This window comes from Phyllobates terribilis, unplaced genomic scaffold, assembly GCF_046119375.1.
Source record: "Phyllobates terribilis strain yellow unplaced genomic scaffold, ASM4611937v1 Scaffold_2__4_contigs__length_985480577, whole genome shotgun sequence".
In the NCBI taxonomy this organism is placed as follows: Eukaryota; Metazoa; Chordata; class Amphibia; order Anura; family Dendrobatidae; genus Phyllobates; species Phyllobates terribilis.
In genome coordinates this window covers 768,479,118-769,632,550 of record NW_027362762.1, presented here as the reverse complement: position 1 = coordinate 769,632,550, position 1,153,433 = coordinate 768,479,118, and the positions used below count along the sequence as shown (strand labels likewise).

Sequence of the window (1,153,433 nt, the reverse complement as noted above, 5' to 3'; positions counted from 1 at the left end):
CAGAAAAATTACACTTGCAGAGCAAAGAGCAAGAATTACACATCTTTTTTGCATGTGTCAGGCAGATTGCATTATGACATTTGTGACATTCATAATTAGAAAGCCTTCTGATTCCGCTTTCCGTGGTGCAGGTGGTGCATCTCCTTCTTTTGGGAGGTGGTGCAGTTGGTGAATTTTCACTATCATCTTCTGGGCGGAGTCTTTTGAGCTGAACTTGAAGGCGAGAGGGGATACCGATTGTTTTCATACTTCTCCTGCATAGCTCTCCAAGCACTAGTTCATGGGCCAATTTTTTCAGATAGAATCGTCTACGGAGTGGTTCAAGCTTGTTTTCAAGGTAAATGACTTGTGAATTTATACCATCCAAATTCAACATAGCAAAAAATATGACCATTGGCCAGCGTTTGGTGTTTCTGCTGACGTTGAAAGTTGAGCACATCTGATCAGCTGTATCAACACCCCCTTTGGCTGCATTATAAAATGTAATTATCTCCGGGTTTTTTTGTGCCTCAGTCCCAGGATCGATGGCATCATCATCATGAAGTGTTGATAGAAGAAGTACAATTTTTTTTGCTTGTGGTACATAGGAAACCAAAACCTTTCCATTATGGAATGCAAGCATACTGCTGTACTGTTGTCTCCCTTTCACACTTACAAACTGTGTAGGCAATTCTTTTATATTTTTTCTTACAGTTCCGACATATGAAAGTTTCTGCATTTTCAGATAATCAATCAGATCACAATTTGAAAACCAATTGTCACATGTTATATTGCGACCCGATCCAAATAAGGGCTCAGCCAGTCTTTTTACAACATCACTGGATTTGTTGCTGACACAGTAAGGACCTTCTGGTTGTTTTCCTGCATAAACTTCCAGGCTGTAAGTGTAGGTCTTACTGGCATCAACAAGGGCATACATTTTTATTCCATATTTGTTAGGCTTTGATGAAATATATTGACGAAAGGCACATTTACCACGAAAACCAGGGAGCATTTCGTCAATAGTGAGATTCTCCCCAGGGCAATAGCTTTTTTTACAGTTTTCAACAAATTTTTGGAATATATCACGAATTGGAGCAAGTCGGTCATGTGTTTTACGTTCGGTTCGGGTAGTTCTGTCGTCAAACCGAAGGCAACGAATTAGAAGCTTGAATCTGTTTATGGACATAACAAGGCCAAATTTTTCAACTCCATCCCCATCTTTACTCCAAAGTTCCTCCAAACTTTGTCTATTTGCCCTATAAGCTCCTGTAAGGTATAATAATCCAATAAAAGCACGCAGTTCTATTTCATATGTGGCCTTGATGGTTCGGTTGCAGATGAACTTGTCCTTTATAATGTCTATATATTGGTTGGTATATGTGACAATAGAGTCCAGAATGTCATCTGTGAATAAACTATTCCAGCATTCAACTGCAGTTTTTGCATTACTTGCAGTTCCTATAACTGCAGGAAGGTGAGTAATAATGTTTTGAGGTTCCCTACGTTTTTTCTGGAGTGGCTTCTGGTTCCATTGTTTTTTTTTATCTTTTCCCATATAATAAGATTCTACATCTTCATCCTCATCACTGTCACCATCTTGCTCTGTTTCAGAATCCACTTCACATACTTCCACCTCATCATGAGAATCCATCTCACTTTCCTCTCCTAAATCCTCATACAGTGTGGGGTCTGCATCATCTAACAGCATGTTTGTTACTTCCTCAACATCAAGGTTTTTTGATAAATTGTACATTTTCCTCTCCATTTCAGCAGATAATCTGAAGCAAGAGAAGGAATATGTCTTAGGGAACTACTGTATATGCCTGAGCAGCACACTTTCTTTTTTAATCTGCCTTATTTATATGAAATATCCTCACACTTTGTGCTATACATTCATAAAACAAGCTAAATAAACAATTGTGATGAATAAAAACATAAAATACCAACCTTATTGAGTGTGGCGTGTTCACATACAATGAGCCTGAGAGATTAGCGCAGTTATATCTGTCCTCCTGAAGCTCTGCAATCCAACTGTGGTATGAGGTTTCACAGAGCTGCTAGAGACAGGAGACTACCTGGAGGGAGGGGATTTCCTCACAATCTGGTGAGGAAGGAGAAATGAAAGTAAAAGAGATGTGCCTGTCAGACCTATTATATGTGACGGAGGGTTAAGCAAATAATGAGGATTAAGATCCAAAAAAAAATTATTCCTGGCACCTGAGACCTGGGCCTTTTTGTAGAAATATCTAACATCAGCAGCAGACAGAACTGGAATGGAGCCTCTTGTGCTATATGCATTGCAGTCTGCTATATACCCTGGCTGCCTATATACACTGCCTGCCTGATATCTCTTCAGATAGAGACACATACCCATCTCAACTAACAGTCCTTCTAAGGACTAATCTAATATAGTTTGGCATACCTACACTAACTAGAAACAAGCAAATCTCTCCCTAGCTTAGCAGCACTTCTCCCTACACTGTCTGATTCCGAAGTGACTGTGACGAGCATGGCGGCGTTAGGTCTGATATAGACCTGATGATGCTGTTGGGCCAGCCAATTACTGTAATGCCACAACCCACATGGCTACGGAATTACAGTGAGTGGCAGGCAATCCCTGCATGTTCATTGGCGCCCTAAAGAGCGCCAAATATGCAGGGAGGGGACCCGAGCTCGCGCCGAGCAACCCCAGGAATACTCGGCGAGCGCCGAGCATCTCGAGCAGTGAGATGCTCGAGTGAGCACCGAGCAGTAGCAAACATGCTCGCTCATCACTACTAACCAAATCTACTCCTTAACAACACCATACATAAATATTCCTTACCTTGAAAGCTAACACTGAGACATATTATTCTCCTCCTTCCGTCCATGTAATTCCTAGATTACTAACCCAGTTTACTCCTTAACATCACCATGCATAAACAATCCTTATCCTGAAAGTCAACACTTAGAAAAATTATTCTCCTCTTTTCATCCATGTAAAGACTAGATGACTAACCAAATTTGCTCCAGAACATCACTATATAAGCATTCCTATCCAAACCTCATTAGCCTTTATCTACCTACTTTAACACTACCTATCAGTTACAAGTTGCCTACTGTTCTTAATTTTCCCAATTTACCCTCCACTTGAGTCTACCTAATTTTATGCCCAATACATAAGATAGCTACCAGATAACCTTTTTCTTTCACATTAAGATACCTTCTATAATTGAACAACAAATATCATCTTATTGCTTATCAGGAAACATCTAATTTCTCAGCTTCCCTCTCAGCAGCATTCCTGATCTAAGCCATCTACTCTACTCTCCAGTAGACCACATTTCTCTTCAAATCTTCCAATCTTTTTACACTCAAAGTTATTTCTTTATCTCTCCTTTTGGCACTGAAATTCAGTTAACTATCTGCCACCCTACTTTTGGAAAGAGCTAAACTTTTTACATTTAAACAACAGAAAACCCAATACCCACGCTAGATATGAGGCAATCTATTTACTGTTTTCCTTGCAGCCTGGCTGCAATTCCCAAATGGACATCAGGAAATCTATCTAATCCTTTTTCAAGAACAGATATAATAGCACAGTGAATATAATTAGGTATCCACTGGACACAAAGCAATATGCTGTACCCTACTTACCATATATGATGGATGACAAAAATGTAATACATTCTAAGCCATTAGGGATTACATGATACAGCTCATATCCCTACAGATTACTAGTGATGCCTAATATGACTAAGGGCTGAGTTTTCTGATATATTACGCTACTTAAAATATAAACACATTATCTATTAGACAGCATTACATTCGAATAAATATGATTACTTCATGAGTATATGACTTCTCCTGCACATGACAACCTTCATTACTTTACTTTTGCCTTCAAGGGAATAAGATTGCCAACAGGGAGCCCTCCATAACATAAATGTGCAATTTAAAGAAAAGTGAGCATGAAGTTAAAATAATTAAGTCATCATTAATTAAAGTATTTACTTATTATTGTTTATTAAGTATATCAAGCGTCTAGAGAGAAAAATCAACATATACAGTTCCTTAAAATGTATTCATGCACTGTGAACTTTTTGACTATTCGAAAATTATACCCACAAACTAAAGTGTGTTTTATTCAGATTTTTTGTGATATACCCACACAAAGAAGAAAGTATTTGTGAAGGGCAAAACAAATGATACATGCTTTTCTAATTTTTTTAAAGATATGAATCTGAAAATTGTGAAGTGCATTTGTATTCAGCCCCCTTTTTTCTGATACCCCTAAATAAAATCCTCAGTGACCAATTACTTCCAGAAGTCACGTAATTAGTAAATTGAGCCAATCTGTGTGTAATTTATTTTGAATATAACTACAGCTGTTTTGTGAAGGCTTTACAGGTTTGTTTGAGAGCATTAGTGATCAAACAGAATCATGAAAACCACAAAACACACCAAACAGGGCAGGGATAAAGTTGTGGAGACAAGTAAAGCAAGGATAGAGAATAAATAAATTACCCAAGCTCTGAACATTTCACAGACCACTGTTTAACCCATCATCCAAAAATGGAAGGTGTATGGCACAACAATAAACCTACCAATACATGGTCGTCCACCTAAATTGACATCCCAAGCAAGGAAAGCAATAACTAGAGAAGCAGCCAAGAGGCCAATCGTCACTCTGTAGTTGCTGAAGAGATCCACAGCTCGGGTGGGAGAATTAGTCATATACTTCACAAATCTGGCCTTTATGGAAGAATAGCAAGAAGAAAGACATTTTTAAAAGCAAGTCGTGAAAAGCCCAGTTTGCAAAAATCCATGTAGGGGACAAAGCTTGCATGTGAAAGAATGTGCACTGATCAGATGAGACCAAAGTAGACCTTTCTGGGATAAATGCATAATGCTACGTGTGGTGGAAACTAACACAGCACATCATGTTGAAAACACCACCCCAATAGTCAAACATAGTGGTGGCAGCCTCAAGCTATGTGGATGCTTTTCTTTGGCAGGGACCGTGAAGCTGGTCAGAGTTGGGAAAATGGTTGGAGCTAAATACAGGGCAATCCTGGAGGCAAAGCTTTTAGAGGCTGCAAAAGACTTCAAACTGAGGCATAGGTTCACATTCAAGCAGGACAATGACCCTAAACATATTGCCAGAATTTCATAGGAATTGTTTAGATCAAAGAATATTCATGTGTTTGAAAGGTCAAGTTAAAGTCCAGACCTAAATCCCATATAGAATCTGTGGCAAGACTTGAAAAGTACTGTTCACGCACGCTCACCATTTAATGTCGCTGAGCAAGAGCTAGCTTGAAAAAAAGAATGAGCAAAAATTTCAGCCTCCATATGTGCAAAGCTGGTAGAGACATAAACTAAGTGAATTGGAGTAGTAAGTGTAGCAAAAGGAGGTTCTAGGAAGTATTGACTTGGCGGGCTGAATACAAATGCAAATCACCTCATGATTTTCAAATGCATACTTTTTAAATATGCAGAAAACCATGTATCATTTCCTTTACATTTCACAAATGCTTACTACTTTGTGTTGGTATATTACATAAAATTCAAATAAAAAACACTTAAATTTGTAAAATAAAAAAATTGGAAAAAGTTCACTGGGTATGAATACTATATCAAGGCACAATATCTACTTACATCAAAAAAGGAATGTGTATGCAGTCAGTATAAGCTGTTATGTGTGTACATGAGGAATAGTAATAACATGTAAGACTCTTATTGGACTTGAATCTTTCATTTTTCACCAATTATACTAAATGGATTTTAGCAATTTTTCAAAGAGAATAATGAAATTGTGAGACCTTTTAAGGGAATCTGTCAACAGGTTTTTGCTACCCAGTCTGAGAGCAGTATGAGGTAGGGGCAAAGACCTTGATTTAATAGATGTGGCACTTACTAGGCTGCTTGCTGTCATTATGATAAAATGACTATTCTATCTGCTTAAGATCGAAAGTTCTTTGAACATGTATTCATACTCTGTGAACTTGTCATTATTATTTTCACATTTTACCCACAAACTTAAAGAAGTTGTTCACAACTTTTTATTACTCCCCAATATATCCCCTCGGGGCCTCTGAGGGATTTTGTGATTACCTTGTGTTGCAGATACTGCCTGTGAGCAGTGCTATAGCTTGCCACTCACAGGCATCACGAGACCCACAACTGATGTCATGTCAAGTGAGGCGTGACATCAGTGCTGTGCTCCCCACGGTGGATGCTGGGTTGTGGGTGGGATTACCCCCGCATCACACCCAGCATCCACCGCGCGCTTTCCTAATGAATATAGAGAGGGAGAGCGTGCGTAGGTTGCAGGACGTGATGTGTGGGGTAACCCTGCCCACAACCCAGCATCCACCAGTGGAACACAGAAGAGAGACCCCCGGCTGCATCCGGAATCATGATGTGACATCAGCGGATGTCAGAGCCGGCTGCACCCGGGGGTCAAGTGATGCCTGGGAGCGGCCAAAGATAGCGCCACTCAAAGACAGTAGCTTCACAGCAAGGTAATTACAAAACCACTTAGGGGCCCTGGGAGAATACATTGGTGGGGTAATAAAATGTAGTGAATGACACCTTTAAATGTATTTTATGTGATATACCAACACAAATTATCAAGTATTTGTCCAGTGTAAAGGAAATGATACATGGTTTTCTAATTATTGTAAAAATATAAATCTGTAAATTGTGATGTGCATTTATATTCAGCTCCCTGTATGATACCCCTAAATAAAATCCTAAGTGACTAATTGACTCCAGTAGTCAAACAATTAGTAAATTGAGCCCACCTGTGTGTAACTTATTCTCAATATACTGTACCTACAGCTGTTCTGTGAAGGCCTCAGAGGTTTGTTTAAGAACATTATCGATCAACCAGCATCATGAAAACCAAGGAACACACCAGACAGGTCAGGGATAAAACTGTAGAGAAATGTAAAGCTCTACAGCTGTTGGTATATCACATAGAATCCAAATATAATACAATTAAGTTTGTGGGTGTAACATGAACAAATGTGGAAAAGTTCATGGGATATGAAGATTTTTTTCAATACACTGTAGCAGTTATTTGAGTGTTTAATGTATAACCCCCACCCATACCATAAAGTGGCCACTTTCTGTCCATATACGGTGTACACAAAAAACTGCCAATCAGTGGTGGAGGTGGGGTTATACAAAGCTTGTGAATATTCTTGACTACCTGGCAGCACATTTACTAGTCCTCTAGTGATAATCTCCTGCTAATAAAACTGTTATGTTATCAAAAGTACACTAAGCAGCCCAAAAAGTGACACAACAATGGAATCAAGGTCTAAGTATCTACATTATACAGCTTTCAGATTAGATGGCAACAACTTGGTGACAGATTCCCTTTAAGTGGAGAAAGAGGCATATTTACCTAGTAAGAAAAATGATTTAAGTTTCTAATATTTGCTTGCACTATATTTCAAAAAGGTTTTAAGTACAGTACAATATTGTTTAATCCTAAGTAATTAAAATATGCTTCATAAATCAGCCAGGGTGGAGAGCAGATAGAAAGAGTGCTTTGCTTTAAATACCTGTCAAGTCACTACATTACACAGGCAGACTATTGACTTGCCATATTCTTCTTAATTTATCTTGCTGTGGGTTGCAGATATACAGGGGTGTCAACAAGGACAACAAGCGGTCATCTGATATAAACAGAGATTGTCTTTTTTTCATTATTAAATATTTACATTAAGAAGATACAGACAGTCAATAATGGTGAATCAAAAAGTATTAACAATCGCATCTACAGTTGTTTTGGGGAGTTTGATTCCCCTTTCATCATAAGGAAGAGTTAATATTTTAATAACTTCTTCTCGTAATGTTCTTTTTCGTTAAATATGAGCTCATAATTTTTAGTAATGAAAGTGAAACTCTAGGGAAATTTCATAATAAACAAAATGACAAAGGTCATGTTACATGCCAGGGATATTAGTTCTTTCTGGTTTTTCAAACGCAAGTTTACAGAGTGTTATATACTACAGATGATGTCTTTCCTAATACTTTAAGGACCGGGCTATTCTTCCTTTTTGCTCTTTCTTTTTTCCCTTCCCTTTTTCCAAGAGCCATAACTTATTTATTTTTCCATTGACATAGCGGTGTGGGCTTGCTTTTTGCCGGACTAGTTGTACTTTTGAATGACAGCATCCATTTTATAACGTGATGTACATAAAAGTGGGAAACAGATTGCAAATTTGGCAAAATAGTAAAAAAAAAGCCCAATTCAGCAATTCTTTTAATCTACAGCCTTCATTTGGGGTAAAATTGTCCTGCCAATAAAATTATCCAGGTCAGTACAATTGTGGAGATGCTAAACATACATAGTTTTTTTTTCATTAAGTAATGAAAAAAAATCTGAAATTTGGAGAAAAAAAAATTAGCTTGTGACGCCATTTTCTGAGAGAGCCATAAAATTTTCAGCTTTCCGGATTTGGAGCTGGGTAAGGGCATGTTTTTGCACACCTAGTCTATATTTTTTATTGATATCATTTTGTGGAAGATACAATGTTTTGGTTGCTTCTTATTTAACTTCTATTTGAGTTTTAGTAGCAGCCAAAAAAACATAATTCTGGATTTTTTTTTGTTACGCCTTTTACTGATCAGATTAATTTATTTGATATTTTAATAGATCAGACTTTTATTAATGCAAAGACATCAAATATGTGTATTTTTTCATTTTTTTATTTCTAATTTTTAATGGAGGAAAAGGAGGATGATTTGAACATTTTTCTTGCCCAGAAATAGGACTTTGCATTTCTCCCTGTTAAAAACCATCTCGTTAGTTGCTGCCCATAGTTCCAGTTTGTTTAGATCTTTTTGAATCCTCTATCTTCCCTAATACTACTTATCCCTCCTAGCTTTGTGTCATCAGCAAATGTAATCAGTTTGCCTTCAATTCCTTCATCTAAGTCATTGATAAAGATGTTGAACAACACAGGGCCCATGACAGGGTCTTGTGGTACTCCACTTGAGACATTCTTCCAACTGGATGTGCAACCATTTATGACCACTCTTTGGTCCGATCACAAACCAGTTATGAATCCACCTAACAGTTGCCTTGTCCATTCCATAGTTGGTCATTTTTTCAATAAGGATGGTATGACACACTTTGTAAAATGCTTTGCTTAAGTCAAGATATACTATATCTACTGCGTTTCCCTAATCTACCCAGTCAGTGATCCTGTCATAGTAAGAAATTAAGTTACTCTGACATGATATATTAATTAGAAACCCATGATGGCTCTGCTTAATCATTTCGTTCTCATAAAGGTACTTGCATGCATGTTGTTTAATAATTTGTTCAAAGATCTTTCCTCGTATAGAAGTAAGGCACACAGGCCTATAGTTTCCTTGGTCCAACTATTTCCCCTTTTTGAAGATAGGGACATCATTTGCTCTTCTCCAGTCTTCAGGGACTTCTCCTTTTCTCCAAGAAATTTCAAAGATTATGGAGAGTGGTTCAATAATTTCCTCTGCTATCTCCCTCAGTACCCAAGGATGTAATTCTTCACTATCTATTTATAGATCGTGTAGATTCCTCTATTCCTTCAATAGTACAGAGAAGATCAGTTGATGTTACATTTACTTTCTGAGAGAAAACAGATAGGAATTTAAAAGTTCAGTCTTCTCAGCATCACTTTTTACCATTTTACCATTTTCAACCTGTAAAAATCCTATAGCATCTTTGACTTTTCTTTTACATTTGACGTACCCCCAAAATCCTTTTTTATTGCTTTTGACATCTCTTGTGAGCCTTAATTCATTATCAGCTTTAGCTAAAATGATGCGTGAGCCGCAAGTTCTGCAGACAGCATAATATTTTTTTTTAGATATGCCTCCCTCTTTCCATTTGATAAACATTTATTTCTTCCTTTTTAGCATGTGTTTAATTTCTGTGTTCATTCATCCTGGTTTCCTTAAATGCTTCATATTCTACCCTCTTTTAGAGATTGTTAACGATTGTGCTTTGAGAATCTTATTATTCAAAATTTCCCATCCTTCCTGGACATTTCTGTCCATAAGGTCATCCAGCTATTGGATCCCTCCTAGCATCTTTCTGAGTTCCTTAAAATCAGCCTTTCTGAAATCCAACCTTTAAGTCTGACTCATCAAAGGTCTTCCTCCTCTAGTTATCCAAAATTCTATGATAGAGTGATCACTGACTCCTAAATTCGCAGCTAACTTTACTTTCTCAACCATTTCCTCCCGGTTGGTAAGAATTAGATCCAATGTAGCAGATCCCCTTGTTCTCACTTCTACCTTTTGGAACATAAAGTTGTCAGCAAGAGAGGATGAGAATTTGATGGATCTATTACTTTTGCCTGAGAGAGATTCCCAACAAATGTCTGGATAGTTGAAATCTCCCATGATCACTGCGTCATATTGTTTTGATAACTTGGCCATCTGATACATAAAGGGTTCATCCATATCTTCAGCTTGCCCAGGTGGCTTATAGTAAATGCATACAATGGTGTCTTTTCCATTGTTCTCTCCTTGTATTCTTACCCAAACAGTTTCCACAGAACTTTCCCTAATATTTTTATTATTCTGATTTTTTTGTCTTTGTTCTTCCTTCGCACTTGTAATAACAGAGCTCTCAATAGTATTTGTTCTCTGTATGTCTTTCCCTTACCTAACCTTTTGCTTACCTTCCCACAATGTTCTAATTTAAAGCTCTCCTGATGAGTGTAGCAAGGCGACTTCCAAATATGTGTTTTCCAGTCTTTGCCAAGGTGCAGCCCATCTGAAGCAAAAAGTCCATCATGTAGATTATGCACTTCATGATCCAGAAATCCAAATCTTTGCTGATGGCACCATCGACGTAGCCAGTTGTTTACCTGTAGAATCTTGTTCCACCTCCTTGTTCCATGGCTATCCACTGGGAGGATGGAAGAGAATACTACCTGCGCTCCCAGTTCTTTCACTTTTTTGCCTAAGTCTTCGAAGTCACTGCAGATGGTTTCCAGATCTTTCCTTGAGGTGTCATTTGTCCCCACATGTATTAGTAGGAATAAGCAGTCATTTGAAGGTCTTAAGAGTCCTGACATCCTGTCAGACACATCTTTTATTTTTGCACCTGGAAAACAGCACATTTCTCTTGATGTTATGTCTGGTCTGGAGATAGCAGCCTCTGCTCCTCTCAACAGGGAATCCCCCATGACCCCCACTCTTATTCACAACATTTTTCTTTCTCAATCTAAAAATACTCTGAGTGCTTACAAGGCTGTTCTTTGTGGGCAAAGTCTTTTCTTGATGTATTTGATCATTGTTCTCCTGCGTGAGAGCCTGGTGCTGGTTTCTGAGTAGTATGGGTGCTGTCTGCCTCCCTATCCTCCTTCTTCTCTGGTTCACATGCATCAATTCCTCTATTTCCAAAGGTACACTACAAATTTCTTCTCTTTCTGTATTCTGAAGAGATGCTCTGTCTAAGAATTCTTCACCTTCTTTAATATTTTTCAATGTATCTATTCTCTTTTCCAGACTTTACAGCTTTTCTTCCAACAGGGACACAAGCTTGCATTTCTGGCAAATGAGGTTTGTTTTTTCCACTGGTAAGTCTGTGAATATGTAGCATGCAATGCAGCTCACCAAATGGCTACTGGCCTCTTCCATGTTCTAAAGGTTTATATGATGTCAAAGCGGTAAAGATCGCGCCAAAATTCACACAGTTTTCCAATTTCTTTCTTTCTGCTGCAACAGCCAAAATCCGCTGTTCCTTGAGTTCGTGGTGACGCTTCACTTATCCTAGAATGCACTGGGAATATGCAAGTTATATTCACAGGACTCCTCCCCTGTTGAACAAAACAAATTTCTATGGAATAACCTGACGGCGCGCGGATTGATAATTTCCTCCAAGTAACTAGATCCAGCTGCTCACAAAGATCTTCAGACTCGCATCGACTTTTCACTCTTCTCAGAATGCACCAGGCATATGCAAATTATCTCTCTTGAGCTTTAATTCCTGATTTGACGATTTCCTTCAAGCAGCTTGATCCAGCTACACCCAAAGATCTTCAGACTCATGGCGACTCTTCGCTCTTCCCAGAATGCACTAGGAATATGCAAATTATCTCCCTTGAGCTTCAATTCCTGGTTACTTAAGGGACTTGAACCTGCGATCTTCTGATCAGTTTTGCTATATACAGCAATGCCACAGTATGCTTTGTATAGCAAAAATCATAGTTTTCTATGAAATCCAAACAAAGAGGTCTCCAAAGGGGTCTTCAGGAAACCCCTGCAAGTCATGGCAACACATTGGCACCCCAAAGGGATATCACGGGAGTGTTGATGGGTACATAGAACAGCGCAACATAAATGCTGCTGTCTCAGAATGACAGCTGCATTTGACAGGGTAACCCATGGCTGTTAGAGAAAGATGATGTCTAATTATCACAGTCATCACGGATGCGGGCCGGCATGTGAGTACCCAATACGTCATATGTTGTTAAGGGGTTAAACTAAAACACAAGAAAGATATAATGATGTAGAAAGTTAAAGAGTAACCAATCACTTTTATTTCATAAATCAATAGTACATATGAAAATAAGAAACTTTGTAATATATCTTATCAGACAAATCCATTTTTTTTCTTTGCCAGGACTGATCATTCATTCTCTAAATTCTTAATTTTTGGATAAAATCTGCATTCAATGAATACAGATTTTTATCTCATTGAAATAGGAGATGTCAGTTGCTACTAATAAGGTTCTATTGTAAAATGGAGGGGCAAAGAGAAGCTAGAGGCAGAGTTCCTTTCTTATTCTACCCCTCCAGTCTACATAAAATCTTATAAAAATTAACTGCCATCTCCTATCTCAATAATATAAAAATCTATATTCAATGCATACAGATTTTACCCAGGAATTGAGAATTTTGGCAATAAAGATCAGTCCTGGAGAAGAAATAAGCAGGTCTCTCTGCCAAAATATATTACAAAGTTTCTTATTTTCACATGTACTATTGATTTCTGAAATAAAAATTAAAACAACGGTTACTCTTTAACTCTTGACACAAGTTATACTTTTTTTAATCATGTTTTCTTTCTGTATATTTCAGCATCTTTATATCATTGTTTCATAGTTTTACGGTTGAAAGTAGACACAAGTCCAAAAATTTCAGTCTATAACCTACCGTGTGTATCCAGAAGGCAAAAATCCTATCAAGCAGATGCTTATTGTCCAATGTTAAGGCAAAATTTCTTCCTAACTCCATATATGGCAATCACACTAGTTTCCCGAACCAATGTCCCATTTCCAATCTCCAAAACTAAGTACTCATTTTAACCTCCAGTCTCAATGTGCAGACCACATGGGCCATACCATGAAGAGGCCTTAACGAGGAAATGTCACACCGGATCTACCTCTGGAATTATGGTGTGGGATGGCATATTGTATGGTAGCCAGACTCCTTGGGTTTTTATTGCAGGTATGCTAAGAGCTAAGCAGTACATTTTATTATTGGTGGAACCATTGGCACTACCATTCATTCACTATGTCCCAGGGCCCGTTTTTCAACATGACAACCCTAAGCCTCATGTTGCTCATGCTAATGTGAGCAGCCTTAATAGCCTGAAACATCTTCGGACTTGTCTCCTATTGAATACATCTTGGACGTCACTGTGAAGCCATTGCTAAGTGAGCTATCAACAGCAGATCTTAATGATTTCCATGTGTAAGTGCATTGAGCTTGATAGAATATGCCTCAGACAACCATAAATAATTCCATTGATAGAATGCCAAGGAGTGTAAGTTCATGTATTTCTGTCGGTGGTGATCATACTTGATAGTGAATAAATTGAGTTGCTTTGAAAGCTTTATATTCTTTCCATCACCTGTATATTGAGCTTTTGATTTTCGTAATTCCAGGACTTTTCCTTCGTGATAAAGCAATTTTAATGTTGAGGAGATTATTTTGCTCTTTTACTTTACAAGTAAATTTTCACGGAAATATAATGTCAATATATCTATATATATATATATACATTTAGCACTTAAGACAAAAATAAACTTACATGCCCACATTGTTAACAGTGTAGCTTTAATCTATCACTTTCAAATATACATTATTAAAATATATGAGATGATTAAATGATGTAATGCCGTACATTAGCATGCTGATTATTCACATCTTATGATCATGATAATGTTAAAATGCATATTATTCAGATAAAATACCTGAACAGAACTGCTGACATCTTAAGAGACATCTCGTTGTTAACCCAAGGGAAAATAGAGCTTGATTTTATCTGCTGAGGCAGGTATTGACCTTTCATTGATTGTAATAAGACAGACTCTTTATTGATGTAAACTCTCTCACCACCCATGACCTGCAGATCAAAAATTAACTGATAAAAGGTCATAACAGAGAGAGACAGAAAGATGAATACTAAATATCAAGATCTTACCATTAATACTCAGAGAGTAAATGGCAACATAAAATAGGTAAAATAACGACTGTAGCTGAGATGCAAAACAATAGTATATATATACTGTATGTATATATATATATATATATATATATATATATATATATATATATATATATATACTGCTCAAAAAAATAAAGGGAACACTCAAATAACACATCCTAGATCTGAATGAATGAAATATTCTCATTGAATACTTTGTCCTGTACAAAGCTGAATGTGCTGACAACAAAATCCTAAAGAAATCATCAATGTAAATCAAATTTATTAACCACTGGAGGTCTGGATTTGGAGTCACCCCCAAAATTAAAGTGGAAAAACACACTATAGACTGATCGAACTTTGATGTAATGTCCTTAAAATAAGTCAAAATGAGGCTCTGTATTGTGTGTGGCCTCCACGTGCCTGTATGACCTCCCTACAATGCCTGGGCATGCTCCTGATGAGGTTGCGGATGGTCTCATGTGGGATCTCCTCCCAGACCTGGACTAAAGCATCCACCAACTCCTGGACAGTCTGTGGTGCAATGTGACGTTGGTGGATGGAGTGAGACTTGATGTCCCAGATGTGCTCAATCGGATTCAGGTCTGGGGAATGGGCGGGCCAGTCCATAGCTTCAAAAAGGCAAAAGGGTTGCAAGGTAGATGATCAGTGAGGTGTGTATTAATTATTTTTGCATCCTATATATTACAACCCCAAAAAATGATAAGGAATATTTAATTTATAGTGTAGATGCAAATCAAACTCTCCTGTCAAATTCGAGTGATTTACCAAATTTGAATCTTTGCAGAAGGAGGAAGTACAGAGCATCATGGAATATGTGATCCATCACTCATCGCTGTCACAACAGGATGATGTTTACTGAGCAACACAGTTTGGTCAGTTTGAGTCAGTGTTCAGCACAGAAGGGTCTGCCTAATTACAAATGATTAAGATACATAATTTTAGGACTATTTTTCATTTAAAAAACATGAAAATTCTGTCATCACGCTGTCTTATTACTTTTAGTTACTACTGGGTTTCTATCTAATTCTGTTGTGTGGTCACTTTGACATTAATAAGGCTGTATTTGCATTAAAGAGATTAAAAGTGATTGGATACAGAGTCCTTTATACATCTTTTCAATTGCAGTAATTGCAGTGTTTGTTTTTCGTGGCAAACTTATTAGCCATTAATCAAATTTTTGGAAAAAAATTGCCAAACCTAACAAATTCACATTTTAATCTCTTATTGCCATCTCTAATTACAAATTTATAATGTAATTGCAAATTCCCTAAAACATGTCGAAATATTTGAATGAGTAGGGGTCACCAGTTCATAAGAAAAATTAGACCAAGGTCCTTTTGTTCTTTTCCACCATCCACCATCTACATGTTTGAGGGGACAAACTTTAAAAGAAGCTATCATCAGAAAATTACCTTTTGTTTCAAACAGGTTTTTGGTTTTTGTTAATTCTATTTTAAACAAATTGAACATTTTTTTCCACAATATACAAGAAATAGAAAATAGGCAACTGATTTTCTTTCGGATTCTAAGGGTACATGCACACGGTCAGTAATTTCTGCATATTGGAAGCAGCGCACTTGCGCTGCGTCCAATCCACAGGGGCCTGATGTTACAGCATAATGGATGGAATTTGTAGAAATCCCATGTCCACTATGCATCCCGTAAACCCGCGTAAACTGACATGCTATAACATACCTGGTGGCGTCCTTGCATAGTGGTCCATCTCCCACTGTGCAAGAGCGCGCACTTGATCTCCAATCCAGAATGTCTCTCTGGCTTCCCTCCATGCTGTCTGTTTGCTTCTGTGTGCTGCTGCTTAAGGGCGGCGCCCAATCACTTCCTGCTTTTTGTACCTGCTGCAGGCACACCCCTTGTGCGTCCTCAGCCTATTGCTGTCTGTCACCTGGTATTTAAACCAGCTGCTCCAATTAACCCTTGCCTGAGCATTGTGTTTCATTTAGTGTGCTCTTGCACTCTGAATGTGCCAGGTCCCTTCTGTGTTCTCTTGTCTGCCTATCCTGGAGGCTGTATTTCCAGGCCTGTCTGAACACGCTCCTAGCCTGTTCCTCCCGCCCTCTAGGGGCTGCATTGCTAGACCCGCTCCTGTATCTAGTCTGTCCTGTCTGAACACGCTCCTAGCCTGTTCCTCCCGCCTTCTAGGGGCTGCTACCTTGACCCGCTCCTGTATCTTGCTACTGTGTCTGTTCTTGTCTGTATACTCTTCTAGCCTGTTTCCTGTGTTTCTCTATGTCCGTACCTTTCCTTTTTCTGCAGAGCCTGAACTCGTACCTAACTCCTGCTCGTTGTCACTGTACTCCCGTTTGTGAGTTTGTGGTCCACTCGCTACTTCACTGCAAGTACCCTGTGGGTATCTGGTTCTGCCTTTCCCTTCCTGTCTGTTCCGTGTGAACAGAGCCCTGCCCCCATGTTCTGCCTTTGCGCACCGCTCCGGCGGTACTAGCCTGCTCTGCCTTTGCTCACCGCTCTGGCGGTTCTAGCCTGCTCTGCCTTTACTCACCGCTCCGGCGGTTCTAGCCTGCTCTGCCTTTGCTCACCGCTCCGGCGGTTCTAGCCTGCTCTGCCTTTGCTCACCGCTACGGCGGTTCTAGCCTGCTCTGCCTTTGCTCACTGCTCCGGCGGTTCTAGCCTGCTCTGCCTTTGCTCACCGCTCCGGCAGTTCTAGCCTGCTCAGCCTTTGCTCACCGCTCCGGTGGTTCTAGCCTGCTCTGCCTTTGCTCACCGCTCCGGCGGTTCTAGCCTGTTCAGCCTTTGCTCACCGCTCCGGCGGTTCTAGCCTGCTCTGCCTTTGCTCACCGCTCCGGCGGTTCTAGCCTGCTCTGCCTTTGCACACCGCTCCGGCGGTTCTAGCCTGCTCTGCCTTTGCTCACTGCTCCGGCAGTCTCGCTCTGCTCTGTCTCCTTGCTCACTGCTCCGGCAGTCTCGCTCTGTTCTGACTCCTTGCTCACTGCTCCGGCAGTCTCGCTCTGCTCTGACTCCTTGCTCACCGCTCCGGCAGTCTCGCTCAGCTCTGACTCCTTGCTCACTGCTCCGGCAGTCTCGCTCAGCTCTGACCATTTGCTCACCGCTCCAGGCGGCCTTGTCCTGCTCTACTCTTGCTCACCGCTCCAGGCGGCCTTGTCCTGCTCTACTCTTGCTCACCCTCCAGGCGACATTGTCCTGCTCTACTCTTGCTCACTGCTCCTGGCGGCCTCGTCCTGCTCTACTCTTGCTCATCGCTCCAGACGGTCTCGTCCTGCCCTGCTCTCGCTCACCTCTCTGGGCGGCCTCACTCTGCTGTGTTTGTCCGCCACATCTGTGGTTCTGTTCCTGAGTCCCAGTGTGTACTGGGTCCAATCCCGCCTGTGTTCCTACCTGCTAGTGCCTCCCTGTCTGCACTCTAGCCGTGCTTGCCTGTAGCCCCCTGCCTGCATACCCGCCTGCCTGCATACCAGTCGTGCCTGCCTATTCCCACCAGTCTGTGTGCCAGCCTAACCAGTCTGTTTCTGTATTCCCCTGTGTGGGTCAACAGCCGTGTCCAGGATCTGTCCTGGAGTAGCACCTGGTCCCTCTGCTCGGTTCCTCCTTGGTGCACTGGCGTCGTATGCCGTCGTGCGACCCTGGTCGGATCGGGTGAATTCCTAGTTACGCCCCTCCAGGCATTCACTCTCCGGCACGGTACAGTGGAATCACACGCACACGCCACTCAGCCCGGGCGTGTGCATTACAGCATGCTCAGGCCATGGTTCCCGTTGAGCCCCACGGCCTTCGCTCTCTGAGACGCTTTCCAGCAAATACGTGCATTAAAAATAAATAAATAATTTTTTTTTTTCCTTAGCTGAGCTCCAGGCGAATTACGCACCCGTCCAGATGGATCTTTCTGCTCTTGTTCCTGCGGATCCGCCACGTTACTATGGGGATCCAAGACAGAGTCGTGCATTTGTGGAGCAATGCATGCTACACTTCAAGTTCTACCCTTTATGTTTTCCCACAGATCGGGCTAAGGTGGGATTCATGATGTCTTACCTAGCGGGTGATGCCTTGAATTGGATCACCCCCCTATGGGACGCACAGGATCCTATCATCCTGGACATAATGGCCTTCCTGGTGGCCTTTCTAATGGTCTTCGATGATCCTAACCTGGAGGCTCCTGCTGAAGCTTCACTTCCCAATATCCCGGAGCAGCCCCGATGGGTAATGTGTGTGGGTAGCGCAATAGTCCTCCAGCCCAATGAGACTACTGCCCACCCAGAATCCTCACAGGGTGACTACACTCTCCGGAATACTTCTCCCAACCTCAAGAGGCAGTCCAGACGTGCTAGACGTAGAGGCAAGCCGTCACACCAGGGTCTGTCCTCCCTGAGACCTCCTGACCCCAACCTTGAAGTCCCTACTGAAGCTTCATCTCCCTGTATCCCGGAGAAGCCCCAACTGGTAATGTGTGTGGGTAGTGCACCGGTTCTCCTGCCCGAAGAGACTGCTGCCCACCCAGAATCCACACCGGAGGACCCCCTGTTGCCTCCTGAATCCCCCGGGATACCACTTGATGACAATTGGAGAGAGACTTTCCTATACTCTTCACCTGATACCTCGCCCGCTTCGTCCAGTGAGTCTGACCTAGTGTTCTCCGAAGCAGAGGTTACCCCCGAGTCTCTACACCCCTCCGATCAGGCGGAGGATCTCCAGTTGTCTCCTGAACCCTTCGGGGTGCTACCTGATAGCGAATGAACAGAGACTCTCCTATACTCTGTACCTGATACCTTGCTCGCTTCGTCCAGTGAGTCCAACCTAGTGTACTCCGAAGCAGAGGTTACTCCCGAGTCTCTACACCCCTCCGACCAGGCGGAGGACCTCCAGTTGACTCCAGAACCCTTCGGGGTGCCACCTGGTGGTGAATGGACAGAGACTTTCCTATATCCTGGAGCTGATACCTCGCTCGCTTCGCCTAGTGAGTCTAACCTAGTGTACTCCGAAGCAGAGGTTATTCATGAGTCTCTACTCCCCTCCGACAAGGCGGAGGACCTCCAGTTGTCTCCAGAACCCTTCGGGGTGCCACCTGGTGGTGAATGGACAGAGACTTTCCTATACTCGGCACCTGATACCTCGCCTGCTTCGTCCAGTGAGTCCAACCTAGTGTACTCTGAAGCAGATGTTTTCCCTGAGCCTCTGCACTCTTCTGACCTGGCGGAGGACCTCCAGTTGTTTCCTGAATCCTCCGGGGTACCACCAGATAACAAAGAGACAGTGACTTTTCCTCACCCTGTACCTGATAACCCGTCTATTTCTTCCTGTGAGCTTGACAAGATGTACCTCGAAGCAGAGATTACCCCCAAGTCTCTGCTCCCCTCCAACCCAGTGGAGGACTTCCAGTTGTCTCCTGTACCCTCTGGGGTGCCACCTGAAAATATATGGAGAGAGACTTCCTTGTGTGCTGTTCCTGGTACTCCACTCATTTCGTCTGTTGCTAAGGGTGGCTGGATGGGAGGTAGCATCCCAGGTACCCAGAGGAGACCAGTTTTTCCAGTGGACAGTGGAAGTGATCTCCTTGAAGTGAAGGATTGGCCCTCGAATTCCCTGCGGAACATTCTGGCAGGCCTGAAGAAGAGGGGGTGTAAGGGGGGGGTACTGTAACATACCTGGTGGCATCCTTGCATAGTGGTCCATCTCCCACTGTGCAAGAGTGTGCACTTCATCTCCAATCCAGAATGTCTCTCTGGCTTCCCTCCATGCTGTCTGTTTGCTTCTGTGTGCTGCTGCTTAAGGGCGGCGCCCGATCACTTCCTGCTTTTTGTACCTGCTGGAGGCACACCCCTTGTGCGTCCTCAGCCTATTGCTGTCTGTCACCTGGTATTTAAACCAGCTGCTCCAATTAACCCTTGCCTGAGCATTGTGTTTCATTTAGTGTGCTCTTGCACTCTGAATGTTCCAGGTCCCTTCTGTGTTCTCTTGTCTGCCTATCCTGGAGGCTGTATTTCCAGGCCTGTCTGAACATGCTCCTAGCCTGTTCCTCCCACCCTCTAGGGGCTGCATTCCTAGACCCGCTCCTGTATCTTGCTACTGTGTCTGTTCTTGTCTGTATACTCTTCTAGCCTGTTTCCTGTGTTTCTCTATGTCCGTACCTTTCCTTTTTCTGCAGAGCCTGAACTCGTACCTAACTCCTGCTCGTTGTCACTGTACTCCCGTTTGTGAGTTTGTGGTCCACTCGCTACTTCACTGCAAGTACCCTGTGGGTATCTGGTTCTGCCTTTCCCTTCCTGTCTGTTCCGTGTGAACAGAGCCCTGCCCCCCTGCTCTGCCTTTGCTCACCGCTCCGGCGGTACTAGCCTGCTCTGGCTTTGCTCACCGCTCCGGCGGTTCTAGCCTGCTCTGCCTTTGCTCACCGCTCCGGCGGTTCTAGCCTGCTCTGCCTTTGCTCACCGCTCCGGCGGTTCTAGCCTGCTCAGCCTTTGCTCACCGCTACGGCGGTTCTAGCCTGCTCTGCCTTTGCTCACCGCTCCGGCGGTTCTAGCCTGCTCTGCCTTTGCTCACCGCTACGGCGGTTCTAGCCTGCTCTGCCTTTGCTCACCGCTCCGGCGGTTCTAGCCTGCTCTGCCTTTGCTCACCGCTCCGGCGGTTCTAGCCTGCTCAGCCTTTGCTCACCGCTCCAGCCGTTCTAGCCTGCTCAGCCTTTGCTCACCGCTCCGGCGGTTCTAGCCTGCTCTGCCTTTGCTCACCGCTCCGGCGGTTCTAGCCTGCTCTGCCTTTGCTCACCGCTCCGGCGGTTCTAGCCTGCTCTGCCTTTGCTCACCGCTCCAGAGGTTCTAGCCTGCTCTGCCTTTGCTCACCGCTCCGGCGGTTCTAGCCTGCCCTGCCTTTGCTCACTGCTCCGGCAGTCTCGCTCTGCTCTGACTCCTTGCTCTCTGCCCCGGCAGTCTCGCTCTGCTCTGACTCCTTGCTCACTGCTTCGGCAGTCTCGCTCTGCTCTGACTCCTTGCTCACTGCTCCGGCAGTCTCGCTCAGCTCTGACCCTTTGCTCACCACTCCAGGCGGCCTTGTCCTGCTCTACTCTTTCTCACCACTCCAGGCGGCCTTGTACTGCTCTACTCTTGCTCACCGCTCCAGGCGGCATTGTCCTGCTCTACTCTTGCTCACTGCTCCAGGCGGCCTCGTCCTGCTCTACTCTTGCTCACTGCTCCAGGCGGTCTCGTCCTGCCCTGCTCTCGCTCACCTCTCTGGGCGGCCTCACTCTGCTGTGTTTGTCCTCCACATCTTTGGTTCTGTTCCTGAGTCCCAGTGTGTACTGGGTCCTATCCCGTCTGTGTTCCTACCTGCTAGTGCCTCCCTGTATGCACTCTAGCCGTGCTTGCCTGTACCCCCCTGCCTGCATACCTGCCTGCCTGCATACCTGTCGTGCCTGCCTATTCCCACCAATCTGTGTGCCAGCCTAACCAGTCTGTTCCTGTATTCCCCTGTGTGGGTCAACAGCCGTGTCCGGGGTCTGTCCTGGAGTAGCACCTGGTCCCTCTGCTCGGTTCCTCCTTGGTGCACTGGCGTCGTATGCCGTCGTGCGACCCTGGTCGGATCGGGTGAATACCTAGTTACGCCCCTCCAGGCATTCACTCTCCGGCACGGTCCAGTGGAATCACACGCACACGCCACTCAGCCCGGGCGTGTGCATTACACATGCAGTGCTTCTTTCCAGACCGCATATCAATTTCTCCTGTGGGTCCCCATGCGGCCTTTCCCCATTGACCTAACATCTATGAGGAAAGTCCGTCTGTGGAAATAAAATAGTGCTGCTTATTAGCAAATTGAGCGGCAGCCGCCGGCGGCTTCTCTGCAGTGTTGGGGCCGCAGGTGGCTCCGGATGGTGTCCACGTACCCTAACTTCCTATTGTTTCTGGAAATAATACATAGACATATCTGACCCTATCTTTTGTATTGAAGTGCCTAAGGAATCTGTGTGAAGTAGTGTTGAGCCACCCCCGCAGTGTTCGAGTTCGGTTCGGTTCGTCGAACACCCGTATGTTCGACGAACTGTTCATCGAACTGTTCGACGAACACCTTCGAACACCGTTAAAACCAATGGCAGGCAAACAAAAACACATAGAAACACATAGAAAACACAGAGAAAACACTTCAAAGGTGTCCAAAAGCTGACAAACTGCTCAGAAGACACAACTAACACATGGAAAAGTGACAAGTACATATAGTCATGCGAAAAGAAAAGAGGTGGAGGAGTAAAAGGAGGGGGAGACACAGGTATAGGCATGTCATGCCCTTCTAAAATCAAGAAAGGCTGGAGTAAAAATCTAAAATCAGCCTACCCACACCCAGACGTCGCGACAAGAAAAGTAAAAAAAGAAATATCTTTAGGTAGAATGGCGGTTCCATTCAGAACACTTTCTTTACAAGACGTAGTGGTATCCCCATTGTGAGTTGTGCCAAAAACGGAACCCAATATATTTGGACTAATCCACCATTTGTCATATCCAAGAGGCAGGTCAGTAAATGACAACATTGACGCGGAACCAAGTACAGTAGTATATACTGTGCACCCTTTGAAAAGGCAATCAGGCGGATCAAGAAGTTGGGAAGGGTCGCCCTAATGGCCAAACAGACATTGATGCGGCGTTCCGGTTACTTACTTCCTGTGCCTCCGAATAGTGTCCACCTATTGGGCTGCTTCTGGGAAGGAGCATACTATATAGATCGCTGTTTGCCCATGGGGTGCTCCTGATCCTGCACACTATTTGAGGCGTTTAGTTGCTTCCTCGAATGGGTTGTAATGGACGTTTCTAAGGGGGCACATATTATCCATTACCTCGACAACTTCTTATGCCTGGGCCCAAAAGATTTGCCACAGTGTGAATACACGCGGTAGTCCACCTGTGAGAAGGAGAGAGCTGGAGGGAGAGCGGACACCACAGAGCCGAGTGGTTAGATGGAGAATGGAAGAAGGAAAGAGGGCGAGGGAGGTAAGGGAGTACAGTGGAAGGCCGATCTGAGCTCCCCCACGTTCCTGCTGGGCAGAGAACAGCCCTGGGAAGAAAAACTGCATGCGCATCCCTTTGAGGTTACGGGCGTGAGCGGGCAGAGGGGCTACACTGGAATGCGAAGCCGACACGGCCAGTCCTTTCCTGCCCATGCGACCTCCGTGTTGCCGGGTGTGTGCCAGAGTCGCGGTGGACCCTGATGGCCAGCCCCCTCTCCCAAAACTGGTGCCTGTCCGCTGGTGGGTTGAGCCCCCCCGCTGTGGGGGGGAGTGACATCTGCAGAAGAAAGATCATCTTCCAGCCAAACTAAGATGTCTAATTCTTTTCGTGGACAATGTTATACGATCCCTTTCTTACGGACACGCCCATGGCTACAAATTCCAGATGAGGCCCAAAAACAGCAGGTGTTTCAATGGATATCAAGTGCTCCTTCAAGTTGGCTCTCCTCCACCTCAACTTCAACATCACAAATACTCCAGTACTCAGAGGTGTCACCCCAATCGCACTTGCTTCCTCACAGCTCACAAGACTCCAGCTGCCCGTCTGAGTATGGGGTAACACAGATGGTTGAGTCTGCAGAGCTGTTTACTCATACTATAGCCTGGGAATCAGAGGTCTGCTCCAGAGCTTCTGTGAATCCAGACGAGGAAATGATCTGCACTGATGCCCAGAATCTTTATGAGTCGGATCCAGGACCAGACGCAGAAGGTTCTGACCATAATGTAGACCCTCATTCCCAAACTGTAACTCCTGTTGGTGGAGACAATCAGGAAGACGATGATGAGACTCAGATACCTGATTGGAGCGACAACTTGACTTTTCAGTCAGGGCAGGAAGAGGTTAACTCTGAGGACAACGGGTGTGAGAACACACAGGGTGATGATGACGAGGTTGGAGATTCCATTTACTGTGAACCCACAGTCAGCCAAGTCGATGAGGTCAGCAGAGGAGGTGGAGGAGGATGCTATTGACGACGAGGTTCGGTTGCGCCTTCCTGGACAGAGACGGAGTACTGGAAGCACGTCAGCAACTGCATCCTCAACCACAACTCTGCCTCTGACCACAAGTCGTGGTGGCTCTTCAGGTCGCATGGGCTCTAAGCCTTGCATAGCCTGGGCATTTTTTGAGATCGATAAGGATGACCCAACTCATGTTATCTGTAACATTTGTCACCAAAAGCTAAGTAGAGGCCAAAAAATCCATAGTTTGAGTACTTCATGCATGAACCGTCACAAGGATATGAAGCATAAGTTACAGTGGTAAGCTCACTGTGCTACAATGCGGCCTAGCGGGCCGGGCCAACCACCGTCTGCCCCATCTTGTGCATCCGCAGCCTCTTTATCCTCTGTGACTGGGGGGACAGCAGTCACACATGTTTTTTGACGCAGACCTGCCACCTCTTTACCCGCAACAGCCAGTGTAATTGGCAGGTCGTCAGTTCATTTGGAAGTGGAAACACCTGCTGGTGTTGAGCGCTCTCCGACATCGAGAGCACCACCTTTGGATCAAGGCAACATAACATGTCCGCCTGCATCTTCCTCACAGACCCGCAGTTTGCCGGGGACACCCTACTCAACCCCGTCTAAACACAACAGCCAGCCCTCAGTCCCTCAGATGTGGACAAGTAAAAGACCATTTCCTCCTAGCCATGATGATGTGTAATACAAATTTATATTGTGGTACCGTGTTAGCCAGAAATATCGATGTAAATACTTTTATGCCAAAAATTACAGAAGTATTCTTGTGGTGATACCTTTATTGGCTAACCAGAAAAAAAAAAATTATGTATATGCAAGCTTTCAGAGCACAGAGGCTCCATCTTCAGGCAAGATTACAAATGAATTCATAAGACAAAAGGCACAACATTTGAGAGATGTTACAAAACATTTGTTCATGGGGTGTAAGTTGTGATGCCTCCTGCTGATAAGTTAGGGAGAGCTAATTAGTTTTTTTTGTTGCAAAATGAGAGGTCTTGTTAATGTTTAATTATCTGGAGGTGTGAATTGTGTCCATGTAGTGACTCATAAAGCCAGGTGTTATATTTAGTCCTGCTGTCAGTGAATTGAACATCCTTATAAATTTGAATTCCCAAATTTTTCTTTCTCTGTTGCCCTTGAAGTGACCTTTTAGTATTAAAACTTTTAGATCTTTCATACAGTGTCCCCGGCCAGAGAAATGTTTTCCCACAGGTGTATCCAGTTCATTCTTAATTGTGTGTCTGTGTAAATTCATTCTGGTTTGCAGCCTTTGCATAGTTTCTCTAATATAAACTCCTTCTGGGCACTTTGTACATTGTATCATGTACACCACATTGGAGGATGAACATGAAAAGACATCCATGTTTTTGTAGTCCTGAATTGTGTAAGGTATGCAGACTGTATTTGATGGTAATATGTGGGTTCCAGTTTTGCATTTTTTTTTTTTCGCATGGGAATGTGCCCGTCACTGATGGTGATGAGAGGACACTTTTGACAAGGAGATTCCTTAAGTTAGGGGGCAATTTGTAGGAGAGAAGTGGTAGTTCTGGGAATATTTCTTTCAGTTTGTGGTCTCTGTGGAATATGGGTTGGAGATCAGCACCAATTTTCCTTAGGATGTTCATGTGGGGGTTGTATGTGACCACAAGAGGTACCCTGTTGTTGTCCTCCCTTTGTCTGTAATTCAGATCCTAGCCATGACAAAGCTAAGAGGTTGAATTTCACCATCTGCAAGCTCTTGGCTACAGAAATGCTGCCTTTCCGCCTGGTGGACACAGAGGATTTTCGAGACCTTATGTCCATCGCAGTGCCCCAGTACCAGATGCCCAGTCGGCACTACTTCTCAAAGAAAGCTGTGCCTGTGCTACACCAGCATGTCGCACACAACATCACCGCTTCTTTGAGAAACTCTCTGTGTGACAGGGTGCATTTCACCACAGACACTTGGACGAGTAGGCATGGACAGGGGCGTTACATGTCGCTGACTGGCCACTGGGTAACTATGGTGACAGCAGGAAAAGGGGCTGCAGTCCAAGTCTTGCCATCCCCATGAGTTGTGCGTCAATCCTCTTTATCTCGAAGTTCCTCCAATGCTTCTGCCTCCTCAACCTCCTCTCGGTCCTCCACCTGCACCCAAAGCCTGTCTGGTAATGCCACCCGCTTTCTAACTGTGCAGAAGGAATACTGAACACCTCCTTACTATGCTGGCAGCAGGGCTCAACGGCTATCATGGGATCTTTACTTTGAAATGTCTGGGAAATGTGAGTCACACTGCTGAGGAGTTGTGGTCAGCTCTGGAGACCCAGTTACATGAATGGTTGTCTCCACTGGACCTGCAACCAAGGAAGGCCGTGTGCGACAATGCTGCAAACCTGGGTGCGGCCCTTCGCCTTGGCAATGTCACACACGTGCCTTGTATGGCTCACGTGTTGAACCTGGTTGTCCAACAATTTTTAGCCCACTATCCCGGACTAGATGGCCTTCTGCAGAGGGCACGGTCGCTGTGTGCTCATTTCCGCCATTCGCATCCCGCAGCTCAATTACTTACATCTCTACAGAAGTCGTTGGGCCTGCCAGTTCACTGGCTGAAATGCGATGTGCCGACATGGTGGAATTCAACTCTGCACATGTTGCAGCGACTGTGGCAGCACCGACAAGCCCTGATGCAATACTTTCTGACGTATAGTCTGGGCCAACGAGATCCAGAGGTGGGGCAAATCACGCTGCAGGAGTGGTCTCAGATCAGGGGCCTATGAAGTTGACGCGCCCCCTGGGCAGTGGGGTACCCGGAGCTGGGCCGGTAGACGCTGGGGGTTGTAGTCACTGTGGCATTGGCTCAGGGCAGTCAATCCAAGGGTAATTTGTATATATGTGTTTTATAATGTCCGACTACGCCACCTGTGTTGTGCGGCCAAAGGGGCCGCCGCTGCGGAACAGTCCTCTGAAGCTGGTGGTTTTGCAGCAATGGTATTATTACTCCCCACAGGAAGAGTGTAGCTTCAGGGCAGTGTGGGTGAATGATGGTGGTTGTAGTGCAGGGAGTCAGTAATGAACACAGAGTCCGTGTGATGCAGTCCCAAGATCTTTACTCACAGTTGTTGCAGTCCAGATTACAGGTACCAGAGCAATCTCCACCGTCGTGCTGTGCGTACTCAGTGAGGTGCTCAGTCCACCCCCAGATAGCTCTGGAGTACTTAGCAGGACCCCTTTCTGTGTGTCCTTTCTCTGGCCTTCTCCCTGCACCTCACACCCAGTGACACTTCTATCCGGTACCCTCGGGCCTTGGCGGGTGACGTGTGTTCCGTCCCCTGGGTCCTATGTGGCAACCTTCTTAGTGAGACTGGTGTGGACTTTGGCCTGCAGTACATGTATTGCTGCTGCCTCCGGTTTCTAGTTGAGCCTTGCTGTTTCTCCGCTAGTTGAGGTACCAGTTCCCCTTATCTGGCCTGACCCCTCTACCTCCTGGTAGCAGCGGGAGCACGGGTGGCCTTCTGCACGGCCCGTACCCCTAGGGTCCCTTCGATTCCTGGAGCCTTCCTGCTCCCACTCCTCTCCTCTCTTCAGTCCTGGGCCTCCCAGGCTAGGCCCGCCTCTGGAGCAGAGCTCATGCAGAGCCTCTGCTTCTGTCACTTCTCCTCCTCTGACTGGCTTGCTCTTTCTAAGATGGCTTCCTATTTATACTCTCCCTGTCATGTGCTCCCCTAAGTTGCTTTTTCCACCCACACCCACTACATAGGACCCTCCCACCAGCTAGGGACTTGGGACTGTGCTCTCCCTTAGGAGCAATCTTGCCCTACCCCCACTGCGGGTATGTATTGGATGCAGGTGTTAGGGTCCCGAGCCATACTCCTTCCTTACCTGAGGGAGAGATACCACATCTCTGGGTGAGATGCAGTACCTCTGTGGCGGCTGAACCCACAGTGGCACCACACACCCTTCTGCACAGTTTTGAAATGGCGACGAAGATGTTTAGTGCTGACAACGATGCCATTATCAGCATGACTATTCTTGTGATTTACATGCTGGAGCACACGTTAAACAGAATTCAGAGTCAGATGGTGGGACAAGAGGAGGTGGAGGAAGTAGAGGAGGAATCGTATGCAGAAGGGATAACATCTCCAAGGTCCAGACGGTCGGCAGCACCAAGGCGGCAGGCATGGGAGGGTGGGGGAGAGGGATTAACCAGGGTGCATGGTAGCAGCCAAACTGTTGAGGAAGGTGCAGGAGCCGAGGAAGAAGTGGAGGACGAATTGGTGATGGGCATGTAAGACTCATCAGATGAGGGAGACCTTGATCACATTTCCGTTGTGCGAGGTTGGGGGGAGAGGGCAGAGGAAGGAAGCATGATTCTTACCTCGCCACCAACACAATAAGGACTTGGTCCTCCTGGATGCGCAAGACACATGAGTGCCTTCTTGCTGTACTACCTGCAACATGACCTTCGGATTGTCAGAATTCGAAGTAATCCCGACTACTGGGTTGCCACACTCTTAGATCCCCGATACAAAAGTAAATTTGCCGAAATAATTCCAGCCATACAAAGGGATTCACGCATGCAGGAGTATCTGCAGAGGCTGTTGATGAATCTTACATGTGATTTTCCACAAAACACCAGTGGTGCACGTAGTGAATCTCACAGTTCTAACTTGCAAACCAAGGGACTGTCGAGCCTCATCACTCAAACCGTAACAGTAACACAGTATCTGCTGGTAACAGCAATTTTGTGGAATCGTTTCACCACTTTTTTAGACCATCCTTTGCAAGGCCACAGGAGACAAGAAGTCTGACACATAGTCAGTGCCTAGAGAGGATGGTACAGGAGTATCTCCAAGTGAACATCGAAGCTATGACTGTGTCACTGGACCCTTGCTCATTTTGGGCTTCCAATCGGGAAAAATGGCCGGAGCTCGCCACTCACGCCTTGGAGATCTTGTCATGCCCTGCAGCCAGCGTTCTCTCTGAACGTGTGTTCAGCGCTGCTGGTGGTGTGCTGACAGATAAACGCACGCAGCTGTCTACTGAGAATGTAGACAGACTCACGTTCATAAAGATGAACAAATCATGGATCCGCAAGGGCTTTTCTACCCCTGTGTCATCCTGGGGAGACTAAAAGCTTGAGGATTTGGTAAAATCACCTCACCAACCATTTTAAGCAACTCTGGGGCAATTGATGCCACTTAAGTGGTGTCTGTGCCACAATTGCTGGAAAAAATGGAGACTCTTTTTGGAGTCCCCTTGCTGTGTTTTACGTGACGTTGGCATCGTCAATTCCAGGTGGGTTGGGTCACCCCCCCACTTTTAACTGTAAGAAACTACAAACACTATGGCTTGGGGTAACACAGATGGTTGAGTCTGAAGAGTTGTTTACTCAGAGGTCTGCTCCAAAGCTTCAGTGTCTGCTAGTCAGCGTAGAATTTTTAACTGCATCTAGCCTAGGCAATACTTTGGGCATAGTAGCCCAGCTGCGAAGCAAGCTGCACTGCCTGTGTATCTAATAAGAATTTTTAAATGCATCTAGCCTAGGCAGACTGTGGGGACCCCCAACCAAACCCAGACGCTCAGCCCCCCTACCGCCCCCCTTTCCTTGACAATACAATAATCTAACTCTTACAACTGGATGGGTGAGGATCGGTCACAGCTTTATTAACTCTTTATACTCATTCCATTAGAAAGGTATTTTATTTCTAAAATAATTAGCAGCATGCCCTGGGTCTCCACACCGGCAAGTTGGCCAACAAGTGTAACTCTCCAACATGTCCTTTCTATTTCCAGGCCACGGAGGATCCTGCGTACTCGTATGCAGGACTCTGACCCCCATCCATCACTCTTAAAGCTTGTTCCACTCCGTCCTGGTGTCCAGGCAGGAATATGTACAGTCCAATATCCATTAAGTGAACACTGTCAGGCCGTATGAGGCCTGCTTTATCTCCCTCCAGTTGTCGGTGTTGTATCTCTACACCGCCTCTGTCTCTTCTAAATTTTGCCATCCGAATATTTATTACCCGGCTTGTCCGTTCGATGGCCATGATGTCTCGCGCACCTTGCCATACCGCTATCGGCACAATCTCAGACCATACTATAGTTAGCTTTGTAAAAAATTCTCTGAAGCGCTCAGTGTCTAGTTTCACTATTGCCATTAGTTATGCGCTCTTGTGATGACCTAGGTCGTTTCCCCGGGCCTGTATAACTAAGATGTCCGGACCTCTTGCCTCTCTCCCTACCTTGATTACCTCCATTAGTACCTGTGACCACAGCAGGCCTCTAATACATCTCCAGTTGAAATATGTGTTATGAAACTCTAAACTCCTCCCGCCTGGGTGGACTTTCGCCCTTTTTTATGCCCAATATATATGCGAGTGGCCTATCACCCACACTGTTGGCTTAGTGTCACTTGTAAAAGAAACAAACCACGTTAGGATAAAAAGTCCGGTCTTATGTATCTCGCCAAACACGTGGATCGCCATCTCCCTATCCTCTGAACTTTCGTTTCTGACGGACCTGCTCTTGCTGCTTCCGTGGCCATGCCTATGCGGAATGAGTGTGTCCCATATTCTTTGGGGTGGTTCCCTGCCGATGTTAAGCATTTATTAAATATAGCTTGGAACTGGTATCTTGATAATGGCGTTCCATCAATGTGTTATAGGAAGAAATTACTTTGTGATCTGATGGTTATATATGATTTTACTATTGTTACCCGACTCAGTGTACTGTTTTTCGGTTGTAGAAGTACCCAAGTGCCCCTGCCCGCTGGAACCATTTTCGATTGGCGTATGCGTAGACGTATTGCATTATTGGCTATGACTACGTCCTGGTGTAATAAGCCTCCACTGGTGTTAATTTTGGATTGAAGGACTAATTCGCTTATGCATAGTGCCCCGAAGAAGGCGATCGCAAATGCAGTAGACAGTAGTGTTGCTTCAAATTGTGAGTGTCGTGTTAATTGTGTTAGGGATATGATGTGAGAAATCAGTTTTAGTGACACGGGACGGGACGTCTACACTCCTGACTTGGCTGACTCCTTTTAGACCCTTTTATGGATTGTCTGATGATGAATCTCTTTGTCACATCTCCCCAATTCAGTAGTTAGAAGTGAAATGCTACTCCGGTCAGACTCCACTGCGCTGACATCCCTGATATGCCCTCATCATTAGCTGGTGGAGAAATTCTATGGTGACTTGTAATCTGGCTTGTTCACATTGGTCAACCCGTCTGCCTGCTACTAGTCGTGTCCACTCTTCCCATGCCTTACCGTATGCTTGCCACGTCGACGGGGCAACTGAGGCTCTGATTAATGGCATCAACTATTCGCCACTAGATCCCACAGTGAGGGTGGGCAACTGTTGCCCGATGGGTGGGCGTTGGGGAGGAGCTCTGTGAAAATCTGCCAATTGAATTGTGATAAAGCGTTAGCAGCAGCATTAGACCCCTCAGCATCGTGACTAGCGTGGACCCATACATTGTGTTTTATTCACAGGAATGCTAGCCGGTGAAGAGGGGAGAGACGATGATGCCTTTTTATTAATGCAGTGCGGTAGGCTGGTGTTTTTTGTTATGAAGTGTATATTTTTGTTAGCCAGGAGCGCGCCCCATATTTCTATTGCTACCACTATTGGGAAGAAAAAAATTTTTCCGGGCTAGATGCAGCTAAAAATTATTATTAATTTCAAAGCTGGTGGAGCTTGGTATAGATGGCCTAATACAATGAGTACCACACACTGCGAATATGCCCAAAATTATTTTCCAGGCAAGATGCAGCTAAAAATTATTAGTAATTTGAAAGCTGGTGGAGCTTAGTATAGATGGCCTAATGGAATGAGTACCACACACAGCTAATATGCTCAAAATTAGTTTACAGGCAAGATGCAGCTAAAAATTATTTTGAATTTGCAACCTGGTGGAGGTTAGTATAGATGGACTAATAGAACCAGTCCCACACACTGCTACAAGCCGAAGCCCAAATATTTTTTCAGAGCTAGATGCAGATAAAAATTATTTTGAATTTGCAACCTGGTGGAGGTTAGTATAGATGGACTAATAGAACAAGTCCCACACACTGCTACAAGCCCAAGCCCAAATATTTTTTCAGAGCTAGATACAGATAAAAATTATTTTGAATTTGCAACCTGGTGGAGGTTAGTATAGATGGACTAATAGAACAAGTACCACACACTGCTACAAGCGGAAATATTTTTTCAGAGCTAGATGCAGAAAAAAATTATATTGAATTTGCAACCTGGTGGAGGTTAGTGTAGATGGACTAATAGATCAAGTCCCACACACTGCTACAAGCCCAAGCCCAAATATTTTTTCAGAGCTAGATGCAGATAAAAATTATTTTGAATTTGCAACCTGGTGGAGGTTAGTATAGATGGACTAATAGAACAAGTCCCACACACTGCTACAAGCAGATGCACAAATATTTATTTATTCATAGCTAGATGCAGATAAAAATTATTTTGAATTTGCAACCTGGTGGAGGTTAGTATAGATGGACTAATAGAACAAGTCCCACACACTGCTACAAGCCCAAGCTCAAATATTTTTTCAGAGCTAGATGCAGATAAAAATTATTTTGAATTTGCAACCTGGTGGAGGTTAGTATAGATGGACTAATAGAACAAGTCCCACACACTGCTACAAGCCGAAGCCCAAATATTTTTTCAGTGCTAGATGCAGATAAAAATTATTTTGAATTTGCAACCTTGTGGAGGTTAGTATAGATGGACTAATAGAACAAGTCCCACACACTGTTACTAGCCGAAGCCCAAATATTTTTTCAGAGCTAGATGCAGATAAAAATTATTTTGAATTTGCAACCTGGTGGAGGCTAGTATAGATTGACTAATAGAAAGAGTCCCACACACTGCTAGAAGCCGAAGCCCAAACATTTTTTCAGAGCTAGATGCAGATAAAAATTATTCTGAATTTGCAACCTGGTGGAGGTTAGTATAGATGGACTAATAGAACAAGTCCCACACACTGCTACAAGCCCAAGCCCAAATATTTTTTCAGAGCTAGATGCAGATAAAAATTATTTTGAATTTGCAACCTGGTGGAGGCTAGTATAGATTGACTAATAGAAAGAGTCCCACACACTGCTAGAAGCCGAAGCCCAAACATTTTTTCAGAGCTAGATGCAGATAAAAATTATTCTGAATTTGCAACCTGGTGGAGGTTAGTATAGATGGACTAATAGAACAAGTCCCACACATTGCTACAAGCCCAAGCCCAAATATTTTTTCAGAGCTAGATGCAGATAAAAATTATTTTGAATTTGCAACCTGGTGAAGGTTAGTATAGATGGACTAATATAACAAGTCCCACACACTGCTACAAGCCGAAATATTTTTTCAGAGCTAGATGCAGATAAAAATTATATTGAATTTGCATCCTGGTGGAGGTTAGTATAGATGGACTAATAGAATGATGCTATGCCAAAAAGGTTTTACTTCACTAGGTGCAGTAAAAAAATTGGTATTCTATACACAGGTGGTGTGGCTTGCAACACAGATAGGCTTCTCCACTGACTAACACACACTGCTAGAGGCCAAAAAAGATTTGCTTTGCTAGATTTAGCCAAATGCTGTGAAAAAAACTTGCACAGCACTAAAACAGACCTGCCTGGCAAAAAGTGATATGAACTGATGTAACCTAGCCCTCAAAGGACTGCAATTACAATTAGTCTTTACTCCCAACCTATCTATTTAAGAGCACAGACCAGCCTGATAAAAGTGATAGGAACTGATATAACCTAGCCCTGAAAAGTACTGCAATTACAATTAGTCTTTACTCCCAACCTATCTATTTAAGAGCACAGACCTGCCTGATAAAAGTCATAGGAAATGATGTAACCTAGTCCTTAAAATGACTGCAATCACAACTATTCCCTACTCCCAAGCTATCTGTAGATTTGTGCGAAAATTGGCTTGAAATGAACAAAGTATAGCGCACACCGCAAAAGCGGTGCCGTCTAACACGCAGCTGCAGCAGTGAGAAAATGGTGGCGACGGGGAAAATGGCTGGGTCTTATAGGGCAAGTACATGTGACATACACTGCCAATGACACATGCCTTTGCTTGTGTGAAAAAAAGCAGTTTGCTCCGTGTGTGCACTGCCGATAGGCTGACAGATTGCACCACCCCACTGTACATGCGGGAAAGAGAAAAAAAATGGAGATCTTCATTATTTCTGCAGAGATTCATCCCCTGCCCCCCCCCCCCGCCCCACTGTACACTCAAACTGCGTATTAACATTCATTTTCAGCATTACTGAGAAAAAATCCAGTTATGATTTTGGTGCACGAACAGTTATCGAACATAGTCTCGAACAGCCCAATTTTTTTCAAATCATTCGTGTTCGCCGAACGGCTCGAACACCGCCCAAAACAGCTCGAATTTGAGATTGGCGAACAGTTCGATTCGAACACCGCTCATCTCTTGTGTGAAGGTCACTGAGAACTAAGTAAAGTAGGATCAGGTACAGTGACTTATGCAAGCATTTACCCCCTTTGGCTTTTTACCTATTTTGTTACATTACAACCTGTGTTTAAATATTTTTCTAATCCAATTTGTGCGTGATGCATCCGCACTAAATAGTCTAAGTTGGGGAAGTGAAGTGAGAAAAATATAGTCATGACTTAAATTTATGCAATCAAGTAACTAAAAATAGGCATGTGCATATGTATTCAGCCCTTTTGCAATGAAGCCCCTAAATATTTCTGGTGTAAGCAATTACCTTCATAAGTCACATGCTTTGTGAAATGAAGTCCACCTATGTGCAATCTAAGTGTCACATGGTCTGTCATCATATACACACCTTTTCTGAAAGGTCACAGAGTCATGGTTGGGTTAAACAAAAAGCACCATCAAATCTATTTTCATCAAATGGAAAGAACATGGTACTCCATCAAACCTGCCAAGAGAGAGTCGCCCATCAAAACTCTCAACCCATGCAAGGAGGGCAAGTATTTAATTCCCTACAAACCATTATGAGTTCTGGCTCCTACAGAACAGTTAGATGCTCCTAATCAACTCTTTACCTGCATTAAAGACAGCTGTCTTACATATTGACCAGTATAAATGACTCCTGTCCACAGACTCAATTAATCAGACTCTAACCTCTACAACATGGGCAAGACCAAAGAGCTTTCTAAGGATGTTAGGGACAAAATTATAGACGTGCACAAAGCTAGAATGGGCTACAAAACCATAAGTAAGACGCTGGGTGAGAAGTAGACAACTGTTGGTGCAATAGTACGAAAATGGAAGAAATACAAAATGACTGTCAATTGATAACGATCTGGGGCACCATGCAAAATCTCACCTCGTGGGGTATCCTTGATCATGAGGAAGGTGAGAGATCAGCCTAAAACTACACGGGGGGGGGACTTGTTAATAATCTCAAGGCAGCTGGGACCACAGTCACCAAGAAAACCATTGGTAACATATTACGCCTTAAAGGTTTAAAATCCTGCAGTGCCCGCAAGGTCCCCCTGCTCAAGAAGGCACATGTGCAGGCCCACAGAATCACCTGGATGATTCTGTGAGTTATTGGGAGAAGATGCTGTGGTCAGATGTGAAAAAAAATTGAGCTCTTAGACATTAACTCAACTCGTCGTGTTTGGAGGAAGAGAAATGCTGCCTATGACCCAAAGAACATTGTACCCACTGTCATGCAGGGAGGTGGAAACATTATGTTTTGGGGGTGTTTCTCTGCTAAGGGCATAGGACTACTTCACCGCATCAATGGGAGAATCGATGGAGCAATGTACCAAAAAATTCTGAGTGACAACCTCCTTCCCTCCGCCAGGACATTAAAAATGGGTTGTGGCTGGGTCTTCCAGCAAGACAATGACCCAAAACATACAGCCAAGGCAGCAAAGGAGTGGCTCAAAAAGAAGCACATTAAGGTCATGAAGTGGCCTAGCAAGTATCCAGATCTTAATCCCATAGAAAACATATGGAGGGAGTTGAAGCTTCGAGTTGCCAAGCGACAGCTTCAAAATCTGAATGATTAAGAGATGATCTGCAAAGAGGAGTGGACCAAAATTCCTCCTGACATGTGCGCAAACGTTATCATCAACTACAAAAAACGTCTGACTGCTGTGCTTGCCAACAAGTGTTTTACCACCAAGTATTAAGTGTTGCTTGCAAAAGGGATCAAATTATTATTTCTCACTGCAAAATGCAAATAAATGTATCTAATATACAATGTGATATTTTTTTTTTTTTTTGAATATTCTATCACTCAATGTTAAAATTAACCTACCCTTAAAATTATAGACTGTTAATGTCTTTGTCAATGGGCAAACTTACAAAAACAGCAAGGGATCAAATAATTATTTCCTTCACTGTATGTATATATACACTGCTCAAACAAATAAAGGGAACACTCAAATAACACATCCTAGATCTGAATGAATGAAATATTTTCATTGAATACTTTGTTCTGTACAAAGTTGAAGGTGCTGAAAATAAAATCACACAAAAATCATCAATGATAATCAAATTTATTGACCAATGGAGGCCTGGATTTGGAGTCAAATGCAACCCCACACCATTACTGACCCACTGTCAAACCGGTCATGCTGAAGGGTGTTAAAGGCAGCAGATCACTCTCCACGGCATCTCCAGACTCTGTCATGTCTGTCACATGTGCTCAGTGTGAACCTGCTTTCATCTGTGAAGAGCAAAGGGCGCCAGAGGCGACTTTGCCAATCCTAGTGTTCTGTGGCAAATGCCAAGCGTCCTGCATGGTGTTGGGCTGTGAGCACAACCCCCATCGGTGAACATCGGGCCCTCATATCACCCTGATGGAGTCGGTTTCTAACCGTTTGTGCAGACACATGCACATTTGTGGCCTCCTGGAGGTCATTTTACTGGGCTCTGGCAGTGCTCCTCCTGTCCCTCCTTGCACAAAGGCGGAGGTAGAGGTCCTGCTGCTGGGTTGTTGCCCTCCTACGGCCCCCTTCACATCTCCTGGTGTACTGGCCTGTCTCCTGGTAGTGCTTCCAGCCTCTGGACACTACGCTGACAGACACAGAAAACCTTCTTGCCACAGCTCGCATTGATGTGCCATCTTGGATGAGGTACACTACCTGAGCAACTTCTGTGGGTTGTAGAGTCCGTCTCATGCTACCACGAGTGTGAAAGCACAACCAACATTCAAAAGTGACCAAAACATCAGCCAGAGGTCTGTGGTCCCCACCGGCAGAACCACTCCTTTATTGAGGGTGTCTTGACAATTGCCAATAACTTCCATCTATTGTCTATTCCATTTGCACAACAGCATGTGAAATTGACTGTCATGTCAATCAGTGTTGCTTACTAAGTGGACAGTTTGTTTTAACAGAAGTTTGATTTACTTGGAGTTATATTCTGTTGTTTAAGTGTTCCCTTTATTTTTTTGAGCAGTGTTATATATATACAGTATAAACGTCTGTGAAATCAAACTGTCCACTTAGGAAGCAACACTGATTGACACTCAATTTCACATGCTGTTGTGCAAATGGAATAGACAATAGATGGAAATTATTGTCAATTAACAAGACACCCTCAATAAAGGAGTGGTTCTGCAGGTGGGGACCACAGACCACATCTCAGTACCAATGCTTTCTGGCTGATGTTTTGGTCACTTTTGAATGTTGGTTGTGCTTTCACACTCGTGGTAGCATGAGACAGACTCTACAACCCACAGAAGTTTCTCAGGTAGTGCAGCTCATCCAAGATGGCACATCAATGCAAGCTGTGGCAAGAAGGTTTTCTGTGTCTGTCAGAGTAGTGTCCAGAGGCTGGAGGCGCTACCAGGAGACCGGCCAGTACACCAGGAGACGTGAAAGGGGCCGTAGGAGGGCAACAACCCAGCAGCAGGACCGCTAACTCCGCCTTTGTACAAAGAGAAACAGGAGGAGCACTGCCAGAGCCCTGTAAAATGACCAAATGTGCATGTGTCTGCACAAACGGTTAGAAACCCACTCCATGAGGGTGGTATGAGGGCCCTACGTCCACAGATTGGGGTTGTGCTCACCACCCAACACTATGCAGGATGCTTGGCATTTGCCACAGACCATCAGGAATGGCATAGTCGCCACTGGCACCCTGTGCTCTTCACAGATGACAGCACGTTCACACTGAGCACATGTGACAGACGTGACAGAGTCTGGAGATGCAGTAGAGAGCAATCTGATGCCTGCAACATCCTTCAGCATGACCAGTTTGGCAGTACGTCAGTAATGGTGTGGGGTGGCATTTCTTTGGAGGGCCGCACAGCCCTCCATGTGCTCGCCAGAGGTAGCCTGACTGCCATTAGGTACCGAGATGAAATCCTCAGACCCCTTGTGAGACCAAGTGCTGGTGCAGTTGGCCCTGTGTTCCACCTAATGCAGGACAATGCCAGACCTCATGTGGCTGGAGTGTATCAGCAGTTCCTGCAAGATAAAGGCATTGAAGCTATGGACTGGCATATCTGGGACATCATGTGTCGCTCCATCCACCAAAGTCACATTGCACCACAGACTGTCCAGGAGTTGGCGGATGCTTTAGTCCAGGTCTGGGAGGAGATCCCACAGGAGACCATCCGCAACCTCATCAGGAGCATGCCCAGGCATTGTAGAGAGGTCATACTGGCACATGGAGGCCACACACAATAATGAGCCTCATTTTGACTTATTTTAAGGACATTACATCAAAGTTGGATCAGCCTGTAGTGTGTTTTTCTACTTTAATTTTGGGGGTGACTCCAAATCCAGACCTCCATTGGTTAATACATTTGTTTTCCATTGATGATTTTTGTGTGATTTTGTTGTCATCACATTCAACTTTGTACAGAACAAAGTATTCAATGAAAATATTACATTCATTCAGATCTAGGATGTGTTATTTGAGCGTTCCATTTATTTTTTTGAGCAGTGCATATATATATATATATCATCCCTAAGTTTCACTTCAGCTGTAGCCCATAGACAAGGGTGCTGCTATTTTTGGAAGCTATAGCAGAACCTATTTGTTATAATAATTTTAGCAGAAGTAATTGTTTTATACAGTATTTGTTTGGATGTTTATGCATAGAAATTATACATGTAAAACTATACAATATCTTAAATAAGACTAAATACAAACATGTTTATATATATATATATATATATATATATATATATATATATATATATATACATATAATCGTCTTATCCCGTCTGTCTGTCTGTCTGTCTGTCTGTCCAGGAAATCCCGCTTCGCTCATTTGTCCGGCAGCGGCCAATCAGCAACTCGGGATTTCAGAAAAATGATGGCGGCCCTTAGCGGCTCATCTGCGGGACGGAGATGCAGTCGGGAGATGACCGGCGCGAGGCCCTCATCTCCCTGCCGGTAGCAGCAGAAGGACCTCGACCGCCGGCGCCGCTGACCTCCATGCAGAAGGGAGGATCGGGGAGCGACGCTGCGGGTCGGGATACTTCTGCTGCGAGCAGCGGCTCATCTCCCGGCTTCTCGCAGGGGAAGTAGCCGCACAGGCAGCGGCGCTGACATCCATGCGGTTAGGGTGTCATAGGAGGACCGGGGAGCGAAGCTGCGGGTCGGGATACTTCTGCTGCGAGCAGCCGCTCATCTCCCGGCTTCTCGCAGCAGAAGTAGCCGCACAGGCAGCGCCGCTCCCCAGTCCTCACTAATGCGATTCCTCTCCCCGGTTCTCACCAATACGATTCGCTGATTGGTCGCGGTCTCTGGCCGCGACCAATCAGTGATCTTGGCGTAAAAGTTAAACACCGCTGTGCTGATTGGTCGTGGCCGCTGCCCGCGACCAATCACCGATTTGGGCGCCACATTTAAATAACGGCCGCGACCAATCACCGATCTTGGCGCCACATTTAAACACTGTTGTGCTGATTGGTCGCAGACGCTGCCCGCAACCAATCAGCGATCTTGCCGACACATTTAAACAATGCTGTGCTGATTGGTCGCCGACGCTGCCCGCAACCAATCAGCGATCTTGCCGACACATTTAAACACTGCTGTGCTGATTGGTCGCGGCTGCCAGCCGCGACCAATCAGCGAGATTGGCACCAAATTTCAATAACGCTCTGCTGATTGGTCGCGGACGCAAGCCGCAACCAATTAGCAGTATTGGCGCCAAATTTAAACCCCGCTCTGCTGATTGGTCGCGGCCGCCAGCCGCGACGAATAAGTGAGATTGGCGCCAAATTTCAACAACGCTCTGCTGATTGGTCGCGGATGCCAGTCGCAACCAATCAGTGAGATTAGCGCCAAATTTAAACAACGCTCTGCTGATTGGTCGCGTCCGCCAGCTGACCGCGACCAATCAGCGAGATTGGCGCCAAATTTAAACAACGCTCTGCTGATTGGTCGTGGCCGCCTGCCGCGATCAATCAGCGAGATTGGCGCCAAATTTAAACAACGCTCTTCTGATTGGTCGCGGCCGCCAGCCGACTCCAACCAATCAGTGAGATTGGCGCCAAATTTAAACAACGCTCTGCTGATTGGTCGCGGTTGCCGGCCGCGACCAATCAGCGATTTTGGCGGCAAATTTAAACAACGCTCTGCTCATTGCACCCGGTCGGCCGCATACAAATTCTAGAATACCCGATGCGTTAGAATCGGGCCACCATATAGTATATATATATATGTATATATATATATAGTACAATAACAGGCAAAACTAATTGACAGCTGTGAATGAGGAAATAGTAAACATCTTTTAATCTAATTCAGTCATTTATATTCATTGAAAACTTAAAAAAAATGTAAGGGAATCTGTCACCAGGTTTTTTCCACCCAATCTGAGAGAAACATGATGTAGAAACTGAGACCCTGATTCTAACACAAAGCTACCAATCCAAGCCCAGTGGTTGCTATAGTTTTGATAAAATCACTGTTTTATCTGTGAAAAATCAACCATAGAGGACTAGAAGAACTGCTGCCAGGAAGTCCTCCATATTCATGAGCTCTGTATAGCCCCATCCCCATTACTGATTGGAAATTTTCTGTATATGTGTAGTGCACACAGAATCTGTCAATCAGTCATGTGGGCAGGGTTATGCAGAGCACAGCATCCAGAGAACTGGTACATCTGCAGCAAGTAAAACAGTGAACAAAAGAACTAAAAGACTTTCCTTGTTTATTTAAATAAAAATAGAAATGGTCCAAAAATTATCCCTGGTAATAATTTTTGATCAGGCAGAGCATTTGGTGGAGAATATTGACTCAAACTGACTGTGCTGCTGTCTCATTTAACATCATCTTGGTGTGACTACGATGAATGATAATACAATAGTAAAGACAGCTGGTGCAAGTTATGGTGGCAGTGTTCTGCTGCTTTTTTTTTCTTTTACAATACCGTGTCTATTGACATTGCCAATTTATATTGACCTATCATCTTTGTACAGCACTATAATTATGTTTTGATAACTACGCAGAATAAACAAGAATCCAATGCCTATAGAAGGGAGCAAAAGTAACGTGGAATATCTCAATTGCAGGACACGGCACTGGACAACCACTAGACGTCACAGGGCACTTTGGTGCTGATGGGAGGTGACAGGTATGCGAATGAAGACCGGAGGCAGAATTTTCTTCCAGGCACCACACACCCCGGAGCCTGGAAGAACACATTAACATAAAAAGTTGATTTCTGCACAGCATGACCACAGATGTGAGGCATACAGGTATGACTACACTGTGTTCCAAATTATTATGCAAATAATATTTTCTCAGATTTTCCCAAATTACCTATATGAATTGCATTCATTGTAATTTTCCAGTCAAATAACTATTAGAGTACAATTGAAAGGTTTTTGTACAAACTGTCTATGATAACAGTATATTTTTTAAAAAATAAAACACTCAAACTGCACTCAAAATGCATGTTCCAAATTATTATGCACAGCAGAGTTTTCAACCTTTTCATTTTAATAAAGAACAAAAAAATGTCATTTTTGCAATTATAAGCATTAGCAGGTTATTACAAACTGAAATCAAACTGTTTTCAACTCAAAACTTTATTCTAGGTGATGTTACATTTGCACATAGGACGCCTTGTTCGAAAGGAGCTTCTGAACTCTCTCGTCTATTGAATTTGTCAGGTTTTGGATGGTTTCTGCTTCAATTGTTTTGCTTGAGGACAGAATACCCTCCCAGAGCTGTTGCTTAGATGTGAACTGCCTCCCGCCATCATAGACACTCCTTTTGATGATGCTCCAGAGGTTCTCAATGGGGTTGAGGTCAGGGGAGCATGGGGGCCACACCATAAGCTTGTCCCCTTTTATGCCCACTCCATTAATCTGGACCATCGAACTGTTTTGTTCACCGATGAGTGACGTGCAACGCTCGATGGTCCAGATGGATGGAGTGGAGGATGGCTGGTTGATGGACACCCCATGCAAACACGGCTACGGCGCAAACAAGGAGGAGGTGGAGTAAAGTTTTGGGCTGAAATCATGGGGAGAGAGATTGTCGGCCCCTTTAGGATCCCTGAAGGGGTAAAGATGAACTCCATAATGTATGTTGAGTTTCTCAAACAGCACTTCCTGCCATGGTTCAAGAAGAAGAACCGTGCATTCCGCAGCAAGATCATTTTCATGCATGATAATGCACCGTCTCATGCTACACATAACACATCTGCATCTCTGGCTGCTATGGGCATAAAAGGGGACAAACTTATGGTGTGGCCCCCATGCTCCCCTGACCTCAACCCCATTGAGAACCTCTGGAGCATCATCAAAAGGAGTGTCAATGATGGCGGGAGGCAGTTCACATCTAAGCAACAGCTCTGGGAGGGTATTCTGTCCTCATGCAAAACAATTGTAGCAAAAACCATCCAAAACCTGACAAATTCAATGGACGAGAGAGTTGAGAAGCTCCTTTTGGACAAGGGGTCCTATGTGCAAATGTAACATCACCTAGAATAAAGTTTTGAGTTGAAAACAGTTTGATTTCAGTTTGTAATAACCTGCTAATGCTTATAATTTCAAAAATGAACATTTTTTTGTTCTTTATTAAAATGAAAAGGTAGAAAACTCTGCTGTGCATAATAATTTGGAACATGCATTTTGAGTGCAGTTTGAGTGTTTTATTTTTTTAAAAATATACTGTTGTCATAGGCAGTTTGTACAAAAAACTTTCAATTGTACTCTAATAGTTATTTGACTGGAAAATTACAATGACTGCAATTCATATAGGTAATTTGGGAAAATCTGAGAAAATATTATTTGCATAATAATTTGGAACACAGTGTATTTCAAGTATTCTAGAACCTGTATGCCCATATTAATAGGTTAGGTACATCCAAGGGGGTTACAGAATCCCTTTAACTTTCTCTACATGATAAATGCCATTTGCAAAAGTAAGACTATACTTTAAAGGAGTTGTATCATCAGGAACATTACTAGCATAACCTAGCGATGTGCCATAAATGTCAAACAAGGATCAACCCCCTTTAAATACGCATATATTTGACCTGGAGAATACATTTCTGCACTAAATTTATACACTTATAAACCTGCACCAAATACTAGGAGGGAGAAATAAACAAAACTGGTATAAACAAAAATGATCTTAGTTGCCCATAGCAACAAATTACATTCTATCTTTAATTTTTTGCAACTTCTTTTGGAAATTTGCAAATGTACAGTCACACAGTCACTTGGAAATAAATATATAATTAATTAGTGCCTCCCAACCCCCCAATTTCTTTTGGCTATGAGACTTACCATGTAAATACACAGTGTGTCTGAAACTCTTTCTTAGCACATCAGGAGAATGATAATCAGATATTAAAAGTTAAATATCACTAGAGTTTGTGTGCTAGCCAGCATAATTTTAAAAATAAAATAAATGCTGTTTATCTGCTCCTGAGATTCAAACCTAGAAGCTCTGCTCTTTGAGAAAGAAGGCTTACCATTCAGCCAAAGGCTCAAGAGACACTAGCAACTTCTCTTGGCTTATGGGATTAACCATGAAAATAACCAAGGTGACTGAAAGTCATTATGATTCTCATTCTGATGTGTGGAAAAAGTCAGATATCAAAGTCAAATATCAAAGTCAAACTTCATTTGAATTTGGTTAGGAGGAGTTCAGTGTGAAAGTCCCAATGAGTTTCAGACACATGTGTGCAGTAGAATTCACGTAACCAAATATAAGGCCTATTTTCCTTTGACTGAGTGATCAACGGTAAGTGGACTGACTTACAGACAGACAGTTTTGGGTTCAAGTCCCAGCAGAGGACTGTGAACTTTTTTTTTAATTATTATTATTATCCTTTCAAATCAAAACTATGTGTGACACAGCTGCCTTATGATTAAGCTATAAGATCATTATTTATTTGATTAGATATTTAGGTTGTAATATATAATAAGCAAACAGTAAGTTGGGTGTCAGAGTCAGATATCAAAGTAAGATGGTAGAGTCAGTCAGAGTCAGATGCCAAAGTCAGATATCAGATTCAGATATCAAAGTCACATATCAAAGTCAGATGTCAAAGTCACATATCAATGTCAATTGTCAAAGTCACATAATAAAGTGACATATCAACATCAGATGTCAAAGTCAGATTTCAGATTCAGATGTCAAAGTCATATATCAAAGTCGGATGTCAAAGTCAGATTTCAGATTCAGATGTTAAAGTCAGATAGCAAAGTCAGGTGTCAAAGTCAGTTCTTAGACTGAATATTTAGCCTCAAACTGACATTATTCTGATATTTGACTTTGATATCTGATTATGTCTTAAAATGGACACTGTATAGTTACTCCAGTCTTTGTTTCTTAAAAGGCTAGCTCTTTTATTACTAAATTAGAAAAATATTTTTAATTACTTAAATATATTTATTTGAGAAAATAATTCGATTTTATATTCCTTTTACTTCACAACATGTTCCTGTAGGTGATAAGTCATCATTAAGGATCGCAAAGCTTTATGAAAAGTCTGGCAATCACTTTGAAAACATACAGACTCTGTTGTTAGTACCATAGCACTGCAAGAAAATAGCGCTTACTCAGTCATCAAGTTTCTCTATCTGAGCTTCTAATCACATATTGGTAAATAGTTATTTTGACAATAATTGTAATTTATAAATAGATTTTTGTGCAGGAATCTAAAGAATGATCATTCACTTAAAGTCTATTGCTTATTGAATTAATGTTTAAGATAGATGGTACATACAAAAAAATACTTTTGGTGCATTTCATTAAAGTTTTAATGTCAGAAAACACATGTAAAAGGTTTGAAGAGTCGCAAACTATTTTTGAAAAATGGAGTTGTGCAAAAATGTTGCGACTTTTGGTGTTTTCATGCAAGTTTGTATCAGCTTCTCTAAATTGCTTGGGGCTGGAAAGGAATGGAGCGTCGCTACACCAACCATAAAATTAAACTATAATGCCAGCACTTTTTACACCAGAAATGCTACTCTAGTCCCTGACTGGAGTAACATTTCTCGTTATGTGCACGGAAGCACATTCCACTGATAAGATGCACCAATTTCATTGAAGCAGAGTGTGAGTCTTAATGAATTTGGTGTATCGTACACCAGCAAACCCTTCATTATGACTGGTGTGCGCAACACTAATCTTTATGAATTGGCCCCTATGAATTTCTTTGCATGAGAATATGCAAGGCCATGAAAAGAAAACCTTTATGCTTGTAGAGTATTGAATAATCGTTAATGAAAAAAAAAATGAATTACTCACCCACTGCAGGAGATCTTACAAGTCCAGAGCCATTTACAACCATATTCAGTAGCAATTCTAATAATTCACACACTTCTGTTCATCCCCAGCCGCTAACACTCAATATGGCTCCAGGTAAAGTGATTTCCGCACAAAGAGACAACATATTCTGCTGATGGGCACCTGCTGTGATAATTTTTGCTTAGATTTTCTTGGGATTATGGCAACAAAGACCTTTACTATAGAACAACTTAATGAATGAGGCCCAATAAGTTTTATCCTAAAGAAGCCAGACAAGGGAGATAGATATCTGTTGTTCATGGCCTATGCTGTACATTATTGTTTTGGGCATCCCTTAAGGGGAATTTGTCAACTAGTACATGAAGCCCAAACTAAGGGCAGCAAGAATCAGACTCTGGCTGCATTATTGCAGCCATGCAAATTTTGATTGGAGAAAACATACCTTGATAGTCAACCCGGGAATACATCTTTCTGATAACTGGCCCAAGACAGTTTCCAGGCAGCTTTTTCCTGCTCCACTCCCCATGACTGACAGGTTTCTTCTTATGTTTGTATTTAGGACGGTACCTATCAGTCATATTGAGTGGGGTTAGGAGAAACTAACTCAGACCTGCCTTGCTCATGGTTGGGAACACATTGATCAGCTAACAGGTTACCTTTAATGCCAGATTCATAGTACTTTCAAGGCACATATGAATTTATGGAGTTGATAGACAGTTGAGGATTAATTCAACTCAATTTGCAACCAAGAGCAAATTAAAAATACTGGTTTATTTCCATCATTGAATGTATACCATTTATACAGCATGAACATTTTTTGTGGTTTATTGCTTTATTCAAACATATATAATACAGTAAATGAATGAAAAGCAGTCCTTGACTGAAAACAATCCTTTGGTTTTCCAAGTCTCACAAAGGTATACTGAACTGAGAAATAAGAGAAACCATACAACATTCAATAGAAATAAATTGTATGTAAGATGACAACATCTATTATATGAAATGCGGGATTAAGTCAAAACACCAGCAACAAATGAAAAATAAAATCTGCTTGAACGGTAAATGCAATACTAATACATTCTACAACTTGCATTGAATTCTAAGGTCATGTAGGCAGCAATGTATAGCTAAAGGGTATATATTAAAAGGAAGAAAAAAAACAATTGTAGGCCATCTTTATTTGATTACTTAGGTGGATTTGAACATGTTGGATGTTCAAGCTAGAATAATAAAATGTTACTGGTAAACCTATTCATATATACAATGTGGGAAAATGTCAATAATTACTTGTCAGTAATAGACATTCAGATATATAGCTAGCTCAGCATATATTAGTTTCTTGGTGGTAGAGTAACACTGGATTCCCAGTCTACCCCAACCTAGAATTGAGAAGTATTTGCTGACCAGATACCCATGTATTCTTGACCTCTAAAACCCAGTAGTGAACTCTGGCTTTTGACCATGATTGTTTCATTTTAAGACAGGGCTTGCTTAGGTTCATGGTATATTTAAAGTTTGCTAAACAAATTTAAAATACTGTAGGTGATCTAATTAAATGACTGCTGAGACCCCAATTTAAAAAAACACCCCCTGCTTTCTATGACCTATAACAGTATTCCCCAACTCCAGTTCTCAAGAGCCACCAACAGATTATGTTTTCTGGATTTCTTTAGTATTGCACATGTGATCACCTGGGAAATACTAGAGAAATCCTTAAAACATGATCTGTCGGTGGCTCTTGAGGACTGGAGATGGGGAATACTGACCTACTAGGAAAAACAACAGTATCAGAAAGTTTTGGTCAGATGGGGTTGGTCACAGTTTTTATTATGAACACTACAATCATGACTAGTGATGAGCGAGTATGTTTTGTTAACCCTTTCGCCGAGTATGCTTGAGCAAGCACCGAGTAGTTACTGCTGTACTTTTTTGTGGGAATCTTCTTGCCTCCTACCAGCCTGGAATATTTCCAGTAAACTATGGTGCGAAGCCATGGTATTAGCACTGCCCGCAGTACCAGTAGTGAAGCCATCCCCAATTTCCATTTCAGGAATTTTATTTGATAGACTTAGTGTCTGCCCAAATACATTAGTTTCTCACAAAGGAGCTGAAGCTAGAGTGGCAGTAGGTGCAAGTTTCTCCAGCCTGTTAGATATCAGAGGGTGAATGGCAGCACATTTTATCAGTGGTCAGCACTCAAGCCTTGCAGCGCTGGGATCCTGGGTTCAAATCCCAGCAAGGACAACATCTGCAAGAACTTTGAATGTTCTCCCCGTGTTTGTGTGGGTTTCCACCTCAGTAAAAAAGCAGCCACAGAGTGTCCGTGATCCTTCCCACACACTTTTCATAGCCAGGACTGCTTCTCGGCAGGGTTGGACTTTCCCACCAGAGAATCCTCTGGTGTGCCCTGGCTTCTACATCTAGAGAGATCATGATAGCACTAACTTTGAAGCTGCTATGGGGATCTTGAGCGGGGGAGAAAGGTGAGCCCTCAGAATCAAATCCACTCGTGGGCCCAATGTTTTTCAATCTGAAACAGCTTCTCAGTGGGAGTTGTATTTCACCACAGTCAGTTACTTTAGCTCGGTAAAAGGATTGACATAGAGGGAAACAAAATCTACTCCGGCTGTTATTTCTCCGTCACCAGGTTCCGCCTATTGTCACACACGACCATGCCTGGCTGTACATTCAGCGGTGAGAGCCACAGATCAGGCTGCTGTGTTACAGCTTTCAACAACTCTGCAGCGCTGGGCGGTTTGTCAATATAAGCATTAAGCATGTTATCTTCAGCACAACCAGTTGCCGCTTGGCCAAGGGAGTGCTGAAGTGCTTCCAGCTCGTGACTGAGGTGGTCATTTCGGAGATGGAGGCTGAAGTGGAGGAGGAGGATGAGGTGCAGGAGTTGTAGATTGTGGGTGCAACCCTGATTGACCTAGGGCCCGCAATTCTTGCCGTCGGGAGGACGTGTTCCGTCCCAAGGTCCGACTGGGTCCCTGCTTCCACTTTGTTAACCCAGTGTGCCGTCAGCGAGTTGTACCATCCCAGCCGACAAGCACGTGTCCGTGGTTAGGTGGACTTTCCCGGTAACTGTGTTGTTGAGGGCACTGCTAATGTTTTGGGACATGTGCTTGTATAATGCAGGGTTTGCACCCCTGGAGAAACAGTGGCGTCAGGGGACCGAGTACCGCGGAACGGACGCCGCCATCAGGTTGCGGAACGCTTTTATCTCCACAAGCCCAAAAGGCAACATTTCTAGCGCAAGCAGTCATGAAATGTGGGAATTTAGTCGTGGTCCATGGCCTCGACCTCTGCATGCACCATCACCATCACGTCCAGTTCCCCGTCCCTTGCCACGTGCCTTGCCCATTTTAAATGGAGGACAATATCTTCCACGCTCACTACAAATAACCGAATTTGGAGCGATCTTATATGTGATCTGTGTGACGGACAAACCACAGTTTTAAATACCTGGCCTGTAGGTAAACAGGTGTCAATTGCTTCACTGACACACTGAAAAAAAATTTAATGGAGGTCAGAAATGGCAGTATTTTCTGAAAACATATATATGATCCGTGTGACGTACAAACCAGTTTTAAATACCTGGCCTGTAGGTAACTATTTTGAACAGCAAACTGGTGTCAATTGCTTCACTGACACACTGAAACAACTTTTTAATGGAGGTCAGAAATGGCAGTATTTTTAGAAAACGTATATGTGAAATGGCAGTATTTTCAGCGCAATTATATATGATCCGTGTGACGGCCAAACGCTTTACAGTGAGTGGCAGGCAAACCCTGCATGTTCACTGGCTTTGTAAAGAGTGCCAAATATGCAGGGAGGAGACCCGAGCTCCCGCCGAGCAACCCCGGAAATACTCAGCGAGCGCCGAGCATCTTGAGCAGTGAGATGCTCGGGTGAGCACCGAGCAGTAGCGAGCATGCTCGCTCATCACTAGTGCTCATTCATCACTAATGCAGACCTATTCACAATGTTCCAAATTATTATGCAAATGCTAATTTTCACTGATTTTCTTAAATGGTGGCTGAAAATGAGTCAGTATAAAGTTCAAATCATCAAACTGCTAGAATATAAATCAAATTTTATTAGACAAATCTCCCATTTATAACAGTATTTTCATTTAAAGATCAAAATGTACTGTTACAAATTATTATGCACAACAGAGTTTCCAAACATTGTATAGGTCGTATAGAAATGAAAATTGTCATTTGTTGAATTTGCAGCTTAAAGAGGTCACATTCATTGAAATAAAAAACTTTTTCAATCAAAAACAACTTAACAGGAAAAGTTACATGTTAACATAATGTAGTGGGCCACTGGGGAGGTGCCAGATGTTGCAGAAGGGTCAGCTGGGGTGTGTAGCCTCACTGGCAGCAGATATTGATGTCACGGTAGCTGAAGTGGGTCACTGGACCCCTCAACACTTTCCTCGTATCCACAACAATTTCAAAAGAGGGAGTTGGCACAAGTGGATGGTATAGGACCCCCCGGGGGCACTCCTTTAGCGGTGGTGTCTGGGTACAGGTTTTGGAATGCCCATGATGTTTCCTGCAATCTCAAGCAGCCAGACACCAAAGTGAACTTGTAAGCATAACAATTTTACTGAATGCGGTTACAGGGTACAGTCTCTCATGCAGGAAAAGTTCACAGTTTATTGTGCATATGGAAGTAATGGATTTCTCCTCATGAGATAAGCATTGTTATGGCCTCTCAGGGAGGCTGGAGAAGAGTTCTCTTCACTTGCTAGTAGAGGAAATGCTATGCGCAGTTCAAAAAATATTAAACTGATGCAGGGACCTTCATAGATTGGCTATGTGTGGAAACACACTAAAGTGTGGATGTACTCACTGTTTTTATCCCACCATTCCCTCTTGCAGGGGGTAGGTTTAAGCAAAGTTGGTGGCGTGGCAGCCACATGGATCTGGTCCTGGCTAGAAGTTATCAGGATAACCAGAGAGCACGAGAGTCCATGTACAGCATTCTCTCTCCTGACTGGAAGACACTTCACTCTTTTTGTGAAGAACATTATGTGAGGAAAAATGTTTCCTCAGCGTAGACTGGCATTGAAAACTCTTCTCTGGGAGGGTAATGTCTCTCCTCTATCTTCCTTAGGCAGCAGGAACTGCCCACAACTGGTTTGTACCAGAGTTCAGTCAGAGTGTGGCCTGAGCTGGGAGACTATGGCAGTTTGTGGTAAGGAGAATAATCATTACTTCCATACACACATTTGCCAGCAGATGGCAGGAAAGTACAATTTACAATGCAAGGAAGTACAATTTACAATGCAATGTATTATATCCCCTAACTCAGTACACACAATAAAACAAATATAATACAACTCTACAACTGTCTCATTTAGCAGCAGTAGAACTTGTACTCGGATGCCACAAAAGGACCCTTTGTGAATCTCACTCTATGCTTGAGAAGCTTTTACTGTCTTTTAAATAAACTTATACTACTTTCTGACATGGGACTTACTTGTACACAGGGCCGCCATCAGAGCATTACTGCCCTTACTGGCGAATGGAGCCCGGTGAGCAGAGGGGCCCAAACAGATGGAGGTTCACTTTAAATCTAGTCTCCCACACGGCAATAGTTAATGGCCCCCAGCCAATCACTGGCCGGCATCTGATGTCACGCGCACATCGTTGGTGTTTGACTTTAGTGCTGGCCTGTGAATGGCTGGCATCCATGCTTCAAATCAGGGAAGGAGCATCACTGCTGGAGCGGCAGCAAGGTAAGGAGGAACTTTTTTATTTTTGAGATATGGGGGCAGAGATGAGACATGGGGGGCAGAGCTGAGACATGAGGGGAGAGCTGAGACATGGGGGGCAGAGATGAGACATGACATGGGGGCAGAGATGAGACATGACATGAGGGGAGAGCTGAGGCATGAGGGGCAGAGCTGAGACATGAGGGGCAGAGCTCAGACATGGGGGCAGAGCTGAGACAAGAGGGGCAGAGCTGAGACATGAGGGGCAGAGCTGAGACAAAAGGAAAGAGCTGAGACATGAGGGGAGAGCTGAGCCATGACATGAGGGACAGAGGTGAGACATGAGGGGCAGAGCTGAGACATGAGGGAAGAGCTGAGACATGAGGGGAGAGCTGAAACATGAGGGGTAGAGCAGAGACATGAGGGGCAGAGCTGAGACAAGAGTAAAAAAGAGCTGAGACATGAGGGGAAAGCTGAGCCATGACATGAGGGACAGAGGTGAGACATGAGGGGCAGAGCTGAGACATGAGGGAAGAGCTGAGACACATGAGGGGCAGAGCTGAGACATGGGGGGCAGAGCTGAGACATGGGGGGCAGAGCTGATAAATGGAAGCAGAGATGAGACATGACATGAGGGGAGAGATGAGACATGAGGGGAGAGCTGAGATGCCGGAGAGCTGAGACATGACATGAGGGGCAGAGCTGAGACATGAGGGGAGAGATGAGACATGAGGGGAGAGATGGGACATGATGGAAGAACTTAGACACATGAGGGGAGAGCTGAGGCACATGAGGGGAGAGCTGAGGCTTGAGTGGAGAGCTGAGACATGAGTGGAGAGCTGAGACACATGAGGGGAGAGCTGAGATACATGAGGGGAGAGCTTAGACAAATGAGGGGAGAGCTGAGAAATATGAGGGGAGAGCTGAGACACATGAGAGGAGAGCTGAGACACATGAGGGGAGAGTTGAGACACATGAGGGGAGAGCTGAGACACATCAGGGGAGAGCTGAGACACATGAGGGGAGAGCTGAGACACATGAGGGGAGAGCTGAGACAGATGTGGGGAGAGCTGAGACACATGCGGGCAGAATGGAAAGACATGCGGGCAGAATGGAGAGACATACGGGCAGAATGGAGAGACATGAGGGCAGAATGGAGAGACATAGGGGCAGAATGGAGAGACATGAGGGCAGAATGGATATTATTATTGCTGTGATGTATTTTATTTTTGAGGATACTGTTTTCAGTGGGGATGGTCCCGTTACTGTGCATGGCGACACCATGTCACTTTTTTCTTCATCTGGTGTAGTGTAGAAGTTGGGGAAATATGGGGAATGTGCTCTAGAAACTACTCTAGATAACTGTGTGTTATTTTCTGCTGAGTCTAGTCCTGGCTGGAAGAAGTGGTGGCGGTCTATGTTGGATGTACAAGAAAAGCTAAGGTGAAAGATTTCATCTAGAGATGTCACCGGTGAGTCAGTGTCTTACCTGTACACTGACACTATACACTACATACTATACACAGGGCTCCTGTGTATAACGTCACTAGTGATCCCTGTATTATAAGTACACTGACACTATATGCAGAGCTCCTGTGTATAATGTCACTTGTGATCACTCTATTACCTGTACAATATTTACAGAACTCCTGTGTATAATGTCACTTGTGATCACTGTGTTACCTGTACCCTATTTATAGTACTCCTGTGTATAATTTCACTGGTGATCCCTGTATTACCTTTACACTGACACTATACACAGAGCTCGTGTGCATAATGTCACTGGTGATCACTACATTACCTGTACACTTACACTATACACTGTATATTATGTGCAGAGCTCCTATGTATAATGGCACTTATGGTAATATTAGTATTGTGTTTTTGTATTAATGATCAGTATTGTAGTAGTCAGTCACTATGTCATGGTAATATGTGGTCAGGCTATGGTGCGGTTGTATTTTTTCCTTGTATGTGGTATTTTTCGGTCACTATGTGGTGGTAATATATGGTCTTGTCATGGTGTGGAGGTATTTGTTCCTTGTATGTGACATTATTCAGTCACTATGTGGTGGTAATATATGGTATGGTTATGGCGTGGCGGTATTCCTTCTATATGATATTATTCATTCACTATGTGGTGTTAATACAGTGCTGGCCAAAAGTTTTGGCACCCTTGCAATTCTGTCAGATAATACTCAGTTTCTTCCTGAAAATGATTGCAATCACAAATTCTTTGGTATTATTATCTTCATTTAATTTGCTTTCAAGGAAAAAACACAAAAGAGAATGAAGCAAAAATCAAATCATTGATCATTTCACACAAAACTCCAAAAAAGGTCTGGACAAAAGTATTGGCACACTCAGCCAAATACTTGGTTGTACAACCTTTAGCCAAAATAACTGCAAACAACCGCTTCCGGTAACCATCAATGAGTTTCTTACAATGCTCTGCTGGAATTGTAGACCATTCTTCTTTGGCAAACTGCTCCAGGTCCCTGATATTTGAAGGGTGCCTTCTCCAAACTGCCATTTTGAGATCTCTCCACAGGTGTTCTATGGGATTCAGGTCTGGACTCATTGCTGGCCACCTTAGAAGTCTCCAGTGCTTTCGCTCAAACCATTTTATAGTGCTTTTGGAAGTGTGTTTTGGGTCATTGTCCTGCTGGAAGACCCATGACCTCTGAGGGAGACCCAGCTTTCTCACACTGGGCCCTACATTATGCTGCAAAATTTGTTGGTAGTCTTCAGACTTCATAATGGCATGCACACGGTCAAGCATTCCAGTGCCAGAGGCAGCAAAGCAACCCCAAAACATCAGGGAACCTCCGCCATGTTTGACTGTAGGGACCGTGTTCTTTTCTTTGAATGCCTCTTTTTTTTTTCCTGTACACTCTATGTTGATGCTTTTTCCCAAAAAGCTCTACTTTTGTCTCATCTGACCAGAGAACATTCTTCCAAAACGTTTTAGGCTTTCTCAGGTAAGTTTGGGCAAACTCCAGCCTTGCTTTTTTATGTCTCGGTGTAAGAAGTGGGGTCTTCCTGGGTATCCTACCATACAGTCCCTTTTCATTCAGACGTCGACGGATAGTATGGGTTGACACTGTTGTACCCTCGGACTGCAGGGCAGCTTGAACTTGTTTGGATGTTAGTCGAGGTTCTTTATCCACCATCCGCACAATCTTGCATTGAAATCTCTCATCAATTTTTCTTTTCCGTCCACATCTAGGGAGGTTAGCCACAGTGCCATGGGCTTTAAACTTCTTGATGACACTGCGCACAGAAGACACAGGAACATTCAGGTCTTTGGAGATGGACTTGTAGCCTTGAGATTGCTCATGCTTCCTCACAATTTGGTTTCTCAAGTCCTCAGACAGTTCTTTGGTCTTCTTTCTTTTCTCTATGCTCAATGTGGTACACACAAGGACACAGTACAGAGGTTGAGTCAACTTTAATCCATGTTAACTGGCAGCAAGTGTGATTTAGTTATTGCCAACACCTGTTAGGTGCCACAGGTAAGTTACAGGTGTTGTTAATTACACGAATTAGAGAAGCATCACATGATTTTTCAAAGGGTGCCAAAACTTTTGTCCACCCTCTTTTTTAGGTTTGGTGTGGAATTATATCCAATTTGGCTTTAGGACAATTCTTTTTGTGTTTTTTTCATTGAAGACAAATTAAATGAAGAGAATAATACCAAAGAATTTGTGATTGCAATCATTTTCAGGAAGAAACTGAGTATTATCTGACAGAATTGCAGGGGTGCCAATACTTTTGGCCAGCACTGTATATGGTCTAGTCATGGTGTCGTGGTAGTTCGCCCATGTATGTGGTATTATTTGGTCACTATGTGGTGGTAATATGTGGTCTGGTAATGGTGTGGCAGTATTTTTCCTTTGTATGTGGTATTATTGCTCATTTTTAAAAAATGTATGTGACACATTCCCTTAAAGAAAAATATAGTTAAAAAGAGTATTGGGTATTATAAGAAATGTTTAATATGTTAGAGAACAGTAGGGCCCAGCCAGAAGAGTCTACCTTGTCCTGGTAGCGGCTTAAGAAATCTTTTGGCCAAAACAAAAGCTGATGGCGATGTATGTAATCTGGTGTTCGATGGTAACTGTTAATACGTGTTTGGTGAGGACGTGGTGCAGAGGTGGAGTTTTTCCAAGAGTGTGCGGTGGGACTGTGGAAGGTTCGAGGAATGGAGGCGGAGCTGGGGTGGAGTCTCAGGGGGCCCCAAAAATTTTACTAGTATGGGGTCTTGAAATTTCTTGTGGCAGCCCTGCTTGTACATCTTATGGCTGGTCTACGTATATGAAACAGACTCAAGAGCTAAGACTGCATCATACCAACAAGTTGGTGGCTTGGTACCCAGCAGAACGTTACATAGCCAGAATTTGCTGCTAACATCAGCAAGCAGAGCTTTTTGACTACTGATGTTAACCCAATCTCTGACAGTTACATGTGCTGTCTGTGGAGGCTCTCCTATGCAATTTCAAAAATATGACACTGAACTCAAATAATCTCACCCTAATTGCAGGAACTCGTTCAGTGAAAGCTATAAAAACACTGTGTTACTATCAAATTTGTCTATAAGTTACATTTGGAGGCAGAGTTTAAGGAATTTTTCATTTAATAATGTCTCTTCTGGAGTATGCGTATTGTTTAGCACACATTAGCAAATATGTGAGATGTGGGATCATTAGCTTAAAAGGGATGTCCAGGGCTTAATACTCATGGCCTATCCTTTGGATAGATCATCAATGTTTGATTGGTGGAGGTGCAAAACCCGGCACCCCCGCTGATCAGCTTTTTCCAGTGTCAGAGGTTGCTGGAACTGCTCAGTTATGTTGATTACATAGAATCTGCACATCTACCCCATACATATTTGAATAGGGGGGATGTTCAGTACCCGGCCGCACTCACTATGCAGTCAGTAGAGCTGTGCTGTGCATCTCCGTAACTGAGTAGTTCTTGCTGATGCCGACACCAGGAACAACTGATTGGCTGGGGTGCCGGGTGTCTCACTTCACCGATTAGACATTGATGACCAATGCTAAGGATAGGCCTTCAATATTAAAGTCCTGAATAACCCCTTTAAAACTACATCATCTTCATCAAATATAATGTTAATTGACAAATTTTAAGACACACAGAGTTACTTGTTATTCCTTTATTGAACTTGATTGCTAAGTCTTTAAATTGCCCACCCTACTGCCCAGATCATAATGGTTAAATATTTATAGTTTACTATACTTTACCTTTCCTCACCAAATTTTAATATTGGTATTGTGAAGACCCGGGGTCTTCCATGGGCGTAATACTACTCAGACAACACAATGTGAGGGTAAAACAGTATAGCAATACTTCATTAAACCACCAAACCCAAGATGGTACAACATTACACAGTCTCACCCAGTCTCACCCTTCCTCTCTGCTTGCCTGGGATAGAACAGCTGCGACTTTGGGTCTTCCAGGGCCAACTACCTCAATCAGTGGCCCCCCGCTTCTGGCAGGCCCCCATAAAGAAAAGGTAACCGCAAGCTTATGAAGCTAGCAGTCCATTGAGGTACAAGGCCAGTAGACCTGAGGGTCCCACCCTGGCCTCTCCGAGAGTTTCCATGGGGCCAGATGGCTGGCTGGTCCTAATATGGCTTCTCTGAATATCTCTATGAGTTCCAGGTGACTGGTGGGTCCTCCTGGAAACCCCAAACAACATATCCACGGGGCCAGGCAACTTCATCGTCCCAATATGGTCTCCCCAAATGTATCCATGGGCTCTCTGATGATCAATGGAGCAGATCCATATCTTTCCAGTCAGGACTATATACCCTTAGACTAGAATCATGTAGAATCCAAATCTGTGTCTCTTTGGGTAAAGCCATACTTCCAAGCTAATGTTCTCAGAGAGTCTGAGTGTCCTCTTGCTTCTCCTTGATTCTCATATTTAACACTTTTTTCAGCCGGATAGATAAACCCTTTTTCTATTTACATATAAAGGTCATCAGTCACCGGTAAGAGGTGCAGGGCTCACCGAGTCTCATTGTTTGAGCTAATCAATTTACATAGCTGGTATAGCAGGGGCTCTTTAAATCAACATTCAGCTGACTTATTATAATGTGCAATTAGCATAGTAGCAACAGTAACATCATTGTTTCCAAACCCAAGAGGAGACAACAATCAGGGTTATACAATTATTGGTCTGTTCTTATGCACCAGGCACATACATATACATAGATTTACAAGTTGACCTAAAGATAATAGTGTATTTCTCTTGGATTAACAAATCTAATCACCTGGGTGATTAAGATTGTAAACTGTATTGTCACAGGTATTCTACTGAAAAGGAAGTCTTCTAGGTCTGTTTTCAAAATAACAAACTAAAGCATACTTTGTTTCTGTCGTCCCAATGAATCCAGAGCAGGCTGCGCCGTACACCTTCACTGGCTTAGGAAGCAATGTTAGCTTAGTCTGAATGGAAAAAGGACTGCTGAAGGCTGTTATTGGCGGCAGAGGTCAAATAACTAGTAGAGCACATCATAGGATAATGAGCTATAAAGGCATTGTTTGTAAGGAAGTAAGCAGACATAGGCTATACTTAACTGATCAATGGAGAAGTCCCGTATGCCGAAAAAAAAGTTATGTATAAGTAGTAAATGTAGTACAGAACATTTTGGCATCCTAAAATTACAGTTGAGTTAGATTAGACTGAAGGCTTTATGGGACATATGTGTAGTGTGTGATGTTTTTGTGACATAGTGATGAAAACAAAATGAACTTTATGCAACAATTGTAACTTAAAACAGATAAATTCTATACCAATATGTGAACAACTGTACAAATACGTGAAGAAGACCCGATCAATGTTTACAGTTAGACAAGCGACTGTGTGTGCGAGTAGGGGGAAGAGCTGCACAACCAACGGGAGACAAAAGAAAGATGAAAAGAGTACACCCAGCAGTTGTACACAAGGAACAACCAAGAAGAGCAGGTAGAAAAAGATAAGCTGTCGGAACTAAAACCTGACATCCTGGAGGCAGAAGTCGTTTGGGCAGTGAAACAGCTGGCAAAGCAGAAAGCTCTCAGCTTCAATGAGATTCTACAGAACTGCTCAAGTCAATATCATCGAAAGCACTAACAGCGCTCTGCCAACGTATATGGAGAACCTGTAGGTGACCAAAGAAATGGAAGAGATCAGTGTTCGTTCTAATACCAAAGAAAGGAGACTCAAAGGACTGTGTCAGCTGTTGAATTATCCCCCTGATACCGCATGCAAGCAATGTGCTCCAGAAGATCATCCAACAGGGCCTAAGTACAACCGTCGAGAGGGAGCTACTTGAAGTTCTAGCTTCCCTTCTGGAAGGGAAGTGGTACTCGCTACCTCATTGAAAACAGCGCTGGGGTCCTGGGTTCAATTCCCACCAAGGACTACATCTGCAAGGAGTTTGTATGTTCTCCACGTGTTTGTGTGGGTTTCCTCCAGGTTCTTCGGTTTCCTCCCAATCTCCAAAGACATACTCATTGGAAATCTAGATTGTAGCCCCAATAGGAACAGTGCCAATAATGTCTGTAAAGCTCTGTGGAGTTAATGATGCTATATAAGTGAGTAAAATAAATAACTAAAAACTTACTGTACATGCAGAAATGGTCATAAAGAAGGCAGGCTTGGATGAGAGGAACATCAGAGTGAAGATCAGTGATAAAAACATCAACAAACTATGATGTGCAGAAGACACAAACCTGCAGGCTGAAAATAAGAAGGATTTAAAGAAGCTTATTTTGAGAGTTAAGGATGAGTGTGAGAAATTCAGGTTGCATTTGAATGTCAAGAAAACAAGATGATGACAACAGCGCAAATAACTAACATCAATATCAAGGTCGACAATGAGATCGAAGTGGTCAATGATTACATATTCCTTGACTCAAGATCAACTGCGATGGCAACTGCACACCTAAAGAAAAACAATTCATAGAGCTTGGATCGGATGCAATGGTCTGGAAAAGCAGAGGCATCACCCTGGATACTAAATGCAGATTGGTTAATGCAATTGTCATTCCAATAGCAACATACGGATGGAAAACCTGAACAGTGAAGATGGCTTACAGGAAGAAAATTTGGTGCTGGAAGAGACTTCTACAGATTCTGTGGACAGCAATATTCACCAACAGAAACGTCTGGGACCAAGTCAAGCCAAAACTGTCACTGGAAGCCAAGATAACCTAACAAATATTAGTTTATTTTGGGCACATTATAAGGAGTCAGTTATTGGAGAAAGACGTCATGCTTGGATGGGTCAGTGGCAGAAGAAGAAGACGGCCAAGAACCCGCTGGATCAACATAATCCAGAACGACATGGGAATGACCATTGACCATTGGAAAACTGAAAGAAGCAATGTGGGATAGAACTGCCAGGCGAACAATGACAGATAGAATGACCAAGAGTCATAACAGCAATTTAAAACAGATAAATTCAAATTGTGTCACTGTCTGTCTTTTCAGATTTTTATGTTTCTTTTTGGTATCTATGTAAAGGACACCCTCAGTGGAAGGACATCATCACCGGGTGTGTGTGCCAGCCAAAACAAGAAAAGAGAGCAAGTCTCAGCAACAGAATTGGCAGTTTTCCTCTCTCAGCAGACAAATTTGGGTACATACAGGAATAAACTTTTGGCACGTTTGTATTGTTAGCCAGACCTGGAGATCTGCAGTGAAAGAACACAGACTCGGGCACGTCAGTAAGGTGGTAGCTGTTGGAGTTCCCTTTTTTTAAGGGATGAAAAAAAAATTGTCAGAAAATAAATTTCTCATTTGTCTCTATTTTCTGAGACCAGCAACGTTATCAATTTTCAGGATCTGGGGCTGTGTGAGGGCTTTTTTTTTGCGCCCTGAGCTGACGTTTTTATTGATAAAATTTTGGGGTAGATATGATGTTTTTATTGCCTCTCATTACATTTTATTGCATTGTAGGGGAGAGCAAAAAAACAACGGGCCGGCATTCACAGGAGGATCGCAATGACAGGCACGGGGGTCTTCAGCAGACCACCAGCTGTCATGACAACCAATTGGTGCCCCAAGATGATGTGACAGGGGCGCTGATGGGTGTCATCAATGACGATCTTCCTGTCTTTGGATGTTTAATGTCTCTGTCAATGATTAACAATGGTATTTAACTGGTTAACAGCCGTGGCTGGATCTCATTAGAGGCACCTGATGGCTTATTAAATCAGCCATCAAGTGCAGGAAAAAACGTGGACTCAGCGTGGGAGCCCACATCAAAGGCAGGGACATGGCATCACCGGGTGTGTGCCAGCCAAGAAAAGAAAAGAGAGCAAGTCTCAGCAACAGAATTGGCAGTTTTCCGAACCTCAGCAGACAAATTGGGGCACATACAGGAATAAACTTTCGGCACGGTTGTATTGTTAGCCAGACCTGGAGATCTGCAGTGAAAGAAGACAGACTGGGGCACGTCAGTAAGGTGGTAGCTGTTGGAGTTCCCTTTTTTTAAGAGATGAAAAAAAATTGGCATAAAAGAAAATTCTCATTTGTCTCCATTTTCTGAGACCAGCAACGTTATCAATTTTCGGGATCTGGGGCTGTGTGAGGGCTTTTTTTTTGCACCCTGAGCTGACATTTTTATTGATAAAATTTTGGGGTAGATATGATGTTTTTATCGCCTCTCATTACACTTTATTGCATTGTTGGGGAAACCAAAAAAACAACGGGCCGGCATTCACAGGAGGAATGTGATGACAGGCACGGGGGTCTTCAGCAGACCACCAGCTGTCATGACAACCAATTGGTGCCCCAATATCATGTGACAGGGGCACCGATGGGTGTCATCAATGACGAGCTTCCTGTCTTTGGATGTTTAATGCCTCTGTCAATGATTGACAACGGTGTTAAACTGGCCGTGGATGGATCTCATTAGAGGCACCTAAAGGCTGATTAAATCAGCCATCAAGTACAGGGAAAGATGTGGACTCAGCTTGTGAGCCCGTGTCAAAGGCAGGGACATGGCCATGTCGTAAATACGCCCATGTCTTGTATATGTCATCGGTCATGAAGGGGTCAAAGGCCTCTTGTTGCCTGGAAAATATTTGTAGAACACTGTGAATTCCATTTGTACTCAATTGAACATGAGCTCAGTAATACAAATACAAACTCCTTATTGTCCAAATGACTTAAACCTGTCTGACTAGAGTAATATGGATGGTAACCAGAGTTAATCAACAGCATTTTTGACAATACAATGCAGTATCAGATTTTTGAGGCTACGTAAATTGTATCAACAGTGTAAAAATTATCCCTTATGAGCGTGAAAATTCATTCATTGCTGTTATTTATAAACAGGCAGTGTAAGTGGAAGAAATCATGGCATTTTCACACGCATGGGTGAAACAATAATACATCATTGTGGAGTATGAAAGGCTTTGAACTTTGGTAAATGAATGAGCGATAGTTTTTTAATAAGCTGTCCAAAAATTATTCCTTTAATTTTGGAGACAAAACAGGTGTACTATACTGTTTTGAATGTGATGTAGTTAGGTCTCTTAACTAGAAGTTACAAAAAAATATCACTTTTTTAGTGTCTGCCCTTTTTTGTTATTCACAAAATAATTAGTCAAATATACACCAATCAAAAATTATCTCATTTTCTCCCCCAGGTGTTCAAGTAGTTAAACTGCTTGTCAGTGCTTTGTCTTGCTTGCAAAAAGGCTGAGGGTGCTGTGAGGAATTAACAATGTTCCCTGTGCATTTTGGGGATAAGGTCATATCAGTTGAGCAGGATACGAAGGAGGTGTAGGAGGAGACTGATACGTCTGGTGGCAGTGGAAACAGACATACTGTAGCTTCCAGTCGTGGACATCTCACCAAGGGTCCCAGATGGAGTAGTGCATTAGTGCAACTAATAACATTCACCTAGTGAGCTGTGAAACTCATATATTGTCCCTGCCTATAGTTATTGCTCCAGATCCTTGGAGCTTAAAAATATGTCCAGCGAGCAACCTACATTTTTCTGCACATGAAATAACAGCAGGAAAATTTTTCTGTGATATATGTTGGCAGCTTGCTATCCAGCGAGGCTGAGCACACACCATCACTTATCCAGAAGCAGCAGAATCCCCAGCGTGGTAAGGCAATGACTTTACCGCCAGCAACTTGAAAATATGCAAATTTAGTTTGTAAATCACCAGATGACTGGGAATGCACGTTTATTTCCATAGCACAAAATTGATTACAAAAATTAAGATGGACAAAGAGGAGGAGGCGTACTTCGAGTATGACATGCAGTAGAGGTAGATGACAATGATGACTGTGTGATGATACTGAACAGGTGGTACCTAGGGGTTTGGATTTGGTGACAGAAAGACTAGTTTGTTGAGAAAGAGGAGGAAGACAAATTGACGCTTGCTCTGATTGCTGGCTGGCTTGACTTTACCTTACCATATGAGTAGGTGATGTTGATTCATGTGCATCACCTAGAATGTATCATAGATGACAGCAACTGTTTCCTCTGATGACCTCGACTCCTCATCACCCCTGTTTGGTTCCCAGGTTTTTTCAACACAGAATTATCATAATCATCATCATCTTTATTATCTTCATCATCATCCATAATTGGATGTCCATGACAGTTTTAAAATTTCTCTCTGAACCACGTTAACTGTTATGGTGGCAGAAGAGGGAGACCATGCAGAATGCTGACTCCAGCTGATGGTGACACTTTTAGAGGTTTTGAATGAGATATGCAATGGAGTGCATATTCCTTTACACCTTCTGCTTCTTCCTCATTAATGCAGTTGGCAAAAAGGCCAAATGTGACTTGCGTTTGGTACTACTACTGTTGGGATGGTTACTGACAGTACAACCAAAGGTATTAGCACTGTTGCTGGTGGCAACCACATGCTTATCTGTGATATTAGTTTTTTTCTCTCTTACGTCTTTTGCCCTGCCACGTTTGTCGAGCATGCCATATTTGAGTTTAGCATACATTTTGGACAATAGTATAATGTTTAATTTGTTTATTAAGTTTGTTACTAAAATTAACCAAATTTTGGCTTAAAATTCTCCCACCTTTGTCAAAAAAGCTTAAGAAATAAATAAAGAGGTCACTGTTATGGATGAGCGGACCCGTGGAAGTTCGGGTTCTGGTACCCATCCCGAACTTTAGTCCCTAGTCACTACCTAAGTACGTGCACAGAAAGTAATTTGCAGCAAAATCCATCAAACTATTGTAACATATACAATTTGTAAATGTAGCTAGTCAAACAGTTGCAAAACCTTAAAGCAAACATGTCTGTAGGATTGTGCTAAGTAAACTACATGCAGTATCAGGTTGGCACCGTTACACTGATTAAAATGATACCTGGGTTGATGAAATCCATCCTGTGGTTCTTGTTTAATCTTTATTTACAGTTTGGAGATAATTAGATTCTCGTGCTCCGTGGTGGCCTGTGGGAGAGGCTTTCGATGGTGCTCTGTTCTCATATTCTTCGCTGTGGCTTAAATGACAGGTCACTGAACCTTGTGCAGTAGCAGCTATCGTAGTAGCATTACTGCACACGTGCTGTGGCCATTTTGTTGGTGTAAAAAAAAAAAACATTGTCTCAAGCCAAATAGTCCAGGGGACAATTAAAGCCAGTAAAAGTTAAAAAAAAGTTTTAAAAAAATAATTAAAGAGAGTACACATCACCCCCTTTTTGCCCTTCTGAAAATTAAACAATATTAAAAAAAATACACGTTTGGTATCGCTTCAATCAGAAATATCCAATATTTCAAAATATAAAGGAAATTAATGAGATTGGTAAATGGCTTAACGATAAAATAGGTCAAAACACCAGAATTACGATTTTTTTGGTCGCTGCAACAGTACAATAAAATGCAATAATGTGTGATCAAAACATCGTATCTAACTTAAAACAGCATCAATAAAAATGTCAGCTTGAGGCACAAAAAAATAAGGAATCACCCAGTCCCAGATCTCGTAAAATGAAGAAGCTACGGGTCTCGGAAAATGGCGACATAAGCTAATTTTTTTGTTCTTCCAAATTTTGGCTTTTTTTCACCATTAAAATAAAAAAGTACCTGTACATGTTTGCAGGGCTGTGGAGTCGGAGTTGTGGAGTCGGAGTTGGTGTCCATTTTAATTGAATCGGAGTCAATATAAAATGGACCGACTCCTAAAATATCTAACAAATTGGGTACAGTAGTTCAATGCAGTTTGTGGGGAATATTTTTTCATAAGAATTAGGGAAAGTTATGAAATTTCCTAAAAATGTCTGTCCAATTACTGATCTAAGGGTCTAGACTTAGCTGAGATGAATCTGTGCTGCAGTTTATGTACATGATAAGTAGTGAAGCTCCTCCTCTACAGATAAAGGGGAAAAAAACAAACACAGGGAAGGAATGCCTGCACTCATCTCAGAACTGCTGGAGTGAACAGGAAAGCAGGATTAAAGGGGTTGTCCGGTACTTTTTTTAAGTTGCCCAATGTATTGAGCATGTGGGCATAAGTATCTCTGTAAATACCTTGCATTGCAGATAATGCCTGTGAGCGGCGCTGTCACTGGCCGCTCACAGGAATCACGTGACCCCCGGCTGCAGCCGGCGCTGACATCCGCTGATGTCACGACAAGTCCAGGCTGCAGCCGAGGATCCCTCTTCCACCAATGGCTGCTGGGTTGTGGGCAGGGTTATTCCCCTGCATCACACCCGACATCCACCGCGTGCTCTCCCTCTCCCCATTCATTGGGAAAGCGCACGGTGGATCTTGGGTGTGATGCGTGGAATAACCCCACCCACAATCCAGCAGCCACTGTTTATCTTTCATTGCGCTACATGCCCATATAAAAGGTTTAAGGGGGTTAAACTTACTAACAGATTCCATTTTATATATATTATGCCAATAAATACCCTGTCACTATTACTGCATTAATGCATCAGTAAATTCCAACTTAGGGGAGTCTTTCACAGATCCCCAAGAACAGTGTGTCATCCACAGATCCTCCAATTTACTGTGTTATCTACAGTTCCTCCATAGCAGAGTGTCATCCAGAAATCCCAGAGTATAGTGTGTCTTACTATGAGTGTGTATTTTCTCCATTAAATAATTTAGCACACCATTTGATATTTTTTTCTATATCTAAAATTTGTATGCGTTTTATGGTCACAAACTCATACTCACACTCACACTAGTTCGAAAAAAAAAGTTTGACCATGATTAAAGCAAATCTCCAATTCACAATAAATATAAAATCACAATAAATGCATAAAGCACAACTAAAGTACACAGTAGCTCCTTTTTATATCTTTCTGATTCCTAGTCTTCTCATTATGTATGTAAGATAGCTGCCAGCTTCCAGAAGGCATAATGTGCTTTGTAAATATGAGACACTCCCCCTATTCTGGGCTGGTTCAAAAAAGAGCCAAGAAAGAGTCTCAAGTTAAAATATGCATGCTCGTTTTTTTCTGAGAAGCATTCCCCATGAAAATAACATGCAATTATTAGAAAATCCCATGTATAAGAAATTTCAAATTATTTTCTTCCTTTAAATATTAGTAAATGTTCATTAACAGTTTTTTAGAAAACATTTGCATATATTTATGTCATTTGAAATTATTCAATTTAAAATGAAATACTGGATTCTACTTTAACATTATGGCTCTCTCACACTGGCATGTAGCCAGCGTATAACTCGGATAAGTGCTATTCAATGTTTTATCAGATAGCACTCTCTCCAATATTATACTATGGAGCAGTGTTGACTAGCAATTATTTTCTCATGCCGAGTAAGTATGAGAAAAAAAATTGCTGCATGTTGCGATTGGCAACATATATGGAACGGTGCACATCAAGTCTATAGGTGTATGCAGAACATTGGACTACACTCGGATGTCATCCGAGTGCAGTCCCATATACGCCACCTCACATCCTCTCTACAAATGACACTTGCCTCGTGCTCGCAGCCGAGTTTAAGCCGAGGGTCATTTGCACTTAGCATCCGATTCTATCGCATAAGAGAGTCATTGGATGCTACTCGCCAATATGAGCAAGCCCTTAGGGTGCTTTCAAATTGCGCTCAGGCACCTATTCAGTGGCCCCATTGGGGCTTATTTCCTAACCCCTAAAACGGGATTAGGACATTTGTGTTGATGGGGCCATAGACTATAATGTTGTAGTAGACTGCATCTGGGTGTTAGCCTGCAGTAGGCGTTCACGCCAGAAAATGATGCATGTCAGAGCGCACGTTCGTCCTGCCGGCACCATTATAGTCTATGGCCCCATCGGCTCATACATCTGAATTCTGTTTTGAGGGGGGTTTGGGCATAAGCCCCAAACGGGTGCCTGAATGCAATGTGAAAGCACCATTAGACTTGAATGCTATCATCCCAGAATAATCAGCATAACATATGAAAACAGATTTGTTTCTCCTATTACTCTATCACATTTCATTAAGGATTAGAAATATATTTAATTGCAATTTCAAGGGTTATGCTCAATTGAATCATCCCGGATTCTACATATGTTTTCAGCGCAGTAACATGGTATCAGGAGTATTTAATTAACAAATGAAACCCTTTTATTGATTTTTTTTCCAGAATCAGACATCAAAGGAATACTTAGTTAAACATTACATAAAATGCAATTCTAATAATGGACAGCTACACAATAGTACTCAATTATCCTCGTCTTGTACAGTATGTCTTCTGTCCCAAGTGTGGTCATTTAATAACAACATACTAAAGATTTAAAAGCTCAATATGAACATTGATCAATAAAATAAACTAGAACACTAATATACGTAGCATTTTATTTTCATGTTTCAATCCAGTTGCTATGTGTCAAAGTTAAAGAGGTTGTCAAAAAATGTTTTAATGTATGTAAAGTGCCAAAAGATACAATTTACTAATAAGAAAGATGTTAAGACTTTGAAGCATTGTCACCTTTGGCTTTCTTTTGACACAGAAGATAGCATGGCGTGTCATTAGTGCTGGGTATGAAAGTGCTATTGGACTAGGTCATTTGCATAGCTAAGTCAGCCTTCTTCGCTGTCAATACATTATTCAAGACAAATAAGACATGTATACTTTTAATTTTGGTAACATTTGTTCCATAAATTTCTCATAAATCTTTGACTTTTGAAATAATGTTATTAAAAGACGTTACTTAAATTTGCATTGCAAAATGTCTCAAAGATTGCTTCGTCACAATAAGATGAAATCTAATAATAGTGAGATAGGTAGCATTAGATTGTCTGACACTGTTTTCACTAGAAATGAGTACATTTACTCAAGTGGAATTTAATTCTACTTGAATGTACAAAAAATATCTGCATTTTCGAGAATACAAACTTTTATAAATTTGCTTTGTGCAGAACAAAAAAGCCGTCCTGCCTAGCCACAAATTTGTTGATCAGTGGACGGCCTAAGAAAAGTAAAAAGAATATATATATATATATATATATATATATATATATATATTATATATATATATTGTGGTAAAGTGACTTGCTTGACTCTCACAGAGGTAGACACAGGAAACACTTCTTGGGTTAACTGCCTGCTGGCTTATTAAAGTATGGCATAAACCATAGCAGGGTTCCACAAAATAAACACGGCCTCTCCGGGATAACAGGAAACAAAAAGATAAAATATAGAACAGTTCATAGGTGAGGGTTTTCACCCACTCTGGTTAGCACAATGAAGTTTCACCACAAAGTCCTTCTGTGGAGCTCTCTGGCTTTCACACACACAGTCGGGAGACTTCCCTCTTCAAACCACAACAGAGAAAAAAAAAACAGTTGCTGTTCATTTAACTTTTCCATCCACACCCTTGAGGAGGAGATATAGTGAATAGGCATCCCGCCCATCTCAGACCTACTCACAAAGAACCAGACCCAAAATGGCTGATTAACCTCTTCAGTTCCAAACATCCTGAATAAACTACAAGTTTCACTTCACTGCCGCAGTGAAACATATCTTCCCTCACATACATCACCAGTGACTTTGTCACAATATATATAACTATATATAGTATATACCTAACTGCTCACCTATCGGAATCCTCTTATACCTTAGAGTCACCTCTTCATTCCCCAATTGCAAAGCCACATTTCCTGGCCTGTTCACTCCAAGTAGGGACTTACATATATGACCATGCTTCAGAAGTCACTGCTAATCACACATCTGTGACATAATGACATGCAGTGTGCAATAACTTTTAAGGCCTATTCATGACCAGAAGTTTTGACCTAGTATAAACAGGGTGAGAGATGCGGATTGCATTGAGAGAAAAGGAAAGGCTGCTTGGAGACTGGACGGCAGGCAGGGAGATGCCAAGGAGCCAGACAGCTAAAGAGTGACGTTCTTAAACATTTTTTATTTTGTTTTTTACATCTTACATTTATTACACTCTTGGATCTGAAGAAACTCTAAAGCACTATAAGGGACATTCAATTTGCGAAGAACAACTTTGCTGCAAATTGAATTTCCGAAGAAAATCTACACAATTTGGTGAATTAAAATTTTACCATAGCCGCTCATTTTTTGTTTTCACCATACTTAAAAATCCACCAATAAAAGATCTTATCTCAGAGTTTAACTTGTATTTTAGAGGATTATTTTTATTATTGATCAACAACTATGTTCTCAATCAACCCAAAAGACTCATAAATATCCAAGCTTAATGTTTTTGGAAGTTGGAGTGGGTTTTTTTTTAGATTTGGCTATCTTAGGAGGATATCTGTTTGTGCAGGTAACTATTACTGTGCAGAATTATCAGGCAACTTAATAAAAAACAAATATAATTCCATCTCACTTGTTTATTTTCACCATGTAATCCAATATCAGTGCACAAAATTCGGAAATAAACATTTCTGACATACAAAAACAAAAACCCCCAAAAATAGTGATAAATATAGCCACCTTTCTTTATGATGACACTCAACAGCCTTCCATCCATAGATTCTGTCAGTTGCTTGATCTGTTTTCAATGAACATTGCGTGCAGCAGCCACCACAGCCTCCCAGACACTGTTCCGAGAGGTGTACTGTTTTCCCTCCCTGTAGATCTCACATTTTATGATGGACCACAGGTTCTCTATGGGGTTCAGATCAGGTGAACAAGGGGGCCATGTCATTATTTTTTCTTCTTTTAGACCTTTACTGGCCAGCCACGCTGTGGAGTAGTTGGATGCATGTGATGGAGCATTGTCCTGCATGAAAATCATGTTTTTTTTTAATGATACCGACTTCTTCCTGTACCATTGCTTGAAGAAGTTGTCTTCCAGAAACTGACAGTAGGTCTGGGAGTTGAGCTTCACTCCATCCTGAACCCGAAAAGGTGCTACAAGTTCATCTTTGATGATACCAACCCATACCAGTACCCCACCTCCACCTTGCTGGCATCTGAGTCGGAGTAGAGCTCTCTGCCCTTTACTGATCCAGCCTCTGGCCCATCCATCTGGCCCATCAAGAGTCACTCTCATTTCATCAGTCCATAAAACCTTTGAAAAATCAGTCTTAAAATATTTCTTGGCACATTCTTGATGTTTTATCTTATGTTTCTTGTTCAAAGGAGGTCGTTTTTCATCCTTCCTTACATTGGCCATGTCCCTGAGTATCTCACACCTTGTGCTTTTTGATACTCTAGTAACGTTGCAGCTCTGAAATATGGAAAAACTGGTGGAGAATGGCATCTTGGCAGCTTCACGCTTTACTTTCCTCAATTCATGGGCAGTTATTTTGCGCTTTTTTTGGCCAACACACTTCTTCTGACCCTGTTGGCTATTTGCCATGAAACGCTTGATTGTTCGGTGATCACGCTACAAAAGTTTGGAAATTTCAAGACTGCTGCATCCCTCTGCAAGACATCTCACAATTTTGGACTTTTCAGAGCCCGTCAAATCCCTCTTCTGACCCATTTTGCCAAAGGAAAGGAAGTTGCCTAATAATTAAGCACACCTTAAATAGGGTGTTGATGTCATTATTCAACACCCCTCCACATTACAGAGATGCTCATCATCAGATTTACTTAATTGGTAGTTGGCTCTCAAGCCTATGCAGCTTGGAGTAGGACAACATGTATAAAAAGTATCATGTGATCAAAATACTCATTTGCCTAATAATTCTGCACACAGTGTACACTGTTATACAGATCCCAATCTTAGAGGTATGGTATCTAGATTATTTCTTTGTGGTAGCCTGATTTACAGTATCACAACCCACTAATGTGCAGATAATTAGAAAATTATAAAGTTGTCACTTTAAAAAATGTCTTTTGACCATAGTAGAAATTCAATTCAGCACCCACTGATGAGACATTTTCTGGCCGATAGCATGTAACATATAGGAGTTTAGTAAAATTCCTATACTATCTATGGCCCTTCACTAACTTCTATTAATCTCAACACATCATGTCATCACTCTTGTAAGCTGCAGCCGTCCCTCACTAATACAATCAAATGGGTCACTGCCTCTCTCGGGATCAACATTCTCTTCTTCTAGATTACTTTTTGTACCATCTTTGCTGGGTTTCCAGTCTCTGACAAGTTTATGATATTTTTATATTTCCATAGGTTTGTAGATTCAAGCATTCTGCATGAAAAGATTTAAAAAATATATTATTTTTTATAGTATTTCTTAGAAGATGAAATAAGACATGAAGGCACCATGCTCCACCTAGGTACTGTAGTCAAAGATGTTTTATTCGTTGCAGCTTACATACATATTGTTACTATCTGAATATACCTCAGCACAGATCAATTGCATTCTCTTAGAAAATCCTGTCAACCAACTGTGATGAATTATGTGACAACAAAAAAAGAGTTTTAACAACTCTGAAGAGGATATAATGAGCCTGAAGTAAAAGCATGAGGACAGAACTATGTTATCTATAGACATTTTTATACCTCTGCATACATTTTGCAGTTATTTATAGCCTGTTTCTATATCAAAAGAAACATGATGTAAATAATTTCAGAATTTCTGAGAATAAAGAAGAAAAGAAAAGCAAATGAATCAACTCCCATTGCATATGAAGTGCTATTTATAGAAAAAAATAATAATTTTTATAGTATATATTCCAATAGAAGAGCTTAGCACTGTAAATGTTGTATAACATTAAAAAAAAAATAATTTGTACAAATATTCTAATTGTTACATGTTTAAACATGGTGTTAAAAAACATACTGTGCACATAAATTGGTCTGAAGTAGTGATGAGCGAGCATGCTCACTACTGCTCGGTGCTCGCCTGAGCATCTCACTGCTCAAGATGCTCGGTACTCTCCGAATATTTCCGGGGTTGCTCGGCGGGAGCTTGGGTCTCCTCCCTGCATGTTTGGCACTCTTTACAGAGACAATGAACATGCAGGGATTGCCTGCCACTCACTGTAATGCCGCAGCCATGTGGGTTGTGGCATTACAGTGATTGGCTTGCCGCACAGTGTCATCAGGTCTATATCAGATCTGGCGCCGCCGTGCGCATCACAGACAGTCACCCCGGAATCAGACAGTGTAGGGAGAGGTGCTGCTGAGCTAGGGAGAGATTTGCTTGTTTCTAGTTAGTGTAGGTGTACCAAACTATATTAGAGACACATATCCATCTCAACAAACAGTCCTGCTGAGGACTAATCCATCTGCAGAGATATCAGGCAGTCAGTGTATATAGACAGGCAGGGTATATAGCAGATTGTAGTGCACATAGCACAAGAGGCTCCATTCAAGTTTTGTCTGCTGCTGCTGTTAGATATTTCTAGAAATGGGCCCAGGTCTCAGGGACCAGGAATAATTTTTGGGGGATCTTAATACTTATTATTTGCTTAAAAAGCAATCCAGAGAAAACAGTTTTTCTGCTCCAGTTTCTTGTTGGCACTGCAGAATACAGCCAAGTCCTTTCCATATTAAAGTGCTAAAAATCCAGCTATTTAATACTGTGGTTTGTCCGTCATACGGATCACATATAATTGCGCTGAAAATACTGCCATTTCTGACCTCCATTAAAAAAAATGTTCAATGTGTTAGTGAAGCTATTGACACCAGTTTGCTGTTCAAAATAGTTACCTACAGGCCAGATATTTGAAACTGTTGTTTGTCAGGCACACAGATCACATATACGTTTTCAGAAAATACTGCCATTTCTGACCTCCATTAAAAATTTGTTTCAGTGTTTCAGTGAAGCAATTGACACCAGTTTGCTATCCAAATAGTTACCTACAGGCCAGGCATTTAAAATTGATTTCTCCTTCACACAGGTCACATATACGTTTTCAGAAAATACTGCCGTTTCTGACCTCCATTGAAAATTTGTTTCAGTGTGTCAGTGAAGCAATTAACACCAGTTTGCTGTTCAAAATAGTTACCTACAGGCAAGGTATTTAAAACTGCGTTTTCTCCGTCACACGGATCACATATAAGTTTGCTCCAAATTCAGTCATTTGTGGTGTGCGCGGAAGATATTGTCCTCCATTTAAAATGGGCAAGGCATGTGGCAAGGGAAAGGGGAATTAGACGTGATGGTGATGGTGCATGCAGAGGCCGAGGCAGTGGGCAAGTTGAAATTGTGCAACAACAAACACCCACATCTTCTTGCTCGACCTTCCCGTCCAAATTATTAGGGGACCGCAGAACACCACTATTGAACACAGAGCAGTGTGAAAAGGTTAATGGTTGGATAGCAGATAATGTTTCCAGTCACTTAGCCACCACCACCACCTTGTCTGCCACATGTTCAAGTCTCATTAGCTGGGAGTCTGGACCACATATTCCTCACCCTCAAACTCCTTTCCCCCACCATGCCGAGAGTCCAAAGACAACTGATCCCACACTTGGACACTCCGAAGAGCTGTTCACTTTTCCATTTATAAATTCATGCCCCTCGCCTGGTCCACTTGAAGCAGAGCAATAAGAGATCGCATGTAGCAGAAAGTCAGGAGGAGCACCAGAGTGCGAAAGTGGAAGACGAGGTGGTGGATGATATACTAACTGACTCAACCTGGCAGGAGGACATGCAGAGCGAGGACAGCAGCACACAGGGGGAGGGGGGGGAGCACCCCAATAGGCAGGAAGAATCAATGTGGTGGCCACAGAAAGAAGACAGGCAACCATTTCCTATAACACCAACATGAAGGAAATTTCCAGTACAACTGTTGAGTCTTCCCAAGTCTGGTTGTTTTTTAAAGACGCTGCAGATAACCCCAAAAAGGCCATTTGCACAATCTACCAGGCCAGCAACAGCAGGGGTCCCAGAGCAGCGTTCAGTTGTCCATACCCCAGTCCATGGAATGCAAGTGCAAATACGCAACGCCCCACAGGCCACACTACTAAATTCCCACATTTCGCGACTGCTTGTGCTAGAAATCTTGCCTTTTAGGCTCGTGGAGACGGAAGCATTCCAGCAGCCATTCCTCGGCACTCAGTCCCCAGCCGCCACTATTTCTCCCGGTGTGCAGTCCCCGCATTACACAAGCACGTGTCCCAAAACATTAGCCGTGCCCTCAACAACGCAGTTACCGTGAAAGTCCACCTAACCAGGGAAACGTGGACAAGTGCTTGTGGGCAGGGAAGGTACATCTTGCTGACGGCACACTAGGTTAACATAGTGGAAGCTAGGACCCAGTCGGACCTTGGGACGGAACACGTCTTCCCTACGCCAAGTCTCGCAGGCCCTAGGTAAATTAGTTGCCCCCACAGTCTACAGCTCCTGCACCTCATCCTCCTCAGCCTCCTCCTCCTCTTCAGCCTCCATCTCCGAAATGACCACATCAGTCACAAGCTGGAAGCACTGCAGAACTGCCTCGGCCAAGCAGCAACAGGCTGTGCTAAAGATAACATGCTTAACTCTTAGGTGACAAACCGCCCAGCACTGCAGAGTTGTTGAAAGCTGTAATACAGCAGCCTGATGTGTGCCTCTCACCGCTGAACATACAGCCAGGCATGGTTGTGTGTGTGACAATGGGTGGAACCTGGTGTTTGACAAATGACAGTCTGAGTAGATACGGTTCACCTTTCTCCCCCGCGCAAGAGCCCCATAGCAACTGCAAAGTTTGTGCTATCATGAACTCTCCTGATGTAGAAGCCAGGGACCGTCCAACCCTGCCGGGAAGCAGTCCTGGCTGAGAAAAGTGTGTGGGAAGGTTCCCGGACACTCTATGGCTACTTTTTTACTGATTTGGAAACCCACGCAAACACGGGGAGAACATACAAAATCCTTGTAGATGTTGTCCTTGCTGGGATTTGAACCCAGAATTCCACCGCTTCACGGCTTCAGTGCTAACAACTGATCCAATGTGCTGCCGTTCACCCTCTGATATCTAACAGGCTGGAGAAACTTGCACCTACTGCCACTCTAGCTTCAGCTCCTTTGTCAGAAACTAATGTAATTGGGAAGCCACTCAGTCTACCAAATAAAATTCCTGAGAAGGAAATTGGGGATGGCTTTGCTACTGGTACTGGGGGCAGTGCTAATACAATGGCATCGTACCATAGTTTACTGGAAATATTCCAGGCTGATAGGAGGCAAGCAGATTCCCACAGAAAAGTACCAGCAGTAATGTTCAGGGACCCGTGCTTGTAGAAGGCGGAGACAACACCGGGAGAAATTATGGCGGCTGGGGACCGAGTATGGATACCCGTCCGCCGCCGGCATGAGGTTGTGAAAAGCTTCCGCCTCCACGAGCTTAAAAGGCCACATTTCAAGTGCAAGATGCTGCCCAGAAATCTGGCAGTTTAGTATTGCAGCCTGTCAGTGGGAGGGTGGCTGTATGCACACTTGCGCTTGCATTCCAAGTAGCAGAAAACTAAGCGGATGGTGGCCTCTACCATCTTCATGGCCTCACCTTGGCACTATGAACCCTCTTGAAGGAGAAGCCAGGGCCCACAGGAGGAGTCTCAGGTTCTCTGGTGGGCCCGTCCAACCCTGCCGAGAATCAGCCCTGTCTAAGAAAAGTGTGGGGGAAGGTTCCTGGACACTCTATGGCTGCTTTTTTAAAGTGGATTGGACGTGCTTATGCATGTTATTTCTCAAACCGCATTGCAGATCAGGCCATTGCCCAACTCTGTAGTCATGAAATTAAAGGCGCAAAGAAAGATGTTTGTGGGTCGAAGCACCACCGACAAGTGCGAGCTGATGTTGGACGGACTGACATTGCTTCTGCAACAAGCTGCATTAGAGGACTTCCTGGGAGGAATGACACCCAGAGTAGATACAGTTTCCCTCTATGCCAGTCATTTCACCGAGCTAAAGAATATGGCTGTCGTGAAATACAACACTCAGCAAAATAAGCTGTGGACTGGCTCCGTACCGTCCCTGGCCACATTCACCTGTCCACGTGTTTGTGGTTAGGCGGTCCTTCCAAGTAAGTGCACTGGGAAGGGCACTGGTAATGATGTGGGACCCGTGCTTGTGGAAGGCGGAGATGACACCGGGAGAAATAGTGGCTGCTGGGGACAGAGTATGGATACCCGGCCACCGCCGGCATGAGGCTGTGAAAAGCTTCTGCCTCCACGAACCTAAAAGGCCAAATTTCAAGTGAAAGCAGCTTTAGAGGAATTCCTGGGAGAAATGACAGGTGGAGTAGATATGGTTTCCCAAGTCCTTTCACCAAGCTAAAGAATATGGCTGTGGTGAAATACAACTCTCAGCAAAAAAAGCTGTTGACTGGCTCCGTACTGTCCCTGGCCACATTCACCTGTCCACGTGTTTGTGGCTAAGCGGTCCTTCCCAGTAAGTGCACTGGGGAAGGCATGGGTAATATTGTGGGACCTGTGCTTGTGGAAGGCGGAGACGATACCGGGAGAAATAGTGGCGGCTGGGGACAGAGTATGGACACTCGGCCGCCACCAGCATGAGGTTGTGAAAAGCTTCCACCTCCACAAGCCTAAAAGGCCACATTTCAAGTGAAAGCAGCGGATATCCGGTCACCACGGCCATAAGATTGTGGACAGCTTGTGTCATTTGAGCACTGTTCCCATCGATTTGGGCAGAGAGCCGGGGGGAGAAGCCTGAAAAATATGCTCGAGTTTGCCATAGACTTACATTGGGCTCATTGCTCGGGTCGAGCACCTGAGTATTCCAATTTGCTCGACCCAAGCATCAAGCACCCGAGCATTTTAGTGCTCGCCCATCACTAGCCTGAAGCATCTTCTTCCCTATCTTGTATTGTAAATTCATTACATTCCTATGTATACAACAATATATTCTTTTACTTAGATTGAGTAGATTGTTGTTGTCATAGAGCAAACTGTTACCAACTCAACTCACTTTGTGATGCTGTGACAAGTGTTGATCGTCTCTTGATACTATCAGTCACATAGCATAGAGGCTGTCAATCAAACAAGTCATTTACAAGAGCTGATTGTTACTTTATGCATTTTGCGTTAGATCACAAAATAAGCGACATAATGTGTAAATTCACCTAAAGTTTTGAACTGTTACAAAGCAAATTGCTAAGGTGATTGTTATGCTCATAGTTTGATTAGAAAGCAATATACAATTTTAAATTACCAATTAATATTAACAATATTATGTATTGCATTTTCATCCTTATATTTTCTTTATTATTGTCATTTATTCACTTCACACGAGCCTTGTTTTGACTAATAGGCCACCGTCCAGATAAAATATTTTTCTCTCATCAGCATATCCTAGTAACACTATCCTAAACAGTTCTTTAATTAGATTTTGAGAAAATCCATTAAGCTCAAACCCCATTTACCATCAACACTGGAGGCTAGAAAATTTCCATTATTATCCAACAACTTTTCCTTTTAAGAAAACGAGTTATTTGATGCAAATTTCGCTATGTCAGTTAAGTTCTAAAGTAGCACATAACTTATAATCTATCTTCTTCTAGTATTTCATTACCCTGCATAATAGCAAAAACTTCGCTTTCTTCCAATTGTGGCATTGATTCAGTTTGGTTGACCTATCCATAACATAACTTGACAAGTTTATTTTTCTCTGCGTACATGCAGGATACCTAGTCGCACAGAGCTGGTCACACATCATTCACAGTGAGATATTGATACAATAGCTCTAATCATACAAACTAACCCATATTTTTTTCAAGTTATAAGGGATCCTTCATGGCGAGGTTTGCTTCGTAGTCCCAAAGCACCTTGTTCTTGCACCTCTAAGTGTGTGTTTGTGAGATCTGGAGGTGTATTACTTTCCCCTCAAAGGAGGAGCCTCTGCATGATGCCGAAGAAATGTATATAAAGTATATCAATTATTGAAATCAATTATTGAAATATATATAAAGTATATCAATTACAGTAAAGAAGTTTTAATCTTTTAAAAATGGATCCTGGTCTCACTGATTGGTGCCCCCGTACCATCAATCCACTTTTGGTCTTAATTTTCTGATTTATATTTTTTAAGTAATTGGAAACCCATGTATCATTTCCTATATACTTCAAAAATACTTGTTAATTTGTAAGGAATGTGAAGTAAAAAAAGAGCCTATAAAAAGCAAAACAATGGTATGCAAATATTGTAATGAAACACGAATGCAAAGATTATTTTTAGCCCAAAATCCATACATGGATTTGAGTGGAAAAAATGTCCCCAAAGGTGGAAAAACCTGTTTAGCTAAGCAAGAACAATGGTAAGTACAAACAAATTCAGTTATAACACGTTTATGACCAAGCTATGCATATTTTATCTATACTTTGCTTCTTATTTTTAGGATTTATGCACTATGTGCATTATTTATGCTGCATGCACATAAAAGACTGGACAATCAAAAAAATACTTTACTACCATCATAATCACAAACACTGGATATATGAACACAATGCTCTCCTTTTTTCCTCAGGGATGGTATGATTGGTGCTGAGGAAGCCATCATCACAGGATTGTATATGGATAAATGTTCTGCATTTGTCTTTATTTCACCATGGTGGTGGTGATAAAACTTCTATGTTCTCTATTTCTTTTATGCATTCATATGCATTCTGCAGTATGATTGCCTCATATGTATGCACACTTTACGACTTTATTGATTGAAATTATGTTCATCCTTTAAGTAATTTGCAATCTGTATGGGGTAGTCTTAAGCTGCAGTCCATATGATTATGATATGAATAAAGTATCTATTTATTTTTGCTACATTTGAATCTGCATCCTTTTATGCATCTGTAACTTTTCTTTTCGGAAAAATAACAATAAAGTTCAGTATAACAATTAGTCACTAGATGCACCCTTCATATTTGTTGCAGTATGTTTGTGAATGTTACACTTGTGTGTATAATTTAGAGTGTCATTCAGGATTATCAACCACTTAGACACTACTGTATGTATGGCATAGTTGTCAGTAAGTTGAAAGTAATCTATACTTTTTTTGCTTTCACCCCTTGGAGACGGAGCCAATTTTTTAATGACCAAGTCGAATTTTTCAAATCTAGCAAGCGTCACTTTATTTTATAACATAAATTATGTTATTATAATAACTAATTATAATGTAATCATAATAGTTCTGGAATGCTTCAACATATCCAGGTGATTCTGAGATTGTTTTTTTTTTTCAAAAAGATTTTACTGTGACATCTTATGAAAGCCCAGAGCCCGCAGCCTCACACCGCTAGGACACCTTCTTCTCCCAGCCCAGCCCCACAGCATCTCCCCACTCCTGATGCCCCCTGCAGCAGCATCCCTGCCTCCTGTGACCCCGCTCCACCGCATCCACCCTCCCCCAGTAAGCGTCCTATGGATTTTAAGATGCATCCCGACTTTCCTCTCAAATTTTGAGGGAAAAATCTTATAGTACAAAAAATATGGTATTTTGCCTGATCATTTCCCGGTACCTGCTAAATAGAACCCTGCGGAGCAGTGCACGGAGAGACGGGCCAGGATGAAGCAAAGTGCGCTATATGTGAGCGGCGTTTTTTGCATGCCCGGGAAGTCAGGGAGCACAGTGCGCATCAAAGGGCCCTGTGACGTGCAGGGGAGGGGGGAATATGATAATTAAGCATGTGTTTTGATCTGCTACAAGCACTAAGGAAAGACAGGAGATCTGTCCCTATAATAGAACTAAGCTGGATCCCTACGATGTAACGGGGAACCTGATCCTGCGATCAGACCCGCTAAAGTCCTCGGCTAGTCTGAACGAAGACCTATAGATGTGAGGAAGGGATCCCTACAAGAACTAGGGACTGGGAGAAAGATGGACACCTCCTAGCAGAAATTGTAGCAAAAATAAGACAAACAAACAACATAGAACAAAGAGGTCCGAAGACCTAGCAAAACTGACTGAGAAAGGTAACAGAGCACCAAGCTAGCTCAAGAGTAGAAATTACAATGAAGTCCAGCAAGGCCAGGAGGGCGGAGCAGGATTAAATAGGCAAAAAAGGTCATGTGACCAGCAAACTAGAAAAAACCTAACAGGAGAGTTCTAACAGTACCCCCTCTTCTAAGAGGATCCTCCGGATCCCCTAGGCCCGGGCTTATCCGGAAACCTCCTGTGAAACGCTCTGACAAGTCTGGAAGCAGAAACATCATCCACCCTCACCCATGAGTTACCCTCGGGTCCGAAACCCTTCCAAGCGACGAGATGCTGCAAACTCCCTCTATACCGTCTAGAATTTAGGATGCGGGAAATTTCATATTCCCCGTCCTCCACCACCGGAGAAACAGTGGCAGAGGGGTCACCATCCGACTCATCAGCTCTTTTCAACAGAGAAACATGAAACACCGGATTAATCTTCCAGGAGGTAGGAACCTCCAACCTAACAGCAGATTGGTTAACTATCTGAAGCACCTTAAAGGGCCCTACAAACTTGTGACCCAATTTTTTAGAAGGAATAGTCAATCGCAGATTCTTAGAGGACAACCAAACCATGTCACCAATAGCAAACAAAACCTCTTGCCGCTTCCTATCAAAGTACCTCTTAGATTTTTTGCTAGCCTCCTGAAGATTACCACGCACATCCATCCAAACTCTCTCCAAATCACCGGAAAAACTCTCCTCCTCAGGCACAGCCGATACCAATTTGGAGAATGACCAAAAAGACGGATGTCTCCCAGAACAACAAAAAAAAGGCGAACACCCAGCAGAAGAGGATGTATGGTTGTTAAGAGCAAATTCAGCAAGTGGCAGAAACTCAGACCACCCCTCTTGATTGTCTGCCACAAAACAACGCAAGAACTGCTCAACATCCAGGTTCATTCTTTCTGTCTTGCCATTAGACTCAGGATGATATCCGGATGAAAACGACAAATGAACTCCCAACCTGTCACAAAAGTCACGCCAAAAACGAGCCACGAACTGAGGTCCCCTATCTGAAACAATGTCAGTAGGAACGCCATGTAGTCTGACAGTTTCCTTGACAAAGGCCTTAGCGAGTGTATTAGCGCAGGGCAGTTTGATGAAAGGAACCAAGTGACACATCTTGCTAAAACGGTCCATGACCACGCAGATGACTGTTAAACCCTCAGAGGGGGGAAGGTCAGTAATTAAGTCCATAGCCAGATGTGTCCAAGGTGCACTAGGAACCTCCAGAGGGCAAAGCAACCCCACTGCAGGAGTATGTGAAGACTTAGATCTAGCACACACCGTACATTGACGCACCCACTTAATGACTTCCTGTTATGATCTGCTACAAGCACTAAGGAAAGACAGGAGATCTGTCCCTACAATAGAACTAAGCTGGATCCCTACGATGTAACGGGGAACCTGATCCTGTGATCAGACCCGCTAAAGTCCTCGGCTAGTCTGAACGAAGACCTATAGATGTGAGGAAGGGATCCCTACAAGAACTAGGGACTGGGAGAAAGATGGACACCTCCTAGCAGAAATTGTGGCAGAAATAAGACAAACAAACAAACAACATAGAGGTCCGAAGACCTAGCAAATCTGACTGAGAAAGGTAACAGAGCACCAAGCTAGCTCAAGAGTAGAAATTACAATGAAGTCCAGCAAGGCCAGGAGGGCGGAGCAGGACTAAATAGGCAAAAAAGGTCATGTGACCAGCAAACGAGAAAAAACCTAACAGGAGAGTTCTAACAGCATGTAGGCGGGGATTTGGTTGAATAATAAGCACATAGGCGGGGATTGCTTGGTTTCCCCCTGACGCCAAGCCTGTACAAAATAGAATTGATTAAAGCGCTTTTCTCTGCAATTAAACCTCTACTATGGGCCATACAGGTATGTATAGATTTACTTTGCTATAACCTGTATGCCCATAGTAGAGGTCTGATAACTCCAAAGTGGTGACAGATTCCCTTTTAAGAATCAAATAAGAAGAAATGCAAAGAACTTTGGTAAGTTAATACATTTCACAGATGTATTTACATTGTTGTTCCCTAGAGAAATAAGCTGATAAGAGGAGTCTAATATATTTTGAAAACCAAACAATCTGGTGTATTCAAACAATGTGAGAATGCATAAATTGATTTTTGGGGGAGGCTAGTTTTAGAAAAGCTGAGAAATGAATTGTATAACAAAGAAAAAGGCAGGTAGATTCTCATCAGTCCATTCATGACACTCCTGCAGTGATGAGCTCTCGAGTCAGCAAACACATGCTGTACAAGCAAATGTCACTGCAGAGGCCAGTGATTGGACATGTTAATGATGAAAGGAACATCAGGATCAGTAGTAAATGATTTAATTTGTAGGTAATAGTCATTTATTTGTTTGGTAACATTTTCTTCTCTTAGCCAATCTTTATAAAATCTTGGAAAACCCCTTTAACGCCATATGACAATGCAGCAAGTAAATATAAAACATTGTTCTCAACTTTGGGGACTGTTTTGAAGTTAATTTTGTTAACTTTTAATAGCAGTAGTTTAAAATTTGGATGATTCAATTTAAGTTGCTGAATCTATCAAATCAGTGTGTAATTTCTAGCTCTCGTTGTTGATCAGAAAGATACTGGATATATTGTTCTCATTAGAGTTTCAATTTCAGCAATTAACTCAGCACTGGCCAAGCGTAACAAATGCCAAAATCCTCATGGTGCACAATAAAGTTTTGTATTTCTAGACACAATTAGTGATGGGCGAGCACTAAAATGCTCGGGTGCTTGATGCTCGAGTCCAGCAACTTGGAATGCTCGCGTGCTCGACCCGATCAACAAGCCCAATATAAGTCTATGTTAAGCTCAAGCAATTTTCAGGCAACGCCTCCCGGCGGTCTACAGAGGGCCTAAAAATTGCCCAAATTGATGGGAACAGTGCTCAAATGACATGGAAACACCATGGGTAAGACCACTGGAAGTATTTCTGACGCCCAGGTCACTGCTGTCAACAATGTTGTCAGAGGTATTACGCCACTTTTACAGACTCACAATAAAACATACAAAAACAATACCAAAATGGATTTTCCTGGGAAATATATTAAGGAACATCCTTTCCAGGGTAATGACTTGTATATAAGGCAAAATAAATATACAAAAACAAAAATGCTCCTCCACACTTTGAGCTATGTTCACACGTTGCGTTTTTGATGCCTTTTTGCACTTTTGCATTGCTTTCAACCAAGACAAATGAATTCAATGGGAAATGTCATTTTAACATTTTACAACAATATCTGGCCATGTGGTGTGTGACACATCATCAGGAACATCATGTTTCATTTATGATGGAAGGACTCTGAAAGTCACAAAGCCAATTTTTATAGGGCCATCAGGCAGCCCTTACTATTCTTAAAGGGCCAGCAGTCGGCCCCTGCTATTGTTAGAGAACCATCAGCCGGCTATGCTTTGTTGTTCCCATTATTAACGAGTGGGTCTCCAATACTGTTATTGCGTATGCAGTGACTGCAAGGGCTGCCAAAAATTTTAAGTCACTCCAATGCCCATTGCAAGAGATGTATAGGTCAGAGAGCCTCCTAAAAACAATGTTTCCATTATTAGGAAGTGGGTCTCCCATAGTGTTTGCCTATGCAGTGAAGCAACGGCTGCCAAAAATTTGGAGGAACTCAAATGCCCCTTGGAAGACACGTAGAGGGCCTCATGAAAAAATGTTCCCATTATTAGAAAGTGAGTCTCCCATAGTGTTTTCCTATGCAGTGAATGCAAAAGCTGCCAAAACTTTGGAGGCAAACAAATGCCCATTTGAAGATATGTAGAGATCGGAGAGCCTCCTAAATACAATGCTCCCATGATTAGGAAGTGGGTCTCCCATAGTGTTTGCCTATACAGTAAAAGCAAAAGCTGCCAAAAATTTGGAAGAACTCCAATGCCCCTTGCAAGACACGTAGAGGAGGTAATATGGTAGAAATGGTGGTGAATGATATGGTGATGGAGGATGAGGAGAAGGAGGAGGACAAGAGCAAATAGACAAAATCAGGAAGCGTATATCCATGTGTAGGTGTGAAGACGTGCATGGGAATAGACCTCACAAAAAAAGACACTGGATTGAAGTTTATGTTACACTGCTATCATTCGGTGGTGTTAAGAAGTCTAGCCCAATCCAGCCATTTTTCATTTTAATAAGAGTCAGCCTGTCAGCATTTTCAGTTGACAGTTTTATGCGCTTATCAGTTATAATTTCACCAGCGGCACTAAAAACATGCTCTGACAAAATGCTAGCAGCAGGGCAGGCCAGAACCTACAAGGCATAGAGAGCCATTTCATGCCACATGTCCAGCTTGGATACCCAATAATTATAAGGCACAGAGGAATCACAGAGGACGTTGGTGTGGTCGGCAAGGTACTCCCTCACCATCTTCCCAAACTTTGCACTGCTTGTGAGAGTACCCCGTGCCTTAGGGCCTGTATGATGGGAGGGTATGAGAAAACTGTCCCAGAACTTTGACAGTGTTCCCCTGCCTCTGCTGGATTGGAGTTGTGTCTCTCTCACCTGTACACCTTGGTTGTCCAATGAACTTTGACATCTGCCACCAACGTTTTCAGAAGGGAATTTTTTTAATAATTCCGCAACAAGGGCCTACTGGTACTGCCCCATTTTAGAAGACCTGTCCGCCTTGGGAATAAGAGAATATTCTCCTTGTAGCAAGGGTCTAGAAGTGACACCAACCAGTGATGACTGTCACCCAAAATTTGGAGAACGCAAGGGTCACGGGAAAGGCAGCGTAATATAAATTCAGCCATGCGTGCTAGACTGCTAACAGGCAAGACTTCAGTGTCCTCACCAAGAGGACGAATGACCATGCTCTCCTCCTCCCCCTCCTCCCTGTCCTCAGGCGATCCACGCTGAACAGACGGTATGACAGTTGTGCAGGTAGTACCGTCTATAGGGCATGAAACTAGCTCCTCCTCCTCCTCCTATTCCTCATTGTCACCCAATCCACATTGGGATGAGATGAGGCTGGGCTGTGTGTAATCACCCTGTATGGTTCTTTGCTCCATCTCATCGTGCTCCGCCTGCAATGTATCCTTTTTGATTGTGAGCAGAGACCATTTCAGAAGACAGAGAAGCGAGATGGTGAGCCTAATTATGGCGTCACCACCGCTCACCATCTTGGTGGAGTCCTTAAAGTTTTGGAGGATGGTACACATGTCTGACATCCATGTCCACTCCTGAGGTCTTATGTGTGGAGTCTGAACTGAATTCCGACAGTTTTGATAATGCTGGTAGTTAACAACTGCCCTCTTCTGCTCATAAATCCTTCCCAGCATCTGCAATGTAGAGTTCCAACGCGTGGGGACATCACACACTAGTCAGTGAGACGGAAGTTGCAAACGCAGCTGAAACATAGCAAGGGCGGCAGAAGCTGTAAGTGACTTTCTAAAATGGGCACACAGACGAAGTACTTTGACAAGCAGATCCAGCAGATCTGGGTAGGTTTTGAGAAACCGCTAAAGCACAAAGTTAAGCACATGGGCCAGGCATGGTACATATGTGAGTTTGCCACGCCTCAGAACCGCCGCCAGGTTCCGGCCACTGTCACAAATGACCATACCTGGCTGTAGGTTCAGTGGTGTCAGCCACAGATCTGCCTGCTCTTTCAGAGCTGTCCACAGCTCTTCAGCGTTATGTGGTTTGTCACCTAAGCATATAAGCTTCAGCACAGCCTGTTGCCGCTTGGCCGAGGCAGTGCTGCAGTGCTTCCAGATTTCGACTGATGTGGTCATTTCGGAGATGGATGATGAAGCGGGGAGGAGGTGCAGGAACTGTAGAATATGGGGGCAACCCTGAATGACCCGGGGCCAGAAATCCTCGGCGAAGGGAATACGTGTTCTGTCCCAAGGTCCACCTGGTACCCAGCTTCCACTATGTTAACCCAGTGTGCCGTCAGCGAGATGTACCGTCCCTGCCCACAATAACTTGTCCACGTGTCCATGGTTGGGAGGACTTTCCGGGTAACTGCATTGTTGAGGGCATGGCTAATGTTGTGGGACATGTGCTCGTGCAATGTGGGAGAAATAGTGGAGGCTGGGGACCGAGTACCGAGGGACTGCCGACGCCATCAGGTTGCAGAAAGCTTCCGTCTCCACGAACCTAAAAGGCAACATTTCATGCTCAAGCAGTCGCGAAATGTGGGAATTTAGTAGTGTCGCCTGTGGGGCATTGGCAGCATATTTACGCTTGTGTTGCAATGACTGGTGTAGGTACAACTGAATGCTGTGCTGGGACAAGGACGTGGACGTGCTTGCTGATGGTGCTAGTTGAGAGTGTGCAATGACAGTTGCAGGGCAGGAAGCATCGCCGCACACGCCATGGACAGATTATTGGCTTGCACGCACAACAACAGAAGAAACAGTGGTGCCACCCGCAGACACTGTTCCTGGACCCTGGGGTTCAGCCCACTTAGTCGGGTGCCTTACTGCCATGTGTCTGATCATGCTGGTGGTGGTCAGGCTGGTAGTTTTGCTACCCCTGCTGATGCTGGCCTGGCAGGTGGTGCAAATGGCCCTTTTGGAGTTATCGCAGAGTCTTTAAAAATCAACCAGACTTGGGAAGACCTAACAGTTGTACTGGAAACTTCCGTCGTGTTGATGTTACGGGGATCGGTTGCTTGCCTTATGTCTGCGGCTACCACACTTCTTCTTCCTGCCTGTTTTGGTGCTACGCCTCCCTCCCCCTGTCTGCTGCTGTCCTCGCTCTGTATGTGCCCCTGCAAGGTGGGCTTAGTTACTATATCATCCACCACCTCATCTTCCTCTTCTGTACCCTGGTCCTCCTCTTGACTTTCTGGCAATTGTGTCTCATCATCATCCACATCTTGTGACACTTTCCCACTGTCACCTTCGTGTGACCATGGCTGCTCAAATATTTGGGCATCGCTACATGCGGTCTCCTCTTGCCCCTCTTCAAGTAGACCGGGCGAGAGGCCCGAATCAATAAATGGAAAAGTGAACAACTCTTCAGAGTACCCTAGTGTGGGATCAGTTGTCTCCAGGCACTAGGCATGGTGGGAGGAAGGAGGATCAGGGTTAAGAATATGCGGTTCCAGACTCACGGCTACTGAGATTTGACCGTGTGGAAGACATGGTGGAGGTGGTGGAGGCTAAGTGACTGGAAGCATTACCTGCTATCCAACCAATAACCGTTTCACACTGCTCTGTGCTTAATAGTGGTGTTCTGCGGTCCACTATTAATTGGGACAGGAAGGTCGAGCGAGAAGATGTGGGTGTTTGTTGCAACACAATTTCAGGTAGTCCACGGCCTCGGCCTCGTATTCTGCATGCACCATCATCACCATCACTTCCACTTCCCTGTACCATGCTAAGCGCTTTGTCCATTTTAAATGGAGGACAATATTTTCCACATTCCCTACAAATGGCTGGATTTGAACCGCAGTGATATGTGATACATGTCATGGAAAACCTCAGTTTTAAATAGCTGGCCTGTAAGTAACTATTTTTAACAGCAAACGCGCGTCAATAACTTCACTGACAGACTGCTACAAAATTTCAATGGAGGCCAGAAATGGCAGAATATTCAGCGCACTTATATGTGATCCGTGTGATGGAAAAAACACAGTTTTAAATAGCTGGCCTGTAGGTAACTATTTTTAACAGTAAACTGGTGTCAACAACTTTGATAACACACTGCAACAAAATTTCAATGGAAGCCAGAAATGGCAGAATTTTCAGCCCACTTTTATGTGACCCGTGTGACAGACAAACCATAGTTTTAAATAACTGGCCTATAGGTAACTATTTTTAACAGCGACATCATGTCAAAAACTTCACTGACACTGCAGCAAAATTTCAATGAAGGCCAGAAATAGCAGAATTTTCAGCGTACTTATATGTGATCCGTGTGATGGACAAATCACAGTTTTAAATAGCTGGCCTGTAGGTAACTACTTTTAACAGCGACCTTGTGTCAATGACTTCACTGACACACTGCAGCAAAATTTTAATGGAGGCCAGAAATGGCAGAATTTTCAGCGCACTTATATGTGAACCTTGTGACTGACAAACCACAGTTTTAAATAGATGGACTGTAGTAACTATTTTTATCAGTGACCTTGCGTCAATAACTTCACTGACACACTGCAGCAAAATTTCAATGGAGGCCAGAAATCACAGAATTTTCAGCACACATATATGTGATCCGTGTGACGAACAAATAGCAGTTTTAAATAGCTAGATTGTAGCTAACTATTTTTAACAGCCAACTGGTTTCAATAACCAGTAATGCCCATGCACTAAGTGTATGGGCTGACAAACATTTACCCCTGGGGGGTATACATGAACATACTGTATAAATTTTTTTTTTACGTGCATCATAAACACCCTTTAAAAAAATTTTGTTGGTGTTGCATCCAGGACCATGGTCACCCTGGTGATATGATGGTGGAGGATGAGGAGAAGGAGGAGGACAAGAGCAAATAGCCAAAATCAGGAAGCTTATACCCATGTCTGGGTGTGAAAAGGTGCATGGGAATACATCTCCCAAGAAAAGACACTGGATTTGAGTTTATGTTGCGCTGCTATCATTCGGTGGTGTTGAGGAGTCTTGCACAATTCAGGCCTTGTTCATTTTTATAAGAGTCAGCCTGTCAACATTTTCATTTAAAAGGCGGATGCGGTTATCAGTTATAATTCCACCAGCGGCAATAAAAACCCCCTCTGATAAAACGCTGGCGGCAGGGCAGGCCCGGACTTCCAAGGCATAGAGAGCCAGTTCATTCCACGTATCAAGCTTGGATACGCAATAATTATAAGGCACAGAGGAATCACGGAGGACGTTCGTACGGTTGGCAAGGTACTCCCTCAACATCTTTCCAAACTTTGCACTGCTTGTGAGAGTACCCCGCGCCTCAGGGCTTGTGTGAAGGGAGGGGCTGAGAAAATTCTCCCAGAACCTTGACAGTGTTCCCCTGCCTCTGCTGGATTGAAGTTGTGTCTCTCTCGCCTGTACTCCTTGGTTGTCCAATGAAGTGTGTACTCTGCCACCAGCGTTTTGAGATGGGAATTTTTTTAATAGTTCCGCAACAAGGGCCTTCTGGTACAGCCCCATTTTTGTAGACCTGTCCGCCTCAAGAATAAGAGATATAAAGTTCACCTTGTAGCATGGGTCTAGCTTTGTCACCAACCAGTAATGACTGTCACCCAAAATTTTGAGAATGCAAGGGTTATGGGAAATGCAGCATAGCATAAATTCAGTCTTGCGGGCCAGACTACTAACAGGCAAGACTTCCGTGTCCTCACCAAGAGGATGACTGACCATGCTCTCTTCCTCCTCCTCTTCTCTGTCCTCTGGCCATCCACGGTAAACAGACGGTATAACAGCTGTGCAGGTAGTACCGTCTATAGCGCATGAAAATAGCTCCTGTTCTTTCTCCTCTTCCTCACTGTGACCCAATTCACATTGGGATGAGATGAGGCTGGGCTGTGTGTAATCACCCTGTATGGTTCCTTGCTCCATCTCATCATGCTCCGCTTGCAATACATCTTCTCTGATTGTGAGCAGAGAGCGTTTCAGAAGACAGAGAAGCGGGACGGTGACACTAATTATGGCGTCATCACTGCTCACCCTCTTGGTGGAGTCCTCAAAGTTTTTGAGGATGGTACATATGTCTGACAACCATGTCCACTCCTGAGGTCTTATGTGTGGAGTCAGAACTGAATACCGACGGCCTTGTTGATGCTGGCACTCAACAACTGCCCTCTTCTGCTCACAAATATCTTCCCATCTTCAGTGTAGAGTTCCAATGCGTGGGGACATCACACACCAGTCTGTGAGCTGGAAGCTGCAAACGCTGCTGAAACACGGCAAGGGCAGCGGAAGATGTAGCTGACTTTCTAAAATGGGCACACAGGCGGCGTACTTTAACAAGCAGATCCGGCAGCTCTGGGTAGGATTTGAGAAACCGCTGAGCCACGTGGTTAATTACATGGGCCAGGCATGGTACGTGTGTGAGCTCGCCCCGCCTCAGAGCCGCCACCAGGTTCCGGCCATTGTCACACTTGACTATGCCTGGCTGTAGGTTCAGCGGTGTGAGCCACAGATCTGACTGCTCTTTCAGAACTGTCCACAACTCTTCAGAATTGTGTGTTTTGTCACCTAAGAATATTAGCTTCAGCCCAGCCTGTTGCCGCTTGGCCAAGCAGGGCTGCAGTGCTTCAAGCATGTGACTGATGTGGTCATTTCGGAGATGGAGGCTGAAGAGGAGGAGGAAGCTCAGGAGGAATTGGAGCAGGAACTGTAGACCGTGGGGGCAACCCTGATTGACCTAGGGCCCGCAATCCTTTTGCGTCGGGAGGAAGTGTTCCGTCCCAAGGTCCGACTGGGTCCCAGCTTCCACTATGTTAGCCAGTGTGCCGTCAGCAAGATGTACCATCCCTACCCACATGTACTTGCCACGTGTCCATGGTTAGGTCGACTTTACCGGTAACTGCATTTTTGAGGGCACGGCTAATGTTTTGGGACACATGCTTGTGTAATGCAGGGATGGCACACCTGGAGAAATAGTGGCGGCTGTGGACAGAGTACTGAGGGTCGGCCACCGCCATACGGTTGCGAAATGCATCCATCTCCACGAGCCTAAAAGGCAACATTTAGAGCGCAAGCAATCGTGAAATGTGAGGATTTAGTAGTGTGGCCTGTGGGGCATTGGGTGCATATTTGCGCTTGCGTTTCAAGGACTGGAGTATTGACAACTGAACGCTGCACTGGGACAAGGACGCGGACATTCTTCCTGATGCTGCTACTTGAGAGTGTGCAATGACAGGTGCAGGGAAAGAGGCATCTTCGCATGCACCATGGACAGGGGATTGGCTTGCATGCAAAACAGCGGAAAAAGCAATGGTGCCATCAACAGACACTGTTCCTGGACCCTGGGGTTCGGCCCACAAAGTCGGGTGCTTGCTGCCATGTGCCTGATCATGCTGGTGGTGGTCAGGCTGGTAGTTTTGCCACCCCTGCTGATGCTGGCCTGGCATTTGGTGAAAATGGATTTTATTGGGGGTTATCGGCAGAGTCTTTAAAAAACAACCAGACTCGGGAAGACCTAACAGTTGTACTGGCAACTTCCTTCGTGTTGGTGTTACGGGAAATGGTTGCCTGCCTTCTTTCTGTGGCCACCACACTGCTTCTTCCTGCCTGCTGGGGTGCTCTGCCTCCCTTCCCCTGCGTGCTGTTGTCCTCGCTCTGCATGTCCTCCTACCAGGTTGGGTCAGTTACTATATCATCCATAACCTCGTCTTACACTTCCGTACCCTGGTCCTCCTCCTGACTTTCTGGCAATTGTCTCTCATCATCGTCCATCTCTTGTGACACTTTCCCACCAACGACTCCATGTGACCAGGGCTGCTCAAATATTTAGGCATCGCTACATGCGATCTCCTCTTGCCTCTCTTCAAGTGGACCGGTCAAGATGCCCGAATCTATAAAAGTGAACAGCTCTTCAGAGTGTACAATTGTGGGATCATTTTTCTCCGGGCACTCGGCATAGTGGGAGGAAGGAGGATCAGGGTGAGGAATATGCGGTACAGTCACACGGCTACTGAGACTGGACAGTGTGGAAGACAGGGTGGTGGTGGTGGTGGCTAAGTGACTGAAAGCATTATCCACTATCCAACTTACAACCTTTTGACACTGCTCTCGGTTCAAAAGTGGTGTGCTGCGTTCCCCTAGGGACAGAAAGGTCGGGCGAGAAGATATGGGTGTTTGTATTGCCACAATTTCAGCTTGCCCACGGCCTTGGCCTCGGCCTCTGCATGCACCTTCACCATCATGTCCAGTTACCCTTCCCTTACCACGTGCCTTGCCCATTTTAAATGGAGGAAAATATCTTCCACTCTCAGTACAAATGACTGAATTTGGAGCGTACTTATATGTGATCCACGTGATGGAGAAACCACAGTTTTAAATATCAGGCCTGTAGGTAACTATTTTGAACAGCAATCTGGTGTAAATTGCTTCAATGACACACTAAAATAAATTTTTAATGGAGGTCAGAAATGGCAGTGTTTTCTGAAAATGTACATGCCATCCGTGTGATGGAGAAAATACAGTCTTAAATACCTGGCCTGTAGGTAACTATTTTGGACAGCAATCTGGTGTCAATTGCTTCACTGACAAACTGAAACAAATTTTTAATGGACGTCAGAAATGGCAGTATTTTCTGAAAACATATATGTGATCCATGTGATGGAGAAAACACAGTTTTAAATACCTGGCCTGTAGGTAACTATTTTGAACAGCAATCTGTTGTCAATTGATCCACTGACACACTGAAACAAATTTTTAATGGAGGTCAGAAATGGCAGTATTTTCTGAAAATGTATATGCGATCGGTGTGATGGAGAAAACACAGTTTTAAATATCTGGCCTGAAGGTAACTATTTTGATCAGCAATCTAGTGTCAATTGCTTCACTGACACACTGAAACAAATTTTAATGGAGGTCAGAAATGGTAGTATTTTCTGAAAACATATATGTGATCGGTGTGACGTAGAAAACACAGTTTTAAATACCTGGCCTGTAGGTAACTATTTTGAACAACTATCTGATGTCAATTGCTTCACTGACACATTGAAACAAATTTTTAAGGGAGGTCAGAAATGGCAGTATTTTCTGAAAACGTATCTGTTATCCGTGTGACGAAGAAAACACAGTTTTAAATACCTGGCCTCTAGGTAACTGTTTTGAAAAGCAATCTGGTGTCAAATGCTTCACTGACACACTGAAATAAATTTTTAATGGAGGTCTGAAATGGCAGTATTTTCTGAAAACGTATATGTGATCCGTGTGAAGGAGAAAACACAGTTTAAAATACCTGGCCTGTATGAAACTATTTTGAACAGCAATCTCGTTTTAAATGCTTCACTGACACACTGAAACTAATTTTTTATGGAGGTCAGAAATGGCAGTATTTTCTGGAAGCATAAATGTGATCCGTGTGATGGAGAAATCACAGTTTTAAATACCTGGCCTGTAGGTAACTATTTTGAACAGCAATTTGGTGTCAATTGCTTCACTGAAACACTGAAACAAATTTTTAATGGAGGTCAGAAATGTCAGTATTTTCTGAAAACGTATATGTTATTCGTGTGACGAAGAAAACACAGATTTAAATACCTGGCCTGTAAGAAACTATTTTGAACAGCAATCTCGTTTCAAATGCTTCACTGACAAAATGAAACAAATTTTTAATGGAGGTCAGAAATGGCAGTATATTCTGAAAACGTATATGTGATCCGTTTGATGGAGAAAACACAGTTTTAAATACCTTGCCTGTAGGTAAGTATTTTGAACAGAAATTTGGTGTCAATTGCTTCACTGACACACTGAAACAAATTTTTAATGGAGGTCAGAAATGGCAGTATTTTCTGAAAACGTATATGTCATCCGTGTGACGTAGAAAACACAGTTTTAAATACCTGGCCTGTAGGTAACTATTTTGAACAGCAATCTCGTGTCAAATGCTTCACTGAAACACTGAAACAAATCTTTAATGGAGGTCAGAAATGGCTGTATTTTCTGAAAACGTATATGTGATCCGTGTGACTGATCAAAACACAGCTTTAAATACCTGACCTGTAGGTAGCTATTTTGAACAGAAAACCAGGGTCAAAAACTTTGGTGACACACTGAAAACAAGATTTAATAGAGGTCAGAAATGGCAGTATTTTCTGAAAGTGTATACATGATCCGTGTGACAGAAAAGACACAGTTTTAAATACCTGGCCTGTAGGCAACTATTTTGAACAGCAATCTGGTGTCAATTGCTTCACTGACACACTGAAACAAATTTTTAATGGAGGGCAGAAATGGCAGTATTTTCTGAAAACATATATGTGATCCATGTGACGGAGAAAACACAGTTTTAAATACCAGGCCTGTAGGTAACTATTTTGAGCAGCAATCTGGTGTCCATTGATCCACTGACACATTGAAACAAATTTTTAATGGAGGTCAGAAATGGCAGTATTTTCTGAAAACATATATGTGATCGGTGTGACGGAGAAAACACAGTTTTAAATACCTGGCCTGTAGGTAACTATTTTGAACAGTAATCTGATGTCAAATGCTTCACTGACACACTGAAACTAATTTTTAGTGGGGGTCAGAAATGGCAATATTTTCTGACAACGTATATGTGATCCGTGTGATGGAGAAAACACAGTTTTAGACACCTGGCCTGTAGGTAACTGTTTTGAACAGCAATTTGGTGCCAATTGCTTCACTGACACACTGAAACAAATTTTTAATGGAGGTCAGAAATGGCAGTATTTTCTGAAAACTTATCTGTTACCCGTGTGACGGAGAAAACACAGTTTTAAATACCTGGCCTGTACGCTCCCAGACAGAAGTTATGTCGTTTATCCATGTTATGTAAATAAAAGCTTATAACCAGATGTTAAATTCATCCATTGGTTTTATAAATTACTCTTTTGAAAGCTGAAACCCTCCCAAATTTGGTTTAGGTAAAGAAAATAAATTGGCATCAATGCTGAAATATTGATCATTTAATGAACGCAGAATGGTCAGATTTTGGCAAGACAAAAGTTTTGTCACCTGGTCATATAATGCACCCAATCCTAGTTTACATCCTCACCAGTGCTCAGTAAATGATTGATTAATTAGTGGGTGTGTATAAAAAGAAACCCAGCACCCCAGACCTTGATTTGAACTGCAACTTGAGCTCTGACAACATGCCAAACATCCACCCTGCGACCAAAGCCTTCATTATCAAGAGGCTGAAGACCAGATCCACTGCAGAGGTGGCTGGCACCTTTAATGTGTCTCAGCGCCAAGTACAAAGAATTAAAAAAAAGTTTTGAAGAGAGTGGAGATGTGTTTGATAAGCCGAGGTCCGGCAGACCCCGCAAGACAACTGCTCAGGAGGAACGTTTGTTGGTTAGAAAATGCAAAGCAAGCCCCTCTTCCACTGCAGCAGAGCTCCAACAGACCTAGTCACCTCAAGTCCCAGTGTCAACTAGAACAGTTTGTAGGATTCTGTCTCGAAATGGCCTCCATGGTCGAATCAGTGCCCAGAAGCCAGCACTAAACAAAAGGCAAATAAAAAGACTGTGTGGCATTTGCAAAGTCCCACAGCCTGCTAAACCGATGGAAAAGTGGCAGAAGGTGGATTTCTCTGATGAATCTTCTGTAGAATTACACCACAGCCGCAGCAAATACTGCAGGAGACCTACTGGAGGCCGTATAGTTCCAAAATACACCCAGAAAACAGTTACATTTGGTGGTGGAAAGATAATGGTCTGGGGTTACATTCAGTATGGGGTGTGCGAAACATTTGTAAGGTGAAAGGCAATATCAATAGCCTAAAATATCAAGAAGTATTAGCTACCTCTTACTTTCCAAATCATAAAAGGGGTCAAATTCTGCTGCAGGATGGTCCTCCATCTCATACATCCATCTCTGCAACAAAGTTCCTCCAGGCAAAAAAGATCAAGGTGCTCAAGGACTGCCCAGCCCAGTCACCAGACATGAACATCATTGAGCATGTTTGGGGTAGGATGAAAGAGGAAGCTTGGAAGACAAATCCAAAGAATCCAGATGACCTCTGGGAGGCATGTAAGACTGCATTCTTTGCTATTCCTGATGACTTCATTAATAAATTGTATGAATCATTGTTGAACCGCATGGATGCAGTCCTTCAAGCTCATGTAAGTCACACAAAATATTAAAAATGATTCTAATAGCACCACAACTCCATTCATCAATGTTATGCCACATACATTTGTATTTTAAGATAATTATTTGTTTGAATATCACATTACTTTCTGTGGGCGACAAAACTTTTGTCTTGCCAAAATCGGACCATTCTGTGTTCATTAAATGATCAATATTTCAGCATTGATGCCAATTTTTTTTCTTAACCTAAACCAAATTTGGGAGGCTTTCAGCTTTCAAAAAAGTAATTTATAAAAACAATGGATGAATTTAACGTCAGGTTATAAGCTTTCATTTACATAACATGGATAAGCGACTTAACTTCTGTCAGGGAGTTTAGGTAACTCTTTTGAAAAGCAATCTGGTGTCAAATGTTTCACTGACACACTGAAATAAATTTATAATGGAGGTCAAAACTGGCAGTATTTTCTGAAAACGTATATGTGATTTGTGTGACGAAGAAAACAAAGTTTTAAATACCTTACCTGTTTGTAACTATTTTGAGCAGCAAACTGGTGTCAATTGCTTGACTGACAAACTGAGACAAATTTTTAATGGATGCCAGAAAACCAGTGTCAAAAACTTTGCTGACAGAATGAAAAAATAATGTAATGGAGGCCAGAAATGGCAGCATTTTCTGAAAATGTTTATGCGGTCCATGTGATGGAGAAAACAGTTTTAAATGCCTGGCCTGTAGGCAACTATTTTGAACAGCAATCTGGTGTCAATTGCTTCACTGACACACTGAAACAAAATTTTAATGAAGGTCAGAAATGGCAGTATTTTCTGAAAACGTTTATGTGATCTGTGTGACGGAGAAAACAGTTTCAAATACCTGGCCTCTAGGTAACTATTTTGAACATCAATCTGGTGTCAGTTGCTTCACTGTTACACTGAAACAAATGTTTAATGGAGGTCAGAAATGGCAGTATTTTCTGAAAACGTACAGTACAGACCAAAAGTTTGGACACACCTTCTCATTTATAGATTTTTCTGTATTTTCATGACTATGAAAATTGTACATTCACACTGAAAGCATCAAAACCATGAATTAACACATGTGGAATCATATACTTAACAAAAAAGTGTGAAACTGAAAAAATGTCTTATATTCTAGGTTCTTCAAAGTAGTCACCTTTTGCTTTGATGACTGCTTTGCACACTCTTGGCATTCTCTTGATGAGCTTCAAGAGGTAGTCACCGGAAATGGTTTTCACTTCACAGGTGTGCCCTGTCAGGTTTAATAAGTGGGATTTCTTGCCTTATAAATGGGGTTGGGACCATCAGTTGTGTTGTGCAGAAGTCAGGTAAATACACAGCTGATAGTCCTACTGAATAGACTGTTAGACTTTGTATTCTGGCAAGAAAAAAGCAGCTAAGTAAAGAAAAACGAGTGGCCATCATTACTTTAAGAAATGAAGTTCAGTCAGTCCGAAAAATTGGGCAAACTTTGAAAGTGTCCTCAAGTGCAGTTGCAAAAACCATCAAGCGCTACAAAGAAACTGGCTCACATGAGGACCGCCCCAGGAAAGGAAGACCAAGAGTCACCTCTGCTTCTGAGGATAAGTTTATCCGAGTCACCAGCCTCAGAAATTGCAGGTTAACAGCAGCTCAGATTAGAGAGCAGGTCAATGCCACACAGAGTTCTAGCAGCAGACACATCTCTTCAACAACTGTTAAGAGTAGACTTTGTGCAGCAGGCCTTCCTGGTAAAATAGCTGCTAGGAAACCACTGCTAAGGACAGGCAACAAGCAGAAGAGACTTGTTTGGCTAAAGAACACAAGGAATGGACATTAGACCAGTGGAAATCTGTGCTTTGGTTCTAACCAACGTGTCTTTGTGTGATGCAGAAAAGGAGAACAGACTCTACATGCCTGGTTCCCACCGTGAAGCATGGAGGAGGAGGTGTGATGGTGTGGGGGTGTTTTGCTGGTGACACTGTTGGGGATTTATTCAAAATTGAAGGCATACTGAACAAGCATGGCTACCACAGCATCTTGCAGCGGCATGCTATTCCATCTGGTTTGCGTTTAGTTGGACCATCATTTATTTTTCAACAGGACAATGACCCCAAACACACCTCCAGGCTGTGTAAGGGCTATTTGACCAAGGAGGAGAGTGATGGGGTGCTACGCCTGATGACCCGGCCTCCACAATCACCAGACCTGAACCCAATCGAGATGGTTTGGGGTGAGCTTGACCGCAGAGTGAAGGCAAAAGGGCCATCAAGTGCTAAGCATCTCTAGGAACTCCTTCAAGATTGTTGGAGGACCATTTCCGGTGACAACCTCTTGAAGCTCATCAAGAGAATGCCAAGAGTGTGCAAAGCAGTCATCAAAGCAAACGGTGGCTACTTTGAAGAACCTAGAATATAAGACATATTTTCAGTTTTTCACCCTTTTTTGTTAAGTATATAATGCCACATGTGTTAATTCTTAGTTTTGATGCCTTCAGTGTGAATGTACAATTTTCATAGTCATGAAAATACAGAAAAATCTTTAAATGAGAAGGTGTGTCCAAACATTTGGTCTGTACTGTATATGTGATCCGTGTGACGGAGGAAATACAGTTTTAAATACCTGGCCTGTAGGTAACTATTTTGAACAGCAATCTGGTGTCAATTGCTTCACTGACTCATTGAAACAAATTTTTAATGGAGGTTAGAAATGGCAGTGTTTTCTGAAATTGTATATGTGATCCCTGTGACGGAGAAAACACAGTTTCAATTCCTGGCCTGTAGGTATCTATTTTGAACACCAATCTGGTGTCAATTGCTTCACTGACACATTGAAGCAAATTTTTAATGGAGGTTAGAAATGGCAGTGTTTTCTGAAAATGTATATGTGATCCGTGTGACGGAGAAAACACAGTTTTAAATACCTGGCCTGTAGGTAACTATTTTGAACTGCAAACCGTTGTCAAAAAATTCACTGACACAGTGAAAAAAAATTTGAATGAAGGCCAAAAATATCAGTATTTTCGGAAAACGTATATGTGAACCGTGTGACAGAGAAAACACAGTTTTAAGTAGCTAGATTTTTAGCGCTGTAATGTGGAAAGGACCTGGCTGTTTTCTGCAGTGCCAACAAGCAAATGGCACAGAAAAACGGTGTTCTCTGGATTGCTTTTGAAGCAAATAATGAGGATTAAGATCCAAAAAAAATTATTCCTGACCCCTGAGACTTGGGCATATTTCTCGAAATATCTAACAGCAGCAGAAGGCAGAACTAGAATAGAGACTCTAGTGCTATATGCACTGCATTCTGCTGTATACTCTGCCTGCCTGTGTATATACACTGCCTGCCTGATAGCTCTACAGATGGATTAGTCCTCAGAAGGACTGTTTGTTGAGATGCATATGTGTAATGTACTTGTTTTCTCCCTACACTACCTAATACACAACCAAATCTCTCCCTAGCTCAGCAGCACCTCTCCCTACACTGCCTGATTCTGGAGTGACTGTGATGAGCACATCGGCGCCAGGTCTGATATAGACCTGATGACGCTGTGCGGCCAGCCAATCACTGTAATGCCACAACCACCATGGCTGTGGCATTACAATGAGTGGCAGGCAATCTCGGCATGTTGATTGGCGCTCTTGAGAGCGCCTAACATGCAGGGAGGGGACCCGAGCATCCGCCCGAGCATCTCGCAAGTACTCGGCAGGCACCGAGCATCTCGAGTACCGAGATGCTCGGGCGAGTACCGAGTACTTGCGAGTATGCTCGCTCATCAGTACTTATCTTTGTCTAATATCGCTGACAAACCACCATTTGTGGCATTAATTAATGAAATAATGAAATGGATGAGCAAAAGTCACTGTAGACAGTAAGCCTTTCTGTACCAGTCTGGCATTGTTAGTTTGTTTTTCTTAATTTATATTTGGATTTTGTATGTAACCAGGGGCGTACATAGAAATCATAGGGCCCCATAGCAGAAGATCTAATTGGATCCCCCAACAAAAAATAATGATTAATATTCAGCGGAGTCTCAAAAGAGCATATATCACAACTTGCAGCCTTTACAAAGTAATTATCCTCCTACTGAAGACCGAGATTCCCCTTTCATAGCCCCTGTAAAGTAAGATGCCAACAAAAGTGCCCCACAAACATATTATGATACCCCCACAGTGAATTCCTCTGCAATATGCTTCACACGCACAGTACGATGACCCTACTATACCCCACCTCAACTCCCCCGACAAAGTATGGTGACTAGTGATGAGCGGGTATGTTTTGTTAACCCTTTCACCGAGTATACCCGGGCGAGCACCAAGTATTTACAGCGTGCTCGGTGATATGTTTGAATCACTCCCATGTGCATGATTTGCAACTGTTTTGACAGCTTTAATACATGTGAGGAATGTCTGCTTCTTACACATTCCTCACATATTCGCTCATCACTAATGGTTACCTCAAGATAGTCTGATCCCCCAACTGTGACCCCCACACAGCCCTCCATGTAGTATAATGGGCGTACATACAGTATAATGGCCCTACACCTCACCGCACTGTATAATAGCCCCCACTAGCCCTCTAAACAGTATAATAGCCCCCAAACAGCTCTCCTCATAAACCTTCACACTGTATTATTGCTTACATGCAGTATAATGGTATCCACATAGCCCTTCAAACATTATAATGCCTACATAGCCCTCCAAATATTATAGTAGCCCCCCCCCATTGGTCTCCACATACTATAATGGACCACATAGTCCTCCATATTTTATATTGCACCTCATAATCCTTCATATCATATACTGCAACCCATAGTCCTCCATACAGTATAGTGCATTCGCCATAGTCCTCCATATAGTATAATGTGCTCCTGTGCTGTGATGCTGCCATTGGTGGTACGCCATTGGATTTAACATCTTCTCATGTACAGCACCATAGAATCAATGGTACTATAAAATAAAAAAATAACAAATAAAAAATAATAAAAAGCCACAAGATATGTAAAAGGTGCGTCTGCTGTATAATCTAATAATGAGCATGCTGTTATATTTTCTAGCAGGTGTGGGCAATTCATTTCCTGAGGGACCACATGAGAGACCGTGACTGTTGTGGAGTGCTGAACCAATAAACTGAAATTAATTCTGCTCAACATATAATTGTTTATATTAATTGTATCACTTAATATTAAGTAAAAGTAAGTATACTGACATCCCCTTATATGCCATATGAGCCCACAGTCCATATATACCGTATGAGCTCATACACTGCCCCTATATACAGTATGAGCCCCCACATAGTCTCATACTGTATATACAGTATGAGCCCCCACATAGACTCCTATATACACCGTGAGCCCCTACGTAGACTCCTATATGCAGTATGAGACCCACATAGCCTCTATATATACAATGTCAGCCTCACATAAACTCCTATATATAGTGAGAGTCCCACATAGCCTCCTATATACAGCATGAGCCTCACATAGCCTCCTATATACAGTATGAACCCCCTATAGCCTCCTATATACAGTATAAGCCTGCACATAGCATCCCTACGTACAGTGTGAGCCCTTACATAGCCTCACTTTAACAGCATGTGCCCCACATAGCCTCACTATATACAGTGTGAGCCCCTCACTTAGCCTCTTATATACAGTATGAGCCCCCCACATAGCCTGCTCATATATAGAGTGAGCCCCACATAGCCTCCATATACAATATGAACCCCACATGGCCTCCATATATACAGTGTGAGACCCACATAGCCTCCATATATAGTGTGAGACCCACATAGCCCTCATATATACAGTGTGAGCCCCACATAACCTCCTATATACATAGAAATATCCCAAACAAATGAAAAAAACAATAGCACATACCTTGTTTCCATTCCCCTGGCTTTCTGCTCCTGTCTCCTGTGCACCGAGTTTCCTCTACCAATGTTTTCAACACTGCGGCCTGTGCCCCCTCCTCCACCAATGTTTTCAACACTGTCTGCATCCTGAGGATGCAGATATCGGTGACAGCGGATGGATGGCGGGTGGGAAGGGCTTGGTGTGACCTGTGAGACACTGTTTCAGTCCTTTGGCTGTCTTGGTCCATGGGCCGAATTGGAGCAGCCTAGAGGGCTGGATGTGGCTTGAGGGCCATAGCAGTTTGCTCAGGTCTGGTCTTTAGAGTATTAACTCTTGAATGTTACATGACCTGACCAGCATCATTTTGCTAGTTGTGTTTTTTTTTTTATCTTTACCTCAAAGTAAATTGCTGAACATTTTGTCCTATCACTTACTAGTGACATATCCATGTCAATTATCATGATACAATAGAAAAACAAAAGGAAAGAAAAAATACAGCCTAATATGAGGTCTCTTCCAAAAAGATGGTGAACAGTATATAAAATGTCTTCATTTATCACTACGTTGTGTTAATAACCATAGACACAACCTTAGCTGACACATTCACATTATCTTCCATCTGACCTGGTTTCTTAGCTGTCTAGTGTTCACTTAGTGTATTTATGTATAGAGGGGTGATTCTTTCAAATTGACACTCAATATTTTAAATATCCCAAAAATTTGCAATAACACAAGATTATAGTAAAGGGGCAAAACATTTTCTTCCCATCATTTTCATTGTTTTAGTTTTGCTAGAGAGTAGAATGAGCAAATTAACTCTAAATGAATTGATTTTGTGACAAATTTCTTACATTTTCAGCAATTTTTTGCAGAAAATAAAAATGGAGACAAGCGTACATAGCGTAATAATATATTTTAATCCTAGAACGCATGACCATAAAAATCTTCTTTTTCACATACCTGGTGCCTTTTAGGCCCGTGTGCCAGTAATATGGAATAACTCAAACAAAAATGACAAACAACTATATACCTGAGGAATACCTAGAGTTTCAAAATTCTAACTAAAGTAATCTTGCAGAAAATAGAAAACAATTAACAGAGCGGGCCTGCGAGGCCCCAGGTATGCGTTCTAGGGTTAAAAGTGAAATCGGGGGTGAAGGGGTTGCTTTCCTTTTTTGATTGTCTATTTCACAATACCAATACCTGTCACATCTGAAGATAGAAGACTATCTTCTTTTTCAAGTAGATTGAGGAGAAGTAAGAGACAGATATTTTGGTTGACCTGACCGTGCAGCTGTAAGAAAGGAGTAGTTCCACGAGTAGTAATACTACAAGTAGCTTTTATTAACGCGTTCCATGTTCATTTCAAACCCTTTCTGAAAAAGAGTTTGGTACAAATCTGAAACATGTTAATAAAACCTACTTGAAGTATTACCACACGTGGAACTACTCATTCCTCACAGCAGTGTAGTCAACCAGAAGGTCTATCTCCTGCTTCTCCTCGACTGCCATTTTTGGATATTTTAAGCACCAGTAAAGCATTTAAAACAATAAAGTCTCATACTCATTTATCCTCGCCTTCTTCATAGCTATCTCTCGGCCATCGGGTCTCCCGATCTACTGATCACTACTCTTCCCCTCTTCTGCCTCTGTCTTCTTCTAGATCTTTCTGCAGGTACCCCCATTGACAACATCCAACAGGGCCTTGTAAAGAGGAACAATTAGAGGACTGAGTGGTGGTGGAACAGGTATGAATATGGAAGAGGAGAGATGAGCATAACAGTTTAGTTTTTTAACCCTTTCCAAGCAAATTCAATTTGCACTGAATGCATCCAATGCAAATCAAATTTTTGTCTCAAACTTCCCAATTGAGTGACACTGTTGGAATCTAATTTTGGGAAAATCACTCAATCCTATTAGAAAATGTTTCTATGGGGCATAAGCAAATTGTCTCCTCAGAGAGGAAGAGGACTAGAACTCTAGGGCCTCCTATAGGAAGTAGCATTCCTAAAAGTCAATAGTGACCCTTTAACGAGCCTTATCACATGACTTAGGATAAAAAGCCAAGGACAAGATTTATCCTATGTCATGTGATAAGGCTCTTTAAAGGGTCACTATTGACTTTTAGGATTGCGACTTCCTGTAGTTGGCACTAGAGTTCTAGTCCTCTTCCTCTCTGAAGAGACAATTTGCATATTTCCAAGAGGAGCATTGCCGCTTTAAAAGTCTCCTCACCTGACGTGCTTAACACGTCACTCTCCACAAGGAGAAATATTACCCTAAGATATGGGGCATAAAATACACCATTAGAGAATTGAGATTGGTCAGCCTCCTTTCACCTTTTTAGCATGCCCTCTCACAGTCATTATATTGACAGGCAATGTTATATGTAAATGCATTTTCTATTTTGCAACCTGTGTTATTAATTTGACTATCCAAAGGAAGATGAAGTCTTGGTCATATTATCATTTATTGTGACAAATATAATAATAATTGACATCTGGACGGGGCAGAAAGCTTTACATATCAATGTACACATTTTTGAAACACATAGCATAAATTTAGAAACCCCTCAAAAGAGAGAATGTCCATGCAAATATAACAGGAAGACTCATTTTCCTTCAGCACGTAGTACATATATCTATATGCCATTTCGATGACATTTAGATGTAAATTGCTGCGGGCTGTAAAAAGGGCAACAGAGAATATGTAGCTTGTTTTAAATATTCATCTCCTTTTGATTATTCTACTCATATATTGTTAGTTCTGTCATGGAGAAGGCATTTCTTATGATTTAATGCTGTACTAATAGATGTGTTTCGTGTTTGTAAATAACAATAAATCACAACTATAGGGAAGTAATTCTGAATTAAGGCAAACAATTGACACAGTTGTGAGCGATGCTGGAATCAAATCTTGCAAAAAAAAAAAAAGCCTGGAAGAACATTGTCTTCTTAATATTCTCTTAGCAGCTCCTTCGTTACCAGTCACGGAAAGCCAGATGACATTAAGTAGGCCACATCTAAAGCATGCAATCTGCTTGTTGTCACGGCTGTGTGCTGTGTAGCAGGATGAAAGTGTGTCTTGCTCCAGCAGCGCAGTATCATGTAAGTCTAGCTGAGCCATGTGCATGTTGAGAAAGGCTACGAAAAGGGTAAACAGCATCCACTGATTTGTATGTAAAATATTACATTAGCATCCGGATGAAAGCAAGCTATATAATAAAACTGCTGTTATTGCCAAGCTTGTCATATCTTGACATGTTTTCCATTTTTTTTATTTCACTTCTTAGCAAAAGAAGACAATTTATAGCATAATTACAGCCTTTTTTTTCCTCTTAATTTTCACCTTGTCATTCACATGCTCTGCATGGATTTTCCCTTATTTTCTTCTAAATTAGGATTAGATCCACTGCAGTATCATTTATGGATAAGAAACTGCAGTAAACTAGTTTACATTCACCGCTTGACTAGGTTATTATCTGTCAAAAGCCTGAAGATATATTCAGCACGTCTAGGTTTTTTTTTATGTAATGATATCAATGAATGATATGAATCACTATGATATGATGCCTTGCAATACACTAGTTTAAAAATAGAACTGAAAAAATGAAAATGGTTATACCCCATGAATGTTGTCCAACTTTCATCATATTATTATTTAATCCAAGTGTCATATATGGTTATCCATAGAAACAGGATACTTGAGATAAGATATAAAAGTTTTGCTCATGTTAATAGCAATGTGGCCTGCAAGATACAGTACAATTGACTACAGAAAATGTGTATTGCATTTATTGTTGTAGCCTAGCAATACATTGTCCTACTTCATCTCGAACTTTGACTCTGTCCATCATTGAGAACAAAAGCTATGGATTTCTTCCACCTCCTTTAGTGTTTGAGATCTTATTTATTTACTAGAGGAAACACATCCTCATTCATCATCACAAATAAGACAGCAGATCGAGCCCTAGTTGTAGGACTGAGTAGATGGTGTTTTGTCCCCACAGACCACCATTGTAGATGTGAACAATTTTGGCTATGCAGGGCACAAGCAAGGTGCAATTGACTCTAAAAAATAATGGCAAATGAAAATAAAAAAAAGGGTATGGCGCAAGGATATTAACATCACTGCAATAAATTTGGAGACTTAAAGGGGTTGTCCCATAAAAAAAGTACATTTTAATTAATAGATCTTAGAATAAAAATATTTTTCACAATTGGATGTGTTAAAATAAATGTTCCTGTTCTGAGGTAATATTGTAAATGTGCCCCTGTGCAGGGAGATAGACAAGTGGGAAGATGCACACAGTTTATGCCTAACAGAGTGGCTGCAAGTGAACACCGCCATCTGCTGGTCACTTACAGCCGCCATTACAAGTGAAGACCTGAGAAAGATCCAAACTCTAATGCAGACCTGAGAGAGACCAAACCCGAGTGAAGACCTGAGAGAGAGCAGAGCAGGGAGAGCGGAGCCGAGTGAGCAGAGTCAGAGCCGAGACAGAGACAATGAGGCCACAACAAAGGGAAATACATGTGAACCGTTAATTCCAGTGTAGACATATGGTACAAAGTGGGCACCAAGGCCATGCTTCAGGAAACAAAGGTGGCCAGTGTGGCGAGACGGCCAAGTAACTCATCAACCTGGGACTTGTGACCTAGGGTGTAATATTGTCAACTCCCGTTCTGGCCTGTGTGACTGTAACTGGTGTGACAGATATGACAGACAGTCGCCCTGCAGTTGGTTGCAGAAGATCTCTTCGTTTGGCAATACAGACACCTTCTTAGCTGTTTCACTATAGGACCCAGTGGCTACCTCCTTCCTGCTCTAATTGACACCCTAGCCTGGGTGTTTAAATAGTTTCACTTTGCAACAGGAAGGTGCCAGTGATAGTCACACGTTTCCTTGTGAAAGCTTATAGCGCATGCTGTTCTTACTTCCTCTCTGGTGCTAAGAGGACGTGTGTGCTTTCTCTCTGAAATTGACTCAAGCTAAGTTACTTTCCCCCGTGTCTGTCTACCTTGTTGTCTTTAGTTGTTAGTGGGGACTGAATAGTGTTCATCCCTAGCCCGGGCCTAGCTATAGTGAAATACAGGGTTTTAGGTTCCTGTGCGGCGATTGGTGAGGAACCAATATAGGGACACTAGGGGAGACAGGGTGATATCAAATCTGCCTAGAAGGTCTCCACTCCCCCTTTCCCTAGTGTCTGGGCTCCCTTCCCCTCATCTCTCCATGTTGCACTTAGTCTTTCCCACACCTTGCGTGACAGTGACATTGTGCATTGCTTAGAGAGTGATAACAGTGATGGGCCCAGTAGTGAGAGTGATGCTCTTTAGGTTAGTGTATTAGGAACAAACATTGCTGACGACAGCAGTTATTTAGTGGTAATAATAGAACAATAGTGCGTAAAAAGCATTGTGCCAATATCCTGTTTATCTGAATTACTGTTTTCTTCTTGTAACATAACTTGTTTCATTTTCACTGTTTGTGCCATCCCTTGATATTGAAGAGTATGCAGACATTACAGCATGGGATCGTAGCTGATTCTGTGAGATAAACAAGTTTTTTAATAGGCGGATCATTTTTTTCCCCTTCAGAAGTCAGCATCTGTGATCTCATGTTGTCCTGTCTGTATACTCTATTTTGCTTCTTCCCGTGACCAGGAGCTGTGGTATGATCAAACCATGTTCTATGGTGGTCTACATAGCACATAGTAGGGCAACATTTATAAGATTGTCTCAGCACAGGAACATTTTGTTAACACATACAGTTGTGGAACTTATTTTTATTCCAAGATCTATGGATTAATTAAATTATTTTTTTTGTGGGACAACCCCTTTAAGTCTATACTTCTGATAACAAAAAGTTATATTTTTTGATTATTAATATTAACAATAATAGGAAAACATTCATCATATAAAATCATATAAATACAGTTATTTAGCTAATGAGTTTAAAAATGAAGACGCCATAAAGTTCAGAATTTAAACCAGAGCTGATAAAAGAGTAAAACTTACTCTGCATACTGTACTTTTTTTTTTAACATGTAATTTGAAAATAACTTCCAGACCCAATTCTGGCAATCTAACAAAACTTTGGATTCATGGATTCACATTCTAAGGAAATTCTATTAACAATCTTTCCAATGCATCATCAAAATTTATCTTTATAAATTATTTCCTCCCACTACGGGATGTGTCCAATTACAATTTATGTTCTATAAAGATGAGGTAAAAATTGATGTGCAAAGCACTAATTTAATCATAGTCTTAAACAATTGTTGATTTTATAACAAGACACAAGCCATCAGTGCTAAGGAATCATTCACATTTTTCATACATGTTGGAATGGAGATCATTGGACATTTATAACTGAAAGATTATGTAATTGCATTATGTGATTACAGCCCTGGAGCCATTGGATCAGAGTTAGCAACTTAATTTCACCATAGATCACAAGGAAACAAAATATTAACTGCTCTTAGAAACTCTAGACCATTGAAAAAGAAAATTTGTAGGCAGAGAAGACAACAAAATCTAACATCTCAAATTCATAACTGAGTTAAAACTTTTTTGATTTTGGAAATCCCGTCCAGCGGCTGCAGGTTGCTTAAATAAAAGTAAACAAACTGAGCTTTACTCACCCTCATTGGGTCCAGTGCTGAGTCTATGCCACTGTTTGAAGTGTATGTTAATATCTGCCATGCTGTTGAAATGTTAACCATGCTGCAGTCAATCAGTGATGTCACTTGTTCTAAGTAACCAGTGCCGTCATCTTAAGCAGATCTTCAGAGATTAGTTATTGGCTGCAGCACTGTTGACATGACATCAGCACAGCAGACAATAACAGACACCAGGAGCAGGAGGGGAGACACAGAGCCGGACCTGGAGAGGGTAAGAAAAGCACAGTTTACATTTGACAAACAAAATGCAGCTATATGGCAGGGGTTTTTCTAAACCGGAAAACTACTTTAAATTTGAAGTTGAAGAAATGCTACCATTAAGCAAAACTATATGGATGCTATTCTGATAATTTGTCATATAAAAAAGTTTATTTTAAAGTAGATATGAAGATTTATTTATTTGATTGTTTGCTTATTTATTTTGCCATACATTTGTAGTTTATGTAAGCATATTAAACTTTTAAAATATGTTGTTGCAGAAGAATGAAACTTCCCTTGCCTTCCAGCAACATGTAGTTTGCTTTATCTCACTCACTAGACTAAATAATCAGAAACGCCACAGTCAACAATAAATCCCACTGAAATATAGTGTGATGATGGTGGTGCAGCCTTTCTAGCTATTCAACATACTGTTGATCCAATTCATCAACGTGTTTACACCAGTTTTCTGCCATAAAACACTTTGAAAAGTTGAAATTGTTTTTGTACAGCACAAAAATTGCAATATTTGTTGTTTTTACATCAAATTCATCCAGCTCTGCCAAAATGGGCAGGCGCGAGGAGACGCCAGGTTGGGACTGTCATGGCTATACCAGTCTATCGAGTTTATTAAAACTGACTGCAATTCTTATACCAAACATGCTATTGTAGTCATAGACTGGACTAGCATTTTTGGCGAGGCACACGGAGACACAAACTATAGAAAAGATATGCTTGATTCATAAAGTAGCATGTGCCTTAAATGAATTCGGAGCATCGTGCTCCTGCAATCTTACCAAAATTAATGTATTGGCCCTACTGTATTCTCTGAAATGCTCTAGTGTTTTAAGGTGAAACATAGCTATTTGTAACAAGGTAGTCTGTTTTCCTGTACCCCTAGTTCAGAGGGCATGAATCTACTCATTGTTACTCTTAACACTCCATGGTGTTTTTTTTTCAGCTTTGGAGTGGTGCTTCTAATGTAAAGTCCCTGTCCCCAAGCTTAAACTCACCCTGCAGTGTGTTCACCTCTTCTTGGCGCCACTCCAGTCCCAGTGCACCATCTTGTGACAGCAATAGGCTTCGAGGCTCTCATAGACTTGTATTTTTTAGCTCCAGCTGGCTCCATGAAACACTGGAGCCGTCGGCAGGACAAAGATTGCCAGAGACAGATGGGTGACTCGTTGATAGAAGGTGAAGACAGCTGCAGGTGAGTATAAGAGTAGGGTCAGGGACCTTAGATTAGAAGCACCACTCCAGCAGTAAAATAAAAAAAATGCTGGAGTGGTGCTTTAAAAGAAACTATCACATTTACAAAGTTTTCATTTTACATTTTAGAATATACACAGTACTGATGAAATCAGGCACCAGAGTATATATACAGTATTTAATCAGTTTTTCAGTGATTTATTAAAGCTTAGATTTTTATGAAATATTCATAATCTTATTATTTTGTAGTATTTTGCAGTATTCTTTAGTATACTACATTATTGTTTCCTGGTGATACCTTAGTCTCTTTATAAGATTACTGTTATAGAAAAAAATCCATAGTGTCTATGATGTGGACTGGATGTTATATCACACAGGATTCCTCATAAAAATTGTATGTAACTAAAAGGGATTTTTGTCAGAGCTACTGGAAATAGTATAAAATGTGTGAACCATTTTTAATGTTTTAGAGGAGCAGATATAAATAAAAAAAAATAAAAAGGTCAAATAGATATTGCAACCATAGCAAATTATGTTTTGAGCTTATTGCGTAATTTTATGTGGGTGTATATGTAATGCCCATTAATTGGACAGCTATATCTCTGTGACAATACAATTACTGGACAGGCCTGTATTGTCATTGATCCAACCCAGGGCCATGACATACATGTATTTGAAAAAAATCTTTAATCAATAATATATCAAGCACCACACTTTTACTTGTCTCATTACTAATGCAGTTCTACTGTCGTAAACTCCTAGACCTCAATGAGAAAAACAAATGCATGTTCAGTGATACCAATTTTTAGGTTTTCTTTTTTTTTTCTTTTTGTTGAACTTTTATATTTCTTATAGTTCTGTCATAAGGGCTTTGTAAAGGATCTCCATTGTAGAATATATAATATTTTGACAATCTTCGGAAAGCAGGCTGTATTATTACCAATTATGCATGATTGGTATTGAAGTCATCAATATCAAATCAAATAAACCCTAATTGAAATCAATAAGATTGTAAGTGAGCATGAGTTTAGCATCTACCAAATTGTAAGCAAGTAAATAGGATTTTTTACACTATTCGTTTGACCTATTTGCTCAGGGATGGAATGTATACCTTGCTTACTGTATGATATTTATGGTGATTAGTGTAACCGCATATAGAGTACCATGTAAAAGTTTGAAAAAATGCTGAAAAGTAAGAATGTTTTCAATAATATAAAAAGGAATATAAACTATTAATAATATCAGTGCTAGGGGTGTGGTTATACTACACTGCCCAAGGCAAGTTGTTAGTGATAATCTCCTGCTGATAAAAAAACTGATTGTATTGAAACAGAAAAACACAGCCTAGTAAGTGACTCATCACTGTAATCAGGCTATTTTCCACTTTATCATGGTGCTCTCAGATTACAAGGCAAAAAGCTGCTGACAGATTTCCTTTAATGACATTGGCTGTATGTGTGGGGTCATTGTCCTGCTGCAGAATACATTTGGAGCCAATTTAATGTTTCCCAGAATCTTTTTGTGGTGGCCAATGGATGGCAGAGAGAGCATGCTCAAACTCCTTACATTCTTACTATTAATGTTGAGCAAATTTGACAAAATTTGAATTCAGCAATTCTCTCAAATTTTGACAGGAAATTCAATTACATCAAATATATTCAATGTGGATCGAATGTGCCTTTTTATGCTCTAGGGTCTCACATAATAATCACCTTGCCTCTCTCCTATCTCTCTGCCATTGCCACGCATCTGTTAGTCCAAAGCTCTCTCTTTTTTATTGCACCACCACATGCAACATCCTCTTCTTCCATCTTCACTCTGACTAATATTTGGGTGACACAAGTTAGAGACCCCCAGTGCAGACTGAAGTCAGTGAAAGAAGATATCATGAGTTATATAGCTGAAAGAAGGGCCCATAGAAAACTATGTGGAGGACCAAACAGGGGGCTGCATCTGCAGAACAGGGGAAAAGCAAGGTATTATTATTTTTTTCATCTGCATTTCACAAATCAGCAAAATGGTGGTCAGACGCCATTTTGCTTAATTCTGACATAGCGAACCACAAAAAAAATCAGATTCAGGAGAATCCAAATGTTTTTGTAAAATTTTAGGAAAATTATATTTGCTGCAAAATAAACCAATCATTGTATATGTGTGCAATCTATGGTGAATCTTCTGTGTGGTGAATATAGAGGTTAAATCCACATGAAAAAGGTGGTGGAAAAGGTCTACCTTTAACCAACAAATGTTATTAATTAGGTACATGCATTTCAACTTGCATGATTCATTTATACTTCAGACAAACTTCACCTGAGATACCAGCAGCTATTCTTCCTGAAGTAAAAATATCAGTTGGAATGAGAGTACATGTTTATTGTAGATCAAGAAAGATAGCTAACATTCACTGAGTGTTTTGCCAAATGTTATCTTATTTATATGAGTAATATATACTGTAAACGTAATCTATTATATATTGATCTCATCAGTGGCTCTTATTATTGCTCTATTCTTCCACACGTAAATGTCATTATTGAAAATAAAATTGTCACATATAGAATTTGAGCCAAAAAAGCTTAATGGCTTTGCCCAAGCTATTAGCAGCTGAGTTTCCAGCTGTCAGTCATCAATGTCCTTGCAAAATGCTCATATGTGACTAATTAGGCACCATATATTTAGATTGCCTGTCAGTCTAAAGCCGCCCATACAAGATATACAAGATAGATAGCTATTGGCTGAAGAGCCGATCATTCAACTGGAAGCTATCTCTCCCAAGTCACCAATACATAGGAATCCTTAGCTAAGTGGTCCTGGATTCTATATGATCTTATCTCCAGTAGAAAAAGAGTATCTGTCATTGGAAATATGACGTGCCAGATTCTTCTCACCCCTGACATCATTTGTCAATGAAGACTTGGGAGTAACCAATACACATTATACTATATTTAGTAGATTCAGTCGACATTAGTTGATTATGAGGGCAGATTGTAAATCATTACATGTCTTACACTGGTACTGCACCCTTTCAACTAAAAAAAACCCTGAAGGTTTTAAACATGCAGTGACAATTCAGTGCCGACAGCTGTCATTGACAAGTGCGCAGCATGGGAGGAGGTGTGGGGACCCATGCCATTGGTCCCCACACTCAGAAGGCTGTAATCAGCCAGTCAATCTGACTGACCAATTACCGCATGATCATGCAGGAGTTGCTGAAATATCAGCATCTCCTGCTCGATCAGAGCAGGAGCTCGGCCACTAGCAGCCCCTGGCTGTTTAACCCCCCTATATGCTGTGATTATGAGCGATCGCAACATTTAGGAGGCAGGCAGAGGGATGGGAGGTCCCTCTGCCTTCAAATCGGTGCCCCCACAATGTCATTGCGGGGGCCCAATCATTGCCATGATGGCCAGGTCACCAAGCTAAAGAAAGCTTCTGAGACCATGCTCAAAGCATAGTCTCAGAAGCTTTCTGTACAGGTATAATGCATTGCAATGCTGGTGCATTGCAATGCATTATATCTGCTATCAAAGTAAAAAAAAGTGAAAGTCCATAGAGGGACTAAGTAAAAAAGTCAAAAAATAGTTTAAAAAATTGAAAAAATGAACAAAAAAAGTACAAAATAATAATAATAATAATAATAATAACAATAATAATAATAATAATTAAAAAGTAATACACTAATAAATACACATTTTTATGTAAAAAAAATATATAAACAAAAAAAGTACACATATTTAGCATCGCTGCATCAGAATGACCCGATCTATAAAAGTGTCACACTTGTTAACCCCTTGAGTGAATGCCGTAAAGAAAAAACATGGCAAATTATGCGTTTTCATTATACTGCTGGAAAAATAGTGGAATAAAACACAATCAAAAAGTGGAATATAAATAAAAATAATATTTGTGAAAATGTCATCTAGTCCCTCAAAAAACAAGCTGCCATACAGTTTCATCAGCGGAAAAGTTAAAAAATTATAGCTTTCAGAATATAGTAATGCAAAAATAATTATTTTTTCTATAGAAGTTTTTATCTTGTAAAAGCACAAAACTATGCCTCAAAAGTAGTTTTCGACCACATATGGGGAATTGGCGCACTCAGGAGAAATTTCACAACAGATTTTGGGGTCCTTTTTTTCCTGTGACCCTTGTAAAAATAAAAAAAATTGGGGCTAAAAGAAAATTTTTGTGGCAAAAATGTGTTTTTTTATTTTCACGGCTATACATTATAAACTTATGTGAAGCACCTAGGGGATCAAGGTGCTTATCTTACATCCAGATACATTCCTTGAGGGGTCTAGTTTCAAAATGGGGTCACTTGTGGTTGGTTTCCACTGTTTAGGCACATCAGGGGCTCTCCAAATGCGACATGGCGCCCGCTCTCGATTCCACCAATTTTTGCGTTCAAAAAGTCAAATGGTGCTTTTTCCCTTCCGAGCTCTGCCATGCACCCGAACAGTAGTTCCACTCATATATTGGATATCCACATGCTCAGGAGAAATTGTACAACAAATGTTAGGGTTCATTATCTCCTGTTTCCCTTGTTAAAATAACAAATTTGGGGCTAAAATAAAATTTTAGTGGGAAAAATTTGATTTTTTATTTTCACAGCTCTACGTTATAAATTTCTGTGAATCACCTGGGCGTTCAAGGTGCTCACCACACATCTATATACATTCCTTAAGGGGTTAAGTTTCCAAAATGAGGTCAGTTGTGGGAGTTTCCACTGTTTAAGCATATCAGGGTCTCTCCAAGCGCAACATGGCGTCCGCTCTGGATTTCAGCCATTTTTGCGTTCAAAAAGTCAAAAGGTGCTCCTTCCCTTCTGAGCTCTGCCGTGCACCCAAACAGTAGTTTTCCTCCATATATGGGGTTCTTGGTAGAAATTGCACAAAAAAATGTGCTGCTCATTTTCTCCTGTTTGTCTTGTGAAAATAAAAAAATTTGGTGTTAAGTAAAATTTTTGTGAAAAGTTAAATGTTCACTTTTTCTTTCCACATTCCATTAATTCCTGTGAAGCACCTGAAGGGTTAATAAATGTTTTGAATGTGGTTTTGAGAAGTTTGAGGGGTGCAGTTTTTATAATGATGTCACTTCGGGGTATTTTCTGTCATATAGACCACCCAAAGTCACTTCAAATGTGATATGGTACCTAAGAAAATGGTTTTGTAAATTTTGCGGTAAAAGTGAGAAATTGCTGATCAACTTTTAACTCTTCTAACTTCCTAACAAAAAAATTATGTTACAAAAACTGTGCTGATGTAAAGTAGACTTGTGGGAAATGTTATTTGTTAACTATTTTGTGTGACATAGCTCTCTTGTTTAAGGGCATAAGAATTAAAATTTGAAAATTGTGAAATTTTCTAAATTTTCACCAAATTTCAAATATTTTCACAAATTAACACAAGCCATATTGAACAAATTTAACCACTATCATGAATTACTATATGTCACGAAAAAAACCCTCTCAGAATCAGTAGAATCTGCTGTAGTGTTCCAGAGTTATTATTACATAAATTGATACAGGTCATATTTAAAAAAATGAGGCCGGGTCATTAAGCTACTAAATGGCTCAGTCCTTAATTGGTTAAGATAAATGTGTATTTCTTTGGAATAAGACATTAGTTTGCAGATATCAATGAACAGTACAGACCAAAAGTTCGGACATACCTTCTCATTTAAAGATTTTTCTGTATTTTCATGACTATGAAAATTGTACATTCACACTGAAGGCATCAAAACTATGAATTAACACATGTGGAATTATATACTTAACAAAAAAATGTGAAACAACTGAAAATATGTCTTATATTCTAGGTTCTTCAAAGTAACCACCTTTTGCTTTGATGACTGCTTTGCACACTCTTGGCATTCTCTTGATGAGCTTCAAGAGGTAGTCACCAAAAATGGTCTTCCAACAATCTTGAAGGAGTTCCCAGAGATGCTTAGCACTTGTTGGCCCTTTTGCCTTCACTCTGCGGTCCAGCTCACCCTAAACCATCTCGATTGGGTTCATGTCTGGTGACTATGGAGGCCAGGTAATCTGACATAGAACCCCATCACTCTCCTCCTTGGTCAAATAGCCCTTACACAGCCTGGAGGTATGTTTGGAGTCATTGTCCTGTTGAAAAATATATGATGGTCCAACTAAACGCAAATCGGATGGAATAACATGCTGCTGCAAGATGCTGTGGTAGCCATGCTGGTTCAGTATGCCTTCAATTTTGAATAAATCCCCAACAGTGTCACCAGCAATGTACCCCCACACCATCACACCTCCTCCTCCATGCTTCACGGTGGGAACCAGGCATGTAGAGTTCATCCGTTCACCTTTTCTGCGTCACACAAAGACACGGTGGTTGGAACAAAGAGCTCAAATTTGGACTCATCAGACCAAAGCACAGATTTCCACTGGTCTAATGTCCATTCCTTGTGTTCTTTAGCCCAAACAAGTCTCTTCTGCTTGTTTCTTGTCCTTAGCAGTGGTTTCCTAGCAGCTATTTTACCATGAAGGCCTGCTGCACAAAGTCTCCTCTTAACAGTTGCTGAAGAGATGTGTCTGCTGCTAGAACTCTGTGTGGCATTGACCCGGTCTCTAATCTGAGCTGCTGTTAACCTGCGATTTCTGAGGCTGGTGACTCAGATAAACTTATCCTCAGAAGCAGAGGTGACTCTTGGTTTTCCTTTCCTGGGGCGGTCATGTGAGCCAGTTTCTTTGTAGCGCTTGATGGTTTTTGCAACTGCACTTGGGGACACTTTCAAAGTTTTCCCAATTTTTCGGACTGACTTGCCTTCATTTCTTAGTGTAATGATGGCCACTTGTTTTTCTTTACTTAGCTGCCTTTTCCTTGCCATAATACAAATTCTAAAAGTCTATTCAGTAGGACTATCAGCCTGTGTATCCACCTGACTTCTGCACAACACAACTGATGGTCCCAACCCCATTTATAAGGCAAGAAATCCCACTTATTAAACCTGACAGGGCACACCTGTGAAGTGAAAACCATTTCCGGTGACTACCTCTTGAAGTTCATCAAGAGAATGCCAAGAGTGTGCAAAGCAGTCATCAAAGCAAAAGGTGGCTACATTGAAGAACCTAGAATATAATACATATCTTCAGTTGTTTCACACTTTTTTGTCAAGTATATAATTCCACATGTGTTAATTCATAGTTTTGATGCCTTCAGTGTGAATGTACAATTTTCATAGTCATGAAAATACAGAAAAATCTTTAAATGAGAAGGTGTGTCCAAACTTTTGGTCTGTTCTGTATCATTGTATCATTTCATCCAGCTTCCTATGACCTACATGCTGCACCAATAGAGATAAGGCAAACAAGCTACCACACAGCCCAGGTTGAAAATTGCCAAAGCTTTAATAATAACACATAAAAGCAAATACACAAAACAATAATAAAATCAAAGACACACCACAGATGGAAAGAGTGGAGTGCCTGGACAAAATAGTATAAAGGAAGCCATTATAATCTAACATAGAGCTCCCACAGGTAATATGTGATAATAAAACCAAGGGCATAAAATGCAAAGGGCAGCAAAAAATAATAATCACATGGAAAATAATGAAGGTACCCAACAGATATTTCATATATATAAATATATTAATATCACAAATAGTTAATAAGATCAGACTATAAATATATGCAATGACACTGCCTCAAAGATACATACACAGATACATAAATATATGAACCACTAGATAGCCTCAACAAAATACCTTATCCTAATATAGCTGCATATATAAATGACTAGTGTCAATAAAAGTAGCCCAACAATGGTTTACAAGATAGCTATAATTACCCAAATAGCATAGATCAACAGTCCAGGTACCCACCACGCACCCGACGCGCGTTTCGCATTGGAAATGCTTCGTCCAGGGGTGACCTATGACCTACATGTCCAAATAGATGGCTTACAAAGTTTGATCCTACTGAAAGATTCCCTTTAAATATGTTTTTAAAAAAATTGTAAGAAAATTAATTAGGCGTTTAAATTTTTATCAAAAAATGACTCATCAACAAGATAACATCATGCATGCCATGAAAAAAAACAAACAAACTCAAAACCATGGGAAAATCACTGTTCTTTCACATCTTATTTAGCAAAAAAAGTTAATCAGTTATAAAACATAATTGAACTACAATGGATCCAATACAAATGAAAACCCATCACAAAGTATGTAAATATAACAATAAAAAAAATATGGCTCTTGAAATGTGCTGATGAAAAAATATTACAAAATACTTCTGAAACTCAAAACAGACCACTCCTTAGGGATTACAAAACACTCCACTTTTGAGTACCATATTTTTTGGACTATAAGACGCACTGGACCATAAGAAGCACGTCAAATTTTGGAGTGGAAAATAGGAAAAAAATATGTTTTATAAAAGGGGGGTCCGTCTTATACTCTGAATAGGTATCTTACCTGGGGGGGCGGCGGTGGAACAGGGGTCACAGGAGGCAGGGTCCTTCAGGAAGTTGGGCTTGGCGCAGGTTGCCTGGTGGCTTGGTGGCTGGCGCTGGGGGCCTGGTGCCTGGTGTCCTGGGTGCCTGGCACTAGTGGCCTGGGGCTGGGGACCTATTGGCTGGCGCTGGGGGCTTGGGGCCTGGGTGCCTGGCACTGTTGGCCTGGGGTTGGGGGCCTGGTGGCTGGCGCTGGGGGCCTGGTGGCTGGAGCATTGGGCCTGGTGGCCTGGCACTGGTGGACTGGTGGCCTGGCACTGGTGGCTGGCACTGGGGGCCTGGGTGCCTAGCGCTGGTGGCCTGAGGCTGGAGGCCTGGTTGCTGGTGCTTGGGGCTTGGGGCCTGGCACTGGTGGCTGGTGCTGGGGGTCTGGCACTGGTGGGCTGGGGCCTGGTACCAGGGCCAGTGTCTTGCTGGAGTGGCAAAGTGGCGTGATTGGCTTCTGGTGCACGCGGCCATCTTTCTGAAACTGTTATCTACAGGAAAATGGCGGGCGGCGTGGCAGTGTGCATGCGTCGGCTCCGGGGGCATTTTCCTGTAGAATACAGCTTCAGAAAGATGGCCGTATGCACTGGAAGCCGCTCACGCCGCTAACAGCAAGACACCGGCCCCGGTATCCGACAAGGCCCCTGCCCCCAGGCATATGCAAGCCCCCTCACCTCCTCCTCTTCTGTTTCCGCTGCCGCCTGCTGCTGCTGCCGCTGCCGCCACCTTCCTGATGGCCCTGCGATCCCACTCCACCACCACCAGTAAGTTACTATAGGAACCATAAGATGCACCCCCTATTTTCCCCCCAAATTTTGGGGGAAAAAAGTGCGTCTTATGGTCCGAAATATAGGGTATAAAATAAACCTCATCTCTTCAGGTAATAAAAACTGATTTAGTTACAATTTTATGCACAGAATAATCAGTAATTTCAATGTATGTATGTTTTTTACCTTTATTATCTTTGTGTTGCCTGCTATTTGTTGATTTTGATAATTTTCTATATTTTTCAACCAAAAATATCTATGCCAGAAAATGGGCAGCAGTTATCAGGCTGTTTTCCCACAAAGAGTTTTTGACTTGGCATATTTTCACTAACTCAAAAATGCCAGCAAAGTTTCTAAGATTTATAGAATTCTCAATCCTACTGTGCTTCTTTTTTATTCAGCGTAACCTGACCTGCTGTGTGTGTTTCACCTCTGCAACATGTCAATTTCTTTTCCGGGTGCTGAGTTTTCTGTGCGGATTTTTCCCATAGACTCCATAGACTTGCATTACATGTAGAAAATCTACAGGTTAAAAACACACATGTATTTTTAGTGAGTTCCACTGTGGAAACATATCAAAAACACATTTACTCAACAGATAAGTATATCAATAAAGTTTTCAAAGCCAAAAAACAAAGCAGCTTTGTTTAAAACTTGACATATCAAGCAGAGGCAAAGAATGGAACGTCAAAAATGTGATAAAAACACATACAAAAATGCACTGAAAAACGCATGTAAAAAATGCAAGAAATGTAATTTACATAATAGGTGTGAAAATGTTGCATAAAATCTGCAATGTCAAAAGCTCATTGTGGGAATGTAGCCAAAGGTCATGGCCCCGCTATCAGTTTTGGTCAGTATTCACTCAGTATTTTTTCCCAGGAGTGGGAGCCAAAACCAAGAGTGGGTGATAAATGCAAAATTGGTGCACTTGTTTCTATTATACCTTTTCTCTGATTGTACCTCACCTGGTTTTGGCTCCCACTCCTGAAAACAAATACTGACTGAATACTGACCAAATACTGATAGTGGGGTCGTGGCCTTAGAGTATGGCTCACACCTATATTTATAAGATGCTCATTATTGATTTAGTGTACATCCTCTTTTAGGCCCCCTTCACATGTCTGGTTGTTCCCGGTCTGCGTGGTATCCATTTTTTTCACAGATACCACACAGACCTATTATAATCTATGCTGCTATGCACATGTCCATGTTTTATATGGACCTTGTGTCCATGCAAACCACAGGGAGAAATGTCCATTTTTTTCTGGCAGCACTGATGACAAAGGCCAATACAAGTCACTGGGTCTGTGAAAAATATGTACAGCGCGAGGATTGCATACGTGTGCCATCCGCAGACAAGCCATTTGCTGAACGTATTTAAAATTGCAAAGTAAAGGAGAAACCTTGTAATTTCATTCTTTCTTTATCCATACCAGAAAAACACTGATGACATTTTGATGACACATCGATGGCACACCGATGGCACACTGATGACACCGGTACTGTTTTTTCTTCTACCTGTTTTATACGAACATGTAAAAGGAGCTGTCATGGGTTTACCACAACAGAGAGGAGCCAGAAGACTGAAACATCTGAGTTTATGTACTCCTGCATTGAGTAGAAGCACTTCTTCCTCTTATTAAATGGTGCTAGTTTCTTTCAGCAGTGCATGAGTTAATTGTTCAGGTTTGAGTCTCTGTAGCTTCCTTCTTGGAAGTTTTCAGCTGAGCAGTTTCAGTCACTCCTCTTTCCTATATAGTCTTTGCTCTGGCAATCTGATTTGCCAGTGTTAAGTCTTGTACTGCCTAGTGAAGGAGTAGAGGATTCGGTGTTCGGTAGAGGCATTTAAGGAGAGTTGTTTTGTGACTGTTGCTTGATGTTTTGGTTGTGTGCATAGTCCTATCCACTTTTATTTTTGTTTACCTTCCTAATCTCTTCAGTGTTTTCCCTCTGTTGTCTGTGAGTGCATATTTTGTGTATTTGGTATTTTATTTAATCTCTGTATGTCCTTCTTTGTTTGTCTGGTTGGCGTATTTACATACACTATTCTTCCCACTTCCCTGGGTGGAGGAGGGGACAGATAAAGGCTGATTCAGGAAAACAGCAAAGTACATGGCCTCAGCATCTTCACCATTTGAAGTAACCTGGGGAACATAGATTGATATCTTGCCCCTAGTGTTAGGGACAGAGTAGAAGCCTTTGGTCCCAGGTTGTTAGACAACAGCATCGTCAAAGGGGCATTATACAGGCCTTATAAGTTTTTGTTATGATTTATTATGAATTATTAACTATGGATGCATTATATATTTTTAAATACTCTGTGATGAATTATTGATGAGTTTGAGAAAGGTTCTATGTAACTGAACTGTCACCATGCCACATGGGCTATTAGAGTTCCTTTTTTCTTTTTGCTTATTTTGGAGTGCTGCCTCTTTTTTCTTTTTTTATCTGTGTTGTAACTGGATATTTACTTGAGGAGGCCTATACCCTACTTTATCTACAAGGTGTTGGTGCTATTCCATTTTTTTGGGATAGATAAATGGATGTCAGGAGCAATTAAAATATAAATAGTGCATTGCACTTCATCACTTCATGAAATTTAGATATAGAAGCCCACGTAAATGCTACTGAAAGCATGATGTTCAGTCTTAATAGGGCCCATGAGGCCTTGCAGATCAGGCCTATTTATTTAAAGCTAATCGTAGAACAGATCAATGGCAATTTTCTGGGTCATTTATGCTCAGTTCTTTATACTATATATCAGCGATTTAACAATAGCTGATGTCACTTCTGTAAAGTGACATCACTAATTCCATCTGTTTTTGCAATGAAAGTACCAATCCCTGGCACAATCATAACTACTCATCAGGATAATCAGGTATGAACACCTGAATTCTCTTGATGGTCCGAAAAGAAAATTTAGATTTCTTTCCCCTGCTCTATTACATGCTTCCATTGGTAACATTGGAAGCAAGCATTAGTAATTGCTATATGTTAATCAATTGCTGTTTAAAAAATAAAGTAGCGTTTTTGACTCAATTTTGTACTTTGTACAATTTTGTACAATGTTTAACTTCATATTAGTAGTAAATCAAGATATATATGAATTGCATTTATTTATGAAAATATCAAAAATTTTACAAAAAAATTTGAAGAGTTTGCACTTTTCAAACTTTAAACCAGGTAGTTATACCACACAAAATATATAATAAATAACATTTACCACATGTCTACTTCACATCTGCATTATTTTTTAAGCATAATTTAATTTTATTAAGAAGTTAGAAGGGTTAAAATTTACCAGCAATTTTCCATTACCTAAATATGACACCATTATAAAAAATACACCTCAAAGTGATCAAATCCACATTCAAGAAGTTTATTAACCTTTTAGGGACTTCACCAGAATTAAAGTAATGTGGAAGGAAAAAATATGAATTTTAGTTTTTTTTCCACCAAAATATTGATTTAGCCCCAAATTTTTCATTTTCATAAAGGTAGCAAGAGAAAATGGACCTTACAACTTGTTGTGCAATTTATGCACCACCCAAATGTGGTGGAAAACTACTGTTTGGGTGCACGGCAGGACTTTGAAGGGAAAGAGCACCATTTGACTTTTGGAGCGCAAAATTGGCTGGAATCAATTGAGGATGCCATGTCACATTTGAAGAGCCCTTGACATGCCAAAACAGCAGAAACTCCCACAAGTGACCCCATTTTGGAAGCTACTCCTCTTAAGAAATTCATTCAGAGGTGTAGTGAGCATTTCTGACCCCCAGGCGATTCACAGACTTGTATAACATTGGACTGAGTCATTGGAAAATTAACATTTTTCCACTAAAATGTTGCTTTATCCCTAAATTTTTAATTTTCAAAAGGGAAAACATGAGAAAATGTACAATATAATTTGTGATGCAATTTCTATTGAGTATGCCAATATCCCATATCTGGTCAAAAACTACTTTTGAGGCACAGTAGAAAGCTCAGAAGGGAAGGTTTGCCATTTTGGCGTAAAGAATTTGCTGGAATGGTTAGAGGGTGCCATGTCACATTGGCAGAGACCCTGAGGCATAAAAATAGCACAAATCCCCCATAAGTGACCCAAGTTTGCAAACTACACCTCTCATTGAATTCATATTGGGGTGCAATGAGCATATTAAAACTACATGTACCTCTTTTATACCATTGGGCCGTGAAGAAAGAATATTTACATTTTTACCAATAAAAGATTGTTTTAGTTCCAAGTTTTACATTTTTATAAGGGCTAATAGGAAAAAACAGACTTCACTGTTTTTTTGTTCAAGTTCTGAGTGTGACAATACCCTACATGTAATTGATAAATACTTTTTAGGCACAGTGGAATGCTCAGAGGGGAAGGAGCACCATATTTTAGTGCAGATATGTCTGTCATGGTTTGCTGATGCCATGACCCACTGGAGAGCCCTTGCCAAAACAGCAGAGACCCCCCCTAAGTGACCCCATTTTGCAAACTACACCTCTCAAAGAATTAATTTAAGGGTGCAGTGATTATATTGACAACACGGATGTGTGACAGAATTTTATACTATTGGGGAGTGAAGAAAAAATTATTACATTTTTACCATCAAAATTTTTGTTTTCGCCCCAGATTTTACATTTTCACACAGGAAAATGAACAAAAACGGCACCAAAATTTGTCTCATAATTTCTGTTGAATGTGGCAATACCCCATATGTGGCTATACAGTACTGCTTAGCCACACGGCGAGACTTGGGAGGGCTGAAGCGCTATTTGACTATCGGAGAACAAATTATTGTAGAATTGTAGCGTCGGCGTCCCGGCCTCCTGCTAGGCAGGGATGCCGTTTCCCTCACCTCTCCGCTCCGTGCCCGGTGTCTTCCTCCTGCTCTGCTGGCAGCGCACGCTGCTTCCCGGTCACTGTGCATAGGGCGCGCGCGCGCTCCCGCTCTCTTAAAGGGGCCGCGCGCGCTGTCCTAAGGAGTCCCCGGCCAATGGCCGGAGGATCTCACCATATATAAGGCACCTCCTCCAAAATGAAGGTGCCCGAGCAATGTTGTTGCAAAGCCTTTCAACTCTGCTTCAGCCCTCAGGTCCCATTGCCTGATACCTGCCTGGTACCTGCCTGATATCTGCCTGATATCTGCCTGATTTCTGTCTACCTGCTTGCAATCCTGTGGTCTGACAGTCTGCCTACCAGCACCTGCCAGTCTGTCTATGGATCAGTCCACCCGCAGACCAGGCAGTACCTGCCAGATGCCTGCCTGATACCTGCCTGCCTGTCCAGAGACTCTCACCCGCTCACTTGGGAGCGCTCTCCTGCTACCTGCCTGCTAGACTACCTGGAGGCTTAGCCGTCACTTGCTGTGACCACCTGCCTGTCCAGAGACTCTTACTTGCTCACCTGGGAGCGCTCACCTGCTACCTGCCTGCTAGCCTACCTTGGAGGCTTAGCCGTCACTTGCCATGACCCGCTGCCTGCCTAGAGACTCTTACCCTGTTGTCACTTGCCGTGACCACCCACCTGTCAAGAGACTGTTCCCGTCACTTGCCGTGACCACCCGCCTGTCAAGAGACTGTCCCCATCACTTGCTGTGACCGCCCTGCCCTTCTACCCTGAAACTGTCCTTGTCACTTGCCGTGTCTACCTACCCACCTTCCCTGGGAGCCACCCGCTTCCTTACAAGGACTGCCCTTTGTATAGTAGCTCAGAGGTTCCACCTCCCAAACCCGTTACAGTTTGCTCGGGCCATGGAACCCGGTGGCACCCAAGCTCCCTCGCTCTCGGACCTATGTCATGAACTTTCCTGTCAGAGGTCCCAACAGGAGTCCATCCTGAGTCACCTGCATAGTGTTAGCTCTCGCCTGGACACACTGACTGCCTCATCAGGAGCTGCTTCCACTCGCAGACTTAATACCCCGGCACCGCCGCTGCCCATCAATACCATGGCATCCCTTCCCAGTCCCCGTCTCTCTGCCCCGCCTCATTTTGGCAGAGATCCCAGTCAGGCACAGGGCTTCATTAACCAGTGCACTCTGCACTTAAAAGTTTTGGCACAGCAGTTTTCCACCGACCGAGCCAAAGTAGCCTTCATCATGTCCCATCTCACGGGGGAGGCACTGGCTTGGCTAAATCCTCTATGGGAGAGAGGAGATCCCCTGGTGTCCAACCTGCCAGCCATTCTCACGGCTTTCCGAAAAGTCTTCGATGAACCAGAACGGAAGACCTCATCCGCCTCATCTCTGCTACGCCTCCGTCAAGGAAGTCTCACCGTGGGCCAATATGCCATACGATTCCGTACCCTTGCTTCGGAGCTTGCCTGGGATAACGACGCCCTGGTGTCCATCTTCTGGGAGGGTCTGTCCGGCCGTATTAAAGATGAACTCGCAGGTCGGGACATTCCTACCACTCTCGACGACTTAATAACACTCGCCACCAGGATTGACATCCGGTTCCAGTAGCGCACCAAAGAGGTCATCCGTGAGAAGAGGTTTCCACGCCTTGCCCCTACCTTTCAGAAACCCGTCACTTCCTCCGTTACTCCTCAGGCGCACTCACCCGAGCATATACAGGTCGACCAGACCAAGATTTTCAAAACCCATCAAGAATTACGCCGTGCCGAGTGGAGCTGCTTCTACTGTGGCAGTAAGGAGCACCAGATCCGTTCCTGCCCGGAGAGGTCGGGAAACGCCTGTGTCTAGGATCGCTCAGAGAGGTCGTCCTAGACAAGAGTAAACCCTCTCCATCTCTGATGCTGTCGGTGTCTATCGTCTGCGGGGAGAACCGTTTCTGTGAACTAGCTCAACTTGACTCTGGAGCTGCCGGAAATCTCATTTCTCAATCCCTGGTAGAGAAATACCGCATTCCCACCAAACCCCTGGCTGTACCCTTATCTGTCGCCTCCGTGGATGGGGGTCTCTTACCGCATCCCATTCAACTCATCACCGAATCCATAACTCTGCAGGTGGGAATGCTGCACTCTGAGAGCATCTTCTTCCATGTTCTGCCTGGACTCTCTCACGCCCTCTTGCTAGGCCTACCTTGGCTCCAGAAACATGCACCCATGCTTGATTGGCAGACCGGAGAAGTCCTTCGCTGGGGACAGGACTGCCATAAGACTTGTTTAGTTCCCGTTCATCCTGCCCGTCCTTCTCCTACCCCAGCCAATCTACCTGGCCTACCGGTTCCCTATTGGTCTTATGCGGACGTCTTTAATAAAAGAGAAGCAGAGACATTACCCCCTCATAGACCATACGATTGCCCAATCGACCTGATACCCGGCGCTACTCCTTCCAGTGGGCATATTTACCCTTTGTCCGCTGCTGAGACCCGGTCCATGTCTGAATATATTGAGGAGAATCTGGCCCGGGGATTTATCTGGAAATCTACCTCCCCGGCAGGAGCAGGCTTCTTCTTCATCAAAAAGAAAGACGGCTCACTCCATCCCTGTATAGACTATAGAGGTCTTATCCAGATCACGGTGAAAAATAAATACCCTCTTCCGCTCATTCCCGAATTATTTGACCGTCAGAAGGGTGCTAGAATCTTCACCAAGCTGGACCTCCATGGGGCGTATAACCTGGTCCATATCCGTCAGGGGGATGAATGGAAGACGGCATTCAACACCCGGGACGGCCACTATGAATACCTTGTAATGTCCTTCGGTCTCTGTAATGCTCCCGCCGTCTTTCAAGAGTTGGTCAATGACATCTTCCGTGACCTTCTCTACTCCTGTGTGGTGGTATACCTGGACGACATCTTGGTCTTCTCTCCGGATCTTCTCACTCACCGGAGGGACGTTCATCAGGTTCTGCTCAGGCTCAGGCAGAACCACCTCTACACAAAATATGAGAAGTGCCTCTTTGAGCAGACCTCGCTTCCATTTCTGGGCTACATAATCTCTCATACCGGCCTACGAATGGATCCTGAGAAACTGTCTGCCATCCAGAAGTGGCCCCGACCGGAGGGGTTGAAGGCTATTCAGCGGTTCCTGGGCTTCGCCAACTACTACCGCCTCTTCATTCCGCACTTCTCTTCCCGGTCTGCCCCTATCGCTGCGCTCACCCGTAAGGGCGATAATCCCAGAGAATGGCCGCCCGAAGCTGAGGAGGCCTTCCTTTCTTTGAAACAATCTTTCTCCTCCGCCCCTGTGCTGCATCGTCCGGACAGCAACAAACAATTCTTCCTAGAAGTTGACGCTTCCTCCTCCGGAGCCGGAGCGGTACTCACCCAAAAATCGTCTTCCGGAAGAAAGGTAACCTATGGCTTCTTCTCCAAACTCTTCTCCTCTTCTGAGCGCAATTATTCTATAGGAGACCGAGAATTATTGGCCATCAAGCTGGCGCTGGAGGAGTGGCGTTACCTGCTCGAAGGGGCTCTTCACCCGGTAATAATTTACACGGACCACAAGAACTTGGCTTACCTCCAGAGTGCCCAGAGACTTAAGCCGCGCCAAGCCCGGTGATCCTTGTTCTTCGCCTGCTTTGATTTCACTCTTCATTTTCGTCTGGCAGACAAAAACATCAAAGCTGATGCCTTGTCCAGATCCTTTTTGGTCTCTGATCTAGAGGAGTAGCCTAAGCACATCATCGACCCCGCCAAAGTAATGCAGGTGGCCCCCGTGAATCTAAATCGTCTTCCACCCGGTAAGACGTTTGTAACAGTCCCTGATCGTGAGAAGGTCCTACACTGGGGACACTCGTCTAAGCTAGCTGGCCACGCTGGCCAGAAAAAGACCCTCCAGCTTATTACCCGGCATTACTGGTGGCCTACCCTGCACAAGGACCTAATAGACTTTGTTTCAGCCTGTGTGTCCTGCGCCCGCAGCAAGGTTCCGAGACACCTGCCAGCTGGCCGCCTCCTTCCTCTTCCTGTACCTGCTGCCTCGTGGCAGCATATAGCTATGGACTTTATAACGGACCTCCCTGTCTCTGCCGGTTGTACGGTCATTTGGGTGGTCGCTGATCGCTTTTCTAAGATGGCTCACTTCATTCCCCTGCCGGGCCTCCCGTCTGCATCTGAGTTGGCTAAAGACTTTATACATCATATTTTCCGTCTTCATGGTCTTCCTCTCCACATTGTATCTGACCGAGGGGTTCAGTTCACCTCTCGCTTTTGGCGAGCCATGTGTAAATTGCTGGGGGTCACCTTGGACTTTTCTTCTGCTTATCACCCATAGTCCAATGGTCAAGTAGAACGGATCAACCAAAATTTAACCAGTTACCTCCGGCACTTTATTAATGCTCACCATTCCGACTGGGTGGATCTTTTACCGTGGGCCGAATTTTCCTACAATAATCACGAGAGCGAATCTTCCTCCAGATCCCCGTTTTTTGTAGTCTACGGTCAGCATCCTCAGATCCCATTTCCCGTCTCCACCTCGGTGGACAACCCGGCTGCGGAATCTATTGTTAGCGAATTTTCCTCCATTTGGGAGAGTACCAGATCCGCACTTCTTCAGTCATCCGAGCGGATGAAAAAACAGGCTGACAAAAGACGTCTGGATCCACCGCAATTCCATCCGGGAGATAAAGTCTGGCTCTCGTCCAAATATGTCTGGCTCAAGATTCCTTCCTACAAGTTAGGGCCTCGGTTCATCGGCTCACTGGAAGTTCTCAAGCAAATCAACCCGGTGGCATATAAATTGAAACTCCCGGACAAATTGCGGATCCCTAACTCCTTCCATGTATCTCTACTCAAACCCGTGGTACTTAACTCTTTTTCCAAGTCTACAGGTATGCCTCCTACTCCGGTTTCCGCTGAAGACGAGTTTGAGGTAGAGAACATTCTAGCCACCAAAAGGGTAAGAGGAAAGACCTTTTTTCTAGTGGATTGGAAAGGGTTTGGTCCTGAGGAGAGAACATGGGAGCCCCGGGAGAACAACCATGCCCCTCTCATCCTTGATAAATTTCTCTCTGGCCTAAAAAAGGGGGGGCCTAAAGGGGGGGTACAGGAGGCAGGGATGCCGTTCCACTCACCTCTCCGCTCCGTGCCCGGCGTCTTCCTCCCACTCTGCTGGCAGCGCGCGCTGCTTCCCGGTCACTGTGCTTAGAGCGCGCGAGCGCTCCCTCTCTCTTAAAGGGGCCGCGCACGCCTTCCTAAGGAGTCCCCGGCCAATGGCCGGAGGATCTCACCATATATAAGGCACCTCCTCCAAAATGGAGGTGCCCGAGCAATGTTGTTGCAAAGCCTTTCAACTCTGCTTCAGCCCTCTGGTCCCATTGCCTGATACCTGCCTGACACCTGCCTGATACCTGCCTGATACCTGCCTGATATCTGCCTGATTTCTGTCTACCTGCTTGCAATCCTGTGGTCCGACAGTCTGCCTACCAGCACCTGCCAGTTTGTCTATGGATCAGTCCACCCGTGGACCAGGAAGTACCTGCCAGATACCTGCCTGATACCTGCCTGCCTGTCCAGAGACTCTCACCCGCTCACCTGGGAGCGCTCTCCTGCTACCTGCCTTCTAGACTACCTGGAGGCTTAGCCGTCACTTGCTGTGACCACCTGCCTGTCCAGAGACTCTTACTCGCTCACATGGGAGCACTCACCTGCTACCTGCCTGCTAGCCTACCTGGAGGCTTAGCCATCACTTGCTGTGACCACCTGCCTGTCCAGGGACTCTTACTCGCTCACCTGGGAGCGCTCACCTGCTACCTGCCTGCTAGCCTACCTGGAGGCTTAGCCGTCACTTGCTGTGACCACCTGCCTGTCTAGAGACTCTTACTCGCTCACCTGGGAGCGCTCACCTGCTAGCTGCCTGCTAGCCTACCTGGAGGCTCTGCCGTCTCTTGCCGTGACCCCCTGCCTGCCTAGAGACTCTTACCCTGTTGTTACTTGCCGTGACCACCCGCCTGTCAAGAGACTGTTCCCGTCACTTGCCGTGACCACCCGCCTGTCAAGAGACTGTCCCGTCACTTGCTGTGACCGCCCTGCCCTTCTACCCTGAGACTGTCCATGTCACTTGCCGTGTCTACCTACCCGCCTTCCCTGGGAGCCACCCGCTTCCTTACAAGGACTGCCCTTTGTATAGTAGCTCAGAGGTTCCACCTCCCAGACCCGTTACAAGAATAGTTTGCAGACTCCACATACAGAGCCCCCAAGTGACAGAAGAGCAGAATCCCACCCTCAAGTTACCACATTTTGGAAATTACACCCCTCTGGGAATTTATCTACAGGTGTAGTGAATATTTTGACTCCATGGGTGTTTTCCATAAAAGCAGTGGATGTTGCTGAGTGAAAATTACAAATCTGCCATTGTAGTACCCGTACATTGTAGTGCCCATATATTACAATGTCCATAAATTGTGTTTAGCTCATGCTTCTGGAGACATGGACCCTGTAAATTAAGTGGGCTCTCATCACTATGAAAATGCCAAACATGTGGATGCTAAATATGGTTTAAGCACAGTCTGAAGGTATTTGGGTATTTGGATTTGGAAGTGCAGAATTAGCTGGATTTCTTTTGGGGGGTGTAGAGCCAGAACGCTTTTCCAGAGCCTTTGTGCTACCAGTAACATGGAAGCCCCCTATATTTCCATTCACAAATGACGGACCTGAGTGGAGACTATCTTTTTTGCGGATTGAGTTGAAACTTTTATTGGGAACATTTTACAAAACATTTTGGATCACATTTATCCTGAGCTCTACGCTGAGCACTTACATCTGGGTTTTCATCTAAATTTCTAAATGATAAGATTCAGTTGAAACCCCTATGGGATCCATTCACTATAATGAGGCAACAGAGTTACAATGGACTCCGTCTGGCCTTTGTTCAGCGGTATCTTTTCAATGGTGCACAAAACTGTGGCTGACCATGCTTTTATGCACACTTAAAAAGATAGACACCACTGAATCATAGGCCAGACTGCATATAAAGTGTCTCCATCTGCCTCATTACAAGGAATCTTCTGCCGAGGGTTCCATCTGAATCACATATTTCAGACATTTACACAGAAACCATGGCGTAATAGCTCAGCATAGAGAGCAGTATAAATGTGCTGTTTACCATGCAGTAGACTTTGTTCTCAGGGTCGGTGCGATTATAGCAATAACATACTTATATTTTATTATTTTATGTTTCGCTGCTCTCACAACCTAAAACACGCTTTTTTTGCCCAATTTTTACCTATTTTTTACATTACAAGCCGTGTTTAAATATCTTTGTAATCCGATTTACATGTGATGCATCACCACTAATAGTTTAAGTTGGTGAAGGGAAGTGGGAAAAATATAGACATAAATGAAATGTATAGGATCAGATAACTAAAAATTGGCAAGTGCATATGTATATGTAAAAGTGCCCTTTTGCTATGAAGCTCGTAAAAATTTCTTGTGCAAGCAATTACCTTCATAAGTCACATGCTTAGTGAAAGGAAGATCACCTGTGTGCAATCTAAGTGTCACATGTTCTGTTCATGAAGATCAAGGAGATCTCCAAAGAAGTCAGGGACAAAGTTGTTAACTCCAAGTCAGGGAAGGGTTAAAAAAAAATATCCCAATCTCTGGTAATCCCTGTGAGGACCTGGCCACTTACTAAATACTTTTCCAGCACTGAGCACCCATTTTCGCCGATCTTATTTTGTATTTTGTTAGAAATTTGCTTGCTGTGTTTTGTTAGTGATTTGTTTGCTCATCAGTAATCATGAGCGAACATTTCAATGTTCAGTTCGGAAAAGTTTGCAGAATAAATTGATATTCGCCAAATGTTCATCGAACATTTCCGAATACCATAGGAGTCAATGGGGGGGACCAAAAAAATGCATATGCAATACCTAGAAATGGGACAAAAAGCTGCCAAAACACATCAAATTAGGTGTAGACACCAGGGAAGTGACAACAATTGACCCAGAGTACAAGTACTATAATTATTATTACTGTGACAGCAACATTTATTCAGTTGCGCTTTACATGTCAAAAGGGGTTACCAACTGGTACAACAGGAGAGAGGATCCTGCCTGCGAGGGTGCACTGTCACGGACGTGGTTTGTGGAACCACTGTGCCACGGACCCTGGAGAGCCTGGAGGGGAGTGACTAAGCAAGCACCCGACTGTTCACTAGACCCTCTGATGGTGAGGTTAGACTTGGCTCCCGATGAACGACAGGTGCCACTCCAGGACAGACCAACGGATGTGCAGCAGCTGGACCCAGTAGGACAGACTAGATGGTGCAGCAGGCAGAGTCTGTATCAGAGTACAGCAGGCAGAAACTGTATCAGGAGTGCAACAGGCAGAGTCTGTATCAGAGTGCAGCAGGCAGAGTCTATATCAGAGTGCAGCAGGCAGAGTCTGTATAAGAATTGCAGCAAGGACTGGTACGCAACCTTACACAACTTAGACTGCAGAACAGGAAGGTTTCACTACAGCCAACACAATAGATGGAGACTCAGGATTCCCCACATTTAAAAAAATTAGTGGCAGACGCCAGCAAAGTGGCATCAATTTCACTACTGTAGAAATAGTGTAAGTGGAGACCTAACCAGAAGTGTTCACATTGCCCTAAATGAGGGCCTAACAGCACCGAAGTGGCATCAATGTCATCAGACTGCATATAGTTTAATGCAGACCCATACCTGTCCCACTACAGCCAACCCGGGAGATGCAGACTCAATCAGAAGTGTTTACATGTCATGTGTAGGATGAAACAATCTTTTATGTGACCACAACAGTGGGATTGAGAGAGGGCAGAGTGCTGAGAGAGGGCAGAGTATGTTGAAACGGACAAACCGATAGACCGTGAGTGAGGTGCAGGCGAAGATGTTACGATGGATTGAGAAACGTGTGGTGTGCTCAGAGAAACAAACACAGCAGGAATGTGTGCTTCACTTAAAGCTGATGGGCTGTCACTCAGCCTAACTGCAAAGGGTTCTGTTGGACACCTGTGTGACACAACTTGGCATGGTAACAGAGGAGGAGGAAGAAGCAGCAGAGATGCTTGATGGGACGGTGGATGCTTGTTTATTGAAAATCAATTTAGAGTTTATCACGTTTGTGTACCCATTTGGGGAGAATAATATCTGTACCAAATGCTCAATTTCACTATAGTATAACTATAGAAATGCAAGGAGACCAAAACCTCTTCCACCACAGTCAACCCAATGGATGGAGACTAGTGATGAGCGAGCACTAAAATGCTCGGGTACACGTTGCTCAGGTCGAGAAAATTGGAATACTCGGGTGCTCGACCCGAGAAACGAGCCAAATGTAAGTCTATGGGAAACTCGAGTATTTTTCAGGCGGCTCCCCTCGGCATTCTGCAAAGGGCCTAAAAATTGCCCAAATCGATGGGAACAGTGCTCAAATGACATGGGAACAGCATGGGGAAGACCCCTGGAAGCATTTATGACTCCCAGATCACTGCTGTCAACAATGTGGTCAGAGTATTACGCCACTTTTACGGACTCACAATAAAACATACAAAAACGAAACCAAAATGGATTTTCCTGGGAAATATGTTGAGGAACATAATTTCCAGGGTAATGACTTGTATATAAGGCAAAATAAATAACCAAAAACAAAAATACTCCTCCACACCTTGGGCTATGTTCACACGTAGCGTTTTTGATGCGTTTTTGCACTTTTGCATTGCTTTCAACCAAGACAAATGCATTCACCAGGAAATGTCATTTTAACATTTTACAACCTTATCTGGCCATGTGGTGTGTGACACATCATAAGACACATGCATACAGTGCTGAAAAGATATGGGAACAGCATGGGAAAGACCTCTGGAAGCATCTCTGACTCCCAGGTCACTGCCTAAAAGTGTGACCATCATAAGTGATCCTTGGCGCAGGCGAAGATGCCTCCCGCCATGCACCTGTCGTTGCAGACTTGCAACAATCACCGTCCATATCCTTGTCCCGGTGCAGCGCTCAGTTGTCCCTACCCCATTCCTTGGAAGGCAAGCGCAAGTATGCAGGCAGCCACCCACCCACCCACAGGCTGCAATACTATACTGCCAAATTTTTGACAGCTGCTTGCACTTGAAATGTGGCCTTTTAGGCTCGTGGAGATGGAAGCTTTTCAAAACCTCATGCCGGCGGCAGCCGGGTGTCCATACTCGGTCCCCAGCCACCACTATATTTCCCGGTATCGCCTCCGCCTTTCACAAGCACGGGTCCCAAAACATTACCCGTGCCCTCCCCAGTGCACTTACTGGGAAGGACAGCCTAACCACAAACACGTGGACAGGAGAATTTGGCCAGGGATGGTATGGAGCCAGTCCACAACTTTTTTTGCTAAGAGTTGTATTTAGCTCGGTGAAAGGACTGGAATAGAGGGAAACCGTATCTACCCTGCGTGTAATTTCTCACAGGAATTCCTGTAATTGAGCTTGTTGCAGAAGCAATGGCAGCCTATCCAACATCAACTCGCACTTGTCAGTGGTGCTTTGACACACACACATCTTTCTTTGCGCATTTAAATTCTTGAACACAGAGTTGGACAATGGCCTGATCTGTAATGCGTTTTGAGAAATAACATGCATAAGCATTGCCGATCCACATTAAAAAAGCAGCCACAGAGTGTCCGGGAACCTTCCCCCACACTTTTCTTAGCCAGGGCTGCTTTACGGCAGGGTTGGACGGGCCCACCAGAGAAACAGATTCTCCTCCGGTGGGCCCTGGCTTCTCCTTCAGGAGAGTTCATAGTGCCAAGTTGAGGCCATGATGATGATAGAGGCCACCACCTGCTTAGTTTTCTGTTACTTGGAATTCAAGTGCAAGTATGCAGCCAGCCACACACCCACCCACAGGCAGCAACACTAAACTGTCAGATTTCTGGGCAGCTATTTGCACTTTAAATATGGCCTTTTAAGCTCATGGAGGCAGAAGCTTTTCACAACCTCATGCCGGCGGCGGCCAGGTGTCCATTCTCGGTCCCCAGCCGCCACTATATTTTGTGGTATCGCGTCCGCCTTCCACAAGCACGGGTCCCAAAACATTACCCGTGCCCTCCCCAGTGCACTTACTGGGAAGGACAGCCTAATCACAAACACGTGGACAGGTGAATGTGGCCAGGGACGATACGGAGCCAGTCCACAACTTTTTTTGCTAAGAGTTGTATTTAGCTCGGAGAAAGGACTGGCATAGAGGGAAACCGTATCTACCCTGCGTGTCATTTCTCCCAGGAAGTCCTGTAATTGAGCTTGTTGCAGAACCAATGGCAGCCCGTCCAACATCAACTCGCATTTGTTAGTGGTGCTTTGACACACACACATCTTTCTTTGCACATTTAATTTCTTGAATACAGAGTTAGACAATAGCTTGATCTGTAATGCGTTTTGAGAAATAACATGCATAAGCATGGCCAATCCACATTAAAAAAGCAGCCATAGAGTGTCCGGGAACTCTCCCCCACACTTTTCTAGCCAAGGGCTGCTTTTCGGCAGATTTGGGCGGGCCCACCAGAGAACCGGAGACTCTAACGACAAATACCAATTAGAAAGGAGAGTGTCTCCCATATTGCTGGCCTATGCAGTGAATGCAAGGACTGCCAAAAATTTCGAGGCACTTCAATGCCCCTTGGAAGAGACGTGGAGGAGGGCCTCATAAAAAAATGTTCCCATTAGAAAGGAGTGGGCCTCCTATACTTGTAATGCCCATACACTAAGTGAATGGGCTGACAAACATTTACCCTTGCGGGGTATACATGAGCATACTGTATAAAAAAAAATTTTTACGGGCATCATAAACACCCTTTAAAAAAATTATGTTGGTGTTGCATCACGGACCACGGTCACCTTGGTGATATGATGGTGGAGGATGAGGAGAAGGAGGGGGACAAAACCAAATTGCCAAAATCAGGAAGCATATACCCATGTGTGGGTGTGAAAAGGTGCATGGGAATACACCTTCCAGGAAAAGACACTGGATTTGAGTTTATGTTACACTGCTATCATTCGGTGGTGTTGTGAAGTCTGGCGCAATCCAGCCCTTGTTAATTTTTATAAGAGTCAGCCTGTCAGCATTTTCAGTTGACAGGCGGATGCGCTTATCAGTTATATTCCACCAGCGGCACTAAAAACCTGCTCTGATAAAACGCTGGCGGCAGAGCAGGCCAGCACCTCCAAGGCATAGAGAGGCAGTTCATTCCACGTATCCAGCTTGGATACCCAATAATTATAAGGAACAACAGAATCACGGAGGACGTTGGTACGGTCAGCAAGGTACTCCTTCAGCATCTTCCCAAACTATGCACTCCTTGTGAGAGTAGCCCGCGCCTCAGGGCCTGTGCGATGGGAGGGTCTGAGAAAATTCTCCCAAAACTTTGACAATGTTCCCCTGCCTCCGCTGAATTAAAGTTGTGTCTCTCTCGCCTGTACTCCTTGGTTGTCCAACGAAGTGTGTACTCTGCCGCCAGCGTTTTCAGATGGGAATTTTTTTTAATAGTTCTGCAACAAGGGCCTTCTGGTACTGCCCCATTTTTGTAGACCTGCTCACCTCAGGAATAAGAGATGTAACGTTCTCCTTGTAGCGTGGGTGTAGAAGTGTCACAAACCAGTAATGACTGTCACCCAAAATTTTGAGAATGCGAGGGTCATAGGAAAGGCAGCGTAACATAAACTCAGCCATGCGTGCCAGACTACTAGCAGGCAAGACTTTCGCGTCCTCACCAAGAGGATGACTGACCATGCTCTCCTTCTCCTCCTCCTCTCTGTCCTCTGGCCATCCTCGCTGAACAGACAGTATGACTGCTGTGCAGGTAGTACATTCTGTAGTGCATGAAACTAGCTCCTGTCCTTCCTCCTCCTCCTCCTCTTCCTCATTGTCACCCAATCCACGTTGAGATGAGATGAGGCTTGGCTGTATGTAATCACCCTTTATGATTCCTTGCTCCATCTCATCTTGCTCCGCCTGCAATGTATCCTCTTTGATTGTGAGCAAAGAGCATTTCAGAAGACAGAGAAACGGGATGGTGATGCTAATTATGGCGTCATCGCCGCACACCATCTTGGTGGAGTCTTCAAAGTTTTGGAGGATGGTACATATGTCTGATATCCATGTCCACTCCTGAGGTCTTGTGTGTGGAGTCTGAACTGAATACCGACAGCATTGTTGATGCTGGTACTCAACAACTGCCCTCTTCTGCTCACAAATCCTTCCAAACATCAGCAGTGTAGAGTTCCAACGCATGGGGACATCACACACCAGTCTGTGAGCCGGAAGCTGCAAACCCTGCTGAAATACTGCAAGGGTGGCGGTAGCTGTAGCTGACTTTCTAAAATGTGCACACAGGTGGCGTACTTTAACAAGCAGATCCGTCAGCTCCGGGTAGGATTTGAGAAACCGCTGAATCATGAGTTTAATCACATGGGTCAGGCATGGTAAGTGTGTGAGCTCGCCTTGCCTCAGATCCACCACCAGGTTCTGGCTATTGTCACACACGACCATGCCCGGTTGTAGGTTCAGCGGTGTGAGTTACAGATCAGCCTGCTCTTTCAGAGCTGTCCAAAATTCATCATCATTGTGCGGTTTTTCACCTAAGCATATTAGCTTCAGCACAGCCTGTTGCCGCTTGGCCAAGGCAGTGCTGCAGTGCTTCCAGCTTGTGACTGATGTGGTCATTTTGGAGATGGAGGCTGAAGAGGAGGAGGAGGCTGAGGAGGTTGAGGTGCAGGAGCTAGGGCCCACAATCCTTGGCGTCGGGAGGATGTGTTCCGTCCCAAGGTCTGACTGGGTCCCGGCTTCCACTATGTTAACCCAGTGTGCCGTCAGCGAGATGTACCGTCCCTGCCCACGAGCACTTGTCCACGTGTCCATGGTTAAGTGTACTTTACTGGTTACTGCGTTGTTGAGAGCATGACAAATGTTTTGGGATACGTGCTTGTGTAATGTGGGGATGGCACACCAGGAGAAATAGTAGCGGCTGGGGACTGAGTACCGAGGGATGGCCGTTACCATCAGGTTGCTGAATGATTCCGTCTTCACGAGCTTAAAAGGCAACATTACGAACGCAAGCAATCGTGAAATGTGAGAATTTAGTAGAGTGGCCTGTGGGGCGTTTGCTGCATATTTGTGCTTGCGTTCCAAGAACTGGGGTATGGACAACTGAACAATGTGCTGGGACCAGGACATGGACGTGCTTCCTGATGCTGCTAATTAAGAGTGTGCAACGACAGGTGCAGGGCAAGAGGCGTCTTCGCATGCACCATGGACAAGGGATTGGCGTGCATGCACAACAGCAAAAGAAGCAATGGTGCCACCCGCAGACAGAGTTCCTGGACCCTGGGGTTCAGCCCACAAAGTATGGTGCTTTTCTTCCATGTGCCTGATCATGCTGCTGGTGGACAGGCTGGTCGTTTTGCCACCCCTGCTGATGCTGGCCTGGCAGGTGGTACAAATGGCCTTTTTGGGGTTATTGGCAGAGTCTTTAAAAATCAACCAGACTAGGGAAGACCTAACAGTTGTGCTGGCAGCTTCCTTCGTATTGGTGTTACGGGGATCAGTTGCCTGCCTTCTGTCTGTGGCCACCACACTGATTCTTCCTGCCTGTTGGGGTGCTTTGCCTCCCTCCCTCTGTGTGCTGCTGTCCGCGCTCTGCATATCCTCCTGCCAGGTTGGGTCAGTTACTATATCATCCACCACCTCGTCATCCACTTATGCACCCTGGTCCTCCTCCTGACTTTCTGGCAATTGTGTCTCATCATCGTCCACCTCTTGTGACACTTTCCCACCGTCGCCTTCGTGTGACCGTGGCTGCTCAAATTTTTGGGCATCGCTACACCCGATCTCCTCTTGCCCCGCTTCAAGTGGACCAGACGAGAGACCCGAATATATAAATGGAAAAGTGAACAGCTCTTCGGAGTGTCCAAGTGTGGGATCAGTTGTCTCTGGGTACTCGGCATGATGGGAGGAAGGAGGATCAGGGTGTGGAATATGCGATCCAGACTCACGTCTACTGAGACTTGACCATGTGGAAGACAGGTTGGTGATGGTGGCTAAGTGACTGGAAGCATTATCCGCTATCGAAACAACAACCTTTTGACACTGCTTTGGGTTAAATAGTGGTGTGCTGCGGTCCCCTAGAAATTGGGACAGGAAGGTCAGGCGAGAAGATGTGGGTGTTCATTGTGGAACAATTTCGGCTTGCCCACGGCCTTGTCCTCAGCCTCTGCATGCACCATTACCATCACGTCCAGTTCCCCATCCCTTGCCACGTGCCTTGCCCATTTTAAATGGAGGACAGTATCTTCCATGCTCACTACAAATGAGTTTGGAGCGAACTTGTATGTGATCGGTGTGATGGAGAAAACAGAGTTTTAAATACCGGGCCTATAGGTAAGTAGTTTGACCAGCAAACTGCTGTGAATTGCTTCACTGACACACTAAAGGAAATTTTTAATGGATGCCAGAAATGGCAGTATTTTCTGACAATGTATATGTGATCCATGTGATGAAGAAAACAGAGTTTTAAATACCTGGCCTGTAGGTTAGTAGTTTGAACAGCAATCTCCGGTGAATTGCTTCACTGACACTAACGGAAATTTTTAATGGAGGCCAGAAATGGCACTATTTTCTGACAACATATATGTGATCCATTTGACGGAGAAAGCACAGTTTTAAATAGCTGGATTTCTAGCGCTCTAATATGGAAAGGACCTGGCTGTATTCTGCAGTGCCAACAAGCAAATGGCGCAGAAAAAACAGTTTTCTCTGGATTGCGTTTTAAGCAAATAATGAGGATTAGGATCCAAAGCTATATGCACTGCAGTCTGCTATATACACTGTTGCCTTTACACTCTGACTGCCTGTTATCTCTGCAGATGGATTAGTCCTCAGAAGGACTGTTTGTTAAGATAGATAAGTGTAATGTATGTTTTTTCTCCCTATACTATCTAATACACAAGCAAATCTGTCCCTGATGCAGCAGCACCTCTCCCTACACAAGCAAATGGCGCAGAAAAAAGGTGTTCTCTGTATTGCTTTATAAGCAAATAATGAGGATTAAATCCAAAGAAAAGTATTCCTGGCTCCTGAAACCTGGGCCTTTGTATAGAAATATCTAACAGCAGCTGAAGGCAGAATTGGAATGGAGCCTCTTGTGCTATATGCACTGCAGTCTGCTATATACACTGCCTGCCTATGCACCCTGCCTGCCTGATATCTCTGCAGATGGATTAGTCCTCAGAAGGACTGTTTGTCAAGATGGATATGTGTAATGTACAGTTTTTCTCCCTACACTACCTAATGCACAATCAAATCTCTCAATAACGCAGCAGCAGCTCTCCCTACACTGTCTGATCTGGAGTGACTGTGACAAGCATGGCGGTGCCAGGTCTGATATAGACCTGATGACTCTGTGCGGCCAGCCAATCACTGTAATGCCCACAACCAACATGGCTACGGCATTACAGTGCATGGCAGGCAATCCCTGCAGGTTCATGGCTCTCTAAAGTGCACCAAACATGCAGGGAGGGGACCTGAGTTCCCACCCGAGCAACCCGGAAATACTCGGCGAGCGCCGAGCTTGTCGAGCACCGTGATGCTCGGGCGAGTACCGAGCAGTGGCGAGCACGTTCACTCATCACTACTAGAGACCCATTCAGGATTCCCCACATTTCCAAAAATTTGCATCAGACGCCAGCAAAGTGTAATCAATTTCACTACAGTAGAAATAGTGTAAATGAGACCCACATCTCTTCCACTACAGACAACCCAAGACATGGAGACTTAACCTCGAGTTTTCACATTGCCCTTACTGAGGGCCTAAAAAACACCACTGAAGTGACATCAATTTCACTAGAGTGTAAGTATTGCAAAGGAGGCCAAAATCAGTTCCTCTACAGCCAAACCAATAGATGGAGACCCGATCATGATTCTCCACATTTCAAAAAATTAGTGGCAGACACTAGCAATGTCTAATCAATTTCACTACATTAGAAATAATGTAAATAAGACCAACACATGTTCCAGTACAGCCAACCCAGAAGATCGAGGCCTAACCAGGAGTGTTCACATTGCCCTAAATGAGGGCCTAACACCACCAAAGTAGCATCAATTTCAATAGAGTATAAGCATTGCGAAGGAGGCCTAAACCAGTTCCACTACAGCCAACCCAATAGATGGAGACCCAATCAGGATTCCCCACATTTAAAAAAATGAGTGGGCGACACCAGCAAAGTGGCATCAATTTCACTACTGTACAAATAGTGTAAATAAGACCCACAACTCTTCCAGTACAGCTAACCCAGGAGATGGAGACCTAACCAGGAGTGTTCACATTGCCCTAAATAAGGGCCTAACACAACTGAAGTGGCATCAATGTCATCAGACTACAAGTAGTTTAACGCAGACCCAAACCTGTCCCACTACAGCCAACCCAATGGATGGAGACACAATCAGAATTTTCCACATTTCCCAAAATTAGGGCCTAAAACCTGCAGCAACAGTAAGAGCAGGCACAGAAGCCATATCACAGACTGCAATTTCAAGAGATCAATGCAGCACATTAAAAACTACAACATTGCCTACTGTTGGCACAGGAAAAAATATTTTTTGGACTGGGCCTAGTAAGAGAAGTTTTTTTTTTTTTACTGTGAAACCAGGACAAGCTCAATGCCACTAAAATAGAATCTGCCTTTTAGCAGACTGGATCAACTTTGCCAAAGTAAAAAACTGTTGGTGGACTCTGCCTGCCAACCCAAAATATATATAGGTTTGACTGTGCGTACAAGCTGAATTTGACCGCCACTGACGTAGTAGCTGGCTTATAGCACTGTATGACTTTTGGCACAGGAAAAAATATTTTTTGGACTTGGCCAAGTAAGAGAAGTTTTGTTTTTTTTACTGTGAATCCAGGACAAGTTCAACGCCACTAAAATAGGATCTGCCTTTTAGCAGACTGGATAAACTTTGCCACAGTTAAAAACCTTTGGTGGACTCTGCTTGCCAACCAAAAATATATGTAGGTTTGACTGTGTGTACAAGCTGAATTTGACCGCCACTGACGTAGTAGCTGGCTTATAGCACTGTATGTCTTTTGGCACAGGAAAAAATATTTTTTGGACTGGGCGTAGCAAGCGAAAAAAAATTTTTTTTAACTCTGAAACCATCTGAAGTCCAACTCCACTAACATAGTATCTGACATTAAAAAAACTTCAATGCACACAGCTTTAAATATCACAATAGCAACAGAAAAAAAACAGATTTTGTGCTCTGCAATAAGAAGCTCTGCAGACTGTGGAGAGTACAATTTCAACCCCAATAAATGAAAAGGTGCACTCCGCTTGCTTGATCACATTAGCAAGTGCAAAAAAAGATTGAAGGTATACTGAGACATGGAGCTCTATACCAGCAGTGCACAGCACTATTGTATGGCATGGGCCCTCTGTTTCTATCAGAATCTCAGTACTTGCACAAGAACACCAAAGGTGTGCTGCACCTGTGGTTGAAGAGGTACACATGCCAGGAATTATCTACACTATCTGACTACCACACAAGCGCCCATCTATCTAGCTAACATCTCTCATTACACAGGAGAACACCTAGCTGCGTCTATCTCCAGCAGTGACATGGATATAATGGCACTGTGGGAACATGGCTGCTTTTTATATTGAGATGACACGTAATTTCTGCAGCCAATTGCAGAAGCCCTTATGTCTGGACAGTGTAGATGCTTCCTGCACTATGATTGGCTCGCTTTCCTCAGTTAAAGTTATTGCCCACAGGGAAAAAAAAAAATAGTGTACCGCTGATCTGCCCTATTCTAAGCTCTCCACAGCCCCCACACTCACCTGGCACATGTCACCGCTCATCATACACTTGCACTATGCTAACAAAACTGTTCAAAACGCCATGGTTGCCCTGTATTCGCGGTCCTGCGCAAATTCATTGTACTTTTCTGATTTTAAGAGAATTTGCTCGCCTTTGCGATCACGAATCCGAATGTGCCATATTCCTGCCGAATTTGAAACTTTCGAACATTCGCCGAACAAATTCGCTTAACACTACTCTGCAGTTCAACCTCAGGTATCAATTCCATTCAGTGACCTTATCCCAAGGTCTTGGGCCATTGTTCTTTCAGCCAAAGGACCACTTATGTAGATAGAAAGAGTGGACACAGTGGAGCTGTCACTACAGAAGATCTTACATGCAGTCTCATGTTAAAGTAAATGCTTAAGGGGTAGGGTGTCATCACTTCTGACCTTTGTAGGGGGCTGACCCCAGGGAGGAAAACAGACACATGCTTTAGTGAGGAGTTGTGTGGAAGGACATTCATGGAAGAAGATGGGGACCGTGGACTTGGAAGGATGGATGGATAAACATGTTACTTTATGGATTATGTTGTTTGGATTAAAACTTTCGTAAAAGAACTGTTGCTGCTGGATACTTGTGCTTTCATCGTTTTATCTGTCGTCTAGTGGATCGTGGACTGTGGCTACAGACTACACTGGCTGGAGATACGAAATCTGTGGGCCAACCAGAAGTTGTGAGACAGTGAGTATGGCCTTATACAAAGCCAGTGGAACTACTGAACCCAGATTGGGAACTTAAGGACTGAGAGAACTGTATTTTGCCATTTACCTGGAATTGCTTTATTACCATGGCTGTGATTAATAAAATATTGTTTCATCGTTAACCTGCCTAGGTGATTACTTACAACTCACAGCCTCAGATCTCTACAATCCCCCGGAGCACCATCAAATCCACTATCATCAAATTGATAGAACATGATTCCACAACAAACCTGCCAAGAGATGGCCACCCACCAAAACTTTCGGCCCTGACAAGTAGGGCATTAATCAGAGCGTCAGCACATAGACTAAAGGTAAGCCTGAAAGAGCTGCAGAGTTCCCAAGCAGAGACTGGAGTAACTGTCCATATGACCACAACAAGCCATACCCTCCACAGAGGTTGCCTTCATTGAAGAGTCTTCAGAAAAAAGCCTTTACTTCCACACAAAAATTGTAAGGCTCATTTTGAGTTTGCCAAAAGACATGTCGGAGACTCCCCACATGTATGGAGGAAGGCATTCCTCACATGTATTAAAGCTGTCAAGCAATCGCAAATCATGAGCACGGAGTGACTAAAACATAACATCTGAGCACGCTGAAGATACTCGGAAAACACCCGAGCATGCTCGTAAATCTCGAGTAATGAGCATGCTCGCTCATCACTATTTATTAACCCTTCCGGTGCTTTTCCGGAATTAAAGACGTCGTCCAATACTTTTTCATTGATGATCTATCCTCAGTATAGGTCATCAATATCTAATCGGCCAGAGCCTGACACGTGGCACCCCGCTGATCAGCTGTTGTTGGTCAATAGCGGCGGCCGCCACCGTTCACGAGTACTTACTTGCGGAGCTGGCCATCTTCTGGTAGTGCCCGTGGCTTGGTGCTGCACATGTGCCTCCTATTCAAATCAATAGAAGGCGGATGTGCAGTACCCTGACATAGCCACTACTGGAAGACAGCCAGCTCTGCAAGTGAGTATTTCCGTATTTGCCATCGATAGCAGCTGATCGGTGGGGGTGCCAGGTGTCAGACCCCGGCCGATCAGACATTGATGACCTATCTTAATGATAGGTCATCAATGAAAAAGTAGTAGACAACATCTTTAATGCAAAGTGGCATGGATAAAAATAAAAATGTTACCACCTAAACTTTTGAACAGGTCACTATAGCTGGCAGACTCTAAGGCCATTACTTGGCCGTGAATTGCTATGGCAACCATCAGAACCACACAATCATGATTTCAGGGTGATGATGGGTTTAAATTCGTAGTTCCCACACTCTGTTAACCATAAAAATGCTGTTATCACTATTGACAGCAGCATCTAAGAGGATAAACAGCCACGGTTGATGCCAACACTGATGGTGACTGATGCAGCAGGGAGTAAGCTATAGTGCACAGCTGACACCTGCTGCATCTTTACCTATCAGACGATGCTCTTTACTTATATCTCAGGTCAATTTTAAGCGGATATTTGTTGTGTGCATGTATTGTATTTTATGAAAGCAAGCTTAGTACATGTACCAGAATACACATTTAAAGGGGTTGTCCACCTTTGTGCCCATTTTTTTTTACTTAAGTTCTTACTATTGGGCTTAAAAATAACTTTTGCATTTGGGTTTCTTAAAAATTTTGCACGGTTTGATTCCTATTGCCACAGTATTACACTGTCTATTGCTGCAGGTGGAGGAGCATTTGACCACACTACCATCAGACTCCTCCAATAGAAAAGCATTTTTTCTTGTGAGGTTTTCAATTGGACAATGCTGCTGTACAGGTCTAGTCACATGTTCCTCCATCAGAAGCCATTTTATGGACTGGAGAGCTGTGCAAACTGTCAGGAAAGACCCGGAGGAGAAGTTGTCATACCTATGTAAGTAAGTAAATAAGTGCCACAAAATCATGTGCTTAACACATCTGCTGAAATTAAGATAATTTGGGCAAATCTATTAACTCATTCTGCAGCCAGCAATAGACAGTGTAACACAAAGATTATATGAGGCAAGGGTCCTCACGGTTTTGCGAGTCCCTACTCTAACATTAAAAACAGACAGCATAGCCAGAACAATAGACAGAATTTTTAGAAAATAGCAAAAGGCAATGGTACTCACCAGCCAAGGTTTCAAGAAAAATTGCACACCAGGACACAGCCGGCCCCCTTTTGTTTGAAGGAGGTAACACAGGTGCTGAATGCTGATGAACAATCGCCCTCACCCACTTTCACTGGAGGGGCGACTGCCCAGCACTAAAACTGCACACAGATGAAACTTGCAGTAGGGTGCAATTCACACACTCGCGGCACCGTGCCTAGCCAGCATCCTATTACACGCCCCTACTATTCGACTAGGCGGGATGCCCGGCACCGTATCCTTGCATCGCAGAGTTGTGATGCCCCAACTCACAAGGTCACTATTACTGGGCCTGGCCGTGCCCTGGCAGATAAAAAAAAGTGCAAAAAAAGTGCAAAAAATATCATATGAGGTATTAGTTGATATTTTGGCCAAAATACGTAAGCTCGCAACCCATCGTCAAGGGTCCTCACGGTTTTGCGAGTCCCTACTCTAACATTAAAAACAGACAGCATAGCCAGAACAATAGACAGAATTTTTAGAAAATAGCAAAAGGCAATGGTACTCACCAGCCAAGGTTTCAAGAAAAAATTCACACCAGGACACGGCCGGCCCCCTTTTGTTAGAAGGAGGTAACACAGGTGCAGAATGCTGATGAACAATCGCCCTCACCCACTCTCACTGGAGGGGCGACTGCCCAGCACTAAAACTTCACACAGATGAAACTTGCAGTAGGGTGCAATTCACACACCTGGGGGTGCCAGGTGTCAGACCCCGGCCGATCAGACATTGATGACCTCTCTTAATGATAGGTCATCAATGAAAAAGTAGTAGACAACCTCTTTAATGCAAAGTGGCATGGATAAAAAGAAAAATGTTACCACCTAAACTTTTGAACAGGTCACTATAGCTGGCAGACTCTAAGGCCATTACTTGGCCGTGAATTGCTATGGCAACCATCAGAGCCACACAATCATGATTTCAGGGTGATGATGGGTTTAAATACGTAGTTCCCACACTCTGTTAATCATAAAAATGCTGTTATCACTATTGACAGCAGCATCTAAGAGGATAAACAGCCATGGTTGATGCCAACACTGATGGTGACTGATGCAGCAGGGAGTCAGCTATAGTGTACAGCTGACACCTGCTGCATCTTTACCTATCAGACGATGCTCTTTACTTATATCTCAGGTCAATTTTAAGCGGATATTTGTTGTGTGCATGTATTGTATTTTATGGAAGCAAGCTTAGTCCATGTACCAGAATACACATTTAAAGGGGTTGTCCACCTTTGTGCCCATTTTTTTTTTACTTAAGTTCTTACTATTGGGCTTAAAAATAACTTTTGCATTTGGGTTTCTTAAAAATTTTGCAGGGTTTGATTCCTATTGCCACAGTATTACACTGTCTATTGCTGCAGGTGGAGGAGCATTTGACCACACTACCATCAGACTCCTCCAATAGAAAAGCATTTTTTCTTGTGAGGTTTTCAATTGGACAATGCTGCTGTACAGGTCTAGTCACATGTTCCTCCATCAGAAGCCATTTTATGGACTGGAGAGCTGTGCAAACTGTCAGGAAAGACCCAGAGGAGAACTTGTCATACCTATGTAAGTAAGTAAATAAGTGCCACAAAATCAAGTGCTTAACACATCTGCTGAAATAAAGATAATTTGGGCAAATCTATTTACTCATTCTGCAGCCAGCAATAGACAGTGTAACACAAAGATTATATGAGGCAAACTGTGCAAAATTTATAATGAAATCCAATTTAAAAACATTTTTTTAGCCCCAATTGCATGCGTGCATGCATTTATGTAAGAAAAAAGAAATTGTCCACAAATGTGGACAGCCCCTTTAAGTAGTTAGTGCATTGAGATGTGAATGTATGTCCTTGTAATCCTGAGTATTTGGAAGATAAAACCACAACCATCTGCAGTATCAGCCAATAGAAATCTCAGAAAACTCATATAAGCCCATCATAATGCCTCCGTCCTGCGATGTATGCACTGCATATGAATAAAATATCAAATCAAGCTGCCAAGGTATTTTAGCCAGCCACCCTGTAAGGATTTGCTTATCTTTATTTATATTATATATTTTGTTGTGATTTCTAAACTACAAATAACATTATTGGGGAAGTATTTGCAGTAAACATTACCAATTAGATTCACCGTGGAAAGAGATTATCTCTGCATGTCAAGGTATTTGCAAGGTGGTTTCTATTTCACTCAGCTCTCGGAGCACATTTATTACAAAGTAGCAATGCGGAGAATCTTTGTGATTTGTTTATTCTCATGAAGAGCTAAGATAAAAAGATGCACTTGGCCTGAAACATTGTTTGTATATGGTTTTGCATTGATGAAATAATTAAAATACACTATGAAATCAAACAGAATGACTGCTTCAATTTCTTTTTCCACAATAAAAAATGTAGAACCTTTCAACAACAGCTAGCAACTGGTGTAATAAATACTTTCCTATGCAGCAAAGTCAAATATATTGAATTTTCTTTGGTGGTGCTTAACTATAGCATTAATTATAGAATTCAATAGAAATGAAGTGTGTTACTTGGTGATTTTTTCCAACAGCTGCCGTTATTAAATGTAAAGGAATGATAATGTGTTTCTATAGATTTTGGTTCTTATTAGTTTATGTATGCTCAACGCTATAGCTATAAAAATGTCACAATATCAAAATGTTGACATTAGGAGATCAATTCATCAGCAAATTGACTGCCATATATGTAAACTTTTACTACTATTTATCAATGGAAATTATAAAGAGGTTGCATCATTTGTACAGAAATTCACACTTTTAACTGCCTCATAAACTTTGCTATTATCATTGGCCTTGGTGTGTGTGGCACATAATTATGTAAGTACTTATGCCCTTTAGATGATCTTCAATTACTCCTGTTAGTCAAATCAACGCCAGAAGATCGTTAATTATTCCAGTGAGTCACTCCTATACCATATGCAAATATTAATTACCACATGTTGTCTTTATTCCTGTTAGGTCCATTAAATATTTTCTTGTCTGCAATACTTATATTAACTGATATTTTAAGATTTTAATTTCTTTGTATAAGTACTTTACATTATTTATGCTAGGTACACATGTTATTTTTAGGCACTATGTTTTGTATATTTAACACTTATTTGAAGTCTTTCAAAATGAGAATGATGACTTTTTAAGATTGTCCAATCCTCAAGCCAAAGATCTTGGCACACTGAAGATAGGAGTTTTTTTGGAATTTGTTGTCTATGTGATTACTTCTTCCATTCCTTTTTGCCTACCTCATTGGAATGTCTTGAGGTCTTAAAACTTAATACCACTTGATGAGTATGCAGTTTTTTAAGTGTGCATTCTGTGACCAAAATTTCCCAATTATTGATTTTTGTATAGCCTTATTTAATGCAGATCTTGTTGATGTCATTGAATTGCTTCCTTTGGTCTCCTATGTTCTCTAGTTTTAGCTTGGCCAATTTATGTCTCCTATGTTTCTGCTTTGACCGCTAGACCATGGTGCGCCTTTGTTGATAGTGATGCTTGACAGGGACACTCCTGTTTTTCTACTGGGACATTTGGTGTTGGTTAATTAGGGAGCTGTGGAGTTAATTTTGATTTTATTTTGATCACTCCTTTCAGAGAGCCCTGGGAGAGGCAGTCAGCTATTTAAACGTGTGAAGCTCCAACTTCCACGGCCAGTCAATATTTCTGCATTCCTGGCTTCTAGCTCTGTTCTGTGCTCCTGTTGTGTCATTGCAATTTATCCCATTATCTGACATCAGCTTGTATTTTGACCACCCCCTTGATTTCTGATTTTGTCTCTGATGTGACCTCTTGGTATCAACCCTGCATGAGAACCCTTCTTGCCACCTTCTTGCTCCACTCGGTATAGCTAACTCTATGGCTCCTGCCCAAAGGTCCCTATGTAAGTCCACATCCCCATACAAGGGTTAAAAGGTGAGGGCCTGGGCAACCCCTCAAGTATGGTAAATGGAGTTTCTTGCTCTAAGCCTGTCTGTGAAAGTTCTATTAATAGCTGGCAGGCCTCCACGAACAGTGCAATCATGACAAGCACAGAGTATATTTCTTGTCTCAGAAAACAAAAGACAAGCATTCCATTATTCTGATTTAGTGGTCAATATGTAAAGGACATATTGATATTCATGCTATGGCAACTCCATTTTGTTTGCTTGCTTCAAAATCATGATATCATACTCTTTGCTTAACATACATTCTTTCCTTCTTTCCTATTGATTCACATGCAACTTTCCCACACTACCCTTTTCTCTCAAGAACATTCTATGAGACACTCTGCTTCTGTTATCTAGCTAGTCTGAGCCGGGATGTATAACCTTGTAACTTTACATCGTACACCGAACTAACGATGATATGACCATATGTGTATTTCCGTAATAATTGTACTAACATTGGTTCAAGCTTGTAGTATGGCTGTAGGTGATTGGATATTAATAAACTCAAAACAATATAAAATGCTAAGTAGAAATAAACGGGGTTAGAGATTCTTGAATCCCCCCACACAGAGCTTTGCCTCCGTCTGGTTTTCTGTTGGATTGTGCAATCAACCTTGTAAAATAATTTGACACTCACTTGGTCAACCGTGAAGGGTCATTACTGCCCTCCCTCCACAGCTTGGTGCCGTGACTCGGATCCCTTATCAGGGACGCCCCACCACCCCTGGACGTCCACAAAGAGAGAATTCCTTTCGATCTCCCCCACTGGAATTGGGACTGATCATCCCCCACAAAAGCCACGTAAGTGCACGAGTTCTTTACTAGTGATACTGACTGTTTGGCATGGATTCCACGTGGTGCATGGTTGTTTGCAGTATCGCCGGATGTCCTGGTTGGATATAGTCAGAGATGAGACTATAGGGGTGTAGTCCCATTAGGGGTCTGATATTGCTAACTTTTAAAACAATACCACCTCGGATTGACAAGTTAATTTTGTATGAATCTTCCTTAACTTCTGACAAAGATCCTTAGGAGACTGAACACTGTTAGGTTCAGTTGCGGCAGGTAATCGAAGATTGGGTAGGATGCGCACACAGATATACCTATATCTAGTGTCCGGAGAGCTGCGGACGAGAGCTTCCCTCCTTTCACCTAGAGCTGTACGTGACTCCCCCGACGGGAAGGGTGAAGTCAGTGGAACAGCAGCTGAGGCCGGTCAGACTCGTACTGTGCAAAAATCAAGTATCTTTTGTCAGTTAGAAGGCAGTAGTGATTAATCAATATTTCCGTGGAGCAGAAAGAGAGTGTCTCCCCCACAGGAGGGAGAGGATGTGATGACTATCATGGTCATTAGAAAGGGGAATAGGTTATTTAAGAATGCACTGAAAGTGTTTAAGGTGTTAAACTTTCCCGTGGAGGGGAGACTTCAGCCTACATTGTGGGACGAAGGAATCTGACAGAAAAGGGGTAGACTAGTTGACTGTGGATTGTTAGAAGACGCTGAGAAGTATAGGAAGGTTGCACATGAGATTTGTGATGAAGGATATGTTGAAATAGAGGAGGAGATGAAGCCTGGTTATTTCAATTATCTTTATGTCAAGAAGCGAAAATTATCTAGCACTGTAACGAAGACTGGCTGTTTGGTGCTACAAAATGAAGCTGATGGGGACAAGATAGAGGAGGAAGTAGGTTCCCCTTCCCGACTTATGTGTCCACAAACCAAATCTGAAGCCCCTAAAGAAGCATCCCATACCCCCACAAATGTAGCCGTACCCCAGCCCCTGAATCCGGAAACTGAGCAATTCATGCCTAAGGAGATTAAATACCCTGCACTTCCCACTGGTGGCCAGCCACCACAATATAACCCAGATGGCTGGCTTTGTAATGTGTGTTGGGCCACTGATCCAGGATGGCGCGAGACGTGCTATAATTGTGGCGCACGCAGACCCGGTGCTGCAGCACCAGCCTTCCCATTACTTAACGCTGATGGTGGGTATTATACACCATTGCCCCCACCTGCCTCCGCCATGGTCCACACTCCATTCGGGGAGACCCAGGGTCCTCCAAATTCTACCCTATTCACCGTCTCCCGAACTGGTGAAATAGAACATGGACACGAGTACAAGGAGTTGGCGTCTGTTTTACTAAATGGTCCTTCGGAATTTTTCACTATACTGAGAATAGGCATGGGGAGTATACCGCAACATCAAGTTGGGATCATTGTAAACGTAGTAAATGCAAGACTACAGCATGGGGGGGGGGCTAGGTGCAGAAATATGTCGTCTTGGGGGACCTGCAATACAAACTGCATCCAATGATCACATCCATTACAACGGTCCGTTAAGAGAAGGAGAGGTGATGGCTACAAGAGCCGGACAGCTATCATGTTGGTATGTTATACATGCGGTGGGACCAAGATATGATCCCCTGGATGTATCCAGGTCACAACACCTGCTTACAGAAACAATTCAGAACACCATAGCATACGTATCACAGTTTCATGTGCTCCCAACCCTAGCCCTGCCATTTATTTCCACCGGTATCTTTGGATAACCAAAACAGGATGCTGCCAGAATAATAGTCGGGACAATAAAGCAATACATTGCCACGCATCCAACTAAATTGAGAGAGATAAAACTCTTGGCCATCAACAGGAATCTAGTCGATTATGCCGCTCAACTAATCAAACCCACGATCAGACCCGATATCTGGTCTCCCCCAGTGTTCCCGTACCTCCGAGATCTCCCAACAATCAGTAGTCATGCTGATCTCCCCCCTGATTTCCCTCCACCTCCACCCCATCTCACAAAGTTGGAGGAAATGGAGGAAGCGGACCAGAATACCAGCCCACCCAAATATACCCTGTTTACCCCAGCACAGACGGATACTCTGCAATCGTCTCCCGGATCCCGAACATTCCCCCATGGCTTTTTACAGGGGCATGGCCACAAATAGAGAGATTTATTCAACAACAAGGCAAGATCTTTTACACCTGCTTCGTGTAAAAGCCGGTGAAGGATATTATCCCATGATAGAGACTGCTATCCCATATAACAGAGCATTAGACTCCAATACGTATGAGAGTGGGGTTGACTTCTGTCGAGCCCTTAAGATATGGGCTCAGGATAAGCTGGCTGATGAATCCACCACCTTCACAGATGTCACTCAAGAGAAGGGAGAGTCCGCTGAGAAGTTTTATTGGCGCCTTATGCAGGTCTATAAGGACCTTGGGTTCTCCTTACATACTAAAACTCATTGCCAGCTGTTAGTGTCCGCCTTTATCTAGGGGTTACATAGTGAAATCAAGGACGTGATATTGGCTATAATACCAGATGTTGAGTGAGCCACCCCAGGAGATGCCCTAAATGTAGCAAAAAGCTTCCAGAAGAGTGTTGCCCGGACCGCTTCTGCGGTTAAGCCTAAATCCAAACCCACTGCAGTGGCAGTTGCAGCACCCACAGTACCCGTAGCACAGTATCCCCCCTTGTCCCCCCAGTATCCTCCCTTACAGCCCCACTCTTACCCCCTGATCAGCGAGTAATGTATCCCGGGAGAAGACCAGTAACGAATTCCCGTCTTCTGTGTTGGAGGTGTGGCCGGGCAGGACACTTTCAAAGGGACTGTCACATCCCTGCTAGCCAGTGCAGCACCCGAGCCCCTCTATCTAGAAATAGGATGCCCGGCCCACGAGACTCACGAGAAAATGTCCCCCAAGACCATCCATTCTAAAGTGGAGGCCAACCAGAGTCTGCCATCGTGATGCCCGTAAGCACCCCCGGGCTCTGTTCATCTGTAGTTCTCCCAGTAGGAGGGAATCCGGTGAAGTTCATAGTAGACTCTGGGGCGGCCAATTCCATTTTAAAATCCACTGAACTGCCCCAGGGTCTCCCTGTCCAATTTTCTAATGACCATCTACCGCAGCCTGGTTTACAGTAATTGATTTAGCAAACGCTTTTTTTAGCATTCCACTACACAAAGACTGTCAGTTTCTGTTTGCATTTACATATCAGGGCAGGCAATTGACTTGGACGGTGATGCTGCAGGGAGCACAGAATAGCCCTAATCAGTTTGCAAAGAACATGTCTAGCTGTCTGCTGCCGTGGCAGCTGGAAAACTCTGAGGTAGTACTATTACAATATGTGGATGATCTTCTCTTGTGTGCCCCCACGGAGCAAATGTCCATCAGGGCCAGTGTTAGCCTCCTCAAGCATCTAGCAAACTGAACTATCGAGTCTCAGCCTCGAAACTTCAGTTTTGCCTCGATCAAGTGGTTTTCTTAGGCCTCTGCCTTACTCAGGGTGCCAGACATCTCACAGAAGAAAGGAAGATGGTGATCTACATACTACCATTCCCAAAAGATCCCATAGAGCTGCAATGGTTCCTCGGACTATGTACATATTGCAGACAATGGATCCCAAACGCCTCATGTCTGATGCAACCCCTATATGATGCATTAAATAAGGCACTCTGATGTAAACAACCACCAAGAACAGCTGCAACAAGCCTTTGAGCAACTAAAATCAAGGATAATGACAGCCCCTGCCCTTGGCAATCCGGACTATGCTCAACCTTTCCATTTGTATGTCTCTGAGATGGGAGGGCATGCAGCCGGGGAACTCACGCAGAGACACTGTACAAAGCAGCGCCCAGTCGGTTATTGCTCAACGCATCTGGACCCGGTAGCCAGGTCCTCCTCCAGCTGTCTACGAGCGGTTCACGCCACACAGCAGTTACTTGAAAAGACAGCGGACATCATCCTTGGACATGAGACTCACATTTATGCTTCACACGATATTGTGGCTGTTTTGGCTTTACAGCAGCCTAAACATCTGTCCACACAGAGACACCTACGGCTGCAGTGTTCGTTTATTTTGCCAGAAAATGTGAAATCACACCGGTGCACCACCATCAACCCAGCCACCCTGCTACCAGCACCTGAAGGAGAGGTTGAAAGAGGCTCCACCGCATGATTGTCTGGAACAAATTACTGCGGAGTCAACTCCACTTGTTTTAGTGGGGGAAGTACCCTTGGATTACCCAGAACTTCCGTTATATGCGGATGGATCCAGATATGTTGACACCTCTGTCAGGTTTCATACTGGATATGCTGTTACAACTGAAGATACATTGGTAGAGGCTGCAGCCTTACCTCCCAGTATGTCAGCACAGGAAGCAGAGCTCAAAACTCTGATTGCTGCTTATCAACATGCCAAAGGAAAACGTGTGAATATATTTACTGACTCGAGATATGTCTCCGGGATTGCACATGACTTTGGGGAGATCTGGGCAAGGATAGGCTTTGTCACGACTGCAGGTTCTCCTGTGAAAAATGCTGGAAGCGTCAGACAATTGATGGAAGCGGTACAACTAGCAAGACAGTTGGCTGTTGTAAAGGTAAAAGCTCATACCCGACCAGATGCCCCTGAAGCAAGAGGTAATGCACTTTCTGATTTCCATGCTAAGTGAGCAGCTCTTCTTCCGACATGCATGTCCATGGCTGTTACGCGGCGGCATACCAAACAGCTAAATTCCGTGCCAACCCAGGATCAACCTGCAGAAGAGCATCAACCAGTCCCTTCAATTGCAAAGCTGCGCTCCACACAGCAAAAAGTCTCTAAAGAAGAACGCCAGTCATGGAAGGAGGCGGGTGCTAAATTGATAGATGGGCTATGGAAAAAGGAATATATTGTTTGCCTCGACTCCTATATCCTGCCGTCGCAGCCTGGGCCCATGGACTGGTGCATCAAGGGAAGAATCAAGCTTTGCTACTGGTACAGAAACTCTATTGGGCCCCAGGAATTTCCACCGTGTTGAGCGCACAGAACAAAGTTTGCACAATATGCCAAACCTGCAACCCAGGCAGATTACAGAATGTACCGACTAAACACCTTGCTAAACCAAAGTATCCGTTCCAACGATTGCAAGTTGATCATATCACTCTCCTTAAAGCAGGACGATATGAATACTGCTTAGTGGTAGTGGATATGTTTTCCAGCTGGCCAGAAGCATTCGCCGTTCCAAACATGACTGCCAAGACTACCGCCAAGAAGCTGGTCTCTGAAGTTGTTTGCCGGTATGGTCCCAGAAGTTATCAAAAGTGATCAAGGACCAGCCTTTTCCTCATGCGTATATCAAGAAATACTTACCATGATGGGATCAACAGTGGCGTTCCATACTCCTTACCATCCACAGTCAAGTGGCAAGGTGGACAGATTGAATGGCACACTGAAAAGGCAATTGACCAAAATGATGCAGGAAACTATGGCCCAGTGGCCTGAGCTCCTTCCTATTGCACTATATCACATACCCACCACCCCCATAGGGAAACACAAACTGTCACCCTATGAGATACTATTTTGGTCGCAACCCGCTATAGCTCGATTTACTCCACAACAATTATCAGAAGAAACAGATCATGTTATGCAATATGTGATTCAGCTTGCCAAAGCCTTAACTAACACCCATGCGTTAATATCATCTTCTATTCCAGATCCAGCGGATGCAGAAGGTTGTCATACCCTCAAACCCAGAGATTATGTGTATGTGAAGAAGCATGCTTGGAAACACAGACTAGAACCATTGTATGACGGACCATACCAAGTGCTTCTTACAACCCCAACAGTGGTAAAACTTGAAGGGAAGTCAACATGGATCCATGCTTCACACTGCAAACGTCAACCACCCTGAGATGTTTTAAGATAATATGTATGGTTAGATTAGTCAATACCTGGAATAGCCTACAACAGAGTACTGACCCTTTTAATAATACGTTCATTACTCACCACCAGACTTTGGTACAAGAATTGAGACAATTAGAGAACAACCAGATCAGTGACTGTTGGATATGTACTCACTCACCAGTTTCAGCCGCTAGTATGCCTTTTCTGGCAGTCCCAGTCACTCTGGAAGAATTACTAAACTGGCCCAATTGTAGCGACACCCTTACCAATAACGCTACTAAGTTTAGTAGATTATGGAACACCACTGTAGGTATACCAGTAGTTGGGTGGGTGGAACTCCCCTGGTGGCAAGGAAATCTTACTGCCACTAGTAAACACCTACAATTTCTTGCCCTTAACGGAAACAAGTGGGTGCCCAGAAACAAATCTTCCTTGACTAATTTAGGCTGCATACCAACTAAAGGTCTACAAATCAGTTTTAATGCTACCTCTAGCACGGCAGATGCTTTTAAACCATCATTGTTGGAAAGATACATTCATAATCACCCATGGGTACATGCAAATCTGTTTATAGCAGGTACCAATGACACATGTTATAAAATATCTGGTAACATCCCTTGCAATGAATTTTCTGAATATAAGCCTAGTGATCCAACATGTGACAATCCGGATGTTGGATATTGTAGCCCCCTGGGACAAATGCCTTCATGGTGTATGTTATCAAATAACACCGTTTTTATCGATTTGGTACATAAATTAGTATTACAGCACTCTGCTTTATGGGATCTGCCATCAGCCACATATTGGGTCTGTGGGAATAATGCATACAAATGGCTCCCAGTCGGAGTAAGGGGGACTTGTACTTTGGCCCGGCTAACTCCAGCCACTTATCTAATTCCCCATAGTAAAGTAGATATGAGAGCCATCCCTCTTAATGCCATCTATAAACGTGCCAAGGATAGTGTTGAGCATTCCGATACTGAAATATCGGGTATCGGCCGATATTCGCGGTATCGGAATTCCGATACTTAATTCCGATACTATTGCAATATCGTATACCGGAATCGGAAGTTCCCATAATGCAATGAGACATTTTCATTTTATTCAGCCAATGAGGATCCTAAGAAGTGTGGGCACATCCTGTTAGGCATGTAGGCATCTTAACTAATGGCATGGCTGTGATTGGCTGCTGAAATGATGTCATGATGCACTATAAAAGCCACCGCCGCCATTTTGAGCTCACTCTGCTGTGAATTCAGTTAGGGATAGGACGCTGTTGTTCTGAGGGACAGTTTTAGCTACCTATTTGCTCTATACTGCTTTACCCAAGCTACTTTCTAAATCACTGTGCCTTGCAGTGCTAGTGCACAGTTCCCTGTGCTGTTCACCGCTATCTGCAAGGTCTGTGTGTGTGAGTGCAGCTCACCCTGTAGTGTGTGCTTCAGCCAAGTCTGGTTGTAGTGCACTCAGTGTGTGTCACTGCCTCATACATTGTCCTTTTTTGCCAATTCATAATTTTTCCTGATATCTCCTATTAGTGTGGTGGTTCCATCTGTATTCAGCTAAATTGGTTCCAAACACACTATATAGGAGTAGATAGAGAAATTTTTTTCCGTCTTGCAGCACTAGTGCACAGTGCTCTGCATCTGTACTGTTCACCGCTGTCTGCAAGGTCTGGTGTGTGAGTGCAGCTCACCCTGTAGTGTGTGCTTCAACCCCGTCTGGTTGTAGTGCACTCAGTGTGTGTCACTGCCTCATACATTGTCCTTTATTGCCAATTCATAATTTTTCCTGATATCTCCTATTAGTGTGGTGGTTCCATCTGTATTCAGCTAAATTGGTTCCAAACACACTATATAGGAGTAGATAGAGAAATTTTTTTCCGTCTTGCAGCACTAGTGCACAGTGCTCTGCATCTGTACTGTTCACCGCTGTCTGCAAGGTCTGGTGTGTGAGTGCAGCTCACCCTGTAGTGTGTGCTTCAACCCCGTCTGGTTGTAGTGCACTCAGTGTGTGTCACTGCCTCATACATTGTCCTTTATTGCCAATTCATAATTTTTCCTGATATCTCCTATTAGTGTGGTGGTTCCATCTGTATTCAGCTAAATTGGTTCCAAACACACTATATAGGAGTAGATAGAGAATTTTTTTTCCGTCTTGCAGCACTAGTGCACAGTGCTCTGCATCTGTACTGTTCACCGCTGTCTGCAAGGTCTGGTGTGTGAGTGCAGCTCACCCTGTAGTGTGTGCTTCAACCCCGTCTGGTTGTAGTGCACTCAGTGTGTGTCACTGCCTCATACATTGTCCTTTATTGCCAATTCATAATTTTTCCTGATATCTCCTATTAGTGTGGTGGTTCCATCCATATTCAGCTAAATTGATTCCAAACACACTATATAGGAGTAGATAGAGGAGCCTTTCTGCAGCATTGGGCCCTGCAGCCCCAGCCAGATTAGTATTAGCCTATTTTTTGCAGCCTCATCTATTGCATTGTAGGTTACCTTCCTACATTGTAATAGCTACAAAAAGTTTGTGATACTATCGTTATTACATCTTTAGGCACATCCAGTGTCTTTTTGTGACAAAAAAAACCTAAATAAAGTTCACCAAACACTCCACTTTACAGTTGTGTAGGCCACATTAGCTCATATTAAAGTCTAGTCCACACTTTATAAAATTAGTGTTTCTTATACCTGTTAGCAGCTGTTCAGGAATAAGCACACTAAGCCCTTAGTACTTTTCTGCCTATCTTTATCAGTCTACCAAGATGAAGAAGGCAGGGAGTAAGGCATGTGGTCGTGGTCGTGGGCGTGGGCGTGGAGTTTCTGCAGGGAGAGGACGTGAGGATTCTGTGCCTGCAGGGAGAGGACGTGGGGATTCTGTGCCTGCTGCGGGCACCAGTGACTCAGCATCCCCCAGTTTTACCAGGGAACAGTCCTTTATGCGCAGCTTTGTAGGAGCTAGCCGTACCCCACTGCTGCGCGAGGACCAAATTGAAGCCGTTGTCGGATGGATGGCAGCTAACGCATCGACTTCAATTAGTTCCAGATCCTCTCAGGTCCTGAGCACTGAAGAGCACCCATCTGTCTCTTCACCACCTGCCAAATTGCCCAGGCAGTCAGAGAGCCCTGGACAGGAGCCATCTCTACTTCTGTTCTCTGAATCTCTTGGCTTGGAAAGAGGGGGCCAGCCAAGCAGAATTCGAGAATTTGAAGAAGAGGTAGTATGCAGTGATGCGCAACCGTTTTGTCTCTCTGAATCTGAAGAGGCGGGTGGGCCAGTGCCTATGGTCAGCAGCACACCTCAGTGCGCATCTGATGATGAGACTCAGGTGCCACTTTCTGGTGCGTACTGTGCTGTCGAGACTACCCAGGAGAAGCAGTTGTTTGAAGAGGGTGGTGTAGATGATGAGGTCCTTGACCCATCATGGCGTGAGGGACAGGAAGGTGGTGGGAGCAGCTCTGAGGAAGAGATTCCCCGAACGGCCCAAAAAGGAGGGAGAGGGAGGGGGCAGACTTGGTTGCCTGTAGCCTCCACTTCGGCACCCATTAGGAGCATGGCTCTTCCAAAATCCAAAGCGGGCGCTCCCAAGACTTGCAGTGCCTGGTCCTTTTTTGACACAGTTGCAGATGACATTTGCTTTGTCAAATGCAAGCTGTGTAATCAGAAGGTGAAAAGAGGGAAAAGTGTCAGCAACCTCAATACCACAAATATGTGGAAACATGTGCGGACCAAGCACGTGGTGGAGTTACACAAACACACTGAAGACCTAGGCCAACCTACAGCGCCACCTACCACCTCTTCAGCTCGTGTTGTAGCCTCTTCCTCCAGCTCACACACAGCTGGTTCGGCTTCCTCACAGGATCGCCATGGAAGAATCTCTGGCACTGTTGTACAGAGACACAGTGTAATTCCACCCACAGCACCACTTTCCCAGTCATCCTCACACTCCCAGGCCAGTCTACAGCCATCGTTAGCACAGGCATGGGAGAAAAGGCGCCCATACTCGGCAAACCACCCCCGAGCACAGGCTCTGAATGCTGGCATTGCTAAACTACTGGCCCTTGAAATGCTATCATTCAGGCTGGTGGAGACTGACACATTCCGTAACTTTATGGCATTGGCAGTCCCACAATACAACGTGCCCAGCCGCTTTTATTTCAGCAGGCAAGCCGTCCCTGCCCTGCAACATCATGTGGAGGGAAAAATTAAACATGCGCTACAAAACGCCGTCAGTAGCAAGGTCCACCTGACCACTGATGCGTGGACCAGTAAGCATGGACAGGGACGATACCTTTCCCTCACTGCCCATTGGGTAAATGTTGTGGAGCCGGGTACAGATCTTGAGAGTGGCGCTGTACGTGTTCTGCCAACTCCAAGGATTGCAGGAATCCAGTCTGTACACATTGACTCCTCCTCATACTCCAGTTCCTCTGAATCAACGCTGCAGGAGCCGTCACGGTCTACCTCCACATCGACCCGTGAACGGTTACCTGTTATGATGACCGATATGAGCACAGCCGTGGCCAAACGTCAACAGGCCGTATTAAAATTAATTTCTTTGGGGAATCGAAGCCACACAGCGCAGGAGCTCTGGAATGCCATCAAGCAGCAGAGTGACGTGTGGTTTGTGCCAGCGAATCTCCAGCCAGGCATGGTAGTGTGTGACAATGGCCGAAATCTGGTGGCAGCTCTGGGCCTAGGCAACCTCACTCACATCCCATGTCTGGCACATGTGCTCAACTTGGTCGTGCAGAGTTTTTTGAGGGACTATCCGGATCTTGATGCACTGCTTCACAAGGTCCGCATAGAGTGCGCTCACTTGCGGCGTTCCAGCAATGCAAGATCACGCATTGCAGCTCTGCAGCGCCGATTATGTCTTCCGGAACATCGCATCATATGTGACCTACCCACCAGGTGGAATTCAACGTTACATATGTTGGAGAGGTTGTGTGAGCAGCAGGCAGCAGTAATGGAGTACCAGCTGCAGCAGGCGCAAACAAGTCGCAGTGCGCGCCGTTCACACTTCACCACCACTGAGTGGGCCTCTATGAAGGACATTTGCCACGTTTTGCGTGCCTTCGATTATTCCACGCGGATGGCGAGTGCAGATGATGCACTAGTCAGCATGACTATCCCCCTTATCTGCCTGCTTGAAAAAACACTGCAAGCACTAAGGGACGAGGTTTTGGAAGAGGTGGAGGATGAGGAGTCACAAATGCCATCTGCTTCTCTACAGTCTGCGCAACGTGGTTCCTCACAAAGGCCTAGGCAGGGGACACTTTGTGAGGAGGATGAGGAGGAGTCAATGGATGAGGAAGACATCTGTCCAGAGGAGGGAGGTACACAATGCTCTAGTAGTCAGTATCTAGAGCGAGGGTGGGGTGATGCAGAGCAGGCAGAGATCACGCCTCAAGCAGGGGACAGCGTTTCTTGGCCAGTTGGCAGTCTGCAGCACATGGTTGATTTCATGCTGCAGTGCCTCAGAAACGACCGCCGCATCGCCCACATTCTCAACACGGCTGATTATTGGGTGTCCACCCTCCTAGATCCTCGCTACCGGGACAACTTACAAAGCCTCATAACACCATTGAACCGGGAGCGTAAAATGCGGGAGTACCAAGACGCACTGGTGCATTCCATCATGTTCTCCATTCCAACCGAGAGCAGTGCTGCTAGTGCTTTACAAAGCAGCTCAGTGCGTCGAGGCAGTGGAGGAAGCTCTGCACAAAGAGGGAGCAGAAGCAGCGCCTCAGCACAAGGCAAGACCAGTATGGCCGAAATGTGGCAAAGTTTTGTGTCCCCGCCGCCACAAATGTCTACACCATCACAGACAGCTCCAGTCAGCAGGAGGCAACGTTTCCGTCAGATGGTGACAGACTACATGTCTTGCCCTCTTAGTGTACTCCCAGACGGCTCTTCTCCCTTCAAGTTTTGGGTCTGTAAGCTGGATACATGGCCAGAGCTTAGTCAGTATGCACTGGAGGTGCTAGCTTGCCCTGCTGCTAGTGTATTATCGGAACGCGTCTTTAGTGCCGCAGGTGGTGTACTAACAGACCGTCGCATGCGACTATCCTCCGATAACGTTGACCGGCTTACTTTTCTCAAAATGAACAAGGCCTGGATCTCTCATGAATTTGCCAGTCCTCTTCCAGAATAAATAATTGGTTGGCAACAGTATCCAGGTCTCCTGTTCTGTTCATGTTTCTACCACCTGAACTGTAATCCCTGAGCTCCAACACCGCCAGTTGGCGCTCGGAAGTGCCGTCTGCACAGTCAACACTTGCTGCCGTGTTATTGGGGTTCAGTAACGTCAGCTGTTCTCCTGCTGTGCGGACGGCAATTTCTCCTGATTTGTCCACATCCACTGTACTACACATTTTAAAGTTGCTCCAATTACTCCTCTGGCTCCTCTGTTTTCATTCTTATCCCTGGGCTCCAGCACCGCCAGTTGGCGCTCGGAAGTGCCGTCTGCACAGTCAACACTTGCTGCGGTGTTATTGGGGTTCGGTAACGTCAGCTGTTCCCCTGCTGTGTTCACGGCAATTTCTCCTGCTCTGTCCATATTCACTGTGCTACTTATTTAAAACTTGCTCCAATTACACCTCTGGCTCCTCCGTTTTTAGTATTTACCCTGGGCTCCAACACCGCCAGTTGGCGCTCGGAAGTGCTGTCTGCACAGTCAACACTTGCTGCCGTGTTATTGGGGTTCAGTAACGTCAGCTGTTCTCCTGCTGTGCGGACGGCAATTTCTCCTGCTTTGTCCACATCCACTGTACTACACATTTTAAAGTTGCTCGAATTACACCTCTGGCTCCTCTGTTTTCATTCTTATCCCTGGGCTCCAGCACCGCCAGTTGGCGCTCGGAAGTGCTGTCTGCACAGTCAACACTTGCTACCATGTTATTGGGGTTCAGTAACGTCAGCTGTTCCCCTGCTGTGCGGACGGCAATTTCTCCTGCTCTGTCCACATTCTCACTACTACAGATTTTAAAGTTGCTCCAATTACACCTCTGGCTCCTCTGTTTTCATTCTTATCCCTGGGCTCCAGCACCGCCAGTTGGCGCTCGGAAGTGCTGTCTGCACAGTCAACACTTGCTACCATGTTATTGGGGTTCAGTAACGTCAGCTGTTCCCCTGCTGTGCGGACGGCAATTTCTCCTGCTCTGTCCACATTCTCACTACTACAGATTTTAAAGTTGCTCCAATTACACCTCTGGCTCCTCTGTTTTCATTCTTATCCCTGGGCTCCAGCACCGCCAGTTGGCGCTCGGAAGTGCCGTCTGCACAGTCAACACTTGCTGCCGTGTTATTGGGGTTCAGTAACGTCAGCTGTTCTCCTGCTGTGCGGACGGCAATTTCTCCTGATTTGTCCACATCCACTGTACTACACATTTTAAAGTTGCTCCAATTACTCCTCTGGCTCCTCTGTTTTCATTCTTATCCCTGGGCTCCAGCACCGCCAGTTGGCGCTCGGAAGTGCTGTCTGCACAGTCAACACTTGCTACCATGTTATTGGGGTTCAGTAACGTCAGCTGTTCCCCTGCTGTGCGGACGGCAATTTCTCCTGCTCTGTCCACATTCTCACTACTACAGATTTTAAAGTTGCTCCAATTACACCTCTGGCTCCTCTGTTTTCATTCTTATCCCTGGGCTCCAGCACCGCCAGTTGGCGCTCGGAAGTGCCGTCTGCACAGTCAACACTTGCTGCGGTGTTATTGGGGTTCGGTAACGTCAGCTGTTCCCCTGCTGTGTTCACGGCAATTTCTCCTGCTCTGTCCATATTCACTGTGCTACTTATTTAAAACTTGCTCCAATTACACCTCTGGCTCCTCCGTTTTTAGTATTTACCCTGGGCTCCAACACCGCCAGTTGGCGCTCGGAAGTGCTGTCTGCACAGTCAACACTTGCTGCCGTGTTATTGGGGTTCAGTAATGTCAGCTGTTCTCCTGCTGTGCGGACGGCAATTTCTCCTGCTTTGTCCACATCCACTGTACTACACATTTTAAAGTTGCTCGAATTACACCTCTGGCTCCTCTGTTTTCATTCTTATCCCTGGGCTCCAGCACCGCCAGTTGGCGCTCGGAAGTGCCGTCTGCACAGTCAACACTTGCTGCCGTGTTATTGGGGTTCAGTAACGTCAGCTGTTCTCCTGCTGTGCGGACGGCAATTTCTCCTGCTTTGTCCACATCCACTGTACTACACATTTTAAAGTTGCTCGAATTACACCTCTGGCTCCTCTGTTTTCATTCTTATCCCTGGGCTCCAGCACCGCCAGTTGGCGCTCGGAAGTGCCGTCTGCACAGTCAACACTTGCTGCCGTGTTATTGGGGTTCAGTAAGGTCAGCTGTTCTCCTGCTGTGCGGACGGCAATTTCTCCTGCTTTGTCCACATCCACTGTACTACACATTTTAAAGTTGCTCGAATTACACCTCTGGCTCCTCTGTTTTCATTCTTAGCCCTGGGCTCCAGCACCGCCAGTTGGCGCTCGGAAGTGCCGTCTGCACAGTCAACACTTGCTACCATGTTATTGGGGTTCAGTAACGTCAGCTGTTCCCCTGCTGTGTTCACGGCAATTTCTCCTGCTCTGTCCATATTCACTGTGCTACTTATTTAAAACTTGCTCCAATTTCACCTCTGGCTCCTCCGTTTTTAGTATTTACCCTGGGCTCCAACACCGCCAGTTGGCGCTCGGAAGTGCTGTCTGCACAGTCAACACTTGTTGCCGTGTTATTGGGGTTCAGTAACGTCAGCTGTTCCCCTGCTGTGCGGACGGCAATTTCTCCTGCTCTGTCCACATTCTCACTACTACAGATTTTAAAGTTGCTCCAATTACACCTCTGGCTCCTCTGTTTTCATTCTTATCCCTGGGCTCCAGCACCGCCAGTTGGCGCTCGGAAGTGCTGTCTGCACAGTCAACACTTGCTACCATGTTATTGGGGTTCAGTAACGTCAGCTGTTCCCCTGCTGTGCGGACGGCAATTTCTCCTGCTCTGTCCACATTCTCACTACTACAGATTTTAAAGTTGCTCCAATTACACCTCTGGCTCCTCTGTTTTCATTCTTATCCCTGGGCTCCAGCACCGCCAGTTGGCGCTCGGAAGTGCCGTCTGCACAGTCAACACTTGCTGCGGTGTTATTGGGGTTCGGTAACGTCAGCTGTTCCCCTGCTGTGTTCACGGCAATTTCTCCTGCTCTGTCCATATTCACTGTGCTACTTATTTAAAACTTGCTCCAATTACACCTCTGGCTCCTCCGTTTTTAGTATTTACCCTGGGCTCCAACACCGCCAGTTGGCGCTCGGAAGTGCTGTCTGCACAGTCAACACTTGCTGCCGTGTTATTGGGGTTCAGTAACGTCAGCTGTTCTCCTGCTGTGCGGACGGCAATTTCTCCTGCTTTGTCCACATCCACTGTACTACACATTTTAAAGTTGCTCGAATTACACCTCTGGCTCCTCTGTTTTCATTCTTATCCCTGGGCTCCAGCACCGCCAGTTGGCGCTCGGAAGTGCCGTCTGCACAGTCAACACTTGCTGCGGTGTTATTGGGGTTCGGTAACGTCAGCTGTTCCCCTGCTGTGTTCACGGCAATTTCTCCTGCTCTGTCCATATTCACTGTGCTACTTATTTAAAACTTGCTCCAATTACACCTCTGGCTCCTCCGTTTTTAGTATTTACCCTGGGCTCCAATACCGCTAGTTGCTGCTCAGAAGTGCCGTCTGCACAGTCAACGCTTGCTCCAGTGTTATTGGGATTCAGTAACGTCAGCTGATCCCCAGCTGTGTGTCCGGCAAATTCTCCTGCTTTGTCCACATCCACTGTAGTACGGATTTAAAACCTCCTCCAAATACACCTCTGGCTCTTCTGTTTTTAGTATTTACCCTGGGCTCCAGCACCGCCAGCTGGTTCTCGGCAGTTCCATTGGCTCTTGTACCTTCTGCTACCCATCCGGGTTCCAGTACCGTCAGCTGGTTCTCGGCAGTGTCTTTGGCACGGGTACTCCCTCCTGCCCAGCCTGGTTCCAGCACGCCAGCTGTTTCCGGGTAGTGTCAACGTCACTTTGCCTCCAATGCGTTGTCCTGTCGTGTTGCGGTCGGGTTAGCCGACTCTATGGTGCCTGCAGTTTAGGTGACTCCTATGTGGGCTGCGGGATCTGGCAATGAAGGCTGGTTCCATAGTGCCAATAGGACAAGCACCCTCTGTAGGACTGTGGGTTTTGGTAACTGCGGCCGGCTCGCGGCCTTGAACTTTTTTTTTACATGGGTACCTTCTGCTACCCATCCGGGTTCCAGTACCGTCAGCTGGTTCTCGGCAGTGCCTTTGGATTAGGTGCCTCCTTCTCGGTATCCAAGTTCCACCAACGTCTGCTGGTCCTTGGTAGTGCTTTCTGGCACAGGTACCTCCTGCTTAGTAACCGAGTTCCAGTAACATCAGCTGGTCCTCGGTAGTTCCATTGGCTCTTGTACCTTCTGCTACCCATCCGGGTTCCAGTACCGTCAGCTGGTCCTCGGTAGTTCCATTTGCTCTTGTATCTTCTGCTACCCATCCGGGTTCCAGTACCGTCAGCTGGTCCTCGGTAGTTCCATTTGCTCTTGTATCTTCTGCTACCCATCCGGGTTCCAGTACCGTCAGCTGGTTCTCGGCAGTGCCTTTGGATTAGGTGCCTCCTTCTCGGTATCCAAGTTCCACCAACGTCTGCTGGTCCTTGGTAGTGCTTTCTGGCACAGGTACCTCCTGCTTAGTAACCGAGTTCCAGTAACATCAGCTGGTCCTCGGTAGTTCCATTGGCTCTTGTACCTTCTGCTACCCATCCGGGTTCCAGTACCGTCAGCTGGTCCTCGGTAGTTCCATTTGCTCTTGTATCTTCTGCTACCCATCCGGGTTCCAGTACCGTCAGCTGGTTCTCGGCAGTGTCTTTGGCACGGGTACTCCCTCCTGCCCAGCCTGGTTCCAGCACGCCAGCTGTTTCCGGGTAGTGTCAACGTCACTTTGCCTCCAATGCGTTGTCCTGTCGTGTTGCGGTCGGGTTAGCCGACTCTATGGTGCCTGCAGTTTAGGTGACTCCTATGTGGGCTGCGGGATCTGGCAATGAAGGCTGGTTCCATAGTGCCAATAGGACAAGCACCCTCTGTAGGACTGTGGGTTTTGGTAACTGCGGCCGGCTCGCGGCCTTGAACTTTTTTTTTACATGGGTACCTTCTGCTACCCATCCGGGTTCCAGTACCGTCAGCTGGTTCTCGGCAGTGCCTTTGGATTAGGTGCCTCCTTCTCGGTATCCAAGTTCCACCAACGTCTGCTGGTCCTTGGTAGTGCTTTCTGGCACAGGTACCTCCTGCTTAGTAACCGAGTTCCAGTAACATCAGCTGGTCCTCGGTAGTTCCATTGGCTCTTGTACCTTCTGCTACCCATCCGGGTTCCAGTAACATCAGCTGGTCCTCGGTAGTTCCATTGGCTCTTGTACCTTCTGCTACCCATCCGGGTTCCAGTACCGTCAGCTGGTTCTCGGCAGTGCCTTTGGATTAGGTGCCTCCTTCTCGGTATCCAAGTTCCACCAACGTCTGCTGGTCCTTGGTAGTGCTTTCTGGCACAGGTACCTCCTGCTTAGTAACCGAGTTCCAGTAACATCAGCTGGTCCTCGGTAGTTCCATTGGCTCTTGTACCTTCTGCTATCCATCCGGGTTCCAGTACCGTCAGCTGGTCCTCGGTAGTTCCTCAGCTTTCTTGTACCTTCTGCTACATTTCCAAGTTCAAGCTTTTTGAAATGGTTCTTGGTAATCACTCTGGATCTCCCTGACGAGGACCCTGAAGACGAGGACCCTGAAGACCAACCCTAAGAAGACGAGGACCCCGAAGACAATGACCCTGAAGACGAGGACCCTGAAGACCACCCCGAAGAAGACGAGGACCCTGAAGACCACCCCGAAGAAGACGAGGACCCTGAAGACCACCCCGAAGAAGACAAGGACCCCGAAGACGAGGACCCAGAAGACCAACCCGAAGAAGACGAGGACCCCGAAGACGAGGACCCCCGAAGACGACGACCCTGAAGACCACCCCGAAGAAGACCAAGAAGATGACCCTGAAGAAGTTGACCAAGAAGACAAAGAAGAGAAGACAAGCACCAAGATACAGAAAAACAAGAGACAGAAAACCAAGAAGCAGAAATACAAGAAGCTGCAGAACAAAAAGCGGAAGAACATTAAGCATAAGACTAAAAATCAGAGCAAAAGATAATATCTAAATTATAAGCAGAAGATGACTAAGCAGTGTATGGGGGTGAGTCCGTTCCTCCTCGTGGTGCCCCTGGAAAAGACCTGCTGCTGCAGGCCAAACTGAACGCGGACAAATCCTGTTGTAAATCTTTTGTGACGGGCAGAACGAAAGGTGTAATGTCCAACCTTTTATAGATAACAACTACAGGAATGCCTGTCACAAATAAGAATATGATGAAGAAGAAGAATATGAAGAAGATGAAGAAGTAGAATATGAAGAATGTAAAAAAAAGAATAATACGAAGAAGGTGAAGAAGAAGAAGGTGAAGAAGAAGTGGATGAAAAAGATGCTGAGGATGATGAAGGAGAAAGTGTGGGAGAAGTAAAAAAGAAGGTGAAGAGCATGGAAGTAGTGAAACATAAATATCTGACAAAATATAAAAATACTTAACATAGTTAATATTTCCGTAACTCAGAACATAATAAAAATATATTAATTCCTGCTATTCCATTTGACTGGGCTAAACCTCTATGCCTTTATTGTCTCCCCCACCTCCCCCAATACATTCTACATTATTCTTAGTTGTTTTCCTTCATGTAGAAATAACCTACAAGGAAAGAAAGGGTTTATTTTAATTCCGATATTTATGTCCCATTGACTTGCATTGGTTTCCGGTATCGGAATCGGCGATATCCGATACTTTTTCGGTATCGGTCCGATCCAATCCGATCCGATATTTCCCGATATCGGAAGGTATCGCTCAACACTAGCCAAGGACAACACCCCACGCCCATCAGGAAGACCTCATTTAGTACAAATGAGTATACCCAATAAGATGGCCAGTACTGTCTTCCTCTACCGTATGGTAACACAAATGTGGGACAAATTAGTGGAAGTCACTGACTACTTAGATGCCCAGATTTGGAGTGTATTGGAAGTAATTAATACTACTGTTGCGGTGCAGAATCAACTTATTATAGTAGCTAATCAACATACTTTAGTACTGGACTATTTGACAGGAGCTCAAGGAGGGATGTGTCAGGTTGTAGGCCCAGCCTGTTGTCACTATATTGACCCCGACTCTACCATACGGTTAAAGACTAAAATGGATGACATTAGGAAACTCAGGGAAGAATATAACAAACATAATGAATTGACCAAAGACAGTTGATGGTCTGATACATTTTCCTTTTTAAATCCTGCTAATTGGTTTAAAGAGATTGGTGGATGGATTGCTGGAATATTACAAGGAGTGTTGCATATTGCTGCTTGCATCTTGTTAATATATGTTTTACTAAAACTGTTTTATTGTATCCAAATTTGCATGAGGAAAACCTGCCAGTCATCAGAGAGCAAGGAGGACGCTGTCAACCAACATCCAGTGCTACTATACACGGACCTCCCAGATGTAACCAGCATTGAGGACCTAAACGACAAGGGAATGATGACCTTTACCCGCTTGCCCAGACCAACCTCACATCTGAATATCAGAGCTTTATGATTATATCAACAGATAAGGGGGGATGGACATGCCGCGACAGCATAAATTGGTAACAAGGGCACTAATTTAGTGAAGACCAATGTCCCTCAGGCTCAAAGCATGACCCTGGGAAAGCACCTCTATTATTGATAATAACATAATTTTTAGGTGGGAAATTTAAAGGACATATTGATATTCATGCTATGGCAACTCCATTTTGTCTGCTTGCTTCAAAATCATGTTATTATACTCTTTGCATAACATACATTCTTTCCTTCTTTCCTCTTGATTCACATGCAATTTTCCCACACTAACCTTTTCTCTCAAGAACATTCTATGAGACACCCTGCTCCTGTTATCTAGCTAGTCTGAGCCGGGATCTATAACCTTGTAACTTTCCATCGTACACCGAACTAACGATAATATGACCACGTGTGTATTTCGTAATAATTGTACTAACATTGGTTCAAGCTTGTAGTATGGCTGTAGGTGATTGGATATTAATAAACTCAAAACAATATAAAATGCTAAGTAGAAATAAACGGGTTTAGAAATTTTTGAATCGCCCCATACAGAGCTTTGCCTCCGTCTGGTTTTCTGTTGGATTGCGCAATCCACCTTGTTAAATGGTTTGACGCTCACTTAGTCAACCGTGAAAGGTCATTACTGCCCTCCCTCAACAAATCTAGTGAAGTTTGTGCTGTAGAATCATTGCTTTAATACTTTGTTGTGTTGGTAAGGATGCTGCTATACTTTCTCTCTTCTCTTTGGCTATTATTGGTTATAATTATTCATGAGTGAACATTTCAATGTTCGGTTCGGAAAACTTCACCGAACAAATTGATATTCGCCGAATGTTTGTCAAACATTTCCGAATCCCATAGGAGTCAATGGGGGGACAAAAAAATGCATATACAACACCTAGAAACGGGAACAAAAGCTACTAAAACACATTAAATTAGGTGTAGACACCAGGGAAGTGCCATCAATTGATCCAGAGTACAAGTACTATAATTTATACTACTGTGACAGCGACATTTATTCAGTTGCGCTTTACATGTCAAAAGGGGACACCGACTGGTACAAGAGGAGAGAGGGCCCTGCCTGCGAGAATGCACTGTCACAGACATGGTTTGTGGAACCACTGTGCCACGGACCCTGTAGAGCCTGGAGGGGCGTGACTAAGTGAGCACCGGACTGTTCACTAGAGTCTCTGATGGTGAGATTAGACTTGGCTCTCGATGAACGCCAGGTGCCACTCCAGGACAGACCAACAGATGCACAGCAGCTGGACCCAGCAGTACAGACTACATGATGCAGTAGGCAGAGTATGTATCAGAGTGCACCTGGCAGAGTCCGTATCAGAGTGCAGCAGGCAGAGTCAGTATCAGGAGTGCAGCAGGCAAAGTCTGTATCAGGAATGCAGCAGACAGTATCTGGATCAGAATGCAGGAGGCAGAGTCTGTATCAGGAGTTCAGCAGGCAGAGTCTGTATCAGAGTGCAGCAGGCAGAGTATGTATCAGGAGTGCAGCAGGCAAAGTCTGTATCAGGAGTGCAGCAGGCAGATCCGTATCAGGAGTGCAGAAGGCAGAGTCTGTATCAGGAGTGCAGCAGGCACAGTCTGTATCTGGAATGCAGCAGGCAGTATCTGGATCAGAATGCAGGAGGCAGAGTCTGTACCAGGAGTTCAGCAGGCAGAGTCTGTATCAGGGGTGCAGCAGGCAGAGTCTGTATCAGAGTGCAGCAGGAAGAGTTTGTATCAGGAGTGCAGCAGGCAGAGTCTGTATCAGAGTACAGCAGGCAGAGTCTGTATCCGGAGTGCATCAGGCAGAGTCTGTATCAGAGTGCAGCTGGCAGAGTCTGTATCAGAGTGCAGCAGGCACAGTCTGTATCAGAGTGCAGCAGGCAGAGTCTGTATCAGGAGTGCAGAAGGCAGAGTCTGTATCAGAGTGCAACAGACAGAGTCTGTATCAGAGTGCAGCAGGCAGAGTCTGTATTAGAGTGCAACAGGCACAGTCTGTATCAGAAGTGCAGCAGGTAGAGTCTGTATCAGGAGTGCAGAAGGCAAAGTCTGTATGAGAGTGCAGAAGGCAAAGTCTGTATCAGAGTGCAGCAGGCAGAGTCTGTATCAGAGTGCAGCAGGCAAAGTCTGTATGAGGAGTGCAGCAAGGACTGGTACGTAACCTTACACAACTTAGACTGCAGAACAGGAAGGTTTCACTACAGCCAACCCAATAGATGGAGACCCAATCAGGATTCCTCACATTTAAAAAAAATTAGTGGCAGATGCCAGCAAAGCGGCATCAATTTCATTACTGTACAAATAGTGTAAATAAGACCCACACCTCTGCCAAGCACAGCCAACCCAGGAGATGGATACCTAACCAGGCATGTTCACTTTGCCTTAAATGAGGGTCTAACACCACCGAAGTGGCATCAATGTCATCAGACTACAAGTAGTTTAATGCAGACCCAAACCTGTCCCACTACAACCAACCCAATGGATGGAGACACAATCAGAATTCTTCACATTTCCCAAAATTAAGGCATAAAACTTGCAGCAGCAAGAGCACACACAGAAGCCATATCACAGACTGCAATTTCAAGAGATCAATGCAGCACACTCAAAATGACACCATCGCCTACTCTGTACAGTCTGCAATTGGGGTGCAATAGTCCTTGGAGATCCATGACTTGTTCATCTTATGAAAGTTAGGTGGTCTACACTTTCAGGGGACAGCCAGGTGCGCTTATCCATCAAGACATTACCTGCAGCGCTGAAGACACGTTCAGAGAGAATTCTAGCTGCCGGGCAAGATAAAACCTCTGAGGCATGAGAGGCGAGCTCAGGCCATCCATTAATTTTTAAAGACCAAAATGTAAAAGGGTCCAAACCCTCCCTGATGGTATTGATATTGAACTCTAGATACTTCTGCACCATACTCTCCAGTTTTTCACCACATGTCAGACTTGTACTCTGTTGTGCTGGTGCACGAGCTGGTGCAAAAAAATGTGTGAAAGGACTCACAGAAATTGCTTCTGCCACTTACTCTGCTGCTGCTAATGTTTTGGCACTGACGAACTGACGTGCCGGAAGTTGAAAGACTACAGCTGCGATTCACAATGTGTGCCTCACTGTTTTCTTGGGGAAAACCTCTATTAAGGTTGCTTAAAAGCTTGCTTCGATACTCCAATATAAGAGGGTCCCTTTCCAGGGCGGGAAGCATCTGGAAAAATTGACTCTTATAACGTGGATCTAACAGAGTAGCAACCCAGTAGTCAGCATTATTTAGAATCCTAACTATATGGGGAACATGTTGCACATAGTGCATCAAGAAGGCACTCATATCTCGAGCTCTTCCAGGAGGTCCAAAGCCAGGCTGTATTGTGGGCGGCATAACACTGATGCTTGTTTCCTCCGTCCCCTCCTGCCAACCACATTCAAATGAGAGGGAATGATTATCCTCTTCAAACTCTGACAGCTGCTCGCCCATCACCTCTTCCTCCTCCATTACTTCCTCAGCTCTTGCACCTTCACTAACAGTTTGCCTGGTATCACCAAACCGCCTTGATCGCTGTAATCCACCGTCACTTGGAATCCACCTGTGTGATGACAGTCTGAAAATTTGAGACTTTGGTATCCCTTCGGCATCCTCCTCTTGTTCTGGGGCCACCACCTTCTGCCGCAGGTTATTCAAAGTTTTCTCCAGCATGTATATGACCGAAATAGTGATTCTGATGACAGCATTGTCAGAACTAACCAGTTTAGAAGCCATTTCAAAACCATGCAGAAGGGTGCAGAGATCCTTAATCTGTTCCCACTTTGCAAACGTGATATTCCCCAAGTCCATACTGTGTTGCCTCAAGCTATGTCATGACATACTGCATCAGAGCTCGTTACTGCTGGCACAGTCGCTGCAACATGTGCAGAGTGGAAGTCCACCGCGTCGGCACATCGCAGATCAACCTGTTAACTGACACGGACAAAGACGTCTGTGTCGATGCAAGTCGATTACATGAGGGGTGCGAGTGGCGGAAGTGAGCACACAGCTTCTGTACTTTGTGAAGCAGCTCATCCAGGCCAAGATAGTGGTGGAAAAATCGCTGTACCACCAGGTTGAGGACATGAGCCATGTCATGCACATGTGCAAGCTTGCCTCGGCCTAGGGCCGCTAACAGGTTCGCACTGTTATCGCACATGGCCTTCCCTTGCTCTAGGTTCAGCGGAGACAGCCATTGCTCAAACTGAGCCTGAAGAGCTGCCCACAACTCTTCATCTGTATGACTGTGATCTCCAAGGCATATTAATTTGATGACTGCCTGATTACGGTGAGCCCTGACTGCACAGTATGGAGGTGGTGAGTATTCGCTCCGCACCCTTGGAACGTGTGTCTCGTTAAGGCAGAGTTTGAGTGCACAGGTGGAGGTCCTAGAGGAGGTGGAGGACGCAGAAGCAGAGGAGGAAGTGGGAAATACAGATATTTCTTCTGCAAGCCTTGGGGATTCCAAGATTTGTGGAGCAGCCTCTTCCCCGCCTGCCCCCACAGCCACCAGAGTCACCCAGTGCCCAGTCAGTGAGATGCAACGCCCTTGGTCATGCTTACTCGTCAAGGTGTCTGTTGTGAAATGCACCCTGGCACACGTAGATTTAGACATGGAAAGGGTGATGTTGTCTGCGACATGCTGGTGTAGCGCAGGCACAGCTTTCTTAGAGAAGTAATGGCGACTGGGCAACTAGTACTGGAGGACTGACTGCCATCAGTTTTCGGAAACCATCTTTATTTACCAGACGGAAAGGCAGCATTTCCGTGGCCAACAGATTGGAGATGGTAGAGTTCAACCTCTTAGCTTTGTCATGCGTAGGATGAAACAATCTTTTACGAGAACACAACTGTGGGACCGAGGACTGGCTAAGGTGTTGAGGGAGGGTGGAGTATGGTGAACCAGAAAAACTGGTGGTGAGGTGCACATGTTACGGTGGATTGAGAAACATGCGGTGTGCTCGGTGAAACAAACACAGCAGGCATGTCAGCTTCAGTTACAGCTGATGTGCTGTCACTCAGCCTGATTGGATTGGGTAAAGACCTGGAGTTTCTGCGATGGGAGACCTGTGTGACAACACTTGGCACGGTAACAGAGGAGGAGGAAGAAGCAGTGGATGCATTTGATGGGGCAGCTGATGGTTGTTGAGGTGCACTGGTACGCATTTCAGCGCAGCAAGATTCCCAGTGTAAAGTATGTTGTTTGAGCATGTGAATGTTCATGAATAAAGTAGTCAAATTATTGCAATTTTTCCCTCTACTGAGTTTTTTATCTCAAAGTTTGCAGATAACATGAGTTGGCTCATCCTTTGCAGTGACCAAAAAGGCCCATGCTAAGCAACCCTTGATGCCTCTGCGAGATGCAGACCCGTGACCGCTGCTGGTCACAGCCACAGTTGTGGCTAAGGATGCAGTGTTCCTCGTGCTTGCATCACTCCGTGTCTGCGCCGTAGGGTGAAATGTAACCTCCTTGTCTTCCTCCTCCATCTCCTCAGATGAGCTACTCGGTTGCATGACTCTGGGTTCACACCAAGTAGGATCTTCAAGCTCGTCATCATCCAATGTGTTATCCCATTCCTCGTCCTCAGAGTGACCCCTCTCCTCTTGTTGCCCTGACAGCACAGTACAGTCCGCATGAGCCTCAGGTATCTGAGTCTCATAAGGATCAGCTCCCTCCCCTGGGGTTAACATCTGGTGACGAGGGTCAGGAACCTGCTCGGACCCTACTTCGTCCTGCCCCAAATCCAAGCTCAAAAAATTTTGGGCATCGGTGCAGATGCTTTCCTCCCCTTGACTCTGTGACTCTTTGGAGTACACTTCTGATGCCAATACTCTAGAATGGGTGAAGAGTTCTACAGACTCCCCCATCTGTGGTTTGCTACAGTCAGTTGAGCAGTTGGCCAGTTGTGATGAGGGGGGAAGCGGAAGCATGGGTAATTGGGGTGCCACCTCTGTGGACTATACTGCATGTGATGTTGAGGTGGAAGAAGAAGAGAAAAGGACGCTGGAAGCAGAACTTGCCATCCACTGGAGCACCTGCTCTTTCAGGGCATTATCAACAAGGAGTATCGCTGTGCGGCTGCCAAAGGAAGGGAGTGCAGTAAGCCGTCCACTAACGTAAGTTGTCAGCTGTCTTTGGATAGGACCTGTTTGTGTTGGTTCACTAGTGCTTTCACTAACATTAACACGTACCCCACGTACACCTTGAACACCAAGCCTATTCCCCCTTCCACCATGCCCTCTCTTTTTCCCACTCATGGTGGTCAGATACAGTGGTATGAGCACGCAATTAACTAGAGAAAAATATGTTTTTTCCTGTGCAATAGCTCAGCACACACCTGAATTTCAGCGACACAAAATGACAAGGTAAGATATGGCCTGCCATATAACGTTACTAACAGAAAAAATAAATTTGTTAGTGTGCCTGAGGCCTATAAAATCTAGGAAATATTCTCCAAAAATCTATGAAATATTCTCCAAACAATTTCAAACTGAAATGTACCCTGCAGTATTACTTTAGGAACAGAAGAAAATTTTTTTTTAATGTGGATGAGGCCAGTATGACATAGAATATATGCTCCAAAATGTTTCAAACTCAGATCTAGCCAGCTGTATCACTTTACTCAGAGCAAAAAATATTTTTGGGTTACTCTGCATAAGCTCTGCGTCCAGCTGCCTTTGACCACCACTGACGTAGTAGCTGGCTTATAGCACTGTATGACTTTTGGCACAGGAAAAAAAATTTTTAGACTGGGCCTAGTAAGAGAAGTTTTTTTTTACTGTGAAACCAGGACAAGTTCAATACCACTATATTAGGATCTGCCTTTTAGCAGGCTGGATCAACTTTGCCTCTGTAAAAAACCTTTGGTGGACTCTGCCTGCCAACCAAAAATATTTATAGGTTTGACTGTGCGTACAAGCTGAATTTGACCGCCACTGACGTAGTAGCTGGCTTATAGCACTGTATGACTTTTGGCACAGGAAAAAATATTTTTTGGACAGGACGTCACAAGAGAAAAATTTATTTTTTTTTACTCTGAAACCACCTGAAGTTCAACTCCACCAAAATAGTATCTGACACAAAAAAAAACTTTAGTGCACACAGCTTTCAATATCGCAATAGAAACAGAAAAATACAAACAGATTTTGTGCTCTGCAATAAGAAGCTCTGCAGACTGTGTAGAGCACAATTTCAACCCCACTAAATGAAAAGGTGCACTGCGCTTGCTTGATCACATTAGCAAGTGCAAAAAAAGATTCAAGGTATACTGAGACATGGAGCTCTATACCTGCGGTGCACAGCACTATTGTATGGCATGGGCCCTGTTTCTGTCAGAATCTCCGTACTTGCACAAGAACACCAAAAATGTACTGTACTATCTACACTATCTGACTACCACACAAACGCCCATCTATCTAGCTAATATCTCTCATTATACAGGAGAACACTGAGCTGCGTCTGTCTCCAGCAGTGACATGGATATAATGGCGCTGAGGGAACATAGCCACCTTTTTATATTGAAAGGACATGTGATTTCTGCAGCCACTTGCAGAAGTCCTTATGTCTGGATAGTGTAGATGCTTCCTGCGTTATGATTGGCTGGCCGCGCTTTCCTCAGTTAAAGTTACCGCCCACAGGAAAAAAAAAAAAACAGTGCGCCGCTGATCTGACCTGTTCTAATCTGTCTACAGCCCCCACACTCACCTGGCAAATGTCACCGCTCATCATTCACTTGCAATGTTCTAACAAAACTGTTCAAAATGCTGTGGTTGCCCTGTATTCGCGGTCCTGCGAAAATTCGTTGAACTTTTCGGATTTTAAGAAAATTTGCTCGCCTTTGCGATCACAAATATGAATATGCCATATTCGTACCGAATTTGAAACATTCGAATATTCGCTGAACAAATTCGCTCAACACTAGGTATAATGCTGTACCCACCAATATTTTATTTTTTAGCTAGTGTATGTGACATTCAGTAGAGAAAGTATAAAGACAGATTCACCAGACTTGGTCCATTTGCGTGATATAAAAGATATATATTCCTCACTACCAGTTAGGTAGTGGGCTGCGGCATAACATGCACAGCAAACTAAGAAATGTAGAGCTCAATGGAAATAAAAGTAAACTCACATATAAGAAATGCCTTGATGATTATTATATTTCTAGCTAATATGTGTTGCATTGATGCTGTTTCTATAAATGTGTTTTCTTAAGGAATAAATAAGTAATTAACGTTAATAGATATAAAAGTTCAATATATTTTGGATTCAATATTTCAAAACATTTTCAACACAGAAAATATAACTAGTATCAGAAAAAATACTATCATAAGGAGTTATATGTATATTAAATATGCATTCTAACTTCTCTTCTAATATAGATCTGTAGAACAACTGCCAACTGTAGTGAAAAGTTTAAAGCTTAAACATATCATTGAAAAAATTGTACTTTTTAAGCTAATAGATTTTACTAAAAGCATCAGATATATGGACAGTGTTTTAGAAACCATAAGTGCTTGTCTAACGCAGCTGCATATTGTTCTCATTGTAGAACAGTGAGATTCAAGTTTATAATAATTTACTTGCTATCACATCTGCAAAATCATAAGTGCCTCTTGATCTCTCCCGATTTTCCAAATTGTACATTGCAATGGACACAATTGTTTAAGTTCTTGCATAAAAAAATAAAATATTAGTAGTGTCTGTATTTTTCTTTTTTGAAATTGTTTTATACTTGCAGAATCAATAATATCTTTTAAATTAATTGATTCCTCAAATAATCAAAGTACAATTTATGTTTTTTTTTTAATTAAAAAACAAGTTTATATTTTTTGTGCAAATCATGCAGTGAAATTTGAGTTTTTGGATTTAGAAAAGCAGATAAAAAAATTGGTATACAACCCCTGGCAAAAATTATGGAATTACCAGGCTCGGAGGATGTTCATTCAGTTGTTTAATGTTGTTGAAAAAAAGCAGATCACAGATATGGCACAAAACTAAAGTCATTTCAAATGGCAATTTTAGGGCTTTAAGAAACACTAAAATAAATCAAGATAAAAAATGTGGTACTCAGTAAGGGTAATTTTTTTCAGACCAAACAGAGGGAAAAAATTATGTAATCACTCAATTCTGAGGAAAAAATTATGGAATCACCCTGTAAATTTTCTTTTCCGAAACTAACACCTGCATCAATTTAGATCTGCTCGTTAGTCTGCATCTAAAAAGGAGTGATCACACCTTGGAGAGCAGTTCCACCAAGTGGACTGACATGAATCATGGCTCCAACATGAGAGATGTCAATTGAAACAAAGGAGAGGATTATCAATCTCTTAAAAGAAGGTAAATCATCAAGCAATGTTGCAAAAGATGTTGGTTTTTCATAGTCAGCTGTGTCTAAAATCTGGACCAAATACAAACAACATGGGAAGGTTGTTAAAGGCAAACATACTGGTAGACCAAGGAAGACATCAAAGCGTCAAGCCAGAAACTTAAAGCAATATGTCTCCAAAACAGGAAATGCACAACAAAACAATTGTGGAACGAATGGGAGGAAACTGGAGTCAATGTCTGTGACTAGTGTTGAGCGATACCTTCCGATATCAGGAAATATCGTATCGGATTGGATCGGGCCGATACCCAAAAAGTATCGGATATCGCCGATTCCGATACCGGAAACCAATGCAAGTCAATGGGACACAAATATCGGAATGAAAATAAACCCTTTCTTTCCTTGTAGGTTAATTCTACATGAAGTAAAACAACTAAGAATAATGTAGAATGACATGAAAAGCCGGCAATTCATCAGCGGCATACACCGGTACCCGACAATTTACAACAGAAAGAATAGAGCTTCACACATAGATTAGATAGATAGAAACATGTCAGTCACATATATATGAGGTACAGTGACAGTGTTGCTTACTGTACTTGTCATTTAGTGTAAAGGATTTATTTTAAAAAATATTAGTGTTTTCGTGCACCGTCTCTTTAAGAAAGCCGGCCGGCAATTCAGCATCTGTACCCGACAATTTATAACAGACAGAATAGAGCTTCACACATAGATTAGATAGATAGAAACATGTCAGTCACATATATATGAAGTACAGTGACAGTGTTGGTTACTGTACTTGTCATTTAGTGTAAAGGATTTATTAAAAAAAATATTAGTGTTTTCGTGCACCGTCTCTTTAAAAAAGCCGGCCGGCAATTCAGCAGCGGTACCCGACAATTTATAACAGACAGAATAGAGCTTCACACATAGATTAGATAGATAGAAACATGTCAGCCACATATATAAGAAGTACAGTGACAGTGTTGCTTACTGTACTTGTCATTTAGTGTAAAGGATTTATTAAAAAAAATATTAGTGTTTTCGTGCACCGTCTCTTTAAAAAAGCCGGCCGGCAATTCAGCAGCGGTACCCGACAATTTATAACAGACAGAATAGAGCTTCACACATAGATTAGATAGATAGAAACATGTCAGCCACATATATAAGAAGTACAGTGACAGTGTTGCTTACTGTACTTGTCATTTAGTGTAAAGGATTTATTTAAAAAAATAATAGTGTTTTCATGCACCGTCTCTTTAAGAAAGCCGGCCGGCAATTCAGCATCTGTACCCAACAATTTAGAATAGAAGGAATAGAGAATCACACATAGATTAGATAGATAGAAACATGTCAGTCACATATATATGAAGTACAGTGACAGTGTTGATTACTGTACTTGTCATTTAGTGTTAAAATAAAGGATTTATTTAAAAAAAAATTGGCGTGGGGTTACCCTTAATTTTAGGCTCTAGCGGAGGTTAAGCAGACAGCTGGGGCAAATGTTTGAAGCCTGGGAAGGGGGTAATACCCATGGAGCTTCCCAGGCTACTAATATCAGCCCCCAGCTGAATACCTAGCCTTTACTAGCTATTAAAATGGGGGAACCCCCCAAAAAAAATAACGTGGGGTCCCCCCTAATTTAATAGCTAGCACAGGCTAGGCAGACAGCTGGGGGCTGATATTAATAGCCCAGGAAGGGTGCCATGAATATTGGCCCCCTCCCAGGCTAGAAACACCAGCCGTCAGCCGCCCCAGAAATGGCGCATCCATAGGATGCGCCAATTCTGGCACTTAGCCTCGCTCTTCCACGCTGCCCTGGTGCGGTGGCAGGGGGTAATAGGGTTGGGGTTGATGTCAGCTTATAATGCCAGCTGACATCAAGCCCAGGTTAGTAATGGAGAGGCGTCTATAAGACACCCCCATTACTAACCCCATAGTCAAAGTTAAAAGAAAACACAAACACCCAGAATAAAGTCCTTTAATTGAAATAAAGACACAATTCTTTATTGTTCTAAATTAAACCATACTTACCATCATGCCCATTCCAGCTGAAGCCAACGATCTCCTGCAATAAAAGTAAAATAATAAAGCAACCTCATCCTTACCTTTCCATGGTTCCCAGGACAGCTTCAGCTCTGCTACATCGAGATGACAGGCTTTACCGCAGCAGAAAGATGCCATCCAGCCTGTCATCCCGCAGACACTGAGAAGCGCAGGCATGCTTTCGCTCCTCAGTGTCTCTCTGTGACGTCATCCAGATGAGCCGAGTTCATGTCCAATGAACTCAGCTCACCTCATGCACGCCACTGACAGCGTGGGAAAATTCTCCTGCACTCAGCGCTTCAGCGTGAGAATTCTCCCACGCTGTCAGTGACATACATGAGGTGAGGTCATGTCCAATGAACTCAGCTCACCTCATGCACGTCACTGACAGCGTGGGAAAATTCTCACGCTGAAGTGCTGAGTGCAGGAGAATTTTCCCACGCTGTCAGTGACGTACATGAGGTGAGCTGAGTTCATTGGACATGACCTCGGCTCATCTGGATGCCGTCACAGCCAGACACTGAGGAGTGGAAGTATGCCTGCGCTTCTCAGTGTCTGCGGGATGACAGGATGGATGGCAGCGTTCTGCTGCGGTCCAGCCTGTCATCTCGATGTAGCAGAGCTGAAGCTGTCGTGGGAGCCATGGAAAGGTAAGGATGATGTTGCTTTATTATTTTACTTTTATTGCAGGAGATCGTTGGCTTCAGCTGGAATGGGCGTGATGGTAAGTATGGTTTAATTTAGAACAATAAAGAATTGTGTGTTTATTTCAATTAAAGGACTTTTTTCTGGGTGTTGTGTTTTTTTAAATACTTTACTAGAAATTCATGGTGGTCATGTCTAATATTGGCGTGACCCCATGAATTTCGGGCTTAGGGCCAGCTGATAATGCCAAGCTGGCCTTAACCCCTTTATTACCCAGTGAGCCACCGTACCAGGGCCCTGGATGAGTTGGGTACAGCGCCAGAAGATGGCGCTTCTATGAACGCGCCATTTTCTGGGGCGGCTGCGGACTGCAATTTGCACCGGGGGTGGCCCAGAAAGCTTGGGTCTCCCTGCGCTGCGGATTCCAGCCCCCAGCTGCCTAGTTGTATCTGGCTGGGCACAAAAATAGGGCGAAGCCCCACGCATTTTTTTTTTTAATTATTTCATGAAATTCATGGAATAATTAAGAAAAAAAGGGCTTCCCTATATTGTTGTGTCCAACCAGGTACAAATAGGCAGTTGGTGGTTGGGGGCAGCCCATTCCTGCCTGCTGTACCTGGCTGGACACAAATATAGTGCGAAGCCCCACGTCAATTTTTTTTAATTATTACATGAAATAATTTTTTTAAAAAAGGGCTTCCCTATATTGTTGTGTCCGGCCAGGTACAAATAGGCAGCTGGGGGCTGATATTGGTAGCCTCAGCGCGACACTGAGGAGCGCAAGCATGCCTGCGCTTCTCAGTGTCTGCGGGATGACAGGCTGGATGGCAGCGTTCTGCTGCGGTCCAGCCTGTCATCTCGATGTAGCAGAGCTGAAGCTGTCCTGGGAACCATGGAAAGGTAAGGATGAGGTTGCTTTATTATTTTACTTTTATTGCAGGAGATCGTTGGCTTCAGCTGGAATGGGCGTGACTGTAAGTATGGTTTAATTTAGAACAATAAAGAATTGTGTCTTTATTTCAATTAAAGGACTTTTTTTCTGGGTGTTTGTGTTTTTTTTAAATACTTTACTAGAAATTCATGGTGGTCATGTCTAATATTGGCGTGACCCCATGAATTTTGGGCTTAGGGCCAGCTGATAATGCCAAGCTGGCCTTAACCCCTTTATTACCCAGTGAGCCACCGCACCAGGGCCCTGGATGAGTTGGGTACAGCGCCAGAAGATGGCGCTTCTATGAACGCGCCATTTTCCGGGGCGGCTGCGGACTGCAATTTGCAGCGGGTGGGGCCCAGAAAGCTTGGGCCTCCCTGCGCTGCGGATTCCAGCCCCCAGCTGCCTTGTTGTACCTGGCTGGACACAAAAATAGGGCGAAGCCCCACGTATTTTTTTTTTTAATTATTTCATGAAATTCATGGAAAAATTAAGAAAAAAAGGGCTTCCCTATATTGTTGTGTCCGGCTAGGTACAAATAGGCAGCTGGTGGTTGGGGGCAGCCCGTTCCTGCCTGCTGTACCTGACTGGACACAAATATAGGGCGAAGCCCCACATAATTTTTTTTTAATTATTTCATGAATTTCCTGAAATAATTAAAAAAAAATTGACGTGGGGCTTTGCACTATATTTGGGTCCAGCCAGGTACAGCAGGCAGGAACGGGCTGCCCCCAACCACCAGCTGCCTATTTGTACCTGGTTGGACACAACAATATAGGGAAGCCCTTTTTTTCTTAATTATTCCATGAATTTCATGAAATAATTAAAAAAAAAAAAACGTGGAGCTTCTCCCTATTTTTGTGTCCAGCCAGGTACAACTAGGCAGCTGGGGGATGGAATCTGCAGCGCAGGGAGGCCCAAGCTTTCTGCCCCCCGCTGAAAATTGCAGTCCGCAGCCGCCCCGGAAAATGGCGCGTTCATAGAAGCTGGATGCTGTACCTGGCTGGCATACAAAAATATGGCGAAGCCCACGTCAAAAGTTTTGGGAAAAATTAATTAAAAAATAAATAATAATTTAGGGACTGCATCTTTATTAACTCCTCAAATGTCATTTAGTGTTAAAATAATGGATTTATTTAAAAAAAAAATGGCGTGGGATCCCCCATAATTTTAGTCTCTAGCGGAGGTTAAGCAGACGGCTGGGGCAGATGTTTGAAGCCTGGGAAGGGGGTAAAACCCACGGAGCTTCCCAGGCTACTAATATCAGCCCCCAGCTGAATACCTAGCCTTTACTAGCTATTAAAATGGGGGACCCCCCCAAAAAAAATGACGTGGGGTCCCCCCTATTTTAATAGCTAGCAAAGGCTAGGCAGACAGCTGGGGGCTGATATTAATAGCCCAGGAAGGGTGCCATGAATATTGGCCCCCTCCCAGGCTAGAAACACCAGTCGTCAGCCGCCCCAGAAATGGCGCATCCATAGGATGCGCCAACTCTGGCACTTAGCCTCGCTCTTCCACGCTGCCCTGGTGCGGTGGCAGGGGGTAATAGTTGTGGGGTTCATGTCAGCGCCAGCTGCCATGAAGCCCAGGTTAGTAATGATGGGCGTCTATAAGACACCCCCATTACTAACCTACAAAGTGTTAAAAAGAAAAAACACACTACACCCAGAAAAAAATAATTTATTTGAAATAAAACACACAATTTTATTTAATTCTTAGTTTACTAAAAATAATAGTTACCTGTCCACGTTCCTGCGCTGATCTCCCATGCACAGCTGTCACATCTGGAGATGGTGACAGCTGTGCATGGCTGCTGTAAGCTCAAGCTGCCGGGAACACGTCCGCTCCCGGCAGCGGGAGCCACTGACTGAGGTCACCGGAGTGCATTCAGGCAGCGCAGCTCCGGAGACCTCCTTTACGGTACTGCTGTACCGTGGGAATTTCTCACGATACAGCAGGGCCGTAAAGGAGCTAACCGGAGCAGCGCTGCCTGAACTCCGGTGAACCCTTACGGCCCCGTCATTCTAGCGGCGGCAGCGGTTCAGAGCGGTCACATTCTATGTGGCTGCTCTGAACTGGAGATCTTCGTGGGACACTCGTGGACTGCTACGGAGGGGTAAGGATAAGGTTGTGGTTTATTATTTTATATTTTATTACAGGAGATCGATGGCTTCGGGGAATTAGGTGTCTTGGTGAGTATAGGTGTAGTTTTTTATTTTTTACTTTATTTTAGGTGGCGATCGGCGGGGACAGGTAATGTACCGCCCGCCGGCTTTTAAACAATCAGGAGAATTCTCCCCCGCTGGGATGGCATTCTGATGACAGGCTGGATCGCGCTGCCATCCAACTTGTCATCCTTTACAGACACTGCAGAGCGCAGGCATTATGGGAACTTCCGATTCCGGTATCCGATATTGTAAAAGTATCGGAATTAAGTATCGGATTTCCGATACCGCGAATATCGGCCGATACCCGATATTACAGTATCGGAATGCTCAACACTATCTGTGACCAAACTGTAAGAAACCGTCTAAAGGAAATGAGATTTACATACAGAAAAGCTAATCAAAAGCCATCAATAACACCTAAACAGAAAAATCAAGGTTACAATGGGCTAAGGAAAAACAATCATGGACTGTGGATGACTGGATGAAAGTCATATTCAGTGATGAATTGCTAATCTGCATTGGGCAAGGTGATGATGCTGGAACTTTTGATTGGTGCCGTTCCAATGAGATTTATAAAGATGACTGCATTAAGAGAACATGCAAATTTTCACAGTCATTGATGATATGGGGCTGCATGTCAGGTAAAGGCACTGGGGAGATGGCTGTCATTACATCTTCAATGAATGCCCAAGTTACATTGATATTTTGGACAGTTTTCTTATCCCATCAATTGAAAGGATGTTTGGGGATGATGACATCATTTTTCTAGATGATAATGCATCCTGCAATAGAGCAAAAACTGTGAAAACATTCCTTGAAAGAAGACACATAAGGTCAATGTCATGGCCTGCAAATAGTTCGGATCTCAATCCAATTGAAAATCTTTGGTGGAAGTAGAAGAAAATGGTCCATTACAAGGCTCCAACCTGCAAAGCTGATCTGGCAATAACAATCAGAGAAAGTTGGAGCCAGATTGATGAAGAGTACTGTTTGTCACTCATTAAGTTCATGCTTCAGAGACTGCAAGCTGTTGTTAAAGCCAGAGGTGGTGCAACAAAATACTAGTGATGTAATGGAGTGTTCTTTTGTGTGTTTGTTTTTCGTGATTCCATAATTTTTTCCTCAGAATTGAGTGATTCCATAATTTTTTCCCTCTGCTTGGTCTGAAAAAAATTACCCTTACCCGTACCACATTTTTTATCTTGATTTCTTTTAGTGTTTCTTAAAGCCATAAAGTTGCCGTTTGAAATGAATTTAGTTTTGTGCCATGTCTGTGATCTGCTTTTTTTCAACAACATTAAACAACTGAATGAACATCCTCATAGCCTGGTGATTCCATAATTTTTGCGAGGGGTTGTAGACTCTGAACCAGTATAAGAAACAACTAATTAACAATATTTTTCATACCATAAAATAATAAAAAAGAAAAAAACTGACCAGTACCTCCTAACAGAATGAAGCAAGTATAAACAGGTGCAAACTGCTGTGACTCTCTTATATACAAAACAAAGATTGCAGCAGCTCCCTGTATATCCTGAGATATATGCAAACAGTGAGTAAGTGACATATACAGTGAACTCCTTTATTATTATATAGAATATATTTATAAAAATAAAGGTACTTAGCACAAAAATTTACCAATTTGTGGGTGCCCAGCAGCCATGACAAGGCAATGTTTCTCTTGTTTACAGGGGAAAACTTCTATGACTATATTATATAAAAACCAAAGAAGGCACACACAAATTGGCCATTTTGTGAGATGAGTAACATTATGTTATAAGGTTATTCTTTATTGCACTAATGCAATTGAATCTGATATATTCAACATTTGAATAAATCTTAGAGCATGTAATGTGCTGATGCAATCAATGGTTCATGAAATATAATCAAAAGTCCTGACATTCATTTTACACTTTTGCCGAATTTTAGTATGCCACAAAATTTGACTCACAGTGAATCTCCTAAGGCAAATTGTTAACATAACCACTGTCCATATGCCAACTCAGGAGGGATTGCTCATTTGGAAACACCTTCATGTGTCACATTGAAACCCCACAATCAATTTGAGGTGAACTGGCATAATAAATTAAGTTCTGGATATTTTCACTATAGATGAGTGAATCACTTGAAATTTGACATTACCAGCTTCTAAAATTGAAAAAAAATATTCACTGAGAATTAAATTGCAGCATATTGAAAGTATTGTAAAGCCTCCAATTGCTATGAAAAGACATGTAAAACACTCCGACATGGGTAGTATACATTCCTAGAATACCTTAAAGGAGTATTCCCATCTGTAAGATACTATCCTAATATGTAGTAGGTGTAATAATAATAATATTAGCAAATACCTCCAATTAGAAATGTAGTATAGTTTTTCAGATTCGCTATATATCTCTTTCCTCATGTGCAGGCATTGCAGGACCTTCGGTAGCCATGGTTATGACCACTAGCAACTAGCTAGCTAGCTGTCACTATATCAGTGGTCCTAACTACGGCTACCTAAGGTCCTGCAATGCCTGCACATGAGAAAAGAGACATAGCGAATCTGAAAAACTATACTACATTTCTAATTCGAGGCATTTTCTAATATTATTATTATTATTACACCTACTACATATTGGGATAGGATCTTGGAGATGGGAATACACCTTTAAACTCTTTAAAGCAAACACAGCCTTTGTAATGTCAATGTGACCTCACCATATATGGTTATTTGTAAATGGTAAATGGCTATGGCCATTCGTCAACATTAACTTCATAATATCTGTACAAAAAAGTCAATGTTTTATGCCTCACTCCCAATTTCTATGGAAAAGCTGTGAGCTGTGATGTCCTTTCACTATCCAGATTCATCACAAAATGGCTTCTGTATTTTTAGGATCAGCTTTCATACAAACTATGTTAGTCCCTCCAGTTTAATTGTGCTATTCTATGTGATGTGATAGCTACAAGGCGTTAGTGGGATGCCCACCTGCCATACCTGAGAGCCTTGTAAACTATGTGAGCCTTCTCGGATTATGCAGACTTCTGCAGTGTGTGAAGTGGTGGCAGGCAGTTAAGGTGATTTGTGCAAAGTTAATCACAAAGTATTTAAATTCAGCAAGTTGAGTGAATTCCTAACAATTGGACCTATATTCTATTTTCATCTAATTGATGCACACATCCTTAATTTTTACCCATATGTGCTGTCATTTCATTTACCTGAGTTATACTCAATCCTGGTAGTTACTGTAATATAATTGCTGTCAATCAGAGCACAATATATTAGATTCCTATTGTAATTACTGTATATTTATTGTCCAATGTTAGAAGTACTAATGCACTATGAAAATTACATTTTAAATGCAATGCCAATTCCCCCCAAAATTGGGGCATGGTGTTAGATGTAAAGAAAAAAATAATTGGAAATTTCTTATAGTCATATTTTATTCAGGACAGAACATAAAACACATATCAAAAGTTAAAAGTTTGACATTTTTCCATTTCATTTGAAAAAAAATAACTCATTAAGAATTTACTGGCAGCAATACATTTAAAAAAAAGATTGGATAGAGCCGTGTCTACCATTGTGTAACATCCCCTCTTCTTTTAAGAACAGTTTGTAATCATCTGCAAAGCGAATAGATCAATTCCTGGATGTTTCTGAGAAGAGAGGAATGTTGTTCCATTTCTGTCTGGTGTAAGATTCTAGCTGCTCAATAGTCCTGGGTATTTTTTGACAGATTTTTAATTTCAGAATCTGCCAATTTTTTTCTATTGTTGAAAGATCTGGACTGCAGGCGGCCAGTTCATCACTCGATTTCTTCTTCTGCAAAGCCATGCTATTCTTATGAATGCAGTAGGTAATTTAGCAATGTTTTGCTGAGATATGCAAGGCCTGTCCTGAAGTAGACATTGTCTGGATGGGAGGGTAATGTTGTTACAACACCTCAATACTCTGCTCAGCATTGATCGTGCCTTTCAAGATGTGTAAGCTGTCTATGCCATGGGCACTAATGCAACACCATGCTATCGGAGAGGCAGGTTTTTGAACTGTATGCTTATGAAAAGCTTGATGTTCCTTTTACTCCTGAATCCACAAGACATGTCATCTATTGTTTTTATAAAAAAAATTAAAATTTTGATTTATTTGAGTACAGAATAGTTTTCCATTTTGCCTCAGTCCATTTAAAAAAAGCTTTGACCTAGAGAACATGGCAGTGTTTCTGGATTGTATTGGTATATGACTTCTACTTAGCATGATAGAGCCTTAACTTTCATTAGTGGAATGCATGGTTCACAGACAATTTTTGGAATTATTTTCTGAGCCCATGCAGTCATTTGCATGACCAAATAATGCCTTTTTTTAATGTAATAAATGCCTGAAGGCCATACATCCTGAGCATTTAATTTTTACCATTATCCTTGTCCGTTGTGGCGCATTAATTTTTCCAGAATTTCTGAATCTTTTGATGATATTCTATCCTGTAGATGGTGGCACATTGAAAGTCTTGTCAATTTTACGTTGAGGAACACTCTTCTGAAAATGTTCCATAATTTTTAGATGCAGTTGATAATATATTTGTAAACCCCTGGCCATTTTTGCTTCTGAGAAACTCTGCTGTTCATGATCTTTTTATACACAGTCATGTTTTAGTCACAAACATTCATGATTTAGTTGAAAAAACTGACCCTCTAGCTGTTTTGGTTAATCTTAACCCAAAGTCAACAGTTTTTTTAGATGTAATGCTGTCATCAATTTCTAAATGACATTTCTTTCACATGAAATGGAAAAATGTCTAACTTTCAACTCCTGATATGTATTCTATGTCCTATTGTGAATAAAATATGGCTATAAGAGATTTGAAAATCATTGCATTCTTGTTTTCTTTACATTTTGCACAGTTTTCCAACTTTTTTGGAATTGGGGTTGTTTATTCAACTTATAGATGCATATTAGTAGGCTAATATCCCATGTGATAGAGTTGATCACTGAAGCTGCTGTACCACTGTGATGTAATGAAAATTAACTATGTAGATGTGCTGAATTCAATTTATGAAATATCACAAATTAAAGCACCATTCCAGTGTTTTTTTTATTTCAGCGCTAGAGTGGTGCTACTAAACTTAAGCTCTTAGCCCCTAGTCTTATACCTACCAGCTGCAGTCTTCTACCCTTTTAGGCAGTGCTTCGGTCCCGGCCATCATCCCGTGATACCAACTTATAACTGCCTGGAAGTCAGAGGTAACAGTCAAAAGCTGTAAATGTAAGTCTATGAGAGCCTTGTTCTGGCCTCATTCTTCATAGACTTACATTGAGTTGTGACTTCCGGATCGCCCACCAAATAGTGGAGAGATCTGGCAGGTCACAAACTGCTGGAGATCAACTGGAACAGCGCCGACACAAGATGAAGACAGTGACTGGTAAGTTTAAGCCTAGGGACGGGGAACTTAGATTAGCACCACTCCAGGGCTGCAATAAAAAAAACAACTCTGATGCATTGCAATAAGAAAATGTATTTTCTATAATTTATTTAAATATGCTGTTCAGTTATATATTTTTTTTATTTAATTTCTTTACTTTTCCAACCATTTATTCCAGGGGCGGAACTACCGCCCGTGCAGCCGGTTCATTGAACGGGGGCCCCGAGGGAGAGGGGGCCCCTCCAGCAGGGCCGCCATCAGGGCATGACTGTCCTGACTCCAGTATGGGGCCCGGCCGGTAGGGGCCCCCTCGGAGCCCCGTTGGGGCCCCCCCTCTTGTGCGTCTCTCTCCTCATGGGGCCCCCGGCCCCATGCTAAGCGCCGGGTCCGGGACGTCTCAGCGCTGCGCTGCGATGCTGCGGCAGCGCCTTCATGATTCCCCTGACTTCCGGTCATGTGACGGCGCCGTCACATGGCCGGAAGTCAGGAGAACCTGGTGTCAGCGATTTGGACGAGCGCCAGGATTCTGCAGGGATCGCATGGGGGTAAGTATAACAAGTTTTATTTTTTTTAAATACAATTAACTAGGAGTGGGGGGGATGAGAGATGCACTATGGGGGGGGATGAGAGATGCACTATGGGGGGGGATGAGAGATGCACTATGGGTGGGGGGATGAGAGATGCACTATGGGGGGGGATGAGAGATGCACTATGGGGGGGGGATGAGAGATGCACTATGGGGGGGGGGTGAGAGATGCACTATGGGGGGGGATGAGAGATGCACTATGGGGGGGGATGAGAGATGCACTATGGGGGGGATGAGAGATGTACTATGGGGGGGGGATGAGAGATGCACTATGGGGGGGGGATGAGAGATGCACTATGGGGGGGGGGATGAGAGATGCACTATGGGGGGGGGGATGAGAGATGCACTATGGGGGGGGATGAGAGATGCACTATGGGGGGGGGATGAGAGATGCACTATGGGGGGGGGATGAGAGATGCACTATGGGGGGAGATGAGAGATGCACTATGGGGGGAGATGAGAGATGCACTATGGGGGGAGATGAGAGATGCACTATGGGGGGAGATGAGAGATGCACTATGGGGGGAGATGAGAGATGCACTATGGGGGGAGATGAGAGATGCACTATGGGGGGGGATGAGAGATGCACTATGGTGGGGGGGGTGAGAGATGCACTATGGGGGGGATGAGAGATGCACTATGGGGGGAGATGAGAGATGCACTATGGTGGGGGGGTGAGAGATGCACTATGGTGGGGGGGGTGAGAGATGCACTATGGGGGGGGATGAGAGATGCACTATGGGGGGAGATGAGAGATGCACTATGGGGGGAGATGAGAGATGCACTATGGGGGGAGATGAGAGATGCACTATGGGGGGGATGAGAGATGCACTATGGTGGGGGGGATGAGAGATGCACTATGGTGGGGGGGATGAGAGATGCACTATGGTGGGGGGGATGAGAGATGCATTATGGTGGGGGGGATGAGAGATGCACTATGGTGGGAGGGGATGAGAGATGCACTATGGTGGGAGGGGATGAGAGATGCACTATGGTGGGGGGGGATGAGAGATGCACATGGGGGGGATGAGAGATGCACATGGGGGGATGAGAGATGCACATGGGGGGATGAAAGATGCACGGGGGGGTGAGAGATGCACGGGGGGGGTGAGAGATGCACGGTGGGGTGAGATGCACGGTGGGGTGAGCTGCACATGGGGGGGTTATGTTTACATAACTTTGTTGCCTTATGAAGAGCAGGGGGGGGCCCCCAAAAATTTCTTGCACAGGGGCCCACTACAGTCTGTGTCCGCCCCTGATTTATTCCCAGTTCCAGAAAGTAAGTGCAGCATGTATTTTGAATGCTTGCAGTTTGGTTTTGACTTAAAGTGGGTTTCTATTTTAAGAAATGATCTATTCAGTTTTGCACATGTTACAGTATGTGCCGTAGGACTATATTTAGCTCAGATGATAGCATTGCAGTGACTCTTGCAGACATCTGCTACTGAATTAAAGAAGTTCATTCATTTCAGCTCTATTGTGCTTTACACAAATGTTCAGACATACAAAGCCATACCAAAGTTAGCTCAAATTCATACAGGTCATGGAGGATTGTTGTATAAAGAAGGTTAATACAAAGTCATTGCAGCTTTCTATGATTAATTAGCTCTTGCATAATCTTATCTCAGGAATTTATATCTACATTATTTTTAATTTGCTATCTCCAATGAGTCTACCATTATCCTTATATCCCAATGACATCCCATGCAACACTATCATATGATATGAAAATAAAAGTTTCCAACCATTTGTCCTTGTTTATTTCCTTATTGCTAATTAAATGTACCTTAATAATGCAACCAAACCAAATTTGTTTAAGTTATTTTTTTGCTAACAGTATGATAAATTATATGGAAGATTTTTATTAAACATTTTGTTGCAATTGTTGTGTCTTCCACTCAAAAAGAATAATATGAATTAGAGTGGAGAGGAGGAATAACAAAATTTAAATGATATTTTATTGGATATTACAATTATCTTGCAGGAAAAATATGTCTGTCTTTAAGAACCCTGCGATAGAAGTCCATTGCTGGAAGATCCCAAAGGTGGAACAATTTCAAACATCAGACTGCTTGGAATCCATGTAATAATACGGAGAGTACATTTTATGCATATTTGTAGCATGCAAAAGTTTTAGGCAGGTATAGATAAAATGCAGCAAAGTAAGATTTCAAAAATATATGTTAATATTTAATTTCTAACAATGAACAAAATGCAAAGTGAATAAAGTAAAGAAAAAACAAAAAAAACAAACAAAGTTAAACCAATATTTGGTTTGACCACCCTCTGCTTAGAAAAGCCTACAATTCTTCTAGATTCAGTGCGCACAATTTTAGAAGTAATTCAGCATTGAGGTTATTCCAAACATTTTGAATATTTAAACATAGATCTTCTGTAAATGTAGGCTTGTGCAAAGTGTTCTGTCTCTTGGATCAGGAATCTATGGGGGCCACATTGTAATTTCTAGGACTCCCTATTCTATGCTAGAGACAGTTTTATGTTTAAGGTCATTCTTCATCTAAAGAATTAATTTGGAGGAATTCAGGTGCCTCCTTGTAGGTACTGCATGATGGATCAGTTTCTGACTGTATTTCTCAACAATGAGGACAAAAATAATCGAGTTAACTTTAAGAAATGTAAAAGCAATTGTTGGCAAAGAAAACATAGTTCAGTAGACACATCATACTTACTTCCCTATAAAATCAGAAGATGTCCAGAAGTGCCAACAACACAGAACTGACCATAACCAGAGGAACTCAGACACACCCACGTATGGTCTTGAGAAGTGCAACAATAAGTGGTCTTTTTGGAAGAAAACATACCTTCAACATGAAAACAAGGCAAATTAACTGAAAAATACAGACAGATTTGGATGTGGTGAGGTTTGTTGTCGAGTAGGCTCCACATATATACTGCAGCCAGACAACACCACTAAACATGAAGCCAATTTCTTTAAGAACTATCTTCACAGTAAAAATAACGATGAGTGCTGGAAGTGATGATCTCAACATCATTGTCACTGTGTAGGATTACATAATAAGACGGAAAGGTTTTTTGAAATCCTACATCCACAAAAGATCTGTGGTTATGGTTAGTTCTCCAAAATATTTGGAACAATCTACCTGTCAAATTCCTTCAAAAATTATGTAAAAATATGCTTAAAAGAATATATTCATTTTTTCTTTGCATTTGACACTGCATCTTAATTTTTTGGGAATTGGGGCTGTACATTCAATCATATACACATGCACTCATAAGACACAAAAAAAAACCTCTAAAACTATAGAGCAAGTATGCATATATTTTTTTGGTATAAGGGTCACATTGTCATACTGAGCCATTCCCAAGGGCCACAAAAAGATTTAAAGGGTTACTGAAATTAGTATATCACCAGAACCACCGTCAGTACATGCTTACATCAACAAGACAAAGTTTTGATATATCCTGAGATTGTGAAGAGGATTTGAAGAGGTTCTTCTCAGTTTCTGGTCCAAAATCTCATTGTTAGTACACCCTAACATCTTTTACTGAGTTTTCAGAGCAGAAACTGAGCAGAAACTCACCATATCCTCCTCAAATCAGTTCCAAGTTTTGAGGACTTGAGCTTTAACAATGCTATGTAGCACATCATCTGACCAGTTATGGATTGCTACATGTGTACAATATCATAACCATCAATTGTACATGAATGCAGAACGATAATTGGTACATGAATGCACTAGAACTATAATAATCGGCACATAAATACAGCACCAAAACAATAAACGGCACATGAATACAGCACCAGAACCACCAATGCCACATAAATGAAGAACCAGGACCAACATCAGTGTAATGCACACGCCCGGACTGACTGGCGTGTGCGTGTTTAGTAGTTCCACTGGACCATGAACCGGAGAGTGCCTGGAGGGGCGTAACTAAGTATCTGCCTGATCCGACCAAGGTCGCACGACGGCATACGACGCCAGTGCACCTGGGAGGAACCGAGCAGAGGAACCAGGGTCTACTCCAGGTCAGACTTCGGACACGGCTGTTGGGCCACACCGGGGAATACAGGAACTGGAAGGTTAGGTTGGCACACAGACTGGGGGTATAGGCAGGCACGACTGGTATGCAGGCAGGCGGGTATGCAGGCAGGGGGGTACAGGCAAGCACGGATAGAGTGCAGACAGGAAGACACTAGCAGGTTGGAACACAGGCAGGATAGGACCCAGTACACACTGGGACTCAGGAACAGAACCACAGATGTGGCGGACAAACACAGCAGAGTGAGGCCGCCCAGAGTGGCGAGCGAGAGCAGGGCAAGACGAGGCCACCTAGAGCGGTGAGCGAGAGTAGAGCAGGATGAGGCCGCCTGGGGCGGTGAGTGTGAGTAGAGCAGGACGAGGCCGCCTGGAGCGGTGAGCGAGAGTAGAGCAGGATGAGACTGCCGGAGCAGCGAGCAAAGGGTCAGAGCAGAGCGAGACTGCCGGAGCAGCGAGCAAAGGGTCAGAGCAGTGTGAGACTGCCGGAGCAGTGAGCAAAGGGTCAGAGCAGAGCGAGACTGCCAGAGCAGCAAGCAAAGGATCAGAGCAGAGCGAGACTGCCAGAGCAGCAAGCAAAGGGTCAGAGCAGAGCGAGACTGCCGGAGTAGCGAGCAAAGGGTCAGAGCAGAGCGAGACTGCCGGAGCAGCGAGCAAAGGGTCAGAGCAGAGCGAGACTGCCGGAGCAGGGAGCAAAGGGTCAGAGCAGAGCGAGACTGCCGGAGCAGCGAGCGAGGCAGGGCAGAGGGGACAGGGCTCTGTTCACACGGAACAGACAGGAAGGGAAAGGCAGAACCAGATACCCACAGGGTACCTGCAGTGAAGAAGCGAGTGGACCACAAACTCACAAACGGAAGTACAGTGACAACAAACAGGAGTTAGGTACGAGTTCAGACTCTGCAGAAAAAGGAAAGGTACGGACATAGAGAAAAACAGGAAACAGGCTAGAAGAGTATTCAGGCAAGAACAGACACAGTAGGAAGATACAGGAGCGGGTCTAGGTATGCAGCCCATAGAAGGCGGAAGGAACAGGCTAGGAGCGTGTTCAGACAGGACAGACAAGATACAGGAGCGGGTCTAGGTATGCGGCCCCTAGAAGGCGGAACGAACAGGCAAGGAGCGAGTTCAGACAGGCCTGGAAATACAGCCTCCAGGAAAGGCAGGCAAGCAAACACAGAAAGGGACCTGGCACATTCAGAGTGAAAGAGCACACTGAATGAAACACAATGCTCAGGCAGGGTTTCCTGGGAGGAGCTAGGTTAAATACCAGGTGACAGACAGCAATAGGCTGAGGACGCATCAGGGGTGTGTCTGCAGCAGGTACAAGAAACAGGAAGTGATCGGGCGCCACCCTTAAGCAGCAGAAACAGAGGCAAGCAAACAGCATGGAGGGAAGCCAGGCTAGCAGACTGGACTGGAGATCAAGTGCGCGCTCTTGCACAGTGGGAAATGGACCACTATGCAAGGACACCGCCAGGTATGTTACAATCAGTACATTAATGAAGAACCACAGACACCATCAGTACATGAATTCAGCATCAAAACCACCATCAATACATGAATGTAGCACCAGAACCACAATCAGTACATGAATGCAGGACCAGAATAACCATCAATACATAAATACAGCACCAGAGCCATCATCAGTGCATGATTGCAGCACCAAGTTTAGGAGAGCAATTCATTGCAAATCAGATGAGTCACACATACGCAAGTGTGGCATGAATCTACAACTCTCAGTATATCCTTTTCAATGGTAAGAAGATACTGGGAATTGTTTTTAACAGCTATTAATACATTGCGTGCATAATTAATAAACATTTACATCAAAGCACCTTATACAGTAGTTGACATCTTCTTTGATTGAAGTCATTCACATCCCTTTTGTCTCCATGTAATTAAGACACCATGATGACTTTTCACATCCACAGCTTATACAGTATCTGAAGATTTCCTTCTTTTCTGGTCTATTGCAGCACATCCAGACACATTGCCCTTAAATATAAGTGTTATTATAATGCTCCCTAATAAAAAAATATCTGCCTTATGCTCTGTAGCTAAATAAATAATTCCTTCCCCATGCAAGCACACACTGCCTCTCTTCATAATATCCCTCTAACACTCCCCCTTTCCACAATATCCACCCATACTGTCCCTTTCCACAATATTCCCCCACACTGCCACTCTCATAATCTCCTCCCACACTGCCCCTCTTTATAATATTTTCCCACATACCACACACTGCCCTTCTCCATAATATTCTCAATCACTGCCTCACACCATAATAACCCCTCACACACTGCCCCTCTCCATAATATCCCCCCACACTGCCCCTCTCCATAATATCCCCCATACTGCCCTTCTCCATAATATCTACTCCCCCACAGTGCTCTCCTCCATAATATCTCTCACACACACTGCTCTTGCACTTCCCCATAATGCGTCCAATCAAAAAACACTCTTCCTCCCCTATACAACAATAATCCATACATTGAATCTTCAGCTGCTACATGGAGTGCTTACCATCCCCTGTTATGTCCACTGCGTCCTTGTTGCCTCTGTGGTAACAACAGCAGTGTGATGAGGTCAACCATGTGATGTCAATACGTCACGCCACTGCACATCAGAGTGAGGGCTGATAAGCACTGCTCTGCTTCCATCCCGATGCTGAAGTGTTCAAGTGAATTTGAATCTGAAAGTGTATTTCTTTGGAATAACAAGGATTTCTCTGGAATAAGACATCAGATCGTAGATATCAAGGTATCATTTTATTCAACTTTCTATGACCTGCATGCCCATACAGACAGCGTAGAATGGTTGATCCTAATGACAGATTCCCTTTAAATATAATCTGACAGTTGATACATGCTCCCAAATCCAAGGGAAGCATTTATCAGACACTGGCTATATGAACTTTGCCTAGTATGTTTGACTCATACTTTAATAACCACCGGTGACCAAGTCATGTTGCATACAAGTTAGAATGGCATGTCCCTGATGGCTTAAGCCTGCCTACTCCCCTGGATTAACAGGTCTCTTCCCATACATGCTCGTAGGCAGAGACCTGTCAATCCAGGGCAGCGGGATAGGAGAAGGTGTGCTCATCACTTTTGTATTTTCAACTAGTCAACAGCACGGATCGGTCACCAGCGGCTATTAAATTATGTTTTTTACTATAGTATTTATGAAAAATTGTAGACTTTACAAAGGTATGTAAAAATAGCTGAAAGAGAAATGATAAGTGGAATCTAGGTACCAATTACGTTGCAATAACATATTTTTATTGTTGAGAAGAAATGAGAAGCTATTTATAGGAATCACAATTTATCATGTATAGAGCAGTTAACAGAAAGGGAATGAGAGAGAAAAGAGAGGAGAGAGAGCAACATAGAAGGAAGTGAGGAGAGAGAGCTTTGATTGGGAAGCCCATGCAGCAGACTGTGATGCAATCTACTACAATGTATAAAATGGTGACTGACACTCGAGTGATTCACACAAATCAAGTTTGATGGGATTTCAGGAAACTCAATTCAAATTTGATTTGTGTCAACTCAATTAGATCAGCTCTAGTACCAAGACTTTTTTTTAAAAAAAAGGTTGATAAGTAAATTTATTATTGTTATGAAACATTATTATATACAAGAAAGACACCATTTGTGTAGACACCTTTTGAGTAGAGTGGATACCTTAAGTATTGGTGTTTAATTCTGAAATTCTATCCAATATTTCTGACTCCTTTCCATTCCAAATTATAAATAAATCTGCTAGAAACAATTTGTAATGCAGCACTTCATTGGAATATTTAGTTTTTTTTGTCAATGTAAGGGGACTCAAAGTACTCCATAAATAAATAAACAAAACTTAGAGTGGATTAAGTCCTCATCACAGTCCCATGCATCTGTTTGTAATTGTGTGACTAAAATAAAAATATATTGGAGGATAAAAATGAAATGTATAAATACCAAAAATATTTCACAGCTTTGATGCCCAAGTCATGGAAGAACTTAGAATTTAATGCCATATCATCATGTGTGGCCAATAAATAACCTTTTTTGTATCAGGATCCAGATAATCTGTAATTTGTGAATGCTATCCTTCATATATGATGGATGTGAGCAAACATGTCCTTGGAGATGCATATGAATAAAATTAAAGAAATTGCTTGATAAGAACTAGTTCTGGAGATGATTGGTCAACCAAGGGGAATATGCAACTGTTTATGAATTTTGGAAGGTGATAGAAAAGTAGTAATTGCGATTCAGAGATTTTAATAAAATTCAGCTCATTTGTATTTATGTATTACAATTTGCATGCTTATTTTATAAATTTATTAAAATCCATCATGGATCCTCAGATATTTTCTCACTGTATTTCTTATTTGATACTATCTGATTTGCTTCTTGTAGCTAGTTCTCTCTGTCTTTGTGCAATAACCTCCATTCTCCCATTTTCTGCTGCTCTAATGAACACATTCTCTTGTAAAGTTCTGATAGTTTTCTTCATCTACTGTCAGATTATTCCCCTTTTTAGGTAGATTTTTTCATTAGGTATTTAAAATCTTCTCACACTAGATCCAAAGTTGCTTCCAGTTGGGGACCTCTAGTCTGTAATGGATAAAAACAAATGATCATGATTTACATGATCATGTTTAAATACAAAGCTGTCAACTGATCATTACTCAGTGCGTGTATAAAACTCTCAATGATCCTTTTTCATCTTCATATCAAACTTTTTTTAATGTATTAAAGACAAAATATATTTTCAAAGTTATCTTACAAACAAAATTATGTCAATCCAAAAATAGCGAGAAATCATCAGGGCATGATGTTGGATAAAAGGTTTAGCCACTTGCCTGGAAGTGATAGACTGGAACAGCAGCCAATGCTGGGTCTCACACTGTACTCCACAGAGAAAAGCGTGAGACCTGGCATGATGAGCTGTGACATGACCATTCTTGAACTCCATAGGTCAATCGCTGTCATTAGTGATGAGCATGCATACTCGCTAGTACTCGGTACTCGCCCGAGCATCTCAGTACTCGAGATGCTCGGAGCTCGGCGAGTACTTGCGAGATGGTCAGGCGGATGCTCGGGTCCCCTCCCTGCATGTTTGGCACTCTTTAGAGAGCCAATCAACATGCAGGGATTGCCTGCCACTCACTATAATGCAGCAGCCATGGTGGTTGTGGCATTACAGTGATTGGCTGGCCGCACTGCGTCATCAGGTCTATATCAGACCTAGCACCGCCGTGCTCGTCACAGTCACTCCAGAATCAGGCAGAGTAGGGAGAGATGCTGCTGAGCTAGGGAGAGATTTGTGTATTAGATAGTGTAAAGAGAAAAAACGTACATTACACATATCCATCTTAACAAACAGTCCTTCTGAGGACAAATCCATCTGCAGAGATATCAGGCAGGCAGTGTATATAAGCAGGCAGTGTATATAGCAGACTGCAGTGCACATAGCACAAGAGGCTCCATTCCAATTCTGCCTTCTGCTGCTGTTAGATATTTCTAGACAAAGGCCCAGGTCTCAGGGGCCAGGAATACTTTTTCTTGGATCATAATCCTCATTATTTGCTTAAAAAGCAATCTAGAGAATACCGTTTTTCTGCGCCATTTGCTTGTTGGCACCGCAGAATACAGCCAGGTCCTTTCCATATTACAGCGCTAAAAATCCAGCTATTTAAAACTGTGTTTTCTCTGTCACATGGATCACATATACGTTTTCATAAAATACTGCCATTAAAAATAAAATACTGCCTTTATTAAAAATTTGTGTCAGTGTGTCAGTGAAGCAATTGACACCAGTTTCCTGTTCAAAATAGTTACCTACAGACTAGGTATTTAAAACTGTGGTTTCTCCGTCACACGGATCACATATAAGTTCGCTCCAAATTCAGTCATTTGTAGTGAGCATGGAAGATATTGTCCTCCATTTAAAATGGGCAAGGCACGTGGCAAGGGACGGGGAACTGGACATGATGGTGATGCTGCATGCAGAGGCCGAGGACAAGGCAGTGGGCAAGCTGAAATTGTGCCACAACAAACACCCACATCTTCTCACCCAACCTTCATGTCCCAATACCTAGGGGACCGCAGCACTATTGAACACAGACTAGTGTCAAAAGGTTGTTGGCTGGATAGCAGATAAAGCTTCCAGTCACTTAGCCACCACCACCACCACCCTGTCTTCCACATGGTCAAGTCTCAGTAGCCGTTAGTCTGGACCGCATATTCCTCAACCTGATCCTCCTTCCTCCCACCCACCATGCCAAGTGCCCGGAGAAAACTGATCCCACACTTGGACACTTTGAAGAGCTGTTCACTTTTCCATTTATAGATTCGGGACTCTCGCCCGGTCCACTTGAAGCGGGGCAAGAGGAGATCGCATGCAGCGATGCCCAACTATTTGAGCAGCCACGGTCACAAGAAGGCGAAGGTGGGAAAGTGTCACAAGAGGTGGACGTTGATGAGACACAATTGCCAGAAAGTCAGGAGGAGGACCAGGGTGCCGAAGAGGAAGACGAGGTGGTGGATGATATAGTAAGTGACCCAACCTGGCAGGAGGACATGCAGAGCGAAGAGAGCAGCACACAGAGGGAGGGAGGCAGAGCACCCCAACAGGCAGGAAGAAGCAGTGTGGTGGCCGCAGACAGAAGGCAGGCAACCATTTCCCGTAACACCAACACGAAGGAAGTTGCCAGTACAACTGTTAGGTCTTCCCGAGTCTGGTTGTTTTTTAAAGACTCTGCCGATATCCCCAAAAAGGCCATTTGCACCACTTGCCAGGCCAGAATCAGCAGGGGTGGCAAAATGACCAGCCTTACCACCACCAGCATGATCAGGCACATGGCAGTAAAGCACCCAACTATGTGGGCCAAACACCAGGGTCCAGGAACAGTGTCTTCAGGTGGCACCATTGCTTCTTCTGCTGTTGTGCATGCAAGTCAATCCCCTGTCCATGGTGCATGTGAAGATGCCTCCTGCCCTGCACCTGTCGTTGCGCACTCTCAAGTAGCAGCATCAGGAAGCACATCTACGTCCTTGTCCCAGCGCAATGTTCAGTTGTCCATACCCCAGTCCTTGGAACGCAAGCGCAAATACGCAGCTAACGCCCCTCAGGCCCCTACTAAATTCTCACATTTCACGACTGCTTGCGTTCGAAATGTTGCCTGTTAGGCTATGTGCCCACATAGCAGATTTGATGCAGAGCGTTTTTGCCTCTCTCTGGCAGAATAAAACGCATGCAGATTTACGCGCGTTTTTTCTGCCAGAGAGAAGCGTTTTTCCAGCGTTTTTACATGCATTTTCTCAAGCACTTTTCCAAGCGATTTTGAGCATCACTTGGAAAAGTGCTTGACAAGTTGGTCACACAATATAAATCCATGCAACCAGCAAGGAATTATATTGTGTGACCAACTTAGATGCTTTAAATGCTGCTTATATAGTAAAAAAAAATAATTAAAAAGTTAAAAATAAAAAAAACCTGTATACACACCTCTCCAGTCTCTTCCCGGCGGCGTCCTCTCTCCTCGGCATCCCGCGGTGTACTTGCAGGACCTGCGGTGACGTCATTTAGTCAACTGACGGTCACGTGACCATCACCTGACCGCTGACGTCATGTGACCATCAGCTGACTAAATGACGTCACCGCAGGTCGCCGAGGAGAGGGGAAGCGGCCGGGACCAGACCGGAGAGGTGAGTATACAATTTTTTTTTATTTTTAACTTTTTATTTCTTTTTTTCACAGCGTGGTAGCCGGGTTGAAGAGGAGTTGTCTCCTCTTCATCCTGAGTACCACATGTACCGCGATTACGCTGCAAATTCGCGGCCATTGAATTTAATTGAAAAGCAGAAAATCCACATATACCTGCTGGTTTGCTGCATTTCAACATTCCTCAATGGGCGCAAATTTGCAGCGTAATCTCAGTAGAAATGGTCATGCTGCATTTTGGAACGCAATGTGAATTTGGCGTGCTAATTAGCGCATCATGTGCACAGCACATCTGAATTCACATTTCTTTGCATGGCAGACGGTTTTACAAGGGTTTTCACAGCGTTTTCGTGGCCGTAAAAACGCTACAAAAGCGCTACATGGGCACATGGCCTTAGGCTCGTGGAGACCGAAGCATTCCACAACCTGATGGCGGCGGCCGTCCCTCGGTACTCGGTCAGCAGCCGCCACTATTTCTCCTGGTGTGCCGTCCCCGCATTACACAAGCACGTGTCCCAAAACATTAGCCGTGCCCTCACCAACACAATTACCGGAAAATCAACCGAACCACGGACACGTGGACAAGTGCTTGTGGGCAGGGATGGTACATCTTGCTGACGGAACACTGGGTTAACATAGTGGAAGCCGTGACCCAGTCGGACCTTGGGACAGAACACGTCCTCCCGTCGCCAAGGATTGCGGGCCCTAGGTCAATCTGGGTTGCCCCGACGGTCTAAAGCTCCTGCAACTCATCCTCCTCAGCCTCCTCCTTTTCAGCCTCCATCTCTGAAATGACCACATCAGTCACAAGCTGGAAGCACTGCAGCACTGCCTCGGCCAAGCGGCAATAGGCTGTGCTGAAGCTAATATGCTTAGGTGACAAACCGCACAATGCTGAAGAGTTGTGAAGAGCTCTGAAAAAGCAGGCAGATCTGTGGCTCACACCGCTGAACCTACAGCCAGGCATGGTCGTGTGTGACAAGGGCCGGAACCTGGTGGCGGCTCTGAGGCGAGGCGAGCTCACACACGTACCATGCCTTGCCCATGTGCTTAACCTCATTGTTCAGCGGTTTCTCATATCCTACCCGGAGATGCCTGAGCTGCTTGTTAAAGTACGCCGTCTGTGTGCCCATTTTAGAAAGTCAGCTACAGTTCCGCCGCCCTTGCCGTGTTTCATCAGCGTTTGCAGCTTCCGGCTCACAGACTGGTGTGTGATGTTCCCATGCGTTGGAACTCTAAACTGCAGATGTTGGGAAGGATTTGTGAGCAGAAGAGGGCAGTTGATGAGAACCAGAATCAACAAGGCCGTCGGTATTCAGTTCAGACTCCACACATAAGACCTCAGGAGTGTACATGGATGTCAGAACATGGATGTCAGACATAAGTACCATCCTCAAAAACTTTGAGGACTCCACCAACATGGTGAGTGGTGATGATGCCATAATTAGCATCACCATCCCACTTCTCTGTCTTCTGAAATGCTCTCTGCTCACAATCAAAGAGGATGCATTGCAGGCGGAGCACGATGAGATGGAGCAAGGAACCATACAGGGTGATTACACACAGCCCAGCCTCATATAATCCCAAAGTGCATTGGGGGACAATAAGGAAGAGGAGGAGAAGGAAGAACAGGAGCTAGTTTCATGCGCTATAGATGGTACTACCTGCACAGCTGTCATACCGTATGTTCAGCATGGATGGCCAGAGGACAGAGAGGAGGAGGAGGATGAGTGCATGGTCAGTCATCGTCTTGTTGAGGACACGGAAGTATTGCCTGTTATTAGTCTGGCACGCATGGCTGAGTTTATGTTACGCTGCCTTTCCCATGACCCTCGCATTCTCAAAATTTTGGGTGACAGTCATTACTGGTTGGTGACACATCTAGACCCACGCTACAAGGAGAACTTTATATCTCTTATTCCTGAGGTGGACTGGTCTACAAAAATGCAGCTGTACCAGAAGGCTCTTATTGGGGAACTATTAGAAAAATTCCCATCTGAAAACGCTGGCGGCAGAGGTCACACTTCTTTGGACAACCAAGGATTACAGGCGAGAGAGACACAACTTCAATCCAGCAGAGGCAGGGGATCACTGTCAAAGTACTGGGAGAATTTTCTCAGCCCCTCACATCGCACAAGCCCTGATGCGCGGGGTACTCTCACAAGGTGCGCAAAGTTTGGGAAGATGCTGAGGGAGTACCTTGCCGACCGTACCAACATCCTCCGTTATTCCTCTGTGCCTTATAATTATTGGGTATCCAGGCTGGATACCTGAAATGAACTGGCTCTCTATGCCTTGGAGGTCCTGGCCTGCCCTGCCGCCACCATTTTATCAGAGCGGGTTTTTAGTGCCGCTGGTGGAATTATAACTGATAAGCGCATCTGCCTGTCAACTGAAAATGCTGACAGGCTGACTCTTATAAAAATGATCAAGGGCTAGATTGGGCCAGACTTCTCAACACCACCGAATGATAGCAGCGTAACATAAACTCAAATCCAATGTCTTTTCTTGGGAGGTGTATTCCCATGCACCTTTTCACACCCACACATGGGTATATGCTTCCTGATTTTGGCTATTTGCTCTTGTCCTCCTCTTTCTCCTCATCCTCCACCACCATATCACCAGGGTGACCGTGGTCCGTGATGCAACACCCACATAATTTTTTTAAAGGGTGTTTATGATGCCCGTAAAAAAATTTTTTTTACAGTATGTTCATGTATACCCCCCAGGGGTAAATGTTTGTCAGCCCATACACTTAGTGCATGGTCATTACAAGTATAGGAGGCCCGCTCCTTTCTAATGGGAACATTATTTTATGAGGCCCTCCTCCATGTCTCTTCCAAGGGGCATTGGAGTGCCTCTCAATTTTTGGCAGCCCTTGCATTCACTGCATAGACAAACACAATGAGAGACTCACTTCCTAATATTGGGAACATTTTTTATGAGGCCCTCCTCTAAGTCTCTTCAAAGGGGTATGGGGTGCATTCAAAATTTCAAAGTGGTATTGGCATGCTTTTCAAATTTTGGGCAGTCCTGCCACTCACTGCAAATGCAATAACAGTATAGGAGACCCACTGTTTAGTAATGGGGACAATAAAACATAGCCGGCTGATGGCTCTCTAAGAATAATGAGGGCCGCCTGATGGCCCTATAAAAATTGGCTTTGTAACTTTCAGAGTCCCTTCTTCATAAATGAAACACCATGTGTCTGATGATATCTTACACACCACATGGCCAGATAAGGTGGTAACATGTTAAAATGACATTTCCTGGTGAATGCATTTGTCACTGTTGAAAGCAATGCAAAAGTGAAAAAACGCATAAAAAACGCTACATGTGAACATAGCACAAGGTGTGGAGGAGCATTTTTGTTTTTGGTTATTTATTTTGCTTTATATACAAGTCATTACCCTGGAAAGGATGTTCCTTAACTAATTTCCCAGGAAAATCCATTTTGATTTCGCTTTGGTATGTTTTATTGTGAGTCCGTAAAAGTGGCGTAATACCTCGGACAACGTTGTTGACAGAAGTGACCTGGCAGTCAGAAATGCTTCCAGGGGTCATCGCCATGCTGTCCCCATGTCAATTTTTAGGCCCTCTGCAGACAGCCGGGGGGAGCCGCCTGAAAAATGCTCGAGTTTCCCATAGACTTACATCGGGCTCGTTGCTTGGGTCGAGCACCCGAGTACTCCAATGTGCTCGACCCGAGCATCGAGCACCCGAGCATTTTAGTGCTCGCCCATCACTAACTGTCATGTCGCACAGGCAATGACATTACTGATGTCATCGCCTGTGAGACATGACTGCGAGTGACCTATGGAGCCTTGAGAATGAGGATCCATAAGTCACTCACGGTCACGTCACTGCTAATCATTCTTGCTCTCACACTGCTCCATGCTCCAGTCTATGGAGCCCTGTTCTCTGAATGGGGCACCATACACTGCAAGATGGAGACTGGGATCGTCGTGGGACCTCCATGTGGACTACATGGCAGACTGGTATGGGTTTTGTTTTCATTTAATAAATGGGTGAAAGAGGGAAATTGTTGGGGAGTTGTTTTTTTTTTAAATAAAGATTTTTTTTGTGTATGTTTATTTCTTTTGACTACAGGGTTAGTAATGGGGGTGTCTAATAACTGACAATCCCATTACCCCGATTGCCAATGCACCAGGGCAGTCAGGAAGAGCCGAGGCTAAGCACCTGAATTGGTGCATCTAATGGATGTGCCATTTCTAGGGCGGCTGATGGCTGATTTTATTAGGCTGGGAAGAGGCCAATATCCATGGCCCTTCTCAGCCTATTATATTAGCCTCTAGCTGTTTGCTTTGCCTTAGCTAGTTATTAAAAAATAGGGTGTGCCCTACATCATTTTTTTAGAGTCCCCCCATTTTTAATAACCAGCAAAAGAAAAGCAGACAACTGGGGTCTGATATAAGTTAGCTGGAAAGGTACATGTATATTGTAAACAAAAGATGAGATTCACAGCTACTATAACATAATCGCGAGCTAAATTAGTAATAAAAAAGAGCCTAGTACCAAAAAGAAAATGAACTTACCTAATGATAAGCAAACCTGTGATATTATATATATATATATATATATATATATATATATATATATATACAGTACAGATATTATATATATATACAGTACAGACCAAAAGTTTGGATACACCTTCTCATTTAAAGATTTTTCTGTATTTTCATGACTATGAAAATTGTACATTCACACTGAAGGCATCAAAACTATGAATTAACACATGTGGAATCATATACTTAACAAAAAAGTGTGAAACAACTGAAAATATGTATTATATTCTAGGTTCTTCAAAGTAGCCACCTTTTGTTTTGATAACTGCTTTGCACACTCTTGGCATTCTCTTGATGAGCTTCAAGAGGTAGTCACCGGAAATGGTCTTCCAACAATCTTGAAGGAGTTCCCAGAGATGCTTAGCACTTGTTGGCCCTTTTGCCTTCACTCTGCGGTCCAGCTCACCCTAAACTATCTCTATTGGGTCTAGTGACTGTGGAGGCCAGGTCATCTGGCGTAGCACCCCATCACTCTCCTTCTTGGTCAAATAGCCCTTACACAGACTGGAGGTGTGTTTGAGGTCATTGTCCTATTGAAAAATAAATGATGATCCAACTAAAAGAAAACCGGATGGAATAGCATGCTGCTGCAAGATGCTGTGGTAGCCATGCTGGTTCAGTATGCCATCAATTTTGAATTAATCCCCAACAGTGTCACCAGCAAAGCACCCCCACACCATCACACCTCCTCCTCCATTGTTCACGGTGGGAACCAGGCATGTAGAGTCCATCCGTTCACCTTTTCTGCGTCGCACAAAGACACGGTGGTTGGAACCAAAGATCTCAAATTTGGACTCATCAGACCAAAGCACAGATTTCCACTGGTCTAATGTCCATTCCTTGTGTTCTTTAGCCCAAACAAGTCTCTTCTGCTTGTTGCCTGTCCTTAGAAGTGGTTTCCTAGTAGCTATTTTACCATGAAGGCCTGCTGCACAAAGTCTCCTCTTACCAGTTGTTGAAGAGATGTGTCTGCTGCTAGAACTCTGTGTGGCATTGACCTGGTCTCTAATCTGAGCTGCTGTTAACCTGCGATTTTTGAGGCTGGTGACTCGGATAAACTTATCCTCAGAAGCAGAGGTGACTCTTGGTCTTCCTTTCCTTGTGTGGTCCTCATGTGAGCCAGTTTCTTTGTAGCGCTTGAAGGTTTTTGCAGGTGCACTTGGGGACACTTTCAAAGTTTTCCCAATTTTTTGCACTGACTGACCTTCATTTCTCAAAGTAATGATGGCCACTCGATTTTCTTTACTTAGCTGCTTTTTTCTTGCCATAATACAAATTCTAACAGTCTATTCAGTAGGACTATCAGCTGTGTATCCACCAGACTTCTGCACAACACAACTGATGGTCCCAATCCCATTTATAAGGCAAGAAATCCCACTTATTAAACCTGACAGGGCAAACCTGTGAAGTGAAAACCATTTCCGGTGACTACTTCTTGAAGCTCACCAAGAGAATGCCAAGAGTGTGCAAAGCAGTCATCAAAGCAAAAGGTAGCTAATTTGAAGAACCTAGAATATAAGTCAAATTTTCAGTTGTTTCACTCTTTTTTGTTAAGTATATAATTCCACAAATGTTAATTCATAGTTTTGATGCCTTCAGTGGGAATGTACAATTTTCATAGTCATGAAAATACAGAAAAATCTTTAAATGAGAAGGTGTGTCCAAACTTTTGGTCTGTACTGTGTATATAGTGGTAGATCCGTTCACTTGGCTGCACATGGAGGTAAACAAGGAACATTGTCTCTTTAAATTTTCACTTGGTTTATTGTGCAGAATAAACCAATGCAAAGTTCATGAAAATAAACATAGCCAATCTGGCATAATGGCAAACAAACTAAGGGAAAATGTCCAGCAAAAAGCCCTTGCACCGGCCGGCCACTCAACCAAACATGAGCTCCTCACTCTAGAGCTGATCTCCAGGTACTGAACAACTCCTGAGTCCAAAGGCTGTGTTTTTATAGCCCCTAAACCAAGCCCTGGAGTGGAGAGGGTGGATAGCTTCACTCCCAGCACTTATCTATCCACCTGTAAAGCATGCCCTTGTAACTCTGGCAATTTACCCTCTCTGCACTTAACATGAAGGAGAACCTCCATGTTTTACATGACTGAAGCAAAAAGTCTCAGAGACACGTATCTCCCCTCCAGTATTCTGCCAGTGACCTTGTTGCAATATATAAATACACATTTTATTAAGTACAAAACATGATGTTTAAATAAAAACAATTAAAAAAAATGTCCCCACAATACATTAAAGCTTGAAAGGAAACCCTCTATGGTATAAGGGAGGAGTATAATAACTGAATTATCCTAGGCAATGGTATCCCTCAAAATAGTAACCGTAAGGGATTTGTAAAGAAAAGTATAAGCACAAATATCCAAAGTGTGCAGAAATACATATATCAACAGTAGTGATGGGCGAGCACCAAAAAATGCACAGGTACTCTATGCTCGGGTCGAGCAAATTGGAATGCTCGGGTGCTCGACCCGAGCAACGAGCCCAATGTAAGTCTAAGGGAAACTCGAGCATTTTTCAGGCGGCTTCCCCCGGCGGTCTGCAGAGGGCCAAAAAATTGCCCAAGTCGAAGGGAACAGTGCTCAAATGACATGGGAACAGCATGGGGAATGGATTTTCCTGGGAAATATGTTAAGGAACAACCTTTCCAGGGTAATGACTTGTATATAAGGCAAAATAAATATACAAAAACAAAAATGCTCCTCCACACCTTGGACTATATTCACACATAGCGTTTTTGATGCATTTTTACACTTTTGCATTGCTTTCAACCAAGACAAATGCATTCATTGGGAAATGTCATTTTAACATTTTACAACCGTATCTCGCTATGTGGTGAGTGACACATCATCAGACATATCCTGTTTCATTTATGATGGAGGGACGAAGAGGTCAGAGAGCCTCCTAAAAACAATGTTCCCGTTATTAGGAAGTGGATCTCCCATAGTGATTGCCTATGCAGTGAAGCAACGACTGCCAAAAATTTGGACGATCTCAAATGGCCCTTTGCAAGAGACGTAGCGGTCAGAGAACCTCCCAAAAACAATTTTCCCATTATTAGGAAGTGGGTCTCTCAAAGTGTTTGCTTATGCAGTGAATGCAAAAGTTCCCCAAAATTTGGAGAAACTCCAATGCCCCTTGCAAGACACATAGGGGAGGTGATATGGTAGATATAGTGGTGAATGATATGGTGATGGAGGATGAGGAGAAGGAGCAGGACAAGAGCAAATAGACTAAATCAGGAAGCGCATAGGTGTGAAGAGGTGCATGGGAATAGACCTCCCAAAAAAAGACACTGGATTTGAGCTTATGTTACGCTATCATTCGGTGGTGTTGAGTAGTGATGGGCAAGTACTGAAATGCTCGGGTGCTCGATGCACGGGTCAAGCAAATTGGAATGATCGGGTGCTCGACCCGAGCAACGAGTCCAATGTAAGTCTATGGGAAACTCGAGCATTTTTCATGTGGCTCCTCCCCTGCGGTCAGCAGAGGCCTAAATATTGCACAAATCGATGGAAACAGTGCTCAAATGACATAGGAACTGCATGGGGAAGACCCCTGGAAGAATTTCTGACTCCCAGGTCACTGCTGTGAACAACGTTGTCAAAGGTATTATGTCACTTTTACGGACTCACAATAAAACATACAAAAACGAAACCAAAATGAATTTTCCTGGGAAATATGTTAAGGAACATCCTTTCCAGGGTAATAACTTGTATATGAGGCAAAATAAATAACCAAAAACAAAAATGCTCCTCCACACCTTCAGCTATGTTAACACGTAGCGTTTTTGATGCGTTTTTTCATTTTTGCATTGCTTTCAACTGTGATAAATGCATTCACTGGGAGACGTCATTTTAACATTTTACAACCTTATCTGGCCATGTAGTGTGTGAGACATGATCAGACACACCCTGTTTCATTTATGAAGGAGGGACTCTGAAAGTCAGAAAGCCTATTTTTATAGGGCCATATGGCGGTCTTTACTAATCTTAAAGGGCCAGCAGTCGAGCCTCACTCTCGTTAGAGAGCCATCAGCCGGCTATGCTTTGTTGTCCCCATTACTAAAGAATGGGTCTCCTACACTGTTATTGCGTATGCAATGAGTGGCAGGGCTGCCCAAAATTTGGACGTACCCCAATACTCCTTTGAAGAGACTTAGAGGAGGGCCTCCTGAAAACAATGTTCCCATTATTAGGAAGCGGGTCTCCCATACTGTTTGCCTATTCAGTGAATGCAAGGGCTGCCAAAAATTTTGACCTACTCCAATGCTTCTTGAAAGAGACGTAGAGGAGGGCCTCCTGAAAATTTTTTTTCCCATTATTTGGAAGAAGGTTACCCATTGTGTTTGCCTATGCAATGAGTGCAAGGTTTTCCAAAAATTTGGAGGCAATCCAATGCCCCTTGGAAGAGACGTGGAGGGTCTTATTAATGGGAAGTGGGTCTCCCATAGTGTTGGCCTATGCAGTGAATATAAGGGCTGCCAAAAATTGGGAGGCACTCCAATGCCCCTTGGAGGAGACGTAAAGGGCCTCATGAAACAATGTTCCCTTAACTAAGAAGTGGGTCTCCCATACTGTTTGCCTATGCAGTGAATGCAAGGGTTGCCAAAAATTTGGAGGCACTCCAGTGCCCCTTGGAAGAAAAGTGGAGGTCAGAGGGCCTCCTGAAAACAATGTTCCCATTATTAGGAAATGGGTCTGCCATTGTGTTTGCCTATGTAGTGAATGCAAGGGTTGCCAAAAACTTGGAGGGACTCCAATGCGCCTTGGAAGAGATGTGGAGGTCAGATTGACTCCTGAAAACAATGTTCCCATTATTAGGAAGTGGGTTTCCCATTGTGTTTGCCTATGCAGTGAATGGCATCACCTGCCATCACCGCACTCTAATCAGCATCTGTTTATTCATTCCTCTTACAGGTACGTCACCCAACTTTCCCATGCTGACTTCCATGCCATCTTCTCTATACCGTTCTGTTCCTACTTTCTAATGGTACGTCACCCAACTTTCCCATGCTGACTTCCATGCCATCTTCTCTATACTGTTCTGTTCCTACTTTCTAATGGTACGTCACCCAATTTTCCCATGCTGACTTCCATGCCGTCTTCTCTATGCCGTTCTGTTCCTACTTTCTAATGGTACGTCACCCAACTTTCCCATGCTGACTTCCATGCAGTCTTCTCTATACCGTTCTGTTCCTACTTTCTAATGGTACGTCACCCAAGCTACACCAGCTACCCCCCACTTTCATTTATGACCTTGTTTACTCAGTCTTTGAGTATCCAGCATCTGGTTCAATCTAATCAGCTGATCAAGATGAGCACAGACCACTCCCCTCTGGGTCACAGATGAATGCATTCTGTTACAAATATATTGTGGGCCAGGAGTCTGTTAGACTTTAGTCTGTGTCCATCACCTTAAGTGTCCATTAGCTGAAGTGTCTGAAATTTGAATTAATCCTGAATTGAACCTGAAGGGAACTGAAGGTAACTGGATACTAAGTCACAGTAAACAATGTTTGTCTTTGTTTTCACTCTCACCCCCTCAATCCTTCACTTCTTACAACCACCCCTAATCCCTACACCTAGTAAGGAAATCTTCATCTATCCCTCCATTCTCCCCATCCATCTCACCTCCTCCTCAGAGCTATTCCTCAACATACAATCCTTTGTCTCCAAACACAGACACCCACCTCATGCCCTCTCCTGCTCCCACCTACTAACGCTTTCTCTGCTCCTCCTTAATGCCGGCGACATCTCTCCACATCCTGGTCCTCCTCACCACATCCCACTTCCACCTCCTACCCATGATCCATCCCAAACTCTCGTAACCCTTCTAACCTTATACCCATCCGCCCAGCCCCCGCTTCGCCAGTCCCACTAATAGGAGCTCTATGGAACGCTCGCTCCGTCTGCAACAAACTTTCCTACATTCACGATCTCTTCATCTCTAACAAGCTTTCTTTCCTCGGCATCACTGAAACCTGGCTCACCCCCTTCGACACAGCTTCTCCTGCTGCACTTTTGTATGGTGGATTCGACCTCTCCCATACCCCCCGCCCCACCGGCAAGCACGGTGGAGGAATAGGTTTCCTCCTCTCAGAAAACTGTTCCTTCACCTATATCCCCCTGCCGCCCTCAATTACTCTCCCCTCTTTTGAAGTGCACTGCATGCGCATCTACTCCCCATCCAACCTCCAACTGGCTGTCATCTACCGCCCCCCAGGATCAACCACCACTTTCTTTGACCACTTCACCACTTGGCTACTTCATTTCCTCTAAGTTGACATCCCCACTATCCTCATGGGCGACTTTAACATCCCCATTGACACTTCCCTCTCAGCTGCCTCTAAGCTTCTATCCCTCACTTCCTCCTTTGGTCTTACCCAGTGGTCTTCCACACCCACCCACAAAGACGGCCACACACTGGACCTCATCTTCACCCGCCTCTGTTCCCTATTCAACCTCTCTAGCTCACCTCTCCCTCTTTCTGACCACAACCTACTTACATTCTCTTCTCTCTCCTCACCGGGGCAACAATCCCCACTCCACAAACTTGCATACCCTCGCAGAAATCTCAAACACCTTGACCTACACTCACTCTCTGAATCCCTCCTCCCTCTTACAGACATTAGTTCCTTACATGATGCAGATGTTGCTGCCACTTTATACAACACCACAACCACTGCAGCTCTTGATTCGGTCACCCCCCTCACACATACCAAGGCTCACACAATCAATAGATTACCCTGGCACACCAGTCTAACTAAAGAACTGCGACGGGCCTCCAGGGTTGCTGAGCATAGATGGAAAAGGTCCCACTCCCATGAGCACTTCATCACATTCAAACAGTCCCTCACTACCTTCAAGTCCACACTCACTGCAGCAAATCAAACATACTTCACATCTCTCATATCCTCCCTGTCTCACAACCCCAAACAACTATTCAACACCTTCAATTCTCTCCTCCGTTCCCCAGTGCCTCCTCCCTCTCCTCTTATTTCAGCCGAAGACTTTGCCTCATTCTTCAAGCAGAAGATTGACACCATCAGACAAAGCTTTTGCCTAAAGCCCCCACAGCCCCTCTCCACACCTACTCAACCCTCTTCCTCCAAAACTACCTACTCCACCATTTCTGAAGATCAACTTTCCTCCTTACACTCCAAATCGCACCTCACCACTTATAAACTTGACCCAATCCCGTCCCACCTCATCCCAAACCTTACCACTATCTTCATCCCAGCCCTAGCCCACTTCAACCTGTCACTAACAACTGGTGTCTTCCCCTTATGCTTCAAACATGCCTCAATCACACCCATCCTCAGAAAGCCCTCCCTTGACCCATCCTCTGTGTCTAGCTATCGCCCCATATCACTTCTCCGCTATGCCTCAAAACTACTTCAACAACATGTCCATTCTGAACTGTCCTCCCACCTCTCCTCCTGCTCCCTTTTTGACTGCCTATAATCTGGTTTCCGACCGCACCATTCTACTGTATCTGAACAGTCTAAAGTCACCAACGACCTACTAACCGCCAAATCTAAGCGACACTACTCTGTCCTCCTCCTCCTAAACATGTCATCTGCCTTTGACACAGTGGACCATTCCCTCTTACTACAGGCTCTCTCATCTATCGGCATCAAAGACTTGGCCCTATCCTGGATCTCCTCATACCTAGCAGATCGGACATTCAGTGTCTCCCACTCACACATCACCTCCTCATCTCGCCCCCTATCTGTTGGTGTCCCCCAAGGTTCAATTCTAGGACCGCTGCTCTTCTCCTTCTACACCTTCGGCCTGGGACAGCTCAGAGAGTCTCACGGCTTTCATTATCACCTCTATGCTGATGACACACAGATCAACCTCTCTGGACCCGATATCATCTCCTTACTAACCAAAATCCCACAATGTCTGTCTGCTATTTCATCCTTCTTCTCTGCCAGATTTCTAAAACTTAACATGGACAAAACAGAATTCATCATCTTCCCGCCATCTCATTCAACCCCCCCAACTGACCTATCTATTAACGTCAATGGCTGCCCACTCTCCCCAGTCCCTCAAGCTCGCTGCCTTGGGGTAACCCTGGACTCTGAACTCTGCTTCAAACCACATATCCAAGCCCTTTCCACTTCCTGCCGACTCCAACTCAAAAATATCACCCGAATCCGCACATTCCTCAACCATGAATCTGCAAAAACACTAGTGCACGCCCTCATCATCTCCCGCCTTGACTATTGCAACCTCCTGCTCTGTGGCCTCCCCTCTAACACTCTCGCACCCCTCCAATCTATCCTAAACTCTGCTGCTCGACTGATCAACCTGTCCCCCCGCTATTCCCCGGCCTCTCCTCTCTGTCAATCTCTTCACTGGCTCCCCATTGCTCAGAGACTCCAGTTCAAAACCCTAACCATGACATACAAAGCCATTCACAACCTGTCTCCTACATATATCTCTGACCTAGACTTTCTGGCAATTGTGTCTCATCATCGTCCACCTCTTGTGACAGTTTCCCACTGTCACCTTCATGTGACCGTGGCTGCTCAAATATTTGGGCATCGCTACATGCAATCTCCTCTTGCCCCACTTCAAGTGGACCAGGTGAGAGGCTCAAATCTATAAATGGAAAAGGGAACAGCTCTTCGGAGTGTCCAAATGTGAGATCAGTCGTCTTTTGGCACTCGGCATGGTGGGAGGAAGGAGGATCAGGGTGAGGAATATGCGGTCCAGACTGACGGCTACTGAGACTTGACCGTGTGTAAGAAAGGGTGGTGGTGGTGGTGGCTAATTGACTGGAAGCATTATCTGCTATTCAACCAATAACCTTTTCACATTGCTCTGTGTTCAATAGTGGTGTTCTGCTGTCCCCGATTAATTGGGACAGGAAGGTCGAGCAAGAAGCTATGGGTGCTTGTTGTGGCACAATTTCAGCTAGCCCACGGCCTCGGCCTCGTCCTCTGCATGAACCATCATCACCATCACGTCCACTTCCCCGTCCCTTGCCACGTGCCTTGCCCATTTTAAATGGAGGACAATATTTTCCACATTCAGTACAAATGGCTGGATTTGAACTGCAGTGATATGTGATACGTGTGACGGAAAACCACAGTTTAAATAGCTGGCCTGTAGGTAACTATTTTTAACAGCAACCTCGTGTCAATAACTTTGCTGCCACACTGCAACAAAATTTCAATGGAGGCCAGAAATGGCAGAATTTTCAGCGCACTTATAAGTGATCTGTGTGACGGACAAACCACAGTTTAAATAGCTGGCCTCTAGGTAACTATTTTTAACAGCGACCTCGTGTCAATAGCTTCGCTGACACACTGCAACAAAATTTCAATGGAGGCCAGAAATGGCAGAATTTTCAGCGCACTTATATGTGATCCATGTGACAGACAAACCACAGTTTTAAAGAGCTGGCCTGTCAGTAACTATTTTTAACAGCGACCTCGTGTCAATAAGTTCGCTGATATACTGCAACAAAATTATAATGGAGGCCAGAAATGGCAGAATTTTAAGCGCACTTATAAGTGATCTGTGTGACGGACAAACCACAGTTTAAATAGCTGGCCTCTAGGTAACTAATTTTAACAGCGACCTCATTTCAATATCTTCGCTGACACACTGCAACAAAACTTCAATGGAGGCCAGAAATGGCAGAATTTTAAGCGCACTTATATGTGATCCGTGTGACAGACAAACCACAGTTTTACAGAGCTGGCCTGTCGGTAACTATTTTTAACAGCGACCTCATGTCAGTAAATTCACTGAAACACTGCAACAAAATTTCAATGGAGGCCAGAAATGGCAGAATTTTAAGCGCACTTATATGTGATCTGTGTGACGGGCAAACCACAGTTTTAAATAGCTGGCCTGTAGGTAACTATTTTTAACAACGACCTCATGTCAATAACTTCGCTGACACCCTGCAACAAAATTTCAATGGCGGCCAGAAATGGCAGAATTTTCAGTGCACTTAAATGTGATCCGTGTGACAGACAAAGCACATTTTTAAATAGCTGGCCTGTAGGTAACTATTTTTAACAGCGACCTCATGTCAATAACTTCCCTGACACACTGCAAAAAAATTTCAATGGAGGCCAGAAATGGCAGAATTTTAAGTGCAATTATATGCGATCTGTTTGACAGACAAACCACAGTTTTAAATAGATGGATTTTTTGCGCTGTAATATGGAAAGGATCTGGCTGTATTCTGCAGTGCCAACAAGCAAATGAAGCAGAAAAACTATGTTCTCTGGATTGCTTTTTTAGCAAATAATCAGGATTAAGATCCCCAAAAAATATTCCTGGCCCCTGATACCTGGGGTTATTTCTAGAAATATCTGTGAAAGCACCAGCAAACAGAACTGGAATGGACCCTCTTGCTATATGCACTGCAGTCTGTCACATACACTGCCTGCCTGCCTAGAACTGATATCTATGAGCTGGATTAGTTCTCAGAAGGACTGTTAGTTGAGATGGATATGTGTAGAATATTTTGTGATATACCTATACTAACTAAGAAACAAGCAAATCTCTCCCTAGCTCAGCAGCACCTCTCCCTACACAGCCTGATTCCAGAGTAGACTGTGATGAGCTTGGCTGTGCCAGGTCTGATGTAGACCTGATAACACTGTCCAGCCAGCCAATCACTGTAATGCCACAACCAACATGGCTGCGGTGTGTGTCAGACAATCCCTGCATGTTCATTGGCGCTCTAAAGAGCGCCAAACATGCAGGGAGAAGACCCGAGCTCACGCCGAGCAACCCCGTAAATACTCAGCGAGCGCCGAGCATTTTGAGCAGTGAGAGCAGTGGGCGAGCACCGAGCAGTAGCGAGCATGCTCGCTCATCATTAATCAACAGTAATAATTAATCAAGTCAGGAATATAGTCTTTGATCTGATTGTGCTATAAGAGGCTATTTCAAGTAAGGCATATAATAGTGCAAATAACTATAAGGTGCATAAGACAAGCATATAGTCCCTGATCAAAGGTTGCTTTTTTAGGGTCCCCTAATTTTTAATAACCAGCAAAGGCTGGGAATGTGCATGGATATTGGCCCCTTCCCAGCATAATAAGACCAGTTCACAGCTGTCTACTTTCCCTGGGCTGGTTATTAAAAATAGGGGGGACTCAACGTCGTGTTTTTAAATGAATATTTATTTTACATCGCGCCTCACTCGAGCAGCTGTGCCACTCGTGATCCAGTGGTTATGCAGGCTTGGTCATGGGTGGCACCAGCCAATCACAGCCATGCCAATACCTGGCATGGCTGTGATGGCTCCGGAAGTGTCCACAGCTTTAAAGCAGTTTGATTGGCTGAACAGCAGTCTTTCAACAATCTATATTAAGCATCCGAACTCTGAACAGTAATACAGACTTCCAGGAGAAATCAGTGCTTTGAGCTCAGCACTGAACACTAGGTGTTTGGTACAGACCCCGAACTTTACAGTTCAGGTTCGCTCATCCATAATCTCTAGTGATTGTTTGTAGAATATGTTTTATAATACTGTTCTGATGGAGGCTGAGATTTGGTTGTGGCAAGATTGCAGTGGGGATGTAAGAAGTATTTGCAAATCCTAAAAATGTCCTAAATATAACTGGTTTTCTTATTGATATTATCATACTCATTGTCCTGAGGTTTTAATGTTTTTATTGTGGCATTTATATTCTCCATTAATTGTGTTTCAAAAAACACACAATAAATAGGGATGAGCGAACGTGCTCGGTGATTTTCGGATATCACTCGAGTATCTGGGTGCTCTGATATGCTCTGCACCCGGCGAGCATTGGCTGGTACTCGGATTTGAAGCTCGAGTCCCCGCCCCGCATGTTTTGCTCCTGTTAGACAGCCAATGAACATGTGGGGATTGCCTGCTAGTCACTTTAATGCTCTAGCCATCTTGGTAATGGCATTAATGAGATTAGCTGGCCACATTACAATATCAGGGGTTTTAAAAGAACAGGCACCACCACACTCGGCACAATGAGGTCATTGCACAGCTCAGGACAGTTCTTATTGGAGGGAGATAATAGTTGTCCAGGACTCTGTGTGCCCATTTTAATGAATCAGAGTCCTCTGGTGTTGATACTGAACCATCATATTAACAGTCCTTGTAAAGGCTAAACCTGTGCTTTGCTATTTATATTAGACACATTCTGCTTTTAGCCCAAGGTGAGACAGTTGCAGGAGCTTGGACAGTGGCTGAATACAGTCTCTAGGCAGGGCTTAGGGCTTTGCAGTCCTTTGCTAAATATATAACTGCGGCAGCTGACCACATTTTTTTATTTGGGGTGAAAAAAATTACTATATTGTCATCCATAGAGTTTAACATGCTTAGTGTTACATTACTGTGCTATATAACACTCCAAAGAATGTTCAAAGATTTTTCTGGGTTCAATTGGTCTCCCATAGAGTATTATATGCTTTTTGTTACATTTTTTCTGGATTCAATTAGTCATCCAGAGAATATTACATGCTTTGTGTTACATTTCGGTGGCATATACTGTATTTTCGAACTATAGGATGCACCGGACCATAAGACGCATCTAGGTTTTAGAGTAGTAAAATAGAAAAAAAAATTGAAGCAAAAAGTGTGGTCATAATGCACTGTTATGGGGGGTCTGCTGCTGACACTGTTATAGGGATATTATCCCCCAATTCTGCACTAATATCCCTGATCCTGGTATATGTATGCCACAAAAGGTCATTGCTAAAGAAGCTGGCTGTTCACAGAGTGCTGTATCCAAGCATATTAATGGAAAGTTGAGTGGAAGGAAAACGTGTGATATAAAAAGGTGCACAAGCAACCCGGATATCCACAGCCTTGAAAGGATTGTTAAGAAAAGACCATTCAAAAATTTGGGGAAGATTCACAAGGAGTGGACTGCTGCTGCAGTCATTGCTTCAAGAGCCACTACACACAGACATATCCAGGACATGGGCTACAAGTGTTTCATTCCTTGTGTCAAGCCACTCATGACAAATAGACAACGCCAGAAGCGTCATACCAAGGAGAAAAAGATCTGGACTGTTGCTCAGTAGTCCAAGGTGTTGCTTTCAGATGAAAGTAAATGTTGCATTTCATTTGGAAATCAAGGTCCCAGAGTCTGGAGGAAGAGTGTACAGGCAAATAATCCAAGTTACTTGAAGTCTAGTGTGAAGTTTCCACAATCAGTGATGGTTTGGGGAGACATGTCATCTGCTGGTGTAGGGTCCACTGTGTTTTATCAAGACCAAAGTCAGCACAGCCATCTACCAGGAAATGTTAGCGCACTTCATGCTTCTCTCTGCCGACAAGCTTTTTGGAGATGGAAATTTCATTCTCCTACAGGTCTTTGCACCTGTCCACACTGCCAAAAGTACCAATACCTGGTTTAAAAACAACAGTATCACTGAGCTTGATTGGCCAGCAAACTCGTCTGACTTTAACCCCATTAAGTACGGGTATTGTCAAGAGGAAGATGAGAGATACCAGACCCAACAAAGCAGACGAGCTGAAGGCTGTATTCAAAGCAACCTGGGCTTCCATAACACCTCAGCAGTGCCACAGGCTGATTGCCTTCATTCCATGCTGCATTGATGAAGTAATTGATGCAAAAGGAGCTCTGACCCAGTATTGAGTGTATTTACTGAACATACATTTCAGTAGGCTAACATTTCAGATTTTGAAAACTTTTTTTTTCAAGTTGTTGTTATAAAGTATTCCAATTTACTGAGATAATGACTTTTGTGTTTTCCTTGTCTGTAAGCCATAATCATCAATGTGAGCAGCTGCCCACTTACTAAAGACTATGATACTTTTCCAGCAATGGACCACCATTTTTGTCAATATTATTATTGTGTGTTATTAGTGATTTACTTTTTATGTTTTATATAGTTCTGCTTACTTATCAGTATGTAAGATTCACTTGTAAAATGTCAAGCATTCCACTAATCTCATCTTTATCTCAGGAGTCCATTGTTTCAGCAGCCAATAATCTCATTAGGTGAGTGTAGATTGAGACACAGTGGAGCCGTCACCACAGGGGGTCTTACAGGCAGTCTCAGATGAAGGCTTCTAGAATATTGTACATTGATTTAGTGACCAGTAAATGCTTAAGGGGAAGGGTGTCAGCACTTCTGAGCTGGGAGGGGGCGGACCCCAGGGAAGTAGAGGAGAGACATGTTTTAGTCGAGAGTTGTGTGGAGGGATTGAAGGAAGAGGATGGAGACCATGGACTTGGAAGGATGGATGGATAAACATGCTACCATTATGTATTATGTCATTTGGATTTACACTTTCTTAAAAGGACTGCTGCTACTGGATACCTGGGCTTTCATCGTTTCATCTGCCGTCTAGAGGATCATGGACTCTTGCTACAGACTATACTGGCTGGAGATACGAAATCTCCCAAAAGTTGGGAGACAGTGAGTATGGCCTTATACAAAGCCAGTGGAACTACTGAACCCAGATTGGGAACTTGAGGACTGAGAGAACTGTATTTTGGCAATTTACCTGGAATTGCTTTATTACCATGGCTGTGATCAATAAAATATTGTTTCATCGTTAGCCTGCCTAGGTGATTACTTACAACCCACAACCTCCGATCTTTACAAGTGGTGGCAGCGGTGGGATTACCTATCTCTGGACAGCATACCAGGGAAAGTTACTGAGAGGTGACTTGGCAGAATAAATGGCAGACTCCATCTGCAAGAGGCTGAAGAAGGAGGAACTGAGAGCCCTTTGCTCTGAGAGAGAACTAGAGTGGTTGTCGGAGGACAACCGTAATGTAACGCTTGGACGATTGCAACCAGGAGCAACCACATGAGGAGGTCAGTTCAGATGTGGATGAGGGACAACAGCCCAGGGCTGTCATCCAGTTGGTGGAGGATCAACCAACTGAGTTGAGGCGGCTGCTGGACGTGCTAGGAGAGCGGGCCATGGAGATGGAGGGGCCGGCAGTGCTAAGCAAATATCTGGGTGTGCATGTAGCAATACCCCCACACCGCCCCAGAGAAGAAGACAATGGATAACAGGAGAGAGGGGCCCACATCTTTTAGGTACCAAGATATACCACAGTTTAATGAGGACACCTCAGATATTGATGAACATCTCCGGTTATTTGAGAACCTCTGCCTGCTGCATGAGGTGTCAGTCTGTGACTGGCCCAGATTTTTGAGCACTGGCCTGACCGGAAAAGCAAGAGAAGCTTTTAATAACTTGTCTTCGGTGGATCAGAGATGTTACTCTACCATTCGCAGGGTATTGCTAGAGAGGTATGCCGTCACGCCGGAAACCTACCGGAGGAAGTTTAGGGAGACTGACAGGCCCACTGAACACACACATCGGGAATTTGCCAGCACACTACGTACAGCATGCACTCAGTGGATAGAAGCACTGGGAGCTCAGGAAGCAGAACATGTAATGGACATAATCATGCTGAAACAATTTATGTCAAAGCTCCCAGGTAATTAAAAAGAATGGGTGGCAGATAGAAAGCCACTCAGCCTGGATGAGGCTGCCAGATTGGCTGATGATTGGTCTGCCAATCGACCAGGGCAACGTGGAAGTACAGCCCCAGTGAGTCGGTAACCAGGGATTACACGGATTCCAGTGAGACCCATGGACCACCGAGAGGAAGCACTGCAGTGATTTTGGACTTCACAAAGAGGAGGAGGTTTCTCAAGCCCCCAAGTATGGCCCATGTCAAGGCGATGAGGGCTTAATTTACATAACTGTGGCCGCATGGGACACTTTGCCAGAGAATGTCAGAAACATTCTAGGCCACATCATCAGCGTCCCCAACCTGTGAACACTGTGCTGCAATAGGGCTGGAATGCTGAGGGAGAGAGGATCCCACTACCCCGACCGGAAGAAGAGGCATATGTGGTACAAGAAGAAGTGTCCCGGGCTTGATGGGACACCTCAGAGTCTATTAACCAGCATCTGCAGCTGGTCTGGGTAGAGGGTGTGGAGGCTGTGGGGCTCCGTGACTCTGGAGCCTCAGTCACATTGATAAAAGACCATTTAGTACCGGACCAATGTATTTTACCGGGCAGCCGTATGTTAGTCAATATAGCCGGAAGGGAAACTTTGAACATTCGGAGGGCCCAACTAAATTTTGACTGGGGTCACAGTCATGGAATGGTGGATGTAGGAGTAGTGCGGCGCCTACCAGTAGATGTGTCACTGGGTAACAATCTGGGAGAAGGATTGGTGTGCCACTGGGCCAATGTTGTAACCGGAAGCCAAGGACCGATTCACACTGCATCAGCGGATAGGGAAAGGAGCAATATCAACATGTCAACGGTGAGTGATATACAAACTGCAATGACTGTCACAATGAAGGAATGTAATCTGTGGGTGGTAAATTACACCAGGGAGGAGGCCCAGGGACTTCGGGACACTGGATCTACCATCACCCCGGTCAGCCCAGATACTGTTCTACCAGAGTTTTCTTTACCTGGCCGTCAAGTGACCATCCCCCTAACTGGGTGTCAGCACTCTGGGGTTGGTCGCAATGGATACAAGTTTGGTTCTCATTGGGCATGTGGGGAGTTTCCCATGACAAACCGAGGATCAATGGGGGTATGGAGGACACCGCGGAAAGGACAGAACTCTAAATACAGAGTCCTTGTCTCAGGGCTTCCCCCATCGGGACGTTGGCAGGATCTGAAAGACCATATGAGAGAAGCTGGAGATGTCTATTACACTGACGTATACCAGGGTGGAATGGGAACTGAGGAGTATATTCGCAAGGACGACATGGAATATGCTTTGAGGAAACTGGATGATACAAAGTTTCATTCTCATAAAGGTGAGACCTCTGACATTCGTGTCAATGCTGAAAAAGTGGGGGAGGTATGTGAGGAGCTGCCCACTTACTAAAGACTATGATACTTTTCCAGCAACCGACCACCATTTTTGTCAATATTATTATTGTGTGTTATTAGTGATTTTCTTGTTATGTTTTATATAGTTCTGTTTACTTGTCAGTATGTAAGATTCACTTGTAAAATGTCCAGCATTCCACTGATCTTATCTTTATCTCAGGAGTCAATTGTTTCAACAGCCAATAATCTCATTAGGTGAGTGTAGATTGTAGACACAGTGGAGCCATCACCACAGGGGGTCTTACAGGCAGTGTCAGATGAAGGCTTCTAGAATATTCTTCATTGTTTTAGCGACCAGTAAATGCTTAAGGGGAAGTGTGTCAGCACTTCTGAGCTGGGAGGGGGCTGACCCCAGGGAAGACATGTTTTAGTCGAGAGTTGTGTGGAAGGATTGAAGGAAAAGGATTGAGACCGTGGACTTGGAAGGATGGATGGATAAACATGTTACCATTACGGATTATGTCATTTGGATTTACACTTTCTTAAAAGGACTGCTGCTACTGGAAACCTGGGCTTTCATTGTTTTATCTGCAGTCTAGAGGATCATGGACTTTGGCTACAGACTATGCTGGCTGGAGATACGAAATCTGTGGGCCAACCAAGAGTTGGGAGACAGTGAGTATGGCTTTATACAAAGCCAGTGGAACTACTGAACCCAAATTGGGAACTTGAGGACTGAGAGAACTGTATTTTGGCCATTTACCTGGAATTGATTAATTACCATGGCTGTGATCAATAAAATATTGTTTCATCGTTAACCTGCTTGGTGATTACTTACAATCCACAACCTCAGATCTTTCCAATCAACATTAACAGAAATAAACACTTGAAATAGATCACTGTTTGTAATGACTCTATGTAATATGTGAGTTTCACTTTTTATATTGAAGAACTGAAATAAATTAACTTTTAGATAATATTCTAATTTAGTGAGAAGCACTTGAATGAATTTAAGGTTTTACATTTTTTTCTACTTTTACTTCACAAAGTTTTGCATTGGCTTGTGGTCTTATTTAAGGTAAGGTATGTGAGAATTTCCTTAATAGGTACACAAATAATTCCATTCCTATGCTTTCTCATTAATACTCGTGATGAGCGAGCATGCTCGCTACTGCTCGGTGCATGCCTGAGCATCTCACTGCTTGAGATGCTCAGCGTTCACCGAGTATTTCCGGGGTTGCTTGGCGGGAGCTCGGGTCCCCTCCCTGCATGTTTGGCACTCTTTAAAGCACCAATCAACATGCAGAGATTGCCTGCCACTCACTGTAATGCCGTAGCCATGTTGGTTGGGCATTACAGTGATTGGCTGGCCGCACAGTGTCATCAGGTCTATATCAGACCTGGCGCCGCTGTGCTCGTCACAGTCACTCAGGAATCAGGCAGAGTAGGGAGAGGTGCTGCTGTGTCAGGGAGAGATTTGCTTGTGTATTAGGTAGTGTAGGGATAAAAACTGTGCATTACCCATATCCATCTTAACAAACAGTCCTTTTGAGGACTAACTAATCCATCTCCAGAGATATCAGGCAGGCAGTGTATATAGGCAGGCAGGCAGGGTATATAGCATACTGCAGTGCATATAGCACAAGAGGCTCCATTCCAATTCAGCCTTCTGCTGCTTTTATAAATTTCTGTACAAAGGCCCAGGTCTCAGGGGCCAAGAATACATTTTATTGGATCTTTGGATACTGCCATTTCTGGCCTCCATTAAAAATTTCTTTCAGTGTGTCAGTGAAGCAATTCACACCAGTTTGCTGCTCAAACTACTTACCTACAGGACAGGTATTTAAAACTCTGTTTTCTCTGTCACACGGATCACATATACGTTTTCATAAAATACTGCCATTTTTGGCCATCATTAAAAATTTGTGTCAGTGTGTCAGTGAAGCATTTCACACCAGTTTGCTGGTCAAACTAGTTAGCTACAGGGCAGGAATTTAAAACTCTGTTTTCTCTGTCACACGGATCACATATAAGTTTGCTCCAAACTCAGTCATTTGTAGTGAGCGTGGAAGATACTGTCCTCCATTTAAAATTGGCAAGGCACGTGGCAATGGGCGGGGAACTGGACGTGATGGTAATGGTGCATGCAGAGGCCGAGGACAAGGCCGTGGGCAAGCTGAAATTGTGCCACAACAAACACGCACAACCTTCCTGTTCCAATTCCTAGGGGACCGCAGCACACCACTATTGAACCCAGAGCAGTGTCAAAAGGTTGTTGGTTGGATAGCGGATAATGCTTCCAGTCACTTAGCCACCACCACCACCCTGTCTTCCACACGGTCAAGTCTCAGTAGACATGAGTCTTGACCGCATATTCCTCAACCTGATCCTCCTTCCTCCCACCATGCCGAGTGCCCAGAGACAACTGATTCCACACATGGACACTCTGAAGAACTGTTCACTTTTCCATTTATAGATTCGGGTCTCTCGCCCGGTCCACTTGAAGCGGGGCAAGAGGAGATTGCATGTAGCGATGCCCAAATATTTGAGCAGCCACGGTCACATGTAGGTGACGGTGGGAAAGTGTCACAAGAGGTGGATGATGATGAGACACAATTGTCAGAAAGTCAGGAGTAGGACCGGGTGTGGAAGTGGAAGACAAGGTGGTGGATGATATAGTAAGGAGGACATGCAGAGCAAGGACAGCAGCACATTGGGGGAGGGAGGCAGAGCACCCCAACAGGCAGGAAGAAGCAGTGTGGAGGCGGCAGACTGAAGGCAGGCAACCGTTCCCCGTAACACCAACATGAAGGAAGTTGCCAGTAAAACTGTTAGGTCTTCCCGAGTCTGGTTGTTTTTTAAAGACTCTGCCGATAACCCCAAAAAGGACATTTGCACCACCTGCCAGGCCAGCATCAGCAGGGGTGGCAAAACGGCAACAAAGCATTCGACTTTGTGGGCCGAACCCCAGGGTCCAGGAACAGTGTCTGCAGGTGGCACCATTGCTTCCTCAGCTGTTGTGCATGCAAGCCAATCTCCTGTCCATGGTGCATGCGAAGATGCCTCCTGCCCTGCACCTGTCAAGTAGCAGCATCGGGTAGCACGTCCATGTCCTTGTCCCAGATCAGCGTTCAGTTGTCCATACCCCAGTCCTTGGAACGCAAATGCAAATATGCAGCCAACGCCCCACAGTTCACACTACTAAATTCTCACGTTTCACGACTGCTTGCGCTCGAAATGTTGCCTTTTAGGCTTGTGGAGATGGAAGCATTCCGCAACCTGATGGCGGTGGCAATCCCTCGGTACTCAGTCCGCAGCTGCCACTATTTCTCTCGGTGTGCCGTCCACGCATTACACAAGCACGTGTCCCAAAACATTAGCCGTGCTCCCAACAACCCAGTTAACAGGAAAGTCCACATAACCACGGACATGAGGACTAGTGCTTGTGGGCAGGGACGGTACATCTCGCTGATGGCACACTGGGTTAACATAGTTGAAGCCAGGACCCAGTTGGACCTTGGGACGGAACACGTCCTCCAGACGCCAAGGATTGCGGGCCCTAGGTCAATCAGGGTTGCCCCCACGGTCTACAGCTTCTGCACCTCATCCTCCTCAGCCTCCTCCTCGTCTTCAGCCTCCATCTCCGAAATGACCTAATCAGTCACAAGCTGGAAGCACTGTAACACTGCCTCGGCCGAGCGGAAACAGGCTGTGCTGAAGCTAATATGCTTAGGTGACAAACCCTACAATGCTGAAGAGTTGTGAAGAGCTCTGAAAGAGCAGGCAGATCTGTGGCTCTCACCGCTGAACCTACAGCCAGGCATGATCGTGTGTGACAATGGCCGGAAACTGGTGGCGGCTCTGAGGCGAGGCGAGCTCACTCACATACCATGCCTGCCCCATGTGCTTAACCTCGTTGTTCAGCGGTTTCTCAAATCCTACTCGGAGCTGCCGGATCTGCTTGTTAAAGTATGCCGTCTGTGTGCCCATTTTAGAAAGTCAGCTACAGCTTCCGCCGCCCTTGCCGTGTTTCAGCAGTGTTTGCAGCTTCGGGCTCACAGACTGGTGTGTGATGTCCCCACGTGTTGGAACTCTACACTGCAGATGTTGGGAAGGATTTGTGAGCCGAAGAGGGCAGTTGTTGAGTACCAGCATCAACAAGGCCATCGGTATTCAGTTCAGACTCCACACGTTAGACCTCAGGAATGGACATGGATGTCAGACATATGTACCATCCTCCTAAACTTTGAGGACTCCACCAAGATGGTGAGCGGCGATGATGCCATATTTAGCGTCACCATCCTGCTTCTCTGTCTTCTGAAATGCTCTCTGCTCACAATCAAAGAGGATGCATTGCAGGCGGAGCATGATGAGATGGAGCAAGGAACCATACAGGGTGATTACACACAGCCAAGCCTCATCTCATCCCAATATGGATTGGGTGACAATGAGGAAGAGGAGAAGGAGGAAAGACATGAGCTAGTTTCATGCACTATAGACGTTACTACCTGCACAGCTGTCATACCGTCTGTTCAGCGTGGATGGCCAGAGGACAGAGAGGAGGAGGAGGAGAGCATAGTCAGTCATCCTCTTGGTGAGGACACGGAAGTCTTGCTTGTTTGTAGTTGACAAGCATGGCTGAGTTTATGTAACGCTGCCTTTCCCATGACCGTCGTGTTCTCAAAATTTTGGGTGACAGTCATTACTGGTTGGTGACACTACTAAATCCACGCTACAAGGAGAACTTTATATCTCTTATTCCTGAGGCGGACAAGTCTACAAAAATGGGATGTACCAGAAGGCCCTTGTTGCGGAACTACTAAAAAAATTCCCAATTCTGAAGACGCTGGCGGCAGAGGGCACATTTCGCTGGACAACCAAGGAGTACAGGCGAGAGAGACACAACTTCAATCCAGCAGAGGCAGGGGAACGCTGTCAAAGTTCTGTGAGAGTTTTCTCAGACCCTCCCATCGCACAGGCCCTGAAGCACGGGGTACTCTCACAAGGAGTGCAAAGTTTTGGAAGATGTTGAGGGAGCACCTTGCCGATTCCTTTGTGCCTTATAATTATTGGGTATCCAAGCTGGATACGTGGAATGAACTGCCTCTCTATGCCTTGAAGGTCCTGGTCTGCCAGGCCACCACCGTTTTATCAGAGCAGGTTTTTAGTGCTGCTGGTGGAATTATAACTGATAAGCGCATCTGCCTGTCAACTGAAAATGCTGACTCTTATAAAAATGAACAAGGGCTGGACTGGGTCAGACTTCTCAACACCACCGAATGATAGCAGCGTAAAATAAACTCAAATCAAGTTTCTTTTCTTGGGAGGTGTATTCACATGCACCTTTTCACACCCACACATTGGTAATGTATATGCTTCCTGATTTTGGCTATTTGCTCTTGTCCTCCTCCTTCTCCTCATCCTCCACCACTATATCACCAGGGTGACCGTGGTCTGTGATGCAACACCCACATAATTTTTTTTAAAGGGTGTTATGATGCCCAAAAAAAAATTTTTTATACAGTATGTTCATGTATACCCCCCATGGGTAAATGTTTGTCAGCCCATACACTTGTGCATGTTCATTACAAGTATAGGAGGCCCGTTCCTTTCTAATGTGAACATTTTTTATGAGGCCCTCCTCCACAACTCTTCCAAGGGGAATTGAAGTGCCTCCAAATTTTTGGCAACTCTTGCATTCACTGCATAGGCCAACACTATTGGAGACTCTCTCCTTTCTAATCGATTTTGTAGTTACTGTGGCCCTTCTCTATGTCTCTTTAAATTGTTAGTGGGGTTTTTCCTAAATTTGGTCAGCCGTTGGACTCACTGCATACACTATAAATGTATAGCAGACCTTCTCCTTTGTAATTTGAACATGTCGTACTTGTTACTGTGGCCCTGCTCCGTGTGTCTTTAAATTCTTAGTGGGGTTTTTCCTAAAATTGTTCAGCCATTGGACTCATTGCATACCCTTTAACTGTATAGCAGACCCTCTTCTTTCTAATGGGAGCATGTGGTACTTGTTACTGTGGCCCTGCTCTATGTGTCTTAAATTCTTAGTGGGGTTTTCCCTAAAATTGGTCAGCCTTTGGACTCACTGCATACCCTATAACTGTATAGCAGACTCTCTCTTTTCTAATGGGAATTTGTTGTTACTGTGGCCCTGCTCTATGTGTCTATAAATTCTTTGTGGGGTTTTTCCTAAAATTGGTCAGCCGTTGGACTCAATGCATACCCTATAACTGTATAGCAGACTCTCTCCTTTCTAATGTTAATTTGTTGTTACTGTGGCCCTGCTCTATGTGTCTTTAAATTCATAGTGGGGTTTTTCCTAAAATTGGTCAGCCGTTGGACTCACTGCATACCCTATAACTGTATAGCAGACCCTCTCCTTTCTACTGGGAATTTGTTGTTACTGTGGTCCTGCTCTGTGTGTCTTTAAATTATTATTGGAGTTTTTCACAAATTTTGTCAGCCCTTGCAGTCAGAGCATGGGCATTACCACTATAGGAGACCCGCTCCTTTATAATGTGAACATTTTTTTTACTGAGACCCTCCTCTATGTCTCTTCAAAGGGATATTGGGTTGCGTTCAATTTTATGGCGGCCCCTGCAGTCACTGGATACGAAATAACAGTATAGGAGACCCACTTGTTAATAATGGGAACAACAAAGCATAGCCGGCTGATGGCTCTCTAACAATAGCGAGGGCCGACTGCTGGCCTTTTAAGAATAGTAAGGCCTGCCTGATGGCCCTATAAAAATAGGCTTTCAGAGTCCCTCCATCATAAATAAAACAGGATGTGTCTGATGATGTGTCACAAACCACATTGCCAGATAAGGTTGTAAAATGTTAAAATGACATTTCCCGATGAATGCATTTGTCTTAAAAAATAACGTAAAAAATACGAAACAATAGGATTTTTCTTTAGTATAAAAAACAGCGTCACCAATTTAACCTCAATGTAATCACATTGTTCAGCTCCTGCACCCCCTCCTCCATCTCCGAAATGACCACATTAGTCACAAGCTGACAGCACTTCAGCACTGCCTTGGAGAAGCGGCAACGGGCTGTGCTGAAGATAACATGCTTAATTCTTAATTGACAAACCGCCCAGCACTGCAGAGTTGTTGAAAACTGAAACACAGCAGCCTGATCTGTGGCTCTCACCTCTGAACATACAGCCAGGCATGGTCGTGTGTGACAATGGGTGGAACCTGGTGATGGAGAAATGACACCCAGTGTAGATACGGTTTCCCTCTATGCCAGTCCTTTCACCGAGCTAAATACAACTCTCAGCAAAAAAAGCTGTGTACTAGCTCTGCACCATCCCTGGCCACATTCACCTGTCCACGTGTTTGTGGGTAGGTGGTCCTTCTCAGTAAGTGCACTGGGGGCATTGATAATGTTGTGGGACCCATGCTTGTGGAAGGCGGAGACGATACCGGAAAAAATAATGGCGGCTGGGTAGATATGGTTTCCCAAGTCCTTTCACCAAGCTAAAGAATATGGCTGTGGTGAAATACAACTCAGCAAAAATATCTGTGGACTGGCTCCGTACCGTCCCAGGTCACATTCACCTGTCCACGTGTTTGCGGTTTCGCGGTACTTCCCAGTAAGTGCACTGGGGAGGGCATGGATAATGTTGTGGGACCCATGCTTGTGGAAAGCAGAGGCGATACCGGGAAATAAAGTGGCGGCTGGGGACCGAGTATGGACACCCGGCCGCCGCCGACATGAGGTTGTGAAAAGCTTCTGCCTCTCATAGCTTAAAAGGCCATATTTCAAGAGCAAAGAGATGCCCAGAAATCTGGGAGTTTAGTGTTGCGGCCTGTGGGTGGGTGGGTGGCTGGCTGCATAGCTGCGCTTGCATTCCAAGTATCAGAAAACTAAGCAGATGGTGGCCTTTATCATCATCAAGGCCTCATCTCGGCACTATGAACTCTCCTGAAGCAGAAGCCAGGGCCCACCGGAGGAGTCTCCGGTTCTCTGGTGGGCCCACCCAACCCTGCCGAGAAGCAGCCTGGCTAAGAAAAGTGTGGGGGAAGGTTCCCGGACACTCTATGGCTGCTTTTTTAATGTGGATCGGACATGCTTACGCATGTAATTTCTTAAAGCGCATTGGAGATCAGGCCATTGTCCAAATCGGTATTCATGAAATTAAATATGCAAAGAAAGCTGTTTGTGTGTCAAAGCACCACCGACAAGTGTAAGTTGATGTTGGATGGGCTGCCATTGCTTCTGCAACAAGCTGCATTAGAGGACTTCCAGGGAGAAATGACAACCAGGGTAGATACGGTTTCCCTCTATGCCAGTCCTTTCACCAAGCTAAATACAACTCTCAGCAGAATAAGCTGTGGACTGGCTCTGTACTGTCCCTGGCCACATTCACCTGTCCACGTGTTTGTGGTTAGGCGGTCCTTCCCAGTAAGTGCACTGGGGAGGGCACGGGTAATGTTGTGGGACCCGTGCTTGTGGAAGGCGGAGACGATACCGGGAGAAATAGTGGCAGCTGGGGATCGAGTATGGACACCCGGCCGCTGCCGGCATGAGGTTGTGAAAAGCTTCTGCCTCCACAAGTCTAAAATGCCACATTTCAAGTGCAAACAGCTGTCAAAAATTTGGCAGTATAGTATTGCAGCCTGTGGGTGGGTGGTTGGCTGACTGCATATTTGCGCTTGCTTTCCAAGGAATGGGGTAGGGACAACTGAACGCTGCACTAGGACACAGACATGGACGGTGATTGTTGCAAGTCTGCAATGACAGGTGCATCGCGGGAGGCATCTTCGCATGCGCCATGGATCACTTATGTTGGGCACACTTTTAGGCAATGACTTGGGAGTCAGAAATGATTCCAAAGGTCTTCCCCATGCGGTTTCCATGTCTTTTCAGCACTGTATGCATGTGTCTGATGATGTGTCACACACCACATGGCCAGATAAGGTTGTAAAATGTTAAAATGACATTTCCCAGTGAATGCATTTGTCTTTGTTGAAAGCAATGCAAAAGTGCAAAAATGCATCAAAAATGCTACGTGTGAACATAGCCCAAGGTGTGAAGGAGCATTTTTGGTTTTGGTTACTTATTTTGCTTTATATACAAATCATTACCTTGGAAAAGATGTTGCTTAATATTTTTCCCAGGAAAATCCATTTTGGTTTTGTTTTTGTATGTTTTATTGTGAGTCCGTAAAAGTGGCGTAATACTCTGACCATGTTGTTGACAGCAGTGAGCTGAGAGTCAGAAATGCTTCCAGGGGTCTTCCCCATGCTGTTCCCATGTCATTTGATCACTGTTCCCATCGATTTGGGCAATTTTTAGGCCCTTTGCAGACCGCCGGAGGGAGAGACCTGAAAAATACTCGAGTTTCCCATAGACTTACATTGGGCTCGTTGCTCGGGTCAAGCCCCCGAGTATTCCAATTTGCTCGACCCGAGCAACGAGTACCCGAGCATTTTAGTGCTCGCTCATCACCAATTAATACCAGATACCATTTTTTTCAATCTATGTGGAAACCGTCATCATCTGTTTGCTAGCACCTAAATTTTACATATGTTGCCAGATTATTAATACTATATGTGTTCATGATAATGTTAGTATGTTCATTTTAATGTTAGTTAGTATAAATATCTTTCAAAACTAGAAAACATGCCACAATCATGAAAAAACAGTGCCACATCTGCCTTCAGGTTCTTTGTGGTGCTACAGATGAGCCTCATTTACTGCTGCTGGGCTGGAATACTTGACAAGATCCAAGGACAGTTGCAGCAATAATATATAATGTTTTACTTTTTCAATTAGCAAATAGCCATCTCAATTAACCTTTTTAATTACTGATATTAAAAAATATTATTTTAAGAGATTATCTAGAGTTTCACAATTGATGTCTTATTATAAGGATAAGAAATAAATATTAAATCAATGGTGGTATAACTACCTGAACCTTTTTTGATCTGGTCTTTGAAGAGGCTGTGGTGTGTCAGGTGGCCACCTGGCAGCTCTAAAATGGTTACCACAAACAGGCATGGGGCAAGCTACTTAATTTCCCAGGGCCCTGGGGTTTCCCGGGATTTCACCCTTTGGGCCCTATACAGAGATCGAGACTTACATATGAGTCCCTGGGCAAGGGCCACAGAGTCAGCTGTTGTTTGGTTGCACAAGCTGGCAAGGAGGATAGTCAGGTAGTAAAGTCAAAACCAAGAGGTCAGCAAAGGTACAAAATTATCTGGCTGGAGAAACATCAATAACAAGCTGAGGTCAAAACAGGGAAACACAAATACTAAACTGGAGCAGAAACCACTGACTTTAACAAAGGAAGCACATAGCTATATCTGGCAGCTTCCAGCAGTAAGCTGGAGCCTTAAGTAAGGTGTGGTGCTCTCCAATTGGCAGGAGCGGGGAGCTGATAACTTCAGCTGGACAACAGACATACCCAGCACTGCATGTCCAAGCCACTCTAACCTTAGTGGCTAGCCTGCACCATCAAGAACTTCTGTTTTTGACATCTTCTCTATCACCAGCGCCACTTGCAGAGTGAATATTGTGGCACCTAGCGACAGAAACACAAGTCACAGGAACAGGTTCTGGTGCAGATGTGACATGGTTCTACTGCTTTCATTGGCTCAGGATATGCTTGATTGACTCAGGAAAGTACAAAACAGCCACCTGCCATTGTAAACATTGAAGATTTTGCGGCACTAGTACAAGCACCACAGCATCTTCAAACAGCTAATCAGAAGGGTTAACCATAGTGGGACCATCACTGATAAAATATTGATGGCTTATCCTAGAAATAAGCCATCCCTTTTTAAAATTTTGTCATTATCACTTTTTATAACTATTGTTAATCTATGATCTGCCATTTTGAAATGATTGCTATTCTTCCTGTATCTAAAACTTCTGAATACCATTCAAAATCATACACGCACACCTAACAACTAGATGGTTAAAACACAAAAAAATTCCCCATGTTAATCTGAATTAAGGGGTGACATATTTCTTGCATGAACTAACAGAATTCTGAATGAATACTTAAATGAAGATAGCTTAAAAAACAAACTTTAACTTCTATTCAGGACAAAATGAATGTAAAGTTATTCTACATAAGATATACTATATATAATAAATTAAGCTAATATGATGTGATCGAGGTTTCATATCAGAGATGGAATTATGCTGGACTTACCTTTTGTTTCTTGCTTTTTAGTAATTTTAAATTAGTATTCACTGTATTACAAATTGCAGCAGTAATACGTAATTTTGACTGTTGCCAGAATATTAACTTTTTCTTTATGCTGTAACCAAACAGTGTGTAAACCAAAATCTTTGAACCTTTTCTGGGCTCACACCATGAAGCACCAGACCCCAAGGCAAAATAAAAATCAGTAGGTGGTATGAGGACTTAAATGAAACAGCTTTTCTTTTGTATTGTGTTGCATTTGAATTGTTTTCAGTGGAGTAATAACAAAATAAGACTTTCATTGGATTTTATTCATTCACCAAGCAAATATTTCTTGGTTAGTTGATACAGCGTTTCACTCTAGGTCTTAGTTCCTCTTCCAGAAGCTCTTGAGTCAATTATGTTTAGCATATTTCAAGTTTAGTTATTTTACCCTATGGACAAAGCACAAATATGTTCAGACGTTTCAGAAGTAAATACAGCAAGATATCAAACATTGAACATTTATCATCCTAAAATAATTTGCAGATGCCAAGTTTTGAAGTTACCATTAATATACAGTGAAAGTTTGAAATGTAATTTCATCATTTTCAACTTTTTATTGCAATACAGATAAATACAATCCACTTTGTTTGACACAAAAATCCAATATTTCTGTTACAAAAACACTTCTTTGCCGCACATTATTTATTAAAATATATGGGTCAAGAAGATGAAAAGAAGCATGTCTTCTTGACTTCTTGAATGTAGTAAAATTTGTTAGAATATTTTATATTACTGTGTATGCTAAGTAGAAAATGAAGTTACTAGATTTCTTAATACTTGATAATAAAGAAATATAATTAGTTAAACTTTCCAAATTTGCTTCATGGATAGAGAGACCTGAGAATATTTATGATGAGATGAGAAATAGCTTGATTTGAGCTGCATTGAGTAAAGTTGCTAAATTATCTGTTAGTGTGTGTTAGTTAGTTAGTATACAAATACTAACTACTATATATATCTGCACTTATGATCTTTAAAGACCTCACACTGCTATAAATCGAACCTGATAGCAGAATTTATCACTATTAACTAATCAACTCAGCACTATACAGTTTGTCTGTAGTCAGATTACATAGAGAAGTGCATGGCTGGTCAGACTTTGGGACTTTGTGATGCTAGTGTATATCCGAAGTCAGTGCTCCCCTCTGAGTTCTCACAGCAGATCGGCAGTGCTGCTGTGTATAATACTGAGATGGCAAGCAATGTCAGATAGGCAGAAGTTCACTGTACATGCCACTACGGCCCGGCTCAGCACTATAAGAGCTCATGCATATGAACTTTTTATCAATCCGAGTGCGATCCAACAAAACATCGGATCACACTCATACAAATGTTTTTCTATGGGGCAGTGCACATTTCCAATTTTTTCCTTGAACAGAAAAAATTGGAGCCTGCTTGATTTGCCTAGGATATTCAGATCACACTTGGCCATGCAAGTGAATGATGAGTCCTTGGAAAACATTGGACTGCACTCGGATGTCATCTCAGTGCAGTCCGATTTTCAAAGACTGACGGAATGGAGAAGATGGAGAATTTTTTTTTTTTCGTCTCCTCATCCAAAAGAATCAGATTACACTGTGATCAAACTCTGATCAAACTCTGAACAGAGTGTGATTTGCACATTTGAATTTGCCTGTTCCTGTGATTTTTCCCTAGGAAATTTTACATATATCCCAAAATGTACAATACCAACATTGTCTAACGCTACAAAGCCCTCACACAGCTTCATTGATAAAAAAGTTTAAAAAATTATGGGTCTCAAAAAACTTTTTCATTTTTTAACAAATTTCAGAATGTTTTTTTTACCATTAAAAAAAAACATCATCAAGGTTGTTATCGCCATCATTATACTAACTTCTAGAATCTTAATGCCAGGTAAGTTTTAACACAATGAAGAACTTAAAAGCTAAAACAAAATAAACAATGATAACATTTCAGGCTTTTTTTTTTTGCAATATTACCATACGTTGAATTTTTCACTCGATTTCCAGAATATTGTATGGTAGAACAAGTGGTGTTATTGGAAAATGCTAATTTATCTTGCAATAAAGAAGGCACCATATGACTATGTTGATGGGAAAATAGAAACATTATGGCTTTTGGAAAAAGTGGAGGAAAATCTAAAGGTGTAAAATGAAAAGCTTCCTTATCATTAAAGGATTAAACAAGCTAAAAGTGGCCCATTTGTTTCTATCACATTTTATTTATGTGTAATGACTTCTACAACTAAATGGGAAATACAGATGACAGGCATTTGGAAGAAATGAGCAACAAATTTGTTCAAAACAAATTAGTCAGCACCTAGGGCAACACACATTGTAATGTAACAACGTATGTAGTAATATCAGGGGCCTACTCTTCAGTAGAAGCCTTAGCTCACAGTGATGATGCCCAAAAAGGCGCAAGAGGAAGGAGAAATAAGAGACTGGATGGAGCGTAGGACAAGAAGGGGACTGTGAAAGCATCAGGACAGGGGAGTATAATTTCTTTACACCCTAGGTGTCCTATGGTGTCTCTCCAGACATCTTAGGTGTTTCTCCTAGGTGTCTGGAGAGACATTAGATTTGCATCAAATAACTTGTTGCAGATAGAATTTCCCTGCTGAATTCAGACAATCTGTCAAACTAGAATCTCTGCTCATCACTAGTATATGGTGATGAATATTAATAAAGGTTATACCCCTCTGTGCTTCTTTTTTAAATTGATTTTTATGACATTTTGTAGTACAAGCAGATTTACATCATCTGTTCATTTGGGTTTATCGGAATGACCTCACATGTACAGAGCATACCTTTAAGCACTTTACAGCAATTATCAAAGAAAGTATAGTAGCTCATCAATAGATAAAAAAATGTTATGAATCCAAGATTCCTAGTAACGTTTCAGTCTTCAGATACCTTTATAGCTATATTTTTTTACCAATATGCTCATTTTATAGACCTTTTCCTTCGGCGCAGTCTTTTACCCCTTTGACTTTTACCATTGAAAAACCTCCTAAAATTGAGGCTACGCTGTAATAGTTAAAGATGAGAATATATTACAGAAGCGCAGGTGCTACATTTCTCATTAATGTGTAATGTATTAATAAATGGCTGACGTGATGAACATATGAAAGACGCTTCTCTTTTTCTTTTTGCTTTCATGTTCATTTATTTTTCATAAGGCACTACTGAACACATGCCATTGAACTGTCCTCATATTAAACAGAATGGAGCAAAATGTATATAAATATTCATTGAATTTTTACAATAACATTACCATTTTGTTTTCTGCTTGACTGTGTTTCACTCTCCTCTCTAAAGCAGATCCAATAACTTCTAAAACAATATCTCTACTATTATTCCCAGTGATCAGAAAACAGTCAAATCACATTCCCGGCAGAATGAAATGTATTTCTTCAATAGGCACTGTATTTGATTATAAAGTTATTGCCAGAATAATACAACATAATTCTTCCTCACCTAAATAAATCATATAATTAAAGGAGTGAACCTTTTGAGAAGTGACAAGTATATTGATTAATATTTCCATATACTATTTTGAATCATTCTCTCTCAGAACACAATATATCAGTATTAAGAAAAAACACTGGAAATGTATATATACAAAATACAAGGAACAAGCAGAGAAACAATTCTTCAAATCATAATCTCTTCTTATAGAAAACACAAGGTATAATGTATTAGAACATGTTATGAACTGTATAAAATAAGAAAAAACTAATTTTGGAACAGTTTGGGAAAAAATACTACAAATAAAAGCTAGAAATCAGAAGACATATTTTTACTGAAAGAGTTGTCTCCTCAATATAACCCTTTGAATCCAGACTGAAAAACAGACAAGGCAACTGGACTTGAAGCTTGGTCCAGAAAATTAGATCATGAATATATAAAACAGAAGGAAAAATGTAAAAGAGTATAGTCTCAATGGGAACAAAAAATATATTTTTTTCTGCCCTCTTTGGTAATTTGGGATGGAGGAGAGCTGTTTAGTTGAGATAACATCACACAAACCCAAAGGTGGAGGAAAGCACTTTATAATGCTCTCGGGTTGCGGACAGGAGCTGCATGAATATGCTTACCCTCCAGGATCCCAAGATCAGCTTATAATTAACCGAGCTGGTGGAATGTCAGCTGTGTGCCACACAGATGATGTCATGCCAAGCCATGGTATCTGTGGTTGTGCAAAGAGATCTGCACTTCTCTACTGGTTAGTATTGATAAAAAAAAGTATTGATAAAAAAAAAACATGAAAAACTAATTTAAAGACTGTTTGGCCTACAAGTCTGAGTAATATCATGCATAGAGTAGTCCCATTGAGGACTGTGAGAGATAATAATTTAAGATCATTTAAATTGTGAAGCATGTGAAACATGATCGACCAGACCCACCATGAAGAAATTCTGTTTTTAAACCCCTTTGCCAACATCTACAGTACATTCAAGCTGGTTATATGCACTTATTGTATTGAGCAAGCTCAGGAGCTGAGTTTGTTTCACCCAGCAAAGGTGCCGACTGTGTTTTACAGCCAGCACCCAAACGTAACTGAAGCAATCAGAGCTAGCTCAAATCACAACAGTTTAACCTCTTAGATGATGCTGTCATTTGTGACAACAGTATTTTGAAAATGAGATTAGGAACCAGCGGAGTATTGTTTATTAAGCTCCCTCACCTCCATAATATGATTGCAGGTTATTGATGGATTATCTTGGCAATTGGGGGCCTATTACAGGATTTTCTGTCTGATATGTCCTTGGCTGAACTTCAAAGAAGATCGGCAATTATATAAAAGGTTGCAATAATACAGTATAAGACTGTGTGCCCACTAAGCGTTTTTTAAGCATTTCCACAGCGGCAATTCAGCCACAGAAACGCTTAAAAAACGCTTGGTAGAAGGTCTGCAATGTTCCCCAATGATAATCCGCATGTGCTGTGCACATGCTTCTGAAATTTCCGCTGCGGATTATCATTGCGGAAAAATGTGTGGTTAACAGCCTGTAAAATGGATGCCATTGTTTTGCCCATGGACTGTGTGTTTGGAGGGAGTAAGTCTGTGTGTTGATTTGCTGGACTGAGCCAGTGAGCTGAACGCTATGCAGCCTGTGTGCCCACAGGACTGGCATAAGCAGAGACTTGCTTAATGGACATTTTACTTTGTTTTGCCTGAACTAAAGGCTGTTTATATTCAATTACTTTTGCAGGGTTTATGAGGTAATAAGTAGTGTTGAGCATTCCGATACTGAAATATCGGGTATCGGCCGATATTCACTGTATCGGAATTCCGATACTTAATTCCGATACTTTTATAATATCGAATACCGGAATCGGAAGTTCCCATAATGCCTGCGCTCTGCAGTGTCTGTGAAGGATGACAAGCTGGATGGCAGCGCTCAGCTGCGATCCAGCTTGTCATCAGAATGCCATCCCAGCGTGGGAGAATTCTCCTGATTGTTTAAAAGCCGGCGGGCGGTAAAAAGCCGCCGGCTTTTAAACAATCACACAGCCCCATACTGCTTCCCCGCAGCCTCCGACCCCGATCCTCCGCTCCCCTCGCCACCTCCAATCCCAATCGTAAATTAGGACCGGGCGGGGAGTGCAGCACCAAGGAGCGAAGGACCCGGGCGGGGAAGCCGGCAGTGAAAAGACTTCACCGCCGGCTTTCCCGTTCTGTGCTGCGCTTTCCCGCCGGTTATTTCAAATGAACAGCTGAGGTATCAGGTGATGCCGATCAGCTGTTCATTTGAAGTAGCCGCGGTGCCCTCAGAGGGTTCATGTGAGTTCATGCTTGACTGCATGAACTCACATCAACTTTCCCACGGCCGCACAGGTCAGCCTCACCTCCCAGACCCGTCATGATTAGTGTGTGCGGGGTGTGTGTGTGTGCGGGGTGTGTGTGTGTGTGGGGTGTGTGTGTGTGCGGGGTGTGTGTGCGCGGGGTGTGTGTGTGTGCGGGGTGTGTGTGTGCGCGGGGTGTGTGTGTGCGTGGGGTGTGTGTGTGTGCGGGGTGTGTGTGTGTGCGGGGTGTGTGTGTGTGCGGGGTGTCTGTGCATGCAGGCAGACATAGGCCGATGTGACACTACTACTCCCATCGGCCTATGTCTGTCCCCCGTCCACTCGTGCCAGCAGGATCAGCTTGATGGGAGCAGTAGTTCCCATCAGACTGATCCTGCTATATAAATTGCCCTACTGTGTCCCTAATAAATGTTAGATACATGTCATTGGTGGCCAGTGGTTACCTAAAAGAAATTAGTTCATACATTACCTGTCCCCGCCGATCGCCACCTAAAATAAAGTAAAAAATAAAAAACTACACCTATACTCACCTAGACACCTAATTCCCCGAAGCCATCGATCTCCTGTAATAAAATATAAAATAATAAACCACAACCTTATCCTTACCCCTCCGTAGCAGTCCACGAGTGTCCCACGAAGATCTCCAGTTCAGAGCAGCCACATAGAATGTGACCGCTCTGAACCGCCGCCGCCGCTAGAATGACGGGGCCGTAAGGGTTCACCGGAGTTCAGGCAGCGCTGCTCCGGTTAGCTCCTTTACGGCACTGCTGTATCGTGAGAAATTCCCACGGTACAGCACTGCCGTAAAGGAGGTCTCCGGAGCTGCGCTGCCTGAATGCACTCCGGTAACCTCAGTCAGTGGCTCCCGCTGCCGGGAGCGGACGTGTTCCCGGCAGCGTGAGCTTACAGCAGCCATGCACAGCTGTCACCATCTCCAGATGTGACAGCTGTGCATGGGAGATCAGCGCAGGAACGTGGACAGGTAACTATTTTTTTTTAGTAAACTAAGAATTAAATAAAATGGTGTTTTATTTCAAATAAATTATTTTTTTCTGGGTGTAGTGTGTTTTTTCTTTTTAACACTTTGTAGGTTAGTAATGGGGGTGTCTTATAGACGCCCATCATTACTAACCTGGGCTTCATGGCAGCTGGCGCTGACATGAACCCCACCACTATTACCCCCTGCCACCGCACCAGGGCAGCGTGGAAGAGCGAGGCTAAGTGCCAGAATTGGCGCATCCTATGGATGCGCCATTTCTGGGGCGGCTGACGGCTGGTGTTTCTAGCCTGGGAGGGGGCCAATATTCATGGCACCCTTCCTGAGCTATTAATATCAGCCCCCAGCTGTCTGCCTAGCCTTTGCTAGCTATTAAAATAGGGGGGACCCCACGTCATTTTTTTGGGGGGGGTCCCCCATTTTAATAGCTAGTAAAGGCTAGGTATTCAGCTGGGGGCTGATATTAGTAGCCTGGGAAGCTCCGTGGGTTTTACCCCCTTCCCAGGCTTCAAACATCTGCCCCACCCCTCTGCTTAACCTCCGCTAGAGACTAAAATTATGGGGGATCCCACGCCATTTTTTTTTTAAATAAATCCTTTATTTTAACACTAAATGACATTTGAGGACTTAATAAAGATGCAGTCCCTAAATTATTATTTATTTTTTAATAAATTTTTCCCAAAACTTTTGACGTGGGCTTCGCCATATTTTTGTATGCCAGCCAGGTACAGCATCCAGCTTCTATGAACGCGCCATTTTCCGGGGCGGCCGCGGACTGCAATTTTCAGCGGGGGGGGGGGGGCAGAAAGCTTGGGCCTCCCTGCGCTGCAGATTCCATCCCCCAGCTGCCTAGTTGTACCTGGCTGGACACAAAAATAGGGAGAAGCTCCACGTTTTTTTTTTTTTAATTATTTCATGAAATTCATGGAATAATTAAGAAAAAAAGGGCTTCCCTATATTGTTGTGTCTGGCCAGGTACAAAAAGGCAGCTGGTGGTTGGGGGCAGCCCGTTCCTGCCTGCTGTACCTGGCTGGACACAAATATAGTGTGAAGCCCCACGTCAATTTTTTTTTAATTATTTCAGGAAATTCATGAAATAATTAAAAAAAAATTATGTGGGGCTTCGTCGTATATTTGTGTCCAGTCAGGTACAGCAGGCAGGAACGGGCTGCCCCCAACCACCAGCTGCCTATTTGTACCTGGCCGGACACAACAATATAGGGAAGCCCTTTTTTTTTAAATTATTTCATGAAATAATTAAAAAAAAATTGACGTGGGACTTCGCACTATATTTGTGTCCAGCCAGGTACAGCAGGCAGGAACGGGCTGCCCCCAACCACCAGCTGCCTATTTGTACCTAGCCGGACACAACAATATAGGGAAGCCCTTTTTTTCTTAATTATTCCATGAATTTCATGAAATAATTTAAAAAAAAAATGTGTGGCGCTTCGCCCTATTTTTGTGTCCAGCCAGGTACAACTAGGCAGCTGGGGGCTGGAATCTGCAGCGCAGGGAGACCCAAGCTTTCTGGGCCCCACCCGCTGCAAATTGCAGTCCGCAGCCGCCCCGTAAAATGGCGCGTTCATAGAAGCGCCATCTTCTGGCGCTGTACCCAACTCATCCAGGGCCCTGGTGCGGTGGCTCACTGGGTAATAAAGGGGTTAAGGCCAGCTTGGCATTATCAGCTGGCCCTAAGCCCGAAATTCATGGGGTCACGCCAATATTAGACATGACCGCCATGAATTTCTAGTAAAGTATTTAAAAAAAACACAAACACCCAGAAAAAAGTCCTTTAATTGAAATAAAGATACAATTCTTTATTGTTCTCAATTAAACCATACTTACAGTCACGCCCATTCCAGCTGAAGCCAACGATCTCCTGCAATAAAAGTAAAATAATAAAGCAACCTCATCCTTACCTTTCCATGGTTCCCAGGACAGCTTCAGCTCTGCTACATCGAGATGACAGGCTGGACCGCAGCAGAACGCTGCCATCCAGCCTGTCATCCCGCAGACACTGAGAAGTGCAGGCATGCTTGCGCTCCTCAGTGTCTCGCTGTGACGGCATCCAGATGAGCTGAGGTCATGTCCAATGAACTCAGCTCACCTCATGCACGTCACTGACAGCGTGGGAAAATTCTCCTGCACTCAGCGCTTCAGCGTGAGAATTCTCCCACGCTGTCAGTGACGTGCATGAGGTGCGCCGAGTTCATTGGACATGACCTCACCTCATGCACGTCACTGACAGCGTGGGAAAATTCTCACGCTGAAGCGCTGAGTGCAGGAGAATTCTCCCACGCTGTCAGTGACGTACATGAGGTGAGCCGAGTTCATTGTCGGCTCATCTGGATGCCGTCACAGCCAGACACTGAGGAGTGGAAGTATGCCTGCGCTTCTCAGTGTCTGCGGGATGACAGGCTGGATGGCAGCGTTCTGCTGCGGTCCAGCCTGTCATCTCGATGTAGCAGAGCTGGAGCCGTCATGGGAGCCATGGAAAGGTAAGGATGAGGTTGCTTTATTATTTTTCTTTTATTGCAGGAGATCGTTGGCTTCAGCTGGAATGGGCGTGATGGTAAGTATGGTTTAATTTAGAACAATAAAGAATTGTGTGTTTATTTCAATTAAAGGACTTTTTTCTGGGTGTTTGTGTTTTTTTTAAATACTTTACTAGAAATTCATGGTGGTCATGTCTAATATTGGCGTGACCCCATGAATTTCGGGCTTAGGGCCAGCTGATAATGCCAAGCTGGCCTTAACCCCTTTATTACCCAGTGAGCCACCGCACCAGGGCCCTGGATGAGTTGGGTACAGCGCCAGAAGATGGCGCTTCTATGAACGCGCCATTTTCCGGGGCGGCTGCGGACTGCAATTTGCAGCGGGTGGGGCCCAGAAAGCTTGGGCCTCCCTGCGCTGCAGATTCCAGCCCCCAGCTGCCTAGTTGTACCTGGCTGGACACAAAAATAGGGCGAAGCTCCACGTTTTTTTTTTTAAAATTCATGAAATTCATGGAATAATTAAGAAAAAAAGGGCTTCCCTATATTGTTGTGTCCGGCTAGGTACAAATAGGCAGCTAGTGGTTGGGGGCAGCCCGTTCCTGCCTGCTGTACCTGACTGGACACAAATATAGGGCGAAGCCCCACATCAATTTTTTTTAATTATTTCATGAATTTCCTGAAATGATTTAAAAAAAATTGACGTGGGGCTTCGCACTATATTTGTGTCCAGCCAGGTACAGCAGGCAGGAACGGGCTGCCCCCAACCACCAGCTGCCTATTTGTACCTGGTTGGACACAACAATATAGGGAAGCCCTTTTTTTCTTAATTATTTCATTCTACATTATTCTTAGTTGTTTTACTTCATGTAGAATTAACCTACAAGGAAAGAAAGGGTTTATTTTCATTCCGATATTTGTGTCCCATTGACTTGCATTGGTTTCCGGTATCCAATGCGATACGATATTTCCTGATATCGGAAGGTATCGCTCAACACTAGTAATAAGCCAACATGAATATTTAAAGGAACATGCCTCCTGTTTGCCTCCCAAACAGTTGGTGGATAATGTTTGCAGCGTTCCCAGCAGATACGTGTGACTGTTACAAGAGGGACTGCATGTCCTGGGTTAAGTCTGTCACCAGTCAGCAAGCGACGCTGGACAAAATGGAGGACCTGCTGAGACATCTGGTCCAGTTGTAGCAGCACCAGCAGGAGACCAACAGCAGATCCAGCAGCACCAGCAGGATCAGTGTCAGCAGATGAAGCTTCGGGCAACCGCCATCCAGGGCAGGACGATCACCCCAACAGCAAGTCCGGCTGATGACTCCCACGTCTGGAAATCGGTAAGCTGGGCCTTGCAGAAGATGACTCCTGGGGATGATGTGGAAGCTTTTTTGACTGTATTTGAAAGGGTTGCCGAGAGAGAGAAAATTCTGCCAGAGCAGTGGGCAAAGGTGCTGAGGCTATACCTGATGGATGAGCCCCAGAAAGCGAACCATGGCTTCACTTTGTAGGATGTTAGTGAGTATGGCAAGCTAAAGATCGAGATTCTGGCGCACTTGGGGGTGACAATGTCTGTCAGGGCACAGTGGCTCCACCGCTGGGCGTAGCACTGAAACAAACCACCTCACTCCCAAATGTTTGACCTTTTGCACCTGGTCCAGAAGTGGCTGCAGCCAAAGTCCTCTATGCCTTTGTAGATGGTAGAGCGAGTGGTGATGGACCGGTTTGAGCACTCCCTGCCAAGGTGAATACAGACTTGGGTTGCCCAGGGTGATCCCCGGAATGACGATGAACTGGTTGGACTGGTCGAGAGATACCAGGGGCTTGAGGGTTCCTTGGGAAGGCAGGCCACTGCATACTGGGGGTCCCAAAAGGGGGCGGATGCCCAAATGGGGGTGGGGCATCCAAGGTCAAAAGGGGCAGGTAATGCCCAAGGCAGGGCCGGCTCCAGGTTTTTCTGGGCCCCGGGCGAAAGAGTCTCAGTGGGCCCCTTTAACACATACCACGATTCATGATGCACAGATACCGCAGAGAAATATATATATAGTACAATGCAAAGATTTCACTTCTTACATTACATGAGCGATATCTATTGTAAATTCCACAATAGCTCAGAAACCGGCGAATCGCTTCACATAGTATACTGGCCCCCATAAAATGCTCCATAAAGGATACTGGTCCCCATAAAATGCTCCATAAAGGATACTGGCCCCAATATAACACTCCATACAGAATACTGGCCCCCATATAACACTCCATACGGAATACTGGCCCCCATATAATGCTCCATACAGAACACTGGCCCCCATATAACGCTCCATACAGAATACTGGCCCCCATATAATGCTCCATACGGAATACTGGCCCCCATATAATGCGCTATACAGAATACTGGCCCCCATCTAACGCTCCATATGGAATACTGGCCCCCATATAACGCTCCATACGGAATACTGGCCCCCATATAACGCTCTATACAGAATACTGGCCCCCATATAGCGCTCCATATGGAATACTGGCCCCCATAAAACGCTCCGCACAGGATATTGGACCCAGTATAACACTCCATACAGGATACTGGTCCCCTTATAATGCTCCATACAAGATACTGGCCCCCATATAATGACCTATGTAGGCTGTTCCCCCCTTATAATGCCCCATGCAGGCTGTTCCCCCCTTATAATGCCCCATGCAGGCTGTTCCCCCCTTATAATGCCCCATGCAGGCTGTTCCCCCCTTATAATACCCCATGCAGGAAGTCAACCCCCCTCTTATAATGTCCCATGCAGGATGTCACACCCCCCTCTTTATAATGCCCCATGCAGGTTGTCACCCCCCTCTTATAATGTCCCATGCAGGATGTCACAACCCCCTCTTTATAATATCCCATGCAGGATGTCACCCCCTCTCTTTAAAATGCCCCATGCAGGATGTCACCCCCCTCTTTATAATGCCCCATGCAGGATGTCACCCCCTCTCTTTAAAATGCCCCATGCAGGATGTCACCCCCCCTCTTTATAATGCCCCATGCAGGATGTCACCCCCCATATTATGCCCCATGCCTCCATACATAAAAAAAAAAAAAAAAGAATGCTCACCTCACTCCTCCTCACCTGCTGCCGCTGCTCAGGTCCGGGCTCCAGCGTTGCCGGCGTCGTGCCTCTCTGCGTTGCCTGTGATGGCTCAGGGGAGGGCGTGGTGGAAAGATGTCACTGCGCCCTCTGACCTGAGACGTCACCGGGAGCGCACAGCAAGAAGACATGGCCCATTCAGATATCTTGGGGGGACATTTGGGAGTGGAAAAAATGCAGGAACGGCTCATTCAGAGGTTTTATTGGCCCGGGTGTCACCGGGAAGTACTAAACTATTGCAGGTCCTGCCCTATGTGTCAGTTAATTGCCCCAACCTCTCTCTTTCGAAGTCTCCATGTGCCATTGCCAATTATGGAAGTGACGTTCGATAGAATTGCGATGGACTTGATCGGTCCCCTGGTTAAATCTGCTCGTGGGCATCAATACATATTGGTCATCTTTGACTATAGCACACGCTATCCTGAAGCAATTTCCCTGAGAAACTCCTCCGCAAAGCGTATAGCCCACTAATTAGTCCAAGTTTTTGTCCCTGACAGGTTTACCAAAGGAGATCCTGATTGACCAGGGAACACCTTTTATGAGTAAGATAATGAGGGAGTTATGCAAGGTCCTGCAAATCTCCCAACTGAGGACTTCAGTATACCATCCTCAGACAGATGGCCTTGTGGAAAGGTTTAATAAAACGCTGAAGATTATGCTGAGGAAGGCCATAGAAAAGGATGGTAGAGACTGGGACTGTCTCTTACCACGTCTGTTGTTTTCCATTCATGAGGTTCCACAGGCCTCTACGGGGTTCTTGCCATTCAAACTCCTGCATAGCCGACATCCGAGGAGTCTTCTTGATATGGCAAAGGAAGCCTGAGAATCCGAAGTCATGCCCCACAGAACCGTCATCGAGCACATTGCACTGATGCAGCAGAGGATTGCGAAAGTGATGCCCATCCTAAAAGGACATCTCCTCCAGGAACAAGAAGCTCAGGCTAGGGTCTAAGGGTCTACAACCAGTCAGCCAGAGTGAGGCAGTTGAATCCAGGAGACCGAGTCCTCGTACTAACTCCTACTTTGGAGAGTAAATTCTTGGCCAAATTGCAAGGGCCATATGAGGTGGTGGAGAAGCCTGGTGATGTGAACTATAAAATTCAACAACCAGGAGATGGAAACCATAGCAGAGCTGCCACATCAAGCTAGAAGGCGAGGTTGGAGGTGTCGCCATAGTGGAGACACTGTCGAAGGCCCAAAAACAGCAGTGCTGGGAGTTGCTCCAGAAAAACAGGGACCTGTTCTCGGAATTGCTGGGGTACCCAAAGGTAGTAGAATACGAATTCTGATGGAGCCACATGTGTGCGTAAACTTGAAGCCCTATTGAATTCTGGAGGCCAGACGAGAATTGATCTCCAGGGAGGTGGAGAGAATGTTGAAACTCATGGGTCATTGGGGAATCCAAGAGCGGTTGATGGAGCCCGATTGTCCTGGTCCCTAAACCTGATGGCGAATGGAGATTCTGCAATGACTTTTGGAAGTTGAATGAGGTCTCCAAATTTGATGCATATCCAATGCCACGTGTCGATGAGCTGATCAAGAGAATTGGACCAGCAAGGTACATGACCACCTTGGATTTAACGAAGGGCTATTGGCAGATCCCTATGTCGCTGGAAGCCAAGGAGAAGACAGCGTTTTCTATGCCAGACGGAGGCTTCCAATGTGTTAGGATGCCGTTTGGACTGCAGGGGGCCCCGACCACCTTCTAGAGGACCATGGACCGAATCCTTGCACCCCATACGGAATACAACGCAGCATACCTGGACGATATTGTAATCTTCAGCCCAGATTGGGGAAGTCATTTGGAAAAGGTCCAGGCAGTGTTTGATGCCCTAAGAAATGTGGAGTTTTCAATAAACTCAAAAAAATTTACCATGGGGAAAGAAGAAGCCAAGTACCTGGAATATGTAGTGGGTAGAGGCGTGATCAAACCTCAAATTAGTAATGTGGAGGCAATCCAAACCTAGGCAAGACCACTTTTGAAGAAGCAAGTTAGAGCCTTTCTAGGAATTGTGGGATACTACAGGGCGTTCATCTCAAACTTTGCCCTGATGGCCACACCACCTGACTGACCTCCTTAAAGGGAAGAAATCACAATGGCCAAATGGTCTAAAGAGGCAGAGACGGTCTTTAAAAAAATGAAAGGGGCTCTGTGTAAGCAACCGGTCCTGGTTGCCACCGACTTCAAGTGAGAGCTTATACTCCAGACAGATGCCTCAGATGTCAGTTTAGGAGCAGTCTTTTCCAGGACATAAACGAGGAGGAGCACCCTGTTCTCTACCTGAGTTGGAAGCTGTCTTCGTGAGAAAAGAATTATGCTGTCATAGAAAAGGAAAGCTTGGGTGGTGGACACGCTACTGTACTATCTATTGTGACAAAAGTTTAAATTGGTGTCAGACCATGCCCCACTTAGATGGATGAGGGAAAGGGGAAAAATACTAGGGTTATCCGCTGGTTCTTAGCCCTACAGGATTTCAACTTCCATGTAGACCATAGAGCAGGCAAGCTACATGGTAATACCGATACACTCTCAAGAATCCCCTGTTTAGTAGCAGAATGTGCCAAGCTCCATGGCATTAGGCAGGTGGCTAATGGTCACATTGTCGATGGGAGGTATGTGTCACAGAGATGGCTGTCCTCTGTGATGTAGCTTGGAGGTTTTCTCTAGTGCACGTAAGCCCTAAGAGGAATAATTGGTGCACCTGGGACCGGGTTATGGGTAGCTCGGATGTATGGGCGGGTCAAGCTACCCACACACCTCACCTCTGGGTGTGGTTAACAACCTATAAAATGGAGTCTATTGTTTGGCACCAGGGCTGTGTGTTTGGAGGGAGAAGGCCTCCTGTATGTTGTTTCGCCGGACTGAGCCAGTGAGTTGAATGCTATGCAGCCTGTCTGCTCACAGGACTGGCTTAAGCAGAGACTTGGACCTTAATGAACATTTTACTTTGTTTTGCCTGAACCTGAACTAAAGGCTGTTTGTATTCCTTTACTTTTGCCGGGTTTATGAGATAATAAACCAACATGAAGATTTAAGGGAACATGCCTCCTGTTTGCCTCCCATCGTACCCAAGTGAGTAAAATCCCTACAATATATATATATATATACAGTACAGACCAAAAGTTTGGACACACCTTCTTATTTAAAGATTTTTCTATATTTTCATGACTTTGAAAATTGTACATTCACACTGAAGGCATCAAAACTATGAATTAACACATGTGGAATTATATACTTAACAAAAAAGTGTGAAACAACTGAAAATATGTCTTATATTCTAGGTTCTTCAAAGTAGCCACCTTTTGCTTTGATGACTGCTTTGCACACTCTTGGCATTCTCTTGATGAGCTTCAAGAGGTAGTCACCGGAAATGGTTTTCACTTCACAGGTGTGCGCTGTCAGGTTTAATAAGTGGGATTTCTTGCTTATAAATGGGGTTGGGACCATCAGTTGTGTTGTGCAGAAGTCTGGTGGATACACAGCTGATAGTCCTACTGAATAAACTGTTACAATTTGTATTATGGCAAGAAAAAAGCAGCTAGGAAAAGAAAAACGAGTGGCCATCATTACTTTAAGAAATGAAGGTCAGTCAGTCCGAAAAATTGGGCAAACTTTGAATGTGTCCCCAAGTGCAGTTGCAAAAGCCATCAAGTGCAACAAAGAAACTGGCTCACATGAGGACCGCCCCAGGAAAGGAAGACCAAGAGTCACCTCTACTTCTGAGTATAAGTTTATCTGAGTCACCAGCCTCAGAAATCACAGGTTAACAGTAGCTCAGATTAGAGACCAGGTCAATGCCACACAGAGTTCTAGCAACAGACACATCTCTACAACTGTTAAGAGGAGACTTTGTGCAGCAGGCCTTCATGGTAAAATAGCTGCTAGGAAACCACTGCTAAGGACAGGCAACAAGCAGAAGAGACTTGTTTGGGCAAAAGAACACAAGGAATGGACATTAGACCAGTGGAAATCTGTGCTTTGGTCTGATGAGTCCAAATTTTAGTTTTTTGTTTCCAACCACCGTGTCTTTGTGCGACGCAGAAAAGGTGAACGGATGGACTATACATGCCTAGTTCCCACCGTGAAGCATGGAGGAGGAGGTGTGATGGTGTGGGGGTGCTTTGCTGGTGACACTATTGGGGATTTATTCAAAATTGAAGGCATACAGAACCAGCATGGCTACCACAGCATCTTGCAGCGGCATGCTATTCCATCCGGTTTGTGTTTAGTTGGACCATCATTTATTTTTCAACAGGACAATGACCCAAAACACATCTCCAGGCTGTGTAAGGGCTGTTTGACCAAGAAGGAGAGTGATGGGTACCACGCCAGATGACCTGGCCTCCACAGTCACCAGACCTGAACCCAATCGAGATGGTTTGGGGTGAACTGGACAGCAGAGTGAAGGCAAAAGGGCCAACAAGTGCTAAGCATCTCTGGGAACTCCTTCAAGATTGTCGGAAGATCATTTCCGGTGACTACCTCTTGAAGTTCAACAAGAGAATGCCAAGAGTGCGCAAAGCAGTCATCAAAGCAAAAGGTGGCTACTTTGAAGAACCTAGAATATAAGACATATTTTCAATTGGTTTCACACTTTTTTGTTAAGTATATAATTCCACATGTGTTAGTTCATAGTTTTGATGCCTTCAGTCTGAATGTACAATTTTCAAAGTCATGAAAATACAGAAAAATCTTTAAATGAGAAGGTGTGTCCAAACTTTTGGTCTGTACTGTGTATATATTCAGTTAGGTCCATATAAATTTGGACAGAGACAACATTTTTCTAATTTTGTTTCTAGGCATTACCACAATGAATTTTAAACAAAACAATTCAGATGCAGTTGAAGTTCAGACTTTCAGCTTTCATTTGAGGGTATCCACATTAAAATTGGATGAAGGATTTAGGAGTTTCAGCTCCTTAACATGTGCCAACCTGTTTTTAAAGGGACCAAAAGTAATTGGACAGATTAAATAATTGTAAATAAAATGTTCATTTCTAGTACTTGGTTGTAAACCTTTGTTGGCAATGACAGCCTGAAGTCTTGAACTCATGGACATCACCAGACACTGTGTTTCCTCCTTTTTGATGCTCTACCAGGCCTTCACTGAGGTTGTTTTCAGTTGCTGTTTGTTTGTGGGAATTTCTGTCTGAAGTTTAGTCTTTAACAAGTGAAATGCATGCTCAATTGGGTTGAGATCAGGTGACTGACTTGGCCATTCAAAAATATTCCACTTCTTTGCTTTAATAAACTTCTGGGTTGCTTTTGCTTTTTGTTTTGTGTCATTGTCCATCTGTAGTATGAAACGACAACCAATCAGTTTGGCTGCATTTGGCTGGATCTGAGCACACAGTATGGCTCTGAATACATCAGAATTCATTCGGCTGCTTCTGTCCTGTGTCACATCATCAATAAACACTAGTGACCCAGTGCCACTGGTAGCCATGCATGCCCAAGCCATCACACTTCCTAAGCCGTGTTTTACAGATGATGTGGTATGCTTTGGATCATGTGCTGTACCACGCCTTCACCATACTTTTCTCTTTCCATCATTCTGGTAGAGGTTGATCTTGGTTTCATCTGTCCAAAGAATGTTCTTCCAGAACTGTGCTGGCTTTTTTAGATGTTTTTTAGCAAAGTCCAGTCTAGCCTTTTAATTCTTGATGCTTATGAGTGGCTTGCACCGTGCAGTGAACCTCGGTATTTACTTTCATGCAGTCTTCTCTTTATGGTAGATTTGGATATTGATACGCCTACCTCCTGGAGAGTGTTGTTCACTTGGTTGGCTGTTGTGAAGGGGTTTCTCTTCACCATGGAGATTATTCTGCGATCATCCACCACTGTTGTCTTCCGTGGGCGCCCAGGTCTTTTTGCATTGATGAGTTCACTAGTGCTTTCTTTCTTTCTCAGGATGTACCAAACTGTAGATTTTGCCACTCCTAATATTGTAGCAATTTCTCGGATGGTTTTTTTCTGTTTTTGCAGCTTAAGGATGGCTTGTTACACCTGCATGGAGAGCTCCTTTGACCGCATGTTTACTTCACATCAAAACCTTCCAAATGCAAGCACCACACCTCAAATCAACTCCAGGCCTTTTATCTGCTTAATTGAGAATGACATAACGAAGGAATTACCCACACCTGTCCATGAAATAGCCTTGGAGTCAATTGTCCAATTACTTTTGGTCCCTTTAAAAACAGGGTGGGACATGTAAAGGAGCTGAAACTCCTAAACCCTTCATCCAATTTTAATGTGGATACCATCAAATCAAAGCTGAAAGACTGAACATCAACTGCATCTGAATTGTTTTGTTTAAAATTCATCGTGGTAATGTCTAGAACTAATATTAGAAAAATGTTGTCTCTGTCCAAATATATATGGACCTAACTGTATATATATATATATATATATATATATATATATATATATATATATATGCCTCTCAAAATACTGTCACTGAATCCGATTTTTTTTTCAAGTGTCTTTATGCTTTTAAAAAAGTAGAAGAAAAAACATGCCATGGACCAGGGATGACCAACCTTTCGGCATCTCTGGACTATATTGCAAGAAGACCTGTCTTGGGCCACACAGTAAATGAACAAACACTAACAAAAGCAGATAAGGAAAAAAAAAGGTCTGTGCATAATTAGTGTTGAGCGAGCACTAAAATGCTCGGGTACTCGTTGCTCGAGTCGAGCATATTGGAATACTTGGGTGCTCAACCCGAGCAACGAGCCCAATGTAAGTCTATGGAAAACCCGAGCATTTTTCAGGCGGCTCCCCCCGGCGGTCTGCACAGGGCCTAAAAATTGCCCAAATCGATGGGAACAGTGCTCAAATGACATAGGAACAGCATGGGGAAGACCACTGGAAGCATTTCTGACTCCCAGGTCACTGCTGTCAACAACGTTGTCAGAGTATTACGCGACCTTTACGGACTCACAATAAAACATACAAAAACAAAACCAAAATGGATTTTCCTGGGAAATATGTTAAGGAACATCCTTTCCAGGGTAATGACTTAAATAATACAACAATACAAGGATGCCCAAAAGAGTAAATTCCTGGAGGTTATATAAATAAAGGGATTTTCATAAGTTTATAGTATATATTGAAAATATTTCAACCAACAGATTTACGGACCAAATTAAACCAAGGGGACAGTCGGAAAAAGCAGACAAGAAAAAGGAGGGGGAAGAAACTGACCATGGAGTCCCAAACATCAAATAAAGTGAAAAATTATATATTTATTAATTACAGGTGACAAAAAATGGATAGCGAACAGTATACATAATGATAAAAATAAAATATTAAAAACATCTAAAAACAGGGGCGCATATCCGGGTTATGTATAGAATAATTCATGTTGGGAACAGACAGTTAATGAATAGAAAATCTAATCAATAAACCGCAAATTACATATATATAGATGTGCATACACGTGACCGTCACATGAAAATCATACAGGAGGTAAACAAAATATAATATATAACATATAAAGTGCAAATGCATATACTATATCACTCTCTCTCCCCGTAGAAGTGTACAGAGTTTTAATATAATGTATAACTCCCTCACTCTCTCCCAAATTGTGCAAAATTATAAAGTATGTATCACACATTCATGCATAGGAGGAAAGGGGGAGGAGAAGCCATGCGATGGCCGAATAACACAAAAGGAGTAGTCAAAAAAAATCATATGTGGTAAGGTGAAATCACAGGCAACAATGTGCACAGGAAATACTCCTTAATCATTGGACCATATAATTGGCATGTATCATAGGTATATAATACTTACAATAGATTACAAAAAGTTCCCAAGCCCTGACTGCGTCCTCCCCGACGCGCGTTTCAGCAAGCGCCTTCGTCAGGGGGTGGAGACAACAGGTAGACAGGAAGTATAAAAAGAGTCAAGCAGCCAATCAAAAAGAAAGGGTGTGTTGTGGTGGACCAATCAACAAAGAGGGGGTGTGGTTTGACGCGATGCGGGCTCCACCGTCAGGACGCCCCCCTGACAGCCGCGTCAGGTGACCAGCAGCACCAAGAGCACGCGGGACCCACGTGACCCGGAGCTCCAGGACACCAAAAGAGATGCGGCCGCCACGGAGACATACAGACGCGGGAGCTCGCCCGCATGCCGCCATCTCCAAGGTGATAGAGGTGTGGTGTGAAGCATGCAATGCAGAGATGCCAGAGGGCAGCCACGACCACCTCGTCATGTGACCCAACTCCGTGATCACGTGGAACCACGCGATCCAGCGCAAGGGACTACATAGAGACACGGCGGTCACAGGTATCCAAAGGCAGCAGGACACCCATGCGTCTCACCTCCCCACAAAAAGAGGAATAATTAGTCAGTACTAGAAATAAGTACTGGAAAATAAATAAAGGGGGTTTAAGGCGAATCACCGACCCCATAGAAAAAACATGCCAAATGTGTCCAATGAGGAATACATCCATTTAATTAAATAAACATATAATAGGGAAATATGATCACAAATAATATATAGATATAAACTAAATAATAAAGAACAAAAAATAAATAAATAAAAATGATGGAAGCGATGAATGAAAATATACATACATAATACATGTATAAACCTTACAGTGTATATAGACTAACAATATATATATATAAAATACAGACAATAATGTGACAAAACCATAATACATAATGCTGTGTTATATATACAGATAAAAAATGTAATACTAATGAAAATAAAGAAAATAATAATAAAAAAAAATGAAAATAAAAGAAAATTGTAAATAGTAAATAAAAATAAAATCATGACCCTGACCACAATGGACCATGAAAGTGAGACAGTATGTGAAACGTAATAGTGTAAATGTGAATGTGTGATGTATAATGATAACAGTATGTGAAACATAAACAGCGTGAATGTGAATATATAATTGATCATAAATGTATGAAAGCGAATTAGTGATGAGTGATGGAAAGTAAAAAAAATGAGAATAAGAAAAATAGTGAAGAAAATAGTGAATACATGGTAACCAACACAAATAACAAACCAATGAACAAACAAAACGTGTCAAGAACACATGTAATGTATATCAGAAAAATAACTAAAGAAATGGGGTAAATAAAGCAATAAAAAAATTAAAAAAAATATTGAATGAAAAGTGAATAAGTGTATGTATATTTGCATGAATATGTGTAACAGTGTAACATGTGAAAGAAGTGAAAAAATTATAAAATATATATATATATATATATATATAAAATAATAAATAAAAATAATTATAGTGATGTGAATACATAGATGAAATTAAAAAATAATATAACTGAAATAATATAAAATAATATAATATATGCAAACAAAATGAAGAAAAAGACAACATAAATGTACACATCAAAATATATACATCAACATATATATTCACAAAAAATACATATATCCAGTTTATATATATACATCATAACATGGTGAAGAAAAAAATAGTGTAATAACACAGTCAAAAATTCTTACATGTAAAATTAATTAAATGAAGAAATACAAAAAATTTTTCCAATATGTTTATTAAAAATGGATTTCATTCGTATGTTGATACACAGAGGTCCTTAAAGGTTCATCCAATATCCATTGGGTGTATGGAAGAATCACAAACCACCATACATAGGATAGCCTATATCCACATCTAAGACACCCTATAACAATAAAACATACTTAAAAAAACATAAATACAAAATATAAAAATATAAAACCAAAGAAAAAAGGACCAGCCTGATGTCATGTAGGTAGTCAGAGAAACGGGACAAAGCTATTATTTTCATTGAGGCCCAAGCGATGGACTGTATTTAAAGTCCAGATCCATTTTGTTTCCCTCTGGGCAAGATTACGACTAATATTGCCACCTCTAATAGTGTGGGAAATAGTATCAATGCCACGGACCATAAACCTAGCGCTGTCACAATTATGATGAGCTTTAAAATGTCTTGGAATTGTCTTCAAAGCTGATTCATCCTTCTCATCCTTAGCGGCCAAAATACCCAGGACATGTTCATGTACATGCACTTTAAGTTGTCTCGTTGTCGTACCAACGTATATTTTAGGGCATGGGCATGTAGCATAATAAATGACAACCTTAGTCGTACATGAAATGTTATTATTAATTTTATACGATTTGGACCCCTTTGAATCAGCAAAGGTATCAGAGCACACTATATTGGGGCACGCCATGCATCTACCACAGGGTGAACATCCCCCTGCCGGATGGTGGCTATCCAAAAAGGTCTTAAGGGGATCCGCTTGGTAATGACTTCTTACTAGTTGGTCACGTAAGTTTTTAGATCTCCGGAATGTAATTTGCGGTTTATCCGGAAGATATTTAGATAGCGTAGGATCCGCCAATAAGATAGGCCATGATATGTCGAGACATTGTCGAATGGCATCTGCTTGAGAATTAAATGTGGTAATAAAACGAACATGATTCTTGTCTACTGATTGTTTAGGGGAATACAAAAGTTGTTGATGTGGTGTATGTTTGACTCTATGATAAGCCTTTTTAACCATCCTGTGGCTATAGCCACGTTCGTGAAAACGAGCCCTAAGATCTATAGCTCATCTCTCAAAGTCGGTGTCCAAAGAACATATCCTACGAAGTCTCAAAAATTGACCAACAGGAAGGGAATTGATCATGAAGCACGGATGTGCAGAGGAAGCACGTAGAAGCGAATTGACAGAAGTAGGTTTGCGGTACATGTCTGTCTGTAAAACATTTTTTTCCTCTCGCTTGATGTTCACATCCAAACAATTAATAGTAGAGGCATCCGCTTCAAGCGTGAGATGAATATTGTAATTATTCTTGTTTAACATAGACATAAAGTTGGTAAGGGAATCCCTCGAGCACTGCCAGATCAGAAAAATATCGGCAATGTACCGCGTCCAAAAAAGGACGTGGTCCATTGACAAAAACTGATCTGACAGGAAGAGGTCTCTCTCCCACAGCCCCAGGAACAGGTTGGCATAGGAGGGTGCAAAAGCTGCGCCCATCACTGTCCCTGGAGCTGCAGGTCGAAAGACCACTTAAAAACAAAAAAATTATGCGATAAAGCAAACTCCAAAAGTTGTAAAATGAAGGTAGACATTACAGTGGATCTATTAGAAGTAGTGTTGAGCCACCCCCGTAGTGTTCGAGTTCGGTTCGGTTCGTCGAACACCCGTATGTTCGCCGAACTGTTCGTCGAACTGTTCGTCGAACACCATTAAAACCAATGGCAGGCAAACAAAAACACATAGAAACCCATAGAAAACACATGGAAAACACTTCCGAGGTGTCCAAAAGCTGACAAACTGCTCAGAAGGCACAACTAACACATGGAAAAGTGACAAGTACATATAGTCATGCGAAAATAAATGAGGTGGAGGAGTAAAAGGAGGGGGAGACACAGATATAGGCATGTCATGCCCTTCTAAAACCGAAAAAATGCGAAGCCGACACGGCCAGTTCGTTCCTGCCCGTGCGACCTCCGTGTCACCGGGTTTGTGCCAGAGATGCAGTGGACCCTGAAGGCCAGCCCCCCTCTCCCAATACTGGTGCCTGTCTGCTGGTGGGTCGAGCGAGCCCCCCTGCGGTGGAGGCAGGTCTAATCTTTTTAATTTAAATTGTCTCTCTAATTTGAATGAGTACACTTTAAATCCTTTTACAAGGATCTATTGGAGGGCAAGTCTCATGCCAGCAGCCACGGTAATTCCAGCTCCAGTAGCGTCCACTAAAGTTGCTGCAGTTAAAAAGCTTTTATAAGGATCGAGCTTGGCGGTCCACCGCAAGGAGTCCTACCGCCAGTCCCAGCCCCTGTGCCTTGGGGTGCCTCCCTGATGCACTTCACTGAGTGTCCCGGGGGCCCAAACCATTTCCTTTGGAAAAATTAAGTGTCCAAACTACAGGTGGTGTAGCTTGCTTAACAGCTGGGTTAATCCGCTGACTATCAGACACTGCTACTAGGCCCAAAGTATTGCTTGAGCTAGATGCAGTTAAAAATTTGTAATTAGATACTCTCATTGGATGCTGAGAAAGCATTCCATAGAGTCTCCTGGCACGCCATATATTATTCTCTTAAAAAGCTTGGGGTAGGGGACCCTTTTATAGCCAAAATCATGGCCCTGTATCGCAATCCGTCAGCTAGGCTGAAGATAAATGGAACATTATCATCAGCTTTCATAATCACCAATGGGACCAAGGCAGGGATGTCCTCTGTCCCCTCTCTTATACATCCTAGTGATGGAGCAGCTGCTCTCATCAATTCACGATAACCCCAATATTAGGGGGATTGAGGTGGGAGGCACCGAGTACAAGTGCTCTGCATTTGCTGATGATGTCCTAGTATATATCACTCAACCAAATATATCCATCACTGCTGTTATGGCTGAAATAGATCACTTTGGTACATGGTCAAATTTTAAAATCAATGCAGCGAAGTCTGAGGCCCTCGATGTCTCCCTCCCCAAATCCATACAGGATTCCATCCAGTCCAACTTTCCCTTTGCCTGGCCCTCACAGGTTATCAAATACTTAGGAATTCCTATTCATAGAGACCTCTCCCATCTATTTTATCTTAATTTTGGGCCCTTTATTGAACAACTCCATAGAGATCTTACTTCTTGGCCGGTGAGGGATTTTTCCTGTTTCGGCAGAATAAATATACTAAAAATGAACGTCCTACCTAAACTCTTATACCTCTTCCAAACCATTCCCTTGGTAATTCCCTCAATTTTTTGGAAAAGACTACGCAGTAGCTTTTTCAGATTTATCTGGGCAAGTGGGCGTCCACGCATTCGGGGGAACGTTCTGATCAGACACAAACAAAAGGGGGGCCTTAACCTTCCGGATTGTAGAAGGTATTACATGGCAGCAGTACACGCTAGAATCCTGGACTTCTTCCATCATTCAGAGGGGAAATTGTGGGTCAAAATAGCTCAATCCATTTGTCCTAAAGCTCTTACCACTCTCCCATGGAGCGCCCATTTAATTGTCCCCTCTCTTGGCCTCATGTCATATAGTACTTATGCCACTGCTTTGGCTTTGAGATCCCCAAAAAAAAACTTATCCTCAATCGACCCCCAGGGCCTCTTGCTCCCGATTTCAGATAATCCATATTTCCTACCAGGACTATCTGCAAATAGATTTCTCGGTTCAAATAAATCCCATCCGATATTATTTTCTCATGTCATCTCCAATACTTCGCTGCTCCCCCTCAATGACTTGTTACAGGGAAGAGCCACTTCCCCGAAGGCTAAGTTTGAATATAGCCAGTTACAACACTTCTATTCAACTGTGAATAAGCGCACACATCTTCATAGAGATCTCGCAAACTTTGAAAAATTGAGCCTATCATTGTCACCCCCTACACACTCCATCTCCCTACTGTATAATCTCCTCATTGCCCAGGTAACTGACAATAGGCCAGGATTCTGCGGTGCATGGGAAAGGGAACTGGGGAAGTCCTTCTCTGACTCACAATGGGATAAATGTTTCTTCCTAACACATAAAACCTCAATAGGCTCCAAAGCTCAGGAAACCTCCTTCAAAATTATCTCTAGATGGTACCGGGTACCAGCAGTCCTTCATAGATGGTATTCAGTGGTCTCAGATAGATGATGGAGATGTGGGGAGGGGGAAGGGACAATGTCACACAAATGGTGGGCATGCCCTATAATAAATGCATTTTGGGCAAAGGTGGCTCCCATGATTGAGAAAATAACTGGTTTGACTATCCCTAATACGCCAGAAGCCCTCCTTTTATCAATGTTACCAATAAGTAAACATAGTTATAAAAGGTCATAAATAGGCTACCTAATACAGGCGGCTAAGAATGTCATTCCACGACACTGGAAAAGCAGAGACCCACCCAGTGTGGAGGAATGGTTTGCGGAGATCTCCCTCCTTAATAGGATGGAGCATCTGATTGCCATCTCACCGGCTGATGTTGATAGATACTGTGTGATTTGGAGGGATTGGATTGATTTGCAAAACTCTGATGCCTACCATCTAGCCCCCAACTAAAGTTATCCGTGATGTCGGCACAACAATGATCATAATCGCACTCTAGTGATTGGTGGTCTGCCGTGGTCCGCTCCCTCTCTCTCTAACTTTCATATGGAAAAATACATGCTTGATCTGGATATTGATGGAAAACCCTTCCTGTACCCCCCAATGTACTGCCGTTATGCATAGATTTATAGTTATACTACCCCTTTTACTATGTACATTGTATTTTCTTGTACTTTTTCAACACAAAAATAAAAAAAAACTTGAGTTTGAAAAAAAAAATTGTAATTAGATCTACAGGCGGTGGCTACTCTGCTGACTAGCAGACACTGAAGCTTTGGAGCAGACCTCTGATTCCCAGGCTATAGTATGAGTAAACAGCTCTTCAGACTCAAACATCTGTGTTACCCCAAGCCATAGTGTATGTAGTTTCTTGCGGTTAAAAGGGGGGGGGGGAGACCCGACCCACCTGGAATTGACGATGGCAACGTCATGTAAAACACAGCAAGGGGACTCTATTTTTTCCCAAAATTGTGGCACAGACACCACTTAAGTGGCATCAATTGTCCCAGAGTTGCTTAAAATGGTTGGTGAGGTGATTTTCCAAAATCCTCAAGCTTTTAGTCTCCCCAGAATGACACAGGTGGGGCAGATGGTGGTTGTCCCGGCCCGCTAGGCCGCATTGTAGCACAGTGAGCTTTGCACTGCAACTTATGATTCATATCCGTGTGACGGTTCATGCATGAAGTACTCAAACTATGGATTTTTTGGCCTCTACTTAGCTTTTGGTGACAAATGTTACAGATAACACGAGTTGGGTCATCCTTAGCGATCTGAAAAAATGCACAGGCTATGCAAGGTTTAGAGCGCATGCAACTCTGCTACTAGCAATACTATCAAATGATTGGCTGGGTTAGATGCAGAGCGTTTGGGTTTGGTTGGGGGTCCGCAGAGTCTGCCTATGCTAGATGCAGTTAAAAATTATTATTAGATACACAGGCGGTGCAGCTTGCTTTGCAGCTGGGCTAATACACTCAAAGTATTGGTAGACTCTATACTAAATAAGGAAGGATTCACTGACTGTGGTGTCCCCTCCGTGGGCCGTGGCGATTGGTGGAGATTTGGTGGATGATTATAGGAGAAATCTCCTTAATAGAGAAAGTTGGTGGATTTATACTTTAAATACACGTGTACCAGCGGGTTTAAACATCAGACATGATTTGATGTATCATTATGAATGATCATTTATAGATTATTATTATATATATGTTCCATTTTTCTTCTTTTCTTTTTCTTTTGGATTATTTACATTTATATGCATTGTTTCTATGCTATACGATTTTAACATGGTATGTGTGTTTAAATTTCTGATTAACTCAGCCTTGAACAGATGCATAGCAGGACATGACATATAAATACCACTTCCTTTTTTTTTTTTTTTGCTATGCAATGATTAAGAACCTTTAGTTCGAAACGCATTTGCTGTTCTCCAAGGTGGACTTTTAAAATATTTTTTGTATGACCCAATAAAAAGAGGATTTTAGAAGATTTGTTCAGCTGGATCTTCCTGGTTCCTCATGTTCGTCTGGTAGCACTCCTGGCTCCGTGCTGTTGATCTTCTAGGTGGGTGAGCTGATTTTTTCCTTTCTTTTTCTGCCATGTGGCGATTGGTCATCCACTTTCGCTGCCCTTTACTCAACGAATTCACAAACATCTCCCATTGGTTTGGAGTCCCATTATGCCCAACCAAAAACATAGGCCCCACAACTAAAAAAAATCGTTCTTAGACATCGAAATCGACACCACAGCAAGGTTGTTCCGCCTCCCATGGGAAAAAATACTAAAACATTACACCTGATCTAGGTTTTTTGCACAGTATGGAAAGTAACACCACAGCAGATGCAAGTATTACTAGGTCTCCTTGTGTTTGCGAGTGTGGTGATGCCAGTCGGAAGGGTTATTTCTCTTCATTTATCGCCAGCAACAAAAGGGGCATCTAAACTGAGTCATACAATCAGAATCAGCAGGCAGCTACGGTCGGACTTAGAGGTGTGGAAAACCTTCTTATAATCATTCAACGGTCACACGTTATTTATGTCAGCAGAACAGTCTAACATTGAACTAAGATTATTCACCGGGGCGGCAGAATCAGGCAGATATGCAGCGATGCTAAATAACTAATGGTGCACAAGCTTATGGCCTCCGTATTGGGCAGAACAAGTGCTGACAAAAAAACAGACAGTCCTGGAACTCTTTACAATAGTGGTAGCAATAGAAATATGGGGCGCGCGCCTGGCTAACAAAAATATACTCTTCATAACAAAAAACACCAGCCTAGTGCACTTCATTAATAATATGGCATCATCGTCTCTTCCAGTGCTAGGCCTACAACGCCGGCTAGCATTCCTGTGCCTAAAACACATTGTATGGGTCCGCGCTAGCCACGATGCTGAGGGGTCTAACGCTGCTGCTAACGCTTTATCACAATTCAATTGGCAGATTTTCACAGAGCTCCTCCCCAATGCCCACCCATCGGGCAACAGTTGCCCAGCCTCCCTATGGGATCTAGTGGAGAATAGTTGATGCCATTAATCAGAGCGTCAGTTGCCCCGTCGATGTGGCAAGCATACATTAAGGCATGGGAACAGTGGACATGACTAGTAGCTAACAGACGGGTTGACCAATGTGAACAAGCCAGATTACAAGTCACCATAGAATTTCTCCACCAGCTAATGATGAGGGGCATATCAGGGGCGTCAGCGCAGCGTTGGCTGACCGGAGTAACATTTCACTTCCAACTACTGAATTGGGGACATGTGACAAAGAGATTCATCATCACACACTCTATAAAAGGGTGGAAAAGGGGTCAGCCAAGTCAGGAGTGTAGACTTCCCGTCCCGTGTCACTAAAACTGATTTCTCACATCATATCCCTAACACCATTAACATGATACTCACAATTCGAAGAAACACTACTGTCTACTGTATTTGCGATCGCCTTCTTTGGGGCGCTATGCATAAGCGAATTAGTCCCTCAATCCAAAATTAACACCAGTGGAGGCTTATTACACCAGGACATAGTCATAGCCAATAATGCAATACGTCTACGCATACGCAAATCGAAAACGGTTCCAGCGGGAAGGGGCACTTGGGTACTTCTACAACCCACAAATGGTACGCTGAGTCAGGTAACAATAGTATAAACATATATAACCATCAGATCACAAAGTAATTTCTTCCTATCACACATTGATGGAAGGCCATTATCATGATACCATTTCCGAGCTATATTTAATAAATGCATAACATCGGCAGGGAACCACCCCAAAGATTATGGGACACACTCATTCCGCATAGGCACGGCCATGGAAGCAGCAAGAGCAGGACTGTCACAAACGGAAGTTCAGAGGATAGGGAGATGGCGATCCACATGTTTGGCGAGATACATATGACCGGACTTGTTATCCTAACGTGGTTTGTTTCTTTTACAGGTGACGCTAAGCCAACAGTGTGGGTGATAGGCCACTCGTATATATATTGTGCAGAAAAAAGAGCGAAAGTCCACCCAGGCGGGAGGAAGTTAGAGTTTCATAACACATATTTCAACTGGAGAGGTATTAGAGGCCTGCAATGGCCACAGGTACTAATGGAGGTAATCAAGGTAGGGAGAGAGGCACGAGGTCCAGTCATCTTAGTTATACAGGCCGGGGGAAATGACCTAGGTTATCACAAGAGCGCATAACTAATGGCAATAATGAAACTAGACACTGAGCGCTTCAGAGAATTTATCACAAAAATAGTCAGAGATTGTGCTGAGCGCGGTATGGCAAGGTGCCTGAGACATCACGGCCATCGAACGGACAAGGCGGCTAATAAATATTTGGATGCCAAAATTTATAAGAGACTGAGGCGGACAACTGGAAGGAGATAAAGCAGGCCTCATACAGCCCGACTGTGTTCACTTAATGGATATTGGACTGGACATATTCCTGTCAGGACTCCAGGACGGAGTGGAACAAGCGTTAAGAGTGATGGATGGGGGTCAGAGTCCTGCATATGAGTACGCAGGATCCTCCGTGGCCTGGAAATAGAAAGGACATGTTGGAGAGTTACACTTGTTGGCCAACTTGCCGTTGTAGAGACTGGAGACACAGGGCATGCTGCAACAAGCTGAATTATTTTAGAAATAAAATGCCTTTCTAACGTAATGAGTATAAACAGTTAATAAAGCTGTGACCGATCCTCACACATCCAGTTGTAAGAGTTACATGATTGTATTGTCAATGGAAGGGGGGCGGTAGGGGGCTGAGCGTCTGGGTTTGGTTGGGGGTCACCACAGTCTGCCTAGGCTAGATGCAGTTAAAAATCATTATTAGATACACAGGTGGTGCTGCTTGCTTTGCAGCTGGGTTACTACGCTGACTAGCAGACACTGAAGCTTTGGAGCAGACCTCTGAGTTAACAGCTCTTCAGACTTAACCATCTGTGTTACCCCAAGCCATAGTATATGTAGTTTCTTATGGTTAAAAGGGGGTGGGGAAAGACCCAACCCACCTGTAATTGACGATGCCAACGTCACGTAAAACACAGCAAGGGGACTCAAAAGAGAGTCTCCATTTTTTCCAAAAATTTGGGGCACAGACACCACTTAAGTGGCATCAATTGCCACAGAGTTGCTTAAAACGGTTGGTGAGGTGATTTTAACAAATCCTCAAGCTTTTACTCTCCCCAGGATGACACAGGGGTAGAAAAGTCCTTGCGGATCCATGATTTGTTCATCTTTATGAACGTGAGTCTGTCTACATTGTCAGTGGACAGCCACGTGCGCTTATCTGTCAGCACACCACAAGCAGCGCTGAACACACGTTCAGAGAGAACAAAAATTATTATTAATTTGAAAGCTGGTGGAGCTTAGTATAGATGGTCTAATAGAATGAGTACCACACACTGCTACTATGCCCAAAATTATTTTCCAGACAAGATGCAGCTCAAAATTATTAGTAATTTGAAAGCTGGTGGAGCTTAGTATAGATGGCCTAATAGAATGAGTACCACACACTGCTACTATGCCCAAAATTATTTTCCGGGCTAGATGCAGTTAAAAATTATTATTAATTTGAAAGCTGGTTGAGCTTTGTATAGATGGCCAAATCAAATGAGTACCACACACTGCTAATATGCCCAAAATTATTTTACAGGCAAGATGCAGCTAAAAAATTATTATTAATTTCAAAGCTGGTGGAGCTTGGTATAGATGGCCTAATAGAATGAGTACCACACACTGCAACAGGCCCAAAATTATTTTCCAGGCAAGATGCAGCTGAAAAGTATTAGGAATTTGAAAGCTGGTGGAGCTTAGTATAGATAGCCTAATAGAATGAGTACCACACAATGCTAATATGCCCAAAATTATTTTACAGGCAAGATGCAGCTAAAAATTATTAGTAATTTGAAAGCTGGTGGAGCTTAGCATAGATGGCCTCATAGAATGAGTACCACACACTGCTAATATGCCCAAAATTATTTTATAGGCAAGATGCAGCTAAAAATTATTATTAATTTCCAACCTGGTGGAGCTTGGTATAGATGGCCTAATACATTGAGTACCACACACTGCTACTATGCCCAAAATTATTTTCCGGGCTAGATGCAGTTAAAAATTATTTTTAATTTCAAAGCTGGTGGAGCTTGGTATAGATGGCCTAATACAATGAGTACCACACACTGCTACTATGCCCAAAATTATTTTCCGGGCTAGATGCAGCTAATAATTATTATTAATTTCAAAGCTGGTGGAGCTTGGTATAGATGGCCTAATACAATGAGTACCACACACTGCTACAATGCCCAAAATTATTTTCCAAGCAAGATGCAGCTAAAAATTATTAGTAATTTGAAAGCTGGTGGAGCTTAGCATAGATGGCCTAATAGAATGAGTACCACACACTGCTAATATGCCCAAAATTATTTTACAGGCAAGATGCAGCTAAAAATTATTATTAATTTCAAAGCTGGTGGAGCTTGGTATAGATGGCCTAATGCAATGAGTACCATGCACTGCTACTATGCCCAAAATTATTTTCCGGGCTAGATGCAGCTAAAAATTATTATTAATTTCAAAGCTGGTGGAGCTTGGTATAGATGGCCTAATTCAATGAGTACAACACACTTCTACTATGCCCAAAAGGTTTTACTTGGCTAGGTGCAGTAAAATATTTGTATTACATACACAGGCGGTGTAGCTTGCAACACAGATACGCTACTCCACTGACTAACACACACTGCAAGAGGCCCAAAAGTCTTTGCTTAGCTAGATTTAGCCAAATGCTGTGAAAAACACTTGCACAGCACTAAAACAGACCTGCCTGGCAAAAATTGATAGGAACTGATGTAACCTAGCCCTCAAAAGGGCTGGAATTACAACTAGTCACTACTCCCAACCTATCTTTCTATTTAAGAGCACAGACCTGCCTGCTAAAAGTGCTAGGAACTGCTGTAACCTAGTCATCAAAAGGGCTGCAATTACAAACTAGTCCCTACTCCCTAAACCTTTCTGACTATTTAAGAGAAAATTCGCTTGCAATTCAGTTACACAATATAGCGCTAACAGCAGCAGCAGTGCCGTCTAACACTCAGCTGCAGCAGTGAGAAAATGGTGGCGACGGGGAAAATGGCTGGGTTTTATAGGGCAAGGACATGTGACATACACTGCCAATGACACATGCCCTTGCTTGTGTGAAAAAAAGCACTTTGCTCCGTTTGTGCGCTGCTGATAGGCTGACAGACTGCACCTCCCCACTGTAAATGCGGGAAAGAGAAAAAAAAATGGAGATCTTCATTATTTCTGCAGAGATCCATCCCATGCCCCTCCCTCCGCCTTGCTGTACACTCAAACTGTGTATTAAGATTGATTATCAGCATTACTGTGAAAAAATCCAGTTACGATTTTGGTGCACGAACAGTTATCGAACATAACCTCGAACAGCCGGATTTTTTTCAAATCGTTCGGGTTCGTCAAACGGCTCGAACACCGCCCAAAACAGCTCGAATTTCAGATTGGCGAACAGTTCGATTCGAACACCGCTCATCTCTAATTAGAAGTTTGTAGAAAAAATTTAGTGGCCCTGATTCCTTCCACATGCCTAATGTTAGTGTAGAGAGAATCTACGTCACACGTGATCAATAGCATATCCTCATCTATATGCAATCCATCAACTTTTTTTAAATTAATTAATTTTTTCACTTCATTCACATGTTACACTGTTACACATTTTCATACACATATACACACACTTATTCACTTTTCATTCAATATTTTTTATTTTTCATTTTTCATTTTTATTTTTTCATTTTTATTTACCCCATTTCATTATTTTTCTGATATACATTACGTGTGTTCTTGACACGTTTTGTTTGTTTATTGGTTTGTTATTTGTGTTGGTTACCATGTATTCACTATTTTCTTCACTATTTTTCTTATTCTCATTTTTTCACTTTCCATCACTCATTCGCATTCATATATTTATGATCATTTATATACTCACATTCACGCTGTTTATTTTTCACATACTGTTATCATTATACATCACACATTCACATTTACACTATTACGTTTCACATACAGTCTCACTTTCATGGTCCATTGTGGTCAGGGTCATGATTTTATTTTTATTTACTATTTATAATTTTCTTTTATTTTCATTTTTATTTATTTTCTTTTTTTTATTATTTTCTTTATTTTCATTAGCATTCCAATTTTTTCTGTATATATAACACAGTATTATGTATTATTATGGTTTTGTCACATTATTGTCTGTATTTTATATATATATTTTGTTAGTCTATATACACTGTAAGGTTTATACATGTATTATGTATGTATATTTTCATTCATTGTTTCCATCATTTTTATTTATTTATTTTTTGTTCTTTATTATTTAGTTTATATCTATATATTAATTGTCATCATATTTCCCTATTATATATTTATTTAATTAAATAAATGTATTCCTCATTGGACACATTTGGCATGTTTTTTCGATGGGGTCGGTGATTCGCCTTAAACCCCCTTTATTTATTTTCCAGTACTTATTTCTAGTACTGACTAATTAATCCTCTTTTTGTGGGGAGGCAGCATGCATGGGTGCCCTGCTGCCTTTGGATACCTGCGACCGCTGCATCTCTATGTAGTCCCGTGCGCTGGATCGCGTGATTCCACGTGATCACGGCTTTGGGTCACATGACGCGGAGGTCGTGGCTGCCCTCTGGGATCTCGGCATTGCATGCATCACACCACGCCTCTATCACCTTGGAGATGGCGGCACGCGGGCGTGCTCCCGCGTCTCTATGTCTCCGTGGCGGCCGCGTCTCTTTGGTGTACTGGAGTTCTGGGTCACGTGGGTCCCATGTGCTCTTGGTGCTGCTGGTCACCTGACGTGGCTGTCAGGGGGGAGTTCTGATGCTGGAGCCCGCATTGCGTCAAACCACACCCCCTCTTTGTTGATTGGTCCACCACAACACACCCTTTCTGTTTGATTGGCTGCTTGACTCTTTTTATACTTCCGGCCTACCTGATGTCTCCCTTCCCTGACGAAGGCGCTTGCTGAAACGCGTGTCGGGGTGGACGCAGTCTGGGTTTGGGAACGTTTTGTAATCTATTGTAAGTATTATATACCTATGATACATGCCAATTATATGGTCCAATGATTAAGGAGTTTTCCCTGTGCACATTGTGGCCTGTGATTTCACCTTACCACATATGATTCTTTTTGACTACTCCTTTTGTGTTATTCGGCCGTTGCATTGCTTCTCCTTCCCCTTTCCTCCATTGCATGAATGTGTGATATATACTTTATAATTTTGCACAATTTGGGAGAGAGTGTGTGAGATATATATTACAACTCTGTACACTTCTACGGGGAGAGAGAGTGATATAATATATGCATTTGCACTTTATATATTTTATATTATATTTTGTTTACCTCCTGCAAGATTTTCATGTGATGGTCACGTGTATGCACATCTATATACTGTATATGTAATTTGTAGTTTATTGATTAGATTTTCTATTCATTAACTGTCTATTCTCAACATGAATTATTCTATACATAACCCGGATATGCGCCCCTGTTTTTAGATGTTTATAATATTTTATTTTTATCATTATGTATATTGTTCGCTATCCATTTTTTGTCACCTGTAATTAATAAATATATAATTTTTCACTTTATTTGATGTTTGGGACTCCATGGTCGGTTTCTCCCCCCTCTTTTATCCAGGGTAATGACTTGTATATAAGGCAAAATAAATAACCAAAAACAAAAATACTCCTCCACACCTTGGGCTTCTTTCACACGTAGCGTTTTTGATGCGTTTTTGCACTTTTGCATTGCTTTCAATCAAGACAAATGCATTCACTGGGAAATTTCATTTTAACATTTTACAACCTTATCTGGTGATGTGGTGTGTGACACATCATCAGACACATGCATTCAGTGCTGAAAAGACATGGGAACAGCATGGGGAAGACCTCTGGAAGCATTTCTGACTCCCAGGTCACTGCCTGAAAGTGTGCCCATCATAAGTGATCCTTGGCACATGCGAAGATGCCTCCCGCCATGCACTTGTCATTGCAGACTTGCAACACTCACCGTCCACGTCCTTGTCCTAGTGTAGCATTCAGTTGTCCCTACCCCATTCCTTGGAATGCAAGCGCAAGTATGCAGTCAGCCACCCACCCTCCCACAGGCTACAATACTATACTGCCAAATTTTTGACAGTTACTTGCTCTTGAAATGTGGCCTTTTAGGCTCGTGGAGACGGAAGCTGTCCACAATCTTATGCCAGTGGCGATCGGGTATCCTTTCTTGGTCCCCAGCCGCAACCATTTTTCACGGTATCGTCTCCGCCTTCCACAAGCATGGGTCCCACAACATTACCTGTGCCCTCCCTAGTGCACTTACTGGGAAGGACCACCTAACCACAAACACGTGGACAGGTGAATGTGGCCAGGGATGATACGGAGCCAATCCACAGCTTTTTTTGCTGAGTTGTATTTAGCTCGGTGAAAGAACTGGCAGAGAGGGAAACCGTATCTACTCTGGGTGTCATTTCTCCCAGGAAGTCCTCTAATGCAGCTTGTTGCAGAAGCAATGGCAGCCTGTCGAACATCAACTCGCACTTGTCGGTGGTGCTTTGACACACACATCTTTCTTTGCGCATTTAATTTCATGACTACAGAGTTGGTCAATGGCCTGACCTGCAATGCAGTTTGAGACCTAACATGCATAAGCACGTTCGGTCCACATTAAAAAAGCAGCCATAGTGTCCGGGAACCGTCCCCCACACTTTTCTTAGCCAGGCTGCTTCTCGGCAGTGATGGACGGACCCACCAGAAAACCGGAGACTCCTCCGGTGGACCCTGGCTTTTCCTTCAGGAGAGTTCATAGTGCCGAGGTGAAGCCATGATGATGATAGACACCACCATCTGCTTAGTTTTCTGTTACTTGGAATGCAAGCGCAAGTATGCAGCTAGCCGCCCACCCACAGGCTGCAATACTAAACTGCCAGATTTCTGGGCAGCTGCATGTCCGATCCACATTAAAAGAGCAGCCATAGAGTGTCTGGGAACCTACCCCCACACTTTTCTTAGCCATGACTGCTTCTCGGCAGGGTTGGACGGTCCCACCAGAGAATCCTCTGGTGTGCCTTGGCTTCTATCTCAGGAGAGTTCAAGATAGCGCTAACTTTGCTATGAAGCTCTTGAGCGGGGGAGAAAGGTGAGCCCTCAGAATCAAATCCTCTGGTGGGCCCAATGTTTTTCAATCTGAAACAGCTTCTCAGTGGGAGTTGTATTTCAACACAGCCATATTATTTAGCTCGGTGAAAGGACTGACATAGAGGTAAACCGTATCTACTCCAGCAGACATTTCTCCTTCACCAGGTTCCGCCCACTGTCACACAAGACCATGCCTGGCTGTATGTTCAGCGGTGTGAGCCACAGATCAGACTGCTGTGTTACAGCTTTCAACAACTCTGCAGCGCTGGGCGGTTTGTCACCTAAACATTAAACATGTTATCTTCAGCACAGCCTGTTGCCGCTTGGCCAAGGCAGTGCTGCAGTGCTGTCAGCTTGTGACTGATGTGGTCATTTCGGAGATGGAGGAGGAGGTGCAGGAGCTGAACAATGTGATTACATTGAGGTTAAATTGGTGACACTGTTTTTTATACGAAAGAAAGATCCTTTTTTTTTGTTTTTTTTTAAGTTATTTTTTAAGACAAATAAATTCACCGGGAAATGTCATTTTAACATTTTACAACCTTATCTGGCAATGTGGTGTGTGACACATCATCAGACACATCCTGTTTTATTTATGATGGAGGGACTCTGAAAGTCATAAAGCCTATTTTTATAGGGCCATCAGATGGCCCTTACTATTCTTAAAAGGCCAGCAGTCGACCCTCGTTATTGTTAGAGAGCCATCAGCCGGCTATGCTTTGTTGTTCCCATTATTAACAAGTTAGTCTCCTATACTGTTATTGCGTATGCAGTGACTGCAAGGGCTGCCAAAAATTTGGACACAACCCAATACCCCTTTGATGAAACATAAAGGAGGGTCTCAGTAAAAAAATGTTCCCATTATAAAGGAGCGGGTCTCCTATAGTGGTAATGCTCATACTGTGACTGCAAGGACTGCCAAAATTAGGGACAAACCCCACTAAGAATTTAAAGACACATAGAGCAGGGTCACAGCATCGACAAATTCCCATTAGAAAGGAGAGGGTCCACTAAACAGTTATAGGGTATGCAGTGAGTTCAACGGCTGATCAATTTAAGGAAAAACTCCACTAAGAATTTAAAGACAAAGTGAGCAGGGCCACAGGAACGACAAATTCTCATTAGAAAGGAGAGGGTCTCCCATAGTGTTGGCCTATGCAGTGAATGCAAGAGCTGCCAAAAACTGGGAGGCACTCCAATGCCCCTTGGAAGAGTTGTGGAGGGGCTGACAAACATTTACCCATGGGGGGTCCTCCTCCTTCTCCTCATCCTCCACCACCATATCACCAGGGTGACCATGGTCCGTGATGCTAAACCCACATAATTTTTTTAAAGGGTGTTTATGATGGCCATAAAAAAAAAAATTATACATTATGTTCATGTATACCCCCCATCAACATCCTGTATAATTATTTTTTTTTACGGGCATCATAAGAATGTGGGTGTTGCATCACGGACCATGGTCACCCTTGTGATATGGTGGTGGAGGATGAGGATGAGGAGAAGGAGGAGGACAAGAGCAAATAGCCAAACTCAGGAAACATATACCCATGTGTAGGTGTGAAGAGTTGCAAGGGAATACACCTCCCAAAAAAAGACACTGGATTTGAGTTTATGTTACGCTGCTATCATTCGGTGGTGTTGAGAAGTCTAGCCCAATCCAGCCCTTGTTCATTTTTATAAGAGTCTGCCCGTCAGCATCTTCAGTTGACAGACGGATGCGCTTATCAGTTATAATTCCACCAGCTGCACTAAAAACCCGCTCTGATAAAATGAAAGCGGCAGGGCAGCCCAGGACCTCCAATGCATAGAAAGCCTGTTCATTCCATGTATCTAGCTTGGATACCCAATAATTTAAACGCACAGAGGAATCACGGAGGATGTTGGTACGGTCGGCAAGGTACTCTCTCAGAATCTTCCCAAACTTTGCTCTCCTTGTGAGCATACCCTGCACCTCAAGGCCTGTGCGATGGGAGGGTCTCAAGAAAATGTCCCAGAACTTTGATAGTGTTCCCCTGTCTCTGCTGGATTGCATTTGTGTCTTTCTTGACTGTACTCCTTGGTTGTCCAACGAACTGTGACCTCTGCCGCCAGAGTTTTCAGATGGGAATTTTTTTAATAGATCCGCAACAAGGGCCTTCTGGTACAGCCACATTTTTATACAACTGTTGGCCTCAGGAATAAGAGAGATAAAGTTCTCCTTGTAGCATGGGTCTAGAAGTATCACCAACCAGTAATGACTGTCACCCCAAATTTTGAGAACGCGAGGGTCATAGGAAAGGCAGCGTAACATAATCTCAGCCATACATGCCAGACTGCTAACAGGCAAGACTTCCGTGTCCTCACCAAGAGGATGACTGACCATGCTCTCCTCCTCCTCCTCTTTGTCCTCTGGCCATCCACGCTGCACAGACGGTATAATAGTTGTGCAGGTAGTACCATCTATAGCGCATGAAAATAGCTCCTGTTCTTCCTCCTCCTCTTCCTCATTGTCACCAAATCCACGTTGGGATGAGATGAGGCTGGGCTGTGTGTAATCACCCTGTATGGTTCCTTGCTCCATCTTATCGTGCTCTGCCTGCAATGCATCCTCTTTGATTGTGAGCAGAGAGCATTTCAGAAGACAGAGAAGCGGGATGGTGACGCTAATTATGGTGTCATCGCCGCTCACCATCTTGGTGGAGTCCTCGAAGTTTTGGAGGATGGTACACATGTCGGACATCCATGTCCATTCCTGAGGTCTTATGTGTGGAGTCTGAACTGAATACCGATGGCCTTGTTGATGCTGGTACTCAACAACTGCCCTCTTCTGCTCACAAATCCTTCCCAACATCTGCAGTGTAAAGTTCCAATGCGTGGGGACATAACATACAAGTCTGTGAGCTGGAAGCTGCAAACACTACTGAAACACAGCAAGGGCGGCAGAAGCTGTAGGTGACTTTCTAGAATGGGCACACAGGCGGCATACTTTAACAAGCAGATCCGGCAGCTCCGGGTAGGATTTGAGAAACCGCTGAACCACGAGATTAAGCACATGGGCCAGGCATGGTATGTGTGTGACCTCGCCACGCCTCAGAGCCGCCATCAGGTTTCGGCCATTGTCACACACGACCATGCCTGGCTGTAGGTTCAGCGGTGTGAGCCACAGATCTGCCTGCTCTTTCAGAGCTGTCCACAACTCTTCAGTATTGTGCGGTTTGTCACCTAAGCATATTAGCTTCAGCACAGCCTGTTGCTGCTTGGATGAGGCCATTGTCACACACGACCATGCCTGGCTGTAGGTCCAGTGGTGTGAGCCCCAGATCTGCCTGCTCTTTCAGAGCTGTCCACAACTCTTCAGTATTGTGCGGTTTGTCACCTAAGCATATTAGCTTCAGCACAGCCTGTTGCTGCTTGGATGAGGCAGTGATGCAGTGTTTCCAGCTTGTGACTGATGTGGTCATTTCGGAGATGGAGGCTGAAGAAGAGGAGGAGGCTGAGGAGGATGAGGTGCAGCTGTAGACTGTGGGGGCAACCCTGATTGACCAAGGGCCCGCAATCATCGGCGTCGGTAGGGCGTGTTCTGTCCCAGGGTCCTACTGGGTCCTGGCTTCCACTATGTTAACCCAGTGTGCCATCAGCGAGATGGACTGTCCCTGCCCACAAGCACTATTCCACGTGTCCGTTGTTAGGTGGACTTTCCCAGTAACTGCGCTGTTAAGGGCACGGCTAATGTTCTGGGACATGTGCTTGTGTAATGCGAGGACGGCACACTGGGAGAAATAGTGGCGGCTGGGGACCGAGTACCAAGGGACGGCCGCCACCATCAGGTTGCGGAATGCTTCTCTCTCCACGAGCCTAAAAGGCAACATTTCGAGAGCAAGCAGTCATGAAATGTGGGAATTTAGTAGTATGGACTGTGGGACGTTGACTGCCTATTTGCGCTTGAGTTCCAAGGACTGGGGTATGGACAACTGAACGCTGCGCTGGGACAAGGACGTGGAGGTGTTTCCTGATGCTGCTATTTGAGAGTGTTCAATGATATGTGCAGGGCAGGAGGCATCTTCGCATGAACCATGTACAGGGGATTGGCTTGCATGCACAACAGCGGAAGAAGAAATGGTGCCAACAACAGATACTGTTCCAGGACCTTGGGGTTCAGCCCACAAAATCGGGTGATTTGCTGCCATGTGCCTGATCATGCTGGTGGTGGTCAGGCTGGTCGTTTTGCCAACCCTGCTGATGCTGGCCTGGCAGGTGGTGCAAATGGCCTTTTTGGGGTTATCGGCAGAGTCTTTACAAACAACCAGACTAGGGAAGACCTAACAGTTGTACTGGCAACTTATTTCGTGTTGGTGTTACGGGGAATGGTTGCCTGCCATCTTTCTGCGGCCACCACACTGCTTCTTCCTGCCTGTTGTGGTGCTCTGCCTCCCCCTCTCTGTGTGCTTCTCTCCTCGCTCTGCATATCCTCCTGACAGGTTGGGTCACTTACTATATCATTCACCACCTCGTCTTCCACTTCCACACCCTGGTCCTCCTACTGACTTTCTAGCAATTGTGTCTCATCATCGTCCACCTCTTGGGACACTTTCCCACCGTTGCCTTCGTGTGACCGTGGCTGCTCAAATATTTGGGCATTGCTACATGCGATCTCCTCTTGCCACGCTTCAAGTGGACCAGGCGAGAAGCCCAAATCTATAAATGGGAAAGTGAACAGCTCTTTGGAGAGTCCAAGTGTGGGATCAGTTGTCTCTGGGCACTCGGCATGGTGGGAGGAAGGAGGTTCAGGGTGAGGAATATGAGGTCCAGACTCACAGCTACTGAGACTTGAGCGTGTGGAAGACAAGGTGGTGGAGGTGGTGGTGGCTAAGTGATTGGAAGCTTTACCTGCTATCCAGCCAATAACCTTTTGACACTGCTCTGTGTTCAGTAGTGGTGTTCCCTGGTCCCCTATAAGTTGGGACAGGAAGGTCGAGCAAGAAGATGTGGGTGTTTGTCGTGTCACAATTTCAGATTGCCAACGGCCTCGGCCTCTGCATGCACCATCATCACCATCACGTCCAGTTACCCGTCCCTTGCCACGTGCCTTGCCCATTTTAAATGGAGGACAATATCTTCCAAGCTCACAACAAATGATTGAATTTGGAGCGAACTTATATGTGAGGGACAAACCACAGTTTTAAAAACCTGACCTGTAGGTAACTATTTTGAACAGCAAACTGGTGTCAATTGCTTCACTGACATATTGAAACAAATTTCTAATGGAGGTCAGAAATGGCAGTATTTTCTGAAAACATATATGTGATCCATGTGACGGAGAAAACACAGTTTTACATACCTGGCCGGTAGGTAACTATTTTGAACAGCAATCTGGTGTCAACTGCTTCACTGACACACAGAAACAAATTTTTAATGGAGGTCAGAAATGGCAGTATTTTCTGAAAACGTATATGTGATCCGTGTGACGGAGAAAACACAGTTTTAAATACCTGGCCTGTAGGTAACTATTTTGAACAGCAATCTGGTGTCAATTGCTTCACTAACACAGTGAAACAGATTTTTAATGAAGGTCAGAAATGGCAGCATTTTCTGAAAACGTATATGTGATCCGTGTGACGGAGAAATCAAGTTTTAAATAACTGGCCTGTAGGTACCTATTTTGAACAGCAAACCAGTGTCAAAAACTTTGCTGACACACTGAAAAAAAAATTTAATGGAGGCCAGAAATGGCAGTATTTTCTAAAAACGTATATGTGATCCATGTGACGGAGAAAACACAGTTTTAAATACCTGGCCTGTAGGTAACTATTTTGAACAGCAATCTGGTGTCAATTGCTTCACTGACACTGTGAAACAAATTTTTAATGGAGTTCAGAAATGGCAGTATTTTCTGAAAATGTATATCTGATCCGTGTGACGGAAAAAACGCAGTTTTAAATACCTGGCCTGTAGGTAACTATTTTTGAACAGCAATCTGGTGTCAATTGCTTCACTGACACACTGAATCAAATTTTTAATAGAGGTCTGAAATGGCAGTGTTTTCTGAAAACGTATATGTGATCTGTATGACGGAGAAAACACAGTTTTAAATACCTGGCCTGTAGGTAACTATTTTGAACAGCAAACATGTGTCAAAAACTTTGCTGACACACTGAAAAAAAAATTTAATAGACGCCAGAAATGGCAGTATTTTCAGAAAACGTATCAAACGTATATTTGATCCGTGAGACAGAGAAAACACAGTTTTAATGGAGGTCAGAAAAGGCAGTGTTTTCTGAAAACGTATATGTGATCCATGTGACGGAGAAAACACAGTTTTAAATAACTGGCCTGTAGGTAACTATTTTGAACAGCAATCTGGTGTCAACTGCTTCACTGACACACTGAAACAAATTTTTAATGGAGGTCAGAAATGGCAGTATTTTTTGAAAACGTATATGTGAACCGTGAGACGGAGAAAACACAGCTTTAAATACCTGGCATGTAGGTAACTATTTTGAACAGTAATATGGTGTCAATTGCTTCACTGACACACTGAAACAAATTTTTACTGGAGGCCAGGAATGGCAATATTTTCTGAAAACGTATATGTGATCCGTGTGATGGAGAAAACACAGTTTTAAATACCTGGAATAGCTAACTATTTTGAACAGAAAACCTGTGTCAAAAACTTTGCTGACACACTGAAAAAAAAAATAATGGAAGCCAGAAATGGCAGTATTTTTCTGAAAACGTATATGTGATCCGTGTGACCGAAAAAGCACGGTTTTAAATACCTGGCCTGTAGGTAACTATTTTGAACAGCAATCTGGTGTCAATTGCTTCACTGACACAGTGAAGCAAATTTTTAATGGAGGCCAGAAATGGCAGTATTTTCTTATTTTCTGAAAACGTATGTGATCCGTGTGACGGAGATAACACAGTTTTAAATACATTGCCTGTAAATAACTATTTTGAACAGCAAACCTTTGTCAAAAACTTTGCTGACACACTGAAAATTTTTTTTAATGGAAGCCAGAAATGGCTGTATTTTCTGAAAACATATATGTGATCCGTGTGACGGAGAAAACACAGTTTTAAATACCTGGCCTGTGGGTAACTATTGTGAACAGCAATCTGGTGTCAATTGCTTCACTGCCACACTGAAACAAATTTTTAAAGGAGGCCAGAAATAGCAGCATTTTCTGAAAACATAAATGTGATCCGTGTGACTGAGACAACACAGTTTTAAATAGCTGGATTTTTAGCGCTGTAATATGGAAAGGACCTGGCTGTATTCTTCAGTGCCAACAAGCAAATGGCGCATAAAAACGGTGTTCTCTGGATTGCTTTTTAAGCACATAATGAGGATTAAGATTAAAAAAAAAAATTATTCCTGAGACCTGGGCCTTTGTCTAGAAATATCTAACTGCAGCAGAAGGCAGAACTGGAATGGAACCTCTTGTGCTATATGCACTGCAGTCTGCTATATACACTGCCTGCCTGCCTGCCTATATACACTGCCTGCCTGATATCTCTGCAGATGGATTAGTCCTCGGAAGGACTGTTTGTTGAGATGGACATGTGTCTCTAATATAGTTTGCTACACCTACACTAACTAGAAACAATCAAATCTCTCCCTTGCTCAGCAGCAGCTCTCCCTACACTGTCTGATTCCAGAGTGACTGTGACGAGCATGGCGGCACCAGGTCTGATATAGACCTGATGACGCTGTTCGGCCAGACAATCACTGTAATGCCACAACCAACATTGCTACGGCTTTACAGTGAGTGGCAGGCAATCCTTGCATGTTCATTGGCTCTCTAAAGAGCGCCAAACATGCAGGGAGGAGACCCGAGCTCCCGCCGAGCAACCCCGGAAATACTTGGCGATCGCCAAGCCTGTCGAGCAGTGAGATGCTCAGGTGAGCACCGAGCAGTAGCGAACATGCTCGCTCATCACTATGCATAATTCCTAACATAATAATTTTAATTATGCAGCATCCCATGCAGAGAGTCTTTTAAAATCATTGTGAAAACTAAGTAAGAAAATGTCATTGATGGTTTTTTATATCTTTTAGTACAAAAGTAAATGAAAATAGAACATCATAAAGCTAGTGACTAGTTTTATGTTGCTCTTTTTTCTTTTACTTTTATAATAAAAAAAACTCCATTAAAGGACTTGTCTTTAGTTTGGACGTTATCCCCTTGCAAAGGAATGAAGTCTGACCACTGAGATCACCACTAATCCCAAGTGTGAATGGACTGGATGTGTGCAGACATAGAAAATAATGAACACAACAATACTGATGTACCTGTAGTAAACAATGAGACTGCAATTCATACATGACATATGATACACCGAGACTCTGCTGTATATATTACATCACATAGGATACACTGAGACTCTGCTGTATACTTCACATAGGATACACAGATACTATGATATATATGATGCTATATGCTATATACTGTATGTATCACATAGTATGTCCTGAGACTGCTGTATCCATCACATAGAATACCCCAAGACTGCTGTTTATTCATCACATAGGAAAACTGAGACTGCAGTGTATAAGAAACATAGGATCCACTGAGACCATATACATCATAGAGAATACGCTGAGACTATTATATGTACAGCACATGGGATACACTAGAGACTGCTTCAAATACATCACATAGGATACACTTAGACAGCCATATGTTCATCATATAGGTTACGCTGAGACTGTGCTTTATTCAGCACATAGGATACACTGAGACTGATGTATATATATCACATAGGATTTACTGAGACTGCTGTATATACAAAACATACACTGGGACTGATTCATACACAAAATATAAGATACACTGAGACTGTTGCTTATACATCACAAAGATTACACTGACACTGCTGCACATATATCACATTGGATACACTGAGATTTCTGTCTATACATCACATAGGATACACTGAGACTGATATATATACAGTTGAAACCAGAAGTTTACATACACTATATAAAAAGACACATATGCATGTTTTTCTCAATATCTAACATGAAATCAGAACAAACCTTTCCCATTTTAGGTCAATTAGGATTACCATAATTTTTAAAAGTGGCCAAATGCCAGAATAATGAGAGAGAGAGTGCTTTAAGGCTTTTTTATTACTTACTGCAAAGTCAAAAGTTTATATACATTTCATTGGTATTTGGTACCATTGTCCTTAAAGCGCACCTGTCAGCAGGATTGTGCTCAGTAAACTACATTCACTGTCTGGTGGGCGACATTACACTGATTAATATGATACCTGAGCACAATCCTGCTGACAGGTGTGCTTTAAACTGAATGACTTGGGTCAAACATTTGGGATATCCTTTCACAAGCTTCTCACAATAGTTGGCCGGAATTTGGGCCCATTCCTCCTGAAAAAACTGGTGTAATTGATCCAGGTTTGTAGATCGCCTTGCTCGCACATGCCTTTTCAGCTTTGCCCATAAATTTTAAATAGGATTGAGATCAGGCCTTTGATGGCCACTCCAAAACATTGACTTTGTTATGATTAAGCCACTTTGTTACCATTTTAGCAGTATGCTTTGGGTCATTGTCCATTTAGAAGACCCATTTCCGCCCAAGCTTTAACTTCCTTACTGATGTCTTGAGATGTTGCTTCAGTATTGCCACATATTCTTCATGTTTCACAGTTGGAATGGTGTTCTTAAGCTTCCAAGCTTCTCCATTTTTCCTCCAAACATAACGATGGTCATTATGACCAAAAAAGTTCAATTTTAGTTTCATTAGACCACATGTCTCCAAAAATTAAGGTCTTGGTTCCTGTGTGCATTTACAAACATTAACCTGGCTTTTTTATGTTTCTTTTGGAGTAATGGCTTCTGTCTGGCAGAGTGGCCTTTCAGCCCATGTTGATACAGTATTTGTTTCACTGTGGATATTCACACAATCTTACCAGCTTCCGCTATCATCTTCACCAGGACTTTTGCTTTTGTCCTTGGGTTGATATGCATATCTCAGACCAAAGCATGTTCATCTCTGGGACAAAGAACCCGTCTCCTTCCTGAGCGGTATGATGGCTGGACATTCTCATCTTGTTTGTACTTGCATAAAATTGTTTGTACAGATGAACGAGGCACCTTCAGGTATCTTGAAATAGTACCCAAGGATGAGCCAGACTTGTGCAAGTCCACAATTTCCTTCCTGATATCTTGGCTAATTTCTTTTGATTTTCAAACGATGCTACACAAAAGAAGCAGTGTGCATTAAAATACATCCACAGGTGTGTCTCTAACTCAGATATTGCCAAAAAAAGAAGCTTCCAAACACATGACAACTTCTGGTTTCAACTGTAGATCACACAGGATACACTGAGACTGTTGTATATGCATCACAAGGGATAGATAGAGACTCTGCCTTATTCATCTCTTAAGATAAGCTGAGTTTCTGCTGTATACATCACATAGGATACACTGAGATTCTGTTATATACATAACATAGGATAGCTCGAGACTGCTGTATATGTAATACATAGGAAACATTGAGAATGTTGTATATACATCACATTGAATACACCGAGACTGCAAATATGCATCACTTAGTATACACTGAGACTGCTGTGTATACATCACATATGATAGATTGATAATCTGCTGTATACATAACATAGGATACACTGAAACTCAGCTCTTTGCATCACATAGTAAACTTTGAGTTTTATGAATATATATAATATAGTATACATTGAAGCTAAATTATATACATCACATAGAATACATTGACACTGCTGTACACATCACATGTGATACAATGAGACTTTTGTACATACTTCACATAGGATACACTATAACTACTGTTTTTACATCACACAGGATACACTGAGACTGCTGAGACTGCTGTATGCACAGCAAAGGATACACAGACTGCTGTATACATCACCTAGGTTATACTAAGATTTCTATATTCATAGCATACGATACACTGATACTGCTGTTTATATATATATATATATATATATATATATATATACATATCACATAGGATACACTGAGACTGCTGTATATAAATCACATAGGATAAACTGAGGCTTCTGAATTTACTCACATATAAAACACTGTGGCTTCTCTATAAACATCACATTAAATACACTAAGACTCTGCTGTATACATTACATACAATAGAATTAGACTGTTTATTAATCGTATAGAATAAATTGAGTATGGTGGAAAATTGCGAGGTGCAGTCCGCCCAGTGCCTGTAAGAGCCAATTCAGCTCAAATTGACTGTTGCTGCAGAGCTACAATTATTAGAGAGTGAGTAGTTAGTAGAGAATGCACACTCCACCTACAAAGAACATCTGAATCTGGCAATGGCCAGCATCTGACTTAAAGGGGTTTTCCCACAAACAAAAGTTCATTAAAATCAATGGCTGTGTCTAACCATGTACGAAACATGGTTTGGTCATACCATATCTCCTGGACAGGGGAGGAAGCAAAAGAGTACAGAGATATTACAGCATAGGATCACAAAGGATTCATTTTGTGAGGTAAAACATTTCACTGCCTGTTTTTAAACAACATTTTACCTCACAAAATGAATCCTCTGTGATCCCCTGCTGTAATGTCTGTATTGTGTTTTGCTTCCTCCCCTGCCCAGGAGCTGTGGTATGTTCCGTACATGGTCAGACACAGCCATTGATTAAAATGAACTTTTGTTCATGGTACAACCCCTTTAAGACTTAATCCAATCTTTTGTGCATTGCAGCATCATCTAGTGCTGAACACTGCATGTATGTACAGTGCTGCTATGCGGAAAATTAAATAGCTAGTGGCCAGCATGGTAGATGGCTAATCCAGGACATTACACAGCTCTTTTTCAGACTTTTGTGTTTGACCAAATTTTCAGTCATATTAAGTTATATGAGACTGGCAGGCAGGACACCCCTACCATAAGACACCTAGAAAACTGTTACCAGGACAGTTTAACAGCATTCAGATATACAGTGTCCATTTTAGGACATGATCAGATATCAAAGTCAAACATCAGAATGATGTCAGTTTGAGGCTAAATACCATTTCTGAGAACTGATTTTGATAAGTGACTTTGATATATGACTTTAATAAGTGACTTTGACATGTGACTTTGATATGTGACTTTGACAAGTGACTTTGATATATGACTTTGAAATGTGACTTTTACAACTGATAATAATAATAATAAAAAAAGTCACTGTTTGCTGATGGGACTTGAACCTCAAACTCTCTATTAGTGTTGAGCCACCCCCATAGTGTTCGGGTTCGGCTCGTCGAACACCGGGATGTTCGAGGAACTGTACGTCGAACTGTTCGTCGAACACCTTAGAACACCGTCGAACACCGTTAAAACCAATGGCAGGCTAACAAAAACACATAGAAACACATAGAAAACACCTTCAAAGGTGTCCAAAAGCTGACAAACTGCTCAGAAGACGCTCTCATTAAAAAAGCTGGCCGGCAATTCAGCAGCGGCATACACCGGTACCCGACAATTTAGACAAGAAGGAATAGAGCATCACACATAGATTAGATAGATAGAAACATGTCAGTCACACATATAAGAAGCACAGTGACAGTATTGCTTACTGTACTTGTCATTTAGTGTAAAGGATTTATTTAAAAAAATAATAGTGTTTTCATGCACCGTCTCTTTAAAAAAGCCGGCCGGCAATTCAGCATCTGTACCCGACAATTTAGAACAGAAAGATAGAGCATCACACATAGATTAGATAGATAGAAACATGTCAGTCACATATATATGAAGTACAGTGACAGTGTTGATTACTGTACTTGTCATTTAGTGTTAAAATAAAGGATTTATTAAAAAAAAAATGGCGTGGGGTTCCCCTTAATTTTAGTCTCTAGCGGAGGTTAAGCAGATGGCTGGGGCAGATGTTTGAAGCCTGGGAAGGGGGTAATACCCACGGAGCTTCCCAGGCTACTAATATCAGCCCCCAGCTGAATACCTAGCCTTTACTAGCTATTAAAATAGGGGACCCCCCCAAAAAAATGACGTGGGGTCCCCCCTATTTTAATAGCTAGCAAAGGCTAGGCAGACAGCTGGGGGCTGATATTAATAGCCCAGGAAGGGTACCATGAATATTGGCCCCCTCCCAGGCTAGAAACACCAGCCGTCAGCCGCCCCAGAAATGGCGCATCCATAGGATGCGCCAATTCTGGCACTTAACCTCGCTCTTCCCACTGCCCTGTAGCGGTGGCAGTGGGGTAATAGGGTTGGGGTTGATGTCAGCTTATAATGCCAGTTGACATCAAGCCCAGGTTAGTAATGGAGAGGCGTCTATAAGACACCCCCATTACTAACCCCATAGTCAAAGTTAAAAAAAAAACACAAACACCCAGAATAAAGTCCTTTAATTGAAATAAGCACACAATTCTTTATTGTTCTAAATTAAACTATACTTACCACCACGCCCATTCCAGCTGAAGCCAACGATCTCCTGCAATAAAAGAAAAATAATAAAGCAACCTCATCCTTACCTTTCCATGGTTCCCAGGACAGCTTCAGCTCTGCTACATCGAGATGACAGGCTGGACCGCAGCAGAACGCTGCCATCCAGCCTGTCATCCCGCAAACACTGAGAAGTGCAGGCATGCTTGCGCTCCTCAGTGTCTCTCTGTGACGGCATCCAGATGAGCCGACAATGAATTCGGCTCACCTCATGCACGTCACTGACAGCGTGGGAGAATTCTCACGCTGAAGCGCTGAGTGCAGGAGAATTTTCCCACGCTGTCAGTGACGTGCATGAGGCTGATATTTAAATTTGGCGCACAAATCGGTGATTGGTCGCGGGCAGCATCCGCGACCAATCAGCACGGTAGTGTTTAACTTTGGCGGCAAGATCAGTGATTGGTCGCGCGCCAAGACCGCGACCAATCACTGATTTGTGCGGCACATTTAAATAGCGGCCGCGACCAATTGGATGTCAGCGCCGCTCCCCGGTCCTCCCTTCACACCCTAGCCGCTGATGTCCCCACAGTATCCGCATGGTGTTACAAAGGTCCGGACATTTGTGTTAAAAATCGCTGTTTGGTCGCTGGCGCTGCCCGTGACCAATCACCGATTTGGGCACCAAATTTAAATATCAGCCGCGACCAATCACCTATTTGGGCGCTAAATTTAAATATCCTCCGCGACCAATCACCCATCTTGGCTCCACATTTAAACACCGCTGTACTGATTGGTCGCGGACGCTATTTAAATGTGGCGCCAAAATCGGTGATTGGTCGCGCCCAGCGTCGGCGACCAATCAGCACAGCGGTGTTTAAATGTGGAGCCAAGATCGGTGATTGGTTGCGGCCGATATTTAAATTTGGCGCCCAAATCGGTGATTGGTCGCGGGCAGCGCCAGCGACCAATCAGCGATTTTTAACACAAATGTCCGGATCTTTGTAACACCATGCGGATACTGTGGGGACATCAGCGGCTAGGGTGTGAAGGGAAGACCGGGGAGCGGCGCTGCGGGTCGGGATACTTCTGCTGCGAGCAGTCGCTCATCTCCCGGCTTCTCGCAACAGAAGTATCCGACCAGGCAGCGGCGCTCCCCGGTCCTCACCAATACGATTAGCTGATTGGTCGCGCTCTCCGCACGCGACCAATCAGTGATCTTGGCGCTAAAGTTAAACACCGCTCTGCTGATTGGTCGCGGACGCTGCCCGCGACCAATCATCGATTTGGGCGCCACATTTAAATAGCGGCCGCGACCAATCAGCGAGCTTGGCGCCAAATTTAAACCCCGCTCTGCTAATTGGTCGCGGATGCCGGCCGCGACCAATCAGCATTATTGGCGCCAAATTTAAACCCCGCTCTGCTGATTGGTCGCGGCCGGTGATTGCGACTAATCAACATTGTTGCCGCCAAATTTAAACACCGCTCTGCTGAATGGTTGAGGTCGTAACCAATCACCATTATTGGCGCCAAATTTAAACACCGCTTTGCTGATTGGTCGCGACCACAACCTATCAGCATTATTGGCGCAAAATTTAAACCCCGCTCTGCTGATTATTCGCGACCGCCGGCCGTGACCAATCAGTGATATTGTCGCCAAATTTCAACACCGCTTTGCTGATTGGTCGCGGTTGCTGGCCGCGACCAGTCAGCGATTTTGGCGCCAAATTTAAACACCGCTCTGCTGATTGCGCCGGGTCTGCCGCATATATATTCTAGAATACCCGATGCGTTAGAATCGGGCCACCATCTAGTTTCATGAAATAATTTTAAAAAAAATTGACGTGGGGCTTCGCACTATATTTGTGTCCAGCCAGGTACAGCAGGCAGGAACGGACTGCCCCCAACCACCAGCTGCCTATTTGTACCTGGCCGGACACAACAATGTAGGGAAGCCCTTTTTTTCTTAATTATTTCATGAATTTCATGAAATAATTAAAAAAAAAAATACGTGGGGCAGCTGGGGGCTGGAATCTGCAGCACAGGGAGGCCCAAGCTTTCTGGGCCCCACCCGCTGCAAATTGCAGTCCGCAGCCACCCCGGAAAATGGCGCATTCATAGAAGCGCCATCTTCTGGCGCTGTACCCAACTCATCCAGGGCCCTGGTGCGGTGGCTCACTGGGTAATAAAGGGGTTAGGGCCAGCTTGGCATTATCAGCTGGCCCTAAGCCCGAAATTCATGGGGTCACGCCAATATTAGACATGACCACTATGAATTTCTAGTAAAGTATTTAAAAAAAACACAACACCCAGAAAAAAGTCCTTTAATTGAAATAAACACACACTTCTTTATTGTTCTAAATTAAACCATACTTACCGTCACGCCCATTCCAGCTGAAGCCAACGATCTCCTGCAATAAAAGAAAAATAATAAAGCAACATCATCCTTGCCTTTCCATGGTTCCCACGATGGCTCCAGCTCTGCTACATCGAGATGACAGGCTGGACCGCAGCAGAATGCTGCCATCCAGCCTGTCATCCCGCAGACACTGAGAAGCGCAGGCTTGCTTGCGCTCCTCAGTGTCTGGCTGTGACGGCATCCAGATGAGCCGAGGTCATGTCCAATGAACTCGGCTCACCTCATGTACGTCACTGACAGCGTGGAAGAATTCTCCTGCACTCAGCGCTTCAGCGTGAGAATTCTCCCACGCTGTCAGTGACGTACATGAGGTCAGCTGAGTTCAATGGACATGAATGAGCTCACCTCATGCACGTCACTGACAGCGTGGGAAAATTCTCCTGCACTCAGCGCTTCAGCGTGAGAATTTTCCCACGCTGTCAGTGACGTGCATGAGGTGAGCTCATTCATGTCCAATGAACTCGGCCCACCTCATGCACGTCACTGACAGCGTGGGAAAATTCTCACGTTGAAGTGCTGAGTGCAGTAGAATTCTCCCACGCTGTCAGTGACGTGCATGAGGTGAGCCGAGTTCATTGTCGGCTCATCTGGATGCCGTCACAGCGAGACACTGAGGAGCGCAAGCATGCCTGCGCTTCTCAGTGTCCGCGGGATGACAGGCTGGATGGCAGCGTTCTGCTGCGGTCCAGCCTGTCATCTCGATGTAGCAGAGCTGAAGCCATCGTGGGAACCATGGAAAGGTAAGGATGAGGTTGCTTTATTATTTTACTTTTATTGCAGGAGATCGTTGGCTTCAGCTGGAATGGGCGTGGTGGTAAGTATGGTTTAATTTAGAACAATAAAGGATTGTGTCTTTATTTCAATTAAAGTACTTTATTCTGGGTGTTTGTGTTTTCTTTTAACTTTGACTATGGGGTTAGTAATGGTGGTGTCTTATAGACGCCTCTCCATTACTAACCTGGGCTTGATGTCAGCTGGCATTATAAGCTGACATCAACCCCAGCCCTATTACCCCATTGCCACCGCTACAGGGCAGTGGGAAGAGCGAGGCTAAGTGCCAGAATTGGCGCATCCTATGGATGCGCCATTTCTGGGGCGGCTGACGGCTGGTGTTTCTAGCCTGGGAGGGGGCCAATATTCATGGTACCCTTCCTGGGCTATTAATATCAGCCCCCAGCTGTCTGCCTAGCCTTTGCTAGCTATTAAAATAGGGGGGACCCCACGTCATTTTTTTGGGGGGGTCCCCCATTTTAATAGCTAGTAAAGGCTAGGTATTCAGCTGGGGGCTGATATTAGTAGCCTGGGAAGCTCCGTGGGTATTACCCCCTTCCCAGGCTTCAAACATCTGCCCCAGCCGTCTGCTTAACCTCCGCTAGAGCCTAAAATTAAGGGGAACCCCACGCCAATTTTTTTTTAAATAAATCCTTTATTTTAACACTAAATGACAAGTACAGTAATCAACACTATCACTGTACTTCTTATATATGTGACTGACATGTTTCTATCTATCTAATCTATGTGTGATGCTCTATTCCTTCTATTCTAAATTGTCGGGTACAGATGCTGAAATGCCGGCCGGCTTTTTTAAAGAGACAGTGCATGAAAACACTATTATTTTTTTTAATAAATCCTTTACACTAAATGACAAGTACAGTAAGCAACACTGTCACTGTACTTCATATATATGTGACTGACATGTTTCTATCTATCTAATCTATGTGTGATTCTCTATTCTTTCTATTCCAAATTGTCGGGTACCGCTGCTGAATTGCCGGCCGGCTTTTTTAAAGAGACGGTGCATGAAAACACTATTATTTTTTTTAATAAATCCTTTACACTAAATGACAAGTACAGTAAGCAACACTGTCACTGTACTTCATATATATGTGGCTGACATGTTTCTATCTATCTAATCTATGTGTGAAGCTCTATTCTTTCGGTTCTAAATTGTCGGGTACCGGTGTATGCCGCTGCTGAATTGCCGGCTTTTCATGTTTCACTGTGAGCACTGTTCCCATCGATTTGGGCAATCACTGTAATGCCACAATCACCATGGCTGTGGCATTACAGTGAGTGGCAGACAATCCCTGCATGATTGGTGCTTTAAATAGCGCCAGACATGCAGAACACGCTTTTGGTGCACGAACAGTTATCGAACATAACCTCGAACAGCCGAATTTTTTGCAAATCGTTCGGGTTCGTCGAACAACTCGAACACCGCCCAAAACAGCTCGAATTTGAGATTGGCGAACAGTTCTAGTCGAACACCGCTCATCTCTACTCTCTATGTTTAGAAGCCAGTGTACTTACAATTAAGCTATAAACTACGTAAAAGAAAGCTAGGCGTTCTATTTGGTTATGTGATTTTAATTTTCAGTGCAACCCTGTCTGAAACTCATTGGGACTTTCACAAATACCTCCTCCAAGCCAAATTCAAATGATCTGTGACTTTGATATGTGAATCTGATATGTGACTTTCTTCAAACATCAGAATCAGAATCGCAATGACTTTTAGTCACCCTGAGTATTTTCATGGTTGATCCCAAAAGACAAGAAAAGCTACCAGTCACGATATTTTGACCCTATAGCTGAAAGGTAAAGTTTCAGACTCACAGAGTGGAGCTTTTGGGTTAAAAATCCCAGGAGCTGAAGAACTTTATTTTTTTTTGGTAAATTATGCTGTAGAAGTCACTTATCAAAGTCACTTATAAAAGTCAGATGTCAAAGATATGTGAGTTTGATATGTGAGTTTGATATGTGAGTTTGATATGTGAGTTTGATATGTGAGTTTGATATGTGAGTTTGATATGTGACTTTGATATGTGACTTTGACAATTTACTCAAACTCCTAACTTATTGTTGCTTATTATATATTACTTCCTAAATAATCAAATAATGAACCTATAGGTTAATGGTAAGGCATCTATGTCAAAGCTTCTTCTAATGTTGGCTGTTGGTTTTTCTTGGCTTATGAAATTAGCCATGTCGGCAGCCCTTTTATCCATACTCAGTCCCCAGCCGCCCGGCGGCCGGGTGTCCACGCTCGGTCCCCAGCTGCCAAGGGGCGGCCTGGTGTCCATACTCGGTCCCCAACCGCCCCACGGCCGGGTGTCCACACACGGTCCCCAGCCGCCAGGGGGCGGCCGGGTGTCCATAAATGGTCCCCAGCCACCCCGATTTCTCCGCGGAACATCCCCACACACTTTTCTTAGACTGGCCTGCTTTAGGGCAGCATTGGACGAGCCCACCAGAGAACCCGACTCCTCAGGTGGGCCCTGGCTTCTCCATCAGGGGAGTTGAGAGTGCCACGGTGAGGAGCATGATGAGGATGATAGAAGTTAGCATTAGAGATGAGCGTTGTTCTACTCGAACTGTTCGCCAATCTCAAATTCGAGCCGTTTTGGGCGGTGTTCGAGCCGTTCGGCGAACACGAACGATTTGAGAAAAATTCGGCTGTTCGAGGTTATGTTCGATAACTGTTCGTGCACCAAAATCATAACTGGATTTTTTCTCAGTAATTATGAAAATTAATGTTAATACGCAGTTTGAGTGTACAGGGGGGTGGGGGGAGGGGCAGGGGATGGATCTCTGCAGGAATAATGAAGATCTCCATTTTTTTTTCTCTTTCCCGCATTTGCAGTGGGGAGGTGCAATCTGTCAGCCTATTAGCAGCGCACACACGGAGCGAACTGCTGTTTTTCACACAAGCAAGGGCATGTGTCATTGGCAGTGTATGTCATATGTCCTTGCCCTATAAGACCAAGCCATTTTCCCCGTCGCCACCATTTTCTCACTGCTGCAGCTGCGTGTTAGACGGCACCGCTGTTGCTGTGTGCGTTATACCTTGTTAATTTCAAGCCAATTTTCGCACAAATCTACAGATAGCTTGGGAGTAGGGAATAGTTGTGATTGCAGTCCTTTTAAGGACTAGGTTACAGCATTTCCTACGACTTTTATCATGCAGGTCTGTGCTCTTAAATAGATAGATTGTGGGAGTAAAGACTAATTGTAATTGCAGTCCTTTTCAGGACTAGGTTATATCAGTTCCTATCAGTTTTTGCCAGGCAGGTCTGTGCCAGTGCTGTGCAAGTTTTTTTCACAGCATTTGGCTGAATCTAGCAAAGCTAATCCTTTTTGGCCTATTGCAGAGTGTGTTAGTCAGTAGAGTAGCCTATCTGTGTTGCAAGATATACCACCTGTGTATAGAATACAAATTTTTTTACTGCACCTAGTGAAGTAAAATCTTTTGGGCATAGCATCATTCTATTAGTCCATCTATACTGACCTCCATCAGGTTGCAAATTGAATATAATTTTTTTCTGCATCTAGCTCTGAAAAAATATTTGGGCTTCTAGCAGTGTGTGGGACTTGTTCTATTAGTCCATCTATACTGACCTCCATCAGGTTGCAAACTGAATATATTTTTTTTCTGCATCTAGCTCTGAAAAAATATTTGGCCTTCTAGCAGTGTGTGGGACTTTCTCTATTAGTCCATCTATACTGACCTCCATCAGGTTGCAAATTAAAAATAATTTTTTTCTGCATCTACCTCTGAAAAAATATTGGGCTTCTAACTGTGTGTGGGACTTGTTCTATTAATCCATCTATACAGACCTCCATCAGGTTGCAAACTGAATATAATTTTTTTCTGCATCTACCTCTGAAAAAATATTTGGGCTTCTAGCAGTGTGTGTGACTTTCTCTATTAGTCCATCTATACTTACCTCCATCAGGTTGCAAATTAAAAATAATTTTTATCTGCATCTAGCTCTTAAAAAATATTTGGCCTTCTAGCAGTGTGTGGGACTTTCTCTATTAGTCCATCTATACTGACCTCCATCAGGTTGCAAATTAAAAATAATTTTTATCTGCATCTACCTCTGAAAAAATATTTGGGCTTCTAGCTGTGTGTGGGACTTGTTCTATTAGTCCATCTATACTGACCTCCATCAGTTTGCAAACTGAATATAATTTTTTTCTGCATCTAGCTCTGAAAAAATATTTGGCCTTCTAGCAGTGTGTGGGACTTTCTCTATTAGTCCATCTATACTGACCTTCATCAGGTTGCAAATTAAAAATAATTTTTTTTCTGCATCTACCTCTGAAAAAATATTGGCTTCTAGCTGTGTGTGGGACTTGTTCTATTAATCCATCTATACAGACCTCCATCAGGTTGCAAACTGAATATAATTTTTTTCTGCATCTAGCTCTGAAAAAATATTTGGCCTTCTAGCAGTGTGTGAGACTTTCTCTATTAGTCCATCTATACAGACCTCCATCAGGTTGCAAATTAAAAATATTTTTTATCTGCATCTACCTCTGAAAAAATATTTGGGCTTCTAGCTGTGTGTGGGACTTCTTCTATTAGTCCATCTATACTGACCTCCATCAGGTTGCAAACTGAATATAATTTTTTTCTGCATCTAGCTCTGAAAAAATATTTGGCCTTCTAGCAGTGTGTGGGACTTTCTCTATTAGTCCATCTATACTGACCTCCATCAGGTTGCAAATTAAATAAAATTTTTATCTGCATCTACCTCTGAAAAAATATTTGGGCTTCTAGCTGTGTGTGGGACTTGTTCTATTAGTCCATCTATACTGACCTCCATCAGGTTGCAAACTGAATAAAATTTTTTTCTGCATCTTGCTCTGAAAAAATATTTCGCCTTCTAGCAGTGTGTGGGAATTGTTCTATTAGTCCACCTATACTGACCTCCATCAGGTTGCAAATTCAAAATAATTTTTTGTCTGCATCTAGCTCTGAAAAAATATTTGGCCTTCTAGCAGTGTGTGGGACTTTCTCTATTAGTCCATCTATACTGACCTCCATCAGGTTGCAAACTGAATATATTTTTTTTCTGCATCTACCTCTGAAAAAATATTTGGGCTTCTAGCTGTGTGTGGGACTTGTTCTATTAGTCCATCTATACTGACCTCCATCAGGTTGCAAATCAAATATAATTTTTTTCTGCATCTAACCCAGCCAATAGTTTTGGCCTAATACCACAGTTTGGCCACTCAGCTCTGCTCGGTTCCCATCCATTGTTTTTTTGTGCAAACAACTCCAGAGTTGTGAATTAGTTAACCACCAAAATGAGTGGAAAAAGGCCTGCTGCTGGTGGAAAGGGGAATAGGCGTGTTGGGAAGGGGAAAAAAGGTTGTGTCCGTGGGGTAGGTGTTAAAGCAACAGTAACATCTGCAGAAGAAAGACCATCTTCCAGCCAAACTAAAATCTCTACTTCTTTTAGCGGACAATGTGATAAGATCCCTTTCTTACGGCCTCGCCATTCGCTACAAATTCCAGATGAGGCACAAAAACAGCAGGTGCTTCAACGGATATCTAGTGCTCCTTTAAGTGGGCTCTCCTCCACATCAACTTCAACATCACAAATACTCCAGTCCTCAAAGGTGTCACCCCAATCGCACTTGCTTCCTCACAGCTCCCAAATCTGCAGCTGCCCATCTGAGTATGAGGTAGAAAAAATGGTTGAGTCTGCAGAGCTGTTTACTCATACTATAGCCTGGGAATCAGAGGTCGACTCCAGCGCTTCTGTGAATCCAGACGAGGAAATGATCTGCACTGATGCCCAGAATCTTTATGAGTCGGATCCAGGACCAGACGCAGAAGGTTTTGACCATAATGTAGACCCTCATTCCTAAACTGTAACTCCTGTTGGTGGAGACAATGAGGAAGACGATGATGAGACTCAAATACCTGATTGGAGCGACAACTTTAGTTTTTTGTCAGGGCAGGAACAGGTTGGCTCTGAGGACGACGGGTGTGATAACGCACAGGGTGATGATGATGAGGTTGGAGATCCCACTTACTGTCAACCCACAGTCAGCCAAGAGATGAGGTCAGCAGAGGAGGTGGAGGAAGATGCTAGTGACGACGAGGTCAGGTTGCGCCTTCCTGGACAGAGACGTAGTACTGGAAGCACGTCAACAACTGCATCCTCAAACACAACTCTCCCTCTCACCACAAGTCGTGGTGGCTCTTCAGGTCGCATGGGTGCTAAGCCTTGCATAGCCTGGGCATTTTTTCAGATCGATAAAGATGACCCAACTCGTGTTATCTGTAACATTTGTCAGCAAAAGCTAAGTAGAGGCCAAAAAATACATAGTTTGAGTACTTCATGCATGAACCGGCACATGGACATGAAGCATAAGTTGCAGTGGGAAGCTCAGTGTGCTACAATGCGGTCTAGCCGGCCGGGCCAACCACCGTCTGCCATATCTTGTGCATCCGCGGCCTCTTCATCCTCTGTGACTGGGGGGACAGCAGTCACACCTGTTTTGGGGCGCAGACCTGCCACCTCTTTACCCGCAACAGCCAGCGTGATTGGCAAGTCATCATTTTCTTTGGAGGTGGTAACACCAGCTGGTGTTGAGCGCTGTCCGACATCGATAGCACCACCTTTGGATCAAGGCAACCTAACATGTTCGCCTGCATCTTCCTCACAGACCGGCAGTTTGCCAGGGACACCCTTATCAACCCCGTCTAAGCACAATAGCCAGCCCTCGGTCCCTCAGATGTGGACAAGTAAAAGACCATTTCCTCCTAGCCATGAGAAAGCTAAGAGGTTGAATTTCACCATCTGCAAGCTCTTGGCTACAGAAATGCTGCCTTTCCGCCTGGTGGACACAGAGGATTTTCGAGACCTTATGTCCGTCGCAGTGCCCCAGTACCAGATGCCCAGTCGGCACTACTTCTTAAAGAAAGGTGTGCCTGCGCTCCACCAGCATGTCGCACACAACATCACCGCTTCTTTGAGAAACTCTGTGTGTGACAGGGTGCATTTCACCACAGACACTTGGACGAGTAGGCATGGACAGGGGCGTTACATGTCGCTGACTGGGCACTGGGTAACCATGGTGACAGCAGGACAAGGGGCTGCTGTCCAAGTCTTGCCGTCCCCACGAGTTGTGCGTCAATCCTCTTTATGTCAAAGTTCCTCCACTGCTTGTGCCTCCTCAACCTCCTCTCGGTCTTCCACCTGCACCCAAAGCCTGTCTGGTCATGCCACAAGCTTTCTAACTGCGCGGAAGGGATCCTGCACACCTCCTTACTATGCTGGCAGTAGGGCTCAACGTCATCAGGCGGTTTTTACTTTGAAATGTCGGGAAAGGTGAGTCACACAGCTGAGGAGTTGTGGTCAGCTCTGGAGAACCAATTTCATGAATGGTTGTCTCCACTGGACCTGAAACCAGGGAAGGCCGTGTGTGACAATGCTGCAAACCTGGGTGCGGCCCTTCGCCGGGGCAATGTCACACACGTGCCTTGTATGGCTCACGTGTTGAACCTGGTTGTCCAGCAATTTTTAGCCCACTATCCCAGACTAGATGGCCTTCTGCAGAGGGCACGGTCACTGTGTGCTCACTTCCGCCGTTCGCATCCCGCAGCTCAGCGACTTACATCTCTACAGAAGTCATTGGGCCTGCCACTTCACCGGCTAAAATGCGATGTGCCTACCCGTTGAAATTCAACTCTGCACATGTTGCAGCGACTGTGGCAGCACCGACAAGCCCTGGTGCAATACGTTCTGACGTATAGCCTGGGCCAACGAGATCCAGAGGTGGGGCAAATCACGCTGGAGGAGTGGTCTCAGATCAGGGACCTATGCACCCTTCTGCACAGTTTTGAAATGGCGATGAAGATGTTTAGTGCTGACGATGCCATTATCAGCATGACTATTCCGGTGATTTACATGCTGGAGCACATGTTAAACAGAATTCGGAGTCAGGTGGTGGCACAAGAGGAGGTGGAGGAAGTAGAGGAGGAGGAGTTGTATGCGGAAGGGCTAACATCTGCAAGGTCCAGACGGTCGGCAGCACCAAGGCGGCAGGCATGTGATGGTGGGGGAGATGGTTTTACCAGGGCGCATGGTAGCAGCCAAACTAGTGAGGAAGGTGCAGGAGCCCAGGAAGAAGTGGAGGACGAACTGATGGAAGACTCATCAGATGAGGGAGACCTTGATCACATTTCTGTTGTGCGAGGTTGGGGGGAGAGGACAGAGGAAGGAAGCATGATTGTTACCTCGCCACCAACACAACAGGGACTTGGTGCTCCTGGATGCGCAACACACATGAGTGCCTTCTTGCTGCACTACCGGCAACATGACCCTCGAATTGTGAGAATTAGAAATAATCCTGACTACTGGGTTGCCACACTGTTAGATCCCCGGTACAAAAGTAAATTTGCCGAAATTATTCCTGCCATAGAAAGGGATGCATGCATGCAGGAGTATCAGCAGAGACTGTTGCAGAATCTTACATGTGCTTTTCCACAAAACACCAGTGGTGCACGTAGTGAATCTCACAGTTCCAACTTGCCAACCGTGGGACCGTCAAGTGTTTAGCACTCAAACTGTAACAGAACCACAGTATCTGCTGGTAACATCAATTTTGCGGAATCATTTCACCACTTTTTTAGCCCATCCTTTGCAAGGCCACAGGAGACAAGAAGTCTGACACATAGTCAACGCCTAGAGACGATGGTACAGGAGTATCTCCAAGTAAACATTGAAGCCATGACTGTGTCACTGGACCCTTGCTCTTTTTGGGCTTCCAATCTGGATAAATGGCCGGAGCTAGCCACTTACGCCTTGGAGATCTTGTCATGCCCCGCAGCCAGCGTTCTGTCTGAACGTGTGTTCAGCGCTGCTGGTGGTGTGCTGACAGATAAGCGCACACGGCTCTCCACTGATAATGTAGACAGACTCACGTTCATAAAGATGAACAAATCATGGATCCGAAATGACTTTTCTACCCCTGTGTCATCCTGGGGAGAGTAAAAGCTTGATGATTGGTTAAAATCACCATACCAACCATTTTAAGCTTTCAAATTACTAATCATGTTTATCTGTATCTTGGCTGGAAAATAATTTGGGCTTTGTAGCAGTGTGCAGCACTGATCCTATTAGGCCATCTATACTAAGCTCCACCAGATTTAAAATTAATAATTTTTAGCTGCATCTAGCCCGGAAAATAATTTTGGGGCTCCGAGATGCGCAAGACACATAAGTGCCTTCTTGCTGCACTACCTGCAACATGTCCCTCATATTGTCAGAATTCGAAGTAATCATGACTACTGGGTTGCCACACTTTTAGATCCCCCAAACTTTTCGATCAACCTTTTCATTTTAATAAAGACCAAAAAAATTGTCATTTTTGAAATTATAAGCATTAGCAGGTTATTAGAAACTGAAATCAAACAGTTTTCAACTCAAAACTTTATTCTAGGTGATGTTACATTTTCACATAGGACCCCTTGTTCGAAAGGAGCTTCTGAACTCTCTCGTCCATTGAATTTGTCAGGTTTTGGATGCTTTCTGCTTCAATTGTTTTGCATGAGGACAGAATACCCTCCCAGAGCTGTTGCTTAGATGTGAACTGCCTCCCGCCATCATAGACACTCCTTTTGATGATGCTCCAGAGGTTCTGAATGGGGTAGAGGTCAGGGGAGCATGGGGGTCACACCATAAGTTTGTCCCCTTTTATGCCCATATCAGCCAGAGATGCAGATGTTTTATGTGCAGCATGAGATGGTGCATTATCATGCAAAAAAATGATCTTGCTGTGAAATACACGGTTCTTCTTCTTGAACCATGGCAGGAAGTGCTGTTTGAGAAAATCCACATACATTATGGAGTTCATCTTTAGCGCCTTCAGGGATCCTAAAGGGGCCGACAATCTCTCTCCCCATGATTTCAGCCCAAAACATTACTCCACCTCCTCCTTGTTGGCGCTGTAGCCGTGTTTGCGTGGGGTGTCCATCAACCAGCCATCCTCCACTCCATCCATCTGGACCATCGAGCGCTGCACGGCACTCATCCGTGAACAAAACAGTTTTGAAATCAGTCTTCATGTAATGTTTAGCCCACTGGAGCCGTTTCTGCTTGTGTGAAGTGGATAGAGGAGGTCGACAGGATGGCGTATGCACAGCTGCAAACCTCTGAAGGACCCTGCATCTTGTTGTTCGGGGGACGTTGGCGGCACCAGCAGCTTCAAAAACTTGTCTGCTGCTATGACAAGGCTTTTTTGCCGCTGCTCTTTTAACCTGACGTAATTGCCTGTAGGAAAGAGTCCTCAATTTGCCCTTATCAGCACGCACACGTGTGTACTGTGAATCAGCTACATACTTCTTGATTGCCAAGACACTTCATCCTGATCATCGCACAATGTTGATTGTAGTCATGCCTTGACCTAAACACTCCACAATTTGTTGCTTCTCAGCAGCCGACACATCCTTTTCTTTCCCATTTTGGCAGAAAATGTAGGCTACTTAATAATGTGAGACAGCCTTCTTAAGTAGTCTTGCCTTTCATTGGACACACCTGCCAAACTAATTAGCACAGGTGTCTGCTATTGCTTAGAGTGATATAAAGAGCCCTGACACACATCACCATCAATGAGTTTAACTGACAAACCAACAAATTATTCCCTTATCACTCCTAAACACTTTTTGCATAATAATTTGGAACACAGTGTACATGTGCTTTTCCACAAAACACCAGTGGTTCACGTAGTGCATCTTACAGTTCTAACTTGCCAACCGTGGTCTGTATATGGAGTTGTTCAATAAAGGGCCCAAAATTAAGATAACATAGATGGGAGAGGTCTCTATGAATAGGAATTCCTAAGTATTTGATACCCTGTGAGGGCCAGGCAAAGGGAAAGTTGGACTGGATGGAATCCTATATGGATTTGGGGAGGGAGACATCGAGGGCCTCAGACTTCGCTGCATTGATTTTAAAATTTTACCATGTAACAAAGTGATCAATTTCAGCCATAACAGCATGGATGGATATATGTGATTGAGTGATATATACTAGGACATCATCAGCAAATAGAGAGCACTTGTACTCGGTGCCTCCCACCTCAATCCACCTAATATTGGGGTTATGGCGAATTGATGAGAGCAGGTGCTCCGTCACTAGGATGTATAAGAGAGGAGACAGAGGACATCCCTGCCTTGTCCCATTGGTGATTGTGAAAGGTGATGAAAATGTTCTGATGCACCCCCTGGGCCTTGGGACACCCGGAGCCGGACCCTTTTTGGTGGATGCTGGTGGTTGTAGTCTTCGTGGCGGCGACCCGGTTCCGTGGCTCAGGGTGGTCAAACCAGTGGCGGAACTATTTATGTGGTTTTGATGTTTAAATGTCCGACTACGCCACCCGTGGATTGCGGTCAGAGTGAACCGCCGCTGCATGGCAGACCGCTGAGGCTGGTGTTGTGGGTGCAGCAGAGCGTAGCATAACTCCCCACGGGAGGAGTATAGCCTCAGGGCAGTGTATGCGGAGGATGGGGGTGATGGTGAAGGGCAGCAGCAGTAACGACACAGAGTCAGTGATGCAGTCCAGGGCCTTTACTCACAGTTCTTATTATCCAGACCACGTCTGCAGGTAACGGCTGCCCACGTCGTACTGTGCTCACCAGGTGAGGGGCTCAGACAACTCCCAGATAACTTTGGAGTGCTTCACAGGACCCCCTTTGTGTGTCCTTTGTCTGGCCTTTCTTACCAACGCTTCTGTCCGGCTGCCTCGGGCCTCCTCTTGGTAAACTTGGCGCCAGTTTCCCTGACCCTATGTGGTGCCTTCCTTGCGGGTGTAGCGAGGGGCTGCGCCACATAAAATGTCACAGCCTCCGGTTTCTAGCTGAGGGTCGTTTCCTGCCTCCACTAGTTTCAGGGACCGGTCTCCCCCTTTGGCCTGACCCCTCCACGCAGGTGGATTCGGGCGTGCGGTGGCGACTCGCCCATCCGCACCCCTGGGATCCCTTCATTCCTCGTTCCTGGAGCCTTCTCCGCTCCTCTTCCTTCCTTCTCCCTCTTCCAGGCCTGGGCCTCTGTTACTAGGCCCGCCTCCGGAGCAGAGCTCATGCAGAGCCCCTGCTCCCTGCCACTTCTGCTCAGACTTCTCTGCACTGAACTAAGATGGTGCCCACCTTTTATACTCCCTTCTCAATGCACCCAGGAACTGCTTCCTCCCTGCTCCTGCACTACAGGGTTCCCCTTCCTCAGTGTTCCCTCCCCCCACTCCAGCCAGGGACAGGGACTGTCGTGCCCATCTCAGAGGCATATTGGTCGCCCTGCCCCACGGCAATGTGGTGTAATGCATGCAGGTGTCGGGTCCTGATCCACACTCCATCCTTACCTGAGAGTGAGATATCACACCTCTGGGTGAGGTGCAATACCTCTGTAGCAACCGAGCCCTCAAGGTGCTACAGTTCCATTTATCTTCAGCCTAGGTGACATATTGTGATACAGGGCCATGATTTTGGCTATAAAAGGGTCCCCTAGACCCCTACCCCAAGCTTTTTAAGAGAATCATATATGGCGTGCCAGGAGACTCTATGGAATGCTTTCTCAGCATCCAACGAGAGTATCTAATTACAAATTTTTAACTGCATCTAGCCCAGGAAATACTTTGTGCCTAGTAGCAGTGTCTGCTAGTCAGCGGATTATCCCGGCTGTTAAGCAAGCTACACCACCTGTAGTTTGGACACTTAATTTTTTCAAAGGAAATGCTTCGGGACCACGGGATACTCAGTGAAGAGCATCAGGAGGCACCCCAAGGCATAGGGGCTGGGACTGGCAGCAGGATGCCTTGCGGTGGACAGCCGAGCTCGATCCTTATAAAAGCTTTTTAACTGCAGCAGCTTTAGTGGACGCTACTGGAGCTGGAATTACGCGGCTGCTGGCATGAGACTTGCCCTCCAATAGATCCTTGTAAATGGATTTAAAGTGTATTCATTCAAATTAGAGAGACAATTTAAATTAAAAAGCTTAGAGCTGCCTCCACCACAGGGGGGCTCGCTCGACCCACCAGCGGACAGGCACCAGTATTGGGAGAGGGGGGCTGGCCTTCAGGGTTCACCGCGGCTCTGGCACAAACCCGGCGACACGGAGGTGGCACGGGCAGGAGCGGACTGAACGTGTCGGCTTCTCACTTTTTGGATTTTAGAAGGGCATGACATGCCTATATCTGTGTCTCCCCCTCCTTTTACTCCTCCACCTCTTTTCTTTTCGCATGACTATATGTACTTGTCACTTTTCTATGTGTTAGTTGTGTCTTCTGAGCAGTTTGTCAGCTTTTGGACACCTTTGAAGGTGTTTTCTATGTGTTTCTATGTGTTTTTGTTTGCCTGCCATTGGTTTTAACGGTGTTCGAAGGTGTTCGACGAACAGTTCGACGAACAGTTCGGCGAACACACGGGTGTTCGACGAACCGAACTTGAACACTACGGGGGTGGCTCAACACTACTCATATATCAAACTTACATATCAGGGTCAAGTGATAGTGACTCATAGCTTATCTTATCCTATGGGATCAACCATGAAAATATTCAGGGTGACTAAAAGTCATTGTGATTCTGATTCTGATGTTTGAAGAAAGTCACATATCAGACTCACATATCAAAGTCACAGATCATTTGAATTTGGCTTGGAGGAGGTATTTGTGAAAGTTCCAATGAGTTTCAGACAGGTTTGCACTGAAAATCACATTACCAAAGAGAACGCCTAGATTTCTTCAACTGTGTTTATAGCTCAATGGTAAGTGCACTGGCTTCTAAACATAGAGTTTTAGGTTCAAGTCCCATCAGCGAACAGTGACTTTTTTTATTATTATTATCAGTTGTAAAAGTCACATGTCAAAGTCACTTATCAAAATCACAATTCAAAGTCACTTATCAAAGTCAGATGTCAAAGTCACTTATAAAAGTCACTTATCAAAATCAGTTCTCAGACAGGGTATTTAGCCTCAAACTGACATCAATCTGATGTTTGACTTTGATATCTGATCATGTCCTAAAATGGACACTGTACAGATAGGGTAAGTCAGCTTACCATTCAGAGGCCTAAAAAACTTTGTAAATAAAAAATGCCAATAACAGAATTGTCGTTTTGGGGGAATTATTTTCAATTCCACTCCACGTTGATGTTTTTTACCAGTATTTAAGTAATTTTAAATGGTAAAATAAAAGGTGTAGTTAAAAAATATTAGTTCCACAAAAATTAAGCCCTACATCAATGGAATAAGAATAAAGTTTTTCCATCGATTAAAGCAGAAAAAAAAAATTGAAAGCAAAAAATTTAACTTGACTGCGTCTCCAAGTAGTCAAAGTACCTTTATAGTTAGCTGATAGGATAAATGTGGACTGAGCTGGGGAACTTTGCATCTTTCTCGTCTTATGAGCCAGCTCTTTACCCTCCACCTCATGCCTCCTGAACTTATCAATCCAACTGTTAAATTCTATTTGGGGCAGAACAAGATAGATTTCCACCTCACTGGTGGATCAAATGACTGTTGCTTATTGAAGTCTTTCAAGAGGAAATAATGGGGTGGCATAGTGAAAAAGGCAAAGAGATACTATAGGAGCAATAATGATGCAAGTGTCTACTGTCTATTTTCTGAAATGTCCACAGTTTAAATAATTTTTTAAACGTTTGCCCAATTGCTCCTTTATAATTTAGTATCTTTTTATTTAAAAACTGATAGGTAATGAGAAAATCGTTTATTCAGTTAGTGTATGAAAAAAGTATCTTAAGCAAGTGCTGCAGATTTAGAATGTGAAGAAAGACATAATTACAGCATGTGTTGAAAAGCGAAATAACAGTGAAAAATAAAGTCAGGAACTTATTCTCAATGCAGTTTGAAACTTGGTAGAGATCTTTACTTATAAAGATTACAGTGGTGACTCATTCAATCAATACATTTCTTATGTCATTCCAAAATATCATATATTACACTGCATCACTCCAATGCATATTTAATACATTGGCATTCTGGTTCACAAAAAGATGAGGACTACTAAACATCTAAACATGCAGTCTTATTTACAATATGCACTGAAAATATCGTATAAATATGACTATATAATTAACTCTTATAAATCTACATAATGTAACTTGTCATGTTCCCACATGGAATCTCATCTGATTTTATTATTCAACTTTTGCATTCAAATTGCTTCGGTTGTGCAACATGATAACTCAAACACCAAATTGTTGAATGAATACCTTTCTTTTCTGCGCTAAATGACAATGAAGAATGGAATGATTTAAACTTAATCAATTTTCATTCAGGCTGCTGACGGAAATTTCATTCAGCAGAAACCAGCTCTGCTTACAGTCACAATGTGAAATGGCTTTGATCTTTTGTATTTAGGGTCATTTTCCGTTCATTCTATAACAGGTTCAAAAGTGAAATGATGAATATTTCACATGCAAGCAATGCATGTATATAATGATGCAATATTGATTACAGGAAAAAATATTTCTATAATTCAATATTTAGGAAATTTGTTTACATTAATCACCAAATCTGTGATGGCTTTAATTGAGATGAGCAAAAAATTTGAACTTCAAATTTACCAGGTTGGACACATTTTTTGGACCATAAGATGCACCTAGGTTTTAGAGGAGAAAAATAGAAAAAAAAATGTAATAAAAAAATGTGGTCATGATGCCCTGTTAAGGGGGAGGGGTTCTGCTGCTGACACTGTTATAAGGGTAATGTCCCCCAATTCTGTTAATATTCCCATCCTGGTATATATGGCCCCCTCCTTCCTGTGATATGTGGCCTTCATCCCCATCCTGATATGCATGGCACTCCTCATCCCCATCCTGGTATGTATGGCAGCCTTTATCCCTCATCCTGGTATGTATGGCATCCTTCATCCCCCATCCTGGTATGCATAGCCCCCCTCATCCTTCTTCCTGGTATGTATGGCCCCCCTCATCCCTCTTCCTGGAATGCTTAACACCCCCTGATCCCCATCATGCTGCACACAAAAAAGAAGCAATTATGCTCACCTCCTCTCTGCTCCAGCGCTGCGTCCTGCTCTGCTGCCGACAGGGATCTCCCTGTGTGAGCCGTGCATGGTGTAACTGCCATGCGCCCTCACACTGTGAGATGGTCTGCCAGATGAGTCACTGCTTCCCACGCCGGGACTATGGATGTGGGGAGAAGTGACCATTCACTCGCCTTAATAACACTTACACTGTACCCGCAGCGCGGCTCCGGCTGCCGTTCTGCCGTCTGTGTACCTGCTATTAAAGAAGATGAATATTCACCACTCCCCGTGCCCATGGGAGTGGGTTGTAGTGAATATTCATGGTCTTTTAATAGTGGGCACACAGACCGCAGAGTGGCAGCAGGAGCCGCGCTGCGGTTACAGTGTGTGCGCTATTAAGGAGAATGAATGGTCACTGCTTCCCATGTCCATAGTCCCCGTGTGCGGAGCAGTGACTATTGCAGCAGACCATCTCACAGTGTGAGGGCGCATGGTAGTTACGCCATGACCGGCTCCCCCAGTGAGATACCTGTCGGCAGCAGAGCAGGACCCAGCTCTGGGGGAGAGAGGAGGTGAGCATAATTGTTTATTATTTTGTGTGCAGCGTGATGGGGATCAGGAGATGTCAGGCATACCAGGATGAAGGGTGCCAAGCATACCAGTAAGAGGGATGAGGGGGGGGCCATACATACCAGGATGAGGGATAAGGGTGGTCATACATGCCAGGAGGAGGGATGAAGGCTGCCATACATACCAGGAGCCATGCTGCAGGAGCCACGCTGCAGGTACAGTGTGCATCCTATTAAGGCAAAAGAATATTCATTGCTCCTCACGCCCATGGGCAGTGAATATTAATTTTCTTTAGCAGTGGGCACAGTGTAGGTTGCAGCAGTGGACTACTGCCTCCTGAGACTCGCTCCTCCACTGCTGCCACTCCCCCCACACCCACCACCAACCATAGCGACAGCATATATATATATATATATATATATATATATATATAATATACACAGTGGATGCGGAAAGTATTCAGACCCCTTTAAATTTTCACTCTTTGTTTCATTGCAGCCATTTGGTAATTTCTGAAAAGTTCATTTTATTTCTCAATAAAGTACACTCTGCACCCCATCTTGACTGAAAAAACAACAGAAATGCAGAAACTTTTGCAAATTCATTAAAAAAGAAAAACTGAAACATCACATGGTCATAAGAATTCAGACCCTTTGTTCAGTATTGAGTAGAAGCACCCTTTTGAGCTAGTACAGCCATGAATCTTCTTGAGAATGATGGAATAAGTTTTTCACACCTAGATTTTGGGATCCTCTGCCATTCTTCCTTGCAGATCCTCTCCAGTTCCATCAGGTTGGATGGTGAACGTTTGTGGACAGCCATTTTCAGGTCTCTCCAGAGATGCTCAATTGGGTTTAGGTCAGAGCTCTGGCTGAGACTGTCAAGAATGGTCACAGAGTTGTTCTGAAGCCACTCCTTTGTTATTTTAGTTGTGTGCTTAGGGTTATTGTCTTGTTGGAAGGTGAACCTTTGGCCAAGTCTGTGGTCCAGAGCACTCTGGAAGAGGTTCTCATCCAGGATATCTCTGTGCTTGGCCGCATTCATGTTTCCTTCAATTGCAACCAGTCGTCCTGTCCCTGCAGCTGAAAAACACCGCCATAGCATGATGCTGCCACCACTGTTGGGATTGTATTGGGCAGATGATGTGTAGTGCCTGGTTTTCTCCATGCATACAGCTTAGAATTATCACCAAAATGTTCTATTTTCGTCTCATCAGACCAGAGAATCTTATTTCTCATAGTCTGAGAGTCCTTCATGTGTTTTTGAGCAAACGCTATGCCGGCTTTCATATGTCTTGTACTGAGGATAGGCTTCTGACGTGCCACTCTGCCATAAAGGTCTGACTGGTGGAGGGCTGCAGTGATAATTGACTTTGTGGAACTTTCTCCCATCTCCCTACTGCATCTCTGGAGCTCAGCCACAGTGATCTTGGGGTCCTTTTTTACCTCTCTCGCCAAGGCTCTTCTCCTACGATTGCTCAGCTTGCCTGGACGACCAGGTCTAGGAAGACTTCTGGTGGTCCCAAACTTCTTCCATTTATGGATTATGGAGGCCACTGTGCTTTTAGGAATCTTGATAATGCAGAAATTCTTTTGTAACCTTGGCCAGATCTGTGCCTTGCCACAATTCTGTCTCTGAGCTCCTTGGGCAGTTCCTTTGAGCTCATGAATCTCATTTGGTCTGACATGCTCTGTGAGCTGTTAGGTAATGTAGAAATTTTTACGAATTTATTAAAAAAGAAAAACTGAAATATCACATGGTCATAAGTATTCAGACCCTTTGTTCAAACACTCATATTTAAGTCACATGCTGTCCTATCAGTTTAATTAAACACAGCTGGACTCCAACGAAGAAGTAGAACCATCTAGAGGAGGGCCACAAGGAAATGAACAGCATGTGACTTAAATATGAGTGTTTTAGAATTTACCAAATGGCTGCAATAAAGCAAAGACTGAAAAATTTAAATGAATCTGAATACTTTCCATACCCAATGTATATTGGACTATAAGACGAACCCACACTTTCCTCCAAAATGTTGGAGGAAAAAAGTGCGTCTTATATTCTGAAAAATATGGTACCTTCAATTTTCAATACTACGAAGTCTTCAATTGCCATGAAAACACATGTAGAAAACCTTGAGATCTCCTAGGACTGAATCTTTTATACCCTTAAGGACCAAGCCACTTTGTAGGTTATTGACCGAGCTTCATTTTTCAAATCTGACATTTTATGTGGTACGTCACTTTATGTGGTAATATCTCTGAAATGATTCAACATATCCCAGTGATTCTGAGACACATTGTAATTCATGACAGTAGTAAATTTAGTTAAAATGATTTGTTTTTAGTTATGAAAATATCTAAAAGATGACAAATTCTGAAAAAATTGCAATTTTTGAACGTTTAATTTTTATGCTGTTAAAACAGTCATTCCACAGAATATAATTAATAAATAACATTTACCACATGTCTACTTTACATCAGCATCATTCTTGAAATTACTTTTTTTTGTTAAATTGCTACAAGGGATAAAGGTTGACAAGCAATATTTCATTTTTTCAATTAAATTTATAAAACTTATATTTTAACCCCTTAAGCCCCGAGGGTGGTTTGCACGTTAATGACCAGGCCAATTTTTACAATTCTGACCACTGTCACTTTATCAGGTAATTACTCTGGAACGCTTCAACGGATTGCCCTGATTCTGAGACTGTTTTTTCGTGACATTTTGTACTTCATGATTGTGGTAAAATTTTTTCGATATCACTTGCGTTTAATTGTGAAAAAAATGGAAATTTGGCGAAAATGTTGAAAATTTTGCAATTTTCAAAATTTGAATTTTTATGCTCTTAAATCAGAGAGATATGTCACACAAAAGAGTTAATAAATAACATTTACCACATGTCTACTTTACATCAGCACAATTTTGGAACCAAATTTTTTTTTATTAGGGAGCTAAAAGGGTTAAAAGTTGACCAGAGATTTCTCATTTTTCCAACAAAATTTACAAAACCATTTTTTTAGGAACCACATCACATTTGAAGTCACTTTGAGAGGTCTTTATGACAGAAAATACCCAAAATTGACACCATTCTAAAAACTGCACCCCTCAAGGTGCTCAAAACCACATTAAAGAACTTAATTAACCCTTCAGGTGCTTCACAGGAATTTTTTTAATGTGGAAGAAAAAAATGAACATTTAACTTTTTTCACAAAAATGTTAATTTAGACCCAATTTTTTTTATTTTCACAGAGGTTACAAGAAAAAATGGACCCCAAAATTTGTTGTGCAATTTCCCCTGGGCACGCAGATACCCAATATGTGGGGAAAAAACACTGTTTGGGCGCAAGGCAGGGGTCGGAAGGGAAGGAGCGCCATTTGACTTTTTGATAGCAAAATTTGCTTGAATAATTAGCGGACGCCATGTTGTGTTTGGAGAGCCCCTGTGTGCCCAAACATTAGTGCTCCCCCACAAGTGACCCCATTTTGGAAACTAGACCCCCCAAGGCACCTATCTAGATGCATAGTAAGCACTTGTAACCCTAGGTGCTTCACAAATTGATTCGTTAAAATGAAAAAGTGAAAAAAAAACACTTTTTCATTTTTATGAATCAATTTGTGAAGCACCTGGGGGTTCCAAGTGCTCACTATGCATCTAGATAGGTGCCTTGGGGGGTCTAGATTCCAAAATGGGGTCACTTGTGGGAGAGCTCCAATGTTTGGGCACACAGGGACTCTCCAAATGCAACATGGTATCCGCTAACAAATTGAATGGAAAATCGACTCAAATTGTTAGCGGACACCAAGTTGCGTTTGGAGAGCCCCTGTGTGCCCAAACTTTGGAGCTCCCCCACAAGTGACCCCATTTTGGAAACTAGACCCCCAAAGGCACCTATCTAGATGCACAGTGAGCACTTGGAACCCCCAGGTGCTTCACAAATTGATTCGTAAATATGAAAGTGTTTTTTTTCACTTTTTCATTTTAACAAATCAATTTGTGAAGCACCTAGGGTTACAAGTGCTTACTATGCATCTAGATAGGTGCCTTGGGGGGTCTAGTTTCCAAAATGGGGTCACTTGTGGGGGAGCTCTAATGTTTGGGCACACAGGGGCTCTCCAAACACAACATGATGTCCGCTAACAATTTGAGCCGACAATTTTTTAGCGGATACCATGTTGCATTTGGAGAGTCCCTGTGTGCCCAAACATTGGAGCTCTCCCACAAGTGACCCCATTTTGGAAACTAGACCCCCCAAGGCACCTATCTAGATGCATAGTGAGCACTTGGAACCCCCAGGTGTTTCACAAATTGATTCATAAATATGAAAAAGTGTTTTTTTTCACTTTTTCATTTTTACGAATCAATTTGTGATGCACCTGGGGGTTCCAAGTGCTCACTATGCATCTAGATAGGTGCCTTGGGGGGTCTAGTTTCCAAAATGGGGTCACTTGTGGGGGAGCTCCAATGTTTGTGCACGCAGTAGCTCTCCAAATGCAACATGGCGTCCGCTAACAATTTGAGCCGATTTTCCATTCAATTTGTTAGCGGACACCATGTCGCGTTTGGAGAGCCCGTGATGTGCCTAAACAGTGGAGCTCCCCCACAAGTGACCCCATTTTGGAAAATATACCCCTCAAGGATTTTATTAAGGTGTATAGTGAACATTTTGAACCCAGAGGTACGACACAGAATTTGTTTCCATTAGGTCATCATATTGAATAAGTTGTCATTAGTCTTGAGCGCAAGTGCTCGCTACTTGAGTTTGCATCGGGTACTCAGGTATGCATCATGTACAGCGTGTGCTCGAGTGACATGCTCGAGTCCCTGCTCCGCATGTTTCACGGTTATTAGACACCCAAAAAAAAACATGCGGGGATCGCTCGTGAATGCAGGCAATCCACGTAAAGTTTTTTTGGCCGCGAAGCATATGGGGCAGAGACTCGAGCATGTCACTCAAATACCCACGATACTCAATGCATACCAGAGCACCCGATGCAAACTCAAGTAGCGAGCACTTGCGCTCAACACTAGTCACCATATCGTCATCTTTTTTCTTACTTTTGAAAAAAATCCCAACCCCATCACAACCCTAACCCCAACCCTAGCCCTAACCGTAGCACAACCCTAACCGTAGCACAACCCTAACCGTAGCACAACCCTAACCGTAGCACAACCCTAACCGTAGCACAACCCTAACCCTAGCACAACCCTAACCCTAGCACAACCCTAACCCTAGCCCAATCCTAACCCAAGAGTTTATTTTTTACGCCGTTCCTCGTGCGGTATAAGTGATTAGACGACTTTATTCTTCGGGTCGGTGTGATTACAGCAATACCAGAATCATATGGGGTATTTATGACTGACAGCTGTCACAGACAAAAAGACACATTTTTTGTAAAATCTAGTTTTTGCATCGCCATATTTTGAGAGCTATAATTTTTCCAGATTTTGGCAGACAGAAATGTGATGGCTCATTTTTTGCGGGATGAGTTGACGTTGTTATTGGTGCCATTTTCAGGCACGTGACATTTTTTGATCGCTTTCTATTCCGATTTTTGGGAGGCAGAATACACAAAAACCAACAATTCAGGAATTGTTTTTTTTTTTTTTTATTCTGTTCCGCTTGTGGTAAAAGTGATAAGGCAGCTTTATTCTTCAGGTCAGTACGTTTACAGCGGTACCACATTTATATCGTTTTTCTATGTTTTGCACTTTTACATAATAAAAGCAATTTTATAGAAAAAAATATTTTTTAGCATAGCTTTATTCTGAGAGCTATAACTTTTTTATTTTTCGGCTGATGGAGCTGTATGTCAGCTTGTTTTTTGCGGGACGAGATGACGTTTTCAGCGGTACCATTTTTATTTATATTCGTCTTTCTTATCGCGTGTTATTCCATTTTTTATTTGGCGGTATGGTGATAAAGCATTGTTTTTTGCTTCGTTTTTTCTTTTTTTTTTACCGTGTTCACTGAAGGGGTTAACTAGTGGGACAGTTTTATAGGTCAGGTTGTTCCGGACGTGGCAATACCAAATATGTGTACTTTTATTGTTTTTTTTGTATTTTTTTTATAATAATATTTATTGATGGGTACATTATATTGTTATTTTTGGTGGATTATTTTTTTTTTTTTTTTATATATTTTTGCAATTTTTTTTTTTTTTTCACTTACTGACAGTTTTTATACTTTATTACTTTGTCCCACTATGGGACTTTCACTTTTTTTTCTCTGATCGCCTGCATGGCACAGGAATGCAGCACCATCCCTGTGTCATACAGGCTATCAGCGCTGCACAGTGAGAAGATTGTTTGAAGATGCACTGCGCATGTCCAAACAATCTTCCTGCTGTCTGGTGACCCGGATGTTGTCATGACGACATCGGGTCGTCATGGCAACACCCGGGAAGCCTTTGCAGACAGCGCTGGAAGCCGGAAGAGGAGGTGAGTATTTGCGATCACCTCCCCTTGCCCCCGCAATGCTGCGATCGGCTGCGATCGACTTCGATCGCAGCATCGCTGGGGTTAATGTGCTGGGAGCGGTGCAGGACCGCTCCCTGCACATAGTACCGGGTGTCAGCTGTGACAATCAGCTGACACCCGGCGGTGATCGCGCCAGAACAGCCTGTGTGCGCTCTCGATCGCGATGACGTACTAATACGGGTCTGGCTCTTAAGTCCCAGGGCACAGACGCGTATTAGTACGTCAGATGTTATTAAGGGGTTAAGGGACAACTTCACTTATGAAGTGACTTTGAGGGGCCTAGATGTCAGAAAATAGGCAAACAAGACACCATTTTAAAATCTGCAATCCTTAAAATATTCAAAACTGCATTTAAAAAGTTTGTTAACCCTTTAAGTGCTTCACAGAAATGAATTCATCGTGCAAAATTTAAATGAAAAATTGAATTTTTTTACTAAAATGTCATTTTAGCCCGAAATTTTTCATTTTTACAAGGGTAAAAGGTAAAAATGTACATCACGTTCTGTTGTGCAATTTCTCTTGAGTACACTAATACCTTATATGTGGTCAAAAACTACAACTAGGCTACAAAGTGTTGTTCAGAAGGGAAATAGCACTATATGATTTTTGGATCGTAAATTGGCTGGAAGAGATTGCGGACACCATAATGTATTTGTAGGGCCCCCGTGGTGCCAAAATAGCAGAAACCTCCCACATGTGAACCCAATTTGAAAACTACACTCCTCAAGGAATTCATAGATGGGTGTGATGACCATTTTGAACCTTCAAGTACTTCACAGAATTTTATATTATTGGGTCTTAAAAATTAAATGACTTTTTTCCCATGAAAATGTTGCTTGAGCCTCAAAATTGACATTTTCACAAGGGTAGCTAGTGGGATTGCACAAAAATGGGTACATTTTCTCCTGAGTACAATAATACTTGGGGTTGGAAACTAATTTTTCGGCACATGGTTGGACCTGCAACGGAAGGAGCACAATTTGACTTTTGGAGTTCACTTTTGACATGTCACATTTTGAGAGCTGCCAAGGTACTAAAACAGCAGAAAACCCCAAAAAGTGACCCTATTTTGGAGACTACACCCCTCAAGTAATTTTCTAGGATGTGGTGAGCATTTTGAACTCATTGATGCTTCACAAAATTTTATAAGATTGCGCTGTGAAAATTTAATATTATGTTTTTTCAGCAAAAATGTTGCTGAAGGCCCAACTTTTTAATTTTCACAAGGGTGACAGGAGAAAATGGACCACATAATTTGTTTTGCACTTTCTCCTGAGTACAGGGATACTTTATATGATGTAGTCAGAAACTCTTGTGTTGGTACACGGCAGGGTTCGTGGGTAGGAGCACCATTTGACTTTTGGAACACAATTTTTACTAGAATAGATTGGAGACGCCATGTTGCATTGGCAGAGCACCTGAGGTGCCCAAACAGCAGAAACCCCCACAAATGACCCAATTTGTGGAAGCTATACCTCTCAAAAGATTTTGGGCTGTGAAAATGAAAAATTAAATTTTTTCCACTAAAATGTTGTCTTAGCCCAAAGTTTTTAATTTTCACAAGGGTTAATAGGAGAAAATGGACATAAAATGCATTAGGCAACTTCTCCTGAGTATGCCAATACCCCATAATTGGTCAGAAACTACTTTTCAGGCACAGTCCAAAGCTCAGAAGGGAAGGTGCCCCATATTGGTGTTCAGATTAAGCTGAAATGATTTGCGGGTGCCATATATTGGCAGAGCCTCTGAGGTGTCAAGACAGCAGGACCCCATAAGTGTCCCCATTTCACAAACTACACCTCTTCATGAAATCATCTAACAGTGCAGTGAGCATATTGACACCACTTGTGTTTGTCAACATTTTATATCATTGGGCAGTGAAAAAATAATAATTACAATTTTACCACTAAAATGTTTATTTATCCTCAGATTTTACATTTTTACAAGGGAAATAGGTAAAAATAACCCCATAATTTGCCACACAATTTCTCCTGAATATGGAAGTACCCCAATGTGGCTGTGCAGTATTGTTTGACCGCACGGCAAGACACGGGAGGGAAGGAACGCTATTTAATTTTTGGACCACAAATTTTCCTAGAATAATTTGCAGCCACCATTTGCAGAGCCCCTTAATGCCAAAACAGCAGAAACCCCATCAAGTGACACTGTGTGGCTCAGAAAAAAAGGGAGCTGAGCACTGACATCAGAGTTTTCATCTAAATCTACAAATTACGTTATTCAGATGAAACCTTTGATGAACTAATCCATTCACTAATAATGCAGCAGAATTACTCTAGTCTCTGTATGACCTCTGTTGCGTAGTATTCGTCTTTTCAGTGGTCCACAAAACTGTGGCCAACCGTGCTGCAGTGCATGCTTAAAAAGACGTACACCGTTAGACCATTGGCCAAAGTAACCCCTTTGCCTCATTACAGTGAATCTTCTGTTGTTGGCTTTGTCAGAATCATGTTTTTTTTAGATCTAGATGGAAACCCCGGTGTAAGTGCTCAGCGTAAAGTGCAGGATAAATGTTGGAGGTAAAATGAACAAATCATCAGAAGTTCAAGAATAGGTTCAAGAATTTATTTTTTAATGCTATGCACCATGCGGTATAAGTGATAAGACGGCTTTAATCTTTGGGTCAGTATGATCACAACGATATTTTTTTTTTTAGATTTTTAGATTTTGGTACTATGTTAAAAAACACTTTTTTTAAAAAAAGAAAAGGGATTTTTATCGCCATGTTTTGAGAGCAATAAGTCTTAGTTTTTCCTGCTGTCAGAGACATGCGAGGGCTTGCTTTTTGCTGGATGAGTTGACGTTTTTATTAGCACCCTTTTGAGGTGCACAACATTTTTTGATCACTTTCACTTGCGATTTGGGGAGGCAGAAGTAACAAAAAACAGCAATTCAGTAACTTATTTTTTGCTTTCTTTATACTGTTCGCCTTGTGGTAAAAGTGATAAGACTGCTTTATTCTCTGAATAAGTTTGATTACAGTGATACTATAGTTATGTAAGTTTTTTTGGTTTTGCTGCTTTTACACAATAAAAATTGTACAGAAAAATAAAAAGAGAGCTATGGCTTTTTTGATTTTCCATTGATGGTGCTGAATTGTGGCTTGTTTTTAGCAGCACAAGATGACATTTTTAGGGATACCAGTCCTATTCGTATGACTTTTTTATCGCATTTTATTACATTTTTTGCTCAGTGGTATGATGAAAAAACATTGCTTTTGCCAGGCGTTTTTTTAATGGTTTTTACTGTCAGGGTTAAGTAGTGTGATCAGGTCATTCCAGATGCAGTTATACATTTTTTGTTTAGTTTTGTTTTTACAATAATATATGTATTATTGGTGTAATATTTTTTGTTGTTTGTTTTTTAATAATTTGTGTAATTTTTTTTGTTATCTTTTTTACTTTGTCCCTCTATAGAACTTTAACTTTAATTTGTCTGATCACTGGCCTCATGCATTTCAATGCATTAGACTTGTCAGATTACAATGGTAGAGCGTCTGTTACACCCTGCCTAACAGGCCACCATACCTGGCACACCAAGAAGTCATTTTTGACCTGCGGGTGCCATGACAACTATCAGCTCCCCATGATTTAATTGCAGGGTGTAATGGAGGTGAAAGATTGAGCTTACTCCCTCTCACAACCTTCTAAATGCCTTGATCACTGTTGATCGCTGCATCTCGAGGGTTTGTCAGCTAGTGGCAGTGCTGGCACCACAAGTCATGTAAGGGCTTGTTTTTTGCAGGATTTGTTGATGTTTTCGTTAGTACCATTTTGGGGTGCACAACAAGCCTTCAGCTAAGTCAAGCTCCTGGCGATGATCATACGGGGAAGTGCTGCTGCTTCAGCACCTCCCAATAATAGTATGCTGTGATCACTTAGTTAGATTGACTGACCAATAACAGTGATAATATAGCTGGGACCGCTGAAATTGGACCCCACACCACTTGATGGCCCTGTCAGCTGTCTATTACTGCTGCCAGCATGTAGCTGTCTCAGTGTATTTACAGTCAGTGACAATTTAAATCCATTACATGCACGTCATGATGCGGTAACTGAATTCCGCTCATGACATGCTATGCCCATCATTCGTCCTTAAGGTATTAAAGCTCTTCATAATAAAGACAACCTTGGTAAAGTAAAAGTGACCTCAGCATACAAACAGATTTTTTTTCACTTTGAAAAGTCCTAACTTTGTTTATGCAATACCAAAGTTGTGCAAAAATGTTGCCACTATTGACATGTTCATGCCTGTTTCATGCAGCTTTGCCAAAATGGATGGAGCAGGGGAGGACAGGTTGTAATGGTTGTGTGATGCCTAAGCGTGTCTAATTTATGATGAGATATGTCATACTTTACACCAGAAATCTTACTACACTGACTGAAGTAAGATTCATGGCGAGGTGCACGGATGTGCATACTACTTGTGAGATGCTCCTGATTCTTACGAGGCCCAGGATCACCTGACTTCAACATGCTGTGACATCCATACCAGTTCCTTTTTACTCGTCTCATGCTTCACTCATCAGAAGATGCAAAGTAACTATTCAGTAGCTCTGTTTAATTATTGGGGCTTGTGACTTTGCCAATCAAAAAAGCTATGGGATTACATTCTGCTAGTGGGTATTTCTTCTTGCTGTCAACACTTGGAGAGAAGACTCCCTATTCACTAAGAATCAGTTTCCACTGCCTGTCAATAAGTTCTGCTCATCTTTCTTAACCCTATTCCTTGCTCTTGCTGTGGTTTCCTGATTTATGACGATCTTTGACCTCAGCTTGTATTTTGACCACCCCGCTTTATTTTTTATTCTGTCTCTGACATGACCTTTTTGTATTGACAACCCTTCTTGAGGCCAGCTTGCTCCACCGGATGGCAGCTGACTCTGTGGCCCAGCCCAAGAGTCCCTGTGTTAGTCCAGATCACTGTACAGGGATTAAAGGATGAAAGAAAGGGTAACCTCTGGTATCTGGTAAACAGTGGCTTGAGCTAAGCATGTCCATGGAAGCCCTATTTAAGGGAACCTGTCGGCAGGATTTTTCTAAGTAAACTAAAGGCATTGTCATGTTGGGGCTGTTACACTGATCAAAATGATACCTGAGGTGAAGAAATCCATTTTTTGGTCCTAGTGTAATTGTAAAATGCCCCGACTACTAACGGCAGGAAGCAGTGATGCCATTGACAGGTCAGATGAGCTTCAAAAGAAAAACAGTGGTAAAACGATAACAAGAGTTATTGTAACAGAACTCGCCCCTGTTTCTATGGGGAAGAAAAGTGAATAAAATGAACAGTAAAATTTTTAATCCAACAACTCATACAAAAGAATTGTGTTTTATTTTTCTTACCAGGAGAACAGCCACATATCCCTGGTTCCAGTAAGAGGATGTCTTCCCTTGGGCCAATAATGCCACCCCTCTCCCCTAAATGTGTCCGGACTTAAACAGGGCTAGTTCCAAAGGGGAAGCAGTAGTATATGTCTTTTCTTCTGGTTCACAATCTTAATACTATTCTTAATCAATAAACTTTCTGGGATCCCAATATGACCAAACTCAGCTGTACAACTAGGCGTACTACAATCCAATTTCACCTAACAAGAATAACATAAAATAAACAACCATATTCAATTGACATTTACATGAACACAGATGATAGCAAATTCATTTGATGAGCATGCTCTGCGGGAAATTCAATCCAGACATGTGGGTGCCTTGGGAGCGTAACCACGGACTGTGGCCTTTCTGAACTTCAGACCGCGCTATCAACAGTCGTTGACAAGATGAACACAGTTTGTGCCTCACCGACACCGTCCCATAGAGACTAGTCATTTAGATTTGTCTCAACACCTAGCTGACCCTAACTAACTCGTTAGACCAATCAGGGAGAATTAAAAATAAGAAGAAAAACATGAGGTACCTCATCCTTGTTTAAAACCTAGGGTGCTTTTCCCTCCGCGGGCACCGTGTCACACTTCACAAGATGGCCGGCTCTTTTTAATGTTATCCCACTGTTGCACTTCCCCGCGCTCTTCACCGAACAGAAATAGAGGATTATTGTCCCAAACGTCACCAATCATAGGAGCGCAAAACCGCTGCACTCCAAGGGGGAACCAGGTTCGCCTACTCTGGACCTTCTTTTTTTTTTCGCCCACGAGGAGCTCCCAGACCACACGCGTCACGTCCCAGCTCCATCTCCCTGGCAACCCAGCTCCCCTCCACCAAACAAACTGTATCCAACCTCAGCTTGAGTGGCAGAGCAATGATGCAATGAAAGTATTTTATAACTCAAGCAGCAAAATTGCATTTTCACTGCACAGTTCGTCTATTATTTGCATCGCAGCATTCATAAAATTATGCAAGTATTGTTTTGTTAACACTTAATAAAATTTAGATCAACAGTGAGTGTCACTGATATCTAGTGGTCAGATGTCATCGTTACAGGTGTGGCCTCCACTCCCAGTCATCACCAACACACATATCTCTATACACCCTCTTACATAATCAGTGTTTGCAGTTTTGAGTTAATGATATGCCCGTGCTCCAGGGTGGGACAGTAGGGTCTTATCTTGGTGCTCTAGGCCAGATCAGCAAGAAAAGACCTGCCCAACAGGCCCGCCCTTAAGCACAAGTATGTTCTTCATAATAGAGACAGACACAGAGACAGACTGTCTCTCTCTCTGTCTTATACATCAACCACTCATACATACACAGCCCCCTCCAGAGACCATGCCACAGCAGCACAGAATATGTCAACAACTCCATCACAGCAGCAGAGTATGTCAGTGACCCCCGTCACAGCAGTACAGAGAATGTCAGCAACTCCACCATAGCAGCACAGAGTATGTCAGCGACTCCGCCATAGCAGCACAAAGTATGTCAGCGATTGCATCACCTCAGCGCAGAGTATGTCAGTGACTCCACCACAGCAGCACAGAGTATGTCAACGACTCCGCCATAGCAGCACAAAGTATGTCAGCGATTGCATCACCTCAGCGCAGAGTATGTCAGTGACTCCACCACAGCAGCACATACTATGTCAGCAACTCCATTGATGACATACTCTGTGCTGCTGTGGTAGCGCACCTGGAGGGGGCTGTATACGTATGAGTGGTTGATGTATAAGAGAGAGACAGTCTGTCTCTGTGTTTGTTTCTATAATGAGGGACATACTTGTCTGGGCCCGTGGGCAGGTCTTTTCTTGCTATTCTGGCCTAGAGCATAAGATAAGACCCTGCTGCCATGTTTCCACAAACAGTTAAACTTGACATTTGCCCCCCTCATCAAAACCCCTGTGAGCATAGCCAATCATAATGAATCAGGGCCTTCATATATCTTAAAATATAAAAAATGGGCCAAAAATTATCATTCTTGGACATTTGTGATCGGGCAAACCATTCTATGGAGAGCACTGACTTAAACAGATGGTGTTACATTCAGAGTCAATATCATTCTGCTGTGATTAAGATGAGCTCAAACTAATATTCAAAAGACATCTATCTATCTATCTATCTATCTATCTATCTATCTATCTATCTATCTATCTATCTATCTATCTATCTAAGATATAGCATGGTTTAATCTCCCAATAAATAATATCTCGAGATATAGTACAGTGGATTATACAAATTATAAAAAATGCCACCGACAATTTCAATAAAAAACTAATAATCTTTATTAAACAATGTAGAACAAAAATACAATAAAATGCAGCAATATAAAAAACACTGCACAGAGATATATAACAAAGAGGGATTAAAAAGCAAAAAATGGCAGTAAACCAAGTGCTGTGTAAGGTATTCTTATCCCAATCTTATCTATAAAGCCTAGTCAGAGACATTAATATATCCTCTAGCCTCTGGCAATATATCAGATTCAGAATCAAAGTGTAACAGTGCATCAATATATGGATCAGGTTCTCAGGGTGCCCCAGTAATTAGAATAATATGTATATAACTCAATGCTACCCCTGCATCCTAGTCCTGCAATCAGAACCAAGCACCAACTTGAGAATTGCACTTACCCATGTCAGCGTGAACTCTTGCGAGCACCACCATTCACCCCAACGTGTGTTTCGCACACATATAGCTTTTTCAAGGGGAGTGTGAATTGAGATGAGTAATATGCCAAATATTCTATAATGTTTTCTGCTTCCTACCTACTCATACACTTACTAGAGGCAAAGGAGGCCAATTGCGGCCTGGATTTGCCAGTACTAGTGCCCAAACAGCTAATACTAGTGGTGGTGGGGCTGTTACATCTGCTTGTGCTGCAAGGGGCTCTAAAATTCTTATCTGAGGTATGTTTTTTTTCCTTTTACTGTTTAATCCATTGCCATTACCACTCTTTCTTTGACCATACATTTTGTACCACAGTAAAATTAACTTTTGTCAATCTTTTTAATGCCAGTTTTTCTAATCATGTCAAGGATGTAACAAGAAATGTTTGGTAGGAAGTGACACGAATGAAAAATATGACAGCAGTCCACGGTAGACATGTGAGATGATTGGTTGTCAAATTTGACTAATAAAAGAAGTGTGCAAAACCACAGTGATTAATCATGCTTTTCTACATGGCAGTTTGAAAATCAAGTTTCGGCAAAAATTCCCATAGACATTCCAGAGTCACATGAAAAGACTTTCCCAAAGAGTGGAAGCGGTTTTAGCTGCAAAGAAATATTATTCTTCTGGATTTAGAATGGGATGTCAGAAAATCTTCTGTAGGTTTATCATGAAGTGTCTCATTACTTTTGTCCATATAGTGCTGCTTAATATAAAAAAAAGATGTAATAACTTTAGTGTCGCAAATTGCACACCTGTTTGATCAAAACATAGACATTATAGATTTTCATCTTCTGGGACTTTAATAATTTCTATATGAAAACATAAATAAAACATTATAAGTCAGATAACTTACATCTGAGAAATTTAGTTCTGTGTAAGTCACTGCTTGAACATAATTGGCTAATTTCAACATTTCAACTACCTAGCTGAATGATCCAGATTGGAAATTGCAGAAAACCATTAAAAATCACTATTGTTTAACCAAAAAGAATGAAAAAAATATAAGCATAAAGTAAAGACATCTGGAGTGTTTTATCAGGAGAAATAAAGGTTGAGAGACTCTATTTTGTATGTTCTAGATATTATCCAGTGTAATGCACGAGGGACCTTATTCTTCTCCGCCTAATAGCCGTGTAGATTGGAGATGTGTAAGACAAGGGCTAAAATCCATTTGTTTTCTTATTCTAGAGACAACATGTTTCTATGCAAAGGGAACAGTCTTGTCTTTGCCCTTGAGTTGTCATCTTGACTGAAATGTGCTTCTGATCACTTCATTGGGGGAAATGAATTCTGTTTACTGGCTTTTTGGCCTTCATCCAGCTGTGCAAAATCTTTACATCTAATCATGTTGTGTAGCTTATAAAGCCAGATGGTAATATTCAATTCTGGTCATTTTGATGGTTTAAAACAGTGAGATTTTTTCTTTCCACTTATGTCAAATAAGCATAAATGGAAAATGTACACAGAATACAACAGTCTAATAATCTGGCACAATCAGGACTGTTGTGATATCTGCTGAACAATCTGATTAGCTTTAAAGAGGTTTTATGTAAATTTAAAAAGTGTTCTTCCAATGATCCACTTAAACCTTCTTAGGATATGACCTTACTGTGCAAATGCAAGTTTCTAATCTAGAACTATTTTTTCCACTACATAAGCTTCCTTTGCTTATAAGCTATACACTTTAACCCCTTCCTGACATTTGCAGTATATATATATCATGATTGGGTAGTTCAACAAGCCAAGAGTTAAAAGGTAACCATCTTTAATTTTTATTTCATAAATCAATAATACACTTGAAAATAACACTTTAATATATCTTTACAGAAAAATCTGATCATTTATTTTCAAACTTTTCTATTCAAGAGAAAAAGGTTAATCAGCTTACCACTACACTGTAAGAAATGCCATAGTATCCTATGGGTCGGTGAACAGAATCCTCTGGGATGGTAACCTCGAGCAAAAAATTAAGTAAAAAAGGAAAGGGAGAAGAGATAAGTTCCAGCACCAAAGAAAAATATTTGTTAGGTTAAAAAAAGTCACATTCATTAATGAAGCTTACTTCATTAAAAGGTGTATGAAAAAAATAAAAGAAAGGAAAAACGCGTATGAACCTTACGTCTTTTGAAAGTGTTAGGTTCATAGGCATTTTTCCTATCTTTCTTTTGACTCCGGTCTTTGAATAGCAAGACACTGCTTCTTCAAACTGAGAAGGCAGGTGTAGGGTTTGAGAATCACAGACAAGGAGGAGAAGAACCAGTGCAACAAAATCTAATTAGCAGAAAACTTTAAATGCTGATCAAATTCTTCAACAAAGAGAGCAATATAATCAGTATTAAAAAATTAACAATGTATTACAGAATTGGTTCATGGTGACCAAACAGCTTTATGCCTCATAAATCTACACCTTTTAACTTGAGATGCTTCTTCTTATACTTAGAGCTGAGCTCTGCACTGGAGTATGGGCGATCCTGACAATTGATGCTTCCAAGGTCCTTGACAGCTCTGAATGGAATTTTTTGTGGCTTGGCTAAGTGAAATGGACTTAGGGCGTTCATCTTAATTGTCACATATGTCCCCATCTGCAGTACTTTGAATTATTTGCTGCTTGTCTTCTTTACCCCTCCTTTCCACATTGTAAAATCTGTTAGTTGAAATAACATGTGGTTTCCTGTCTACTGTTTTAAAGAGATGTCAAGTCTTTTACTGGACTAGCAATGTCAACAGTTAATGAGTTTGGCTCAAGGTCGGGTTTAAGGATTAATTGGGGCAAATAAGTGTTATTAACACTACATCCTCACTCCCTTTTGCAGCAGAACAGACACAGATGTAACTAGTGAATTCATTTAAATATCTGGGAATTGAGTTACTGAGAAGCTGAAAGACTTAATATCTCTTGATGTGACCTCTTCTGTTTTGAGTTAAAGCAAAAAGAGAGACAGTGTAAGCGCCCTCTGTCAGTAACCAACAGAAATAATTCATGATGCCAAAATTACTGAATTTGTTACACGATAAACCAATTTATTTGCTCCTTTTCATCTTTTACGGAGTTCAGAGAATGTTTCTGGACCTTCTATGGAAAAAAATAGGGCCAAATTAAGTTGGAGACAGTTCATCATGGCAAAAATGCGGGGGATCTTGCAATTCCTAAAAAGCTAGTTTTACTTTCCGGCTACCCAAATGCATAAGTTTCATGTCTGGGGACGGTTGGCTACCTCCAGTATAGTTTGGCACGTTATTTTAAACAATACAAAATGGAAGATCGCAATATACTGTATGTACTGGAAGAGGGAAACCCAAAGATGAGTAGTAACTAGTGTTGAGCGAGCACTAAAATGCTCGGGTGCTCGAAGCCCGGGCCGAGCTCACCGTGATACTCGGGTGCTCGACCCGAGTAACGAGCCCAATGTTAGACTATGGGAGACCCGAGCATTTTTGCGGCGGCACCCCCGGCAGTCTGTAGAAAGCCTAAAAAGTGCCCAAAACTATAGTGACAGTGCTCAAATGACATGGGACAACATGGAGATCGCCCCAGGAAGCATTTCTGACCCCCAGGTCACTGCTGTCAACAACATGGTCAGAGGTATTAGGCCACTTTTACGGGCTCACAATAAAACGTTCAAAAATGAAACTGAAGCTGCTTTCCTGTGAAATATGTTAAGAAACATCCTTTCCAGGGTAAAGATTTGTGTATAAGGTAAAATAAATAACCAAAAACAAAAATACTCCTCCACACCTTGGGCTATGTTCACAAGTAGCATTTCTTATGCGTTTTTGCACTTTTGTATTGCTTTTAACCGTGACAAATGCATTCACCGGGAAATGTCATTTTAACATTTTACAACCTTATCTGGCCATGTGCTGTGTGACACATGCATACAGTGCTGAAAAGACATGGGAATAGCATGGGGAAGACCCCTGGAAGCATCTCTGACACCCAGGTCACTGCCTAAAAGTGTGCCCATCAGAAGTGATCCTTGCCGCATCAGAAGATGCAGACTTGCAACTATCCCCGTGCAAGTCCTTGTCCAAGGTCAGTGTTCAATTGTACCTCCCCCATTCCTTGCAATTCAAGTGCAAGTATGCACCCTGCCACCCACCCACCCCCCAGGCTGCAATACCATACTGCTTGCTTGCTTGTACTTGAAATTGGGCCTTTTAAGCATGTGGAGGCGGAATCTGGCCACCACGTCATGGCTGCGTCGGCGGCCTGGTATCCATACTCAGTCCCCAGCCGCCCGGCGGCCGGGTGTCCACGCTTGGTCCCCAGCTGCCAGGGGGCGGCCGGGTGTCCATAAACGGACCCCAGCCGCCCCTATTTGTCCCGGTGCGCCTTATACACCAGCGCGCATACCAAAACATTACCTGTGCCCTCCCCAGTGCATTTAGTGGGAAGGACAGCCTAACCACAAACACGTGGACAAGTGAATGTGGCCAGGGATGGTCCATCTCACTGACGCCTTCACACTGGGTTAATATTGTGGAAGCCGGGACACAGTTTGACACTGGGATGCAACACGTCCTCCAGACATAGAGGATTGCTGGTCCTGGGTCCATCAGGCTTCAACACAGAGTTCAGAAGGTAGACACCAGCAGTGGTCGGCCTCCTACACAATGAGTAAATTATTCATGATCATGTTGTCATCCATCTCCTTAGCTTTCTGTTCCTTGGAATGAAAACGCATATATGTAGTAGCGGCTAGGCCTGAGGTGGTCAACATTTTGGTGCATATCCTACCTCCTCCGAGGATTGCTGGATGTTTTCCTGCTACTATCCCAGTTTTATGACTCCCGTTAAAACAAAGCTTCAGGTGATGAATGATGGATGAGGTGGTGGCAAAGGAGAAAGAGCAGGAGGAACAGGGACCATTCAAATCATTATCAGGCCAGTCAACCACACATGTCTTGTAGGATATGCTTCTGTACCAAAAGGAGTGGTTCGGCTACACAGTTATAGGGCATACAGTGAGTGCAATGCCTACCAAAAATTTGGAGGCACGCCAACGCCCTTTGAAAGTGACATGGAGGTCAGACGGCCTTAACTAAACCATTTTTTCCATTTATAGAAACTGGGTCTCATGTACACTGTTGGCCTAAGCAGCGAAAGGAAGGCTTTCCAAAAATTATGAGGTACTGCAATGCCCCTTGAAACAGATGTGGATTACAGCGTACTAAAAACCTTCTACCGATTATTGGGGAGTGGGTCTCCCTTAGTGTTCGCCTATGCATTGAAAAGCAAAAGCTGACTAAAATTAGGAGGAAATGCGAAGCCAGATGGAAGAGTCGTGGAGGTTAGAGGGAATTAAAAACAACAATTCAACGCCCCATAGAAAATCTGTGGAGTTCAGAAAGGTTTAACAAGACGGTTTTAATGCCACTTGGCAGAGAAGTGGAGTTCATAGTTGTTAAAAAAAATGGTTTTAATGCCCCTTGGAAGAGACGTGGAGGTCACAGTAGCTTAACAAGACTATTTTTTGCCCCTTGGAAGAGACGTGGAGGTCAGAGTGGTTTAAAAAGACGGTTTTAATGCCCCGTAGAAGAGACATGGAGGTCACAGTAGCTTAACAAAATGGTTTTAATGCCCATTGGAAGAGACGTAGAGGTCAGAGTGGTTTAACAAGACGTTTTAATTCCCCTTGGAAGAGACGTGGAGGTCACAGTAGCTTAACAAGACGGTTTTAATGCCCCTTGGAAGAGACGTGGAGGTCACAGTAGCTTAAAAAAATGGTTTTAATGCCCCTTGGAAAAGACGTGGAGGTCACAGTAGCTTAACAAGACGGTTTTAGTGCCCCTGGGAAGAGACGTGGAGGTCACAGTAGACAAACAAGACGGTTTTAATGCGCCTTGGTAGAGACGTGGAGTTCAGACTGGTTTAGCAAAGCGGTTTTAATGCCCTTTGAAAGAGATGTGGAGGTAACAGTAGCTTAACAAGACGGTTTTAATGCCCCTTGAAAGAGACGTGGAGGTAACAGTAGCATAACAAAACGGTTTTAATGCCCCTTGGAAGAGACGTGGAGGTCACAGTAGCTTAACAAGAAGGTTTTAATGCCCCTTGGAAGAGACGTGGAGGTCACAGTAGCTTAAAAAGACGGTTTTAATGCCCCTTGGAAGAGACGTGCAGGTCACAGTAGCTTAACAAGACTATTTTTTGCCCCTTGGAAGAGACGTGGAGGTCAGAGTGGTTTAAAAAGACGGTTTTATTGCCCCTTAGAAGAGACATGGAGGTCACAGTAGCTTAACAAAATGGTTTTAAAGCCCCTTGGAAGAGACGTAGAGGTCAGAGTGGTTTAACAAGACAGTTTTAATTCAACTTGGAAGAGAGGTGGAGGTCACAGTAGCTTAACAAGACGGTTTTAATGCCCATTGGAAGAGACGTGGAGGTCACAGTAGGTTAAAAAAACGGTTTTAATGCCCCTTGGAAAAGACGTGGAGGTCACAGTAGCTTAACAAGACGGTTTTAATGCCCCTGGGGAGAGACGTGGAGGTCACAGTAGACTAACAAGACGGTTTTAATGCCCCTTGGTAGAGACGTGGAGTTCAGACTGGTTTAGCAAAGCGGTTTTAATGCCCTTTGGAAGAGATGTGGAGGTAACAGTAGCTTAACAAGACGGTTTTAATGCCTCTTGGAAGAGACGTGGAGGTAACAGTAGCTTAACAAAACGGTTTTAATAGCCCTTGGAAGAGACGTGGAGGTCACAGTAGCTTAACAAGAAGGTTTTAATGCCCCTTGGAAGAGACGTGGAGGTCACAGTATCTTAACAAGACGTTTTAATGCCCCTTGGAAGAGACGTGGAGTACAGAGTGGCTTATCAAAACAGTTTTAATGCACCTTGGAAGAGAAGTGGAGGTCACAGTAGCTTAATAAGACAGTTTTAATGCCCCTTGGAAGAGAGGTGGAGGTCACAGTAGCGAAACAAGATGGTTTTAATGCACATTGGAAGAGACGTCGAGGTCACAGTAGCTTAACAAGATGGATTTAATGCCCCTTTGAAGAGACGTGGAGGTCACAGTAGTTTAACAAGATGGTTTTAATGCACCGTGGAAGAGACGTCGAGGTCAGAGTGGTATAACAAGACGGTTTTAATGTCTCTTGGAAGAGACGTGGAGGTCCAGTAGCTTAACAAGATGGTTTTAATGCCCCCTGGAAGATAGGTGGAGGTCACAGTATATTAACAAGACGGTTTTAATGCCCCTTGGAAGAGACGTGGAGGTAACAGTATCTTAACAAAATGGTTTTAATGCCCCTTGGAAGAGACGTGGAGGTCACAGTAGCTTAACAAGAAGGTTTTAATGCCCCTTGGAAGAGACGTGGAGGTCACAGTAGCTTAACAAGACGGTTTTAATGCCCCTTGGAAGAGACGTGGAGTACAGAGTGGCTTATCAAAGCAGTTTTAATGCCCCTTGGAAGAGAAGTGGAGGTCACAGTAGCTTAATAAGACAGTTTTAATGCCCCTTGGAAGAGAGGTGGAGGTCACAGTAGCGAAACAAGATGGTTTTAATGCCCCTTGGAAGAGACGTGGAGGTCACAGTAGCTTAACAAGATGGTTTTAATGCCCTTTTGAAGAGACGTGGAGGTCACAGTAGTTTAACAAGATGGTTTTAATGCAACGTGGAAGAGACGTCGAGGTCAGAGTGGTATAACAAGACGGTTTTAATGCCTCTTGGAAGAGACGTGGAGGTCACAGTAGCTTAACAAGATGGTTTTAATGCCCCCTGGAAGATAGGTGGAGGTCACAGTATATTAACAAGACGGTTTTAATGCCCCTTGGAAGAGACGTGGAGGTCAGAGTTGTTTAACAGGATGGTTTTAATGCCGCTTGGAAGAGACGTGGAGGTCAAAGTAGCTCAACAAGACGGTTTTAATGCCCCTTGGGAGAGACGTGGAGGTCAGAGTTGTTTAACAATATGGTTTTAATGCCCCTTGGAAGAGAGGTCACAGTAGCTTAGCAAGACGGTTTTAATGCCCGTTGGAAGAGACGTAGAGGTCACAGTAGCTTAACAAGATGGTTTTAATGCCCCTTTGAAAAGACGTGGAAGTCACAGTAGCCTAACAAGACAGTTTTAAAGCCCCTTGGAAGAGACTTGGAGGTCACAGTAGCTTAACAAGTCGGTTTTATTGCCCCTTGGAAGAGACGTGAAGGTCAGAGTGGGTTAACAAGAAGGTTTTAATGCCCCTTGGAAGAGACATGGAAGACAGAGAAGCTTAACAAGACGGTTTTAATGCCCCTTGGAAGAGACGTGGAAGTCACAGTAGCCTAACAAGACAGTTTTAATGCCCCTTGGAAGAGACGTGGAGGTCAAAGTGGTGTAACAAGGCGGTTTTAATGAACATTGGAAGAGACGTGGAGCTCACTGAAGCTTAACAAGATGATTTCAATGCCCCTGGGAAGAGATGTGGAGGTCAGAGTGGTTTAACAAGACAGTTTTAATGCCCCTTGGAAGAGATGTGGAGGTCACAGTAGCTTAAAAAGACGGTTTTAATGCCCCTTGGAAGAGATGTGGAGGTCAGAGTGGTTTAACAAGACGGTTTTAATGCCCCTTGGAAGAGACATGGAGGTCACAGTAGCTTAACAAGATGGTTTTAATGCCCCTTGGAAGAGACGTAGAGGTCAGAGTGGTTTAACAAGACTGTTTTAATGCCCCTTGGAAGAGACGTGGAGGTCACAGTAGCTTAACAAGGCAGTTTTAATGCCACTTGGAAGAGAGGTGGAGGTCACAGTAGCTTAACAAGATGGTTTTAGTGCCCCTTGGAAGAGATGTGGAGGTCAGAGTGATTAAACAAGTCGGTTTTAATGCCCCTTGGAAGAGAAGTGGAGGTCACAGTAGCTTACCAAGTCATTTTTAATGCCCCTTGGAAGAGACGTGGAGTTCAGAGTGGTTTAACAAGATGGTTTTCTACCCCTTGGAAGAGACGTGCAGGTCACAGTAGCTTAACAAGACTCTTTTAGTGACCATTGTAAGAGACGTGGAGGTCACAGTAGCTTAACAAGACTGTTTTTATGCCACTTGGAAGAGACGTGGAAGTCACAGTAGCCTAACAAGACGGTTTTTATGACCCTTGGAAGAGACGTGGAGGTAACAGTAGCTTAACAAGATCGTTTTAATGCCCCTTGGAAGAGACGTGGAGGTCACAGTAGCTTACAAACGGTTTTAATGCAACTTGGATGAGACGTGGAGGTCACAGTAGCTTAACAAGATGGTTTTAATGCCCCTTGGAAGAGACGTGGAGGTCACAGTAGCTTAACAAGATGGTTTTAATGCCCCTTGGAAGAGACGTGGAGGTCACAGTAGCTTAATAAGACAGTTTTAATGCCCCTTGGAAGAGAGGTGGAGGTCACAGTAGCGAAACAAGATGGTTTTAATGCCCCTTGGAAGAGAGGTGGAGGTCACAGTAGCGAAACAAGATGGTTTTAATGCCCCTTGGAAGAGACGTGGAGGTCACAGTAGCTTAACAAGACGGTTTTAATGCCCCTTGGAAGAGATGTGGAGGTCACAGTAGTTTAACAAGATGGTTTTAATGCACCTTGGAAGAGACGCGGAGATCACAGTAGCTTAACAAAACGGTTTTAATGCCCCTTGGAAGAGACGTGAATGTCAGAGTGGTTTAACAACATGGTTTTAATGCCCTTTGGAAGAGACGTGGAGGTCAGAGTGGTTTAACTAGACGGTTTTAATGCCCCTTGCAAGAGACGTGGAGGTCACAGTAGCTTAACCAGATGGTTTTAATGCCCCTTGGAAGAGACGTGGAGGTCAGAGTAGTTTAACAAGATGTTTTAATGCCCTTGGAAGAGACGTGGACGTCACAGTAGCTTAACAAGACTGTTTTAATGCACCTTGGAAGAGACGTGGAGGTCAGAGTGGTTTAACAAGACGGTTTTAATGCCTCTTGGAAGAGACGTGGAGGTCACAGTAGCTTACAAACGGTTTTAATGCCCCTTGGATGAGACGTGGAGGTCACAGTAGCTTAACAAGACGGTTTAATGCCCCTTGGAAGAGACGTGGAGGTCACAGTAGCTTAACAAGATGGTTTTAATGCCCCTTGGAAGAGACGTGGAGGTCACAGTAGCTTAATAAGACAGTTTTAATGCCCCTTGGAAGAGAGGTGGAGGTCACAGTAGCGAAACAAGATGGTTTTAATGCCCCTTGGAAGAGACGTGGAGGTCACAGTAGCTTAACAAGACGGTTTTAATGCCCGTTGGAAGAGATGTGGAGGTCACAGTAGTTTAACAAGATGGTTTTAATGCACCTTGGAAGAGACGCGGAGATCACAGTAGCTTAACAAAACGGTTTTAATGCCCCTTGGAAGAGACGTGAAGGTCAGAGTGGTTTAACAACATGGTTTTAATGCCCTTTGGAAGAGACGTGGAGGTCAGAGTGGTTTAACTAGACGGTTTTAATGCCCCTTGCAAGAGACGTGGAGGTCACAGTAGCTTAACCAGATGGTTTTAATGCCCCTTCGAAGAGACGTGGAGGTCAGAGTAGTTTAACAAGATGTTTTAATGCCCTTGGAAGAGACGTGGAGGTCACAGTAACTTAACAAGACTGTTTTAATGCACCTTGGAAGAGACGTGGAGGTTAGAGTGGTTTAACAAGACGGTTTTAATGCCTCTTGGAAGAGACGTGGAGGTCACAGTAGCTTAACAAGACGGTTTTAATGCCCGTTGGAAGAGAGGTGGAGGTCACAGTAGATTAACAAGACGGTTTTAATGCCCCTTGGAAGAGACGTGGAGGTCAGAGGTGTTTAACAGGACGGTTTTAATGCCCCTTGGAAGAGACGTGGAGGTCAAAGTAGCTCAACAAGACGGTTTTAATGCCCCTTGGGAGAGTCGTGGAGGTCAGAGTTGTTGAACAAGATGGTTTTAATGCCCCTTGGAAGAGACATGCAGGTCACAGTAGCTTAACAAGACTCTTTTAATGCCCATTGGAAGAGACGTGGAGGTTACAGTAGTTTAACAAGACTGTTTTTATGCCACTTGGAAGAGACGTGGAAGTCTCAATAGCCTAACAAGATGGTTTTTATGCCCCTTGGAAGAGACGTGGAGGTAACAGTAGCTTAACAAGACGCTTTTAATGCCCCTTGAAAGAGACGTGGAGGTCACAGTAGCTTAACAAGACGGTTTTAATGCCCCTTGGAAGAGACGTGGAGGTCACAGTAGCTTAACAAGACGGTTTTAATGCCCCTTTGAAGAGACGTGGAGGTCACAGTAGCTTAACAAGAAGGTTTTAATGCCCTTTGGAAGAGACGTGGAGTTCAGAGTGGTTTAACAAAACGGTTTTAATGCCCCTTGGAAGAGACGTGGAAGTCACAGTAGCTTAATAAGACAGTTTTAATGCCCCTTGGAAGAGAGGTGGAGGTCACAGTAGCGAAATAAGATGGTTTTAATGCCGCTTGGAAGAGACGTGGAGGTCACAGTAGCTTAACAAGACGGTTTTAACGCACCTTGGAAGAGACGTGGAGGTCAAAGTAGCTCAACAAGACGGTTTTAATGCCCCTTGGGAGAGACGTGGAGGTCAGAGTTGTTTAACAATATGGTTTTAATGCCCCTTGGAAGAGAGGTCATAGTAGCTTAGCAAGACGGTTTTAATGCCCGTTGGAAGAGACGTGGAGGTCACAGTAGCTTAACAAGATGGTTTTAATGCCCCTTTGAAAAGACTTGGAAGTCACAGTAGCCTAACAAGACAGTTTTAATGCCCCTTGGAAGAGACTTGGAGGTCATAGTAGCTTAACAAGTCGGTTTTATTGCCCCTTGGAAGAGACGTGAAGGTCAGAGTGGGTTAACAAGAAGATTTTAATGCCCTTTGGAAGAGACATGGAAGACAGAGAAGCTTAACAAGACGGTTTTAATGCCCCTTTAAAAAAACGTGGAGGTCACAGTAGGTAACAAGACGGTTTTAATGCCCCTTGGAAGAGACGTGGAAGTCACAGTAGCCTAACAAGACAGTTTTAATGCCCCTTGGAAGAGACGTGGAGGTCAAAGTGGTGTAACAAGGCGGTTTTAATGAACATTGGAAGAGACGTGGAGGTCACTGAAGCTTAACAAGATGATTTCAATGCCCCTGGGAAGAGATGTGGAGGTCAGAGTGGTTTAACAAGACAGTTTTAATGCCCCTTGGAAGAGATGTGGAGGTCACAGTAGCTTAAAAAGACGGTTTTAATGCCCCTTGGAAGAGATGTGGAGGTCAGTGTGGTTTAACAAGACGGTTTTAATGCCCCTTGGAAGAGACATGGAGGTCACAGGAGCTTAACAAGATGGTTTTAATGCCCCTTGGAAGAGACGTAGAGGTCAGAGTGGTTTAACAAGACGGTTTTAATGCCCCTTGGAAGAGACGTGGACGTCACAGTAGCTTAACAAGGCAGTTTTAATGCCACTTGGAAGAGAGGTGGAGGTCACAGTAGCTTAACAAGATGGTTTTAGTGCCCCTTGGAAGAGATGTGGAGGTCAGAGTGATTAAACAAGTCGGTTTTAATGCCCCTTGGAAGAGAAGTGGAGGTCACAGTAGCTTACCAAGTCATTTTTAATGCCCCTTGGAAGAGACGTGGAGTTCAGAGTGGTTTAACAAGACTGTTTTTATGCCACTTGGAAGAGACGTGGAAGTCACAGTAGCCTAACAAGACGGTTTTTATGCCCCTTGGAAGAGACGTGCAGGTCACAGTAGCTTAACAAGACTCTTTTAATGACCATTGGAAGAGACGTGGAGGTCAAAGTAGCTTAACAAGACGGTTTTTATGCCCCTTGGAAGAGACGTGTAGGTAACAGTAGCTTAACAAGATCGTTTTAATGCCCCTTGGAAGAGACGTGGAGGTCACAGTAGCTTACAAAACGGTTTTAATGCCCCTTGGATGAGACGTGGAGGTCACAGTAGCTTAACAAGACGGTTTTAATGCCCCTTGGATGAGACGTGGAGGTCACAGTAGCTTAACAAGATGGTTTTAATGCCCCTTGGAAGAGACGTGGAGTTCAGAGTGATTTAGCAAAACGGTTTTAATGCCCCTTGGAAGAGACGTGGAGGTCACAGTAGCTTATTAAGACAGTTTTAATGCCCCTTGGAAGAGAGGTGGAGGTCACAGTAGCGAAACAAGATGGTTTTAATACCCCGTGGAAGAGACGTGGAGGTCACAGTAGCTTAACAAGATGGTTTTAATGCCCCTTTGAAGAGATGTGGAGGTCACAGTAGTTTAACAAGATGGTTTTAATGCACCTTGGAAGAGACGCGGAGATGACAGTAGCTTAACAAGACGGTTTTAATGCCCCTTGGAAGAGACGTGAAGGTCAGAGTGGTTTAACAACATGGTTTTAATGCCCTTTGGAAGAGACGTGGAGGTCAGAGTGGTTTAACTAGACGGTTTTAATGCCCCTTGGAAGAGACGTGGAGGTCACAGTAGCTTAACCAGATGGTTTTAATGCACCTTGGAAAAGACGTGGAGGTCAGAGTAGTTTAACAAGATGTTTTAATGCCCTTGGAAGAGACGTGGAGGTCACAGTAGCTTAACAAGACTGTTTTAATGCACCTTGGAAGAGACGTGGAGGTCAGAGTGGTTTAACAAGACGGTTTTAATGCCTCTTGGAAGAGACGTGGAGGTAACAGTAGCTTAACAAGACGGTTTTAATGCCCGTTGGAAGAGAGGTGGAGGTCACAGTAGATTAACAAGACGGTTTTAATGCCCCTTGGAAGAGACGTGGAGGTCAGAGGTGTTTAACAGTACGGTTTTAATGCCCCTTGGAAGAGACGTGGAGGTCAAAGTAACTCAACAAGACGGTTTTAATGCCCCTTGGGAGAGTCGTGGAGGTCAGAGTTGTTGAACAAGATGGTTTTAATGCCCCTTGGAAGAAACATGCAGGTCACAGTAGCTTAACAAGACGCTTTTAATGCCCATTGGAAGAGACGTGGAGGTCACAGTAGTTTAACAAGACTGTTTTTATGCCACTTGGAAGAGACGTGGAAGTCAAAATAGCCTAACAAGATGGTTTTTATGCCCCTTAGAAGAGACATGGAGGTCACAGTAGCTTAACAAGACGGTTTTAATGCCCCTTGGAAGAGACGTGGAGGTCACAGTAGCTTAACAAGACGGTTTTAATGCCCCTTTGAAGAGACGTGGAGGTCACAGTAGCTTAACAAGAAGGTTTTAATGCCCTTTGGAAGAGACGTGGAGTTCAGAGTGGTTTAACAAAACGGTTTTAATGCCCCTTGGAAGAGACGTGGAGGTCACAGTAGCTTAATAAGACAGTTTTAATGCCCCTTGGAAGAGAGGTGGAGGTCACAGTAGCGAAACAAGATGGTTTTAATGCCGCTTGGAAGAGACGTGGAGGTCACAGTAGCTTAACAAGACGGTTTTAACGCCCCTTGGAAGAGATGTGGAGGTCACAGTAGTTTAGCAAGATGGTTTTAATGCACCTTGGAAGAGACGCGGAGATCACAGTAGCTTAACAAGATGGTTTTAATGCCCCTTGGAAGAGACGTGAAGGTCAGAGTGGTTTAACAACATGGTTTTAATGCTCTTAGGAAGAGACGTGGAGGTAAGAGTCGTTTAACTAGACGGTTTTAATGCCCCTTGGAAGAGACGTGGAGGTCACAGTAGCTTAACACGATGGTTTTAATGCCCCTTGGAAGAGACATGGAGGTCAGAGTGGGTTAACAAGATGTTTTAATGCCCTTGGAAGAGACGTGGAGGTCACAGTAGCTTAACAAGACTGTTTTAATGCACCTTGGAAGAGACGTGGAGGTCCGAGTGGTGTAACAAGACGGTTTTAATGCCTCTTGGAAGAGACGTGGAGGTCACAGTAGCTTAACAAGACGGTTTTAATGCCCGTTGGAAGAGAGGTGGAGGTCAAAGTAGATTAACAAAACGGTTTTAATGCCCCTTGGAAGAGACGTGGAGGTCAAAGTAGCTCAACAAGACAGTTTTAATGCCCCTTGGAAGAGACGTGGAAGTCACAGTAGCCTAACAAGACAGTTTTAATGCCCCTTGGAAGAGACGTGGAGGTCAAAGTGGTGTAACAAGGCGGTTTTAATGAACATTGGAAGAGACGTGGAGGTCACTGAAGCTTAACAAGATGATTTCAATGCCCCTGGGAAGAGATGTGGAGGTCAGAGTGATTTAACAAGACAGTTTTAGTGCCCCTTGGAAGAGATGTGGAGGTCACAGTAGCTTAAAAAGATGGTTTTAATGCCCCTTGGAAGAGATGTGGAGGTCAGAGTGGTTTAACAAGACTGTTTTAATGCCCCTTGGAAGGGACGTGGAGGTCACAGTAGCTTAAAAGGCAGTTTTAATGCCACTTGGAAGAGAGGTGGAGGTCACAGTAGCTTAACAAGTTGGTTTTAGTGCCCCTTGGAAGAGATGTGGAGGTCAGAGTGATTAAACAAGTCGGTTCTAATGCCCCTTGGAGGAGACGTGGAGGTCACAGTAGCTTACCAAGTCATTTTTAATGCCCCTTGGAAGAGACGTGGAGTTCAGAGTGGTTTAACAAGATGGTTTTCTACCCCTTGGAAGAGACGTGCAGGTCACAGTAGCTTAACAAGACTCTTTTAATGACCTTTGGAAGAGACGTGGAGGTCACAGTAGCTTAACAAGACTGTTTTTATGCCACTTGGTAGAGACGTGGAAGTCACAGTAGCCTAACAAGATGGTTTTTATGCCCCTTGGAAGAGACGTGTAGGTAACAGTAGCTTAACAAGATCGTTTTAATGCCCCTTGGAAGAGACGTGGAGGTCACAGTAGCTTACAAAACGGTTTTAATGCCCCTTGGATGAGACGTGGAGGTCACAGTAGCTTAACAAGACGGTTTTAATGCGCCTTGTAAGAGACGTGGAGGCCACAGTAGCTTAACAAGATGGTTTTAATGCCCCTTGGGAGAGACGTGGAGTTCAGAGTGATTTAGCAAAACGGTTTTAATGCCCCTTGGAAGAGACGTGGAGGTCACAGTAACTTATTAAGACAGTTTTAATGCCCCTTGGATGAGAGGTGGAGGTTAGTGTTGAGCCACCCCCGTAGTGTTCGAGTTCGGTTCGGTTCGTCGAACACCCGTGTGTTCGCCGAACTGTTCGTCGAACTGTTCGTCGAACACCTTCGAACACCGTTAAAACCAATGGCAGGCAAACAAAAACACATAGAAACACATAGAAAACACCTTCAAAGGTGTCCAAAAGCTGACAAACTGCTCAGAAGACATAACTAACACATGGAAAAGTGACAAGTACATATAGTCATGCGAAAATAAAAGAGGTGGAGGAGTAAAAGGAGGGGGAGACACAGATATAGGCATGTCATGCCCTTCTAAAATCCAAAAAGTGAGAAGCCGACACGGCCAGTCCGCTCCTGCCCGTGCCACCTCCGTGTCGCCGGGTTTGTGCCAGAGCCGCGGTGAACCCTGACGGCCAGCCCCCCTCTCCCAATACTGGTGCCTGTCCGCTGGTGGGTCGAGCGAGCCCCCCTGTGGTGGAGGCAGCTCTAAGCTTTTTAATTTAAATTGTCTCTCTAATTTGAATGAATACACTTTAAATCCATTTACAAGGATCTATTGGAGGGCAAGTCTCATGCCAGCAGCCGCGGTAATTCCAGCTCCAGTAGCGTCCACTAAAGCTGCTGCAGTTAAAAAGCTTTTATAAGGATCGAGCTCGGCTGTCCACCGCAAGGCATCCTACTGCCAGTCCCAGCCCCTATGCCTTGGGGTGCCTCCTGATGCTCTTCACTAAGTATCCCATGGTCCCGAAGCATTTCCTTTGAAAAAATTAAGTGTCTAAACTACAGGTGGTGCAGCTTGCTTAACAGCCGGGATAATCCGCTCACTAGCAGACACTGCTACTAGGCACAAAGTATTTCCTGGGCTAGATGCAGTTAAAAATTTGTAATTAGATACTCTCGTTGGATGCTGAGAAAGCATTCCATAGAGTCTCCTGGCACGCCATATATGATTCTCTTAAAAAGCTTGGGGTAGGGGTCTAGGGGACCCTTTTATAGCCAAAATCACGGCCCTGTATCGCAATACGTCACCTAGGCTGAAGATAAATGGAACTGTAGCACCCTGAGGGCTCGGTTGCTACAGACGTATTGCACCTCACCCAGAGGTGTGATATCTCACTCTCAGGTAAGGATAGAGTGTGGATCAGGACCCGACACCTGCATGCATTACACCACATTGCCGTGGGGCAGGGCGACCAATATGCCCCTGAGATGGGCACGACAGTCCCTGTCCCTGGCTGGAGTGGGGGGAGGGAACACTGAGGAAGGGGAACCCTGTAGTGCAGGAGCAGGGAGGAAGCAGTTCCTGGGTGCATTGAGAAGGGAGTATAAAAGGTGGGCACCATCTTAGTTCAGTGCAGAGAAGTCTGAGCAGAAGTGGCAGGGAGCAGGGGCTCTGCATGAGCTCTGCTCCGGAGGCGGGCCTAGTAACAGAGGCCCAGGCCTGGAAGAGGGAGAAGGAAGGAAGAGGAGCGGAGAAGGCTCCAGGAACGAGGAATGAAGGGATCCCAGGGGTGCGGACGGGCGAGTCGCCACCGCACGCCCGAATCCACCTGCGTGGAGGGGTCAGGCCAAAGGGGGAGACCGGTCCCCGAACTAGTGGAGGCAGGAAACGACCCTCAGCTAGAAACCGGAGGCTCTGACATTTTATGTGGCGCAGCCCCTCGCTACACCCGCTAGGAAGGCACCACAAAGGGTCAGGGAAACTGGCGCCAAGTTTACCAAGAGGAGGCCCGAGGCAGCCGGACAGAAGTGTTGATAAGAAAGGCCAGACAAACGACACACAAAGGGGGTCCTGTGAAGTGCTCCAAAGTTATCTGGGAGTTGTCTGAGCCCCTCACCTGGTGAGCACAGTACGACGTGGGCAGCCGTTACCTGCAGACGTGGTCTGGATAATAAGAACTGTGAGTAAAGGCCCTGAACTGCATCACTGACTCCGTGTCGTTACTGCTGCTGCCCTGCACCATCACCCCCATCCTCCGCATACACTGCCCTGAGGCTATACTCCTCCCGTGGGGAGTTATGCTACGCTCTGCTGCACCCACAACACCAGCCTCAGTGGTCTGCCCTGTAGCGGCGGTTCACTCTGACCGCAATCCACGGGTGGGGTAGTCGGACATTTAAACATGAAAACCACATAAATAGTTCCGCCACTGGTTTGACCGCCCTGAGCCACGGAAATGGGTCGCCGCCACGAAGACTACAACCACCAGCATCCACCAAAAAGGGTCCGGCTCCGGGTGTCCCAAGGCCCAGGGGGTGCGTCAGAACATTTTCATCACCTTTCACAATCACCAATGGGACAAGGCAGTGATGTCCTCTGTCCCCTCTCTTATACATCCTAGTGACGGAGCACCTGCTCTCATCAATTCGCCATAACCCCAATATTAGGTGGATTGAGGTGGGAGGCACCGAGTACAAGTGCTCTCTATTTGCTGATGATGTCCTAGTATATATCACTCAATCACATATATCCATCCATGCTGTTATGGCTGAAATAGATCACTTTGTTACATGGTAAAATTTTAAAATCAATGCAGCGAAGTCTGAGGCCCTCGATGTCTCCCTCCCCAAATCCATATAGGATTCCATCCAGTCCAACTTTCCCTTTGCCTGGCCCTCACAGGGTATCAAATACTTAGGAATTCCTATTCATAGAGACCTCTCCCATCTATGTTATCTTAATTTTGGGCCCTTTATTGAACAACTCCATACAGACCACGGTTGGCAAGTTAGAACTGTAAGATTCACTACGTGAACCACTGGTGCATTGTGGAAAAGCACATGTACACTGCGTTCCAAATTATTATACAAAAAGTGTTTAGGAGTGATAAGGGAAGAATTTGTTTGTTTGTCAGTTAAACTCATTGATGGTGATGTGTGTCAGGGCTCTTTATATCACTGTAAGCAATTGCAGACACCTGTGCTAATTAGTTTGGCAGGTGTGTCCAATGAAAGGCAAGACTACTTAAGAAGGCTCTCTCACATTATTAAGCAGCCTACATTTTCTGCCAAAATGGGAAAGAAAAAGGATGTGTCGGCTGCTGAGAAGCAACAAATTGTGGAGTGTTTAGGTCAAGGCATGACTACAATCAACATTGTGCGATGATCAGGAAGAAGTGTCTTGGCAATCAAGAAGTATGTAGCTGATTCACAGTACACACGTGTGCGTGCTGATAAGGGCAAATTGAGGACTCTTTCCTACAGGCAATTACGTCAGGTTGAAAGAGCAGCGGCAAAAAAGCCTTGTCATAGCAGCAGACAAGTTTTTGAAGCTGCTTGTGCCTCCAACGTCCCCCGAACAACAAGATGCAGGGTCCTTCAGAGGTTTGCAGCTGTGCATGCGCCATCCTGTCGACCTCCTCTATCCACTTCACACAAGCAGAAACGGCTCCAGTGGGCCAAACATTACATGAAGACTGATTTCAAAACTGTTTTGTTCACGGATGAGTGCCGTGCAGCGCTCGATGGTCCAGATGGATGGAGTGGAGGATGGCTGGTTGATGGACACCCCACGCAAACACGGCTACAGCGCCAACAAGGAGGAGGTGGAATAATGTTTTGGGCTGGAATCATGGGGAGAGAGATTGTCGGCCCCTTTAGGATCCCTGAAGGCGCTAAAGATGAACTCCATAATGTATGTGGATTTTCTCAAACAGCACTTCCTGCCATGGTTCAAGAAGAAGAACCGTGTATTTCACAGCAAGATCATTTTTCTGCATGATAATGCACCATCTCATGCTGCACATAAAACATCTGCATCTCTGGCTGATATGGGCATAAAAGGGGACAAACTTATGGTGTGACCCCCATGCTCCCCTGACCTCTACCCCATTCAGAACCTTTGGAGCATCATTAAAAGGAGTGTCTATGATGGCGGGAGGCAGTTCACATCTAAGCAACAGCTCTGGGAGGGTATTCTGTCCTCATGCAAAACAATTGAAGCAGAAACCATCCAAAACCTGACAAATTCAATGGACGAGAGAGTTCAGAAGCTCCTTTCGAACAAGGGGTCCTATGTGAAAATGTAACATCACCTAGAATAAAGTTTTGAGTTGAAAACTGTTTGATTTCAGTTTCTAACAACCTGCTAATGCTTATAATTTCAAAAATGACCATTTTTTTGGTCTTTATTAAAATGAAAAGGTTGATCGAAAAGTTTGGGGGATCTAAGAGTGTGGCAACCCAGTAGTCATGATTACTTTGAATTCTGACAATATGAGGGTCATGCTGCAGGTAGTGCAGCAAGAAGGCACTTATGTGCCTTGCGCATCTCGGAGCCCCAAAATTATTTTCCGGGCTAGATGCAGCTAAAAATTATTTTTAATTTTAAATCTGGTGAAGCTTTAGTATAGATGGCCTAATAGGATCAGTGCTGCACACTGCTACAAAGCCCAAATTATTTTCCAGTCAAGATACAGATAAACATGATTAGTAATTTGAAAGCTTAAAACGGTTGGTAGGGTGATTTTAACCAATCATCAAGCTTTTACTCTCCCCAGGATGACACAGGGGTAGAAAAGTCGTTTCGGATCCATGATTTGTTCATCTTTATGAACGTGAGTCTGTCTACATTATCAGTGGAGAGCCGCGTGCGCTTATCTGTCAGCACACCACCAGCAGCGCTGAACACACGTTCAGACAGAACGCTGGCTGCGGGGCATGACAAGATCTCCGAGGCGTAAGTGGCTAGCTCCGGCCATTTATCTAGATTGGAAGCCCAAAAAGAGCAAGGGTCCAGTGACACAGTCGTGGCTTCAATGTTTACTTGGAGATACTCCTGTACCATCGTTTCTAGGCGTTGACTATGTGTCAGACTTCTTGTCTCCTGTGGCCTTGCAAAGGATGGGCTAAAAAAGTGGTGAAATGATTCCGCAAAATTGATGTTACCAGCAGATACTGTGGTTCTGTTACGGTTTGAGTGCTGAACACTTGACGGTCCCACGGTTGGCAAGTTGGAACTGTGAGATTCACTATGTGCACCACTGGTATTTTGTGGAAAAGCACATGTAAGATTCTGCAACAGTCTCTGCTGATACTCCTGCATGCGTGCATCCCTTTCTATGGCAGGAATAATTTCTGCAAATTTACTTTTGTACCGGGGATCTAACAGTGTGGCAACCCAGTAGTCAGGATTATTTCTAATTCTCACAATTCGAGGGTCATGTTGCAGGTAGTGCAGCAAGAAGGCACTCATGTGTGTTGCGCATCCAGGAGCACCAAGTCCCTGTTGTGTTGGTGGCGAGGTAACAATCATGCTTCCTTCCTCTGTCCTCTCCCCCCAAACTCGCACAACAGAAATGTGATCAAGGTCTCCCTCATCTGATGAGTCTTCCATCAGTTCGTCCTCCACTTCTTCCTGGGCTCCTGCACCTTCCTCACTTGTTTGGCTGCTACCATGCGCCCTGGTAAAACCATCTCCCCCACCCTCACATGCCTGCCGCCTTGGTGCTGCCGACCGTCTGGACCTTGCAGATGTTAGCCCTTCCGCATACAACTCCTCCTCCTCTACTTCCTCCACCTCCTCTTGTGCCACCACCTGACTCCGAATTATGTTTAACATGTGCTCCAGCATGTAAATCACCGGAATAGTCATGCTGATAATGGCATCGTCAGCACTAAACATCTTCGTCGCCATTTCAAAACTGTGCAGAAGGGTGCATAGGTCCCTGATCTGAGACCACTCCTCCAGCGTGATTTGCCCCACCTCTGAATCTCGTTGGCCCAGGCTATACGTCAGAACGTATTGCACCAGGGCTTGTCGGTGCTGCCACAGTCGCTGCAACATGTGCAGAGTTGAATTCCACCGGGTAGGCACATCGCATTTTAGCCGGTGAAGTGGCAGGCCCAACGACTTCTGTAGAGATGTAAGTCGCTGAGCTGCGGGATGCGAACGGCGGAAGTGAGCACACAGCGACCGTGCCCTCTGCAGAAGGCCATCTAGTCTGGGATAGTGGGCTAAAAATTGCTGGACAACCAGATTCAACACGTGAGCCATACAAGGCACGTGTGTGACATTGCCCCGGCGAAGGGCCGCACCCAGGTTTGCAGCATTGTCGCACACGGCCTTCCCTGGTTTCAGGTCCAGTGGAGACAACCATTCATGAAATTGGTTCTCCAGAGCTGACCACAACTCCTCAGCTGTGTGACTCACATTTCCCAGACATTTCAATGTAAAAACCGGCTGATGACGTTGAGCCCTACTGCCAGCATAGTAAGGAGGTGTGCAGGATCCCTTCTGCGCAGTTAGAAAGCTTGTGGCATGACCAGACAGGCTTTGGGTGCAGGTGGAAGACCGAGAGGAGGTTGAGGAGGCAGAAGCAGTGGAGGAACTTTGACATAAAGAGGATTGACGCACAACTCGTGGGGACGGCAAGACTTGGACAGCAGCCCCTTGTCCTGCTGTCACCATAGTTACCCAGTGCCCAGTCAGCGACATGTAACGCCCCTGTCCATGCCTACTCGTCCAAGTGTCTGCGGTGAAATGCACCCTGTCACACACAGAGTTTCTCAAAGAAGCGGTGATGTTGTGTGCGACATGCTGGTGGAGCACAGGCACACCTTTCTTTGAGAAGTAGTGCCGACTGGGCATCTGGTACTGGGGCACTGCGATGGACATAAGGTCTCGAAAATCCTCTGTGTCCACCAGGCGGAAAGGCAGCATTTCTGTAGCCAAGAGCTTGCAGATGGTGAAATTCAACCTCTTAGCTTTCTCATGGCTGGGAGGAAATGGTCTTTTACTTGTCCACATCTGAGGGACCGAGGGCTGGCTATTGTGCTTAGACGGGGTTGATAAGGGTGTCCCCGGCAAACTGCCGGTCTGTGAGGAAGATGCAGGCGGACATGTTAGGTTGCCTTGATCCAAAGGTGGTGCTATCGATGTCGGACAGCGCTCAACACCAGCTGGTGTTACCACCTCCAAAGAAAATGATGACCTGCCAATCACGCTGGCTGTTGCGGGTAAAGAGGTGGCAGGTCTGCGCCCCAAAACAGGTGTGACTGCTGTCCCCCCAGTCACAGAGGATGAAGAGGCCGCGGATGCACAAGATATGGCAGACGGTGATTGGCCCGGCCGGCTAGGCCGCATTGTAGCACACTGAGCTTCCCACTGCAACTTATGCTTCATGTCCATGTGCCGGTTCATGCATGAAGTACTCAAACTATGTATTTTTTGGCCTCTACTTAGCTTTTGCTGACAAATGTTACAGATAACACGAGTTGGGTCATCTTTATCGATCTGAAAAAATGCCCAGGCTATGCAAGGCTTAGCACCCATGCGACCTGAATAGCCACCACGACTTGTGGTGAGAGGCAGAGTTGTGTTTGAGGATGCAGTTGTTGACGTGCTTCCAGTACTACGTCTCTGTCCAGGAAGGCGCAACCTGACCTCGTCGTCACTAGCATCTTCCTCCACCTCCTCTGCTGACCTCATCTCTTGGCTGACTGTGGGTTGACAGTAAGTGGGATCTCCGACCTCATCATCATCACCCTGTGCGTTATCACACCCGTCGTCCTCAGAGCCAACCTGTTCCTGCCCTGACAAAAAACTAAAGTTGTCGCTCCAATCAGGTATTTGAGTCTTATCATCGTCTTCCTCATTGTCTCCACCAACAGGAGTTACAGTTTGGGAATGAGGGTCTACATTATGGTCAGAACCTTCTGCGTCTGGTCCTGGATCCGACTCATAAAGATTCTGGGCATCAGTGCAGATCATTTCCTCGTCTGGATTCACAGAAGCGCTGGAGTCGACCTCTGATTCCCAGGCTATAGTATGAGTAAACAGCTCTGCAGACTCAACCATCTGTTCTACCTCATACTCAGACGGGCAGCTGGAGATTTGGGAGCTGTGAGGAAGCAAGTGCGATTTGGGTGACACCTTTGAGGACTGGAGTATTTGTGATGTTGAAGTTGATGTGGAGGAGAGCCCACTTAAAGGAGCACTTGATATCCGTTGAAGCACCTGCTGTTTTTGTGCCTCATCTGGAATTTGTAGCGATTGGCGTGGCCGTAAGAAAGGGATCTTATCACATTGTCCGCTAAAAGAATTAGACATTTTAGTTTGGCTGGAAGATGGTCTTTCTTCTGCAGATGTTACTGTTGCTTTAACACCTACCCCACGGACACAACCTTTTTTCCCCTTCCCAACACGCCTATTCCCCTTTCCACCAGCAGCAGGCCTTTTTCCACTCATTTTGGTGGTTAACTAATTCACAACTCTGGAGTTGTTTGCACAAAAAAACAATGGATGGTAACCGAGCAGAGCTGAGTTGCCAAACTGTGGTATAAGGCCAAAACTATTGGCTGGGTTAGATGCAGAAAAAAATTATTTTGAATTTGCAACCTGATGGAGGTCAGTATAGATGGACTAATACAAATAGTCCCACACACTGCTAGAAGCCCAAATATTTTTTCAGAGGTACTGTAGATGCAGATAAAAATTATTTTTAATTTGCAACCTGATGGAGGTCAGTATAGATGGACTAATAGACCAAGTCCCACACACTGCTAGAAGCCCAAATATTTTTTCAGAGCTAGATGCAGAAAAAAATTATTTTTAATTTGCAACCTGATGGAGGTCAGTATAGATGGTCTAATAGACCAAGTCCCACACACCGCTAGAAGCCCAACTATTTTTTCAGAGCTAGATGCAGAAAAAAATTATATTCAATTTGCAACCTGCTGGAGGTCAGTATAGAAGGACTAATAGAACAAGTCCCACACACTGCTAGAAGCCCAAATATTTTTTCAGAGCTAGATGCAGAAAAAAATTATATTCAGTTTGCAACCTGATGGAGGTCAGTATAGATGGACTAATAGAATGATGCTATGCCCAAAAGATTTTACTTCACTAGGTGCAGTAAAAAAATTGGTATTCTATACACAGTTGTTATATCTTGCAACACAGATAGGCTACTCCACTGACTAACACACTCTGCAATAGGCCAAAAAGGATTAGCTTTGCTAGATTCAGCCAAATGCTGTGAAAAAAACTTGCACAGCACTGGCACAGACCTGCCTGGCAAAAACTGATAGGAACTCATGTAACCTAGTCCTGAAAAGGACTCCAATTACAATTAGTCTTTACTCCCACAACCTATCTATTTAAGAGCACAGACCTCCCTGATAAAAGTCGTAGGAAATGCTGTAACCTAGTCCTTAAAAGGACTGCAATCACAACTATTCCCTACTCCCAAGCTATCTGTATATTTGTGCGAAAATTGGCTTGAAATTAACAAGGTATAGCGCACACAGCAACAGCGGTGCCGTCTAACACGCAGCTGCAGCAGTGAGAAAATGGTGGCGACGGGGAAAATGGCTTGGTCTTATAGGGCAAGGACATGTGACATACACTGCCAATGACACATGCCCTTGCTTGTGTGAAAAAAAGCACTTCGCTCCGTGTGCGCGCTGCTGATATGCTGACAGATTGCACCTCCCCACTGCAAATGCGGGAAAGAGAAAAAAAAATGGAGATCTTCATTGTTCCTGCAGAGATCCATCCCCTGCCCCTCCCCCCACCCCGCTGTACACTCAAACTGCGTATTAACATTAATTTTCATCATTACTGAGAAAAAATCCAGTTATGATTTTGGTGCACGAACAGTTATCGAACATAACCTCGAACAGCCGAATTTTTCTCAAATTGTTCGTGTTCGCCGAACGGCTCGAACACCGCCCAAAACAGCTCGAATTTGAGATTGGCGAACAGTTCGAGTAGAACAACACTCATCTCTAGTGGAGGTCACAGTAGCGAAACAAGATGGTTTTAATGCCCCTTGGAAGAGACGTGGAGGTCACAGTAGCTTAACAAGATGGTTTTAATGCCCCTTGGAAGAGATGTGGAGGTCACAGTAGTTTAGCAAGATGGTTTTAATGCACCTTGGAAGAGACGCGGAGATCACAGTAGCTTAACAAGACGGTTTTAATGCCCCTTGGAAGAGACGTGAAGGTCAGAGTGGTTTAACAACATGGTTTTAATGCCCTTTGGAAGAGACGTGGAGGTCAGAGTGGTTTAACTAGACGGTTTTAATGCCCCTTGGAAGAGACGTGGAGGTCACAGTAGCTTAACCAGATGGTTTTAATGCCCCTTGGAAGAGACGTGGAGGTCAGAGTAGTTTAACAAGATGTTTTAATGCCCTTGGAAGAGACGTGGAGGTCACAGTAGCATAACAAGACTGTTTTAATGCACCTTGGAAGAGACGTGGAGGTCAGAGTGGTTTAACAAGACGGTTTTAATGCCTCTTGGAAGAGACGTGGAGGTCACAGTAGCTTAACAAGATGGTTTTAATGCCCGTTGGAAGAGAGGTGGAGGTCACAGTAGATTAACAAGACGGTTTAAATGCCCCTTGGAAGAGACGTGGAGGTCAGAGGTGTTTAACAGGACGGTTTTAATGCCCCTTGGAAGAGACGTGGAGGTCAAAGTAGCTCAACAAGACGGTTTTAATGCCCCTTGGGAGAGTCGTGGAGGTCAGAGTTGTTGAACAAGATGGTTTTAATGCCCCTTGGAAGAGACATGCAGGTCACAGTAGCTTAACAAGACGCTTTTAATGCCCATTGGAAGAGACGTGGAGGTCACAGTAGTTTAACAAGACTGTTTTTATGCCACTTGGAAGAGACGTGGAAGTCAAAATAGCCTAACAAGATGGTTTTTATGCCCCTTGGAAGAGACGTGGAGGTCACAGTAGCTTAACAAGACGGTTTTAATGCCCCTTGGAAGAGACGCGGAGGTCACAGTAGCTTAACAAGACGGTTTTAATGCCCCTTTGAAGAGACGTGGAGGTCACAGTAGCTTAACAAGAAGGTTTTAATGCCGTTTGGAAGAGACGTGGAGTTCAGAGTGGTTTAACAAAACGGTTTTAATGCCCCTTGGAAGAGACGTGGAGGTCACAGTAGCTTATTAAGACAGTTTTAATGCCCCTGGGAAGAAAGGTGGAGGTCACAGTAGCGAAACAAGATGGTTTTAATGCCCCTTGGAAGAGATGTGGAGGTCACAGTAGTTTAGCAAGATGGTTTTAATGCACCTTGGAAGAGACGCGGAGATCACGGTAGCTTAACAAGACGGTTTTAATGCCCCTTGGAAGAGACGTGAAGGTCAGAGTGGTTTAACAACATGGTTTTAATGCCCTTTGGAAGAGACGTGGAGGTCAGAGTGGTTTAACTAGACGGTTTTAATGCCCCTTGGAAGAGACGTGGAGGTCACAGTAGCTTAACCAGATGTTTTTAATGCCCCTTGGAAGAGATGTGGAGGTCAGAGTAGTTTAACAAGATGTTTTAATGCCCTTGGAAGAGACGAGGAGGTCACAGTAGCTTAACAAGACTGTTTTAATGCACCTTGGAAGAGACGTGGAGGTCAGAGTGGTTTAACAAGACAGTTTTAATGCCTCTTGGAAGAGACGTGGAGGTCACAGTAGCTTAACAAGACGGTTTTAATGCCCGTTGGAAGAGAGGTGGAGGTCACAGTAGATTAACAAGACGGTTTTAATGCCCCTTGGAAGAGACGTGGAGGTCAGAGGTGTTTAACAGGACGGTTTTAATGCCCCTTGGAAGAGACGTGGAGGTCAAAGTAGCTCAACAAGTCGGTTTTAATGCCCCTTGGGAGAGTCGTGGAGGTCAGAGTTGTAGAACAAGATGGTTTTAATGCCCCTTGGAAGAGACATGCAGGTCACAGTAGCTTAACAAGACGCTTTTAATGCCCATTGGAAGAGACGTGGAGGTCACAGTAGTTTAACAAGACTGTTTTTATGCCACTTGGAAGAGACGTGGAAGTCAAAATAGCCTAACAAGATGGTTTTTATGCCCCTTGGAAGAGACGTGGAGGTCACAGTAGCTTAACAAGACGGTTTTAATGCCCCTTGGGAGAGACGTGGAGGTCACAGTAGCTTAACAAGACGGTTTTAATGCCCCTTTGAAGAGACGTGGAGGTCACAGTAGCTTAACAAGAAGGTTTTAATGCCCTTTGGAAGAGACGTGGAGTTCAGAGTGGTTTAACAAAACGGTTTTAATGCCCCTTGGAAGAGACGTGGAGGTCACAGTAGCTTAATTAGACAGTTTTAATGCCCCTTGGAAGAGAGGTGGAGGGCACAGTAGCGAAACAAGATGGTTTTAATGCCGCTTGGAAGAGACGTGGAGGTCACAGTAGCTTAACAAGACGGTTTTAACGCCCCTTGGAAGAGACGTGGAGGTCACAGTAGTTTAACAAGATGGTTTTAATGCACCTTGGAAGAGACGCGGAGATCACAGTAGCTTAACAAGATGGTTTTAATGCCCCTTGGAAGAGACGTGAACGTCAGAGTGGTTTAACAACATGGTTTTAATGCTCTTAGGAAGAGACGTGGAGGTAAGAGTGGTTTAACTAGACGGTTTTAATGCCCCTTGGAAGAGACGTGGAGGTCACAGTAGCTTAACAAGATGGTTTTAATGCCCCTTGGAAGAGACGTGGAGGTCAGAGTGGTTTAACAAGATGTTTTAATGCCCTTGGAAGAGACGTGGAGGTCACAGTAGCTTAACAAGACTGTTTTAATGCACCTTGGAAGAGACGTGGAGGTCCGAGTGGTTTAACAAGACGGTTTTAATGCCTATTGGAAGAGACGTGGAGGTCACAGTAGCTTAACAAGACGGTTTTAATGCCCGTTGGAAGAGAGGTGGAGGTCAAAGTAGATTAACAAAACGGTTTTAATGCCCCTTGGAAGAGACGTGGAGGTCAAAGTAGCTCAACAAGACGGTTTTAATGCCCCTTGGAAGAGACGTGGAAGTCACAGTAGCCTAACAAGACAGTTTTAATGCCCCTTGGAAGAGACGTGGAGGTCAAAGTGGTGTAACAAGGCGGTTTTAATGAACATTGGAAGAGACGTGGAGGTCACTGAAGCTTAACAAGATGATTTCAATGCCCCTGGGAAGAGATGTGGAGGTCAGTGTGGTTTAACAAGACAGTTTTAATGCCCCTTGGAAGAGATGTGGAGGTCACAGTAGCTTAAAAAGACGGTTTTAATGCCACTTGGAAGAGATGTGGAGGTCAGAGTGGTTTAACAAGACTGTTTTAATGCCCCTTGGAAGAGACGTGGAGGTCACAGTAGCTTAACAAGTTGGTTTTAGTGCCCCTTGGAACAGATGTGGAGGTCAGAGTGATTAAACAAGTCGGTTTTAATGCCCCTTGGAAGAGACGTGGAGGTCACAGTAGCTTACCAAGTCATTTTTAATGCCCCTTGGAAGAGACGTGGAGTTCAGAGTGGTTTAACAAGATGGTTTTCTACCCCTTGGAAGAGACGTGCAGGTCACAGTAGCTTAACAAGACTCTTTTAATGACCTTTGGAAGAGACGTGGATGTCACAGTAGCTTAACAAGACTGTTTTTATGCCACTTGGTAGAGACGTGGAAGTCACAGTAGCCTAACAAGACAGTTTTTATGCCCCTTGGAAGAGACGTGGAGGTAACAGTAGCTTAACAAGATCGTTTTAATGCCCCTTGGAAGAGACGTGGAGGTCACAGTAGCTTACAAAACGGTTTTAATGCCCCTTGGATGAGACATGGAGGTCACAGTAGCTTAACAAGACGGTTTTAATGCCCCTTGAAAGAGACGTGGAGGTCACAGTAGCTTAACAAGATGGTTTTAATGCCCCTTGGAAGAGACGTGGAGTTCAGAGTGATTTAGCAAAACGGTTTTAATGCCCCTTGGAAGAGACGTGGAGGTCACAGTAGCTTAATAAGACAGTTTTAATGCCACTTGGAAGAGAGGTGGAGGTCACAGTAGCGAAACAAGATGGTTTTAATGCCCCTTGGAAGAGACGTGGAGGTCACAGTAGCTTAACAAGACGGTTTTAATGCCCCTTGGAAGAGATGTGGAGGTCACAGTAGTTTAACAAGATGGTTTTAATGCACCTTGGAAGAGACGCGGAGATCACAGTAGCTTAACAAGACGGTTTTAATGCCCCTTGGAAGAGACGTGAAGGTCAGAGTGGTTTAACAACATGGTTTTAATGCCCTTTGGAAGAGACGTGGAGGTCAGAGTGGTTTAACTAGACGGTTTTAATGCCCCTTGGAAGAGACGTGGAGGTCACAGTAGCTTAACCAGATGGTTTTAATGCCCCTTGGAAGAGACGTGGAGGTCAGAGTAGTTTAACAAGATGTTTTAATGCCCTTGGAAGAGACGTGGAGGTCACAGTAGCTTAACAAGACTGTTTTAATGCACCTTGGAAGAGACGTGGAGGTCAGAGGTGTTTAACAGGACGGTTTTAATGCCCCTTGGAAGAGACGTGGAGGTCAAAGTAGCTCAACAAGACGGTTTTAATGCCCATTGGGAGAGTCGTGGAGGTCAGAGTTGTTGAACAAGATGGTTTTAATGCCCCTTGGAAGAGACATGCAGGTCACAGTAGCTTAACAAGACGCTTTTAATGACCATTGGAAGAGACGTGGAGGTCACAGTAGTTTAACAAGACTGTTTTTATGCCACTTGGAAGAGACGTGGAAGTCACAATAGCCTAACAAGATGGTTTTTATGCCCCTTGGAAGAGACGTGGAGGTAACAGTAGCTTAACAAGACGCTTTTAATGCCCCTTGGAAGAGACGTGGAGGTCTCAGTAGCTTAAAGAAACGGTTTTAATGCCCCTTGGAAGAGACGTGGAGGTCACAGTAGCTTAACAAGACGGTTTTAATACCCCTTTGAAGAGACGTGGAGGTCACAGTAGCTTAACAAGAAGGTTTTAATGCCCTTTGGAAGAGACGTGGAGTTAAGATTGGTTTAACAAAACGGTTTTAATGCCCCTTGGAAGAGACGTGGAGGTCACAGTAGCTAAATAAGACAGTTTTAATGCCCCTTGGAAGAGAGGTGGAGGTCACAGTAGCGAAACAAGATGGTTTTAATGCCGCTTGGAAGAGACGTGGAGGTCACAGTAGCTTAACAAGACGGTTTTAACGCCCTTTGGAAGAGACGTGGAGGTCACAGTAGTTTAACAAGATGGTTTTAATGCACCTTGGAAGAGACGCGGAGATCACAGTAGCTTAACAAGATGGTTTTAATGCCCGTTGGAAGAGACGTGAAGGTCAGAGTGGTTTAACAACATGGTTTTAATGCTCTTAGGAAGAGACGTGGAGGTAAGAGTCGTTTAACTAGACGGTTTTAATGCCCCTTGGAAGAGACGTGGAGGTCACAGTAGCTTAACAAGATGGTTTTATTGCCCCTTGGAAGAGACGTGGAGGTCAGAGTGGTTTAACAAGATGTTTTAATGCCCTTGGAAGAGACGTGGAGGTCACAGTAGCTTAACAAGACTGTTTTAATGCACCTTGGAAGAGAGGTGGAGGTCCGAGTGGTTTAACAAGACGGTTTTAATGCCTGTTGGAAGAGACGTGGAGGTCACAGTAGCTTAACAAGAGGGTTTTAATGCCCGTTGGAAGAGAGGTGGATGTCAAAGTAGATTAACAAGACGGTTTTAATGCCCCTTGGAAGAGACGTGGAGGTCAAAGTAGCTCAACAAGACGGTTTTAATGCCCCTTGGGAGAGTCGTGGAGGTCAGAGTTGTTTAACAAGATGGTTTTAATTCCCCTTGGAAGAGACATGGAGGTCACAGTAGCTTAACAAGACGGTTTTAATGCCCCTTGGAAGAGACATGGAAGTCAGAGTAGCTTAACAAGACGGTTTTAATGCCCCTTGGAAGAGACGTGGAGGTCACATTAGCTTAACAAGATTGTTTTAATGCCCCTTGGAAGAGACGTGGAGTTGAGAATGGTTTTACAAGACGGTTTTAATGCCCCTTGGAAGAGACGTGGAGGTCACAGTAGCGTAACAAGACGGTTTTAATGCCCCTTGGAAGAGACGTGGAGTTCACATTAGCCTAACAATTCGGTTTTATTGCCCCTTGGAAGAGACGTGGAGGTCACAGTGGGTTAACAAGAAGGTTTTAATGATCCTTGGAAGAGACGTGGAGATCAGAGTAGCTTAACAAGACGGTTTTAATGCCCCTTTAAAAAAACGTGGAGGTCACAGTAGCTTAACAAGATGGTTTTAATGCCCCTTGGAAGAGACGTGGATGTCACAGTAGCCTAACAAGACAGTTTTAATGCCCCTTGTAAGAGACGTGGATGTCAAAGTGGTTTAACAAGACGGTTTTAATGCCCCTTGGAAGAGACGTGGAGGTCACTGTAGCTTAACAAGATGATTTCAATGCCCCTGGGAAGAGATGTGGAATTCAGAGTGGTTTAACAAGACAGTTTTAATGCCCATTGGAAGAGACGTGGAGGTCACAGTAGCTTAAAAAGACGGTTTTAATACCCCTTGGAAGAGACGTAGATGTCACAGTAGCCTAACAAGACAGTTTTAATGCCCCTTGTTAGAGACGTGTAGGTCAAAGTGGTTTAACAAGGCGGTTTTAATGCGCCTTGGAAGAGACGTGGAGGTCACAGTAGCTTAAAAAGACGGTTTTAATGCCCCTTGGAAGAGACGTGGAGGTCAGAGTGGTTTAACAAGACGGTTTTAATGCCCCTTGGAAGAGACATGGAGGTCACAGTAGCTTAACAAGATGGTTTTAATGCCCCTTGGAAGAGACGTAGAGGTCAGAGTGGTTTAACAAGATGGTTTTCTACCCCTTGGAAGAGACGTGGAGGTCACAGTAGCTTAACAAGACGCTTTTAATACCCATTGAAAGAGACGTGGAGGTCACAGTAGCTTAACAAGACGGTTTTAATGCCCCTTGGAAGAGACGTGGAAGTCACAGTAGCTTAACAAGGTGGTTTTAATGCCCCTTGGAAAAGACGTGGAAGTCACAGTAGCCTAACAAGACGGTTTTAATGCCCCTTGGAAGAGACGTGGAGGTCACAGTAGCTTAACTATTCGGTTTTATTGCCCCTTGGAAGAGACGTGGAGGTCAGAGTGGGTTAACAAGACGGTTTTAATGACCCTTGGAAGAGACGTGGAGATCAGAGTAGCTTAACAAGACGGTTTTAATGCCCCTTTAAAAAAATGTGGAGGTCACAGTAGCTTAACAAGACTGTTTTTATGCCACTTGGAAGAGACGTGGAAGTCACAGTAGCCTAACAAGACGGTTTTTTTACCCCTTGTAAGAGACGTGGAGGTCGCAGTAGCTTAACAAGACTATTTTAATTCCCCTTGGAAGAGATTTGGAGGTCAGAGTGGTTTAACCAGACGGTTTTTATGCCCCTTGGAAGAGACGTGGAGGTAGTAGCTTAACAAGACAGTTTTAATGCCCTTTGGAAGAGACGTGGAGGTCACAGTAGCTTAACAAAATGGTTTTAATGCCCCTTAGAAGAGACGTGGAGGTTACAGTAGCTTAACAAACGGTTTTAATGCCCCTTGGAAGAGACGTGGAGGTCACAGTAGATTAACAAGACGGTTTTAATGCCCATTGGAAGAGACGTGGAGGTCACAATAGCTTAACAAGACTGTTTTTGTGCCACTTTGAAGAGACGTGGAAGTCACAGTAGCCTAACAAGACGGTTTTTATGCCCCTTGTAAGAGACGAGGAGGTCACAGTAGCTTAACAAGACGATTTTAATGCCCCTTGGAAGAGATGTGGAGGTCAGAGTGATTTAACAAGACGGTTTTAATGCCCCTTGGAAGAGACATGGATGTCACAGTAGCTTAACAAGATGGTTTTAATACCCCTTGGAAGAGACGTAGAGGTCAGAGTGGTTTAACAAGACTGTTTTAATGCCCCTTGGAAGAGACGTGGAGGTCACAGTAGCTTAACAAGACAGTTTTAATGCCCCTTGGAAGAGACGTGGAGTTCAGAGTGGTTTAACAAGATGGTTTTCTATCCCTTGGAAGAGACATGGAGGTCACAGTAGCTTAACAAGACGCTTTTAATGCCCATTGGAAGAGACGTGGAGGTCACAGTAGCTTAACAAGACTGTTTTTATGCCACTTGGAAGAGACGTGGAAGTCACAGTAGCCTAAGAAGACGGTTTTAATGCTCCTTAGAAGAGACGTGGAGGTCACAGTAGCTTAACAAGACGGATTTAATGCCCCTTGGAAGAGATGTGGAGTTCAGTGTGGTTTAACAAAGCGGTTTTAATGCCCCTTGGAAGAGACGTGGAGGTCACAGTAGCTTAATAAGACAGTTTTAATGCCCCGTGGAAGAGAGGTGGAGGTCACAGTAGCTTAACAAGATGGTTTTAATGCCCCTTGGAAGAGACGTGGAGTTCAGAGTGGATTAAGAAGACGGTTTTAATGCCCCTTGGAAGAGACGTGGAGGTCACAGTAGCTTAACAAGACGGTTTTAATGCCCCTTGGAAGAGACGTGGAAGTCACAGTAGCTTAACAAGATGGTTTTAATGCCCCTTGGAAAAGACGTGGAAGTCACAGTAGCCTAACAAGATGGTTTTAATGCCCCTTGGAAGAGACGTGGAGGTCACAGTAGCTTAACTATTCGGTTTTATTGCCCCTTGGAAGAGACATGGAGGTCAGAGTGGGTTAACAAGACGGTTTTAATGACCCTTGGAAGAGACGTGGAGATCAGAGTAGCTTAACAAGACGGTTTTAATGCCCCTTTAAAAAAATGTGGAGGTCACAGTAGCTTAACAAGACGCTTTTAATACCCATTGAAAGAGACGTGGAGGTCACAGTAGCTTAACAAGACTGTTTTTATGCCACTTGGAAGAGACGTGGAAGTCACAGTAGCCTAACAAGACGGTTTTTTTACCCCTTGTAAGAGACGTGGAGGTCGCAGTAGCTTAACAAGACTATTTTAATGCCCCTTGGAAGAGATTTGGAGGTCAGAGTGGTTTAACCAGACGGTTTTTATGCCCCTTGGAAGAGACGTGGAGGTAACAGTAGCTTAACAAGACAGTTTTAATGCCCTTTGGAAGAGACGTGGAGGTCACAGTAGCTTAACAAAACGGTTTTAATGCCCCTTAGAAGAGACGTGGAGGTCACAGTAGATTAACAAAACAGTTTTAATGCCCCTTGGAAGAGACGTGGAGGTCACAGTAGATTAACAAAATGGTTTTAATGCCCTTTGGAAGAGACGTGGAGGTCACAGTAGCTTAATAAGACAGTTTTAATGCCCCTTGGAAGAGAGGTGGAGGTCACAGTAGCTTAACAAGATGGTTTTAATGCCCCTTGGAAGAGACGTGGAGTTCAGAGTGGTTTAACAAGACGGTTTTAATGCCCCTTGGAAGAGACGTGGAGGTCACAGTAGCTTAACAAGACAGTTGTAATGCCACTTGGAAGAGACGTGGAGGTCACAGTAGCTTAACAAGATGGTTTTATTGCCCCTTGGAAAAGATGTGGAGGTCAGAGTGATTAAACAAGACGGTTTTAATGCCCTTTGGAAGAGACGTGGAGGTCACAGTAGCTAACGAATACATTTTAAATGCCCCTTGGAAGAGACGTGGAGTTCAGAGTGGTTTAACAAGATGGTTTTCTACCCCTTGGAAGAGACATGGAGGTCACAGTAGCTTAACAAGACGCTTCTAATGCCCATTGGAAGAGACGTGGAGGTCACAGTAGCTTAACAAGACTGTTACTATGCCAATTGGAAGAGACGTGAAAGTCACAGTAGCCTAACAAGACGGTTTTTACACGCCTTGTAAGAGACGTGGAGGTCACAGTAGCTTAACAGGACGATTTTAGTGCCCCTTGGAAGAGATTTGGAGGTCAGAGTGGTTTAACCAGACGGTTTTTATGCCCCTTGGAAGAGACGTGGAGGTAACAGTAGCTTAACAAGACTGTTTTAATGCCCTTTGGAAGAGACGTGGAGGTTACAGTAGCTTAACAAACGGTTTTAATGCCCCTTGGAAGAGACGTGGAGGTCACAGTAGATTAACAAGACGGTTTTAATGCCCATTGGAAGAGACGTGGAGGTCACAATAGCTTAGCAAGACTGTTTTTGTGCCACTTTGAAGAGACGTGGAAGTCACAGTAGCCTAACAAGACGGTTTTTATGCCCCTTGTAAGAGACGAGGAGGTCACAGTAGCTTAACAAGACGATTTTAATGCCCCTTGGAAGAGATGTGGAGGTCAGAGTGGTTTAACAAGACAGTTTTAATGCCCCTTGGAAGAGACGTGGAGGTCACAGTAGCTTAAAAAGACGGTTTTAATGCCCCTTGGAAGAGATGTGGAGGTCAGAGTGATTTAACAAGACGTTTTTAATGCCCCTTGGAAGAGACATGGATGTCACAGTAGCTTAACAAGATGGTTTTAATACCCCTTGGAAGAGACGTAGAGGTCAGAGTGGTTTAACAAGACTGTTTTAATGCCCCTTGGAAGAGACGTGGAGGTCACAGTAGCTTAACAAGACAGTTTTAATGCTACTTGGAAGAGAGGTGGAGGTCACAACAGCTTAACAAGATGGTTTTCTTGCCCCTTGGAAGAGATGTGGAGGTGAGAGTGATTAAACAAGTCGGTTTTAATGCCCCTTGGAAGAGACGTGGAGGTCACAGTAGCTTAACAAGACGCTTTTAATGCCCATTGGAAGAGACGTGGAGGTCACAGTAGCTTAACAAGACGGTTTTAATGCCCCTTGGAAGAGACGTGGAGGTCACAGTAGCTTAACAAGATGGTTTTAATGCCCCTTGGAAGAGACGTGGAGTTCAGAATGTTTTTACAAGACGGTTTTAATGCCCCTTGGAAGAGACGTGGAGGTCACAGTAGCGTAACAAGACGGTTTTAATGCCCCTTGGAAGAGACGTGGAGTTCACATTAGCCTAACAATTCGGTTTTATTGCCCCTTGGAAGAGACGTGGAGGTCACAGTGGGTTAACAAGAAGGTTTTAATGACCCTTGGAAGAGACGTGGAGATCAGAGTAGCTTAACAAGACTGTTTTAATGCCCCTTTAAAAAAACGTGGAGGTCACAGTAGCTTAACAAGATGGTTTTAATGCCCCTTGGAAGAGACGTGGATGTCACAGTAGCCTAACAAGACAGTTTTAATGCCCCTTGTAAGAGACGTGGATGTCAAAGTGGTTTAATAAGACGGTTTTAATGCCTCTTGGAAGAGACGTGGAGGTCACTGTAGCTTAACAAGATGATTTCAATGCCCCTGGGAAGAGATGTGGAGGTCAGAGTGGTTTAACAAAACAGTTTTAATGCCCATTGGAAGAGACGTGGAGGTCACAGTAGCTTAAAAAGACGGTTTTAATACCCCTTGGAAGAGACGTAGATGTCACAGTAGCCTAACAAGACAGTTTTAATGCCCCTTGTTAGAGACGTATAGGTCAAAGTGGTTTAACAAGGCGGTTTTAATGCGCCTTGGAAGAGACGTGGAGGTCACAGTAGCTTAAAAAGACGGTTTTAATGCCCCTTGGAAGAGACGTGGAGGTCAGAGTGGTTTAACAAGACGGTTTTAATGCCCCTTGGAAGAGACATGGAGGTCACAGTAGCTTAACAAGATGGTTTTAATGCCCCTTGGAAGAGACGTAGAGGTCAGAGTGGTTTAACAAGATGGTTTTCTTCCCCTTGGAAGAGACGTGGAGGTCACAGTAGCTTAACAAGACGCTTTTAATACCCATTGAAAGAGACGTGGAGGTCACAGTAGCTTAACAAGACGGTTTTAATGCCCCTTGGAAGAGACGTGGAAGTCACAGTAGCTTAACAAGATGGTTTTAATGCCCCTTGGAAAAGACGTGGAAGTCACAGTAGCCTAACAAGACGGTTTTAATGCCCCTTGGAAGAGACGTGGAGGTCACAGTAGCTTAACTATTCGGTTTTATTGCCCCTTGGAAGAGACGTGGAGGTCAGAGTGGGTTAACAAGACGGTTTTAATGACCCTTGGAAGAGACGTGGAGATCAGAGTAGCTTAACAAGACGGTTTTAATGCCCCCTTAAAAAAATGTGGAGGTCACAGTAGCTTAACAAGACGCTTTTAATACCCATTGAATGAGACGTGGAGGTCACAGTAGCTTAACAAGACTGTTTTTATGCCACTTGGAAGAGACGTGGAAGTCACAGTAGCCTAACAAGACGTTTTTTTTACCCCTTGTAAGAGACGTGGAGGTCGCAGTAGCTTAACAAGACTATTTTAATGCCCCTTTGAAGAGATTTGGAGGTCAGAGTGGTTTAACCAGACGGTTTTTATGCCCCTTGGAAGAGACGTGGAGGTAATAGTAGCTTAACAAGACAGTTTTAATGCCCTTTGGAAGAGACGTGGAGGTCACAGTAGCTTAACAAAACGGTTTTAATGCCCCTTAGAAGAGACGTGGAGGTCACAGTAGATTAACAAAACGGTTTTAATGCCCCTTGGAAGAGACGTGGAGGTCACAGTAGATTAACAAAACGGTTTTAATGCCCTTTGGAAGAGACGTGGAGGTCACAGTAGTTTAATAAGACAGTTTTAATGCCCCTTGGAAGAGAGGTGGAGGTCACAGTAGCTTAACAAGATGGTTTTAATGCCCCTTGGAAGAGACGTGGAGTTCAGAGTGGTTTAACAAGACGGTTTTAATGCCCCTTGGAAGAGACGTGGAGGTCACAGTAGCTTAACAAGACAGTTGTAATGCCACTTGGAAGAGACGTGGAGGTCACAGTAGCTTAACAAGATGGTTTTATTGCCCCTTGGAAGAGATGTGGAGGTCAGAGTGATTAAACAAGACGGTTTTAATGCCCTTTGTAAGAGACGTGGAGGTCACAGTAGCTAACGAATACATTTTAAATGCCCCTTGGAAGAGACGTGGAGTTCAGAGTGGTTTAACAAGATGGTTTTCTACCCCTTGGAAGAGACATGGAGGTCACAGTAGCTTAACAAGATGCTTCTAATGCCCATTGGAAGAGACGTGGAGGTCACAGTAGCTTAACAAGACTGTTACTATGCCAATTGGAAGAGACGTGAAAGTCACAGTAGCCTAACAAGACGGTTTTATACCCCTTGTAAGAGACGTGGAGGTCACAGTAGCTTAACAGGACGATTTTAGTGCCCCTTGGAAGAGATTTGGAGGTCAGAGTAGTTTAACCAGACGGTTTTTATGTCCCTTGGAAGAGACGTGGAGGTAACCGTAGCTTAACAAGACTGTGTTAATGCCCTTTGGAAGAGACGTGGAGGTTACAGTAGCTTAACAAACGGTTTTAATGTCCCTTGGAAGAGACGTGGAGGTCACAGTAGATTAACAAGACGGTTTTAATGCCCATTGGAAGAGACGTGGAGGTCACAATAGCTTAACAAGATGGTTTTTATGCCCCTTGTAAGAGACGAGGAGGTCACAGTAGCTTAACAAGACGATTTTAATGCCCCTTGGAAGAGATGGGGAGGTCAGAGTGGTTTAACAAGACAGTTTTAATGCCCCTTGGAAGAGACGTGGAGGTCACAGTAGCTTAAAAAGACGGTTTTAATGCCCCTTGGAAGAGATGTGGAGGTCAGAGTGATTTAACAAGACGGTTTTAATGCCCCTTGGAAGAGACATGGATGTCACAGTAGCTTAACAAGATGGTTTTAATACCCCTTGGAAGAGACGTAGAGGTCAGAGTGGTTTAACAAGACTGTTTTAATGCCCCTTGGAAGAGACGTGGAGGTCACAGTAGCTTAACAAGACAGTTTTAATGCTACTTGGAAGAGAGATGGAGGTCACAACAGCTTAACAAGATGGTTTTATTGCCCCTTGGAAGAGATGTGGAGGTCAGAGTGATTAAACAAGTCGGTTTTAATGCCCCTTGGAAGAGACGTGGAGGTCACAGTAGCTTACCAAGACATTTTTAATGCCCCTTGGAAGAGACGTGGAGTTCAGAGTGGTTTAACAAGATGGTTTTCTATCCCTTGGAAGAGACTTGGAGGTCACAGTAGCTTAACAAGACGCTTTTAATGCCCATTGGAAGAGACGTGGAGGTCACAGTAGCTTAACAAGACTGTTTTTATGCCACTTGGAAGAGACGTGGAAGTCACAGTAGCCTAACAAGACGGTTTTAATGCTCCTTAGAAGAGACGTGGAGGTCACAGTAGCTTAACAAGACGGATTTAATGCCCCTTGGAAGAGATGTGGAGTTCAGTGTGGTTTAACAAAGCGGTTTTAATGCCCCTTGGAAGAGACGTGGAGGTCACAGTAGCTTAATAAGACAGTTTTAATGCCCCGTGGAAGAGAGGTGGAGGTCACAGTAGCTTAACAAGATGGTTTTAATGCGCCTTGGAAGAGACGTGGAGTTCAGAGTGGATTAACAAGACGGTTTTAATGCCCCTTGGAAGAGACGTGGAGGTCACAGTAGCTTAACAAGACGGTTTTAATGCCCCTTGGAAGAGACGTGGAAGTCACAGTAGCTTAACAAGATGGTTTTAATGCCCCTTGGAAAAGACGTGGAAGTCACAGTAGCCTAACAAGACGGTTTTAATGCCCCTTGGAAGAGACGTGGAGGTCACAGTAGCTTAACTATTCGGTTTTATTGCCCCTTGGAAGAGACGTGGAGGTCAGAGTGGGTTAACAAGACGGTTTTAATGACCCTTGGAAGAGACGTGGAGATCAGAGTAGCTTAACAAGACGGTTTTAATGCCCCTTTAAAAAAATGTGGAGGTCACAGTAGCTTAACAAGACGCTTTTAATACCCATTGAAAGAGACGTGGAGGTCACAGTAGCTTAACAAGACTGTTTTTATGCCACTTGGAAGAGACGTGGAAGTCACAGTAGCCTAACAAGACGGTTTTTTTACCCCTTGTAAGAGACGTGGAGGTCGCAGTAGCTTAACAAGACTATTTTAATGCCCCTTGGAAGAGATTTGGAGGTCAGAGTGGTTTAACCAGACGGTTTTTATGCCCCTTGGAAGAGACGTGGAGGTAACAGTAGCTTAACAAGACAGTTTTAATGCCCTTTGGAAGAGACGTGGAGGTCACTGTAGCTTAACAAGATGATTTCAATGCCCCTGGGAAGAGATGTGGAGGTCAGAGTGGTTTAACAAGACAGTTTTAATGCCCATTGGAAGAGACGTGGAGGTCACAGTAGCTTAAAAAGACGGTTTTAATACCCCTTGGAAGAGACGTAGATGTCACAGTAGCCTAACAAGACAGTTTTAATGCCCCTTGTTAGAGACGTGTAGGTCAAAGTGGTTTAACAAGGCGGTTTTAATGCGCCTTGGAAGAGACGTGGAGGTCACAGTATCTTAAAAAGACGGTTTTAATGCCCCTTGGAAGAGACGTGGAGGTCAGAGTGGTTTAACAAGACGGTTTTAATGCCCCTTGGAAGAGACATGGAGGTCACAGTAGCTTAAAAAGATGGTTTTAATGCCCCTTGGAAGAGACGTAGAGGTCAGAGTGGTTTAACAAGATGGTTTTCTTCCCCTTGGAAGAGACGTGGAGGTCACAGTAGCTTAACAAGACGCTTTTAATACCCATTGAAAGAGACGTGGAGATCACAGTAGCTTAACAAGACGGTTTTAATGCCCCTTTAAAAAAATGTGGAGGTCACAGTAGCTTAACAAGACGCTTTTAATACCCATTGAAAGAGACGTGGAGGTCACAGTAGCTTAACAAGACTGTTTTTATGCCACTTGGAAGAGACGTGGAAGTCACAGTAGCCTAACAAGACGGTTTTTTTACCCCTTGTAAGAGACGTGGAGGTCGCAGTAGCTTAACAAGACTATTTTAATGCCCCTTGGAAGAGATTTGGAGGTCAGAGTGGTTTAACCAGACGGTTTTTATGCCCCTTGGAAGAGACGTGGAGGTAACAGTAGCTTAACAAGACAGTTTTAATGCCCTTTGGAAGAGACGTGGATGTCACAGTAGCCTAACAAGACAGTTTTAATGCCCCTTGGAAGAGACGTGGAGGTCACAGTAGCTTAACAAGACAGTTGTAATGCCACTTGGAAGAGACGTGGAGGTCACAGTAGCTTAACAAGATGGTTTTATTGCCCCTTGGAAGAGATGTGGAGGTCAGAGTGATTAAACAAGACGGTTTTAATGCCCTTTGGAAGAGACGTGGAGGTCACAGTAGCTAACGAATACATTTTAAATGCCCCTTGGAAGAGACGTGGAGTTCAGAGTGGTTTAACAAGATGGATTTCTACCCCTTGGAAGAGACATGGAGGTCACAGTAGCTTAACAAGGTGCTTCTAATGCCCATTGGAAGAGACGTGGAGGTCACAGTAGCTTAACAAGACTGTTACTATGCCAATTGGAAGAGACGTGAAAGTCACAGTAGCCTAACAAGACGGTTTTATACCCCTTGTAAGAGACGTGGAGGTCACAGTAGCTTAACAGGACGATTTTAGTGCCCCTTGGAAGAGATTTGGAGGTCAGATTGGTTTAACCAGACGGTTTTTATGCCCCTTGGAAGAGACGTGGAGGTAACCGTAGCTTAACAAGACTGTTTTAATGCCCTTTGGAAGAGACGTGGAGGTTACAGTAGCTTAACAAACGGTTTTAATGCCCCTTGGAAGAGACGTGGAGGTCACAGTAGATTAACAAGACGGTTTTAATGCCCATTGGAAGAGACGTGGAGGTCACAATAGCTTAACAAGACTGTTTTTGTGCCACTTTGAAGAGACGTGGAAGTCACAGTAGCCTAACAAGACGGTTTTCATGCCCCTTGTAAGAGACGAGGAGGTCACAGTAGCTTAACAAGACGATTTTAATGCCCCTTGGAAGAGATGTGGAGGTCAGAGTGGTTTAACAAGACAGTTTTAATGCCCCTTGGAAGAGACGTGGAGGTCACAGTAGCTTAAAAAGACGGTTTTAATGCCCCTTGGAAGAGATGTGGAGGTCAGAGTGATTTAACAAGACGGTTTTAATGCCCCTTGGAAGAGACATGGATGTCACAGTAGCTTAACAAGATGGTTTTAATACCCCTTGGAAGAGACGTAGAGGTCAGAGTGGTTTAACAAGACTGTTTTAATGCCCCTTGGAAGAGACGTGGAGGTCACAGTAGCTTAACAAGACAGTTTTAATGCTACTTGGAAGAGAGGTGGAGGTCACAACAGCTTAACAAGATGGTTTTATTGCCCCTTGGAAGAGATGTGGAGGTCAGAGTGATTAAACAAGTCGGTTTTAATGCCCCTTGGAAGAGACGTGGAGGTCACAGTAGCTTACCAAGACATTTTTAATGCCCCTTGGAAGAGACGTGGAGTTCAGAGTGGTTTAACAAGATGGTTTTCTATCCCTTGGAAGAGACTTGGAGGTCACAGTAGCTTAACAAGACACTTTTAATGCCCATTGGAAGAGACGTGGAGGTCACAGTAGCTTAACAAGACTGTTTTTATGCCACTTGGAAGAGACGTGGAAGTCACAGTAGCCTAACAAGACGGTTTTAATGCTCCTTAGAAGAGACGTGGAGGTCACAGTAGCTTAACAAGACGGATTTAATGCCCCTTGGAAGAGATGTGGAGTTCAGTGTGGTTTAACAAAGCGGTTTTAATGCCCCTTGGAAGAGACGTGGAGGTCACAGTAGCTTAATAAGACAGTTTTAATGCCCCGTGGAAGAGAGGTGGAGGTCACAGTAGCTTAACAAGATGGTTTTAATGCGCCTTGGAAGAGACGTGGAGTTCAGAGTGGATTAACAAGACGGTTTTAATGCCCCTTGGAAGAGACGTGGAGGTCACAGTAGCTTAACAAGACGGTTTTAATGCCCCTTGGAAGAGACGTGGAAGTCACAGTAGCTTAACAAGATGGTTTTAATGCCCCTTGGAAAAGACGTGGAAGTCACAGTAGCCTAACAAGACGGTTTTAATGCCCCTTGGAAGAGACGTGGAGGTCACAGTAGCTTAACTATTCGGTTTTATTGCCCCTTGGAAGAGACGTGGAGGTCAGAGTGGGTTAACAAGACGGTTTTAATGACCCTTGGAAGAGACGTGGAGATCAGAGTAGCTTAACAAGACTGTTTTAATGCCCCTTTAAAAAAATGTGGAGGTCACAGTAGCTTAACAAGACGCTTTTAATACCCATTGAAAGAGACGTGGAGGTCACAGTAGCTTAACAAGACTGTTTTTATGCCACTTGGAAGAGACGTGGAAGTCACAGTAGCCTAACAAGACGGTTTTTTTACCCCTTGTAAGAGACGTGGAGGTCGCAGTAGCTTAACAAGACTATTTTAATGCCCCTTGGAAGAGATTTGGAGGTCAGAGTGGTTTAACCAGACGGTTTTTATGCCCCTTGGAAGAGACGTGGAGGTAACAGTGGCTTAACAAGACAGTTTTAATGCCCTTTGAAAGAGACGTGGATGTCACAGTAGCCTAACAAGACAGTTTTAATGCCCCTTGTAAGAGACGTGGATGTCAAAGTGGTTTAATAAGACGGTTTTAATGCCCCTTGGAAGAGACGTGGAGGTCACTGTAGCTTAACAAGATGATTTCAATGCCCCTGGGAAGAGATGTGGAGGTCAGAGTGGTTTAACAAGACAGTTTTAATGCCCATTGGAAGAGACGTGGAGGTCACAGTAGCTTAAAAAGACGGTTTTAATACCCCTTGGAAGAGACGTAGATGTCACAGTAGCCTAACAAGACAGTTTTAATGCCCCTTGTTAGAGACGTGTAGGTCAAAGTGGTTTAACAAGGCGGTTTTAATGCGCCTTGGAAGAGACGTGGAGGTCACAGTAGCTTAAAAAGACGGTTTTAATGCCCCTTGGAAGAGACGTGGAGGTCAGAGTGGTTTAACAAGACGGTTTTAATGCCCCTTGGAAGAGACATGGAGGTCACAGTAGCTTAACAAGATGGTTTTAATGCCCCTTGGAAGAGACGTAGAGGTCAGAGTGGTTTAACAAGATGGTTTTCTTCCCCTTGGAAGAGACGTGGAGGTCACAGTAGCTTAACAAGACGCTTTTAATACCCATTGAAAGAGACGTGGAGGTCACAGTAGCTTAACAAGACGGTTTTAATGCCCCTTGGAAGAGACGTGGAAGTCACAGTAGCTTGACAAGATGGTTTTAATGCCCCTTGGAAAAGACGTGGAAGTCACAGTAGCCTAACAAGACGGTTTTAATGCCCCTTGGAAGAGACGTGGAGGTCACAGTAGCTTAACTATTCGGTTTTATTGCCCCTTGGAAGAGACGTGGAGGTCAGAGTGGGTTAACAAGACGGTTTTAATGACCCTTGGAAGAGACGTGGAGATCAGAGTAGCTTAACAAGACGGTTTTAATGCCCCTTTAAAAAAATGTGGAGGTCACAGTAGCTTAACAAGACGCTTTTAATACCCATTGAAAGAGACGTGGAGGTCACAGTAGCTTAACAAGACTGTTTTTATGCCACTTGGAAGAGACGTGGAAGTCACAGTAGCCTAACAAGACGTTTTTTTTACCCCTTGTAAGAGACGTGGAGGTCGCAGTAGCTTAACAAGACTATTTTAATGCCCCTTGGAAGAGATTTGGAGGTCAGAGTGATTTAACCAGACGGTTTTTATGCCCCTTGGAAGAGACGTGGAGGTAACAGTAGCTTAACAAGACAGTTTTAATGCCCTTTGGAAGAGACGTGGAGGTCACAGTAGCTTAACAAAACGGTTTTAATGCCCCTTAGAAGAGACGTGGAGGTCACAGTAGATTAACAAAACGGTTTTAATGCCCCTTGGAAGAGACGTGGAGGTCACAGTAGATTAACAAAACGGTTTTAATGCCCTTTGGAAGAGACGTGGAGGTCACAGTAGCTTAATAAGACAGTTTTAATGCCCCTTGGAAGAGAGGTGGAGGTCACAGTAGCTTAACAAGATGGTTTTAATGCCCCTTGGAAGAGACGTGGAGTTCAGAGTGGTTTAACAAGACGGTTTTAATGCCCCTTGGAAGAGACGTGGAGGACACAGTAGCTTAACAAGACAGTTGTAATGCCACTTGGAAGAGACGTGGAGGTCACAGTAGCTTAACAAGATGGTTTTATTGCCCCTTGGAAGAGATGTGGAGGTCAGAGTGATTAAACAAGACGGTTTTAATGCCCTTTGGAAGAGACGTGGAGGTCACAGTAGCTAACGAATACATTTTAAATGCCCCTTGGAAGAGACGTGGAGTTCAGAGTGGTTTAACAAGATGGTTTTCTACCCCTTGGAAGAGACATGGAGGTCACAGTAGCTTAACAAGACGCTTCTAATGCCCATTGGAAGAGACGTGGAGGTCACAGTAGCTTAACAAGACTGTTACTATGCCAATTGGAAGAGACGTGAAAGTCACAGTAGCCTAACAAGACGGTTTTTATACCCCTTGTAAGAGACGTGGAGGTCACAGTAGCTTAACAGGACGATTTTAGTGCCCCTTGGAAGAGATTTGGAGGTCAGAGTGCTTTAACCAGACGGTTTTTATGCCCCTTGGAAGAGACGTGGAGGTAACAGTAGCTTAACAAGACTGTTTTAATGCCCTTTGGAAGAGACGTGGAGGTTACAGTAGCTTAACAAACGGTTTTAATGCCCCTTGGAAGAGACGTGGAGGTCACAGTAGATTAACAAGACGGTTTTAATGCCCATTGGAAGAGACGTGGAGGTCACAATAGCTTAACAAGACTGTTTTTGTGCCACTTTGAAGAGACGTGGAAGTCACAGTAGCCTAACAAGACGGTTTTTATGCCCCTTGTAAGAGACGAGGAGGTCACAGTAGCTTAACAAGACGATTTTAATGCCCCTTGGAAGAGATGTGGAGGTCAGAGTGGTTTAACAAGACAGTTTTAATGCCCCTTGGAAGAGACGTGGAGGTCACAGTAGCTTAAAAAGACGGTTTTAATGCCCCTTGGAAGAGATGTGGAGGTCAGAGTGATTTAACAAGACGGTTTTAATGCCCCTTGGAAGAGACATGGATGTCACAGTAGCTTAACAAGATGGTTTTAATACCCCTTGGAAGAGACGTAGAGGTCAGAGTGGTTTAACAAGACTGTTTTAATGCCCCTTGGAAGAGACGTGGAGGTCACAGTAGCTTAACAAGACAGTTTTAATGCTACTTGGAAGAGAGGTGGAGGTCACAACAGCTTAACAAGATGGTTTTATTGCCCCTTGGAAGAGATGTGGAGGTCAGAGTGATTAAACAAGTCGGTTTTAATGCCCCTTGGAAGAGACGTGGAGGTCACAGTAGCTTACCAAGACATTTTTAATGCCCCTTGGAAGAGACGTGGAGTTCAGAGTGGTTTAACAAGATGGTTTTCTATCCCTTGGAAGAGACGTGGAGGTCACAGTAGCTTAACAAGACGCTTTTAATGCCCATTGGAAGAGACGTGGAGGTCACAGTAGCTTAACAAGACTGTTTTTATGCCACTTGGAAGAGACGTGGAAGTCACAGTAGCCTAACAAGACAGTTTTAATGCTCCTTAGAAGAGACGTGGAGGTCACAGTAGCTTAACAAGACGGATTTAATGCCCCTTGGAAGAGATGTGGAGTTCAGTGTGGTTTAACAAAGCGGTTTTAATGCCCCTTGGAAGAGACGTGGAGGTCACAGTAGCTTAATAAGACAGTTTTAATGCCCCGTGGAAGAGAGGTGGAGGTCACAGTAGCTTAACAAGATGGTTTTAATGCCCCTTGGAAGAGACGTGGAGTTCAGAGTGGATTAACAAGACGGTTTTAATGCCCCTTGGAAGAGACGTGGAGGTCACAGTAGCTTAACAAGACGGTTTTAATGCCCCTTGGAAGAGACGTGGAAGTCACAGTAGCTTAACAAGATGGTTTTAATGCCCCTTGGAAAAGACGTGGAAGTCACAGTAGCCTAACAAGACGGTTTTAATGCCCCTTGGAAGAGACGTGGAGGTCACAGTAGCTTAACTATTCGGTTTTATTGCCCCTTGGAAGAGACGTGGAGGTCAGAGTGGGTTAACAAGTCGGTTTTAATGACCCTTGGAAGAGACGTGGAGATCAGAGTAGCTTAACAAGACGGTTTTAATGCCCCTTTAAAAAAATGTGGAGGTCACAGTAGCTTAACAAGTCGCTTTTAATACCCATTGAAAGAGACGTGGAGGTCACAGTAGCTTAACAAGACTGTTTTTATGCCACTTGGAAGAGACGTGGAAGTCACAGTAGCCTAACAAGACGGTTTTTTTACCCCTTGTAAGAGACGTGGAGGTCGCAGTAGCTTGACAAGACTATTTTAATGCCCCTTGGAAGAGATTTGGAGGTCAGAGTGGTTTAACCAGACCGTTTTTATGCCCCTTGGAAGAGACGTGGAGGTAACAGTAGCTTAACAAGACAGTTTTAATGCCCTTTGGAAGAGACGTGGAGGTCACAGTAGCTTAACAAAACGGTTTTAATGCCCCTTAGAAGAGACGTGGAGGTCACAGTAGATTAACAAAACGGTTTTAATGCCCCTTGGAAGAGACGTGGAGGTCACAGTAGATTAACAAAACGGTTTTAATGCCCTTTGGAAGAGACGTGGAGGTCACAGTAGCTTAATAAGACAGTTTTAATGCCCCTTGGAAGAGAGGTGGAGGTCACAGTAGCTTAACAAGATGGTTTTAATGCCCCTTGGAAGAGACGTGGAGTTCAGAGTGGTTTAACAAGACGGTTTTAATGCCCTTTGGAAGAGACGTGGAGGTCACAGTAGCTTAACAAGACAGTTGTAATGCCACTTGGAAGAGACGTGGAGGTCACAGTAGCTTAACAAGATGGTTTTATTGCCCCTTGGAAGAGATGTGGAGGTCAGAGTGATTAAACAAGACGGTTTTAATGCCCTTTGGAAGAGACGTGGAGGTCACAGTAGCTAACGAATACATTTTAAATGCCCCTTGGAAGAGACGTGGAGTTCAGAGTGGTTTAACAAGATGGTTTTCTACCCCTTGGAAGAGACATGGAGGTCACAGTAGCTTAACAAGACGCTTCTAATGCCCATTGGAAGAGACGTGGAGGTCACAGTAGCTTAACAAGACTGTTACTATGCCAATTGGAAGAGACGTGAAAGTCACAGTAGCCTAACAAGACGGTTTTTGTACCCCTTGTAAGAGACGTGGAGGTCACAGTAGCTTAACAGGACGATTTTAGTGCCCCTTGGAAGAGATTTGGAGGTCAGAGTGGTTTAACCAGACGGTTTTTATGCCCCTTGGAAGAGACGTGGAGGTAACAGTAGCTTAACAAGACTGTTTTAATGCCCTTTGGAAGAGACGTGGAGGTTACAGTAGCTTAACAAAGGGTTTTAATGCCCCTTGGAAGAGACGTGGAGGTCACAGTAGATTAACAAGACGGTTTTAATGCCCCTTGGAAGAGACGTGGAGGTCACAGTAGATTAACAAGACGGTTTTAATGCCCATTGGAAGAGACGTGGAGGTCACAGTAGCTTAACAAGACTGTTTTTGTGCCACTTTGAAGAGACGTGGAAGTCACAGTAGCCTAACAAGACGGTTTTTATGCCCCTTGTAAGAGACGAGGAGGTCACAGTAGCTTAACAAGACGATTTTAATGCCCCTTGGAAGAGATGTGGAGGTCAGAGTGGTTTAACAAGACAGTTTTAATGCCCCTTGGAAGAGACGTGGAGGTCACAGTGGCTTAAAAAGACGGTTTTAATGCCCCTTGGAAGAGATGTGGAGGTCAGAGTGATTTAACAAGACGGTTTTAATGCCCCTTGGAAGAGACATGGATGTCACAGTAGCTTAACAAGATGGTTTTAATACCCCTTGGAAGAGACATAGAGGTCAGAGTGGTTTAACAAGACTGTTTTAATGCCCCTTGGAAGAGACGTGGAGGTCACAGTAGCTTAACAAGACAGTTTTAATGCTACTTGGAAGAGAGGTGGAGGTCACAACAGCTTAACAAGATGGTTTTATTGCCCCTTGGAAGAGATGTGGAGGTCAGAGTGATTAAACAAGTCGGTTTTAATGCCCCTTGGAAGAGACGTGGAGGTCACAGTAGCTTAACAAGACGGTTTTAATGCCCCTTGGAAGAGACGTGGAAGTCACAGTAGCTTAACAAGATGGTTTTAATGCCCCTTGGAAAAGACGTGGAAGTCACAGTAGCCTAACAAGACGGTTTTAATGCCCCTTGGAAGAGACGTGGAGGCCACAGTAGCTTAACTATTCGGTTTTATTGCCCCTTGGAAGAGACGTGGAGGTCAGAGTGGGTTAACAAGTCGGTTTTAATGACCCTTGGAAGAGACGTGGAGATCAGAGTAGCTTAACAAGACGGTTTTAATGCCCCTTTAAAAAAATGTGGAGGTCACAGTAGCTTAACAAGACGCTTTTAATACCCATTGAAAGAGACGTGGAGGTCACAGTAGCTTAACAAGACTGTTTTTATGCCACTTGGAAGAGACGTGGAAGTCACAGTAGCCTAACAAGACGGTTTTTTTACCCCTTGTAAGAGACGTGGAGGTCGCAGTAGCTTGACAAGACTATTTTAATGCCCCTTGAAAGAGATTTGGAGGTCAGAGTGGTTTAACCAGACCGTTTTTATGCCCCTTGGAAGAGACGTGGAGGTAACAGTAGCTTAACAAGACAGTTTTAATGCCCTTTGGAAGAGACGTGGAGGTCACAGTAGCTTAACAAAACGGTTTTAATGCCCCTTAGAAGAGACGTGGAGGTCACAGTAGATTAACAAAACGGTTTTAATGCCCCTTGGAAGAGACGTGGAGGTCACAGTAGATTAACAAAACGGTTTTAATGCCCTTTGGAAGAGACGTGGAGGTCACAGTAGCTTAATAAGACAGTTTTAATGCCCCTTGGAAGAGAGGTGGAGGTCACAGTAGCTTAACAAGATGGTTTTAATGCCCCTTGGAAGAGACGTGGAGTTCAGAGTGGTTTAACAAGACGGTTTTAATGCCCCTTGGAAGAGACGTGGAGGTCACAGTAGCTTAACAAGACAGTTGTAATGCCACTTGGAAGAGACGTGGAGGTCACAGTAGCTTAACAAGATGGTTTTATTGCCCCTTGGAAGAGATGTGGAGGTCAGAGTGATTAAACAAGACGGTTTTAATGCCCTTTGGAAGAGACGTGGAGGTCACAGTAGCTAACGAATACATTTTAAATGCCCCTTGGAAGAGACGTGGAGTTCAGAGTGGTTTAACAAGATGGTTTTCTACCCCTTGGAAGAGACATGGAGGTCACAGTAGCTTAACAAGACGCTTCTAATGCCCATTGGAAGAGACGTGGAGGTCACAGTAGCTTAACAAGACTGTTACTATGCCAATTGGAAGAGACGTGAAAGTCACAGTAGCCTAACAAGACGGTTTTTGTACCCCTTGTAAGAGACGTGGAGGTCACAGTAGCTTAACAGGACGATTTTAGTGCCCCTTGGAAGAGATTTGGAGGTCAGAGTGGTTTAACCAGACGGTTTTTATGCCCCTTGGAAGAGACGTGGAGGTAACAGTAGCTTAACAAGACTGTTTTAATGCCCTTTGGAAGAGACGTGGAGGTTACAGTGTCTTAACAAACGGTTTTAATGCCCCTTGGAAGAGACGTGGAGGTCACAGTAGATTAACAAGACGGTTTTAATGCCCCTTGGAAGAGACGTGGAGGTCACAGTAGATTAACAAGACGGTTTTAATGCCCATTGGAAGAGACGTGGAGGTCACAATAGCTTAACAAGACTGTTTTTGTGCCACTTTGAAGAGACGTGGAAGTCACAGTAGCCTAACAAGACGGTTTTTATGCCCCTTGTAAGAGACGAGGAGGTCACAGTAGCTTAACAAGACGATTTTAATGCCCCTTGGAAGAGATGTGGAGGTCAGAGTGGTTTAACAAGACAGTTTTAATGCCCCTTGGAAGAGACGTGGAGGTCACAGTGGCTTAAAAAGACGGTTTTAATGCCCCTTGGAAGAGATGTGGAGGTCAGAGTGATTTAACAAGACGGTTTTAATGCCCCTTGGAAGAGACATGGATGTCACAGTAGCTTAACAAGATGGTTTTAATACCCCTTGGAAGAGACGTAGAGGTCAGAGTGGTTTAACAAGACTGTTTTAATGCCCCTTGGAAGAGACGTGGAGGTCACAGTAGCTTAACAAGACAGTTTTAATGCTACTTGGAAGAGAGGTGGAGGTCACAACAGCTTAACAAGATGGTTTTATTGCCCCTTGGAAGAGATGTGGAGGTCAGAGTGATTAAACAAGTCGGTTTTAATGCCCCTTGGAAGAGACGTGGAGGTCACAGTAGCTTACCAAGACATTTTTAATGCCACTTGGAAGAGACGTGGAGTTCAGAGTGGTTTAACAAGATGGTTTTCTATCCCTTGGAAGAGACGTGGAGGTCACAGTAGCTTAACAAGACGCTTTTAATGCCCATTGGAAGAGACGTGGAGGTCACAGTAGCTTAACAAGACTGTTTTTATGCCACTTGGAAGAGACGTGGAAGTCACAGTAACCTAACAAGACGGTTTTAATGCTCCTTAGAAGAGACGTGGAGGTCACAGTAGCTTAACAAGACGGATTTAATGCCCCTTGGAAGAGATGTGGAGTTCAGTGTGGTTTAACAAAGCGGTTTTAATGCCCCTTGGAAGAGACGTGGAGGTCACAGTAGCTTAATAAGACAGTTTAATGCCCCGTGGAAGAGAGGTGGAGGTCACAGTAGCTTAACAAGATGGTTTTAATGCCCCTTGGAAGAGACGTGGAGTTCAGAGTGGATTAACAAGACGGTTTTAATGCCCCTTGGAAGAGACGTGGAGGTCACAGTAGCTTAACAAGACGGTTTTAATGCCCCTTGGAAGAGACGTGGAAGTCACAGTAGCTTAACAAGATGGTTTTAATGCCCCTTGGAAAAGACGTGGAAGTCACAGTAGCCTAACAAGACGGTTTTAATGCCCCTTGGAAGAGACGTGGAGGTCACAGTAGCTTAACTATTCGGTTTTATTGCCCCTTGGAAGAGACGTGGAGGTCAGAGTGGGTTAACAAGACGGTTTTAATGACCCTTGGAAGAGACGTGGAGATCAGAGTAGCTTAACAAGACGGTTTTAATGCCCCTTTAAAAAAATGTGGAGGTCACAGTAGCTTAACAAGACGCTTTTAATACCCATTGAAAGAGACGTGGAGGTCACAGTAGCTTAACAAGACTGTTTTTATGCCACTTGGAAGAGACGTGGAAGTCACAGTAGCCTAACAAGACGGTTTTTTTACCCCTTGTAAGAGACGTGGAGGTCGCAGTAGCTTGACAAGACTATTTTAATGCCCCTTGGAAGAGATTTGGAGGTCAGAGTGGTTTAACCAGACGGTTTTTAGGCCCCTTGGAAGAGACGTGGAGGTAACAGTAGATTAACAAGACAGTTTTAATGCCCTTTGGAAGAGACGTGGAGGTCACAGTAGCTTAACAAAACGGTTTTAATGCCCCTTAGAAGAGACATGGAGGTCACAGTAGATTAACAAAACGGTTTTAATGCCCATTGGAAGAGACGTGGAGGTCAAAATAGCTTAACAAGACTGTTTTTGTGCCACTTTGAAGAGACGTGGAAGTCACAGTAGCCGAACAAGACGGTTTTTATGCCCCTTGTAAGAGACGAGGAGGTCACAGTAGCTTAACAAGACGATTTTAATGCCCCTTGGAAGAGATGTGGAGGTCAGAGTGGTTTAACAAGACAGTTTTAATGCCCCTTGGAAGAGACGTGGAGGTCACAGTAGCTTAAAAAGACGGTTTTAATGCCCCTTGGAAGAGATGTGGAGGTCAGAGTGATTTAACAAGACGGTTTTAATGCCCCTTGGAAGAGACATGGATGTCACAGTAGCTTAACAAGATGGTTTTAATACCCCTTGGAAGAGACGTAGAGGTCATAGTGGTTTAACAAGACTGTTTTAATGCCCCTTGGAAGAGACGTGGAGGTCACAGTAGCTTAACAAGACAGTTTTAATGCTACTTGGAAGAGAGGTGGAGGTCACAACAGCTTAACAAGATGTTTTTATTGCCCCTTGGAAGAGATGTGGAGGTCAGAGTGATTAAACAAGTCGGTTTTAATGCCCCTTGGAAGAGACGTGGAGGTCACAGTAGCTTACCAAGACATTTTTAATGCCCCTTGGAAGAGACGTGGAGTTCAGAGTGGTTTAACAGGATGGTTTTCTATCCCTTGGAAGAGACGTGGAGGTCACAGTAGCTTAACAAGACGCTTTTAATGCCCATTGGAAGAGACGTGGAGGTCACAGTAGCTTAACAAGACTGTTTTTATGCCACTTGGAAGAGACGTGGAAGTCACAGTAGCCTAACAAGACGGTTTTAATGCTCCTTGGAAGAGACGTGGATGTCACAGTAGCTTAACAAGACGGATTTAATGCCCCTTGGAAGAGATGTGGAGTTCAGTGTGGTTTAACAAAGCGGTTTTAATGCCCCTTGGAAGAGACGTGGAGGTCACAGTAGCTTAATAAGACAGTTTTAATGCCCCGTGGAAGAGAGGTGGAGGTCACAGTAGCTTAACAAGATGGTTTTAATGCCCCTTGGAAGAGACGTGGAGTTCAGAGTGGATTAACAAGACGGTTTTAATGTCCCTTGGAAGAGACGTTGAGGTCACAGTAGCTTAACAAGACGGTTTTAATGCCCCTTGGAAGAGACGTGGAAGTCACAGTTGCTTAACAAGATGGTTTTAATGCCCCTTGGAAAAGATGTGGAAGTCACAGTAGCCTAACAAGACGGTTTTAATGCCCCTTGGAAGAGACGTGGAGGTCACAGTAGCTTAACTAGTCGGTTTTATTGCCCCTTGGAAGAGACGTGGAGGTCAGAGTGGGTTAACAAGACGGTTTTAATGACCCTTGGAAGAGACGTGGAGATCAGAGTTGCTTAACAAGACGGTTTTAATGCCCATTTAAAAAAATGTGGAGGTCACAGTAGCTTAACAAGACGCTTTTAATACCCATTGAAAGAGACCTGGAGGTCACAGTAGCTTAACAAGACTTTTTTTATGCCACTTGGAAGAGACGTGGAAGTCACAGTAGCCTAACAAGACGGTTTTTTTACCCCTTGTAAGAGACGTGGAGGTCACAGTAGCTTAACAAGACTATTTTAATGCCCCTTGGAAGAGATTTGGAGGTCAGAGTGGTTTAACCAGACGGTTTTTATGCCCCTTGGAAGAGACGTGGAGGTAACAGTAGCTTAACAAGACAGTTTTAATGCCCTTTGGAAGAGACGTGGAGGTCACAGTAGCTTAACAAAACGGTTTTAATGCCCCTTAGAAGAGACGTGGAGGTCACAGCAGATTAACAAAACGGTTTTAATGCCCCTTGGAAGAGACGTGGAGGTCACAGTAGATTAACAAAACGGTTTTAATGCCCCTTGGAAGAGACGTGGAGGTCAAAGTGGTTTAGCAAGACGGTTTTAATGCCCCTTGGAAGAGACGTGGAGGTCACTGTAACTTAACAAGATGATTTCAATGCCCCTGGGAAGAGTTGTGGAGGTCAGAGTGGTTTAACAAGACAGTTTTAATGCCCCTTGGAAGAGACGTGGAGGTCACAGTAGCTTAAAAAGACAGTTTTAATGCCCCTTGGAAGAGACGTGGAGGTCAGAGTATTTTAACAAGACAGTTTTAATGCCCCTTGGAAGAGACATGGAGGTCACAGTAGCTTAACAAGATGGTTTTAATGCCCCTTGGAAGTGACGTAGAGGTCACAGTGGTTTAACAAGACGGTTTAATGCACCTTGGAAGAGACGTGGAGGTCACAGTAGCTTAACAAGACAGTTTTAATGCCACTTGGAAGAGATGTGGAGGTCATAGTAGCTTAACAAGATGGTTTAATTGCCCCTTGGAAGAGATGTGGAGGTCAGAGTGATTAAACAAGATGGTTTTAATGCGCTTTGGAAGAGACGTGGAGGTCACAGTAGCTTACCAATACATTTTAAATGCCCCTTGGAAGAGACGTGGAGTTCAGAGTGGTTTAACAAGATGGTTTTCTACACATTGGAAGAGACGTGGAGGTCACAGTAGCTTAACAAGAGGCTTTTAATGCCCATTGGAAGAGACGTGGAGGTCACAGTTGCTTAACAAGACTGTTTTTATGCCACTTGGAAGAGACGTGGAAGTCACAGTAGCCTAACAAGACGGTTTTTATGCCCCTTGTAAGAGACGTGGAGGTCACAGTAGCTTAACAAGACGATTTTAATGCCCCTTGGAAGAGATTTGGAGGTCAGAGTGGTTTAACCAGATGGTCTTTATGCCCCTTGGAAGAGACGTTGAGGTAACAGTAGCTTATCAAGACAGTTTTAATGCCCTTTGGAAGAGACGTGGAGGTCACAGTAGCTTAACAAAATGGTTTTAATGCCCCTTGGAAGAGACGTGGAGGTCACAGTAGATTAACAAGACGGTTTTAATGCCCATTGGAAGAGACATGGTGGTAAGAGTAGCTTAACAAGACTGTTTTTATGCCACTTTGAAGAGACGTGTAAGTCACAGGAGCCTAACAAGAGGGTTTTTATGCCCCTTGTAAGAGAAGTGGAGGTCACAGTAGCTTAACAAGACGATTTTAATGCCCCTTGGAAGAGATGTGGAGGTCAGAGTGGTTTAACAAGTCAGTTTTAATGCCCCTTGGAAGAGACGTGGAGGTCACAGTAGCTTAAAAAGACAGTTTTAATGCCCCTTTGAAGAGATGTGGAGGTCAGAGTGGTTTACAAGATGGTTTTAATGCCCCTTGGAAGAGACATGAAGGTCACAGTAGCTTAGCAAGATGGTTTTAATGCCCCTTGGAAGAGACGTAGAGGTCAGAGTGGTTTAACAAGACGGTTTTAATGCCCCTTGGAAGAGACGTGGAGGTCACAGTAGCTTAACAAGACAGTTTTAATGAGACTTGGAAGAGAGGTGGGGGTCACAGTAGCTTAACAAGATGGTTTTATTGCCCCTTGGAAGAGATGTGGAGGTAAGAGTGATTAAACAAGTCGGTTTTAATGCCCCTTGGAAGAGACCAGGAGGTCACAGTAGCTTACCAAGACATTTTTAATGCCCCTTGGAAGAGACGTGGAGTTCAGAGTGGTTTAACAAGATGGTTTTCTACCCCTTGGAAGAGACGTGGAGGTCACAGTAGCTTAACAAGATGCTTTTAATGCCCATTGGAAGAGACATGGAGGTCACAGTAGCTTAACAAGATTGTTTTTATGCCACGTGGAAGTCACAGTAGCCTAACAAGACGGTTTTTATGCCCCTTGGAAGAGACGTGGAGGTAACAGTAGCTTAACAAGACGGTTTTAATGCCCCTTGGAAGAGACGTGGAGGTCACAGTAGCTTAACAAAATGGTTTTAATGCCCCTTGGAAGAGACGTGGAGGTCACAGTAGCTTAACAAGACGGTTTTAATGCCCCTTGGAAGAGACGTGGAGGTCACAGTAGCTTAACAAGGCGGTTTTAATGCCTCTTGGAAGAGATGTGGAGTTCAGAGTGCTTTAGCAAAATGGTTTTAATGCCCCTTGGAAGAGAAGTGAAGGTCACAGTAGCTTAATAAGACAGTTTTAATGCCCCTTGGAAGAGAGGTGGAGGTCACAGTAGCAAAACAAGATGGTTTTAATGCCCCTTAGAAGAGATGTGGAGGTCACAGTAGCTTAACAAGACGGTTTTAATGCCCCTTGGAAGAGACGTGGAGGTCACAGTAGTCTAACAAGATGGTTTTAATGCACCTTGGAAGAGACGCGGAGGTCACAGTAGCTTAACAAGACAATTTTAATGCCCCTTGGAAGAGACGTGAAGGTCAGAGTGGTGTATCAACATGGTTTTAATGCCCTTTGGAAGAGACGTGGAGGTCAGAGTGGTTTAACTAGACGGTTTTAATGCCCCTTGGAAGAGACGTGGAGGTCACAGTAGCTTAACAAGATGGTTTTAATGCCCATTGGAAGAGATTTGGAGGTCAGAGTGGTTTAACAAGATGTTTTAATGCCCTTGGAAGAGACGTGGAGGTCACAGTAGCTTAACAAGACTGTTTTAATGCACCTTGGAAGAGACGTGGAGGTCAGAGTGGTTTAAGAAGACGGTTTTACTGCCCTTTTGAAGAGACGTGGAGGTCAGAGTGGTTTAACTAGACGGTTTTAATGCCCCTTGGAAGAGACGTGGAGGTCACAGTAGCTTAACAAGATGGTTTTAATGCCCATTGGAAGAGATGTGGAGGTCAGAGTGGTTTAACAAGATGTTTTAATGCCCTTGGAAGAGGCGTGGAGGTCACAGTAGCTTAACAAGACTGTTTTAATGCACCTTGGAAGAGACGTGGAGGTCAGAGTGGCTTAACAAGATGGTTTTAATGCCTCTTGGAAGAGACAGGAGGTCACAGTAGCTTAAGAAGACGGTTTTAATGCCCGTTGCAAGAGAGGTGGAGGTCACAGTAGATTAACAAGACGGTTTTAATGCCCCTTGGAAGAGACGTGGAGGTCAGAGTTGTTTAACAGGACTTTTCTAATGCCCCTTGGAAGAGACGTGGAGGTCAAAGTAGCTCAACAAGACGGTTTTAATGCCCCTTGGGAGAGTCGTGGAGGTCAGAGTTGTTTAACAAGATGGCTTTAATGCCGCTTGGAAGAGATATGGAGGTCACAGTAGCTTAACAAGACGGTTTTAATGCCCCTTGGAAGAGACGTGGAGGTCACAGTAGCTTAACAAGATGGTTTTAATGCCCCTTGGAAGAGACGTGGAGTTCAGAGTGGTTTAACAAGACGGTTTTAATGCCCCTTGGAAGAGACGTGGAGGTCACAGTAGCTTAACAAGACGGTTTTAATGCCCCTTGGAAGAGACATGGAGGTCACAGTAGCTTAACAAGATGGTTTTAGTGCCCCTTGGAAAAGACGTGGAAGTCACAGTAGCCTAACAAGACGGTTTTAAAGCCCCTTGGAAGAGACGTGGAGGTCACAGTAGCTTAAAAAGTCGGTTTCATTGCCCCTTAGAAGAGACGTGGAGGTCAGAGTTGGTTAACAAGAAGGTTTTAATGACCCTTGGAAGAGACGTGGATATCAGAGTAGCTTAACAAGACGGTTTTAATGCCCCTTTACAAAAACGTGAAGGTCAAAGTAGCTTAATAAGACGGTTTTAATGCCCCTTGGAAGAGACGTGGATGTCACAGTAGCCTAACAAGACAGTTTTAATGCCCCTTGTAAGAGACGTGGAGGTCAAAGTGGTTTAACAAGACGGTTTTAATGCCCCTTGGAAGAGACGTGGAGGTCACTGTAGCTTAACAAGACGATTTCAATGCCCCTGGGAAGAGATGTGGAGGTCACAGTAGCTTAAAAAGACGGTTTTAATGCCCCTTGAAAGAGACGTGGAGGTCAGAGTGGTTTAACAAGACGGTTTTAATGCCCCTTGGAAGAGACATGGAGGTCACAGTACCTTAACAAGATGGTTTTAATGCCCCTTGGAAGAGACGTAGAGGTCAGAGTAGTTTAACAAGACGGTTTTAATGCCCCATTGCAAGAGACGTGGAGGTCACAGTGGCTTAACAAGATGGTTTCATTGCCCCTTGGAAGAGATGTGGAGGTCAGAGAGATTAAACAAGACGGTTTTAATGCCCTTTGGAAGAGACGTGGAGGTCACAGTAGCTTAGCAATACATTTTAAATGCCCCTTGCAAGAGACATGGAGTTCAGAGTGGTTTAACAAGATGGTTTTCTACGCCTTGGAAGAGACGTGGAGGTCACAGTAGCTTAACAAGACGCTTTTAATGCCCATTGGAAGTGACGTGGAGGTCACAGTAGCTTAACAAGACTGTTTTTATGTCACTTGTAAGAGACGTGGAAGTCACAGTAGCCTAACAAGACGGTTTTTATGCCCCTTGTAAGAGACGTGGAGGTCACAGTAGCTTAACAAGACGATTTTAATGCCCCTTGGAAGAGATTTGGAGGTCAGAGTGGTTTAACCAGACGGTTTTTATGCCCCTTGGAAGAGACGTGGATGTAACAGTAGCTTAACGAGACTGTTTTAATGCCCTTTGGAAGAGACGTGGAGGTCACAGTAGCTTAACAAAATGATTTTAATGCCCCTTGGAAGAGACGTGTAGGTCACAGTAGCTTAACAAGACGGTTTTAATGCCCCATGGAAGAGGCGTGGAGGTCACAGTAGTTTAACAAGATGGTTTTAATGCACCTTGTAAGAGACGCGGAGGTCACAGTAGCTTAACAAGATGGTTTTAATGCCCCTTGGAAGAGACGTGAAGGTCAGAGTGGTTTAACAACATGGTTTTAATGCATTTTGGAAGAGACGTGGAGGTCAGAGTGGTTTAACTAGACGGTTTTAATGCCCCTTGGAAGAGACGTGGAGGTCACAGTAGCTTAACAAGATGGTTTTAATGCCCCTTGGAAGAGACATGGAGGTCAGAGTGGTTTAACAAGATGTTTTAATGCCCTTGGAAGAGACGTGGAGGTCAGAGTAGCTTAACAAGACTGTTTTAATGCACCTTGGTAGGGACGTGGAGGTCAGATTGGTTTAGCAAGACGGTTTTAATGCCCCTTGGAAGAGACGTGGAGGTCACAGTAGCTTAATAAGATGGTTTTAATGCCCTTTGGAAGAGAGGTGGAGGTCACAGTAGAATAACAAGATGGTTTTTATGCCCCTTGGAAGAGACGTGGAGGTCAGAGTTGTTTAACTGGATGGTTTTAATGCCCCTTGGAAGAGATGTGGAGGTCAAAGTAGCTCAACAAGACGGTTTTAATGCCACTTGGGAGAGACGTGGAGGTCAGAGTTGTTTAACAAGATGGTTTTAATGCCCATTGGAAGAGACATGGAGGTCACAGCAGCTTAACAAGACGGTTTTAATGCCCCTTGGAAGAGACGTGGAGGTCACAGTAGCTTAACAAGATGGTTTTAATGCCCCTTGGAAGAGACGTGAACTTCAGACTGGTTTAACAAGAAGGTTTTAATGCCCCTTTGAAGAGACGTGGAGGTTACATTGGCTTAACAAGACAATTTCAATGCCCCTTGGAAGAGATGTGGAGGTCAGAGTGGTTTAGCAAGACGGTTTTAATGCCCCTTGGAAGAGACGTGGAGGTCACAGTAGCTTAAAATGACGGTTTTAATGCCCCTTGGAAGAGACGTGGAGGTTAGAGTGGTTTAACAAGACAGTTTTAATGCCCCTTGGAAGAGACGTGGAGGTCACTATAGCTTAACAAGATGGTTTTAATGCCCTTTGGAAGAGACGTGGAGGTCATAATAGCTTAACAAGACGGTTTTAATGCCACTTGGAAGAGACGTGGAGGTCGGAGTGATGTAACAAGACGGTTTTATTGCCCCTTGGAAGAGATGTGGAGGTCAGAGTGATTAAACAGGACGGTTTTAATGCCCTTTGGAAGAGACGTGGAGGTCACAGTAGCTTAACAAGACTGTTTTTTTACCACTTGTAAGAGACGTGGAGGTCACAGTAGCTTAACAAAATGATTTTAATGCCCCTTGGAAGAGACCTGGAGGTCACAGTAGCTTAACAAGACGGTTTTAATGCCCCTTGGAAGAGGCGTGGAGGTCACAGTAGTTTAACAAGATGGTTTTAATGCACCTTGGAAGAGACGCGGAGGTCACAGTAGCTTAACAAGATGGTTTTAATGCCCCTTGGAAGAGACGTGAAGGTCAGAGTGGTTTAACAACATGGTTTTAATGCCCTTTGGAAGAGACGTGGAGGTCAGAGTGGATTAACTAGACGGTTTTAATGCCCCTTGGAAGAGACGTGGAGGTCACAGTAGCTTAACAAGATGGTTTTAATGCCCCTTGGAAGAGACATGGAGGTCAGAGTGGTTTAACAAGATGTTTTAATGCCCTTGGAAGAGACGTGGAGGTCACAGTAGCTTAACAAGACTGTTTTAATGCACCTTGGTAGAGACGTGGAGGTCAGAGTGGTTTAGCAAGACGGTTTTATTGTCCCTTGGAAGAGACGTGGAGGTCACAGTGGCTTAATAAGATGGTTTTAATGCCCCTTGGAAGAGAGGTGGAGGTCACAGTAGAATAACAAGATGGTTTTAATGCCCCTTGGAAGAGACGTGGAGGTCAGAGTTGTTTAACTGGACGGTTTTAATGCCCCTTGGAAGAGTTGTGGATGTCAAAGTAGCTCAACAAGACGGTTTTAATGCCACTTGGGAGAGACGTGGAGGTCAGAGTTGTTTAACAAGATGGTTTTAATGCCCCTTGGAAGAGACATGGAGATCACAGCAGCTTAACAAGATGGTTTTAATGCCCCTTGGAAGAGACGTGGAGGTCACAGTAGCTTAATAAGATGGTTTTAATGCCCCTTGGAAGAGACGTGGACTTCAGACTGGTTAAACAAGACGGTTTTAATGCCCCTTTGAAGAGACGTGGAGGTCACATTGGCTTAACAAGACAATTTCAATGCCCCTTGGAAGAGATGTGGAGGTCAGAGTGGTTTAGCAAGACGGTTTTAATGCCCCTTGGAAGAGACGTGGAGGTCACAGTAGCTTAAAATGACGGTTTTAATGCCCCTTGGAAGAGACGTGGAGGTCAGAGTGGTTTAACAAGACAGTTTTAATGCCCCTTGGAAGAGACGTGGAGGTCACTGTAGCTTAACAAGATGGTTTTAATGCCCTTTGGAAGAGACGTGGAGGTCACAATAGCTTAACAAGATGGTTTTAATGCCACTTGGAAGAGACGTGGAGGTCGGAGTGATGTAACAAGACGGTTTTATTGCCCCTTGGAAGAGATGTGGAGGTCAGAGTGATTAAACAGGACGGTTTTAATGCCCTTTGGAAGAGACGTGGAGGTCACAGTAGCTTATCAATACATTTTAAATGCCCCTTGGAAGAGACGTGGAGTTCAGAGTGGTTTAACAAGATGGTTTTCTACCCCTTGGAAGAGACGTGGAGGTCACAGTAGCTTAACATGACGCTTTTAATGCCCATTGGAAGAGACGTGGAGGTCACAGTAGCTTAACAAGACTGTTTTTATGCCACTTGTAAGAGACATGGAAGTCACAGTAGCCTAACAAGACGGTTTTTATGCACCTTGTAAGAGACGTGGAGGTCACAGTAGCTTAACATGACGATTTTAATGCCCATTGGAAGAGATTTGGAGGTCAGAGTGGTTTAACCAGACGGTTTTTATGCCCCTGGGAAGAGACGTGGATGTAACAGTAGCTTAATAAGACAGTTTTAATGCCCCTTGGAAGAGACGTGGTGGTCACAGTAGCTTAACAAGACGGTTTTAATGCCCCTTGGAAAAGACGTGGAGGTCACAGTAGCTTAACAAGACGGTTTTAATGCCCCTTGGAAGAAACGTGGAGTTCAGAGTGGTTTAACAAGATGGTTTTAATGCCCCTTGGAAGAGATGCGGAGGTCACAGTAGCTTAACAAGACGGTTTTAATGCCCCTTGGAAGAGATGTGAAGGTCAGAGTGGTTTAACAGCATGTTTTTAATGCCCTTTGGAAGAGACGTGGAGGTCACAGTAGCTTAACAAAACGGTTTTAATGCACCTTGGAAGCGACGTGGAGGTCACAGTAGCTTAACAAGACGGTTTTAATGCCCCTTGGAAGAGACCTGAGGGTCAGAGTGGTTTAACAACATGGTTTTAATGCCCTTTGGAAGAGCCGTGGAGGTCAGAGTGGTTTAACTAGACGGTTTTAATGCCCCTTGGAAGAGATGTGGAGGTCAAAGTAGCTCAACAAGACGGTTTTAATGCCCCTTGGGAGAGACGTGGAGGTTAGAGTTGTTTAACAAGATGGTTTTAATGCCCCTTGGAAGAGACATGGAGGTCACAGCAGCTTAACAAGACGGTTTTAATGCCCCTTGGAAGAGACGTGGAGGTCACATTGGCTTAAAATGATGGTTTTAATGCCCCTTGGAGGAGACGTGGAGGTCAGAGTGGTTTAACAAGACAGTTTTAATGCCCTTTGGAAGAGACCTGGAGGTCACAGCAGCTTAACAAGACGGTTTTAATGCCCCTTGGAAGAGACATGGAGGTCAAGGTAGCTTAACAAGATGGTTTTAATGCCTCTTGGAAGAGACGTAGAGGTCAGAATGGTTTAACAAGACGGTCTTAATGCACCTTGGAATAGACGTGGAGGTCACAGTAGCTTAACAAGACAGATTTAATGCCACTTGGAAGAGACGTGGAGGTCACAGTAGCTTAACAAGATGGTTTTATTGCCCCTTGGAAGAGATGTGCAGGTCAGAGTGATTAAACAAGACGGTTTTAATGCCCCTTGGAAGAGACGTGGAGGTCACAGTAGCTTACCAAGACATTTTAATTGCCCCTTGGAAGAAACGTGGAGTACAGAGTGGTTTATCCAAATGGTTTTCTACCCCTTGGAAAAGACGTGGAGGTCACAGTATCTAAACAAGACGCTTCTAATGCCCATTGGAAGAGACGTGGAGGTCACAGTAGCTTAACAAAACTGTTTTAATGCCCCTTGGAAGAGACGTGGAGGTCACAGTAGCTTAACAAGATGGTTTTAATGCCGCTTGGAAGAGACGTGAAGGTCACAGTAGCTTATCAAGACGGTTTTAATGCCCCTTGGAAGAGACGTGGAGTTCAGAGTGGTTTAACAAAACAGTTTTAATGCCCCTTGGAAGAGAGGTGGAGGTCACAGTAGCTTAATAAGAAAGTTTTAATGCCCCTTGGAAGAGACTTGGAGGACACAGTAGCTTAACAAGACTGTTTTGATGCACCTTGGAAGAGACGTGGAGGTCACAGTAGCTTAACAAGATGGTTTTAATGCCCCTTGGAAGAGACGTGGAGGTCACAGTAGCTTATCAAGACGGTTTTAATGCACCTTGGAAGAGATGTGGAGTTCAGAGTCGTTTAACAAAACGGTTTTAATGCCCCTTGGAAGAGACGTGGAGGTCACAGTAGCTTAATAAGACAGTTTTAATGCCCCTTGAAAGAGACGTGGAGGTCACAGTAGCTTAACAAGACTGTTTTAATGCCCCTTGGAAGCGACGTGGAGGTCACAGTAGCTTAAAAAGACTTTTTTAATGCCCCTTGGAAAAGACGTGGAGGTCACAGTAGCTTAACAAGACGGTTTTAATGCCCCTTGGAAGAGACGTGGAGTTCAGAGTGGTTTAACAAGATGGTTTTAATGCCCCTTGGAAGAGATGCGGAGGTCACAGTAGCTTAACAAGACGGTTTTAATGCCCCTTGGAAGAGACGTGAAGGTCAGAGTGGTTTAACAACATGGTTTTAATGCCCTTTGGAAGAGCCGTGGAGGTCAGAGTGGTTTAACTAGACGGTTTTAATGCCCCTTGGAAGAGATGTGGAGGTCAAAGTAGCTCAACAAGCCGGTTTTAATGCCCCTTGGGAGAGACGTGGAGGTCACAGTAGCTTAACAAGATGGTTTTAATGCCCCTTGGAAGAGACGTGGAGTTCAAACTGGTTTCACAAGACGGTTTTAACGCCCTTGGAAGAGACGTGGAGGTCACATTGGCTTAAAATGATGGTTTTAATGCCCCTTGGAAGAGACGTGGAGGTCAGAGTGGTTTAACTAGACGGTTTTAATGCCCCTTGGAAGAGATGTGGAGGTCAAAGTAGCTCAACAAGACGGTTTTAATGCCCCTTTGGAGAGACGTGGAGGTCAGAGTTGTTTAACAAGATGGTTTTAATGCCCCTTGGAAGAGACATGGAGGTCACAGCAGCTTAACAAGACGATTTTAATGCCCCTTGGAAGAGACGTGGAGGTCACAGTAGCTTAATAAGATGGTTTTAATGCCCCTTGGAAGAGACGTGGAGTTCAGACTGGTTTAACAAGACGGTTTTAATGCCCTTGGAAGAGACGTGGAGGTCACATTGGCTTAAAATGATGGTTTTAATGCCCCTTGGAGGAGACGTGGAGGTCAGAGTGGTTTAACAAGACAGTTTTAATGCCCCTTGGAAGAGACCTGGAGGTCACAGCAGCTTAACAAGACGGTTTTAATGCCCCTTGGAAGAGACATGGAGGTCAACGTAGCTTAACAAGATGGTTTTAATGCCTCTTGGAAGAGACGTAGAGGTCAGAGTGGTTTAACAAGACGGTCTTAATGCACCTTGGAATAGACGTGGAGGTCACAGTAGCTTAACAAGACAGATTTAATGCCACTTGGAAGAGACGTGGAGGTCACAGTAGCTTAACAAGATGGTTTTATTGCCCCTTGGAAGAGATGAAGAGGTCAGAGTGATTAAACAAGACGTTTTTAATGCCCCTTGGAAGAGACGTGGAGGTCACAGTAGCTTACCAAGACATTTTAATTGCCCCTTGGAAGAAACGTGGAGTACAGAGTGGTTTATCAAGATGGTTTTCTACCCCTTGGAAAAGACGTGGAGGTCACAGTATATAAACAAGACGCTTTTAATGCCCATTGGAAGAGACGTGGAGGTCACAGTAGCTTAACAAAACTGTTTTAATGCCCCTTGGAAGAGACGTGGAGGTCACAGTAGCTTAACAAGATGGTTTTAATTAGTGTTGAGCCACCCCCATAGTGTTCGGGTTCGGTTCGGTTCGTCGAACACCGGGATGTTCGAGGAACTGTTCGTCGAACTGTTCGTCGAACACCTTAGAACACCGTCGAACACCGTTAAAACCAATGGCAGGCAAACAAAAACATATAGAAACACATAGAAAACACCTGCAAAGGTGTCCAAAAGCTGACAAACTGCTCAGAAGACACTCTCTTTAAAAAAGCCGGCCGGCAAATTCAGCAGCGGCATACACCGGTACCCGACAATTTAGACAAGAAGGAATAGAGCATCACACATAGATTAGATAGATAGAAACATGTCAGTCACACATATAAGAAGCACAGTGACAGTGTTGGTTACTGCACTTGTCATTTAGTGTAAAGGATTTATTAAAAAAAATATTAGTGTTTTCATGCACCGTCTCTTTAAAAAAGCCGGCCGGCAATTCAGCATCTGTACCCGACAATTTAGAACAGAAAGAATAGAGCTTCACACATAGATTAGATAGATAGAAACATGTCAGTCACATATATAATAAGTACAGTGATAGTGTTGCTTACTGTACTTGTCATTTAGTGTAAAGGATTTATTTAAAAAAATAATAGTGTTTTCATGCACTGTCTCTTTAAAAAAGCCGGCCGGCAATTCAGCAGCGGTACCCGACAATTTAGAACAGAAAGATAGAGCATCACACATAGATTAGATAGATAGAAACATGTCAGTCACATATATATGAAGTACAGTGATAGTGTTGGTTACTGTACTTGTCATTTAGTATTAAAATAAAGGATTTATTATTAAAAAAATTGGCGTGGGGTTCCCCTTAATTTTAGGCTCTAGCGGAGGTTAAGCAGACGGCTGGGGCAGATGTTTGAAGCCTGGGAAGGGGGTAATACCCACGGAGCTTCCCAGGCTACTAATATCAGCCCCCAGCTGAATACATAGCCTTTACTAGCTATTAAAATGGGGGACCCCCCCAAAAAAATGACGTGGGGTCCCCCCTAATTTAATAGCTAGCAAAGGCTAGGCAGACAGCTGGGGGCTGATATTAATAGCCCAGGAAGGGAGCCATGAATATTGGCCCCCTCCCAGGCTAGAAACACCAGCCGTCAGCCGCCCCAGAAATGGCGCATTCATAGGATGCGCCAATTCTGGCACTTAGCCTCGCTCTTCCACGCTGCCCTGGTGCGGTGGCAGGGGGTAATAGGGTTGGGGTTGATGTCAGCTTATAATGCCAGCTGACATCAAGCCCAGGTTAGTAATGGAGAGGCGTCTATAAGACACCCCCATTACTAACCCCATAGTCAAAGTTAAAAAAAACACAAACACCCAGAATAAAGTCCTTTAATTGAAATAAAGACACAATCCTTTATTGTTCTAAATTAAACCATACTTACCATCACGCCCATTCCAGCTGAAGCCAACGATCTCCTGCAATAAAAGAAAAATAATAAAGCAACCTCATCCTTACCTTTCCATGGTTCCCACGACAGCTTCAGCTCTGCTACATCGAGATGACAGGCTGGACCGCAGCAGAACGCTGCCATCCAGCCTGTCATCCCGCAGACACTGAGAAGCGCAGGCTTGCTTGCGCTGCTCAGCGTCTCTCTGGTACGACATCCAGATGAGCCGAGTTCATGTCCAATGAACTCGGCTCACCTCATGCACGTCACTGACAGCGTGGGAAAATTCTCACGCTGAAGCGCTGATTGCAGGAGAATTTTCCCACGCTGTCAGTGACGTGCAGGAGGTGAGCTGAGTTCATTGGACATGAGCTCACCTCATGCACATCACTGACAGCGTGGGAGAATTCTCCTGCACTCAGCACTTCAGCGTGAGAATTTTCCCACGCTGTCAGTGACGTGCATGAGGTGAGCCGAGTTCATTGGACATGACCTCGGCTCATCTGGATGCCGTCACAGCGAGACAGTGAGGAGCGCAAGCATGCCTGCGCTTCTCAGTGTCTGCGGGATGACAGACTGGATGGCAGCGTTCTGCTGCGGTCCAGCCTGTCATCTCGATGTAGCAGAGCTGAAGCTGTCGTGGGAACCATGGAAAGGTAAGGATGAGGTTGCTTTATTATTTTTCTTTTATTGCAGGAGATCGTTGGCTTCAGCTGGAATGGGTGTGATGGTAAGTATGGTTTAATTTAGAACAATAAAGAATTGTGTCTTTATTTCAATTAAAGGACTTTATTCTGGGTGTTGTGTTTTTTTTAAATACTTTACTAGAAATTCATGGCGGTCATGTCTAATACTGGCGTGACCCCATGAATTTTGGGCTTGGGGCCAGCTGATAATACCAAGCTGGCCCTAACCCCTTTATTACCCAGTGAGCCACCGCACCAGGGCCCTGGATGAGTTGGGTACAGCGCCAGAAGATGGCGCTTCTATGAACGCGCCATTTTCCGGGGTGGCTGCGGACTGCAATTTGTAGTGGGGGGGGGCCCAGAAAGCTTGGGCCTCCCTGCGCTGCAGATTCCAGCCCCCAGCTGCATAGTTGTACCTGGCTGGACACAAAAATAGGGCGAAGCCCCACGTACTTTTTTTTTAATTATTTCATGAAATTCATGAAATAATTAAGAAAAAAAGGCCTTCCCTATATTGTTGTGTCCGGCCAGGTACAAATAGGCAGCTGGTGGTTGGGGGCAGCCCGTTCCTGCCTGCTGTACCTGGCTGGACACAAATATAGTGCGAAGCCCCACTTCAATTTTTTTAAATTATTTCAGGAAATTCATGAAATAATTTAAAAAAAATTGACGTGGGGCTTCGCACTATATTTGTGTCCAGCCAGGTACAGCAGGCAGGAACGGGCTGCCCCCAACCACCAGCTGTCTATTTGTACCTGGCCGGACACAACAATATAGGGAAGCCCTTTTTTTCTTAATTATTTCATGAAATAATTTAAAGAAAATTGACGTGGGGCTTCGCCCTGTTTTTGTGTCCAGCGAGGTACAACTAGGCAGCTGGGGGCTGGAATCCGCAGCGCAGGGAGGCCCAAGCTTTCTGGGCCACCCCCGCTGCAAATTGCAGTCCGCAGCCACCCCGGAAAATGGCGCGTTCATAGAAGCGCCATCTTCTGGCGCTGTACCCAACTCATCCAGGGCCCTGATGCGGTGGCTCACTGGGTAATAAAGGGGTTAGGGCCAGCTTGGCATTATCAGCTGGCCCTAAGCCCGAAATTCATGGGGTCACGCCAATATTAGACATGACCACCATGAATTTCTAGTAAAGTATTTAAAAAAAACACAACACCCAGAAAAAAGTCCTTTAATTGAAATAAACACACAATTCTTTATTGTTCTAAATTAAACCATACTTACCATCACGCCCATTCCAGCTGAAGCCAACGATCTCCTGAAATAAAAGAAAAATAATAAAGCAACATCATCCTTACCTTTCCATGGTTCCCATGACAGCTTCAGCTCTGCTACATCGAGATGACAGGCTGGACCGCAGCAGAACGCTGCCATCCAGCCTCTCATCCCGCAGACACTGAGAAGCGCAGGCTTGCTTGCGCTCCACAGTGTCTCTCTGTGAGGGCATCCAGATGAGCCGAGGTCATGTCCAATGAACTCGGCTCACCTCATGCACGTCACTGACAGCGTGGGAAAATTCTCCTGCACTCAGCGCTTCAGCGTGGGAGAATTCTCACACTGAAGCGCTGAGTGCAGGAGAATTCTCCCACGCTGTCAGTGACGTGCAGGAGGTGAGCTGAGTTCATTGGACATGAGCTCACCTTATGCACGTCACTGACAGCGTGGGAAAATTCTCCTGCACTCAGCGCTTCAGCGTGGGAGAATTCTCACGCTGAAGCGCTGAGTGCAGGAGAATTCTCCCACGCTGTCAGTGACGTGCAGAAGGTGAGCTGAGTTCATTGGACATGAGCTCACTTTATGCACGTCACTGACAGCGTGGGAGAATTCTCCTGCACTCACCGCTTCAGCGTGAGAATTTTCCCACGCTGTCAGTGACGTGCATGAGGTGAGCCGAGTTCATTGGACATGAACTCGGCTCATCTGGATGTCGTCACAGAGAGACGCTGAGCAGCGCAAGCAAGCCTGCGCTTCTCAGTGTCTGCGGGATGAGAGGCTGGATGGCAGCGTTCTGCTGCGGTCCAGCCTGTCATCTCGATGTAGCAGAGCTGAAGCTGTCGTGGGAACCATGGAAAGGTAAGGATGAGGTTGCTTTATTATTTTTCTTTTATTGCAGGAGATCGTTGGCTTCAGCTGGAATGGGCGTGACGGTAAGTATGGTTTAATTTAGAACAATAAACGATTGTGTCTTTATTTCAATTAAAGGACTTTATTCTGGGTGTTTGTGTTTTTTTTAACTTTGACTATGGGGTTAGTAATGGGGGTGTCTTATAGACGCCTCAACATTACTAACCTGGGCTTGATGTCAGCTGGCATTATAAGCTGACATCAACCCCAACCCTATTACCCCCTGCCACCGCACCAGGCCAGCGTGGAAGAGCGAGGCTAAGTGCCAGAATTGGCGCATCCTATGAATGCGCCATTTCTGGGGCGGCTGACGGCTGGTGTTTCTAGCCTGGGAGGGGGCCAATATTCATGGCTCCCTTCCTGGGCTATTAATATCAGCCCCCAGCTGTCTGCCTAGCCTTTGCTAGCTATTAAATTAGGGGGGACCCCACGTCATTTTTTTTGGGGTGTCCCCCATTTTAATAGCTAGTAAAGGCTATGTATTCAGCTGGGGGCTGATATTAGTAGCCTGGGAAGCTCCGTGGGTATTATCCCCTTCCCAGGCTTCAAACATCTGCCCCAGCCGTCTGCTTAACCTCCGCTAGAGCCTAAAATTAAGGGGAACCCCACGCCAATTTTTTTAATAATAAATCCTTTATTTTAATACTAAATGACAAGTACAGTAACCAACACTATCACTGTACTTCATATATATGTGACTGACATGTTTCTATCTATCTAATCTATGTGTGAAGCTCTATTCTGTCTGTTATAAATTGTCGGGTACAGATGCTGAATTGCCGGCCGGCTTTTTTAAAGAGACGGTGCATGAAAACACTATTATTTTTTTTGATAAATCCTTTACGCTAAATGACAAGTACAGTAAGCAGCACTTTCACTGTACTTCGTATATATGTGGCTGACATGTTTATATCTATCTAATCTATGTGTGAAGCTCTATTCTTTCGGTTCTAAATTGTCGGGTACAGGTGTATGCCGCTGCTGAATTGCCGGCTTTTCATGTTTCACTGTTGGCACTGTTCCCATCGATTTGGGCAATCACTGTAATGCCACAACCACCATGGCTGTGGCATTACAGTGAGTGGCAGACAATCCCTGCATGATTGGTGCTCTAAATAGCGCCAGACATGCAGGACACGCTTTTGGTGCACGAACAGTTATCGAACATAACCTCGAACAGCCGAATTTTTTGCAAATCGTTCGGGTTCGTCGAACAACTCGAACACCGCCCAAAACAGCTCGAATTTGAGATTGGCGAACAGTTCTAGTCGAACACCGCTCATCTCTAGTTTTAATGCCGCTTGGAAGAGACGTGAAGGTCACAGTAGCTTATCAAGACGGTTTTAATGCCCCTTGGAAGAGACGTGGAGTTCAGAGTGGTTTAACAAAACAGTTTTAATGCCCCTTGGAAGAGACGTGCAGGTCACAGTAGCTTAATAAGAAAGTTTTAATGCCCCTTGGAAGAGACGTGGAGGACACAGTAGCTTAACAAGACTGTTTTGATGCACCTTGGAAGAGACGTGGAGGTCACAGTAGCTTAACAAGACGGTTTTAATGCCCCTTGGAAGAGACGTGGAGGTCACAGTAGCTTATCAAGACGGTTTTAATGCACCTTGGAAGAGATGTGGAGTTCAGAGTCGTTTAACAAAACGGTTTTAATGCCCCTTGGAAGAGACGTGGAGGTCACAGTAGCTTAATAAGACAGTTTTAATGCCCCTTGAAAGAGACGTGGAGGTCACAGTAGCTTAACAAGACTGTTTTAATGCCCCTTGGAAGCGACGTGGAGGTCACAGTAGCTTAAAAAGACTTTTTTAATGCCCCTTGGAAAAGACGTGGAGGTCACAGTAGCTTAACAAGACGGTTTTAATGCCCCTTGGAAGAGACGTGGAGTTCAGAGTGGTTTAACAAGATGGTTTTAATGCCCCTTTTAAGAGATGCGGAGGTCACAGTAGCTTAACAAGACGGTTTTAATGCCCCTTGGAAGAGACGTGAAGGTCAGAGTGGTTTAACAACATGGTTTTAATGCCCTTTGGAAGAGCCGTGGAGGTCAGAGTGGTTTAACTAGACGGTTTTAATGCCCCTTGGAAGAGATGTGGAGGTCAAAGTAGCTCAACAAGACGGTTTTAATGCCCCTTGGGAGAGACGTGGAGGTCAGAGTTGTTTAACAAGATAGTTTTAAAGCCCCTTGGAAGTGACATGGAGGTCACAGCAGCTTAACAAGACGGTTTTAATGCCCCTTGGAAGAGACGTGGAGGTCACAGTAGCTTAACAAGATGGTTTTAATGCCCCTTGGAAGAGACGTGGAGTTCAGACTGGTTTCACAAGACGGTTTTAACGCCCTTGGAAGAGACGTGGAGGTCACATTGGCTTAAAATGATGGTTTTAATGCCCCTTGGAAGAGACGTGGAGGTCAGAGTGGTTTAACAAGACAGTTTTAATGCCCCTTGGAAGAGACCTGGAGGTCACAGCAGCTTAACAAGACTGTTTTAATGCCCCTTGGAAGAGACATGGAGGTCAAGGTAGCTTAACAAGATGGTTTTAATGCCTCTTGGAAGAGACGTAGAGGTCAGAGTGGTTTAACAAGACGGTTTTAATGCACCTTGGAAGAGACGTGGAGGTCACAGTAGCTTAACAAGACAGATTTAATGCCACTTGGAAGAGACGTGGAGGTCACAGTAGCTTAACAAGACGGATTTAATGCCCCTTGGAAGAGACGTGGAGTTCAGAGTGGTTTAACAAGATGGTTTTAATGCCCCTTGGAAGAGATGCGGAGGTCACAGCAGCTTAACAAGACGGTTTTAATGCCCCTTGGAAGAGACGTGAAGGTCAGAGTGGTTTAACAACATGGTTTTAATGCCCTTTGGAAGAGCCGTGGAGGTCAGAGTGGTTTAACTAGACGGTTTTAATGCCCCTTGGAAGAGATGTGGAGGTCAAAGTAGCTCAACAAGACGGTTTTAATGCCCCTTGGGAGAGACGTGGAGGTCAGAGTTGTTTAACAAGATGGTTTTAATGCCCCTTGGAAGAGACCTGGAGGTCACAGCAGCTTAACAAGACGGTTTTAATGCCCCTTGGAAGAGACGTGGAGGTCACAGTAGCTTAATAAGATGGTTTTAATGCCCCTTGGAAGAGACGTGGAGTTCAGACTGGTTTAACAAGACGGTTTTAATGCCCTTGGAAGAGACGTGGAGGTCACATTGGCTTAAAATGATGGTTTTAATGCCCCTTGGAGGAGACGTGGAGGTCAGAGTGGTTTAACAAGACAGTTTTAATGCCCCTTGGAAGAGACCTGGAGGTCACAGCAGCTTAACAAGACGGTTTTAATGCCCCTTGAAAGAGACATGGAGGTCAAGGTAGCTTAACAAGATGGTTTAAATGCCTCTTGGAAGAGACGTAGAGGTCAGAGTGGTTTAACAAGACGGTTTTAATGCACCTTGGAAGAGACGTGGAGGTCACAGTAGCTTAACAAGACAGATTTAATGCCACTTGGAAGAGACGTGGAGGTCACAGTAGCTTAACAAGATGGTTTTATTGCCCCTTGGAAGAGATGTGGAGGTCAGAGGGGTTAAACAAGACGGTTTTAATGCCCTTTGTAAGAGACGTGGAGGTCACAGTAGCTTACCAAGACATTTTAATTGCCCCTTGGAAGAAATGTGGAGTACAGAGTGGTTTATCAAGATGGTTTTCTACCCCTTGGAAAAGACGTGGAGGTCACAGTATCTAAACAAGACGCTTTTAATGCCCATTGGAAGAGACGTGGAGGTCACAGTAGCTTAACAAAACTGTTTTAATGCCCCTTGGAAGAGACGTGGAGGTCACAGTAGCTTAACAAGATGGTTTTAATGCCGCTTGGAAGAGACGTGAAGGTCACAGTAGCTTATCAAGACGGTTTTAATGCCCCTTGGAAGAGACGTGGAGTTCAGAGTGGTTTAACAAAACAGTTTTAATGCCCCTTGGAAGAGACGTGGAGGTCACAGTAGCTTAATAAGACAGTTTTAATGCCCCTTGGAAGAGACGTGGAGGACACAGTAGCTTAACAAGACTGTTTTGATGCAACTTGGAAGAGACGGGAAGGTCACAGTAGCTTAACAAGACGGTTTTAATGCCCCTTGGAAGAGACGTGGAGGTCACAGTAGCTTATCAAGACGGTTTTAATGCACCTTGGAAGAGATGTGGAGTTCAGAGTCGTTTAACAAAACGGTTTTAATGCCCCTTGGAAGAGACGTGGAGGTCACAGTAGCTTAATAAGACAGTTTTAATGCCCCTTGAAAGAGACGTGGAGGTCACAGTAGCTTAACAAGACTGTTTTAATGCCCCTTGGAAGCGACGTGGCGGTCACAGTAGCTTAAAAAGACTTTTTTAATGCCCCTTGATAAAGACGTGGAGGTCACAGTAGCTTAACAAGACGGTTTTAATGCCCCTTGGAAGAGACGTGGAGTTCAGAGTGGTTTAACAAGATGGTTTTAATGCCCCTTGGAAGAGATGCGGAGGTCACAGTAGCTTAACAAGACGGTTTTAATGCCCCTTGGAAGAGACGTGGAGTTCAGAGTGGTTGAACAAGATGGTTTTAATGCCCCTTGGAAGAGATGCGGAGGTCACAGTAGCTTAACAAGACTGTTTTAATGCCCCTTGGAAGAGACGTGAAGGTCAGAGTGGTTTAACAACATGGTTTTAATGCCCTTTGGAAGAGCCGTGGAGGTCAGAGTGGTTTAACTAGACGGTTTTAATGCCGCTTGGAAGAGATGTGGAGGTCAAAGTAGCTCAACAAGACGGTTTTAATGCCCCTTGGGAGAGACGTGGAGGTCAGAGTTGTTTAACAAGATGGTTTTAAAGCCCCTTGGAAGTGACATGGAGGTCACAGCAGCTTAACAAGACGGTTTTAATGCCCCTTGGAAGAGACGTGGAGGTCACAGTAGCTTAGCAAGATGGTTTTAATGCCCCTTGGAAGAGACGTGGAGTTCAGACTGGTTTCACAAGACGGTTTTAACGCCCTTGGAAGAGACGTGGAGGTCACATTGGCTTAAAATGATGGTTTTAATGCCCCTTGGAAGAGACGTGGAGGTCAGAGTGGTTTAACAAGACAGTTTTAATGCCCCTTGGAAGAGACCTGGAGGTCACAGCAGCTTAACAAGACGGTTTTAATGCCCCTTGGAAGAGACATGGAGGTCAAGGTAGCTTAACAAGATGGTTTTAATGCCTCTTGGAGGAGACGTAGAGGTCAGAGTGGTTTAACAAGACGGTTTTAATGCACCTTGGAAGAGACGTGGAGGTCACAGTAGCTTAACAAGACAGATTTAATGCCACTTGGAAGAGACGTGGAGGTCACAGTAGCTTAACAAGACGGTTTTAATGCCCCTTGGAAGAGACGTGGAGTTCAGAGTGGTTTAACAAGATGGTTTTAATGCCCCTTGGAAGAGATGCGGAGGTCACAGTAGCTTAACAAGACGGTTTTAATGCCCCTTGGAAGAGACGTGAAGGTCATAGTGGTTTAACAACATGGTTTTAATGCCCTTTGGAAGAGCCGTGGAGGTCAGAGTGGTTTAACTAGACGGTTTTAATGCCCCTTGGTAGAGATGTGGAGGTCAAAGTAGCTCAACAAGACGGTTTTAATGCCCCTTGGGAGAGACGTGGAGGTCAGAGTTGTTTAACAAGATGGTTTTAATGCCCCTTGGAAGAGACATGGAGGTCACAGCAGCTTAGCAAGACGGTTTTAATGCCCCTTGGAAGAGACGTGGAGGTCACAGTAGCTTAATAAGATGGTTTTAATGCCCCTTGGAAGAGACGTGGAGGTCAGAGTGATTAAACAAGACGGTTTTAATGCACCTTGGAAGAGACGTGGAGGTCACATTAGCTTACCAAGACATTTTAATTGCCACTTGGAAGAAACGTGGAGTACAGAGTGGTTTATCAAGATGGTTTTCTGCCCCTTGGAAAAGACGTGGAGGTCACAGTATCTAAACAAGACGCTTTTAATGTCAATTGGAAGAGACGTGGAGGTCACAGTAGCTTAACAAATCTGTTTTAATGCCCCTTGGAAGAGACGTGGAGGTCACAGTAGCTTAACAAGATGGTTTTAATGCCGCTTGGAAGAGACATGAAGGTCACAGTAGCTTATCAAGATGGTTTTAATGCCCCTTGGAAGAGACGTGGAGTTCAGAGTGGTTTAACAAAACAGTTTTAATGCCCCTTGGAAGAGACGTGGAGGTCACAGTAGCTTAATAAGACAGTTTTAATGCCCCTTGGAAGAGACGTGGAGGACACAGTAGCTTAACAAGACTGTTTTGATGCACCTTGGAAGAGACGTGGAGGTCACAGTAGCTTAACAAGACGGTTTTTATGCCCCTTGGAAGAGACGTGGAGGTCACAGTAGCTTATCAAGACGGTTTTAATGCCCCTTGGAAGCGACGTGGAGTTCAGAGTCGTTTAACAAAACGGTTTTAATGCCCCTTGGAAGAGACGTGGAGGTCACAGTAGCTTAATAAGACAGTTTTAATGCCCCTTGAAAGAGACGTGGAGGTCACAGTAGCTTAACAAGACTGTTTTAATGCACCTTAGAAGAGACGTGGAGATCAGAGTGGTTTAACAAGACGGTTTTAATGCCTCTTGTAAGAGACGTGGAGGTCACAGTAGCTTAACAAGACGGTTTCAATGCCCCTTGGAAGTGAGGTGGACGTCACAGTAAAATAATTAGATGGTTTTTATGCCCCTTGGAAGAGACGTGGAGGTCAGAGTGGTTTAACTGGACAGTTTCAATGCCCCTTGGAAGAGACGTGGAGGTCAAAGTAGCTCAACAAGACGGTTTTAATGCCCCATGGGAGAGACGTGAAGTTCAGGCTGGTTTAACAAGAAGTTTTTAATGCCCCTTGGAAGAGACGTGGAGGTTACAGTAGCTTAAAATGACGGTTTTAATGCCCCTTGGAAGAGATGTGGAGGTCAGAGTGGTTTAACAAGACAGTTTTAATGCCCCTTGGAAGAGACATGGAGGTCACTGTAGCTTAACAAGACGGTTTTAATGCCCCTTTGAAGAGACGTAGAGGTCAGAGTGGTTTAACAAGATGGTTTAATGCCCCTTGGAAGGGACGTGGAGGTCACAGTAGCTTAATAAGACGGTTTTAATACCCCTTGGAAGAGACATGGAGGTCAAAGTAGCTTGACAAGATGCTTTTATTGCCCCTTGGAAGAGATGTGGAGGTCAGAGTGATTAAACAAGACGGTTTTAATGCCCCTTGGAAGAGATGTGGAGGTCAAAGTAGCTCAACAAGACGGTTTTAATGCCCCTTGGGAGAGACGTGGAGGTCAGAGTTGTTTAACAAGATGGTTTTAATGCCCCTTGGAAGAGACATGGAGGTCACAGCAGCTTAACATGACGGTTTTAATGCCCCTTGGAAGAGACGTGGAGGTCACAATAGCTTAATAAGATGGTTTTAATGCCCCTTGGAAGAGACGTGGAGTTCAGACTGGTTTAACAAGACGGTTTTAATGCTCTTGGAAGAGACGTGGAGGTCACATTGGCTTAAAATTATGGTTTTAATGCCCCTTGGAGGAGACGTGGAGGTCAGAGTGGTTTAACAAGACAGTTTTAATGCCCCTTGGAAGAGACCTGGAGGTCACACAGCTTAACAAGACGGTTTTAATGCCCCTTGGAAGAGACATGGAGGTCAACGTAGCTTAACAAGATGGTTTTAATGCCTCTTGGAAGAGACGTAGAGGTCAGAGTGGTTTAACAAGACGGTCTTAATGCACCTTGGAATAGACGTGGAGGTCACAGTAGCTTAACAAGACAGATTTAATGCCACTTGGAAGAGACGTGGAGGTCACAGTAGCTTAACAAGATGGTTTTATTGCCCCTTGGAAGAGATGTGGAGGTCAGAGTGATTAAACAAGACGTTTTTAATGCCCCTTGGAAGAGACGTGGAGGTCACAGTAGCTTACCAAGACATTTTAATTGCCCCTTGGAAGAAACGTGGAGTACAGAGTGGTATATCAAGATGGTTTTCTACCCCTTGGAAAAGACGTGGAGGTCACAGTATATAAACAAGACGCTTTTAATGCCCATTGGAAGAGACGTGGAGGTCACAGTAGCTTAACAAAACTGTTTTAATGCCCCTTGGAAGAGACGTGGAGGTCACAGTAGCTTAACAAGATGGTTTCAATGCCGCTTGGAAGAGACGTGAAGGTCACAGTAGCTTATCAAGACGGTTTTAATGCCCCTTGGAAGAGACGTGGAGTTCAGAGTGGTTTAACAAAACAGTTTTAATGCCCCTTGGAAGAGACGTGCAGGTCACAGTAGCTTATTAAGAAAGTTTTAATGCCCCTTGGAAGAGACGTGGAGGACACAGTAGCTTAACAAGACTGTTTTGATGCACCTTGGAAGAGACGTGGAGGTCACAGTAGCTTAACAAGACGGTTTTAATGCCCCTTGGAAGAGACGTGGAGGTCACAGTAGCTTATCAAGATGGTTTTAATGCACCTTGGAAGAGATGTGGAGTTCAGAGTCGTTTAACAAAACGGTTTTTATGCCCCTTGGAAGAGACGTGGAGGTCACAGTAGCTTAATAAGACAGTTTTAATGCCCCTTGAAAGAGACGTGGACGTCACAGTAGCTTAACAAGACTGTTTTAATGCCCCTTGGAAGCGACGTGGAGGTCACAGTAGCTTAAAAAGACTTTTTTAATGCCCCTTGGAAAAGACGTGGAGGTCACAGTAGCTTAACAAGACGGTTTTAATGCCCCTTGGAAGAGACGTGGAGTTCAGAGTGGTTTAACAAGATGGTTTTAATGCCCCTTTGAAGAGATGCGGAGGTCACAGTAGCTTAACAAGACGGTTTTAATGCCCCTTGGAAGAGACGTGAAGGTCAGAGTGGTTTAACAACATGGTTTTAATGCCCTTTGGAAGAGCCGTGGAGGTCAGAGTGGTTTAACTAGACGGTTTTAATGCCCCTTGGAAGAGATGTGGAGGTCAAAGTAGCTCAACAAGACGGTTTTAATGCCCCTTGGGAGAGACGTGGAGGTCAGAGTTGTTTAACAAGATGGTTTTAAAGCCCCTTGGAAGTGACATGGAGGTCACAGCAGCTTAACAAGACGGTTTTAATGCCCCTTGGAAGAGACGTGGAGGTCACAGTAGCTTAACAAGATGGTTTTAATGCCCCTTGGAAGAGACGTGGAGTTCAGACTGGTTTCACAAGACGGTTTTAACGCCCTTGGAAGAGACGTGGAGGTCACATTGGCTTAAAATGATGGTTTTAATGCCCCTTGGAAGAGACGTGGAGGTCAGAGTGGTTTAACAAGACAGTTTTAATGCTCCTTGGAAGAGACCTGGAGGTCACAGCAGCTTAACAAGACGGTTTTAATGCCCCTTGTAAGAGACATGGAGGTCAAGGTAGCTTAACAAGATGGTTTTAATGCCTCTTGGAAGAGACGTAGAGGTCAGAGTGGTTTAACAAGACGGTTTTAATGCACCTTGGAAGAGACGTGGAGGTCACAGTAGCTTAACAAGACAGATTTAATGCCACTTGGAAGAGACGTGGAGGTCACAGTAGCTTAACAAGACGGTTTTAATGCCCCTTGGAAGAGACGTGGAGTTCAGAGTGGTTTAACAAGATGGTTTTAATGCCCCTTGGAAGAGATGCGGAGGTCACAGTAGCTTAACAAGACGGTTTTAATGCCCCTTGGAAGAGACGTGAAGGTCAGAGTGGTTTAACAACATGGTTTTAATGCCCTTTGGAAGATCCGTGGAGGTCAGAGTGGTTTAACTAGACGGTTTTAATGCCCCTTGGAAGAGATGTGGAGGTCAAAGTAGCTCAACAAGACGGTTTTAATGCCCCTTGGGAGAGACGTGGAGGTCAGAGTTGTTTAACAAGATGGTTTTAATGCCCCTTGGAAGAGACATGGAGGTCACAGCAGCTTAACAAGACGGTTTTAATGCCCCTTGGAAGAGACGTGGAGGTCACAGTAGCTTAATAAGATGGTTTTAATGCCCCTTGGAAGAGACGTGGAGTTCAGACTGGTTTAACAAGACGGTTTTAATGCCCTTGGAAGAGACGTGGAGGTCACATTGGCTTAAAATGATGGTTTTAATGCCCCTTGGAGGAGACGTGGAGGTCAGAGTGGTTTAACATGACAGTTTTAATGCCCCTTGGAAGAGACCTGGAGGTCACAGCAGCTTAACAAGACGGTTTTAATGCCCCTTGGAAGAGACATGGAGGTCAAGGTAGCTTAGCAAGATGGTTTAAATGCCTCTTGGAAGAGACGTAGAGGTCAGAGTGGTTTAACAAGACGGTTTTAATGCACCTTGGAAGAGACGTGGAGGTCACAGTAGCTTAACAAGACAGATTTAATGCCACTTGGAAGAGACGTGGAGGTCACAGTAGCTTAAAAAGATGGTTTTATTGCCCCTTGGAAGAGATGTGGAGGTCAGAGGGGTTAAACAAGACGGTTTTAATGCCCCTTGGAAGAGACGTGGAGGTCACAGTAGCTTACCAAGACATTTTAATTGCCCCTTGGAAGAAACGTGGAGTACAGAGTGGTTTATCAAGATGGTTTTCTACCCCTTGGAAAAGACGTGGAGGTCACAGTATCTAAACAAGACGCTTTTAATGCCCATTGGAAGAGACGTGGAGGTCACAGTAGCTTAACAAAACTGTTTTAATGCCCCTTGGAAGAGACGTGGAGGTCACAGTAGCTTAACAAGATGGTTTTAATGCCGCTTGGAAGAGACGTGAAGGTCACAGTAGCTTATCAAGACGGTTTTAATGCCCCTTGGAAGAGACGTGGAGTTCAGAGTGGTTTAACAAAACAGTTTTAATGCCCCTTGGAAGAGACGTGGAGGTCACAGTAGCTTAATAAGACAGTTTTAATGCCCCTTGGAAGAGACGTGGAGGACACAGTAGCTTAACAAGACTGTTTTGATGCACCTTGGAAGAGACGGGAAGGTCACAGTAGCTTAACAAGACGGTTTTAATGCCCCTTGGAAGAGACGTGGTGGTCACAGTAGCTTATCAAGACGGTTTTAATGCACCTTGGAAGAGATGTGGAGTTCAGAGTCGTTTAACAAAACGGTTTTAATGCCCCTTGGAAGAGACGTGGAGGTCACAGTAGCTTAATAAGACAGTTTTAATGCCCCTTGAAAGAGACGTGGAGGTCACAGTAGCTTAACAAGACTGTTTTAATGCCTCTTGGAAGCGACGTGGAGGTCACAGTAGCTTAAAAAGACTTTTTTAATGCCCCTTGGAAAAGACGTGGAGGTCACAGTAGCTTAACAAGACGGTTTTAATGCCCCTTGGAAGAGACGTGGAGTTCAGAGTGGTTTAACAAGATGGTTTTAATGCCCCTTGGAAGAGATGCGGAGGTCACAGTAGCTTAACAAGACGGTTTTAATGCCCCTTGGAAGAGACGTGGAGTTCAGAGTGGTTTAACAAGATGGTTTTAATGCCCCTTGGAAGAGATGCGGAGGTCACAGTAGCTTAACAAGACGGTTTTAATGCCCCTTGGAAGAGACGTGAAGGTCAGAGTGGTTTAACAACATGGTTTTAATGCCCTTTGGAAGAGCCGTGGAGGTCAGAGTGGTTTAACTAGACGGTTTTAATGCCCCTTGGAAGAGATGTGGAGGTCAAAGTAGCTCAACAAGACGGTTTTAATGCCCCTTGGGAGAGACGTGGAGGTCAGAGTTGTTTAACAAGATGGTTTTAAAGCCCCTTGGAAGTGACATGGAGGTCACAGCAGCTTAACAAGACGGTTTTAATGCCCCTTGGAAGAGACGTGGAGGTCACAGTAGCTTAACAAGATGGTTTTAATGCCCCTTGGAAGAGACGTGGAGTTCACACTGGTTTCACAAGACGGTTTTAACGCCCTTGGAAGAGACGTGGAGGTCACATTGGCTTAAAATGATGGTTTTAATGCCCCTTGGAAGAGACGTGGAGGTCAGAGTGGTTTAACAAGACAGTTTTAATGCCCCTTGGAAGAGACCTGGAGGTCACAGCAGCTTAACAAGACGGTTTTAATGCCCCTTGGAAGAGACATGGAGGTCAAGGTAGCTTAACAAGATGGTTTTAATGCCTCTTGGAAGAGACGTAGAGGTCAGAGTGGTTTAACAAGACGGTTTTAATGCACCTTGGAAGAGACGTGGAGGTCACAGTAGCTTAACAAGACAGATTTAATGCCACTTGGAAGAGACGTGGAGGTCACAGTAGCTTAACAAGACGGTTTTAATGCCCCTTGGAAGAGACGTGGAGTTCAGAGTGGTTTAACAAGATGGTTTTAATGCCCCTTGGAAGAGATGCGGAGGTCACAGTAGCTTAACAAGACGGTTTTAATGCCCCTTGGAACAGACGTGAAGGTCAGAGTGGTTTAACAACATGGTTTTTAATGCCCTTTGGAAGATCCGTGGAGGTCAGAGTGGTTTAACTAGACGGTTTTAATGCCCCTTGGAAGAGATGTGGAGGTCAAAGTAGCTCAACAAGACGGTTTTAATGCCCCTTGGGAGACACGTGGAGGTCAGAGTTGTTTAACAAGATGGTTTTAATGCCCCTTGGAAGAGACATGGATGTCACAGCAGCTTAACAAGACGGTTTTAATGCCCCTTGGAAGAGACGTGGAGGTCACAGTAGCTTAATAAGATGGTTTTAATGCCCCTTGGAAGAGACGTGGAGGTCAGAGTGATTAAACAAGACGGTTTTAATGCACCTTGGAAGAGACGTGGAGGTCACATTAGCTTACCAAGACATTTTAATTGCCACTTGGAAGAAACGTGGAGTACAGAGTGGTTTATCAAGATGGTTTTCTACCCCTTGGAAAAGACGTGGAGGTCACAGTATCTAAACAAGACGCTTTTAATGTCCATTGGAAGAGACGTGGAGGTCACAGTAGCTTAACAAATCTGTTTTAATGCCCCTTGGAAGAGACGTGGAGGTCACAGTAGCTTAAAAAGATGGTTTTAATGCCGCTTGGAAGAGACGTGAAGGTCACAGTAGCTTATCAAGACGGTTTTAATGCCCCTTGGAAGAGACGTGGAGTTCAGAGTGGTTTAACAAAACAGTTTTAATGCCCCTTGGAAGAGACGTGGAGGTCACAGTAGCTTAATAAGACAGTTTTAATGCCCCTTGAAAGAGACATGGAGGTCACAGTAGCTTAACAAGACTGTTTTAATGCACCTTAGAAGAGACGTGGAGATCAGAGTGGTTTAACAAGACGGTTTTAATGCCTCTTGGAAGAGACGTGGAGGTCACAGTAGCTTAACAAGATGGTTTCAATGCCCCTTGGAAGTGAGGTGGAGGTCACAGTAAAATAATTAGATGGTTTTTATGCCCCTTGGAAGAGACGTGGAGGTCAGAGTGGTTTAACTGGACAGTTTCAATGCCCCTTGGAAGAGACGTGGAGGTCAAAGTAGCTCAACAAGACGGTTTTAATGCCCCTTGGGAGAGACGTGAAGTTCAGACTGGTTTAACAAGAAGTTTTTAATGCCCCTTGGAAGAGACGTGGAGGTTACAGTAGCTTAAAATGACGGTTTTAATGCCCCTTGGAAGAGATGTGGAGGTCATAGTGGTTTAACAAGACAGTTTTAATGCCCCTTGGAAGAGACATGGAGGTCACTGTAGCTTAACAAGACGGTTTTAATGCCCCTTTGAAGAGACGTAGAGGTCAGAGTGGTTTAACAAGATGGTTTAATGCCCCTTGGAAGGGACGTGGAGGTTACAGTAGCTTAATAAGACGGTTTTAATACCCCTTGGAAGAGACAAGGAGGTCAAAGTAGCTTGACAAGATGGTTTTATTGCCCCTTGGAAGAGATGTGGAGGTCAGAGTGATTAAACAAGACGGTTTTAATGCCCCTTGGAAGAGATGTGGAGGTCAAAGTAGCTCAACAAGACGGTTTTAATGCCCCTTGGGAGAGACGTGGAGGTCAGAGTTGTTTAACAAGATGGTTTTAATGCCCCTTGGAAGAGACATGGAGGTCACAATAGCTTAATAAGATGGTTTTAATGCCCCTTGGAAGAGACGTGGAGTTCAGACTGGTTTAACAAGACGGTTTTAATGCCCTTGGAAGAGACGTGGAGGTCACATTGGCTTAAAATGATGGTTTTAATGCCCCTTGGAGGAGACGTGGAGGTCAGAGTGGTTTAACAAGACAGTTTTAATGCCCCTTGGAAGAGACCTGGAGGTCACAGCAGCTTAACAAGACGGTTTTAATGCCCCTTGGAAGAGACATGGAGGTCAAGGTAGCTTAACAAGATGTTTTTAATGCCTCTTGGAAGAGACGTAGAGGTCAGAGTGGTTTAACAAGACGGTTTTAATGCACCTTGGAAGAGACGTGGAGGTCACAGTAGCTTAACAAGACAGATTTAATGCCACTTGGAAGAGACGTGGAGGTCACAGTAGCTTAACAAGATGGTTTTATTGCCCCTTTTAAGAGATGTGGAGGTCAGAGTAATTAAACAAGACGGTTTTAATGCCCCTTGGAAGAGACGTGGAGGTCACAGTAGCTTACCAAGACATTTTAATTGCCCCTTGGAAGAAACGTGGAGTACAGAGTGGTTTATCAAGATGGTTTTCTACCCCTTGGAAAAGACGTGGAGGTCACAGTATCTAAACAAGACGCTTTTAATGCCCATTGGAAGAGACGTGGAGGTCACAGTAGCTTAACAAAACTGTTTTAATGCCCCTTGGAAGAGACGTGGAGGTCACAGTAGCTTAACAAGATGGTTTTAATGCTGCTTGGAAGAGACATGAAGGTCACAGTAGCTTTTCAAGACGGTTTTAATGCCCCTTGGAAGAGACGTGGAGTTCAGAGTGGTTTAACAAAACAGTTTTAATGCCCCTTGGAAGAGACGTGGAGGTCACAGTAGCTTAATAAGACAGTTTTAATGCCCCTTGGAAGAGACGTGGAGGACACAGTAGCTTAACAAGACTGTTTTGATGCACCTTGGAAGATACGTGGAGGTCACAGTAGCTTAACAAGACGGTTTTAATGCCCCCTGGAAGAGACGTGGAGTTCACAGTAGCTTATCAAGACGGTTTTAATGCACCTTGGAAGAGATGTGGAGTTCAGAGTCGTTTAACAAAACGGTTTTAATGCCCCTTGGAAGAGACGTGGAGGTCACATTAGCTTAATAAGACAGTTTTAATGCCCCTTGAAAGAGACGTGGAGGTCACAGTAGCTTAACAAGACTGTTTTAATGCACCTTAGAAGAGACGTGGAGATCAGAGTGGTTTAACAAGACGGTTTTAATGCCTCTTGGAAGAGACGTGGAGGTCACAGTAGCTTAACAAGATGGTTTCAATGCCCCTTGGAAGTGAGGTGGAGGTCACAGTAAAATAATTAGATGGTTTTTATGACCCTTGGAAGAGACGTGGAGGTCAGAGTGGTTTAACTGGACAGTTTCAATGCCCCTTGGAAGAGACGTGGAGGTCAAAGTAGCTCAACAAGACGGTTTTAATGCCCCTTGGGAGAGACGTGAAGTTCAGACTGGTTTAACAAGAAGTTTTTAATGCCCCTTGGAAGAGACGTGGAGGTTACAGTAGCTTAAAATGACGGTTTTAATGCCCCTTGGAAGAGATGTGGAGGTCAGAGTGGTTTAACAAGACAGTTTTAATGCCCCTTGGAAGAGACATGGAGGTCACTGTAGCTTAACAAGACGGTTTTAATGCCCCTTTGAAGAGACGTAGAGGTCAGAGTGGTTTAACAAGATGGTTTAATGCCCCTTGGAAGGGACGTGGAGGTCACAGTAGCTTAATAAGACGGTTTTAATACCCCTTGGAAGAGACAAGGAGGTCAAAGTAGCTTGACAAGATGGTTTTATTGCCCCTTGGAAGAGATGTGGAGGTCAGAGTGATTAAACAAGACGGTTTTAATGCCCCTTGGAAGAGATGTGGAGGTCAAAGTAGCTCAACAAGACGGTTTTAATGCCCCTTGGGAGAGACGTGGAGGTCAGAGTTGTTTAACAAGATGGTTTTAATGCCCCTTGGAAGAGACATGGAGGTCACAATAGCTTAATAAGATGGTTTTAATGCCCCTTGGAAGAGACGTGGAGTTCAGACTGGTTTAACAAGACGGTTTTAATGCCCTTGGAAGAGACGTGGAGGTCACATTGGCTTAAAATGATGGTTTTAATGCCCCTTGGAGGAGACGTGGAGGTCAGAGTGGTTTAACAAGACAGTTTTAATGCCCCTTGGAAGAGACCTGGAGGTCACAGCAGCTTAACAAGACGGTTTTAATGCCCCTTGGAAGAGACATGGAGGTCAAGGTAGCTTAACAAGACTGTTTTAATGCCCCTTGGAAGAGACGTGGAGGTCACAGTAGCTTAACAAGACTGTTTTAATGCCCCTTGGAAGCAATGTGGAGGTCACAGTAGCTTAAAAAGACTTTTTTAATGCCCCTTGGAAAAGACGTGGAGGTCACAGTAGCTTAACAAGACGGTTTTAATGCCCCTTGGAAGAGACTTGGAGTTCAGTGTGGTTTAACAAGATGGTTTTAATGCCCCTTGGAAGAGATGCGGAGGTCACAGTAGCTTAACAGGACGGTTTTAATGCCCCTTGGAAGAGACGTGAAGGTCAGAGTGGTTTAACAACATGGTTTTAATGCCCTTTGGAAGAGCCGTGGAGGTCAGAGTGGTTTAACTAGACGGTTTTAATGCCCCTTGGAAGAGATGTGGAGGTCAAAGTAGCTCAACAAGACGGTTTTAATGCCCCTTGGGAGAGACGTGGAGGTCAGAGTTTTTTAACAAGATGGTTTTAAAGCCCCTTGGAAGTGACATGGAGGTCACAGCAGCTTAACAAGACGGTTTTAATGCCCCTTGGAAGAAACGTGGAGGTCACAGTAGCTTAACAAGATGGTTTTAATGCCCCTTGGAAGAGACGTGGAGTTCAGACTGGTTTCACAAGACGGTTTTAACGCCCTTGGAAGAGACGTGGAGGTCACATTGGCTTAAAATGATGGTTTTAATGCCCCTTGGAAGAGACGTGGAGGTCAGAGTGGTTTAACAAGACAGTTTTAATGCCCCTTGGAAGAGACCTGGAGGTCACAGCAGCTTAACAAGACGGTTTTAATGCCCCTTGGAAGAGACATGGAGGTCAAGGTAGCTTAACAAGATGGTTTTAATGCCTCTTGGAAGAGACGTAGAGGTCAGAGTGGTTTAACAAGACGGTTTTAATGCACCTTGGAAGAGACGTGGAGGTCACAGTAGCTTAACAAGACAGATTTAATGCCACTTGGAAGAGACGTGGAGGTTCCAGTAGCTTAACAAGATGGTTTTATTGCCTCTTGGAAGAGATGTGGAGGTCAGAGTGATTAAACAAGACGGTTTTAATGCCCCTTGGAAGAGACGTGGAGCTCACATTAGCTTACCAAGATATTTTAATTGCCACTTGGAAGAAACGTGGAGTACAGAGTGGTTTAACAAAACAGTTTTAATGCCCCTTGGAAGAGACGTGGAGGTCACAGTAGCTTAATAAGACAGTTTTAATGCCCCTTGGAAGAGACGTGGAGGACACAGTAGCTTAACAAGACTGTTTTGATGCACCTTGGAAGAGACGTGGAGGTCACAGTAGCTTAACAAGACGGTTTTAATGCCCCTTGGAAGAGACGTGGAGGTCACAGTAGCGTATCAAGATGGTTTTAATGCCCCTTGGAAGAGATGTGGAGTTCAGAGTCGTTTAACAAAACGGTTTTAATGCCCCTTGGAAGAGACGTGGAGGTCACAGTAGCTTAATAAGACAGTTTTAATGCCCCTTGAAAGAGACGTGGAGGTCACAGTAGCTTAACAAGACTGTTTTAATGCACCTTGGAAGAGACGTGGAGATCAGAGTGGTTTAACAAGACGGTTTTAATGCCTCTTGGAAGAGACGTGGAGGTCACAGTAGCTTAACAAGACGGTTTCAATGCCCCTTGGAAGTGAGGTGGAGTTCACAGTAAAATAATTAGATGGTTTTGATGCCCCTTGGAAGAGACGTGGAGGTCAGAGTGGTTTAACAAGACAGTTTTAATGCCCCTTGGAAGAGACATGGAGGTCACTGTAGCTTAACAAGACGGTTTTAATGCCCCTTTGAAGAGACGTAGAGGTCAGAGTGGTTTAACAAGATGGTTTTAATGCCCCTTGGAAGAGACATGGAGGTCACAGCAGCTTAACATGACGGTTTTAATGCCCCTTGGAAGAGACGTGGAGGTCACAGTAGCTTAATAAGATGGTTTTAATGCCCCTTGGAAGAGACGTGGAGTTCAGACTGGTTTAACAAGACAGTTTTAATGCCCTTGGAAGAGACGTGGAGGTCACATTGGCTTAAAATGATGGTTTTAATGCCCCTTGGAGGAGACGTAGAGGTCAGAGTGGTTTAACAAGACAGTTTTAATGCCCCTTGGAAGAGACCTGGAGGTCACAGCAGCTTAACAAGACGGTTTTAATGCCCCTTGGAAGAGACATGGAGGTCAAGGTAGCTTAACAAGATGGTTTTAATGCCTCTTGGAAGAGACGTAGAGGTCAGAGTGGTTTAACAAGACGGTTTTAATGCACCTTGGAAGAGACGTGGAGGTCACAGTAGCTTAACAAGACAGATTTAATGCCACTTGGAAGAGACGTGGAGGTCACAGTAGCTTAACAAGATGGTTTTATTGCCCCTTGGAAGAGATGTGGAGGTCAGAGTGATTAAACAAGACGGTTTTAATGCCCCTTGGAAGAGACGTGGAGGTCACAGTAGCTTACCAAGACATTTTAATTGCCCCTTGGAAGAAACGTGGAGTACAGAGTGGTTTATCAAGATGGTTTTCTACCCCTTGGAAAAGACGTGGAGGTCACAGTATCTAAACAAGACGCTTTTAATGCCCATTGGAAGAGACGTGGAGGTCACAGTAGCTTAACAAAACTGTTTTAATGCCCCTTGGAAGAGACGTGGAGGTCACAGTAGCTTAACAAGATGGTTTTAATGCCGCTTGGAAGAGACGTGAAGGTCACAGTAGCTTTTCAAGACGGTTTTAATGCCCCTTGGAAGAGACGTGGAGTTCAGAGTGTTTTAACAAAACAGTTTTAATGCCCCTTGGAAGAGACGTGGAGGACAGAGTAGCTTAACAAGACTGTTTTGATGCACCTTGGAAGAGACGTGGAGGTCACAGTAGCTTAACAAGACGGTTTTAATGCCCCTTGGAAGAGACGTGGAGGTCACAGTAGCTTATCAAGACGGTTTTAATGCACCTTGGAAGAGATGTGGAGTTCAGAGTCGTTTAACAAAACGGTTTTAATGCCCCTTGGAAGAGACGTGGAGGTCACAGTAGCTTAATAAGACAGTTTTAATGCCCCTTGAAAGAGACGTGGAGGTCACAGTAGCTTAACAAGACTGTTTTAATGCCCCTTGGAAGCGACGTGGAGGTCACAGTAGCTTAAAAAGACTTTTTTAATGCCCCTTGGAAAAGACGTGGAGGTCACAGTAGCTTATCAAGACGGTTTTAATGCCCCTTGGAAGAGACGTGGAGTTCAGAGTGGATTAACAAGATGGTTTTAATGCCCCTTTGAAGAGATGCGGAGGTCACAGTAGCTTAACAAGACGGTTTTAATGCCCCTTGGAAGAGACGTGAAGGTCAGAGTGGTTTAACAACATGGTTTTAATGCCCTTTGGAAGAGCCGTGGAGGTCAGAGTGGTTTAACTAGACGGTTTTAATGCCCCTTGGAAGAGATGTGGAGGTCAAAGTAGCTCAACAAGACGGTTTTAATGCTCCTTGGGAGAGACGTGGAGGTCAGAGTTGTTTAACAAGATGGTTTTAAAGCCCCTTGGAAGTGACATGGAGGTCACAGCAGCTTAACAAGACGGTTTTAATGCCCCTTGGAAGAGACGTGGAGGTCACAGTAGCTTAACAAGATGGTTTTAATGCCCCTTGGAAGAGACGTGGAGTTCAGACTGGTTTCACAAGACGGTTTTAACGCCCTTGGAAGAGACGTGGAGGTCACATTGGCTTAAAATGATGGTTTTAATGCCCCTTGGAAGAGACGTGGAGGTCAGAGTGGTTTAACAAGACAGTTTTAATGCCCCTTGGAAGAGACCTGGAGGTCACAGCAGCTTAACAAGACGGTTTTAATGCCCCTTGGAAGAGACATGGAGGTCAAGGTAGCTTAACAAGATGGTTTTAATGCCTCTTGGAAGAGACGTAGAGGTCAGAGTGGTTTAACAAGACGGTTTTAATGCACCTTGGAAGAGACGTGGAGGTCACAGTAGCTTAACAAGACAGATTTAATGCCACTTGGAAGAGACGTGGAGGTCACAGTAGCTTAACAAGATGGTTTTATTGCCCCTTGGAAGAGATGTGGAGGTCAGAGTGATTAAACAAGACGGTTTTAATGCCCCTTGGAAGAGACGTGGAGGTCACAGTAGCTTACCAAGACATTTTAATTGCCCCTTGGAAGAAACGTGGAGTACAGAGTGGTTTATCAAGATGGTTTTCTACCCCTTGGAAAAGACGTGGAGGTCACAGTATCTAAACAAGACGCTTTTATTGCCCATTGGAAGAGACGTGGAGGTCACAGTAGCTTAACAAAACTGTTTTAATGCCCCTTGGAAGAGACGTGGAGGTCACAGTAGCTTATCAAGACGGTTTTAATGCCCCTGGGAAGAGATGTGGAGTACAGGGTGGTTTAACAAAACGGTTTTAATGCCCCTTGGAAGAGACGTGTAGGTCACAGTAGCTTAATAAGACAGTTTTAATGCCCCTTGGAAGAGACGTGGAGGTCACAGTAGCTTAACAAGACGGTTTTAATGCCCTTGGAAGAGACATGGAGGTCAAAGGAGCTTAACAAGATGGTTTTATTGCCCCTTGGAAGAGATGTGGAGGTCAGAGTGATTAAACAAGACGGTTTTAATGTCCCTTGGTAGAGACGTGGAGGTCACAGTAGCTTAACAAGACATTTTTAATGCCCCTTGGAAGAGACGTGGAGTTCAGAGTGGTTTAACAAGACGTTTTTATTCCCCTTGGAAGAGACATGGAGGTCACCGTAGCTTAACAAGACGCTTTTAATGCCCATTGGAAGAGACGTGGAGGTCACAGTAGCTTATCAAAACTGTTTTTATGCCCCTTGGAAGAGACGTGGAAGTCACAGTAGCCTATCAAGACGGTTTTTATGGCCCTTGGAAGAGATTTGGCGGTCAGAGGGGTTTAACTAGACGGTTTTTATGCCCTTTGGAAGAGACGTGGAGGTCACAGTAGCCTAACAAGACGGTTTTAATGGCCCTTGGAAGAGACGTGGAGTTCAGAATGGTTTAACAAGACGTTTTTATTGCCCTTGGAAGAGACGTGGAGTAGCTTAACCAGATGGTTTTCATGCCCCTTGGAAGAGACGTGGAGGTCACAGTAGCTTAACAAGTCGGTTTTAATGCCCCTTGAAAGAGATGAGGAGGTCACAGTAGCTTAACAAGACTATTTTGATGCCCCTTGGATGACACTTGGAGGTCACAGTAGCTCAACAAGACAGTTTTAATGCCCCTTGGAAGAGACATGGTGGTCAGAGTGGGTTAACAAGATGGTTTTAATGCCCCTTGGAAGAGACGTGGAGGTCACAGTAGCTTAACAAGACGGTTTAATGCCACTTGGAAGAAACGTGGAAGTTACAATAGCCTAAAAAGACGGGTTTAATGCCCTTTGGAAGAGACGTTGAGGTCGGAGTGATGTAACAAGACGGTTTTAATGCCCCTTGGAAGAGACGTGGAGGTCACAGTAACTTAACAAGATGGTTTTAATGCCCCTTGGAAGAGTCGTGGAGGTGACAGCAGCTTAACAAGACGGTTTTAATGCCCCTTGGAAGAGACGTGGAGATCAGAGTGATTTATCAAAATAGTTTTAATGCCCCTTGGAAGAGATTTGGAGGTCAGAGTGGTTTAACAAGACTGTTTTAATGCCCCTTGGGAGAGACGGGGAGGTCTCAGTAGCTTAAAAAGACAGTTTTAATGCCCCTTGTAAGAGACGTGGAGGTCAGATTGGTTTAACAAAACGGTTTTAATGCCCCTTGGAAGAGAAATGGAGGTCACAGTAGCTTAACAAGACGGTTTTAATGCCCCTTGCAAGAGAGGTGGAGGTCACAGTAGCTTAACAAGACGGTTTTAATGCCCCTTGGAAGAGACGTGGAGGTCACAGTAGCTTAACAAGACAGTTTTAATTCCCCTTGGTAGAGACGTGGAGGTCACAGTAGATTAGCAAGATTGTTTTAATGCCCCTTGGAAGAGACGTCGAGGTCACAGTAGCTTAACAAGAGGGATTTAATGCCCCTTGGAAGAGACGTGGAGGTCACAGTGGCTTAACAAGACGGTTTTAATGCCCCTTGGAAGAGACGTGGAGGTCAAAGTAGATTAACAAGACGGTTTTAATGCCCCTTGGAAGAGACGTGGAGGTCAAAGTGGTTGAACAGGACGGTTTAATGCCCCTTGGAAGAGACGTGGAGGTCACAGTAGCTCAACAAGACGGTTTTAATGCCCCTTGGGAGAGACGTGGAGGTCAGAGTGGTTTAACAAGATGGTTTTAATGCTCCTTGGAAGAGACATGGAGGTCACAGTAGCTTAACAAGACGTTTTTAATGCCCCTTGGAAGAGACGTGTAGGTCACAGTAGCTTAACAAGATGGTTTTAATGCCCCTTGGAAGAGACGTGGAGTTCGGAGTGGTTTAAAAAGACGGTTTTAATGCCCCTTGTAAGAGACGTGGAGGTCACATTAGCTTAACAAGACAATTTCAATGCCCCTTGGAAGAGATGTGAATGTCAGAGTGGTTTAACAAGACGGTTTTAATGCCCCCTAGAAGAGATGTGGAGGTTACAGTAGCTTAATAAGACGGTTTTAATGCCCCTTGGAAGAGACGTGTAGGTCAGAGTGGTTTAACAAGACTGTTTTAATGGCCCTTGGAAGAGTCTTGGAGGTCACAGTAGCTTAACAAGACGGCTTTAATGCCCCTTTGAAGAGACGTAGATGTCAGAGTGGTTTAACAAAACGGTTTTAATGCCTCTTGGAAGGGACGTGAAGGTCACAGTAGCTTAACAAGACTGTTTTAATGCCCCTTGGAAATGACGTGGAGGTCACAGTAGCTTAACAAGAAGGTTTTATTGCCCCTTGAAAGAGATGTGGAGGTCAGAGTGATTAAACATTACGGTTTTAATGCCCCTTGGGAGAGACGTGGAGGTCACAGTAGCTTAACAAAACATTTTGAATGCCCCTTTGAAGAGAAGTGTGTAACGGGTCTGGGAGGCGGAACCTCTGAGCAACTTATACAAGGGGGCGGTCCTTGTAAGGAAGCGGGTGGCGACCAGGGAAGACAGGCAGGCAATCACAGCGGGTGACCGGGACAGTCTCTGGGTAAACGGGCAGGAGGTCACGGCAAGTGACCGGGACAGTCTCTGGGTAAACGGGCAGGAGGTCACAGCAAGTGACCGGGACAGTCTCTGGGTAAACGGGCAGGAGGTCACGGCAAGTGACCGGGACAGTCTCTGGGTAAACGGGCAGGAGGTCACAGCAAGTGACCGGGACAGTCTCTGGGTAAACGGGCAGGAGGTCACAGCAAGTGACCGGGACAGTCTCTGGGTAAACGGGCAGGAGGTCACAGCAAGTGACCGGGACAGTCTCTGGGTAAACGGGCAGGAGATCACAGCAAGTGACCGGGACAGTCTCTGGGTAAACGGGCAGGTACGACCTGTGACGGCTGAGCCTCCAGGTAGGCTAGCAGGCAGATGGCAGATGAGTGCTCCCAGGTGAGCAGGCGAGAGTCTCTGGATAAGCAGGTGGTCACAGCATGTGACGGCGGAGCCTCCAGGTAGGCTAACAGGCAGGTAGCAGATGAGCGCTCCCAGGTGAGCGGGCAAGAGTCTCTGGACTGGCAGGTGGTCACAGCACGTGACGGCGGAGCCTCCAGGTAGGCTAACAGGCAGGTAGCAGATGAGCACTCCCAGGGGAGCGGGCAAGAGTCTCTGGACTGGCAGGTGGTCACAGCACGTGACGGCAGAGCCTCCAGGTAGGCTAACAGGCAGGTAGCAGATGAGCGCTCCCAGGTGAGCGAGCAAGAGTCTCTGGACTGGCAGGTGGTCACAGCACGTGACGGCAGAGCCTCCAGGTAGGCTAACAGGCAAGTAGCAGATGAGCGCTCCCAGGTGAGCGGGCAAGAGTCTCTGGACTGGCAGGTGGTCACAGCACGTGACGGCGGAGCCTCCAGGTAGGCTAGCAGACAGGTAGCAGGTGAGCGCTCCCAGGTGAGCGGGCAAGCTTGTCCATAGACAGACTGACAGGTGTCGGAAGGCAGACCGTCGGACCTCAGGCTAGCAAGCAGGTAAGCGGATAACAGGCAGGAATCAGACAGCAAACTGGCAGGAAACTGGCAGGTAACTGGCAGGTAACTGGAAACGGGACCTGAGGGCTGAAGCAGAGTAGTGAACAGTGCAACAACATTGCTCGGGCACCTCCATTTTGGAGGAGGTGCCTTATATATGGAGGGATCCTCCGGCCATTGGCCGGGGACTCCTTAGGGCGACGCGCGCGGCCCCTTTAAGAGAGGGGGAGCGCGCGCGCCCTAAGCACAGTGACCAGGGGAGAGCGGGCGCTGCAGGCAGAGCGGGAGGAAGCCGCCGGGCACGGAGCAGAGAGGTGAGGGGAACAGCATCCCTGCCTAGCAGAAGGCAGGGACGCCGACGCTACAGTACCCCCCCCTTTAGGCCCCCCCTTTTTTAGGCCAGACAGAAATTTAGCAAGGATGAGAGGGGCATGGATGTTCTCCCGGGGCTCCCATGTTCTCTCCTCAGGACCAAACCCCTTCCAATCCACTAGAAAAAAGGTCTTTCCTCTTACCCTTTTGGTGGCCAGAATGTTCTCTACCTCAAACTCGTCTTCAGCAGAAACCGGAGCAGGAGGCGTACCTGTAGACTTGGAAAAGGAGTTAAGTACCACGGGTTTGAGAAGAGATACATGGAAGGAGTTAGGGATACGTAAGTTGGCCGGGAGTTTCAATTTATTGGCCACCGGGTTGATCTGTTTGATAACCTCCAGTGGGCCGATGAACCGAGGCCCTAACTTATAGGAAGGAATCTTGAGCCGGACATATTTGGATGAGAGCCAGACTTTATCTCCGGGACGAAATTGTGGGGAATCCAGGCGTTTTTTGTCGGCGTGTCTCTTCATCCGCTCGGACGACTGAAGGATTGCGGATCGGGTACTCTCCCAAATGGAGGAAAATTTGCTAACGAGAGATTCCGCGGCCGGGTTGTCCACAGAGGTGGAGACAGGAAAAGGGATCCGAGGATGCTGACCGAAGACTACAAAAAACGGGGATTTAGAAGAAGATTCGCTCTCGTGATTGTTGTAAGAGAACTCGGCCCATGGTAGGAGATCCACCCAGTCTGAATGATGGACATTAACGAAGTGCCGGAGGTAACTGGTCAAATTCTGATTGATCCACTCCACCTGACCATTGGACTGTGGGTGGTAAGCGGAGGAGAAGTCCAGGGTGACGTCGAGCAGTTTACATGTGGCTCTCCAGAAGCGTGAGGTGAACTGAACCCCTCGATCCGACATGATGTGGAGAGGCAGACCATGGAGACGGAAGATGTGGCGGATAAAGTCTTTAGCTAGCTCGAGAGCAGACGGGAGGCCTGGCAGGGGAATAAAGTGAGCCATTTTGGAAAAGAGGTCAGCGACCACCCAAATGACCGTACAACCGGCAGAGACGGGGAGATCTGTTATGAAGTCCATAGCTATATGTTGCCACGGGGCAGCAGGCACAGGCAGAGGAAGAAGGCAGCCCGCAGGCAGGTGTCTCGGAACTTTGTTGCGGGCGCAGGACACACAGGCAGAAACAAAGTCAGTTACATCCTTGTGCAGGGTAGGCCACCAGTAGTGCCGGGTAATAAGCTGGAGGGTCTTTTTCTGACCGGCGTGCCCAGCTAGCTTAGACGAGTGACCCCAGTGTAGAATCTTCTCCCGATCGGACTCCGTTACGAACGTCTTACCGGGAGGGAGACAATATAGGCCCACGGGGGCTACCTGCATTACTCTGGCGGGATCGATGATGTGTTTAGGCTCCTCCTCAAGATCAGACTCCAGAAAGGATCGGGACAGGGCGTCAGCTTTGATGTTTTTGTCAGCCGGACGAAAATGAAGAATGAAATCAAAGCGGGCAAAAAACAAAGACCACCGGGCTTGGCGCGGGTTAAGTCTCTGGGCGCTCTGGAGATATGCCAAATTCTTGTGGTCAGTGTAAATTATTACCGGGTGGAGAGCCCCCTCGAGCAGGTAACGACACTCCTCCAGTGCCATCTTAATGGCCAACAATTCTCGGTCTCCTATAGAATAATTGCGCTCAGAAGAGGAGAAAAGTTTGGAGAAAAAGCCGCAGGTTACCTTTCTTCCGGAAGAAGATTTTTGGGTAAGTACCGCCCCAGCTCCGGAGGAGGAGGCGTCAACTTCTAGAAAGAATTGTTTGTTGCCGTTCGGACGATGCAGCACCGAGGCGGAGGAGAAGGCCTGTTTTAAGGAAAGAAAGGCCTCCTCTGCTTCGGGCGGCCATTCTCTGGGGTTCGTACCTTTACGGGTGAGCGCAGAGATAGGGGCGGTCCGGGAAGAGAAGTGCGGTATGAACAGGCGGTAATAGTTGGCGAAGCCCAGGAACCGCTGAATAGCCTTCAACCCCTCTGGTCGGGGCCACTTCTGGATGGCAGACAGTTTCTCAGGATCCATTTGTAGACCTGTCTGAGAGATTATGTAGGCCAGAAATGGAAGAGAGGTCTGCTCAAAGATGCACTTCTCATATTTAGCGTAGAGGTGGTTCTGCCTGAGCCTGAGCAGGACCTGACGAACGTCCCTCCGGTGAGTCTGGAGATCCGGAGAGAAGACCAAGATGTCGCCCAGGTACACCACGCAGGAGTAGAGAAGCCTCTGCCTCTTTTTTATTGAAGACATCCCATAAGACCAATAGGGAACCGGAAGACCGGGCAGATTGGCTGGGGTAGGAGAAGGACGGGCAGGACGAACGGGAACTAGACAAGTCTTATGGCAGTCCTGTCCCCAGCGAAGGACCTCTCCGGTCTGCCAGTCAAGCACGGGTGCATGTTTCTGGAGCCAAGGCAGGCCAAGCAATAGTGCGTGAGAGAGTCCAGGCAGAACATGAAAGGAGATGCTCTCAGAATGCAGCATTCCCACCTGTAGAGTCAGAGATTCGGTGATGAGTTGGATGGGATGTGGTAAGAGACCCCCATCCACGGCGGCGACAGATAAAGGTATGGCCAGAGGTTTGGTGGGAATGTGGTATTTTTCTACCAGGGATTGAGAGATGAGATTTCCAGCAGCTCCAGAGTCAAGTTGAGCCAGTTCAAAATAGCGGTTCTCTCCGCAGAAGATAGAAACAGACAGCATCAGGGATGGAGAGGGTTTACTTTTGTCTAGGGCGACCTCTCTGAGCGATCCTAGACACAGGCGTTTCCCGACCTCTCAGAGCAGGAACGGATCCGGTGCTCCTTACTGCCACAGTAGAAACAGCTCCCCTCGGCACGACGTAAGTCTTGACGGGTCTTGACCATCTTGGTCTGGTCGACCTGCATAGGCTCAGGTGAGTGTGCCTGGGGAGTAACAGAGGGAGTGACGGGTCTCTGGAAGGTAGGGAATAGTGTTGAGCCACCCCCGTAGTGTTCGAGTTCGGTTTGGTTCGTCGAACACCCGTGTGTTCGCCGAACTGTTCGTCGAACTGTTCGTCGAACACCTTCGAACACCGTTAAAACCAATGGCAGGCAAACAAAAACACATAGAAACACATAGAAAACACCTTCAAAGGTGTCCAAAAGCTGACAAACTGCTCAGAAGACATAACTAACACATGGAAAAGTGACAAGTACATATAGTCATGCGAAAATAAAAGAGGTGGAGGAGTAAAAGGAGGGGGAGACACAGATATAGGCATGTCATGCCCTTCTAAAATCCAAAAAGTGAGAAGCCGACACGGCCAGTCCGCTCCTGCCCGTGCCACCTCCGTGTCGCCGGGTTTTGTGCCAGAGCCGCGGTGAACCCTGACGGCCAGCCCCCCTCTCCCAATACTGGTGCCTGTCCGCTGGTGGGTCGAGCGAGCCCCCCTGTGGTGGAGGCAGCTCTAAGCTTTTTAATTTAAATTGTCTCTCTAATTTGAATGAATACACTTTAAATCCATTTACAAGGATCTATTGGAGGGCAAGTCTCATGCCAGCAGCCGCGGTAATTCCAGCTCCAGTAGCGTCCACTAAAGCTGCTGCAGTTAAAAAGCTTTTATAAGGATCGAGCTCGGCTGTCCACCGCAAGGCATCCTACTGCCAGTCCCAGCCCCTATGCCTTGGGGTGCCTCCTGATGCTCTTCACTAAGTATCCCATGGTCCCGAAGCATTTCCTTTGAAAAAATTGTCTAAACTACAGGTGGTGCAGCTTGCTTAACAGCCGGGATAATCCGCTCACTAGCAGACACTGCTACTAGGCACAAAGTATTTCCTGGGCTAGATGCAGTTAAAAATTTGTAATTAGATACTCTCGTTGGATGCTGAGAAAGCATTCCATAGAGTCTCCTGGCACGCCATATATGATTCTCTTAAAAAGCTTGGGGTAGGGGTCTAGGGGACCCTTTTATAGCCAAAATCACGGCCCTGTATCGCAATACGTCACCTAGGCTGAAGATAAATGGAACTGTAGCACTCTGAGGGCTCGGTTGCTACAGACGTATTGCACCTCACCCAGAGGTGTGATATCTCACTCTCAGGTAAGGATGGAGTGTGGATCAGGACCCGACACCTGCATGCATTACACCACATTGCCGTGGGGCAGGGCGACCAATATGCCCCTGAGATGGGCACGACAGTCCCTGTCCCTGGCTGGAGTGGGGGGAGGGAACACTGAGGAAGGGGAACCCTGTAGTGCAGGAGCAGGGAGGAAGCAGTTCCTGGGTGCATTGAGAAGGGAGTATAAAAGGTGGGCACCATCTTAGTTCAGTGCAGAGAAGTCTGAGCAGAAGTGGCAGGGAGCAGGGGCTCTGCATGAGCTCTGCTCCGGAGGCGGGCCTAGTAACAGAGGCCCAGGCCTGGAAGAGGGAGAAGGAAGGAAGAGGAGCGGAGAAGGCTCCAGGAACGAGGAATGAAGGGATCCCAGGGGTGCGGACGGGCGAGTCGCCACCGCACGCCCGAATCCACCTGCGTGGAGGGGTCAGGCCAAAGGGGGAGACCGGTCCCCGAACTAGTGGAGGCAGGAAACGACGCTCAGCTAGAAACCGGAGGCTCTGACATTTTATGTGGCGCAGCCCCTCGCTACACCCGCTAGGAAGGCACCACATAGGGTCAGGGAAACTGGCGCCAAGTTTACCAAGAGGAGGCCCGAGGCAGCCGGACAGAAGTGTTGGTAAGAAAGGCCAGACAAAGGACACACAAAGGGGGTCCTGTGAAGTTCTCCAAAGTTATCTGGGAGTTGTCTGAGCCCCTCACCTGGTGAGCACAGTACGACGTGGGCAGCCGTTACCTGCAGACGTGGTCTGGATAATAAGAACTGTGAGTAAAGGCCCTGAACTGCATCACTGACTCCGTGTCGTTACTGCTGCTGCCCTGCACCATCACCCCCATCCTCCGCATACACTGCCCTGAGGCTATACTCCTCCCGTGGGGAGTTATGCTACGCTCTGCTGCACCCACAACACCAGCCTCAGTGGTCTGCCCTTTAGCAGCGGTTCACTCTGACCGCAATCCACGGGTGGCGTAGTCGGACATTTAAACATGAAAACCACATAAATAGTTCCGCCACTGGTTTGACCGCCCTGAGCCACGGAACTGGGTCGCCGCCACGAAAACTACAACCACCAGCATCCACCAAAAAGGGTCCGGCTCCGGGTGTCCCAAGGCCCAGGGGGTGCGTCAGAACATTTTCATCACCTTTCACAATCACCAATGGGACAAGGCAGTGATGTCCTCTGTCCCCTCTCTTATACATCCTAGTGACGGAGCACCTGCTCTCATCAATTCGCCATAACCCCAATATTAGGTGGATTGAGGTGGGAGGCACCGAGTACAAGTGCTCTCTATTTGCTGATGATGTCCTAGTATATATCACTCAATCACATATATCCATCCATGCTGTTATGGCTGAAATAGATCACTTTGTTACATGGTAAAATTTTAAAATCAATGCAGCGAAGTCTGAGGCCCTCGATGTCTCCCTCCCCAAATCCATATAGGATTCCATCCAGTCCAACTTTCCCTTTGCCTGGCCCTCACAGGGTATCAAATACTTAGGAATTCCTATTCATAGAGACCTCTCCCATCTATGTTATCTTAATTTTGGGCCCTTTATTGAACAACTCCATACAGACCACGGTTGGCAAGTTAGAACTGTAAGATTCACTACGTGAACCACTGGTGTTTTGTGGAAAAGCACATGTACACTGCGTTCCAAATTATTATACAAAAAGTGTTTAGGAGTGATAAGGGAAGAATTTGTTTGTTTGTCAGTTAAACTCATTGATGGTGATGTGTGTCAGGGCTCTTTATATCACTGTAAGCAATTGCAGACACCTGTGCTAATTAGTTTGGCAGGTGTGTCCAATGAAAGGCAAGACTACTTAAGAAGGCTCTCTCATATTATTAAGCAGCCTACATTTTCTGCCAAAATGGGAAAGAAAAAGGATGTGTCGGCTGCTGAGAAGCAACAAATTGTGGAGTGTTTAGGTCAAGGCATGACTACAATCAACATTGTGCGATGATCAGGATGAAGTGTCTTGGCAATCAAGAAGTATGTAGCTGATTCACAGTACACACGTGTGCGTGCTGATAAGGGCAAATTGAGGACTCTTTCCTACAGGCAATTACGTCAGGTTGAAAGAGCAGCGGCAAAAAAGCCTTGTCATAGCAGCAGACAAGTTTTTGAAGCTGCTTGTGCCTCCAACGTCCCCCGAACAACAAGATGCAGGGTCCTTCAGAGGTTTGCAGCTGTGCATGCGCCATCCTGTCGACCTCCTCTATCCACTTCACACAAGCAGAAACGGCTCCAGTGGGCCAAACATTACATGAAGACTGATTTCAAAACTGTTTTGTTCACGGATGAGTGCCGTGCAGCGCTCGATGGTCCAGATGGATGGAGTGGAGGATGGCTGGTTGATGGACACCCCACGCAAACACGGCTACAGCGCCAACAAGGAGGAGGTGGAGTAATGTTTTGGGCTGGAATCATGGGGAGAGAGATTGTCGGCCCCTTTAGGATCCCTGAAGGCGCTAAAGATGAACTCCATAATGTATGTGGATTTTCTCAAACAGCACTTCCTGCCATGGTTCAAGAAGAAGAACCGTGTATTTCACAGCAAGATCATTTTTCTGCATGATAATGCACCATCTCATGCTGCACATAAAACATCTGCATCTCTGGCTGATATGGGCATAAAAGGGGACAAACTTATGGTGTGACCCCCATGCTCCCCTGACCTCTACCCCATTTAGAACCTTTGGAGCATCATTAAAAGGAGTGTCTATGATGGCGGGAGGCAGTTCACATCTAAGCAACAGCTCTGGGAGGGTATTCTGTCCTCATGCAAAACAATTGAAGCAGAAACCATCCAAAACCTGACAAATTCAATGGACGAGAGAGTTCAGAAGCTCCTTTCGAACAAGGGGTCCTATGTGAAAATGTAACATCACCTAGAATAAAGTTTTGAGTTGAAAACTGTTTGATTTCAGTTTCTAACAACCTGCTAATGCTTATAATTTCAAAAATGACCATTTTTTTGGTCTTTATTAGTGTTGAGCCACCCCCGTAGTGTTCGAGTTCGGTTCGGTTCGTCGAACACCCGTGTGTTCGCCGAACTGTTCGTCGAACTGTTCGTCGAACACCTTCGAACACCGTTAAAACCAATGGCAGGCAAACAAAAACACATAGAAACACATTGAAAACACCTTCAAAGGTGTCCAAAAGCTGACAAACTGCTCAGAAGACAGAACTAACACATGGAAAAGTGACAAGTACATATAGTCATGCGAAAAGAAAAGAGGTGGAGGAGTAAAAGGAGGGGGAGACACAGATATAGGCATGTCATGCCCTTCTAAAATCCAAAAAGTGAGAAGCCGAGACGACCAGTCCGCTCCTGCCCGTGCCACCTCCGTGTCGCCGGGTTTGTGCCAGAGCCGCGGTGAACCCTGACGGCCAGCCCCCCTCTCCCAATACTGGTGCCTGTCCGCTGGTGGGTCGAGAGAGCCCCCCTGTGGTGGAGGCAGCTCTAAGCTTTTTAATTTAAATTGTCCCTCTAATATGAATGAATACACTTTAAATCCATTTACAAGGATCTATTGGAGGGCAAGTCTCATGCCAGCAGCCGCGTAATTCCAGCTCCAGTAGCGTCCACTAAAGCTGCTGCAGTTAAAAAGCTTTTATAAGGATCGAGCTCGGCTGTCCACCGCAAGGCATCCTAGTGCCAGTCCCAGCCCCTATGCCTTGGGGTGCCTCCTGATGCTCTTCACTAAGTATCCCGTGGTCCCGAAGCATTTCCTTTGAAAAAATTAAGTGTCCAAACTACAGGTGGTGTAGCTTGCTTAACAGCCGGGATAATCCGCTGACTAGCAGACACTGCTACTAGGCACAAAGTATTTCCTGGGCTAGATGCAGTTAAAAATTTGTAAGTAGATACTCTCGTTGGATGCTGAGAAAGCATTGCATAGAGTCTCCTGGCACGCCATATATGATTCTCTTAAAAAGCTTGGGGTAGGGGTCTAGGGGACCCTTTTATAGCCAAAATCACGGCCCTGTATCACAATACGTCACCTAGGCTGAAGATAAATGGAACTGTAGCACCGAGGGCTCGGTTGCTACAGACGTATTGCACCTCACCCAGAGGTGTGATATCTCACTCTCAGATAAGGATGGAGTGTGGATCAGGACCCGACACCTGCATGCATTACACCACATTGCCGTGGGGCAGGGCGACCAATATGCCCCTGAGATGGGCACGACAGTCCCTGTCCCTGGCTGGAGTGGGGGGAGGGAACACTGAGGAAGGGGAACCCTGCAGTGCAGGAGCAGGGAGGAAGCAGTTCCTGGGTGCATTGAGAAGGGAGTATAAAAGGTGGGCACCATCTTAGTTCAGTGCAGAGAAGTCTGAGCAGAAGTGGCAGGGAGCAGGGGCTCTGCATGAGCTCTGCTCCGGAGGCGGGCCTAGTAACAGAGGCCCAGGCCTGCAAGAGGGAGAAGGAAGGAAGAGGAGCGGAGAAGGCTCCAGGAACGAGGAATGAAGGGATCCCAGGGGTGCGGACGGGCGAGTCGCCACCGCACGCCCGAATCCACCTGCGTGGAGGGGTCAGGCCAAAGGGGGAGACCGGTCCCCGAACTAGTGGAGGCAGGAAACGACCCTCAGCTAGAAACCGGAGGCTCTGACATTTTATGTGGCGCAGCCCCTTGCTCCACCTGCTAGGAAGGCACCACATAGGGTCAGGGAAACTGGCGCCAAGTTTACCAAGAGGAGGCCCGAGGCAGCCGGACAGAAGTGTTGGTAAGAAAGGCCAGACAAAGGACACACAAAGGGGGTCCTGTGAAGCGCTCCAAAGTTATCTGGGAGTTGTCTGAGCCCCTCACCTGGTGAGCACAGTACGACGTGGGCAGCCGTTACCTGCAGACGTGGTCTGGATAATAAAAACTGTGAGTAAAGGCCCTGAACTGCATCACTGACTCCGTGTCGTTACTGCTGCTGCCCTGCACCATCACCCCCATCCTCCGCATACACTGCCCTGAGGCTATACTCCTCCCGTGGGGAGTTATGCTACGCTCTGCTGCACCCACAACACCAGCCTTAGCGGTCTGCCCTGTAGCGGCGGTTCACTCTGACCGCAATCCACGGGTGGCGTAGTCGGACATTTAAACATCAAAACCACATAAATAGTTCCGCCACTGGTTTGACCGCCCTGAGCCACGGAACCGGATCGCCGCCACGAAGACTACAACCACCAGCATCCACCAAAAAGGGTCCGGCTCCGGGTGTCCCAAGGCCCAGGGGGTGCGTCAGAACATTTTCATCACCTTTCACAATCACCAATGGGACAAGGCAGGGATGTCCTCTGTCCCCTCTCTTATACATCCTAGTGACGGAGCACCTGCTCTCATCAATTCGCCATAACCCCAATATTAGGTGGATTGAGGTGGGAGGCACCGAGTACAAGTGCTTTCTATTTGCTGATGATGTCCTAGTATATATCACTCAATCACATATATCCATCCCTGCTGTTATGGCTGAAATAGATCACTTTGTTACATGGTAAAATTTTAAAATCAATGCAGCGAAGTCTGAGGCCCTCGATGTCTCCCTCCCTAAATCCATATAGGATTCCATCCAGTCCAACTTTCCCTTTGCCTGGCCCTCACAGGGTATCAAATACTTAGGAATTCCTATTCATAGAGACCTCTCCCATCTATGTTATCTTAATTTTGGGCCCTTTATTAAACAATTCCATACAGACCACGGTTGGCAAGTTAGAACTGTAAGATTCACTACGTGAACCACTGGTGTTTTGTGAAAAAGCACATGTACACCGCGTTCCAAATTATTATGCAAAAAGTGTTTAGGAGTGATAAGGGAAGAATTTGTTTGTTTGTCAGTTAAACTCATTGATGGTGATGTGTGTCAGGGCTCTTTATATCACTGTAAGCAATTGCAGACACCTGTGCTAATTAGTTTGGCAGGTGTGTCCAATGAAAGGCAAGACTACTTAAGAAGGCTCTCTCACATTATTAAGCAGCCTACATTTTCTGCCAAAATGGGAAAGAAAAAGGATGTGTCGGCTGCTGAGAAGCAACAAATTGTGGAGTGTTTAGGTCAAGGCATGACTACAATCAACATTGTGCGATGATCAGGATGAAGTGTCTTGACAATCAAGAAGTATGTAGCTGATTCACAGTACACACGTGTGCGTGCTGATAAGGGCAAATTGAGGACTCTTTCCTACAGGCAATTACGTCAGGTTGAAACAGCAGCGGCAAAAAAGCCTTGTCATAGCAGCAGACAAGTTTTTGAAGCTGCTTGTGCCTCCAACGTCCCCCGAACAACAAGATGCAGGGTCCTTCAGAGGTTTGCAGCTGTGCATATGCCATCCTGTCGACCTCCTCTATCCACTTCACACAAGCAGAAACGGCTCCAGTGGGCCAAACATTACATGAAGACTGATTTCAAAACTGTTTTGTTCACGGATGAGTGCCGTGCAGCGCTCGATGGTCCAGATGAATGGAGTGGAGGATGGCTGGTTGATGGACACCCCACGCAAACACGGCTACAGCGCCAACAAGGAGGAGGTGGAGTAATGTTTTGGGCTGGAATCATGGGGAGAGAGATTGTCGGCCCCTTTAGGATCCCTGAAGGCGCTAAAGATGAACTCCATAATGTATGTGGATTTTCTCAAACAGCACTTCCTGCCATGGTTCAAGAAGAAGAACCGTGTATTTCACAGCAAGATCATTTTTCTGCATGATAATGCACCATCTCATGCTGCACATAAAACATCTGCATCTCTGGCTGATATGGGCATAAAAGGGGACAAACTTATGGTGTGACCCCCATGCTCCCCTGACCTCTACCCCATTCAGAACCTTTGGAGCATCATTAAAAGGAGTGTCTATGATGGCGGGAGGCAGTTCACATCTAAGCAACAGCTCTGGGAGGGTATTCTGTCCTCATGCAAAACAATTGAAGCAGAAACCATCCAAAACCTGACAAATTCAATGGACGAGAGAGTTCAGAAGCTCCTTTCGAACAAGGGGTCCTATGTGAAAATGTAACATCACCTAGAATAAAGTTTTGAGTTGAAAACTGTTTGATTTCAGTTTCTAACAACCTGCTAATGCTTATAATTTCAAAAATGACCATTTTTTTGGTCTTTATTAAAATGAAAAGGTTGATCGAAAAGTTTGGGGGATCTAAGAGTGTGGCAACCCAGTAGTCATGATTACTTCGAATTCTGACAATATGAGGGTCATGCTGCAGGTAGTGCAGCAAGAAGGCACTTATGTGTCTTGCGCATCTCGGAGCCCCAAAATTATTTTCCGGGCTAGATGCAGCTAAAAATTATTTTTAATTTTAAATCTGGTGAAGCTTATTATAGATGGCCTAATAGGATCAGTGCTGCACACTGCTACAAAGCCCAAATTATTTTCCAGTCAAGATACAGATAAACATGATTAGTAATTTGAAAGCTTAAAACGGTTGGTAGGGTGATTTTAACCAATCATCAAGCTTTTACTCTCCCCAGGATGACACAGGGGTAGAAAAGTCGTTTCGGATCCATGATTTGTTCATCTTTATGAACGTGAGTCTGTCTACATTATCAGTGGAGAGCCGCGTGCGCTTATCTGTCAGCACACCACCAGCAGTGCTGAACACACGTTCAGACAGAACGCTGGCTGCGGGGCATGACAAGATCTCCAAGGCGTAAGTGGCTAGCTCCGGCCATTTATCCAGATTGGAAGCCCAAAAAGAGCAAGGGTCCAGTGACACAGTCGTGGCTTCAATGTTTACTTGGAGATACTCCTGTACCATCGTCTCTAGGCGTTGACTATGTGTCAGACTTCTTGTCTCCTGTGGCCTTGCAAAGGATGGGCTAAAAAAGTGGTGAAATGATTCCGCAAAATTGATGTTACCAGCAGATACTGTGGTTCTGTTACGGTTTGAGTGCTGAACACTTGACGGTCCCACGGTTGGCAAGTTGGAACTGTGAGATTCACTACGTGCACCACTGGTATTTTGTGGAAAAGCACAAGTAAGATTCTGCAACAGTCTCTGCTGATACTCCTGCATGCGTGCATCCCTTTCTATGGCAGGAATAATTTCTGCAAATTTACTTTTGTACCGGGGATCTAACAGTGTGGCAACCCAGTAGTCAGGATTATTTCTAATTCTCACAATTCGAGGGTCATGTTGCAGGTAGTGCAGCAAGAAGGCACTCATGTGTGTTGCGCATCCAGGAGCACCAAGTCCCTGTTGTGTTGGTGACGAGGTAGCAATCATGCTTCCTTCCTCTGTCCTCTCCTCCCAACCTCGCACAACAGAAATGTGATCAAGGTCTCCCTCATCTGATGAGTCTTCCATCAGTTCGTCCTCCACTTCTTCCTGGGCTCCTGCACCTTCCTCACTAGTTTGGCTGCTACCATGCGCCCTGGTAAAATCATCTCCCCCACCCTCACATGCCTGCCGCCTTGGTGCTGCCGACCGTCTGGACCTTGCAGATGTTAGCCCTTCCGCATACAACTCCTCCTCCTCTACTTCCTCCACCTCCTCTTGTGCCACCACCTGACTCCGAATTCTGTTTAACCTGTGCTCCAGCATGTAAATCACCGGAATAGTCATGCTGATAATGGCATCGTCAGCACTAAACATCTTCGTCGCCATTTCAAAACTGTGCAGAAGGGTGCATAGGTCCCTGATCTGAGACCACTCCTCCAGCGTGATTTGCCCCACCTCTGAATCTCGTTGGCCCAGGCTATACGTCAGAACGTATTGCACCAGGGCTTGTCGGTGCTGCCACAGTCGCTGCAACATGTGCAGAGTTGAATTCCACCGGGTAGGCACATCGCATTTTAGCCGGTGAAGTGGCAGGCCCAACGACTTCTGTAGAGATGTAAGTCGCTGAGCTGCGGGATGCGAACGGCGGAAGTGAGCACACAGCGACCGTGCCCTCTGCAGAAGGCCATCTAGTCTGGGATAGTGGGCTAAAAATTGCTGGACAACCAGGTTCAACACGTGAGTAATACAAGGCACGTGTGTGACATTGCCCCGGCGAAGGGCCGCACCCAGGTTTGCAGCATTGTCGCACACGGCCTTCCCTGGTTTCAGGTCCAGTGGAGACAACCATTCATGAAATTGGTTCTCCAGAGCTGACCACAACTCCTCAGCTGTGTGACTCACATTTCCCAGACATTTCAATGTAAAAACCGCCTGATGACGTTGAGTCCTACTGCCAGCATAGTAAGGAGGTGTGCAGGATCCCTTCTGCGCAGTTAGAAAGCTTGTGGCATGACCAGACAGGCTTTGGGTGCAGGTGGAAGACCGAGAGGAGGTTGAGGAGGCAGAAGCAGTGGAGGAAAAATGACATAAAGAGGATTGACGCACAACTCGTGGGGACGGCAAGACTTGGACAGCAGCCCCTTGTCCTGCTGTCACCATAGTTACCCAGTGCCCAGTCAGCGACATGTAACGCCCCTGTCCATGCCTACTCGTCCAAGTGTCTGTGGTGAAATGCACCCTGTCACACACAGAGTTTCTCAAAGAAGCGGTGATGTTGTGTGCGACATGCTGGTGGAGCGCAGGCACACCTTTCTTTGAGAAGTAGTGCCGACTGGGCATCTGGTACTGGGGCACTGCGACGGACATAAGGTCTCGAAAATCCTCTGTGTCCACCAGGCGGAAAGGCAGCATTTCTGTAGCCAAGAGCTTGCAGATGGTGAAATTCAACCTCTTAGCTTTCTCATGGCTAGGAGGAAATGGTCTTTTACTTGTCCACATCTGAGGGACCGAGGGCTGGCTATTGTGCTTAGACGGGGTTGATAAGGGTGTCCCCGGCAAACTGCCGGTCTGTGAGGAAGATGCAGGCGGACATGTTAGGTTGCCTTGATCCAAAGGTGGTGCTATCGATGTTGGACAGCGCTCAAGACCAGCTGGTGTTACCACCTCCAAAGAAAATGATGACCTGCCAATCACGCTGGCTGTTGCGGGTAAAGAGGTGGCAGGTCTGCGCCCCAAAACAGGTGTGACTGCTGTCCCCCCAGTCACAGAGGATGAAGAGGCCGCGGATGCACAAGATATGGCAGACGGTGGTTGGCCCGGCCGGCTAGACCGCATTGTAACACACTGAGCTTCCCACTGCAACTTATGCTTCATGTCCATGTGCCGGTTCATGCATGAAGTACTCAAACTATGTATTTTTTGGCCTCTACTTAGCTTTTGCTGACAAATGTTACAGATAACACGAGTTGGGTCATCTTTATCGATCTGAAAAAATGCCCAGGCTATGCAAGGCTTAGCACCCATACGACCTGAAGAGCCACCACGACTTGTGGTGAGAGGCAGAGTTGTGTTTGAGGATGCAGTTGTTGACGTGCTTCCAGTACTACGTCTCTGTCCAGGAAGGCGCAACCTGACCTCGTCGTCACTAGCATCTTCCTCCACCTCCTCTGCTGACCTCATCTCTTGGCTGACTGTGGGTTGACAGTAAGTGGGATCTCCGACCTCATCATCATCACCCTGTGCGTTATCACACCCGTCGTCCTCAGAGCCAACCTGTTCCTGCCCTGACAAAAAACTAAAGTTGTCACTCCAATCAGGTATTTGAGTCTTATCATCGTCTTCCTCATTGTCTCCACCAACAGGAGTTACAGTTTGGGAATGAGGGTCTACATTATGGTCAGAACCTTCTGCGTCTGGTCCTGGATCCGACTCATAAAGATTCTGGGCATCAGTGCAGATCATTTCCTCGTCTGGATTCACAGAAGCGCTGGAGTCGACCTCTGATTCCCAGGCTATAGTATGAGTAAACAGCTCTGCAGACTCAACCATCTGTTCTACCTCATACTCAGACGGGCAGCTGGAGACTTGGGAGCTGTGAGGAAGCAAGTGCGATTTGGGTGACACCTTTGAGGACTGGAGTATTTGTGATGTTGAAGTTGATGTGGAGGAGAGCCCACTTAAAGGAGCACTTGATATCCGTTGAAGCACCTGCTGTTTTTGTGCCTCATCTGGAATTTGTAGCGATTGGCGTGGCCATAAGAAAGGGATCTTATCACATTGTCCGCTAAAAGAAGTAGACATTTTAGTTTGGCTGGAAGATGGTCTTTCTTCTGCAGATGTTACTGTTGCTTTAACACCTACCCCACGGACACAACCTTTTTTCCATTTCCCAACACGCCTATTCCCCTTTCCACCAGCAGCAGGCCTTTTTCCACTCATTTTGGTGGTTAACTAATTCACAACTCTGGAGTTGTTTGCACAAAAAAACAATGGATGGTAACGGAGCAGAGCTGAGTGGCCAAACTGTGGTATTAGGCCAAAACTATTGGCTGGGTTAGATACAGAAAAAAATATATTCAGTTTGCAACCTGATGGAGGTCAGTATAGATGGACTAATACAACAAGTCCCACACACAGATAGAAGCCCAATATTTTTTCAGAGGTAGATGCAGAAAAAAATAAATTCAGTTTGCAACCTGATGGAGGTCAGTATAGATGGACTAATACAACAAGTCCCATACACAGCTAGAAGCCCAATATTTTTTCAGAGGTAGATGCAGAAAAAAATATATTCAGTTTGCAACCTGATGGAGGTCAGTATAGATGGACTAATACAACAAGTCCCACACACAGCTAGAAGCCCAAATATTTTTTCAGAGGTACTGTAGATGCAGTTAAAAATTAGTTTTAATTTGCAACCTGATGGAGGTCAGTATAGATGGACTAATAGAGAAAGTCCGACACACTGCTAGAAGGCCAAATATTTTTTCAGAGCTAGATGCAGAAAAAAATTATATTCAGTTTGCAACCTGATGGAGGTCAGTATAGATGGATTAATAGAACAAGACCCACACACAGCTAGAAGCCCAATATTTTTTCAGAGGTAGATGCAGAAAAAAATATATTCAGTTTGCAACCTAATGGAGGTCAGTATAGATGGACTAATACAACAAGTCCCACACACAGCTAGAAGCCCAAATATTTTTTCAGAGGTACTGTAGATGCAGATAAAAATTAGTTTTAATTTGCAACCTGATGGAGGTCAGTATAGATGGACTAATAGAGAAAGTCCGACACACTGCTAGAAGGCCAAATATTTTTTCAGAGCTAGATGCAGAAAAAAATTATATTCAGTTTGCAACCTGATGGAGGTCAGTATAGATGGATTAATAGAACAAGACCCACACACAGCTAGAAGCCCAATATTTTTTCAGAGGTAGATGCAGAAAAAAATATATTCAGTTTGCAACGTGATGGAGGTCAGTATAGATGGACTAATACAACAAGTCCCACACACAGCTAGAAGCCCAATATTTTTTCAGAGGTAGATGCAGAAAAAAATATATTCAGTTTGCAACCTGATGGAGGTCAGTATAGATGGACTAATACAACAAGTCCCACACACAGCTAGAAGCCCAATATTTTTTCAGAAGTAGATGCAGAAAAAAATATATTCAGTTTGCAACCTGATGGAGGTCAGTATAGATGGACTAATACAACAAGTCCCACACACAGCTAGAAGCCCAATATTTTTTCAGAGGTAGATGCAGAAAAAAATATATTCAGTTTGCAACCTGATGGAGGTCAGTATAGATGGACTAATACAACAAGTCCCACACACAGCTAGAAGCCCAATATTTTTTCAGAGGTAGATGCAGAAAAAAATATATTCAGTTTGCAACGTGATGGAGGTCAGTATAGATGGACTAATACAACAAGTCCCACACACAGCTAGAAGCCCAAATATTTTTTCAGAGGTACTGTAGATGCAGATAAAAATTAGTTTTAATTTGCAACCTGATGGAGGTCAGTATAGATGGACTAATAGAGAAAGTCCGACACACTGCTAGAAGGCCAAATATTTTTTCAGAGCTAGATGCAGAAAAAAATTATATTCAGTTTGCAACCTGATGGAGGTCAGTATAGATGGATTAATAGAACAAGACCCACACACAGCTAGAAGCCCCTTTTTTTTCAGAGGTAGATGCAGAAAAAAATATATTCAGTTTGCAACCTGATGGAGGTCAGTATAGATGGACTAATACAACAAGTCCCACACACAGCTAGAAGCCCAATATTTTTTCAGAGGTAGATGCAGAAAAAAATATATTCAGTTTGCAACCTGATGGAGGTCAGTATAGATGGACTAATACAACAAGTCCCACACACAGCTAGAAGCCCAATATTTTTTCAGAGGTAGATGCAGAAAAAAATATATTCAGTTTGCAACCTGATGGAGGTCAGTATAGATGGACTAATACAACAAGTCCCACACACAGCTAGAAGCCCAATATTTTTTCAGAGGTAGATGCAGAAAAAAATATATTCAGTTTGCAACCTGATGGAGGTCAGTATAGATGGACTAATACAACAAGTCCCACACACAGCTAGAAGCCCAATATTTTTTCAGAAGTAGATGCAGAAAAAAATATATTCAGTTTGCAACCTGATGGAGGTCAGTATAGATGGACTAATACAACAAGTCCCACACACAGCTAGAAGCCCAATATTTTTTCAGAGGTAGATGCAGAAAAAAATATATTCAGTTTGCAACCTGATGGAGGTCAGTATAGATGGACTAATACAACAAGTCCCACACACAGCTAGAAGCCCAATATTTTTTCAGAGGTAGATGCAGAAAAAAATATATTCAGTTTGCAACGTGATGGAGGTCAGTATAGATGGACTAATACAACAAGTCCCACACACAGCTAGAAGCCCAAATATTTTTTCAGAGGTACTGTAGATGCAGATAAAAATTAGTTTTAATTTGCAACCTGATGGAGGTCAGTATAGATGGACTAATAGAGAAAGTCCGACACACTGCTAGAAGGCCAAATATTTTTTCAGAGCTAGATGCAGAAAAAAATTATATTCAGTTTGCAACCTGATGGAGGTCAGTATAGATGGATTAATAGAACAAGACCCACACACAGCTAGAAGCCCCTTTTTTTTCAGAGGTAGATGCAGAAAAAAATATATTCAGTTTGCAACCTGATGGAGGTCAGTATAGATGGACTAATACAACAAGTCCCACACACAGCTAGAAGCCCAATATTTTTTCAGAGGTAGATGCAGAAAAAAATATATTCAGTTTGCAACCTGATGGAGGTCAGTATAGATGGACTAATACAACAAGTCCCACACACAGCTAGAAGCCCAATATTTTTTCAGAGGTAGATGCAGAAAAAAATATATTCAGTTTGCAACCTGATGGAGGTCAGTATAGATGGACTAATACAACAAGTCCCACACACAGCTAGAAGCCCAATATTTTTTCAGAGGTAGATGCAGAAAAAAATATATTCAGTTTGCAACCTGATGGAGGTCAGTATAGATGGACTAATACAACAAGTCCCACACACAGCTAGAAGCCCAAATATTTTTTCAGAGGTACTGAAGATGCAGATAAAAATTAGTTTTAATTTGCAACCTGATGTAGGTCAGTATAGATGGACTAATAGAGAAAGTCCGACACACTGCTAGAAGGCCAAATATTTTTTCAGAGCTAGATGCAGAAAAAAATTATATTCAGTTTGCAACCTGATGGAGGTCAGTATAGATGGATTAATAGAACAAGACCCACACACAGCTAGAAGCCCAATATTTTTTCAGAGGTAGATGCAGAAAAAAATATATTCAGTTTGCAACCTGATGGAGGTCAGTATAGATGGACTAATACAACAAGTCCCACACACAGCTAGAAGCCCAATATTTTTTCAGAGGTAGATGCAGAAAAAAATATATTCAGTTTGCAACCTGATGGAGGTCAGTATAGATGGACTAATACAACAAGTCCCACACACAGCTAGAAGCCCAATATTTTTTCAGAGGTAGATGCAGAAAAAAATATATTCAGTTTGCAACCTGATGGAGGTCAGTATGGATGGACTAATACAACAAGTCCCACGCACAGCTAGAAGCCCAAATATTTTTTCAGAGGTACTGTAGATGCAGATATAAATTAGTTTTAATTTGCAACCTGATGGAGGTCAGTATAGATGGACTAATAGAGAAAGTCCGACACACTGCTAGAAGGCCAAATATTTTTTCAGAGCTAGATGCAGAAAAAAATTATATTCAGTTTGCAACCTGATGGAGGTCAGTATAGATGGATTAATAGAACAAGACCCACACACAGCTAGAAGCCCAATATTTTTTCAGAGGTAGATGCAGAAAAAAATATATTCAGTTTGCAACCTGATGGAGGTCAGTATAGATGGATTAATACAACAAGTCCCACACACAGCTAGAAGCCCAATAATTTTTCAGAGGTAGATGCAGAAAAAAATATATTCAGTTTGCAACCTGATGGAGGTCAGTATAGATGGACTAATACAACAAGTCCCACACACAGCTAGAAGCCCAAATATTTTTTCAGAGGTACTGTAGATGCAGATAAAAATTAGTTTTAATTTGCAACCTGATGGAGGTCAGTATAGATGGACTAATAGAATGATGCTATGCCCAAAAGATTTTACTTCACTAGGTGCAGTAAAAAAATTGGTATTCTATACACAGGTGGTATATCTTGCAACACAGATAGGCTACTCCACTGACTAACACACTCTGCAATAGGCCAAAAAGGATTAGCTTTGCTAGATTCAGCCAAATGCTGTGATAAAAACTTGCACAGCACTGGCACAGACCTGCCTGGCAAAAACTGATAGGAACTGATGTAACCTAGTCCTGAAAAGGACTCCAATTACAATTAGTCTTTACTCCCACAACCTATCTATTTAAGAGCACAGACCTCCCTGATAAAAGTCGTAGGAAATGCTGTAACCTAGTCCTTAGAAGGACTGCAATCACAACTATTCCCTACTCCCAAGCTATCTGTATATTTGTGCGAAAATTGGCTTGAAATTAACAAGGTATAGCGCACACAGCAACAGCGGTGCCGTCTAACACGCAGCTGCAGCAGTGAAAAAATGGTGGCGATGGGGAAAATGGCTTGGTCTTATAGGGCAAGGACATGTGACATACACTGCCAATGACACATGCCCTTGTTTGTGTGAAAAAAAGCACTTCGCTCCGTGTGTGCGCTGCTGATAGGCTGACAGATTGCACCTCCCCACTGCAAATGCGGGAAAGAGAAAAAAAAATGGAGATCTTCATTGTTCCTGCAGAGATCCATCCCCTGCCCCTCCCCCCACCCCGCTGTACACTCAAACTGCGTATTAACATTAATTTTCATCATCACTGAGAAAAAATCCAGTTATGATTTTGGTGCACGAACAGTTATCGAACATAACCTCGAACAGCCGAATTTTTATCAAATTGTTCGTGTTCGCCGAACGGCTCGAACACCGCCCAAAACAGCTCGAATTTGAGATTAGCGAACAGTTCGAGTAGAACAACGCTCATCTCTATCCGGGACCCTGAAAGGAGAAGAAGGGGCGCAAGAAGAAGGTACAGGAGACGGTGAGTATGCGTTACATGTTTAATGATGATACTGATGCTGCTGCTGTCTCCTGTGTAACCCCCGCCGGTCAACGGCGCCCGGATCATGAAGTTGGTCCTCGGCGCAGGTCCGGTGGCGTGAGTAAAGGCAAATGTAAGGCGAGTGGTGATGGTGTGGTGATCCCTACGGAGGACAGTAGGGATGGCAAAGGGTCATCGCTGGTGGTGGCGCCAGACATATTCAATGTGGTGGAGTTCCCGTCTCTCTCTCCCATGGCCTCTGGGTCTCGGGCAGAGGGAGGTGGCGGTTGTGGCAGTGGAGCCCGAGCAGCTTTTTCAGATATCTTGGCTGAGGTCCGGAGGATGGTGGGGGAGGAGAGAGCCACTGCTTCCATATCTGGCCAGAGGGTTGAGGGGCCGCATGCTGGGGACAATGCTGCGGCCAAGGTGGCAGAGAAGGAGAAGTGGAGTAAGGACAATGCTACGGATGTGGTGAGTGTCCTTAACCCCCCCCCAGTGATGCCGGGACCTTGGGTAAAGCGGTTAGTACCCCACCTGTTCTGGCTGGCATGGATGGGATGCATGAGGTGGGGATGAATGGGATACATGAAGGAGGTGAGGATGTAGGTGAGGATGCAGGTATGGAAGTGGTGAGTGGTACGGTTGGTGGTGATGGTAGTGGTGCAGGGGCGGTAGGTGAGGCTGGGAGGCAGAGTGTGAGTGTGAATGAGGGGCCAAGTGTGAGGCCAAGGAATCCCGGTTCACGTGTCCGCACATTTGCCGCGGCCGCTGCCCTGGGTAATGGAGGGTCCTTGTCAGGGGACGCTGGGCAGGGTTACTTGCAATGGCGTCTTCTGGACGCCCTGAAGAAGGGAGAGCAGTCCATTACAGTGGAGGGTAGGGAGGTAGATTTATCATTCTGCATAGACCGACATGGTCTGTCCGCCTTCCGAGAGTTAGGGGCAGAGAACGTTACGTGGTCTCTGCCGACAGCAGGGCAGTGTGGCGTCCGTAGGAATGTGGTCCGTCTCCGGTGGGAAGGAAATGAAACGTGCCCCTCTAGGGACAAGGTGGTGGAGCTTTTCCTGGGGATGGGCTTCAGGGCTGATGACATCTATGCCCTGATTCATCCCTATGGTGCCACCTTTTTCGATGTCAGCTTTGTAAGATCGGAGGGCCTAGAGCTCTTCTGGTCTCAGTATCAGCTGGCTCGGATTTTCTCTGAATGGGTAGGGTTTATAGTCCAGGCTATCTCTCGCCAAAACTCAGTGAAGAAAGTGACCGTGCTCACCAGTAATGAGTCACTTTCTGAGATGGACATCATTACCTGGCTGATCAGGTATAGGGAGGTGGTCCAGATTCCCAAAAAGAATCTGGACAAGCATGGCATCTGGTCAGGGGCCTGGACCTTTATGGTAAAACTGAAGGTCTCGGGTTACTCGGTTACCCACATTCCCACTTCAACATTCTTGGAAGGGACCGAATCCTGATCTTTTACCAGGGGCAGCCGAAGTTGTGCCACAGGTGCGGCAGCCCCTCTCACTTCAGCGTGGGGTGCAAGGTGGAGAAGTGCGCGATGTGTGGAGGGGTTGGTCATCTGGCCGCAACCTGTAGGGACATTCGGTGTAACCTGTGTGGCGTCTTGGGACAGCCATTTAGTCGCTGTCCGCGCTCCTATGCCAATGTTGGCCTGAATCCGGGAGGTGCTGGTAGGGAGGAGGCGAGGACCAGACCAGCCGGTGAAGGGACTAGCGGCGGCGTAGGAAGTAAGGGACCCGTGAGGAGCAGAACTCCCCCTGAGGCGGGAGGGAAAGAACAGCATCCGAGGAGAGTGGTGGAGAGGGACCAGGGGGTTATGTCCCTGCCTCTGGGCCCTAGTTCGGGGGAGCTTGCAGCTGAGGTCCCGGACAGTGAGATAGACGAAGAGGTCCGGAGGATGGTCAGGGAGGATGGGGCCACTTCTCCCTTATCCTCATTCAGCGAAGGTGTGGATGAGGGGGGGAATGAAGAGTGGCAACAGCAAAAGAAGAGGGAGAAGAAAAGGGTGAGGAAGAAGGGTAACTCGAAGGAGAAGGCCACGCGGGGCCAGGTGCCAAAGGAAGGCTCTTCCTCCCTTCTTCCGGTGGAGCTCTCCAACCAGTACCAAGCCCTAAGCGAGTCTCCCTTGTCTTCAGATGGGGGGGAGGGGGATCTGGTGCTGGGGGTTGCGGACAAGGATGTAGGGGCTAAAGGGGGCCCCAGGCCCTCAACATCGGGGATCGGGGAAACCGGGCCTCTGATGGGGGGGGTCGACCTAGGGCCTCCCGACAAGGGCAAGGGTGCGCCTGAAACAGTTGTGCCCGTTAAAGTTGTGTCTGGAACAGCAGGTATGGATGTGTCGGTGTGCCTGAAACTTGCTATATCGTCCTCTGAGGAGGAAAATGGAGCACATGTAAAGGGTAAGGGGGGTGGGAAGAAGGTCGCTGTCCAACCTTATCACTCATGATGGCGGCACTCACCCCGTTGATGCTGGCGACCATTAATGTTGCCAGCATAAAGTCTGATGCAGCTAGGTTCACGGCCTCTAATTTTCTCAGCCAGCTTGATGCCGGCATTTTGTTTTTGCAGGAGACCAGGTTGGCCGATCTCACGTCCCATAAAAAAGCTAAGAGGGAGTGGGTACACGGGCCTTCCTATTGGTCTCTTGCGGCTGAGCCGTATAGCGGGGTGGCGGTCCTTTTCAAGACCGCAGATGTAGTATGCCGACGGGTTATTGAGTTGGAAATGGGGAGGTGCTTGATCTTGGATGTGTTCATAAGGGGACAAGAGCTTCGGCTCATAAACATCTATGGTCCCCAGACTAAGTGGGACCGCAAGTGTCTCTTTATGAGTATTAAACCCTTTTTGTTTTGTAGCCGACAGGTGGTCTTTGGAGAGGACTTCAACAATGTCTCGAGGCCCCAAGACAGAGGAGGTTCCAGAGACCGGTTGGCCTACGACAGCGTCGCCTTGACTAGCATAGTTAGTGAGTCTCGCCTAGTGGATGTCCACATCCGGAACACCACGGGCCACGCGGGTTACACTTATTTCAGAGGTAGTCAGAGTAGGTCTAGAATAGACAGGTTTTATTTGATGGAGGAGGCTGTCTCTTCACCTTTATCGGTGGTAGAGGTTGAATTCTCCGACCACTGCATGATTATGTTTTCTCTGAATGTTACAGAGACTCCTCGGATGGGAAGAGGTTTTTGGAAGCTGAATTCGTCACTCCTGAAGGAAGCAGCTGTAAGACAGTCCTTTGAGGATTTCTTTCAAAGTCAGGTACCGCTACTGGGCCTTGGTAACACTAAGTCAGAGTGGTGGGAGATCTTCAAACATCGGGTGGTGAGATTCTTCCACCAGCTTTCTAACCTCAGAAGCCTGAACAGCGATCTCCTGTATCGGGGCCTGAGGAGGAAATTCGAGGAACTTGTCTCGACTGGGGGTGGCCGTGAGGACATCACCAGGGTGAAAGCCTTACTCAAGAGATGTCAGTATGATAGGCACACATCTTTGGTTTTTGAGAGGGACTTCGGGAAGTATCGCTCACCCGACCCTTACAGAAACTGCAAGATGTCAGTGAGTAGTAAGATAGTGGCGGGTCTGAGGGACAGTACAGGATCCCTGACCAGGTCTAGGTCAGGGATCTTGGAGGTCGTCAGATCCTTTTACTCACATCTCTTGGGGAGGAAGGAGCTGGATCAAGATGAGACGTCGGCTTTCCTGGCTGAGGCCATTCCTGAATCAGGGGTAGACCCCTCGCTCGATGTCTTGGTGGATGAGATCAAAGAAGAGGAAGGTAGTCTGGCGATTGACGGGCTCCAGCTTAAAAAATCACCAGGTCCGGACGGCTTAACGTCGGAATTCTACAAGACCTTTAAGGAACTTTTGGTCCCCTTATTGACTCAGGTTTTTAATGAGTGTCTCTCCTCGGGCACTCTTCCGTGATCAATGAGGAGGTCAGCTTTGATCCTTCTTTCTAAGGGAAAGGATCCGTCGCACATTGAGAACTGGAGGCCCATAGCGCTTCTCAATGTGGACAGGAAGGTTTTGGCTAAAGTACTCTTTAACAGGTTGGTGAAGTTTGCGCCACGGCTCCTTTCGGAGTCCCAGCACTGCTGTGTTCCTGGCCGTAGCACTTTTAGTGCTGTTCTCGGTGTCCGGGAGGCTGTGGAGCAGGGTAGTGCTGGCCTCTGGAAGGGGTATCTGCTGTCCTTGGATCAGGCCAAAGCCTTTGACCGGGTTGATCACGAGTACCTGTGGTCCGCTCTTCTGAGGTATGGTCTGCCAGGGAGGTTTGTGGACTGGCTGAAGACATTGTACAGAGGGGCGGAGAGTTTCCCACTTGTGAACGGTTGGATTGGACAGGCTTTTGCAGTGGGCTCCGGCATTCGTCAGGGATGTCCTCTCAGTCCCCTGCTGTATGTGTTCGTGATTGATCCCTTCATAAGGAGGGTGGATCGTGGACCAATAGCGGGGATGAGGATGGACCAGGCGGGCAAACGGGAGGCCGCCCTGAAGGTAGTGGCCTATGCTGATGATGTCTCTGTTTTTGTCTCCTCGGAAGAGGAGGTGCGGGCAGTGATGTCTGAGGTGGAGGGCAGAGTTGTGGTTGAGGATGCAGTTGTTGACTTGCTTCCAGTACTCCGTCTCTGTCCAGGAAGGCGTAACCTAACCTCGTTGTCAATAGCATCCTCCTCCACCTCCTCTGCTGACCTCATCGACTGGCTGACTGTGGGTTGACAGTAAGTTGGATCTCCAACCTCGTCATCATCACCCTGTGTTTTCTCACACCTGTCGTCCTCAGAGCCAACCTCTTCCTGCCCTGACGGAAATGTCAAGTTGTCACTCCAATCAGGTATTTGAGTCTCATCATCATCTTCATCATTGTCTCCACCAACAGGAGTTACAGTTTGGGAACGAGGGTCTACATTATGCTCAGAACCTTCTTCATCTGGTCCTGGATCCGACTCATAAAGATTCTGGGCCTCAGTGCAGATCATTTCCTTGTCTGGATTAACAGAAGCTCTGGAGCAGACCTCCGTTTCCCAGGCTATAGTATGAGTAAACAGCTCTGCAGACTCAACCATCTATGTTACCCCAAACTCAGATGGGCAGCTGGAGACTTGGGAGCTGTGAGGAAGCAAGTGCGATTTGGGTGACACCTCTGAGGACTGGAGTATTTGTGATGTTGAAGTTGAGGTGGAGGAGAGCCCACTTGAAGGAGCACTTGATATCCGTTGAAGGACCTGCTGTTTTTGTGCCTCATCTGGAATTTGTAGCGATGGGCGTGTCCATAAGAAAGGGATCGTATCACATTGTCTACGAAAAGAAGTAGACATCTTTGTTTGGCTGGAAGATGGTCTTTCTTCTGCAGATGTTACTGTTGCTTTAACACCTACCCCATGGACACAACCTTTTTTTTCCCTTTCCAACACGCCTATTCTCCTTTCCACCAGCAGCAGGCCTTTTGCCACTCATTTTGGTGGTTAACTAATTGACAACTCTGTAGTTGTTTGCACAAAAAACAATGGATGGAAACCGAGCAGAGCTGAGTGGCCAAACTGTGATACTAGCCCAAAAGGATTGGCTGGGTTAGATGCAGTAAAACAATTTTATTAGATACACAGGTGGTGTAGCTTGGTACAGATGGGCTACTACAATGAGTAACAAACACTGCTACTATGCCCAAAAGGTTTTACTGGGATAGATGCAGTAAAAAATTGTTATTAAATACAAAGGTAGTGTAGCTTGGTACAGATGGGCTACTACAATGAGTAACAGACACTGCTACAGGCCCAAAAGTATTTACTGGGCTAGATGCAGTAAAAAATTGTTATTAAATACAAAGGTGGTGTAGCTTGGTACAGATGGGCTACTACAATGAGTAACAGACACTGCTACTATGCCCAAAAGGTTTTACTGGGCTAGATGCAGTAAAAAAAAATTATTAAATATAAAGGTGGTGTAGTTTGGTACAGATTGGCTACTCCAATGAGTAACAGACACTGTTACTATGCCCAAAAGGTTTTACTGGGCTAGATGCAGTAAAAAATTTAAATTAAATCCAAAGGTGGTATAGCTTGGTACAGATGGGCTACTACAATGAGTAACAGACACTGCTACAGGCCCAAAAGTATTTACTGGGCTAGATGCAGTAAAAAATTGTTATTAAATAAAAAGGTGGTGTAGCTTGGTACAGATGGGCTACTACAATGAGTAACAGACACTGCTACAGGCCCAAAAGTATTTACTGGGCAAGATGCAGTAAAAAATTGTTATTAAATACATAGGTGGTGTAGCTTGGTACAGATGGGCTACTCCAATGAGTAACAGACACTGCTACTATGCCCAAAAGGTTTTACTTGGCTAGATGCAGTAAAAAATTGGTATTAGATACACAGGTGGTGTAGCTTGCAACCCAGATAGGCTACTCCACTGACTAACACACACTGCTAGAGGCCCAAAAGGATTGGCTTAGCTAGATTTAGCCAAATGCTGTGAAAAACACTTGCACAGCACTGGCACAGACATGCCTGGCAAAAAGTGCTAGGAACTGCTGTAACCTAGCCCTCAAAAGGGCTGTAATAACAACTAGTCCCTACTCCCTAAACCTATCTGTCTATTTAAGAGCAAATTCGCTTGCAATTCACACAGTTACAAAATATAGCGCCCACAGCAGCAGCGGTGCCGTCTAACACTCAGCTGCAGCAGTGAGAAAAAGTTGGCGATGGGGAAAATGGCTGGGTCTTATAGGGTAAGGACATGTGACTTACACAGCCAATAACACATGCCCTTGCTTGTGTGAAAAAAAAAGCACTTCACTGCGTGTGTGCGCTGCTGATAGGTTGACAGACTGCACCTCCCCACTGTAAATGCGGGAAAGAAAAAAAAAATGGAGATCGGCATTATTTCTGCAGAGATCCATTCCCTGCCCCTCCCCCCACCCACTCTACACGGAAACTGTCTATTAAAATGAATTAACAGTATTACTGTGAAAAAATCCAGTTACGATTTTGGTGCACGAACAGTTATCGAACATAACCTCGAACAGCCGGATTTTTTGCAAATCGTTCGGGTTCATCGAACGGTTCAAACACCGCCCAAAACAGCTCTAATTTGAGATTGGCGAACAGTTCGAGTCAAACACCGCTCATCTCTACTTATATGGTCGCGATGTCAAGATCATGTCGAGAGCGATGTTGTGGCATCAAGGCCTACAAAGAGATGGCCATAGATGGCCCGATGAAGTCTGTACTGGTGGCCAGAATGAAGAAGACTGCAAGAATGATGCAGGACTGCTTGAGGGGACAGGTTGGGGTGAGGCAAGTGGAACTGTTTTATTTTGTTCCTCCTTTGTTTACCATGCTTTGTGGTCTGGAGAAACCATAATGATCAGCATAAAAATGTATGTTCAATAAGCAAAAAATAAATTTAATGCAAATTCAACTTCCTGGCAAAATTTAAGTTCACTGCCAAATTCTAATTTTGGCAGATTCACTCATCATTATTTACTGAATATTGGAGGCTGTGCAAGAGAAAAATGAAAGGCAATCATCAAAGCCAATCAAATAAACTATGTTGTTTGCAGCGGTTCTCTGCTGAAGCTGGTTTAAGAGATGTTTAACCCCTTAAGAACCCTGGAATTTTCCATTTTTGCATTTGCGTTTTTTGCTCCCCTTGTTCCCAGAGCCATAGTGTTTATATTTTTTGGTCATTATGGCCATGTGAAGGCTTATTTTTTGTGGGATGAGTTGTACTTTTGAAAGACATTACTGGTTTTACCATATCATGTACGGGAAAACGGGAAAAAAAATCGAAGTGTGGTGAAATTGCAAAAAAAGTGCAATACCACAGATGTTTTTTTTAAATTTTTATACCACGTTCACTGAATGCTAAAACTGACCTGCCATTCTTATTCTCCAGGTAATTATGAGTTCATAGATACCAAACATGTATGGGTTCTTTTTTATTTAAGTGGTGAAATAAAAATCCAAAATTTGCTAAAAAAAAAATAGCTCCATTTTCCAAGACCCATAGCGTCTCCAATATTCAGTATCTGTAGCCGGGTGAGGGCTTATTTTTTGCGCGCTGAGCTGACGTTTTTATTGATACCATTTTAGGATAGATCTGATGTTTTGACCGCCCATTATTGCATTTTATTTCAATGTTGTGGCAACCAAAAATCGTAATTCTTGCGTTTAGAATTTTTTTTCTCGTTACACCGTGTACCGATTAGATTATTTCTTTTTTTTATAGATCTGGTGATTCTGAATGCGGCGATACCAAATATGTGTATGTGGGTTTATTTATTATTATTTTATTTTGAATGGGGCAAAATGGAGGTGATTTAAACTTTTATATTTTTTTATATTTTTAAAAACATTTTTTTTACACTCTTTGTTTGCTTCTATAGTCTCCATAGGAGACTAGAAGCAGCAACTGTCTGATCGCCTCTGCTACATAGAGGTGATGAGCAGATCACCTCTATGTAGCAGAAATCCTCCTGTGCTATGAGCGCCGACCACTAGGTGGCGTTCATAGCGATCAGTACATGACAGCCACTGGGGTCTGCTGTAGACCCAGGGTTGTCATGCCCACCCATTGGTGACCCGCGATCATGTGACGGGGTCACTGATGGGCGGGGTAAGTGACGCGCTTACGTCACGGCTCTGTTAAATGCCGCTGTCAGAGATTGACAGCGGCATTTAACATCTTAACAGCCGCGGGTGGAAATATACTGTATACTGAATATTACATGGACAGCTATTTATTTAAATGATCAGCAAATATTGCATTTCCACTACTATGGTTGCCTTGTAAAGCAGAGAGCAACTTTCTTCTGAAAATCAGCAGATTTTATTTAATTAGATACTGACTAAAACATACATTTACAAGCCTGCTGGGGCCTTGACACATGGGTGACTTGTGCAAAAAGCACGGTTCCCTTTAAGGATATACAGTATGTTCAACCTCTAAAGTGCAGCTTCTCATAAGCTAACAAGTTATAATGGAAAGTACTTAGATGAAAGCTAAGTAAATAACTGATTGATTCTTTCCTGCATTTTTCAAATGTTATATTCCTGTTTGTATCTCTGCTAATGTAAAAGCACTAAGCGGAACAAAGGTGAGTTTATGCCTATGTCAAATGTAAACTGTAATTGTATATTGATGGTATACCATATGAACCTCTTATGCTACATGGTTTCTCAATGCTAAAATAGAAACCTCTGAGAAATGTTATTGGTTTTTACAATTTTGTTAATGCACTTAAGTGGTTGCTAAAGTAATGCATCTTAGGAAACGTCATTTGCTTTAAAAGTATATTGCTCATATGTGTGCATTTCAAGATAGAACAGAAAAACAGCCACAAATGCTTAAACTTATTTTTATTCCATTTGTTTCAAAAACAAAAAAGAAAAATAATACATACATAAACAATGAAAATACAAAACAGTTCAATTAAAAGATTGTGGTAATCACAAAAATGTTTTCTAGCTTTGGGTTTCGGTTATTTATAGAAAAGAATTGGTTAAAAAATGAATAAAAACTAACAACAAATGACGTGCTCAACTCCTCCCAACAATTTGTCAAGAATCTATGACTACATCAGTATCCCGGTCAGGTCTGAACAGTGGAACAATGGATTGGCCATTTTTGCAAATTGTTCCACATGTTATTGAAAGATTCGACACTCTTAGTATTCCATTCTGTGCTACAATGATAGCAATGGAGTGATCTGGACACCAAAAAGGCAACACCATGAAGAGGCCTTCAAAAGAGAAGGTAAAAGTGTTCCAGGAGTCAAGGCACATTAGAGTGTGTATTTCTGTCAGTTGCCAGAAGAACAAAGTTTAGAAATGGTTCTGCTAGAGCCAAGATCTGAACTCAATTGAAAATCTATGGGTTGACCTGTAGAGGGCACTGTTTACAGGAGATGTCTTCTCAATCTGACAGATTTGGAGCCCTAGTGTAAGGAAGAGTGGACAAAGACTGCCAATTGTAGATATGCCATACAAGTAGATTCTTCCCCCAAAAGACTGAATGCTGTCATTAATTCAAAGGGTGCTTCAACAAAAAAATAGTTTAAGGGTGTGCATATTTATGCATCCATAACATTTTAGTTTTTTCTTTTGCTTTTTTATTTATTTATATATCTATGTATGTTCAGTGCTCAGGATTTTTAACCTTTAGTTTCGTTTCAGAATAAACATTTTCTATGAAATACTACACAACAAAATCCTCCTACAAACGTGGAAGCCATTGATTGCAAACAAAATTTGTTATTTTGTACACCCAAAAAAGTAATTTTCCTAACTGATTAATTCAAGACATGCCACAAAAAGAGTATCCCCTAATGAAAGTCCTAGCTAAAGTTTAGACTACTAAATTCTATTTAACAAGAATTCAAGCACTGGTATCTCTGTTTACTCATTAAACAGGTGTCGAACAGACAGCTGGCTATAAAAGAGTGTGACTTAAGCAACACTTACTCAGCAAAACTATACTTATCAATCAGAATACTGTAATAAAAGTGATATAAAAGTTAAAAAAAAGATGGAGCGGCAACCATCTCACAGAGACATCCAGAGAAACCATGGAGTTTCACACCTAAACAGGTGCATTTTCTGATGAGGATGAGAAGGATTGAAGTAAATTAACAAACAAGTTCACAGCAGTTAGGTAAAGAAGTAATCAAACTGGGGTGAGATTTTCTCATGACACAATACAGTGCACAGTGCAGAGGAATGGCATGTATGAGTGTTGTCCATGAATACAACCTCTGCTAAAGTCCATGTACAAATAAGTCCACCTACAATTTGCCAAGCCCGATGCAGAAAAATATGAAGACTACAGTGACTCTATACTTTGGAGTAACAAGAACAAGTTAGTTGCTCTTGGAACTGACGTCTTCAAAACTGTATGGTGTCACAAGGTGAGAAGTATAAATAAAAATGCATAGTGCCTACAGTAAAACTGTCACAACTTTGTTGTATGATAGCCCGGAGTTGGGGCTCCTTCCTTATCCCTAAATCTAGGGGTGCCCTAGCTATCCCTAATCCTCGGATTACTTCAGATGGTGAAGACACCGGAACTATGTGCCTTGTTCAGCTCCTAAATCAGCCCTTATCTGTCCCCTCCCCCACCCAGGTAAGTGGGGAGGTGTAGTGTATAAGAATACACAAACCAGACTAACATGGGAAGACTTACAGGGTTAAATGAAAATACCAATCATACAAATGTGCACTCACAAACAACAGAGTGGAACACTGGAAAGTGAAGGAAAAACCAAATAGGTGAGGATGAGGATATGTACACAGACTAATCACCAACAGTCTTCAGAACAAGACTCCAAAAAACCTCCTCAAACAACCAACACCTCCAACTCCAAAAACAGGCAGTATGAAACTAACACTGGTATTCCCTGATTGCCAGAGGTGAGTATATATAGCCGAGGGGAGTGGCCAACACTGAACAGCTGAGATAATCAAAGAATGGAAGCTCCATAAGCTCTCAATGGCACAGATTTACCTCTGCACTTCTAGCAGAAACCTGCACCATTTTATATGATCATGAAATGCTTCTAATAAGTTCAGGAGTAGTAATGAGCGAACGTGCTCGCCACTGCTTGGTACTCTCCCGAGCATCACGGTGCTCGACAAGCTCGGTGAGAATTTCCAGGTTGCTTGGGTGGGAACTCTGGTCCCCTCCTTGCTTGTTTGGCACTCTTTAAAGAGCCAATGAACATGCAGAGATTGCCTGCCACGCACTGCAATGCAGTAGCCACGTTGGTTGTGGGCATTACAGTGATTGGCTGGCCGCACAGCATCATCAGGTCTATATAAGACCTGGCGCCCCTATGCTCATTACAGTCTACCCCGGAAACAGGCAGAGTAGGGAGAGGTGCTGCTATGTCAGGAAGATATTTGCTTGTTTATAGTTAGTATAGGTATTCCACAACGTATATACATATATCCATATGAACTAACAGTCCTTCTGAGGACTAATCCAGCTACATATATTCAGTGGAGAGAGCAGGAGTTAGGCAGGCAGGCAGTGTATGTGGCAGACTGCAGTGCATATAGTGCAAGAGGGTCAATTGAACGTCCTGTCTGCTGCTGTAATAATTACAGATATTTGTAGACATAGATATCAGGGGCCAGGGCAATTTTTTTTTTTACCTTAATCCTGGTTATTTGCTTTAAAAGCAATCCAGAGTACACCATTTTTCTGCTCCATTTGCTTATTAGCACTGCAGAATACAGCCAGATCTGTGCCATATTTCAGCGACAAAAATCCAGAAATTTGAACTGAAGCTATTCACACTAGGTGTCTTTGAAGAATAGTATTAGTAAAATACAGGCCTGCTATTTAAAATCGTGGTTCTCTGTCAGACATATCACCTATAAGAGTGTTCCAAAATCAGCCATTTCTTCCATTTTCATTTCATTACAGTGTGTCGGTCAAGCTATTCACACTAGATCTCTGTGAAGAATAGAATTAGTAAATTACAGGCCTGCTATTTAAAACCGTGGTTCTCTGTCAGATATATCACCCATAAAAGTGTTCCAAAATCAGCCATTTCTTCCAATTTTATTTTGTTGCAGTGTGTCGGTCAAGCTATTCTCACTAGGTCTCTGTGATGAACAGTATTAGTCAATTACAGGCCTGCTATTTAAAACCGTGTTTCTCTGTCAGATTAATCACCTATAACAGTGTTTCAAAATCAGCCATTTCTTCCATTTTCATTTCATTGCAGTGTGTCTGTCAAGCTATTCACACTAGGTGTCTGTGAGGAATAGTATTAGCAAATTACAGGCCTGCTATTTAAAACAGTGGTTCTGTCAGACATATCACCTATAACAGTGTTCCAAAAAACTTTTTTCAATTATCAGAAGCACGTGATCCATATGACTGCCGTAATAATACAAAAATTTTGTGGAGCGTGCCAAATATTCCACTCCATTTAAAGTTGAGGGTTCAAGCCTATTCTCAGTAGGCCGCTGACAAATGGCATATCTGTGAACAATGTTGTCAGAGTATTATGCCACTTTTTCGGACTGACAAAAAAAAACATACAAAAAAAAAGCTGAAGTGGAAAAAATGTTAAGAAACATTTTTTCCAGGGTAATGACTTGTATATAAGGCCAAAGAAATAAAAAAATAAAGCTATGGACTGTGGAAGACAATTATGCGACCAAAATAAACACTCATATGTAGCTGGTGATGATACTACCTAGCAGCAGCACCTGTTCCTATTGTAAATACATCTGACAGCGTTATCAATAGGGAATAGAATAGACTTCAAATTTTTTTGGGCAGCACCAGCAGCACGTAGTATAAGGCAATAGTGCCTGGCTGGATCGGTGTAATATGCTATCCATACTGAAATATCTCACCCGTAAAAGAATTTTAGATAAGACAGTTAATATTCTAGAACATAGAATCTATTTGAATTGTCCTTCCCATTATTAAGGAGTGTGTCTTCTATATTGTTATTGCATATGCAACAATTTCAAGGGCTGCCAAAAATTAGGACGCACTCCAATACACATTTGAAGAGATGTTAAAAAAAAAATAAAAACACAGTATGATCTTTCTTTAGTATAAAAACCAGACTCGCCAATGTAACCTCAATGTAATCACATTGTTCAGCTCCTGCACCTCCTCCTCCAGTTCGACCTCCATCTCCAAAATGACATCATCAGTCGCAAGTTGGAAGCATTGCAGCACTGCCTTGACCAAGTGGCAACAGGCTGTGCTGAAGATAATATGCTTAATGCTTAGGTGACAAACCGCCCACCGCTGCAGAGTTGTTGAAATTTGTAACACAGCAGCCTGATCTGTGGCTCTCACCGCTCAACATACAGCCATACATGGTCGTGTGTGACAATGGGCGGAACCTGGTGGTGGAGAAATGACAGCCGGAGTAGACATGGTTTCCCTCTATGCCAGTCCTTTTACTGAGCTAAAGAGTATGGCTGTAGTGAAATACAACTCTCACCAATAAGCAGTGTCAGACTGAAAAACATTGGGCCCACCAGAGGATTTGATTCTGAGGGCCCACCGTTCTCTCCTGCTTAAGAACCCCATTTAAGCTGCAAAATTTGCGCTATCATGAACACTCCTGATAGAGAAGCCATGGCACACCCGAGGATTCTCTGGTGGGCCCATAAAACCCTGCCAAGAAGCAGCCCTGGCTAAGAAAAGTGTGTGGGGAGGTTCCTGGACACTCTATGGCTGCTTTATTACTGAGGGGGAAACCCACACAAACACGGGGAGAACATTCAAAATCCTTGCAGTTGTTGTCCTTGGTGGGATTTTAACCTAGGACCCCAGCGCTGCAAAGCTTCAGTGCTAGCCAGTGAGCCACTGTGCTGCCCTCTCTGTTATCCCTCTGATATCTAACATGCTGAAGAAACTTGCACCTACTGCCACTCAGTATCTTTAACTCCTTTGTGAGAAACTAATGTATTTGGGCAGCTACTCAGTCTACCAAATAAAATTCCTAAGAATGAAATTGTGGATGGATTCGCTACTGGTACTGGGTGCCAATACCAAACCACTGGAAATATTCCAGGCTGGTTAGAGCCAAGCTGATTCCCACAGAAAAGTACCAGCAGCAAGCTAAGGAGATGGTGGCCTCTATCATCATCACAACCTCACCTCGGCACTATGAACTCTCCTGATGAAGAAGCCAGGGCCCACTGGAGGAGTCTCCAGTTCTCTGGTGGGCACGTCAAACCCTTCTGAGAAGCAGCCCTGGCTAAGAAAAGTGTGTGAGAAGGTTTCCGGACACTCTATGGCTGTATTTTTTTTTACTGTGGACTGGCTCCGTACCGTCCCTGGCCACATTCACCTGTCCACATGTTTGTAGTTAGGCGGTCCTTCCCAGTAAGTGCACTGAGGAGGGCATGGGTAATTTTTTGGGACCCGCGCTTGTGGAAGGCGGAGATTATACTGAGCGAAATAGTGGCCGGCTGGGGATCCAGTATGGACCCCCGGCTGCTACAGAAATGAGGTTGTGGAGAGGTTCTGCCCCCAAAAGCCTAAAAGGCAACATTTTAAGTGCAAGCAGTCCAGAAATGTGTCAGCTTAGGATTGCAGCCTGTGGGTGGGTGGGTGGCTGTCTGCATATACTTGCGCTTGCATTCCAAGTAAAACAAAGCTAAGGAGATGGATGATCCAACCATCATGAATAATTTGATCATTGTCTAGGAGACCGAGCACAATATTAACCCAGCGACATGTGTCCATGAGATGTACCGTCCCTGGTCACATTCAGTTGTCCACGTGTTTGTGGTTAGGCGGTCCTCCTCACTTAAGTGCACTAGGAAGGGCATGGGTAAGGTTCTGGGACTCGCGCTTGTGGAAGGTGGAGACGTTAGTGGCGGCTGTGGACCACGTATAGACACCTGGCCACCGCCATGAGGTTTTGGAAAGCTTCCGCCTCTACGAGCGTAAAAGTCAACATTGTATAGAATGTTTAATTCTTTACTCCTCAACTATAAAAATGCAACACAAAAATAGAAAAGTCTTGAAATTATGGCAATTTCACGATTGATAGACACACTAAGGATATGCAAATTATAAAGAAAAATGGAGACATCAATTTCAAAACATCTTAATTTATTTTGTATCGTATTTTACATGTGCAATCCAAATTAATTATGCAGTATGTTTCTCTATACATATTATTGTAAAAAAAGATGAAATCCCTTTAAAGATATACACCATTTTATTTTTTTCCCTTAAAACCTTTTGTGCCCCAAAAAAGGTAAAATATATATTTTTTCAGTGCTTATCCGAAATTAGTAACCAGCATTTAATAATGACCACTAGTGATGAGCGAGCACTAAAATGCTGGTACTCGTTGCTCGGGTCGAGCAAATTGGAATGCTCGAGTGCTAGGTCCGAGTAACGAGCCCAATGTAAGTCTATGGGAAACTCGAGCATTCTTCCGGCGGCTCCCTCCGCAGGGGGCCTAAAAATTGTCCAAAATCAATGGTAACAGTGCTCAAATGACATGGGAACAGCATGGGGAAGACCCCTGGAATCATTTCTGACTCCCAGGTCACTGCTGTCAACAGCGTTGTCAGAGGAATTATGCCACTTTTACGGACTCACAATAAAACATGCAAATTGAAACCAAAATGGATTTTCCTGGGAAATATGTTAAAGAACATTCTTTTCAGGGTAATGACTGGTATATAAGGCAAAATAAAAAAACAAATACAAAAATACATCTCCACACCTTGGGCTCTGTTCCCACATGGGGTTTTTGATGCATTTTTGCACTTTTGCATTGCTTTCAGCCAAGACAAGTTCATTCACCAGGAAATGTAAATTTAACATTTTACATCCTTATCTGGCCATGTGGTGTGTGAAACATAATCAGACACATCATGTTCCATTTATGATGGAGGGACTCGTAAAGTCACAAAGCCTATTTTTATAGAGCCATCAGGCGGCCCTTACTATTCTTAAAGGGCCAGCAGTCGGCTATGCTTTGTTCTTCCCATTATTAACAAGTGGGTCTTATATACTGTTATTGCGTATACAGTGACTTCAAGGACTGCTCAAAATTTGGAGGCGCTCCAATGCCCCTTGTAAGAGACATAGAGGTCAGAGAGCATCCAAAAAACAATGTTCCCATTATTAGGAAGTGAGTCTCCCATATTGTTTGCCTATGCAGGGAAGCAACGGGTGCCAAAAATTTGGTGGAACTCCAATGCCCCTTGCAAGAGACATAGATATGTTGATATGGTACATATTGTGGTGATATGGTGGTGGAGGATGAGGATGCGGAGAAGGAGGAGGACAAGAGCAAATAGACAAAATCAGGAAGCGTATACCCATGTCTGGGTGTGAAGACAGAGGTGCATGGGAATAGAGTTAGACCTCTCCAAAAAAAGACACTGTATTTGAGTTTATGTTACGCTGCTATCATTCGGTGGTGTAGGTTCAGCGGTGTCAGCCACAGATCTGCCTACTCTTTCAGAGCTGTCCACAACTCTTCAGTGTTGTGTGGATTGTCACATAAGCATATTAGCTTCAGCACAGCCTGTTGCTGCTTGGCCGAGGCAGTGCTGCAGTGTTTTCAGCTTGTGACTGATGTGGTCATTTCGGAGATGGATGCTGAAGAGGAGGAGGAGGAGGAAGTGCAGGAGCTGTAGAATGTGGGGGCAACCATGATTGACCTAGGGCCCGCATTCCTCAGCGTCAGATGGACGTGTTCCATCCCAAGGTCCTATTGGGTCCTGCCTTCCATTATGTTAACCCAGTGTGCTTTTGTCCACGTGTCCATGGTTAGGTGGACTTTCCCAGTAACTGCATTGTTGAGGGCACAATTAATGTTGTAGGGCACCGTGCTTTTTTAATGCAGGGACGGCACTCCTGGAGAAATAGAGGTGGCTGGGGACCGAGTAAAAAGGGACGGCTGCCGTAATCAGGCTGCGGAAATCTTCTGTTTTCACGAGCCTAAACGGCAACATTTTGAGCTCAAGCATTTGTGAAATGTGTGAATCTAGTAGTGTGGCCTGTGGGGCGTTAGCTGTGTATTTGCGCTTGCATTCCAAGGACTGGGGTAGGGACAATTGAATGCTGCGCTGGGACAAGGACGTGCTTGCTGATGGTGCTATTTGAGAGTGTTCAACAACAGGTACAGAGCAGGAGGCATCTTGGCATACGCCATGGACGGGGGGATTGGCGTGCACGCACAACAGTGGAACAAGCAGTGGTGTCACCCACAGACATTGTTGCTGGACCCTGGGGTTCTGCCCACTTAATCGGGTGCTATGCTGCCATGTGCCTGATCATGCTGGTGGTGGTCAGGCTGCTAGATTTGCTAACCCTTCTGATGCTGGCCTGGCAGGTGGTGCAAATGGCCTTTTGGGGGTTATCGGCAGAGTCTTTAAAAAACAACCTGACTCGGGAAGACCTAACAATTGTACTGGCAACTTCCGTCGTTTTGATGTTATGGGAAACGGTTGCCCGCCTTCTGTTTGTGGCCACCACACTGCTTGTTCTTCCCTGTTGAGGTGCTACTCCTCCCTCCCACTGTGTGCTGCTGTCCTCACTCTGCATGTCACCTTGCCAGGTTGGGTCAGTGACTTCAACGTCCACCACCTCATCTTCCACTTCCGCACCCTGGTCCTCCTCCAGACTTTCTGGCAATTGCGTCTCATCATCATCCACCTCTTCTGACAGTTTCCCACCGTCGCCTATTGGTTGGAGGTGGTAAGCCATGCCAGCACGCCGCCAGGGATGTTACAAGAGGACATCATAGCTCATAGGTTAATCATTGAAGTCGGTTGAGAAAGTCATAAATCACTGAAGAAACAGTTCAGATAGTGAGCAACAGTACAACAGTAAAAAAATATTAATATGTGAAGTACAAGAAATGGGTTACCACTAGAGATGAGTGAATTGTTCAGCAGAAGATTAACTTTTAGTTAAGTTTCCAGAAATTTGTGATTTCACACAAATTTCAACACTTTAAATTGTATATGCGAGGATAAAAAAAAACTTGCCCTGCAAAATTTTCCACAATGATGAAGCATCAGAAGTAGGTCTAATGATATTTTGTAGTGCTGTGCGGGCTTCCTCAGTCTATCAAGTAGATTAATATATTTTGTATAGTGGTGGTAAATACCTGGGTTATCAGAGACCAGCAGGTCCCAATGTAGCAAAGTTGAGAACAGGACTGAAAGCTTGTATGACAGAGATAAATTCCTTCTCATCTCCAAATTAACTGGATAAGTGGATTAGGAAGATTATATTAAAATATAATATGGTCACTCTCTCTTTCTCCCTCTCTCTCTTTCCCCCTACACTCACAGTCATATTTTCTGAGAAGTTAGAAGCTTTCCAGTTTTACGTTTTGCACTGAATTTATTCAACCCAAAATAAATTTCTGAGGAAAAGTTGTCAAAATCAGCAAAATTGAATATTAATGAATCCATTTCATCTTCAGATTACACTTGTTACCAATAATTTACCCATAACTAGAGACGAGCAGATCTTATTAATTTTTAATTCATTGGCTTTGTCAAATTTTCCTTATATATTCTATTGTTATTGAAGAAGTTCATTATGAATTGCTATACTAAAATGCATGCAATTGCCCCCAAAAATATGTGTATATTATCTTGAGGTCTCAGAAGAAATGTATTTAGCTAATTTTGAGATATAAAATCGCAACAATGCATTACTAATGTACAAGTGACCTCAATGTATCTGGCTAGATATAAACGATTAGGAAGAGATGGTAACCAGCAGCGACAAACAGGTACATTGTCGACTCTCTGCTGCAATAGTGGGTTTTCATGACCAGTGTTGTAGACATCATCATTTCCACTCTCAATCTATCATTCTCATCCCCTACTTGTGCAAAGTCAAGATCACTCTCCACATCCACCTTCTCCTGCTCCTTCATTTACATCACCTGCAAAGCTTGCAGCCTATATCATGGACCTTGAGGGTCCCCAACAAACACCGAACAGTGATGAACATGTGTATGTTGTTGATTTTCCTCCATACTCTCCGGCATTCTGATGAGTGTTTTCTTGAGCTTGACACTACAGACACATTTTGTCACCTGTTTGAAGGGCTTCCATAGGTGAAACTTCTCTCTCAGCAGCTGCCAATGTCTGATCTCAAAGTAAGCCATCTGAAGCACTATGCAGTATGTCAATGATTTACTCTGCTCGTACAAATGCTGCAACATATACAATGTCAAATTCCACCGGATTGTGATGTTGAAAACCAGGTGGTGCTATGGCATTATGTTTTTGCAAAGCCAGGAGCATGTTCTTATCCACATAAGAAATTTTTAAATCAGCTGACAAATTTGTGGCCATAGCCATCATTTTGCTCAAGCGAATTTACTTGGGAAAGTAATGTTGCACAATTAAATCCAAGACAAGGGACATTCATGGAGTGTGAGTTATTTTCACAATTGTTAGCCAGGCAGAAGGCTCCATGCATTGTTACTCATGACAGTTCTCAATTGCAGTCAATGGAGAGACAGCCAGTGTGCAAGTTGCTGCAAGATGCACAGAAGCAGTGTGTAGAATCACAGATGTACCCTGTACGTGTTGAGGATGGGTTCATGTCAGTTTAACAGGATGAGCGGTAGGAGGAGACAGATACTCCCTAATGGTTGAAACAGATGCAGTTCCCAGTCTTGGAGGCTTCACCGCTTGTCATGTCCCAGATGCGGTGGTGCATCATTGCTACTAAAAACATTCACCCAGTAAGTCGTAAAATTCATGTATTTTCCCCGCTATAAATGAGCAGATCTCTTGAATTTCTTGACAAATTTTCAAAAGAATTTTATTTGGTAAATTATTGTAGCAATGCTAGGTAAGACTGGGTTAAATCCTAGCATTGCAGGTCTTAATTAGATTCATCTGACTAGCTTTGACTAAGAACCAGAAAATGGATTCACCTTGTGTGAGTCTGCTATATGTTGAACAGAGTGGAGTTTGTTGAACTATGTGAGTGGCCAGCCAAAATGTGAGCTGTAGCTGGGAGAGAGACAAGCTAGAGTCTCTCTCTGAATGGAGACTGCAAGGGTCAGATAGATGTAGCGTATTGAGCACAGATCAGCATCAGTTTATGTGTAGCAGAGCTGTATGCGAGGTTGTGTGTCTTTAGAGCAGTATGGTAGTTGTGCAAGTGTTGTGTGTGTTGTATGTTTGCTTGAAGTGCTAGACTGCATGTTGTAGGTAGTGAGAATATTTGTTATATGCATATGGCAGAGCTCTGCATGTAATTTATAGGTAGCAGAGCCCTGTGTGAAATGGTATACCAGAATCCAATAATTATTTTCTGCAATTGGCCAGGCATGAGCCTCCTGTTCAGGTAAATTTAATCCCTGTAGGCACTGAAGGGTTGGTTTGATGGTGCCCAGCTCTCAGCTTTGGGCAGAGGGGGGTATGTAGCAAAGCCAGATAGGGCTGGGTTAAATCATATTACTGCAGGTATTCATTAGATGCACTTGGTTAGCTTTGTCTGTAACCCAAAAATGGGTTCAACTTGTGTCAATAGCTGGGAGAGAGACAATCCAGAGTCTCTCTCTGAATGGAGACTGCATGGGTCAGCTTTAAAAGCTGAGCAATCTGTCTGAGCTGCAAAATAATGTGTGGAAGCTAAAGTCAGTCCAGTGTGAACTGTTTATGGAGTTGAATGCTTCTGTTTAGCACTGGAAGCTACTGGAGCTCAGGCTGAAGACTTGTATCAATACCAAGACTTGTAGGACCATAGTTCTTATGTGTAAAGTTTGCTCCAGGAGAAAGGACTATAATCTGTCCGGGTGAGCCTGCACTGACATATACAGTATGTGTCTGGTGAATGAACTGTATATTCACGGTCATACCTTTGTGCCCAGAAGAGGCTGTTGTTTTTTTTTAATCCCATGGAGTTTTAGGAACACAATAAAACTGCACATGTTTGGCTCAAACCACATTGTCTGTGTGAACTCCATCTAATGCCTATCTGAAAGCATGAATCCCTACAGTACATTTTTCTCTGAAACACCTTAGCATTTCAAGGGTAAACATACCTGGTTAAGTTCATACAGTGCCTGATACATGCTGCTCATGGATTGGGCAGCTTGTATTAGCTGTCTGATTCTCTTTAACAACTTCATTATCCTACTGAGGGATCACTCACATGGCTGTAGATCCTCTCATGTGAGAAAATTGGACCAAATATGCTAATGACACTTGGCTCAACCTCTGACAGAGTTTGAGCCAAGTTTCATTTTAGTGTGATCCAATTCTTTAGCATGAGAAAATCGGAGTACAGGTGTGTTGAAGAAGGAGATTTTAATTTCTCCATCTTCTCCTTTGTTTGTGTCCAAAAAAATCGCATTGCACTTGGATGACATTCAAGTGGAGTCCAATGTTTTACACACACACCCGCAGGCAAAATAAGGCAGTATGGTCGAGGTGTGTACTGTATTTAGAGTAAAAAATTAAAACAGGTATTCCAAAAATAAAAATAGACCTTTCACATTAAAGATGAAAAAAAGAGGTCACAAGCCTTTGCAGAATTGGATAGGACCAGAAAATGTTTGTGGAATCACGTCCAATTAGCAAGCATGTTAAACTGGACGCTCTATTCAGGTGGCGTGTGAGCAAATCTATACTAGACAATTGGAGCAAGGAAGGAGGCTCAAAAGAATATTTTAAACAATGCCCAAGATTCATAGGTAAACACTTCTGTTTAAGTTTCAGGATGGAGAAATCAGAATGATCTTTAAAAAACAAGCCTTGGATTCAAAATTTGGATTTAGTTATAAAATTTTCAATGAGTGGTTTAATGCTTTCCTTGCTTTCTGGAATTATGTGAAAACAACCAATACTAAAACATCTATTAAGATGGTGTTGCTGTAGGATATCAATGAGTGGTGAATATGAAACTGCTAAGAGTTTAGATTATTTAAGTTGATTATTGAATTTCTATTCACAAAATGAGACTCCTATTTTTAAGTTGCTATGTCAGCACTAAAGTACTACATCACAATCACATTAGGTCTTTTATTATGCCTTTGCTGTGTGGTTTGAGTGCACTGGCTGTGATAGCGCCCCTGTTGGCAGTACTAAAGCATGTGATCATGTTACTTCAGGGCATTATGGGGAAACCCACACAGGCTCACCTGACTCCATTAGCTAGATTAATGTGAGTGCGCAGCAAGTGTGAAATGAGGCTGGGCATTTTTATTTTGCTGGTCATTTTGAATCGAACCGCAGATTGTTTGAGTTCCAGTGGATTCGTTGATTTCAGAAAATGTGACTCTAATTCGATCCTGCATGGATCAATGCACTCATCTCTAGTCACTGCCCATACTTGCTGCTCCAGGTGCTCTTTGGAGCTCAAAGACAAGTCAAGACCGTGGCCAATATTTTCCTTTGCCCGAGAACAGAGAACAGGAACCCCTTTTTGCTACATATAATGGTGGCTGATCACATGCCGTAATTTGTTGAATGACAGCAAATTTCACAAGATGGTATAGAGCACACTGCACCATTATCAACTTGACCAGGCGTGAGTTTGGTTAATAAACCAGTGGATGACTGGGAGCATACACTTGTTTCATTGACATACAATCAGGGGTGGATATATGCCAGTATAATGGAAAATTAAAAGAAGGCTAACTCAGGGTACATCAAGCAGTAGTGGTGGATGGTAGTGATGATGGGGATGATGACATAAATTAGGTTCTACTTCATGGTGTGGCTTAGCTGACAGAAAGATGAGCAGGATACAAAGGGGAGGAGGAATACTCGCTTCTTTCTCTGATAGATGGCCACTTTTCTTCTTACACAACATGCAGACTGCCAAAGAATCATGTTTTGTCAATGTGCAAAGACCTTCCATAAACAAGAGGTCCACACTAGTGTTGAGCGAACATGCTCGACACTGCTCGGTACTCGCCCGAGCATCACGCTACTCGGGATGTTCGGCGAGCACCGAGCATTTCCGGGTTACTCGGGCGGGAACTCGGGTCTCCGCCCTGCATGTTTGGCACTCTTTACAGAGCCAATGAACATGCAGGGATTGCCAGCCAGTCACTGTAATGCTGCAGCCATGTTAGTTGTGGGCATTACAGTGATTGGCTGGCCGCATAGCGTCACCTCGAGTATTTAAAACCAGGCGCCGCCATCTTGGACACAGTCGCTCCAGATTAGACAGTGTAGGGACAGCGCTGCTGATTTAAGGAGAGATATAAACTGTGAAATAGTTAGTGTAGGGTCTGTAAAGGCTGCCAGAACAAACAAACAGTCCTTTTCAGGACTAATATCCATCCCAGATACCAGGCAGGCTGTATAGGAGACACAGTGGTTATACCAGCAAACTCTGCATTACAGTCCTGTGTGCTCCTGTTGCTGAAATTGCTGGAATTAGCACCAGGTGTCGGGGGCCAGGAAAAATCCTTTTTTTTTCATCTAAATCCTCCCTTTTTTTCCTCCTTCACACTGTACAAATACCCGTCTTATTAACCTTTTGGTGTGTCCCCCCCCAAAAAAAAAGCGTGTCTCTGATTTTTCAGACACAAATATAACTGTTGAAAATAATCTGGTGTAGGCTAGAGAAACAGAAGTGTTGTTTTGCACTTCCACGGTTCAAACCTCTGTATTATCCATTTTGGGCCATTTGTATCTAAAAAAAAAAACAGTTTGAGTGTGTCGCTCACTGTTCAGCCGCAAATATCTCTATTTAAAAAAGTGTGGTATACCCTAGTAAACAATAACTGTGGTTTTGCCATCCCACGGTAAAAAATCTCTATTATTCAGCTTTTGGTATATTTTCCGTAAAGAAAAACAGTAGTGTCCCCTGACTGTTGTGACACAAAAATTTATCTGTTGAAAATAGTCTTGTGTAGGCCCGACATCCCAGTGTGGTTTCGCAGTTCCACGGGTAAAATCGCTGTACTATCCTGTTTTAGGCCATTGGTATCTAAAAAAAATTCAGTTTGAATGTGTCGCTCACTGTTCAGCCGCAAATATCTCTATTTAAAAAAGTGTGGTATACCCCAGTAAACAATAACTGTGGTTTTGCCATCCCACGGTAAAAAATCTATATTATTCAGCTTTGGGTAGTTTTTTCCGTAAAGAAAAACAGTAGTGTCTCCTGACTGTTGTGACACAAAAATATATCTGTTGAAAATAGTCTTGTGTAGGCCCATCATCCCAGTGTGGTTTCGCAGTTCCACGGGGTCAAATCGCTGTACTATCCAGTTTTGGGCCTTTGGTATCTAAAAAAAAAGCAGCTTGAGTGTGTCGCTCACTGTTCAGCCGCAAATATCTCTATTTAAAAAAGTGTGGTATACCCCAGTAAACAATAACTGTGGTTTTGCCATCCCACGGTAAAAAATCTCTATTATTCAGCTTTTGGTAGTTTTTTCCGTAAAGAAAACAGTAGTGTCTCCTGACTGTTGTGACACAAAAATATATCTGTTGAAAATAATCTTGTGTAGGCCCGACATCCCAGTTTGGCTTTGCAGTTCCACGGGTCAAATCGCTGTACTATCCAGTTTTGGGCCTTTGGTATCTAAAAAAAAAGCAGTTTGAGTGTGTCGCTCACTGTTCAGCCGCAAATATCTCTATTTAAAAAAGTGTGGTATACCCCAGTAAAGAATAACTGTGGTTTTGCCATCCCACGGTAGAAAATCTCTATTATTCAGCTTTTGGTAGTTTTTTCCGTAAAGAAAAACAGTAGTGTCTCTTGACTGTTGTGACACAAAAATATATCTGTTGAAAATAGTCTTGTGTAGGCCCGACATCCCAGTGTGGTTTTGCAGTTCCATGGGTCAAATCGCTGTACTATCCAGTTTTGGGCCTTTGGTATCTAAAAAAAAAAACAGTTTGAGTGTGTCGCTCACTGTTCAGCCGCAAATATCTCTATTTAAAAAAGTGTGGTATACCCCAGTAAACAATAACTGTGGTTTTCCTCTTCCACGGTTCTAATCTACTCTTTATTACCCTTTTTCCATTGATAGTGCAAGTGTAAGCTATTTTACTTCATTTACAATGGGCAAGGCGCGTGGCAAGGGACCTGGAAGTGGACGTTCTGGAGATGGTTCGTGCAGAGGACGGGGCCGTGGCCAAGGTGAAAATGTGCCACAACCAACAGCCACATCTTCTCGCTCCCAGTTCTTGACCGAATTACTAGGGAAGCACAGAACAACACCAGTATTGAGAACTGATCAGTTTGAACAGGCTATTAATTGGATAGCAGATAATACTTCCAGTTACCTGGGCACCACCACCTCCGGTCTGTCTTCCACACGGTCAACTCTTAGTAGCCGTGAGTCTCCACCGCATACTCCTCCTCACCCTGATGCTCCTTCCTCCCACCATGCCGAGTGTCATCAGACAGCAAGTGATCCCACACTTGGACACTCTGAAGAGCTGTTCACTGGTCCATTTCCATATTTGGGCCCCTCGCCTGATACGCTTGAAGTGGTGGAAGAGGAGATTCCATGTTGCGATGCCCAAATATTTGAACAGCCACGGCCACAGGAAGTCGACGTTGGCAATCTGTCACAAGAGGTGGACGATGATGAGACACAATTGCCAGAAAGTGAGGAGGAGAATCATGGTGCGCAAGTGGTAGAGGAGGAGGTGGTGGATGATCTAGTAACTGACCCAACGTGGAAGGAGGCCATGCAGAGTGAGGCCAGCAGCACACAGGGGGAGGGAGGTAGAGTACCCCAACAGGCAGGAAGAAGCAGTGTGGTGGCCGCAGACAGAAGGCAGGCAACCGTTCCCCGTAACACCAACATGAAGGAAGTTGCCAGTAAAACTGTTAGGTCTTCCCGAGTCTGGTTGCTTTTTAAAGACTCTGCCGATAACCCCAAACAGGCCATATGTTCCACCTGCCATGCCAGCATCAGCAGGGGTGACAAAACTACCAGCCTGACCACCACCAGCATGATCAGGCACATGGCAGCAAAGCACCCGACTTTGTGGGGCGAAACCCAGGGTCCACGACCAGTGTCAGCGGGTGTCACCACTGCTTCTTCCACTGTTGTGCGTGCAATAGAACCCCCTGTTGTGTGTGCAAGGCAATCCCCTGTCCATACTGCATGTAAAGATGCCCCCTCCTCTCAGTCTTCACTTGTTATGGCAGTTTCTCAAGAAACAGCATCAACGTCCACGTCCCACCGCAGCGTTCAATTGTCCTTATCCCAGACCTTTGAATGAATGCGGAAATTCGCAGCTAAAGTCCCACAGGCCACAGTCCTAAATTCACACATTTCACGACTGCTTGCGTTGGAAATGCTGCCTTTTAGGCTGGTGGAGACGGAATCCTTCCGCAATCTTATGGCGGTGGCCGTCCCTCGGTACTCGGTCCCCAGCCGACACTATTTTGCCCGGTGTGCCATCCCCGCACTACACAAGCACGTGTCCCAAAGCATCTGCCGTGCCTTCAACAACGCAGCTACTGGGAGAGTCCACCTGACAATGGACACGTGGACCCGTGCTTGTGGCCAGGGACGGTACATCTCTCTGACGGCACACTGGGTAAACAGAGTGGAAGCCGGGACTAGAGATGAGCGTTGTTCTACTTGAACTGTTCGCCAATCTCAAATTCGAGCTGTTTTGGGCGGTGTTCGAGCCGTTCGGCGAACACGAAAAATTTGATAAAACTTCGGCTGTTCGAGGTTATGTTCGATAACTGTTCGTGCACCAAAATCATAACTGGATTTTTTCTCAGTAATGATGAAAATTAATGTTAATACGCAGTTTGAGTGTACAGCGGGGTGGGGGGAGGGGCAGGGGATGGATCTCTGCAGGAACAATGAAGATCTCCATTTTTTTTTCTCTTTCCCGCATTTTCAGTGGGGAGGTGCAATCTGTCAGCCTATCAGCAGCGCACACACGGAGCGAAGTGCTTTTTTTCACACAAGCAAGGGCATGTGTCATTGGCAGTGTATGTCACATGTCCTTGCCCTATAAGACCAAGCCATTTTCCCCGTCGCCACCATTTTCTCACTGCTGCAGCTGCGTGTTAGACGGCACCGCTGTTGCTGTGTGCGCTATACCTTGTTAATTTCAAGCCAATTTTCGCACAAATCTACAGATAGCTTGGGAGTAGGGAATAGTTGTGATTGCAGTCCTTTTAAGGACTAGGTTACAGCATTTCCTACGACTTTTATCAGGCAGGTCTGTGCTCTTAAATAGATAGATTGTGGGAGTAAAGACTAATTGTAATTGGAGTCCTTTTCAGGACTAGGTTACATCAGTTCCTATCAGTTTTTGACAGGCACGTCTGTGCCAGTGCTGTGCAAGATTTTTTCACAGCATTTGGCTGAATCTAGCAAAGCTAATCCTTTTTGGCCTATTGCAGAGTGTGTTAGTCAGTGGAGTAGCCTATCTGTGTTGCAAGATATACCACCTGTGTATAGAATACCAATTTTTTTACTGCACCTAGTGAAGTAAAATCTTTTGGGCATAGCATCATTCTATTAGTCCATCTATACTGACCTCCATCAGGTTGCAAATTAAAACTAATTTTTATCTGCATCTACAGTACCTCTGAAAAAATATTTGGGCTTCTAGCTGTGTGTGGGACTTGTTGTATTAGTCCATCTATACTGAACTCCATCAGGTTGCAAATGAAAAATAATTTTTATCTGCATCTACAGTACCTCTGAAAAAATATTTGGGCTTCTAGCTGTGTGTGGGACTTGTTGTATTAGTCCATCTATACTGACCTCCATCAGGTTGCAAACTGAATATATTTTTTTCTGCATCTACCTCTGAAAAAATATTTGGGCTTCTAGCTGTGTGTGGGACTTGTTGTATTAGTCCATCTATACTGACCTCCATCAGGTTGCAAACTGAATATATTTTTTTCTGCATCTACCTCTGAAAAAATATTGGGCTTCTAGCTGTGTGTGGGACTTGTTGTATTAGTCCATCTATACTGACCTCCATCAGGTTGCAAACTGAATATATTTTTTTCTGCATCTACCTCTGAAAAAATATTGGGCTTCTAGCTGTGTGTGGGTCTTGTTCTATTAATCCATCTATACTGACCTCCATCAGGTTGCAAACTGAATATAATTTTTTTCTGCATCTAGCTCTGAAAAAATATTTGGCCTTCTAGCAGTGTGTCGGACTTTCTCTATTAGTCCATCTATACTGACCTCCATCAGGTTGCAAATTAAAACTAATTTTTATCTGCATCTACAGTACCTCTGAAAAAATATTTGGGCTTCTAGCTGTGTGTGGGACTTGTTGTATTAGTCCATCTATACTGACCTCCATCAGGTTGCAAATTAAAAATAATTTTTATCTGCATCTACAGTACCTCTGAAAAAATATTTGGGCTTCTAGCTGTGTGTGGGACTTGTTGTATTAGTCCATCTATACTGACCGCCATCAGGTTGCAAACTGAATATATTTTTTTCTGCATCTACCTCTGAAAAAATATTTGGGCTTCTAGCTGTGTGTGGGACTTGTTGTATTAGTCCATCTATACTGACCTCCATCAGGTTGCAAACTGAATATATTTTTTTCTGCATCTACCTCTGAGAAAATATTGGGCTTCTAGCTGTGTGTGGGACTTGTTGTATTAGTTCATCTATACTGACCTCCATCAGGTTGCAAACTGAATATATTTTTTTCTGCATCTACCTCTGAAAAAATATTGGGCTTCTAGCTGTGTGTGGGTCTTGTTCTATTAATCCATCTATACTGACCTCCATCAGGTTGCAAACTGAATATAATTTTTTTCTACATCTAGCTCTGAAAAAATATTTGGCCTTCTAGCAGTGTGTCGGACTTTCTCTATTAGTCCATCTATACTGACCTCCATCAGGTTGCAAATTAAAACTAATTTTTATCTGCATCTACAGTACCTCTGAAAAAATATTTGGGCTTCTAGCTGTGTGTGGGACTTGTTGTATTAGTCCATCTATACTGACTTCCATCAGGTTGCAAATTAAAAATAATTTTTATCTGCATCTACAGTACCTCTGAAAAAATATTTGGGCATCTAGCTGTGTGTGGGACTTGTTGTATTAGTCCATCTATACTGAGCTCCATCAGGTTGCAAACTGAATATATTTTTTTCTGCATCTACCTCTGAAAAAATATTTGGGCTTCTAGCTGTGTGTGGGACTTGTTGTATTAGTCCATCTATACTGACCTCCATCAGGTTGCAAACTGAATATATTTTTTTCTGCATCTACCTCTGAAAAAATATTGGGCTTCTAGCTGTGTGTGGGACTTGCTGTATTAGTCCATCTATACTGACCTCCATCAGGTTGCAAACTGAATATATTTTTTTCTGCATCTACCTCTGAAAAAATATTGGGCTTCTAGCTGTGTGTGGGTCTTGTTCTATTAATCCATCTATACTGACCTCCATCAGGTTGCAAACTGAATATAATTTTTTTCTGCATCTAGCTCTGAAAAAATATTTGGCCTTCTAGCAGTGTGTCGGACTTTCTCTATTAGTCCATCTATACTGACCTCCATCAGGTTGCAAATTAAAACTAATTTTTATCTGCATCTACAGTACCTCTGAAAAAATATTTGGGCTTCTAGCTGTGTGTGGGACTTGTTGCATTAGTCCATCTATACTGACCTCCATCAGGTTGCAAATTAAAAATAATTTTTATCTGCATCTACAGTACCTCTGAAAAAATATTTGGGCTTCTAGCTGTGTGTGGGACTTGTTGTATTAGTCCATCTATACTGACCTCCATCAGGTTGCAAACTGAATATATTTTTTTCTGCATCTACCTCTGAAAAAATATTTGGGCTTCTAGCTGTGTGTGGGACTTGTTGTATTAGTCCATCTATACTGACCTCCATCAGGTTGCAAACTGAATATATTTTTTTCTGCATCTACCTCTGAAAAAATATTGGGCTTCTAGCTGTGTGTGGGACTTGTTGCATTAGTCCATCTATACTGACCTCCATCAGGTTGCAAACTGGATATATTTTTTTCTGCATCTACCTCTGAAAAAATATTGGGCTTCTAGCTGTGTGTGGGTCTTGTTCCATTAATCCATCTATACTGAGCTCCATCAGGTTGCAAACTGAATATAATTTTTTTCTGCATCTATCTCTGAAAAAATATTTGGCCTTCTAGCAGTGTGTCGGACTTTCTCTATTAGTCCATCTATACTGACCTCCATCAGGTTGCAAATTAAAACTAATTTTTATCTGCATCTACAGTACCTCTGAAAAAATATTTGGGCTTCTAGCTGTGTGTGGGACTTGTTGTATTAGTCCATCTATACTGACCTCCATCAGGTTGCAAACTGAATATATTTTTTTCTGCATCTACCTCTGAAAAAATATTGGGCTTCTAGCTGTGTGTGGGACTTGTTGTATTATTCCATCTATACTGACCTCCATCAGGTTGCAAACTGAATATATTTTTTCTGCATCTACCTCTGAAAAAATATTGGGCTTCTAGCTGTGTGTGGGTCTTGTTCTTTTAATCCATCTATACTGACCTCCATCAGGTTGCAAACTGAATATAATTTTTTTCTGCATCTAGCTCTGAAAAAATATTTGGCCTTCTAGCAGTGTGTCGGACTTTCTCTATTAGTCCATCTATACTGACCTCCATCAGGTTGCAAATTAAAACTAATTTTTATCTGCATCTACAGTACCTCTGAAAAAATATTTGGGCTTCTAGCTGTGTGTGGGACTTGTTGTATTAGTCCATCTATACTGACCTCCATCAGGTTGCAAATTAAAAATAATTTTTATCTGCATCTACAGTACCTCTGAAAAAATATTTGGGCTTCTAGCTGTGTGTGGGACTTGTTGTATTTGTCCATCTATACTGACCTCCATCAGGTTGCAAACTGAATATATTTTTTTCTGCATCTACCTCTGAAAAAATATTTGGGCTTCTAGCTGTGTGTGGGACTTGTTGTATTAGTCCATCTATACTGACCTCCATCAGGTTGCAAACTGAATATATTTTTTTCTGCATCTACCTCTGAAAAAATATTGGGCTTCTAGCTGTGTGTGGGACTTGTTGTATTAGTCCATCTATACTGACCTCCATCAGGTTGCAAACTGAATATATTTTTTTCTGCATCTACCTCTGAAAAAATATTGGGCTTCTAGCTGTGTGTGGGTCTTGTTCTATTAATCCATCTATACTGACCTCCATCAGGTTGCAAACTGAATATAATTTTTTTCTGCATCTAGCTCTGAAAAAATATTTGGCCTTCTAGCAGTGTGTCGGACTTTCTCTATTAGTCCATCTATACTGACCTCCATCAGGTTGCAAATTAAAATTAATTTTTATCTTCATCTACAGTACCTCTGAAAAAATATTTGGGCTTCTAGCTGTGTGTGGGACTTGTTGTATTAGTCCATCTATACTGACCTCCATCAGGTTGCAAACTGAATATATTTTTCTCTGCATCTTCCTCTGAAAAAATATTGGGCTTCTAGCTGTGTGTGGGACTTGTTGTATTAGTCCATCTATACTGACCTCCATCAGGTTGCAAACTGAATATATTTTTTTCTGCATCTACCTCTGAAAAAATATTGGGCTTCTAGCTGTGTGTGGGACTTGTTGTATTAGTCCATCTATACTGACCTCCATCAGGTTGCAAACTGAATATATTTTTTTCTGCATCTACCTCTGAAAAAATATTGGGCTTCTAGCTGTGTGTGGGACTTGTTGTATTAGTCCATCTATACTGACCTCCATCAGGTTGCAAACTGAATATATTTTTTTCTGCATCTACCTCTGAAAAAATATTGGGCTTCTAGCTGTGTGTGGGACTTGTTGTATTAGTCCATCTATACTGACCTCCATCAGGTTGCAAACTGAATATATTCTTTTCTGCATCTACCTCTGAAAAAATATTGGGCTTCTAGCTGTGTGTGGGTCTTGTTCTATTAATCCATCTATACTGACCTCCATCAGGTTGCAAACTGAATATAATTTTTTTCTGCATCTAGCTCTGAAAAAATATTTGGTCTTCTAGCAGTGTGTCGGACTTTCTCTATTAGTCCATCTATACTGACCTCCATCAGGTTGCAAATTAAAACTAATTTTTATCTGCATCTACAGTACCTCTGAAAAAATATTTGGGCTTCTAGCTGTGTGTGGGACTTGTTGTATTAGTCCATCTATACTGACCTCCATCAGGTTGCAAACTGAATATATTTTTTTCTGCATCTACCTCTGAAAAAATATTGGGCTTCTAGCTGTGTGTGGGACTTGTTGTATTAGTCCATCTATACTGACCTCCATCAGGTTGCAAACTGAATATATTTTTTTCTGCATCTAACCCAGTCAATAGTTTTGGCCTAATACCACAGTTTTACCACTCAGCTCTGCTCGGTTACCATCCATTGTTTTTTTGTGCAAACAACTCCAGAGTTGTGAATTAGTTAACCACCAAAATGAGTGGAAAAAGGCCTGCTGCTGGTGGAAAGGGGAATAGGCGTGTTGGGAAGGGGAAAAAAGGTTGTGTCCGTGGGGTATGTGTTAAAGCAACAGTAACATCTGCAGAAGAAAGACCATCTTCCAGCCAACCTAAAATGTCTACTTCTTTTAGCGGACAATGTGATAAGATCCCTTTCTTACGGCCACGCCAATCGCTACAAATTCCAGATGAGGCACAAAAACAGCAGGTGCTTCAACGGATTTCAAGTGCTCCTTTAAGTGGGCTCTCCTCCACATCAACTTCAACATCACAAATACTCCAGTCCTCAAAGGTGTCACCCAAATCGCACTTGCTTCCTCACAGCTCCCAAATCTCCAGCTGCCCGTCTGAGCATGAGGTAGAACAGATGGTTGAGTCTGCAGAGCTGTTTACTCATACTATAGCCTGGGAATCAGAGGTCGACTCCAGCGCTTCTGTGAATCCAGACGAGGAAATGATCTGCACTGATGCCCAGAATCTTTATGAGTCGGATCCAGGACCAGACGCAGAAGGTTCTGACCATAATGTAGACCCTCATTCCCAAACTGTAACTCCTCTTGGTGGAGACAATGAGGAAGACGATGATAAGACTCAAATACCTGATTGGAGCGACAACTTTAGTTTTTTGTCAGGGCAGGAACAGGTTGGCTCTGAGGACGACGGGTGTGATAACACACAGGGTGATGATGATGAGGTTGGAGATCCCACTTACTGTCAACCCACAGTCAGCCAAGAGATGAGGTCAGCAGAGGAGGTGGAGGAAGATGCTAGTGACGACGAGGTCAGGTTGCGCCTTCCTGGACAGAGACGTAGTACTGGAAGCACGTCAACAACTGCATCCTCAAACACAACTCTGCCTCTCACCACAAGTCGTGGTGGCTCTTCAGGTCGCATGGGTGCTAAGCCTTGCATAGCCTGGGCATTTTTTCAGATCGATAAAGATGACCCAACTCGTGTTATCTGTAACATTTGTCAGCAAAAGCTAAGTAGAGGCCAAAAAATACATAGTTTGAGTACTTCATGCATGAACCGGCACATGGACATGAAGCATAAGTTGCAGTGGGAAGCTCAGTGTGCTACAATGCAGCCTAGCCGGCCGGGCCAACCACCGTCTGCCATATCTTGTGCATCCGCGGCCTCTTCATCCTCTGTGACTGGGGGGACAGCAGTCACACCTGTTTTGGGGCGCAGACCTGCCACCTCTTTACCCGCAACAGCCAGCGTGATTGGCAGGTCATCATTTTCTTTGGAGGTGGTAACAGTAGCTGGTGTTGAGCGCTGTCCAACATCGATAGCACCACCTTTGGATCAAGGCAACCTAACATGTCCGCCTGCATCTTCCTCACAGACCGGCAGTTTGCCGGGGACACCCTTATCAACCCCGTCTAAGCACAATAGCCAGCCCTCGGTCCCTCAGATGTGGACAAGTAAAAGACCATTTCCTCCTAGCCATGAGAAAGCTAAGAGGTTGAATTTCACCATCTGCAAGCTCTTGGCTATAGAAATGCTGCCTTTCCGCCTGGTGGACACAGAGGATATTCGAGACCTTATGTCCGTCGCAGTGCCCCAGTACCAGATGCCCAGTCGGCACTACTTCTCAAAGAAAGGTGTGCCTGCGCTCCACCAGCATGTCGCACACAACATCACCGCTTCTTTGAGAAACTCTGTGTGTGACAGGGTGCATTTCACCACAGACACTTGGACGAGTAGGCATGGACAGGGGCGTTACATGTCGCTGACTGGGCACTGGGTAACTATGGTGACAGCAGGACAAGGGGCTGCTGTCCAAGTCTTGCCGTCCCCACGAGTTGTGCGTCAATCCTCTTTATGTCAAAGTTCCTCCACTGCTTCTGCCTCCTCAACCTCCTCTCGGTCTTCCACCTGCACCCAAAGCCTGTCTGGTCATGCCACAAGCTTTCTAACTGCGCAGAAGGGATCCTGCACACCTCCTTACTATGCTGGCAGTAGGGCTCAACGTCATCAGGCAGTTTTTACATTGAAATGTCTGGGAAATGTGAGTCACACAGCTGAGGAGTTGTGGTCAGCTCTGGAGAACCAATTTCATGAATGGTTGTCTCCACTGGACCTGAAACCAGGGAAGGCCGTGTGCGACAATGCTGCAAACCTGGGTGCGGCCCTTCGCCGGGGCAATGTCACACACGTGCCTTGTATGGCTCACGTGTTGAACCTGGTTGTCCAGCAATTTTTAGCCCACTATCCCAGACTAGATGGCCTTCTGCAGAGGGCACGGTCGCTGTGTGCTCACTTCCGCCGTTCGCATCCCGCAGCTCAGCGACTTACATCTCTACAGAAGTCGTTGGGCCTGCCACTTCACCGGCTAAAATGCGATGTGCCTACCCGGTGGAATTCAACTCTGCACATGTTGCAGCGACTGTGGCAGCACCGACAAGCCCTGGTGCAATACGTTCTGATGTATAGCCTGGGCCAACGAGATTCAGAGGTGGGGCAAATCACGCTGGAGGAGTGGTCTCAGATCAGGGACCTATGCACCCTTCTGCACAGTTTTGAAATGGCGACGAAGATGTTTAGTGCTGACGATGCCATTATCAGCATGACTATTCCGGTGATTTACATGCTGGAGCACATGTTAAACAGAATTCGGAGTCAGGTGGTGGCACAAGAGGAGGTGGAGGAAGTAGAGGAGGAGAAGTTGTATGCGGAAGGGCTAACATCTGCAAGGTCCAGACGGTTGGCAGCACCAAGGCGGCAGGCATGTGAGGGTGGGGGAGATGGTTTTACCAGGGCGCATGGTAGCAGCCAAACTAGTGAGGAAGGTGCAGGAGCCCAGGAAGAAGTGGAGGACGAACTGATGGAAGACTCATCAGATGAGGGAGACCTTGATCACATTTCTGTTGTGCGAGGTTGGGGGGAGAGCACAGAGGAAGGAAGCATGATTGTTACCTCGCCACCAACACAACAGGGACTTGGTGCTCCTGGATGCGCAACACACATGAGTGCCTTCTTGCTGCACTACCTGCAACATGACCCTCGAATTGTGAGAATTAGAAATAATCCTGACTACTGGGTTGCCACACTGTTAGATCCCCGGTACAAAAGTAAATTTGCAGAAATTATTCCTGCCATAGAAAGGGATGCATGCATGCAGGAGTATCAGCAGAGACTGTTGCAGAATCTTACATGTGCTTTTCCACAAAATACCAGTGGTGCACGTAGTGAATCTCACAGTTCCAACTTGCCAACCGTGGGACCGTCAAGTGTTCAGCACTCAAACCGTAACAGAACCACAGTATCTGGTGGTAACATCAATTTTGCGGAATCATTTCACCACTTTTTTAGCCCATCCTTTGCAAGGCCACAGGAGACAAGAAGTCTGACACATAGTCAACGCCTAGAGACGATGGTACAGGAGTATCTCCAAGTAAACATTGAAGCCACGACTGTGTCACTGGACCCTTGCTCTTTTTGGGCTTCCAATCTGGATAAATGGCCGGAGCTAGCCACTTACGCCTTGGAGATCTTGTCATGCCCCGCAGCCAGCGTTCTGTCTGAACGTGTGTTCAGCGCTGCTGGTGGTGTGCTGACAGATAAGCGCACGCGGCTCTCCACTGATAATGTAGACAGACTCACGTTCATAAAGATGAACAAATCATGGATCCGAAACGACTTTTCTACCCCTGTTTCATCCTGAGGAGAGTAAAAGCTTGATGATTGTTTAAAATCACCCTACCAACCGTTTTAAGCTTTCAAATTACTAATCATGTTTATCTGTATCTTGACTGGAAAATAATTTGGGCTTTGTAGCAGTGTGCAGCACTGATCCTATTAGGCCATCTATAATAAGCTCCACCAGATTTAAAATTAAAAATAATTTTTAGCTGCATCTAGCCCGGAAAATAATTTTGGGGCTCCGAGATGCGCAAGACACATAAGTGCCTTCTTGCTGCACTACCTGCAGCATGACCCTCATATTGTCAGAATTCGAAGTAATCATGACTACTGGGTTGCCACACTCTTAGATCCCCCAAACTTTTCGATCAACCTTTTCATTTTAATAAAGACCAAAAAAATGGTCATTTTTGAAATTATAAGCATTAGCAGGTTGTTAGAAACTGAAATCAAACAGTTTTCAACTCAAAACTTTATTCTAGGTGATGTTACATTTTCACATAGGACCCCTTGTTCGAAAGGAGCTTCTGAACTCTCTCGTCCATTGAATTTGTCAGGTTTTGGATGGTTTCTGCTTCAATTGTTTTGCATGAGGACAGAATACCCTCCCAGAGCTGTTGCTTAGATGTGAACTGCCTCCCGCCATCATAGACACTCCTTTTAATGATGCTCCAAAGGTTCTGAATGGGGTAGAGGTCAGGGGAGCATGGGGGGTCACACCATAAGTTTGTCCCCTTTTATGCCCATATCAGCCAGAGATGCAGATGTTTTATGTGCAGCATGAGATGGTGCATTCTCATGCAGAAAAATGATCTTGCTGTGAAATACACGGTTCTTCTTCTTGAACCATGGCAGGAAGTGCTGTTTGAGAAAATCCACATACATTATGGAGTTCATCTTTAGCGCCTTCTGGGAACCTAAAAGGGCCGACAATCTCTCTCCCCATGATTCCAGCCCAAAACATTACTCCACCTCCTCCTTGTTGGCGCTGTAGCCGTGTTTGCGTGGGGTGTCCATCAACCAGCCATCCTCCACTCCATCCATCTGGACCATCGAGCGCTGCACGGCACTCATCCGTGAACAAAACAGTTTTGAAATCAGTCTTCGTGTAATGTTTGGCCCACTGGAGCCGTTTCTGCTTGTGTGAAGTGGATAGAGGAGGTCGACAGGATGGCGTATGCACAGCTGCAAACCTCTGAAGGACCCTGCATCTTGTTGTTCGGGGGACGTTGGAGGCACAAGCAGCTTCAAAAACTTGTCTGCTGCTATGACAAGGCTTTTTTGCCGCTGCTCTTTCAACCTGACGTAATTGCCTGTAGGAAAGAGTCCTCAATTTGCCCTTATCAGCACGCACACGTGTGTACTGTGAATCAGCTACATACTTCTTGATTGCCAAGACACTTCATCCTGATCATCGCACAATGTTGATTGTAGTCATGCCTTGACCTAAACACTCCACCATTTGTTGCTTCTCAGCAGCCGACACATCCTTTTTCTTTCCCATTTTGGCAGAAAATGTAGGCTGCTGAATAAGGTGAGAGAGCCTTCTTAAGTAGTCTTGCCTTTCATTGGACACACCTGCCAAACTAATTAGCACTGGTGTCTGCAATTGCTTACAGTGATATAAAGAGCCCTGACACACATCACCATCAATGAGTTTAACTGACAAACAAACAAATTCTTCCCTTATCACTCCTAAACACTTTTTGCATAATAATTTGGAACACAGTGTACATGTGCTTTTCCACAAAACACCAGTGGTTCACGTAGTGAATCTTACAGTTCTAACTTGCCAACCGTGGTCTGTATGGAGTTGTTCAATAAAGGGCCCAAAATTAAGATAACATAGATGGGAGAGGTCTCTATGAATAGGAATTCCTAAGTATTTGATAGCCTGTGAGGGCCAGGCAAAGGGAAAGTTGGACTGGATGGAATCCTATATGGATTTGGGGAGGGAGACATCGAGGGCCTCAGACTTCGCTGCATTGATTTTAAAATTTGACCATGTAACAAAGTGATCTATTTCAGCCATAACAGCATGGATGGATATATGTGATTGAGTGATATATACTAGGACATCATCAGCAAATAGAGAGCACTTGTACTCGGTGCCTCCCACCTCAATCCACCTAATATTGGGGTTATGGCGAATTGATGAGAGCAGGTGCTCCGTCACTAGGATGTATAAGAGAGGGGACAGAGAACATCCCTGCCTTGTCCCATTGGTGATTGTGAAAGGTGATGAAAATGTTCTGACGCACCCCCTGGGCCTTTGGACACCCGGAGCCGGACCCTTTTTGGTGGATGCTGGTGGTTGTAGTCTCCGTGGCGGCAACCCGGTTCCGTGGCTCAGGGTGGTCAAACCAGTGGCGGAACTATTTATGTGGTTTTGATGTTTAAATGTCCGACTACGCCACCCGTGGATTGCGGTCAGAGTGAACCGCCGCTCCAGGGCAGACCGCTGAGGCTGGTGTTGTGGGTGCAGCAGAGCGTAGCATAACTCCCCACGGGAGGAGTATAGCCTCAGGGCAGTGTATGCGGAGGATGGGGGTGATGGTGCAGGGCAGCAGCAGTAATGACACGGAGTCAGTGATGCAGTCCAGGGCCTTTACTCACAGTTCTTATTATCCAGACCATGTCTGCAGGTAACGGCTGCCCACGTCGTACTGTGCTCACCAGGTGAGGGGCTCAGACAACTCCCAGATAACTTTGGAGTGCTTCACAGGACCCCCTTTGTGTGTCCTTTGTCTGGCCTTTCTTACCAACCCTTCTGTCCGGCTGCCTCGGGCCTCCTCTTGGTAAACTTGGCGCCAGTTTCCCTGACCCTATGTGGTGCCTTCCTAGCGGGTGTAGCGAGGGGCTGCGCCACATAAAATGTCACAGCCTCCTGTTTCTAGCTGAGGGTCGTTTCCTGCCTCCACTAGTTTCGGGGACCGGTCTCCCCCTTTGGCCTGACCCCTCCACGCAGGTGGATTCTGGCGTGCGGTGGCGACTCGCCCGTCCGCACCCCTGAGATCTCTTCATTCCTCGTTCCTGGAGCCTTCTCCGCTCCTCTTCCTTCCTTCTCCCTCTTCCAGGCCTGGGCCTCTGTTACTAGGCCCGCCTCCGGAGCAGAGCTCATGCAGAGCCCCTGCTCCCTGCCACTTCTGCTCAGACTTCTCTGCACTGAACTAAGATGGTGCCCACCTTTTATACTCCCTTCTCAATGCACCCAGGAACTGCTTCCTCCCTGCTCCTGCACTACAGGGTTCCCCTTCCTCAGTATTCCCTCCCCCCACTCCAGCCAGGGACAGGGACTGTCGTGCCCATCTCAGGGGCATATTGGTCGCCCTGCCCCACGGCAATGTGGTGTAATGCATGCAGGTGTCGGGTCCTGATCCACACTCCATCCTTACCTGAGAGTGAGATATCACACCTCTGGGTGAGGTGCAATACCTCTGCAGCAACCGAGCCCTCAGGGTGCTACAGTTCCATTTATCTTCAGCCTAGGTGACGTATTGCGATACAGGGCCGTGATTTTGGCTATAAAAGGGTCCCCTAGACCCCTACCCCAAGCTTTTTAAGAGAATCATATATGGCGTGCCAGGAGACTCTATGGAATGCTTTCTCAGCATCCAACGAGAGTATCTAATTACAAATTTTTAACTGCATCTAGCCCAGGAAATACTTTGTGCCTAGTAGCAGGGTCTGCTAGTCAGCGGATTATCCCGGCTGTTAAGCAAGCTACACCACCTGTAGTTTGGACACTTCATTTTTTCAAAGGAAATGCTTCGGGACCACGGGATACTCAGTGAAGAGCATCAGGAGGCACCCCAAGGCATAGGGGCTGGGACTGGCAGTAGGATGCCTTGCGGTGGACAGCCGAGCTCGATCCTTATAAAAGCTTTTTAACTGCAGCAGCTTTAGTGGACGCTACTGGAGCTGGAATTACGCGGCTGCTGGCATGAGACTTGCCCTCCAATAGATCCTTGTAAATGGATTTAAAGTGTATTCATTCAAATTAGAGAGACAATTTAAATTAAAAAGCTTAGAGCTGCCTCCACCACAGGGGGGCTCGCTCGACCCACCAGCGGACAGACACCAGTATTGGGAGAGGGGGGCTGGCCATCAGGGTTCACCGCGGCTCTGGCACAAACCCGGCGACACGGAGGTGGCACGGGCAGGCGCGGACTGGCCATGTTGGCTTCTCACTTTTTGGATTTTAGAAGGGCATGACATGCCTATATCTGTGTCTCCCCCTCCTTTTACTCCTCCACCTCTTTTATTTTCGCATGACTATATGTACTTGTCACTTTTCCATGTGTTAGTTATGTCTTCTGAGCAGTTTGTCAGCTTTTGGACACCTTTGAAGGTGTTTTCTATGTGTTTCTATGTGTTATTGTTTGCCTGCCATTGGTTTTAACGGTGTTCGAAGGTGTTCGACGAACAGTTCGACGAACAGTTCGGCGAACACACGGGTGTTCGACGAACCGAACCGAACTCGAACACTACGGGGGTGGCTCAACACTAGCCGGGACCCAGTCGGACCTTGGGATGGAACACATCCTCCCCACACTGAGGATTGCGGGCCCTATGTCAGTCAGAGTTGCCCCCACAGTGTACAGCTCCTGCGCATCCTCCTCCTCCTCCTCATGTTCAGCCTCCATCTCAGATATCACCACATCAGTTACAAGCTGAAAGCATTGCAGTACTGCTTCCGCCAAGCGGCAACAGGCTGTGCTGAAACTTATAAGCTTAGGTGATAAACCTCACACTGCTTGTGAGTTGTGGACAGCTGTGAAAGAGCAGACAGATCTGTGGCTGAGACCGCTGAACCTACATCCCGGCATGGTCGTGTGTGACAATTGCCGTAACCTGGTGGTGGCTCTGAGGCGAGGTGAGATCACACACGTACCATGCCTGGCTCATGTGCTTAACCCCGTAGTTCAGCGGTTTCTTAAATCATACCCCGAGTTGCCAGATCTGCTCGTGAAAGTATGCCGCCTGTCAGCTCATTTTCACAAGTCGGCTACAGCTTCCACCGCCCTTGCTGTGTTGCAGCAGCGCTTGCAGCTTCCGGCACACCGACTGGTGTGTGATGCCCCCACATGTTGGAACTCTACCCTCCACATGTTGCAAAGGATTTGTGAGCAGAAGAGAGCAGTTGTGGAGTACCAGCTGCAACAAGGCCGTCGATATTCTGGTCAGACTCCACACATAAGACCTCAGGAGTGGACCTGGATGTCTGACATATGTACCATCCTGACAAACTTTGAGGAGGCCACCAAGATGGTGAGTGGTGATGACGCCATCATTAGTGTCAGCATCCCACTTGTCTGTCTTTTGCAACGCTCTCTGCAGAGAATTAAAGAGGAGGCATTGCAGCCAGAGTATGATGAGATGGATAAAGAAGCCGTAGCGGGCGATTACACACAGCCCAGCCTCATCTCATCCCAACGTGCATTGGGGGACAATGAGGGAGAGGAGGAGGAGGTGGAGGAGGAGGAAGAGCAGAAGCTGCTATCATGCGTTGTAGACGGTAGTACCTGTACAAGTGTCATACCGTTGGTTCAGCATGCGTGGCCTGTGGACAGGGGGGAGGAGGAAGAGGAGGAGGAGGAGGAGAGCATGGTCAGTCGTCATCTTGGTGAGGACACGGAAATCTTGCCCGTTACCAGTCTGGCACGCATGGCTGACTTTATGTTACGCTGCCTTAACCGTGACCCTCGCTTTGTCAAAATGTTGGGTGACAGTCATTACTGGTTGGTGACACTTGTAGACCCCCACTACAAGGAGAACTTTCACTCTCTTATTCCTGAGGTGGAGAGGTCTACAAAAATGGGGCAGTACCAGAAGGCCCTTGCTGCAGAATTGTTAAAAAAATTCCCATCTGAACATGCTACCGGCAGAGGTCACAGTTCATTGCCCAACCAAGGCGTACAGGCGAGAGAGATGCAACTCCAATCCAGCAGGGGCAGGGGAACACTGTCAACGTTCTGGGACAGTTTTCTGACACCCGCCCAGCTTACAGGCCCTGAGGCGCGGGGTACTCTCATAAGGAGTGGAAAGTTTCAAAAGATGGTGAGAGAGTACCTTGCCGACCGTACCAGTGTCCTCCGTGATTCCTCTGTGCCTTTTAATTATTGGGTATCCAAGCTGGACACTTGGAATGAACTCGCTCTGTACGCCTTGGAGGTCCTGGCCTGCCCTGCTGCTAGCGTGTTATCGGAGGGTGTTTTTAGTGCCGCTGGGGGAATTATAACTGATAAGCGCACTCGCCTGTCAACTGACAATGTTGACAAGCTGACCCTTATCAAAATGAACAAGGGCTGGATTGGGCCAGACTTCTCATCTTCACCAAATGACAGCAGAGTAACAAAGTCAAATCCACTGTGTTATTTCGGGAGGTGTATTCACATGCACCGCTTCACACCAACACATGGGTATACGCTTCCTCGTTTCGGCTGTTTTATCTTCTTCTCCTTATCCTCAGCCTCCACCACCACTATACCACCAGGGTGCCAGCATTGCAAGTTGCTCCGTCCTAATTTTTGGCAGCTTTTGCTTGGAAAGCATAAGCAAATACCATGGGACACCCACTCCCCAGTAATGGGACTTATGTTTGTAATATGCTGTACTGCATGGCTCTTGTAAGGGGCATTGCAAGTTGCTCCGTCCTAATTTTTGGCAGCTTTTGCTTGCAAGGCATAAGCAAATACTATGGGACACCCACTCCCCAATAATGGGACTTATGTTTGTAATATGCTGTACTGCATGGCTTTTGTAAGGGGCATTGCAAGTTGCTCCGTCCTAATTTTTTGCAGCTTTTGCTTGGAAAGCATAAGCAAATACCATGGGACACCCACTCCCCAATAATGGGACATATGTTTTTAATATGCTGTACTGCATGGCTCTTGTAAGGGGCATTGCAAGTTGCTCCGTCATAATTTTTGGCAGCTTTTGCTTGGAAAGCATAAGCAAATACCATGGGACACCCACTCCCCAATAATGGGACTTATGTTTGCAATATGCGGTACTGCATGGCTTTTGTAAGGGGCATTGCAAGTTGCTCCATCCTAATTTTTGGCAGCTTTTGCTTGGAAAGCATAAGCAAATACTATGGGAGACCCACTCCCCAATAATGGGACTTATGTTTGTAATATGCTGTACTGCATGGCTCTTGTAAGGGGCATTGCAAGTTGCTCCGTCCTAATTTTTGGCAGCTTTTGCTTGGAAAGCATAAGCAAATACTATGGGACACCCACTCCCCAATAATGGGACTTATGTTTGTAATATGCTGTACTGCATCTGACGCGCCACCTGGACCGTGTGTACACGTGTGTGGGATACCCGGTGTCGGGTCTCTGGGGTCTGTAGTCTCCGTGGCGGTGACCCGGTCCCGTGGCTCAGGCTGGTCAAACCAGTGGCAGTCTTTCTTAGGTTTTGAGGTTAATTGTACGACTGCACCACCCGTGGATTGCGGTCAGGGAGTACAACCGCTGCGAGGAAGACCGCTGAGGCTGGTGTTGTGCGCGCAGAAGAGAATGGGATAACTCCCCACGGGAGGAGTATAGCCTCAGGGCAGTGAGTGTGGATGATGGGGGTGATGGTGCACGAGCGCAGCAGGAACGACTCAGAGTCTTTTCAGTGCAGTTCAGGGTCTTTACTGTTTATTATAAGGTAGATTCTCCCAGGAGTACTGGCTAGCATAAGAGGCCTGGTCAGTCTGTGAGCAAGCAGGAGTTCCCCTGGCCAGGTGGAGTTGTAGGCCTCCCCGTCTCTCTGCACTCTTCCTCGCTAACTTGCTGTAAGCGGGTAGAAGTAGCCCATGTCCCTGAGAGTACCGTGTAGTGCTCACCCGTATGGCTGGTGACTTGGGGCCTTCTGTTAGCCTCCACTCCACGACGGCGGTGCTGGTCCCTTGCTTGTGACTGAGCCTCCGGGCTTCTATTGCCAGAGGACCTGAAATCCCCTGCCGGCTGGTTTCTGCTGCTGGATATATAAGTCCTCACAGCTTCGGACTCCTGTGTCTGGTTCCTATTGTCTTCTGCCAGGGCGAGCTCTGCTCAGCTACCAGCCCCTGGTCTTTTGCTCCTAGCTCCTACAGAGCTCCTTGCAGTTACTTTCCCTTGCTCTCACTCTGACTCTGACTGTTCTCTGTTCTCTGACTCACTCAAGCCCGCCCCAGATCCAGTTTATAAGGGCAGAATTCTCCCCTCCCAGGACTGGGGCAGGAGGATGTTGCATGTTTAAGGGATCCTGACCAGGAAACCTCCCACTTGCTCTCCGACGTAATATCTCTATTACTGTGGTGGACAGACCCCTGGGGTGCCACACATGGCTCTTGTAAGGGGCATTGCAGTTCCTCATAATTTTTGGAAAGCCTTCCATTCACTGCTTAGGCCAACAGTGCACAGGAGACCCAGTTGCTATAAATGGAAAAAAAGGTTTAGTTAACGCCCTCTGACCTCCATGTCATTTCCAAGGGGCATTGGAGTGCCTCGAAATTTTTGGTAGGCATTGCACTCGCTGTATGCCCTATAACTGTGTAGCCGAACCGCGCCTTTTGTTATAGAAACATATCCTACAAGACATATCTGGTTGACTGGCCTGATATTGATGTGAATGGTCCCTGTTCCTCCTGCTCTTTCTCCTTTGCCACTACCTCATCCATCATTTATCACCTGAAGCTTTGTTTTAACGGGAGTCACAGAACTTGTATAGTAGCAGGAAAACATCCAGCAATCCTCGGAGGAAGTAGGATATGCGCCAAAACGCTGACCACCTCAGGCCTAGCCGCTACTACATACATGCGCTTGCATTACAACAAAACAAAGCAGATGCTAACTTCTATCATCCTCATCATGCTCCTCACCTTGGCACTCTCAACTCCCCTGATGGAGAAGCCAGGGCCCACCGGAGGAGTCTGATAGTCCGGTGTGCTCGGCCAATGCTGCCCTAAAGCAGGTCAGGCTAAGAAAAGTGTGGGAAAGGTTACCGGGACAAATAGGGGTGGCTGGGGACCGAGTATAGACACCCGGCCACCCCCTGGAGGCTGGGGAGCAAGCGGGGACACCCGGCCACCAGGCGGCTGGGGACTGAGTATGGATACCAGGCCGCCGACACAGCCATGGCGTGGTGGCCAGATTCCGCCTCCACATGCCTAAAAGGCCCAATTTAAAGTGCAAACAAGCAGTATGGTATTACAGCCTGGGGGTGGCATGCTGCATACTTGCGCTTGCATTGCAAGGAATGGGAGAGGTACAATTGAACACTGCCCTGAATGGGGATAGTTGCAAGTCTGCAACGACAGGTGCAAGGTGGGAGGCATCTTCGCATGTACCATGAACAGGGGTTTGGCATGCACACACTACAGCGGAATAGGCTCTCCTTCCCACTAAATGCACTGGGGAGGGCACAGGTAATGTTTTGGTATACGCGCTTAATCTTATGTATAAGGCACACCAGGACAAATAGGGGCGGCTGGGGACTGAGTATGGATACCTCGCTGCCAAAGCAGCCATGAGGTAGTGGCCAGCCTCGGCCTCTTCCAAACTAAAAGGCCCCATTTCAAGTGCAAGCTAGCAGTTTGGAATTACAGTCTGGGGGTGGGTGGGTGGCAGGCTGCACACTTACACTTGCATTAAAAGAAAACATAGCAGATGCTAACTTCTGTCATCATCATCATGCTCCTCACCTTGGCACTCTCAACTCCACCGATGGAGAAGTCAGGGCCCACCGGAGGAGTCTGGTTCTCTGGTGGGCTCGTCCAATGCTGCCGAAAGCAGGCCGGGCTAAGAAAAGTGTGTGGGGGGATGTTCCAAGGAGAAATATGGGTGGCTGGGGACCGTTAATGGACACCCGGCTGCCCCCAGGCGGCTGGGGACCGAGTATGGACACCCGGCCACCGGGCAGCTGGGGACTGAGTATGGATTCCAGGCCGCCAACACAGCCATGACGTGGTGGCCAGATTCCGCCTCCACATGCCTAAAAGGCCCAATTTCAAGTTCAAGCAAGTTAGCAGTATGGTATTGCAGCCTGGGGGTGGGTGGGTGGCAGGCTGCATACTTGCGCTTGCATTGCAAGGAATGGGGGAGGTACAATTGAACACTGCCCTGGGACTAGAACTTGCATGGGGATAGTTGCAAGTCTGCATCTTCTGATGCGGCAAGGATCACTTATGATGGGCACACTTTTAGACAATGACCTGGGAGTCAGAGATGCTTCCAGGGGTCTTCCCCCTGCTGTTCCCATGTCTTTTCAGCACTTTATGCATGTGTCACACAGCACATGGCCAGATAAGGTTGTAAAGTGTTAAAATGACATTTCCAGGTGAATGCATTTGTCATAGTTGAAAGCAATACAAAAGTGCAAAAACGCATAAAAAATGCTACTTGTGAACATAGCCGAAGGTGTGGAGGAGTATTTTTGTTTTTGGTCATTTATTTTAACTTATACACAAGTCTTTTCCCTGGAAAGGATGTTCCTTAACATATTTCACAGGAAAAAAGTTTCACTTTCGTTTTTGAACGTTTTATTGTGAGCCCGTAAAAGTGGCTTAATACCTCTGACCACGTTGTTGACAGCAGTGACCTGGGGGTTAGAAATGCTTCCTGGGGCGTTCCCCATGCTGTCCCCATGTCATTTGAGCACTGTCACTATCGTTTTGGGCACTTGTTAGGCTTTTAAAAGACTGCCGGGGGTGCCACCGCAAAAATGCTCGAGTCTCCCATAGACTAACATTGGGCTCGTTGCTCAGGTCGAGCACCCGAGTATCACGGCGAGCTCGGCCCGAGCTTCGAGCACCAGAGCATTTTAGTGCTCGCTCAACACTAGTCCACACATACTACACAACACCACAATGACCAGACATTTTAAGCTCTTTTGAGCTCCATCTGCATTACCTGCTCCAGAGTGGACTGTAGTTCAAGCAGATTTTGGCCTGGAGGGTTATTTTGACACACGTCACCTACGCTGTGTATCACTTAGGACATCCCTCTTCTCCACTGATGATATCAATTCTTTATCACCTCTTTCTTTTTCATATGTCTTGTCCATCACAGAATCATTATCATCCCTAGATTTAACTGACACTGAAAAGTCAAAAATTGTTGAAAGTCTTACATACAGTCAACAGGTTCACGAAAAATATGTTGAGAAAGAAATGACCACTAACCCATTATTCTGCAGATGTTCAAGATGTTCAGTGCTCTGAGACATGGCCATGGTAAGGAGGAATGAAACCTAATCATTAGTGATGAGCGAGTATGTTCTGTTAACCCTTCCAGCGAGTATGCTCTGGCCGAGCACCGAGTAGTTACAGCTGCTCGGTGTTATGTTTGAATCACTCCCGTGTGCATGATTTGCAACTGTTTGACAGCTTTATTACATGTGAGGAATGTCTATTTCTTACACATTCCTCACATGTATTAAAGTTGTCAAACAGTTGCAAATCATGCACACGGGAGTGATTCAAGCATAACACTGAGCAGCTGTAACTACTCGGTGCTCGAGCATACTCGCCGAAAGGGTTAACAGAACATACTCGCTCATCACTACTAATCATCATTGAACAAGATGTTATGTTGGAGTGTCGTTTAATAAAATAAAATAAAACTTAAAAGAACAGGGGGGTCCACCGGACTACAGAGGAGCTGCAGAAGCTGAGTCCCAGAGGAATGTTCAGCTAAGCACAGAGAAAGAAATGAATTAGTGTGTTAAGTGCACACACTAGTAGTAACTAAACAAGATACAATGCTGGGAGTTAACAACACTCCAGAAAACAAAACTAATAAGCTTCTGCACTGCAAGACACCGCTGTGCAGAGCAGGAAGGATTTGGCAGCATGTAACGCCTGAGCACTAGATGGCGGTGTATAGAGCTGCAGTTAGCTGCAGGCCAGAAAGGGCCTGGAACCTAAGTTCCAAAAGAGGAGGAGAATCTCTGCAGCACCCAACACATGGGTGTAAAAGCGGCAGTGTGACAACACATACAATGGCGGACCCTGGAATACTGGATAGGTAGCAAGGACACCAACCGGTGAACCGACATGGTAGAGCGTGCTGCTCACAGCATTCCCCTAGCCCTAATTGATGGCTAGGATGACTAGGGAGCTTTCAGCAGGAACCCTTGACAACGACTCTCAAACACTGCATTTACTGCCAGAGACCTCACCCCAGGTTAGAAAGAGATAGACTAGGCACTGGGGCGGAGCCCACGGAGCCCTTAAAAGCACTAGAGACAGCCTCAGCCCCCCAGGGCAACCAACCACGCTGTACAAGACAGCAGCGGGCGTGGCAAAGTGTCACATGACACAAGGGGTGTGGCTTAGTGGCACATGACCACAAGTGGGTGTGGCTTAGTGACTTGTGACTGCAAGGGCGTGGCTTAGCGTCACATGAGCAGAAACGCAGAAACCACACTTAGAATCTCTACAACAGAACCTAAATGCTGACAATTACTGACCAGCAGGAAAGGGCCTGGCCGAACACTGCGAAAAAGCACTTCTGCATACCGGCCTAACACAAGACACATAGAGTGGGTATGGAAAATATTCAGAGCCCTTTACATTTTTTACTCTTTGTTTCATTGCAGCCATTAGGTAAATTCTAAAAAGTTCATTTTTTCTCATTAAAGTACACTCTTTTTTTGACTGAAAAAAGCAGAAATGTAGACATTTTTGCAAATTTATTAAAGAAGAAAAACTGAAATATCACATGGTCATAAGTATTCAGACCCTTTGCTCAGACACTCATATTTAAGTCACTTGCTGTCCTTTTCCTTGTGATCCTCCTCGAGATGGTTCTACTCCTTCATTGGAGTCCAGCTGTGTTTAATTAAACTGATAGGACTTGATTTGGAAAGGCACATACCTGTCTATATAAGATCTCACAGCTCACAGTGCATGTCAGACCAAATGAGAATCATTTGCTCAAAGGAACTGCCCAAGGAGCTCAGAGACAGAATTGTGGCAAGGCACAGATCTGGCCAAAGTTACAAAAGAATTTCTGCATTACTCAAGGTTCCTAAGAGCACAGTGGCCTCCATAATCCTTAAATGGAAGAAGTTTGGGACCACCATTAGTCTTCCTAGACCTGGCCGTCCAGCCAAACTGAGCAATCATTGGAGAAGAGCATTGGTGAGAGAGGTAAAGAAGAACCCCAAGATCACTGTGGCTGAGCTCCAGAGGTGCAGTAGGAAGATGGGAGAAAGTTCCACAAAATCAAGTATCACTGCAGCCCTCCACCAGTCATGCCTTTATGGCAGAGTGGCCCGACGGAAGCCTCTCCTCAGTGCAAGACATATGAAAGCTCGCATAGAGTTTGCTCAAAAACACATGAAGGACTCCAAGACTATGAGAAATAAGATTCTCTGGTCTGATGAGATGAAGATAGAACTTTTTGGTGATAATTCTAAATGGTATGTGTGGAGAAAACCAGGCACTGCTCATCACCTGCCCAATACAATCCCAACAATGAAACATGGTGGTGGCAGCATCATGCTATGGGGGTGTTTTTCAGCTGCAGGGACAGGACAACTGGTTGCAATTGAAGGAAACATGAATGTGGCCAAGTACAGAGATATCCTGGATGAAAACCTCTTCCTGAGTGCTCTGGACCTCACACTTGGCCGAAGGTTCACCTTCCAACAAGACAATGACCCTAAATGCACAGCTAAAATAACAAAGGAGTGGCTACAGAACAACTCAGTGACCATTCTTGACTGGCCCAGCCAGAGCCCTGACCTAAACCCAATTGAGCATCTCTGGAGAGACCTGAAAATGGCTTTCCACCAATGTTCACCATCCAATCTGACGGAACTGGAGAGGATCTGCAAGGAAGAATGGCAGAGGATCCCCAAATCCATGTGTGAAAAACTTGTTGCATCATTCTCAAGAAGACTCATAGCTGTACTAGCTCAAAATGGTGCTTCTACTCAATACTGAGCAAAGTGTCTGAATACTTATGACCATGTGATATTTCAGATTTTCTTTTTTAATAAATTTTAAAAAAATTCTACCTTTCTGTTTTTTTTCAGTCAAGATGGGGTGCAGAGTGTACTTTAATGAGAAAAAAATGAACTTCTTAGAATTTCTCAATGGCTTCAATGAAACAAAGAGGTATGTAAAGGGGTCTGAATACTTTCTGTACCCACTGTAAATTGAAACATCAATACAGGGCCAAGAAATATGTGAAGACGGATATTCAAAGGTTTTATGGACTGATGAGATAATAGTGATTCTTGAGGGATCAGATGGATAGGCCTGGGGCTGGATCAATAATGGGCACAGACTTCCACTTTAACTCAGGCACCAGCAAGGTGGAGATGGGCATTGCTGTGGGCTGGTATTACCAAAAATTAGCTATTTGGACATTTTGGGATGAAGATGGACTTAAAATCAACTCCCAAACCTACTGCGATTTTTCAGAAGACACTTTCTTCAAGCAGTGGTATAGGATAAACCTGCGTCTTTCAAGAAAACCATGATTTTTATGCAGGACATTATTCCATCAAATGCATTGAAGTCAACTTTGCTTGGCTTACCAGTAAAGACCTTAAAGATGAAAAAATAAGGACATTGACTCAGCTACAGTGGCTATGTCTGTCGCTGATAATTTTTTTCTTTAATGTCAGAAATTTATTTTTGTACATTTTTGAGTTGTTTGGTTATTGTTCTCACTTTAACTGATGAAAATAAACAATTGAAATGGGAAAATGAATGTTTTTTATTTAATTACATAATAATTCTGCACTGTAGTTGTTCAATAATAAAATGAGTCATCAAAAAATACAAATTGCCTAAAGATTGTCTGCCCAGCATTCATACATACTCCACACTCTGTGCACAATGTAGTATGTACTGTCTATGTAGGTTTTGTATATGCATGCACTTAATAGTTATTATAGGACAAAAATTAATCATTTGTAAAAAATCAAGAAATTTGCACTGAGGACCTAATCTTAACCGATAGCACATCATTAGAGATGAGCAGTTTTCGACTCGAACTGTTTGCCAATCTCAAATTCGAGCTGTTTTGGGCGGTGTTTCAGTCGCTCGACGAACGCGAACGATTTGCAAAAAATTTGGCTGTTCGAGGTTATGTTCGATAACTGCTCGTGCACAAAAACCGTAACTGGATTTTTTCACATCGTGCAGGGATTGTCTGCCACTCACTATAATGCCACAGCCATGGTGGTTGTGGCATTACAGTGATTGCCCAAATCGATGGGAACAGTGCTCACAGTGAAACATGAAAAGCCGGCAATTCAGCAGCGGCATACACCGGTACACAACAATTTAGAACAGAAAGAATAGAGCATCACACATAGATTAGATAGATAGAAACATGTCAGTCACATATATAAGTAGTACAGTGACACTGTTGGTTACTGTACTTGCTTTATATTGTTAAAGGATTTATTTAAAAAAATAGTAGTGTTTACATGCACCGTCTCTTTAAAAAAGCCGGCCGGCAATTCAGCATCAGTACCCGACAATTTAGAATAGAAAGAATAGAGCATCGCACATAGATTAGATAGATAGAAACATGTCAGTCACATATATAATAAGTACAGTGATAGTGTTGATTACTGTACTTGTCATTTAGTGTTAAAATAAAGGATTTATTAAAAAAAAAATTGGCGTGGGGTTCCCCGTAATTTTTGTCTTTAGCGGAGGTTAAGCAGACAGCTGGGGCAGATGTTTGAAGCCTGGGAAAGGGGTAATACCCACCGAGCTTCCCAGGCTACTAATATCAGCCCCCAGCTGAATACCTAGCCATTACTAGCTATTAAAATGGGGGACCCCCCCAAAAAATGATTTGGGGTCCCCCCCACGCCAATTTTTTTTAAAATAAATCCTTTATTTTAACACTAAATGACAAGTACAGTAATCAACACTATCACTGTACTTATTATATATGTGACTGACATGTTTCTATCTATGTGTGATGCTCTATTCTTTCTATTCTAATTGTCGGGTAATGATGCTAAATTGCCGGCCGGCTTTTTTAAAGAGACGGTGCATGAAAACACTATTATTTTTTTTAATAAATCCTTTGACACTATATGACAAGTACAGTAACCAACACTGTCACTGTACTTCTTATATATGTGACTGACATGTTTCTATCTATCTAATCGATGTGTGATGCTCTATTCTTTCTGTTCTAAATTGTCGGGTACCGGTGATGAATTGCCGGCCGGCTTTTTTAAAGAGAGTGTCTTCTGAGCAGTTTGTCAGCTTTTGGACACCTTTTCAGGTGTTTTCTATGTGTTTTTATTTGCCTGCCATTGGTTTTAATGGTGTTCGACGAACAGTTCCACGAACATCCCGGTGTTCGACGAACCGAACTCGAACACTACGGGGGTGGCTCAACACTACACATCATATAGGGGACTTGCCTTCTTAGGATTCCTACCATTAGCTAGATGGCAGTGTGCAGTGAACTATAGAGAAGAGCAAATGTTTTGAAATTGGAAGTCACAAGCATCACAGAATTTTTCAAAAAATGTGATTTTTCAAAAATCGATTTGACTCAAATAAAAATTACTGCACAGCCTAAAATTGCCCTGAAAGAGGTGTATGTCTCCAATAAATTTAGCCTACCACTTTTAAGTTCTATAACTCAAACACAGTCTCAGTAATATAGATGTGATCTCAATAATATACAGTATGTCTATGAATAAATAGAGGGTGATCATTATTCACTGTAGCTCCATCATATACATTGTACAGTTTCTTCAATGCTTTATGGCTTTCTCTCCCGCTCTCTATGGCTAAACTATGAGCTATGACGTCCTCTCACTATCCAGATTCACTACAAAATATCTGATACATTTCTGCATTTTTCCTGGCTGATATCCCTTACTGATAGGATGTGCTATGCCATGTGATATGATATCTGCAAGGAATTATGAAAGCCTTCACAACTGCACTAGAGGTTACATAAGCCTTCTTTGGCTGATACAATCTTCCGAATTGTGGTGGCAGCCATATTATTTGATTTGCAAAAATTGTTTGACTTTGCCAAGTTCAGCAAATTACAAAAAATTCTTCACTAAGTCAATTTGCATCCAACTGATTCTCTCATCTCTGTGTAATACCATTTCTGCTAGCCACCAACATCTTTTCTCGGCAAAGAAAGCAGAACACCATAGATTTCATATATATCTTAGAAAAATGGGATGGTGCAGATGGGACTACATCTGTAAAGAGAAATAATTGCAAAACGTATGTACAAATATCACTAGAATCTATATTCTATACACAGAAAGCTCATTTACAAGTCTAATTGAAAGTTAAAAATGTCTCTCATTATACTTATTAACGAACACAGTTGAAATGTAATGCATGTCATAGATTGACAGCATTATCTCTATATGTGCATAACATGTGTTATGCACACGCCCGGGCTGAGCGGCGTGTGCGTGTGATTGTAGTGATTCCACTGGACCATGAACCGGAGAGTGCCTGGAGGGGCGTGACTAAGTATCTGGCCGATCCGACCAAGATGGCACGACGGCATACGACGCCAGTGCACCAGGGAGAAACCGGGCAGAGGGACCAGGTGCTACTCCAGGTCAAACTCCGGACACGGGGGTTGACCCACACAGGGATTACTGGATCAGGCTGGTTAGGCTGGCGCACAGACTGGAGGGTATAGGCAGGCACGACTGGTATGCAGGCAGGCGGGTAAAGGCAAGCGCAGCTAGAGTGCAGACAGGGAGGCACTAGCAGGTAGGAACACAGGCGGGATAGGACCCAGTACACACTGGGACTCAGGAACAATACAGGTAGAGGGGTACAGGCAAGCACAGCTAGAGTGCAGACAGGGAGGCACTAGCAGGTAGGAACACAGGCGGGATAGGACCCAGTACACACTGGGACTCAGGAACAGGCAGGTTAGGCTGGCACAGACTGGTGGATATAAGCAAACACGGCAGGTATGCAGATGGGTGGATACAGGCGAGTATGCAGGCAGGGAGGTACTGGCCGAAAGGACGGGCTGGAGCACAGAAAGGTTAAGACCCAGTACAGACTGGGTCACAGAACCGCAGATGCGGTAGACAACCACAGCAGAGAGGGAACGCCCGAAGCGGTGGGCAAGAACAGAGCAGGACAGGGCTGCAGGAGCAGCGGGCAGAAGCAGGGCAGGACAGGACAGGACTGCCGGAGCAGCGGGCAGAAGCAGGGCAGGACAGGACTGCCGGAGCAGCGGGCAGAAGCAGGGCAGGACAGGACTGCCGGAGCAGCGGGCAGAAGCAGGGCAGGACAGGACTGCCGGAGCAGCGGGCAGAAGCAGGGCAGGACAGGACTGCCGGAGCAGCGGGCAGAAGCAGGGCAGGACAGGACTGCCGGAGCAGTGAGCAAGGAGTCAGAGCAGGCTAGAACCGCCGGAGCGGTAAGCAAAGGAGTCAGAGCAGACTAGAACCGCCGGAGCGGTGAGCAAAGGAGTCAGAGCAGGCTAGAACCGCCGGAGCGGTGAGCAAAGGAGTCAGAGCAGGCTAGAACCGCCGGAGCGGTGAGCAAAGGAGTCAGAGCAGGCTAGGCTGAATAGGGGGGACAGGGCTCTGTTCACACGGAACAGACAGGAAGGGAAAGGCAGAGCCAGACACCCACAGGGTACTTGCAGTGAAGTAGCGAGTGGACCACAAACTCACAAACGGGAGTACAGAGACAACAAGCAGGAGTTAGGTACGAGTTCAGACTCTGCAGAAAAAGGAAGGGAACGGACATAGAGGCAAAACAGGTAAAGGATAGGAGAGAGTTCAGACTGGAACTGAGTGTACGGAGGAGACCGACACTGCAGAGGGATACAGGAGCGGGTCTGGGAATACGGCCCCCAGAGAGGCAGGACGAACAGGCAAGGAGCGTGTTCAGACAGGACAGACAAGATACAGGAGCGGGTCAGACAGGTCAGACAAGATACAGGAACAGGTCTAGGTAATCGGCCCCTAGAAGGCAGGAGGAACAGGCTAGGAGCGTGTTCAGACAGGCCTGGAAATACAGCCTCCAGGAAAGGCAGACAAGAGAACACAGAACGGGACCTGGCACCTTCAGAGTGCAAGCACACACTGAAAGAAACACTATGCTCAGGCAGGAATAGATGGGCGCAGCTGAGCTATATACCAGGTGACAGACAGCAATAGGCTGAGGACGCACAAGGGGTGTGACCCACAGCAGGTACAAAAAGCAGGAAGTGATCGGGCGCCGCCCTTAAGCAGCAGAAACAGACACAAAGACAGCATGGAGGGAAGCCAGAGAGACATTCTGGACAGGAGATCAAGTGCGCGCTCTTGCACAGTGGGAGATGGACCACTATGCAAGGACGCCGCCAGGTATGTTACAGTACCCCCCCCTTACGCCCCCTCTTCTTCAGGCCTGCCAGAATCTTCCGCAGGGAATTCGAGGGCCAATTCTTCACTTCGAAGAGATCACTTCCACTGTCCACCGGAAAAACTGGTCTCCTCTGGGTAGCTAGGATGCTACCTCCCATCCAGCCACCCTTAGCAACAGACGAAACGGGTGGAGTACCAGGAACAGCACACAAGGAAGTCTCTCTCCACATATTTTCAGGTGGCACCCCAGAGGGTACAGGAGACAACTGGAAGTCCTCCACCGGGTTGGAGGGGGACAGAGACTTGGGGGTAATCTCTGCTTCGAGGTACATCTTGTCAAGCTCACAGGAAGAAATAGACGGGTTATCAGGTACATAATGAGGAAAAGTCACTGTCTCTTTGTTTTCTGGTGGTACCCCGGAGGATTCAGGAAACAACTGGAGGTCCTCCGCCGGGTCAGAAGAGTGCAGAGGCTCAGAGAAAACATCTGCTTCAGAGTACACTAGGTCGGACTCACTGGACGAAGCAAGCGAGGTATCAGATCCAGGATATAGGAAAGTCTCTGTCCATTTACCACCAGGTGGCACCCCGAAGGGTTCTGGAGACAACTGGAGGTCCTCCGCCTGGTCAGAGGAGAGTAGAGACTCCGGAGTAACCACTGCTTCAGAGTACACTAGGTTGGACTCACTGGACGAAGCGAGCGAGGTATCAGGTACAGAGTATAGGAGAGTCTCTGTCCTTTCGCTACCAGGTAGCACCCCGAAGGGTTCAGGAGACAACTGGAGGTCCTCCGCCTGGTCGGAGGGGTATAGAGACTCGGGAGTAACCTCTGCTTCGGAGTACACTAGGTTGGACTCACTGGACGAAGCGAGCGAGGTATCAGGTACAGAGTATAGGAGAGTCTCTGTCCTTTCGCTACCAGGTAGCACCCCGAAGGGTTCAGGAGACAACTGGAGGTCCTCCGCCTGGTCGGAGGGGTGTAGAGACTCGTGGGTAACTACCACTTTGGGGTACCCATTGTCAGGCTCACAGGACGAAGCGGACAAAGTATCGAGTACCGGGTGTAGAGAATTCTCTCTCCATTTGTTATCGAGTGGTATCCCGGAGGATTCAGGAGGCAACAGGGGGTCCTCCGCCAGGTAGTAGAGGTGCACAGACTCTGAGGTAACCACAGCTTTGGAGCATCCTTGGACATGCACACCGGTTAAAGTGGGTGAAGCATCTGATGCCGGGTGCAGGAAGTTCTCCTGTGTGGAGTCTGGATGGGCAGAAGTCTCTTCGGGCAGGAGAACTGGTGCACTACCCACGCACATTACCTGTTGGGGCTTCTCCGGGATACAGGGAGATGAAGCTTCAGTAGGGACTTCAAGGTTGGGGTCAGGAGGTCTCAGGGAGGACAGACCCTGGCGTGACGGCTTGCCTCTACGTCTAGCACGTCTGGACTGCCTCTTGAGGTTGGGAGAAGTATTCCGGAAAGCGTAGTCACCCTGTGAGGATTCTGGGTGGGCAGTAGTCTCATTGGGCTGGAGGACTATTGCGCTACCCACACACATTACCCATTGGGGCTGCTCCGGGATATTGGGAAGTGAAGCTTCAGCAGGAGCCTCCGGGTTAGGATCATCGAAGACCATTAGAAAGGCCACCAGGAAGGCCATTAGGTCCAGGAGGATCGGATCCTGTGTTTCATATAGGGGGTTGATCCATTCCAAGGCATCACCCGCCAGGTAAGACATAATGAATGCCACCTTAACCCGATCGGTGGGAAAACATAGAGGGTAGAACTTGAAGTGTAGCATGCATTGCTCCACAAATGCACGACTTTGTCTAGGATCCCCATAATAACGTAGCGGATCCGCGGGAACGAGAGCAGATAGATCCATCTGGACGGGTGCGTAATTCGCCTGGAACTCAGCTAAAGGAAAAAAAAAATATTTATTTATTTATTTTAATGCATGTATTCGCTGGAAAACTTCTCAGAGAGCGAAGGCCGTGGGGCTCAACGGGAACCATGGCCTGAGCATGCTGTTATGCACACGCCCGGGCTGAGCGGCGTGTGCGTGTGATTGTAGTGATTCCACTGGACCATGAACCGGAGAGTGCCTGGAGGGGCGTGACTAAGTATCTGGCCGATCCGGCCAAGATGGCACGACGGCATACGACGCCAGTGCACCAGGGAGAAACCGGGCAGAGGGACCAGGTGCTACTCCAGGTCAAACTCCGGACACGGGGGTTGACCCACACAGGGATTACTGGATCAGGCTGGTTAGGCTGGCGCACAGACTGGAGGGTATAGGCAGGCACGACTGGTATGCAGGCAGGCGGGTAAAGGCAAGCGCAGCTAGAGTGCAGACAGGGAGGCACTAGCAGGTAGGAACACAGGCGAGATAGGACCCAGTACACACTGGGACTCAGGAACAATACAGGTAGAGGGGTACAGGCAAGCACAGCTAGAGTGCAGACAGGGAGGCACTAGCAGGTAGGAACACAGGCGGGATAGGACCCAGTACACACTGGGACTCAGGAACAGGCAGGTTAGGCTGGCACAGACTGGTGGATATAAGCAAACACGGCAGGTATGCAGATGGGTGGATACAGGCGAGTATGCAGGCAGGGAGGTACTGGCCGAAAGGACGGGCTGGAGCACAGAAAGGTTAAGACCCAGTACAGACTGGGTCACAGAACCGCAGATGCGGTAGACAACCACAGCAGAGAGGGAACGCCCGAAGCGGTGGGCAAGAACAGAGCAGGACAGGGCTGCAGGAGCAGCGGGCAGAAGCAGGGCAGGACAGGACAGGACTGCCGGAGCAGCGGGCAGAAGCAGGGCAGGACAGGACTGCCGGAGCAGCGGGCAGAAGCAGGGCAGGACAGGACTGCCGGAGCAGCGGGCAGAAGCAGGGCAGGACAGGACTGCCGGAGCAGCGGGCAGAAGCAGGGCAGGACAGGACTGCCGGAGCAGCGGGCAGAAGCAGGGCAGGACAGGACTGCCGGAGCAGTGAGCAAGGAGTCAGAGCAGGCTAGAACCGCCGGAGCGGTAAGCAAAGGAGTCAGAGCAGACTAGAACCGCCGGAGCGGTGAGCAAAGGAGTCAGAGCAGGCTAGAACCGCCGGAGCGGTGAGCAAAGGAGTCAGAGCAGGCTAGAACCGCCGGAGCGGTGAGCAAAGGAGTCAGAGCAGGCTAGGCTGAGTAGGGGGGACAGAGCTCTGTTCACACGGAACAGACAGGAAGGGAAAGGCAGAGCCAGACACCCACAGGGTACTTGCAGTGAAGTAGCGAGTGGACCACAAACTCACAAACGGGAGTACAGAGACAACAAGCAGGAGTTAGGTACGAGTTCAGACTCTGCAGAAAAAGGAAGGGAACGGACATAGAGGCAAAACAGGTAAAGGATAGGAGAGAGTTCAGACTGGAACTGAGTGTACGGAGGAGACCGACACTGCAGAGGGATACAGGAGCGGGTCTGGGAATACGGCCCCCAGAGAGGCAGGACGAACAGGCAAGGAGCGTGTTCAGACAGGACAGACAAGATACAGGAGCGGGTCAGACAGGTCAGACAAGATACAGGAACAGGTCTAGGTAATCGGCCCCTAGAAGGCAGGAGGAACAGGCTAGGAGCGTGTTCAGACAGGCCTGGAAATACAGCCTCCAGGAAAGGCAGACAAGAGAACACAGAACGGGACCTGGCACCTTCAGAGTGCAAGCACACACTGAAAGAAACACTATGCTCAGGCAGGAATAGATGAGCGCAGCTGAGCTATATACCAGGTGACAGACAGCAATAGGCTGAGGACGCACAAGGGGTGTGACCCACAGCAGGTACAAAAAGCAGGAAGTGATCGGGCGCCGCCCTTAAGCAGCAGAAACAGACACAAACAGACAGCATGGAGGGAAGCCAGAGAGACATTCTGGACAGGAGATCAAGTGCGCGCTCTTGCACAGTGGGAGATGGACCACTATGCAAGGACGCCGCCAGGTATGTTACAACATGTCACTGAATCTTCTGATGCAGCTGTGCGTTCATGTCCTCTGTGATGAAATGGCATCAGATAAATTCAGTTATGTGGGTGTACAGAGATAAATTTCAAAGTGGGGTAGCAATCTCTATGATGAAAAAGATTTTTAAAGGCACTGGAGATTTCATTCATGAAAATCTTTTTTTTTAAGTTTTCTTTGTCTCTATTAATGTCTTTTCCATCTAAAACCTTTTCATCTTTTCCCATCCGAGATTACAGAGTTAGTTCTTACAACAATATAAATCAGGGTATAAAATGAATTTATAGTGAAGGAATGAAATTGATATAATATTTTTAGGGTATTGTGTTGACTAGGCTTACCTAGTTCATACACAATTTGGATTTTTTGCAGCTAGAAATAAAATAATATACAAGATCTTTCATATTCATGGAGACAGAAGTTATTTTCTTAGGAATATACAGACATGATATTTTAGGATCAGAGACATCGCATTACATTGAGCACTAAATACTATAAATTTGTCCTATCCATCTACTGTATCTTTCTATATCTATCTACTATGTACAATATGCATGTACTCTATGTGTGTATCTATATATATATAGTACAGACCAAAAGTTTGGACACACCTTTTCATTTAAAGATTTTTCTGTATTTTCATGACTATGAAAATTGTATATTCACACTGAAGGCATCAAAACTATGAATAACACATGTGGGATTATATACTTAAAAAAGTGTGAAACAACTGAAAATATGTCTTATATTCTAGGTTCTTCAAAGTAGCCACCTTTTGCTTTGATGACTGCTTTGCAAACTCTTGGCATTCTCTTGATGAGCTTCAAGAGGTAGTCACCAGAAATGGTTTTCACTTCACAGGAGTGCCCTGTCAGGTTTAATAAGTGGGATTTCTTGCCTTATAAATGGTATTGGAACCATCAGTTGTGTTGTGCAGAAGTCTGGTGGATACACAGCTGATAGTCCTACTGAATAGACTGTTAGAATTTGTATTATGGCAAGAAAAAAGCAGCTAAGTAAAGAAAAATGAGTGGTCATCATTACTTTAAGAAATGAAGATCAGTCAGTCTGAAAAATTGGGCAAACTTTGAATTTGTCCCCAAGTGCACTTGCAAAAACCATCAAGCGCTACAAAGAAACTGGCTCACATGAGGACCGCCCCAGGAAAGGAAGACCAAGAGTCACCTCTGCTTCTGAGGATAAGTTTATCCGAGTCACCAGCCTCAGAAATCGCAAGTTAACAGCAGCTCAGATTAGAGACCAGGTCAATGCCACATAGAGTTCAAGCAGCAGACACATCTCTACAACAACTGTTAAGAGGAGACTTTGTGCAGCTGGCCTTCATGGTAAAATAGCTGCTAACAAACTACTGCTAAGGACAGGCAACAAGCCGAAAAGAGACTTGTTTGGACTAAAGAACACAAGGAATGGACATTAGACCAGTGGAACTCTGTGCTTTGGTCTGATGAGTCCAAATTTGAGATCTTTGGTTCCAACCAGCGTGTCTTTGTGCGACTCAGAAAATGTGAACGGATGGACTCTACATGCCTGGTTCCCACCGTGAAGCATGGAGGAGGAGGTGTAATGGTGTGGGGTGCTTTGCTGGTGACACTGTTGGGGATTTATTCAAAATTGAAGGCATACTGAACCAGCATGGCTACCACAGCATCTTGCAGCGGCATACTATTCCATCCGGTTTGCGTTTAGTTAGACCATCATTTATTTTTCAACAGGAAAATGTCCCCAAACACACCTCCAGGCTGTGTAAGGGCTATTTGACCAAGAAGGAGAGTGATGGGGTGCTACGTCAGATGACCTGGCCTCAACAGTCACCAGACCTGAACCCAATCGAGATGGTTTGGGGTGAGCTGGACCGCAGAGTGAAGGCAAAAGGGCAAACAGTGCTAAGCATCTCTGGGAACTCCTTCAAGATTGTTGGAAGACCATTTCCGGTGACTACCTATTGAAGCTCATCAAGAGAATGCCAAGAGTGTGCAAAGCAGTCATCAAAGCAAAAGGTGGCTACTTTGAACAACCTAGAATATAAGACATAATTTTAGTTGTATCACACTTTTTTGTTAAGTATATAATTCCACATGTGTTAATTCATAGTTTTAATGCCTTCAGTGTGAATGTACAAATTTCAAAGTCATGAAAACACAGAAAAATCTTTAAATGAGAAGGTGTGTCCAAACTTTTCGTCTGTACTGTATATACATATATAGATACACACAGTGTGTTTTCATTGGCTGAAAGCCATAATCATCAACATTAACAGAAATTAACACTTGAAATAGATAACTCTGTTTTTAATGACTCTATATAATATATGAGTTTCAATTTTGTATTGAAGAACTGAAATAAATTAACTTTTTGATGATATTCTAATTTAGTGAGATGCACCTGTATATATATATATGTGTATATATACAATATATATACACAGTTTATGACATATATGCTGTAGTAAGGCTTTAATCAATTTCTCACTGATCAATTAACAACATTTTTACAAGATTGAGTTTCATTGATAATTTTTTTAACCCATAACATGAAAGTAAAATTAATAATATAACTTTTATTACAAAATCTTCAGTTTTACAGAAATTAGTTGATGTAAAAATAAATACACATAATAAAAAAAAATATACATCTAATATTCTGTATGATCTCTATTTTTAAGTGCAGGACCTAATTTTCTAGGCATGGAATGAACAAGTTACCAACATATTGCAACATTTATCTTTTTCTATTTTTCAAGAACAATCTCCTTTTGAGTTTGGAGGCTGGATGGATAGTGATGCTCAACTTGCCTATTCACAACTCCCTATATATGTTTCATTGAGTTCAGATTAGGGTGCATACTTGGCCAATGAATCACTTTCACCATGTTCTTCATAAATGCAATACTTATGTTTTAGATCATTGTCATGCTGAAAAAAGTGAACATCTACCAAGGGCATAGAGTGAAGATAGCATCTTCCTTTTCAATAAAATACCATGCAGCTAAAGTTTGACATCCAGCGGATTATCATTGCTTGTACAGTGGTAGTCAGTACCTTTAAAAAAACAGAAAAGTCTGCTAAAGTGCCACCTATTTAAGATGTTGTAACCTGCTTGAATTCAATGCTGCATATGTTGGAGCAACTGTACAAGCATGGTGACAGAATAGATCATGCAGCTGCCAAACTGGAAGCTGGGTTACATTGAGATCTGTCACTGGCAGCTAGGGATGAATGTTGCTTAATGAAGCCCTTCAAAGAAGCTACAAAATTTTTCAGCATGTGCAACTGTGGAAACAATGAAGTCATTCCCTTTATATTTATCCTGGCTGGAAAAAAACGCTCACCAGAAATATAAGCAGTCATATAGAAAAAAACAGCAAATTGTGCATATTCATCAAGAAAGTTAATGTTACATGCTGCACAATGTGAAACTAAGAAGAGGAGGAGAAACAGCTGGAAGTAGATGTGATAGGGGCCATTGAGTTAGTAAAGACAAGGCATAAGATAAACAGAGTGAAAGTGATGATGAAAATGCTGGCCTTTACAACCAATCCTTGCAGCTAAATCATCAAAGTAAATATGTTGCAAACTGTATGCGACAATGCACATGGGATTCTACATGCATTGTTGTCATCAATCAAGGATTACCTTTGGATAGTGATGGTTTTACACGTTTGCTATAAAAGCAAAATAGGGATCTTTTCTCCCTTTTCCTGAAAGGGAGTTCAAATTGGTGTATTACCAATATTAGCAGTATTACCTGCTCTGTGAAGCTTTCCCCAAGCGGATTTCTGCTGACCATATCACTGATCAAGAGACACCTCTTTGTTCCCCACAGAGCAAATGCTCCCCCACCTGTAGTGCTAGGGCTACAATAAGTAGCCAATGCAGGAGCAACAGCCGCAGTATTTGACATGATGGACCAGATGTTATTTACCAAAATACTGTATTTGATACCTAGACTGTGCCCTTTCGCAGGCAGTTACTCTAACCCCTGACCCAATGAACATCTGGGTCTGCAGGATGGACCAATGACAAGAACTATGTGTCATGCATCTGGGTTCGAACCCTTGAACTTGTGCTTTGTGATCGGCTTCTTTATTTGCTGAGCCACAGCAGCTACACCTTTCCTTCTATAGGTAAATTGCCCTCTGCCCTGCCATCTGGTTCCTTAGGAGGAACGTGAAGTGCTCAACGGATGTTTAGGCAGCATAGGTCCGAGCTGCCATAGTTTATGCTGTTCTTAGGGCTATTCTAAGACTCGTAGGAACCTCTACAGACTGCGGAGTCATATTCTCTATCTAGTCTGTACAGAAACTGGCTGGGTCAGTTGCAGTTTCTAGTGTTTTGCATATTTTTCTGTGTGAGTTGTTACACAATCTTAACATTGTCACAGTTTGCTAAGAGCATAGTGTCATGTTCAGTCCCCTGTGTACCAACAGAGAGAGTATTTATGTGGCTGTAAGCTTTATCATACAAAAGCGGACTAGGTAATCCACCACAAGTATGAAAAGCCTAACATTTGTCAAATTGAATCAGGCATGGAACAGTGCCAACTTTCATTCACCTATGGCTGATGCAAATTATTAGATTGGCCTTACAATTTGCCTGCCTGTCAGTTACAGCATATGTCTTCCACACTGTTCTGCTGCCACCGATGCCCACGGTCCAATTCCAGACAGGGATCTACCCCTGGTCCACCATGTCATCTACACTGTAGTATTGCTTCTGCAATTGCTGAAACTACATTACTAGACATCTCATTGCTTGCTCCATCTTCATTTTTTACCATGCAGCTTCTGCCTCTGTTACTGACAATGCACAGCTTTGACAGTCACACATCTTTTAACTGCAGATAGTGTTTTCTAATGCTATATTGTACTACTGATGGCATGGTTGCTGTTACTGGCCTTACAATGCTAGACATCTGCTTGCATGCCCATCTTAATTTTTAGGCCATGTGGCTTCTGCTGCTTCCACTACCGATATATACAAACAAACATCTCCTGCGCTTGTCTAGTGTGTTGTATAACTATACTGTAATGCTGTTGTGAAGAGCAGTCTCTTAAAGGTACACAAATATAAAACAGTTCCCAAAGTAATGATATTTTTTTTCTTAATGTGTTGAAAAGCCTTTGCTTCTTCACTTTTAAAACAGCCAGCCTGTTCTTGCTCACTAAAAAAGGCATAGTTTTTTGGAGGCTTGATTAAAAGACTTTGTAATTGTTTAATCATTTTGAGAAAATAAAACCCATAAACCATATCCTGTTTCTGTTTTCTGCATAAAGAGATAATTTTTGTTCATCATGTGATTAAGCTATCGCTCCTTCATTTAGCAAAGAACAATGCTCTTGCCACTTTCCAAACAGGAATCATTTTTGCACAACCCCTTGTGGAAAAAAACATGATGTCTTCTGTTTGCACTCGACTGAATAAGCCAGGAAAGTATCTGGCCCCAAATGTGATCATTTTTAGACTGTATTTACAATTTAAGTAGTCTAAAAATTATACTGATACTGAAGTATGTTGTTTAATAGGCAGTTGGCTACCACCAGTTATCTTCCATTTTCCCCTAGCCAGATAGGTTGGTCATTTTGACAATACACCATGTGCAGAATTATTAGGCAAGTTGTATTTTAGAGGATTATTTTTATTATTGATCAACAACTATGTTCTCAATCAACCCAAAAGACTCATAAATATTCAAGCTTAATATTTTTGGAAGTTGGAGTGTGTTATTTTTAGATTTGGCTATCTTATGAGGATATCTGTTTGTGCAGGTAACTATTACTGTGCAGAATTATTAGGCAACTTAATAAAAAACAAATATAATCCCATCGCACTTGTTTATTTTTACCAGGTAAACCAATATCAGTGCACAAAATTTAAAAATAAACATTTCTGACATGCAAAAACAAAAAACAAAAAAATTAGTGATCAATAAAGCCATCTATCTTTATGATAACACTCAACAGCCTTCCATCCATAGATTCTGTGAGTTGCTTGATCAGTTTCCTATCAACATTGAGTGCAGCAGCTACCACAGCCTCCCAGACACTGTTCCGAGAGGTGTACTGTTTTCCCTCCCTGTAGAGCTCACATTTTATGATAGACCACAGGTTCTCTATGGGGTTCAGATCAGGTGAACAAGGGGGCCATGTCATTATTTTTTCTTCTTTTAGACCTTTACTGGCCAGCCAAGCTGTGGAGTAGTTGGATGCATGTGATGGAGCATTGTCCTGCATGAAAATCATGTTTTTCTTGAATGATACTGACTTCTTACTGTACCACTGCTTGAAGAAGTTGTCTTCCAGAAACTGGCAGTAAGTCTCGGAGTTGAGCTTCACTCCATCCTGAACCTGAAAAGGTCCCACAAGTTCATCTTTGATGATACCAGCACATACCAGTACCCCACCTCCACCTTGCTGGCGTCTGAGTCGGAGTGGAGCTCTCTGCCCTTTACAGATCTAGCCTCTGGCCCATCCATCTGGCCCATCTAGAGTCACTCTGATTTCATCAGTCCATAAAACCTTTGAATAATCAGTCTTAAGATATTTCTTGGCCCATTCTTGACGTTTTATCTTATGTTTCTTGTTCAAAGGTGGTCGTTTTTCAGCCTTCCTTACCTTAGCCATGTCCCTGACTATCGCACACCTTGTGCTTTTTGATACTCCAATAACGTTGCAGCTCTGAAATATGGCAAAACTGGTGGCGAATGGCATCTTGGCAGCTTCACGCTTGATTTTCCTCCATTCATGGGCAGTTATTTTGCTCCTTTTTTGGCCAACACGCTTCTTGCGACCCTGTTGGCTATTTGCCATGAAACGCTTGATTGTTCGGTGATCACGCTTCAAAAGTTTGGAAATTTCAAGACTGGTGCATCCCTCTGCAAGACATCTCACAATTTTGGACTTTTCAGAGCCCGTCAAATCTCTCTTCTGACCCATTTTGCGAAAGGAAAGGAAGTTGCCTAATAATTAAGCACACCTTATATAGGGTGTTAATGTAATTAGACAACACCCCTCCTCATTACAGAGATGCTCATCACCAGATTTACTTAATTGGTAGTTGGCTCTCAAGCCTATGCACCTTGGAGTAGGACAACATGTATAAAAAGTATCATGTGATCAAAATACTTATTTGCCTAATAATTCTGCACGCGGTGTAATAATGGAGGCAGTCCATTTTTAGTTTCCATGTGGTTTTCTTTTGGCCGTTCGTGTGTACGTGTGTATCACCATGTGTCATCCAGGTGCCTTCTGTGTGTACATGTGTACAATCCGTGTGCCATCCATGTGACACATACTGAAATATAAAGCAGAATAGAAACTACAGATTTTTAGATATTAATGATGTGCAAAGATATATATATATATATATATATATATATAGATAGATAGAAAGATAAATAGATTGACAGATAGTAGATAAATAGATATTCATGAGATATATAAATAGTGTCTTGTATGTGTAGCTTACTTTACATGTATTAACTATATTAGTATATTTCATTTATTTGTTATTAGAAATAAATAAATAAATGAAAAAAATTGCGTGGGGTCCCCCATTTTTGGTATCCAGCTAAGGTAAAGCAGACAGCTGTGACCTGATATTATCTGACTGGGAAGGTCCATGGTTATTGCGACCTTCCCAATTTAAAAATACCAGACCACAGCCACCACAGAAGTAGAGCATCACATGAAATGCTCAAATTCTGGTGCTTCGCCTTTGTGCTTCCAGATTGCCCTGGTGCGTTGGCAATCGGGATAGTGGTAGTTGGGGTTGATGTCATCTGTGAAATGTCCAAAATCACATCTGACATCAAGCCTTGATGTTATTAATGGAGAGGTGTCTATCAGAACTAAAAAGAAAAGAACACACACAAAAATACTTTATTTAAAAAATAAACACTCCCTGACTCTTTACCTGGTTCACCAATTTATTTAAAAAAAAATAAAAATTCCATGAAGATCTAGCTTATTACAGGAAATCCGACGTAGCCCACAAATCAAAATTTGGAAAAAAACATAAAAAAAGAGAAATAACAACAAGACACTGTCTATCGTTCACCAATTTATTATAAGAAAAGTTCCCACGCAGGTCCGACGTAGTCCAGTGCTTCCCACAACATTCCCAGAATCTGTCATCCAAAGTCTATGAAGCCTCGTTCTATGGAGGCTCGTTCTTTTTCAGGTGGAGGAGGTGGCTGAGTTCTTCTTGGAAATTGGTTCCCCCTGAATAGTTTGAGCAAGGATACATGAAATACTGGATGAACTTTCAGGCTGTTAGCAAGTTTTAAATGTAAGGCAACTTACTTGGTCAATTTGTGGAGAAATTTGAAAAAGTCCTATGAATTATTGACTTAATTTTGAAGATGGTATGTGCTTGTTCAGATTTTTAGTAGACAGCCAAACCTTATTACTAACCTAAAGGGTAGAATGGGATTTATGGTGTTTATCTGCATCTTTTTTACAATCTTCTTAGGCCTTTTGTAACACCTCGTATTTCTTTCTAGGATTTGTGCAATTTTGTAAGAATTTCAGTAACAGCAGGAATAGAAGTGTTAACTGGAAGATTAGGAATAAATACTGGATGCAAGCCATAGTTAGCATACAATGGACTTTGGGATATAGAACTGTGGTTGGAGTTGTAATAGGCAAATTCCACTGTTGACAACTAGTCCACCCAATCATACGGAAGGTAGTAAATAAAACAGTAGAAGTATTGTTTGAGAGTCTGGTTAGGTCTTTCACTCTGGCTATTGGATTGAAGATGACAGTACACAAATTAACAGTAACTCCTAAAGCTGTACAGTTTTTCCAAAATCTTGATGTAAACTGTGCACCTCAATCAGAGACTACAATGTCATGAATTCTGTGAAGCCTAAATATCTCTCTGGCTATTAATTCTGCGGTTTGTTCAGCAGTAGAAATGCCATTAGTTGGAATGAAATTGGCCATTTTTGTGAGCCAATCCACCATAACAAGGATGACAGTCATTTCTTTAGAAGGGAGGTAGGTCTACGATAAAATCCATCGAGATTTTTCCTCAAGGCATGGATGGAACTGGAAGAGGTTGAAGGAGTCCTAAATTAAATGAGAATATCACAGTTTCTTAATTTGTGCATGTGTTGAACAGGAGGAAACATATTTTCTCACATCCTTCCTAAGATTAGCCCACCAAAATGAATGAAGCAGTAATTTTTGAGTTTTCATAACTCCAGGATGTCCTGCAAGTTTAGAATTGTGGACTAGTTTAAGGACTTCAAGTCTAGCAGCTTCGGGGATGTATAATCTGTGATTCTGCAAAATTCCTCCTTAAAAGAAAAATTGATGTCTTTATAGGAATGGTTAAGTAAAGACTCATTTATCTTTTTTTGAGATTCCAGTATTGTCAAGAAAGTTTTAGGGCAAAGAATGGCACAGTCAGTGTTAGACCTCTCCTGAGGTTCAGCAAATATCCTGCACAGAGCATCAGCCTTGCCATTTCTTGAACCAGGCCGATAGGAAATGATAGAATTAAATCTAGAGAAAAAGAAGGCTCATCTTGCTTGTCTTGCAGACAACCTTTTGTCTATATGGATGAATTCTAAATTTTTGTGGTCAGTAAGGACAGTCACCAGATGATTGGTACCTTCCAAAAGATGTTTCCATTCGGAGAAGGTGACTTTAATAGCTTAAATTCTTTATTTCCAATGTCATAGTTCTTTTCTGCATGGTATGATAAAGAAATGCATATGGACGTAGTTGTATCTTCTTTCCAACTCGCTGAGACAAAACAGCTCCAACCGCAGAGTCTGAGGTATCTACTTCGACAAAAAGCAGTTCAGGATTTGGATGGACTAGTAATGGAGCAAAGTAAAAAGAGTCTTTAGTTTGTCAAAAGCCACTTGTGTCATTGGAGACCAGAAATTGGCTTTGGTTTTCTTTGTGAGTGAAGTGATTGGTAAAATGATCTTTGAAAAGATTTTTTAGGAATGTTCTGTAGAAATTTGCAATGCAAGTAAAGTCAGGACGTCATTTAAATTTCTTGGAGTAGGCCAGTCAACCATAGCTTTAATTTTGCTTAGACCTTCTGGGGAGATGCTATATCCAAGAATTTGAATCCTGGTTTGTTTAGATTCACATTTTTCGAGTTTGATATTGAGATGAATCTCCTGTAGACATTCCAGGATTAACTGAACATGCCTGCGATGCTCCTCCAATGTATCTGAAAATATTAGAACGTCATCGAGATAAGAAACAACAAATTGGTCCAAGAGATCACAAAATACGTCATTAATGAAGTGCTTAAAGGTGGCAAGGGAGTTGCTAAGGCCAAAAGGCATAACTAGGTATTCAAAATGTCCATATCTAGTTCTAAAGGCGGTTTTCCACTCATCCCACGGGTGAATCCGTATGAGATTATTATCCCCTCTTAAATCAAGTTTGGTAAAAATTTTAGCAGAATGGACTATCTCCATAACTCAAAAATTAAGGGTAGTGGGTAGCGATTTTTAATTGTATTCTTATTTATTTCTCTGTAATCAATACATGGCCAGAGAATTGAGTCTTTCTTTTCTACAAAGAACAAGGGTGCTCCAGCTGAGGGTGAAGAAGGTTGAATGAAGCCTTTCTCTAAATTGTCAACCAGGTATTCTCTTAGTACTTACTATTCTGGTTCAGAAAGATTGTAAATTGTCCCAAACCGAATGGTTGCTCCAGGAAGCAATTCAATGGGCAGTCATAAAGATGATGAGGAGGTAGATGATCTGCTTCTTACTTACAGATATCAGTGAACTGCTGGTACTGAGGTGGTAGTTTATCATAATTCTCATGAGAAATCTCAGAGATTTGGATTTGTTTGAGTACTAATGGTTTAGTTTGAGGTCTAAGGGGTTTGAGGTCCAATTGGTGGCGCTATAGAGTTCAAGTCCTCTTTTTCTTTGAAGAGGCAATTTGCATATTGTGGATTAGTTTGACAATTGTTCTTACAGTACTCATGAGAAAGGTAATGGTCCTTGGGACCCAGTTGATAGAAGTGTTATGAATTTAAAAATCTACAAGAAATACATACTGCATGAAGTAAAAAAAAAATAATAATTTGACATAATACAGAGAATAGTTATAATGTGTCTTTAGGACAGTGATATGTCTGAATAATGCTAATAGTAACATATATGTATCAACTCTCAGGAGCTTGATTTCCTCTTTATTCTGTTTTTAGAAAACACAAAGACTTCTGTCCAATAATAAGAAATATATGGAAGGCAAGCAGTCATAAAAGATCTCAACTGAAAATTATCTAATCTGAAGAGATTCAAATTAAGCAAACTTCTCAAATTTATCAGGGAGATTTGATTTGCATTGAAGCTATTCGGCTATTATGGTCAATATCCAGTTTTCTATGTCTTTTACTCATGACATTCCCATTAAATTCATCTACTTCAGCCTGCATTACCATGGGCCACAGCTTCCAGTAAAACTAGACCTCTGATGTCCCTTTGCGCCATGCGATCATGCCGCATGTTGTGACATCACAATATTACAATGTGTATCGCCCAAGTCCTAATCAGATAACATGGGCCCTGATGGCATAGTTTTGCAGGGAATCCTAGATCCACCATCCAGAATAAAGGAGATGAAGAAGATGCATATGACAGGGAAAGGCAAAAAGAAAAGGCACAAAGGACCTGATGTCAGCATTGGGACAGGCGAGTAGTGAGTAGTGTTGAGCCACCCCCGTAGTGTTCGAATTTGGTTCGGTTCGTCGAACACCAGTATGTTCGCCAAACTGTTCGTCTAACTGTTCGTCGAACACCATCGAACACCGTTAAAACCAATGGCAGGCAAACAAAAACACATAGAAACACATAGAAAACACATAGAAAACACCTTCAAAGGTGTCCAAAAGCTGACAAACTGCTCAGAAGACACAACTAACACATGGAAAAGTGACAAGTACATATAGTCATGCAAAAAGAAAAGAGGTGGAGGAGTAAAAGGAGGGGGAGACACAGATATAGGCATGTCATGCCCTTCTAAAACCAAAAAAGTGCGAAGCCGACACGGCCAGTCCGTTCCTGCCCGTGCGACCTCCGTGTTGCCGGGTCTGTGCCAGAGTTGTGGTGGACCCTGACGGCCTGCCCCACTCTCCCAATACTGGTGCCTGTCCGCTGGTGGGTCGAGCGAGCCCCCCTGCGGTGGAGGCAGGTCTAATCTTTTTAATTTAAATTGTATCTTTAATTTGAATGAGCATACTTTAAATCCTTTTACAAGGATCTATTGGAGGGCAAGTCTCATGCCAGCAGCCACAGTAATTCCAGCTCCAGTAGCGTCCACTAAAGCTGCTGCAGTTAAAAAGCTTTTATAAGGATCGAGCTTGGCGGTCCATTGCAAGGCGTCCTACCGCCAGTCCCAGCCCCTGTGCCTTGGGGTGCCTCCCCGATGCTCTTCACTAAGTGTCCCGGGGGCCCAAAGCATTTCCTTTGAAAAAATTAAGTGTCCAAGCTACAGGTGGTGTAGCTTGCTTAACAGCTAGGTTAATCCGCTGACTAGCAGACACTGCTACTAGACCCAAAGTATTACTTGGGCTAGATGCAGTTAAAAATTTGTAATTAGATACTCTCATTGGATGCTGAGAAACCATTCCATAGAGTCTAATGGTACGCCATATTTTATTCCCTTAAAAAGTTTGGGGTAGGGGACCCTTTTATAGCCAAAATCATGGCCCTGTATCGCAATCCGTTAGCTAGGCTGAAGATAAATGGAACATTATCATCACCTTTCATAATCACCAATGGGACAAGGCAGGGATGTCCTCTGTCCCCTCTCTTATACATCCAATTGATGGAGCACCTGCTCTCATCAATTCACGATAACCCCAATATTAGTGGGATTGAGGTGGGAGGCACCGATTACAAGTGCTCTGCATTTGCTGATGATGTCCTAGTATATATCACTCAACCACATATATCCATCACTGCTGTTATGGCTGAAATAGATCACTTTGGTACATGGTCAAATTTTAAAATCAATGCAGCGAAGTCTGAGGCCCTCCATGTCTCCCTCCCCAAATCCATACAGGATTCCATCCAGTCCAACTTTCCCTTTGTCTGGTCCTCACAGGGTATTAAATACTTAGGAATTCATATTCATAGAGACCTCTCCCGTCTATTTTATCTTAATTTTGGGCCCTTTATTGAACAACTCCATAGAGATCTTACTTCTTGGACGGTGAAGGACTTTTCCTGGTTCGGCAGAATAAATATACTAAAAATGAACGTCCTACCTAAACTCTTATACCTCTTCCAAACCATTCCCGTGGTAATTCCCTCAAATTTTTGGAAAAGACTGCGCATTAGCTTTTGCAGATTTATCTGGGCAAGTGGGCGTCCATGCATTTGGGGGGACGTTCTTGCCCCGTCGATGTGGCAAGCATACGGTAAGACATGGGAACAGTGGACATGACTAGTAGCAGGCAGACGGGTTGACCAATGTGAACAAGCCAGATTACAAGTCACCATAGAATTTCTCCACCAGCTAATGATGAGGGGCATATCAGGGGCATCAGCGCAGCGGTGGCAGACCGGAATAGCATTTCACTTCCAACTACTGAATTGGGGACATCTGACAAAGAGATTCATCATCAGACAATCCATAAAAGGGTGGAAAAGGGGTCAGCCAAGTCAGGAGTGTAGACGTCCCATCCCGTGTCACTAAAACTGATTTCTCACATCATATCCCTAATACCATTAACATGATACTCACAATTCAAAGCAATACTACTGTCTACTGTATTTTTACAGTAATTTGAAAGCTGGTGGAGCTTAGTATAGATGGCCTAATAGAATGAGTAGCACACACTGCTAATATGCCCAAAATTATTTTACAGGCAAGATGAAACTAAAAATTATTATTAATTTCAAAGCTGGTGGAGCTTGTTATAGATGGCCTAATAGAATGAGTACCACACACTGCTACAGGCCCAAAATTATTTTCCAGGCAAGATGCAGCTAAAAATTATTATTAATTTCAAAGCTGGTGGAGCTTGGTATAGATGGCCTAATACAATGAGTACCGCACACTGCTTCAAAGCCCAAAATTATTTTCCGGGCTAGATACAGCTAAAAATTATTATTAATTTCAAAGCTGGTGGAGCTTGGTATAGATGGCCTTATACAGTTATATGAAAAAGTTTGGGCACCCCTATTAATCTTAAGCTTATTGTTTTATAAAAATTGGTGTTTTTGCAACAGCTATTTCAGTTTGATATATGTAATAACTGTTGGACACAGAAATCTTTCTGCCTTGAAATGAGGTTTATTGTACTAACAGAAAATGTGCAATCTGCATTCAAACAAAATTTGCCAGGTGCATGAGAATGGGCACCCTTATCATTTTCTTGTTTTAAATACTCCTACCTACTTTTTACTGACTTACTAATGCACTTTTTTGGTTTTGTAACCTCATTGAGCTTTGAACTTCATAGCCAGGTGTATGCAATCATGAGAAAAGCTACTTAAAGTGGCCACTTGCAAGTTGTTCTCCTGTTTGAATCTCCTCTGAAAAGTGGCATCATGGGCTCCTCAAAACAACTGGCAAATGATCTGAAAACAAAGATTATTCAACATAGTTGTTCAGGGGAAGGATACAAAAAGCTGTCTCAGAGATTTAACCTGTCAGTTTCCACTGTGAGGAACATAGTAAGGAAATGGAGGAACACAGGGACAGTTCTTGTTAAGGCCAGAAATGGCAGGCCAAGAAAAACATCAGAAAGACAGAGAAGAAGAATGGTGAGATCAGTCAACGACAATCCTCAGACCACCTAAGGAGAGCTGCAGCATCAACTTGCTGCAGATGGTGTCACTGTGCATCGGTCAACTATACAATGCACTTTGCACAAGGAGAAGCGGTATGGGAGAGTGATGCGAAAGAAGCAGTTTCTGCAAGCACGCCACAAACAGAGTCGGCTGAGGTATGCAAAAGCACATTTGGAGAAGCCAATTTCTTTTTGGAAGAAGGTCCTGTGGACTGATGAAACCAAGATTGAGTAGTTTGGTCATACAAAAAGGCGTTATGCATGGCGGCAAAAAAAACACAGCATTTCAAGAAAAACACTTGCTACCCACAGTAAAATTTGGTGGAGGTTCCATCATGCTTTGGGGCTGTGTGGCCAATGCCGGCACAGGGAATCTTGTTAAAGTTGAGGGATGCATGGATTCCACTCAGTATCAGCGGATTCTTGACAATAATGTTCAAGAATCAGTGATAAAGTTGAAGTTATGCAGGGGATGGATCTTTCAGCGAGACAATGATCCAAAACACAGCTCCAAATCTACTCAGGCATTCATGCAGAGGAACAATTACAATGTTCTGGAATGGCCATCCCAGTCCCCAGACCTGAATATCATTGAACATCTGTGGGATCATTTGAAGAGGGCTGTCCATGCTCGGCGATCATCAAACTTTACTGAACTGGAATTGTTTTGTAAAGAGGAATGGTCAAAAATACCTTCATCCAGGATCCAGGAACTCATTAAAAGCTACAGTAAGCGACTAGATGCTGTTATTTTTGCAAAAGGAGGATCTACTAAATATTAATGTCACTTTTCTGGTGAGGTGCCCATACTTATGCACCTGTCAAATTTTGTTTGAATGCAGATTGCACATTTTCTGTTAGTACAATAAACCTCATTTCAAGGCAGAAACATTACTGTGTCCAACAGCTATTACATATATCAAACTGAAATAGCTGTTGCAAAAACACCAATTTTTATAAAGCTTTAAGCTTAAGATTAATAGGGGTGCACAATCTTTTTCATATAACTGTACAATGAGTACCACACACTGCTACTCTGCCCAAAATTATTTTCCGGGCTAGATGCAGTTAAAATTTATTATTAATTTCAAAGCTGGTGGAGCTTGGTATAGATGGCCTAATACAATGAGTACCACACACTGCTACTATGCCCAAAATTATTTTCTGGGCTAGATGCAGCTAAAAATTATTATTAATTTCAAAGCTGGTGGAGCTTGGTATAGATGGCCTAATACAATGAGTACCACACACTGCTAATATGCCCAAAATTATTTTACATGCAAGATGCAGCTAAAAATTATTATTAATTTCAAAGCTGGTGGAGCTTGGTATAGATGGCCTAATACAATGAGTACCACACACTGCTACTATGTCCAAAAATATTTTCCGGGCTAGATGCAGCTAAAAATTATTATTAACCCCTTAAGCCCCGAGGGTGGTTTGCACGTTAATGACCAGGCCAATTTTTACAATTCTGACCACTGTCACTTTATGAGGTAATTACTCTGGAACGCTTCAACGGATCCCCCTGATTCTGAGAATGTTTTTTCGTGACATATTGTGCTTCATGATTGTCGTAAAATTTCTTCGATATCACTTGCATTTATTTGTGAAAAAAATGGAAATTTGGCGAAAATTTTGAAAATTTTGCAATTTTCAAAATTTGAATTTTTATGCCCTTAATTCAGAGAGATATCTCACACAAAAGAGTTAATAAATAACATTTCCCACATGTCTACTTTACATAAGCACAATTTTGGAACCAAAAATTTTTTTTTGTTAGGGAGCTATAAGGGTTAAAAGTTGACAAGCGATTTCTCATTTTTCCAACAAAATTTACAAAACCATTTTTTTAGAGACCACATCACATTTGAAGTCACTTTGAGAGGTCTTTGTGACAGAAAATACCCAAAAGTGACACCATTCTAAAAACTGCACCCCTCAAGGTGCTCAAAACCATATTCAAGAACTTTATTAACCCTTCAGGTGCTTCACAGGAATTTTTTAAATGTGGAAGAAAAAAATGAACATTTAACCTTTTTCACAAAAATGTTACTTTAGACCCAATTTTTTTTATTTTCACAGGGGTAACAAGAAAAAATGGACCCCAAAATTTGTTGTGAAATTTCCCCTGGGCACGAAGATACCCAATATTTGGGGAAAAAACACTGTTTGGGCGCACGGCAGGGCTCGGAAGGGAAGGAGTGCCATTTGACTTTTTGATTGTAAAATTTGCTTGAATAATTAGCGGACGCCATGTTGTGTTTGGAGAGCCCCTGTGTGCCCAAACATTGGAGCTCCCCCACAAATGACCCCATTTTGGAAACTAGACCCCCCAAGGCACCTATCGAGATGCATAGTGAGCACTTGGAACCCCCAGGTGCTTAACAAATTAATTCGTAAAAATGAAAAAGTGTTTTTTTTTTCACTTTTTCATTTTTACGAATCAATTTGTGAAGCACCTAGGGGTTCCAAGTGCTCACTATGCATCTAGATAGGTGCCTTGGGGGGTCTAGTTTCCAAAATGGGGTCACTTGTGGGGGAGCTCCAATGTTTGGGCACGCAGGGACTCTCCAAATGCAACATGGTATCCACTAACAAATTGAATGGAAAATCGGCTCAAATTGTTAGCGGACACCATGTTGCGTTTGGAGAGCCCCTGTGTTCCCAAACTTTGGAGCTCCCCCACAAGTGACCCCATTTTGGAAACTAGACCCCCCAAGGCACCTATCTAGATGCATAGTGAGCACTTGGAACTCCCAGGTGCTTCACAAATTGATTCATAAAAATGAAAAAGTGAAAAAAAAAACACTTTTTCATTTTTATGAATCAATTTGTGAAGCACCTGGGGGTACCAAGTGCTCACTATGCATCTAGATAGGTGCCTTTTTGGGGTCTAGTTTCCAAAATGGGGTCACTTGTGGGGGAGCTCCAATATTTGGGCACGCAGGGGCTCTCCAAACGCAACATGGCGTCCACTAACAATTTGAGACGTTTTTCCATTCAATTTGTTAGCGGACACCATGTCGCGTTTGGAGAGCCCGTGATGTGCCTAAACAGTGGAGCTCCCCCACAAGTGACCCCATTTTGGAAACTATTCCCCCCAAGGATTTTATTAAAGTGTATAGTGAACATTTTGAACCCAGAGGTACGACACAGAATTTGTTTACATTAGGTCATCATATTGAATAAGTTGTCATTATTCTTGAGCGCAAGTGCTCACTACTTGAGTTTGCATCGGGTACTCAGGTATAGGGTTGAGCCACCCCCGTAGTGTTCGAGTTCGGTTCAGTTCGTCGAACACCCGTGTGTTCGCCGAACTGTTCATCGAACTGTTCGTCGAACACCTTCGAACACCGTTAAAACCAATGGCAGGCAAACAAAAACACATAGAAACACATAGAAAACACCTTCAAAGGTGTCCAAAAGCTGACAAACTGCTCAGAAGACACAACTAACACATGGAAAAGTGACAAGTACATATAGTCATGCGAAAAGAAAAGAGGTGGAGGAGTAAAAGGAGGGGGAGACACATATAGGCATGTCATGCTCTTCTAAAATCCAAAAAGTGAGAAGCCGACACGTTCAGTCCGCTCCTGCCCGTGCCACCTCCGTGTCGCCGGGTTTGTGCCAGAGCCGCGGTGAACCCTGATGGCCAGCCCCCCTCTCCCAATACTGGTGCCTGTCCGCTGGTGGGTCGAGCGAGCCCCCCTGTGGTGGAGGCAGCTCTAAGCTTTTTAATTTAAATTGTCTCTCTAATTTGAATGAATACACTTTAAATCCATTTACAAGGATCTATTGGAGGGCAAGTCTCATGCCAGCAGCCGCGTAATTCCAGCTCCAGTAGCGTCCACTAAAGCTGCTGCAGTTAAAAAGCTTTTATAAGGATCGAGCTCGGCTGTCCACCGCAAGGCATCCTACTGCCAGTCCCAGCCCCTATGCCTTGGGGTGCCTCCTGATGCTCTTCACTGAGTATCCCGTGGTCCCGAAGCATTTCCTTTGAAAAAATTAAGTGTCCAAACTACAGGTGGTGTAGCTTGCTTAACAGCCGGGATAATCCGCTGACTAGCAGACACTGCTACTAGGCACAAAGTATTTCCTGGGCTAGATGCAGTTAAAAATTTGTAATTAGATACTCTCGTTGGATGCTGAGAAAGCATTCCATAGAGTCTCCTGGCACGCCATATATGATTCTCTTAAAAAGCTTGGGGTAGGGGTCTAGGGGACCCTTTTATAGCCAAAATCACGGCCCTGTATCACAATACGTCATCTAGGCTGAAGATAAATGGAACTGTAGCACCCTGAGGGCTCGGTTGCTACAGAGGTATTGCACCTCACCCAGAGGTGTGATATCTCACTCTCAGGTAAGGATGGAGTGTGGATCAGGACCCCGACACCTGCATGCATTACACCACATTGCCGTGGTTCAGGGTGACCAATATGCCCCTGAGATGGGCATGACAGTCACTGACCCTGGCTGGAGTGGGGGGAGGGAACACTGAGGAAGGGGAACCCTGTAGTGCAGGAGCAGGGAGGAAGCAGTTCCTGGGTGCATTGAGAAGGGAGTATAAAAGGTGGGCACCATATTAGTTCAGTGCAGAGAAGTCTGAGCAGAAGTGACAGGGAGCAGGGGCTCTGCATGTGCTCTGCTCCAGAGGCGGGCCTAGTAACACAGGCCCAGGCCTGGAAGAGGGAGAAGGAAGGAAGAGGAGCGGAGAAGGCTCCAGGAATGAGGAACGAAGGGATCCCAGGGTTGCGGACGGGCGAGTCGCCACCGCACGCCCGAATCCACCTGCGTAGAGGGGTCAGGCCAAAGGGGGAGACCGGTCCCTGAAACTAGTGGAGGCGGGAAACGACCCTCAGCTAGAAACCGGAGGCTGTGACATTTTATGTGGCGCAGCCCCTCGCTACACCCGCTAGGAAGGCACCACATAGGGTCAGGGAAACTGGTGCCAAGTTTACTAAGAGGAGGCCCGAGGCAGCCGGACAGAAGCGTTGGTAAGAAAGGCCAGACAAAGGACACACAAAGGGGGTCCTGTGAAGCACTCCAAAGTTATCTGGGAGTTGTCTGAGCCCCTCACCTGGTGAGCACAGTACGACGTGGGCAGCCGTTACCTGCAGACGTGGTCTGGATAATAAGAACTGTGAGTAAAGGCCCTGGACTGCATCACTGACTCCGTGTCGTTACTGCTGCTGCCCTGCACCATCACCCCCATCCTCCGCATACACTGCCCTGAGGCTATACTCCTCCCGTGGGGAGTTATGCTACGCTCTGCTGCACCCACAACACCAGCCTCAGCGGTCTGCCCTGCAGCGGCGGTTCACTCTGACCGCAATCCACGGGTGGCGTAGTCGGACATTTAAACATCAAAACCACATAAATAGTTCCGCCACTGGTTTGACCACCCTGAGCCACGGAACCGGGTCGCCGCCACGAAGACTACAACCACCAGCATCCACCAAAAAGGGTCCGGCTCCGGGTGTCCCAAGGCCCAGGGGGTGCGTCAGAACATTTTCATCACCTTTCACAATCACCAATGGGACAAGGCAGGGATGTCCTCTGTCCCCTCTCTTATACATCCTAGTGAAGGAGCACCTGCTCTCATCAATTCGCCATAACCCCAATATTAGGTGGATACAGGTGGGAGGCACCGATTACAAGTGCTCTCTATTTGCTGATGATGTCCTAGTATATATCACTCAATCACATATATCCATCCATGCTGTTATGGCTGAAATAGATCACTTTGTTACATGGTCAAATTTTAAAATCAATGCAGCGAAGTCTGAGGCCCTCGATGTCTCCCTCCCCAAATCCATATAGGATTCCATCCAGTCCAACGTTCCCTTTGCCTGGCCCTCACAGGGTATCAAATACTTAGGAATTCCTATTCATAGAGACCTCTCCCATCTATGTTATCTTAATTTTGGGCCCTTTATTGAACAACTCCATACAGACCACGGTTGGCAAGATAGAACTGTAAGATTCACTACGTGAACCACTGGTGTTTTGTGGAAAAGCACATGTACACTGTGTTCCAAATTATTATGCAAAAAGTGTTTAGGAGTGATAAGGGAATACTTTGTTTGTTTGTCAGTTAAACTCATTGATGGTGATGTGTGTCAGGGCTCTTTATATCACTGTAAGCAATTGCAGACACCTGTGCTAATTAGTTTGGCAGGTGTGTCCAATGAAAGGCAAGACTACTTAAGAAGGCTGGCTCACATTATTAAGCAGCCTACATTTTCTCCCAAAATGGGAAAGAAAAAGGATGTGTCGGCTGCTGAGAAGCAACAAATTGTGGAGTGTTTAGGTCAAGGCATGACTACAATCAACATTGTGCGATGATAAGGATGAAGTGTCTTGGCAATCAAGAAGTATGTAGTTGATTTACAGTACACACGTGTGCGTGATGATAAGGGCAAATTGAGGACTCCTTCCTACAGGCAATTAGGTGAGGTTAAAAGAGCAGTGGCAATAAAGCCTTGTCATAGCAGCAGACAAGTTTTTAAAGCTGCTGGTGCCTCCAACGTCCCCCGAACAACAAGATGCAGGGTCCTTCAGAGGTTTGCAGCTGTGCATACGTCATCCTGTCGACCTCCTCTATCCACTTCACACAAGCAGAAACGGCTCCAGTGGGCCAAACATTACATGAAGACTGATTTCAAAACTGTTTTATTCACGGATGAGTGCCGTGCAGCGCTCGATGGTCCAGATGGATGGAGTGGAGGATGGCTGGTTGATGGACACCCCACGCAAACACGGCTACAGCGCCAACAAGGAGGAGGTGGAGTAATGTTTTGGGCTGGAATCATGGGGAGAGAGATTGTCGGCCCCTTTAGGATCCCTGAAGGCGCTAAAGATGAACTCCATAATGTATGTGGATTTTCTCAAACAGAACTTCCTGCCATGGTGCAAGAAGAAGAACCGTGTATTTCACAGCAAGATCATTTTTTTGCATGATAATGCACCATCTCATGCTGCACATAAAACATCTGCATCTCTGGCTGATATGGGCATAAAAGGGGACAAACTTATGGTGTGACCCCCATGCTCCCCTGACCTCTACCCCATTCAGAACCTCTGGAGCATCATCAAAAGGAGTGTCTATGATGGCGGGAGGCAGTTCACATCTAAGCAACAGCTCTGGGAGGGTATTCTGTCCTCATGCAAAACAATTGAAGCAGAAACCATCCAAAACCTGACAAATTCAATGGACGAGAGAGTTCAGAAGCTCCTTTCGAACAAGGGGTCCTATGTGAAAATGTAACATCACATAGAATAAAGTTTTGAGTTGAAAACTGTTTGATTTCAGTTTCTAATAACCTGCTAATGCTTATAATTTCAAAAATGACCATTTTTTTTGGTCTTTATTAAAATGAAAAGGTTGATCGAAAAGTTTGGGGGATCTAAGAGTGTGGCAACCCAGTAGTCATGATTACTTCGAATTCTGACAATATGAGGGTCATGTTGCAGGTAGTGCAGCAAGAAGGCACTTATGTGTCTTGCGCATCTCGGAGCCCCAAAATTATTTTCCGGGCTAGATGCAGCTAAAAATGATTATTAATTTTAAATCTGGTGGAGCTTAGTATAGATGGCCTAATAGGATCAGTGCTGCACACTGCTACAAAGCCCAAATTATTTTCCAGTCAAGATACAGATAAACATGATTAGTAATTTTAAATCTGGTGGATCTTATTATATATGGCCTAATAGAAACAGTGCTGCACACTGCTACAAAGCCCAAATTATTTTCCAGCCAAGATACAGATAAACATGATTAGTAATTTGAAAGCTTAAAACGGTTGGTAGGGTGATTTTAACCAATCATCAAGCTTTTACTCTCCCCAGGATGACACAGGGGTAGAAAAGTCGTTTCGGATCCATGATTTGTTCATCTTTATGAACATGAGTCTGTCTACATTATCAGTGGAGAGCCGCGTGCGCTTATCTGTCAGCACACCACCAGCAGCGCTGAACACACGTTCAGACAGAACGCTGGCTGCGGGGCATGACAAGATCTCCAAGGCGTAAGTGGCTAGCTCCGGCCATTTATCCAGATTGGAAGCCCAAAAAGAGCAAGGGTCCAGTGACACAGTCATGGCTTCAATGTTTACTTGGAGATACTCCTGTACCATCGTCTCTAGGCGTTGACTATGTGTCAGACTTCTTGTCTCCTGTGGCCTTGCAAAGGATGGGCTAAAAAAGTGGTGAAATGATTCCGCAAAATTGATGTTACCAGCAGATACTGTGGTTCTGTTACGGTTTGAGTGCTGAACACTTGACGGTCCCACGGTTGGCAAGTTGGAACTGTGAGATTCACTACGTGCACCACTGGTGTTTTGTGGAAAAGCACATGTAAGATTCTGCAACAGTCTCTGCTGATACTCCTGCATGCGTGCATCCCTTTCTATGGCAGGAATAATTTCTGCAAATTTACTTTTGTACCGGGAATCTAACAGTGTGGCAACCCAGTAGTCAGGATTATTTCTAATACTCACAATTCGAGGGTCATGTTGCAGGTAGTGCAGCAAGAAGGCACTCATGTGTGTTGCGCATCCACGAGCACCAAGTCCCTGTTGTGTTGGTGGCGAGGTAACAATCATGCTTCCTTCCTCTGTCCTCTCCCCCCAACCTCGCACAACAGAAATGTGATCAAGGTCTCCCTCATCTGATGAGTCTTCCATCAGTTCGTCCTCCACTACTTCCTGGGCTCCTGCACCTTCCTCACTAGTTTGGCTGCTACCATGGGCCCTGGTAAAACCATCTCCCCCACCCTCACATGCCTGCCGCCTTGGTGCTGCCGACCGTCTGGACCTTGCAGATGTTAGCCCTTCAGCATACAACTCCTCCTCCTCTACTTCCTCCACCTCCTCTTGTGCCACCACCTGACTCCGAATTCTGTTTAACATGTGCTCCAGCATGTAAATCACCGGAATAGTCATGCTGATAATGGCATCGTCAGCACTAAACATCTTCGTCACCATTTCAAAACTGTGCAGAAGGGTGCATAGGTCCCTGATCTGAGACCACTCCTCCAGCGTGATTTGCCCCACCTCTGGATCTCGTTGGCCCAGGCTATACGTCAGAACGTATTGCACCAGGGCTTGTCGGTGCTGTCACAGTCGCTGCAACATGTGCAGAGTTGAATTCCACCGGGTAGGCACATCGCATTTTAGCCGGTGAAGTGGCAGGCCCAACGATTTCTGTAGAGATGTAAGTCGCTGAGCTGCGGGATGCGAACGGCGGAAGAGTGCACACAGCGACCGTGCCCTCTGCAGAAGGCCATCTACTCTGGGATAGTGGGCTAAAAATTGCTGGACAACCAGGTTCAACACGTGAGCCATACAAGGCACGTGTGTGACATTGCCCCGGCGAAGGGCCGCACCCAGGTTTGCAGCATTGTCGCACACGGCCTTCCCTGGTTTCAGGTCCAGTGGAGACAACCTTCATGAAATTGGTTCTCCAGAGCTGACCACAACTCCTCAGCTGTGTGACTCACATTTCCCAGACATTTCAAAGTAAAAACCGCCTGATGACGTTGAGCCTTACTGCCAGCATAGTAAGGAGGTGTGCAGGATCCCTTCTGCGCAGTTAGAAAGCTTGTGGCATGACCAGACAGGCTTTGGGTGCAGGTGGAAGACCGAGAGGAGGTTGAGGAGGCAGAAGCAGTGGAGGAACTTTGACATAAAGAGGATTGGCGCACAACTCGTGGGGACGGCAAGACTTGGACAGCAGCCCCTTGTCCTGCTGTCACCATAGTTACCCAGTGCCCAGTCAGCGACATGTAACGCCCCTGTCCATGCCTACTCGTCCAAGTGTCTGTGGTGAAATGCACCCTGTCACACACAGAGTTTCTCAAAGAAGCGGTGATGTTGTGTGCGACATGCTGGTGGAGCGCAGGCACACCTTTCTTTGAGAAGTAGTGCCGACTGGGCATCTGGTACTGGGGCACTGCGACGGACATAAGGTCTCGAAAATCCTCTGTGTCCACCAGGCGGAAAGGCAGCATTTCTGTAGCCAAGAGCTTGCAGATGGTGAAATTCAACCTCTTAGCTTTCTCATGGCTAGGAGGAAATGGTTTTTTACTTGTCCACATCTAAGGAACCGAGGGCTGGCTATTGTGCTTAGACGGGGTTTATAAGGGTGTCCCCGGCAAACTGCCAGTCTGTGAGGAAGATGCAGGCGGACATGTTAGGTTGCCTTGATCCAAAGGTGGTGCTATCAATGTCGGACAGCGCTCAACACCAGCTGTTGTTACCACCTCCAAAGAAAATGATGACCTGCCAATCATGCTGGCTGTTGCGGGTAAAGAGGTGGCAGGTCTGCGCCCCAAAACAGGTGTGACTGCTGTCCCCCCAGTCACAGAGGATGAAGAGGCCGCGGATGCACAAGATATGGCAGATGGTGGTTGGCCCGGCCGTCTAGGCCGCATTGTAGCACACTGAGCTTCCCACTGCAACTTATGCTTCATGTCCATGTGCCGGTTCATGCATGAAGTACTCAAACTATGTATTTTTTGGCCTCTACTTAGCTTTTGCTGACAAATGTTACAGATAACAGGAGTTGGGTCATCTTTATCGATCTGAAAAAATGCCCAGGCTATGCAAGGCTTAGCACCCATGCGACCTGAAGAGCCACCACGACTTGTGGTGAGAGGCAGAGTTGTGTTTGAGGATGCAGTTGTTGACGTGCTTACAGTACTACGTCTCTGTCCAGGAAGGCGCAACCTGACCTCATCGTCACTAGCATCTTCCTCCACCTCTTCTGCTGACCTCATCTTTTGGCTGACTGTGGGTTGACAGTAAGTGGGATCTCCAACCTCATCATCATCACCCTGTGCGTTATCACACCCGTCGTCCTCAGAGCCAACCTGTTCCTGCCCTGACAAAAAACTAAAGTGGTCGCTACAATCAGGTATTTGAGTCTCATCATCGTCTTCCTCATTGTCTCCACCAACAGGAGTTACAGTTTGGGAATGAGGGTCTACATTATGGTCAGAACCTTCTGCGTCTGGTCCTGGATCCGACTCATGAAGATTCTGGGCATCAGTGCAGATCATTTCCTCGTCTGGATTCACAGAAGCGCTGGAGTCGACCTCTGATTCCCAGGCTATAGTATGAGTAAACAGCTCTGCAGACTCAACCATCTGTTCTACCTCATACTCAGACGGGCAGCTGGAGATTTGGGAGCTGTGAGGAAGCAAGTGCGATTGGGGTGACACCTTTGAGGACTGGAGTATTTGTGATGTTGAAGTTGATGTGGAGGAGAGCCCACTTAAAGGAGCACTTGATATCCGTTGAAGCACCTGCTGTTTTTGTGCCTCATCTGGAATTTGTAGCGATTGGCGTGGCCGTAAGAAAGGGATTTTGTCACATTGTTCGCTAAAAGAAGTAGACATTTAAGTTTGGCTGGAAGATGGTCTTTCTTCCGCAGATGTTACTGTTGCTTTAACACCTACCCCACGGACACAACCTTTTTTCCCCTTCCCAACACGCTTATTCCCCTTTCCACCAGCAGCAGGCCTTTTTCCACTCATTTTGGTGGTTAACTAATTCACAACTCTGGAGTTGTTTGCACAAAAAAACAAAGGATGGGAACCGAGCAGAGCTGAGTGGCCAAACTGTGGTATTAGGCCAAAACTATTGGCTGGGTTAGATGCAGAAAAAAATTATATTCAGTTTGCAACCTGATGGAGGTCAGTATAGATGGACTAATAGAACAAGTCCTACACACAGCTAGAAGGCCAAATATTTTTTCAGAGGTAGATGCAGATAAAAATTATTTTTAATTTGCAACCTGATGGAGGTCAGTATAGATGGACTAATAGAGAAAGTCCCACACACTGCTAGAAGGCCAAATATTTTTTCAGAGCTATATGCAGATATAAATTATTTTTAATTTGCAACCTGATGGAGGTCAGTATAGATGGACTAATAGAGAAAGTCCCACACACTGCTAGAAGGCCAAATATTTTTTCAGAGCTAGATGCAGAAAAAAATTATATTCAGTTTGCAACCTGATGGAGGTCAGTATAGATGGACTAATAGATCAAGTCCCACACACAGCTAGAAGGCCAAATATTTTTTCAGAGGTAGATGCAGATAAAAATTATTTTTAATTTGCAGCCTGATGGAGGTCAGTATAGATGGACTAATAGAGAAAGTCCCACACACAGCTAGAAGGCCAAATATTTTTTCAGAGCTAGATGCAGACAAAAAATTATTTTGAATTTGCAACCTGATGGAGGTCAGTATAGATGGACTAATAGAGAAAGTCCCACACACTGCTAGAAGGCCAAATATTTTTTCAGAGCTAGATGCAGATAAAAATTAATTTTAATTTGCAACCTGATGGAGGTCAGTATAGATGGACTAACAGAGAAAGTCCCACACACTGCTAGAAGGCCAAATATTTTTTCAGAGCTAGATGCAGATATAAATTATTTTTAATTTGCAACCTGATGGAGGTCAGTATAGATGGACTAATAGAGAAAGTCCCACACACTGCTAGAAGGCCAAATATTTTTTCAGAGCTAGATGCAGAAAAAAATTATATTCAGTTTGCAACCTGATGGAGGTCAGTATAGATGGACTAATAGAACAAGTCCTACACACAGCTAGAAGCCCAAATATTTTTTCAGAGGTAGATGCAGAAAACAAATATATTCAGTTTGCAACCTGATGGAGGTCAGTATAGATGGACTAATAGACAAAGTCCCACACACTGCTAGAAGGCCAAATATTTTTTCAGAGCTAGATGCAGAAAAAAATTATATTCAGTTTGCAACCTGATGGAGGTCTGTATAGATGGACGAATAGAACAAGTCCCACACACAGCTAGAAGGCCAAATATTTTTTCAGAGGTAGATGCAGATAAAAATTATTTTTAAATTGCAGCCTGATGGAGGTCAGTATAGATTGGCTAATAGAGAAAGTCCCACACACAGCTAGAAGGCCAAATATTTTTTCAGAGCTAGATGCAGACAAAAAATTATTTTGAATTTGCAACCTGATGGAGGTCAGTAAAGATGGACTAATAGAGAAAGTCCCACACACTGCTAGAAGGCCAAATATTTTTTCAGAGCTAGATGCAGATAAAAATTATTTTTAATTTGCAACCTGATGGAGGTCAGTATAGATGGACTAACAGAGAAAGTCCCACACACTGCTAGAAGGCCAAATATTTTTTCAGAGCTAGATGCAGATAAAAATTATTTTTAAATTGCAACCTGATGGAGGTCAGTATAGATGGACTAACAGAGAAAGTCCCACACACTGCTAGAAGGCCAAATATTTTTTCAGAGCTAGATGCAGATATAAATTATTTTTAATTTGCAACCTGATGAAGGTCAGTATAGATGGACTAATAGAGAAAGTCCCACACACTGCTAGAAGGCCAAATATTTTTTCAGAACTAGATGCAGACAAAAAATTATTTTGAATTTTAAACCTGATGGAGGTCAGTATAGATGGACTAATAGAGAAAGTCCCACACACTGCTAGAAGGCCAAATATTTTTTCAGAGGTAGATGCAGAAAAAAATTATATTCAGTTTTCAACCTGATGGAGGTCTGTATAGATGGATTAATAGAACAAGTCCCACACACAGCTAGAAGCCCAAATATTTTTTCAGAGGTAGATGCAGAAAAAAATTATATTCAGTTTTCAACCTGATGGAGGTCTGTATAGATGGATTAATAGAACAAGTCCCACACACAGCTAGAAGCCCAATATTTTTTCAGAGGTAGATGCAGAAAAAAAATATATTCAGTTTGCAACCTGATGGAGGTCAGTATAGATGGACTAATAGAGAAAGTCCCACACACTGCTAGAAGGCCAAATATTTTTTCAGAGCAAGATGCAGACAAAAAATTATTTTTAATTTGCAACCTGATGGAGGTCAGTATAGATGGACTAATAGAGAAAGTCCCACACACTGCTAGAAGGCCAAATATTTTTTCAGAGCTAGATGCAGATATAAATTATTTTTAATTTGCAACCTGATGGAGGTCAGTATAGATGGACTAATAGAGAAAGTCCCACACACTGCTAGAAGGCCAAATATATTTTCAGAGCTAGATGCAGACAAAAAATTATTTTCAATTTGCAACCTGATGGAGGTCAGTATAGATGGACTAATAGAGAAAGTCCCACACACTGCTAGAAGGCCAAATATTTTTTCAGAGCTCGATGCAGATATAAATTATTTTTAATTTGCAACCTGATGGAGGTCAGTATAGATGGACTAATAGAGAAAGTCTCACACACTGCTAGAAGGCCAAATATTTTTTCAGAGCTAGATGCAGAAAAAAATTATATTCAGTTTGCAACCTGATGGAGGTCAGTATAGATGGACTAATAGAACAAGTCCCACACACAGCTAGAAGGCCAAATATTTTTTCAGAGGTAGATGCAGATAAAAATTATTTTTAATTTGCAGCCTGATGGAGGTCAGTATAGATGGACTAATAGAGAAAGTCCCACACACAGCTAGAAGGCCAAATATTTTTTCAGAGCTAGATGCAGACAAAAAATTATTTTGAATTTGCAACCAGATGGAGGTCAGTATAGATGGACTAATAGAGAAAGTCCCACACACTGCTAGAAGGCCAAATATTTTTTCAGAGCTAGATGCAGATAAAAATTATTTTTAATTTGCAACCTGATGGAGGTCAGTATAGATGGACTAATAGAGAAAGTCCCACACACTGCTAGAAGGCCAAATAGTTTTTCAGAGCTAGATGCAGATATAAATTATTTTTAATTTGCAACCTGATGGAGGTCAGTATAGATGGACTAATAGAGAAAGTCCCACACACAGCTAGAAGGCCAAATATTTTTTCAGAACTAGATGCAGACAAAAAATTATTTTGAATTTTCAACCTGATGGAGGTCAGTATAGATGGACTAATAGAGAAAGTCCCTCACACTGCTAGAAGGCCAAATATTTTTTCAGAGCTAGATGCAGAAAAAAATTACATTCAGTTTGCAACCTGATGGAGGTCAGTATAGATGGACTAATAGAACAAGTCCCACACACAGCTAGAAGCCCAAATATTTTTTCAGAGGTAGATGCAGAAAAAAATGATATTCAGTTTTCAACCTGATGGAGGTCTGTATAGATGGATTAATAGAACAAGTCCCACACACAGCTAGAAGCCCAAATATTTTTTCAGAGGTAGATGCAGAAAAAAATTATATTCAGTTTGCAACCTGATGGAGGTCTGTATAGATGGATTAATAGAACAAGTCCCACACACAGCTAGAAGCCCAATATTTTTTCAGAGGTAGATGCAGAAAAAAAATATATTCAGTTTGCAACCTGATGGAGGTCAGTATAGATGGACTAATAGAGAAAGTCCCACACACTGCTAGAAGGCCAAATATTTTTTCAGTGCTAGATGCAGATATAAATTATTTTTAATTTGCAACCTGATGGAGGTCAGTATAGATGGACTAATAGAGAAAGTCCCACACACTGCTAGAAGGCCAAATATTTTTTCAGAGCTCGATGCAGATATAAATTATTTTTAATTTGCAACCTGATGGAGGTCAATATAGATGGACTAATAGAGAAAGTCCCACACACTGCTAGAAGGCCAAATATTTTTTCAGAGCTAGATGCAGAAAAAAATTATATTCAGTTTGCAACCTGATGGAGGTCAGTATACATCGACTAATAGAACAAGTCCCACACACAGCTAGAAGGCCAAATATTTTTTCAGAGGTAGATGCAGATAAAAATTATTTTTAATTTGCAGCCTGATGGAGGTCAGTATAGATGGACTAATAGAGAAAGTCCCATACACTGCTAGAAGGCCAAATATTTTTTCAGAGCTAGATGCAGACAAAAAATTATTTTGAATTTGCAACCTGATGGAGGTCAGTATAGATGGACTAATAGAGAAAGTCCCACACACTGCTAGAAGGCCAAATTTTTTTTCAGAGCTAGATGCAGAAAAAAAATATATTCAATTTGCAACCTGATGGACTAATAGAATGATGCTATGCCCAAAAGATTTTACTTCACTAGGTGCAGTAAAAAAAATTGGTATTCTATACACAGGTGGTATATCTTGCAACACAGATAGGCTACTCCACTGACTAACACACTCTGCAATAGGCCAAAAAGGATTAGCTTTGCTAGATTCAGCCAAATGCTGTGAAAAAAACTTGCACAGCACTGGCACAGACCTGCCTGGCAAAAACTGATAGGAACTGATGTAACCTAGTCCTGAAAAGGACTGCAATTACAATTAGTCTTTACTCCCACAATCTATCTATTTAAGAGCACAGACCTGCCTGATAAAAGTCGTAGGAAATGCTGTAACCTAGTCCTTAAAAGGACTGCAATCACAACTATTCCCTACTCCCAAGCTATCTGTAGATTTGTGCGAAAATTGGCTTGAAATTAACAAGGTATAGCGCACACAGCAACAGCGGTGTCGTCTAACACGCAGCTGCAGCAGTGAGAAAATGGTGGCGACGGGGAAAATGGCTTGGTCTTATAGGGCAAGGACATGTGACATACACTGCCAATGACACATGCCCTTGCTTGTGTGAAAAAAAGCACTTCGCTCCGTGTGTGCGCTGCTGATAGGCTGACAGATTGCACCTCCCCACTGTAAATGCGGGAAAGAGAAAAAAAAATGGAGATCTTCATTATTCCTGCAGAGATCCATCCCCTGCCCCTCCCCCCCGCTGTACACTCAAACTGTGTATTTTGGTGCACGAACAGTTATCGAACATAACCTCGAACAGCCGAATTTTTCTCAAATCGTTCGTGTTCGCCGAATGGCTCGAACACCGCCCAAAACAGCTCGAATTTGAGATTGGCGAACAGTTCGAGTCGAACAACGCTCATCTCTACTCAGGTATGCACCATGTACAGCGTGTGCTCGAGTGACATGCTCGAGTCCCTCCTCCGCATGTTTCATGGTTATTAGACACCCAAAAAAAAACATGCGGGGATCGCTAGTGCATGGCAGGCAATCCCCGTAAAGTTTTTTTGGCCGCGAAGCATATGGGGCAGAGACTCGAGCATGTCACTCAAATACCCACGATACTCAATGCAAACCAGAGCACCCGATGCAAACTCAAGTAGCGAGCACTTGCGCTCAACACTAGTCGCCATATCGTCATCTTTTTTTCTTACTTTTGAAAAAAATCCCAACCCCATCACAACCCTAACCCCAACCCTAACCCCAACCCCAGCCCTAACCCTAGCACAACCCTAACCGTAGCACAACCCTAACCCTAGCACAACCCTAGCCCTAGCACAACCTTAGCCCCAAACACAGCCCTAACCCTAGCCCAATCCTAATCCAAGAGTTTATTTTTGACGCCGTTCCTTGTGCGGTATAAGTGATTAGATGACTTTATTCTTCGGGTCGGTGTGATTACAGCAATACCAGAATCATATGGGGTTTTTATGACTGACAGCTGTCACACACTAAAAGACGCATTTTTTGTAAAATCTAGTTTTTGCATCACCATATTTTGAGAGCTATAATTTTTCCAGATTTTGGCAAACAGTCATGTGATGGCTCGTTTTTTGCGGGATGAGTTGACGTTGTTATTGGTGCCATTTTCAGGCACGTGACATTTTTTGATCGCTTTCTATTCCGATTTTTGGGAGGCAGAATAAATAAAAACCAACAATTCAGGAATTGTTTTTTTTGTTTTTTTTATTCTGTTCCGCGTGTGGTAAAATTGATAAGGTAGCTTTATTCTTCGGGTCAGTACGTTTAAAGCGGTACCACATTTATAACGTTTTTCTATCTTTTGCACTTTTACATAATAAAAGCAATTTTATAGAAAAAAATATTTTTTAACATCGCTTTATTCTGAGAGCTATAAATTTTTTATTTTTTGGACTATGGAGCTTTATGGCAGCTTGTTTCTTGTGGGACGAGATGACGTTTTTAGCGGTACCATTTTTATTTATATCTGTCTTTTTGATCGCGTGTTATTCCATTTTTTGCTTGGCGGTATGGTGATAAAGCATTGTTTTTTGCTTCGTTTTTTTTTTTTTTACCGTGTTCACTGAAGGGGTTAACTAGTGGGACAGTTTTATAGGTCAGGTTGTTCCGAACGCGGCGATACCAAATATGTGTACTTTTATTGTTTTTTTTGTTTTTTTTTTAAAAATAATATTTATTGATGGGTACATTATATTTTTATTTTTGGTGGATTATTTTTTTTATTTTTTTTTTATATTTTTGCAATTTTTTTTTTTTTTTCACTTTCTGGAAGCTTATATAGTTTATTACTTTGTCCCACTCTGGGACTTTCACTTTTTTTTCTCTGATCGCCTGCATGGCACGGGAATGCAGAACCATCCCTGTGCCATGCAGGCTGTCAGCGCCGGACAGGGAGAAGATTGTTTGGAGATGCACTGCGCATGTCCAAACAATCTTCCTGCTGTCTGGTGACCCGGATGTTGTCATGACGACATCGGGTCATCATAGCAACACCCGGGAAGCCTTTGCAGACAGCGCTGGAAGCCGGAAGAGGAGGTGAGTATCTGCGATCACCTCCCCTTGCCCCCGCAATGCTGCGATCGACTTCGATCGACTTTGATCGCAGCATCGCGGGGGTTAATGTGCTGGGAGTGGTGCAGGACTGCTCCCTGCACATAGTATCGGGTGTCAGCTGTGACAATCAGCTGACACCCTGCGGTGATCGCGCCCGCACAGCCTGTGTGCGCGCGCGATCGCCATGACGTACTAATACGGGTCTGGCTCTTAAGTCCCAGGGCACAGACGTGTATTAGTACGTCAGATGTTGTTAAGGGGTTAATTTCAAAGCTGGTGGATCTTGGTATAGATGGCCTAATACAATGAGTACCACACACTGCTACTATGCCTAAAAGGTTTTACTTGGCTAGGTGCAGTAAAAAATGTGTATTACATACACAAGTGGTGTAGCTTGCAACACAGATACGCTACTCCACTGACTAACACACACTGCAAGAGGCCCTAAAGGATTTGCTTAGCTAGATTTAGCCAAATGCTGTGAAAAACACTTGCACAGCACTAAAACAGACCTGCCTGGCAAAAAGAGATAGGAACTGATGTAACCTAGCCCTCAAAAGGGCTGCAATTACAAACTAGTCCCTACTCCCTAAACCTTTCTGTCTATTTAAGAGAAAATTTGCTTGCAATTCAGTTACACAATATGGCGCTAACAGCAGCAGCAGTGCCATCAAACACTCAGCTGCAGCAGTGAGAAAATGGTGGCGACGGGGAAAAAGGCTGAGTCTTATAGGGCAAGGACATGTGACATACACAGCCAATGACACATGCCCTTGTTTGTGTGAAAAAAAGCACTTCGCTCCGTGTGTGCGCTGCTGATAGGCTGACAGACTGCACCTCCCCACTGTAAATGCTGAAAAGAAAAAAAAAATGGAGATCTTCATTATTTCTGCAGAGATCCATCCCATGCCCCTCTCCCCCCGCTGTACACTCAAACTGTGTATTAACATTGATTATCAGCATTACTGTGAAAAAATCCAGTTACGATTTGGGTGCACAAACAGTTATCGAACATAACCTCGAACAGCCGGATTTTTTTCAAATCGTTCGGGTTCGTCGAACGGCTCGAACACCGCCCAAAACAGCTTGAATTTGAAATTGGCGAACAGTTCGATTCGAACACCGCTCATCTTTAGTAGTGAGATGAACATTAATATAAAATTTTTTGGTGGCCCCCTATGATTCATCCATACAGCGGCCGCCATTTTGCTAAATTCACATGGACCAATTTTAAACAGTCCATACTGTGGAGAATACAATTTTTGTAAAATTTGGGAATTCAATTCCACTTGTATACATTCTCTCACCTCTAATCTGGACAATTAATCACTTGTGACAGTGGTCTGTCAGATAGACCTTACCTTACCACAGCTTCCCTGCACTTCTAAACATGTGTTCTCAATTATATGTGTACCATAAGTACAAGGTATGGAAAGGGAGAACTACAGTACACTGTGTGCAGAATTATCAGGCAAGTTGTATTTTAGAGGATTATTTTTATTATCGATCAACCACTATGTTCTCAATCAACCCAAAAGACTCATAAATATCCAAGCTTAATATTTTTGGAAGTTGGAGTGGGATTTTTTTAGATTTGGCTATCTTAGGAGGATATCTGTTTGTGCAGGTAACTATTACTGTGCAGAATTATTAGGCAACTTAATAAAAACCAAATATAATCCCATCTCACTTGTTTATTTTCACCAGGTAAACCAATATCAGTGCACAAATTTTAGAAATAAACATTTCTGACATGCAAAAACAAAAACCAAAAAAATGAGTGATGAATATAGCCACCTTTCTTTATGATGACACTCAGCAGCCTCCATCCATAGATTCTGTCAGTTGCTTGATCTGTTTTCGATCAACATTGCGTGCAACAGCCATCGCAGCCTCCCAGACACTGTTCCGAGTTGTGTACTGTCTTCCCTCCCTGTAGATCTCACATTTTATGATGGACCACAGGTTCTATATGGGGTTCAGATCAGGTGAACAAGGGGGCCATGTCATTATCTTTTCTTCTTTTAGACCTTTACTGGCCAGCCACGCGGTGGAGTAGTTGAATGCATGTGATGGAGCATTGTCCTGCATGAAAATCATGTTTTTCTTGAAGGATACTGACTTCTTCCTGTACCACTGCTTGATGAAGTTGTCTTCCAGAAACTGGCAATAGGTCTGGGAGTTGAGCTTCACTCCATCCTGAACCCGAAAAGGTCCCACAAGTTCATCTTTGATGATAACAGCCCATACCAGTACCCCACCTCCACCTTGCTGGTATCTGAGTCGGAGTGGAGCTCTCTGCCCTTTACTGATCCAGCCTCTGGCCCATCCATCTGGTCCATCAAGAGTCACTCTCATTTCATCAGTCCATAAAACCTTTGAAAAATCAGTCTTAAGATATTTCTTGGCCCATTCTTGACGTTTTATCTTATGTTTCTTGTTCAAAGGTGATCGTTTTTCAGCCTTCCATACTTTGGCCATGTCCCTGAGTATCTCACACCTTGTGCTTTTTGATACTCCAGTAACGTTGCATCTCTGAAATATTGCAAAACTGGTGGCGAATGGCATCTTGGCAGCTTCACGCTTGATTTTCCTCAATTCATGGGCAGTTATTTCGCTCCTTTTTTGGCCAACACGCTTCTTGCGACCCTGTTGGCTATTTGCCATGAAAACCTTGATTGTTCGGTGATCACGCTTCAAAAGTTTGGAAATTTCAAGATTGCTGCATACCTCTGCAAGACATCTCACAATTTTGGACTTTTCAGAGCCCGTGAAATCTCTCTTCTGACCCATTTTGCCAAAGGAAAGGAAGTTGCCTAATAATTAGGCACACCTTATATAGGGTGTTGATGTCATTAGACAACACCCCTCCTCATTACAGAGATGCACATCACCAGGTTTACTTAATTGGTAGTTGGCTCTCAAGCCTATTCAGCTTGGAGTAAGACAACATGTATAAAAAGTATCATGTGATCAAAATACTAATTTGCGTAATAATTCGGCACACAGTGTATGTAGAGCTGAACAGCTGCACAGTTCTCTCAATGATCTAGCAGAATGTTTTATGACCACACTGCCAAATCATTATAGAAGTTGTCAGAGAGGTCTGGCCTTGCTGGGCCCCAGGACTATGGTCAATATTATACATAACCCTTTCAGAAAGATTTGCTAAACCATGCATGTTACAGTCTGAAAAAATATGGTACTTTATATGAATCATCCATAATATTAAAACCACTAATGCATAAAATAAATAACATTTATCATCTTGTTGCTGTAGCCACTGTCAAGACCTGAGCTCAGCGACCTGAGAACAGAGAGTGAGCATTAATTCTTGAAGTTGTGTTAGAAACAGAATACTGGGTAAGGGTAAGGTTTTAGGGCTTTTTGCAAGAATCAAATTGTGATGGGTGGATACATGAATGGATAGAAGAATAATTGTTAGGGACTCTCTGCTAAATTTTAGGCTGAGGGACACACACAACGCAATTGACTTGTGACAGGTGGCCCATCCCTAAGGTAGATTCTCACAAAGTTCTAAGTATGTTTAGCACATGTCTGAGATGTTGCTTATCGAAAATGGTTTATTTATTGTTAATTTCTTCACAATTTCTCAATGAACATGCAAATATTAACAATAAACAATGTGCTATTAATTTCTATTGATAAGCAGATCGAGGCTGTAAGCTTTATGAATCAGTTTCTTAGCAGTCACACTTCAATAGTGTACTATGTGCACTAAATACTGTGTGAAACCCCAGGTTTAAGCCCCAGATGTCTGTGTTTCACACGTGTCCTGTCTATGTGTATCATGGATAGAACATGTTCCCTTTAGAGTCTATGAGGCTTTTAAAAAATCTGGGTGTTTTTTTGAGGACTAAATGTCTGGGTCAAAAAAGGAGGCAGCGATTTTTAATCAGAGCCATGGATCAAAATCACCCATTCAAGTTTATAGGTCTCTGATATAATCTGACAGCACACTTGTGGCATCCAACTAGCATCTTAGTGTTGCCGTTATTCACTGACTGTTTGGTAGAAAAAGCTTGAAAAATCACCACTAGGTTTTTTTGGTTTTATTTTCTTCTGCATACATGAAAAACTGATGAAACACTGATGGGGAAAACACTGATAGAAATCAGTCTTTTTTTCTCATATGGTAAAAACGATATAATCTGTTTATGATTGATTGTCAAAAAAGGCTTTAAATCCATTAAACTTGGCTTTAATGTGAATCTGTCAACATGATTTTACAACCTAAACTATTTATATGTACAGTACAGACCAAAAGTTTGGACACACCTTCTCATTTAAAGATTTTTCTGTATTTTCATGACTATGAAAATTGTACATTCACACTAAAGGCATCAAAACTATGGATTAATAAATGTGGAATTATATACTTAACAAAAAAGTGTGAAACAACTGAAAATATGTCTTATATTCTAGGTTCTTCAAAGTAGCCACCTTTTGCTTTGATGACTGCTTTGCACACTCTTGGCATTCTCTTGATGAGCTTCAAGAGGTAGTCACCGGAAATGGTTTTCACTTCACAGGTGTGCCCTGTCAGGTTTAATAAGCGGGATTTCTTGCCTTATAAATGGGGTTGGGACCATCAGTTGTGTTTGCAACACCAAAAGTTGCAAAATTTTTGCTCAGCTTCCGAGTTTTGCCCAAATTTTGAGATATTTGAAGGGGTTTCAACGCAGAAAACTGAAAACACTTTCATTGATCTGGGCCTTTTTGTTTCTTTCTGGCTGTTTTATAAAGGGAATAAAGGTAACAAGGCTTTAAAGAAAACTTATCACCAGGTTTTTCCAATCTAAACTAAAGCCACCCCCTATAACTGGTATATTACTGCAGCCTAATACCTGTACATAAGCCCTAAACTCCTCCTACATATCTCAAAAAATACTAGGGGCTGAGAAAACTTCTATGATGAGCATGTGCCGGCACTGGTCTAAGTAGGACAGAGAAAAAGTGTGCCAGAGCTTTAACTGTGCATGCGCAAGATTTTCAGGAATCTATAAATAATATAGGATGTGTCAACCTCATCTATCAGAGCAGGAGGATGGCAATTCTGCTGAAAGAGGAGGCGTCAACCCCAGGAAACTGCCGTCCATCAGACTGTACAGTGCTGATTAAAATTTGGCACGGGTGACTTATAAAAAGTATTTTTTGGAACATGAATTGGGAGTTGAGGGCTTACATGCAGGCTGATGGACTGTGGTAATAGACCAGTTAATCATGGTGTCCTTAGATTATATTGGGAAAACCTGATGACAGGTTTCCTTTAAAAATATAAAGTTAATGTGATGTTGGGATCTCACACGCCTGTGTGATTTTAGATATAGAAGAGGGCCCTTGAGCAAGAACAGTATATGGGCCCCATTTAAGTATAATAGTTCTGTCTATGCTTGCTGATTTGGAGGTCATAGTGGCCCCCTAACCTCTTAGGCCCATATCTGGATATATGGGCTGCACTAATGCTATGTCTGCCCCTGCTGAGCTGTCAGTAACAGCTAATAATGTAGGTGATGCAGCATTCAGTGATATAATAACCTTATAACTATGTGTCTTGGACATGTATCATCAGTATCCTAAATAGACATCTTGTAGTTGAAAACCATAGAGGGACTTAACCTAATTAAGACATACTTATGGCACCAGAACTAAGCATAAAAGGGTTTTTTCACACTGCCAATAATTTGTACATTGTCACAATTTCCCTGTATTCCAAACACAGTTGGATGGTCACATGATCACATGCATTTGATTTGCATAGTTGTGGTCACATGCCGACTAGATTCTCATCCGCTGATCATAATGTACAATTAATAGAAGCTACTGAGACTCTAGTTGCCATGTGCCTGCAAATTGCATACTTGCAATTATGTGACCGACCACTCGCTCTGGGAATACAGGGAAATTGCGCCTGAATTTATTTCACACTGTCACAATTCAACAATCTGTAGTCACATACTGTAAGTACGGAAATTTTTCTAGTGCCTGGAATGCCCCTTTAATACATAGATGCAGTCACAGGTCCAATCTTTTGACAAAGATAAAATAACAGAACAAAGAAAGAAGCTTACTAGTGATGAGCGAGCATAGTCGCAAGTAATCAGTACTCGCCCGAGCATCTCAGAACTCGAGATGCTGGGAGCTCGCAGAGTACTTACGAGATGCTTGAGTGGATGCTCGGGTCCCCTCCCTGCATGTTAGGTGCTCTTTAGAGTGCCAATCAACATGCCGGGATAGCCTGACACTCACTGTAATGCCATAGCCATGTTGGTTGAGGCATTACAGTGATTGGCTGGCCGCACAGCGTCATCAGGTCTATATCAGACCTGCCGCCGCTGTGCTCATCAGTCTACTCTGCAATCAGGCAGTGTAGGGAGAGGTGCTGCTGAGCTAGGGAGAGATTTGGTTGTGTATTAGGTAGTGCAGGGAGAAAACAAGTACATTACACATATCCATCTCAATAAACAGTCCTTCTAAGGACTAATCCATCTGTAGAGATATCAGGCAGGCAGTGTATATAGACAGGCAGGCAGAGTATATAGCAGACTGCAGTTCATATAGCACAAGAGGCTCCATTCCAGTTCTGCCTTCTGTTGATATTTCTAGACAAAGGCCCAGGTATCATGGGCCAGGAATAATTTTTTTCGATCTTAATCCTCACTATTTGCTTAAAAAGCAATCCAGAGAACACCGTTTCTCTGCGCCATTTGCTTGTTGGCACTGCAGAATACAACCAGGTCCTTTCCATATTACAGTAATCCAACTATTTAAAACTGTGGTGTGCCGTCACACAGATCACATATAGTTGCTGAAAATACTGCCATTTTAGGCCTCCTTTCAAATTTTTTTTCAGTGTGTTAGCAAAGTTTTTGACACCGGTTTGCTGTTCAAAATAGTTCCCTACAGGCCAGGCATTTAAAACTGTGGTTTTTCCGTCACACGGATCACATATACGTTTTCTGAAAATTCTGCCATTTCTGGCCTCCATTCTAATTTTTTTTTCAGTCTGTCAGCAAAGTTTTTGGCACCGGTTTGCTGTTCAAAATAGTTACCTACAGGCCAGGTGATTAAAACTGTGGTTTCTAGCCGTGAGTCTCTGGACCACATATTTCTCACCCTGATCCTCCTTCCTCCCACCATGGCGAGTGCCCGGAGACAACTGATCCCACACTTGGACACTCCGGAGAGCTGTTCACTTTTCCATTTATAGATTCAGGCCTCTCGCCCAGTCCACTTGAAGCGGGGCAAGAGTACATCGCATGTAGTGATGCCCAAATATTTGAACAGCCATGGTCACACAAAGTTGACAGTGGGAAAGTGTCACAAGAGGTGGACGATTATGAGACACCATTGCCAGAAAGTCAGGACGAGGACCAGGGTGTGGAAATGGAAGATTAGGTGGATGATAAAGTGATATAGTAACTGACCCAACCTGGCAGGAGAACATGCAGAGCGAGGACAGCAGCACACAGGGGGAGGAAGGCAGAGCACCCCCAACAGGTAGGAAGAAGCAGTGTGGTGGCCGCAGACAGAAGGCAGGTAACCGCTCCCTGTAACACCAACACGAAGGAAGTTGCCAGTACAACTGTTAGGTCTTCCCGAGTCTGTTTTTTTTTTTAAAGACTGCCGATAACCCCAAACAGGCCATTTGCACCACCTGCCAGGCCAGCATCAGCAGGGTTGGCAAAACTAGCAGCCTGACCACCATCAGCATGATCAGGCACATGGCAGCAAAGCACCCGACATTGTGGGCCGAACCCCAGGGTCCAAGAACAGTGTCTGTGGGGTGCACCATTGATTCTTCCGCTGTTGTGCATGCAAGCCAATCCCCTGTCCGTGGTGCATGCGAAGATGCCTAGTGCCCTGCACTTGTCATTGCACACTTTCAAGTAGCAGCATCATTTCCCTACTGCTTGTTGCGCTCGAAATGTTGCCTTTTAGGCTCGTGGAGACAGAAGCATTTTGCAACCTGATGGCGGCGGCCATCCCTTGGTACTCAGTCCCCGACCGCCACTATTTCTCCTGGTGTGCAGTCCCCTCATTACACAAGCATGTGTCCCAAAACATTAGCCGTGCCCTCAACAACGCAGTTACCGGGAAAGTCCACTTAACCACAGACAAGGAGACAAGTGCTTGTGAGCAGGGACGGTACATCTCGCTGACGGCACACTGGGTTAACATAGTGGAAGCCGGGACCTAGTCGGACCTTGGGACGGTACATGTCCTCCCGACTCCAAGGATTGTGGCCCCTAGGTCAATCAGGGTTGCCTCCACAGTCTACATCTCCTGCACCTCATCCTCCTCAGCCTCCTCCTCTTCAACCTCCATCTCTGAAATGACCACATCAGTCACAAGCTACAGTAGAAGCACTGCAGCACTGCCTCGGCCAAGCGGCAACAGGCTGTGCTGAAGCTAATATGCTTAGGTGACTAACCGCACAATTCTGAAAAGTTGTGGACAGCTCTGAAAGAGCAGGCAGATCTGTGGCTCACACAGCTGAATCTACAGCCAGCCATGGTCATGTGTGACAATGGCCGGAACCTGGTGGCGGCTCTGAGGCGTGCTCACACACGTACCATGCCTGGCCCATGTGTTAACCTCGTGGTTCAGCGGTTTCTCAAATCCTACCTGGAGCTGCCGGATCTGCTTGTTAAAGTATGCCACCTGTGTACCCATTTTAAAAAGTCACCTACAGCTTCCGCCGCCCTTGCCGTGTTTCAGCAGTGTTTGCAGCTTCCGGCTGGCAGACTGGTGTGTGATGTCCCCATGCGTTGGAACTCTACATTGCAGATGTTGGGAAGGATTTGTGAGCAGAAGAGGGCAGTTGTTGAGTACCAGCATCAACAAGGCCGTCGGTATTCAGTTCAGATTCCACACATAAGACCTCAGGAGTGGACATGGATGTCAGACATATGTACCATCCTCCAAAACTTTGAGGACTCCACTAAGATGGTGAGCGGCGATGACACCATAATTAGCGTCACCATCCCGCTTCTCTGTCTTCTAAAGTGCTCTCTGCTCACAATCAAAGAGGATGCATTGCAGGTGGAGCACGATGAGATGGAGCAAGGAACCATACAGGGTGATTACACACAGCCCAGCCTCATCTCATCCCAACGTGGATTGTGTGACAATGAGGAAGAGGAGGAGGAGGAAGAACAGGAGCTAGTTTAATGCGCTGTAGACGGTAATACCTCCACAGCTGTCATACCGTCAGTTTAGCATGGATGGCCAGAGAACAGAGAGGAGGAGGAGTAGAACATGATCAGTCATCCTCTTGCTGAGGACACGTAAGTCTTGCCTGTTAGTAGTCTGGCACGCATGGCTGAGTTTATGTTACACTGCCTTTCCCATGACCCTCACATTCTCAAAACTTTGGGTGACAGTCATTACTGGTTGGTGACACTTCTAGACCCATGCTACAAGGAGAACTTGATATCTCTTATTCCTGAGGCGGACAGGTTTACAAAAATGGGGCTGTACCAGAAAGCCCTCGTTTTGGAACTATTAAAAAAATTCCCATCTGAAAACACTGGTGAGAAGAAGTACAGGTGAGAGAGACACAACTTCAATCCAGGAGAGGCAGGGGAACACTCAAAGTTCTGGGAGAATTTTCTCAGCCCCTCCCATTTCACAAGCCCTGAGGCGTGGGGTACTCTCACAAGGAGTGAAAAGTTTGGGAAGATGCTGAGTGAGTTCCTTGCCAACCTTACCAACATCCTCCGTGATTCCTCTGTGTCTTATAATTATTGGGTATCCAAGCTGTATATGTGGAATGAACTGGCTCTCTACTCCTTGGAGGTCCTGGCCTGCCCTGCCGCCAGCTTTTTATCTGAGCGTGTTTTTAGCGCCGCTGGTGGAATTATAACTGATAAGCGCATCCGCCTGTCAATTGAAAATGCAGACAGGCTGACTCTTTTTAAAATTAACAAGGGCTGGATTGATAGATACCGAATGATAGCAGCATAACATAAACTCAAATCCAGTGTCTTTTTTTGGGAGGTGTATTCCCATGCACCTCTTCACACCCACACATGGGTATACGCTTCCTGATTTTGGCTATTTGCTCTTGTCCTCCTCCTTCTCCTCATCTTAATCCTCCACCACCATATCACCAGGGTGACCGTGGTCCATGATGCAACACCCACATGCTTTTTTTAAAGGGCATTTATAATGCCTGTAAAAAAAATGTTTTCGACAGTATGTTCATGTATACCCCCCAGGGGTAAATGTTTGTCTGCCCATGCACTTAGTGCATGGGCATTACAAGTATATGAGACCTGCTCCTTTCTAATGGGAACATTTTTTATGAGGCACTCCTCCACGTCTCTTCCAAGGGGCATTGGCGTGCCTCCCAATTTTTGGTAACATTTGCATTCACTGCATAGGCAAACACAATGGGAGACCCACTTCCTAATAATGGGAACATTGTTTTCAGGAGGCCCTCCTCTAAGTCTCTTCAAAGGGGTATTGGGGTGCGTCCAAATTTTGGGCAGCCCTGCCACTCACTGCATATGCAATAACAGTATAGGAGACCCACTCTTTAGTAATGGGAACAATAAAACATAGCCGCCTGATAGCTTTCTAAGAATAGTGAGGGCCGACTGCTGGCCATTTAAGAATAGTAAAGTCCGCCTGATGGCCCTATAAAAATCGTCTTTGTGACTTTCAGAGTCCCTTTTTCATAAATGAAACACGATGTGTCTGATGATATCTCACACACCACATGTGCAGATAAGGTGGTAAAATGTTAAAATGACATTTCCTGGTGAATGCATTTGTCATGGTTGAAAGCAATGCAAAAGTGCAAAAACGCATCAAAAACGCTACGTGTGAACATAGCCCAAGGTGTGGAGGAACATTTCTGTTTTTGTATATTTATTTTGCCTTTTATACAAGTCATTACCCTGGAAAGGATGGGATGTCACTTAACATATCTCCCAGGAAAATCCATTTTGATTTAGTTTTTGTATGTTTTATTGTGAGTCCGTAAAAGTGGCGTAATACCTCTGACAATGTTGTTGACAGAAGTTAGCTGGGAGGCAGAAATGCTTCCAGGGGTCTTCCCCATGCTGTCCCCATGTCTTTTGAGCACTGTTCCCATCGATTTGGGCAATTTTTGGGCCCTCTGCAGACCACAGGATTGAAACCGCCTGAAAAATGCTTGAGTTTCCCATAGACTTACATTGGGCTCGTTGCTCGGGTTGAGCACCCGAGTATTCCAATGTGCTCGACCCGAGCATCGAGCACCGAAGCAATTTAGTGCTCGCCCATCACTAAAGCTTACCACTACTTTTACTAATTATAGGTTCTGCAACCGAGACAGCAATACTACAAGCATATTAGATTAAAGGTTGTCCACATTACAATCTCAGCACCTGCTAAGCGAGTATACATAACAAAAATAAATGCAAAAAAAGAACCTGAAAGGTAGCGCTCTGTAGGTCAATAGATTATAGTGGTCAGATGTATCACACCTATACTTGTGTATGACTAGCTTCAAACTAATATGCTTTTCTATATAAAGTAAAGCATGGTAAACTGTGGTTTTATACACTTCTGAGCAAAATATATGACAGAAGTGCTGGTGGTTGCATATAACCAAGAGGATTCTACATAGTTAACTATGAATATCTCTTTATTTAGTCCTAATACAGTCAATTACGACTGCAACTCCGGGCCAACAGGTGATCCTCCCTGGTGGGTATCATGATGTGGCATGACCAAAACATAAGGTCTTGTGTAGTAATCTTGATTTGCAGTAGTTAGTACTTACTGAAATCAGTTCAAGGAAGTACACATGAATGAATGCCCTGGAATACTAAGCAAAATGGGTAGAAGACTATAGGAAAGGGGGAACCCTCATGTCCAGTAGTATTGTCTATATTTTGTCTTGAAATTAGGCTGGTTGGTTCCCTTTTAGAAACAGTAATGTGTCTCTGTGCTTTTTGTTTTACTGTGGGAAGTGGGGGGGTGATGAAGAGTTGAAATTTCCTGTTTCTTTGTCTCTTCCATTTTTTCTTACCAGAAAAGGCAAAAACATTTTCCTCCATGCGGTCTGTTTGCTTGATTACCATGCAATTGTGTATTTGACATTATACTTGACTGCTTATCTTGTTTAAGTTGATTAATTTATCATTGCATCCTTTTTTTCTCCGTAATTTTACGTTTCTACATAAAACATCTTGAAACTTTGAAATCATCATGTTGATTTGTATTTTGTCATTAACCTTCTAAAATCCCAAGGGAAAGGCAATCATTCAGCCATGGTTCCCCAAAGATTTCCTCCACAATGAATTTACTTCTACAGAGTGTCGGACGATGCCTCTTTGTAAGTTGGATGGCTAATTCATTTTATAGCTTTTTTGTGTTATGTTATTTTCATTAATTCAATTTTAGGCTAATAGGTCAAAAGGTCAAAATGAAAATCAATTTAAATGAAATCAATTTAGTTTATTATTTACACAGCTATGATTTCGCTGTTGTGAATCATGTGCAGGTTATGGTGGACTAATTGAAATCAAAAGAAGCCGTTAAACAAAGGCAGTGAATAGACCAGCTTGAAGGATGCCATTATGGTAATATCATCCAGGGGTGGCTTATTTGTTAAGCTCAAGAATGTGGATGCTTGATGTAATCTATTGAGACTTTGGATTTAACAGGCTATGCTTGTATGGCAAAAGTAAGTTAGAACCTGCCATCTATCAATTCTAGAATAAATAAAGTTGTGGCAAATGTAACCTCAGAAAAATGTGTAGTTTATTCTATTTGGATTATATACAGTGGTGGCCAAAAGTATTGGCACCCAGGCAATTCTGTCAGATAATACTTAGTTTCTTACAGAAATTGATTGCAATCACAAATTCTTTGGTATTATCTTCATTTAATTTGTCTTCAATGAAAAAACCCAAAAAGAATTGTCTTAAAGCCAAATTGGATACAATTCCACACCAAACCTAAAAAAGGGGGTGGACAAAAGTATTGGCACTGTTTGAAAAATCATGTGATGCTTCTCTAATTCGTGTAATTAACAGCACCTGTAACTTACCTGTGGCACCTAACATTGATTAAAGTTGACTCATCCTCTGCCCTGTGTTCTTGTGTGTACCACATTGAGCATGGAGAAAAGAAAGAAGACAAAAGAACTGTCTGAGGACTTGAGAAACCAAATTGTGAGGAAGCATGAGCAATCTCAAGGCTACAAGTCCATCTCCAAAGACCTGAATGTTCCTGAGTCTTCTGTGCGCAGTGTCATCAAGAAGTTTAAAGCCCATGGCACTGTGGCTAACCTCCCTAGATGTGGACAGAAAAGAAAAATTGATGAGAGATTTCAACGCAAGATTGTGCGGATGGTGGATAAAGAACCTCGACTAACATCCAAACAAGTTCAAGCTGCCCTGCAGTCCGAGGGTACAACAGTGTCAACCCGTACTCTCTGTCGGCGTCTGAATGAAAAGGGACTGTATGGTAGGATACCCAGGAAGACCCCACTTCTTACCCTGAGACATAAAAAAGCCAGGCTGGAGTTTGCCAAAACTTACCTGAGAAAGCCTAAAATGTTTTGGAAGAATGTTCTCTGGTCAGATGAGACAAAAGTAGAGCTTTTTGGCAAAAACCATCAACATAGAGTGTACAGGAAAAAAAAGAGGCATTCAAAGAAAAGAACACGGTCCCTACAGTCAAACATGGTGGAGGTTCACTCATGTTTTGGGGTTGCTTTGCTGCCTCTGGCACTGGACTGCTCGACCGTGTGCATGGCATTATGAAGTCTGAAGACTACCAACAAATTTTGCAGCATAATGTAGGGCCCAGTGTGAGAAAGCTGGGTCTCCTTCAGAGGTCATGGGTCTTCCAGCAGGACAATGACCCAAAACACACTTCCAAAAGCACTATAAAATGGTTTGAGAGAAAGCATTGGAGACTTCTAAGGTGGCCAGCAATGAGTCCAGACCTGAATCCCATAGAACACTTGTGGATAGATCTCAAAATGGCAGTTTGGAGAAGGCACCCTTCAAATATCAGGGACCAGGAGCAGCTTACCAAAGAAGAATGGTCTACAATTCCAGCAGAGCATTGTAAGAAACTCATTGATGGTTACCGGAAGCGGTTGTTCGCAGTTATTTTGGCTAAAGGTTGTGCAACCAAGTATTAGGCTGAGGGTGCCAATACTTTTGTCTGGCCCATTTTTGGAGTTTTGTGTGAAGTGATCAATGATTTGATTTTTGCTTCATTCTCTTTTGTGTTTTTTCCTTGCAAGCAAATTAAATGAAGATAATAATACCAAAGAATTTGTGATCGCAATCATTTTCAGGAAGAAACTGAGTATTATCTGACAGATTTGCAGGGGTGCCAATACTTTTGACCACCACTGTAACTACTGTAGTTTGAGTTATGTGCAAAGGAATGAAGGCCCATCCCATATCTAAAAGTCAATGTCCTGGGTACAGTTCTCAAGTCAATTGATTTCCCAATAGCGCAGGGAAAACTAAGAGGGGGACACAGGACTAAAATAGCACGGGGTTATCTTTATTCCCAGGATAGGTATATATGACAGATGTTATTCAAGACAAATCATAAAATGTTGGCATAACTTACAGTAGAAGTATGAAAATCACTCAACTGAAAAACCTTTTAGTCCTATACCAAATATCATTATAAAATAATATATACCTTTGATACCCTGTATGCAGTGCTGAATATTATAACAAGAAAAAGTTTAACTCACTAAGTGGGGTTGTTGAAACTTTAATACACAAGCTCTATCACATCCTTTGTCCAAAAACTGCATTATAAAGGAATGATAACATGCCTTCACTGCTAAAGTTGTCATATATTTTGGCAGGCCTTTCATCATTCTCCCTGCTCAATTTGTCAAATAGCTGTTCTGTCGCTCTGCGAAATGAGGCTGAATATTATGCTCTGCTATTAGTGAAATTGATAACTATGTAAAAATAGAATAGAAAACTTCCAAATTAAATTGAGTAGTTAAGAAAGTATGCTTCACTGAGAGAACGTCTATTGGCCAAACTAGTAAATATCAAATTAATAATTCTTGCAAAATACAATATATGCCAATGAGTGAAAACTTAATTGTCGCTACATTTAAAGCATTTTCTGCTTAATGCTGTCAGAAATGTATTTACTATAGAGTCAGCAAGGCACAGATCAAAGACAATGGTATTCGGGAGAGTACTGATGAAATAATTCTATGTTAATTCTGTTGGGCAGTGTTCATAAGTTATTTTGTAAGTTCACACAGAATATTTTGTGTCTTTTATCAATGTATCTAATCTTAACATTAAGGCAAAGTCAGGGTCAAGAATATTAAGATTAACTGCAACTAGAAAGTTAAAGAAATACACAATTCACAAGTGAAGACTCATAATTTATTCATACTTGTAAATTAATTGCTTATTAGTGTTGAGCGAGCACTAAAATGCTCAGGTGCTCGAAGCTCGGGCCGAGCTCACCGTGATACTCAGGTGCTCGACCCAAGCAATGAGCCCAATGTTAGTCTATGGGAGACCCGAGCATTTTTGCGGCGGCACCCCCGGCAGTCTGTAGAAAGCCTAAAAAGTGCCCAAAACTATAGTGACACTGCTCAAAAGACATGGGGACAGCATGAGGATCACCCCAGGAAGCATTTCTGACCCCCAGGTCACTGCTGTCAACAACGTGGTCAGAGGTATTAAGCCACTTTTACGGGCTCTCAATAAAACGTTCATAAACGAAACTGAAACAGTTTTCCTGAGAAATATGTTAAGGAACATCATTTCCAGGATAAAGACTTGTGTATAAGGTAAAATAAATAACCAAAAACAAAAATACTCCTCCACACCTTGGGCTATGTTCACAAGTAGCATTTTTTATGCGTTTTTGCACTTTTGTATTGCTTTCAACCGTGACAAATGCATTCACCGGGAAATGTCATTTTAACATTTTACAACCTTATCTGGCTATGTGCTGTGTGACACATGCATACAGTGCTGAAAAGACATGGGAACATCATGGGAAAGACCCCTGGAAGCATCTCTGCCTAAAAGTGTGCCCATCAGAAGTGATCCTGGCCGCATCAGAAGATGCGGACTTGCAACTATTCCCGTGCAAGTCCTTGTTTCAGGGCAGTGTTCAATTGTACCTCCCCAATTCCTTGCAATGCAAGTGCAAGTATGCAGCCTGCCACCCACCCACCCCCAGGCTGCAATACCATACTGCTTGCTTGCTTGCACTTGAAATTGGACCTTTTAGGCATGTGGAGGCAGAATCTGGTCACCACGTCATGGCTGCGTCGGCAGCCTGGTATCCATACTCAGTCCCCAGCTGCCCGGCGGCCGGGTGTCCACGCTTGGTCCAAAGCCGGTAGGGGGTGGCCGGGTGTCCATACTCGGTCCCCAGCCACCCTGCGGCCAGGTGCCCACACGGTCCCCAGCCGCCGCTATTTGAAGGACAGCCTAACCACAAACACGTGGAAAAGTGAATGTGGCCAGGAATGGTCCATCTCACTGACGCCTTCACACTGGGTTACTATTGTGGAAGCCGGGACACAGTTGAACACTGGGATTCAACACATCCTTCAGACATAGAGGATTGCGGGTCCTGGATCAATCAGGCTTCAACACAAAGTTCAGAAGGTAGACAGCAGCAGTGGTTGGCCTCCTACACAATGAGTAAATTATTCATGATCATGAGGCCATCCATCTCCTTAGCTTTCTGTTCCTTGGAATGCAAGCACATGTATGTAGTAGCGGCTAGGCCTGAGGTGGTCAGCATTTTGGCGCATATCCTACCTCCTCCAAGGATTGCTGGATTTTTTCCTGCTACTATCCCAGTTCTATGACTCCCGTTAAAACAAAGCTTCAGGTGATGAATGATGGATGAGGTGGTGGCAAAGGACAAAGAGCTGGAGGAACAGGGACCATTCACATCAATATCAGGGCAGTCAACCACACATGTCTTGTAGGATATGTTTCTGTACCAAAAGGAGCGGTTCGGCTACACAGTTATAGGGCATATAGTGAGTGCAATGCCTACCAAAAATTTGGAGGCACTCCAATGCCCCTTGGAAGTGACATGGAGGTCAAACGGCCTTAACGAAACAGTTTTTTCCATTTATAGCAACTGGGTCTCCTGTGCACTGTTGACCTAAGCAGTGAATGGAAGGCTTTCCAAAAATTATGAGGAACTGCAATGCCCCTTGAAACAGACGTGGATTACAGCATACTAAAAACCTTCTACCCATTATTGGGGAGAGGGTCTACCTTAATGTTCGACTATGCATTTTCCTCCTAAAATTAGGAGGAAATGCATTGCCCGTTGGAAGAGCCTTGGAGGTTAGAGTTAATTAGAAACATCATTTCAATGCCCCTTGAAAGAGCTGTGGAGTTCAGAGTGGTTTAACAAGACGGTTTTAATGCCGCTTGGAAGAGACGTGGAGGTCACAGTAGCATAACAAGATGGTTTTAATGCGCCTTGGAAGAAGGGTGGAGGTCGCAGTGGAAAAAAAAGACAATATGAATGCCCCTTGGAAGAGACGTGGAGGTCACAGTAGATTAACAAGACGGTTTTAATGCCCCATGGAAGAGCTGTGGAGTTCAGAGTGGTTTATCAAGATTGTTTAATGCCCCTTGGAAGAGACGTGGAGGTCACATAAGCTTAACAAGATGGTTTTAATGCCCCTTGGAAGAGTAATGGAGGTCGCAGTGGAATAAAAAGACAATATTTATGCCCCTTGGAAGAGACGTGGAGGTCACAGTAGCTTAACAAGACGGTTTGAATGCCCCTTGGAAAAGCTGTGGAGTTCAGAGTGGTTTAACAAGACGGTTTTAATGCCCCTTGGAAGAGACGTGGAGGTCACAGTAGCTTATCAAGACGATTTTAATGCCCCTTGGAAGAGACGTCGAGATCAGAGTGATTTAACAAGACGGTTTTAATGCCCCTTGGAAGAGACGTGGAGGTCACAGTGGCTTAACAAGACAGTTTTAATGCCCCTTGGTAGAGCTGTGGAGTTCAGAGTGGTTTAACAAAACAGTTCTAATGCACCTTGGAAGAGACGTGGCGGTCACAGTAGCTTAACAAGACAGTTTTAATGCCCCTTGGAAGAGTGGTGGAGGTCGCAGTGGAATAAAAATACAATATCAATGCCCCTTGAAAGAGACATGGTGCTCACAGCAGCTTAACAAGACACTTTTAATTCCCCTTGGAAGAGATGTGGAGTTCAGAGTGGTTTAACAAGACGGTTTTCATGCCCCTTACAAGAGCCATGCAGTACAGCATATTAAAAACATTATTCCCATTATTGTAGAGTGGGTCTCCCATAGTCTTTGCCTATGCCTTCCAAGCAAAAGCTGTCAAAAATTAGGATGGAGCAACTTGCAATGCCCCTTACAAGAGCCATGCAGTATAGCATATTAAAAACATTATTCCCATTATTGGGGAGTGCGTCTCCCATAGTCTTTGCCTATGCATTCCAAGCAAAAGCTGCCAAAAATTAGGATGGAGGAACTTGCATTGCTGGCAACACAGACCACGGTCACCCTGGTGTTGTACTGGTGGTGGAGGCTGAGGATAAGGAGAAGAGCAAAACAGAGCCGAAATGAGGAAGCGTATACCCATGTGTGGGTGTGAAGCGGAGCATGGGAATACACCTCCCGAAATAACACAGTGGATTTGATTTTATGATACGCTGCTGTCATTTGGTGGTGATGAGAAGTCTGGCCCAATCCAGCCCTTGTTCATTTTGATAAGGGTCAGCTTGTCAGCATTGTCAGTTGACAGGCGATTGCGCTTATCAGTTATAATTCCCCCAGCGGCACTAAAAACACGCTCCGATAACACGCTAGCGGCAGGGCAGGCCAGGACCTCCAAGGCGTACAGAGCGAGCTCATTCCAAGTGTCCAGCTTGGATACCCAACAATTAAAAGGCACAGAGGGATCACGGAGGATGCTAGTATGGTCGGCAAGGTACTCCCTCACCATCTTTTTAAACTTTCCACTCCTTGTGAGAGTACCCCGCGCCTCAGGGCCTGTAAGCTGGGCGGGTATCAGAAAACTGTCCCAGAATGTTGACAGTGTTCCCCTGCCTCTGCTGGAATGGAGTTGCGTCTCTCTCGCCTGAACGCCTTGGTTGGGCAACGAACGGTGACCTCTGCAGCTAGCGTGTTCAGATGGGAATTTTTTTAACAGTTCTGCAGCAAAGGCCTTCTGGTACTGCCCGATTTTTGTAGACCTCTCCACCTCAGGAATAAGAGAGTGAAAGTTCTCCTTGTAGCGGGGGTCGAAAAGTGTCACCAACCAGTAATAACTGTCACCCAACATTTTGACAGCGCAACGGTCACGGTTAAGGCAGTGCAACATAAAATCAGCCATGCATGCCAGACTGGTAACTGGCAAGACTTCCGTGTCCTCACCAAGATGACGACTGACATTGCTCTCCTCCTACTCCTCCTCCCCCCTGTCCTCAGGCCACTCACGCTGACCCGACGGTATGACAGTTGTACAGGTACTACAGTCTACAGCGCATGATACCAGCTCCTGTTCTTCCTCCTCCTCCTCCTCTCCCTCATTGTCCCCCAATGCACGTTGGGATGAGATGAGGCTGGGCTGTGTGTAATCGCCCGTTACGGCTTCTTGATCCATCTCATCATACTCTGGCTGCAATGCCTCCTCTTTAACTCTCAGCAGAGAGCGTTGCAAAAGACAGAAAATTGGGATGCTGATGCTAATGATGGTGTCATCGCCACTCACCATCTTGGTGGACTCCTCAAAGTTTTTCAGGATGGTTCATATGTCAGACATCCAGGTCCACTCCTGAGGTCTTATGTGTGGAGTCTGACCTGAATATCGACAGCCTTGTGGCAGCTGGTATTCCACAACTGCTCTCTTCTGCTCACAAATCCTTTGCAACATGTGGAGGGTAGAGTTTCAATGTGCGGGGACATCACACACCAGTCAGTGTGCCGGAAGCTGCAAACGCTGCTGCAACACAGCAAGGGCGGCGGAAGCTGTAGCCGACTTCCGAAAATGAGCTGACAGGCGGCGTACTTTGACGAGCAAATCTGGCAACTCGGGGTATGATTTAAGAAACCGCTGAACCACGAGGTTAAGCACATGAGCCTGGCATGGTACGTTTGTGATCTCGCCTCGCCTCAGAGCCGCCACCAGGTTACGGCCATTGTCACACACGACCATTGTCACACACGGTCTCAGCCACAGATCTACCTGCTCTTTCATAGCTGTCCACAACTCACAAGCAGTGTGAGGTTGATCACCTAAGCTTATGAGTAGAGATGAGCGTTGTTCTAATCGAACTGTTCACCAATCTCAAATTCGAGCTGTTTTGGGCGGTGTTCGAGCCGTTCGGCGAACACGAACAATTTGAGAAAAATTCGGCTGTTCGAGGTTATGTTCGATAACTGTTCGTGCACCAAAATCATAACTGGATTTTTTCTCAGGAATGATGAAAATTAATGTTAATACGCAGTTTGAGTGTACAGCGGGGTGGGGGGAGGGGCAGGGGATGGATCTCTGCAGGAACAATGAAGATCTCCATTTTTTTTTCTCTTTCCCGCATTTGCAGTGGGGAGGTGCAATCTGTCAGCCTATCAGCAGCGCACATACGGAGCGAAGTGCTTTTTTTCACACAAGCAAGGGCATGTGTCATTGACAGTGTATGTCACATGTCCTTGCCCTATAAGACCAAGCCATTTTCCCCGTCGCCACCATTTTCTCACTGCTGCAGCTGCGTGTTAGACGGCACCGCTGTTGCTGTGTGCGCTATACCTTGTTAATTTCAAGCCAATTTTCGCACAAATCTACAGATAGCTTGGGAGTAGGGAATAGTTGTGATTGCAGTCCTTTTAAGGACTAGGTTACAGCATTTCCTACGACTTTTATCAGGCAGGTCTGTGCTCTTAAATAGATAGATTGTGGGAGTAAAGACTAATTGTAATTGGAGTCCTTTTCAGGACTAGGTTACATCAGTTCCTATCAGTTTTTGCCAGGCAGGTCTGTGCCAGTGCTGTGCAAGTTTATTTCACAGCATTTGGCTGAATCTAGCAAAGCTAATCCTTTTTGGCCTATTGCAGAGTGTGTTAGTCAGTGGAGTAGCCTATCTGTGTTGCAAGATATACCACCTGTGTATAGAATACCAATTTTTTTACTGCACCTAGTGAAGTAAAATCTTTTGGGCATAGCATCATTCTATTAGTCCATCTATACTGACCTCCATCAGGTTGCAAATTGAATATAATTTTTTTCTGCATCTAGCTCTGAAAAAATATTGGGCTTCTAGCTGTTTGTGGGACTTGTTCTATTAATCCATCTATACAGACCTCCATCAGGTTGCAAACGGAATATATTTTTTTCTGCATCTACCTCTGAAAAAATATTGGGCTTCTAGCTGTGTGTGGGACTTGTTCTATTAATCCATCTATACAGACCTCCATCAGGTTGCAAACTGAATATATTTTTTTCTGCATCTACCTCTGAAAAAATATTGGGCTTCTAGCTGTGTGTGGGACTTGTTCTATTAATCCATCTATACAGACCTCCATCAGGTTGCAAACTGAATATATTTTTTTCTGCATCTACCTCTGAAAAAATATTGGGCTTCTAGCTGTGTGTGGGACTTGTTGTATTAGTCCATCTATACTGACCTCCATCAGGTTGCAAACTGAATATATTTTTTTCTGCATCTACCTCTGAAAAAATATTGGGCTTCTAGCTGTGTGTGGGACTTGTTCTATAATTCCATCTATACAGACCTCCATCAGGTTGCAAACTGAATATATTTTTTTCTGCATCTACCTCTGAAAAAATATTGGGCTTCTAGCTGTGTGTGAGACTTGTTCTATTAATCCATCTATACAGACCTCCATCAGGTTGCAAACTGAATATATTTTTTTCTGCATCTACCTCTGAAAAAATATTGGGCTTCTAGCTGTGTGTGGGACTTGTTCTATTAATCCATCTATACAGACCTCCATCAGGTTGCAAACTGAATATATTTTTTTCTGCCTCTACCTCTGAAAAAATATTGGGCTTCTAGCTGTGTGTGGGACTTGTTCTATTAATCCATCTATACAGACCTCCATCAGGTTGCAAACTGAATATATTTTTTTCTGCATCTACCTCTGAAAAAAATATTGGGCTTCTAGCTGTGTGTGGGACTTGTTGTATTATTCCATCTATACTGACCTCCATCAGGTTGCAAACTGAATATATTTTTTTCTGCATCTACCTCTGAAAAAATATTGGGCTTCTAGCTGTGTGTGGGACTTGTTCTATTAATCCATCTATACAGACCTCCATCAGGTTGCAAACTGAATATATTTTTTTCTGCATCTACCTCTGAAAAAATATTGGGCTTCTAGCTGTGTGTGTGACTTGTTCTATTAATCCATCTATACAGACCTCCATCAGGTTGCAAACTGAATATATTTTTTTCTGCATCTACCTCTGAAAAAATATTGGGCTTCTAGCTGTGTGTGGGACTTGTTGTATTAGTCCATCTATACTGACCTCCATCAGGTTGCAAACTGAATATATTTTTTTCTGCATCTACCTCTGAAAAAATATTGGGCTTCTAGCTGTGTGTGGGACTTGTTCTATTAATCCATCTATACAGACCTCCATCAGGTTGCAAACTGAATATATTTTTTTCTGCATCTACCTCTGAAAAAATATTGGGCTTCTAGCTGTGTGTGGGAATTGTTCTATTAATCCATATATACAGACCTCCATCAGGTTGCAAACTGAATATATTTTTTTCTGCATCTACCTCTGAAAAAATATTGGGCTTCTAGCTGTGTGTGGGACTTGTTGTATTAGTCCATCTATACTGACCTCCATCAGGTTGCAAACTGAATATATTTTTTTCTGCATCTACCTCTGAAAAAATATTGGGCTTCTAGCTGTGTGTGGGACTTGTTCTATTAATCCATCTCTACAGACCTCCATCAGGTTGCAAACTGAATATATTTTTGTCTGCATCTAGCTCTAAAAAAATATTTGGCCTTCTATCTGTGTGTGGGACTTGTTATATTAGTCCATCTCTACTGACCTCCATCAGGTTGCAAACTGAATATAATTTTTTCTGCATCTACCTCTGAAAAAATATTTGGGCTTCTAGCTGTGTGTGGGACTTGTTCTATTAGTCCATCTATACTGACCTCCATAAGGTTGCAAACTGAATATAATTTTTTTCTGCATCTACCTCTGAAAAAATATTTGGCCTTCTAGCTGTGTGTGGGACTTGTTCTATTAGTCCATCTATACTGACCTCCATCAGGTTGCAAATTGAATATAATTTTTTTCTGCATCTAGCTCTGAAAAAATGTTTGGCCTTCTAGCAGTATGTGGGACTTGTTCTATTAGTCCATCTATACTGACCTCCATCAGGTTGCAAATTCAAAATAATTTTTTGTCTGCATCTACCTCTGAAAAAATATTTGGCCTTCTAGCAGTGTGTGGGACTTGTTCTATTAGTCCATCTATACTGACCTCCATCAGGCTGCAAACTGAATATAATTTTTTTCTGCATCTAACTCTGAAAAAATATTTGGCCTTCTAGCAGTGTGTGGGTCTCATTGTATTAGGCCATCTATACCAAGCTCCACCAGCTTTTCAATTAATAATAATTTTTCGCTGCATCTAGCCCTGAAAATAATTTTTCTTCCCAATAGTGGTAGCAATAGAAATATGGGGCGCGCTCCTGGCTTACAAAAATATACGCTTCATAACAAAAAACACCAGCTTAGCGCACTGCATTAATAAGATGGCATCATCGTCTCTCCCAGTGCTAGGCCTACTACCCAGGCTAGCATTCCTGTGCCTAAAACACAATGTATGGGTCCACGCTAGCCACTATGCTGAGGGGTCTAAAGCTGCTGCTAACGCTTTATAACAATTCAATTGGCAGATTTTCACAGAGCTCTTCCACAATGCCCACCCATCGGGACAACAGTTGCCCACCTTCCCTATGGGATCTAGTGGCGAATAGTTGATGCCATTAATCAGAGCGTCAGTTGCCCCGTCGACGTGGCAAGCATACGGTAAGGCATGGGAAGAGTGGACACGACTAGTAGCAGGCAGACGGGTTGACCAATGTGAACAAGCCAGATCATAAGTCACCATAGAATTTCTCCACCAGCTAATGATGAGGGGCATATCAGGGGCGTCAGCGCAGCGGTGTCTGACCGGAGTAGCATTTCACTTCCAACTACTGAATTGGGGAGATGTGACAAAGATTCATCATCAGACAATCCATAAAAGGGTGGAAAAGGGGTCAGCCAAGTCAGGAGTGTAGACGTCCCGTCCCGTGTCACTAAAACGGATTTCTCACATCATATCCCTAACACCATTAACATGACACTCACAATTTGAAGCAACTCTACTGTCTACTGCATTTGTGATCGCCTTCTTCGGGGCGCTATGCATAAGCGAATTAGTCCCTCAATCCAAAATTAGCACCAGTGGAGGCTTATTACACCAGGACATAGTGATAGGCAATAATGCAATACGTCTACGCATACACAAATCGAAAATGGTTCCAGCGGGCAGGGGCACTTGGGTACTTCTACAACCCACAAACGGTACACTGAGTCGGGTAACAATAATAAAACCATATCTAACCATCAGATCACAAAGTAATTTGTTCCTATCACACATTGATGGGATGCCATTATCAAGATACCAGTTCCAAGCTATATTTAATAAATGCATAACATCGGCAGGGAACCACCCCAAAGATTACGGGACACACTCATTCCGCATAGGCGCGGCCACAGAAGCAGCAAGAGCAGGACTGTCAGAAACGGAAGTTCAGAGGATAGAGAGATGGTGATCCACGTGTTTGGCAAGATACATAAGACCGGACTTGTTATCCTAACGTGGTTTGTTTCTTTTACAGGTGACGCTAAGCCAACAGTGTGGGTGATAGGCCACTCGTATATATATTGGGCAGATTAAAGGGCGAAAGTCCGCCCAGGCGGGAGGAAATTAGAGTTTCATAACACATATTTCAACTGGAGAGGTATTAGAGGCCTGCTATGGCCACAGGTACTAATGGAGGTAATCAAGGTAGGGAGAGAGGCAAGATGTCTGGTCATCTTAGTTATACAGGCCGGGGGAAACAACCTAGGTCATCACAAGAGCGCATAACTAATGGCAATAATGAAACTAGACACTGAGCGCTTCAGAGAATTTTTCACAAAACTAGCTATAGTATGGTCAGAGATTGTGCCGATAGCGGTATGGCAAGGTGCGCGAGACATCACGGCCATCGAACGGACAAGGCGGGTAATAAATATTCGGATGGCAAAATTTAGAAGAGACAGAGGCCGTGTAGTGGTACGACACCGACAACTGGAAGGAGATAAAGCAGGCCTCATACGGCCCGACGGTGTTCACTTAATGGATATTGGACTGGACATATTCCTGTCAGGACTCCAGGACGGAGTGGAACAAGCGTTAAGAGTGATGGGTGGGGGTCAGAGTCCTGCATACGAGTACGCAGGATCCTCCGTGGCCTGGAAATAGAAAGGACATGTTGGAGAGTTACACTTGTTGGCCAAGTTGCCGGAGTGGAGACCCAGGGCATGCTGCAACAAGCTGAATTATTTTAGAAATAAAATGTCTTTCTAATGGAATGAGTATAAAGAGTTAATAAAGCTGTGACCGATCCTCACCCATCCAGTTGTAAGAGTTACATTATTGTATTGTCAAGGAAAGGGGGGCGGTAGGGGGGCTGAGCGTCTGGGTTTGGTTGGGGGTCCCCACAGTCTGCCTAGGCTAGATGCATTTAAAAATTCTTATTAGATACACAGGCGGTGCAGCTTGCTTCGCAGCTGGGCTACTACGCCCAAAGTATTGCCTAGGCTAGATGCAGTTAAAAATTCTACGCTGACTAGCAGACACTGAAGATTTGGAGCAGACCTCTGATTAAACAGCTCTTCAGACTCAATCATCTGTGTTACCCCAAGCCATAGTGTATGTAGTTTCTTACAGTTAAAAGGGGGGGGGGAGCGACCCAACCCACCTGGAATTGACGATGCCAACGTCACGTAAGACACAGCAAGGGGACTCCAAAAAGAGTTTCCATTTTTTCCCAAAATTGTGGCACATACACCACTTAACCCTAGAACGCATACCTGGGGCCTCGCAGTCCCGCCCTGTTAATTGTTTTCTATTTTCTGCAAGATTACTTTAGTTAGAATTTTGAAACTCTAGGTATTCTTCATGTATATAGTTGTTTGTAATTTGAGTTTGAGTTATTCAATGTTATTTGCACACGGGCCTAAAAGGCCCCAGGTATATGAAAGTGTAGATTTTTATGGTCATGCGTTCTAGGGTTAAGTGGCATCAATTGCCCCACAGTTGCTTAAAACGGTTGGTGAGGTGTTATTACCAAATCCTCAAGCTTTTAGCCTCCCAAGGATAACACAGGATTAGAAAAGTCCTTGCGAATCCATGATTTGTTCATCTTTATGAACGTGAGTCTGTCTACATTCTCAGTGGACAGCCGCGTGCGCTTATCTGTCAGCACACGATCAGCAGCACTGAACACACGTTCAGAGAGAACACTGGCTGCAGGGCATGACAAGATCTCCAAGGCGTGAGTGGCGAGCTCCGGCCATTTTTCCAGATTGGAATACCAAAATGAGCAAGGGTCCAGTGACACAGTCATGGCTTCAATGTTCACTTGGAGATACTCCTGCACCATCCTCTCTAGGTGTTGACTATGTGTCAGACTTCATGTCTCCTGTGGCCTTGCAAAGGATGGTCTAAAAAAGTGGTGAAACGATTTCACAAAATTGCTGTTACCAGCAGATACTGTGTTACTGTTACGGTTTGAGTGATGAAGACTCGACAGTCCCGCGGTTGGCAAGTTAGAACTGTGAGATTCACTTCGTGCACCACTGGTGTTTTGTGGAAAAGCACATGTAAGATTCTGCAACAGCGTCTGCAGATACTCCTGCATGCGTCAATCCCTTTTTATGGCAGGAATTATTTCGGCAAATTTACTTTTGTACCGGGGATCTAAGAGTGTGGCAAACCAGTAGTCGAGATTACTTCGAATTCTGCAATCTGAGGGTCATGTTGCAGGTAGTGCAGCAAGAAGGCACTCATGTGTCTTGCGCATCCAGGAGGACCAAGTCCTTGTTGTGTTGCTAGCGAGGTAAGAATCATGCTTCTTTCCTCTGCCCTCTCCCCCAAACCTCGCACAACAGAAATGTGATCAAGGTCTCCCTCATCTGATGAGTCTTCCATGCCCATCGCCAGTTCATCCTCCACTTCTTCCTCGGCTCCTGCACCTTCCTCAACAGTTTGGCTGCTACCATGCGCCCTGTTTAATCCCTCTCCCCCACCCTCCCATGCCTGCCTCCTTGGTGCTGCCAACCGTCTGGACCTTGGAGATGTTATCCCTTCCGCATACGACTCCTCCTCTACTTCCTCCACCTCCTCTTGTCCGACCACCTGACTCTGAATTCTGTTTAATGTGTGCTCCAGCATGTAAATCACCGGAATAGTTATGCTGATAATGGCATCGTCGTCAGCACTAAACATCTTCGTCGCCATTTCAAAACTGTGCAGAAAGGTGTGTGGCGCCCCTGAGGGTGCAGTCACCACAGAGTTACTGCATCTCACCCAGAGGTGTGGTATCTCACCCTCAGGTAAGGAAGGCGTATGGCTCGGGACCCTAACACCTGCATCGAACACATACCCGCAGTGGGGTTAGGGCGAGATTGCTCCTAAGGGAGAGCACAGTCCCAGGTCCCTAGCTGGTGGGAGGATCCTATGTAGTGGGTGCTTAGGGGAGCAGCTTAGGGGAGCACATGACAGGGAGAGTATAAATAGGAAGCCATCTTAGAAAGAGCAAGCCAGTCAGAGGAGGAAAAGTGACAGGAGCAGAGGCTCGGCATGAGCTCTGCTCCGGAGGCGGGCCTAGCCTGGGAGGCCCAGGACTGAAGGAGAGAAGAGAGGAGTGGGAGCAGGAAGGCTCCAGGAACCGAAGGGACCCTAGGGCTAAGGGCCGTGCAGAAGGCCACCTGTTCTCCCGCTTCTACCAGGAGGTAGAGGGGTCAGGCCAGATAAGGGGAACCGGTCCCTCAACTAGAGGAGAAACAGCAAGGCTCAACTAGAAACCGGAGGCTGCAGCATTTCATGTACTGCAGGCAAAAGTCCACACCAGTCTCACTAAGAAGGTAGCCACATAGGACCCAGGGGACGGAACACAAGTCGCCCGCCAAGGCCCGAGGATACCGGATAGAAGTGTCACTGGGTGTGAGGTGCAGGGAGAAGGCCAGAGAAAGGACACACAGAAGGGGGTCCTGCTAAGTACTCCGGAGCTATCTGGGGGTGGACTGAGCCCCTCACTGAGTACGCACAGCACGACGGGTGAGATAGCTCTGGTACCTGTAATCTGGACTGCAACAACTGTGAGTAAAGATCTTGGGACTGCATCACACGGACTCTGTGTTCATTACTGACTCACTGCACTACAACCACCATCATCCACCCACACTGCCCTGAAGCTACACTCTTCCTGTGGTGAGTAATAATACCATTGCAGCAAAACCACCAGCTTCAGAGGACTGTTCCGCAGCGGCGGCCCCTTTGGCCGCACTCCACAGGTGGCGTAGTCGGACATTATATAATCCATATATACAAATTATCGTTGGATTGACCGCCCTGGGTCACGGACCGGGTCACCGCCACAGTGACTACAACCCCCAGCGTCTACCGGCCCGGCTCCGGGTACCCCACAGCCCAGGGGGCGCGTCAACTTCATAGGTCCCTGATCTGAGACCACTCCTGCTGTGTGATTTGCCCCACCTCTGGATCTCGTTGGCCCAGGCTATACGTCAGAAACTATTGCACCAGGGCTTGTCAGTGCTGCCACAGTCGCTGCAACATGTGCAGAGTTGAATTCCACCGTGTCGGCACATCGCATTTCAGCCGGTGAACTGGCAGGCCCAACGACTTCTGTAGAGATGTAAGTCGTTGAGCTGCGGGATGCGAACGGCGGAAGTGAGCACACAGCGACCGTGCCCTCTGCAGAAGGCCATCTAGTCCGGGATAGTGGGCTAAAAATTTATGGACAACCAGGTTAAAAACGTGAGCCATACAAGGCACGTGTGTAACATTGCCCCGGCGAAGGGCCGCACCCAGGTTTGCAGCATTGTCGCACACGGCCTTCCCTGGTTGCAGGTCCAGTGGAGACAACCATTCATGAAACTGGGTCTCCAGAGCTGACCACAAGTCCCCAGCTGTGTGACTCACATTTCCCAGACATTTCAAAGTAAACACTGATGCCGTTGAGCCCTGCTGCCAGCATAGTAAGGAGGTGCGCAGTTAGAAAGCAGGTGGCATTACCAGACAGGCTTTGGGTGCAGGTGGAGGACCGAGAGGAGGTTGAGGAGGCAGAAGCAGTGGAGGAACTTCTAGATAAAGAGGATTGACGTACAACTCGCGGGGACGGCAAGACTTGGACAGCAGCCCCTTGTCCTGCTGTCACCATAGTTACCCAGTGCCCTGTCAGCGACATGTAACGCCCCTGTCCATGCCTACTCGTCCAAGTGTCTGTGGTGAAATGCACCCTGTCACACACAGAGTTTCTCAAAGAAGCGGTGATGTTGTGTGCGACATGCTGGTGGAGCGCAGGCACACCTTTCTTTGAGAAGTAGTGCCGACTGGGCATCTGGTACTGGGGCACTGCGACGGACATAAGGTCTCAAAAATCCACTGTGTCCTCCAGGCGGAAAGGCAGCATTTCTGTAGCCAACAGCTTGCAGATGGTGAAATTCAACCTCTTAGCTTTCTCATGGCTAGGAGGAAATGGTCTTTTACTTGTCCACATCTGAGGGACCGAGGGCTGGCTGTTGTGCTTTGACGGGGTTGAGTAGGGTGTTCCTGGCAAACTGCCGGTCTGTGAGGAAGATGCAGGCGGACATGTTAGGTTGCTTTGATCCAAAGGTGGTGCTCTCGATGTCAGAGAGCTCTCAACACCAGCAGGTGTTTCCACTTCCCAATGAACTGACGACCTGCCAATCACACTGGCTGTTGCAGGTAAAGAGGTGGCAGGTCTGCATCCAAAAACATGTGTGACTGCTGTCCCCCCAGTCACAGAGGATGAAGAGGCCGCGGATGCACAAGATGGGGCAGACAGTGGTTGGCCCAGCCTGCTAGGCCGCATTGAAGCACAGTGAGCTTCCCACTGCAACTTATGCTTCATATCCATGTGACGGTACATGCATGAATTACTCAAACTATGGATTTTTTGGCCTCTACTTAGCTTTTGGTGACAAATATTACAGATAACACGAGTTGGGTCATCCTTATCGATCTGAATAAATGCCCAGGCTATGCAAGGCTTAGAGCCCATGCGACCTGAAGAGCCACTACGACTTGTGGTCAGAGGCGGAGTTGTGGTTGAGGATGCAGTTGTTGACGTGCTTCCAGTACTCCGTCTCTGTCCAGGAAGGCGCAACCTAACCTCGTCGTCAATAGCATCTGTGACGCCCCGCTGCGCTTGGTATCACAGATCCTAGAAGAGTGTATTGATGGAATCCTCCACAAGAGGCCCCCATAAACATTCACACATCTCCACCTTCCACCTCAGACCAGCAGAGGGAGCCCGTTAGGGATATAAATAGGGAAGGTGGAGCTAGGCAGTTCAGATCCTCTATAGAGTTCCTGCAGTAGAGAAGCCTAAGAGAGGTCAGTCTGCAGTGGAGCTCAGTCTAGTCTAGAGAACTCAGTTAATAGTTCAGCAGTGGAGCACGAGGCTCCTGCTAGCTAGATTCAGGGAGCCCAGATAGAGCTTAAGGTGTGCCGGCGTCATAAGATCGGTGAAGCGCGGCAAGCTGCCGTTAGTGTGTATAGCCTATTGAGGGCCCGAGTAGGCCGAAGGCGAGTGGCGAGTTAGTACATAAGGGGCAGAGGAGCTTAACCAGCTCACCCCGAAGCATTTACCGGACACCGGATCCGAGCTTACCGGGATCTCTATGACCCAGTAAGGCATAACCGGAATCCCTGGAGAACTACAAGTCCCAGGATCGCTAAGGTGCTGATACGTAACAGAGCCAGGAGACGCTTAGGCCCCGCATACTGGGAGCGTGAACTTCAAGAGAAGGCCCTACCACAAGGTCAGCCAGCGCAGGACAGAGACAAAGTTAGGCCTAGCTCCAGGCAGGTCAGAAACTTACTGCGCAGAGGCAAGAAACAGGAGGCCCTACACCCGCTCATTGGGGAGGATCCTGATATGCACCCTTCACCCTACAGTGCTCCAGAATGTGCCTGAATTTCCTCCAGTAAAAGGTACTGAAGTGACTACCGTGTCCGTTTCCGTTCTTGCTCTGACCCAGCTGGGTCTCGCCTGTCCTGCATTCCCCCTGCATACGCTGCCCTGAGACCTAGCTCCACCTGTGGGGAGCTATACCATCGAGCTGCCTTATCACGGGCCTCAGTGGACTGCTGCAGCGCTGGTGCTTCTCACCAGATACCACAGGTGGTGTCACAAACTTTTATAAAATTAACAATTATCCACCCTTTTAAAGAGTGACCCCAGGGTACGGGCCAGGGAGCCGACCACCGCGACATCCCAAAGGCCAGGCAAAGGCCCGGGTGACCTCATCGACTGGCTGACTGTGGGTTGACAGTAAGTGGGATCTCCAACCTTGTCATCATCACCCTGTGTGTTATCACACCCATCGTCCTCAAAGCCAACCTCTTCCTGCCCTGACCGAAAAGTCAAGTTGTCGCTCCAATCAGGTATTTGAGTCTCATCATCGTCTTCATCATTGTCTCCACCAACAGGAGTTACAGTTTGGGAACGAGGGTCTACATTATGCTCAGAACCTTCTTCATCTGGTCCTGGATCCGACTTATAAAGATTCTGGGCATCAGTGCAGATCATTTCCTCGTCTGGATTAACAGAAGCTCTGGAGCAGACCTCCGTTTCCCAGGCTATAGTATGAGTAAACAGCTGTGCAGACTCAACCATCTGTGTTACCCCATACTCAGACGGGCAGCTGGAGACTTGGGAGCTGTGAGGAAGCAAGTGCGATTGGGGTGACACCTCTGAGGACTGGAGTATTTGTGATGTTGAAGTTGAGGTGGAGGAGAGCCCACTTGAAGGAGCACTTGATATCCGCTGAAGCACCTGCTGTTTTTGTGCCTCATCTGGAATTTGTAGCTATGGGCGTGTCCGTAACAAAGGGATCGTATCACATTGTCCACGAAAAGAAGTCGACATGTTAGTTTGGCTGGAAGATGGTCTCTCTTCTGCAGATGTTACTCCCCCCCCACCGCGGGGGGCTCGACCCACCAGCGGACAGGCACCAGTATTAGGAGAGGGGGGCTGGCCGTCAGGGTCCACCGCGGCTCTGGCACAAACCCGGCGACACGGAGGTGGCACGGGCAGGAACGGACTGGCCGTGTCGGCTTCTCACTTTTTGGATTTTAGAAGGGCATGACATGCCTATATCTGTGTCTCCCCCTCCTTTTACTCCTCCACCTCTTTTATTTTCGCATGACTATATGTACTTGTCACTTTTCCATGTGTTAGTTATGTCTTCTGAGCAGTTTGTCAGCTTTTGGACACCTTTGAAGGTGTTTTCTATGTGTTTCTATGTGTTTTTGTTTGCCTGCCATTGGTTTTAACGGTGTTCGAAGGTGTTCGACGAACAGTTCGACGAACAGTTCGGCGAACACACGGGTGTTCGACGAACCGAACTCGAACACTACGGGGGTGGCTCAACACTACTTATGAGTTTCAGCACAGCCTGTTGCCACTTGGCTGAGGCACTTGTCCATGTGTCCATTGTCAGGTGGACTCTCCCAGTAACGGCAGATGTTTTGGGACACGTGCTTGTGTAGTGCGGGGATGGCACACCGGGCAAAATAGTGTCGGCTAGGGACCAAGTACCGAGGGACGGCCACCGCCATAAGGTTGCGGAAGGATTCCGTCTCCACCAGCCTAAACGGCAGCATTTCCAACGCAAGCAGTCGTGAAATGTGCGAATTTAGGACTGTGGCCTGTGGGGCATTGGCTGAGAATTTGTGCTTTCGTTCAACGGTCTGGGATATGGAAAATTGAACGCTGCAGTGGGACATGGACGTGGACGTTGATGCTGTTTCTTGAGAAACTGCCATAACAAGTGAAGACTGAGAGGAGGGGGCATCTTTACATGCAGTATGGAAAGGGGATTGCCTTGCACGCACAACAGGGGGTTCTCTTACATGCGCAACAGTGGAAGAAGCAGTGGTGACATCCGCTGACACTGGTCGTGGACCCTGGGGTTCGTCCCACAAAGTCGGGTGCTTTGCTGACATATGCCTGATCATGCTGGTGGTGGTCAGGCTGTAGCTTTGTCACCCCTGCTGATGCTGGCATGGCAGGTGGTACAAATTGCCTTTTTGGGGTTATCAGCAGAGTCTTTAAAAAAAATCCAGACTCTGGATGACCTACCGGTTGTACTGGCAATGTCCCTCGTGTTGGTGTTACGGGGAACATTTGCCAGCCTTCTGTGTGCGGCCACCACACTGCTTCTTCCTGCCTGTTGGGGTACTCTGCCTCTCTCCCCCTGTGTGCTTCTGGCCTCACTCGGCATATCCTCCTGCCACTTTGGGTCAGATACTAGATCATCCACCACCTCCTCCTCTTCCACTTGCGCACCAGGATCCTCCTCCTCACTTTGTGGCAATTGTGTCTCGTCATCGTCCATCTCTTGTGATAAATTGCCAGCGTCGACTTCCTCTGGCTGTGGCTGTTCAAATATTTGGGCATCGCTACATGGGATCTCCTCTTCCACCACTTCAAGTGGAGCAGGCGAGGGGCACAAATCTGGAAATGGACCAGTGAACAGCTCTTCAGAGTGTCCAACTGTGGGATCAGTTGCTGTCTGATGACACTCGGCATGGTGGGAGGAAGGAGCATCAGGGTGAGAGGAGTATGCGGTCGAGACTCACGGCTACTAAAACTTGAGGTGGTGTGCACAGGTAACTGGAAATATTATCTGCTATCCAATTAATAACCTGTTCACACTGATCTGTTCGCAATACTGGTGTTGTAGTGTGCTTCCCTACTAATTCAATGAACATACAATGAACACTGGCTCGTGACTGGCATTCTTAAAAGATCATGATTTTTGCTTAAGCCCTGCTATGTGTTCAAATTTTGGATTTTTTTTTACAACTTAAATAAAAAAAAACATACATTTTTTATATCTGTTTACTTGTATTGATCTGTGGAATAATATTACTGGGTTAGTTTTAGCATTTAGTGAACATGAAATACCCCCAAAACAATTGTGGTATTGAACGTTTTTTTGCAATTTCACTGCACTTGGAAGTTTTTTCCCATTTTTCAGTACACTATATGGTAAAATCAATGGTGTCATTCAAAATGCAACTCGTCCCGCAAAAAATAAGGCCTCATGCAGCTATATTAACAAAAAAATGAAAAAGTTATGACTCTATGAAGATGTGGAACAAAAAATGAAAGCGCAAAAACAGAAAATCCCAAAGTCATGAAGGGTTTAACACACCAGAGGATTTTGGAAGTTGATGCATGAATGCAAAGAGGAGTGCCACACTACAGATGACTATGACGCCACATTCACACATTCAATATTTGGTCAGTATTTTACATCAGTATTTTTAAGCCAAAATCAGGAGTGGAATCAGAGGAAGAGAATGACAGAAACATGAGCATCACTTCTTTATTTATCACCCACTCCTGGTGTGGGCTTACAAATACTGATGTAAAATACTGACCATATACATAATGTGTGAACATGGCCTAAGGATGATGCTAGCAATCAGCGAGTACCGTAATATTCGTAATCGCTATACTCGTAACGAGTACTTTATAATAATCGCGTATTCGTTCCGAACAGCCAGAACAATGTAAGTCAATGGGAAATGCGAGTAATTTTCTGCTAGACCCTACTAAAGGGGCTGGGGGCCTGAGGAAAATGCTGAAATGGATGGGAAAGTGATGAAACAGAATGGGAAGAGTCTGGAGAATATGTCTGCATGCATTTCTGACCCACATATGGTTTCTGGGTCACTTTTACAGACACACAAGAACAACTACCAAACCTAACCTAAATTGCATTTAACAGGCCAAAAAGGTTAAGAAACAGTTTTTCCTGCATAATCACTTGTATATAAAGCTAAGTAAACCAGAGAAACCAAAAAAATATCACTTTTAGCCTTTGTTCACACATACTATTTTGGCTTTTTTTCGCCTTTTACAATTGGGAGGGCCCTGACTTATACATTTTGTAGGTCCCTCTCTCTTACATCATTTTTAGTTCGCTATTCCCCAGCACTTTATAAGCACAGCTAGAACATACCAGTAGGTATGTTGATCTTTGACCTGAAAGGCCTCAGGTGGCTCTGTAACATGCGTTTTGGAGGGACTAATGTTACTTAGACATTTAGGTGGTGCCTCCATCATTGACACTCAGTGGAATACATATTCAATAGCAGTTTACAATGTACCCATTGTGGTGTTGGGCTTGACCCTCCTCCTCCTCCCCTACCACCATGTGCTACTGTGCCCTAAATTCAAATGTTCAAAGGGCCTGCAGTAGGCAGGAAAGCTGAGTTTTGTGAGAGTCCTTGTGTGGCAATGTAACATACATTTTGAAGTACCCTCTTCTAGAGATTTTGGAAGTCCCTCTTGTGTAAAATACATATGAGAGTGCCCTCACTTATTCATATTGTAGGGCCCTCACTATATTATTTAAATCATTTAAGAGCAAAGATTACAGAGAAAAAGGCCAAGAGACATGGAGTACTAGAAGGTAGCAGTGAGTGCGGCCTGCGATCCTCAGGTATGGCTGAACTCTGTAAACCGGAAAAATAAAGCTGCACTAGTCAACTGGATGACAAGCTCAAATATATCACTTGTGCAAGTCAAAGGACAAAGGATATATGGTGCCCCCCTTCTGGATGGGTTGAAGAAGCTTCTCCAAATGGCTCAGAGATTTTGATTGTCAATATTCCCCAGATTATATAGGAAGAGAAGACTTCTTGATACTGTACTACTTGGTCCAGTGCAGAATGTGCATCATATTTCCAAAAATTACTCCTGGGGACTGTGTCATAGGTGTAGGGAGATTCCATGACAAGAACCTCCCTTGTCAAATATTGTCTGCGATGGAGTACTGTAGTAGTTGTGGCCCTCAATTCAGATTTTCAGAGGGTCATCAACAATCAGTGTAAATTTCTATTGAATATGTATCCCTTATCCCAGTCACAATGTGGCACAAGCCAGGCATGATTTTTACCAAATAGGGTGACTGACAGTACATTTCCTTTGAATATGTATCCCCTATCTCAGTCACAATGTGGCACAACCGGTGACAAGGGCCTCCAATGACAAATATTAGTTTGGTAGGACCACTGTACATTCCAGATTTGTCCACTGCACAATGTACATAGGGTTTGTAAAAATTAGCCCTATGGGCTGAGTCATGGTTGACACAGGAAGCCACCATCCCAAGGGCCTCCAATCACAAATAGTAGTTAGGCTGGAGTGGGAATACTGTCCTGGTTTGTCCACTGCACAATGTGCATAGGGTTTGTAAAAATTAGCCCTATGGGCTGAGTCATGGTTGACACAGGAAGCCACCATCCCAAGGGCCTCCAATCACAAATAGTAGTTAGGCTGGAGTAGGAATACTGTCCTGGTTTATCCACTGCACAATGTGCATAGGGTTTGTAAAAATTAGCCCTATGGGCTGAATCATGGTTGATGTAGGAATCCACCATCCCAAGGGTCTCCAATCACAAATAGTAGTTAGGCTGGAGTAGGATTACTGTCCTGGTTTGTCCACTGCACAATGTGCATAGGGTTTGTAAAAATTAGCCCTATGGACAGAGTCATGGTTGACGAAGGAAGCAAATGGGTTTTTATGGGAAGGGGGTGATGTTAACAGCAGTAGCATGAATCTGCATTTTTGGTGAGTTTAGGTTGGCTTGCTGTCATCTGCAGGTATTACAAACTGTGTAGATATCCAGTCCTTGTTGAATTTAATTAAAGTAAGTCTGTCGCATTTTCCGTGGAGAGATGTGTGTGCCTATCAGTGATGATTGCCCCAGCGGAACTGAAAACACGCTCAGACACCACACTAGCAGCTGGGTAGGCCAGCACCTCCAAGGCATATAAGGAGATGTCGGGCCAAGTGTTCAGCTTAGACACCCAATAATTAAAGAGAACTGAAGTTTCAGAAAGGATGCACGTATGGTCCCTTAAGTACCCCTTGACCATGTCCGGCAACTTATCCCTCCTTGGCATTGTTACAGGCACAGATAGTCCTTGCTGTTGTGCTGGTTTATTGAAAATTGCCCAATTTGTGCACATTTTCCCCCCACCTCTCTTGGAGCTGGTGTTCGTGTCTCTCCCCATTATGCCTTGGTGTTGAAAAGAGCCGGTACCTCTGCCACCAGCATTGTCTGTGGGTGATATTTTCAGCAGCTGATCTACAACGGCCCTCTTGAACGATTCCATTGTAAAACTCTTTAGTGACTCCAAAAGGAGAGAAGGAAATTTCTCCTTGTACCGTGAATCGAGAAAGGAGGCCAACCAGTATAGGTTGTTGGATAAAATGTGTATCACGTGAGGGTCTTGCCACAGACACTTACACATGAACTGTGCCATGTGGGCCAAGCTGCAAAAAGGCAAATGTTCTGTGTCCCCAACAGTAGAAAAAGTACCAATCCTCTCCTCATTCTGACTCTCCTCTTCCTCCTCCACATCCTCGTCCTCCTCTCCATCCAGCCTGGACAGACATGAAGCTTTGGTTGGGTGTCCCCTCTGAAGCATTACGATTCCCCTCGGTAGCACAGATAAACAAGTCCTCTCCCTCCTCATCACCCATTGTTGCCTCAGAATATTGGCTGGGTAGTAACACCCACTGGGAAATATGGCTCCATACCAACATGCTGTGCACTCAAAGCTTTCTCTTTGAGATTATGCAGTGATTGTTTCAAGAGACACAGCAGCAGAATGGTTACGCTGATAATAGCCTGATCACCGCTCACGAGTTTGGTGCAGTACTCAAAGTTCTCAAGAACCTCAAAAATGTCAGCGATCCACACCCATTCGATAGTTGTTATGTGTGGTGGCTGACTCTCAGTCTGATGGGCATGCTGAAGCTGGTATTCAGCAACTGCCCTCTGCTGTTCACTAATCCTCACCAACATATGATAGGTGGAGTTCCACCACGTGGGCAGGTCGCAAATGAGTCAGTGACTTGGCAAATTGAAGCACTTTTGCAGCGCTGTAAGAGCAGCAAAAGTGGTAGAGGAATGGCGGAAATGGGCGCTAATACAGCGCACCTTCTCCAGTAGGTACGGCAAGTCACAGTAAGTTTTCAGAAATTTCTGAACAACTAGGTTCAGCATGTGAGCCATGCATGGCACATGTACCAGCTTGTCAACCTTTAAAGTCGCCACCAGGTTACGCCCATTATCACAGACGACCAGACCGGGTTGAAGGTTCAGCGAGGAGAGCCACTGATCGGTCTGTTGTTTTAAAGCTTGCCACAGCTCTGCTGCAGTGTGTGCTTTCTGACCTAAACAGATCAGCTTCAAAGTGTGTTGCCGCTTTGCCTAAGCACTGCTGCAGAGGTCCCAGCTTGACAGTGATGGGGAGGGTAATTCAGCAGAGGATGAGGAGCAGGAGGAGGGGAGAGGAAGTGGAATATGAAGAGGCAGAAACCCTGACAGAAGTTGGGCCCGCTATTCTTAGCGTGGGTAGGATGTGTGATGTTCCCGTTTGCGCCCTTGTCCCACCCTCCACCAGGTTCACCCAGTGTGCCGCGACAGAAATGTATCATCCCTGTCCACATCAACTTGTCCAGGTGTCTATTGTTAGGTGGACCTTCCCAGTTACGGCATTGGTGAGAGCACGATTCAGATTGTTTAACATGTGCTTGTGTAATGCAGGGATGGCACACCGGGCAAAATAGTGGCGGCTGCGAGTTTAGTATTTGTGCCTGTGGGTGCATGGCTGGGTATTTACGCTTTCTTTCCAAGCTCTCAGGCACGGACAATTGGACGCTTTGCTAGGACAATGAAGTGGATGTGTGACGCCTCGCTCCCACTCGCTGTCCCTACCCTGAGAGATGGGGGTACTCGGAACCGGGCCTCCTGGTGAATGGTGGATGCAGTCGTGGCCTAGGCCCGGCCCGTGCCCAGGGTCGTCACAGTAAAAATAAGGGCCAGGAGGGACGGTGGTAATCTAGTGGATGTAATGACTACGCCACCATTGGTGCCTGGTGATTCGCCACCAGCGCTGCGACAGTACTCTGAAGCGGGATGTCGTGGCAGCAGAAGATGGTACTAGTCCCCACAGGCGGAGCAGGGCCTCAGGGCAGAGAAGACGGATCAGGGGGGGTCGTAGTGGGTGGTGCGGTATGGTGTTGCGCTAAAATAAGGGACCGGAGGCAATGGATGCAGTCTTCCAAGCTTTACTCACGTTGTTAGGTGTCAGCTGCAAGGCTTCTCCTTGCTCCTCATGGTGTGCTGCGGCCACCAGGAAGGGGTTCAACACACTCCGGGTAGTTCGGGTGCATTAATCAGGACCCCCTACACCAGAGTGTTACTAGACTTTCCCACTAGGTCCTCTCCTGTCCATATGTGGTGCATGTTACAAGGCTGGGTCTCCTTCTGGCTATACACAGAACAAAGGTACGGGTGGCGACTCCCCTCCGTCCGTTACCCGGTGGGATCCTCTAAGCCTCCGGGCTTTTCTGACTAGGACATGAAGTAGCAAAGCCAGATATCGGGGGCCGGTACCCCTTTTGCAGCAGGAGTCCCTCTGACTAGGCCAGAATAGCGAGGACAGGTGGCATATGCAGCTCCGTCTGCATCCCCCCTGGGATCCTTTTGCCTGTGGAGCTTGTCTCCTCTGCTTCCCTCCATTCCTTCTTAGGTAGGGACCTCGACTGGGTAGAGACAGCCATTAACTCTAGCCCGCTCCTCGCCTCAAGGCCAGAGAACGAGGACCGTGTATCTTCAATCAGCTGCAGGTTCCACCGGAAAGCCACATTCAGTGATGAAGACCACAATCAAAGGACCTTGAACCTAAGATGGCCGTTCATTAAATATGATTGAATGAGTGTAACCTAAAGTGTGTCCTCCACCCTCACCCACTACATGGTTCCCCCTATCTTTTGGTTCCCCCCATCTCCTCTATCCCGGCTGGGGCAGCACTATGGTGCCTTAAAGCCCCCCCTCAGGACAGGAGTGGTGTAGTGTTGAATAGATGGCTGAGTTCTGAGAGGTGCTCCACCGTTATCTCAGAGAGGAGATACCACACCTCGGTCTGAGGTGCAATACCCCTGTGGCGACTGAACCCTCAGGGGCGCCACAGATGTTGTTGATGTTTGTTGTGTGTGAGCAACTGCAGCTTGTGTGCAGAAGGCATGAGCATCTGCTTCCTGAACAGCATATTCTGAAGGACATATCCCAGGCAACATGGCATTGGTTTGACCCACAGATGCAGATCTGGTACCCTGGTGTTCCGCCTACCTATTGGGGTGCTTGGCTGCCATGTGGTTTCGAATACTGGTGGTGCTTAGGTTGCCTTTACCCTGGTCTCTGATCAACTTGGTATGGCAGATGCTAAAGACTACAATGTTTTTCTCTGAAGGACTTTCAGAAAAAAAATTCCACACAGGAGCTGAACTCCCCCTTGTTCTGACATGATGCACAGTGGGAGTGCTCTTGGGAACAGTTGACCCAGTTCTTACTCTGGGCAAACCACGACCCCTTGGTGCCTGTGTTGGTGCTACATATCAATCTTCCTCTGTGTTGATGTCATGCATGCCAATAGTCCTTGTCGGATCAGTGGACTCATCATCGACCACCTTGTCTTCCATCTCATCCTCCTTACCAGTTGACATTGTAGGCCTGATGGCAACTGTGTCTCATCATCATAAGCCTCCACCTCTGGAGACAGTAAGTGGCTTTCATCTGGCCATAGGTCCTCAAATACTTGAGCATCAACGCACACCACCTCCTCTTGTCCCTCTGCAATGCTGCATGGTGATAGGCCAGAGCGAACCAAAAGATACGTACTAAACAGGTAGCCAAGTTTGGGGTCATATGTCTCCTGCGACTGATAATGGCGGGAAGAAAGAGAACCAGCTTCAGGATGCCAGCCTTCTGTGTATCCACAGTTGACTGTGTGGTCGTGGAAGATTTGTTGCTGCTTGACAAATGCGTAAAGGTCTTGTCTGCTATCCAAGACAGAATCTGCTCTCGTTCTTCTGGCTTCCACACACGTTTACGTTCCAGACCGGGAAATTTTTTCCAGGAACATAGTGGATGCATCAAGCTTCTTCTGACCTGACACAGAATGAGTGCCTTCTTGTGCACCACTGACAACACCACGTCCACGTCCCTTAACAATAGGCTTTTTTGGCATTTTGGGTTTTGTTGACAGATTTTCAGATGTTGATGGCACAAGACAAGCTAGCTGTCACAGCCAAAATAGTGGTTAAAATGGTCTGGTGCGTGCTTTGTAGCAAGCAGTAGGAAATGTTTGGATTACTGCTTTGTGCAGGGCACTCAATGATTTCAAAAGGGTACTAAAATGGACAGAAGGCAAGCTGACACCCCAAAATAGTGGTTAAAATGGCCTTGTGCGTGCTTTGTAGCAGGCAGTAGGGAATGTTTGGACTACTGCTTTGTGTAGGGCACAAAACGCCTGTTTAAGTGGACTAATATGGACAGAAGGCAGGCTGACATCTCAAAATAGTGGTTAAAATGGCCTTGTGCGTGCTTGGTAGCAGGCAGTAGGAAATGTTTGGACTACTGCTTTGCTTAGGGCACCAAACGCCTTTTTAAGCGGACTAATGTAGACAGCAGAAGCCAGGCTCTGACCCCTAAAACAGCAGGGAAAATAGACCGGTGCTAAAAAAAAAGGAACCCCAAATTCTACTTCTGTGTGTGCTGGAAAAATATTGCTTTGTCTCTGACAAGAGCTGTTTTAAGACGGACACTGGAAGAACACTTTAACCTGACGTGCGATGAAACATCACCCACAGCCCAGTCAATCAGGTAGAGTAGTCGCAGAGTCCGTAACACTGGGTCATGCCTCGGTGATGCAACTGAACTTCCAGAGTCCAGAAGTTGATGTGACATCACCGGATATCATCACCGGCTGCAGCCAGGGGTCACATGATTGGCACTGGGCAAGCAGAGATAGCACAGCTCACAGGTAAAAATGAAAAATAATGAATTTAAAAGATTCTTATTTCAGTGGTTTAAATCGATGTGCACAATAAAGATTGTGGTGGACCACCTCCTGAATGTTAACAGAAAATCATTTTACTTATATTAGTAGTATAACAATATGCAGCTAAATTGTATTACACATAACAAAGTAAAACACATTAAAGCATAGTAATTATAATTTTAGTGAAAAAAAAATGTCATAAAGTGTTTCTTCTACTTCTATTCTCCAATATGTTATGCTGTGGCATTGAAAACTATGCAAACACTTCTTTTGCCTTTTTCCTTCAATTATTCAAAATAAATATGCATGGAATGCTTTCAAATACTCATTACTAATAGCACTCAGTATAGCAATATTTAGAGCGCAGATGACAAGAAGAACAATGTTGAATGGTAAAATCAATACCAGGACAAGCTACAAGTCCCTGTTGTTGGGAAAATTTATTTTGACTTAATCAAATTTCCTATTTTCTAATAAAAATATGAAGCCTTTGGATTAAAGCCAATGATACACGTCTAAAACACAGCTCTAAGATATTGTACATAGCCATCAATCCACACTGTGATTTTCTTCCAGCTAAAGAAAACATTCATTTTGCAGTATTTTTTTAGCCTTTTATGCTTGAACTCCTAATTTGATTTCTACATCGTTTTAAAATTAATGGATTTATTATGTTTTTTTTTTCTTTCTTCATTTTTGAACCAGGAAAGACTCATTGTATTGTTCATCGATTATATTTCAACAAACGTTTTACCATTTATATTTATAAAATCCATAAACTGAATTGCAATTATTTCAAACTGTGTAGTAAATGCAACAAAATATTACTTTCTAATAATAACTATGATATCATGCTGAGCTTGTGAGACGGGTCAGTAAAATTTCTGGAAATGCTATTCAACCTTGAAATCACATAGCTCTTGTCCTTCGCTGCATGCGTGTGCAAGTCATGTGTCAGCAAGGATTTATTCTGTACTTTCATGCAGAAGGTATATTATTCAGGACATTGGTCCTTTAATTTGGTGTCATATTATATCTGCTTTTGTTTTAAGATCAGGGTAGTATATAATTTATAGTATGGCTTTAAAATATGTTGATTCCATAGTATGTATGATTCAAGATCATTACATTGAATGACAGTAAGTGATACCTTTTTGTTGCTTGACTTAATTTGTCTTAACATATCTCATTCAACCAGGAGAACACCAGCCCCTCCTGCAATATAGCAGGTGCAGATTAGGTCTCTGACTTTCAGATGCAGCTAAGGCACCTTGGGAACAGAAGTAACACCACAATTTAATGTTTTTTCTTGTGTCGGCTACATAACAATCAGTGAGTGCTATGCAATGAACAGAAGCTTCAGCAATGAAAATGCTTTAGTAGGACCTGGTGATCAAATAATCGTCAATTACCTGTGGCTGGCAGAGCAGAGCTCATAAGTACTGGTAGACCCAGGTCATCTCTGTTAGTGATTCATATCACTGTAGATCACGGTTTCCCCTGTATCTGGGGCTCTTATGGACACCCCAGTTACAGTGGAGAATAGGAAAAATAAAGGAAAGAAAAGGAGTTAAGTAAAGAAAAACGAGTGGCGATCATTACTTTAAGAAATGAAGGTCAGTCACTGCGAAAAATTGGGAAAACTTTGAAAGTGTCCCCAAGTGCAGTTGCAAAAACCATCAAGCGCTACAAAGAAACTGGCTCACATGAGGACCGCTCCAGGAAAGGAAGACCAAGAGTCACCTCTGTTTCTGAGGATAAGTTTATCCGAGTCACCAGCCTCAGAAATCGCAGGTTAGCAGCAGCTCAGATTAGAGGCCACGTCAATGCCACACAGAGTTCTAGCAGCAGACACATATTCTAATTTTGTGAGAAGCACCTGTAGTCACGACAAAAATAAAATAAAAAGCTTATGACTGTAGAAAAATGCAGAGGCAAAATGTATAAAAATTAGCAAGTCATTAAAGGGAGTCTGTCAGAACAGAATAGATGTACAACACCTTGCAGGGGACATAGTCCTAATAATTTTTTTATTTTTTTGGTTCTAATGTGTTGTTGTGTTTGTCTGAAATCCTTTATCATTAAAATATGCTAATGATGTGTTTGGTGCATGCTTGGTGAAACTCAGCACACTCATCTGCTTATTATACATGTACACTTTACAGGAGCCAGCTCTTTCAATCAAAGAAGGGGGGGGCAGAAAGTTGGCCCAAAACTGTGTACAATACCTAAAATAACAAACTCAGAAGGTAGAAAAAATCTGGGCAGTGAGAAAGATTAAAAACTGGGAGAAGAAATGAGCGCTATCTGAGCGCAGTAAATAACATCACATACCGTAAGGTCCATATATACTATATTTGGAAAAATACAACATTTTTCTAATTTTGGTTCTAGACATTACCACAATGAATTTTAAACAAAACAATTCAGATGCAGTTGAAGTTCAGACTTTCAGCTTTCAATTGAGGGAATACACATTAAAATTGGATGAAGGGTTTAGGAGTTTCAGCTCCTTAACATGTGCCACCCTTGTTTTTAAAGGGACCAAAAGTAATAGGACAGATTAAATAATTGCAAATAAAATGTTCATTTCTAGTACTTGGTTGAAAACCCTTTGTTGGCAATGACTGCCTGAAGTCTTGAACTTATGGACATCACCAGACGCTGTGTTTCCTCCTTTTTGATGCTCTGCCAGGCCTTCACTGCAGTGGTTTTCAGTTGCTGTTTGTTTGTGGGCCTTTCTGTCTGAAGTTTAGTCCTTAACAAGTGAAATGCATGCTCAATTGGGTTGAGATCAGGTGACTGACTTGGCCATTCAAGAATATTCCACTTCTTTGCTTTAATAAACTCCTAGGTTGCTTTGGCTTTATGTTTTGGGTCATTGTCCATCTGTAGTATAAAATGACGACCAATCAGTTTGGCTGCATTTGGCTGGATCTGAGCACACAGTATGGCTCTGAATACATCAGAATTCATTCGGCTGCTTCTGTCCTGTGTCACATCCTCAAAAAACACTAGTGACCCAGTGCCACTGGCAGCCATGCATGCCCAAGCCATCACATTGCCTCCGCCGTGTTTTACAGATGATGTGGTATGCTTTGGATCATGAGCTGTACCACGCCTTCTCCATACTTTTCTCTTTCCATCATTCTGGTAGAGGTTGATCTTGGTTTCATCTGTCCAAAGAATGTTCTTCCAGAACTGTGCTGTCTTTTTTATATGTTTTTTAGCAAAGTCCAGTCTGGGCTTTTTATTCTTAATGCTTATGAGTGGCTTGCACCGTGCAGTGAACCCTCTGTATTTACTTTCTTCTCTTTATGGTAGATTTGGATATTGATACGCCTACCTCCTGGAGAGTGTTCACTTGTTTGGTTGTTGTGAAGGGGTTTCTCTTCACCATGGAGATTACAGTTATATGAAAAAGTTTGGGCACCCCTATTAATCTTAAGCTTAATGTTTTATAAAAATTGGTGTTTTTGCAACAGCTATTTCAGTTTGATATATGTAATAACTGTTGGACACAGTAATGTTTCTGCCTTTAAATGAGGTTTATTGCACTAACAGAAAATGTCCAATCTGCATTCAAACAAAATTTGACAAGTGCATAAGTATGGGCACCCTTATCATTTTCTTGTTTTAAATACTCCTACCTACTTTTTACTGACTTACTAAAGCACTTTTTTTGGTTTTGCAACCTCATTAAGCTTTGAACTTCATAGCTAGGTGTATGCAATCATGAGAAAAGCTACTTAAAGTGGCCACTTGCAAGTTGTTCTCCTGTTTGAATGTTTTTTAGCAAAGTCCAGTCTAGGCTTTTTATTCTTAATGCTTATGAGTGGCTTGCACCGTACAGTGAACCCTCTGTATTTACTTTCAGGCAGTCTTCTCTTTATGGGAGATTTGGATATTGATACGCCTACCTCCTGGAGAGTGTTCACTTGTTTGGTTGTTGTGAAGGGGTTTCTCTTCACCATGGAGATTACTGTATTCTGCGATCATCCACCACTGTTGTCTTCCGTGGGCGCCCAGGTCTTTTTGCATTGATGAGTTCACAAGTGCTTTCTTTCTTTCTCAGGATGTACCAAGCTGAAGATTTTGCGACTCCTAATATTGTAGCAATTTCTCGGATGTTTTTTTTTCTGTTTTTGCAGCTTAAGGATGGCTTGGTTCACCTGCATGGAGAGCTCCTTTGACCGCTTGTTTACTTCACAGAACACACTGAATTTTAAAGCACAGGACACAGACCATACTATCACCTGTAGGCTGGCCTGGTCAAACTTATGTCAAGTGCTTAGTGTATGGACCAATGAGGAATGGCAGACCATTCGGTAACACACATGGAAAAAAGAGAACCACCGAATGATAGGTCCAATCATACAAAGGATTAAATAAATCACTTTATTAGGTAAGGGTAACAAGTGGCACTACATGCAAAGAGAAGGCCGCATTGTAGAGTCCAAAACACAGAAATAAATCACAGAGTAAAATTTACATGATGAGCTGCATAATATAAAAAACATAATGGTAATACAACAGGTACAAATATTAGAAATATATTCAACCAACATATATAGAAGTACTATGTGTACTATAATACTGACCATATCTATATCAAATATCCAATATATATGTACAAGCCATACCAAAGGGGCAACGTACAATCAATTAGAGAAAATTGTATATAGGAAAGATGTATAGCGTACCTGTGTCTACAGCAGCTAGTGTGAGTGGCACTCCGCGGCAAACCCCGACGCGCGTTTCGGACACCACGTCCTTCGAATATAAGACTCTAAACACATTCAGTAGATGACCTTCACCAACAGGGTGCAATTAGGATGCTTTAGTAATGGTACTTTATTGGATATAACAAGTCTAAAGAACATTGTCAACTTTTTGTGTGCAGATAAAAAGGTAAATTATAGGTTAAAAAATCATATGTACAGTTAAAACCAGAAATTTGCATACACTATATAAAAAGACACATGTAATTTTTCTCATGAAATCAGAATAAGCCTTTCCTGTTTTAGGTCAATTAGGATTATCATAATTTTTAATATTTGCCAAATGCCAGAATAATGAGAGAGAGAGAATCTTTTAAGGCATTTTTATTACTTACCGCAAAGTCAAAAGTTTACATACACTAAGATTTCTATGGCTTTAAAAAATTCTGGACTGCCCATATGATGATGTCATGTGTTTGGAAGCTTCTGATAGTTTATTTTTTTTCAACATCCGAGCTAATTAGAGACAAACCTTTGGATGTATTTTAATGCACACCTGAAACACACTGCTACTTTGTGTAGCATCATGGGAAAGTCTATAGAAATCAGCCAAGATATCAGGAAGAGAATTGTGGACCTGCACAATTCTGGCTCATCCTTGGGTACAATTTCAAGATACCTGAAGATGTCTCGTTCATCTGTACAAACAATTATATGCAAGTACAAACAAGATGGGAATGTTCAGCCATCATACCACTCAGGAAGGAGACATGTCCTGTGTCCCATAGATGAATGTGCTTTGGTCCGACATGTGCATATCAATCCAAGGACAAAAATAAAAGACCTTGTGAAGATGATGGCGGAAGCTGGTAAGATTGTGTGAAACGAGTACTGTATCAACATGGGCTGAAAGGCCACTCTGCCAGGAAGAAGCCATTGCTCCAAATTCACACAGGAGCAAAGACCTTAACTTTTGGAGACATGTCCTGTGGTCTGATGAAACTAAAACTGAACTTTTTGGGCATAATGACCATCATTACATTTGGAGGAAAAAGGGAGAAGCTTGTAAGCCTAAGAACACCATCCCAACTGTAAAACACAGGGGTGGCAGCATCATGTTGTGGGGTTGGTTTGCTTCAAGAGGGAATGGTGCACTTCACAAAATAGATAACATCATGAGAAAAGAAGATTATGTGGCAATACTGAAGAAACATCTCAAGACATCAGCTAGGAAGTTAAAGCTTGGGCGGAAATGGGTCTGCCAAATGGACAATGACCCAATACATACTGCCAAAAGGGTAACAAAGTGGCTTAAGGATAACAAAATCACTGTTTTGGAGTGGCCATCACAAAGCCCTGATCTCAATCCTATTATAAATTTATGGGCAAAGTTGAAAAGGCAAGTGCAATAAGGCGACCTACAAACCTCGATCAGTTACACCAGTTTTGCCAGGATGAATGGGCCCAAATTCCCATCAACTATTGTGAGAAGCTTGTGGAAGGATATCCCAAACGTTTGACCTAAGTTATTCAGTTTTGGTCACTGGTACCAAACACTAATGAAATGTATTTAAACTTTTGACCTTGCAGTAAGTAATAAAAATGCCTTAAAACATTCTCTCTCATTATTCTGGCATTTGGCAAATATTAAAAATTATGGTAATCCTAATTGATTTAAAATGGGAAAGATTTATTCTGATTTCATGTCAGATATTGAGAAAAACATGCATATGTGTATTTTTATGTAGTGTATGTAAACTTCAGGTTTTATCTGTACTTTACAGGAGGGGCTGGGTGGCATATACATCAAAGGAAATATATTGTACATTAACTTGGGCATATACATAAGAAAAGATGCTGGGGTTGGGGCACATACATCACAGGAGAGACTGAGGGAATATACATAACAGGAGACGCAGGGGCATATACATCTCAGGAGAGGCTGGGGGCACATGCATCACAGGAGGGGCAGGGGGCACATACATCACAGGAGGGGCAGGGGGCACATACATCATAGGAGATGCAGAGGCATATACATCACAGGAGAGGCTAGGGACATATACAGGAGGGCCTGAGGTTGGTGTTGCTGTTGTTGTTGGTGGGATTGGAGCGCTGACTTGGCCCATATAGGAAATCCTGATTCTTGGCACATGTCACGACGTTAGCCTTCATTGCACAAGCTACAGTGTTCAGTAGTGAACGCTGCACATGCATGCACTTAGTGTAAGGAGCAATTAAAGGGCAGAGCTCTGCAGTCCTCAGGTATCTGCCCAGAGGTCAGTCAAAAGGAGTTCATGGACTTAAAACAACCAATGGGCCAGAGGTTCCCCACCCCTGATTTAGAGCCTGCTTGCATTACTCTAAAGCTGGTTGCATTGCTGCATCCAACAAGCTTTGGTTCCCCTGGTTCTTATGCCAAGATACTAAAACAATGCCACTTTTCCTAGCATCCTGGGAGAGTACACAGTTCCGACCAGCAGTGCAGGAAGCCAGACGCCAGGAGTGTTGTTCTCAAGATATGTTGTAGAACATTAGAACCCCTAAAGGCTTTTCTCTACTTCGGCATTACAAGGACCAGTTCTGCTCCCATTCTATGTTTAAAAGCAATCAGCAGTCACATGCCACATTGCCACATCACGACTCCTATTTTTTATCTGTGATGCACTGAGGCCACCTATTTGCTTCAGCAGTCACATGGCAGTTGGGTATAAACAACTGCTGGCCAGCTACTGTCCTGGATCACTGGTGAGTAGAGATGAACGGATCAGGAAAAATTCAAATTTGCTTGTTTGCACTGATTTTCCTGGGAAATTCAGTTTGTAGAGAAACTATACTCCATGAGTTTAATGTATTTTACTATGTTCTGGGGACTCATATTCCAGACCATAGTAACTGTATTTTATAAAAAAAGAAAATCCTTAGACTCACCTTACCGCTCATCTTGCTATCATTGTTTCAAGCATCAAATTCCTGGGCTTTCTCATGTTAGGCTGGATTTTTTGGCTCTAATGAGGCCTGGTAGGGTTCTGCACAAGTGTACATAAGATTACAATGAAATGACTTTATGACGTGCGGCATGACCTTGCACACACATGCGGGAATTTCATGGCTCGCGGTGGTGATGAGAAGATGCGACAAGACTGGACAGGTGATGAAGAGTGATTGGTATGTTGCACATAAGTACATAAGTAATTTCTTCGCACATTTTTAACATTTTAATGGCCCCTTACCGTTTAGAAAAATGGCAGCCAGAAACCAACATTTTGATTATTTTTCACAGAAGCAAATTACAAAAAGTCCACATTTTGGTAAATTGAGTAGAATTCAATTCCACTAGAATATATTCACATATCTGGTGATTATTTTGATATTTTATTACAAATTCTGTTTATTTTTATTTTATTGCTTTTTAAAACTATAAAGGGGCTGGAAAAAAATCTTAAAATGTTGGACTATTCTATAGCTATATGTAATTGTGATGATAGTAGAGAGAAATTGGCATGCACACAGTAGCAAAGGTGAGGTGCAGGTGAATTTCAAATTCATCGTAAACTCTAATGATGAATGCAATTTATTTTATTTCAAAACTCAAGTACAGGTAGACATCAGCTCAAAGCAAGCATAAAGCGCAAGTTATAAAGGCGACATACAACGTTTTGACACGATCCCGGGTTTTGTTCATAAAGTCGCTCTGGGGAGGGGAAGAAATGAGCATATTGTTAATGAAAACATATAACAACAAAGGTCAAGGCAAATACACAGATTAGCATAAAGACAAAATAGGGCTCTCAGTTCATGAGGGCCAGGAATGATTCATATGGGAGGCTCAAGTTACTGTTGCCCCTGAGATGAGAGGGAAGAGTTAAATATAGGAAGATAAACCTTCTTTCTTCAATTCATTTTTAGCACACAGACAGAAGCAACAGGAATCAAATAGAAATATTTTTATTATACTATCATGAACTGTCTGGATGTGCATCCATCTCTTGAGTTAGGTAAAAGACTTGTTAGAAAGCTTAACGCAATCTTCGTGTGTTTCACTCTGCTTGTTTTCTACTTATGCCCCTCCTTCCCTCTCCACAGAGTATAACAGACTGTGTAATCTGACACCTCACTGAGCCTGCAATCTATCTTGTCTGGGTAGGACTGTTTTTTTCAAATTGGATGATAAATTCAAAAGGCTGGGGGGGGGGGAAATGTCTAACAATTGGGGAAGTAAACAGATTTAACTGGTAACATATATCACAAATAGAGATGAGCAGATCAAACAAAATATGAATTTGCCTATTCTTTTCCTGGAAATCCAAGTCCCGGAGAAGTTATTCACCATGAATTTTCTGTCCTTTATTATGCTCTGGGATCCCTCCAGTTCATTATACTCACCATCATTCATCTGGTCATTGCCGCATCTTAATAATAATATTAATAATAATCTTTATTTATATAGTGCCAACATATTCCGCAGCACTTTACAATTCAGAGGTTCATATGCAACAATCATAAATAACTGTTAAAGATAATACAATAATTAAAGCAAAAGTAATGACGACCCTGCTCGTAAGAGCTTACAATCTACAATGAGGTGGGGGTGGCACAAAGTACAGGGGCTTATTTACAATGATGGTCCAGCCATCTTGAGGGGATGAGGGATAAATAAAGGCTGCATGAGCTCATCACCAGCCAGTATTTGTAGTGCTTTTGGGTTTTGTGGAGATTTATGTTTGGAGAAGCAAGGTATGGGTTATAAAAATATAAAAGAACTTTGATTAGGGAATGTGATAGGCCACCCTAAACAGGTGTGTTTTTAGGGAGCGCCTAAAACTGTGTAAGTTGTGGTTCGTCCTAATTTCTTGGGGTAGAGCATTCCAAAGAATATGTGCAGCTCGGGAGAAGTCTTGAAGCCAGGAGTGGGAGGTACGGATTAGCGCGGATGTTAGTTGAAAGTCATTTGCGGAGCATAGAGAATGGGTAGGCCGATAAACAGAAATGAGAGAAGAGATGTAGGGGGGTACAACTGTGGAGGGCTTTGTGGGTGAAAACAAGCAATTTAACTTGGATCCTATAATTCATGGGCAGCCAGTGCAATGACTTGCACAGAGCGGAGGAGTCTGAGTAACGGCTAGCCAAATAGATGACCCTGGCTGCAGCAGCATTAAGGATGGACTGGAGAGGTGAAAGTCGAGTGAGGGGGAGGCCAATTAATAAAGAGTTACAGTAGTCAAGGCGGGAGTGGATCAGGGCAACAGTGAGGGTTTTTGTTGTTTCCAAGGTGAGAAAGGGGCGGAATCTAGACATGTTTTTCAGTTGCAAGTGACAAGAGCGGGCAAGAGATTGTATATGGAAGTTGAAGGAAAGATTGGTGTCAAACACAACGCCCAGACAATGTGCCTGCTGGCTCGGCGTTATTGTGGTGCCACACACGGAGAGGGAGATGTCAGATTTAGGGAGGTGAGTAGATGGCGAGAGCAAAAGAAGTTCAGCTTTGGAAAGGTTGAGCTTCTGATAGAGCGCGGACATGATGTTAGAAACTGCGGCCAGACAGTCACTGGTGTTCTGTAGTACAGTGGGGGTAAGGTCAGGGGATGAGGTGTATAGTTGTGTGTCATCAGCATAAAGATGGTACTGAAAACCAAATTTGCTAATGATTTGTCCAATTGGGGCTGTGTAGAGAGAGAAGAGAAGAGGGCCAAAAACTGAACCATGAGGAACCCCAATAGTGAGAGGAAAGGGGGAAGAATTGGAGCAAGCCAACGATACCCTGAAAGAGCGGTCAGATAGGTAGGAGGAGGACCAAGAGAGAGCAGTGTCCTTTATGTTGATTGAGTGGAGCATAGAGAGTAGGAGGTGGTGGTCAATGGTGTCAAAAGCTGCAGAGAGGTCAAGATGACAGAGCAGAGAGTAGTCACCATTACGTTTTGCGGTCAGAAGGTCATTGGTTACTTTGATGAGTGCAATTTCTGTAGAATGTAGGGGGCGGCATCTTCCTATCTCCTGCCGCTCGTATTGATATCTTCAGTATTCTTGCACTGTGCCAGATCTCCATGAGTCATATTGCTCGCGAGGGTCATATATAGGTGCACGGGAGGTAAACAGTGTCAAGATGTCATGACATGCAACTTAACCTCCCGCACACCTGTGCAGAATTCTCCCCAGTGTTATGAAGCCTGTAAGTCTGGTACAGTGTGAGAGACAAGAAGATTCCATCACGAGCGGTGGGGAACCAGAAGATGCGGTGGGGACCAAATGAGTGGCAGTGAGTAGCAGAGGTGTCAGAGAAATTAGTGGTGGAGTGAGCATAATGATTTTTTATTTTTTAAACCTTTTAATGGTCCATTATGGTTCAGAAAAAATTATGGTTAGGGGGCATAATTCAGCTGAATCTGAGCTAAAGTGAATTAAAAGAAATCCGCATTTTGGCTAATGGATTTTTGTAACATTTGTGTAGAATTTTATTCCACTTAAATTTATCCAATCATCTCTATATACCAAGTTTTTAATATTCAACTGTACTATTGATTTATGGAAAGTTTGTTGAAAATGCAGTCCCCTTTTAAGAAATAACTTTATTAAGGTTTTGTGTTTCCTTTAAACTAGTATATTACTCTTTTAAAGAAAGTGGTAGTAAAATAGACTAGCATGTACAGGTAAGAAGTAGCTTAAATCTAATTAAATGGCATTAATACTCCATTCAATGAAAATGGAATGCATACTAAACTTGTTTACTGCAATTACATTAATTACAAAAACTGTGCTACTTAGCAAATTCTAATATAATGAATTTTAGTGGGATTCTTGCAGTTTGCTATCTCCTACCATATTTGCATACATCAATAAATTCAAATTGACACTGTCAATTTTAATGTCTATGTTATATAGCTTTGTAGGAGAATTTCACTTTCCCTCTAAACCAAAAAGCAGAAGATTGGTTCCAATGATGAATGGTTTGATTTATGGGAGAAAGAGGCTAAGACCTCAATTTGCACTGTCACAGAATAGAAGCTTCTGGATCAGTTCCTCTTCAACGTTGAAGGAATTGCAACCAACATAGGATCTAATTTCATATTTTTTTTCCTCTTTACTATTGTTTCTTACTGGCAGTTGTCAGTATAATTGAACAGGTGATTGACATTAAGCTTGATCTTAATCCCACATCCCTATTGCTAGCTAAACCTCTGGAGCATATCCCTAGAAGCAGAGCCAAACTAATTACTCATATATCGACGACATCAAAATGTTCTATCTCAGCCATCTAGAAGCAACATCACTCTTTCTAGGGACTCATTGATGATAAGGATAAATGAGATTATGTTGATGGAATGTTTAATAGCATTCTTGGATTAAATATAAAATAAATCAAGAAGATCTGGGATCAGTGGATAATATTCTATTATCTATTCTGCATCCACATGGTAAATTGACAAGATTTCATTAACCCTTTATATTTATTTGAATGCAGTTACTTTTATTTTCTTACTTTTGTATTATATGCATTATGGATTTATTTTACTTACTATGATCAAACTTACATTTGAAGTTTGCATAAATTAATAATAATCTCTATTTTGGATTCTTTTAGAAGCTAATAACAATAGCGAGGTGTTTTAAAACATACATGCTTTATGCTTACAGATTGAATAAAAATTACATGATGGAAGCGGTCTTCCAAATACACATACAAATATGTGCAAAAAATAAAAAATAAAATGCACGTTTCCATGTGTTTTTGCTCTTTTTTTTATTTTTATCCTGAGTAACCACCTCAATACAAATTAAAGGACATCTGTTAACAGGTGAGAGCTGTCTACTGTAGGCAAAGATAAGCTGAATCCAGAGATGCATCACTTAGACTACTGGGTGCAGCAATTCAGATTCAATAAGAGATTTTAGATTTAGTATGAAGCAGAGCTGAGAAAGCTAACCACGCCCACAACAAGTTCTCTGTGTACAAAGTCCATAGAGAGTGAGGTGCCTATCACAGGAGAAGGTGTGTGGGACCAGGGCTCACGGAACCACCTAGTCACAGCAATGATAAGATACTGGTGCTGAAACAATCTTTGTAAGCAAGAAAAACCTTGGAGTTTGATAATAGAGGCATCATTGAAATCTGTGTTTTAACCACTAACTCATGCTGTCTTCATATTACATAGCAAAAACCTGCTGATAAATTCCTTTTAAATACACAAACAGTGTACATGTTAAGGCTAATGCACTTAGATCTCCCTTGATTCTATTAAATTCAACCTTGTTCATCATAGGGCTCAGTTAAGTAGACCTGCTATTGATCAAATTGTGGTAGTTTTAATAAAGACACTAAAGTGCGGTTGTATTCCAGCTAATCAATCTAAGTCACAATTTGGAGATCCATTCCACTGAACACATTTTTACATTTATACCTGACTCAAAAGTAATTTTTGGAAACATTTTCCTGCCCCTGAGAGCTCAGATACTTCTATGCAGACAAAACGACATATAAAGGAACAGATAATAATAATTATATTTTTTATTTGTATAGCGCCAACAAATTACGCAGCACTTTACATTTAAGAGGGGAATTGTACAGACAATGAATGACATTACAGAATAACAATAATCACGTAAATCAACAGATACCAATAGGAGTGAGGGCCCTGCTCACAAGCTTACAACCTATGAGGAAACAGGGAAGACACAAAAGGTGGATGGTGTAGCGTCGGCGTCCCTGCCTCCTGCTAGGCAGGGACGCTGTTCCCCTCACCTCTCTGCTCCGTGCCCGGCGGCTTCCTCCCGCTCTGCTTGCAGCGCGCGCTCTCCCCCAGTCACTGTGCTTAGGGCGCGCGCGCGCTCCCCCTCTCTTAAAGGGGCCGCGCGCGCCGCCCTAAGGAGTCCCCGGCCAATGGCCGGAGGATCCCTCCATATATAAGGCACCTCCTCCAAAATGTAGGTGCCCGAGCAATGTTGTTGCACTGTTCACTACTCTGCTTCAGCCCTCAGGTCCCGTTTCCAGTTACCTGCCAGTTTCCTGCCAGTTTGCTGTCTGATTCCTGCCTGTTATCCGCTTACCTGCTTGCTAGCCTGAGGTCCGACGGTCTGCCTTCCGACACCAGTCAGTCTGTCTATGGACCAGCTTGCCCGCTCACCTGGGAGTGCTCATCTACTAGCCTACCTGGAGGCTCCGCCGTCACGTGCTGTGACCACCTGCCTGTCCAGAGACTCTCGCCTGCTCTCCTGGGAGCACACATCTGCTACTCGCCTGCTAGCCTACCTGGAGGCTCCGCCGTCACGTGCTGTGACCACCTGCCTGTCCAGAGACTCTCGCCTGCTCACCTGGGAGCACACATCTGCTACTCGCCTGCTAGCCTACCTGGAGGCTCCGCCGTCACGTGCTGTGACCACCTGCCTGTCCAGAGACTCTCGCCTGCTCGCCTGGGAGCACACATCTGCTACTCGCCTGCTAGCCTACCTGGAGGCTCAGCCGTCACAGGTCGTACCTGCCCTTTACCCAGAGACTGCCCCGGTCACTTGCCGTGACCACCTGCCCGTTACCCAGAGACTGTCCCGGTCACTTGCCGTGACCACCTGCCCATTATCTAGAGACTGTCCCGGTCACTTGCCGTGACCTCCTGCCCGTTTACCCAGAGACTGTCCCGGTCACTTGCCGTGACCACCTGCCCGTTACCAGGAGACTGTCCCGGTCACTTGCCGTGACCTCCTGCCCGTTTACCCAGAGACTGCCCCGGTCACTTGCTGTGACTACCTGCCCATCTTCCCTGGGCGCCACCCAGTTTTAAGGACATTACATCAAAGTTGGATCAGCCTGTAGTGTGTTTTTCCACTTTAATTTTGGGGGTGACTTCAATTCCAGGCCTCCATTGGTTAATATATTTGATTTCCATTGATGATTTTTGTGTGATTTTGTTGTCAGCACATTCAACTTTGTACAGAACAAAGTATTCAATGAGAATATGTTATTCATTCAGATCTAGGATGTGTTATTTGAGTGTTCCCTTTATTTTTTTGAGCAGTGTATATACCATTAAATATTTTCAACTTGAATGTTTGTAATTGTCCCCTTAATTTTTTTGAGCAGTGTGTATGACCTCAATGTGCCCATATGTATTCAAGACAATATCTACGCACCCCCCTGATGAGATGGCAGATGATGTCCTATAAAAATATCTATGTTTTATTTATAGATTTGTGCAAACTGAATTTTTTTAAATTTGCAGGTCACGGCTAAGTCACACAATTTAAAAAAAAAATCCACTCCAACTTTTTACACGTTGCAGAAGATTGCATTAGCCACAAGAGGCTGACATGAAACTAGGCACAACTGTGCAGGCTTCCACATAATGTCTTGCAGTTATCAAATCAAATTATAGCGCAGCCAAGCAGCACAGACTATCACAGGCTGGGTATTGGCCTATGCTCGGAATGTAGCATCCATTATAGTATAATTTAGAATATTGGTAGCATATCAGAGCTCAGGAATAGAGATAAAAATAATTGAGACGGTGAAGTGTTATACCACTGCAGCAGTGAAGAAGATGAGTGTAGTAATCTGTGGATAGTACCGAGATTCAATAGATAGGTTGAAAGAGAAATAGGAGATGGGGTGTAGCTGTCATCAGTCTTGCTGTAACTTGTTTATAATTCTTTTTATTTTCTTCATTCACAATGCACTAGGAAGCAGCTGGCGGACATTTTTTTTACAGAAAAAAAATCTGAAATTATTGTCATTCAAAGATGGTGTCGTTGCTTGTCACAAGCGATTGTAGTTAGTTTTAGTATTTCTTATGCAATACTTTTTGCGAAGAGGGTAATAATTGTTTTTTAAAATTTAAAAGGTAATTCCTTTGAATCCAGATATTAAAACTACCTCACAAAGTGTGCATTCTTACAGCAATTTTTTTTGCTCATCTATTTTACAAGTCAAATCTGTACATTCCAGGCATTGGCTTTTTTGGTGTATACCTATCTAGTATTTCTTATAACATGATTTTTGGAAGATGGTTGAATTGTTAAAAATTAAATGCCTACATTTTTTAAACATACGTTTTTTTAATTGTGCATGTCTATTTTTGCAGACCTGTTTAACAAGTACAATTTCACAACCATACATGATTTTACCTGTTGTAGCCTGATGTCACATTTTGCATTCTGTACATGTACCTACTTTCCTCCATAGAATTTCTTATGTCCCAATAAGAGTTGAATAAATGGGGTTGAAAATATTTTAAAATGTTGATTATAGTGTTATACAAAATGTATGGTAAATAAAAAGTGACAGGTTTGATCGACAGGATAGTTTAAAAGAAAAAAAAGTCAGTCAGGCTGTTCCCCAGAGGCTTATTCCCGCACACTGCCGTGGATTAACAGATATCTGCTTACGGGCACATATAGGTAGAGACCTGTCAGACACTGGGAATGGGTGGACAGAAGAAGCCGGTGAACAGCTTGCCCAATTAATGTGCCGCATACCTTGGTCCCCGTTGGTTATTAAAAGTATGTGTATCTCTGAAACGCTGCAGCATTTCAGAGTAAAACGTACATGGCTGAGATCATACAGCCAGTGTCTGACACATGCTGCCCACAGATTGCGCAGTATGTATCAGAAGGCAGGTTCACTTAAAATATGCAAGTAGCCTCTTCAGATAGAAAGAGAAGAGGAACTCTAGTTCCACCTATTAAATCAATAATTGTAATTTATCACTTATATGTACCGTATTTTGTGGACTATAAGACACACCCCAAATTTTGGGGAGGAAAATAGAATATATATATTTTTTTCAAAATGGCGGTGCGTCACATAGTCTACTTTTACAGTAGCTTACCAGGGGACAGCTGTGGTGGAGCAGGGTCCAAGGAAGGAGAATCGCTGCTGCAGGATACTGGCAGTGGCAGGAGTGGGACAATGCTGCAGGCCCCGTGCTAAGAGAAGGGGGTGTTTGGTGGTATGAGGCTGCAGTGGGCTCTGGGTTTTCAGAAAATGTCGGGAGTATCTGCACTTCCCAACCTTTTCACTGCAGTGGACTTCGGGAAAATGGCTGCCAGAGGCGGCACATGAGCAGATTGAGATACGGGGAGCCAAAATCTCGGAAGCCGAAATCTCAATCTGTGCATGTGCTACCTCCGGCAGCAATTTTTCCGAAGTCCACTCCAATGAAAAGGATGGGAAGTGCGGGAACTTTGCCAATATTTTATGAAAACCCGGGGGCCCGCCAAAGCTTTGCACCTCCAAACACCCCCTCCTCCTACCCTAAGGCCCTCAACAACATTCGGATAAAAAGACGCACCCCCATTCCCTCCAAAAAAAATTTGAGGGGAAAAAAGGGCGTCTCTGAAAAATACGGTAAATATAAAAAAATGAAAAGTCTATCAGTACGCTCTGTTATGATATGATCTATTGGTTACTTCTGGTTATCACTTGTTTCTATAGTGAGCTCACTTTGACATTACTAAGTCAGTATTTTTGTTAAAGAGCTTGAAAAGGGTTGAATGTAACATTCTTAAGTCCTAGAAGACCTAAGAATGCTACATGTCTTTTCAGGGCAATTAAAAGCTCTGCAGTATTATATTTTAAAGCGGATAGACCATCTGAAATCAAAATTTTGGGAACAATTTGTCAAAACTGGGATATTTGAATTGTTTTAATGAAAAATTGATCAACTCTAATGATTCTGTTAGGAGATGATGATCTAAAAAGAAGAAAATAAAAAAAGATTTTTTTTTTTTGCTCATTCACTTTGCATTTTGCTATATGATAAAAAATGAACATACTGGCTGCAGTTATCAGGAAACTCATTATTGGGAAACCAGCAGGAAGATTGAAAATGCATCCGCTTTACACATGGAATACTTGAGACATCAATAGGGTCGGCTCCAGGATTTTGTGGGCCCCGGGCGAAAGAGTCTCTGTGGGCCCCTTTAACACATACCACGCTTCATGATGCACAGATACAGCAGAGAAATATATATATAGTACAAGGCCAAGGATTTCACTTCTTACATTACATGACCGATATCTATTGTAAATTCCACAACAGCTCAGAAACCGGTGAATCGCTCCATACAGAATAATGGCCCCCATAAAATGCCCCATACAGGATACTGGCCCCATATTACGCTCTGTAAAGGATACTGGCCCCCTTATAATGCTCCATACAGAATACTGGCCCCCAAATAATGCTCCAAGCAGGATACTGACCCCAATATTATGCTCTGTACAGAACACTGGCCCCCTTATAATGCTCCATACAGAACACTGACCCCAAATAATTCTCCATGCAGGATACTGGCGCCCATATTATGCTCCGTACAGGATACTGGCACCCTTATCATGCTACATACAGAGTACTGGCCCCAAAATAATGCCCCATGCAGGATACTGGCCCCATATTACGCTCTGCACAGGATACTGGCCCCTTATAATGCTCCATACAGAATACTGTCCCCAAAATAATGCTCCATGCAGGATACTGGCCCCCATATTATGCTCTGTACAGGATACTGGCCCCTTATAATGCTCCATACTGAATACTGGCACCCAAATAATGCTCCATGCAGGATACTGGCCCCCATATTACGCTCTGTACAGGATACTGGCCCCCTTATAATGCTCTATACAGAATACTAGCCCCAAAATAATGCTCCATGCAGGATACTGGCCCCCATATTATGCTCTGTACAGGATACTGGCCCCCTTATAATGCTCCATACAGAATTCTGGCCCCCAAATAATGCTCCATGCAGGATACTGACCCCCATTTTACGCTCTGTACAAAATACTGGCCCCAAAATAATTTTCCATGCAGGATACTGGCCCCCATATTACGCTCTGCTCTGAATACTGGCCCCAAAATAATGCTCCATACAAATTACTGCCCCCCAAATAATGCCCCATGCAGGATATAACCTCTCCCCCTATATAATGCCCCATGCAGGATGTCACCCCCTCTTATAATGCCCCATGCAGGATGTCACCTCTCCCTCTCATATAATGCCCCATGCAGGATGTCACCCCCTCTTATAATGCCCCATGCAGGATGTCACCTCTCCCCCCATATAATGCCCCATGCAGGATGTCACCTCCCCCCATATAATACCCCATGCAGGATGTCACCCCCTCTTATAATACCTCATGCAGGATGTCACCCCCCCTTATAATGCCCCATGCAGGATGTCTTCCCTCATTTAGTGCCCCATGCAGGATGTCACCCCTCATATAATGCCCCATGCAGGATGTCACCTCTCCCCCCATATAATGCCCCATGCAGGATGTCACCCCCCCATATAATGTCCCATGCAGGATGTCACCTCTCCCCCCCATATAATGCCCAATGCAGGATGTCACCCCCTCTTATAATGCCCCATGCAGGATGTCACCCCCCTTATAATGCTCCATGCAGGATGTCATCTCTCCCTCCCTTTTAATGCCCCACGCCTCCATATATTGAAAAACAAAAAATCAAATACCTCACTTCTCACCAGCTGCCGCTTCTCCAGACCCCTCACCCGCACCGGCGTCTTCCCGCTCTGCGCTGTGATGGCTCAGGAGAGAGCGCGGTGTAAAGACGTCACTGCACCCTCTGACCTGAGACGTCACAGTGCAGCAGCCGCGGAAGAGACAGGACCTTCTGCGGAAGCAAGGGGAGAGGTAAGCATTGTGCCGGGGTCCTGAGCAAGCGGGGGGAAGCAGGCGCTGGCACCACACCACTCACGGGTCTCATAGCACGCAGGGGTCCCCGATAGTGAGTGGACCCCTCCGCCTGCTCAGGGCCCCGGCACTTGACCAGGTGCTCCGGGTGCTGACGCCGGCCCTGGACATCAATACCTTCTTTCCTCAACACTACATTATCTTTTTATATAGAGGAGCTTACATTGATTGTAACAAATCAAAGCAAAATGCAAACTGAGCAAAAAAAATGGTTTTAATTCACTTTACGTTTTGATATGTTTGATAAAAACAAAACACCATTTCTATTTTTGATAGAATTCTTAGTCTGCATTATTTTTTCCACACTTACCTAAAATTTTTGCACAGTACTGGATATAACAATCTACATATACATACATACATACATACTTACAGAGTGCCATAGGCCGGGCTGGTCAATCACCAGCAAAAAAGAATTTCTAAATAAATGCATCAGTTTTAAACATTAGAATAAAGGTATTGAACTATACAGTGCAGATGTAATTGAATTATTTTTGAAAACTACAGTAGGCAATTGATATCTGCCAAGGTTTTCCTGAGTGCATATAAAAAATTGGAGCTTAAACAACTGGAGATCGATTGCAAAAAATAAGCAGCACTACACCGGTGGCTGCAGTTATTAGGGAACCCTATGTTTGGAAACCAGCAGGAAGATTGCAAAGGCATCAATTTTACACAAGCAGAGCAGTGAATACTTGAGACATCAAAACCTTTATACCTTAAAACTACATTGTCTTTATATATAGAGGAGCTTACATTGATTGTACTTTGCAGAATACTGTAAAATGTGAAACGTATCAGCACCAATGATGATAGAGGTAAAGTAATAATACTTATATTAATGCTAAATATTGAATGGACAGTGAAATAATATCTGTAGGGTCAATAATTTATACTTTTCTATTTTAGCTATCACCACAACCTGAGCGGTTTATTACATACTGTAGGTAATATTAGTGCAAATATTCAACAGGTTAGTCTTCTATAAGCAATTTTTTTTGTCATTCTTTAACATTTTTAAGATGTAGAAAGCTTCCTTCCCACACCAAGCCTGAAGGTAAGTTATACAACTGGAATAATGTGAGCAGCTGGTATATCTCTTAAGAAAATCTGCTTACCATAAATGATCCCATTAATCTTGCCCAGTGATCCCAAACCCCCTGTTCTAGTAACAATTGCTAACCACAAGGAGCTAAGGGACGACGTTTCTCCCTGTGGAGACTGACATGCCTGGCATTCTGTTATGCTCTAGGTGGCGTACGTGGTTTGTGGACCCACTGTGCCACAGACCGGACTTACCCTGGAGGGGCGCAGCTAAGCAGCCACCTTAGTGTTTTCTGGAGCCTCTAGTGGTGAGGTCAGGTTTGTGCAGCAGGTAGCTGCTAGGTGCCACTCCAGGGCGCGTCCGGCAGTAGCATCCGACCCTAAGGGTTAACAACGTTTAGACGGGGCAGGACGGCCACTTGGGACAGATTCAGACACTGTTGCCACTGTGACAGGTTCAGACTGTGCAGACAGGATGGCCACTGGGACAGGTTCACACTGTGCATACAGGGCAGAAACTGGGTCAGATTCAGAATGTGCACACAGGGTTGCCACTGGGACAGGTTCAAATACACTGGTCTCGGGTAACAGTTCTGATACTGCAGATGCAGTTACAGGTTAAGGGTTCAGGCCTGGTCACTCAGCTCACAGGTTAGCAGAGAGGTACCGCCAATGTAGTTTCAGTATACGGACACTGCCGAGGCAGTCACAGGAACAAAAAAACTATACTGGACTAATGGGACACAGGATACGGGAATAACTTTAACAAACTAGGGACGGCAGACCTGGCAATATACAGTTGCTCACCAAACCACTTAACATAACTATAGGGCTGGCTCAGGCACCTCCCTATTGGGAAGGGTGCCTTTTTTACAAGATGTCTCTCAGCTATTGACTGGGAGACACCTTGCAGGTGAATCACATTACTAAATGACTCCCTGCTGATGGCTGCTAGCATTTACCATGTGCATGCACTGCCCCTGTAAGATCAGGGGAGCGGGTGCACTAGGCGCGCCACCGAGACACAGTGTGGCGCACATGCAGGAGGTGAAAGGAGGCAGATGCATGTTGGGGGACCGTGCCGAAGACCAGCATCCCTGCATGTAGGGGGTAGGGGACACCATGCAGGAGCGCCAGCACCAAGACTACACATTCCAGTGTAAGCAGCCTTATAAGCTATGCGATGCTCCTTTGGGAAATTAAATATGCAAATTACTTCTTCAGAGAGGAAGAGGACTTGAACTCTAGTGCCACCTATTGGAAGTAGCAACCCTAAAAGTCAATATCAACCCTTTAAAGAGCTTTACCATATGACGTAGGAAAAAATCCAAACCAGAATCTCCATTTGCAGACGTGTTTTGGGGTGTTGCCCTCGTCATTGCAAAGCACGGGATCTGATTTGGCTTATGAGAGGCTTGTGACTGTGATCTAAAGGTTAACATTTCTTCCTGTGAAAATTGACATGCTTGGCATACCTCTTCATAACCTCATGGAAATAGAGCAATTTAAGGCAATTATGTATTTGTGTGTGAATTTTAATGTATGCATAAATTTGTGTGTCACAGTTTGTGTTTGTGTGTGCCAAAATTTGCTTATGTGTGCATATCTGCATGTGGTGAGGCAGTAAACACATACTAAACGTAAATGCTCGATCACTCTTTCCATCTAAATCTAAATGTATTATCTAGACAGATCAAATAGTAAACTGCAGTTTCACGCAGCAAGTACACAATGTATCAGGCTTTGTGGGACCCTCCTAAAAAAATTATTTTCAAAAACATAGAGCACCTTTTTACAACTTCTGATCATAAACAAAGGAGGCAAGCCATCTCTTTTTCCATTGAAATTGATTATCTAGTCAACTGGACAATGAATTAGGAAATTTGCAAGTCCGTTTTTTGAGTTCACAACCAAGCATAGTAATTGTGAGTTTAAGTTTTTTATCCTTTCATTACCTCAAGAGAATTGCTACATGACACTAAGGTAATTTTAATTAGTGATGGGTGGACTGTTATGCACTTGACATCCTTTCTTGGCATTATTTCACTTTTTTAAACTATGCAAGCAAGGCAAACTTAATGAGATGTCATTTTTCACCACTGTGGAAATTAGTAAACTAAATTTGACAGTAATTTCCAATGTAATTAGAACTACAATTTATTTTTGTTTTTGCTTTTTTTTTTTTGCTTTCTTCTTTTCAATATCTTGAAACAGGGTGAAATAGCTGCATTAATGTTGAAAAATAACCTGTAATCTACAGTGAGAATAATTAACGGTGTTAGATAAAATATAAATAATAGTAACAAAATGACACAAAACCTGGTCATGTATTAATTATAATTGCCCAGTATAAAAGTACAAAGCGATCAAAACAAATTCTGTAAATGTTGTCTATTATTACTGAAATGAATAACACATAAAGATGAGCAGATCTAAATAGATTAGAATTTTCCAACAACTAATACGTCAACTCTAACTTCCACAGACACCCCCACTGCTCGCTGTCCCTCGTACAGTACTTGGGACCTCTTCTTACCTCTGACTTCTTCATGACACGCATGTGCAGAGGCGTCCTGGACTGAGGCTTGGCTAGAAATTCCAGTCTAGAATGAAAAGGATCTGGGTTTAAGCTTGCTGTGGTAGAAAGAACAGGCGCCGAGCACATATGGAGGACAGCAAACAGTACAAGTGGCCAGAGAAGTGAGCGGTGAAGTATAAGGTTTCATTTGTTTATTAACCTTTTTCCAGCCCTCTATGGTAAAGCAAAATGGCAGCCAGTTGGCTGCTATTTTGATGAAATAGTGTAAAGCGAATTATATAAAAATCTATTTTCAGGAGAATACAGATTTTTGAAAAATTTTAATAGAATTCAATTCCACTCAAATACATTTGCTAATCTCTAGTCATCCATAAATAAAAAATGATCCATATTGACTATTGAAATGGAACTAGGAATGATCGAATCCATCTGATGCAAATCGACTTTGAGTTATATTTCCTGAAATTCATTGGTACTGGCAAATTCAAATAATTTGAAATTCTATTTCTGCAAATGGCAAAAAGAAAACATTGCCCAGTGCCATTTTACACATTGCTGTAGATTGCATCAGCCAGAGATCAGGCTCAAATAAAAGCAGGTATTACCTTGCCCATAATGCCTGGCAGCTATAAAATTAGAGCCAATCAATAACCAATAAAATATGTAAGCAGGCAAATCAGTTTCCATTTTAGGATTTTACAGACCAGGGATAAGAGGTCAGTGCGCACAGTTCATTATTACATTAGAAATAGAAAGGCCTAAATCAGAGAGTGTTCCTATGCTGCAATGTTGAAAATGGAATATAGAAAATGGAAATTGTAGTTTCAGTCTTTGAATAATAACACATAGATTCAAGTCATAAGGAGGTGCAGGACCTGTAGAGTAAGTCAGATTGCGAATTCATTGATCCTTGATATAATGCAGCACAGCACCTTAATAACGTAACGTTTTTTTTTGTTTTTTTTTAAATATATATTTTTGATGCATTGCAAAAAAAAGGCAGTTTATGTACGAAAAATACTGAAACCAAGGATTGTCTGTCAGAGAAAGTGTGCTTCCTGGCTTATGAGTTAGACAAGCCAATATCATTCTTTACATTTCTTTTGTATATTTTTTGTTTGTAAAGATAAGTTGTTTGTTTGGATTTTTTTAAAACAAAAGAAAAATGTCTATATTCCATAAATGTAATGCAATTGTCTACCTCACAATGTGTGCGTGTTTTAGTTAAAGAAAAAACAACGTACACAATTGTTGTAATAGCCAAATATTTCATCCAGATAATCCACCTGAAAACTGTGGTCTGTAGCAGGTGCTTGCTTTTGGATCATGAACCAACCTGCCATTTTTTTACATCCTAATTGGTAAAGACCCAGGGGGTTGTATACATTTTTTAAAAAAAGGACATCTTTTAATTTTTACATGCCTCTTTTACTAGTCCAATTTAAACCACCATACACGGAGTACAATATTGCTGGCTTTTCCCACATTTTCCTTTTATGCATGTGCCTACCCAGCAATGTAGCTTCTTAGGGTTACATAATTTTTGATAAAGGAGGGAAAGAATTTAAACAAAACTATGTATTAAAATAATACAAAAAGGTTATTGTTTTCAATATCTGTTTTACTAGCCCAATTTGGCAGTTGTACATCACTCAACTACACTGCTCAAAAAATTAAAGGGAACACTTAAACAACAGAATATAACTCCAAGTAAATCAAACTTCTGTGAAATCAAACTGTCCGCTTAGGATGCAACACTGATTGACATTCAATTTCACATGCTGTTGTGCAAATGTAATAGAGAATAGAAGGAAATTATTGGCAATTATCAAGGCACCCTCAATAAAGGAGTGGTTCTGCAGGTGGGGACCACAGACTACATCTCAGTACCAATGCTTTCTAGCTGATGTTTTGGTCACTTTTGAATGTTGGTTGTGCTTTCACACTCATGGTAGCATGAGACAGACTCTACAACCCACAAAAGTTGCTCAGGTAGTACAGCTCATCCAGGATGGCACATCAATGCGAGCTGTGGCAAGAAGGTTTGCGGTGTCTGTCAGCATAATGTCCAGAGGCTGGAGGCGCTACCAGGAGACATGCCAGTACAACAGGAGACGTGGAGGGGGCCGTAGGAGGGCAACAACACAGCAGCAGGGCCGCTACCTCCTCCTTTGTGCAAAGAGGAACAGAAGATGCACTGCCAGAGCCCTTCAAAATGACCTCCAGAAGGCCACAAATGTGCATGTGTCTGCAGAAAACGATTAGAAATGGACTCCATGAGGGTGGTATGAGGGCCCGACGTCCACAGATGGGGGTTGTGCTCACAGCCCAACACCGTGCAGGATGCTTGGCATTTGCCACAGAACACCAGGATTGGCAAAGTCCCCACTGGAGTCCTGTGCTCTTCACAGATGAAAGCAGGTTCACACTGAGCACATGTGACAGACGTAACAGAGTCTGGAGACGCCGTGGAGAGCGATCTGCTGCCGCAACATCCTTCGGCATGATCGGTTTGGCAGTGGTTCAGTAATGGTGTGGGTGGCATTTCTTTGGAGGGCCGCACAGCCCTCCATGTGCTCTCCAGAGGTAGCCTGACTGCCATTAGGTACCGAGATGAGATGCTCAGACCCCTTGTGAGACCATATGCTGGTGCGGTTGGCCCTGGGTTCCATCTAATGCAGGACAATGCCATACCTCATGTGGCTGGAGTGTGTCAGCAGTTCCTGCAAGATGAAAGCATTGAAGGTATGGACTGGCCTGCCCGTTCCCCAGACCTGAATCCGATTGAGCACATCTGGGACATCATGTCTAGCTCCATCCTCCAATGTCGCGTTGCACCACAGACTGTCCAGGAGTTGGTGGATGCTTTAGTCCAGGTTTGCTAGGAGATCCCACAGGAAACCATCCGCAACCTCATTAGGAGGATGCCCAGCCATTGTAGGGATGTCATACAGGCACGTGGAGGCCACACACAATACTGAGCCTCATTTTGACTTGTTTTAAGGACATTACATCAAAGTTGGATCAGCCTGTAGTGTGTTTTTCCACTTTAATTTTGGGGGTGACTCCAAATCCAGGCCCCCATTGGTTAATAAATTTGATTTCCATAGATCATTTTTTGTGATTTTGTTGTCAGCACATTCAACTTTGTACAGAACAAAGTCTTCAATGAGAATATTTCATTCATTCAGATCTAGGATGTGTTATTTGAGTGTTCCCTTTATTTTTTTGAGCAGTGTATATTGTGAGCTGTTATCACAAAAAATCTAAAAATAAATAACCAAGTCATTTTACTCGACAGGTCTGTTTTGGCACGTCTGATTATGTTGGCAGATTTGCTATGTTTTAACATTACCCAGTTATTACAGGCTGGCAATAAGGACATAATCTGGCAAATAAGAACATAATCTCATAGGCAGTGGGAACAAAAAATTTGGTGGAACTAAAACATGAATTGAACATATTTGGGGTCCTACTTAAGGATAGTAAAATTGCTCCCTGTATGGATAGAAAAATTAATCTAGGCAAGAAATAAAATTAGTGTTACTTCAGCATGGAGACATCAATTATTTTAGCTACATGTAAGAGACCAAGAGGGCCAATTGTGCACCATGAAGAAAGTATATGTAAGTCTCACATCAGCAACGCAAAAAAAAATGTTTAGAAAAATAAAAAAATCAAATGATGTAAAAATATAGTAGAAATTTTTTGTTTTTGTTTTGTTTGTTTTTTTCAATAATAAGTTTGTCTTTAAAAAAGAACTGCATATATTTGGCATAATGACCTTAACCTCATGTGCAGTACATATATTGCACTGCGGGAAGTGTGTTCCCGTAAACCGCCGTAGGAGTGTGGCACGATGATTGCGCCAGCTCTCTAGGTAGAGCCAGCATGATCATCACAGGGTGTCAGCTATACATCATAGCTGACAACCTGCAGTAATGCCCATGATCAGTGCTAGCGTCGATCACGGCTGTTTAACCCCTCTAATGCCACTGTCAATAGTGACAGTGACATTGATCGGCATGCAGAGAGAGAGCTCCCTCTGTGCTCCAATCGTTACAATGCGATTGCGATTACATTGTTCTGATGGTCTCCATGGTGACCCCGGGCCAAAAGATGGCCAGGGGTCACTCCGGTATGGTGGCCTGTGAGTTCCTGCTGAGAGCAGAAGCTGACACGCCTCCTTCCTGTGAGCAATTCACTGATCTAATACCCTGCAACACAAAAACTGCAGAGTATTTGATCACTGATCGGTCAATGGAAAGTTGATGTCCCATCTTGACGAGAAAGTAAGAAAAAAAATGTTTTACAAAATTGAAAAAATGATTTTGAAAAAAATCACAAAATAAAGAAAAAAAAATGAAAAACTATTATACCAATAAATACATATATTTATGTAAAAATAAAAATAAACAATTAAAGTACACATATTTGTTATCTCCAAGTCCAGAATAACCCGACCTATAAAACTGTCACCCTAATTAATTCCTTTAGTGACCACGGTAAAAAATAAATGAATAAAAACTGTTGCAAAAAAATGCTTTTTCATCATAACGTCGAATAAAAAGTGGAATAAAACGTGATTAAAAGATTGAATGTAAATAAAAATGGTATCGCTGAAAATGTCATCTTGTCCCGCAAAAAAAACAAGCTGCCATACAGCTCCATCAGTGGAAAAATAAAAAAAAGCTATGGCTTTCAGAATATAGCAATGCAGAAACCATTCTTTTTTTATAAAACTGATTTTATAGTGTAAAAGCGGCAAAACACAAAGAACTGATGCAAATATGGTATTGCTGTAATTGTACTGACCTAGAGAATAAAATTGTCTTATCATTTTTACCACACAGTGAACAGTATAAAAAACCCACAAACAATTCTTGAATTGCTATTTTTTGTTTATTCTGCCTCCCAAAAAGAGAAATAGAAACCGATGAAAAAATATTATGTACCTAACAATGGTACCAATAAAAGTATCAACTTGACCCACAAAAAACAAGCCCTCACATGTCTCTGTCAGCAGAAATATAGAAAAATTATCGCTCTCAAGATATGGAAATGCAAAAACTATTTTTTTTGTAAGAAAAAGTGTTTTTTATTGTGCGAGAGTAGTTAAACATAAAAAAACAATGTAAATCTGGTATCTTGACGTGCTGTTCATTTGTTTATTCTGCTTCCCAAATATCGCTGTAAGGCTCGGTTCACATTTATCCTGTGCATTAAGCTAAACGATTACACCAGGGTTTCCGTGTAACTCTCTGAAATACGAGATTCAGACGGAACTCTGGGCAGAAGATTCTCTATAATGAAGCAGATGGAGACACTGTGGATGCCATATGGCCTATAATCCAATGGAGTTTATCTTTTTAAGCATGCATAAAAGCACAGTCCGCCACAATTTTGTGCATCTCTGAAAAGAAGGACACACCTAAACAGAGGTCATATGGAACCCAGAGTAACTCTGCTGCCTCATTATAGTAAATAGATCTCTCGGGGATTTTATCTGAATCATATCATTTGGAGATTTAGATGGAAACCACAATGTAAGTGCTTAGCGTAGAGCACAGGATAAATGTGATCCAAAATATTATGTAAAATGTTACCAATAAATGCCTCAACCCATTCCACCAAAAACAAAGTCCCCACTCAGGTCCATCATCTGCTAACGGAAATATAGGGGCTTCCATGTTACTGGTAACACTAAGGCTCTGGAAAAGTGAAATGGCTCCCTCCAAAAGAAATCCAGTGAATTCTGCGCTCCCAAATCCAAAATCCCCTCTCCCTATTGTGCCTAAACCTCATTTAGCATACACATATTTGGCATTTCCATAGTGATGAGAGCCTGCTTAATTTACAAGGGTGTGTGTCTTCAGAACCACGACCTGTGCACAATATATTAGCAATAGAAAGTACTGGGCACTATAATGTATGGGCAACACAATGGCAGATTTGCAATTTTCACTCAGCAACATCGATTGCTGCTTTTTTCTGGAAAACACCCATGGAGTCCAAATCTACACCTGCAGATAAATTCCCAGAAGGGTGCAATTTCCAAAATGGGGTCACTTGAAATGGGGATTCTACTCTTCTGGCACTTAGGGGCTCTGTATATTGAATCTTCAAACTATTCTAGGAAAATATGTGCTCCAAGAAAGTCAAATAGCTCTCTTTCCTTCCTTTCGCCACGTGGCTAAGCAGTACTGTACAGACACATATGAGGTATTGCCATGTTCAGTAGAAATTGTGTGAAAATTTTGGAGCCATTTTTACCCATTTGACCATGTGAAAATATAAAATCTGCAGCTAAAACAAATTTTTTGCAGTAATGTAATTATTTTTTCTTCACCGCCCAATGGTATGAAGTTCTGTGACACACCTGTGGTGTCAATATGATCACTGCATCTTTAGATGAATTCATTGAGAGGTGTAGTTTGTAAAATGGTGTCACTTATGGGAAAGTTTCTGTAACATCCCTGGCGTTGTGCTGACATGGCTTTCCATCTCCCACCATGCAAAGCCGCCAACCTACTCACCAGTCCAGGCTGTGCACTGTGTTCCTCTGCTGGCTGTATGCATGTGTCTTGGCTGCATGTTTAGGGCGGTGGCGGCAGCACTTCCTGATTCTTAAAGGAACAATGCGTACATTCCTAATGCATCCCCAGCCTATTGCTGTGAGTCATTGGATACTTAACCCTTTTAAAGCCTGGAGCGTATTAGTACGCCCCAGGCCATCACCCCCGGTTCAGTGAGGGCTGCAACGGTTAGCTACCTGTCGTCTCTGTACTTCAGATTGTGAGTGTGTCCACTTGCTACTTCATAGTAAGTACCCTTTGTGAATCTAGCTCTGTGTGTCCCGTTTCCCTGTCCCTGTACTTATCCTCTGTATACTTGCTATTCCACTGTGCTTTCCTTTACCTGTTTGTTCCATGCGAACAGAGCCCTGTCTTGCCTGGCCGCTCCTGCGGCATTCCCACCTGGCTGTGCTCTGCCCTCCTATGCTCCACTTCCCGTCCTCACCTGCGGCTCTGCCCTGCTCTGCTTGCCGTCTGCACCTGAAGCTCTGCTCTGCCCTGCTCTGCTCCACTTCCCGTCCTCACCTGCGGCTCTGCTCCTGTATCCCAGTCTATTCTGGTCCCTATCCAGCCTGTCTACCGGTCTGTCTGTATACCAGCCGTGCCTGCCTGTCCGTATACCAGCTGTTCACGCCAGTGCCTGCCTGTCTGTATACCAGCCTTGTCTGCCAATACCTGCCCACCTGTATATCAGCCATGCCTGCAAGTACCTGCCTGCCTATCTACACACCAGCTGAACCTGCCCATTCCTGCATACCCCAGTGTGGTTCAACAGCTGTGTGACCGAGGTCTGCCCTTTAGTAGCACCTGAGCCACCTTCCTTGTCCCTCCTCGGACCAGAGAGTCAATTAAGCCTCCGTGTGTTCGGGGTCGGATCTGGTGAGGCCCCTAGTCACGTTCCTCCAGGCACTCCTCGGTTCGTGGCACAGTGGGACCACTAACCACTCTCACGCCAGAAGATCCAGGCTTAAGAGTAACAGTTTCACTCTTCTGTCACCTCAGGGGCACTGCTCAAAAGTGGTTTTCGACCATATATGGGGTTTTGGCGTCAACAGGAGAATTTCCGTAACAATTTGTACTTTTCATTTTCTCCAATTAGACTTTTTGAAAATTAAAAACTAGGGGCCAAAGCTACATTTTAGTTGAAAAAAATGGTAATTTTCATTTACTTAGCCCAATGTTATACAATTCTGTGACTCGGGGTTAAAAATTCTCACTACATCTCTAGACAAATTTCTCAAGAGGTATAGTTTCCAAAACCGGGTCCTTTATGGGTTTTGGCACATCAGGGGCTCTGGAAACACAATATTGCATCCACTATCTATTCCAGCCAATTTTGTGTTCCAGGAGTCTAATGGTGCTCCTTCCCTTCCAACCCCTGACGTGTGCTCAAACAGTAGCTCTCCACCATAATTGGGGGATAGGCATACTCAGCAGAATTTGCATATCAAATTTTGTAGTCTATTCTCTAAAATTTACCCTTCTGAAAATGAAAAAATTGTGGCTAAAGTAACATTTTTGTGTCAAAAATTAAAATTGGCATTTTTATCTTTCACATTGCTTTTATTCCCGTGAAGCACTTAAAGGAAGGGTTAAAAAAAACTTTTTCAATGTGTTTTTGAGCACTTTCAGGGGTGCAATTTTTAAAATCAAGTTAATTTTGGGTATTTTCTGTCACATAGCCCTTTCAAAGTCACTTCAAACGTGATGTGGTCCTTAAAAAATTGGTTTTGTACATTTTGTTGGAAAAATTAGTTTCACATTCCACAGACTCATTTTTTTCCTTCAAAATTTTAGAGGAAAGTGTGGGGGTGTCTTATAGTCCAGATGTACTTCATAGCGTGTCTTTGGCTTTGGCTGTGTGGTAGAGTGGGGGGCGGCAGTGTTAGAGGAATGGGTCACTGAAGGCAGGAGCCGGCTGCTGCAGCTAACACTTTAATTAATATTCATTGCTCTCCATGTCCTCATGGCCCCGCTTACCTTTATGCACTGAAGTCAGCGCTGAGATATGGGCGGGACTATGGGAGTTGAGATCAGTGAAAATTCATTCTCTTTTATAGCAGGCACACGTGATCGCTCAGCCGCTGCAGGAGTTGGCGGCTGTGGCTAAAAGTGTGCCCGTTAATAAAGAGAATGAATATTTACTGCTCCACACACTCATTGTCCCGGGCATGGGGAACAGTGAATATTCTGGCAGCTGACCACGGTGTGTGGGGGCACATAGCAGTAACGTCATGCGCTGCTTACATGCTGAAATCAGCTGCAGGCATCAGGTCCGTATGAAGCGCTGCAAGGGAGTGGATGGAAGGTATTATTTTTTTATGTGTGCGGCGTAATGGGGGCCATATATATCAGGATGGGGGGCCATGTATACCAGGATGGGAATAGGATGGAGCCATGTATATCAGGATAGGGATGAGATGGAGGCCATGTATTCCAGATGAGGATGGGATGGAGGCCATATATACCAGGATAGGGATGGGATGGGGGCCATTTATACCAAGATGGGTATGGAATGAAGGCCATGTATACCAGGATGAAAATGGAATGGAGGCCATGTATACCAGGATAGCGATGGGATGAGGGCCACGTATACCAGGATGGGGATGGGATGGAGGCCATGTATTCCAGGATGGAAATGGGATGGAGGCCATATATACCAGAGTAGGGATGGGATGGGGGCCATGTATACTAGGATGGGGATGGAAAGGAGGCCATGTATACCAGGATGGTGATAGGGGTGTCATATATACAAGGAAGGGGGGGCATGTATTCCAGGATGGGTGTGCCATGTATACCAAAATGGGGTGCCATATATACCAGAATGGGGTGCTATGTATACCAGGATGGGGGGACAAGTATACCTGGATTGGGGACCATGTATTCCTGTATTTAGGGCCATATATACCAGGATGGGGATCATACATACCAGGATGGGGATCATATATACCAGGATGTGGACATATATATCAGGATGGGGGATATTAGTACAGAATTGGGGGACATTACCCCTATAACAGTGTCAGCAGCAGATCCCCCCACCATAACAGTGCGTCATGTGCATCTTATAGTCTGAAAAATATGGTAATTGCTGAGTTATTACTTCATAACCTGCCATTGGTCAGAATTGTAAAAATTGGCCTAGTCAAAAAGGTAAACATAGGCTTCAGGATGAAGGGGTTAAATAGTAAAGTTGCTTCAGGCACTTTCCTCGGCTCTTCCCATTTGACCTGGTGCTGTGGCAAGTGGGGTAATAGGTTTGGGGTTGTCGCTTGGCCGTAAGTGAGGAGGCTGGGGATCATCAGTTATAAACTCCAATGACATCTCTCACATCAGCGCTTCACAATGCACTCTTATGCTCCTGTCTCATGCTCCTGTCTAAGTCTGAGTCGGCTGGCATGGAGAGCAGTCGCATCACTGATGTGACTGCTATCCAAGTAATTTGGATCGTCGTGGAACAGATGGATTATCTTCTTGTCGGACAGGTGAGGAATATGGTGTTTTTTATTTTTTGTCTTTTACAGGGGGCATGGGCATAAATGGATTATTTATCGGCAGAAAAGTGAGTATAAATTAGCTTTTTTTTAGTTTTATTTAAAATAAAGGAGTCTGTGTCTTTATTTTACTTAAAAGACTTTATTCTGGCTGGGATTTTTTTTTTTACAAACTATGGGGTAACTAATGGGGGCGTCTTATAGATGCAATTCCATTACTAACCCCTGGGCTTGATGTCAGTGGCCATAAAACAGTTGACATCAACCCCAAACCTATTACCCCATTTGCCTCCACACCAATAATAGATGTGCCTTTTCTGGGGCTGCTGCAGCTGCTATTTTAGGCTGGGGAGGGCAAATATCCATGGCCCCTTCCCAGTCTGAAAAAACAAACCCGCAGCTGTCAGTTTTGCCTGCACTGGATATCAAAATAGAAGAAACCCCATGTCATTTTATTTATTTATTTATTGCACAGATGCCAGCTGATGAATAATCTAATTAGCCTCATCTGCTCTCTCTTCCATCAGCGAGAGCAGTCGTATGCTGATGAGAGTAATACTCTCATCAGCCGATGCCTGTGACCGATAGTAACCTTTCTACTGCCAGTCACAGCTGCTAGCTCACATGCTGTCATCTGACAGCATGGAAACCACAGTTCTCCGACCGGTGGTAAGGAAATTTCCGCTGATCAGAGCCGCTAGTGTTTCTCGCGCTGTCACACAGATGACAGCATGGAAAACATCCAATGTTCGGGGTGCACAACCCAAACAGTAACACAGACCTCCCTGAAGATGTCCGTGTTCAGCATCCGTGCACGGACACAAGGTGTTCTTTACTGTTCAGGTTCGCCCATCACTAATAAAGAAAAATAAAATGTAAACATAAGCCTGAGTGTTATGTGTAGACATGTTAAACTTTTATTTTAAGATGTCTCTTTTATGCTATATTATTTTTCTGTTTGGGTTAAACTTTTAAACACAAATATAATTTTTTATGCATCTAGTAGAAAAAATTTGACACAAAATTATTACATGAAGGTACTTACATGTATAAAGTGGTAAACTGCATTTAGACAATGCATCTTGTGCCTACTTTCAGAAACTGTATAGGCATGGAGTACGGATAAGCGAACCTGAACTGTAAAGTTTTGGGTTCGTACCAGACACCTAGTGTCCAGTTTTGAACTCTGAACATGGACTTTTTACCGGAAGTCCGGTTTACTGTTCGGGTTCGGTGTCGAATAAAGTTTGTTGAAATGCTGCAGCGCAGCCAATCATCAAGCTTTTAGACTGTGGGCACTTCCGGAGCCATCACAGCCATGTCAAGTACTTACATGACTGTGATTGGTAGGTGCACCATGTGACCTGGCCTGTAAAAATGACGGATCACAAGTGCCACTTCCAGGGACAGGGCGCAGCTCAAGTGAGGGACAGTGTTAGGTTCTGTGTGTGCACACTATGCAAAAAAAGCCTCTGTGTGTACTCTGCACCCATGTATGTGGGAGTACTGTTTGTAAAAACAAATTTTTCTGCTTTGCACCCACTCATGTCTGAGGGAGTAGTGTGCCTTTAAGACACTTTTTTTTCTGCACTAATTTTTATACTCTGCACCCATGTCTGGGAGTACTGTGCGTAAAAAAAGAAAAACTACTCTGCACCGGAGTTCATGAGATTAGTGTGCCTTTAAGCACCCAAGTCTGTGGGAGTACTTTGCCTAAAAAAACACTTTAAAAAATGAGGAGAGCATCAAATAGGGGATGTGGACATGGCCGTGGTGCATGGCTGTGGTTCTGTGCGCCATCCACCTGGCCCTGCCCCACAAGTGGAAGAGATTGAATGCACCGACGCCCAACCACTTGTTGAGTTGGAGGACGATTATGTGGGGGGAGTTAGTGCATACGGTCAGCGGGCCACCGCAGCACATTTCTAATGATGATGAAATACAGGTGCCGACTGCTGCATCTTTCTACATTGTGCAGACTGGCAAGGAGGGCAGAGGTGAGGAGTGGATGGAAGATGATGCGGTGGATGATAAGGTCCTGGACTCCACATGGAATGAAGGCCATCCATGTGACATGCGCAGTTCAGATGAAGATGAGGTGTCCATGCTGCCTCAGCTGCACAGCAAAAGAGGGAGCATGGTGTAAAAGCACAGCGGCTGACCCCTAGTCAGTATGTTGGCTGCTACTGCCCACTGCGCCAACAAACTGAGTACAATAAAGCCAATTCAAAGGAGCTCCCTGGCGTGGAATTTCTTCAGGCAATGTGCTGACAATAAGACGGGTGGTTTGCGCGCTGTGCCATTAGAGCCTGAAGCAAGGCATAACGGTTCTGAACCTGTGCACCACTTGCGTTTCAACAACATAGTGGAAGAGTACATGTTCAGACGTCTCCACATACTGAGTTATAGGTCTGCCCCATATATCTTCAGGGTCTTCAAATTGCACACATTACCTGAGCTTGCCCTTTATGCCTTGGAGATGCTGTCCTGCCCAGCAGCAAATGTAGTCAGAATGTGTGTTTAGCACGGCAGGGGTATGGTCAGACAGTCACATCCGCTTGTCAACAGCCAACGTGGGCAATCTCACATTCATTAAAATGAACCAAGCGTGGATCCCACAGGACTTGTCTGTACCTTTGGCTCACTAATGAAGTATAGCAGCAGCACCCAGCCATTGTTATATTCCCCCCCCCCCCCGTAGTTTGTTCATTCTGTTTGCCATTTCCAATGTTTTGGGGCCTCCCCAAATTTAAAAAAAACAAAAACAAAAAAAAGCAGTGTTGGCTACCTCCTCCTCCTTCACCTAGACCACCATGTCCACCTCCTCCTCAACCTCCTCTTTCAATTGGACTCAAGATTGTTATTTCTTATTCTATGTCATTTTAAGTAATTTCAAGGTCAAGTTTGGGTCAAGTTCTGATGCCCGAACCAAACTTTGAACTAAAGTTCATCCAAACTCGATGAACCTGAACATCCATTGGTCCGCTCATCCCATGTATTGAGGGTTAATATTTGTTAAGTAATTTAAGTTTTTTTTTGTACAAGTTAAAAGTAGGAAAATTGTTGAGCAACACATGGCAGAGAAAGGACTAACCGTTATATGGAACCTTTTATATGTTAACTTCTTTCTTTAACCCAATATGACTGTTGCCAATGGAATGCTTATTGTATTATTGCCAGTATTTTTAAAATAATATGAAAACGTTTTATTTTAATTTTTAATAAATAATTCTAAAAAGTTTTGTGAAAATAAAAAATGTGTACTGTAATTGTTTATATGTCAAGAGGGTTTATTTTTTCTTTCAACTTTCTTTCAACTTTCAACAACTTAACCTTTTTTATATTGACGTAATTATTTTCTTGTTTTGTGAGATAATTGGTAGTTTTATTAGGCACCATATTACTATGCACAAGTTTTAGAATTTAATTCATATTATACCATTCAGAATGTATTTTTTAAATTCTAGGCATTTTCACCTGAATTGTTTTGCCTTTTGTGAAAGAATTGGGCACTGAGTATCAATAGAAGATACCTAATCACCACTACTTATTGTTCCTACTTATTGTTATTTTTTATAACCAAAATTTATCGTATTAAGTGCATTCATTTTTTTGAGACAACAACATCACCTTCTTTCCAATTTTGTGTAAAATTAATTATTATTGTGACTGCAACAGGGATACATTTTCCTGATAAAATCCTGATTGGAATTGTAGGAAAGGGCAAAAATGTTGAAAATTATCCAACCAACATTCTTTGAGCTTCATAAATGATGTTTTTAATGATTTTTTTTTCCGAAATTGTACAGAAAATTTTGAGGTGGTGAAATTGGCATGCTAGCAGGAAAATTGTGTTCCTTCATTGTGAATTGTCATTTGTACAGTATGACTAGGAGAATATTTTCCACTCTCTGCAAAGTCAACACTTCCCTCTGTTTTGTGGCCATAGTTAAGTGCAGATCAGAAAGAGAAAAATTGTCAGAAAGCGCAAAATTTTGGAAAAATATTATACTAAATTTATTTGACTTCCATGACTGCAATCTCCTTTACTAAAATTATATATTTTTTTTAAAATTGTTTAGAAATTTTTAAGCAATGAAAATGACATCTTAGCAGGAAAATCATGAAGCTTTTGCACAGTGGATGGTGGCCAACTGCAGGAATGACTAGGTGTCCACAATGCACTCCCAGCAAAGTTAACACATTTCCACGTGTTCAGCTTCTGCTCAGGGCAGGTTAGAAAGGAAAAAATTATCAGACAGGACTAAATTATTTAAACTTTTCCAATTCACATTCTTTGCACTCTATTGGTGTAATTTGCTTTCACAATTGACCATTTTTCAAAAAACGAATGCAGAAGCAGCACCAGCTACAATATATATGACATGATGAACCAGATAGTATATTTGCCAGTGGAAAAATTGATGCAGTTCAGCAAACAGAGTTGCACAGTCTGAACAACCAGGTTCAGTTGAACGTAGACTGTGTTTTTTTTTCAAGCAGATACTCTGAGCATTGAATTGGTTCAACAAATTGGAACACTGGTAAATAACTAGCCCAGTTTTCTATGGGCAACATGTCCAGCCTCCAGTGTCATGTCAGATAGGGTGTCCAACATGGCCAGTGGATTTGCAACACCAAATCGGAGCAAGTTATCCACTTATAGCCTAATATTTGTCAAAATGAATCAGGCATGTAAGTGCAGACTTTTCATGCACCGTCAGCTGATCCTAATGATTAAATCGATCATACAATATGTATGCTTGCTTGACTGTTCATTCAGTTTCATCTTCACTGTTCTGCTCCTGCAAATGCCAATAGACTACACACTGTTGGGCATCTAATCCCTGTCCATGCCTCTCTCATGTCATTGATACTATAGTACTGCTGCTGCCGGGGATGTTATTGCTAGCCCTAAACTGACAAGCATCTCCTTTCTTTCTGTCCTCACCCTCTACTGTGCTGGTTCTGTCACATCTAATGCACATCCACACCAGCCACACACTTACTGGATGCCCACAGTGTTTCATAGTGGTAGACTGCACTACACCTGCTGGGGTTGCCAATGCAGCTCCAAAGCTGCCTAGCATCTCCTTGTCTGCTCCATCTTAATTGTTTACTGTGCTGCTCCTATCACAGCCACAAAAGAAACACACCTTGTGGTTGGTGTTCCATAGTGCTAAAATGTGCTGCTGCCAGGGCTGCGCTAGATAGTACTACTGATGCTGGAAAACATACTATTATGTTTTTTACTCTCAAGAAACAGCTCTCAAAATATCTAAAATTTTTGAAAAGACATGGTGACATCCAAAAAAGGGGATATTTTTTGGTAAGTTTGATAAAAAGAGTTTGTAATTTCATAATCATTTTGTGACTAGCAAACCAATTGCACACCCTAAAAAAAGAAATATATTTATTTCACTTTTTCTGAGATTCCATTATGTATTCACATTCAAAACATTATAATTCACATGTTTTTATCCCTAATTAAAGGGATAATTTTTGGACAACTTATAAAAAAAAAGCTATTGCTTCTTCTTTTTGCAAAGTGCAAAGCTATCTATACTCCCCACACAGATAATTGGTGCACCCACCCATGTGAAACTGCCACGGTATATTCCGTTTGGATCACATGCCTATAAACAACAGCAATGAATTAATCTTTCCCACCCCAAAAGAGAACATTTTTGAATACTGTTTATATAATTTACATAGCCTAAAAAGCTTGATACTGCAGTGTGTTGTTAAATATGCTGTTGGTTACCTTTAGTTATCATCCGTTCCCCAGACAGATAGGTTTAAGTAATTAGAACATTAAAAAGGCTTTCAGAGCTCAAAACATTTTCACTTGACTCCGAGATGAACTCAAAGTGTTCAAAGTGTATTTTCCACATAATTAGAGGTATTTTATTCATGCGACTCACACAAATTAATTTTTTCGCAAATCCAATTTAGGGGAAAAGTCAGCAAAGTCAGCAAATTCGAATTTCTAGAGATCCACTAATCACTACCAAATATGTCTATGTTGCATATTTAAAATAAAGCTATATATTTCAGCATCCAAGCGGAAGATGTATTTTAGCCATGTATTGGTAAGTATTAGTGATGAGCGAACGTGCTCGCCACTGGTCGATTCTCGTCCGAGCATCACTGTGCTCAACAAGCTCGGCGCTCGGCAAGTATTTCCGGGTTGCTGGCGCGGGAACTCGGGTCCCCTTCCTGCATGTTTGGCGCTCTTTGGAGAGCCAATGAACATGTAGGGATTGCCTGCCAAGCACTGTAATGCAGTAGCCATGTTGTTGTGGCATTGCAGTGATTGGCTGGCTGCACAGCGTCATCAGGTTTACATAAGACCTGGCGCCACTATGCTCATCAGTCTACCCCGGAATAAGGCAGAGTAGGGAGAGGTGATGCGGTGTAAGAGAGAGATTTGCTTGTTTATAGTTAGAATAGGTATTCCACAACATATATATTTATCCATCTGAACTAACAGTCCTTCTGAGGACTAATCCAGGTGTATATTTTCAGTGGTGACAGCAGGAGTTAGGCAGGAATGCAGTGTACGTGCAGACTGCAGTGCAAGATATAGCACAAGAGGGTCCTTTGAAAGTCCTGTTAGTATAGATATCCCACTATATATATATATATATATATATATATATATATATATATATATATATATATATATATATATATAATCTCCATCCGAACTAACAGTCCTTCTGAGAACTAATCCAGCTGCATATAATCAGTGCTAGGCAGGCAGGCAGTGTATGTGGCAGACTGCAGTGTATGATACAGCACAAGAGGATCTATTGAACGTCCTGTCTGCTGCAGCTATAATACTTACAGATATTTGTAGACATTGCCCCAGATATCCGGGGCCAGGGCAATTTTTTTTTTTATCTTAATCCTGGTTATTTGCTTAAAAAGCAATCCAGAGTACACAATTTTTTTGCTCCATTTGCTTGTTCTCACTGCAAAATAAAGCCAGATCTGTTCCATATTTTAGCAATAAAAATCCAGAAATTTAAACTGAAAGTGGAAAATATTGGCCTCCTTTTCCATTCTGTTGCAGTGTGTCAGTCAAGCTATTCACACTTGGTGTCTGTGAAGAATAGTATTAGTAAAGTACAGGCCTGCTATTTAAAACCGTAGTTCTCTGTCAGACATATTACCTATAAGAGTGTTCCAAAATCAGACAGTTCTTCCATTTTCATTTCGTTGCAGTGTGTCGGTGAAGCTATTCACACTAGATGTCTGTGAAGAATAGTATTAGTAAATTACAGGCCTGCTATTTAAAACCGGGGTTCTCTGTCAGACATATCACATATAACGGCGGTTCAAATTGTAACATACCTGGCGGCGTCTTTGCATAGTGGTCCATCTCCCACTGTGCAAGAGCGCGCACTTGATCTCCAATCCAGAATGTCTCTCTGGCTTCCCTCCATGCTGTCTGTTTGCTTCTCTTTCTGCTGCTTAGGGGCGGCGCCCGATCACTTCCTGCTTTTTGTACCTGCTGCAGGCACACCCCTTGTGCGTCCTCAGCCTATTGCTGTCTGTCACCTGGTATTTAACCCAGCTGCTCCAATGAATCCCTGCCTGAGCATTGTGTTTCATTCAGTGTGCTCTTTCAGTCTGAATGTGCCAGGTCCCCTTCTGTGTTTGCCTCTCTGCCTTTCCTGGAGGCTGTATTTCCAGGCCTGACTGAACACGCTCCTTGCCTGTTCGTTTCGCCTTCTAGGGGCCGCATACCTAGACCCACTCCTGTATCTTGTCTGTCCTGTCTGAACACGCTCCTGGCCTGTTCCTCCCGCCTTCTAGGGGCTGCATACCTAGACCCGCTCCTGTATCTTGCTACTGTGTCTGTTCTTGTCTGTATACTCTTCTAGCCTGTTTCCTGTGTTTCTCTATGTCTGTACCTTTCCTTTTTCTGCAGAGTCTGAACTCGTACCTAACTCCTGCTCGTTGTCACTGTACTCCCATTTGTGAGTTTGTGGTCCACTCGCTACTTCACTGCAAGTACCCTGTGGGTATCTGGTTCTGTCTTTCCCTTCCTGTCTGTTCCGTGTGAACAGAGCCCTGTCCCCCCTGCTCTGCGTTGCTCACCACTCCGGCGGTTCTAGCCTGCTCTGCCTTTGCTCACCGCTCCGGCGGTTCTAGCCTGCTCTACCTTTGCTCACCACTCCGGCGGTTCTAGCCTGTTCTGCCTTTGCTCACCACTCCGGCGGTTCTAGCCTGCTCTGCCTTTGCTCACCGCTCCGGCAGTTCTAGCCTGCTCTGCCTTTGCTCACCGCTCCGGCGGTTCTAGCCTGCTCTGTCTTTGCTCACCGCTCCGGCGGTTCTAGTCTGCTCTGCCTTTGCTCACCGCTCCGGCGGTTCTAGCCTGCTCTGTCTTTGCTCACCGCTTCGGCGGTTCTAGCCTGCTCTGCCTTGCTTACTGCTCCGGCAGTCTTGCTCCGCTCTGACCCTTTGCTCACCGCTCCGGCGGTTCTAGCCTGCTCTGCCTTTGCTCACCGCTCCAGGCGGCCTCGTCCTGCTCTACTCTCGCTCACCGCTCCAGGCGGCCTCGTCCTGCTCTACTCTCGCTCACCGCTCCAGGCGGCCTCGTCCTGCTCTACTCTCGCTCACCGCTCCAGGCGGCCTCGTCCTGCTCTACTCTCGCTCACCGCTCTAGGCGGTCTCGTCTTGCCCTGCTCTCGCTCACCACTCTGGGCGGCCTTACTCTGCTGTGTTTGTCCGCCACATCTGTGGTTCTGTTCCTGAGTCCCAGTGTGTACTGGGTCCTATCCCGCCTGTGTTCCTACCTGCTAGTGCCTCCCTGTCTGCACTCTAGCCGTGCTTGCCTGTACCCCCCTGCCTGCATACCCGCCTGCCTGCATACCAGTCGTGCCTGCCTATACCCACCAGTCTGTGTGCCAGCCTAACCTGTCTGTTCCTGTATTCCGCTGTGTGGGTCACCAGCCATGTCCGGGGTCTGTCCTGGAGTAGCACCTGGTCCCTCTGCTCGGTTCCTCCTTGGTGCACTGGCGTCGTATGCCGTCGTGCGACCCTGGTCGGATCGGGTGAATACCTAGTTACGCCCCTCCAGGCATTCACTCTCCGGCACGGTCCAGTGGAATCACACGCACACGCCGCTCAGCCCGGGCGTGTGCATTACACAAATCCAGCCATTTGTAGTGTACGTGGAAAATATTGTCCTCCATTTATAGATTGCAACAGCGTGTCAGTGTACACCATTTTACAGCTCCATTTGCTTGTTCACAGAATACAGCTAGATTTTTTTAGTTTTATTCATATTACTGTATTGTGGAAGCAGAGGAAATTTTTTCAGTAACCAGACGCATGAGATCCATATGACTGCCATAATAATGCAGAAATTTTGTGGAGCGTACCAAATATTCCACTCCTTTTAAAGTCACCTGTGTTTTGTTGAACCAATTGATACTTGGTCCCTGACAAATACCATACTATTAAGCGACTGCCTGAAACCGTGGCCATTAGAGGTTATCCCATATGACTGCCCTAATAATCCAGCAATTATTGAGAGCATTTCATTACACTTCATTTAAAGTATTAAGAAAAAACATAAAATTTGAGCTTAGTTTAAGTTCGTATACATGCAGCACATAAATGCATGTTTCACAATGGCCATGAATCAGAAAAACCTACCAGAAGCAAAATGATGAACATAAACCCTGCTGTAAATAAATAAAAAGCAAGTGCATTTAAATAAAATAGGGCTCATAGTAACACTGCTTTTGATCAAAAATAGTATATAAGCTATCCCACTATTGACAAGGTGAACCCGTTCAGGATAGTCCTACACGGTCTAATATTAAAAACCTTACCATGTGTCAAAGTTGACCCTAATGTGTAAATAAGGGCAGACAAAGGACTGGGTCCCAAACTGTGAACACCAGCCTAGGGAAGCTTTAAATGTATTATCCAGCGATAGGAAGGTAGGCCACCCCCAAGTTTGCATAGAATGCAAAAAATACAAAGAAAAAACATAAAATTTGAGCTTATTTTAAGTTGGTATACATGCAGCACATAAAAGCATGTTTCACAATGGCCATGAATCAACAACTATGTATACCAAGCTAAAGAATATGGCTGTGGTGAAATACAACTCTCACCGAGAAGCAAGGTCAGTGAAAAACATTGGGCCCACCAGAGGATTTGACTCTGAGGGCCCACCTTTCTCACCCCACTCAAGAGCCCCATAGCAGCTACAAAGTTTGTGCTATTATGAACTCTCCAGATGGAGAAGCCAGGGCCCACCCAAGGATTCTCGAGTGGGCCCGTGAAAGCCTGCCGAGAAGCAGCCCTGGCTAAGAATAGTGTGTGGGAAGGTTCCTGGACACTCTATGGCTGGACACTCTATAAGACTGCAATCTATAAGATCCCTTCACTGGCTCCCCATTGGCCAGAGACTTCAGTTCAAAACCGTAACCATGACATGCAAAGCCACCCACAACCTGTCTGCTCCATATATCTGTGACCTAGTCTCCCGGTACATACCAGCACGAAACCTCTGATCCTCCCAAGATCTACTTCTCTACTCCCGTCTTTTCTCCTCTTACCACAATTAGTGTTGAGCCACCCCCGTAGTGTTCGAGTTCGGTTCGGTTCGTCGAACACCCGTGTGTTCGCCGAACTGTTCGTCGAACTGTTCGTCGAACACCTTCGAACACCGTTAAAAACAATGGCAGGCAAACAAAAACACATAGAAACACATAGAAAACACCTTCAAAGGTGTCCAAAAGCTGACAAACTGCTCAGAAGACACAACTAACACATGGAAAAGTGACAAGTACATATAGTCATGCGAAAAGAAAAGAGGTGGAGGAGTAAAAGGAGGGGGAGACACAGATATAGGCATGTCATGCCCTTCTAAAATCCAAAAAGTGAGAAGCCGAGACGGCCAGTCCGCTCCTGCCCGTGCCACCTCCGTGTCGCCGGGTTTGTGCCAGAGCCGCGGTGAACCCTGACGGCCAGCCCCCCTCTCCCAATACTGGTGCCTGTCCGCTGGTGGGTCGAGAGAGCCCCCCTGTGGTGGAGGCAGCTCTAAGCTTTTTAATTTAAATTGTCCCTCTAATTTGAATGAATACACTTTAAATCCATTTACAAGGATCTATTGGAGGGCAATTCTCATGCCAGCAGCCGCGTAATTCCAGCTCCAGTAGCGTCCACTAAAGCTGCTGCAGTTAAAAAGCTTTTATAAGGATCGAGCTCGGCTGTCCACCGCAAGGCATCCTAGTGCCAGTCCCAGGCCCTATGCCTTGGGGTGCCTCCTGATGCTCTTCACTAAGTATCCCGTGGTCCCGAAGCATTTCCTTTGAAAAAATTAAGTGTCCAAACTACAGGTGGTGTAGCTTGCTTAACAGCCGGGATAATCCGCTGACTAGCAGACACTGCTACTAGGCACAAAGTATTTCCTGGGCTAGATGCAGTTAAAAATTTGTAAGTAGATACTCTCGTTGGATGCTGAGAAAGCATTCCATAGAGTCTCCTGGCACGCCATATATGATTCTCTTAAAAAGCTTGGGGTAGGGGTCTAGGGGACCCTTTTATAGCCAAAATCACGGCCCTGTATCACAATACGTCACCTAGGCTGAAGATAAATGGAACTGTAGCACCGAGGGCTCGGTTGCTACAGACGTATTGCACCTCACCCAGAGGTGTGATATCTCACTCTCAGATAAGGATGGAGTGTGGATCAGGACCCGACACCTGCATGCATTACACCACATTGCCGTGGGGCAGGGCGACCAATATGCCCCTGAGATGGGCACGACAGTCCCTGTCCCTGGCTGGAGTGGGGGGAGGGAACACTGAGGAAGGGGAACCCTGCAGTGCAGGAGCAGGGAGGAAGCAGTTCCTGGGTGCATTGAGAAGGGAGTATAAAAGGTGGGCACCATCTTAGTTCAGTGCAGAGAAGTCTGAGCAGAAGTGGCAGGGAGCAGGGGCTCTGCATGAGCTCTGCTCCGGAGGCGGGCCTAGTAACAGAGGCCCAGGCCTGCAAGAGGGAAAGGAAGGAAGAGGAGCGGAGAAGGCTCCAGGAACGAGGAATGAAGGGATCCCAGGGGTGCGGACGGGCGAGTCGCCACCGCACGCCCGAATCCACCTGCGTGGAGGGGTCAGGCCAAAGGGGGAGACCGGTCCCCGAACTAGTGGAGGCAGGAAACGACCCTCAGCTAGAAACCGGAGGCTCTGACATTTTATGTGGCGCAGCCCCTTGCTCCACCCGCTAGGAAGGCACCACATAGGGTCAGGGAAACTGGCGCCAAGTTTACCAAGAGGAGGCCCGAGGCAGCCGGACAGAAGTGTTGGTAAGAAAGGCCAGACAAAGGACACACAAAGGGGGTCCTGTGAAGCGCTCCAAAGTTATCTGGGAGTTGTCTGAGCCCCTCACCTGGTGAGCACAGTACGACGTGGGCAGCCGTTACCTGCAGACGTGGTCTGGATAATAAGAACTGTGAGTAAAGGCCCTGAACTGCATCACTGACTCCGTGTCGTTACTGCTGCTGCCCTGCACCATCACCCCCATCCTCCGCATACACTGCCCTGAGGCTATACTCCTCCCGTGGGGAGTTATGCTACGCTCTGCTGCACCCACAACACCAGCCTTAGCGGTCTGCCCTGTAGCGGCGGTTCACTCTGACCGCAATCCACGGGTGGCGTAGTCGGACATTTAAACATCAAAACCACATAAATAGTTCCGCCACTGGTTTGACCGCCCTGAGCCACGGAACCGGATCGCCGCCACGAAGACTACAACCACCAGCATCCACCAAAAAGGGTCCGGCTCCGGGTGTCCCAAGTAGAGATGAGCGTTGTTCTACTCGAACTGTTCGCCAATCTCAAATTCGAGCTGTTTTGGGCGGTGTTCGAGCCGGTCGGCGAACACGAACAATTTGAGAAAAATTCGGCTGTTCGAGGTTATGTTCGATAACTGTTCGTGCACCAAAATCATAACTGGATTTTTTCTCAGTAATGATGAAAATTAATGTTAATACGCAGTTTGAGTGTACAGCGGGGCGGAGGGAGGGGCAGGGGATGGATCTCTGCAGGAACAATGAAGATCTCCATTTTTTTTTCTCTTTCCCGCATTTGCAGTGGGGAGGTGCAATCTGTCAGCCTATCAGCAGCGCACACACGGAGCGAAGTGCTTTTTTTCACACAAGCAAGGGCATGTGTGATTGGCAGTGTATGTCACATGTCCTTGCCCTATAAGACCAAGCCATTTTCCCCGTCGCCACCATTTTCTCACTGCTGCAGCTGCGTGTTAGACGGCACCGCTGTTGCTGTGTGCGCTATACCTTGTTAATTTCAAGCCAATTTTCGCACAAATATACAGATAGCTTGGGAGTAGGGAATAGTTGTGATTGCAGTCCTTTTAAGGACTAGGTTACAGCATTTCCTACGACTTTTATCAGGCAGGTCTGTGCTCTTAAATAGATAGATTGTGGGAGTAAAGACTAATTGTAATTGGAGTCCTTTTCAGGACTAGGTTACATGAGTTCCTATCAGTTTTTGCCAGGCAGGTCTGTGCCAGTGCTGTGCAAGTTTTTTTCACAGCATTTGGCTGAATCTAGCAAAGCTAATCCTTTTTGGCCTATTGCAGAGTGTGTTAGTCAGTGGAGTAGCCTATCTGTGTTGCAAGATATACCACCTGTGTATAGAATACCAATTTTTTTACTGCACCTAGTGAAGTAAAATCTTTTGGGCATAGCATCATTCTATTAGTCCATCTATACTGACCTCCATCAGGTTGCAAACTGAATATAATTTTTTTCTGCATCTAGCTCTGAAAAAATATTTGGGCTTCTAGCAGTGTGTGGGACTTGGTCTATTAGTCCATCTATACTGACCTCCATCAGGTTGCAAATTAAAAATAATTTTTTTCTTCATTTAGCTCTGAAAAAATATTTGGGCTTCTAGCAGTGTGTGGGACTTGTTCTATTAGTCCTTCTATACTGACCTCCAGCAGGTTGCAAATTGAATATAATTTTTTTCTGCATCTAGCTCTGAAAAAATATTTGGGCTTCTAGCGGTGTGTGGGACTTGGTCTATTAGTCCATCTATACTGACCTCCATCAGGTTGCAAATTAAAAATAATTTTTTTCTGCATCTAGCTCTGAAAAAATATTTGGGCTTCTAGCAGTGTGTGGGACTTGGTCTATTAGTCCATCTATACTGACCTCCATCAGGTTGCAAATTAAAAATAATTTTTTTCTTCATTTATCTCTGAAAAAATATTTGGGCTTCTAGCAGCGTGTGGGACTTGTTCTATTAGTCCATCTATACTGACCTCCATCAGGTTGCAAATTAAAAATAATTTTTTTCTGCATCTAGCTCTGAAAAAATATTTGGGCTTCTAGCAGTGTGTGGGACTTGGTCTATTAGTCCATCTATACTGACCTCCATCAGGTTGCAAATTAAAAATAATTTTTTTCTGCATCTAGCTCTGAAAAAATATTTGGGCTTCTAGCAGTGTGTGGGACTTGGTCTATTAGTCCATCTATACTGACCTCCATCAGGTTGCAAATTGAATAAAAAAAATTTCTGCATCTAGCTCTGAAAAAATATTTATGCTTCTAGCGGTGTGTGGGACTTGGTCTATTAGTCCATCTATACTGACCTCCATCAGGTTGCAAATTAAAAATAATTTTTTTCTGCATCTAGCTCTGAAAAAATATTTGGGCTTCTAGCAGTGTGTGGGACTTGGTCTATTAGTCCATCTATACTGACCTCCATCAGGTTGCAAATTGAATAAAAAAATTTTCTGCATCTAGCTCTGAAAAAATATTTGGGCTTCTAGCGGTGTGTGGGACTTGGTCTATTAGTCCATCTATACTGACCTCCATCAGGTTGCAAATTAAAAATAATTTTTTTCTGCATCTAGCTCTGAAAAAATATTTGGGCTTCTAGCAGTGTGTGGGACTTGGTCTATTAGTCCATCTATACTGACCTCCATCAGGTTGCAAATTAAAAATAATTTTTTTCTTCATTTAGCTCTGAAAAAATATTTGGGCTTCTAGCAGTGTGTGGGACTTGTTCTATTAGTCCTTCTATACTGACGTCCAGCAGGTTGCAAATTGAATATAATTTTTTTCTGCATCTAGCTCTGAAAAAATATTTGGGCTTCTAGCGGTGTGTAGGACTTGGTCTATTAGTCCATCTATACTGACCTCCATCAGGTTGCAAATTAAAAATAATTTTTTTCTGCATCTAGCTCTGAAAAAATATTTGGGCTTCTAGCAGTGTGTGGGACTTGGTCTATTAGTCCATCTATACTGACCTCCATCAGGTTGCAAATTAAAAATAATTTTTTTCTGCATCTAGCTCTGAAAAAATATTTGGGCTTCTAGCAGTGTGTGGGACTTGGTCTATTAGTCCATCTATACTGACCTCCATCAGGTTGCAAATTGAATAAAAAAAATTTCTGCATCTAGCTCTGAAAAAATATTTGGGCTTCTAGCGGTGTGTGGGACTTGGTCTATTAGTCCATCTATACTGACCTCCATCAGGTTGCAAATTAAAAATAATTTTTTTCTGCATCTAACCCAGCCAATAGTTTTGGCCTAATACCACAGTTTGGCCACTCAGCTCTGCTCGGTTACCATGCATTGTTTTTTTGTGCAAACAACTCCAGAGTTGTGAATTAGTTAACCACCAAAATGAGTGGAAAAAGGCCTGCTGCTGGTGGAAAGGGGAATAGGCGTGTTGGGAAGGGGAAAAAAGGTTGTGTCCGTGGGGTAGGTGCAGAAGAAAGACCATCTTCCAGCCAAACTAAAATGTCTACTTCTTTTAGCGGACAATGTGATAAGATCCCTTTCTTACGGCCACGCCAATCGCTACAAATTCCAGATGAGGCACAAAAACAGCAGGTGCTTCAACGGATATCAAGTGCTCCTTTAAGTGGGCTCTCCTCCACATCAACTTCAACATCACAAATACTCCAGTCCTCAAAGGTGTCACCCAAATCGCACTTGCTTCCTCACAGCTCCCAAATCTCCAGCTGCCCGTCTGAGTATGAGGTAGAACAGATGGTTCAGTCTGCAGAGCTGTTTACTCATACTATAGCCTGGGAATCAGAGGTCGACTCCAGCGCTTCTGTGAATCCAGACGAGGAAATGATCTGCACTGATGCCCAGAATCTTTATGAGTCGGATCCAGGACCAGACGCAGAAGGTTCTGACCATAATGTAGACCCTCATTCCCAAACTGTAACTCCTGTTGGTGGAGACAATGAGGAAGACGATGATAAGACTCAAATACCTGATTGGAGCGACAACTTTAGTTTTTTGTCAGGGCAGGAACAGGTTGGCTCTGAGGACGACGGGTGTGATAACGCACAGGGTGATGATGATGAGGTCGGAGATCCCACTTACTGTCAACCCACAGTCAGCCAAGAGATGAGGTCAGCAGAGGAGGTGGAGGAAGATGCTAGTGACGACGAGGTCAGGTTGCGCCTTCCTGGACAGAGACGTAGTACTGGAAGCACGTCAACAACTGCATCCTCAAACACAACTCTGCCTCTCACCACAAGTCGTGGTGGCTCTTCAGGTCGCATGGGTGCTAAGCCTTGCATAGCCTGGGCATTTTTTCAGATCGATAAAGATGACCCAACTCGTGTTATCTGTAACATTTGTCAGCAAAAGCTAAGTAGAGGCCAAAAAATACATAGTTTGAGTACTTCATGCATGAACCGGCACATGGACATGAAGCATAAGTTGCAGTGGGAAGCTCAGTGTGCTACAATGCAGTCTAGCCGGCCGGGCCAACCACCGTCTGCCATATCTTGTGCATCCGCGGCCTCTTCATCCTCTGTGACTGGGGGGACAGCAGTCACACCTGTTTTGGGGCGCAGACCTGCCACCTCTTTACCCGCAACAGCCAGCGTGATTGGCAGGTCATCATTTTCTTTGGAGGTGGTAACACCAGCTGGACCCTTTTTGGTGGATGCTGGTGGTTGTAGTCTTCGTGGCGGCGATCCGGTTCCGTGGCTCAGGGCGGTCAAACCAGTGGCGGAACTATTTATGTGTTTTTGATGTTTAAATGTCCGACTACGCCACCCGTGGATTGCGGTCAGAGTGAACCGCCGCTACAGGGCAGACCGCTAAGGCTGGTGTTGTGGGTGCAGCAGAGCGTAGCATAACTCCCCACGGGAGGAGTATAGCCTCAGGGCAGTGTATGCGGAGGATGGGGGTGATGGTGCAGGGCAGCAGCAGTAACGACACGGAGTCAGTGATGCAGTTCAGGGCCTTTACTCACAGTTCTTATTATCCAGACCACGTCTGCAGGTAACGGCTGCCCACGTCGTACTGTGCTCACCAGGTGAGGGGCTCAGACAACTCCCAGATAACTTTGGAGCGCTTCACAGGACCCCCTTTGTGTGTCCTTTGTCTGGCCTTTCTTACCAACACTTCTGTCCGGCTGCCTCGGGCCTCCTCTTGGTAAACTTGGCGCCAGTTTCCCTGACCCTATGTGGTGCCTTTCCAGCGGGTGGAGCAAGGGGCTGAGCCACATAAAATGTCAGAGCCTCCGGTTTCTAGCTGAGGGTCGCTTCCTGCCTCCACTAGTTCGGGGACCGGTCTCCCCCTTTGGCCTGACCCCTCCACGCAGGTGGATTCGGGCGTGCGGTGGCGACTCGCCCGTCCGCACCCCTGGGATCCCTTCATTCCTCGTTCCTGGAGCCTTCTCCGCTCCTCTTCCTTCCTTCTCCCTCTTGCAGGCCTGGGCCTCTGTTACTAGGCCCGCCTCCGGAGCAGAGCTCATGCAGAGCCCCTGCTCCCTGCCACTTCTGCTCAGACTTCTCTGCACTGAACTAAGATGGTGCCCACCTTTTATACTCCCTTCTCAATGCACCCAGGAACTGCTTCCTCCCTGCTCCTGCACTGCAGGGTTCCCCTTCCTCAGTGTTCCCTCCCCCCACTCCAGCCAGGGACAGGGACTGTCGTGCCCATCTCAGGGGCATATTGGTCGCCCTGCCCCACGGCAATGTGGTGTAATGCATGCAGGTGTCGGGTCCTGATCCACACTCCATCCTTATCTGAGAGTGAGATATCACACCTCTGGGTGAGGTGCAATACGTCTGTAGCAACCGAGCCCTCGGTGCTACAGTTCCATTTATCTTCAGCCTAGGTGACGTATTGTGATACAGGGCCGTGATTTTGGCTATAAAAGGGTCCCCTAGACCCCTACCCCAAGCTTTTTAAGAGAATCATATATGGCGTGCCAGGAGACTCTATGGAATGCTTTCTCAGCATCCAACGAGAGTATCTACTTACAAATTTTTAACTGCATCTAGCCCAGGAAATACTTTGTGCCTAGTAGCAGTGTCTGCTAGTCAGCGCATTATCCCGGCTGTTAAGCAAGCTACACCACCTGTAGTTTGGACACTTAATTTTTTCAAAGGAAATGCTTCGGGACCACGGGATACTTAGTGAAGAGCATCAGGAGGCACCCCAAGGCATAGGGGCTGGGACTGGCACTAGGATGCCTTGCGGTGGACAGCCGAGCTCGATCCTTATAAAAGCTTTTAACTGCAGCAGCTTTAGTGGACGCTACTGGAGCTGGAATTACGCGGCTGCTGGCATGAGACTTGCCCTCCAATAGATCCTTGTAAATGGATTTAAAGTGTATTCATTCAAATTAGAGGGACAATTTAAATTAAAAAGCTTAGAGCTGCCTCCACCACAGGGGGGCTCTCTCGACCCACCAGCGGACAGGCACCAGTATTGGGAGAGGGGGGCTGGCCGTCAGGGTTCACCGCGGCTCTGGCACAAACCCGGCGACACGGAGGTGGCACGGGCAGGAGCGGACTGGCCGTCTCGGCTTCTCACTTTTTGGATTTTAGAAGGGCATGACATGCCTATATCTGTGTCTCCCCCTCCTTTTACTCCTCCACCTCTTTTCTTTTCGCATGACTATATGTACTTGTCACTTTTCCATGTGTTAGTTGTGTCTTCTGAGCAGTTTGTCAGCTTTTGGACACCTTTGAAGGTGTTTTCTATGTGTTTTTGTTTGCCTGCCATTGTTTTTAACGGTGTTCGAAGGTGTTCGACGAACAGTTCGGCGAACACACGGGTGTTCGACGAACCGAACCGAACTCGAACACTACGGGGTTGGCTCAACACTAGTCCCAAGGCCCAGGGGGTGCGTCAGAACATTTTCATCACCTTTCACAATCACCAATGGGACAAGGCAGGGATGTCCTCTGTCCCCTCTCTTATACATCCTAGTGACGGAGCACCTGCTCTCATCAATTCGCCATAACCCCAATATTAGGTGGATTGAGGTGGGAGGCACCGAGTACAAGTGCTCTCTATTTGCTGATGATGTCCTAGTATATATCACTCAATCACATATATCCATCCCTGCTGTTATGGCTGAAATAGATCACTTTGTTACATGGTAAAATTTTAAAATCAATGCAGCGAAGTCTGAGGCCCTCGATGTCTCCCTCCCTAAATCCATATAGGATTCCATCCAGTCCAACTTTCCCTTTGCCTGGCCCTCACAGGGTATCAAATACTTAGGAATTCCTATTCATAGAGACCTCTCCCATCTATGTTATCTTAATTTTGGGCCCTTTATTGAACAATTCCATACAGACCACGGTTGGCAAGTTAGAACTGTAAGATTCACTACGTGAACCACTGGTGTTTTGTGGAAAAGCACATGTACACCGCGTTCCAAATTATTATGCAAAAAGTGTTTAGGAGTGATAAGGGAAGAATTTGTTTGTTTGTCAGTTAAACTCATTGATGGTGATGTGTGTCAGGGCTCTTTATATCACTGTAAGCAATTGCAGACACCTGTGCTAATTAGTTTGGCAGGTGTGTCCAATGAAAGGCAAGACTACTTAAGAAGGCTCTCTCACATTATTAAGCAGCCTACATTTTCTGCCAAAATGGGAAAGAAAAAGGATGTGTCGGCTGCTGAGAAGCAACAAATTGTGGAGTGTTTAGGTCAAGGCATGACTACAATCAACATTGTTCGATGATCAGGATGAAGTGTCTTGGCAATCAAGAAGTATGTAGCTGATTCACAGTACACACGTGTGCGTGCTGATAAGGGCAAATTGAGGACTCTTTCCTACAGGCAATTACGTCAGGTTGAAACAGCAGCGGCAAAAAAGCCTTGTCATAGCAGCAGACAAGTTTTTGAAGCTGCTTGTGCCTCCAACGTCCCCCGAACAACAAGATGCAGTGTCCTTCAGAGGTTTGCAGCTGAGCATATGCCATCCTGTCGACCTCCTCTATCCACTTCACACAAGCAGAAACGGCTCCAGTGGGCCAAACATTACATGAAGACTGATTTCAAAACTGTTTTGTTCACGGATGAGTGCCGTGCAGCGCTCGATGGTCCAGATGAATGGAGTGGAGGATGGCTGGTTGATGGACACCCCACGCAAACACGGCTACAGCGCCAACAAGGAGGAGGTGGAGTAATGTTTTGGGCTGGAATCATGGGGAGAGAGATTGTCGGCCCCTTTAGGATCCCTGAAGGCGCTAAAGATGAACTCCATAATGTATGTGGATTTTCTCAAACAGCACTTCCTGCCATGGTTCAAGAAGAAGAACCGTGTATTTCACAGCAAGATCATTTTTCTGCATGATAATGCACCATCTCATGCTGCACATAAAACATCTGCATCTCTGGCTGATATGGGCATAAAAGGGGACAAACTTATGGTGTGACCCCCATGCTCCCCTGACCTCTACCCCATTCAGAACCTTTGGAGCATCATTAAAAGGAGTGTCTATGATGGCGGGAGGCAGTTCACATCTAAGCAACAGCTCTGGGAGGGTATTCTGTCCTCATGCAAAACAATTGAAGCAGAAACCATCCAAAACCTGACAAATTCAATGGACGAGAGAGTTCAGAAGCTCCTTTCGAACAAGGGGTCCTATGTGAAAATGTAACATCACCTAGAATAAAGTTTTGAGTTGAAAACTGTTTGATTTCAGTTTCTAACAACCTGCTAATGCTTATAATTTCAAAAATGACCATTTTTTTGGTCTTTATTAAAATGAAAAGGTTGATCGAAAAGTTTGGGGGATCTAAGAGTGTGGCAACCCAGTAGTCATGATTACTTCGAATTCTGACAATATGAGGGTCATGCTGCAGGTAGTGCAGCAAGAAGGCACTTATGTGTCTTGCGCATCTCGGAGCCCCAAAATTATTTTCCGGGCTAGATGCAGCTAAAAATTATTTTTAATTTTAAATCTGGTGAAGCTTATTATAGATGGCCTAATAGGATCAGTGCTGCACACTGCTACAAAGCCCAAATTATTTTCCAGTCAAGATACAGATAAACATGATTAGTAATTTGAAAGCTTAAAACGGTTGGTAGGGTGATTTTAACCAATCATCAAGCTTTTACTCTCCCCAGGATGACACAGGGGTAGAAAAGTCGTTTCGGATCCATGATTTGTTCATCTTTATGAACGTGAGTCTGTCTACATTATCAGTGGAGAGCCGCGTGCGCTTATCTGTCAGCACACCACCAGCAGCGCTGAACACACGTTCAGACAGAACGCTGGCTGCGGGGCATGACAAGATCTCCAAGGCGTAAGTGGCTAGCTCCGGCCATTTATCCAGATTGGAAGCCCAAAAAGAGCAAGGGTCCAGTGACACAGTCGTGGCTTCAATGTTTACTTGGAGATACTCCTGTACCATCGTCTCTAGGCGTTGACTATGTGTCAGACTTCTTGTCTCCTGTGGCCTTGCAAAGGATGGGCTAAAAAAGTGGTGAAATGATTCCGCAAAATTGATGTTACCAGCAGATACTGTGGTTCTGTTACGGTTTGAGTGCTGAACACTTGACGGTCCCACGGTTGGCAAGTTGGAACTGTGAGATTCACTACGTGCACCACTGGTATTTTGTGGAAAAGCACATGTAAGATTCTGCAACAGTCTCTGCTGATACTCCTGCATGCGTGCATCCCTTTCTATGGCAGGAATAATTTCTGCAAATTTACTTTTGTACCGGGGATCTAACAGTGTGGCAACCCAGTAGTCAGGATTATTTCTAATTCTCACAATTCGAGGGTCATGTTGCAGGTAGTGCAGCAAGAAGGCACTCATGTGTGTTGCGCATCCAGGAGCACCAAGTCCCTGTTGTGTTGGTGGCGAGGTAGCAATCATGCTTCCTTCCTCTGTCCTCTCCCCCCAACCTCGCACAACAGAAATGTGATCAAGGTCTCCCTCATCTGATGAGTCTTCCATCAGTTCGTCCTCCACTTCTTCCTGGGCTCCTGCACCTTCCTCACTAGTTTGGCTGCTACCATGCTCCCTGGTAAAATCATCTCCCCCACCCTCACATGCCTGCCGCCTTGGTGCTGCCGACCGTCTGGACCTTGCAGATGTTAGCCCTTCCGCATACAACTCCTCCTCCTCTACTTCCTCCACCTCCTCTTGTGCCACCACCTGACTCCGAATTCTGTTTAACATGTGCTCCAGCATGTAAATCACCGGAATAGTCATGCTGATAATGGCATCGTCAGCACTAAACATCTTCGTCGCCATTTCAAAACTGTGCAGAAGGGTGCATAGGTCCCTGATCTGAGACCACTCCTCCAGCGTGATTTGCCCCACCTCTGAATCTCGTTGGCCCAGGCTATACGTCAGAACGTATTGCACCAGGGCTTGTCGGTGCTGCCACAGTCGCTGCAACATGTGCAGAGTTGAATTCCACCGGGTAGGCACATCGCATTTTAGCCGGTGAAGTGGCAGGCCCAACGACTTCTGTAGAGATGTAAGTCGCTGAGCTGCGGGATGCGAACGGCGGAAGTGAGCACACAGCGACCGTGCCCTCTGCAGAAGGCCATCTAGTCTGGGATAGTGGGCTAAAAATTGCTGGACAACCAGGTTCAACACGTGAGCCATACAAGGCACGTGTGTGACATTGCCCCGGCGAAGGGCCGCACCCAGGTTTGCAGCATTGTCGCACACGGCCTTCCCTGGTTTCAGGTCCAGTGGAGACAACCATTCATGAAATTGGTTCTCCAGAGCTGACCACAACTCCTCAGCTGTGTGACTCACATTTCCCAGACATTTCAATGTAAAAACCGCCTGATGACGTTGAGCCCTACTGCCAGCATAGTAAGGAGGTGTGCAGGATCCCTTCTGCGCAGTTAGAAAGCTTGTGGCATGACCAGACAGGCTTTGGGTGCAGGTGGAAGACCGAGAGGAGGTTGAGGAGGCAGAAGCAGTGGAGGAAAAATGACATAAAGAGGATTGACGCACAACTCGTGGGGACGGCAAGACTTGGACAGCAGCCCCTTGTCCTGCTGTCACCATAGTTACCCAGTGCCCAGTCAGCGACATGTAACGCCCCTGTCCATGCCTACTCGTCCAAGTGTCTGTGGTGAAATGCACCCTGTCACACACAGAGTTTCTCAAAGAAGCGGTGATGTTGTGTGCGACATGCTGGTGGAGCGCAGGCACACCTTTCTTTGAGAAGTAGTGCCGACTGGGCATCTGGTACTGGGGCACTGTGACGGACATAAGGTCTCGAAAATCCTCTGTGTCCACCAGGCGGAAAGGCAGCATTTCTGTAGCCAAGAGCTTGCAGATGGTGAAATTCAACCTCTTAGCTTTCTCATGGCTAGGAGGAAATGGTCTTTTACTTGTCCACATCTGAGGGACCGAGGGCTGGCTATTGTGCTTAGACGGGGTTGATAAGGGTGTCCCCGGCAAACTGCCGGTCTGTGAGGAAGATGCAGGCGGACATGTTAGGTTGCCTTGATCCAAAGGTGGTGCTATCGATGTCGGACAGCGCTCAAGACCAGCTGGTGTTACCACCTCCAAAGAAAATGATGACCTGCCAATCACGCTGGCTGTTGCGGGTAAAGAGGTGGCAGGTCTGCGCCCCAAAACAGGTGTGACTGCTGTCCCCCCAGTCACAGAGGATGAAGAGGCCGCGGATGCACAAGATATGGCAGACGGTGGTTGGCCCGGCCGGCTAGACCGCATTGTAGCACACTGAGCTTCCCACTGCAACTTATGCTTCATGTCCATGTGCCGGTTCATGCATGAAGTACTCAAACTATGTATTTTTTGGCCTCTACTTAGATTTTGCTGACAAATGTTACAGATAACACGAGTTGGGTCATCTTTATCGATCTGAAAAAATGCCCAGGCTATGCAAGGCTTAGCACCCATGCGACCTGAAGAGCCACCACGACTTGTGGTGAGAGGCAGAGTTGTGTTTGAGGATGCAGTTGTTGACGTGCTTCCAGTACTACGTCTCTGTCCAGGAAGGCGCAACCTGACCTCGTCGTCACTAGCATCTTCCTCCACCTCCTCTGCTGACCTCATCTCTTGGCTGACTGTGGGTTGACAGTAAGTGGGATCTCCGACCTCATCATCATCACCCTTTGCGTTATCACACCCGTCGTCCTCAGAGCCAACCTGTTCCTGCCCTGATAAAAAACTAAAGTTGTCGCTCCAATCAGGTATTTGAGTCTTATCATCGTCTTCCTCATTGTCTCCACCAACAGGAGTTACAGTTTGGGAATGAGGGTCTACATTATGGTCAGAACCTTCTGTGTCTGGTCCTGGATCCGACTCATAAAGATTCTGGGCATCAGTGCAGATCATTTCCTCGTCTGGATTCACAGAAGCGCTGGAGTCGACCTCTGATTCCCAGGCTATAGTATGAGTAAACAGCTCTGCAGACTCAACCATCTGTTCTACCTCATACTCAGACGGGCAGCTGGAGATTTGGGAGCTGTGAGGAAGCAAGTGCGATTTGGGTGACACCTTTGAGGACTGGAGTATTTGTGATGTTGAAGTTGATGTGGAGGAGAGCCCACTTAAAGGAGCACTTGATATCCGTTGAAGCACCTGCTGTTTTTGTGCCTCATCTGGAATTTGTAGCGATTGGCGTGGCCGTAAGAAAGGGATCTTATCACATTGTCCGCTAAAAGAAGTAGACATTTTAGTTTGGCTGGAAGATGGTCTTTCTTCTGCACCTACCCCACGGACACAACCTTTTTTCCCCTTCCCAACACGCCTATTCCCCTTTCCACCAGCAGCAGGCCTTTTTCCACTCATTTTGGTGGTTAACTAATTCACAACTCTGGAGTTGTTTGCACAAAAAAACAATGGATGGTAACCGAGCAGAGCTGAGTGGCCAAACTGTGGTATTAGGCCAAAACTATTGGCTGGGTTAGATGCAGAAAAAAATTATTTTTAATTTGCAACCTGATGGAGGTCAGTATAGATGGACTAATAGACCAAGTCCCACACACTGCTAGAAGCCCAAATATTTTTTCAGAGCTAGATGCAGAAAAAAATTATTTTTAATTTGCAACCTGATGGAGGTCAGTATAGATGGACTAATAGACCAAGTCCCACACACCGCTAGAAGCCCAAATATTTTTTCAGAGCTAGATGCAGAAAATTTTTTTATTCAATTTGCAACCTGATGGAGGTCAGTATAGATGGACTAATAGACCAAGTCCCACACACTGCTAGAAGCCCAAATATTTTTTCAGAGCTAGATGCAGAAAAAAATTATTTTTAATTTGCAACCTGATGGAGGTCAGTATAGATGGACTAATAGAACAAGTCCCACACGCTGCTAGAAGCCCAAATATTTTTTCAGAGATAAATGAAGAAAAAAATTATTTTTAATTTGCAACCTGATGGAGGTCAGTATAGATGGACTAATAGACCAAGTCCCACACACTGCTAGAAGCCCAAATATTTTTTCAGAGCTAGATGCAGAAAAAAATTATTTTTAATTTGCAACCTGATGGAGGTCAGTATAGATGGACTAATAGACCAAGTCCCACACACCGCTAGAAGCCCAAATATTTTTTCAGAGCTAGATGCAGAAAATTTTTTTATTCAATTTGCAACCTGCTGGAGGTCAGTATAGAAGGACTAATAGAACAAGTCCCACACACTGCTAGAAGCCCAAATATTTTTTCAGAGCTAAATGAAGAAAAAAATTATTTTTAATTTGCAACCTGATGGAGGTCAGTATAGAGGGACTAATAGACCAAGTCCCACACACTGCTAGAAGCCCAAATATTTTTTCAGAGCTAGATGCAGAAAAAAATTATATTCAGTTTGCAACCTGATGGAGGTCAGTATAGATGGACTAATAGAATGATGCTATGCCCAAAAGATTTTACTTCACTAGGTGCAGTAAAAAAATTGGTATTCTATACACAGGTGGTATATCTTGCAACACAGATAGGCTACTCCACTGACTAACACACTCTGCAATAGGCCAAAAAGGATTAGCTTTGCTAGATTCAGCCAAATGCTGTGAAAAAAACTTGCACAGCACTGGCACAGACCTGCCTGGCAAAAACTGATAGGAACTCATGTAACCTAGTCCTGAAAAGGACTCCAATTACAATTAGTCTTTACTCCCACAATCTATCTATTTAAGAGCACAGACCTGCCTGATAAAAGTCGTAGGAAATGCTGTAACCTAGTCCTTAAAAGGACTGCAATCACAACTATTCCCTACTCCCAAGCTATCTGTATATTTGTGCGAAAATTGGCTTGAAATTAACAAGGTATAGCGCACACAGCAACAGCGGTGCCGTTTAACACGCAGCTGCAGCAGTGAGAAAATGGTGGCGACGGGGAAAATGGCTTGGTCTTATAGGGCAAGGACATGTGACATACACTGCCAATCACACATGCCCTTGCTTGTGTGAAAAAAAGCACTTCGCTCCGTGTGTGCGCTGCTGATAGGCTGACAGATTGCACCTCCCCACTGCAAATGCGGGAAAGAGAAAAAAAAATGGAGATCTTCATTGTTCCTGCAGAGATCCATCCCCTGCCCCTCCCCCCGCCCCGCTGTACACTCAAACTGCGTATTAACATTAATTTTCATCATTACTGAGAAAAAATCCAGTTATGATTTTGGTGCACGAACAGTTATCGAACATAACCTCGAACAGCCGAATTTTTCTCAAATTGTTCGTGTTCGCCGACCGGCTCGAACACCGCCCAAAACAGCTCGAATTTGAGATTGGCGAACAGTTCGAGTAGAACAACGCTCATCTCTAACCACAATCGCATACAAGATTTTTCCTGTGCATAGCTTCTACTCTTGAACTGTGTACCCAAACATATCCGACTCTCGCCTACTGTTGAAACCTTTAAAAGGGAGCTGAAGACCCACCTCTTCCAACAAGCCTACAACCTGCAGTAACCCTCACTCCACCATACCGCTGCATGACCCTCTGTACCCTCACCTACTGTATCCTCACCCATCCCTTATAGACTGTTTGTGCACCATCACAGGAAGGGTCCTCTCTGCTCTTGTACCAGTCAGTGCCTTCTTTTTACATGTAAAGCGCAATGGAATAAATGTCGCTATAATAATGAATAATAATTATTATATTACTAGTACTCAGGGTCAATTGATGGCACTTTCCTGGTGACTGCCCCTAAATTGATGGGTTTTGGCTACTTTTGGTCCCGTTTGAAGGTGTTGTGTATACGTTTGGTTTTGGCACCCATTGAATCCAATGGCGTTTGACAATGTTTGGCGAATATTCGACAATTACATTGGCAAATATTGCAAAAACGGCGATTGTGATCCAAAACGAATATTGAAATATTTGCTCGTCTCTAATCAGAAACACCTTTAAAAAAATTATGTGGGTGTTGCATCACGGTCTCCCTGGTGAGATGGTGGTGGAGGATGAGGAGAAGGAGGAGGGCGACATAAAATAGAACAATTCCTGAAGGGTATACCCATGTCTGCGTGTGAAGGGGTGCATGGGAATAGACCCCCAAAAAAATAACCACTAGATTTGAGTTTATGTTTGATGCTATCATCTGGTGGTGTTGAGAAGTCTGACCCAATTCAGCCCTTGTTCATTTTTATAAGAGTCAGCCTGTCAGCATTTTCAGTTGACAGGAGGATGCACCTATCAGTTTTATCAGTTGTAATGCCCCCGGCGGCACTAAAACCTATCTCTGACAAAACGCTAGCGGCCAGGACCTCCAAGGCGTAGAAAGACAGTTCTTGCCACGTGTCCAGCTTGTATCTTCCAAAACTTTTCCCCCCTTGTTAGAGTACCCTGTGTATCAGGGCCTGGGCACTGGGAGGGTCTGAGAAAACTGTCCCAGACCTTTGACAGCGTTCTCCTGCCTCTGCCTCATCTGGTTTGTGTCTTCCTCGCTTGTACTCCTTGGTTGTCCAATGAACTGTCTGACTGTGACCTCTGCCGTCAGTGTTGTCAGATGGGAATTTTTTTTTTTGTTATAATTCTTCAACAAGAGCCTGAACTTAGTATCTCCCAAAATGAACTCCTTCGGTTTCCTCCCTCTACTAACCTACCTATACCTTACTTTGCAATTTCCTTTTAGTGCTGCCACCATAATTTCCAATCGGCACGCCTGCTATCTTGGAGTCATATTTCACACACAACTTTCCTTTATTCAACTTGGAAAATCACTTACTCGCTCATATCACCTGTACCTTAAAAACTTCTCCAGAAGTTGATCTTTTCTCACCTTTGATACTGCAAAAACTCTTACTGTCACTCTTATTCACTAGTGCAACTCTCTTCTAATCAATGTCCCTCTAACCCCTTTCTGACCTGGTCAGTAATAGTACTCACCAGGTCAGAAAGGCCGGTTCAGTGGGGGCTCCAGCGCTGAGCCCGCACTGAACCGGGCACATGTCAGCTGATTCTTACAGCTGACATGTGCCCACAACAGTCTCGGGTGGAATCGCGATCCACCCGCGGCTGTTAACTAGTTAAATGCCGCTGTCAATCTCTGACAGCGGCATTTAACTCGCGCTTCCCGGGAAGCGCGTCCCAGTCTCCGCCCATCGGTGACCCCGTCACGTGATCTCGGGTCACCGATGGGTTGGCATGTCACCCCAGGGTCTGCAGCAGACCCATGAGGTTGTCATGTCTCGCTAGCTATGAGCGCCACCTAGTGGTCGGCGCTCATAGCATATCGCCTGTATGCGGTCGAAGCAATCAGACACTTGCTGCTTCTAGTCTCCTATGGAGACAATTGAAGTATGCAGAAAGTGTAAAAAAATTTTTTCAAAAATATAAAAAAAAATTAAAAATATATAAAAGTTTAAATCACCACCCTTTCGCCCCATTCAAAATAAAATAATTAAAAAAATAACCACATACACATATTTGGTATTGCCGCGTTCAGAATCGCCTGATTTATCAATATAAAAGGAGAATTAATCCGATCAGTAAATGGTGTAACGAGAAAAAAATTCTAAACGCCAGAATTACGTTTTTTTGGTCGCTGCAACATTGAAATAAAATGCAATAACAGGCGATCAAAACATCGGATCTACCCCAAAATGGTATCAATAAAAACAACAGCCCAGTGCGCAAAAAATAAACCCTCACCCAGCCCCAGATCCTGAAAAATGGAGACGCTACGGGTCTCGGAAAATGGCGCCATTTTTTTTATAGCAAACTTTGGATTTTTTTTTCACCACTTAAATAAAAAACAACCTATACATGTTTGGTGTCTACGAACTCATAATGACCTGGAGAATAATGATTGCAGGTCAGTTTTAAGAATCAGTGAACATGGTTAAAAAAGGACGCAACAAACAACAGTGGAATTGCATTTTTTTTTTTGCAATTTCACCGCACTTGGAATTTTTTTCCCGTTTTCCAGCACACGATATGATAAAACCAGTGACAGCGTTTAAAAGTACAACTTGTCCCGCAAAAAATAAGCCCTCACAAGGCCATATTGAACGAAAATTAAGTAAGTTCTGTCTCTGCGAAGAAGGGGAGCAAAAAATGAAAACACAAAAACAGAAAGACCCAAGGTCGTTAAGGGGTTAAACAAACTGTCTCTTCTCCAATCCCTTCTGAATGCAGTAGCCAGGATCATGTTTCTATCAAGCCACTTCACTGACAATACAAACTTCTCTCTCTCACCCACCAAGCTGTCCACAGTTCTTCACCAGCCTATTTCTCTTCCCTCATTTCTGTGTATCACCCCTCCTGTGCCCTCCATTCTGCAACTGATTAAGACAGACATCCTTTTAATCAGAACCTCACACTTCCATCTCCACGAATTCTCTCGTGCCGTGCCAGTTTTCTGTAATGCCCAAAATGCGTATAACACGATGGTCATGGTAAAGGCAGGGGAACATAAAGTTGGCCTTGTGTGCTAGACTGCCAATAGCCAAGACTTCCCTGTTCTCACCAAGAGTATTACTGTCTATGTTCTCTTCCTCCTCCTCCTCATTATCACCCAATCTGCGCTGAGATGAGGCAGGGCTGGGTAGCATCACCCTGTACAGTTCTTTGCTCCGCCTGAAATGCCTTCTCTTTAATTGTGAGCAGCGAGTGTTTCGGTAGACAGAGAAGAGGGATGGTGATGCTAATTATGGCATCATCGCTGCTCACCATCTTGGTGGAGTCCTCAAAGTTTTGGAGGAGGGCACAGATGTGAGACATCCATGCCCACTCATCAGCTCTTATGTGCGGAGGCTGATCTGATTGCCGACGGACGTGTTGAAGCTGGTACTCAACAACTGCTCTCTGCGGCTCAAAATCATTCCAAACATCTGCAACGTTGCAAGCTGCAAACGCTGCTGAAGCCCTGCCAGGGTGGCAGAAGCTGTAGTTGACTTTCTGAAATGGGCACACACACAGCGTACTTTCACAAGCAGCTCTGGCAGATCCGTGTAGAATTTGAGAAACTGCAGAACCACTAAGTTGAGCACATGGTCCAGGCATGGTTCATGTGTGAGCTTGCTGAGCTTCAGAGCTGACACCAGGTTCTCTGATACAGCTTTCAACAAAACTGCAACGGTGTGCGGTTTGTCACCTAAGCATACAGTTCTGCTTATTGCTATTGCCACACACAAAGTTTAAGTAAATAATCTGGAATATGTCCTGAAAAAATGAATCAAGTGATGGAGATGGAGGCTGAAGAGGAGGAGGAGGTGGTGCAGGAGGTGTAGAATGTAGGGATAACCCTGATTGACCCAGGGCCCGCAATCCTCTGCGTCTGGAGAATGTGTTCCATCCCAGAGTCCCACTGGGTCCTGGCTTCCACAATATTAACCCAGTGGAATGTGTCAGCGAGATGAACCATCCCTGACCAGATTCACTTGTCCACGTGTTTGTGGTTAGGCGGTCCTTCCCACTTAAGTGCACTGGGGAGGGCATGGGTAATGTTCTGTGACTCGCGCTTGTGGAAGAAGGAGACGATATCAGGAGAAATAGAGGCAGCTGGGGACCGAGTATGGACACCCGGCCGCTGACGCCATGATGTTGTGGGAAGCTTCCGCCTCCACGAGCCTAAAATGCAACATTTCAAGTGCAAGCAGCTGTCCAGAAATGTGGCAGTTTAGTATTGTGGCCTGTGGGTGGGTGGCTGGCTGCGTACTTGCACTTGGATTCCAAGTAAAAGAAAACTAGGCAGTTGGTGGCCTCTATCATCATCATGACCTCACCTTGGCACTATGAACTCTCCTGAAAGAGAAGCCAGGGACCATCGGAGGATTCTCTGGTTCTCTGGTGGGCCCGTCCAACCCTGCCGAGAAGCAGCCCTGGTTAAGAAAAGTGTGAGGGAAGGTTCCTGGACACTCTATGGCTGCTTTAATTTACTGAGGGGGAAACCCACGCAAACACGGGGAGAACATACAATATCCTTGCAGATGTTGTCCTTTGTGGGATATTAACCCTGGACCCCAGAGCTGCAAGGCTTCAGTGCTAATCACTGCATCACTGTGCTGCCCTCTTTGTTCTCCTTTGGATATCTAACATGCTGAATAAACTTGCACCTACTGCCACTCAGTATCTTCAGCTCCTTTGTAAGAAACTAATGTATTTGGGCAGCCACTCAGTCTACCAAATAAAATTCCTGAGAAGAAAATTGTGGATGGCTTCGCTTCTGGTACTGGGTGCCAATACCAAACCACTGGAAATATTCCAGGCTGGTTGGAGTGAAGCTGATTCCCACAGAAAAGTACCAGCAGCAAGCTAAGGTGAAGGTGGCCTCTATCATCATCACGACCTCACTTTGGCACTATGAACTCTCTTGATGGAAAAGCCAGGTCCCACCAGAAAATTCTCCGGTTCTCTGGTGGGCCCATTCAACCCTTCTGAGAAGCAGCCCTGGCTAAGAAAAGTATGTGGGAAGGTTCCCGAACACTCTATGGTTGTTGTTTTACTGTGGACTGGCTCTGTACCTTCCCTGGCCACATGCACCTGTCCACGTGTTTGTGGTTAGGCGTTCCTTCGAAGTAAGTGCACTGGGGAGGGAAGGGGTAACTTACTGGGACCCGCACTTGTGGAAGGCGGACACAATACCGGGAGAAATAGTGGCGGCTGGGGACAGAGTATAGACACCCAGCCACTGCCGGCATGGGGTTGTGAAAAGCTTCTGCCTCCACGAGCATAAAAGACAACATTTCAAGTGCAAGCAAGCAGTCCAGTAATGTGGCAGATTGGTATTGTGGTCTGTGGATGGGTGGTTGGCTGCATACTTGCAATTGCATTCCAAGTAACACAAAGCTAAGGAGATTGTCGTTGTCTAGGAGACTAAGCAAAATATTAACCCAGTGACATGCAACAGTGAGATGTACCGTCCCTGGCCACATTCACTTGTCCACGTGTTTGTGGTTCGGCGGTCCTTCCCATTTAAGTGCACTGGGAAGGGCACGGGTAATTTTCTGGAACCCGAGCTTGTGGAAGACGGAGACGATATCGGGAGAAATAGTGGCAGCTGGGGACAGAGTATGGACACCCGTCCGCCGCCGCTGCCGTGAGGTTGTGGAAAGCTTCCACCTCCACGAGCCTAAAAGGCAACATTTTAAGTGCACGCAGTCCAGAAATAAGGCAGTTTAGTATTGTGGCCTGTGGGTGGGTGGCTGGCTGCATACTTGCGCTTGCATTCCAAGAACGGTGGTAAGGACAACTGAAAGCTGCAAAGGGACAAGGACGGGAACGATGATGGTTGCAAGTCTGCAATGACAGGTGCAGGGCAAGAGGCATCTTCGCATGCACCATGGACAGGGGATTGGCATACACGCACAACAGCGGAAGAGGCAGTGATGTCACCTGCAGACACTGTTTCTGGACCATCGTGTTAGGCACAGCTTGTCAGGTGCTTTGCGGTCATGAGCCTGAGCATGCTGGTGGTGGTCAGGCTGGTAGTTTTGGTGCTCTTGCCGATGCTGGCCTGGTATATGTTGCAAATGGCCTTTTTGGAGTTATCTAAACAGTCTTTAACCCCTTTACAGCCAGTGACGCATTAGTACGCACCAGGCTGTCACCCCCTGTTCAGCGCGGGCTCCGGCACTGAGCCCACACTGAACCGGGCACATGTCAGCTGATTATTACAGCTGACATGTGCCTGAAACAGCCGCGGGTGGAATCGCGATCCACCCGCAGCTGTTAACATGTTAAATGCCGCTGTCAATCTCTGACAGCGGCATTTAACAGAGCCGATTCGGAAGAGCATCACTTATCCTGCCCATTGGTGACCCCATCACGTGATCGCGGGTCACCAGTGTGGGCATGACAACCCTGGGTCTGCAGCAGACCCCAGGGGTTGTCGTGTGCTGATCGCTATGAGCGCCACCTAGTGGTCGGTGCTCATAGTACAGAACCATTTCTGCTACATAGAGGTGATCTGATCATCACCTCTATGTAGCAGAGGCGATCAGACAAGTGCTGCTTCTAGTCTCCTATAGAGACTATTGAAGCAAGCAAAAAGTGAAAAAAAAAGGTTTTTAAAAAATTTAAAAAAAATTAAAAAAATATAAAAGTTTAAATCACCCCCATTTCGCCCCACTCAAAATAAAATAATAAAAAAACAACCCACATTCATATATTTGGTATTGCCACATTCAGAATCGCCCGATCTATCAATATAAAAAAATAATTAATACGATCGGTAAACAGCGTAATGAGAAATTCTAAACACCAGAATTACGTTTTTTGGTCGCCGCAACATTGCAATAAAATGAAATAACAGGCGATCAAAACATTGGATCTACCCCAAAATGGTATCAATAAAAACTTCAGCTCGACGCGCAAAAAATAAGTCCTTGCCCGGCCCCAGATCCCAAAAAATGGAGACGCTACGGGTCTTGGAAAATTGCACCTTTTTTTTTTTTTTTTTTAAGCAAACTTTGGATTTTTATTTCACCACTTAAATAAAAGCAAAACCTATACATGTTTGGTGTCTATGAACTCGTAATGATCTGAAGAAATAGAGAGGCAGGTCATTTTTAGCATTCAGTGAACGTGGTAAAAAAAAAAAAAATATCTGTGGTATTGCATTTTTTTTGCAATTTCACCGCACTTGGAATTTTTTTCCCCCTTTCCCGTACATGATATGGTAAAACCAGTAATGTCATTCAAAAGTACAACTCGTCCCTCAAAAAATAAGCCCTTACACAGCCATATTGACCAAAAAATAAAAACGCTATGGCTCTGGGAACATGGGGAGCAAACAACAAAAATGGAAAATCCCAGGGTTGCGAAGGGGTTAAAAAAGAACCAGACTCGGGAAGACCTAACAGTTGTACTGGCAACTTCCGTCGTGTTGGTGTGTCAGGGAGCAGTTGCCCGCCTTGTGCCTGTGGCCACCACACTGCTTGTTCCTGCCTGTTGTGGTGCTACACCTCCCTCTCCCTGTGTGCTGCTGTCCTCGCTCTACAGGTCCCCTTGCCAGGTTGGGTTAGTGACTTCATCGTCCACCGCTTTATTTTCAAATTCTGCACCCTGGTCCTCCTCCTGACTTTCTGTCCATTGTGTCTCATCATTATCCACCTCTTGCAACAGTATTTGCACTTTCCCACCATCACCTTCGGGTGACAATGGCTCCTCAAATTGCTACATGAAATTTTCTGTGGCCCTGCTTGAAGCTGGCCGGTTGAGATGCCCCAATTTAACGATAGATAAGTGAACTGCTCTTGGGGTAACCTGGACTCTAATCTCTCTTTCAAAACAAATATACAAGCTCTTTCCACATCCGTGCGGACCGAGCAAGAGGCCAGAATCTATAAATGGAAAGATGAACAAAACAGCTCTTCGAAGTGTCCAAGTATGGGATCAGGGCTGTCGGAATGGTGCGAGGAAGGAGGATCATGGTGAGGAAGATTCCGACTCCAAGTAAAAAAAATCTCCTGGATCCGCACATTCCTCAATCACAAATCTCCAAAACACTAGTGAAAGCGCTCATCATCTCCTTTCTCGACGACTGCAACCTCCTGCTCTGTGGCCTCCCTTCTAACACTCTCGCATTCCTCCAATTTATCCTAAACTCTGTTGCCCTAATCCACCTGTCCCCTCACTATTCCCTGGCCTCTCCTCTCTGTCAATCCCTTCACTGGCTCCCCATTACCCAGGGACTCCAGTTCAAAACCATAACCTTGGAATGCAAAGCTATCCACAACATGTCTCCTCCATACATCCGTGACCTAGTCTCCCTGTACTTACCTGCACGCAACCTCCGATCCTCACAAGATCTCCTTCTCTACTTCCCTCTTATATAATCTTCCCACAATCGCATAAAAGATTTCTCCCGTGCAGTTCTCTGGAACTCTCTACCTCACCACTTCTGACTCTCACCTACTGTTGAAACCTTTAAAAGGAAGCTTAAGACCCACCTCTTGCGACATGCGTACAACCTGCAGTAACCCTCGCTCCACCATACCCCTGCAAGACCAGCTCTATCCTCACCTACTGTATCTTCACCAATGCCTTGTAGACTGAGCCCTCGCAGGCAGTATCCTCTCCTCTCCTGTACCAGTCGCTGTCACATTTTTGTTCAAGATTATTGTGATTGTTTTTGCGATGTATACCCCTTTTTCACATGTAAAGTGCCATGGAATAAATAGCGATAAAGTAATAATAATAATAATGTGATCCAGACTCACATCTACTGAGACTGGACCATGCGGAACACAGGGTGGTAGTGGTGGCCAAGTGACTGGAAGCATTATCTGCTACCCAACCAACAACCTTTTCACACTGTTCTGGCTTCAATAGTGGTGTTCCGAGGCCCACTAGAAATTGGGACAGGAAGATAGTTCGACATGACGTGGGTGTTTATTATGCTCCCTCAGCAGGCACAGTTTCATCTTGCCCACGGCCTCTGCGTGCACTGTCACCATCACCATAACGTCCACTTCCCCGTCCCTTGACACACACCTTGCCCATTTTAAATGGAGTTTTAGGCTGCGTGCCCACTATGCGTTTTTCAAGTGTTTCTGCTGTGGAATTTCTGCAGCGAAAATGCTTAAAAAACGCTTGTTAATACGTGCCCCATGGTCCCAATGATAATCCGCATGTGCTGTGCACATGCTGCAGAAATTTCCGCTGCGGATTGTCATTGCGGAATAATACGCAGCATGTCCATTAATTTTGCGGACATGCAGCGTAATCGCCGCCATTGACTTGCATTGGACCGCGTGACATCTGCATCACTGCATCTGCACATGCGGATATCACACGGTTCAATGTGCGCATGGTACCCAGGCCTGGAGAAGAGGAGACTCTCATCCAGACGTGGGTACCATAGTACCTGTAAAAAAAAGAATTTAAAATAAAAAATAAAGATTATACTTACCTTCCGATGTCCCCCCGGCCTCCTCAGCGATGCGTGTGATGTGTTGTGCGGCTCGCGGTGGTGTGAGGACCTGACATGACGTCATTAAGTCATGTGACAGGTCACGTGACCGCTGACATCGGTGGTTGCGTGACCTGTCACATGACTCAATGACGTCATCGCAGGTCCTTCACACCACCGCGAGACACCGGGGAGACCGGACGGAGCGGAGAAGGAGACCGCGGGCCTTCGGAAGGTTAGTATAATCTTTATTTTTTACCATTCTTCTTTTTTTTAAACTATTACTTGGTCACACTGTATAAATCCATGCCGGTTGCATGGATTTATATAGTGTGACCAAGTTGTCAAGCACTTTTCCAAGTGATGCTAAAATCGCTTGGAAAAGCGCTTGATAACCCGCATGCAGAAATGCATGCAAAAACGCTTGACAAACGCTTCTGCCTGGCGGGGAAAAATGCATATAAAATCCGCATGCATTTTTCCTGCCAGGGAGAAGCGTAAAAAATATGCAGCATTTCTGCATCGTGGGCACATAGCCTAGGATTTGTCACGTTGCCAAAAATATCTGTATTATTACCGCAGTAATATAGGATCATGTCTGATGAGATGACCACAGTTTTAGGCAGTGCCCTGGGATTCAGAGATGCTTCCAGCCCCAGGGGTTTCCCCATGCTGTTCCCATGTCACACACACCACATGGCCAGATAAGGTTGTAAAATGTTAAAATGACATTTCCCGGTGAATGCATTTGTCTTGGTTGAAAGCAATGAAAAAGTGCAAAAACGTATCAAAAATGCTACGTGTGAACATAGCCCAAGGTGTGGAGGAGCATTTTTGTTTTTGGTTATTTATTTTGCCTTATATACAAGTCATTACCCTGGAAAGGATGTTCCTTAACATATTTCCCAGGAAAATTCATTTTGGTTTTGAGTCCGTAAAAGTGGCGTAATACCTCTGGGAACATTGTTGACAGCAGTGACCTGGGAGTCAGAAATGCTTCCAGGGGTCTTCCCCATGCTGTCATTTGAGCACTGTTCCCATCAATTTGTGCAATTTTTAGTCCCTCTGCAGACCACTGGGGGGAAGGGCCGCCAGAAAAATGCTTGAGTTTCCCATAAACTTAGATTGGGCTCGTTACTCGGACCGAGCACTCAAGCATTTTAATTTGCTCGACTCGAACAACGAGTACCCGAGCATTTTAGTGCTCGCACATCACTAGTAAGTATCACTTTATTCAGTGATGTACTGTGGTTTAGATGCCTTTATTAGTAAATTGATGTGTCATTGAAATTTGTGTAAATTGATTGTGTCTATGGTATTTAATGTTTTATGATATTTGGTTAATAAAATGTAATAACATAATGCAGTATTTATAATTTTTTATCATTGTTATATTTTTTTTTTTTTATAAATGTTAACTTTATAAAAGCAATGTAATGTAATGGTATATTTCTGTATATTAACCCTTTTACGAACGTGGACATACAGGTGAAATTACTGCCCCAAGATGGTGACATCAAAAGACTTTCACTTACTAGAGAAGCCTTTTGGATCTTCCAGCTGGGAACAAGGCACTCAGATGGTCTAAACTTACACCGTGATGTTATGTGTCACTATTAGTATGCTGTCTCTTTCATTATCTTTAATCCTAATTCTTGGATTTTTTATATATATTGTCATCGTTACTAACATATTTAATGTTTTGTTTTGCATGTGTTTTAAATATCACGCGATTTTTCACCTATTGGAGCTGTTTACTTATGTATATAAGATTTGTGGAAATTTCCCATTAGGCTTTGAGAAAGCCATTTGCGGTCAAAAAGCATCACCATGTGTTTCCCTGCTCCTCACTGTTTGTACATGGATTTTTAATTATTATGGAATAAAGGAGATTTGTAAGGAATTTTTTCTATTAGAAGCTGGACTCTCTTTCTAATTCATTCTACTTCAGTTGGCCAGGGTGTTGTCCGTGCATGCTGGATACCATCAGACTGTGAGCTAGCTGATTTTGCATATCCAAGGTCACCTCCCCCTGTTTGATGTGGGCTACGGCAATGAGCCCACATCTTTTCCGGCACATGACAAATGATTTGTTCAGCTGTCATGTGCGCTTAACAGTCGCAGTGGAATCTCGATCCACCTGCTGCTAACATGTTAAATGCCGCTATCAAACTGACAGTGGCATTTAAAATGCCATAAATACAATTTTTTGGGTTGCCGCAACATCGCAATAAAATGCAATAACAGGCAATCAAAACATTTTTTTTCTTACAAACTTAGCATATTTTTTTTCACTACTTAAGTGAAAAATAATCTATACATGTTTGGTATCTTTGAACTCGTACTGATCTGGAGAATCAGACTGGCTGATCATTTTTAGAATTTAGTGTACATTGTAACTAAAAAAAAACAAACAACAATAGTGGAATTACACTTTTTTTTTGCAATTTCACCGCACTTGGAATTTTTTTCCCCTTTTCCAATACACTATATGGTAAAATCAATGCTATTGTTCAAAAGTACATCTCGTCCTGCTAAAAACAAGCTATTATACGGCTATATTGACGGAAAAATTAAAGAAGTTATGGCTCTGAGAAGAAGAGGAGAAAAAAACGAAAAAGCAAAAATGGAAAATCGCAAGGTGGTGAAGGGTTTAAAAGGTAATTTACTCTGTAATTCATTATGATAGTTTTTGCTTCTTGTACAGAAATAGACATCTCCGGGCATCAGAAATGAGCTATTAATATTAAAGATGTGGTAGAAGGGTCATATAGAAAAACTTATACATCAAAATTATGTTGCTTTTGGGTGGGAGAAATTGTCCCCCTGCATCTACCCAACTTTGCTCGGAATGTCCTTCAGTCTTAGGCACACCATTGAAGAAACAATTCCAGTATCTACATTAATTAACAGTATTTTTGTTCTGATAAAATCATGCAGCAATTACCTCCAGTTTTTTTTTAAACTTGTGAAAAACTGAGTACAAAAATATATGTATACATTCGTGGGTGGAATATTTTTCAAATATGCATACAGTTAATTCTAATTTGTCTTTTACCGTAAAATAAGTTTTAATATATTACTTAAAAATTAAATTAAGATAAACAATGAAAGACATTTATTTCAACTGTAATTTGACCAATTAAATTTTTTTATTTACTTTGACACACTGTATCCTACAGCATTATTGTATTGGCAGCTCTATTCATAAGGTGGCAAACCAAAGAGTTCTGGTTTAAACTCCTCCAGAGAGTTAAGGACTAATGTTGCTTTCTTTGTAAGATCTCGATTCAAATTTTCATCTGGCACCATAATGACTTGCATTCCAGCTGCAAGTCCAGCTTGAACTCCATTTGGCGCATCTTCAAAGACGAGGCACTAAGAAAAAAACAAAGTAAATATTGTGATAATCCTATTACATTACATTAAAATGTTAGGACCCTACACACACCCAAACATTATTTTTATTGTCAAGGGATGATAACAAAATAACTGTTGAGAAGGAATTTCTACAAAACAGGAAAAATTTGCGTGTTATGAGACCTAAGGTGCCCATACACCTTCAATAGTTGTCAAGCTAAAAGCCATCTCTCCCAACCCCATAATCATACATTCTGGTTTTTGTAGAGCGCAATATCAAAAATGTAAAAAATATTTACCAGGATTTCTAAAAAATTTTTAATGAAAAGAGAACAATGGTGAAATTGTTTAAACATGGTTGCTTCATCCAGTCAATATACCATTACCAGGCACTGATCAACTATACACAAATTGTTCTGCACTGATTTTCAAGCCTGTGAAAATGGGCCGACAAACAATGATAGTAACAGAATGATCATTAATATGTCTATTCTGTCCCCATAGGGTATCATGCCATGGACAGCATGTTCCCATGGGGCCATATTCTGCTGATAACAATGATTTATTTTGTAAGTATAAATGATCTGATCACCTCAATAAGCAAAACTTTTTCCGTCAAATGGTTGCCAACATGTTTACATCAGTGAATAATGAGGAATAAGAGTTCATAAAATCGCTCGTTCACTGATTATCCTCTGGTGTAAATGCATCATAATCCATTACCAAACACCACTGACCATGGCTCTTCTCATAGTAATACAAGGATCAGTTGTTAACATGTAACATCTTACATCCTTTTTACCAATATATTATCTGAAGAGAGATAGTCAAAGGGCTTTAAGAAGGGGGAGATTAGCCCCAAAACATTGCACAGGTGTGCAGGCGTCTTGTTTCTCCCTGGAGAATCTCAACATGTAGGAGTTTGTTCTTTGGATCTACAGCAATGTTCGTTTAAGGTAGCAGTATGCACCTTACTTTTTTGTCGATAGCTGGACAGTATTTTTGCACCTTATTGGATAAAAATATTTATATTTGAATACTTTTGTCAGGTGTTTCAATTTCTATGATATAGTCAGGGGGCATCATACACTTTAGAAAATTGAACGACCATTCAAAATTGGTTTGTTTGACTTTTCCAACTATGTGTGGGGCATTTTAAAAAAATAAGTAATATGAAGTAATATCCTAATAAAAATTACTATTAGAGATACACAAAAAAATAACTTAAAATTACTGGAATAAATTGAGTTGCAAAATTATTGTATAGAAAACCCTCACTGCTCAAAAAAATCACAACAATTCTGTAACTAAACAAATAATTAAATTAAAACCTCAATGAATCCTTCAGCACATTACACAATCCATTTAAGTGGTTGACTGAGTGGAGGGGGTTCTTCTAGTTCTTCTATGCAATCACCGAGTTGCTATGGCAGCCTGGGACCAAATAGTCAAATAAGAAAAGACTGACTGGAAATTCCAAATAAGACGACTCGTGTGTACAGGTGCGAAATAAGAGTAGCTATCTCTATAAATATCAAACAAATACTGTTGCACTCTGTAGTGCTAAAGCATGAAAACATGAAATATATGAAATTTGAATAGCATTACTGCTCTAGATAATAATAAAAAATGGAGACCAAGCAAGTTCCCAGCAACCAACGACAAGGTGATCTCCGGTTGCTGGGAACCTATCTAATGTGAATTTTCTCTTAGGCTAAAACCTGCATTTATCAAATAGTGACAAGCATTTCCACCCTTGAATATCTGTTAGAACCTGGAAGAGGTAATGCCTAATAAAATATACTAGGTAATGCCTATTAAATCAGCCATTATCTGCTGATTGAACAAAATTGCAGTTGGTTTGTCACCTTTTTGCTGGATAAAAAAATGCTGGAAAGTGACTTAAAAAAATAAAAATCTCATGCTTGCCTTTCCTGGCTCTTTCAATATCTGTCCTGCAGAACTAGTCACTTCTTCCATCTTTCATACATCGGGGTCTCCCATTCACAAAGCCCCACGTAATCACATGGGGTGCGACACTCAACAATGACTTGCATAGCACCCCACGGCTGGCTGTGGTACAACAAAAGTCAGTGACTTTAATCTTGCCCCATTTGACAACATAGGTCCAGTGAACAAAAGACCTGGCCAGAAGGAAGATAAAAAAAAAACAGATGATAGAAGAGCAGATAAAAACAGCAGAGGCAGTCGAATAGTTATGGGGAGGGCCAAAAATAAATAAGTATACATTTTTTTTAACCTCATTACGGCCAACTCAATTTACATTAATTTTACTCTATTGAATAGAATTACCCCATCTACTTGACCAAATCTCTTTAAATTCAGTTTGTGGAGATTTGCTCAACATTAATATCAATCACTCTATACAACTATCTACTCATTCCTGATTTCCCAAAATCAGGTCACTGTGTTTCTTTATTGTTTGGTTAAATTAATACAAATTGCTAGAAGATATTCTATTTCAATTATTTGACACTGCTATTCAGGAAATAGATTCAGTAATAGCCAAACTTCCATCACCAAGTGACTGGAGTTTTACTTGAAATTGTGTCATTATACATATATTTAAATGTCAGGTGTTTTCTTTGTTCGCAATATGTACCTCTCAATGGCTCTTTTCAAATGTGTTTAGCTGGAGGCAAACTGCCCATTGTGCTCACTGTCTGTTCATATTCATTCAAATGGTCACAGTCAAAATTGCTTGCTGCTCAGGCACTTATCACAGCATTACTTCTATAATATAGTCCAATGAAAATTGCTGTAACTTGCATAATTTAGTTTTCTGTAATGCACAAAACATAGTAGGGGTATATATTTTTTTGCTCTTTAATGTGATATAGTCACAAAATGGAAAGCAAATGAAAAAAGTTATTATATTTTTTCAAACTTGGAATTTTCATGATTGCTCAGCTACATAACCCGAATTACAGAGTATAATAATGATGATAAGGACTATGAGACTATATGAGATTTTAAAGTGCCAAGCTAGCGTGCAGTCACATTTTACAAGAATTGTTACGACTAAAAGAACTTGGCAACTTCTGACTATGCACTTCTGTAAGCCGCTATAGCCATTGCCATTGTAAAACCACACCCCAGGAGATTTGCTAACTGTCCTGGATACATCCCTCTTCCAGTTGCCTCTCCAACATTCAAAGAAAATTATCAAATACTGTATGCCTAAAGTTTCCATGCAGAACTAAGGTTACTGATCATAAACACTTAATAGAAATATTCTGGGATTATTGTCTGTTTGCCTTCTTGATAATCTATGAGATGCATTTTATTAATAATGAGACAGATTGATGAAAGTATGATTCAAGATTAAGACTATGCAGGGTTATTTTCTAGCAGTTACTATAAAGACAGATAGGCCAATAGAAGCTGTAGACACAAATAATTATGGCTATATGCAATTTTATTTGTATTTATTTCTACAGTGTCACAGCTTTTTCTTCTTGACAAAATTATTCATTTGACTTTTTTTTGGCTGGAAATTCATTAAAAGTTTTAAAAATCCTAACTAGTGATGGCGAACCTGTGATTGTTCGGGTTCGGCTAATTGAGCCGAATGCCGAACAGTTTTTCTTAAAGTTCGGGTTCGGGTACCCAAACCCCGAACACAGACTCCATTCATGTGAATGGGGGAGCCGAATTTACCTGGTTTCCCGCGCTGTCATTTGCGTGTCAATAGCATTACTGTGGTCAGAGCGCTGTGGCATCATGCTGACGGGTGTCAGCATGAAACCACAGCTGTGACAGTGACCCATGGTAAAAAGCTTACTGCGGGTCATAGGCGCCGGCTGATGGTACTACTACCACCATCAGCTGGCGCCCACTATAATAGGAAACAGCGAGCAAAGGCACCGCTGCATGGGAGCAGTAGTCTCCCATCCGCCAGCGCCTGTGCTCTACTGAAAGTAAAAAAAAAATGATAAAATTAATAAAACAATATTAAAAAAAATAAATAAAAAAACACCATATACTCACCTTACAGCTAATCCCCAAATCATATGATCCTCTGTAATAAAGTTAAAATAATAAAGCAACCTCATCCTCACCTGTTCATCGCAGTCCAAATATCGACGGTCCCATGAAGATCCCATTAACAGAACGGCCACATTGTAAAATGTGACCGCTCTGTTCATTTGCCGGAAATAGACTGAGCTTATTGCCGGCAAATGAGGTCAGCGCATGCGCGGTGAGTATTTTCCCACGCTTTTGTCAATGAGTTGGACTCATTTTTCCAACTCATTGACGTCAGCTCAAGGAAAATTATCTATCTATATATCTATATAGCTATCCATATACAGTGCATTGTGAAAGTATTTGGCCCCCTTGAACTTTTTTACCTTTTGCCACATTTCTGGCTTCAAACATAAAAAAGTAAAATTCTAATTTTTGGGGGAAGAATCAACAACAAGTGGAACACAATCATAAAGTGGAAAGAAATTTATTGGATATTTTAAACTTTTTTAACAAATTAAAAACTGAAAAGTGGGGCATGCAATATTATTCGGCCCCCTTGAGTTAATACTTTGTTGCGCCACGTTTTGCTGTGATTACAGCTGCAAATCGCTTGGGGTATGTCTCTATCAGTTTTGCACATCAAGAGGCTGAAATTCTTGCCCATTCTTCCTTGCAAAACAGCTCAAGCTCCATTGAGGTTGGTTGATGGGCGTTAGTGAACAGCAGTTTTCAGCTCTTTCCACAAATTCTCGATTGGATTCAGGTCTGGACTTTGACTTGTCCATTCTAACACCTGGATACGTTTACTGCTCCCATACAGTGGTGCCTGCGCTTGCTGTTTCCTATGGCAGTAGGCGCCGGCTGATAGTGGTAGTAGTAGCATCAGCTGGCGCCTATGACCCACAGTAAGTTTTTTACCGCGGGTCACTGTCACAGCTCTGGCATGATGCTGTCAGCATGATACCACAGAGCTCTGACCGCGGTAATGCTATTACCACGGATCAGAGCCTGTGTTTCCTGCGCTGTCACGCAAGTGACAGTACAGGAAACACACAAACCTGAACAGTAAGACAGACTTCCAGAGGAAGTCCAAGTTCGGGGTCCGTGCCCAAACAGTAGGTGTTCGGTATGGACCCAGAACCTTACTGTTCAGGTTCGCCAATCACTAATCCTAACCTGTTATCTGTCCTTTATATCGACTGCACAAGTTATGTCTGAGCCATTAAAGTAGTTATACGAAATGGTCAGAACTCAAAAAACAATCATTAGAGGCGCTCATAAAGAGAATCTACTCAAATAAATCCCAAAAATAAATCCGCCCACTGAGATGTACATGAGCCAGCCCATCAGCTGGTTTAAATTGTCTTGCTTTACACCAGTATCATGCCACACTTTAGCGGCCTTTCCACATGAGTGTTATGCTCTATTCCGGTTTGTCAGCAGCATTGGTGTCGGTTTCATGACTTAATCTTTTTTTCCCTCTATGTACACTATATGCTGAGTAACGTTCATATAGCTGGATTCTAAGGGGTACTCCCCCTTCTTTTATTTATTATGCCAGAATTTTCATTGACTCTTGTCACGTGGGCGGGAGCCGGCATAGATGTTACAGTCTCATTCTATGCATTGACCAAAGCTTTTATCATTAAAGACACTGTTTATATTTTATTTCTCATCATTTACTGTGATGCTGCATATTATCATTTTTACATTTAGATATATTAGGATTGATGTCTATCAAATATCTATTTAAACATATATTATGAGGTTGCTATATATTAATGATGATATTTTTTTCTGCTAACCTACCCTATTTACCTATGCCTATCATTTATTTATTTTAGTGACCATGAGACCAAGGCTCAGGATGAGCCGAAACGTAACATTATAAGCCATATAATCAAACATTATTTTGTGAAGCTTATCTAATAAAAATTCTGATTATAAAGTAATCACACCTGGAGAGTGCTTTAATTTTGGACTTTGTTGAGCCCTTAAAGTAAACCTGAGAGCTAATTTATGTGGCCCAAATTGTAGCCATCATAAACCAGACAACAGGCTTTATAATATCAGGTTTGTAAATTTTGCTTTCAAAAGCCACTGAGACATACATGCTGCTAGGGTGACTAATTCATGAGGCTGGTCCCCAGCAGCTTTTAATGCCTCATTCTACTTGATTAACAGATCTCTTTATATAGTCCCTTATGGAGAGACCTGTCAATCAAGGGGAGTGGGGCAGGAAGAAGCTATCGAGCCTCTTCAACTAGTCACCAGAGTAACATGGCCCCCAGCTGGCTTTTAAATTTATATTTTCTCTGAAACAATGCAGCACTTCAGAGAAAAACAAAGCAGCCTGAAATATTCATGTCTTACTCGGATTTAAGCCGCCAATAGATTAGGCAGCATGAATCAGCTTTCAGCTCTTTTTGAATTCCTATCCTATAGAAGACATTAAAGACCATGGTTTAGAAAAGTAAATTGAAAATATTCTGTACAAATATGTAAAGAACGATTACAAAGTAGCTGGATTCTTTGACAAATATACTGGTGCCTTTGCTTTTTGTTGTTATTACATAAATAAATATACAACGAGTTACAAAATAAAAAGTTTATGTGACTCTTATTCACTGTGACAGATGCAGGCTGAGAAGAACATTTTGCTGCTGATATAAAAGCAGAAAAATGAAAATATTTTCAGCTATTGTAAAGGGTTTTAAGTAGTTTTTGGAGCAGCTCTCAAAGGTAAGCAACATCCAAAAAATAGAGATATTAAAATATAGGCCCAGATTGATCTTGATAAAATATGTACTGTACATCACACTAAACAATGTGCAAGGCCTAAAGGTTGAGTATAACTTAACAGAGATGAATAGATCTTTTGAAATTCAATTTCACCGGCTTTGCCGAATTTCCAAGAAACAAATAAAATATTACTTGCAGCGAATAAATTTGCGAGAATTGCGTAATTAAAAAGCCTCTAAATGCTTGAGAAATATGTATAGAACACTATGAGCTCTGTTTTGAGTCAAAATGATCATGCATTGCTCAACAATACAACCTAAATTGTATAAATGGTCTAAAAATAGTCATTTTTTTTGAGGGGAGGCAAATGCATGCATTTCTGTAGTTCACAGACACATGGGGCAAACTGAAGAAGCTGTGGCAGTTTGGAGCAATATTATCTCTGTTTGGGCCATACAAAGAGCTTTGCACTTTGCTAAATGAAGAAGTGATAGCTTTTACATAAGCCATTAAAAAATTATCCCTTAATTAGGGAGACAAAACAGATGGGCTGGATTTTTTGGATTGTGAAGAAATAATGGCCCTCAACCAATAGTGAAAAACAAAGAACCCTTGGGGGTCTGCAACTGGTTTGCCATCAAAAAATTACCAAGGCTTTTTTTTTGTCAAAAAAATCATCCATTTTATCTGGAGACAAAACCAGCTTGTTGCCACAAATATTAGCCCAATTTACACAGCTGCTTCTTTAGGGTAAAAAAGCATTAGAGTACATTTCTCAACATTAGTAGTACTGCCAAGTACTATAAAATACAGTGGGCAGCAAGGAGGTGTGAAGCGGGCGAGGCTGTGGCAAGAGCAGAACAGTAGAGTTTTAAGACAGGGCAGAAAAGGAGATGCTTTCCAGTATGGGGCCAACAGTGGCAGTCCAGGCAGCAGCAGTACAGTCTAAGACTATGAAGCACAGTGGGTAGCCAAGAGGTGTATGGGTGGTGTGACTGTGTAATGGTTGTGGCAGGAGCAGTACAATACAGAGTTAAGATGGGGCAGGCATGCAGATAATCGGCAGTTTAAGGCCAGAAATAGCAGCCCTGGCAACAGCAATACAGTCTAGCATTATGAAAACAGTGGGTGGCTGGGAGATGTGTGGCTGACATTGCTGTGCAATGGCTGAAGCATTAGCAGTACAGAAGTGAGTTAGGACAGGGCAGGCAAGGAAATTATTGGTAATTTAGGGCCATCAAAGGCAGCTTTAGCATGAGTATAATCTAACACCAAGATACACAATGGGCAGTCAGGAGGTGTGTGACTGATGTGGCTGTGCAGTAGCAGCAATGAATAGAGTTAAGATGGGGCAGGCAAGAAGATGCTTGGAAATTTAAGGCCAGCAACGGCAGCAGCATTACTAAGGTATAAACAACACAATGATCAGAGAGTGGATGACCAGCAGAGTGCGATCATTGGCAGAATGGTGTAAACAGTTAATGGACACTCAGGCAAGCAGACAGATGGTAAGACTGATTTAATCATTGGTATCAGTTGTCAATTCATGAAAGTATGCACTGATCCATGACTGAGTCATTTTGCCAAATGTTAGGTTTTCCAGGTATTCCATGTTTGTGGCATATAACCTGGTCCATTTTGATGTCACAAATTTACTGGCCGCAATGACTATCCTCCCAGACATAATACTGAAGGCTAGACTCAACAGTACTGCCAAAGCAAACTGAGCCAGTTTTTCCCACTGGTTAAATTTGCTGACCCAGAAATACATGGGATCGGGGCACAGGGAATCTTCCTGAGAAAGGATACAGTCTAAGTATGACTGAACCTACAGTTAGGTCCATATATATTTGGACAGAGACAACATTTTTCTAATTTTGGTTCTAGACATTACCACAATGAATTTTAAACAAAACAATTCAGATGCAGTTGAAGTTGAGACTTTCAGCCTTCATTTGAGGGTATCCACATTAAAATTGGATGAAGGGTTTAGGAGTTTCAGCTCCTTAACATGTGCCACCCTGTTTTTAAAGGGACCAAAAGTAATTGGACAATTGACTCCAAGGCTATTTCATGGACAGGTGTGGGCAATCCCTTCGTTATGTCATTCTCAATTAAGCAGATAAAAGGCCTGGAGTTGATTTGAGGTGTGGTGCTTGCATTTGGAAGGTTTTGCTGTGAAGTAAACATGCGGTCAAAGGAGCTCTCCATGCAGGTGAAACAAGCCATCCTTAAGCTGCAAAAACAGAAAAAACCCATCCAAGAAATTGCTACAATATTAGGAGTGGCAAAATCTACAGTTTGATACATCCTGAGAAAGAAAGAAAGCACTGGTGAACTCATCAATGCAAAAAGACCTGGGCGCCCACGGAAGACAATAGTGGTGGATGATCGCAGAATAATCTCCATGGTGAAGAGAAAACCCTTCACAACACCCAACCAAGTGAACAACACTCTCCAGGAGGTAGGCGTATTAATATCCAAATCTACCATAAAGCGAAGACTGCATGAAAGTAAATACAGAGGGTTCACTGCACGGTGCAAGCCACTCATAAGCATCAAGAATAAAAAGGCTAGACTGGACTTTGCTAAAAAACATCTAAAAAAGCCAGCACAATTCTGGAAGAACATTCTTTGGACAGATGAAACCAAGATCAACCTCTACCAGAATGATGGAAAGAGAAAAGTATGGCAAAGGCGTGGTACAGCTCATGGTCCAAAGCATACCACATCATCTGTAAAACACGGCGGTGGTAGTGTGATGGCTTGGGCATGCATGGCTGCCAGTGGCACTGGGTCACTAGTGTTTATTGATGATGTGACACAGGACAGAAGCAGCCGAATGAACTCTGATGTACTCAGAGCCATACTGTGTGCTCAGATCCAGCCAGATGCAGCCAAACTGATTGGTCGTCGTTTCATACTACAGATGGACAATGACCCAAAACATAAAGCCAAAGCAACCCAGGAGTTTATTAAAGCAAAGAAGTGGAATATTCTTGAATGGCCAAGTCAGTCACCTGATCTCAACCCAATTGAGCATGCATTTCACTTGTTAAAGACTAAACTTCAGACAAAAAGGCCCACAAACAAACAGCAACTGAAAACCACCGCAGTGAAGGCCTGGCAGAGCATCAAAAAGGAGGAAACGCAGCGTCTGATGATGTCCATGAGTTCAAGACTTTAGGCAGTCATTGCCAACAAAAGGTTTTCAACCAAGTACTAGAAATGAACATTTTATTTACAATTATTTAATCTGTCCAATTACTTTTGGTCCCTTTAAAAACAGGGTGGCACATGTTAAGGAGCTGAAACTCCTAAACCCTTCATCCAATTTTAATGTGGATACCCTCAAATGAAAGCTAAAAGTCTGAACTTCCACTGCATCTGAATTGTTTTGGTTAAAATTCATTGTGGTAATGTCTAGAACCAAAATTAGAAAAACGTTGTCTCTGTCCAAATATATATGGATCTAACTGTAGCTATTCAGAAGGGGAGTCTGGGTTTGCTGAAGATTGCCAGGTTGTTACAATTGCTGAAAGACATCTCGTCCATCATGTCAAATATACTGTAGGTACAGTGGGGGAACGTTGTTTCTGTGTGCATAATAAAGAGGTCTGCTGATCACTCATACAGGCAGTAACTGTTTGCTTAGCAAAAGCTTTGAAAAGCAGGTAACACAACTTATACTGGTAGAAAGCCAATTTTGGCCTCCTTTTCAAAAGCTGGAAAAAATTCCAACATTTTGCTTTTATAGCGAGGTCTAAAAGTGTGGCTATCAAATAGTTATCACTTTGCTTCATGGTACAAATAAGCCTGTACTCTCACAAGAATTGCAGCGATCTGATTGCTATGCCTGCTCTGAACATGTTCTGAACATTGTCGCTCACCACAATTTCATGTTGCAGTTCATGGGGAAACAGCCAGGAGAGGAGAGTTCCCTCTTGATACACAGCAGCATCTTTTTCGCTGTGTGGCTTTTCTATTCCAATCTATTCCAATCCACCGCACGCTCTCCCTCTCCTCATTCATTGGGAAAGCACGCAGTGGATGCTGGGTGTGACGCGGGAGGGAAACCCCACCCACAACCCAGCATGCATCTCAGGGATCCCGTCACTGATGTCACGCCTCACTTGATGTGACACCAGTGGCGGGTCAAGTGATGCCTGTGAGCGGCCAAGGATGACGCCGCTCACAGGCAGAAACTGCATCACAAGGTATTTGCAAAAAGACTTATGGGCCCCAGGGGGATACATTGGGGGATAACATAAAGTAGTGAACATCTTCTTTAAGGTGCTGCTGTTGCTGCCGTATATCACAGATGTAGTGATGAGCGAAGGTGCTCACCACTGCTTGGTACTCGCCCGAGCATCACGGTGCTCGACAAGCTCGTCACTCGGTGAGTATTTCCGGGTTGCTCAGAGGGGAACTCGGGTCCTTGCCCTGCATGTTTGTGATAGTGATGGTGCATGCAGAGGCCGAGGCCAAGCTCAAATTGTGCCTCAACAAACACCCACATCTTGTCACTTGACCTTCCTGTCCCAATTACTAGGGGACTGAAGTACACCACTATTAAACCCAGAGTAGTGTCAAAAGGTTGTTGGTTGGATAGCAGATAAGGCTTCCAGTCACTTTGCCACCACCACCACCCTGTCTTCCACACGGTCAAGTCTCAGTAGCCGTGAGTCTGGACCGCATATTACTCACCCTGATCCTCCTTCCTCCCAACATGCCGAGTACCCAGAGACAACTGATCCAATACTTGGACACTCAGAAGAGCTGTTTACTTTTCCATTTGTAGATTTGAGCCTCTCGCACGGCCAGCTTCAAGTGAGTCAAGAGAACGCGTGTAGCGATGCCCAAATATTGGAGCAGCCACACTCACATGTAGGTAACGGAGGGAAAGTGCAATTACTGTCGCAAGAGGTGGATGATGATGATGATGAGACCCAATGGCCAAAAAGGCAGGAGGAGGACCAGTGTGTGTAAGTGGAAGATGAGGTGGTGGATGATATAGTGACTGATCCAACCTGGCAGGGGAACATTCAGAGTGAGGACAGCAACACACAGGGGGAGGGAGGCATAGCACTACAAGAGGTAGGAAGAAGCAGTGTGGTGGCCACAGACACAAAGTGGGAAAGCGTTCCTCATAACGCCAACACAACAGAAGTTGCCAGTACAACTGTTAGGTCTTCCCGAGTCTGGTTGTTTTTTAAAGACTCTGCAGATAACCCCAAAAAGGCCATCTGCACCACCTGAAAAGCCAGCATCAGCAGGGGTAGCAAAACTAGGAGCCTGACCACCACCAGCATGATTAGGTACATGGCAGCAAAGCACCCAACGAAGTTGGCAGACCCCAGGGTCCAGAAACAGTGTCTGCGGGTGACACCACTGCTTCTTCTGCTGTTGTGCATTGATGTTAATCCCCTCTGTTTATGGCGCATGCCAAGATGTCTCCCACCCTGCACGTGTCGTTGCGCACTCTCAACCAGCACCATCAGCAAGCACGTCCACGTCCTTGTCCCAGCGCAGCGTTCAGCTGTCTCTACCCCAGTCCTTGGAACGCAAGCGTAAATACGCAGCCAATGCCCCACAGGCCACACTACTAAATTCACACATTTCGTGAATGCTTGTGCTCGAAATGTTGCCTTTTAGGCTGGTGGAGATGGAAGAATTCCACAACCTGATGGCAACGACCATCCCTCGGTACTCGGTCCCCAGCCGCCACTATTTCTCCCTGAGTGCCATCCCAGCATTACACGAGCACGTGTCCCACAATATTAGCCGTGCCCTCAACAAATCAGTTACTGGGAAACTCCACCTAACCACGGACACGTGGACAAGTGCTTGTGGGCACGGACAGTACATTTCGCTGACGGCACATTGGGTTAATATAGTGGAAGCCGGGACCCAGTCGGACCTTGGGACGGAACATGTCCTCCTGACACAGAGGATTGCAGGTCCTGGGTCAATCAGGGTTGACACCACATTCTACAGCTCCTGCACCTCCTCCTCCTCTTCAGCTTCCATCTCCGAAAAGACCACATCAGTCACAAGCTGGAAGCACTGCAGCACTGCCTCTGCCAAGGGGCAACAAGTAATGCTGAGGCTAATATGCTTAAAGGGGTTGTCCGGTACTTTAAAAAAAAATGCCAGTGTGTTTTAATGATAAATACAAGCTTCTTTCTAATTATCTTGCTCTTCTGATACTGCCTGTGAGCGTCGCTGTCGGTGGCCACTCACAGGGAGCACGTGATCCCTGGCTGCAGCCGGCGCTAACATCCACTGACATCACGACAAGTTGCGGCTGCAGCCGGGGGTCCCTTTTCCGCGTTCCACCAATGGCTGCTGGGTTGTGAGCGGGGTTATTCCCATGCATCACACCCGGCATCCACCGTTCGCTCTCTGTGTCCTCATTCACTGGGAAAGCGCGCGATGGATGATGGGTGTGACGCAGGGGAATAACCCTGCCCACAATCCAGCAGCCACCGCGGGGACCCCAGCGATAAGTCACGTGTAGCCTGTGTGCGGCCAGCGATAGCGCCGCTCACAGGCAGTATCAGCAGCACAAGGTAATTAGAAAGAAGCTTGTATTTATCATTAAAAAACACTGGCATTCTTTTAAAAGTGGCTGACACCACTGACCATACAGCTGTTAGAATCTATTTTGTTTTACTATCGGCCATTTTGTTGTGGTTTGCTGGCTTCTAGTCTTTTCATCTGGTGCTGGGTTTCTTGGCCACGTGATCTCTGCACTGTTTATTACTCAGCACCTTTCTCCCATTCCTCGCAGGACAACAGTGTTGTTACGCTTGTGCTCTGGCTAAGTAGCCTTGTTTAGTTCTTTGTGGTTTGGACAACTGTTATCCTGGGACTTATTGTTACACCAGTTTTGTTGCCTTTTATCCTTGTTTCTGCAACTAACGTTTCTGTTAGGAGGTCTCCTGCTTTCACTCTCTGTCCTTAGATCTTTTAGGGACCCCATTCCTTTTCCTACAAGTCTTGGTTTGAGTTCAGTGCAGGAGTTTCGGTGGGGCTATTCATAAGGAATAGGGCACCCACCCCAGCGTAGGGTTAAGCTGAGTCTCAGTGCAGTGACAGCTTTTCCCTCCTATTCCTTAGTTCTAAGTTGCAGAACATAACAGCCAGGCATGGTCGTGTGTAGAGATGAGCGTTGTTCGACTCGAACTGTTCGCCAATCTCAAATTCGAGCTGTTTTGGGCGGTGTTCGAGCCGTTCGGCGAACACGAACGATTTGAGAAAAATTCGGCTGTTCGAGGTTATGTTCGATAACTGTTCGTGCACCAAAATCATAACTGGATTTTTTCTCAGTAATGATGAAAATTAATGTTAATACGCAGTTTGAGTGTACAGCGGGGTGGGGGGAGGGGCAGGGGATGGATCTCTGCAGGAATAATGAAGATCTCCATTTTTTTTTTTCTTTCCCGCATTTACAGTGGGGAGGTGCAATCTGTCAGCCTATCAACAGCGCACACACGGAGCGAAGTGATTTTTTTCACACAAGCAAGGGCATGTGTCATTGGCAGCGTATGTCACATGTCCTTGCCCTATAAGACCAAGCCATTTTCACCGTCGCCACCATTTTCTCACTGCTGCAGCTGCGTGTTAGACGACACCGCTGTTGCTGTGTGCGCTATACCTTGTTAATTTCAAGCCAATTTTCGCACAAATCTACAGATAGCTTGGGAGCAGGGAATAGTTGTGATTGCAGTCCTTTTAAGGACTAGGTTACAGCATTTCCTACGACTTTTATCAGGCAGGTCTGTGCTCTTAAATAGATAGATTATGGGAGTAAAGACTAATTGTAATTGCAGTCCTTTTCAGGACTAGGTTACATCAGTTTCTATCAGTTTTTGCCAGGCAGGTCTGTGCCAGTGCTGTGCAAGTTTTTTTCACAGCATTTGGCTGAATCTAGCAAAGCTAATCCTTTTTGGCCTATTGCAGAGTGTGTTAGTCAGTGGAGTAGCCTATCTGTGTTGCAAGATATACCACCTGTGTATAGAATACCAATTTTTTTACTGCACCTAGTGAAGTAAAATCTTTTGGGCATAGCATCATTCTATTAGTCCATCTATACTGACCTCCATCAGGTTGCAAATTGAATATAATTTTTTTCTGCATCTAGCTCTGAAAAAATATTTGGGCTTCTAGCAGTGTGTGGGACTTGTTCTATTAGTCCATCTATACTGACCTCCATCAGGTTGCAAACTGAATATAATTTTTTTCTGCATCTAGCTCTGAAAAAATATTTGGCCTTCTAGCAGTGTGTGGGACTTTCTCTATTAGTCCATCTATACTGACCTCCATCAGGTTGCAAATTAAAAATATTTTTTTTTTCTGCATCTAGCTCTGAAAAAATATTTGGCCTTCTAGCAGTGTGTGGGACTTTCTCTATTAGTCCATCTATACTGACCTCCATCAGGTTGCAAACTGAATATATTTTTTTTCTGCATCTACCTCTGAAAAAATATTGGGCTTCTAGCTGTGTGTGGGACTTGTTCTATTAATCCATCTATACAGACCTCCATCAGGTTGCAAACTGAATAAAAAAATTTTCTGCATCTACCTCTGAAAAAATATTTGGGCTTCTAGCTGTGTGTGGGACTTGTTCTATTAGTCCATCTATACTGACCTCCATCAGGTTGCAAACTGAATAGAATTTTTTTCTGCATCTAGCTCTGAAAAAATATTTGGCCTTCTAGCAGTGTGTGGGACTTTCTCTATTAGTCCATCTATACTGACCTCCATCAGGTTGCAAATTAAAAATAATTTTTATCTGCATCTAGCTCTGAAAAAATATTTGGCCTTCTAGCAGTGTGTGGGACTTTCTCTATTAGTCCATCTATACTGACCTCCATCAGGTTGCAAATTAAAAATAATTTTTATCTGCATCTAGCTCTGAAAAAATATTTGGCCTTCTAGCAGTGTGTGGGACTTTCTCTATTAGTCCATCTATACTGACCTCCATCAGGTTGCAAACTGAATGTATTTTTTTTCTTCATCTACCTCTGAAAAAATATTGGGCTTCTAGCAGTGTGTGGGACTTTCTCTATTTGTCCATCTATACTGACCTCCATCACGCTGCAAATTCAAAATAATTTTTTGTCTGCATCTAGCTCTGAAAAAATATTTGGCCTTCTAGCAGTGTGTGGGACTTTCTCTATTAGTCCATCTATACTGACCTCCATCAGGTTGCAAATTAAAAATATTTTTTATCTGCATCTACCTCTGAAAAAATATTTGGGCTTCTAGCTGTGTGTGGGACTTGTTCTATTAGTCCATCTATACTGACCTCCATCAGGTTGCAAACTGAATATAAATTTTTTCTGCATCTAGCTCTGAAAAAATATTTGGCCTTCTAGCAGTGTGTGGGACTTTCTCTATTAGTCCATCTATACTGACCTCCATCAGGTTGCAAATTCAAAATAATTTTTTGTCTGCATCTAGCTCTGAAAAAATATTTGGCCTTCTAGCAGTGTGTGGGACTTTCTCTATTAGTCCATCTATACTGACCTCCATCAGGTTGCAAATTAAAAATAATTTTTATCTGCATCTACCTCTGAAAAAATATTTGGCCTTCTAGCTGTGTGTGGGACTTGTTCTATTAGTCCATCTATACTGACCTCCATCAGGTTGCAAACTGAATATAAATTTTTTCTGCATCTAGCTCTGAAAAAATATTTGGCCTTCTAGCAGTGTGTGGGACTTTCTCTATTAGTCCATCTATACTGACCTCCATCAGGTTGCAAATTCAAAATAATTTTTTGTCTGCATCTAGCTCTGAAAAAATATTTGGCCTTCTAGCAGTGTGTGGGACTTTCTCTATTAGTCCATCTATACTGACCTCCATCAGGTTGCAAATTAAAAATAATTTTTATCTGCATCTACCTCTGAAAAAATATTTGGCCTTCTAGCTGTGTGTGGGACTTGTTCTATTAGTCCATCTATACTGACCTCCATCAGGTTGCAAACTGAATATAATTTTTTTCTGCATCTAGCTCTGAAAAAATATTTGGCCTTCTAGCAGTGTGTGGGACTTTCTCTATTAATCCATCTATACTGACCTCCATCAGGTTGCAAATTAAAAATAATTTATATCTGCATCTAGCTCTGAAAAAATATTTGGCCTTCTAGCAGTGTGTGGGACTTTCTCTATTAGTCCATCTATACTGACCTCCATCAGGTTGCAAACTGAATATATTTTTTTTCTGCATCTACCTCTGAAAAAAATATTGGGCTTCTAGCTGTGTGTGGGACTTGTTCTATTAATCCATCTATACAGACCTCCATCAGGTTGCAAACTGAATATAATTTTTTTCTGCATCTACCTCTAAAAAAATATTTGGGCTTCTAGCTGTGTGTGGGACTTGTGCTATTAGTCCATCTATACTGACCTCCATCAGGTTGCAAACTGAATATAATTTTTTTCTGCATCTAGCTCTGAAAAAATATTTGGCCTTCTAGCAGTGTGTGGGACTTTCTCTATTAGTCCATCTATACTGACCTCCATCAGGTTGCAAATTAAAAATATTTTTTTGTCTGCATCTAGCTCTGAAAAAATATTTGGCCTTCTAGCAGTGTGTGGGACTTTCTCTATTAGTCCATCTATACTGACCTCCATCAGGTTGCAAACTGAATATATTTTTTTTCTGCATCTACCTCTGAAAAAATATTGGGCTTCTAGCTGTGTGTGGGACTTGTTCTATTAATCCATCTATACAGACCTCCATCAGGTTGCAAACTGAATAAAAAATTTTTCTGCATCTACCTCTGAAAAAATATTTGGGCTTCTAGCTGTGTGTGGGACTTGTTCTATTAGTCCATCTATACTGACCTCCATCAGGTTGCAAACTGAATAGAATTTTTTTCTGCATCTAGCTCTGAAAAAATATTTGGCCTTCTAGCAGTGTGTGGGACTTTCTCTATTAGTCCATCTATACTGACCTCCATCAGGTTGCAAATTAAAAATAATTTTTATCTGCATCTAGCTCTAAAAAAATATTTGGCCTTCTAGCAGTGTGTGGGACTTTCTCTATTAGTCCATCTATACTGACCTCCATCAGGTTGCAAACTGAATGTATTTTTTTTCTTCATCTACCTCTGAAAAAATATTGGGCTTCTAGCAGTGTGTGGGACTTTCTCTATTTGTCCATCTATACTGACCTCCATCACGCTGCAAATTCAAAATAATTTTTTGTCTGCATCTAGCTCTGAAAAAATATTTGGCCTTCTAGCAGTGTGTGGGACTTTCTCTATTAGTCCATCTATACTGACCTCCATCAGGTTGCAAATTAAAAATAATTTTTATCTGCATCTAGCTCTGAAAAAATATTTGGCCTTCTAGCAGTGTGTGGGACTTTCTCTATTATCCATCTATACTGACCTCCATCAGGTTGCAAACTGAATGTATTTTTTTTCTTCATCTACCTCTGAAAAAATATTGGGCTTCTAGCAGTGTGTGGGACTTTCTCTATTTGTCCATCTATACTGACCTCCATCACGCTGCAAATTCAAAATAATTTTTTGTCTGCATCTAGCTCTGAAAAAATATTTGGCCTTCTAGCAGTGTGTGGGACTTTCTCTATTAGTCCATCTATACTGACCTCCATCAGGTTGCAAACTGAATATATTTTTTTTCTGCATCTACCTCTGAAAAAATATTGGGCTTCTAGCTGTGTGTGGGACTTGTTCTATTAATCCATCTATACAGACCTCCATCAGGTTGCAAACTGAATAAAAAATTTTTCTGCATCTACCTCTGAAAAAATATTTGGGCTTCTAGCTGTGTGTGGGACTTGTTCTATTAGTCCATCTATACTGACCTCCATCAGGTTGCAAACTGAATAGAATTTTTTTCTGCATCTAGCTCTGAAAAAATATTTGGCCTTCTAGCAGTGTGTGGGACTTTCTCTATTAGTCCATCTATACTGACCTCCATCAGGTTGCAAATTAAAAATAATTTTTATCTGCATCTAGCTCTGAAAAAATATTTGGCCTTCTAGCAGTGTGTGGGACTTTCTCTATTAGTCCATCTATACTGACCTCCATCAGGTTGCAAATTAAAAATAATTTTTATCTGCATCTAGCTCTGAAAAAATATTTGGCCTTCTAGCAGTGTGTGGGACTTTCTCTATTAGTCCATCTATACTGACCTCCATCAGGTTGCAAACTGAATGTATTTTTTTTCTTCATCTACCTCTGAAAAAATATTGGGCTTCTAGCAGTGTGTGGGACTTTCTCTATTTGTCCATCTATACTGACCTCCATCACGCTGCAAATTCAAAATAATTTTTTGTCTGCATCTAGCTCTGAAAAAATATTTGGCCTTCTAGCAGTGTGTGGGACTTTCTCTATTAGTCCATCTATACTGACCTCCATCAGGTTGCAAATTAAAAATATTTTTTATCTGCATCTACCTCTGAAAAAATATTTGGGCTTCTAGCTGTGTGTGGGACTTGTTCTATTAGTCCATCTATACTGACCTCCATCAGGTTGCAAACTGAATATAAATTTTTTCTGCATCTAGCTCTGAAAAAATATTTGGCCTTCTAGCAGTGTGTGGGACTTTCTCTATTAGTCCATCTATACTGACCTCCATCAGGTTGCAAATTCAAAATAATTTTTTGTCTGCATCTAGCTCTGAAAAAATATTTGGCCTTCTAGCAGTGTGTGGGACTTTCTCTATTAGTCCATCTATACTGACCTCCATCAGGTTGCAAATTAAAAATAATTTTAATCTGCATCTACCTCTGAAAAAATATTTGGCCTTCTAGCTGTGTGTGGGACTTGTTCTATTAGTCCATCTATACTGACCTCCATCAGGTTGCAAACTGAATATAAATTTTTTCTGCATCTAGCTCTGAAAAAATATTTGGCCTTCTAGCAGTGTGTGGGACTTTCTCTATTAGTCCATCTATACTGACCTCCATCAGGTTGCAAATTCAAAATAATTTTTTGTCTGCATCTAGCTCTGAAAAAATATTTGGCCTTCTAGCAGTGTGTGGGACTTTCTCTATTAGTCCATCTATACTGACCTCCATCAGGTTGCAAATTAAAAATAATTTTTATCTGCATCTACCTCTGAAAAAATATTTGGCCTTCTAGCTGTGTGTGGGACTTGTTCTATTAGTCCATCTATACTGACCTCCATCAGGTTGCAAACTGAATATAATTTTTTTCTGCATCTAGCTCTGAAAAAATATTTGGCCTTCTAGCAGTGTGTGGGACTTTCTCTATTAATCCATCTATACTGACCTCCATCAGGTTGCAAATTAAAAATAATTTATATCTGCATCTAGCTCTGAAAAAATATTTGGCCTTCTAGCAGTGTGTGGGACTTTCTCTATTAGTCCATCTATACTGACCTCCATCAGGTTGCAAACTGAATATATTTTTTTTCTGCATCTACCTCTGAAAAAAATATTGGGCTTCTAGCTGTGTGTGGGACTTGTTTTATTAATCCATCTATACAGACCTCCATCAGGTTGCAAACTGAATATAATTTTTTTCTGCATCTACCTCTAAAAAAATATTTGGGCTTCTAGCTGTGTGTGGGACTTGTGCTATTAGTCCATCTATACTGACCTCCATCAGGTTGCAAACTGAATATAATTTTTTTCTGCATCTAGCTCTGAAAAAATATTTGGCCTTCTAGCAGTGTGTGGGACTTTCTCTATTAGTCCATCTATACTGACCTCCATCAGGTTGCAAATTAAAAATATTTTTTTGTCTGCATCTAGCTCTGAAAAAATATTTGGCCTTCTAGCAGTGTGTGGGACTTTCTCTATTAGTCCATCTATACTGACCTCCATCAGGTTGCAAACTGAATATATTTTTTTTCTGCATCTACCTCTGAAAAAATATTGGGCTTCTAGCTGTGTGTGGGACTTGTTCTATTAATCCATCTATACAGACCTCCATCAGGTTGCAAACTGAATAAAAAATTTTTCTGCATCTACCTCTGAAAAAATATTTGGGCTTCTAGCTGTGTGTGGGACTTGTTCTATTAGTCCATCTATACTGACCTCCATCAGGTTGCAAACTGAATAGAATTTTTTTCTGCATCTAGCTCTGAAAAAATATTTGGCCTTCTAGCAGTGTGTGGGACTTTCTCTATTAGTCCATCTATACTGACCTCCATCAGGTTGCAAATTAAAAATAATTTTTATCTGCATCTAGCTCTAAAAAAATATTTGGCCTTCTAGCAGTGTGTGGGACTTTCTCTATTAGTCCATCTATACTGACCTCCATCAGGTTGCAAACTGAATGTATTTTTTTTCTTCATCTACCTCTGAAAAAATATTGGGCTTCTAGCAGTGTGTGGGACTTTCTCTATTTGTCCATCTATACTGACCTCCATCACGCTGCAAATTCAAAATAATTTTTTGTCTGCATCTAGCTCTGAAAAAATATTTGGCCTTCTAGCAGTGTGTGGGACTTTCTCTATTAGTCCATCTATACTGACCTCCATCAGGTTGCAAATTAAAAATAATTTTTATCTGCATCTAGCTCTGAAAAAATATTTGGCCTTCTAGCAGTGTGTGGGACTTTCTCTATTATCCATCTATACTGACCTCCATCAGGTTGCAAACTGAATGTATTTTTTTTCTTCATCTACCTCTGAAAAAATATTGGGCTTCTAGCAGTGTGTGGGACTTTCTCTATTTGTCCATCTATACTGACCTCCATCACGCTGCAAATTCAAAATAATTTTTTGTCTGCATCTAGCTCTGAAAAAATATTTGGCCTTCTAGCAGTGTGTGGGACTTTCTCTATTAGTCCATCTATACTGACCTCCATCAGGTTGCAAACTGAATATATTTTTTTTCTGCATCTACCTCTGAAAAAATATTGGGCTTCTAGCTGTGTGTGGGACTTGTTCTATTAATCCATCTATACAGACCTCCATCAGGTTGCAAACTGAATAAAAAATTTTTCTGCATCTACCTCTGAAAAAATATTTGGGCTTCTAGCTGTGTGTGGGACTTGTTCTATTAGTCCATCTATACTGACCTCCATCAGGTTGCAAACTGAATAGAATTTTTTTCTGCATCTAGCTCTGAAAAAATATTTGGCCTTCTAGCAGTGTGTGGGACTTTCTCTATTAGTCCATCTATACTGACCTCCATCAGGTTGCAAATTAAAAATAATTTTTATCTGCATCTAGCTCTGAAAAAATATTTGGCCTTCTAGCAGTGTGTGGGACTTTCTCTATTAGTCCATCTATACTGACCTCCATCAGGTTGCAAACTGAATGTATTTTTTTTCTTCATCTACCTCTGAAAAAATATTGGGCTTCTAGCAGTGTGTGGGACTTTCTCTATTTGTCCATCTATACTGACCTCCATCACGCTGCAAATTCAAAATAATTTTTTGTCTGCATCTAGCTCTGAAAAAATATTTGGCCTTCTAGCAGTGTGTGGGACTTTCTCTATTAGTCCATCTATACTGACCTCCATCAGGTTGCAAATTAAAAATATTTTTTATCTGCATCTACCTCTGAAAAAATATTTGGGCTTCTAGCTGTGTGTGGGACTTGTTCTATTAGTCCATCTATACTGACCTCCATCAAGTTGCAAACTGAATATAAATTTTTTCTGCATCTAGCTCTGAAAAAATATTTGGCCTTCTAGCAGTGTGTGGGACTTTCTCTATTAGTCCATCTATACTGACCTCCATCAGGTTGCAAATTCAAAATAATTTTTTGTCTGCATCTAGCTCTGAAAAAACATTTGGCCTTCTAGCAGTGTGTGGGACTTTCTCTATTAGTCCATCTATACTGACCTCCATCAGGTTGCAAATTAAAAATAATTTTTATCTGCATCTACCTCTGAAAAAATATTTGGCCTTCTAGCTGTGTGTGGGACTTGTTCTATTAGTCCATCTATACTGACCTCCATCAGGTTGCAAACTGAATATAATTTTTTTCTGCATCTAGCTCTGAAAAAATATTTGGCCTTCTAGCAGTGTGTGGGACTTTCTCTATTAATCCATCTATACTGACCTCCATCAGGTTGCAAATTAAAAATAATTTATATCTGCATCTAGCTCTGAAAAAATATTTGGCCTTCTAGCAGTGTGTGGGACTTTCTCTATTAGTCCATCTATACTGACCTCCATCAGGTTGCAAACTGAATATATTTTTTTTCTGCATCTACCTCTGAAAAAATATTGGGCTTCTAGCTGTGTGTGGGACTTGTTCTATTAATCCATCTATACAGACCTCCATCAGGTTGCAAACTGAATATAATTTTTTTCTGCATCTACCTCTAAAAAAATATTTGGGCTTCTAGCTGTGTGTGGGACTTGTGCTATTAGTCCATCTATACTGACCTCCTTCAGGTTGCAAACTGAATATAATTTTTTTCTGCATCTAGCTCTGAAAAAATATTTGGCCTTCTAGCAGTGTGTGGGACTTTCTCTATTAGTCCATCTATGCTGACCTCCATCAGGTTGCAAATTAAAAATAATTTATATCTGCATCTAGCTCTGAAAAAATATTTTTCCTTCTAGCAGTGTGTGGGACTTTCTCTATTAGTCCATCTATACTGACCTCCATCAGGTTGCAAATTAAAAATAATTTTTTGTCTGCATCTAGCTCTGAAAAAATATTTGGCCTTCTAGCAGTGTGTGGGACTTTCTCTATTAGTCCATCTATACTGACCTCCATCAGGTTGCAAACTGAATATATTTTTTTTCTGCATCTACCTCTGAAAAAATATTTGGGCTTCTTGCTGTGTGTAGGACTTGTTCTATTAGTCCATCTATACTGACCTCCATCAGGTTGCAAACTGAATACAATTTTTTTCTGCATCTACCTCTGAAAAAATATTTGGGCTTCTAGCTGTGTGTGGGACTTGTTCTATTAGTCCATCTATACTGACCTCCATCAGGTTGCAAATTGAATATAATTTTTTTCTGCATCTAACCCAGCCAATAGTTTTGGCCTAATACCACAGTTTGGCCACTCAGCTCTGCTCGGTTCCCATCCATTGTTTTTTTGTGCAAACAACTCCAGAGTTGTGAATTAGTTAACCACCAAAATGAGTGGAAAAAGGCCTGCTGCTGGTGGAAAGGGGAATAGGCGTGTTGGGAAGGGGAAAAAAGGTTGTGTCCATGGGGTAGGTGTTAAAGCAACAGTAACATCTGCAGAAGAAAGACCATCTTCCAGCCAAACTAAAATGTCTACTTCTTTTAGCGGACAATGTGATAAGATCCCTTTCTTACGGCCATGCCAATCGCTACAAATTCCAGATGAGGCACAAAAACAGCAGGTGCTTCAACGGATATCAAGTGCTCCTTTAAGTGGGCTCTCCTCCACATCAACTTCAACATCACAAATACTCCAGTCCTCAAAGGTGTCACCCCAATCGCACTTGCTTCCTCACAGCTCCCAAATCTCCAGCTGCCCGTCTGAGTATGAGGTAGAACAGATGGTTGAGTCTGCAGAGCTGTTTACTCATACTATAGCCTGGGAATCAGAGGTCGACTCCAGCGCTTCTGTGAATCCAGACGAGGAAATGATCTGCACTGATGCCCAGAATCTTTATGAGTCGGATCCAGGACCAGACGCAGAAGGTTCTGACCATAATGTAGACCCTCATTCCCAAACTGTAACTCCTGTTGGTGGAGACAATGAGGAAGACGATGATGAGACTCAAATACCTGATTGGAGCGACAACTTTAGTTTTTTGTCAGGGCAGGAACAGGTTGGCTCTGAGGACGACGGGTGTGATAACGCACAGGGTGATGATGATGAGGTTGGAGATCCCACTTACTGTCAACCCACAGTCAGCCAAGAGATGAGGTCAGCAGAGGAGGTGGAGGAAGATGCTAGTGACGACGAGGTCAGGTTGCGCCTTCCTGGACAGAGACGTAGTACTGGAAGCACGTCAACAACTGCATCCTCAAACACAACTCTGCCTCTCACCACAAGTTGTGGTGGCTCTTCAGGTCGCATGGGTGCTAAGCCTTGCATAGCCTGGGCATTTTTTCAGATCGATAAAGATGACCCAACTCGTGTTATCTGTAACATTTGTCAGCAAAAGCTAAGTAGAGGCCAAAAAATACATAGTTTGAGTACTTCATGCATGAACCGGCACATGGACATGAAGCATAAGTTGCAGTGGGAAGCTCAGTGTGCTACAATGCGGCCTAGCCAGCCGGGCCAACCACCGTCTGCCATATCTTGTGCATCCGCGGCCTCTTCATCCTCTGTGACTGGGGGGACAGCAGTCATACCTGTTTTGGTGCGCAGACCTGCCACCTCTTTACCCGCAACAGCCAGCGTGATTGGCAGGTCATCATTTTCTTTGGAGGTGGTAACACCAGCTGGTGTTGAGCGCTGTCCGACATCGATAGCACCACCTTTGGATCAAGGCAACCTAACATGTCCGCCTGCATCTTCCTCACAGACCGGCAGTTTGCCGGGGACACCCTTATCAACCCCGTCTAAGCACAATAGCCAGCCCTCGGTCCCTCAGATGTGGACAAGTAAAAGACCATTTCCTCCTAGCCATGAGAAAGCTAAGAGGTTGAATTTCACCATCTGCAAGCTCTTGGCTACAGAAATGCTGCCTTTCCGCCTGGTCGACACAGAGGATTTTTGAGACCTTATGTCCATCGCAGTGCCCCAGTACCAGATGCCCAGTCGGCACTACTTCTCAAAGAAAGGTGTGCCTGCGCTCCACCAGCATGTCGCACACAACATCACCGCTTCTTTGAGAAACTCTGTGTGTGACAGGGTGCATTTCACCACAGACACTTGGACGAGTAGGCATGGACAGGGGCGTTACATGTCGCTGACTGGGCACTGGGTAACTATGGTGACAGCAGGACAAGGGGCTGCTGTCCAAGTCTTGCCGTCCCCACGAGTTGTCCGTCAATCCTCTTTATGTCAAAGTTCCTCCACTGCTTCTGCCTCCTCAACCTCCTCTCGGTCTTCCACCTGCACCCAAAGCCTGTCTGGTCATGCCACAAGCTTTCTAACTGCGCAGAAGGGATCCTGCACACCTCCTTACTATGCTGGCAGTAGGGCTCAACGTCATCAGGCGGTTTTTACTTTGAAATGTCTGGGAAATGTGAGTCACACAGCTGAGGAGTTGTGGTCAGCTCTGGAGAACCAATTTCATGAATGGTTGTCTCCACTGGACCTGAAACCAGGGAAGGCCGTGTGCGACAATGCTGCAAATCTGGGTGCGGCCCTTCGCCGGGGCAATGTCACACACGTGCCTTGTATGGCTCACGTGTTGAACCTGGTTGTCCAGCAATTTTTAGCCCACTATCCCAGACTAGATGGCCTTCTGCAGAGGGCACGGTCACTGTGTGCTCACTTCCGCCGTTCGCATCCCGCAGCTCAGCGACTTACATCTCTACAGAAGTCGTTGGGCCTGCCACTTCACCGGCTAAAATGCGATGTGCCTACCAGGTGGAATTCAACTCTGCACATGTTGCAGCGACTGTGGCAGCACCGACAAGCCCTGGTGCAATACGTTCTGACGTATAGCCTGGGCCAACGAGATCCAGAGGTGGGGCAAATCACGCTGGAGGAGTGGTCTCAGATCAGGGACCTATGCACCCTTCTGCACAGTTTTGAAATGGCGACGAAGATGTTTAGTGCTGATGATGCCATTATCAGCATGAGTATTCCGGTGATTTACATGCTGGAGCACATGTTAAACAGAATTCGGAGTCAGGTGGTGGCACAAAAGGAGGTGGAGGAAGTAGAGGAGGAGGAGTTGTATGCGGAAGGGCTAACATCTGCAAGGTCCAGACGGTCGGCAGCACCAAGGCGGCAGGCATGTGAGGGTGGGGGAGATGGTTTTACCAGGGCACATGTAGCAGCCAAACTAGTGAGGAAGGTGCAGGAGCCCAGGAAGAAGTGGAGGACGAACTGATGGAAGACTCATCAGATGAGGGAGACCTTGATCACATTTCTGTTGTGCGAGGTTGTGGGGAGAGGACAGAGGAAGGAAGCATGATTGTTACCTCGCCACCAACACAACAGGGACTTGGTGCTCCTGGATGCGCAACACACGAGTGCCTTCTTGCTGCACTACCTGCAACATGACCCTCGAATTGTGAGAATTAGAAATAATCCTGACTACTGGGTTGCCACACTGTTAGATCCCCGGTACAAAAGTAAATTTGCAGAAATTATTCCTGCCATAGAAAGGGATGCACGCATGCAGGAGTATCAGCAGAGACTGTTGCAGAATCTTACATGTGCTTTTCCACAAAACACCAGTGGTGCACGTAGTGAATCTCACAGTTCCAACTTGCCAACCGTGGGACCATCAAGTGTTCAGCACTCAAACCATAACAGAACCACAGTATCTGCTGGTAACATCAATTTTGCGGAATCATTTCACCACTTTTTTAGCCCATCCTTTGCAAGGCCACAGGAGACAAGAAGTCTGACACATAGTCAACGCCTAGAGACGATGGTACAGGAGTATCTCCAAGTAAACATTGAAGCCATGACTGTGTCACTGGACCCTGGCTCTTTTTGGGCTTCCAATCTGGATAAATGGCCGGAGCTAGCCACTTAAGCCTTGGAGATCTTGTCATGCCCTGCAGCCAGCGTTCTGTCTGAACGTGTGTTCAGCGCTGCTGGTGGTGTGCTGACAGATAAGCGCACACGGCTCTCCACTGATAATGTAGACAGACTCACGTTCATAAAGATGAACAAATCATGGATCCGAAACGACTTTTCTACCCCTGTGTCATCCTGGGGAGAGTAAAAGCTTGATGATTGGTTAAAATCACCCTACCAACCGTTTTAAGCTTTCAAATTACTAATCATGTTTATCTGTATCTTGGCTGGAAAATAATTTGGGCTTTGTAGCAGTGTGCAGCACTGATTCTATTAGGCCATCTATAATAAGCTCCACCAGATTTAAAATTACTAATCATGTTTATCTGTATCTTGACTGGAAAATAATTTGGGCTTTGTAGCAGTGTGCAGCACTGATCCTATTAGGCCATCTATACTAAGCTCCACCAGATTTAAAACTAATAATAATTTTTAGCTGCATCTAGCCCGGAAAACAATTTTGGGGCTCCGAGATGCGCAAGACACATAAGTGCCTTCTTGCTGCACTACCTGCAACATGACCCTCATATTGTCAGAATTCGAAGTAATCATGACTACTGGGGTGCCACACTCTTAGATCCCCCAAACTTTTCGATCAACCTTTTCATTTTAATAAAGACCAAAAAAATGGTCATTTTTGAAATTATAAGCATTAGCAGGTTATTAGAAACTGAAATCAAACCATTTTCAACTCAAAACTTTATTCTAGGTGATGTTACATTTTCACATAGGACCCCTTGTTCGAAAGGAGCTTCTGAACTCTCTCGTCCATTGAATTTGTCAGGTTTTGGATGGTTTCTGCTTCAATTGTCTTGCATGAGGACAGAATACCCTCCCAGAGCTGTTGCTTAGATGTGAACTGCCTCCCGCCATCATAGACACTCCTTTTGATGATGCTCCAGAGGTTCTGAATGGGGTAGAGGTCAGGGGAGCATGGGGGTCACACCATAAGTTTGTCCCCTTTTATGCCCATATCAGCCAGAGATGCAGATGTTTTATGTGCAGCATGAGATGGTGCATTATCATGCAAAAAAATGATCTTGCTGTGAAATACACGGTTCTTCTTCTTGAACCATGGCAGGAAGTGCTGTTTGAGAAAATCCACATACATTATGGAGTTCATCTTTAGCGCCTTCAGGGATCCTAAAGGGGCCGACAATCTCTCTCCCCATGATTCCAGCCCAAAACATTACTCCACCTCCTCCTTGTTGGCGCTGTAGCCGTGTTTGCATGGGGTGTCCATCAACCAGCCATCCTCCATTCCATCCATCTGGACCATCGAGCGCTGCACGGCACTCATCCGTGAACAAAACAGTTTTGAAATCAGTCTTCATGTAATGTTTGGCCCACTGGAGCCGTTTCTGCTTGTGTGAATTGGATAGAGGAGGTCGACAGGATGGCGTATGCACAGCTGCAAACCTCTGAAGGACCCTGCATCTTGTTGTTTGGGGGACGTTGGAGGCACCAGCAGCTTCAAAAACTTGTCTGCTGCTATGACAAGGCTTTTTTTGCCGCTGCTCTTTTAACCTGACATAATTGCCTGTAGGAAAGAGTCCTCAATTTGCCCTTATCAGCACGCACACGTGTGTACTGTGAATCAGCTACATACTTCTTGATTGCCGAGACACTTCATCCTGATCATCGCACAATGTTGATTGTAGTCATGCCTTGACCTAAACACTCCACAATTTGTTGCTTCTCAGCAGCCGACACATCCTTTTTCTTTCCCATTTTGGCAGAAAATGTAGGCTGCTTAATAATGTGAGACAGCCTTCTTAAGTAGTCTTGCCTTTCATTGGACACACCTGCCAAACTAATTAGCACAGGTGTCTGCAATTGCTTACAGTGATATAAAGAGCCCTGACACACATCACCATCAATGAGTTTAACTGACAAACAAACAAATTCTTCCCTTATCACTCCTAAACACTTTTTGCATAATAATTTGGAACACAGTGTACATGTGCTTTTCCACAAAACACCAGTGGTTCATGTAGTGAATCTTAGAGTTCTAAGTTGCCAACCGTGGTCTGTATGGAGTTGTTCAATAAAGGGCCCAAAATTAAGATAACATAGATGGGAGAGGTCTCTATGAATAGGAATTCCTAAGTATTTGATACCCTGTGAGGGCCAGGCAAAGGGAAAGTTGGACTGGATGGAATCCTATATGGATTTGGGGAGGGAGACATCGAGGGCCTCAGACTTCGCTGCATTGATTTTAAAATTTGACCATGTAACAAAGTGATCTATTTCAGCCATAACAGCATGGATGGATATATGTGATTGAGTGATATATACTAGGACATCATCAGCAAATAGAGAGCACTTGTACTCGGTGCCTCCCACCTCAATCCACCTAATATTGGGGTTATGGCGAATTGATGAGAGCAGGTGCTCCGTCACTAGGATGTATAAGAGAGGGGACAGAGGACATCCCTGCCTTGTCCCATTGGTGATTGTGAAAGGTGATGAAAATGTTCTGATGCACCCCCTGGGCCTTGGGACACCTGGAGCCGGACCCTTTTTGGTGGATGCTGGTGGTTGTAGTCTTCGTGGCGGCGACCCGGTTCCGTGGCTCAGGGTGGTCAAACCAGTGGCGGAACTATTTATGTGGTTTTGATGTTTAAATGTCCGACTACGCCACCCGTGGATTGCGGTCAGAGTGAACCGCCGCTGCAGGGCAGACCGCTGAGGCTGGTGTTGTGGGTGCAGCAGAGCGTAGAATAACTCCCCACGGGAGGAGTATAGCCTCAGGGCAGTGTATGCGGAGGATGGGGGTGATGGTGCAGGGCAGAAGTAACGACACGGAGTCAGTGATGCAATCCAGGGCCTTTACTCACAGTTCTTATTATCCAGACCACGTCTGCAGGTAACGGCTGCCCACGTCGTACTGTGCTCACCAGGTGAGGGGCTCAGACAACTCCCAGATAACTTTGGAGCGCTTCACAGGACCCCCTTTGTGTGTCCTTTGTCTGGCCTTTCTTACCAACCCTTCTGTCCGGCTGCCTCGGGCCTCCTCTTGGTAAACTTGGCGCCAGTTTCCCTGACCCTATGTGGTGCCTTCCTAGCGGGTGTAGCGAGGGGCTGCGCCACATAAAATGTCACAGCCTCCGGTTTCTAGCTGAGGGTCGTTTCCTGCCTCCACTAGTTTCGGGGACCGGTCTCCCCCTTTGGCCTGACCCCTCCACGCAGGTGGATTCGGGCGTGCGGTGGCGACTCGCCCGTCCGCACCCCTGGGATCCCTTCATTCCTCGTTCCTGGAGCCTTCTCCGCTCCTCTTCCTTCCTTCTCCCTCTTCCAGGCCTGGGCCTCTGTTACTAGGCCCGCCACTGGAGCAGAGCTCATGCAGAGCCCCTGCTCCTTGCCACTTCTGCTCAGACTTCTCTGCATTGAACTAAGTTGGTGCCCACCTTTTATACTCCCTTCTCAATGCACCCAGGAACTGCTTCCTCCCTGCTCCTGCACTACAGGGTTCCCCTTCCTCAGTGTTCCCTCCCCCCACTCCAGCCAGGGACAGGGACTGTCGTGCCCATCTCAGAGGCATATTGGTCGCCCTGCCCCACGGCAATGTGGTGTAATGCATGCAGGTGTCGGGTCCTGATCCACACTCCATCCTTACCTGAGAGTGAGATATCACACCTCTGGGTGAGGTGCAATACCTCTGTAGCAACCGAGCCCTCAGGGTGCTACAGTTCCATTTATCTTCAGCCTAGGTGACGTATTCTGATACAGGGCCATGATTTTGGCTATAAAAGGGTCCCCTAGACCCCTACCCCAAGCTTTTTAAGAGAATCATATATGGCGTGCCAGGAGACTCTATGGAATGCTTTCTCAGCATCCAACGAGAGTATCTAATTACAAATTTTTAACTGCATCTAGCCCAGGAAATACTTTGTGCCTAGTAGCAGTGTCTGCTAGTCAGCGGATTATCCCGGCTGTTAAGCAAGCTACACCACCTGTAGTTTGGACACTTAATTTTTTCAAAGGAAATGCTTTCACGGCCACGGGATACTCAGTGAAGAGCATCAGGAGGCACCCCAAGGCATAGGGGCTGGGACTGGCAGTAGGATGCCTTGCGGTGGACAGCCGAGCTCGATCCTTATAAAAGCTTTTTAACTGCAGCAGCTTTAGTGGACGCTACTGGAGCTGGAATTACGCGGCTGCTGGCATGAGACTTGCCCTCCAATAGATCCTTGTAAATGGATTTAAAGTGTATTCATTCAAATTAGAGGGACAATTTAAATTAAAAAGCTTAGAGCTGCCTCCACCACAGGGGGGCTCGCTCGACCCACCAGCGGACAGGCACCAGTATTGGGAGAGGGGGGCTGGCCGTCAGGGTTCACCGCGGCTCTGGCACAAACCCGGCGACACGGAGGTGGCACGGGCAGGAGTGGACTGAACATGTCGGCTTCTCACTTTTTGGATTTTAGAAGGGCATGACATGCCTATATCTGGGTCTCCCCCTCCTTTTACTCCTCCACCTCTTTTCTTTTCGCAAGACTATATGTACTTGTCACTTTTCCATGTGTTAGTTGTGTCTTCTGAGCAGTTTGTCAGCTTTTGGACACCTTTGAAGGTGTTTTCTATGTGTTTCTATGTGTTTTTGTTTGCCTGCCATTGGTTTTAACGGTGTTCGAAGGTGTTCGACGAACAGTTCGACAAACAGTTCGGCGAACACACGGGTGTTCGACGAACCGAACTCGAACACTACGGGGGTGGCTCAACACTAGTCGTGTGTGACAATGGCCAGAACTTGGTGGCGGCTCTGAGGCGAGCTCACACACGTACCATGCCTGGCGCATGTGCTTAACCTCGTGGTTCAGCGGTTTCTCAAAACCTACCCGGAGCTGCTTGTCAAAGTACGCCGCCTGTGTGCCCATTTTAGAAAGTCAGCTATAGCTTCTGCCGCCCTTGCCGTGCTTCAGCAGCATTTTCAGCTTCCAGCTCACCGACTGATCTGCGATGTCCCCATGCATTGGAACTCTACATTGCAGATGTTGGGAACAATTTGTGAGCAGAACAGGGCAGTTGTTGACTACCAGCATCAACAAGGCCGTCGGTATTCAGGTCAGACTCCACACATAAAACCTCAGGAGTGAACATGGATGACAAACATTTGTACCATCCTCCAAAACTTTGAGGACTCCACCAAGATCATGAGCAGCGATGACGCCATAATTAGCATCACCATCCCGCTTCTCTGTCTTCTGAAATTCTCGCTGCTCACAATTAAAGAGGATGCATTTCAGGCAAAGCACGATAAGATGGAGCAAGGAATCATACAGAATGATTCCACACAGCCCAGCCTCATCTTGTTCCAATATGGATTGGGTGACAATGAGGAAGAGAAGGAGGAGGAAGAACAGGAGCTAATTTCCTGCGCTATTAACGGTACTACCTGCACAACTATCATACCATCTGTTCAGTGTGGATGGCCTGAGGACAGGGAGGAGGAGGATGAGAAGGAGAGCATGGTCAGTGGTCCTCTTGGTGAGGACACAGAAATTTTGCCTGTTAGCAGTCTGGCACACATGGCTGAGTTTATGTTACGCTGCCTTTCCCATGACCCTAGCATTGTCCAAATTTTCGGTGACAGTCATTATTGGTTGGTGACACTTCTAGACCCATGCTACAAGGAGAACTTTCTGTCTCTTATTCCCGTGCAGGACAGGCCTAATAAAATGGGGCAGAACAAGAAGGCCCTTGTTGCAGAATTATTAAAATAATTCCCATCTGAAAACGCTAATGGCAGAGGTCACAGTTCATTGGACAACCAAAGAGTACAAGCGAGAGAGACACAAATGCAATCCAGCAGAGGCAGGGGAACACTGTCAAAGTTCTGGAACAGTTTTCTCAGACCCTCCCATTGCACAGGCACTGAGGCATGTGGTACTCTCCCAAGGAGAGAAAAGTTTCAGAAGATAGTAAGGGAGTACCTTGCTGACCATACCAATGTCCTCCGTGATTCCTCTGTGCCCTATAATTATTGGGTATCCAAGTTGGACACGTAGGAAGAACTGTCTCTCTATGCCTTGGAGGTCCAGGCCTGCCTTGCCAGCAACGTTTTGTCAGAGCAGGTTTTAAGTGCCGACGGTGGAATTATAACCGATCGGCGCATCCGCCTGTCAACTAAAAATGCTGACAGACTGACTCTTATAAAAATGAACAAGGGCTGGATTGAGCCCGACTTCTCAACACCACAGAATGATAGCAGTGTAACATACACTGAGTTTGAGTTTCTTTTTTTTTGGGAGATCTAACTCTATTCCCATGCACCTCTGTCTTCACACACAGACATGGGTATACGCTTCCTGATTATGTCTATTTGCTCTTATCCTTCTCCTTCTCCTCATCCTCCACATCCTCCTCCATATCACCATCATCTCTACCATATTACCATATGTACTTCTCTTGCAAGGGGCATTGGAGGTCCTCCAAATTTTTGGCAGCTGTTTAATTCACTGCATAGGCAAACATTAAGGGAGACCCACTTCCTAATAATGAAAACATTGTTTTCAGGAGGTCTTCCAACCTCTACGTCTCTTGCAAGGGGCATTGGATTTCCTCCAAATTTTTGGCAGCTGTTGTATTCACTGCATAGGCAAACAGTATGGGAGGCCCACTCCTTTTTAATGGGAACTTGTCATACTCGTTACTGTAGCCCAGTTCTATGTGTCTTTAAATTGTTAGTAGGAGTTTTCCTAAATTTTGGCAGCTGTTGGACTCACTGCATAGCCTATAACTGAATAGCAGACCCTATGCTTTCTAATGGGAACATGTCGCTACTGTGGCCCAGCTCTATGTGTCTTTAAATTGTTAGTGGGGATTTTCCTAAATTTTGGCACCCCCTTGCAGTCACAGCATGGGCATTACCACTATAGGAGACCGACTCCATTATAATCTTGCAGTCACTGTATACGCAATAACAGTATAGGAGACCCACTCTTTAATAATGGGAACAACAAACATAGCCGACTGCTGGCCCTTTAAAAATAGAAAGGCTGCAAAAATATAGTGCTTGTGACTTTCACAATCCCTCCTTCATAAATGAAACAGGATGTGTCTGATGATGTCTCACACCCCACATGGCCAGATAAGATACTAAAATGTTAAAATGATGTTTCCCTGTGAATGCATTTGTCTTGGTTGAGAGCAATGCAAAAGTACAAAAACGCATCAAAAACGCTACGCGTGAACATAGCCCAATTTGTGGAGGAACATTTTTTTTTTCTATATTTATTTTGCCTTATATACAAGTCATTACCCTGGAAAGGATGTTCCTTAACATATTTCCCAGGAAAATCCATTTTGGTTTCATTTTTGTATGTTTTATTGTGAGTCCGTAAAAGTGGCGTAATACCTCTGGCAACATTGTTGACCGCAGTGACCTGGGAGTCAGAAATACTTCCAGTGGTCTTCCCCATGATGTTCCCATGTCTCTTGAGCACTGTTCCCATTGATTTGGCCAATTTTTAGGCCCTCTGCAGACTGCTGGAAGTAGCTGCCGGAAAAATTCTCGAGTTTCCCATAGCCTTACATTGGGCTCGTTACGCAGACCGAGCACTCGAGTATTCCAATTTGCTCGACCCGACCGAGTACCTGAGCATTTTAGTGCTCGCTCATCACTACACAGATGTATTAAATTCATATGTACAGTGCCTACAAGTAGTTTTCAACCCCCTGCAGATTTAGCTGGTTGACACATGCGGAATTAACTTGGCATTGTGACATTTGTACTGTAGATCAGCCTGGAAGTGGGAAATGCACTGCAGCAAATTTTTTTTTTTTTTTTTTTTTTTTTTTTAAAAACGTTAAAAGTTAATTCAGAGTGTCATTTATTATTCAACCCCTCAAACCACAAGAATTCTGTTTGGTCCCCCTAAAGTATTAAGAAGTAGTTCAGGCACCAAGAATAATGAGCTTCACATGTGTGGATTAAAGATCTCTTTTGCCAGCCTTTTCTGACTATTTAAGACCCTCCCCAAACTTGTGAACAGCACTCAGACATGGTCAACATGGGAAAGACAAAGGAGCATTCCAAGGCCATCAGAGACAAGATCGTGGAGGGTCACAAGGCTGGCAAGGGGTACAAAACCCTTTCCAAGGAGTTGGGCCTACCTGTCTCCACTGTTGGGAGCATCATCCGTAAGTGGAAGGCTTATGGAACTACTGTTAGCCTTCCACGGCCTGGACAGCCTTTGAAAGTGTCCTCCCGTGCCGAGGCCAGGCTTGTCCGAAGAGTCAAGGCTAACCCAAGGACAACAAGGAAGGAGCTCCGGGAAGATCTCATGGCAGTGGGGACATTGGTTTCAGTCAATACCATAAGTAACGTACTCCACCGCAATGGTCTCCGTTCCAGACGAGCCTGTATGGTACCTTTACTTTCAAAGCGTCATGTCAAGGCTCGTCTACAGTTTGCTCATGATCACTTGGAGGACTCTGAGACAGACTGGTTCAAGTTTCTATGGTCTGATGAGACCAAGATCGAGATCTTTGGTGCCAACCACACACGTGACGTTTGGAGACTGGATGGCACTGCATACGACCCCAAGAATACCATCCCTAGAGTCAAGCATGGTGGTGGCAGCATCATGCTGTGGGGCTGTTTCTCAGCCAAGGGGCCTGGCCATCTGGTCCGCATCCATGGGAAGATGGATAGCACGGCCTACCTGGAGATTTTGGCCAAGAACCTCCGCTCCTCCATCAAGGATCTTAAGATGGGTCGTAATTTCATCTTCCAACAAGACAACGACCCAAAGCACACAGCCAAGAAAACCAAGGCCTGGTTCAAGAGGGAAAAAGTCAAGGTGTTGGAGTAGCCTAGTCAGTCTCCTGACCTTAACCCAATTGAAAACTTGTGGAAGGAGCTCAAGAATAAAGTCCACATGAGATACCCAAAGAACCTAGATAACTTGGAGAAGATCTGCATGGAGGAGTGGGCCAAGATAACTCCACAGACCTGTGCCGGCCTGATCAGGTCTTATAAAAGATGATTATTAGCTGTAATTGCAAACAAGGGTTATTCCACAAAATATTAAACATAGGGGTTGAATAATAATTGACCCACACTTTTATGTTTAAAATTTTATAAAATTCAACTGAGCAACATAACTTTTTGGTTTGTAAGATTTATGCTTCTGTTCATAAAACCTACTCTCGTTTGCAGTTTGAAGGCTCTTACTTATTTGCATCTTATCAAACCAGCTAAATCTGCAGGGGGTTGAATACTACTTGTAGGCACTGTATTTATTCACAGTCACTGAGTGTGAGGTGATGATGAGACTTCTAGAAGAGTTCTCTGTCTATTACTTGAATCTTGGATTTCTATCCACAGACTGAGACTACCACTCCTTTTTTCAATTTAGTACATCAGCACTTAAGTACAGTACAGACCAAAAGTTTGGACACACCTTCTCATTTAAAGATTTTTCTGTATTTTCATGACTATGAAAAGGGTACATTCACACTGAAGGCATCAAAACTATGAATTAACACATGTGGAATTATATACTTAACAAAAAAGTGTGAAACAACTGAAAATATGTCTTATATTCTAGGTTCTTCAAAGTAGCCACCTTTTGCTTTGATGACTGCTTTGCACACTCATTCAAAAATGACAAATGCTGTCGGAAAGTTTTTTAACCTTTCACCAACCAACTTCACAATAATAAGGTTCAAAGTGGAATGAAAAAATGCAAAATTAATTTTTTTATAGTAAAGTGTTGCTAACTATCTAACGGGCTACTATAGCTAGTGGGCCACAATGTCATTGCTTGCCTTTTATTGCCACAGTAACCATCAGGACTACATGATTGTAATCATAGGGAGACAATGAGATTAAAGTGGAAGCCCCCATTTCTGTTAACCATCTAGATGTCAATGTTGCTATTTTCAGCTGCCCCCAGGAGGTTAAACGGCCATGATGCTTGCAAACATCAATTGTGGCCAAAGTAGTAATTTGTTATCTTTTCCAGGGTTCCCCAACCCCAGTCCTCAAGGCCCACCAACAGGTCATGTTTTCAGGATTTCCTTAGTATTGCACAGGTGATAATTCCATCACCTGCACAGACAATAATTCCATCACCTGTGCCATACTAAGGAAATCATGAAAACATGACCTTGAGGACTGAAGTTGGGGTACCCTGATCTGTACTATACAGAAAGACACCCACTGCTTTTCTCCTTTATGGGGCGTTGTTCTCTTATTCCGTAAATAGGCATACAGCAAGTCTTTAAGTTTGCATTTTTAGAGGCTTCTGTAGAGATCATAATCAATTTTCCTGCAGTGCCCTATAATCATTTTTATTTTCAATGTTAACGATTTCTGGAACTGAGGTTTGTGTGAATTTATTTGCTGCAAATCATATAATTTGGTGAAATTTGGCGATGAATTAAAGTTTATAATGATCTGCTTACCTCTTGTGATTGGCAATAAGATGGAGAGGGGGCGCCCATAGCGCGGTTACCCAGATAAGTGGTGGTATAAAGTAAAAGGGATGCTCACTTGGTTAGTTGTGAAATGCACAACTCATATGATGGTATAGTGGAATGCTGCAGGAGACACCAAACCTCAAGGGTCCGAATACCATAAGTTTGTGGATGCAAGAAAGTGCCAATGATTCCGCGCTCCTCTGGGTCAAAGAAGGAATACAATACCCAGTGCTTAGTTAAGAGTTTATTTATTTATAAGCTAAAATCAGATGCATTTCATGGACGTCCTGAAGTGGAAAGGACTTCCACGAAATGTGTCTGATTTTAGCTTATAAATAAATGGACTCTTAACCAAGCACTGGGTATTGCATCCCTTCTTTGACCCGGAGGAGCGCGGAATCACTTGCTCTTCTTTTATCCACAAATTTATGGTATCTCTAGTGATTGGCGTTGGATCCTCTTGGCTTTTGCTAAAGATAGAAGCACCAAAACTGCCTTTAAAAAAGCTCAGTCTTAAATTAATAAAATTGTGGATTATAAACTTAACACATGTCATATTATATAAGTATATATGATGTCTGTAAAGAGCTGTGGAGTTAATGGCGCTATATAAGTGAGTAAATTAAATAAATAAATAAATATATGGTAGATGGAATTAAAGGAATGAAAAAGCATTTAATATATTTTGCTAGAGTCAGCATAGCTTTAGTTACAACCCAGAAATTAATCAATTGAACAGTTTGTGGACAAAGGAGAATGGAAACAAATCTATGTCACAGCTCTTTTTGTACATTAGACTTCTAGTGCTTGTTAAACTCTATTAACTTCCTTTATGAAAAGAAAATGGTCTTTTTTCAGAAATACGCAGTGCGAAAAAACCCTGTGATGTCTCTTTCCTATTGACAGTGGTGTTCCAGTGTCCATCAATCTGTCTGGGTCTTTTCAAAACTTACAATTGCCAACCTAACCAGTCTTTTATCCTTTAGAAGTTAATAAACCATCCATTAATTAATCCTTTCCATTGAGGTAAGCAACATTATTCTTTGATGTTATTTCTTATTTTAAGTTTGTGTCACCCCAACGAAAATACCATTTAGTTTCAAGCCCACTGAAACCTAAATTCAAAAAATAGTCACAAGTGTTTTTTACTTTGAGGTCACACATAGGATTTACAGCTTTACTAATGGGATTTAGTTAAAGAATATGGTATATAAATGACTTAAATGCAAGATTTCAATGGGAAATACCACTTCAACATTTTAACTGAAAATGTCATGTAAAGCTGTATTATTCTAGCCTTACAGACGTGTATAAAAGAATGTTCTTCAATCACATGCTCTGAAAAGTTCTAATTGACTTTTGTGATTTAAGTGTTATAGCCATACAAGACACAATCATTATTATAGATAGCATTGTGCACTGTGAATGAAGTTAAAAAAATTAAAAAATAAAAAGCAGAAAAGGTTATTTTCTAATTTTAAACTGACCTACAAAAAAATGAATCATAATTATTTTGCTTTTAATGTAGTAATATATACTTTGGTTATTCTAAAGTACATAGCCTTAATTATTACTTAGAATAAAAGCATTTTATAAACTAAAAGACTCGAAGTCATAATGGAACTGAGTAGAGACGAATGAATAAATTTGTGTGGAAATAAATTCTACTTGAAATTTACTATAATCTGCATTCATCAAAAGGTGGATTTTTCTTAATTTGTTTCTGCACGGATTTTTCAAAAAGGCGGCAGCTAATATATAATAGTTTTCTTGAAAATTTTCTCCCAATATCAGTAGAATAAAGGAAAACCAAATGTGAAAGAAAAATTAAGCCCCATTTATTGGAAGAAAAAAGGGGAAAATTGTTGGAAAATCTGAAGAATATTTTTTAGATCTATTAAAAACGCATGATAGATGAGGGAGAATAAGGGAAGGGGAGTTAGGTCACCAGCAGATGTAACACCTGTAGCCATGGAAAAGCAACAGTGCACGGAGCCGCCCAGGTCGGGGCTGCAACAAGCAAAGTACAAGAAGAATAGTTCTCCAGCGATTAACCCCTTGGTAAGTATAAAACAAAAAAGTTTATTTAGAAAATGTTAAACAATGTGCATAGCACTTGGCAAAGCCACATGGGGTGAAACAAAAACCTACACGTTTTGACGTATAGCCTTAGTCATGGTTATAAGCAAATGGTTTTGCACTAAAAATAAATACACCAGAGATCACATGTATGTGCAACAACCAATCACATAAAACTGACACAATCAGTGAGTATAAATTAAAAACAAAAATGGATTCAAAGCAAGTAGGGCACAGAAAATGAAGCAATCTTAAGTATATTGTAATATTAGGTCTTGTCCAACATTAAGGCCTAATGGGGTTCTAATTTCCAAGGTGAATATCAAATAGGATTCTCGATTAAGGACTTTTCTTTTTAAGTCCCCTCCTCTCATCGTTTTGAGCACCTTTCAATACCTGCAAACTTCAGGGCAGAAGTGTTGCTCTTATGTGTGCATGAGAAGTGTTTTGAGACCCCTGAAATATTAACAGCAGTTGTATTAACGGCATTTGACACATGTTTTCTTTTAAGCCTATAAGGGGGCCTATAGTGCACCCTACATATTTTATTTTGCAGGAAGTGAATTTATTAGAAAAATACACTGCATGTATTACAATTAATGAAATTATCATTCATAAGGAATTAATGAAAATGGGAGAAAATATGTCTATTTTAATGTGAGATAATATTGGTGCATTTCTGGGCATGATCACATGAGATTAGATACAAATCTAATAGTAAAATCATTAATATTATTAAAAAGTTTGGGATCCTGATTAAATATGGGGAGATAGTTTTTGATAATAGCCATTATGTCATGATATTGTGAACAATATTGAGTTGAAAAAGTGATAGGATATTTCTGTAATTTACATTTATATATGGGCTGTTGAGTATCAGCTCTGTTTAAGGTCCAGTCAGAATAACATCTGCTCTTTAATCAAAGTAACACATTTTTTCGATTCATAACTATAGTCTTGCATGTGTGAAGAGCTTTGTTTACACTGTGTTCCAAATTATTATGCAAATAATATTTTCTCAGATTTTCCCAAATTACCTATATGAATTGCAGTCATTGTAATTTTCCAGTCAAATAACTATTAGAGTACAATTGAAAGGTTTTTGTACAAACTTCCTATGATAACAGTATATTTTAAAAAAAATAAAACACTCAAGCTGCACTCAAAATGCATGTTCCAAATAATTATGCACAGCAGAGTTTTCAACCTTTTCATTTTAATAAAGAACAAAAAATGGTCATTTTTGAAATTATAAGCATTAGCAGGTTATTACAAACTGAAATCAAACAGTTTTCAACTCAAAACTTTATTCTAGGTGATGTTACATTTGCACATAGGACCCCTTGTTCGAAAGGAGCTTCTGAACACTTTCATCCATTGACTTTGTCAGGTTTTGGATGGTTTCTGCTTTAATTGTTTTGCATGAGGACAGAATACCCTCCCAGAGCTGTTGCTTAGAAGTGAACTGCCTCCCGCCATCATAGACACTCCTTTTGATGATGCTCCAGAGGTTCTCAATGGGGTTGAGGACAGGGGAGCATGGGTGCCACATCATAAGTTTGTCCCCTTTTATGCCCATAGCAGCCAGAGATGCAGATGTGTTATGTGCAGCATGAGACGGGGCATTATCATGCATGAAAATGATCTTGCTGCGGAATGCACGGTTCTTCTTCTTGAACCATGGAAGGAAGTGCTGTTTGAGAAACTCAACATACATTATGGAGTTCATCTTTACCCCTTCAGGGATCCTAAAAGGGCCGACAATCTCTCTCCCCATGATTCCAGCCCAAAACATTGCTCCACCTCCTCCTTGTTAGTGCCGTAGCGGTGTTTGCATGGGGTGTCCATCAACCAGATGGATGGAGAGGAGGATGGCTAGTTGATGGACACCCCATGCAAACACCGCTTCTCAAACAGCACTTCCTTCCATGGTTCTGTGATGTGTCTGTGATGGCGGGAGGCAGTTCACATCTAAGCAACAGCTCTGGGAGGGTATTCTGTCCTCATGCAAAACAATTGAAGCAGAAACCATCCAAAACCTGACAAATTCAATGGACGAGAGAGTTCAGAAGCTCCTTTCGAACAAGCGGTCATATGTGCAAATGTATCATCACCTAGAATAAAGTTTTGAGTTGAAAACTGTTTGATTTCAGATTGTAATAACCTGCTAATGCTTATAATTTCAAAAATGACCATTTTTTTTGTTCTTTATTAAAATGAAAAGGTTGAAAACTCTGCTGTGCATAATAATTTGGAACATGCATTTTGAGTGCAGTTTGAGTTTTTATTTTTTTAAAAATATACTGTTATCATAAGCAGTTTGTACAAAAACCTTTCAATTGTACTCTAATAGTTATTTGACTGGAAAATTACAATGACTGCAATTCATAAAGGTAATTTGGGAAAATCTGAGAAAATATTATTTGCATAATAATTTGGAACACAGTGTAGTTTGTATTAGTTCACCGACAGGGATCTCTTTACTAATGTGGGAAGGGTGGCAAGATTGTTCTCTGAGTATGGAATTAGTGGCAGCAGGCTTCCTGCATGGAAGTACAGTAACTGTTGTGTAAAGGGATTTGCCAATTAGAGTAATAAAGTCTAAAAAAACTGGTGAATTTTAAGTTTTGGGGATTAGAATTGATATACCTGAGAAATCTGAGGCTTCTGCTTGTATACTATTCCATATGAGTAGTAGGTTGTCAACAAAATGATCATATCAAGGTTCCTGATTCTCAGGTTCTGTTTCTGTTTTGGCCACAGTGGTGGAGAAAAAATTAATGAAAAATAGAGAATTATTAAAGTACCTGTAAGCTAATATGAGATGGCAACAATATCATCGATTACAAACAGTAGCTTGGAAAGAATTCCCCCCACTTGAATTTTACTTATTTTGTTACATTACAACCTATGCTTAAATATTTTTGTAATCCGATTTATGTGTGATGCATCAGCACTAAATAGTTTAAGTTGGTGAAGTGAAGTGAGAAAAAAAATAAGCATAAATTAAATTTATGTGATCAAATAGCTAAACATTTGAATGTGCATACATTTTCACTCCTTTTGCTATGATAAAATCCCTAAAAAATTCTGGTGCAAGCAATTACCGTCATAAGTCACATGCTTATTGAAAGAAAGTCCACCTGTGTGCAATCTAAGTGTCACTTGGTCTGTCAGTATATACACACCTTTAGTCAAAGGCCACAGAGGCTGAACAAAATTAAGCAAGCAGCACCACTAACCCAACAACACCATGAAGACCATGGAGATCTCCAAACAAGCCAGGGACAAAGTGACTGAGAGGTACAAGTCAGGTTTAAGTTATAAAAAAAAATCCCAATTTTTGATGATCTCCCAGAGCGCCATCAAATCCATGATCATCAAATGGAAAGAACATAGCACAACAAACCTGCCAAGAGAGGGATGCCCACTAAAACTATCAGCCTGTGCAAGCAGGGCATTAATCAGAGGCAGCACAGAGACTAAAGGTAACCCTGAAGGAGATGCAGAGTTCCCAAGCAGAGACTAGAGTATCTGTCAGGGGAAGAAAGAGTCCAGCACACCCGCATGCACTGTTTGAAGATCCGGAGCAGAGGAAGCATCCGTGCCTTGGGCGTGGATGATTGGAAAGAAAAAAAAATCCATCTCCACAGAAATACAAAACTCTTCTTTATTGATGTGAATAGAAACACTTCAATCAGTGAATTTAAAATGTCATGGTAGTAGATAAAACAACTAGTTTTAGCTAATAAAACCATTAACCATGTTACCTGGAGTATCTGTCCATATGACGACAATAAGCTGTACACTCCATAGAGGTGGCCTTTGTGGAAGAGTGGCAGAAAAAAAGCCTTTACTTACACACAAAAATTATGAGGCTCATTTTGAATTTGCCTAAAAACATGTGGGAGACTCCCCAAATGTATGGAGGAAGGTCCTGTGGTCAGATGAGACCAAAATTGAACTTTTTGGCCACCAAGGTAAACGCTATGTCTAGCGCCAACCCAACACTGCTCATCACCCCAAGAAAACCATCCTCACGGTGAAACACGGTGGTGGCAGCAACCATGCTAGGGGGATGTTTTCTGCAGCAGGTTCATTGAAAATGAGTTGAGAGGATGATAGATTTTGGGAAATACAGGGTTGTTCTTGAGCAAAACCTGTTTGAGTCTGACAGTGATTTGAGATTGGGATGAAAGTTCACCTTGCAACAAGACATTGATCCAAAGCATACTGCTGGAGTGGCCTAATCAAAGCCCAGACCTTAATCCAATTGAGAATCTGTGGTCAGACTTAAAGATTGCTGTTCACCAGAGGAAATCATCTAACTTGAAGTAGCTGGAGCAGTTTTGCCTTGAGAAATGGGCAAAAATCCTACTGGCAAGATGTGGAAAGCTCATAGAGACTTATCCACAATGACTTGCAGTTGTAATTGCTGCAAAAGGACGCTCTGCAAAGTATTGACTTCAGGGTGGTGAATAGTTATGCACATTAAACTTTTCAGTTATTTTTTTCCTACTTTTTGTTTGCTTCACAATAAATGAAAACCAAATGTACACAGTTGTAGGCATTTTCTTTACATGAACTGATGCAAACCCTCCAAAAACAACAGTGAAATTCCAGGTTGTGAGGTTGCAAAACATGAAAAAAGCTAAGTGGGGTGAATACTTTTGCATGCCACTGTAGATACTAATGGGCAAGGGACACTGAGCTTATGTACGGTTATTTTGCGTGCATATGTCCTACCCTGAAGACCCAACAAGGGAGAAACGCATTTGGAGGCACGCAGGGCTAGTTTATAGTACATTTACACTAGGGTGAGCTATGAAATGCCCTTGTAAGGGCATGAGCTATTTGGTAGTAGGGCCATTTAGTGCTGTATAGAGCAGAATAGGGCCAGGTCGGAACTCTGCTCCATGTGGGGGCTGCCGATGTTGCTTGTGATCCATAATTTATTTTCTCCTTCCCCCAAGGAAACAGAAAAATAATAGTTATTGCTGTTATTTCTCCCTTTTTATTTTATAATTTTTTTGCATATTTGTGTGTCGCTTTATTTTTACCTTTTTATATATTTTATTGTAAACACTATTTTTATATTAAAGCTTAAAGTCTTTAATAATTTTGATCCTTGTATATTCTAAAAACTCCATAGCCTTTCAGATCAATCCATAGCCTTTTTGATTTTCTGACAGTAACATTTTTTGGGGACTCATCACCCAGTGTGTTTGTAAGTGGTGGCAGCGAGTTAAGAAATTAGGGTGTGTGAACTGTTTTGGGGTGTGATTTATGCTCACTTTGTAGCATAGAACAGAGGCTGAGTGTTGGATTGAGTGAGAAAAAATAAATTAACCCTTGCAGGCACACTCCGCTTCTCGTGCTGAGAAGTGCGTACGTGACAATCCTCATTCCACCATAACGCTGCACGACCAGCTCTACCTCACTTACTGTATCCTCACCCATCCATTGTAGACTGTGAGCCCTCGTGGGCAGGGTCCTCTCTCCTCTTGTAACATTTGGTGACTCATTTTTTCAAGATTATTGTACTTGCTTTTTATCATGTATACCCCTTTTCACATGTAAAGCACCATGGAATAAATGGCGCTATAATAATAAATAATAATAATTTTTACCAGACCACAATTCTTTGGATGGTGAAATGGTATAAGGACTTCTTTTCCGGTTTTGAACAAAACCATTATGAAACTGTTGCATATTTATTTACTTTAAACCTTGATTAACCGTCCAATTTTGTATATCTTAGAGGCATAAAACAGTCCTGTGGACGGAGTCATTCGCTAGAAAATATTTATAGAGGTCTAGAACCACTGTTATATAAGCCAACTGGTATTGTACTAATTCTCTATTTATAATTCATTTTTTCTCCACAACCGTGACCAAAACAGAATCAAAACCTGTGAATCAGGATCCTTGGCGTTTTTATTATTGTGTGTTACCTTATATGGTTTTACATACTTTTATTAAAAGTTAAGTTTTATTATTGATACTCACCTTGCTGTTATACTATTCATGAAGTGAGATATTTGGGAGCTTTAGACATACCTGGGGTCTGGGTACCCCCTTATATTTCTGGTGTCTTTGTGCTAGTAAATACTCTAATTTACAATTATCTCTTAGCTAGTGGGTGGAGTAGCTGTTTTGATATTTCCTTGCCATATTATATATGTCCTTTTGATACCAGTTATTTAAGAAATGGTTAAACAGTTTATTTAGAAATTTTAAATACATGGTTAGAAGGTTACTTAAAAACAGTGGCATGTAAAAGTTTGGGCACCCCTGGTCAAAATGACTAATATTGTGAACAGTTAAGCAAGTTGAAGATGAAATGATTTCTAAAAGGCCTAAAGTTAAAGATGACTCATTTCCTTTGTATTTTAGGCAAAAAAATATATATCGGAATTTTTTACATTTTTAAAAATTTTACATGCCTCTGTAACTGTTAAAGCAAGTCAAAGTTGAAATATTTCTTTCAAAGTGAAATTTCACTGTGCCTGCTGCCACTGTTTTGTCTTCCTCTGGATCAAATAGGCTTTGTGTATGTACTGGATAGACTTTCAGACATTTGTCTTTCTTTCACCCCTAAAATATGTTCCGAGGAGGAATAGATGTGCTGCTCTTAAGTGGAACATGTGCTGCTCTAGTTCGCTAGCCAATGGGGAGAGTTTGGAGAAAGCAAAAAAGAAATTTGAATCAGAAAATACATTAGCCATATGTAATAATGGTTATTTAGTAGCCTATGACTGGGTGTATGCACTGCATTTTAAAGCTTGTATTTTCAGTATAATTGTCAAATATAATGTCAGTGCTAATTTTTGGAAAAATTACCTACATATATAATACATGTAATGCACACGCCCGGGCTGAGCGGCGTGTGCGTGTGATTCCACTGGACCGTGCCGGAGAGTGAATGCCTGGAGTGGCGTAACTAGGTATTCACCAGATCCGACCAGGGTCGCACGACGGCATACGACGCCAGTGCACCAAGGAAGAACCGAGCAGAGGGACCAGGTGCTACTCCAGGACAGACCCCGGACACGGCTGTTGACCCACACAGGGGAATACAGGAACAGACAGGTAAGGCTGGCACACAGACTGGTGGGTATAGGCAGGCACGACTGGAATGCAGGCAGGCGGGTATGCAGGCAGGGGGGTACAGGCAAGCACGGCTATAGTGCAGACAGGGAGGCACTAGCAGGTTGAAACACAGGCGGGATAGGACCCAGTACACACTGGGACTCAGGAACAGAACCACAGATGTGGTGGACAAACACAGCAGAGTGAGGCCACCCAGAGAGGTGAGCGAGAGCAGGGCAAGACGAGGCCGCCTGGAGCGGTGAGCAAGAGTAGAGCAAGACAAGGCCTCCTGGAGCGGTGAGCAAAGGGTCAGAGCGGAGTGAGACTGCCGGAGCAGTGAGCAAAGGGTCAGAGCGGAGCGAGACTGCCGGAGCAGTGAGCAAAGGGTCAGAGCGGAGCGAGACTGCCGGAGCAGTGAGCAAAGGGTCAGAGCGGAGCGAGACTGCCAGAGCAGTGAGCATGGCAGAGCAGGCTAGAACCGCCAGAGCGGTGAGCATGGCAGAGCAGGCTACAACCGCCAGAGCGGTGAGCAAGGCAGAGCAGGCTACAACCGCCGGAGCGGTGAGCAAGGCAGAGCAGGCTAGAACTGCCGGAGCGGTGAGCAAGGCAGAGCAGGCTAGAACCGCCGGAGCGGTGAGCAAGGCAGAGCAGGGGGGACAGGGCTCTGTACACACGGAACAGGCAGGAAGGGAAAGGCAGAACCAGATACCCACAGGGTACTTGCAGTGAAGTAGCGAGTGGACCACAAACTCACAAACGGAAGTACAGTGACAGTGAGCAGGAGTTAGGTACGAGTTCAGACTCTGCAGAAGAAAGGTACGGACATAGAGAAACACAAAACAGGCTAGAAGAGTATACAGACAAGAACAGACACAGTAGCAAGATACAGGAGCGGGTCTAGGTATGCAGCCCCTAGAAGGCGGGAGGAACAGGCTAGGAGCGTGTTCAGACAGGACAGACAAGATACAGGAGCGGGACTAGGTAAGCAGCCCCTAAAAGGCGGAACAAACAGGCAAGGAGCGTGTTCAGACAGGACTGGAAATACAGCCTACAAGAAAGGCAAGCAAACACAGAAGGGGACCTGGCACATTCAGAGTGAAAGAGCACACTGAATGAAACACAATGCTCAGGCATGGGTTAATTGGAGCAGCTGGTTTAAATACCAGGTGACAGATAGCAATAGGCTGAGGACGCACAAGGGGCACGCCTGCAGCAGGCACAAAAAGCAGGAAGTGATTGGGCGCCGCCCTTAAGCAGCAGAAACAGAATCAAACAGACAGCATGGAGGGAAGCCAGAGAGACATTCTGGATTGGAGATCAAGTGCGCGCTCTTGCACAGTGGGAGATGGACCACTATACAAGGACGCCGCCAGGTATGTTACAATATATAGATGCACTGCATAAAAAGAAATTTCCTTATATGCAATACACTTACTGTATTACTAAAATTACTTCTGTTTAAAATAAGAATACTTCTAAAATAGGCTGCAGACAATGAAACTTATAGAAAATGTAACCCATATTTTTACATTTTATATTCAGCCATTATCAAGCATAATCTGGTAATGTCCCAATGACCGAAAAATTTTAAAGTAAACAAGTGAACTATAAGGTACGCCATTGTTTTTATTTTTTATCTGCTCACTTTATATATCTGAGAAATATTTATCCCAATGTTCATTATATTATATAATTGGATTTCTCCTTAATGTAAAAAGATGGTTAAAAGACAATATATAGTTAGAATATAATTTACTTGAACATTGGGGGTTCACCCACTAGCTCATACTCTATCATCGCTAGAAATTGCCGGTTGTGCTGGTAGAAAACCCCATGCCACTTGTATTGGTTATAACGGACCAAAATGCACAGAAAGCAATCAGCTCGGGCCACAGAGTTTGAATCACTGATGGCCTGTTCTGGTGATGTTGGCAGTTATTTAGGGATACGTGGTGTTCTTGTAGTGCAGTCTTACTTAATATATTATTAATCCATAACATATACTAGATAGAAATTGGAGAAAGTGTTTAATCAGAAAATAAAGTTGTGTGAGTTAGAAATACAAATTATTTCAGAATTGGCCCATAGAAGAACTTACTGCTGAAAATTTGTAACACTGTCTCTGAATGTCTTAACAAACTAATGTATTTATGTTTGAATGGTGCACAGTTAAGTTTATCATGCATTTTAACAAAACACATTTTTTACTTGAAGTTAATTATAGTATTTTTAAAAGGAAGGCAGCCATGTCAGGATGCTTAGAAAAATCTATATAGGAAAATGACAAGTGTAAGAAAAAGAAAGCTGTCATTTTTATGCCTTGCATTGAATGCACACATCAGTGTTAGATGCCACTGCTGTGACATGTTTCAAAGAGCAAAATTGTTTTTACCATTGCCTTACGACAAACTTGACACTGGCATTCAAGACGGCGTCTCAGGGGGCAGCTAAGTTCTATTTTCTCAGAGGGTTTAGCTGATTTATAAGAATATATTGCTGAATAGCTGATTTTGCTGTTGTGGCTTAAGAAGTATACTTTTAGAAGAGCAAAGTTCAAAAATAAGAACAAAAAAACAAAAAAAAAATTGTAGAACATAGCATAAAAATTTACTATCATTGTAGAAATAAAAAAAACAAGAACGTAGATAAAAAATGTAAAAAATACATTGAAAAAGTGATTAACAAAGGGTCAGGAAAAATATACATCTTTGGACCTTGTTAGCCAGTTGATAGAAAATACTAAGATTTGAGAGTCCTCAGTGGTTGATACCTTTTAATGGCTAACGGAAAAGATGGTAAGTATTATTCTATGCCTGATGAAGAGACCTGAGCAGTCTCGAAAGCTTACAATTTGTTACCATCTTTTCAGTTAGCCAATAAAAGGTATCAACCACTGAGGACTCTCAAACCTTAATAAAAGGTCAAGAATTACAATAGATAAAACATCTTATGAAAACCGTGAATGCTCTTCAGGATGACCACCAAATTTGGGGTTGAAAGGGTCTTCTAGTGGGGCTGGGTTTCCCAAAAAATAGGCCAATTTAAAATGCAAAGGAAATGAGAATCTGTCATGAGAAAGTTTGGTTTAAATACTTTATGGTCTTTTCAAATAAGTGGTCTTTTGGGAAAAAAAATACTGGATACAGATCTAGCAAAGCTTAAAGTACCAGGCACAATTATGTTAGATAATAAGTGGCTGCATTAAAGGGAACATGTTACTTGAAAAAACATTGACTTGCAGATATGGAGTTAATCTACAAGTTAATAGCATTCTGAACCTGCCCGGCATCGGCACTTAGAGCCCACTGCCAGGAGGAAATTAACTTTATTCCTCTCGACAGCATTCGGGTTCCAGTCAAAGGGAGGAGCTGGCGAGGGGTTTAGTTACTGCTCTGTTTATTAAGGGTGGCAGCTGTAACCATGCCCTGGCACTGACTGGCTGACAGGCTGCAATTCTGAACCTGCTATCAGAGTCAGGGGCCTGCTACAGCTGTCGCTCTCTATACACAGGGCAGTGACTGAACCCGTGCCAGCGCCACCCCCATGACTGAAACCTGAACGCTGCCGAGAGGAATAAAATTTATTTTCTCCCTGCTGCGTGCCTCTAAATCTAGGTGCCTGGCAGATTCAGAACGCTATTGACCTGCAGACTAACCACAATTCTGCAGATTAATAGAGTTTTTTTCATGCAACAGGTTCCCTTTAAGCAAATAGCATAGTTGCCATAGTTGCTAGAACATTAAAATGGAGTAGCACAACACCCATTTACAGTACATAGAGCATTGTAAATATATATACATATATACACACACATGTATGTATATATCTGCTGCTTTTTCTATCTTTTTTTTACAGTGTTTGTAGTCATTGCAGCTATGTGTTCACACTATATGAATTGCTGGTCACTTTTCTTCTTTATTTAATATTGAGGTTTGACAGCCTCTCTTCTGACCATGCACTCCTCCCATTGACCAACAGGTGGTTTTAGTTATCTCTACCAGCCCATACATTGTAGGTTTATAGCCTAAGCAGAGACATATTGTCCATTTATACAAGCTTATAGCCCAAGAGTGGCATATCCAGTGGTAGCGTAGTTACTAGTGTTGAGCGAGCACTAAAATGCTCGGGTGCTCGAAGCTCGGGCCGAGCTCGCCGTGATACTCGGGTGCTCGACCCGAGCAACGAGCCCAATGTTAGTCTATGGGAGACTCGAGCATTTTTGCGGTGGCACCCCCGGCAGTCTTTTAAAAGCCTAACAAGTGCCCAAAACGATAGTGACAGTGCTCAAATGACATGGGGACAGCATGGGGATCGCCCCAGGAAGCATTTCTGACCCCTAGGTCACTGCTGTCAACAACGTGGTCAGAGGTATTAAGCCACTTTTACAGGCTCACAATAAAACGAAAGTGAAACTTTTTTCCTGTGAAATATGTTAAGGAACATCCTTTCCCAGGGAAAAGACTTGTGTACAAGTTAAAATAAATGACCAAAAACAAAAATACTCCTCCACACCTTCGGCTATGTTCACAAGTAGCATTTTTTATGCGTTTTTGGACTTTTGTATTGCTTTCAACTATGACAAATGCATTCACCGGGAAATGTCATTTTAACATTTTACAACCTTATCTGGCCCTGTGCTGTGTGACACATGCATAAAGTGCTGAAAAGACATGGGAACAGCATGGGGAAGACCCCTGGAAGCATCTCTGACTCCCAGGTCACTGTCTAAAAGTGTGCCCATCATAGGTGATCCTTGCCGCATCAGAAGATTCAAACTTGCAACTATCCCCATGCAAGTTCTAGTCCCAGGGCAGTGTTCAATTGTACCTCCCCCATTCCTTGCAATACAAGCGCAAGTATGCAGCCTGCCACCCACCCACCCCCAGGCTGCAATACCATACTGCTTGCTTGCTTGAACTTGAAATTGGGCCTTTTAGGCATGTGGAAGCGGAATCTGGCCACCACGTCATGGCTGTGTTGGCGGCCTGGAATCCATACTCAGTCCCCAGCCGCCCAGCGGCCGGGTGTCCATACTCAGTCCCCAGCTGCCCCGCGGCCGAGTGTCCACGCGGTCCCCAGCCGCCTGGGGGCAGTCGGGTGTCCATAAACGGTCCCCAGCCGCCCCCATTTCTCCTTGGAACATCCCCCCACACACTTTTCTTAGCCCGGTCTGCTTTAGGCAGCATTGGACGAGCCCACCAGAGAACCAAACTCCTCCGGTGGGCCCTGACTTCTCCATCGGTGGAGATGAGAGTGCCAAGGTGAGGAGCATGATGATGATGACAGAAGTTAGCATCTGCTATGTTTTCTTTTAATGCAAGAGTAAGTGTGCAGCCTGCCACCCACCCACCTCCTGACTGCAATTCCATACTGCTAGCTTGCACTTGAAATGGGGCCTTTTAGTTTGGAGGAGGCAGAAGCTGGCCACTACCTCATGGCTGCTTCGGCAGCGAGGTATCCATACTCAGTCCCCAGCCGCCCCTATTTGTCCTGGTGTGCCTTATACATAAGATTAAGCGCGTATACCAAAACATTACCTGTGCCCTCCCCAGTGCATTTAGTGGGAAGGAGAGCCTATTCCGCTGTAGTGTGTGCATGCCAAACCCCTGTTCATGGTACATGCGAAGATGCCTCCCACCTTGCACCTGTCGTTGCAGACTTGCAACTATCCCCATTCAAGTCCTTGTCCCAGGGCAGTGTTCAATTGTACCTCTCCCATTCCTTGCAATGCAAGCGCAAGTATGCAGCCTGCCACCCACCCACCCCCAGGCTGCAATACCATACTGCTTGCTTGCTCTTTAAATTGGGCCTTTTAGGCATGTGGAGGCGGAATCTGGCCACCATGCCATGGCTTTGTCGGCGGCCTGGTATCCATACACAGTCCCCAGCCGCCTGGTGGCCGGGTGTCCTCGCTTGCTCCCCAGCCTCCAGGGGGTGGCCGGGTGTCCATACTCAGTCCCCAGCCACCCCTATTTGTACCGGTAACCTTTCCCACACTTTTCTTAGCCTGGCCTGCTTTAGGGCAGCATTGGCCGAGCCCACCGGACTATCAGACTCCTCCGGTGGGCCCTGGCTTCTCCATCAGGGGAGTTGAGAGTGCCAAGGTGAGGAGCATGATGAGGATGATAGAAGTTAGCATCTGCTTTGTTTTGTTGTAATGCAAGCGCATGTATGTAGTAGCGGCTAGGCCTGAGGAGGTCAGCGTTTTGGCGCATATCCTACCTCCTCCGAGGATTGCTGGATGTTTTCCTGCTACTACCCAAGTTCTATGACTCCCGTTAAAACAAAGCTTCAGGTGATAAATGATGGATGAGGTAGTGGCAAAGGAGAAAGAGCAGGAGGAACAGGGACCATTCACATCAATATCAGGCCAGTCAACCAGATATGTCTTGTAGGATATGTTTCTGTAACAAAAGGAGCGGTTCGGCTACACAGTTATAGGGCATACAGTGAGTGCAATGCCTACCAAAAATTTCGAGGCACTCCAATGCCCCTTGGAAATGACATGGAGGTCAGAGGGCGTTAACTAAACCTTTTTTTCCATTTATAGCAACTGGGTCTCCTGTGCACTGTTGGCCTAAGCAGTGAATGGAATGCTTTCCAAAAATTATGAGGTACTGCAATGCCCCTTACAAGAGCCATGTGTGGCACCCCAGGGGTCTGGTCACCACAGTAATAGAGATTACGTCGGAGAGCAAGTGGGAGGTTTCCTGGTCAGGATCCCTTAAAACATGCAACATCCTCCTGCCCCAGTCCTGGGAGGGGAGAATTCTGCCCTTATAAACTGGATCTGGGGTGGGGTTGAGTGAGTCAGAGAACAGTCAGAGTCAGAGTGAGAGCAAGGGAAAGTAACAGCAAGGAGCTCTGTAGGAGCTAGGAGCTAAAGACGAGGGGCTGGAAGCTGAGCAGAGCTCGCCCCAGCAGAAGACAATAGGAACCGGACACAGGAGTCCGAAGCTGTGAGGACTTATATATCCAGCAGCAGAAACCAGCCGGCAGGGGATTTCAGGTCCTCTGGCCATAGAAGCCCGGAGGCTCAGTCACAAGCAAGGGACCAGCACCGCCGTCGTGGAGCGGAGGCTAACAGAAGGCCCCAAGTCACCAGCCATACGGGTGAGCACTACACAGTACACTCAGGGACATGGGCGACTTCTACCCACTTACAGCAAGGTAGCCAGGAAGAGTGCAGACAGACGGGGAGGCCTACAACTCCACCTGGCCAGGGGAACTCCTGCTTGCTCACAAACTGACCAGGCCTCTTATGCTAGCCAGTATTCCCGGGAGGGTCTACCTTATAATCATCAGTAAAGACTCTGAACTGCACTGCAAAGACTCTGAGGCATTCCTGCTGCGCTCGTGCACCATCACCCCCATCATCCACACTCACTGCCTGAGGCTATACTCCTCCCGAGGGGAGTTATCCCATTTTATGCTGCGCACACAACACCAGCCTCAGCGGTGTGCCTCGCAGCGGTGGTACTCCCTGACAGCAATCCACGGGTGGCGCCGTCGGACAATTAACCTCAAAACCTAAGAAAGATTGCCACTGGTTTTACCAGCCTGAGCCACGGGACCGGGTTACCGCCACGGAGACTACAGACCCCAGAGACCCGGCACCGGGTATCCCACACACGTGTACACACGACCCAGGGGGCGCGTCACATGCAGTACAGCATATTACAAACATAAGTCCCATTATTGGGGAGTGGGTGTCCCATAGTATTTGCTTATGCCTTGCAAGAAAAAGCTGCCAAAAATTAGGACGGAGCAACTTGCAATGCCCCTTACAAGAGCCATGCAGTACAGCATATTACAAACATAAGTCCCATTATTGGGTAGTGGGTCTCCCATAGTATTTGCTTATGCTTTCCCAGCAAAAGCTGCCAAAAATTAGGACGGAGCAACTTGCAATGCCCCTTACAAGAGCCATGCAGTACAGCATATTAAAAACATAAGTCCCATTATTGGGGAGTGGGTCTCCCATAGTATTTGCTTATGCTTTCCCAGCAAAAGCTGCCAAAAATTAGGACGGAGCAACTTGCAATGCCCCTTACAAGAGCCATGCAGTACAGCATATTACAAACATAAGTCCCATTATTGGGGAGTGGGTGTCCCATGGTATTTGCTTATGCTTTCCCAGCAAAAGCTGCCAAAAATTAGGACGGAGGAACTTGCAATGCTAGCACCCTGGTGGTATAGTAGTGGTGGAGGCTGAGAATAAGGAGAAGAAGATTAAACAGCCGAAACGAGGAAGCGTATACCCATGTGTGGGTGTGAAGCGTTGCATGTGAATACACCTCCCGAAATAACAGTGGATTTGACTTTATGTTACTCTGCTGTCATTTGGTGGTGATGAGAAGTCTGGCCCAATCCAGCCCTTGTTCATTTTGATAAGGGTCAGCTTGTCAGCATTGTCAGTTGACAGGCGAGTGCGCTTATCAGTTCTAATTCCCCCAGCGGCACTAAAAACACGCTCCGATAACACGCTAGCGGCAGGGCAGGCCAGGACCTCCAAGGCATACAGAGCGAGTTAATTCCAAGTGTCCAGCTTGGATACCCAATAATTAAAAGTCACAGAGGAATCACGGAGGACGCTGGTACGATCGGCAAGGTACTCCCTCACCATCTTTTGAAACTTTCCACTCCTTGTGACAGTACCCCGCGCCTCAGGGCCTGTAAGCTGGGCGGGTGTCAGAAAACTGTCCAAGAACGTTGACAGTGTTCCCCTGCCTCTGCTGGATTGGAGTTGCATCTCTCTCGCCTGTACGCCTTGGTTGGGCAACGAACTGTGATCTCTGCCGCTAGCGTGTTCAGATGGGAATTTTTTTAAGAGTTCTGCAGCAAGGGCCTTCTGGTATTGCCCCATTTTTGTAGACCTCTCCACCTCAGGAATAAGAGAGTGAAAGCTCTCCTTGTAGCGGGGGTCTACAAGTGTCACCAACCAGTAATGACTGTCACCCAACATTTTGACAACGTGAGGGTCACGGTTAAGGCAGCGTAACATAAAGTCAGCCATGCGTGCCAGACTGGTAACGGGCAAGATTTCCGTGTCCTCACCAAGATGACGACTGACCATGCTCTCCTCCTCCTCCTCCTCTTCCTCCTCCCCCCTGTCCTCAGGCCACCCACGCTGAACCGACGGTATGACACTTGTACAGGTACTACCGTCTACAATGCATGATAGCAGCTCCTGTTCTTCCTCCTCTCCCTCATTGTCCCCCAACGCACGTTGGGATGAGATGAGGCTGGGCTGTGGGTAATCGCCCGCTACGGCTTCTTGATCCATCTCATCATACTCTGGCTGCAATGCCTCCTCTTTAATTCTCTGCAGAGAGCGTTGCAAAAGACAGACAAGTGGGATGCTGACACTAATGATGGCGTCATCACCACTCACCATCTTGGTGGCCTCCTCAAAGTTTGTCAGGATGGTTCATATGTCAGACATCCAGGTCCACTCCTGAGGTCTTAAGTGTGGAGTCTGACCTGAATATCGACGGCCTTATTGCAGCTGGTACTCCACAACTGCTCTCTTCTGCTCACAAATCCTTTGCAACATGTGGAGGGTAGAGTTCCAATGTGTGGGGACATCACACACCAGTCGGTGTGCCGGAAGCTGCAAACGCTGCTGCAACACAGCAAGGGCGGCGGAAGCTGTAGCCGACTTGCGAAGATGAGCTGACAGGCGGCGTACTTTCACGAGCAGATCTGGCAACTCGGGGTACGATTTAAGAAACCGCTGAACCACGAAGTTGAGCACATGAGCCAGGCATGGTAAATGTGTGATCTCACCTCGCCTCAGAGCCGCCACCAGGTTACGGCCATTGTCACACACGACCATGCCGGGATGTAGGTTCAGCGGTCTCAGCCACAGATCTGCCTCCTCTTTCACAGCTGTCCACAACTCACAAGCAGTGTGAGGTTTATCACCTAAGCTTATGAGTTTCAGCACAGCCTGTTGCTGCTTGGCGGAGGCAGTACTGCAATGCTTCCAGCTTGTAACTGATGTGGTGATATCTGAGATGGAGGCTGAACATGAGGAGGAGGAGGAGGAGGATGCACAGGAGCTGTACACTGTGGGGGCAACTCTGACTGACATAGGGCCCGCAATCCTCGGTGTGGGGAGGATGTGTTCCGTCCCAAGGTCCGACTGGGTCCCGGCTTCCACTATGTTTACCCAGTGTGCCGTCAGAGACATGTACCGTCCATGGCCACAAGCACTTGTCCACGTGTCCATTGTCAGGTGGACTCTCCCAGTAACTGCATTGTTGAGGGCACGGCAGATGCTTTGGGACACGTGCTTGTGTAGTGCGGGGTTGGCACACCGGGCAAAATAGTGTCGGCTGGGGACCGAGTACCGAGGGACGGCCACCGCCATAAGATTGCGGAAGGATTCCGTCTCCACCAGCCTAAAAGGCAGCATTTCCAACGCAAGCAGTCGTGAAATGTGCGAATTTAGGACTGTGGCCTGTGGGGCGTTAGCTGCGAATTTCCGCTTTCGTTCAAACGTCTGGGATATGGACAATTGAACGCTGCGGTGGGACGTGGATGTTGAAGTTGATGCTGTTTCTTGAGAAACTGCCATAACAAGTGAAGACTGAGAGGAGGGGGCATCTTTACATGCAGTATGGACAGGGGATTGCCTTGCACACACAACAGGGGGTTCTATTGCACGCACAACAGTGGAAGAAGCAGTGGTGACACCCGCTGACACTGGTCGTGGACCCTGTGTTTCGCCCCACAAAGTCGGGTGCTTTGCTGCCATGTGCCTGATCATGCTGGTGGTGGTCAGGCTGGTAGTTTAGTCACCCCTGCTGATGCTGGCATGGCAGGTGGAACATATGGTCTTTTTGGGGTTATCAACAGAGTCTTTAAAAAAATTCCAGACTCTGGAAGACCTACCGCTTGTACTGGCAACGTCCCTCGTGTTGGTGTTACGGGGAATGGTTGCCTGCCTTCTGTCTGCGGCCACCACACTGCTTCTTCCTGCCTGTTGGGGTACTCTACCTCCCTCACCCTGTGTGCTGCTGGCCTCACTCTGCATGTCCTCCTTCCACGTTGGGTCAGTTACTAGATCATCCACCACCTCCTACTCTTCTTGCGCACCACGATCCTCCTCCTCACTTCCTGGCAATTGTGTCTCGTCATCGTCCACCTCTTGTGACAGATTGCCAACGTCGACTTCCTGTGGCCATGGCTGTTCAAATATTTGGGCATCGCAACATGGGATCTCCTCTTCCACCACTTCAAGCGTATCAGGCGAGGGGCCCAAATATGGAAATGGACCAGTGAACAGCTCTTCAGAGTGTCCAAGTGTGGGATCACTTGCTGTCTGACGACACTCGGCATGGTGGGAGGAAGGAGCATCAGGGTGAGGAGGAGTATGCGGTCGAGACTCACGGCTACTAAGAGTAGACCGTGTGGAAGACAGACCGGAGGTGGTGGTGCCCAGGTAACTGGAAGTATTGTCTGCTATCCAATTAATAACCTGTTCACACTGATCAGTTCTCAATACTGGTGTTGTTCTGTGCTTCCCTAGTAATTCGGTCAAGAAGTGGGAGCGAGAAGATGTGGCTGTTGGTTGTGGCACATTTTCACCTTGGCCACGGCCCCGTCCTCTGCACGAACCATCACCAGAACGTCCACTTCCACGTCCCTTGCCACGCGCCTTGCCCATTGTAAATGAAGTAAAATAGCTTACACTTGCACTATCAATGGAAAAAGGGTAATAAAGAGTAGATTAGAACCGTGGAAGAGGAAAACCACAGTTATTGTTTACTGGGGTATACCACACTTTTTTAAATAGAGATATTTGTGGCTGAACAATGAGCGACACACTCAAACTGCTTTTTTTTAGATACCAAAGGCCCAAAACTGGATAGTACAGCGATTTGACCCGTGGAACTGCGAAACCACACTGGGATGTCGGGCCTACACAAGACTATTTTCAACAGATATATTTTTGTGTCACAACAGTCAGGAGACACTACTGTTTTTCTTTACGGAAAAAACTACCAAAATCTGAATAATAGAGATTTTTTACCGTGGAACAGCAAAAGCACACTTCTGTCTCTCTGGCCTACACCAGACTATTTTCAACAGATATATTTGTGTCTGAAAAATCAGGGAGACACTATTTATTTTTTTTTTTACAGCAAAAAATGCAAAAAGCAGGATAATAGAGATTTTTTTACGTGGAACAGCAAAAGCACACTTCTGTCTCTCTGGCCTACACCAGACTATTTTCAACAGATATATTTGTGTCTGAAAAATCAGGGAGACACTATTTATTTTTTTTTTTACAGCAAAAAATGCAAAAAGCAGGATAATAGAGATTTTTTTACGTGGAACAGCAAAAGCACACTTCTGTCTCTCTGGCCTACACCAGACTATTTTCAACAGATATATTTGTGTCTGAAAAATCAGGGAGACACTTATTATTTTTATACAGCAAAAAATGCCCAAAACAGGATAATAGAGATGTGTTACCGTGGAACATCAAAACCACAGTAATAATTTACTGGTGTATACCAGGCTTTTTAAAATATATATATATTTGCGGCTGAACAGTGAGCGACACACTCAAACTGTTTTTTTTAGATACAAATGGCCCATAGAACTGCAAAACCACACTTCTATTTCTATGGCCTTCACCAGACTATTTTCAACAGATATATTTGTGTCTGAAAAATCAGAGGCACACTTTTTTTTTGGGGAGGGGGGGGGCACCAAAAGGTTAATAAGATGGGTATTTGTACATTGTGAAGGAGGAAAAAAAAAAGAGGATTTAGATAAAAAAAAAGGATTTTTCCTGGCCCCTGGGACCTGGAGCTAAGTCCAGCAATTTCAGCAACAGGAGCAGCACACAGGACTGTAATGCAGCGTTTGCTGGTATAACCACTGCGTCTCCTATACAGCCTGCCTGCCTGCCTGATATACCTGGGATGGATATTAGTCCTGAGAAGGACTGTTTGTTTGATCTGGCAGCCTTTACAGACCCTACACTAACTATTTTGCAGGATATATCTCTCCCTAAATCAGCAGCGCTGTCCCTACACTGTCTGATCCGGAGCGACTGTGTCCAAGATGGCGGCGCCCGGTTTTAAATACTCGAGGTGATGCTGTGCGGCCAGCCAATCACTGTAATGCCCACAAACAACATGGCTGCGGCCTTACAGTGACTGGCTGGCAATCCCTGCATGTTCATTGGCTTTGTAAAGAGCGCCAAACATGCAGGGCGGAGACCCGAGCTCCCGCCCGAGTAACCCAGAAATGCTCTGTGCTCGCCGAACATCCCGAGTAGCGTGATGCTCGGGCGAGTACCGAGCAGTGTCGAGCATGTTCGCTCAACACTAGTAGTTACCCATTAGACCGAGGTTACCTTGTTGCGGTTGATGGGCACACATGAATTGGCCAATTTATGTGCTAAAAACCTTCATTTTGTAAGTACATTTCATTAAGTGACAAACCAGTCTAGACTCAATATTTTCAATGTATTCATGTATTTTGCCATTCTAATATAATATATTGCTGCTGCCTTTTCTATCTTTTTTTACAGTATATATATATATATATATATAGTACAGACCAAAAGTTTGGACACACCTTCTCATTTAAAGATTCTTCTGTATTTTTAATGACTTTGAAAATTGTACATTCACACTGAAGGCATCAAAACTATAAATTAACACATGTGGAATTATATACTTAACAGAAAAGTGTGAAAGAACTGAAAATATATCCTATATATTAAAGGTTCTTCAAAGTAGCCACCTTTTGTTTTGATGACTGCTTTGCACACTCTTGGCATTCTCTTGATGAGCTTCAAGAGGTAGTCACCGGAAATGGTTTTCACTTCACAGGTGTGCCCTGTCAGGTTTAGTAAGTGGGATTTCTTGCCTTATAAATGGGGTTGGGACCATCAGTTGTGTTGTGCAGAAGTCAGGTGGATACACAGCTGATAGTCCTACTGAATAGACCTGTAGAATTTGTATTATGCAAGAAAAAAGCAGCTAAGTAAAGAAAAACGAGTGGCCATCATTACATTAAAAATGAAGGTCAGTCAGTCTGAAAAATTTGGCAAACTTTGAAAGTGTCCCCAAGTGTAGTTGCAAAAACCATCAAGCGCTACAAAGAAACTGACTCACATGAGGACTGCCCCAGGAAAGGAAGACCAAGAGTCACCTCTGCTTCTGAGGATAACTTTATCCGAGTCACCAGCCTCAGAAATCTCAGGTTAACAGCAGCTCAGATTAGAGACCAGGTCAATGCCACACAGAGTTCTAGCAGCAGACACATCTCTTCAACAACTGCTAAGAGGAGGCCTTCATGGTAAAATAGCTGCTAGGAAACCACTGCTAAGGACAGGCAACAAGCAGAAGAGACTTGTTTGGGCTAAAGAACACAAGGAATGGACATTAGACCAGTGGAAATCTGTGCTTTGGTCTGATGAGTCCAAATTTGAGATCTTTGGTTCCAACCACCATGTCTTTGTACGATGCAGAAAAGGTGAACGGATGGACTCTACATCCCTGGTTCCCACCGTGAAGCATGGAGGAGGTGTGATGGTGTGGGGGTGCTTTGCTGGTGACACTGTTGGGGATTTATTCAAAATTGAAGGCATACGGAACCAGCATGGCTACCACAGCATCTTGCAGCGGCATGCTATTCCATCCGGTTTGCGTTTAGTTGGACCATCATTTATTTTTCAACAGGACAATGACCTCTGTGTAAGGGCTATTTGACCAAGAAGGAGAGTGATGGGGTGCTACGCCAGATGACCTGGCCTCCACAGTCACCAGACCTGAACCCAATCGAGATGGTTTGGGGTGAGCTGGACCACAGAGTGAAGGCAAAAGGGCCAACAAGTGCTAAGCATCTCTGGGGACTCCTTCAAGATTGTTGGAAGACCATTTCCGGTGACGACCTCTTGAAGCGCATCAAGAGAATGCCAAGAGTGTGCAAAGCAGTCATCAAAGCAAAAGGTGGCTACTTTGAAGAACCTAGAATATAAGACATATTTTCAGTTGTTTCACACTTTTTTGTTAAGTATATAATTCCACATGTGTTAATTCATAGTTTTAATGCCTTCAGTGTGAATGTTCAATTTTCATAGTCATGAAAATACAGAAAAATCTTTAAATGAGAAGATGTGTCCAAACTTTTGGTCTGTACTGTATATATGTATATATATATATATATATATATATAGTAATAATACTACATTGCTACATTTTAAATTTGATCACATTAACATCACAGTGTTGTCAACATATAATGAAGAGATAGTTCTGTCACATAAAAATTATACATAAATGCTTAACTTTACTTATGTACAATAAGTGCGCCAAAAATATTTTGTCATTCTGACAATGACAAAGAATTATTTGAAGGAATGCCATTTTTACAATTTGTAACATTAAAAGGTATATTTTTTTTAACTATTTAAATTCCTCAGATTTCATGTAACAAATTAAATGATACTTCTGATTTTTATTATGCAGAACGGATTCATTGCTGATTCGGCTGTCAGTCAAATTGCCAGGGTGTGCATACAGCTGCCATTCTTAGCTCTGTGAATACTGACTGAAGCCATGCCAGCACACCTGCATGATTGAAAGCCTGCAGCTCCTGGGAGTAATAAAGTTAATTTTCTGCTAAGTGCTACACTTTCATTACAGGAGCATTAATGTTAATAACCGGAAAATTAACACTACATGTGCAGTTTAAAGTGTTATCGGACATGTTTACTTTATGTATTATGGCAGTGGAGGAGGGGAACTAAGCAGAAGCCAACTTCAGCTGATGGTGTTGCTGTCAGAGGTAACATCATTTTGCTGTGATTGAGATGAATTATGTGAAAGATAGTCAATTACTTCATCTGCTTCCTCACCATTAACACACTTGCCAGAGTCAAAAGTGACCATGTGTGACCTGAGTTTGGTACTACTACTGCCGATCCTGTAACTTGCAACAGTGTCAGTGGTGCTGTTGCTCCTATCAGCTCCCACAATTTTTTCAATGGCATGGGTTTTCTTTCTATTATGCTACCATGTCCGCAGTCAGTGTCATGCTTTGGTTTAACACATTCAACCCACAAGTCAATTTTCATCTTCATAGGGTGGCCAAATTTGACAATTCTGACCAGTGTCATTTATGTGGTAATATCTCTGGAATGCTTTAATGGATCCTATTGATTCTTAGACTATTTTTTCATGACATATTGTACTTCATGATAGTGGTAAAATGTGTTCGATATAACATGCATTTAATTGTGAAAATATCGAAAATTTGGCGAAAATGTTCACAATTTTAAAAATGTTCATTCTTATGTCCTTAAACCAGAGAGGTATGTCACACACAAAATAGTTAATAACATATACCACGTGTCTACTTTACATCTGAATCATTTTTTAAACATTTTGTTTTTTTGTTATGCAATGTGCCCACGATGCAGAAATGCTCAGGATTTTTTCCTGAGCGTTTCTGCATCTCCCTGGCAGAAAAAAACGCATGCGGATTGTACATGCGTTATCCTGCCAGGGACAGGCGGAAATGGAGCGTTATTCACTGCCATTTCCGCATGCGGATTGACAAGCACTTTCCAAGTGATTAGCATCACTTGGAAAGTGCTTGTGACAACTAGGTCACACTATATAAATCCATGCATTTATATAGTGTGACCCGAGAGAGTGGTTAAAAATAAAAAAATAAATATATACTTACCCTCCGATGGCCCGCGCTGACTTGTTTCGCTCGGTCCCGGCTGCCGGCAGCAGTGGATTGAAAGACCTGCCGACGTCAGCGTCGCGGGACCCGTCACATGACTCTGACGTCAGCGCAGGTCCTTCAATCCACTGCAAAGTGCCGGGAAGCAAGTAGGGGCGCTGCGCGGGCCGTCGGAGGGTAAGTATACATTTATTTTTTATTTTATTCGTTTTTTACAGATTTTTTAATGGTACCTGGGTGTGGATGAGAATCTCCTCTCCTCTACACCCGGGTACCATTAGCACATTAGAACGCTTGGATTACGCATTTACATATACAGTGATGCGTAATCCATGCGGTCTAATGCAAGTCAATGGCGGCGAAGACGAAGCACTTCCGCAAAATAATTGGTAGTGCTGCGCTTTTTTCCGCAATGATAATCCGCAGCGGAAATTTCCGCTGCATGTGCACAGCACATGCGGATTATCATTGGGGAACATTGCTGCCCTTCTACCATGCATTTTTAATGCATTTCTGCAGCGTTTCCGCAGCTGCAAAAACGCTGCAGAAACGCATTAAAAACGCGTTGTGGGCACACAGCCTTAGAAGGGTTAAAAATTGATTAGCAATTTCTCATTTTTGCAACAAAATTTACAAAACCATTTTTTTAGGGACTACAACACATTTAAAGTGACTTTGGGGGCCTATATGACAGAAAATACTCAAAACAGAAAATACCCAAAAGTGACACTATTTTAAAAACTGCACCCCTCAAAGTACTCAAGAACACTTTAAAAAATGTTATTAACCCTTCAGGTGCTTCACCGGAATTAATGCAATGTGAAAGGAAAAAAATAACATTTTCGTTTTTTTGCACAAAAATTTTACTTAAGCAGCACATTTTTTTATTTTCACAAGTGTAACAGGAGAAAAATAACCCCCAAAATTTGTTGTGCAATTTCTCATGAAAACTTCAAAACACCATATATTGGGGAAAACTACTGTTTGGACGCATGGCAACAGTAACAGGAAAAAATGCACCCACAATTTGTTGTTCAATTTGTCCTGAGTACAACCAAATCCAATATGGGGGGAAAACTACTGTTTGGGCACACGGCAGAACTCGGAAGGGAAGGAGCGCCATTTTACTTTTTGAACACACAATTTGCTGGAATCATTAGTGGATGCCATGTTGCGTTTGGAGAGCCCCTGATGTGCCTAAACAGTGAAATTCCCCACAAGTGACCCCATTTTGGAACCTAGACCCATCAAGGAATGTAACTAGATATAAGGTGAGCACCTTGAATCCCCAGGTGCTTCACAGAAGTTTATAACATAGAGCCATGAAAATAAAAAGTAATTTTTTCCTACAAAATGTTTTTTAGCCCCAAAGTTTGGATTTTTACAAGGGTAACAAGAAAAAATGCATTTTATAGTTTGATGTGCAATTCTCCTGAGTACACAGATACACAATATGTGGAGGACAACTACTGTTTGACTGCACGGCATGGCTCAGAAAGGAAGGACATTTGACTTTTTGAACACAAAATTGGCTGGAATCAGTAGCGGATGCCATGTCGGATTTAGAGAGCCTCTGATGTGCCTAAAATTGAAAATCCCCCACAAGTGATGCCATTCTGAAAACTAGACCCCCTCAGGGAATTTATATATACATCTAGTGAGCACTTTGAACCCCCGATGCTTCACATTAGTTTATATTGTTGAACCATGAAAACAGAATAATACATTTTTCCCACAAAAATGTTGGTTTTCTGCCAATTTTTAATTTTCACAAAGGTAACAGGAGCAAAATGGACCATTCAATTTGTTGTGCAATTTCTCCTGAGCACGCAGATACTTCATATGTGGTGAAAACTAGTTTTGAGGCATAGTGCAAAGCTCAGAAGGAATGAAGCGCCATATTGAAGCTCTGATTTTGCTGGAATGGCTTGAGGGTGCCATGTCACATTGGCAGAGCCCCTGAAGTGCCAGAAAAGCAGAAACCCCACCATACTTGGCGTCATTTTACAAATTACACCTCTCAATGAATTCATCTAGGGGTGCAGTGTGCATGTTGACACCACATGTGCCTCATAGAAATTTATACCATTGGGCGGGGAAGAAAGAATAATTACATTTTTACTGCTAAAAAGTTGTTTTAGCCCCAAACTTTAAATTTTTAGAAGGGTTAATAGGAAAAAATTGACCTCTCAGTTTGTTGTTCAATTTCTCCTGAGTAAGCCAATATCTTGGTTTAATCTACTTTTGAGGCACAGTGCAAAACTCAGAAGGGAAGGATGGCCATCATTTAGTGCAGATTTTACTGTTATGGTTTGGGGTTACAATAACCCACTGAAAAAGCCCTTAAAATGCCAGAACAACAAAACCCCCAATAAATGGCCCCATTTTACAAACTAAACCTCTCAATGAACTCATCTAAGGGTGCAGTGATCATATTGACACCACAGGTGTGTCACAGTATTTTATACCCTTGGGCAGTAAAGAAAAAATAATTCCATTTTTACCACCAAAATTTTGTTTTAGCCCCAGATTTTACATTTTTACAAAGGGATAAAAGGGAATGGCACCAAAATTTGTCACACAATTTCGGCTGAAAGTGGAAATACCCAATATGTGGTTGTACAGTACTGCTTATCCACACAGCGAGACTCGGGTGGGACAGAATGCTATTTTCCTCCTGGAGCACAGATTTTCCTAGAACAGTTTGCAGACTCCATATACAAGCCCCTAAATGCTAGAAGAGAAGAATACCCTCCTCAATTGACCCCATTTTGGAAATTATACCCCTTTGGGAATTTACCTACAGATGTAGTGATTATTTGACTCCATCAGTGTTTTTCAGAAACAAGCAGTGGTGGATGTTGCTGAGTGAAAATTGCAATCTGTAGTGCCTATACATTGTAGTGACCAGTAAGTTATTCTAAGCGTATGTTATATAAGTGATTAAACGACTTTATTCTTTGGGTCGGTGCGATTACAGTGATATCAGATTTATTTTGTGTGTTTTTTTAGGTTCGCCTGCTGTCACATACTAAAAGAAGCATTTTGTTGCAAAAACTAGTTTTTGTATAGCCATATTTTGAGAGCTGTATTTTTTTCAGAGTTATGCCTACAGAGTCATACGAGGGCTTGTTTTTTGCGGGATGAGTTGATGTTTTTACTGGTACCATTTTGGAGCACATGACATTTTTGATCGCTTTCAATTCTGATTTTTTTGAGGCAGAATGAACAAAAAACAGCAATTAAGGAATTGTTTTATGTTTTTTTTTTTTATGCCGTTCCGCATGTGGCAATGTATGGATATATATAAGGTCTAGAAGGGCTTAAAACACATTTTTGGCACAAATATAATGTTTATTTCATTAAAAAAAATGGTATACCACACTTAATCAATCCAGGAAAACATGGACTCAACCAAAAATGCTATGCAGGCTTCTGGAGACAAACAAACAGGCTAAAGCAAAAACAACCTGCCCGTAATATTGGTGTTCTGTGTATGTGTCTCCAATTTGACATTTTAAACAGGTGTTGGAAAATAGACCTAGAGAGTTAAATGTCTCAATTTACTATTATAATTTGTTTGCAAATTTTGGGTTAAGCACATTAGTTCCCCTTTGTCAAAAATGATCACATAAAATAAAATACCAGAAGGTAGGAAAACTGTCTAAAATGCTGCAACAGATCACAATATAGTTGCATGGTGTACTTTTGAGAAACTGCAATATTAAAATAAGTATGGAAAATGTAAAATATATGTACCGTATATGCTCGAGTATAAGCTCACCCAAGTATAAGCCGAGGTACCTAATTTTACCACAAAAAACTGGGAAAACTTATTGACTTGAGTATAAGCCTAGGGTAGGAAATGCAGCAGCTACTGGTAAATTTCCTCATACTGGTAAGCATTGCTCCCTCATCCCCAATCCTGGTATGGATGGCCCCCTCATCCCCAATCCTGGCATATATGGCCCCCACATCCCCAATACTGGTATGCATGGCCCCATCATCCCCAATCCTAGTATGCATGGCCCCCTCATTCCCAATCCTGGTATGCATGGCCCCCTCATTCCCAATCCTGGTGTGCATGGCCCCCTCATTCCCAATCCTGGTATGCATGGCCCCCTCATTCCCAATCCTGGTATGCATGGCCCCCTCATTCCCAATCCTGGTATGCATGGCCCCCTCATTCCCAATCCTGGTATGCATGGCCCCCTCATACCCAATCCTGGTATACATGGCCCCCATCAATGCACACATAAAAAAATAAACACTTATACTCTCCTTCCCTCCTCCTCTCTGCTCCAGCACTGTGTCCTGTCTGACAGTAGCTCATGTCAGCATCTGAGCAGCGCATGATGTAACAGCCATGCGCCCTCAGATGCTGAGGTGAGCTGCAGGCATATTCACTCCATTCCACGCTGGGACTATGTGCGTGGAGAGGAGAGAATATGCATTTTCTTTAGTAGCGGGCACTGTCAGCAGACGCTGCGGCTCAGTGGTCCTCTGTGCCCGCTACTAAGGAGAATGAATATTCATTCTTCTCCATGCCAATAGGCATGGAGAAGAGTGAATATTCATCTTCCTTTAGCAGCGGGCACACGTTGTATCTGCAGCAGCGGCTACTGCATGAGCCCTGCTCCTCCACCGCCGCAACCCCCCTCACCATCGGAATGTATATACTCGAGTATATACCAGAGTTTAAGCCGAGGGAGGCTTTTTCAGCACAAAAAATGTGCTGAAAAAGTCGGCTTATGACCGAGTATACAGTATATGGTAACTATGTATCATTTTATTTCATACATTTTTTTTATGGGGAATAGATAGTTTTTGTTTAAGTTCATACTCACTTAATAACTGCTTAACTCTAAAAAACTAGGTCATTATGCAAGTACAGCCATCAGTATTGTTGTGCTACCTATGGTTGTTAAATGCAACTAGTAAAACATTTGCGAAACTTTAAAGGAAACCTGTCAAGTCCCCAAATGCTATTACTGCAGATGTGGGGTTAAAAGGAGTCTGTCAGCACAGAATGAATGTTCAAACCAAGTGCAGACGTTCAGTGCACCCTTGGTGTGGAAAACATTTAAGTTCACCTCCCAACCTACTTGTTTTCCCTCTATCCACCCTCTACCCCGCATTCTTTGATTGATAGCTCAGGCTTAATGGAGCAGGAAACGGTTAGAAATAGATGGAAACTAAGTACCTGGGAAGGTGCACTGAAATGTTTGGCTCCGCAAGGGTGCACAAAGTGTCTTTACTAGGTTTGAATAGTCATTCTATGCTTACAGACTTCTTTTAATCTGCAAGTTAATAGCATTAGAATGTTATCCTTCTACCAAACTGAAATAGTGGCCACCGGGAGAAAATTAATTTTATTTTTCCCTGGAGTCGCCGACTTCCAATCACAGAGGCTTGCATGAAGCAGCTACAGTTAAAGTTCACAGCATTGTGAGTGGCTGCTTTAAGCATCTAGGCACTTTGATTAATAGCTCACTCTGAAGCGCATCAGTTCCGTAAGCAATGACTGAAGCTACTTTGGGATTGCCTCTATGACTGAAAGCTGCAGGTTATCAGGAGGAATGAAGTTAATTTTTTCCTGGTATCCAAGATTTCAGTAAGGCAGCATTGTAACACTATTCACCTGCACATTAACCCTATTTGTGAAGGGTTAATAGCATTTGAGGACATGACAGATTCGCTTTCATATATTTTTGTTTAATCTATTTTATTTTAACTAGCCTCTCCAATAAAAAAGTGCAATGCAAGGTTCCTTACATAACCCTAAGATGGTAAGTTGCAAAGTAGCTACATTAAGGTTTATGATCATAAATAAAAATATGGCAATAACATGCAAAAAAATAAAATAAAAACTAAGCCATATGCCTTTACAAAATAGGATGGAACAAGGAAAGCTAGGAAGAATAACTTCCAGATGCAAGCCCCCGCAAAAGGTGACTGTATTCAAATGACATGAACAGGTATATAGTAAACAATAGGTTACAATTTAAATGGTTGTCATCTATGTGATATTAGGGCATATAGAAATCACAGAGGGGGCCCCCTCACTCAAGACCCTCATCTTTGAATCAAAGCAGAGAAACCACCAAATAACAGAATTCCAATGTGCTGCAGAGGAATTACAAAGTACAATAAAGCTTCTTGTGACCATTGTTCTCAGATATTTAAAAAAAAAGCTCCCATGATGAGACCTGATTAATTACAAAAAAAAAATTCCTTAATTTGCAGTAAGTAAAGTTAACCTTACTGAGCTGTAAAGTCTTTCTCTTTTATAAATGACATCTTTACAGGAGATTCAGCAACAGAAACAAATTTTCTGCCATTATCCAAAATGTTTAAACTAAGTGTCATCTTATTGTAGATGGAATTGCAGCTTTGAACAGCAAAGGTTGAGTATATTGCTTTACTTGTTTTGTCTTATGGATTTCAGTACTGCAATAACACGCCAGATATTGACATTTATTTTTATACATTCAAATATCACAAAAATACCATTTCACAGAGACTAGCTTGACATACTGCACTATACAGCCTGATATTCTTCTGAGAAGTCAACTAAAGTGAATACAGTAATTGTTGTGCTCAATGGGTATCCAGGATTATGAACAGACAAAGTAGTCTCTCCTCTCCTGTCAGCTCCAGGCATAGTTGCAAATCCCTGCTGTCTGTCCACTATTCCAAAATGCACTTTGCTTGAATATCCCTGGATCATGGAGTCGTTGACAAACAGCATTGATTGGTAAGTATTCCCAGAGGTGACAGGAGTACAGAGACTAAATCAGTTGAGCGCAAAAGCGTAACTTTTAACTTGTAGTGGTAAAGTTAATGCTGCACTTAATCTTATTACAGAAAACTTTGCAGTAGGTTGTGCAAGTGACCGTGCGTATACACATGTCAGAGAAATATTAAGGTCAGGAAAATATTCTTCCATATTTGCCTGACATATATATTCACCCCCTCCCTTATCCATCTTTTGAGAGCTGTCTCCATGAAAACATACAGTATCTTCCTGCAAATTATCACCCACAGCCAAAAGGCCTTACACAAACAAATGCCAGCCAAGAGGTGTCACCAAACTTCATTAAGATGCGAGCCTCTTGTCCTTGGCACATGCAGGGGGGTAATTACTGGCAGGATTGCACTAATTTGCTTGCAACTGGGAAACTTTGTTTCCCGAGCTTAAGAAAGAAATCTCCAGACAATCCAACTGCAAAACAAAATATGAAATATTGTAAGTTCCATGATAATAATGGGACCCATATTTCTAGTGACAGAAGCAGCCAATGAATGCATACATAGTTTTTCATTGTTGCAAGCCAAATTAGAGAGCTGTAGCGCAAAAACACCAGAATAGCAGACTGCAGCTATGCGATGTGTGGTCTCTAACTGAAGATAAAATCATAAGGGAAAAAATGGCATCATTTGCACACTTCTGCAATCAACGAGCGATGAGTAATCGCAGAAGTTAGCGTTTTTTATAAAAATGTACAGGCTGGAGACCGGCCCACATGATGTCACCACAGGGAGCGTGTGGCCAGATCTCCCCTTAGGTATAAGGGAACCCATGGACAGTACAGACTCACTCATTGCCAGAGAGAATAAGAATTATAAGCAACGGGTCCTGTTTGATAAGAGCATAATCAAACTCGGGAGCCCCTTCTTCACCTATATTGAATCATCTCCAAGATGGTATAGCGTAAGTTTTTCTTCTTTTATCCTGTTTATTTTAAATGTAACGGCTTATGTATTTTAACGTCTCCTTTGTAACATCCTTGTATATATTTTTCCTAAACACTGCTTCCCTTTTGGATTACAGTGTATTGTGAAAGTATTTGGCCCCCTTGAACTTTTCTACCTTTTGCCACATTTCTGGCTTCAAACATAAAGATATAAAATTCTAATTTTTTTGGAAGAATCAATAACAAGTGGGACACAATCGTGAAGTGGAACAAAATTTATTGGATATTTTAAACTTTTTTAACAAATTAAAAACTGAAAAGTGGGGCGTGCAAAATTATTCGGCCCCTTTGCTTTCAGTGCAGCTAACTCACTCCAGAAGTTCAGTGAGGATCTCTGAATGATCTAATGTTGTCCTAAATGACTGGTAATGATAAATAGAATCCACCTGTGTGTAATCAAGTCTCCATATAAATGCACCTGCTCTGTGATAGTCTCAGGGTTCTGTTTCAAGTGCAGAGAGCATCATGAAGAGCAAGGAACACACCAGGCTGGTCCGAGATACTCTTGTGTTTCGAAGTTTAAAGCCGGATTTAGATACAAAAAGATTTCCCAATATTTAAACATCTCAATGAGCACTGTGCAAGCGATCATATTGAAATGGAAGGAGTATCAGACCACTGCAAATCTACCAAGACTCGCCCGTCCCCCTAAACTTTCATTTCGAACAAGGAGAAGACTGGTCAGAGATGTAGCCAAAAAGTCCATGATCATTCTGGATGAACTGCAGAGATCTACAGCTGAGGTGGGAGAGTCTGTGCATAGGACAACAATCAGTCACACACTGCACAAATCTGGCCTTTATGGAAGAGTGGCAAGTAGAAAGCCATATCTCAAAGATATCCATACAAAGTCTTGTTTGAAGTATGCCACAAGCCACCTGGGAGACACACCAAACATGTGGAATAAGGTGCTCTGGTCAGATGAAACCAAAATCGAACTTTTTGGCCACAATGCAAAACAATATGTTTGGCATAAAAGCAACACAGCTCATCATCCTCAAAACACCATCCCCACTGTCAAACATGGTGGTGGCAGTATCATGGTTTGGGCCTGCTTTTCTTCAGCAGGGGCAGGGAAGATGGTTAAAATTGAAGGGAAGATGGATGGAGCCAAATACAGGACCATTCTGGAAGAACACCTGTTGGAGTCTGCAAAAGACCTGGGACTGGGACGGAGATTTATCTTCCAACAAGACAATGATCCCAAACATAAAGCAAAATCTACAATGGAATGGTTCAAAAATAAACGTATTCAGGTGTTAGAATGGCCAAGTCAAAGTCCAGATCTGAATCCAATCGAGAATCTGTGGAAAGAGCTGGAAACTGCTGTTCACAAACTGCAAGGAAGAATGGGCAAGAATTTTAGCCTCTCGATGTGCAAAACTGATAGAGACATACCCCAAGTGACTTGCAGCTGTAATCGCAGCAAAAGGTGGCGCTACAAAGTATTAACACAAGGGGGCCAAATAATATTGCATGCCCCACTTTTCAGTTTTTAATTTGTTAAAAAAGTTTAAAATATCCAATAAATTTTGTTTCACTTCACGATTGTGTCCCACTTGTTGTTGATTCTTCCCCAAAAAATTAGAATTTTATATCTTTAGGTTTGAAGCCAGAAATGTGTCAAAAGGTAGAAAAGTTCAAGGGGGCCAAATACTTTCACAATGCACTGTAAATATGAAATGCAATAGTTGTGTTTCATTTGTTCTGTAATTGATCCCTTCCCCAAAGCCATAAACGCTACCAAAACGCAGGCGTCCAGCCAGGCCTGTATTATATTTCAAACTCGGCCGGTGGTGGCAGAGAATAATAATAATTGGGCTATTGTGAAGCTGACAGTGACAGTACAGAGAGCGTGAACTCGGATTCTAGGCTTTGGAACCAAGAGGTGTGATGCCATACTCTCACTGGTCGCTTGCCAATAACGTGGCGAGTAGTCTGGATTGCATGCTCATGATTACGGATGAAGTACGGACAGTGTGGCAGCACGGTGAGATATCGTGTGATCTCCCCGGCGGCAGCGCGGTCTGCAATCCCTGACAAATTGGTGGCAAGCGATGGGATATTACAGAACAAAAGTGGCTGGATTGAGCAATCATTCCTGTCACTGAAAACTTGCATGGTTCTTGCGAGCATTCTGTGCAGAGTTTTAAGAAATCAGACTCAGTGTTTTAATATTTTCTATCTGAGACATTACTATATTTGTCACAGTTGCATCCCCTTACCTTCTCTTGTTTTTCTGTCCTATCTTTTATTTGGCAATGATGGTGACACGTGGAGAGCCCTGGTATCAAAAGCAGTCGAAGGCCATTCTCACTGCCCTCTGTGAGTGGAGACAGATTGACCCCATAGCCAAAAATAAGGCCCAGATGATTGCTGAACTGTTGCAAGGTGCTGCAGAGCCTGTCCGACAGCAGAGCCCTGATGATGGGGTGGCCAGCGAAGGTCCGGATGGTGCTGTTGCAGGGGTCCCACCTGTGAATGCAAGCCATACCTGCAGCCAGGGTAGTGTGGACCCCCATATGCAGATGGCCTTGGAACAGCTTGCCGCAGACGATCGTGATGGATGACTGCAGCTGATCCTGAAATTCCAGGAGCAAGCAGAGCGGCAAGCCAAAGCTGTCCGAGAGACTGCTGAGCGATAAGCTAACCGAGAGGCTGCTGAGTGAAAGTGGCAAGATGAGCAGCGGTACCAGCTGGAATGAGCCCGGATCCAGCTGCAGACCTCCACCACACAGACCCGTGAGTCCAACAGCACCAACAGCTTTAAACTCTGTCCTGAGCATTTTCCTGTAAAGGAAAAGGATGGGGACTTGGAAACATTTCTGCAAGGCTTTAAAAAGGCCTGCAGGCAGTATCAGCTGTCCACGGACCAGTGGGCAAGGTACTTAACTCCAGGGCTCAGAGGAAAAGCCCTGGAGGTGTTTACTTCTCTGCCTCGGGAACAAGACTACAAGGCAGTCAAGCAAGCCCCGATAAAAAAGTACCAGCTGACTCCGGAGGTTTAACGGAAAAAGTTCAGAGCCCTCCAACGTGGACTACATGACACCTACAGTGACATGGTAGATGTGCTCAGAACCAACTTTGAGCAGTAGATCCTAGGACTATCAGTCACCACCTTCGAGGACCTGAAGGATCTGATGGTGAAGGACCAGTTTCTTCATCTTTGCCCAGTGGAAATGCAACAGTTTATGCTTGACCAAGAGCCGAAGGAAGCCACCAAATCAGCCCAGATCACGGATACTTATGAGGCCAACTGCACACCAGAGGTACGGTAGTCAGCCACCACCAGCTGGAAAGGGGGTAAGCCTACAATCACCCCCAGCCGGCTCTCAGCGGGTTCTGCCCTATCTTTCGCGCATCTGACACCCGTAAGTGCTATACCTGTGACAAGACTGGTCACATCAGCCTCATCTGCCCGAAGAGCCAGAAGAAGAACCCCACACGTAAAGCCCAGTGGCCTGTTGCAGCAGTTCTTTTTGTGGGTGGGGCAGTTGGGGGGGGTCTGTAACAATTTGCAATCAGTTACGGTGGATGATAAAGTCACTATGGGGCTCAAGGACACTGGAGCCGAACGGACCCTCATCCACCCCGAGTTGGTATCCCCTTAAGACCTTATCCCCGGGAAAACCCTGACTGTCACTGGGATTGGGGGTGTTCATCATCCTTTGCCCATAGCCCGGGTTTTCCTAGACTGGGGTGCGGGGAGGGGGTTGAGGGAAGTTGGGGTGTCTCAGAACCTCCCAACCAATGTTTTATTGGGGACTGATCTGGACCAGTTGAATGCCCAATATGTTCCTGACAACCCTCCCAGATCTGATATGTCATGAAATGCCAATATCAATAACATCTGTGATGAAAATGCTGAACATATGAACACTAATATGATGTATAATGATTAGTGTTGAGCGAGCATGCTCGACACTGCTCGGTACTCGCCCGAGCATCACGCTACTTGGGATGTTCGGTGAGCACCTAGCATTTCCGGGTTACTCGGGCGGGAGCTCGGGTCTCCGCCCTGCATGTTTGGCACTCTTTACAGAGCCAATGAACATGCAGGGATTGCCAGCCAGTCACTGTAGTGCCGCAGCCATGTTGTTTGTGGGCATTACAGTGATTGGCTGGTCGCACAGCATCACCTCGAGTATTTAAAACCGGGCGGCACTATCTTGTGCACAGTTGCTCCGGATCAGACAGTGTAGGGACAGCGCTGCTGATTTAGGGAGAGATGTATCCAGCAAAATAGTTAGTGTAGGGTCTGTAAAGGCTGCCAGATCACACAAACAGTCCTTCTCAGGACTAATATCCATCCCAGATATCAGGCAGGCAGGCTGTATAGGAGACACAGTGGTTATACCAGCAAAAGCTGCATTACAGTCCTGTGTGCTCCTGTTGCTGAAATTGCTGGACTTAGCTCCAGGTCTCGGGGGCCAGGAAAAATCCTTTTTTTTTCATATCAATCCTCTTTTTTTTTTCCTCCTTCACACTGTACAAATACCCATCCTATTAACCTTTTGGTGACCCCCCCCCACAAAATAAAATAAAAATGTGTCTCTGATTTTTCAGACACAAATATATCTGTTGAAAATAGTGTGGTGTAGGTCAGAGAAATAGAAGTGTGGTTTTGCAGTTCCACGGTAAAAAATCTCTATTATCCTGTTTTTGGCATTTTTTGCCGTCAAAAAAAAAATAATAGCGTCTCCCTGATTTTTCAGACACAAATATATCTGTTGAAAATAGTCTGGTGTAGGCCAGAGAGACAGAAGTGTGCTTTTGCTGTTCCACGGTAAAAAATCTCTATTATCCTGCTTTTGGCATTTTTTGCCGTAAAAAAAAAAATAAAAGTGTCTCCCTGATTTTTCAGACACAAATATATCTATTGAAAGTAGTCTGGTGTACGCCCGAGAAATAATAGTGTGGTTTTGCAGTTCCACGGGTCAACTCTCTGTATTATCCACTTTTGGGCCATTTGTATCTAAAAATAACAGTTTGAGTGTGTCGCTCACTGTTCAGACGCAAATATATATATTTAAAAAAGTCTGGTATACATCAGTAAATTATAACTGTGGTTTTGCTATTCCACAGTAAGAAATCTCTATTATTCAGCTTTTGGTATTTTTTCCATAAAGAAAAACAGTAATAGTTTATCCCTGATTGTTCAGATTGTTTAAAAGAGTCGGGTGTAGGGCAGAGAAATAGAACTGTGGTTTTCCTCTTCCATGGCTCTAATCTACTTTTTATTACCCTTTTTCCATTGATAGTGCGAGTGTAAGCTATTTTACTTCCTTTACAATGGGCAAGGCGCGTGGCAAGGGACGTGGAAGTGGATGTTCTGGTGATGGTGCATGCAGAGGACGGGGCCGTGGCCAAGGTGAAAATGTGCCACAACCAAAAGCCACATCTTCTCACTCCCACTTCTTGACCGAATTACTAGGGAAGCACAGAACAACACCAGTATTGTGAACTGATCAGTGTGAAAAGTTTATTAATTGGATAGCAGATAATACTTCCAGTTACCTGGGCAACACCACCTCCGGCCTGTCTTCCACACGGTCAACTATTAGTAGCCGTGAGTCTCTACCGCATACTCCTCCTCACCCTGATGCTCCTTCCTCCCACCATGCCGAGTGTCATCAGACAGCAACTGATACCACACTTGGACACTCTGAAGAGCTATTCACTGGTCCATTTCCAGATTTGTGGCCCTCGCCTGCTCCGCTTGGAGTGGTGGAAGAGGAGATCCCATGTAGCGATGCCCAAGTATTTGAACAGACACGGCCACAGGAAGTCGACGCTGGCAATTTGTCACAAGAGGTGGACGATGACGAGACAATTGCCAGGAAGTGAGGAGGAGGATCGTGGTGCGCAAGTGGAAGAGGAGGAGGTGGTGGATGATCTAGTAACTGACCCAACGTGGAAGGAGGACATGCAGAGTGAGGCCAGCAGCACACAGGGGGAGGGAGGTAGAGAACCCAATAGGCAGGAAGAAGCAGTGTGGTGGCCGCAGACAGAAGGCGGGCAAAAGTTCCCCGTAACACCAACACGAGGGATGTTGCCAGTACAACCTGTAGGTCTTCCAGAGTCTGGAATTTTTTTAAAGACTCTGCGGATAACCCTTAAAAGGCCATTTGTACCACCTGCCATGCCAGCATCAGCAGGGGTGACAAAACTACCAGCCTGACCACCACCAGCATGATCAGGCATATGGCAGCAAAGCACCCGACTTTGTGGGGTGAACCCCAGGGTCCACGACCAGTGTCAGCGGGTGTCACCACTGCTTCTTCCGCTGTTGTGCATGCAATAGAACCCCCTGTTGTGTGTGCAAGGCAATCCCCTGTCCATACTGCATGCAAAGATGCCTCCTCCTCTCAGTCTTCACTTGTTATGGCAGTTTCTCAAGAAACAGCATCAACGTCAACGTCCACGTCCCACCGCAACGTTCAATTGTCCATATCCCAGACCTTTGAACGAAAGCGGAGATACGCAACTAACGCCCCACAGGCCACAGTTCTAAATTCGCACATTTCACGACTGCTTGAGTTGGAAATGCTGCCTTTTAGGCTGGTGGAGAAGGAATCCTTCCGCAACCTTATGGCGGTGGCCGTCCCTCGGTGCTCGGTCCCCAGCCAACACTATTTTGCCCGGTGTGCCATCCCCGCACTACACAAGCATGTGTCCCAAAACATCTGCCGTGCCCTCAACAAATCAGTTACTGGGACAGTCCACCTGGCAACGCAAACGTGGACAAGTGCTTGTGGCCAGGGACGGTACATCTCCCTGACGGCACACAGGGTAAACATAGTGGAAGCCGGGACCCAGTCGGACCTTGGGACGGAACACATCCTCCCCACACCGAGGATTGCGGGCCCTATGTCAGTCAGAGTTGCCCCCACAGTGTACAGCTCCAGCGCATCATCCTCCTCCTCCTCCTCATGTTCACCCTCCATCTCAGATATCAACACATCAGTTACAAGCTGGAAGCACTGCAGTACTGCCTCCGCCAAGCGGCAACAGGCTGTGCTGAAACTCATAAGCTTAGGTGAGAAACCTCACACTGCTTGTGAGTTGTGGACAGCTGTGAAAGAGCAGACAGATCTGTGGCTGAGACCGCTGAACCTACAACCAGGCATGGTCGAGTGTGATAATGGCCGTAACCTGGTGGCGGCTCTAAGGCGAGGCAAGATCACACACGTACCATGCCTGGCTCATGTGCTTAACCTCGTGGTTCAGCGGTTTCTTAAATCATACCCCGAGTTGCCCGATCTGCTCATCAAAGTACGCCGCCTGTCAGCTCATTTTCGCAAGTCGGCTACAGCTTCCTCTGCCCTTGCTGTGTTGCAGCAGCGTTTGCAGCTTCCGTCACACCGACTAGTGTGTGATGTCCCCACACGTTGGAACTCTACCCTCCACATGTTGCAAAGGATTTGTGAGTAGAAGAGAGCAGTTGTGGAGTACCAGCTGCAACAAGGCCGTAGATATTCAGGTCAGACTCCACACATAAGACCTCAGGAGTGGACCTGGATGTCTGAGATCTGTAACATCTTAAAAAACTTTGAGGAGTCCTCCCAGATAGTGAGTGGCGATGACGCCATCATTAGCGTCAGCATTCCACTTGTCTGTCTTTTGCAATGCTCTCTGCAGAGAATTAAAGAGGAGGCATTGCAGCCAGAGTATGATGAGATGGATCAAGAAGCCGTAGCGGTCGATTACACACAGCCCAGCCTCATCTCATCCCAATGTGCATTGGGGGACAATGAGGGAGAGGAGGAGGAGGAGGGGGAAGAACAGGAGCTTGTATCATGTGCTGTAGACGGTAGTACCTGTACAGCAGTCATACGGTCGGTTCAGCGTGGGTGGCCTGAGGACAGGGGGGGAGGAGGAAGAGGTGGAGGAGAAGGAGGAGGAGAGCATGGTCAGTCATCATCTTGGTGAGGACACGGTAGTCTTGCCCGTTACCAGTCTGGCATGCATGGCTGACTTTATGTTACGCTGCCTTAACCGTGTCCCTCGCTTTGTCAAAATCTTGGATGGCAGTCATTACTGGTTGGTGACACTTTTAGACCCCTGCTACAAGGAGAACTTTCACTCTCTTATTCCTGAGGTGGAGCGGTCTACAAAAATGTGGCAATACCAGAAGGCCCTTGCTGCAGAACTGTTAAAAAAGTTACCATCTGAACACGCTAGCAGCGGAGGTCACAGTTCGTTGACCAACCAAGGCGTACAAGCGAGAGAGAGGCAACTCCAATCCAGCAGAGGCAGGGGAACACTGTCAACATTCTGGGACAGTTTTCTGAGACCCGCCCAGCTTACAGGCCCTGAGGCACGGGGTACTCTCACAAGGAGTGGAAACTTTCAAAAGATGGTGAGGGAGTACCTTGCCGACCGTACCAGCGTCCTCCGTGATTCCTCTGTGCCTTTTAATTATTGGGTATCCAAGCTGGACACTTGGAATGAACTCGCTCTGTACGCCTTGGAGGTCCTGGCCTGCCCTGCCGCTAGCGTGTTATCGGAGCGTGTTTTTAGTGCCGCTGGGGGAATTAGAACTGATAAGCGCACTCGCCTGTCAACTGACAATGCTGACAAGCTGACCCTTATCAAAATGAACAAGGACTGAATTGGGCCAGACTTCTCATCACCACCAAATGACAGCAGAGTAACATAAAGTCAAATCCACTGTGTTTTCACATGCACCGCTTCACACCCAAACATGGGTATACGCTTCCTCATTTCGGCTGTTTTATGTTCTTCTCTTTATCCTCAGCCTCCACCACCACTATACCACCAGGGTGACCGTGGTCCGTGTTGCCATTATTGAAAGTTCCTCCGTCCTTATTTTTGTCAGCTTTTGCTTGGAAGTCATAAGCAAAGACTGTGGGAGACCCACTCCTCAAAAATGGGAATAATATTTTTAAGATGTTGTACTGTATGGCTCTTGTAAGGGGCATTGTAAGTTCCTCCATCCTAATTTTTGGCAGCTTTTGCTTGGAAGGCATAAGCAAAGACTATGGGACACCCACTCCCCAATAATGGGAATAATGTTTGTAATATGCTGTACTGTACGGCTCTTGTAAGGGGCATTGCAAGTTCCTCCGTCCTAATTTTTGGCAGCTTTTGCTTGGAAGGCATAAGGAAAGACTATGGGAGACACACTCCCCAATAATGGGAATAATGTTTGTAATATGCTGTACTGCATGGCTCTTGTAAGGGGCATTGCAAGTTCCTCCGTCCTAATTTTTGGCAGCTTTTGCTTGGAAGGCATAAGCAAATACTATTGGAGACACACTCCCCAATAATGGGAATAATGTTTGTAATATGCTGTACTGTATGGCACTTGTAAGGGGCATTAAAACCGTCTTGTTAAGCTACTGCGACCTCCACCACTTTTCCGAGGGGCATTAAAACCGTCTTATTAAGCTACTGGGACCTCCACTTCTTTTCTGAGGAGCCTTAAAACCGTCTTGTTAAGCTACTGTGACCTCCATGTCTCTTCAAAGGGGCATTAAAAGCATCTTAAGCCACTCTGAACTCCACAGCTCTTCCAAGGAGCATTGAAATGTTGTTTTTAATTACCTCTAACCTCCACCACTTTTTCCTTCTAATTTTAGTCAGCTTTTGGTTTTCAAAGAAAAGGCGAAAACTAAGGGAGACCCACTCCCCAATAATGGGTAGAAGGTTTTTAGTACGCTGTAATCCACGTCTGTTTCAAGGGGCATTGCAGTTCCTCATAATTTTTAGAAAGCCTTCCATTCACTGCTTAAGCCAACAGTGTACAGGAGACCCAGTTGCTATAAATGGAAAAAACGGTTTAGTTAAGGCCCTCTGACCTCCATGTCATTTCCAAGGGGCATTGTAGTGCCTCAAAATTTTTGTTAGGCATTGCACTCACTGTATGCCCTATAACTGTGTAGCCGAACCGCTCATTTTGTTACAGAAACATATCCTACAAGACATATGTGGTTGACTGGCCTGATATTGATGTGAATGGTCCCTTTTCCTCCTGCTCTTTCTCCTTTGCCACAACCTCATCCATCATTTATCACCTGAAGCTTTGTTTTAACGGGAGTCATAGAACTGGGATAGTAGTAGGAAAACATCCAGCAATCCTCAGAGGAGGCAGGATATGCGCCAGAACGCTGACCACCTCAGGCCTAGCCACTACTACATACATGCGCTTGCATTCCAAGAAAACAAAGCAGATGCTAACTTCTATCATCCTCATCATGCTCCTCACCTTGGCACTCTCAACTCCCCTGATGGAGAAGCCAGGGCCAACCGGAGGAGTCTGGTTCTCTGGTGGGCTCGTCCAATGCTGCCCTAAAGCAGGCCGGGCTAAGAAAAGTGTGTGGGGGGATGTTCCAAGGAGAAATAGGGGCGGCTGGGGACTGTTTAGGGACACCTGGCTGCCGCCAGGCGGCTATGGACCGTGTGTGGACACCCAGACGTGGGGCAGATGGGGACCGAGTATGGATACCAGGCCGCCAACGCAGTCATGACGTGGTGGCCAGATTCCACCTCCACATGCCTAAAAAGCCCAATTTCAAGTGGAAGCAAGCAAGCAGTATGGTATTGCAGCCTGGGGGTGGGTGGATGGGTGACAGGCTGCATACTTGTGCTTGCATTGCAAGGAATGGGAGAGGTACAATTGAACACTGCCCTGGGACAAGGACTTGAAAGGGGATAGTTGCAAGTCTGCAACAACAGGTGCAGGGAGGGAGGCATCTTCGCATGTACCATGAACAGGGGTTTGGCATGCACACACTACAGCGGAATAGGCTGTCCTTCCCACTAAATGCACTGGGGAGGGCACAGGTAATATTTTGGTATGCGCGCTTAATCTTACAGTACAGACCAAAAGTTTGGACACACCTTCTCATTTATAGATTTTTCTGTATTTTCATGACTATGAAAATTGTACATTCACACTGAAGGCATCAAAACTATGAATTAACACATGTGGAATTATATACTTAACAAAAACGTGTGAAACAACTGAAAATATATCTTATATTCTAGGTTCTTCAAAGTAGCCACCTTTGCTTTGATGACTTCTTTGCACTCTTGGCATTCTCTTCATGAGCTTCAAGAGGTAGTCACCGGAAATGGTCTTCCAACAATGTTGAAGGAGTTCCCAGAAATGCTTAGCACTTGTTGGCCCTTTTGCCTTCATTCTGCGGTCCAGCTCACCCCAAACCATCTCGATTGGATTGAGGTCTGGAGACTGTGGAGGCCAGGTCATCTGGCGTAGCACCGCATCACTCTCCTTCTTGGTCAAATAGCTCTTACACAGCCTGGAGGTGTGTTTGGGGTCATTGTCCTGTTGAAAAATAGATGATGGTTTAACTAAATGCAAACCGGATGGAATAGCATGCCGCTGCAAGATGCTGTGGTAGCCATGCTGGTTCAGTATGCCTTCAATTTTGAATAAATCCCCAACAGTGTCACCAGCAAAGCACTCCCACACTATCACATCTCCTCCTCCATGCTTCACGGTGGGAACTAGGCATGTAGAGTCCATCCGTTCACCTTTTCTGTGTCGCACAAAGACACGGTGGTTGAAACCAAAGACCTCAAATTTGGACTCATCAGACCAAAGCACAGATTTCCACTGGTCTAATGTCCATTCCTTGTGTTCTTTAGCCCAAACAAGTCTCTTCTGCATGTTTCCTGTCCTTAGCAATGGTTTCCTAGCAGCTATTTTACCATGAAGGCGTGCTGCACAAAGTCTCCTCTTAACAGTTGTTGTAGAGATGTGTCTGCTGCTAGTACTCTGTGTGGCATTGACCTGGTCTCTAATCTGAGCTGCTATTAACCTGCCATTTCTGAGGCTGGTGACTCGGATAAACATCCTCAGAAGCAGAGGTGACTCTTGGTCTTCCTTTTCTGGGGCGGTCCTCATGTGAGCCAGTTTCTTTGTAGCGCTTGATGGTTTTTGCTACTGCACTTGGGGACACTTTCAAAGTTTGCCAAATTTTTCGGGCTGACTGACCTTCATTTCTTAAAGTAATGATGGCCACTCGTTTTTCTTTACTTAGCTGCTTTTTTCTTGCCATAATACAAATTCTACCAGTCTATTCAGTAGGACTATCAGCTGTGTATCCACCAGACTTCTGCACAACACAACTGATGGTCCCAACCCCATTTATAAGGCAAGAAATCCCACTTATTAAACCTGACAGGGCACACCTGTGAAGTGAAAACCATTTCCGGTGACTACCTCTTGAAGCTCATCAAGAGAATGCCAAGGGTGTGCACAGCAGTCATCAGAGCAAAAGGTGGCTACTTTGAAGAAACTAGAATATAAGACATATTTTCAGCTGTTTCACACCTTTTTGTTAAGTATATAATTCCACATGTGTTAATTCATAGTTTTGATGCCTTCAGTGTGAATGTACAATTTTCATAGTCATGAAAATACAGAAAAATCTTTAAATGAGAAGTTGTGTCCAAACTTTTGGTCTGTACTGTACGTATAAGGCACACCGGGACAAATAGGAGCGGCTGGGGACTGAGTATGGATACCTCGCTGCCGAAACAGCCATGAGGTAGTAGCCAGCTTCAGCCTCCTCCAAACTAAAAGGCCCCATTTCAAGTGCAAGCTAGCAGTATGGCATTGCAGCCTAGGGGTGGGTGGGTGGCAGGCTGCACACTTACGCTTGCATTCCAAGAAAACAAAGCAGATGCTAACTTCTATCATCATCATCATGGACCTCACCTTGGCACTCTAAACTCCCCTGATGGAGAAGCCAGGGCCCACCGGAGGAGTCTGGTTCTCTGGTGGGCTCGTCCAATGCTGCCCTAAAGCAGGCCGGGCTAAGAAAAGTGTGTGGGGGGATGTTCCAAGGAGAAATAGGGGCAGCTGGGGACCATGCATGGACACCAGGCTGCCCCCTGGCGGCTGGGGACCGAGTGTGGGACACCCGGCCGCCGGGCGGCTAGGGACTGAGTATGGATACCAGGCCGCCAACGCAGCCATGACGTGGTGGCCAGATTCCGCCTCCACATGCCTAAGAGGCCCAATTTCAAGTGCAAGCAAGCAAGCAGTATGGTATTGCAGCCTGGGGGTGGGTGGGTGGCAGGCTGCATACTTGCGCTTGCATTGCAAGGAATGGGGAGGTACAATTGAACACTGCACAGGGACAACAACTTGCACGGGGATAGTTGCAAGTCTGAATCTTCTGATGCGGCAAGGATGACTTCTGATGGGCACACTTTAGGCAGTGACCTCGGTGTCAGAGATGCTTCAAGGGGTCTTTCCCATGCTGTTCCCGTGTCTTTTCAGCACTGTATGCATGTGTCACACAGCACATGGCCAGATAAGATTGTAAAATGTTAAAATAACATTTCCCGGTGAATGCATTTGTCACGGCTGAAAGCAATACAAAAGTGCAAAAACGCATAAAAAATGCTATTTGTGAACATAGCCCAAGGTGTGGAGGAGTATTTTTTGGGGGGGTTATTTATTTTACCTTATACACAAGTCTTTACACTGGAAAGGAACTTCCTTAACATATTTCACAGGAAAGCAGTTTCAGTTTCGTTTTTGAACGTTTTATTGTAAGCCCTTAAAAGTGGCTTAATACCTCTGACCACGTTGTTGACAGCAGTGACCTGGGGGTCAGAAATGCTTCCTGGGGTGATCCCCATGTTGTCCCCATGTCATTTGAGCACAGTCATTATCGTTTTGGGCACTTGTTAGGCTTTTAAAAGACTGCCGGGGGTGCCTAGACTAACATTGGGCTCGTTGCTCGGGTCGAGCACCCGAGTATCACGGCGAGCTCGGCCCGAGCTTTGAGCACCCGAGCATTTTAGTGCTCACTCAACACTAATAATGATGATATGTATTGTGTTAACGGAGTGCTAAGCCATGTCACCTTGTGAGGTGATGTTGCTGAGGACCCCCAAAATGGAGGCAGCATGAGTGCTAAGGGCGATGGGAGCAGGCACGGGGACCTTGAAGCTAGTGGTCCCATGCCCCCGACCCGTGTCACGACGGACTGTGACTTGGCTGGTAGTAGCTGCCCCATGATTGGCACGTCTCCTAAGGTATTGGGGGTGGTGGGGAGGTGGTACCTCCAGCCTGTCAGGCTGATGGTAAAGTGTTGTTATACTCTGGGTGACAGCGGCTATGTAGGCCATCTCCCCGGAGGACGAGTACCTAGAATGCACGTGATGCGCTACATTTTAGGACCTCATCCCATGGTAGGACAACGGAACTGACTGAGGATCCAGAGCCAGTCCCAGACAGTTCCAGCGAGGTTGGGGCCCTAACGTTGCATCTGGCTACCTCTAGTCAGGAGTTCCAGGCAGCTCTGCGCACAGATGCCAGCCTAAAGGCGTTAAGGGACCTCGCAGAGAAGCCCATCTCCGAATCCAATAAGAAGAAGGTATTCTGGGATCAGGGGAGATAGTACCGAGAAATGGTCCCCTGTAACCCCCAACAGGAATGGATGAGGGAGAGACAGCTGGTCATGTCCTATCAGTTTAGGGAGGAGTTGTTGCGGGTTGCCCATGAGATTCCACTAGCTGGACACTTGGGGGGCCGCAAAACCAAGGCTCGGCTTTAGCACCACTTCTATTGGCCCCAAATGGGGACAGACATTGCCAACTACTGCTGCTCCTGTATCATGTGCCAAAGAGTGCGGAAGTCAGGGCGTGTCCCCAAGGCTACCCTGATCCCTTGGCCAGTGATAGAGGAGCCATTCCAGAGGATTGCTGTGGACATTATTGGCCCGCTTGCCATCCCCAGCAGCTCTGGTAAACAGTTCATCCTTACTGTGGTAGACTATGCTACTTGGTACCCGGAGGCAGTAGCTCTGTCCTCCATTCGAGCCGATAAAGTGGCGGACTCCCAGCTGGACATTTTTTCATGGGTAAGATTTCCCAGGGAGATGCTTATGGACCAGGGGACTCAGTTCATGTCTCGGTTAATGGAAGCTCTCTGTAAGAAAATGCAGGTGCAGCACCTGGTATCAAGTTTGTATCACCCACAGACCAATGGTTTGTGTGAACGATTCAATGGTACCCTTAAGCAGATGCTTAACATGCTGGTTTAGTCTCATGGGTGCGACTGAGAGCGGTACCTCCCACACCTGCTCTTTCCTTACAGAGAGGTACCACAGGCCTCAACAGGGTTCTCCCCCTTCGAGCTCCTGTATGGCAGAAAAGTCGGGGGGCCCCTTGGTCTGGTAAGAGAATCCTGAGAAGGGGAATTCAACTCACCTGAAGTGTCCATCATAGAGTATGTCATGCGGCTCCGTGACAAAATGCAGGCAATGACGCAGCTGGTGAATGAGAATATGGAGCAGGCCCAGGCCAGCCAGAAGCTGTGGTATGACCGGAACGCCCGGAAGTGGGTGTACAAAGTGGGTCAGAAGGTGTGGGTCCTAGTCCCCATGACCAAGAACAAGCTTCAGGCGGCATGGGAAGGTGCATAACCCATATGCCAGCGCCTCAATGATGTGAACTTCGTGATCACCATTGACCATGCCAGGAAGCAGCAGAAGGTCTTCTACGTCAACATGATGAAAGCTCATCATGACAGGGAGGCCTGTGCCCTTCCTCTATGTAGCGTCACTGAAGAAGGCGAGACAGAAGTCCTGGTGAACTTACTGGCCATCGCCCGGGATGGAGGGTCTATTGAGGATGTGGATTTCAACTCGCAGCTATCCACGGACCAGAAGTCCCAGCTGCAAGAGGTGTTCCAGCCTTACTTGACTCTCTTCACAGGTGTACCAGGGAGTATGCAGCTAGCTGTCCACCAGGTGGACAAAGGGAGTCACCCCCCAGTCCGTCAATCAGCTTACAGTGTCTCTCTAGAGGTGCAGAAAGACATGAAGGTGCAGATGGATCATCCCTGGGCACAACATCTCATCTAACAGCCAAAAAGTGCGTGGGCCTCGCCTGTAGTCCTGGTCACAAAAAAGGACCGGACCACTCTGTTCTGCATGGACTACAGGAGGCTAAATGCCATCACAGCTCCCGATGCATACCCAATGCCACGCATCGAAGAGCTGCTGGATTGCTTAGTTGGGACCCGGTACTTGACAATTATGGACCTTAGTCGAGGATACTGGCAGATTACTCTGTCTCAGGAGGCCCAGTAGAGGTCTGCCTTCATTACACCGTTCGGTGCTCAGGTGGGTGCAGGGCGCTGGATTGACTATCAAGCCTGCAAAGTGTCAGGTAGGCATGACGGAGGTGCAGTACCTCGGACACAGAGTGGGTGGCGGAACTCTGAAGCCCGAGCTCAGGAAGATTGATGCTATCATCTCCTGGCCATCCCCCAAAACCAAGAAGCAGGTGATGTCCTTCTTTGGTACAGCAGGATACTAAAAGAAGTTGTTCCCAACTATAGTGCCATTGCTAAGCCCCTGACGGACCTCACGAAAAAGAAGCTACTGCAGACAGTTGACTTGACAGCTGGCTGTCAGCAGTCTTTCATGGCACTGAAGGCTGCCCTGGCAAGTTCCCCAGTTCTGCAGGCCCCGGACTTCACCCGGTGGTTTGTAGTCCAAACGGATGCCAGTGCGTTTGGCCTAGGTGCTGTGCTCAGCCACGTAAACAGGCAGGGGGAAGAGCATTCAGTGATGTTCCTCAGCCGCAAGCTCTTACCCCGGGAAGTGGCATACACTGTGGAGAAGGAATGCCTCGCGATAGTGTGGACCCTGTGGAAGCTGCAGCCCACTATCTATACGGGCGCAACTTCACCATAGTGACTGACCACAACCCCCTCAGCTGGCTGCATCGGGTGTCCAGCAACAATGGTAAATTACTGCAGTGGAGCCTTGCTATACAGCAGTATGATTTTACCATTCAGCACAAGAAGGGTAGTAAACATGTCAACGCTGATGGGCAGTCCAGTCAAGGAGAGACCAAGGAGGTAGGCTTAAGGGGCGATCGGTAAATCACCCTTTACTTCACCTCAAAGAGGTGGAGATGTCAGGGAAATATTAATGCCAGGAAAAGGTTCTTCCATATTTGCCAGACATAGATATTCACCCTCTCCCTTATCAATCTTTTGAGAGCTGTCTCCATGAAAATATACAGTATCTTCCTGCAAATTATCACCCACAGCCAAAAGGCCTTACACAAACAAATGGCAGCCAAGAGGTGTCACCAAACTTCATTAAGATGCGAGCCTCTTGTCCCTTGCACACGCTGGGGTTAATTACTGGCAGGATTGCACTAATTTGCTTGTAACTGGGAAAGTTGCTTTCCCGCACTTAACAAAGAAATCTCCAGACAATCCAACTGCAAAACTAAACATGAAATATTGTAAGTTCATGCGTCTGACAATAATGGGACTCATATTTCTAGTGACAGAAACAGCCAATGAATGCATACAGATTTTCATTGTTGCAAGCCAAATCAGAGAGCTGTAGCACAAAAACACCAGAATAGCAGACTGCAGTTATGCGATGTGTGGACTCTAACTGAAGATAAAATCAATCAACGAGCGATGAGTTATCGCAGAAGTTAGCGTTTTTAATAAAAATGTACAGGCTGGAGACCGGCCCACATGATGTCACTACAGGAAGCGTGTGGCCATATCTCCCCTTAGGTGTAAGAGAACCCATGGACAGTACAGACTCACTCATTGCCAGGGAGAATAAGAATTATAAGCAATGGGTCTTGTTCGAAAGCAGCATAATCAAACTGGGGAGCCCCTCCTCCACCTATATTGAATCGTCTCCTAGATCGTATAGTGTACGTTTTTCTTCTTTTATCCTGTTTATTTTATGTAACTGTTTATGTATTTTAATGTCTCTTTTGTCACATCATTGCATATAATTTTCCTAAACACTGCCTCCCTTTTGGATTAAATATAAAATTTAATTGTTCTGTTTCTTTCGTTCTATAACCGTTCCCTTCCCCGAAGCCATATACACTACCAAAATGCAGGCGTCTGGCCAGGCCTGCATTATATTTCAAACTTGGCGGGTGGTGGCAGAAAATATTAATAATAATTGGGCTATTATGGAGCGGACAGTGACAGTACAGAGGGTGTAAACACCTATTCCAGGCTTTGGAATGAAGAGGTGTGATGCCATACTCTCACTGGTCACTTGCCAATACCCACATGGCGAGTAGTCTGGATTGTGTGCTCACGTTTCTGGATGAAATACGGACAGTGTGACAGCATGGTGAGATATCGCGTGATCTCCCCGGCGTCGTCGCTGTCTGCAATCCCTGACATCACAGTAAATATTATATATAGTAGATATGTATAATAAATATTGAAGATAATATTAACAATATTAATTTATGATTTAAATTATAGAAAAGAATCTGATTCTCTACAATCTGAGTTATTTGTGATCCGTTTCATGTGCTTGTACAAGGACAAGAAAAAGGTGAAAATAACATTATGCCGCCACTCACTTGTTCAGACCCAGTCACAGTCCCATTCCATAATTTAGTGCAGCTTCCTCCTGCCTCGTCTTACTACTCCACCTTCTGCAAAATCCCATCATCTTGACTGTGCTAAAGGGCAGTGGACATCTGATGTCACAACGCATATTGTGACATTATGACCTGCATCCCCAGAGATGCTGACTAAGTCTTGGGCAACTGTGATGTAACAAGTTATGGTACAGAGTGAAAATGGAAGAAGAATATGTCGTGAGCGGTGGAGCAGTAAAGAAGAGGATAAAGGGATCTGCATGAAGAACTGGATGGTGAATCAAATTTTTCAGAAAAATCTGGCAGATTTGGACAATGTGAATCTAGTCTAGTAAGTGTCTTTAGTTTATATAATAAATTTTATAATTTTTGAGCCATGTGTATTTTTTCATCACATTTATGACCATATTGTATTTATAGATTATTTAGCAAGCAAAATTAGATTCTGTAGTTAATAAATTTTTTGCATTTTTATTCTTCTTAAAAAATGACACAAAAAGGTGTTTAAAACTAAGATAACACTTAAATCAAGGGAAATACAATAACCTGTGTGAGAAAACTCAGCTATATTAGTCTGGCCAAAAAATTTACATAGACTTTTGCCTCGGGTTAACCTTTCTATAATATTAATGCATTACTTTTTATCCAACTACAACAAAACAAAAATAAAGATGGAGACAGCGGCACCTGTAATCAGGTCACTGTCAATGAATCAGGTAGCATCATATCACCCATCATCTTGTTCCCCATAGGAAATATTGCCGTCACTTCAAAGTTCTGCTGTGATTTTTTAGTGATTTGCAGGCAACAAAAAGTCACCATGTGGTCCAAAATATACAGTCTCATATATATTTCACATGTACTAGTGCAGTGAACCTCCAGTTAGACCAAAGCAGTGACTTAAGTATTTCTACTGCACCTTGTCACAAGCTTTATTTAACTGTTTGTTATATAATTTGTTCAGTCTTATTCTCTTAAAGTTCATGGCATCTTGTTATATTATATAACTGGTAAAGGTTATGTGGTTCAGCAAACCTTCTTCTCCGGATTTTTTTTTTTTTTTTTTTTTAACAATGAGCCTTCTCTAAAATGTCAAGATATCTCAAATATCTTGGCTAAAACAGTAAGAAATCTGCTCAGCATAAGAACAGCCTGACATAGCTCCCTTAGGTAACATAACAGATCATTATAAAGCAAGACATAACAATTTGCAATAGGTTGCAGAGGTAATATTGGCACTAACTAATAGTACAGCCAAATGGAAAGAAGAGCACATCCAACTTTTCTGAAACCTAAAAAGAATGTGAAACTCACTCAACTATTTCTCAAACCATAAACAGTATGCCTGCAAATAAAATACAGCACGCTCTACATTTATGGGCTATGTTAACCCCTTTACAACCGATGGTGATTTGCACGTTAATGACCAGGCCAATTTTTACAATTCTGACCACTGTCATTTTATGAGGTAATTACTCTGGAACGCTTCAACGGATCCCCCTGATTCTGAGACTGTTTTTTCGTGACATATTGTACTTGGTAACATTTCTTCGATATGACTTGCGTTTATTTCTGAAAAAATCAGAAAATGTTGAAAATTTGGAAATTTTCAAAATTTTAATTTTATGCCCTTAAATCAAAGAGATATGTCACACAAAATAGATAATAAATAACATTTCCCACATGTCTACTTTACATCAGCACAATTTTGGAACAAAAATTTTTTTTAGTAGGGAGCTATAAGGGTTAAAAGTTGACCCTTTTTAACAACAAAATTTACAAAACCATTTTTTTAGAGACCACATCACATTTGACGTGACTTTGAGGGGCCTTTATGACAGAAATACCCCAAAGTGACACTATTCTGAAAACTGCACCCCTCAAGGTGCTCAAAACCACATTCAAGAAGTTTATTAACCCTTCAGGTGCTTCACAGGAATTTTTGGAATGTGGAAGAAAAAAATGAACATTTAACCTTTTTCACAAAAATGTTACTTTAGACCCAAATTTTTTTTATTTTTGCAGGGGTAATAGGAAAAAATGGACCCCAAAATTTGTTGTGCAATTTTGCCTGAGCACGCAGATACACCATATGTGATGAAAAACCACTGTTTGCGCACACGGCAGGGTTTGGAAGGGGAAACTAGACCCCTTAGGGAACTTATCTAGATGCGTGGTGTGCACCTTGAACCCCCAGTTGCTTCACAGAAGTTTATAACATTGAGCCGTAAAAATAACATTTTCACATTTTTCCAACAAAAATGTTTTTCAGCCCCAAATTTTGCATTTTCATAAGGGTAACAGGAGAAATTGCACCATGCAGTTTGTTGTGCAATTTCTCCTGAGGAAGCCAATACCCCATATGTGGGGGAAAACCACTGTTTGGGCGCACAGCAGTGTATGGAAGGGAAGGAGAGCCATTTGACTTTTTGAATGTAAAATTTGCTTGAATAATTAGCGCACGCCATGTTGCGTTTGGGGAGCCCATGATGTGCCTAAACAGTGGAAACCCCCCACAAGTGACACCATTTTGGAAACTAGGCCCCTTAGGGAACTTATCTAGATGTGTGGTGAGCACCCTGAATGCCCAGGTGCTTCACAGAAGTTTATAACATTGAACCGTAAAAATAACATTTTCACATTTTTTCAACAAAAATGTTTTTCAAACCCCAATTTTGCATTTTCACAAGGGTAACAGGTTGCATTTGGGGAGTCCCTGATGTGCCTAAATAGTGGAAACCACCCCACCCTCCTCCCAGTGACTCCCCTCTAGGATTTTATCAAGGGGTATAGTGAACATTTAGAACCCAGAGGTATGACACAGAATTTGATAACATTAGGTCATCATATTGAGTAAGTTGTCATTAATCTTGAGTGCAAGTGCTCGCTATTTGAGTTTGCATCAGGTACTAGGGTATGCACCAAGTATTGTGGGTGCTCAAGTAACATGCTCGAGTCTCTGCCCCGCATGTTTTTTTTATTAGACACCCAAAAAAAAAAACATGCGGGGATCGCTCGTGCATGGCAGGCAATCCCCGCAAGGTTTTTTTGGCTGTATAACAGCTGCAAAATATTTGGGGAGGAGACTCGAGCATGTCACTCGAGCACCCGCCATACTCGGTGCATACCCAAGCACCCGATGCAAACTCAAGCAGTGAGTACTTGCTCTCATTAGTCGCCATATCGTCGTCATTTTTTTTTCTTTACTTCTGAAAAAATCCCAACCTGAACCCTAGCCTAACCCTAACCTTAGCCTAACCCTAGCCCAACCCCAACCCTAGCCCAACCCTAACCCCAACCTTAACCCTAGCCCAACGTTAACCCAAATCCTAGCACAACGCTAGCCCAACCCTAACCCTAAAGTTTATTTTTTACGCCGTTCCTCGTGTGGTATATGTGATTAGATGACGTTATTCTTCGGGTCGGTGCAATTATAGCGGTGCCAGATTCATATCGGGTTTTTATGATTGACAGCTGTCACACACTAAAAGACGCATTTTTTTGCAAAGACTAGTTTTTGCATCGCCATATTTTGAGAGCTATAATTTTTCCATATTTTGGCCGACAGAGTCATGTGATGGCTTGTTTCTTGCGGGACAAGTTGACGTTTTTATCGGTATCATTTTCGGGCAAATGACATTTTTTGACCGCTTTCTATTCCGATTTTTGGGAGGCAGAATAAACAAAAGCCAACAATTCAGGAATTTTTATTTATTTTTTTTATGCCGCTCTGCGTGTGATAAAATTGATAAGGTAGCTTTATTCTTCGGGTATCGCATTCTTTTTTTTTTATATTTTGGCGCTTTTACACAAAAACTATTTTATAGAAAAAACAACTGTTTTTGCATCGCTTTATTCTGAGAGCTATACCTTTTTTATTTTTCTGCTGGAGCTGCATTGTGGCTTGTTTTTTGCGGGACAAGATGACGTTTTCAGTGGTACCATTTCTATTTACATTTGTCTTTTTGATCATGTTTTATTCAATTTTTTGTTTGGTGGTATGATGATAAAACATTGTTTTATGTTTCGGTTTTGTTTTGTTTTTTTACCGTGTTCTTTAAAGGGGTTAACTAGTGGGACAGTTTTATAGGTCAGGTCGTTCCGGACGCAGCGATACCAAATATGTGTACTTTTATTGGTTTATTTTTTTTTCCATAAGATTATTTATTTATGGGTACAATATATATAGTTTTTTATTATAATTTTTTTAATTTTTTTTTTAAATATTTTTACAATTTTTTTTTTTTTTTTTTCACTCTCTGACATTTTTATTACTTGTTCACATTGTCCCACTATGGGACTTTCACTTTTTGCAACCTGATCGCCTGCATGGCATAGAGAGCAGCAGCTCCCTATGCCATGCAGCCTGTCAGCGCTGCACAGGGAGAAGTTACTTTGGTCGTGCACTGCGCATGACCAAAGCAACTTCCTGCCTCCTGGTTTCCCGGATGTTGTCATGATGACGTCGGGTCACCCTGGCAACATCCGGGACCGGATTCAGACGCCGCTGGACGCCGGCAGACAAGGTAAGTATAGCGCTTACCTCCTCTTGCCACCGGAATGCTGCGATCGACTTAGATAGCAGCATTTCGGGGGTTAATGTGCCGGGAGCGGTGCGGGACCGCTCCCTGCACATAGCACCGGGTGTCAGCTGTGACAATCAGCTGACAACCGGTGGCGATGTCGCCCGCACCACTTGTGTGAGGGCGAAATCTCCAGGGCGTATTAATACGTATCAGGCCCATAAGGCCCAGGGCACAGATACTTACTAATACGCCCTGGGTCAGAAAGGGGTTAAAAAGCAATATGTCATCACTGGTAGCACAGATGCTTTTTTGTTTTTGAACAGAATGGTCCATATGAACTGTAGAATTAGTGATGAGATTTGGTTATTGCAGCTTTGCTTGACTAAATGTGAGGTTCAGATGGGAGCATGAAAAATCAAGTCAGTCACGTTCCAAAAATGATGGACATGATCGACTCTGTATGCTCTTGCGCAATACGTATGTATGCAGGAGTTGACTTCTATTGCATTCACTATTTTTGTGCGTAAAATAGACCAAAATAAAAATATATAATATAAGTACAATAGAAAGAAGCTGCGATTCAGACTAGTACACAAAGCTGTACTCAAATCCAAATCAATTTTTGGCCCAGATTTTTATATAGCCATCTGAACCTAGCCTAAGTTTCTACTCAAATCTATACTACAATATTCAGAGCTCTAAATATTCAGAGCATAGTCATATTGCTAAAATTTGATGGGAGAAGCTAAGATCACCAGAAGCCTCTGTTATTGTACATGGACATCCATGAGCTTCAATGGTACTGTAACTCAACCTCAACCAAGTAAATGGGTTTGAGATGAAGTCCCAAGCTTACTCAGCCCCATTAACTTAAATAGACTTTTAGAAAATAGACTCTAATATGTACGTATGGGTAAGTGTTACAGAGTACCACATCTAACTGCAATATAAAAATTAAAGAGTATTTGTTAGATATCTATGACTGTTTTGCATAATCTCATGTGGCACACTGGTCATTGCTGCTAAAGAGGATGCACACAGGTACATTTATTGTAGTGTACTATTGGCAGTGATTATGTCCCAGAGAATTGGCCATTGAAAATCCAACAGGCCAAATACTTATCTCCCTGACATGACCAGCTGCAAAAGAATCAGTAGGCCAACAAACACATTAGACTGTTTTTTCCATCTTGCCGATATGTATCAGAAATGTATGTACAGATGCTATAATAGATGATTACTAGATTTAAAGAAGCTAGACTTACAGAAATCAGCAAAATGTCAGACAAGGCTAAAAAAGTTTTAAGGGATTATTGTAATGTTAGGTATAGAGAGAACCCAGCGCATAATGATGGGAAAAGGGGAGGGAGCCCTACAAATAGGGAAAGGGAGAGTGGAGACCTAAACAAATCTAAACAACAAACCCTAACTCCCCTAAAGACCCTAAATAGGTTCTGCACCTATCGCCGAGCAGGAAACCTGACCTTAAGGCTAGGCCCTAGGTAGGGAGCGGCGAGTGGGTGAGCACTGAGTTAGCCCCACTATCAACTGAAGTACACACAGGAGAAACAAACAGGGGAGTACACTCCAAGATGACACTGGAGAAAGCACAACAACAATCCAAGAAGAAACTCCAAAGTAATTCTAGCTGACTACTAGAATCCCAAGCCTGAATAGGTACACACGAGGGCAAAATTGTTGGTACCCCTCTTTTAATTAAAGAAAAACCCACAATGGTCACAGAAATAACTTGAATCTGACAAAAGTAATAAATTAAAAATCTATGAAAATGAACAAATGAAAGTCAGACATTGCTTTTCAACCCTGCTTCCACAGAATTAAAAAAAAATTAAACTAATGAAATAGGCCTGGACAGAAATGATGGTACCCCTGAAAATAATTTGACAAAAGGGACATGTTAAATCAAGTTGTGTCCACTAATTAGCATCACAGGTGTCTACAATCTCGTAATCAGTCAGTGGGCCTGTATATAGGGCTACAGATACTCATTGTGCTGATTGGTGACATGGTGTGTACCACACTCAACATGGACCAGAGGAAGCAAAAGAAAGAGTTGTCTCAGGAAATTAGAAGGAAAATTATAGACAAGCATGTTAAAGGTAAACGTTATAAGACCATCTCCAAGCAGCTTGATGTGCCTGTGACTACATTTGCACATATTATTCAGAAATTTAAGATCCATGGGACTGTAGCACACCTCCCTTGGCGTGGCTGCAGGAGGAAAATTGATGACAAATCAAAGAGAAGGATAATACGAATGGTAACAAAAGAGCCCAGGATAACTTCTAAAGAGATTAAAGGTGAACTTCAAGCTCAAGGAACATCAGTGTCAGATCACAACATCCGTCGTTGTTTGATCCAAAGTGGACTTCATGGAAGATGATGAAGGAGAAGACCATTGTTGAAAAAAAAATCATAAAAAAGCCAGACTGGAATTTGCCAAACTACATGTTGACAAGCCACAAAGCTCTGGGAGAATGTTTTATGGACAGATGAGACATAAATGCAAGTTTTTGGAAAGGCACATCAGCTCTATGTTCAGACAGAAAAATGAAGCATATCAAGAAAAGAACACTGTCCCTACTCTTAAGCATGGAGGAGGCTCTGTTATGTTCTGGGGCTGCTTTGCTGCATCTGGCACAGGGTGTCTTGAATCTGTGCCGGGCACAATAAAATCGCAGTCGCAGGTCATGGGTCTTGCAACAGGATAATGACCCAAAACACACAGCTAAAAACACCCAAGAATGGCTAAGAGGAACACATTGGACTATTCTGAAGTGGCCTTCAATGAGCACTGACCTAAATCCTATTGAGCATCTTTGGAAAGAGCTGAAACATGCCGACTGGAAAAGGCAACCTTCAAACATGAGACAATTGGAGCAGTCTGCTCATGAGATGTGAGCCAAAATACCTGTCGAGAGGTGCAGAAGTCTCATTGACAGTTACAGGAATCATTTGATTGCATTGATTGCCTCAAAAGGTTGTTCAACAAAATATTAAGTTAAGAGTACCATCATTTCTGTCCAGGCCTATTTCATGAGTTTAATTATTTTTTAAATTCTGTGGAAGCAGGATTGAAAAGCAATGTCTGACATTTGTTTGTTCATTTTCATAGATTTCTAATTTATTATTACTTTTGTCAGATTCAAGTTATTTCTGTCACCATTGCGAGTTTTTCTTTCATTAAACGAGGGGTACGAACAATTTTGACCACATGTGTATAACACGCTATCACCGGCAACTCTCTGAGCAATCTGAGTGTATTTAAGGACACAGCAAGGAAGAGCTTATTAACAGCAGAAAGGTGAGGATACCTCAGGGTCCTAAAGGAAAAGGTATAATCCCCAAGCAAGGTGAGGATCACCGCTGGGTCCTAAAGAGAGAGGAAAAGGATCAGTGAGATGTTTGTAAGGCCAAACGCAGTGACCTTTTACAGCTAGATACCTTATGACTCTCTGTCAACCCTGACACACCAGTGACAATTATCATATGACAAACTATTATTCCCTCTTATGGTGTATGGGCCTCATATAGTCTATTCCCTGTTCAGCACTTATGTAGCAGTAAATAGAACCATGCAGAAGAAGCACCTCTAACTCCGGTGGTCTTGAACCATCCATTTATATTACATGGCTGGTCATTCATTTGAACTATCAGTATGTAATGCTTTCTCTGCAGTAGAAATGTATGGCCAGGTGCGATAACAGCTGATTTCTAGAATTTAGAGATGCTATGCTAGAAAGGAACAGCAAATTGCCATATTCTATTTGAAAAGGTGTTTTCTTCATGAGACAGCCTCTATAATATGGAAAGCTCTATGTACAATGAAATGTCTCAAATCAAATGTTGCTGGATAAACATGGATTTTTAATATTTGTTTGCTTTACCGCTACAAAACAGGACCACATGTTTGCTTATCTGTAGTCATGTGTGTTATTTTTATGTTGGTGTATATATTGTGATGTCTTTCAGATTATCTTTCTGTCAAATGACATTGCCAGACATAACATAATGACATGTTTATAAGTCACATTAAATCTGTTCCTAAAAAAAAGAAGGATATGGAATGTAGTTTGTCAACCTGAAGATATATAAAACCATGCATGTCGTGAACAGTATCCCTGGCAGCTAAATATTTCACAAATAAACTATCTCTCCAATGATAAACTTGCCTTGGCTTTTTTAAAGTGTTGCTGTAGCTGACAGTGAATATGCATTTCAGATTTAAATATATGTCTTTTTCAATGCACTTCAAAGGAAAAAAGACTACGTCTACTTTACAAGACCTTTCTCTTATCCAAATATGTGTTCGTGCTTGAGCATAAAAGAAGGTGCAATTTCTAAATTTCATGTCTTGTTTGAAGTCAAATATAAAACTTTTAGGTTTCATTGTAAATATAAAACTCACATTCGCCTTACTTCTATTTGCAAATACAAAAACAGGCTCTAACCAGTCAATGACATTTTAGATAGCATTTCAACATGCAGAAAAAATATCCAAATTTTACATTCACATACAGTACAGACCTAAAGTTTGGACACACCTTCTCATTTTAAGATTTTTCTGTATTTTCATGACTATGAAAATTGTACATTCACACTGAAGGCATTAAAACTATGAATTAACCCATGTAGAATTATATACTTAACAAAAAAAGTGTGAAACAACTGAAAATATGTCTTATATTCTAGGTTCTTCAAAGTAGCCACCTTTTGCTTTGATGACTGCTTTGCATACTCTTGGCATTCTCTTGATGAGCTTCAAGAGGTAGTCACCGGAAATAGTTTTCACTCTACAGCTGCTAGATACAGCAAAATTACAAAAAACAGTACACAGATGCTGTATTGTATAAACTAGTCTGATACCAGTGGCCATAAGAAACCATTGGCCATGATATGGTGTCCACCCAAGACCACTGTGGGGATCCCATTGTCAAATGTCTTAAGGGGGTGGTTGGGTACCTAAAACATCTATTTTTACACCATAACCACTTTTGGAATTAGCTTCATTATAAAATATCCTACACTTTCCCTATCCTGTTACTTCCTATATGTGTTTTTATACTTCACTTCCTGTGACGATTCGTTTGAGAGGAGCCTCAAACAGGACACCACAGAAGGCTGGGACTCCACTCACTTTCCCACAGCATCTATTACACCTGCTAGAAAAGGATGTCATCAGGGGATGGTGCAGCAGTTACTTACTACGGTTACTTTCATCGCTGCCCTCTGAAGATGAAGATGTCCTGTATTCATGGTGATAGAAGCTGTGGGAGAGGTGAGTGCAGCTTTGGCTCTCTGCTGCTGTTGCTGCTGTAGCTTCTCTGAAACAAGATGACATCAGATGGTGGAGATAAAAGAAGTGAGTGACACTAGTGTCGCCACACAGCTTCTATCACTGACCTCAAATGAGTTGTCATCAGGGGTCAGCGCTGCTGTCACTCACACAGCTTCTATCACCATCTTCTAAGTTCATTAGCAAAGCCAGCTCCTTTTTTTGATCTCTGCATCAGAAGTGATAGTTCAATATCTATGCTAGCTCCCCTCTCTAACTAAACTAAAAAGCCAGCCCCCTTCATAATGTGCTAAAACACAGAGAGGGGCGAAGAACATTGACTGTATCAGAAAATATATTAAAGTGAGAAATCTGTCACCAGGTGAGGGGGTCTGAAATAGGACAGTATGTTCAGTTCAATTTAGAACAGCATATTAGTAGTGTCATTTCAAAAAATACTTTTCTTGTATTGAATAACCCCTTTAAGAAATTACTTTACTTTGAGTTATTCCTAGTGCAGGGCCTGAATGGGAGGTAGATGGCACAATCTATTTTTGTGTTCTTTGATTTCCTTTATCATGCAATGTCCTTCAGGCCCTGCAGTGTATACAGAAAGCTATGGTCAGAGTATTCTTTAGTATGATGACATACTATGCATAATAATAGACATGTCTGTTTCCGAAAAAGATGACTAAATAGCCTGTGTATTAAGCAAATAATTATATATATTATTGAGGCACAAAGGCACTCATTTTAATTTATTCCAAACCTCACCACTTTAGGCACTACAATGGAAAGATCACAGAGCACAACACAGAGGATAGTACAGGTTAATGCAAAGAAAGTGTTAAACTCTTCTGCTTGAAAAAACATTTCCGTTTCTAGTCTATTATAACTAAATTGTTATGATAGGATTGACAGATGGAACTGCTTGGTCCCATCGACTATTAGATTTAACACAGGTGCAAGTAAAGCAGATCTTGCAGAGGGCATTTAAATGAGCAGTTAAGCAGAAGGGAAAAAAAGCACAATCTCTCTGTAAAAATTGCCTCTCAGTAAAATCCAAATGATTCTTATGTTATGTTTTAAGTTCCTTGTTTATAGATTATTTAACTTCTTAGTCAATAAAAATACTGATGAAATAATTGCTAAATTTCACTTTTTACAGATTGGCAGTTTAAATAGAATTAGTAAGCAATGATCCAGACACAGAGGGAAAGAATTACAAATTGTTGCTTCCACATAGAATTCAATCAAGTGAAAGAATGCGCTTCTGTGAATGACAGCTAGACAGAGACACTGTGACTCTATGAAGTAATGAGAAGGTCACATTTACATGGGAGGTTACTGTCATCATTCCGGATGGCTGGAGATTTCTTTTCATAGAGGGCTGTGTTTGGAAGACAACACTAAGAACTTTGTGAGGCTTCTTGAGTCACAGGGCCAAAAAAATTCCCAGGCATCTTAGACAGTATTTGATTATAAGAAGTATAACCATTTTAGTCTAATCAACAGATGCCTGAAGGACGAAGAAAGAAGCCTTGTTCTTTCCTTAAGGTCAAAAAGATATTTCCATGAAAATATTCATTTTCTTTACAGTTAATTGTTAGATACTATCGGTGTTCTAGTTGCAAATTAATTTGTACATCTTATCAAAACACTATCCTATAGTAAGTCATACAAAATTATCCATAATATGGTCCTCAACAATACAAAAATTCTAACAATCAAAAATGTGTATTTTATTTATTTATAGCCGTTAAATATATTTAATTAATTTAATTTTTATTGACCTTAATATTGCATCACTAGACATATGCAAACATACAGAAATATATATTATGGAAGATGGCAAAGTGGAAGGCAAAATGGGATGAAATGCAATCAGAGACCAGAACACAAAAGCTCTGTTCCAATAGGCTTCTCCAGTTGTTTTTTTTTGGTGTTGGTGTGCAAAATGAAAGCAAGGCCTTTACAACCATGTACTAAAAAATGAAAAGGGATTAACCCATACTCATTTGAACACTAAAGGCCCCGTCACACATAACGAGATCGCTAGCGAGATCGCTGATGAGTCACGTTTTGGTGACGCATTAGCGACCTCGCTAGCGATCTCGTTATGTCTGACAGGTAGCAACGATCAGGCCCCTGCTGTGAGATCGCTGATCGTTACAAAGCTTCCTGGACCATTCCTGGGTCGTTGCGCTCCCGCTGGGCAGTGTGCATCGCTGTATTTGACACCTTGTCAACGACCTCGCTAGCGATTCAGAACTGACACACATTGAGGTGCATAAATTGGACTTTTCTGCGTTCATTGTCCCCGATTGGTGGTCGCTACTGCGTCCTTGTTTTTTCAGATCCCACCAGCGTTCTCCGGCTGTGACTCCACTTTGAACAAATCAGACATCTTTAGCGAAGTAGGTTTTGTTTGGGGTCTCAAATGAGTTTCCATTTTTAATTCATTTATAGGACATCTACCAATTATCTGCTATCATTGCTCTTCAGGGAGGGAGGGCTTGGCTTCTATCTGTATATATATGCTTTTGCATGGGCAGATATTTTAGGGGTCTCGTGCACACACACCCACACAGCACGTTTTCTGACACGCTGTCGTGGCCAACCGCTTCAGAGTTTTTCACACGCCAATTAACATGAAGCTTAAATCAATAGACTCTGTTCTTTTGGCCTGTTGCACGCTTCAAAACTTTCTTCGTCGACGTGATGCAATTACGTACTGTCCGCCTGGCTTTGTGGACTCTGTGGACCGAGCCAATGGGGAAGTGGAGCTCGGTGAATGGCGTGCAAAAGATCCTGCAATTGCAGGCCTTCAACCAGTGGGACATGGCAGAAACACCCATGATGCGAAGACCTGCCGCGACAACTACTGCCAGTATTTTAACGGTCCTGGTGCCCCGTCACACATAACGAGATCGCTAACGAGATCGCTATTGAAGCCAAGCCCTCCCTCCCTGAAGAGCAATGATAGCAGATAATTGGTAGATGTCCTATAAATGAATTAAAAATGGAAACGCATTTGAGACCCCAAACAATACCTACTCCACTAAAGATGTCTGATTTGTTCAAAGTGGAGTCACAGCCGGAGAACGCTGGTGGGGTCTGAAAAAACAAGGACGCAGTAGCGACCACCAATCGGGACGATGAACGCAGAAAAGTCCAATTTATGCACCTCAATGTGTCTCCGTTCTGAATCGCTTGCGAGGTCGTTGACAAGGTGTCAAATACAGCGATGCACACTGCCCAGCGGGAGCGCAACGACCCAGGAATGGTCCAGGAAGCTTTGTAACGATCAGCGATCTCACAGCAGGGGCCTGATCGTTGCTACCTGTCAGACATAACGAGATCGCTAGCGAGATCGCTATTGCGTCACCAAACCGTGACTCATCAGCGATCTCGCTAGCGATCTCGTTATGTGTGACGGGGCCTTAACTAGACATACCACCATACAAAATAATAAACAAAAAGTTTGTGTGTTACCTACCACCAGTAGCGCCAACTGTAGACACCTTCACACACCTTTTAATCACTTTATTATGCATCTTCTTTCCCTTCAGACAACGTACTTCCCACTAACAACACAGATTTCTCACCTTTTTAAACTCAGTAATGAATCACCCCAACAACTGGACTGACAGAGCTACAGATAAGGGGAAGGACAGACCTTGATAACCAAACCCAAACAATACTTTGCTTGGGATATTCAGCATTCCTGGATTTCCCATATCTCACCAGCTTTTCCAGGATCCTAATGGGAATATGTTAGGAATCTTGGGGAAAAATAAGAGTTGAATATCCTGAAATTTGCAGGTCCCCGTGAATTTCAATATTCTGCAATTAGATTCTCAAGAGTAGACAAAAAAAAAAATAATAATGCCTTGCGCCATTTCACACAGTGATGAAGATTCAATGGGCAAGCTAATCATATCAGGTGTAGCAAAGTGGGCTTTCCCATAATGATCTGCTTCTATACCATCACATGGTTTCGCACAGACAATCAGAGTGAGCTATTTAAGCAAGTATAAAAGATGGGGACCTGCTCAGAAATGTCCTTTTAGGCTTTTCCATGGCAGGGTTAGAGGTTAGTGTGCACTGCTTACTCCACATAGGGATAGACAAAGGCCTACTCTGATTGAGGTGTACTACTGCAGTTCTGAAACACACTGAAAATGGGAGTGATAGTCTCAGTCAGTCAATAATAAAACAAAGATTTAAGTGACATAGGGAGGTGCAGTGTGACTGTGAATTGATTGATCCGTGATATACTGCTGTAACAGAGCCTTAATAATAGCCTCTCTTTTATTCTTCCCACACTGCAAACAATAAGGGCAGTATTAAACCACACAATTTGCACAACTCTAATAGCCATTCTCGACCACTTGTCACTACCTATACAAATACACTACAATAAAAGTTACCTTTAGGCCATGTGCCCACGTAGCATTTTTGTAGCGTTTTTGCGGCATTATTACGGCTGCGAAAACACCGCGAAAACACTTGTAAAACAGTCTGCCATACAAAGCAATGTGAATTCGGATGTGCTGTGCACATGATGCGCTAATTTGCGCGTTGCAAAACGCAGCATGACCATTTATACCACGATTACACTGCAAATTCGCGGCCATTGAGGAACATTGAAACGCAGCAAACCCGCAGGTATATGAGGATTTGCTGCATTTCAATTAAATTCAATGGCCGAGAATTTGCAGCGTAATCGCGGTGCGTGTGGTACCCGGGATGAAGAGGAGACTACATCTCCTCTTCATCCCCACTACGATGCGGTGAAAAAAAGAAATAAAAAAGTTAAAAATAAACAAAACCTGTATATTCACCTCTCCGGCAGCCCCTGGTCTGCTCCCGGCCATGTCTTCTCTCCTTGGCATCCCGTGGTGTACTGTCAGGAACGTTGGCAATGTTTTTCGGGAAACTATTTGTAGACTAAAACATTTGTACATCAGATTCCCTGGACTATGGTGGATCAGCATGTTTTTTAAATTTTTTTTAATAAACTGGTGAACCAGGGAAAGTATTGGAGGAGTGTTTTTTTCAAATGAAGTATTTTTGTGTGTGAGTTTTTATTTTTGATTACTGGGTTAGTAATCAAGATGTCTGATTTACACCTCTTCATTACTAACATCAAGGCTTGATGCCAGCTGTGATTTCTGACAAATCACAGCTGACATCAACCCTAAGCCCTATTACCCCGATAGCCAATGCACCAGGGCAGAATTGGCGCACCTCATGTGATGTGCCACTTCTGGGGTGGCTGAGAGCTTGTATTTTTAGGCTGGAAAGGGCCCAATAACCATGGACCTACCCAGCCTGATAATATCAGCTCACAGCTGTCTGCTTTACATTTGCTGATTATCAAAAATAGGGGGGAACTCTAGTGCCTTTCATGTGGCAAAAAAATGACATAAAGGGTGCAAGTTTATTATATGTAGGGGGCTTATGAAATTATATATCTACAGGATATATATTCTATATATCTATCTAATCTATCTATTCTGACAGCTCTGGCTGTGATTTTACTGTATTTAGGTAATGAAATGTTGTGGTTCCTTTGAGATTTGTGCGTAAAAATTGGTCGGTGTGCCATTAGTTTTTTTCCTCGCACCCATTGACTTGCATTGGCAATTCTTGTCCCAGTCCGATTAGAGCCGAGGAAAGATAAGCAGATCTGACCTGCATCAATAAAGAACATTGGTCCGCGTGCACTCCGTTTTTTATCTGATTGCGCTCGTCCGATTAATACACTCGTGTGACTCCGGCCTTATAATCATGTGCACTTAAAGCTAGCTTTTCATGGTCACAAACTGTAGTTTACAAATTTGTATCAAATGTTGCCATTGATGACACCGACGGCAACTTCATATTATTTGTTATAGCTGTTTTGTGATCTCTCTGCGATAAATGTGAAAATGGAACATAGATCGGTTTCACAAAGGATAAAAATATTTTAACAGCATTCTAGAGATTGCTGAAGTTAAATCACCTGTCATAAGTACAATTATAAAGCAATTATGGAATTCATTTCTCTGCTTGCCTTGCTGCTTCACTGTTAACAGGATGAAATGCCGTGAAAGGAGCAGGTAACATCACTAGGAGAAAAACACTGTTCCAAAATGATGGCTTCGTGCTGCAGAGAGAATGCGGAGATAAAGGATTTCAACTGGAAAACAGCATTTCATCTAGATATTCATTCACTTCTTTTTTTCTGAAGTCAAGGGACGTCTGTCACATTTTATTTACATCTATTATATCTGACAGTGTGCACTTCCCTACCTCGTGACAACTCAGATGAAATGGAGCACAATTACATGTGAAATACTATAAACACTTTCTAGGAGGATACGGTGATTATCTATAGGTAGCTGGATGTTAGGTTGCTAGAAGATGACAGTAATTACTGGTATGCGGTGTCTATATTATTCTTCCTTGAAATAATGTGGTAATGACCAATGCAAGGAATTTTAGTTTGTATTTATAGAGAATAGTTGCCTTGGTAAATTGGCACATCTGTACATTCAAAACAGCAACATCAAGAAAATTTCCTGTTCTTCTATCAGAAATACAGTAAGTAGTAATGTCTTCTTATGTACTTTTTTAAAAAAAATACTCGTAGTTGATTGCTTCCTCAAGCTGAGACCTGTGATGAGCAATGTACCTAAACCAGCCTGGCTGGATATATCTGGTAGGCTAGGGTCACACAACCATGTTTTCCCTCATTCAAGAAACTTGGTCCCATTATGCTAATCACACTGTGATCAGAGTTTGATCAGAGTACGATCATATTTTCTCAGACGTGGAGAAGAAAAAAAAATATGCATCTTCTCCATTCTGTCAGTCTGTGAAAATCAGACCACACTAGGATTTACTCCAAGTGGAGTCCAATTTTTCGAGAGACCAATAGACATGAATGGCCGAGTGCAAATTGATAATCGGATGCAACTCATGCATGCTGGGGTTTTTCCTTGTATCGAATCAGTTACAGGACAAGACCGGACATGAACACGGCCTCATAGAATAACACAGGGATGACTGATATCCATCGAAACGACGGATAGCACTCATCCGATTTTTAAGGGCTGTATGCACGAGCCCTATCTGTAAATATACTGCCTAATAACAGATTATACCCATATGTACCTGAACATTTTGCAAAATCTTAACAGAAATTGATCAACGTTGAAGTTATTTTTTGTATGTTCCATTCCATTGGCCACCACAGTGTTATGTGGCTGCTGCACTTGAGTGGAAGCCCCCCCACATGATATCACAACATGTGCCATGTACTTAGGTCACTGCAACAAGTCCAGGAAATCCAACCTCAACTAGGCTTTGAACATTTTTGTGCATGTGCATTTTAAGATCGATTCACTCTAGGTGCTAGGACATCCTGAGCTTAGTCGATGCTGGAAGTTCTGGTCCAGTGTGAAGATGCCCAGAGTTCAGTGCAAGACGGTGGTCGAGAACAGGTCCTGATGACCATATGTGGACAGTGAGCAGTGGAGGTGAGTATTAACTTTTTCATTTTACATCTTATCTTTGTTATGCCTTGGGGTCTCTCTAGACCTCAGAGCAAAATAAGGGATATTCAATCCATAGAGAATAAATTGTTTGCAAATCAAAATTCCTGGAAAATCTGCACCATTTGGCAAATTAAAATTTTGTCAGATCTGCTCATCTCTAGTGATTAGTACTTTGTGTCTTCTATTATACTTCTGTTTTTTTTAATTCCAAATATTGAATTTGGATGGAACAGTGCAGCGTAAAGCTCTAGATATGCACAAGGTAGCATTTGTTTCCAAACCGGTTATGCATCAAGTAACCATGGCTTTAGCACAGAGTGGTAATGCTCGTCAAGATAAAGCCGCTCATTACAAAGGAGGAAGAAACTCCCCTTTGGCTGTGTGCCCACGATGCGTTTTTAATGCGTTTCCGCAGCGTATTTGAAGCTGCGTAAACGCATTAAAAATGCATTAAAAACGCATGGTAGAAGGGCAGCTATGTTCCCCAATGATAATCCGCATGTGCTTTGCACATGCTGCGGAAATTTCCGCTGCGGATTATCATTGTGGAAAAAAACGCAGCACTACCAATAATTTTGCGGAAGTACTGCATCTTCGCCGCCATTGACTTGCATTAGACTGCATGGATTACACATCACTGTATATGTAGATACGTAATCCAAGCGTTCTAATATGCGTTTGGTACCCTGGTGTAGATGAGAGGAGAGTCTCATCCACACCCGGGTACTATTAAAAAATCTGTAAAAAAAGAATAAAGTAAAAAATAAATGTATTCTTACCTTCTGTCGGCCTGTTCTGCGCTCCTACTTGCTTCCCGGCACTTTGCAGTGGATTGAAGGACCTGCGCTGACGTCAGAGTCATGTGATGGGTCACGCGACACTGACGTTGGCAGGTCTTTCAATTCATTGCTGCCGGCAGCCGGGACCGAGCGAAACAAGACAACGCCGGCCATCGGAGGGTAAGTATATATTTATTTTTTTATTTTTACCACTCTCTCGGGTCACACTATATAAATTCATGCAGTTTGCATGGATTTATATAGTGTGACCTAGTTGTCACAAGCACTTTCCAAGTGATGCTAATCGCTTGGAAAGCGCTTGTCAATCCACATGCGGAAATGTCAGTGAATAACGCTCCATTTGCGCATGTCCCTGGCAGGAAAATGCATGTACAATCCGCATGCATTTTTTTTCTGCCAGGGAGATGCAGAAACGCTCAGGAAAAAATCCTGAGCATTTCTGCATCGTGGGCACATAGCCTTAACGTGAAGGGAAGCAGGGAGCCACATAGACTGGTGCGATATCTCTGCATTAGAGAGAGCAGCAAGGTAGCGGAGAAATATCAGGGGAGAGAAGCAGGAAAGCTTTTTGCCACTCCTTTTCCCGTTAAGCTGTATCCCGGGCACATGCCCAGTTACCCCCCAACCTTCCTCTCCAGCTATGTCTCTGCATAAACTTATAACACCAGAAGTATAATTTTGTACAGTATTGACCCAAAGATCTATAATAGAGGGGCATGTTTGAAGTTTGAGATTGCAAACTGCACAGCAGTATGGACAACTGAGAATTGTTGTCCTTTAAAGAATGGATTATAAATTAATAGGCACTAAAATGTTTAGTGAAATTTAAAATGATTCAATTCCTGAAGTATAAAATAAAGGGCCATCTAGTATTTTATTATTATTATTTAGATAAATAGATACATTTACAGGTACTGACTTACTCTTGAATGCTATACCAGTATTAAACTTGAGTGTTGCATAGACACGATATGGCAATTCAGGAATGCAAAGCAGCTACTGAGATATGTCAGGCATCATTTACCCTAGCTTATCACTACTTACTTGTGCTGAATAAGAGTAAAAAATCTTTAGTTAATAAGTTACGTGCTTTACAAGTTGCAAATCACATTCTCTTTTTCTGAAACCTACTGAAAATTCGTTAGTGCAGAGCGGCTGAATAAATATGGCCTTTAGTCTGAGCAAAAATCCTAATTACTATACATCGATAAATGTGACCCGGCATGTCTATACAGACATTTGTATGGATGTAAATGTGGAAATTAACAAATCACAATGTATATGGTTTGACATCACAAATGCATCTTTTGATTTGAGCAATCAAAGAGAACTTTTAGTATTTCCTAGAATATCTATTTCCTAGAATTTGATTCGTTGTTGGATCCACTTCTGAATTTGGTTCACTAATTGGACAAAAGTGCAGACATTTCAATGAGCACAGGAGAATTTCAAATCCATCATCATAAACTGTACCAATTTCATCTTCAAAATGAGAAAACTCATGTATTAGGGCACAACTTGTTTCTAAGACACGGTATAAAATTTAGTCTCAAAAGGTGGTCATTCAGACAATATGTCTCCATGTTTTTACATAAATTAATGCACTATAAATATGGTATACTGTATCAATATCTGCACATTTTTATTGATATGTGTTGTTGGAAAGTGGTTATAAAAACAAACACTTTTGTAATTTACTATTTTTTTTTTATATCTCCATGAAAATTAGAATTTTATTTTTTATTGTTTACAGCTCGTTATCTATGGGACCAGCCACTGGTCCATTACCAGTGCTTGTAAGCACTGCACTGGAGATGGCCAGAATCACTGGAGCATACTATTAGTCTCTTAACCCAGTGCCCCTGAGCATCCAATGATGAAGAAGCTGTTACAAGCCCAGGTGGTGGAACATCTGTGCTTCGGTGCAAGGAGGGATCAGAAGGGCATGACTAAGTGCCTACATGGCCTGACCAAGGTCGCACGGCGGCTCAATCGACTCCGTGAACCAGGGAGGGACCGAGCAGGTGGACCAGGTGCCACTCTGGGACCGAACTTGTGTGAGAGCAGGTGACTTCCACGGGTCAGATGGCAGGAACTGACCGGTACAGTGGATGAGCAAGGCAGGAAGGTTGACTGGTGCTCCAGGTAAGCAGGCTGGTGGGCACGGCAGGTTACAGACAGATGCTCCAGGTAAGCAGGCTGATGGGCACAATTGTAGACAGACAGGAGAACAGAACTGTTAGACAGGCTGGAGAGCAGGACTGACAGAAGACTGGCAGGCAAGACTGACAGGCAGCAGGACCTGAGGGCTGGAGCAAGTGTTTAGCACATGGAACAACAATCTTGCACAGGCACCTCCATATTGGAGGAGGTGCCTAATATAGGGGAAGTCCTCCGACCTTTGGCCGGGGACTCTATAGGACGGTGCACATGGCCCCTTTAAGAGGGAGGGAGCGCCCACACACGCCCTGAGCACAGAGCCCGGGAAGCTGCACATAGAGCATGCCACAGCAGCAGGGGAGCGGAAGGATGCCGGACCTGGACCGTGGCGGTGAGGGAAACGGCATCTCTGCCCGGCAGGAGGCAGGGAAGCCGATGCTACAGAAGCTTCAACCCACAGCATCAGAAAGCATACAGTTCGACACTGGACAAACAGCATCAGTGCAACCTTAACTGTCAATCAAGCAAGAGTGTTCAGCTCCAACTACCAGCAATCAGGGAGTCTGCTGCCTCGGGAACAGGGTTGGAAAGTGGGATCAACCATTTACATCTAAGGAATATGGTGCAGAATGACTACGCACATGCGTATCTCACACTTTCTAGTGTTGTATGGCAGGAAAATGCACATGAATGTCACAGTTCTGTGACTAGGTGGCATGGTGTCGTGCCATAAGATGCTTGCATACAATATTGTTTTCCAGAATACCTTTGTAATCCAGAATTCATTAACATCTAAAGCCTATCTGACCTACAGAATTATAATGATGGGATGTTCATGAAGTCAGAGATTGTAAGCTCAGCAAAAAAGTAAAAAAAAAAAGCTAGAGTAACAACCTACCACAAAAACAAAGTGTGATGTGCAGTCTTAGGTTCCAATTCATCACGGTGTTTTGCCAGAATTCGGTCATAAAACAGCTTCAAATGTTACAGATTATTTTCAGAACTCACTGTTGCACAAATTTTTTTGTCTTCAGTTCTGGGTGACTGCGGCAGAATGAGTGGTGCTGGGGATGAGCCCGGGCAGGACAGGACAGGGCAACTCCTGCCTAATAAATTCATTAAAAGTGGTGACATTTTGTATGCCAGAAATGTTACCCCAGGCCCCAACTGGAGTAACATTTATGGTGAGGCACCTAATAGGATGCACCAATTTCATTACGTGATGCCCACCACTTAATTAATTAGATGTATCCTATTTCTGTACACCCATCATTAAGACTGGCGGATGAAAAGCTAGTCTTAAAGAATCGGGCTCATAGTATATATTTACACAATCAAAATACAACATTAGTTATGGAGGTACTCTTATAGATACTAAGAACTGTGTCTGCTGTATCAGAACGGCTAAGTAACAGAACAGATCTGTAGCTGACTCAGTAAAGATACTTTAGTATAAATAGAGCAGATAATTTGGCATTTTCCTTCACAAAAATACAACAAATTCTGTTATTTCTATGTCCATTACAAATACAACAAAGACAAGAGGAAGGAAGTGGGAGGAAATTCTTAGAAGAAAACCAAATGTTTGTTAGAGGAGCAGCTTTTCTTTTCCACATTGTGGATTAAGCGCCAGGCATCTGTGCCCAAAATATGATCTACTAAGTCGATGAGTAATGTTGTGTTGTGAACAATCTGCCATCATAACTTGGACAATAATAATATTCATGACTCATTTTTACACTGCTGGGACTTGGACGGACTACAAACAATCTGGTGGGTGTTAAAACAGATAAAAAATACACATTTTAGCAATTTCTGCAGTGCATTCTAAAAATACAAATGAATTCAAATATACAGTTTTAAAACAAAGTCACTCATTTTTAAAAACGACATTTTGTATAGAATAATGGGTGTTTCTTTTTTTAACAGAGGATTCAAATCCAATACATGAAGCAAATAAAATTAATGGAAATCATCAAAGCAATTATACAGTATGTATCTTACCATTACCATGAACTGTCACCAATCAGATTTTATGCTACAAAGGTAGAGACGGAATTTTGCTCACAAGGACCCGCAAGTTATAAACTATGACAGATTATAGCTGAATATACAAAATGTTTATTTTAATTTCAGGTAGGGCAAGTTTCAAAAAGGATTTTATAGCCATTCTATTATAGGTTTTTAGCGTAAGTCCATCAGCCTTATTAACTCTAAAATAGATTTAATAATGTATTAATTTTTTGGTGTGAAATCTTAGCTTCTGCATCTGAGCCCAATGATTGGCTGCAGCGGTCGCATACACTGCAGTTGTGATATGAGCACTGAAGACTGTAAACAATCATCTGGAACCAGCCCTAAAGCAGTGAAGTTCATGTGGTATCCCTGTACCCGGTCTACTGCTGCTGAGTGAAACAATTGTCACGTGACAGTGGAATTGTTCCAGTGTGCCAGAACTACTTTGGGCGATGTGAGTTAAAAGATGTAATACACTGAGTGTTGTAATGTGCATACACTGAGGAGTCATAAATGTGCATGGTAATTTGTATTTTGCTGCCAATGTTTGCATATGAATGTTAGGCGATTCATTTCCTTACAACAAGCTGCCGTAGAAGCTTAGTGCTCATACTTCCTATGAGCAGGTAGCAACCAGTCTAGTCAAGACAGAGGAAGGAAGTTCTATTTTGCTCCAGTTTATACTGAGGGAACATCATTCTCCACATAGTTAACCTCCACAAAGGAGTGAAGCCTCAAACAGTCAGGAGAGATAAGGCTGAACAAGTGCTTTCCTGCCTACTGTTTTTTCCTATGTGCTTCCAACTGGAAACCAGTTTCACGTGTCTGCCACACCATAAACATTGTCTGACCTACCCACTGCAATAGGGAATGGTAGGGACTAAACTGTGAGCACTTCCACACTACTAGTGTGTCTCCAAGGGGAGACAACACGTGAAGGTCCTTCCATCAGTGTAGAATTACTTGGACTGTGCATAATATTTCCCCTAATAGCAAGTGAAAGGAACTGTGCTCCAGCCGCCCTGAGAGGCCCTAAACTTGTTGTTTCATAAGGAGAAGACACCTTCTTTCATATACAAAATTACGCAGTATAACCTATACTGTGAACTACTGCCACTTTGGCTTTAAGTGAGATAGACTGTACCCTGTTTTTTGCTTGAGTAAAGTGTTACATTTACAAGTTCACATGTGTGTCTGGCTGCCTGTAATTGCAGGAACATCACAGGCGCTCCAACACCTGCACCAGACACCACCTCCACTACAGGAGCGCTCCCAGGGATCTTATATTATCTCCATAAGTGCCACCTGACGCTACTGACAATTGTTGTAGATACAAGGGAAGTGTTTAGGTGTCCAGTGACCGACTTCAGCTACCGTGACATTAAAATCCGCTGTGAATGGAACAACAAATGCCAGCTGGCCCCTCTGCAACATCTAGTGCCTCCCTCGTGGGTGGCCGCATTACGAATAGCTGATTTTATTATTTTTACGCAAGGAAAGTCAATTGCATGAAAAAAGCTGAGGAAGAAAAATCTCTTTAATGATAAAAATCTGATTTTTCTAAATCTCTATTATTAGGACTCTTTCACACATGCTGATATTTCCGATACTGGAAAAACCAGTAACTCAGATCCGTGTCTGTGTGTACCTGTGTGGCATACGTGTGGCAACCGTGTGCTGCATCAGTATCATTCATACCGGCTCCTGGGAATCAGTAGTACAGTTTGCGCTGTTCCCAAGTGCTGGGTGCTGAAGGAATCTCTCATCATTGTCCCATGCTTGAGCTGCGAACAGTGCGAGCAAGTGACAATGTGGAGTGTAGTATTCAGCCCCCGCTGTCTCCAACAAGTGTAAAATTAAGAATAAAATAAATAAACACATTATACTCACTTTTACACCTATTTCCCTAAAGCCATTGTCCCTTGTAAAAAAACAAAAATAAAAAAGAACTATATCCCTCACCTGTCCAAAGATTAAATAATCCAGTGTCCTGCGCCATAATCCTTCTGTGCGACATTTCTTCATCAGTGTGCGATGAAGGTGTGCAACCAAATATTACGTTGAGGGTGCCAAAAATTTTGCCTGGCCCATTTTTGGGGTTCAGTGTGAAATTATGTCCAATTTGTCTTTTTTTTCTGTTAGTTTGTGTTGTTCCAATACACACAAAGGAAATAAACATGTGTATAACAAAACGTGCAATTGCAATAAATTTCTGGGAGAAATACTTCATTTTCTGCAACAATTTCAAGGGTGCCACTTTCAGCCATGACTGTATATTTTGAACACTTACAGTTTCCCCTATGAAACTATCTCTTTCTATTAATCCCTTGATGCCCTTCTTCTAAAAGCCATAACATTCCAAATATCTATATGGAAGCTTGTTTTTTTTTGTTTTTTTTGTGGGGAAAATTATCATTTTCATTGAATATTTCAAAGAGTCCCGACACTCATGTAATGTTGAATTAGTTATTTTATTCAATCAACAAGGAAATCCAATAGGATGCGTTTCAGCCCATCCCAGGCTTTAATCAACAATGTTGATGAAATGCATCCTATTGGACTTCTATGTTGATTGAATAAAAGAACTAATTCAACCTTACGTGAGTGCCAGCACCGTTTGAAATCTGGAAATATATTTCTCCACAAGCACCACCTTGGCATACGAAGTGCCGATTAATTTTTTAATTTTATGTTTTCATTGACACCATTAATTTTACCATGTAATGTACAGGAGAAAGTTCTATGCACCTCTAAAATAATTACACTGACAAATACAAGTTATCCATAAAACAACAAGCCATTATAAGACTACCACCAAAAAAATAAAAATTGGTCCTTCATGAAAAACAATGCTGGCTGTGAAGCCAAGGGGTTAAGATCATCGAAAAGAGAGAGATTGATAAATGCAAAGAGCAGTAGAATATATAAGAATACAGTGCAGTTATGTAAACAATGGGGTAAAAATGGAAACATAAATTTGAATTGAAAAATCACTCATATTATGGACTGGTCCTGCTGAAGGGATAAAGAAATGCATGTCAACCTCTAAACTTAATTGAAAAAGTAGTCCAGGGCCAATGATATGTTTTTACATTGTTTATTACATGACTGCCAAGATTCATCCTTGTCTTAACAACAATAAAACAATAGCCAGTACATCCCATGTGTTATGGCGTTTACTAATGGAGATTAGCTGGCACAATCTAAATGTCATATTAAAGATATAATAGAAGTCTGTTTGTAATGCCTACAGAAGGCTGCAGCTGAAAACGGGGTCTTGTAGTCTTTGAATAGCAGTCTTTCCTCCATATAGCACATCTTATTGCAAGGGTCGGCTATAAACTACAAAAGCTGCCAAGACCACATTAAAGAAAAATAATTACCGACCAAAATTTAGATGCAATAATTCTACAAAAAAATATTTTACTATATTGCAGTTCCTGGATATTTATTTTTTAAAATAGAAGGAAGAAATAAGATGGAAGATGGAAGAAGAAAGAAATCAAGAGTATTTTACTGAATGTTTAAATGATACTAACATATAATAACATATCATGTAAATAATTTAAACCATCATATTTTTATGACTGAAATTAAGATTGTACTCTGAATCAGCCAAGTAAGTGTGAATGTCCCAGTACTAGCAATTGTCTCGTTGATTGTCTGTTTTAACTGTAATTTTAGTAAGTAAAAAGCACTTTAAACCTATGGGTCCAGGTAATTTTCTGTTGTTTTTGCACTTTTTGTTTTTCCTTTACTTGTTCCAAGAGGCATAACTTTTTTTTTATTTCTCAGTCTACATAATGGTATGATGGCTTGTTTTTTCCAAGTCAAGTTTTAGTTTTGAATGACACCATTCATTGTACCATTTACTGTACTGGAAAAAGGGCAAAATGCAGAGAAATTGAAAATAAAACAAAACGCAATTTCGCATTTGTTTATTGGAATTAGTTTTTACATTTTTCACTTGGACTTAAAACAAAAGTTAAGTTATTAGGTGCCAAAAATTTTGATTTCAAATATCTCCATTCACAGAGGTGAATTAAAAAAACAAAGACATTTTATTCTGCTTTTCAGCCACTATTACAGCATTTGTCCATTGTATGTGTATGCTTGTGTGTGAGCGGAGCGATGGGCACGTGAAATAGTGTATATTCCACTTTCAGAGTTTTTACTGTAGTATTTATGAAGTTAACAGTGGCGAGTTGAGCTCAGCTCTGCTCACTGTCATTTGAGGCAGACAACGGCTACATAACACAACCAACATTTGAGGTGAATGATGCATGCTCAGTTGAAAGATAACGACCTATGGTGTAATGGCAATTTTACATGTTACTGTACTGGTCAAAAGTTCTTATTGGAATGTGAACATCTTAGATTCCAAATAAAATCAAGAATACCATGAAGGAACACAAAGGGAAATGCTGAACACATGTGAAACAAACCAGAATAAGTTAAAATTTTAGATTCCTCAAAATATCTCTCTCTTACTCTGATGACACCTTCACATCATCATTGGTTCAAATAATGTCATTAGGTAGTCACCAGGAATGTATTACAATTAATCGGCATGCCTTGTGAAATGTTCATCTATTTAATCACTTGCCTTCAGAAAGTGTTTGCAGCCATCAGTTTATCAGAGTTATTGTTGGTACGCAGTTCTATACAGTACTCTGCCCAATTCCACAACTGACCTAAGCCAGAATATGACACGAACCACTCAAGTAAGTAAAAATAAACAGTCCATCAATACTTTAAAACATGGAGGTCAGTCAATCCAAAAAATTGCTAGAAACTTGAAAGGTAATTTTAAGTGCAGTCATGGAAACCATCAATCATCAATTGCTATGATGAAACTGGCTATCAAGAGGACAGACAAAGGAAAGGAAAACCAAGAAATAAGTCTGCTGCAGAGGATAAGTGCATCAGAATTACTATCCTCAAAAGCCACAATCTGACAGCATCTCAGATAAGAGCCCTCATAAATGATTCACAGACATTCAGGAGAAGACATTTCTCAACATCAACTGTCCAAAGGAGACTGTGACAAGTGAGCCTTTATAGTCAAATTGCTGCATAGAAGTCACTTCTGAGGACCACACACAAGAAACCACACACACTGCGCTTCTCAGTGTGTGTGGAATGACAGGCTGGATGGCAGCGTTCTGCTGCGATCCAGCCTGTCATCTCGATGTAGCAGAGCTGGAGCTGTCCTGGGAACCATCGAAAGGTAAGGATGATGTTGCTTTATTATTTTTCTTTTATTGCAGGAGATCGTTGGCTTCAGCTAGAATGGGCGTGATGGTAAGTATGGTTTAATTTAGAACAATAAAGAATTTGTTTCTTTATTTCAATTAAAGGACTTTATTCTGGGTGTTTGTGTTTTTTTTAAAATACTTTACAAGAAATTCATGGTGGTCATGTCTAATATTGGCGTGACCCCATGAATTTCAGGCTTAGGCCCAGCTGATAATGCCAAGCTGGCCCTAACCCCTTTATTACTCAGTGAGCCACCGCACCAGGGCCCTGGATGAGTTGGGTACAGCGCCAGAAGATGGCGCTTCTATGAAAGCGCCATTTTCTGGGGTGGCTGCGGACTGCAATTTGCAGCGGGTCGGGCCCAGAAAGCTTGGGCCTCCCTGCTCTGCGGATTCCAGCCCCTAGCTGCCTAGATGTACCTGGCTGGACACAAAAATAGGGCGAAGCCCCACGTATTTTTTTTTTTTATTATTTCATGAAATTCATGAAATAATTAATTAAAAAAGGGCTTCCCTATATTGTTGTGTCCGGACAGGTACAAATAGGCAGCTGGTGGTTGGGGCCAGCCCGTTCTTGCCTGCTGTACCTGGCTGGACACAAATATAGTGCGAAGCCCCACGTCAATTTTTTTTTAATTATTTCATGAAATAATAAAAAAAAGGGCTTCCCTATATTGTTGTGTCCGGCCAGGTACAAATAGGCACCAGGTGGTTGGGGGCAGCCCGTTCCTGCCTGCTGTACCTGGCTGGACGCAAATATAGGGCGAAGCCCCACATCAATTTTTTTTTTAATTATTTCATGAATTTCCTGAAATAATTTTAAAAAAATTGAAGTGGGGCTTCGCACTATATTTGTGTCCAGCCAGGTACGGCAGGCAGGAACGGGCTGCCCCCAACCACCAGCTGCCTATTTGTACCTGGTTGGACACAACAATATAGGGAAGCCCTTTTTTCTTAATTATTTCATGAATTTCATCAAATAATTAAAAAAAAAAATACGTGGGGCTTCGCCCTATTTTTGCGTCCAGCCAGGTACAACTAGGCAGCTGGGGGCTGGAATCTGCAGCGCAGGGAGGCCCAAGCTTTCTGCCCCCCCCATGCAAATTGCAGTCCGCAGCCACCCCGGAAAATGGCGCATTCATAGAAGTGCCATCTTCTGGTGCTGTACCCAACTCATCCAGGGCCCTGTTGTGTTGGCTCACTGGGTAATAAAAGGGTTAGGGCCAGCTTGGTATTATCAGCTAGCCCTAAGCCCGAAATTCATGGGGTCACGCCAATATTAGACATGACCACCATGAATTTCTAGTAAAGTATTTAAAAAAAACACAACACCCAGAATAAAGTCCTTTAATTGAAATAAACACACAATTCTTTATTGTTCTAAATTAAACCATACGTACCATCATGCCCATTCCAGCTGAAGCCAACGATCTCCTGCAATAAAAGAAAAATAATAAACCAACATCATCCTTACCTTTCGATGGTTCCCAGGACAGCTCCAGCTCTGCTACATAGAGATGACAGGCTGGATCGCAGCAGAAAGCTGCCATCCAGCCTGTCATCCCGCAGACATTGAGAAGCGCAGGCATGCTTGCGCTCCTCAGTGTCAGGCTGTGACGGCATCCAGATGAGCCAAGTCTCTCACGCTCACCGCATGCGCAGGAGAATTCTCCCACGCTGTCAGTGACGTGCATGAGGTGAGCTGAGTACATTGTCGGCTCATCGGGATGCCGTCACAGCCAGACACTGAGGAGCGCAAGCATGCCTGCGCTTCTCAGTGTCTGCGGGATGACAGGCTGGATGGCAGCTTTCTACTGCGATCCAGCCTGTCATGTGAATGTAGCAGAGCTGAAGCTGTCCTGGGAACCATTGAAAGGTAAGGATGATGTTGCGTTATTATTTTACTTTTATTGCAGGAGATCGTTGGCTTCAGCTGGAATGGGCGTGACGGTAAGAAGAGTTTAATTTAGAACAATAAAGAATTTGTCTTTATTTCAATTAAATTACTTTATTCTGGGTGTTGTGTTTTTTTTAAATACTTTACTAGAAATTCATGGCGGTCATGTCTAATATTGGCGTGACCCCATGAATTTCGGGCTTAGAGCCAGCAGATAATACAAAGTTGGCCCCAACCCCTTTATTACCCAGTGAGCTACCGCACCAGGGCCCTGGATGAGCTGGATACAGCTCCAGAAGATGGCGCTTCTATGAACGCAACATTTTCTGGGGTGGCTGCGGACTGCAGTTCGCAGCAGGGGGGGCCCACAAATCTTGGGCCACCCTGCGCTGTGGATTCCAGCCCCCTGCTGCTTAGTTGTACCTGGCTGGACACGAAAATAGGGCAAAGCCCCACGTATTTTTTTTTTAAACTTATTTCATGAAATTCATGAAATAATAAAAAAAAAGGGCTTCCCTATATTGTTGTGTCCAGCCAGGTACAAATAGGCAGCTGGGAGTTGGGGGCAGCCCGTTCCTGGATTCTGTACCTGGCTGGCATACAAAAATATGGCAAAGCCCACGTCAACATTTTTGGGAAAAATTTATTAAAAAATAAATAATAATTTAGGGACTGCATCTTTATTAACCCCTCAAGTGTCATTTAGTGTTAAAATAAAGGATTTATTAAAAAAAAAAAAATTGGCGTGGGATCCCCCAGAATTTTAGTCTCTAGCGGAGGTTAGACAGACAGCTGGGGCAGATGTTTGAAGCCTGGGAAGGGGGTAATACCAACGGAGCTTCCCAGGCTACTAATATCAGCCCCCAGCTGAACACCTAGCCTTTACTAGCTATTAAAATGGGAGACCCCCCCAAAAAAATGATGTGGGGTCCCCCCTATTTTAATAGCTAGCAAAGGCTAGGCAGACAGCTGGGGGCTGATATTAATAGCCCAGGAAGGGTGCCATGAATATTGGCCCCCTCCCAGGCTAGAAACACCAGCCGTCAGCCACCCCAGAAATGGAGCATCCATAGGATGCGCCAATTCTGGCACTTAGCCTCGCTCTTCCACGCTGCCCTGTAGCGGTGGCAGGGGGTAATAGGGTTGGGGTTCAGGTCAGCGCCAGCTGCCAGGAAGCCCAGGTTAGTAATGATGGGCGTCTATAAGACACCCCCATTACTAACCTACAAAGTGTTAAAAAGAAAAAACACACTACACTGTTTGAAATAAAACACACCATTATATTAAATTCTTAGTTTACTAAAAAAAATAGTTACCTGTCCACGTTCCTGCGCTGATCTCATCTGGAGATGGTGACAGCTGTGCATGGCTGCTGTAAGCTCACACTGCCGGGAACACGTGAGCCCCTGACTGAGGTCACCGGAGTGCATTCAGTCAGCGCACCTCCGGAGACCTCCTTTATGGCATTGCTGTACCGTGGGAATTTCTTACGGTACAGCAGGGCCGTAAAGGAGCTGACCAGAGCAGCGCTGCCTGAACTCCGGCGAACCCACTTATGCAATGACGGGGCTGCTTTACGGCCCCGTCATTCTAGCGGCGGCAGCGGTTCAGAGCGGTCACATTCTATGTGGCTGCTCTAAACTGGAGATCATCGTGGGATACTCGTGGACTACTACGGAGGGGTAAGGATAAGGTTGTGGTTTATTATTTTATATTTTATTACAGCGATCGATGGCTTCGGGGAATTAGGTGTCTAGGTGAGTATAGGTGTATTTTTTTAGTTTAGGTGGCGATCGGCGGGGACAGGTAATGTATAAACTAATTTATTTTAGGTAACCACTGGCCACCAATGAAATGTATTTAAAATTTATTGGGGACACAGTAGGGCAATTTAAATAGCAGGATCAGGCTGATGGGAACTACTGCTCCCATCGAGCTGATCCTGCTGGCACGAGTGGACGGGGGACAGACATAGGCCGATGGGAGTAGTAGTGTCACATCGGCCTATGTCTGCCTGCACGCACACACTAATCATGACGGGCTGATGGTCTGCGAGGTGTGGCTGACCTGTGCGGCCGTGGGAAAGTTCATGTGAGTTCATGCAATGCTGTCAAGCATGAACTCACATGAACCCTCTGAGGGCACCGCGGTGACTTCAAATGAACAGCTGATCGGCATCACCTGATACCTCAGCTGTTCATTTGAAATAACCGGCGGGAAAGCGCAGCACAGAACGGGAAAGCCGGCGGTGAAGTATTTTCATTGCCGGCTTCCCCGCCCGGGTCCTTCGCTCCCAGCTCCTTGGTGCTGTGCTCCACGCCCGGTCCTAACTTACGATCGGAATGGGAGGTGGCGAGGGGAGTGGAGGATCGGGGTGGGAGGCTGCGGGGAAGCGAGTATGGGGCTGAGCGATTGTTTAAAAGCCGGCGGGCGGTAAAAAGCCGCCGGCTTTTAAACAATCAGGAGAATTCTCCCACGTTGGGATGGCATTGAGATGACAGGCTGGATCGAAGCTGAGCGCTGCCATCCAGCTGGTCATCCTTCAGAGACACTGCAGAGCGCAGGCATTATGGGAACTTCCGATTCCGGTATCCGATATTGTAAAAATATCGGAACTCCGTATCGGAACTCCGATACCGCGAATATCGGCCGATACCCGACATTACAGTATCGGAATGCTCAACACTAGCTACAACAGAACATTTGTGCATGAGGAAGATGCCTCCTAGTATCACTCTTAGAATACTTTTGTTTTTTTAAGCATAAAAGTATTTACATTGATTTTTTCTGGCTAAGACGGATATCACTCTTTCTGATAGAAATGTCTCGTAATAATATGTCTCTTTAAAATAAATGTATATATCTGTCCAAGTTTGTCTTTTCTCCATTCAAGAAAAACAAAGAATTATTAAAGTTTTGAAGAAATAGAACAAATTACCCATACAAATGGCACACCATGCCATCAAAAATATGGGGTGAAAAAATAATCTGGGTTAAACAGCGCAGTAAAAGGGACAGGGAATTAACAAAATGTCTTTATTTTTTTATGTTCTCGGCTTCCTATTCTATACAAACCTCAGTGAACATAAACCTACAGACCATCCATCATACAATAGATGGAACAATTCAAACTCGAGACACGCAAAAAAGTTCACCATCTACAGCCAACCTATGCAATATATCTGGATTTTGTTCAAAAAGTAAAGATATAAAACACCTGCTATCACAGAGAAATACATTCCTACAACAGGGATGCAATCCACTGGTTATAGATGAACAGATCCAGAGAGCAACAAGGATCGCCAAGGAGCATCCTCCTGGATTACAAACTAAGGAAGGATAATACAAGAGGGGGCTATTGGTCAAATCCAACTCCCACAGGAACTTGCTTGTGAAAAATTGCTACTGGTGTCCATCCATATCTTTGAGAGTCAACAGTCGGCAAAATTCTCATCTTCACTCATACAAGCAGCAGCTTAACTGAAGAATTTCTTTGTTAAAAGTGTCCTCTTATCACCATCAGACTGGCACTTCCAGTGCCACATTAATAAATGCAAGACCTACATCTTATTAAAAAAACGTTGACCCCATGCCTAGCAAACAACAGGACTATAAAATCACTGATGCTTTAGCGTGTACACTGTCTAATGTGGTGCACATCAAATTGCATGCAAGGTGACAATGCACTATGTGCACAATTATTGTATTTTTTTTGATTAATTTGATTGTGCCATTGGACAATCTGAAAGGTTAATAAATCTGAAATCTTAACATTTAAGACTGTAAAAGTGAGGTTAGGAGAATATCTATGTTTACATGGCTATTGAGCAACTATCAGTGTGCAGAATTAATATGCAACTACAGTAAATGAAAAATGTAAATTTTCTCATATCAATTGTTTATTTTCATCTGTTAAAGTGAGAATAATAACCAAACAACTCAAGATGTACAAATACATTTCTTACATTTAAAAAATATCAGTGACCAATATAACAACTCTACTTTTCAATAACAGTCACAAGCCTTCCGTCCATGGAGTCTGTCAGTTTCTTAATCTGTTGACAATCAAATTTTTGGACAGCACCAACCACAGCCTCCCAGACACTGTTTAGAGAAATGACTGTCTTCCTTCATCATAAATCTCCCATTTACGAAGGGCTTAAAAATTCTCAACAGCTTTTTAGCGAGGTGAGGGAACATGTCATTATTCTTTCATCTTTAAGTACGTTACTGGCTGGCCAAACAGTGGAATACTTTCATGCATGCAATAGAGCATTGTCTTGTATAAAAGTTGTGGTTCTCTCGAAAGATGCCTGTACTACTTCTTGAAGAAAATATCTCCTAAAAACTGGCAGTAGGTTTGGGAGTCTATTTTGATTTAATTTTCAATCTGAAAAGTCCTTCTAGCTCATCTTTAATAATACCAGCCAATAGCAGCACCCAGCTTCTAGCTTGCTGGCATCTGAGTTGAAATGGGGGTCTGTGCCCGTTACTGATCCAGAAAAGGGCCCATCCATGTGGTCTGTCACGAGTGATTCTCTTTAGTCCATAAAACCTTTCAAAAATCTGTCTTCAGATATTCCTTGGCTCAGTCTTCACATTTTAACTTATGTGTCTTGTTCAGTGGGGGTCGGTTTTCATCCTTCCTTAACTTAGCCATGTCTCTGAGCACTGAACACCTTCTACTTCTGGGCACTCGGGGAGGTTAGAGTTTTCGGTTTTGACAGCACTGGAGGATAATAGGTTCCTGGTCACTTCATGTTTCATTCTTCTCAAATCTCTGGCAATTAATGTGCATTTTTATTTCTCAACAAATATTTTGCAATCCTGTTGACTATTTGCAACAAATCCTTTCATGGTTCAGTTATCATGCCCCAATATTTTATAAATTTCAAGAAAGCTGCATCTCTCTGTAAGACTTTAATAATTTTTGACTTTAAAGAGCCAGTTCAATTTCTTTTTTGACCCATTTTGCAAAAGGAAAACAATCTACTTAATAATTCTGCACACTTTGATAAAGGGTGGTGATATCTTTAGGCCGCATCCTCCCTCATTACACAAATACAGATCACCGGATCTGCTTCAACAAATAGGAATTCACGCAATGTATAGTAAAACAAACTGCATATATGAGTCTATGGCGATCGGGTCAGGAGACTCACAGCCGATGTGTGTATTGTGATACGTACTTGGACTATGAAACAAGGATTTTTGTAATCCGGCCAAACAATGAAAAAAAATATTTGTGGGTGAAAACCTCTTTGGTTTTGAATGATAAAAATTTTCCAGTCATTGACATAAGGACTCAATCTAACACCTGGATTTATAACACAATACATGAACATACTTCACACCCCTACGGGACTGACTTCAGATGTCCGAGCTTCTGCATTATATCCTGCCTTTTCATTTGTAACAAAAACTTCAGCTTTGATACATCATCTTTTCTTAATGATGTATTCCAATGAGTTGGGCCTTTATTCATCAAGCCTGGTTTGATAAAGGGTGTGTCGAAGTAATCTATGCCAAGTTATTTCAGAGGCATTTGCATCCTTCAAATGGCATACATGATCGCAACATTCAATTTGCCGCATCCTTCAATTGCTATGTGCCTCTAAAAGTAATGTACTCCAGTCGCAGACTTGAATACATTTCTGCTGCAATTTGTTACTTTTATTGTGTAAATTATGACAAATTTCCCAGTCTTGCTCAGCACCATCAAGGAATGGTGTGAAAACACCAAAGTCTCAAAGTTTTAAGGCAGCTACAAGAATTCTGATGCAATCTCTTTAATGAATGGGGTCCTTAGTTTAACATATCTTAAATGTTCTATTCTGTAGTTTTTTGTTGTAATCTAGAAGTCATTCATTTGCAAATTTGCCTGAAAAAGGGAATCTTAGTTAGTGCTTGGACAACTTGCATGCATCAATTTTTGGTTAGTCTATAAAGGTCTCACTCATTCAAATCGCACCTGTCAGCAGGATTGTGCTCAGTAAACTACATACACTGTCAGATGGGTGACGTTACATTGATTAAAATGATACCTGGGTTGATGAAATCCATCCTGTGGTTCTTGTGTAATCTTTACTTTCAGTTTGGAGATAATGATATGCCTGTGCTTTGGGGCGGCCTGTGTGGTGGGCTCCATCTGGTGCTCTGCTTACATATTCATCTGTATGCTCTTATGACAGCTCACTGATCATTCATGGACCAGCCTCCAATTTTACATAATGCAGCTAGTAGTGCGGGGCTAGGTAAAATATGGGGTAGGTCAGTGAAGGCACAGTGAGCTGCTATAAGAGGATACAGATTAATATGTAGGCAGAGCACTAGATAGAGCGCCCCACACAGGCCGCCCCGAAGCACGGGCATATCATTATCTCTAAACAAAGTAAAGATTACACAAGAACCACAAGACAGATTTCATCAATCAAGGTATCATAGTAATCAGTGTAATGTCACCTACCTGATAGTGTATGTAGTTTACTGAGCACAATTCTGCTGACAGGTGTTCTTTAATACATTCATCTTTTTGGTTCCAAAATATTTAGCAATACATTTTTCTATAGACTTTTTGGATCAGTTTGCAACCATTAAAAACTAGAGTGACCATCAATAGTCTATTTTTCTGTATCAACAAGAAGATTATTCTGTCTCTATTTCTATCGCTTGCCCAGAACACTGAGCAATGCCTCAATTGGTAGCAACTAATAACCAGCACTGAACTATATCTTTCTTAGCTTATGATATTGAAATTGACAGCTAAATTCTAACATGTATATACAAGATCATAAAACTAGTAATAAGATTTTATGGTTTACATCAGATCTATCTTACTAAACATGGCATTAATACGGACCCGATTGTAACATCACTTTTCATTGATTATAGAACTATAATGCAAGGCTAGAAATTGCAGCCAATGAATTCATACTTATAATGGGTTGTAGACAGCTTTGTAATGTCTATGAGATTTTTTTTTGATGCAGTAAGCTGTCTAAAATAAAACTGTGTTTCAGGATGATTAACTCAACCATCCAATATCAAGTCTGTTGTTTCCTTCAAGACTCGGCAAAAGAAATCATGATTGAAAAATTAGCATGAACTAACCTTATAGAACCACCGTGATGTTGTCAAGGATATGTCCACCCTCACAGCAGAGGGCTTCAGTTATTGAGAACAGAAACAGAGACGGGGAAGAGATTCAAATGGAACAGCATTCACTGACTTGGCAACAAGGTAATAAATGCAAGTCTAACTGTGTGTGAACTGACAAGTGTATGAAAAATTGCTGGCCTGGGGAATGGAGTGTGCAATCTAAAATCTATCAGGGAACAAATCTCCATGATTATGAGAAGGAATTTTATATACAAATCCCTGTTTTTTTCTACATATGTTTCTGTTTTCCAATATGTCTATAAATCATAACTGGAAGTTGACTTTGGCATGCATTCCAGTGTATGCTTCATTATGAACTGACTGAACTGATTTTTAACCTTCAATAGATGAAAAATGTATAAATATAGAGTTAGAGCCCATGCACATGGCTGTTTTTCGGACTGGTATGACTTTGGCTTTTTTTCTTATGAATTATATATGTATCCATGAGAAAAAGTAATGTAACATTCACCAACCTAAGAACCTCTAGCAGAAACTAGAACTGCAGATAATTGAATTGCAGTACCAGACACTGCCACTTGTACAGACATGTTTATGAGCTTGGATTAGCAAAGATGGGTTTATGGCGATCTAGTGCGAAATGTCCTATGTGTTGCTGGTCTACAAGGATCTTGAGAGTCGGACTCCCAAAAATAAAACATTGATTCGAATCCCTAATTGAAATATAGGTAATCAATACATAACTAGTCACCAGGTCATAAGAGGCCAGATTTTGGTCTTATTTTATTCCTGCCACTTACCTAAGTATTCTCTTTTTCTTTGTTTATTTTTTTAACTTGTTACTAGGTGCCAGAGAGATGGGTACTCTCATTCAGAGCTAGTTTTTACTGTCCTTACCAAGGGGGTCATTGCTCCCAGGATTCTCTGGGTGCAAGTCTTTAGACTGCTCTGAATTATTACCCTCTGAGCAATGACAACTTGGTAAAGAAGGCCCATAAAACAATCCTCAAGGAAGCAGCTCTAGATCCCAGACTATGATTAACCGAAGATTAAAAAAAAAGAATACTTAGGTCACCACTCACCTGGCCTGCCTACTCCACAGCCTGCCGATGGGCACAGCAATGGCGCAGCACACAGTGACATCTGAGGCATAGTCCAGGTTGAAGCCGTGGCCTGGAGTGAAGATTTCAAAGAGAATGAGTGTGATAGGAGAAAGGGAGAAGAAGAGGAGCTGAGTACTGAACAGTGGCTGAAGGGGTGACAAGATAGGTGAGCGGTGAGGTGCTATTTATTTAATTTTTTTTTTTACAGTTTTCCTAGCATTCTATGATGTAGCAAAATGGAGGCTGCATCTGGCTGTCATTTTGCTGAATTTGTGCAAAGCAAATTGCAAACAATCTGTATTCTGAAGCATACAGATTTTTGTAAAATTTGAGAATTCAATTCCGCTCGAATAAATTCACCCATCTCTACATAGGATTAATCAACTGATCCATATCTGCTGTAAAGCTGCTTATCTGCATTTCTCTTCTATAAATAATTTGCATGTAATTTTGGAAGAACATAGCTGTACTCCTCTTATCCCCAAGCTACTGACAACATGTTTTATTAGCTATTCTTGATTACAGAGAGCATAACTTTATAAGATGTTAGCTATGGCCATTTTTATATTAAAACTACTTTTGAAGTATACATCAGGAGACCTCTTGGTGCAAACTTCAAATGTATCTATAGGGCAACAATGACCGTAAACTAAAAGGATTTCCGCATTTAGCAATTCTGCATTCAGTCAAAAGTTTAGACACACCAGTTCATACAAATGTTTTCCTTGCTATTTTTAGAATGTTGACATGCAGATTCAGACTGAAGGCAGAAAAGCAATGGAGGAGCAAATATGCAAACAATAAGTAAAGAAACAAATGTGAAACTAACCAGAATACTTGTTAAACCTCAGATTAATCAAAGTACCCTCCTTTTTCTCTGATCACTGCTTTACACACCCTTGTCATTCACTCAAGCAGCTTTATCAAGTAGTCACCTGGAATGGATTACACTAAACAAAAATGCATATGACTCGCCCCCTGGGCCGTGGGGCACTCGGATCTGGGCAATAGGGAACGATGGGAGTAGTAGTGGCAACCCGGTTCAGGGTGGTCAGGCCAGTGGTAGTCCGTTATGTGCTATTGATTATGTCCGACTACGCCACCCGTGGATTGCGGTTGTTAGGAATTGCCGCTGCAGGGCAGACCGCTGGGGCTGATGATGTATGCAGTTGGGATGATGTGACTCCCCACGGGAAGAGTGCGGCCCCAGGGCAGTGTAGTGGATGGTGGGAGAGATGGTGGTGAGAGTCCCAGTACCGGTAGTGCCGGAGGAGCGAAAAAGCACACAGACAACGTACTGCAGTCCAGGGTCTTTACTCACGGTTAATATCCAAGTCACTTCTGCAGGGAATGACTGCCCGAGCCGTGCTGCGTCCACCAGGTGAGGTGCTCGGTCAACTCCCAGGCAGTTCAGGAGCATGGCACAGGACCCCCTTTAATCCTTTCTCTGGCCTGCCTCACTAGTGACCCACTTGTGTCCAGCTGCCGCGGACTTGTGCGGGTAAACGTGGGCCCCGTCCTCCGCTGTCCTATATGGTGCCTTCCTAGCAGGTTTGATGAGGTGTCGCACCAATAAATGATCACGACGACCGGTCTTTGGCTGAAGGTAGTTTCTCCTCCACCAACTTGGGATCTGGTACCCTTAATCTGCCTGACCCTTCACCCTGGATTCTCGTGGGTTCTTAGGGTCCCTTCCACCTTCTTGTTCCTGAGCCCTTCTATTTCTCTCTCTCTTCTCCTTCTTTCCTGTTCTGTCTTCTCCTCCTTCCCTTGGCCTCTTCTCCAGGCCCACTTCTCCTTCTCCTCTCAGGCTCCGGCCTCTTCTCTAGGCCTGCCTCTGGAGCAGCACTCAGCCTGAGCTGCTGCTCCTTGTCAGCTCTCCTCTCCTCACAGACTGAACAATGTTCTAAGATGGTGCCCACCTTTTATACCTCCCTCTGACCATGAGCCCAGGTGACCAGCAACCAATGGGCTCCTTCCTACGCTCAGGAACCAACCCCTATCTGCCCCTACAGCACTGGGTGTTCCACCCCCCTCCCCACTCCAGGCAGGGACATAGTCGGTCGTGCCTGCACTTCTGTCTAGTGGGAGCACCGTTGAGCTGTCCCTCGGAAATGGGGTGTGTGTGCTGTATGCAGCTAACTGAGCCCTGGTCCATACTCCATCCTTACCCGGGAGTGGAATACCACACCTCTGGCAGAGGTGCAATACCCCTGTAGCGGCCGAGCCCTCGGGGCGCTACACATAGTCAAGATTGATCTGTGGAATCATCGAGCTTCAGAAAGTGTTTGAGTGTTTGTGACCATCAGGTGTGTATTGCAGAGGCAGGATTGGTACACAATTCATAAAGTGCTGAGCCCTATTCACAACTATTCTAAGCTAGTATATGCCCCACAGGATGATGTCCCCAAAGCAGCACAAACACATGATAGCCTCCTACACACATTATCAGGACCACCATAGCCCTTTACTCACAGAATATTGGCCCCAACAGCCCATATACAGTATGATGTCCCCACAAATGACCTCCCCACAGAATGACCCCCCACACAGCACTGCATACACAGTAAAATGCGAAAAGAAAAGAAAGGGCGCATGTGTAGACTCACATGGCTATTTATATAATTTAAAAAGTGCCAGTACACTCACCTGTGATGGTTGTGTACGTCTACACAACTAAGATTAAGCATGTGATTAATGAGGCTCCGGGTCACCTCTATTTGTAGTACTGTCCTGTCGGTGTTTGCCTCGCAACTCCGTGCTCCTCAAGTGGTCACACGATCCTGCTGGACCAGATACCACGTCACCGCAGGTCCTCAGTAGTTTAACCCGGTGGCTGGATAACCGCAGGTCCTCACACATCCAAATATGCCCCACCTGATGAAGACGGCTTAGACCGTTGAAACGCGTTGTGGCAGTGGTATTGAAGGAAGAATAAAAGTCGGTTGCCATCTATTAAATTGTCCAGTATTCCTTTGGCGCTCCCTGAGACCGCTGCACCATTGTTTACTTACACAGTAAAATGGTCATCATGTGCCTTCCAAACACAGCATGATGGTCCTAAAACTCCCTCACACAGTATTATGTCCCAACAACCCCCTACACAGTACAGTTCCCCGATAATTTCTCCACACACTATGATTCACAAAGTGACCCCAAACACAGTATAATGCCCCTTACAGTTATAACCTCTACAGTACGATGTCCCCGCCGACCCCCACAAACAGTGTGATTGCCCTCATAGTCCTCCACACAGTATGATGGTCACCACAGCTCCCCAACACAGTATGATGTCCACCCACATAGTATACTAGCCCCTCTCAGCCCCCACCCAGTATGATGCCCCACAGCCCTTATACAGTATGTTGCCCACAGTATGCTATTCCTTCACACAATATGATATAGCCCCATATAGCATAATGTCTCCCCACAGGGTATGATTGCCCACACATGGTATGCTGGACCCCACAGCACTCCACCACTGTATGATGTCCCCTGCAGCTTAACACACACTATTGTGGCACCCATTGTCTCCACACAGTATAAAGGCCCTCCACATAGAATAATGGTCCCCACAGCCCCCACATAGTATGATTTCCCACACAAAATCTGATGGCCTCAACAACCCACCACATAGTGTGATGGCCCCCCAGACAGTAAGACGTGCTCCACAGCCACCCACAGATAATTATTAATATAAAAAAAATAAAACAACTCGCCTCTGATGCACTGCTCATATCGAATAGGTGGTCTCAATGCAAATAAAGGCAAAGCTTTATCAATCATTTTTTTTTGTGTGTCTTTAATATTGGTGTTATAACTTGTTCTGCTGTATACATGATTTATAACATCGATAGTCTGTTAAAATATGGTTCCCACTTGTAACTGGCACTAATATTTTAACATTAAATATTTTGCTGAATGCAATAGCCCAACAAAAACACAGATTATGCAACTAAGTAGAAGATATTGATATCTGTGGATTGACTATTGGACTGACTTACTTTTTGTAAAAAAGAGTGAGGTATGCAAAAATATTGCAATGATAGACAGACTAATATTTTATCACAGAAACATAAAACCTAAAACATGGCAGATATGATAGCTATAGTATTGAATTCCATTTGAAAATAAATCCGGCAGAAGTAGCCGTTGATTTCTGCTTCTCTCACCCCAGCCTCTCATCTGTTATAGCCAAGGGAACTTTACTCTGATAATACATTCTTGCATGGATTGAAATTTGTGGAATTTTGAGGCTAAGTCAAAAACTTGAAGTGTTTTGATGTTACCAAAATCATTCCTTGACATTTTTTTCCGAAATAAAGTATGCATTATTCTCAGAAAGAAAGTATGTATTATTCTGCTGAAAGAGATCACTGCTGTTAGGCAATACTGTTGCCATGAAGAGGTATATTTGGACTGCAATGTTTAGGTAGTTGGCATATAAAGATGAGCAGAACAGGCAAAATTCAAATTTGCATGTTCACATGGATTTCCCCAAACAATTCAATTTGAAAAGAAGTTATTCTCTGTTTATTTAAAGACCCTTACTATGCTCTGGGATCTCTATAGAATGATAGGGCACACGGAAAGCAGTTCTGCGCGAGCATGCGAAAGGTCAGAACATCATGATGTATATCGTGACCTTGCACACTTGCTCAGAGCAATCCCGGGCCTCATCAGAGCCAGAAGTCCCGGTCTAGCACGAGAATATGTAAGTGAGTAGTGAGTATGTTTTTTTGTTATTTTTTTAAATTTTAATGACCCTTAACAGTTTAGAAACACAATGACCACAATGGAAAAAAAATTGCTGTTTTGGCAAATGCAGATTTTTGGAATATTCAAGTAGAATTCGATTCCACTTAAATATATTCACTCATCTTTAGTGGCACATGTCAAAGTAACATTTAGATAAATGCCAGGGCCCAAGATTCTACAGCAGAACATTGCTCGGAACATTGTGAATAACTTTTTATGGCAAATTGTGCTATACTACAGTATATGATCTTCCGCCGCTGATCTGTTGCTCATTATGCAGTTGTCCTTCCTTTGATCACTTCTGGTCAGTGCCAAGTGCTGCATAATATTAACACCTCAGATGACCTGCCATTTTGGGGTGGCTTTAAATTAGTCATCATAACATCAAAATATCACCCTGTTTAACAAATGTTCAAATCCATATGCTTGCCAATTGTTCCTAATTCCAACATATCAACTTAATGGTCTAACCATTTACTTACTGTCTTATACAGTAAACACAACCTCGTGATGGGTCATTTTCATGGGATAATCAATGTTACTTACTTTACCCATCAGCAGTTTTAATGTTATAACTGGTTTGTGTATGTTAACACTACTGATTGCCATTATTCAGTGTCAATACAGTGATCAACATACTGTAAATGAGTACACCCAAACAGATTTGTCAGGAAACCCATAGTTCCATTTCAGAATCCACATTTTCTATGGGATACCATACTAAAATCCTGCCAGAAATGTGGGCCACTGATTGCAAAAAACATTTGTTATTTTGCACACAAAAAAAATTCTTTCAAGAACATGTTGCAAAAATGAGTGCACGACAATTGAAGTCTTAGGAGCAAAGCTAACCTTTACACTACAAAATTCTAATTAACAGGAACTCAGCCACAGGTAAGTCATGAGTGTCCAGGAGACGGTTTACTGTATAAAGGCATTGCTTAACCCCTTTACCCCCGAGGGTGGTTTGCACGTTAATGGCCAGGCCAATTGTTACAATTCTGACCACTGTCACTTTATGAGGTAATAACTCTGGTATGCTTCAACGGATCGCTGTGATTCTGAGATTGTTTTTTCATGACATATTGTACTTCATGATAGTGGTAAAATTTCTTCGATATTACCTGCATTTATTTGTGAAGAAAATGGAAATTTGGCAAAAGTTTTTAAAATTTTGCAATTTTCAAACTTTGAATTTTCGTGCCCTTAAATCAGAGAGATATGTCACACAAAATAGTTAAAAAATAACATTTCCCACATGTCTACTTTACATCAGCACAATTTTGGAACAATTTTTTTTTTGATAGGGAGTTATAAGGGTTAAAAGTTGACCAGCAAATTTACAAAACCATTTTTTTAAGGATGACATCACATTTGAAGTGACTTTGAGGGGCTTTTATGACAGAAAATACCCCAAAATTACACCATTCTAAAAACTGCACCCCTCAAGGTGCTCCAAAGCACATTCAATTAGTTTATTGACACTTCAGGTGCTTCATAGAAACTTTTGGAAAGTGGAAGAAAAAAATGAACATTTAACTTTTTTCACAAAAATGTTACTTTAGACCCCAATTTTTTTCATTTTTGCAAGAGTAACAGGATAAAATCTACCCCAAAATTTGTAATTTGCAATTTCTCCTGAGCACGCCAATACTTCATATGTGGGTGCAAAACACTGTTTGGCCGCACAGCAGTGTTTGGAAGGGAAGGAGCGCCATTTGTCTTTTTGAATGAGGGGTCTAGTTTCCAAAATGGTGTCACTTGTGGGGGGTTTCCACTGTTTAGGGACATCAGGGGCTCTCCAAACGCTACATGGTGTCCGCTAATTATTCAAGCAAATTTTACATTCAAAAAGTCAAATGGCGCTCCTTCCCTTTCGAACCCTGTCGTGCGCCGAAACAGTGATTTTCTCCCACATATGGGGTATCGGCTTACTCAGGAGAAATTGTACTACAAATGGTATTGTGAAATTTCTCCTGTCACTCTTATGAAAATGCAAAATTAGGGGCTGAAAAACATTTTTGTGGGAAAGATGTGGAAATTTTATTTTTACAGCTCAATGTTATAAACTTCTGTGAAACACCTGGGGGTTCAGGGTGCTCACCTGAGCCCCCAGGTTCAGATGTAGATGTGTACATAAGTTCCCTGGGAACATATGTAGATGTGTGGTGAGCACCCTGAACCCCCAGGTGCTTCACAGAAGTTTAGAACATGGAGCCGTGAAAATAAAAAAATCTAACTTTTTCCACAAAAATTATGTTTTAGCCCAATTTTTTTATTTTCACAATGGTAAGAGGAGAAAATGGACCCCAAAAACATTTGTGCAATTTCTCCTGAATACGCAGATACCCCATAAGTGGGGAAAATACACTGTTTGGGCGCACTGCACGGTTCGGAAGGGAAGGAGCACTGTGTGACTTTTTGAACGCAAAATTGTCTGGAATTGAGAGCGGATGCCATGTCACATTTGGAGAGCCCCTGATGTGCCTAAATAGTGGAAACCCCCCCACAAGTGACTCCATTTTGAAAACTAGACCCCTCAAGGATTTTATCAAGGGGTATAGTGAACATTTTGAACCCAGAGGTACGACACAGAATTTGATCACATTAGGTCATCATATTGAATAAGTTGTCATTAGTCTTGAGCGCAAGTGCTCGCTACTTGAGTTTGCATCGGGTACTCAGGTATGCACCATGTATTGATGGTGCTCGAGTGACATGCTCGAGTCCCTGCCCCGCATGTTTCACGGTTGTTGGACACCCAAAAAAACATGCGGGGATCGCTCATGAATGGCAGGCAATCCCCGCCAGATTTTTTTGGCCGCAAAGTATATGGGGCGGATACTTGAGCATGTCACTCGAGCACCCGCGATACTTGGTGCATACCCAAGCACCCGATGCAAACTCAAGTAGCGAGCACTTGCGCTCAACACTCGTTGCCATATCGTCATTTTTTTTTCTTTACTTTTGAAAAAATCCCAACCCAACACAACCCTAACCCTAGCACAACCCTAACCCTAGAGTTTATTTTTTACGCCTTTCCTCGTGCCGTATAAGTGATTAGAAAACTTTATTCTTCGGGTTGGTGCGATTACAGCGATACGTTTATGATTAACAGCTGTCACACACTAAAAGATGCTTTTTTTTGGAAAGACTAGTTTTTGCATATCCATATTTTGAGAGCTATAATTTTTCCAGATTTCTGCCGACAGTCATGTGACGGCTTGATTTTTGTAGGACGAGTTGACGTTTTTAATGGTACCATTTTCAGGCACGTGAAATTTTTTGATTGCTTTCTATTCTGATTTATGGGAGGCAGTATAAACAAAAACCAACAATTCAGGAATTGTTTTTTTTTAGTTTGTTTTTATGCCGTTCTGCGTGTGGTGAAATTGATAAGGTAGCTTTATTCTTCAGGTCAGTATGCTTACAGTGGTACCACATTTATATAGTTTTTTTATGTTTTGGCGCTTTTACACAATAAAAACTATTTTATAGAAAAAATATTTTTTTTACATTGCTTTATTCTGAGAGCTATAACTTTTTAAATTTTCGGCTGATGGAGCTGTATGGTGGCTTGTTTTTTGCGGGACAAAATGATGTTTTCAGTGGTATCATTTTTATTTACATTAGTCTTTTTGATCGCATTTTACTCCATTTTTTGTTTGGCAGTAGGATGATAAAGCCTGTTTTTTTTGCTTCGTTTTGTATTTATTTTTTTACCGTGTTCACTAAAGGGGTTAACTAGTGGGACAGTTTTATAGGTCAGGTCATTTCGGATGTGGTGATATCAAATATGTGTACTTTTATAGTTTTTTGGTCTTTTTTCATAATACTATTCATTGATGGGCACATTATATTTTTTTATTATTTGGGGATTATTATTTTTTTTATATTTTTACAATTTTTTTTTTCACTTTCTGATTCTTTTTTTTTTTACTTTTATACGTTGTCCCACTATGAGACTTTCACTTTTTGCAGGCTGATTGCCTGTATAGCACAGGAATGCAGCACCATCCCTGTGCTATGCAGCACCATCCCTGTGCTATACAGCTTGTCAGCGATGCACAGGCAGAAGATACTGTGATCGCGCACTGCGCATGATCAGAGTTTCTTCCTGCTGTCCGGTGACCCTGATGTCGTCATGACGACATCCGGGTCACCATGACAACCACGGGACCCAGCCATTGACAGTGAGGGACGCCAGTGAGGAGGTAAGTAATGGCGCTTACTTCCTCTTGCCACCGTAATGCTGCGATCGACTTTGATCACAGCATTTTGGGGGTTAATGTGCTGAGAGCGGTGCGGGACTGCTCCCAGCACATAGTACCGGGTGTCAGCTGTGACAATCAGCTGAAACCTGGCGGCGATTCCGCCCTCACAGCCTGCATACTAATACTTATCTGGTCCATAAGGCCCGGGGCGCAGATAAATATCAGTACGTATCAGGTCAGAAAGGGGTTAACGAAAAAAAAACTTCCTTTCATGCTGTCAGCAATGGCACTACATAGAAAAGAAATGTCACAAGACCTGAGGAAGAAAATAATTTATTTACACAAAAATGTCAATAGGAAGATAAGCTAAGCATTACTTATCAGCCAGAATACTGTAATAAAAGTGATACAAAAATTTAACAAAGATGAAACTGCAACCAACTCAAAAACATCCAGTCCGACAGCATAATTTACACCTAACCAGGAGCGTCTTTTGATTAGAAAGGTTGAAGAAAATAGACATACAAGCTCACTGCACTTAGATAAAGAGGTGAAAAGCCAAACTTGGGTGTGTTTTCCTGTAACACAATATGGCATACACTGTAGAGGAATGGCATGCATGAGTGCCATCCATTAAGATAGCCTCTCCTAAACACCATTAATCAAATAGCTTGCTGACAATATGGCTCAGTAGCTAGCACTGCAGCCTTGCAGTGCTGGGGTCCTGGGTTCAAATCCCACCAAGGACAACATCTGGAGTTTGTATGTTCTCTTTGTGTTTGTGTGGGTTTCCTCCAGGTTCTCCGCTTTCCTCCCACACTCCAAAGACATACTGAAAGGGAATCTAGATTGTGAGCCCCAATTGGGACATTGCCCATAATGTCTGTAAAGCGCTGTGGAATTAATGGAGCGAAATAAGTGAGTAAAATAAATAAATAAAAAAAATAAGAGCACATGCTGAAAACAATGAAGACTACTGGGACTCGATACCCTATAATGATGAATGTTAAATGTTTTTGGAACTGATGGCTCCAAAACTGTATGGCGTCGCAAAGGTGAGGAGTACAAAGAAAAAATGTAAGAGGCCTACAGTGAAGCATAATGATGGCAGTGTCCTTATGTTGGGCTGCATGAGTGCTACTGGTGTCAGGGAGCTATATTTAATTTATAGTATAATAAATTAACACATCCAAAGCCACAGTTGCATTTCTGAAGAAGAACAGGGTGAAAGTGATTCTGTGGCCTAATATGTCTCCTGATCTGAACCCAAATGAAAACTTATGGGGATTCTGAAGAGACATGTTGAGGATCACTCTACATCCAGCATCCAGTGCTGTAAAAGAGGTCGTTCATGAAGAATGGAATAAGATAAATGTTGCAATAAGTTGCCAACTTTTTCATTCCATGCGTAGAAGACTTGGTGCTGTCCTAAAAGAGAACCTGTTCACATGATTTTGCAATTTAAAATAAAAACATGGCTGTAATAATGCTGTTATACAGATTAAATTTATGCCTTTGGTGAAGACATCCACTTTGTTGTTCTTCTTTAATCACCATTTGAAATTTTCTGCTAATTAGATTTAGGTGCAAAGGGGCTCGAATATACACAGTATGTTCTCCTCCCTTACTGGGATTTCCTGCCCGTCTGCCTGCCTCTGTTTTGTGAATGACCTGCCTCCTCTGTTTGAAATCTCAGCATGGACCTGTCATTCAAAGACAGGAGGCAGGCAGAGGGGCCTGAGAATCACGGATTTGGAGGAGAAGACCCAGTGCACAGCCAAGCCCCTGTGCACCGAATTCTAATTAACCAAAAACTTCAAATGGTGATTATAGAAATACAAAGCAGATTTATTCACCAAAGTTATACATTTAAACAGTACTATAGCAAAAAGACAGCCATATATTTACTTTACATTACAAAAGTTTACTGACAGGTTATCTTTAAAAATTATATAGCTTATACAAAATACTAGATTCAGTAGCTTTTGATTTAAGTTTCATAAGTCTGCAGAATCATGTATTTGGAATGGACAACCTCTTTAAGTTTACCCCAGTGTATAGCAAGGAACATTCAATTTGCATCAAAAAATTCAAACTCAAGCAAACTGCCAATTATGAAATTCTCCCTTTACTGGAATTGAACTATAAAATTTTCAGTGATAAAAAATACTAATTACAATTTCATATATTCTCGGTGTTAAAACATGATGATCTATATCATATATTATGAAATGTTAAAGACTATCCATCGTTGCATAAATTAATAGTACATGTGAAAATAAGATTTTTGTTAATATATCTTATAGAAATCTGCTTCTTTCTCTGTCAAGACTGATCATTCATTTTCAAAATTCTATATTTACAGGTAAAATCTGTATCCTGTGAAGACAGATCTTTAAATTACTAAGAGAATTTTATTAGTAGCAACTGTTATCTCTTATGTAGCGGGAGGGGGTAGGAGGAGCGAGAAGCAGAGCTCCTCCCTCCTCCAACCCTCTCCCATCTCTATTGAATCTTACCAGTCGCAACTGTCATCTCCAATCTCAGTAATGCAAACATCGGTCTTCCGCGTATTGAGATTTTTAAGAATAAAAGATAAGTTTTGAGGGAGAAAAAAAGCAGATTTATCTGATAACATACGTATAGTACAAGGTTTCTTATTTTCACTTGTACTATTTATTTATTTATGAAATTAAACCAACCGTTAAACTAAGGATAAGAGACAATCAAATTGAGCTTTCAAGGTACACATCAGTTGTTCCCACAGAAAATATTAGGTCCTTTTAAATGTGGTAGATGAATAATTGCAGCCTGCAGTTTATTAGAAATGGCCTCAATGGGCAAATTGAAACTTATGGGATGAATATCAAACAATTATGTAGTGTTGAGCGATACCTTCCGATATCAGGAAATATTGGATCGGATTGGATCGGGCCGATACCCAAAAAGTATTGGATATCGCCGATTCCGATACCGGAAACTAATGCAAGTCAATGGGACACAAATATCAGAATGAAAATAAACCCTTTCTTTCCTTGTAGGTTAATTCTACATGAAGGAAAACAACTAACAATAATGTAGAATGTATTGGGGGAGGTGGTTTCCCAAATCGATGGGAACAGTGCTCACAGTGAAACATGAAAAGCCGGCAATTCAGCAGCGGCATATACAGGTACCTGACAATTTAGAACAGAAAGAATAGAGCTTCACACATAGATTAGATAGATAGAAACATGTCAGTCACATATATAATAAGTACAGTGACAGTGTTTGTTACTCTACTTGTAATTTAGTGTTAAAGGAATTATTTAAAAAAATAATAGTGTTTTCATGCACCGAGCTGAATACCTAGCCTTTACTAGCTATTAAAATGGGGGACCCCCAAAAGAAAATGATGTGGGGTCCCCCCTATTTTAATAGCTAGCAAAGGCTAGGCAGACAGCTGGGGGCTGATATTAATAGCCCAGGAAGGGTGCCATGAATATTGGCCCCCTCCCAGGCTAGAAACACCAGCCGTCAGCCGTCCATAGGATGCGCCAATTCTGGCACTTAGCCTCGCTCTTCCCACTGCCCTGTAGAGGTGGCAGTGGGGTAATAGGGCTGGTCAGCTTATAATGCCAGCTGACATCAAGCCCAGGTTAGTAATGGAGAGGTGTCTATAAGACACCCCCATTACTAACCCCATAGGCAAAGTTAAAAAAAAAAAAAACACCCAGAATAAAGTCCTTTAATTGAAATAAACACACAATTCTTTATTGTTCTAAATTAAACAATACTTACCATGACGCCCATTCCAGCTGAAGCGAACGATCTCCTGCAATAAAAGAAAAATAATAAACCAACATCATCCTTACCTTTCGATGGTTCCCAGGACAGCTCCAGCTCTGCTACATCGAGATGACAGGCTGGACCGCAGCAGAAAGCTGCCATCCAGCCTGTCATCGCGCAGACACTGAGAAGCGCAGGCAAACTTGAGCTACTCAGTGTCTTGCTGTGATGGCATCCAGATGAGCCGACAATGAACTCAGCTCACCTCATGCACGTCACTGACAGCATGGGAGAATTCTCCTGCGCATGCGGTCAGCGTGAGAGACTCGGCTCATCAGGATGCCGTCACAGCCTGACACTGAGGAGCGCAAGCATGCCTGCACTTCTCAGTGTCTGTGGGATGACAGGCTGGATGGCAGCTTTCTGCTGCGGTCCAGCCTGTCATCTCGATGTAGCAGAGCTGGAGCTGTCCTGGGAACCATCGAAAGGTAAGGATGATGTTGGTTTATTATTTTTCTTTTATTGCAGGAGATCGTTGGCTTCAGCTGGAATCGGCGTGATGGTAAGTATGGTTTAATTTAGAACAATAAAGAATTGTGTGTTTATTTCAATTAAAGGACTTTATTCTGGGTGTTGTGTTTTTTTTTAAATACTTTACTAGAAATTCATGGCGGTCATGTCTAATATTGGCGTGACCCCATGAATTTCGGGCTTAGGGCCAGCTGATAATACCAAGCTGGCCGTAACCCCTTTATTACCGAGTGAGCCACAGCACCAGGGCCCTGGATGAGTTGGGTACAGCGCCATTTTCCGGGGCGGCTGCGGACTGCAATTTGCAGCGGGGGGGGGGCCCAGAAAGCTTGGGCCTCCCTGCGCTGCAGATTCCAGCTGAAGCCAGCGATCTCCTGCAATAAAAGAAAAATAATAAACCAACATCATCCTTACCTTTCCATGGTTCCAAGGACAGCTCCAGCTCTGCTACATCGAGATGACAGGCTGGACCGCAGCAGAAAGCTGCCAACCAGCCTGTCTTCCCGCAGACACTGAGAAGCGCAGGCATGCTTGCGCTCCTCAGTGTCAGGCTGTGACGGCATCCAGATGAGCCGAGTCTCTCACGCTCACCGCATGCGCAGGAGAATTCTCTCACGCTGTCAGTGACGTGCATGAGGTGAGCTGAGTTCATTGGCGGCTCATCTGGATGCCGTCACAGCCTGACACTGAGGAGCACAAGCATGCCTGCGCTACTCAGTGTCTGCCTGCGGCATGACAGGCTGGATGGCAGCTTTCTGCTGCGATCCAGCTGTCATGTGAATGTAGCAGAGCTGAAGCCGTCCTAGGAACCATGGAAAGGTAAGGATGATGTTGTTTTATTATTTTTCTTTTATTGCAGGAGATTGTTGGCTTCAGCTGGAATGGGCGTGACGGTAGGTATGGTTTAATTTAGAACAATAAAGAATTGTGTGTTTATTTCAATTAAAGGACTTTATTCTGGGTGTTTGTGTTTTTTTTTTACTTTGACTATGGGGTTAGTAATGGGGGTGTCTTATAGACGCCTCTCCATTACTAACCTGGGCTTGATGTCAGCTGACATTATAAGCTGACATCAACTACAGCCCTATTACTCCACTGCCACCGCTACAGGGCAGTGGGAAGTGCGAGGCTAAGTGCCAGAATTGGCGCATCCTATGGATGCGCCATTTTTGGGGCAGCTGACGGCTGGTGTTTCTAGCCTGGGAGGGGGCCAATATTCATGGCACCCTTCTTGGGCTATTAATATCAGCCCCCGGCTGTCTGCCTAGCCTTTGCTAGCTATTAAAATAGGGGGGACCCCACGTCATTTTTTTGTGGGTCCCCCATTTTAATAGCTAGTAAAGGCTATGTATTCAGCTGGGGTCTGATATTAGTAGCCTGGGAAGCTCCGTGGGTATTACCCCCTTCCCAGGCTTCAAACATCTGCCCCAGCCGTCTGCTTAACCTCCGCTAGAGACTAAAATTACGGGGAACCCCACGCCAATTTTTTTTTTAATAAATCCTTTATCTTAACACTAAATGACAAGTACAGTAACCAACACTGTCACTGTACTTATTATATATGTGACTGACATGTTTCTATCTATCTAATCTATGTGTGATGCTCTATCATTCTGTTCTAAATTGTCGGGTACCGATGCTGAATTGCTGGCCGGCTTTTTTAAGGAGACGGTGCATGAAAACACTATTATTTTTTTAAATAAATCCTTTAACACTAAATGACAAATACAGTAACCAACACTGTCACTGTACTTATTATATATGTGACTGACATGTTTCTATCTATCTAATCTATGTGTGATGCTCTATTCTTTCTGTTCTAAATTGTCGGGTACCGGTATATGCCGCTGCTGAATTGCAGGCTTTTCATGTTTCACTGTGAGCACTGTTCCCATCGATTTAGGCAACCACTGTAATGCCACAACCACCATGGGTGTGGCATTAACGTCTTAAAAAAATATTAATTCCTGCTATTCCATTTAATTGTAATGTAAGGGAGATAATGTAATGTCAACGCTTGAGCAGGAGAATTCTCCCACGCTGGGATGGCATTCTGATGACAGGCTGGATCGCAGCTGAGCGCTGCCATCCAGCATGCCATCCTTCAGAGACACTGCAGAGCGCAGGCATTATGTGAACTTCCGATTCCGGTATTCGATATTGTAAAAGTATCGGAACTCAGTATCAGAACTCTGAAACAGCGAATATCGGTCGATACCCAATATTTCAGTATCGGAATGCTCAACACTACAAGTATGTAATACATAGAAGATCTCTACCAAAGAAAACGGAAAACCATGAAAACTTATCTTGTTGAAATAACAGTAATATAGTATAACTCATGTTCTTGACTTGCTATCAAGTTGTGTGTGCCTTTTACTTAAAACACTATTAGGGCTCATGCACATGACTGTAATTTCAGCTCGTGATCCAATAAAACATCAAATCGCTCTCGGACCAATGTTTTTCTATGGGACTGTGCACAAGCCCCACTTATCCCTGGACGAACCCTGTCTGAGGAAAAAAATCGCAGCATGCCATAGTTTTATCTGATATTTTGATGGCACTCGGCCATGCAAGTCAATAACTCAGGGGAAACCATCGGACTGCACTCGGAAGACATCAGAGTGCAGTCCTATTTTTTTCACGGACTATCAGAATGGAGAAGATGGAAACATTTTTTTTCCCATTTTCTCCTCATCCGAGAACACTTTGCTCAGTGTTTGATCAGAGTGTGATATGCATAATCGACCAGATATTTTTGTATGAAAGAAAATATTCTGGGGGACGATAGCCTTATTGTGATTTAAAAAATCAAGATTTTATCATAATACAACAAAGACAGGGAGTGCAAACTTACATACAGCAACAAAAAGATTAGTTTAAATAACTGTTGTGCTCTGATGTTGGGTGGTGTTGGCAGAGTTTCAGTCACCGCTCTGTGTGTAGAAAGCGGCAACTGTAAACGCGACCCCAACACTAACTGACAGCTCACTTAGCATTAGAGCAGGCTGTGTGTCAGCGCTGGGGGCACAGTTACAACTCTATACACAGAGCAGTGACTGAACCTGTGCTGGCGCCACCCCTGTGACTGAATGCCAAATGCTGCTGGGAGGGATAAAGTTAATTTCCTCCCAGTAGTGAAGGTATAAGAGGCAGGCGCCGGGCAGGTTCACAACACTACACTGTGTGCAGAATTATTAGGCAAATGAGTATTTTGATCACATGATTCTTTTTATACATGTTGTCCTACTCCAAGCTGCATAGGCTTGAGAGCCAACTACCAATTAAGTAAATCTGGTGATGTGCATCTCTGTAACGAGGAGGGGTGTTGACTAATGACATCAACACCCTATATAAAGTGTGTTTAATTATTAGGCAACTTCTTTTCTTTTGGCAAAATGGGTCAGAAGAGAGATTTGACGGGCTCTGAAAAGTCCAAAATTGTGAGATGTCTTGCAGAGGGATGCAGCAGTCTTGAAATTTCCAAACTTTTTAAGCGTGATCACCAAACAATCAAGTGTTTAATGGCAAATAGCAAACAGGGACGCAAGATGCATGATGGCCAAAAAAGGCACAAAATAACTGCCCATGAATTGAGGAAAATCAAGCGTGAAGCTGCCAAGATGTCGTTCGCCACCAGTTTTGCCATATTTCAGAGCTGCAACATTACTTGAATATCAAAAAGCACAAGGTGTGTGATACTCAGGGACACGGCCAAGGTAAGGAAGACTGAAAAACGACCACCTCTGAACAAGAAACATAAGATAAAACGTCAAGAATGGACCAAGAAATATCTTAAGACTGATTTTTCAAAGGTTTTATGGACTGATGAAATGAGAGTGACCCTTGATGGGCCAGATGGATGGGCCAGAGGCTGATTCAGTAAAGGGCAGAGAGCTCCACTCCGACTCAGACTCCAGCAAGGTGGAGGTGGGGTACTGGTATGGGCTGGTATCATCAAAGATGAACTTGTGGGATCTTTTCGGGTTGAGGATGGAGTGAAGCTCAACTCCCAGACCTACTGCCAGTTTCTGGAAGACAACTTCTTCAAGCAGTGGTATAGGAACATGTCGGTATCGTTCAAGAAAAACATGATTTTCATGCAGGACAATGCTCCATCACATGCATCCAACTACTCCACAGCGTGGCTGTCCAGTAAAGGTCTAAAAGAAGAAAAAATAATGACATGGCCCCCTTGATCACCTGATCTGAACCCCATAGAGAACCTGTGGTCCATCATAAAATGTGAGATCTACAGGGAGGGAAAACAGTACACCTCTCGGAACAGTGTCTGGGAGGCAGTGGTGGCTGCTGCACGCAATGTTGATCGAAAACAGATCAAGCAACTGACAGAATCTATGGATGGAGGCTGTTGAGTGTCATCATAAAGAAAGGTGGCTATACTGATCACTAATTTTTTTGCTTTTTGCTTTTGCATGTCAGAAATGTTTATTTCTAAATTTTGTACACTGATGTTGGTTTACCTGGTGAAAATAAACAAGTGAGATGGGATAATATTTGGTTTTTATTAAGTTGCATAATAATTCTGCACAGTAATAGTTACCTGCACAAACAGATATCCTCCAAATCTAAAAAAAAAAAACACTCCAACTTCCAAAAATATTAAGCTTGGATATTTATGAGTCTTTTGGGTTGATTGAGAACATAGTTGTTGATCAATAATAAAAATAATCCTCTAAAATACAACTTGCCTAATAATTCCGCACACAGTGTATTAACCTGCAGATTAATCCCGTATCTTCAGGTTTTTTCACTTGACAGCTTCTCTTTAATAACTTATGTCATTTTAAATCACTAGAAACCACTATATTTGAAGGTATTTGGACATTTTTGCTTTTTTTGTACGTATCTTTAATCTTAGGTTGATTACCAATAGCAGTTAAAAAATAATAATGAAGCCAAGAAATGAAGGCATACTGACTATATCTGTTCCGCTCTTATTTACAGTTATCCAGGACCATTGGGCTAGTGTTCACTAAATTGTGTGAACTCTCCTTTTATTATATTTATCTTCAAATTGTTTTTTTCAATGTTCATATATAATATAACCCAATGCCAGAGTCAGAATACTAGGACATCAGAGGATCTACCTGAGAGCTCCGGTCCCTACAATTTAAATTGCTTAAAAGTTCAAACAGAAGACAATTCCATTTACTAATGTCATTTTCTAGCCAATTACTAGTAGTTTCTATTTTTAATGGACTGATTAAATAACCTATTTATTCTTAATGATAGTATGTCCTGAGTCTACACATCATGACAGCAAGGTTTAGAATGCAATTTGAAGTGCACAAGTACATGACACATATTTTTGATGGGTGTGAGGAACCCCAGTCTAATACTGTCCAATTGTAAAATATATAAAAGCAAATCTGTCAGCTAAATGTGCTGCCCATATATGACAATGACAGGCCAATTCTCCTAGAAGCCAAAACTTTACAACTATATTTTATAGTCCATATTGGACCACAATTTCTGGTCTAATGCCCGATTTCCTCACCTTAACTATCTGCCTTATAGGCATCCATACAGACGTTTGAATCTAGCTTTAAAGTGATGATCGACATGTTGCTGAGTTTCTAACAGTGCTAGTTAAATTGCAAAAATTTGTGTTGTGCCATTTTGGAAAACAGTGCCTTGATACATCAAAATGTTTTTGCCATATTTATGGTGAAAATAACAATTAAGCGGGCCCCAGAACAATACTAAAGGGTGCACAGTATATTATAAAGAAACAACTATAATTTAAAGAGAAGACAAATTATGCCAAAAGGTACAACCCAAGCATAGAATTTACACTTTTATTGGAAATTCATAAAAATGTACATATATAATATAAAAAAGTAGTTGACTAAGAAAAAATTAAAACAAGCACAGACGTCCCAACCCAAAGCTCATGGTGCTGTGTTTCTAAGAGTGCTCCTTGTACTTAAATTACAACAATTTTCATTGTATCATTTTGGAAACTAGGGCCGCCAATTGATCAAACTGTTTTTTCTCCAGATTTTTGGCAAAAAATGCTTTGAAAAGTCATAAATCTTTCTTGCAACTCAATATTGAGCAAAAATGTTACTATTTCTTCATTTTCATGCCAGTAGTGGCCTGATCCAGTAAAGTAAGATGAGCAGGGGTGGATTAAGAGTAGCAAGGGCCCCGGGCAGTTTAGAAGGCACGGCCCCGCCCCCCACACCTGATGTATAACATCTTACATGATCCCCTGTGATAGATCATGTGATAGTTCACGTGAAATTAATTTGGCACAATATTAATTATAATAATTTTTTTTAGGCTGTGTGCCCACTATGCTTTTTTTAAGCAATTCCGCTGCAGAAAGGCTTAAAAAACGCTTGGTAGAAGGTCTGCCATGTTCCCCAATGATAATCCGCATGTGCTGCGCACATGCTGCGGAAATTTCCTCTGCGGATTATCATTGTGGAAAAATCCGCAGCATTACCAATTATTTTGCGGAAGCTCTGCGTTTTTGCCGCCATTGACTTGCATTGGAACACATGTAATCCGCATCACTACATCTGTACATACGGATTCCATGTGTTTCAATGTGCGGATGGTACTCGGGTTTGGAGAAGAGGAGACTCTCCTCCAGACCCAGGTACCATAGTACCTGTAAAAAAAAAGAATAAAATAAAAAATAAATATCATACTTACCTTCTGATGGCCCCCGTTGTCTTTATCCGATGCGTCCTGGCTTGCCGGCAGCTCACGATGGTCTGAAAAGGACCTGCCGTGACGTCATTTAGTCATGTGACGGGTCACGCGACCACTGACGTTGGCAGGCCATCAGAAGGTAATTATATATTTATTTTTAATTTTTTACCATTCTTTTACGGTTACACTATATAAATCCATGCCGGTTGCATGGATTTATATAGTGTGACCAAGTTGTCAAGCACTTTCCAAGTGATGCTAAAATCGCTTGGAAAAGCGCTTGATAACCCGCATGCAGAAATGCATGTGAAGAACGCTTCACTTCCGCTTGTCTCTGGCAGGAAAAACGCATGTAAAATCCGCATGCGTTTTTTTCTGCCAGGGAGATGCAGAAACGCTCAAAAAAAATCCGAAGCATTTCTGCATCGTGGGCACATAGCCTTACATTAATTGTATGACTCAATATTGAGCACACGTAGCCATCTATACACAGCGGGAGGCCGCACGGCGCCATCTATACACAGCGGGAGGCCGCACGTAGCTATCTATACACAGCGGGAGGCCGCACGTAGCCATCTATACACAGCAGGAGGCCGCACGTAGCCATCTATACACAGCGGGAGGCCGCACGTAGCCATCTATACACAGCGGGAGGCCGCACGTAGCCATCTATACACAGCGGGAGGCCGCACGTAGCCATCTATACACAGCGGGAGGCCGCACAGCGGCATCTATACACAGCGGGAGGCCGCACGGCGCCATCTATACACAGCGGGAGGCTGCACGGCGCCGTCAATATACAGCGGGAGGCCGCACGTAGCCATCTATACACAGCGGGAGGCCGCACAGCGCCATATATACACAGCGGGAGGCCGCAGGTAGCCATCTATGCACAGCGGGAGGCCGCACGTAGCCATCTATATACAGCAGGAGGCCGCACATAGCCATCTATACACAGCGGGAGGCCGCACGGTGCCATCTATACACAGCGGGAGGCCGCACGTAGCCATCTATACACAGCAGGAGGCAGCACGTAGCCATCTATACACAGCAGGAGGCCGCACAGCGCCATCTATACACAGCAGGAGGAGTCACGCACACACAAACATATACAGACATACACATACATAAATACATAAACACATTTGAAACACAAAAATACATATAAACAGACATCACACAATGATATCTGCCTGCACACACACACTCAATCACACACACACACTCTCTCACACACACACTCTCACACACACACACACTCTCACACAGACTCGCCATCCCCCGACTCAGCTCCAGTCCTCCAGCTTCTCTCAGGTGGTAAGTAGCAGTACAGGCCGGGCGCGCACTGCGTGACGTCACAGCTAGGAGACACGGCCATGCACAGGGCTGTGTTTCCTAGCAGTGATGCGGCCGGGCCAGCACAGGGAAGTTAACAGCTGCAGTGCTGGCCCGGCTGGAGAAGAAGCAGCGTCTGTGCGCCGCTGCTGGGGGAGCGGTCCGGGGGCCCCACCACCACTGTCTGCCAGTATGTGCCGCAGCGCCGCACATATAATGAGGGCAATCTGGCCATAGACACCCCGGAGCCCAGGGCCCCCTGGAGGCCCGAGGCCCCAGGTGGTAGCCCGGATTGCCCTCATTATAATCCGCCTATGAAGAGGAGTGTGGGCAGGACAGGGCATGGCAAAGCACGCTCAACAAATTCCTCAAACATTACATGTAACTTACACCTGAGTAAGCTGCACCTAATTCAGGTTACACACATCTTAATACATTTTTCACATCTTACATCACCATCCATCGTTAAGACTGGTGTGTATGTTGCCATTCGTAATGAATTGGGCCCTAGGAGTACATACCTGTAGCTTCAATACACTGGTATTTAGCAGATTGCTCTGCTTCAAATTGTATTGTCGGCAATTCATTAACCCCATCACGCCACGACCATTTTCCATTTTTGCGTTTTCGTTTCGTGCTCTCCTTCACAGAGCCATAGCTTTTTTAATTTTTGTCAATATGGCCATGTAAGGGCTTGTTTTTTGAGTTGTAATTTTGAACTACACCATTTTTTTTACCATATCGTGTACTGGAAAATGTGAAAAAAATTCAAAGTGCGGTGAAATTGCAAAAAAAGTGCAATTCCACAATTGTTTTTTACATTTTTTTTACCATGTTCACTAAATGCTAATACTAACCTGCCATTAAGATTGTACAGGTCATTACAAGTTCGCAGATACCAAACAAGTATAGATTCTTTTTTATTTAAGTGGTGAAAAAAAATCCAAAGCTTGTTAAAAAAATAAAATGGTGCCATTTTCCGAGACCCATAGTGTCTTCATTTTTTTGGATCTGGGGCCGGGTGAGGGATTATTTTTTGCACACCAAGCTGAAGTTGTTATTGATACCATGTTAGAGTAGATACAATGTTTTGATCACTTGTAATTGCATTTTATTGCAATGTTGCGTCGACCAAAAAACGTAATTCCGGCATTTTGATTTTTTTTCTTGTTATGCTGTTTATCGATCGGTTTAATTATTTTTATATATTAATAGATCGGGCAATTCTTAAGGCCGTGTTACTAAATGTGTATTTTTTTATTGTTTTATTTTGAATGGGACGAAAGTGGGGTGATATTAACTTTTTTATTTTTTTTATATTTTTAAAAACTTTTTTTTATACATTTTACATGCTTCAATAGTCTCCATGAGAGACTTGAAGCTGCAATCAACTGATCGCTTGAGTTACACATAGAAGAGCTTCAGCCCTGCTATGTAACAAAAATGCTCATCTGCTATGAACACCGACCACTGGGCAGATAGGCTATGACAACCCCGGGTTGTCATGCCAACTCATCGGCGGCCCATGATCATGTGACAGGTGCGCCGATGAGCGGGTCTTATGACGCGCTTCTGGCGCGGCCATGTTAAATGCCGCTGTTGGAGATTGATAGTGGCATTTAACATGTTAACAGCCGTAGGTGGAACGCAATTCCACTCGCGGCAGTTAGGGGCACATGATATTTGATCAGATCAGCTGTAATGTGCTGGGAAAGATGTGGGCTCAGCGCCAGAGCTTGCATCAAAGGGGGAGACATAACATGTGCCGTATATACAGTACAGACCAAAAGTTTGGACACACCTTCTCATTTAAAGATTTTTCTGTATTTTCATTACTATGAAAATTGTACATTCACACTGAAGGCATCAAAATTATGAATTAACACATGTGGAATTATATACTTAACAAAAAAGTGTGAAACACACAAAACCACACAAAAGGTTGGTATATAAAATGAGAATGCTTGGTCTGGGGGATAATGTGTGCAAGTGGGTAAATAGCTGGCTGAGTGATAGAAAGCAGAGGGTGGTTATCAATAAAGTTAGCTCAGGGTGTGTCAGGGTTACTAGCGGGGTGCCTCAAGGGTCTGTCTTGGGCCCTATATTATTTAATATATTTATTAATGATCTAGTGGAAGGGATGCATAGTAAAATAGCAATATTTGCAGATGATACTAAACTTTGTAAAGTAGTTTATACAGATGAGGATAGGGCACAGCTACAGGAGGATTTAGATAAATTGGGGAGTTGGGCCAAAAAATGGCAAATGGGGTTCAATGCCGATAAATGTAAGGTCATGCACATGGGAAAGAAAAACAGCAGTCACCCATACATATTAAATGGGAAACCGTTGGGGAAATCTGACATGGAGAAGGACCTGGGCGTCTTGGTTAATAGCAAATTAAATTGGAGTGCCCAGTGTCAGGCAGCAGCTGCGAAGGCAAATAGAGTCATGGCATGCATCAGAAGAGGAATAGGGGCATATGATGAGAACATTATTCTTCCTCTGTATAAAGCGCTGGTAAGGCCGCACTTCGAATATTGTGCACAGTTCTGGGCTCCGGTGCTCAGGAAATACATATTGGAGCTAGAGAGGGTACAAAGGAGGGCGACTAAGGTAATAAAGGGAATGGAGGGACTAGAATACCCAGAGAGGTTGTCAAAATTAGGCCTATTTACGTTGGAAAAGAGAATGCTTAGGGGAGACCTCATAAACATGTATAAATACATCAGCGGGCAGTACAGAGATCTCTCCCATGACCTGTTTATACCAAGGATGGTGACAAAGACGAGGGGGCACACTATGCGTCTGGAGGAAAGGAGGTTCCTGCACCAGCATAGAAGGGGATTCTTTACGGTCAGAGCCGTGAGACTCAGGAACTCTCTGGGAGAGGAAGTGGTGATGTCCAACTCACTTAATGAGTTCAAGAGAGGCCTGGATGCCTTTCTTGAGAACAATAAAATTACATCTTATGCTTAGTGATAGTTAATTAATCCAGGGATTTAATCTGACTGCCAGATTGGTGTCGGGAAGTGAATTTTTCCTCAATGATGTAAATTGGCCTATACCGCATGGTTTTTTTTTGCCTTCCCCTGGATCAACGCTGCGGAATAGCTGCAGTGCACAAGAAGTAGGCTGAACTGGATGGACGCTTGTCTTTTTTCGGCCTTATAAACTATGTAACTATGAAACAACTGAAAATATGTCTTATTTTCTAGGTTCTTCAAAGTAGCCACCTTTTAATGACTGCTTTGCACACTCTTGGCATTCTCTTGATGAGCTTCAAGAGGTAGTCACCGGAAATGGTCTTCCAACAATCTTGAAGGAGTTCCCAGAGATGCTTAGCACTTTTTGGCCCTTTTGCCTTCACTCTGCAGTCCAGCTCACCCCAAACCATCTCGATTGGGTTCAGGTCTGGTGACTGTGGAGACTAGGTCATCTGGTGTAGCACCCCATCATTCTCCTTCTTGGTCAAATAGCCCTTACAGAGCCTGGAGGTGTGTTTGGGGTCATTGTCCTGTTGAAAAATAAATGATAGTCCAACTAAACGCAAACAGGATGGAATAGCATGCCGCTGCAAGATGCTGTGGCAGCCATGCTGGTTCAGTATGCCTTCAATTTTGAATAAATCCCCAACAGTGTAACTAGCAAAGCACCCCCACACCATCACACCTCTTCCTCCATGCTTCACGGTGGGAACCAGGCATGTAGAGTCCATCAGTTCACCTTTTCTACGTCGCACAAAGACATGGTGGTTGGAACCAAAGATCTCAAATTTGGACTCATCAGACCAAAGCACAGATTTCCACTGGACTAATGTCCATTCTTTGTGTTCTTTAGCCCAAACAAGTCTCTTCTGCTTGTTGCCTGTCCTTAGCAGCGGTTTCCTAGCAGCTATTTTACAATGAAGGCCTGCTGCACAAAGTCTCCTCTTAAGAGTTGTTGAAGAGATGTGCCTGCTGCTAGAACTCTGTGTGGCATTGACCTGGTCTCTAATCTGAGCTGCTGTTAACCTGTGATTTCTGAGGCTGGTGACACAGATAAACTTATCCTCAGAAGCAGAGGTGACTCTTGATCTTCCTTTCCTGGGTCAGTCCTCATGTGAGCCAGTTTCTTTGTAGCGCTTGATGGTTTTTGCAACTGCACTTGGGACACGTTCATAGTTTTCCCAATTTTTCGCACTGTCTGACCTTCATTTCTTAAAGTAATGATGGCCACTTGTTTTTCTTTACTTAGCTGCTTTTTTCTTGCCATAATACAAATTCTAACAGTCTGTTCAGTAGGACTATCAGCTGTGTATCCACCAGACTTCTTCACAACACAACTGATGGTCCCAACCCCACTTATAAGGCAAGAAATCCCACTTATTAAACCTGACAGGGCACACCTGTGAAGTGAAAACCATTTCTGGTGACTACCTCTTGAAGCTCATCAAGAGAATGCCAAGAGTGTGCAAAGCAGTCATCAAAGCAAAAGGTGGCTACTTTGAAGAACCTAGAATAAAAATTTTCAGTTGTTTCACACTTTTTTGTTAAGTATATAATTCCACATGTGTTAATTCATAGTTTTGATGCCTTCAGTGTGAATGAACAATTTTCAAAGTCATGAAAATACAGAAAAATCTTTAAATGAGCAGGTGTGTCCAAACTTTTGGTCTGTACTGTATACGGCACATGTCATGAAGGGGTTAAGGTGCTTATTCCAGAAATCTAGCATAAACACCGTAATAAGTCAAAATATTTTTTCGGAACTCAGCAGTAGCGCAAAATTATTGCAAATTTTGACATTTACACACCAGCTCTGACCAGCTATGCCAATATGGGTGTGGCATGGGTGGGCCAGGGGCAGGATGAGGCGTGATCATGCCCGCCTTTCAAATTCATCATAATTAACACCACTAAAGTGTGCATTTCTGGTGATGGTGCATGCTGGGAGCCAGATGCACTTGATTCATTAAGCAGTGAATGCCGCTTAATGAATCAGGTCAGTGTTCTCCATCAAATGCCTCATTAAAACTGGCTTGTGCTGCAAAAGTCTTAATTAATCACCTCCATGGCCTTTTCCAGTCCTATACACCAGTACATTCATCTCCTAGGACATCAGCTGTAACAACTGGAAATATGCTATATACCCTATAATCTCCACTGTCTACAGCAAGTGTGTGAATTAATGGTTTCAATTGTAATAAAATATTTACAATATTAGGTTGAAATTCAGTTGCTACCAGATTACTGGTTAAAATACAGCAAAGGTTATGTCTTTTTTGTTACCTTAAGTCAATTTTAAACAAATAACACTCAGAAATATTGCGAAGGCAGAAAAAGCTGCTGTGTATTGCACCATGGATTTTAGCATTTTTCGGTTGCCTTAGCAAGCAATCACAGAGCAACTTTAAGGCAATGGCGATCACGTGATCGGGGACAGGAAAAACCAGCCTTGATCATGTTCTCCAGGGTCTCGTTTTAAAATGGCAATGAGGGAATAAGGCCCCTTAACGACCACCGTTTTAATGCGTATTGACGGTCGTTAAGGGGTTAAAGGAGGATTTTTTTTCTTGGGGATGTGGGTACGATATAATTAAATATAAAATTACTTTGGTTTTGTGAACCTTTGCTCTTCCATTATTGTGATTAAGATTTTATAAAATATTGAAAACCATATAACAAGAACATTTTCCACTACTTAAAACAGAAGGGGTTAAGGAAAAAAATCAGTATTTATGCAAACATCAAATCTGGCACATAGTCTTTTCTAAAGTGAAAAACACAATTCTTATGTCGGTCAACACCAGAGTAAGCAATGACCACTTAGACTTACAAAACAAATTAATAAAGCAGATTATCACTTCTCTCCTTCTATATCATATCACATTGCACTCAAACCAAAGACTGTTCTACTGTTGTAAGTATCAAATTCTATGTCCTTCATGACTAATAATCTTATTATACCGTATAGAGCATGATCCAGTGCTCAGACAGATATCCTGTTAAAAGTTGATGTGCTTGATGTCCTTGTCATTTAGTTCAGGGCTGTTCACAATACTGCAACAATCTTTGCCACATTTAAACTGAATAATACAGAATAGAGGCATAACTAGAATGTCTAGATCATTTGTATCTGTAACTGAGATGCTGGAGTCATACATTAAACATTATTTTAACCATAATTGCTCAGAATATTTACAAGAATTGGTGTCACTATATTTCAGCAGTAAAATGCTTTTTTTTTAGATTCAGCAAGTAAAAGTTATGTCCACTTTTACAGCTAATACTATTTATTGTAGTAATGTAACAAATTAAAATTCAGATTTTTAGAAAATAGTTCTAAAGGGGTTCTTCACGACTTAAATGGAATCAATCAGCCAGTTTTTTGCTATGTAATCTGAAGACAGCATGCTGTAGGGGTTAAAACACAGATTTCAGCAATGCCTCGCTTATCAAGCTCTGTGCTGTTGTTTAGTTGCAATTATTGTTTTAGCACCAGGAGCTTATCATTGCTCGGACACAACAGCTCTTGCCTGGTAGTCCGACTCCGCCCCTTCAGTGGTAAGCACTTTATAGTCTATAGACTTGTATATACAGAGCCTGGTGTGGGCGGGGTTAGGTTTCTTAGCTCTGCTGTATCTCTACATAAAAAACTCTTATTGTGTCAGAATGGCTTCAACCAGTAAACTAAGTGATTCATCATTGGATTCATGGTCTGTCTACATCATGCTGCTCTCAGATGAGGTAGCAAAAAACTGCTGACAGATTCCCTTTAATTAATGAGAATCTATGCTTAGAGTGCTTAGAATAGATTGGGCAGGTCCATTACATGCACTCCCATCGATTAGCTGATTGAATGCGCATAGCCACTGGCATTATTAGAACATCTCTTTTATTAGGAATTATTTCAAATGAATAATGTGATATAGCTATAACTATTAAAATACAACTGGTGGAATGAGTCCCTAATGTGTAGATTTTCCAATATCACTATTAAAATAGTGTTGACCTGTGGCAGGGACAGTCAGAGAAAGTAGGCTTCTTGACTTGTGAGACAGACAAACTATAAGCAATAGGATTTTTTGAAAGTCTTTTTCATTTTTTTTAAGCCTCCCCAAAAAATCTCAACTTTTCAGAAATTTAAATGTAACCCATCTACTTTGTAAAAATATATATTTTTTGCACACGTGTAATATGCAATAGTTCACTATTACACCTATACATACCACACGACTACAGTAGCCTGTTGCAGGTGTTTGCTTTTGAATGTGAACCTACTTAGCTTTTCTTGTCATGTCCTTTTTCTTAAAGAACACAGATTTATTTTTGTACAGCACCTTTACTAGTCCAAATTAGCAACTGTATGTTGCCAAAATAATACTACTGCTGTCACATCTTTCTTTCCTTGACTGTCCCTACCTAGCAACATAGTTTTTTTTTTATAAAGTTAACATAATTTTTGTCAAGGGAGTAAAATAATTTAAACCAAAAAATCTTTATAAAAAAATCCCCAAAAAGTTCAACATTTTGCATACCTGTTTTACTATTCCAATTTGGCATTTTGACCCCAACAATACACTGTGGGCTATTACTTCATTTTGAAACTGTGTACCTACCTCCTTTCATTTATTGTTGCAGTGTTCTTTTTGGGAAATAAATTAATCTCCTTAATTAAAGATCTGAAAAAAAAAAGAAATTTAAACTATAAGTGGTAGTAGCAATCTGCTCACAGTTGCTTCTATGTGGGAAATGTGTGGAAAATGGCCTGATCTCCTTTTTCATGTGCCTGATTTGTTCCCTAAAATTTGCCATGGCTCAAGGTCTTTGATAATGCTGATGATTGTGATCCTAATTGGGGTGCCAAGGAGATGATATCCAACAAAAAGTTATTCTGGGGAAGATCTGATGCTTCTGCGGTAAGCTAGGCAGCAGGTGATGTCATGACTTATGTTTATGTAGAAAGCTCAACAGTACCTGAAAGCTCTGGTGGTGATCTTAGTGATGGTTGAATCTATGGGGTGGGTTCCTCAGGTGTGGGAATCTTATTCATGAAATGGCATCAGCTGCTCATGTGGGGAAAGAAAACTGACCAACAAGATGATCAAGGCTAAGCTGTACGCCTCCTCCTCCTGAACAACTTCCAGGGAGCTAGTCAGCTTCAAGTAGTGCCACTGACTGGTTGTTATCATCGGTCTAATCATCAACCTCAAATTTAATAAAGCCACCTGTGTCTTATATTTTCATGTAGGAAGGACCTAGGTCTGCTCCATGGAGTTGACGTGTTGCTGTAAATTGCACACCACCGTCGCCAAAAACAGCTACAGACGGAATTTACATATTCTTTATGCCCCACTAACTCAATGTTTTGTATGGCGGAGATGCAAAATTGAAAGCGGGCTCATTGTTTACCGGTGACACCTCGGCACCAGGTGACTGTGTAACATTTTTTTAAACAATGTATTCAGATTGTGCTTATGGTCAAATAGGCATGTGGGCACTTCCACCATGCCAGGATTTGCAGTGACAGAGCAGTTTACTGAGTGACTAGTTGATTAGCAAAATGGAATTCATGACATATATGTTGTATTATCAGTATGAGCAACATCAGGCAGTGAGGTGACAGATAATATTATACAGCATAGAAACTTTGTTATTTTTAAATCTGCCATTTATAGGTGATGAGGGCCGCGTGTTGCTTACTGAAGCCTTCGAAAAAGAGTAAACAAAATTCTGTGTGTTATGTAACTCAAAATTTATGCATTAGCATGGACCATATTTTCTTGGATTAATTTTTTGGGGAGCCCAAAACAGGGGGACAGGATTGGGCCCCTGTGTAAGGATAGACTACAAGGGAAAATTTTGTTATAAAAAATTAGTGGCCTTCAATGACTTCCAATTTTCATTAAATCTATGGCTCTCTGCTTCATTATCATTTATTCGTATGAATTTTTGGGAGAAATCTATGGTGGGGTCACTTTCCCCAGTAGGACCCTGCACTGCATTAGGTCCTGGCATAGAAATGGGCAGGAAGGGCAAAAATTTTTATAAACAAAACAAATTTGTTGTGCTCTAAGCTACTTAATTATTTTTAGGTCTCTGCTTCCCCACTATTGTGCAAAAATGTTTGTATTGTATATAGAGTCATGGCCGAAAGTGTTGACACCATTGAAATTGTTCCAGAAAATGAAGTATTTCTCCCAGGAAATTATTTTATTTCACATGTTTTGTTACACACATTTATTTTCTTTGTGTGAATTGGAACAACATAAAAAAAAAAGAAAAAAAAATGCTAATTGGACATAATTTCACACTAAACCCCCAAAATGGACAAGACAAAAATTATTAGCACCTTTCCAAAAATGTGGCTTTAACAACTTTGTTTCAAGCATGTGATGCTCATTCTAACTCACCGGAGGCAAGTAACACATGTGGGCAACATGAAAATCATACCTGAGACCAGATAAAAAGGGTAGAAGTTGACTCAATCTTTGCATTGAGTGTCTGTGTGTGCCACACTGCACATGGAGAAAAGAAAGAGAAGAGAATGGTCTAAGGACACAAGAACTAAAACTGTTGAAAAATATCAACAATCTCAAGGTCACACGTCCATCTACAGAGATCTTGTTGTTCCTATGTCCATGGTGTGCAACAATCAAAAAGTTTACAACCCATGGCACTGTAGCTATTCTCATAATCTCGTGGATGGCAGTGAAAAATTGATGAAAGGTTGGAACGCAGGATAATCTGGATGATGAATTAGCAGCCCATATCAAGTTCCAAAGAAATTCCAGCTGTCCTGCAGGCTAAGAGTGCATCATTGTCAGTGCAAACTATCTGTCAACGTTTGAATAAAATGAAATGCTATGGTAGGAGATGCAGGTGGACCCCACTGCTTATACAGAGACATAAAAAACTACACTGCATTTTGCCAAAATGTACAGTTGAAACCAGAAGTTTACATACACTATATAAAAAGACACATATGCATGTTTTTCTCATTATCTGACATGAAAGCAGAAAAAACCTTTCCAGTTTTAGGTCAATTAGGAGTAGCATAATTGTTTATATTTGCCAAATGCCAGAATAATGAAAGAGAGAGAGAATGTTTTAAGGCATTTTTATTACTTACTGCAAAATCAAAAGTTTACATACACTAAGATTACTATGCCTTTAAACAATTCTGGACTGCCCATATGATGAGGTCATGTGTTTGGATGCGTCTGATAGTTTTTTTGGCAACGTCTGAGTTAATTAGAGACACATCTGTGGATGTATTTTAATGTACACCTGAAACACACTGCTTCTTTGTGTAGCATCGTGGGAAAGTCAGAAATCAGCCAAGATATAAGGAAGAGGAAGTCTGGATCTTCCTTGGTTACAATTTCAAGATACCTGAAGGCGCCTCATTAATCTGTACAAACAATTATACGCAAGTACAAACAAGATGGGATTGTCCAGCCATCATACCGCTCAGGAAGGAGACGGGTTCTGTGTCCCAGAGATGAACATCCTTTGGTCCGACATGTGCATATCAATCCAAGGACAAAAGCAAAAGACCTTGTGAAGATGATGGCGGACGCTGGTAAGATTCTGTCAATATCCACAGTGAAACGAGTACTGTATCAACATTGAAAAGCCACTATGCCAGGAAGAAGCCATTACTCCAAAAGAAACATAAAAAAGCCAGATTAATGTTTGCAAATGTACAAAGGAACAAAGACCTTAATTTTTGGAGACATGTCCTGTGGCCTGATGAAACTAAAATTGAACTTTTTGGGCATAATGACCATCATTACGTTTGGAGGAAAAAGAGAGAAGCTTGGAAGCCTAAGAACACTATCCCAACTTTGAAAAACATACACTATATAAAAAGACACATATGCATGTAAACTTCTGGTTTCAACTGTAAGCCAAAAATCCTTCCAGGAAAGTGTCCTGTGGACAGATGAGACCAAGATACACCTTTTTGATAAAGCACATCTTTCTACTGTTTACCAAAAATGGAATGAGGCCTACAAAGAAAAGAATTAATAGCTCAAAATTCTGTATTCACCAGACAGATAAATTTCCTCAAGGTAGAAATCATTAAGACAGCACGAAGGATACCTTATAAAATATAACCTTTATCTATATCTACTAAAAATTATCTCTCAATAATCATTTCAAGAGTGGAGCAAAGCACTCCTTAACCACCTCATTTCCAGGGAAGGGGTCCTTTCCTTGTCATTGTGTTTACAATCACCGAGGTAACTCCAACATGTTATACTGAAGTTACAACATCACAAGGTCATTTATCCTCTGATCCATGCAGGCCAACCTCTGTCCATCAGCAATCGCTTGCATATTAGTAAGCGATTGCTTTAATGTACCTTCTTTGCGTTGTCTCCCGCATCCGCTTCTAAGGCTGGTTACTAAAGCGATCAACTGATCAAGGTGACCGACCCCATCACTGTGTGCAGCAGACCTGCGTCATCTTCGGCACATACTTCCGGGGTGAAGTGATTACCTTGACAACGGAAGGTCCTCCACAGGACCTCACTCCTAATGTCCTTCATTTCCGGTCATGTACATCCAGCATCATGTGGTTCCCCTGGCAAAGTCTATCAAAGTCTATGGTCTCCTATGTTATTCTTAGGTATTCTTCTACAAAGAAAAGAACACAATGCCTACAGTCAAATATGATGGAGGTTCAAAAATGTTTTGAGGTTGTTTTGCTGCCTCTGACACTGGGTGCTTTGACTGTGTTCAATGCATCATGAAATCTGAAGAGTACCAAAGTATTTTGTATCACAATGTAGTGCCCAGTGTCAGAAATCTGGGTTTGTGTCCTAGGTCATGGGCCTTCCAGCAAAACAATGACCCGAAATATACTCCAAGAAGCACCCAGAAATGGATGGAAACAAAGCGCTGGAGAGTTCTGAAGTGACAAGCATTGAGTCTGGATCTAAATCCATTGAACACCTGTGGAGAGACATTAAAATTGCTATTGGGAGAAGGTGCACTTCAAACATGAGAGACCTGGAGCAGTTTGCAAAAGAAGAGTGCTCCAAATTTTCAGTTGAGTGGTGTAAGAACTTGCTGATGGTTGTAGGAAGCAATTGTTTGTAGTTATTTGTTCCAAAGGGTGTGCAACCAAATATTAAGTTGAGGGTGCCAACAATTTTGTGCAGCCCATTTTTGGGGCTGTGTGTTAAAATTAATTATCCAATCTTTATTTTTTTGTGTTGTTCAATTACAAACAAAGGAAATAAACGTGTGTAACAAAACATATGCAATTGCAATAATTTTCTGGGAGAAATACTTCATTTTCTGGAACAATTTCAAGGGTGCCAACACTTTCGACCATGACTGTACATTTTTTGTGGGAATTTTTAATATGGCAACTTCTCCCGGTAGGACCTTGCACATGTTTGTCCCTTGAGTAAGGATGGACAAAAAGGGTAAAACTTGTTATAACATAGCAAATAAAAATTATTGGTATTCCATATCTACATTTTTTTTAACAACATTTTCACTTTAGCATAAAGATTATTTAATACGTTTTTGGGTTGGCTTCAAGGTCCTTGGTTGAATTCTGTGTATGATTGGGTCCTGATATTAACCGGTTCCCGACCGCCCACTGTACATAAACGTCGGCGCTTGCCGGGCTCTGTGCAGCGCCGACGTTTAAAAACGGTGGGTGGTCCCGCAGCGCTCAGGACCCCCAGGGTCCTGCTAGTGCTGCGGTACCGGTTCAGAGCGATAGCTCTGACATGTGGCATCATGGGGACCTGATTGGTTCAGGTCCCCTTGATGTTAACCTGTTCCTATCTTCTAGATGCCGCGATTCATAGCGATCGCGGCATTTAAAAGATAGTGACAGCCGGTGGTCGGCGATCGGGACCCCCCACATACCTTACCAGCGGCGGGAATCCCGGTGCTGTGACCTCTGACATCATCGAGACCTGATTGGCTCAGGTCTCGATGATGTCAGCGTCACACCAGCCAATCAGAGAGATCACCAGGGAAGTTTGTTTTAGCAACAAACTTTCCCGGGCGATCTGCCTGATAAATACATTGTTTCTCCTCCGATCTCAGTGAGAGAGCAGAGGAGAAACACTGTGACAAGAGCTGTCAGCCTTGCCACTGTGAAAGTGAAAAATCAAAATCAAAAAATAAAGTAAGGTTAGGGTTAGTCAGTCTGTCAGATCAGTCAGTCCTGTCAGATCAGTCAGTCCTGTCAGATTAGTCAGTCCTGTCAGATCAATCAGTCCTGTCAGATCAGTCAGTCCTGTCAGATCAGTCAGTCCTGTCAGATCAGACAGTCCGGTCAGTCCAGTCCGGTAAGTCCGTTCCGGTCCCGTCCGTTCCGGTCCGTTCAGTCCGGTCCGTTCAGTCCGGTCCGTTCAGTCCGGTCAAAAAATATAAAAATAAAATGGCCCATCAGACTTATACCGCAGAGGAGGTGTATGCCCTGCTATGTTCTGACACTGATGACAGTGCAATCTCAGATGGAGATATGGATTTTGAGGGCTTTAGTAGCGGCGACACTGAGAGCTCAGAAATGAGCAGTGATTCTGTTCCATCCTCAAGCCCAAGGACCAGTACAGCAATAGGGGCAAATAGCGCTACTGGAGAAACGTCTCCAAATCAGGGAACACTGCCCAGTACAAGCGCTGTCCCTGCTACTAGTGAATTGGCGCACGCCAGTGTACAAGGGGCTTTTCCACATAATCTAGCATTTCCCAGATGGGAGGCTTCGGATTCGGCTGCTCCATTCAGCCCGGATTTCAACACCATTCCTGGTATAAATGAGGAGGTGGAAGATTTTGGACCAATTCATTTTTTTAATTTGTTTTTTACAGACAGCTTGCTAGAGCATATTGTCGTGCAAACAAATTTATATGCATCCCAATTCATAAGCCAGAATCCCCGATGTTACTATGCTAGGGCAAATTTATGGACACCAACTAATGTCCCGGAAATAAAAAAATTTTTAGGACTTACATTTGCCATGGGGCTTGTTAAAAAACCGAGCATTCGATCCTACTGGTCCAACCACCCTGTTCAAGCCACCCCTATGTTTTCAGTCGTTCTGCCTAGGACCCGTTATGAAATGCTCATGCAGTTTTGGCATTTTAACGACAATAGTCAATGCCTGCCCAGAAATGCCCCAGAACATGACAGGTTATCTAAAATTAGACCCATCATTGAAAATTTGTCGGAAAAATTCTTAAGCCTCTACACCCCAACACAAAATATTTCTATAGATGAGTCCCTTGTAAAATTCAAAGGAAGACTGCACCTCAAGCAATTTATCCCATATAAAAGGGCAAGGTTTGGAATAAAGATCTATAAAATGTGCGAAAGTTCAACCGGATACACATCCGCTTTTCGCATATATGAGGGGAAAGATAGCAAACTAAACCCACCGGGATGCCCTACTTATCTGGGGACATCTGGAAAAATTGTTTGGGAGCTGATAAGTCCATTTTTTCAAAAAGGCTACAATCTATATGTGGACAATTATTACACCAGCATACCCCTATTTAAAAGTCTGGTTGAACACAACATCGGGGCTTGTGGGACCATCCGTAAAAACCGTCAGGGGTTTCCACAACCATTTGTCAACCAAAAGTTCCAAAAGGGGCAGTCAGGGGCTGTACGCAACGGAGAGCTGCTTGCCCTAAAATATAGGGATAAGAGGGATATTTTTGTCCTCAGCTCGATCCACACAGATGCCACAAGGGCCACTGTAGAACTAGGATCCACCACTCGAAGCAAAAACCTGTGTCAGTCATTGACTACAACAAACACATGGGGGGTGTGGACCTTGCAGACCAGGTTCTACAGCCATACCAGGTATCAAGAAAGTCCTATACCTGTTATAAAAAGTTGGTTATTTGTTTCAGGTGGCCGCATACAATTCTTTTGTGTTGTACAAAAAAGCAGGAAATTCAGATCCTTTTCTTGATTATCAAGAAAAGGTAATTGAAAATCTTGTCTTTCAAAGTGTTAGCCCCGCTCATCCATTAGAATCTGAGGATGTGAAAAGACTCACTGAGCGACATTTTATTGCACTTATTCCAGCAACGGAAACAAGAAGGAACCCTCAGAAAAGATGTCGTGTATGTACTAAGAGAGGAATGAGGCGTGATACCCGCTACTATTGCCCACAATGCCCATCATTGCCAGCCTTATGCGTCATTGACTACTTTAAAATCTTCCACACAGAACCACGTTTTTAAACTGTAAAAATGTATCCCAATTTGTCATTCAAACATTTGGTTCATTTAGTGAATGACAAATTCGAGTAGAGCTCACTTAATTTCCAGGGGGAATTCTCCAGAATCTAAACCTTCCATTGCTTGCTTGTTTCTGGAAATCATCCATTGAGTTAAAATGGTCACTAAACCCATAGATGAATTCCCAGAGGGGTGTCATTTCCAAAATGGGGTCACTTCAGGGGGGATTCTTTAGTTCTGGTACTTAGCGCCTCTGAAAAGTGCTAGAACAGCAGAATCCCCCCTGAAGTGACCCCATTTTGGAAATGATACCTCTCTGGGAATTCATCTATGGGTTTAGTGACCATTTACCTATGTACTTATTTTCCCACCACTAGATTAATTTATACAGAGGAGTAGATTGTAAAATTCGGTCACTTGTTGGGGGTTTCCTCTGTTTAGGCACCTCAGGGGCTCTCCAAATGCAACATGGCATCCGCTATCGATTCCTGCCAAATTTCCTTTCCAAAAGTCAAATGGCGCTCCTTACCTTCCGAGCCATGCCGTGCGCCCAAACAGTAGTTTTGCCCAACATATGGGGTATCAGCGTGCTCAGGAGAAATTGCACAACACATTTTGGGGTCCATTTTTTCTGGCTGCCCTTGTGAAAATTTAAAATTTGAGGCTAAAGTAGCAGTTTTGTGTTAAAAATGTGTTTTTTTATTTTCACACTTCAACATTATAAAATTCTGTGAAGCCCCTGGGGGTTCAAGGTGCTCACCACGCATCTAGATAAGTTCCTTGAGGGGTCTAGTTTCCAAAATGGGGTCACTTGTTGGGGGTTTCCTCTGTTTAGGCACCTCAGGGGCTCTCCAAATGCAACATGGTGTCCGCTATCGATTCCAGTCAAATTTCCATTCCAAAAGTCAAATGGCGCTCCTTACCTTCCAAGCCATGCCGTGCGCCCAAACAGTGGCTTTGCACCACATATGGGGTATCAGCGTGCTCAGGAGAAATTGCACAATACATTTTGGGGTCCATTTTTTCTGGCTGCCCTTGTGAAAATTAAAAATTTGAGGTTAAAGTAGCAGTTTTGTGAAAAAAAGTTAAATGTTCATTGTTTTCTTCCACATTCCAAAAATTCCTGTGAAGCACCTGAAGGGTTAATAAACATCTTGATTGTGGTTTTGAGCACCTTGAGGGGTGCAGTTTTTAGAATGGTATCACTTTTGGTATTTTCTGTCATAAAAGCCCCTCAAAGTCACTTCAAATAAGATGTGGTCCCTAAAAAAATGTTTTTGTAAATTTTGTTGTAAAAATGAGAAATCGCTGGTCAACTTTTAACCCTTATAGCTTCCTAACAAAAAAAAATTTTGGTTCCAAAATTGTGCTTATGTGAAGTAGACATGTGGGAAATGATATTTATTAACTATTTTGTGTGACATATCTCTCTGATTTAATGGCATGAAAATTCAAAGTTTGAAAATTACAAAATTTTCAAAATTTTCACCAAATTTCTGATTTTTTCACAAATAAACGCAAGTGATATCGAAGAAATTTTACCACTATCATGAAGTACAATATGTCACGAAAAAATAATCTCAGAATCAGGGGAATCCGTTGAAGCGTTCCAGAGTAATTACCTCATAAATTGACAGTGGTCAGAATTGAAAAAATTGGCCCGGTCACGAAGGCAAAAACAGGCTCTGGTGCGAAGTGGTTAAACAATTTTCCTTAGAAGGCATCACTTCTTCAAGGATTTCTGGTTAAACTTTTTAATTAATATTTCGTAATGGCTGTTTCTTCCAGTGATGGAGAGGGTGAATATTCGAGGAATAGAAATTAGATTCTCTGTTTCCTGTGGTATGGAAAACATATTTCCCATTGGAAGTAGTATCCAAAAATGATATGTCACACAGACATAGTGCCACTGCCACAAGAATGGAATGGTTGTGATAGATTTCAGGACTCTGTATGCATAATTAATAAAATTGCATAATTAATAAAATGTATGGTCAGTCAAGTTAGGTGTAGACTATGGAACTAGGCAAGTCAATTCTGAGTTTGTCCCCGTGTAGGAAATATCAGTCATTCTCATGGAATTCAAGGCAATGACAGAATGGTGTGGATGAACACAACAGTAAAAGGAATCATTTTTTCACATTTGTTTTTATTTTAAAAAGCATGAGAAGTGTATATTTCAGTGTGTTGTTAAATAAGCTGTTGGTAAACACAAGTTACCAACAATTTACCCATAGACATATATGTTGACGTCACTTTGACTTTTATAAGTCTGTGTTAACATTAAAAATCTAGACAGGGGTTTAAAAGACTTATAGGAGACTTCAGACTGTTACACATCTCTTCTGGTCAAATACAGGCTTAGCAGCACGTGAAATTTGTGGCAAATTAATACGCACAAATAGAATTTTGGGGAAAAATTCATCAAATGGTGATTTCGATTTTCAAAAAATGCAATCATATCTACTACACACAAAGATTGTCATCTGTTTTTCAGTACATTTTTATGGTAAATCAATGAGTACTATTAAGAAAAACATATCGTTGAAACACTATATCTACAGATGAAAAGTTATGACTCTGATGCTTGGGATGAAAAGAGACAAAAAGTGGCTTCATTCAGAAGGGTTTTTAAAATCTATTGAAGCCATTGAAAACAGTAACTTTATTGCTTATGTTCAGGGGCTAAAGATCTGTCCTGGCTACGCAATGATCGTTACAGGACGGAACAAGAGAAAATGAATATGTGTAATTTAACAAGCAATGCAGCTCTGTAAGCTTATTCACAAAGTATGGTGGAAAAATGTACAACTTCTCATTATACAGTATGTAAACTTAAATTGCTTTTACCAAAGTGCCACATTCATTACATAATTAAAATGCATTCATATATTCATTGTAGTAATTGGCATTGTGTCTCCAACAGGCTACAATACAAATACAAATGTATATACTGCTGTCTCTATCAGGAGCTGATTTATGCCAGGTATGCTTAGTCCATTTTAGCAGAGCTTTATTCGGTACTATTGAAAAGCAATAGGATAAAATGGATTAAGTTATACATGAAATGTATTCTTTTCACAGCATTAATAAATTGGCTACTTTTCCCAGGTTCTTTTTAACATTTCAAAGACAGTCTAATTAACTACTTGTAAGATGGAAGTTGAGTATCTAAAAGTATCTCTGTTCATATATGAAAATTATTTTACTTAGTCAAGTCCATATTCACATAAATAACATAGTATTATAGTACTATACTGTACAATATTATTATGCTCCACATTAAAGGTATTCACAGCTTCCACTGTCAAGCCAATAGATGAACAGCCTTGAAAAGTGTCAAGTACTTCACTGAGCTTTGAACACTGTCAAGTAGTTGTCATGTCTCTTCCCGGTCTTACCTTGACAAATCAGACAGTTACGGAAGAAAAAAATGGGGGAGATTTACAAAGCAAAATAATATGAAGTATGTTACAAAATTGGCAAAAAAAAGTACATGTTATGCCTCAATTTTCTCAAGCGTTCAGTGTCTGTCATGCTTTTCATTGTCACCATACATGTTTCCATACAAGAGTGTATGGAAAAATTATATTCTTTTAAATTCAATCACTTGCACACTCATGGCATCTGCATAAATTACTGAAACTATAATTTTTGCTTTGATTCTTTCTCAACTTGATTATTATAATTTATTACTGTTTGGACATTCCCTCACCAAACTCATCTCTCCAATCTATACTTTGTAAAGTGCGGAAGAATTTTTTGGAGCTACATAAGAAAAGTCCATGTGTCTTTATAAGGAACAAAGGAGCCTCATACTGTATACCCACATGCTGGACAATCATGTGAAAGCCTAAACACCTATTTCTCCAGGTTCAGATAAATGTATTCCCACAAACCCCAAAACACAAAGGTGGAAAAATATACACAGACACTATAAGGAATGAGCAGGATGCACCTGTGGAAAAACATTCACCTGGACCAAGTCACAGTAGTTCATTTTTAAAAGTCTTCATATTCAAAGGTCATCTAAGGATGCTAGAGAAAGAAAAGTCCGGGAATTCAAGCTGATCAGGCTGAACAAGTCTTTGACAACAGGACTCAATGTACCACCTGGATTTCTCACTCACTACATGAACACATTTCACACCTCCATAAGACTGACCCAAGATCACTAAGCCATCACTTCCACTACCTTTCAAAAACCTTTATTTTAGAACCTTGGCTTCTCTTTAGGATGCATCATCTCATCCAAGCCATGCACAAAATTTTCTGTTGTAACACCTCTTACATGTGCCCTTGTCTCGGTAAAACTTGCCTGAAGAAGGAGCCTCTGAGGTTTGAAAGCTTGAAATGTTAGCCAATTAAGGTATCACTCTTAGAATATGTTTGTCTTTTTTGGGCATAAAAGTATTTACATAGATTTTTCTGGCTAACACAGCATCACAATATAAATATTTTATTGTACATCGTACTAAATGGTAAAACTAGTCACTGAAAAAGACTTGGGTGTATGGGTGGATGGCAAACTCAAATTTAGTGATCAGTGCCAGTGAGCTGCTGCCAAGCCAAATAAAATCATGAGATGTATTAAAAAAGAAATAGATGCTCATAACAAAAACATAGCTTTGCCCAATATAAGTCACTAGTTTGGTCAAACATAGAATGCTGAGAACAAATTTTTAAGAGGGACATAGCTGAATGCTCTACACACTATGATTTAAGGAAACAGTCAGGGAGGTCTCGCACTGCTGACCTTACTGACTGCAGACAATAAGACAGATAGATTTTAGCACAATGTTATCTTGTTAGAAAGTGCGTCTTATAGTCAGAAAAATATGGTAAATCAGAATGGATCAAGAGACGATTAGGTTGCAATGCAAGAGCACCTGTCTGTCTTTCACGGCTATTAATTTGGTGGCAGATAGTAATTTGCACCATAAGACCTGCACTCCTGACCTGCAGCAGAAACCTTGGATATTCTAATTTTTTTTACATTGGTGAATTAAGAACTAATTTAGTGATCAGTATGCAGGGACACGTCCCATTGTCAAGCAGAATAGTAAACCTATTTGTTAATTTATGCATAAATGAGCAGGAGGAACAACTGAAGAATCGAAGCTCCAAAATTATATTTTTAGGGGTGAATAATAAATGTTTATAAATAGAAATATTAGGAGAGATTACAAGTCTTCATTATACTGTGTAGGTCAGTCAACATATTATAGAAACTGTAAAAGGAAAAATAATATTGTTTGTAGCTAATTCCTCTAAGTGAAGAGTCTAATCTTCTACTATCCAAAAAAGGAGAACATATTGCATCACAGTGTCGGAGGAGCAATAAAAAACGAAATAAACAACGTGCAGTACCACAAATTGTAGCGCTTTTTTTGCAGATTAAAAAATATTTTTATGCAATGTTATGAATAAATCTGGAATCCTAAAATATGTTTCATTGCTTGGTAATCTGTTTTTATTAACTTGTTTGATTTGTTTAAGACTACATAGTAATGATACTCAGACAGATGGTGCTGTAATATAATTCTCCTAATCTAAAAGGTTAAGATGACAATTTTGCTGAAAATAAAGACAAAATGCGCTACTTACCAGACATTATGGCCTTGATGACAAGAATGTAATGGTTTTCATTACCTGCTTGGTATAATTCCACAGGCAGTGCATGGTTAAACAATGTGTTCATTGTAGAAATTTCAATATTGATCTTTAAAGCAGATCTATAAAATTATGCAATTATTGTCCTTGCCTTTAATGTAACACTTAGCATACAGTGTGTTCCACAATGGATTTAATTTCCAAAGAACTTGTATTAAGGCTAATGACTTAATAGCAATGCTATCAAACTAAACTTGGGATTGGGTGATGCAACTTGTAATTGCATTTTTATAGCTGGCATCCTGATCAGAGATGCTCACACCGATCATATAAAATAATACGGCCATAGAAAGACAGTCACATCCCAGGGGAGGCTAGGGGTATTATACAGCTCTGGCAAAAATGAAGAGACCACTGCAAAATTTTCATTTTCTCTGGTTTTTCTCTTCATAGGTATAATTTTGAGTAAAATGTACATTGCTGTTTTGGTCTATAAACTACTGACAACATGTCTCCGAAATTCAAAGCTAAAAATGTTGTATTTATTTGCAGCAAATGATAAAACGTCAAAATACTAAAAAAAGAAACAGTGCTTTCAGACCCCAAATTATGAACAGTTCAGAAACCAATATTTGGTGGACTAACCATGATTTTTAATCACAGCTTTCATGCGTCTTGGCTTGCTTTCCACCAGTCTTTCCATGCTTTCCAACAGAAAACATTTCAGTGATCCCTAGATTTTTGCCAGAACGGAGCTGTATCTTCAACAAATCTGGGTGACATGATTGCTAGCACCATAACTAGAGATGATCAGATCTTTGGGAATTTAAATTTGCTAATTTTCCCCCAAAAAATAAATTTTTGCCTAATAAATTTGCACAAATCTCAATAATGGAAGGTTTGTAACTGCTCAGAAAATATATGTGGGGGAGAGGAGAGAAAGAAAGAGAGAGAAGACTCTGGTGATCATAAGAGCTTACACTTTTCAGGTGAGAGACTTAGGGCTCTCTCACACGAGCAATGTTTCTCTCTTCAGAGAGAAATCAAATTGAATATGGTAACGACAGACGGCCTAAACTCTGATTAGAGTTTACTGTGATCCGATTCTCTCACATGAGAGAATTGCATCACAGGAACGGAGAAGACAGATAACTTACAGGGGTATTTCCATCTCCAGTATCCTATCCCAATATGTAGTTGGTGTAATAATAATATTAGTAAAATTAGAAATGTAGTATAGTGTAACGGGACTGGGAGGTGGAACCTCTGAGCAACTATACAAAGGGGCAGTCCTTGTAAGGAAGCGGGTGGCTCCCAGGGAAGGCGGGCAGGTAGTCACGGCAAGTGACAGGGACAGTCTCTGGGTAGAAGGGGCAGGAAGTCACGGCAAGTGACGGGGACAGTCTCTTGACAGGCAGATGGTCATGGCAAGTGACAGCAGGGAAAGAGTCTCTAGACGAGCAGGTGGTCACGGCAAGTGACGGCAGGGCCTCCAGGTAGGCTTGCAGGCAGGTAGCAGGTGAGCGCTCCCAGGTGAGCGGGCAAGGGTCTCTGTACGGGCGGGTGGTCACGGTAAGTGACGGCAGAGCCTCCAGGTAGGCTAGCAGACAGGTAGCAGGTGAGCGCTCCCAGCTGAGTGGGCAAGAGTCTCTGGACAGGCAGGTGGTCGCGGCAAGTGATGGCAGAGCCTCCAGGTAGCCTAGCAGACAGGTAGCAGGTGAGCGCTCCCAGGTGAGCGGGCAAGAGTCTCTGGACAGGTAGGTGGTCACAGCGAGTGACGGCTAAGCCTCCAGGTAGGCTAGCAGATAGATAGCAGGTAAGCTCTCCCAGGTGAGCGAGTAAGAGTCTCTGGACAGGCAGGTGGTCACAGCAAGTGACGGCTAAGCCTCCAGGTAGGCTAGCAGGCAGGTAGCAGGTGAGTGCTCCCAGGTGAGCGGGCAAGAGTTTCTGGACAGGCAGGTGGTCACGGCAAGTGACGGCAGAGCCTCCAGGTAGGCTAGCAGACAGGTAGCAGGTGAGCGCTCCCAGGTGAGCGGGGGCAAGAGTCTCTGGACAGGCAGGTGGTCACAGCGAGTGACGGCTAAGCCTCCAAGTAGGCTAGCAGGTAGATAGCAGGTAAGCGCTCCCAGGTGAGCGAGCAAGAGTCTCTGGACAGGCAGGTGGTCACAGCAAGTGACGGCTAAGCCTCCAGGTAGGCTAGCAAGCAGGAAGCAGGTGAGCGCTCCCAGGTGAGCGAGTAAGAGTCTCTGGACAGGCAGGCAGAGTGTCGGACCACAGGATAGCAAGCAGGTAAGCAGATATCAGGCAGGTATCAAGAAGGAATCTGGCAGGTGACTGGCAGGTAACTGGTAACGGGACCTGAGGGCTGAAGCAGAGTTGAAAAGCTTTGCAACAACATTGCTCGGGCACCTCCATTTTGGAGGAGGTGCCTTATATATGGTGAGGTCCTCTGGCCATTGGCCGGGGACTCCTTAGGACGGCACGCGCGGCCCCTTTAAGAGAGAGGGAGCGCGCGCGCGCCCTAAGCACAGAGGCCGGGAAGCAGCGTGCGCTGCCAGCAGAGCGGGAGGAAGACGGCCGGCACGGAACGGAGAGGTGAGGGGAACGGAGTCCCTGCCTAGCAGGAGGCAGGGACGCCGATGCTACATATAGTTCTTCTGATTTGCTCACATGAGAGAATCATATCACAGGTGCAGAGAAGACGGAGAACTTAATTTCTCCATCTTCTCCATTGTCTATGCCCGTGTAAATTGTACTGCACGTGGATGAAATCTGAGTGCAGTCCGATGTTTTTCTTGCACCCATAGATTTGAATGGGTGTGTGTGACCCAATTTGTGGAGCCACTCGCAGCATGCTCCAAATCGGCATGTGAAAAAAAACACGGATCTGCACTGCCCCATAGTATAACATTGGTCCTAGTGCTAGCTGATAAAACATCTTATAGCACTCAGCCATGTTAAATGCTCGTGTGAGCGAGCCCTTATACATTGAATCTAGAGAAGGAAAATGAATCTGTTGTAAAAACTGTGCTCTACTGGAAATCACTGATCTGTGATGGTCCAAGTACTGACCACCACTGTACAAGGGGTGATAATCAGTAAGATGTTATAGTTGCAGGGCATTGTGCGATAACACAAAATAACATTAGCCTGCTCCCAGAAACTTCAGCACTGTGGGAAATGTTGCCAGGCAAGATTTTGTTTTGAGAATAGAGATGAGCGGTGTTCGAATCGAACTGTTCGCCAATATCAAATTCGAGCTGTTTTGGGCGGTGTTCGAGCCGTTCGACGAACCCGAACGATTTGAAAAAAATCCGGCTGTTCGAGGTTATGTTCGATAACTGTTCGTGCACCAAAATCATAACTGGATTTTTTCTCAGTAATGCTGAAAATTAATGTTAATACACAGTTTGAGTGTACAGCGGGGCGGGGAGAGGGGCAGGGTATGGATCTCTGCAGAAATAATGAAGATCTCCATTTTTTTTTCTCTTTCCCGCATTTACAGTGGGGAGGTGCAGTCTGTCAGCCTATCAGCAGCGCACACACGGAGCGAAGTGCTTTTTTTCACACAAGCAAGGGCATGTGTCGTTGGCTGTGTATGTCACATGTCCTTTCCCTATAAGACCCAGCCATATTCCCCGTCGCCACCATTTTCTCACTGCTGCAGCTGAGTGTTAGACGGCCCTGCTGCTGCTGTTAGCGCTATATTGTGTAACTGAATTGCAAGCAAATATTCTCTTAAATAGACAGAAAGGATTAGGGAGTAGGGACTAGTTTGTAATTGCAGCCCTTTTGAGGGCTAGGTTACATCAGTTCCTATCACTTTTTGCCAGGCAGGTATGTTTTAGTGCTGTGCAAGTGTTTTTCACAGCGTTTGGCTAAATCTAGCTAAGCAAATCCTTTTGGGCCTCTTGCAGTGTGTGTTAGTCAGTGGAGTAGCAAGCTACACCACCTGTGTATGTAATACAAATTTTTTACTGCACCTAGCCAAGTAAAACCTTTTGGGCATATTAGCAGTGTGTGGTACTCATTGTATTAGGCCATCTATACCAAGCTCCACCAGCTTTGAAATTAATAATAATTTTTAGCTACATCTTGCCTGGAAAATAATTTTGGGCATATTAGCAGTGTGTGTTACTCATTGTATTATGCCATCTATACCAAGCTCCACCAGCTTTGAAATAATAATTTTTAGCTGCATCTTGCATGGAAAATAATTTTGGGCATATTAGCAGTGTGTGGAACTCATTCTATTAGGCCATCTATACTAAGCTCCACCAGCTTTCAAATTAATAATAATTTTTAGCTGCATCTTGCCTTTAAAATAATTTTGGGCATATTAGCAGTGTGTGGTACTCATTCTATTAGGCCATTTATACTAAGCTCCACCAGCTTTCAAATTCCTAATAATTTTTAGCTGCATCTTGCCTGTAAAATAATTTTGGGCATATTAGCAGTGTGTGGTAGTCATTCTATTAGGCCATCTATACTAAGCTCCACCAGCTTTCAAATTCCTAATAATTTTTAGCTGCATCTTGCCTGTAAAATAATTTTGGGCATATTAGCAGTGTGTGGTACTCATTCTATTAGGCCATCTATACTAAGCTCCACCAGCTTTCAAATTCCTAATAATTTTTAGCTGCATCTTGCCTGGAAAATAATTTTGGGCATATTAGTAGTGTGTGGTACTCATTCTATTAGGCCATCTATACTAAGCTCCACCAGCTTTCAAATTCCTAATAATTTTTAGCTGCATCTTGCCTGGAAAATAATTTTGGGCCTGTAGCAGTGTGTGGTACTCATTGTATTAGGCCATCTATACCAAGCTCCACCACCTGTGTATCTAATAAAATTGTTTTACTGCTTCTCACCTAGCCAATCCTTTTGGGCTAGTACCACAATTTGGCCACTCAGCTCTGCTCGGTTTCCATCCATCGTTTTTTGAGCAAACAACTCCAGAGTTGTCAATTAGTTAACCACCAAAATGAGTGGAAAAAGGCCTGCTGCTGGTGGAAAGGGGAATAGGCGTGTTGGGAAGCGAAAAAAAGGTTGTGTCCGTGGGGTAGGTGTTAAAAGGAACAGTAACATCTGCAGAAGAAAGATCATCTTCCAGCCAAACTAAGATGTCTTCTTCTTTTAGTGGACAATGTGACACGATCCCTTTGTTACGGCCACGCCAATCGCTACAAATTCCAGATGAGGCACAAAAACAGCAGGTGCTTCAACGGATATCAAGTGCTCCTTTAAGTGGGCTCTCCTCCACCTCAACTTCAACATCACAAATACTCCAGTCCTCAGAGGTGTCACCCCAATCGCATTAGCTTCCTCACATCTCCCAAGTCTCAAGCTGCCTGTCTGAGTATGGGGTAGAACAGATGGTTGAGTCTGCAGAGCTGTTTCCTCATACTATAGCCTAGGAATCAGAGGTCGGCTCCAGAGCCTCTGTGAATCCAGACGAGGAAATGATCTGCACTGATGCCCAGAATCTTTATGAGTCGGATCCAGGACCAGATGAAGAAGGTTCTGAGCATAATGTAAACCCTTGTTCCCAAACTGAAACTCCAGTTGGTGGAGACAATGAGGAAGACGATGATGAGACTCAAATACCTGATTGGAGCGACAACTTTAGTTTTTTGTCAGGGCAGGAAGAGGTTGGCTCTGAGGACGACGGGTGTGAGAACACACAGGGCGATGATGACGAGGTTGCAGATCCCACTTACTGTCAACCCACAATCAGCCAGTCGATGAGGTCAGCAGAGGAGGTGGAGGAGGATGCTAGAGATGACGAGGTCAGGTTGCGCCTTCCTGGACAGAGACGTAGTACTGGAAGCATGTCAACAACTGCATCCTCAAACACAACTCAGCCTCTGACCACAAGTCGTGGTGGCTCTTCAGGTCGCATGGGTTCTAAGCCTTGCATAGCCTGGACATTTTTTCAGATCGATAAGGATGACCCAACTCATGTTATCTGTAACATTTGTCACCAAAAGCTAAGTAGAGGCCAAAAAATCCATAGTTTGAGTACTTCATGCATGAACCGTCACAAGGATATGAAGCATAAGTTGCAGTGGGAAGCTCACTGTGGTACATTGCGGCCTAGCGGGCCGGGCCAACCACCGTCTGCCCCATCTTGTGCATCCGCGGCCTCTTCATCCTCTGTGACATGGGGGACAGCAGTCACACCTGTTTTGAGACGCAGACCTGCCACCTCTTTACCCGCAACAGCCAGTGTGATTGGCAGGTCATCATTTCATTTGGAAGTGGAAACACCAGCTGGTGTTGAGCGCTCTCCGACATCGAGAGCACCACCTTTGGATCAAGGCAACCTAACTTTTCCGCCTGCATCTTCCTCACAGACCGGCAGTTTGCCGGGGACACCCTACTCAACCCCATCTAAGCACAACAGCCAGCCCTCGGTCCCTCAGATGTGGACAAGTAAAAGACCATTTCCTCCTAGCCATGAGAAAGCTAAGAGGCTGAATTTCACCATCTGCAAGCTCTTGGCTACAGAAATGCTGCCTTTCCGCCTGGTGGACACAGAGGATTTTCGAGACCTTATGTCCGTCGCAGTGCCCCAGTACCAGATGCCCAGTCGGCACTACTTCTCAAAGAAAGGTGTGCCTGCGCTCCACCAGCATGTCGCACACAACATCACCGCTTCTTTGAGAAACTCTGTGTGTGACAGGGTGCATTTCACCACAGACACTTGGACGAGTAGGCATGGACAGGGGCGTTACATGTCGCTGACTGGGCACTGGGTAACTATGGTGACAGCAGGACAAGGGGCTGCTGTCCAAGTCTTGCCGTCCCCACGAGTTGTGCGTCAATCCTCTTTATGTCAAAGTTCCTCCACTGCTTCTGCCTCCTCAACCTCCTCTCGGTCTTCCACCTGCACCCAAAGCCTGTCTGGTCATGCCACAAGCTTTCTAACTGCGCAGAAGGGATCCTGCACACCTCCTTACTATGCTGGCAGTAGGGCTCAACGTCATCAGGCGGTTTTTACATTGAAATGTCTGGGAAATGTGAGTCACACAGCTGAGGAGTTGTGGTCAGCTCTGGAGAACCAGTTTCATGAATGGTTGTCTCCACTGGACCTGCAACCAGGGAAGGCCGTGTGCAACAATGCTGAAAACCTGGGTGCAGCCCTTCGCCGGGGCAATGTCACACACGTGCCTTGTATGACTCACGTGTTGAACCTGGTTGTCCAGTAATTTTTAGCCCACTATCCCAGACTATGTGGCCTTCTGCAAAGGGCACGGTCGCTGTGTGCTCACTTCTGCCGTTCGCATCCCGCAGCTCAGCGACTTACATCTCTACAGAAGTCATTGGGCCTGTCACTTCACCGGCTAAAATGCGATGTGCCAACACGGTGGAATTCAACTCTGCACATGTTGCAGCGACTGTGGCAGCACCGACAAGCCCTGGTGCAATACGTTCTGACTTATAGCCGGGGCCAACGAGATCCAGAGGTGGGGAAAATCACGCTGGAGGAGTGGTCTCAGATCAGGGACCTATGCACCCTTCTGCACAGTTTTGAAATGGCGACGAAAATGTTTAGTGCTGACGATGCCATTATCAGCATGATCATTCCGGTGATTTACAGGCTGGAGCACATGTTAAACAGAATTCGGAGTCAGGTGGTGGGACAAGAGGAGGTGGAGGAAGTAGAGAAGGAGGAATTGTATGCGGAAGGGCTAACATCTGCAAGGTCCAGACGGTCGGCAGCACCAAGGCGGCAGGCATGGGAGGGTGGGGGAGAGGGATTAACCAGGGTGCATGGTAGCAGCCAAACTGTTGAGGAAGGTGCAGGAGCCGAGGAAGAAGTGGAGGACGAACTGTCGATGGGCATGGAAGACTCATCAGATGAGGGAGACCTTGATCACATTTTTGTTGTGCGAGGTTGGGGGGAGAGGGCAGAGGAAGGAAGCATGATTCTTACCTCGCTACCAACACAATAAGGACTTGGTCCTCCTGGATGCACAAGACACATGAGTGCCTTCTTGCTGCACTACCTGCAACATGACCCTCGAATTGTCAGAATTAGAATTAATCCTGACTACTGGGTTGCCACACTCTTAGATCCCCGGTACAAAGGTAAATTTGCCGAAATAGTTCCTGCCATAGAAAGGGATTCACGCATGCAGGAGTATCCGCTGAAACTGTTGCAGAATCTTACATGTGCTTTTCCACAAAACACCAGTGGTGCACGTAGTGAATCTCACAGTTCTACCTTGCCAACCGTGGGACTGTCGAGTCTTCAGCACTCAAACCGTAACAGAAACACAGTATCTGCTGGTAACAGCAATTTTGCGGAATCCTTTCACCACTTTTTTAGCCCATCCTTTGCAAGGCCACAGGAGACAAGAAGTCAGACACATAGTCAACAGCTAGAGAAGATGGTACAGGAGTATCTCCAAGTGAACATCATAGCCATGACTGTGTCACTGGACCCTTGCTCTTTTTGGGCTTCCAATCTGGATAAATGGCCGGAGCTCGCCACTTACGCCTTGGAGATCTTGTCATGCACCGCAGCCAGCGTTTTCTCTGAACGTGTGTTCAGCGCTTCTGGTGGTGTGCTGACAGATAAGCGCACGTGGCTGTCCACTGACAATGTAGACAGACTCACGTTCATAAAGATGAACAAATCATGGATCCGCAAGGACTTTTCTACCCCTGTGTCATCCTGGGGAGAGTAAAAGCTTGAGGATTTGTTAAAATCACCTCATCAACCATTTTAAGCAACTCTGGGGCAATTGATGCCACTTAAGTGGTGTCTGTGCCCCAAATTTTTGGAAAAAATGGAGACTCTTTTTGGAGTCCCCTTGCTGTGTTTTACATGACGTTCGCATCGTCAATTAAAGGTGGGTTGGGTCTCTCCCCCCTCCCCTTTTAACTGTAAGAAACTACATACACTATGGCTTGGGGTAACACAGATGGTTGAGTCTGAAGAGCTGTTTACTCATATTATAGCCTGGGAATCAGAGGTCTGCTCCAAAGCTTCAGTGTCTGCTAGTCAGCGGAGTAGCCACCGCCTGTAGATCTAATTACAATTTTTTTTTTTCAAATTCAAGTTTTTTTTTATTTTTGCGTTGAAAAAGTACAAGAAAATACAATATACATAGTAAAAGGGGTAGTATAACTATAAATCTATGCATAACAACAGTACATTGGGGGGTACAAGGAGGGTTTTCCATCAATATCCAGATCAAGCATGTATTTTTCCATATGAAAGATAGAGAGAGAGGGAGCGGACCACGGCAGACCACCAATCAATAGAGTGCGATTATGACCATTGTTGTGCCGACATCACGGATAACTTTAGTTGGGGGCTAGATGGTAGGCGTCAGAGTTTTGCAAATCAGTCCAATCCCTCCAAATCACACAGTATCTATCAACATCAGCCGGTGAGATGGTAATCAGATGCTCCATCCTATTAAGGAGGGAGATCTCCGCAAACCATTCCTCCACAGTGGGTGGGTCTCTGCTTTTCCAGTGTCGTGTAATGACATTCTTAGCCTCCTGTATTAGGTAGCCTATTGATGACCTTTTATAACTACGTTTACTTATTGGTAACATTGATAAAAGGAGGGCTTCTGGCGTATTAGGGATAGTCAAACCAGTTATTTTCTCAATCATGGGAACCACCTTTGCCCAAAATGCATTTATTATAGGGCATGCCCACCATATGTGTGACATTGTCCCTTCCCCCTCCCCACATCTCCAACATCTATCTGAGACCACTGGATACCATCTATGAAGGACTGCTGGTACCCGGTACCATCTAGAGATAATTTTGAAGGAGGTTTCCAGAGCTTTGGACCCTATTTAGGTTTTATGTGTTAGGAAGAAACATTTATCCCATTGTGAGTCAGAGAAGGACTTCCCCAGTTCCCTTTCCCATGCACCGCAGAATCCTGGCCTATTGTCAGTTATCTGGGCAATGAGGAGATTATACAGTAGGGAGATGGAGTGAGTAGGGGGTGACAATGATAGGCTCAATTTTTCAAAGTTTGTGAGATCTCTATGAAGGTGTATGGTCTTCTTCACAGTTGAATAGAAGTGTTGTAACTGGCTATATTCAAAATTAGCCTTCGGGGTAGTGGCTCTTCCCTGTAACAAGTCATTGAGGGGGAGCAGCGAAGTATTGGAGATGACATGAGAAAATAATATCGGATGGGATTTATTTGAACCGAGAAATCTATTTGCATATAGTCCTGGTGGGAAATCTGGATTATCTGAAATCGGGAGCAAGGGGCCCTGGGGGTCGATTGAGGATAAGCTTTTTTTTGGGGGATCTCAAAGCCAAAGCAGTGGCATAAGTACTATATAACATGAGGCCAAGAGAGGGGACAATTAAATGGGCGCACCATGGGAGAGTGGTAAGAGCTTTAGGACAAATGGATTGAGCTATTTTGACCCACAATTTCCCCTCCGAATGATGGAAGAAGTCCAGGATTCTAGCGTGTACTGCTGCCATGTAATACCTTCTACAATCCGGAAGGCTAAGGCCCCCCTTTTGTTTATGTCTGATCAGAACGTCCCCCCGAATGCGTGGACGCCCACTTGCCAAGATAAATCAGCAAATACTACTGCGTAGTCTTTTCCCAAAATTTGTGGGAATTACCACGGGAATGGTTTGGAAGAGGTATAAGAGTTTAGGTAGGACGTTCATTTTTAGTATATTTATTCTGCCGAACCAGGAAAGATCCTTCACCGGCCAAGAAGTAAGATCTCTATGGAGTTGTTCAATAAAGGGCCCAAAATTAAGATAAAATAGATGGGAGAGGTCTCTATGAATATGTAGTCCTAAGTATTTGATACCCTGTGAGGGCCAGGCAAAGGGAAAGTTGGACTGGATGGAATCCTGTATGGATTTGGGGAGGGAGACATCGAGGGTCTCAGACTTCGCTGCATTGATTTTAAAATTTGACCATGTACTAAAGTGATCTATTTCAGCCATAACAGCAGTGATGGATATATGTGGTTGAGTGATATATACTAGAACATCATCAGCAAATGCAGAGCACTTGTACTCTGTGCCTCCCACCTCAATCTCCCTAATATTGGGGTTATCGTGAATTGATGAGAGCAGGTGCTCCATCACTAGGATGCATAAGAGAGGGGACAGAGGACATCCCTGCCTTGTCCCATTGGTGATTATGAAAGGAGATGATAATGTTCCTTTTATCTTCAACCTAGCTGACGGATTGCGATAGAGGGCCATGATTTTGGCTATAAAAGGGTCCCCTACCCCAAGCTTTTTAAGACAATAATATATGGCGTGCCAGGAGACTCTATGGAATGCTTTCTCAGCATCCAATGAGAGTATCTAATTACAAATTTTTAACTGCATTTAGCCCAAGCAATACTTTGGGCCTAGTAGCAGTGTCTGCTAGTCAGCGGATTAACCCAGCTGTTAAGCAAGCTACGCTACCTGTAGTTTGGATACTTAATTTTTTCAAAGGAATTGGTTCGGGCCCCCGGGACACTCAGTGAAGAGCATCGGAGAGGCACCCCAAGGCACAGGGGCTGGGACTGGCGGTAGGACGCCTTGCGGTGGACCGCCAAGCTCGATCCTTATAAAAGTTTTTTTAACTGCAGCAGCTTTAGTGGATGCTACTGGAGCTTGAATTACCGCGGCTGCTGGCATGAGACTTGCCCTCCAATAGATCCTTGTAAAAGGATTTAAAGTGTACTCATTCAAATTAGAGAGACAATTTAAATTAAAAAGATTAGACCTGCCTCCACCGCAGGGGGGCTCGCTCGACCCACCAGCGGACAGGCACCAGTATTGGGAGAGGGGGGGCTGGCCGTCAGGGTTCACCGCGGCTCTGGCACAAACCCGGCGACACGGAGGTCGCACGGGCAGGAACGGACTGAACGTGTCGGCTTCTCACTTTTTGAATTTTAGAAGGGCATGACATGCCTATATCTGTGTCTCCCCCTCCTTTTACTCCTCCACCTCTTTTCTTTTCGCATGACTATATGTACTTGTCACTTTTCCATGTGTTAGTTGTGTCTTCTGAGCAGTTTGTCAGCTTTTGGACACATTTGAAATGTTTTCTATGTGTTTCTATGTGTTTTTGTTTGCCTGCCATTGGTTTTAACGGTGTTCGACGAACAGTTCGGCGAACATATGGGTGTTCGACGAACCGAACTCGAACACTACGGAAGTGGCTCAACACTATTTGAGAACCGCGAATTAAATCTAAAAATGCTTGAATTCATGTGAAATAACTAATTTCAGGAAATTCGACTCAAACTCAATCCTCTTTGAATCAATGTAATCATCTCTAACCATTACACAGGATTGTACATAATACTGATGGGGCTATTGTTAAGTGGGTAATACAACTGAAAGCTATGGAGGGCATGGTTAATTGTTCTAAAGGCAGAAAGGAGATAAGTGACAATTCTTTTTTTTTATAACACAACTGCCACTTTGCAATAGAAATCCAATTTCCTATGAAAACCTGCATGTAAGACAATGAAAGTAGAATTGCAGCATTTTAGCATATCTGCTTACTTGTATGCAGCAAATAAGGCTTCACAACAGAAAATGTGCCAAAATTAGAAATATAATGGTGTCAATTATATAATTAAATGTTAAGTTACAATAAACCACCATCACTCTAATTATTGTACATTTCATAAAATGCCATTATCGAAGATGATTAACGACTATCAGGACAAGCTGCCACTGTTATAAACTGCTACAAGCACTAAGGAAAGATAGGAAAACTGTCCCTACAATAGGACTAAGCTGATTCCCTACGATGCAGCGGGGGACCTGTTCCTTGTGAACAGACCCGCCTAAGTCCTCGGCTAGTCTGAAGGCAGACCTATAGATATAAGGGAGGGGTCCCTACAAGAACTAAGGACTGGGATATAGTTGGACACCTCCTAGCAGAAATTGTAGCAGAGCAAAGACAAAACAAAAAGTACTAGTGGTCCAAAGACCAAGCAAACTACAGAGTTAGGTACAAGGCACCTGGCTAGCTTAAGAGTAAATGTAACACTGAAGTCCAGCAAGGCCAGAAGGGCGGAGCTGGATTATATAGGCAGAAACTCATGTGACCAACAAAATAGAAAAAGAACTAACAGGAGGGTTCTAACATTACCCCCTCTTCTATGAGGCCCAGGTCTATCAGGAAACCTCCTGTGAAATGCTCTGATAAGTCTAGGAGCAGAGACATCATCCGCCTTTACCCAGGAGTTATCCTCGGGACAGAAACCTTTCCAAGAGACGAGATACTGCAGTCTCCCTCTATGTCATCTAGAACTAAGAATGCGAGAAATTTCATATTCACCGTTTTCCACCACCGGAGCAACAGAGACAGTGGCGTCCCTATCCGAAACCTCAGCTTTTTTCAATAAGGAAACATGAAACACCAGATTAATCTTCCAGGAGGTGGGAACCTCCAACCTAACAGCAGATTGGTTAACTACCTGAAGAACCTTAAAAGGCCCTACAAATTTCGGGCCCAATTTCTTAGAAGGAATCCTCAACCGCAGATCCTTAGAGGACAACCAAACCATGTCACCAACCGTAAACAAAACCTCTTGACGTTTCCTGTCAAAGTACCTCTTAGATTCAAATCACCGGAAAAATTCTCCTCCTCCGGCACAGCCGATACCAATTTGGAGAATGACCCAAACGACGGATGTCTCCCAGTACAACAATAAAAAGGAGAACACCCAGCAGAAGAGGATGTATGGTTGTTAAGAGCAAATTCAGCAAGTGGCAGAAACTCAGACCACACCTCTTGATTGTCAACCACAAAACAACGCAAAAACTGTTCAACATCCTGGCTCTTTCTTTCTGTCTGTCCATTAGACTCAGGATGATATCCAGATGAAAATGACAAATGAACTCCCAACCTGTCACAAAAGGCACTCCAAAAATGAGCCACGAACTGAGGTCCCCTATCGGAAACAATGTCGGTAGGAACGCCATGGAGTCTGACAATTTCCTTAACAAAAGCCTTAGCGAGTGTCTTAGCGCAGGGCAGTTTGATGAAAGGAACCAAGTGACACATCTTGTTAAAACGGTCCACGACCACCCAGATGACAGTGAAGCCCTCAGAGGCAGGAAGGTCAGTAATAAAATCCATAGCAAGATGCGTCCAAGGTGCACTAGGAACCTCCAGAGGGCAAAGCAACCCCGCAGCAGGAGCATGTGAAGACTTAGATCTAGCACACACAGTACATTGACGCACCCAGGTAATGACTTCCTTCTGCCACCCAGGCCACCAAAAACTGCGACCTACAAGTCTCTTAGTCTCAGAAATTCCTGGATGACCTGCCAACCGAGACTCATGACACTCCACAAACAAATCTCTCCTAAAGTTCCTAAGCACAAACAACCTCCCATGGGGAGTGTTAGACGGAGCATCCTCCTGGGCTTTCAGAATACCATCTTCCAAAACGGAGTCCAATGCTGCTATCACAACACCTTCCTGTAAAATGCTCTTTTCCTCCTCAGTACCAACCATGGGAGAAAAGCTGCGAGATAAAGCATCAGCTTTTACATTCTTGGTACCCGGGATGTAAGTAACAGAAAAATTAAACCGCGAAAAAAAAGTGCCCACCTAGCCTGACGGGCATTCAAGCGCTTGGCAGCATCAAGATAGATCAGATTCTTATGATCAGTGAAAACCTGAATGGGAAATTTAGCACCTTCCAAGAGACGACGCCAATGTTCAAATGCGAGTTTAATAGCCAGCAATTCCCGATTACCAACATCGTAATTAAGTTCGGTCTCAGAAAATTTTTTTGAAAAAAAAGGCACAGGGATGTACTCCATCCTTGTTTTCCTGAGACAAAACAGCCCCGACCCCCACCGAAGAAGCATCAACCTCGACCAAAAAAGGCTTGGTCTCATCAGGCTGCATAAGGATGGGGGCAGAACTGAACCTCTCCTTGAGATACACAAAAGCTTCAATGGCCTCAGTAGTCCACTGAACCGTATTCGCACCTTTCCTGGTGAGATCAGTCAGCGGTTTAACAATTATAGAAAAATTCTTAATGAATTTTCTGTAATAATTAGCGAAACTCAAAAATCTCTGTATCGATTTCAAACCAATAGGCCTAGGCCATTCCTGCACCACCTGAACCTTCACCGGGTCCATCTCAAAGCCCTCGCTGGAGATAATGTAGCCCAAAAAACTAATTCTCTGCACAGCGAACTCACATTTCTCCAGCTTAGCAAAAAGCGAATTGTCACTTAACAACTGCAATACCTCACGTATGTTCTGCCAATGAGACTCCAGATCCGGCGAATAAATCAAAATATCATCCAAATACACCACCACATTCTTACCAATCAACGGTCTTAGGATGTCATTAATAAGGTTCTGAAAAAACGCTGGTGCATTGGTAAGACCAAAAGGCATAACCAGATTCTCAAAATGACCCACCGGATTGTTAAAAGCAGTTTTCCATTCGTCACCTTACTTCATACGTAATAAATTGTATGCCCCCCCGGAGATCAATTTTAGAGAACCAGTGGGTAGGAATTGCGTACGGTAATTTTATTAATTTCGCGAAAGTCCAGACATGGACGTAAACCGCCGTCCTTTTTTTTTACAAAAAAAAATCCAACAGCCACAGGAGACTTAGAAGGTCTAATGTGACCGGCGGCCAAGCTGGTCTTTATGTATTCCTCCAAGGCCTTTCTCTCAGGGATAGTCAGATTAAATAAGCGACTCTTGGGAAGAGTAGCTCCAGGAACAAACTCAATGGTGCAATCATAGTCCCTATAAGGAGGCAAAACTTGCGACTCCTCCTCAGAAAAAAACTTCCAAAAATCCTGAATAGGTACAGGTAATTCCCCTCTTTCCACAGCAGCAATGCGACCGTTACAATATTTATCATGACACTTAGGACTTCAAGACTTAATTTCATGGGTAGACCAGTCCAGTACAGGATTGTGCAATTTTAACCAACGTAACCCCAAAACCACTGGAGAAGGCAAATTATTTAATACCGCCAAATTCAAATTCTCTTGGTGAAAACCATTAATGGTGAGGGGAAATTAAAAAACCTTGTGAGTAATACATTTCAAGGGAGAGCCATCAACAGCAACCACAGAAATAGGAGATGACAAAAGTTTGGATTCTAATTTAAATTTTTCCAAAAATCCCTTATCAATCACATTGAGTGTAGAACCACAATCCACAAATACCCAAAATTCAATCAACTCTTCCTGGAATGAGGTGCTTCCAGAAAGAAATACTCCTTTTGAGTTTAAACAAGCTATATGGGCGTAACTGACCTCTTTTTTTTTTTTTCTTTGTTCAAACGAAGCACACAGTTCTTAATAAAGTGGTCAGATTTACCGCAATAAAAACACAATCCCTTAGCAAACCTGCGGTCTTTTTCCTGAGAGTGGGGTGACATCGCCGCAATCTCCATCGGTTCTCCATCTTCCGAGCAGACCCTCTGAAAACTTGTAGCTGCCATAGCAGTAGATTTCTCCTCATTAATCCTAGCACGCAGTCTCCTGTGCACACGTATAGCTAATTGCATTGCCTCCTGCAAAGTTCCAGGTTTTGGGAAGGCAATCAGCAGATCCTTAACCCTTTCACCTAGACCAGCAAGAAACAGACATTTTAATGCGGAGTCATTCCATTCCACTTCGGCTGACCATCTTCTGAAGTATGTACAATAATTTTCCACATCACCTGATCCCTGCTTCAAACGTCTTAATTCCGTTTCAGCATATGAGACTTGATCAGGATCGTCATACAACAACCCCATAGCAGAAAAAAAAATCTTCCACATATCTAAAACACGGATCATTAGGTTGAGGAGAAAAGGCCCATCCCTGTGGTTCTTTAAGCAAAAGTGACATTATAAACCCAATGTGCTGTGATTCATTCCCCGAGGATCTGGGTCTTAAACTAAAATATAATAAACAAGCGTTTTTAAAGGAAAAAAAATCTTGCTGTTTACCATTAAAAAAATCTGGCAGTCCTACCTTCGGTTCGACAAAATGCGCTCCAGGACAGCTACTCACGTGTTGCTGGAGTTCGGCCACCTCCAAAGACAGTCCCTGCAGGCGTTGAGCCAACTCCTGAACCGACACCATGCTGAATTATGGATTACTTTCCTAAGAGTGTTTTATTTATGGCTGGACTTACTGTTATAAACTGCTACAAGCACTAAGGAAAGATAGGAAAACTGTCCCTACAATAGGACTAAGCTGATTCCCTACGATGCAGTGGGGGACCTGTTCCTTGTGAACAGACCCGCCTAAGTCCTCGGCTAGTCTGAATGCAGACCTATAGATCTAAGGGAGAGGTCCCTACAAGAACTAAGGACTGGGATATAGTTGGACACCTCCTAGCAGAAATTGTAGCAGAGCAAAGACAAACAAACAAAAAGTACTAGTGGTCCAAAGACCAAGCAAACTACAGAGATAGGTTCAAGGCACCTGGCTAGCTTAAGAGTAAATGTAACACTGAAGTCCAGCAAGGCCAGAAGGGTGGAGCTGGATTATATAGGCAGAAACTCATGTGACCAACAAAATAGAAAAAGAACTAACAGGAGGGTTCTAACAGCCACTCTGTGTTACTCGTCAGCACAATACAGGCTGCAGTTTACAGAATTCAGTATACAATCTATTAAAAAAAAAAATAACATATTAAATAATTAAAATATATATAACAAGCAGGAAAATGTAATAAAAAAATAGAAAAATCTTTCTGCTGTCAGGCTAAAAATTAATCAAATTGCTTCCTTAAATGTATAAAGCATTTTTTTTCTGTGCAATTTCATACTATACATAAAAAATGGCATAAATAGACTATAATAGAAAGTCATAGAAGGAAAGAACACACCTTTATTTTTTGAAAAGGGTATAATGTAATTAATGTAATAACTGTGCAGCACTGAGTTGGCATGCAGCATGCTAATAGTATGTTTTGCATACAATGAATAATTATACATATCGCATATTATGGATTAAAATATAATGGTAGAAAAATCTTAAATTGACATTTGTGCAAACTTGACACTTCCCATTGTTCTTGAAATAGATGAATGCTAATAAATGCTATACAATTTTAAAAGGAAGACATAGTACATTAATGGGTATTATTACTGCACTAAAGAATTTATTGTAGCCCTTGTGACTCCAAATCTTAGGATCTCATGCTACACCTAATTATACTGACCATTAATCGACATAGAAAGTAGCAATTTAACAAATATTAATGGCGTAAAGGTCTGATGTTATGAAGGTATGAATATAAAAGCTTGACCTTGTTAATTTTATGCAGCTAAGCATGCCTGTTGGTTAGTGCGGCTAATTAATAGAAGGAAATGTAGAAAAAGTTTTGCATGGGTAAGGCAGCAAATTTTCAATTAACGTTTATTTGGTTGGAAAGCAATATTCTATGTGTCATGTATTTAAGTATAAAATCTAAGTGAATACAATCATGTACTCGCTCGAGCATCACTGTACTCGACAAGCTCGGCGAGTATTTCCGGGTTGCCCGGGCGGGATCTCGGGTCCCCACCCTGCATACCTGGCGCGCTTTAGAGAGCCAATGAACATGCAGGGATTGTCTGCCACGCATTGTAATGCCATAGCCATGTTGGTTGTGGCATTACAGTGATTGGCTGGCCGCACAGCGTCATCGGTACTATATAACAACTGGTGACGCAAGGCTTGTCACAGTCTGTCTCGGAAACAGGCAGAGTAGGGAGAGGTGCTGCTGTGTGTGAGACAGAACTGGCGGATCCAACTTTGATGTAATGTCCTTAAAACAAGTCAAAATGAGGCTCAGTATTGTGTGTGGCCTCCATGTGCCTGTATGAGCTCCCTACAACATCTGGACATGTTCCTGATGAGGTTGCGGATGGTCTCCTGTGGGATCTCCTCCAAGACCTGGAGTACCACTACCTATATCTAACTATTACACCGCCAGTTCTGTCTCACACACAGCAGCATGAGTGTGAAAGCACAACCAACATTTAAAAGTGACCAAAACATCAGCCAGAAAGCATTGGTATTGAGTTGTGGTGTGTGGTCCCCACCTGCAGAACCACTCCTTTATTGAGTGTGTCTTGATAATTGCCAATAATTTCCATCTATTGTCTATTCAATTTGCACAACAGCATGTGAAATTGATTGTCAATCAGTGTTGCTTCCTAAGTGGACAGTTTGATTTCACAGAAGTTTGATTTACTTGGAGTTATATTCTGTTGTTTAAGTGTTCCCTTTATTTTTTTGAGCAGTGTATATATCCATGTGAACTAGCAGTCCTTCTGAGGACAAATCCAACTGCATATACTAATGCTGATAGCAGGAGTTAGGCAGGCAGGGTTTGTGGCAGTGAATACAGCACAAGGAGGTCCATTCAATGTTCTGTCTGCTCCTGCTGTTTCAGATATCCGTAGACATAGCCCCAGATATCAGGGGCCAATGCTTATTTTTTTTATCTTAATCCTGATTATTTGCTTAAAAAGAAATCCAGAGTACACCATTTTACAGCTCCATTTGCTTGTTAGCAGAATATAGCCAGATGTTTTTGATTTTTTTTGGCATGACTGTATTGTGGAAGCAGAGAAACTTTTTTCAATGATCAGACGTGATCCCATATGACTGCCGTAATAATACAGAAATTTTGTGGAGCGTGCCAAATATTTCACTCCATTTTAAGTCAGACAGCTGTGTCTTGCTGAACCAAATGACACTTGGTCGCTGACAAATAACATACTATTAGGTGACTGCCTGAAATCGTGGCCATCAGACGTGATCCCATATGACTACCCTAATAACCAAGCAATTTATGTGAGCTTGTCAAATATTACACTCCATTTAAAGTATTGCAGTTGTGGCTTCAAACCTATTCACAGTTAGTCACTGACAAATAGCATATCGGAGAACAATGTTGTTAGAGTATTACGCCACTTTTACGGACTGACAAAATAAAAACATACAAAAAACAAGCTAAAATGGAAAAAATGTTATGAAACATTCTTTCCAGGGTAACAACTTGTATATAAGGCCAGAGAAAAACTAAAAAAAAAAAAGATATGGACTGTGGAAGACATTTATGCGACCAGAATGAACACTCATCTGGAGCTGATGATAACACCTGGCAGCACCTGTCCCTATTGCAAATGCATCTAACAGCGTTATCGATATGGAATAGATTTTAAGATTTTTTGGACAGCACCAGCAGCACATAGTATAAGGCAATAATACCTGGCTGGATCGGTATAATACACTATACTTACTGCGATACCTCACCCGTAAACAAATTTCAGATAAGACAGTTAATATTCTGGAAATCTATTTGAATTTTACTTCCCTTTATTAAGCAGTGGGTCTCCTATACTGTTATTGCATATGAAGAAATTTCAAGGGCTGCCAAAAATTAGGACGCACTCCAATACACATTTGAAGAGACGTAAAAAATAAATAAATACACAGTAGGATCTTTCTTTAGTATAAAAACCAGACTCGCCAATGTGACTTCAATGTAATCACATTGTTCAGCCCCTGCACCTCCTCCTCGGCCTCCATCTCCGAAATTACAACATCAGTCACAAGCTGGAAGCACTGCAGCATTGCCTTGGCCAAGCGGCAACAGGCTGTGCTGAAGATAATATGCTTGATGCTTGGGTGACAAACTGCACACCGCTGCAGAGTTGTTGAAAGCTGCAACAGAGCAGGCAGATCTGTAGCTCTCATCGCTGCACATAAAGCCAGGCATGGTTGTGTATGACAATGGCCTTAACCTGGTGGCAGAGAAATGACAGCTGGAGTCCTTTCATCTGACCAAAAGAATATGGCTGTGGTGAAATACAATTCTCTCCATGAAGCAGCCCTGGCTACTAAAAGTCTACGTTAACATTGCTGGACACTCTATGGCTGCTTTTTTCATTGTTGATTGGACAGGCTTATGCATGTTATTTCTCAAAACGCTTTGCAGATCAGGCCATTGTCCAACTCTGTGGTCATGAAATGCAAGGCGCAAAGAAAGATCTTTGTGTGTCAATGCACCACCGAGAAGTGTGAGCTGATGTTGGATGGGCTGCCATTGCTTATGCAACAAGCTGCATTAGAGGACTTTCTGGGAGATATGACAGCTGGAGTAGATATGGTTTCCCTCTATGCCAGTCCTTTCACGGCGTTAAAGAATATGGCTGTGGTGAAATACAACTCTCACCCAGAAACAGTGTCAGACTGAAGAACACTGGAACCACCAGAGGATTTGATTGAGGACCCACCTTTCTCCCATGCTCAAGAGGCCCATAGCAGCTGCAAAGTTTGCGCTATGAACTCTCCTGATGGAGAAGCCAGGGCCCACCGGAGGATTCTCTGGTGGGTCCGTCCAACCCTGCCGAGAAGCAGTCCTGGCTAAGAAAAGTGTGTGTGAAGGTTCCTGGACACTCTATGGCTGCTTTTTTACTGAGAAGGAAACCCACGCAAACACAGGGAGCACATACAAAATCCTTGCAGATGTTGTCCTTGGTGGGATTTGAACGCAGGACACCAGAGCTGCAAGGCTTCAGTGCCAATCATTGAGCCATTAAGCTGGCCTCACTGTTCTCCCTCTGATATCTAACTTCCTGGAGAAAATTACACCTATTGCCACTCAGTATCTTCAGCTCCTTTGTAAGAAACTAATGTATTTGAGCAGCTACTCAGTCTACCAAATAAAATTCCTGAGAAGGAAATTGTGGATGGCTTCGCTACTGGCACTGGGGGCACTGCTTATACCATGGCATCATGACATAGTTCACTGGAAATATTCCAGGCTGGTAGGAGCCAAGCTGATTCCCACAATAAAGTACCAGAGATAAGCTAAGGAGATGGTGGCCTCTATCATCATCACGACCTGCAAGGTTTACACTATGAACTCTCCTGAAGGAGAAGCCAGGGCCCATCGGAGGAGTCTCTAGTTCTCTGGTGGACCCGTCCAACCCTGTTGAGAAGCAGCCCTGGTAAAGAAAAGCGTGTGGGAAGCTTCCCGGACACTCTATGGCAGCTTTTTTACTGTGGACTACTTCCATCAATCTATAAGATTGTAAACTATAAGATCCCTTCACTGGCTTCCCATTGCCCAGAGACTACAGTTCAAAACCCTAACCATGACATGCAAAGCCAGCCACTACCTGTCTCCTCCATATATCTGTGACCTAGTCTCCCGGTACATACCTGCACGCCTCCGATCCTCACAAGATCTCCTTCTCTACTCTCGTCTTCTCTCCTCTTCCCACAATCGCATACAAGATTTCTCCCATGCATCCCCACTACTCTTGAACTGTGTACCCCAACATATCAGACTCTCACCTACTGTTGAAACCTTTAAAAGGAAGCTGAAGACCCACCTTTTCCGACAAGCCCACAACCTGCAGTAACCCTCGCTCGACCATAACGCTGCATGACCAGCTCTACCCTCACCTACTGTATTCTTACCAATCCTGTTTGTGTGCCCTCACGGGCAGGGTCCTCTCTCCTCTTGTACCACTCGGTAACCTCTTTTCACAGGTAAAGCACAATGGAATAAATGGCGCTATAATAATACATAATAATAATTATACTACTTGCACTCTGGGTCAATTGATTGCACTTTCCTGCCTGGTGTCTGCCCCTAAATTAACTTTTTTTGGCAGCTTTTGGTCCCCTTTGAAGGTGTTGAGTTTGCGTTTGGTTTTGCCCCTATTGAATCCAATGGCGTTCAGCAATGTTCGGTGATTATTGGACAATTACATTGGCAAATATTGTAAAAACGGCGTTTATAATCCAAAAGGAATATTGAAATTATGTGGGCATGGCATGATTGTTACCATTGCTAAGGAGTGGGTCTCCTATACTGGTAATGCTCATGCACTAAGTACATGGGCTGAAAAACAATTTACATTTACCCATGGGGGGTATACATGAACATACTGTAAGACATACAGAATGTTAGAGGTAGGCTTCTAAAAAAATTTCCTACGAGCATTATAAACACCCTTACAGAAAAATTATGTGGGTATTGCATCACGTTCACCCTGTGGATATGGTGGTGGAGGATGAGGAGAAGGAGGAGAGCGACATAAAATAGAACAATTCCTGAAGCATATACCCATGTCTGGGTGTGAAGAGGTGCATGGGAATAGACCTCCAAAAAAATAACCACTGGATTTGAGTTTATGTTTGATGCTATCATCTGGTGGTACTGAGAAGTCTGTCCCAATCCAGCCCTTGTTCATTTTTATAAGTCAGCCTATCAGCATTTTCAGTTGACAGGCGGATGCGCCTATCGGTTATATCGGTTACAGTGGGTACGGAAAGTATTCAGACCCCTTTAAATTTTTCACTCTTAGTTTCATTGCAGCCATTTGGTAAATTCTAAAAAGTTCATTTTTTTCTCATTAAAGTACACTCTGCACCCCATCTTGACTGAAAAAAAACAGAAATGTAGACATTTTTGCAAATTTATTAAAAAAGAAAAACTGAAATATGACATGGTCATAAGTATTCAGACCCTTTCCTCAGACACTCATATTTAAGTCACATGCTGTCCATTTCCTTGTGATCCTACTGAAATGGTTCTACTCATTCATTGGAGTCCAGCTGTTTTTAATTAAACTGATAGGACTTGATTTGGAAAGGCACACACCTGTCAATATAAGACCTTACAGTTCAAATTGCATGTCAGACCAAATGAGAATCATGAACTCAAAGGAACTGCCCCAGGAGCTCAGAGACAGAAGTGTGGCAAGGCACAGATCTGGCCAAGGTTATAAAAGAATTTCTGCATTATTCAAGATTCCTAAGAGGGTCTGAGAAAACTGTCCCAGACCTTTGAAAGCATTCCCCGGCCTCTGCCCCATCTGGTTTAGTTATCCGGTGAACTGTCTGTGACCTCTGCCGCCAGCGTTGTTAGATAGATTTATAACAGAAAAAAATTCTTATCTTCAACATGATCCTCAACTTAATATCACCAAAAATTAACTCCTATGGTTTCCTCACTCCACTAACCTACCTATACCTGACTTTGCAATTTCCTTTAGGTCGTGCCACTATAACTCCTACTAGGCACGCCGGCTGTCTTGGAGTCAAATTTAACACAGAACTTTCCTTTATTTAACGTGGAAAATCACTCACTCGCTCATGTCACTTGCACCTTAAAAACATCTCCAAAATTTGACCTTTTCTCACCTTTGATACTGCAAAAACGCTTACTATCGCTCTTATTCACTACTGCAACTTTCTTCTAATCGGTCTCCCTCTAAGCAAACTGTCTCCTCTCCAATTCCTTCTGAATGCAGCAGTCAGGGTCGTATTTCTATCAAGCTGCTTCACCGACAACTCTACCCTGTGCCAGTCATTGCTAGGGTTAGGTTAAATAATCATTACAGAATACAATACAAACTCATCTCTCTGTCACAGTTCTGCAGCGGCCTCATTTCAGTGCATCACCCCTCCCGTGCCCTTCCTTCTGCAACTGATCCAAGACTGACATCCTCCTTAATCAGAACTTCACACCTCCGTCTCCTAGAATTAACTCATGCAATGCCAGTTTTCTGTAATGCCCAAAATGCATACAACACGATGGTCATGGTAAAGGCAGCGGAACATAAAGTCGGACATGTGTGCCAGACTGCCAACAGCCAAGACTTCCCTGTTCTCACCAAGAGGACGACTGTCCATGTTCTCTTCCTCCTCCTCCTTCTCATCATCCAATCTGCATTGAGATGAGATGAGGCTGGGCTGAGTAGCATCACCCTGCATATTTCCTTGCTCCACCTGCTATGCCTCTTCTTTAATTGTGAGCAGCGAGCATTTCAGTAGACAGAGAAGCGGGATGGTGACGCTAAATATGGCGTCATCACCACTCACAATCTTGGTGGAGTCCTCAAAGTTTTGGAGGACGGCACAGATGTCAGACATCCATGCTCACTCATCAGCTCTTATGTGTGGAGGCTGACCTGAATGCCGACTGGCGTGTTGAAGCTGGTACTCAACAACTTCTCTGCTGCTCAAAATCATTCCAAACATATGCAACGTTGATTTCCAACACATGGTCACATCGCACATCAGTCGGTGAACTGGAAGCTGAAAACACTACTCAAGCACTGTCAGGGTGGTGGAAGATGTAGCTGAATTTCTGAAATGGGCACACACGCGGCGTATTTTCACAAGCCACTTTGGCAGATCCGGGTTGGTTTTGAGTAACCGCTGAACCACTAACTTGAGCACATGGGCCAGGCATGGTATGTGTGCAAGCTTGCCTAGCTTCAGAGCTGCCACCAGGTTCTCTGATACAGCTTTCAACAACTATGCAATGGTGTGTGGTTTGTCGTTTAAGCATACAATCCTGCTTATTGATATTGGCACCCACGAAGTTTAAGTACAAAATCTGGAATATCTCCTGAAAAAAATGAATCAAGTGATGGAGATGAAGGCTGAAGAAGAGGAAAAGCAGGAGGTAGTGCAGGAGCTGTAGAATGTGGGGGCAACCCTGATTGACCCAAGACTCGCAATCCTCTGTGTCGAGAGGATGTATTCCATCCCAGTGTCCCACTGGGTCCCTGCTTCCACAAAATTAACTCAGTGTAATGTGTCAGTGAGATGTACCATCCCTGGCCACATTCACTTGTCCACTTGTTTGTAGTTAGGCGGTCCTTCTCACTAAGTGTGCTGGGAAGGGCACGGGTACTGTTCTGGGACCCGTGCTTGTGTAAGGCGGTGAGGACACCGGGAGAAATAGTGGCGGGTGGAGACCGAGTATGGGGCTCCTGCCGCCGCCATGAGGTTGTGGAGAGCTTCTGCCTCAATGACCCTAAAAGGCAATATTTCAAGTGCAAGCAGTCCAGAAATGTGGCAGTTTAGTATTGTGGCCTGTGGGGTGGGTGGGTGTCTGCCTGCATGCTTGCACTTGCATTCCAAGAACTGGGGCAGGGACAACTGAATGCTGCACTGGGACAAGGATGTGGATAGTGTTGGTTGCAAGTCTGCAAAGACAGGTGCAGGGTGGGAGGTATCTTTGCATTCGCCATGGACAGGGGATTGGTGTGCATGCACAACAGCGGAAGAGGCAGTGGTGTCACCCACAGACACTGTTTCTGGACCTTGGCGTTTGGCACAGCTAGTCAGGTGCTTTGCTGTCATGTGCCTGAGCATGCTGTTGGTGGTCAGGCTAGTAGTTTTGGTGCTCTTAATGATGCTGGCCTAGAAGATGTTGCAAATGACCTTTATGGAGTTATCTAAACAGTCTTTAAAAAAGAACCAGACTCGGGAAGACCTAACAGTTGTACAGGCAACTTCCGTCGTGTTTGTGTCTCAGGGAACAATTGCCTACCTTGTGTCTGTGGCCACCACACTGCTTGTTCCTGTCTGTTGTGGTGATATGCCTCCCTCTCCCTGTGTTCTGCTGTCCTTGCTCTACATGTCTCCTTGCCAGGTTGGGTCAGTGACTTTATCGTCCACCGCTTTGTCTTCCACTTTCGCACCCTGGTCCTCCTCCTGATTTTCTGTCTATTGTGTCACATCATTATCCACCTCTTATAACAGTAATTGCACTTTCCTACCGTCACCTTCGGGTGACCATGACTGCTCAAATCTATACATGCGATATTCTGTTGCCCTGCTTGAAGTTGGCTGGCTGAGAGGCCCGAATCTATCAATGGAAAAGTTAACAGCTCTTGGGGTGACCCTGAACTCTAATCTCTCCTTCAAACCACATATCCAAGCTCTTTCCACTTCCGAGCAGACCGAGCAAGAGGCCAGAATCTATAAATGGAAAGGTGAACAAAACAGCTCTTCGGAGTGTCCAAGTTTGGGATCAGTTGTCTCAGAGCACTCGGAATGGTGGGAGGAAGGAGGATCAGGGTGAGGAAGATGCCGATTCCAAGTAAAAAAAATCTCCCGGATCTGCACATTTCTCAACCATAGATCTACAAAAACACTAGTGTACGCCCTCATCATCTCCTGTCTTGACGACTGCAACCTCCTGCTCTGTGGCCTCCCTTCTAACAGTTTTGCATTCCTCCAACCTATCCTAAACTCCGTTGCCCAACTAATCCACCTGTCCCCTCGCAATTCCCTGGCCTCTCCTCTCTGTCAATCCCTTCACAGGCTCCCCATTGCCCAGAGACTCCAACTCAAAACCCTAACCTTGGCATGCAAAGCTATCCACAACCTGTCTCCTCCAAACATCTTTGACCTAGTCTCACGGTACTTACCTGCACGCAACCTCTGATCCTCACAAGATGTCCTTCTCTATTCTCCTCTTATATCCTCTTCCCACAATCGCATACAAGATTTCTCATGTGCATCCCCCCTTCTCTGGAACGCTCTACCCCAACATTTCTGACTTTTGCCTATTGTTTAAACCTTCAAAAGGTACCTGAAGACCCACCTCTTCCGACAAGTATATAACCTGCAGTAACTCACGATCCACCATACCGCTGCACGACCAGCTCTATCCTCAACTACCATCCCTTGTAGACTGTGAGCTCTCGCGGGCAGGGTCCTCTCCTCTCCTATACCTGTCACATTTTTGTTCACGATTATTGCAATTGTTTGGTGCTAAATTGATAATAATAATGTGGTCCAGACTTATGGCTACTGAGACTGGACTGTGTGTAAGACAGTGAGGTGGTGGTGGCAAACTGACTGGAAGCATTATCTGCTATCCAACCAACAACCTTTTCACACTGCTCTGTCTTCAAGATGTTCCCCTAGAAATTGGGACAGGAAGATAGTTCGACATGATGTGAGGGTTTGTTGTGCTCCCTCAGCAGGCAAAATTTCATCTTGCCCACGGCCACGGCCTCTGCGTGCACCATCACCATTACGTCCACTTCCCCCTCCCTTGCCCTTTTTAAATGGAGTTTAATATTTGTCAGATTGCCAAAAATGTCTATTATTACCGTAGTAATATAGGATCATGTCTGATGACCACGGTTTTAGGCAGTGACCTGGGAGTCAGACATGCTTCCAGGGGTCTTCCCCATGCAGTTCCCATGTCTTTTCAGAACTGTATGGATGTGTCTGATCATGTCTCACACACCACATAGCCAGATAAGGTAGTAAAATGTTAAAATTACATTTATCGGTGAATGTTTTTTTCACCATTGAAAGCATTGCAAAAGTGCAAAAATGCATCAAAAATGCTATGCGTGAACGTAGCCCAAGTTGTGGAGGACCATTTTTGTCTTTGGCTATTTATTTTACCTTATATACAAGTCATTACCCTGGAAAGGATGTTCCTTAACATTTTTCCCAGGAAAATCCATTTTGGCTTCGTTTTTGTATGTTTTATTGTGAGTCCGTAAAAGTGACGTAATACTCTGACAACATTATTCACAGCACCTGGGAGTCAGAGATGCTTCCAGGGGTCTTCCCCATGCTGTTCCCATGTCATTTGAGCACTGTTCCCATCGATTTCGGCAATTTTTAGGCCCTCTGCAGACCTCCATGCGTGGGCCCCCAGAAAAATGCTTGAATTTCCCATAGACTTACATTGGGCTTGTTGCTCGAATCGAACACTCGAGCATTAAAATTTGCTTCACCCGAGCAACGAGTACCCGAGCATTTTAGTGCTCGCTCATCTCTAGTCTTGGCTACAGTTGTACTTTTTGTGCTCTTTAAGGAAGCGCTTCCACAAAACTTTTGAGTGATTAAACCTGTTTAAATGTACTGTATATGAAATGCAGTGTAAGTGTGGTAATATACTCCCTGATTGCCGTCTTCCCATCCAGTGCGGTTCTGGTCCTCTTCTAGGTCATGCAATGGCTATTCCTGCTCGCCAGTTCACACTGGGCTGTATGTGTGAGCTGGAAGTACTATTTACAATGTAAACCAATGGAGCCTCGTTCTTACACTCTATAGACTTATATAGTTAGGGTGGGTGCAGGTTGGAATAGTCATCATCGTGACCTAGAATAGGATCGAAGCTGTGATGGAAACAGGGAAAGATGGTGATTGGTGAGTATGTTACCACATTTAAACTACACATACATTTACACTGTGAGGTTAACTGATTAGGATACACTCATGGCACTTCTTATGCAGACGCAAACCACTTAGTGGATGATTCCATATTACATTTGCGCCCTTTTTCTTGTCAGTTTCTGGTGTCTTTCATATGCGCTTAATTATTCTTTTAATTTGCACAATTTTTCTAGTCTATTTTATAAGTGTTCGGCAGATATTTTTATGTTCATCATTGTGGGCAGGATTTAGTGTTTCCAGATGGTTTAGCTTGATTTATCATCTGAATTTGCAAAATTTGTTGCAAATGTATTCCAGTCTTCTCTGGAGGTAAATTATGTACACCAGGTATTTTGGCACAATTTTATGCTGTTTTGCAAAAAAGTATGACTACTTGCTCTAAAATGTAACACAAATGGCTAACACAAAAAATAAAGACCATTTTTATCTTTGTGAAAAATTCATTGACCATGTGCGCCATTTTGAGGAATTTGATGCAAATAACATCAATGAATACTACAAGATAAAAAAAAGAAAAGGGACTTATATAATGCAAATAATGAATCAGGGTCATAGTGTCCATGAGACGCCTGGATCCAGACCACAACCTACAACATTTCCAGGTAGCATGTCAAACTTACGCTCTTCTGTGTATTCTTAATAAAGGTGCAAGCCACAAAATGTATAATGTACATGTCCTATGTTTTTATAGCCCAATAATGTAAAATAGAAAAAAACAGGAATGACAACTAATAAAAAACACTATGACCACCGTATATTTTATGACCAGGTTCACTAAATAATAACTAAGCTGCAATAGCAAACATAAGCCACTGACAACACTGACGGCAATTCTAGTAGAAATAAGCCATGCTTTCATAATTATTAACAAATCAAAAACATCTACATCATACCATGTGGTGTCACCAATGTGCCTTGTGTGAACAAGGCTTTGTAATGACATACAAAAAAGTGGCTTTGTTAATCTTCATAGCTAAACTTCTAAATCTTAGTCACAAAAAATGTACATTTTGGCTAATGTAATGTAGCTAAATACAATACAGCTGGCAATATAGTTCGGTAATCAAAATTGTTCTATGTTAGTTGACCTATAATTACATTGGCAGTATCTATAAATATCTCTTTTAGATAAACTAAGATGACTCTTAGATGGCCATACATTTTAGAGGACTATGGAGCTGGCCATACTCATTAAATTAATGTTGGCCCAACCTGCCAATTTTGCTGGGACAGGCGAACCATCTAAACTATAGATGTTGTCAAGCTCACATTAACAAAAATAACACAGCATTGGGATATCGTGGCACAAAAAAAGTGAAATTTGAAATCTTAATTGACATTGTTCAATGGCATGTGCAAAGTTTTTTTAATCATGATAACATTTTGTGACAGGTTATCAAAATGGGTACATCATTGGTCAAGTTAAACTTGCCAACATCTTCTTGACTCTCATACAACCCGAAATGTTGGGGAAGAAAAGATTGACCAGGTCAATTTCACGTATGATCCTTTTGTTCTTAGGGGAGATAAGCTACAACTACAGGTGTGTGGTAGTGACATAGGCCAACTTCTCATTGAGTTGTATATTCTTATGGTGTACATGCCCAAAAAGTAGCTATAGTGCAGATAAATATTGTGGCATCTGTGGAATCGGCTGAGTTTTGTGGTGACAATAATAATTAACAAGAATATCTACTGATATAGATCATGTTGGCTACCAACAGCATCTGTCCACCATAGTGACCCATTCCAAAAAGCAGTGACTTTCTGTACAGTATGGTTCAGTCAATGCTTACTTTCTACACTTTAATAAGTCTATTAGTCTTCTCTATAATGTTCATGAAACGAGGTTAATTTATGAATGAACAAAATACTTGTCAAATTGGGACATTTATGGATATGCCATTAATGTTGAACTGATTTATTTCCTACTGCTGGACCTCAAATTCATCTACATTATAGAGAACAGGGCCCCAGTGTGTGCCCCAGTCAATGAAGAGGTGGCCATAGTGACTTTGTTTAAATTCATCTCTATAAAAGCTGTGAAAAAGCATGCTTGCTCTGCAATTTACAGAGCTATCAAAAAACATTAGTGGAAAGAGCAGCACATCCCCTGCTACCTCTCCAATCCTGGAACATGTTTTCCTGACATACATATTCCAGATGGGAACACTCCTTTAACGATTACAAATGTAAACAAATTTGCAATATAATATATAAACAGTTACAATATATTATATAATCCATATTGTCTGTATTATATATTTATTTGTTTAATGGAGTAAAGCATTAAGCCTTGTAAGTCTTATTTCAATAGCGTTTTTTTGTGTTCTACTATTACCTGAGGCATGAGGTGTAATGCACACATCATGTATTTAATTTCCACCAGTTGTATCCAAGAACAATGGAAAACTGCTATGTTATTGTGCCACCAAGTTTATTGTTTATATTATTGTGAGAGTTGAATATAACAATGGACTCATGGGATCTGTAGTTTTAAAGCAGTAACATCAAACTGTCTAAATGGTATACCCTTGCCAAGTATCCAGAAGGTAGGCATGGTAAAACATTTTTATTACTTTAGTGACCTATTTTATCTATAAAAATTATACTTGACATTTAAAGGAAAACCAAAGAAATGAGCTAGAGCATAAATTGGTGTACGTGTACTGTTAGAGTATATTAATACTGTGGCCATTTAGCAGACAAAACTCAAGAAAAATACAAAATGAGCATATACCCAATAGCAAGTACATTGATCAAAAAAAGGTAAAAGCCATGCCACCACGACAAGGTGCACCCAGTCGGGATGGCCTTATCCTGTCTCTAGTATGAAGATCTTACCTTGTGCAGTCGACCTCAATGTGAATAAGGGCAGAGCACAAAAGAATCCAGACTGGTCAGCCACTGTCCATCAAAAGCTATATAGATGAAATTTCTAGTTCAGAAAGATGGGCCATGCTCTGTTTGTACAAGAAACAAAAAATTACAGCAAAATATAGGTAAAGGTTTTAATATTAGAGACAGGATAGGATCGTCCCCACTAGGTACACCTTGTTGTGGTGGGATGGCTTTTACGTTTTTTTGATCAAACTAGTGTTTACTAATACCCCATGTTATTTACATGTACTATTGTCATTTACTAACTATAGGGTATAAGTTCATTTTATTTTTTTCTTGGATTTTGTCAGTGAAATGGCCACAATGTGAACATGCTCTTACATTGCATGTATACCAACTTATGCTCCAGCTCATTTCTTTGAATTTACTGTAATTTCTTGAGCTTGGCATTACATCGGTATAATTTCCCATGGACATGTGATTGAACTGTCAGGCCCCTGTCCTGTCGGCTGACATAAGATATGGTTTCAATACTAGAGACAGGATAGAAGCGTCCCAACTGGTACAACTTTCCGCGGTGGGATAGCTTTCATGTTTTTTTGATCAAAATAGTGTTTACTATGTACCTTGTTATGTACAGTACAGACCAAAAGTTTGGACACACCCTCTCATTTAAAGATTTTTCTGTATTTTCATGACTATGAAAATTGTACATTCACACTGAAGGCATCAAAACTATGAATTAACACATGTGGAATTATTTACTTAACAAAAAAGTGTGAAACAACTGAAAATATGTCTTATATTCTAGGTTCTTCAAAGTAGCCACCTTTTGCTTTGATGACTGCTTTGCACACTCTTGGCATTCTCTTGATGAGCTTCAAGAGGTAGTCACCGGAAATGGTCTTCCAACAATCTTGAAGGAGTTCCCAGAGATGCTTAGCACTTGTTGGCCCTTTTGCCTTCACTCTGCGGTCCAGCTCACTCCAAACCATCTCGATTGGGTTCAGGTCTGGTGACTGTGGAGGCCAGGTCATCTGGCGTACCACCCCATCACTCTCCTTCTTGGTCAAATAGCTCTTACACAGCCTGGAGGTGTGTTTGGGGTCATTGTCCTGTTGAAAAATAAATGATGGTCCAACTAAACGCAAACCGGATGGAATAACATGCCGCTGCAAGACGCTGTGGTAGCCATGCTGGTTCAGTATGCCTTCAATTTTGAATAAATGCCCAACAGTGTCACCAACAAAGCACCCCCACACCATCACACCTCCTCCTCCATGCTTCACGGTGGGAACCAGGCATGTAGAGTCCATCCGTTCACCTTTTCTGCGTCGCACAAAGACACGGTGGTTGGAACCAAAGATCTCAAATTTGGACTCCTCAGACCAAAGCACAGATTTCCACTGGTCTAATGTCCATTCCTTGTGTTCTTTAGCCCAAACAAGTCTCTTCTGCTTGTTGCCTGTCCATAGCAGTGGTTTCCTAGCAGCTATTTTACCATGAAGGCCTGCTGCACAAAGTCTCCTCTTAACAGTTGTTGTAGAGATGTGTCTGCTGCTAGAACTCTGTGTGGCATTGACCTGGTCTCTAATCTGAGCTGCTGTTAACCTGCGATTTCTGAGGCTGGTGACTCGGATAAACTTATCCTCAGAAGCAGAGGTGACCCTTGGTCTTCCTTTCCTGGGGCGGTCCTCATGTGAGCCAGTTTCTTTGTAGCTCTTGATGGTTTTTGCAACTGCACTTGGGGACACTTTCAAAGTTTGCCCAATTTTTCGGATTGACTGACCTTCATTTCTTAAAGTAATGATGGCCACTCGTTTTTCTTTATTTAGCAGCTTTTTTCTTGCCATAATACAAATTCTAACAGTCTATTCAGTAGGACTATCAGCTGTGTATCCACCAGACGTCTGCACAACACAACTGATGGTCCCAACCCCATTTATAAGGCAAGAAATCCCACTTATTAAACCTGACAGGGCACACCTGTGAAGTGTAAACCATTTCCGGTGACTACCTCTTGAAACTCATCAAGAGAATGCCAAGAGTGTGCAAAGCAGTCATCAAAGCAAAAGTTGACTACGTTGAAGAACCTAGAATATAAGACATATTTTCAGCTGTTTCACACTTTTTTGTTAAGTATATAATTCCACATGTGTTAATTCATAGTTTTGATGCCTTCAGTGTGAATGTACAATTTTCATAGTTATGAAAATACAGAATTTTTTTTAAATGAGAAGGTGTGTCCAAACTTTTGGTCTGTACTGTAAATGTACTATTACTATTTACTTATCTCCCTACTATAGGGTATACAGTATATGCTCATATTGATTTTTTTCTTGGGTCTTGTTTAATATTTAATGTAGTTCACACAACATCTTCCACTAGATATTTAGGCTCCAATTCATCAAGACTGGTGACGAACACACCAGTCTTGGTGAGGAGGTGTGTTTGAGTCAGATGCTCCTGATTTATTAAGAGGCGCATGTTTCTTAATGAATCAGGAGTGTCTGACAAGTTGCCGGTAACCCCTTGACATAAATCTAACTTTAGTCAGAGACTGGAGTGAGATTTTTCATGTAAGGTGTGCCTCAGCTTATCATGAATTAGACAAGCTGTGGTCTTATGCTTCTCTTGCATACCTCTTCCGCCCCAGCTCCACACATATTGGCGCAGCTGGGCAAAATTGGTGGAAAACTCAGAGTGAACTTGGCGATGCGCAAAAAATTTGCGACCTTTCAAAGCAAATTTACATCAGAATTCTGGAGTAATCACTTTGCTGAATTGGGGTCATAGAGGTACATCCTCTGCAAACATTCCATAGCAGAACACATAGTGCAAATTTGTTCTCACTCTTTGCATTGCAAAAATACAAAAGTTTTCAAGAAATTATACCTTTGTTGGCTAACTTGAAAAATTATATTTGCACACATTTGGAGCACAGAGGCCCCTTCATCAGGCAAGTTTACAAATGAATGATGGAGACAAGAGCAGATTTGTATATGGGGTGGATGGGTTGATGCTTCATAAAAAGTAAATGTAATACAACTGAGGATTTACAGATGGAGAGGTGATAGTGATAGCGATGAGTAGAGATGAGTGGATCAGGTAAAATTTGAATTTGAATGTTTACTTGCATTTTTCATTGAAATTCGATTGGCAAAGAATAATATTTTATATCCTTTACTATGCTCTGGGCTCTCTAAGGATCCCAAGGCATAATAAACGTAAAGTGGTGAAAAAAAAATCTTACCGCTCATCTCTACGAAACCTCTGCTCTTCACATTCAACTTTTTGGTCCTTGATGACTCTTTTAGTTGCCAATGCAGTTGTTGAATCCCCAAGGCTTCCTTGTGCTATGCCGTAACTTAATTAGGAAGGATGAGGTTCAATATAATTTTACCGAGGCACTTGTGGTCATAACATCGCAAAGTGCACTTGATCTTGCATGAGCCGTCCTAGAATGGGTGACAATGAGGAGCAGAGGGGCTTGAGAGGTAAGCTGAAAAGGAAGATGAGTATGCTTTTTACCTCTTTGGAAGCCTGAACTGTAAAAATCTGTAATTAGCTGAAATCTGTACTTTGGCGAAAAAATTTTTTTTTTGTAAAATTCAAGCAAAATATGTTTGATCATCTCTTGTGATGACTTAGGATTTTAGAGATCTGGAGTTAATCCGGTCAAAGTATGAAGTGATTCCATGTAATGGATAATAAATCCAGATGTTAGATTGAGACATTTTGACAAAGAATTCAGCATGAATTCCCAGAGTTTTCTCTCTCCTTCTGTGGTAATTCAAATGACCTCTTGGTATTAACATTTTTAAATTAGTTGTACTGTGTCCTTGTCCAGAGATGTCTTCACACAATCATATCCGGCTCTTTCTGTATTGTGTCCCACCATAATATGATATACAAAATACTATATGAATAAGAATTAATAAAATCTAATCCCAAAGCTGGCAGAGGATGTTCAGCACTGAAATTTGTACCACAAAATTCCCTTCATATTCTCTACATATCATACAATGCTATTTGGATGTACCCTGATTGCATGTAATCCACAGTTGATATAGTCATTTTTAACTTCAGATTTACTGTAGCAGAGTTGTGAAAGAAATTTCAGTAAATTGGCAGTGTCAATTTTTGCCTTGATCCTCTGATGTCAGCAGGATCCCAAGACTGATCATAGGGTCTTGACAAGGGTTGGGCATGTTGGATCTCAAAGTATCTAATTCTTTTTTTCTGTTAGAGATAAACTACCGTAGAATTGTCTGTTAGCAACTTTTCTACTTCTGACAAGTTGCAATAAAGCATGCATGAAAGCAAAGTGTAAATATTTTTGGGGATGTCAGGTTACAACTAACTACTAAGATGAAAAAAAATCTATATCCATCAGTTATCATATCCCAGATGTTTGAAGGGGATGCCCATTATTGGACAACCCCTTTTGAATGCCATAGAGTGCTTAATAAAATATGAAAATTTCAGACTTGCCTCCTGGACTGTTGCCCTTCTTCTGCTTCAAGTGCTATGTCCCCCAGTAAGACCTGCAACTGGTGGTAGGCTGCAGTGTTCAAGTCACATAAATAATGTCAATACATTGCCGGGGAGAAACAGTGGTAGGACCAGCGCCAGTCCGGGATGTAAGTATGCCTGTTATTATTTTATTAAGCACTCTAGCAGCATTCAAGAGAGGTTGTCCAGCAGTGGGGACAATTTATCATAACCCGCACTGATCCCACACTTTAGCTTATGTTAATTAATGGGTCTGTGCCCATAAATGCATGTGAATATAATAATAATCTTTATTTAAATAGCGCCAACATATTCCGCAGCAATTTACAATTCAGAGGTTCATATACAACAGTCATAAGTAACATAGCTAAAGATAATAAAATAATTAAAGCAAAAATAATGACAACTCTGCTCGTAAGAGCTTACAATCTACAATAAGGTGGGGGTGACACAAAGTACAGGTGCTTATTTACAATGATGGTCCAGCCATATTGAGGGGATGATTGATAGATGAATGCTGCATGGGCTCATCACCAGCCAGTATTTGTAGTGCTTTTGGGTTCAGTGGAGTTTGGTGGAGACTTATGTTTGGAGAAATAATGAATGGGCTATAAATAAATAAAAAGGACTTAGATTAGGGAACGTGATAGGCCACCCTAAACAGGTGTGTTTTTAGGGAGCGCCTAAAACTGTGTAAGTTGTGGTTCATCCTAATTTCTTGGGGTAGAGCATTCCAAAGAATAGGTGCAGCTTGGGAGAAGTCTTGGATCCGAGAGTGGGAGGTACGGATTAGTGCGGATGTTAGTTGAAAGTCGATTGCGGAGCGTAGAGAATGCCAGAAGAGTCAAACCTGCCTTACTTGTAAAAGTCCTATAAAATTCCTTATTTTACAAATATAATTATGCTTAAATTCAATTCACTCCCAGTTCTTCAGAATTAGCTGCATGCAAACCAGCATATCAATATTAACTAAAATTAGCACGTAATGTTCTGACTTTAACATGTAGTAATTCAATACAGCAGATATTTAACTCATTTTAACCTGTCACTGTAAAGTGTGCAGAATGTTTTCTGATCAGTTTAATTTTGATTTATGAGTCAAATATTCACATGTACTTCTGAGAGTCTCAGGAGGCCTCCACACTCATATCCAGATCTTCTCCACTAAACATTTCTTATTCACCAAGTCCCTTGTGCCATCACCAATCACATAAATTCTGCTCTGATGTTTTTACAGATTTAGTTCTAATTATTTAGAAAGAATCATTTTGTTTTATGCTTCAGACATTTAATCGGAAACTCCAGAAAGAAACACATTAAGCAGCAAAACAGCATTAACAATATTAAAGCTGATACTGGAGTGGAGTTCTCACAATGGTACATATGGGGCACTTCTAAAAGTACATTACCATTGCTAGATCATTATACTTGCAAAATATCTAATGCTCCCGTGTAGAAATGGGCAAATGTATTTGAGTGGAAATGAAGTGTACTCGAATGTTATAAAAACCCAAATATGGATTTTTTTGAAATATTCTTCATGCAAATTCAACAAAGTGGCTGAAAGCATTTGTCATTTTGCTGATCTGTAGAGGTTAAAGAAACAAAATTAGTTTTAGACATACCCCACCACTGACCTATGCCTGCACCCAAAATGACACCTTCTTTCCACAGTCGTATGCTGCAGTCTTCACTCTAGATCAGTACTTCAGTCCATTATCAGGCCTTGAATAACACAGCGTGTCTTAACTACATGTTGTCAAGATGTGAACACCAATGTTTTGATGTGCTGTGACCTCTGAGTCATGTTTGCTGCCACAAGTTCAGTTCTAGAGAGAAGACACTGACATATAATTGTGGAAGAAGTTCTGAGAATTGGATAGAGGGCAGTGGGTACCAGGGTTGCTGAGATAGGTGAGTGGTGAGGTAATATGTTTTTGGGATTTTGACAATATGTTTATTATGCTCTGGTGTCTGGAGAAATCCCATGTAACATCCATGTATGAACATGCTCCTGTCACGTCGGCCATGTTTACTAGGTGGTGCGGTGTTATAGCTCTGCTTCTGTTGCATCTTTAGTATTATTAGTAAAACTTCTGTTACTGACCGAGGCCTGATTTCTGACATCCCTTTTACCTAATGATTATGTCTCTGCTTTTGGACTTCCCACTGTTGACGTGGCTTTCTGACCTCCCCTTGCCTGCTAGACCTTCTGACCAGCAATCCAGTTCTACAGCCCATGACACCCCAGAGCTTAAGAACATTCAATTTGCAGAGAATAACTTTGCTGCAAATCAAATATCCAAGTTAAAATCTGCACAATTTGGCAAATTGAAATTTTGCAAGATCTGCTCATCTCTACTCCTGAGGATTACAGTAAAATGTTAGACCACTAGAGATAAAATAACTAAGTTCTAATATTTGATTTGCAAGTTAAGATTATTAAAATACTCTTTATTCTATACCATATTCTTGTTGAAACATTATTATCCACATTTTAGGTCAAGTTTTCACGATGAGTACTTTGCACATTCTTGATGCTACAGATTTTCTGCACCAATTAGCTAAATTAGTTTACTTGCACTTTTTCATTGTGTTTTTAAGTGAAATTTTTATATCCAGTTTTTCTGCTTTTTTTTTCAACTGCGGCCTTTGTCTGTTTCAGTTATGTCATGTTTTTAAATAAAACTGCTTTGTTTTGAAAATTTCCTATTAGTTTGCTTTGAAATTAACCACTTCGCGCCAGAGCCTGTTTTTGCCTTCGTGACCGGGCCAATTTTTTCAATTCTGACCACTGTCACTTTATGAAGTAATTACTCTGGAACGCTTCAACGTATTCCCCTGATTCTGAGACTGTTTTTTCGTGACATATTGTACTTCATGATGGTGGTAAAATTTCTTCGATATAACTTCTGTTTATTTGTGAAAAAATCGGAAATTTGGCAAAAATTTTGAAAATTTTGCAATTTTCAAACTTTGAATTTTCATGCCCTTAAATAAGAGAGATATGTCACACAAAATAGTTAATAAATAACATTTTCCACATGTCTACTTTACATCAGCACAATTTTGGAACCAAAATTTTTTTTTGTTAGGGAGCTATAAGGGTTAAAAGTTGACCAGCGATTTCTCATTTTTCCAACAAAATTTACAAAAACATTTTTTTAGGGACCACATCATATTTGAAGTCACTTTGAGGGGTCTTTATGACAGAAAATACCCAAAAGTGACACCATTCTAAAAACTGCACCCCACAAGGTGCTCAAAACCACATTCAAGAACTTTATTAACCCTTCAGGTGCTTCACAGGAATTTTTGGAATGTGGAAGAAAAAAATTAACATTTAACTTTTTTCACAAAAATGTTACTTTAGACCCAATTTTTTTTATTTTCACAGGGGTAACATGAAAAAATGGACCCCAAATTTTTTTGTGCAATTTCTCTTGAGCGTGCTGATACCCCATATGTGAGGGAAAACCACTGTTTGGGCGCAAGGCAGGGTTCGGAAGGGAAGGAGCGCCATTAGACTTTTTGAATGTAAAATTTGTCTGAATAATCAGCGGACGCCATGTTGCGTTTGGAGAGCTCCTGAGGTGCCTAAACAGTGGAAACCCCCCACAAGTGACACCATTTTGGAAACTAGACCCCTTAGGGAACTTATTTAGATGTGTGGTGAGCACCTTGAACCCCAAGGTGCTTCACAGAAGTTTATAATATTGAGCTGTAAAAATAAAATTTTCACATTTTTCCCACAAAACCGTTTTTCATCCCTTAATTTTGCATTATCATAAGGGTAATAGGATAAATTGCACCATGAAATTTGTTATGCAATTTCTCCTGAACACGCTGATACCCCATATGTGGAGGCAAACCACTGTTTGGGCACATGGCAGGGTTTGAAAGGGAAGGAGCGCCATTTGACTTTTTGAATGTAAAATTTGTTTGAATAATTAGCGGACGCCATGTCACATTTGGGGAGCCCCTAATGTGCCTAAACAGTGGAAACCCCCCACAAGTGCCACCATTTTGGAAACTAGACCCCTTAGGGAACTTATCTAGATGTGTGGTGAGCACCTTGCACCCCCAGCTGCTTCACAGAAGTTTATAATATTGAGCCGTAAAAATAAAATTTTCACATTTTTCCCATAAAAAATGTTTTTCATTCCCTAATTTTGCATTATCATAAGGGTAACAGGATAAATTGCACCATGAAATTTGTTGTACAATTTCTCCTGAGTACGCCGATACCCCATATGTGGGGGAAAACCACTGCTTTGGTGTACGGCAGGGTTCGGAAGAGAAAGAAGCGCTATGTTGGCTGGGATAGGCAGCAGACACCATGTCACATTTGAAGAGTCGCTGACATGCCGAAACAGCAGAAACCCCCACAAGTGACCCCATTTTGTAAACTACACCTCTCAAGGAATTCATCTAGGGAAGTAGTAAGCATTTTTTAATTTTTAAATTTATACCATTGGGCAGTGAAAAAAGCATAACTATATTTTTACCACAAAAAAATGTTTTACCCTCAGATTTTACATTTTCACACAGGGCAATGGGTAAAATGGTGCCGAAATGTGTCACACAATTTCTTCTAAAAGTGTTAATACCCCATATGTGGCTGTATCGTACCACTTTGCCATACGGTGAGATTTGAGGGGGAAGGAGTGCTATTTGACAATTGGAGAACAAATTATTGTAGAATAGGCATTTGGATTTGGGAGCACAAAATTTTCTGAATTTCTTTTGGGGGGCAAGGACCATTTTGCTTTTCCAGAGCCTTTCTGCTACCAGTAACTTGGAAGTCCCTTATATTTTTAACAGATAATGGACCTGAGTGGGGACTAGCTTTTTTTGAGGACTGAGTTGAAGCTTTTATTGGGAACATTTTACGTAACATTTATCCGGCGCTCTAGGCTGAGCACTTACATCGGGGTTTCCATCTAAATTTCCAAGTGATGTAATTCAGATGAAACCCCTGCAGGATCCATTCACTATAATGAGGCAGCAGAGTTACTCTGGACTCCGTCTGGCCTCTGTTTAGTGGTGTCCTTTTTTTCAGAAGTGCACAAAACTGTGGCCAACCGCACTTTTATGCACGCCTAAAACAAATGACACCGTGGGATCCCAGGCTAGACGGCGTCCACAGTGGCCTATATCTGCCTCATTACAGGGAATCTTCCATCATGGGTTCTGGCTGAATCACGTATTTCAGAGATTTACATGGAAACTCTGGTGTAAGTGCTCAGCGCAGAGCACAGGATAAATGTGAGCAGAGCCTTACTGGGATCTTTGGGAGACATAATAAACAAATCAGTAGCAGGTGAATAATATTTGTTTTATTTATTTTTTATGCCGCTCCTAGTGTGATATAACTGATTAGATTACTTTATTCTTCGGGTCGGTGCGATTACAGAGATACCAGATTTATATCGGGTTTTTATGACTGACAGCTGTCACACACTAAAATACGCTTTTTTTGCAAAATCTAGTTTTTGCATCACCATATTTTGAGAGCTATAATTTTTCCATATTTCGGCCGATAGAGTCATGTGACGGCTTGTTTTTTGCGGGACGAGTTGACATTTTTATTGGAACCATTTTTGGGTACGTGACATTTTTTGATCGCTTTCTATTCCATTTTTTGGGAGGTAAAGTTAACAAAAACAAACACTTCAGGAATTGTTTTTTGATTTTTTTTTATGCCGTTCTGCGTGTGGTAAAAGTGATCAGGCAGCGTTATTCTTCGGGTCAGTACGTTTACAGCGATACTACACTTACTGTATTTTTTTTATGTTTTGGCGCTTTTACACAATAAAACAATTTTATAGAAAAAAAAATATTTTTTTTGCATTGCTTTATTCTGAGCGCTATAACTTTTTTATTTTTCGGCTGATGGAGCTGTATGGCGGCTTTTTTTTGCGGAACAAGATGAAGTTTTCAGTGGTACCATTTTTATTTCTATTCTGCTTTTTGATCGCATTTTTTTCCACTTTTTGTTTGGCGATATGATGAAAAAGCATATTTTTTTGCTCCGTTTTTTATTTATTTTTATTACGGTGTGCACAGAAGGAGTTAATTAGTGTGACAGTTTTATAGCTCGGGTTGTTTCGGACGCGGCGATACCAAATATGTGTACTTTTTTTGGTTTTGTAATAATATACGGATTTATTGGTTTAATATTTTATCTATTTATTTTTATTTATTTTGTGATTTTTTTTTTAATAGTTTAAAAACTTTTTTTTTACTTTTTTTTACATTTTTACTTAGTCCCTGTATGGGACATTAATTTTTATTTTTCTGATCACTGATCTCATGTAATGTAATAGACATATATTACATTACATGAGATCTTCACTGACTGTTTCAGTCAGTTTCCTGTCTGGCATCAGCTACATACAGGCTGAAGCCAGACAGGAAGGACACCATATATGGCAGAGCTGGAGGCGGTCATGTGACCTCCAGCTGCCATAGCAACCCCAGGTCCTCAAACGAAACGGAGGTCTTCGGAGGTAAGTAAGACGACCCCCTCTCTTCCTGCTGTCTCCTATATGCCGCGATCACTATAGATCACAGCATATAGAAGACAGCAAAGGGTTAACATCACTGGGACCTGATCTAATCAGGTCCCGATGATGTACCCTGTCAGAGCTAACGCTCTGCACCGGAATCGCAGTGCTTGCAGGACCCTGGGGGTCCTGAGCACTGAGAGACCACCCACCGTTTTTAAACGTCGGCACTGCACAGAGCCCAGGCAGCGCGGACGTTTATCTACAGTGGGCGGTCAGGAACCGGTTAAAATGTTATTGATAAAGTCAATTTCAGATTACATGCAATTTTGCGCTTCTACAGCTGAAACGAAAAAAAATGCATAAGCTTTTTTATCTGTGCATTACCTTCATCTCATTCAAGTCTGTGGGGAAAATCCGCAAAGAACATTGCACATTTCACAATCGTACCAGAGGTCAGTTTCAACTGAAAACCCATAATTTGCATAAGATGTACAGTATATAAATCCCATATACTGTACTTTGTTGGAAATGTAATATGTTGATTTTGTTTGTGCATGAAAATGTGCTGCAGAAAAAACACGCTCAAATAATCATAATGGAAACTTGGCCATATAGTTTGCATAGAGAGCTAAAGAAGTTGTACCCTTTCAGAAAATTACATATAGGTATCATCAAGAAGGATAAAATGGTGGAAAAAAATACAATTCTGACATTTTTGGGGGGTTTTGTTTTCAAAGCATTCATTGCTCGGTAAAAATACCTGGAATGATGATTCTACATGTCATTTTGATTACGGTGATACCAAACTAGCAGCAATTTTTTTTCTATTTAACTAGTGAAAAAAAAATTACAATATTTAAAGAAAAATATTTTATTCTGTGTCACCATTTTACGTAAGATTAAAAAAAATTTTTTGATGGAGCTACATGAGGGCTTGTTTTTTGCAAGCTGAAATTATGTATTTATTAATATCAATTTTGTGTTCATAAGATGCTTGGATTACGTATTATTACATTTGGTATGGAGGTGAGGTGAACAAAAAACACAATTCTAACAGTTTGATTTTTTACCCATTATATTTTTCAATGATGAGGTTAATAAATTCCATATTTTAATAGATCTGACTTTTGAACGCGGTGATTATATTATTTATTATTATTTATTTATTTATACATTACTTTTTAGTCCCATTAGGAGACTTCAATCTGTGTGGATTTGATTGTTTATGATACATTATATTGCATTATTTAGTGAAAATCATGATCTTCTATGAAGCTCAGACTATGTTTCAGATTTACAAAAGTACCGAAATGACAATGGCTGTTATACTATCAGTCTCCCTCTTGCAATGAAGAGGTCAGTGATAAAAATGGATAGCACTTTAATGGCTTTCTAGTTGCATTTAAGTGCTGTATGTTTTTCACGGTCTCATGCTAGTTGAAGATTGGCCTGTTTCTTTCTCATATGAAAAAAAAAAAAAGATTGATGCCGGCCATCAGCTACATGTAGAGGGAGTTCAGCTCCTGAGCCCCCTACACAGGTCAGGGGATTCAATTGGGAGCTAATTATATTACATAGTTAAGAGTTAACTCCCAAGCTCCCTTCCAGGACAGCATCACTAGTTCAAGAAGAAACTACAGATCTGTCGTCCAACAGTGCTCGCAATGAAGTCACAGCACAGCCAGGCATTAGAGACACAAACACACAGAATGGAAATAGTTGTGAATTCAACACAAACATACGCTTCACAGAAGCTGTAGATATAAAACAACTTACATAACTTTCTAATTGTGTGAATAAGTTTTTGAACCCTAAGAAATGGTCTGGATTATTTAATAGATGTAATAAAATCATGTATTAAACTGAAAAAAAGAATGATAGCACCTCCAAAAACATACGTTGATCTAATGCCTCTCGGCAAAAATATATAAAACTTAACATGAGGTTCTTAGTTTAACATTCTGATCAGTCTGTATGAAGCCCACTGCCATTTCACTGTAAACCTCTTAGTGGGTCCTAACATTTTTTGCATTGCATATTCTTTCCCCTTTCTTGGACCATCACTCCTCCCATTTGGCACAGGTGATTTTAATTGGCAGGAGACTGCAAAGAGGGTCTAGCCTATTTTTGCTCTCACTTGAGAGCTTAAGGAAGGTGAGTCACAATGCTCTTTCATGTGGTGTTGGTGCAGTGTGTCGGCCATTGTTGCTGTGGTTTTGTGCTTGTGGGGCAACGTGGCCTGGAGTCATGAGGACTCAGTCATGCAACATGGGTGCTTTGAGGCACCAGGCTGCCCGCCCTGCTGGTGCATTGTTGGTGCGGCGGTGATTGGCGCACGGCTGCGCTGCCGTTCAGGCAGGAAATGTTAGGACCCACTAAGAGCTTTGCCGTAACGTGGCAGTTGGATTCATGCAGTCTGATCAGAATGTTAAACTAAGAACCTCATGTTCAGTTATATATATATATATATATACACACACAAACACATATATATATACATATATATATATATATATATATATATATATATATATATATATATACACATATATATATATATATATATATATATATATATATATATATATATAGAGAGAGAGATATAGATATATATATATAGATAGATATTTGCCGAGAGGCATTAGATCAAATGTATGATTTTTTTTGAGGTGCGGTCCATGCTCCTTTTTTTGCTTTGATGTAAAAATATGCACAATCTTATGACATTTTAAATTACACTTCATTTGTGTAAAATGCACTAAAACAATTTTATGGGAAAAATACTTAGATTATGCAAAAATATATTCATTGTAGCAGAGTGCAATAAAAATATATATTTTTATCGACTTTTAATTTAGCTATCACAAGTGATTTGACATTAGCAGTCTTAGAGATGTTACAGCTTGAGATTACTTTATGTAACTCTCAGGTTATTTGCTAGACGTGTTTGCAAAGTGTGCACTAGCAGGATTTTCAATTAAAAAACATTGTCTCTAATTTAACTGTATGGAATTTAAAATGGAAAAAAAGCTGAGGAAGGTATTGCATTGCATAATGAATTGTCATTAGAACAAGAAAGCTTGCATGTCTGTGTTATTGGTTTGAGACCAATGCATGTCAACTGGGACGAACCATCATTACTATCTAAAAGCCATTAGGTATGTGAAATTAGCATAAAATGAACTTGTACTTCCAGAATTTTAAATAAATTCCAGGTAAAACCTCAGGGGCCTTTTACATGAGACTGTACTAGTTTCACGGGTTATGGAATCTTTTTTAAATACCTTTATGTCAAAAGAGACAAAGGTATTCTAGAAGTGATACCTACAAAACTTATAATTGCAAGTATCACACCTAGAAAACTTCAATCTTTTTTGATATTAAAGTACTTACACAACTGTTTTCGGCTAGCACGGTACTACAATATATATTTTTTACATTTTAAATGCTAGTCAAATAAGTATATCTCAAGACTTGTCACAATAGGTTTAAAGCAACACTACGTCAAGGAGAAACACGTTTGATTCATTGTGAGAGATGGCCACTTTTTTCATGCATGTTTATTTTCTCCAGAAAATATTCTCTTAAATCATCATTCCAGTGTTTTTTTATTTTTTTATTTCAGCACAGGAGTGGTGCAACTAATAAAAGTTTCCTGCCCCTAGCAATATACTCACCAGCTGCCATCTTGAGATTTTCCCAGCACCTCTCCAGTTCCACGCCGTCATCTTGTGATGGAAATTTTGACTCACCGGAAGTCAGAGGTAATGGTTATAAGCCCTCAATATAATTCTATGAGAGCCTCATTATGGCCCCGTTACGGCTCTTATAGACTTACATTGAGTTGTGACTTCTGGGTCACCGAGCAAACACAGGAGTGATCTGGCAGATCACGAACTGCTGGTGACCAACCAGAGTGGCACCAACAACAAATGAAGATGACGGCTGGTAAGTATGAGACTAAGTGCAGATGAGAAGCAGCACTCCAGTACTGAAAAAAAAATAGGAATTATTCCTACCGTTAATTACGTTTCCAGGAGTCCATCATGACAGCACGGCAGGAGGTAGTTCCTCTGACCTTCTAGGGACAGGAAACACATGAGAGGTTAAGAGCCCTCCCCCCCACCACTCCCTCAGTGTTTGTACCGATCATCACACCAGAATAGATTCAACTCTATTTTATTAAATTCACCAATGTTACATTCACATTAGCATAAAGAGTAGGGGAGGGAATATAACGGTGCTGTCATGATGGACTCCTGGAAACGTAATTAATGGTAGGAATAATTCCTATTTTACCAGTTCGTCCATCATGACAGCACTATAGAAGAAATACCAAATCAAACGGTCATTAGGGTGGGACTACTTCTTGCAGAACCTTATGACCATAAGCAAGCTTTTGGCTGGACAGAACATTTAATTTATAGTGTTTGCTAAAGGTAGATATACTAGACCAAGTTGCTGCCTGTCAGATTTGTTCTACTGATGCTCCTGCCTTCTCTGCCCAGAAAGTGGAAACTGCTCTAGTGGAGTGAGCTCTGATGGAAATTGGCAGGTCCTTTCCCTATGACTCATATGCAAGAGTGATAGTCTTGGTTATCCATTTTGCTAAGGTTGGTTTAGAGGCTTTCCTGCCTTTGTTTGCTCCTGAATATTGCAGAAACAGATTCGAGTACTGTCTCAAGGGAGCTGTCGCTTCCATATAGTAAATGACTGATCTTCTGACGTCAAGGGTATGAAACGATTTTTCTTTGTCGTTTTTTGGAGAATGACAAAAGGATGGAAGGATTATTTCCAGGTTCAAGTTTGCCTTGGATACCACTTTGGGAAGAAAAGAGGGATCCAATCTGAAAACCAACCTGTCGCCTAGTACTTTCAGGTAAGGATCTAGAACCGAGAGTGCTTGGATCTCCCCTACCCGTTTTGCCATGGTGACTGCTACCAGGAAAATTGCTTTCATGGAGAGTAGATCTATCCCTGACTGCTCCAAAGGCTCAAATGGAGGTTTACATAAGGCTCCCAACACTAGGTTTAGGTCCCATGACGGTACAAGATTTCTAAGCGTAGATTTTAGGCGAGAGATTGCTCTGGTAAACCTTGACACCCATGGGTGGTCAACCAAAGGATAGTCTAGGAACGAACTCAGGGCAGAAATATGCACTTTTAATGTATTTGGCCTAAGGCCTTTATCGAATCCCTGTTGGAGAAAATCTAGTATTTTAGGGATGTCAGGATTAGTGTTGAGCCACCCCCGTAGTGTTCGAGTTCGGTTTGGTTCGTCGAACACCCGTGTGTTCGCCGAACTGTTCGTCGAACACCTTCGAACACCGTTAAAACCAATGGCAGGCAAACAAAAACACATAGAAACACATAGAAAACACCTTCAAAGGTGTCCAAAAGCTGACAAACTGCTCAGAAGACACAACTAACACATGGAAAAGTGACAAGTACATATAGTCATGCGAAAAGAAAAGAGGTGGAGGAGTAAAAGGAGGGGGAGACACAGATATAGGCATGTCATGCCCTTCTAAAATCCAAAAAGTGAGAAGCCGAGACGGCCAGTCCGATCCTGCCCGTGCCACCTCCGTGTCGCCGGGTTTGTGCCAGAGCCGCGGTGAACCCTGACGGCCAGCCCCCCTCTCCCAATACTGGTGCCTGTCCGCTGGTGGGTCGAGAGAGCCACCCTGTGGTGGAGGCAGCTCTAAGCTTTTTAATTTAAATTGTCCCTCTAATTTGAATGAATACACTTTAAATCCATTTACAAGGATCTATTGGAGGGCAAGTCTCATGCCAGCAGCCGCGTAATTCCAGCTCCAGTAGCGTCCACTAAAGCTGCTGCAGTTAAAAAGCTTTTATAAGGATCGAGCTCGGCTGTCCACCGCAAGGCATCCTAGTGCCAGTCCCAGCCCCTATGCCTTGGGGTGCCTCCTGATGCTCTTCACTAAGTATCCCGTGGTCCCGAAGCATTTCCTTTGAAAAAATTAAGTGTCCAAACTACAGGTGGTGTAGCTTGCTTAACAGCCGGGATAATCCGCTGACTAGCAGACACTGCTACTAGGCACAAAGTATTTCCTGGGCTAGATGCAGTTAAAAATTTGTAAGTAGATACTCTCGTTGGATGCTGAGAAAGCATTCCATAGAGTCTCCTGGCACGCCATATATGATTCTCTTAAAAAGCTTGGGGTAGGGGTCTAGGGGACCCTTTTATAGCCAAAATCACGGCCCTGTATCACAATACGTCACCTAGGCTGAAGATAAATGGAACTGTAGCACCGAGGGGTCGGTTGCTACAGACGTATTGCACCTCACCCAGAGGTGTGATATCTCACTCTCAGATAAGGATGGAGTGTGGATCAGGACCCGACACCTGCATGCATTACACCACATTGCCGAGGGGCAGGGCGACCAATATGCCCCTGAGATGGGCACGACAGTCCCTGTCCCTGGCTGGAGTGGGGGGAGGGAACACTGAGGAAGGGGAACCCTGCAGTGCAGGAGCAGGGAGGAAGCAGTTCCTGGGTGCATTGAGAAGGGAGTATAAAAGGTGGGCACCATCTTAGTTCAGTGCAGAGAAGTCTGAGCAGAAGTGGCAGGGAGCAGGGGCTCTGCATGAGCTCTGCTCCGGAGGCGGGCCTAGTAACAGAGGCCCAGGCCTGCAAGAGGGAGAAGGAAGGAAGAGGAGCGGAGAAGGCTCCAGGAACGAGGAATGAAGGGATCCCAGGGGTGCGGACGGGCGAGTCGCCACCGCACGCCCGAATCCACCTGCGTGGAGGGGTCAGGCCAAAGGGGGAGACCGGTCCCCGAACTAGTGGAGGCAGGAAACGACCCTCAGCTAGAAACCGGAGGCTCTGACATTTTATGTGGCGCAGCCCCTTGCTCCACCCGCTAGGAAGGCACCACATAGGGTCAGGGAAACTGGCGCCAAGTTTACCAAGAGGAGGCCCGAGGCAGCCGGACAGAAGTGTTGGTAAGAAAGGCCAGACAAAGGACACACAAAAGGGGTCCTGTGAAGCGCTCCAAAGTTATCTGGGAGTTGTCTGAGCCCCTCACCTGGTGAGCACAGTACGACGTGGGCAGCCGTTACCTGCAGACATGGTCTGGATAATAAGAACTGTGAGTAAAGGCCCTGAACTGCATCACTGACTCCGTGTCGTTACTGCTGCTGCCCTGCACCATCACCCCCATCCTCCGCATACACTGCCCTGAGGCTATACTCCTCCCGTGGGGAGTTATGCTACACTCTGCTGCACCCACAACACCAGCCTTAGCGGTCTGCCCTGTAGCGGCGGTTCACTCTGACCGCAATCCACGGGTGGCGTAGTCGGACATTTAAACATCAAAACCACATAAATAGTTCCGCCACTGGTTTGACCGCCCTGAGCCACGGAACCGGATCGCCGCCACGAAGACTACAACCACCAGCATCCACCAAAAAGGGTCCGGCTCCGGGTGTCCCAAGGCCCAGGGGGTGCGTCAGAACATTTTCATCACCTTTCACAATCACCAATGGGACAAGGCAGGGATGTCCTCTGTCCCCTCTCTTATACATCCTAGTGACGGAGCACCTGCTCTCATCAATTCGCCATAACCCCAATATTAGGTGGATTGAGGTGGGAGGCACCGAGTACAAGTGCTCTCTATTTGCTGATGATGTCCTAGTATATATCACTCAATCACATATATCCATCCCTGCTGTTATGGCTGAAATAGATCACTTTGTTACATGGTAAAATTTTAAAATCAATGCAGCGAAGTCTGAGGCCCTCGATGTCTCCCTCCCTAAATCCATATAGGATTCCATCCAGTCCAACTTTCCCTTTGCCTGGCCCTCACAGGGTATCAAATACTTAGGAATTCCTATTCATAGAGACCTCTCCCATCTATGTTATCTTAATTTTGGGCCCTTTATTGAACAATTCCATACAGACCACGGTTGGCAAGTTAGAACTGTAAGATTCACTACGTGAACCACTGGTGTTTTGTGGAAAAGCACATGTACACCGCGTTCCAAATTATTATGCAAAAAGTGTTTAGGAGTGATAAGGGAAGAATTTGTTTGTTTGTCAGTTAAACTCATTGATGGTGATGTGTGTCAGGGCTCTTTATATCACTGTAAGCAATTGCAGACACCTGTGCTAATTAGTTTGGCAGGTGTGTCCAATGAAAGGCAAGACTACTTAAGAAGGCTCTCTCACATTATTAAGCAGCCTACATTTTCTGCCAAAATGGGAAAGAAAAAGGATGTGTCGGCTGCTGAGAAGCAACAAATTGTGGAGTGTTTAGGTCAAGGCATGACTACAATCAACATTGTGCGATGATCAGGATGAAGTGTCTTGGCAATCAAGAAGTATGTAGCTGATTCACAGTACACACGTGTGCGTGCTGATAAGGGCAAATTGAGGACTCTTTCCTACAGGCAATTACGTCAGGTTGAAAGAGCAGCGGCAAAAAAGCCTTGTCATAGCAGCAGACAAGTTTTTGAAGCTGCTTGTGCCTCCAACGTCCCCCGAACAACAAGATGCAGGGTCCTTCAGAGGTTTGCAGCTGTGCATACGCCATCCTGTCGACCTCCTCTATCCACTTCACACAAGCAGAAACGGCTCCAGTGGGCCAAACATTACATGAAGACTGATTTCAAAACTGTTTTGTTCACGGATGAGTGCCGTGCAGCGCTCGATGGTCCAGATGAATGGAGTGGAGGATGGCTGGTTGATGGACACCCCACGCAAACATGGCTACAGCGCCAACAAGGAGGAGGTGGAGTAATGTTTTGGGCTGGAATCATGGGGAGAGAGATTGTCGGCCCCTTTAGGATCCCTGAAGGCGCTAAAGATGAACTCCATAATGTATGTGGATTTTCTCAAACAGCACTTCCTGCCATGGTTCAAGAAGAAGAACCGTGTATTTCACAGCAAGATCATTTTTCTGCATGATAATGCACCATCTCATGCTGCACATAAAACATCTGCATCTCTGGCTGATATGGGCATAAAAGGGGACAAACTTATGGTGTGACCCCCATGCTCCCCTGACCTCTACCCCATTCAGAACCTTTGGAGCATCATTAAAAGGAGTGTCTATGATGGCGGGAGGCAGTTCACATCTAAGCAACAGCTCTGGGAGGGTATTCTGTCCTCATGCAAAACAATTGAAGCAGAAACCATCCAAAACCTGACAAATTCAATGGACGAGAGAGTTCAGAAGCTCCTTTCGAACAAGGGGTCCTATGTGAAAATGTAACATCACCTAGAATAAAGTTTTGAGTTGAAAACTGTTTGATTTCAGTTTCTAACAACCTGCTAATGCTTATAATTTCAAAAATGACCATTTTTTTGGTCTTTATTAAAATGAAAAGGTTGATCGAAAAGTTTGGGGGATCTAAGAGTGTGGCAACCCAGTAGTCATGATTACTTTGAATTCTGACAATATGAGGGTCATGCTGCAGGTAGTGCAGCAAGAAGGCACTTATGTGTCTTGCGCATCTCGGAGCCCCAAAATTATTTTCCGGGCTAGATGCAGCTAAAAATTATTTTTAATTTTAAATCTGGTGAAGCTTATTATAGATGGCCTAATAGGATCAGTGCTGCACACTGCTACAAAGCCCAAATTATTTTCCAGTCAAGATACAGATAAACATGATTAGTAATTTGAAAGCTTAAAACGGTTGGTAGGGTGATTTTAACCAATCATCAAGCTTTTACTCTCCCCAGGATGACACAGGGGTAGAAAAGTCGTTTCGGATCCATGATTTGTTCATCTTTATGAACGTGAGTCTGTCTACATTATCAGTGGAGAGCCGCGTGCGCTTATCTGTCAGCACACCACCAGCAGCGCTGAACACACGTTCAGACAGAACGCTGGCTGCGGGGCATGACAAGATCTCCAAGGCGTAAGTGGCTAGCTCCGGCCATTTATCCAGATTGGAAGCCCAAAAAGAGCAAGGGTCCAGTGACACAGTCGTGGCTTCAATGTTTACTTGGAGATACTCCTGTACCATCGTCTCTAGGCGTTGACTATGTGTCAGACTTCTTGTCTCCTGTGGCCTTGCAAAGGATGGGCTAAAAAAGTGGTGAAATGATTCCGCAAAATTGATGTTACCAGCAGATACTGTGGTTCTGTTACGGTTTGAGTGCTGAACACTTGACGGTCCCACGGTTGGCAAGTTGGAACTGTGAGATTCACTACGTGCACCACTGGTATTTTGTGGAAAAGCACATGTAAGATTCTGCAACAGTCTCTGCTGATACTCCTGCATGCGTGCATCCCTTTCTATGGCAGGAATAATTTCTGCAAATTTACTTTTGTACCGGGGATCTAACAGTGTGGCAACCCAGTAGTCAGGATTATTTCTAATTCTCACAATTCGAGGGTCATGTTGCAGGTAGTGCAGCAAGAAGGCACTCATGTGTGTTGCGCATCCAGGAGCACCAAGTCCCTGTTGTGTTGGTGGCGAGGTAACAATCATGCTTCCTTCCTCTGTCCTCTCCCCCCAACTTCGCACAACAGAAATGTGATCAAGGTCTCCCTCATCTGATGAGTCTTCCATCAGTTCGTCCTCCACTTCTTCCTGGGCTCCTGCACCTTCCTCACTAGTTTGGCTGCTACCATGCGCCCTGGTTAAACCATCTCCCCCACCCTCACATGCCTGCCGCCTTGGTGCTGCCGACCGTCTGGACCTTGCAGATGTTAGCCCTTCCGCATACAACTCCTCCTCCTCTACTTCCTCCACCTCCTCTTGTGCCACCACCTGACTCCGAATTCTGTTTAACATGTGCTCCAGCATGTAAATCACCGGAATAGTCATGCTGATAATGGCATCGTCAGCACTAAACATCTTCGTCGCCATTTCAAAACTGTGCAGAAGGGTGCATAGGTCCCTGATCTGAGACCACTCCTCCAGCGTGATTTGCCCCACCTCTGAATCTCGTTGGCCCAGGCTATACGTCAGAACGTATTGCACCAGGGCTTGTCGGTGCTGCCACAGTCGCTGCAACATGTGCAGAGTTGAATTCCACAGGGTAGGCACATCGCATTTTAGCCGGTGAAGTGGCAGGCCCAACGACTTCTGTAGAGATGTAAGTCGCTGAGCTGCAGGATGCGAACGGCGGAAGTGAGCACACAGCGACCGTGCCCTCTGCAGAAGGCCATCTAGTCTGGGATAGTGGGCTAAAAATTGCTGGACAACCAGGTTCAACACGTGAGCCATACAAGGCACGTGTGTGACATTGCCCCGGCGAAGGGCCGCACCCAGGTTTGCAGCATTGTCGCACACGGCCTTCCCTGGTTTCAGGTCCAGTGGAGACAACCATACATGAAATTGGTTCTCCAGAGCTGACCACAACTCCTCAGCTGTGTGACTCACATTTCCCAGACATTTCAATGTAAAAACCGCCTGATGACGTTGAGCCCTACTGCCAGCATAGTAAGGAGGTGTGCAGGATCCCTTCTGCGCAGTTAGAAAGCTTGTGGCATGACCAGACAGGCTTTGGGTGCAGGTGGAAGACCGAGAGGAGGTTGAGGAGGCAGAAGCAGTGGAGGAACTTTGACATAAAGAGGATTGACGCACAACTCGTGGGGACGGCAAGACTTGGACAGCAGCCCCTTGTCCTGCTGTCACCATAGTTACCCAGTGCCCAGTCAGCGACATGTAACGCCCCTGTCCATGCCTACTCGTCCAAGTGTCTGTGGTGAAATGCACCCTGTCACACACAGAGTTTCTCAAAGAAGCAGTGATGTTGTGTGCGACATGCTGGTGGAGCGCAGGCACACCTTTCTTTGAGAAGTAGTGCCGACTGGGCATCTGGTACTGGGGCACTGCGACGGACATAAGGTCTCGAAAATCCTCTGTGTCCACCAGGCGGAAAGGCAGCATTTCTGTAGCCAAGAGCTTGCAGATGGTGAAATTCAACCTCTTAGCTTTCTCATGGCTAGGAGGAAATGGTCTTTTACTTGTCCACATCTGAGGGACCGAGGGCTGGCTATTGTGCTTAGACGGGGTTGATAAGGGTGTCCCCGGCAAACTGCCGGTCTGTGAGGAAGATGCAGGCGGACATGTTAGGTTGCCTTGATCCAAAGGTGGTGCTATCGATGTCGGACAGCGCTCAAGACCAGCTGGTGTTACCACCTCCAAAGAAAATGATGACCTGCCAATCACGCTGGCTGTTGCGGGTAAAGAGGTGGCAGGTCTGCGCCCCAAAACAGGTGTGACTGCTGTCCCCCCAGTCACAGAGGATGAAGAGGCCGCGGATGCACAAGATATGGCAGACGGTGGTTGGCCCGGCCGGCTAGACCGCATTGTAGCACACTGAGCTTCCCACTGCAACTTATGCTTCATGTCCATGTGCCGGTTCATGCATGAAGTACTCAAACTATGTATTTTTTGGCCTCTACTTAGCTTTTGCTGACAAATGTTACAGATAACACGAGTTGGGTCATCTTTATCGATCTGAAAAAATGCCCAGGCTATGCAAGGCTTAGCACCCATGCGACCTGAAGAGCCACCACGACTTGTGGTGAGAGGCAGAGTTGTGTTTGAGGATGCAGTTGTTGACGTGCTTCCAGTACTACGTCTCTGTCCAGGAAGGCGCAACCTGACCTCGTCGTCACTAGCATCTTCCTCCACCTCCTCTGCTGACCTCATCTCTTGGCTGACTGTGGGTTGACAGTAAGTGGGATCTCCGACCTCATCATCATCACCCTGTGCGTTATCACACCCGTCGTCCTCAGAGCCAACCTGTTCCTGCCCTGACAAAAAACTAAAGTTGTCGCTCCAATCAGGTATTTGAGTCTTATCATCGTCTTCCTCATTGTCTCCACCAACAGGAGTTACAGTTTGGGAATGAGGGTCTACATTATGGTCAGAACCTTCTGCGTCTGGTCCTGGATCCGACTCATAAAGATTCTGGGCATCAGTGCAGATCATTTCCTCGTCTGGATTCACAGAAGCGCTGGAGTCGACCTCTGATTCCCAGGCTATAGTATGAGTAAACAGCTCTGCAGACTCAACCATCTGTTCTACCTCATACTCAGACGGGCAGCTGGAGATTTGGGAGCTGTGAGGAAGCAAGTGCGATTTGGGTGACACCTTTGAGGACTGGAGTATTTGTGATGTTGAAGTTGATGTGGAGGAGAGCCCACTTAAAGGAGCACTTGATATCCGTTGAAGCACCTGCTGTTTTTGTGCCTCATCTGGAATTTGTAGCGATTGGCGTGGCCGTAAGAAAGGGATCTTATCACATTGTCCGCTAAAAGAAGTAGACATTTTAGTTTGGCTGGAAGATGGTCTTTCTTCTGCACCTACCCCACGGACACAACCTTTTTTCCCCTTCCCAACACGCCTATTCCCCTTTCCACCAGCAGCAGGCCTTTTTCCACTCATTTTGGTGGTTAACTAATTCACAACTCTGGAGTTGTTTGCACAAAAAAACAATGGATGGTAACCGAGCAGAGCTGAGTGGCCAAACTGTGGTATTAGGCCAAAACTATTGGCTGGGTTAGATGCAGAAAAAAATTATTTTTAATTTGCAACCTGATGGAGGTCAGTATAGATGGACTAATAGACCAAGTCCCACACACCGCTAGAAGCCCAAATATTTTTTCAGAGCTAGATGCAGAAATTTTTTTTATTCAATTTGCAACCTGATGGAGGTCAGTATAGATGGACTAATAGACCAAGTCCCACACACTGCTAGAAGCCCAAATATTTTTTCAGAGCTAGATGCAGAAAAAAATTATTTTTAATTTGCAACCTGATGGAGGTCAGTATAGATGGACTAATAGACCAAGTCCCACACACTGCTAGAAGCCCAAATATTTTTTCAGAGCTAGATGCAGAAAAAAATTATTTTTAATTTGCAACCTGATGGAGGTCAGTATAGATGGACTAATAGACCAAGTCCCACACACTGCTAGAAGCCCAAATATTTTTTCAGAGCTAGATGCAGAAAAAAATTATTTTTAATTTGCAACCTGATGGAGGTCAGTATAGATGGACTAATAGACCAAGTCCCACACACCGCTAGAAGCCCAAATAATTTTTCAGAGCTAGATGCAGAAAAAAATTATATTCAATTTGCAACCTGCTGGACGTCAGTATAGAAGGACTAATAGAACAAGTCCCACACACTGCTAGAAGCCCAAATATTTTTTCAGAGCTAAATGAAGAAAAAAATTATTTTTAATTTGCAACCTGATGGAGGTCAGTATAGATGGACTAATAGACCAAGTCCCACACACTGCTAGAAGCCCAAATATTTTTTCAGAGCTAGATGCAGAAAAAAATTATTTTTAATTTGCAACCTGATGGAGGTCAGTATAGATGGACTAATAGAACAAGTCCCACACGCTGCTAGAAGCCCAAATATTTTTTCAGAGCTAGATGTAGAAAATTTTTTTATTCAATTTGCAACCTGATGGAGGTCAGTATAGATGGACTAATAGACCAAGTCCCACACACTGCTAGAAGCCCAAATATTTTTTCAGAGCTAGATGCAGAAAAAAATTATTTTTAATTTGCAACCTGATGGAGGTCAGTATAGATGGACTAATAGACCAAGTCCCACACACTGCTAGAAGCCCAAATATTTTTTCAGAGCTAGATGCAGAAAAAAATTATTTTTAATTTGCAACCTGATGGAGGTCAGTGTAGATGGACTAATAGAACAAGTCCCACACACTGCTAGAAGCCCAAATATTTTTTCAGAGATAAATGAAGAAAAAAATTATTTTTAATTTGCAACCTGATGGAGGTCAGTATAGATGGACTAATAGACCAAGTCCCACACACTGATAGAAGCCCAAATATTTTTTCAGAGCTAGATGCAGAAAAAAATTATTTTTAATTTGCAACCTGATGGAGGTCAGTATAGATGGACTAATAGACCAAGTCCCACACACTGCTAGAAGCCCAAATATTTTTTCAGAGCTAGATGCAGAAAAAAATTATATTCAGTTTGCAACCTGATGGAGGTCAGTATAGATGGACTAATAGAATGATGCCCAAAAGATTTTACTTCACTAGGTGCAGTAAAAAAATTGGTATTCTATACACAGGTGGTATATCTTGCAACACAGATAGGCTACTCCACTGACTAACACACTCTGCAATAGGCCAAAAAGGATTAGCTTTGCTAGATTCAGCCAAATGCTGTGAAAAAAACTTGCACAGCACTGGCACAGACCTGCCTGGCAAAAACTGATAGGAACTGATGTAACCTAGTCCTGAAAAGGACTCCAATTACAATTAGTCTTTACTCCCACAATCTATCTATTTAAGAGCACAGACCTGCCTGATAAAAGTCGTAGGAAATGCTGTAACCTAGTCCTTAAAAGGACTGCAATCACAACTATTCCCTACTCCCAAGCTATCTGTATATTTGTGCGAAAATTGGCTTGAAATTAACAAGGTATAGCGCACACAGCAACAGCGGTGCCGTCTAACACGCAGCTGCAGCAGTGAGAAAATGGTGGCGACGGGGAAAATGGCTTGGTCTTATAGGGCAAGGACATGTGACATACACTGCCAATCACACATGCCCTTGCTTGTGTGAAAAAAAGCACTTCGCTCCGTGTGTGCGCTGCTGATAGGCTGACAGATTGCACCTCCCCACTGCAAATGCGGGAAAGAGAAAAAAAAATGGAGATCTTCATTGTTCCTGCAGAGATCCATCCCCTGACCCTCCCCCCGCCCCGCTGTACACTCAAACTGCGTATTAACATTAATTTTCATCATTACTGAGAAAAAATCCAGTTATGATTTTGGTGCACGAACAGTTATCGAACATAACCTCGAACAGCCGAATTTTTCTCAAATTGTTCGTGTTCGCCGACCGGCTCGAACACCGCCCAAAACAGCTCGAATTTGAGATTGGCGAACAGTTCGAGTAGAACAACGCTCATCTCTAGTCAGGATGAACTGAGTCCGAGACTGATTCTCCTGAAAATAAGCAAAACTGTTTCCACACCCAGGAGTATATGGTTGATGTTACTGGTTTTCTGCTGGCTTGTAAAGTCGACATTACACGATCCGACAAGCCTTTGGAAGCTTGAGTGCGCCTTTCAGGATCCACGCTGTTAACTGGACAAGATGGACATCTTGATGATACAAGGGACCTTGAGATAGAAGGTCTACCTGGTGTGAAAGAATAAATGGGTGATCCATCGACATTTGCTGTAACAACGGAAACCAGATATTATTGGGCCCATAAGGCGCTACTAAAATTAAATTTGCCTGCTCCTGCTTTATTTTCCTCAATACCCTCGAGATTTGCGGGATTGGAGGGAAGGCATATACAAGATCTCTTCCCCAGGGCTGAGAGAACGCGTCTACCCCTTGTCGCCCGGGCTGATGGAGAAGAATCGCTGCAGCTTCCTGTTCTTTCTGGTTGCAAACAAATCTATGGAGGGCAAGTCCCATCTCTGGATTATTTGCTTGAAGACATCTGGGTTCAGCTCCCACTCGGAGGACCAGACTTTCTCACTGCTGAGGTAGTCCGCTATTGTGTTCTCGGATCCTTTGAGATGGACTGCTGATACCGAAAGAACATTCACTTCAGCCCACTGGAAGATTTGTGCTGCTAGAACCTGCAACTGTACTCCTTTGGGCCTCCCTGCCGATGAAGGAAGGCGATAGTCATCCTGTTGTCCGAGAAAATTTTTATGTGATTTCCTCTGACTAGATCTTGGCCATGTTGAAGAACTTCCCAGAAAGCCCTTAGTTCTTTGAAGTTTGAAGACTTTTTTGGAATTCAGAAGGCCATGAGCCCTGAAAGCATCTGCCCTCTATATTTCCCCGCCCCCAGCATCTTTGACTGGTATCTGTAGAGATCCGCACCATAGGAAGGAGGATCCACTCTACCGCCTTTCTTAGATTTGAGGGTCTTGCCCACCAAGAGAAAGATTTATTTCTAGTGTCAATTTCATCTCTTTGTTTAGACCTGAAGACAGTTTGTTCCAGGTAGATAGGACTGCTCATTGCAGGGGTCTCGTGTGAGCCTGGGCCCATTTTACACTGGGAATACATGACATCATTAGACCTAGAATTCGCATAGTGAACCTGACCGTCGTGAAAGTCTTTCGGGAAATTTCGGATTTTCAGACCGATTTCCTGTTGTTTTGTTAGGGGCAGGGAAAAATTCTGGAGATGAGAGTTTAGAAGCACTCCTAAGAACACCTTTTCTGTGCTTGAAGACTTGATTTTTCCCACTTGACTCCCCATACTAGGGATTGTAGGGTTTCGATAGTCGGCATTTGTTGTTGGAGAAGAACGGGCTCTAATTTGGCCATTAACAGTATATCGTCCATGTATGGTATTATAATTATGCCGTTTTCTTAGGAAGGCTGCAACCTTCGTTATTAGGCCGAAAGGAAGACAAGTAAACTGGAAGTGATATACTCTGCCCCTTAGCTCTAGGGCAAACCTCAAATATTGATAATGGGTTGGATGGATAGGAAGGTGATAATAGTATGAAAGGGATGCTGGACCTGATTATCTCCATCTTGAACCTACTGCACTGAAATGAATGATTTAGGGGCTTGAGATTTATTTCCATACGTCTTTTGCCCGACGGTTTCAAGATCGAGAAGAGGGAGGAATAGTGGCCTAATCCTACTTCCAAGGGAGGTACTTGTTCCACAGCCCATATAGACTCCTGGGTTATTATATTGAGCAAAAGGCTTCGAGTTGCCGAGGGAAAGAGAGAGCGGGTAATTTGAAAACATTGCGGGGGAGGATGGGAGAATTCTATTTTTTATCCCTCTTTTATTGTCCGCAGGAGCCATTTTTTTTGTTATAGCCTGCCATTTTTCCGCAAAAAAACGAAGCCTCCCCTCAACCCCCATAGAGTAAGAGTCTACTCGAAGGGCCAGAGAAAAACTGGGCTGCTCTCTCTCTCCTCCCTTTTCTGTAGGACCATTTTACCTTTACCCCATTTTACCTTTACCCCTATAGTCTCGTTTAGGGGACCGGGGGCGGGATTAACGAAAGGGCTGATATCTCTGTTTTTTCTTCGCAAAACCCTTTCTTTTTTTCAGACTCCCTTTCCAGAATCTCATCTAAGACTGGACAAAAAACCTGGGAACCAGAAAAGGGGATAGAACAAAGCTTATTTTTTGAGTGGCTATCCCCAGTCCAAATTTTGAGCCAAATCGCGCGCCCTGCCGAATTAGATAGCACACTACTTCTGGATGCAAACCTAGCTGATTCAGCTGATGCATCAGACAAAAACTGTGTCGCTAGTTTTAATAATGGCAGGGATTCTGATATTATCTCTCTAGGGGTATTAGAGACTATGTGATCTGACAGCTCATCTATCCATTAACACATAGACCTAGCTACGGAGGTAGCCGCTATATTAGTTTTTATAACCAAAGCCGATGTCTCCCAGCATCTTTTCAGCATAGTCTCTGCTTTCCTGTCCATTGTGTCCTTTAGACAGGTGTAACATCCCTGGCAGTATGCTTGCATGGTGCACCACCTCCCACCATGCAAGACCGCAATCTTACCTGTCAGTCCATGCTGCACTCTTTGCTTCAGTACCTGCTCTGTCCATGTCTCTTGTCTGATTGCTTAGGGCGTCGGCGTGGCTTTCTGCTTGTTTCTTATAGCTACTGTGTGCACAGTACTAATGTGTCCCCAGCCTATTGCTGTGAGTCACTGGATACTTAAACCCCCTCCACCCAGAAGAGGTGCCTGAGCAACACTTTCTCTCAGTTTGTCCTTTGCAACTGAATTGCCCGGTCCTGTCCTGTATCTAGTCTGTTACAACACCCCGGGGGACTGTATACCCAGGCCTGTTACCTGTCTGTTCTGCCACCCTGGGGGCTGTATACCCAGGCCTGTTACCTGTCTGTTTCCACCACCCTGGGGGCTGAGTTCCCAGGCTCGTTTCTGTATCTTGTTTCTGTTTCCGTTCCTGTCTGAACAGTGACCTAGTCCGTTTCTTGTTTTTTCCATGTTTGTACCTTCCCTTTTCCTGCAGTGTCTGAACCTGCACCTAACTCCAACTCGTTGTCTCTGTACTTCTGTTTGTGAGTTTTGTGTCCACTCGCTATTTCATTGTAAGTACCTTGTGTGTATCTGGTTCTGCTCGTTCTGTTTCCCTGCCTCCATATTTACCTCCTGTGTTCTAGCTATCTTCCTGTATCTTCCAGTCTGTTCCATGTGAACAGAGCCTTGTCCTGTCTGCCTTCACCTTCTGCTCTGTTCTGCTCTGCTTGCTCACCGCTCCGGCGATTCTGCTCTGCTCCGCTTGTTTACCGCACCTGTGGTACCGCTCTGCTCTGCTTGTTTACTGCATCTGCGGTTCCGCTCTGCTCTGCTTGTTCACCGCTCTGGCAGTTCCGCACTGCTCTGCTTGTTCACCGCTCCGGTGGTTCCGCACTGCTCCGCTTGTTTACCGCTCTGCTCTGGTGGTTCACCGCACCTGCGGTTTTGCTCCGCTCTGCTTGTTCACTGCTCCTGCGGTTTTGCTCCGCTCTGCTTGTTCACCGCTCCTGCGGTTTTGCTCCGCTCTGCTTGTTCACCGCACCTGTGGTTTTGCTCCGCTCTGCTTGTTCACCGCTCCTGCGGTTTTGCTCTGCTAGTCCACCGCACCTGCAGCTCTGTTCCTGTATCCCAGTCTGTACTGGTCCCTATCCAGCCTGCGTTCATACCTGCCAGTATCTGCCTGTCTGCATTCCAGTCGTGCCTGTCAGCACCCGCCTGCCTTCATACCTGCCAGTGCCCACCTGTTTGCATACCAACTAACCTGCCTGTTCCTGCATTCCCCGGTGTGGGTCAACAGCTGTGACCGGGGTCTGACCTGGAGTAGCACTTGGTCCCTCTGCTCGGTTCCTCCTTGGTTCACGGAGTCAACCGAGCCGTGTGACCTTGGTCGGATCGGGTTGATACTTAGTTACGCCCCTCCAGGCACTCCTCGGTTCATGGTACAGTGGGATCACTAATCACGCTCCTGCCAGTCAGTCCGGGCGCGAGCGTAACAACAGGAAGTGTCCTCAAAATAAATAGAAGTCATTCTTGCTACTTTTGCAATAGGAATATCCACCTTGGGAACTTCCTCCCATAGCTTGATATCCTCAGGATTGAATGGCAGCCGGGCCCTGAATTCTCTCGGAATGGTGAGTTTTTTCTCCGTGTCTTCCCATTCCTCGAGAATCATGGCTTTAATGTTCTCATTAACTGGAAAGACTCTATTTCTTTGTCTTTTAAGCCCTGAGAACATTTCATCCTGTTTACAAATGGGTTCGTGAGTGTCTTTTAAATTCATAGTACTTCTCAGACTTTAATAGATCATCTATATGCTCATGTGAAAACATATATTTTTTCCTTTCTTCCAAAGGTATTTGGGAGAGAGATTCTTTCTCTACTTCCTGCCTCTGTTCCAAGGAGGAATCTAAATACTCCCCTTCCTCATATGATACCTCCATTTCCCACCGAGGTCTCTTATGGCGGGAGGAGGATTGTACAGTCTGGGGTATCTGAGATGCCTGGGCTGGTATGAGTTCGGAAACTGTATTTCTAACTTCCTCTCGAATCATGGACCGTATGTCGGTTAGAAATGATGCCTTCTCCTCCTTAAGAACCTTAGCGATGCATTCCATACAAAATTGCTTTTTATAGGAATCCTGTAGTTTAGAATTACATGATATGCATCTCCGGGTTCCTCTATCCTATTTTAAGGGAGACATGGGAATATTTATTTAATACCCAATTCTACCAAATTTTTAGGAATTATTGAGGTAGAGAATACTTACACTACCTAGGGACTCAGATGGGGCTTCTGACCTTTTAGGGTTAGACTCCATTGTGTCAGGCAGTGTGTGCACAAGGCTATCCTTTTAAAGGGTCTTACCTGATCCAGGTGATGTAAGGCCTGCCCTCGATTACAGCCACTGCGGTTTTCTTGCAGGGGTGTATTCCTCTGCTGCCCTGTATGCCCCGCAGAATCCGGCATGCACTCCACCACGGTACGCACGCCACACTTCCTGTATTGAGCGTCATCATGGTGCACCCCGGAAGAAGCGGTGTCACTCCAGGGCACCTGCACAAGGCAGTCTCCGGCCCTTACAATGAGCGCTCCCGTTCGGCTGACGGTCTCGCGATCTCCTGGCCCCGTATCCAGAAGAAGGGCCTGGAGGCTTCAGCGTGGAGACCACCGGCGGGCAGCAGGATGCAGCCAAGAGACCTCTGTATGAGGGGTGCGGCGCTGTCGGGAGTCCTCTCCACCGATACGGCTGAGGAACCCTTCAATGGGGTATCAGCACCGGGGGAAGGAAATAGGTCAGTCCCCCCCGATCGACCCCGGCTCTCAGGTGACTTTTTTTTCATCCTCTCTATCCTGCTAGGGACAGGAAAAATACTGAGGGTGAGGTGGGGAGAGGGCTCTTAATCTCTCATGTGTTTCCTGTCCCTAGAAGGTCAGAGGAACTACCTCCTGTCGTGCTGTCACGATGGACGAACTGGTAAAAAATGCTGAAGTAGTGCTTTTAAAATGAACTGACTGAGGAAAACATATAGCTTAGAACAAAAAAGCAATGGAGAAAGCCTAGGCAGACCCGATACTGTGTTGGTCAGGGAAGAGCTATGACTATAACATATTTCTCAGAACTTTATTCCAGTAGGGTACATTGTTGAAACCTGAAGTTTAATGCTTGTTGATTGTGTAGTAGTTAATTCTTTGGATTATACAATAAATAGAAAAAACAGGAGGAGCACGTGATTGCTTATAGCAACAGAATCAGTCAGGCTGGGTTTGTTATAGTTGAGGAAACCGACAATGGCAAAGAACAGTGCCCAAATAATTCAAAAATAATGTGTTTAAACTTTTAAAGCAACCCTTCACCCTAGCACCAAAACATTAGTAAACATTATATATAATTCACTCTACCTGGCTCCCAAAGTTTGTCTCCTGCTGTCTTTTCAACTCAATTAGGTATTTCAATCCTCCTACATCCAAGCAAGCTACTGCAGGAGCATGGAGTACAAATTGGCAAGTCTGAACTACACCTCCACTACATTAATTATTAAAATATGCATTTTAAGCTGTATGTGCTTCAAAAAATGACCTCTGTCAGTAATGGTCCACCATGCTTTCGCCACTAGGTCCTGCCTATTTTTTTTTTAGAAAAGTGGTGGGGCTGGTGAACAAAGGTACAATTTGGCAAACATCATCACAAAAAATTTATTTTTTTTCTTTTTAACACCGGTATTCTGGTGTATATGCAATGATTATTCGCTCCCTCCCATAGTATGTTGTTTTATTATTTTGGAATGTTTGATAAACTGGTTCCTGGATATAATGAATATGTATAAGAATTTCACAAAAATAACATTAATTAGTACAGTTTTTATTATTATTATAGGTTTTCTGAAAAGCATATTATAACATTTGGGTTAATTGTACTTCTCCACTTAGAGATGAGCGAATCTGCAAATAATCAAATTTGTCAGTTCGCTCGAATTTGGGCAGAAAATTCAATTCACTTTGAATTTTTTCAATGTGAACTAAATATATCTTCTTATAATCTGCAGACTTTCCAGACCCTAGAGCAGAACAAATGCAGGAGTTAAAAAATATCATACTCATTTAGCTACTTACATGTCTTGCCGCAGCGTCGAGTCCTCCACCAGCTCCCTGTGACTCCAGTCTCTGCTTTTCCTCCATTCTAAAACGCCACTTCTTGCATTGAGTAGGCAATTACATGTGCATCACCTAAAGTGCGGACTAGGCCTTGGGCGATGAACATGGCAATGTCCTGACACCATGACATGTGTCGCTTGAGGCTTACTCAGTGCAGGAACTTACGGCAGTGGGTGGAGAAAAGAGAAAAAACAATGGAGACTGGCGCAAAAGGGAGCCAGTAGAAGACTAGATGGGGAGCTTTGGTGGCAGGATAAGTGAGCCTACTATTTTTTTTTTCAAATCTTAACACTTCTCTGCCCCCTACAATCCAGCAAAGTAGTAGCCAGCTGATATTTTTCTGGATTCACATTAATTGAATCTCAAAAAAATCCAGATTCAGGTGAATCTGAATTCTTAGGTGTAATTCAGGGAAAATGGTAAAATGCCTCAAACCAATTTGCTCTTCTCTAGTGCCATTACCATTGCTATTTCCCACTAGTTAATCCAAAATACATCATCGTTTTAGTTATTTGATACATAGTCATGCAGAAATACTCCTAAAATGACTTGTTCCACAGTCACTAAATTGCTATGAAAGACAGAAACATTTTCTTATAAATGATAATGATAATATTGTACAAGAAGAGCAATTATGCTGACATGCTCAAAACAAATGAAGGTTTAATTTAATTCACAGCATAAATAAGAATTCCTGGTTGTTTTGTTGCCTGGCGTATAATGAGTCGCTTTGCTGGAAAATAAAAGAATGACTAGATAGGTGAGAATATTTTATTTTTAAGACAGATAAAACAGCCATTCTGCCAGCGTTGAAAGAACATATTATCTTTTATTTTTATAATACAATCTTATCACAATGGAACTGCTTTGTTCGGCAGTGATGCTTCATCACCGAGCATATAAAGCTATGATTATCTCTATTTGAGCCCTGATTTTCATAATATGTTGAATAGAGGGCTGCCTATGGGTAGCAAATACTCTACACAAAAGTGCCCTGTTAAGATTATATCTTGAAACACATTTGTCAGTGTTCGGTGACAGCAGGGGTCATTTAATGATGCTAGAGTAGTCATGGTTTAGACCTTGACTCTGAAGTAGCATAGGGCTCGGGAACACGCTGCCGGAACACACTATCCTGCCGTTTGCAGCAGCTCTCAGCTACTGACTGAGTGATTTAGTGACACTATACTGAGAGGCCAGTTTATTAATGGTAACAATGGATGAAATGCAGTCGTTGGGAATCAAGAACTTGACACAGCTGATATTAGATATATGTTGGAGTTGATAGGAGCTTATTGATTTCATGAGGATGTATTGACAGATGTAACGTTCGCTTTCTCGCTCATCAGTCTCTCTTGCCTTGTATGATAAAGATTTTGTGGATATTATTTGTCATCACAAAGGACTTTTGTTAAACATTAGTTTTTTCTGAATCTTTTAATGTGCTGGTTTTGAGACGTAATAAAATGACTTATTTTTCTGCAACTTTTTGCTTTTAGATTTTTTGTTACATTTTAATGTTTATTGTATTTTCCAAACATGCCATGTTTCTTTAAATGCATTTTTTGATCAGAAGTTAAAGCAGAGAAGAAGAAACTTCAAATCATGCCCATGGCCGTGACAGAGCCCACCCTCGATGAACTTAATTTAAATGTACATAAAGATTGAAATTGGGACTTTCTTGACGGACTTTTCAATTGCAGTCAGGACGGTACAGTATGTTTGAATTTGCCTTTTTCTACCCATCTCACCATTACAATTAAATCAGTGAATAAGATGCATTGACATTTTAATTTATTGTCTACAAGTATCCAAAGTAACCAAGCAGTTTGCAAATATAATAGTGCTGACTTAGAACATTGGCTCCTATGCAAAACGGTAAGTGGTTTGCTGCACCCTATCAAAACAATGATCACTTACGGACCAGTAATAGAATGACTACCCTTATCAGTCCAAGTACAGAGGGACCACAGCAACAGATAGTCAATTCAACAGGTGGTTCTCACCTCAAATGGAAAACATGATGTCACGGGGGCTCTGTGCATGGTAGCTTGATTTGGCAGCTCTTGATAGGGGTTCCACAGAAAGGCTTAATGTTAGCCACTCTGTCTACCAAATGATAGGGGTTGCCCTAGCTGAAACAATATAAACCCTGTACAGAGTTCAGGACTTACAGAAAGAAACTTGGGTTGGATCCACAGACTAGCTGCTGGCTGGTGGAGTGGACTGGCAGAGAATGGTCAGGAATCCAAGTCAATACCAGGAGAAGAGTATTGGAACACAATTGTCAGGCTGAAGGATAGTCATAACACCAGAGGTGTTACACCGAGCAAATAGCACTTCAAACCGCAAGAGTCACCCTATTGTTCTGCCAGAAATACTACTTGGGGCTCTCAAAGCCAAGTGACACCGCACGTGACCCAGACACTCAATGGCCTGTACACATTCTATCTCACAAAAAAATGGCCACTCACTGGCCTTCAACAATAATGACATATATTGCAATTGCATAACTTAGGGTAGGGCTGTATTCATACTGAAGCTCCAATACATCATAGTGTTTTCGGCAGAATTCTGAGGTAGAACACTTTGATAAGTCACAAAATTTTACAACTTTTAGTATTTTCACTTCAGTTTTGCCTATTGCCAAACTAGGTGGGATGGGGGAGGAACACCCCCCCATATAATTCATGATGAACTGTGGCGTACTTTATGATACAAATTATTTTGTCAAGGCATACAGAGGCACATGCCACTATTCAGACATGCCTGATTCATTAAGTGCCATGCCTCTCTTAATGAATTGAACTCTGAGTTTTTTTTAAGAGTTTTTGGAGAAGAAACTCTCCAACTTTCCAATAAACACGTGTTTTTTAACTTTTAGTTTTTAAAGAGTTTCTGCTCCAGAAATTCATCAAAAAAAAAAAACTTAGTGTGAACACACCATAAAGAAACACTAGGGTGTCCAATATGACAGTGGCCAAAGTGACCCAAATAAGGACAACAGTAAGTTAATCTACAGGGCTTTCACAAACAGAGGAGTTTAATATGGTAACAATCCACTGCCCATGTAAGGGATGGCAGACCTATGGTCTTTATTAAAAGTTTGCATGTATAGCTCATAGGCAGAGATATGTATCTCCAACGGAAATCAGCCCTGTATAATCTGATCCTACAGTTACTGATCTACAAATTCTAGATTAGTACATAAATAGGAAGCACATTACTAAGTAGTATGGGACAGATGAAAAGGTGGGATCTGGGACAGTGGGATCAGAGCATAAATCATGGAGAGTCAGGGACACAGGTTGAATTAAGTTGAGATAATAATAAGATAAAACAATAGGATATATTTCATTACCATTATCTGCAAAGATGCTTCATTTTAGATGCATTGGAAAAATAAAAAACTAGTTGAAAAGGTTGTTACCTGTTGTGACTTAGTCTGTGCTATACACCAGAGCTGCATTTAGTTATCTTGGTTGTCATTGCAATCCATAATTTTTTTAATAGAAATATTCCTAACTGAGGTGAGCTCCTTTAATTAAAATAAGACAGTTAAAGGGAACCGGTCATGTAAAAAAAATATGCTATTAAACTGCAGATATAGGGTTAATCTGAAGGTTAATAGCACTGTGGAGCTGCTTGGTGCCCGCACTGAGAGCATTGCTGCCATGAGGAAACAAACGTTATGCCTCCAGACAGCATTGGGCTTTCAGTCATAAGGACGGGCCGGTGCAGCTTCAGTCACCTCTCACTGTCACCGCTCAGTGCACAGTGAGCATTGACTGAAAGCATTAGAACTGGGTCACACAACCGTAAATTCTCTCATCAGAGAGAATTGGGTTGATAATGCCAATTACACTCTGATCAAACTCAGCATAGTGTGATCCGATTCTCTCCTTTGAGAGAACCGTAGCACAGCTGTGGAGAATATGAAAAACAACATTTCTCCATCTTTTTCTATTGGGTGAGTCCACGGAAAATGGACTGCACCCAGATGTCATCCGAGTGCAGTCCGATATTTTCCACTCACTCATAGACTTGAATGGGTGAGTGGGATGCTGTGATATTTTACACAGACTTTTTTAGTGACTTTCTAAGGTTCTTCAGTATTCCAGCAACACAACAGGGCTGCCACAAAAAGTCAGCCTCACAATATTGGTCCTTCAGTCTTTACTCCATCTTTTACATAGAGAACAATTTACTGTAGGTACATAAAACAGAGAAAGTTGCATATCAGAGTATTTACTCTGCACTTTAGCAAGTTTCTTAGTAGACACTCGAAATTTAGGCATTTTTTTCATTCATTACAGATTTTCTGCCAATTTGCACCTTGAATTGCAGCCAGAAAATCCATCACAGATTACAGTAATAGCTAAGTAAATATCATTTTCAAAATCTCATCCATTCACTATGGATCAGTGTGGGAATATAACTGCCCCACAGGTTCAGTGCATGTTAATTCTTTCTGTGGATTTTCATTGTGTATTTCACACTTTGCAATGCATATGAAGAAATCCGCAACAAAATCCACACATGGGACAAAGGCACTAAAGGGAATCAAGCTTAGAAAAAGTAGTAAATCAAGGTTACATATGCAATCTCCTTTAAATTATATATATATATATTAGTTTGTTTCGTATTTTATGAACCTTAATGGGAGTATGTCAGCCAAAACTAATAATATAAACTATGCACATAACCAAGTAAGGGGAATTGCCCCTATAAAAATTGTACCATTATTGTGCTTATTAGGGTGCTTGGTCCACTCTCGGTGTGGCAAAAAGGACCAGCTTTACATACCCCAAATTCAGTCATTGGTGACTGACAGTGCAGTGTTGCCAGGAGCAAGATAAATCTGCAGAGAAATCTCAGGCTTGCCAGTACTGTCAGTCATAGAAGTGATGGAGGCAAGGCTATGTAAAACCAGTGGAGGAAAGATGCACATAGCATACTAATTAGCATATCTGATTAAACTTCAATTTCTGCAGAACAGAGGCAACGATTGGAACAATAAGTGCTCAGAACAATGTTATTTTATAGGACAGTGCTGATAAGTGTTTTTTTCTCATGCCGATTCAGCATGGGAATGAAAAAATAGCAGCATGCAGATCGGAGTATGTGCACCCATTCAAGTCTATGGGTGCATAGAACACATCGGACTGCTTTCAGATGTCATCTGAGTGCAGTCCAATTTCCACAGTCTCAAAGAAAAAGGAGAAGATACATAAATCTTCTCCATCTTCTCTTCACCTATCTTCGATTATCTCATCTGAGTGAATCAGATCACACTAAGGTGACTGTCAGGGGTGTGTCAGGTTTGATAGACACTCGTTCTGGATCCGGCTGCAGAAGGTCGCGGCGCTTGGCTTTGCAGACACCTTCTTGATCCTTTCCTCTCTGTAGTGTAGTGGTATCCCTCTCTTGCTAGGACCTAGCAGTGATCTCCACTTTCTACTAATTGACACACCCTTGCTTGATATTTAAAAACCCCCAGTGTCTCCAGAGAGTTGCCGTTGATAGAAATATTTTCCTCTACTCTGGACTGGAGCTCTAACAGTTAGCTAGTTTCTTCTTGGGAGTTTCTTGGTGGATTGTTGTCGTCTTCTCTCTGGTGTCTTCTCAAACCTAAGTGTATCCCATTGTCTGTTTTCTTTGCTTGTCTTTGGCTGCAGTGCGGGCTGACTAGTGCTCACCTTTTCTCCTCCCTACCTAGGGCCTAGCACTAGGGCCAGTTAGGGAATAAGTATCCTGCTTGGCGACAGGTGAAGAACCTATTTAGGGATGGTAGGGGAGTCAGTGTGTTGTAAGATCTGCCTTGGTGTCTCCACTCTCCCTTTCCCTAGTTGTTGGGTTTTCCCCCGTTTCCCATTATTGTACACTTGGTCCTCCTCTTACCTAGCGTGACAGTGACACTCTGATCAAGATCGGATCAGAGTTTAAATGGAATGTCATTGCCATAACCAATCCGATTCTCTTGGAGGAGAGAAACTACACTGGTGTGAGTGAGCCCTAAAGCTGAGAATTTTTAATCGGGACTATTTCTCTATCTTGTACAGACTCCCTTTAAGGATATAGGAAATCACTGGGGTTTTTTTGCCAACTGCACTAGAAAATAAAATCTACTGCAGTGGCATCAAGTCCATTTTTTCTCTGTACTAATTGTTCTCTCTACTAGATACGTCCTACTGTGTAGATTTTTTTGCTAGGTATCAGGTGCAAATGTTTGCACACATAGGATGCTTTTAAAAGCTCAAGTTACCAGTTCTAATAATGGCTGCTGTAAATGACATTAATTGTGACTTATCTACATGGGCACTCAGCTTCTTTCTTGCACTATTATGCAAATGCATCATTATCAAGAAAAAAACACACACTTTACAATGCAATGAAATACTCCAGGCGTAAAACGCAATAATTACCAATCATTTTCAAAATGGTGCAAATGCTTCTGACTTCATTCTACCATCACTGCTTAACAGAAACAATAATAATCATGGGAAATCTCTGAGGTTCCTATTTATAGGTTTACTATAATTATTAGGTTTATCATTATTTTACAATACATTTTATTTTACAATAAGTGGTGCCGGTTACTCTAAAGCAGAAAAGCGAAATGTAAAAAAAAGCATAAATGTTACAATATGCATTTTCTTTTGTAGGTCACTTGTACCGAGAACGCAATGACATTTATGTTTGGGAAAAAAAGCTGATCCGGTATAATGTTTTGCTTTGTTCTTTGGCTACATTTATCTTTTTAAAGACTGAAATGCTTGAAAAAGATAAAACCGGAAAATAAAGCACTGGAACAGATAATATTAAGTTATGTGACAAAAAAAATACATTTAAGAAAATGGACACTCGAGTGGTGGACTGAATTTCAATATAAATATTAGTACATTGTCAAGAACATTTGTCATTTATCATTGTCACATAAGTGAATACAAATATTCAGAAAAACTATTTTTTCACACAGTGGAAACAAAACTGGTGTTATCTTTTCTTAGCTTTTCATGATGATTCATAGAATGTTCCTCAGAAAGGTCTTTTGAGATACAAAATTATTGAAGGTTAAAGGGGTTGACTGTGATAGATTATTGCTGTTGCTTAAGCTTGTCCTATAAGAAACAGAGTTTCCTTACTTGCACCCCTCTAGTAGCTAAAGCCAAGAGTCTTGGATCAAAAATGGTCATCTGTTCTGTAAAAAAATTGACTTATTGTGAATTCAATTAATTATTTTCACTTGTGTCTCAGGACTGATGAGCAATTATACCAAAAGCAGAAAATAAATTTGTTCAAATAAGAAATAATACAGCAGACTCATAGTTATTAGCCCATTGTATGAATCTATCCAGTGTTTCCTTAACACTTCATGTTCCTTCACTAATTATTGATGGGAACTGTCTATGAATACAAATGCATAGCACCTCCATCATTCGCAATAGGAGGAAGAATGAAACATCTGGAATGGTAGATTTCTACATGATCTATCCATTGTTCCCCCAGTAGATAAGGTGTTCGAGATTTTCAGTCCATGTTTACGTGGTTGTCAGATGTGTAATCCGTTGGTTGACAGATTATTCCTGCTATCCTCAGCTATTTTATATGTTTAGCCTCCATTAATCACAGGTTTACAGAGCACCTGTGTACAAAAACATCCTTGAGTCAGGAAAAGTCTCAGATCACACAGTGTTTAAAAAATATCATTCAGAAATCTACCTTTAGAAGAAACCAAAAATACTGCAAATGGAGTATACTGCAAAAAAAAGATTCTAATCAGGGTAATTCAATGTTTTTATCCTAGTTCTTTTTTTCTAATAATCATATAGCATACCATAAAATGGATTTGCTATTCTTATTCATTTTAATTTAATATTTAATAATAAAAAAAACATAAATAAATACATTTATGATAAAAAGCAATTGAGCCAGGCTAGTACTTTGGCAAAACTGTTGGAGAAAGTTTTAAGTGGGGGAAGCGGAGGGGACAGGGGCAATTTTTAAAATAGGTTGTGTGCACTTTATCATTTGCTGTACTTTTTACATTTTTTAAATTTTCATGGTTTTCCTATCAACATCATAAAAGACAGAGTCAAAATGAAGAGGACTTTTCAGTGTCATTTTTCTTGTTCACTGACAGTTGTCACCTCTAAGGTGGTGTTGGGTCTAGAGAGGCCAAGCAGCTGCCACAGTGCAATCACCTGATAAGTCAAAGGACCACTGGGATCTCTATTCTATACCCAGTACTAAATGAGTGGAAATTAGAGAGAAAAGAAGCAGTAAATCACGTCTGTATTCTCACTTGGGAACCTAGCAGTCTACATCAGCCAGGCACTTAACATCAGCTGCCGCATTGTTTTGTCATAACACAGAAGTACCAGTAGGGTTATTCCGACAATATCATTTACAGGTCAGTGGCTTAACATTCTCAAATAAATTAAGTTGTCAAATGCAATCAATTTACAAAAGTCCTCGCTGTTCTGGATATCGCCCCCTTGAAAACCCACTCAACAAGGCTTTTGCCTACCTGGCTATCCAAGTATATGTCCGGTTGTTATTTCATAAAAGGTCTACCATGCTCAGTAGATACCTGGTATTCTTCTACAGTGGATACCTACGTCTTAATTTGAAGTGACATAGAACATGTGTGAATGTACCGTCAACATTGCACATGGTGGTCATAGGGACTGCACCCACTATTGTCTTAACAGATGCAGTGGTCCCCCTCTCCAACTGCACTGCTCAGTTAAGTGACAAATGAAGCAGAGGAGAAGTGCCAGTCACTGAATCATCAATAATTTTTCTCATTAAAAGTGTGAATATTTTTGTCCATATTTGTTATAATGACTTCTCCTACCCATAAAGTCAATATAAACACTACTGGGCCTTCATCTATACCATCTAAAGGGGAAACTGTCTCTGTTTCCCACATCAACCAATTAGATTACAGCTTTCATTTTTTAAACGGCTCTGGTAAAATGAAAGGTGCACTGTGATTGGTTGATATGGGCAATAAAGACAATTTTTGGAGCCAGGAGAGGATACAGAGGAAAATACATCTGAAACACATACAGAATTGGAGGCTGGAGGATTAGAAACCTTTACACAGGAAAGTAGGGAGTAGGGACAGACAAGAATTTCATTTATTGATCTAACATTAGAAACTATACACAGGACCACCTCCCCTTGTCAGATCAGCCATTAGCAGATTACATTATATTGGAGAAAAAGCTAGTAATATCTGTGCATAAGGAAGATTTCTCAGCCTAGAGAAGAAGCAGATGTTCACGGGAAATCTAGTTTATTATGCACATCATACTGAGCAAAGAGACACAGTTATTGTGGATCTAGGTCCTGGAATCTATGTAAGATATTAGCCAGTGAATATCTGAAGATATGGTTGGGTTACTTTAGACAGGTTATTAGGCTACAGGGAGTTTTAAAACGTAATAAATTCTGGTATAATCCCTTTAACCCCTTAATGACATGCGGCGTATTAGTATGCCTCACGTCATCACCCACTGTTTAGCGCGGGGTCCGGCGCTGAGCCCACACAAAACAGGGCACATGTCAGCTGATTTATACAGCTGACATGTGCCCGCAACAGCAGCGGGTGAATCGCTTTTTTAACTAACCTTTTAAATGCTGCTGTCAATCTCTGACAGCGGCATTTAACATCACAGGGCCGGAAGCGCGTCACTGGCCGGGCCGGAAGCGCGTCACTGGCCCCGCCCATCGGTGACCCCGTCACATGATTGCGGGTCACCGATGTGTTGGCATGACAACCCAGGGTCTGCAGCAGACCCCTGTGGTTGTCATGTCCAGATTGCTATGAGCGCCGACCACTGGGCGAGCACATCTGCTGCATACAGGCTATCTTCTCATTGCCTGTATGCAGCAGAGCTGATCAGGCAAGTGCTGCTTCACGCCTCCCATGGAGACTATAGAAGTAAGCAAAAAGTAAAAAAAAAAGGTTTTTAAAAATATAAAAAAAATATAAAAAGTTAAAATCACGCCCCAATCAAAATAAAACAATAAAAAAAATCCCACATACACATATTTGGTATCGCCGCATTCAGAATCGCCCGACCTATCAATATAAAAAAAGAATTAATCCGATCAGTAAACGGCGTAATGAGAAAAAAATTCTAAACTCCACAATTTTGTTTTTTTTGGTAACAGCAACATTGCAATAAAATGCAATAACAGGCCATCAAAACATTGGATCTATCCCAAAATGACATAAATAAAAATGTCACCTCAGCGCGCAAAAAATAAGCCATCACCCAGCCCCAGATCACAAAAAATGGAGACGCTACGTGTCTCAGAAAATGGTGCCATTTTTTTTTTTGGGCAAATTTTGGATTGCTTTCTCACCACGTAAATAAAAAAGAACCTATACATGTTTGGTGTCAACAAACTCGTAATGACCTGGAGAATCATGATGGCAGGTCAGTTTTAGCATACAGTGAACGTGGTAAAAAAAAACAACTGCAAAATGTTTTTTTTTTGCAATTTCACCGCACTTTGATTTTTTTTCCCGTTTTCCAGTACGCGATATGTTTAAACCAGGGATGTTGTTAAAAAGTACAACTTGTCCCGCAAAATATAAGCCCTCACATGGCCATATTGACCAAAAAATAAAAAAAGTTATGGCTCTGGGAATAAGGGGAGCAAAAAACAAAAATGCAAAAACAGAAAATGCTCCGGTCATTAGGGGGTTAAGTGTTAAGAAACCATAATATAATTAATTTTAACAAGTATATTTTAATTTTACTTATCATCATATATATTTTTGTGGTTTACAAATGGTATCCTCTCACTAGACATTTAGCGTGCAGATAGATAGATAGACATATAAATACAGAGATTCAGAAATAGATACATGATCTACCTTCTTAAGGCCTTATAACAAATATTTTCATGATAGGTCACTATGGAAAACATGAAGCTGGCTCAGGGGCTGAGCCTGCTTCATAATAGATAGATGTTGGCAGTGTTACGTAACCAACATCTGCCTCTAACTGCAACAATTATAGTTTGCACCAATCGCTGCAGTTTAACCATTTGCCTGCTGCTTACACCAGCCCCCATCAGCCCTCTGGGATCCAAAGTCTTACAATGGCATCTGGAGGCCAACTGAAAGCTCCTGTAATTGCCACCTTGGAAGCCAGAGACTGAGCTTTATATGAGAACCACAATTTCACTATATGCTGAAAAAGTGTGTTATTGCAGTATATAGTATAAGTGACTGAGCAGTCGCAGGTCCTGGCCTCCTGGGCGATGGGCAGAGGGCTAAAAAATAATTCAAAATGTATTGCCGAAAGATGTGTTGAAAAATGAATAGTTCTTGAACAGATAGCTAAGATAATTTAAGAAAGAAAAGAAAACCATGCAAAGAGCAGATTTGATGGTTCATGCGGTCTTTTTCTGATGGGTCTGTTGCAGTATAGTATATTTCTCGGTAATTGTACCTGAAAGTCTTCTGTTAACACATTAGGATATAAAGCTCAAGAATGTTACATCTCTATACATCAGTGCATGTTTCTTATACTCTGCTTTCATTTTTACATTCTTTATTATGAAGAGTAGAAATATTTGCAGCTAGAAAGTGCTCCATCGTGGCTCACAAATCGATGCTTTTCAGAGAAAACCTTTGTGTATTCATCGAGTCCAGATATATGGTATTAGAAAAGCACATTTGTGCTATACTCCTAAGTTTTTATACAATGCTATTGACCTTTTCTATCCTAAGCACTGGCAGCTTGTGCTTGCTGGCTTCACCTACATGAAATATCACATTAGGGCAGTTCTTGACTTTATTACCAAAAGTCGAAAGCCAAACAACAAGGTTTTGGGAATTTTCTTTACGATTTTGGTTAGTTTATTATTGAAGCTGTTGTAACTATTATGGTTTGTTCACAATAGTGTATAAAAAAAACGGTCCCATTCTTATCCAGAAAAGTTGGACGAGTGGAATCCATATGGACTATCTTTTGTAATGCGATTGCAATGTGAGTGAGGGATTATTTTCTCGGCTCTCATCCATTTGTGATCCGTATGACATGCGTATACAATCGGTATGCAATGCGTTTTTATCATCTTTTACATACTATAATACTCTTTGTAAACTTAAAAACTAGTTACCAAAAATAATAAAGCAATCATATAAAAAGATTTAGATAGAAGATAGAAATATATTAGATATATAATAGACAGATAATAAATAGATAGAAATATAGATAGGATACATAGATACAGTAGAACAGATAGATACATAGACAGATGAACATACGGCAGATATATAATTTCACAACCCACCTACATATTTTAAACTTGCACCCTTTAGTGCCTTTCATGTTGAGTTTATTCTACAGCTTTTTATGCTTGCTTGATCTATTAAATAAATTTAAAAATAGACGTGGGGTCCCCCCTATTTTATGAAACCAGCAAAGGTAAAGCAGACAGCTGTGAGCTGATATCAGGCTGGGAAGGTCCATGGTTATTTGGCCCTATTCAGCAAAAAAATATCAGCCTTCAATCGCCCCAGAGGTGAAGCATCACCTGAGATGCTCCAAGTCTGGCGCTTCGCCTTAGCTCTTCCTGATTACCCTGGTGCATTGGCAATAAGAGTAATTGGGTTTGAGGTTGAAGTCAGCTGTGAATTGTCTGAAAACACAGCTGACATCAAGCCCTGGTTAAGTAATGGAGAGGTGTCTATCAGACACCCCCATTACTAACCTAGAAATAAAAAGTAAAAAACACACAAAAAAATAGTTTATTTTAAAAAACACTCCACGACTTTTTCCCTGGTTCACCAATTTATTTAAAAAAAAAAAAACCTGCAGGTCTCACGGAGTCCAGGGAATCTGAAAAGAGTTCACAAATGGAAACTTGAATAACATCAAAAGAGAGAAATAAAACAAGACACTGTCCCTTACTTACCAATTTATTATAAAAAAAAGTTCCCATGCAGGTCCAACGTAGTCCAGCACTTCGCAAGACGTTCCCCGAATCCGTCATCCTAAGTCCATGGAGACTCGTTCTGAAGCTTCATAGGCTTTAGCAGCAGCCACTTACAGCTCACGCTGTACGAGACCCGGTGACTGTGAAGAGTAGCAACGTTACTGACATCACCAGAGTCGCCAGATCACGATGCGCTCCAGCATCCCAGATGTTCCACAATTCTGGCCTTTGTCAAACTAAAACCAGCATCATCTGTACGTTGAGCCATGTTGTTCGCTTCCGTGGGGGCATGTTTTTTTTGTTTTCTATGATTGCTTCATATCATTTTTCACAATTCATGAGCTTCCCCCTTTTCAAGATATCACTAAAAAGTATAATTTACATCTTAAAGAATATGGTAATTGGCTAGAAATCAATCATTATCTTACGAATAAAAAGGAACTGAAGCTTGAAATACCTTCTGATATCATAGAACTATTAAATAATCCAACAACAGAATCATTTTTGGGGAACTAGTATTATTTGTCAAAAATGTAATGAGGATCAATTCTTTAGCAAAAAGTCAAAGATAATTTATTGGGAAAAGATCTTCAACAAAATTTTACTACTGCTCGGTGGCAAAAAGCTTTAAATACAACTTACACAGTTTAAGATAATTTCCAGATGGTATTTTACCCCAAAAAAACTAAGTAGAACTTTTCAAAATCATTCCCCATTGTTCTGGAGAGAATGTAGAGAGATAGGAAGCATAAACTATACTTTTTGGACTTGCCCTAAATTAAATCTGCTATGACAGGAAATTCAAAATCTGATATATAATATTTCTCTGCTTTCCCCACAACTTGTCCTCTTTTCCATAGATCTTGAATCCTTTCCAAATAAGTATAGACACATAATATGTCATATTTTGTTAGTTACCAAACATTTGTTTGCTACAAAATGGAAACAAACACAAACCCCAAAAATTAAAGAAATAATCCAAAGAGTTTCAGCACACAATGTCTATGAATACAATTTTGCACTATGACACAAGAATTTCAGAAGATATAATTTAAGATCGCTTTCTTGGTCTAAAAGATGTATGCCTAATTTATGTTTAACTGAGTCCTAACAAAAATGTTTTCATCTTCATGTTATGATACTGCATTTGAATATTTTATTAACAGCTATAATATGAAAGGAATATAATGTATTTCTTTATCCTTATATTGTCTGCTTTACGAAGTATTCTTCTTTCCCCCTTTTTTCCTATATGTTCCTTTTTTCCCCATGCCTTTCCTAATGACTTCCCCTTTTCTTTTTTTGTTCTCCTTTCCCCATAATATTTGAAAAAACTTTCAATAAAAACATTATGAACACAATTGATGAGCTTCCTGTGCTGGCCTGTGGAATGTAATTTCTTGGAGCTTTAGACATACAGGTGCATCTCACTAAATTCGAATATCATAAAAAAAGTTAATTTATTTCAATTCTTCAATACAAAAAGTGAAACTCATATTATATAAAGTCATGACTAACAGCGTGATCTATTTCAAGTGTTTATTTCTGTTAATGTTGATGATTATGGCTTACAGCCAATGAAAACACAAAAGTCATTATCTTAATAAATTAGAATACTTTATAACAACAGCTTGAAAAATGTTTTTAAAATCCTAAATGTTGGCCTACTGAAATGTATGTTCAGTAAATGCAATCAATACTTGGTTGGGGCTCCTTTTGAATCAAATACTGCATAAATGCGGTGTGGCACTGTTTAGGCACATGGAGTCCGATATCAATTCCAGCCAATTTTGTGTCCCAAAATTCAAATAGTACTCCTTCCCTACAGAGTCCAAACAGTAGTTTTCCACAACATATGGGGTATCCGTGTAATCAGGAGAAATTGCACAACATATTTTTGGGTCCATATTTTCCTGTTACCCTTGTGAAAATAAAAATGTTGGTCCCAAACAACATTTTTGTTGTAAAAAGTAAAATTTTAAATTTTTTCCTTTCACATTGCCTTAATTCCTGTGAAGCAACTAAAGGGTTATTAAACTTCTTGAATGTGATTTTCAGTACTTTGAAGGGAGCATTTTTTTAAATGTTGTCACATTTTGGAGTTTTCTGCCTTAAAATCACTTCAAATGTTTATGTGATCGCTAAAAAAAAAAAAAGGTTTTGTAAATTTTTTTTGAAAAATGAGAAATTGCTGATAATCTTTTAACCCTTCTAGCAACAAAGAAAATATGTTTCAAAAATGATGTTGATGTAAAGTAGACATGGGGTACATATTATTTTTAACTATTTTGTGTGACAACATTTTCTGGTTTAAGGGTATAAAAATTAAAAGTTTGAAAATTGTGAAATTTTCTAAATTGTCAAGAAGATTGTGAAATTTTCACAAATCAACATAAAAAATTTTGATCTAAATTTACGACTAACATGAATTACAATGTGTCATGCAAAAACATTCTCAGAATCACTGGGATCCATTTAAGCATTCCAGAGTTATTACCATTTTAAGGGCAACTGGTCTGAATTGGAAAATTTGACCTTGTCTGAAAGGTGAAAACAGGCTTGGGGGTGAATGTAGTTAAAGGTGTTTGGCCAAGATTAGAGTTTGGTGAGTTTTAGATGTTGCAGAATTTCTAAGGAATTTCAGCACTTACTACTTAAATTAGGTTACTTGCGTGGTTATTTTCACTGCTTTTTTTAGGCTATGTGCCCACGATGCAGAAATGCTGCATATTTTTTACGCTTCTCCCTGGCAGGAAAAATGCATGCGGTTTTTACATGCGTTTTTCCCGCCAGGTAGAAGCGTTTGTCAAGCGTTTTTGCATGTGCGTTATCAAGTGCTTTTCCAAGCGATTTTAGCATCACTTGGAAAAGTTCTTGACAACTTGTTCACACTATATAAATCAATGCAACCGGCATGGATTTATAGTAGTGTGACCAAGTTAGTTAAAAAAAAAAGAATAGGAATGGTAAAAAATAATAAAAAAAAGATTATACTTACCTTCCGATGTCCTCCCGATGTTTTCTCTGCCGCGTCCAGTCTCTTGCACTGCTCGCGGTGGTGTGAAGGACCTGCGGTGACGTCATTGGGTTATGTGACAGGTCACACGACTCAATGGTGTCATGGCAGGTCCTTCACAACACCGCGAGCAGTGCAAGAGACCGGACAAAGGGGAGAAAACACCGGGAGGACATCGGAAGGCAAGTATAATCTTTTTTTTTATATTTTTTACCATTCCTATTCTTTTTTTTTAACTAACTTGGTCACACTACTATAAATCCATGCCTTTATTTTTTATTTTAAATTCTTTTTTTTACAGTTTCTATGGTACCCAGGTCAGGATGAGAGTCTTCTCTCCTCCAGACATGGGTACCATCTGCACATTGAACCGTGTGATATCCGCTGGTGCACATGTAGTGATGCGGATGTCATGCGGTCCAATGCAAGTCAATGGCGGCGATTACGCTGCGTGTCCGCAAAATTAATGGACATGCTGCGGATTTTTGAGCGCAGCATAAATGCAGCGGAAAAATCCGCAGCATGGGCATTGAGATTGCGGCTTGTCACTGGGGACCATGGGGGATGGATTACCAAGCATTTCCCAAGTGTTTACGCTGCGTAAATTCCGCAGCATAAACGCTTGGAAAATGCTTCGTGGGCACGCAGCTTTAGCGCTTTTTTTTACATGCTTTTATATTGTGAATCTGATGCTGAGGTATTTGGCCTTTTTTGGTATGTCATGTTTTAAATACCTTTTGATATTTACTGGCATTTGGCTTTTACAAAACTTTATTGATACAGTCATGTGTGCATTACATGCATTTTTATACGTCTTTCACCTTCAGATTTTCTACATTTGATGCAATTCTATTAGGAAGATTTGCATATAAAATTCAACATAGTCACAGGAGAAATTGACATGTTGCAGATTTGAAACATGCATCACAGGTCAGTTTATGCTGTGTAAAAAATTAGACATCGCAGCACTAATTAACTACTGTTAAAATGAATAAATTATCACTAAAAGAGAACAAAGAATTTGATTTTCTTTGTGGTTTTCTTGTATATTTATTTAAATAAGTAAGGTTTTGCCTTTAAAAAAAAAGGCATATTAATAAATTAGAAATTAGCAATAATTGAAAGGAATTTTTATGCTTTAAATTGACAGCTGATAATCCTGTATATCGACTCACGGTAGAATTCTGTACATATAAAGAAACATGACATTTAAAGAACAAAAATAATAAAAGACTTTTCAAAATGATGAATGAGTATCTTACATTTTGGCTTTTAGTTCTTGATATCCCTAGTTCCATACCGCAGGTGTTCCTCTCCTGAGCTACTCTACATCACATATCAGGGGAGGCACTTTAATGAACTCTTTCATGTTCAAAGAGAATAAGCAATAAGCATCCATTGTATTAGTCCCGTGCTATCTGTAAAGTTAATCAGGTTGCTTCCAGCACTGTCCAAAAAATGTACATTTTGCCTGGTGACATTTGGCTGGAAACAAAGCTGAAAGATTCGGCGATTGAAAGATAGATATGGTAGGAGCAATTTATCATCCTTAGAAATCATTTAGCTTAGGTTTAGAGCTTTTTAAGGTTTATGATGGATTAAATCAGATTAGGAAATGATAAACATGTACACGTATTAATTTTTATTCCATTTCTTCAGCCCATTTTTAATTTTAGTCTTAGGACTTGCCGGTGTAAGGACCCTTGATGTGGGTTGCGAGCTTGCGTATTTTGGCCACAATATCGACCACTATCTCATGTGGTGTATTTATTTTATACACTATGTTTAATCTTTTTTGCACATTTTTATGCAGGATGCAGCCAGGCCCTTTAGTGTTGGCTGGGTGAATTGGAGCGTATGTCCCGTGGGGTGCGCTTATACAACCCCTGGCAAAAATTATGGACTCACCGGGCTCGGAGGATGTTCATTCAGTTGTTTAATGTTGTTGAAAAAAAGCAGATCACAGACATGGCAGAAAACTAAAGTCATTTCAAATGGCAACTTTAGGGCTTTAAGAAACACTAAAAGAAATCAAGATTAAAAATGTGGTACTCAGTAAGGGTAATTTTTTTCAGACCAAGAAGAGGGAAAAAATTATGGAATCACTCAATTATGATCATTTTGGATTTTTTTCCACCACTCGGTGGAATCGTAATGGCAGGACAGTTTTAGCATTTAGTGTACATGGTAAAAAAAATAAAAAATGTGAAATTGCACTTTTTATTGAAATTTCATCTCAGTTTGAATTTTCTTCCCGTTTTCCAGTACACAATATGGTAAAACCAATAGTGTCGTTCAAAAGTACAACTTGTTCCACAAAAAACAAGTTCTCACATAGCCATTTCGATGGAAAAAGAAAAAAATGATGGCTTTGGGAAGAGGAGCAAAAAACAAAAACGGATAAACCCAAGGTGGTAAAGGGGTTAAAAAGCAGAGTGACTCAACCTATCACAATACATACATATGTACACAAACATACATACATACACATGTTTTATGTATAGAACACTGTAATGGGTTACCCACCACTGCTACAATGTATGAGCAATAGCTGGTCTTATAAGAAAGGAGCACTGCAATTTCAAGCTCTTTGTTATGGAGTTTGTTGGTGCTGTTCTGAAGTTGGCCAGATCAATGGAAACAGTCAGTTTGAGTGTCCTTGTGCTTCTCTGATGCTGTGGAGGCAAAGCTGCCTTTGCTTGTAGCATTGGAGCGCTCACAGTTTGGACCACCAGTGCAATTATGCTGCAGGTCTGAACTGTCAAGCATTCAGGAGTGCACTGACCACCGGCAAGCAGGAAGCTGGGAGGCTAGGGAATAGTGTGCGTTTGTAAATCAATCATGGGAATACCCTTTAAATCCAATAGTTAAAAGAGACAGCATTTTAAAATGCCAAATTAGAATTGTTTTTGTCTCTGTCCCACATTTCAGCCATCTTGGCCTTTTTTTATACTATACTTCAGCATATAAAAAGTCAATTATATCCATCTCACTTTAAAGTTTCTGATGCAAGAAATCCTTTACGGACAACTAAAGTGTTAAAAATAAATGAATATTGAATTTTATCTTAAAACAGTAGCAGAATTCATTCAATGCTGTGGTCATTAAAACATGTCCGAAAGAAGGTATTTATGGACAGAAAGAATTTCCAGACATAACTATAGAAAGCTGTCTGCTTTCAATGTTTATAACCCTTGTTAAATAGAACTGTTATATGTTACCTCATTAAATTGTGGATTGATTAAATGTCAGATGAGAAGCCTACACTTTACAAATCTCTGTCTGGGTGTTCTGGTGATGCGGTGTGTGGGATATAGCATGACCCCATTTAGCCTTTTCCAGACTACTTAGCACAAGTCTCTTATTGCAGCACAGCTCATGAAACTGAAGCATGTATCATCACATTCAGCCAAAAAATCTGTTCTTTTCATGGCTCTTCTGAAATGAACTGGTCCAATTTTTCCCCAAGAGGAAATGTATGTAATGCAGCAGTCTGCTCTGTTTCATGTTATAAACAATGAACCAAAAAGAAGCGAGGTGAATTATAAATTCTTAAAGGGGTTGTCTCACCCTATTAAACTGGTAAAATTGCAAAGTGCTTGTAAAAACAATCGACTTTGCGATTTACCTCTTATTATAAATTCTTTTTGTTCTTGAGAACGGAGGGAGTTTTAAATCTATAGTTTACAATTTGTTGCCAAGGTTACATAGTCAGTTTCCTTGGCAAGTAGAGTTTGCTTGCTCAATACAGTCATCTGCAGTGTTTGTGCGCTACTCCACTGCTGCAGAGGGAAACTACTTATGCTTTTAATATTGGAGAGCGCACAGTTTGGGCTGTCAGCTCAGCCAGATTGAAAGCAAGACAATTCTTTTAACCACTTCGCGCCAGAGCCTGTTTTTGCCTTCGTGACCGGGCCAATTTTTTCAATTCTGACCACTGTCAATTTATGAAGTAATTACTCTGGAACGCTTCAATGGATTCCCCTAATTCTAAGAATGTTTTTTCGAGACATATTGTACTTCATGAGAGTGGTAAAATTTCTTCGATATCACTTGCGTTTATTTGTGAAAAAATCGGAAATTTGGCGAAAATTTTGCAACTTTCAAACTTTGAATTTTCATGCCCTTAAATCAGAGAGATATGTCACACAAAATAGTTAATAAATAACATTTCCCACATGTCTACTTTACATAAGCACAATTTTGGAACCAAAATTTTTTTTTGTTAGGGAGCTATAAGGGTTAAATTTGACCAGCGATTTCACATTTTTCCAACAAAATTTACAAAAACATTTTTTTAGGGACCACATCATATTTGAAGTCACTTTGAGGGGTCTTTATGACAGAAAATACCCAAAAGAGACACCACTCTAAAAACTGCACCCATCAAGTTGCTCAAAACCACATTCAAGAACTTTATTAACCCTTCAGGTGCTTCACAGGAAATTTTGGAATGTGGAAGAAAAAAGTTAACATTTAACTTTTTTCATAAAAATGTTACTTTAGACCCAATTTCTTTTATTCTCGCAGGGGTAACAGGAAAAAATGGACCCCAAAATTTTTTGTGCAATTTCTCTTGAGCACACTGATACCCCACATGTGAGGGAAAACCACTGTTTGGGCGCACTGCAGGGTTCGGAAGGGAAGGAGCGCCATTAGACTTTTTGAATGTAAAATTTGTTTGAATAATTAGCAGATGCCATGTTGCGTTTGGAGAGCTCCTGATGTGCCTAAACAGTGGAAACCCCCAACAAGTGACACCATTTTGGAACCTAGACCCCTTAGGGAACTTATCTAGATGTGTGGTGAGCACCTTGAACCCCAAGGTGCTTCACAGAAGTTTATAATGTTGAGCTGTAAAAATAAAATTTTCACATTTTTCCCACAAAAATGTTTTTCATCCCCTAATTTTGCATTATCATAAGGGTAATAGGATAAATTGCAACATGAAATTTGTTGTGCAATTTCTCCTGAACACGCCGATACCCCATATGTGGGGAAAACCACTGTTTGGGCGCACGACAGGGTTTGAAATGGAAGGAGCGCCATTTGACTTTTTGAATGTAAAATTTGCTTGAATAATTAGCGGACGCCATGTTGCATTTGGGGAGCCCCTGATGTGCCTAAACAATGGAAACCCCCCACAAGTGACACCATTTTGGAAACTAGACCCCTTAGAGAACTTATCTAGATGTGTGGTGAGCACATTGGGAGACATAATAAACAAATCAGTAGCAGGTGAAGAATTGGTTTTATATATTTTTTACGCCGTTCCTCGTGCAGTATAAGTGATGAGATTACTTTATTCTTCGGGTCGGTGCGATTACAGAGATACCAGATTTATATCGGGTTTTTATGATTGACAGCTGTCACACACTAAAAGATGCTTTTTTTTGCAAAATCTAGTTTTTGCATCGCCATATTTTGAGAGCTATAATTTTTCCATATTTCGGCCGACAGAGTCATGTGATGGCTTGTTTTTTGCGGGCCGAGTTGACCTTTTTATTCGTACCATTTTTGGGTACATGACATTTTTTGATCGCTTTCTAATCCGTTTTTTGGGAGGTAAATTTAACAAAAAACAACAATTCAGGAATTGTTTTTCGAGGTTTTTTTTTATGCCGTTCTGCATGTGGTAAAAGTGATAAGGCAGCATCATTCTTTGGGTCAGTACGTTTACAGCGATACTACACTTACTATATATTTTTTTATGTTGTGGCGCTTTTACACAATAAAACAATTTTATAGAAAATATATTTTTTTTGCATCGCTTTATTCTGAGAGCTATAACTTTTTTATTTTTTGGCTGATGGAGCGGTGTGGCGGCTTTTTTTTTTGCGGAACAAGATGACGTTTCCAGCGGTACCATTTTTATTTCCATTTTGCTTTTTGATCACATTTGTTTCCACTTTTTGCTTGGCGATATGAGGAAAAAGCATAGTTTTTTGCTCTGTTTTTTATTTATTTTTATTACGGTGTGCACAGAAGGAGTTAATTAGTGTGACAGTTTTATAGCTCGGGTTGTTTCAGACGCGGCAATACCAAATATGTGTACTTTTTTTGTTTTTGCATAAATATACGGATTTATTGGTTTAACATTTTATTTATTTATTTTTATTTATTTTGTGACTTTTTTTAACAGTTTGAAAACATTTTTTTTACTTTTTTTTTACATTTTTACTTAGTCCCTGTATGGGACATTAATTTTTATTTTTCTGATCACTTATCTCATGTAATGTAATAGACATATATTACATTGTATGAGACCACTGCTGACAGTTTCACATGAGCCTAGCAGGACACCATATATGGCAGATCTGGAGGCGGTCATGTGACCTCCAGCTGCCATAACAACGCCAGGTCCTGGAACGTATCAGGGGTCGTCGGAGAGGTAAGTAGACGACCCCCTCTCCTCTTACTATCTTCTATATGCCGCGATCACTATAGATCGCGGCATATAGAAGATAGCAAAGGGTTAAGATCACTGGGACCTGATCCAATCAGGTCCCGATGATGTTCCCTGTTAGAGCTATCGCTCTGCACCGCACCTGCAGCGCTTGCAGGACCCTGGGGGTCCTGAGCGCTGCGGGACCACCCACCGTTTTTAAACGTCGGCGCTGCACAGAGCCCAGGCAGCGCCGACGTTTATCTACAGTGGGCGGTCAGGAAGCAGTTAAAGGGAACCTGTCAACAGCAAAAACTCTATTAACCTGCAGATGTGGGGTTCTAGCTCAATGTAAATATCATAACTAACCTGTCCGGCGCCTGTACATAGTAGAATGCTGCAGGAAGAAAATTAACTTTATTCCCCCCGGCAACGTTCGGGCTTCAGTCACGGGGTTGGGGCCGGCACGGGTTCAGTCACCACTCTAAGACTACAGAGGGCGGCTGTAACTATGCTCCCAGCCCTGACTGACATTGGCTCTGCATTATGGCCGTTTGTCAGTCAGGGCTGGGGGTATAGTTACAGCCACCCTCTGTAGTCTCAGAGCAGGACTGAACCCGCATCGGCAGCGCCCTTGTGACTGAAACTGCATACTGCAGGGGAGAATAGAGTTTATTTTCTCTCCACAGCATTCAGCTAAGTGTATGCGCCGGGCGAGTTAGTAACACTATTGCTGATGACAGGTTCCCTTTAAGCTATCTATACACATAAGTGCAGGATCAGCAAGAATACATAAGTTAGGAGATCAAAAACTTATTTTTAAAAAAGTGTAATGTCCTTGCACAAAGTGACAAATGATCAGCTGAGCATGTATTAGGACGAAAATTGGACTGCTGTCAAAAATTAGAAATGACCATTGGCACATAAGTTTAACCCCTTGACTGCCAATATGACTTTTTAGAGTAGTCACTATGGGGTCTTATTTCTCACAGCCTCCTTTTTATTCCTCTGAAATGCGAGAATTTAAAAAGGTGTCAGCAGACACTCTGCTCCAATGGAGAGGATCAGGGCTAGCATATATTGTCTTATTGTAGTTAATACATGCTGCTTTTAATAATGAAATAATCATATAGATGGTTAGGAGAATGAGAGCGCTTCCTCTTTCATTCCATCAGCACCTCCACAACACGGTTTCCGAGGTGCTGATCGTCGCTATGGGAAATGGAGGTCAAGTTATTGCCTCTGGATCTGTCACTTATCAGGACCTGGCTTTGTGCCAGGGTAAAACTGACATGTCTATTGGGCTGCAAAACATTAGAATAGCTTTGTTTCAGGCCTGCAATCAGATCATCAAAAGAGCAAGTCCCATAGTGGTACTAGCAAAATAGCAAAGTTTTTTAATCATACAGCCACATATGGTCTCCTCATCCCTCAATCCTGGTATGCGTGGCACTCCATCCCTCATTCTAGTATGCATAATACCCCGCTTCCTATCCTGGTATGCATGGTACCCCTCATCACTATTCTGGTATGCATTGTACCACATCCCTCATCCTGGTATGCATGGTACCCCACATCCCTATTCTGGAATGTATGGCACCCCTCATCCCCCAATCCTGGTATGTATAACCTCCTCATCCCCCAATCATGATATGCATGGCGCCCAATCCCTCATCCTGGTATGCATGGTTCCTTCATCCCCAATGCTGGTATGTATGGCCCCCTCATCCCTATTCTGGTTTGCATGGCACTCCTCATCGCCCAATCCTGGTATGCATGGCACCACATATTCCTATTCTGTTATGCATGGTACCCCTCATACCTATTCTGGTATGTATGGCACCCCTCATCCCCCAATCCTGGTATGTATAACCTCCTCATCCCCCAATCCTGATATGCATGGTGGGGGTGGTGGAACCTCTGTGCTTTGGTGCAAGGAGGGACCAGAGGGGCATGACTAAGTGCCTACTCGGCCTGACAAAGGTCGCACGGTGGCTCAATTGACTCCGTGAACCAGGGAGGGACCGAGCAGGGGGACCAGGTGCCACTCTGGGACCGACCTTGTGTGAGAGCACGGGTCAGATGGCAGGAACTCACCGGTACAGTGGATGCGCATGGTAGGAAGGCTGACAGATGGTCCAGATAGATAAGCAGGCTGGTTCGGCAGATAGCCAGACAGGTGCTCCGGGTAAGCAAGCTGGCAGGCACGACAGGTAACATGCTACACATGGCGCCCAACCCCTCATCCTGGTATGCATGGCTCCCTCATACCCAATCCTGGTATGTAAGGCCACCTCATCCCTATCCTGGTATGTATGGCCCCCTCATGCCTATCCTGGTATACATGGCACGACATATTCCTATTCTGGTATGCATGGTTCCCCTCATCCCTATTCTGGTATGCGTGGTGCCCCTCATCCTGGTATTCATGGAACCCCATCCATCATTCTGGTATGCATGGTACCCTGCATTCCAATCCTGGTATGCATAGTACTCCTCATTCCCAATGCTGATATGCACGGCACCCCTCATCCCCAATGCTAGTATGCATGGCACCCCTCATCCCCCAATCCTGGCATGCATGGTACCCATCATCCCCCAATTCTGGTATGCATGGTAACCCTCATCCCCCAATCCTGGTATGCATAATATCCCTCATTCCCCATTCCTGGAATACATGGCCCCCCTCACCTCCCAATCCTGGTATGCATGGTTCCACTCAACTCCCAATCCTGGTATGCATGGTCCCCTTACCCCCCAATCCTGGTATGCATGGTACTCCTCATCACCCAATCCTGATATGCATGGTACCCCTCATCCCCCAATCCCGGTATGCATGGTACCCCACATCCCCCAATCCCAGGAAGCATGGTACCCTACATCCCCCAATCCCAGTATGCATGGTCCCCTCACCCCCCAATCCTGGTATGCATGGTACCCCTCACGCCTCAATCCTGTTATGTATGGTACCCCTCATCCCCAATCCTGGTATGCATGGTCCCCCTCACCCCCCAATCCTGGTATGCATGGTCCCCCTCACCCCCCAATCCTGGTATGCATGGTACCCCTCACCCCCCAATCCTGGTATGCATGATACCCCTCATCCCCCAATCCTGGTATGCATGGTAACCCTCATCCCCCAATCCTGGTATGCATAATACCCCTCATTCCCCAATCCTGGCATGCATGGCCCCCCTCACCTCCCAATCCTGGTATGCATGGTCCCCTCATCCCAATCCTGGTATGCATGGCCCCACTCACCTCCCAATCCTGGTATGCATGGTCACCTCACCCCCCACCCAATCTTGGTATGCATGGTACTCCTCATCCCCCAATCCTGATATGCATGGTACTCCTCATCCCCCAATCCCAGTATGCATGGTACCCCTCATCCCCCAATCCTGGTATGCATGGTCCCCTCACCCCCCAATCCTGGTACGCATGGTACCCCTCACAACTCAATCCTGGTATGCATGGTCCCCTCACCCCCCATTCCTGGTACGCATGGTACCCCTCACCCCTCATTCCTGTTATGAATGGTACCCCTCAACCACAATCCTGGTATGCATGGCACCCCTCACCTCCCAATCCTGGTATGCATGGTCCCCTCACCCCCCAATCCTGGTATGCATGGCCCCACTCTCCTCCCCTCCCAATCCTGGTATGCATGGTCCCCTCACCCCCAATCCCGGTATGCATGGTACCCCTCATCCCCCAATCCTGGAATGCACGCTACCCCTCATCCCCCAATCACAGTATGCATGGTACCCCTTAAACCTCAATTCTGGTGTGTATGGTACCCCTCATCCCCAATCCAGGTATACATGGCCCCCCTCATCTCCCAATTCTGGTATGCATGGTCCCCTCACCCCCAATTCCAGTATGCATGGCCCCACTCACCTCCCAATCCTGGTATGCATGGTCCCCTCACCCCCCAATCCTGGTATGCATGGTACTCCTCATCCCCCAATCCTGGTATGTATGGTACCCATCATCCCCAATCCTGGTATGCATGGCCCCCTTCACCTCACAATCCTGGTATGCACGGTACCCTCACCCCCCAATCCTGGTATGCATGGTACCCCTTACCTCCCAATCCTGGTATGTGTGGCCCCCTCACCCCTCAATCCTTGTATGTGTGGCCCCCTCACACCCCGATCCTGGTATGTGTGGCCCCCTCACCCCCCGATCCTGGTATGTGTGGCCCCCTCACCCCCCAATCCGGGTATGTGTGGCCCCCTCATCCCTTTCACGCTGCACACATACAAAAAAAAAAAAACACTTTTTTCTGCCTGAGGCCAGGGGAGGAGTGTGGTACCGAAGTACGCACGTGCCCATACCGCGCTGTCTGGCGCCATTTTGCTGATGACACACTGCAAATGTGTCATCAGTAAAATGGCGCCGGATAGCGTCATGTGCCGATTCCGACGCCTTCACTCCTGCCCCGGTCTCCGGCTGGAAGAGATATATATATACACACACACACATATACATATACACACACACATACAAAGTACAGACCAAAAGTTTGGACACACTTTCTCATTTAAAGATTTTTCTGTATTTTCATGACTATGAAAATTGTACATTCACACTGAAGGCATCAAAACTATGAATTAACACATGTGGGATTATATACTTAACAAAAAAGTGTGAAACAACTGAAAATATGTCTTATATTCTAGGTTCTTCAAAGTAGCCACCTTTTGCTTTGATGACTGCTTTGCACACTCTTGGCATTCTCTTGATGAGCTTCAAGAGGTAGTCACCAGAAATGGTCTTCCAACAATCTTGAAGGAGTTCCCAGAGATGCTTAGCACTTGTGCCTTCACTCTGCGGTCCAGCTCACCCCAAAACATCTCAATTGGGTTCAGGTCTGGTGACTGTGGAGGCCAGGTCATCTGGCGTAGCACCCCTGCACTCTCCTTCTTGGTCAAATAGCCCTTACACAGCCTGGAGGTGTGTTTGGGGTCATTGTCTTGTTGAAAAATAAATGATGGTCGAACTAAACGCAAACCAGATGGAATAGCATGCCGCTGCAAGATGCTGTGGTAGCCATGCTGGTTCAGTATGCCTTCAATTTTGAATAAATCCCCAACAGTGTCACAAGCAAAGCACCCCCACACCATCACACCTCCTCCTCCATGCTTCACGGTGGGAACCAGGCATGCAGAGTCCATCCGTTCACCTTTTCTGTGTCGCACAAAGAGATGGTGGTTGGAACCAAAGATCTCAAATTTGGACTCATCAGACCAAAGCACAGATTTCCACTGGTCTAATGTCCATTCATTGTGTTCTTTAGCCCAAACAAGTCTCTTCTGCTTGTTACCTGTCCTTAGCAGTGGTTTCCTAGCAGCTATTTTACCATGAAGGCCTGCTGCACAAAGTCTCCTCTTAACAGTATGTTGTAGAGATGAGTCTGCTGCTAGAACTCTGTGCGGCATTGACCTGGTCTCTAATCTGAGCTGCTGTTAACCTGCGATTTCTGAGGCTGGTGACTTGGATAAACTTATCCTCAGAAGCAGAGGTGACTCTTGGTCTTCTTTTCCTGGGGCGCGCCTCATGTGTGCCAGTTTCTTTGTAGCGCTTGATGGTTTTTGCAACTGCACTTGGGGACACTTTCAAAGTTTGCCCAATTTTTTGGACTGACTGACCTTCATTTCTTAAAGTAATGATGGCCACTCATTTTTCTTTACTTAGAATTTGTATTATTGCAAGAAAAAAGCAGCTAACAGTCTATTCAGTAGGACTATCAGCTGTGTATCCACTTGACTTCTGCACAACACAACTGATGGTCCCAACCCCATTTATAAGGCAAGAAAGCCCACTTATTAAACGTGACAGGGCACACCTGAGAAGTGAAAAACATTTCCGGTGACTACCTCTTGAAGCTCATCAAGAGAATGCCAAGAGTGTGCAAAGCAGTCATCAAAGCAAAAGGTGGCTACTTTGAAGAACCTAAAATCTAAGACATATTTTCAGTTGTTTCACACTTTTTTGTTAAGTATATAATTCCACATGTGTTAATTCATAGTTTTGATGTGAGAATGTACAATTTTCATAGTCATGAAAATGCAGAAAAATCTTTAAATGAGAAGGTGTGTCCAAACTTTTTGTCTGTACTAATATATATATATATATATATATATATATATATATATATATATATATATATATATATTTTTTTTTTTTTTTTCCCCTTAATTTTTTACATTTTAAAAGGAAAATTGGCAGATGCAAAAGTTTGGACACCCTACACGGTTAAACGCTTTTTGTCGCCAGGCAAAAAGCGTTTGAGGGATTTTCATCCATTCTTCCTTGGAAAATTCTTCGAGTTCTGTGAGATTGCTCAGTCATCTTGCATGCACTGCTATTTTGAGGTCTAGCCACAAATTTTCAATGATGTTCAGATCAGAGGACTGTGAGGGCCATTATAAAACCTTCAGCTTGCGCCTTTTGAGGTAGTCTATTGTGGAATTTGACATGTGTTTAGGATCATTATTCATTTGTGGAAGCCATCCTCTTTTCAACTTTAGCTTTTTTACTTTGCATCAAGCATTTTTTGAGATTTCATTGATTCCATTCTTTCCTCTAGCCGTGAAAAGCTCCTCGTGCCATTGGCTGGAACACAACTCCAAAGCATGATTTATCCACCCTCAAGCTTAATGATTGGCGAGATGTTCTTTTCCTAAAATTCTGTGCCTTTTTTTTCACTCATACTTTTTGACCATTGTAGCCAAAGAGTTCTATTTTAACCTCATAGGTCCACAGGACTTGTTTCCAAAATGCATCAGGCTTATTTAGATGTTCTTTTGCATACTTCTGAACAGTAGAACAATGTACCACATCTCCAGAGTCTGCTAAATCTTTCTGAATATCTTTTGCATTCAAGCGGCGGTTCTGATTTGCCTCTCTAGCAATCCTACGAGCAGCTGTCACTGAAATTTTGCTTGGCCTTCCAAACCTTATCTTGACCTCCACTTTTCCTGTTAACTGCCATTTATTAATTACATTTTAAATTGAGGATAGGGCAACTTGAAAATGTTTTGATAACTTCTTTTATCCTTCACCTGCTTTGTGGAGCTCCACCATTTTCAGGCAGGCAGCTGCTTAGAAGAATCCATGGCTGCTGGTTTTTGGTACAAGGTTAATGGAGGCTGGGTTTTTATAAAGCTGGTAAATTTGCATCACTTGGCCTTTCCTAACAATGCCATAACTATAACAGGTTAATTAAGGTCTGAAACCTTGGTCAAAGTTACCTGAGCACACAAATCTCCAAAGGTGCCCAGACTTTTGCATTGGCCAATTTTCCTTTTTGCAATTTTAAAAATGTAAAAAATTACAATACTTATATATATTTTTGCCTAAAATACAAAGGAAATATGTCATCTTTAACTTTAAGCCTTTTAGAGATCATTTCATCTTCAACTTATTTAACTGTTTACAATAACAGTAATTTTGACCAGGGGTGCTCACATTTTTACATGCTACTGTTTATCTGGTATTGCTTTACTAATACTGACCCATAGAATAAAGTTGTCTTATCATCTGTACAACTCAGTGAAGGTTGTAAAAAATAAAAACAATTACAGATTAAATTCAGGATCACAACAGCAGAATAAAAAGTGCTCAGAAAATGCTACATACTCCAAAAAGGTACCAATAAAAAATTAAACTCATTTCACAAAAACAAACCCCCACTTCAGATCCATCATCTGTCATTTAAAAAAACAAAGTTTTTCCATGTTATTGGTAGCTCAATGGCTCTGAAAATGGGACATGGCTCTAGAAACCAATCCAGGAAAATATTCATGACTGTGATTTTCACAATTCTTTAGACTTGTAAGGGTAACTTTGAGTAGTGACTTATCAAAAATGGACATGCCGCCATGATTTTTTTTTTGTGGACAAAAGATCTGCAAAAAAAAAATGGATATGCAAATAGTTCCATAGACTTTAATGGTGTAAGATGGCCGTCAGACAGGTCCTCGAGGGGAGATATGCATCATTCAGGTTGATAGCCTCGGTAATGTAAACCCGGAAAAGCACGTATAGTGCTGAGAGAGTTAATAGGCCATGTCAGGGCCGGGTTTATAAGCAGTCAGAGATGGGTGGGACTGGCTGCTCACAAACTCACCCTGGGGCGTGGTATATCATATAAAAAGGAGACCAGTTGTCTCATTCAATGTCTGTGAGTGGAGGTGAACAGACCTGCAGTGGTGTTTGTCTTTGATAAGGACTAAAGGGTTGGACACTAACCTGTGCAGACGAACCCACACTACTGTATGAACTTTTTACTTTATGTTTTCACTTTGTTTTGTTCAATTAAAATGATTTTTCTGTGTGTCTTTTTTAATTTTCACTACAGGGTTAGTAATGGGGCTGTCTGACAGATGCCTCTCCATTACTAACCCCTGGGTTTGATATCATTGGACATAAAACAGCTGACATCAACCCTAAAACCATTACTCCACTTGCCAACACATCAAGGCAAGTGAGAAATGCCAAGGCTAAGAGCCAGAATTGGCGCATCGAATGGATGCGCCATTTCTGTGCCAGCTGAGAGCTGGTGTTCTTAGCCTGGGAGGGCATCAAAATCCATTTCCCCTTCCCAGCCTATCAATATCAGCCTACAGCTGTATGTTTAGCCTTTGCTGGTTATTAAATATAGGGGGACCCCATATCATTTTTTTTGGTGGTCCCCCCATTTTAATAAACAGTAAAGGTTAAGCAGACAGCTGTGAGCTGTTGTTAATAAGCTGGGAACCTTTATGAACATTGGCCCCTTTCCAGAATAATAATAGGGGCCCCCAGCTGTCCGCTTTCCCTCAGTTGGTTAGTAAAAATAAGAGGGACACCACGTCGTTTTTTTCCTTTTATTTATTAGCTAAATACATGAACAGTAAAATAGACATCACTACACTAATTATCTCACTGAAATATTTATTACTATGCACAGGCGACGGCTGGTGAATATTCTCATCAGCGTATGCTTACCCTCGCTGTCATCAGCAAGACCAGGCCTACGCTCATGAGAGTAGTAGCCTCATCAGCCGATGCCTGATTGGTGGTAACCTTTTCACCACCGGTTGTAGCTGCTGGCTCACACACTGTCATCTGTGTGACAGAGTGGGAACTGCAGTGCTGTGTGGTAATGTGTAAGGTTACCGCTGATTAGAGCTGATGTTTCCCGAACAGTCAAAAGATGACAGCATTGGAACCGCCGGATGCTCGGGCCCTCTATTCATTTTAATGGGGTTCGGGTTTTGGTACCTTTCTGGTACCCATTCCAAACTTTTTTATAAAGTTTGGTCGAACCCAACTGACCCGAACATCCACGGGTCCGCCTATCACTGACAATGATTAATTCACAGTAGAAATGTGTAAAAGTATGGCATCCCTGCTTTATAATGCAATTATATTATTTTTACGCGTCAGCTCATGAAGATGTGATGTTAAATACAGTTTACATTTTAGCAGAAGACCATTTTCTATTGTACTATAGAAAGCTTTTTTCCCCACACACTTAATAATCATCTGAGCTGCCGATATATGACATTATGATGGTGAAAAGATGGTAACTAAATTTGGCTACCTGTATAGTTTTTTTTTTGTCTTTGCCTAGTGTTCCATTTTTTTTTATCATCTCTGAGGCAGGCATGAAACAAAATGTCACTTTGCTGAAAAATCTTTTGCTGATCGACTGAGACTACAATAGTCTGTGTATTTTGTTATGTATTTTATCAGATTCCTACTTTTAACATATTTGAGACCATGTACTGTATTAAATATGAAAAAAATAAAAAGATATTCCCAGGATGATATTTTATCATTTCTTGTATAGAGGAGACTCTTTAATATCCACACAGGGATAGTTTGCTCTGTGGAATAGTTACACAAGTTAGAAGTATTTCTAAAAAGTTGTATCTTGACATTGACATATGTTCTGGCCTATATTTCTCTCTACAGAATGATGGTCCTGTAGTCTCGGCAAAAAAGTAGCTTAAATTGATTTCTGCTCTGAGTGCACACAGAAAACTTGGTTTATTTTACTTCTAAAAATACTTGATATGGGTTTATGACAAAACAAGTTGATTCTGAGTGGCTACGTAAGAATACTGCTTTAAGTAAATGTCGAATCCAAAAAGTTTGTTTAGAGTGTTACGTGCCCTAAACAGACAAGTATCGGTAAATTAGACATGTCATTAATATTTCTATATACTCTTTAGATATTGGGGTCCACAATTCTTTGCTGGTTAATTCAATCATATATTTTTTTATTCATTTTACCTCAGCATCGAAAGGATGATGGACAACGAAGATCTTGATGGAATAGGTGAACATTTTATTTTTATTAAACAAGAAAAGGACCAACGTTTCGACCAACAATGGTCTTTATCAAGTACATTTGTATTGTAGAAGAGTTGGGTATGAGGTAGATGTGGTTTTGTTCATTGGGGCTCATAATCTAAATCCCCTATCAGTATGTCTTTGGAGTTTAGGAGGAAACCCACACAAACACAGGGAGAACATGTTCTCCTTAGTAGTGTTGAGCCACCCCCGTAGTGTTCGAGTTCGGTTAGGTTCGTCGAACACCCGTGTGTTCGCCGAACTGTTCGTCGAACTGTTCGTCGAACACCTTCGAACACCATTAAAACCAATGGCAGGCAAACAAAAACACATAGAAACACATAGAAAACACCTGCAAAGGTGTCCAAAAGCTGACAAACTGCTCAGAAGACACAACTAACACATGGAAAAGTGACAAGTACATATAGTCATGCGAAAAGAAAAGAGGTGGAGGAGTAAAAGGAGGGGGAGACACAGATATAGGCATGTCATGCCCTTCTAAAATCCAAAAAGTGAGAAGCCGACACGTTCAGTCCGCTCCTGCCCGTGCCACCTCCGTGTCGCCGGGTTTGTGCCAGAGCCGCGGTGAACCCTGACGGCCAGCCCCCCTCTCCCAATACTGGTGCCTGTCCGCTGGTGGGTCGAGCGAGCCCCCCTGTGGTGGAGGCAGCTCTAAGCTTTTTAATTTAAATTGTCTCTCTAATTTGAATGAATACACTTTAAATCCATTTACAAGGATCTATTGGAGGGCAAGTCTCATGCCAGCAGCCGCGTAATTCCAGCTCCAGTAGCGTCCACTAAAGCTGCTGCAGTTAAAAAGCTTTTATAAGGATCGAGCTCGGCTGTCCACCGCAAGGCATCCTACTGCCAGTCCCAGCCCCTATGCCTTGGGGTGCCTCCTGATGCTCTTCACTGAGTATCCCGTGGTCCCGAAGCATTTCCTTTGAAAAAATTAAGTGTCCAAACTACAGGTGGTGTAGCTTGCTTAACAGCCGGGATAATCCGCTGACTCGCAGACACTGCTACTAGGCACAAAGTATTTCCTGGGCTAGATGCAGTTAAAAATTTGTAATTAGATACTCTCGTTGGATGCTGAGAAAGCATTCCATAGAGTCTCCTGGCACGCCATATATGATTCTCTTAAAAAGCTTCGGGTAGGGGTCTAGGGGACCCTTTTATAGCCAAAATCACGGCCCTGTATCACAATATGTCACCTAGGCTGAAGATAAATGGAAATGTAGCACCCTGAGGGCTCGGTTGCTACAGAGGTATTGCACCTCACCCAGAGGTGTGATATCTCACTCTCAGGTAAGGATGGAGTGTGGATCAGGAACCGACACCTGCATGCATTACACCACATTGCCGTGGGGCAGGGCGACCAATATGCCTCTGAGATGGGCACGACAGTCCCTGTCCCTGGCTGGAGTGGGGGGAGGGAACACTGAGGAAGGGGAACCCTGTAGTGCAGGAGCAGGGAGGAAGCAGTTCCTGGGTGCATTGAGAAGGGAGTATAAAAGGTGGGCACCATCTTAGTTCAGTGCAGAGAAGTCTGAGCAGAAGTGGCAGGGAGCAGGGGCTCTGCATGAGCTCTGCTCCGGAGGCGGGCCTAGTAACAGAGGCCCAGGCCTGGAAGAGGGAGAAGGAAGGAAGAGGAGCGGAGAAGGCTCCAGGAACGAGGAATGAAGGGATCCCAGGGGTGCGGACGGGCGAGTCGCCACCGCACGCCCGAATCCACCTGCGTGGAGGGGTCAGGCCAAAGGGGGAGACCGGTCCCCGAAACTAGTGGAGGCAGGAAACGACCCTCAGCTAGAAACCGGAGGCTGTGACATTTTATGTGGCGCAGCCCCTCGCTACACCCGCTAGGAAGGCACCACATAGGGTCAGGGAAACTGGCGCCAAGTTTACCAAGAGGAGGCCCGAGGCAGCGGGACAGAAGGGTTGGTAAGAAAGGCCAGACAAAGGACACACAAAGGGGGTCCTGTGAAGCGCTCCAAAGTTATCTGGGAGTTGTCTGAGCCCCTCACCTGGTGAGCACAGTACGACGTGGGCAGCCGTTACCTGCAGACGTGGTCTGGATAATAAGAACTGTGAGTAAAGGGCCTGGACTGCATCACTGACTCCGTGTCGTTACTGCTGCTGCCCTGCATCATCACCCCCATCCTCCGCATACACTGCCCTGAGGCTATACTCCTCCCGTGGGGAGTTATGCTACGCTCTGCTGCACCCACAACACCAGCCTCAGCGGTCTGCCCTGCAGCGGCGGTTCACTCTGACCGCAATCCACGGGTGGCGTAGTCGGACATTTAAACATCAAAACCACATAAATAGTTCCACCACTGGTTTGACCACCCTGAGCCACGGAACCGGGTCACCGCCACGAAGACTACAACCACCAGCATCCACCAAAAAGGGTCCGGCTCCGGGTGTCCCAAGGCCCAGGGGGTGCATCAGAACATTTTCATCACCTTTCACAATCACCAATGGGACAAGGCAGGGATGTCCTCTGTCCCCTATCTTATACATTCTAGTGACGGAGCACCTGCTCTCATCAATTCGCCATAACCCCAATATTAGGTGGATTGAGGTGGGAGGCACCGAGTACAAGTGCTCTCTATTTGCTGATGATGTCCTAGTATATATCACTCAATCACATATATCCATCCATGCTGTTATGGCTGAAATAGATCACTTTGTTACATGGTCAAATTTTAAAATCAATGCAGCGAAGTCTGAGGCCCTCGATGTCTCCCTCCCCAAATCCATATAGGATTCCATCCAGTCCAACTTTCCCTTTGTCTGGCCCTCACAGGGTATCAAATACTTAAGAATTCCTATTCATGGAGACCTCTCCCATCTATGTTATCTTAATTTTGGGCCCTTTATTGAACAACTTCATACAGACCACGGTTGGCAAGTTAGAACTGTAAGATTCACTACGTGAACCACTGGTGTTTTGTGGAAAAGCACATGTACACTGTGTTCCAAATTATTATGCAAAAAGTGTTTAGGAGTGATAAGGGAAGAATTTGTTTGTTTGTCAGTTAAACTCATTGATGGTGATGTGTGTCAGGGCTCTTTATATCACTGTAAGTAATTGCAGACACCTGTGCTAATTAGTTTGGCAGGTGTGTCCAATGAAAGGCAAGACTACTTAAGAAGGCTGTCTCACATTATTAAGCAGCCTACATTTTCTGCCAAAATGGGAAAGAAAAAGGATGTGTCGGCTGCTGAGAAGCAACAAATTTTGGAGTGTTTAGGTCAAGGCATGACTACAATCAACATTGTGCGATGATCAGGATGAAGTGTCTTGTAGAGATGAGCGTTGTTCTACTCGAACTGTTCGCCAATCTCAAATTCGAGCTGTTTTGGGCGGTGTTCGAGCCGTTCGGCGAACACGAACGATTTGAAAAAATTCGGCTGTTCGAGGTTATGTTCGATAACTGTTCGTGCACCAAAATCATAACTGGATTTTTTCTCAGTAATGATGAAAATTAATGTTAATACGCAGTTTGAGTGTACAGCGGGGTGGGGGGAGGGGCAGGGGATGGATCTCTGCAGGAATAATGAAGATCTCCATTTTTTTTTCTCTTTCCCGCATTTACAGTGGGGAGGTGCAATCTGTCAGCCTATCAGCAGCGCACACACGGAGTGAAGTGCTTTTTTCACACAAGCAAGGGCATATGTCATTGGCAGTGTATGTCACATGTCCTTGCCCTATAAGACCAAGCCATTTTCCCCGTCGCCACCATTTTCTCACTGCTGCAGCTGCGTGTTAGACGGCACCGCTGTTGCTGTGTGCGCTATACCTTGTTAATTTCAAGCCAATTTTCGCACAAATCTACAGATAGCTTGGGAGTAGGGAATAGTTGTGATTGAAGTCCATTTAAGGACTAGGTTACAGCATTTCCTACGGCTTTTATCAGGCAGGTCTGTGCTCTTAAATAGATAGATTGTGGGAGTAAAGACTAATTGTAATTGCAGTCCTTTTCAGGACTAGGTTACATCAGTTCCTATCAGTTTTTGCCAGGCAGGTCTGTGCCAGTGCTGTGCAAGTTTTTTTCACAGCATTTGGCTGAATCTAGCAAAGCTAATCCTTTTTGGCCTATTGCAGAGTGTGTTAGTCAGTGGAGTAGCCTATCTGTGTTGCAAGATATACCACCTGTGTATAGAATACCAATTTTTTTACTGCACCTAGTGAAGTAAAATCTTTTGGGCATAGCATCATTCTATTAGTCCATCTATACTGACCTCCATCAGGTTGCAAATTGAATATAATTTTTTTCTGCATCTAGCTCTGAAAAAATATTTGGGCTTCTAGCAGTGTGTGGGACTTGTTCTATTAGTCCATCTATACTGACCTCCATCAGGTTGCAAACTGAATATAATTTTTTTCTGCATCTAGCTCTGAAAAAATATTTGGCCTTCTAGCAGTGTGTGGGACTTTCTCTGTTAGTCCATCTATACTGACCTCCATCAGGTTGCAAACTGAATATATTTTTTTTCTGCATCTACCTCTGAAAAAATATTGGGCTTCTAGCTGTGTGTGGGACTTGTTCTATTAATCCATCTATACAGACCTCCATCAGGTTGCAAACTGAATATAATTTTTTTCTGCATCTACCTCTGAAAAAATATTTGGGCTTCTAGCTGTGTGTGGGACTTGTTCTATTAGTCCATCTATACTGACCTCCATCAGGTTGCAAACTGAATATAATTTTTTTCTGCATCTAGCTCTGAAAAAATATTTGGCCTTCTAGCAGTGTGTGGGACTTGTTCTATTAATCCATCTATACAGACCTCCATCAGGTTGCAAACTGAATATAATTTTTTTCTGCATCTACCTCTGAAAAAATATTTGGGCTTCTAGCTGTGTGTGGGACTTTCTCTATTAGTCCATCTATACTGACCTCCATCAGGTTGCAAATTAAAAATAATTTTTTGTCTGCATCTAGCTCTGAAAAAATATTTGGCCTTCTAGCAGTGTTTGGGACTTTCTCTATTAGTCCATCTATACTGACCTCCATCAGGTTGCAAACTGAATATATATTTTTTCTGCATCTACCGCTGAAAAAATATTGGGCTTCTAGCTGTGTGTGGGACTTGTTCTATTAATCCATCTATACAGACCTCCATCAGGTTGCAAACTGAATATAATTTTTTTCTGCATCTACCTCTGAAAAAATATTTGGGCTTCTAGCTGTGTGTGGGACTTGTTCTATTAGTCCATCTATACTGACCTCCATCAGGTTGCAAACTGAAAATAATTTTTTTTCTGCATCTAGCTCTGAAAAAATATTTGGCCTTCTAGCAGTGTGTGGGACTTTCTCTATTAGTCCATCTATACTGACCTCCATCAGGTTGCAAATTAAAAATAATTTTTATCTGCATCCAGCTCTGAAAAAATATTTGGCCTTCTAGCAGTGTGTGGGACTTTCTCTATTAGTCCATCTATACTGACCTCCATCAGGTTGCAAATTCAAAATAATTTTTTGTCTGCATCTAGCTCTGAAAAAATATTTGGCCTTCTAGCAGTGTGTGGGACTTTCTCTATTACTCCATCTATACTGACCTCCATCAGGTTGCAAATTAAAAATAATTTTTATCTGCGTCTAGCTCTGAAAAAATATTTGGCCTTCTAGCTATGTGTGGGACTTGGTCTATTAGTCCATCTATACTGACCTCCATCATTTTGCAAATGAAAAATAATTTTTATCTGCATCTAGCTCTGAAAAAATATTTGGCCTTCTAGCAGTGTGTGGGACTCATTGTATTAATCCATCTATACCAAGCTCCACCAGCTTTTAAATTAATAATAATTTTTAGCTGCATCTAGCCCTGAAAATAATTTTTCTTCCCAATAGTGGTAGCAATAGAAATATGGGGCGCGCGCCTGGCTTACAAAAATATACGCTTCATAACAAAATCACCAGCCTAGCGCACTGCATTAATAAGATGGCATCATCGTCTCCCCCAGTGCTAGGCCTACTACCCAGGCTAGCATTCCTGTGCCTAAAACACAATGTATGGGTCCGCGCTAGCCACTATGCTGAGGGGTCTAAAGCTGCTGCTAACGCTTTATAACAATTCAATTGGCAGATTTTCACAGAGCTCTTCCACAACGCCCACCCATCGGGCAACAGTTGCCCACCTTCCCTATGGGATCTAGTGGCGAATAGTTGATGCCATTAATCAGAGCGTCAGTTGCCCCGTCGACGTGGCAAGCATACGGTAAGGCATGGGAAGAGTGGACATGACTAGTAGCGGGCAGACGGGTTGACCAATGTGAACAAGCCAGATCACAAGTCACCATAGAATTTCTCCACCAGCTAATTATGAGGGGCATATCAGGGGCGTCAGCGCAGCGGTGTCTGACCGGAGTAGCATTTCACTTCCAACTACTGAATTGGGGAGATGTGACAAAGGTTCATCATCAGACAATCCATAAAAGGGTGGAAAAGGGGTCAGCCAAGTCAGGAGTGTAGACGTCCCGTCCCGTGTCACTAAAACTGATTTCTCACATCATATCCCTAACACCATTAACATGACACTCACAATTTGAAGCAACACTACTGTCTACTGCATTTGTGATCGCCTTCTTCGGGGCGCTATGCATAAGCATAGTCCCTCAATCCAAAATTACCACCAGTGGAGGCTTATTACACCAGGACGTAGTCATAGCCAATAATGCAATACGTCTACGCATACACAAATCGAAAACGGTTCCAGCGGGCAGGGGCACTTGGGTACTTCTACAACCCACAAACGGTACACTGAGTTGGGTAACAATAGTAAAAACATATCTAACCATCAGATCACAAAGTAATTTCTTCCTATCACACATTGATGGAATGCCATTATCAAGATACCAGTTCCAAGCTATATTTAATAAATGCATAACATCGGCAGGGAACCACCCCAAAGATTACGGGACACACTCATTCCGCATAGGCGCGGCCACGGAAGCAGCAAGAGCAGGACTGTCAGAAACTGAAGTTCAGAGGATAGGGAGATGGCGATTCACGTGTTTGGCAAGATACATAAGACTGGACTTGTTATCCTAACGTGGTTTGTTTCTTTTACAGGTGACGCTAAGCCAACAGTGTGGGTGATAGGCCACTCGTATATGTATTGGGCAGAAAAAAGGGCGAAAGTCTGCCCAGGCGGGAGGAAATTAGAGTTTCATAACACATATTTCAACTAGAGAGGTATTAGAGGTCTGCTATGGCCACAGGTACTAATGGAGGTAATCAAGGTAGGGAGAGAGGCAAGATGTCCGGTCATCTTAGTTATACAGGCCGGGGGAAACAACCTAGGTCATCATAACAGCGCATAACTAATGGCAATAATGAAACTAGACACTGAGCGCTTCAGAGAATTTTTCACAAAACTAGCGATAGTATGGTCAGAGATTGTGCCGATAGCGGTATGGCAAGGTGCGCGAGACATCACGGCCATCGAACGGACAAGGCGGGTAATAAATATTCGGATGGCAAAATTTAGAAGAGACAGAGGTGGTGTAGTGGTACGACACCGACAACTGGAAGGAGAGAAAGCAGGCCTCATACGGCCCGACGTTGTTCACTTAATGAATATTGAACTGGACATATTCCTGTCAGGACTCCAGGACGGAGTGGAACAAGTGTTAAGAGTGATGGGTGGGGGTCAGAGTCCTGCATACGAGTACGCAGGATCCTCCGTGGCCTGGAAATAGAAAGGACAAGTTGAAGAGTTACACTTGTTGGCCAACTTACCGGACTGGAGACCCAGCGCATGCTGCAACAAGCTGAATTATTTTAGAAATAAAATGCCTTTCTAATGGAATGAGTATAAAGAGTTAATAAAGCTGTGACCGATCCTCACCCATCCAGTTGTAAGAGTTACATTACTGTATTTTCAAGGAAAGGGGGGCGGTAGGGGGGCTGAGCGTCTGGGTTTGGTTGGGGGTCCCCACAGTCTGCCTAGGCTAGATGCATTTAAAAATTCTTATTAGATACACAGGCGGTGCAGCTTGCTTTGCAGCTGGGCTACTACGCCCAAAGTATTGCCTAGGCTAGATGCAGTTAAAAATTCTACGCTGACTAGCAGACACTGAAGATTTGGAGCAGACCTCTGAGCTCTTCAGACTCAACCATCTGTGTTACCCCAAGCCATAGTGTATCTAGTTTCTTACAGTTAAAAAGGGGGGGGAGTGACCCAACCCACCTGGAATTGACGATGCCAACGTCACGTAAGACACAGCAAGGGGACTCCAAAAAGAGTCTCCATTTTTTCCGAAAATTGTGGCACAGACACCACTTAACCCTAGAATGCATACCTGGGGCCTCGCAGGCCCGCCCTGTTAATTGTTTTCTATTTTCTGCAAGATTACTTTAGTTAGAATTTTGAAACTCTAGGTATTCTTCATGTATATAGTTGTTTGTCACTTGAGTTTGAGTTATTCCATGTTATTTGCACACGAGCCTAAAAGGCCCCAGGTATATGGAAGTGTAGATTTTTATGGTCATGCGTTCTAGGGTTAAGTGGCATCAATTGCCCCACAGTTGCTTAAAACGTTTGGTGAGGTGATTTTACCAAATCCTCAAGGTTTTAGTCTCCCAAGGATAACACAGGGGTAGAAAAGTCCTTGCGAATCCATGATTTGTTCATCTTTATGAACGTGAGTCTGTCTACATTCTCAGTGGACAGACGCATGCGCTTATCTGTCAGCACACCACCAGCAGCGCTGAACACACGTTCAGAGAGAACACTGGCTGCAGGGCATGACAAGATCTCCAAGGCGTGAGTGGCGAGCTCCGGCCATTTTTCCAGATTGGAATACCAAAATGAGCAAGGGTCCAGTGACACAGTCATGGCTTCGATGTTCACTTGGAGATACTCCTGCACCATCCTCTCTAGGCGTTGACTATGTGTCAGACTTCTTGTCTCCTGTGGCCTTGCAAAGTATGGTCTAAAAAAGTGGTGAAACGATTCCACAAAATTGCTGTTACCAGCAGATACTGTGTTACTGTTACGGTTTGAGTGATGAAGACTCGACAGTCCCACGGTTGGCAAGTTAGAACTGTGAGATTCACTACGTGCACCACTGGTGTTTTGTGGAAAAGCACATGTAAGATTCTGCAACAGCGTCTGCAGATACTCCTGCATGCGTGCATCCCTTTTTATGGCAGGAATTATTTCGGCAAATTTACTTTTGTACCGGGGATCTAAGAGTGTGGCAACCCAGTAGTCGGGATTAATTTGAATTCTGACAATCTGAGGGTCATGTTGCAGGTAGTGCAGCAAGAAGGCACTCATGAGTCTTGCGCATTCAGGAGGACCAAGTCCTTGTTGTGTTGGTAGCGAGGTAAGAATCATGCTTCCTTCCTCTGCCCTCTCCCCCCAACCTCGCACAGCAGAAATGTGATCAAGGTCTCCCTCATCTGATGAGTCTTCCATGCCCATCGCCAGTTCGTCCTCCACTTCTTCCTCGGCTCCTGCACCTTCCTCAACAGTTTGGCTGCTACCATGCGCCCTGGTTAATCCCTCTCCCCCACCCTCCCATGCCTGCCGCCTTGGTGCTGCCAACCGTCTGAACCTTGGAGATGTTATCCCTTCCGCATACGACTCCTCCTCTACTTCCTCCACCTCCTCTTGTCCCACCACCTGACTCTGAATTCTGTTTAGTGTGTGCTCCAGCATGTAAATCACCGGAATAGTCATGCTGATAATGGCATCGTCGTCAGCACTAAACATCTTCGTCGCCATTTCAAAACTGTGCAGAAGGGTGTGTGGCGCCCCTGAGGGTTCAGTCGCCACAGAGTTACTGCATCTCACCCAGAGGTGTGGTATCTCACCCTCAGGTAAGGAAGGCATATGGCTCGGGACCCTAACACCTGCATCCAACACATACCCGCAGTGGGGGTAGGGCAAGATTGCTCCTAAGGGAGAGCACAGTCCCAGGTCCCTAGCTGGTGGAAGGGTCCTATGTAGTGGGTGCTTAGGGGAGCAGCTTAGCGGAGCACATGACAGGGAGAGTATAAATAGGAAGCTATCTAAGAAAGAACAAGCCAGTCAGAGGAGGAAAAGTGACAGGAGCAGAGGCTCGGCATGAGCTCTGCTCCAGAGGCGGGCCTAGCCTGGGAGGCCCAGGACTGAAGGAGAGAAGAGAGGAGTGGGAGCAAGAAGGCTCCAGGAACCGAAGGGACCCTAGGGCTATGGGCCGTGCAGAAGGCCACCGTACTCCTGCTGCTACCAGGAGGTAGAGGGGTCAGACCAGATAAGGGGAACCGGTCCCTCAACTAGCGGAGAAACAGCAAGGCTCAACTAGAAACCGGAGGCTGCAGCATTTCATGTACTGCAGGTAAAAGTCCACACCAGTCTCACTAAGAAGGTAGCCACATAGGACCCAGGGGACGGAACACAAGTCGCCCGCCAAGGCCCGAGGATACCGGATAGAAGTGTCACTGGGTGTGAGGTGCAGGTAGAAGGCCAGAGAAAGGACACACAGAAGGGGGTCCTGCTAAGTACTCCGGAGCTATCTGGGGGTGGACTGAGCCCCTCACTGAGTACGCACAGCACGACGGGTGAGATTGCTCTGGTACCTGTAATCTGGACTGCAACAACTGTGAGTAAAGATCTTGGGACTGCATCACACGGACTCTGTGTTCATTACTGACTCCCTGCACTACAACCACCATCATCCACCCACACTGCCCTCAAGCTACACTCTTCCTGTGGTGAGTAATAATACCATTGCTGCAAAACCACCAGCTTCAGAGGACTGTTCCGCAGTGGCGGCCCCTTTTGCCCCACTCCAGAGGTGGCGTAGTCGGACATTATAAAACCCATATATACAAATTACCCTTGGATTGACCACCCTGGATCACGGACTGGGTCACCGCCACAGTGACTACAACCCCCAGCGTCTACCGGCCCGGCTCAGGGTACCCCACGGCCCAGGGGGCGCTTCAACTTCATAGGTCCCTGATCTGAGACCACTCCTGCAGCGTGATTTGCCCCACCTCTGGATCTCGTTGGACCAGGCTATACGTCAGAACGTATTGCACCAGGGCTTGTCGGTGCTGCCACAGTCGCTGCAACATGGTCAGAGTTGAATTCCACCGTGTCGGCACATCGCATTTCAGCCGGTGAACTGGCAGGCCCAACGACTTCTGTAGAGATGTAAGTCATTGAGCTGCGGGATGCGAACGGCGGAAGTGAGCACACAGTGACCGTGCCCCCTGCAGAAGGCCATCTAGTCCGGGATAGTGGGCTAACAATTTATGGACAACCAGGTTCAACACGTGAGCCATACAAGGCACGTGTGTGACATTGCCCCGGCGATGCAGCATTGTCGCACACGGCCTTCCCTGGTTGCAGGTCCAGTGGAGACAACCATTCATGAAACTGGGTCTCCAGAGCTGACCACAACTCCTCAGCTGTGTGACTCACATTTCCCAGACATTTCAAAGTAAACAATGATGCCTTGAGCCCTGCTGCCAGCATAGTAAGGAGGTGTGCAGGATTCCTTCTGCGCAGTTAGAATGCAGGTGGCATTACCAGACAGGCTTTGGGTGCAGGTGGAGGACCGAGAGGAGGTTGAGGAGGCAGAAGCAGTGGAGGAACTTCGAGATAAAGAGGATTGACGCACAACTCGTGGGGACGGTAAGACTTGGACAGCAGCCCCTTGTCCTACTGTCACCATAGTTACCCAGTGCCCAGTCAGCGACATGTAACGCCCCTGTCCATGCCTACTCGTCCAAGTGTCTGTGGTGAAATGCACCCTGTCACACACAGAGTTTCTCAAAGAAGCGGTGATGTTGTGTGCGACATGCTGGTGGAGCGCAGGCACACCTTTCTTTGAGAATTAGTGCCGACTGAGCATCTGGTACTGGGGCACTGAGACGGACATAAGGTCTCGAAAATCCACTGTGTCCTCCAGGCGGAAAGGCAGCATTTCTGTAGCCAAGAGCTTGCAGATGGTGAAATTCAACCTCTTAGCTTTCTCATGGCTAGGAGGAAATGGTCTTTTACTTTTCCACATCTGAGGGACCGAGGGCTGGCTGTTGTGCTTAGACGGGGTTGAGTAGGATGTCCCCGGCAAACTGCCGGTCTGTGAGGAAGATGCAGGCGGACATGTTAGATTGCCTTGATCCAAAGCTGGTGCTCTCGATGTCAGAGAGCGCTCAACACCAGCAGGTGTTTCCACTTCCCAATGAACTGATGACCTGCCAATCACACTGGCTGTTGCAGGTAAAGAGGTGGCAGGTCTGCATCCAAAAACATGTGTGACTGCTGTCCCCCCAGTCACAGAGGATGAAGAGGCCGCGGATGCACAAGATGGGGCAGACGGTGGTTGGCCCAGCCTGCTAGGCCGCATTGTAGCACCGTGAGCTTCCCACTGCAACTTATGCTTCATATCCATGTGCCGGTTCATGCATGAAGTACTCAAACTATGGATTTTTTGGCCTCTACTTATGTTTTGGTTACAAATATTACAGAGAACACGAGTTGGGTCATCCTTATCATTCTGAATAAATGCCCAGGCTATGCAAGGCTTAGAGCCCATGCGACCTGAAGAGCCACTACGACTTGTGGTCAGAGGCAGAGTTGTGGTTGAGGATGCAGTTGTTGACGTGCTTCCAGTACTCCATCTGTGTCCAGGAAGGCGCAACCTAACCTCGTCGTCAATAGCATCTGTGATGCCCCGCTGTGCTTGGTACCACATATCCTAGAAGAGTGTATTGATGGAATCCTCCACAAGAGGCCCCGTAAACATTCACACATCTCCACCTTCCACCTCAGACCAGCAGAGGGAGCCCGTTAGGGATATAAATAGGGAAGATGGAGCTAGGCAGTTCAGTTCCTCTGAAGAGTTCCTGCAGTAGAGAAGCCTAAGAGAGATCAGTCTGCAGTGGAGCTCAGTCTAGACTAGAGAACTCAGTTAATAGTTCAGTAGTGGAGCACGAGGCTCCTGCTAACTAGATTCAGTAAGGCATAACCGGAATCCCTGGAGAACTACAAGTCCCAGGATGGCTAAGGTGCTGATACGTAACAGAGCCAGGAGACGCTTAGGCCCCGCATAGTGGGAGCGTGAACTCCAAGAGAAGGCCCTACCACAAGGTCAGCCAGCGCAGGACAGAGACAAAGTTAGGCCTAGCTCCAGGCAGGTCAGAAGCTTACTACGCAGAGGCAAGAAACAGGAGACCCTACACCCGCTCATTGGGGAGGATCCTGATATTCACCCTTCACCCTACAGTGCTCCGGGATGTTCCTGAATTTCCTCCAGTAAAAGGTACTGAAGTGACTACCGTGTCCGTTCCCGTTCTTGCTCTGACCCAGCTGGGTCTCGCCTGTCCTGCATTCCCCCTGCATACGCTGCCCTGAGACCTAGCTCCACCTGTGGGGAGCTATACCATCGAGCAGCCTTATCACGGGTCTCAGTGGACTGCTGCAGCGCTGGTGCTTCTCACCAGATACCACAGGTGGCGTCACAAACTCTTATAAAATTAACAATTATCCACTCTTTTAAAGAGTGACCCCAGGGTACGGGCCAGGGAGCCGACCACCGCGACATCCCCAAGGCCAGGCAAAGGCCCGGGTACCGAGTCATCCCCATCCCCTGGGCTAGTCACATCCTCCTCCACCTCCTCCGTTGACCTCATCGACTGGCTGACTGTGGGTTGACAGTAAGTGGGATCTCCAACCTCGTCATCATCACCCTGTGTGTTATCACACCCGTCGTCCTCAAAGCCAACCTCTTCCTGCCCTGACCGAAAAGTCAAGTTGTCGCTCCAATCAGGTATTTGAGTCTCATCATCGTCTTCATCATTGTCTCCACCAACAGGAGTGACAGTTTGGGAACGAGGGTCTACATTATGCTCAGAACCTTCTTCATCTGGTCCTGGATCCGACTTATAAAGATTCTGGGCATCAGTGCAGATCATTTCCTCATCTGGATTAACAGAAGCTCTGTAGCAGACTTACGTTTCCCAGGCTATAGTATGAGTAAACAGCTCTGCAGACTCAACCATCTGTGTTACCCCATACTCAGACGGGCAGCTGGAGACTTGGGAGCTGTGAGGAAGCAAGTGCAATTGGGGTGACACCTCTGAGGACTGGAATATTTGTGATGTGGAAATTGAGGTGGAGGAGAGCCCACTTGAAGGAGCACTTGATATCCGCTGAAGCACCTGCTCTTTTTGTGCCTCATCTGGAATTTGTAGCGATGGGCGTGTCCGTAAGAAAGGGATCGTATCACATTGTCCAGGAAAAGAAGTCGACATCTTAGCTTGGCTGGAAGATGGTCTTTCTTCTGCAGATGTTACCCCCCCCCCCCCACTGCGGGGGGGCTCGACCCACCAGCGGACATGCACCAGTATTGGGAGAGGGGGGCTGGCCGTCAGGGTCCACCGCGGCTCTGGCACAAACCCGGCGACACGGAGGTGGCACGGGCAGGAACGAACTGGCCGTGTCGGCTTCTCACTTTTTGGATTTTAGAAGGGCATGACATGCCTATATCTGTGTCTCCCCCTCCTTTTACTCCTCCACCTCTTTTCTTTTCGCATGATTATATGTACTTGTCACTTTTCCATGTGTTAGTTGTGTCTTCTGAGCAGTTTGTCAGCTTTTGGACACCTTTGAAGGTGTTTTCTATGTGTTTCTATGTGTTTTTGTTTGCCTGCCATTGGTTTCAACGGTGTTCGAAGGTGTTCGACGAACAGTTCGACGAACAGTTCGGCGAACACACGGGTGTTCGACGAACCGAACCGAACTCGAACCCTACGGGGGTGGCTCAACACTAGTGTCTTGGCAATCAAGAAGTATGTAGCTGATTCACAGTACACACGTGTGCGTGCTGATAAGGGCAAATTGAGGACTCTTTCCCACAGGCAATTACGTCAGGTTAAAAGAGCAGCGGCAAAAAAGCCTTGTCATAGCAGAAGACACGTTTTTGAAGCTGCTGGTGCCTCCAACGTCCCCCGAACAACAAGATGCAGGGTCCTTCAGAGGTTTGCAGCTGTGCATATGCCATCCTGTCGACCTCCTCTATCCACTTCACACAAGCAGAAACGGCTCCAGTGGGCCAAACATTACATGAAGACTGATTTCAAAACTGTTTTGTTCACGGATGAGTGCTGTGCAGCGCTCGATGGTCCAGATGGATGGAGTGGAGGATGGCTGGTTGATGGACACCCCACGCAAACACGGCTACAGCGCCAACAAGGAGGAGGTGGAGTAATGTTTTGGGCTGGAATCATGGGGAGAGAGATTGTCGGCCCCTTTAGGATCCCTGAAGGCGCTAAAGATGAACTCCATAATGTATGTGGATTTTCTCAAACAGCACTTCCTGCCATGGTTCAAGAAGAAGAACCGTGTATTTCACAGCAAGATCATTTTTTTGCATGATAATGCACCATCTCATGCTGCACATAAAACATCTGCATCTCTGGCTGATATGGGCATAAAAGGGGACAAACTTATGGTGTGACCCCCATGCTCCCCTGACCTCTACCCCATTCAGAACCTCTGGAGCATCATCAAAAGGAGTGTCTATGATGGCAGGAGGCAGTTCACATCTAAGCAACAGCTCTGGGAGGGTATTCTGTCCTCATGCAAAACAATTGAAGCAGAAACCATCCAAAACCTGACAAATTCAATGGATGAGAGAGTTCAGAAGCTCCTTTCGAACAAGGGGTCCTATGTGAAAATGTAACATCACCTAGAATAAAGTTTTGAGTTGAAAACTGTTTGATTTCAGTTTCTAATAACCTGCTAATGCTTATAATTTCAAAAATGACCATTTTTTTGGTCTTTATTAAAATGAAAAGGTTGATCGAAAAGTTTGGGGGATCTAAGAGTGTGGCAACCCAGTAGTCATGATTACTTCAAATTCTGACAATATGAGGGTCATGTTGAAGGTAGTGCAGCAAGAAGGCACTTATGTGTCTTGCGCATCTCGGCGCCCCAAAATTATTTTCCGGGCTAGATGCAGCTAAAAATTATTATTAATTTTAAATCTGGTGGAGCTTAGTATAGATGGCCTAATAGGATCAGTGCTGCACACTGCTACAAAGCCCAAATTATTTTCCAGTCAAGATACAGATAAACATGATTAGTAATTTTAAATCTGGTGGAGCTTATTATAGATGGCCTAATAGAATCAGTGCTGCACACTGCTACAAAGCCCAAATTATTTTCCAGCCAAGATACAGATAAACATGATTAGTAATTTGAAAGCTTAAAACGGTTGGTAGGGTGATTTTAACGAATCATCAAGCTTTTACTCTCCCCAGGATGACACAGGGGTAGAAAAGTCGTTTCGGATCCATGATTTGTTCATCTTTATGAACGCGAGGCTGTCTACATTATCAGTGGAGAGCCGCGTGCGCTTATCTGTCAGCACACCACCAGCAGCGCTGAACACACGTTCAGACAGAACGCTGGCTGCGGGGCATGACAAGATCTCCAAGGCGTAAGTGGCTAGCTCCTGCCATTTATCCAGATTGGAAGCCCAAAAAGAGCAAGGGTCCAGTGACACAGTCATGGCTTCAATGTTTACTTGGAGATACTCCTGTACCATCGTCTCTAGGCGTTGACTATGTGTCAGACTTCTTGTCTCCTGTGGCCTTGCAAAGGATGGGCTAAAAAAGTGGTGAAATGATTCCGCAAAATTGATGTTACCAGCAGATACTGTGGTTCTGTTACGGTTTGAGTGCTGAACACTTGACGGTCCCACGGTTGGCAAGTTGGAACTGTGAGATTCACTACGTGCACCACTGGTGTTTTGTGGAAAAGCACATGTAAGATTCTGCAACAGTCTCTGCTGATACTCCTGCATGCGTGCATCCCTTTCTATGGCAGGAATAATTTCTGCAAATTTACTTTTGTACCGGGGATCTAACAGTGTGGCAACCCAGTAGTCAGGATTATTTCTAATTCTCACAATTCGAGGGTCATGTTGCAGGTAGTGCAGCAAGAAGGCACTCATGTGTGTTGCGCATCCAGGAGCACCAAGTCCCTGTTGTGTTGGTGGCGAGGTAACAATCATGCTTCCTTCCTCTGTCCTCTCCCCCCAACCTCGCACAACAGAAATGTGATCAAGGTCTCCCTCATCTGATGAGTCTTCCATCAGTTCGTCCTCCACTTCTTCCTGGGCTCCTGCACCTTCCTCACTAGTTTGGCTGCTACCATGCGCCCTGGTAAAACCATCTCCCCCACCCTCACATGCCTGCCGCCTTGGTGCTGCCGACCGTCTGGACCTTGCAGATGTTAGCCCTTCCGCATACAACTCCTCCTCCTCTACTTCCTCCACCTCCTCTTGTGCCACCACCTGACTCCGAAATCTGTTTAACATGTGCTCCAGCATGTAAATCACCGGAATAGTCATGCTGATAATGGCATCGTCAGCACTAAACATCTTCGTTGCCATTTCAAAACTGTGCAGAAGGGTGCATAGGCCCCTGATCTGAGACCACTCCTCCAGCGTGATTTGCCCCACCTCTGGATCCCGTTGGCCCAGGCTATACGTCAGAACGTATTGCACCAGGGCTTGTCGGTGCTGCCACAGTCGCTGCAACATGTGCAGAGTTGAATTCCACCGGGTAGGCACATCGCATTTTAGCCGGTGAAGTGGCAGGCCCAACGACTTCTGTAGAGATGTAAGTCGCTGAGCTGCGGGATGCGAACGGCGGAAGTGAGCACACAGCGACTCTGCAGAAGGCCATCTAGTCTGGGATAGTGGGCTAAAAATTGCTGGACAACCAGGTTCAACACGTGAGCTATACAAGGCACGTGTGTGACATTGCCCCGGCGAAGGGCCGCACCCAGGTTTGCAGCATTGTCGCACACGGCCTTCCCTGGTTTCAGGTCCAGTGGAGACAACCATTCATGAAATTGGTTCTCCAGAGCTGACCACAACTCCTCAGCTGTGTGACTCACATTTCCCAGACATTTCAAAGTAAAAACCGCCTGATGACGTTGAGCCCTACTGCCAGTATAGTAAAGAGGTGTGCAGGATCCCTTCTGCGCAGTTAGAAAGCTTGTGGCATGACCAGACAGGCTTTGGGTGCAGGTGGAAGACCGAGAGGAGGTTGAGGAGGCAGAAGCAGTGGAGGAACTTTGACATAAAGAGGATTGACGCACAACTCGTTGGGACGGCAAGACTTGGACAGCAGCCCCTTGTCCTGCTGTCACCATAGTTACCCAGTGCCCAGTCAGCGACATGTAACGCCCCTGTCCATGCCTACTCGTCCAAGTGTCTGTGGTGAAATGCACAGAGTTTCTCAAAGAAGCGGTGATGTTGTGTGCGACATGCTGGTGGAGCGCAGGCACACCTTTCTTTGAGAAGTAGTGCCGACTGGGCATCTGGTACTGGGGCACTGCGACGGACATAAGGTCTCGAAAATCCTCTGTGTCCACCAGGCGGAAAGGCAGAATTTCTGTAGCCAAGAGCTTGCAGATGGTGAAATTCAACCTCTTAGCTTTCTCATGGCTAGGAGGAAATGGTCTTTTACTTGTCCACATCTGAGGGACCGAGGGCTGGCTATTATGCTTAGACGGGGTTGATAAGGGTGTCCCCGGCAACCTGCCGGTCTGTGAGGAGGATGCAGGCGGACATGTTAGGTTGCCTTGATCCAAAGGTGGTGCTATCGATGTCGGACAGCGTTCAACACCAGCTGGTGTTACCACCTCCAAAGAAAATGATGACCTGCCAATCACGCTGGCTGTTGCGGGTAAAGAGGTGGCAGGTCTGCGCCCCAAAACAGGTGTGACTGCTGTCCCCCCAGTCACAGAGGATGAAGAGGCCGCGGATGCACAAGATATGGCAGACGGTGGTTGGCCCGGCCGGCTAGGCCGCATTGTAGCACACTGAGCTTCCCACTGCAACTTATGCTTCATGTCCATGTGCCGGTTCATGCATGAAGTACTCAAACTATGTATTTTTTGGCCTCTACTTAGCTTTTGCTGACAAATGTTACAGATAACACGAGTTCGGTCATCTTTATCGATCTGAAAAAATGCCCAGGCTATGCAAAGCTTAGCACCCATGCGACCTGAAGAGTCACCACGACTTGTGGTGAGAGGCAGAGTTGTGTTTGAGGATGCAGTTGTTGACGTGCTTCCAGTACTACGTCTCTGTCCAGGAAGGCGCAACCTGACCTCGTCGTCACTAGCATCTTCCTCCACCTCCTCTGCTGACCTCATCTCTTGGCTGACTGTGGGTTGACAGTAAGTGGGATCTCCAACCTCATCATCATCACCATGTGCGTTATCACACCCGTCGTCCTCAGAGCCAACCTGTTCCTGCCCTGACAAAAAACTAAAGTTGTCGCTCCAATCAGATATTTGAGTATCATCATCGTCTTCCTCATTGTCTCCACCAACAGGAGTTACAGTTTGGGAAGGAGAGTCTACATTATGGTCAGAACCTTCTGCATCTGGTCCTGGATCCGACTCATAAAGATTCTGGGCATCAGTGCAGATCATTTCCTCGTCTGGATTCACAGAAGCGCTGGAGTCGACCTCTGATTCCCAGGCTATAGTATGAGTAAACAGCTCTGCAGACTCAACCATCTGTTCTACCTCATACTCAGACGGGCAGCTGGAGATTTGGGAGCTGTGAGGAAGCAAGTGCGATTGGGGTGACACCTTTGAGGACTGGAGTATTTGTGATGTTGAAGTTGATGTGGAGGAGAGCCCACTTAAAGGAGCACTTGATATCCGTTGAAACACCTGCTGTTTTTGTGCCTCATCTGGAATTTGTAGCGATTGGCGTGGCCGTAAGAAAGGGATCTTATCACATTGTCCGCTAAAAGAAGTAGACATTTTAGCTTGGCTGGAAGATGGTCTTTCTTCTGCTGATGTTACTGTTGATTTAACACCTACCCCACGGACACAACCTTTTTTCCCCTTCCCAACACGCCTATTCCCCTTTCCACCAGCAGCAGGCCTTTTTCCACTCATTTTGGTGGTTAACTAATTCACAACTCTGGAGTTGTTTGCACAAAAAAACAATGGATGGGAACCGAGCAGAGCTGAGTGGCCAAACTGTGGTATTAGGCCAAAACTATTGGCTGGGTTAGATGCAGAAAAAAATTATATTCAATTTGCAACCTGATGGAGGTCAGTATAGATGGACTAATAGAGAAAGTCCCACACACTGCTAGAAGGCCAAATATTTTTTCAGAGCTAGATGCAGACAAAAAATTATTTTTAATTTGCAACCTGATGGAGGTCATTATAGATGGACTAATAGAACAAGTCCCACACACTGCTAGAAGCCCAAATATTTTTTCAGAGCTAGATGCAGAAAAAAATTATATTCAATTTGCAACCTGATGGAGGTCAGTATAGATGAACTAATAGAATGATGCTATGCCCAAAAGATTTTACTTCACTAGGTGCAGTAAAAAAATGGTATTCTATACACAGGTTATCTTGCAACACAGATAGGCTACTCCACTGACTAACACACTCTGCAATAGGCCAAAAAGGATTAGCTTTGCTAGATTCAGCCAAATGCTGTGAAAAAAACTTGCACAGCACTGGCACAGACCTGCATGGCAAAAACTGATAGGAACTGATGTAACCTAGTCCTGAAAAGGACTGCAATTACAATTAGTCTTTACTCCCACAATCTATCTATTTAAGAGCACAGACATGTCTGATAAAAGTCGTAGGAAATGCTGTAACCTAGTCCTTAAAAGGACTGCAATCACAACTATTCCCTACTCCCAAGCTATCTGTAGATTTGTGCGAAAATTGGCTTGAAATTAACAAGGTATAGCGCACACAGCAACAGCGGTGCCGTCTAACACGCAGCTGCAGCAGTGAGAAAATGGTGGCGACGGGGAAAATGGCTTGGTCTTATAGGGCAAGGACATGTGACATACACTGCCAATGACACATGCCCTTGCTTGTGTGAAAAAAAGCACTTCGCTCCGTGTGTGCGCTGCTGATAGGCTGACAGATTGCACCTCCCCACTGTAAATGCGGGAAAGAGAAAAAAAAATGGAGATCTTCATTATTCCTGCAGAGATCCATCCCCTGCCCCTCCCCCCACCCCGCTGTACACTCAAACTGCGTATTAACATAAATTTTCATGATTATGAGAAAAAATCCAGTTATGATTTTGGTGCACGAACAGTTATCGAACATAACCTCGAACAGCCGAATTTTTCTCAAATCGTTCGTGTTAGCCGAACGGCTCGAACACCGCCCAAAACAGCTCGAATTTGAGATTGGCGAACAGTTCGAGTTGAACAACGCTCATCTCTACTCCTTAGTAGGAGGTTCTGATACAAAGTCACAAATCCTCTGCTCACTTTACCTCATTTATAAAGTTACAAAACCAAAATTGTGGCAAAATGCATCCACTAATACTTGCTGCTTAGAAGTTTACTCCATACATTTCTGATTAAATTAAAACTACATTATGCAGAAATCTCCAAAGCAAACCCATATGATGACCTCCGACAGACACAAAATGGCACATATATCAATATTGTCTAATTATTGGACAGCATAAACGTAGACCTTGACCAGTCTTAAAATTCACCAAAATTATTATAATGGTTCATGTTGTTTAATACATTTGGCATATTTAAGACATACTACTCTAAGTTTACACCATTTATTTTCTTATTTTGTGCCAGAAATGTGCACCAAAAATTTAGCACATTTTTTAGCACATGGTGTTTCATGATAAACCATATCCTTTCCGCTAAGCCATGACTTTTCAAAAAAGCCATACCCAATTTGTCCGGAGCCACATAATGCCGCTAAACCATTCACCATACATTTTCAGAAAACATATATCCCTTGTCAGGCAAGGTGCAGAAAGTTTCTGAAAACATATTAAATATGATGCAAGTCATAAAAGACAATTTTTGGTGTAAATTGCATCAGAATTCTGGTGCATTTAGCTTGATATATCTCACCCAATGGCAGAGTGATTGGAAGGAGATTTGGCACACTTTTTTGGAAAAAAGGGACTTTAGTCCTCTATAAAGGTAAATAACGTGAATATTATTATTTATTATGCTTACTTATATAGCACTATCACATACCGTAGCGCTTTACATACATCAGCAATATGGTTCCCATTGGGACTCACAATCTAAACTCCCTATCAGTATGTCTATGGAGTGTGGGAGGAAGCTGAAGTACCCAGAGGAAACCCACACAAACACAGGGAGAACATACAAACTCCTTGCAGATGCAGTCATTTGTGGGATGTGAACCCAGGACCCCAGCGCTGCAAGGCTGCAGTGCTAACCACTGAGCCACCATCAATATTGCAAACAGATTCTACCTAAATTTGCTTATTCTTCATTTTTTTCATTTGTGAAGCATGTTTTTTCCCCTAAAAGGGGGTCCAGCAATAAATGATGTACTAAGGTAGAAAAACCTAATTGATGTAAAAAAATGTTTGGGTCAAAAAGACTAATGTATTATTGGGGTAATACCTTCACTGGATAACCAACAAAATTGTTTGCCTTTAGGGCACAAAGGCCTCTTCAACAGGCAGGTTTACAAATGAATGAGAGACCATTACAAACATTTAAAGGATGCTACACCAAGACATTTGTACATGGGGTGATTTATCATTGAGAATGGTGGAAGCAATAAAAGTGAGGTTTTGTTACAGAAGGAAGACCAATAGAGGTAATGACTTAGTCCTTGTTCCCATCATGCTTTTGCATAGTGTTTAGCGTATAAACTAGGAAAACTTTGAACATACACAAAATGTGTCCATAGGATATTTTGCCGGACTGAGGCCAAAAAAGTGTAATTTTGTCTTCTGTCTAGACAGTACTCACATAACTTTAGTGCAAAAAGAAAGGTGTGGAATTGAGTAGTAGATCACTCAATCCATGGATCACAGATGTGAAGCATATTCCTTTCTTAAAGGGAATCTGTCAGTAGGCTTTTGCTATGTTATCTGAGGACAGCATGATGTAGCAGCTGAGACACTGAATTCAGCGATGTGTCACTTATTAGCCTTAGTACTGTTGTCTCCATACAATTAAGGTTTTATCACTAGGCATTTATCATTGCGATGACCACAGTGCATGCGAGCACTGGCCCAGCGACGACCCCCTTCTCTGTCTTTTGACAATGCACATAGAAAGCTTTGGGGGGCGTTAGCTTTCTGAGCTCTGATACATGCTACAGCTAAAAACTATAATAGTTTACTGGATGCAGCAGTTGTGATACATCATTGGAATAAGGTTCACTTGCCCTATATTATGCTGCTCTGAGATGAGATAGCAAAAACCTGCTCACAGATTCCCTTTAAGATCGAAGTCTATGAGTAACAGATGCCACTATATGGCATCTCTCGTCGATTGCAGTGTGATCAATGCTTTTCAATAGCTTTTCATGATGTCTCTATGAAATGGATGTCATTATAGTTAACAAGTGATAGATATGTTAAATGTTTCTGTAATAGTGGGTTCTGTCTGTCACCTATAGGCTATAATGACATCAACTTATAGAATATGTCATCATAAAGGCTCATGAGTAATTCTTTAAATGGATCCAATCTAATCATTCTTTAAATAGCCTTTTCGTATTAATATGATGTTTTCATAGTGAATATCCTGCATATTCTGTGGCACAGAACTGTGCGCAGAAATGCTGCAGTATATTACAATACTGGATGAGATTTGCCTACATTTTATTAATGCACTAGGTAAAAAAAAAATCTTCAGCATAAATAACCCCGCAGGGTGGATGCTCAATATGAAGCATGTAAATTTCTGCTGCAGATTCTCAATGCAGATTGTATACATTGCAGGGTAAATCTCAAAAATAAACCAAAGCTTAATAAAAGATGGACATTAAAATATATTCTACTAATAGCACAAAAACAGTTCTTAGAGAATACAACTCATTATTAATGTGATTGCTGATTTTTAGTTCTCATGCTTCCTTTTTACTTTTCTTGTGTTTCAATATTTATACATTTATATTACTCAGATATTTAAAGGGTCATTTAAAAGCTTCACTTAAGTGAAACTCTTAACTTTTTAGCTATTTCACTTGAACATAACATAACCTTCAGCTGTGTCTACATTCAAGTCTACCTCCACATATGTACACAAAATTGTTATCTAAAATTAGTTTCCAAATTTAACATAGTTAATTTTAGGCAAGTAAAAAAAAAAAAAAATAAATATATTTTTAATGTGGCAAAGTTTCCCTTTTTTACACAGAGCTTCATATCCTCTGCTTAGCCATAGAATTAGATAATAAAATTCATGTTGCCCCCGACTCCATTTACAATTTTGAAGTATGATGTTATACTACTGAGTTCACTATATAGGTAGTATGCAGTAAGCTCCTAGTAAATATTTTCAAAGGGAATTTGGAGTTTGTGTTTTAAATAAAAAAAACTTTGACCACAATTTGATAAAGTGTGAAAATAATCAACATAGATTTTTGGAATAATTTTACTTGATATTTGAGGACAGACAGTCATTTTAAAGCATAGAAAAATTGAATAACACCTCTGCAGGCTCTTTTACCAACGATCAGTCTTCTCTGAGCTAGTGAGTGATGACCAGCTGCTATCATGTCTTTCATACACAGTACAAAGAGGCATGAGGGATTCTTTTATTCAGAATCAGCGTTCTGGAGGACATTACACAACCGTACTGAACAGGGTAGCTATGAATCAAGTAATGGGGACAGACACACCCAGCAATTGTCTGTGTATGCCTCTTCTTACTCTGCACCTCCTTCCTCCCCTTTTTTAGCAGCAGTAATCTCATCCCTCAGAGAACTGGAAGACCAGTTTATCTTGATCAAGTCGGATTTTAGTTAAATGATGAGCTCAAGAGGCAAATGAGAGAAAAAGAAGTGGCTAATAATTGGATAAAGTATCATATTTCTATAAGATATAATACACAGTTTATTACATTTACTAGTTCTAATGATTTATGTAATATGTCCTTGTAAATCCAATTTAGTCTCTCAATTACAAAGGCATTGCAATAGGATTTTTACTTTCAAATTATTTGATTTTTGCAAAATTATTGACAATTAGTGGAGATTAGAAAGATCCTATACAATAAGAAATCTGTCAGCTTAACAAAGGGGCAGGGGCCGTATTGCTGTAGTTTCAATACAATCAATGTTTTATTAACAAGACATTATCATGAGAGGACTAGGTGTGGCAAGCCAGGCAGTCTAGCTAATCTGTGTAACCCCGCCCACATCGTTGATTGGTAGCTTCCTGTATAGAATGTATATTGCCAACAAGCTACCAATCAGTGGTGTGGGCTGGGTTATCCTGTACACAGCTCAGCATTCTGAGCACTGCTGTATATACAACAGAGAAAACAGGGATTCTGTCATTACTGCACGAAATAGCCCAATAAGTGATGCATCACTAGACCTGCGCTGCTCTCAGATTACATGACAAAAAACATGCTGACAGATTACATTTATCTAATGCAACCTTTTCGCTTTTAGCTGCAGTCTCCCTATTATATATCTAAAAAACCTAGATTTTTTTCTCACTGACAATTTATGCAAGATACTGGATACTTTTACTCTATTAATGGCAAAACATCAAGGAAATGCAATAAACTGGGCAAAATAGATGTCATCCCTTCTGAAATACAAAAAGACCTACACGACAAATACTGTAGGGTTCCTGCAGCAGAAACTTTTCTCAATTTCTTCAATTTTTAAAAACAGTGTAATGGCTTTATGCAATGTGACAGCTCGACTTACGGGAATAACCTTTCGCATGCCTATTTAGCAGTGAGATGGAGTGGTACGACTGACATAAATCAGCTGGTTCCAGGTTCTCGACATAAAATAATGAGTACTTTAGCAGTAGAGCACACCTAAAGCAATACAATTTATATACTGAGCTAAGTGGTCAGTTACTCTTGCTTTGTAATATTAACTGTATATGGCAAGACCAAAACCATCAAATCATATGACATGCTACTAGAAATCAGGCTGTGCCGTATTCTAATTGCACTTGATATGTCACTCGCATCAAAAGCAAATGGTTATTTAAATGGTCATCTAGGATTTTTTTTCCTCTTTTTAAGGACGCAAAATACCTTTCAGCTCATTACATTCATTGCCCTGCAAAGCAGGTTGAAAGTTAACTACTTTATCATTGTATGATTGCCAAATCCAGCAGTACACAGCGGAGGCAATAATTTATATTTTCACACTTACCTTTCCGTTGCTCGGAGGGGGGTTAAACCTCTTTGCACATACAAGAAAAGCATCAGGCTGAGGTTTGCCATTTTTCACATCTGGGTCATCTCCAAGTACAATATGATGGAATAAATTGAAGAATTCTTTGTGCCTACTTGTTTTCATTTCAAATGTCACTCTGGCTGAGCTGGTGGCAACAGCCATTGGGATGTTGTGCTTATTCAGATGGTAGATTAACTTTTCAACCCCTGTGACAGAGGAAGAGAGAGAAAATAAATGAGAAATGCAAAGATTACATGATAAAGCTTGTCCATACTATCATTGATAGCAGATAATAATAATATGTGACAATTTCTGAGAAAATAAAGTTTTGGAGATCACAGTTATTATCTGTGCAAAACAATGAAATGGTATAAATAGGAATGACTCCACAGTACCCTGTTCTCCAGATGTAGAGCACAAATAGCAGAAGAACTTGTATGTAGATTAAACCCGTAAGTACTGGAGCAGTGTGCTAGATTTGTACAGCAAAAATGTCATTTGCACGTCTCAAAATTGAAATTACAACAGCAAGAAGGAAAAGTAGTGGAATTCTAAAAATCACAGGATAGATAGACATGTTAATGATATCAAAATAATGAAAAATAGAAACAACACTTCAAAACATCTCAATCAATTAAGGGTCAATTAAGAATATCACGAGAAAGTCATGCACTTTGCATGATGTCAATTAAGTTATTAATGGTTACCTGTGGAATGTTCTGCTACAGTGAATGTACTTGAGCATGCAAATCATCAAGATCCACTGCTTGCAACTCCCTTTGCCAATGATGTCCCAAATATGCTCAATAGTAGACAAGTCAGGAAATGATGCAGGCCAAGTTAACACACTTTGGCCATGCAGGCTGCCCACAATAGCATCAGCAATATGTAGATTGGTGTTGTGTTGGAAAACTGTTCCTGAGACACTTTGGAGATATAGAAGAACCACTAGTTCCACAAAATCAATGTAAAAGACTTAGTTACTTATCGGTAATGGGATTTTTTTTTCGGAACCCATGACAGCATCACAAGAGAGAGAGGATCCGCCTTTCAAGGACAGGAAACGTAGAGGATAAAAAGGGCGGTACCTCTAGCTCGCATCAGTTGGATTACAGAGCTCGAGAGGACCTCCAATGGTCACAACAATTCAAAAAACACTAACACCACTTATCTTAAATGAAAAAATGTGACCTTAAAACTAGTGTTGAGCCACCCCCGGGATGTTCGAGGAACTGTTCGTCGAACTGTTCGTCGAACACCTTAGAACACCGTCGAACACCATTAAAACCAATGGCAGGCAAACAAAAACACATAGAAACACATAGAAAACACCTTCAAAGGTGTCCAAAAGCTGACAAACTGCTCAGAAGACGCTTTCTTTAAAAAAGCCAGCCGGCAATTCAGCAGCGGCATACACCGGTACCCGACAATTTAGACAAGAAGGAATAGAGCCTCACACATAGATTAGATAGATAGAAACATGCCAGTCACATATATATGAAGTACAGTGACAGTGTTGCTTACTGTACTTGTCATTTAGTGTAAAGGATTTATTAAAAAATATAATAGTGTTTTCATGCACCGTCTCTTTAAGAAAGCCGGCCAGCTATTCAGCATCTGTACCCGACAATTTATAACAGACAGAATAGAGCTTCACACATAGATTAGATAGATAGAAACATGTCAGTCACATATATATGAAGTACAGTGACAATGTTGCTTACTGTACTTGTCATTTAGTGTAAAGGATTTATTAAAAAAAATAATAGTGTTTTCATGCACCGTCTCTTTAAAAAAGCCGGCCGGCAATTCAGCATCTGTACCCGACAATTTATAACAGACAGAATAGAGCATCACACATAGATTAGATAGATAGAAACATGTCAGTCACATATATATGAAGTACAGTGACAGTGTTGATTACTGTACTTGTCATTTAGTGTTAAAATAAAGGATTTATTTAAAAAAAAATTGGCGTGGGGTTCCCCTTAATTTTAGTCTCTAGCGGAGGTTAAGCAGACAGCTGGGGCAGATGTTTGAAGCCTGGGAAGGGGGTAATACCCACGGAGCTTCCCAGGCTACTAATATGAGCCCCCAGCTGAATACATAGACTTTACTAGCTATTAAAATGGGGGACCCCCCCCATAAAATGACGTGGGGTCCCCCCTAATTTAATAGCTAGCAAAGGCTAGGCAGACAGCTGGGGGCTGATATTAATAGCCCAGGAAGGGAGCCATGAATATTGGCCCCCTCCCAGGCTAGAAACACCAGCCGTCAGCCGCCCCAGAAATGGCGCATTCATAGGATGCGCCAATTCTGGCACTTAGCCTCGCTCTTCCACGCTGCCCTGTAGCGGTGGCAGGGGGTAATAGGGCTGGGGTTGATGTCAGCTTATAATGCCAGCTGACATCAAGCCCAGGTTAGTAATGGAGAGGCGTCTATAAGACACCCCCATTACTAACCCCATAGTCAAAGTTAAAAGAAAACACAAACACCCAGAATAAAGTCCTTTAATTGAAATAAAGACACAATCCTTTATTGTTCTAAATTAAACCATACTTACCATCACGCCCATTCCAGCTGAAGCCAACGATCTCCTGCAATAAAAGAAAAATAATAAAGCAACATCATCCTTACCTTTCCATGGTTCCCACGACAGCTTCAGCTCTGCTACATCGAGATGACAGGCTGGACCGCAGCAGAACGCTGCCATCCAGCCTGTCATCCCGCAGACACTGAGAAGCGCAGGCATGCTTGCGCTCTGCAGTGTCTGGCTGTGACGGCATAAAGATGAGACGAGTTCATGTCCAATGAACTCGGCGCACCTCATGCACGTCACTGACAGCGTGGGAAATTTCTCACGCTGAAGCGCTGAGTGCAGGAGAATTCTCCCACGCTGTCAGTGACGTGCATGAGGTGAGCCGAGTTCATTGGACATGACCTCGGCTCATCTTTATGCCGTCACAGAGAGACAATGTGGAGCGCAAGCAAGCCTGCTCTTCTCAGTGTCTGCGGGATGACAGGCTGGATGGCGGCGTTCTGCTGCGGTCCAGCCTGTCATCTCGATGTAGCAGAGCTGAAGCTGTCGTGGGAACCATGGAAAGGTAAGGATGAGGTTGCTTTATTATTTTATTTTTATTACAGGAGATCGTTGGCTTCAGCTGGAATGGGTGTGATGGTAAGTATGGTTTAATTTAGAACAATAAAGAATTGTGTCTTTATTTCAATTAAAGGACTTTATTCTGGGTGTTTGTGTTTTTTTTAACTTTGACTATGGGGTTAGTAATGGGGGTGTCTTATAGACGCCTCTCCATTACTAACCTGGGCTTGATGTCAGCTGGCATTATAAGCTGACATCAACCCCAGCCCTATTACCCCCTGCCACCGCACCAGGGCAGCGTTTAAGAGCGAGGCTAAGTGCCAGAATTGGCGCATCCTATGAATGCGCCATTTCTGGGGCGGCTGACGGCTGGTGTTTCTAGCCTCGGAGGGGGCCAATATTCATGGCTCCCTTCCTGGGCTATTAATATCAGCCCCCAGCTGTCTGCCTAGCCTTTGCTAGCTATTAAATTAGGGGGGACCCCACGTCATTTTTTTGGGGGGGTCCCCCATTTTAATAGCTAGTAAAGGCTATGTATTCAGCTGGGGGCTGATATTAGTAGCCTGGGAAGCTCCGTGGGTATTACCCCCTTCCCAGGCTTCAAACATCTGCCCCAGCTGTCTGCTTAACCTCCACTAGAGCCTAAAATTAAGGGGAACCCCACGCCAATTTTTTTAATAATAAATCCTTTATTTTAATACTAAATGACAAGTACAGTAACCAACACTATCACTGTACTTCATATATATGTGACTGACATGTTTCTATCTATCTAATCTATGTGTGAAGCTCTATTCTGTCTGTTATAAATTGTCGGGTACAGATGCTGAATTGCCGGCCGGCTTTCTTAAAGAGACGGTGCATGAAAACACTATTATTTTTTTAAATAAATCCTTTACACTAAATGACAAGTACAGTAAGCAACACTGTCACTGTACTTCATATATATGTGACTGACATGTTTCTATCTATCTAATCTATGTGTGATTCTCTATTCCTTCTATTCTAAATTGTTGGGTACAGATGCTGAATTGCCGGCCGGCTTTCTTAAAGAGACGGTGCATGAAAACACTATTATTTTTTTTGATAAATCCTTTACACTAAATGACAAGTACAGTAATCAACACTGTCACTGTACTTCATATATATGTGACTGACATGTTTCTATCTATCTAATCTATGTGTGAAGCTCTATTCTGTCTGTTATAAATTGTCGGGTACCGCTGCTGAATTGCCGGCCGGCTTTTTTAAAGAGACGGTGCATGAAAACACTATTATTGTTTTTAATAAATCCTTTACACTAAATGACAAGTACAGTAAGCAACACTGTCACTGTACTTCATATATATGTGACTGACATGTTTCTATCTATCTAATCTATGTGTGATTCTCTATTCCTTCTATTCTAAATTGTTGGGTACAGATGCTGAATTGCCGGCCGGCTTTCTTAAAGAGATGGTGCATGAAAACACTATTATTTTTTTTGATAAATCCTTTACACTAAATGACAAGTACAGTAATCAACACTGTCACTGTACTTCATATATATGTGACTGACATGTTTCTATCTATCTAATCTATGTGTGAAGCTCTATTCTGTCTGTTATAAATTGTCGGGTACCGCTGCTGAATTGCCGGCCGGCTTTTTTAAAGAGACGGTGCATGAAAACACTATTATTTTTTTTGATAAATCCTTTACGCTAAATGACAAGTACAGTAAGCAGCACTTTCACTGTACTTCGTATATATGTGGCTGACATGTTTATATCTATCTAATCTATGTGTGAAGCTCTATTCTTTCGGTTCTAAATTGTCGGGTACCGGTGTATGCAGCTGCTGAATTGCCGGCTTTTCATGTTTCACTGTTGGCACTGTTCCCATCGATTTGGGCAATCACTGTAATGCCACAACCACCATGGCTGTGGCATTACAGTGAGTGGCAGACAATCCCTGCATGATTGGTGCTCTAAATAGCACCAGACATGCAGGACACGCTTTTGGTGCATGAACAGTTATCGAACATAACCTCGAACAGCCGAATTTTTTGCAAATCGTTCGGGTTCCTCGAACAACTCGAACACCGCCCAAAACAGCTCGAATTTGAGATTGGCGAACAGTTCTAGTCGAACACCGCTCATCTCTACTTAAAACTCTAGTAAAACAAGTGCTCACCCACACGAGATGGGGGGTATATAAGGGTGCTGTCATGGGTTCTGAAAAATCCTGTTACCGGTAAGTATTAAGCAAGAGTCTGTCAAACACCCATGACAGGACCACGAGAGAATTACAGAGAAATAAGTATTCAGTGAGGGATCACAGCCTGTAGAACCCTTCTCCCAAAAGTGAGGTCATAAGAAGAAATCATATCCAGTCTATAATGTTTAATCCCTTTATGACGCGGTACGTAATAGTATGCACCTTGTCGTAACCCCGGGTTCAGTGTGGATTCCGGCACGGAGCCCGCACTAAACCGGGCACATGTCAGCTAATTTATACAGCTGACATGTGCCAGCAACAGCCACGGGTGAAATCTTGATCTAGCCACGGCTGTTAACTAGTTAAATGCCGCTATCAATCTCTGGTCGGTGCCTAAAGCAAGTGAGCAAATCTGTTACATACAGGCGATCTGCTAATCGCCTGTATGTAGCAGAGCCAATCAGGTAAGTGCAGCTTCTAGTCTCCCATGGAGACTATTGAAGCAAGCAGAAAGTAAAAAAAAATGTTTTTAAAAATATAAAAAAAAAAAGTTTAAAATCACCCCCCTTTCGCCCCATTCAAAATAAAACAATAAAAAAAACACACATACACCTATTTGGTATCGCCGTGTTCAGAATCACCCAATCAATATAAAAAATGAATTAATCCGAACAGTAAAAGGTGTAATGAGAAACAAATTCTAAACGCCAAAATTACCTTTTTTTTGGTCGCTGCAACATTGCAGTAAAATGCAATCATGGGCGATCAAACATCGGATCTACCCCAAAATAGTATCAATAAAAACCTCAGCTCGGCGCGCAGAAAATAAGCCCTCACATGGCCCAAGATCCTGAAAAATGGAGACACTATGGGTCTCAGAAAATGTTGCCTTTTTTTTTTGCAAATTTTGGATTTTTTTTCACCACTTAAATAAAAAAGAACCTATATATGTTTGGTTTATTCAAATTCAATGACCTAGAGAATAATAATGGCAGGTCAGTTTTAGCATTCAGTGAAAATGGTAAAAAAAAAAAAACTGTGGAATTGCACTTTTTTGCAATTTCACCGCACTTGCAATTTTTTTTCCAGTTTTCCAGTACACAATATGGTAAAATCAGTGAAGTTGTTTAAAGTACAACTCGTCCCGCAAAAAATAAGCCCTCACACGGCCATATTGACAGAAAAATAAAAACGTTATGGCTCTGGGAACAAGGGGAGCAAAAAATTAAAACGCAAAAATGGAAAATGCTCCGGTCATGAAGGGATTAAAGAAAGTGGAAGGAGAAGACCAATTGCTGCCTTACAAATCTGCTTGATTGAAAATCCTCCCAGTAGGCAGTAGTAGGCCCTTGTGGTTTGAGCCTTAAAACCTTCTGGAACTTCTTTGCCACTTGCTGAGTAAGCTAAAGACATGGCCTCTCTAATCCACCTAGCTATTGTGCACCCTGAAGCCTTAAGACCTTTTCTGGGTCCCTGGAAGGGTACAAATAATGAACTATCCCTTCTGCAGGCTTCCGTAAATGACAAATATTAACTATACATCTTTTATCATCTAGATTATGAAGTTTTTCTTCTTTTTTATTTTTTGGGCTAGAGCAAAAGGAAGGAAGGACCATCTCCTGTGATCTATGAAATCGTAAGGCTACCGTAGGTAGGCTGGATCAGGCTTCAAAATGACTCTGTCTTCTAGGATTTGCATAAATGGTGGACCTACACAAAGGGCCTAAATGTCACTGACCCTACAAGCAGATGTTAAAGCTACTAGGAAAGTAGTGAAAGAATCTTAAACGGACACCAACTCTATAGATCCAAATGGTACATAACTGAAGATGGACTGATTTAATTCCCACTTTCCTTGTCTTAGTCGATTGTGGCTTAGGAAGTCTACCTTGATATTTTCTTTTCCTTTTACATGAAGAGCTGTCAAAGAAAGGAGATGACCCTCCACTAGTTGAAATAAGCAATCTGTCACCTCCATCAAGCGTCTGGATCAGGTTCCCCCCTGGTGATTTCTATAAGCCACTGACACCTGATTGTTCAAGAGGATTCGCACATGGTGACTCTGTAGGGATACAAGCAGTTTCCTTACTGAAAGTTCTACTGCTAGTGTTAAGGTAAAATATATATATTATAGAAAATCATAATATATAATAGGTTCTTTTAATAGATTACCTAATCAGTGTGAATTAATATAGAGATGATGGAATAATCTATGTGTATGTATGTATGCAAATGTGTATATGCACATGGATTATGTTAATAGTTAATTATATATTTATTAACAGTTTCTGTTCTTATTGTAGGCATGAACAACTAAATGATTTCCTAGGAATGAAGTATGCATGTGCATGGCTGATAACAGAGAGATTCATGTTGAGTTGGCAAAGATGGCACTGAGAGACGACTTCACCCCTCCCATTAGAATTCCTAAGATGTTACTGAGGCCAAGAGATACATGGATGAGCAAATTGCAGTGTGCCAAGTTATCAGAAAGAGCAATGAATTTTACTAATCCCACCTAGGAGTAGAATACTATATAACCCCATGTCTACGTAATAAAGTATGCCATTTTGCGGGGTTCAGTCTGAGTGAAGCTTTTCGACCAGATAAGCAAATTTGGTTGATTAGCTTCTTTGCATGCACTCGGACATCTTTGATTTGGAGGAGAGCAGATACCTAGTGTATCTTAAATTGGTGGAACCTCCACACTAGCAATTCTTCTGAGTTTGATGAAACTTCTCTCTCATTCCAGACCGGAGTCCTTGGACTATTAACTTCTCTAGATGAGCTCCCCACCCCCTAGGGCTTGAATCGGTGGTGACAACATGCGCAACTCTGTTCACACAGAGAATCCCCTGGACAGGTTCCTTACATTTAGCCACCAATGGAGGGACTGCATTGTTCTTAAGGATATATTCATCTTCCCTTCCAAGTGCCCTTTTAAGGAAATCTTGTTTTCTAGGACATCCTACTGCAAGACCCTAGAATGGAACTGGACCCACAGGACTGCCGAAATGCACTAGGTTAATGAACTCAGGAGGGACATTGCTCTCCTGAGGGACATGGTGGGGACTTCCAGAGCATGCGATACCTGATTCTGAATTTTTACTATATTGTCCGTCGGAAGATGACACTCCTGAAACTCTGAGTCCAATAAAAGCCCTAAAAATTAAAAATTCTTGTGCTTTTCGGGGCTCTAACCTTAACTTTAAGTTTAAAAGCCAGCCTAAGTTCTTTAAGGTAGACATGACGTCTTCTAGCTGATTTGTACAATAGCTGAATTGCCCACCACTAGAAAGTCATCAATCTTCTCTCGGAGATGAGCCATTACTTCTGCGATAACCTTTGTAAAGACTTGGGGATCCATTGCTAAGCCAAACGGAAGGGCTCTGAACTGAAAATGTTTGACTACCCCCTCTATGGCTATTGCCATCCTGAGGAATGTCTGGCGTTTTATGTGTATGGGCACATTATAGTAAGTATCTTTCAGATCTAAGACTACCATGAAACAATCTGGGAAGAGGATCTTTATTGTTGACCTTATAGATTCCATCTTGAATGATTGAATCTTCAGGAATTTGTTTTAGCCTCTCAAATTTATATTATAGTCCTGAAATATCCGTCCGGCTTTTTTTATTAAAAAGAGAGGGGAGTAAAATCCCCTCCCCTCTTTCTGACACAGGAACTTCCAGGAGGACAGTCTTTTGTACCAGGTCTAGGATTTCGGCTTCTAAGCCAGTTGCTCTCTCGGTGAAGTCCGAGGGGGGAGTCAAAACATACTTCCTTTGCCGGATTGACAGGAACTCTAGCTTTAAACCTGTTTTTATCAGGCTGAGAATCCAGCTGTTTCCGTATATTCTTTCCCAGTCAGGGATGAAGGAGGAGAGCCTCCACCCTACCTGGGAACAGGAGTTACTGGCCCAATTTCTTAGCATCCTGGGGGGAGGTTCCAAACATAAAGCCTCTACCTTTTTTTCTCCGGTCCTCCCATCTATCTTGCTTTTAGGGGGCTTCCTTCCAAAAAGTCTGTTTACAGGCTGGGATGGATAAATTAGGGAAACCTTTTTAATGTACCCAGCTTTCTCCAGAATCTTATCCAAGGCTGGGCCAAATAGATAGTCTCCTTCACATGGGATGGAACACAACCTTGCTCTGACCTGAATATTCCCTGGCCAGCACTTCAGCCCCCTTCAGGCCGCGTTCGAAAGTGCAGCTGATCTTGCCGCTAGTTGCACAGAGTCAGCTGAAGCATCTGATAGAAATGCTGCTGCACCGTGCCATGAGCGGGATAGTGGCTAAAATATTGTCCCTCTCCACCTAGTCTTTTACCTGGGCTTATAGACAATCTAACCAGATGATTAAAGATCTAGCAGTACATGTTGCTGCAACTGCTGGTTTTAGGGCTCTGGAAGACGTTTCCCACATACCCCAGAGAAAAATATCTGCTTTTATGTCCAGTTAATCCCTTAGCATCCCCATATCATCAAAGGGGAGGGCAGATATTATAGATGGTTTTGTTAAGGCCACATCAAGCTTAGGAGGCCTTATCCCAGATGGACGAAGAAGCCTTATCAAAAGGATACTTTCATTGAAATGATGGGGGAAGAGAGCCTCTTTTCTTTGGTTACTTTCACTCCTTCTGGACTAGTGCCTAGATCTTTTAATTTAAAGGAAATGTAACACGTCTCCTGTGATCTAGGCCCCAAACATGGTATCTTGCACAACCATTTCAGGTTTTGAATCAACTATCCCCATTGTAGCTGTAACCACTTTTACCAATTTATCAGTCTCTTCTAATGGGAAGCAGTGATGCTCTGTATTGCTGTCGGTCTGACCTACTGGAAGCATCTGACATAGGGGATAACTGCCTAGCTCTTCTATCTTTATTTTCCTTCTGATGCGCTTTCTGAGAGCGGGATCTCAGGGACTCTTTAAACTTCTGCCCTGATGATGAACCTTAGATCAGTGGCGAAGTTAGGGCTCTCTTCTGCCACTTCTGTTCTATACAAGACTGGCAAAGTCTCTTCTGGTAGGAATCTGGCAACAACATTTTACAAAGTGCACATTCTTTTGCTTAGATTTTGACACACATTTCTTTCCCTGGCAATAGATGACTTATTACAAAGATCACTCACCACTCTGAGGCAATCAATCATACCGGATTAAGAGGAGGATACATATCAGCCAATAAACAATCTCTGGAGGCTGAGGAATCATCCACTTTACTGGTGTTATTATCTGCAACAAGTACTAAGGAAAGATAGGGGAAAGCTATCCCTACAGTAAGACTAAGCTGAATCCCTACGATGTAGCGGGCTGCCTGTTCCTAGTGAACAGACCCGCCTTAGTCCTCGGCTAGTCTGAGCGAAGACCTAAAGCATAAGGAGAGGGGTCCCTAAAAGAACTAAGGACTGGAACAAAAATTGAACACCTCCTAAATAGTGTTGAGCCACCCCCGTAGTGTTCGGGTTCGGTTCGGTTCGTCGAACACCGGGATGTTCGAGGAACTGTTCGTCGAACTGTTCGTCGAACACCTTAGAACACCGTTAAAACCAATGGCAGGCAAACAAAAACACATAGAAACACATAGAAAACACCTGCAAAGGTGTCCAAAAGCTGACAAACTGCTCAGAAGACACTCTCTTTAAAAAAGCCGGCCGGCAAATTCAGCAGCGGCATACACCGGTACCCGACAATTTAGACAAGAAGGAATAGAGCATCACACATAGATTAGATAGATAGAAACATGTCAGTCACACATATTAGAAGCACAGTGACAGTGTTGGTTACTGCACTTGTCATTTAGTGTAAAGGATTTATTAAAAAAAATATTAGTGTTTTCATGCACCGTCTCTTTAAAAAAGCCGGCCGGCAATTCAGCATCTGTACCCGACAATTTAGAACAGAAAGAATAGAGCTTCACACATAGATTAGATAGATAGAAACATGTCAGTCACATATATAATAAGTACAGTGACAGTGTTGCTTACTGTACTTGTCATTTAGTGTAAAGGATTTATTTAAAAAAAAATAGTGTTTTTATGCACTGTCTCTTTAAAAAAGCCGGCCGGCAATTCAGCATCTGTACCCGACAATTTAGAACAGAAAGATAGAGCATCACACATAGATTAGATAGATAGAAACATGTCAGTCACATTTATAATAAGTACAGTGACAGTGTTGGTTACTGTACTTGTCATTTAGTGTTAAAATAAAGGATTTACTAAAATAAAAATTGGCGTGGGATCCCCCATAATTTTAGGCTCTAGCGGAGGTTAAGCAGACGGCTGGGGCAGATGTTTGAAGCCTCGGAAGGGGGTAATACCCACGGAGCTTACCAGGCTACTAATATCAGCCCCCAGCTGAATACTTAGCCTTTACTAGCTATTAAAATGGGGGACCCCCCCAAAAAAATGACGTGGGGTCCCCCCTATTTTAATAGCTAGCAAAGGCTAGGCAGACAGCTGGGGGCTGATATTAATAGCTCAGGAAGGGTGCCATGAATATTGGCCCCCTCCCAGGCTAGAAACACCAGCCGTCAGCCGCCCCAGAAATGGCGCATCCATAGGATGCGCCAATTCTGGCACTTAGCCTCGCTCTTCCCACTGCCCTGTAGCGGTGGCAGTGGGGTAATAGGGCTGGGGTTGATGTCAGCTTATAATGCCAGCTGACATCAAGCCCAGGTTAGCAATGGAGAGGCGTCTATAAGACACCCCCATTACTAACCCCATAGTCAAAGTTACAAAAAAACACAAACACCCAGAATAAAGTCCTTTAATTGAAATAAACACACAATTCTTTATTGTTCTAAATTAAACCATACTTACCATCACGCCCATTCCAGCTGAAGCCAACGATCCCCTGCAATAAAAGAAAAATAATAAAGCAACATAATCCTTACCTTCCCATGGTTCCCACGACAGCTTCAGCTCTGCTACATCGAGATGACAGGCTGGACCGCAGCAGAACGCTGCCATCCAGCCTGTCATCCCGCGGACACTGAGAAGCGCAGGCATGCTTGCGCTCCTCACTGCCTCGCTGTGACGGCATCCAGATGAGCCGAGGTCATGTCCAATGAACTCAGCTCACCTCATGCACGTCACTGACAGCGTGGGAAAATTATCCTGCACTCAGCGCTTCAGCGTGGGAGAATTCTCACACTGAAGCGCTGAGTGCAGGAGAATTCTCCCACGCTGTCAGTGACGTGCAGGAGGTGAGCTGAGTTCATTGGACATGAGCTCACCTTATGCACGTCACTGACAGCGTGGGAAAATTCTCCTGCACTCAGCGCTTCAGCGTGGGAGAATTCTCACGCTGAAGCGCTGAGTGCAGGAGAATTCTCCCACGCTGTCAGTGACGTGCAGGAGGTGAGCTGAGTTCATTGGACATGAGCTCACCTTATGCACGTCACTGACAGCGTGGGAGAATTCTCCTGCACTCACCGCTTCAGCGTGAGAATTTTCCCACGCTGTCAGTGACGTGCATGAGGTGAGCCGAGTTCATTGGACATGAACTCGGCTCATCTGGATGCCGTCACAGAGAGACGCTGAGCAGCGCAAGCAAGCCTGCGCTTCTCAGTGTCTGCGGGATGACAGGCTGGATGGCAGCTTTCTGCTGCGGTCCAGCCTGTCATCTCGATGTAGCAGAGCTGAAGCTGTCGTGGGAACCATGGGAAGGTAAGGATTATGTTGCTTTATTATATTTCTTTTATTGCAGGGGATCGTTGGCTTCAGCTGGAATGGGCGTGATTGTAAGTATGGTTTAATTTAGAACAATAAAGAATTGTGTCTTTATTTCAATTAAAGGACTTTATTCTGGGTGTTTGTGTTTTTTTTTTACTTTGACTATGGGGTTAGTAATGGGGGTGTCTTATAGACGCCTCTCCATTACTAACCTGGGCTTGATGTCAGCTGGCATTATAAGCTGACATCAACCCCAGCCCTATTACCCCACTGCCACCGCTACAGGGCAGTGGGAAGAGCGAGGCTAAGTGCCAGAATTGGCGCATCCTATGGATGTGCCATTTCTGGGGCGGCTGACGGCTGGTGTTTCTAGCCTGGGAGGGGGCCAATATTCATGGCTCCCTTCCTGGGCTATTAATATCAGCCCCCAGCTGTCTGCCTAGCCTTTGCTAGCTATTAAAATAGGGGGGACCCCACGTCAATTTTTTGGGGGGTCCCCCATTTTAATAGCTAGTAAAGGCTAGGCATTCAGCTGGGGGCTGATATTAGTAGCCTGGGAAGCTCCGTGGGTATTACCCCTTCCCAGGCTTCAAACATCTGCCCCAGCCGTCTGCTTAACCTCCGCTAGAGACTAAAATTATGGGGGATCCCACGCCAATTTTTTTTTAAATAAATCCTTTATTTTAACACTAAATGACAAGTACAGTAATCAACACTGTCACTGTACTTCATATATATGTGACTGACATGTTTCTATCTATCTAATCTATGTGTGATGCTCTATTGCTTCCATTCTAAATTGTCGGGTACAGATGCTGAATTGCCGGCCGGCTTTTTTAAAGAGACGGTGCATGAAAACACTATTATTTTTTTTAATAAATCCTTTACACTAAATGGCAAGTACAGTAATCAACACTGTCACTGTACTTCTTATATATGTGACTGACATGTTTCTATCTATCTAATCTATGTGTGATTCTCTATTCCTTCTATTCTAAATTGTCGGGTACCGCTGCTGAATTGCCGGCCGGCTTTTTTAAAGAGACGGTGCATGAAAACACTAATATTTTTTTTTATAAATCCTTTACACTAAATGACAAGTACAGTAATCAACACTGTCACTGTACTTCTTATATATGTGACTGACATGTTTCTATCTATCTAATCTATGTGTGATGCTCTATTCTTTCGGTTCTAAATTGTCGGGTACCGGTGTACCGCTGCTGAATTGCCGGCTTTTCATGTTTCACTGTGAGCACAGTTCCCATCGATTTGGGCAATCACTCTAATGCCACAACCACCATGGCTGTGGCATTACAGTGAGTGGCAGACAATCCCTGCATGATTGGTGCTCTAAATAGCGCCAGACATGCAGGACACGCTTTTGGTGCACGAACAGTTATCGAACATAACCTCGAACAGCCGAATTTTTTGCAAATCGTTCGGGTTCGTCGAACAACTCGAACACCGCCCAAAACAGCTCGAATTTGAGATTGGCGAACAGTTCTAGTCGAACACCGCTCATCTCTACTCTTAAACAGAGAAGTTGTTGCAGAACACAAAAAGATAAACTGACAAAAAGGTACTAAAGGTCCCAAAAGGACCAAGCGAACTGACAGAGAACAGCACAGAAGCACCTGGCTAGCAAAACAGTCAAACAACACTGAAGTCCAGCACAGTCAAACGGGCGAAGCTGGAATATAAAGTCAGATGGTCACGTGACCGCAAAACACAAGATGAAAAAAAACTAACAGGATGGTTCTAACAACTGGAGCTCTGCTGACTGGACCTGCTATTCTTTTCAGTACTCCTTCTGTCACCAATGCTGCTGCTGCCACCACTGTCACGTGGTCGGCACTACTCCAACTGCTCCTGGGGCTTTCCATCATGCGCACGTCATCCGGGCACACCTGGCACACGTCATCCAAGCATGCCTCCTCAGGCGCATCATCCGAACTCGCCTCCTGGCACACATGCGCTGATCGAGCCTCGTGATGCCACTTGCATGCGCCCACCCATGAGTGAATGTTACGCTCGTGCCTGGACTGACTGGCGTGAGCGTGATTAGTGATCCCACTGTACCATGAACCGAGGAGTGCCTGGAGGGGCGTAACTAAGTAGCAACCCGATCCGACCAAGATCGCACGGCGGCTCAGTCGACTCCGTGAACCAAGTAGGAACTGAGCAGAGGGACCAGGTGCTACTCCAGGTCAGACCCCGGTCACAGCTGTTGACCCACACCGGGGAATGCAGGAACAGGCAGGTTAGGCTGGCATACAGACAGGAGGGTATTGGCAGGCACGGCTGGTATGCAGACAGGTGGGTACTGGTAAGCACGGCTGGTATGCAGACAGGTGGATACTGGGTACTGCAAGCACGGCTGGAGTGCAGACAGGGAGATACTGGCAAGCACGGCTAGAGTGCAGACAGGGAGGTACTAGCAGGTTGGAGGGCAGGCTGGATAGGGTCCAGCACAGACTGGGAGACAGGAGCAGAGCCGCAGATGCAGTAGACAAGCACAGTAAAGCGAAACCGCTGGAGCGGAGCACAGAGCAGAGCGGAACTGCAGGTGCGGTGGACAAGGCAGAGCAGAGCGAAACCTCTGGAGCAGTGGACAAGGCAGAGCAGAGAGGAACCACTGGAGCAGAGGACAAGGGGCAGAGCAGAGAGGAACCGCTGGTGCGGTGAGCAAGCAGAGCGGAGCGAAACCGCTGGTGCGGTGGACAAGGCAGAGCAGAGCGAAACCGCCAGAGCTGTGGACAAGGCAGAGCAGAGTGAAACCGCCGGAGCTGTGGACAAGGCAGAGCAGAGAGGAACCGCCGGAGCGGTGGACAAGGCAGAGCAGAGCGAACCCGCAAGTGCGGTGAGCAAGCAGAGCAGGGCGGAACCACAGGTGCGGTGGACAAGGCAGAGCAGAGAGGAACTGCTGGAGCGGTGGGCAAGGCAGAGCAGAAAGAAACCGCTGGTGCGGTGAGCAAGCAGAGCAGAACAGGGCTGCAGGTGCAGGCAGAGAGGACAGGGCTCTGATCACATGGAACAGACTGGAAAATACAGGAAGATGGCTAGTCCACAGGAGGTAGATACAGTGGAAGGGAAAAGGGACAAGCAGAACCAGATACACACAAGGTACTTACAATGAAGAAGCGAGTGGACACAAAACTCACAAACAGAAGTACAGAGACAATGAGTTGGAGTTAGGTGCAGGTTCAGACACTGCAGGAAAAGGGAAGGTACGGACATAGAGACAAACAGGTAACAGGCTAGGATACAGTTCAGACAGGAACTGCTACTGCAATGAATGAGCCTGGGTATACAGCCCCCAGAGTGGCGTAAACAGACTAGAAGTCAGAAATAACAGGCCTGGGTATGCAGCCCCCAGGGTGGCAGAAACGGACAAGATACAAGACAAGACCTGGCAACTCAGAGGCAAGGAGCACACAGATAGTTAGTGTTGCTCAGGCACCTCCTTCTGGGTGGAGGGGGTTTAAATATCCAGAGACTCACAGCAATAGGCTGGGGACGCATTAGGAGTGTGCCCACAGCAGCTATAAGAATCAGGAAGTAACCGGACCGCCGCCCTAAGCAATCAGACAAGAGACATGCACACAGCATGAACTGGAGCAAGGTTTGTAGGCTGGACTGACAGGTAAGAATGTGGTCTTGAATAGTGGGAGGTGGTGCCCTATGCAAGCACGCCGCCAGGGATGTTACAGTGAAAGTCCCCATGAACCCATCATGACACTTCCAGGGACCCTGCACCAGACAAGGCAAGGAAGGGATTGCTGCATGAGCCAGGCCTGGGGAAAAGGTCCAAGAAACGAAATCTTCAGTCTTACATCTTCTGGTACGCCGACCCTGCTAACAGGTTCCCAGATCAAGAACAGGAAACCAACTCATGTGAGAGAGAGGTTCTGCCATTTTTATCCTGTAGATTTCCTGTCCTTGAAGGGTGGATCCCCTCTCTCTTGTGGTGCAGTTATGGGTGATCGAGAAAACAAGCTGATATTTTACCTTGAATGAAGACTGGAGGAGTTTTGCTATTGTACATGCAACACCAAACCATAATCCTTGAAGAGGAATCGGTGTGATGTGGTCTCATCAGATTTGAAGGTGATCCATTCTATACTGTAAGTGAAATTAGACGTCATATACCAAGCCAAAAGGTGCCAAACAATATCTCCACTGACCATCAGAAGAGGTTTGCATGATATTGGGCTACAAGTCAACTGTTCAGCTGCAGGTGTTCCTTTGACCTTATATAATCACTAACAGTCAATCATAATGCAGAGCAAGGCAGCAATTGAGAAAAGAATAGAGGACTATCACTTTCCACGATGAGTCCAACTTTTCTCTTCAATGCAATGATAGCATGAGATTGGTCTGGAGAACACATGGGCAAATCCATGAAGAAGACTTCATGAGAAAATGTAAAAGTGTAAAAGTGTCCTAGGATTTGTTTTCAATTTGAAAATGCCAGGTAACTTCTTGCTTCTAGTACACTGAGCAGCATTTGTGGCCTAAACAAGATAGAATAACCTGCAGCATCTCCAGATTTCTGACCAATCTAGCACATTTGAGATATTATTGGTTGGCAATTGCAAAGTGAGCTGACAACGGCAGATCTTGATAATTTGCATTGTGTGACAGTACATTCCTTAGACAGCCATGAATAACCTCACTGATAGAAAGTCAAGTCATCTAAGTACACGCATTTCCGCAGGAGGCCCTCATATTTCATATTAAATAAAGCGAGATGATTTGAAAATTTTGTTTACAGTTTTTCATCAATTGATCATGTTCTTTCCATAATTCCACTAGTTTTCTTTCTTGATGTTGCAATTTCAATGTTGAGGAGTGTATATACTGTATACTATTGTAAATATATTTTCTTAAAATGTACTTCTTCATTAAATATTATATTATATGGGTTTTCCCAAACACTAAAATCACTAATTCTTATATTACAGTTGTTAACTTAAAATTGCTTAAAGAGGTTTTCTGGTCCAAAATTATGTCTGCAGATACTCTGTGTGACTGCAGATTTATGAATCCTCCCAGCACAGGCACTATGTGCTGTAGGGATTCACCAGTTTCTGCGGTGGGAGCGGAGAGTATGTATGAGTTATACATACTTTCGGCCAGAGCATGTCCAGTGGGTGCGGCCTCACTCCATACACTTGTATAGAGCTAGGCTGCACCCTTCTAGTGACACAACCATCCAGTGGGCGCGGTCTCGCTACATACAAGTCTATGGGGCAAGGCCATGCTTACTTGTTGTGTTCTGGCCGGGAGTATGTATAATGCATACATACCCTCCGATGCCAGCTCAGAAACTGGCGATTCCCCGCAATGCACAGTGTCTGCTCTTGGGGGATTCATAAGTCTGCAGTCACACAGAGTAACTGCAGACTTATCATTTTAGACCAGACAACCCCTTTAATATATACTCTCCACAAGATATGAGATAACTTGCTGATGGCTAGGTGTACAATATTTGCAAACCTCAGTAATTCTCAGAACACGTCTCCACTCCTGAGACTGCTACTCTGAAAGTCCTAGAAAGGAGCCAGCAGAGTCCCTTTTGCCAGAATGCATGGTCTTGTGATTAGGCAAAAGGTAGAAGGGAGGGGAGTGTTTGCGGCACTCCACTAAAGAAGAACATCAACAGTGCGCTTGAAGGCAGAACAACATGACAAAACTCAAGACTGCAAAGTACAAACCAAAAATGAACTTTATAACCATTTATGACTTGTCCTCTATGGGCCAGAATGAAGTGCTGTAATGTACTTTCAGTGTGGTGGACTTGAGCTGCCCATGTATCATATGTATCCCCACTCATCTGAAGGTCTGATACCAATATTTAATTTCACACAGCAATATAAGTATAGTATGCGACTTCCCATGGTCAAATCTATTGTTAGCCTGGGCTTCCAAGAGCCAAATATGTGACGATATTCTGGTCAACGTGGATTCTGCAGTCTAGCAGTGGTTGTCTTTGATAAGAGTTCTTTCTATAAATCACCTAAATAACAGGTCTACAAGTAGCTAGCTAGCATGTCAGTCAGTTGATATCTAGTAAACTGCACATGTAAAAAATACACATATTTAGAAGTTATAAAAAGTGAGCATAATGGAAACTCAGGAAGTTCAGTTATTCCCGAGCACGTATGGTATGCTTTGTTACCCTTCTAAAATATGTGAGCTAGATATAAAGTACTGTGACACCTTGTTCCTTTTGGCATTTTTTTTTTACGATATGTCAGTTACAGGAAGTTCAGTTGTAAAAACAGCTCAATAACAAAAGAAAAGAAGTACATGAATATAACAAGAAATACACCTGAATATTTGATTGAATGGAGAAATGCCTTGCTTTGTGGATGAGAGAATTCTCCAACTATCAGCTAGAATGTACCTTGTATAGTTAAAGAGCGTAAAAGGTAGAGGAAAAACCTGCTCATCTATAGCAGTATATGGGGTGTAGAAGTGCGGAACTCGTGCGGCCACACGTGAAAAGAAAAAATGGGTTTGTTCCAGCTTCATTAAAAATCCATTTTTTATTTGAACATGATAAAATTAATCAGGTTACAGGTTCACATGACATTCCATATAACAGCGCGTTTCAAGCGCTAGCCAGCATCCTTTATCTAGCTGGATAGCGCTTGAAATGCGTTGCTATACGGAATGTCATGTGAACCTGTAAACTGATTGATTTTATCATGTTCAAATAAAAAATGGATTTTTAATGAAGTTGGAACAAACCCATTTTTTTCTTTTGGATAGTTGAAGTGTAACTGTCGTTTGAATTTTTATTTCATAAATCAATAATACACATGAAAATAAGCAATTTTGTAATATATCTTTTCAAAGAAATCTGCTTCTTTCTCTGCCAGAATTGATCATTTATTATCAAAATTCTCAATTCTGAGGTAAAATCTGTGTTCAGTGAATAAGATATATTACAAAGTTGCTTATTTTCATGTCTACTATTGATTTATGAAATAAAAATTAAAGCAACATTTATTCTTCAACGGTTTGATGCTTGTCAATTTCTAAAACAAAAAAAAATGAACTGGAATATAAGTTGGTATGCATGCAAAATAGTACAGAGGCAAAACGAACCTATACGCTGATATACGTAAATAAGTAAACGCAAAAGTCCATTTAAATAACACAGGGTACTTCATAAACACCATTTTTGATTAAAAAAAAAAGCATAGAAGCCATCCCACCAGAATCAAGGTGTACCCAAATCAGGATGGTCCTAACCTCTAGTATTAAAAACCTTACCATGCGTCATAGTGACGTCAGTGTGAATAAAGGCCAAGTAGGTCCGGGTCTCGAACATGGACACACAGCAAATGGGAAGCTATATAAATGTAATGTCCAACTAAAAGGAAGGGATACCACACCCTTACCTGCACTAAGTGCAGAAACCTGAAACTAAACTGAAAAAAAAATTAGCTGGAATTTTGACACAATATGTATTATAATTTCCTATGTCAACAGTTTCATCCACAATGTGTTGTAAAGCTTGTTATTGCGAGTCATAATGTCCTGTTTAGCCATTTCATTTAACCCTTTTGTTTCTACTTCATTTCAGAATATGTCTGCTTATCCTTATGTATCTTAACAGACATACATAAATACATCAGAGTAGGTTTCTAGAGAAAGAATCTGTATAATACATCAATACAATTCTGTTTCTATATAAATATTGTTCTTAACCCGGCATAGTGAAGTGATCCCCAACAGACACTATTCTGAAAGTCACACCAGATTAAGTGATTTAGTTCACACATAGCAAGTTACTAGAGAATTTTCATAATAATATTATATATTTATCAAAAGTGTCCTAGGAGTCATTTTTCAATACAACAATGCCGCATGTTGCTCATGCTATGTACAGCAACCTGTGAGGCCTAATTGTGCAACCCTGATATACAGCATCTCAGGCTTTGTCTTCCATTGAGCCCATGTAGGACATCATTGGTAAGCAATAGCAAAAGGAGCTGTCAGTAGTGGGTCTTGATGATTTGCATGCCCAAATGCATTCAGTGTGACCATTTATCAGACACCCATTAAAGAAGCACTCCTCTCATCAAAATTTTTATCCTCTTAGCATATTGCAGTCATCATATTATACAGCACTATGTACTTACAATTGCTCATTTTGCCTTTAAACCAAACTAATTCTTATTTTTTCCATTAAGTATAGGATATAACATGATTAAAACCGGAGTAGCTGAATCTTTCTAAGCTCTAAGTAGAAACAGGAGATCAATTTTTCCAGTATGAGTTTCAAAAGTCCCTGGCAGGGGGGAGAGGAGCGGAACAGCTGGGTCAGGAGTTAAAGAGGGGAATGATGAATGCAGGGATAAGAGACTGTTTCTACATAGAGCAGAAAAAAGAGAAGAATTATCTGAGTAGAATAGTAAAATGATCAATTGTAAGTACACAGTGCTATATAACATGAGGATCGCAATATATTAAGAGGATAAAAACTTTGATGGGAAGAGTGTTTCTTTAATTACCTAAGTGTGTGCATTTCAGCGCATGGAGTTCACAACACAGAATAATTAAAGATGTTTTAATAATATGCATTGCATATTATTAATGTGTGTATCGATCTTGCGATTTCCATAACTCCATGACTTTTCTTCAAGTTAAAGTCTCTGTGGTAGCTGGATCAGGGAAGTCTTTACTTTTGCACTGATGAGCTTACCCCTTTAAAACAATCAATCTGTCTTTGCTATATGATTTGATAGATACATATATACACACACACACACACACGGTGGCTTGCGAAAGTATTCACCCCCTTACCTTTTTACATATTTTGTTACATTACAAACAGTGTTTAAATATTTTTGTAATCTGTAGTGTGTGTAATGCATCAGCATTAAATAGTCTAAGTTGGTGAAGTGAAGTCAGAAAATATAAGAATAAATTAAATTTATGGGATTAAACAACTAAAAATTGGCATGTGAATATGTATTTACCCCTTTTTCTATGAATCCCCAAAAAATTTCTGATGCAATCAATTACCTTCATAAGTCACATGCTTAGTGAAAGGAAGTCCACGTGTGTGCAATCTAAGTGTCACATGGTCTGTCAGGACATACACACCTTTTCTGAAAGGCCACAGAGGCTGTAACACCATTAAAAAAAGAGCCACCACTAACCAAATAACACCATAAAGACCAAGGAGATCTCCAAACAATTCAGGGACAAAGTTGTTCTGAAGTCAAGGCTGGGTTATAAGAAATATTCCAATCTCTGATGATCCCCCAGAACACAAGCAAATCTATTATCATCAGATAGAAAGAAGATGGTACCACAACAAACCTGGAAAGAGAGGACCACCCACCAAAACTCTCAGCCCAGGCAAGGAGGGAATTAATCAGTGAGACAGCACAGATACCAAAGGTAACCCTGATGGGGCTGAAGAGTTCCCAAGCAGAGACTAGAGAATCTGTCCATACAATAAGCCGTACACTCCATAGAGGTGGCCTTTATGGAAGAATGGGCAGAAAAAAAGGATTTACTCACACACAAAAATTAGAAGGCTAGTTTTGAGTTTGCCAAAAGACATGTTGAAGACTCCCCAAAATGTATGGAGGAAGGTGCTGTGGTCAGATGAGATCAAAATTGAACATTTTGGCCACAAAGGTAAACGCTATGTCTGGCGCCAAACCAACACAGCTCATCATTCCAAGAACAACATCCACACAGTGAAACATGGTAGTGGCAGCATCATGCTGCAGCAATGTTATTCGGGAGCAAGGACAAGGAAAATGGTCCAAATCGAGGGGAAGATGCATGGTGCAAAATACAGGAATATTCTTTAGCAAAACCTGTTTCAGTCTGTCAGTGATTTGAGACTGGGACGGAGGTTCACCTTCCAACAAGACAATGACCCAAAGCATACTGCTAAAGCGACACTTTAGTGGTTTAACGAAAAACGTGTAAATGTTTTGGAGCGGCCTCAGCAAAGCCCAGACCTTAATGCAATTGAGAATCTGTGGTCAGACTTTAGGATTGCTGTTCACCAGAAAAAACCTAACTTGAAGGAACTGGAGCAGTTTTGTCTTGGGGAATAGGTAAAAATCCTAGTGGCAAGATGTGGAAAGCCAATAGAGACTTATCTAAAGCGACTTGCTGCTGTAATAGCCACAAAAGGAGGCTCTATGAAAGTACTGACTTAAGGGGGGTGAATAGTTATGCACACTGAAGTTTTCAGATATTTGTTCTATTTGATGTTTGCTTCACAATAAAAAAAGAAAACCAAATGTTCAGTGTAGGCATGTTCTTTACATGAAATGATTCAAACCCTTAAAAAATAATAATAAAAACAGCGAAATTCCATGTTGTGAGGCAGCAAAAAATGCCAAGGGGGGGTGAATACTTTTTCAAGCCACTGTATATATATTTTTCACACAGTAGGTGAAATAAGTATTGTACACATCACCAGTTTTCTACGTGAATATATTTCCAAAGGTGCTATTGACATGAAATTCTCACCAGATGTCGGTAAAAACCCATTCAATCCACACAGACAAAGAAATCAAACAATAAATGTCATAAATTAAGCTTAGTTATGTTTAATAATTAGAAATACCTCTGGGAAAAGTATTGAACACACTTACTGAAATGTATTTAATGATTTGTACAAAAGCTTTTGTTGGTGATAACAGCTATAAGACACCTTCTGTATTGAGAAACTAGTCATATGCATTGCTCAGGTGTGATTTTGGCCAATTTTTCCACACAAACACTTTTCAAATCCTGAATGTTCTGTGGGTTCCTTCTTTGAACTCTGAGTTTTAATTCCTTCTTTAAATTTTCTATTGGATTTAGGTCAGTTGATTGACTGGGCCATTCTAGCAGCTTTATTTTCCTTTCTCTGAAATCAATAGAGAGTTTCCTTGGCTGTGTGTTTAGGATCATTGACTTGATAAAATGACCACCCTCATTTCATCCTCATAATCCTGGAAGATGGCAGCAGATTTTTATCAAGATTGTTTTGGTTCATTTGTCCATTCATCCTTCCATCAATTACATGACGCTTGCCAGTGCCGTATGCTGAAATATAGCCTCACACGATGATGTTCCCACCTTCAAAACTTCACTGTTGGTATGATGTTTTTGGGGTGATATGCAGTGCATTTTGGCCTCCAAACATGTTGTGTATTATAGCATCCAAAGAGCTCAATTTTGGTCTCATCTGACCAGACTACATTCTCCCAGTTTTTCATAGGCTTATTTAAATGCTGTTGAGCAAATTTTAAACATGCTTAAACATGCTTTTTGCTAAGCAATAGAGTCTTGCGTGGTGAGCTTATGTACAGGCCATTGAGGTTGTGTGCATTACTTATTGTTTTCTTTGAATCAATAGTACCTGTTGATTACAGGTCTTTCTGTAGCTCTCTAAAGGTGGTCCTTGGCTCTTGGACAACTCTTCTAATAATTATTTTCACTCCTCTGTTTGAAATCTTGTAGGTAGAACCTGGTCATTGCCAGTTTATGGTGAAATGAAAGTATGTTCTTTCCACTTCTGAACCATCGCCCCAACAGTGCTCACTGGAATGGTCAGTAGTTTAGAAATTATTCTGTCAATGCCAACAATAGTGTTCACTGGTTTTACCAATCATGAGATGTTTCTTGTGTGGCATCTTGGTAATGAGACACTTTTTTATAGGTCATCAGTTGAACCAGTTAATATTATTTTTCACTAAGTGGCAGGATTGCTTTCTAATTACTGATAAATTTCAGGTGGTGTCATTTCTATTATTACACATAGCTTAATTTATAGACATCTATGGCTTGATTTCTTCGAATGAGTGGATTGGATGGGTTGTTGCCAACATCCGGTGAGAATTTCTTGTCAATTGCTCCTTTAGAAATATATTTACTTATAAAATTTGGGACATGTTCAATAATTAGATCACCCGCTGTACAGTGGTGGCCAAAAGTTTTGGCACTCCTGCAATTCTGTCATATAATACTCAGTTTCTTCCTGAAAATGATTGCAATCAATCACAAATTCTTTGGTATTATTATCTTCATTTAATTTGCTTGCAAGGAAAAAACACAAAAAGAATTGTCCTAAAGCCAAATTGGATATAATTCCACACCAAACCTAAAAAAGGGGGTGGACAAAAGTATTGGCACTGTTTGAAAAATCATGTGATGCTTCTCTAATTCGTGTAATTAACAGCACCTGTAACTTACCTGTGGCACCTAACAGGTGTTGGCAATAACTAAATCACACTTGCAACCAGTTAACATGGATTAAAGTGGACTCAACCTCTGTCCTGTGTCCTTGTGTGTACCACATTGAGCATGGAGAAAAGAAAGAAGACCAAAGAACTGTCTAAGGACTAGAGAAACCAAATTGTGAGGAAGCATGAGCAATCTCAAGGCTACAAGTCCATCTCCAAAGACCAGAATGTTCCAGTGTCTTCCGTGCACAGTGTCATCAAGAAGTTTAAAGCACATGGCACTGTGGCTAACCTCCCTAGATGTGGACGGAAAAGAAAAATTGACGAGAGATTTCCAAGCAAGATTGTGCGGATGGTGGATAAAGAACCTCGACTAACATCCAAACAAGTTCAAGCTGCCCTGCAGTCCGAGGGTACAACAGTGTCAACCCGTACTATCCGTCGGCGTCTGAATGAAAAGGGACTGTATGGTAGGATACCCAAGAAGACCCCACTTCTTACCCCGAGACATAAAAAAGCCAGGCTGGAGTTTGCCAAAACTTACCTGAGAAAGCCTAAAACGTTTTGGAAGAATGTTCTCTGGTCAGATGAGACCAAAGAAGAGCTTTTTGGGAAAAAGCATCAACATAGAGTGTACAGGAAAAAAAAAGAGGCATTCAAAGAAAAGAACACGGTCCCTACAGTCAAACATGGCGGAGGTTCCCTGATGTTTTGGGGTTGCTTTGCTGCCTCTGGCATTGGACTGCTTGACCATGTGCATGGCATTATGAAGTCTGAAGACTACCAACAAATTTTGCAGCATAATGTAGGGTCCAGTGTGAGAAAGCTGGGTCTCCCTCAGAGGTCATGGGTCTTCCAGCAGGACAATGACCCCAAACACACTTCCAAAACCACTATAAATGGTTTGAGAGAAAGCACTGGAGACTTCTAAGGTGGCCAGCAATGAGTCCAGACCTGAATCCCATAGAACACCTGTGGAGAGATGTCAAAATGGCAGTTTGGAGAAGGCACCCTTCAAATATCAGGGACCTGGAGCAGTTTGCCAAAGAAGAATGGTCTACAATTCCAGCAGAGCATTGTAAGAAACTCATTGATGGTTACCGGAAGCGGTTGTTCGCAGTTATTTTGGCTAAAGGTTGTGCAACCAAGTATTAGGCTGAGGGTGCCAATACTTTTGTCTAGCCCATTTTTGGAGTTCTGTGTGAAATGATCAATGATTTGATTTTTGCTTCATTCTCTTTTGTGTTTTTTCCTTGCATGCAAATTAAATGAAGATAATAATACCAAAGAATTTGTGATTGCAATCATTTTCAGGAAGAAACTGAGTATTATCTGACAGAATAATTAAAAATTAATCGGTCTTTGCTATTTCATTTGAGCATTATTATACGGTCCATAAATATAAATAAATATATTTATATTTATGGACCGTATAATAATGCTCAAATCATATAACAAAGACAGATTAATTTTTTAAAGGGGTAAGCTCTTCAGTGCAAAAGTAAAGACTTCCCTCATCCAGCTGTCACAAAGACTTTAACTGAATTCCAGAATAGACTCATATTTATAAGTTTTACACACTTTTTGCATCTTGTTCACCAAAGGGGCATAGTCTTGTTTATTTTCTAACATATTCCCTCCTTTCAGTACCATTTTTATTTCTAAAGCATGCCCTTTAATCATAGTTTTTCTTACATGTTACAAGGTAATGTTTTCAGAAGGCTTGCATTTACAGCTATATTGAAGGGAACACGGCTTTGTCAGCCAATATTATCCACATCAATACACAGGCATCTATAAAACCCATACAGTTCAATTTTCACAATACCTGGCATTAAGGATGCAGTTGGAAAAAGCTTCTCCTGCTTAATTCGACTTTCATTCAGTAATTCTTCAGCAGTAATAGGAAGGTCGAGAACATCACGGATAATTTGGGCTGCCGGCAATGCCTTTTCCCCCATGACTAAAGATTTCACATCCCAAGTGTAATTTTTTCCAAATTGGTCACAGATTTCTTGAAAAACCACCGTGTAAAGACGCTCTGTATCTGTAAAGGAAGGCATGTAAAAGCATTAAGATGGATTACTTGCATTGTTACAGTGGGAGTTTGTGTTAGAAAAAAAGAAAAAAAATCAAAAATAAAATTCCAGTAATCAGTCATTATTGCCATACTGTTAAATAGTATGGATCAATGGATGGTAATAGAAAGATATATATACTCTACTAGCAACTGCAAATAGCTATGTATTTCTACTACAATGATCATTTTTTTGTTATTAGAGGAGTATTCTAATAGTTTTTCTTTAGTTAATCCTCTGGATCTGAACTCGTAAGACTAAAAATGATTGCCAGAGGTATAGTTTGAAGCCTATGGAGCTGAATCCAAAAATGAAAACAGCCCAATCTGTACTATTTATAATGCCAATATCTTATCTATGGGGAGACATTTGGGAATCCATAAGGCACCATGGCCCATTGCAATGGCTACTCTTACACCTCCCATAGATACCCCCTTATCGTAGAGTTTTATGATTAGTTATTAGATGTTTTTGACTAGTGGAAGCTAGATTAAAATAAGGTTTCTTTGTACCTACAGTATCAATATCATTGTAGTAGAAATTGAATCCAGCTTCAGAAATGGATAAAAACTTCACTTTCATTGAGAAACAATTAAAATTCAAAGTTGAAAATCTATGCTCTAGTTAACTGTGACATGACAATAGCACTATGATTGCAAATAGCAACAACTACATGTTTCACACGCGCTCCGGTGTCCTTTGTCCAAGTTGGTATGTATATGAGCGCAGAGTCTTGATAAATCTTATAGATAACACTATACAACTATATACATAAGGATATGATTCCTTGCGGTCTACAGATTTAAAAAATCTCCACAACAGTATACTCTCCAGGATTTTCGAAGGAATGGAACCTTTCATCTTGTTCTTTAAACTTTATACAGCTTATTATTATACAGGAGGAACCAAAAATAAACTGAAATACAATGTGAGATTAAGGAGGTCAAACGGACACATGAACAATACAAAACTAATCCCAATAATGAAACTTTTTTCCCAAAAACTCAATAAACGATTTCTCAACTTGACATAATGACCAGAAACAGAAATAAGTTTCAGGAATTTTAAACGATTATTCAACAGATCAAGAATAAGTATGGGACAGATGGAACAGATCGCCACATATCCCGAAATCTATACTTAAACATTGTAATTTTCAGAATAAATCAGCTTCACAACCCCATGTCAGCTTCAGTTGTCATTAGACAATAACATCCATGACTCTGGCTCTAATGATTCTCGACATGACTTTTCTTTTTACCGGAAAAATAAAAATCAAACAACAAATGCTGGAGACGCGGTGGCCGAAAACACCGCAAGACCAATGGGAAATACTACCCGCTGCAAGAAATCGGTTTAAATAATCACACTGGTGTTTCGAATTTGTCATCATTACAACTTACTCCCAAACAACTGTATCTACTATCTTATGGTCTCAATTTTGTACCGAATAGAGACTTTGCTTTCTTTTCCACGATATTGGATATCAACAGATTAATTAGAAATTTGACTATCAAACGCCACTTTTTGACACATGAACAATCTACTTCTTGCATTAATTTGAATATCATTGAAAATTAATTCCGCAATTGGGATTTTCAGGAACAACAGACACTTATTTGTTTATAGGAATTATGCAATAACTTATCTTTGATGAATATTCCCATTAATCAAGCAATTACTTTTAAAACCAGAAACCCGTTTTTTTATCCTATACAATCTAGGGCTGACTGTATGGATCGCTACCAAGATGTAATAGAAATTCATGAAGTACCTACAATTCTATGGAAAATTAAATAAAAATCACACCAATTTTTCGCCCTCACAATATCAGGCTTTGCAACAACTGAGGACTAAGACGACCATTACCAACAAAATGTCTGATAAAGAGGAAGATGTAGTGGTCAATACCTCGGAAAAGTACAAAATGCTAATTTTGGATATGTTAAAAGACACCTCTATACATATAAAATTATGCTGCAATCCCTCTTTGAAATTCTAGACTAACAAATCAGATCTTTGAGAATGGCTTCACTTTAGGAGCTCGCACCAAAAATCAAGTTGATGATCTCTTGGTGGAACAACCTATTTAACCTATTTGCATGCATTGCCATAGATACATAAAGCCATTGATCCGTCTCCCATGAGACCCATCATCTCAGGGACAGGCTTTATTACGGAATGATTGAGCGAGTGGCTAGATTCATTATTATGACCATTTCCCAAAAGGACACCAGGGTTTCTCAAAGATTGATGAGATAGTTTAGAGCACTTCTCCCAAAAATGATGGTCTAAAGACTATATCTATTTAAGTTGTGATGTAATTTCATTATATACGTCGATACCTCACCATGTTGCCATCAAAGTATTAGAGTTCTAACCACTCTAGAGTTCTAGAGTGGTTACTTATCTGATTTGCAAATGTACATTGTCCAGGTTACTCACTTTCTTATGACCAACAACTTTTTCACTTTTGATCATAATTTTTTTTTGCAAATATTCCCCCTCATTAGCAAATCTGGTAATGGCATTTTGGGAAATAAAGTTTCTGTATTCCACCAAATCCATTTTCCAGCAGTTTGATGTGATATGGCAGATACACACACGCCCTTCTCCTCATCATGTGGGGGGGCTGTGTATCTACCATAACCAAATTTGTAGAGTATCTTAACAATAATAAATAATGCACTTATCATTTGACTCAAATTTCAGTTTTGGATCTACATCTTACAGGGATACTCAGTGACATTATATCCACAGCCACATTTGTTAAGCCTATAATGGGGAATACCATCTTACACACACGTAGTAGTAACCCAAAACACATTATTCAATAAAAAACTGAGTGTCTTCATCAAAAACAAAATCAGTAATTTAAATCGAAGCACTAAACCTGTTTCATCCTTACAATACAGTCCTCAATTCAATCAAACTAAACTTATTATATATAAATTTGTACCTCTCTTATATGAGGAGTTGTCACTATCATCGATATTAAAAGAAGGATGTTTAATTGTAGCAAAAAGGGTGACTACTTTTAGCAATATTGTTTCACCAAGTTTTTTTTCTAAGACTATAAGCAAAACTTGGTTAGATTGCAAAGGGTTCTACAAATGCTACACAAATCGTTGTAGAACCTGTGCACATGCATATGTAACCAAAACGTTTTCTAATCACCATAACAATGTGAATTACAACATTAAACAATTTATCAATTGCAATTCGGAGTATATATTTTATTTTATTAATTGTACTTTGTGTAAGAAGATGTTGTACTATTTTTCGGACTATAAGATGCACCGGACCATTAGACGCACCTAGGTTTTAAAGGAGGAAAATAGTAAAAAAAAATGTAAGCAAAAAATGTGGTCATGATGCCCTGATATGGGGGAGGGGGTCTGCTGCTGACACTGGTATTGGGGTAATGTCCCCCAATTCTGTTAATATCCTCCATCCTGGTATGTATGGCCCCCGTCCCATCCTTGTATGCATGGCACCCCTTTATCCCCATCCTGGTATGTATGGCACCTTTTGAGCCCCCATCCTGGTATGTATGGCACCTTCTGACCCCCCATCCTCTTATGTATAGCACCTTCTGAGCCCCCATCCTGCTATGTATGGCACCATCTGAGCCACCATCCTGGTATGTATGGCACCTTCTGAGCCCCCATCCTGGTATGTATGGCACCTTCTGAGCCCCCATCCTGGTATGTATGGCACCCGCTGAGCCCCCATCCAGGTATGTATGGCACCTTCTGAGCCCCCATCCTGCTTTTTTCTTTCACCATGTGTATTGAGCTGTGAAAAATCTAAAAATTGCCGCTGCTTTTTCTGCTTTCATTTATTATTTATTATAATGACTGTGATAGTCCCCCCCGATTGACTGTGCAAGATCATGTGATGTGATAGCTGAAAGTCATTATGGGGAAAATTGAGATTGATGTCATCGGCCCATTCTATGAGTCACCAGCAGTATGTGAAACGATGCTGGGCATTTTCTTTTTTAGCAATCTCGCAAATCGAATCACAGAGTGCCAAAATTTGCAGGGATGAATTCCAAAAAATTTGACTCAAAATGGATCCTATGCAGATGGATTTGCTTGTCCATGCCTGACATCATAAGCCCACTCTCGAACTGCTGCAGTCTTCTGCAGTGTGTGAAATAGCACCTGGCACTTTTTTTTTGGCGATCCTCGTGAATCGATTGGCGAATCAAATGGTAATTTTTTGGAATTCGCCGGTACTTTCAAATTTCAAGGAATTTTACTCAACCTTGATTCGCAGTAGAATTATCCACTCATCTCTACAAAATCATTATTTTTTTTCTTGTATGTACATAATGTGTTTACTATATATAGGAGGAAAGTCTATTATCTACACAACAACACAAGAATATGTCATTTATTCCAAAAGTGTGTCATTTCTTTTCTTTTTTTTGCCAATTGCTGCTACAGTGTTGGTGACCAGAGATGGGTGAATTTATTTGAGTGGAATTGAATTGTACTCGAATTTTACACAAATCTGTACTCTGAATACAGATTTTTATTGCAATTCACTCAACTCAAATTCAGCAAAATGTCAGGCAGCAATTCAGAAAAATGGCTGAACAGTAGAGTAATGGCGAAAGGTTAAAAACGTAAAGAAAAAACAACAATATGCCCCTCATCACTCATCTCTCCGGCAATGTCCGATACTCCCGGTCTGATCCTCGATGTCTCTTCTTACTGCCGCTTGATGCTGAAACCTTGACCCTCTTACACTAGGCCGAGAGAGACCCCAGAACATATTAAGGTATATTCAATTCGCGGAAAATATCTTTTATGCAAATCAAATTTCCTTGTAAAACTTGCACAATTTGTCAGATTTTAATCTTGGCAGATTTAATCAACTCTATTGATGATTCTTGAATATTAAAAAATATAGTTCAACTAAATCATAGAAATAAAGAGTACATTATGAAAAAAATGCCATACTTTAATCTCCTAGAAATTTGAAAGGTGAGATTTGATGTGTGATTAAATACTAGCACACCTTTTGTACCTTTCCCTGGGCATATTCATTTTGAGTGAAAGTCATAAAATACATATGACAAAAAATCAACCATCAACAACAGTCTAATGCAGACAAATCCTTTAACACGATTTATTGGGAAAAAAAAAATGGAGTAGTGCAGCCCCAAAAGCCCACAGGACATATATCACAATACTGTTTCAAATCAGCACAAATTTAACAGACTAGCTCTGATAGTTTCAAGATTGATAGCCTAACTAAAAGAAAAAAAAACGTACACTTGGCAGTACCAGGTGGCATTCTCAGCAAGTGAAAGTTAAAGATAAATTGAAGGCATATGGCTTAAGCTGTTGCTGTCCTACAGCCTAATTTATTACTGATGCAGTGGGAACTAAGAGACAAATAAAAGGAATAGACAACGATCTGAGGGCAATGTGGTACTCGTACATTTTTAAGATCAAGCCAGAATAATAAACTGCCTCTATGACACAGTACAAACAGGCAAACAAAACCACAGAGCATCAAATGGGAAGCCAAACCATTTATATGGGTTACCAGCATCTGATAAGACCTATTACTCAGACGATTTATGTTAATATACACGAGTACCATTCTTAGGCTGCAATTTGTCAAGCTCAAATTCTACGGATTGGATAAGGATCTGGTGATACAGCCAACTCAATGCTAATGTGTGATGGATGGGATTACCTTTCTGTGAATTCTGCATGTAATTCTTTTTAGTGCTACCAAATGCACTGTAGATTCCTATGTGCGTGTTATCTGATCATTATGTTATAAAATATTCAATATTATGAATATGATATTCAAACTTTTACTGCTAATAATGTGCATGTGTAGATGAAGGGACACTAGCGTAAAGGCCAATACATAAAGTTTCAAGGTTTCTCCTAAACTAAATTCATAAAGACTTATGTCACGCAGCTGGAATTTCATTACTCAAGGTAATATTTGGAATAATAATTTTATTTTTTTCACAACGGCTATAATTGTGCCTACAAGGCTGTACAGAAGTTGTAATTTTAATATCAGTCCATATTCCCAATCACAATCTAACATCTCTATTTTAGGCATATACATTAGGGTCAAGTTCATAAGAAACTATTCAGCTTAAAAGTGTGGGTTGTATGTACAGTATATACATACCTACATACATACATATATTCGGCACCATCATATCTCTCGACTTTTATAAACCAAAAGTTCCCACCTGCAATACTCCTTTTATGGCCTTTATAGTGTAGAGTATGGTATCTCCACAGTGAATCTCCCCCCCCCACACACACAGTTTCACTCCACACATACAGTATGATGACCTCCACAGTGCCTGTAGCAAAGTGTAATGTCCCCACAATGTCACTAACATGGTATAATACACCGACACCATGATGCCCCCTCAAGATTCTTCCATAGTATGATATCCCCATTCCCCCCCACATACAGTATCATGGCTATGTAAGGTGGCTAATGGTTGCATATTCGATGGGAGGTATGGGTCACAGAGATGGCTGTCCTCTGTGAAGTAGCGCGGAGTGTTTCTCTAGTGCACATAAGCACTAAGAGGCTGTTTGGTGCACCTGGGACCGGGTTATGGGTAGCTTGGAGAGTTGGGCGGGTCCAGCTACCCACATATCTCACCTCTGTGTGTGGTTAATAGCCTATAAAATGGAAGCCATTGTTTGGCATATGGTGTGTGTGTTTGGAGGGAGAAGGCCTCCTGTGTGTTTTTGTCTCCAGACTGAGCCGTGTACTGGTTGCTTACCAGCCTTTGTGACCACAGAACTGGCTAACCAGAGACTTTGTTTAAAGGACTGTTTTCTTTGTTTTTGCCTGCACTAACGCCTATTTGTTTGCATTTTGCTTTTGACCAGTTTATAAAGCAAATAAACAGTTATGGACATTTAAATGAAAATGTTTCCTGTTTGCCTCCCAAAGCACCCAAGTGAGTGAAAACCCTACAGCTACCACATAGCATCAACACAGCATGAAGGCCCCCCACAGAATGATGGCCTCAACAGATTCCAACTCTGTATGATAACCACCACAGACCGTCACTCAGTATGATGGTCCTCACAGCCCCTTACACAGTATATTAGCCCACCACAACTCGCCACTCAGTAAGATGGCCCTCACAGCCCACCTCTCAGCATACAGGCTCCCACAGTCCTTCAAACAGTATGAGGACCATCAGAGCCCCCTACATAGAATGAGGACCCCCACAGCACATCACTCAGTATGGGTAGTCCCGCACAATCCCCAAATCAGTATGGAAGTCCTCACAGTCTCCTATTGCCCCCACTCAGTATGATGGCAGCCACCATACCTCTAGTCAGCATAATGGCCCCCACCCACTCCCAAACTAAGTATGATGACCCACTCAGTAGGAGGGCCACTACTAGCCTCACACACAGTAAAAGGGCCCCCACAACTCCCCTTAACTTAGTATGATGCTCCATAATTACAGACATTTAAAAAAAAAAAAAAAAACACACTCCTCTCCTTACCCCATTCTCCCAGTGAGTTACTAGAGTCTATGCAATGTGAGTATTATAGTATTTTATGTGTATTATTAGTTTAATACAGCAGACTGAACTCTCCACAATATGGAAGTAGAAATTTATATGGGATTAGGAACTCATGATTGGTCAGTTGCCAACCAGGAAATAAATATCATTAATAAGTCTTGCGTATTGATCAGGTAGAAACTGTATGTTAGATAATCCTGTTCCAAATTGAAAGTCAAGGCCTGAGTCATATGATGAATTGGGAATTACATGATTGACATCATGCTTAATAGAAAGACATACAAGTAGTTAAAATAGCATTTTACCATAGGGAAAGATGGGAATGCACAAGAACACCACAATACGTTATTCCTTACTAGGGGTGCACTGTGCATAGGGTCAGACCATGTGTACGCTAGAGGGCCGGTGAGCTGGGGTGACCTGTGCCTAGCTACCTGCTCCCTATTGCCCCTGCTTGTCGTCACAATTTCAACTCTATCTGTATTCCTGGGATACAGATGCTTTTGAATAGACTGGTGCAGCTGGGAGATGCCAGCTCCCTATTGCACCATTCAGCTTGTGTGTCTGAGATTCACCACAGCAGGCGTGATTACATCACTAGATCACATCTGCTGAGTGGATCCTCAGTCTGGACCCTGCTCAGACCGGAGAAGCAGGGGAAGATGGCTAGGTTAATAGTATATTTTTTTTCAATGTCAGTACTTGTGGCAGCCATCATACTGTGTGTAGGGGATACTACTGTGTGGGTGGCTGTGGGAGACTTTACTGTGCTGGAGAGCTGTTGGTGGCTATCACCCTGTGTGGGGACTGTTTTGAGCCATTAAACTGTGTGGGGGGCTGTGGGGGATCATACGGTGTGTAAGAGTTGTGGGGTCCATAAAACTATGTATAGAGAGTTGTGGTATCATACGGTGAAGATGGTCTGAGTGGGTCATCATACTATTTGTGGGGGTTGTGGTAGAGCATACTGTGTTGGGGAACTATGGTGGCCATGATACTATGTGTGGGAAGCTGTGGTTTTTATCATACTGTGTGTGGGGAGCTGCGGAGACATTGCACTATGTGTGAGAAAATGTTTTGGAACATAAAACGGAATGTGGGAAGTTGTGAGACATACTGTGTGGAGGGTCTGTGAAAGGCATTATACTGTGTGTGAGACTGCGGTGGAATCATACCACGTGGGGGTGTCTAAGGACATCAAACTATGTCTGGGGCTCTGAGGAGACACCATACTTTGTGGGGGGCTCTTGGGAGCAATCATAGTACATGTGGAGCTATGCAGGCCATCAAACTGAGTGTGGAACTTTTGTGGCCATTATACTTTGTATGTAGGATGTAAGAAGCATCACACTGTGTGTGGGGCTGTGGTGGCATCATACCATGTGGGGAGATCTGGGGGCCATCATACTGTGTGGGGGGTTCTGGTGGAACCATTATATTTTGTGGAGGGCTGTACAGGCCATCATACTGTGGGGAGATCTGCGGTGCCATCGTAGTGGTGATGGAGAGTTGTGGGGGCCATTATGTGGTGTGTGGGTCTGTGGGGTCTATTATACTGTATACAATGGGTTGTGAGGCTGTTCTTTTGTGCAGGGGACTGTGGTAGTCATGGCAATGTGTGTGGGGGAACTATACTGTGTGGGAGGCTCTTTAGGAGCAACATATTGCCAGAGGCATTATACTGTGTTGAGGGTCACTGTGTGGAAATTACTCTTTGTTGGGGAACTGTGGGGTCATCATACTATGCATATGCGAGGACAGTGGGGTAAAAGTGTGTAGGATAATTCACTCTGTGGGTATTATATGGGATATAGTTAGGCAATTTTAGGGCATCATACCCTATAAAGGCCATGAAATGGGTATATTAGTGGATGAGAACATTAAGGGGTTTCAATATTAATATAATTACAGTGCAGGTGCCACAATATATGTGCCACTCCTACTTTTTAAATAACCCTACCTACTCTGACAAATATATTTATATTTTTTTTAGGTTATAAGGGCTCAAGTACGACTTTTGCAATGAGTCCCAACTAGTGGTAAGCGAACGTGCTCGCCACTACTTGGTACTTGCCCGAGCATCACGGTGCACGACAAGCTCGGCGCATATTTCTGGGTTGCTCGGGTGGGAGCTTGGGTCCCCGCCCTGCATGTTTGGCGCTCTTTAGAGAGCCAATGGAGATGCAGGGATTGCTTGCCACACACTGTAATGCCGTAGCCATGTTGGTTGTGTTCAATAAAGGGATTTGCTGACCGCACAGCATCATCAGATCTATATAAGACCTGGCGGCCCTATGCTCGTCACAGTCTACCCCAGAAACAGGCAGAGTAGGGAGAACAGCTGCTGAGTCCGGGACAGATTTGCTTCTTTATAGTTCATATAGGTATTCCACAGCATACACATACATACATACATACATATATATATATATATATATATATATATATATATGTATATATATATACATACACACACACACACACACACACACAGTGGTGGCCAAAAGTATTGGCACCCCTGCAATTCTGTCAGATAATACTCAGTTTCATCCTGAAAATGAATGCAATCACAAATTCGTTGGTATTATTATCTTCATTTAATTTGTCTTCAATGAAAAAACACAAAAGGAATTGTCCTAAAGCCAAATTGGATACAATTCCACACCAAACCTAAAAAAGGGGGTGGACAAAAGTATTGGCACCGTTTGAAAAATCATGTGATGCTTCTCTTATTCGTGTAATTAACAGCACCTGTAACTTACCTGTGGCACCTAACAGGTGTTGGCAATAACTAATCACACTTGCAGCCAGTTAACATGGATTAAAGTTGACTCAACCTCTGTCCTGTGTCCTTGTGTGTACCACATTGAGCATGGAGAAAAGAAAGAAGACCAAAGAACTGTCTGAGGACTTGAGAAACCAAATTGTGAGGAAGCATGAGCAATCTCAAGGCTACAAGTCCATCTCCAAAGACCTGAATGTTCCTGTGTCTTCCGTGCGCAGTGTCATCAAGAAGTTTAAAGCCCATGGCACTGTGGCTAACCTCCCTAGATGTGGACGGAAAAGAAAAATTGACAAGAGATTTCAACGCAATCATTTCCAGGAAAAAACTGAGTATTATCTGACAGAATTGCAGGGGTGCCAATACTTTTGGCCACCACTGTATGTGTTTGTGTATATATATATATATATATATATATATATATATATATATATATATATATATATATATATATATATATCCCCATTTGAACTACCAGTCCTTCTGAGGACTAATCCAGCTGCATATATTCAGTGGTGATAGCAGGAGTTAGGCAGGCTGGCAGTGTATGTGGCAGACTGCAGTGCATATAGTGTAAGAGGTTTCATTGCATGTTCTGACTGATCCTGCTATTACAGGTATTTGAAGACATAGCCCCAGGTATAAGAGGCCAGTGCGATTTTTTTTATCTTATTCCTGATTATTTGCTTAAAAAGCAATCCAGAGTACACAATTTTTCTGCTCCATTTGCTTGTTAGCATTGCAGAATACAGACAGATCTTTTCCATATTACAGCAATAAAAATCCAGAAATTTGTAGTGAACTTGGAAAATATTGGCCTCCATTTCCATTTTGTTGCAGTGTGTCAGTGAAGCTATTCACACAAGGTCGCTGTGAAGAATAGTATGTATTAGTAAACTACAGGCCTGCAATTTAAAACCGTGGTTCTCCGTCAGACGTATCACATATAACTATGTTACAAATTCAGCCATTTCTGGCTTCCATTTCCATTTTGTTGCAGTGTGTCAGTGAAGCTATTCACTCGAGGTCGCTGTGAAGAATAGTATTAGTAAACTACAGGCCTTCAATTTAAAACCATGGTTTTCCGTCAGACGTATTACATATAACTGCGTTTCAAATCCAGCCATTTGTACTGAACGTAGAAAATATTGTCCTCCATTTAAAATGAAGGTGCATGGCAAGGGACAGGGAAGTGGACGTGATGGTGCATGCAGAGGCCAAGGCCGAGGCAGAGGACGTGGGCAAGCTGAAATTGTGCCACAACAAACACCCACAACTTGTCGACCTTCCTGCCCAAATACTAGGAGACCGCAGACCACTATTGAACACGGAGCTTCCAGTCACTTTGCCAGCACGACCACCCGGTCTTCCACACGGTCAAGTCTTAGTAGTCGTGAGTCTGGACCGCATATTCCTCACCCTGATCCTCCTTCCTCCCACCATGCCGAGTGACTGGAGACAACTGATCCCACACTTGGACACTCAGAAGAGCTGTTCACTTTTCTATTTGTAGATTCGGGCCTCTCGCCCGGACAGCTTCAAGTGAGTTAAGAGGAGAATGCGTGTTGCGATGACCAAATATTTGAGCAGCCATGGTCAAACTAATGGTGGGAAAGTGCAATTACTGTCGCAAGAGGTGGATGATGATGAGACCCAACTGCCAGAAAGTCAGGAGGAGGACCAGGGAGCGGAAGTGGAAGACGAGGCGGTGGATGATATAGTAACTGACCCAACCTGGCAGGGGGATATGCCGCGCGAGGACAGGAGCACGCAGGGGGAGGGAGGCGTAGCACCTCAACAGGCAGGAAGAAGTAGTGTGGTGGCCGCAGACACAAGACAGGAAAGCGTTTCCTGCAGCGTCAACATAACGGAACTTGCCGGTACAACTGTTAGATATTCCAGAGTCTGGTTGTTTTTTAAAGACTCTGCCGATAATCCCAAAAAGGCCATTTGCACCACCTGCCAGGTCAGCATCAGCAGGGTTAGCAAAATTAGCAGCCTGACCACCACCAGCATGATCGGGCACATGGCAGCAAAGCACCCGACTAAGTGGGCTGAACCCCAGGGTCCTGAAACAAGGTCTGTAGGTGACACCATTGCTTCTTTCGCTGTTGTGTGTGCACACCAATCCTCTGTCCATGGCGCATGCAAAGATGCCTCCCGCTCTTCACTTGTTGTTGCATACTCTCAACTATCACCATCAGCAAGCACGTCCATGTCCTTGTCCCAGCACAGCGTTCCGTTGTCCCTACCCCAGTCCATGGAACGCAAGCGCAAATACGCAGCCAACGCCACACAGGCCTCACTACTAAAGTCACACATTTTGCGAATGCTGACAAGTCCCACGACATTAGCCGTGCCCTCAACAAACGCAGTTACTTGGAAAGTCCACCTAACAACGGACACGTGGACAAGGGACTTGTGGGCAGGGATGGTACATCTTGCTGATGGCACACTGGGTTAATATAGTGGAAGCCGGGACCCAGTTGGACCTTGGGATGGAACACATCCTCCCGAAGCCAAGGATTACGGGCCCTGGGTCAATCAGGATTGCCCCCACATTCTACAGCCTCTATTTCCGAAATGACCACATTAGTCAGGAACTGGAAGTACTGCAGCACTGCCTCGGCCAAGCAGCAACAGGCTGTGCTGAAGCTAATATGCTTAGGTAACAAACCGCACAACGCTGAAGAGTTGTGGACAGCTCTGAAAGAGCAGGCAGATCTGTGGCAGACACTGCTGACCCTACAGCTAGGCATGGTCATGTGTGACAATGTCCGAAACCTGGTGGTGTCTCTGAAGAGAGGTGAGCTCACACACGTACCATGCCTGGACCATGTGCTTAACCTTGTGGTTCAACGGTTTCTCAAATCTTACCCAAATTTGCCGGATCTGCTAGTAAAAGTACGCCGCATGTGTGCCCATTTTAAAAAGTCTGCTACAGCTTCTGCCAACCTTGCCATGCTTTAGCAGCATTTGCAGATTCCAGCACACCGACTGGTGTGAAAAGTTCCCACGCGTTGTAACTCTACACTGCAGATGTTGGCAAGGATTTGTGAGAAGAGGGCAGTTGTTAACTACCAGCATCAACAAGGCCATTGGTATTCAGGTCAGATTCCACACATAAAACCTCAGAAGTGGACATGGATGTCATACATCTGTACCATCCCCCAAAACTTTGAGAACTCCACCAAGATGGTGAGCAGCGATGACGCCATAATTAGCATCACCATCCCACTTCTCTGTCTTCTGAAACGCTCTCTGCTCACAACTAAAGAGGATGCATTGCAGGCACAGCACAATGAGATGCAGCAAGGAACCATACAGGGTGATTCCACACAGCCCAGCCTCATCTCATCCCAACGTGCTTGGGTGACAATGAGTAAGAGGAGGAGGAACAGGATCTAGTTTCCTGTGCTATAGACGGTACTACCTGCACAACTGTCATACTGTCTGTTCAGCGTGGATGGCCTGTGGACAGGGAGGAGGAGGATGAGGAGGAAAGCATGGTCAGTCATCTTCATGGTGAGGACACGGAAGTCTTGCCTGTTAGCAGTCTGGCACACGTGGCTAAGTTTATGTTATGCTGCCTTTCCGTGACCCTCGCATTGTCCATATTTTGGGTGACAGTCATTACTTTTTGGTGACCCTTCTAGACCCATGCTACAAGGAGAACTTTCTGTCTCTTATTCCAGTGCCAGACAGGCCTAATAAAATGGGTCAGTACGAGAAGGCCCTTGTTGCGGAATTTGTTGGACAACTAGTTTGTTGGACAACTAAGGAGTACAGGCGAGAGAAACACAAATGGAATCCAGCAGAGGCAGGGAGACACTGTCAAAGTTCTGGGACAGTTTTCTCAGACCCTCCCATCGCACAAGCCCTAAGGAGCGGGGTACTCTTACAAGGAGGGAAAAGTTTCGGAAGATGCTCAGGGAGTCCCTTGCCGATTGTACCAATGTCTTCCGTGATTCCTCTGTGCCTTATAATTATTGGGTATCCAAGCTGGACACGTGGCATGAACTGGCTCTCTATGCCTTGGAGGTCCTGGCCTGCCCAGCCATTTGCGTTTTATCAGAGCGGGTTTTTAGTGCTGTAGGTGGAATTATAACCAGTAGGTGCATCTGGCTGTCAGCTAAAAATGCTGACAAGCTGACTCTTATAAAAATGAACAAGGGCTGGATTGGGTCAGACTTCTCAACACCACCGAATGATAGCAGCAGAACATAATCTCAAATACAGTGTCTTTTCTTTGGGAGGTCTAACTATATTCCCATGCACCTAGGTATTCACACCTAGACATGAGTATATGCTTCCTGATTGTGTCTATTTGCTCTTGTTCTCCTTTTTCTCATCCTCATCCACCATACCACCATATCTACCATATCACTTTATCTGCGTCTCTTGCAAGGGGCATTGAATTTCCTCCAAGTTTTTGGCAGTCGTTGCATTTACTGCATAGGCAAACAGTTTAGGAGACCCACTTCCTAATAATGGGAACATTGTTTTCTGGAGGTCCTCTGATCTCTTTGTCTCTTGCAAGGGGCATTGGAGTCCCTCCAAATTTTTGGCAGCCATTGCACTCACAGCATATGCAAGAACTGTATGGGAGACCTGCTCCTTTTAATTGGAACATGTCGTTACTGCGGCCTAGCTCTGTCTTTAAATTGTTAATGGGGTATTTCCTAAATTTTGCCAGCCGTTGGACTCGCTGCATACCCTATAACTGTATAGCAGACCCGATTCTTTCCAATGGGAACATGTCATTACTGTGGCCCAGCTCTGTGTCTTTAAATGGTTATTGGTGTTTTTCCAAAATTATTCCAGCCCTTGCAGTCACTGCATGGTCATTACCACTATAGGAGACCCACTGCTTTTTAATGGGAACATTTGCTTTACTGAGGCCCTCCACTGTGTCTCTTCAAAGGGATATTGGGGAGCATCCAAATTTTTGGCAGCCCTTGCAGTCACTGTATATGCAATAACAGTATAGAAGATCCACTCATTAATAATGGGAACAATAAAGCATAGCCGACTGCTGACCCTTTAAGAATAGTAAGGGCCGCCTGATGGCCCTATAAAAATAGTCTTTGTGACTTTCAGAGTCCCTCCTTCATAAATGAAACAGGATGTGTCAGATGATGTCTCACACACCACATGGCCAGATAAGGTAGTGAAATGTTATAATGACATTTACCGGTGAGTGTATTTTTCACCGTCAAAAGCAATGCAAAAGTGCAAGAATGCATCAAAAATGCTACGTGTGAACATAGCCCAAAGTGTGGAGGAGCATTTTTGTTTTTGGTTATTTATTTTGCCTTATATACAAGTCATTACCCTGGAAAAGACGTTCCTTAACATTTTTCCCAGGAAAATCCATTTTGGTTTCGTTTTTTATGTTTTATTATGATTCCGTAAAAGTGGTGTAATACCTCTGACAATGTTGTTGACAGCAGTAACCTAGGAGTCAGAAATTCTTCCAGGGGTCTTCCCCATGCTGTTCCCATGTCATTTGAGCACTGTTCCCATCGATTTGGGCAATTTTTAGGCCCTCTGCAGACCACCGGAAAAATGCTCAAGTTTCCCATAGACTTACATTGGGCTCGTTACTCGGATCGAGCACTCGAGAATTCCAATTTGCTTGACCCGAGTATTTTAGTGCTCTCTCATCACTAGTCCCAACGATTTTTACTTACGCCTATGCCCATCTCCAAGAGAGATAATAAATGAACATCAGCATAACCATGTCTGTATCTGCATTAAAGTTAACCTGTCATATAAAAAATGCTATCATCTTGTAGATAGGGGTTTAGTCTGTAGGTTGATCGAAGCCATGTGGCTGCTGCACTGAAACCTTGTTGCCAGGAAAAAATTTATTTTATTGCTACCGGCAGCCTCAGTCAGAGAAACACAGCTACAAAGTGATTGGCAGCTGTATCCATGTCCTTGCACTCACTGACAGCTGGCTCTGTACTGATGCACTACTGAACCAGTGGCCAGTCAGTGCCGGAAGCAGTTTCAGATGCTGCTCACTGGTGACTGAAGCCATGAAAGCAGTGCCTCTATGACTGAAAGCCTGAAGTTGCTAGGGGGAATAAATTTAATTTCCTCCCGGAAAACGGGCTTTCAGTTCACTGGCCACATGGCTTTAGAATGCTGTTGACCAAATATCTGCTGGTAATAGCTTTTTTTTAACATGACAGGTTCCCTTTAAAAGGGGTGAATGAGAAAATTTACAAAAAAACAGAGATGGAATGCATACAATTAATTTATTGACTACTAATTTATGGCAATTCCCATTTTACTGTGCATAGATTGAAATTATAGCAACAGTTGCTTAATTTGGGGTAAACATAATAAAAACCAGAAGAAATGTTTAAGAAAATATAAAAAATAAATGTAAACATAAGGTTCTATAAATGCCATATTGTGCCAAAGTAAAATCCATGTAAAAGGAAACTCATGAAATACATGGTTTGCTTTAAATGATAATCCTTGATCCCCAGACATGTGGTTGAGGATTTTGATCTTGGTATATTGAGCTACATATTTTTTCCATACAGAGATAAATAAAAACATTCAAAAACATAAAAAAAATGTTTTAACTTAATCTCAAAGGTTTTACTTTTCTTCTAGAACAAAACAATTATTGGAAAGCTAGAAGTAAATCCTTCAGGGCAGCAACCATTGGAGGCCTTCAAATGCACTAAATTATTCTTTTGCTCATGAAAAGCTGTTTTGATTAAATTCTATGAGGCAAATATCTATACAATAGCTCTGTATAGCAAAAATGGCATCAAGACAGTGAAGACAAAATCTAAACATTTTGTTAAAGTTAACTTTTTTAATGGGATTTTTTTTGTAACAAACAAACAAACAAACAAAAAAAAGAGTGCTGAAAACTTAATGAATTTTATTGACTTCTACCTAATTAATGCAGAACACGATAGTTAGAGCAAAGAACACATGGAAAGATGTGGGTTAGACATTACCCTAACCCTGAACATCAAGACAGACATGACTGTAAAAGTCTTTAAAAGTTTACTTTAAAGTCTAAAACTTAACCATGTTTTTCAGATCCTGTAAAACCCCTTTGTTTTGATTGTGAGCTGATTGCACTTCAACCATAGCGATGTGAATGTGAAGTGCAATACCAAGTGCAACCTGTGCATAAGGTAGGATGTTTATTCTACAGCAGTATAACCCTTTTAAATGGGTATTATAAGAAAATACATGCCTGATTTTCTTTGGTGCTGTTTTAATCCCTGTTTAATGCATAATAACAAATTACCTTTGGCAACGCCACATTGCTTTTACTAAAACAGCACTGTTGCATTATTTAGAAAGCAACTTCCAACTGGTAACAACTAGAATGTCGTTAATGGTTGGTAATTGCTTTCTAAATAATGCAGAATATTTTACAATGGTTAAAAGTAAAGGATCTTACTACGAGGGCTCGTGCACATGACCGCAGTTTCGGTCCGGGTGATATCGGCTAAAAAAAACGGATCGCTATCGGACCAATATTTTTTAAAGGGGCAGTGCAGATGAACAATTTTTTTTCCACTGACCAAATCTGTGTATGAAAAAAATGCCAGCATGATTGATTTTCCTCTGGAAATCAGATAAGACGCACCCATTCAACTCTACAGTATAACACTCGATATTTACGGATATATTGCAATTCTATAACATAGGAAACTGTAAATAATTAATAGCTGCTGCGTAAAAAAAAAATGATTGTACACGGATGACAAGCAAAAGAAAAATTGTTCAACTTTTCTGTATGAAACTCTAAACCATTTTTATATGGTCATGTGAACCTACCCTCGCATGCCAAATTTTATGACAGAAAGAGGGAGGGGGAGCAGTGGAAGGTTGTGGGATACTGCAAAGCATGCCAATTTTTGCAAGAAATTCAGGTCCTTTATACCTGTAATATTCATTTTTGCTATTAAAGGGAATCTGTCAACATGCTCTTTCTATGCAATCTGAGAGCAGTATGATGTAGGGACAGAGAACCTGATTTCAGTAGTGTGTCACTTATTGGGCTGTGTTTTATTGCTTCAATAAAATCAGTGTTTTATCAGCAGGAGATTATCACTACAGGACTAGTTCTCTCTTGCCTTTTCGTCAACTGCTTTGTTTAAGGGTATGTGCCCACAATGCAGAAATGAGGCAGAAAATTTCTGCATGTGCTTTCCCGGAAAAACGTGCGCGGAATTTGACAAGTGTTTTTCGCGCGTTTTTTTAAGCGTTTTGCACATGCGGAATTGCTTTGCGTTTTTTAATACATAGAGAAGGCAATTCCGCAAGCGCAAACGCACAAATAATGGGCATGCTGCAGGATTTTCCGCACATCAAAAACGCTGCGGAAAATTCCGCAGCATGGGCATTGAACTTGCAGATTGTCATAGGGGACCATGGGGGGGGGGATTACCAAGCGTTTTACAAGCGTTTACGCTGCGCAAATTCCTCAGCAAAAACGCTTGTAAAACGCATAGTGGGCACGGAGCCTAACTCCACACCCGTACACTTATTAGCAGCTGTTAATGTACAGTGTACACAGAAATCTGCCAATCAGTGGTGTGGGCTGGGCTATATAGGGCTCAGCATTTGAGCACTGCTAGATTTGAAACAAAAAGATACAAAATGACACAAAGCAGACCAGCAAGCAACACTTCGCTGGCATTAGGGTCTCGGTTGCTACGTCACGCTGTTCTAATTTGACACAGCAAAAACCTGGTGACAAATTTTCCTTAAGGATTTGTGCCCACTATGCGTTTTATAAGTGTTTCCGCAGCGGCAATCCCGCTGCAGAAACACTTAAAAAACGCTTGGTAGAAGGTCTGCCATGTTCCCCAATGATAATCCGTATGTGCTATGCACATGCTGTGGAAATTTCTGCTGCAGATTATCATTGCAGAAAAATCCGCAGCACTACCAATTAGCTTGCGGAAGCGCGGCGTTTTCGCCGCCATTGACTTGCACTGGAACGCATGGAATCCGCATCACTGCATCTGTACATGCAGAATCCATGCGTTTCAATGTGCGGATGGTACCCGGGTTTGGAGAAGAGGAGACTCTCCTCCGGACTCGGGTACCATAGTATCTGTAAAAAAAAAAAAGAATAAAATAAAAAATAAATAATTATACTTACCTTCCAATGGCCCCGGGTGTCTTTATCCGATGCGTCCTGGCTTGCCGGCAGCTCGCGGTGGACTCAAGGACCTGCGGTGATGTAATTTAGTCATGTGACAGGTCACGCGACAGCTGACATTGGCAGGTCCTTTAATCTACCGCGAGCTGCCGGCAAGCCAGGACGCTTCGGATAAAGACACCGGTGGCCATCAGAGGGTAAGTATATATTTAGTTTTATTTTTTACCATTCTTTCGGTCACATTATATAAATCCATGCCGTTTGCATGTATTTATATAGGGTGACCAAGTTGTCAAGCACTTTCCAAGTGATGCTAAAATCGCCTGGAAAGCGCTTGCCAACCCGCATGCGGAAATGCATGTGAAGAACGCTTCACTTCCGCATGTCCCTGGCAGGAAAACGCATGTACAATCCGCATGTACAATCCACATGTACAATTCGCATGCGTTTTTTCTGCCAGGGAGATGCAGAAACGCTCAGGAAAAAATGAAAATGTGGAGCATTTCTGCATCGTGGACACATAGCCTAAGTGCTATTTACTAAAACCATCTGCCTAAGACTGCACTCTGTCTCCTTGAGTAAAAATTGCAGCCACAGACAGGAGACGGGTACTACTTAAATCATAATGGCCAATCTGACAATTTCTGAAAAAAGAAACAAAAAAAACCCCAGAGAATTGAAAATGGCATTATCAAAAAGTATGTAAAATTACACTTAATCTAAGAAGAGGTCATGTTCTGCTGACACATCCCTTTAGGCTGTATTGCAGCTATTGGGAGTGGTACTATCTGGTAATATAGCTCTCACAGATGAAACACTGGCACATTCCAGCTCTACCAGAATAAGATCAGCAGGGGCTACTGCAACGTACATGATAGCAGATGCTGAACTCTGGCTTTGCTGTATCTGTCTGATTCATTTTCTTTCAAACATACATTGGTAGTATTTACACGGAGTTGAAATATATGTTCTCACCTATCCATGTGATTTAGTGTCTCAACAGATTCTGCGAGGTCTACATGTAACAAAAAGCGTAAACCCTGTGCTGCTTTGAGATTAACCGTAGACAGATCGTGCTGAAATGTGAATGCTTTATTTACACCTTTAAATAACAGAATTGCAATGTGAACGTCTGATGTAATGTCTATCAGGTAAGAAAACTGTCGCCACGTTATGTGACAACAGTTTTTACAACTGACCTTAATGTTATTTTTTTACATTGGCTGAGGTTTAGCTATGTGAAAATATTATTTATCTGTTACTTTTAATATCCTCAAAGAGGGTTTCTGCTGTGGACAATCCAATTACAGGATAGGATTATAGGTTGTCCTGTAATAGATCCTGCTTAGGTCCTCAATGATCAACTGTGATTTGTGGGGGTCGTGTGATTTTTTTCCACGTACAGCCATCAAAATGTAAGTAAAACCATTAAATAATTCACAATAATATCAATAGTCTGTTAGAGATAAGCAAATTAGTTCTAAAAAAAATCAAATTCATTCCGATTTTCCTAAAATGTAGAGATTCAGATTTACCTGAATGTTGAGCCATCACTGGTGACTAGGTTCAACATTGCCCCACACAGCGCGATGTAGGTTAATGACTTAAAGGGGTGTCCTGGGACTTTAACGTTTAATGACCTGATCGGTAGTGGTGCGAAATCCAACACTCCCACAGATCATCCATTCCCGTTGTCGGTGGTGGCTCGAAAATCTCAGTTACAGAGCTACACAGCACAGCTCTGTCAATGGAATAGTGGCCACTGCGGGTACTAAACATCTGTCCACTATTGATTTCAGTAGGAGAAGGATGTGCATTATCCGGCCGCGGCCACTATTCAGTTGACAGAGCAGTGCTGTGCAGCTCCATAACTAAGCAGTTCCAGCCACCACCGCCACTGGTAACAGCTGATCGGCAGTGGTGGCGGATGTCGCACAACCACCAGACACTAAGGTTAGGCCATCAATGTTAAAGTCCTAGATATGTGTCGCATCACATATGACCACATTGGGCACAGGGCAGAAGAAGAAAGAATTTGGTCAAAGGATCAAATATGGATTGGACAAGACAAGTATGGGAAGGACAGAGGAGAGGTGATTAGAACAATTGATTATTTTTTAATTCCTTTCTGACATACAGTATATGATTTGATCCAAATATATTTGATACAAATTGAAATGAGTGAAGTTGCCCAAGATGAATTTTGGGACATGCGCTCAACTCTACTGTCTAAGTAATACATAACAAGCACTCTCAGCACTGGCTGATAAGTGAGTCTTCCCCTAACCCTTCACTGTTAAATGAGATTTGACTAATGACATATTTGACATTTTAGTAAGCTCTTTAAATCAATTTTTATGAGATGCTTTCCCCATGAAAAAAAAATAGCCAAAAGGACAGATTTACTACAATTTGCCCAAGTCTGTCTCAAGGTATCAACTGGATTTAATTTTTTTGGAAAACAAAATCAGTAAGATGTAGACGATTGATCACTGAAAGGTCAAACAAAAATGGAAGTTAGATTATCAGATAGTAATGTATAATACAGAAATGGGGTTTCAGAGCATTTTCGTTTGCCTTCTGGTTTTATAATTGGCAAATAAACCACATGTATCTAATATTACTAGACTATTTTCTCTCCAGTTATATTAATCTAGGAAATACTTTCATGCTTTCTCTCTCTTTTCGCCCCAATTTTTGATTTCTCCCCTGTTTATGAGGGGCAGGTAGTTTTAAAACATCCTTTGACTGTTGCCTCCTTACTGTGACACCTTGCCCACAGCACCTCCTCTATGGCATATGAATACAGTTGGGAGGTTTAGTCAAACTTTGCAAACTTCCATGTTTTATTTGGAAACTGGAGATCCATGAACATTTGTCCCTTTTTGCAAAGAAACTCTGGTTTTAATAATCTGTTTACACTAGTAATAAATAAATCATTATCCCTTTAAGAACATCGTATTAAGTTAATAATTTAAAGTGACTGTACTCAGCTATGGATAAACAATAAACACATACAGCGATGTAATGATACTGTATACACACTTTAAAATACCACATTTTTCCAGAAAATTCACATTCCTTTTGAGAAAAAAAAAATTCCATGTTGTATTGATTTTTAATGGTGTGACATGCAATTAGTCATAATAGCTGATTTTCTAACAGGCACCACAATTGCTACATACAGCAGAATACTAAATCACCTTTTCTGTCATCTGCAATTTTAAATTAACACATTCACTGAGTAATTTTTCCAGACTTCACAAAGAACCGAGAGATATCAAATGGAATACGCCATGTACAATCTGAAAGCAGCTCACAAATAAAAATGAAGAAATAGCAATTAACACAATGTTTAATAATAATGTGCGATCTGCTTTGATTCAATCTATGGCGGTGGCTGTTTTTATTAAGGAGCACGCAGAAAAGCCCCCCCAAAAAAAAGAAAAAGAGAAAAGATAATTAAGATCTCTGACATTCTCTATAGAGAGAGGAGAACAATAAGTTTGGTGGGTTAAGCAGTCGGCAGTAAAAATGACAGGGTCGGCATTGTTCTTTGCAAAATATGCAAAACCTTATAGGAAGTATACAATGAAAAATCCTATAATTAGAGGTCAAGAATTGAGAAACGACGTGCTAAAATGGGAAGAATTTCTCTTGAGTTCAATTCAAAGTAACCAATCTCATTATATGGCTCAGATTTATTACTAGAAAATAAAAAAGATCTTACAATTTACTTAGCACCCATCCCAAGCTTTGACATCCCGTTTCCAAATTAATCTGCGCAGTCTTTCTTCTCCCTCCTAAGCCTTCACTCTGTTTCTTTGTACAATGTAATTTCTTTTTCGCGAGATCCTTCTTTTGAACATCAAAATAGTGGATATATAAAATATGTATAATGCTTCATGGAGAATTTATTATTGTACATTAAAATTCTGACCTTTTGTCTAGTATAAATGTCAGGAAGATCAGTACGAAAACGTACACTGGCCCTGCTTTGGAATTGTAACTGAGGTGGCAGGAGTGAACCGGAGAGCTCAGAAACCTCTGTCTTGCTTTATTTTGCGGGTGGCAAAACGGTCACTATTTTTTATTTAATAGTGTCATACTATAGAGCATTGATATTGTCCTAGTAGCTTCATTAAATCCTTCACACTTCATGCCTTTTACTGCCTTACAATGGCAAGAAATGACATTTTCAGTATTACTTAAACTATCACACGAGATCAGACCATAACAACGCTTTGTTAAAAGCACTATGAAAGTCAATACAAGCGTTTTTTTTCTATATATAAAATATTTTTCAAATGGATCATATTGTCATAAATAGCCATTGGTGAATCATTCCTCTTATTTTCCATCCTTTCAGGCTTTCATGATATTTTGTAGGGTTTATTTTGGTTAACTGTATTCTGTAAATTGCAGAGCCCACTGTTCGTCTGGTAACCAATCTAGAATTATCTGTGGAAATAGTCACTCTTAGCTTCACACACACTGAGCATAGCCATTATACTACCATCATTAGGGATGACTGGCTATCTTTATATTTGACACTTAGCTTAACATGCATTCACGGTTGGCTTTTGTGTGAATAACCCATCAAAACTGTAAAATGTAATGTTTATCATGGAATGAAGGATGTAAAGTAAATGCCACTAGGTTATCTAAATTCCTTGCGTCTAATATAAAAGAGTACAATGGTGGGCAGATTATAAGGCTGCACTATAGATGATAGACAGTATTGGGTTTGAACATTATAATAGCAGAAGGCACCAACGTCTCAAGCTGAGAGTAAAGAAAACAGATATTGTAACTTTTAGGGACAATGTAATGCAAGGCAGAGCTGTGAATCCAGTACAACTGAGTTTCTTTAAACACCAAGACAAAGACTTGGCAGGCAGGTCCAAATTTTCAAAATATAGGCAATATTTCACAGCAAAATATGATAAAAACACAAAATGTCCTAGGAAAGATTATATACATTTATTATTATTATTATGCTTGCTTACATAGAGTCATCATATTCCAGCGCTTTAGGGACATCATCATCACTGTCTCAAATGGGGCTCACAATCTAGATTCCCTATCAGTAGGTCTTTAGAGTGTATGAGGAAACTGTAGTACAAGGAGGAAACTCGCACAAACACGGGGAGAACATACAAACTCCTTGCAGATGTTGTCCTTGATGGGATCTGAACCTGGGACACCAGCGCTGCAAGGCTGCAGTGCTAACCACTGAGCCACCGTGATGCTCAAAGGGAATAAACACAACATCTACATTAATGCAAAAGGAAGGAACTTGGGTAGCAAAAAACATTAGATATAAAAATACATTAACATTTAATCTACTATATAATCGGCTTATCCCATCTGTCTGTCCGTCCAGGAAATCCCGCGTAGCTGATTGGTCCGGCCGCGGCCAATCAGCGACGTGGGATTTCAGAACAAGATGGCGGCCGTTAGCGGCTCATCTGCCGCATGGAGGTCAGCGGCGATGCAGCCGGGAGATGACCGGCGCTGCTCGCAGCGGAAGTACCCGCACAGGCAGCACTGCTCCCCAGTCCTCACTAACACGGTTCGCTGATTGGTCGCGACCGCGACCAATCAACGATATTGGCGCAAAATTTAAAACACCGCTGTCCTGATTGGTCGCGGCCGGCACCAGTCAGCAACGAGCGCAGTCTGGCCACGAATTGGCGCCGGATTTGAAACACGCTTCGCTGGGATACATTGGGGGGTTAATTTAAAGTAGTGCACAACCCATTTAAACACTGCTTCGGGCCACCATCTAGTTATGTTAATATAAAGAAGTTGTGTCAAAGTTTTGAGATACCCCTACAAAATCTAACACCTAGTCTATCACCTGGGTATCCCAAACTACCATAGAATTGATGAATGGTTCAGTACAGAAAAACTCAGATCTGATAGAAAAAAAGTACTCAAGAACCAGAAAATATAAAAATAAGCAAAACTTTATTGAATACAGAAAAGGATAAAAAAATTCACAAACACACAGAGATTAAAAAGAGAACAGTGAGAAACCACAATAGGACAGCACAGACCCACAGTACAGAAAATGCATAAGGTAAATGCTACAATATAACCATAGCTATCAACAAATGGTCACACAGAGATCTAATCTGGTAAATTAGTGACCTCCAAGACAACCTGTTAACCCAGGGCATAGTCGAGGCTAAGTAATAAAAGCATATACAGTACCTATTTGTGGGTAATAGTGCTGCCAGCCCCTAAACAAGTTTCGGCGTAAGCCTTCATCTGGGGGATCACACCAAAGGAAATAGGTATTTAAATATTCAAGTGATCAATCATAGCGGAGAACACATAGGCAGGCGTGGTGTTAGACAAATCAAATCACTTAAAACAACTACATGATGTATTGCTACCACTGGGACTACATACCTAAATGTGTACTTAATTACCTAGTTTGGGGAGGATACTTGCTTAGGTGATTTAATGTTGGGAGTGTTTAAGCGTCGAACGGCCAATCATATCATGGATGGATGGATCGTAGCGTAAGGAATACGGGCCGAGTACAAAGTATAATCCCTCCCCTCGTACCCTCCCCATATACATCTAAATGTGAACGAGGCTGTCATACATGGAAGTGCATGCCCCACCGCCGACTGGAGGAAGGACACATCCCACAAGCGCGTCACAGCTGGAGGCGCAACCATGAGACCAGAGGCCGCACCCACGCGAGCGCAGACCCGGTCACATGATCGGACCGCCGGCCCCACTGATACACTGAGGGATACCTCCACCCCCACGGCGGCGAGCACAAGCACAACAGACACCTCAGTCTGCAACAGAAAGGTATTGTCGGTAAGCACCATAACCGTGAATCAAAGTTGAATATCAAAGAACCAGGTCCCGTGCATGCTTCCCAAATGTATAAAGCAAAAAAATGTACATTTTACTCATATACAGTGGTATTAAGGAGCCTATGGCAATACTAAATAATTACAAATAAGGAAAAAAAAAAACACAGCGTATAATGAGGTGGCAGGTACCAATAGCCACACATATCACTGATCATGTATGCAGATACCAATGGCCATATACAGTACAGACCAAAGGTTTGGACACACGTTCTCATTTAAAAAATTTTCTGGATTTTCATGACTATGAAAATTGTACATTCACACTGAAGGCATCAAAACTATGAATTAACACATGTGGAATTATATACTTAACAAAAAAGTGTGAAACAACTGAAAATATGTCTTATATTCTAGGTTCTTCAAGGTAGCCACCTTTTGCTTTGATGACTGCTTTGCACACTCGTGGCATTCTCTTGATGAGCTTCAAGAGGTAGTCACCGGAAATGGTCTTCCAACAATATTGAAGGAGTTCCCAGAGATGCTTAGCACTTCTTGGCCCTTTAGTCTTCACTCTGCGGTCCAGCTCTCCCCAAGCCATCACGATTGGGTTCAGGTCTGGTGACTATGCAGGCTAGGTCATCTGGTGTAGCACCCCATCACTCTCCTTCTTGGTCAAATAGCCATTTCACAGCCTGGAGGTGTGTTTGGGGTCATTGTCCTGTTGAAAAATAAATGATGGTCCAACTAAACGCAAACCGGAAGGAATAGCATGCCACTGCAAGATGCTGTGGTAGCCATGCTGGTACACTTTCTAAGTTTTCCCAATTTTTCAGACTGACTGACTTTCATTTCTTAAAGTAATGATGGAAAACTCGTTTTTCTTTACTTAGAATTTGTATTATGGCAAGAAAAAAGCAGCTAACAGTCTACTCAGTAGGACTATCAGCTGTGTATCCACCAGACTTCTGCACAACAAAACTGATGGTCCCAACCCCATTTATAAGGCAAGAAATCCCACTTATTAAACCTGACAGGGCACACCTGTGAAGTGAAAACCATTTTCGGTGACTACCTCTTGAAGCTCATCAAGAGAATGCCAAGAGTGTGCAAAGCAGTCATCAAATCAAAAGGTGGCTACTTTGAAGAACCTAGAATATAAGACATATTTTCAGTGGCTTCACACTTTTTTTGTTAAATATATAATTCCACATGAGTTAATTCATAGTTTTGGTGCATTCAGTGTGAATGTACAATTTTCAAAGTCATGAAAATACAGAAAAATCTTTAAATGAGAAGGTGTGTCCAAACTTTTGGTCTGTACTGTATACCACTGACCACATATACCAAACAATACAAATGTACAAATGTTTGGATAATACTCAGTAAAAAACCTATGGTGCACATATAGCATATAGAATTAACAGATAGTATAAAATATAGATCTACAAACATTCTCAACATACCCAATAAAGTGCAAACGTGCTCATATTATACACACTACATGAATGTAGTGAATGTGAATAGTCTCACCACGATATAAATGTATCCTCTAGGAACATACAGCTTTACGGAATAAAAAATAAAATGACAATAAACCACCAAGATTGATACAATGCAAGTCCGAAAGGGAGTACGTAGTTCTTCATATTTGGAGAAAAGACTTATACAGTCCATAATATAAATTCTTAGGACATCAAATCCAGATGGATGGCCCCCACCACAGCAAAATGTCTCCCAATGGCCCTGTATTAATACCTACTTGAAAAAATTAAAAAAAATCTAGAAATTAAAATCAAACAAACACGTTTAAAAGGTGTGATAAAAATTAGAGCAGATAAATCAGAGGAATGGCGCAAAACTAATAAACTCGTTTAAGCCGGGTGGTAGTAAGGATTTCAGGGTCCAAATCCATTTGGCTTCCAATTGTGCTAGGGGACCAGAGACACTGCCTCCACGTACCCCCAGCACAACATGGTCAATCCCCCTTACTTTGAGGTCCTTGGGATTGCATTGATGGTATGCCTTAAAATGCCTTGGATTTTAAGGCATACCGTGTTCCCTCACTCTAGTTTTCAATCCGATGTACATTTTGGGACAAGGGCAGGTTGCACAATATATAACAGCTTTTGTTGAGCATGTAATAGTTTGTGTGATTTTGAACTCTTGGCTACCATCTGAAGAGTGGAATGTGGTGGCCTGCTCGATGTTCAGGCATGCCACGCACTTCCCACGAGGGGAGCATCCCCACTTGGATCTCTTAGGTTGAGAAAAAGGTAATATTCTCTGGTCACTTATCGTAATGACTCCGCACAAGAGAGTCTCCCAGATTCTTACGACTCCTTGCTATAATACTGGGTTTAGATAGTAGATATAATATCAAAGTCTGATCTGCTAAAAGGATGGGCCAATATTTCGCAACACACTCCTTCAGCAAATCTCTCATGGCACTAAAAAGAATTAATGTTAAATAAAATAATATGAATCAGACGAAGTATAGTGAAATGACAAAATGGGAGGCAGAGGGTAATTACCTACAACAAAACAGGAGTCTTCCCCTCATGATTAAAACATGCCTCGATCACACCCATCCTCAAAAAACCCTCCCTTGACCCATCCTCTGTGTCTACCTAGCGCCCCATTTCACTTGTGTCTTATGCCTCAAAACTGTTGGACCAGCATGTCCATCTCAATGTATCCTATGTAATGTATACTGCAGAGTCTCAGTGTTTTCTATATGAAGTATACAGCAGTATCAGTGCATCCTATGTGATGTGTAAAGCAGTGTCAGTGTATATGTGATGAATACAGTCTCAATGTATCCTATTTGATATTTACAGTAGTCTCAGTGTATCCTATGTAATGTATACTGCAGAACCTCAGTGTATCCGATATGAAGTATAAAGTAGTCTCAGTGTATCATATGTGATGTATATAGCAGACTTTATATCCTATGTGATGTATATACAGCAGTCTCAGTGTATCCTTTGTGATGTATACAGCTGTCTCAATTTTTCCATCGTGATGTATACTGCAGAGTCTCAGAGCATTCTATATGATATAATGATACTCTGCTCTACTCAGATTTAGAGTAAGTCCGACTCTAGCATGTGTCCATAGAGATATGCAAAGTCCTTTTTTTGCGTGACAGTTTCTTTAGATTTAATGGTAGCACCGAATAGCTATACATCCTTTTTTCTAGGACCAGTGGATATTAAATCGGTATTTGATTTCATAAAAGCAACTATCCCCAGGCTAACTTTATGATTTGCAGTGCTGACATCAAATCAGCAGCACTGCAGACAATCAGTGAGCTCAGCGGCTTATGCCATTTACACAGTCAGACCCTCTGAACTCTGATATGTTGCAGAACTTTCATCGATGCAGACAATAATAGACAACACTGCAGTAGTGGAGACTAAGCAACAGATCTGGGAAGGAAGAGTAAAACGTACTTTGTTATTTTTTTGCTTAAACAAACTACACCCGGGAAACGGGTTTTCTGAAAATGGAAAACCCCATTAAACATTTAGCCGTGGAATCCCAGCAGTACTTATAGCTATGCATGTTGTTGTAATTTTCTGATTATCAATCATTTTAAAGTGGAAATATAGGGGGTAGAGATAGTCAATGACTACATTGACACCTGTATGAAGACTTAACTCATAGGCATCTGCATGACAATTTTTTCAGAACCCAGGAGTTGGAAAGGAAGTGGCAGAGAAATATATAGAAAGAAATTATTAAGATATCTTTTTTTTTTTTTACAAAACTATTTATAATATATTATACATATATATATATATATACATATATATATATATATATATATATATATATATTACTTACATACATATACACGTGGTCAAAATTGTTGGTACAGCTCGTTTAAAGAAAGAAAAACCCACAATGGTCACAGAAATAACTTGAATCTGACAAAAGTAATAATAAATTAAAAATCTCTGAAAATGAGCAAATGAAAGTCAGACATTGCTTTTCAGCTCTTTCCAAAGATGCTCAATAGGATTTAGGTCAGGGCTCACAGAAGGCCACTTCAGAATAGTCCAATATTTTTTTTTTTTCTGTACAATCCATTGTGGGTTTTTCTTTCATTAAACGAGGGGTACCAACAATATTGACCACGTATATATCTATATATATATGAATAGGACCCCATGTTTCTTTAATAAGTGCCAACTACATGAGCAATAAGTGAAATCCACAGTGATCCGAGTAGTCAAAGACTAAATGCTGCGTCATGAGTTCCAACCTGACTAAGCAAAAAAGGGCTTTAAAACCACAATCTAATGCCCGATGCGTCGCTGTTTTTTAAGAAAGTGTCAGGGAAATATTAATGTCAGGAAAATGTTCTTCCCTATTTGCCTGACATAGATGTTCATCCCCCTCCCTTATTCCCTTTTTGCTCAGCACAAAAGCCCCAATTTTTCACACGCCTGAGAAATAGCTTACACAAACAAATGCCAGCCAAGGAGTGTTATAACTTCATTAGGAAGCAAGCTCTTGTCCCTGGCACACACAGGAAGGTAATTACTGGCAGGATTGCACTAATTTGCTTGTAAATGGAAAAGTTGCTTTCCCAAGCTTAACAAAGAAATCTCCAGACAATTCGACTAAGAAACGAAATATGAAATATTGTAAGTTCTATGCGTCTGACAATAATGGGACCCATATTTCTAGTGACCGAAACAGCCGAGGAATGCATACATAGTTTTTCATTGTTGCAAGCTAAATCAGAGAGCTGTAGCACAAAAACAACAGAATAGCACACTGCAGCTATGCGATGTGTGGTCTCTAACTGAAGATAAAATCAGAAGGAAAAAATGGCGTCGTTTGCAAGCTCCTGCAATCAACGAGCGATGAGTTATTGCAGAAGTCAACATTTTTAATAAAAATGTACAGGCTGGAGACCAGCACACATGATGTCACCACAAGGTACGTGTGGGTAAATCTCGCCTTAGGTATAAGAGAACTCATGGACATTACAGACTCACTTATTGCCAGGGGGGAATAAGAATTATAAGCAACGGGTCCTGTTCGATAACAGCATAATCAAACTGCGGAGCCCCTCCTCCACCTATATTGAATCATCTCCGCGATCGTATAATGTAAGTTTTTCCTCTTCTATCCTGTTTATTTTATGTAACTGCTTATGTATTTTTAATGTCTCTTAGTAACATCCTTGTATATATTTTTCTAAAACACTGCCTCCCTTTTGGATTAAATATAAAATTTACCCAGAAGGGTCACAGAATGGAGCTGTACACAACCTCTGAGTGCTTTTAATGCCACTCCCTTGAGGCTAATCTATTCCATTGCATGTGGACATGCCCAATTATTCAGCCCTTCTGGACCAGAATACAACAATTTACCACCACACACCTGACAAACTTTGCTCCTAATGAGCCTCTTTGGGCCATCTTTGGATACCTAGAGCCAGATAAATACACATGCTCCCTGGGGGCCTGTAAGTTGCTACACATGGTGGCGGCAGCTGGTGTTAAGGCTATCTTACAGATATGGACCATGACCAAGCTCCTCCTTTTAAGATCTTTTTAGACAAACTGTCGTTACTGCTTCAGATGGATTGGGCGGAGGCCTCTTTACACAGGGAAGAAAAGGTACAGTTCTTCCTTGAAACTTGGGAAAGTTTCATCTCTTTACTTCCACAATGCAGTTGGGATGATATTAGAACTTGCTTTCAACCTACAGTATGGTATCAAGAGCAACTACTATTGGGGGAAACGCCTGTGTAAAAATGTATTAGATGGTACCGCAGTGTGGAGATACATCTAGGTGTCAATGGTCTGTTTCAGTGTCAATGGGTCCCGCACAAGAGTATAAGGTTATACACCCCTCTTGGGTGGTCTTTATGTAAGTAAAGTACCTGTTTTGGGTGTCCTATTTTCTCCCCTCCTAAATTTTTGGATTGTCTTTTGACCTGATGTAATTATACTTGGAATGTACATTCTGCTGTTTACCATCTTATAACAACCTTGTTATGCATATTCCAAATTATATTCGTATTAATGTATGCAAACTTTATTTTCAATAAAAACAAGTTTTTAAAAAAATATATATATAAAATTTAATAGTTGTTTCTTTTGTTCTGTAATTGTTCCCTCCCCCGAAGCCATATACACTACCAAAATGCAAGCGTCCAGCCAGGCCTGTATATTATAGTTCAAACTCGGCCGGTAGTGGCAGAGAATAATAATAATTGGGTTATCCGGAAGCTGACAGTGACCATACGGAGGGCGTAAACATGGATTCCAGGCTTTGGAACCCAGAGGTGTGACGGCATACGCTCACTGGTCGATGGCCGATATCCACGTAGTGAGTCGTCTGGATCGCGTGGTTGCGATTCCGGGCGAAATACTGACAATGTGACGACATGGTAAATGGTAAGATATCGCATAATCTCCCCGGTGTCGTCCGTGTGTTGGAATCCCTGACAGAAAGATACCAAGCATCTCCTGAAAATCTTATCATTGAATCATTCTGACATTGAAATGTTACTTACAAAGTATGGCGTCCAAATAAATAAACAACCATCAATGTGGGGTTATTTGTATTAGTATTCATTTCCATGTAAGTTCTTCTTCTTGATAAACATTCTTTCTTTTCTTACAATCACGCGGCTTATGGGGGGTTAAACTATAACAATGCTTTGGAACTAAGGATGCCTGAATTTCCTGGAGCTCTGACAGGGTGTCCAGCGCTATAGCACTGTCGCATTGTCATATAAATGGTGGGGGTGACAAATTCATCTCTCGTAATTATAAAAACTGACGGCTGAATTTGACACAACAAAAGAGAAGTTTCATTCAGCAACTATTACTAAAATAAACACTATTCTTATTAATTTATTTGCTCATTGTATAGATGCTAACAAAGGTTTACTCTGTAAACCCTCTAGAGTCTTTCATGAATTGATCGGAACATTAGGAAAAAGTTGAGAATGATTCCCTTCCCTACAGTGGGGGAAATAAGTATTTGATCCCTTGCTGTTTTTGTAAGTTTGCCCACTGACAAAGACATGAACAGTCTATAATTTTAAGGGTAGGTTAATTTTAACATTGAGAGATAGCATATCACAAAAAAAAAAAAAATCAAGAAAATCACATTGTATAAATTAGTTACATTTATTTGCATTTTGCAGTGAGAAAAAAGTATTTGATCCCTCTGGCAAACAACACTTAATACTTGGTGGCAAAACCCTTGTTGACAAGCACAGCAGTCATACGTTTTTTGTAGTTGATGATGAGAGTTGTGCACATGTCAGGAGGAATTTTGGTCCACTCCTCTTTGCAGATCATTTATAAATCATTAAGATTTTGAGGCCGTCACTTGGCAACTCGGAGCTTCAACTCTCTACATATGTTTTCTATGGGAATAAGGTCTGGAGACTGGCTAGGCCACTCCATGACCTTACTGAGCTTCTTTCTGAGCCACTTCTTTGTTGCCTTGGCTGTATGCTTTGGGTCATTGTCTTGCTGGAAGACCCAGCCACGGCGCATCTTCAATACTCTTACTGAGGGAAGGAGGTTGTTGGCCAAAATCTCGCGATACATGACTCCATCCACCTTTTCTTCAGTACGGTGCAGTCGTCATGTCTCCTTTGGAGAAATGCACCACCAAAGTATGTTTCCCCCACCATGCTTCATGATTGGGACGATGTACTTAGGGTTGTACTCATCCTTCTTCCTCCAAACATGGCGAGTTGAGTTAATGCCAAAGTGCTCAATTTTTGTCTCATCTGACCACAGCATCTTCTCCTAATAACTCACAGAATCATCCAGGTGTTCATTGGCAAACTTCAGATGGGCCTACACGTGCCTTCTTGAGCACGGGGACCTTGGGGGCACTGCAGGATTTTAAACTTTTAAGGCGTAATGTGTTATCAATGGTTTTCATGGTGACTGTGGTCCCATCTGCCTTGAGATCATTAACAAGTTTTCCCCATGTAGTTTTAGGCTGATCTCTCACCTTCCTCATGATCAAGGATACCCCACAAGGTGAAATTTTGCATGGTGCCCCAGATCAATGTCGATTGACAGTCATTTTGTATTTCTTCCATTTTCTTACTATTGCACCAACAGTTGTCTCTTTCTCACCCAGCATCTTACTTATGGTTTTGTAGCCCATTCCAGCTTTATGTGCAATTTAAGGGTGTGGCATCCCCTTTGTTGAGCTGATTAGTATATATGTAGCTTACCACGGGCCTAGGGGGTCTGGAGTTGGGACCCGGTCCTATTTGTCTACCCTTTTATATGCATTACTTCAACTTTGATATACAGTAAGGTTTTTAATATAGACAGTATAGGTACCGTCCCAATTTAGGGTCACCTTGCCGCTGGTGGGACTGCTTGTATACTCTTTTTGATCAAAAATAGTTCACTAAGTACCCTATATTTATTATGCAACTTTGCTTTACATTTATATATAATGATGGTAGGGTATGAGATATATTTTTTTGTCTTTTGTAGGTTTTGCTTCTTTTTGCTAGTGTGAACATGCTCCTATTTCTTGCATGTCTACCATCTTAGACCTCAGTTCACATTGCTTGGTTTTTTGTCTTGTTTGCATTCTGTGCAATTTAAGGGTGTGGCATCCCCTTTGTTGAGCTGATTAGTATATATGTAGCTTACCACGGGCCTAGGTGGTCTGGAGTTGGGACCCGGTCCTATTTGTCTACCCTTTTATATGCATTACTTCAACTTTGATATACAGTAAGGTTTTTAATATAGACAGTATAGGTACCGTCCCAATTTAGGGTCACCTTGCCGCTGGTGGGACGGCTTGTATACTCTTTTTGATCAAAAATAGTTCACTAAGTACCCTATATTTATTATGCAACTTTGCTTTACATTTATATATAATGATGGTAGGGTATGAGATATATTTTTTTGTCTTTTGTAGGTTTTGCTTCTTTTTGCTAGTGTGAACATGCTCCTATTTCTTGCATGTCTACCATCTTAGACCTCAGTTCACATTGCTTGGTTTTAGGTCTATGATCTTGTCCCTGAGATCCTTAAAAAGCTCTTTGGTCTTGCCCATGTTGTAGAGGTTAGAGTCTGACTGATTGAGTCTGTGGACAGGAGTCTTTTATACAGCTGCCTATGTAAGACAGCTGTCTTTAATGCAGGTAACGAGTTGATTAGGAGCATCTAACTGGTCTGTAGGAGCCAGAACTCATAATGGTTTGTAGGGGATCAAATACTTATTTCTCACTGAAAAAAATGCAAAAAACCTGGGGGTCAGAATCTAATTTATACAATGTGATTTTCTTGATTTTTGGGGGGATATTCTATATCTCAATATTGAAATTAACCTACCCTTAAAATTATAGACTGTTCATGTCTTTGTCAGTACGTAAACTTACAAAAACAGCAAGGGATCAAATACTTATTTCCCTCACTGTATATGCTTGCACACACAAATGCACAGAGGACTGGCCTTGGGCTGTATGGATCTATATAGGTGGTATAGCTTTTATCTATTTATATATTGCAAATATTCTCTTTCTCCCTCATTATTGTAGGTTTTATTTTTGGCCAATAATCCAGGAAACCTGCTATCTTGCATTCACCACTTAATTCCTTTGGATACAAAATCTATTGAATACGTACTGCATTTTGCTCTGAATTCAAAGAAAAAAAAAACACAATCTCATTGATCTTAGGCAAAGATGTGTTTTCCATTGACAGGCACTTTATGTATTAAACTACATGTGAATACATGAAGTACAGTATAAAACCAAAATATTATAACTATGATCTTTTTTTCTACAGATTGAAAAAAAAAAATCCTAACATTTGATGTACAGTACCATTCGACAGCCCGGACTCATTAAAAATATGTTCACAGCATCCAGCACTGCAAGAGACACAGGACTGCTACTCATAATTCTAACGTCTTTTGGGGTCAGTATGGTATCACTGTGCTGACTAGTCAGATATAATAACAGGATCCCTGTAATGCTGTCTGTAAAACAGCTGTACTCAATCTGCCAGCAACTGTGAAATGAACACATAAAAAAAATTCTGCACTGTGCAAAACCAATTTTCAGATTTCATAATAAATACCGAACTTGAAACAGAGATACAGATGTAATAGATACTAAGTGGCATTTTCTATTACTGGTACAGGAAAAGTACAAATCCATGTCACAAATGGAAACATCTTGGTATTTATTTTTTTTCTATTTAAAAAAATATCATTTTTGCAAACAGCCAATTTCATTAATTTTATTCTCCAATAAACAAAGTACACAGAATTTTAAAGAACAGGACATAAAAATGATGTGTTACTGTGAGCATTAAAGGCTTCAGAAATGCTAATATTCCATCGTTCACAAAGAAGAGATTCCCCTACAAAAATTGCAGTTTACATAAAAACAAAGAGAGAAAATCTCTTTTTAAATAAATACATTTCTTGTCTTTGCCAATCAGAATAACACAGCTGACTTGTAACACTGGCTGCAAGTATGTGAGGCAAAGCATCTCCAAAGTAGATTATTGGCAAATTCTACTGTTGTTATTTAACCAATTATTGAAATTATGACTGTGAAATGTATTAGTAGTAGTGTTGAGTGAGCACTAAAATGCTCGGGTGCTCGAAGCTCGGGCCGAGCTCGCCGTGATACTCGGGTGCTTGACCCGAGCAACGAGCCCAATGTTAGTCTATGGGAGACTCGAGCATTTTTGCGGTGGCACCCCCGGCAGTCATTTAAATGCCTAACAAGTGCCCAAAACGATAGTGACAGTGCTCAAATGACATGGGGACAGCATGGGGATCGCCCCAGGAAGCATTTCTGACCCCCAGGTCACTGCTGTCAACAACGTGGTCAGAGGTATTAAGCCACTTTTACGGGCTCACAATAAAATGAAAGTGAAACTTTTTTCCTGTGAAATATGTTAAGGAACATCCTGTCCAGGGAAAAGACTTGTGTATAAGTTAAAATAAATGACCAAAAACAAAAATACTCCTCCACACCTTCGGCTATGATCAGAAGTAGCATTCTTTATGCGTTTTTGCACTTTTGTATTGCTTTCAATTATGACAAATGCATTCACCGGGAAATGTCATTTTAACATTTTACAACCTTATCTGGCCATGTGCTGTGTGACACATGCATAAAGTGCTGAAAAGACATGGGAACAGCATGGGGAAGACCCCTGGAAGCATCTCTGACTCCCAGGTCACTGTCTAAAAGTGTGCCCATCATAAGTGATCCTTGCCACATCAGAAGATGCAGACTTGCAACTATCCCCATGCAAGTTCTAGTCCCAGGGCAGTGTTCAATTGTACCTCCCCCATTCCTTGCAATACAAGTGCAAGTATGCAGCCTGCCACCCACCCACCCCTAAGCTGCAATACCATACTGCTTGCTTGAACTTGAAATTGGGCCTTTTAGGCATGTGGAGGCGGAATCTGGCCACCACGTCATGGCTGTGTTGGCAGCCTGGAATCCATACTCAGTCCCCAGCCGCCCGGCGGCCGGGTATCCATACTCGGTCCCCAGCCGCCCCGCGGCCGGGTGTCCACACACGGTCCCCAGCCGCCTGGAGGCAGCCGGGTGTCCATAAACGGTCCCCAGCCGCCTCTATTTCTCCTTGGAACATCCCCCCACACACTTTTCTTAGCCCAGCCTGCTTTAGGCAGCATTGGACGAGCCCACCAGAGAACCAGACTCCTCCGGTGGGCCCTGACTTCTCCATCGGTGGAGTTGAGAGAGCCAAGGTGAGGAGCATGATGATGATGACAGAAGTTAGCATCTGCTATGTTTTCTTTTAATGCAAGTGTAAGTGTGCAGCCTGCCACCCACCCACCCCCAGGCTGCAATACCATACTGCTTGCTTGCACTTGAAATGGGGCCTTTTAGTTTGGAGGAGGCCGAAGCTGGCCACTACCTCATGGCTGCTTCGGCAGCGAGGTATCCATACGCAGTCCCCAGCCGTCCCTATTTGTCCTGGTGTGCCTTATACATAAGATTAAGCGCGTATACCAAAACATTACCTGTGCCCTCCCCAGTGTATTTAGTGGGAAGGAGAGCCAATTAAGCTGTAGTGTGTGCATGCCAAACCCCTGTTCATCAGTGAATACGAATAGCGGTACCAGAGCGCCAATAACAGGGCAAAAATATTAAAAGGACTGATTTATTAATACACACACAACGCGTTTCGGTGGACACAGCCACCTTCATCAGGTGTGACAAGCAGCAAACAATTGATACTTATATACATTTGACTAGGTATACAATTACTTAAAAGGGGCGGGGCCAGATACAGAGTAATACCTCTATATTAACCCCTTGAGTTCATATATGCTCAATAGAGTAAAAAGGATTGTTATAAAATAATGCCTAATGAAGCATATAGGGTTCTTATAAAAAGGATTCGCTGTAAAAAAAAAAAACTTGTGAATCCTATAATCTTAATACTTCATAGGATATATTGCCATCTACCACCCTATATTTTAGATTATATAAAAAAATAATAATAATAATTTTTACATACAACATAAAACAATGCATAAATATAAAGTATAAAATTACAATCAGTTTCTATCAATGTAATTAGGAAAAGTAGACGATCACTGATCAGATTGTTGATTGATAAAAGGAATACTCTGGCTATGCATGCTTTAGAAACAATAGCTAAAATTAAAGGGGATTTGGAGTTCTTTTCTTCATCTGCGGAATATTTTGCCACAGATAATGAGGTAAAACTAAGACTGGCTAAGTTTGAAAATGATTTAATAAATAAAAAAGCAAAAAAATATGAAAGAGATATAAAAGACTCTAAAAAAGAAAAAATCCAATCACCACTTCAAATTTCACCTGTTCCCATCATCTCTATGCAGAGAACAACTAGGGATAATCCATCATCCCCTATTCTAAGCAATGATACTGATAACCATACAAAACAAGTGAAGTTTTCAAAAACAGTTTTTTATGAATAAAAAACAACAAGCAATATATGAGACTCATAAAAAGAAGTTATCCATTAACAATAATTACAAGAAAAATACTGAATTTAATTCTAATTTGGAAAAAAATAATGACCTTATAATAGAGGGAATGTGTATGGAAATTACTCCTCCCTCCATACTGATTACTGATCCACCTATTTTATCCACACAAGCAGCAGATGTAGAATTTATTGCTAATCCGCCTACTATTTCCACACAAGTAGCAGATATTGATGAACTGAACTTCACATTACATATTAACACAGGAGATATCCCATAGTGGATCTAATATCTCAGAGCTTTCTAGTGCAATACAGACTCCTATTGCTGGGGAGTCATCTGGACAGATCCCGTTAGCAGATACACTGAATATTTTTAATCAAGGGAGACCCTCTGATATAACAAGTGGTATAAACCACATCAAACCCCCTATAAACAGAATGACATCCTTGGAATTATCTCCGATTTTGAATGAGAATAGTATCTTGATAAATCCTCAAACACAGAATGCAGTTGCATCTCAAACTAATAAAACGAAAATTCCACATTTTTTTCACGTGGTCCCCGGACGTTGTCCAAAACGAAAAAGAAATTTAGGGGATGTAGAGGGAGTGGAAAAACCCGAGGCCTCAATAACAAAAATAGTCCAAATGCCGAAATTGAGACACAATCCAAATATAAAGAAAATGAAATCTTGCCAATGAACCAGAATACAAATTCCCTGCAGATAGAAACCCCTATCGGTTGTGGGGGTATTTTTAATATTTCTAGCTATGTGCTATCTGAAGCTGAACGATCCTTGTTAGGTCGAGAATTATCTTTCTGTCCAGCTGTCCCATTTAATAATTTCACTTTGTTCTGTGATTTAAATGAATTTATAAGGAAATTGACACTAAAAAGGCATTTTCTATTGGAAGATAAGAGAAAATCACATCCTATTAGTTCATGCTCAACTGTATCCCCCTCCATTCAAGAATCTAATATACCAGGCCCCCCATTACTGGACCCTTTCACTCATGTAAATGTGAAGGGGAAAAATAATTTCTATCCATTACATCACAAAGGTTCACACCTTGAAACTTTCCAACAATTAATTTTGAGGGACCTTAGGACATTCCCCCCAATTTCAAAAAAAGTGAACAACTTGAGCTACCAGGAGAAATGTGCATTAAAAACCCTTCAGGATAATAAAGAAATAATTATAAAGAGAGCAGATAAGGGAGGGGGGACTGTGATAATGAACAGGGGCTGGTACATCAAGGAGGGCCTCAGAATCTTAGACGACTCAAACTACTACATGAAATTAGAAGCAGACCCATCTGTAACCATTTTTTTGGAGTACAAAGGACTTGTAGCAGGGGCCTCTACAGCTGGCTTCCTCAATAAAAAAGAAAAATCCTTTTTAGACATTAAAAAATTCAAAGTCCCTTATTTTTATTTTTTACCCAAAATTCATAAAGATAAATTTAATCCCCCTGGACGTCCTATTATTTCTGGTATTAATTCTATCACATCCAACTTTTCCCACTATATTGATCTTTTTTTACAGAAGTACGTTTTATCCCTAGATTCTCATTTAAAGGATTCTACACATTTAATTACAATATTGAGAGAATTACCCCCTCTTCCAGGCTGTCTTCTTATTACACTCGATATAAGCTCTCTTTATTCCAATATCACACATGTATTGGGTTTACAGGCAATTAAAATATTCCTAGATGAGGACCCTAACTTACAAGATCCTCAAAAAAAATTTTTATTGAGGGGTATAACTTTCATTCTTGAGAACAATGTATTTTCTTTTGAGGGGGTGATGTATCGGCAGCTGAGGGGCTGCGCGATAGGGACGAGGTTTGCCCCCAGTTATGCAAATCTATATATGGGGGCATTCGAGTCTATCCACATCGCGCAATCCCTCGGCGCCGATAAACCCATCGTTATGTACCGCCGCTTTATAGATGATCTGTTTATCATATGGAGGGGAAATACTGTGGAGGCTGCCAAATTTATTGATGAATTAAACTCTAACGACTGGGGTCTTTCCTTTACCTCTACCATATCTGAGAGTAATATTCAATATCTTGACCTTCAGATAAATATAGACAATTCGGGTAAAATATCCACATCTACCCACTTTAAGGAAGTGGATGTAAATAGCTATCTTGAATTTGACAGTGGCCATCTACCCAGCTGGATTAGAAATATTCCATATGGTCAATATTGGCGTGTCAGAAAAAATTGTACACATGATTCGGATTTTTTTCTGGAATCTAAGGTTTTACAAAAACGTTTTAGAGCTAAGGGATACCCCCGGAAATTATTAGAGGATGCTTTCTCCAAAACTAGATCCCTATCACAGAACCTGTGTATCAACAAATCCAAGAATACCAGCCAAGAGCCAAACAACGATTTCAGTTTAAATCTGATTACTACTTATGGTAAACCTACGCAAGTGTTATCCAGTTTATTAAAAAAATACTGGTTCATTTTAAGTAATGATCCAATATTAACTGGTCATTTACCGGAATTTCCTCATGTCATATATCGGAGGAGTAAAAATCTAGGAAACTATATAGCCCCTAGCAATACAACAATTGGTAGAAGACCGAACCATTCAGCTCCTATTAGCAATAATGGATGTTATAAATGTAATGTCCCTAAATGCTTATGCTGTCAATCCATTGATAACGGAGCCAAAACATTCGTCTCTGTGGTCACTGGAGAGATATATCCCATTCGCTTTAGACTTACATGTCAGTCCTCATATGTGATCTATCTGCTCCAGTGCACCTGCGGCCTGCAATACATTGGCCGCACTATCCAGGAAATGCACTCAAGATTAAATAAACATCGCCAAAACATTAGAAACGGCTTTCCCCTACATAGTGTTTCTAATCATTTCTTAAAAGTACATAAAAAAAATCCTAATAACCTAAAACTAACTATCATTGATCATATAGTTGATACACACCCTGATAGACTAAATCGTCTCATTACACGTGAAAATTATTGGATTTTCAAAATGGGAACCTTGTCTCCTGAAGGTTTGAACTTTAATATAGAGAAGACAACTTTTTAAATAATTGTTTTCATATTTTAGCAAATTTATTATATATATCTTTTATATGGAGGAGGAGGGGGGAGGAGAGAGAGAAGGAGGGAAGAGGGGAAAGGAGAGAGGGAGGGGAGGAGGGAGGAGAGAGAGAAAGGAGAAAAAATTGAAAAACAAAAAAAAAATTTTTTTTTTTTTTATTTTTATTTATTTATTTATTTATTTATTTTTTTTGGGGGGGATTATTATTTATTTTTTTTGGGGATTTTTTTTTTTTTTTTTTTTTTCTCTTTCCTTTCTTCATCTACTTTTCCTAATTACAATGATAGAAACTGATTGTAATTTTATACTTTATATTTATGCATTGTTTTATGTTGTATGTAAAAATTATTATTATTATTTTTTTATATAATCTAAAATATAGGGTGGTAGATGACAATATATCCTATGAAGTATTAAGATTATAGGATTCACAAGTTTTTTTTTTACAGCGAATCCTTTTTATAAGAACCCTATATGCTTCATTAGGCATTATTTTATAACAATCCTTTTTACTCTATTGAGCATATATGAACTCAAGGGGTTAATATAGAGGTATTACTCTGTATCTGGCCCCGCCCCTTTTAAGTAATTGTATACCTAGTCAAATGTATATAAGGATCAATTGTTTGCTGCTTGTCACACCTGATGAAGGTGGCTGTGTCCACCGAAACGCGTTGTGTGTGTATTAATAAATCAGTCCTTTTAATATTTTTGCCCTGTTATTGGCGCTCTGGTACCGCTATTCATATTCACTGATTGTCCTTTTCCCCCTGTTGGGGTGCGGTAGAGCTGCCTTTAATCTATTGTTTTTTCACCTGTGGGAGCAATTTAAAATTACTACCCTGGTTTTCCAAGCTGCGCTGCCTTAACCCCTCCGGAACGCTGCCGTGGGAGTTGGTGAAGCTGGGCGTCTATCTCGGCATTACATGCTACTAACCTGACCACGTGATCCACCACCGAGAAACCAGGATCTGTGAACGCCGCTGGAAATAGATGACAGCCACCAACAGAGCGGAGCTTGTGGAGCTTTACACTGGGGTTGTGCAGAGGTGCACAACTTCATAAGGTTAGTAGCCATTCACACACTCCTCTACAAATTGCAATACTGAGTTACCCATTGCGCCTTGTTCTCTCCTCTCTTTACAAACCCCTGTTCATGGTACACGCGAATATGCCTCCCACCTTGCACCTGTCGTTGCAGACTTGCAACTATCCCCATTCAATTCCTTGTCCCAGGGCAGTGTTCAATTGTACCTCTCCCATTCCTTGCAATGCAAGCGCAAGTATGCAGCCAGCCACCCACCCACCCCCAGGCTGCAATACCATACTGCTTGCCTTCTTGCACTTTAAATTGGGCCTTTTAGGCATGTGGAGGCGGAATCTGGCCACCACGCCATGGCTGTGTCGGCGGCCTGGTATCCATACTCAGTCCCCAGCCGCCTGGTGGCCGGGTGTCCGAGCTTGCAGCCCAGCCTCCAGGGGGTGGCCGGGTGTCCATACTCGGTCCCCAGCCACCCCTATTTGTCCCGGTAACCTTTCCCACACTTTTCTTAGCCTGGCCTGCTTTAGGGCAGCATTGGCCGAGCCCACCGGACTATCAGACTCCTCCGGTGGGCCCTGGCTTCTCCATCAGGGGAGTTGAGAGTGCCAAGGTGAGGAGCATGATGAGGATGATAGAAGTTAGCATCTGCTTTGTTTTGTTGTAATGCAAGCGCATGTATGTAGTAGCGGCTAGGCCTGAGGTGGTCAGCGTTTTGGCGCATATCCTACCTCCTCCGAGGATTGCTGGATGTTTTCCTGCTACTATCCAAGTTCTATGACTCCCGTTAAAACAAAGCTTCAGGTGATAAATGATGGATGAGGTAGTGGCAAAGGAGAAAGAGCAGGAGGAACAGGGACCATTGACATCAATATCAGGCCAGTCAACCAGATATGTCTTGTAGGATAGGTTTCTGTAACAAAATGAGCGGTTCGGCTACACAGTTATAGGGCATACAGTGAGTGCAATGCCTACCAAAAATTTCGAGGCACTCCAATGCCCCTTGGAAATGACATGGAGGTCAGAGGGCGGTAACTAAACCTTTTTTTCCATTTATAGCAACTGGGTCTCCTGTGCACTGTTGGCCTAAGCAGTGAATGGAAGGCTTTCCAAAAATTATGAGGAACTGCAATGCCCCTTACAAGAGCCATGTGTGGCACCCCAGGGGTCTGGTCACCACAGTAATAAAGATATTACGTCGGAGAGCAAGTGGGAGGTTTCCTGGTCAGGATCCCTTAAACATGCAACATCCTCCTGCCCCAGTCCTGGGAGGGGAGAATTCTGCCCTTATAAACTGGATCTGGGGCGGGGTTGAGTGAGTCAGAGAACAGAGAACAGTCAGAGTCAGAGTGAGAGCAAGAGAAAGTAACCGCAAGGAGCTCCGTAGGAGCTAGGAGCTAAAGACCAGGGGCTGTAAGCTGAGCAGAGCTTGCCCTGGCAGAAGACAATAGGAACCAGACACAGGAGTCCGAGGCTGTGAGGACTTATATATCCAGCAGCAGAAACCAGCCGGCAGGGGATTTCAGGTCCTCTGGCCATAGAAGCCCGGAGGCTCAGTCACAAGCAAGGGACCAGCACCGCCGTCGTGGAGCGGAGGCTAACAGAAGGCCCCAAGTCACCAGCCATACAGGTGAGCACTACACAGTACACTCAGGGACGTGGGCTACTTCTACCAGCTTACAGCAAGGTAGCCAGGTAGAGTGCAGACAGACGGGGAGGCCTACAACTCCACCTGGCCAGGGGAACTCCTGCTTGCTCACAGACTGACCAGGCCTCTTATGCTAGCCAGTACTCCCGGGAGGGTCTACCTTATAATCATCAGTAAAGACTCCACACTCACTGCCCTGAGGCTATACTCCTCCCGTGGGGAGTTATCCCATTCTCTGCTGCGCACACAACACCAGCCTCAGCGGTCAGCCTCGCAGCGGTGGTACTCCCTGACCGCAATCCACGGGTGGCGCAGTCAGACAATTAACCTCAAAACCTAAGAAAGACTGCCACTGGTTTGATCAGCCTGAGCCACGGGACAGGGTCACCGCCACGGAGACTACAGACCCCAGAGACCCGGCACCGGGTATCCCACACACGTGTACACACGGCCCAGGGGGCGCGTCACATGCAGTACAGCATATTACAAACATAAGTCCCATTATTGGGGAGTGGGTGTCCCATAGTATTTGCTTATGCCTTGCAAGCAAAAGCTGCCAAAAATTAGGACGGAGCAACTTGCAATGCCCCTTACAAGAGCCATGCAGTACAGCATATTACAAACATAAGTCCCATTATTGGGGAGTGGGTGTCTCATAGTATTTGCTTATGTCTTGCAAGCAAAAGCTGCGAAAAATTAGGACGGAGCAACTTGCAATGCCCCTTACAAGAGCCATGCAGTACAGCATATTACAAACATAAGTCCCATTATTGGGGAGTGGGTGTCCCATAGTATTTGATTAAGCCTTGCAAGCAAAAGCTGCCAAAATTAAGGACAGAGGAACTTGCAATGCTCGCACCCTGGTGGTATAGTGGTGGTGGAGGCTGAGGATAAGGAGAAGAAGATTAAACAGCCGAAACGAGGAAGCGTATACCCATGTGTGGGTGTGAAGCGGTGCATGTGAATACACCTCCCGAAATAACACAGTGGATTTGACTTTGTTACTCTGCTGTCATTTGGTGGTGATGAGAAGTCAGGCCCAATCCAGCCCTTGTTCATTGTGATAAGGGTCAGCTTGTCAGCATTGTCAGTTGACAGGCGAGTGCGCTTATCAGTTATAATTCCCCTAGCGGCACTAAAAACACGCTCCGATAACACGCTAGCGGCAGAGCAGGCCAGGACCTCCAAGGCGTACAGAGCGAGTTCATTCCAAGTGTCCAGCTTGGATACCCAATAATTAAAAGTCACAGAGGAATCACGGAGGACGCTGGTACGGTAAGGTACTCCCTCACCATCTTTTGAAACTTTCCACTCCTTGTGAGAGTACCCCGCGCCTCAGGGCCTGTAAGCTGGGCGGGTGTCAGAAAACTGTCCCAGAACGTTGACAGTGTTCCCCTGCCTCTGCTGGATTGGAGTTGCATCTCTCTCGCCTGTACGCCTTGGTTGGGCAACGAACTGTGACCTCTGCCGCTAGCGTGTTCAGATGGGAATTTTTTTTAAGAGTTCTGCAGCAAGGGCCTTCTGGTACAGCCCCATTTTTGTAGACCTCTCCACCTCAGGAATAAGAGAGTGAAAGCTCTCCTTGTAGCGGGGGTCTACAAATGTCACCAACCAGTAATGACTGTCACCCAACATTTTGACAACGCGAGGGTCACGGTTAAGGCAGCGTCACATAAAGTCAGCCATGCGTGCCAGACTGGTAACGGGCAAGATTTCCGTGTCCTCACCAAGATGACGACTGACCATGCTCTCCTCCTACTCTTCCTCCTCCTCCTCCTCTTCCTCCTCCCCCCTGTCCTCAGGCCACCCACGCTGAACCGACGGTATGACACTTGTACAGGTACTACCGTCTACAACGCATGATAGCAGCTCCTGTTCTTCCTCCTCCTCCTCCTCCTCCTCCTCTCCCTCATTGTCCCCCAATGCACATTGGGATGAGATGAGGCTGGGCTGTGTGTAATCGCCCGCTACGGCTTCTTGATCCATCTCATCATACTCTGGCTGCAATGCCTCCTCTTTAATTCTCTGCAGAGAGCGTTGTAAAAGACAGACAAGTGGGATGCTGACACTAATGATGGCGTCATCGCCACTCACCATCTTGGTGGCCTCCTCAAAGTTTGTCAGGATGGTACATATGTCAGACATCCAGGTCCACTCCTGAGGTCTTATGTGTGGAGTCTGACCTGAATATCGACGGCCTTGTTGCAGCTGGTACTCCACAACTGCTCTCTTCTGCTCACAAATCCTTTGCAACATGTGGAGAGTAGAGTTCCAACGTGTGGGGACATCACACACCAGTCGGTGTGCCGGAAGCTGCAAACGCTGCTGCAACACAGCAAGGGCGGCGGAAGCTGTAGCCGACTTGCGAAAATTAGCTGACAGGCGGCGTACTTTCAAGAGCAGATCTGGCAACTCGGGGTACGATTTAAGAAACCGCTGAACCACGAGGTTAAGCACATGAGCCAGGCATGGTACGTGTGTGATCTCACCTCGCCTCAGAGCCGCCACCAGGTTACGGCCATTGTCACACACGACCATGCCGGGATGTAGGTTCAGCAGTCTCAGCCACAGATCTGCCTGCTCTTTCACAGCTGTCCACAACTCACAAGCAGTGTGAGGTTTATCACCTAAGCTTATGAGTTTCAGCACAGCCTGTTGCCGCTTGGCGGAGGCAGTACTGCAATGCTTCCAGCTTGTAACTGATGTGGTGATATCTGAGATGGAGGCTGAACATGAGGAGAAGGAGGATGCGCAGGAGCTGTACACTGTGGGGGCAACTCTGACTGACATAGGGCCCGCAATCCTCGGTGTGGGGAGGATGTGTTCCGTCCCAAGGTCCAACTGGGTCCGGGCTTCCACTATGTTTACCCAGTGTGCCGTCAGAGAGTTGTACCATCCTTGGCCACAAGCACTTGTCCACGTGTCCGTTGTCAGGTGGACTTTCCCAGTAACTGCGTTGTTGAGGGCACGGCAGATGCTTTGGGACACTTGCTTGTGTAGTGCGGGGATGGCACACCGGGCAAAATAGTGTCGGCTGGGGACAGAGCACCGAGGGACGGCCACCGCCATAAGATTGCGGAAGGATTCCGTCTCCACCAGCTTAAAAGGCAGCATTTCCAAAGCAAGCAGTCGTGAAATGTGCGAATGCAGGACTGTGGCCTGTGGGGCGTTAGCTGCGAATTTCTGCTTTCGTTCAAAGGTCTGGGACATGGACAATTGAACGCTGCGTTGGGACGTGGACGTTGATGCGGTTTCTTGAGAAACTGCTATAACAAGTGAAGACTGAGAGGAAGGGGCATATTTACATGCAGTATAGACAGGGGATTGACTTGCACACACAACAGGGGGTTCTATTGCACGCACAACAGTGGAAGAAGCAGTGGTGACACCCGCTGACACTGGTCGTGGACCCTGGGTTTCGCCCCACAAAGTCGGGTGCTTTGCTGCCATGTGCCTGATCATGCTGGTGGTGGTCAGGCTGGTAGTTCTGTCACCCCTGCTGATGCTGGCATGGCAGGTGGAACATACAGCCTTTTTGGGGTTATCAGCAGAGTCTTTAAAAAAATTCCAGACTCTGGAAGACCTACCGCTTGTACTGGCAACGTCCCTCGTGTTGGTGTTACGGGGAACGGTTGCCTGTCTTCTGTCTGCGGCCACCACACTGCTTCTTCCTGCCTGTTGGGGTACTCTGCCTCCCTCCCCCTGTGTGCTGCTGGCCTCACTCTGCATGTCCTCCTTCCACGTTGGGTCAGTTACTAGATCATCCACCACCTCCTCCTCTTCCACTTGCGCACCACGATCCTCCTCCTCACTTCCTGGCAATTGTGTCTCGTCATCGTCCACCTCTTGTGACAGATTGCCAACGTCGACTTCCTGTGGCCGTGGCTGTTCAAATATTTGGGCATCGCAACATGGGATCTCCTCTTCCACCACTTCAAGCGTATCAGGCGAGGGGCCCAAATATGGAAATGGACCAGTGAACAGCTCTTCAGAGTGTCCAAGTGTGGGATCACTTGCTGTCTGACGACACTCGGCATGGTGGGAGGAAGGAGCATCAGGGTGAGGAGGAGTATGCAGTTGAGACTCACGGCTACTAAGAGTTGACCGTGTGGAAGACAGACCGGAGGTGGTGGTGCCCAGGTAACTGGAAGTATTATCTGCTATCCAATTAATAACCTGTTCACACTGATCAGTTCTCAATACTGGTGTTGTTCTGTGCTTCCCTAGTAATTCGGTCAAGAAGTGGGAGCGAGAAGATGTGGCTGTTGGTTGTGGCACATTTTCACCTTGGCCACGGCCCCGTCCTCTGCAGGAACCATCACCAGAACGTCCACTTCCACGTCCCTTTCCACGCGCCTTGCCCATTGTAAATGAAGTAAAATAGCTTACACTTGCACTATCAATGGAAAAAGGGTAATAAAGAGTAGATTAGAACCGTGGAAGAGGAAAACCACAGTTATTGTTTACTGGGGTATACCACACTTTTTAAAATAGAGATATTTGCGGCTGAACAGTGAGCGACACACTCAAACTGCTTTTTTTTTTAGATACCAAAGGCCCAAAACTGGATAGTACAGCGATTTGACCCGTGGAACTGCGAAACCACACTGGGATGTCGGGCCTACACAAGACTATTTTCAACAGATATATTTTTGTGTCACAACAGTCAGGAGACACTACTGTTTTTCTTTACGGAAAATATACCAAAACCTGAATAATAGAGATTTTTTATAGTGGGATGGCAAAACCACAGTTATTGTTTACTGAGGTATACCAGACTTTTTTAAATATATAGATTTGCGGCTTAACAGTGAGCGACACACTCAAACTGTTTTTTTTTTTTAGATACAAATGGCCCAAAATGGATAATACAGAGGTTTGAACCGTGGAAGTGCAAAACAACACTTCTGTTTCTCTAGCCTACACCAGACTATTTTCAACAGTTATATTTGTGTCTGAAAAATCAGAGACACGCTTTTTTTTTTTTTTGGGGGGGGGGGGGGGGACACACCAAAAGGTTAATAAGACGGGTATTTGTACAGTGTGAAGGAGGAAAAAAAAGGAGGATTTAGATGAAAAAAAAGGATTTTTCCTGTCCCCCGACACCTGGTGCTAAGTCAAGCAATTTCAGCAACAGGAGCACACAGGACTGTAATGCAGCGTTTGCTGGTATAACCACTGTGTCTCCTATACAGCCTGCCTGCCTGGTATCTGGGATGGATATTAGTCCTGAAAAGGACTGTTTGTTTGTTCTGGCAGCGCTGTCCCTACACTGTCTAATCCGGAGCGACTGTGTCCAAGATGGCGGCGCCCGGTTTTAAATACTCGAGGTGACTCTCTGCAGCCAGCCAATCACTGTAATGCCTACAACCAACATGGCTGCAGCATTACAGTGACTGGCTGGCAATCCCTGCATGTTCACTGGCTCTGTAAAGAGCGCCAAACATGCAGGGCGGAGACCCGAGCTCCCGCCCGAGTAACCCGGAAATGCTCGGTGCTCGCCGAACATCCCTTGTAGCGTGATGCTCGGGCGAGTACCGAGCAGTGTCGAGCATGTTCGCTCAACACTAATTAGTAGGTATTATAGTGAGATATACACACATATATATATATATATATATATATTTTCTTTTTACAAAACAGTGCTAGTCTTGCCCATGGTCTGTGACCGGAGTTGCAACTCAGCCCCGTCTGCTTACTGTAACTGTTACTGTAGAAACAGATCATGCTTCCTACAAATAAGAAACTCCTTTAACTTTTTTTATCATCATCATCAACATCCCTGCTTGCTGTAAGAGTCCAAAATCAGGATGGAACAAAGATTTGTGAAGCAAAACTAATACAGGTGCTTCTCACAAAATTAGAATATCCTCCAAAATTTATTTGATTTCTGTTCTTTAATACCAAAAGTGAAACTCATATTATATAGAGTCATTACAAACAGAGTGATCAATTTTCAAGTGTTTATTTCTGTTAATGTTGATGATTATGGATTACAGCCAATGAAAACACAAAAGTCATTATCTCAGTAAATTAGAATAATTAACAAAAAACACTTGAAAAGGCTTACTAAGCATTTAAAAAGTTCCGCTAGTCTGTTTCAGTGGGCTCACCAATCATGGGGAAGACTGCTGACATTACAAATATCCAGAAGGCAGTCATTGACACACTCCACAAGGAGGGTAAACCCCGAAAGGTCATTGCAATCATCAACATTAACAGAAATAAACACTTGAAATAGATCACTCTGTTTGTAATGACTCTATATAAAATAGGAGTTTCACTTTTTGTATTGAAGAACTGAAATAAATTAAATTTTTGAGGATATTCTAATTTTGTGTGAAGCACCTGTATATGTTGTCTGGCACGACCAAAAGACACAACGGAGCGCTAATTAAAAGTTAGTTGTTTATTCAAGTAAATATTCAGAATACTCTGTCCTGTGTGTGTACATGAAGAATAACACAACTTATGGCCATTTAACCGCTTTACGACCTTGGGATTTTCCGTTTTTGCATTTTCGTTTTTTGCTCCCCTTGTTCCTAGAGCCATAGCGTTTTTATTTTTTGGGCAATATGGCCATGTGAGGGCTTATTCTTTGCGGGACGAGTTGTACTTTTAAAAGCCATTACTAGTTTTACCATATCGTGTACTGTAAAACGGGAAAAAAAATCCAAGTGGGGTGAAATTGCAAAAAAAATGCAATTCCACAGTTTTTTATTTTTTTCTTTACATGTTCACTGGATGTCAAAACTGACCTGACATCATTATTCTCCAGGTCATTACGAGTTCGTAGACACCAAACATGTATAGGTTCTTTTTTTATTTAAGTGGTGAAAAAATGTTTCAAAGTTTGCTAAAAAAAAAAAAAATATGGCAGCATTTTCCGAGACCCGTAGCGTCTCCATTTTTCGGGATCTGGGGCTGGGTGATGGCTTATTTTTTTGCAAGCTAGGCTGACGTTTTTATTGATACCATTTTGGGATAAATCCAATATTTTGATCGCCCGTTAAAGCATTTTACTGCAATGTTACGTCGACCAAAAAAAACTTAATTCTGGCGTTTAGAATTTTTTTCTCATTACACTGTTTACAGATCGGATTATTTTTTTATTTTGATAGTTCGGGCGATTCTGAACGCGGCGATACCAAATATGTGTATGTGGGGTTTATTTTTTATCATTTTATTTTGAATGGGCCAAAAGGAGGGTGATTTAAACTTTTATATTTTAATTTTTTTGATATTTTTAAAACCTTTTTTTTTTTTTTTTACACTTTTTGCTTGCTTCTATAGTCTCCATAGGAGACTAGAAGCAGCAACTGTCTGATCGCCTCTGCTACATAGAGGTGATTAGCAGATCACCTCTATGAAGCAGAAATGCTCCTGTACTATGAGCACTGACCACAAGGTGGCGCTCATAGCGATCTTTACATGACAACCACTGAGGTCTGCTGCAGACCCAGGGTTGTCATGCCCACCCGTCAGTGACCTCCGATCATGTGACGGGGGTCACCAATAGGTGGGGTAAGTGACGTGCTTCCGGAGCGGCGCTGTTAAATGCCGCTGTCAGAGATTGACAGATAAATGGACTCCTCTTAATTATTTTTTGTAGCACATGGGCGAAAGCAGGAACAGCATGGAGGATATCATACAGTACTGATGTGTCTAGATGTAAATCAAGATCTGGGGGGGAGGTAAAAGCCTTTTTGGAAAACTCAGTACTGTAATGTCTCATTTTGCCTATTTGCTTGCTCTGATTCTCACTTCTCTTTTTAGAGTTAAATAACCTGTGTAAGCAAACACTTCACTATGCTGACAGCCTGTTTTATGTTGAGCAACAAAGATTTGAACAGCTTTTTCAGAGTGCATGGTGAATTTAGGAGGCAAGGGAGAGGTGAAAAAGTGGCTCCTAAGTGGAAAAAGCAGCCGAATTCTAAGATCCATTATTAAATTTTTGATCTTCACCTGTACTATTGACTTATTGAACGTTTGTTGAATACAAATCCCATTTGACATAAAAACAAACACCCCTCAAAGAGAAAATATTTACATAAAAATATCATGATACCTATCTATACAGGAAATCCTGAAGTTTATGATAAAAGTATAAATATAAGTCCCAGAGCATCTGTGGCAAAAAACCTAACTAGAATCATTGACATCACCCTATGAATACTGAAAATTACAACCCTTTATTGAACAAACTGACATAGAATAGATAAACAACACCCATGTGACCAATCATAAAAATAAGTGGAAGAGGGATCAGATAAGGACAAAGTCAGAGAAATTATAAAGTGTTTTTCAATTTTTGACACTAACAACACAACAAACGTTACCAGTCACTATGATAAATAACCAACATAAGAGAATAGAGGTTATAAACAGTGGGTTAGGACACACACAATTTCACAAAAGTAAACTAGTTGTGTATCATAATAATAGAAAATAAAACTGGTCCTCCTTCCAGTTTCCCACTTCACACTTCAATGACTGCTTCATCAGTTAGTATAGATATTAAAAATTATGAAAAATAAAACCAAAAAAATTGAAAATTTAGCAAGTGTAAAGTACGAAAAGTCAAAAACATTTCCATTTTTTTCATGAATGTCTACACTTTTGAAAAGTGGTTAGAAAAGTGAGCAAAGCACATTGGGAGAGGAAGATGTCACCATAGGGCTGAGATTTTTTTTATTATGGCAGAAATTAGTGCAAATGAAACCACTCTTAGGCTATGTGCCCACGATGCAGAAATGCGCCGGATTTTTTCCTGAGCGTTTCTGTATCTCCCTGGCAGAAAAAACGCATGCGGATTGTACATGCATTTTTCCTGCCAGGGACAAGCGGATGTGAAGCGTTCTTCACATGTATTTCTGCATGCGGGTTGACAAGCGCTTTCCAAGTGATTTTAGCATCACTTGGAAAGTGCTTGACAACTTGGTCACACTATATAAAACCATACAAACGGCATGGATTTATATACACTGTGTGCAGAATTATTAGGCAAATGAGTATTTTGAGGACATGATACTTTTTATACATTTTGTCCTACTCCAAGCTGCATAGGCTTGAGAGCCAACTCCCAATTAAGTAAATATGGTGATGTACATCTCTGTAATGAGGAGGGGTGTTGACTAATGACATCAACACCCTATATAAGGTGTGCTTATTTATTAGGCAACTTCCTTTACTTTGGCAAAATGAGTCAGAAGAGAGATTTGACGGGCTCTGAAAAGTACAAAATTGTGAGATGTCTTGCAGAGGGATGCAGCAGTCTTGAAATTTCCAAACTTTTGAAGCATGATCACCGAACAATCAAACGTTTCATGGCAAATAGCCAACAGGGTCGCAAGAAGCGTGTTGGCCAAAAAAGGCGCAAAATAACTGCCCATGAATTGAGGAAAATCAAGCATGAAGCTGCCAAGATGCCATTCGCCACCAGTTTTGCTATATTTCAGAGCTGCAACGTTACTGGAGTATCAAAAAGCACAAGGTGTGCGATACTCAGGGACATGGCCAAGGTAAGGAAGGCAGAAAAACGACCACCTTTGAACAAGAAACATAAGATAAAATGTCAAGAATGGGCCAAGAAATATCTTAAGACTGATTTTTCAAAGATTTTATGGACTGATGAAATGAGAGTGACTCTTAATGGGCCAGATGGATGGACCAGAGGCTGGATCAGTAAAGGGCAGAGAGCTCCACTCCGACTCAGACGCCAGCAAGGTGGAGGTGGGGTACTGGTATGGGCTGGTATCATCAAAGATGAACTTGTGGGATCTTTTCGGGTTGAGGATGGAGTGAAGCTCAACTCCGAGACCTACTGCCAGTTTCTGGAAGACAAATTCTTCAAGCAGTGGTACAGGAAGAAGTCGGTATCGTTCAAGAAAAACATTATTTTCATGCAGGACAATGCTCCATCACATGCATCCAACTAATCCACAGCGTGGCTGGCCAGTAAAGGTCTAAAAGAAGAAAAAATAATGACATGGCCCCCAATGTTCACCTGATCTGAACCCCATAGAGAACCTGTGGTCCATCATAAAATGTGAGATCTACAGGGAGGGATAACAGTACACCTCTCGGAACAGTGTCCTGGAGGCTGCGATGGCTGCTGCACGCAATGTTGATCGAAAACAGATCAAGCAACTGACAGAATCTATGGATGGAAGTCTGTTGAGTATCATCATAAAGAAAGGTGGCTATACTGATCACTAATTTTTTGGGGTTTTGTTTTTGCATGTCAGAAATGTTTATTTCTAAATTTTGTGCACCGATATTGGTTTACCTGGTGTAAATAAACAAGTGAGATGGGATTATATTTGGTTTTTATTAAGTTGCCTAATAATTCTGCACAGTAATAGTTACCTGCACAAACAGATATCCTCCTAAGATAGCCAGATCTAAAAAAAACCCACTCCAACTTCCAAAAATATTAAGCTTGGATATTATGAGTATTTTGGGTTGATTGAGAATATAGTTGTTGATCAATAATAAAAATAATCCACTAAAATACAACTTGCCTAATAATTCTGCAAACAGTGTAGTGTGTCAGAAAGAATGTTAAAAAATAAAAAATAAATATCATACTTACCTTCTGATGGCCCCCGGAGTCTACACTGCACTGAAGGACCTGCCGACGTCAGCGGTCGCGTGACCAGTCACATGACTAAATGACGTCCGCGCAGGTCCTTGAGTCCACCGTGATCTGCCGGCAAGACAAGCACACCAGGGGCCATCAGAACGTAAGTATAATATTTATTTTTTATTTTCTTTTTTTTTTTTTTACAGGTTCTATGGTACCCAGGTCTGGAGGAGAGTCTCATCTTCTCCAGACACGGGTACCATCCACACACTGAAATGCATGGATTCCACATGTACAGATCCAGTGATGCGGATTCCATGCCTTCCAATGCAAGTCAATGACGGCAAAAATGCAGCGCTTCCGCAAAATAATTGGTAGTGTTGCGTTTTTTCCACAATGATAATCTGCAGCGGAAATTTCCGCAGCATGTGCACAGCACATGCGGATTATCATTGGGGAACATGGCAGACCTTCTTCCAAGCATTTTTTAAGTGTTTCTGCAGCAGAATTGCCACTGCGGAAACGCTTAAAAAAAGCATCGTGGGCACACAGCCATAGCTAGCTTAAGCTGGGTCACGAATGCCATGTTGAAAATGGAGTTCTAGGATCAGCTCCATGTGTTTATTCACCTTGTAGACGGGTGCCAGAGCTACCTGTCAATTACATAAATTATTTTGATCTGTAAAATAGTCCAGAATATGCTGCAATTTTTCTTTATATGGCCTATTTGCTTAACTAAAAAATCGTTCATGTGCATTGGCACTCTGGCTATAATGGTGGTCCACAGCGTACACAAACAGCATATGGACAAATTATAAGCTGTCAGAACAAGCCTTTGGATTTCTATGAATTTACAACAGTCCAGCAAATTGAATACAAAGGCATGAAATGCTTAGTGAATTTCGTGCACTTTATGGCAAAATCCTTATTAAATGAGATTTTTTATAAAACTCCCCCGAAGTGTATTGGAATGCTCCAAAACTTTCCATTTTACAGTGTTTAAAGTTAATGTCTACACTAGATAATCTACAGTATATTGTTTCTCTATTTGGTGCCGATAATTATTGGTATATTTTTAACAGTTAGAGTTCTATTTTTCTAAAACAATGCTCCAAATTCCGTGAATGTACATACATTTAAAGAAGTTGTCTGATCAACCAGCAATTTCCCTACCCTTCCTCCATAGTTTGTGATTGAATAGTGCATCACAATTCACTGAATAGTTACTTTCAGAAAGATTTCTTTACTAGAGATTAGCAAATTTGTTTCAGGCAAGTTCACTTAGCCCCAAATTTTAGAAAAAAAATTGGATTCTGTGGAATCCGCATGTTTTGCGATTCTTGCCCTGTGTGAATTCTGGAAAATGGTAGCCTGTCAGCTGTATTTTTTGTCATTCTTGACACTTTTAAAAGTGATTGATATCTAGGAGTGGTTAGCCATGCAAACAAAGTTTATGTCAGAATTATGAATTATGACTTTTTAGAAAATCGTAAAAAAAAATCACGAACTTGCCCAAGCAGAGAATGGCATAAAAATGGAAAATCCGTTCCATACAGAATGTAGACAAAATCAAACAATTTTAACAAAACACTGTGCAACACTTGGATACATTTGGCACAAATAGCTCTTATAATAAATTTAACCTAAAATGTCCACTGTATTGCTCCCTGCGAACACCTCTTATTAATGGGGAAATGTGACAGTGTTTAGCTTCCTTCTAGTGACATCACAGAAAAACTAAGCATTACCAAGTGCCCTTTCAAAACAACAGGTCGTCTCTAAAAATGTAGGACCAGACATGCCCTCAAGTGTGAACAAAGCATTAGATAATTGTACCCTACTTTTCCCAAAAGATAGGAATCCAAAATAGATGATGTAAGGGAAATTATAACACCTGCCAAATAACATTGGTTTAAGTCTGCCATCCATATGACTGACACTACACAACGGGCATAACTTGTATTTACTCCTATTACAGGAACTCAGATCCAATAGGGGTTTCCCTGAAAATATAGAGGTCATAATTTGTGATACCTTAACCTGGTGAGCCCAAGCGTCAATTCTTTAAACATTGTTGCTAGGTTTGACATTTTCTATTTATAAGTGAGGGGGGTGGTTGGAAGAAACAAGTTATTTAATATACAAGGTGCTCACCCATAAGCCACGGTCCAGTTACAGAACTACAATTTTATTATTATAATCTAAGCCATCCTGGAACATGAGCCCAGGAACAGGCATATAAAAGAGGGGCTACTCAATTGAAAGCTGTGCGCATGTGAGGGACAGCTTCTTCTGTATGTGATACATAATCCCTTTCTCCTACCCTCAAGGAAACAGAAGAATAACTTTAGAAGGAAACATTTAGGTATTTCTGTTATTTCTCCATTTTTATTTTATAACTATTTTGTGTCACTTTATTTTTCTCTTTTTATACCTTTTCTTGTAAGCACTGTATTATTTAAATAAAAGCTTAAAAAACCTTCATAAATTTGGTTCTTGTATGCTCTAAAAAATCCATAGCCTTTCAGAGAGTTTTTGACCATTTTGATTTTTGGACAATGATAAATATTTTAGGGACTCATGACCCAGTGTGCTTGAGTGGTGGCAATGTGTTGTGTATCCAGGGTGTGTGGAGGGTGTCCGGGTGTGATTTATGCTCACTTTATAAATTCTAACAGAGGTTGAGTGCAAGATTGGGTGAGAGGAGAAATAAACCCTTGCAGGCGCACCCCATGTCACATGCAGGGAATAATAAATAATTATTTGTATTTCTATTGCGCGAACATATTCCGGAGCACTTTACATTACAGAGGGTACTTGTACAGAAAATAAATACATAACAGAGTGTAATGCAGCGGCATTACTGTAATGATCCAGTGTGTATTTTGGCTCAACATGTACCTTTCCCTCAGGTGACTAGTCACATGACTGTGACATAGCTCAGGTCCTGTGCGCACAGAATGTCTGTCTGATCACATGACTGTGACATCAGCAAGGTCCTGTCTCTGTGTGTGTGTGTGTGTGTGTGCTACAGGATATATAAACCCTGGGTGATTTGAGACAGGTGTGTTGTGTAAGGCATGAAGCCTGCTCGTGTTGTGAAAGGCATGAGGCCTGCTCCGGCGTGAAAGGCATGAGGCCTGTTCCCGTGCGGACACCATGTGTGAGTGAGGCCTGGTGAAGCCTGGTGGCGTCCTGGAGGGTGAAGCCTGGATCTTGTGACTAGATGCCAGTAAGCCTTGGAGGGCCAGAGGCTAGAGGACTCCAGGAAGGTGAAGCCTGGATCTTGTGACTAGATGCCAGTAAGCCTTGGAGTGCCAGAGGCATAGAAGATCAGCATCCTGGAAGGCACAGAGCTTGGATCTGTGTGTGAGAGATGCCAGTGGCCTTGGACGGGATGAGGGCTGGAGACCACGTGTGGTAAGCCCTAGAGCCACAGTGGTGGCGGGACCAAACGGACTGAAGCAGCCATAAGCCGGCAAAGGTAAAAACACTGCTTATATGGACATTACTATATTATTACCTTGCTGAAGGCTGGACCTGGAGCCAAGTGGGCCTGTCTGCCACTTGGGCTCGTTTGACATTATATGTGCGAACTGCGGTTTATGATGAGATAATAAACTGCAGAAGTGTAAAAATCGGAAAGATATTGCTGGTGTGCATTGATTGACTCGGTGCAGCGAGTATCCCCCAGGATGATGTTTAGCGCTGCCTTACAAGACTAAACACATAATTCAACAGCTACCAAGAGGAGTGAGGACCCAAGCTTACAATTTATGAGGAAAAAGAGGTGACATAAGGGGTAAATGGTAAAACGTGCTTGTATTGAATGGTCCAGCCATCAATATAATAAATAGGGTATTCAAATAATGCTGCATGAGCTAGTACAAGTACAGATACAGAGTACTATTAAGTGCATGGAGGGTGTGTAAACAGATGCTATGGGGGGCCAGATTTGGAAGAAAATTTTAGAAGGGCAATACTGAAATAGTTACATAAGTGAGGTAAGGCGATAGGCCAGTCTAAAGAAGTGTGTTTTTAGGGCACGTTTAAAACTTTGGGTATTGGAAATTAATGAAATTGTCCTGGGTAGTGTATTCCAGAGACGTGGCGCAGCTCGCAAGAAGTCTTGGAGATGGGAGTGGGAGGTTTGGATTATTGAAAATGTTAGTCTTAGGTCATTAACAGAATGGAGGGCAAGTGTTGGGCATGTGTTGGGTGATGGACAGAGACGAAGGAGGGATGTAGAGAGGTGGAGAACTGTGGAGAGCTTAGTCGGTGAGAGTGATAAGTTTATATTGGATTTTGTAGCGGATAGGCATCCAGTGCAATGGCTGGCACATAATAAAGGCATAAGTGTAGCGGTAGCAGAGGAAAATTATCCTGGCTACTACATTCAGGACCAATTGGAGATGAGAGAGTTTAGTAAGAGGGAGACAAGTTGGTAGACAGTTGTAGTAGTCCAGACAAGAATGAATACTAGCAAGAGTAAGAGCTTTTGCAAAGTCAAAGGTAAGAAAATGTGAAATTTTAGAGATGTTTTTGAGGTGTAGATGACATAAGCAAGTGAGTGATCGGATGTGGGTAGTGAAGAAAAGATCTGAGTCAAATATAACCCCAAGACAATCGTTATGCTGCAAAGGAATAATAGTAGAACCACACAAGGAAATGGCAACATTGGGTTTGGGAAGATTAGTAGAGGAAGTAAGCACAACAAGTTCAGTTTTAGATAGAGTGAGAACATGATGTTAGAGACAGCAAAAGGACAATCACTGGTATTTTGCAATAATACAGGGGTTATGTCAAGAGACTTTGTGTATAATTGGGTGTCAGCATATAGATGGTACTGAAAACCAAATCTACTGATGGTTTGTCCATTACGGGGCAGTTTATAGGGAGAAGAGTAGAAGACCTAGAAATGGACCTCGATGAACACTGGCTGTAAGGAGAAATAGAGATGAAAAGGACTCATCAAAAGATACAGTGAGGGAGTAGTGAGAGGCAGGAGGAGAACCAAGAGAGATCAGTATCCTTGAGCCCAGTAGAGCAGAGCATAGTGAGAAGGAGCTGTTGATCCACAGTGTCAAATGCCGCAGAGAGATCCAGGAGAATCAACAAGGAGTAGTGACCATTAGATTTAGCTGTTAGCAGATCATTAGAGACTTTAGTAAGGACAGTTTCAGAAAAGTGTAAAGAGAGGAAACAGGACTGTCAGGGTCATGAAGAACATTATCTGGGTGATAGAGAATTAGATGGGAATGGACCAAACATTCCAGAAGTTTAGAAATGAAAGGGAGATTGGAGACATGTATGTAGTTAACAGAGCAGTTCTGGTTGAGGGATGTTTTTTTAAGTAATGGGTGTATGCTGACGTGCTTGAAGGAGGAGGGGAAAAATAGATGAGAGAGAGAGGATAATAATTTTAGTTAGGTGAGTGGTGACAGCTGAGGAAAGGGACTAAATGAGATAGAAGGAAATAGGGTCACTGGTGAAGATAATAGGGTGAGAAGATGCGAGGCGCCAGTAACCTCTTCTTCTGTGACAGTTCAAAGCCAGAAAGAGAGATGGAGGAAACAGAATGCATGATATTAGGAAATATGGAAAAAAATTCCTGCTGGATATGGTCAATATTTTCTTCTAAATTATTGGCCAGATCACCAGCTCTGAGGTTGGTTGTTGAGGTCTCAAGTCTTGGACTGAGGAGGGAATGAAAAGTGTCACAGAGTCGCTTATGATTGCGGGATAGTGAAGTGATGAGGGTCTTGCAGTAAGCTTATTTGGAGAGATGAAGGGCAGAGTTGTACGTTTTAATCATACGGTGGGTATGGAAAGTATTCAGACCCCTTTAAATGTTTCACTCTTTGTTTCATTGCAGTAATTTGGTAAAATCTAAAAGGTTCATTTTTTTTCTCATTATTATACACTGTGCACCCCATCTTGACTGCAAAAAATGTCTACTTATTTTTTCAAATTTATTAAAAAAGAAAAACTGAAATATCACATGGTCATAAGTATTCAGACCCTTTGCTCAGACACTCATATTTAAGTCACATGCTGTCCATTTTCTTGTGATCCTTCTTGAGATGGTTCTACTCCTTCATTGGAGTCCAACTGTGTTTAATTAAACTGATAGGACTTGATTTGGAAAGGCACACATCTGTCTATATAAGACCTCACAGCTCACAGTGCATGTCAGACCAAATGAGAATCATGAGCTCAAAGGAACTGCCCAAGGAGCTTAGAGACAGAATTATGGCAAGGCACAGATCTGGCCAAGGTTACAAAAGAATTTCTGCAGTACTCAAGGTTCCTAAGAGCATAGTGGCTTCCATAATCCTTAAATGGAAGAAGTTTGGAACCACTTCCTAGACCTGACCGTCCTGCCAAACTGAGCAATTGTGGGAGAAGAGCCTTGGTGAGAGAGGTAAAGAAGAACCCCAAGATCACTGTGGCTGAGCTCCAGAGATGCAGTATGGAGATGGGAGAATGTTCCAAAAAGTCAACTATCACTGTAACTCTCCATCAGTCAGGCCTTTATGGCAGAGTGGCCTGATGGAAGGCTCTCCTCAGTGCAAGACATATGAAAGCCCGCATAGAGTTTGCTCAAAAACACATGAAAGACTCCCAGACTATGAGAAATAAGATTCTTTGATCTGATGAGACAGAGATAGAACTTTTTGGTGATAATTCTAAGCGGTATGTATGGAGAAAACCAGGCACTGCTCATCACCTGCCCAATACAATTCCAACAGTGAAACATGGTGGTGGCAGCATCATGCTATGGGGTATTATTCAGCTGCAGGGACAGGATGACTGGTTGCAATTGAAGGAAACATGAATGCAGCCAAGTACAGAGATATCCTGGATGAAAACCTCTTCCAGAGTGCTCTGGACCTCAGACTTGGCCGAAGGTTCACCTTCCAATAAGACAATGACCCTAAGCACACAGCTCAAATAACAAAGGAGTGGCTTCAAAATAACTATGCGACCATTCTTTTCTGGCCCAGCCAGAGCCCTGACCTAACCCCAATTAAGAAGCTCTGGAAAGACCTGAAAATGGCTGTCCACCAACGTTCACCATCCAACCTGACGGAACTGGAGAGGATCTGCAAGGAAAAATGGCAGAGGATCCCCAAATCCAGGTGTGAAAAACTTGCTGCATCATTCTCAAGAAGACTCATGGCTGTATTAGCTCAAAAGGGTGCTTCTACTCAATACTGAGCAAAGGGTCTGAATACTTATGACCATAAAATATTTCAGTTTTTCTTTTTTAATACATTTGCAAAAATTTCTACATTTCTGTTTTTTTCAGTCAAGACGCGGTGCAGAGTGTACTTTAATGTGAAAAAAAATGAACTTTTTAGAATTTACCAAATGGCTGCAATGAAACAAAGAGTGAAAAATTTAAAGGGGTCTGAATACTTTCCATATCCACTGTAAATTTGTAATAGATTAAATCTCCAACTAGATTGAATTTTCTCCTCAGACATTCAGCTTCCCTGGAGCACTGCTGGAAAAAACATGTTTACAGCATGTGCCAGGGTTGCTGCCATGTGTGCAGAGTTGTTATATGTGAAGGCGGTACGGTTTCATCCAGGGCACTTTGCAGTGTTTCATTATAAAGTTTCATAGCAGAGTCAGAACATGAGAGGGAGGAGATTGGGGCCAATGATGACTGAAAATTCTTCATAAGTATCTGAGTATTAATGGCACGTATATTTCTATAAGTGTGGAAAGTGTGGGTGTCCTGAGCAGGGTGACAGTTCTTGATAGAGAATGAAAGAAAGTTGTGGTCACAGAGCGAGAGAGTGGAGTTAGTAAAATCATGCACTGAGCAAAGCCCGGCGAAGATCAGGTCCAGCGTATTCCAGTCTTCATGTTTAGAAGAGTTAGTAGGCTTTGTAAGGCCGAGAGAGGAGGTTAGAGATGGATGTCACAGGATAGTAAGTGTGGAATCAAGGTGGCAAAATGATCAAGGAATTGAAGGGAGGGGCCTGGAGGTCAATACACAAATGCCACTTGCTGGGAGAAGGGCCAGAAAAGTCTGACAGTGTGGACCTCAAAAGAAGGGAAGATAAGTGAGGGTACTTTGTTGAAATGAGCAGACCAACACCTCCACCTTGTCTGCTCTCAGGTCTGGCGGTATGAGAAAAATGTAGGCAACCATACAATAGAGCAGCAGCAGTAGTGGTGTCTGGCTGCAGGATCTAGGTTTCAGTAAAAGGTAGAAGCTTAAGGGAGTTTGAAAGGAGAAAGTCATGAATGTAAAAGAGTTTGTTACATTACGGTTAGGTACAGAGGGCACAGTTAAAGGGTATAGAAGGATGCAAGGAATATTAGTGAGATTCTCAGGATTTCTTAGTGTAGCAGGGAAGGAGTTAAACTTACTATTACAAAAAGGGCCTGGGTATGAGGAGATATCTCCTGCGAGAAAGAGAATAGAGAGATTGAGCAGATGTTTAAGTAAGTGAGAAGTGTGTACTTGACAGAGGACCCCACATCCCCTTCATAAATTCAGATTTCCCTAAAAGGTTAAATTTAAATGCATTTTATTTTTATGATTGTTTGATTTTAATGAAAAATAAAGGGGATTTTTATGGAGAAAAGTGAGTTTGGGGTTTTTCATTTTCACCTTTCCACTTTTTTTTTGTTTTTTTTAGTAGAGAACTTGATTAAGCAATCCCCTAATTGCTTATATTATTCATTGAATTACCACTGCATCTTAATGTGTTATGTTTTCAACTGTAAATTTGAAGCCATTGTTAGGCCTCCACATGCACCCTGCAATTGGTCATCAGTTTAACATGGAGCCCCTCTCTGTTTAACACTTTAGAACAGGTTAAAAGATTATCACTGGATTCATCTCTCATTCTTTCTAACTAATTAGACAGGTTGTTCTAACTAGTTTAATCTAGCTAGCTAATTAACAAGTAAAGACATTCAAGCACTTTACTTTGATTGGTTAACATTCTGAAAATGACAATCAGCATCGAGACTATTCTGCCCTTGTGGATTAGGGTTTTTGTAGTAGGACAGCCATAATATGTATTATTTTAGCAGGGTTAGCCATGTCATTTTCTGGGATTGTAATTACAATTTTGTTTTGAGCTCAAAGGGTTTTTATAGAATAAAAAAAAACATGGCGGCTTGGGTTCCCCTGAAGTTAATAGAACTGAGCAGCAATAGAGCACACACATGCCCACACACAAACACACAAACACTTTTGATAGGTAGGTTTGGCACTATTAAAAAAAAGAAAAAAAAGTTTTTAAAGAGGATTGTTTAGCATTTAGATTTCGAAGACCGGAATTATAGTTATTAGATCAGTGGGAGTCTGAAATCTTGTTCTCCCATTGATCAACTGCTTGCAGGTCTGGAAGCCAGAAGTAAACAGTATACTTTGTACTCATTATTTTGGAGGTACTACAGCTCACCTTTTATTGAATTAAATGGAGGTTGAGTTGTAGTATCAGAGAATGCCAACTGCAAAGTGCATGGAGCTGTTGTGTACGAGCTCCATACACATTTTAATTGAGGCTACCATGGGACTTGCAAATGGCTGATCGATGGGGATGCCAGGTTTCAAATAGGAGACTTTATCAATATTTAAGTTTTACACTTAATTCACAGGCAAGTGTTTAAACTTGTATGTGAAAAAGTGCTACCGGTGTCAATCAGTGTTGTGCTTCAGTGTGTCCATTTGCACCATCAGTGTGGTCATCAGTGATCATAGATGGATAAATAAATAAATTATAATGCTTCTCCTATACTGTTAAACACAGATAGCACATGGATGTCATCCATGTGCTGTATGTGATTTTCATGGACCCATAGACTTATATTTGACTTTATCATCTGTGGTGCTGGAAAAAAAACTGATACGTTTACATGTACTTTGCATGGACATGTGAATAGTGCTATAGATTATAATGGGTACATGCTGTATCTGTGAAACAAGCGTATACAACACGCATGTGCAACACGGACATGTGAAGGAGTCCTAAACCTTAATAAATCAGGTTAGAAAATTCCGGGTGATGATTATCTATGGCAAAAGTAAACATCTTTTAGGCCCAACATGTAAAATAAAAGGAGCGACCAGTTATGTACTGAGCTTCTGCAATGAAATGTACAATTTATCTCCTTTTTAATTCAGCCAGTCAATTTCAATTAAAAATGTGCAATACTAAATTAAGGACAGCTTGTGTTATTAACCTAGATTGAACAAAACCCATTGCCACACACATGATCTTTGCTTTGTTACTTCTAGACAAATTCTATGCTGTGTTTCTATTTATCTTGGTTTAAGGAAATGATATATCAAAGTCAATCAATCTAAATAAAACTGGTAAGCACTATTTTGTTCCAAATGTATCCAGCGGACTCTTCGTAGGGCTTAGAGTAAAGGCTTGTTGTCCCCAGGGCCATACATGCCTGCTAATTAGATATCCACTCTGTAGCTTTCAAATGAATAGGAAATTCAAACCCCAAATTGGAGATTTATCATAACATTACATTAACAAGCTGTCTTGCTGCGGAAAGTATATCCACCTGAATAACGATCATAGTGCTGAATTCATTTTACATGATTAAACCTTCTGAAACAAGAGTCAGCACATAAAAGAAACATACCTGTTTAATTCATATTCCTACACTATGCTAAGCAGACATTTCATGTTCAGGGTGACGCTTTTAACCCTCACTGAAGGGAAACCTGTAAACTGTGCAAGGATTAGAACTCAAAATACCAAGACATACATCTAACTGTTTCCTCACCTATTAGAAGAAAAATTAAAGGAACAGAATCTTGACAAAATATCAAGTAAGGTATTTATAGGCTTCTATAAGGTATCTCCATATACTTCACAATCCAATAGAAAAAATGGCGGCATGCATCATTGGATGAAGCATTACAGAGCTCTTAGCCTGTTTGTCCAAAAATAAATGTTTTTGTTTGTTGTGGGGATGAAAACACTCTAAGGGTATGTTCACACAATCTTTTTCTGGTGGTTTTTGACAGGCTTTACTCATAAAAATACAGCAAAAAATGTGCTCATAAATGCTCAAAAGAATTGTCCTATTTGTTTTAAAATGGTAAGAAAAAGCATCTTATATTTATTCATAAAATAGTGATGTAAATTATGTAAATGCTAATAGATGTATAATTGTATGTACCCATAAAATGAATACATATGTGCATTGGACCAAAAAATACAAAAGACCCTCAATAAGAAATTCACAATGAAACAAGGAAGAAAAAGAAACCGAGATCTAGTCATATCAATGTATAAAAAGGTACGGCGAAATGTGAGTCGGGGTGGGCGCACATAGTGCATGCATTTGGTTACATAGGCCTAGGCCACAGGCTCAGGAATATATCTCCCCTCCTTTATTCGATTATATTTTGTATATATTTTTGTATTTGGGTTCATATGTTAAAGTCCACTTTTGTCCTATCAGACTGCCATTTTTTGACCATTTTTGTGATTCCCCATATAGGGGTTATCATATTGTACAATACACCATGATCGATTTGCACTTTAGTATACACAATACATATGCCATGGCGATATGTGGACATTGAGACCAGATGTATCATACTTGACAAGCACTTTAGAATTTGAGAATTTTGTATTTTTTATCTGTACAGTCATGTCTGTATGTTGGTAATCTGATTAGACTAACTGATTTATGACTAGGGACCTATATAGCATGTTCGTACCATATTAACTTTAGGACTTTCATACACAGTAACCTTAGTATACGGTCATGCTAGGTATGGAGAGAACCAAGCGCATAATGATGGGAAAAGGGGAGGGAGCCCTACAACTAGGGAAAGGGAGAGTGGAGACCCCTAAACAAATCTGTACAGCAAGCTAACTCCCCTATAGACCCTAAATAGGTTCTGCACCTATCTCCAAGCAGGAAACCTGGCCCTAGCTGACCCTAAGGCTAGGCCCCAGGTAGGAAGCGGGAGGGGTGAGCACTCAGTCAGACCCACTAACAACTAAAGTATACACAGGGGAATACACTTCGCTCCAAGATGACACCGGAGAAAGCACGGCAACAACCCACAAATGGTGAGTTCTCCTTCAATGGACGTCTTCAAACAGAGGCTGGACAGACATCTGTCTGAGATGATCTAGTGAATCCTGCTTTGAGCAGGGGGTTGGACCAGATGACCCAGGAGGTCCCTTCCAACTCTACCATTCTATGATTCTATGATTCTATGAACTCCAAGGTAATTCTAGCCGACTACTAGAATCCCAAGCCTGAATAGGTGTAACACGCTATCACCAGCAACTCTCTGAGCAATTGGAGTGTATTTAAGGACACAGCAAGGAAGTGCTGATTAACAGCAGAAAGGAGAGGATACCTCAGGGTCCTAAAGGGAAAGGTATAATCCCCAAATAAGGTGAGGATCATCGCTGAGTCCTTAAGAGAGGAAACAGAAAGGATCAGGGAGATATTTGCAAGGCCAAACGCAGTGATCTTCTACAGCCGGACACCGTATGACTGTCTGTCAACCCTGACACGCCCGTGATATATACTATATTGACTTAGCAAACAGGCAGATCATTTGACAGCAAGTCCTACATTATCATTTGCTTCTTAATATTATGCTATGTTTCTCCTTTAAATTTATTTTTCTTAATTCCTCATATGTGCCTCCTGCAGTTTTCTTTTCATATCCACTGCTTACAATATTTATTGTTTCATAATAAAATGTATTTTTATACATTGATATGGCCAGACCTCAGTTTCTTTTTCTTTCTTGTTTCATTGTTTCAAATAGAAAAACTATGTTCATATGTTTAGACTTTTGAGCATCTTTGAAACACTTCTGGCTTTCAGAGATGCCACAGATTTAGTAGAAGTGACATGTACATTTGTCAAGAGTTTTCTACTATAAATATGCACCATACTATACAACAGACGTCAAAGGGAAGGCTAGAAAATCACATTGGAGATGCCATCAAGTTTTTGGGGGGCATTTTGTAATCAAATAAAAAAATTAAAAAAACAAAAAAAGGGCAATGAAAAAAACACCCAAAAGACACTGTAAAAAATTTAATAAAACAAGCAGGCAGAAAAAACAATCGACCAAGTTCATCAGGAACGTTACCAAAACACTAACAAAAAAGGCTTGGAGTTACAAAAAATAGCAATTCCTGAAGCATCTTCTATTTGAAAATGGATGTTTTTGACAGCCTGGAAAATACATTGTGTGCACATTACTGTAGAGTATAGCCACTCTACAATTTTTAAAGGTAGTTAATAAATGAGTTTTCTAGTTGAAAACGTTTCAGGAAATGCTCCTTCCTTGGGGAGTTTTTGGATGAGTTTTCTATTTCCTGATGACATTTTGAAAAGTTGTTGAAAAATTTTGTAAAAGTTTTTGCACAAAGCATTTTTTCACAGCCTTTTGATTGGACATTGCTTAGTTTGGAGCCAATTTCATCAAGATTCATTTCAAGTAAGTACCATGTACATTATTTTCTTCCACAAGGCTTTTTTCAGAAGCTAAAGCAGAACACAACACTTAGAAGACTTAACATATGAAAATCTACAGTACAGACCAAAAGTTTGGACACACCTGTATGAATTAACACATGTGGAATTATATACTTAACAAAAAAGTGTGAAACAACTGAAAATATGTCTTATATTCTAGGTTCTTCAAAGTAGCCACCTTTTGCTTTGATGATTGCTTTGCACACTCTTGGCATTCTCTTGTTGAGCTTCAAGAGGTAGTCACCAGAAATGGTTTTTACTTCACAGGTGTGCCCTGTCAGGTTTAATAAGTGGGATTTCTTGCCTTATAAATGGGGTTGGGACCATCAGTTGTATTGTGCAGAAGCCAGGTAGATACACAGCTGATAGTCCTACTGAATAGACTGTTAGAATTTGTATTATGGCAAGAAAAAAGCAGCTAAGTAAAGAAAAACGAGTGGCCATCATTACTTTAAGAAATGAAGATCAGTCAGTGTGAAAAATTGGGCAAACTTTGAAAGTGTCCCCAAGTGCAGTTGCAAAAACCATCAAACGCTACAAAGAAACTGGCTCACATGAGGACCGCCCCAGGAAAGGAAGACCAAGAGTCACCTCTGCTTCTGAGGATAAGTTTATCCGAGTCACCAGCCTCCGAAATCGCAGGATAACAGCAACTCAGATTAGAGACCAGGTCAATGCCACACAGAGTTCTAGCAGCTGACACATCTCTTCAACAACTGTTAAGAGGAGACTTTGTGCAGCATGCCTTCATGGTAAAATAGCTGCTAGGAAACCACTGCTAAGGACAGGCAACAAGTGGAAGATACTTGTTTGGGCTAAAGAACACAAGGAATGGACATTAAACCAGTGGAAATCTGTGCTTTGGTCTGAGGAGTCCAAATATGAGATCTTTGGTTCCAACCACCGTCTCTTTGTGCGACGCAGAAAAGGTGAACAGATGGACTCTACATGCCTGGTTCCCACCGTGAAGCATGGAGGAGCAGGTGTGTTGGTGTGGGGGTGCTTTGCTGGTGACACTGTTGTGGATTTATTCAAAATTGAAGGCATACTGAACCAGCATGGCTACCACAGCATCTTGCAGCGGCATGCTATGCCATCTGGTTTGCATTCAGTTGGACCATCACTTATTTTTCAACAGGACAATGACCCCAAACACACATCCAGGCTGTGTAAGGGCTATTTGACCAAGAAGGAGAGTGATGGGGTGCTACGCCAGATGACCTGGCCTCCACAGTCACCAGACCAGAACCAAATCGAGATGGTTTGGGGTGAGCTGGACCGTAGAGTGAAGACAAAAGGGCCAACAAGTGCTAAGCATCTCTGGGAACTCCTTCAAGATTGTTGGAAGACGATTTCCAGTGACTACCTCTTGAAGCTCAACAAGAGAATCCCAAGAGTGTGCAAAGCAGTCATCAAAGCAAAAGGTGGCTACTTTGAAGAACCTAGAATAGAAGACATATTTTCAGTTGTTTTACACTTTTTTGTTAAGTATATAATTCCACATGTGTTAATTCATAGTTTTGATGCCTTCAGTGTGAATGTACAATTTTCATAGTCATGAAAATACAGAAAAATCTTTAAATGAGAAGGTGTGTCCAAACTTTTGGTCTGTACTGTATGTGAATTGACCGTTGAAATGAATAGGAAGAGTTTTTCTATCAGTGTTTTTGGCAATTTTGAAGGTGTTTTTCTCTCCAAAACTCCTCAGAAAACTCTGAGTGTACTGTAATGGAGCGGCTTGCTGCATTGCCAAAATGTCTGAGTGGGGGTATGTTCTGGCTGACCACATACATCCCCTTCAGGTGACTGATCACATGATTGTGACATCATCACAGGTCCTGTGCGCACAGAGGGATATATATATCCGGGTGGTTTTGAAACACAGGAATGTAAGAGACCTGATCCCTGTGTCTGGGACACCATTAGCCCTGGAAGGCATGAGGCCTGGAGGCCACACCAGGTGAGCCTTATGCCACAGCTTTGGCAGAACAGAGCTGATGGAGCGGCTAGACCCGACAAAGGTAAAAACGGTACTTGATATGGACATTGATGTTGTTAACTTGCTGAAGACTGTATCTGAAGCCAAGCGGGCCTATCTGCCACTGAAAAGGCTCTAGGATATTACATGTGTAACATTCTTGCGAGCCACCGAGATGGACTATGTTATAGGCAGTTTATGATGCGTAATAAACTGCTAGACTTCAGATTACCGGAAAACGTTGCATGTGTGCTTTAATTGGCCTGAAGTGAGCGCCCCTCAACATGATTGATAGCGCTACCTCACAGTACATACCCTAATACAATGAAATCAGTAAAATCACAGGGCAATACATGGAACACTGTAGCTATGACTCAGCATTAAGCAGAGGCAGGTATAGCTATACACTCCTGCACATAAAAACACAAACACCACCCCTTTCTTTCAATAACTGATATAAACTTCCCAATTAAAGTTTAAGAATCTGGAGGCTAGACCTGCATGTATTTTTCATTTATGTAATACTTTATATGTGCGACAAAAATGCTTAAATTAGTTATTCCACAATTTAAGGTTGTCTAACTTTGGGGACAAGTTTTTCATTTACTTACATTTATTTAGACTTAAAAATCATTTTTGCAACTCTATTTCATTACAAATCTTGCACAATTTGCTTACTCTTGCCTCTGTGTTGCAAAATATGTTGAAGGGAGACTGTCGGCACAGAATGACTGCTCAATCCAGTGTGACAAAGTCACTGGCAAAGTACTGGAGGGAGATATGTAGCACTGACATTGTTAGTTCCAACAATATAAACATAGGAAAATGTTCCAGCACACAAAGTAACGAGGGGTTAATCAGCCATGTTCAGTGCTAAGGTGACTAAACACCTGTAGAGAGGGAGGAGGTTGGGAACCTTTGAGAGCATTTGGTGTGGGGTGGGTCTGGAGGTAAAAGCTCTGGAGCTGTTTTGTCATGTGAAGGAAAGCTAAACCTTGGGTTGTTTGTTCCTGAAGTGGGCAGTTACCCGTAGCAACAAGGACTGCGCCATATGTTATGTTTTGATTTTTCTGTTAGGCTGGGAAGGCCATGTTTGTCTTGATAACGTTGATGTGGTTTATGCAGTGCTCTTAATAAACCACAGAAAGTTTAAAGAGACAGTGTTCCTGTGTCTACCTCTATGTGCAATCAAGTGAGCCGATCTACCACACCAGGTACTGGTGTGCTGGGCTCTCTTGACATGGCCAAACATTAAGGTGCACCTTCCCTCTATGCCCCCTCCTGCTCTTCTTTGACTGACAATTCAGGCTTTAAGGAGTTAGAGAATGGCAGAGGTAGATGGAAAATAAGTAGGAAGGAAGGTGCACTTAAATGTCTGGCCAAGCTAAGAGTACACCCAGGACCTGTATTTGGTTTGAACAGTCATTCTGCGCTGACAGAGTTCCTTTAAATGGGTTTTCCAGGTTTCAGCTGAATTTCTGCAGCCACTTTATGTGATTGCTTAATACTTTGTAATTTATTTATCCATACATGAAAATCACTGATGAAATCCTGATGGTAAAAACATCCTGATGGTAAAAACTGACAAAACACTGGTGAAACTCAGATCTAAAACACTAGTCACACTTGGACCATTTTTTGCATACAAGAAAAATAGATTTCTGAATGAGAATTTATATGAAGAGCATGCCCTTGCCCCTTCAATATGTTTTATGACCTCTTATTTCTGATTAGTAAATATTTTTATTTTACTATTTGTAGTGAATATTGATCTTTATATAATACTCACTGCATTACTTTTTGCATTTTACAAAAGTATTCCCAAAATGATACAGTACATATCATAGTTTTGTTGGCATATATCTTAAATCCTGATGAAAAAGTCATAGTTTACATTTACAAAGAAAAGCAAAACATAAAATGTAATTGAAAGAAGACAAAAAACTTACGCTAATGTATGTTCTTATATACAAGCTGTTTATAGAGAACTTTAGTTATGAAAGGTTTAGAATCATAGATTTTCTTCAGCTTCCTTCATCCCTGGTCCCTATTTTAAAGTTTTATTTAGAAAATTATAGAAAAAGTCACTTTGTAAATGCATTCATTACTTATGTTGAATTACATTGAAGCCTGTCCCAGCCTGTCTCCGTGTTTGTTATGGAGTTAAACATTTATATAGTTATTTTATCAATCAAATCAATGCATAGGGCAAGCTACTTGAACAAGTTCTGTGCAGAATCTGAATCAGAAATGAATACTTGGTGATTTCAGCTCTGAAGCCTGCAAAACTGTGAATGTCGAAGACAGAGTAGTAGCCCATGTTTTAATTATTCAAGCCAATTATAATTCTAGAAAAAAAAAGAACAGAAACATCCTACAAAGTTCTCCAACACTAGGTAAAATCTAATAATTAAGCTGCTTGTTTTCACCTAACTACTTCTGACATCCCGTTTTCCACATAATATTTTCCACTGTAAATGTTAATAGATAAAGAGAGTGACATTCAGTACAAAGCAGTTGCCAACAAATCCCATTACTTATTGACACAAAGGTTCAATAGCTAATTAAATCCAGGTCAAGGCGGCCACAAGCTGGACGAGTTGGCTATTCTCTATACAATTTGGACAGTTTGTGATAAAACTTATAAAGATATTAAAAATTAGGATATTTATGTAGAAGGGACAATAGCCCTTACATACTATAGAAAATCTCAAACACTTTCCCTAACATCATAGGTAGTTACAACACGAAAACCAATTAACTTATGGCTGGCATGTAGAACATGGTTGAAAAGAATTTCTGAACATCCAAAAGTTGTTGATTTACAGTTAAATTTTTGTAGCTTTCCAGTAAGATACATTTGCATAAATTATGCAGGGCAATCGCTGGATCACAGTATGGATGTCTACACCAAAGTAAGGTACTCAATAAAATGCACTGAAGAAGGCCCCAACAACCTTGTTGGTCTGTATACTTTTGAAGTTTCAAGAACGGAATCTCATTCTCCATTTTTAATCTTCTTTTGACTGTATCTGCTATCTACCACTTGACTATATCTACAGTGTTATCTACTAAGCGTAAGATCCCACATACTGTAGATGTCAGCAAGTCTCCATCACGTGACCGAGATTCGAATGCTATGAGGCGGCGTCATGAAAGCCACAGAGGCTCGCAGCGGTATTATTTGAAATGGATTGTAAAATTTATTGCGCATTGGTAATTATCACACGGTTGGTCAGAAACCGTATGGTCAGTCACATTTAGCAATTTGTAATGAATTTCTTAGTTTTTTGAAATACTGTTTTTATTTAAGATTTTCAAGTATAATAGTAACGTTTTAACAAACAAGATACAAAGCACAAGGCATCAAAATGAAAGCGTGTCAATGATGGGTGATAAAAACATTGAGAAGTTTCACAACGATACTAACTGGTTTAGACAGGTAGTTAAAGAGTTGAATTTACATGTTAACCAAATTTTCCACCTCCAAAAAAAAAATAGTTCCTTATCGAAAGCACACAGATCTATAAATTCATTCCATCGTTAAGGTCTTTAATTTAAACATTCAGCAATTGTGTGTTCCTGTCTCTCTACATCCCACTATTCCATTAATATCTAAGAATACTGAAGCTGAAATAGAGAATATGATGAAACCTCCTAGTGAAGAAAGACATATTTCCAGAGGTTAGACATCTTGCAAAATTTCCACCAAATCTGTGGAGTTGCATCTCCAACAGTTAGATGGAGTAAAAGGAAAAATATAAGCCAAGCTCGCTCGGGAGAAATGTAATTTGTAATAGATTTTCTTCGATTTTTAGAACAGATTAACACATCTGGAAAAGTTGAATTATGAATTTCTATAATACAGTTGAAAGCCGTTGCACCATGCAAAAAGTGCGTGTATCATACTGCAAATCTTGTCCATAAGCTGGAAATGCGCTGTCCCCTACATTGGATCCTAAAAAAATAAGCAAATCTAAAAATAATTCACTCATGTTTGCCCAGTATTGCATCATGGTGGGGGGGGGACTCAAGGGCATAATAAATATAGGGTAAATAACCTCAGTGATTAAGAGATCTAGGATAATAAATATATAAATAATAATAATACTCATCCAGCTTTCACCTTCTCCATGCAGCTGAAAATCAGAAAGGAACTGTGATAATCAGGTGGGAGATGCACAGAGAAGGTAAGGGGTAGCTGATCCAAGTATAGTTTTAAAAAGCTAATTTTACACTTCCTGGATCTTTTGAGTTAAGCAAAATGGTGGCCTGTTTGCCATTTTCCGCATTCACTCTGTGCAAATCGCAAAAAAAAAAAACAGATTTTCACAAACTTGACTCACCTCAAATTGATTTACTAACCTCTAGACCCTTCCTACCCTTATGACACAGAGCTAATGCTATCTTATCCAAATTGATTCAGAATCTCCAGTGCAGTAAAGATAGACATCAAGTGAAAGGAACTTGAAGGATGATGGCAAAGCTTAATTTTTTGTTGAAAATGCAAAGATTCCATATTAGAGATGAATAAATGTGGCAACAATTCTAAGTTTGCCCAAATTTGGCCAGAAAATTCAGTTCACATCGAACTTAAATTGATGAAAATTGTTGTGTCTTATTTTGCTTTGGGTCTCTCCAAAATCCCAGATCCTAAGAAATGTAGGGAGAAAATATTAGAAAACATAATACTCGCCTCACCCCTCACCTGTCCTGCAACCACAGCCCCTAATCTGGTCCTCTTCTTTCATATTGACTCAATATCATGGGTTCTGGTGACAAGTAGGTCTCTGATGTCTCAAAGTACATCATTTGGCATTAGAAGTCACTGCCTAGAGTAAAGATCGAGGGTGATGATGTTACATGCCATAAAGAAGTAAAGAAGATGCTAGTGGGAGCTAAGCAAGGGATTGGGCGGGGGACTGTGGTGGCAGGCCAATGGTATATTTTTATAATTTTTCCACTCTTTACCAGCTTGCTACAAATTAGCAACATGGTGGCGAATCCAATTGTTTTTGCAAAATTCAAAACTTAAAACATACAATCATAGACATTGTGGGTCACTTGCAAAATAAGCAACTCTGTAGTGCATGTGAGTTTGGTTTGAATCAAGATCAATGCCTTATTTAGCGTTGCCTTCTGTGCGGTCTGGAAGATATATATTTCTAGAGAGAACGTGACAAATACACAATTAAAAAAAAATGAAAAAATAAATTCACGATATCTGCACTGAAAGGTAACTACTGCTTACTTTATAAAACATCATCTTCAGCGAACCTCTTACTGTGTCCTTGAAAATATTTTCACAAATGTGCGATGTTTTAGACTCTTCATCTTTCCCTTAAGCTTCCTGCAGAGAAATGTTTAATGCAGGTATACAAACTAAAGTACAAATCATAGCAGGAAATTGTTTCTGGTCTCTACCTTCCCCGGCATAACAAACACTGATGGAAAAGAACCAACATGACTTGTACTGCAGATGAGCAGTTTACTCTTTTATGACTATTCATCATCATTTATTGATCTGTCTTTACATTTTTATGATTTGCTCTTATGGGTGTAGTTACAGGTATAGTATTATGACAGTATATTATTTAATGAATTGCCCAAGCAGGAAAAGGAATATTTTTATGTAAATTATTTCAATTAATAAGCATGGGTACTGAGGATACAACTCCATTAACACTAGCTTCACTTAAGGCACAAATCTATGAACGGATAGATGGCATAGCAGCAATATAATAGGACACATTCACAGTGTATTTGGAGCATAAATAGGTGCATTCCTGGGAGATTTATGTTTAAAAGGGTTGGCCACTATTTCTTACAGGTGTTATCCATCAATATCATCAGTTCAATGGAGGTCCAACACTGGCACACTCACTGATCAGTTGTTTGCATCTCCATTGCCAGCCAAAGCTTGCTTTGATACTACAACAAGGTCAACCTAAAGCAACCACTAGAGAAGCTCGCTACATACAGATGTAGGCCATGCTCCCATGTAGTGTACAAATTGCATTTTTCCTGCAGTTTTTTTATGCAGAAAATTTATTGCATTTAACAGTTCAAGCGCAGAATTCAAGAGTTTCTACACTAAAAAATCATTTAAATAATCCTGCATCACATCTGCCCCAAAATCACATAAAAAAGGAAAAGTAATAAAAAAGTGCAGCAAAATACAATATTCTATGTAGACTGCTTCTGCATTGTTTAGTGTGGACACCTACAAAGAAATCCAGAGGAAAAATCCGGAATTTTCTCTCGGGAACATGGCAAAATGCAGCTCTATCTATTGAATCTGCTGGGTGTTATCTTGATACTGTGACTGCATTACATTCTAAATGCTGGATAATGTGATGTTTATGTTCGTTGGGGTGAGTGTAAATGAGAATTATTGGAGTCTGCTTTTGACACGCTCAGCCTTAATTTCCCTATTACCATCTTCCTCCATACCAGCCCGATTTTTACTATTACCTGAGGCTGATCTAATCACTTTTAGGGCTTGCTCACACTAGCGTATAACATGACCGAGTGCTATCCGATGTTTTATCGGATAGCACTTGGCCCAATGTTATATCATGGGGCAGTCCAGATCTGCAATTTTTTTCTCATGCTATGAGTGCCTCCAATAATTGCACCATGCGCACCCATATAAGTTTACGGGTGTGCATAAAACATTGGATTTCCACAGACTCAGACAATGGAGAAGATGGAGAAATTAAGTTCTCCATCTTCTCCGCACTATGCTTTGATTCGCTCATACAGTATATAGCAGGCTTACAGTGTGGGACTGGCTAACACTGTATATATGGAGGCTATTTGAGGGCTCATGCTTCATATATGAGGATAAGTGAGGGCTCATGCTGTATATAGGAAACTATGTGGGGGATATGCTACATATACTGTAGGAGGCTTTGTGGGGGCTCATGCTACATATAGAAGACTTTGTGGGGGCTCATACGGTATGTAAGAGGCTATGTGGGGAAAAATACTGTACATAGGAGGCTATGTGGGGGCTCTTACGGTATATAGGGGGCTGTGTGGTCTTATATGGTTTATAGGGGGACTGTGTGTTGGCTCCTCATGAAAACTAATTGCCCACCCCTGCTCTTGAGCAAGGGGTCTCGCTTTTGTTTTCGATGCAATGATAGCCTTCACTAGGGAACACCACACCAGTCCTACTCCAGAGATTATAATGTGGTATAGCATACAGTATGGTAGTTTGACTCCTCTAACTTCATTTTAACTACACTAACAGTTTAGAGTTACATTAATTTCGTTATGAAACTATTGGCACGTCCATTTCTCAATAGTGTCCGAGGACTCTTAGTCAAAATGACAACGCCAAGCCACATGTTGCTCGTGATCCTGTGGGCAGTCTGTCTTGCCTAAATGTGCTGTCATGGCCTGCAGCCTCGCTGGACTTTTCTCACATTGTGAATATCTGAGACATCATTGGTTGGCAATTGTAAAGGCAGCTGCCATGAAAGTCCGCATATTCCTGTATGTGGTGCTCATACTGGATACGGAATAAATTGACATATTTTTAAAGTGTTGTTTCTATTTTTTCAGAATTTGCATATCATTAACATGTCTATCCATCTTATTTCCATAATTCCATGACTTTTCCTTTTCCAGTATTGCAGTTTCACTGCTGATGAGTGTATATAAATTTATCATGTCATAAAAGCTTCCACATACAGATAATTCAATTCATAATTTAATTAAGTCTAAAAAAAGAGTTGGGGACATCAGTTTTAACAAAGGGGTAGTGCACATTAGGCAGAGCATCTTCTGAACTGATTTTTCCTGATTGCACCTATTTTGGGAGTTCTACTTATATGTCTATTACAGACAAATGGCTCAGGTTAGTAGCAGCAGTGTACTGATGTTAATGATGTATTCTAGGTTCACATGCCACCATGAATGTGTCTATTGCTTAGAGCAATATATGTTTTTAAAAGATACGTGCATCAGTGGCAATTTTTCTTGTATTTTTTACTGATAAAGAAACAAAACGTTAGCCAATTGTCACTAGTAAAATATCATACACAATGCAAACACATTATTATACCAGCATTTTTACATGTGTCATTTAGGTAAAAAAGGTGTTTAACCCCCTTTACACCCAAGGGTGGTTTGCATGTTAGTGACCAGGCCAATTTTTACGATTCTGGAACGCTTCAACGGATCCCCCTGATTCTGAGACTGTTTTTTCGTGACATATTGTACTTCAGTCATATCGAAGAAATTTTACCACTATCAGAGTTTATTTGTGAAAAAAAACTGAAATTTGGAAAATTTCAGTTTTCAAAATTTAAATTTTCATGCCCTTAAATCAGACAGATATGTCACACTAAATAGTTAATAAATAACAACATTTCCCACATGTCTACTTTACATCAGCACAATTTGGAACCAATTTTTTTGTTAGGAAGTTATAAAGGTTAAAAGTTGACCAACAATCTCTCACACTCTGTGTGACTGCAGACTTCTGAATCCCCGCACTGTGCGCTGTGGGGATTCGCTGGTTTCTGGGCTGGGACTGGAGGGTATGTATAAGTAATACATACCCCCAGCCAGAGTTAGTCTAGTTGGTGTGGCCTCTCTCTATACACTGGTATGCAGCGAGGCAAGGTCCTCTAATTGGCCATAGCCACTGGACAGCTGCGTCACTAGATAGGGCTTGTATTGAGCGAGGCCGTGCCCTGTCTAGCGATGCAGCCGTCTAGAGGGTGTGGCCGACTAAAGGGCACAGCCTCGCTGCATACAAGTGTATGGAGTGAAGCTGCGCCCACTGGCCTGGAGTATGTACAACTCATGCATACCCTTCGTGTCCCGGCTCAGAAACCGGCAAATCAGAGTGACGGCAGACTTGTCGTTTTAGACCAGACAACCCCTTTAATGCAAATTCAGGATGCAGCAGGCCCCCATGAAAAAGGCTGAGGCAGCACAGGTACAAAAAACAGATGAAACCACCACTAACACTGTACCATTTATGGTGGAGGTGGGGTGGCAATTATGAATTCACAGATAAGGCTCATATAGGGAGCCAATCATACTTATAAGTGTAGCACACAGAGCCCTGCCTACAGCTCATTAGTGACACCCTTATTATTTCATCTGGCTGCCCAAAACTATGAATAAGTGCACCCCACAAGGACAATGTGAGTGGTTGTTTCATCAGTATTCATCAGGTGTCCGTATGTATGGGTGTCGAGTCTGCCCTTTAGCTGTGCGCTCCGGTGATTGCTGATGCATTCTGGTGACGTCACTTCCGGTTGGCGTCATCAGTGTACCGTCACTTCCGGGCGAATGCGTTCCATAGATCTGTATGCATTCTGGTGACGTCACGTCCGGTTGGCGTCATCAGTGTATCGTCCCTTCTGGGTGCGTGCGTTCCACAGATCTGTATCCGGCGGTGGACGCCGGACATGTGTATGATGGCAGCTAGACATTTGGTATGGTAATTAAACATCGGTGGGAGCCATACATACATACATACATACACAGTACAGACCAAAAGTTTGGACATACCTTCTCATTTAAAGATTTTTCTGTATTTTCTTGAATACGAAAATTGTATTCACACTGAAGGCATCAAAACTATGAATTAACACATGTGGAATTATATACTTAACCAAAAAGTGTGAAACAACTGAAAATATGCCTTATATTCTAGGTTCTTCAAAGTAGCCACCTTTTGCTTTGATGACTGCTTTGCACACTCTTGGCATTCTCTTGAGCTTCAAGAGGTAGTCACCAGAAATGGTTTTCACTTCACAGGTGTGCCCTGTCAGGTTTAATAAGTGGGATTTCTTGCCTTATAAATGGGGTTGGGAACATCAGTTGTGTTGTGCAGAAGTCAGGTGGATACACAGCTGATAGTCCTACTGAATAGACTGTTAGAATTTGTATTATGGCAAGAAAAAAGCAGCCAAGTAAAGAAAAATTAGTGTCCATCATTACTTTAAGAAATGAAGGTCAGTCAGTGCGAAAAATTGGGCAAACTTTGAAAGTGTCCACAAGTGCAGTTGCAAAAACCATCAAGCGCTACAAAGAAACTGGCTCACATGTGGACCGCCCCAGGAAAGGAAGACCAAGAGTCACCTCTGCTTCTGAGGATAAGTTTATCCAAGTCACCAGCCTCAGAAATTGCAGGTTAACAGCAGCTCAGATTAGAGACCAGGTCAATGCACACAGAGTTCTAGCAGCAGGCACATCTCTACAACTGTTAAGAGGAGACTTTGTGCAGCAGGCCTTCATGGTAAATAGCTGCTAGGAAACCACTGCAAAGGACAGGCAACAAGAAGAGACTTGTTTGGGCTAAAGAACACAAAGAATGGACATTAGAGCAGTGGAAATCTGTGCTTTGGTCTGATGAGTCCAAATTTGAGATCTTTGGTTCCAACCACCGTGTCTTTGTGCTACGCAGAAAAGGTGAACGGATGGGCTCTACATGCCTGGTTCCCACCGTGAAGCATGGAGGAGGAGGTGTGATGGTGTGGGGGTGCTTTGCTTGTGACACTGTTGGGGATTTATTCAAAATTGAAGGCATACTGAACCAGCATGGCTACCACAGCATCTTGCAGCGGCATGCTATTCCATCGGGTTTGCGTTTAGTTGGACCATCATTTATTTGTCAACAGGACAATGACCCCAAACACACCTCCAGGCTGTGTAAGGGCTATTTGACCAAGAAGGAGAGTGATGGGGTGCTACGCCAGATGACCTATCCTCCACAGTCACCAGACCTGAACCCAATCGAGATGGTTTGGGGTGAGCTGGACCGCAGAGTGAAGGCAAAAGGGCCAACAAGTGCTAAGCATCTCTGCGAACTCCTCCAAGATTGTTGGAAAGCAATTTCCGGTGACTACCTCTTGAAGCTCATCAAGAGAATGCCAAGAGTGTGCAAAGCAGTCATCAAAGCAAGAGGTGGCTACTTTGAAGAACCTAGAATATAAGACATATTTTCAGTTGTTTCACACTTTTTTGCTAAGTATATAATTCCACATGTGTTAATTCATAGTTTTGATGCCTTCAGTGTGAATGTACAATTTTCATAGTGTATAGGCAAATTCCCATATATGCAGCATTGACTGGCAATCTGGGGAGAGAGATTGACGTCCTCCCCAGGTCCCCTGATGAACCCTGGTGGAAACGCGTTGGGACTAGGGACTACTAATGATAAGTGTCATTCTCTACTTACTTATGAATTTTTATGATTGATTGCCATTTCTAATTGTCTTAAAAGGTTGAAAATGTTGGGTATATTCTGATTTGTGGTGACTTAACATTATGTTATAGATGTGATGCCTATGTATGTGGTATCAGTGCCAGAGTCCCATTTGGTGCACAGTGAAGTAACAAAGAATTTGTATTTGTGTTGATTTATTACTGTGCTGCATATATTCATGTGGGTGGGATTTGGTGTCAGAGCCTTTTGGGTACATGGCTAGGTAGCCAATGTGGCGTATGGGTCTATAAACTGATTGATTGATCTGGCTATAAACTGATTGATCTGGCTATGATAAGACAAAGATTTTGCTCCTAAATCCTTGAGCACGGATATATACCTTACTATATAGATTTGGCCCTCTATAATCATCTAATAAGGATTATCGGCTTCTTTACTTATACGTTCACTTTCTTCTACCCTTTCTCACCATTTCACCATTGTGGTTTTGTTAATATTAGGATAAGGGTTTTTGTAGGGACATTAGGGACACAGACGTGGAGCGGGGGCGCCACGAAGTACAAATTAGGGTGCCAACCTCCGATGCTAGGAATGGAGAGGAATTAGGGATAAAATAGGGACAGGATTAATCTGTATTCCCTCCTTGTCGGTGTATTACCTCATTTTGATGTCCTATCATTAGGAGTATCATTGTTGTTTGTTTATGGATTGCTTCAGTCCTTTTAAGATTAAATTATTAAAAATTAATTTTTAGGGGGCTTTTTTCTTATGGTTGTCTCTGTCTATTAGGCCCCTCATTCAATATTTTGTTTAGGTGTTTTATTTTGCAGTCTCCGTCTTTATCATGGGGGCCTGCTGCATCCTCCAGTGCATTAATATTGTGTCTTGGTGTTGGTAACTACAGATGCCTTTTTTCTGTGATGTTATTTCTATAAAGATATTTATGTTTACCAGCACATTAAAATAAATAAATCTATAAATGCGCTGCTAATCTATAACCTTCTATCCGACATGAATAGCCATACTTTCACTTAATAAAGATGGCTTGAAGAACCCCTGACATGTCATAGAGCCAGGGCTTCCTTCCTTCAGGGTAGGGTGAGTAGGCTATTAGCTACTGCTGTCATCATGAAATCAATATGCTGTACTTACATAAATCATCTGCCACATAAGCATATTGGCTCACAGTGGTGTGCAAAAGCACAACATGGACTTACGATAAAAGGAAGACAATTAGAAACCTCCGTTCTTGCCACCTGAGAAAACTTGTAAAGGAAGAAGGAAAACCTTTATGTGATGAAGAAGTCACAGAGCCTCTGCTGAGACTTTTTTATCAGATAGAATAATGAATGTTAAAGATGTTCACATAAAATATTCATAATGTATAGAATATTCCACATATTTAAATGAGCTCACAACAGATTTTTCCCCGACATCAGCTTATTTTCGCCTTTTCTTGTCACCTCTGGGATTTCTTCGTATGTATTAATTCACTAAATTATGACAATATCTACACTATGATGGTTACTGTATGTTACAAAAAAATTATACAAGTGAAAAAAAGAAGAAAAAAAAAAGAATGCAAGACTTAGTTACATTTTATTGGTCCTTGCTATGTTCTTCATCCATAAGAGACAGTAAGGTTTTAACCTTTCTATAGATCTGAAGCCAAAAGAAGGCCAATGATTTTTTAGCAAATGTGTGGATAAAAGGTACTTATAACTATGTATATTAGGGTCATAAAACAGTGTGAACAGATGTCGGGCACTGTCTGAGATGTGTATGTATTACTATTGAACCATTTAGAGCCTGATGGATATATTGCCATTAGCAAGAGGGGAAAAACAGAATCAATTTACAATATTTTCCTAATGAGAATGTAGATATTATCATGCCAGATGGCTTAAAGGAAATGGGACATAAGTAAACCATTCTGCTAAGTCTTTCCTTAACAACTCACTACCTTGTTGTTTTTGCTAATTAATGTTTTTGCTTTGCATCATTTGGATAATTGCTAATACATTATCTGAATTTCTGCTGTGGAAAATCATTTGCTTTTTTTCTTTTTCTCTATTAAGTCACTTACAAACCATGTAAGGAAAAAAAAAACACATTGCTTCTTTAGGACATGGTGTTATCAAGAAAGAATGAAGAACGCTATTCAAGATATAATGTTCCTTCTGTCCTGGTAGTTCATGACTAATATTTTCCTTTTATGTTGCTAAGTGATGATCGGGCACCATCTTTATCATGTATTTAAGTGTTAATTTGCGAAATGCAGCTGTCACTATTTAATGAGCAAAAATCAATGTAGGCTTATAACATAATCTCTTTGAAATATTGAATCAAATATCTTCTTGTGACGTTTTTAAAGAAAAGTAAGTCTGAACAAGTCTTATTCATTTCTCTAGCTCTCAAGAATTATGCTGCCCTCATACTGAAACCTTCATATTTTTTGGAAATGTTACTATTAGCAAATATTGGAAGTAAGAAGGGCCAGATATGGATTTAAAGAGAACCCGTCAGAACGATTTTGTAATGTAAAGTAAAGACACAGCTGTAATGGTGCTGTAACACTGATTACATTAAAACATTTGGTGAAGAAATCCGCTTTGTGGTTCTCCTTTAATCACCATTTGAAGTTTTCTTCTAATTAGATTTCGGTGCACAGGGGCCGGACTGTGCACTGGTACTTATCCTCCTTGTCTGTGATTCCCCAGCCCCTCCGCTGCCTCTGGTCTTTGAAATACAGGTCATTGCTGAGATTTCAAACTGAGGAAGCAGGTTATTCGAAGACCGGAAAAAGGCGGATGGGCTGGGGAATCACAGACAGGGAGGAGAAGACCCAGTGCACAGTGCATCAAAATCTAATTAGCAGAAAACTTCAAAAAGTGATTAAAGAATTACAAATTTCTTCAACAAAAAGGTATAAATTTACTCTGTGCAAAACCCTATTACAGCCATGTCTTTACATTTCAAAATCATGTGGACAGGTTCTCTTTAATCCAATATTAGAGATGGGAAAATTAGTTTAGTTGAAAAGTAAACTGGAATTTTACAAATATTCAGATTCTCCAGAATTAAATATTTTTTTAGTCAACGCGAAGTTAGTAAAATGGAAGCTGTCACGCAAGGTGTGGGAAAGACTTAGTGCAACACAGAGGGAAGAGGGAAAGGAAGCCCAGACTCTAGGGAAATGGGGTAGTGGAGACCTCGTAGTCTGGTCTAGTGTCACCCTGTTTCAACTATCGACCCTATATTGCCTCTTCACCAATCGCCACATGCATTCCTTGCCCTGTCTTTCCCTGGCTTAAGACTCAGGCTAGGGAAAGGAGGATATGAGCACTAGTTGATCCCCACTGAACACCAAAGACAACAAGAAAGGACAAACAGGGGAAATAGCTTAGCTTTAGATGACTCTAGACAAATGCGGATACGACCTCAACCACCAGAGAGGAAGAAGTACTGCTCTTGCTCAAGCCTTCACAAGCAGTAATGAATATCGCTGGCACCTCACTCTGATACACAGCAGGTATTTACGCACCCAGACCAGGGAGTTAATTAGCCAGAGGAAGATAGCCGCTGGGTCCTAGAGACAGCCTCTAAGAAGATGTCTGTAATGCCAAACGTAGAGATCTCCTGCAACCAACTGCAGGGTGACTGTCTGTCACTTCTGGCACACCCGTGACACAAGCATCTTAACCATAGAGTGATGGCATTTTACTAAACAGTAGAGAGCCAGCAAATGGTTAAAAATAAATAAATAATACTCACCTGTTCTCAGAAGCTGGCTGGCAAATTTCTGGCTTGGGGAGCAAGCACAAAGCAGTGGTTTAATGGCCTATACTTATTGGCTCTGATTCATTAAGATTGGCGTGTACCACTCCAGTCTTAATGAAGGACTGTGTTGGCGTAAAATGAGCATAATTCATTAAGAGGCATATACCACTCAATGCAACTTATAAGAGCAGTGGGTCTCCGCCTGGAATGTACTCCAAATTTAACAGGAGTACATTTCTTGATAAATTTACACCGCTTTTGGCATACATTTTCATGAATCAGACAGGCGGGTTTAGCCACGTCCAATCCCAATAATGCTCTAAAGGTGTTCAGAGACTGGTGTGAAAATGCTATAAATGTCAAAAATTTGTGTTCGTCTTCGAAGTTTTACAAAAATTTGGCAATATTTGAATGTGTTTTACACCAGAAAACTGGCAAACACACTTTTATGAATCTGCTTTATAAACGGAGTAGTGGTAATAAGGGTTTAAAAAAAAATTAAGTTGGCATGATGTAGGCACCCACGTGTGAAAAGCCAGTCACACTGAGTTGTCTGCAACAGCAGAATTCTGTATGTGGTGTAGCATTCAATGATCTAATAACCTTATAGCTAGTGTCTTAGACCTGGAACATCAACATCCCAAATAGAAAACTAGTAGTTATCCACCATAGAGGGGACTCAGACATCAGACGCTATACAGAAATATCTTCACAAAAGATCTGACACTCAGTACACAGTTAACACAGGTAAAAGAGCCAAGTTCTAAGCAGTAAAAGAACTAAGACAACTACATAGATATGGTACCAAAACCAAGCTTAAAAAGGATTTTTGCACACTGTCAATGATTTATATACCATCACAATTCCCCTATGTTCCCAACATGAGTGGAAGGTCGCATGATCACAAGTATGCCATTAGAATAGTTGTGGTCACATGCCAGCTAGATTCTCATCCACTTCTCTCAATGTGCTACTAAATAGAAGCAATAGAGACTCTAGTCAGCATGCGACTGCAAAATGCACACTTCATGTGACCGCCTGCTTGTGATAGGAATACAGGGGTATTGTGACAGAGTGACTAGAGAATTTGGTTAGAGCCTGCAATACCTCTTTAATATAGAGATGCAGTAAGAAATAAAAATTTACTACAAAGAAATAACAGAACCAAGTTTACTACGACTTACAGACTCTGAAACTGAACCATCAAAATGACAACTATATTTTCAAAGTATGGAAATTGTACATCATAGTATCCATTCATATATATTCACCTCATTGTAAAATAGATAAAATAAGCCACCTAAAGCATGGCATAAATGACATTATAGCTATAACTAGAGATGATTGGGAATGCCGGACTGTAAGAGATTTGTGGGCCTCCCATCTAGCCACCAGGCACCATTGACCTGGATGCTGGACTGGAGTCCAGGAATTGATCTGCTCATCAAAAGGTATATTTTTTCTTTGTAGTGCTCCTGGACACAGTTAAAAATGTGGTGCAAATCTCATTTAAGGCTATGTGCACAAGTTGCGTTTTTAAAACACAAATTTGATTTCCGCACCAAAAACATATCCCTTAGCAGGTAAGAACCTGCATAAAATACCAGCATTTTTGCACCAATATTACTAAATTTTTGCAATATTGGAATCTGAGAGTCCTCAGTGGTTGATACCTTTTAATGGCTAACTGAAAAGATGGTAAACATAGCAAGCTTTCGAGACAGCTCAGGTCTCTTCTTCAGGCTTATAATGACACCAAATCTGAAAACATATACATATGTACATAGGCAAAAGAAAGAGAAAAAAAAAGGAAAAAAAGTGCTATGTGCTGTCGTAAATACGACAGGTGACGTAAAGCAGAGTCAGGCTAGGGAGGGGGAGAGGAGCTGGGAAAGTTAAGGCAAGATTCTAAGATAGGCGGAACAAATTGTATAATTGGTATATGGTTAGTAACCTGTGGAGATCTGAAAATACTTAAGAGAGTTGTGGAAAGCGATAAATCACAGCAAGAGAGTTCACATATATGTCAAAAGTTCATTGTCCTCAAAATGGAGTCTCTTGGAGATGTGATATCCCCAGTTGTCCTTTAAATTTTTATAACAACACATGAATATATGATATCCCCAAATGCCCATTTATTTTGTATAAAAGCTCATGAATCCATGTGATACATTTAATCCTGTTTTGAATGTGTCTAAGGTTGTTATCAGTTTGTATTCCCAAATTCTTCTCTCTCTCCGAGATTTGAAGTTGCTTTTTAAGATGAGCAGATTCATATCTGTTAAACTGTGGTCAGGGTTGGAAAAGTGCTTTGCTACAGGTAGGTGCATACACTTTTCTTTTATTGTGTGGCGATGAGAAATCATTCTTGTTCTGAATTTCTGCCCAGTCTCCCCTATGTACATGCCACCTGTTGGACATTTGGTACATATAATTAAATACACCACATTGCTTGTGATGCAACTGAAGTTACCTGGGATCTTGTAGTCCTGATCTGTCCCAGGAATCTTTATCTTGTCCGTTGTCATTATAGATGGACAGGTTTTGCACCTGTTCTGGTTGCAGGGAAAGGTTCCTGTAACTGCTGGAGAGGACAGGGCGCTTCTGACAATAATGCTTTTTAGATTCGGAGGTTGTCTAAAACACAAGAGTGGGGGATCCGGAAATATTGATTTTAGTCGGGCATCTTTTTGTAGGAGTGGTTGCAGTTTCCGTGCAGCTCCTCTTAGCACCTCCAGACTAGGGTTGTAGGTGGCTACGAGAGGAACCCGGTTGTTGTCTTCTCTAGTTTTGCAAAGTAGGAGATGATTCCTTGATATTCTGGTGGCTCTTGTAATCTGGTTCTCAATTGCTCTTGGATGGTAGCCCTGGTTCAAAAAAGTCTTTCTGAGGTCCTCAAGGTGATTGTGTCTATCTGTAGGGTTGGAACATATCCGATTGTATCTGGTAGCCTGGCTATACACAACAGAGTTTTTTTATGTGCTTTGGATGGAAACTGTCCCATCGGAGGTATGTTGGACTGTCAATTGGTTTCCGGTACAGAGATTTCTCTATGTCATTGTTTCGTAGCTTGATGATGGTATCCAGAAAGCTGATTTCAGTGCGTGAGTAGTTGAGTGTTAAGTTGATGGTGGGATGAAACTGATTAAAGTGTTCATGGAACGTCTTCAGCTGCTGCTCAAACTCCGTCCAGATAATAAAGATGTCATCGATATAGCGGTAGTAGGCCAGAGGTCTGATATCTGATAGGACAAGAGGATAAAAAGTCACCTTCAAGCTTGGCCATGAAAAGATTTGCATATTGTGGTGCCATTTTGCTTCCCATTGCTGTGCCAGTGTCCTGTAGATATATGTTGTCATCAAACGTGAAGTAGTTGTGGGTAAGGATGAATTTATTTAATTATATGTACCAAATGTCCAACAGGTGGCATGTACATAGGGGAGACTGGGCAGAAATTCAGTACAAGAATGAATTCTCATCGCCACACAATAAAAGAAAAGTGTATGCACCTACCTGTAGCAAAGCACTTTTCCAGCCCTGACCACAGTTCAACAGATATGAATCTGCTCATCTTAAAAAGCAACTTCAAATCTCGGAGAGAGAGAAGAATTTGGGAATACAAACTGATAACAAACTTTGACACATTCAAAACAGGATTAAATGTATCACATGGATTCATGAGCTTTTATACAAAATAAATGGGCATTTGGGGATATCATATATTCATGTGTTGTTATAAAAATTTAAAGGACAACTGGGGATATCACATCTCCAAGAGACTCCATTTTGAGGACAATGAACTTTTGACATGTATGTGAACTCTCTTGCTTTGATTTATCGCTTTCCACAACTCTCTTAAGTATTTTCAGATCTCCACAGGTTACTAACCATATACCAATTATACAATTTGTTCCGCCTATCTTAGAATCTTGCCTTAACTTTCCCAGCTCCTCTCCCCCTCCCTAGCCTGACTCTGCTTTACGTCACCTGTCGTATTTACGACAGCACATAGCACTTTTTTTCCTTTTTTTTTCTCTTTCTTTTGCCTATGTACATATGTATATGTTTTCAGATTTGGTGTCATTATAAGCCTGAAGAAGAGACCTGAGCTGTCTCGAAAGCTTGCTATGTTTACCATCTTTTCAGTTAGCCATTAAAAGGTATCAACCACTGAGGACTCTCAGATTCCAATATTGCAAAAATTTAGTAATATTGGTGCAAAAATGCTGGTATTTTAGACTCTCAGATTCCAATATTGTTCTATCTACTGGCTAACACGGTATAAATATTCTTTACCTTATCTAAATTTTTGCATGCATTTTTATACAAGTTTTTCCCCCCTCATTAGAATGGGCAAAATAAGCTAAAATAATTGCATGCTGCAGGTTGGAAACTGCTTCAAATCTGCTAAGAAAAAATAAGCAGCTTGTGAAAGAGATTTCAGAAATGTCATTCACTGTAAAACACTGCATTTTTTTCCATGGCAAAAACGTGAGAGAAACACAGCCAAAAAAACACACACTCTAAGGTGGCTGTCCGCATTACAATCTCAGCATTGGCCAAACGAGAACATGTTAAAAAAAAAAAAAAATAAATAAAAAAAGCATACATATGCTTATATATGACTAGCCTTAGGCATACATTTTTTGAGTTATAGTAAAGCAAGGTGCGCTGTGCTTTTCTACACTCCTGAGAAAAACATACCAGGAGTAATGATGGTCACTAGTGATGAGCGAGCACTAAAATGCTTGGGTACTCGTTGTTCGAGTCGAGCAAATTGTAATGCTCGAGTGCTCGGTCCGAGTAACAAGCCCAATGTAGGTCTATGGGAAACCTAGTAATTTTTTTTTAGAGCATTTTTCCAGTGGCTCCCCCCGACGGTCTGCAGAGGGCCTAAAAATTGCACAAATCGATGGGAACAGTGCTCAAATTACATGGGAACAGTATGAGGAAGACCCCTGGAAGCATTTCTTACTCCCAAGTCAATGCTGTCAACAACGTTGTCAGAGGTATTACGCCACTTTTACGGACTCACAATAAAACATACAAAAACAAAACCAAAATGGATTTTCCTGGGAAAAATGTTAAGGAACACTCTTTCCAGGGTAATGACTTGTATAAAAGGCAAAATAAATATACAAAAACAAAAATTCTCCTCTACACATTAGGCTATGTTCACACGTAGCATTTTTGATGCGTTTTTGCACTTTTACATTGCTTTCAACCAAGACAACTGCATTCACCAGGAAATGTCATTTTAACATTTTACAACCTTATCTGGCCATGTGGTGTGTGACAGATAATCAGACACATCCTGTTTCATTTATGAAGGGGGGACTATGAAAGTCACAAAGCCTATTTTTATAAGGCCATCAGGCGGCCATACTATTCTTAAAGGGCCAGCAGTCGGCCCTGCTTTGCTGTTCCCATTATTAACGAGTGGGTCTCCTATACTGTTAATGCATACGCAGTGACTGCAAGGGCTGCCAAAAACTTGGGACGCAACCCAATACCCCTTTGAAGAGACAGAGTGTCTCAGTAAAAAAAAATGATCCCATTATAAAGGAGTTGGTCTCCTATAGTGATAATGCCCATGCTGTGACTGGAAGGGCTGCCAAAATTTAGAAAAAACCACACTAACAATTTAAAGACCAATCGAGGTGGGCCTCAGTAACTAAATATTCCCATTAGAAAGGAGAGGGTCTCCCATACTGTTTTCCTATGAAGAATCGGCTGCCAAAAATTTGGAAGAACTCCAGTGCCCCTTGCAAGAGACGTAGAGGTCGGAGGGCCTCCTGAAAACAATGTTCCCATTATTAGGAAGTGGGTCTCCCATACTGTTTGCCTATGCAGTGAAGCAACGGCTGTCAAAAACTTGGAGGAACTACAATGCCCCTTGCAAGAGACATAGATATGTTGATGTGGTACATATGGTGGTGGAGGATGAGGATGCGGAGAAGGAGGAGGACAAGAGCAAATACCCATGTCTGGGTGTGAAGACAGAGATGCATAGTAATGGAGTTAGACCTCCCAAAAAAAGACAAAAAAACACTGTATTTGAGTTGATATTACGCTGCGATCATTCAGTAGTGTTGTGAAGTCTGGCCCAATTCAGCCCTTGTTCATTTTTATAAGAGTCAGCCTGTCAACATTATTAGTTGACAGGCGGATGCGCCTATCAGTTATAATTCCACCAGCTGCACTAAAAACCTGCTCTGATAAAACGCTAGCGGAAGGACAGGCCAGTATCTACAAGGCATAGAGAGCCAGTTCATGCCACATGTTATGCTTGGATACCCAATAATTATAAGGCAGAGAGGAATCACGGAGGACATTGGTACGGTCAGCAAGGTACTCCCTCACCAAGCTTTTCCCTCCTTGGGAGAGTACCCCATGCCTCAGGGCCTGAGCGATGGGAGGATCTGAGAAAACTGCCCCAGAACTTTGACAGTGTTCCCCTGCCTCTGCTGGATTACATTTGTGTCTCTCTCGCTTGTACTCTTTGGTTGTCCAATGAACTGTGACCTCTGCTGCCAGCGTTTTCAGATGGGAATTTTTTTAATAATTCTACAACAAGGGCATTCTGGTATTGCCCCATTTTATTAGGCCTGCGAGGAAATAAGAGACAGAATGTTCTCCTTGTAGTGTGGGTCTAGAAGTGTCACCAACCAGTAATGACTGTCACCCAAAATTTGGACAATGAGAGGGTCACGGGAAAGGAAGCATAACAAACTCAGCCATGTGTGCCAGACTGCAAAGCGGTAAAACTTCCATGTCCTCACCAAGAGGACAACTGACCTTGCTCTCCTCATCCTCCTCCTCCTTGTCCTCAGGTCATCCACTCTGAACAGAGGGAATGACAGTTGTGCAGGTAATACCGTCTATAGCGCAGGAAACTAGCTGCTGTTCTTCTGACCCCTCCTCTTCCTCATGGTCACCCAATCCAAGTTGGGATGAGATGAGGCTGGGCTGTGTGGAATCACCCTGTATGGTTCCTTGCTCCATCTCATCATGCTCCGCCTGCAGTGCATCCTCTCTAATTGTGAGCAGAGAGCATTTCAGAAGACAGAGAAGCAGGATGGTGATGCTAATTATGGAGTCATCGCCACTCACCATTTTGGTGGAGTCCTCAAAGTTTTGGAGGATGGTACATATGTCGGACATCCATTTCTACTCCTGAGGTTTTATGTGTGGAGTCTGAACTGAATACCGAGGGCCTTGTTGATCCTGGTACTCAACAACTGTCCTTTTCTGCTCACAAATCCTTCCCAAGATCTGCAATGTAGAGTTCCAACGCGTGGGGACATCGCAGATCAGTCGGTGAGCTGGAAGCTGCAAATGATGCTGAAGCATGGCAAGGGAGCCGGTATCTGTAGCTGTCTTTCTAAAATGGGAACACGCAAAGTACTTTGACAAGCAGATTGAGCAGATCCGGATAGGTTTTGAGAAACAGCTGAACCATGAGGTTAAGCACATGGGCCAGGCAAGGTACGTGTGTGAGCTCACCTCAGAGCCATCACCAGGTTCCGGCCATTATCAAACATGACCATGCCTTGCTGAATTGTCAGCGGTGTTAGCCACAGATTTGTCTGCTCTTTCAGAGCTGTCCACAACTCCTCAGCATTGTGCAGTTTGTCACCTAAGCATATTAGCTTCAGCACAGCCTGTTGCCGCTTGGCCAAGACAGTGCTGCAGTGCTTCCAGCTTGTGACTGATGTGGTCATTTCGGAGATGGAGACTGAAGAGAAGGAGGAGGAGGTGCAGGAGCTGCAGAATGTGCGGCAACCCTGATTGACCAGGGCCCGCAATCCTCGGCATCGGGAGGAAGTGTTCCGTCCCAAGGTCCGACTGGGTCACGGCTTCCACTATATTAACCCAGTGTGCAATCAGCGAGATGTACCATCCCTGCCCACAAGCACTTTCCACGTGTCTGTGGTTAGGTGGGCTTTCTCAGTAACTGCATTGTTGAGGGTATGTCTAATGTTGTGGGACACGTGCTCGTATAATGCGGGGAAGGCACACCGGGAGAAATAGTGGCGGCTGGGAACCGAGTACCGAGGAACGGCTGCTGAGATCAGGTTGCGGAAAGCATCAGTCTCCATGAGCCTAAAAGACAACATTTTGAATGCAAGCATTCGCGAAATGTGTGTATTTAGTAGTGTTGCCTATGGGGCGTTGGCTGCATATTTGTGCTTGCGTTCCAAGGACTGGAGTAGGGACAACTGAACGCTATGTTTGGAGAAGGACATGGAAATGCTTGCTGATGGTGCAAGTTAAGAGTGTTCAATGACAGGTGCAGGGCGGGAGGCATCTTGGTATGCGCCATGGACAGGGGGTTGGCATGTACACACAACAGCGGAAGAAGCAGTGGTGCCACCTGCAGACATTGTTGCTGGACCCTGGCGTTCGGCCCACTTAGTTGGGTGCTTTGCTGCCATGTGCCTGATCATGCTGGTGGTGGTCAGGCTGCTAGTTTTGCTACCCCTGCTGATGCTGGCCTGGCAGGTGGTGCAAATGGCCTTTTTGGGGTTATCTGCAGACTCTTTAAAAAAAAAAACCAGACTGAGAGACCTAACAGTTGTACTGGCAACTTCCACCGTGTTGGCGTTACGAGGAATATAAAGTATTCTAAATTTACTGAGATAATGACTTTCGTGTTTTCATTGGCTGTAAGCCATAATCATCAACATTAACAGAAATGAACACTTGAAATAGATCACCGTTTGTAATGACTCTATATAATATATGAGTTTCACTTTTTGTATTGAAGAACTGAAATAAATAAATTTTTTGATGATATTCTAATTTTGTGAGAAGCACCTGTATGTGCATTACTGTGATGCATCTGGCCTGCACATATGAAACAGTGCTGTCCCCCCAGTAGCATTAATCAGATGCTTTGTGACCGAGCCCAGGGGGCATATGCCCCTCTGTCCCCTATCCCAGCCTACTTTCTGATCATACAATCTCTACTTTTCACCTTCCAATGTTGCACGCATCCTCTACAGCCTAAAAGTGGCCTCGAAGGTCTGATTATGGCCATAGTTCTGGCACAGAGTGAAGACATAAGAGGTGTGGTGTGCAGTGACCAAAATGTGCAATGAGAAGCAGAGGAGGCCAAATACGTAAGTGGTGATGTATTGGTTTTTTTTTTTTTGTTAGTAGTGACCTTTCAAAATCCAGGCCGTCAAATGCAGGCCCGCTCTTTAGGGATGGAAGACTGGGCCCTGCCTGAGGAGATCTGGGGTGGCCGGAAGGATATATGGCTCCGCTTGGGAGATTCTCTTTATCCAAGTTAACCATGGTCTCTTCGGCCAAAATGGGGTGATCACTATAACCAACGCCTGTTCCTATCGGATCTTCCTCAGGATAGTAGGAATCAGCATTAGAGCGGCAAATGCATAGACCAGGGTAAAGTTCAAGGGAATTTGCAGCGTGTTCACCGCAAAATGCTTCTCCTTTGGATTCAGGGAGCAAAAGATTTTGGTTCTCCGATTGCGTTTGTTTGCAAACAGATCTATCTGAGGTTGTCCCATCGGCCGACAATCTGCTGGAATACCGCTGGATTCAATTCCCATTCTCTTTGTTTCAAGATGTGCAGACTTAGAAAATCGGCTCTTACATGCTCTTCTCCTCTTATATGCAGTGCCGAGAGCGTGAATAGATGACTCTCCACAAAATGGAGGATCTGATCTGTCACTAACATCAGAAGAAGGGATCTTGTTCCCCCCTGACGATTGATATAGGCTACTGTCATTCAGTTGTCCGACATAATCCGGATGTGTTGACCCCGAAGGAGAGAACTGAATTCTACTACTGCGTTTCTGACTGCCAACAGCTCCCTCAGACCCGACTCGCTGTCTGACCAGAGGCCTTGTATTGAATGATCTATCAGGTGGGCTCCCCAGCCTTCTGCGCTTGCGTCTGTCGTAATCGTATCTGACACTTGGAAAGACCATGGAACCCCCAGAGATAGATTTACCGGAATCATCCACCAATCCAGCGAGTTGATTACCAAACTTGAAAGGGATATTCTTCCATCCAGGTGACCTCTGAGCAGTCTGTCTGCTGTCAGGATTTCCTGCTGTAGACGTCTGGAATGGAACTGGGCCAACTGTACTGCTGGGATACAAGATGTCATCGTACCCAATAGTGACATTGCATTTCTCAGAGTCATGGATGGATTGCTGATTACGCGTGAGATGAGGGAACTAATGTTCAATTTCTTTTCCTCTGGCCGAAGACAAGTCTGGTTTTCTGAGTCTAAAATGAGACCCAAAAAGGACTGAACCTTTTTTGGCTCTATTCTCGCTTTTTCGAAATTTAAAATCCATCCCAGGCCATTTAGACTGGCCATGACTTCCGCCAGAGCCAATGCACAGAGTTCTTTTGATCTGCCAACCACTAAAAAATCGTCCAGGTAAGGGATGACTAGGATATACTTCTCCCTTAGAAGTGCTGTGACTTCCAGGATAATCTTTGTGAAAACCCTTGCAGCCATGGAGATGCCAAAGGGAAGAGCTGCAAACTGAAAATGCTTTATGTGCTTGCCGAACTGTACAGCTACACTCAGAAACTGTTGGTGTGCAGGAAAGATTGGGACGTGGTAGTAAGCATCCTTCAAATAGAGGACGCACATAAAACACTCTGGAAACAACATCTTTATGGACGATTTTATTGACTCCATCTTGAATGGCCTGTAAATTAAATGGTCGTTCAGCTTCTTCAAGTTGACAATGGTTCTGAAGGAGACATCCGGTTTCTTTATTATGAAAAAAGTTGAGTAAAACCCGCTCCCTTGCTCAGGTACTGGTGTTTCTAGTAGAACCCCCTTCACAACCAGAGCAAGTACTTCCTGCTGCAGGGCCATCTGTTCTCTTAGGCCTCTGGGGTCTGAAATCCTGACGGTGTCTCTGGGAATGGTTTTGAACTCCAACTTCAGCCCCCTCCCGATTATTCCTAAAGTCCAGGCACCGGACGAGATCTTTTCCCAGGCGGGAAGGAAGTGGGACAACCTTCCTCCTACCTGGGGAGGCCCATCACTTAGGGGCTTTTTTATTCTCGGAGGATGGACCCTTGAACATGAAGCCTCCGTTATTCGGCTTCCTGTCTCTCCAACTATTTTTGGTCTCTGGAAAATTTGCTCCGATTATATTTCCTCTTCCGAAAGGAGCTCTTATATCGGGGAACAGATACAGTAGGAAACCCATGTTTCTTCTCAGCGGCCTTATCCAGGATGTCATCTAAGGCCTTTCCGAAAAGAAAGTCTCCTTCACATGGGATTGAGCAGAGTTTTGATTTTGACTGCACATCCCCTGGCCAGCTCTTGAGCCATAATGCCCTACGAGCTGCATTGGGGAGGTTTGCTGACCTGGCAGCCAGCCTAACTGAATCTGCCAATGCATCCGTAAGGAATGCAGCCGCCCCCTGCATAAGAGGAAGACCCGACAATTTTATCTCTAGGGACATTCCCTTTGATCTGGTACTCTAACTGCAGTAGCCAGATCTTCATAGACCTGGCAGTGCAGGTGGACACCACTGCCGGTTTCAAAGCCCCTGCTTAGGACTCCCAGGCCTGTTTTAGAAAAGACTCCGCCTTTTTATCGAGCGGATCATTGAGGGCCCCTAAATCCTCCAAAGGCAGTGTGGATCTTTGAGGACTTCAAAATGGCCACATCAATTTTAGTGGCTGCATCCTCCTCTTCAAAAGGGTATCTCCGCTTAGAAGGCAGCTGGCCTTTCCTCTCTGGTTTTTTCCACTCCACATCTACAAGAGTCTTGATCCTCTCATTAACTGGGAATGTGCGTCTCTTCTTCTGATCCAAGCCCCCGAACATGACATCCTGAACTGTTCTGGGAGCCTTGGCATTGGCAATACCCATAGTCACTCTAATAGCCTTGACTAATCTTTCAGTATTGTCAACCGAAAAACATGGCCTACCACCTCCATCATCATCCGAAGACTCTGATGAAGCCGATGACGAGAGGTCAGAGGGGGGAAGGAGATTCCCTCACGATACGGGACTCTACTGATTCTTCTGAGTCCGAGGTAACCAGTTTCTGCCTTCTCCTGTTGCGTAAGGTCAAGTTCTTTAAGGAATCCCTGACCTCCATCTGGATTAAGGTTTTTAAATCCATAGAAAAGCTACGGGACTCCTCTGCTATAGTTTTCTGGATACATCCAGAGCAAAGTTCTTAGCGTAGGAGTTGGGAAGGCTAACTTTACATAAGGCACACTCTTATTCTTAGAACTACTCTTTTTAGGTTCTTAACAACCAGAAAGAAATGAAAAGAGAAAAAACAGAGAAGAGCACATTACTAAGGTGAACTTCAACGAAGATCACTCACCACACTACCGTTCAGACTAGGGTACTGGAGGGGGTGGTTGCCGTTCACATGAACGCTCCCATCTGGCGGAGGTGGACTCTCGAGATTTCTTCTGACCGGTTCTGCCGGCACTCATATGACCCCCACTGCTGTGGCTCTGATGATGGGAAGACTCCTGTTGCTACGGTTGTCTCACATTTTGCTTAAGCTGTTTCCACAGTTTAGGTGCCTGTGGCTGCTGCTGTTCCTCCTGCTGCGGCGGTGACAGCTGCTGCCCAGGTGACTGCGGCTCCTCGCTCATGATGATGGGGATGCAGACACCGCCATCTTGACTGCTTCCCATCTTTTAAAAGCATATGGGGGCTCCACCTCCTTTGAGCCCCCCTTCCGGCAGCAGCGTGCTCTCTCCCTCTCTATTTATTTTTTTCCTTTTTATTATATAAAAAAAAAAATTATTTTTTTGCTTAGCCAGCTGGCGCGCTATGTCGCAGGATCCCTCCTGTGCATGCGCACACCCAGCGGCTCCCGGCGTGCTTGCGAACGGGGATGTGTCATGGTGATCGCACCCCAAGAATGCGCAGATGCGGGCTTTCGGCGCGCTACTTAACAGGGCGTGACGCGACCTGCACGTGCGCAGACCCGGAAGGCCTGCCTGCCAGCACGCCCAGCCACGGACCTCCGTGCGTGTGCAGTCCTGGCCACAGGACCCGGTGCACGCGGGAGAGGACCCCGGAAGGTGCCCCCCCCATACGCAGACCCAGGCACCAGCAAGATGTTGCTGAGAACAGAGGTCCCATCTGCTGCATCTTCACGGCCTCCAGGCCGCATCTGTTAGAACTCTCCTGTTAGGTTTTTTCTATCTTGCTGGTCACATGACCTTTTTTGCCTATTTAATCCTGCTCCGCCCTCCTGGCCTTGCTGGACTTCATTGTAATTTCTACTCTTAAGCTAGCCTGGTGCTTAGTTACCTTTCTCAGTCAGTTTAGCTAGGTCTTCGGACCTTTATGATCTATGTTGTGTGTTTGTCTTTTACTGCTACAATTTCTGCTAGGAGGTGTCCAACTTTATCCCAGTCCCTAGTTCTTGTAGGGATCCCTCCCTTGCATCTATAGGTCTTTGTACAGACTAGCCGAGGACTTTAGCGGGTCTGATCGCAGGATCAGGTTCCCCGTTACATCGTAGGGATCTAGCTTAGTTCTATTGTAGGGACAGATCTCCTTTCTTTCCTTAGTGCTTGTAGCAGATCATAACAGCATCTATCCGGGGATCCACGCTCCAGACCGCACGATCAGGTAGGCGATGCACCACCTAGAGAGGCTCCCATCAAGGACAGGAACCAAAACTGATGCGGAAGAGAAGTACTGCCTTTTTATTCAGTAGGTTCCTGTCCTTGGTGGGCGGATACCCTCTCTCAGGTGGTGCTGTCATGGGAGAAGGGGAAAAAAGTGGTCAATTTTTCTTTTCTAAAGGTGGCGTAACTGACAGGAGCCAGCAAATTTATCATAATTTACACCACAAGTGTAAAAAATTAGACTGGAGTACATTTCTTATGGTGGAAAACAGCAGATGAAAAAGGGGTCATTCAGAATGGAAGGCTTCTTAATTAATTTGTTGCATTTTACTCCAGCACAGTGTTCATCGACACTGGCATGAAAAACACCAGTGTTGATTAATCGGGGCCTTAGTGATAGACAGACACTTCATAAATCTGCCCCACGGTGATTAGGATTTTTTTCCATGTCTACACTTTATACTCGGATGTATATTCCCTAGATTAAACAATCTTATTGTTACTACATTATTTATGATTCGAATATTGACAATTACTTGCTAGGCATCAAGTTTAGCTTGATTAAATTATATCTATAGATTCCTATTGTTTCCACCAGAGAATATAGGTATAGTATGTATCCAAGTGGAAGTTATTGCATAACTTCTGAAGCCAGGACCATGAGTACCTGATGTGCATTTTTAAGTGTTTTAATTTGTCCTTTGTGTGTATTAAGTGGTGACTTTTGTGGAAGGGAAAAAAAAACAAAACAAAAAAAAAATTAAATTTATGGAGATGCCTCCTTTTTACTCATACCGCTTACAAGATGTAATTTTCTGCATCTTAGAAACTAGAATAATATGGCCTTATGTGAACATACATTTACACTTTGCATGCACATCAATTTATGTTTCAGTTCAGACTCCCAGGTTTATTCTTTGTAGTTCAATGTGCTTTAGTGCATTCAAGGGTGTGGCCGCCCTCTGTTTGAACTGAAAGGTTCATTCTGCCTCAGGCCTATGCTTCTACTAGGGTTTCAGTCTCTCTACCCTTATCCATATGGATGTCACTTGACAAATGGTAAGGTTTTTAATATTAAATATTAGAGTTAGGACTGTCCCATAAGTGTTGCCGTGACGTGGCGGGATGGCTTTTACATTATTTTGATCAAAAAATATGTTAACTAAATACTCTTTATTATTTATATGCACTGTGCAATTTATTCATATGTGCAATTTATTCATATACTTTTAGGTATTTGTGTATTTTGCCCTTGTCTTTGTTTTTTTTTGTTTTTTTTCTGTCCAATGGCCTTAGGTGAACATGCATTTCCACTTTGCATGCACATCAATTTATGTTTCAGTTCAGACTCCCAGGTTTTTTCTTTGTAATTAATATTTGCACCTCAACTAATATATGATCTCTTCATGATCCGTTTTCTGGAGAGAGCTGATGGGTCGAACATGTCACAAATAGTGATAACGTGGATACATGGCCCCCCCAAAAAAAAAAAAATCAGGGTGCTCAAGTATCTTACCAACCATAATCCAATATAAAAAGAACTTGGCCCTCCTAATGTTAATGTGGTAAGAGATTATAGCAATTCAAAATAATAAAATATATGATGTTTCGGCCTTATAATGCTGACCATCATCAGATATGGATTGCATGCGAATAAAGAGAAGCCAAGCTGAGAATGATGGAGAAATGACTGCAGTATGTATGGTGTGTATTATTTTGTACTTCTACAATTAAAACACTTAATATTACTATTTGTAAAGCTAAGTTCTTTTACAAATGTCACAAATAGGATATGCAAATTGCCTCTTCAGAGAAAAATTGGACTTGTACTCTATAGCGCCACCTATTGGAAGTAGCAATTCTACAAGTCACAATCAACCATTTAACAAGTCATGCAATATGACTTAGGATAAAAGCCAAATCAGAATATCAATTTGCAGACACGGTGTTTTGGGCTGTTGGCCCTCGTCAGTGCAAAGTATGAGAACTGATTTGGCTAGGTGAGAGCCTCTGGACTGAGGACTAAGGGGTAGCGTTTCTCCTTATGGAGAGTGACACACCAGCTCTGGCATGTCAAGGTACTTCCAATAGGTGGCGCTATAGAGTACAAGTCCTTTTTTTCTCTGAAGAGGCAATTTGCATATTAAATTTCCCAGAGTAGCATTGCATGGCGAATAAGCCTCCTTACCTTGACATGCCAGAGCTGGTGTGTCACTCTCCATAAGGAGAAACGCTACCCCTTAGACCACAAATAGGATATATTTTTTATTTTCTGTACCGCAGACTTCTAAGACAATTTAACCGTGAAGTGACACAAAACATACATTTTATACATGGTCTTCACAACTAATTTGTATTTTGTAACATATTTTGTAGCAGTAACCAAAACTAAATACAAGAACAATCCGGCACTTTAATTTTATTTAAGAATCTGTTTCATAATCTAATTAAGCATCATTTAGTAGGAGTATAGGGTCTCAGATATTAATGTATTTTGAAGAAGCAAGTTCTTAATCATAGCTGCCATGTCAAAGCTAGCTATTTAACGTAATAAAAACATACAATTAGCAAATGAATATATGATTCCAAATGAAATTCTAACTTGGCCTACCCTAAATATGAGTTATATCTTAAAATAAACTTAGGAGATTACTAATCACAAATTCATGAAACTTTAAATTTTGCCAGAAATATTTCATTCCTTATACATATTTTAAAGTGTTAGAAACAAGTATGGAAGTTATCCCTCATCTATAGGAAAGGGAATAACTTCCTGATCACTGAATATCTTACTGCTGAGATGCCAACCGATCTTGAGAATGGGGCTCTACAAACTCCATCGAGCATGTGCTCCTCTGCTCCAATCATTACCTCTGTGAATGCCTTAAAAAGCAGACTACAGAACTCATATATTGTATCTTCAGTAGTCTGATAGAGATTAATGGAGCTGATGTATATGACTGACCTCTGCTTTATTCAGCCAATTATTAATTGGATCGGTGAGCGTCCCAGTCATCGGATTACCAGCGATCAAAAAGTTATGCCCTATCCCAAAGATTAACTTTCATACTTGGTTCAAAGCATTTTTTGAAATAAGAGCAACACATTTTTTTTTTGCAAAACATAACATCCATAACGTATACATTTTCATATAGAAAAAATAGAAAAATCATAATTTACAGTTGTGCTAAAAAGTTTACATACCCCGGCAAAATTTTTCCTTTCTACTGTCCTCAATATTATTGAGCCAGTCTGGGGAGATCTCAAGTGCACAGTTCATGCTAGACAGCCCAGGAATTTACAGGAACTGGAGGCTTTTTGCCAAGAAGAATGGGCAGCTTTACCATCTGAGAAATTAAAGAACCTCATCCACAAATACCACAAAAGACTTAAAGCTGTCATTGATGTTAGAGGGGGCAATACAAGGTATTAACCCCTTTCTGATGTATGACCTAATAGTACGTCATGGTGACCTCGGCTGATTGGACCAATGACGTATTATTAGGTCATATGACGATCGCGCCTGCACACAAGCGGTGCGGGAGATCGCCGCCGGGTGTCAGCTGACAGCACCGGGTGTCAGCTGTGACTTTGTGCAGGGAGCAGTCCTGCACCGCTCCCGGCACATTAACCCCCTCAATGCTGTGATCAAAGTCGATCGCAGCATTGCGGTGGCAAGGGGAGGTGATGGGGATACTCACCTCTCCTGCCGGCCTCCAGCGCTGTCTGCCACGGCTCCCGGATGTTGCCATGACGACCCGATGTCGTCATGACAACATTCGGGTCACCAGACAGCAGGAAGATATTTTGGTCATGCGCAGTGCATGAACAAACTACCTTCTCCCTGTGCAGCAATGACAACCTGTATAGCACAGGAATGGTGCTGCATTACTGTGCTATACAGGTGGTCAGAATAAAAAAAGTGAAAGTCCCATAGTGGGACACAGAATAAAAGTCCAAAAAGAGTTAAAAAAAAATAAAAAAAGTAAATAAATAAAAAAAATAATCCACCAAAAATAAAAATATAATGTACCCAATCATATTATTATGGAAAAAAATAAAAATAAATAAATAAAAGTACGCATATTTGTTATCTCCGCATCCAGAACAACCTGACCTATAAAACTGTCCCACTAGTTAACCCCTTTAGTGAACACGGTAAAAAAAATATATATATATATATATATATATATATATATATATATATATATATATAACGAAGCAAAAAAAAAATGCTTTATCATTCTGCCAAACAAAAAATTAAATAACACGTGATCAAAAAGATGAATGTACATGAAAATGGTACAGCTGAAAAAGTCATCTTGTCCAGCAAAAAATAAGCCGCCACACAGCTCCATCAGCCGAAAAATAAAAAAGTTATAGCTCTCAGAATAAAGCGATGCAAAAAAATATTTTTTTCTATAAAATAGCTTTTATTGTGTAAAAGCGCCAAAACATAGAAAAACTATATAAATGTGGTACCGCTGTAAACGTAATGACCCGAAGAATAACGCTACCTTATAAATTTTACCACACGCGGAACAGCATAAAAAAAACTAAAAGAATTCTGGAATTGCTGGTTTTTGTTTATTCAACCTCCCAAAAGTCGGAATAGAAAGCGATCAAAAATGTCAAGTGCCTGAAAATGGTACCAATAAAAACGTCAAGTCATCCCGCAAAAAACAAGCCATCATATGACTCTGTCGGCCAAAATATGGAAAAATTATAGCTCTCAAAATATGGCGACGCAAAAACTAGATTTTGCAAAAAAATGCATCTTTTAGTGTGTGACAGCTGTCAATCACAAAAACCCGATATGATTCTGGTATCACTGTAATCGCACCAACCCGAAGAATAAAGTCGTCTAATCACTTATACCGCACGAGGAACGGCGTAAAAAATAAACTCTAGGGTTAGGGTTAGGGTTGAGCTAGGGATTTAAAAAAAAAATAAATAAAAAAAAATAATGATGACAATATGGCGACTAGTGTTGAGCGCAAGTGCTCGTTACTTGAGTTTGCATCGGGTGCTCAGGAATGCACTGTGTATCGCTCGAGTCTCTGCCCCATATGCTTCGTGGCCAAAAAAAACCTTGCATGCGATCCCGCATGGTTTTTTTGGTTGTCTAATAACCATGAAACATGCGAGTGGGGACTCGAGCATGTCACTCGAGCACACGCGATACATAGTGCATATCAGTGTACCTGATGCAAACTCAAGTAGCGAGCACTTGCGCTCAAAACTAATGACAACTTATTCAATATGATGACCTAATGTTATCAAAATTCTGTGTCATACCTCTGGGTTCAAAATGTTCACTATACCCCTTGATAAAATCCTTGCGGGATGTAGTTTCCAAAATGGGGTCACTTGTGGGGGGTATACACTGTTTAGGCATGTCCGGGGTTCTCCAAACGCGACCGCTCTCAATTTCAGCCAATTTTGCATTCAAAAAGGTCACACAACACTCCTTCCCTTCTGAACTCTGCTGTGCGCCCAAACACTGCATTTTCCCACCATATGGGGTATTGGCGTACTCAGGAGAAATTGGACAACAGTTTTTGGGGTCAATTTTCTCCTCTTACCCTTGTGAAAATAAAAAAATTGGGGCTAAAACATTTTTTTTGTGGAAAAAGTTAGATTTTTTTATTTTCATGGCTCCATGTTATAAACTTCTGCAAAGCACTTGCAGGGTCAGGGTGATCACCACAGATCTAGATAAGTTCCCTGAGGGATCTAGTTTCCAAAATGGTGTCACTTGTGGGGTTTTTCCACTGTTTAGGCACATTAGGGGCACATCCGCTAAATATTCAAGTAAATTTTACATTCAAAAAGTCAAATGGCGCTTCTTCCCTTCCGAACCCTACCATGCGCCCAAACAGTGGTTTCCCCCCACATATGGGGTATCTGCTTACTCAGGATAAATTGCAAAACAAACTGCATGGTGCAATTTCTCCTGTTACCCTTATGAAAATGCAAAATTGGGGGCTGAAAAACATTTTTGTGGGAAAAATGTGAAAATGTTATTTTTACGGCTCAATGTTCTAAACCTCTGTGAAGCACCTGGGGGTTCAAGATGCTCACCACACATCTAGATAAGTTCCCTCAGAGGTCTAGTTTCCAAAATGGTGTCACTTGTGGGGGTTTCCACTGCTTAGGCATATCAGGGGCTCTCCAAACACAACATGGCATCCGCTAATTAGTTAAGCAAATTTTACATGCAAAAAGTCAAATGGCGCTCCTTCTCTTCCGAGCTCTGCCGTGCGCCCAAACAGTGGTTTTCCCCAACATACGGGGTATCAGGGTACTCATCGTAAATTGCACAACAAATTTTGGGGTTCACTTTTTCCTGTTACCCCTGCGAAAATAAAATAAATTGGGTCTAAAGTAACATTTTTGTGAAAAAAGTTAAATGTTCATTTTTTTCTTCCACATTCCAAAAATTCCTGTTAAGGGTTAATTAAGTTCTTTAACGTGTTTTTGAGCACCTTGAGGGGTGCAGATTTTAGAATGGTGTAACTTTTGGGTATTTTCTGTCATAAAGATGACTCAAAGTGACTTCAAATGTGATGTGGTCCCGAAAAAAATGGTTTTGTAAATTTTGTTGGAAAAATGAGAAATCGCTGGTCAAGTTTTAACCCTTATAGCTCCCTAATAAAAGAAAATTGCTTCCAAAATTGTGGTGATGTAAAGTAGACATGTAGAAAATGTTATTTATTAACTATTTTATGTGACATACAGTACAGACCAAAAGTTTGGACACACCTCATTTAAAGATTTTTCTGTATTTTCATGACTAAGAAAATTGTACATTCACACTGAAGGCATCAAAACTATGAATTAACACATGTGGAATTATATTCTCAACAAAAAAGCGTGAAACAACTGAAAATATGTCTTATATTCTAGGTTCTTCAAAGTAGCCACCTTTTGCTTTGATGACTGCTTTGCACACTCTTGGCATTCTCTTGATGAGCTTCAAGAGGTAGTGACCGGAAATGGTTTTCACTTCACAGGTGTGCCCGGTCAGGTTTAATAAGTGGGATTTCTTGATTTATAAATGGGGTTGGGACCATCAGTTGTGTTGTTCAGAAGTCTGCTGGATACACAGCTGACAGTCCTACTGAATAGACTGTTAGAATTTGTATTATGGCAAGAAAAAAAGCAACTAAGTAAAGAAAAACGATTGGCCATCATTACTTTAAGAAATGAAGGTCCGTCAGTGCGAAAAATTGGGAAAACTTTGAAAGTGTCCCCAAGTGCAGTTGCAAAAACCATCAAGCGCTACAAAGAAACTGGCTCACATGAGGACCACCCCAGGAAAGGAAGACCAGGAGTCACCTCTGCTTCTGAGGATAAGTTTATCCGAGTCACCAGCCTCAGAAATCGCAGGTTAACAGCAGCTCAGATTAGAGACCAGATCAATGCCACACAGAGTTCTAACAGCAGACACATCTCTTCAACAACTGTTAAGAGGAAACTTTGTGCAGCAGGCCTTCATGGTAAAATAGCTGCTAGGAAACCACTGCTAAGGACAGGCAACAAGCAGAAGAGACTTGTTGGGCTAAAGAACGCAAGGAATGGACATTAGACCAGTGGAAATCTGTGCTTTGGTCTGATGAGTCCAAATTTGAGATCTTTGGTTCCAACCACAGTGTCTTTGTGTGACGCAGAAAAGGTGAACAGATGGACTCTACATGCCTGGTTCCCACCGTAAAGCATGGAGGAGGAGGTGTGATGGTGTGGGGGTGCTCTGCTGGTGACACTGTTGGGGATTTATTCAAAATTGAAGGCATACTGAACCAGCATGGCTACCACAGCATCTTGCAGCGGCATGCTATTCCATTCGGTTTGCCTTTAGCTGGATCATCATTTATTTTTCAACAGGACAATGACCCCAAACACACCTCCATGCTGTGTAAGGGCTATATGACCAAGAAGGAGAGTGATGGGGTGCTACGCCAGATGACCTGGCCTCCACAGTCACCATACCTGAACCCAATCGAGATGGTTTGGGGTGAGCTGGACCGCAGAGTGAAGGCAAAAGGGCCAACAAGTGCTAAGCATCTCTGGGAACTCCTTCAAGATTGTTGGAAGACCATTTCCGGTGACTACCACTTGAAGCTCATCAAGAGAATACAAAAGAGTGTGCAGAGCAGTCATCAAAGTAAAAGGTGGCTACTTTGAAGAACCTAGAATATAAGACATATTTTCAGTTGTTTCACACTTTTTTGTTAAGTATATAATTCCACATGTGTTAATTCATAGTTTTGATGCCTTCAGTGTGAATGTACAATTTTCAAAAGTCATAAAAATACAGAAAAAGCTTTAAATGCGAAGGTGTGTCCAAACTTTTGGTCTGTACTGTTTCTCTCTGATTTAAGGGCATAAAAATTAAAATTTTGAAAATTGCAAAATTTTCTAAATTTTTGCCAAATTTCCATTTTTTTCACAAATAAATGCAAGTGATATTCAATAAATTTTACCACTATCATGAAGTACAATAGGTCACGAAAAAACAGTCTCAGAATCAGCGGGATCCGTTAAAACGTTCCAGAGTAATTACCTCATAAAATGACAGTGGTCAGAATTGTAAAAATTGGCCTGGTCATTAACATGCAAACCGCCCTCGGGGTTAAAGGGGTTAAGAACTGGGGTATGTGAACATTTGGATGTTTTTGGTTGTCATTAACCTTCGTCAGGCTGCATAATTTTACAACGTTAACAGGCTGCAGAGGTACGATTGTACCTTCATATATACCTCCACTGTGGGAAGACTTTCTCCTTTACTTGGTTTCAGAAACTAAAGTTCATTCAGCTATAAATATTTTGCTGATATCTATTGGCCAGTGTTGTTACTGCTCACTTATGTTGCTGTCAATTAAGTTGATTCAAACTGGAAGTGGCTTCTACTTCTCTTCCTGCCTCCCTCCTCTCAGTAGCCATTTTGCTGTTCATCTCATTGCTGTGAGCACACACATTTCTAGGCTTGTGAAGTCTTCAATTTCTTGGATATGAAGGTAGAAAAGTCTCACAGCATCTAACAGCCAGTTATACCTTCATTCGCCTTATGTGGGGACAGAACAGTCATAAATTGTCATCGAGCCTGGACTTGGCTTACATATATTTTGTATGAAACTCATCACTATATGTATGATTTTTATATGAAATATGGATAATAATTAGTATCTACATAATGTTTTACAATGTTTTACTTATATTCAGCACAAAATAAAGATGGTGGCTCTGTTACAATTTTCCTATTGGTCGAAAAAACAGTCGAAGATGGAATGAAAATTCTGAAACCGTATACGGTTTACATAATATATAAATGACATTTATAAATAATTATCACTAGAAATAATTTACTTTTTTATCTGCACTTTAGAATAGAGTTTCATTCTACTTGCCACGTGTTACTGAACTAAATTACGAAGCCAAAATTCATCTACCAAGTCATCATGAGTGATAGTGATGCTGGATCTAGTTTCCGCCATAATCCAAGAAAAAGTGTTTGCAGGTTAGTATCATTTTTAGTGTTGAGCATTCCGATACTGAAATATTGGGTATCGGCCGATATTCGCGGTATCGGAATTCCGATACTTAATTCCGATACTTTTACAATATCGAATACCGGAAACGGAAGTTCCCATAATGCCTGAGCTCTGCAGTGTCTGTGAAGGATGACAAGCTGGATGGCAGCGCTCAGCTGAGATCCAGCCTGTCACCAGAATGCCATCCCAGCGGGGGAGAATTCTCCTGATTGTTTAAAAGCCGGCGCGCGGTAAAAAGCCGCCGGCTTTTAAACAATCACACAGCCCCATACTGCTTCCCCGCAGCCTCCCACCCCGATCCTCCGCTCCCACCCCGATCCTCCGCTCCCCTCGCCACCTCCCATCCCGATCGTAAGTTAGGACCGGGCGGGGAGTGCAGCACAAAGGAGCGGGGAGCGAAGGACCCGGGCGGGGAAGCCGGCAGTGAAAAGACTTCACCGCCGGCTTTCCCGTTCTGTGCTGCGCTTTCCCGCCGGTTATTTCAAATGAACAGCTGAGGTATCAGCTGATGCCGATCAGCTGTTCATTTGAAGTCGCCGCGGTGCCCTCAGAGGGTTCATGTGAGTTCATGCTTGACTGCATGAACTCACATGAACTTTCCTACGGCCGCACAGGTCAGGCTCACCTCCCAGACCATCAGACCGGTCATGATTAGTGTGTGTGTGGGTGTCTGTGCGTGTGTGTGCGGGGTGTGTGTGCGATGTCTGCGTGTGTGTGCGGGGTGTCTGTGCGATGTTTGTGCGGGTGTGCGCGGTGTCTGTGCGTGCAGGCAGACATAGGCCGATGTGACACTACTACTCCCATCGGCCTATGTCTGTCCCCCGTCCACTCGTGCCAGCAGGATCAGCTCGATGGGAGCAGTAGTTCCCATCAGCCTGATCCTGCTATTTAAATTGCCCTACTGTGTCCCCAATAAATTTTAAATACATGTCATTGGTGGCCAGTGGTTACCTACAATAAATTAGTTCATACATTACCTGTCCCCGCCGATCGCCACCTAAAATAAAGTAAAAAATAAAAAACTACACCTATACTCACCTAGACACCTAATTCCCCGAAGCCATCGATCTCCTGTAATAAAATATAAAATAATAAACCACAACCTTATCCTTACCCCTCCGTAGTAGTCCACGAGTGTCCCACGAAGATCTCCAGTTCAGAGAAGCCACATAGAATGTGACCGCTCTGAACCGCCGCCGCTAGAATGAAGGGGCCGTAAGGGTTCACCGGAGTTCAGGCAGCGCTGCTCCGGTTAGCTCCTTTACGGCCCTGCTGTATCGTGAGAAATTCCCACGGTACAGCAGTGCCGTAAAGGAGGTCTCCGGAGCTGCGCTGCCTGAATGCACTCCGGTGACCTCAGTCAGTGGCTCCTGCTGCCGGGAGCGGACGTGTTCCCGGCAGCGTGAGCTTACAGCAGCCATGCACAGCTGTCACCATCTCCAGATGTGACAGCTGTGCATGGGAGATCAGCGCAGGAACGTGGACAGGTAACTATTATTTTTAGTAAACTAAGAATTAAATAAAATGGTCTGTTTTATTTCAAATAAATTATTTTTTTCTGGGTGTAGTGTGTGTTTTCTTTTTAACACTTTGTAGGTTAGTAATGGGGGTGTCTTATAGACGCCCATCATTACTAACCTGGGCTTCATGGCAGCTGGCGCTGACATGAACCCCACCACTATTACCCCCTGCCACCGCACCAGGGCAGCGTGGAAGAGCGAGGCTATGTGCCAGAATTGGCGCATCCTATGAATGCGCCAAATCTGGGGCGGCTGAGGGCTGCTGTTTCTAGCCTGGGAGGGGGCCATTATTCATGGCACCCTTCCTGGGCTATTAATATCAGCCCCCAGCTGTCTGCCTAGCCTTTGCTAGCTATTAAAATAGGGGGAACCCCACGTCATTTTTTTGGGGGGGTCCCTCATTTTAATAGCTAGTAAAGGCTAGGTATTCAGCTGGGGGCTGATATTAGTAGCCTGGGAAGCTCCGTGGGTTTTACCCCCTTCCCAGGCTTCAAACATCTGCCCCAGCCGTCTGCTTAACCTCCGCTAGAGACTAAAATTATGGGGGATCCCACGCCATTTTTTTTTTAAATAAATCCTTTATTTTAACACTAAATGACATTTGAGGAGTTAATAAAGATGCAGTCCCTAAATTATTATTTATTTTTTAATTAATTTTTCCCAAAACTTTTGACGTGGGCTAGCCATATTTTTGTATGCCAGCCAGGTACAGCATCCAGCTTCTATGAACGCGCCATTTTCCGGGGTGGCTGCAGACTGCAATTTTCAGCGGGGGGGGGGGGGGCAGAAAGCTTGGGCCTCCCTGCGCTGCAGATTCCATCCCCCAGCTGCCTAGCTGTACCTGGCTGGACACAAAAATAGGGAGAAGCTCCACGTTTTTTTTTTTTTAATTATTTCATGAAATTCATGGAATAATTAAGAAAAAAAGGGCTTCCCTATATTGTTATGTCCAACCAGGTACAAATAGGCAGCTGGTGGTTGGGGGCAGCCCGTTCCTGCCTGCTGTACCTGGCTGGACACAAATATAGTGCAAAGCCCCACGTCAATTTTTTTTTAATTATTTCAGGAAATTCATGAAATAATTAAAAAAAATTTATGTGGGGCTTCGCCCTATATTTGTGTCCAGTCAGGTACAGCAGGCAGGAACGGGCTGCCCCCAACCACCAGCTGCCTATTTGTACCTGGCCGGACACAACAATATAGGGAAGCCCTTTTTTTCTTAATTATTCCATGAATTTCATGAAATAATTAAAAAAAAAATACGTGGGGCTTCGCCCTATTTTTGTGTCCAGCCAGGTACAACTAGGCAGCTGGGGGCTGGAATCTGCAGCGCAGGGAGGCCCAAGCTTTCTGGGGCCCACCCGCTGCAAATTCCAGTCCGCAGCCGCCCCGGAAAATGGCGCGATCATAGAAGCGCCATCTTCTGGCGCTGTACCCAACTCATCCAGGGCCCTGGTGCGGTGGCTCACTGGGTAATAAAGGGGTTAAGGCCAGCTTGGCATTATCAGCTGGCCCTAAGCCCGAAATTGATGGGGTCACGTGAATATTAGACATGACCGCCATGAATTTCTAGTAAAGTATTTAAAAAAAACACAAACACCCAGAAAAAAGTCCTTTAATTGAAATAAAGACACAATTCTTTATTGTTCTAAATTAAACCATACTTACAGTCACGCCCATTCCAGCTGAAGCCAACGATCTCCTTCAATAAAAGAAAAATAATAAAGCAACCTCATCCTTACCTTTCCATGGTTCCCACGACAGCTTCAGCTCTGCTACATCGAGATGACAGGCTGGACCGCAGCAGAACGCTGCAATTCAGCCTGTCATCCCGCAGACACTGAAAAGCGCAGGCATGCTTGCGCTCCTCAGTGTCTGGCTGTGACGGCATAAAGATGAGCCGAGGTCATGTCCAATGAACTCAGCTCACCTCATGCACGTCACTGACACCGTGGGAAAATTCTCCTGCACTCAGCGCTTCAGCGTGAGAATTCTCCCACGCTGTCAGTGACATACATGAGGTGAGGTCATGTCCAATGAACTCAGCTCACCTCATGCACGTCACTGACAGCGTGGGAAAATTCTCCTGCACTCAGCGCTTCAGCGTGAGAATTCTCCCACGCTGTCAGTGACGTACATGAAGTGAGCTGAGTTCATTGGACATGACCTCGGCTCATCTGGATGCCGTCACAGCCAGACACTGAGGAGCGCAAGCATGCCTGCGCTTCTCAGTGTCTGCGGGATGACAGGCTGGATGGCAGCGTTCTGCTGCGGTCCAGCCTGTCATCTCGATGTAGCAGAGCTGAAGCTGTCGTGGGAGCCATGGAAAGGTAAGGATGATGTTGCTTTATTATTTTACTTTAATTGCAGGAGATCGTTGGCTTCAGCTGGAATGGGCGTGACTGTAAGTATGGTTTAATTTAGAACAATAAAGAATTGTGTGTTTATTTCAATTAAAGGACTTTATTCTGGGTGTTTGTGTTTTCTTTTAACTTTGACTATGGGGTTAGTAATGGGGGTGTCTTATAGACGCCTCTCCATTACTAATCTGGGCTTGATGTCAGCTGGCATTATAAGCTGACATCAACCCCAGCCCTATTACCCCACTGCCACCGCTACAGGGCAGTGGGAAGAGCGAGGCTAAGTGCCAGAATTGGCGCATCCTATGGATGCGCCATTTCTGGGGCGGCTGACGGCTGGTGTTTCTAGCCTGGGAGGGGGCCAATATTCATGGCACCCTTCCTGGGCTATTAAAATCAGCCCCCAGCTGTCTGCCTAGCCTTTGCTAGCTATTAAATTAGGGGGGACCCCACGTTATTTTTTTGGGGGGGTTCCCCCATTTTAATAGCTAGTAAAGGCTAGGTATTCAGCTGGGGGCTGATATTAGTAGCCTGGGAAGCTCCGTGGGTATTACCCCCTTCCCAGGCTTCAAACATTTGCCCCAGCTGTCTGCTTAACCTCCGCTAGAGCCTAAAATTAAGGGGAACCCCACGCCAATTTTTTTTTTAATAAATCCTTTACACTAAATGACAAGTACAGTAATCAACACTGTCACTGTACTTCATATATATGTGACTGACATGTTTCTATCTATCTAATCTATGTGTGATTCTCTATTCCTTCTATTCTAAATTGTCGGGTACAGATGCTGAATTGCCAGCCGGCTTTTTTAAAGAGACGGTGCACGAAAACACTAATATTTTTTTAAATAAATCCTTTACACTAAATGACAAGTACAGTAAGCAACACTGTCACTGTACTTCATATATATGTGACTGACATGTTTCTATCTATCTAATCTATGTGTGATTCTCTATTCCTTCTATTCTAAATTGTCGGGTACAGATGCTGAATTGCCGGCCGGCTTTTTTAAAGAGACGGTGCACGAAAACACTAATATTTTTTTAAATAAATCCTTTACACTAAATGACAAGTACAGTAAGCAACACTGTCACTGTACTTCATATATATGTGACTGACATGTTTCTATCTATCTAATCTATGTGTGAAGCTCTATTCTGTCTGTTATAAATTGTCGGGTACAGATGCTGAATTGCCGGCCGGCTTTTTTAAAGAGACGGTGCACGAAAACACTAATATTTTTTTAAATAAATCCTTTACACTAAATGACAAGTTCTGTAAGCAACACTGTCACTGTACTTCATATATATGTGACTGACATGGTTCTATCTACCTAATCTATGTGTGATGCTCTATTCTTTCTGTTGTAAATTGTCGGGTACCGGTGTATGCGCTGATGAATTGCCGGCTTTTCATGTCATTCTACATTATTCTTAGTTGTTTTACTTCATGTAGAATTAACCTACAAGGAAAGAAAGGGTTTATTTTCATTCCGATATTTGTGTCCCATTGACTTGCATTGGTTTCCGGTATCGGAATCGGCGATATCCGATACTTTTTGGGTATCGGCCCGATCCAATCCGATACGATATTTCCTGATATCGGAAGGTATCGCTCAAGACTAATCATTTTGTGAAAAGCCAATAATGTAGTATTGTGTAGTATTTCGGAAAATTATTTATTTTTCATTTTTTCATATTTACAGATTTACGTCTGACGAAATAATGCGAATGCTAGGAGAATCTGATTCGGAGCATGAGGAAGAACCATATGTTGCATCTGATGAAAACTATGCACCATAAGTGGATGTTACTGAAGAAGATTCAGACATTGAACAAGAAATGGTCATAGAGCAGGAAAAAGAATACGACTCAGACGAAAGTGTTGAGGATGAGTCCGTGCCTCAAAGTGCAGGCGACATTTGGACTGCTAAGGATAAAACTCAATGGTGTAGTGATCCACTGCCAAATGCACAAACAAAATCTTGTAATGTCCTACGACAAAGAGGTGTCCCTGCAGCAATCAGCAACCTGTATACAGCAAAAGAGCTATTCAAGTCAATCATGACTCCCGAGATGTGTGACATCATATTACGAGAAACGACTCGTAAGGCCAAGAGAGTTTGTGATACTTACAACAAGGAACTGGTACAACGTTTTCCTGATTCTTCTGAACGGCCACCACAAAAAACATTCAAGCAATTTACTGAAACTGAACTCCATGCATTCTTGGGCATACTGATTGCTGCTGGTGTGCACAGAGACAACAAAGAGAATCTGGAGGAAATGTGGAATGTTGCTGCTCTGCCTCTTATACGTGCAGCCATGCCTCGTGATCGCTTCAAGATGATACTCAGATTTATCAGATTTGACAATGAAAATACACGTGTAGAATGTGTGCAAACAGATAAAGCTGCAACAATACGGGACATCTGGACAATGCTTAACAGAAATCTGGAGAGAGCCTACCAGCCATATAATTGTATCACCGTCGACGAGCAATTATTTCAATTTAGAGGCCATATTAAATTTACCCAGTATATACCTTCAAAACCAGCTAAATATGGCATAAAGATTTTCTGGGCTTGTGACTCGTCAAATGCCTACCCATTACAAGGTCAGCTCTACACTGGGAAATCAACTGATGGTCCTCGACAAGTAAACATTGGTGAACGAACAGTATTGGACCTAGTGAGCTCGTATAAAGGCTCTGGAAGAAATGTCACCACCGATAACTTCTTTACAACCATGGAACTAGCTAAGGTATTGAACTCCTGGAACATGACACTAGCTGGTACAGTGAGAAAAAACAAAAGGTTCCTACCTAGCAACATGCAGCCTGCCAAAGAAAGGCCTGTAAACTCGACAAATTTTGCCTACAATCATGATGCAACAGTCTGTTCATATGTACCAAAGAAGAACAAATCAGTCGTGCTTCTATCATCTATGCACATGACGGGAGAAGTTGAAGAGACACTAGCAGCCAAGCCAGAGATAATAAAATACTACAACAAAACAAAAGGCGGAGTTGATGTTATGGATAAAATGTTGGGAGAGTACACTGTGAAACGACGAACATTACGTTGGCCTCTGGCATTTTTCTACAATATGATTGACGTCACTGGGTTAGCATCCTACATCATCTACAGAGAACACAATCCAAGCTTCAGGACAAAGGTTCAATGAAGAAAGTTCCTGAAAGATCTCGCAAATCAGCTGTGTATGCCTGCAATTGAAGATCGTAGTACAAACCGAATGATGATGAGAAACCATTTTCTTCGAGGTGCAGTAGAAATGGTGCTTGGACGATGCATTCTGGTAGCATCGCAAGCAGCAGCTGGCCCTCAAATACCTCATGGTATTCGTGGACCCTCCCCTGTTGTTGGTAGTTGCGATGTCTGCCGAGACCTGAGGCGAAAACAACGTAAGACTAGAAAGTGTTATGCACACGCCCGGGCTGAGCGGCGTGTGCGTGTGATTGTAGTGATTCCACTGGACCGTGCCGGAGAGTGAATGCCTGGAGGGGCTTAACTAGGTATTCACCCGATCCGACCAGGGTCGCACGACGGCATACGACGCCAGTGCACCAAGGAGGAACCGAGCAAAGGGACCAGGTGCTACTCCAGGACAGACCCCGGACACAGCTGTTGACCCACACAGGGAAATACAGGAACAGACTGGTAGGCTGGCACACAGACTGGTGGGTATAGGCAGGCACGACTGGTATGCAGGCAGGCGGGTAAGCAGGCAGGGGGGTACAGGCAAGCACAGCTAGAGTGCAGACAGGGAGGCACTAGCAGGTAGGAACACAGGCGGGATAGGACCCAGTACACACTGGGACTCAGGAACAATACAGGCAGAGGGGTACAGGCAAGCACAGCTAGAGTGCAGACAGGGAGGCACTAGCAGGTAGGGACACTGGCGGGATAGGACCCAGTACACACTGGGACTCAGGAACAGAGCCACAGATGTGGCGGACAAACACAGCAGAGTGAGGCCGCCCAGAGAGGTGAGCGAGAACAGGGCAGGACAAGGCCACCTGGAGCGGTGAGCAAGAGTAGAGCAGGACAAGGCCGCCAGGAGCGGTGAACAAGAGTGGAGCGAGACTGCCGGAGCAGCGAGCAAAAGGGTCAGAGCGGAGCAAGGCTGCCGGAGCAGCGAGCAAAGGAGTCAGAGCAGGCTAGAACCGCCGGAGCGGTAAGCAAAGGAGTCAGAGCAGACTAGAACCGCCGGAGCGGTGAGCAAAGGAGTCAGAGCAGGCTAGAACCGCCGGAGCGGTGAGCAAAGGAGTCAGAGCAGGCTAGAACCGCCGGAGCAGTGAGCAAAGGAGTCAGAGCAGGCAAGGCTGAGTAGGGGGGACAGGGCTCTGTTCACACGGAACAGACAGGAAGGGAAAGGCAGAGCCAGACACCCACAGGGTACTTGCAGTGAAGTAGCGAGTGGACCACAAACTCACAAACGGGAGTACAGAGACAACAGGCAGGAGTTAGGTACGAGTTCAGACTCTGCAGAAAAAGGAAAGGAACGGACATAGAGAAAAGACAGATGAAAGATAGGAGAGAGTACAGACTGGAACTGAGTGTACGGACGAGACCGACACAGGAGCGGGACACAGGAGCGGGTCTGGGAATACGGCCCCCAGAGAGGCGGGACGAACAGGCAAGGAGCGTGTTCAGACAGGACAGGCAAGATACAGGAGCAGGTCTGGGTAATCGGCCCCCAGAGAGGCGGGACGAACAGGCAAGGAGCGTGTTCAGACAGGACAGACAAGATACAGGAACGGATCTAGGTAATCGGCCCCTAGAAGGCGGGAGGAACAGGCTAGGAGCGTGTTCAGACAGGACAGACAAGATACAGGAACGGATCAAGGTAATCGGCCCCAAGAAGGCGGGAGGAACAGGCTAGGAGCGTGTTCAGACAGGCCTGGAAATACAGCCTCCAGGAAAGGCAGCAGGCAAGAGTACACAGACAGGACTCAGTTCAGACACGGGAACTGATACCGCAAGGCAGGAGACATAGACAGGACTCAGTTCAGACACGGGAACTGATACCGCAAGACAGGAGACAAAGAACGGGACCTGGCATCTTCAGAGTGAAGGCACACACTGAATGAAACACTATGCTCAGGCAGGGATAGATGGGAGCAGCTGAGCTATATACCAGGTGACAGACAGCAATAGGCTGAGGACGCACAAGGGGTGTGACCCACAGCAGGTACAAAAAGCAGGAAGTGATCGGGCGCCGCCCTTAAGCAGCAGACACAGACACAAACAGACAGCATGGAGGGAAGCCAGAGAGACATTCTGGACTGGAGATCAAGTGCGCGCTCTTGCACAGTGGGAGATGGACCACCATGCAAGGACGCCGCCAGGTATGTTACAGAAAGTCTTGTGTGGTTTGTGTGAAACCCATTTGCGATGAACACTCGGTAGCAAAGACAACATGCATTACTTGCGAAGAAAATCAATAAAAAAAGTTTCTTACATTTTCTTTTATAATGTAAATGAACAGTTTTTTTACTTGTTTATAATAATAAAATAGCATTATCATTAAAAAAATATTCTTTTTTCCTTGCATTATCTTCATTCAAAATATATGAGGGTACATTTGTACCTATGCAGCTTGTTATGGATGCAAAAATATCTCGACCCCTTATCTCTGAAGGGGGTGGAGATATTTTATTGAAATTTGGCCAATATATTCTGGGCCAAAACTGCAGAGATGTCACGAAATTTCAGCCCTCTACGGCTTTTCGAAAAAAAGTTATTGCAATTTTAATACGGAATAGTTACAATTGTACCTACTCAGCCGGACGAAGGTTAAGATTTAAAAAGAGAAAACACAGTAGTTTGACAATAAATGGCTTCACTCAACTAATAACCATGAGTGGAGAAAAAGTTTTTGTTATCATTCATATTCTCTGAAACAAGGCCAAGAAAGGAAAAATTTTGCCGGGATATGTAAACTTTTGATCACAACTGTATGTAGACTAACAAAGTAACACAGCCAGTATATGACAAGAATTGCAAAGTCCCATCTTTGGATTGTTTCAGATGAAACTACTATACTAGATCAAAAATGAAAGATAAATCAATCATTTGATTGAAATGTCCTACTTCAGAGATCATTTGCACATACTGTATAATCTATGTAACAAATAATCTTTGAGGATATGTTCAAAAAGAAAAAGCATAAAAATTTGAACTTTAACATGTTTAAAATCATTTGTCATAAATGCACATTCTTGGCCAAAATTTGAGACGGACATAAGTTTTTGTTTTAATAATATTTGTTACTGTAGTGTTTTTTAGATCTTTGAGTCAGATGTTTCTATAATTACTAAAGAACAATTTTAGGCAATTTTAGGAGGAGGAGGAGGAGCTCTAGAATGTGGGGGCAACCCTGATTAACCCAGGGCCCGCAATCCTTAGCATCAGAAGGATGTGTTCCGTCACATGTTCCGACTAGATCCCGGCTTCCACTATATTAACCCAGAGTGACGTCAGTGAAATGTACCATCCCTGGCCACAAACACTTGTCCATGTGTCCGTGGTTAGGTGGACCTTCCCAGTAAATGCGTTGGTGAGGGCACGGGTAATGTTCTGGGACATGTGCCTGTGTAAGGCGGGGACGGCACACTGGGAGAATTAGTGGTGACTGGGGATCGAGTATACAGGGACAGCAGTCATGAGGTTTTGACAAGCTTCCGTCTCCACGAACCCAAAAGACAACATTTCTAGTGCAAGCAGTCGAGAAATGTGGCAGTTTAGTATTCTGGCCTGTGAGTGGGTGGCTGCGTATTTGCGCTTGCGTTCCAAGGACTCACTGGAGTAGGGACAGCTGAACGCTGTGCTGGGACAAGGACGTTGTCGTGGTTGCTGATGGTGATGGTTGCAAGTGTGCAATGACAGGTGAAGGGTGGGAGGCATCTGCGCCTGCATCATTGGCTATGGGATACCATACTACAGAATACTTCCACAAATGTAGGCCATTGATTGCAAACAGGACTTGTTGTTATTTTAAACATCCAAAAAAGTAATTTGCCTAACAAACGTATTCTAGAACATGTTGCAGAAATCAGTACACCTCAATAAAAGTCTTAGGAACAAAGCTAAAGTTCATGCTACAAAATTACGATTAACAAGAATTTAACCACAGGTAAATCTAATTATTAATTAAACTACTGTCCAGCAGACCGCTAAATTTAAAAGGGTGTTACTTAAAGCAAACCTTATCCCATGTTATGCTGTCAGCAATGGCACCATATGGAAAGAGATTTTAAAAGACAAAAAAAGGCTACGAGAAGATCAGAAAAGCTTTCATTTATCAGTCAGTTTACTGCAGCAAAACTGAATTTTTTTTACCAAAGATGGAACTGTAACCATCTCAGAGACGCCCAGATCGATCACGGAAGTTAACACCTAAGCAGGAGCGTCTTTTGATTAGAAGGGTTTAAGAAAAATCTACATTGTTCACTAGAGTTAGCTAATGAAGTAGAAATCCAATCTGGGATGACTGTTTCTGGTGACACACCAACATGTACACAGCTGAGGAATGGCATGCATGAGTGTCATCTATGAATTTAGTCTCTCCTAGAGCCCGTGCACAAAAAAAGCCCAGCTACAATTTGCCACGGGCTATGCTGAAATATATAAAGACCACTGGTACTCTATAATCTGGAGTGATGAGACGAAGATAAATGTTTTTGGAATGAATGGCTTCAAAACTACAGGCGTTGCAAATTTGGAAAGTATAAAGAAAAATGCATGGTTTCTATAATGAAACATTCTTCGCTTCCTTCCCCTGCAAGAGTGCCACTTCTGATGGTAGTCTGATGTCATGCTGTAAGAAAAGACATGGAGCGCACATACAAAAATCATATATTGATCTAATGCCGCTAGGCAAAAATTTACAAAAAGCAACATGAGGTTCTTAGTAACATCTTAGTAACGAGAGGTGGTGAGTTCCCCTTCAATGGACGCCTTCAAACAGAGGCTGGACAGATATCTGTCTGAGATGATTTAGTGAATCCTGCTTTGAGCAGGGGGTTGGACGAGATGACCCAGGAGGTCCCTTCCAACTCTACCATTCTATGATTCTATGATTCTATGATTATTCGGATCAGACTGTATGATGCCCACTGCCACATCACAGCAAACCTCTCAGTGGTTCCCGAACTTTGTACAGCCTTAAGAGGTGCGGCGCCGTGCACCACCACGGTGGGCGAAATAGTGCCTCACAGAACCTATCACTCCATGCCGAACTGCCCAACCAGCACAAAACCACAGCAACAATGGCCGTCAAATAGCACCAACAACAAGTGAAAGGAGAAAGAAAGAACTTCATGCTCAATTTTTTAAATTTTTGGTGCTGTGGTGGACATTGTTTCTGTGGTGTTGTGCCTAGGAGGCGGTATGGGCGCTGTGGAACAGTAGGTCGTGGCGAAGAGTTCCATACAGTCTGATTAGAATGTCAAACTAAGAACCTCATGTTCAGTTTTCTACATTTGTATCTAGCTGAATTAGATCATTGTATAATTTTTGGATGTGCGGTCCATCTCTTTCTACATTTTGCATTACTGTCCGATCTTATTTTTGCTTTATTTGGACCTTCACTTCTCTCATTTGACCCAGGTGTTTTTAAATTAGCAGGAAACTGCAAGAGGGGTTCTGCCTATTTTTTGTTCTCAGCTCATAGTGTGATAGCTTGTGGAAGGTGAGTTTTTTACATCTATTCACCTGGGGTTGGTGCGCTGTGGTGGCATTTGTTGCTTTGCCTGCAGGGTGGTATGGCCTGGAGTCATGGGGACTCAGCCTCGCAGCATGTGTGCTGGGAGGTACAGAGTTGTTCTCCCTACTAGTGCACTGTCGCTGTGATGGTGGTTTGCGTATGGTGGCCACAACTTTTAGGCTAGGGACCCACTGAGAAATTCACCTTAACATGATAGTGAGCTTCATACAGTTTGATCAGAATGTTAAACTCAGAACCTCATGCTCTGTTTGATAAATTTTTGCCTAGCAGCAGTAGATCATTGTATAAGTTTTGGATTTGCTGTCTGTTTCTTTTTTTTAAAGTTCTTGTGATATGATGGTATCAAGAATTCACAGATTCACTTCTCTATATTGAAAAAGAACATGCTGCCATCACTCTGTACAGTTGGTAGACGTGCAATTTCCAGCATGACAATGATTCAAAACACACATCTAAGCCACAGTTGCATTTCTGAAGAATAGGATGACAGTGATTCTGTGGACAAGTACCGTATGTCTCCTGATCTGAACTCACTCTCATTGAGAATTCTGATGAGACAAATTAAGCATCACTCTCTTTCCAGCATCCAGGCTTTCTAAGAGGTCTCGTTTGTCAAAGGGGGTGTATCATCTATGCTGAGCACTATAATAAATTATATATATATATATATATATATATATATATATATATATATATATATATATATATATATATATATTTTACACACAGCAAACATTTACACATGGTTTCTCTGATTATATTTAGTTACTGTACTGATTGTATCAGTCATGCACTTAGCTCTACTTATGTTGTACTGGCTTCAAATTAAGCAAATGCTACAGAATTCATTACATAGATGACTGCTTACACTTTCTCAAGCTACCATTATCTTTTGCTAAATAGGATTGTGTGAACATATGTGCATTGTGTTTTCTTGGCCAAATACCTATAGGCAAACATATTTTAGCATTAATTGTGTTCATTGTTTGACATATATCAATGGGATATTTAATGCTTGAAGATGTATTAAATAATACTGAGAAAATAACACACAATTATGTTGCATTTTTTATACAGCACAGAATTATTTAGGCAGAATTCTGGCATACACGTCATATTTTAAACACGTCTTTTCAGCTCGATTTGAAAAAGGTTTGTGGCTTGTGAAGTTTATTCCCTAAAATTTTCTTGTGCAAATTATGCAAGTCAATAAATTGGCAAACTTAGGACAGATAGTCTAAAGATGCACCAAATTTTTCAAATGGGATGAGTCTGTCAAGTCAAGGTGCCAACTGTCAAAAATTAGACTGGACTAAATTTGCCCCAATATTTCTAATCTTCTATATAATTGTCTTATCCTGTCTGTCTTATCCTGTCTGTCTTATCCTGTCTGTCTGTCTTATCCTGTCTGTCTGTCTTATCCTGTCTGTCTAGGAAATCCCGCGTCGCTCATTGGTCCGGCAGCGGCCAATCAGCGCCGCGGGATTTCTGAAAAAAGATGGCGGCCGTTAGCGGCTCATCTGCGGGACGGAGCTCAGCCGCGATGCAGCTGGGAGATGACCAGCGCGAGGCGCTCATCTCCCGGCCGGTAGCAGCGGAAGGACCGCCGGCGCCGCTGACCTCCATGCGGAAGGGAGGACCGGGGAGCGGCGCTGCAGGTCGCGATACTTCTGCTGCGAGCGCCCGCTCATGTCCCGGGTTCTCGCAGCGGAAGTACCCGCACAGGCAGCGCCGCTCCCCAAGACGATTCGATGATTGGTCGGGTCCGAAGATCGCGACCAATCACTGATCTTAGCGCAAAAGTTAAACACCGCTGTGCTGATTGGTCGTGGACGCTGCCCACAACAAATCACCGATTTGGGCGCCACATTTAAATATCGGCCGCGACCAATCAGCACAGCGGTATTTAAATGTGGAGCCAAGATCGGTGATTGGTAGCGGCCAATATTTAAATTTGGCGCCCAAATCGGTGATTGGTCGCGGGCAGCGTCCGCGACCAATCAGCACAGTAGTGTTTAACTTTGGCGGCAAGATCAGTGATTGGTCGCGGGCCAAGACGGCGACCAATCACCGATTTGTGCGGCACATTTAAATAGCGGCCGCGAAGAATGGGATGTCAGCGCCGCTCCCCGGTCCTCCCTTCACACCTTAGGCGCATGGATATCAGCGGCGCTGCCTGTGTGGATAGTTCCGCTGCGAGAATCCGGGACATGAGCGGGCGCTCGCAGCATAAGTATCCCGACCCGCAGCGCCGCTCCCCGGTCCTCCCTTCACACCCTAGCCGCTGATGTCCCCACAGTATCCGCATGGTGTTACAAAGGTCCGGACATTTGTGTTAAAAATCGCTGATTGGTCGCTGGCGCTGCCCGCGACCAATCACCGATTTGGGCGCCAAATTTAAATATCGGCCGCGACCAATCACCGATCTTGGCTCCACATTTAAACACCACTGTACTGATTGGTCGCGGACGCTATTTAAATGTGGCGCCAAAATCGGTGATTGGTCGCGCCCAGCATCGGCGACCCATCAGCGACTTTTAACACAAATGTCCAGACCTTTGTAACACCATGTAGATACTGTGGGGACATCAGCGGCTAGGATGTGAAGGGAGGACTGGGGAGCGGCGCTGCGGGTCGGGATACGTCTGCTGCGAGCACCCGCTCATGTCCCGGGTTCTCGCAGCGGAAGTAGCCGCACAGGCAGCAGCGCTCCCCGGTCCTCACTAATACGATTCCGCTCCCCGGTCCTCACCAATACGATTCGCTGATTGGTCGCGTGCGGAGAGCATTCCTACCATTCATGGGGGAGGTGGTTGCTGAATATTACTAATGAACACAGTTTAGGTTTGTATAAGGCACAAATCACTCAGATAAGTGCAGTGCACAGTGTCTGGCTTAATGCCCATTAGTGATGCCCATTTTATTGGATCAGCTGGGTTGCTCAGCATAACATAAGCACAGACATCCCAGTTCCCCAAGCCCAAATTAAAAGGCTCCGCTGCACCCACAAAAAGATGAAAAATCTGCAACAAAAGAGATGTATAAAAAGATGAGCAACTAATCTAACTTTTGTCACAACCTACAAGAGTCCTCATTGTTTTAGGAGTCCCTACACTAAAATTCACAGCAACACACTGAGAAAAACAAAACTCCAGCACCTAGACATGCAGTCTCCCTTTACAAACATTTATGAATGTGTGGCTCATTCTACAGAACTCAATGAATTATAGCGTGATACTGTAATAAAATGCAATTTTAATATTTCAGCATACCAAGGCATTTAGGGAAGGAGTGGACCTTTTATGTTCCAGCATGACTGTGCACCAATGCACAAAACAAGGTCCATAAAGACATAGTTGAACGAGTTTGGTATGGAAAAACAAAGCCTTGAACTCAACCCCATCAAACACCTTTGGGGTGAACAAGAAGAAAGATTGTGAGCCAGGCCCTACTAGTGTTTAACCTCACAAATGATTTTCTGGTTGAATGGGCAAAAAATCCCAAAGGCAAACTCCAAAATCTTGTAGAAAACCATCTCAGAAGTGTAGAAGTCATGATATGAGGAAGAAAAATTTAATATTAATTTCTATGAATTTAGAATTTAAAGTCACAAAAGCTGCCGTGCAAGTGATGTGTGGGGGTCTGATACTTTTGTCTATATGATGTATATAACAATAGGACACCAGTAAAACAATAACTTGACATTAACACATCTATAATTTCTAAGGCAAGTAATGTAATGTAAGGTTACAAAATGGCTAGACATTTTCCATCTAAGATTCAAACGTTTGAATAAACTGTTTACGGCTATAAAAATCCAAAATTCTTCCTTCTAACAGGGAAGGTTTATCTACTCAGTGCATTTACTAATAACTCTCAAAAAAAAGTCAGTGCTTTCTTTCTGGACTTGCATTAAAAGCTTTTAATATACAGAACTTCACAGATTTTCCGCACCCCGTCATTGTTCTGGTAAAGCCTCTGATTTTGTTAAATTCCACATCCCTATGTGGAATATAGTAAACTGACAATATTTTTCTATGAATCCAGGTTTGTGTTCTGCATGCAAGGTGCTGATGAGAAAAAGATGTGATACACTAGAACAACATTATTTAGTTTGCAACGATAACAATCTTGACTTTCTATACACATATTTACATGCATGGCCAGTATGGAGCACAATGTACATATGTAGAATCTGATGTAATGCATCTAAGCAGGTTAAAAAATGTACACGGGCACAAAAAAAATGTAAATATATGAAGTAATCCATAATGTATGAGCAGGTATGTATCTAGGCCACAACAATAATTCTGAATCTGGCAGTATTATTAATAATGTAACACGGACATTCAGAAAATTTGAGATGTGAATAAGTAAAAACATTAAAAAAAATATATACTTTTTAGGTTCAGGTACTTAAACTACTAGTATTGCTTCATAAGCCACACACATGGTCCACACCTTTCCCACACAGGCCCGTCCCCTTGATTACTTTTAGATTGTTGGAGATCTAACTGCCGGGGGAATAGGTGACCTCATTCTTACGATCAACTATCCAGTTTTTATACAACAGTTTTTCTTACATAGAAAATATTTTTTTTTTTTTTTTTTTGTTATCGTCAGTGAGTTTTAGCTATTTTTCCCCAGGACCAATAAAAATATAAAATTAATTATCTACTGTAACTTTCCCTGCAATTAATTACAAACCCCTGTGATGAGTCTTATCCCACCAACACATTGTCCTCTCTAACACCCACCCCAAATTTATTATCCTCTCTCGCACTCCCAATTCATTACAATTCCATGTTTCACTTCTCATGATTGATTATCATTTTGTTTCTTCCGCTGAGAACAATCCTGTAGTTATGATGTTGCAAAGCAAGCTTTCTACACTTCTTGGGTCTCTTCATCAGGCATGAAGAGACATAAGACGTCTCAAAAGCTTGCTTTGTAAGGGTTTTTGCTGTGTTTGTAATCACGCGTTTTTTTGTGCAGAAAAAAAAAAATAGTGCATTAAATTAGTAGCAAAATAAATGACACTTCTAAAATCTCATTCACACAATGCATTTTCTCTGTGTTTTATGAGCTGCAGTGTATTTCTTTAACATTTTAGCATGTCAGTTCAGTGTTTGTACTGCATTTTTTTACAGATTCAAATGAACACAAAAAATGCAATCATAAAATATACACTTGGAAAAAACATCAAAACGCATAAAAAAATGAATGTAATGTACGCATTGTTTTTCCTGCCAACACCTTGCATTTTTTTCAATGAAGTATTAATATATTTTGCTTTCTGTGCTGTTTTATGGTGTCACCACAATTCTGACATCTGTAATATGCCATGCTTTGGAACATACTATGTGTTGAAGTCACATGACATACTATGGGTCCACAGGAGTGTGTGGGTACCATACCGGCTTTCTGCAGGTGCCGTACTGGCCACTCTCAGCAACGAAGACATATTTTATGAAAGTCTAAAGGCTGCCTTCTTTTACATAATGGAAGCCAGACCTGAAGTGAAGTGGGTGTCTTTTTTATATTAGTAGTAATTTTAGAGATTTTATAGTAAGCTGTACAACTTTTTAAATAAATAAGTCACAGATATTACGCAAACTAATGACAGTTTTTGCAAAGTGCCAGAACGTGTCCTTACACATTACTGATAAATCATCTACAGTCTGTCAAAATGCTTAATATAATTTACTCCCATATCAGTCATATTTTATACAAATTTGCTATTCTTTAAAATACTGAATACATTGCAGAGCTAAAATACTCACCAATTTCATTTGTAAGCTCTGCACAACCTATTTTGCATAGACTTGACTTTAATAGCTCAGAAGGTCAAAGACAGGATTATTGACTGTGTACGTCAATGGATCATGTACTAGATATGTCTCATTTTATTTGGCTATGTGAAATATTTTAACTGGAATTTTGATATCATTGTAAGTAGTGGAATGCTTACAAGCAATTCATTAAGGATGAAAGAAGTAAGGAACAAAGCACAGGGTTAAGTAGCATACCCCTTTCCAATACGGTAAAACTTGGTTTTAGGGCTTACACACACAAGCATATACATCGGACGAGTGCTATCTGATGTATAATCGGACAGCACTCCGACCAATGTTATTCTATGGGGCAGTGCTGATCAGTGATTTTTTTTTTTTACTCATGACAATTCAGCATGAGAAAAAATTTGCGGCATACTGCGATTTTCTGTACAAATTGAATTGCACTCACCCTCTTAAGGCTTTGGGTGCGTGGAAAATATCGGACTGCACTCGAATGACATCTTAATACAGTCAGATTTCTGCGAACTTATACAATGGAGAAGATGGAGAAATCTTGTTCTCCATCTTTTCCTCATCTGTTCTATGATTCTCTGAGATAATCGGATTAACCTAAGCAGACACTCGGATCAGCGTTTGATCTAAGTATCATTTACATAATCAATCCTATTCTATTGCATACATTAAGACCCTAATTCAGGGTCCACTAATAATCATTAATCAACAAGCCGACCGCACAATTTTCTCTTTTTCTATAAGGATAGTGCAGCACTCTGCATCTCCGCTGAGAGAAACCCACCACTGTGGGAATCTTTATGTTTTTTGTTTTTTAAGATACTAAGCACTTTATGGGCACTGATACACCTGTTGCTGAGTTGAAGTTCTGAGCAATCTGGGTTTTATACCATCTATGCCCCATTATATAATATTCCCCGATTGATTCAGTACACTCCCCTGATGACTTCTTCTCACAGGGAAAGAAACGTGTCAGGATGGGCAATTTATTGGGCCACAATGAGAACTACACTTGGGTACTGCCCTTGTTAGGGCAGGGGTCATTGCAAGGGGCACAACAGGGTAGAAAAGTGTATCCAGTTGATTACCGTGCACAGATCCCCTTGAACTTTGGACCTCTCTGAAGCTATAAAGGGTGAGATCTACACATCTTTATTGTTATTTAGGCTCAATGACACTTTATGTACATGTCTTGATTTATTGGTATATAAAAGTTTACCTATTCTAAGGGTCTTATCTGTTAATCTGATTAATGACTATTGGTCAGCTTGTTGATTAATGATTATTAGTGGACCCTGAATTAGGGTCTTTATATATGTATATACTTTGGTCTTTCCTTATAGGTTTGGAGTAATAGGAATCTAGGTTTGAAGGAGTTGTTACTCCTCCCTGGAGATTGTGTCGTTGATCTTATTGATATCATTAAAAGTTGTTTTACATTGTTTTATTTATATCTACTATTATCTTTAGGAAATTACGGTAATCTGTCTGGTAAATACAGAGATTTGGGCCATTTATTGTTTTTATTTCATTTTAAAAATATACATTTAAAGCGTAACCGCCATTTTAATCTTTATTTCATAAATCAATAGTACACATGAAAATAAGAAACTTTGTAATCTATCTTATCATACAAATTAGCATATTCAAATTGATCAGGCTTTATAAAAATTCTCAATTCTGAGGTAAAATCTATACTCAGTGAAGACAGACTTTCCCCATTACCGAGATAGGAGGTGATGATCAATTTTGACAAAGAAAGAAGCAGATTTTTCTGATAAAATATCTTACAAACGTGCTTACTTTCATTTGTACTATTGATTTATGAAATAAATATTAAAATGACAGCAACGCTTGAACATAAAAACTTGATTGAAACAATTTTAACCCCTTTCCGATGTGTACGTCACACAGTAGATGCAGGTGTATAGAGTGGGCTCAGGAGTTCTGATCGCTTCAGCTTAAACAATTAAAGGCTGCTGTTAAAGGGGTTGCCTGGAAATTTTACATTGATGTCCTATCCTTAGGATAGGTTATCAATATCTGATCATTTGGTTGCAACAACAAGCAGCCTCACCAATTAGCTGTTCCTGGTGTTGGCTAGAAGTGCCAAGTGCCAGACCTGTACAGCATAGCTACATCAACGATACAAAGGCCGCTACCAGGTACTGTATATTAACCCCCTACTGATTCGAATAGGGGCTGGATGTGCAATCCCCCTCCGCAGCCACTATACCCTTGACAGAACTGTGCAACTCTGCAACTGAGCATTTCCAGCCATTCAGCATTAGCATAATCGACCAGATTCTCTCGGATGGGAGACTCTACAGTCGTGTGACCCTAGCCATTTACTGATCTACAGTGCAGTCTGCCTGTAGCATGGCAGTGGTTCAGAGCTCAGTAGAAGGGGGATCATGTCTTCATTGGTGTCATATACTTACAATCATACTCTCTCACTATCTTGGAGTGGATTTCTATATCTTGGTGGTGCTAAAAAAAATGTCACTGAATGAGGTCTTACCAAAACTTCAAGAGTCCACTAAATTATAGAACAAATTCACTGACTTGAGTGGACTGATATGATAAAATATACATTTTATTATTAAAACTATTGATTTCCAAATCCACCATGCTATGTGCAAGTCTATTCACCACAACCTTGATACTTTTAATGAACAAGGTTGTCCTATGGTAACTAGTTTAAGGTAAATACCCATATATAAATGGTTACTAAAACTGCCCACTATTATACTTGTTACCCATATTTAATTAGGTGACCATAAGGTGACCATTAAGTCCACTGTCATCCTTAATGTTGTACTAACAGTGTTTTACGAACAGTATCGCACCACCAGTGTCACATCACTAGTGTAATGTTATTGGTATATTACCATCAGTGTGATATACTATTATTATTTAAAAGGGTTTTACCTTGAACGAACGTTCATTTTAATCAATAGATCTTGGAATAATAATAAGTTCCATAATTGGATGTGTTTAAAATAAAATGTTCCTGTGCTGAGATAATCTTATAAATGTGCCCCTGCTGTGTACTGTGTAGTGGCTGTGTCTGACCGTACAGGAACATGGTCTGATCATACCACATCTCCTGGGCAGGGGAGGAAGCAAAAGAGTATACAGATATTACAGCTTGGTATCACAGCTGATTCTTGCTGTGAGGTAAAACCTTTCACTGCCTGTTTTCAAACAGTGTTTTACTTCAAAGAAAGAATCGACAGTGATCCTGTGCTGTCCTGTTTGTATACTCTTTTGCTTCTTTTCCTGCCCATATGGTATGATCACACCATGTTCCGTACACGGTCAGACACATCCATTACACAGGGGCACATTTATAAGATTATCTCAGCACAGGAACATGTTTTTTAAACACATTCAATTGTGGAAGTTATTATTATTCCAAGATCTATTGATTAAAATTAACTTTTGTTCGTGGGAGAATCCCTTTAATATTGCACCAATAGTATTAGTATTGCACTGTTATTATTGCACTATTGCCCTAACCATGTCACATCCCCAGGGTATGGATGCACGATCATGATACCGATTATGGATTGTTTAAGTATAGTGCAAGTAATAGGTATGGATGTATTATTAGCTGATCTCAAGAGAAACTACAGCCTTCTATAGCAGGGCAAAGCCAATCACAAGTAGGTATAATGTATTACCCTATATATTTGCTCCTACATCATCAGTTAAGTTAGTGCATCTGGATACATCAGGCACCAGAGTATAACATTTCATTTATCTAAGTGTATATATTTATCATTTGCTTTAGCATCATTTTCCTTAATGTGTTTCACTCCAACCCCCCCCCCTCCCACACACAATTTTGGTGGGCATATCAGGAGGCTGACACCCTATAATTTAGTGCTAGAGCATTTGATAATTTCTCTTAGCACTGAAGCAAAGATGTTTATGTTTCCATCCATGAAGCGTAATACACACACACATATATTTGCTTGTGTCTTGATTTTCTAGGACTCATAACTTTTTTTTCTTTTTTAATTTTAAAATGGATCCTGTCACATGAAAAAACACTATTAACCTTCAGACATGAGGTTAATCTGCAGGTTAATAGAGTTATGAACCTTCTCACCACCCGCACTTAGAGTCCAGTTGTCGGGAGGAAATTAACTTTATTCCTCCCAGCAGCATTTGGGTTTCAGTCAAGGGGGTGGCGGTGGCACGGGTTCAGTCACCGCTCTGTGTATAGAGAGCGGCAGCTGTAATTGCACCCACGGCACTGACTGACAGCAGGTCAGCATTAGGGCCTGCTCTCAGTCAGTGCTAGTGCGTGGCTACAGCCAATGGTCACTGTATACTGAGCAATGACAGAACATGCGCCAATGCCAGCCTCGTAACTGAAACCAGAACGCTGCCGGGAGGAATAAAGTTCATTTTCTCCCGGTAGTGGGGGTCTAAGTGCGGGCACTGGGCAGGTTCAGAACACTATTAACCTGCAGATTAACCCCATATCTGCAGGTTAATAGCATTTTTCCACGTGACAGGTTCCCTTTAATGGACCTGTGTGAGGACTTGTTTTTGTCTGCTAATTTATGGCCCCCTCTTTCTTGTATGTGTGGCACCCCAAGGGCCTGGTTGCCACAGTGGCATTGCCTCCCTCAAAAGAGGTGATGCCATGTCTGGAAGCAAGCAGGGGTTCTTTTGGCCAGGCAACACAATACATGCAACACTTCCTGGCTCTAGACCAGCAAGGGGAGGACCCTCCCCTTGGCAACTGGATCTGGAGGCGGGATTAGTTTAGCTTAGTGAGGAGTTGAGTTTAGGACTTTGAAGAGAGAGGAGCTAGGGACTGGAGCTGGAGAAAGCTCGTCCTAGCCAGAGCACACAAAGAACCGGACACCGGAGTCTGAGGCTGTGGGACCCTTCAGGACCAGCAGCAGGTACCGTAGGGCAGGAGATTGCAGGTCTCCTGGCCCCCATCAGACGCCTGGAGGCTCAGCAGCAATGAGGGACCAGTACCGCCAAGGAGCGAGGCATCCACAAGGCCAGAGCTGCCAGCCATACGGGTGAGCACAGCACGTTACACTCAGGGACGTGGGCTACAACACAGCTACAAGCAGAATAGCCAAAGAGTATAGTGAGAACGGCAGGCCTACAACTTCACCTGTCCAGGGGGACTCTATGCTTGCTCCCAGACTGACCAGACTCTTATCTCTAGCCAGTACTCCAGTCCAGGCCTGTCTAATTGCTACCAGTAAAGACCCTGGGACTGCACTATACGGACTCTGAGGTTATTTCTACACCGCGACACCCTGCACAACCACCATCATCCACACACACTGCCCTGAAGCTAACTCTTTCTGTGGGGAGTTATACCACCTTTGCTGCTATACCACCGGCTTCAGAGGACTGTTCCGCAGCGGCGGTCTCTATTAACCGCACTCCACAGGTGGCGTAGTCGGACATTATATAACCTATATACATCTACTACCCTTGGATTGACCACCTGGGTCACGGACCGGGTCACTGCCACTGTGACAACAACCCCCAGCATCTACCGGCCCGGCTCCGGGTACCCCACGGCCCAGGGGGCGCGTCATATGTAAATATAGATTTTTTTCAGCCTAGTGGATGTGATTCTCATAAACTGTGAACTCACGAACACATACTGTAGAACAGTTGATGACCATGCCAACTTCATACTGAATGTACCCACAAGGAAGAGGGGTCATATTTAAGACATGTCAAGTCCTCTTGAAGTACATTTTTTGCTGCTCTTTAATAGCCCTTTAACATTGACATTGATGAAGTTTTGATAACTTTTTCTTGGATCACTAAAGAAATCTGCTTTTATGTGCCCTTCCATGTTAATATTTAGCACTAAACTAATGGAAAAAAAATCAAGCTATAATGCTTCAAAAAATGTACTGAAGATTTGGTAGGATTTACACTTATGAGATCTGTTCCTCAAAATAAAAGAAAATAAAAATCTTTAAAAACAACAAAAGAAGTCTTTGAAGTATTTTATTATACATTGCTTGTTCTGTAGGTTATGTAGCAACATCCAAGACAAGGGACCGTGGATTGATCATATCCAGAAGGGATTTATAAGCAGAGAGAAGAAGGAAACATATTCTTGTTTCCTTGGGGGAATATTTTTGCTATCAACAGTCACTTAGCAGAACAGCAAGAATAGGGCAAATAAGTATCAGAAGGAAATAGAAAATAGAATGACGACAAACAAGGTCACTTAGGTGTCTGTGATAAGCAAGAGGGAATAGGAACAAAAACAATATGAAATGAAACTGGGGGCAAAGTAATAACGCTTTCAGCTAGAAAGAGCTCAATGAATTTGCTTTTCATGCGCCAAAACCTGCGTTGCCCTGATAACTGCTGCATTATATAAGCTATATACAAATGTAAATAAAGCTTAGTGTACATGTGTAATTTCCAATCCTCAAGACTTTATTTGGCACCCAAATTACCGAGAAATACATTAAATAGGAACTTTGGTCTCCTCCATGAGCGATTCGGTGTTCTCCATCGCACATTACAATTAGAAATTAAAAATAAGCTAAACTAAAAAAAAAAAAAAAAAAAAAATCACGATCATCCTGATCTCCCTGACTCAGTGTACGTCTTTAGTGGATCAGCGCAGGTGTGGATTCACGAGCCGGGGATATTTATAGTGACAGATTTTTCTCTTCATACAGTGAGCCACTGCCTCATCATTACAGGAATTAAAATCACTTTCTGCAGACCCCTGCTTCACCCACATGCTATTTATTAATGAGTGGGAAGCAACAACAGTTCTAAAGCAACATTTCAGTAATGCTGTCACCTGCTGGGAGGAAGCAGCAACAAAGGAAAGATACATAAAGCAAGTGGTCACCAGGACTATTCAGGACCTTGCAAAATGGGGATTGGATACCAAAGACAATGGTACAGTACTCGTAATTCACAATTGTCCAGATACAAATGGATTACATGGGCTGTCTGCAGGAATACACCATTGTAAAGTACAGAGAACATAGTAGCTTGTGTCTGTGCAGAAAGTAATTAATGAACTTTCTTAGGGTTAAATGGGTTGTCTGGGGAATAACATGTGTGGCGCCCCTGCGGGTCCAGTTGCCACAGAGGTATTACATCTCAGCCAGAGGTGTGGTACCCCACTCTCGGGTAAGGAGGGAGCACTACCCGGGACCCACACACCCACATCCAACACCACATCACTCCAGTAGGGAAGGGCGAGATTGCTCCTGAGGGAGAGCACAGTCCCTGTCTGGAGGGGGGAAACTAGGTAGAGGAGGTTTAGGGGAGCACTGAAGGAAGGACTGAAGGTAGAGGGGACCACGTAGAGTGACAGTTGGTGATGTGGGTCACATGACAGGTAGTATAAAAAGACGGGTAGAAAGATCTAGAAAGTCAGTTAGTCAGTCAGAGCAGTTGGTGACAGGAGTCTGTCACGGAGTGAAGAGAGAAGGGGTCCTAAGAGTAAGATCGCAGTGAGTGAGGACCATTGAAGAGTAAAGGTCCAGTCAGAGGGGCCAAGTAAGAGAAAGAACGAGAGGAGCGAGGTAGTCAGAGAGAAGGACTCCAGGGACAGAGAAAGGATCATAGGGACACGGGAAGTGCAGAGTCCACCCGTGCGCCCGAGTTCATGCTGACCGTGAAGGGATCAGGTCGCAGTAGGCGACCGGCCCCAGACTAGTGGAGGACTGCAGGACTCAGCTAGCAAACCGGAGTTTGCGGTATCTAAGTGCCGGAGCCAAAACCACACACATTCCCTGAAAAGGTGGCCATATAGGACCAAGGGAACAGAGAGGACGTCGCCCGACAAGGCCTGGGGCCACTGGCTCGGGACACTGTGTGCGAGGCGCAGGGCAGGAGGGCATGAGCTAGCGCAGAGAGCTGACCCGGGAAGGTATACAAGAAGGGGGTCCCAATCAAGTGGACCTAAGTTATCTGTGAGTTGGTGGATCACTTCCCCCGAAGCACACAGGACTCCGTGGGCTTTTATAACATGGCTAGCAGTGGTAACCTGGAGCACCGTAAAAACTGAGTAAAAACGTGAAGACTGCACCCCGCTGTGTCCTAGACTTAATTGCTGCTTCACCTGCCTTGCACTACACCACCAACATCAAAAATTCCTATTGAACTGCCCTGAGGCCTAGCTCTACCCGTGGAAAGCTGAACCATCTCTGCTGCGTCACCAATGGCCCCAGTGGATCTGAACAGCAGTGGCCGCCACCTATAGTCGCACACCACGGGTGGCGTCATGAAACTTTATCCCCAAACCTTTATTCCCCTCTTTTTCTTTGATATTGACCGCCCGGGGCCACGGACCGGGTCATGCCGCCGTGACTATCCTAAAAGAACCGACAGGCCCGGCTACAGAGTACCCCACGGCCACACGGGGCGCATCACATGTTTTGCAGTGGCTGTAGACTGGGTGTTAAAAGGATTTTTTCCCCCATTTCAACCCAATTTCATTCTAAATATTGCCGAAACACAAAACAGCAACTACAGGGACAAAATAAGGACTGCATGTTAAAGTAATCTGCATCTTAAGTCACAAAACACAAAAAAACAATCATAACTGATCTAATAAAATCTCGTGATTTACCTTTTATAACTGAAACATGGCTCAATGGAAATGCAGGCCAGACGCTGGAAGCTACAATGTCGACGAATTACTCAATACAACACTGTCAGATACAGGGATGATGGGGATGTCGGATAGCTATCTGTTTCTAATCCAATCTAGGAGATAAAAATGCTACCCCTTGATCTAACCAACTCATTTGAATGTATAGTTGTCACATATCAGCAGACAAAGCCATTAACATTTAATTCATCTTCTGACACTTTCCCCCCCAGTGATGGATCAGGCTCAACAATTCAAGGAATTAACAGAACTATTTTCCATCTTAACACTTGAACAATAAAGGCGGACCATACTAGGAGAATAAAATGCTTGGAGAGATGACTGTTTGTTCTCCCAAGCAATCCACAAGGGCCACTCAAGGAAAAGGTCACAATAAGAATTTAATAGTCCACAAAGGCCTAGAAATCTCAAATTTATCAGTAAAGCCAGTTTACTTTGAACATCACACAATCAGTTTCTCATTCAACTCTCCAGCTGTCAACAGCCTAACTAAAGAATCCATAAAACACTGGATTCTTAAAGGATTATCGACCCAAGACATCAGGAACACCCTTAGTTGTAATAAAAAACATTTAGCCATTTTTAGACCCCAGCAATCTAGGTCTGTGACCCCTGTATTTGAGGTCACTTCTCCCTGGCGCAACAAGACTTTCACCCCAAAACATCATGCACCCTGGTATGAATATTCAAGCAAGGAGCTTAAAAAACGGGGGTGGGGAGAACCTAAAATGTCATGTTATTTGCAAAACAGCAGTCCCCAGAGGTCAGAGGTCAAACATCAATTCGCACTCCACCTCTTTAATTTAATAGTAAAGTGCAGCGAGTGGCGACTGTTGCCTCGAGTGGTGACTGTTGCCTCGCGGGCCTGTATGACTGAAAGCCCTATACTCCCGGGAGGAATAAAGTTAATTTTCTTCTTGTAGCCAGGTACCTTTCTAATGCTATTTACCTGCAGATTAGCCCTAGATCTGCAGGTAAGTAGCGTTATCCAACGTCACATGTTCCCTTTAACAGATTACCTGACTAAAACTTATGACATCAGAGCAGATTAACCACGTCACGTCAGAGCCTTACGTTTTATGTGATAGATTGAAGTTTTGAATGACACCATATGGATAAAATGTTTAATGTCCTCATTTTCTGGGACGGGAATTTAATTTTATTTTTCCATTGATTGAGCAGTATGAGGGCTTTTTTTTTTTTACATGCCAAGCTGTAGTTTTTATTGGTACCAGGTTGAGGTAGATATTTTTGGGGGGAGATGAGGAGATAAAAAAAAGTGGCAATTCTGGGCATTACTTTTTTCTCTCTTTAGTCGTATATTTAAATTATACATTTTGATATCTCTGACTTCTATGGATGTGGCAATATCAAATGTCCTTTTTTATATATTTATTTATGCATTGAGAAAAGGTGAGAGGTGATTCTAACTTTTACATTTTTTAAAATAATTTTTATTCACTTTCACATCATTTTTTGTCCTCATAGGGGAATGGACCCTGTGATCACTTGTACTATATAGTGCAATACCCCAGAATTGAAGTATAAATGAAGTGAATGATCTGCTATGAATGGACCAGCACCCTGAAATTAGAAAAGAAGAGTGACCTAATGTATTTCCACTTACATTAATTTTTTAAATGTCGCTGGCAGAGATATAAGTAACAACTAATTGGGCAAACAGCAGCAGTTAGATTTAACTCTGGTTTCTACAGTTAGAGCAGGTGTCAGATGTATGACACAGCTGGCTCCCATACTGTATGGAACAGGCTCAGCTCCTGAGCCCACTCCATATACACAACAAAGGACGCATTTACTATATTGGGGAAGGGGATAGTTAGTGGCATGCATGAACATTAAGAAGAGTACATGCACAGAGATATCATTGGTGCAAACTGTACAGCTGTACACCGGCTTAAGAAGTAAAGGGGTCTATTTCCACCTCCAAAGCAGCTGGAATTGTGCATTATGATGAGCTATTGACCTGCAAAAGAGCCCTTCTTTCTATATGTGTCCGAAAGTAGAAGAGTACATTATATTGACTCCTAATTGAAAAATAGACACCCCCCTTCTCTTTTGAGGCTCTCAAAATTACTGATGGAAAGAGCTGTAGCCACTTACATGTAATCTGTTTGAAAAAAAGAACCATTATCAGTTCAAGAAAAGATAGCAGTTGTCCCCCTCCAGGCCAAGGGTGTCTGCCAATGTCCCAAATACACTGCTCAAAAAAAATAAAGGGAACACTCAAATAACATCCTAGATCTGAATGAATGAATATTCTCATTGAATAATTTGTTCTGTACAAAGCTGAATGTATTGACAACAAAATCACAAAAAAATCATCAATGAAAATCAAATTTATTAACGAATGGAGACCTGGATTTGGAGTCACACCCAAAATTAAAGTGGGAAAACACACTACAGGCTGATCCAACTTTGATTTAATGTCCTTAAAACAAGTCAAAATGAGGCTCGGTATTGTGCGTGGCCTCCACGTGCCTGTATGACCTCTCTACAATGTCTGGGGTGCAACGTGACGTTGGTGAATGGAGCGAGACATGATGTCCCAGATGTGCTCAATCGGATTCAGGTCTGAGGAAGGGGCAGGCCAGTCCATAGCTTCAATGCCTTCATCTTGCGGGAACTGCTGACACACTTCAGCCACATGAGGTCTGGCATTGTCCTGCATTAGGAGAAACCCAGGGCCAACTGTACCAGAATATGGTCTCACAAGGGGTCTGAGGATCTCATCTTGGTACCTAATGACAGTCAGGTTACCTCTCGCGAGCACATGGAGGGCTGTGCGACTCTCCAAAGAAATTCCACCCCACACCATTATTGACCCACTGCCAAACAGGTTATGCTGAAAGATGTTGCAGGCAGCAGATCGCTCTTCACGGCGTCTCCAGACTCCATCACATCTGTCACATGTGCTCAGTGTGAACCTGCTTTCATCTGGGAAGAGCACAGGGCGCCAGTGGCGACTTTGCCAATCCTGGTGTTCTGTGGCAAATGCCAAGCGTCCTGCACCGTGTTGGGCTGTGGTCACAACCCCTATCTGTGGACGTCGGGCCCTCATACCACCCTCATGGAGTCGGTTTCTAACCGTTTGTGCAGACACATGCACATTTGTGGCCTGCTGAAGGTCATTTTGCAGGGCTCTGGCAGTGCTCCTCCTGTTCCTCCTTGCACAAAGGAGGAGGTAACGGTCCTGCTGCTGGGTTGTTGCCCTCTATAGCTCCCTCCACATCTCCTGGTATCTGCTCCATGCTCTGGACACTGTGCTGACAGACACAGCTACCCTTCTTGCCACAGCTCGCACTGATGTGCCATCCTGGATGAACTGCACTACCTGAGCAACTTCTGTGGGTTGTACTGTAGACACCGCCTCCTGCTACTGTACCTCTAGGGGTGAGAGCAATGGCAACATTAAAAAGTGACCAAAACCACAACCAAAAAGGATGAGAACAGAGAAATGGTCTGTTTTCACCACCTGAAGAATCACTCCTGTATTGGGGTATCTTGCCAATTGCCTATCATTTCTACCAGTTGTCGGTTCCATTTGCACAACAGCAGGAGAAATTGATTCACAATCAGTGTTGCTTCATAACTGGACAGGTAGATTTCACAGAAGTGTTATTGACTTGGAGTTACATTGTGTTGTTTAAGTGTTCCCTTGATTTTTTTGACCAGTGTATATTTGGGATGGCCTTTAGGCAACAGCAGAGCTAAGAAAGATGATTTAATTATAAGTCTAAACCACTGTCTAATAGATACAATTCTGCTAAATACAGTTTACTATATAGCTAATTGGTGTTATCTGTCAAATGTTCCTTTCACTTAACTACTCTTTATAAAAGATATTTGATTCTTTTTCCTTCGGAAAAGCAAATTGCAGCATTGGTTTATTCGCTCACAGTATCAGAGTATATGGCTGTGTGGGAGACAGTTCAGTTCATGACAGAAGGTTTAGGTGCATTTTAAACAGGGAACCAGCAAGATAAAACTTTATAGTGCTAATAAAAAAGAACACATCAGACTGTATATATCCCTGCACTGATCAAAAGCTGTTCAGTAAATGCAAGAGAAAGCCATACTACAGATGAAAACCAAAATATCAGTCCTCACTCCTGCACATTGTAATTAGAAATAATATTATTATAGGATGCTTCTACTGGAGCATTAACTCTTTAAATGCAGAGGATGGATTTAATATGACAGGACTTAAAATGTGTCCTGTAGCTGGACCAGTCGGGCTGCTAATTATTTCTTGGCATTATATATAAATTATATCAGGCTTAAAGAGAACCCATCATGAGGATTTAATTCCTCGAACTAATGGCATGTATAATCCTTTTTACTGTTTCAAAGAAATCCTACATTGAAATTGTGTGCAAATGAGCAACAAGTTCTCTGGTTGGGACAGTGCACTTGTGGCTCTCCTGCCCCCACTATTCCCCACCTGTAATCTTTTTCTGATTGACAGGCCACACTTTTCCACTGCTGTTCTTTTCTGTGCCGATTTTCTCCTCAGCTCATTGATACATTAGATCTAGCGACATCAGGACCACCATACTGGGCATGCATCACCCCAGGCATTGATGGCTCTTTCGCAAGACAGGTCTCTGTAATAAGAGTGAATTGTCTAGCAGACGTGAAAAGCAGGTGGGAGAAAGGGAAGGGAGAGCAGGTGAGCTGCAAGTGCATTGCCCCACCACTATGCACTTGCAGCTCATTTGCGTACAATTTCAATGCTGGATTTCTCAGAAAAAAAAAACAAAATGTATTTTTTCAAATTAAGGTGTGGATTTACTCAGATTGAAAGCACACATACATGCCAATAATTTGAAGTATAAAATCCTCATGACAGGTTCCCTTTAATATTGTAGGTACAGTGCTCGGGAATATTATTTGGAGAGCATCATAAAAAGTTTATCTCCCTGGTTTTGATAGTAGCGTAAGGGAAGGAAGGTAGTTGCTACAAGAGACATAAATGAGAAAGATCACACTTTGTGACTGTCATGTTTTCCACCAGTTTTCTTGAGCCCACATGTGCCTTTAATGGCTACAGGTGGAGCCAAACTCTACCCGTGGCTGGTAACCTGTTAAATGCTGCTGTCGATCTTAGGCAGTGGCATTTAACACGTGCCGGTGTGGCGGGGTGGCGCGAGATCCCACGACTCCCATTGGCGCGCCCATGATTTGATCATGGGACGCTGATGGGTTGCCATGACAGCCAGGGGTCTGCCAAAGATGCTCATGCTTGTCATTACAATTCTCTTGTGAAAGCCATCCCGTAGCTTAGATTCATAGGAGAATGTAATTTTCACTATACATATCAGTGATAACGCACTTCTATGTATAGGACAAGCGATTAGAGGATCACAGCTTCAAGTCACCTAAAGGAACCATTAAATACAGTAAAAAGGTTTTAAAAATATGAAGAAAAAAAAAAAAGTTCAAATGACCTCCCTTTTGGCTCATTAAAAGTAAAAAAAAAAAAAAAAATTAATACTACACATATTTGGTATTGCTGCTTTGTAAAAGTCCAATATAATCAAAATATAAGATAAATCAATCTAATAAGTAAATGGTACGATTTTTTTGGCCACAGTAACATGGCAATAAAATGCTATAAGAAGCAATGAAAACGTCATATCTACCCACAAAATGGTATCAGTAAAACCATCAGCTCAGGAAGCAAAATCTAACTACTCACACAGCAGCAGATCCTGAAAATTGAAAGCGTTACGAGTCTCGGAAAATAGGAACGAAAGTAAATTAATTATTTATTTATTTTATTCTTTTTTTTTACAAATTTCCGAATTTTTCTTCACTATTTAAATAAAAAAAACTATGCATGTTTGGATTCTGCATATAATGCCGGGAGCATTATATTTCCAGGTCAGTTTTACGGTATAGTGAATATGGTAAATGAAAAAAATACAAGAAACAATTGTAAAATTGCACTTTTTTTTGCCATTTCAACACATTTGGAATTTCTTTTCTGCTTTCCAGAGCATCACATGATAAAATGAATGGGGTCATTTAAAAATACAGCTTGCCCCACAAAAAAGCCCTCCTTTGGTTATGTGGAGGGAAAAATAAAAAAGTTATGACACTTGAAAGAAGGGGAGAAAAAAAAATAGAAAAAAAAAAAGGAAAATCGCTGCAGCAAAGGGGTTAAGTAGGTGTGCTCTGATAAGGATTTTCTGTAGCCTCATGTCAATATAACAATTTCTACATCGGCATGTCCTCCCACACTGCACAAACATACTGCCAGAAAACCAATCTATTGCTGAAGAGAAACAGAGTAAAGCCCCCGTCACACTAAGCGAGATCCCTAGCGAGATCGCTGCTGAGTCACAAGTTTGGTGACGCAACAGCGACCTCAGCAGCGATCTCGCTACGTTTGACAAGTAGCAGCGACCAGGCCCCTGCTGTGAAATCGCTGGTCGTGTCGAAATGGCCTGGACCTTTTTTTGATCGTTGAGATCCCGCTGGGTAGTATGCATCGGTGTGTTTGACACCTTGCAAATGACCTCGTTGGCGAGTCAGAACTGAGACACATAGGCATGCATTTGAATTGCATCGTTATACAGGTCGCTATGGGTCGCCGTATCGTTGCTGCATCGTTGGGAAGATCTGACTGTTTGACATCTCACCAACGACCACACAGTGACACAGCAACGATCCCTGCCAGGTCGTATCGTTGTCGGGATCGCTGTAGCGATCACACAGGTAGTGTGACGATTAGTGTTGAGCGATACCTTCCGATATCGGGAAATATCGGATCGGATTGGATCGGACCGATACCCAAAAAGTATCGGATATCGCCGATTCCGATACCGGAAACCAATGCAAGTCAATGGGACAAATATCGGAATGAAAATAAACCCTTTCTTTCCTTGTAGGTTAATTCTACATGAAGGAAAACAACTAAGAATAATGTAGAATGTATTGGGGGAGGTGGGGGGAGACAATAAAGGCATAGAGGTTTAGCCCAATCAAATGGAATAGCAGGAATTAATATTTTTTTTAAGACGTTCTGAGTTACGGAAATATTGACTATGTTAAGTATTTTTATATTTTGTCAGATATTTATGTTTCACTACTTCCATGCTCTTCACCTTCTTTTTTACTTCTCCCACACTTTCTCCTTCATCATCCTCAGCATCAGCATTTTTCATCAACTTCTTCTTCACCTTCTTCATATTCTTCTTCTTCACCTTCTTTGTATTATTCTTTTTTTTTACATTCTTCATATTCTTCTTATTCAACTATTATTCTTCTTCATATTCTACTTCTTCATATTCTTCTTCTTCATCATATTCTTATTTGTGACAGGCATTCCTGTAGTTGCTATCTATAAAAGTTTGAACATTACACCTTTCGTTCTGCCCGTCACAAAAGATTTACAACAGGATTTGTCCGCGTTCAGTTTGGCCTGCAGAAGCAGGTCTTTTCCAGGGGCACCACGAGGAGGAATGGACTCACCCCCATGCACTGCTTAGTCATCTTCTGCTTATAATTTAGATAATATCTTTTGCTCTGATATTTAGTCTTATGCTTAATGTTCTTCCGCTTTTTGTTCTGCAGCTTCTAGTACTTCTGCTTCTTGGTTTTCTGTCTCTTGTTCTTCTGTATCTTGGTGGTTGTCTTCTCTTCTTTGTCCTCTTGGTCAACTTCTTCAGGGTCATCTTCTTGGTCTTCTTCGGGGTGGTCTTCAGTGTCGTCGTCTTCGGGGTCCTCGTCTTCTTCGGGGTGGTCTTCAGGGTCCTCGTCTTCTTCGGGGTGGTCTTCAGGGTCCTCGTCTTCAGGGTCGTCGTCTTCAGGGTCCTCGTCTTCTTCGGGTTGGTCTTCAGGGTCCTCGTCAGGGAGATCCAGAGTGATTACCAAGAACCATTTCAAAAAGCTTGAACTTGGAAATGTAGCAGAAGGTACAAGAAGGCTGAGGAACTACCGAGGACCAGCTGATAGTACTGGAACCCGGATGGGTAGCAGAAGGTACCCATGTAAAAAAAAAGTTTCAAGGCCGCGAGCCGGCCGCAGTTACCAAAACCCACAGTCCTACAGGGGGTGCTTGTCCTATTGGCACTATGGAACCAGCCTTCATTGCCAGATCCCGCAGCCCACATAGGAGTCACCTAAACTGCAGGCACCATAGAGTCGGCTAACCCGACCGCAACACGACAGGACAACGCATTGGAGGCAAAGTGACGTTGACACTACCTGGAAACAGCTGGCGTGCTGGAACCAGGCTGGGCAGGAGGGAGTACTCGTGCCAAAGACACTGCTGGGAAAAAGCTGGCGGTGCTGGAACCCAGGGTAAATACTAAAAACAGAGGAACCAGAGGCGTAATTGGAGCAACTTTAAAATCTGTAGTAGTGTGAATGTGGACAGAGCAGGAGAATTTGCCGGACACACAGCTGGGGATCAGCTGACGTTACTGAACCCCAATAACACTGGAGCAAGCATTGACTGTGCAGACGGCACTTCTGAGCAGCAACTAGCGGTATTGGAGCCCAGGGTAAATACTAAAAACAGAGGAGCCAGAGGTGTAATTGGAGCAAGTTTTAAATCAGTAGTACAGTGGATGTGGACAAAGCAGGAGAATTTGCCGGACACACAGCTGGGGAACAGCTGACGTTACTGAACCCCAATAACACTGGAGCAAGCATTGACTGTGCAGACGGCACTTCTGAGCAGCAACTAGCGGTATTGGAGCCCAGGGATAATACTGAAAACAGAGGAGCCAGAGGTGTAATTGTAGCAACTTTAAAATCTGTAGTAGTGAGAATCTGGACAGAGCAGGAGAAATTGCCGTCCGCACAGCAGGGGAACAGCTGACGTTACTGAACCCCAATAACACGGCAGCAAGCATTGACTGTGCAAACAGCACTTCTGAACAGCAACTGGCGGTGTTGGAGCTCAGGGATTACAGTTCAGGTGGTAGAAACATGAACACAACAGGAGACCTGGATACTGTTGCCAACCAACTATTTATTCTGGAAGAGGACTGGCAAATTCATGAGAGATTCAGGCCTTGTTCACTTTCAGAAAAGTAAGCCGGTCAACGTTATCAGAGGATAGTCGCATGCGACGGTCTGTTAGTACACCACCTGCGGCACTAAAGACGCTTTCCGATAATACACTAGCAGCAGGGCAAGCTAGCACCTCCAATGCATACTGACTAAGCTCTGGCCATGTATCCAGCTTACAGACCCAAAACTTGAAGGGAGAAGAGCAGTCTGGGAGTACACTAAGAGGGCAAGACATGTAGTCTGTCACCATCTGACGGAAACGTTGCCTCCTGCTGACTGGAGCCGTCTGTGTGGCAGCGGGGACAAAAAACGTTGCCACATTTCGGCAATACTGGTCTTGCCTTGTGCTGAGGCGCTGCTTCTGCTCCCTCTTTGTGCAGAGCTTCCTCCACTGCCTCGACGCACTGAGCTGCTTTGTAAAGCACTAGCAGCACTGCTCTCGGTTGGAATGGAGAACATGATGGAATGCACAAGTGAGTCTTGGTACTCCCGCATTTTACGCTCCCGATTCAACGGTGTTATGAGGCTTTGTAAGTTGTCCCGGTAGCGAGGATCTAGGAGGGTGGACACCCAATTATCAGCAGTGTTGAGAATGTGGGCGATGCGGCGGTCGCTTCTCAGGCACTGCAGCATGAAATCAACCATGTGCTGCAGACTGCCAACTGGCCAAGAAACGCTGTCTCCTGCTTGAGGCGTGATCTCTGCCTGCTCTGCATCACCCCACCCTCGCTCTAGATACTGACTACTAGAGCATTGTGTATCTCCCTCCTCTGGACAGATGTCTTCCTCATCCACTGACTCCTCCTCACAAAGTGTCCCCTGCCTAGGCCTTTGTGAGGAACCACGTTGCGCAGACTGTAGAGAATCAGATGGCATTTGTGACTCCTCATCCTCCACCTCTTCCAAAACCTCGTCCCTTAGTGCTTGCAGTGTTTTTTTCAAGCAGGTAGATAAGGGGGATAGTCATGCTGACTAGTGCATCATCTGCACTCGCCATCCACGTGGAATAATCGAAGGCACGCAAAACGTTGCAAATGTCCTTCATAGAGGCCCACTCAGTGGTGGTGAAGTGTGAACGGCGCGCACTGCGACTTGTTTGCGCCTGCTGCAGCTGGTACTCCATTACTGCTGCCTGCTGCTCACACAACCTCTCCAACATATGTAACGTTGAATTCCACCTGGTGGGTAGGTCACATATGATGCGATGTTCCGGAAGACATAATCAGCGCTGCAGAGCTGCAATACGTGATCTTGCGCTGCTGGAACGCCGCAAGTGAGCGCACTGTATGCGGACCTTGTGAAGCAGTGCATGAAGATCCGGATAGTCCCTCAAAAAACTCTGCACGACCAAGCTGATCACATGTGCCAGACATGGGATGCGAGTGAGGTTGCCTAGGCCCAGAGCTGCCACCAGATTTCGGCCATTGTCACACACACCCATGCCTGGCTGGAGATTCGCTGGCACAAACCACACGTCGCTCTGCTGCTTGATGGCATTCCAGAGCTCCTGCGGTGTGTGGCTTTGATTCCCCAAAGAAATTAATTTTAATACGGCCTGTTGACGTTTGGCCACGGCTGTGGTCATATCGGTCATCATAACAGGTAACCGTTCACGGGTCGATGTGGAGGTAGACCGTGACGGCTCCTGCAGCGCTGATTCAGAGGAACTGGAGTATGAGGAGGAGTCAATGTGTACAGACTGGATTCCTCCAATCCTTGTAGTTGGCAGAACACGTACAGCGCCACTCTCAAGATCTGTACCCGGCTCCACAACATTTACCCAATGGGCAGTGAGGGAAAGGTATCGTCCCTGTCCATGCTTACTGGTCCACGCATCGGTGGTCAGGTGGACCTTGCTACTGACGGCGTTTTGTAGCGCTTGTTTAATTTTTCCCTCCACATGATGTGGTGGACCTTGCTACTGACGGCGTTTTGTAGCGCTTGTTTAATTTTTCCCTCCACATGATGTTGCAGGGCAGGGATGGCTTGCCTGCTGAAATAAAAGCGGCTGGGCATGTTGTATTGTGGGACTGCCAATGCCATAAATTTATGGAAGGTGTCAGTCTCCACCAGCCTGAATGATAGCATTTCAAGGGCCAGTAGTTTAGCAATGCCAGCATTCAGAGCCTGTGCTCGGGGGTGGTTTGCCGAGTATGGGCGCCTTTTCTCCCATGCCTGTGCTAACGATGGCTGTAGACTGGCCTGGGAGTGTGAGGATGACTGGGAAAGTGTTGTTGTGGGTGGAATTACACTGTGTCTCTGTACAACAGTGCCAGAAATTCTTCCATGGCGATCCTGTGAGGAAGCCGAACCAGCTGTGTGTGTGAGCTGGAGGAAGAGGCTACAACACGAGCTGAAGAGGTGGTAGGTGGCGCTGTAGGTTGGCCTAGGTCTTCAGTGTGTTTTTGTAACTCCACCACGTGCTTGGTCCGCACATGTTTCCACATATTTGTGGTATTGAGGTTGCTGACACTTTTCCCTCTTTTCACCTTCTGATTAGACAGCTTGCATTTGACAAAGCAAATGTCATCTGCAACTGTGTCAAAAAAGGACCAGGCACTGCAAGTCTTGGGAGCGCCTGCTTTGGATTTTGGAAGAGCCATGCTCCTAATGGGTGCCGAAATGGAGGCTACAGGCAACCAAGTCTGCCCCCTCCCCCTCCCTCCTTTTTGGGCTGTTCGGGGAATCTCTTCCTCAGAGCTGCTCCCACCACCTTCCTGTCCCTCACGCCATGATGGGTCAAGGACCTCATCATCTACACCACCCTCTTCAAACAACTGCTTCTCCTGGGTAGTCTTGACAGAACAGTACGCACCAGAAAGTGGCACCTGAGTCTCATCATCAGATGCATACTGAGGTGTGCTGCTGACCATAGGCACTGGCCCACCCGCCTCTTCAGATTCAGAGAGACAAAACGGTTGCGCATCACTGCATACTACCTCTTCTTCAAATTCTCGAATTCTGCTTGGCTGGCCCCCTCTTTCCAAGCCAAGAGATTCAGAGAACAGAAGTAGAGATGGCTCCTGTCAAGGGCTCTCTGACTGCCTGGACAATTTGGCAGGTGGTGAAGAGACAGATGGGTGCTCTTCAGTGCTCAGGACCTGAGAGGATCTGGAACTAATTGAAGTCGATGCGTTAGCTGCCATCCATCCGACAACGGCTTCAATTTGGTCCTCCCGCAGCAGTGGGGTACGGCTAGCTCCTACAAAGCTGCGCACAAAGGACTGTTCCCTGGTAAAACTGGGGGATGCTGAGTCACTGGTGCCCGCAGCAGGCACAGAATCCCCAAGTCCTCTCCCTGCAGGCACAGAATCCTCATGTCCTCTCCCTGCAGAAACTCCACGCCCACGCCCATGACCACATGCCTTACTCCCTGCCTTCTTCATTTTGGTAGACTGATAAACATAGGCAGAAAAGTACTAAGGGCTTAGTGTGCTTATTCCTGAACAGCTGCTAACAGGTCTAAGAAACACTAATTTTATAAAGTGTGGACTAGACTTTAATATGAGCTAATGTGGCCTACACAACTGTAAAGTGGAGTGTTTGGTGAACTTTATTTAGGTTTTTTTTGTCACAAAAAACACTGGATGTGCCCAAAGATGTAATACCGATAGTATCACAAACTTTTTGTAGCTATTACAATGTAGGAAGGTAACCTACAATGCAATAGATGAGGCTACAAAAAATAGTCTAATACTAATCTGGCTGGGGCTGCAGGGCACAATGCTGCAGAAAGGCTCCTCTATCTACTCCTATATAGTGTGTTTGGAACCAATTTAGCTGAATATGGCTGGAACCACCACACTAATAGGAGAAATCAGGAAAAATTATGAATTGGCAAAAAAGGACAATGTATGAGGCAGACACACACACTGAGTGCACTACAACCAGACGTGGCTGAAGCACACACTATAGGGTGAGCTGTACTCACACACACAGACCTTGCAGACAGCGGTGAACAGTGCAGATGCAGAGCACTGTGCACTAGTGCTGCAAGGCACAGCGATTTATAAAGTAGCTTGGGTAAAGCAGAATAGACCAAGTAGGTAGCTAAAACTGTCCCTCAGAACAACAGTGTCCTATCCCTAACTGAATTCACAGCAGAGTGAGCTCAAAATGGCGGCGGCGGCTTTTATCGTGCATCATGACATCATTTCAGCAGCCAATCACAGCCATGCCATTAGTTAAGATGCCTACATGCTTAACAGGATGTGCCCACACTTCTTAGGATCCTCATTGGCTGAATAAAATGAAACTGGCTCATTGCATTATGGGAACTTCCGATTCCGGTACACGATATTGCAAAAGTATCGGAATTAAGTATCGGAATTCCGATACCGCGAATATCGGCCGATACCCGATATTTCAGTATCGGAATGCTCAACACTAGTGACGATACCTTAATTTGACTCTGATTCCTACTGAGACCTAGGGTTGGTATGAGCTATTGAACATAACAATAATGGCTTTAAAAGAATGTCCCAGCACAACAATGTATGAGATATCACTAGAATATTCTCGCAATATGTATTTTGATGGTAATCCAACTGTACAATAAAACCAAGAGACAGTGGCAATAGAAAAATGGAGTGGCTCTTCATGTCCATTGGAGTTTTGAAGAAAGCCGCAATTGACTGTAATTGCCTACCCATTCAAAAAAGCCATGGGGAGAACAAACGCCATGCATGTGTTGTACCATGCCATGATGAGTATCGGATCGGATCAGCAAGAGGGCAACGTCATTCCCTTGAAATGGTCTCAGCTGCATTACAAAGCACAGTCACATAGATGGTATTATTAATAGAGATGAGCAAAGCAGAACTGTAAAGTTTGGGGTTCGTACTGGACACCTTTTGTCCGATGCTGAACTCCAAGCACAGACTTCTCCCGCAAGTCCATTTTAGCGTTTCGCATTCTGGGAGGAGCAAGAGATAGAGATAGAGACTCTGCTTCCTTTGGCAGCCCCCTAGCCCTTACTACAACCATATCACAGCACCAAAGTTTGGGTTCCCAATGAATTCTATGGGGTTCAGGTTCTGGTTCAAATTCGGGTAGAGTTGTGGTACCCAAATCGAACTTTGGACTAAAGTTTGTTCGAACCTGACGAACCAGAACATCCACGGGGCCGCTCTTCCCTAATTATAACGTTCTGTAATAGTCATGGAATAGAAATCTACAGAATTAATACACAATACAATTCATGTATTCTTTAGAAAAAAACTAAATTAACATAAAATATGAAGTAAATGTGTCTCAATTACTCTTCGCTGAGCTTCCTAGTCTTTTCCTCTGGATGTCTGAAATAAAAAGAATATCTAAGATTTTGTCAGTTGTGATAAATGCGTTGGAATTTGGCAGAAAACAGCAGAAAAGTTTTAGCTAAGGGTAAAATGGAAGAAAGCCCAGGGCTTTTTGTGTGGATCAGTGCATTCCAACAACTTGATTTGGAACAAGCAGTTATTCCGTTATTTTGAATGCCCTACATAGGGAATGCTGCCAGCAAACATTTTCAGAGCAACCTTGATGGAATTCAGGCAGATCGTGCTACACTTTGATCCAAATAAAGAGATATAAAATCAGATTTGGCTTTAAAAGCCTCTTATGTAGTCATATAATAGCAAACTGCTACCTAAGGTACATTTGATTAGTTGTGACTTTAAGACCTCTAAATAACCATTTGAATCACTACTATAACTTCATTGCTTAATACATCTGTGTTATTTATTTCTGTATTTCTGTTCCGTCATAGGAAAATCCTCAAACACTGCATGCTGGACACCTTTATTATAAAGGAGTCCTTCAGTCTTGTGTCAATTGTTTGTTTCAGTCTGTGGTGGACGACTACTAACAAGTAGTGTTGAGCATTCCGATACTGAAATATCAGGTATCGGCCGATAATTCCGATACTTTTGCAATATCGTACACCGGAATCGGAAGTTCCCATAATGCAATGAGCCAGTTTCATTTTATTCAGCCAATGAGGATCCTAAGAAGTGTGGGCACATCCTGTTAGGCATGTAGGCATGTTAATTAATGGCATGGCTGTGATTGGCTGCTGAAATGATGTCATGATGCACTATAAAAGCCGCCGCCGCCATTTTGAGCTCACTCTGCTGTGAATTCAGTTAGGGATAGGACGCTGTTGTTCTGAGGGACAGTTTTAGCTACCTATTTGCTCTAGTCTGCTTTACCCAAGCTACTTTATAAATCGCTGTGCCTTGCAGCGCTAGTGCACAGTTCTCTGTGCTGTTCACCGCTGTCTGCAAGGTCTGTGTGTGTGAGTACAGCTCAAGCCGTAGTGTGTGCTTCAGCCACGTCTGGTTGTAGTGCGCTCAGGGTGCTTCACTGCCTCATACATTGTCCATTTTTGCTAATTGATCATTTTTCCTGATTTCTCCTATTAGTGTGGTGGTTCCATCCGTATTCAGCTACATTGGTTCCAAACACACTATATAGGAGTAGATAGAGGAGCCTTTCTGCCCTGCAGCCCCAGCAAGATTAGTATTAGCCTATTTTTTGTAGCCTCATCTATTGCATTGTAGGTTACCTTCCTGCATTGTAATAGCTACAAAAAGTTTTTGATACTATCGGTATTACATCTTTGGGCACATCCAGTGTCATTTTGTGACAAAAAAAACCCAAAATAAAGTTCACCAAACACTCCACTTTACAGTTGTGTAGGCCACATTAGCTCATATTAAGGTCTAGTCCACACTTTATAAAATTAGTGTTTCTTATACCTGTTAGCCGCTGTTCAGGAATAAGCACACTAAGCCCTTAGTACTTTTCTGCCTATCTTTATCAGTCTACAAAGATGAAGAAGGCAGGGAGTAAGGCATGTGGCCGAGGAGTTTCTGCTGGGAGAGGACGTGAGGATTCTGTGCCTGCAGAGAGAGGACGTGGGAATTCTGTGCTTGCTGCAGGCCCCAGTGACTCAGCATCCCCCAGTTTTACCAGGGAACAGTCCTTTATGCGCAGCCTTGTAGGAGCTAGCCGTACCCCACTGCTGCAGGAGGACCAAATTGAAGCCGTTGTCGGATGGATGGCAGCTAACGCATCGACTTCAATTAGTTCCAGATCCTCTCAGGTCCTGAGCACTGAAGAGCACCCATCTGTCTCTTCACCACCTGCCAAATTGCCCAGGCAGTCAGAGAGCCCTGGACAGGAGCCATCTCTACTTCTGTTCTCTGAATCTCTTGGCTTGGAAAGAGGGGGCCAGCCAAGCAGAATTCGAGAATTTGAAGAAGAGGTAGTATGCAGTGATGCGCAACCGTTTTGTCTCTCTGAATCTGAAGAGGCGGGTGGGCCACTGCCTATGGTCAGCAGCACACCTCAGTACGCATCTGATGATGACACTCAGGTGCCACTTTCTGGTGCGTACTGTGCTGTCGAGACTACCCAGGAGAAGCAGTTGTTTAAAGAGGGTGGCGTAGATGATGAGGTCCTTGACCCATCATGGCATGAGGGACAGGAAGGTGGTGGGAGCAGCTCTGAGGAAGAGATTCCCAGAATGGCCCAAAAAGGAGGGAGAGGGAGGGGGCAGACTTGGTTGCCTGTAGCCTCCACTTTGGCACCCATTAGAAGCATGGCTCTTCCAAAATCCAAAGCGGGCGCTCCCAAGACTTGCAGTGCCTGGTCCTTTTTTGACACAGTTGCAGATGACATTTGCTTTGTCAAATGCAATCTGTGTAATCAGAAGGTGAAAAGAGGGAAAAGTGTCAGCAACCTCAATACCACAAATATGTGGAAACATGTGCGGACCAAGCACGTGGTGGAGTTACAAAAACACACTGAAGACCTAGGCCAACCTACAGCACCACCTACCACCTCTTCAGCTCGTGTTGTAGCCTCTTCCTCCAGCTCACACACAGCTGGTTCGGCTTCCTCACAGGATCGCCATGGAAGAACCTCTGGCACTGATGTACAGAGACAAAGTGTAATTCCACCCACAGCACCACTTTCCCTGTCATCCTCACACTCCCAGGCCAGTCTACAGCCATCGTTAGCACAGGCATGGGAGAAAAGGCGCCCATACTCGGCAAACCACCCCCGAGCACAGGCTATGAATGCTGGCATTGCTAAACTACTGGCCCTTGAAATGCTATCATTCAGGCTGGTGTAGACTGACACCTTCTGTAACTTTATAGCATTGGCAGTCCCACAATACAACGTGCCCAGCCGCTTTTATTTCTGCAGGCAAGCCGTCCCTGCCCTGCAACAGCATGTGGAGGGAAAAATTAAACATGCGCTACAAAACGCCGTCAGTAGCAATGTCCACCTGACCACCGATGTGTGGACCAGTAAGCATGGACAGGGACGATACCTTTCCCTCACTGCCCATTGGGTAAATGTTGTGGAGCCGGGTACAGATCTTGAGAGTGGCGCTGTACGTGTTCTGCCAACTCCAAGGATTGGAGGAATCCAGTCTGTACACATTGACTCCTCCTCATACTCCAGTTCCTCTGAATCAGCGCTGCAGGAGCCGTCACGGTCTACCTCCACATCGACCCGTGAACGGTTACCTGTTATGATGACCGATATGACCACAGCCGTGGCCAAACGTCAACAGGCCGTATTAAAATTAATTTCTTTGGGGAATCGAAGCCACACAGCGCAGGAGCTCTGGAATGCCATCAAGCAGCAGAGCGACGTGTGGTTTGTGCCAGCGAATCTCCAGCCAGGCATGGTAGTGTGTGACAATGGCCGAAATCTGGTGGCAGCTCTGGGCCTAGGCAACCTCACTCACATCCCATGTCTGGCACATGTGCTCAACTTGGTCGTGCAGAGTTTTTTGAGGGACTATCCGGATCTTGATGCACTGCTTCACAAGGTAAACAAAGAGTGCGCTCACTTGCGGCGTTCCAGCGATGCAAGATCGCGTATTGCAGCTCTGCAGCGCCGATTACATCTTCCGGAACATCACATCATATGTGACCTACCCACCAGGTGGAATTCAACGTTACATATGTTGGAGAGGTTGTGTGAGCAGCAGTAATGGAGTACTAGCTGCAGCAGGCGCAAACAAGTCGCAGTGAGCGCCGTTCACACTTCACCACCACTGAGTGGGCCTCTATGAAGGACATTTGCCACTTTTTGCGTGCCTTCGATTATTCCACGCGGTTGGCGAGTGCAGATGAGGCACTAGTCAGCATGACTATCCCCCTTATCTGCCTGCTTGAAAAAACACTGCAAGCACTAAGGGACGAGGTTTTGGAAGAGGTGGAGGATGAGGAGTCATAAATGCCATCCTAATCTCTTCAGTCTGCGCAATGTGGTTCCTCACAAAGGCCTAGGCAGGGGACACTTTGTGAGGAGGATGAGGAGGAGTCAATGGAGGAGGAAGACATCTGTCCAGAGGAGGGAGATACACAATTTTCTAGTAGTCAGTATCTAGAGCGAGGGTGGGGTGATGCAGAGCAGGCAGAGATCACGCCTCAAGCAGGAGACAGCGTTTCTTGGCCAGTTGGCAGTCTGCAGCACATGGTTGATTTCATGCTGCAGTGCCTGAGAAACGAGAATGTGGGCGATGCGGCGGTCAACACGGCAGATTATTGGGTGTCCACCCTCCTAGATCCTCGCTACCAGGACAACTTACAAAGCCTCATAACACCGTTGAACCGGGAGCGTAAAATGCGGGAGTACCAAGACGCACAGGTGCATTCCATCATGTTCTCCACTCCAACCGAGAGCAGTGCTGCTAGTGCTTTACAAAGAAGCTCAGTGCGTCGAGGCAGTGGAGGAAGCTCTGCACAAAGAGGGAGCAGAAGCAGCGCCTCAGCACAAGGCAAGACCAGTATGGCCCAAATGTGGCAAAGTTTTGTGTCCCCGCCGCCAGAAATGTCTACACCATCACAGACGGCTCCAGTCAGCAGGAGGCAACATTTCTGTCAGGTGGTGACAGACTACATGTCTTGCCTTCTCAGTGTACTCCCAGACGGCTCTTCCCCCTTCAAGTTTTGGGTCTGTAAGCTGGATACATGGCCAGAGCTTAGCCAGTATGCATTGGAGGTGCTGGCTTGCCCTGCTGCTAGTGTATTATCGGAACCCGTCTTTAGTGCCGCAGGTGGTGTACTAACAGACCGTCGCATGCGCCTATCCTCCGATATTGTTGACCGGCTTACTTTTCTGAAAATGAACAAGGCCTGGATCTCGCATGAATTTGCCAGTCCTCTTCCAGAATAAATAGTTGGTTGGCAACAGTATCCAGGTCTCCTGTTGTGTTCATGTTTCTACCACCTGAACTGTAATCCCTGAGCTCCAGTTGCTGTTCAGAAGTGCTGTTTGCACAGTCAATGCTTGCTGCCGTGTTATTGGGGTTCAGTAACGTCAGCTGATCCCCAACTGTGTGTCCGGCAAATTCTCCTGCTCTGTCCACATCCACTGTACTACAGATTTAAAACTTGCTCCAATTACACCTCTGGCTCCTCTGCTTTTAGTATTTACCCTGGGCTCCAACACCGCTAGTTGCTGCTCAGAAGTGCCGTCTGCACAGTCAACGCTTGCTCCAGTGTTATTGGGGTTCAGTAACGTCAGCTGTTCCCCAGCTGTGTGTCCGGCAATTTCTCCTGCTCTGTCCACATTCACACTTCTACAGATTTTAAACTTGCTCCAATTAGGCCTCTGGCTCCACTCTGTTTTTAGTATTTATCCTGGGTTCCAGCACTGCCAGCTGTTTCCCAGCAGTGTCTTTGGCACGGGTACTCCCTCCTGCCCAGCCTGGTTCCAGCACGCCAGCTGTTTCCGGGTAGTGTCAACGTCAATTTGCCTCCAATGCGTTGTCCTGTCGTGTTGCGGTCGGGTTAGCCAACTCTATGGTGCCTGCAGTTTAGGTGACTCCTATGTGGGCTGCGGGATCTGGCAATGAGGGCTGGTTCCATAGTGCCAATAAGACAAGCACCCCCTGTAGGACTGTGGGTTTCGGTAACTGCGGCCGGCTTGCGGCCTTGCAACTTTTTTTCATGGGTATCTTCTGCTACCCATCCGGGTTCCAGTACCGTCAGCTGGTTCTCAGCAGTGCCTTTGGCTTAGGTGCCTCCTTCTCGGTATCCAAGTTCACCAATGTCTGCTGGTCCTTGGTAGTGCTTTCTGGAACAAGTATCTCCTGCTTAGTAACCGGGTTCCAGTACCGTCAGCTGGTCCTCGGTAGTTCCATTGGCTCTTGTACCTTCTGCTACCCATCCGGGTTCCAGTACCGTCAGCTGGTTCTCAGCAGTGCCTTTGGCTTAGGTGCCTCCTTCTCGGTATCCAAGTTCACCAATGTCTGCTGGTCCTTGGTAGTGCTTTCTGGAACAAGTACCTCCTGCTTAGTAACGGGGTTCCAGTACCGTCAGCTGGTCCTCGGTAGTTCCTCAGCCTTCTTGTACCTTCTGCTACATTTCCAAGTTCAAGCTTTTTGAAATGGTTCTTGGTAATCACTCTGGATCTCCCTGACGAGGACCCTGAAGACCACCCCGAAGAAGACGAGGACCCCGAAGACGAGGACCCTGAAGACCACCCCGAAGATGAGGACCCTGAAGACGAGAACCCCGAAGACCACCCCGAAGAAGACGAGGACCCCGAAAACGAGGACCCTGAAGACCACCCCGAAGATGAGGACCCTGAAGACTAGAACCCTGAAGACCACCCCGAAGAAGACGAGGACCCCGAAGACGAGGACCCTGAAGACCACCCCAAAGAAGACCAAGAAGATGACCCTGAAGAAGATGACCAAGAGGACAAAGAACAAGAAGACAACCAAGATACAGAAGAACAAGAGATAGAAAACCAAGAAGCAGAAGAACAAGAAGCTGCAGAACAAAAAGCGGAAGAACATTAAGCATAAGACTAAAAATCAGAGCAAAAGATATTATCTAAATTATAAGCAGAAGATGACTAAGCAGTGTATGGGGGTGAGTCCGTTCCTCCTCGTGGTGCCCCTGGAAAAGACCTGCTGCTGCAGGCCAAACTGAACGCGGACAAATCCTGTTGTAAATCTTTTGTGACGGGCAGAACGAAAGGTGTAATGTTCAAACTTTTATAGATAACAACTACAGGAATGCCTGTCACAAATAAGAATATGATGAACAAGAAGAATATGAATAAGATGAAGAAGTAGAATATGAAGAAGAATAATAGTTGATTAAGAAGAATATAAAGAATGTAAAACAAAAGAATAATACGAAGAAGATGAAGAAGGTGAAGAAGAAGTTGATGAAAAATGCTGATGCTGAGGATGATGAAGGAGAAAGTGTGGGAGAAGTAAAAAAGAAGGTGAAGAGCATGGAAGTAGTGAAACATAAATATCTGACAAAATATAAAAATACTTAACATAGTCAATATTTCCGTAACTCAGAACGTCTTAAAAAAAATATTAATTCCTGCTATTCCATTTGATTGGGCTAAACCTCTATGCCTTTATTGTCTCCCCCACCTCCCCCAATACATTCTACATTATTCTTAGTTGTTTTCCTTCATGTAGAATTAACCTACAAGGAAAGAAAGGGTTTATTTTCATTCCGATATTTGTCCCATTGACTTGCATTGGTTTCCGGTATCGGAATCGGCGATATCCGATACTTTTTGGGTATCGGTCCGATCCAATCCGATCCGATATTTCCCGATATCGGAAGGTATCGCTCAACACTAATCGTCACACTACCTGTGTGATCGCTACAGCGATCCCGACAACGATACGACCTGGCAGGGATCGTTGCTGTGTCACTGTGTGGTCGTTGGTGAGATGTCAAACAGTCAGATCTTCCCAACGATGCAGCAACGATACGGCGACCCATAGCGACCTGTATAACGATGCAATTCAAATGCATGCCTATGTGTCTCAGTTCTGACTCGCCAACGAGGTCATTTGCAAGGTGTCAAACACACCGATGCAAGGAAAGAAAGGGTTTATTTTCATTCCGATATTTCTGTCCCATTGACTTGCATTGGGTTCCGGTATCGGAATCGGCGATATCCGATACTTTTTGGGTATCGGTCCGATCCAATCCGATCAGATATTTACCGATATCGGAAGGTATCGCTCAACACTACTAACAATGTATCCAATGCAGATGTGAACACAGCCTTAAAAAAGTTTCCAAAAACATAAATTAAATTTTCTTTTTATCTCACTACTAAGACTTAGCTGCAGTCTTATAACTTCAAGTATTCCTGACTTCTGACTACATTTCTAGTTCCCAGCCTGGCTGTGTTATATCTTGTCTTATGCACATAGGCGGAGATATATTTAAACTTAGAAAAATAAATAAATAAAGGAGGAGTAGTGAGGCAGAAGTTGCCCAAGCTGATCCAGATCATAATACAGTTTTAGCAAAAATCTACTGATCTATACACCTGGACATTTTTTACTTCCATTTTTATAATAAATTTCATTCATTTTACAGATGGAATCTGCCCAATATTTCATCAGAATTTGCCTCTGTCTTTGAATTGCTGAAGTATACACAATACAAGCAGAGGCTGTAAAGAACTTTTTATACTAAACGAGCACTTTAAAAACAAAAATAAAAACAATTGCAATTAAAAAATGCACTTTGGAAAACCAGCCCTAACAATCATAATAATACACTTCTTAAAGAAGTTGTGCACTACTGTAGACTACCCCCCCCAATGTATCCCCCTGGAGCCCCTAACACTTTTTGTAAATACCTTCCATTGCAGAAAATGCGTGTGATTGGCGCTATAGATGGCCGCTTACAGGCATCACGTGACTTCGCGCTGATGCCACGACAAGTGAGGCGTGACTCAGCGCTGGGGTCCCCGCGGGAGCTGCTGGGTTGTGGGCGGAGTTACCATCCGAATCACACCCAACATCCACCGCACGCTTTCTCAATGAATGGGGAAAGGCAGAGCGCGCGGTGGATGCTGGGTGTGACGCGGGAGGTAACCTCGCCCACACAGCCTGGCATCCACCTTGGAACCAGGAAGAAAAAGACCCCCGGCTGCTGCCAGCACTTGTCATGACATCAGCGGATGTCAGAGCCGGCAGCAGCCGGGGATCACGTGATGCATGTGAGCAGCCAGTGATAATGCCTGTGAGTGGCGCTATCTGCAACGGAAGGTATTTACAAAAAGTCTTAGGGGCCCCGGGGTGGGATACATTGGGGCTAATCTAAAGTAGTGGACAACCCCTTTAAAGGGAATCTGTCAGGAGGATCAACCCTCCTAAGATGTCTATAGCGATAAGTAGGTCATAGGAAGCTGAATAAAATGATACCTCTATATCCAGAGACTATTATAAATTAAAGGGAGCATTACCAGTGTGAGACATGTAATGGCTGACGCTCTGCTCTCCTGATCTACATGTCTCACTCTGGTAATGCCTACTTTCATTTCAAGCTCTGGAGGCAGATTCTCAGGGAGATCTGTGTCCAGCCCATAGATCTTAATAGTTCTTTCACATATTAAGAAAAGTGTGGATTTCTCTGGAATAGGATATCAGATCTCAGGGTATCATTTTATTTAACTTTATATTACCTATATGCCCATTTAGAAGGTTTAGGAGGGTTGATCTTATCAACAGATTCACTTTAACTTTCAAATTACAACACCAAGAAGGAAAAGTCATGGAACTGTGTTAATCACAGGATTAATAGACATGTTAATGATATGCAAATTCTGAAAAAAATTTGGAAATACAATGTTAAAAACATCTCGATTTATTCAGTATTTGAGTAGAAGCCCCACACAGAAATACACCTTAGTATTATATCAATGAGGTTATTAATAGTTGTTTGAAAAATATTCTGCAACACAATGCACTTGGGCATGCACATGGTTATGATGCGCTACTGGCTGCCATTTCTCCAGGAGCCATTTTTAAACATAAAATAATACTAGAGCTACTGTGAGCTGCCTGTGTGGCCTAAATGTGCCATCATGGCCTGCAGCGTCTTCAGACTTGTCTCCTATTGAGAACATCTGGGACATCATTGGTCGGCTATCTTGAGGACTTGTGTGTCCAAGTGCATTCAACGTGTCAGAACATTCCTTGCACAATCATTAACAACCTCATTTATAGCATGTAAGCATGTGTACTTCTCTGCATGGAGCTTAGACCTCTCTCCTTAATAAATTTAGATTTTTGTAAAAGGTTTCCATATTTTCATAATATGCACGTCATTAACATGTCTGTAGATCCCGTGGTCTCCATAATTCCATGACTATTCCTTCTTTGTGCCGCAATTTCAATATTCAGCAATGTAATTAAAATCATATACACTGATCTTTTAAAAAGTTTACACACTTTTTCATGCTTGGGCTGATGTTACACCAGCACATTACACACCCAAGCTAAAACATACAGTTTGAGATGGCAATGAAAGGGATACATCTACACCTGGGCCTTTAAAAATCTAAATATTAAATTCTGATTTAATCAATGTGTGGCTTCTGGTGCACATTTTGATCAGCTGTAGCATTGTGTTTGCACCATGGAGCACATGCACCTTCATATTCACTTGATTTGAAAAGAAGTACTAACAAAGAAGCCAGAGAGTAAAATGAAATCTTGTTTCAGAATATATGGATGATTGCCAACACATGTAGGATAATGTTCTCGATCAGAAGACAACACAAGTCTCAATGTCTTTTTTGAAAGTTTGTAAAAGTTTTCAGCTTAAAGAAGCACTCCCATCAAAGATTTTATCCTCCTATTACATTGCAGTCATCTGTGCTCATGTAGAAATAGGAAGTTTATTTTCCCTGCATTTATCATTCCCCTCTTCAACTCCTGACCCAGCTGCTCCCTCCTTCCCCCTGCCAGGCACTTTTGCAGTGACTCATGACTCATACAGGGAAAGTAGACTTCCTGTTTCTACTTAGAACTTAGGAGGATTCAGCTGGTCAGTTTTTAATCACGTGACGTCATAGACCTAATGGAAAAAGAGAAGAATTAACTCTTTAGAAGGGAAAAATGAGCAATTGTAAGTACAGAATGCTATATGATGACTGCAATAAATTAAAAGGATAAAAGCTTTCATGGGAGTGCTTCTTTAAGCATTACACTGACAAATCAGGAAAATGATAGTGATATAGTGTGGGTCATCTTCTTATAGCATTATGCTGCAGAATTTTCATAAACAATGTACTGTAATCTTCTAGAGGTTTTCCGAAAAACACAAGTTAACCCATATTTAGTGGATATGGTAGAACTTGCTGATTGCTTGGGGTGTGATTGCTGGGACCCTGAGGGATCCCAAGAACTGGGCTCTTCTCAACCTCAGCTTTATTCATTGACTATGGGACTGATAGAAATAGCCGAGTAATGGAGTAGAAGCCAAGCAGGCGCACCTCCATTCCATCCAAATTCTTAGTTTTCCGGAGCCATATTCTCGGGAACGCTGGGGGTCAGTGGTCAGCATTACAAAGTATCTGGTCTCTGATATACTGCCGTGTCCCAGAGTAAAACATACAAGGCACAAAAACAAGGATTCATGCAGACCATGGTTCAGGTAACATGAATCTGCTGTCAGGTTTCCTTTAAAATAAAAACAGTTAAGTGAATCCCTAACTTTACATTTTGTTTTCGGGTCAGAAAATTAACATTGGGACTAATGAGTAGTAAACGAGGACATTAGCATTTCTTTATCACAGTACAGTATTACTGAAGTGATCAGTGAACTTTGAAATGGTTAAGAAAAGTGTGTACAGTATAGCACTTGGAAAAAAACAGCAGAAGTGTTTTATGGTCTTTGTCTTTCACCAGGAGCATCAATACATTACAATCCGTTCTTCCTCTTGTAGTAGAACACAGACTTAGCTCCTTTATGTGCCAAGCAAAAGGAAAGTTATTTCAGTCTTCTTTCAGTATTCTTGCCAGTTTAATTTTAAATTATCACTTTTGTAACCAAATGATACTAAAAGAGGGAAGTTTTGAGATAAGAGGTTTGCTGTACTATCAGAGAAGTAGCTATAGGGGGTACATTGGAATCAGTCGCATACCGGCCCTTGAAGGTTCAAAGACCTACAGCCACATAAGATAACTCACCACATGACAGCTGGTAAGAGATGTGCCCTCAAGCTGCACATTTAAATAATATTTATCCCACAAAATATTTAACTGAAAGGCGAAACACAGTGAAGGAATGGAAGTTTTAAATGGAATGCTATTAGGTTTACCTAATAGAGATATGAAAACTCGGATTCTTCCCGGGCCCCTAGTAAGGTCACTGGAGAGTGGACTATGTATGCACAGTTGTCAAAGGGCTGGTTCATTTAGTTGATGTTATTTAATCATTTAAAAAAAGAGATTTAAGAAATAATAATAATAATAATAATAATAATAATATGTTGTGGTTCTTAGTGGTAGAGTGGTTTCTCACCACAGGGACAAGAGAACAAAGCACATACTGTAGGTGTAATTTCAATAACTACACAAACACAGTGTCACATAAGGTAACCAGCTTGATGGTTTCAACAATTTTATAAGTAGAGTTAACCAGTTAAACAAAGGTATACAATTGGTATGAACTCATACTTTACTGGCACTTGTAACAAATTTGCTGGCAATTTCTTCAGCTGCACCCACTTCACTCACAGTGTCAGTGTCACTTTCCCAGCAGTTCAGCACACATAGTACTTGTCATCACTTATTTCTCAGTAACCTCTACAGCTGCTGCAATGTTCTGCAGTTGCCTGTCTGGAACTTTGCACTTTGAACTTGTGGACTAGCCTTTACCATTACCACATTACAATCTTGTGCACACAGGCTCCAGTCACATAGCAGTCTCTAGCAAGACACTCCTCCTTAAGGCTCTCATGAGCATATTACTCGGATGAGTGCTATCTGATTTTTTATATGGGAAAACACACTGACTGACATAATTCAATGAGGCGGTGCAGGTGGCCAATTCTTTTTACTGCATTCTGCAGTTTCACTCTGTATTTGGCTAAGTGTGAGAAAAAAATTTGGATGCCAAACGGACCATAAGTATGGCATTAGATTTTTTCAGATACACTGCAATTCTGTAACAAACGGTAACTGGTCTTGTAAAAGATTAATAGCGGCTGAGTGAAAAAGCGGATTGCATACAGACTGCACACAGATGACAAGTGAGAAAAAAAAATCCCACTCTCCTGAATGTGATCGATTTTTTTTTTTTTCACTCGTGTGATTTTTTTTCTCCCACCCATCTGTTTTTATAGTCAAATCGCAGCATGCAGTGATTTATTTTTATCACGCTGAAAACATGTGAAAAAAATAATTTGCTGATCAGCATAGCCTCTTGAATAAAACTGATCGGATTGCAATGCCTTTTTTTATCGCATTGCTCTTGTCAGAGTTAAAAGGTCGTTGAGCGAGCCTATAAGCCTTTAAAGTATCCTCTGGTGTGTGTAATCCTTGCCCTTCTTGGGTGATTGAACCCTCACACAGTCAGAAAAAAATATCTTTATGGATGTAATGCTTACCTTCTCACCTTCTTCTAATGGCAGTCCTCTCTCACACAAGTGGGTTAGTCTCTTCCACTTGAGACAACATGAACTGCAGCTCAGGCTGGAGCCGTTTTCTATAATCCACTGACGCACTCACTAAGCCTTTAATAGCGAGAGCTACTGTAGCCCCATATTTTGACCAGCTATGACTCAGACGTTTTTATTGAAAGGGGGTTGTCCAGTCCAAATCAATAAGTCTGCAGACACTCTGTGTGATTGCAGACTTCTGAATCCCCCAGTGCATGCACTGTGCTCTGTGGGGATTCACCGGTTTCTGACCCCGGACCGGAGGGTATGTATGAGTTGTACATACTCCCTGCCAGGGGGTGCGGCCTCACTTCCACACACTTGTATGGAGCAATGCCTCACCCTTTAGACAACTCAGCCCACAATATACACATATACATACACACATATTAACACACTGCTCAAAAAAATAAAGGGAACACTCAAATAACACATCCTAGATCTGAATGAATGAAATATGCTCATTGAATACTTCCTTCTGTACAAAGTTGAATGTGCTGACAACAAAATCACACAAAAATCATCAATGGAAATCAAATTTATTAACCAATGGAGGCTTGAATTTGGAGTCACCCCCAAAATTAAAGTGGAAAAACACACTACAGGCTGATCCAACTTTGATGTAATGTCCTTAAAAACGAGTCAAAATGAGGCTCAGTATTGCGTGTGGCCTCCTCATGCCTGTATGACCTCCCTACAATGCCTGGGCATGCTCCTGATGAGGTTGCGGATGGTCTCCTGTAGGATCTCCTCCCAGACCTGGACTAAAGCATCCGCCAACTCCTGGACAGTCTGTGATGCAACGTGACGTTGGTGGATGGAGCGAGACATGATGTCCCAGATGTGCTCAATTGGATTCAGGTCTGGGGAACGGGTGGGCCAGTCCATAGCTTCAATGCCTTCACTTGCAGGAACTGCTGACACACTCCAGCCACATGAGGTCTGCATTAGGTGGAACCCAGGGCCAACCGCACCAGCATATGGTCTCACAAGGGGTCTGAGGATCTCTTCTTGGTACCTAATGGCAGTCAGGTTACCTCTGGCGAGTACATGGAGGGCTGTGCGGCCCTCCAAAGAAATGCCACCCCACACCATTACTGACCCACAGCCAAACCGGTCATGCTAAAGGATGTTGCAGGCAGCAGATCGCTCTCCACGGCGTCTCCAGACTCCATCACGCCTGTCACATGTGCTCAGTGTGAACCTGCTTTCATCTGTGAAGAGCACAGGGCGCCAGTGGCGACTTTGCCAATCCTGGTGTTCTGTGGCAAATGCCAAGCGTCCTGCACGGTGTTGGGCTGTGAGCACAACCCCCATCTGTGGACGTCGGGCCCTCATACCACCCTCATGGAGTCGGTTTCTAATCGTTTGTGTAGACATATGCACATTTGTGGCCTGCTGGAGGTAATTTTGCAGGGCTTTGGCAGTGCTCCTCCGGTTCATCCCTGCACAAAGGCGGAGGTAGCGGTCCTGCTGCTGGGTTGTGGCCCTTCTACGGCCTTCTCCTGGTGTACTGGCCTGTCTCCTGGCAGCGCCTCCAGCCTCTGGAGGCTATGCTGACAGACACAGCAAACCTTCTTGCCACAGCTCGCATTGATGTGCCATCCTGGATGAGCTGCACTACCTGAGCAACTTCTGTGGGTTGTAGAGTCCGTCTCATGCTACCAACATTCAAAAGTGACCAAAACATCAGCCAGAGAGCATTGGTACTGAGATGTGGTCTGTGGTCCCCACCTGCAGAACCACTCCTTTATTGAGGGTGTCTTGATAATTGCCAATAATTTCCATCTATTGTCTATTCCATTTGCACAACAGCATGTGAAATTGATTGTCAATCAGTGTTGCCTACTAAGTGGACAGTTTGATTTCACAGAAGTTTGATTTACTTGGAGTTATATTCTGTTGTTTAAGTGTTCCCTTTATTTTTTTGAGCAGTGTATATATCTAATATATAAAGGTGTGTGTGTGTGTGTGTGTGTGTATGTATGCATGTACGGGATTGGCATCTGCACCGTCGCAGCTACAGCCACAAAATTTTGCACAGTCACACGTCTGGACCCCGAGAGCGTCATAGGCTATGTTGTGAGGTGAAATTTTAACCCGCGCGTTCCAATTCACCAAACAATTTTGCCCCTATCTACATAATGGGGAAAAAGTGAAAGGAGAAGTGTTGGAGGCAAATTGACAGCTGCCACATGTGAACAAGGGAGAATTAAAGAATGAGAGCGATGGCGCCAAAGAGTATATACCGTACAGTTGCTAAGGTGGGGCCCCGACATGGGATACTCATACTCACCACACACGGGGATATGAACACACACACAAAATGTGCTACACACTACCATGTGCTTGAACACATATACCACCCTCAGCACACACAAAACTCATCTCATAAAGATTTATCAGGCTGCCAACAGCAACCAATCACAGCTCAGCTTCTATTTTGCTACAGTTAATTAATCTGAGCTGTGATTGGCAACAAAGGACATTCTCAGCATAACAAAGCTTGTGTAAGGTAATAAGATGTCAGTTAGGGTGTGCTGGTGGAAAGGCTGATGTCAGTCACATTACTTCTATGTGAGAGGTAATAGAAACTGCCAGTTACAAACTATTTATACCACAATAATGCCTCATAAGAAAAGGAATTTCATTGCATGAATGTCAGCTGATGCGAAAAGAAAAGCTGCATTACGGGCCAATGAAAAATGTGAAGACCGAGAAACAAGGCTGACACACATGAGAACAGCAGCTGCTTCCTCAAGAGCCAATGAACTTTCTGAGCAGAGGGAAGCGAGGCTTGCAGACAAGAGAACAAGAGCTGCTTCCTCAAGAGCCAATGAGTCAGCTCAGCAGAGAGAAGGCCAACTTGCCACTAAGAGAATTGCCATTTCTTCCACCAGGGCACAGGAAATGGTTGGAGATTTGAAACATGCTGTTACCAGTCAGACATAAACTATCAGGATAATCCTAAAGTTCAGATAGGAAAAATGGATGTGGTCTGCATGTACTGCAGTGCCCTGAAATGGAAAGATGAACCGCCAGGTTTATGCTGTGCAAATGGCAAGATAAAACTTCCACCTCTCCTGTCACCACTAGATCCCCTAAAGTCTCTGATGACAGGTGCCAGTACAATATCAAATCATTTCTTGGACAACATTAGGAAGTACAACTCCTGCTTCCAAATGACATAATTTGGTGCAACAAAAGAAATGTTTACAACAGGATTTATGCCGACATTTAAAGTTCAAGGACAGGTTTACCACTCAATTGGCTCACTGCTTCCATTACAAGGAGAAGAACCACAATTTCTTCAACTCTTCTTTATGGGAAATGCGGAAGCAGAGGCTCAGCGGAGATGCTCTTTAATTCCTAACACTCGCCTTGATATTGTCACTATTTTGCAGCAGTTCCTTCACTCCAACAATCTATATGTTCAACTTTTCAAGACTGCACTTGAATGCATGCCAAATAATGATTACAAGGTTGTCATTCAAGCTGACAAAACACCACAAGGTGAACATCAGCGAAGTTTCAATGCTCCCACATTTGATGAGGTAGCCATCTTGATTGTAGGTAATGATTTTCAAAGCCATGACATTGAGCTTCAGAAAAGGAACAATAGTTGGCAACGAGTAGCAGAAACTCACAGGTCCTATGATGCTCTGCAATATCCAATCATCTTTTGGCAGGGAAAGGATGGCTATCACTTTGGAATACCTCAGAAAGATCCTACAACAGGCAACCCTTCAGGAAAAAAAGAGTCTGCCATGGACTTCTATGCATATAGGATGATGACAAAATTTGCAGAGGAAAATCACATCTTGAAATGCAAACACCTCTTCCACCAATTTATTGTTGACATGTATGCAAAGATTGAGAGTGAACGTTTTTATATATCTGACCAAATCAAAAGAAGCTCAGGGCAGAGGAATATATTCATCTTAGAGATGCTGTTGCAAATGATGCTGATCCAAAAGAGTTGGGGAAAATGATTATGAATACATGAATACACACAGGATGCAATGACTTATGTGAGAAAGTATGGCTGTCCAGATCTTTGCATCACCTTTACTTGCAATCCTGCCTGGGAGGAAATTGGAGGGCACCTGTTGCCGGGCCAAAAAACAGTGAATCGCCATGACGTTATTGCTTGGGTTTTCAAACAGAAACTTTCAAAAATGACTAATCTCTTCACAAAATCACATATTTATGGTGAGACGCAGTGCTGGATGTATTCAGTTGAATGGCAAAAAAGATGCCTTCCTCACGCCCACATCTTGATTTGGCTGAAGCAAAAAATACAGCCTACCGAAATTGACAATATCATCAGTGCTGAATTGCCAGACCCTCAGATTGACCCACTGCTGTTTGACACAATCACGAAAAACATGATCCATGGTCCGTGTGGGAGTCTGAACAAAAATTCTCCCTGTATGATTGATGGCAGGTGTTCAAAGCATTACCCACGATCCCTGGTCCAAGAAACCCAAACAGAACAAGATGGATATCCAGTCTACCGAAGAAGAAAGCCAGGGGATGGTGGTTTCATAGCAAAGCTCAAAATGCGTGTTAGATCATCACTCCAAGAGATAGAAATTGACAACAGGTGGGTAGTGCCTTACAACCCTTTGCTCTCAAAAATCTTCCAGGCCCACATAAATGTCGAATCTTGCGACTCTGTGAAATCAATCAAGTATATCTGCAAATATGTCCACAAATGAAGTGATCAAGCAGTTTTTGAACTCCAGAAAAATGGACCTATTATTGATGAAATGGAGGCATTCCAGATGGGCAGGTACATAAGCAGCAATGAAGCTGTTTAGAGAATACTAGGATTCTCCATTCATGAGCGCTACCCACCAGTTGTGCATCTGAGTGTGCACTTGGAAAATGGACAGAGAATTTACTTTAACCCAACAAACTTGCAGCAGCAGCTCCTAACACCACCTAAGACCACCCTCTTGGCATTTTTTGAGCTGTGTCAACAAGACCCTTTTGCAAAAACAATTCTCTACTGTGATTTACCAAAGTACCACACTTGGAATGCCTCCAGAAAAACACTGGAACGGAGGAAACGGGGGCTTGATATTGAAGGCTATCCAAGAGTGAAAGCAACGGATACTCTTGGTCGTGTCTACACTGTTCATCCGTCAAATGCAGAGTGCTTCTACCTGCGCATGTTACTTCATGTTGTCAAAGGCCCTACATCCTTTTCTGACCTGAAGACCGTCAGAGGCCATGTGTGTGAAACATTCAGGGAAGCTTGCCAAAGAAAAGGACTTTTGGAAAATGGACTCTGGGACATGACCCTCAGTGAAGCAGCAGCCACACAAACCCCAAAGCGATTAAGACACCTCTTTGCTATTATTCTAACAACTTGTAGCATTTCAAATCCTCTTGAGATTTGGACAAAGTACAAAACTGATCTCAGTGAGGACATCCTCATGCAGATTAGAAGGGAAAATCCTCAGCAACTAATCAATTTCACTGAGGAAATGTTCAATGAAACTTTAATGCTCCTTGAAGATCAGTGCATAGCAATGTCAGGAAAAGCCTTTCAGTTGCTTGGTTTGCCTGCTCCAATAAGAAATCCTGAAGGCATCCAAATGTGTAGGGAGATTTTCCTAGAAACAAACTACAATATTGATGAACTGACAGCATTTGTGTCTCAGAACGAGCCAATATTGGTACTAGATCAAAGGGACGCCTATAACTACATTTTAAGTTTCAGTGAAACCAACAAAGGTGGGATTGTCTTCCTTCATGCTCCAGGTGGAACAGGAAAGACATTTGTAATCAACTTGCTCCTGGCAAAATTTCGACAACAAAAAAAGATTGCACTTGCAGTGGCATCTTCTGGAATTTCAGCTACACTTTTAAAAGGTGGCAGGACAGCACATTCGACATTCAAGCTACCGCTTAACCTGTCTCATACTGACAGCCCCATGTGTAATATTGCCAAGGGATCAGGACTGGCCAAATTGCTTCAAAAATGCAGTGCCATCATTTGGGATGAATGCACCATGTCACAAAAAAGGGATCTGGAAGAAGTGGACAGACTGCTGCATGACCTGCGTAGCAACAAATATATCATGGGAGGAGTAGTTGTTGTTTTGGCAGGTGACTAACGCCAAACACTACCTGTTATTCCAAGATCAACCCCTGTACTGAATGCCTGTCTCAAAGCATCGTACCTTTGGAGGAAAGTAAAGAAAATGTCACTGAACACAAACATGAGGGTCTACATGACAGGCGATGTTTCTGCTGGACTGTTTGAGCCAGCTGTTGACTATTGGAGATGGCAAGTAACCAGTAAACTCAACCACTGGACAGATCACCTTCCCAAGCAACTTTTCTTGCATTGTGACTTCCATTGAGGAGTTGAAAGCAAAGGTTTTTCCAAACATTCAACTCCACTTCAAAAATTCTGGCTGACTGTGTGAAAGGGCTATTCTAGCTCCCAAAAATGACAGTGTCAACGAGATCAATCTTCAAATTCTAAATCTCCTTCCAGGTGTGTGCACAACCTACAAGTAAGTGGATACAGTAATAGACCCTGCTCAAGCATTATTTTATCCAACCGAGTTCCTCAATTCCTTGGAGCCACAAGGACTTCCTCCTCACAACCTCTTTCTAAAACCTGGAACACCTATTCTGCTATTGAGAAATTTGGATCCACCAAAGCTGTGTAATGGAACAAGACTCTTGATTAAGAACCTGTTTCCACATGTAATTGAGGCATCCATTTTGACAGGATGTGCCACTGGAGAAGATGTTTTCATTCCAACAATTCCTCTCATTCCATCTGATTTGCCTTGTGATTTTAAACGCCTCCAGTTTCCTGTTCGACTGGCATTTGCTATGTCCATCAACAAGGCTCAGGGACAGTCCTTGAAAGTAGTTGGAATCGATTTACAATCTCCATGCTTTTCTCATGGTCAACTTTATGTGGCCTGTTCAAGAGTTGGAACAGCCAAAAATCTGTTTGTGTTTGCACCTGCAGGAAGAACTAAGAATGTCGTTTAACAAAAGACTCTCGAATAAGGAGTAGAAGATTACTTCACATTACTTGGCCAATTTAGTTAAATCTGTGTGGAATCTCTCTGGTGTTGAAATATATGTTGAGAAATGCTTTTATTAGCTTAGTTCTTGCCTTTTAATAATTACATTTCTATCTATTTGTTTTGTGGTTTTTGTGTGGAGAATAAATTTTTGTTAAACACATTCTATTTTGCTAACAGCAGTTATTAACCCGGGCGAAGCCGGGTAGTACAGCTAGTAAATATAATATAAATAGTACCCATAAATAAATAATCTTTTGAAAAAATAAAAAATAAACCAATAAAAGTGCACATATTTAGTATCATCGCATCCAGAACGACCTGACCTATTAAACGGTCCTGCTAATTAACCCCTTTAGTGAACACTGTAAAAAAATAAAAAGAAAAAAAGAAACAAAACGATGTTTTATCATCATACTGCCTTAACAAAAGATGGAATAAAACGCGATCAAAAAGACGAATGTAAATAAAAATGGTACCGCTGAAAATGTTATCTTGTCCCGCAAAAAGCAAGCCACCATACAGCGCCAACGGCCTAAAAAAACTAGGAATTATTCCTACCGTTAATTACGTTTCCAGGAGTCCATCATAACGGCACGACAGGAGTTAAGTCCTCTGTACCTCTAGGGACAGGAAACACATGAGAGGTTAAAAGCCCCCCCCCCCATCACACCCTCAGTGTTAGTACTAATCACCAAACCAGGATGGATGCAACTCTATTTTATTATATACATATACCAGTGTTACATTCACATTAGTGTCAAGAGCGGGGCGGGAAATATGGTGCCGTTATCATGGACTCCTGGAAACGTAAATAACGGTAGGAATAATTCCTATTTTACCAGTACGTCCATCATAACGGCACGACAGGAGACATACCAAATCAAAGAAATGGAAATTTAATGCGGGACTACTGCCTGAAGGACTTTACGGCCATAGGCTCATTGTTGACTGGACAATACATCCAATTTATAATGTTTACAAAATGTGGATATATTGGACCAGGTTGCTGCCTGGCAAATTTGGCCCACTGACGCTCCAGCTTTCTCTGCCCAAGAAGCGGAGATCGCCCGAGTAGAATGAGCTTTAAGGGAAATTGGTGGATCCTTCCCCTCAGATTCATATGCGAGGGCGATAGTCCTTGTCAACCACCTTGCTAGAGTCGGCTTAGAAGCTTTCTTGCCCTTATTCACACCCGAAAATTGCAGAAAAAGGTTTGAGTCTCTCCTCCAGGGGGCTGTGATTTCTATATACCGAACAATTGCCCTCCTGACGTCCAAGGTATGGAAGGATTTTTCCTTTTCATTTTTGGGGGACTGGCAGAAAGACGGCAGTATTATCTCTTGATTCAGGTTCGAACTGGACACCACCTTAGGGAGAAAGGAGTGATCCAGTTTAAGAACCAATCTGTCTTCCAGAATCTTAAGGTATGGGTCCAGAACTGAGAGGGCCTGGATCTCGCCTACCCGTTTCGCTGTAGTAACTGCGACAAGAAAGGCTGATTTCATAGAAAGCAGGTCTACTGATGTTTCTTCTAGGGGTTCAAAGGGAGACTTACATAAAGCCCTCAACACAAGGTTCAGATCCCACGGCGGTACTAGACTCCTTATCGTGGGTTTTAAACGAGAAGTTGTTTTTATGACCCTTGATATCCATGGGTGGTCTATTAAGGAGTAGTCCAAAAAAGCACTTAGGGCCGAGATATGAACTTTTTAACGTATTTGGCCTCAGACCCTTATCAAATCCCTCTTGGAGGAAATCCAATATCGTTGGAATATTGGGGTGAGACGAATTTCTCTCAGACTGACCTGCAAAGCAACAGAACTGTTTCCAAATCCTAGCATAGATGGCTGATGTTACTGGTTTCCTACAGGCTTGTAGAGTCATAATTACCCGATGGGAAAGACCCTTAGAGGCTAGGATCTGCCTCTCAGGTTCCATGCTGTCAACTGGAGGAATTGGATGTTCGGATGTATCAAGGGACCCTGCAATAGAAGATCTCTCCTGGCTGGGAGTCTGAATGGGAGATCCACCGCCATCCGGTATAGCAGAGGAAACCAGCTCTTTTTGGGCCAGTAGGGCGCTATCAGAATAAGAGCTCCCCTCTCCTGTTGGATTTTCCTTAGTACTCTTGAGATGAGAAGGACTGGAGGAAAGGCGTACACCAGTCTTGTCCCCCACGATTGAGAAAGGGCATCTATTCCTTCTGGGCTGTCGGCTGGGTCCAAGGAAAAAAAGCGCTGCAGCTTTCTGTTTTTTCTTATTGCAAACAGGTCTATGAACGGGGTGCCCCATCGTTGAATGATTTGATGAAACACCTCCGGCCTTGAACGGGCCTGTGCCCATTTCACGCTTGGAATGCATGAGGTCATCAGTCCTAAGATCCGCATGGCGTATCTGATTGAAGTGGTCTTCCGTTTCTCGAAGTTGCAAATTTCCGGTTTTATTTTTTCTCTTTTCTCCTGGGGCAAGGAGGACTTCTGAAGACTGGAATTTAAGAGTACCCCCAGAAATACTTTTGTAGTACTTGGATGGAGGCTTGATTTTTCCCAATTGATGTTCCATCCCAAATATTCCAGGGTTTCGATCGTATGCTCTTGATGACTGAGAAGAAGAGACTGACTCTGCCACCAACAATATATCGTCCAGGTAAGGGATGATTATAATCCCCTGTGTTCTTAAGAAGGCCGCTACTTCTGTCATAACCTTTGTGAATATTCGAGGGGCTGAGGATTGACCGAAGGGTAGGCAAGTAAATTGAAAGTGGTGTACTGTGCCCTCCTGTTCTAGAGCGAACCTTAGGTATTTCTGGTGACTTGGGTGAATTGGAACAAGGTAATATGCATCCTTGAGGTCTAGGGTGCACATTACCGATCCCTTCTCTATCAATGGAATGCTGGTTTTTATAGTTTCCATTTTGAACCTTTTGTATTCCACCCACTGGTTTAAGGGCTTGAGGTTTATAACCGTACGGCGTTTGCCCGAGGGTTTTAACACCGAGAAGAGGGAGGAATAATGGCCTAAACCCTGCTCTGAAGGGGGGACCATTTTTACCACGTGTAGGGATTGAAGGACTAATATATCCTGCCATAGACTTTTGAGATCTACGGGGGAGCAAGGACGAGTGACCTGCCCCCTACTCCAATGGCGTCATGGTCTAGCTGGGGCCCCAGAGGCGACCTGATCTGCTCTGTCCTTTCCTCCCTTCCTGTAAGACCATCTCCCCGTCTTACCCTTACCCCTGTAATCACGTTTAGGGGATCGACGGGGTCCACGAAAGGGTCGGTATCTTTTAACCCTATCTTCGGGAAATCCTTTTTTCTTGTCGGATGCTCTTTCTAGGATCTCGTCCAACGCTGGACCAAAAACCCGAGCACCTGAAAAGGGAATTGAGCACAATTTATTCTTTGAGTGGCTATCCCCCGACCACTTCTTTAGCCATATTGCCCGTCTAGCTGTATTAGATAATACGCTACATCTAGCTGCGAATCTGACCGATTCGGCCGAGGCATCAGCCATGAATTGCGTTGGGAAGAGAGTCTGATAGCATCTCTACAGGGGAGTCTGACCTAATTTGATCTGACAGCTCGTCCAACCAATGGCACATGGATCTTGCCACTGAAGTGGCAGCGATATTTGATTTAATTATGGCTGCTGAGTAGTGTTGAGCGATACCTTCCGATATCAGGAAATATCGTATCGATTGGATCAGACCGATACTCAAAAAGTATCGGATATCGCCGATTCCGATACCGGAAACCAATGCAAGTCAATGGGACACAAATATCGGAATGAAAATAAACCCTTTCTTTCCTTGTAGGTTAATTCTACATGAAGTAAAACAACTAAGAATAATGTAGAATGTATTATGCGAAAAGCCGGCAATTCATCAGCGCATACACCGGTACCCGACAATTTACAACAGAAAGAATAGAGCTTCACACATAGATAGATAGAAACATGTCAGTCACATATATATGAAGTACAGTGACAGTGTTGCTTAATGTACTTGTCATTTAGTGCAAAGGATTTATTAAAAAAAATATTAGTGTTTTCATGCACCGTCTCTTTAAAAAAGCCGGCCTCCAATTCAGCAGCGGTACCCGACAATTTATAACAGACAGAATAGAGCTTCACACATAGATTAGATAGATAGAAACATGTCAGTCACATATATATGAAGTACAGTGACAGTGTTGCTTACTGTACTTGTCATTTAGTGTTAAAATAAAGGATTTATTTAAAAAAAAATTGGCGTGGGGTTCCCCTTAATTTTAGTCTCTAGCGGAGGTTAAGCAGACAGCTGGGGCAGAGGTTTGAAGCCTGGGAAGGGGGTAATACCCACGGAGCTTCCCAGACTACTAATATCAGCCCCCAGCAGAATACTTAGCCTTTACTAGCTATTAAAATGGGGGACACCCCCAAAAAAAATGACGTGGGGTTCCCCCTAATTTAATAGCTAGCAAAGGCTAGGCAGACAGCTGGGGGCTGATATTAATAGCCCAGGAAGGGTGCCATGAATATTGGCCCCCTCCCAGGCTAGAAACACCAGCCGTCAGCCGCCCCAGAAATGGCGCATCCATAGGATGCGCCAATTCTGGCACTTAGCCTCGCTCTTCCACGCTGCCCTGGTGCGGTGGCAGGGGGTAATGGGGCTGGGGTTCATGTCAGCGCCAGCTGCCATGAAGCCCAGGTTAGTAATGATGGGCGTCTATAAGACACCCCCATTACTAACCTACAAAGTGTTAAAAAGAAAACACACACTACACCCAGAAAAAAATAATTTATTTGAAATAAAACACACCATTTTATTTAATACTTAGTTTACTAAAAAAAAATAGTTACCTGTCCACGTTCCTGCGCTGATCTCCCATGCACAGCTGTCACATCTGGAGATGGTGACAGCTGTGCATGGCTGCTGTAAGCTCACACTGCCGGGAACACGTCCGCTCCCGGCAGCGGGAGCCACTGACTGAGGTCACCGGAGTGCATTCAGGCAGCGCAGCTCCGGAGACCTCCTTTACGGCACTGCTGTACCGTGGGAATTTCTCACGATACAGCAGGGCCGTAAAGGAGCTGACTGGAGCAGCGCTGCCTGAACTCCGGCGAACCCGCTTATGCAATGACGGGGCTGCTTTACGGCCCCATCATTCTAGCGGCGGCAGCGGTTCAGAGCGGTCACATTCTATGTGGCTGCTCTGAACTGGAGATCATCGTGGGACACTCGTGGACTACTACTGAGGGGTAAGGATAAGGTTGTGGTTTATTATGTTATATTTTATTACACGAGATCGATGGCTTCGGGGAATTAGGTGTCTAGGTGAGTATAGGTGTAGTTTTTTATTTTTTACTTTATTTTAGGTGGCGATCGGCGGGGACAGGTAATGTATGAACTAATTTATTGTAGGTAACCACTGGCCACCAATGACATGTATTTAACATTTATTGGGGACACAGTAGGGCAATTTAAATAGCAGGATCAGGCTGATGGGAACTACTGCTCCCATCGAGCTGATCCTGCTGGCACGAGTGGACGGGGGACAGACATAGGCCGATGGGAGTAGTAGTGTCACATCGGCCTATGTCTGCCTGCACGCACACACCCCCAGACATCGCGCAGACATCGCACAGACACCGCACACACTCGCAGACATCGCACAGACACCGCACACACCGCGCACACCCGCACAGACACCCACACACACCAATCATGACCGGTCTGGGAGGTGTGGCTGACCTGTGCGACCGTGGGAAATTTCATTTCAGTTCATGCAGTCAAGCATGAACTCACATGAACCCTCTGAGGGCACCGCGGCGACTTCAAATGAACAGCTGATCGGCATCACCTAATACCTCAGCTGTTCATTTGAAATAACCGGCGGGAAAGCGCAGCACAGAACGGGAAAGCCGGCGGTGAAGTCTTTTTACTGCCGGCTTCCCCGCCCGGGTTCTTCGCTCCCCGCTCCTTGGTGCTGTCCTAACTTACGATCGGGATGGGAGGTGGCGAGGGGAGCGGAGGATCGGGGTGGGAGGCTGCGGGGAAGCAGTATGGGGCTGTGTGATTGTTTAAACGCCGGCGGCTTTTTACCGCGCGCCGGCTTTTAAACAATCAGGAGAATTCTCCCACGCTGGGATAGCATTCTGATGACAGGCTGGATCTCAGCTGAGCACTGCCATCCAGCTTGTCATCCTTCAGAGACACTGCAGAGCGCAGGCATTATGGGAACTTCCGATTCCAGTATTCGATATTGTAAAAGTATCGGAATTAAGTATCGGAATTCCGATACCGCGAATATCGGCCGATAACCGATATTTCAGTATCGGAATGCTCAACACTACTGCTGAGGCTTCCCAACTCCTCTTGAGCATACTCTCAGCCTTCCTATCCATTGCGTCCTTGAGGCAAGACGAGTCCTCAAAGGGGATTGATGTTTTCTTAGCCACTTTTGCTATTGGAACATCTACTTTAGGGATTTCCTCCCAAAGTTTGATATCCTCCGGATTGAAAGGAAGACGGGATTTAAAGTCTCTTGGCACAATGAGTCTTTTCTCCACTTCTTCCCATTCCTCCATAATCATTGATTTTAAATGCTCATTTACAGGGAACACTCTATTTCTCCGATTTCTCAGACCTGCGAACATTTCATCTTGCCTGGAATGGGAGACCTGAGTGTCCTCCAAGTTCATAGTATGCCTGACGGACTTTAACAGTTCGTCCGTATGTTCTGTAGAGAAGATATATTTCTTTCTCTCTTGTGAGGGTAACTGAGAGAAGCGGTCCTCATCCTCTTCTAGACTGCGCTCTGATGTGGAATCTGAATATTCTCCTTCCTCAGACACCTCTTCCATCTCCCACCTAGGTCTTTTCGGGCGAGGAGAGGGTTGAACTATTTGGGGTGACGGTTGTGTAAGGGAAGGCATGAGGCTCGAGACTGTACTCTGGACCTCCTCACGTATCATAGATCTTATATTCATCAAAAAAGAAGTTTTTTCTTCCTTTAGGACCTCGGCTATACATTTTTTACACAGCCGCTTTTTATATGAGTCCTGAAGCTTTGTGTTGCAGTCTACACATCGTCTTGACTGTTTGGAAGAAGATCCAGACCTCTGGGTTCCCCTCTCCTAATCCATAAAAACATATAAAAGGACACCGGAGATTTACTATAAAACCCTGCCCTAGAATACTCTGATCTATCCAGAGAAGTGCTTTAAGCCTGTACTCACACTGCCCAGGGACTCTGAGGGGGCTTCTGACCGTGAAGGATTAACTTCCATGGTGTCAGTGTGTGTGTGGCTGAGGTGCACCCTTTAATAGGGTCTTACCTGATCCAGGTGGTAGCCATGCCCCAGCGATAAGCATTCTTAATGCCCTGGAGGTTCATCACGGGCTCCGGGCACCTGTGCATCGAAGCCCCTCTCGTCACTAGAAAGAGAAGCGGCGTGCGTTCCACCCTGGAACGCACGCTGGCCAAAGCGGATGTCCGCTCTTCGGACTCCGCCTCCCGGCCGTTAGTCTCGCACAGCGTACGGAGTGCGTTCCACCCTGGAACGCACGCCCAAAGCGGATGGTCCAGGATGACTCCGCCTCCCGCCGGAAGCCATACACCGCGCTCCTCCGTGGAGCGCATGCCGGCCCTTCAGCCGGTGGTACAGCGCAACGCTCAGAGCCCCCTGTCCGGGGGATACAGCGGCGGTCTTCTGGCTGAGGGACCCCGCAAAGGGGTCTCTGGACCGAAGGAAGGGGAGAGTTCTGAGACCCCCCCCCCAATCCTCCTGGCTCTCAGGTAACTCTTTATCTTCGGAAACCTCCCATAGCGTCCTGTCCTGCTAGGGACAGGAAAAACACTGAGGGTGTGATGGGGGGGGCTTTTAACCTCTCATGTGTTTCCTGTCCCTAGAGGAACAGAGGACTTAACTCCTGTCGTGCCTTTATGACGAACGTACTGGTAAAAAAAAGTTATAGCTCTCAGAATAAAGTGATGCAAAAACAATTCTTTTTTCTATAAAATAGTTTTTATTATGTAAACGCGACAAAATATAAAAAAAAAATGCAGTACCGCTGTAAACTTACTGACCCGAAGAATAAAGCTGCCTTATCAATTTTACCACATGCAGAACAGCATAAAAAAAAAAACAACAATTCCTGAATTGTTGGTTTTTGTTTATTCTGCCTTCTAAAAATCAGAATACAAAGCTATCAAAAAATGTCACGTGCCTGGAAATGGTACCAATAAAAACGTCAACTTGTCCCGCAAAAAACAAGCCGTCACATGACTGTCGGCTGAAATATGGAAAAATTATAGCTCTCAAAATATGGCGATGCAAAAACTAGTCTTTTAGTGTGTAACAGATGTCAATCATAAAAACCCGATCTGTATCTGGTATCACTGTAATTGCACCGACCCAAAGAATAAAGTCATCTAATCACTTATACCGCATGAGGGACGGCGTAAAAAATAAACTTTAGGGTTAGGGTTGTGCTAGGTTTAGGGTTGTCGTTTTTTCAGAAGTAAAGACAAAAAAATGACTTTGATATGGCGACTAATGTTGAGCCCAAGTGCTCGCTACTTGAGTTAGCACTGGGTGCTCGAGTGACATGCTCGAGTCTCCACCCCAAATGTTTTGCAGCTGTTATACACCCAAAAAAACCTCGCGGGGATTGTCTGACATGCACGAGCGATCCCCCACATGTTTTTTTTTCGTTGTCTAATAACTATGAAACATGCGGGGCGGGAACTCGAGCATGTCACTTGAGCACCAGCGATACTTGGTGCATACCCGAGTACTAGATGCAAACTCAAGTAGCGAGCACTTGCGCTCAAGACTAATGACAACTTATTCAATATGAATGCAGGTGCTTCACAGGAATTTTTGGAATGTGGAAGAAAAAATGAACATTTAACTTTTTTCACAAAAATGTTACTTTATACCCAAATTGTTTTATTTTCGCAGGGGCAACAGGAAAAAATGGACCCCAAAATTTGTTGTGCAAATTTCCCTGAGCATGCAGATACCCCATAGGAGGAGGAAAACCACTGTTTGGGTGCACGGCAGGGTTCGGAAGGAAGGAGCGCCATTTGACTTTTTGAATGTAAAATTTGCTTGAATAATTAGCGGACGCCATGTTGTGTTTGGGGAACCCCTGATGTGCCTAAATAGTGGAAACCCCCAGTGACCCCATTTTAGAAACTAGACCCCTCAAGGATTTTATCAAGGGGCATAGTGAACATTTTGAACCCTGAGGTACGACACAGAATTTGATAACATTAGGTCATCATATTGAATAAGTTGTCATTAGTCTTGAGTGCAAGTGCTCGCTACTTGAGTTTGCAACGGGTACTCGGCTATGCACCAAGTATCGCGGATGCTCGAGTCCAAGCATGTTTTTTTTTGGTGGTCTAGTAACCGTGAAACATGCGGGGACTCGAGCATCCGCGATACTTGGTGCATACCCAATGCTCGTGCATGGCAGGCAATCACCGTGAGTTTTTTTTTTTGGCTGTATAACAGCTTCAAAACATATAGGGCGGAGACTCGAGCATGTCACTCGAGCACCCATGATACTCGGTGCATACCCAATGCTAACTCAATTAGAGAGCACTTGTGCTCAACACTAGTCGTCATATCGTCATCATTTTTTTTTCTTTACTTTTGAAAAATTCCCAACCCCAACACAACCCTAACCCTAGCACAAACCTTGCCCTAGCCCAACCCTAGTTTATTTTTACGCCGTTCCTCGTGCGGTATAAAAGTGATTAGACGACTTTATTCTTCGGGTCGGTGTGATTACAGCGATACTGGATTCATATTGGGTTTTTATGATTGACAGCTGTCACATACTAAAAAACTTTTTTTTTTTAATAAGACTAGTTTTTGCATCGCCATATTTTGAGAGCTATAATTTTTCTATATTTCGGCCGACAAAGTCATGTGATGACTTGTGTTTTGCGGGACAAGTTGACATTTTTATTGGTACTATTTTCGGGGCACGCGACATTTTTTGATTGCTTTCTATTCCGATTTTTGGGAGGCAGAATAAACAAAAAACAACAATTCAGGATTTTTTTTATGCCATTCCGCGTGTGGTTTAATTGATAAGGTAGCTTTATTCTTCGGTACGGTACGTTTAAAGCGGTACCACATTTACAAAGTTTTTTTTTTATGTTCTGGTGCTTTTAAACAATAAAAACTATTTTATAAAAAAAATATTTTTTTTGTATCGCTTTATTCTGAGAGCTATAACTTTTTTATTTTTTGGCTGATGGAGCTGCATTTCAGATTTTTTTTTGCCGGACAAGATGATGTTTTCAGTGGCACTATTGTATTTTTTTTTTTTACATTCGTATTTTTGATCGCGTTTTATTCCATTTTTTGTTTGGCGGCATGGAAATAAAGCATTGTTTTTTACTTTTTTTTTTTTTTTTTTTATTTACCGTGTTCACTAAAGGGGTTAACTAGTGGGACAGTTTTATAGGTCAGGTCATTCGGGACGCGGTGATACCAAATATGTGTACTTTTATTATTTTGTTTTTTTTCATAATATTTATTTACAGGTACAGTATATATATATATATATATATATATATATATATTACACACACACTTTTTTTGGGGATTACCTTTTTCATTTTTCTTTAAATATTTTAACATTTTTTTTCCACTTTCTGATACTTTTTTTACTTTTACACTTTGTCCTACTATGAGACTTTCACTTTTTGCAGTCTGATCGCCTGTTTAGCATAGAGATGCAGTAGCATCTCTATGCTATACAGCCTGTCAGCGCTACACAGGCAGGTCACTTTGATCACTCAATGCACATGATCAAAGTAACTTCCTGCTGTCTGATCACCATGACAGCTACCGGGACGCCGCACAGACAGCGAAGAACACCAGAGAGGAGGTAAGTAAGTGACGCTTACCTCCCCTTGCTCCAAGAATGCTGAGATCGACAACTTCTGTGCGGGCGCAATCGCCAGGGCGCATTAATACACATCTGGTCCAATAGGCCCAGGGCGCAGATACGTATTAATACACCCCATGTCAGAATGGGGTTAAAGCATGACATAGCAATACGAGACAAAAACCACAAGAAAATTGCATGTTAAACGCAATACCCTAATTTACCTAATTGCCTAAGGCTACATTCCCACCATGCGGTTTTGGCGAGTTTTTGATGCTGCAATTATTCTGCACCTATTATGTAAATTAGGTAACTTGTGTTTTAGGATTATGTTTTTTAACATGCATTTTTATCGTATTTTGGCATTGCATTTTTTTGGCTCTTGTTGGTGTGTTGTGTTTTAAACAAATTTGCTTTGTCTTTGATATTTCCTTGTATTTGGCTTTGACAAAAAGTTATTGATATACCGTATTTTGCAGACTATAAGAAGCACTGGACAATAAGACGCACCCCACAATTTTGGGGAGGAAAATAGTAAAACATTTTTTTTAATAAAATAGTGATTTGTCTTATAGTCCAATTTTACGGTAGTTTACCAGGGAGGGTCAGCTGCGGTGAAGCGATGTCATATAAGGCAGGGTCGCTGTTGCAGGAAGCCGGCTGCGATGGCAGGAGTGCGGCAATGCTGTAGGGTCCTGGGCTGGGAGGAGGGGGTGTCCAGGCATTGCCAGGCTGCGGGTTCTGGGATGTCAGGAAATGTCGGCGGTAAGCGGAGTCCCCATACTTGCTACTGATTCTCCTGTGGTAGGCAGCCGGAAAGTGGCTGCCGATGGCGGCCCATGTGTAGATTGAGATCTCTGAAGCAGAGATCTAGGGAGCCGAGATCTTAAGCTGCCTCTGGTGGCCATTTTCCCACAACCTAGAGCAGGAAAATCAAAAGGGAAGTGCGGGGATTCCGCTGACATGTTCTGACAGCCCAGGGCCCGCGGCCTCGGAACACCCACTCCTGCCAGCGTGCGGCTTGCAGCATAGCCCCACTCCTGCGGCCGCCGCTGGCCTCCTGCAGCAGCGACCCTGGCTCCTGTCACTGTGCTTCACCGCAGGCACCCCCAGAACCCCCGTTAAGCTACATTCAGATTATAATATGCCACCCCAATTTTCCTCCCAAATTTTTTGGGGGAAAAGTGCGTCTTATAATCCGAAAGATACAGTAGTGATGTGCGCATTACATACGTTTTTTGATGTGGGTTTTACCTGTGGATTTTCCGCATCTAATGCAATTCTATGGGAAAAAATCTGAAGATAAAACTCAGCATTCCCGTAAGAGAAATTGACAGGTCAGTTTACGCTGAGTATAAAAGAAGCAGAGTGGGCAGGAGATTGCTATAAAGCCATCCACTTTGCTGGAACTGTAAGACGCTGTGTTCTGATGCAACAAAAATATGCAGCGTCAAATGTCACCGAAAGCTCATTGTAGGCACACAGCCGAAGACATACATAACCAAAACTAAAATAATATGAAGATAAAGTAAGTTGTACATGAAATAATCCATATTGCGCATTTCTACCCCATTTTCCTATGCAGCCCTAAGTATCCTTATCCTGGGGCAGCACAGCTAGCCAGCACTGGCATTACTATGAGATGGAGCTGCCAGCATAGATGAATGAATGTGGTAATTTGAGTTACCCAGTACAACAGATATTACGGTAATGGAGGAACCACACTCAGTGGAAGTAGCAGTGCTGGATTATTGTGCAGAGCGCTCTGCACTATGGTGCTGGGCCAATAGTTACACTACATATAAGGGGTTTCCATATATGTTCAGCAGGGGCCACCATATAGGAAGGAAGCCATTCTATTAGCAGAAGTGATGAGTCAGAGCATTCCACCCGCCCACTGCAGAGGATTGCACCTCTGGTAATGGCAGATGCTGCAGTGCATGAGGTGAAGTAACCAGTGCTCTCTCTACAGTGAGCACCCTGGAAGGGAACGAGTTAACTGCTGGAGTGTTAACACTGTCATTCCCACAGAGAACAGCAGCAGTAATATAAATAGGGAAGAATGCATTGTACACACCGAGCAGGAGGCCGTCCATGTCAAAGATGATGTGGGTGACAGGCTGCAGCGTGAGGGGTGGCAGCGCCATGCTTGTCGCTGTCAGTGCAGAGTTCAGCTGGCACTTTACTGCACAGAGAGCAGCTTCCATGTACTGAGGAAATGAATGGGCAGCCACAGCCACACCTCAAGGACAAGCATGCTCTAACCGTGGGATCAGCAGCACAGCCTAACGCTGGGTGATCCTCGCTGCTTTCTCTGCTTTTCTTAGGATTATAAATGATCACAGAGGAAAGGAAATTCCTGGTTAATTTAATCATTTCACTGCTGGGAAATATTGTAGCAAAAGCGACTTAATTAAAGAAGTGGGGATATAAAGCGCAAAGAAAATAAATGGTGGGCTTAAGGAAAATAACCAAAGTCCTTGACACTACATAAAGGATCGCAGCTAAAGCCCCAGTACATAGCTTCTTGTCTCACAGCAGCGCACGTACAGACGTAGCAGAGCCGAATATGTTGTCTTTCTTCAGGCACAGATCTTGGCTGAATGCACAGCTATATATATACACAGTGTATATACCTACATATCACAGTATAGATATAGACGTGCATATATATATATATATATATATATATGCGCCCTTGCGTGTGACTTTTTTCATCCGTTATATCAGATATATCATTATGTCGCTCTCGTGACCACTGCAGTATAATACTGAATCCTAATGCTCACCTCTGTGTTCTGTACATGAAGGTTCTTACACTTATTTGTGAATGCAAAACGTGACATTGAGCAATGTCTGAATTGAGGTGCAATATTGTGCTTTATCACCGCCATCTAAAAAGCTCTGCTTTGCGCCTGCAATGAATTAGAACTGTTTTATCCGTGCAATGATCCATTTTACATCTGTTTGCACGCCATCTATGTCTGTTTTTACCATTTGTGTATCATATGTTTTTCCTGTATGAAATGGGCCGAGGTGTCCAAAGCGTCCAGCAACTAGTCGGTGAAAAACGAGACTGTACACGGACAGGGGTGTAACGATCATGAGGGAGGCCCGCCGATGCCAGCGCCTATTTCACCTGAATGTGCAGCCAAGGACGCACATTCAGCTGAAATTCCAGGAAGAGACCAGCACTCGCTTCATCCATAAAAAAGAGATTTATTTCAGTAAAGATCAGATCAGCAATAGTTTACACAGCGGTACTCCATGAGGCTCATCGGGAAACCATAAATATATAAGGCAACACGTTTCTGACCTTTGTGGTCCTTAAAGGGAACCTGTCATGTCCTATCTACTATGTAAACTGCCCCCATAGCGTTGTTAGTGATACAATGTGCATTACTAACACGCTTTTATCATTAAAATTGGTGCAAATATAATGAGTATATAACATTTTATATACTTATAATCCTACCTCCTCGTTCAGTCATAAGGGTGTGATCCTCGTATTGAGGGCATTTACTGAACATACATTTCAGTAGGCCAACATTTCGGATTTTAAAAACATTTTTCAAGCTGTTGTTATAAAGTATTCTAATTTACTGAGATAATGACACTTGTATTTTCATTGGCTGTAAGCCATAATCATCAACATTAACAGAAATAAACACTTGAAATAGATCACTCTGTTTGTAATTACTATATAATTTGAGTTTCACTTTTTGTATTGAAGAACTGAAATAAATAAACTTTTTGATGATATTCTAATTTTGTGAGAAGCACCTGCATAACTTGTAATATTACACTTTTCAAGAAAGGCAGTGAATTTTAGTAGTGAATCACTCATTACAACATAATGTGGCAGAGAGTTCCATAGTCTCACTGCTCTTACAGTAAAGAATCCGCGTCTGTGATTATGATTAAACCGAAGAAGATGCCCCCTTGTCCCCGTCTCAGGCCTCAGAGTAAAACGATCAGTAGAAAGGTCTTTGTACTGTCCCCTCATATATTTGTACATAGTAATAAGATCACCCCTAAGGCTATGTGCACACGAAGCGATTTTAATGCGTTTTTGCGGCGTATTTTCGCTGTGAAAATGCATTGCAATCGCTTTTAATAGGTCTGCCATTTACTGCAATGCAAATCAGCATGTGCTGTACACATCATGCGGAAATTTCCACTGCGAATTCGCATTACGGTAAAAACCGCAGCAAGACCAATTCTAGTGCAATTTCGCTGCGCAATCGGCGCTATTGACTTGCATTGGATCTACATGTAGTGATGCGGATCTTATGCGATTAATGCGCGGATGGTACCCGGGTCTGCAGAAGAGGAGACTCTCTTCCAGACCCGGGTACCATAGTACCTGTAAGTAAAAAAATAATTAAAATAAAAAATAACCTTATACTCACCGTTTGATGGCCCCCGCTCTGCTCCCGGCGTCGCTGTTGGCTCCGTGGCGGGTACCGGTAATGTAAAAGGACCTTCCGTGACGTCAGCGGTCATGTGACAGGTCACGTGACTGCTGACATTGGCGGTCGCGTGACCTGTCACATGACCGCTGACATCATGGAAGGTCCTTTTACATTACCAATACCCGCCACGGAGACAGCAGCGACGCCGGAAGCAGACTGAGGCCGCCGGAAAGGTGAGTATTAGGTTATTTTTTCTTTTTTCCTTTCTATTTCTTTTTTTTTTAATATTATGTTGGTCATACAATATAAATCCATGCCGGTTGCATGGATTTATATTGTGTGACCAACTTTCAAGCGCTTTTCCAAGTGATGCTAAAATCGCTTGGAAAAGCGCTTGACAAAAGCATGCGAAATCGCATGCTAAAAACGCTTAACAAACGCTTGTCCCTGGCAGAAAAAACGCATGTAAAATCCACATTCATTTTTTCCGCCAGGGAGATGCAGAAACGCTCAGGAAAAATCTGCAGCATTTCTGCATCGTGGGCACATGGCCTAAGCTTTTGTTTTTCCAAACTAAATAACCCCAAGTGTAATAATCTGTCTTGGTATGGCAGACCCCCCAGTCCTCTAATAACCTTGGTCGCTCTTCTCTGCACCCTCTCCAGTTCAGCTTTGTCTTACTTATACACCGGAGACCAGAATTGTACACAGTATTCTAAGTGTGGTCGCACTAATGACTTGTATAGAGGTAAAATTATGATCTCCTCATGAGCATCTATGCCTCTTTTAATGCATCCCATTATCTTATTTGCCTTTGCTGCTGCCTGACACTGGCCACCAAACGTGAGTCTGTCGTCCGCCCATACACCCAGGTCCTTTTCAGTGACAGTTTTGCCCAGTGTTTTACAATTATGCAGATAATTATTCATTTTATTTCCTCTGCCCAAGTGCATTACCTTACATTTATCCCCATTAAAGCCTAAGCTTGTAGTTTACATAGATCCTCCTGTAATATAAAATTGTCCTCCTCTGTATTGATTACCCTGCAGAGTTTAGTGTCATCTGCAAATATTGAAATACTACTCTGTATGCCCCATACAATGTCATTAATAAATATGTTAAAAAGAAGCGGGCCCAATATTGACCCCTATGTTATCCTACTGTTAACTGTGACCCAGTCTGAGTGTGTTCCATCATTAATAACCACCCTTTGTTTCCGATCACTGAAACAGTTCTTAACTTACATATATTTTCCCCTATCCCCATTGTTCTCATTTTATGTATCAACCTTTTGTGTGGAACCGTATCAAAAGCTTTTGAAAAGTCCATATACACAACATCCACTGCTTTTCCTTGATCCAGTCCGGAACTTACCTCTTCATAAAAGCTGATCAGATTAGTTTGACAGGAACGGTCCCTCATAAACCCATGTTGATATTGGGTCATGAGGTTATTCTTCTTCAGATACTCTAGTATAGCGTCTCTTAGGAAACCTCCAAGGTTTTTACCCACAGTAGAGGCTAAGCTTACTGGCCTATAATTTCCAAGTTCAGTTTTTGTTCCCTTTTTAAATACTGGCACCCCATTTGCTATACGCCAGTCCTGTGGTATAGACCCTGTTATTATGGAATCTTTAAAGATTAAAAATAATGATCTATCTATGACTTTACTTATTTCCTGCAGT

The 1,153,433-nt window shown here is 43.3% G+C and overlaps 1 protein-coding gene across 1 annotated transcript; it reads right to left on the bottom strand.

Moving 5' to 3' along the window:
* Window positions 1-643,855: 643,855 nt before the first annotated feature.
* On the bottom strand, window positions 643,856-1,149,599 carry PUDP (pseudouridine 5'-phosphatase). The gene is made up of 4 exons (XM_073670728.1): window positions 1,149,412-1,149,599; window positions 965,196-965,414; window positions 938,145-938,374; window positions 643,856-644,109 (listed from the first exon to the last, which is right to left on the bottom strand). Exons 1-4 carry the CDS (start codon window positions 1,149,539-1,149,541, stop codon window positions 643,933-643,935), a joined length of 756 nt encoding a protein of 251 aa, XP_073526829.1. The 5' UTR covers window positions 1,149,542-1,149,599; the 3' UTR covers window positions 643,856-643,932.
* Window positions 1,149,600-1,153,433: the final 3,834 nt, after the last annotated feature.

Excerpts from the sequence above, each read along its gene's own strand:
- PUDP (XM_073670728.1), bottom strand. The coding sequence starts at position 1,149,541 with ATGGAAGCTGCTCTCTGTGCAGTAAAGTGCCAGCTGAACTCTGCACTG. Across the intron at positions 965,415-1,149,411 it reads CATGGACGGCCTCCTGCTCG|ATACAGAGCGTCTTTACACG; the intron begins GTGTGTACAATG and ends CTTCCTTTACAG. Across the intron at positions 644,110-938,144 it reads CCCCTCCGAGCAACGGAAAG|TGCCTCGTCTTTGAAGATGC; the intron begins GTAAGTGTGAAA and ends TTTTTTTCTTAG.